Source organism: Mastigoproctus giganteus, chromosome 4 (genome assembly GCF_048544385.1).
Source record: "Mastigoproctus giganteus isolate SK-2022 chromosome 4, ASM4854438v1, whole genome shotgun sequence".
NCBI lineage: Eukaryota > Metazoa > Arthropoda > Arachnida > Uropygi > Thelyphonidae > Mastigoproctus > Mastigoproctus giganteus.
This window is the reverse complement of record NC_143578.1, coordinates 201,733,351-202,845,845: the sequence shown is the minus strand read 5'-3', so window position 1 is coordinate 202,845,845 and position 1,112,495 is coordinate 201,733,351. Positions and strand designations below refer to the sequence as shown.

Below are 1,112,495 nucleotides of genomic sequence, written 5' to 3'. Positions count from 1 at the left end.
ACAAAACTTTAAAACCGTTATAATGAGGTATAGCCTTTGATTGTATATATATACTCATATGTTTATGTATGATTAGCATAGAATATTTTCTTTAGTTAAAATGAGTTTTCATTGAAATATGCAATTATTCAGCATGAATAAAAATATTTCTATAAACTTTAAAACTCATTTAAATATGGAAAATTGTGTTTTCCCATATGTTTTTTTCAGAATGCGCTGCAGTATTTCCACTGAAGGCTCATTTTAGTTGGCCACAGTACTATATGCATACAAGTACATCCATTAAATAACTGAATTAAGCTATCACAAAGATACATTTCATAACCCTTCCTTTTGTGATTAGTGAAAAAAAATAATATTCACAATGCTTTTGCATAAGATTAATTTTCAGTCCAATTAATATTTAGATAAACTGTAAAATACCTTTAATATTAGATACTGTTGTATGTATTTGCTCATGCTTATTATGATTAATAGTTTGGTGGCAAATGTTTTAATTGGCCACCCTACTATATGTAGAAAGTATGTGCTTAATAAGCAAAGGTTTTTATTTTACATTCCAAGAAATATGCAGATGTTTCATCAGAGAGAAAGTCATTCGTAAGCCGAAAATACCAGCATAATAATATTTTTGAAAGATATGAATATCTTTAAATGTATTATTAAAATCCTAGTCAGTTCAGGTCATCAAACTACCCTATGTTCTGGAAATTGCTCTTATCTGGTGACTGTTGTGTTTTATGATGTGCACTTGTTATCAACCAGAAATTATTAATTACTTACATAATCAAAACTCTCAACATTCTCATGTTGAGAGTTTTGATTATGTAAGTAATTAAGTGGTGGAGTTGAAAAGACCAATTCTGACATTCAAAAAAGCTGTGAGCTAACTCTCACCCTGGATAAGCTTTCTCCAGACAAGCTAATAGTTTTGAAGTTTTTAAACATTATTTTTTTTTTTATTTTATTTTATGTTTTTTTAAGTTATATATATAGTGTGAGTGTGTGTGTGTGAGAGAGAGAGAGAGAGAGAGAGAGAGAGAGAGAGAGAGTATAATTTATTAGGAATATCATTTTGCCTCTCTCATGTGGAAATAAAATGTATTGCACATACAGGCTGACAAAAACTCCAACAGTCATTTATGATACTTTTTGTAATGAAAAATGATGTAATGTAACCAGTTTTGAACACAGAAGGCCAGCAGGGATCTGAAGGGTAAATGGCTGTGTCACTGCAAGAGTGGCCATAGTAGGATGTTCACAACAGCTGTATGGTGGATGTACCAAGAAAAAGGCAAAACAAGATGTGTAACAGCAAAAATGTTTATGTTTAAGTGTACTGACAGAAGCGCAGTACAGGCATAAAGCCATGCTAGCTCCATAGGCACACCCAAAACGTTTTTTATATATATATAAATATTATATAACTGTACTGTAAGTTGTACTGATGCCTGTAAAAGCTACCAACATAAAACGTATGTTGGTAGCTTTTACAGGCATCAGTACAGCTTCCCCCCTTCCAAAATCTGGATGTGCTACTGGCTTGCTCAGATAACATTTGAGTATAGTGGTGGACTACAATGTTGCCTATCCAGGATAAAATTCATTGTACAATGTTTGGCATCAGTATACATAAATTCTACTGTAGTAGTAGTAGTAGTGGTATGTGATGCAAGAAAGCAAGTGTATGAGCTTATGCAGCATCAGTCAAAAAAAAAAAATCACACCATTCCCTCCAAATGCCTGTCCAGTTCCTCCTTAAATTTATTTAACCTATCAACTTCCACGACAGATGGAAGTTTGTTCCAGCAATTAACCACCCGCTGGCTAAAGGCAAATTTCCGCACATCAATTCTACATCTGTCTTTTCTTAATTTGAATTTATGCCCCCTTAGATTCGTAATCTGAACAAGTGGAAGGATCCCAGAATTCAGCGTGCTCAACCCATTCAAGGCCTTATACACCTCAATCAGATCACCGTGCAGGTGCCTAGTCTCCAGCCACTGCAATTTGCAGAACTTAAGCCTCCCTTGGTAAGAGGATCCCTTCATTCCCCTCACCAATCTTGTTGCCCTTCTCTGTACACGCTGAAGCAAATCTACATCCTTCCTAAAATGAGGCCTCCAGACCTGTATGCAATACTCAAGGCATGGCCTGACCATTGCCTTATATAGAGGGACGATCACCTCCTTTTCCCTGCTAGCAAAATTCCTATATATCATTGACAAAACCCCATGACCTGCCCTGGCAGCCTGTCTGCATTGCTCAGAAAACTTCATATGTGACTGCACAATTACTCCCAGGTCTTTTTCATTTTCTACCACCTTAAGTGTAGTACCACACAGTTGGTATGTTTCTCTGGGGTTACTTCTACCCATATGCAGTACTTTGCATTTGTCAAGGTTAAACTTCAGTTGCCACTTCTTAGCTCATCTGCCCAAATTACCTAGATCCTGTTGCAGTAGCACACTGCCATTACTGTCATTAACAACCCTGCCAACCTTTGTATCATCTGCAAACTTCAACACTAAGCCTGATATACCTTCATCAATATCATTGATAAATATACAAAAGAACAGTGGACCCAATACCGAACCCTGTGGGGCTCCACTAATAACATTAGTCCATGAAGAGCAGCACCCATTAATTACCACCCTCTGTCTTCTCCCACCCAAACATCCTTTTATCCATTGTAGCAACTTACCCTTAATACCATTCTGCTCCAATTTGTACAATAGTCTTCCATGTGCAGCAGTGTCAAAAGCTTTCCTGAAATCCAAATATATGATATCAAAATTATTTTTTGCATCCAGTTCCTTTGTAACCACATCATAATATCCTATCAAATTTGTCAGACAAGACTTTCCCTTAACAAACCCATGCTGTGTCCGAATTATCGCTTCAGTCTTGTCTAGATGGTCCTGCAATGCATCTTTAACCAGTGACTCCATTATTTTACCCGGAACAGAAGTTAAACTAACAGGTCTGTAATTACTCGTGTCACCCTTCGATCCCCCCTTTGTGAATTGGGGTCACATTTGCACAACTCCAGTCCATAGGTACCTCCTCTGAGTCCAAAGAAGCTCTCATAATTTTTTTTTTTTTTTTTTTTTATGAAAACCCCAAACACGAAAGGTATCAAAACCTATAGTACTTAGTAAAGTGCATAGGTTGAAGGAGAAGTATGGGGGGAGGGGGATGCCAGAAACTTTGCTAGTGGTTCCTTTATCTGCAAATTCTTAATACACGAATGGTCACTGCTGATAACCAGATCAAGAGTATTACCCTCTCTGGTTGCATCTCGAATGTGCTGCTGCAGAAAACAATCATCCAATAAATCCACAAAAGTCTTACTAGTGTGTGAGTGACCAACCCACAAGTTCCAGTCAATATCTGGGAAGTTAAAATTCTCCATTATAAGATATTCTGATTTACTAGCCCACTCTATTTCTCTGTACAATTGTTCATTGTACTCATTCGAGTCATTAGGCCTATAACACACTCCTACTCTTATTTTTGCTTTTGCAGTGCTTATACTACATCTAACTGAAATAAATTCTTGCAACTGGAAAAGGATTACTGGAACTGGAAAATAATGAAAAAGAGTTGTCTAGCTGAGAAAATCCGTGTTTTAGATGGCAAGACCATAGTTCCATCATTGTCAAACATAATGTTGCAGTTCAGTGTGTACATTTTTGCAGTAGGAACTGCTAGTACCTCCTGAGACCTGTGGACTAGCACCACTATCGAGACACTGAACTTGGATGAAGGGGTTTGTTTAAATGCCATTATGTACCAAGAGTTCCATCATGGTGACTCTCTTTCCCATCCCTCCTGGTAATGGTTACTCCCTGCAGAATATTGTGTTGTGCCATTGAAGTTATATTATAACAGCAATGGTTTCAGGACCATAACAGTGCTCTCTCTTTGTTACTCTGACATGCATAATTGCTGGTTCAGCCCAGTAGAGCGTTTGGACCTACTTCCGTCCATTATTCAGAAACTGAGTGGTGGAATTTTGCCAGAAGAATGTTATTATCGTGTAACTGTAAACAATCACTCCTCTGAGTTCTTTATCATGAGAAGTATTTACTTATAGAAATTTGGATAAAAATAAATTAAGCAAGTAATGCATTCTGAGCTTTACTTCAAGTTCTTCCTCATTGGCACTGAAAAACCTCATTCTTCCTCATTGGCATTGGCAAAATAAACATGTAAAAACTTACATGGTACAGGTACTTGCTACTGCTGTAGATTCCTATCTGGAAACATGCTAACAAAGAAAGTAGATTTCCAGGTAGAACATAATGCAGCATTAGCAAGTATTCGATATTTAGCATCTACACCTTTCTATATCTATTTTTTAAATTGAAAAAGCTCTTGAAGTAAAGTCCACAATGTATGATTTAGTTTAATTTATTTTAATTCAAAATTCTATGTAAAGTATCTAGATTGTATAATACATCCAAATAACTTAGAGAAATATCATCCTTACAGTTAATTATTACCTGTGTTAAAACATAATGATCATATCTCAATTGCTTTTGATGACCATATTGGTTGCGGCGCCTCCGTAGCCAGGTGGGTAGGAGTGGCAGTGTGTAGCACACGCTTCTTGATTAGATCGGGGTTCAAGCCCGTGACCACCAAATATGGAGGATGCAGAAAGGTCAGGGAATGACCACCGCATATCCCCGGAGCAATATGGCCTTAGTTGCTAATGCTCCTAAAAACCAAATATGAAGGCTATGCTGAGGCAAATTACTGGTGTTCTGGAGGTAAATGGAGGTCCTGTGCTGCAATACTAGATGATGTTTCTAATGAATTGTTGACCGAGTGTAATTCAGAATATCATGTGTAAAATTATCATTATCAGTATCTTTCAAAAAGAATGTAAATGTTTTAAGCAGTTAAAATTCTATTAGAGTATTAAGACCTTAAAATAAAGGAGCATTTCCACACTTACAAAGTTTTTTTAGATGGTTTCTGATTAGAGACATCAAGAGTTCATTGCAGGATTAATTTCATGTTTTAGAATACAGTGTCCTGTCAAAATAAAATGAGAACCACTGAAAATATACCCAAGTTCTTGTAATCACACTTGGTATTTTCAACACAGTCATTACTAAATGGGAAATATCCACTATAAGCAACAAGAATAGTGTTTCCTTTTTGAAAAACACTAATTATAAGCATACTCACCATGTATTGCAGGAGTAAGCACAAAGCAACGTGTTTTTCTTTGTGTATAAATTACAATGTTCAGTTAATACACATGATATGTTTCCATTTATTAAGGTTGGTTAATCAGAAGCTTCTTGGTGCACTGACTATAATGTTTGCAGTGTGCCAGTTCTTATGGCTGTTAGATGAGTTATGTGTGTTTTGTCTTATAGTGTCTTTGTGCATTTGCAGGCTAATTTGCATTTTGTGTTTTGAAGGCTGAAAAACTCAGAATAACTCATGAGGGAATCCTATTCTCTCTCTGCCTAAGGTTGGCTAACTACAATCATCATTGAAGAGACCTTTAAGAATTCCTCCAATCTCCAGCAGGCTTTGCACCTAAACTTTTCCAAACAACTTAACGGCAGCAAATCCATTATACTATCATAGAGGCACCACTTACTAATGGAGGAATGCTGCAAATTGTAAGCATGATTGCACAATATATTGATTTATCAAGCAGTTGATTTTATAACATCACTACATATAGCCACCACACATTCTCATAGATGCCTATTAACTGTTTGACAGTTAATAGGCATCTAATGTGTGGAGAAAGATCAGTTGTACTGGATATTCTTTGAAACCCTAAAGACACAATAGAAACACTAAGCAGTAGCCAAAACATGGCTTGTCAGGTCCCACATAAGCCATACCACTATGGTCCTGTAACCAAGAGAGACACTTTGTTCAGAGGCCATAGTAAATCCCATGAAATGATTCAGCAGTCTCTGAAATTCCCAAAGATGTGTTCTCGGATAAATCCCATTTCTAACAGACAATTATGTAGCCAGTGTGTTAAACATAGTATTTGCAATATTATGAGATGAGTTGCAGTTTGATGCAATGGAAAACTGAACTTGGTTTCATTTGTAACTATTAAAAAACTTATAATTTTATTACTCTTCTGCAGAACTGTTTGGAAAACTGCAATACAATGCTGTTCTGCAGAACAGTATTGTATTGCAGTTTTACCCAATATTATTTCAGATGGGACAATCTACAGCAGCAGTACAAAATTACAAAGAGGCAAAAACAACATCTATCTGTACCTGTTCCAAATTACATGAAATGGTTAAACAGATGTCAGTAATATACATTTGTGTATATTTCCTAACATCTGAAGATAACATAGTCACTTCCTCTAATATTTTTATGAAATTTAAGGAAACCTGCAAGGCTTGGACCAACACCCCATTCAAAAATCATTGACATTGTTCTAAATATTCATCTATTCTCCATGGTTATGTGCATTCATGTAAACAGATATTACACTAAAACAAACATTTCATATGTATATCACATCATTTTGATATCATTTCCAGAATAACAGAATTTTCAAATCAAGGTAATAAAACATAATTTTCACATGGTACTCCTTTTATTGTGACAGGAAATTAAATTTTATCTAAACTTTTATTCCCACTTTTTTTAATATTTAGAATGCATAATATCACTATGCATTTTCAAAAAAACTATGAAAAAAATGAACTGTTCTTTGTATTCAATAAAGTAAATCCTCCTCAGAACTTATTTCAGTTGTAAATAAAGTTAAGTTTAACATGAAGTTTAGTGTTTTTTATCTGTCATACTTATAAATGCAAAAATAGTAGTTTAATTTGCACAACACTGCTGAGACTAGTTCTTGACCTTGAATTCCATTTGGTTATCTGATTGCTTCTTTTCAATAAAAATTTGTTTAGATAATGACTAAATAGTTAGTAACCATAAGGTTCAAATAAAATGTGATTTAGTATAATTATTTCATCTTCATTTTTTGCACAGATTGTATTTTATTGCTGCTATACATATAATTTGAGTTGAATCTCTGCTGCTTTCATTCTGAAGTCTAATGACAAATACAGTTAATGACTGGACTCTTCCACTTTGAGATAAATTGCTAATGTAACATTGTGTTCCCTTCAACATATTTGTCCTGCTAAAAGTATCTAGGCAACCCTATATCTTCATTAGGTACAAATAGAAATTTTTAGTTTTACACTATTACGTATATGCTATTTGATATGTTAATGAAAGCAGAGGAATTAATCTATGTATTTCTGCATTGTACACCATAAAAATTGCACGGAAAAAAAATTGTACATACAGTATAAAACATGCCTTCAACCTAGTGTGTCAATTTTTTTAACTGCATTTCTAGAACCTATGAGTCTCATCTGTGTACCAGCACCAGGATCATAAACAAAATGCAATAATCCTTACCTCAAAATAGTACAGTTAGCAAAGGCAAGAAAAAGTACATTTATCAGGTCACTTACTGCCAAGCATTGTTAAGAAGTGATGAAGGCTGGTTTTTATTTAAAGCTGTAGTGGTGCCTATAATACCACTGCAACGATCAATGCATTTTGTACAGTACATCCTAGTTTCCTTTGTGGAATGCTTAACTTCTGTTGTTTATGATCATACGATAAGCAAATAAATACAGCATATTCAAGGACAATAACAGTTTTTTGAGAATGAATATGAAATTATATTTCAGCAGAACAGAATTTCTTCATATCTAAGGAAGATGTTTCAAAATACAAAAGAAAATTCAAATCCAAACTTGAACCAAATTTGAGAATCTTCAGAATGAATTAGAGAGGGCCATTCAACAACCAGTACCTCAAAGGTCTAATAGTAATGTATTATTAAATCAATTAAAACATTATGGAAACTAGCAAAATTCTATGGCAACAGTTCAAACACTGTTGATTCTGATTCATCTAGATATTTAAGTTAAAAATATCCTTCTGTTTGTGCAAGCTGTCTTTGAAGATTATGGCTTCCAGATTATTAAAAATAAAAAATTATCCAGGTATTCTTAGCAAATTTAGTGTGCAACTTAAAGGCATATAGAAAAAGTTCTGGGGCCATTTACATAACCTTTTTTGCTATTTCTAAAATAATTGCTTATTAGATTTAACAGCAAAGCAATGACAGTACAAATCAGTACTCGTGCACTGCACTTTTCTGGGAATTGACAGAAATGATAATACACTAATACCTTCCCCATGCATTGACATGGGAAAGGTATTAATGTAACAAAATATAAAGGAAGGCATTCACTGCATAGGTCTAAGTGGCATTTTACATATCCTATTTTTGTAATTTGTTATATTTTGCAATATTTGCAAATATAGTATTCATACAGAAAGGAAGAATAATCAAACTAATACATAAGCAAGTTATCATTAATAGGAAAACTAACACTTCATAAACTCATTATTCATACAAAACATATCTAAAAATATGAACAAATTTGATCATGATTGAGTGGAGATAATAGTATTGGTAGTAATTCTGTAGAAATTATGCAAGGAAGAAAAGTTTATAAAATCATTTGGTGGAACTCTGCAACAGCACCAGTGTAACTTGGTTAACCAAGTTGACTTGGTGTTAAGGAGTTGTTTATCTATGAACAAAGGATGATAACACCCCTAGGAGATTAGCTGTTGGTTAGCTGGATCTACAAAATGCTAAAAAACATTTTAGCATTTTGTAGATCCAGGAAGTATTTCTCTCTCTCTCTGAATTTTTGACAGAGTCTGAAAATTGAAAATATCTGAGTTTAGTGCCTTGTTCCTCATCTCTTGGTTCATACTTTGTGGATTGCTTGAAGTACAAGTGGCTACACTTGTTTTATTTTGCTTATGTTGGCCTCTCCTCTTCACTGTGTATACATTGGGAAGGAAAGCCTTATAATTGCTTTAGCAGCCTGGTGTAGCATGCTTGATGTTGAGGAATTGGACTCCTGGCCATAGCCTAATTCTAGGAATATAAGACATTACAATATTTTGAGGCTTGTTCTTTGGATTTGAAGATGCAATGATATGCCTGAAAAATTTGTTGGCTTTCTTTATGATTTTATATATAAAATTCTTTGAATATCTATTCTCAAGGACGATGCTTCTGATTTTCTCTGAGTTTCTCAGGTTTGTAAATGTTAGGACTGAGTTTAGAACTTTTGATAGTGCTGGCCTTGGTGCCACATATGGTGATTTGATGTAAGTCAGTGGGTTTTATATTCTGCTGTTCTGTGTTGAATCTGTGGTCCTGTGTATTTTAATTGGTTATCTTATAGTTTAATATTTAACCTTGTGGTGAGTCTGTACATCCAAAAAGTGCTAGGGCAGCTGTTAAATGTAAATAAAAATCTATCTACTATTTTAATATTCCTCAATTATTGTTTGCTTTCACTCTGCATCATTAACTGTTTTGTTAATGACTGGCCATAAAAATAATACATTTTCATTAAACCTAATTTATGCAATTATTAAATAGATGAATTTAAAATTAGCAGATGAATTTAAAATTAGAATTTTGGCACTGCTATAAAATTCTCCAATTTTGGCAGTGCCATTCATCACATGCTTTAGGAGCAGCAAGAATTGTTGATGGTGCTGGCATATGTAAACAATTCAAGTGCAAATATGAAAGAGTGCAGAAGTTTTGTCTTCACAAGCGAAAATGAAAAGTGTTGTCATAAACAGCTTGAGCTCCAACAACAAAGAATGCATTAATTTTGTTTTCGCAAATGACACCCTCCATTATTCTTAGCAGTCAGTGTGTGTGTGTGTGTGTTCTTATTCCCATAGCAACAAAATTGCACCACACCCAAATAGATGAGTTTGAACAAAAACAACAAACATGCATGCCCAAGGGTTTTATTTTTTAAAATAAAACCCTTGGTCAGTATAAAAAAAAATGGATTATCAAAGTTGTGTTTGTAATAGATTGAAAATGTAGGATGGCAAGTGAATAATTTTGAATTATTTCTTGGCAATAAAAGTTTTTCTTAAGTGTAATGGTGACTGTGCACCCACCACTGGGTTAATATTATGGTTTAGTATTAACTTTAAAAAAAAAAACAGAACTAATGTTCAGGTTAGAGTTGTTTGCTATAATTTGGTTTTCTTTACTCTTGTTACTGACTTAACAAAGGTAGTTGCCATATTCTGAAATATTTTTGGTGGTAATCAAAAAATGTGCAATGTGATGTTAGTGTATTGTTTTGTATGCAGAAATTTATATGTTCTGCGCCATTGAGAAATACTTTTATCACAAATGGCTATATAGCATAGCATTGCTGAAATGGCTTTTACAAAGGTTATTGCTTCATTTATCACAAGCTTATCAGATCATATAAATTTTAAATTAACTTTAAAGAATGCTAATAGCTTCCTTGTAAGTACGAACATAAAAATGTTAATAAATTTTCAATAAGAAATTCCATCTGAATTTTTTTTCATTATCTTCCCCACTCTTCTTATCCTATAGTGATTCAAATAAATAAATATTTTCAACAAGCAGTAACAATGTCTCACTTTATTAATATGTCAGTCACCATGAAATATGACATTTATATCTCAGCCTTTTCAGTTTCACAAGCCTTCAGACCCACTGGTTGTTTATTTGTTTGGGCTCTGTGAGACAAATGCTTTTTTGCTGTGCATTGTGTTATATGGACATTTGAAATATATGGCCTGTGAAACCCGAATGTGATTTTATTCTGCAGTCACTATACAACAGATAATTAGATTGCTTTATTGAATACCTCTTTTTGTTTCTTTTATATTCTAGAGAGAGAACTATATGACAGTTTTGAAAAATACAGTAATGCAAATGTAATAAAGCACAATATTTCAAATTGATATAAAAATACTCATAATAAAGATAAATTTTTGAAATTCATAAAAATATTTATATGCTCAACTATATACTCAAATGATGGTTGTATTCATGTAAACTTTTACATTAAAAATGTTTAAAATAATAATGATGTCACTCTAATCAAAATACTTATAAAGTATTTTGATTGGAGCTTATGGCTCTCCCTGCCCATCGTACATATTAACATTTTAAGTAGGCATCCTGGGGCATTCCAATATTATCTCACACTGCAGTTATGATGTTACTTTTTTTCATAAGTAAAAATAATAAATAGTGGATAGTTTGAATAAATTCGAGGAAGAACTAGACAAACTATTGGAGGGGACAGATAGGTGAAAGGGAATTTTTTTTGGCTGATGCTGTATATAAATTTGCTTTCTTGCATCATTTGCCACTACTAATACTAATATGCTGGCAGGTGAGTTGATAAAAGAAGAAGCACTTTCAAGAGTGAGAGTGCAGAATAATTAGCAACAGAACAGTTCCTTTATTCCACTTTTACAGCTGCCACCTTTTGACTTTGAAAAAAGCTGGAGATCAAGCATTTGTCAGCAGGAGGAAAAATGATAGGTTTTTTGCAAAAAGCAGAGGCTTTTCCCCAAAAAACAAAGGAAAACTGATTTTTTGGAAAATGCAGATTTTTTTTTTTTTTTATAAGGAGGTTTTTTTCATGTTTTCTAAAATCCAGTTTCTGTGTTTTAGGGGAATTTATAACTGAATTTTTTAAAATCCTAATAACTAAATCCAAAGGGTTTTCTGTCACATTTATATTTGTGGTTATTTATTTTATAGCTCCAGTAGTTTAGCAGAGATTGGACAGGTTTGTTCTCTCACATACATTACAGTTTACAAGTCTAACAGCTCCCTATATGTAAGGGACATGTCAGACTTTAACCTAAATTTTATGGTTAAAGATGAGTTAGCAGTGTTACATATAGGGTGGTAGATATTCTATCCTTCCTTTTGCATATCTTATTGGCTATTTAGATAGGAATTTTTTCAAATGGACAATATTACAGACATTCATTGTTTCTTATTTTACAGATCATCAGGTTTCTTCTTTGGCACTACTAATTGTCAGACCACTTTTCCATTGTTTTTAATTTTGTTATGCTTATTTTATATGTGAGTTTCTTATCACTTTATAGTACCATTTTTCCAGTGAAGTATATCACCTGCAGATGGTTTTATATTCACCTTCTTTGTATTCATGTGGCCAGAATGAGGGTAGTGCAGATGAGGCACTTGCCACAGGCACAACAAAGTCAGTCCTTGGTTGTGCCTGTAGCAAAGTCAGTCCTTTCTATTCCAGTCCACACAAAAATACTGTACAGCTAGAGGTATTTGGCTAATTTGGCTTGGGTGCAGAAAATATTTAGTTATAGTCAGTGTCATAACTAGAAAATTTGAGCCCCAATGCAAAGTTTAGTGTGGGCCCCCTGAAAATGTTTGTTTCAGTAAAAATAAAAAATCCTTAAAAATTTCTCTGGAAGCAGGAGCTATGCTAATACCATTTCACCTCTGTTCACTGCAGTTTTGCTTGTGCTGTGCAGCTAGCTAACAATAAACATACTTCATGTGAAAAAAAATTATTGTTATAGACATAGTACATTTTATTGTAAACATAACTAAAAAACTTACATTTTTACTCAATTAAATTTTTTTCTGTTTCGGGCAGGAGGGCAGTGGGCCTAATGCACTGCATTGGCATAGTTACACCACTGGTTATGGTGCTATTTCCATGGTATGTTTTGCTTTCCTTACCTATTGACCACATCCTTTACCAACTTACTATGTGGCTCTAATTCCTAGCCTCTAACTCTATGGTTATTTTATACAATCTTGAAACACACAAAAGCATGGTGAAATTATTCAATGCCCTTTTTTTTTTCCTTTTTTGCAACTTAAATAGTTTTAAAAACTTTTTTAAAAAATTACTCTCTGCTATTCTTTATCAAGTTTTTGCTGACACTAGGAAACAATCTGTATTAGTAAACAACAAAAAAAAAATAAATAAAATAAAAAAGATGCCATCACAGAATATGTGATGTGATATGTGATAACCAACAAGAACAAAAAAGAAGGGGGGGGGGAAGAATTTTTAACTTTTTTTTTAATCTTCTTAAAAAAAGTAAAATTCTGTTTATACTCAGGTACAATCATATGGGATCACAGGAGTATACAAATAGGGGAGTTATGAGAAATACTACCATGTTTTGTGGTATTGTTTGTGTTTAATAAAAATAAAAATGTTTAAACAAGCCAAATCTATGAACAATTTTAAAAAAACACATTCTACTTCTGCTTGAGTCATAAGCAGTTTTTTTTTCTTTTTTTTTTGTCCCTAGACATTGAGATTCTTGTAGATCAGCCTAATCTGGTATAAAGTTGCAAACAACTTCTGTTGTACTGCACTGTACTGCAGAATTACTTCAGAATTCCACTGTACTGCAGAATTACTTCTGAATCATGTCTCAGTTTTTGTGAATTTTTATCATGTATAGTATATGTTACTTGAGAGAAGGAATATTGCCTTCATGTTGTCTTTTTTTTTGGATCTGTTGTTTATAGACATAGTAATGGGCTGCTGTGATTTTTAACTGAATCAACTTTTTATTCAGTTGAAATTTATGATTAATATATAATTGGCAGTGTTATTTTTATTTATGTTTTTTGAAATCACTACTTTCAAGCGAGGTTTTATTATTTTTCAAAAAGTCTCAATTTTTTTAAGTTTCTGTTGTCATCCCTCAAGGTCACTGTCAGAAATATTGTTTTTTAATTTCTATTTTCCTTTGTTCATAACATGCTGCTCTCAATTTCCATTTTCACTACATCTGCTTGTGATGTAGCTCATTCTTTTATTTAGAAATTTTTACAAGGTTTTTGTAATTATGCTAGTTTTTTTAGCTGAAATTGAATGTTAATAAAACTAAGTACGTGGTTTTTGCAATGGCAAATTTAATCTTTTCATTACGTTTGGTTATAATGATCAGCAGGTGAAAATTTCTCAAGAGGTTAAGTTTATGGGAATAATTTTGAATAATAAATTACATTTTCATGTTTATATATTTGTTAATTAGCTCTATAGCACAGGTGAAATGTTTTTAAAAAGGGCCATTTATTTATCGTTTCATTTATCACAAACTTATTAATCTGACAACCCAGATTTAAATTTAATTCTGTGTTCTTGGGTCGAAATTAATTAGAGTCACCTGATTTTTAACAACTGATTTAGATATAATGTATGATTCAAAAATTATTAGAAATCATTATCAGCAGTTCATTATGTCATCCATAAGATATTGTGTATTATTATAGCCTTTTTATGGTTTCAGCACCTTATCTCCATCCAATCATACAAATTCTAGATTGCCAAAAGGGTGCTCTTTTAAAGCCTGTTTTTCATACATTTCTTCTTCAAGAACTCAACTTTTTCTTAATCCCCAATTCCTTCAGTTTATTGTCTTTGGAACTGGAAAGCAGTAGTCATCATTCATCTCTTAACTGCATAAGATTTCTTTGTGAATATTTTAAAAAATGACTGGGTGACACATTCCTAGTGCTCCTTCGAAACACTTCCATAGCTATCATTTAAATAAAGTTGTTATTAAACTTACTCTGGACACAACATTTTTAACTTTGATGCTGTTCTATGTGCTGAAAAACATGTATATCTCTGTATGATTAAGAATGCAGTTCTGAGATGCTCATGTAAGGCATTGTGCTGTATGTGTCACATGTAAAACTTGATTCAAAAATTCTGTCTTTCGGGAGATTTTTTTCCTTTTTGTTATTTTTACTGCAATCGATAAACTCGCAATATTTTCTGTTTTTAGGTATTCCATTTATTATGTAACCTTTAAATTTATTTATTTTTTTTGGAAAATAAAGGATTTTACCTTGCAGTACATGGGCTGCTGTGGTTTTGCTTTGGCAGTTTTTACTTCTTTTCCTTTAAAAACTTCATTTAATATTAATTTATGTGAAGTTTATGTATATCAGGTTTATATATATGATACTCTCTCTTTACTTAGAATTTGTTTATTATCTAAGAAAGTATTTGATTTTATATAAAAAAAAAAAACCTCACTTTCTACTCAGGAAGTCTGTATCTCATTATTTTAGCTGTTAGAAATTTTCTTTTTTAATCTTTTCCCAACTGAATGGTTCCACTCCAGTTTCAGAATATAGTTGGGATACCTATTAATTTTCTAGTTATTCATTTTTAAATTTCAGCTTGAAAAAAAAAAATATATATATATATATATATATTTATTTTATTATAAGAATTAAGGAACATTTTTGTTCTTTATGATGTAGAATACCGCAATTCTTCATAATGTTCATAGACAAAAGGCCTTTAATGTATTTTAATTCTGTCATAGGAGAAATTGTTGAAGTTAAACATAAGAAAGGCACTTGGTGTGCACGGGATCTATCCAGTTATATAGGGTGTTTCAAAAATGACGGTCAATAATTTAAAGGTGAAAAGTATAAACTAAACTAAGCAAAAAAGTCCCAGTGAACATTGGGCCGCAAATGAACCGTTTTCGAGATAATGCATATTATCCGTTAAGATCTACCACTGACTATGGGAGCACTAGTTTAGTAAAAAGCTGTGAATCCTTTGCTAAGGGTAGTTTTATTAAACATAAGATAATACATTTTTGGTTTCAACACCACATGATTTTACAGATGTTACATGTTGCAGGAGGCTGCAAAAGGTGTTCAAAATGCTATCTGTATGCAGCTTTGTAGTCTTCTCTGCATTTAGTTTCAAATCCTCTCAGGCATTCCTGGGTTATTTCTGATTTGCTGAAAGACTTCTTCAACCCGACGCTGCAATTTCTCAACTGTGTTAATGTCAGAAGTGTACACCAAGCTTTTAACGTGACCCTAGATACAAAAATCAATAGGATATAAGTCTGATGATCTGGGAGGCCACATTACAGCACTACCTCTATCTATCCACCATTGATCATACCTTATGGTTAGATACTGAGTCACAACTTGAGCAAAATATGCCGGTGCACCATCATGCATAAACCACATGATCTGGCATTGCTCAAGTGGAATATTATCATTATCAAGGAGGTCTGGAAGAACATTCTGTAGGAACTGACAGTACAACCTGCCTGTTTGGCAGAAAGTGTGGTCCAATTTGATGAATTTGAGGTATTGCTCAAAACATCAAAGGCAGATATTGTTGGGATATCAGAGACATGGTGTCACACAGATATAAGAAATGCAGAACTGGAATTTGGGGAGTACAATGAGTACAGGAAGGGAGGAGGGGCTTTTGCTATTAGTTAAGAAACACATAAAATCCTGAAGCCAGTCGACATCGTTGGACAGTGCAGTGTCGAGTCAGTTTGGTGTGACATAAGCATTGGGAGATCAAAATTGAGAATAGGAGTGTGTTATAGGCCTAATGACTCTGATGAGTATAATAAGCAACTGTACAGGAAAATAGAGTGGGCCAGTAAATCAGAGAGTCTTATAATGGGGGATTTTAATTTCGAGATATTGACTGGAATTTGTGGATTGGTCACTTATACATTAGCAAGGCTTTTGTGGATTTATTGGATGACTGTTTTCTACAACAGCATGTTTGGGAGGCAAATAGAGGGAGTACTACTCTTGATCTGATTATCAGTAGTGATTCTTCATGCATTAAGAATCTGAAGATAAAGGAAACACTAGGTGGCAGTGATCACAGTGTGCTGAAGTGGGATTTACTCAAAGAGGTAGCTACCATCAGGGGTAAAGGTAAGGGTTTTTGCTTTCGTAAAGGTGACTATGGTAGACTGAGACAGTATTTAAATTCTATACAGTGGGACCAGCTGATGATGTTACCAACAGCAAATTCAAAATGGAAAGCATTCAAAGAATTAATCTTGGAAGCTACTAGGCTTTACATACCAACTAAGAAATATTGTTCAAGGTTTAGGCCTAAATGGATGTCAGATGAACTAATGAGACATATGGCAGAAAATAAAAATGCATGGGATACATATAAATTAATGGGTGACATGGAAGTCTATGTCTATATAAGTTGATATAAGCTGGTCTGTAACCAAGTCACAGGAGATTAGGCAGGCAAAGGCAGATTATGAGAAATCTTTGGCAAAGGATGCAAAGAAAAACAGCAAAGAGTTCTTTACCTATGTAAACTCCAGAAGGAAAGGGAGGAATCTGATTGGTCCACTGGATATTGATGGTTCAACTGTTGATGATCCTGCTTAGGTGGCTAACAAACTAAATGAGTATTTTGCATCTACATTCACACATGAGGAGTTATTCAGGGAGGGGACTGCCAGAGGTGAATTAAACTCTGGCAGTGAACTAGATTTTGTAATAACTGAGAGGAAAGTGAAGGAGAAACTGTTAAAGATAAACATATCTATCCAGTTATATTAAAGCAGGCAGCAAAGGAAGTAAGCAAACCCTTAGCCATAATTATGAGAGCTTCTTTGGACTCAGGGGAGGTACCTATGGACTGGAATTGTGCAAATGTGACCCCAATTCACAAAGGGGGATCAAAGGCTGACACAAGTAATTATAGACCTGTTAGTTTAACTTCTGTTCCAGGAAAATTAATGGAGATACTGGTTAAACAAGCACTGCAGGATCATCTAGACAAGACTTCAGTTATAGCTCGGACACAGCATGGTTTTGTTAAGGGAAAGTCTTGCCTGACCAATTTGACTGGATACTATGATGTGGTCACAGAGGAACTGGATGCAGGGAATAACTTTGATATCATAAATTTGGATCTTGAGAAAGGCTTTTGCTACTGTTGCACATGGAAGACTGATGAACAAATCGGAGCAATGTGGCATTGGAGGCAAATTGCTGCTATGGATAAAGGGATGGTTGAGTGGGAGAAGATAGAGTCAGTGTCAATGGACACTGCTCATTATGGACTAATGTTATTAGTGGAGTCCCTCAGGGTTCAGTGTTGGGTCCATTGTTGTTTTCTGTATTTAAATGATATTGATGATGGTATATCAAGCTTAATGTCCAAGTTTGCAGATGATACGAAGGTTGGCAGGGTTGTTAAGGACACTAATGACAGTGCACTGCTGTAACAGGATCTAGAAAAGTTGAGCAGATGGGCTGAGAGGTGGCAAATGAAGTTTAACATTGACAAATGTAGTAGTACAAAGGGTACTAGGAAAGTTTTGCAATATGACACAACAATGAATCACAGGAAGTTGCTTGTTGCTGCATGTTGAGACATCTTCATACGTGCATAGTAGCCGCCGCGCCAAGTCAATGGGCTCAGTTATTCATTAGTAGTGAGAGTGTAAAGTGCTTGCGATGGCATCGTGGTCACGAAATGAGATAAGGACAGTTTTGCAGTATAATTTCGTGCGTGGTTTAACCATAGACCAGTGCTTAGAAGAAATGACTCTTGCACGAGATGATGATTGTCCACATCGTACAACGATATTCAGGTGGTATAGAGAATTCCAAAGGGGAAATTTCACTCTGGAGGATTCTGAGAGGCCGGGAAGGCCACGAATGTCAGTTACGGAGGAAAACGTTACTGCTGTGAGGAAAATGCTTGACAAAAACAGGCGAGTGACCTACCAACAGATAGAGGATACTTTGGGCCTAAATGCACCAGCAATTCGTTTGATTCTGCAAGATCATTTGCACGTGAAGAAACTTTGTTCTCTCTGGGTGCCGCATCAACTGACTGAAGAGCAGATGACACGACGTGTGACTTGGTGTCGGGAGATGTTAAAAAAGTTTGATAAGGGACAATCGCGGTATGTGAACAACATCGTGACAGGTGACGAGACTTGGCTGTACTATTACGATCTGCCGACCAAGGCTCAAAACAAAGTTTGGGTCTTTGATGATGACGAGACGACACACCCGTAATTGTCAGAAAATCCCGATCTGTAAAGAAGAAAATGATAGCTGTATTTTTCAAATCGAGTGGAATTGTGGAACGTGTCATTTTGGACACGCAGAAGACAGTCACAGCTAAGTGGTATACTGAACAATGCCTGCCTAAAGTCATTGGATCTATGAAGAACCTGCGGCCAAAGTCAAGAATGGACACCTGGTACCTCCATCACGATAATGCTGCAGCTCACCGCGCCAAAGCCTGCACCGAATATTTGACCACGACAGGACTGAAACTTCTCGAGCACCCTCCCTACAGCCCAGACCTTGCTCCCTGCGACTTTGCACTGTTCCCGCATGTGAAAATGAAGCTAAAAGGGAAGCGATTTTCCAGTGATGAGGACCTTCTACGGGCTTGGGACAACGAGTGTGCTTTACTCCCTAGTGAAACTTGGCAGAACTGGTTTAAAGATTGGTTTCGGAGGATGGAGAAGTGTATTGAATGTAGAGGAAATTACTTTGAAAAAATTAAATAAACAAAGCTGTATTGCAAAACTTTCCTAGTACCCTTTGTAGTAGTAGCAGTGGCATTTGATGCAAAGAAGCAAGTGTATGAGCTTATGCAGCATCAGCCAAAAAAAATCACACCATTCCCTCCAAATGCCTGTCCAGTTCCTCCTTAAATTTATTCAACCTATCAACTTCCACAACGACAGATGGAAGTTTGTTCCATCTGTCGTTGTGGAAGTTAACCACCCGCTTTTAACCACCCGCTGGCTAAAGGCAAATTTCCGCACATCTAATCTACATCTGTCCTTTCTTAATTTGAATTTATGCCCCCTTAGGTTCGTAATCTGAACAAGTGGAAGGATCTCATCAGAATTCAGCGTGCTCAACCCATTCAAGGCCTACATATGTAAAGTACTACATATGGGAAGCAGTAACTTGAGAGTAACGTATCAACTCTGTGGTACTACACTGACAGTGGTAGAGAATGAAAAGAATCTGGGGGTAATTGTTCAGGCAGATAAGAAGTTCTCTGAGAAGTGCAGATGGTCTGCAAGAGTAGCTCATGGTGTCTTGTCAATGATATACAGGAATTTTTCTAGTAGGGATAAGGAAGTGATTATCCCTTTGTATAAGGCAATGGTCAGGCCACACCTTGAGTACTGTATACAGCTCAGGAGGCCTCATTTTAAGAATGATGTAGAGCTGTCGGAAAGAGTACAGAGATGGGCAACAAAATTAATGAATGGAACAAAGGGTTGCTTAACTTTTGCAAATTACAGTGTCTGGAGACTAGGCACCTGCGAGGTGATCTGAGGTGTTTAAAGCCTTGAATGGTTTGAGCATGCTCAGTGCTGATGGGATTCTTCCTCTTGCTCAGAATAATCACCTGAGAGGGCATAAATTCAAATTGAGGAAAGACATATGTAGGATAGATGTGCGGAAGTTTGCCTTTAGCCACGGGTAGTTGGTTGGTGGAAATGACTTCCATCCCTTGTTGTGGAAGTTGATAGCCTAAATAAATTTAAGGCTGAGCTGGACAAGTATTTGGAACAAATGGAGGGATAAAATGGGAGCGGGTTTTTTTTGGCTGATGCTGCACAAGCTTGCTTTCTTGCATCATATGCCTCTACTAATGCTAATGCTAATTATACGGTCTCCTAGTAGTCCTGCCCAGACATCCAACGAGAAATGTTGTGGATGTCTTGACTCATGAATTGCACTTGGATTTTCGTCGGACCAAACATGACAGTTATGAAAATTAAAAATACCATCACAAGTAAACCCAGCTTCGTCAATAAACAAAATGTTTAAAAATTGGGGGTTTGGGACACACTGTTGTTGCACATACTGGCAGAAGTTCATTGGGAGGGTATTGCTGAGACCTTGTACACTCTGGATATGGTAGGGGTACAGTAACTGGTGATGTAAAATTCGCTACACACTCTGTGACTCAGTACATGCTCTTGCAAAGCAACCCTCTTTGTAAAAATTCCTGGATTTTGTTCTGTTCTTTCTAACACCCTTTCCTCAACATCAGGTGTTATGCTTGTGGGTCTACCTGCTCGTACTCCATGTGCAAAGCACCCATGTTCTCTAAGGTGTTGTGTACCCTAATGAATGTGTGCCTGTTGGGCTGCCGTTGGCTTTACCATGCATGAAGTGCATGTCTGCATACACTTCATTGCTGTAACCTCTTTCATGTTGACTATCCTTTGACAAGTACTAGTATCCCTGCTATGTCTCAGAGCATTGAGAGAGGGGGAAAGGGAGAGAATGAGCGTAACCTAACCTAAACAAACAAGTCAGTGGTGGATCCCAACTAGAAATATGCAATATCTCGAAAACGATTCACTTAAGGACCCATGTTTACTAGGCTTGTTTTGGATATTGTAGTCTGTACAGTTCACCTTTATATTATTAACCATCACTTTTTGAAACACCCTGTATTAAAGGAGAGAGCAAAGGAAGTAAGCAAACCCTTAGTCATAATTATGGGAGCAACCTTTGATTCAGGGGAGGTCCCCATAGACTGGAGATATACAAATGTATCCCAAATTCACAAAGGGGGATCAAAGGGTGACACAAGTAATTACAGACCTTTTAGTTTAACTTATGTTATGGGAAAAATAATGAAGTCTGTGTTTAAAGAAGCATTGCAGGATCATCTAGACAAAACTGCAGTAATAATTCACATACAGTATGGGTTTGTTAAGAGGAAGTCTTGTCTCATTAATTTGCTTGGATACTATGATGTCACAAAGGAACTGAAAGCAAAAAATAATTCTGATATCATATACTTGGATTTCAGGAAAGCTTCTTATAACTGTTACACATGGAAGACTACTGTACAAATTGGAGCAGTATGGCATTAAGGGAAAGTTGCTACAACTGATAAAAGGATGGTTGAGTGAGAGAATACAGAGAGTGATAATCAGTAGACTAATGTTATTAGTGGAGTTCCCTAGGGGTCTGTGTTAGGCCCATGGTTGTTTTCTGTATTTATCAATGGGCCTAACACAGAAAACAACAAAAAAATGGGCCTAACACAGACCATTGTTGTTTTCTGTATTTATCAATGGTTTTTTTCAATGAAGGTATATCAGGCTTAATGTCCAAGTTTGCTGATAATACAAAGGTTGGCAGGGTTGTTAATGACAGTAATGATAGTATACTACTGCAACAGGATCTAGAATAGTTGAGCAGATGGGCTGAGAAGTGGCAACTGAAGTTTAACATTGACAAATGCAAAGTACTGCATATGGGTAGCAGTAACATACCAACTGTGCGGTACTACACTCAGGGTAGTGGAGAATGAAAAAGACCGGGGGGTAATTTTGCAGTAGGATATGACATTTTCTGAGCAGCGCAGACAGGCTGCCAGAGCAGGTCATGAAATCTTGTCAGTGATATACAGGAATTTTGTTAGTAGGGATAAGGAGGTGATTATACCTTTGTATAAGGTAATGGTCAGGACAACCTTAAGTTTTGTGTACAGGTCTGGTGGCCTCATTTTAGGAAGGATGTAGAGTTGCTAGAACGAGTACAGAGAATGGCAACGAGATTGGTGAGGGGAACGAAGGAGTTCTCTTACCAAGAAAGGCTTAAGTTCTGCAAAGTATTGCGTCTGGAGCCTAGGCACCTGCGAAGTGATCTGATTGAGGCGTGTAAGGTCTTGAATGGTTTGAGCAGGCTCAGTGTTGATGGGATTCTTCCTCTTGCTTAGATTCCGCACCTGAGAGGGCATAAATTCAAATTTAGGAAAGCCAGTTGTAGAACAGATGTGTGGAAATTTGTCTGGAACAAACTTCCATCTGTCATTGTGGAAGTTGATTGCTTAAATAAATTCAAGGAAGAACTGAACAAACTTTAAAAGGAATGAATGGGTGAAAGGGAAAGTGTTTCCTTTTTTTTTTTTTTTTTTTTTTAGCTGATGCTGTATAAGCTTGCTTTCTTGCATCATATACGTCTACTAATGCTAATAAGTAGACATCTTCTAATTACACTGGTAAAAAAGATGTTTTACCTAAATTAAGAATTTATGTGAAACAGAAGGGATAAATTGTAATTATGAGTTATCTGTTATGAGAACTTACTATAATGGGTTTGTGCATGTTAGTCATAAAAAAATGCCATCTTTGCAAATTTGAGGCCAGCTGTGAGTTTTATTACCTTTGTTTTGCTTTGTGAAACGAGTTTCTGACAGTGAAATGGAGAAACAGCAGTGTGAATTCACCAGAAAATTTTGTTATATGTAAAGACAGTTGCTGTTTAAGTCCTAATATTAGTCTGTAACAAAAACAGTTAAACATGCTCATTATCTTTACTTTGTCTGACCCCCTTGGGAAATAAATAAACAAGTTAGGCACCATAGGAATGCTGCATATTATGCTCTGTAAACCATACTGAATGGATGAAGGGAAAGAATAACATATGATTTGTTATACTAATGATATGACATGAACCAACCAGCCATAACAAATACTGTTTCTTTCAGGATTTTAGGGAGTAGCAAAATATATGTTATATACAAGTAAATATGTATGTGTGTGTGTATTTATATATTATGTATAATTTTATATATAATATTGATTTTTATTTTCAATCTATTATGAACACAACAAAAATGAATTTAATGAAAAATCCATTTTTTACATTAAAAACATTTTTTTACATTATTTTTTTTTAAATAAAACACCCTCCACAGTGCTTGGCCACTTTCGTCACCTCTCTTATTTGGGAGTTTTGAATATTATCTACTTTATTATCTTGACTGGCAATGAGCAAAATGTCAATTGAAAAATCTGCAAGCTTCAGCAATTGGATGCCAGCCACTCTTCTATGATGTAGATCCCGAAAGTGCAATGACTGGAAGTGCTGCCATAAAACATAAATAATGGGTATTTCAATAATTCTACAAGAGAGATGCTTTCTAATTTTAAATTCTTGTTTTCCAGCATGTTCAAATAATTAACTGAGAATAGGCTTAACTCGATCCTGTATTACCTGTTTGCATGATAACTTTTTTTTTTTTTTTTTTTATGAAGACCCCAAGCATGAGAGGTATTAGAACACCTACAGTACTTAGTACTGTGCATGGGTTGAAAGTTGAGAGGATGAAATAAGATATTTATTGATGTTAGACTTGTAAGAGACTTACTAACAGATATTTCTGGAATTTTCAATTGTAAAATCAGAGAAAGCGGTACTGTTGAAAGATATTGGAAGTTTCAGCTGTGTAGACCAAGTAGATGAAAAAGCACAACATTGCTGAAATTGTATGGGGTCTCGAAGGTCTTTTTATGTGCCTCCAGATTAAACATAATTGTACTAAAATATATATTGTAATCAAAAACTAAATGCAGCTAGGCATAATATCATAAGAGCTTGAAATTATCTATATATTTTGTTCATTTCAAAGTTATTTTAGTTTGAGATAATACTGCTACTCTGGAGCATTATTATCTCAAATAATGCTCCAAATTACATTATTATCTCAAATAATGCTATACAGAGACCAACACATAGCACATATGCTATGTGATGGCCTCTGGTGTATTTACACTGATATTAAATACATAAAAATTTATACACACATGTAACAAAAGTGATAACGAAATGCACAAAGTGAAACATTCATCTCTTGAAATAGGAAAATATGCATAAAAAATATATAGATATGTGCATAAATTAAGAAAATAAATGTTTTATTTAACGAAACTAATCTAAGTAAATTTGTATTTTGTATTATATATTAAAGATGAGAATTTTCCTTTTTTCTCCTAGCCTGTAATGCAGAATAACATTATCAAATTATTTCAATACCTGTATTAAAATAGTGCTATCAAATTATTGCAATGCTGTATTCAAATAGTGTCCTGCTTTCCTGCTTGCTTATTAAATTGCTTCATTGAGCCATTACAACTCAGTAATAGGGGTTATATTATACATGTAAAGAAAGTTATGTATGGTTTGTGATTTAAATCAGAAGTTTTTCTTCCACATGCTGCAAGGCTGTTCATTTATATTTGATATATTTATTCATCATTCAACACAAAGTTGTTAACTGTAGCTACCTCTGGCCTGATGGTGAAAATGTACAGCTCCAAAATATGGTGGCTCCCAGTTTTTAATGAATAACAGGTGTGCCTTCTTGCTGATATTATTTGATTAAAAACAATATTAGTAACTTCAGATCCACCCACAGATAAATTTAGACATTTCATGAGTATTTAGACATTTCTTGAGCTCTGTTCACTGGAACACCAGTGCCCCGCCCACAAACAGTAAAGACAATACAGAGTAGCATTATTATCTCAAACTAAAATAACTTTGAAATGAACAAAATTTCCATCAAATTTTTGTTGCTCACAAAATGCACATTTAAAATATTAAGTAAAAGGTATTACATAAAAGATTGCAAATTACAATAGTTACATAAAACATTAAATTAATATTAAGTGTTCTTAATTTTATACTATACAGTGTTTCTTATCAATGTGGCAAAATATAATAGGCCAAAACAAATTAAGGTCATGCTATGATCCAGGCAGGGATATATCTTCCCATTTTGGAGAATTAAGTAGCTTAGCTTTTTTTTTATGAAACTCAAAGTTATGCTATGTGATAGCCTCATAATCTGACAAACATAATCTAACTTTAATACAGTATAGCTTTCAACTGGAAAACTCCTCTTTAATGAAAAATTTTCCTCTAACATAAACAGAGCTCCAAATTTTTAGTCATTATTTAATGTTTTTGTATTTTTAAGTTTCTTGCATAACTTTGTGAAGTATTTTTAATTTCTGTTTCTTTAATCTTACAAAGATGATGTCAACAAAAATGAATCTGTACCAAGTTGACAACTTGATGCCATAATATTTCTTGTGCAAACTTCTACTTCAGTTGCTAACCCACCACTAAAATTTTCATAACTTAAAAATATGCTATCCTCCAATATATATTGGGAGACACCAAATGTCTGGTTAGAAAAAAGAAATCTCTAATGAGATCTAGGCAGAAAACAGACAGGTTTGCCATATTATTCTTCTTAAGCCAGTGCTGTACTGACTGTGCTTTGTAACGTGGAGTGTTGTCATACTGTTACAAATACAGACTCTCTGCTGGTGCAGTACAATCTGGGTGAACCCATTCTTTGGACATATACCACACCCAAGTATATTCATCTGATGACTGGATAGTAGGTGAAATTCATATTCCACATTACCTTCTGCCACCACCGTAATGTCCATGCTATCATTCTCTAGGATAGGCAGTGATATGCACTGCTGGCAAACAGCTTGGCTTACAAACAACTGTGCAACTATGGTAACCCATTCATTAAGTGTTTTTTCTGAGAGTTGTGGGCCCTGCACCTGTCCCTTGAATCAGCTCATTAAAGATCCCGTTGTGATTGATTTCCTTTCACTACCTGTTTCAAGAGGAAGTCATTAATGTTAGTCCACCTGGCTTGGGATGAATGGCTGTGTTATGTTCTGTCTTCCATTGGCACATGTTGTTTCTGGGTGTTCCACTCTTTCTAATATCTGGAGAATAAACATGCCCACTATTAGACAACTTGCTATCACAAATCTGGTATAGGTATCTAGGTTCTTTTCTTATCCAATTCTGTTTCTTCTGCCTGTCATGTGACCTGGAATTAACCATTATTTCTCAATGATGAAAAATTCTTCAAACACATACACACAAACAAAGCATATCAAGCAGCTATGACAATTTTTTTTTTTTTTTAAATAAAAATTGCAGAAATACAACAATTTTAATAAAAATGATTGGCATCCATAAAGTTTGGACATAATTCTTACCAGTTTAGTAACAGTTAATTTCTGGAACACATTTGCAAGATACTGAGACTGCATGTATTGAAGCTTGGGTATTCCAGAAGACAAGAGCCCTATAAGAGTTAAAAGAAGTTTCATAAGAAAGAACAAAGCTTCAGGCTAGAGATGTAATATTTAGAAAATAAACTTTGGTAGACAATAGCCTGTGCACTTCACAAAGAGCACTTCAACTGAAAATGAAGAGACGAGCATGAATCAGAAAGTTAAAAAGAAAAGAAATTACAGAAAGAGCCTTCAGAGAAGTGAAACATATGATGCTTTAAACATTAAGAGATTTTTTTTCTTACCCTTCGGTGTATCTCAAGGTGAATGTCTGAGGTTGTCTAGAGAACTATTCATAATACAAAATGAAAAAAGATTTTTCTGAAGTATTTCAGAAGCGTCTAAGGACAGTATCAAAGACTGTTATTTTGGCTACACTGTTTAAATCGAACAATCCTGATACTGTAAATTGGCTTCATTTAATTAATAAATTATAATACAAGATCGTTTTCTTCACAGATACAGAATGCTAATATGCACATATATTTTTATAAATTCACAATGGAGCTGGTTCTCATTTCCTATTCACAATTATATACTTACATTAAAAAAAATGTTAATATACACTGAATTATTGGCATATGGGCCGACCGGGCTAGCCGAGTGGGTAAAGTACCTGCCCGGCAACCCAAAGGTCGCGGGTTCGATTCCCGCTTCGGGCTTGGATCAAAGTACTGCAAAAACCTTGGGAGGTGCAATATGGCCACAGAAGCTGATGCGCCAACAACTACCAAAACAAAAAAAAAAAAATTGGCATATGAAAGGAATCTCAAAACATACATGTTTTTGTTCCATAAAAACTCTATACATATATTTAAATATGAATTCTATCTTTAATTTATTAAAGATAGAAAGAAATCTGTCTATCTATCTTTAATTAATCTTTATATATGTACATAGAACCAACATTTCATTAAGTGAAATATACACTGAGTGATCACTGAATTATGATTACCCCTATGAAAACTGAATGCGACCTGTTGACCCCGTGAGTTACGAGAGTTCAGAGTTAGTCGAATCATACGTAGCATAGATAAGGTGTCAATGGTTCAGTAGCTAGTAAAATTCTGAGCATAATGGGTAAAAGGAAGGAATTATCGGACTTTGATAAAGGACAGATTGTGGGTGCTCGACGAGCTGGTGCCTCGATTTCCCAAATGGCTGAACTGGTGGGGTGTTCGAGAGCCACCGTAGTTAAAGTGTACCAGGACTTGCGTCAAAATGGTCAAACAACAACCCGACAGCAAAACTGCAAAGGTCAGCGAAAGGTTGATGTTAGAGGTGAGACTCGAACAGGCGCAGCACTGTTCAAGAGTTGACTACCCAATACAACATGGGCGAACCCGGAACAATATCTGGCATGACCATGTGTTGCACATATGGGCTATACCAGCAGACGACCTCTATGGCATCCTCTCCTAACCAAGGTTCATCAGTGTAAAGGACTCGCATGGTGCAAAGAGCATGCAAGTTGGACATTAGAAGACTGGAAGGTGCTGGTCAGATGAGTCACATTATTTACTCCACACCATGGATGGTCGTGTATGGATTTGGCTTCAACAACATGAGGCTCTTGATCCATCATGCATGGTATCAACAGTGCAGGCCAGTGGAGGTGGTTGTATGGTGTGGGCATGTTTCACTGGTAGGAACTTGGACCCCTGGTGCATGTGGACAATGTATCACTGATCTCCGCTATCGTCATCTGCTTGCTGTCTGTGTACACCTTGCTATGTTACACTTTTTCCCGTATGGCGATGGTGTTTTCCAAGATGACAGTGCACCGAGCCATTGGGCACTTATTGTGCAGGAATGGTTTAAGGAACACAGTTCTGACTTCCAGTATATCGATTGGCCTCCAAACTTCTCCAATATCCATCCCATAGAACATTTGTGGGACACTATGGAAAGGCATATCAGGCATTTGGATACACCAATCACCTCCATACCTGCATTGTTGACCGCATTACACACAGCTTGGTTGGCCATACCTCCCGAGCGCTTCCGACACCTTGTTGAATCAATGCCACGTCTGATAGCTGCTGTACTGAGGACAAAAGGAGGACCTACAAAGTATTAGGTAGGTGGTCATAATTTAGTGATCACTCAGTGTATATATATTTAATATGTTTTTTAGAACAACTTTGCAAAGAACACCCAAATAATGAGGTTTAAAAAAATTAGTTTCTGTAATGTTACTGTTAATCAGCCTATTACAAGTAAATAGACTGTAAATTGTAAATAAATTAATTAATAAAATATCTGTGTTGTTCAATTAAAAAATTGTAGCAATATGTTTTAAATTTAGTATAGTACAATCAAAATTGTTTTTAATGTGATATTTGTTTTACTAGTTATTTGTTTTGATTCATATATAAAATTCAGTCTAATGGTGAGAATTGCAATTCACTAAATAAATATAATACATTATAAAATAAAATATATTATCATAAAATATTAATGGTATTTGTTGCAATCGACTATTATCAGTGTTTTGCTAAACTTCATTTCAGATTATAATTGTTCATTTATAGTACTGCCAAATAAACAGTACTTTCTCTGTATGCCTGCCAAGGTTGAAAATCCTTTATGCAGAATGTGATTTGTAAAATATTTGCAAAGTTTAATTAAATTAAATTTTAACTTGTACATTTACTTGGCAATCTAGAAATTATATATAAAAATTTTGTATACCATGTGAACTAACTCTGTGGCACAATTTCAAGGTTTTCACATACTTGATTTCTTGTGCATTGTTTTCAAAATGAGTGTTTTCAGATGTAACACAGTCTGGAGTGCACATTCCTGTTAAAAATATATTATGGGTATTTCTTGTTTAAAAACATATGAATGTATGTTATATACATTATTTACAAATGAAATAGTGGGGAAAAAAATGCAAATGTGTCAGGGAAGTTGATGAGATTTTTTGATGAACTGTTATTCTATAGAACTTAATGCATTATTTTATATATTTTATAAATAAAAACAAAAGAAGGAAATATTTATATTCCTTTTAATACTTTTTTGATATATTTTTGTAGTGAGCTCTGTTCATTCCTCAACTGAAAATTTTTATTGTATAAGTTCCAACACAAAATATCTTGACATTGTTCCTATTAAGTTAGTACTGAAATTAAATATTTTTAAACTAAAAACTATTCTCACTGAATAATAATATCTTACTATTGCATTCAATACAATGAAGCAATTAAAAGTATATCTAGAAGTTAAAAGGCATTAACTGTATTTTTATTTAACCTTCTCTCACTCATGCCCTCAATTTAACATAGATACTCACGTGGCATTGTGAAAATAAAAAATTTATTTTTAGCTTTTTTTATTAAATTAAAATGGCAAATGATTAATTGTGATCTACTAAACTTAATTAAACAATAGCAAACTTGAATAAATGAGAGAAACCAATAATAATAAAAGTTTTTATCATATTTTTGAGCATTTGTGTTTCATCCCCTGGATTGAAATGCAAATGCTCATGTGGTGTCTGGCAGATGCAATGTAAAAATCTGTATTTTTGTCAGCTGTTCATGTTTAATTTGTGAAACCAAAGCCTCTATGGCAAGATAAGATACCTATTGCTGGCATCTCACAGATGCCACATGGGAATGGCAGTTGCCTAGAAGAAATATAGACAACACTTTTGCTCACCTGGCATCTGTTAAATGCCAAATAAAAATTTAATGTCTCATAATTCATAGTATATCAAAATGAAAGCAGAAAAATACTGTATAAACAGAGAATAATGGTAAGCTTTCATTTACAAATTTTAAAAAATAACATAAACATTTAAAAAGTGGCACTTGTCAGACACCATACTAGTAGTGGAAGGTTAAAGAAATGATTGTTTCAGTAGTTGAATTAAAAAACAGGAATTAATATTCTGTCCTATATAAAATTACATATTTTCATGCAGTACATATGTGTTTTTAGTGTCTACCTCTATTTTACGTATGTTCTTTAAAAAAATTCATCTTAAAAATATATGGAATTGTGTGTAATGAAAACTATGAATCCGTTTGCAAAATGTTTAGTTCAAATACTGTATTACCGACATGCTCTGCTATATGATGAATGCAACAATATTACAATTGTACATTAAAAAAAGTTATGTTTTAGGAGCAAATTTAAAGAACAGAAAATTACTTTTGTATCTAATACAGATTATCTGTAAACTGAAGATTATCTTAAGCATTAAATTATTGCAGGATTTCATGCCTTGTAACAGGAGTGATCACAGAAGGAAAACATAGCTGTCTTTTTTAATTCATTATTTTTATATACTTTTTAAGCTTTCATAAACATTTTATATGAAATAATGCTAAGCAGACATAATAACACATTAAATATGATAAGAATTATCTAGTATATATCATAAATATGCATATGAAAACTTAAGTAGTCAGAAGAAATCATTTTGTGCATTGTACCCATTCTGAGAATATAATGAATTATGTTTTAGACATTAATTTCTATGTGTAATAATTGCAACACTGCAATTTGTGTATTGACTGGCAGAGTTTAACTTGTAAGAACTTGTTTACATAGACCTCAAGGCTTTGGTGTGTTTCATTTTTTAAAGTGGACATTTTGATGGAAGAATAATCTAGTGATTATATGCTGTTTTTTTGTGAAGAGAAGACAATATCACTAGCATATTTCAGGTTTTATTTTTTTGGGGTGAGGGGTTATTAAAAACATTTGGCTGTGTAGTATCAAAGATGACAGTATAAGAACCTCTGGTAGGATGATTTCTAGGATAATTCAATAGTGGCTTTCACTAGCGTGCCTAATATCAAATGGTAACTCCAAAATCTACTGCTTTTTTGAATATTCTTTGTACAGGGTAACTATTTTAAATAAAAACCCTATTTTAAATGAAAAAGAAAAATAATTTAGAGTAAAATAATACTAAAAACATGAAATTAACATGTAGCAACCTGTGCAGTGTAGCCATTTTCAGCAACCTATAAAATTACAAATGTGCATGCACAGTGTGAGCAGTAAATGAATGTGGCAATCGGCATAGAAGAGTAAGAGTTCATGGAGGAACATCACTTCAAAACAGAGTCGTTTAAAACTATTTAACATAATTTTTTTTGGCAATTCCAAAGTCATAAGGCATCATCAAAATCTGCAATATGGAAAATGTTCAGAGAAACTGGGAATGAGAATGTTGTGTTGTGTTGCATTTTCACATCAACTATTGTGACTAATGGGAATGTGAATGTTGTGAGTTTCATTTTCACATCAACTATTGTGACTAAGTAATGTTTATTACAGGTTAGGGATGATCTAGCAGCAAGTCACTATGGAGACATGCACAACAAAAGGGAAAGTCATACAGTGGTGAGGATAGAACTGTTTCTGTAAAAAGTACACATCATGCAGCAACTTTTTTCCACAAGACTTCTGCAGAAAATGAATCCATTATTCTTAAATGTTAAACTGGACCTTCTTCTCCAATGAGGTCTGGTTTCACTTGATTGTGAACTCTCAGAATACTCATCTACGGTGAAGGAAAATCCCCATGCAACACAAAAATCATTGCAGATTTTATTATGCTTTCAAGCTATAACCAGATGGAGAATGACCTCTGTCAGCAGAATAAAATTCAGAAACAAAAAATATGAAATCAAGAAAGGAAAGCAGCATGTGACAAACATTGACCAACAATCTAAGACTGTTGATCAATGTTTGGCACATGCTTTGGCATTACCTTGCACTTAGAAACAAAAGTGTAATTAACGTGTTCATTGTTATGTACAAGAGAGAGAGCTCTTGGGCTGGTAATTATGCAGAATGCCAGACTGGAGCTCACTGCATGAAAAAATGCCATAATACATACAGAAGAGAAGAATGAGCTCAAAAAGGCATACAGAAGTACATGCCAGCCAGATTACATGAAAAAATAGTTGGTCAGAAGGCTATGATGGTCAGGTTGATGCAACAAAAGTGGCTATCTCCAATAAGCACATAGAGGAAAATGAAATTGCTAAAGCATGTTGTGGCATCACATTTTCTAAATTTTACCATTAAATCTATGTAGGTCTTTGTGTACATTCGTAATGGGGTACACTTAAATGGAAAGGGTGCAAGAATATTTGCTGATGCTATTGAGGCAGTGTTAGGTGGGTCAGAAAACTGCTAGCTTGGAGGAATACACAGACTAAAAAGTTAAAATAGGCAGCAGGCATAGCCAAAAGTGATTATTGCACTGCTTCTATTAGAATGAGCAGCAGTCTGGAAGGCAAAGCAATGGAGATTTCCATGTACACCAATGCTAGGAGTATAGTTAATAAATTTGATGAGCTTGAAGTGCTAGTGAAGAACTCAAAGGCAGATATTGTTGGTATAGTAGTAGTAGTAGTGGTGGCATGTGATGCAAGAAAGCAAGTGTATGAAAGCTCATACACTTGCTTTGGCTCATACATCAGCCAAAAAAAAAATCACACTATTCCCTCCAAATGCCTGTCCAGTTCCTCCTTAAATTTATTTAACCTATCAAATTCCACGACAGATGGAAGTTTGTTCCAGCAATTAACCACCCGCTGGCTAAAGGCAAATTTCCACACACCGATTCTACATCTATCTTTTCTTAATTTGAATTTATGACCCCTTAGGATCGTAATCTGAACAAGTGGAAGGATCCCGTCAGAATTCAGCGTGCTCAACCCATTCAAGGCCTTATACACCTCAATCAGATCACAGCACAGGTGCCTAGTCTCCAGCCACTGCAATTTGCAGTACTTAAGCCTCTCTCTTGGTAAGAGGATCAATTCATTTCCCTCACCAATCTTGTTGCCCTTCTCTGCATGCTCAAGCAAATCTACATCCTTCCTAAAATGAGGTCTCCAGACCTGTATGCAGTACTCAAGGCGTGGCCTGACTATTGCCTTATACAGAGGGACAATCACCTCCTTTTCCCTGCTAGCAAAATTCCTATATATCATTGAAAAAAACCCATGACCTGTCCTGGCAGCCTGTCTGCATTGCTCAGAAAACTTCATATCTGACTGCACAATTATTCCCAGGTCTTTTTCATTTTCTACAACTTTAAGTGTAGTACCACACAGTTGGTACGTTTCTCTGGGGTTACTTCTACCCATATGCAGTACTTTGCATTTGTCAAGGTTAAACTTCAGTTGCCACTAAATATACAAAACAACAGAGGACCCAACCCCGAACCCTGTGGGATTCCACTAACAACATTAGTCCATGAAGAGCAGCACCCATTAATTACCACCCCCTCTGTCTTCTCCCACTCAACCATCCTTTTATCAATTTTAGCAACTTACCCTTAATACCATTCTGCTCCAATTTGTACAATAGTCTTCCATGTGCAACAGTGTCAAAAGCTTTCCTGAAATCCAAATATATGATATCAAAATTATTTTTTGCATCCAGTTCCTTTGTAACCACATCATAATATCCTATCAAATTTATCAGACAAGACTTTCCCTTAACAAACCCATGCTGTGTCTGAATTATTGCTGCAGTCTTGTCTAGATGATCCTGCAATGCATCTTTAATCAGTGACTCCATTATTTTACCCGGAATAGAAGTTAAACTAACTGGTCTGTAATTACTCGTGTCACCCTTCGATCCCCCTTTGTGAATTGGGGATACATTTGCACATCTCCAGTCTGTAGGGACCTCCCCTGAGTCCAAGGATGCTCTCATAATTATGGCTAAGGGTTTGCTTAGTTGCTTTGCCGCCTCCTTTAATATAACTGGATAGATCCCATCCACCCTGGGTGCCTTTCTCATGTTTAACTTCAACAATTTCTCCTCAACTTTTAGTTATTACAAAATCATTAAGCACACTGCTACAATTTGATAACCTTCTGCCATTTTCAAACCTTAACTCCTCATGTGTGAATGTAGATGCAAAATCATTCAGTTTGTTTGCTATCTGAGCAGGATCATCAATAGTCGAACCATCGATATCAAGTGGACCAATCAGATTCAACCCCTTCCTTTTAGAGTTTATATAAGTAAAGAAATTCTTGCTGTTTTTCTTAGCATCTTTTTCCAAAGATTTCTCGTAATCTGCCTTCGCCTGCCTAAACTCCTTTGCGACCTGATTACAGACTAGCTTATATCTGCCATAGGCTTCTGAGTCACTTGATAATTTATATGCATCCCATGCATTTTCCTTCTCTGTCATGTGTCTCATTAGTTCATTTGATAACCATTTAAGCATAAACCTTGAACAATATTTCTTAATAGGTATGAAACTTTTAGTAGCATTCACGATTAATTCCTTGAATACTTCCCACTTAGAATTTACTGTTGGTAACATCGTCAATTGATCCCACTGTACAGAATTTAAAAACTGTCTGAGACCACTGTACCAACCTTTACGAAGCAAAAACCCTTTCCTTTACCCCTGATGGTAATTATATCTTTAAGTAAATCGCACATCAGTGCACTGTGATCACTGCCACCTAGTGGTTCCTTTATCTGCAAATTCTTAATACACGAATGATCACTGCTGATAACCAGATCAAGAGTATTACCCTCTCTGGTTGCCTCTCGAACATGCTGCTGCAGAAAACAATCATCCAATAAATTAACAAAAGTCTTACTAGTGTGTGTGTGAGTGACCAACCCACAAGTTCCAGTCAATATCGAGGAAGTTAAAATCCCCCATTATAAGACATTCTGATTTCCTAGCCCACTCTATTTTTCTGTACAATTGTTCATTGTACTCATTTGAGTCATTATGCTTATAACACACTCCTATTCTTATTTTTGCTTTCACAGTGCTTATGTCACACCAAACTGACTCAACAGTGCACTGTTCATCTATATCAACTGGATGCCTTCTTTTGATTTTATGTTTTTCTTAATTAACAGCATAACACCTCCTCCCTTCCTATCCTGTCTATCCTTTCTGTACACATTGTACTCCCCAAATTCCAATTCTTCATTCCTTATATCTGTGTGACACCACATCTCTGCTATCCCAACAATATCCGCCTTTGATTTCTTGACCAACACTTCAAATTCATCAAATTTATTTTCTATACTTCTAGCATTGGTATACTTGCTTTACTATACTTCTAGCATTGGTATACTTGCTTTACTATACTTCTAGCATTGGTATACTATAAGTATACCAATGCTAACAACTAGGTCCCAAAGGAACTAGTTGTTGTCGGTGACTTTATTGTCAGGGAAACGGAAAACATATTGTGCAAAAAGGATAGGTGGAACAGGACCAGGGCATGTCTACCAGGGGCAAAGGTTGATGAAGTAGAGTAGATATCATCTTTTAAGGGCACAGAAGGTGATATTGTTGTACATGTTGGCACTATGATATTAAGAGTAGGAGACCGGCGGAATTACTTAACAAGTACAAGTCAATGTTGAAAAAAAGCTGTGAGTTAGTGTTGACTTTCAAGGTGTCTGCAATTCTGTCCAGACACAATAGGAGGGAGTATATGATGAGAGCCTTGTCAATCAATTCGGCCCTAGAGAGATTGTGCAAGGCTTACAGGGTAGAATTTTTTTCAGTGTGGTCTGTGCTTGCTAACAGGAGATACTGCTTCTACAGGGATGGGATACACTTAAATAGAAAGGTGCAAGAATATTTGCTGATGCTATTGAGGCAGGTTAGGTGGGTCAGAAAACTGCTAGTTTTGGGGCAGAGGTGAAAGTGATTCTTGTATTGCTTCTATTGGAATGTACAGCAGCCTGGTAAATAAGGTGCAGGGGATTCCAGAGACTGCTGGAAGTTATTGTGGAACAAATAAATACATGGGCTGTGTTAGGTAGCTAAGAATAGGAACAGGTGCATGTATACTTGCATGTACCCCAATGCTAGGAGTTTAGTAAACAAATTTAATGAATTTGAGGTGTTGGTCAAAACCACAAAGGTAGATATTGCTGGGATATCAGAGACGTGGTGTCACACAGATATAAAGAATGCAGAACTGGAATTTGGGGAGTACAATGTGTACAGAAAGAATAGATAGGGAGGAGGGGTTATGCTATAAGTTAAGAAAAACATGAAATACAAGGAAGTACAGCCAGTCGACATGGCTGGACAGTGCAGTGTCGAGTCAGTTTGGTGGGACATAAGCACTGGGAAAGCAAAATTGAGAGTAGGAGGGTGTTATCGGCCTAATGACTCTGATGAGTATAATAAACAACTGTACAAAGAAATAGAGTGGGCCGGTAAGTCAGAATATCTTATAATGGAGAATTTTAATTTCCCAGATATTGACTGGAATTTGTGGGTTGGTCACTCACACACTAGCAAGGCTTTTATGGATTTATTGGATGATTGTTTTCTACAACAGCATGTTCAGGAGGCAAATAGAGGCAGTAATACTCTTGATCTGATTATCAGTAGTGATTCTTCGTGCATTAAGAATCTGCATATAAAGAAACCACTAGGTGGCAGTGATCACTGTGTGCTGAAGTGGGATTTACTCAAAGAGGTAACTACCATCAGGGGTAAAGGGAAGAGTTTTTGCTTTTATAAAGGTGACTACAGTGGACTGAGACAGTATTTAAATTCTATACAGTGGGACTACCTGATGATGTTACCAACAGAAAATTCAAAATGGAAAGCATTCAAAGAATTAATCTTGGAAGCTACTAGGCTTTACATACCAACTAAGAAATATTGTTCAAGGTTTAGGCCTAAATGGATGTCAGATGAACTAATGAGACATGTTGCAGAGAAGAAAAAAGGAATGGGATACATATAAATTAACAGGTAACATGGAAGCCTATGATAGATATAAGCAGGTCTGTAACCAAGTCAGAAAGGAAGTTAGGAAAGCAAAGGCAGATTACGAGATATCTTTGGTAAAGGATGCAAAGAAAAACAGCAAAGAGTTCTTTACTTATGTAAACTCTAGAAGGAAGGGGATGAATCAGAGTGGTGCACTTGATATCGTTGGTTTAACTATTGATGATCCTGCTCAGGAACTAACAAACTAAATGAGTATTTTGCATCTACATTCACACATGAGTTATTCATGGAGGGGAATACCAGAGGTGAATTGAACTCTGGCAGTGAGCTAGATGATTTTTTAATCATCTGTGGAGAAGAAATTGTTGAAGATAAACATAACAAAGACACCTGGGGTGGATGGGATCTATTCAGTTATATTGAAGGAGGCAGCAAAGGATGTTAGCAAACCCTTAGCCATAATTATGAGAGCTTCCTTGGACTCAAGGGAGGTACCCATGGACTGGAGAGTTGCAAATGTGACCTGAATTCACAAAGGAGGATCAAAGGGCAACACAAATAATTACAGACCTGTTAGTTTAAGTACTAATCTAGGGAAATTAATGGAGGCACTGGTTTAAGAAGTACTGCAGGATCATCTAGACAAGAATTCAGTTCTGGCTCAGACACAGCATGAATTTGTTAAGGGGAAATCTAGTCTGACCAATTTGATTGGATACTATGATGTGGTCACAAAGGAAATGGCTACAAAGAATAATTTTGATACCATATATTTGGATCTTAGGAAGGCTTTTGATACTGTTGCACATGGAAGGCTGCTGCACAAATTGGAGCAGGATGGCATTGGATTCAAATTACTGCTTTGGATAAAGGAATGGTTGATTGGGAGAAGATGGAGAGTGGTAATCAGTGGACACTGCTCTTCATGGACTAATATTATTATTATTATTATTATTATTATTAGCCATAGGGTGCAAGGAAGCCTGAGGCTTATGCTGCACTAACCAAAAAAATTCCTGAGTTACCCTGAGAGTGAGAGAGAGAGAGAGAGAGAGAGAGAGAAAGAGAGTCAGAAGTAGAAAGGACTCATCAAGAAAGAGAAGAATGATGATATCCAGCTCAGGACCCTGGGTGTGCCAAACCCATACTCACCAGATGTGAGCCCCTGGGGATGTTTTATTAGTGGATTCCCTCAGGATTCCGTGTTGGGTCCATTGTTGTTTTCTGTATTTATTAATGAGGTTGATGATGGTATATCAGGCTTAATCTCTAAGTTTGCAGATGATACGAAGGTCGGCAGGGTTGATAATGAGACTAATGACAGTACGCTGCTGCAACAGGATTTAGAAAAGTTGAGCAGATGGGCTGAGAGGTAGCAAATGAAGTATAACATTGACAAATGTAAAGAGTACTCCATATGGGAAGCAGTAATCCAAAAATAATGTATCTACTGGGCAGTACCACACTCAGCGTAGTGGTGAATGAATAGGACTCGGGGGGGGGGGGGGGTAATTCTGCAAGCAGATATGAAGTTTTATGAGCAGTGCAGACGGTCTGCAAAAGTAGCTCATGGTGTCTTGACAATGAAATACAAGACTTTTTCTAGAAGGTATAAGGAGGTGATTATCCCCTTGTTAAAGGCAATGGTCAGGCTACACCTTGAATACTGGCGCCTCCGTAGCCAGGTGGGAAGGAGCAGCAGTGCATAGCACACGCTTCTTGATTAGACCGGGGTTCGAGCCCGTCACCACCAAATACGGGGAATGCGGAAAGGTCAGGGAATGACCACCGCATATCCCGGAGCAATATGGCCTTAGTTGCTAATGCTCCTAAAAACCAAATAACAAACCTTGAATACTGTATACAGGTCTGGATGCCTCATTTTAAGAAGGATGTTTTTTTTTTTCTTTTTAGTTGTTGGCGCATCGGCTTCTGTGGCCATAATGCATCCCCCCCACACTTTTACCCAACTGGCTAACCCTGTCGGCAAGAAGGATGTAGAGTTGCTGGAACGAGTGCAGAGAAGGGCAACATGATTAGTGAATGGAACAAAGGCTTAAATTTTGCAAATTAGAGTGTATGGAGACTAAGCACCTGTGAGGTGATCTGATTGAGGTGTATAAAGCCTTGAATGGTTTTAGCATGCGCAGTGCTGATGGGATTCTTCCTCGTGCTCAAAATAATCGCCTGAGAGGGTATAAATTCAAATTGAGGAAAGACTGTTGTGGGATAGATGTGCGGATGTTTGCCTTTAATCAGCATGTGGTTGATTGCTGGGACAAACTTCCATATGTCGTAGAAGTTTATAGCCTAAATATATTCAAAGCAGAACTGGACAAACATTTGGAGAAAGTGCATGGGTGAAATGAGAAGGGTTTTCTTTTTTTTTTTTTTTTCGGCTGACCCTATATAAGCTTGCTTTCTTGCTTCATGTGCCTTTGCTAATGCTAATGTTAATTTGACTAGTGATAATTACCGACCTTCTTTTGTAGGATGTTGAAACCTTGCCATGAGTCCAATCATGCTCACAAGGCAAAATTTAAGCATCTTTGTCGTAAAATACTCCGAGAAACACACATACAATCATTTTTAATTTTTTTCTCTTTTTGCATTTCAGTTTCTTTCAGATAAGAAACTGAATTCTGCCCGCCTTCCCGCCATCTCAATATTTCTCCCCACGATCTTTAATAATCATATTGAACCAGACCTTCCTCAGATATCTTTATTCATCACCCCATAACCTCTCAGTGACAGTATGATAGTTTGCCACTGGTTATTCATAATTAAATTTGTGTAATACAATAGACTGTCGGAATAACAGCATCCCAAATAATGGAACATTCAAGCTAACAGCACATTTAGATCAGTGTTTACATACAGCACAGATGTCTTGCAGTACCAAGAAAAGAAACAGCAAGTCTTGTGATTACTGTTTTTCTTTATGTTTGCTAATTTTAAAATTGAATTCTGTTCTGATATTATTATTATTACTAGCAATATAGTGCAAGGAAGCCTGAGGCTTATGCTGCACCAGCCAAAAAAATCTGAGTTACTCAGAGAGAAAGAGAGAGCAAGAGTCAGAAGTAGAAGGGAATTACCAAGAAAGAGAAGAATGATGATATCCAGCTCAGGACTGTGAGTGTGCCAAGCCCATACTCACCAGATGTGAGCCCCTGGGGTTACTGTTGTTTTACACTTATTTTAAATTAAAAAACCCCTCACAATGACTCCTAAAGTTAATAAACCTCATACAGAGAAGCACAAGATTAAAGCTTAGTGACAAGCTTGATATAATCCAAACTATTACATTAGGGTCACCCGGGTCGTTAATTCATATACCCATGTAGTAGTAGTAATAGTAAGAGAGGCATGTGATGCAAGAAAACCTGGAAGACAACAACTGAAATGGACAGATGAAATTCATGAGTTTTTGGGTAGTAAATGGATGGCCATTGCACAAAAGAGAAGGAACTGAAAGTTGCTGGAGAGGCCTTCATCCTGCATTGGATTGAAAATGGCTGATGATGATGTGATGCAAGAAAGCAAGTGTATGAATTTATGTTATCAGCCAAAAAAAAAAAAAAAAAAAAGAAAACCAATTTCACACAAACACTCTCTCTAAAAGTTTGTCCAGTTCTTCCTTGAATTTATTTAAGCTACCAATTTCCACAACAGTTGGAAGTTTGTTCCAGCAATTAACTACCTGCTGGCTAAAGTTAAATTTCTGCAGATCTATTCTACAACTGTCTTTCTTCAATTTGAATGTATGCCTCCTCAGGTTTGTAATCTGAGCAACCAGAAGAATCCCATCAGAATTCAGTGTGCTCAACCATTCAAGGCTTTATACACCTCAATCAGATCACCTCGCAGTTGCCTAGTCTCCAGCCACTGCAATTTGCAGACTTAAGCCTCTCTTGGTAAGAGGATCCCTTCATTCCCCTCACCAATCTTGTTGCCCTTCTCTGTACACGCTCAAGCAAATCTACATCCTTCCTAAAATGAGGCCTCCAGACCTGTACGCAGTACTGAAGGCATGCCCTGACCATTGCCTTATACAAAGGGATAATCATCTCCTTATCCCTGCTAGCAAAATTCCTGCGTATCATTGACGAGACCCCATGATCTGCTCTGGCAACCTGTCTGCATTGCTCAGAAAACTTTATATCTGACTGCACAATCTTTTCCAGGGCTTTTTGATTTTTTACCAACCAAAGTATAGTTTCAAACAGTTGGTACGCTCCACTGGGGTTACTTCTACCCATATGCAGTACTTTGCAATTGTGAATGTTAAACTTCAGTTGCCACATCTCAGCCCATCTGCCCAAATTTTCTAGATCCTGTTGCAGAAGCACACTGCCATTAACAGCACTGCTAATCTTTGTATCATCTGCAAACTTCGACACTGAGCCTGATATGCCTTCATAAATATCACTTATAAAATATACAAAACAGTGGGCCCAACACCGAACCCTGTGGGACTCCACTAATAACATTAGATCATGAAGAGGAACATCCATTGATTACCACTCTCTGTCTTCACCCACTCAACCACCTTTTTATCCATTGCAGCAACTTACCCTTAATACCATACAGTTCAAATTTGTACAGTAATCTTCCATGCCCAACAGTGTCAAAAGCTTTCCAGAAATCCAAGTACAGTATATGATAACAAAATTATTTTTTTCATCTAGTTCCTTTGTAACCTCATCATAGTGTTCAATCAAATTTGTCAGACAAGACTTTTCCTTAACAACCCCATACTGTGTCTGAATTATTGCTGCAATCTTGTCTAGATGATCGTGAAATGCATCATTAACCAGTGACTCAGTTATTTTACCTGGAACAGAAAAACTAACTGGTCTGTAATTAGTCGTGTCACCGTTAGATCCCTCTCCTTTGTGAATTGGGGATACTTTTGCACATCTCCAGTCCGTTAGGACTTCCCCTGAATCCAAGGATGCTCTCATAATTATGACTAAGGTTTTGCTTAGTTTCTTTGCTGCCTCCTTTAATGTAACTGGATAGATCCCAGATGCCCTTCTTATGTTTAATTTCAACAAGTTCTCCTCTACTTTACCAGTTATTATAAAATCATTAAGCACCCTGTAATTCTTGCACTCCTTCTATTAGAATGAGCAACAGCCTGGAAAGCAAGGCGATGGAATTTCCAGGACTGTTGGGAGTCATAGTGGAACAAGTAAATACATGGGCTGTGTTAGGGTAAGTAAGAATAGAAACAGGTGCATGTATACTTGAATGTACACCAATGCTGGGAGTATAGTTAATAAATTTTATGAGCTTAAAGTGCTAGTCAAGACATCAAAGGCAGATATTATTGGGATATCAGATATGTGTTGTCACACAGACATAAGCAGTGGAGAATTCGAATTTGGGGAATACAATGTGTATAGAAAGGAAAGACAGGACAGGAAGGAAGGAGGGGTTATGCTGTTAGTTAAGAAACATAAAATCTAAGGAAGTGCTTCCAATTGATGTTGGTGTACAATGTAGTGTTGAGTCTGTTTGGTCTGACATAAGCACTGGGAAAGGAAAAATGAGAGTAGGTGTGTGTGTTATAGGCCTAATGAATCTGATAAGTTTAATGAGTAATTGTTCAGAGAAATAGATTGGGCCAGTAAATCAGAATGTCTTATAATGGGGGATTTTAACTTCCTAGATATTGACTCACTCACACACAAGCAAGACTTTTGTGAATTTATTGCATGACTGTTTTCTACAGCAGCATGTTAGAGAAGCAACAAGAGGGAGTACCACTCTTGATCTGATTATCAGCAATGATTATTCATGAATTAAGAATTTGCAGATAAAGGAACCATTGGGTGACAGTGATCACAATGTACTGATGTGGGAATTACTTCTTAAGGATGTACCGTATTTCCCCATGTATAAGATGCACCTTAATTTTGGGGCCCAAAATTTGAAAAATAATGTATTACATAAAGTTATTGAACTCAAGTTTTATTCATCATAAAATTCATACAATTCATACTGTCAAAACTCCCATCCATTAGCTTGCCCTCATCTGTGTCTGATAACGAATCACTGTCTTCGTATATTGCCTCGTCTTCAGTTCCATCTATGGCATTTTAAATGCCACACTTCGTAAATGACGACAACGATCTCAATCTTGATATTATCCCAGGATCTTTTCACCCAGGTACAAACTTCTCCTATAGTTGGTTTCTTCACTCTTCCTGTTGGTGTCAAATTGTCCCCAGAAGACTTGATCCATTGGTTCCATTTGTCTCTCATGTCAGCTTTGAAGGGTTTGTTAATGCTGACATCAAGTGGTTGGAGCTGGGATGTCAAGCCTCCAGGTATGACGGCAAGTTTTGTTTTTTGCTCTGCAGCAATCTTCTTTGTATTTTTTTTTATGTGTGCCCTGAACTGATCAAGCACTAATAGGGCAGGTTTGCATAAGAGCACACCTGGTCTCCTGCTCCAAACTTGCTCAAACCAGATCTTCATCCCATCCTGATCCATTCAACCCTTATCATGAACATGGACAATCACTCCTCGAGGAATGTCTTCTTTTGGCATTGTTTTGCGTTTGACAATCAGCATAGGAGGCAGCTTGGTTCCGTCGGCACAACAAGCTAGAACAACTGTATAATGGCTCTTTTCATGTCCACTTGTCTTCACAGTTACAGTTTTCACCCCTTTCTTATCAACAGTTCTGTTACTTGGGGCATCAAATTGAAGGGGGATTTTGTCCATATTTGCAATCTGTCCCAAATCAAACTGATGTGTCTTCCAACATTGAATGACAAAACAATGAAATTCAAGGATCTTCTGCTCATAGCTTTCAGGCATCTTTTGGGCAAGTCTGGTGCATGTACACATGCTTAGTCCATTCCGTTTCATGAACCTGAAGCACCAATTGTGTCCTCCTTTGAAATCAGTAACTTCTTTTTCATCAGCAATTCTTGCCTCATGCTGAATCATCTTTGTGGACACAGGAATTCCAATTGCCCTTTGCTCCTCCATCCATATCTTCAATTCCCTCTCTAAATCAGGCCATTTTGCTGACTTGCCTCTAATGGCCTTCTTCTGCCGTGGCATTTTCAGTATTGTTTCTTCTTCTCGTAGCGTCTCGGATTGTTTTCTTAGTTGGATGAGGATCAAACTTACGTTCAGCAGCACGATTTCCATTCACTTATCAAAACTGGATCCTTTTAACTTGAATTCAGCACAGCACGAAAATCTTTTCTGAGCCATTTCTGGGCAGAACGTGGCAAAACGTAACCTAATATACCGGTAACAAGTGCGAAACAATGAGCGCAAAGAAAACAAGCGCGAAAAAGCAGGAAATGCAAGTAAAAAAATGTACAACCACTGTATAAGACGCACCCAGTTTTTAGACCCCAAATTTTTCGAAAAAAGGTGCATCTTATACATGGGGAAATACGGTAACTACCATCAAGGCTAAAGGGAAGGGCTTTTGCTTTCGTAAATGTAACTACAGGGGTCTCAGACAGTTTTTAAATTCTGTACAGTGGGATCAACTGATGATGTTTCCAATGTTGAATTCTGAGTGGGAAGCCTTCAGGGACTTAATTTTGGAGGCTACTAGGCTTTTCATTCCAACTAAGAAATACTGTTCAAAGTTTAGGCCTGAATGTATGACAGATAAATTAATGAGGCTCGTGGCAGAGAAGAAAAATGTATGGAATGCATATAAAGTATCAGGTGACACAGAAGCCTATGGCAGATATAAGCTAGTCTGTAATCAAGTCACAAAGGAGGTTAGGCAGATTATGAGAAATCTTTGGCAAAGGATGCAAAGAAAAACAGCAAAGAGTTTTTTACTTATGTAAACTCTAGAAGGAAAGAGATGAATCAGATTGGACTACTTAACATTGATGGGCTGACTATTGATGATCATGTTCAGGTAGCTGATAAACTGAATGAGTATTTTGCATCTACATTCACCCATGGGGAGTTATTCAATGAGGGGAGTGCCAGAGGTTTATCAAATTCTAACAGGGAACTAAGTGATTTTGTAATAACTGAGAGCAAAGTGGAGAAGAATTTGTTGAAGTTAAACATAAAAAAGGCACCTGGGGTGGGCAGGATCTATCCAGTTATATTAAGGGAGGCAACAAAGGAAGTAAGCAAACCCTTAGCCATAATTATGAGAGCTTCCTTGGATTCAGGGGAAGTCCCCATGGACTGGAGGCGTGCAAATGTATCACCAATTCACAAAGGGGGTTCAAAAGGTGACACAGGTAACTATAGACCTGTTAGTTTAACTTGTGTTCCTGAAAAAATAATGGAATCACTGGTTAAAGAAGCATTGTAGGATCATCTAGACAAGACTGCAGTAATAGTTAAGCCACAGCATGGGTTTGTTAAAGGGAGGTCTTGTCTGACCAATTTGATTGGATACATGATGCTGTCACGAAGGAACTGAATGCCAAAAATAATTTTGATATCATATACTTGGATTTCAGGAAAGCTTTTGATACTGTTGCACAAGGAAGACTGTTGTACAAATTGGAGAGCTATGGCATTAAGGGTAAGTTGCTACAATGGATAAAGGAATGATTGATTGGGATACAACAGAGAGTGGTAATCAATGGACTGCTCTTTGTGATGAAATGTTATTAGTGGAGTTCCCCAGTGTTCAGTGTGCCCATTGTTATTTTACATATTTGTCAATGATACTGATGAATGTATATCAGGTTTAATGTGCAAGTTTGCAGATGATACAAAGGTTGGCATGGTTGTTAAAGACAGTAAGGACAGTATGCTACTCCAACTGGATCTAGATAAGTTGGGCAGATGGGCGGAGAAGTGGCAACTGAAATTTAACATTGTCAAATGCAAAGTACTGCATATGGGTAGCAATAACCCAAGAGAAACGTACAAACTGTTTGGTACTACACTTAGGGAAGTGGAAAGTGAAAAAGACCTGGGGGTAATTGTGCAGTGAAATATGAAGTTCGCTGAACAGTGCAGACGGACTGCCAGGGCAGGTCATGGAGTCTTGTCAATGATGTATAGGAATTTTGCTAGCAGGGACAGGGAGGTGATTATCCCGTTATATAAGTCATTGGTCAGGTCACACCTAGAGTACTGTGCACAGGTCTGGAGGCCTCATTTTAGGAAAGATGTAGAGTTGCTAGAACAAGTACAAAGAAGGGCAACAAGTTTGGTGAGGGGGAACAAAGGGGTGCTCTTACCAAGAAAGGCTTAAGTTCTGCAAACTGCAGCACATGGAGAGTAGGCGTCTGCAAGGTGATCTGATTGAGGTGTATAAGGCCTTAAATGAGATTATTATTATTATTAATGGCCATATGGTTCAAGGAAGCCTGAGGCTTATGCTGCACCAGCCAAAAAAAAAAAAAAAAAAAAAAAAAAATTCCCAAGTTACCCCCTGAGAGAGAGAGAGAGAGAGAGGAATCACCAAGAAAGAGAAGAATGATGATATCCAGCTCAGGACCCTGGGTTTGCCAAGCCCATACTCACTAGATGTGAGCCCCCGGGGTTTATGAGCAAGCTGAATGCTGATGGGGTTCTTCCTCTTGCTCAGATTAAGAACTCGAGGGGGCATAGATTCAAATTGAGGAAAGACAGTTGTAGAATAGATGTGCGGAAATTTGCCTTTAGCCAGCGGGTAGTTGATTGGTAAAACAGTTCCACCTTTGTTGGGGAAGTTGATAGCCTATATAAATTTATGGCTGAGCTTTACAGTCATTTGGAATGAATGGGAGGGTTTTTTTTTTCTCTTGGCTGATGCTGCACAAGCTTGCTTTCTTGCATCGTATGCCTCTACTAATGCACTTTGATAAACTTTTGGTATTTTCCTCACTTAATAACTCCTCATGTGTGAATGTAGATGCAAAATACTACATTAAAATAAAATGTAGATGCGAGTTCTGTGGTCGATTTGCCTGTTTTGCTGGAAGAAAAATCCCAGTTTCTGTGTGGGGAAAACCTTGCTTTTTACGCGTGAGACCGAGTGATTCAGCCACGGAGTGAAAAAATTCCCATAAAAATTCTTCGCGCCACCGACGGGATTCACACCTGGATCTTTTCCACTCAAATGTGGGGAGGACGGTGGTGACGAGACCACTGTGTTACCAGAGCAAACTAAACTTGATATAATACAGAAAATAGAAAGGGCGTAAGTAGGAGTGTATTAATGGTAGAATTAGCTCGTCAACATGTTTATTCTATGCAGTTAATAAAATTGCATTCTTAATCTACTATTTCTTATTAGGCTCATTATTTCTTCATTAAATACATTAAAAATAAAACTTTCTGGATACCAGGAAAATCGAAATAAAGACACCTTACATACCGGAAGGTGCCGTTATTCTGAAAGTCTATTGGAAATGTATATTATACGTGGTGTCTTTTCCAACAGTGTCGTGATTTTCACAAGTGGTAGCCACACAACTTGTAAATTTTGATCGAAAAAATTATCAGGTATTTCGAATAATGTAAAATACAGACATTCAATACGGTAAAATAAAATTAAACGAAAATAAAAATCTCGCAATCGCCGCTGAGAGTCTACTTTAATCCCCTCCCCCAACGAACTTAGTACCGCCTTCAATTGTAAGTTCACCTCCACAACGGAACTTAATTGGTGATTTAATTCTTAGAGATTATTGTGCTGTTGTTCTCTACCACAGAGAAGTAAGATATGTTTTGTTACTACTCTGTTTTCTCTGCTATGCTTGTTTTACAAACTTGGGTGATACAGTATCTGTTTGTGTGTGAAGCGGAACTCTGAACTAAAACTGCAAGTTTTCACGGTTCTTATGCAAGGAATAAGTTATTTAGCGTTTTCAATATAACTCAGGTATGTATGAAAACAAAATTCTAAATACTATAACATAGTATGTTTTAACGAAATTAAAACCAAACTAATTCAGTTTGGCTTTACTACTTTATTGACAAGTTGCTGTTGAGCCTATAGAGTATAAAGCAAATGTAATGTCCGAACCAAAGGGAGGAAAAATTATAACTTTTAATACGCATAAAGAATGTGTAACAAAAATTTCTAGTTTCTAATAATTTAGAAGCTTCGGTTCGTCATTACTGTATGTGGCGTCATAGTGTATGTCTAGGCAGGCACGACGATATGGGAAGAGGAAAACATCGGCTTTTCCCTTATGGGGAAAGGGTGGACTGGACTGGACTGGTAGGGCCGTTGCTTATTTCCAGTACCCTGAGTACTATAACATAGTATGTTTTAACTAAATTAAAACCAAACTAATTCAGTTTGGCTTTACTACTTTATTGACAAGTTGCTAAAAAAAAAATCGCAAAAAAAAATTACAAGGTGTTTAAAAAAAGATGCCACCCACCATTACTACAGTGCTTCCCACTATTATAATGGCGCCTCCGTAGCCAGGTGGGAAGGAGCAGCAGTGCGTATCACACGCTTCTTGATTATACCGGGGTTCGAGCCCGTCACCACCAAATATGGAAAGGTCAGGGAATGACCACCGCATATTCCGGAGCAATATGGCCTTAGTTGCTAATGCTCCTAAAAACCAAACAACAACAACATCCCACTATTACTACAGTGATTGTGCCACTGAAAATAAAAAAAAAACATACGTACACACTAAAAATACAAATAAAAAAATTAAAACAATTTCCTCACTTTGCCTGAATAAGTTATGAAAGACAGCTTACCTGTAAATAAAGTACAAGATATTTTATTACAAAAATTACCCAAAAAATCACAAAATACATTTTAAAAATAACCAATTACAAGAATCTAAAACAATTCCATTGTAAAAATTATAATTTAAACCGAATTTCTACCTGTTTGTCTATGCCTTGCACCTTCATCTATTGTGGTTTGGGTCAAATGAACAATGCCTTTATAAGCTCGCCATTCATCAGATGCAATTTTTATAAAACCCTCTCTAAGATGTGCCGAGTGGGTAAAGTACCTGCCCGGCAACCCAAAGGTCGCGGGTTCGATTCCCACCTCGGGCTTGGATCAAAGTACTGCAAAAACCTTGGGAGGTGCAATATGGCCACAGAAGCCGATGCGCCAACAACTACCAAATCAAAAAAATCTCTAAGATGTTGGTGGAAAGCAAGGTCTCCCCTTTTTTCAATGAAGCAAGCATTGCCCATTTTTTATCTAATGTTGTTGGCCCCAAACAATCACTTCTTGGGATAACAATTGTCCTCAATTATATTTTCTCTTCATGAGTACTGTTTTTTTTTTTTGATTTCCACAGTGTGGATGTGCCCTACCAATACAATGTTTCCAAGAGAGCAAATGTGAAAAAATAGTCTGTGTGATGCTACATCTAAATATTTCTGTGTCATTGACAGTGGGATTTTGCCTGCCCACTAAGAACAAATAGTTTACCTTTGAACCAGTCTTACCAGTAGTAGATTTGAACATCTTCATTCTGAAGGTACTTCTGAATATGTGGATGCTCTCATTGTGATGACTAAAGTTTAACTACCTCTTCTGCAGCTTCTTTTAATATAATTGGATAGATTCCATCAGTTTCAGATAACTTTTATTCACTTTTAGCTGCAGCAATTTCTCTTCTGCCTTACTTTTTCCTATTATAAAATCTTTTAGCCACCAGTTAGTATTAGTTAGGCTTCTGCTAACCTCATCTCTAAAAACTTCATGTGTCAACAGATGTAAAATATGTAGCCCCAGGGGCTCACATCTGGTGAGTATGGGCATGGCACACCCAGGGTTCTGAGCTGGATATCATCATTCTTTTCTTGGTGATTACTTTCTACTTCTCTCTCTCTCTCAGAGTAACTTGGAAATTTTTTTTTCCTGGTGCAGCATAAGCCTTAGGCTTCCTTGCACCATATCGCTAATAATAATAATAATAATAATATCCTTGCTGCTTTCGTTTGTATTCTTAGTGAAAAATCTCAATCTGTTTGTGTGTAATCAAGTTACTCCTCCCAGAGTAACCTGATTACATACTACTTTATACTTATATGACTGTGTATTCCCTAACAATTTATAATCATCTAATGCATTTTTCTTCTCTGCCACTAAGCTCATCAGTTCATCTGGCATCCATTTTGGTCTAAATCTTGAACAATATCTCTTAGTTGATATAAAATGCTTAGTAGCCTTTACGATTACTTTTCTGAATTCTTTCCATTTGGCATTTACATTTTTTGAAATGTTGGTTTTATTAAAATAAGTTTAAAAACATTCGGGTTCATTATAATCATCTTTACAAAAACAAACACCTTTCCTTTTATCCTTAACAGTAGTTATTTCTTTAGTAAATCCCACATCGATAAGCTATGATTACTTCAACGTAAATGTTCTATTCCTTGAAGATTTTTAACATATGATGAATCTGATGATAACCAGGTCAAGAATATTGTTTTCTCTTGTTGCTGCTCTAAAATGTTGGTGTAGAAAGTAGTCATCCAACAAATCAAGAAATTAATCAGCAAATCATGTTTTGTTACTTGGTGAGCTGCCAAAATGTCACAAGTTGCAGTCAACATCTTGAAAGTTAAAATCCCCCATTATAAGACATTCTGATTTACCATCCCCTTCTGTTTGTCTATATATTTGTTTGTTATACTTATCAGTCATTAGGTTTATAACAAACTCTTCATTTTTGCTTTCCCAGTGCTTATGTCACACCAAACTGACTCAGCGTTGTACTGGCCACCTCTGTCAACTGGGTGCACTGCTTTAGATTTTGTTTCTTAAATAAGATCATAATTCCTACAAATTCTGCATCATTTAGTCTGAGTGACACCATATCTCTGATGGCCCTGCAATGCCCACATTTGATGACTTAACCAGTACTTCAAATTCATCAGATTTATTTACTATATGCTCCTAGCATTAGTATATATGTAATTATTATATATACATTACATCATAATAATTACATCAACAAATTGTGTTATTTGTATACAGTGCTTATTGTACACAATATCTATTGAAAATTAACCACTGCTGGGGTCCATGTCAGTTTGTTGCAAGACAATTCATTGTACCACAGTTCAGTGTGTGACAATTCCTTGCATGACAGTTCAGTATATGAGGTAATTTGGTGAATGACTTTTTGCTGTATGTGACATTTGGTGAAAGACAGTTGTTGACTGTGACAATTTGATGGACCACACAGAGATCATAAATTAACAAAATCAAAATAAAAGGTTTAAGAAAGAAGAACATAATATATTTTTTATCCATTTATTTTGTATAAAAGGATTCACACTGCTCCTTCTCATAGGCAGGTTGGAAAGTGAATGTGCCTATTTCAACATGTCTCCATCATATTGTGAAATCTTTAATGCTAACGTGTTTTGGCTTGCCATCTCTTAGTTAGGTGGGTCAAGAACAACCATGTACCCTGTTGAAAATACCTCACTGGGCCAGAGCACTTTTCCATGCAGGGACTCTGATTTTAATTCCAAACTCTACACAATCTCCAGGGAAGCTTATCTGCCTACTCTTAAACTTCTTTCAATAAAAACTATTGCAAAACAAACATCGGATGTGTGGCTGGTATTGATCTCTACTTTTGGTGGTCTGGGACAACTCCTCCCCCCATGTATATTTCCAAAAAAATACACACAAACAAGATTCTTTTGCATCTTAATATTTATCCTGTCCATGGCACTTTTTTTAATAGAATCTCCTAAAAAAAAGTAGAATGTGCATTAAAAAACAAAGGTGAATAATATACTCCATCAAAAATATAAAATATCAAGAATGGTATCCTCCCAAAGAATTCACTAAATTTCTTATACACGAATTGTCGCATACAGCAAATTGTCATGTTGCACTACACCAAAGAGCCGCCTCTGTAGCCAGGTGGGAAGGAGCAGCAGTGCGTAGCACACGCTTCTTGATTAGACCGGGGTTCGAGCCCGTCACCACCAAATACGAAGGATGCAGAAAGGTCACGAAATGACCACCGCATATCCCGGAGCAATATGGCCTTAGTTGCTAATGCTCCTAAAAATCAAATAACAAAACAAAACAAACTACACCAAACTGTAGTACAAAAAACTGACATGATCCCCCACTGCTGGCATGTTGGTTGGTTAAAGATCTTGACCATGCCAGATTTTGATTCTGTATGACAAACTGTAAAATAAAGTTAATGATAAAAAGCAATAATTGAATATAATGGTACAGTTTTTTTATATGCTTTGTATTTATCTGAAGTGGGGAAGATTATAAGTTTAGTGATCTTTTATTGTACAGTTTCTGTATAATGGAGCTGTTATTCCTGGACCTCCTGTAATATTAAATAATGCATAATGAACATATGCATAATTTAATATTACACCATAATTTAATATTTACAAGAGGTTTGCATATTGTTCACTTTTTTAACAATATTAGCAGGACCTTCCACTTATTTTTATTTATTATTATTATTTTTTTTGCATAACAAACAGTACAAAAGATATTTTCACAAGAGCAGTGATCTCTTATTTTGTGAGCCTGTTAAGCAAATTGTCTTGAATTACACGGCAAATAAATATTATTTCTTATAAAAAGAAGTATAATGCTACATAATTCATGGAATAATGCGTACACACACACACACACGTATATATACATATGTATGTACATGCAGGGTGTTAATTTTAAAAATAAACCACATTATTTGTATTAAGCACAATCATTGGTGTAATTGTGTTAAAGCAGAAACTTATGACAGCAATCTATGAAGCATTCAGCAACTCAAAATTGAAAATATAGTCAAGGGTATATCAACACAAACTCTGTTACATTGCTTGTCACATGATCAAGAGTGAAATTAAGTTTTGCAAATACTGTTTAATTATTTAATTACAATACTCTAGCAGTGTAATTAAATGATTAAATATTGTTTGTGTTTATAAACTATTATTTGTTAATTATTTTGATAATAAATTGTATTTGACTTTGATTGTTTGGGTTTACTTTTAAAATTAACACCCTGTGTATGTATATACATATCTAATAAATATCTCCATTAACTTCCATTTAATGATTTATGTGGTTTCTTTTTATAGTAAATTCATGGATATTGGATGTGAAATTGAATTGTATGCAACTGGTGAGGAGAAAGAACTGGGCCCAGAACCTGTATATGATTTGAAAGAATGTGTTGTTCTATCTGATCAAGATGAAACAGACTTTGTCCCTTGTGTTGAAGAAACATCTCAAGATAGCTCTTCAGACTTGCCCATTGCTATGACAGATTTAGATGAAGAAAATTCTGAATCAAGTAATACACTTATAAATATTGATGAAGAATTTTTCTTTGAATCTGATCATGTGGCTCTAAAAGGAAATAGAGATTATCATCTCTGTTTAAAAGTAAGCATCATGAAACATAGTTATTATGATAGTTTTTTTTATGCAGTATTTGCTGGAAATGATATAATTTTCGTTCTTTTCTAAAATTGTAATGTTAATTTCATTACAGTACTCTAGCAGCGTAATTAAGCAATGTTTAAATATTGTCTGTGTTTATAAACTATTATTTGTTAATTATTTTGAAAATAAATTGTATTTGCATTTGTGAACTACAGATAGTAGTAATTTTGAATGGTTAACGAAGGAGAAATAACAGTTATTTCTCCTTAAGGTTTAGAGACTAATAGAATGAAACCTATCATGTTGGCCACATGTGATTCCTTTCATATGTGGCTGACTCACAGAAACTAAATGTATTTCCTGTTTGTGTGTCTGTAGTAACTATATACTTAACTGTTGTATTGTGTTACTTTTTGTCATTATGTTAAGTTTATTGAAGCACTGTTTTGTTTTTGCTCCTGTGACTACTGGGTGAATTACATGTGTAACATCTTTGCTTCCACTTATATTTGAGAGAATGCATTCAATGTGCTGTAATTTTCAGAACATTGTTGTTTCACAGCATTCTGAAAATTCCTAAATAATAGTTGAAAAGTAAGTCTCTGAAATTTGTAGCTAAAAGCAAACACTTACTTTTGAGGCGAACTGTAAATCAGAACAATCTTCAAAAGTTTTCCCATAAACTAATCTCAAAACAAGCAAAAAACAAATAAAAATATGTACCAAGCATTGCTGCTAACAGTCCAGAGTTCAGTCAGTTGAACTCTGAGCAGTTCAACTGATTGAACTGCTCAGATTATATGGGAAAGGAGGGGATGGAACAGGTTCCAAAAAACTTAACAGAATGTACATTCAGTGTTTTATTTGTAGTTATATATTTATCATAAAATCAAACTGTCATTCATCTAATATAAATATTTTGTATGTTTATTTGCACTAATGCAGATCAATAATTCAGCTTTATTGAACTTAATTATATTGTAATAAGTAAAAAAATGAAGAAAAATAAATTTAAGTTTTACAAAAATAAATTTTGCAGTAAACTTATATAAAAAATGTGTTGGTTTTTGTCCATAAGCAGAACCTTCTTTGCTAGTTAATAAAGAATTCTCCTCCTCATTTTTCTTCTCTCATTAAGAATGGACTTGGTTTCACTAGTCAATGTATTCTGTGATGATAAGATAGTATAATTACTCAAAACATGCTTCAGGTGAGATAGCTTTCCAACAGGCATTTCAGGTTGCTTTTATTTCACAAACTACCAGTCTAGTTACTTAGTGTAAGATTGTGAAGAGCTGGCAGTTAAAAAAAAAAAAAAAAAAGTATTAAGATAAAAACATCTTTTTTTTTCTCTCTACCCACTGCAGAGGAAGCAATGTCTATGATATGCTTATGCAAAGTAAGGTTTATTAGTCAGGGTTATCACCTGTTAAAGATATGTGATATCTAGAAATTGAGCGTTGTTGGAGAAATGGCATCAAGATTTTTCCATATTCTTTTAACCCTGTATTGGTTGAAAATGCAGAATTCCTCTGTGCATGTGAAATTGGAAAAATCAGCAAAAAATAATTCAAAGTTGTTAATTTTTTGGATGCCACCTATAATTTCAAACTTTTTTCAATGCAGCTGTGAAAAATCCATGTTCTATTTTAAATTAATATTTCAAAATTGGAACTCACTTCAGACTTCGTTAGAGAGAGAGAGAGAGAGAGAGAGAGAGAGAGATTGCAAATTTGAAAACTGCACCCCTTCAACTTATGCTTTGGCTTGAGAAGTGCATGTCACTAACAGCAATGTTCGCTATATGAAATGCTAAATGTGAATTCGCTATATGAAATCAAACATAAACAGTTTGATTCCAGATAATGCATCAGTGCCACAAATCGAGGGAGCATTACTGATTAGAGCAAAGCACGGGATAGTAAAGTGCAATTACTATCAATATCTTTTTATGACATGTCACTCAAATTATGTATATAATTAGGTTTAATGTAATTGTGAATTTTTACTAACTGTTTGATAATTAACAGAATTTTCTGTGACCAATTCAAAGAAGTTATTTTCAACAACAGGTATTATAAGTTTCAGCTGTGTGGATGGAGTAGGCAAAGCACAAATCACTTAGTCGCATAGGGTCAGTTCAATCCTACATAACAAATACAGATTTAATATCTTTCTGTTAGAAGACCATTGGACTTGGCTCATCATGGCCTTAGTTGCTTTGCACCATAAAAACCAAAATCAAATGAAATTAGAAGACCACTGGAGCCGTTGAATGGATCAGGAGTTATGTGGACATAGTGACAGCATTCCTGTCAGCTTTTAATTTGGGGAATAGGGTTGGAGTGCTTTTAGCAGATATCTGACTGTAGCCAAAGCTGCATTCTGGCATTACTTGAATGGGGCTTCCAGACTTTTCTTAATTGTAACTAATTAATGCATGCCATATACTACAGTTATGTTGTGTGCATGATGCACAGGTGGGGAGATAAGAAATTTATGAAGTATTTTAAGGTGAGCATAAGAATAAGATATAAAAGTTTGGAAACTTCTGAACTATTTTAAAATCTTTGTGTTTATGATCTTGCTGAAGTTTACTATAGTGCACTGTGCCAACTTAAGAAGTTAATTGGCTACCACAGCATAACATCATTCAACAAATTCAAAGTAACCTAATCTGAATTACATATTTAAACTAACCTAATCTTCTTTTAACAACAAACAACTAAAATATTCAACACGCAGTGAACTGCACAATAACCAGTAACAATAGTAGTGTACTAAACTCGACCTGAATTGATGATGATATTTGCAAAAAAATCAAATTACTGAAATTACAGAATTTTTATTATAAATCTTAATTATAAAAATCAGATATGTAAAAAAAATATGAGCTGGTGATAATCAGTGTGGTGTAAGTTATTAATTAAAAAAAATGAATTACATCCAAATACATGTTCTCTAACCTTGCTTCTTTTCATTTTGCAAGCAAATTCAATCATAATTTACCCAAGTGACCACAGGGAGCAACACTGCATTATCATAGCGAATGAAAATTAGAAACTATTCAGAAAAAGTGGTGTAAAGTTGTCTTTACATTATGAAAACAAGAGTTCTTATTGTTTGAGGAAATTATGTTTACACATCACTATAGTATTTTCCAGAGACATTTTTAAAGCTGAAGAAGCAGAAAGTGGAGGAGCCTTTAGACTTACATGAAGAACAGGTTTAAAAGTCATTAGGCAGAATTTAGTTATGTTGGGTTTTTCCCATTCTATCTTATTCAGAAATATTTTTCAATATTACAGTTTTGTATTTTCATAGCTGAGTGGTCAGGAGCAGGAGTGCTGTAGCACACTACTCTAAGTAGACCAGGGTTCAAGCCCCTGACTGCTAAATACAGTCAATCTGCATTGGACCAGCATGGCAGATTATGGTCCATTACCCTCAACATGAATCGTTGAGGAGGCGTCCTCTTTCCCTCTTGCAGTGGATTGATAATGGCTGCAGTTTACCTTTTCTTTTTTTTTTCTTTTTTTTATATTTTATAATTTATTTGTTTATCTTCTTATATCATGTGAAAATTAAGATAGTGTTATATTTTCTTCATTCATTTTTTATTAAACTTAAATGTTAGTGGTACAAGCTGTTTTTATCATTTAGAAAACAATTTTTTTTTTTTCCAGTGTTTTAATTTTAGTGATCTTTTATGATATTTAAGCCCTTATACTGTAACAATGATAGTTACTAAGTGATTTTATAATTTCTTAATTTTTCTGTGATGAGGTAATAAAAATATTAAAAATATAAACTTGACTTGCATCACTCTAATTCTCTTCAGCTCATATACAGGGTGTTTCAGTTAAACGTTTCAGAACTTCTAAGAGGGGTAGGGTACATCCTGACAACTTGAAATCATATAGCAATGTGGGGTCGGAAATGCTTTCCTGAAGCGGTGTTGTACACAGAAGCACCATAAAGAAAAGAGACCGTAAGTGAGAAATCGTTTTAATAATACATGAAAAGAAGCAAAAGGTACATGGATTAAAGTAAGTGTTCGAAGTTTCTTCCACGGGCTACAATGCACGCCTCACATCTCCGACGCATGGACATCCGAACATTCTGGAATACTCCAGGCGAATTTCGAATTTCTTCGGCAGCTACTGCGATTCTTGCAACCAGCTCCTCAGCATTGTCAACAGGGGTGTCATAAACTAGCGATTTCATATGACCCCAAAAATAAAAATCAAGACATGATAGGTCTGGTGACCGAGCAGGCCAACGCACGGGACCACCACGTCCGATCCACTGTTGACCAAATGTGACATCCAGATAGTTACGAACATCTCCGCTATAATGGGCAGGGGCTCCATCGTGTTGGAACCACATTGTCTGTTGCGTCGATGCAGAAATCTGTTCATCTCTCAAAAGTTGTGGCAATACTTGCTGCAGAAAGATCAAGTAGATAGGTCCGGTTAGACGACACGGTAACAGGTAAGGTCCGATGAGGTGATCTCCCATAATACCAGCCCATACATTGACCGAAAATCGAATCTGTGCTGCACGACGTCGTATTGCATGCGGGTTCTCGACCGCCCAGATATGGTCGTTATGCGTGTTGAAAATTCCTTCCCTTGTGAAGGATGCCTCATCGGAAAACAGCACTTCAGCAGGAAAAAGGGGATTTGTAGCACATTTTCCAAGGTACCACTGTGCGAAAGAATACGAGGTGCATAATCCTCCGGTTGCTGTGTCTGGACACGCTGCACGTGAAACGGATGCATGTCTTGTTCTCGGAGAATCCTCCAGACGCTGCAATGGGAAACCCCGACTGCGTTTGCTAGACTTCGTGTAACTCGTTCTTGGATTCCCCTGTACATGCTGCAGCACATTCTGTTCGACGGCTGGAGTCCGTGCTGTTCTTACCCTGTCCCTGTCAGCTCTTTCAAATGAACCTCTCTCAGCTAACCTCTGGTGCAGTCTTGCAAAGAAATTATGACTGGGAATACGCCTCGTCGGATATCGTTCCGCGTACAAACGCTGTGCGGCTGGCCCACTACAATTTGCAGCCCTGTACGCCAAATGCATATCGGCTAACTCTGCGTTCGTGTAATCATCCATCCTACTAACTTGGCGTTCTTGTGCGAAATTAAGACTCCCTGCACTAAAGCTCGGAATTTTCGATTCTGCCCATTGGTATATGATTTCGAGTTGTCAGGATGTACCCTACCCCTCTTAGAAGTTCTGAAACGTTTAACTGAAACACCCTGTATAGCCACATATGGCATTTTTTTTTTTTTTTTTTTTTCACATAGTATAAACATTTTACAATGTAGACCTCTTGGTAGGGATGCAGAAAAGAGATGAGTGATAAGATTATGGAGGGAAACAAAAGAGTGCTCTTACCAGGAAAGGTTTCAGTTCTCCAAATTGCAGCATCTGGAAACTAGACCCCCCGTGAGTTATGATTTCGGTGTATAAAGCTTTGATTGGATAGAATAAGCTAAATGATAATGGCATCCTTCCCCGTGCTCATTCATTTTTTTTTTTTTTTTTTTTTTTCATTTTTATTAGCAAGTGGCCCCTAGCCAGAAACTGGCAACTCTGCTATATACTCAGACAACACACACACACACATGAAGAAGCATAAATTTAAATTGAAGGGCAGTTGCAGGATAGATGTGTGGAAATTTGCCTTTAGCCAGTGGATATTTTATTGTTGGAACAAACTTTCATCATCTCTTGTTGTGTGAATGGACAGTTTTTGTATAAACTCAAGGTCGAATTAGACAAATCATTACAGGGAATAGACAGGAGAATGTGAGGAGTTGGGGTTTTTTTTTTGCTGCAAATGCAAGCTTGCTTTCTTGTGTCATTTGATAATACCAAGATATCCTTATGGGAAGAACCAACCAACATTTAGTTTTAAGGATGTAAAATTAACTTCAATAGGTCTGTAGATTAAAAAAAAAAATAAAAAAAAAAAAAAAATGGTATTTGAAAAGATCACAACCTTGACTGAAAATCAGAAAACTAAACTTATTGGAAAACTGGAAGATCGATTATTGGAAAACTTCTGACTAAATCAGAAGAGTTGATAGGGATGCAACAATTAGTTGCAAAACTAATTGGTGCATACTGCAATAATTGGTAAATAAATTACCAATATGGCAATTTATTTAGTCAGAAGTTTTCCTATAATTTTGATCTTCCAGTTTTCCGATAAGTTTAGTTTCTAATTTTCACATCTATCACGCAACTGCCCTTCTTCAATTTAAATTTATGCTGGGGTGTGTGTGTGTGTGTGGTCTGAGCAAGGTGAAGGATGCCATTAGCATTTAGCTTATTCTATCCAATCAAAGTCTTATACACCTAAATCATATCTCACAGGGTGCCTAGTTTCCAGATGCTGCAATTTGGAGAACTGAAGCCTTTCCTGGTAAGAGCACTCTTTTGTTTCCTGCTATTATCTCGTCACTCTTCTTCGCATCCCTACCAAGAGGTCTACATAGTAAAATGTTTATACTGTGTGAAAAAAAAAAAAAAAAAAAATTCCACGTGTGGCTATATATGAGCTGAAGAGAATTAGTGGTCGAAGGGGAGTGATTGGCTAGTTTGTTATGTTAAACAGCAAAGGATGGTCTTAAGTGAATTTGGGGGGGGGGATTTTAGCTTTCTCTAGCAATAGGGGGGGCAAGAATTTTTAGCTTTCTCTAGCAATAGTGATACTTAAACATATTCTGCTGCTATAAATTCTACTGCATGAACCTTGCATAGTCTCTCCAGAAACTAATATATTGATAAGGCTCTCATAGTGTACTCAAATTTATTTATAATTTATAGTTTTGCTATGGCACATATTATTAGTCAAATTATTTCAACGACATAATAGTTTTAATTCTATCAGTAAATATGCAATGATCACGTAATGTTCAATTATTTAATAATATTAGTGATCATCAGTCTTCCTTTCCCTTAACATAAGTAATCATATGTGTGTGTGTGTGTGTATATATAATGTTTTAAATTTATGATACTTGTACTTCTTTTCTATTCTTTTTTTTTCCCTCTTCTCCCTTGATTTTACTTCTTTGTTTAATTCCTTGATTCTTTGCTTTTCCATTTTGCCTACCTCCTATTTTATGTACATACATTATAATCCAGGCTATATGTTGTTGGTTATGCTTGCACAGCCTCTTATGTTTTCTTTATGCCTTTATTACTCCACCTCTTTTGTTCTTCTTCAAAGTCTACTAATTTTAATGTTTTTATTTATGTATATATACACATGTGCACACACACAACAAATTAAAATTTTTTTTTTTTTAATCTTTTGTAGACATTAGCTGTCTTATTTGCACAGAGAACCCAAGCTATCAAAAACTTAGAGAAGTTATTAGAAATTGAGAGAAAGTCTCTTGCCGATCCTATATCATTTGTAGAGAAACTCCAAAGAAATGAAGACTTAGGACTTCCAAAATCTCAGCATATTGCTGTTATTCCTGATATTGACTGGAATAATTATTCTATTAATGAAAGTGATTTGCAATTTGAGAAGCGACAGAACACCAGGCAAGCAACTAAAGGAAATACAGAAAGTGCTCTAAGGAAAGGTAATGTGTATTTCATTTGCTGCAAAGACATTTTAAATACATTCTTTTGCTAGAAAAATAAAACAATTTGTGTAATTGATCTGATATTTTTGTTACTGTATAAATAGTAGAACTAGTCTCTTTCTTATTGCTTTTTGAACTTCATTAGAAATTATAAAAGTTTCGAGTATAGGCACTCCTCGACTTACATACTTAATTGTTTTTTTTTTTCTTTTTTTCGTGTACGTAAGTCCAACTTTGGTCTTATAGATACTAAATACCTGTACAGTACAGTACCGTACAACTTACTGAGATTATAACCTCCAACAAACTTCACCAGGCTCTATGTGCAGTATTGTTTACAGCATTTTACAATTTGTAACCAAATTAAATGAGGCTGAAAAAACACAACGAATAATAATGTGGAGTACAGTATTTATTCAAAAGTAATTTAATCTAATACCTGTAAACAGTACTCTATATTGTATAAACAAGATAAAATAAACAAGAATTTTTTTTTTTTTTTTTTGGTTGTAAAATTTAAAACAGTGAAAAAGATAAACAATCAGTTACACGCACAAATTGCAACTACCATGATATGCGCAAGTGAGATATAGAGTAACAAGTTTATGAAGCTTAAAAAATAGGATTGAAAAGAAGATTCTGAAAATTTATTTGTTTTTCATATGATTGAAGATTTCAGTGAAGAGGAAACACATTTCACCAGAATAATGTAAAAACCACAGAATTCCAGCCATTGGTATTATTGCAAATGCAATAAGATCGAGTTTACTACCTGTTTATAATAGACTGCTCTAACAGAAAAGCTCAATAAACAGGAAACTGCAAATTGTTTTTGTTTTATGGTAGTGACCTCCAGAAATGTTCCTTAGAAATATATCAGGAAGGCACTCAAAATTGATTCTTATAAACCAAGCATAGCAATAAGCGTTGTTGGAGTAGGGTTTTTAGGAGCATCAGCGACTAAGGCTTTTATCTGTCTGTAAATTGTGTGTGTTCTGTGATTATTTTTCGGTTTGCTGGATGAAAAACTCTAGTTTCCAGAACAATAAATGGTGAAGGTGTAGTACATTTTAATGGTTGGATTGGTTTTTTGAAATTTTATTCTGTAAAGTGGCAGCTTCTAGTGATCATGTTAACTGGCACTTACTTATTTCAGGGCTTATGATTGTCTCCGACCAGACCATATAAGTCCTTCCTCTCAGCCAGTAGCAGAGTTTGTAAACAAGTTAGCTGTGTGTTTTGTTTTGCATTCTTTAGTTAAGTGATTTTTGTGTTATGGTTATTTGACATAAATTTATATGAGACTAATACAATTTCCATTATAAAAATTACCTTTTAGAGAGATAAATTGCTTAGTTATAAAGTGAAAATTTCAACTTCTGAGGTCTTCAAACAAATTACAAAAAAACAATGTGTTTTTGGGTTCGCATATTACTATATTTTCTCAATACGATGGTGTCTCTGAAACAGATTAATATCATAAAGTGGGGTCCACTGTACAAAGCAGCAGATTTTGGCACTTCACACATGTGGTTCAAAACTGTCGGTATATTTTCAATATACAGTATTTTTATTATTGAGAAGCTTTGTGCTTTATTCATATCTATGAGTTGTACATAAGTAGAGGAGTGCCTGTATATAAAAGAGGTGGCCAATGTGCAAAAAGAAGTAGGATTTCTCTGCAATTTTTCATCCATCACACTGTAGAATATGTTTGTGGGGGGGGGCAGGAGGGGTTTAACTTGTTTTTTTTCTTTAAATAATACAGTTTATTAAGCACAATAACAGTGGTTTCAAATGTAATGTTGCTATAATTACATGGCAGTAATAAATGGTGCCACTCTGTTACTAAAAATAAATTTAATGTGAAATTGGAATAATTACAATTTTAGTAATATTAACTTTATTTTTATAAAACATATTAAGAAACACTGATTAACTGGAAATGTCTGAGTGGCATTGCACTCCAAAGGCCTATGCTTGAATTTTGAGGAAATTCCTCTACAGATCTGATTAAATAATAAGGAATCTCTCTCTCTCTGTTAAACTGTTTTTTACTTCTAGGTAAATTTGAGTCTCAGGTGGATGGCATATGGATTATACACAGCAACTAAACAGACAAGAAAGGCAAAGAAAAAGCATTTACTGACATCGAAAAGTAAAAATTGTCAGGGGATTTCACTTTCTGGGTGGCTATGAAACACCTCTTGTTATAAGAAAAAAAAATATATACATTAAATATATGCTATGAAACTGACCCGACTCCATGTACCACAGATGGAAACCAGAGATCAGCTTTCTCCTCTGGGCTAAGAGGCCAGTCATAACAACACAAGTAAATCACAACATTATTTTTGCTACAATGCACAAACACCATTATACTGATTGGCCTTTACTACAAATGGTATCTTCACCTTTACACAGCAGGTTTTTAATGTATATCACACGTGGTAATGTATATCACCACATGGAGCAACAAGAAACTTGTTCTTCGTGTTGCACCCAGAATTTTGAACTACACTGTGGTGTTCTAATGCAACAATATTTATAATGCTGTGTCATGAGAGATTTGTATTTAAACATTTCCAGAGTTGATCGTGAGAACATGGTCTCCAGACTAGTTTATTTTTTAAGTATTTCTGTATTCAGGTATTCTAATCTTTCTTAGATTTCACACTTAGCATGACCATGAAATAGTAGTAGTAGTAGTAGTAGTAGCATGTCATGCAAGAAAGCAAGTGTATGAGCTTATGCAGCATCAGCCAAAAAAAAAAAAAAAAAAATCACAACATTCCCTCCAAATGCCTGTCCAGTTCCTCCTTAAATTTATTTAACCTATCAACTTCTACAATGACATATGGAAGTTTGTTCCAGCAATTAACCACCCGCTGGCTAAAGGCAATTTTCCGCATATCTATTCTACATCTGTCTTTTCTTAATTTGAATTTATGCCCCCTTAGGTTCGTAATCTGAGCAAGTGGAAGAATCCCATCAGAATTCAGCGTGCTCAACCCATTCAAGGCCTTATACACCTCAATCAGATCACCATGCAGGTGCCTAGTCTCCAGCCACTGCAATTTGCAGAACTTAAGCCTCTCTTGATAAGAGGATCCCTTCATTCCCCTCGCCAATCTTGTTGCCCTTCTCTGTACACGCTCAAGTAAATCTACATCCTTCCTAAAATGAGGCAACCAGACCTGTATGCAGTACTCAAGGCATGGCCTGACCATTGCCTTATACAGAGGGACAATCACCTCCTTCTCCTTGCTAGCAAAATTCCTATATATCATTGACAAAACCCCATGACCTCCCCTGGCAGCCTGTCTGCATTGCTCAGAAAACTTCATATGTGACTGCACAATTACTCCCAGGTCTTTTTCATTTTCTAACACCTTAAGTGTAGTACCACACAGTTGGTACGTTTCTCTGGGGTTACTTCTACCCATATACAGTACTTTGCATTTGTCAAGGTTAAACTTCAGTCGCCACTTCTTAGCCCATCTGCCCAAATTATCTAGATCCTGTTGCAGTATCACACTGTCATTACTGTCATTAACAATCCTGCCAACCTTTGTATCATCTGCAAACTTCGACATTAAGCCTGATATACCTTCATCAATATCATTGATAAATATACAAAACAACAGTGGACCCAACACCGAACCCTGTGGGACTCCACTAATAACATTAGTCCACGAAGAGCAGCACCCATTGATTACCACCCTCTGTCTTCTCACACTTAACCATCCTTTTATCCATTGCAGCAGCTTACCCTTAATACCATTATACTCCAATTTGTACAATAGTCTTCCATGCACAACAATGTCAAAAGCTTTCCTGAAATCCAAATATATGATATCAAAATTATTTTTTGGATCAAGTTCCTTTGTGACCACATCATAATATCCTATCAAATTTGTCAGACAAGACTTTCCCTTAACAAACCCATGCTGTGTCTGAATTATTGCTGCAGTCTTGTCTAGATGATCCTGCAATGCATCTTTAACCAGTGACTCCATTATTTTACCCAGAACAGAAGTCAAACTAACTGGTCTATAATTACTTGTGTCAGCCTTTGATCCTCCTTTGTGAATTGGGGTCGCATTTGCACATCTCCAGTCTATGGGTACCTCCCCTGAGTCCAAGGAAGCTCTCATAATTATGGCTAAGGGTTTGCTTAGTTGCTTTGCCGTCTCCTTTAATATAACTGGATAGATCCCATCCACCTCACGTGCTTTTCTTATGTTTAACTTCAACAATTTCTCCTCCACTTTGCTCTCAGTTATTACAAAATCATTAAGTATCCTGCTACAGTTTGATAACCTTCTGCCATTTTCAAACTTTAATAATTCCTCATGTGTGAATGTAGATGCAAAATACTCATTTAGTTTGTTTGCTATACGAGCAGGATCATTAACAGTCGAACCATCGATGTCAAGTGGACCAATCAGATTCATCCCCTTCCTTTTAGAGTTTATATAAGTAAAGAAATCCTTGCTGTTTTTCTTAGCATCTTTTGCCAAGGATTTCTCGTAATCTGCCTTCACCTGCCTAACCTCCTTTGTGACCTGATTACAGACTAGCTTATATCTGCCATAGACTTCTGAGTCACTGAATAATTTATATGCATCCCATGCATTTTTCTTCTCTGTTAAGAGTCTCATTAGTTCATTAGATAACCATTTAGGCCTAAACCTTGAACAATATTTCTTAATAGGTATGAAACTTTTAGTAGCTTCCACGATTAATTCCTTGAATGCTTCCCACTTTGAATTTACTGTTGGTAAATTCTAAGCATGTTAAATGAAAAGCATATGTTAAGTATGAGTTAAGTTTATATATGTTTATATATAAGTTTATATATGTTAAGTATGAGTACCTATCATTGCTGTTTTTTTTTTTTTTTTTTTATTAGTTGTTGGTGCATCGGCTTTTGTCGCCATAATGCACCTCCCAAGGTTTTTGCACTAATCTGATCCAAGCCTGAGACTGGATTCGAACCCATGACCTTTGGGTTGCCAGGCAGGCACTTTACCCACCTGGCTAGCCCGGTCGGCGCCTATCATTGCTTGGGGGTAATTGTGCAGTCAAATATAAAGTTCTCTGAGCAGCACAGACAGGCTGCCAGGATAGTTCATGTGGGTTTTGTCAGTGATATACAGGAATTTTGCCAGCAGAGATATGGAGGTCATAATCCTTTTGCATAAGGCAATGGTTAGGCGATACTTTGAATACTTGTGTACAGGTCTGGAAGCCTCCATTTTAGGAAGGAATGGAATGAGTACAGAAAAGGACAGCAGGTGGTGAGGGGAGCAAAAGTGTGCTCTTACCAGCAAAGGCTTTAGTTTTACAAATTGCATAGTCTGGAGACTAGGTACCTGCAAGGAGATCAGATTGAGGTGTTTGAGCCCTCGAATAGATTTGATAAGCCCACTGCTGATGGAATCCTTCTTCTTGCTCAGACTACACACATGATGGGGCATATATTCGAATTGAAAGAGGATGGTTGCAGATTGGGTGTGTGGAAATTTGCCTTGAGCTGGAGGGTAGTTGATTGTTGTAACAAACTCCCATCTGGTATTCTGGAGGTGGGTAGTTTGAATAAATTCAAGGAAGAACTAGATAAACTGTTAGAAAGGATGGACGGATGAAATGGAAAGTTTTGGCTTTTTTCTTTTTTTTGCTGATGCCATTTAAGCTTGCTTTCTTGCATTATTTGCCACTAATACTAATAATACTATTTTGAATAAGAATGGTAAGATAACAGACTTGGTACATAAGAGAATACAAGTTAATAGATCTTACTAGAAACTACTGATGTAAGGAGAACTGGAGACAAGCAATATACTTTTGACATACATGCTGCCTATCCAATCCCACAAAAGTAAGCAGTGCATATGTCTTGTGGGATTGGGTAGGGCATGTAACACTGAGTGGCCACTTTTTATTAAGTACATCTATCCTTTTTATGAAATGCAGCACTCCTTCAGTAACAGCATTGTGTTCATACCAAGAAATGCAAGGCAGTATTACGTAGGAACATTCCATGATATTCAGTGTTTGAATATGCAAGATTTAAGTGAAATATGAAAGATTTAAGTGACTTTGAAAATCAGTTAATTGATAGAACTTCTTAATGTACTGTTATTTTGAAATTAAACTTGATAAAATTAATAGCAAAGCTTAAACTGACAGTACTCACCTCAAATAACTGCTTAGTTGTATGGTGTTTTAGAAGAACATTATGGAAACTTAATTAAGTTGCATAAAAATAAAATTGTTATTTTTATGCAACTATTAAAATGTTTGCCCAAAGGAGGAAGATGTGCAATGCTCCATTCCCTGGTTGTCCTATATAAAATTTGTTAAAACTGAAAAAATTAATAAAGAAAGACAATAGTCATAATGGAAGACTTTTGTTGGCAATAATGAAATAAAAAGAGGTTGTGTACTTAAAGAGATCCTAAGTTCCCATGATGCATTTTAGGACATGTGGGAACTTGACATGTGCAAGGTTCCAAATGGGGGAAAGGTTTGTTGGAAATTGTGTTTAAAACATTAATGTGGTGTTACGATGACACCATTTTATAACAAGTGCTTCCTGTTGGAAAAGTTTATAACTTGATTTTAATTTTACAACTGTAATGGCTAAATCGATTAGAGGGTTGTGATTATGGGAATGTACATGCTGCATGAGTTCCGTGCTAGCTTGATTAGTTTTAAAGCTATTGTGGTGATAATATGCACGTGTGTTAGAAGTTCTAGTTGTGCCGTATTTAGTGGCGGTACTCCCAATATAGCATGCATTACAATCAGATTGGCATTTAATCAAACAGACGATATTGTTTATGTTACATGTCGAATATTTGTGTTTCTTTGTATGTGTTAAATATAGTCCCTAGTTTGTTATATGATGAAAATGTTAATGTTATGTCTGTGTTGGCAAACACTTGACGAAGCTGTCTAGAGAGTTAACTGTGATAGGGGAGGACGATCCTTGTGTTTTGTTTGTTGTTCTGGTTGGTATTGTGATTGCGTCGGTTATTGATCCTATTTCCTACAATGGAGATTGTATGTCTGATCAATTGTAAAGGAAGGGTATTTCCTAGCTATGAATGTTTTTGTGAGATATTGTAATTCTGTAGCTAAATCATCTTGTAAAGAGGTGTATTTAATAGCGTTATAAATCTGGTTGTAAAGAACGGACTTTTTTTGTGCTAAGTGGATAATGTGGTTGAAAGTGTAAATACTTCCCTGTGTGTGTAATTTTTCCTATAAATTTTAGTTCCTAATTTAGCACCTGTCTTGTATATTGTAAGGTTCGGCAAATTAATCTTATTATCAGATTCTACTTCAAGAGTGTATTTAAGTCATGAAAGTATTGCAGTAAATTTAATAAAAAGGCTATCAATAGTGGACTTGTCTCCTGTTAATAACACATTGTCAGCCTAATGCATATAAAGCTTGATACGAAGGAAATGGTTGGAGTACTTGGTGTTCAATAGTAGTTAGGTACATTTCTGATGGGGGGGGTGAGATACCTAATCCCACAGGGAGTCCGAATGTTTGTTCATATATATATGGTCTTGAAACCGAAAGTGTCTGGCTTCAAGTAAAACCAAAATGAGCTCTAGAATACTGTTAATGTTAAGAGAAGTGTGCTTGACTAAGGTGTTATTCATCGTTAAAAGTTCTCGTAAGGCTTGTGGTGTAAAATCCAGTTGTACATTAGTATATAAAGAAATGATATCAAAAGAGGCTAAAATGTCATTTTTGGAAATTGTAGTGGTATTTATGTATTCAAAAACTTGGCCAGTGTTATAAACTCTAAATTTTTAAAATTTCATAAGGGGCCATATAATTTTAACTAAGAAGGTTGATAGATTAGCAAAGACAGATTTACAAAAAGAAATGATTGGCCGTAAGGGGTGGCCTGGTTTGTAAAGTTTGGCGATGCCAAACATTTTGAAGAAGGTTGCTCCTTATGTCGATTTGCTGTAACGTGTGTTTCCTTATTGGCTCTTAGCCTCCTTAAGATAACATCAAGTTTATTCTTTAGTCTGGGGGTATTGTATGTGTTATCGACTTTATAAGTATTTTTGTCAGAGAGAATATGTTGCATTTTGCCTATGTACATGTTTTTATCTAAGATTGTAATAGTGTCTCCATTATCAACTTTTTGTACAATAACATTCCGGTTTTCCCTTAGTTTACATATGTTGGATAGTTGTTGTTTACTCAGGTTTGGTTGAAATACTAACCATGAATTAATAATAGCGTTTGTCTCATGATTAATTCGGTATTTATCCGGATGAGTCTTTAATTCGGTCTGTAACTCGATGATGCAATCCTTAATACGGTAATGATTATCATTTATTGCAAAATTAAACTCATATTCTAGACCAGATAATTGAGCCAAGGAGAACGATTGTAATGAAATGTTAACAATAGAAGATTTTTGATGGGTCTGAGTTTTCCAGGCGCCTCCATAGCCAGGTGGGAAGGAGCAGCAGTGCATAGCACATGCTTCTTGATTAGACCGGGGTTCGAGCCCGTCACCACCAAATACGGAGAATGCGGAAAGGTCAGGGAATGACCACCGCACCGGAGCAATATGGCCTTAGTTGCTAATGCTCCTAAAAACCAAATAACAACAACAATAACAACAACTGAGTTTTCCATGTAAGCAGGGCGCCTCCGTAGCCAGGTGGGAAGGAGCAACAGTGCGTAGCACACGCTTCTTGATTAGACCAGGGTTCGAGCCCGTCACCACCAAATACAGAGGATGCGGGAATGACCACCGCATATTCCCCAAGCAATATGGCCTTAGTTGCTAATGCTCCTAAAACCAAACAACAAACAAACAATCCGTGTAAGCATGGTCCATTTTTTTAAATATCTTGGTGTCACATTATTAAGCATTAAGCACTGCTTTAATGCGTGTATTTTTGAAATTAACAAAATCTGACCAGGTTTTTGGTGTCGTATCTCTTTTTAATCTGAATCTGAGATAGGTATTTGGTGTAGAGATTGGTATTTGTCTCGGAACCTTTTGTGTAATTCCTCCCAAATAATTGCAATGGACGTTTGAAGTATAATATGCAGATACTACTTGCATGTATTCCTAGTATAAACTTGAACGAATTTCGGAATAATGTTGTGTGCAAGGCATTTTTATAAAAATGAAATGAGTTTTACTTGTAAAGTATTTAATGAGTATTCTAGAATAGTGGGATTTCCTAATAACCGTGTCTGTATCCATCAGGGAACTGGATAGAAGTGATAGACTGTATGGATGAGATGTTATGATAAGCGTTAAAAATATCTTGTAATGTGACACTTAGTTAATCGATAGAACTTCATATATAACATGTAAGAAGGATCCACATATTATACATCAAACATCCATTGCAATTATTCGGGAGGAATTACACAAAAGGTTCCAGGATAAATACCAATCTCTACACCAAATACACCACTTCAGATTTGGATTAAAAAGAGGTATGACACCAAAAACATGGTCAGATTTTGTTAATTTCAATAATACACACATTAGAGCAGTGCTTAATAATGTGACACCAAGACATTTAAAAAAAATGGACCTTGCTTACACAGAAAACCCAGCCCTCTCAAAAATCTTTTATCGTTAACATTTCATCACAATCGTTCTCTTCGGCTCAATTATCTTTTCTAGAATATGGGTTTAATTTCGTGATAAACGATAATCATTACCCTATTAAGGATTGCATCATCGAGTTACAGGCCAAATTAGAGAATCATCCGGATAAATACCGAATTATGCATGAGACAAACGCTATTATTAATTCATGGTTAGTATCTCAACCAAACATGAGTAAACAACTATCCAACATACGTAAACTAAGGGAAAAACATGTACATAGACAGAATGCAACATGTCCTTTCCGACACAAATACCTGTAAGGGCGATAACACGTACAATACCCCCAGATTAAAGAATAAACTTGACATTATCTTAAGGAGGCTAAGAGCTAATAAGGAAATTAGCCTACTCACACCAGAGAAAATTGGCATATGGAGCAGCATTCTTCCATACGTTTGACATATGGAGAGGGCGCTGACTCTATTTAAAAGTTACAGCTGTCAGTTACAAGCTCCGCAAAAACGATAAGTGTTTGCCTTTTATTTACATGATTGTTGTTTTATATTGTACTTAATACGTAGTCATATAGTTATAGTTACGCTGGTTATTTTTTATTTTAATTTAGATAAAGAGTTTTTGTGGATTTTACTTACGATAGGTAAAACCGTTATTTTTGTTCGATTTTTGTAGCCATTGTTTTTGTATATAGGGAATTCAAAGTTTTTGTAGGGAATTCAAATTTTTTAATTGAGGTAGCTAGGTAGCTGTAACGCATAATTATGTAGTAATACGCTTCACTGTTTCTATTTCATAGTTTCTATTCAAATACTACTGACATTTAATTTATTGATTTTATTAATTTAAACTACCATGCCCCGAACTAGAGCAGCAAAGCAACGGGCACAAAGTGGCAGGAGTGTTGTGACTCGGGGGAGAACTGAGGGGGCCGATTCTCCAACGCGTCACAGCCTAAAAAAATGTGCAACTTGTGAGATGTTTGCCGAACTCTCTGGAACGGAACATGATATTACCATGGGGGATGTCTTTGTGTGTGCGCGATGTAAGGAGTGTAAGGAAATCAGGCGACAACTCAGCGTTGTTATGGGCCTATATGAGAGTTTGAAGGACAGGGTGGATGCCCTCGAAGGAAATAAATTGAGGGGCCCATCAAGCTCTCAGCTGCCCACATCAACGCCAGAGCTTGCACTTGGTCATCGCGCAACACAGCGGCAAACCCCAAGGCAGAATGCGCTGGTCCCACAGGAACTATTAGTTGTTGGTGACTCTATTGTCAGGGAAACGGGGAACATGCTATGTAAAAAGGATAGGTGGAACAGGACCAGGGTATGTCTGCCAGGGGCAAAGGTTGATGACGTTGTAGAGCGGATATCATCTTTCAAGGGCACAAAAGGTGATATAGTTGTACACGTTGGCACTAATGATATTAAGAGTAGGAGACCGGCAGAATTACTCAACAAGTACAGGTCACTGTTGAAAAAAAGCCGAGAATTAGGGTTGAATTTGAAAGTGTCTGCAATTCTGCCCAGACACGATAGGAGGGAGTATATGATGAGAGCCTTGTCGATCAATTCAGCCCTGGAAAGATTGTGCAAGGCTCAAGGAGTAGAATTTTTTTCAGCCTGGACTGTACTTGTTAACAGGAGAGATTGCTTCTACAGGGATGGGATACACTTAAATAGAAAGGGTGCAAGAATATTTGCTGATGCTATCGAGGCAGTGTTAGGTGGGTCGGAAAACTGCTAGCTTGGGGGGATACAAAGACTAATAGTTTAACAGTAACCACAGGCAGAGGTGAAGGTGATTCTTGCACAACTTCTATTAGAATAAGAAGCGACCTGGAGTGAGGGGTGTTGGGGGTTTCAGGGACGGATGGCAGTCATCCTGGAATAGTTGGGTATATGGGATGTGTTAGGGTAACAAGGAATAGGCATAGGAGCATGTATGCTTGCATGTATACCAATGCTAGAAGTATAGTAAATAAATTTGATGAATTTGAAGTGTTGGTCAAGACATCAAAGGCGGATATTGTTGGGATAGCAGAGACGTGGTGTCACAAAGATATAAGGAATGCCGAACTGGAATTTGGGGAGTACAATGTGTACAGAAAGGATAGACAGGACAGAAAGGGAGGAGGTGTTATGCTGTTAATTAAGAAAAACATAAAATCAAAAGAAGTGCATCCAGTTGATATAGATGGACAGTGCACTGTTGAGTCAGTTTGGTGTGACATAAGCACTGCGAAAGCAAAAATAAGAGTAGGAGTGTGTTATAGGCCTAATGACTCGAATGAGTACAATGAACAATTGTACAGAGAAATAGAGTGGGCCAGTAAATCAGAATGTCTTATAATGGGGGATTTTAACTTCCCAGATATTGACTGGAACTTGTGGGTTGGTCACTCACACACTAGTCAGACTTTTGTGGATTTATTGGATGATTGTTTTCTGCAGCAGCATGTTCGAGAAGCAACCAGAGAAAGTAATACTCTTGATCTGGTTATCAGCAGTGATCATTCGTGTATTAAGAATTTGCAGATAAAGGAACCACTAGGTGGCAGTGATCACAGTGTGCTGAAGTGGGATTTACTCAAAGAGGTAACTACCGTCAGGGGTAAAGGAAAGGATTTTTGCTTCCGTAAAGGGGAGTACAGTGGTCTCAGACAGTTTTTAAATTCTGTACAGTGGGATCAACTGACGATGTTACAAACAGTAAATTCTAAGTGGGAAGCATTCAAGGAATTAATCGTGGAAGCTACTAGACTTTTCATACCGATTAAGAAATATTGTTCAAGGTTTAGGCCTAAATGGTTATCAAATGAACTAATGAGACTCGTGACAGAGAAGAAAAATGCATGGGATGCATATAAATTATCAGGCAACGCAGAAGCCTGTGGCAGATATAAGCTAGTCTGTAATCAGGTCACAAAGGAGGTTCGGCAGGCAAAGGCGGTTTACGAGAAATCTTTGGCAAAAGATGCTAAGAAAAACAGCAAGGATTTCTTTACTTATATAAACTCTAAAAGGAAGGGGATGAATATGATTGGTCCACTTGACATCGATGGTTCGACTGTTGATGATCCTGCTCAGATAGCAAACAAACTGAATGAGTATTTTGCATCTACATTCACACGTTAGGAATTATTACAGTTTGAAAATGGAAGAAGGTTATCAAATTGTAGCAGTGTGCTTAATGATTTTGTAATAACTGAGAGCAAAGTGGAGGAGAAATTGTTGAAGTTAAACATAAGAAAGGCACCTGGGGTGGATGGGATCTATCCAGTTATATTAAAGGAGGCGGCAAAGCAACTAAGCAAACCCTTAGCCATAATTATGAGAGCATCCTTGGATTCAGGGGAGGTTCCCACGGACTGGAGATGTGCAAATGTATCCCCAATTCACAAAGGAGGTTCGAAGGGTGACACGAGTAATTACAGCCCAGTTAGTTTAACTTCTGTTCCGGGTAAAATAATGGAGTCACTGGTTAAAGATGCATTGCAGGATCATCTAGACAAGACTGCAGCAATAATTCAGACACAGCATGGGTTTGTTAAGGGAAAGTCTTGTCTGACAAATTTGATTGGTTATTATGATGTGGTCACAAAGGAACTGGATGCAAAAAATAATTTTGATATCATATACTTGGATTTCAGGAAAGCTTTTGACACTGTTGCGCATGGAAGACTACTGTACAAATTGGAGCAGAATGGTATTAAGGGTAAGTTGCTACAATGGATAAAAGGATGGTTAAGTGGGAGAAGACAGAGGGTGGTAATCAATGGGTGCTGCTCTTCGTGGACTAATGTTATTAGTGGAGTCCCACAGGGTTCGGTGTTGGGTCCACTGTTGTTTTGTATATTTATCAATGATATTGATGAAGGTATATCAGGCTTAATGTCGAAGTTTGCAGATGACACGAAGGTTGGCAGGGTTGTTAATGACAGTAATGGCAGTGTGCTACTGCAACAGGATCTAGATAATTTGGGCAGATGGGCTAAGAAGTGGCAACTGAAGTTTAACCTTGACAAATGCAAAGTACTGCATATGAGTAGAAGTAACCCCAGAGAAACGTACCAACTGTGTGGTACTACACTTAAGGTGGTAGAAAATAAAAAAGACCTGGGAGTAATTGTGCAGTCAGATATGAAGTTTTCTGAGCAATGTAGACAGGCTGCTAGGACAGGTCATGGGGTTTTGTCAATGATATATAGGAATTTTGCTAGCAGGGAAAAGGAGGTGATTGTCCCTCTGTATAAGGCAATGGTCAGGCCACGCCTTGAGTACTGCCTACAGGTCTGGAGGCCTCATTTTAGGAAGGATGTAGATTTGCTTGAGCGTGTACAGAGAAGAGCAACATGATTGGTGAGGGGAATGAAGAGATCCTCTTATCAAGAGAGGCTTAAGTTCTGCAAATTGCAGTGGCTGGAGACTAGGCACCTGCGCGGTGATCTGATTGAGGTCTATAAGGCCTTGAATGGGTTGAGCACGCTGAATTCTGATGGATCCTCCCACTTGTTCAGAATACGAACCTACGGGGACATAAGTTCAAATTAAGAAAGGACAGATGTAGAATAGATGTGCGGAAATTTGCCTTTAGCCAGCGGGTGGTTAATTGCTGGAACAAACTTTCACCTGTCATTGTGGAAGTTGATAGGTTAAATAAATTTAAGGAGGAACTGGACAGGCATTTGGAGGGTATGGTGTGATTTTTTTTTTTTTTTTTTTTTTGGCTGATGCTGCATAAGCTCCTACACTTGCTTTCTTGCATCAAGTGCCACTACTACTACTACATCGCCAAACTTCACAAACCAGGTCACCCCTTATGGCCAATTGTTTCTTTTTGTAAATCTGTCTTTGCTAATCTATCAGCCTTCTTAGTTAAAATTGTATCACCCCTTATGAAATTTTTAAAATTTAGAGTTTATAACACTGGCCAAGTTTTTGAATACATAAATACCACTACAATTTCCGAAAATTACATCTTAGCCTCTTTTGATATCATTTCTTTATATACTAATGTACAGCTGGATTTCACGCTACAAGCCTTATGAGAACTTTTTTAACGATGGATTATCAAATGCACTTCTCTTAACATTAACAGTATTCTATAGCTCATTTCGGTTTTACTTGATGCTGTATGGGATTAGGTATCTCCCCCCCCCATCAGAAATTTACCTAGCTACTATTGAACACCAAGTACTCCAACCTTTTCCTTCGGGTATCAAGCTTTATATGCATTAGACTGACGATGTGTTATTAACAGGAGACAAGTCTACTATTGATAGCCTTTTTATTAAATTTAATGCAATACATGAAAGACTTAAATACACCTTTGAAGTAGAATCTGATAACAAGATTAATTTCCTCAACCTTACAATATACAAGACAGGCACTAAATTAGGAACTAAACTTTATAGGAAAAATATACACACACAGGGAAGTATTTACACTTTCAATCACATCACCCACTTAGCACAAAAAAAGTCCGTTCTTTACAACCAGATTTATAACGCTATTAAATACACCTCTTTACAAGATGATTTAGCTACAGAATTACATTATCTCACAAAAACATTCACAGCTAGGAAATACCCTTCCTTTACAATTGATCAGACATACAATCTCCATTGTAGGAAATAGGATCAATAACTGACGCAATCACAATACCAACCAGAACAACAAACAAAACAAGGATCGTCCTCCCCTAACACAGTTAACTCTCTAGACAGCTTCGTCAAGTGTTTACCAACACAGACAGACATAACATTAACATTTTCATCATATAACAAACTAGGGACTATATTTAATACATAGAAAGAAACACATAAATATTCAACATGTAACATAAACAATATCGTCTGCTTGATTAAATGCCAATCTGATTGTAATGCATGCTATATTAGGAGTACCACCACTAAATACGGCACAACTAGAACTTCTAACACATGTACATATTATCACCACAGTAGCTTCAAAACTAATCAAGTTAGCACGAAACTCACATAGCATTTACATCCCATAATCACAACCCTCTAATCGATTTAGCCATTACAGTTGTAAAATTAAAATCAAGTTATAAACTTTTCCAACAGGAAGCACTTGTTATAAAATGGTGTCATCGTAACACCACATTAATGTTTTAAACACAATTTCCAACAAACCTTTCCCCCATTTGGAACCTTGCACATGTCAAGTTCCCACATGTCCTAAAATGCATCATGGAACTTAGGATCTCTTTAAGTACACAACCTCTCTTTTTCTTTCATTATTGCCAACCAAAGATATCATGAAAGTCATCCATTATGATTATTGGCTTTATTTATTAATTTTTTCACAGTTTTAACAAATTTTATATAGGACAACCAGGGGATGGAACAGTGCACATCTTCCTCCTTTGGGCAAAAATTTTAATAGTCTCTATTCTATTTATATTTTAACAATTCTATTTTTATGTAACACTTAATTAAGTTTCCACAACTTTCGCCTAACCATACAACTAAGCAGTTATTTGAGGTGATTACCGTCAGTTTAAGCTTTGCTATTAATTTTATCAAGGTGATTTTGAATGTAGTTTGGTAGTTTGCACTAGAAGCACTGCTATAAGTATATCAGAAACTGCAATCCTGCAAGAGTTTTTATGTATGATTGTGTGTCTTTGGTCTAATAAAGGTAATCCTCTGTTGGAAAGAATATATTGCTGCAAGTGGCAGCAGAGGTTGACAAGGCTTGTGCGGGGTGAAATAAGGGCTACAGTTAAGTCAAATAACAACCACCTTTTTGCTTACCAAGTATAACAGTGGTAGGTAGTTGTGCATTTCAGAATAAACAACTTGTTACACCATGTCATGGATTTGTTATCATAGGTGATAGCCAAATTGTGTTCCACTCCTGTCAGAAAAAAAAAAAAATGTTTTTCCAACATTCCACTTTCCAGTGGAATGTTGGAAAAACATTGTATGATTTGACAAATCCTGCTGTTTCATACTGATGGAGGGAACAAGAATATGATGACTAAATGGGTCCATGAGTCCAATCACCACTACTATCAACAGTGTGTAGGCTGGTGGTTGCAGTGTTAATAGTGTAGTGAGTGTTTTCATGATACACATTTGAGCTTTTTGATACCATCAAAGTAAACATTTCTTGGTAACTAGTGTAGCTATCTGCACAGTGAAGAGTAAAATCAGTTGGCCTTGGTTGTTTGAAGGGCACATAGATTTTTTTTTTTTTTTTTTTTCTTTTCTTTTCTTTTTGATATGGTGCATCCCTTTACAGCTATCATGTATCCATTTGCAAATGTGTTCTTCCAACAGTATGATGCACTATGTTACCATGCCACAATTGTACAGAACTGGTTCCAGGAACATGAAATGAAAGTAAATTGGCTTAGTGTGGTGGCTTTCTCCAGTCATTAGATTGTAATCCAGTTGAGCTTCTGTGGGATGAAGTTGAACAAGCTCTTCAGAGTAGAGATCCATAACCATCCAGTTGCAAAAGCTGTAAGAAGAATTGAATCAGCACAGACCAGTATCCCTGTGATATGCTATTGACTCCTGATTGAGTCCATGATACAATGAATTCAGACTGAAAAGAGAGCTGAGGGCTTGCTTGTTATTGGGTATGTGTACCCAGTAAACTGGTCACTCAGTGTATTAGATTATTTCCTAAGGGGCACTTGATTTTTCTGAATGTATAGAAATTAGAGTAAAAATTCAATTGTAAATAAATTTAGGATCTGGTAAGGTAAACTGTTGTTTTATTTATTGCTTTAAAAAAAAAAAAGGAAAATTTTTTTTTTTTTTTTTTTTTTGTACTGTGCAGAAATAGATTTACAGTTAGAAGGTGGAAGCCAGATCATGGTACGTGGGCGTGTGTATGAAGACTCAAAACCTACTACATTTAATCAACTGTGGACAGCTGAAGAACAGAAAAAATTGGAACATCTACTAATAAAGCATCCTCCAGAAGAGATACGTGTAAGACGTTGGGAGAAAGTATCGGCAGAACTTGGAAACCGAACTCCAACTCAGGTTTAATGGAATTTTTTTTCCCATTATTATTTATTTTCAGTATAAAACAGGTATAAAGTTTTCAAAATGAGCATAACAAAATTTTGTTTGTTTGAAGCTATCACATTCACACACATACAAATATGATTATTGGGATGCAACTGCCAAAACTTAAAATCACAAAAAAATCAAAATTCTGACAAAATCAAAGCGACAGTAGATCAGAATGCTCATGGCTTTCAGATTATAACAAATCAGTATGCAAAAAAAGTTTGAAATGCTGAAAGATCAACATGGCAACAGATTCATATGCTATTCAAAACGTTGAATAGTCTGTAGTAAAATGCCAACCTATTGCATTTTGTAAAATATGCTGTCAGTATAACGTGTTCCAGATTACTGACTAAAAGTTATTTTTTCCATCTTCTGAACAAACACATTATCTGGAAATCATGATGACAACTTGGATGCATAAACAACTGATTATTATTATCACAATCATTATTACTATTAAATCCTTTATTAAGCATTTGAGTTACAGAAGTGCCATATAGCAGGAGAATGAGTTGTTTGTATTTGAATGTTTCTGCCAGAAGCGTGTGGTGTAGATTTCTTCTGAGCATGAAAATTGTATTTCATTTTCAAGACATAATTTTCTGTCCCTTTTACTTAAGGATGAAGGAGTAGGGATGCAAAATAAGTGGCTGATTGCACAGTGATCGGAATTAAGCCAAGTGAAGAGTAAAGTTAGTTCTCCTTTGCTTAAGGGTACAAGATTTTTTTTTTTACTCCAAAAAAACTAAGTTTTTTTCATCTATAGATGAAATTTCCTATTGTTATAACAATAGGAAACAGATTATGAATACATGCAATTTACAGGTGCGATATGTCCTTTGTGTCTCAATTAAAATTAAAAAACATGAACCAACATGATACACCACACAGCATTACTAGTTACCATGAAACCTTAGGGATGTTGTGGTGGGGGATAGAAAATTAATTAGTATTAATAGTGGCAAATGATGAAAGGAAGCGAGCTTATACAGCACTCCCCCCCCCCAAAAACTGCCCATATCATCTATCTGTCTATAACTTTGTCTAATCATTCCTTAAAATTATTTAGACCCACCTTCACAACACCAGGTGGAAGTTTGTTCCAGCAGTGGGTTCCATCTTTCTGAAGCAAATTTTCTCACATCTCACCTGCAGCCGGCCGACCGGGCTAGCCGGGTGGGTAAAGTACCTACCTAGCAACCCAAAGGTCGTGGGTTCGAACCCCGCCTCGGGCTTGGATCAGAGTACTGCAAAAACCTTGGGAGGTGCATTATGGCCACAGAAGCCGATGCGCCAACAACTACCAAAAAAAAAAAAAAAAAAAAACCTGCAGCCATTGTTTTTCAATTTGAAAATTTATATCTCTTATGTGTGTGTTGTCCAAGAAAAAGTGAAAGTGCTTTCAGAATTTAGTTCACATGTACTAAATCCATTTAATGCCTTAAGCACTTCAATCAGGTCTCTTCACAGGCGCCTTTCTCCAGACACTGCAGTTTGCACAACTGAAGTTTTTTTTTTTTCCATAAGTTTTCTTTGTAGTAGTAGTAGTAGTGGCATGTTATGCAAGAATGCAAGTGTATCAGCTTATGCAGCATCAGCCAAAAAAAAAAAAAAAAAATCACACCATTCCCTCCAAATGCCTGTCCAGTTCCTCCTTAAATTTATTCAACCTATCGACTTCTAAACAACAGATGGAAGTTTGTTCCAGCAATTAACCACCCGCTGGCTAAAGGCAAATTTCCGCACATCTATTCTACATCTGTCTTTTCTTAATTTGAATTTATGCCCCCTTAGGTTCGTAATCTGAGCAAGTGGAAGGATCCCATCAAAATTCAGCATGCTCAACCCATTCAAGGCCTTATATACCTCAATCAGATCACTGTGCAGGTGCCTAGTCTCCAGCCACTGCAATTTCCAGAACTTTAGCCTCTCTTGGTAAGAGGATCCCTTCATTCCCCTCACCAATCTTGTTGCCCTTCTCTGTACACGCTCAAGCAAATCAACATCCTTCCTAAAATGAGGCCTCCAGACCTTTTATGCAGTACTCAAGGCATGGCCTGACCATTGCCTTTATACAGAGGGATAATCACCTCCTTTTCCCTGCTAGCAAAATTCCTATATATCATTGACAAAACCCCATGACCTGCTCTAGCAGCCTGTCTGCATTGCTCAGAAAACTTAATATCTGACTGTACAATTACTCCCAGGTCGTTTTCATTTTCTACCACCTTAAGTGTAGTACCACACAGTTTGGTACTTTTCTCTCGGGTTACTTCTACCCATATGCAGTACTTTGCATTTGTCAAGATTAAACTTCAGTTGCTACTTCTCAGCCCATCTGCCCAACTTTTCTAGATCTTGTTGCAGTAGCACACTGCCATTACTGTCATTAACAACCCTGCCAACCTTTGTATCATCTGCAAACTTCAACACTAAGTCTGATATACCTTCATCAACATCATTGATAAATATACAAAACAACAGTGGACCCAATACCAAACCCTGTGGAACTCCACTAATAACATTAGCCCACGAAGAGAAGCATCCATTGATTACCACCCTCTGTCTTTTCTCTCACTTAACCATCCTTTTATCCATTGTAGCAACTTACCCTTAATACCATTCTGCTCCATTTTGTACAATAGTCTTCCATGCACAACAGTGTCAAAAGCTTTCCTGAAATCCAAATATGATATCAAAATTATTTTTTGCATCCAGTTCCTTTGTAACCACATCATAATAACCAATCAAATTTGTAGACAAGACTTTTCCTTAACAAACCCATGCTGTGTCTGAATTATTGCTGTGGTCTTGTCGAGATGATCCTGCAATGCATTTTTAACCAGTGACTCCATTATTTTTCCTGGAACAGAAGTTAAACTAACTGATCTGTAATTACTTGTGTCACCCTTTGATCCCACTTTGTGAATTGGGGTCACATTTGCACATCTCCAGTCCGTGGGAACCTCCCCTGAGTTCAAGGAAGCTCTCATAATTATGGCTAAGGGTTTGCTTACTTCCTTTGCTGTCTCCTTTAATATAACTGGATAGATCCCCAGGTGCCTTTCTTGTGTTTATCTTCAATTTCTCCTCCACTTTACTCTCAGTTATTACAAGATTCTTTAGCTTACTGCCAGAGTTGAATACACATCTGGCATTCCCCTCACTGAATAACTCCTCATGTGTGAATGTCGATGCAAAATATTCATTTAGTTTGTTAGCTACCTGAGCAGGATCATCAACAGTTGACCCATCGATATCAAGTGGACCAATCTGATTCATCCCCTTCCTTCTAGAGTTTACATAAGTAAAGAACTCTTTGCATCCCTTGCCAAAGATTTCTCATAATCTGCCTTTGCCTGCCTAACCTCCTTTGTAACTTGGTTACCGATCAACTTGTATCTATCATAGGCTTCTGTGTCACATGTTAATTTATATGTATCCCATGCATTTTTCTTCTGTCATATGTCTCATTAGTTCACCTGACATCCATTTAGGCCTAAACCTTGAACAATATTTCTTAGTTGGTATGTAAAGCCTAGTAGCTTTCAAGATAAGTTCCAGGATAAATACTGTCTCAGACCATCATAGTCGCCTTTACGAAAGCAATAACCCTTCCCTTTACCCCTGATGGTAGTTACCTCTTTGAGTAAATCCCACTTCAGCACATTATGATCACTGCCACCTAATGGTTCCTTTATCTGCAGATTCTTAATGCATGAAGAATCACTACTGATTATCAAATCAAGAGTATTACTCCCGAACATGCTGATGTAGAAAAAATCATCCAATAAATCCACAAAAGCCTTGCTAGTGTGTGAGTGACCAACCCACAAATTCCAGTCAATATCTGGGAAATTAAAATCCCCCATTATAAAACTCTCTGATTTACTGGCCCACTCTATTTCCCTGTACAGTTTCTTATTATACTCATCAGAGTCATTAGGCCTATAGCACACTCCTACTCTCAATTTTGATCTCCCAATGCTTATGTCACACCAAACTGACTCGACACTGCACTGTCCAGCGATGTCAACTGGCTTCACTTCCTTGGATTTTATGTGTTTCTTAACTAATAGCATAACCCCTCCTCCCTTCCTATCTATCCTTTCTGTAGACGTTGTACTCCCCAAATTCCAGTTCTGCATTCCTTATATCTGTGTGACACCACATCTCTGATATCCCAACAATATCCGCCTTTGATGCTTTCATCAATACCTCAAATTCATCAAATTTATTTACCAAACTCCTAGCATTGGTGTACACGTAAGTATACATGCACCTGTTTCTATTCTTAGCTACCCTAACACAACTCATGTGTTTACTTGTACTGCAATGACTCCCAGCAATCTCTGAAATATCCTGTATCTTGTTTTCCAGGCTTCTGCTCATTCCAATAGAAGCAGTTCAAGAATCACTTTCACCTCTGCCAGTGGCTACTGTTAATCTTTTAGTCCTTGTATCCCCCCCAAGCTAGCAGTTTTCTGACTCACCTAACACTGCCTCGATAGCATCAGCAAATATTCTTGCACCCTTTCTATTTAAGTGTATCCCATCCCTGTAGAAGCAGTCTCTCCTGTTAACAAGCACAGTCCAGGCTGTAAAAAAATTCTCCCCCTTGAGCCTTGCACAATCTTTCCAGGGCTGAATTGATTGACAAGGCTCTCATCATATACTCCCTCCTATCGTGTCTGTGCAGAAGTGCAGACACTTTCAAATTCAACCCTAATTCATGGCTTTTTTTCAACAGTGACCTGTACTTGTTAAGTAATTCTGCCGGTCTCCTACTCTTGATATCATTAGTGCCAACGTGTACAACTATATCACCTTTTGTGCCCATAGATATAAAAAACAACATTTTGGAATTCAAAAGTACATCACCAAGGGTGTCAAGACTACTACTCAGGATTTCTAACAAGTACAAGCTAAAGGTTATAATGATTTATGCACCAACATCAAGCCATGAAAATGTGCACTGAAATTGAGAGTCTTCTAGATGAGAAGAAAACACACTACGCTATCATTATAGGGGACTTCAATGCTAAGGTTGGAAAGAGACAAAACAGTGCAGAAAGGGGAACTATAGGAAATTTTAAAATTGGTGAAAGACTTGTGGAATTTGCAGAATTGCAAGGGTTGAACACTTTTTTTTTTCAAGTAAAGGGTGAACAGAAAGTCGACATGAAAGAGCCCAAATGGATTAACAACTAATGAAATCGACTTCATCCTCACTAACAGAAGATATATTGTGAATGATGTTTCCATCCTGAACAAGGTAAATGTTGGAAGTGTTCACAGAATGGTAAGATGCACACTTGATATATAGATGTCAAGAAAAGAAAGGAAAAAAACTGACACGAGTAAATAATACAAAGGGCTTTGAGATAACAGAAGAGGAGAAAAAGCAGTATGTACTGGAACTTAAGAACAAGTTTGAGCTTCTGCAGACTGCTCAGGACCACGATATCGACGAGGAATATTACAACTTTCTGAAAGTGATAAAGCTCAAGAAACCTATAGGAAAAAAGAAATCCAAATAAGAAAAAATTAATCAAGAAACACTTGTCATGATGAACCAAAGATGACAAATGAAGAGCAAGATAAACACTGACAAGGAGAAAATTGAGTACACTGAGTTATGCAAAGCCATTAGAAAGAGACTCAGAGAGGACATAAGAAGATTTAACACAAGAAAAGTTGAAAAAGCATTAAGGGAAAACAAAGGACTTAAATCAGCAGCCATGAGCAGTAACACAGAAAGACAAATGATACTGAAACTGAAGAATAGCGATGGTGTACTTGTAAATAGCAGAGAAGGCATAATTCAATTAGCAGAAGATTACTATAGAGAAGTGTACAAGGAGCGAGGGGATGATGCCAGCAGTGGGGAAGGTGGATCACAAATAGTAACACATAGGACCTAACCGATATCTTTCCTGATGAGGTAGCATGTGCATTGAAGAAAATGAAAAATCAGAAAGCCCCAGGGGGAAGATGAAGTTACCGTAGAGTTGTTAAAATTGGGAGGAAGAGCCATGACACAAAAACTGGCAAGACTTGTCACAAAATGCATTAGAAAAGGTGGATCACCTTCACATAATATCACAGCTAACGGAGAAAGAAAATGAATATAAAATACCATTATGCCTGGCATTTGGTTTATGAAAAGGCATTTGATTCCATACAGCATAAGGCAATGTTTCGGGCACTGGAAAGACAAAGCATAGATACCCCATATATTATGATTTTGAAGAAAATATATGAGAATGCTATCTCCTTTATTAGACTAGACAAAGACAGTAGTAAATTTAAAATTGAGAAAGGAGTTCGACAAGGAGACACAATATCTCCGAAGTTGTTTACTGCTGCCCTTGAAGAAACTTTCAGAAGATTAGACTGACTCCTTTCTGCGACCAGTGTGAATGGAGATTACCCAAATCATTTATGATTTGCAGATGACATTGTGGTCATAAGCCACGATCCCAAAGATTTAGAGGAAAATCTTAATCAGTTATGCAGAGTTAGTAAGGATTTTGGACTAACGATTAATATGGCTAAAACAAAAGTAATGATGAACAAGTATGCCACAAAAAGGGATATAACGATTGAAGGAGCAGTAATTTAAAAGGTGGACTCATATGCTTATCTGGGACAAGTCATTAGCTCTGTAATTATGATAAATGGCTGGAAGTCAAGAGAAGAATAAATTTTGGCTGGATAGCATTCAGTCACATATAGTCACATACTGAAGAGCAATATCCCAATTTGTCTGAAATGTAAAAAAATGAACCAACGTATACTCCCCACCATGACTGGAAGTGAAACTTGGGCACTCACCAAAAGAATGGAAGAGAAGCTGAGAACTACACAACGAAGAAAGGAACGAATTATATAGGGAATAAGACTGTTATAGATAAGAAGAGAAACACATGGATTAGGCAGCAAACTCAAAAAACTGAAGAACTAAAATGGTCTTGGGCAGGACACATAGCTCGAAGACAAGGTGACAGATGGACTAAGAAAATAACTGAATGATACCCAAGAGGAGCTAGAAGAAAACCTGGAAGACAATGACGGAGATGGACAGATGAAATTCATGAGTTTGTGGGTAGCAAATGGATGGCCATTGCACAAAACAGAAGGAACTGGAAAGTTGCTGGAGAGACCTTCATCCTGCAGTGGATTGAAAATGGCTGATGATGATAATGACATTCAAATTGTCTATATCTGGGCCTTTTCAGTTTTCTAATTTTGTAATATTAATTGAAGTTCTTCTGTTGTTATATTTTCTTCATCTTCAGTTACCACAGATTCATCTTCCAATTCCCTAGTGCCAAGGTTATACCATAGTTTGGAATAGTGTTGCTTCCATTCTGCTTGAGTGATGGAGTTGGTTTTTATTTGATCATTTGTGTCTAGTTGAAATTTCTTAAAAATTTTCAAACCTCTTCTCTCTCTAGGCCCTTGATATCACGTTCTAAGGATTTAACAAATTTATCCCAGTCATCTCGTCGCATTCTTCTGGTTAGTTTTCTGACTTCTGCTGTAAGCTTTTTATATTTTATGTGTAGATGTAGGTCTTTAGTTTGTAGGAACAGTTTATAGGCTTTTTTTTCCCTCACTGATTGTTTGTTTCAATTCTTCATTACAAGTTCTTAGCCAGTTTTTATTTTTTATAGGTTTTTATCCAAGACTTTCTTCAGTGGTTCCCAGAATTGATTTTTTCATGTTTGACCAGATTTCCTCAACATTATCACTCTCATCTGATTTGAGTTTATCTTTCAATCGACTTTCATTTTTTTATGTAGACTCCAAACACGAGTGGTATTAGAACCTATAGTACTTAGTACCGTGCTTGGGTTGGAGGTTGGGAAGACGAAAGATATTTGTTGACATTGGACTTGAACTTCTGTAGACTGTAATTATCAGGAAATACTTATGAAGAAAGGTTGTTCCAGAAAATGGCAGTTGAATGAATAAACGAGGAAGATGAAAAGTTGGTTCTGTGAGTTTGAAGGTGGACAGTAAATGGATTTTGGCTGGTGGTAGCATGTGTTCGGACTGTTTTGAAAGAGAAAGCTGGAATTATAGAAGCCAATTCAGAAGAACAGTGCCCATGGAAATATCTGTAGAAGAGGCATGCAGCAGAAATAGTACGTCTATGAGACAGTGAGTGGAGAGACTCTGTTAGAGATGAATCATTAATTAACCTAACTGCCCTCTTCTGAATGGAATCAAGAAGCCTGAGAGAGATTTTGGGGGCACCACCCCAGATGTGGGAACAATATTCCATGGTAGGGCAGATTTGCGATTTGTACAGAGTGAGCAGCTGTTTGGAAGAAAAGTAACGCCAAGAGCGAAAGAGAAAACCAAGTTTTTTAGATGCAGAGGAAGCAATATTTGTAATTTTCTTGGCCAAGAGAGATTAGAAGTCAGGGTAATCCCCAAAAGAGATATCATTTTGCCTAGAAATCGGAGTGTCACCAAAGATAAGCATAGGAGCAGAAGAATCCTTTTTGCGAAATATAAGACAAGGCTGAGTTTTAGAAGGATTGAAATCAACTAAGTTGTCTGTGCCCCACTGGAGAATTACCTGAAGATCACCATTTAAGGAATTGTTAACAGATTTTTGAGAAGTTGAAGCTGATTGAGCAGGGCAAGGTTTCTCAAAATGGAATGCAATGTGCTATCATTGGCAAAACTATGGATAGGATTTCCAGTCAATGGAAGAAGGTCATTAATATACAAGAGGAAAAGAGTGGGGGAAAGAACTGAGCCTTGGGGGACACCGGCATTAGTGGAGAAGTTAGAAGACAGAGAGCCATCTACCATCACCCTCAGTGAGCAATCAGAGAGAAAACTGGATAACCAATTACAAAAAACAGTTGGCAAACCATAAGACGGAATCTTTGTTAGAAGACCTTTATGCCAAACACGATTGAAAGCCTTTGAGATGTCTAGAGGAACTACTCATGTTTCACCGAACTTTTTCATTGAATTAGTCCATAAATGGGTAACATAAGCCAGAATATCACCAGTGGATCGACACTGACGGAATCCATACTGGCAATTGTTGATCAGACGGAAGGTTTCTAGGTAGTTTAAGAGTTGGCGGTTAATTGATTTCTCCATTACTTTAGAAAGAGTAGAAATAATTGCAATGGGACGATAATTGGATGGGAGGGATTTGTCACCCTTTTTAGGAACTGGTTGGATATGAGCAAATTTCTAAGCAAGAAGGAAAAACACCTTTTGAATAAGAAAGTGAAAAAAGGTGGCAAAGAACAGGAGTAAGTTCAGAAGCACAGGTTTTGAGAACAAATGGAGAAATACCACTTGTTCTCAAAACAGGAATTTCAGGAATTTGGTGCTTTCGTCTTCTAACAAATGTATTTTTAATTTCTTAGTAATTTTTGTTGGTATTTTTTTCTTTTTTTAAGATAATTTGTTTTTATTTTGAAGGTGCTTTCTAGTAGGTAGTGAACACTGTCAATTTCACTACCTCTGAATACTCTAGTGTCTCTAATTTTGTTATTTAAATTTTCATTAATGATAATATATTCTGTTATAGACTGTTTCTTGCTTCCCATGTGAATTTATGGATATTCTTGGGTCTGAAAAAAGTATTCGTAATTTTAAGTTTATTAAAAATGCAGAAGTTTATCAAGCATCTTCCATTATTGTTGACCACGGGTTCACCTTCTATCAATGAATATCAAACTTATATCAATATAAGTTTGATATTGATTGATATGATTTTTTTTTTTTATTGAGCACCAACTGTTGCATTAAAATCTCTTGCTAGTATGAGGCATTCATTTTTGTTAGTTTGGTCTATGATCTCTTGTAATTCGTCATAAAATTCTATGGTTTCATCAGTGTTGCCTTCTACTGGTGTGTAGATGCCAATGATTGTTATTGGCATCTATTCTATCATATAGAATATGATAGAATTTTTAGTCTTAATTACAGTATTCTGGTTGATATCCAAGAGTAGTGTAATATATTGTTTTTCCATTCTTTCTTTATAATAACAGCAACTCCTGATGATGCCCACAGAGTATATCATTATGATGTTACCCTTTGGATCCTTTGTTCTTTTTTGTTTTGGTAATTGACTGCTATGCCAATATTCTATTTTCTAATTCCATGGTCAATTCATCCAATTTATGATTTATTCCTCTAACATTCCAAATTGCTACTTTAATGTCCTTAATCGTAGTCCTGTATCCATTGCCCAGGTTGCTATCCTTGATCTGTCCAGTTTTTTTTCTTTTTTAAGCTTATTTCAAGTATTTGGAATATCCTCTGGATAGGTTACCAGCTTTTTGCGAGGTAAGTCTAGTGGTGGGACTGCCACCTTATAGCCTCTAGACAAGCTTCAGGTACAGCATTTCCTCCGTATGTGATGGGACAGTTATACCACTGTGACTCGGTTGCCGCGAGAAGGTGAGGTTGACATTTGGGTAGGAGAGGTTACAGAATGCACGTCACCACCCCTTGAATACCTTGCTTTTATTTATATCAGTTTTATATCAAATTTAACTTATATCTTATGTATTTTTAATTTATTTTAATAAATTTATTATTTTAAATCAGTCTGTCAGTCATTATTAGAGAAAAATACATAGTGATAGGCAACCTGAAGATCACAGCCTGTTTGCTAATGCTAACTAGGTTATATATGAACATATAGTATGCACCAAATTATAGAGTTACCCTTACATTTCTCAGTTTTCTTCCAGATTTCGGCACTTGAGAGTTGTACATATTTCTGCCACCAAAGGAGCCACCCCAATTTTCATCATGTTGACACAACAGGAGAAAGAATTTTGTGTGTTTGAGTTAGCTAAACTTGGTTCCACGACTCCAGTGCAAAGCTCATTCTGTGTACGATACACCAAACCTCCACCAGGTCATAACATTTACTTCTGGGGTAAAACTCCACATCTTGAGTACTAGTCCATATTTCAACAAATGGACAGGAACAAAGCAGTGATTGGCAGGTACCACTCACTGTTTTTCCACCCACTTTCCTTCTAGGTTGATATGCCTTGGGTGTTTTTCATCCCACTTGCTGCTGTTTTAAAATCGTAAAATGAGTTCCCGATTTTAAAACAGCAGGATGGAGGGGATAAACACCCTACCTAAGCTAAGCACTTCCTCATCAACGACATAAAACAATCAGAAAGAAAACACCTTCTTACACAGTGCTGGATTGGGTATTCTGTTCAAAAAATTGCCTGCCTCTGGAACAGTAGCCACCCAGATCCCCAGATATCACACCAGCTTTTTCTTGTGTGGATACGTCAAGAACCTTGTCTTTATGCCACCTCTTCCTCACAGCCTTAAGGGAAATGAAGGAATGCATTGTAGCTGCTGTTTCAACCATTGATGGTAATATGCTACAAAGAGTCTGAGACGAATTAGACTACTGGATTGATATGTGCTGTGTGATGAGAGGCACGTGGTGAGCATTTGTAAGATTATAGAAATAACTGTGATAGTTCCTTTACAAATTGGTTTTGACTAAATGTTCATATATATCCTAGTTACTGAGTAATAAATTTTTAAAAGTGTTAAATTCTTTTTGAATCACCCTGTATGTTGAGTATCAGTTCAAACTTTCAAACACCAGTTCTAAATATAGTTAGCCATAGTGGCAGTTACACTCTGGAAACGTTTAAACTGCTGTTACTTAAATTAGTATGTATCTGCTGTATATTTACCAGTTCTTAGAACAAAAATATGCAAACAGCATAGCTGATAATTTTCTCTAAAAGAAATTGGTAGATTATACCTATTTATTTTACCTAAATACTTTATATTACCATTTAATTAATTTTACAAAATATGTAAGAGAAGCACAATTCAGAACCTGACAATGACAAAGCACCCTCTCTTTATAATACAAACATGCCAGGCTAATTTTATAATAACAAACATTGAAGCTACAAAGAAGCTAAATAGATGATACAGCTACCACCCTTAAGTAATCTGATCTATGGCAGATTACTTAATCCATACTTACACCACCTGAACCATGACAACAAGGCCAAATAGTAAAAATGACGATCACAATATCATGAATCAAACATCAGTCCCACAAAGTCTCATTGTACTGATTTTGAGTGAACATTGGCATTGGTCCCAGAAACTGACCCTACTGAACAAATGGATATAGGGAAATCAGCAGCATCAGATTATTTAGTTCCATATACTTTCCCAACAATGAAATGACAGCCTTGAAGGCCCAAATGAATAAAAATAATGGACAAAGTTCTGTAATGAAACTGCATAGGATTTTGAGAAAATTATAATGATGATGTCCACTACCATTTGGCTATCATCCGTGCACTGATCTGTTTCTGCCTCCAAAACTATTTCCAACAATGTGTATTTGGGAAAGGAGGGGTATTTTTGTTCAAAATAAAATTTCTGCCTACCAGATTACCTTCACCCTGACCTTGAAGTCATCATTTTGTATTATAGGTATCACAACTCCTTATGGAAAACACAAACTGATGTACACAAGTAAGGAAAACCTACTGAACAAATTTTAGAACACCATACCCTCCTTTTACTAAAAATGGCACATGTTTCACTTTCCAGTCTGCATGACAACAATAGTCATTATCTTTACACTCTCATTCCCCAATCTTGTCTGAATTTGACTTACTAAATCTTGTCTGTACAATGGTAATCAATTCTCATTAATAGTCATGCTGACAGAAAAGCTGACTAGTGAAACTCCACAGGAAAACATAAAGTGTAAAGAAATAAAAAAAAAAAAGGGAAAATTTCTTCATGTTAATCAGTCTTTTAATTCACAATATATAAAGCAGTTGTTGGTAACAATCAAAATTCCTCTGAAGTAATAACTCAGTAGTTGAACAGACAATCCCTCATCTTGGCTCCTCTGCCTCTTCATCAAAAAAAAAAAAAAAAAACTCCAAATTTTAGTTTGGTGTTTTTGTGTCACTATACATTCTTCTGTCCACCCAATTTTGTAGACAGTCAGTGAATGACAACTTTAAGTTTAAAAGAGACTCAAACAAGCAATGAAACTCTTCTAGATTGAGTTTACTTTTTTCATCAATAAAAAAACCAGTTATCAAACAATATAGATTAAAATTCATAAAATGAACAGCTGATATTGAAGCAGTTCACTTTGTAACCATGGAACTGATCACAAATCTAGACAAGTATGCTTTCTGGAAGAGAATCCTTTGCCAAAATGTGATTACGTTCTTCCTAATTCTGAAGCATGCATTTGAGCTGAAGTGGACATTTATTTAAAAAAAAAAAAAACTACCTAATAAATAAATGTATTTAAACAAATTAAAGAGTGTTTGTTTGACTTAATCAAGGAGACATTTTTCTTTTCTTTTTTTTTTTTTTTAATTTGAACATTAGCAATTTCTGTCATATGCTGTATGCCTCCAAGAAGTAATGACATAAGATTTTATTTTTAGAATTTCATGCATTATAATAATATTCAAATAGTGTATAGCAAACTAAATTGCAAAGCTGAAAAAGATTGTTAGTTATATTAACTTTTTATTGCTATTATTCTTTGGCTTAAAACTTGCAAATTTTGAATTTTATTACATGCTTTAAATTAAAATAAAAAATTTATTTTAATAACAATGCCTAGAGAGAGAGAGTCATGCATTTTAATATATTTAAATTTAGGTTGCAAGCCGTGTGCAGAAGTATTTTGCAAAGCTTTATAAAGCTGGACTTCCTGTTCCTGGTAAACCACCAAATTTAAATAGTGCCAGAAAGGTATGTAAGCTTTATTTTTTATCCTTTCTGTAGTCTTATTTTAATTCTATAAATTAATAATAGACTTACACTGGTGTGCAAAACTTAAGGACCAACACTATTTCTAAAGGTTACAACCATAAAATCTTTACTTAAGCTAAATCTACTCTCATCATTCTTTACTGATGAGAGTAGATTTAGTCTCAGCAGCAATTCTGGATGTCAGCTAATCTGGCGAGAGGTTGGCACATGGTATCACCCTGCAAACATCACTGAAAGGGATCGATATGGTGGTTGAGGTGTTCTCGTCTGGGGAGGCATTATCTTGGATGGACATACACAACTCATAGGCTCTACTGTAACCGGTGCACTCTACTGTACTAAGGTAATCCTTCCCCATGTGCATCTGTTCCGAGGTGCCATTGGCCCAGAGTTCATGTTTATGGATGATAACGCCACACCCCATTGCACTGCACCTTTGATATGCTTTTGGAAAGCGAGGACATTGTTCATATGGATTGGCCTGCCCGTTCCGCTGATCTAAATCCTATCGAACACTTATGGGATGCTCTGGGGAGACACCTAGTGGCACGTCTGCACCCACCAGAAAATCTTCACCAGCTGAAGATGGCGCTGACAGAGGAATGGACGATGTTACTGCAAGAACTTATCAACAACGTTGACCTAAATATGGAAAGGCAGTGCAAAGCCTGCATCGACATTAGGGGTGGGGTGGCCATATCTCCTACTGAGGACCACCTCTTCCCTTTGTTCCATCTTTGGCAGTGATGCATCTGTATCATGGCAGCCAATGCTATGTTGCCATTTTTGAATAAAGTCCCTCTGTACCGTTTTGTTTCCATTGTTGTGTCGGTGTTGTTTCCTTCATCAATTCTGTACCTCACGAGGTTCTTTTGGTATGCTTTTCCCATATCCAGGCCACTCCTATGAGAAGCTACAGGTGAAAACCTGACTGGCCCTTAAATTTTGCACACCAGTGTAGAAATATATTGGGCATTTGCTTTGAAATAGTTTTTTTTCCATTTTCATAAATAAAAAATTCAGAAGCAGTTGACAGCTTATCTAATTAATTATATTTCAGCCATTATCACAATGCACTAGAAGATATTATTGATACAAAGTGAGGTTAGCTGGTGATCAGGAGTAGATGGAATTTTGAAATTTGATGGATCATCTCAGATAAACTTTTGACCCAGATGATCTGCAAATTGCAGCATCTGGAGACTAGGCACCTGTGAGGCTTTGAATAGATTGAGCAAGCCCAATGCTGATGGGATTGTTCCTCTTGCTCAGACCACACACACTCGTGTGTGTGTGTGTGTGTGTGTGTGTGTGTGTGTGTGTGTGTGTGTGTGTGTGTGTGTGTGTGTGTGTGTGTGTGGTCTGAGCAAGGATCACAAATTCAAACTGAGGAAGGACAGTTGCAGAATATGTCACGGAATTTTGCCGTTAGCCAGCGGGTGGTTGATTGCTGGGACAAACTTCGTGCTGTTGTTGTTGTTGTGGAAGTTGATAGTTTAAATAAATTCAAGAAAGATCTGGACAAACTGTTGGAAGGAATGAATAGTTGAAATGGGAGTTGTTTTTTTTTTTTGCTGATGCTGTATAAGCTTGCTTTCTTCCAACATTTGCCACTACTAATGCTAAATCTGCTGACTACATTGGAAGAGTTGGTGGGTATAGACACCCTGTTGATGGATATGCTTAGCAAGCTGTGGAAGGTTATGAATGTTCTGAGTTGTGCTAATCATGGAGGTGCATTGTTTGGATGTACATATTGATAGTGAACAAGAAAAACAGGTTAAAACAACAAATGTGGATTATTCTTCCCCTCCCTCCTATTTTGTGTTCCCTTTATGTACATATTATACTTTCCATATTCAAATTCTTCATCCACCAGGGTCGCACTGATTGTCAGCATTGAAGGCTGATATATGAGGTACAACATAAGGCATCTTCTTCCGAACAGCCGGATAACATTTGGGATTCCCTGTTCGTTGATACATCAACAAGTTCATACTTGTTGATATCATAAATAAATGTATTGTTATACCTTCTTGTTTTTTTTTGTTGTTTAAACCTTAACTTTTGTTCACTAGTATATTAATGACCAGGGTAACAAAATGAATGAGAAGTATTCATAAATTATAGCACTATAATAATTTAAATGATACGGAATAAATATTTTCCACCTAAAGAACTTGTTTGCATCATTCTGCCAATGGGTTAAATTTTATTTTTCAGTGAGCTGTGAATAAAACATTAAAAATGAATATTTATATTTAAAGAATGTGACATTGCACTATGTTGTAACTGACTAGGAAAGATTATATTAAATCATAGAACTGTTCCTATCTACTTTTTTACCATCCAGCCTCGTCGACATGTAAATCGCCATCCTCTTCAGCAGTCCAGCACATTTTTGGTATCTCACGTGCCTCCAGTATTTATGTCAGAAACAGATGATGTGGAAAGTCCATACTATGGTTCTAGAACTAGTAGCATAGATGAAGATGAGTCATTGAGTGATAGAATAGATTCAGTATCTGTAAGTATATTAACCTTGTTAATTGAAATTTTATAGTGATGGTGTTTTGTTTTTTTCGTTGGTCATATGCTTAGCTTTTAGCATTAGCATTAGCATTAGTAGAGGCATTTGATGCAAGAAAGCAAGCTTATGCAGCATCAGCCAAAAAAAAAAAAAAAAAAAAAAAAAAAGTAACATAAATAAATAAAAATAACCACTTCCACTTCACCCCTCTGTTCGTTCGAAATACCTGTCCAGCTGAGCCTTAAACTTATTTAGGCTATCAACTTCCACGACAAGGGTTGGAAGTCTGTTCCACCCACCAACCACCCGCTGGCTAAAGGCAAATTTCCGCACATCTATCCTACATCTGTCTTTCCTCAATTTGAATTTATGCCCTCTCAGGTGATTTTTCTCAGCTAGAGGAAGAATCCCATCAGCATTGAGCATGCTCAAACCATTCAAGGCTTTGTACACCTCTATCAGATCACCCCGCTGGTGCCTAGTTTCCAGACACTGTAATTTGCAAAACTTAAGCCTTTCTTCGTAAGAGAACCCCTTTGTCCCATTCACCAATCTAGTTGCCCTTCTCTGTACTCGTTCCAGCAGCTCTACATCCTTCCTGAAATGAGGCCTCCAGGCCTGTATACAGTACTCTAGGTGTGGCCTGACCATTGCCTTATACAAGGGAATAATCACCTCCTTATCCCTGCTAGAAAAATTCCTATATATCATTGACAATACACCATGAGCTACTCTTGCAGCTCGTCTGCACTGCTCAGAGAACTTCATATCTGCCTGCACCACCACCCCCAGGTCCCTTTCATTCTCTACCACTGTCAGTGTAGTACCACAGAGTTGATACGTTGCTCTGGGGTTGCTGTTTCCCATATGTAGTACTTTACATTTGTCAATGTTAAACTTCATTTGCCACCTCGAAGCCCATCTGCTCAACCTTTCCAAATCCTGTTGCAGCAGCATAGTGTCAGTAGTGTCCTTGACAACCCTGCCAACCTTCGTATCGTCTGCAAACTTGGACATTAAGCCTGATATACCATCATCAATATCATTTATAAATACAGAAAACAATAAAGGCCCCAATACTGAACCCTGAGGGACTCCACTAATAACATTAGTCCACGATGAGCAGTGTCCATTGATTACCACTCTCTGTCTTCTCCCCCTCAACCACCCCTTTATCCATAGCAGCAACTTGCCTCCAATGCCACACTGCTCCAATTTGTGCAGCAGTCTTCCATGTGCAACAGTATCAAAAGCCTTTCTAAGATCCAAGTATATAATATCAAAGTTATTCCCTGCATCCAGTTCTTTTGTGACTGCATCATAGTATCCAATCAAATTGGTCAGGCAAGACTTCCCCTTAACAAAACCATGCTGTGTCCTAGCTATAACTGAAGTCTTGTCTAGATGATCCTGCAGTGCTTCTTTCACCAGTGCCTCCATTAATTTTCCGGGAACAGAAGTTAAACTCACAGGTCTATAATTACTTGTGTCAGCCTTTGATCCCCCTTTGTGAATTGGGGTCACATTTGCACATCTCCAGTCAATGGGTACCTCCCCTGAGTCCAAGGAAGCTCTCATAATTATGGCTAAGGGTTTGCTTACCTCCTTTGCTGCCTCCTTTAATATAACTGGATAGATCCCATCCACCCCAGGTGCCTTTCTTGTGTTTATCTTCAACAATTTCTCCTCCACTTTGCTCTCAGTTATTACAAGATTCTCTAGCTTACTGCTAGAGTTGAATACACCTCTGGCATTCCCCTCGCTGAATAACTCCTCATGTGTGAATGTCGATGCAAAATATTCATTTAGTTTGTTATCTACCCGAGCAGGGTCATCAACAGTTGACCCATCGATCTCAAGTGGACCAATCTGATTCATCCCCTTCCTTCTAGAGTTTACATAAGTAAAGAACTCTTTGCTGTTTTTCTTCGCATCCCTTGCCAAGGATCTCTCGTAATCTGCCTTCGCCTGCCTAACCTCCTTTGTAACTTGGTTACAGATCAACTTGTATCTATCATAGGCGTCCGTGTCACGTGTTAATTTGTATGTATCCCATGCATTTTTCTTCTCTGCCATATGCCTCATTAGTTCATCTGACAACCATTTAGGCCTAAACCTTGAACAATATTTCTTAGTTGGTATGTAAAGCCTAGTAGCTTCCACGATAAGTTCTTTGAATGCTTCCCATTTTGAATTTGCTGTTGGCAATATCATCAGTTGATCCCACTGTATAGAATTTAAATACTGTCTCAGTCCATTGTAGTCGCCTTTACGAAAGCAATACCCCTTCCCTTTACCCCTAATGGTAGTTACCTCTTTGAGTAACTCCCACTTCAGCACACTGTGATCACTGCCACCAAGTGGTTCATTTATCTGCAGATTCTTAATGCATGAAGAATCACTACTGATAATCAACTCAAGAGTATTACTCCCTCTAGTTGCCTCCCGAACATGCTGATGTAGAAAACAATCATCCAATAAATCCACAAAAGCCTTGCTACTTTAAAAAATATGAAAAAAAATTTAATGCCTAAATTTCCATTCTGTATATGATTTTAACATCTTCAGATCACTGAACTTCTTTAAGAAAAAAAAAAAGGTTTTCCTTGAAATATCTTTATTTCCTTTAAAAATGGGGCATATAAAAGCTTATTTTATATAAGTTTATTGCTTCAGTAGGAATGGAGATTTATAATTATGCACTTGTCTTCAAAGTAAATGAAGAAGTTTCATGGAATGCTTTTTTAAAAGTTTTACTGAATTTTTAATGGAAAAGACCCTTAGAAAATTAAAGTTTTGCTACAAGGAATATAATCTTTTCTCTGTTGGCATTGATCTTTTAATTTATTGCAGTGAGCTGTTTGAGAATTGAACTACAGTAAACAGTGCAACTTCTCACAATAGAAAGAAATATACTATTAGTTTGTAATAGTGCCTTCCACGACAGCCATTTTTGCATTTGCTACCATCCCATCATTTTGAGGCCAGGCAATATGTTGTCACAGTGACAACCCAACATTTAAAATGCTTTGGACAGGGCTGTCTGGTTGATGGGTTATTCCTGTGTGAAGCCTTCTTCATCCTTCCATGACATTTGATGAAGTCTTTAGTTTTTTTTTTTTTATGTGTGACTACAGAAAAACCGAGGACTTTGTATTTTCTTCCTAAGTGCTGGACTTATTTTCTGATAGAACTCTGCTATCATGAAATATTGTATCATTCACTTTTAAGCTTTATAAGTTTATGTTTATAATTTTGTAACTGAATGTATTAAATGCTGCTGTGTTTTGCACATTAACTGGGCACATGTTTGAAATGTAGGTTGGATTTAATGATAAAAAGATAAGAGATAACAAGTGATATTTAGAATCATATTTATTGATAGAGCTTAATAAAAGCTTAATGCTTATTGAAGATAATTTACACGATGATCTACTAGGATAAAGATAAAAATAAAGCATTTTGAAAACAAAACAGTTGGTACCCCACACTTATTGTTGTGGGTCCATGAAACTTGGAGTTGTGCAATACTCATTGTATCTGCATAGCTTGTAATTCATGAGAAACCAAAAATGGTAGTGAATGTGTGTGTGTGTCTTGCAGTTTGTGAAATTGAGAGTGGCATTGAGGTTTGCCGTCAGTGATGTCAAAACATCATCTTGGATGAAATAGATAGACATAATTATGATTCTAGTAAAGTGGTATCATATATTTAAAGAAACAAGCTACATCACTAAACCACATGCCAATTAATATTTGTCTGTGACAGAAGTTGCTGTTCATGACCTAAATGTTGAAATCATGAAAAACTTTAGTTGATTGTCTCTGGAGATTATTTTGCCATAGATGGTGCCAAAACATCATTTGGTAGTACTTCCAAATGACTTGAGAATGTTCAAGCCTTATGTGAATCCCATTCATGTAACATTCTCAGCATTCTCAAATCGTTTGAAACAATTCTTGAACATGAATTTTTGAACAGCTAGCTGTTTGCATATAAGGCAACACTTCATATCAGTGAAAAGTCTCACATCATTACAAATTTGAAAGAACAAGTCCAGAAATTTGCTTGATGTGAAGTGATTCTGTAAGAAGTGTGTATATATATATTATATTCACTTATTTAAAAAACCGATAAAAATACTAGTCAGGTCAGATTAATGCCATCAGAGATGATTAGGTGCCTCCGTAGCCAGGTGGGAAGGAGCAGCAGTGCGTAGCACACGCTTCTTGATTAAACCGGGGTTTGAGCCCGTCACCACCAAATACGGAGGATGCGGAAAGGTCAGGGAATGACTACCGCATATCCCCGGAGCAATATGGCCTTAGTTTCTAATGCTCCTAAAAACCAAATAACAAACAAATAACAAAATCAGAGATGATTAAACATTACATGTACCTGAGAAAAAAAAAAATATTTAATTGTTAGATATAGCTTAAAATGGAGGTGAATAACTGTAACCAACAAAAGGACCCTATTAGTCTCTATATATAACAAAGTCAAACAAAATCCAAATCATAATAATTCCATATATACAAAATCTAAAATACCAAAATACAGAAAAATACCAAATTTTAACAGTTATTATTGAATTAGGCTTACATCAAAAGGCATGCCATCATGGGGCTAGCACCTCTCAATATATGCCATCAATAACAACATAAGCTATCTGTTTCTGCTAGTTATATGCCAGTCTAACCATATTATGATATCTAAATATAGTATATATAATAATATTAAGTATATATAATAGCTTTGCTTCAATTAGATTAAGCAAAGTAGCATTATTTGAGTTGATATAAGGTCATGTTATTATAAGTTATCTGAAATTACATTATATGAAAAATAACTGCAAACTGGTAAAAATAGCTGCTAGCCTTACAGATAGCCAAAAACTTACATTTTTAACACTGGTCAATTTAATCTATTTTCTGGTATTTATTTATTAATGTTGTTTATTTATTTATAGGTATTTAAGTGTTTATGGAACAGGTTAACAAGTTAGCATTTGTGGGCTAACTTTAGCCTGGGGCCCTGTAAATGTAATAGTAATAATAAATGAAGTTAAAATATATATACTTATGGTATTAAGTAATGCAAATTTCAATAAAATTTTTCAAGTAAAACATTAAATAACATTCTTTCACCTGGTCATCTATCCGCTACTTCATGGGGGGCTTTGAGCGGATCGATAGCCAGACTAAAGGAATGTCTCATACCTACCCGTTTCTGTTATCCCTTTATCAGTTTTGCCAATTATTGATTTTGCAGTGATATTTTTGCACTTAATTTAGTTTAATTTTATTTTTTATTTATATTTTTATTTTCAATTTAATTTTTAAAATTAAAAATTTTCAATCATAGTGTCAGAAGCAGCAAACTGGTATAGGTGATACAAAGCCCAACGGGTAAGTATCTGAATAAACAGGAAAGGTTTTTACTTACTGTTACTTGTCCTGTGGTGGTCAGTCAGAAAGGGGGTTATTCCTGCTTTCTGTTTGTTTTATTGGTGATCGGTTTTTACTGCGCAGTCGCGCCTATTGTGTGTTATGGTGTGAAGTCAATATTGCTGTAGGGCAATATATTTTGCAAGTCATGAGAGGGTTTATTTTTAAGTTTGTCTGGGGGGATTGAGGTTGGGGGGAAAAACCTTCCGAGTTGAAATGATGCATTTTATATATACAAGTATTGGAAAATACGTGGTCATTATTGATAAAGATGATGTTTTGATGCAAAGGATGATGTTCATATACGTTATTTTCATGAAATTAGCTTTTCTAAGGCATAACGACCCGTATTGTCCAAGGAGATAGCTATTTACATAATTACAGCCTCCTTCTAAGTGAATTTTTACCGTGTGTCTCTTTGTGTTATTTTGCATAAGGGTGTTTGTTTATAATGCTACTGGTGGTGTATTTCCGTTATTTGTGCTGCCAGTCTTGGTTTTCCTAAGTTTTATAATTTTTAGAGGGGTGGGTTAGTTTAGAATGTTGGATTGTAGTGCAGTCAGAAGACGAGCCTCTTCTGAGCGCAATAAATCTGGGTATCAAATTGGGGAATATATATCTTGCATTGTAATTTAGACAACTTAGTTGCGGTAAGTTCCTGATGGTTTAACAATGTTTTAAGGTGTTTTCAATAATTTTATATGGGCTGACATTCGGTTGGTGTATTTTGATGTTCATATGTATGGCCGCTTTAATATGATGTCTGCTGTAGTTGGTGGGTATATTGTTTTTGGTGAGGGTTTTTAAGAGTGTTTTAATTCCATCCGTTGCATTATCTGTATTATTGCATATGTTTAGTAATCTGGTTGTTTCTAATGTTGGTTTCCTTGGATGTGTTTAGCAATGTTGCTATCCCAGTGGATGAGTTTTATTGCTGGGAAGCTGAAGTAGTCTCTTTTGTTGTAGTGTTTAGTGTCGATATTGTCTTTGGTGATAGTGATTTGGCTGTCGAGGTAATATGCTTGTAGGTTGCTACATTCAATGGTTAGGTCTGTGGGGTAGATTTCTGGGCTAATGTTTCTAAGTTATCGTAGTTGATGACTAGGACGTCATCGATATATCTATAGAAGTTGATTTCTTCTTGGATGTTGCTTTCGAAGTGGTGTAGGTATAGGTTGGCTATTGCGTAAGAGCAGCAAGATCTCATGGCTATCCCTCTAGTCTGTACATAAATGTTTTTTCCCATTAGTACGCAGTTGTTTTTGACGTTGAGATTGATGATGTCGTGCCAGTATTGTTTATTGCATTTCAAATTTTTTTTATGTTTTTGGTAGTAGTATAAGAGGACTTTAATTAGATTGTCGTGTGAAATCAGACATTCTAACCCACCCCTCTAAAAATTAGAAAACTTAGGAAAACCAAGACTGGCAGCACAAATAACGGAAATACACCACCAGTAGCATTATAAACAAACACCCTTATGCAAAATAACACAAAGAGACACACGGTAAAAATTCACTTAGAAGGAGGCTGTAATTATGTAAATAGCTATCCCCTTGGACAGTAGAGTCATTATGCCTTAGAAAAGCTATACCGGCCCAGTCCAGGGGATAGCAAAACAATTTCATTTAAATAACGTATATGAACATCATCCTTTGCATCAAAACATCATCTTTATCAATCACCACATATTTTCCAATACTTGTATATATAAAAACGCATCATTTCAACTCGGAAGGTCTCCCCCCCCCCGACCTCAACCCCCAGACAAACGTAAAAATAAGCCCTCTCGTGGCTTGCAAAATATATTGCCCTACAGCAATATCGACTTCACACCATAACACACAATAGGCACGATTGCACAGTAAAAACCGATCAGCCAATAAAACAAACAGAAAGTGGAAATAACCCCCTTTCTGACTGACCACCACAGGACAAGTAACAGTAAGTAAAAACCTTTCCCATTTATTCAGATACTTACCCGTTGGGCTTTGTATCACCTATACCAGTTTGCTGCTTCTGACACTGATTGAAAAATTTTAATTTTAAAAATTAAATTGAAAATAAAAATTTAAATTTAAAATTAAAAATAACATAAAAATAAATCAAAATTAAATTAAATTAAGTGCAAAAATATCACTGCAAAATCAATAATTGGCAAAACTGATAAAGGGATAAGAGAAACGGGTAGGTATTGAGTCATTCCTTTAGTCTGGCTATCGATCCGCTCAAAGCCCTCGATGAAGTAGCGGATAGATGACCAGGTGAAAGAATGTTATTTAATGTTTTACTTGAAAAATTTAATTTAAATTTTAATTACTTAATACCATAAGTATATATATTTTAACTTCATTTATTATTACCATTACATTTACAGGCCCCCAGGCTAAAGTTAGCCCACAAATGCTAACTTGTTAATCTGTTCCATATACACTTAAATACCTATAAATAAATAAACAACATTAATAAATAAATACCAGAAAATAGATTAAATCGACCAATATTGAAGCATTAAATCAATTGACCAGTATTATTTCATGCACATATAATGTCAAATTGCCACATGACAATAGCATTAACGTAGCACGTGATAAAGAAATAATCATATACACTTTACTAGAAATTAAATCTTAAACTTTAATAAGAACACTATATATACAGTACTACCATTGATGATATAGCAATTAAATAAACATACGTTTATTAAATTGTCCCAGTAATACTTATCACAAGATATAACCCTATTATATGTATTATAATGTTCACTGAATACCATCATGTGATATACTAATGAAAAGATTTTTAAAGTCATGCGTACCGATATGTCTAATATCTGTTGAATTTGTATTCAGGTAATCCAATACCATACTATTATTTAAAATAATCTTAGAATCGCCCACATTTTCCAATGCAATTTTTAACAAAGATTCTAGCTTTTTATGTGGTATTTTTACATAACTACCTCTGCAAGAAGTTATAAACCTAAACGCGACAGGGAATTATGAAATTTTGGGATCCAATGCACGTATGGAAATTTAGTGTTAGAGTAATTAAGTTTTAACCTTTTACTCATAGCAACCAGTCTCTTGCTGATAATATTACTGTTTGTTTCCTCATTCCTGTATGTTGCACTGTTGTTAAGCTCCTTAGCTAAAGTAGCAGCATAAAACTTTTTTTTTTACAAATAATACCATAGTTGTTGGCTGCCTTATCAATGGTAGTGATAATAAATCTAGATTGTATATCTAATAACTGCTGTTTAATTAGCTTTAAATCAAAAATCATAGCCTTGTCACACCATTTGAACTTGCAATAAATCTGCTTAGCCAATGCCTCGTATACAAGGCAAATCCACATGTGGAAAAACTCAACAGGTATACTATATTTATATACCAATTTTGGACCGAATTGTATCAGATTAATACGAATTTGCTTACAAATTTGTTTAACACTAGTCCTAAAACATGGCCTTAATTTTAAACCATAAGATAACAATTTCCTTAGCTCTGCATGTTGAACAATTTTCAGGTCTCCCGTAATGATATGCTTATGGTGTATATCAACATAAGATTGATATTCTGGTAAATGGCAGAAGCAAAGGGCATCATTCTCTGCACCAGTGTTTCCCAACTTTTTTGACCCGCGGATCCCTTTTTATAATCAATTTCTATGGAGAAGCCCCGTATTATTCATTATAGAAGACAATTCCTATTTGCAACAGAATGTACAGTTCCAAGAAATCACAAACTAATGGCAGCAAAATGACTGAATGTCATCTGCTAGAGAATGCACAAAATTCAACTTGGCAAATTTTTATTCAGAATGTGATTTCTAGTTTTCTAATTTATGTTTCTAATTCTTTAATTTCAATCAATTTTTAGCTATTTTATTTTCCTTGAGTGGAGGGCTCTGTGGAGCACAGGTTGGGAACCACTGCTCTACACTTTTAAGCTTTATAGCTTCCTGTTTATAATTACAGACTGTTAGACCAATAGGCTTAACAAAGCTGAATCTGGATCTAATTCTTGAACTAGTTAATGGTAATGCATAGTTAAAGTGGTGTAGAATCTTCTCTAATTTAATGTTGTGTAAAACACTATTCAAAAATTTAAAACTTATGAATTCCTTTGTAACTATTTTGATATTTCCCAGTTTAAACTTAAATATATCAAACAATAAATGTTGCAGGTGTGAATTGATAAAGTTGTAATCTCTGCATAATTTCAGCAAGGCCTTCAACCTAGTAACTTTCATGCCAAAAACCATGTCATGAATAATCTTGATATTGATGATAGATTAATTCCATGACTTTAACAAATCCAAAAAGTTACCTGCTTTATCAACCCTACTTAATTCCTTATTTGTATCACCATGTAATCTCTTTTTCCTGTAATGTCTAATAACAGTAGTTTTTACCAATTGGAACATACCGTATTTCCCGATGTATAAGACGCACCTTAATTTTGTGGCCGAAATTTGAAAAAAAATGTATTACATAAAGTTATTGAACTCAAGTTTTATTCATCATAAAATTCATAAAACTCATCACTGTCAAAACTCCCATCCATTAGCTTTTCTTCATCTGTGTCTGATGACGAATCACTGTCTTCGTATATTGGCTCGTCCTCAGGTCCATCTATGGCATTTGAAATGCCACACTTCTTAAATGATTTGACAACGATCTCAATCTGGATATTATCTGAGGATCTTTTCACCCAGGTACAAACTTCTCCTATAGTTGGTTTCTTCACTCTTCCTGCTGGTGTCAAATTGTCCCCAGAAGACTTCATCCATTGGTTCCATTCGTCTCTCATGGCAGCTTTGAAGGGTTTGTTAATGCTGACATCAAGTGGTTGGAGCTGGGATGTCAAGCCTCCAGGTATGACGGCAAGTTTTGTTTTTTGCTCTGCAGCAATCTTCTTTGTATTTTTTGTTATGTGTGCCCTGAACTGATCAAGCACCAATAGGGCAGGTTTGCATAAGAGCCCACCTGGTCTCCTGCTCCAAACTTTCTCAAACCAGATCTTCATCCCATCCTGATCTATCCAACCCTTGTCATGAACGTGGACAATCACTCCTCGAGGAATGTCTTCTTTTGGCATTGTTTTGCGTTTGAAAATCAGCATAGGAGGCAGCTTGGTTCCGTCGGCACAACAAGCTAGAACAACTGTATAATGGCTCTTTTCATGTCCACTTGTCTTCACAGTTACAGTTTTCACCCCCTTCTTATCAACAGTTCTGTTACTTGGGACATCAAATTGAAGGGGGACTTCGTCCATATTTGCAATCTGTCCCAACTCAAATTGTGTCTTCCGACATTGAATGACAAAACGATGAAATTAAAGGACCTTCTGCTCATAGCTTTCAGGCATCTTTTGGGCAAGTCTGGTGCGTGTACGCATGCTTAGTCCATTCCGTTTCATGAACCTGAAGCAACAATTGTGTCCGCCTTTGAAATCAGTAACTTCTTTTTCATCAGCAATTCTTCTTCCCTCATGCTGAACCATCTTTGTGGACACAGGAATTCCAATTGCCCTTTTCTCCTCAATCCATATCTTCAATTCCCTCTCTAAATCAGGCCATTTTGCTGACTTGCCTCTCATGGCCTTCTTCTGCATGGCGTTTTCAGTAGGGTTTCTTCTTCCCTTAGCCAGTCTCGGATTGTTTTCTCAGTTGGAGGAGGAGGACCAAACTTACGTTCAGCAGCACGATTTCCATTCACTTTTGCAAACTGGGTCACTTTTAACTTGAATTCAGCACTGTACAAAAATCTTTTCTGAGCTATTTCTGGGCAGAACGTGGCAAAACAATGAGCGCAAAGACAACAAGTGCGAAAAAGCAGAAAATGCAAGTAAAAAAAAAATCTACAGCCACTGTATAAGACGCACCCAGTTTTTAGACCCCAAATTTTTCAAAAAAAGGTGCGTCTTATACATGGGGAAATACGGTATTATATATACATTGGTCCTGTTTAATGCTGGCAAAGCATTGTCCATTAAACTTGCTGTTCAGTCCATATGGATAAAGTGATTTTTGCTTTAGAATGTGTAGGTTTTCTAAACCCAACCTATTATTATAATTACCTTCTATGGCTAGGATAGAGATAGAAATATTCTTAAAACTATGAACTTGAAAGTGCTGTAATTCAGTATCTTTTTTGTTTTTGAAAGACCTGATATTTATAACAACAACCAACTTGTTTGCTTTAAGCCTATTTTTTGTTATATTTTTTCCTTCGATCTTCACATGTTCATGCAGTGATATTTATATTCTAACTATAAATGGACATTGCTGCTTTGTGCATCTTTATGGCAGTTATATATTCAGGGTGCCTGTGTGCACACACTGAAACTTTATGGTTAACTTTCTCTCTCTTGTGATTTTACAGGAAGTTTCCTTTTTAATGAATTTTTGTTTACTTTCTGCTGCTTTTTTTAAATACACATTTCTTTTAAAATTTTCCAGTACCGACACCAACTGAATAGAGTAATTTTGATTGATATAATTATTTATAAATAATGCTCACAGAAAAAATAAATCCATAGGCACACATTGGTATTTTTCGTACATGTTGAGCACACATCACTCTCTGTCCAGTTGGGTTTGGCTTGCTTTTCTGCTCTTTGAATAATTATAATTCCTCCATTTTGTATGCAGAAAAGTTCAGAAGCAATTCACAACTCTTCTGATGGATGGTGTTTCTGTCATTATGAAAATTGAAGATAAAAAAATGGGCTAGGTAGTCAGTGTTCATGGAACCTTGTCTTACCATCATTATAGGATAATGTGGATATATGTCTATCCTTATTTCTTGTAGTAATGCACAATGTGAATACATTTTCAAACAGAAAAAAATTCAGATCATCCATGTCAAATAAAACATGAGTTCATTTCAGTTTAAAAGTTCATCTGTTTTATATTTTAAAAGTTAATCTGTTTAATTATAAATATATTAACAGCCAAGTCCTTTTGAGCTTGGTTATAAACAGATGTTACTGTTACAACGTTTTTTTTTTCTAATTAAAAAGTCCCCAAAGCCAATGCTGTGGAATTGAATAACACACACACACACACACACACAACATAGTTTTAAAATTTAATTTATTGCATTTTGTAATGATGCAATTTTCCCATTGAACTGACATTATTAATCAACATATGTCAGAGCACCAGTAGAAAAGTAGGTCTGTATTAAAAATTTTATGAATCTGATTTCTGAAATTTGTCAGGTATGTATTTATACATATAAAATCAAATAAATGTTAATACTTCCCTTTAGGATGAAGAAGACATTCCTGATGATCTTAAGGATACAGAAGAATATACAGAACTAATGTTTTTCAAACGGTTGCAAAAAGAAAAATTGAGGGAACTGAGCTTGGCTCAACATTTTGGTTTCCGGGTAAGAAGCAAGTTCTTTAGCATGTCATTAAAGTCCTGGTATTATTTTATAAAAGTAAGCTATACATTAAAATGAAGATCTTATCCTTACATAAAGTTGAAAATTTCATTGTGCACATATTGAATACCTATCAGTTTCTTTACATATTGTCCTTATGTCTCTTGTAATGTTTGATGCACTTATCTGATGGAAATTCATAATTATCTGTGTACAAGGTACCTTCCAAGAACTTCAGAAGAAATGGGAGTAGCATGCAAGTTCTTTTATGTTTAGCATTTGATAGGTGGCCACAGTAACATTCTGCATTAAGTATATATTGTGACATATTACATTGTTACAGGAAGTTTATGATGAGGATTCAATGAAATGCAGCCAAGTTTATGATTAATTCTGAATGGAGGGAAGTGAAGGCAGTTATCTTAAGAAGGTTCCACTTTGAACTGTGCACTCACTCACCCACGTACCTGAAAGATGCAAAGCACTGAAGAAATGAGTCCAGAAGAATTAGATTTTGCTGCATGACGATGTATCACAAGAATACATTTTCTTGAATGCTTTCTTAAAAAAAAAAAAAAAAAGTAAGGAAAGCCACCTTTCTTATTGTATATAGAAGCAACTTTCATAACACACCAATCACTAACTTCTTATTGCTTGGTCACTGCTCTTGCCTCCACATGATGGAGCCAGTAAGTTGGGAGGGAGATACCCTACACCTGGTCTTACTGTGATCTAAATGAAACAGACCATGACCATCTCAATCCAAGAGACTGAAAAAATTAACATCAACAGAAATATCCAGCATTATTTATTTTACACCCTCTTTCATCTAAATCTATCAGTATCTTTCACCATTTCAGATCTGGAGATTTACTCATTGAAACAGCAAGCCACCAGCTTGTTGTTTCAATTTAAGATTTCAACTTTTGGTGGAATAGTATAATACTGGTTACCTCTTGTGCCTGAAATAGTTTCACAGAGTAATTGCAGAGTGGAACCTGATGACGAGCTAATTTGGGAATTAAAAGATGAAAAAGTCATTCAAGGGAAATGAATAATGATCAAAAAAGATGGTGAAATTGTTCCCACTAGAAACATTATTCTTATAATTGGCACGCTAACCTTACCATCATGTGCCAGAGCCAGATATCTTGATTGCTGCATATGATTCTATGTACTCAATCCAATCAGATGATATAAGTGTCAAAAATTTGGACACTCTCAAATATGCTGAAGGGACATATTCTGCTCAAACTGCAACTCCAAAGTGCATACACAAACAGACTGGACTGCAGAAATGTCACACTGCCTAAATTGTAAAGGCTACTCAAAACCTTGCAAACTCTGGAAGGTAGGTAAAAACGATTTCAAAAGTACAAGGTTGAACAAAAGGTGACCTATCAGGAAGCTAGGAAACAAGTTGTTCTCGACATGTCATAACTCACTTATGCTGCATAACCCAAAAATACTATTTGATAGTCGTACAAATAGCTGTTGCTGTCAGTCCACATCAGCTGCTGATTAGGCTCAATCTGTGCTCACAACAGATACCTACAGAGCAATGTACAATGAATGCTAGCAACACTGCTTACTGTAAAATTGAAAGCATCAACCCCAAATAAGAATGACCAACTGTACTTCTCAAATATGGATAATGATGACAGTACCCTTCAGGATGAGTCAATCTTAGATCTTCATGCCATAAATTTACATATGGACACTGGATACCTTTCCAAAAAAAAAAAAAAGATGAAACTGGATCATCACAAACAAACTGGACACAAAAAACTGGCAGAACCACACACACAATCTCTAAAAAATAATGCAGAACATTATACAGTGGAACTGTAGAGGCCTGCAAAGCAAATTTATGATCTAATCAAAGTACAGTAAGCATCTATCTGCAAGAAACCAACTTAAGCCCACAAGTGACCCTAGTTTCTGTCTTGCTGATGGCAAGACAGAGCTGGGGTCATCAGCAAGACAGAAACAATTCTAACTCAACAAGACCAAGTGGAGCCATTCTTGTGGATTCCAAAGTTCCTACCAAACACAACCCACTGCAGACTACATTAGAGGCTGTAGCAATATATATTGCTTCAAGTTTTGTATTAACAATAGTCTCCATTTATCTTTAACCAAACAAAGAATATACTTTGCAAGAGCTGAGGATCTTATTACGCAGCTTCCTCTCTTTTTTGCATACTGGCGATTTCAAAGAGCACTATCCTATGTGCACAAGGAAAACTCGTTGAATCAATCCTTGACAAGCAGAATCCAAAATTAAACACTGCTGCGGATGTTTATATCCACTTTCCATGGGCACATCTACTGCTATAGGTCTTTTCTATTTGTTCATCAAAACTGTTCCCAACAATTCATTTTAAATCATTCATTCTAAATTCAGTCATTTTAGTTAACCCACTCACAGTGACTATTAGCTGATTATTTTTAAATTGCAAATAAATGGAACCTTACACTTAGTCACATAAAATGGAAATTTACCAAGGCATTTTGGAACATATTCACCTCTACTATTTCCTTTGAAACGAAGTCATCAAACATTGGCCTATTGATGATCACATTATAATACAGATAATAACAGTTGCAACCTGTGCTATACTCCAAACCTCAGCTATTCCTTACAGACATGCAAATGTTTGGGTGGAATGATGCATGCCATCATGTAAAAAAAAAAAAAAAAAAAAAAAGCAGACAACCTTATTAATTTCAAGAAACTTAAAACTAAGGCATGCTATGTATGAAAAAAAAAAGTGGAAAAAGACACATGGATCTGATTTGTTTCCACTATTACAAAGAATACAGACAGTAGAAAAATCTGGAACAAAATCAGAAACTGAATGGTAAATCCCTCCTATTATTAGTGCTTATTCTAAGTTGGAATGGCAAAGACTTTTCCTCTCCAGTGGTAATTGCAAATACACTGGCAGAATCCTTTGCTCGAGTCTCAGCCATATCAATAAATGAGACAGCCTTTAAACAAGCCAATGCAGAATTGGTATAAGCTAAACTTCAATATAACTGTGCCACTTCCTTATAACTGGCTTTTACAATTTTTCAGATAGAGAGTTCCCTAAAGAGATCAACAAACACTGCACCTTGACAAGAAAGCTCTGAATTCATTACTGGTATATTTTAACTGAATGTTCTCAAAAGGCTGATATCTTTGTTCTTGGTGCTACTCAGTATTCTTGGCATTTTCTGAATCTGGAAAGGATCAATCAGATTGATCTCTTAGCAGTTGTCTTGGTAAGATATTAGAAACAATGATTTACAATCAATTAGTAGGGTATCTAAAATCTGTCAGTGTTGGCCAGTGCAGCTTTGGGCTTCTGAAAAAATTGGTCAATTCTAGACCTTATGATCAAGGTAGAATCCAACATATGGAATGCTTTTATCCAAAACTAATATCTTGTCATGGTCTGCCTGGACATTGAAAAAGCCTTTGATAACATCTGGCACTATGGAATTCTTCAAAATCTGCCACAGGACTTTGTAGTCAGATGCCATTAATCATAGAGCTTTCTTCAAAACAGAACTGTTTTGGAAAAGCTCTATGATTAGTGAACAGAACTTTTCAAGTATGCTACTGCAATGGTCTATCACAAATGGATGTTCAAGAATAAGAGATCCCACAACAATCAGTTCTTAGTGCTATGCTCTTTGGGAAACCCACAGTTTCCCAACTAATTGACACCTATCTATTTGCAGATAACCTATACAATATCTTGCCACTCATAAAATATGCACGCCATTGAATAACTTCAGCTCTCAATAAACAAGATAGCCATAGGCATCCCACAATAGCTGCTGCCTCTCTGCATCAAAAACCATTGCCATACACTTTTTTAAAAAGAATCAGATCCTTAGCTAATGCTGGGAACCCAACCAATACCACTTAGCATCAATATCCAGTTCTCGTGGTATCCGTAATACGTGGTACTAAAATTACCTTCCAGAAACATGTAATGTAAACATGAATTCTGTATATGAAGAAGATGAATATACTTATAAAGTTCTCTCTTCTATGACAAGGGGAGTGGATTGCTTTACCTATATGAACCCTTAATGAGATTCCATTTGGACTACAGAGCCCCAGTTTATGACTCTGCATCTAAGACCTAGGAATCTTCAGGACATCCCCAATGCATGCAAAATTTATGCATAGATGCCAATGAATCTATATTAAATCTTAGGAGGAGGGTATTACTTAACTGTGCAGCTAAATTATGTCCTGAGTCTCCCTTCCCTTCCCTTCCCTTCCCTTCTCATCCCATCTGGACAGCTCTTTGATTCTCAGTGGATAAACGTATATATAGACACAATCTCAATGAAAATAAACCTGCAGGAATCTGGTTACAAGAACTAACACAGCAGTGCAATGTCCATCATGCAAAGGCGCCTCCGTAGCCAGGTGGGAAGGAGCAGCAGTGCGCAGCACACGCTTCTTGATTAGACCGGGGTTCGAGCCCGTCACCACCAAATAGGGGGGATGCGGGAAGGTCAGGGAATGACCACCGCATATCCCGGAGCAATATGGCCTTAGTTGCTAATGCTCCTAAAATCCAAATAACAACAACAACAACAACCATCATGCAAATATCCCCCAAGCTTCAGACACTATAACTACAAAGGATAACGTATATACCTCCTTTCAATAATTATTTTTGTCAGTGAGGAAATGTTTCCTCACTGACAAAAATAATTATTGAAAGCCAAAATTTTAGTTACATGTAGCTCATGGCTTGGCCATTGCACACATTCTTCAGATATATATAGATGGCTCAAAAACTTGCACATCTGCAAGAGCAGCAGGAATCCTTCCTACATTAATCTTTGCCCTATTACCACTTGAATGCAGCATGTTTACAGATGAACTCTGTGTAATCAGGATGGGATTGACCTTTCTTGATAATCTTTTAAATTCACAGATAAGTGCAGTGATGGCCATACAAAAAAAATCAGACTTTTCAGACACAAATCAGATCTTGGTTACTTCATCTCAATGAGAATAAACTGACTGTCAGGCTTTGCTGGATACCTGAGCACATTGGAATACCAGGAAATGAACATGCAGATGAAGCAACAAAGCATTCTGCTGGCTTCGATTCCATCGCAGTTCCTTGCACTGTTTACAAGCCAGTCATACGATAGATATGTATACTGATCTGTGGTCTCAAATATGGCATACAGAGACATATAACAAGCTTCCTGAAAAACAGAATCTGCAGCTATGGAGATCCAGTTTACAATTAAACAGGTTTGAAGAAGTGTTTGCCAGGCGTGACTTGGCCAAATGCATTTAATGCACCTCTTTTTATTGCTAAAGGAGGATCTCCCTTGCATATGCAGCAGTTTCCTGTTTACTATTAAGTATATTCTCACAATGCATTCAGCCAGAATTGCAGCATTTGGGTCACTGTTTAACTTACGCAAACCATTACAACTAACTCACATTATTAGAGATGAAGCCAGTTTACTTCAATAAAAATGATCAATTTATATACTTGCTTCTTATTTCACATGTTGATAATCACTCATAAGTAATAGGCTCAATTTGGCCATAAGTAGCCTATGCACCATTAAACCCCATTCCAACAACAGCTTACACCAGGTGGTTTTTCCCTTTTCCCCAAAGGATAAAACCATTGAAGGTAGTTGTTTCAAAGATGCTGACAAAGTTAAAGTTGCAGTAATGAAAGTGCTACAGATGGTGGTGACCAGGAAGCCATTTTGTGTGTAACTTTACAATTTCAAAATGCATTCCTGCTCAAGGATAACTACTTATAAAGAAATGTTTGATAGACGCTTATTGTTACAAAAGTCATTCTACAAACTTACTGAATGTAGTGTGTGAAAATGAAGTACACAGTAGAATAAAACCTTGATTTTAAATTTTCTGCATTTGTTCATTTCTTGTAAACCTAGCTAAAGCTTCATATAAGTAATGTACACTGAAAGGACAGAATTCATAGGATACCTGGTTCCTGGGAAATGTGAAGCAGTCATCCCTCTCGCTAGTGGACGAACCCACCACTTGGCAGGTATATAGGTACACTGCATTCATGTAGATGGTAATTCAATATCAGTATAGATAAACATCATGAGTTAACCGACTTTGAAAGAGGGATGACAGTGGGTGCCCAGCGCATGGGTCACTCTATCGTGAGGTGGTACAGAAATTGCACTATCCCTGTTTGACAGTATTGAGAGTGTATCGGGAATATGCCATTTCTGGAATAACATCTCATCGTGGACACTGCTATGGGCGGAGAAAGGTGTTGGGTGAATATGGCTGTCGATGTCTGTCTCGCATCGTTTTGGCCAACCAGATAGCAACTGTGGCACAAATCACTGGCAACTTTAATGAGGGAGGTGTCAGAAATGTCTCTACCAAGACCATCAAGTGATTGTTAGCCGCAGTAGGTTATGGGAGCTGCCGACCCACCAGTCCCATTGCTAACACTGCGACACAAGACTCCACACCTTAACTGGGTGAAAGAACATTGTAACTAGACCATGGATGATCGAAGATGGATCTCCTGATCCGACGAGTCCCGTTTCCAGTTATTTCAAGCGGACGGGAGGGTGCATATCTGGTGGAAACCGCACAAAACTATGCACCCATCATTTCAACAAGGAACTGTTCAGGTAGGTGGATGGTCGGTAATTGTGTGGGGTGTGTTCAACTGGCACCTGTTGGGGCCTCTGGTACGTCTAGACGTATCTCTGAACAGTCCAGGTTACGTGTCCATCCTTGCAGACCATCTGCATCCCTTCATGAACCCACAGGGCAATGGACTCTTCTAGCAGGACAATGCACCTCCCCACAGAGCCATCGTGACTAGAACATGGTTTAAAGAGCATCCTGCAAATGTTACCACCATGGAAAGGCTTCCCTGTTCACCAGACATGAACCCTGTGGTGCATCTTTGGGAAGCTGTGGAAAGGCCCATTCAAGCTTTGGATCTTCCACTTAGGAATGCAATAGAATTATGGACAGCAGTGCAGCAAGCATGGATGGATGGAAATACCTGTGGAATGCTTTCATGAACTAGTGAACTCAATGCTTCACTGTGTGACTGCCCTTATCTGGGCGAAAGGTGTGTGCCTGCCTGTTGCTAGGTAGGTAGGTTATCCCATGATTTCTGTCCACTCAGTGCATTTTTTCTCCACAAATTAGAATTTTTTGGGTTAAAGTTTTCCAAATTTTTACATACAAATTCTCTGCTTAGATTTGGTGGCTATAGAAATTTTTCCTTTCTGTTGTATATGTAGTCTTTAAATTGGTTAAATCATTGCAGCTTCTTTCTTTTATAGTGTTGTGGTACCATGTTTTAACTTAATGTTGGGGTTTGAAGAACAATTCAAACTCCCAGCAGACAAATAAGTACACTGGTGTGCAAAATTTAAGGACCAGTCAAGTTTTCACCTGTAGCTTCTCATAGAAAAGCATACCAAAGGAACCTTGTGAGGTACAGAAATGATGAAGGAAACAACACCAACACAATGGAAACAAAACAGTATAGAGGGACTTTATTCAAAAATGGCAACATATCACTGGCTGCCATGATATAGATGCATCACTACCAAAGATGGAACAAAGGGTGGTCCTCAGTAGGAGATATGGCTACCCCTAATGTCACTCTATCGGTGCAGGCTTTGCACCACCTGTCCACCACCCCTAATGTCGATGCAGGCTTTGCATCACCTGTCCATACTTAGAACAATCTTGTTGATAAATTCTTGCGGTAACATTGTCCATTCCTCTGTCAGTGCCATCTTCAGCTGGTGAACATTTTCTGGTGGGTGTGGACATGCCGCTAGCCGTCTCCCCAGAGAGTCCCATATGTGTTCGATGGGATTTAGATCGGTGGAACGGGCAAACCAATCCATATGAATAATGTCCTCACTTTCCAAAAGCATATCACAGCTGCAGTGCAATGGGCTGTGGCGTTATCATCCATAAACACGAACTTGGGGCCAATGGCACTTGGAATAGATGCACATGGGGAAGGATTAACACAGTACAGTAGCGTGCACCAGTTATAGTACTGCCTTCCGGTGTCTGGAGTTGTGTATGTCCATCCCTTTCAGTGATGTTTGTGGGATGATACTGTATAACAACCTCTTGCCAGACTAGCTGATGTCCAGAATCGCTGCTGAATCTACTCTCATCAGTAAAGAGTACTTTAAGTAAAGATTTTATGGTTGTAACCTTTAGAAATAGTGTTGGTCCTTTAGTCTTGAACACCAGTGTATTAATATACTGGTCTGTTTATGTAAAAGTTTAATAGAACACATATGCAGATAATAGGAAGTTTAAAAACACATTTTTGTTTATATAAAATGTTTTTAGACATTTAAAGAAGCACATAGATATAAGCAATTGCATAGAATTCTACTGCTAAAGCATTTTGGTTTACAGAGGTAGTCATCATAGAATATAGTTTTTTTTTTTGTTTTTTTTAAAATCTCTCTCATAGAATATCAACTCTTTACTAGTTTCATGAATATAAATTCTGCCAAATAAGGCTAGATCTTGTTATTATCAGAAAAATTTAACTTAAGAATCTTTGCATACTGTGTAGTTCACAACATAAATCAGTTCAAGCAACTCTCAACCACATAACTGCTCTTTTCAGTGTGATCGCTGTGAATGTGAGCCAATTGTTGGCACCAGGTGGCATTGCTCAGATTGTCCCCCAAATGCATCAATAGATTATTGCAACAACTGTATTGATTGGTAAGTAATGAGTTGAGTTCTTTTTTTTATACTCATGACTGAAATAGTTAAGTAATAGTATAAATAGCAGCAATGTCTCCTTTAAATGTTTTTTAACTATTTATATTTTATAATATGTTTTGCCTACTGCTACAATTAATACCTTTTGGGAGGTGCAAGTAATACTGATTTGTATATTGTATGCAAGATGGTAATGAGACATTGCTATTTTAATGATGCTGTCAAGTACTTTTGGTAAGTAATGTGTTGCTTGCACTGCTTTGTCAATGATGTTGAACCACCAAGGAGGAATTTATATATTTAGCTGAAATAGTGCATTGGAACAAGTAAGGAAGAAATTATTATATCTACAAGTCAGTGAACATGTTTATTTTCTGAATATAAAAAACATTAGTATTTTATACACTGTCCAATCAAAATATTATGATCACATGTATAAGGCTTTTGAATGTTTCGGGAAGTATGTCGTACCAGGTCACCACAATTGCATCTCATAGATCTGCCCGTGACAGAGGATCCAAATACTGGATTTTGCAATCCATGTAATCTCAGATGTTTTGTGGTTTTCATATCTGGTGAATTTGGCAGCTAATGTAGTGCCTGGAAGTCACTTTCGTTACCAGCAAACCACTCGCAAACAATACTGGCAGGGTGTGTTATCCTACTGGAACACACCTGTGCCATTGGGAAAGACAGTAACTATGAAGGGATGAACCTGATCAGCTGGTGCACTATGGTCATAGTTGCCGATGCACCTAACAAATCCCCAAACAAAAAAACAAACCTGCTTAGCCAGAACAGATGGGTAAATTTTAGCATTCAGTGTGGTCTAGAGATATGAGGGTTCCAAGAAATTCCCAGGAAAACATCTCCTGGGAATTTCTTGTTTCATGAATATAAATTCATGAAATTGCAACCACTTGCCAGTTTCTGTGGGACATCAGACTGGGACATCAGAGCAATTCCTCTCTGCAGTTGGTCACCATACCCTCTATCCGTTGTCTGCATGGCATAGTAGGAAACTTGATTCATTGAAAAAGGAAACTATTTTCCAGTCATCAGTGGTCCAATAATGCTGTACAGATGCAAACTTTAGGTGTCATTGGCGATGAGTGGCCACAAGCAATTAGTACCTTGACTGGGCACCATAAGCCCATTCAGAGGAAAGTTTGTTGGATCGTGGTCATCTCCTGGTTAAAGTCCATACCACCATTTTCCATGTATCAGCTTGCATAAAGCGGTACACCCCTGATCATTATAATCACTGATGACACCTGTCATTGGCCCAGCAACTGTGTTGATCAAGTACTTTGTATGGACCTGCAGTATCACATTTACTAGTTCTAACTTGCAACACCTTTGGGGAGGAATGGCTGATTGTTAAAAACCTAAGAGTGGTCATAATGTTTTTACTGGACAGTATACGACAGGGCAGTAATGTAGGCACTATCTCATAGCAAGACAGAAATGTGGCAGTGTCATCCTATGAGTTATTTCAACATGTTTATACTATTGCTATAAGCTGGCTGAGGCACAGAGGTAAGTGTATGGTTTTACTGTCTGGGACAGTATATGAATAGCAAAAGCACAAAACTCATGTTAAGGAGCCACTATTGACAACAGGCAATTTGATATCATTATTTTCTACTATTTTTTTTTTTACACTGATGAATAAAATAGTTAAAGTCCATACCACCATTTTCCATATATCAGCTCGCATAAAGTGGTAAACTGTGAATAGCAGCAGCATCCAAATTAAATCTTTTAACTGTTTCTATTTTATAACATGTTGTCTCTCTTGTTGTTGACACAATGTAGAGCCTCCCTAACATAGGGTGCCTCCGTAGCCAGGTGGGAAGGAGCAGCAGTGCGTAGCACACGCTTCTTGATTAGACTGGGGTTCGAGCCCGTCGCCACCAAATACGGAGGATGTGGAAAGGTCAGGGAATGACCACCACATATCCCGGAGCAATATGGCCTTAGTTACTAATGCTCCTAAAAAAAAAAATAATAAAATAACAACCCTCACATAGGATTAGTGCTTCTGGATATGCACGGGGGATTCCTATCCCCAGTGCATATCCAGAAGCAAATGTGCCTTTTGCCAACACCCAAACAAGATCATCATAAAATACAACAGAAGACCATTCATCACACCAGTTGACTCTTTTCTGACACAATGTAAATATTTATCTCACTGGTATGATTTGAAAATGCTGGCTGATATGTCTTTTAGTGCTGTTAATTGATAGATTATGATGGGTGTGGTATCTTTGATCCCCTACATTTCTGAGAGCATGGCCCACATGAGCAGAAACTTGTGTTATCCAGTAATTCTTTCTGGATCCAATTCACTTAAGCTTGCATAGCATTTCTAAACATGTACCAAGACACAAATACCTGTTTTTTCCCCCCCATACATCATTGCTTTAGCATCTGTGTTGAAGCAGTATTTATTGTAGCTACACATGCACTGTCTTGGAGGTGCCAAAACTACCTTATAACCAAATGTTTGTACAGATTTTCTAACAAATCTGTCTGCCCTTAGGCAAGTTAATTTCAATGAAAAACACCAATACCCGTTACCTATGTGTTTTATTTACCTACGTGTTTTTATTTATTTATTATAACTGCAAGCATGGTGGATTTTATGAAGCATAAAACTTTTGAAAAAATAGTCATAGTGACAGAACAAAAAGATAGTTATTATCTTTATCACGTGATCTTAAACTCAGTTTACTTTTCAGAGCTAATATACGCTCTCTGACATTGAAGTTGGGAGTACCCGACTGTTCACAAGTACATGCAAATCAGCAGGCAGATGAGTTGTGCCAAGATATAAAAAATGATTAAAATACAGGACCAATCGGGCAGCATCTATGGCTGATATAAAAACAAATGTAGAGATCGTGGGGTTCAAAGTAATGTGTGCGATGCAGTTAACAGACTTCTGTCTCACAGGAACAGACTTCAGAGTGGAAGAATATTGGAGAGAATGCTAAGACATCACATGCAACACCATGTCAGCAACTTCAACAGAGGGTGGATGGTCTTGTTGTGTAGTGGAACATGTGGGCTGTGACAATACCACAGTGTAAAGATGTTGGCAACAGTGGCTACAGCAAGGCACAACAGAAGACTGAAGTACAGAGCATCAAGCCATTGTCAACAGCACCTGGGATACAGAATGGTGTTAAGAGGTCTTTAGCGATTAATCCTGCTTCTGCTTGGGGCCTGATGATTGCCACATACACGTGTGGCGATGAACGCAGTGATCCTCGAGCCATTGTTGAGTGCGATACTGCAACACCCTACTAGTGTTGTGGTGCAGGAAGCAATCAGTTTTGCTAGTTGGTTGTCATTGGTGTTTGTCAGTAGCAATCTGACTGCCTGCCAGTGTTGTCAAGATTCTGGAATCTGTCTCTTTCTCTTTTCTTACTGGGGTGCCTGACACAATTTTTCAGCAGGATGACCCAACACATATGACAGGGATTTCCTCCTCTGAATGTCTTTATGCTGTGCATGTAGCCTTAACCAGCTAAGTGATTGGATGCCATCTACAGAGCCAACTGTAGCCAGCACAGACCACGAATGTTCTGCAGGCCCAGGTGTAAAGACTTGGTGGGAAATACTGCAGGAGGCTATTTGACACCTGGATGAGTCAGTGCTGAGATGTTTAGCTCAGTATAACTGCAAGCATGATGGATTTAGATCATATCGATCTGTTGTAGACATAATTTTGTGTCATACATTAGTATCTGCAACTTATTTCATGGTACTTCTTGGCTTTTGTTACTATAACTACCCTCTCTGTATTCCTGTTGGGTGCTGCAATTTCAATATCACAGTGTCACTATTTAAACATGATATTGCTAATTGATTTCTTAAATGTTGTGTAACTCAAGTAATGATATTTTTTAATTCATATATTCAGCATGAGTAAATTTCTATCCTTTATTAATCAAAATTGAGTTGTGTTATTCCAGTGGGTACAATATATGTCACTAGAACATAAACATAATTACATAGGATTATGTAATTATGTTTTATTAGCTCAGAACCTTAAGACCAGATCAAACCTATGTTATGTTGTTTTGGCAAACTGGATGAGGACTATGCACAGTAGGGTTCAGGAACCTTTTTCCTTATGAGTGTGCCATTTTTGCTCATTACAACTATAAAAATCTTCACTCACACATTCCACTTAAACCAGTCTAATCTAAATGTGATATGTAGAAAACTGAGAAAATATCATACTATCTTCGAGCAACGGAAAATCTTGCATGCCAGCAAATGGTATGCACATATAGGGCTGCTAATGCCTGGCACACAGCTTTTGCAACTGAACACAGTATAGTATTTTATTTAAACCTTTTTTATATATACTAAAGCCATAATTACAATCAGTATTCAATAAATTATCTACCTAAGGTCCCATAGTTATATTTCAGTGATTCACGATTTATCATACATATCTCAATTTTGATCTCACTATGTTTTTAAGTTGTGCTGCTGTAACAGAAAGAAGGAACACATCTGTATCAAATTATGGATTTGCGAATTTTGAGCATCATTCAGTCATCAAAGAAGGAAATGGACCAACCAAAGGCCATTCATGAAAGGATGATGGCTGTGTATGGCAAGAGTGCACCTTCAAAGTACTAGGTGAAATTCTGGTCAAAACAATTCAAGTGGGGGTAGAGTCCATTGAAGATAATCCATGTTCAGGAAGGCCTATGACAGCGACCACTCCAGAAATGTTCTATGCTATGGAAATCCTTGTGCTGAATGACAGATGTTTAAAGGTGTGACTTATCTGAGGGAACAGTTATAACCATCCTCTGTGAACATTTGGGATTGAGTAAGGTCAGTGCAAGGTGGATCCCCAGATTTCTGACCCCTATGCAGCAGCAGTTCAGAGTATGGTGTTGAGGAGAATGTAGAGCTTTATGGAAGGGATCCTGTAACTTTCATCTCTAGAATTGTTATGGGTGATGAAATGGGTTCATCACTGGGATTCTGAGACCAAGTAACAAGTGTTCTCGCTCACCCAAAAAAATTTCAGACACAATCTTCAGCTGGCAAGATTATAGCCTCATTTTTTGGAATGCTGAGGGAATTTTGTACATTCACTACTTGGAACACAAGCAGACAGTCACCAGGGAGTTATATTCATCCCTACTCTACAACCTAAGGAAAAATGCCACGGAAACTTTCTAAAGGTGTGCTGATTCTTCACAAAACATCAGTGCACTTGTCACATGCTGCTGCTGCTGCTTTGAGAGACTGACTTTACAGAACTTACCTGTCCATCTTAGTCCAGATCTGGTTCCCAATGACTATTTCCTCTTTTGACACCACTTTTCTGATGAAAATGAACTGAAGTCTGCTGTTTCTGCATCCTTTGATGGACAGGACAAAGAATTTTATTCTTCTGGTATTTCTTCATTGCCAACAAAATGGAACAAGTGTACTGAAGAAGCTCAGGGGAGTTGCATTGAAAAATAAAAACAGATTTTTGCCTCTATCTCAATTTCTTCGTAGGTAGGTAGATAATTTATTGAATGCTTCTTGTACTAGCTACTGAAGTAAATAAATGTATACTTTCACTTCAGATATTATATGTTGTTTTCTGTTATAAAGTGATTTAAAATATCTTATGCAGAAAAGTAACTGTATTCATTTTTGTCCAAACAGCATGAATGAAAGTGGCTGTCACACCTTAAATCATCACATGGAACCTATCCATCAAGCTCGAACTTCTACAGGGTTAGACAGAGATTATATGCACTTCACAAGTGGAGCACGATACAACTATCTTGATCCAAATTACATGCCAGCATCTTGATTCTTGCATTTCCTCTTGCTGCATAGCTGTTTCAGAGTACCCCCCCCCCCCCGTTTTTTTAAATTAAAGTGATTTTCTAGTAGATGGCATTTTATAATTATCATTTCACCCGACATTTTCTACGAGGTGGATACTGTGTTCCATTCTTCTTTGTGACAGTGCATTGTTATGAAAATACTTCAACTTCTTATGTTAAAAGATATGGTAAGTATGGATGCATTTTCAAAATTGTTTTTTTAGGGAGCATGCTTTGATCAGAATGCTAATCATCCATCATCCTGTAGCAATAACAAAATTATAACCACACTTGCTTGTAGTAACATTTTGCTCCTTCTGTCTATCAGTATACCCATTTGTCTTTAATTATTTCACTCTCAGTAAAATCTTACCTGTTTTCCTCCCTCATGAATGGCATGCTGATAAAAACATTTCCTGCTCTTAACTGCTGGGATTGGTACCAGCAGATGAGAACAGGAAATAAATTTATGTTGCAAATTTTTCATATCTTGTTTCTATATTCACACAAGAAACTTTTCAAGGTAAAAAAAAGATTTAGCTCAGACAAATTATTCAGCAATAAATTAATTTGTGTTTAGTCAAAAGTCCTCAAAGAGAAGTTTAAAAGTGAAGAAAGCACAAAAAGCTGATGGAATCAGCCCAGTTACTGAAATAAGCAGCTAAGTTGGTCACAAAACCCTTATAATAATGAAGGCATCCTTTGACCCTTGTGAAATTCTAGAAGACCTCAAAATGATCAAATTTCTTTCCCCTCCTCACATATAAATGGATTTCCACAAATGGCTTGGATAACTAGAGACCAGTAAGTCTGATTTCTGTGTTAAGGATCTTGTGCAGGATCATCTTGATAATAATGCTATTATAGTCATAACATAGTCTTACTGAAGAGGATGCTATCTGCCTAGCCTAGTAAATTTTTATGAGATAGTTGCAAATAATAATAAAAAATAAAAACTATCAAAGTGTAGTTTACTAAATTTTAGAAAGGCTTTCTTTTGACACAGTCCTACATGCATAAGTCAAAAAAGTGTTATATTGGGAGATGGAGGTTTTTAAGAACACAGGGATTTTATTGCAACAAGACTTAGGCAAATAATACTAGTCTGAAAAATGGCAACTATGTTTAATACTAGTAAATGCAAGGTTCTATACCCAAGTCACAGTAATCCCCAGTTAAGGAATATCATATTCAAACTGTTGAAGATGACAAGTATCTGGGCCCCCTCACCACCAAATACAGAGGATGCGGAAAGGTCGGGGAATGACCACCGCATATTCCCGGAGCAATATGGCCTTAGTTGCTAATGCTCCTAAAAACCAAACAACAATAACAAAGATCTGGGGGGTGAGCAGTGTAGCAAGATTGCTAGGACAATGCATCATAGGCTACAAGATCAATTGTGGATGCAAACAAGATATTGAGGAGTTTGGGCCTTGAAAAGATTGAGCAAGCTTAATGATCGGGGAATACTTTCTCTTTCTGCAGTTGTGCAGAATCAAATTAAGAAAATTGTAGACAGGATGTAAGAAAATTTGACTTTAGTTAAAGGGTAATCAACTACTGGAATAAGTATTGTTGAACCTTATAGAGTTAAGAGAACTTAAATATTTGTAAGAAGCAGTAAATGTATTATGGATACATTTTATTTGTTAACAGCAGGTGCTACATTAACGATGTTCCCTTGGTTGACAGTGAGGATCATCTTCGAAGAACAAATGGCACTCAAAGCTCTCCTTAACATTTCGTGTGTTTCTGTTGAAAATTTTGAAAAAAAAAAAAAAAAAATTGATTCTCTGCTCAATAAAATCACTCATTTTAAAATGTGATGTGATACAAGTCTGTTTAATATGCACTAATTCAGACTGACTGGGTAATTCACAGAAATGGGTAATTCATGCATTACTATATCTAGGCAAGTTGCTGAACACGTTTTGATCACACGTCATACATGTGGTTTTGGCATCTTAAAGAAAGTTTTTGCAACTAATAGCATGAGTCATTCTAATATTTGTTTTTGCTTACTCTGTATAGTCTGATCCTTTTCATAATTCATGATGTGCTGATATGCAAATTTTTAGCCTTTAGCTCTTCATTTAGCTCTGAGAGTAGAACAATTTTTTGATATACTATTTTACACTATTTTATTTGAAAATAAAAAGGAAACTTCAGATTTGCTGTTTAGGTATGTTTATATCATAAAATAATGATATAGAGTTTATATCATATGATAATGATATGCTGGAAAACCACTAAATACGAGTTCCATTATCTCCTGTTCCATTTTTGACATTTTATGGACTTTAATGGGCAGAAGTAACTTGCTTATATAAATTTTTTTTAAAAAAATAACATCATAGACATAATTCTTTTCAGTTTTACTTTAGGAATAATATGACTCCTAGACACTGAGTGGCCACTCTATTAGGTACATTCAGATCTATCTAATAGCAGGTAAACCCACCACTCAAAACAGCCTAGGTTCATTATGGCATGGATTCAGTGAGGTGTCAAAAGCATGACATAATGATGCAGATCTACTCTGAAAAGCTCCTACACAGATGTTTAATTGGATTGTTATCTGGTGATAAGAGGCCACTGCTCAATTCACCCTCATGTTCCTGGAACCATCTGAGTTACATCTGGTCAGAAAATTTCCAGATAACCTGTGTCATCAAATTTTGCTCTACTGGTTTTTAGTGGGCCACTGTGCCCTGTAAAAGCATCCGCACACTATTAGCCGTGGGAGGGGGTTCATGGACTCATGCTGTTTTTGCCATATTCCAGTCTTCCCATCAGCTTGGAACAGTGGAAACTGAAATTACATACCAGGCAATGTTTTTAAAATCCTCCAGTGTTGGTGTTTCTAGAAGGGGAACCCAGTTCAGTCATCTGCTGCAATATCTCAGCTGTGACAAGGTATATGTTTTAAAGTGCCTCTTCAATTACCACTGTTGTACCAGGTTGTTATTTGACTGACTGTAGCTTTTCTGTTACCCTGCACAAGTCTTGTCATCTTGCACGAACAAGCTGTTGGCTGGATGTTAGTTTATTGTACCAATCCCGATACACCTGAGACATTCATACCTGAAAGCCCCAGCATCATTGTAGCATGAGATACTCAAGTAGCATATCTGGCTCCAACAACCAATAACCATGCCATGTTCTTGTCCATATACAGCATCCCTGTGGCTTCCCACCTGCTTTATATTACATGGGACAAACAAGAACTCCATTTCTTGAAAAGGGTAAGTGTACCTAAGTATCCATTCAGTGTATAGTGCTTTGAGTATGCTGCAAACAAGTATACTTCTTTGCAGTTTGTGACACTAATTGTGGCATAAATGTCAAATTTTTTATACATCTCAATTACTCATGTATACAGATCTCTGTTTCAATGTATAACACTTTTCACCTCAGTAATGTTCAGAATGGGACAAAAGAAACTAGTCCTCTGGTTATTCCTAAAAATCAGGCCAAGTAAAATAAAGGTGGTCATTTTGAAATTGTGGCATTACCAAGACTGCTCACAGTGCACTTGTGTTCATGTTTCTTTTTCAGTAATCAAGAGTATTACACACTGTTTCACAGCAGGTCCACTTCCCTGTGCTGGAAAGTGGTCAATGGATTTGATTAAATTAGAAATGTCAAGTACCTTCAGCCACTTCATGATGATATCACTGCGGATGTAATACTATGTCTATGCTATTATTTCTTTTTTCTTTTTTTTTTTTTTTAATCTGTATTATGCAATCCTGTGAAAGTGACTTGATCCATTTATAAACATGTTAGCATACTTGTAAAGTGCCTGTTGGCTTCATCGTGGATTTGGCTCTTAGAAAGATTTGAGGCATCCCATTCCCAAATTTCGCTAAAATTGGTTGAATAAAAATCTGTCAATTATTTCTTTTTTCATACAGCATTAAGTTGTAACAGAAGCACTGGATATGTTTTCTGCCATGATTAGAGGAATGAATGGACAGTAAAACAGATGCGCAGAAATGAAATGATCTCAGTTGAGCATAAAAATTGTTGCTTTTTTTGTTATAAATCATGAATTATTACTAATTTTGCAAATGTGATGCTGCATACATTAGCTTGTTACCAGAGCTTACTATTAAGTTTTTCCTTGCATTTACACAATAAGACCAGGAATGTAGGGAGTATTCCATTTTATTTGAAAATGTGTAAAAAAAGGAAGCATAACCACATAAGTAGTTTTCCAAGTTTAGAACATCTCATCTTCACTGCAGATAGCCACTGTAAGAGAAAAAAAATTATATATATATACATACACACACATGATTACAAAATTTGCAATGCAAAATTCATCTGCATGGGAAAAAAAACAAAATCAGTATTCTTGAATATAGAATATTTTATGGCTAACTGGCTGCATGTCTCTTTATTTTCTTAAATAATGTTATCCCATACAACCTGGAAATTCATATGAATCAAAATTAAGAATGGCAGTGATGTAATAATTTATGTATGCTTGAAGATCCATTGTAACGAGTAATTACAGACCAGTTAGTTTAACTGATGTTCTGGGTAAAATAATGGAGTCATTGGATAAAGATGCATTGCAGGATCATCTAGACAAGACTGCAGCAATAATTCAGACACAGCATGGGTTTGTTAAGGGAAAGTCTTGTCTGACAAATTTGATTAGTTATTATGATGTGGTTACAAAGGAACTGGATGCAAAAAATAATTTTGATATCATATATTTGGATTTCAGGAAAGCTTTTGACACTGTTGCGCATGGAAGACTATTGTACAAATTGGAGCAGAATGGTATTAAGGGTAAGTTGCTACAATGGATAAAAGGATGGTTGAGTGGGAGAAGACAGTGCTAATCAATGGCTGCTGCTCTTCATGGACTAATGTTATTAGTGGAGTCCCACAGGGTTCGGTATTGTTTTGTATATTTATCAATGATATTGATGAAGGTATATCAGTCTTAGTGTCGAAGTTTGCAGATGATACAAAGGTTGGCAGGGTTGTTAATGACAATAATGGCAGTGTGCTACTGCAACAGGATCTAGATAATTTGGGCAGATGGGCTAAGAAGTGGCAACTGAAGTTTAACCTTGACAAATGCAAAGTACTGCATATAGGTAGAAGTAACCCGAGAGAAAAGTACCAACTGTGTGTACTACACTTAAGGTGGTAGAAAATGAAAAAGACCTGGGAGTAATTGTACAGTCAGATATGAAGTTTTCTGAGCAATGCTGCCAGGGCAGGTCATGGGGTTTTGTCAATGATATATAGGAATTTTGCTAGTAGGGAAAAGGAGGTGATTGTCCCTCTGTATAAGGCAATGGTCAGGCCATGCCTTGAGTACTGCGTACAGGATGTCAATTTGCTTGAGCGTGTACAGAGAAGGGCAACAAGATTGGTGAGGGGAATGAAGGGATCCTCTAAGAGAGGCTTAAGTTCTGCAAATTGCAGTGGCTGGAGACTAGGCACGCTGAATTCTGATGGGATCCTTCCACTTTTTCAAATTAAGAAAAGACAGATGTAGAATAGATGTGCGGAAATTTGCCTTTAGCCAGCGGGTGGTTAATTTCTGGAACAAACTTCTATCTGTCGTGGAAGTTGATAGGTTAAATAAATTTAAGGAGGAACTGGACAGGCATTTGGAGGGAATGGTGTGATTGTTTTTTAGCTGATGCTGCATAAGCTCATACACTTGCTTTCTTGCATCACATGTTACTACTATCCCACTATGGGTGATACAAAAATAAAATATAGTAGGGTCAATCCATATCATCTATACGTAGAAGTTTGCTGATTACAGTAAAATCTCGTTAATACAAACTCGGTTTATATAAAGTACTCGTTTATATGAAGCATATACCATTCCCCTGTGAAAGGATAGGCTTTTCTATGTAAATATATTCATTTATTACAAAATTTGCTTAATATGTATTACAGAGTTCTTTTTCAGCCCATAAGAAATAAATATCATTTTGTATATTTAATACAAATTTTGGCAGAGCGTTCCAATTATTGCCCCCGGCTCCCTGCTTCCCAAAGGATGCACTGACTTGTTAGAAATTAATTTTGTGTAAACAAAAGTACACCTAATTCTGTTTTTACACGATAGATACGTTCCTGAGAAATACGTGCAAAAAAAATTCGTGTAAAAAAAGACATTGTATTTATGGAAGAAAAGAAGATTGGTTCCGGATCTAAAAAATCAGTAAAAATAATTTTAAAAAAACACATAAAAATATTCGTTTTAAGCTTATTTTATTTCAACAAAATACACATGTAATAATATGTAATGAAAATGTATTAAAGTAAATTTGTATGCATATGAAATGAAAAAAATTCTTCATGAACAAAAAAAATCTGTTGTACACATAACAAGATTTTATTCATTTTCACTTTCTGATAATAAACGGCGCATACGTTTGCGTATGACTGGAATATCACTGCCATCACTAGAAATGTTGTGGACATCGTCTTCTTCCTTTATTAATGAAATTCTTTCTGTGATCTCTTCAGCAAAATCAGCACGAGTCTCCTCTGGTGCTGATGTTTCACCGGTTTTTACGAACGAATTCAGTTATTAATCGTTGTGTTCGTGTTTTGGTTATGCCGTTATATAATTCTCTGTAAGAGGCTGTCAACAACTTCAGTTCACGTTGAAACTTCCCAGCGCGTTCCTCATTAGGGTCATGTTTGACAAAATGATTACCTAATTTTCTGGCCAGTTCCAGACCTTTTATTAAATCTGCATTTAGAACAGGATCATTTTCTTCATTATCACTACGTTCTGTGGGATAAGGAGTACCAAGGACAACCTCTAATATTTCATCTTTGCTTAGGGCTTTGTCGGTTAACAATTCATCAATATCTTCAAACGACAGATCATCGAATCCTTCTCCACCAATTTTGTGTGCCATTGTAATGATGTTGGGAAATTCGGTCGTATTAGGGATGATGGGATCTTTGCTTTTTACACATTGTGGCCAAACCGCTTTCCAACACGCATTTAAAGTTGCTGGTTTTAATTCAGTTAACGCTAATCCAACTTGATTGATACAATCCATAATTGAGAATTTCTTCCATACATCAATGACTGTTAGTGTTTCATCATTCAGTTTGTCCAAAATGTGTTGGAATGTTCGTTTTACGTAGTATGTTTTAATTATCGCAATTATACCTTGGTCTAGCGGTTGTATCAAAGATGTAGTATTAGGTGGCAGAAATAAAATTTGTACGTTTGGGTGTTCCAAGACAGGATGGCCGGGTGCATTGTCAAGAATCAGAAGAACTTTAAATTCGAGACCTTTCAAATTTATATAACGTCTGACTTCTGGGACGAAACATTTGTTGAACCATTCTGTAAAGATAGCAGTGGTCACCCAGGCCTTCTTGTGTGCCATCCAGTGAACAGGCAATTTATTGATATCTATACCTTTTATTGAACGTGGGTTTAGGGCTCTATTTACCATCAGTGGTTTCAACATACGATCTCCTGAAGCGTTGGAGGAAAATAACAAGGTCACACGATCCTTAGCTACCTTAAAACCACCAGCAGTTTTCTGCGATGTGGCTACATACGTTCTGTTCGGCATTTGTTTCCAGGAGAAACCAGTTTCATCTGCATTCCACACTTGATCAGGAGTGTATCCTCCATCTTCCTGTGGGAATACTTTAGCAGCCGATTCATCTGCAGATGCAGTTTCACCTTTAATTTTTATATTATGAAGAGCATTCCTTTTAAGAAACCCTGTCATCCAACCTGTACTCGCAGAAAATTCATACTTTCTCTTTAACTGAGATGAAGTGCTTGGCTCCTTTTCTTTAATCTGTCTGTAAATTCTTAGTGCTGTTTGCTTGATGGCATTTCCATCTACTGGTACTCTTTTTTGTGACTGATCGTCTATCCATATTACCAGAGCCTTTTTCCTTGACAATATCTCTTGTATATGATGATGAATTAACACTTACTTTTGTTCCAGAACACACCGACTTCCTAATTGCAGCTTCATGTACACCAAAATGCTTTCCTACAGACGTAACCCCTTGTCCAGTTGCAAGACGATCTAAAATTTGAATTTTAAGTTCCAAAGAAATCGCTTTCCTTTTCATTTTGGTAATAGGCGAATCACTGGACATTATATAAGGGCTACCGAAAAATATCTCAGGTATAATTAATAAAAAAAGGTATGAAAAATTTGTAAACTTACAATTTATTGACTATCGGCAAAATTAATAAATTTATATGTGCACAACTTTCACTACAGATTCTTTCACTTTGAAATAGAGCTTACTACTAAATGTCTTCCGAAGATACAATGCACCAAATTCAATAAAAACGATGATTCATAGATACCTAGACGTACACCAATGTGTTTCAAAACGCACATACTAGCTAATCTATCACACTAATAAGTAGCTAATAATCACACTAATCTATTGGTGCGTGTAATATAGAAATGATACTAATATGCCACAAATAAAAAAAAAATTTCTTTGAATTTAGGCAAAAAAAAATTCATAGAAATCGTGTTAAATCAAATTCGTGTAAAAAAAGTTCGTGCAAAAACAGAATTAGGTGTAGTTTATGGTAGCTAGAACATCAAGTACACTCTGAAAAGCATCTTTCTGAAGGATGAGTTGTTAAATTAACAAAAGAATAAAAGGTTTTTCTAAGTTGTTTACATGCACTTCCCCCGCTATCCATGGGAATGTGCGTTTTCTTGCAAAACGGACATTGCAAAGGAATACATCTCTTTAAAAACGAATTCGTGGTGCAAAATACAAGGAACCTGAAACAAAATTTTTTAGAGTGGTACCAACGAATGCGTGCATCTAATTTGCCAATATCAGGTCCAATTTTGCAAGAAAACGCAAATTATCTAGCTCAGCAACATGAGATTAGTGACTTCAAATGCAGCAGTGGCTGGCTCCAAAGATTTAAAAACAGGAATAACTTGGTTTCACGAAATGTTTCCGGTGAGTCTGGATTAGTCAACAAAGAAAAGGCTAGACTGGTTGTGTTCTGTACATCCTTGAAAAATGAGGCAAAGGATATTTTTAATCTTACGAGACAGGTTTATTTTATAATTTGCTGCCAAACAAAACATTTGCTATTTGAAGAGAGTCGTCATGGTGGAAAATTAAGTAAACAAAGACTCACTGTTCTGTTATGCTGCAATTCAAATGGCAGTACAAAACTATGCCCACTTGTGATTGGCAAGTTTTCCAAGCCAAGATGTTTTAAAGCAGTTAACCAACTTCCCTGTGATTATGAGGACAACAGAAGTGCTTGGCTTGTGGTCAAAAGGAACATTTTGATGATTCTAGACTGCTGTATAGCACATCCTGCCGAGACACTTAAGTTGACAAATATATGGCTGTTGTTTTTACCCCCCAATACCACCAGTTTAATGTAACCACTGTATCAAGGGAGCATATAGAGCTCGCCTGATAAGGTACTTGATCCGCGATGTAGGAGGGAACAATTTCCAGCCAAATTGGAATGTCTTGGATGCTATCTGTAATCTTGTTATTGCTTGGGAAAGTATTACATCAAGTGTAATAATCAATTGCTTCAGAAAGAGTGGCATTGGAGAGAATATCATCGAAAAACATGGTCCAGCAGATGAATATGATAGTAACAGCGAGGAATGGAAGAATTTGAAGGAGCATATGGATTTTGTTGGTGGATGATGAAGTTGCTACTACTGCAACACCAGAAGAGCTGCTGGGTACCAAACAAAACGATGATGTTTTTGTTACCAGCGAAAGTTAAGAAGCGTGCACACTGCCATCTAAAAAGATGCCCAAAATGCATTGAACATAATAAAGAATATGTTGGCCTGCAGTAATGTTGATAAAGAAACAACTACTGCATTTGATAACATCTGTGCTGTAGTTAAAAATGCATATAGGACAAAAACTGTGCAAACAACATTGGATTCTTTCTTTAAATTAGATTAATTTATTAAAAAGGTAATGGTTTGTATGTCTCCTTTTATATTAAGATTGTAATTCTTTTTACTGTGATACTAAAATATTGTATATATCAAAATATGTACTGTAGAATATTTTCATTTCCTTTAATATTGCTTTTTTCTTAGTTTATCTTAAAAATAAAATCTTTAAAAAATGTGTTCTTCCTATTACTGTATTGTTGCACAAGGCTTTTGTTTTTATTTTATTTTTGATATTATTATTCTTAGATATACAGTATGTACCAAAAAAAAAAGGTAAAATTTTAACTTTTGGGGGACCTCGTTATTACAAAATGTGAAAATTTAGGTCCCTTGAACTTTATATTAAAGAGATTCCACTGTATTTAGTATATTTTTATTATTAAGTAGTAGGAATAGCAAATGATGCAAGGAAGCAAGCTTTTATGGCATCAGCAAAAAAAAACCTCATCTGTTCATATCTTAAATTTATTCAAACTATTATTTACTCCCTGGCTGAAAGCAAATGTGCAGCCATCCTTTTATTTCATTATATATCTTGTCAAGAGAGTAAGAATGCCTAGTAAACAACTTTGAAGTACTGGTTTGGTTACTGAATGTGGACACGTGGCATCATTCAGACAATAAGGGGTGCAGAATGTGAATATGGGAACTACACTGTGTACAGGAAGGATGCTCCTAGTTAAGAAGCATATAAAATTTAAGACATTGCATGCAGTTAATGTAGGTGGGCAGTTTAGTGTGACAAGTCCAGTGAGAACAAAAATAAGAGCTTGTTTTGATTCTTAATGATTCAAATGAGTGTGACAAATAACTATGTAGAAAAATAGTGGTCCAGTAAATCAATGTGTTATAATTGGGAATTTCAGCTTTCCAGATATTCACTGGAGATTGTGGCTGGTCAACTCCCACATTACCAGGGGTTTTCTACAGCAGCAAATCCTGGTTGCAGAAAGAATCAGCAAATAAAACATACCACTAGGTGACAGTGATCAGTGTACTGATGTGCAATTTACTTAAAGATGCAACTACCATGAAGGGTGAAAGGAAGGACTTTTGCTTTTATAAAGATGATTACAGTAGTCTTTCATAGTTTTTAAATTCTGTACAGTAGGATCAATTCAGGATGATACCAACAGCAAAACATTGAGCAAAGTAATTGTAGAAGCTACTATGCTTTTCATATCAGCCGACTGGGCTAGCCAGGTGGGTAAAGTGCCTGCCTGGCAACCCAAAGGTCGTGGGTTCGAATCCTGCCTTGGGCTTGGATTACAGTACTGCAAAAACCTTGGGAGGTGCATTATGGCCACAGAAGCCGATGCCCCAACAACTTACTAAAACAAACAAACAAGCTTTTCATATCAACTAAGAAATACCATTTAAGACTTCAATAAATGTCAAATGAACTAATGAGACTGGTGGCAGAGAAAAAAAAATGCATATAAACTAGTCTGCAATTATGTCATAAACCACAGGCAATCAAAGGCAGATTATGAGAAGTCTTTAACAAAGGATACAAAGAAATATAACAAAGACTTCTTTAGTTATGTAAAAACCAAAAGGATGGAAATGGATCACACTGGTCCCACTTGATTGTCAATGGTTTAACTGTTGATGATCCTATTCAAGTAGCTGACAAACTGAATAGTTATTTTGTATTCACACATGAGGAATTCTTTAAGAAGGGGGGGGGGGGGATGCCAGAAGTTTATCAAGCTCTTAACAAGGAGCTAAATGATTTTGTGATAATGGAGAAATTGTTGAAGCTAATATAAAAAAGGTACCCAAGGGTGGATGAGATCTATCCAATTATATTAAGCAAAGGAGGTAAGAAAGCCCTAATTATTAAGCATAATTATGAGAGCATCATTGGATTCAGGACAGTTGCTGTGGAGTAAATGTCTCTCCAATTCACAAAAGAGGATCGAAAGGTGACATAAATAATTACAGACCTGTAAACTATTATTTTCCAGGGAAAATAGTCTAGTTAAAAAAAGTAATGCAGAACCTTCTAGATAGGCATATAATTATACTGGTTATAACATGGATTTTAAGGAGCAATCTTGTCTGACCAATTAGATTGGATACTATGACACAGTCGCAAAGAAACTGGTGCAAAAAAAAATAATAATAATAAATAAATAAATAATTTTGATAGGTAGCAGTAATCCCATATTACCTAACCATATAACATAATACCTATCCATATCAACTATGTGGTACTACACTCAGGGTAGTGGAAAATGAAAAAGATGGGGGGGGGGGGAGTGATTGTGCAGTCTGGCTGCCAGGACAGCTCATGGAGTTTTTGTCATTGATATTCTGGAATTTGCTAACAGGGATGAGGAATTGATCATTCCATTTTATAAGGCAATGGTTACGCTGCACCTTGAGTACTGCATACAGGGCTGGGGCCTCATTTTAGGAAGGATATGGATCTGCTGAATGGGTACAAAGAAGAGCAATGAGATTGGCAACAGGAATAAAAGGGTGCTCTTACCAAGAAGGATATTAGTTCTGCAGACTGTAGCATCTGAAGACTAGGCACTAGTGATGTGATTGATCTGGTCAAGGTGTTTAAGGCTTTGAATGGATCAAGTAAGCTCGGTGCTGATGGCATCTTTCCTTGTGTTCAGACTATGCACGAGGGGTCGTAAATTCTTGAAGAAGTAAAACTAAGTTTAAGTAAAAAAGAAGTGATGTGGGAAGGTGGCGGCGGTTTTTTTCTGCTGCTGATGATAAGCTTGCATCATTTGCAACTACTAATACCATAATCACAATTTGCAGAACCAAATTATTTTGTGTAAAAAAAAAAAAAAAAGCACCCCTTGCTGTTCTTGACAAAGCAGCTTTCTCTTTGTCATCCCTGCTGGCAAAGTTCCTATATATCATTGACAACAGGAATGAACAACGATTTACCCCAGGTCTCTTTTATTCTTCATGACCTTGTGTGTGATTCTGGGTCAAATGCTGTCCATATGCAGTATGTTGAATTTATCAAGGTTAAACTTCAATTGCCACTTCTCAGCCTAGCTACTTAATTTATCTAAGTCTTGCTGAAATAGTATGCCTTAATTCCTGTTATTAACCACCCTGCAACTTAGACAATAAAGCTTGATATGCCTTCATCAGTATTGTGATAAATATTCATTTACATATTTAAGTGGCACAGCACTGAACTCTGAAGGACAACACTAATAACATTAGTGTAGTCCTTCAGAGTTCAAGTTAGTCTAAGAAGAGCAGTGCCCATTCATAACCACCTCTGTTCTTCTACCAATCAACCATCTCTTTATCCATAGCAATAATTTGCCCCTAATGCCACACTACCTTCAATTTGCAGTAATCTTATGTGTGGAACAGTGTCAAAGCAATAGTGAAATAACACATCAAGTTTCAGTAAGATTCTGTCCCATGGCACCATATTTCAACAGCATTGTAGACTCAAAGAGGGAAGCAGATAATGACTGCTGAAAGACCTTAATTGTACTCATGAAAACAATAAACAGAAAGACAACTTGTGCAATGGAACTGCTGTCTGACTGTTGATAAACATGCAGAAGCTTTAAACATTTCACAGGGAAACTGTCGTGGAATCCTATGTGATGATTTGAACATGTCTGGTTGCTCAGCATTAAGTGCCTTTTATGTTTACCTGTGATCAATGCAGGATGAAAATTTGCAGCAACCTGATTATAATCAGCTCTAGGAACAACTGATGCTTATGTAGACTAATTGTGCACTATAAATTAATTTCTCAAGGTGCTGCTGTGAGAAGCAATTCAGCAAAAGACTGGAACATGTTGCTGACAACACACCATGCACCTTTCTTATGCAACACGAACTCACTAAACAATGCTGTTTTACTGCTGCCAAGAAATTAACTAATTTTTAAACATTACTTAATTTGCATTATCACAGAATTTTTTTACAAATAAAAGAAATATGAACATATCAGATTCTTCAAATATGGAGTCTAGGAGCAGATTTGAGATCCAACAAAAATTCGTGCTGTTTTTCCCCAAATGATGAATTGGGTGTAACCATACTTGAAACAATTTCCTTCTTTATTCAGGGCTTGGAAAAACCATTTAAACCTAGCTTTATATGCAAAGTAAGTAACAGGAGAGTACCTTGTATTGATCTGCTAGTGACTTGTCTTTAATGTTCTTTGAACCTGGTGTCAGATATTGTCTGGAGGCAACACTTTCCTTTCCCAATATTCATCTCTTGCTTGACTGTCCCACTTGTCTAGAAAGCAAGGCATTGTTGTGTAATCAGGCATTGTTGTTGGCCAAGTAGCAGACGAATTTTTTTCAAAATGAAGGTTAATATTGTTGTAGTTTTCTTTTAAGTGTGCAAAATGGAAAACAGGAATGGATTCATACTTTCCCATTATGAAGAACTCATTTAAAGCTCTGCTTCCATGAGTCAATAAATAGCCTCCATTTTGTTGATTGGTAGAAAATTCCAAACCAGTTTGTAACTGCAGGAATGTTGATACAAGATATCATTGAACCCTTTCCCCATTTTTCTGATTATTTGGAAAAATGAGAACCAGTTTTTACCCTTAGTGTCTAGTCCATGAAAAGATTATTCCGGGGGCCAGCAGATTCTTGTATTTCAGTTTTACCATAGCCCCTTCAGATAAATTTAAACAGCTGCAGTCCAGAGCTATAAATTTCTTTGTTACAACAGTTTGTCAGATTTGGGACATGTTCAAGAACAACCGGTGGAGATGGTACAGATAGTTCAGGTCCATGTGGTACAAAATGCTCTGCTTGTTCTTTGCATCGTAACCTGTTATATTTACAGAAAAAAGCAGCAATCATTAATATGATCTGGAGGGTTCTCATTTTGTTTTGTGCACAAAACCATGGATTGCCAAAGACAGAATATGAAAATCACATGAGAAGCAAATACTAGTTAGCATTACTGCACCTGAAAATAGCAGACATTGTGGAAAAATATTTTGTGGCATTATATAACTGACTTGCATGTCTCAACATCTTTAAACGTGTCTATCACAAAATAAGTAGTATAGATGGTGTACCTAAGAAAACAATTCTGTTTGTAAAAAAAAAAAAAAAACTACAGTGGCAGAAAAAAAAACTGCATCACCTTAAAAAAAAAGTAACATTTGTAGTGAAACGTATAAGATATTGTTTAATTACAGTCATTTTGTTTGTCACAAAGCAAAGGTATTGCATCAGCCATTTCTATAAATACAGCATTGGAAGGGTATACACACTCATTAGTATCCTGTTTTGCAGAGGTGTAAGCATGGCTCCATATGTTCAGTTGACACCAAGAAAAAAAAGTGTAGCTGTTGCTCTGACCCAAGAAGGGCTTTCTACATGCGCTATCGCTGATAAAATAGGTTGCTATCCAGGGTACTGAAATTAAGCGTGAAACCTTTTGGATAGTTTGTGCACTTGAAACAAGTGCACAAACTATCTAAAGACTGCTTTTAGAATGTCAGTGCATGCCTATTGGCCCAAGAAGCTTTTGTTGACCCAACAAACGAGGAAGAAGTGACTTGCTTTGGCTAAAACGCATGTTTCATGGACAAAAGAGCAATGGAACATAGTCATCTTTTCTGAAGAATCAAAATTTAACCTGGATGGGAAGCAATATGTCAGAAGACGAAAATCGGAGGCACACCATCCTGACTTAACACACAGCAAAATTAGTAAGTTTTATGCTATTTAAATTTAATGATGAATTTGTCTTCTTGTCTCATAAGGCTTAAAACATACACCAATGTTTTCCCTGATTTTTCTCCCTTAAGGTGTAGTCATACCTCAGAAATGCTGGCATTAGTGTTGGACTGGCCCAGCAACAGTCAGATTTGAACCCTATTGAAAATTGCTGGTACATAATGTCATCTAAAATTGCTCAAAGACAACAAATTCAGCTGCAAGAGAGCATTGTAAGGGTGTGGTACCATGAAATTGGGCAATGGTATATCCAAAAGTTGATTAACTATGCCAGGTCATTGCAAGGCTGTAATTGCAGCTTGAGGAAGAACTACAAAATATTGAGGACTTATTTTGCTGATTTATAGTATTATTACATTAACTTGTCATTTCAGTTTGCAGAGGTAAATGCAATAAAATGTTTGGTTGTCGTGATTGCCATTTGCACGATTTCTCATATTTCCATTAATTATGCATTTTACCCTTTGGAAGATATTTATAGCAATTAGGTATATCAGGTGGAGTCTTTTTATTGGATTTCATTCAAAGAGATATATATCCCATCTAACAAATGCATTTTGAACATTTCTGCAACCCACAATACAATGCAAAAAACATTATTTGCAAAATTCACAAGTGACGCAGTTTTTTTTTGCCTGCCACTGTATATGTAAGAAGTGAAAACAGTTTGGAGTTTTAGAATTATCAATAAAGATATACCCAGAAATATTAAAATCCAATATTTTTTCCCTCAATATCATGTTCAGAACTGTTACCAACAGTAGCAGAAATGCATTACTGCTGAAGGAGAATACTTTGGGAGTGGTTGTGTTAAGATTTATTTTATGTTTAATATGACCTTCTAACTGTTCTGCATACATTTGTAATCTGCTTGGTTTGTTTAGAACAATTTTAAAAATTTGGGAACTGGCAAATTGCCTTTAACTTCAACATACACTGAGTGGACAGAAATCATGGGATACCTACCCAGTAGGCTCACTTTTCGCCCGGATAAGGGCAGTCACACGGTGAGGCATTGAGTTCACTAGTTCACGAAAGCATTCCACAGGCACCTCCGTCCATATCATGGTCTCAGAAATCTTCAGCTTGTTTGAGCAATCAGAAATTTGACAACCATATCAGAAAGGTAGTTCATCAAGCCAGAAAAAAGATTGGGTTTATTAAAAGACAAACATACCTGTTCTGGAATCTGTTTCCCCTCAAATTTCTGGTACTACATATCATTAAATTTCTTTCTCTCTGTAGGATCTTCTACAACAGTTAAGCAAGCGTTTCATTTTGGAGTTGCTGTAAACTTGTAAAACTGTATCACCATATTCCAGGGGCTGACACAAGACAACAGCTTCCTTGTCCAAGCATCAAAAGGTGAATTCAACTGCAAACTTCAAAGATTTCTCACAAACTACTTTTGTATTTAAATGTAAATAACATACAGTATTTTCATGTAAATACTTTCCTGGAGAAGCTTTTTCTGTAATTTTTCCTCTTTGGCATTATCTCCTATGGATCTTAACTTCATGACTGAATAATAAAAATATATATACACCGATGAGCCAAAACATTGACTAGTGAATCATTATTCAAATCGAAGCAATCGCAGGTGAACTACGGTGCGTGCGCAGGTCGAGACACAGTAGAAAATACACCTGATACCGAGCTCCTTGGATCAGCGTTACTCTTATTCTTCAGATGGGAAAGTTAAGTAAGTTTGACAAAGGCCAAATTGTTATGGCCAGACGACTGGGTCAGAGCATATCCAAAATGGCACGGCTGGTGGGATGCTCATGGTCAGCCATGGTTAGTACCTACCAAAAGTGGTGCAGGGAGGGGAAACCCATGAACTGCTGGCAAGTTGTTGGACAACCACAGCTCATCGATGCTCGAGGTGAGCGAAGGCGCTCCTGGATGGTACGTGGCAACAGAAAGGCAACTGTGGCACAACTCGCCGGTAATTGGAATGCTGGTGACGGAAGTAATGTGTCGAACCCTGCTGATAATGGGGCTGCAGGCTGCTCCGCCCATGCAGTTCACCAGCAACAGTGCCTACAATGGGCATGTGGATGACCAGGTACACGTGTCGCTTACCTGGGGAAGTAATGGTGCCTGAATGCATCGTGGGACGAAAACAAGCCGGTGATGGCGGTGTCATGCTTTGGACGATGTTCTGCTGGGATACCCTGGGTCCAGTCTTCCGCATGCTGGGCACTCTGACATCTACCATCATTGCTGACCAGGTACACCCTTTTGTGGCAACGGTCTTTCCCCTCTGGCAGTGCTGTCTTTTAGCAGGATAATGTGCCATGACACACCGCCCGGATTGATCGAGACTGGTTCGCAGAACATGAGGAAGACTTCCAGGTTCTCCCTGGCCTCCAAATTCCCCAGACATCAAAACCCAACGAGCATCTATGGTTTGTGTTGGAACAGCAACTCCGATCTGTGGCGTCTCAACCACGGACCTATGGAAACTTATCTTCATATGTCAACTCATCTTCTTATGTTCACCACAAGGAAGTGGTGAACATATGAAGATGAGTTTCATAATCCTGCTCAAAAATAAAATGTTAAAATCTAGCATACCTGAAATAATTTACAATTAACAGGAGTTAAAGGATCTGCTGGTTATGTGTTGGTACCAAATACCACAAGACACATTTCGACATCTTGTAGCATCCATGCCTCGCTGGGTACGAGCTGTTTTGGCTGCACGTGGAGGAACAACATCACATTAATGTTTTTGGTGGTCATAATGTTTTGCCTCATTGGTGCATATATTTATTATTATTTTCTTTTTTATTCCTTTATTATTCCAAATTTGCACTGTAAATTTGGTCGACCATTGCGTATTTTCAAGTTGTTTACATACTATGCCTACTTTTTTTTTTTTTTTTTTTCAGTTTGAAAACTACACACATCACCCCACTTCCTTATTCCCTGTCACAAGGAATGAAACGTGTGGTCTGTGCCAAATATGCCACATGTAGAGTGAAAATTCTGAGGAAACAATTTAATTATACAACATTATTACCATGGTAGAAGACAGTCTAATTTTTCTTCTGGCACAGAAAATGAGTAGTAGCCTATCACTCATTTTCTGTAAGATAAATTTTTACCTCACATTGGTCATTCAATACTGAAAGATTTCCTCCTTTCCCGTAGAAGACAGTATATGTACCATATACAGTATTTTCCATCTACTGTATTGTACATTAAAGGTACACAAGGGTAACAAATTTTAAAAGAAAATTAACTAAAAACTTGCAATACAGTAAACCTTTAACATGTGCACCATTGATTATTCACAAAATGACTTTGTACAATGTATATTTAACATTCATGGCTTCCAATATTTGCGAGTAGTTTCTCTGCAAACTTTTTTCACATTTCTAGCACAAGTACATACACATACCGCAGTGTTGTATATGACATCTTATCCAACCAACTGATCAGGGTCTCATCACAATATTTACGTCTTATTATAACAACTCTATGTTAGCAATCTTGGCCGGATGGAAGGAGATTCCTCTATCGGTAAGCGATCGTTGGAACAACATTCCTAACTACAAACATAAATAATCACTACATGAAATGAAACCATTGACTTAGAATGGTTTCATTTCATGGCTGGAAGACCTGAAAGGCATCTCATTGGTAGAATTTGTATTTTGCACAAGGAAGTGAACATATGAAGATGAGTTTCATAATCTTGCTCCAAAATAAAATGTTAAAATCTAGCATACCTGAAATAATTTACAATCACTTTACTACACCTTGTGTGGATGTACAGCAGCCAGTGGAATGCCAGAAATTGGAAGGTTACACAAATGTGCTTGTTCCAACAAAGTTATTAGTACCATTTCCATGTTGTCGTCGTGAAAATTTTGTACTTTTTCTTTTTTGATGAGCAATCTGCTGCCCTAGGATTACTTTCTTCTGATAAAAGTGTGATATACAAAGTTGTCTTAGGGAAGCTTTGTATTATAGCAAAAGAGGCATTTAGATAAACCTGAATGCTTGTGACTGAACAACTGTAACATACAGCAGTGAATCTCACATTGTGAATCATACTACATTGTAAAACGTGATTTTAAAAAAAAGTGATGAATTAAATGGAGTATAAATTTATATAAAAGAGAAAGGTGATCAAGACTCAAATAAAATTATGAATTATCAAGATTATACTGTATATCATGGTTGTCAACCCTTCTCAAAGTAAAACCTTATCAAGTTTTTAAATTGAGTAATATCTTTAAAATTCAGTCTTTTCCTCCTTCCTCAACAAACTATCCATATTTTAAGTTTTATTGCTGAAGTATATGGTTTACAAACACTGTATAGCTACTGACAATGTTGAATAAAAAATTTAACTTACGGTAATTTCATTCTCATGAAGACCCAGCAGGTAAAAAAAGATACCAAGATACAGATGAAACCAACACAAATCAGCAGAATACGGTTCAGCTTTGGAGTATTTGGAGAATGTGTGTGATCCAGAACAACAAAACCTAAACCACCCAATGTAAAAAGGAAACTGGAGGCTAAGCCTTCCATTATATATTGGCCATTCACCCTATAAGGCATAAAGGCTACCTATTTGATAAAAAAAAAAAAAAAAAAAAATTAGTTGTTTATTAAATATATGAATATAAAAAAATTCAGTTCCCTAATTATGAAGATATTTTGGGAATATAATACACCGATGATCCAAAACATTTACCAGCAAATCATTATGCAAATCGAAGCAACTATGGTGCTGGTCGAGACACGGTATAAAAAACTCTGAGCTCCGTTAATCAGTGTTACTCTTGTTCTTCAGATCGGGAAAGCAGCAGACTAAAGCAAATTTCAGAAAGGCCAAAGGCCAGACAACTGGGTCAGAGCATATCCGAAATGGCACAGCTGGTAGTCGTAGTCAGTACCTACCAAAAGTGGTCCGAGAAGGGGAAACCCACGAACCGCCAGAGGTGTTGGACGACCAGGGCTCATTGATGCTAGAGGTGAGCAAAAGCTCTCCCGGATGGTACGTGGCAACTGTGGCGCAACTCGCTGGTAATTGGAATGCTAGTGAGTGATGGGAGTAATGTGTCACAACACACAGTACATCGAACACTGCTGAAAATGGGGGCTGTGTGGCTGTAGGCTGCTCAGAGTGCCCATACTAACCATGGTTCACCAGTGACAGCACCTACAATGGGCATGCAAGCATCGAAACAGGACCTTGAGTGATTGGAAGAAGGTCATCTGGTAATCCGATGAATCATGTTTCCTGTTGCACCATTGGACAGCCAGGTATGTGTGCATCGTTTACCTGGAGAAGTGATGGTACCTGGATGCACTGTGGGACAAAAACAAGCCAGTGGGTGCGGTGTCATGCTTTGGGTGATGTTCTGCTAGAATACCCTGAGTTCAGTCATTCATGTGCCGGGCACTACCTACCTAAACATCATTGCTGACCAGGTACACCCTTTCATGGCAACGGTCTTCCCCCTCTGGCAGTGCCGTCTTTCAGAAGGATAATGTGCCATGCCACACCAGCCGGATTGTTCAAGACTGGTTCATGGGGAAGACTTCCAGACCCTGGCCTCCAAATTCCCCAGACATCAATCCCATCTGTGGTTTGTGTCCGATCTGCAGAGTCTCAATCACGGACCTTACAGGAGTTAAAGGATCTGCTGGTTACGTGTTGGTACCAGATATCCCAAGACACGTTTAGAAATCTTGTAGCGTCCATGCCTCACTGGGTACGAGCTGTTTTGGTTGCATGGAGGACCAACACATCATATTAGGTGGTCATAACGTTTTGGCTCATCGGTGTAATAATAGTAGTATATCATGTAATCCGTCATTTTCTGAAATTAAAAAAAAAAAAAAAACATAAAATTCTCAATTCTTTACTAATTTATTTATCCTTTAATGACTATAAATAAATAAATACATAAAATAAACTGATGTTCAAAAGTTAAGATGCAAAAAGATTTATCAATATGATAAAAATAATGACAAAATGTTAGTGAGCCTTTTTTTTTTTTTTTTTTTGTGTGTGTCTTAATTATACACACAGACGGCAAATTCAATCTAAAACTGGAGCAAACAAGTTTGGGATGACCAAAAATAGTGCCTTGATTTTCCATGGAAACATCCTAATAGGACAACCTCTATGGGTTGTTCTTAATTTAATATGTATGATGACTAATTTCAATTGCTTTGCAAGTGAGTCAATGAAATGAATATGGAACCCTTCTAGCCTGGGCTGCCTTGAGAATAACAGAAATTTATTTATTATAAAACTATTTGGAAACTTAGATGGCAGTGGTACTAGCCCACATTAAACTACACCTCTTCCAAACATCTTTTCTCCAGATGTTAGTGAGTTGATAGTCTTATCATAATATCCAGTTGAAGAATATCTCAACTCACCAATTAAGAGAACCATGGCCCACTACTCCCAGGTCCACTCAACATGCTATTGGCACCAATTCAAAAAGTCTCTTCTGTGAATAGAGAAGGGAATACAAAGAGCTGGTTGCCATGCATGACGTCTTCTATAGATGGTATATCTCATAGGTACAGCTTTAGCAAATTCTGATGCAAGTTACCTGCTCTGAAGTCTGACATCACACAGTTGGGCCACCTAAGTCATCTTGCATGGCAGTGATAAGGACAGTCTCAGCTACAGATAGATAAATTTCTATATTCTGAAACTGATTCCATACCTTCTCACAAAGCTTTGAGTCACATTCAGCCACCTGATCACTTTAGTTTGAATTTGTCTTGCCTCCATTCCCCCAGTTACTCTTCAATGATGACTAACTTCAGTTGCTTCACAAATGAGTCTATAAGCACTGTGATGTCCCTGAGGGAGTTTTTCAAATTTTATAAAAATGAAATGAAAAATATATTATTTTTTTTAAAATTCTGTCTTATCCAATATTTGAGTGAAATTATTTTAAAAATCAAATAAATTTTTAAAAAATGCAAAATAACCTTTAAAAATGTAAAACTGTCTTCTGCACCTGTATATCTATAACCATTAAAATTCAACTTCTGATCTAAATTCCAGAGAATTTTGACTTTTATAGGTAAAAATTTGATAGCAATAGCTGATAGGCGTGATTTTCTACAGTTTTAAAATCTATTTTCATGCTGTGATCCAATATAAGCTGCACCTACAATTACTTGGAAACAGAAGAGAACACTTACTAGAAGATTGTAAACCACACAAGGAAAACATATATATACATACATACTTACAAAAAGGATATAAACTGATAGTGCAAGCAAAACAATTTTTTTTTTTTTTTTTTTAACCTGGTCACCAATTTTCATATTTTAACAAGTTTGTGAATGACTGTTTAAAGGTCAGAAGACCTATGTTTCATAAATTAAATACAAAGTATTGATTAAATGTATTTTAATTCAATTTTTCCTTAGCTTTTGGGCACTACTGTATTTAAAAGCAGTTTCATTTGTGCAAACTGAACTGTACTGAAAATTGTCAGGGATGAAGGTGGCACTTTTATGCCCAAGCTTTCAATACATATTAGCAAAGACTACTTGAGAAACAGAATACTAAAGGTGGTGGTTCTCAAACTGAGTTATGACCCCTGGGAAAAGTCTCGATTTTTTTTAAAAGTTTTTCTTCCAGTTTTAAAATTGATGGGAATTTTTTTTTTGTTTATTTTCAATGAAAATGTTTTCTTTTATAAAGTTGTGATGTACTATTGTTATTTTATTAGATACTTTTAATAATGAAATTTTAATATAAGTGGTACATTTATTTCTAACCCACCTGTAACCCAAATGAAAGTCAATAGTTTTATTCATGGTTGAGTCATATTACAAAGTTTGAGAATCGCTGCTTAAGGTGTCACATCTTTTAAGAACTTACTTGCTTTACAATATTAAAGTATCCTGATGCATAACAACAACAATATAATACTTAAATGAGTTGAAAAAATAATTTATTGATTCAAAAATAACTCAATGTTACAGTATCCCTCCCTCATCTCTCTCTCTTTCTCTGGGTGTCTTCCTCAACAGTAATATAGACAAAGAAGTTAGATAACATATACATAGAAATACTGATATAAATACACAGTAAACTGCTTGGTCCACAATTAGCATTGACAGTTGATAACTAAGTTTATAACTGAAGTGTGACATAACTGAATTATAGCTGTTTGTCAGTCTAGCAGAAACATGAGCCTCTTATCAGATACTTGAGTCTGATGAAGTAACATACCAGGAAATGCACTCCTGATTCATCCCCCTCCACATGAATCGCCATGAAGACTGGATGTGTTCAGTGGAAGACAGCCTTATTTGGGGATTCAATTACAAATACATTTGGCAATAGGTAGAACAGAATGAGAACGTTTGTCTGGTGCAGTAATCTATAACACAACTACAGTAGGACCTCAAGGCATGTAACATTTTGAATATTTCTAAAATGATAGTTGACCATAAAAGGGTAGAGAAAAAAATAGCTTAGCCGGGCCAGAGCTTATCTTACCCCTAGGCTAGAGCCTAGAGCCTGTAAAATCATGGGCCCAGCCCCCTCAAACATAAAATAAATTTTTTTATTTACAATTCAAAAAACACAAAATTCTACCATAGTGCCCTCTGCAAGAACCTTAAAACTACAGATAAGGAAACACCAACTGTTCTTCCTCAGTAATTATGGCCACACAAAATGCCTTCTTCCAGAAACTTGCAGAGTTACCTTCGTATTCATTCCACACAATTTTGCTTTAGCCATTAGTGAGTCCGCTGGAGTCTAGAGTGCATAAACAAGTTATTGCTACTTATGTCTGAATGCTTGTATACACCAGTGATGCTATCGGACTTTAGCCCAGGGGTCCCAACTTTTTCCAACCCGCAACCCCATACAACCCCATATATTTGCCTTTGAATGCACCATTGGCGCATCCAAAGTTGCATTCATTGGTACATTTATTAATGGAACTTCTGTTCCATTAATAACTTCCAAACAATTTCTTTCTGTTTTATGTATTTCCTAGACTTTATGACATTGTTACCATGCTTTTGCAATGTATAAAATCATTAATTTTGTGTCTGTACTAGTGATCACAGTATTAGTACAGTAGTAATATAAATTTACTTTGTTGAGGCCATTCATCTGCTGAAACCATATCATGCTATTTATGTCACATATTAAGAATTATTGGACAATATTCCAAGACCGATACCAGAGGAAGCATTCAAATTCGTGACTATTATTTCTTAGGCAAGTATGTAGTATGTTACCCACTGCACCACAAATTGCAACTTAGGATTATTGCAGAGGTAAAGTGTCTGCAATTCTACCCATATATGATGCAAACCTTGTCAATCAACTCAGCTCTGAAAAGAGAGTGAAAGCTCATGGATAGAATTTTTCTCACTATGGTCTGTGCTTGTTAACAAGGGAGAGAATGTTTTTACAGGAATGGGATACACCTAAACACAAGGGGTGCAAGAATATTTGCTGATGCTATTGGGGCAGTGTTGGCGATAAAAAAAAACTGGTAATTTGGGGGTGGAGAATGGACAAATAGCAGCTACAGGGAGAGGTGTAAGAGATCAATGAGCACTACCCTCCTTCGACCAATGTTATTACTGGAATTCCCCAGGGTTCTGCACTACACCCATTGTTATTTCAACATTTATTAATGATATCGAAAAAGTTTATTGTATAAGTTTGCAGATGATACTACAAAGGTTGGCAGAGTGGTTAATTGCAGTAATTACAGTATGCTACTGCCTCCATAGCCGAGTGGTCAGGAGCGGGAGTGCAAGGCACACGCTCTTTGAGCAGACTGGGGTTCAAACCCCTGACTGCTGAATACGGTCGATATGCCAACCTGCACTGGACCAGCATGGCAGATTATAGTCCATTTCCTTCAGCATGAATTGATGAGAAGGCTTCCATCCTGCAGCAGGTTGATAATGGCTGCACTTTACCTTTTTACTGCAAAAAGATCTAGATAAATTACGGAGATGGACTGGGAAGTTGCAACTGAAGTTTAACATTGACAAATGTGCGGTACTTCACATGGGGAGCAGTAATTCTAGATTAACATACCAGCCGTGTAATACCACATTGATGATTAGTGGAGAATGAAAAGGACCTGGGGGATAATTGTGCAATCAGATATGGAATTCTGAGCAGCACAGGCAGGCTGCCAGGACAGTTCATGGGGTTTTGCCAAATAACATACAAGAATTTGGCCAGCAGGGATAAGGAGGAGATTATCCTGTTACATAAGACAGTGGTTAGGAACATCTTGAGTACTGCGTGCAGGTCTGGAGGCCTAATTTTAGAACTTCATCTGTTATAACAGGTGCAGAAAAGGGCAATAAGATTACTCAGGGGAACAAAAGGATACTCTTAACAAAAAGTGCTTCAGTTCTCCAAATTGCAGTATCTGAGTAATTTAATGCTGATGGTATCCTTCCTCCTGCTCGGATTACACCACAGGGGCCATAAATTTAAATCGAGGACGGATGGATGGTTGCAAAATGCATGTGAAGAAATTTGCTTTCTGGAAGTGAAGTGGATATTTTTAATAGATTTAAGGAGCTAGGCAAATTGTTAGAGGGGTCAGATAGCTAATGTGGGAAATGTTTTTATTATTATTATTTTTTTTTTTTGTATAAGCTTGCCTTCTAGCATCATTCACTGCTACTAATATAAATACACGACCGATAAAATTAAGGCAGATGGGTGAGAAGTGGCAATTTTACTAATACCTAAAATAACATACCATTTGGGTGATACCACACTTAAGATGGTGAAGGACAAAAAGATCTAGAGGTAACAGTACAGTCTGACATGAAGTTCTATGAGCAATACTGCTAGGATCCTTCATGTGGTTTGTCAATAACGTACAGTAATTTTGCAAAAAGGGAAGGAGGCAATTATCCTGTTGTACAAGGTAACGACAGTAATTAGGGTATGCTACAGCAACAAAATCTGGAACAATTAGACAGATGGATGGAGAAGTATCAACTGGAGTTTTACATTGACAAATGCAAGGTACTGCATATGGGTGGCAGTAATCCCAGATTAGTGTGTCAATTGTGTTGTACTACACTGAAGGTGATGGAGAACAAACAAAACCTAAGGGTAATTGTGCAGTCAGACATGAAGTTCTCTTAGCAGTGCAGATGGGCTGCTAGGCCAGCCCATGGGGTTTGTCAATACAAGAATACCACCAGCAAGATAAGGAGGTAATTATTCTAATGTATAAGACAATGGTTAGGCCAAATCTGGAATACTACATAAAGATGTGAAAGCCTCATTTTAGGAAGGATGTGGATCTGTTGGAATGGGTACAGAGAAGAGCAAAAAGATTAGTCAGGGACACAAAGGGACCCTTACCACGAAGGACTTTAGTTCTGTGAACTGTGGCAGCTGCAAGGAGACCTGACAAAGTGTTTAAGGATTTTTTTAAATGGACTGAGTAAAGGAAATACTGATGCACAAATTTAAATTGAAAAAAGTTGGTCATGGGATGGATGAAAATTTGCTTTCAGATTTTTTTTTTTTTTTTTTTTTTGCCAATGATGGATAAGGTTGCCTTCTTGCTTCACCTGCCATTACTAATTCTAATAACCTGAATACTATAGCTATATGCATAAACTTTAATAAACTTGGATTTAAAAAAAATCAGAATGTGTTATATCCCCAACTAATGGAATGGCTACCATTTAATCAATTATTCCCTCGGGCAGCTTTACATGAAGCCATTCTCTTCTGCCACAAATGGGAGCATTTCTTGTTTACTGATACTGATTTTAGCATCCCTTGATATATTGGGCTTCCTTCAAAAACCCAAAATGTACCTATTTCAGTGAAGCTTTGTTATTTACAAATTGATGATTGTAAGGAACAAAATCAGGGAATAAAGGAAGATGTTCTACATGAAGGATCTGTTTTTCACATCAGAAACTGCCTCATGATAATGCAGAGCTTGCACACTGCAGGCAAGATAACCTCTGAAAGAAAAACATACTTCCAGTGGGCCATCCTACTCCCAGATTTGGTTCTAAGTTTCTATTTACAAATAAAATGTTATATCACAAAAAAGTATCAAGCACTTACAACTAGTTATTTGACAAGAATATTACCACTAACCACATTTAGCAGTCGTGTGGAATTTAACCACAGTCAACTCAAGCACATGTACTACTGCACCCCCCCCCACACACACACACACATTTTGACCACTCCGCTACATTTTGGGTCTTTAAAGGAAGCCCAGACTGTACTTTGAGGAGCACTAAAATCAATGTCAATAAGCAGATATCATAAATGTTTCTAATTATGGCAGAAGAGAATGGCTCCAGTCCAAAAGTCATTCCTGGAAGATAAAAAAGTTAGTTTAATTTTGTCATCACTCAGTGATGACAAAATTAACATTTAAATTGGAATCATTTCTTCTAATTTAAAAATAAAAATAATAAAAAATAAAAGATCATGTTTAGACCTTTATTACAATGAAATTAATTTTCTCATGAAATCAAAACCAAGAGAACACTTACAGGTTTGGAATGTCCATGTTCATCAACTGTAGAACCAATACTTGGTGGCTCTACGATTACATCATAGATGATTCCTATTGAATGGTTTAAAAAAAAATATATATATAATAATGGCATAGCTAATAAAGTTTGTTTCCTTAATGTACAAATTTTACAATAAGTTCCATGAATGACTCACATTAAAAATCAAAAGATGTTACAACAAAATTAAGTTTTTTTTTAAAGTAATTACTTTGAGCAGCTACACTTATGAAATCACTCATAGAGCTGTTAGAAACATTTTTATAATTCATTTGAACTGACTGCCATCAATTAGTTACTATGACACAGTAACTAAGGAACTAGATGCAAAAAAGCTAAGATAAAGAAAGCCAACATGACAACCACAGCAAACTACGGGAAACCTACCAGATAAACTGGTTTGCCACTACTGCAGTTTCTCTCTGCATTCTTGGTAAACAGATGTTGCGTGTTATCAGCAGAAGTTGAGAATGCTATATTGAGTGACACGTAGGCATGACAGACAATGTAATGATTCGTTTTTTTCTCATTATTAAAAGCAGATTATTGGAGTTCATTTTCACTATTAAAAAACCATATTACTGATTTCTTTGTACAATTTTAAGGTTAGGTTTCCTAACCTAACCTTTAAGGTTAGGTTAGGAAATAAAAGGAAAGGAAAAGAAAGAAAGATTCTTTAAATATATACGTATGGTAACATCACTTAACACTGTGATGTTATCATCTGTTGTGTTCACGCACCAATCAGTACATCGTCTGTCAAGCCTATGCCTACGTGTCAATCAGTACATCACTCTTGACTTCTACTGCTGCTAACATGCACTGCCTGTTTACCAAGAATGCAAGGAGAAACTGCAGTAGTGACAAACCAGTTTGTATGTACCAGCATGTTTCCCACGATGGCTTTCTTTACCTTCACCACAAAAAATACGTTTTACATCATGTACTTAAAGAGTTCAGTAAAGCTTTTGATGCTATTCCATACAAAATACTAGAAATTGGGCCGAGTGACATTAGGGACAAGTTACTATTATTATTATTGAAGCAAATAATTATCTTGTTATCAATTAACTGCTAGCAACTAATAATATAAAAAGCAATTGATTTCATTTCACTAAACATACATCAGAACGTAATATTTACAACTTACTTTCTTGGATTTTTAATTTAAAAAAAAAAAAAAAATGATATGCAATGCAACGCAACACATTTCAGAGATCTGGAATTTAATAATATAAACAAACAGCAATACGTACCTAAAACTGTACTACGCACTCAACATAAGTTACTTTACTTATTTCTTCCTGAATTTTAATGACAATTGAAATTTTACTCGTTTCTGCTATGATTAATAGAATAAACAGATACAGACATCCCCTGCTTAGTACTTAATTGGTGCCATAAAAACAGAGGCTAAGTGAAACTGTGTTAAGTGGGGTAGATTTATCCATAGAATATAATATAAATAATTTTAACTGGTTGGCACAAGCAGTGTTTCTGGCTGATTTTAAGATGCTGTTTCTCTATATAAAGATATTAAATAGAATAAATAAAACAGAGCTATAATGCTCAATCAATGAGTCTTACATTTATATTAACATACAGAAATAAAGAGGAATTTATCTCAATGCTTTTTTGTAGAATGCTTCACTATAATACTCTCCCAAATTCAATCAGTCATAAAATTATCACTCAATGGCTTCCTTCCCTCACGGCACCTCCGTAGCCAGGTGGGAAGGAGTAGCAGTGCGTAGCACATGCTTCTTGATTAGACCGGGGTTTGAGCCCGTCACCACCAAATACAGAGGATGCGGAAAGGTCAGGGAATGACCACCGCATATCCGGGAGCAATATGGCCTTAGTTGCTAATGCTCCAAAAAACCAAATAAATAAACAAACAAACAAACCTTCCCTCACAGACATATGAATGATCCGACATATTCGCGATCGTTAGTCAAGATCTCCCAACCCAACTACCACCACATAACCCTGAGTGTCAGAAGACATCTTGTCTAATATTAAAATCAATGAAATGATCGCGGCATATAAAAGTTAAAATTAGCTAAAATAATTTAACCCAATTTTGAATAACTTCTCTTCCTAAAGCAGACATAGTATACATTTCATGCAAGGAATGTAATTCATCGTATCAAGGGTCCACTAGATATTAGATAAATACGAGAACTAGACAACATTTAGATTAGGTGCATGTGGCTAGAGCAGGTGCATCAGAATTAGCATTCCATGCCGTCAACGAGAATCACACCTTTTTATTTGACGAATGAAAAATACTTTGTATACAGAGGAATTACCAAAATAATTAATCGTGGAAATTCTGGAAATCAAATTACATAGGCCATTTCTCATATCAGATTTGTGGTCGTTTGCGTGAATGTGCCACGACATTAAATAATCTCAAAGGGTTTAAGAACTTCCTATTATGTTACTTCTATCCCGTGACCAAAACAGACCGTCGAAAAGCCCCACTACTTTAGGAAGAGAAGTTATTCAAAATTAGGTTAAATGATTTTAGCTAATTTTAACTTTTATACGCCACGATCATTTCATTGATTTCAATATTAGACACGATGTCTTCTGACTCTCAGGGTTATTATTATTGTTATTTGGTTTTTTTTTTTTAGGAGCATTAGCAACTAAGGCCATATTGCTCCGGGATGTGCGGTGGTCATTCCCTGACCTTTCCACATCCTCTGTATTTGGTGGTGATGGGCTCAAACCCCGGTCTAATCAAGAAGCGTGTGCTATGCACTGCTGCTCCTTCCCACCTGGCTACAGAGGTGCCTCTCAGGGTTATTTGGTGGTGGTTTGATGTGTTGGTGGTCGGGTTGGGAGATCGTGACTAAGATTTCCCAACTTCCCTCCTATCTGTGAGGGAAGGAAGTCATTGAGTGATAATTTTACTACTAATTGAATTTGGGAGAGTATTGTAGTGAAGCACTCTACAAAAAAAAGCATTGATGTAAATTCCTCTTTATTTCTGTATAACGACATTAAATACAGCAAAAACATTTTAAATACATGATTTAAATACATAAATTATGTGATAAAACATAAATACAGTATATGATCAATAAAATGCAAAAAAGCAAAACTTTACACACACATACATATATATAAATAAATTTACAAAAACAGCTCACGATACTGCTGATTTTCAGATTGCTCAAATCTGTCCTTTCAGTGTACTTGCTCAAATCTGAACTTGTCTTTATAGAATATTCAATTTAGTATCCAACAAAAAAGGTTTCCTGATAGTTTTCACCTTTGTGTTATTAGCATGAAGGTGAAAACTATCAGAAAAACTTTTTGAAATGCACTTTACCTCCTTGAAGCCATTTAAAAAAAAAAGTTGAACCTTTTAAACACTGTAAACAAAGATCAATTGTTCATCATCATCATCAGCCATTTTCAATCCACTGCAGGATGAAGGCCTCTCCAGCAACTTTCCAGTTCCTTCTGTTTTGAGCACTGGCCATCCATTTACTACTCAAAAACTCATGAATTTCATCTATCCATCTCCACCTTTGTCTTCCAGGTTTTCTTCTAGCTCCTCTTGGCTACCATTCTGTTATTTTCTTAGTCCATCTGTCATCATGTCTTCGAGCTATGTGTCCTGCCCAAGACCATTTTAGTTCTTTAGTTTTGATAAGAATATCCTTTACTTGAGTTTGCTGCCTAATCCATGTATTTCTCTTCTTATCTAACAGTCTGATTCCCAATATAATTCGTTCCATTCTTTGCTGTGTAGTTCTTAGCTTCTCTTCCATTCTTTTGGTGAGTGCTCACGTTTCACTTCCATAAGTCATGGCGGGGAGTATACATTGATTCATTATTTTACGTTTCAGACAAACTGGGATATTGCTCTTCAGTATGTGACTATATTTCCTGAATGCTATCCATCCAAAATTTATTCTTCTCTCGACTTCCAGCCATTTATCATTATTACAGCTAATAACTTGTCCCAGATAAGTATATAACTCCACCTTTTCAATTACTGCTCCTTCAATCATTATTTCCCTTTCCATGGCATACTTGTTCATCATTACTTTTGTTTTAGCCATATTCATCTTTAGTCCAAAATCCTTACTAACTGTGCATAACTGATTAAGATTTTCCTCTAATTCTTTGGGATCGTGGCTTATGACCACAATGTCATCTGCAAATCGTAAATGGTTTAGGGTACTCTCCGTTCACATTGACTCCTTTCTGCGACCAGTCTAATATTCTGTAAGCTTCCTCAAAGGCAGCAGTAAACAGCTTCGGAGATATTGTCTCCTTGTCAAACTCCTTTCTCGAATTTAAATTTGCTACTGTCTTTGTCTAGTCTAATAAAGGATGTAGCACTCTCATATATTTTCTTCAAAATCATAATATATGGAGTATCTATGCCTTGTCTTTCCAGTGCCCGAAACATTGCCTTATGCTGTATGGAGTCAAATGCCTTTTCATAATCCACAAATGCCAGGCATAATGGTGTTTTATATTCATTTGCTTTCTCCATTAGCTGTGATATTATGTGAAGGTGATCCATAGTTGGCAATTCTGTCCTAAAGCCAGTTTTGCTCTTTCGGTTGATTCTCATCAAGTATTCTTTCTAATCTGTTAGTAATGATCCTTGTGAACAACTTGTAGATGTGGGATAACAAGCTAATTGGTCTATAATTTCCAATTTCTGATTTATCTCCTTTCTTATGCAGCAAAACTATGATTGCATTATTCCACTGCTTAGGCATCACACCTTTTCTAATGCACTTTGTGAAGAGCCTTGCCAGTTTTTGTGTTATGTCTCTTCCTCCCAATTTTAACAACTCTACAGTAACTTCATCTTCCCCCAGGGCTTTCCGATTCTTCATTTCCTTCAATGCATGTTCTATCTCATCAGGAAGAATATCGGGTATGTCGTATGTGTTGCTACTTTGCAATCCATCTTCCCCACTGCTGGTATCATTCCCTCGTTCCTTGTATAATTCTCTATAGTAGTCTTCTGCTATTTGAATTATGTCTTCTCTGCTGTTTATAAGTACACCATCGCTATTCTTCAGTTTCAGTATCATTTGTCTTTCTGTATTACTGCTCATGGCTGCTGATTTAAATCCTTTGTTTTCCCTTAATGCTTGTTCTACTTTTCTTGTGTTAAATCTTCTTATGTCCTCTCTGAGTCTCTTTCTAATGGCTTTGCATAACTCAGTATACTCAATTTTCTCCCTGTCAGTGTTTTTCTTGCTCTTCATTTGTCGTCTTTGGTTCATCATGACAAGTGTTTCTTGACTAATTTTTTCTTCTTTGGATTTCTGTTTCCCTATAGGTTTCTTGGGCTTTATCACTTTCAGAAAGTTGTAATATTCCTCGTCGATATCTTGGTCCTGAGCAGTCTGCAGAAGCTCAAACTTGTTCTTAAGTTCCAGTACATACTGCTTTTTCTCCTTCTCTGTTATTTCAAAGACCTTTGTATTATTTACTCGAGTCAGTTTTTTCCTTTCCTTTCCTACATCTATATCAAGTGTACATCTTACCATTCTGTGATCACTTCCAACATTTACCTTATTCAGGACGGTAACATCATTCACAATATATCTTCTGTTAGTGAGGATGAAGTCGATTTCATTAGTTGTTAATCCATTTGGACTCTTCCATGTCCACTTTCTGTTCACCCTTTTCTTGAAAAAAGTGTTCATTACTGACATTCCTTGAGATTCTGCAAATTCCACAAGTCTTTCACCTCTTTTATTTCTTTCACCAATTCCAAAATTTCCTATAGTTCCTCTTTCTGCGCTGTTTTGCCTTTTTCCAACCTTAGCATTGAAGTCCCCCATAATAATAGTGTAGTGGGTTTTCTGCTCATCTAGAAGACTCTCAATTTCAGTGTACATTTCTTCAACCTCTTCATCATCATGGCTCGATGTTGGTGCATAAATCATTATAATCTTTAGCTTGTACCTCTTAGAAATCTTGAGTATTAGTCTTGACACCCTTGGTGATGTACTTTTGAATTCCAAAATGTTGTTTTTAAAATCTTTATGGACCAGAAACCCAACTCCACCTTCACTCCTTTCACTGTTTCCATTGGTGTACAGCAGATTTCCACTTGATAAACTTATAAGTGATTCATTTCTTCTTCTTCTTGTTTCAGCCAAACCGATGATATTCCAATTCACATTTTCTAATTCCTTTTCCAGCTCTAATATCCTGTCTTCACCGATGAGTGATCATACGTTATAACAGGCCAAGTTCAATTTCCGTGCATGGCAGCCTGGTCGTACCCAGAGATTCTTAGCACCCTCTGCTTCCACTCTGATCCTCTCGCTGCCGTAAGAGGGAGAGTGAAAGCTGCTGGGGACTGAGGGCCATTTGTATTGTTGTGCTCTCATTGCTGGAGGGTTTGGTCTTTTCCTCTTCACGCTGACCAGGCGTCTTGAAGAGAACCACTCTACACGTTCGTTGCCACCTAAGTAACGTAACAGGGCTTACCATCGAGGTGTGCATGAGGGAGGATTTTAGGGAGGCAGGCCAACCGGACTTCTCCTAAATCTTCTGTAATAGAGAGATATTGGATCCATCAGTGTTTTAGGCTGAGTGTCTGATAACACACAGGATACCTGTTCCCCTCTAAGCCCCATTTGTTCAATTGTTCAGATCCAACCAAAATGCACATAAACCATATGTGCATTTTGTGTCAGCATTCCTTCTCTTTACACTCTGCTACTGAGCAGAGTGTAAAGAAAAAACATTCAGCTAATTATAAGTCCCCCCCAGTAGGCACTCTCCCTTTTGAATGATACCACCAGGCAAGATAATGTATAAAGTGCATATTTTCCATCTATATCACTGAATGAGCACAGTATATTAACAGCTGTGGATATAGGAAACTCGTGGCAGTACAAACAGCTAATCAAAATTAGCACTGAGATGTAAATTACTCGTGGACATAAAAACTAATAACTTTAGGTATATTTTTCATCTATATCACTGAATGAGCACAGTATATTAACAGCTTGGATATAGGAAACTCGTGGCAGTACAAACAGCTAATCAAAATTAGCACTGAGATGTAAATTACTCGTGGACATAACTAATAACTTTAGGCAATAAACATATAGCTTTCAAAAATTTCTCTGACTGGAAATGCTTTACTGAATTTCCAGATTGTGCATCAATGCAGACACTTTCTTGTTAATTATATTATCAGTTAAAAGGTGTTTTAAATCAAATTACAACACTTATTCAAAGTACTGTGAATTACCATTAGCAGAGGCACATGATGCAAGAAAGCAACCTTATACCGCATCGGACAAACAAACAAAAAAAAAAAAAAAAACCCTTCCCATTTCACTGATCCATTCATTCCAAATGTTTGTCTAGTTCTGTCTTGAATTTATTTAAGCTATCAACTTCCACAACAACAGATGGAAGTTTGTTCCAGCAGTCAACTATCCGCTGGCTAAAGGCAAACTTCCGCACATCTATTCTAGAACTGACTTTCCTCAGTTTGAATCTATGCCCCTTTAGGTTTATAATCTGCGCAACAGGAAGAATCCCATCAGCATTGAGCTTGCTCAATCCATTCAAGGCCTTACGCACCTCAATCAGATCGCCTCGCAGGTGCCTAGTCTCCAGAAGCGGCAATTTGCAGAAATTAAGCCTTTCTTCACAAGAGCACCCCTTTATTCCCTTCACCAGTCTTGTTGCCCTTCTCTGTACTTGTTCTAACTCTACATCCTTCCTAAAATGAGACTTCCAGACCTGTACTTAAACAAGGGGATAATCACCTTATTCCTGCTCGCAAAATTCCTGTATATCATTGACAAGACCCCCATGACCTACACTGGCAGCCTCTCTGCACTGCTTAGAAAACTTCATACCTGACTGCACAATTACATCCAGGTCTCTTTCATTCTCCACTACCTTGAGTGTAACACCATGTAGTTGGTACATTTCTGCTACCCATATTCAGTACTTTGCATTTGTCAATGTTAAACTTCAGTTGCCCCTTCTTAGCCAATCTACCCAACTTTTCCAGATCCTGTTGCAGCAACATACTGTCATTACTTTTAATAACAACCCAGCCAACCTTTGTATCATCTGAAAACTTTTCATATTAAGAAAACTTTTGACATTTTGACTTTTGAAATCAATATCATTGACAAATATACAAAACAATGGGCCCAACGCCGAACCCTGAGGGGCAGTACTACTAATAACGTTAGTCCATGTAGAGCAGTACCCATTGATCACCACTCTGTCTTCTCCCACTCAACCATCCTTTTATCCATTGTAGCAACTTGGCCTTAATGCCATACTGCTCCAATCTGTACAGTAGTCTATGTGCAACAGTATTAAAAGCTTTCCTGAAATCCAAGTATATGATATCAAAATTATTTTTTGCATCCAGTTCCTTTGTGACCACATAATAGTATACAATTCAAATTGTGTCAGACAAGACTTCCCCTTGACAAACCCATGCCATTTCTGAATTATTACTGCTGTCTTGTCTAAATGATCCTGCAATGCTTCTTTAACCAGCGACTCCATTATTTTCCCTGGAACTGAAGTCAAACTCACAGGACTATAATTGCCCATCACCCTTTGATCCCCCCCCTTATGAATTGGAGATACATTTGCACATCTCCAGTCTGTGGGGACCTCCCCTAAGTCCAATGATGCTCTCATAATTATGGCTAAGGGTTCGCTTACTTCCTTTACTGTCTCCTTTAATATAACTGGATAGATTCCATCCACCCCAGTGCCTTTCTTATGTTTAACTTCAACAATCTCTTCTCCACTTTGCTCCCAGTTATTACAAAATCATTAACTCCCTGTTACAGTTTGATAAACATCTGGCCCTCTCCTCCTTGAACTTCTCATGTGTGAATATGGATGCAAAATACTCATTCAGTTCGGCATCTATCTGAGAATAGTCATCTACAGTCAAACCACTGATATCAAGTGAACCAATCTGATTCATCCCCTTATTTTTAGTTTATATAAGTAAAGAAGTCTTTGCCATTTTTCTTTGCATCCTTTGCCAAAGATTTTTCATAATCTGCCTTTGCTTGCCTAACCTCCTTTGTGACCTGATTACAGACTAGTTTGAACCTACCACAGGCTTCTGTGTCACCTGACAATTTATGTGCATCCGATGCGTTTTGCTTCTCTGCCACAAGTCTCATTAGTTCATCTTACATCCATTTGGGCCTGAACCTAGAGCAGTATTTCTTAGTTGGAACAAAAAGCCCAATAGCTTTCAAAATTACTTTCTTGAATGCTTCCCATTTAGAATTTGCTGTTCGTAACATCATCAGTTTGTCCCACTGTATGGAACCTAAAAAATCTGAGACCACTATAGTTGCCTTTACGAAAGCAAAAACCCTTCCCTTTACTACTGATGGTAGTTACATCTTTAAGTAAATCCCACATCAGTATAGTGTGATCACTGCTACCTAATGGTTCCTTTATCTGTAAATTCTTAATGCATGAATAATCACTGCTGCTATTCAGATCAAGAGTGTTACTCCCTCTTTTTGCCTCTTGAACATGCTGCTATAGAAAAAAATCATCCAATAAATCCACAAAAGCCTTGCTAATGTGCGAGTGACCAAGCCACAGGTTCCAGTCTATATCTGGGAAGTTAAAATCCCCCATTATAAGACACTCTTATTTACTGGTCTACTCTATTTCTCTGTATAATTTGTTCATTGTACTCATCAGAGTCAATTAGGCCTATAACAAACTCCTACCCTCATTTTTGCTTTCCCAGTGCTTATGTCACACCAAACTGACTCAATATTGCACTGTCCATCTATATCAACTGGATGCACTTTCTTAGATTTTATGTGACTTAACTAACAGCATAACCCCTCCTCCCTTCCTATCCTGTCTATCCTTTCTGTGCACATTTTACTTCCTTAAATTCCAATTCTGCATCACTTATATCTGAGTGGCACCACATCTCTGATAACCCAACAATGTACACCTTGGATATCTTAACCAGCACTTCAAATTCATCAAATTTGTTTACTATACTCCTAGCATTGATGTACATGGAAGTATACATGCACCTGTTCTTATTCTTAGTTTCTCTAACACAGCCCATGTATTTACTTGTTTCATGACCCCTAGCAGTCCCTGGAATCCCCAGCAACTGGCTTTCCATGTTGCTGCTCATTCCAATAGAAGCAGTGCAATAATCATTTCCACCTCTGTCTTCGGCAACTGTTAACCTATTAGTCTGTAAATCCCCCCCCAAAGCTAGAAGTTTTCCGACCCACCTAACATTGCCTCGATAGCATCAGAAAATATTCTTGCACTCTTTCTATTTAAGTGAATCCCATCCCTGTAGAAGAAATCTCTCCTGATAACAAGCACAGACCATGCTGAGAAAAATTTGACACCATGAGCCCTGCACAATCTCTCCAGGACCAAACTGATTAACAAGACTCTCATAGTACACTCTCTCCTATCGTGTCTGGGCAGGATTGCAGACACTCAAATTTAACCCTAACTCAGAACTTTTTTTTCAGCATTAATCTGTACTTGCTTAGTAAATCTGTAGATATCCTACATTTAATGTCATTAGTGCCAACGTGTACAACGATATCAGCTTTTGTGCCCTTAAAAGATGATATCTGCTCAATGTCATCAACTTTTGCCTCTGGCAGACATACCCTGGCCCTATTCTACCTATCCTTTTTGCACAATATATTTCCCATTTCCCTGACAATTGAGTCACCAACAATAACTAGCTCCTGTGGGACCAGCGCATTCTGCCCTGAAGGGTGCCGCTGTGTTGCCTGGTGCATAAGTATGGTCTGGCGTTCAGTTGGGCAGCTGAGAACTTGATGGGCCCCCCATTTTAATTCCTTCAAGGGCATCCACCCAATTCTTCAAGCTCTCATAGATGGCCATCAGAACACTGAGTTGGTGCTTAATTTCTTCACATTCTCTGCACCTAGCACACACACAAAGACATCCTCCATGGCTAGATCGTGTCCTGTTCGAGAGAGAGAGAGAGATCCATAAAAATGTCTCATTTTGCACATATTTTTAGACTTTGATGTTTTGGAGAATTTGTTCCCTACGGTTCTTCCATGAAGCACAGCATTTTTGCTACTTCGCACAAGTTGCTTTGCTGCTCTTGTCTGGGACATGATTTTCGTTTAAATACAATTTAGTTAAAATAAAAATTAAAAGGATTTATAAATTTAATTGATTAATTGCCAATACAATATTAAACTAACAGATTCCTACTACAGCGCTACGTATTACGTTATCTAGTTTTACTTTGTGCCTTACGCTATCAAGTTTGATATATACATAATGCTATTCCGTATCGATACTACACAACGGCAGCAAGTTTCGAACGGCACAAGTTTTACCAATACTAAGTAATAACCCACAAAATCTCTAAGTTCAAAATAAACTAAGTATTGTAACTAGAATATAAAGCTACTTCTAGAAAATAAATTAATAGGCCAATTAGTCAATAAAATGGTAAAAATTTAAGAAAAACTTCTCTATTTGCTGGAGCTGTAAAAACTTTGCCTGCACCGAGCTAATCTCATTCTCGTTCCTCAATTGCACAGTGCTTGCCTTAAGCATTGTAATTTGATTGTTAAACTGAGTAAAAATGCACCTTTTTTTATGGGCCTCTCAGGCACCCAAACATTTTCTAATGGGTAACTCCACCCAAGGTTTTTTTTGAGTTAAAAGCACTATACCAGGGGAACAGAGTGCAACTCTGGGGAAGAGTATCAAGAGATACAGAGTGCTATAGCACGGGGAAGCAACTACAGTAATTATTCAGGATTTATATATTTAGTAAACAGACAACAGAAAAATTAGCTCCTCAAAAAGAAATGGCTTTTAAGCATTAATCAAGACATTTCTCTTCTGTGCATTCACCACATTGCTCATTCATTCCTGAATCTGCACAGTAACAAACATAATATACAGTACTGCCGCTACAACAGAACCAGGGTATGCCTACCAAGGGCAAATGTTAATTACGTTATAAAACAGTTATCACCTTTTATGTCAGGTACAAATGTGATTTGTTGAACATATTGGTACTAATGGATACAAAAAAATAGGCAATCAGAGGATATGCCTCACAGGTATAGAGTAATATCAAGAAAAGGCCATGACTTAGGAAGGTGTCGGAAATTTTGCCCAGACATGATGAGAGCTTTGTCAATCAAATCAGGAGAAACTGTGCAAGGCCCATGGGGTAGAATTTTTTTCAGAATGATATGTACTTGTTAACAGGAGAAACTGATAATTTGGGGGATACAGACTAATAGTTTAACAGCAGCTGCAAGGAGAAGTTAAATTAATCCTTGCAGCTTCTATTGGGTCATGCAGCAGCCTGAAAGCAAAAGCATGAGAAATTAAAAAGTTTGTAAGGGTCCAAATGTGACAAGCAAATATATGGGTTACGTTGGCAATACTAAGAGTAAAAATGGGCAAACGTATATTTGCTTGCACATTAATGCTAGGAGAGTAAAAAATAAATTTGAAATATTGGTTAAACCATGAAATGTGGATATTTATAGGGGCATCAGAAACATGATGCCACTCGTAGTGGATGAAGAATTTGAATATGGTGAATACGCTGCACTGAAGGAAACACAGAATCTAGGACAGTTGACATTGGTGAACTGCCAGCAGATGACATAAGCATTGGGAAAACAAAAACAAGAGTAGGGGTATATTTTAGCAGAGCTGGAACTAGGCAATATACACCTGGGACAAAAGTTTTATAAGTATGCAGGTAGTCAATCTTTCAGTAGCTAGGGTCGCCGTCGACGCCAACACATCTTCCCGGCGCCCCTGATTGTGATAGATAATTCCTTCAGTTTGCACCACTGAAGCTCGACATCCGGTAGGAAATTCCCTCCTCTGCACCCCCTTGTTAGGTCGCTACAATCTTTATGAATTTATAAAAAGATACTGTGCAAGAATTTTCCAGATTTACTGGGTGACACATTTCTATACCAGCATGTTAGAGAAGCAACTAGAAAAAGTAATACCCTCCTTGATCTGATTATCAGCAGCAACTCTTCATACATGAATCTGCAGATAAAAGAACCACTACAGTGGCAGCAATCACAGTATATTGATGCAGGATTTAAACTACTATCAGGCGTAAAGGAGGGGTTTTGCTTTCTAAAGGGTAATTGTGATAGTCTTAGGCAACTTTTAACTGTCTGCCCCTGGTTACTGGCATCTGACAGATGCCACTTAAGTTTTTGTCTAAATTCTCCCAAGTACTTTTCACCCCAGTATTCTCTAACTAGTTATACTGCAATTTCTGTTTTCATTTCAATGTACTATTAATTATGAGACATTCATTTTTTGCAGTAATAGTAGTAGTAGTAATAATGGAGGCATGTGATGTAAGAAAGCAAGCATATGTAACAATTTCACACATCCATTCCCTCTAAAAGTTTGTCCAGTTCCTCCTTGAATTTATTTAAGCTATCAACTTCCACAACAGATGGAAGTTTGTTCCAGGAATTAACCACCTGCTGGATAAAGGCAAATTTCTTTACATCTATTCTACAAATGTCTTTCCCCAATTTGAATTTATGCCCCCTCAGGTTCGTAATCTGAGGGAGCAGAAGAATCCCATCAGAATTCAGCATGCTCAACCCATTCAAGGCTTTATACACTACAATCAGATTACCTCGCAGGTGCCTAGTTTCCAGCTGCTGCAATTTGCAGAACTTAAGCCTTTCTTGGTAAGAGGACTCCTTTGTTCCCCTCACCAATCTTGTTGCCCTTCTCTGTACATGCTCAAGCAACTTTACATCTTGTTTTGGCATTTAACAGGTGAAAGGCAAACAAAAGAGTATTTAGGCAAGTCTCATTCCTATATAGCACCTGTGAGATACCAACAACAGGTGTCTAATCTTATAGTAGGGCTTTGGTTTTACCAACTAAATGCAAACATCTAACAAACAATACAAATGTTCACATCTGCCAGATACCGAACAAGGATTCTTTGCTTACATTAACACTAGAAGGAAAGGTTTGAACCACAATGGTCCACTAGATATGAATGGCATAACTAATGATGATTCTGTTTGAATTGCTGACAAACTGAATAAATATTTTGCACCTACATTCACAGGTTAAGAAATTCTTAGGGATGATGGGACAACCAGAATATACCTAATTCCAATAGGGAGAAAAATTATTTTGTGATAACTCAGAATAAAGCAGAAGAGAAAGATAAGGCACCTGGAGCTGAATTAATCTGTCCAATTACATTGAATGAACCAGAAGAGGTCAGAAAACCTTTGGCTATAATTATGACAGCATCCTAGGTTCCAGTGGAGTTCCCCATGGGCTGAAATGTACAAATGTGTCTCCTATTCACAGAGATGGAGGATCAAAGGGAGAAGTAATTACAGAACAACTGTAAGGCTGACTTCTGTTCCAGGGAAAATCATGGAGTCAATGGCTAAGGAAGTAAAGATCATCTTGACAGGAATGTGAAATATTGCAATCACAGAATGGATCCGTTAAAGGGAGATCTTTGACCACTCTGACTGGCTACTATGTCATGGTAACAAAGGAAATGGATGCCAAAAATAATTTTGAGATAAGATACTTTAATTTCGTTACATCTTTTCATGTTGTTCCACATGAAAGACTGCTTTAAAATTTGGAGCAGGGTGGCATCCGTTGCAAGTTACTGTTGTGGATAAAGAAATACTGAATGGCAAGAGATAGTAGTTAATGGAGTCCCTCAGGGTACAGCACTAGACCTCTTGCTTTCTCAGTATTTATTAATGACATTGATAAAGCCACATGAAGTTTAATGTCTAAGTTTGCTGATTATACAAAGGCTAGCAAAGAGTTAATAATGGGAATGAGTATATGATAATGCAACAGTAACTAGAGGAATTATAGGCAAATGGGCTGAGAAATGGCAACTGAGGTTTAACATGGATAAATGCAATACAGGCACTCCCTGATCGTGGAAACATATTTTGAAAATATTGTAATGTGAACCCAATAACACAATTTTTTTTTTTTTTTTTTTTTTGTAATTTGTTCCAAGACCTCGGAAGTTCAAATTTTCGATATATAACTAAGCTATTTATCTCTCTTGGAAACTGCATTACACCTTCAGCGTTATCATATGTTCCGATATAAGAATCAATTTTGAACACCTTTGTGATAATTTTCTAAAACATTTCCGGAGGTCACAACCATAAAACAATAAAAACAATTTGCACTTTCCAGTTTATTGGGCTTTTCTGTTAGTGCAATCTATTATAAACGGGTAGTAAACTAGATCTTATTGCATTTGCAATAATACTGATAACTGGAATTGTGTGTTCACTGAAATCTTCAATCATATAAAAAAAATAAATTTTCAGAATCTTCTCTTCATCCCTGTTTACTTATTAAAATGGTGAAGGGAAAGCGACCAATGGAAAGTGTAAGTGGTGGCAGGGCTAGGAAATGAAACAAAATTGATTTAGAAATGAAGATGATTAAGAAGTACGCAGCAGGACAAAGTTTGTCATCAATTCCACAGGAATTAGGTCTTGCTGCTTCAACAGAGAATACTATTGACATTAAAGACGTTTTTACTGCCGTTATTCCAAAAATTTTGTAACGAAAAACCATCATGTGAAACGCATTACAGAAGTGATGTCATCTTCAGCTTCGGCCAGAAGAGAATTATTGTAACTTGTATTGTTGGAATCATACTTGTATGGTGGCAACAATAATTTATCTTTTACTGGGCCAAATTTAATGAAATTTTGCACAGAGCTTCACCTAGTTCCATACTAGAGGAAAAACTTTCAAACCTCTGAAAATTGCCGAAGTACAGTGGGTTTTCCAGGATAGTGGAAAATATGAACATGTGATAAAGGAAATTTTCTCAAGTAATAAATGGGATAATGTGGATATATAGCATATCATTAGAAAGCTAAGGAATTTAGAAACAGAAATATTAAAGTTTTAAGATACAAAAAAAAACCTTCAGAAACACATTAATTCGAAAACGCATCTGGTTTCAAGCCACCTGGTGTTTTCAGATTGAATGTAATTTTTTCTTTACAATTAAACTCTGAGGCTGCAAAAGAGTTTTAAAGGACAGTGCACATATAAAAGAATATGTTAAAGGATCAACGCATTTAAGATTTAACAGTGATCACAAAACAGCTTTATTATTATTTTTAGCCATATGGTGAAAGGAAGCCTGAGGCTTTTTTTTTTTTTGTTTTGGCTGGTAAGCCTGAGGCTTACCAGCCAAAAAAAAAAAAAAAAAATCTTCCAGAGTTACCCTGAGAGAGAGAGAGAGAGAGTGGGGGGGGGGAGTCAGAAGTAGAAACGAATCACCAAGAAAGAGAAGAATGATGATATCCAGTTTGGGACCCTAGGTGTGCCAAGCCCATACTCACCAGATGTGAGTCCCTGGGCTTTCAGCTGCTATATCAAAGATGGAAAAGCTATTAATAATATGGATAGAAAATCATATTCAGAAGCAAGTGCACAGAGTCTAATGGCCATTCAAGTAAAAGCAAGAAGTATTTATGAAGATATTAAGGATAAGTACAGCAATACCCCGCATAGCACTGATAATTGGTACCGAAACTGTTCCCTGTTATATGAAACTGTACTTGATTGAGACATAATTATAATGGGTTTTAATTGAATGCATACCAGAAAAACAGTCTATAAACAAATTATAATAAATCTATAAACAATTTGCAGTTGAGAGCCAATTAAAAGGATTTTAAATTAAAAATATTGCAAAAATTTTATCAATGAAAGGTAACATCATTAGAGATGAGAAAAAACCTTTATTGTTTATTTAGGTAAATAAATAAATCTTTATTGTGAAGTAGAGTTACAGCACAATATCCCATCATGGCGACAAGCGCCAGGGGTTCACATATAAATAAGATATGTACGGCGTACAAATACAAATGGCTACGAAATACAGCGAACACATACAAAAAGGCTACAAAATACCGATCACAAATGCAAAAGAAATACAAATACAGCATAAAAACACAGAGCTAGACAAAAATACAGAAGTAAATACAACTTTACAATACATCAGGGTTCAAGGGCTTTGATAAAGTTGTGTCTGTCCTTCTTCTTACTTATTATGCTGTCGATGTCGGCGTCCACACGATTGAGGGCGGGGAGCATCTGCTTAGGGAGAAATCTCTCAGTGAGTGCAAGCCTGTTGTGGTGAGCCACGAGTGCTGGTACCGACCTCAGGCTTGGCTGTGGAATCCTCCAGGAGCAAGCGTTCCAAATATTTGGAGATGATATCTGGCTTGTGATGAGTTTGGCTGTGAAGACCAGCCTCTTTTCTACGATCAGGAACTTCAACCTCGGGATGTCGAGTGCTTGTGCCATCATGGTGGTTGTGGTAGTGGGAGGTAGACGAAGCTTGTTATTGGCCCATTTCAGTAACCAGTATTCAGCGGTGTACACCCGCTTGAGGTTTGTATGTGCAGCGGAGGCCCATATTTCTGCACCATAGAGAATGGCGGGGTAGACGGTGGAGGTGATGAACCTTTTAACAGTGACAGGATGTCGGACGTGTAGCAGCTGCTGCTTTGAGATCCACCATAGACGAGAGAATTTGGTACTGATTTTGTTGATCTGGTTGAGAAAGGACAACTTTTGGTCAAACAAAATGCCAAGGTCTGTGTGCGAGGGTACATTTGGTATTCGTACTCCTGCGAATGAAACGTTGAGTACTGTCGGCATGGATTTAAGGGAGAATATAACCTGGGCAAACTTCACTGGGTTGATTTTTAGATTGAAGTTTGCCAGGTACAATTCTAGATCCTTAAGTTGGGAATTGATCTTGTTGCTGAGCTGAACGGGATTGTCGCCAGGGTTAATTTGAGTCAGCAGTTTAAGGTCATCGGCATAGCATAGGAGACCATTCGTTGAGGCAATAATGGGCACGATGATAGCTGTGAACAGGACACCGGATAGGACACCCCCCCCTGCGGTACTCCAGCAGTAATGTCGCAGGATAGGGTGTGTTGTTGCCGATGGAGAATAAGTACCCTGTGACAGAGAAGAGATTCCAAAAAGCACAGCATATCACCTCGAATGTGAAATTTCTCCTTAAGTAGGAGGAGCAAAGGCGGGATCGACACGGCATCAAAGGCTGCGCTTATGTCTAGATACGTGGTTGCTAGCTCAGCTCTTTGTTCGAATGCTGAGAGAATGCGTTCAGTGGTGGCTGCCAAGTTAGTGATTGATGATTTTCCTGCTGTTGTTGTTATTTGGTTTTTAGGAGCATTAGCAACTAAGGCCATATTGCTCCGGGATATGCGGTGGTCATTCCCTGAATGACCTTTCCGCATCCTCCGTATTTGGTGGTGACGGGCTCGAACCCCGGTCTAATCAAGAAGCGTGTGCTATGCACTGCTGCTCCTTCCCACCTGGCTACAGAGGCGCCTGATTTTCCTGCAATGGCATAGTGGATTTCAGGTGGTTTCATCTGGAGGATTTGTTGAGTGATTGTGGGTAGCAAAGCCTTTTCAAGAGTTTTTAACAGACAAGAGGCAACTGATATGGGTCTGAACTGGCTGACGTTTGTGGCAAATTGGTTTTTAGGGATGGGGTACACTCTGTACTTATTCCACTGGGGTGGGAAATAATGCTCCGCGAGGCATCTGTTGTAGATCGAGAGAAGAGGGTCTATGATGAATGTGCTTAAGCATTTGATCATAAATTGCAGAATTCCATCCTCCCCAACAGTGGCTGTTGTGGGAAGGGAACTGATGGCACGTATGAGCTCCTGTTTCGTGATCTGGATAGTCCCTAGGACATCTGAAGGATTTTCATAGTTGGGCTGGACAACTGTAGATGGGACTGTGATTATATTTGAAAACCTGGCGATGTATTTGAGCCATTCTTGAGGATCAAGCATGTGATTGAATCCACCACGTGGGGCAGCATAGAATGGCTTTCCTTTCCTCAGAGTGCGGTTAAGATTTACTTGGATTGCAGCAGCTTTCTTTCAATTAAAGTGGGCCCTGGCGCGGGAAAAGGCGATTCTGTCTTGACTGCCATTCGTTTGCTTCCATTTCTTATGTAGGACTTGTTTCATTTTGAAGCTGTTGTTGAGGTCAGCGGTCCACCACGATCTGGAATGGAAAGTTACTGTTACTCGTTTGGTGGCAGCATAGTCGGTGACGGATTTAATCCAGTTAGACAAGAGTGTCACTGCGAGGCTGAGGTCACAGTCAATGAGGACATCCCAAGGAACGCAGGATGCTGCTTCTACACAGAGTTGGGGATTAAGGTATTTAGGTGCTGAAACGTATTTGACTATTTTGTTGTCAGGGATGTTGAAGTTTGGCACCTGCAATGACCATGTCAAAACTATGGGCTGGGGATCGGACAGGAAGAATGCGATGGGATCATCCTCAGCTGTGCATGGTGTTTGAAGCAAAAGCGAGATCCAGTAGGTTCAATCCCCTGGTGGGGTTCTCATTGACCCGTGTCATGTTGATAGATTTGAAGAACTCGCAGAGCCTGATAAAGAGGTAATGTCGGTTTGGAGGCAGGTTAAAATCACCACAAACAAGGCGTTGTGCAGACGGACGAAGATGGTTTAAGAGCCAGTTCCCTAGATCTTCAATAATTTCAATTGTAGGCCCTGGGGAATATACACAGATGCGATATCAATGTGGCTGGAGTGGAAGCGTAGCGAGACTATAATCGCTTCGAAAGCTTGAGTTGTAGTTGAGGTCGAATTCTCATATGAGAATAGGGAGGTGTTGTACAGTATGGCTACTCCACCGCCTCTAGATTGCTCCCTGGAGGCAGACAGCATGTGGTAATCAGCAATAGCTGAGCAGAAGAGTGTGTCTTGATTAGGTTGAAGCCACGTTTCTGCCAATAGCTCCCCTCAGGCACATTTATTTGCACATGTGCATATGAGACAATGAGTTGGCACTGCAGCATATATGTAGAGTACATGACCAGGCTGTTGAATGACTTAATATGTACAGTAAATTTTTGACTTAAACTTAATTGAAAACCGTGTTATAGTGAAACCTGTGCTGTTTGAGGCCGTGCTAAGCGAGGTATTGCTGTACAGCTGTTGTTATATAGGAACATTAGCAACTAAGGCCATATTGCTCTGGGGATATGCAGTGGTCATTCCCTGACCTTTCCACATCCTTCGTATTTGGTGGCTCACAGGCTCGAACCCCCGGTCTAATCAAGAAGCACGTGCTATGCACTGCTGCACCAGCCCACCTGGCTACAGAGGCGCCTTGCTGTACAGCAAAACCTAAACAAAGTTCGTGGCAAGCAACAGGTGGTTTAATAGGTTCAAGCATTGCGCTGGTTTCCAAAACATTAAAGTATACGGCGAAGTTTCCAGTGCTGATTCTGCAGTTACAGAGAAATTTTGTGATGTGTGGAGAAAACCTATTCTAAATCTCCACGGCCCTCGGCTACCGCAGCAGTGTACTTATCAGCTGGAGAGTTAATTCTGGCAATGATGCTTGAAAGGTAAAACTTGCTGACGTTATGCCTGTCTACTCTCTCTTTCTGTAATTTCATAATTTTGTCCACTTTTGTAATTTTTCCTGCGCATAAGATAAAAAATTCTATTTACATGTTCATCGAACGTTTCTTTTTTTGCTTCAATCTAATTCAGCGCACATAGTTGCGAGTGCTGCATAAGCATTTAGGGAAATTCTGACTTACGTAAAATTCAACTTATGTAGAGTTCCACGAAATGCAAACCTTATGTAAGTTGGGGAGCTTACATAAGGCAAATTTTACTTAAGCTGTACTGCACATGGGCAGCACTAATCCCAAAAGAACATACCAACTCGGTAGCACCACACTCAAGGTGATGGAAAATGAAAAAATCCAACATAAAGGTCTCTGAGCAGTGCAGATAAGATGCTTAGGGCTTGCCAATTGGAGTCTAAAATGCTGATGGAAATGATATTCAGGTCCCACTTGTGAGTCAAGCGAAACAAATTTTAGTGAAGTCCAGTCATTCTGCAGCAACCAGATCCTCTGCTGATACTTCCACAATTAGTAACCTTGGGTTTTCTCAATATACAAAGCCAAAAACACTTCACGTAATCTACTAGAGTTGACCACCCAAGTGTGAACCAATGTAAGGAGGGGCACGTTGTGACATCCATATTAACAAAAAAATGCCACCCAGTGTTGCCAGGCAATAATAGTTGGCAGATGATGCTCATCTGGTGCAATACTGCCACTTTGCTTACTGGAGGCTTGAATTGGAGAAACTCATATTTAGCCTTCAGATCAAAGCTCCAACAACCCCCACTTCTCTTTCACATGCAGCATGAGTTAAATATTTTGAAGTTATGATAGGCATGATGAAATCCAATATTCTTGATATTTCAAGGATATAGCACTAAATCAGTATTTGTAAGCAGACCACTAGATAATCAACTAGACCGAAATTATTGGTAACTCCTTACGCAATATCCAGATAATATTTGTATCTCTCTAAGCAACATCCAGATAATATATGTATTCGTTACTCTTTAAGCAACAGCGTATAATTTTGTTGCCTCTACTCTGCTAGCTAATGACTAGAGGGAGTCCAAATAGTGTGTATGCATGGGGCCACATTATGTCAAAGAGCTGGGTATATTCTTGCTGTGTGTACACCATATCCAAAAAATCTACTGAATGCATCATGAATACTCAAACTAAAAGAACAATTTATCTGAATTAAAAAAAAAAAACACTGCCAAAAACTTCTTCATTCAGTTCACAAATATAAAACAGTCTCAGTTCCAATCTGAGTGATGTCCATTTTCACAAACTGCCAAACCCCAGTTTTCTAACAAAATCTCAATTGTAAATCCCAGTGCCCATCTCAGTTGTCCTAACTATTCACTAAGTGGTTCCTTTTGTCACACAGGTGGATACTTTTGGATATATTCTTCTCTGATATTTCTTGTCAGAAACTTTCTAATTTGGAATCCCATTTTTTTTTTTTTTTGATTGCCTCTGGCTTAAAATCTAAGTACCCCATTATGTCAAATTTGTGCAGATGGTCTACTAGAGCAACTCATGGAGGCTTGTCGATGACATACAGGAATACAGGAATCAGGATGCAATTATTCCGCTGCATGCAGTAATGGTTAAGCCATACTTTGAATACTGCATACAGGTGTCTAAAAGTCTCATTTTAGGAAGGATGTGGATCTGTTCGATCAGGTGCAGTGAAAAGCAATGATTAGTGAGGAGGAACAAAAGGCAGCTTCTGGAAAGGAGGCACCTGCAAGGAGATCTTATTGAGGTGTTTAAGGCTTTGAATGGATTAAGTAAGCTAAATGTTGATGACATTCTTACCCTTGATTAGACAACACATAATTAAAACCAAGGAAGGGTGGCTGCAGAATAGATATGCGGAAATTTTCTTTCAGCCAGAGAGTAGTTTACTGTTCCAACAAACCTCTATCTGGTGTTGTGGAAGTGAATAGTTTGATATATATTTAACCCTTTGTGGTCCAATGTTGCATCCAGCAACATCATAAAATTTCACTTCCAGTCAAATGTTGCTTTCAGCATTTCCAATTATGAAATTTCTTTTCCAGCTGTACTGACACAATTATTGTACTACCATCTATATGCATTGAGTGATCACTGAATTATGACCACCCCTATGAAAACTGAATGCGACCCGTTGACCACGTGAGGTACGAGAGTGCAGAGTTAGTCAACCTATGTAGCATAAATAAGGTGCCAGTGGTTCAGTAGGTAGTAAATTTCCGAGCATGATGGGTAAAAGGAAGGATTTATCAGACTTTGATAAAGGATAGATTGTGGGTGATTAACGAGCTGGTACCTCAATTTCCCGAACGGTTGAACTGGTGGGATGTTCGAGAACCGCCATAGTTAAACTGTGTACCATGACTGGCATGCAAATGATCAAACAACGGCCCGATGGCAAAACTGCAAAGGTCGGCGAAAGGCTGATGTTAGAGGTGAGCACCGGGTCTGACAACTCGTACAGGTGAACAGGTGTAGCACTGTCGAAGAGTTGACTTTCCATAGGCCAACCTGGAACAATATCTGGCATGACCATGTGTCGCACGTTGCACATATGGGCTATATCAGCAGACGACTCCTATATCATCCTCTCCTAACCAAGATTCATCAGTGTAAAAGACTCGCCTGGTGCAAAGAGCATGCAAGTTGGAAGTTAGAAGAAACTGTGCTGGTCAGATAAGTCATGTTATTTACTCCACACCATGGATGGTTGTGTACGGATTTGGCATCAACAACATGAGGCTCTTGATCCATCATGCATGGTATCAAAAGTTCAGGCCTGTGGAGGCAGTTGTATGGTGTTGGGGCATGTTTCACTGGAAAGAACTTGGACCCCTGGTGCATGTGGAACAACGTATCAGTGGGCTCCGCTATTGTCATTGTTGTTGCTTGAGAGTTATTGGCGCAAGAGCAGCTTAGACTATAATACGCCTAGTCTAGGTTAGAGAGTTTCATATTTTGGTATTTTTCATTTTTCTTGATGTTGTTCAGAAGGAAGCCAAGATTTTATTTTGTAATTCTGTAGCTTTTTCATAAATGTTATACAGGTAACCCCCGCTTAACGCTCATAATTCGTTCCAGAAAAACAGAGGGCTAAGTGAATCCGTGCTAAGCGAGCGCCGTATTCCCATAAGGTAACATATGTATTTGTAAGTTGCAGTCGGTGCCATAGGATATTTTCTAATCAATAATAAACAGTAGTGAAAAGATGCACAAATGTCGGTCAAAATATTTAATATTCAAATATTTGTACATATAAAATTTTCTGCATTACATACGTATATAATTATGTGGTAACTATTTACGTATCAAAATTAAACTTAAAATTACAATTAAAATCATGAATTTAATTGATCTAAATTGATTTAATGTAATTGATGAATTTAATCATGAAAAATGTGTCAATTTTGGGTTGAACTTTAGCCCTCTAAAAGGGGTGTTAATTTTAAATTCCCTGCAGCGTTACCACCCAATAATAAAGTCAACCGATCCTTCCCTGCTTTGAAACCGGGCATGTTTTTTTTTTCTTTCAATATGAAACTTCTTTTACACATTTATTTCCACAAAAGTCCTGCTTCATCTATGTTAAAAACTTGTTGAGAAGTATAACACATAATATCTCTCTTCAATAATTTTAACAAGTTCTTTTTTGAAAGTTTCAGCTCCTTCATCTGCACTTGCGGCTTCTCCCTGGATTTTAAATCTATTCAACCAGCCCTTACCAGTTTTAAATGGTTTCACATTTTTTTTTTTTTTTAGGTGGGTTTTCTTCAGATCATCATCTTGGCTAATCTCTTTCTCTTTTATAATATTTAACTTAACTGAATTCTGCATTGGATATTATCTTCAATAAAATTAGTTAAAGTCTTTCCATTTCAATCCTAATAGTCGGCCTAGCCCTAGTTGCTTGCAGTGGAACGGCTATCTTTCCCACTGCTAAAATTAATTCTTTATTTTTTTTATAATTGTTCTTATAGTTAAACTTGCAAGTCCTAAATTATGGCACACATCCGCTTGTCTTTGACCAGAATCGATTCACTTCAAAACATCTAATTTAATTTTCAAATTGTCTTTTTCTTATATATATAGTCTTCGTACTGCGCCCAGACATTGTTGCTTTTTCATTCTTATCGGCCATTATTAACTCTTTGAAAATGTAACTGCATTGGTTGCATTAATACGATACAATGTTCAAGTAAACTGTCCGTTATGCACAATGTCTAATACTGTACTGAGTGATGACTAGACTTTGGATAAATGCATATAACGCAAATATTACAAGCAATATACTTGATAATTTTTTAAAATGTTGATCTCGGAACTACATAGTAGTAGTAGTGGCATGTGATGCAAGAAAGCAAGTGTATGAGCTTATGCGGCATCGGCCAAAAAAAAAAAAAAAAAAAAAATCACACCATTCCCTCCAAATGCCTGTCCAGTTCCTCCTTAAATTTATTTAACCTATCAACTTCCACAATGACAGATGGAAGTTTGTGCCAGCGATTAACCACCCGCTGGCTAAAGGCAAATTTCCGTACATCTATTCTACATCTGTCTTTTCTTAATTTGAATTTATGCCCTCTTAGGTTCGTAATCTGAACAAGTGGAAGGATCCCATCAGAATTCAGCGTGCTCAACCCATTCAAGGCCTTGTACACCTCAATCAGATCACCTCGCAGGTGCCTAGTCTCCAGATGCTGCAATTTCCAGAACTTAAGCCTCTCTTGGTAAGAGGATCCATTCATTCCCCTCACCAATCTTGTTGCCCTTCTCTGTACACGCTCAAGCAAATCTACATCCTTCCTAAAATGGGGCCTCCAGACCTGTATGCAGTACCCAAGGCATGGCCTGACCATTGCCTTATACAGAGGGACAATCACCTCCTTTTCCCTGCTAGCAAAATTCCTATAAATCATTGACAAAACCCCCATGACCTGCCTGGCAGCCTGTCTACATTTCTCAGAAAAATTCATATCTGACTGCACAATTACTCCCAGGTCTTTTTCATTTTCTACCACCTTAAGTGTAGTACCACACAGTTGGTATGTTTCTCTGGGGTTACTTCTACCCATATGCAGTACTTTGCATTTGTCAAGGCCATTACTGTCATTAACAACCCTGCCAACCTTGTATCATCTACAAACTTCGACACTAAGCCTGATATACCATCATCAATATCATTGATAAATATACAAAACAACAGTGGACCCAACACCAAACCCTGTGGGACTCCACTAATAACATTAGTCCACAAAGAGCAGCACCCATTGATTACCACCCTCTGTCTTCTCCCACTCAATCATCCTTTTATCCATTGTAGAAACTTACCCTTAATACCATTCTGCTCCAATTTATACAATAGTCTTCCATGCGCAACAGTGTCAAAAGCTTTCCTGAAATCCAAATATATGATATCAAAATTACTTTTTGCCTCCAGTTCCTTTGTAACCACATCACAATATCCTATCAAATTTGTCAGACAAGACTTTCCCTTAACAAACCCATGCTGTGTCTGAATTATTGCTGCAGTCTTGTCTAGATGATCTGCAATGCATCTTTAACCAGTGACTCCATTATTTTACCCGTAACAGAAGTTAAACTAACTGGTCTGTAATTACTCGTGTCACCCTTTGATGTCTTTCCTTTCTTAGGACCTTTTGTGCTAATACTTTTTAAGCACCTATATATATTTATATACAGAGAGAATCCGCTTTAGACTCTGAAAATCACTTGTAATCACAGAAAAATCGCCTGATTACTAGAACTGCTTGGCATTCGGGACACCCGCTATCGTCAACTGCTTTGCTGACTATGTACACCCTGCTATGTTACACTTTTTCCCAAATGGCAATGGTGTCTTCCAAGATGACAATGCGCTGAGCCATCGGGCACTTGTTGTGCAGGAATGGTTTGAGGAACACAGTTCTGACTTCCAGCATATCGATTGGCCTCCAAACTCCCCCTGATATCAGTCCCATAGAGCACTTGTGAGACACTTTGGAGGCATATCAGGCATCTGGATACACCAATCACCTCCATACCTGACCACATTACACACAGCTTGGTTGGCTATACCTCCTGAATGCTTCCAACATCTTATTGAATCAATGCCACGTCGAATAGCTGCTGTACTGAGGCCAAAAGTATTAGCCTACAAAGTATTAAGTAGGTGGTCATAATTCAGTGATCACTTAGTGTATATGTCACATAAACAATCTGAAAAGCTAAATACATGTTTATTGATGTTTATATTCAATCATTAGGCACATTTAGCTTTTTTTTTTTTCCCCTTAAAGTCTAAATGTCTCCACCAGTGCAACCACTGGTGTTTCTAATTATGCCATTTGTTTTCTGTGTACTGTCATTTATTTATACTTCATATAAACAATCTGAAAATCTAAATTGATATTTATATTCAATAGTTAACAGCAGGTTAACTATAAACACGTCCCCGATCATTTCATATATATACGTGGTCTCGGTTCTAATCTCAATAATGTCTATTTTTATTTATATTCTTTTTCTGTCAGAAAAAGTACTTGTATATACTTTTTCTTACAGAATCTCAGTTCTTAAGCCAATGATATAAAATTGTCTGTTTGTCCATGCCTGTTTTGCAAACAGTAATGAACAGGCAAATTCATATGTTCACTCCAGCTTGCTTTAATTTTACCCACTGCCAGTCTGAATCAATGTCCATCTGATACCTTGATGCTTTTTTGTTTTGTTTTTTGCTGAACTTACAAACCAATCTCTTTTCTATCATTCATATTATTATTATCATGTCTAGTATAACACTGTTTCATTATTTTATACTGTAGATCTGCTCATTTCAATTTTATCAAAATTAAAAAACAAATAACATTTAATATTTTTTTTAACTTGATAGAAACTGTGTTGGAATCCTTTATAAAAGCAACAGCAGCTAAAACATTACCACGTAAGTCACTGGTTCCTAAATTCAGGCCCGCTGCCTAACAGTTGCAGGGCCTGGGGAGGGGAGTAATAATACAAATGGAGGCCCACATACCATATATCTAAAAGTTATAAATCAAGTTAACAAACTGTTAAATAAAATATATTCTATCCTCCTACCTTCACAAATATATCTTCATAATGACAAAATCAAAAAATATGTGTAAAGCTATAGTTTTCATATGACTGAAAGTCAGCAAAATATCAAGGATGACTGAATTTAATTATTATTGCGAAAGTCTGGGTGCTCTGTTGATGGGCTGGTAATGTTTGGATCAGTAATAAAATAATATATAATAATTTATGAATTATGTTTTTAATTCCATGAAATTTATTTTTCTTGCCTTCATTTCAGCAAAATCACTAATTATGTTGTTATGATCAAGATTTTCACATAATTTGTGTTCTATCAACTGTAATACCAAATTAGACAACCTCTCTTGAGTCATTGTAGTTTTTAGATAGTTTTTTTATTGATTTCAATTTGAAGAAACTTTGCTCTGATGAGGCAATTGTAATTGTTAATAAAATTTTTAAAGCAATACTTAGATTTGGAAAGGAACCATGAATTTTACATATCATATTCAAACATTGTAATGGGGTTACACATGATAAATTATTGTATATAAATTATTACAAAATATTTTAACTTCATCATATCATTTGCTATCACCTGTTTTCATATTATAAACAACTGCAGAAACTGTGGTTGTTTAGAGTACGAAACCACTACATTTATTTTTACTAAACGACTGAAGTTTATTTCAAACAAGCTGGGACAGTTAGTGTAGTAGCAATTACTTGGTCGAACTGTTTAAATTTGGGCCAAGTTAATAAAGGACATAGTAATAGTAAAAGTAATTGTGGCATGTGATGCAAAAAAGCAAGCATATCAGCTTATGTAGCATCAGCCAAAAAAAAAAAAAAAAATTCACACAACCATTCCCTCTAAACGTTTGTCCAATTCCTCCTCATATTTATTTAACCTATCAACTTCCAAAACGACAGGTGGAAATTTGTTCCGGCAATTAACCACCCACTGGCAAATTTCCGCACACCTATTCTACATCTGTCTTTCCTCAATTTGAATTTATGCCCCCTTAGGTTTGTAATATGAGCAAGTGGAACAATCCATCAGAATTCAGCGTGCTCAACTCACTCAAGGCCTTATATACCTCAATCAGATCACCTCGCAGGTGCCTAGTCTCTAGCCACTGCAATTTGCAGAACTTAAGCCTCTCTCTCTCTCTCTCTTGGTAAGAGGATCCCTTCATTCCCCTCACCAATCCTGTTGCCCTTCTCTGTACACACTCAAGCAAATCTACATCCTTTCTAAAATGAGACCTCCAGACCTGTATGCAGTACTCAGGGCACGGCCTGACCATTGCCTTATACAGAGTGACAATTACCTCCTTTTCCCTGCTAGCAAAATTCCTATATATCATTGAAAAAACCCCATGACCTGGCAGCCTGTCTACAGTGCTCAGAAAACTTCATGTCTGACTGCACAATTACTCCCAGGTCTTTTTCATTTTCTACCACCTTGAGTGTAGTACCACACAGTTGGTACATTTCTCTGGGGTTACTTCTACCCATATGCAGTACTTTGCATTTGTCAATGTTAAACTTCAGTTGCCACTTCTCAGCCCATCTGCCCAAATTTTCTAGTTCCTGTTGCAGTAGCACATTGCCATTACTGTCATTAACAACCTTGGTATCATCTGCAAACTTCGACACTAAGCCTAATATACTTCATCAATATCATTGACAAATATATCTATTGACATGAGTTTCTTAAAGCAATATCTAGATCTATACAGTATTTCTTAAGTTCTTTCAAATTTTTAAATGCTGAGATATTATAAATAAAATCGAAAATAGCAACATGTTGCTCAAATCTCTCTTCAATTGAGACTATACCTTGATCTATAATGACCAGAAAATAAGTCTCTATAGAAATCAATTTCAGTGTTATTTATACGTGAATTTCTTCATAGTCATGAAATGTTTTCGTTTCCTTGTTCTAATTTCCTTATAGTTGATTGGAATGTCACTTTTGTTTCATATTTCACATGCAGTTTCTTTCGATTCTTGGTTAGCAGAATTAAGTGCATTCAGATGTTCTAATTTTCATTCCTGTATTCCCTACAAGGTGTATTTTCTTGGTTGTGTATGTATTTCTTAACAATTATTTTATGTGATATGAATGTGAACATTTAATTTTTTTTGTATTATTTAATAAATTTATTTTATTTACTTTTTATTTTGTGTGTGTGTGTGTGAGAGAGAGAGATATGGGGGACCCCCTCTTTCCCTGGTATATGGGCGGTATTCCCTAAAATTTTATCTCATTGCACACTAAGAACGTTGCAATGTTTTACCCTGAATTCTAACACTTTGAAAAGTCTCTATTCTCGAATACTCATTCCTAAACACAAAGGAATCAGTTTAGGGTAAAACTAATTTTTTATTATTGGCTATACACCATTTTATGAGTACATCTTGTCACAGCATCGCGTTCGTGGCCGAAGAACGGCCACGTTTTTCCTATTCAAGTAGTCATATTTGTTTAGTGAAAAAGATTGTTTTTACGCAAATACGGGAAGGAAAAAACCGGTCGTTGGCCACGGCCAGGACTGCCTTCTTCCTCTTTTGATCGCCGAAGTACAGAGGTGTACCCATAATCTGATATTTAGCCTAATTATTGATATTGCACTGCTCAAAGTACAAGGTTAATTCTTCTGATACATAATTAGACGTAGAACAGCAAGAAACTTACCCCCACATACTAAAAAATATGACCCCAAGACTAGAGAATACATAACCATAGCAGAAGGTTGATGAAGCCATGTCGGCCTTTTAAGTTTTATATGTGGAACTTCCAGAATATAAAACGGAATACTGTATAACAACTCCATAATCACACAGGTTGCAGTATAGCAGCTTTTGGCCGGAAGTTGTCAACACACGGTGCGACCAAGAACTTCCGCAATGAACTTCGGCGAAGTTTCTTAATAATAATAATAAAAAACAATATAATATTTAATCTATTACAATAAAGTTTTTTTTTATGAACTTTTCAACCTCTCTCCTAAAATATCGCGATTTTTAAAGTAATTTAAATATATAAAAAAAAAATTTAAGTAACTTAAAAAATTCTGCATAAAGAAAAAATTGAGAACTGAATCACTTTCTCCCTACACAGCATTTCCAGTGCAGGAGAAAATTTTAGGCATGGCCAAATGTACAAATTTATGAATGACACAAGGGGCTGCTTGGGTCATTCGTAGATATCTTTTAAGAATAAGTTCCAAGGAAGCTAAGGAGTCAGTATATTTAATAGAAAACAATCATCTGATTTATGAGAGAACTGGGTGTTCCCCCGTCCTAGACCGCTGACTCACCATGGTGTGAAAAAATCCATAAAAACTTTCTCCTAGAAGAAATTCGAACCTAGATCTTTTCGGAGCAATTTCCGGGAGGAAGGAACTTGCTATCCACACCTAAAATCGACTAATTCAGGCACAAATTGAAAAAAAAGTCAATAAAGTTATTCGTGTCATTAACGGGACTCGACCATTTTCCACCCGGCGTAGGAAAGACAGTGATAATAACACCACTGTGCTACCCGCGCAGACTTACAGCCACTTAAGAGCGTATGCTAAGAGTAATCTCAAAACACCACCTTCGACTTCAATGCATATCGCCGCTCATGTTTGAATCGCGCGCGATACTCGCCTATGCTTATCATTGCTGTTATTTATGCAGGCTGAACTATTCAAAATGCAATTAAGTAATGCTTCTCGTGTTTGTACTTTTTGGTTTTTTCGTATACAAGAACTTTCATCAGTTGCCACAGTCAGAAATATGAAGTGTTTATGTGCGGCGACCTACATCGGACACAAACCGTTAATAGCCAAATTCCTGGACCAGAGGGACTAATCCATTACCGGGGAAGCCGGGTACAGAGGTGAGTAACCATTCCACGTCGTATAGTCAAAGGTATATTTTCTAACAGTTAATTTTCTGGCAATCATTTGATAGAAACTTTAGATAAACCTATCTACGAAGGCGACCGTCAAAAGAAAATGGATCAATCAAATGATCACAAAGGATTCCATATCACATAACAGTGAATCGGTGTGGAAAATTAATCTCCAGTGATATGAGGATCCATTTCCGAACAGAGAGGAGAATTGTTTGCGTTATTCACACAGTATCCGTACATTCAGAGCAAAGTGGAGGAGAAATTGTTGAAGATACACATAAGAAAAGCACCTGGATGGGATTTTTCCAGTTATATTAAAGAACGCAGCAAAGGAAGAAAGCAAACTCTTACACATCACATAATCATGAGAGCATTTTTGGACTCGGGGGAAGTACCCATGGACTGGAGATGTGCAAATATACCCCAATTCGAAAGAAGAATCAAAGGGCAACAAAAGTAATTACAGACCTGTTAGTTTAACTTCTGTGCCAGGAAAATTAATCGAAGCACTGCAGGATCAACTAGATGAGACTTCGGTTATCGCTCGGACACAGCAGAAGTTTATTAAAGGGAAGTCTTGTCTGACCCATTTGATTGGATACTATGATGTGGTCACAAAGGAACTCGTTGCAAAGAACATTCTGAAGTCATTTATTTGGAAATTAGAAAGGCTTTTGATACTGTTGCACATGGAAGACTGCTGCACAAATTGGATCAGCGTGGCACTGGAGGCAAATTGCTGCTAGGGATAAAAGGATGGTAGAGTGAGAGAAGACAGAGAGTGGTAATCAATGGACACTGCCCTTCGTGGACTAATGTTACTAGTGGAGTTCCCCAGGGTCCAGTATTCGGTCCATTGTTGTTTTCTGTATTTATTAATGATATTGATGATGATAAATCAGACTTAATGTCCAAGTTTCAGAAAATACGAAGTTCGGCAGGGTTGCTAATGACATTAAGGACAGTACGCAGCTGCAACAGGATTTAGAAAAGTCGAGCAGATGGGCTGAGAAATGGCAAATGAAGTTTAACACTGACAAATGTAAAGTACTACATATGGGAAGCAGTAATCCCAGAATAACGTATCAAATCTGTAGTACCACACTGACATGGTAGAGAATGAAAAGGACCTGGGGTAATTGTGCAGGCATATATGAAGTTTTCTGAGCAGTGCAGACGGTCTGCAAGAGTAGCTCATGGTGTTTTGTGAATGATATATACAGGAATTTTTCTAGCAGGGATAAGGAGGTGATTATCCCCTTGTATACAGTACTCAAGTACTTGTATACAGTACCTTGTATACAGTACTATATACAGTACTCAAGGTGTGGCCTGACCATTGGGAATGGTCAGGCCACACCTTGAGTACTGTATATAGGTCTGGAGGCCTCATTTTAAGAAGGATGAGAGTTGTTGGAACGAGTACAAAGAAGGGTAACAAGGTTAGTGAACAGAACATAGGGTTGCTTTTACGAAGAAAGGTTTATGTTTAGCAAATTACAGTGTCTGGAGACTAGACAATGGTTGGAGAATGCTCGGTGCTGATGGGATTCTTCCTCTTGTTCAGAATAATTGCCTGAGAGGGCATAAATTCAAATTAAGAAAGACGGTTGTAGGATAGATGGCGAAAGTTTGCCTTTAGCCAGCGGGTGGTTGATTGCTGGAACAAACTTCCATCTGTCGTTGTACAAGTTGATAGCTTAAATAGATTCAAGGCAAAACTAGATAAACATGTGGATGGGTGAAATGAGAAGGATTTTTTTTTTTTTGTTTTTTTTTACTAATGCTATATACGCTTGCTTTCTTGCATCATGTGCCTTTACTAATGCTAATTGAGCTTCATCACTGAATAGAATGCAATGATGCAAATGGCGATTGTCATTTCAGAAATTACAAGATTCCAGTCATAGGTTAAGATCTACAGTTTCGAGGAGCTGAATATTCCATACACGGTATGGATATGTGCTTCTTTTATGCAACGTTCTCCAATCTCTAGATTGGGAAACACTGAGTCGTGAATATACTTTGCGTACTACCCTGAGGGCTACATTCTACAGCCACCACAGTGTTCTCTTCCTTAACCACATCTGGTCCAACAGCACTCTCATATGGGAAGTGAACACTGGAGAGTGTGCCCGGATCTCACAATGTTTCGAAATCTCAGCTAATAACTTGTCGATTCGGGACTCTGCAGTTAGCAAAACGTCTCTAGTATTCAGAGACAGCAATTCTATCGTAAAAGCCATAAGCGTACCAGCACCTCCAATTTTATATTCTTGAATGAACATTGGAAAGACACAGTGCACCTGTTTCCTTCAGGCTACGTTCGATCAAGGTCGGTTGAAACAATGAATGAAAATCTTTGCGTGATTAGGATGCTAAGAAAAAACAGAAAGGATTTCGTTTCTTATATAAACTCTAAAAGGAAAGGGATGAATCAGATTGGTTCACTTGATATCGATGGTTCGACTATCAATGATCCTACTCAGATAGCAAACAAACGGAATGAGCATTTTGCCTATACATTTACACATTAGGAGTTATTAAGGAAGGAAAATGCCAAAAGGTTATCAAATTGTAGCAGGGTGCTTTAAGATTTTGTAATAACTAAGAGCAAAGTGGAGGGGAAATCGTTGAAGTTAAACATAAGAAAGGCACCTGGGGTGGATGGGATCTATCCAGTTCTAAAGGAGGCGGCAAAGGAACTAAGCAAACCCTTAGCTATAATTATGAGAGCATCCATGGACTCAAGGGAGGGACTGGAGATGTACAAATTTATCCCCAATTCACAAAGGAGGAATCAAAGGAGGAATCGAAGGGTGACACGAGTAATTACAGACCAGTTAGTTTAACTTCTGTGCCAGGTAAATTAATGGAGTCACTGGTTAAAGATGCATTGCAGGATCATCTAGAAGAGACTATAGCAATAATTCAGACACAGCAGGGAAAGTCTTGTCTAATAAATTTGATTGGATACTATGACGTGGTTACAAAGGAACTGAATGAAAAAAATTATTTTGATATCATATACTTGGATTTCAGGAAAGCTTTTGACACTGTTGCGCATGGAGGACTACTGTACAAATTGGAGCAGAATGGTATTAAAGGTAAGTTGCTACAATGGATAAAAAGGGTGGTTCAGTGGGAGAAGACAGCGGGTGGTAATCAATGGACGCTACTCTTAATGAACTAATGTTATTGGTGGAGTCCCTCAGATTTCGGTTTTGTGCCCACTGTTGTTTTGTAGATTTAGCAATGATATTGATGAAGGTATATTAGGCTTAGTGTCGAAATTTTCAGATGATACAAAGGTTGGCAGGGTTGTTAACGACAGTAATGGCAGTGTGCTACTGCAACAGGATCTAGAAAATTTGGGCAGATGGGCTGAGAGGTGGCAAATGAAGTTTAACACTGACAAATGCAAAATACTGCATATGGGTAGAAGTAACCCCAGAGAAATGTACCAACTGTGTGGTACTACACTTAAAGTGCTAGAAAATGAAAAAGACATGGGGATAATTGTGCAGTCAGATGTGAAGTTTTCGGAGCAATGTAGACAGGCTGCAGGAGCAGGTCATGGGGTTTTTTCAAAGATATACAGGAATTTTGCTAGCAGGGAAATGGTGGCAATTATCCCTTTGTATAAAGCAATGCTCAGCTCACGCCTTGCGTACTGCATACAGGTCTGGAGGCCTCATTTTAGGAAGGATGTATATTTGCTTGAGCGTGTGTTCAGAGAATGGCAAGAAGATTGGTGAGGGGAATGAAGAAATCCTCTTACCAAGAGAGGCTTAAGTTTTGAAAATTGCAGCGGCTGAAGACTAGGCACCAGCCAGGTGATCTGGTTGAGGTTTATAAGGCCTTGAACGGGTTGAGAACGCTGAAATCTGATGGGATTGTTCCACTTGCTCATATTATGAATCTAAGTGGGCATAAATTCAAATTGAGGAAAGACAGTTGTAGAATAGGTGTGCGGAAATTTACCTTTAGCCAGTGCGTGGTTAATTGCTAGAAAAACTTTCCATCTGTCGTTCTGGAAGTTGATAAGTTAAATAAATTCATGGAGGGGCTGGATAAGCATTTAGAGGGAATGGTTGTGTGAATTTTTTTTTTTTTTGCTGATGCTACATAAGCTCATACATTTGCTTTCTTACATCACATGCCACTATTTCTATATTATTCAGAAGCGGATCCACGTCTATATGAACGTTTTTACTAAAAATTGCCTCAGAAATTAGTAACTTAAGTTATGGCTTATCTTTATTAATCACCCAGTATATAGTCAATGTCAGACTATAAGCTTTAGTGAAGAGTAGCGAATAACTGATAGACATACTACGAATCACACTATGGTTCTTAATCGATCATGTTATAAACACACGAGCCTAAACATTATAACTACCTATCTAATAGTGTTATGCAGCTTTTTGCCCTGATAATCGCTTACATTCGGTGAAGCATCGACTTCATAAGACCGCGGAAGTATTCTTAGGAATCTTTTAACTAGTTGAGGCCGAAAGACGTCTTGGAGTTCGTTATTGGAGCTAGGACCTGGTGTGGGGTAGCGAATATTTTTCTCCACTTCATCCCCCAAATATTCCATGGGATTGATGTCGGAAGACTTTTTGGGATCAAAGGGTGCACGAAATACTTAAATATGATCTTCGAACCATTCCTGCACAACGTGAGCCTTATCACACGGAACGGTGTCTTCTTGAATGAGTCCAGTGCCTGTCGAAACTCAGCCATGAAGCAGAGCAAAACTTTAGCGACGTTCCCTTGATATCAAATCAAAATTTCATACGAACCTGGGCAATATCGATTATGGCATTTTCATAATCTATTATCAGTCGAGAGATAGTTCCATTCTAATTATAACTGTACTGTTTCTTCGTTGTCATTCTTGTGTGTGTGTTTTTTTCCCTTTCCGTTTATAATGATATCTCACACAATTTGGACTTAGTGCCATGAAGTGGGTGCCACTAAACTTCAATTTCATATAAATAAAAAATAATTATATATACAGGGTATCTCAAAAATATTGGTACAAACGTTTAGGGGAGGTAGGTAACATCTATAGGAATGTGAATCGCATAGGAACCCATAACCGGAAACGTCACGGGAAAGTAGTAGCAGAGGCACAAGAAGCAGAAATGACACAAGACAGTAATTAGTGGCAAACATTTATTTGACATTATATTAACAATGGAGTACGAGATGGATGCATTTCATGATGTTACAACAGATGCTCGAAGGTTCCACCATGAGACGCGATGCATGCGTGACACCGACGCAGCGTGGAATGGCGGACACGAACACTCCTGGAGTTTCTTTGACAGTAGCAGCAGGGCAGACGAGTCTCGCCACGAGATCCATTTCCATCTCCACAGGCTATTCATACACGATAATTTGAGTGCCCCCCCCTCCACAGAAAGAAATCAAGGCTCGATAAATCAGGTGATCATGGGAGCCAGGCAACGGGTCCACCGCGGCAAATCCATCGACGCCTGTTCAAATGGTTACGAACACACCTTCCATAATGGGCAGGCACCCCGTCATGTTGAAACCAAATGTTGCGTTTCACATTTGCTGGAACATCGTCAAGTAACCCTGGTTGAACTTGTTCAAGAAAGATTCGATATTTAGCGGAGTTCATGCGGGATGGTAACAGGTATGGGCCGACTAAGAAGTCACCGACCATACCTGCCCACATATTTATTGTGCAGCATGGGGGCGCACACCGTGTGGGTTGTCATGAGCCAACACATGAGCATTGTTCTGATTGAATAAGCCTTCCCGAGTGAAATAAGCCTCATCCATGAACAAAACATTGAAACTTTCCCTCTCGCGAACTGATGAACAGCGCCATCTACCGACTTACGGTGACGTTTCCGGTTATGGGCTCCTAAGCGATTCACATTCCTTTAGATGTTACCTATCTCCGTTAAACCTTCGTACCAATATTTTTGAGACACCCTGTATATACACACATATATATAGACCAATGTTTATTTTCAGTGTATTGGGTAGGAATGCTGACTTGTGAAGTGTAATTACCATGAAAAAAATTGAGAATGTCTGAAAAGTAAAATCAGATAACCTGAAATTTAAATAGACAAACATAAAAATAATAATGATAATAATGATGGTACCTAAAGCAGTGGGTCCTAGGGCTTTAACTACTGTTCACTTTGACAATTTCACACCTTCTTCCTCCTTCTCACTTGGCAGTACTTCGACTGATATATATATATATATATATATACACACACACACACACACACACACACACACAGAATTATCGGCTTCCATCCTTGGGTCTCCAATGTAATAGTAATTCAGGCATGTGATGCAAGAAAGAAAGCGTATGAGCTTATGTAGCATCAGCCAAAAAATAAAACATAAAATAATAACAATAATATTCACACAACCATTCCCTCTAAAATTTTGTCCAGTTGCTCCTTGGACAAATTTGTTCCAGCAATTAACTACCAGCTGGCTAAATGCAAATTTCTGAACATCTATTCCACAATTGTCTTTCTTCAAATTGAATTTATGGCCCCTTAGGTTCGTAATCTGAGCAAGTGGAAGAATCCCATCAGAATTCAGCATGCTCACCCAATCAAGACCTTATACACCTCAATCAGATCACCTCGCAGGTAACTAGTTTCCAGCAATTTTGCAGAACTTAAGACTCTCTTGGTAGGAGGATCTCTTCATTGCCCTCACCAATCGTGTTGCCCTTCTCTGTATAAGCTCGGGCAAATCTACATCCTTCCTAAAATGAGGCCTCCAGACCGGTATGCAGTCAAAGTGTGGCCTGATTATTTAACCCCAGGGGGCTCTCATCTGATGAGTATGGGTTTGTTCACACCAAGGGTCCTAAGCTGGATGTCATTATTCTTCTCTTCCTTGGTGATTCCCTTCAACCTTTGACTCCGGAATTTTTTTTTTTTTTTTTTTTTTTTGGCTGGTGCAACATAAGCCTCAGGCTGTCTTACACCACACAGCTAATAATAATTGCCTTATACAAAGGGAAAATCACCTCCTATTCCCTGCTAGCTTTGCTAAGGAAACTATTATTCTGATTTAACAATTACTCCCAGATCTATTTCGTTTTCTACCACCTGAAGTGTAGAAGGATAAGGTTGGTACGTTACTCTGGGGTTTCTTCTACCCATATGCAGTACTTTGCATTTGTCAATGAGGCTCTATAATCACACGTAGCTAACTTCACTGATTCTGGTCTAAGCACTGAGTAATTTGGCATTAAACTGCCTTTATTCCGTTTTCTAAAGTTACTATGTTTAAATTTCATACTGTATTTTCCCTTTTTTTTAAATTCAAACTTTCATTAATTTTTCTTTTAGATAGATTTATTTGGGATTATTTTAGCTTTTGAACTCTATTTTATACTTATATATGAGTTTTATTCCTTTTTGTCTCTGTCGGGTCGTCTATGTTATATATGTTTCAACATGTATACATCATAACAGAAACAGATCCTCTGCTTATTGCGGTGGGTCCTACTGTTTTGGCTGCCGACCCTGTGAAGATGTAGTTAAAGCTTTAGGACCCACTGCTTCAGGTACCATTGTTATAATTATTTTTATGTTAATCTATTTTTTTAACTTCAGGTTATCTGCTTTTACCTTGCTGGCATTCCCAATTTTTCCCATGGTAATTACACTTAACAAGCCAGCACCCCTACCCAATACACTGAAAATAAACATTGGTCTATATTTCACTTTATTTCTCCTGGTATTTCTACTATAACTAGTAATGCCCCGGTTCCATAACCCAGCTTAACAATTTAATACTTTTTCTTGCTTGCTCAGTCGTTCAGTAATGTGATTATATCTGATTATTTTTATATATATTATTTACATACACATAATTTTTTTTTATTTATACAGGGTGTTTCAGTTAAACGTTTCAGAACTTCTAAGAGGGGTAGGGTACATCCTGACAACTCGAAATCATATAGCAATGTGGGGTCGGAAATGCTTTCCTGAAGCGGTGTTGTACACAGAAGCACCATAAAGAAAAGAGACCGTAAGTGAGAAATCGTTTTAATAATACATGAAAAGAAGCAAAAGGTACATGGATTAAAGTAAGTGTTCGAAGTTTCTTCCACGGGCTACAATGCACGCCTCACATCTCCGACGCATGGACATCCGAACATTTTGGAACACTCCAGGCGAATTTCGAATTTCTTCGGCAGCTACTGCGATTCTTGCAACCAGCTCCTCAGCATTGTCAACAGGGGTGTCATAAACTAGCGATTTCATATGACCCCGGAAATAAAAATCAAGACATGATAGGTCGGGTGACCGAGCAGGCCAACGCACGGGACCACCACGTCCGATCCACTGTTGACCAAATGTGACATCCAGGTAGTTACGAACATCTCCGCTATAATGGGCAGGGGCTCCATCGTGTTGGAACCACATTGTCTGTTGCGTCGATGCAGAAATCTGTTCATCTCTCAAAAGTTGTGCCAATACTTGCTGCAGAAAGATGAAGTAGATAGGTCCGGTTAGACCTATCTACTTGATAATCCATGTACCTACGGTAATCCATGTACCTTTTGCTTCTTTTCATGTATTATATTAAAACGATTTCTCACTTACGGTCTCTTTTCTTTATGGTGCTTCTGTGTACAACACCATTTCGGGAAAGCATTTCCGACCCCACATTGCTATATGATTTCGAGTTGTCAGGATGTACCCTACCTCTCTTAGAAGTTCTGAAACGTTTAACTGAAACACCCTGTATGTAATTCCAAATTACCACAATCTTATATCAGCCGTTTTCGACTTTGAGCTTACACAGACGAGTACATTTCTACATAAACTGTGTTGCTAATGCAAAGCTAACTCAGCGTGTGTTTATACATATTTTTTTAATACAGTGGAAGCGAACCAGTTGCTCACTCAGAAATTGAATGTATAGAAGAATTTCATTCTAGAATTTGTAACTTTTAGTGGAATTATGCACTCGTAGCTTTTAGAAGCTTCCTACACACGACTGTACATCTAGATAATACAAATATATATATATATATATATTACTGGGACAATTATCTCTTTCCCTATGTGGGTGAGGTAAGAAGCGACTGCATTTGGTAGTCAACTTTCAGGGAAAAAAAATAATTTAACAACATGAATGGACCTTCATAAAAGGTGGAGAGAGAAAGCTATTTCTGGTCTTCCAGCACTTTAGCCTTGCATCCAATTTTCACTAGTTCAAAAAAAAAAAAAAAAAAAAAAAATGTTAACGTGGAATGTGTGCTATAGTTTTTTTTTTTTTCATTTTAACTATTTAATTGCAAAAATTCATTAAGGGAAACTCTTGCTGTAACCGCATCCATTCATTTTATTTACAATACAGTATATCAGAATTTATTCTAACGTGTAGCTGAACACAAATGTCCTGTGGTAATTTAAAAAGTTGTGCAGTTAAAAGTTATGCAGAATAGAAAAATATTTAATTCAACTTTAAATTATACAAAAAGTATACAAGTAAATAATTTGTAAAATAAGAGAAGTTTACCTCACCGATATGTGGACACTTCCATGTGATACTCCAGAAATTAAAACGAATGAAACATTAACGCAAATTTTAAAAAACGACTTTCCTTCCTGAAGCTGAAAACGCTTTTCGATCGTATGTCGTGATCACAGGTATGAAAATTCCATTACAAAAATAAATCTTCTTCTTCTTTAATGCTGCCGAATGGCGTTTGCGACTTCGTTTTGATATTGTTCTCTGTCTAGCGCTACGTGTAGAATTTGTGCTGTTGTCATGTGAAGCCAGGTGTTGATGTTATCTAGCCATGCCATTTTCGGTCTGCCTGGGCGTTTCTTGCCTTCGATCTTTCCCTCCAGGATGAGTGGTAGTAGGTGATATTTTTGTTGGTTCCTAGCGATGTGACCTAGGTATTTGCATTTCCTGCTGATGATGGTTTTGAGCAGGTCCCGTTCCGTGTGCATGTCCTGCAGGACCTGTGCGTTGGTTATCTTGGCTGTCCACGGAATTTTCAGCATTCTTCGGTAGAGCCACATTTCGAAGGCCTGGAGCTTTTTTGTAGTGGCTGATGTTAGAGTCCAGGTTTCTACACCGTAGAGCAGTATTGGCCAGATGTAGCATTTCAATGTGCGTAATTTGAGCACGATGTTCAAGCTTCTGTCGGTGAGGAGGGTTCTCCATTTGGTGAATGCCTGCCTGGCTTGTTCAATTCTGCTTTTGATTTCGGCCTCATGGTTCAGCTGGTCATCAATGAGCACTCCGATATACTTGAAGCGGTGTATTTGCTCTAATTTTTCGTTGTTTAGTTTGATCGTGATTTTGCTTGCAGTCCTGCTGACCTTCATCACCTTTGTTTTCTTTTTGTTGATTCGTAGCCCCCATGCTTGGCTTTCTATGTCCACTTCGTTCAAGATGGTCTGTAAATCTTGTTCTGAATCCGCTATTAGTGCTGTGTCATCGGCATATCTTAAGTTATTGATGTAGTGTCCATTAACTTTTATGCCGATGTTCTTGTCAGCCAGTGTTTGGTCGAAGATCATTTCCGAATAGATGTTAAAAAGAATGGGAGATAATGGACAGCCTTGCCGGACGCCTTTTTTTATTGGAATTGGGTCTGTCAGATCGTTGTCATAGCGAAGCCGGGCTGTTTGATTCCAGTAGAGAGTTGTAATAAAGTTGATATCATTGTTTTCAAGCCCAAGTTTTCTCAGTCGGTCAATTAGGCGGTCGTGGTCTACTGAATCGAAGGCTTTCTCGTAGTCAATAAAACATATATACACGTCTTTTTGATGTTCATAGCACCTTTGTAGCAATATTTGTAAACAGAAAATTGCTTCTCTGGTGCCTAGTCCCCTGCAGAATCCGAACTGTGTGTTTCCTAGTGCACTTTCGCACTTACATCTTATCCTTTGCTGAATCACCTTGAGGAAGACTTTTAGCACCTGGCTCATTAGACTGATCAGCCTGAAGTCTTCGCATTTCCGGCTGGTAGCCTTTTTTGGTAGGGCCACAAAGATGGATTGGAGCCATTCGGATGGAATGTCGTTGTTGTTGTAGATTTGATTGAACCATTTCGTTAGTTGTTGGATGTTGCTGTAGTCTAGTTGTTTCAGCAGTTCCACATGAATCTGATCAGGTCCACAGGCCTTGCCTGGCTTTGTTATTCGGATGGCATGTTCCACTTCAGATGTTAATATGTGGAGATTGTCTTCCTGTGTTTGTTGTTGCGTTTCTGCCGGTTTTCTGTTGGTGCCGAACAGATTGTATATATAGCTCTTCCAGGTGTCGAGTTTGGCTTGTTTGCTTAGTATAGGTTGATTGTTGTCCGTATATAAACTTGGGATAGGAGCCGGTTTGTAGATGTTTCCAGCTTCTTTAAGCTTCTTGTGCAGGTTATAGTTGTCATTTTTCTTGATTAGGTCTTCGATTTCTGCACACTGATCTTCCATCCATTTTTCCTTCGCCTTCCGGATTTCCTGTTTGATCTTTTGTTGTATTTCTTTGTATTTTTCCCGGTTGTTGTTGTTTTTGAATATTCTCCGTTCATCCATTAGGTCTAGTATGTGCTGGGTCATCCACCGTTGTTTCTTTTTCGACGCCTGATGTCCTAGCAGGGTTTCTGCTGTTTCATTGATGCACTGTTTGAGTGAACGCCCGAATGCTTGCACGTCTGTTGTTACTGCTTCGATCGATCGGATTGTAGTGTTGAGATGAAGCTGTACTTGTCGTCTGTTGGCGGTGTTCTTCAGTTTCTCCAGGTCGATTCTTTTTGTTGTGCTTGTGCGTTTGACTGCTCGTAATTTGAGACGTAGTGTTGCTGTTACTGGGTTATGGTCTGATGATATGTCAGCTCCGGGGTAAGTTTTTGCATTGAGGACACTTGACTTATATCTGATGTTGATTAAGATGTAGTCAATTTGATTCCTGACGATATTGTTGTCAGAGTCTTGTGGTGAGGTCCAGGTGTATAGTCGTCGAGGTGGTAGTTTGAACCAAGTGTTGGCAATGCTAAATTTTTCTTCTTGGCAGAACTGGACGAGTCTGTCGCCTCGTTCATTCCGTGTCCCCAAGCCATGTTCTCCGACTATGTTTTGTAGCTTTCCTTGACCGATTTTGGCATTAAAGTCACCGAGGATGACCGTCATGTCGTGCTTCTTCAGCGACTTTAAAGTGTTGCTTAGCTTGTCGTAGAACAATTCAATTTCTTGATCGTCTTTGTCCGCTGTTGGTGCGTAGACCTGGAGCACATTCAGGTTGATCTTGTTGCCTGCTAGCTGTAGTAGTGCGATTCGTTCCGATATTGGGGTGAAACTGGTGACTTTGTTGGCCAGTTGTTTGTGGACAACGAAAGCGACGCCGTACGTCTGCTTGGTGTTCTCTTCTCCTCCGGAACAGAAGACGTGGTGGTCGTTTGATATAAACTTCTTTGTTCCAGGCCATTTGGTTTCACTTAACCCAAGTATGTTGATGTTAATGCGTTCCATTTCTTGTAAAGCATTGGCTAGTTTTCCTGGTTGTAGTAGGCTTCTAACGTTCCATGTAGCTAGTTTCAGAAAATTCTTCGACGCAAGCTCGGAGATTCTTAGCACCCCTGCCCCATTCAAGGGACGCCGAGACTCGGGGCCGTGGTTTATTTTGCTTGCTATCATTGAAGTTTTCAAGGGAAGGATAATCCAAGTAGTTTCCCGTTGCTTTCTTGGATCACAATTTAGTTGAAAAGGTCGTGTGTGGACCTTTTGAAACGGGTTTCGTCTGACGTCTCCACTGAAACCTTTCCGCCATGGAAGGCCCTTCTGGGAGCATATATCTTTCTGTGCTTTAGTAGTTTAACAAATTAACAAATTAAACTACTAAACCTGCCGCAGCCATATAAATGGAGTAGCTCTTATTCAGTGATGAAGCTGCCTCGTGATGTCATAATTTTACGCAATTTATGCCGAATTTCTATATATATTTTTATATATATATTTTTTTTATATAAAAAATATATATATATATATATATATATATATATTTTTTTTTTTTTTGGCATTGTAGTATTCATATTCCATTGGTAAATCAACAGTTTCCCAATACAGTATATATTATGAATACCCTCAATGTTAGCTAAAGGATTGCAAAGTTTGTACAGTAGCACAGTAGTATTGTCACTATCCTCCCCACACCCGGTGGAAAATGCACAGGTTCGAATTCCATCAATGACGGGAGGAACTTTTATGGGTTTTTTTTCACTCTGTGGCTGAGTTAGTCAGTCTCAGGCATAGACAGCAAGGTTCCCCCCCCCCCCCAGCAAAGCAGGCAAATCGACCAGAGACCATGCACACAATACAAATGGGTAGATGAAGTAACTCTTAGGGTGATCTTAATAGTTTTTTTTAAGGATCTTTAAAGGTTCCAAATCAACATCAAATTTGTTGAAATTCCACAAATTGAATTCCATCAGTTTTGTACATACTGCCAAAATTGATCACTTTTGAGAGATATATTTGTGATGCACTTGAAGTCGTTAGGGTGTTTTAAACAGCTCAATATCTTTCAAAATATATTTTTCCTCTGACTTCTCAAATTATTTGTTAAGGGCTCTAACCATCCTCGCAACAAAGGTTGCTCATAAAATGTTTACAGAAGTCTCTTTCTCCATGTCTAAAATAGTGACTGTCGGATTGCAGCTTCTGATATCAGCTGAATACAGTTAGGACGTTACACAAAAATAAAAGAAGATTGTCCAGACTAAAGAGAAATATGGTAAAACCACAAGCCCCTCAATCAGAACAATTTTGCATATAAAGCACCAGAGCAATGCCAACCAGAAAGTACAGCATTTACAAGGTCAAAGAATTCCATCCATTTCACTCAATCATCCAAATAATTGTGAAGGTTGGAACAATTTTCTTTCATGAAATTTCTGAGTTCTCTAGTTCACAACCCTGAAGAATGAAAACAACTGCTTAATCCTGAGTCTTTGAAATACTGTATGTCCTTAAAGTCAACAATGGACTTACTTGCAGATTCCCATGCCAGATTAGACCTATGCACAAAACATAAGATTTTTTAAAAGTGAAGGATGTGTTAGTGCTACTGTCCCTAAATTTTGATTGAAAAATCCCACAATCTTGCTTTTGCACCAGTTTACTGGAGCTTTGTGACAAACTAGCAATTTTAAAATGTGGTGAGCAGCATCTTCACTTACTGTTTGGTTGCTACAAACTTCAGTTAAAGTTTAGAATATGAAGCACAATCCAATGAATATTTGCAACTATAAGTGATAGTCAAGTATAGCTCTGCCCACCGGTTGCTTATGTAGACTGTTAATTACCACAATTTTGCATTACGGAAAATGTCTCTCAAACAACTACAGCCGGCAGGAGTACCACGTACAGGCCGGTAAAGTGGACTTATGTTTTTAGTAAACTAAAAATTGCCACTTTTCCCTCTCTTATTCAGTTAGTCAAAAGAGGTTAGGTTTATTTATGCCACTAATTCTGGACAGATTCAAGAAAATAATGGTGTCGGTAATTTGTTAATTGTGTACAGTATTGTCTACAAATAAAGTTTTTTGCTTGTATCTGTCCCAAATTACATAACCTAAGTTTTTTTGACTAAATAAAAATGAGTCTTATTTAAAATATTTCTGTAACCTTCCAGGCATTCAATGAAAAAAGTGGAAAATTACTCACAGGATCAGATCTTCTAATCACAGCAAATTGTTGGGGAGAGCTAGACCTGATAAGGAAATAAAACATTTGTAATTGCAAAGATCCATGGGATTGCACCTTATACTGGGTTAACTGTTGATGATTCTGCTCAGGTTGGCTGTTGACAAATTGAATGGATATTTTTTGCGTCTACATTCACACAAGGAATTCTTTACAGGAGGGGATGTCCGAAATTTATCAAACTGAAACGGGGAACTAAATGACTTTGTGATAACTGAAAGAAAATTGGAAAAGAAATAGTTGAAGCTGAACATAAAAAAAAAAGGCACCTGGGGGTGGATGGAATATATGCAATCATATTAATGGAGGCAATAAAAGGAGGTGAGCAAACCTTTAGATATAATTATGAGCATCCTTGGATTTGAGGAGGTCTCTATGGACTGGAGATGTGCAAGTTGTATCCCAAATTCATAAAGGGGGATCAAAAGGTGACGAGTAATTACAAACAAACCTGTCAGCTTAACACTGTTCCAGGGAAAATAGTGGAGTCACTGGTTAAAGAAGTAATGCCGGACCATCTGGACAGGAATGCAATTACACTGCATCAATCTGTTAAGGGGAAAGTCTTGTCTAACCAATCTGATAGGTTATTATGATGCAGTGACCAAGGAACTGGATGCAAAAAATAATTTTGATATCATATATTTAGATTTAAGGAAGGCTGTGATACCATTGTGCATAAATGACTGCTGTATAAACTGGAACGATGTGGCATTAAGGGCAATTTACTGCTATGGATAAAAGGATGGTTAAGAAGAAGACAAAGTGGTTATCAATGGGCACTGCTCTTCCTGGACTAATGTTATCAGTGGAGTTCCCCAGGGTTCAGTGCAGGACACATTGTTGTTTTCAATATTTATTAATGATATTGATGAAGGTAAATCAGACTTCAAATTTGAAGATGCTACAAAGGTTGGCAGGGTGGTTAATTAGAGTAATGACAGTGTTCCACTGTAACAAGATTTAGAACAATTAGGTTGATGGGCTGAGTAATGAAGTTTAACACTGACATATGCAAGGTACTGCATATGGGTAGCAGTAATCTTATAGTAACTTATAAATGTGTGGAACTGCACTTAGGGTAATAGAAAACGAAATAGACCTGGGGATAATTTTGAAGTCAGATATTAAATTCTCTGAGCAGTGCAGACATGCTGCCAGGACATCTCGTGGGGTTTTGTCAATGATATACAGAAAATTTTCTGGCATGGATAAGGTGGTGATTATCCCTTTTCTCAAATGGTAAGGCTGCACCTAAAGTATTGTATACAGGTCTGGAGGTATCACTTTAGCAACGATGTAGATCTGCTGGAATAGAAGAAAGGCAACCAAATTGGCAAAGGGAACAAAAGGGTGCCCTTACATAGAAGGCTTCAGTTCTGCAAATTGTAGCATCTGTGGGGTGATTGATTGAGGTGCTTAAGGCCTTGAATGGATTGAGTAAGTTGAATGTGAATGGCATTCTTCCTCTTGCTGAGAATACACACACGTGAGTGAGCATAAATTAAGTTGAGGAAGGATGGTTGCAGGATAGATATACAGAAGTTTGCCGTCAGCCAGTGAGTGGTTGATTGTTGGAATAGGCTTTCATCTGTTGTTGTGGAAGTGGAGGTTTGAGTAAATTCAAGAACTAGATAACTTCTTGGAGGGTAAGGATGGGAGGTGTGTAGTTTTTTTTTTTTTTTTTAGCTAATGCGATATAAGCTTGCTTTCTTGCATTATTTGCCACTACTACTATTAAATAGGTTTGTTTATGCCACTAATTCTGGACAGATTGAAGAAAAGAATGGTGTCGGTAATTTGTTAATTTTTAGTGTACAGTATTGTCTACAGATAAAGTTTTTTGCTTGTGTCCGTCCCAAATTACATAGCCTAAGTTTTTTTTGACTAAACAAAAATGGGTCCTATTTAAAATATTTCTGTAACCTTCATTCCGCAACCTTTTAGGCATTCAACGAAAAAAGTGGAAAATTACTCACAGGATCTTCCATTCACAGCAAATCGTTGGGGAGAGCTAGACCTGATAAGGAAATAAAACATAAGAAAAAAAAACAGAAATAAGGGGAGGAAAAAGATATTGAGAAAAAGAATAATGTGGAAAGAATATGTAACTAAAAATTTTGAATATTTTAAATAAAAGACAAATGTAGCATAAATTTAAATGCCAATAAAGAATAAATTTAGACTGTCACCCTCATGATAATGCAGAGACGAAATAATGTGGAATATCATGACAATGATACTGTAAACTATCTGTAGCAAAACAAATAAATAAAACACCAACATTGACAACAGATGGCCATTGACTCCCATACTGTTATATGGCCATACGATAATGATTGTGGAAATTACTTCATTTTTCATATTCTCTTCTTTATTTCTTTTGCCCTTTTTTCATTGTATTTCTTACTTATTAACATGGTTGTCACAGGCTGTTTATTTATATTTTATTTATTTCTAGTTTCTTCTTTAGACTTCACTCTCTTTTTGGTGGTTTGAGTTGGAGTTATATAAGTGCGTAAATGTTGGAAGTGATCACAGAATGGTAAGATGTACACTTGATATAGATGTAGGAAAGGAAAAAACTGACTCGAGTATATAATACAAAGGTCTTTGAGATAACAGAGGAGGAGAAAAAGCAGTATGTACTGGAACTTATAAACAAGTTTGAGCTTCTGCAGACTGCTCAGGACCAAGATATCGACGAGAAATATTACAACTTTCTGAAAGTGATAAAGCCCAAGAAACCTATAGGGAAACAGAAATCCAAAGAAGAAAAAATTAGTCAAAAAACACTTGTCATGATGAACCGAAGACGACAAATGAAGAGCAAGAAAAACACTGACAGGGAGAAAATTGAGTATACTGAGTTATGCAAAGCCATTAGAAAGAGACTCAGACAGGACATAAGATTTAACACAAGAAAAGTAGAACAAGCATTAAGGGAAAACAAAGGATTTAAATCAGCAGCCATGAGCAGTAATACAGAAAGACAAATGATACTGAAACTGAAGAATAGCGATGGTGTACTTATAAACTGCAGAGAAGGCATAATTCAAATAGCAGAAGACTACTATAGAGAATTATACAAGGAGCGAGGGAATGATACCAGCAGTGGGGAAGATGAATTGCAAAGTAGCAACACATACGACATAACCTGATATTCTTCCTGATGAGGTAGAACATGCATTGAAGAAAATGAAGAATCGGAAAGCCCCAGGGGAAGATAAAGTTACTGTAGAGTTATTAAAATTGGGAGGAAGAGACATAACACAAAACATGGCAAGGCTTTTCACAAAGTGCATTAGAAAAGGTGTGATGCCTAAGCAGTGGAATAATGCAATCATAGTTTTGCTGCATAAGAAAGGAGATAAATCAGAAATTGGAAATTATAGACCAATTATCTTGTTATCCCACATCTACAAGTTGTTCACAAGGGTCATTACTAACTGATTAGAAAGAATACTTGATAAGAATCAACCGAAAGAGCAAGCAGGCTTTAGAACAGGATTCTCAACTATGGATCACCTTCACGTAATATCACAGCTAATGGAGAAAGCAAATGAATATAAAACACCATTATGCCTGGCATTTGTGCATTATGAAAAGGCATTTGACTCCATACAGCATAAGGCAATGTTTCGGGCACTGGAAAGACAAGGCATAGATACCCCATATATTATGATCTTGAAGAAAATATATGAGAGTGCTACCTCCTTTATTAGACTAGACAAAGACAGTAGCAAATTTAAAATCGAGAAAGGAATTCGACAAGGAGACACAATATCTCCGAAGCTGTTTACTGCTGCCCTTGAAGAAGCTTTCAGAAGATTAGACTGGTCGCAGAAAGGAGTCAATGTGAACGGAGAGTACCTAAACCATTTACAATTTGCAGATGACATTGTGGTTATAAGCCACGATCCCAAAGAATTAGAGGAAAATCTTAATCAGTTATGCACAGTTAGTAAGGATTTTGGACTAAAGATGAATATGGCTAAAACAAAAGTAATGATGAACAAGTATGCCACAGAAAGGGAAATAATGATTGAAGGAGCAGTAATTGAAAAGGTGGAGTTATATACTTATCTGGGACAAGTTATTAGCTGTAATAATGATAAATGGCTGGAAGTCAAGAGAAGAATAAATTTTGGATGGATAGCATTCAGGAAATAGTCACATACTGAAGAGCAATATCCCAGTTTGTCTGAAACGTAAAATAATGAATCAATGTATACTCCCACCATGACTTATGGAAGTGAAACTTGGGCACTCACCAAAAGAATGGAAGAGAAGCTGAGAACTACACAGCAAAGAATGGAACGAATTATATTGGGAATCAGACTGTTAGATAAGAAGAGAAACACATGGATTAGGCAGCAAACTCAAGTAAAGGACATTCTTATCAAAACTAAAGAACTAAAATGGTCTTGGGCAGGACACATAGCTCGAAGACATGATGACAGATGGACTAAGAAAATAACAGAATGGTACCCAAGAGGAGTTAGAAGAAAACCTGGAAGACAAAGGCGGAGATGGATAGATGAAATTCATGAGTTTTTGGGTAGTAAGTGGATGGCCAGTGCTCAAAACAGAAGGAACTGGAAAGTTGCTGGAGAGGCCTTCATCCTGCAGTGGATTAAAAATGGCTGATGATGATGAAGTGCTTAAGCTTTCTTGTTTTTATTGCATTATGACCATCATTCTGCAGGTCTATTGTATCAACAGGCTGGCATTAGCTGTTCTTTGAATAGACTTGTATAATGTTCGTAATGCAGTAATTTCCATGACCATTGTTGTCTTGTGGCCTTCTGATGAAATGGGACACAATGGTTGTCTGTTCTCTATTTTTGGTTTTACTGTACAGTTATTTGATTTTCTGTGGACAGTTTACAGTGTCATTATCGTGATAATGACATTATTTGGCCTCTGCATTATCACGAGGGCCCTATAAATTTGTTCTTTATTGGCATTTAAATTTATGGTACATTTGCCTTTTATTTAAAACATTCAAAAGGTTCAGGCATGTATTCTTTCTAGATTATTCTTTTTCTTATTTTTGTTTCTTCCCTTCACTTATTTTTTCTCGAATGTGTTTTAGTTTTATTTGCTTTTTACGGTGCTTATCCTTCTTACTGTCCTACTTTAATTTACCTCATGTTCCTGGCAACATGTCAATGGATATGCTAATGCTGCCTCTTATGTTTTCCTTTCTTTCTTTCTTTATTTACTTTAATTTATATATATATATATATATATATATATATATATATATTTTTTTTTTTTAAATTCTGGAATTTGAAGAAAGCAGCACATCACCATCAGAAAATAAATCAATTCCCACACATGCTGTATACTCCAAATATTTTTTAGGAACAAATAATTAGAATTAACCTAAAGCATTTTAGAAAAAAATGGCAAGTACACAAGGCAAAGCAAATCAGAAATAACAGGGAAACATTGTTGCTAATTTGTGACTGACTAAACGAAACCAGAATCACAACATATACTGAGCATGTAACCTATTAAGATCATACATCAGGTATCTTGTCCTCCTCTCTAAATTAAAAGAATATCAGATTGTTCGGCTATTTTTTCTAGGGTAGCTATGTCTAGAAATAATATTCAAGCATATATTGGATATAGCATAATTAAAAACAGAACGGCCATATTATGGTTCAAAAATAAATATTTTGTGGCTGTGGTTTGCAGCATTCTCATTATTTTAATAATTTATCACATTTACAATATGTATGGTAAATTCTCATTTTAATGTAGTTTATGTACAGTAAACTCTTGCTTTAAATGTAACTCAATTCAACAGTTTTCCGAAATAATGAACAGCATCCACTGAACCAGAGGCTTTTCCTCTATAGGGTACCTGCTGACATATCTGGCTTAGTTTGATTGTATTTAAGATCAGTTAAAACAATAGGGAGTCAGGATTTTCCTCACCAACAACACCATCCACCAGCCTGCTGAGCAGGTCAGACATCAGCAGAGTCATTTGAACCTGCAGCCAAGGTATCTGAAAGCTCTTCAGACTATGATAAGCTTTAGTCAAAGTTTTTACTGCCACTACATGATATGTGAATTCGCTCCACACATCTGGTAAGTAAAATACAGTATTACAACATTTAAAAATTTTTATTTCATAGTACAGCACTTTCTTGTTAATAACATTCAGTAATCTTCAACAACTATATTTTCCTTTGAGTTTAATGTATGGGCCTTACCTCCCTCGGTAGTCTGTCAAAGTAAGGTTTTACTGTACTTGTATACCTGAAAACTAACTCAAATTTAGCCACTTTTTAAAAATATGAATAGAATTAATATGTTAAATACCAAGATCATTAAGTGATGTTTCCACATTAAGCATATCTGCAGCTCTAAGTAACTTATCCCAACAAGAAATAAGTTTATGTACATTTGTTAAGCATATATTTCCTGCATTACATTTATTATTTCATCAAACACCACACGTTATATGTTGAATTCTTAAAACATAATATTCTTACACAAAAACTCCATTCCTTTACCTGCTTACTTGGTCCTGGCACCATTTATTACATGAGAGATGAGATAATTTGTCCATTGGATGAACAGGAAATATTAGTCAACCTCATACAGAGAACCAAGATAAATATATACATTTCTGAATATGATATAATACAAAATTTATACAAATGGGTATATTGCTATATATGTAATAATGTAAATAAAAATTGTACATCTTTTTTTAACATGCATATGAATTGATATTAGTAAACAAGAGTTGATAGATAATCAACTTTTTTTTTTTAAATAAAAATATAACTGGTATGAGCTCAAGGTAAAATGCAAATTTTTTTTTTTTTTTTTTTTTAAATATATGATGATACTATGATGAATATGGAAGTGAATTTTATTTCTATTTCATTGATCCTAACTTGGGTAATTTTATTATGTACAGGGCGCAAAGGATTTCCACCTACAGTCCTTTATGCTTAAGTTATATATTCACTTGCATGGTAAACATGGGCCAAAAAATTGTCAACTTTTGAATTCCTCAATTTTGCCACTTATTTTTAAAAACGGAACTGAGCAAAGTTAGGAAAATATATGAAACTAAAAGCTGTAAAACAGAAAACTATAAGCAACTTTCCCCACTAAACTCACTGATCTGACATTCTGTTAATCAAATCAGTTTAATGTGACTTTAGAGTTTGTTACATCTGTCAATCAATGAGTTGGACATAACTTTACCAACTCTAGATGGTAACAGCTACAGAGGCCATCTTTACCAAGATGGCCTCTGTAGCCGAGTGGTCATGACATGAGTGGGAGTGCAGTAGCACACGCTCTTTGAGTAGACTGGGGTTCAAGCCCCTGACTGCTAAATACGGTCGATCTGCCAATCCGCACTGGACCAGCGTGGCAGATTATGGTTCATTTCCCTCAGCATGAATTGTTGAGGAGGCTTCCATCCTGCAGTGGGTTGATAATGGCTGCAGTTTACCTTTTTATTTTTTTATTTTTTTGACCAACTCTTTACATATGACAGTAGCTTTTATCCTACAGATCTGAATATGTTATTATACCAATAAACAAATCACTGCCAATGAATGTGAAAATTACTGGAAACAAACAAACAAATTAATAAAAAACTTTTTTTTTTCTTTTTTCTTTGAACTTTTAAATACCTGTATGAATGATACTTGCTCAGCAGCTTAGCCATACTGACCACCATCAACCATTTTAAGAATCATACACATTGCCCCTATCAGCAGCGGGAAATTGGAACACTGTTTGCTTTGTGATATAAAATTCAGAAATTTAATTCATTCTGTCAGCAAGTTCCAAAGTAGCCATCTTTATGGTTATTCCACTGCTGAATTTTTATTTTGACAGTGGAAAAGAGGGATACCAGTGTTATTCTCAATTTGACAGTAGTCGGGAGCTACCCCACATTTGGAAATGAATACAGAATTGTTTTCATTATACTACTAGATGTAGGATATCTCCCTGGGCTACCATCAAAAATCTGTGCCAGAATGAGACAGAAATGATATAGAGCAAATAATTTTGGTATAAATTTAGAGCACAACAGAGGTCATAGTCTTTATTTTCCAAAGTGACATATTTGCAGACAGCCACATGATGCAATGTATGTTTCTCACTGGCAATTAAATTTTATGTCATACCTAGCTGTTTTGAGAAATATTTTATCACCATAAAATTTTTAGAAGCATTTAGAATGCAACGGAGTGCTCTCAAATGAGAACACTAAATTTTCTGTTGCTGACAGAATCCCAATACACAGAACACCAATCCTCCAAAATTTTTTGATTAGATCTAGGGCATACCCCACATACAGCAGTCTAGCAAGCATAGGGTGCTTGACGTTGACCTGACACAGCTGCAAAATTTTTTTACATAAGCAAGAAGATACCCTACATCAAGCACAATACAAATATTTTTGCATTAATTTATATATGAATGGTATTCCACTGTCTGTTGGCTGCCAGATGCTCATCGGCATATTTTGATTTGTAAATTGTGATTAGGAGCATCCAATAAGGAAACATACATCATGGAGTTTGACTGATACTGACAAACCGATTGCTTTGGGAAGGAAAAAAAAAACATGCTGATTTGATTATCAGTAGTGATTCTTCATGCATTAAGAATCTGCAGATAAAGGAACCACTAGGTGGCAGTGATCACAGTGTGCTGAAGTGGGATTTACTCAGAGAGGTAACTACCATCAGGGGTAAAGGGAAGGGTTATTGCTTTCGTAAAGGGGATTATGATGGTCTGAGACAATATTTAAATTCTATACAGTGAGACCAACTGATGATGCTACCAACAGCAAATTCAACTTGATATCGATGGTTCAACTGTTGATGATCCTGCTCAGGTAGTTAACAAACTAAATGAATATTTTGCATCGACATTCACACATAAGGAGTTATTCAGCGAGGGGAATGACAGAGGTGTATTCAACTCTGGCAGTAAGCTAGATAATCTTGTAATAACTGAGAGTAAAGTGGAGGAGAAATTGTTGAAGATAAACACAAGAAAGGCACCTGGGGTGGATGGGAACTATCCAGTTATATTAAAGGAGGAAGTAAACAAACCCATAGCCATAATTATGAGAGCTTCCTTGAACTCAGGGGAGGTACCCATAGACTGGAGAAGTGCAAATGTGACCCCAATTCACAAAGGAGGATCAAAGGCTGACACAAGTAATTATAGTTCCAGGAAAATTAATGGAGGCACTGGTTAAAGAAGCACTGCAGGATCATCTAGACAAGACTTCAGTTACATCTCGGACACAGCATGGTTTTGTTAAGGGGAAGTCTTGCCTGACCAATTTGATTGGATACTATGATGCAGTCACTAAAGAGCTGGATGCAGGGAATAACTTTGATATTATATACTTGGATCTTAGAAAGGCTTTTGATACTGTTGCACATGGAAGACTGCTACACAAATTGGAGCAGTGTGCCATTGGAGGCAAATTGCTGCTATGGATAAAGGGGTGGTTAAGGGGGAGAAGACAGAGAGTGGTAATCAATGGACACTGCTCATCGTGGACAAATATTATTAGTGGAGTCTCTCAGGGTTCAGTGTTGGGTCTATTGTTGTTTTCTGTATTTATAAATAATATTGATGATGGTATATTAGCATTAGCATTAGTAGAGGCATACGATGCAAGAAAGCAAGCTTATTCAGCATCAGCCCAAAAAAAAAAAAAAAAAAAAAAAAACCTCTCCCATTTCACCCCTCCGTTCGTTCGAAATACCTGTCCAGTTGAGCTTTAAATTTGTTTAGGCTATCAACTTCAACAACAAGTGATGGAAGTCGGTTCCACCAACCAACCACCCGCTGGCCAAAGGCAAATTTCCGCACATCTATCCGACATCCGTCCTTCCTCAATTTGAATTTATGCCCTCTGAGGTGATTATTCTGAGAAAGATGAAGAATCCCATTGGCATTGAGCATGCTCAAACCATTCAAGGCCTTATACACCTCTATCAGATCACCTCGCCGGTGCCTAGTCTCCAGACTCTGTAATTTGCAAAACTTAAGCCTTTCTTCGTAAGAGCAACCCTTTGTTCCATTTACTAATCTTGTTGCCCTTCTCTGTACCCGTTCCAGCAGCTCTACATCCTTCTTGAAATGAGGCCTCCAGACCTGTATACAGTACTCAAGATGTGGCCTAACCATTGCCTTATACAAGGGAATAATCACCTCCTTATCCCTGCTAGAAAAATTCCTGTATATCAAGCTTAATGTCCAAGTTTGCAGACCGTACCAAAGGTTGGCAGGGTTGTTAAGGAGACTACTGACGCTATGCTGCTGCTGCAACAGGATCTGGAAAGGTTGAACAGATGGGCTGAGAGGTGGCAAATGAAGTTTAACATTGACAAATGTAAAGGACTACATATGGGAAACAGCAACCCCACAGCAACGTATCAACTCTGTGGTACTATACTGACAGTGGTAGAGAATGAAAAGGACCTGGGGGTAATTGTGCAGGCAGATATGAAGTTCTCTGAGCAGTGCAGACGGGCTGCAAGAGTAGCTCATGGTGTCTTGTCAATGATATACAGGAATGTTTCTAGCAGGGATAAGGAGATGATTATTCCCTTGTATAAGGCAATGGTTAGGCCACACATTGAGTACTGTATACAGGTCTGGAGGCCTTATTTCAAGAAGGATGTAGAGCTGCTGGAACGAGTACAGAGAAGGGCAAGATTAGTGAATGGAACAAAGGGTTGTTCTTAGGAAGAAAGGCTTAAGTTTTGCAAATTACAATGTCTGGAGACTAGGCACCGGCGAGGTGATCTCATAGAGGTGTATAAAGTCTTGAATGGTTTGAGCATGCTCAATGCTGATGGGATTCTTCCTCTTGCTCAGAATAATCACCTGAGAGGGCATAAATTCAAATTGAGGAAAGACAGATGTAGGATAGATGTGTGGAAATTTGCCTTTAGCCAGCCAGCAGGTAGTTGGTTGGTGGAACAGACTTCCATCCCTTGTTGTGGAAGTTGATAGCCTAAATAAATTTAAGGCTCAGCTGGACAGGTATTTCGAACGAACGGAGGGGTGAAGTGGAAGGTTTTTTTTTTTTTTTTTTTTGACTGATGCTGCATAAGCTTGCTTTCTTGTATCATATGCCTCTACTAGTGCTTGCCTGGTTTAGCATTTTATAGTTAAATTTTTTCATGGAACTTAAAAATGGTGCTGAGTGAGCAGTGTCTTCCTTTGACTTAAAAAAAAAAAAACCCTCTACCTGCATGTAAATATTTTAGTCAATTTTTTAACCTAACCAGATGTATTATGTTAAGCTTGAGATTTTACAAAAACAATTAGTATTAAAAAACTTGGAAACAAGAACTAAGTTTGCAATGGAGAAATGCATGCACAGTGAATTTGCCAATGCTGTCAACTGTCCAATAGAACATGCTGTGGATGCTTCTATTGAGTTGTCCTTTTACCTCTGCTTGGATTTTTCCAAAGTGAATATTAAAGTAGTTGCCAGTATCACTACTGAAATCGCTGAATCCTCTGAGATACTGGTTTACAGGGCAATTTAGGCCAATAAACATATAGCGGGAAAGTAGGTTGCTGAGTTTCACATACTAACTCTTACCAAGACAAAATCATTACATCAATTCTTTGGTTTTCAAACATCCAATTATTTCACTTTATTCAGAAAAGAAAATTTTTTGGTGAAAAATAAACCTATAAATTTGGAATGTTGTGAAAATCTATTTGGAATGTTCATGGACATTTTTATTTGGAATGTTCAACATGGAACGTTCTAACTTAGGTTTATTTATTTTTTCAAAACCATTAAGTATGCTCAATTCCTGCACCATACACTTCTAAAAGTGGTTATCCCAAGATACATTTGCATTATAAAATGAAATATATCCATGGCTAGGCTGATACCATTTACTTAAAACTAAGACACCGTTTTGCCCCCAGTTTTTGCTTTACGGTTGTCATAAATTTACACAGGAGGAAAATACTCTACACATGATGTTTAAAGAAGTGGCAACAACACCAGTCCTGCTAACATAAGTTCTGAGAGCAGTATGTTTAAATAAATAAAAAGATACCAGTGATATTGTTTTGACATGCCTTTCAAATCAATTCAGTGGGAAAGAGCTCTCAAATCATATTCAATGTGCCGAATATATATATATATCTCTAAATGGCTGGTACCAAAAGTGATTTATTGTTGGAAGATGAAGTGAAAGTATGACAATGAAGTTTTGTAACAATGAAAAGTAGTATCTAATATGGTCATTGAATTATTTCTAATGTGGTCATAAAAATAATCATAATTTGAAATAGTATAAAACAGACAACTGAAAATACTTGTTATTTTTAGATGTTCATTAGCAGCTCCTAATCTACCCCATCCAAAGATGGATTAATCGGATAACTACTAATTCAGAAGTTTAATGCTTAAATGCCATCTTAAACTGGAAATACTGTGGAATTAAAAAAGTTCAATTGCCTGCATGATACACTAGCATTTGCATAGCTTGATTAACGGTTAAATTCATACCTCACCAAGTTTGCTAGCATTAAGATTTGTATTCTTATCTAGCATTCTCATTTACACATGAAATCTTCATGTAAAAAAACAAGCAATGAACACAATGTAACCCAATTTTAATTCCTTTTGTTCATTGGTTAATTTTAAAAATTAACATTTATATTATAGATTTATGGCAATATTACATTAGGCCAATTTTTTTTTTTTTTAAGTATCTTCCAAAAGTGAACACAAATAGTTACATGGTTGCCTTAGTTTCAGGTAAATATGGCACATTAAAAAAAAAAAAAAAAAAAAAAAAATCCAATAAAGGGAATTTTTATTTACAGATATCCAAGTGAGTAAAAAATAATATTAGAAAGATGATTTAAATGTCACAACAAATTAGATGATATATGGTGTAAATAGCAATTTTTCTAAGTCTCAAAAATAATTTAAAGATATAGAAATTAGTTTCTTTGTCACAGTTCACTGACCAAGCACTATGCATAAGTAGTGTTATCAAAATAAGGAGAGAAAAGAGGGGGGGGGAAACATTTTTTATATAAAAATCACAGAAATGGTGTAACAATTCTTTCTGCTGCCATTTTTACTTAAAGGATATCTTGCCATGTCTATTTTATACAAAATATACAATGCGTTAGCTAACAATTACAAATTAATATTAACAGGATTCTTAGACATCAGCTTATAAACAACTAAATAGTAGGTCCATTTACTAAAATTTCTCCTTGATTTAATTTCTTCCAAAGTATGCTGCTATATAGCTTAACAGTTTATTTACTATCAATACTAAGTACTATATAACCATTAAAAATGGCAAGTAATGATTTCATATCAAAATCATTATGTCACAGCCACATATGTACAAACAAGTACTTTATGACTAGAGCACTATGTATAATGAGTAAACGTTATGTGCTTTCCAGTCATTTAAAAGAAATCTTTAGTACATCTACAAAATAAACTATATCACTGTGAAATAAGCCCTTATCATAGTCTTATTACCCCCTCAGAGATTTGGTTATATATATTTTGGTCAAGGCGGACATAGCCTTCTTTACTATTCAGGTAGTATAAAGGATCTTTAACTTTGCTTGGATTAAATCCTTCTTTTTGTAAATCTACTTTCTTTAATTTGAATGTACCTGTGGGGAGAAAAAAAAAAATGGTTACATTTGTTGCAGTCTATATCTTTGCATATTTAAGATGCAATATTAAAAAATTAAAGTTGAGAGGGCTTTCTTTGCCATTCATGTTTTTTTGCAACCAGCAGATTTTAGCTGTATAGTTAATGATTCCTATTACAACAGAATAAACTTTGCCCATGAGTTACCCTGTTATTGTGCTACTTCCACACAAATGGCATGGCTGAAATGATAATCCCGCATTTATTCAAATGATGAGAAAATGCTATAGCAATTGGTTTCAGAACCCTAGTGCTCTTGGTCCCTCATCAGAAAGATGGGGAACCAGTAATTTTTTTTTATGCTCAGTGGCAATACACATACAAAACAGTTGATAAAAAGTAATTTGACACATAATTTCACTAAAGCCTAATGCTATTTGGCTTTACTGAAATGATATAAAGTTAGGAAGATTTTGTTTTTTCATGAAAGGATCAGATAGGTGAGAGGAACTGTTTGGAAAGGAACTGCTGCTGCTGCTGCTGCTGTAGTTGTTTTTTAGAGGCCTTAAAGTACAAGGACAACTAAAGGCCATATTCTGTCAATCAAGTGTAGAAATAATATTTCTAATTATGATGAATGGATTTTGGAGGATTTAGTTTCAGATATTTTATAGCACTTTTTTTTTTTTTTTTTAAGGAAAGTGAGCACTGTCTCTACCTATCACCCAAGAGAAAATTTAGGATAAAAGTAGAGTCAGCTGTTTTCTTTAATGTGGCTTAACAAGCTCTGCTGAATATAAAGCAATCTACAATAACATGCCAAACTGTGAACTGAGGATTGGCAGAGAGAGAGTAGAAAAGTGGATTTGAAGCAGTAAGGAGGTAAACTGAGTAAGGCAGTGGTTTCAACCAGGGTGCCGCAACAACAATCCTGGGGTGTCATGTAATTTGGGGTTAAGTTAGATCTATAATTGATGTTTTCTTAGCACCTCTATATAAAGAAAAATTATTATATACATATATATATATATATATATATTTAATTCATAATGCAAATTATATAAATATAATTTGTATTATTATTTATAGTTATATTATTGTAATAGCTATCATATAACATATTTTTTTAATCACACACACACACACACCCCTGACAGGCAGAAAATTGAGTAAGGGTGCCACAAAATAAAATAAATTACTTACTGGTGCCGTTATTAAAAAAAGTTTGAAAACAACTGGAATAAGGTATATACTGGTTGCCTACAACTATCCTATTAAGAGGCTTAGAAGCATGACCCTCTTCATTTGATTTGCATAAAAATTGAATGGTGAAGATAGGAGATTAGGTTTAATCTGAAGGAGTTTGTTGCTTATTAGATTTCAACAGATGTTCTATCAATGTTTCATATTGTGAGTCATAAGGATTTTGTAGTAAGTAGAAAGAACTTACAAAATTGGGCAATTTTCTCAGTTAGATGAGTCAACATAGTCTGAACGTGATTGAGTAGGTGGTGGTGTTTTTTGGGTTGTTGAAAGGTTAGAATGGCACTGAGAGAGAGAGAGAGAGAGACTGAAAAGTGATACACAAAAACAAATAGTATAAACCAAAGCTATGATGCTCAGTATGCTCTATGTTGATGTCAATATTTGAAGAGAAATTTACCTCAATATGATTATTATGTTTGTTTGTTTGTTATTTAGTTTTTAGGAGCATTAGCAACTAAGACCATATTGCTCCAGGATATGCAGTGGTCATTCCATGACCTTTCCGCATCCTCCGTATTTGGTGGTGACGGGCTCGAACCCCGGTCTAATCAAGAAGCGTGTGCTACGCACTGCTGCTCCTTCCCACCTGGCTACGGAGGCGCCATGATTATTATGATATGTAGAACACTTCCATATGCTACTTTCCAGAAATTAAAATGAATATAACAATAACGCACAACAATTACAGTAAAAAATAAAGTAAAAGAAGTTTAACGCAAATTTTTAAAAATGTTTTACCTTCCTGAAGATGACAGGGCTTTTCAACCATATGTCATGATCACAGGAATGGAAATTACTGACTATGTGTGAGTATGAACTGGAGATTAGATATGGATGACGAACATTAATAGAATTCTCATGTAATTTAACTGACGGTTTCTGCAATTAATAGTCTTGTATAATTACATTGGACACTAAGTATTTTGGCCTTGTTAAATAAAAATGTATGTTTTTCATTAACAGCATGCAAGGCTAATTCTGAAGCTGCTGAACAAGAAGCATGAACTGAGGACGCGTGCTGTTTAACTCTAAAAGTCGGTGGAAATCGCATAGATCCTTGATAAGACAAGTCGCAATCACTGCAAAAAATGACCAGGTCATTTATTTGTGTTGCAAAAGAGGAAAGGCCTGAGCAATTGTTCAGTATAGAGTTTAATATCTGTATTGGTCTGGCCATAATCTTAAATTTGGTATCTTTAAAGAATATGTTAAATGTTTGTGCAACTGCTGAACACTTGGGACAGAAATGAAGTAGTTTTTTGTATCTTATCCTTAGCTTGCACCCTAATTCAATTTATTGTAGCAAGGGGGCAATCCCTGTTTAAGAATCTGCTGGTTAATATCTGTATTTCTAAGTCTAAGGCATAATCCGTCATTGAATATTTATAGGCATTCAGAAATTGATTAAAGATAGACCTTTTGTAGGTAAACAGGTGGGTGATAGCTGTTATAAAGCAGAAGCATACTGGTGTTTGTTGATTTATGATAGATAGTAAATCGGATTTTACTCGAGTCCCAAGTAAGTGTGAAATTTAGAAAATTTCATGACTTAGTATCTGTATTTTCCCTTTCAAGCATAAAATTGAGTCTAGGATGAATATTATTAAACGAATATAAAACGTCTTGAATAGTGCTACCATAAGTAATAACAAGAACATCGTCTAAATAGCTCCCATAGTATGAGATACAGGGTAAAAAAAGGCATCAAATGTTACGCTCAATTGTTGAGAGATAGACCTCCTTTATTCAACATTGAATACACAGATATTCTTTGGGATATGTTAAATAATAACTATACCAATTAATCACATAATGCTTCCTATAAAGAAATTTTTCATTTAATTAACCTCTTAGTTGAAGCCAACTATATCACCTTTCGAGTCAAAGTACACAAACAAATTTTTGGTTTGCCAATGGAATTGAGTCTAAGTGGCTTAATATCAGAGGTCTATCTCTCAACAATTGAGCGTATACATATGATGCCTTTTTTCCCTGTATCTCATACTATGGGAGCTGTTTAGACGATGTTCTTGTTATTACTGATGGTAGCACTATTCAAGACATTTTACATTCGTTTAATAATGTCATCCTAGAAAATTTTATGCTTGAAAGGGAAAATACGGATATTAAGTCATTAAATTTTCTAAATTTCACACTTTCGGGATGTGAATAAAATCCAATTTAACATCTATCATAAACCAACAAACACCGGTATGCTTCTGTGTTATAACAGTAATCACCTGTTCACCTACAAAAGGTCTATTATCTTTAATCAATTTCTGAATGCCTATAAATATTGAATGACAGATTATGCTTTAGACTCAGAAATACAGATATTAACCAGCAGATTCTTAAACACTGGTCTTAAACAGAAGTTTAAAGTTGAAAGAACATTTATTTGTTGATTGGCAGACCCCAGGTTTCTCCCATTAGCCAAAAGAACAGTAACGGCACTGTCATAGTCAGATCTGGAGCCATTTATGATTTATATGATCCTGTGATTTATACCTGTTTATCTACAGGTATAAATCACAGGAATCAGTTAATGACCCCCAGGGGATCACAATCTGGTGAGCATGGGCTTGGCACACCCAGGGTCCTGAGCTGGATATCATCTTTCTTAGTGATTTCCTTCTACTTATGACTGTCTCTCTCTCTCTCTCAGGGTAACTCATGATTTTTTTTTGGCTTCCTTGCACCATATAGCTAATAATAATTATGATTTATGAAGCTGCTGAATGGTTTGTTAAGAATCAGTAGTTTATCCCCATTCTTGATAACAAAACTCAGAGAAGAATGGTAGAAGTGGCATCAGTAACTATTTAGGAAGATCAAGCTATCAATTGTTTAGCATGGAGGAAAGGCATATATATACATATTTTTTTTAATGAAAACCCAAAACATGAGAGGCATTAGAACCTATAGTACTTAGTACCGTGCTTGGGTTGGAGGTTGAAAAGATGAAAGAAGATATTTGTTGACATTAGACTTGAACTTCTGTATGTTATTTGTTGTTATTTGGTTTTAGGAGCATTAGCAACTAAGGCCACATTGCTCTGGGAATATGCGGTGGTCATTCCCTGACCTTTCCGCATCCTCCGTATTTGGTGGTCACGGGCTCGAACCCCGGTCTAATCAAGAAGCTTGGGCTATGCACTGCTGCTCCTTCACACCTGGCTCCAGAGGCGCCCTTGAACTTCTGTAGACTGTAATTTTCAGGAAATACGTACAAAGGAAAGTTGCTCCCGAAAACAGCAGCTGAATGTATAAAAAAGGAAGATAAAAAGTTGTTTCTGTGAGTTTGAAGTTGGACAGTAAATGGATGTTGGCTGGTGGCGGCACGTGTTCGGACTGTTTTGAAAGAGAGAGCGGGAATAGCTTCATTTGCCACCTCTCAGATGGGCCGAGAGGTGGCAAATGAAGTTTAACATTGACAAATGTAAAGTACTACATATGGGAAACAGTAACCCCAGAGCAACGTATCAACTCTGTGGTAGTACACTGACAGTGGTGGAGAATGAAAAGGACCTGGGGGTAATTGTGCAGGCAGATATGAAGTTCTCTGAGCAGTGCAGACGAGCTGCAAGAGTAGCTCATGGTGTCTTGTCAATGATATACAGGAATTTTTCTAGCAGGGATAAGGAGGTGATTATTCCCTTGTATAAGGCAATGGTTAGGCCACATCTTGAGTACTGTATACAGGTCTGGAGGCCTCATTTCAGAGCTGCTGGAACGGGTACAGAGAAGGGCAACAAGATTAGTGAATGGCAAAGGGTTGCTCTTATGAAGAAAGGCTTAAGTTTTGCAAATTACAGAGTCTGGAGACTAGGCACCAGCGAGGTGATCTGATAGAGGTGTATAAGGCTTTGAATGGTTTGAGCATGCTCAATGCCAATGGGATTCTTCATCTTGCTCAGAATAATCAGCTCAGAGGGCATAAATTCAAATTGAGGAAGGACGGATGTCGGATAGATGTGCGGAAATTTGCCTTTGGCCAGCGGGTGGTTGGTTGGTGGAACTGACTTCCATCACTTGTTGTTGAAGTTGATAGCCTAAACAAATTTAAGGCTCAACTGGACAGGTATTTCGAGCGAACGGAGGGGTGAAATGGGAGTGGTGTGTTTTTTTTGGCTGATGCTGAATAAGCTTGCTTTCTTGCATCATATGCCTCTACTAATACTAATGCTAATGCTAATAGAAGCTAATTCAGAAGAACAGTGCTCATGGAAGTATCTGTAGAAAAGGCATGCAGCAGAAACAGTATGTCTATGAGACAGCGAGTGGAGAGACTGTTAGAGATGAATCATTAATTAACCTAACTGCCCTCTTCTGAATGGAATCTAGAAGCCTGAGAGAGGTTTTAGTGGACACCGCCCCAGATGTGGGAGCAATATTCAATGGTAGGGCAGATCTGCGATTTGTACAGAGTGAACAGCTGTTTGGAAGAAAAGTAACACTGAGAATGAAAGAGAGAACCAAGTTTTTTAGATACAGAGGAAGCAATATCTGTAATGTGCTTGTGCCAAGAGAGATTAGAAGTCAGGGTAATCCCAAAAGAGATATATCAGTTTTGCCTAGAAATCGGAGTGTCACCAAAGATAAGATTAGGAGCAGAAGAATCCTTTTTGCGAGATATAAGACAAGACTGAGTTTTAGAAGGATTGAAATCAACTAAGTTGTCTTTGCCCCACTGGAGAATTACTTGGAGAGCGGCATTTAAGGAATTGGTAGCGGATATTCAAGAAGTTGAAGCTGATTGAGCAGGGCAAGGTTTCTCAAAATGGAAAGTGGAATGCAATGTGCTATCATCGGCAAAACTATGGATAGGATTTTCAGTCGATGGAAGAAGATCATTAATATACAAGAGGAAAAGAGTGGGAGAAAGAACTGAACCTTGGGGGACAACAGCATCAGTGGAGAAGTTAGAAGACAGAGAGCCATCTACCATCACCCTCAGTGAGCGATCAGAGAGAAAGCTGGATAACCAATTACAAAAAACAGTTGGAAAATCATAAGATAAAAGCTTGTTTAGAAGATCTTTATGCTAAAGACGATCGAAAGCCTTTGAGATGTCAAGAGCAACTGCTTGTGTTTCACCGAAATTTTCCATTGAATTTGTCCATAAATGAGTAACATAAGACAGAATACCACCAGTGGATTGAACTGATGGAATCCATACTGGAGATCTAGGTACTTTAAGAGTCGGCGGTTAATTGATTTCTCCATTGCTTTAGAAAGAGTAGAAGTAACTGCAATGGGACGATTGTTGGATGGGAGGGATTTGTCACCCTTTTTAGAAACTGGCTGTATATGAGCAAATTTCCAAGCAGAAGGAAACACACCTTTGGAATAAGAAAGTGAAAAAAGGTGGCAAAGAACAGGAGTAAGTTCAGGAGCACAGGTTTTGAGAACAAATGGAGAAATACCATAAGGACCTGGAGCTTTCTTTGCATCAAGATTCATCAAAATCCTTCTGCTGTCCTTTTGACGGAAGACCAGAGGCACTGAATGGAGTGTGTTGGGAATGGTGGGAGGTGTTTTACCAAGATCTTTAATACATGAATTGGAAGAAAAACGGTATGCTAGCAGGTCAGCTTTATCCTTGGCTGAAGTGACAACAGAACCATCTAGTTTTGATAGAGGTGGGAGATGGGCAAAAGTTGCAGCCAATAGCTTTGGCAAGAGACCAGAATGCTCGGCTACCATTAGAGCAAGAAGCAAGTTTTCTACTCTTGGCCTGTTCAAAATCTAGTTTGGACTGATTAATAACTGCTTTACAATTGTTGCGAGCTCTGGTGTAAGCAGAAAATGAAACTGAAGAATTGGAAAGCCTTGGCACATTTATTGCAAAATCAAGATTTAGATAAAGGACGAGATTTTAAGGTGGAGTTTGGAATAAAGGATTCCATTCTTGTAAGAATAATTTTACTTACACAATCTGAGCAAATGTTGACATCAGGAGTTTTGAAACAGTAATCTGTACCAAGGAAAAGAAGAAAAAAAAATCTTGCAGGTCATCCCATTCTGCATCCTTGTAATGCTAAAGAACACTAGGTTGCGAACAGCCATGAGATAAAGGCTCTATTGGAAAAGAGACAATCATCAAGTTGTGATGTGAGGTGCCTAACGGACCACTCACTTCGACTGTGTACTTAGGATTGTTTGTGAGAAAAAGATCAAGCGTGTTGGCTGTATGGTTAGGATTGTCTGGTAGGTAAATGAACAATCTGTGCCAGGTCATTACTAATTGCAAAAGCCTCATCTCGACCAGCTGGGGTTGTGCGACTAGAAAATGGAAGACAGCTGTAGTTGTGAAGATTAAAATTGCAAAGGAAAATTACCTCACTGCTACGAAAGTAGGACTGGAGAAAGTCAAGTTGCAAAGAGAGGATGTCAAAGAGCTCCAAGTGATTAGTGGAGTTGGGAGAATGGTAGAGACAACAGATGAATTTGACAGAATGAGGCAGAGAGAGATTTTAAGCCAAAGAAGATCGAAAAGAGGAGATTCCAAATTACTAAGTCTCTGACAGGGAATATCAGAACAGACATAAGCACAAGTACCACCTTTGAGGTGAAAGGAATCATACAACGAATAATTTGGGCAACTGAGATGAGCAGTGGTTGCCCAAATTATTCGTTGTATTCGGCAGACTGTAAGTGGAAATAATTGAGATTAGAACTGAGACCATATATATTTGTGAAATGAACTAGGAAGTGTTTAGGAGGTTTAGATCTTTTCACAGATAATTTTGCTCTACTAGTTTGACAATTCATGTGTATTTCGTAGTAAGAAAAAGTGTGTGGGGGTTGACATGTTGTATGAAGTAATGAAATTTTATGGCGAACACATGGTAAGAATATACCCAGATCCTTAACATAACATGGCCTCAACAATGCCCCCAGCATACACACTACTCGGACTCCCTCCAGTCACTATCTGGCAGAGTAGAGGTAGCAAGATTATACATTAGCTGATCTGGAAGCCTCCTAGAGGTTTGGTCCAGTGTACTACCTAGCGGTCGGCCTGCAAACACTGTTTTAGAGCTGTACCCTCGAAATGTAAGGAAGTTTGGATCTCGCCATGGTGTCCATCATAACCTCAAAGGCCATTAATCATACTGCATGATAGAAGAAATGGGGATGGGTTGCCGAGAACCCTGCTCCGGAGACTAAACATGGGTTCCACCACTTCGAACCTCCAATATGCAAAGTGGTGGTATTGCACTGGTTGATTAGAGTCATCTACTACCTAGTAACACAGAGAGGTGGCATTCCTCCATGTGGTGTGGAAGCCACACCTCAATCCCTGCTTACGTTGGTTCACAACTGTGTGGTTACCCACAGTATGCTTGCGCATGGGGCTTATACCTAGGATTACTAACAGTCCCACCATCGTGAAGGTGCAAGCGGAGGATTTGGCTGTCACAGACTGTCCAGACATTGCCAAAATAGAGTCCACTTGATTTGAGTGTCAAAATCAATATCAGTTCCATCAGTGTTTTAGACTCCCATGTAGCAAGCACAGCTTGTTTAGCATATCTGAGAGAATGTCTGCGATAGCCTCAAGGCCAAGCTATTTAAGCTATCAACTTCCACAACAACACCAGATGGAAGTCTGCTCCAGCAACCATCTAACTGCTAGCTAAAGGCAAACTTCTGCACATCTATCTTTCCGCAATCGAATCTATGCCCCCTCAGGTTCGTAATCTGAGTAAGCGAAAGAATCCCATCATCGAGTCTGCTCAAGCCATTCAAGACCTTATACACCTCAATCAGATCACCTCGCAGGTGCCTAAGTCTCCAGATGCAGAAACTTGTAGAACTTAAACCTTCCTTCAAGAACAAAGGGGTGCTTTTGGTAAGAGAACCCATGTCTTCCTCTCACCAACCTTGCTGCCCTTCTTTGTACTCATTCTAGTAACTTTACATCCTTCCTAAAATGAGGCCTCCAGATCTGTATGCAGTACTTGACCATTGCCTTATAGAAAGGGATAATCACGACCTGCTCTGGCACCTATCTGCACTGCTCAGACAACTTGATATCTGACTGCACAGTTACCCCCAGGTCTTTTTCATTCCCGACTTCCCTGAGTGCAGTACCACAGAGTTGATATGTTTCTCTCGGGTTACTGCTACTCATATGCAGTACTTTTCATTTGTCAATGTTGAACGTCGGTTGCCACTTCCCAGCCCATCTACCTAACTTTTCTAGATCCTTTTGCAGTAGCATACTGTCTTTACTGTCATCAACAACCCTACCAACCTTCGTATCATTGGCAAACTTGGACATTAAACCAGATATACTTTCATCAGTATCATTGGTAAATACAAAAAACAACAATGGGTCCAGCACCAAACCCTGGGGAACTCCACTAATAACATTAGTCCACGAAGAGCAGTGTCCATTGATTACTACTCTCTGTTGTCTCCCATTCAACCATTCCTTTATTCATTGTAGCAACTTTCCCTTAATGCCATACCACTCCAATTTGTACAGCAGACTTCCATGTGCAACAGTATGAAAAGCTTTAATGAAATCCAGGTATATGATATCAAAATTATTTTTTGCATCCAGTTCTTTTGTGACCACAACACAGTATGCAATCAAGTTGGTCAGACAAGACTTCCCCTTAACAAACCCATGTTGGGTCTGAACTCTTACTGCAGTCTTGTCTAGATGATTCTGCAATGCTCCTTTAACCAGTGATTCCCTTATTTTCAGCAGAACAGAAGTTAAACTAATATGTCTATATTTATTTGTGTCACCCTTTGAACCCCCTTTGTGAATTGGGGATACTTTTGCAAATCTCCAGTCCATGGGAAATTCCCCTGAATCAAAGGATGCTTTCATAATTATGGCTAAGGGTTTGCTTACTTCCTTTGCTGCCTCCTTTAATATAACTGGATAGATCCCATCCACCCCCAGGTGCCTTTCTTGTGTTTATATTCAACAATTTCTCCTCCACTTTACTCTCAGTTAATCAGGGAGATCCTTTGTTCCCTATATTTTTTAATCTTGTTATAGACATGTTGATAAGGGATTTCCCTCCTTACATTGGTTTTGATGTTGGCAATTATAAAATAAATACCATGGCATTTGCTAATGACCTCACCCTGGTGGCATCAATGTTTTCTGGCTTCAAAATTTATTGGATAGGGCTTATAAGTTTTTAGAAAAGAGTGGTCTGCAAATAAATATTGCTAAGTGTTGGGCTTTATCTATGGTCCCTTCTGGGAAGGAGAAGCTGAAGATTGATGATAGGAGTGTCTTTGCTGGAGACAGTTGCCTTCCAGCAGGCACATAACTTCCATGTGGTGGTACCTTGGGGTAGAGTTTACTCCCTCAGGGAGAGCATTGGCTGGAGCCTCTGGTTGAAATGTTGGAGTGATTGAGGAAAGCCCCACTTAAACTGCAACAAAGGTTGGTTATCCTCAGTGCCTATGTCATTCCTAGACTGTTTCACGGTCTGGTCCTGGGAAGAGTAACAGCAGGCAGACTTAATAGCTTGGATTCCCAAGTGAGGTCCGCAGTTAAACAATGGCTCCATCTGCCACACTACACTGTCACGGCTTACATTCAAGCCAGCATTCCAGAGGGAGGTTTGGGGATCCCATCTTATTGGTGGACTATCCTTTGGTTGAAGAAGGATAGGCTGGAAAAACTCCATTACTTGTCTTCAGCTTTAACTCATCATAGTGCTAACTATGTCAAGTCAGAGATGGGAAAAATACGGAAGCTACAGTTAGATGGATCTGTATGCTTGGACTCAAAGGCATCTGTGAAGGGGCGGTGGATCCGCCTCTTGTACGAGTCCTTCAGTGGTCGGGGCTTAAAGGAATCAGCAAAGGTACACTCCCACCACCAGTGGGTGGGTGGGTAATGGAACCAAATTGTTGTCCGGCCATGCATATATAGATCTCATAAGAACGAGGATAAACACTCTCCCTATCCTCTCAGGGACATTTAGAGGACGTGTATGGAGAGGATATGTAGAGCTGGATGCAATGTGGTCAAGCCGCGAGCAGCTCGGCCACATTGCATCCAGCTTGAGAGTGCGAAGTCATGATGCTGTTGTAGATATTGTGATGAACAGGCTCTGACAGAAGCACTGGCAGATTTGTAAAGAACGACGTTTTAATACTATGGAAGGGGTACATAAGACAGACCTTTCTGTGTGCAAGAGGTGGGTCCCTGTTCCTTCTTGACACACAAATTGTAGGTACAGGTGATGGATGATATGGAGGTATTGCCTAGACAAAAGAAAAATTACTATAATGATAATATTAGTTTGAAAAATGCAATAGCCTTGGAATATAACAATATTCAACCTGTAGTGTCATCTATTCCTATCTCATATAGGAGGATCCCATCTTATTGATGGACTATCCCTCTGTTGAAGAAGGATAGGCTGGAGAAGCTCCAGTACTCGTCTTCAGCTTTAACTCGTCATATTGCTAACTTACCTTATGTCAAGTCAGAGATGGGAAAAATACAGAAGCTACAGTTAAATAGATCTCAAAGGCGTCTTGTGAAGGGGCGGTGGACCTGCCTCTTGCACAAGTCCTTTGATGGTCAGGGCTTAAAGGAATCAGAAAATGGTCCACACTCAGCACCGGTTGGTGCTGCACTTCTGCGGACCAACTGTCTTATGGGAATCACCACGGTACTTAAAAATCCTAGCAATTCGAGTCTTGCAGGGGACACTGAGCTGCTGGGGCTCATCAGCGAATGACTACAAGGTGGCATAGAAATATGTAAAGACTTGTTGGATGTACCCAACATACGGTATGGAATGTGAGCATTATGTTAGCTTAACCTTTACCTAAACAAATAAAGGGAAATGTGTAAATGAAAAATCATTAGTGCCAACATGTATAACAATATCACCTTTTGTGTCATTAATAGCACATATTGTGAAAATTCCAGCTGAATCACCAGTGCTGGACATCATTTCAAAATAGGAGTTCCAGAGATGCTTCAAACAGGGAACAAATGCTGCAATTGATATACAAACCCTGAAGGGAACAGCACCAATATGTAACTACGTGAGTCTAAATTAATTTTATTGCCCCAGTCTGGAAACTTTTGACTTACATCTTGTATGTGTTAGGAAACGAAATCAAGTGTTACCTGTTGCTTCTAGAGAGTTAGCAATTCGCAGAAACTGTGGAATAGCATAAGGTGGAAGAACCTTGCGGGAAGCAACAAGAAGCTGCTTCAAATCAAGTGTATGTTCTGGATCTTGAAGGGCTGCCATACCAGCTTTTCCTTCTATGCCTAAAATAACAGAAAGAACAATTTATGAAAACTCTTTTACCATATTACATTTTATTGCATTCAATAGTTTACTTGATAATAAAATAACAACTACAATGTGCAGTTCAAGCTACAAAGGAAAACATTAGAAATATCTAATGAAGTTCCATATATTTATTTCTGGTTAGCCAGCAAACATATTTGTCATCGGAAGCTAATATAGACTCATAATGCCCTCTTTCTCTATTTTTTTTGTCAGTTCTAAAGAGCTAAAATAGTTAAACAAGCTCCTAGAATGGCAAGAGCCACAAGATATAAATGTAAATAAGTATCTATAATGGTGAGAAATATAGAAAACTACAATGTGGAATATCCAAAAATCAATCATGCAATTGGATTACATTCTATATATATATAGAATAAGATAAGTTTTTTTATTAGCATTAGTAGAGGCATATGATGCAAGAAAGTAAGCTTATATAGCATGAGCCAAAAGGGGGAAAAAAAAAAAAACCTTCCCATTTCACCCATACATTTACTCCAAAAGTTTGTCCAGTTCTTCCATACAAATATTTATTTAAGCCATCAACTTCTACAACAACAACAACAGATAGAAGTTTGTTTCAGCAATCAACTACCCATTGGCTAATGGCAAATTTACACACATCTATTCAACACACTCTTTCCTCAATCTGAATTTATGCCCCCTCAAGTGCATAATCTGAGCAAGAGGAAGGATCCCATCGGCATTCATTTAGTTTGCTCAAACCATTTAAGACCTCATACACCTCAATCATATCACCTCACAGGTGCCTAGTCTCCAGATGCTGTAATTTGCAGAACTTAAACCTTTCTTGGTAAGAACAACCCTTAGTTCCCCTCACCAATCTCATTGCCCTTCTCTGTATTTGTTCCAGCAGCTCCACATCCTTCCTAAAATGAGGCTGTCAGACCTGTATGCAGTATTCAAGGTGTGACCTGACTTAATTTCTTACGTATACTCTCACTGTAGGAATTGACTGCCCTCTCAAATAGTGTTGTTACATGCCATTACCAGGATATATGAAGCAGGCAGTGAGATACTGATGGACAGAATATGTGTCTACAATTCAGCAAGAGAATGGGCCAATAGCAGAACGTAAGCAACTTTAGGAACAATCTGATGGCATCAGATATACCAGTGCAAGTGGCATAGTGTCTTCGGTAGGGTGCCACAGGTAGTTTCCCACATCTGCACCATAAGTACTCTTTTGAAGAAATACAGTGCTTTGTAAAAGCCCGAATTGAGTGTAGTGTGTGGTTTATGTTTTATGTTAGAGTTGTGTGTCTGGATACTTTGCTGCAGAGACCCTAGTGGAGTCTATGTTGCTCGCCGCCACCACCACTGGGAGGTGAGCTAGGCAGTCTATTTTCTCTGGCTAGTCTCTGCAAGAGTCGCCTGAGCTTCCTGGACAAAGGCCAAGTAAACAAAAAAAAAAAGTGTGAGTGAGGATTATAATAAAGGAGTGGGAGTTAAAGTGGGTAAGAAGTAGGAAGATGATTAGAGAAGGCATCCTCCGGCAGAGAGTGGTAGGGAGAAATTGAAGAGTTGGATCACCCTGGGCTGGGAAGCCCACTCAGATACAGGGAAAGCAGAAAGATTGCAGGGCTAGATTGGCACTCTGCAAAGTAGAGTGCCAATTTGACCTCCAACATCTGAAGCAGTACCAGACCCACTTTACAGTATACAGGTGAAAAGGTCAAGGATCCCATGTCCAGTAACCAGGGCACCAGCAATGTCTTCATGTGGTGTTAAGTCAGTAGAATGACTTGTCTTTCCACTCATAGATTTGTATGGTTAAGAGAATTAGATTCTTTAGAGGTTTGTTCTTCTGTATGAAAATGCAGCCTGGGCAAATGCAGAAAGTTCCTTGTAGTGATCTTAGTTTGTGGTGAAAAACAATTCTTCACTGTGAGGAAGAGAATCTAGTGCTTGAAGCATCTTGCACCTAAAAGGATGATAGTGATGACAAATGTAAAGGACATGTTCCCAGTCCTCAGGCATACCGCAATTGCAGAGTGGATTTTCTGTGAGCCTAATTACCGAAAGTTTGGAGTTGAGTGATCCATGGCCAGTAATTATATACGTGGCATAGATCCCCGGGAAAAACCATGTGGAGCTTTGGGATAGGTGAGTGTTACATTTGGAATAAAGAGTTTTGTTACACTGCCCTTAGTTGATTGGTTCCATTCGTTTTGCCAGTATTGGATAAGATGTGCTGAAATATTCTTTTTCTCCTATTTGAGAGGGTTACTGAGGCCCAGGTTATAATTGAGAATTGTAGCAAGGATTGATTTCCAATGACAGTAGCTATGCCCTTGAGCAATAACTTCCAGATGTAGTGGCAAAACTCCAGCAAGGACCTGGAAGGCCAGCGTATTAACAGTGCAGCAGGCACATGTGGTTGCGAGGAGGATATATCTCTGGGTAGATTGTGTTGGTTCCTCTGAATGACAGCTTATGCCTACACTGTAACACACAGCTGGAAAGAAGTTAGCTTTTTACAGAGTAGTAAGAGTATGATGTCTGAGTTCCCAGTCACACCTTGAGATTCTGGCAATCATTGATGCATATTTGCTAATTTTTGTGGCAAGGTGAATCAAGTGGGGGTAAAATGAAAGCTTGGTGCAAGTATCACAGACACTGCTACCTGGCCATTCAAGCACAACATCTAGGGAGTATCAAGAATTGTCCAGAAATCAGAAAACATCCAGCCAGTGCAGATGCCTGGCCAGAGACAGCTTGTTGATGATGTGAAAAGCTAATGGAGAGTGTATAGGACTTGCAGTTTAACTGACAGGTCACTGTCAGTCAAATGACAATGCAGTGCAATAGTGGTGTGCAAAGGGAGCATATTAGAATATACAATGCACTGGACCTTGTTATAGATGAGTATAGCAGCAGACGGTCTCACCACATTCCACTCATCAGCTAAAAGCAAGAAGCTATGGATACAGTGGGCATAGGAACATTTGACATGCACATTTCGAGAATAGATAAAGGCCACTGGTCAGTGAATCCTGATTTCAGTTTTTCCAAGTTGACAGCAGGATCAGAGCATGGTGACAGCAGAATGAATATCAATGTGCCAATATTGCAGGCTGTTGGTGGATGTATGATGGTGTGGTTCTATAGCACACATTAGGTCTTCTGATATGGGCAGATCAATGTCTGAACATCACAGCCTACTTGATCATCGATGCTAACCAGACGCATCCATTCATGCTCACAGTAATGGTTACTCCCAGCAGTATAATGCACTGTCACAAGGCACAGACTGGTATAGAGAAGTTTTAGGACTAAGGGTGACCTGGCCATATTTAATTGGCCTGATCAGTCACTGGACCTCAAGCTCATTGAACATCTCTGTGGAATGAACTATCATGGCAGTAACTCACTAATATTCAATCTGTGCAACTGCAGGATGTGATCAAGTCTGCACGGGTCAGCATAGCATATAATGCTTTTGGCAACTAGTGAAAACCATGCCCTTAAAATTTCAGTCTGGTTACCAACTTATAAAAATACCATCTAAAAGTTGGTATATTTCTAAGCTTGTATATTTATATATATAACAGCTTATGAGACTGGTATACCTACTAAGCTGGCCATTCAGTATATAAGTTATATGAATTGTTACCCTATATGCTTATGTATACATTAGTTTAATTTGCATAAGGTAACATCCAGCCAGTTCACCCCACTGGCTGAAGGCAAGTTTAATTTATATTTGGTGTTGCGTTTGTTTTAGCAACATCAAGGTAAAACGCAAATGTTAAACAGAGTAGAAAATAACAATAGAGTAAAAATATAAAAATAACGAATCTGGTCATTTGATCAAATTAAAAAAATAAATAAAATAAAAAATTAAGTTAAAACAGTTAACAAATATTTGGCAACAAAAACAAGATCAAATTTATTGCTTGTCAAAAATTTATCCATAACATACAAATATTAACAACAATTCCTGTTGGTTCTAGCATTTAGATGCTATGAATAATTACTGATATTAGTAGTGGAAAATGATGCAAGAAGGCAAGCATATACACCTTCAGCAAAAAAAAAAAAAAAAAAAACAGCATTTCCTATATCACCTGTTCAAACCCTTAATAGTTTGTAAGTTTATATAGCTCTTCCTTGAATTTATTCAAACTACCAAACTCTATAGCATTCTTGTAGATTGTTGGAACAAACTTCCAGCTAGAACATGGGTGGGCAACCTTCAGCCCATGAACGTGCATAATTCGGCCTGCAGTTGTTTTCAACATATATATATAATAAACGGCAGGCTGTTTATTACATATATTCTTGAATTAATGGAATTTCTGACATAAATTTAGAAAATACTTTGCACATTGCTACATCAAATATCAACCCAGATATCAATTCACTGATAAAAATAAACAGTATCAAATCTCTCATAAATATTATAAAAATAAAGAAAGTATTGCAATTTTTGTTACTGGAACTGTACTTGTATTTTGTTACTATAATTGTATTTTTGTAATTTTATGCTAAAAAAAAAAAAAAAAAATGGCTTGCATGTACCTCACAGATATTTTATTTGGCCCTCCATTTATAAAGGTTGCCCATCCCTGAGCTAAAAGTTTGTTCCAACAATAACTACCCCACTGGCTGAAGGCATTTTTTCACAGTCTATCCTTCAACCATCCTTCCTCAACTTGAATTCGTGCCTCATGTGTGTAGTCCCAGCAAGCATGCATTCAGCACTGAGCTTACTCAATCCTTCAAAGCTTTAAACTCTTTAATCATATCTCTTCCCAGGTTCTCAGCAAGGCATGCATTCAGCACTGAGCTTACTCAATCCATTCAAAGCCTTAAACTCTTCAATCAGATCTCTTCCCAGGTTCTGCAATTTGCAGAACTGAATTCTTTCTTCACAAGGGTACCCTTTTGTTCACCTCTAATTCTGCTAGTCTTCTCTCCACCAGTTCCAAAAGCTCCACATCCTCCTTTCTCAAACAAGGCTTCCAGAAGATGTGGCCTAATCACTGAATTATACAATGGGATAATAACCTCTTTATCCCTGCTGACAAAATTTCTTTCTATCATTGACAAAAACCTCACAAGTTGTCCAAGCAGTCTAGTGAACTGCTCAGAGAACTTCATATCTGACTGCCCAATTACCCCTAGGTGTTTTTTATCATTCACTACTTTGACTATAGTACCATACACTTGGTACATTAATCTAGAATTAATGCTACCCATATTCAATACCTTGCATTTGTCAACCTTCAAATTCCACTTGTCAGCCTACCTGCCTAATTTTTCTAGATCTTGTTGCAATAATATACCCCGATTACTATCATTAACATCCTGCCAACCTTTGTATCATCCGTAAACTTAGATGTTAAGCCTGATATGCCTTCATCAATAAATATAGAAAACAACATGCCCAACAGAGAACCCTGGGGAAATTGCATTTATAACATTAGTCCAAGAAGAGCAGAGCCCATTGATAATCACTGTCTTCTCCCATTCAATCGCCCTTTTATCAATAGCAGTAACATGCCCTTAAATGCCACACTGCTCCAATTTGTACAGCAGTCCTTTATATGGATCAGTATCAAAAGCTTTTCTGAAATCAAAGTATATGATGTCAAAATTATTTTTTTTTCATCTAGTTCCTTTGTTACTGCATAATCTGTTAAAAAGTTATTTTTATCAACGATCTCTAGTTGTTAAATAATAGTAGTAGTAGTAGTAGTAGTGGCATGTGATGCAAGAAAGCAAGTGTATGAGCTTATGCAGCATCAGCCAAAAAAAAAAAAAAAAAATTTTACAAAACAATTCTCTCTACATGTTTGTCCAGTTCCTCCTTAAATTCATTTAACCTATCAATTTCCACAACAGATGGAAGTCTGTTCCAGCAATTAACCACCCGCTGGCTAAAGGCAAATTTCCACACATCTATTCTACATCTGTCCTTCCTTAATTTGGATTTATGGCCCCTTAGGTTCATAATCTGAACAAGTGGAAGAATCCCATCAGAATTCAGCGTGCTCAACCCATTCAAGGCCTTATATACCTCAATCAGATCACCTCGCAGGTGCCTAGTCTCCAGATGCTGCAATTTCCAGAACTTAAGCCTCTCTTGGTAAGAGAATCCCTTCATTCCCCTCACCAATCTTGTTGCCCTTCTCTGTACACATTCAAGAAAATCTACATCCTTCCTAAAATGAGGCCTCCAGACCTGTATGCAGTACTCAAGGCAAGGCCTTACCATTGCCTTATACAGAGGGACAATTACCTCCTTTTCCCTGCTAGCAAAATTCCTATATATCATTGACAAAACCCCATGACCTGCCCTGGCAGCCTGTCTGCATTGCTCAGAAAACTTCATATCTGACTGCACAATTACTCCCAGGTCTTTTTCATTTTCTACCACCTTAAGTGTAGTACCACACAGTTGGTACGTTTCTCTGGGGTTACTTCTACCCATATGCAGTACTTTGCATTTGTCAAGGTTAAACTTCAGTTGCCACTTCTCAGCCCATCTGCCCAAATTTTCTAGATCCTGTTGCAGTAGCACACTGCCATTACTGTCATTAACAACCCTGCCAACCTTTGTATCATCTTCAAACTTCGACACTAAGCCTGATATACCTTCATCAATATTATTGATAAATATACAAAACAACAGTGGACCCAACACCGAACCCTGTGGGACTCCACTAATAACATTAGTCTACGAAGAGCAAGACCCATTGATTACCACCCTCTGTATTCTCCCACTCAACCATCCTTTTATCCATTGTAGCAACTTACCCTTAATACCATTCTGCTTCAATTTGTACAGTAGTCTTCCATGTGAAACAGTGTCAAAAGCTTTCCTGAAATCCAAGTATATGATATCAAAATTATTTTTTGCATCCAGTTCCTTTGTAACCACATCATAATATCCTATCAAATTTGTCAGACAAGACTTTCCCTTAACAAATCCATGCTGTGTCTGAATTATTGCTGCAGTCTTGTATAGATGATCCTGCAATGCATCTTTAACCAGTGACTCCATCATTTTACATGGAAAAGAAGTTAAACTAACTGGTCTGTAATTACTCGTGTCACTCTTCGATCCCCCCTTTGTGAATTGGGGATACATTTGCACATCTCCAGTACATGGAGACCTCCCATGAGTCCAAGGATGCTCTCATAATTATGGCTAAGGGTTTGCTTACTTCCTCTGCCGCCTCCTTTAATATAACTGGATAGCTCCCATCCACCCCAGGTGCCTTTCTTATGTTTAACTTCAACAATTTCTACTCCACTTTGCTCTCAGTTATTACAAAATCATTAAGCACCCTGCTACTATTTGATAACCTTCTGCCATTTTCAAACCTTAATAACTCCTCATGTGTGAATGTAGATGCAAAATACTCATTCAGTTTGTTTGCTATCTGAGCAGGATCATCACCAGTCGAGCCATCGATATCAGGTGGACCAATCAGATTCATCCCCTTCCTTTTAGAGTTTATATAAGTAAAGAAATCCTTGCTGTTTTTCTTAGCATTCTTTGCCAAAGATTTCTCGTAATCTGCCTTTGCCTGCCTAACCTCCTTTGTGACTTGATTACTGACTAACTTATATCTGCCAATGGCTTCTGTGTCACCTGATAATTTATATGCATCCCATTCAATTTTCAAGTGTTCTATGAAATGTGGAACCCTTCAAGTTGTCAGGAATGTTACTAGAGGCTGTCCACAGGGGTCCATCTTGGGGTCCTTGTGCTGGAACTTAGTGTTCGATTCATGGCTGTCTAAAAGGTTTGATGCTACTTCCATGATAGCTTATGCAGATGACCTCACAATCCTGATCAATGGTAATTCTAGGAAGTCACTAGAAGACACTGCCAATCATGTCCTCAAAGAACTTTCAGACTGGTCAGATATTCATATGTTACAGGTGTCTACTTGCGAAAACTCACAGATGTTGCTCAAAGGCAGACTGGATAAAGGGTGCCCTCCTGTGATCAGATATAATGGACAACCAATTAAATATACTTCTATTACCAAATATCTAGGAATTATGCTAGATGACAACCTGAGCTTCATCTCATATGCAAAATTTATCAAAGAAAAATGCAAGTATTCCTATCCAAACTACGGCAAGTTACCAGAAAAGAGTGAGGCTTGAAGGGCCACACGATATGTTTATATTACAATTGCATCTTCCTCTGCATCCTTGGTTATGGTGCTGGTGCTTGGGGATACAGAACCACGAAAACAGTTATCATCAAGCAATACTTCTCATATGACCAGGACATGCAGGACTACCTCAACTATGGCACTTCAAGTGTTAACAGGAAGGTTGCCTATTCATTATGAAGTACAATACAGGTACTTGAAATATAACTTAAAAAAGGGATATTCTACTTTCAATAATATACAACTTGATTTAAATACTTCAATTTCTACAGAGCTGAAATGTCTTCGATCCATTTTTGTTAACAAATGACAGGATGACTGGAACACTTCTGTACTTGGTAAGATAACAATAGAATTCATTCCTACTCATGAAATTCAAGAAAGAGGATTTCCTTTAGTTTTCCCCTGGTCTGTATGCATCTTATTTACTGACTGGACATGGGAATTTGATAGTAAACTCTATAAAGTAGGATTGTCTCCCACTTCCTTATGTATTTGTGGCTTGAGGAAGATGTTGATTACATTCTTGTAGATTGCCACCTATATAGCGATTTTAGAATGAACTGCAGTTAACCACAGGCGACTCTTCTAGTGATTAGAAGGCACTGTTAATTCAAACCTTAGATGCTTTTAAGGCACTCAACTTATTTGCTATGCGTACTTTCCAGAGAAGAATGGAACTTAGATCATCTCTTACGACTGACAGACATGTTGGATCCTGTCACGTAAAAATGATTGATGGCTAGATGGAAATTTATTTGATTGTTATGCCTTAGATCTCTGTTATGTTATACCGTCAGGTAAACTTATTTCTTGATGTTTTAAAATTTCACCTACACTAAAAACTTGTTTGTATAAACTGTGTTGATTGACTTGTATATAAGGTATTCATTTCTTGGGATGTGAAGTTCCTAACTGTTCTCCTGGGATCTCATTGGTGGAGTAGCTCACTGGATTAATTTAATTAACTGAATAACAAGTTTAATCTTGATATTTGGGCGACACATCTTAAACCCAGTGCTGTGTCAGTGTTGGACCTGTGACTGATGGACTCAGAACTAAACTTTACTGTGTATCATTGCTGGTTTTTTTTTTTTTTTATGTAAACCCCAAACATGAGAGGTATTAGAACCTATAGTACTTAGTACCGTGCTTAGGTTGGAGGTTGAGAAGACGAAAGAAGATATTTGTTGACATTGGACTTGAACTTCTGTAGACTGTAATTTTCAGGAAATATGTATGAAGGAAGGTTGTTCCAGAAAATGGCAGTTGAATGAATAAACGAGGAAGATGAAAAGTTGGTTCTGTGAGTTTGAAGGTGGACAGTAAATGGATGTTGGCTGGTGGCGGCACGTGTTCGGACTGTTTTGAAAGAGAGAGCGGGAATTATAGAAGCCAATTCAGAAGAACAGTGCCCATGGAAGTATCTGTAGAAGAGGCAAGCAGCAGAAACAGTACGTCTATGAGACAGCGAGTGGAGAGACTGTTAGAGATGAATCATTAATTAACTTAACTGCCCTCTTCTGAATGGAATCAAGAAGCCTGAGAGAGGTTTTGGGGGCACCACCCCAGATGTGGGAACAAAATTCCATGGCAGGGTGTATTTGCGATTTATACAGAGTGAGCAGCTGTTTGAAAGAAAAGTAAAGCGAAGAGCAAAAGAGAAAACCAAGTTTTTTAGATGCAGAGGAAGCAATATTTTTAATGTGCTTGTGCCAAGAGAGATTAGAAGTCAGGGTAATCCCCAAAAGAGATATATCATTTTGCCTAAAAATTGGAGTGTCACTAAAGTTAAGCATAGGAGCAGAAGAATCCTTTTTGCGAGATATAAGACAAGACTGAGTTTTAGAAGGGTTGAAATCAACTAAGTTGTCTTTGCTCCACTGGAGAATTACCTGAAGATTGGCATTTAAGGAATTGGTGGCAGATTTTCGAGAAATTGAAGCTGATTGAGTAGGACAAGGTTTCTCAAAATGGAAAGTGGAATGCAATGTTGTTGTTGCTGTTTTTTGGTTTTTAGGAGCATTAGCAACTAAGGCCATATTGCTCCGGGGATATGCGGTGATCATTCCCTGACCTTTCCACATCCTCTGTATTTGGTGGTCACTGGCTCGAACCCTGGTCTACTCAAGGCATGTTCTAACTGCTGCTCCTGCCCACCTGGCTACGGAGGCGCTGAATGCAATGTGCGATCGTCGGCAAAACTATGGATAGGATTTCCAGTCAATGGAAGAAGGTCATTAATATACAAGAGGAAAAGAGTGGGGAAAGAACTGAACCTTGGGGGACACCGGCATTAGTGGAGAAATTAGAAGACAGAGAGCCATCTACCATCACCCTCAGTGAGCGATTGGAAAGAAAACTGGATAACCAATTACTAAAAACAGTTGGCAAACCATAAGATGGAAACTTGTTTAGAAGACCTTTATGCCAAACACGATCGAAAGCCTTTGAGATGTCAAGAGCAACTACTTGTGTTTCCCAGAACCTTTCCATTGAATTAATCCATTTTATTTTTTTATTTTTTTGGTAGTTGTTGGTGCATCGGCTTCTGTGGCCATAGTGCACCTCCCAAGGTTTTTCCAGTACTTTGATCCAAGCCCGAGGTGGGATTCGAACCCGCGACCTTTGGGTTGCCAGGCAGGCACTTTACTCACTGGCTAGCCCGGTCGGCAATTAGTCCATAAATGGGTAACATAAGCCAGAATATCACTAGTGGATTGACACTGACGGAATCCACACTGGCGATCGTTGATCAGACGGAAGGTTTCTAGGTAGTTTAAGAGTTGGCAGTTAATTGATTTCTCCATTACTTTAGAAAGAGTAGAAGTAATTGCAATGGAACGATAATTGGATGGGAGGGAATTGTCACCCTTTTTAGGAACTGGCTAAATATGAGCAAATTTCCAAGAAGAAGGAAAAACACCTTTGGAATAAGAAAGTAAAAAAAGGTGGCAAAGAATAGGAGTAAGTGCAGGAGCACAGGTTTTGAGAACAAGTGGAGAAATACCACCGGGACCTGGAGCTTTCTTAGCATCAAGATTCGTCAAAATCCTTCTGACATCCTTTTGACGGAAGACCACAGGAGGCATTGAATGAAGCGTGTTGGGAATGGCGGGAGGTGTTTTACCAAGATCATTAATACATGAGTTGGAAGAAAAATGGGATGCTAGCAGGTCAGCTTTATCCTTGGCTGAAGTGACAACAGAACCATCTGGATTGGACAGAGGTGGGAGCAGAGATGGGCAAAAGTTGCGGCCAATAGCTTTGGCAAGAGACCAGAATGCTCGGCTATCATTGGTGCAAGAATCAAGTTTTCTACTCTTAGCCTGTTCAAACTCTAGTTTGGACTGATTAATAACTGCTTTACAATTGTTGCGAGCTTTGGTGTAGGCAGAAAATGAAACTGGAGAATTAGAAACATGCCAATTACGATATGCAACATTCTTCTCTTGAACAGCCTTAGCACATTTATTGGAAAACCAAGGTTTAGATAAAGGACGAGATTTTAAAGTGGAGTGTGGGATAAAGGATTCCATTCCTGCAAGAATAATTTCACTGACACGATCTGAACAAACGTTGACTTCAGAAGTTTTGAAACAGTAATCCGACCAAAGAAAAGAAGAAAAGAAGTCTTGCAGGTCATCCCATTTTGCATTCTTGTAATGCCAAACAACACGAGGTTGGGAATAGCCATGAGATAAAGGTTCCATTGGAGAAGAGACAATCACCAAGTTGTGAATTGAAGTGCCTAAAGGACCTCTCACTTTGACCGTGTACTTAGAGGGGGTTGTTTGTGAGAAAAAGATCAAGCGTATTGGCTGTATGATTAGGATTGTCCGGTATTCTTGTAGGTAAATGAACAATCTGTGCAAGGTCATTAGTAATTGCAAATGCCTCAGCATCTCGACCAGCTGGGTCGGTGTGACTAGAAAACGGAAGCCAGATGGAGTTGTGAACATTAAACTCACCAAGGAAAATTACCTCACTCTTAGGAAAGTTGGACTGGAGAAAGTCAAGTTGCAAAGAGAGGAAGTCAAAGAGCTCCAAGTGATTAGTGGAATTGGGAGAACTGTAGAGTCAACAAATGAATTTGACACGATGAGGTAGAGAGATTTTAAGCCAGAGAAGATCAAAGAGAGGAGATTCCAAATTGCCAAGTCTCTGACAGGGAATATCAGAACGGACATAAGCACAAGTACTACCTTTGAGGCGAAAGGAATCATAGAGCAAATAATTTGGGCATCTGAGATGAGCAGTAGTTGAATCAACCGATAACTGAGATTCTGTCAGAAAAAGTATGTGGGGTTTGGCAGACTGCAAGTGGAAATGTACATCATTGAGATTAGAATTGAGACCACATATATTTGTGAAATGAATTAGGAAGTGCTTGGGTGGTTTAGATCTTTTCGCAGATAAGCTTGCTCTATTAGTTTGACAATTCATGGTGTATTCAATAGTAAGAAAAAGTGAGTGGGCCATGCTGTATGAAGTAATAAAATTTTTGGATATGGCGTACATATGGTAAGAATATACCCAGATCCTTGACATAACGTGGCTCGACAATGCTCCCCGCATACACATTACTTGGACTCCCTCCAGTTACTATCTGGGAGAGTAGAGGTAGCAAGATTATACACTAGCTGATCTGGAAGCCTCCTAGAGAGTTACCAATAGGTTCGGTCCGGTGTACTAACTAGCGGCCGGCCTGGGAACACCGTTTTAGAGCTGTACCCTCGAAATGTAAGGAATATTGGATCTCGCCACGATGTTCATCATAACCTCAAAAGTCATCAATCATACTGCATGATGGAAGAGGTAGGGAAGGGTTCACCGGAACTTAGCTCTAAAGACTAAACATGGATTACACCACTTCAAGCCTCCAATAAGCAAAGTGGTGGTATTGCACCGGTTGATGAGAGTCATCTACCACCTAGAAAGGTTTGTTGAAGACCATCAACTTCCTTCTGTATTTATTCAAAAGGATGGACCAGTAAGAGGAAATTGCCTTGCTAATTTTAGTCTGATGTGGTACATCAACCTTCTTTTTCATTCCCTCAAGAGGATAGGACCGTGGAGATAACTTTAACTCTTGCTGATTCTGGCTGGAAGTGGTTGTAGAATGATTTTTCCCATGATTGTGGCTTGCTGAAGATCTTTGAATGCTGCTGTTTCTATGGTGGGATTGGATTTCTGAAGGAAATTTTCTCCTGAAAGATGTGTAATTTTCCACTCCCTCCTGTCTTTAATCTATGTTCTTCTATAACTTCCATTTCGTTGGTGGATCATCTGTTTGATCCTCTGCTTTTCTATACTTTCCTTCCCCTTTCATCCCACACTATTCCCACTGTATCCAATTTTTCTTTCATTCACTATATTTGATCTATGCTAGGGTTTTGCTCTGGTTTGGATCAGCAAGATGATAGTAGATCCTGGCAGCCTCCACATGGTGGGACGTGGTGACCAGGTGTTGCCAGGTCCCACCTGCTAAGAGCCAGGTACCGGCCGAAAACATAACAACAGAACACATCATAACATTTACACTCCCACCACACTACATACAGATGGCCAGTTTTAGTGTAAGCTTCAACACAGGAAGTACAATAGCAGCTAATGGGGGAAACCCTGGCAGTGGCTACTGTTAATAGATTAACAGTAGCCACTGGCAGAGGTGGAAGTGATTCTTGCACTGCTTCTATTGAAATGAGCAGAAGCCTGAAAATCAAGATGCAGGATATTTCAGAGACTGCTGGGAGTCATTGCGGCACAAGTAAACACATGGGTTGTGTTAGGGTAGCTAAGAATAGAAACAGGTGCATGTATACCTGCGTGTACACCAATGCTAGGAGTTTGGTAAATATTTTGATGAATTTGAGGTATTGCTCAAAACATCAAAGTCAGATATTGTTGGGATATCAGAGACGTGGTGTCACACAGATATAAGTAATGCGGAACTGGAATTTGGGGAATACAATGTGTATAGAAAGGATAGACAGGACAGGAGGGGAGGAGGGGTTATGCTATTAATTAAGAAACACATAAAGTCCAAGGAAGTGAAGCCAGTCGACATCGATGGACAGGGCAGTGTCGAGTCAGTTTGGTGTGACATAAGCATAGGGAAATCAAAATTGAGAGTAGGAGTGTGCTATAGTCCTAATAACTCTGATGAGTATAATAAGATATTGTACAGGGAAATAGAGTGGGCCAGTAAATCAGAGTCTTATAATGGGGGATTTTAATTTCCCAGATATTGACTGGAATTTGTGGGTTGGTCACTGGCACACTAGCAAGGCTTTTGTGGATTTATTGGATGATTGTTTTCTACATCAGCATGTTCGTGAGGCAACAAGAGGGAGCAATACTCTTGATCTGATTATCAGTAGTGATTCTTCATGCATTAAGAATCTGCAGATAAATGAACCACTAGGTGGCAGTGATCACAGTGTGTTGAAGTGGGATTTACTCAAGGAGGTAACTACCATCAGAGGTAAAGGGAAGGGTTTTTGTTTTCGTAAAGGCGACTATGATGGTCTGAGACAGTATTTAAATTCTATACAGTGGGACCAACTGATGATGCTACCAACAGCAAATTCAAAATGGGAAGCATTCAAGGAACTAATCTTGGAGGCTACCAGGCTTTACATACCAACTAAGAAATATTTTTCAAGGTTTAGGCCTAAATGGTTGTCAGATGAACTAATGAGACATGTGGCAGAGAAGAAAAATGCATGAGATACATACAAATTAATAGGTGACATGGAAGCCGATGATAGATATAAGTTGGTCTGTAACCAAGTCACAAAGGAGATTAGGCAGGCAAAGGCAGACTACGAAAAATCCTTGGCAAAGGATGCAAAGAAAAACAGAAAAGAGTTCTTTACATATTTAAACTCAAGAAGGAAAGGGATGAATCAGATTGGTCCACTGGATATTGATGGTTCAACAGTTGAGGATCCTGCTCAGGTGGCTAACAGTCTAAACGAGTATTTTGCATCTACATTCACGCATGAGGAGTTATTCAGGAAGGAGAATGATGTAGGTAAAGTAAACATTGGCAGTGAGCTGGATGATTCTGTAATAACTGAGAGGAAAATGGAGGAGAGATTGTTGAGGATAAACATAAAAAAGGCACCTGGGGTGGATGGGATCTATCCAGTTATATTAAAGGAGGCAGCAAAGGAAGTAAGCAAACCCCTAGCGATAATTATGAGAGCTTCTTTGGACTCAGGGGAGGTACCCATAGACTGGAGATGTGCAAATGTAACCCCAATTCACAAAGGAGGATCAAAGGCTGACACAAGTAATTATAGACCTGTTAGTTTAACTTCTGTTCCAGGTAAATTAATGGAGGCACTGGTTAAAGAAGCACTGCAGGATCATCTAGACAAGAATTCAGTTATAGCTCAGACGCAGCATGGTTTTGTTAAGGGCAGGTCTTGCCTGACCAATTTGATTGGATACTATGATGTAGTCACAAAAGAACTGGATGCAGGGAATAACTTTGATATTATATATTTGGATCTTAGAAAGGCTTTTGATACTGTTGCACATGGAAGACTGCTGCACAAATTGGAGCAGTGTGGCATTGGAGGCAAATTGCTGCTATGGATAAGGGGATGGTTGTGTGGCAGAAGACAGAGAGTGGTAATCAATGGACACTGCTCAACGTGGACTAATGTTATTAATGGAGTTTCTCAGGGTTCAGTGTTGGGTCCGTTGTTGTTTTCGGTGTTTATGAATGATATTGATGATGGGATATCAAGTTTAATGTCCAAGTTTGCAGATGATACAAAGGTTGGCAGGGTTGTTAAGGACACTACTGACGCTATGCTGCTGCAACAGGATCTGGAAAGGTTGAACAGATGGGCTGAGAGGTAGCAAATGAAGTTTAACATTGACAAATGTAAAGTACTACATATGGGAAACAGTAACCCCAGAGCAACGTATCAACTCTGCGGTACTACACTGACAGTGGTGGAGAATGAAAAGGACCTGGGGGTAATTGTGCAGGCAGATATGAAGTTCTCTGAGCAGTGCAGACAAGCTGCAAGAGTAGCTCATGGTTTATTGTCAATGATATACAGGAATTTTTCTAGCAGGGATAAGGAGGTGATTATTCCCTTGTATAAGGCAATGGTTAGGCCACATCTTGAGTACTGTATACAGGTCTGGAGGCCTCATTTCAAGAAGGATGTAGAGCTGCTGGAACGGGTACAGCGAAGGGCATCAAGATTAGTGAATGGAACAAAGGGTTGCTCTTACAAAGAAAGGCTTAAGTTTTGCAAATTACAGAGTCTGGAGACTAGGCACCGGCGAGGTGATCTGATAGAGGTGTATAAGGCTTTGAATGGTTTGAGCATGCTCAATGCCAATGGGATTCTTCATCTTGCTCAGAATAATCACCTCAGAGGGCATAAATTCAAATTGAGGAAGGACGGATGTCGGATAGATGTGCGGAAATTTGCCTTTGGCCAGCGGGTGGTTGGTTGGTGGAACCGACTTCCATCACTTGTTGTTGAAGTTGATAGCCTAAACAAATTTAAAGCTCAACTGGACAGGTATTTCGAACGAACGGAGGGGTGAAATGGGAGTGGTGTGTGTTTTTTTTTTTTTTTTTTTTGGCTGATGCTGAATAAGCTTGCTTTCTTGCATCATATGCCTCTACTAATGCTAATGCTAACAACACATGAATATCCCTGAATAGCCTCGTTACTGCATAATTCCTGAATAACCCCATTACTGCATTGTCTAACCAATCCAATTAGATTGGTCGGACAAGACTGTACCTTAACAAATCCCTGCTGTGACTGCAGTATAACTGCGTTCCTGTCTAGATGGTTTTGCATTACTTCCTTAACCAGCAACCCTGTTATTTTCTCCTAGAAAACAAGTCAAGGTAACATGTTCTGTAATTACTGTAGTCACCCTTTGATACTGCTTTGTGAAAAGGAGACACACTTGCACATCTCCAGTCCTTAAGGGCCATCCCCTCAATCCAAGGAATCTCTCATAATTAAGTCCAGAGGTTTTCTTACATTTTTTGCATGGTTCTTTTTAGACAAATTCCTTCCACTCCTGGTGCCTTTTTTACATCTAGCTTCGACAATTTCTCTTACACTTTCTTCTTGCTTATTACATAATCATTTAGTTCTTCCCTACTATAATTTGATATACTTCTGGCACCCCCATTCCTAAAACTTCATGTGTGAACGCAGATTAAAAAAAAAACCTATCCAGTGTGTCAGCAACCTGAGCAAGATCATCAACTACTATATCAATAGTGTATCAATGGCAGAAGACTTGAATGAATGTTTTTATGTTGAAACAACACAATACTGGCAGAAGTAGACTTTGGTTTTTTTTAAGCAATTCTAAAGGCCAAGCAAAGGAAAAATTCACAAACTTAGATAAACACCAACCATAACGACACCACTGCACTACAAATTTAAAACAAATTATAAAATACAATAATTTTTAAGAAGAAATTTCCACTTAACAGCTCCCAAAAAAGAGATCCAATCCAAAAAGCAATTATGCTATAACTCTTAGTAGACAACGACCATCTCAATGTTTTCAGAAGAAATTTTGGGATGTATAATGCTTTGTTCTTTAATTAAAAATAAATAAATAAATAAAACCAATTGAGTAACTTATTATAAATGGATATCAACCTACATGCTTAAAACAAAGAATAAAATTACAAATTTATTAAATTAGCCTATACTAAACACGAGGTGTTTCAATTAAAATGCACAGGGGGTCTTATCTTGCTTAAAGTTTGGGCTGTTTGTCATCTAGACATTTGTCATATTTGAGCTGAAACTTTTGAAATCTTGTTAAAACTGGACTACATATAGCTTTAGATTTTATAATTTCCAAATCAAAGTTCTGCTTAATCAACTTTTTTTTTTTTTTCAATGGAAAGTTGTTCCCTGCCTTTATCTAAAAAGATCATCTCTGTATTTCTGAAACAAACAAACTTATTTTATTTGAAGAAAAAAAAAAAAAAAAAACACTAATTATGTGATGTTTGTTTTTCAGTACACGTTTAGCTGTGAACAGCTGGCTAAGAGCACAGCTGAGTGCTATCTCCTCATCTGCAACTGTTGTATTTGTTTTTATTTTTGTTTAAAATAAAACAAGTTTGTTTCTGACGTAGCAATGAAATTATTTTACACTAAACTGAAGATGAGGAATAATCGACTTTGAGAGAGAGAGAGAGAGAGAGAGAGAGAGAGAGAGAGAGAGAGAGAGAGAGAGATAATTATATAAATTTTAATACTTCATTCAATTTTTCAGGCATGGTCACACATATATGTAATTAAATATTGTTTTAAAGCAGTTTTTTTACACAGTCTGCACATGCTTTTTATGTATTGTTATGTCAGACTCATGAATGTGGTGTCATTTTTGAAGATAGCTCTCTTCACAAATATAACTTACCTAGTTATATTACCTAACTTTTTTAACACATTCCATTTTAATATAATTCAAAAATTTTAGTCTAACAACAAACAAAAAAGATCCATATGACAAATCTGCCTAAATTGAAATAAAAACTAATACCCTAATAAATACCTTAATAAATTTTTTGTTTTTTTATTAAGGTATTACTCTCTCCTTCCTTCTCTGAAAAGAAGGAGAAAGTTTGAATGTATGCACTTCTAATTCCTGTGGTGCAATTTGAGTATGTGCGTAGGAAATTGTTATTCAGATTCCATTTAATGATAGTTGCAGGAAGTTTTATGTTAAGAACTGAAATTGTATTTTGTTTAAATCATTTTATTGCTAGTGCTTTGAAGTGGTTAATCTGTAACTAGAGGATAATTTGACTAGTGCTATTGCCAAATTGCTTCTTGGTTGGTAAGAGGTGGACTGGACATGTTGGCTGAGTTCTGATGTATGATTTTGTATATGTAAGCTGGCTCGGTGATAATAGGCTCTGCTGTTAGATATGATTGAGGCACCATGTTTTACTGTAGTGCTGCCAATATAATGTGCATTGCATTCTTGCTGGCAATGAATTAAATATACTATGTTGTTGATGTCTTTATTTCAAACAACAACATCTTCAATTGTTATTAAAGTATGTGTTGATTTTATTATATGATGAAAAGACTAAAGTGAGGTCATGTTAGAAAACATGTTTTTAAGTTGCCTAGCTAATTAGCTGTGATATGGAAGAACTATTTTTATATTTGCAAGTGACTCTTTTTTTTTATTACTGGAGGGTTTTTAATCTATTTCTTGCTCCATATATAGTTTCTTGAATTAGGCTATGTGAATGTTTTCTATTTTAAAAGGCAATATACTCTTGAACTTCAGCAAAACAATTACAATAGTGTAAATTTTTTGGACTTAAAAGAATTTTTAAAGATAATGATCAATTAAACACTCTTATTTACAGAAAATACACATATATAGGGAAATTTTTGCATCATCCATACAGTGTTTAAAAAATCAATTTTATACATAAAAAATTTACAATGCAATAAAATAGTGTCATAATGAAAATGATTTACAAACAGAATTACAATACTTAACTAATGCCTTTTCAAAAAAGAAATACCCACATAGCCTAATCCAAGACACTATATATGAAGCAAGAAATAGATTAAAAACCCTCCAGTAATAAAATAGTCATTTACAAATATAACAGTTTTTCCATATACTGACTTTACTCTTGTCGTTTCATCATATAATAAAATCGATACATACTTTAATAACTATAAAAATACTTTCAAATACAATATTTCAGACAGCAACACATAATATATTTAGTTCACTGCCAGCAAGAATGCAATGAGTGTTATATCAGCAGCACTACAGTAAACCTTGGTGCCTTGACCATATCTAATACTAGAGCCTATTATCACCAAGCCAGCTTATATACACAATATCATACAATAGAACTCAGCACCAACATGTCCGGTCTACCTCTCACCAACTGAGAATCAATTCAGCAATAATACTACTCAGGTTACCCTCTAGGTACAAATTAACCACTTTCAAAGAATTAGCAATAGAACGGTTTAAACAAAATACAGTTTTTTATTTTATTCTTAATGCAAAACTCCCCACAGCTTTATCATTAATATGGAATCTGAATAACCTAAAGTTTCCTATGTACATACTCAAATTACAACACAGAAATTAGAAGTGCAAATTATTTTAACTCTCTCCTTCTCTGCCATTATGAACCAACTAAAGATGACTCAAGTTTCCATTGAAACTCTTGGTTCAATAGTGATTTTACCCAGTGAAATCACTTATAACTAGCGTTAGAGTAAAGTGCACTTTCCTCTAAGCAACGATTTTAATAAGTTTTTAATGTAACCATAACCTTTTAATATTAATTTCATTCTTATCGACATAAAGACAATGGCAGGTAAGTTCTGGAAATAAGGGTTTCCATTCCTTTTATTAATCTCATTTCAAACTCAGAAGTTAAGATTATCAGTAATTTTAATAGAAGACTTAATTATTAAAATAATTAACTACCCATGCTTCAACTACCCATGGAGGTAATTGAAGCTGATATCATGTGGAAAATGTCAATTGGAGCAGTACCCATGTGAAGAAGAAAACACGGAGGGTTTTCTTTCATTTTATTTAAATAATTTTTAGTTTGCACAGAAAAAAGGGCTTCCTTACACCATACAGCTAACTAAGACACAAGTGGCACAAGATCATTATTATATTACCTGGACTCTAACATGGCATTCAAAATTCTGTGCTTACACACTGATCATGGTTGTGCTAAGTTTGTTTATAACAATGGCTCTGCTGTCTAGATTTAACAGTTAAAAGGAATGGTGTAAGAAAGACATGGAGTGCACAAATATTACTGTATTTTGTAGGCTCTAACATGTGGTATGCATAACTCAGTTCTGTACTTACACAACAATTTTACTGTGGTAACTGGATTTATTTCTGTGTAAAGTTTCAATATATTTGTTTTAAATTTATGGTAAAGCCAATGCTTGTATTGTTCTAATTACACTGTTTTGATTTTTTTCCAGTTGTACTTTATGAAGTACAGCTGGAAATTTAGACCTTTCCAAATAGGTAATTTATTTTATTCAAATAGTCTTCACAGATAGACTAATTAGTAAACAAAGGTGCAGACTAATATATGTGGTGGTTCGCCATCTATGTGTGAGCTCTTCTGCCATCAGTATTTCATTATATTAATCCCCTAGCCATTAGTTGTAGAGGATTTATTCTGTCATGAATATAGCATCTTGATATACAATCATATAATAAATATTAATACTTTCAAAAAAACTAAAAACCTGTATAACAATAATGTAATTCTAACTCCACATACCTGGTACCTCCACACCATAAACAACACAATCATTTAGTTGTACAACATTGCTGATAATCGCTTCTACTTCAGTAGTAGAAACATTTTCACCTTTCCATCGGAAAGTATCACCAGTGCGATCCACAAAAAACAAATAGCCATATTCATCCATGACAAGCATATCACCTATTTGAAAAGAAAAATAACATAAGTAATGATTAGTGGTGTTTGGATCTCTCTCTCTCTCTCTCTCTCTCTCTCTCTCTAAAAAGCTGACAGTTATTAAGCAGGGTGTTTCTTCTTTGGGAAAAACAAGATTTTTTTTAAAATCCAGACATTTGATCTAAAATTAAATTTCATTGGAAACATTCAATTTTATATTAAAGTATAACCATGGAACTCTTTATCAGTACAGTATGCTTTTAAACTGTAGTTTATCTAGGATTTTTCTTCTATGGATTTCTGTCTTGACTGTCTGCCAGGCATCAACTTATTATGACTGCTTCAAAGCATTGTTGCAGACTTTTGCCTCTTCAAAAATGCCGAGTCAAAGTTTTGTTTATAACAATGGCTCTGCTCTACACTTGACTGTCAAGAGCATAATATAAAAGCTTCATCAGAAAGAAAAGATCTGAACTTTTTATTAATTTTTCCCTCCCTACCTAGCTGAATGTTCTCACACGCACTCAGGAATCGTTAAAATTCCAATCCTTTTGAGTTTTAGGTACAGCCATTTAGACCACGCTGTGCAATTGTATTGTGTCTATAGGCAGATTTCTATGTTTTGTGGGCTGAAAAACTCGGAGTAACTAAAGGGGTAAAAAGCTGCTCTCTCTGCCTAAGGTCAGCTAACTACAACATTGATTGAAGAGCACTTTAGAAATTTCTGCAGTACAATAGTTGATAGGAATCAAACCCATATCTCTCCAAACAAGCAACGAAACTACTATACTGTCATGAGGATAAAATGCCAAGCATGACTCGGGATAAACTGTTAATTTTAAGCATCCTTAAACACTTATTGGTTCCCCAACAAGACTCTCACATTGAAATTGATAAAACTGATAATATATTATATATACATACATATTTTTCCCCCGAAGAATCGATTTATTTCAATTTGATTAAAAAAAAAAACTCATTCACCGAATAGTACTATCAGATGACAAACTGATTCTCCAAATATAATTACATTTAAGTTAAATAATACTTAACTTAATGCTTCAAAACTCAATTGGCAACTCGCAATCTATGAATTCTGTTTGGAGCCCACACATTTTTGAATACTGTAGGAAAAACGCTTTAATCTTAGGAATTCACACCGAAGTCACTGGCTGCCAAACTGTCCATAATTTATCAAATTTGTTCCTAAAGTTATAGAGCTTTTGCTGTGAGTGTATTAAATATTTGAAGTTGCAACAAAACTGGACTGTATCAGCACAAGTCACCTCAACAGAATAACATTGGTAGAATTGCACTAATGCTTTTTTTTTTTTAATGTATGTACTCAAAGTAAAGTTTTACACAAATGCTGTGGCACATTATTAATGATTCATCATCCATCAACCTGTTTTGACATTCACAATGTATTGTCTCTGCACACATTTCTCACTGGTCTTTTTATAATTGTAGTTGACAAAGGCAGGTAGCCTTTCCTGATTTACTGGCAAGGAAGAGCAGTGTTTTCTAGCCTATTGGCAATGCAAGTTAGAGGAGTCATCCCATGCATTTACTTTCTTTGAAAATAAATATTTAATTAATATTTATTTATTTTAATACACCAAGTTCTCTTATTGCTTTCTAAATTGAGAGAGGGTATTATATTCAGTACCATATGCATTGCATTGGAAATGAAAAAACTGCAGAAAGTTTGCTTTTGATATTAAGAGAGAAGAATAACACACTACTTTTTATTGTATGTATACATTTACAGTAAATGTTTGCCATGAATGTTGTGGCATATTGCCAATCAGTTCATCCCTCAACCAAAAGTCGTTTTTTTTTTGGCTAACTGAACAATTATAGCAAACTATTCTCATGTGTTTATGAAGGTCATATTTATTAACAAAAATAAGAAATTCACAGAATAAAAAAATTCAAACTTGAATGCAGTTCTACTATTTTTTTGCAAAAAAAAAAAAAAAAAAAAGGAGAAAAACAAAGTTATTGCAAAAGGACAGATATATTATGATGGCAAGATGGGGAAGAAGCCAAACTAATTCAAAGAGATGGATTCTCTGTCATAAACTTGAGAGTTAGCAGCTATGTGGTATTGAGAAGTACTGGAAGCTTGTCCACAAATATTAATTTGAAATTGATGCACTGCAAAGTGACGAAATTTGTGTTTCCTTAGCATTTATAAGAAAATCATTTTTCAGTGGAGACTTGTGCACCATGTGGTTACATTGTAGCAATAAAGTACTCCCTCACTGAACAAAAGAACAGAGCCTTCTGTTTAGACTCTCCATGACCTGGCAGTAGAACTGTCTATGACAAAGCCTAAATAATCTTTTGGTTCAGTCTAGTTTCATAATCTAATTCCAAAATGCAAGTGGTATAAAAATTTTAAACATCACATATCATCAATGTATCTAGGAGTAATGACCTAATGATTCCTCTAGCTAATGACCTAATGAAAAATGATGTGAGGTACTTTAGATGGAAGAGCTACGTTCTTTCACTAAGTTCTTTCGTAATTTCTTTCACTAGAAGTTGACAATTCAGAAGTTATTGGCCCCGGGTGCCAAGCGATTGTGACTGAGCGATTTCTCTGTGCTATTACTGCGATTTCTCAAAAGTGATTTATAGTTATTTTGAGTTCTTCACGTTAATAAATCTATTCATTTAAAAACAGCTCTTGTTACAAAAACACTTGTACAGAGCAAGAAAGGAAAGGCACCTTTCTTTATTTCTTCTAGTTTACTACTAACCACTTACTACTTTTCGCTTGGTCACACCAGGCACTGCTCCTGCCTCCCCGTGGCGGGGCCGGTAACCTTGGCAGAAAAGTTCATCTGCCAGGGGCTAAGAGGAGCCAACATGGAACAAAGCATGTTTCCAACTCTAGAGCCGTCGAGCTGTCGGCCAAACACAGAAAATGACCATGATTCGTCGCAAGCAAAGAGGTTGAAAACCAATCCCTCGGCGACAGACTTACCTGCATTCTTAATCATGCACTCGCTATCTGACCAGCCTCTCAGTAAGCTATCCCCTTTTTTAATCCAAAAACACCTGGAAAGTATTGCAGGGTCTCCCAAGATGGTTAAGAGACTGCAATCAGGGGACTTACTTATTGAAACTATAAATGGCAAACACTCTGAAAAATTACTTAAAAAGACAACTTTCGCTGGTATTCCAGTGAAAGTAACTCCACATGCAACCCTAAATACACCAAAGGGTGTAATATCTAGTTGGGACCTGATGAATGTGACGGAGGAAGAAATTAAAGAAGAGCTTCAGGAGCAAAATGTAATAGCTGTAAAAAGAATTATGATAAAAAAAGACAATATTCTCACACCTACCAGAAATATCATTCTTACATTCAACAGTCCAAGCCTACCCACATCAATAAAAGCTGGATATCTACTTTGCCGCACTCGTCCTTTCATACCCAATCCGTTGAGATGTTATAAATGCCAGAAGTATGGCCACTCTCAAACAACGTGCAGAAGCAACCCAGTTTGTCCCAACTGTGGATCCTCCGATCACATTCAAAGTGATTGTTCGGTGGTGTAGCAATTTTAATTAGTACAAGGATTCCAGCTAAACAAATTACTCTCCAAACCCAAATCGAAGCTGTCGCTGTGCGTCTGATTACTCAAACTGCATTAACTCTAGTCTCACTTTATCTCCCACCAAACCATGCTTACACTTATAATGATCTTAAAGAACTTTTACTGCAGCTACCCTCCCCTATCTGCCTGCTAGGGGACTTCAACGGCCACCACCCTTTATGGGGTTCATCTAAATTAGACAGACGCGGCCGACTGATTGAAACTTTACTGGAAAAAGAAAACCTCACTCTTCTTAACAGTGGCTCGCACACCCATATACAGTTACCCAATGGACAGACTTCTGCCATTGACCTATCGATTTGCTCCCCAATACTGTTTTCAGCTATGCAATGGTCCACCCTGGATGATCCCATGGGTAGTGATCACTTTCCAATTGTTTGTAATCTGTTGACTACCCAACCACAATTACAACATCCCTGCAGGAAATGGAAATTCTCTAAAGCCAATTGGGCAAAATTTCAATCAGCAATCACTCTTGACAAAAAAACTATTCAACTACAGCCCATTGATGAAGTTACTGATTATATTACATCCCGCCTTTTAGTTGCAACTAAGTACTCAACTCCGTTATCAAATCCCCCATCCCGACGGCATTTCAACTACTGGTGGAACGAAGAGTGCACAAAAGCAAAGAAGGAAAAAAATAAAGCATTTAATTTATTCCGTCAATCTCCAACCACAGCTAATCTAATTAGCTACAAGAAACTAAGGGCAAAAGCGCGTTACATTCAAAAGCAGGCCAAGAAAGATTCTTGGACTAGGTTCGCATCAACTATCAATAGGAACACTGACTCCAGACTAATATGGAAAAAAATTAGGCAGCTTTCTGGGAAGTTTCCAACTGTTCCTTCCCCAATTCTCTCCTGCAATGGGCAAGAACTCTCTGCTCCTATAGATATAGCCAATGCCTTGGGCAAAACTTTTGCTGAAATATCGGCTGCATCAAACTACACTCCAAAATTCCAGAAAATTAAGACTGCCAAAGAACAGAGACCTATCAACTTTCGAACCTCACTGTCACTTCCATATAATCAGCCTCTGCAATATTGTGAACTTTTACAGGCCATCAGAACAACGCGAAACAGTGCCTCTGGGCCAGATGGCATATATTATGTCATGCTGCAGCATCTCGATGAGAAAAGCTTACAAATGATTCTAATCTTTTTTAACCGGATCTTCCTGGAAAATATTTATCCAACCTCTTGGCACCACGCTACAGTTTTGGCGTTTTTGAAACCTGGAAAAGATCCCTCCAGTTCTAATAGTTACAGACCAATATCTCTGTCAAGTTGCCTTGGTAAAATTCTTGAAAAAATGATCCATAGTCGACTCACTTGGATCATTGAAACTCAACATCTACTGAGTAATTGTCAACATGGCTTTCGTAAAAACAGGTCATCCCTAGATCTGATGATCAAGGCGGAATCTGAAATTCGCAATGCCTTTGTGAAAAATGAACACCTTGTCATGGTCTCCATTGATATAGAGAAGGCATTTGATACTACCTGGCGGTATGGCATTCTCAGTGACCTATATGATCTTGGTCTACGAGGCAACCTACCCATATTTATTAGGAACTTCCTCAAGAGCCGATCTTTCCAGGTGAGATATCAAAATTCCCTTTCTGCTACATTCTCGCAGGAAGAAGGAGTACCACAAGGATCAGTTTTGAGTGCAACCTTGTTTGCCCTTAAAATTGATTCCATTACAAAAGTACTTCCAAATACTGTAGAGGCTTACCTTTACGCTGACGATCTCGCTATTTCTTGCCATTCTCAGAACATGAGATCTGTCGAAAGGCAATTGCAGATGTCCCTCAATAAAGTTCAAAAGTGGGCTGAGCTCAATGGATATCGTCTTTCCCCAGAGAAAACAGTTGCGATCCACTTTTGCTGTCAACGCAAATTGCATGCAGATCCTGAACTTCGGATTTCAAATTCCACCATTCCGATTGCCAGCAATATGAAATTCTTGGGACTAATCCTGGACAGTAAGCTCAACTTCTTAGATCATGTTAAATTAATACGTACTGCCTGTCTCAAAAAGATCAACATGCTAAGAGCTTTATCTGCCCTCTCTTGGGGAGCAGATCGTACAACTTTGCTGCTCTTATATAGAGCACTGATTAGATCCCGTTTAGACTATGGTGCTCCAGTTTATGATTCTGCCCGAAGGAGTGTGCTACGCTGGCTGGATCCTATTCAACATAATGCATTGCGGATTGCAATTGGTGCATACAGGACATCTCCAACTCAGAGTCTATACATTGAAGCTAATGAGCCCCCTTTGCATCTTCGTAGAAAAATGTTACTACTTAAATATGCAGCCAAAATACAGACTTGCCCTTTGCATCCTATTCAGCCATACCTTTTTAATCAACCACTAGTAATCTCTATAGAAATAAACCAAGTAAAATCCAACCGGCTGGCCTACGGCTCCTTGAAATATCGCAGAACTGGAATGTTCCTCTCTACAATATGCAACAGATAAAGAATTACTCTCATCCACCATGGACCACCTTTCCTCAACTGACCTCTGATACCTATTTTCTTCAATGGGGAAAGAATTGCCTGCCGGCAGTGACTGTGCAACAACTCCATGCTAGCCATATTCAAACTTATGCCGACTTCTTACCGATATATACGGATGGTTCCAAATCTCTGTCAACTGTTGGAGCAGCAGCAGTGTTTCCCTCTGCTATCATATCAGCTTCTCTTCCACCTGAGTATAGCAACTTTTCAGCAGAACTGTATGCAATACAGTTAGCTCTAGAAAATTTGAATTTACATCCATCTGCAAAATATATAGTTTATACTGACTCTCTCAGCTCAATCAAAGCAATGCAGAATACATCTCAAAAGAATCACCATATTGTAATGAAAATCAGGAGTTTGCTATTGCAGATTTATGATCGTCAACAACTAGTGAAGTTTTGCTGGATTCCAGCACATTCAGGCATAAAAGGGAATGAAGTGGCTGATACATCTGCCAAAAGTCCAAGTTCAGACCTAACTTCTATCCCTATTCCAGCGCCCGATTATAATATCTTAATTCAAGCAGCATGCCATGCACAGTGGACAGAATTATGGCATAACCAAACGAATAACAAACTTTTCCAGCTGAAACAAAACCCAAAGTTCTGGCATTCCAGCAATCAGACAGTGCGGCGGGAAGAAGTGGTACTCACACGAATGAGAATAGGACACACCCATCTGACTCACCTCCATCTACTAATGGGCGATGATCCTCCTCAGTGTCCATACTGCTTAGAACATCTAACAGTCAAACACATTCTGATTGACTGTCCGCAGTATCAACAACATCGAGCTGCAATACTTCAAAATCTGGCTAATCGTTCAGAAACATTGACATTACATCATATCATTGGAGAGGACGCAAATGTTAACAAACTTTTCTGCTTTTTAAAACAAATCGGAGTGTATCATCTTTTATAAATAGGCTACAGAACTGAAACTAATTTAAACTGGATTATTTTTTAATATTCCTACGAATAGGCGCACTATAGCCATAGCAGCTAATGCGCCAATAAACACCCATACCACACACACACAGAAGTTATTTTTCTTGATGATTTTATTAAATTATCTTCTTTCAAAACTTCTCGATCATAAACTGGATTTGGACATGAGTCATTAATGCTCAATAATGATTGCTTGTACTTTTTGGTTTGGTAATTAAAAAGTACTCATATAGCTTTTTGCACAACTTCTAATCTGTTTTTTAAATAGACTTGGAGGTTGCCACTACCAGTCTAGTCAAATTTACACAAGACTGCCAAAGTGTATACATATGCTTCAAAATTTTTACTACAGCAGCAGGCATGCATTAATTAAAAGGTATAAATATAGCTTTCCTTTTAGCACTTTTTTCTAGATAACAGAAAATGCCTATTCTCTTTTAACAAAATATTTGTCTACTTTCACAGGAAGGCATTGATAACGTTGTAGGGCAGATATCATCCTTTAAGGGCACAAAGGGTGATACTGTTGTACACATTGGCACTAATGATATTAAGAGTAGGAGACCAGCAGAATTACTTAATATGTACAAGACAATGCTGAAAAAAAAGCATTGAGTTAGGGATGAATTTGAAAGTGTCTGCAATTCTGCCCAGACATGATAGGAGGCAGTATATGATGAGAACCATGTCAATCAATTCAGCCCTGGAGAGATTGTGCAAGGCTCAAGGGGTAGAATTTTTCTCAGCCTATTCTGTGCTTGTTAACAAGAGAGACTGCTTCTATAGGGATGGGATACACTTAAATAGAAAGGGTGCAAGAATATCGAGGCAGAGTAAGATGGGTTGGGAAAACTGCTACCTTGGGGGAATACATGGACTAATAGATTAACAGTAGTTAATCTATTAGTCCATGCTGGCAGAGGTAAAAGTGATTCTTGCACTACTTCTATTGAAATGCAATTGAGCAGTAGCCTGGAAAGCAAGGCAATGGGAATTTCCAGGACTGCTGGGAGTCATAGTGGAACAAGTAAATACATGGGCTGTGTTAGAGTAAATAAGAGTACAAACAGGTGCAGGTATACTTGCATGTACACCAATGCTAGGAGTATAGTTAATAAATTCAATGAGCTTGAAATGCAAGTCAAGACATCAAATGCAGATATTGTTGAGATATCAGAGACATGGTGTCACACAGACATGAGCAGTGCAGAACTGGAATTTGGGGAGTACAATATGTACAGAAAGGATAGATAGGAAGGGAGGAGGGATTATGCTGTTAGTTAAGAAACACATAAAATCTAAGGAAGTGCATCCAATTCATGTGGGTGAACAATGCAATGTTGAGTCTGTTTGTTGTGACATAAGCACTGGGAAAGGAAAAATGAGAGTAGGTGTGTGTTATAGGCCTAATGAATTTGATGAGTATAATGAGCAATTGTGAAGAGAAATAGTGGGCCAGTAAATTAGAGTGTCTTATAATGGGGGATTTTAATTTCCCGGATATTGACTGGAATCTGTGGGTTGGTCACTCACACGCTAGCAAGGCTTTTGTGGATTTATTGGATGATTGTTTTCTACAGCAGCATGTTCGGAAGTCAACTAGATGGAGTAATACTCTTGATCTGATTATCAGTAGTGATTCTTCATGCATTAAGTATCTGCAGATAAAGGAACCACTAGGTGGCAGTGATAACAGTGTGCCGAAGTGGGATTTACTCAAAGAGATAACTACCATCAGGGGTAAAGGGAAGGGTTTTTGCTTTCGTAAAGGTGACTAGGGTGTTCTGAGACAGTATTTAAATTCTATACGGTGGGACCAACTGATGATGTTATCAACAGCAAATTCAAAATGGGAAGCATTCAAAGAATTAATCTTGGAAGTTACTAGGCTTTTCATACCAACAAAGAAATATTGTTCAAGATTTTGGCCTAAATGGATGTCAGATGAACTAATTAGACATGTGACAGAGAAGAAAAATGCATGGGATACATATAAATTAACATGTGACACAGAAGCCTATGATAGATATAAGCTGGTCTGTAACCAAATTACAAAGGAAGTTAGGCAGGCCAATGCAGATTACGAGAAATCTTTGGCAAAGGATGCAAAGAAAAACAGCAAAGAGTTCTTTACTTATGTAAACTCTAGAAGGAAGGGGATGAATCAGATTGGTCCACTTGATATCGATGATTCAACAGTTGACAATCCTGCTCAGGTAGCTAACAAAATAAATGAATATTTTGCATCAACATTCACACATGAGGAGTTATTCAGGGAGGAGAATGCCACAGGTGTATTCAACTGTGGCAGTAAGCTAGATAATCTTGTAATAACTGAGAGTAAAGTGGAGGAGAAATTGTTGAAGATAAACACAAGAAATGCACCTGGGGTGGATGGAATCTATCCAGTTATATTAAAGGAGGCAGCAAAGGAAGTAAGCAAACCCTTAGCCATAATTATGAGAGCTTCCCTGGACTCGGGGAGGTACCCATGGACTGGAGATGTGCAAATGTGACCCCAATCCACAAAGTAGGATCAAAGGGAGACACAGGTAATTACAGACCTGTTAGTTTAACTTCTGTTCCAGGGAAATTAATGGAGGCACTGGTTAAAGAAGCATTGCAGGATCATCTAGACAAGACTTCAGTTATAGCTCGTACACAGCATGGATTTTTTAAGGGGAAGTCTTGTCTGACTAATTTGATTGGATACTATGATGTAGTCACAAAGGAACTGGATGCAAAGAATAATTTTGATATCATATATTTGGACCTTAGAAAAGCCTTTGATACTGCTGCACAAATTGGAGCAGTGTGCATTGGAGGCAAATTGCTGCTATGGATAAAGGGATGGCTGAGTGGGAGAAAACAGAGTGGTAATCAATGGACACTGCTCTTTGTGGACTAATGTCATTAGTGGAGTCCCTCAAGGTTCAGTGTTTGGTCTATTGTTGTTTTCTGTATTTATAAATGATATTGATGATGGTATATCAGGCTTAATATCCAAGTTTGCAGATGATACGAAGGTTGGCAGGGTTTTTAATGACACTAGTGACAGTACACTGCTGCAACAGGATCTAGAAAAGTTGAGCAGATGGGCTGAGAGGTGGCAAATGAAGTTTAACACTGACAAATGTAAAGTACTACATATGGGAAGCAGTAATCCCAGAGTAACGTATCAACTCTGTGGTACCACACTGACAGTGGTAGAGAATGAAAAGGACCTGGGGGTATTTGTGCAGGCAGATATGAAGTTCTCTGAGCAGTGCAGATGGGCTGCAAGAGTAGCTCATGGTTTATTGTCAATGATATATAGGAATTTTTCTAGCAGGGATAAGGAGGTGATTATCCCCTTGTATAAGGCAATGGTCGGGCCACACCTTGAGTACTGTATATAGGTCTGGAGGCCTCATTTTAAGAAGTATGTAGAGTTGTTGGAACGAGTAAAAAGAAGGGCAACAAGATTAGTAAACAGAACAAAGGGTTGCTCTTATGAGGAAAGGTTTAAGTTTTGCAAATTATAGTGTCTGGAGACTAGGCAATGGTTTGACCATGCTCAGTGCTGATGGGATTCTTCCTCTTGTTCAGAATAATTGCCTGAGAGGGCATAAATTCAAATTGAGGAAAGACGGTTGTAGGACAGATGTGCGGAAGTTTGCCTTTAGCCAGCGGGTGGTTGATTGCTGGAACAAACTTCCATCTGCTGTTGTAGAAGTGGATAGCTTAATTAGATTCATGGCAGAACTTGACAAACATTTGATTTATTTCAAGAGAGGATGACACATCAGCTTCTGACCTTGAAGTGGTTGTGAGATAGTGCGGCCTGAAAGTAGGTTTCAAAATTAAAGGAAAAAAACATTGAGGACTATTTCAAGTAAACTTCTCAAAAATAGTTATTTGTTTTGTGTTGCAATATTTTTCATTTAATTTTGTGTAATATAATGTTCTACATTAAAACTATGCTTTGTACAGTATTTTGTTAACTTACTTTTACTTTTTATAATTTTTAGTTTAAAATATTGTTTTTATTAATTTAATATGAAAACCAATTTAGTTAAAATTTTGTTATTTAGTAACTTTAAATAAAAACGTACATGAAAAGATAGCTTCTGGTTAATCTGGAACAAGTGTGGTCTCATCAAGTCCGGATTAACAGGGTTCTACTGTAATCATATTTGGAAAACCAATTCAACATCTAAATATGCTGTTCATTAAAAAGTTCCTATTCCCCACCAAAAAACTGAAATGATTTCAGTTTCATAAGATTGAGGGGGAGAGTCTAGTTTTTGGACAATTCAGTTTTCAGACAGCCAGATTCAGGACTTGTAACACCTATTTCACATCTTAAACTGATCTGTTGTTACAATTTTCTGGGATTTAAATCAAACCCAGAAAATTGTAACAACATTATGGTAAATAATGTTTTACAATATTCAAAACTGGTATATGTTATTCCTTCTGAGAATAATTAGTATCTATTCATTAAAACACTACAATAATAAATAAAAAAAAAAGAACTCTTCTAAAAACATTTTTAAATTGATACTCTATATGTGATAACCCATAGCCGAGTGATCAGGAGCAGGAGTGCTGTAGCACACACTCTTTGAGTAGACCTGAGTTCAAACACCTGACTGCTATATATGGTCGATCTGACAAACCACACACTGGATCAGCATGGCAGATTATGGTCCATTTCTCTCAACATGAATCATCGAGGAAGCTTCCATCCTGCAGTGGATTGATAATGGCTGCAGTTTATGTGATAACCTGGCTTAATTTTATTCTCATTTCTTTCATTTCATTTGAAAAAAACCTGAATGGGAAAAATTTCCTTTGAACATTTTTTCATATTATTCTATAACCTTTTTATAGCACATTTTGCAATATTTTCTTGCCTTTAACTTGATTTTTGTTAAATTTCTTTTTTTTTTAAGAACTCTAACCTTATCTTAGTAATATATTAAATGTTAGAAGATATTAAAAATTAATTAAAACATGTGTAAGGAAATTTAAAGTTTTCCATTAAAAAAAAAAAAAGAAATGCCATATCACCTGAAAGAAATGCCATGTCACCCTTTCGAAAAACATCTCTGGCAATTTTTTTCCCAGTTGCTGTTCGATTTATATAACCATCAAAAGAACGAATGGGGTCATCATGAATAATCTTTCCCACAAATTCTCCAGGTTCACCTTAAATATGAAAACATGAGAAAGAAATGGCTCACAGAAGTTAGACTGAATTTAAAAACAAAGAACTTTGTATTAACACCACCATCAAACTATATTATGCTAAGCTATATAAACAAAACTTACAGGCATGCATGGGGGGGGGAATAGAGAGAGAATACATGTACTGTAGTTTATTATTATTAGCCATATGGTGCAAGGAAGCCTGTGGCTTATGCTGCACCAGTCAAAAAAATTTCTAAATTACCGAGAGAGGGTGGGGGGGTTGGAGAATCACTAAGAAAGAGAAGAATGATATCCAGCTCAGGACCCTGGGTGTGCCAAGCCCATACTCACCAGATGTGAGCCACTGGGGTTAAATTTGTACTTTACTTTCTCTTATGGTAATGGTATGCACACTTGTGCAAGAAAATGGTGCTGAAGTTATATGCACCAAAGAGTAAAGCAATGAAAATTAATTTGCTAGTAGCTTACAAATGTTTTCAGAAATAAGTCAGCCTAAAGCAGCCAGCTTCATCCACATGCTTCAATATTGGAAAAAGGTCAGTCTTGGTATGAAGCATGTGCTGAAGGTGATACTAAATCAGAGTTCATGATCAGTTTATGAAATAAGTGGATTTTGGTGACATCTGTTAGAGTAGTTAGTGCAATTAAGCAGGCTGAAAATGTATGAGAAGAAGATGGAAGGTGTCCATTAATATGCATGTCTTGAAGTTAGACCAGAATAAAAGTGGAATAATCAGCTATTGTCTTAGAAGTATTACAATGTTAGCTGCCAATCAAAAATGAAGTGTAGACTACAGTGTCACTGCCATCATATATAGCATCTCAGCTGACGTTGGGCGGTGAATACTGGAAGGATAGCTTGAGCCTGTAATGCATGTTGGTATACCTAATTCATATTAGCATTCTTAGAGTGCAGTACTGAACCACAAGCATAGCTGCACAGATAGGAACGCAAAAAAGGATGGTGTAAAGCAAATGATAGTAAATCCTTTAAATGGTATCTACCCAAATTTAAATTAACTTTTCTACGGTGATTAAATTAAGCTCAGTTATAAGATGGATCTGCTGTGGATTGCTATTTCAGCTATGAACAGCAATCCAATGAGTGGCCACTTTATTAGGTACACCTAGCAAGTAGGACCCCTCCCCATTCAGAACAGCTTGGATTTGTCATGGCATGGACTCAAGGTTGAAAGTGTAATGGAGATGTTGGTCTATGTTGACTCAACTGCTTTCATAGTTGTTGGAAATTTGATAGTTGCAGACTTCTACTATGTCATTCCACATTATCCTATAGGTGCTAAATTGAACTGAGATCTAGAGACTGGGAAAGGCCACTGTATTAAGCTGAATTCACTCTCACATTCCTGGAACAATTCTGTACATTCTGGCTTTGTGACATGATGCTTTATCCTGTTGGAAGAACCCATTTGCAGATGAATATGCTACGTCCATGATATTTCAGATAATTTATATCACCTAAATGTTGCTCCACTGGTATCAAAAGGCTCAAATGTGTACCATTAAAATATTCCCTAATATCATTTACACTGTCACCACCAGCCTGCACTGTTACTTGGCAGGCTGGTGGTTGGTATCGGATCCATGGATTTTTTTTTTTTTTTTGGCATATTCTGGTCCTCCCATAGCACAAAAACAGCAGGAATCAGGATTCATTAGTACAGGAAACATTTTTTCAGTCTTCTACTATCCAGTGTTGATATTCCTGAGCCCACTGTAACTGTACCTTCTTATTTTTTGGGAAGCCAGTTTGGTCATTGGCTGTAATACCCCATCCAACAAGGTACACAGAGTGATCACTGAATTATAACCACCTACCTAATACTTCGTAGGTCCTCCTTTTGCCCTCAGTACAGTAGCTATCCAATGTGGCATTGATTCAACAAGATGTTGGAAACGTTTGGGAGGTAGGGCCAACCAAGCTGTGTGTAATGTGGTCAGCAATGCAGGTATGGAGGTGATCCAGACGTCTGATATGCCTTTCCATAGTGTCCCACAAGTGCTCTATGGGATTGATATCGGGAGTTCGGAGGCCAATCTATATGCTGGAAGTCAGATCTGTGTTCCTCAAACCATTCCTGCACAAGTGCCTGATGGCTCGGTGCATTGTCATCTTGGAAGACATCACCATTCAGGAAAAAGTGTAACGTAGCGAGGTGTACCCAGACAGCAAGCAGTTGACGATAGCAGAGACCAGTGATACGTTGTTCCACATGCACAAGGGGTCCAAGTTCCTACCAGTGAAACATGCCCCACACCATACAACCACCTCCACCGGCCTGCACTTTTGATACCATGCATGATGGATCAAGAGTTTCATGCTGTTGACACCAAATCCGTACACGACCATCCATGGTGTGGAGTAAATAACATGACTCATCCAACCAGCACACCTTCCAGTCTTCTAACGTCTAACTTGCATGCTCTTTGCACCAGATGAGTCTTTTACACTGATGAACCTTGGTTAGGAGAGAATGCCATAGGGATCATCTGCTGGTATAGCCCATACGTGAGATACATGATCATGCCAGATATTGTTCTGGGTTGGCTCATATTGTATTGGGTGGTCAACTCTTGAACAGTGCTGTGCCTGTTCGCCTGTATGAGTCGTTGGACACAGTGCTCGCCTCTAACTTCAACCTTTCGCTGACCTTTGCAGTTTTGCCGTCGGGTCGTTATTTGACCATTTTGATGCCAGTCCTGGTACACTTTAACTACAATGGCTCTCAAACACCCCACCAGTTTCAGCTGTTTGGGAAATCGAGGCACCAGCTCGTCGAGCTCCCACAATCACAGACCTTTATCAAAGTCCAATAAATCCTTCCTTTTACCCATCACGCTCGGAATTTTACTACCTACTGAACCATTGACACCTTATTTATGCTAAGTAGGTTGACTAACTGTGCACTCTCGTACTTCACATAGTCAGCGGGTCACATTCACTTTTCATAAGGGTGATCATAATTCAGTGATCACTCAGTGTATAAGTTGTGCAATCCAGGATGCCTTCTTTGGTTACTGATGTTATTTTAGTTGTTATTTGACTTTTTTTTTTTTTTTTTTTCCTTATTATTAAATATATTTTTTTTTATTATTATTCTTATCTATTTCTCTCTTGAGGAGACACCCACGGGAGAGCCATTGGCTTGAAGAGTGAGAGTTACGTGTAATGTGTTAGAGATGTTATTATAATCTTTATTATTTTTATTTTATGTTTTTCTTTTGACCCATAATTCATGATCAATGTTCAAGAGCGATTTTTGTTGTAGCTTGCTGCATTAAAGGAATAAAGTTTTTTATAATTAGGGAAAGATTTTCAAGATTTCATAGCTCCAGTCCAACAGACAATGCGATTCGTGCACTGGTGAATAAGTTTAAAAGAACTGGGCCTGTGTGTGACGAGGAGAGATGTGGATGCCCAAGGACAGCATGTGAAAGCATTGAATCAGTTTGAGAAATGTTCAAAGAGGATCCAAAATTATCAGTTAGGGAGGGATATCAAAGACTGAACATGCCCAAGACATCAGTTCACAGAATTTTACATTTGACACTGATGAAAAAACCCTACCACATCCAACTGTTGTGTGACCTGCATGAAGAAGATCTTTAACATCGAGCAGCAATGTGTGCAGAACTTGTCAATAAATTCCAAAATAACAGCTTAATGGACCACATCTTGTCAGTACTAGTATAAGTTAATTAGGGGTATGCCTTCCAGTGGCCACTGCAGTTTGTCAAAGTGTAAAGGTAGAGATTATCCATGCAAAATTTAAATACTCTAAATGCGAATGTAAATAGTTACGTTCATTAAATAGGGAAACAGATTTCTTATGTGAAACATGGTGTTTCACACCAGTGTAAACACAGGGGAACCTACAGCCCAACATTTTGGACAATTTGAGAGAGATTTTTAGTAATTTAGAAAAAGCTTGTTTCTATTTTATATTGTTATTTCAGGTGCAGTGAACTTGTTTTAGATATGAGCTTTGAAAAAACAAACCATCTGGCACAATCATGTCCTTTTGTCTTTTATGCTATAAGTAATTATTTTCTTTACTGGATGATTTGATCATGAATATGATTTGGAATAAACTGTGGATGGTTGAATAAAGAATCCCTCCCTCAACAAAATTTTATAACTATTATAGAAAGAAATGTGTTCTGAGAATACTCAAGGGTTAAGAAGAGAGTATAACAAAGTTTTTACTATCTACAATTTTAACATATTAAGAAGAATTTATTATAAGAATAAAAAATACCTGGCTCACAACGAATGCAGAGGCCATTTTTGTTTCTGCATGGTTCTCCAGTAATTGGATCTATTTTAATAAGAGTAACAGGATAAACAGCTGGGATAATGCGAGATACAAATCCCACAGCACCAACTTTGTTATCCAAATTAACTGAAAAAAAAAAAAGACATGCTATTCATTATATAGTTCTAACCACAATTTTTTTAAAAAATTAATGTTCATATACATAATATATGCCGACCGGGCTAGCCGAGTGGGTAAAGTACCTGCCCGGCAACCCAAAGGTCGCGGGTTCGATTCCCGCCTCGGGCTTGGATCAAAGTACTGCAAAAACCTTAGGAGGTGCAATATGGCCACAGAAGCCGATGCGCCAACAACTATCAAAAAAAAAAAAAAAAAACATAATATATGTTATACTTTATAATGAGGAAAATTTTTCAACACAGGCAAAATAGTAATTCAAATGCCATTTACTACTACATATGAATGGTTAAATTAGGCTACTATAGTTAGGAGAACACCAATAGGCAAATACAATATAATACGATATTTTAAATATTGCATTATATTTCAAAACCTGAAATATGTACAGGGCAAGTCCTCAACTTTGGGACATTACACGGGACATGCCACAGCCTACCCACCAACAGTTTTAGCAGCACTACTATTTGGTCTGTACAGCATTATTGTTTGTGAAATTATTTAACAATTTTAATGAATTTTGCCCATATTATTTTATAAATAATGAGTACAAAAAGGAAAAATGAAAGTGCCAATAATAGTGATAAGAAGCATATGTCTCGAATTCAACACAACCGAGACAAACCTTCAATTAATTAGGTGTGCCAAATACAGTAAATCTTTAGCCTCAACTGGACATTCAATACACTTAAGCCAGTCAACCACATATTCAAATGGGAAGAAAAAGACGAAAAAAAAAAAAAAATAAATAAATAAATAAAGCCCATGTACAAAGAAAGTGCTAGAAATATGTAGTCAACAATCATGTCAAAAAAGTGATGTGAAGTGACTGAGAAAATGGAAAGATCTTTAAAATTATGGATTGACAACTAATATCAAAAAAAAAAAAAAACATTTTAGTTAGTCTTCAACCAGTAAAAGCAAGGCTGTGTGTGTGTGTGTGTGTGTGTGTGTGTGTGTGTGTGTGTGTGTGTGTGTGTGTGTGTGTGTGTGTGTGTGTGTGTGTGTGTGTGTGTGTGTGGAGTGGAAGAAAAGTTTAGGCAAAACTGCTGTTGACTCCAGAATTTCATGCTAGCAAAGGATGGTTCAACAGGTTAAGTTGCATAATATCGGATTGAATGGGGAATTATTTTCCAGTGCCAATAAAATGCACTAGAATTTGTGAAAAAGTCTGTTAAAATTTCTGGGGGGGGGAGTTATCCTGTATGTCAGATTTTTAACATTAACAAGACCAGATTAATTTGGGAAAAAAAAGAGATGTCTGCATGAAACAATTTGGTAAATGAGGAAAAAGTTGCACCTCTGCACAAGACAGCTAAGGACAAGCTCCAGGCTCACAAAACTGCTATATGGTGGGAATGCAGCAAATAACTTTACATTCAAACTCATGCTAGTCTACTATTCAGAAAATTCTCAGAATAATGAAGGTGAGGGCCAAAGGAAATTTATTAAAATGACAGAGTTACTGGAAAGTTTGCTAAGATTGATTTAGTTTTCATTTTGTTCCAGAGACAATAAGACAATATTGCAGCAGGAATGATGTAGCAATCAAGGCACTGTTGAGTTTAGACAATCCTCCTGGTCATTCATATTCATCAGAGGATCTTTATCCAAAAAATTAAAGTTGTATCATCCAAGTTTCTTGCAACGACCAATTAACTGGTTGAAATAAATTTATTAACATAAAAATGATATATACATGGGGGATGTCTTTGTGTGTGCACGATGTAAGGAGTGTAAGGAAATCAGGCGACAACTCAGCGTTGTTATGGGCCTATATGAGAGTTTGAAGGGCAGGGTGGATGCCCTCGAAAGATCTAAATTGAGGGGCCCATCAGGCTCTCAGCTGCCCACATCAATGCCAGAGTTTGCACTTGGTCATCACGCGACACAGCGGCAACCCCCAAGGCAGATTGCGCTGGTCCCAAAGGAACTAGTAGTTGTTGGTGACTCTATTGTCAGGGAAATGGGAAACATCCTTTGTAGAAAGGATAGATAGAACAGGACCAGGGTATGTCTGCCAGGGGCAAAGGTTGATGACGTTTTAGAACAGATATAATCTTTTAAGGGCACAAAAGGTGATATAGTTGTACACGTTGGCACTAATGATATTAAGAGTAGGAGACCGGCAGAATTACTTAACAAGTACAGGTCACTGATGAAAAAAAGCCGTGAAATAGGGTTGAATTTGAAAGTGTCTGCAATTCTGCCCAGACACGATAGGAGGTAGTATATGATGAGAGCCTTGTCGATCAATTCGGCCCTGGAAAGATTGTGCAAGGCTCAAGGGGTAGAATTTATTTTTAGCCTGGACTGTACTTGTTAACAGGAGAGATTGCTTCTACAGGGATGGGATACACTTAAATAGAAAGGGTGCAAGAATATTTGCTGATGCTATCGAGGCAGTGTTAGGTGGGTCGGAAAACTGATAGCTTGGGGGGGATACAAGGACTAATAGTTTAACAGTAGCCATAGGCAGAGGTGAAGGTGATTCTTGCACAACTTCTATTAGAATAAGTAGCAACCTGGAGCGAGGGGTGTTGGGGGTTTCAGGGACGGATGTCAGTCATCGTGAAACAGGTAGGTATATGGGATGTGTTAGAGTGGCAAATGCAAAGTACTGCATATGGGTAGAAGTAACCCCAGAGAAACGTACCAACTGTGTGGTACTACACTTAAGGTGGTAGAAAATGAAAAAGACCTGGGAGTAATTGTGCAGTCAGATATGAAGTTCTCTGAGCAATGTAGACAGGCTGCCAGGGCAGGTCATGGGGTTTTGTCAATGATATATAGGAATTTTGCTAGCAGGGAAAAGGAGGTGCTTATCCCTCTGTATAAGGCAATGGTCAGGCCACGGCTTGAGTACTGCGTACAGGTTTGGAGGCCTCATTTTAGGAAGGATGTAGGTTTACTTGAGCTTGTACAGAGACGGGCAACAAGATTGGTGTGGGGAATGAAGGGATCCTCTTACGAAGAGAGGCTTAAGTTCTGCAAATTGCAGTGGCTGGAGACTAGGCACCTGCGCGGTGATCTGATTGAGGTATATAAGGCCTTGAATGGGTTGAGCACGCTGAATTCTGATGGGATCCTTCCACTTGTTCAGATTACGAACCTAAGGGGGCATAAATTCAAATTAAGAAAAGACAGATGTAGAATAGATGTGCGGAAATTTGCCTTTAGCCAGCGGGTGGTTAATTGCTGGAACAAACTTCCATCTGTCGTTGTGGAAGTTGATAGGATGAATAAATTTAAGGAGGAACTGGACAGGCATTTGGAGGGAATGGTGTGATTTTTTTTTTTTTTTGGCTTTCTTGCATCACATGCCACTACTACTACTACAAAACAGAAATAAAATAAGATAAAAGCATTAAAATACAATAAGATAAGTGTTAAAATACAATAAGATAAAAGTGTTAAAATATAATATAATAAAATCATTAAAATACATAGTAGCTTTCGAAGCAAAGTGCCTCTTCATCAGCTAGTCTGTGAATGGTGTACTTCAGTATATATTGATGGTTACAATAGCACAAGTCAGCTGAGCATGATCATGTATCACGAGTTCTAAACACTTTTATCTTATTTTATTTCTGTTTTTTATCTTATGTATATTGTATATATCATTTTTATGTTAATAAATTTATTTCAACCAGTTAGTCGGTCGTTGCAAGAAACTTAGATGATATAATGCAACCTGATGCACGAGGCCTGTTTTCTAATTAAAGTTGTGTGTCTCCAAAGATCCCCTGCAATATTCAGCCTATATAAAAGACAGTCACAGATATCCTCAAGCAGTACCCTGAGTTATCTGGGTACTGCTTACAAACCATCACCCAAGTTATCTGGGCAACCAACAAAGAAGGTGGAACTACCTTATAGGAATTCTGAAAAAGTTAATATCTGGAATGCAATCAATAGCAGTGGAGACTCTTGGGTTAAGATAAGAGAATTAAGGATCATCTTTCTCTTAGATGTTGGAGGCTCTTCTGAGCTTTCAGCATATAATTTTCCATCACAGCCCCCTGCTCATCATCCTAGTTTTGGATATTGAGGAGGAGGAGCCTGTAATGAAACTCTCAATACAATGCAAAATCACCAGCAATCCCTTCATCCAACCATTAAAATGGTTTTCACCTGTCTAGCACTGCCACCAATAAGCTTAGATAAGCTGATTTTAAGCTAAGAAGTATTATTTAATATATATTTTACTGAACTGACTTCAAATTTAACTTTGGCTGATTAAACTGATTAAAACTCAGGGGTTAAAAAGCACAAAATTTATATCATAATTAGAGATTTTATAATATATTTTAGCTCTCTATGAATGGGACTCCCATTATAAGATGCAAGGTCTATTGACTTTTTGGAAATTTTTCAGGAACACGTTATTAGTATTAGTAGTGGCAAGTGATGCAAGAAAATGAGCTTACAACATCAGCAAAAAAGAAAAGAAAAACCCTTACTACACCATTATCTGTCCATTCTCTCCAACAGTTTGTCTAGTTCTTCCTTAAATTTATTCAAACCATCCACTTTCATAACAAAAAATGGAAGTTCATTCCAACAATCAACTACTTGCTGGCTGGGCTGAATGTAAACTTCTGTACATCTATGCTCAATTTGAATTCATGTCCCCCTTTTGTGTAGTCAGAGCAAGAGGAAGAATGCCATCAGCATTGAGCTTTCTCAATCCATTAAAAGCCTAAAACACTTCAATCAGATCGCTTGCAGGTGATTAGCCTCCAGTTGCTGCAATTCACAGAAATGAAGCTTTTCTTGGTAAGGGCACCCTTTGTTCTGATCACCAATCTCGTTGCCCTTCTCCGTATCCATTCAGGCAGATCCACATATTTCCTAAAATGAGGCGTCCAGACCTGTATGGTACTCAAAATGCAGCCTAACCACTGCTTTGTATGATGGGATAATCATCTCCTTACCACTGCTAGCAACCCTGGAAGCCTGTCTTCACTGTTCAGAGAACTTGTATATCTGGCTGCGCAATTACACCTCCCCCAGATACTTTTCATTTTCCACTATCCTGAGCATAGTACCACACAGTTGGTACTCTTAATCTGGGATTACTGCCACCAATATGCAGTAACTTGCATTTGTCAATGTTAAACATCAACTGCCATTTCTCAGCCCATCTGCCTAATTTTTCTAGATCTTGTTGCAATAGCTTACATTGAATACTCTCATTCATACCACCAATCTTCGTATCATCTGCAAAGTTAGACATTAAGCCTGATATACCTTCATCAACGTAATTAATAAATACAGTCGATTCTGGTTATTTGGGACACACATCGGGACTAGTGCATTTTGGCCCGATTAAGTGGCTGCCCCAATTATTCAAAGTTTCATGTAAAAGAAGTTAAAAATACAATGGACCCCCGCTTTACAATTGGTTCACTGTACAATCAAATCATGTTACAATGGAGTCACCATAGTAGAGTACCATTCACTATACGGTGTGTAGTAAGCACCGGCCACTGTGATCACATTTGTGAATTGAATTTTAATTCTATTAAACAGCGATTCTAATTAGCAAAAATAGGAGGAATATTATCCAGAGGCTATAAAAGTAAAGATATATTAAGCACAAATTTATCCTTTATTACCGTACCAATTAAAAAATTAAATGATACATGAAAATCTGAAGAATATACGTAATAATTTGAATAATTAATACATACTGTAATATGTACATACTAACTAGTTGACATTTCTGTTCACTGAGGCACCTCCGTAGCCAGGTGGGCAGGAGCAGCAGTGCATAGCACACGCTTCTTGATTAGACCGGGGTTCGAGCCCGTGACCACCAAATACGGAGGAGGCGGAAAGGTCAGAGAATGACCACCACAAATCCCCCGAGCAACATGGCCTTAGTTGCTAATGCTCCTAAAAACCAAATAACAAACAAACAACAACAAACTGTTCACTGACATTTGTGGGTGGGGTTAAAATTTAAAACAGTAAAAAGATAAGCAATCAATAATAAAGAACACGGCACACACGAATTGCAAGTAACACGATACGTGCAAGTGAGAACGGAGTAACAAGTTATGAAGCTTTAAAAATAGGAATGAAGTGAAGATTCTGAAAATTAATTTTTTTTATATGATTGAAGATTCCATGGAATTGTAAACACATTTCACCATAATAACCTACAGAATTCCAGCTGTCGGTATTATCGCAAATTCAATAAGATTGAGTTTACTATCCGTTTATGATAAATTGCACTAACAGAAAAGCCCAATAAACAGGTGACTGCTAATTGTTTTTATTGTTTTATGGTTGTGATCTCCAGAAATCTGACCGAACCACGTGGTATGGTCGGAGACAATCGTAGGGTAATCTCCAGTGCTGTGATCTCCTGCCCTGATTAAATGACATGTTTTCCCAATGAAGCGAAGTAAACCCTGGCTATTTTCTTGATTAGGTTCTGTTTTTTAAGATTTGCCCCAAATAAACGGTTGCCCCGATTTACCGGTGGCTCAAATAACCAGAGTCCAGTGAACTAGTATTTATTAGTGTTGTAAATAATTATATATTACAGCTAGGCCTCGCATAACGCGAGTTTGATTTACACGACATTCAATTAACGCTATTTGAAAAATGATACCACTTTTCACTTTACACGATGCAAATTTCCAGTTAACGCGATCTTTTTTTCTTTATGTGATAGTTGAAAAAGATTTGAATGGCATGTGAAGCTTACCGCGAGTTGTACGGTCAATAAACAAACGTTTGCCTGCTACCCGCCTCGGTGTGTTCCCTCAACCATCGGAAGAAGACGTGTTTGTCTCCTGCTAATAAAGTCAATGCAGACTTTCATTTAAAAATTTCAATTTTTAAATGAGCCAGATGAAAATGTTACCGCGAAGGAGATAACGGTAAAAGAATTAGATGAAATTTTTCGTATCGCATAGAACCTGAAACAAAAGCTTTGATGTTCTCTGTGATATTTATTTCGCCAGGGCCCAGAGAACTTTGTTGTCAGCTATCGGAAATTGATTGATGAAAAGAGAAAGTCAACACTGTTCAAATCTTTCCGCAACAGTAATTTCTTCATTGTGTATTTTATGTCAGAGGATCCCAAACTTTCTCGGTTCAAGGCGTTCTTAGTGTCTCAGTAATTTTTTCAAGGCGCACTCAGACCAAAAGAAATACCTAACATTCCGCTTAGTAGTTAGGTCCAAACAACTTAATAAGAAATGTTGAAACTGTGAACTACCTCGAGCTAGTAGTTCGCGCGGTGCGACAGATGTCGAGTATCGCTGTATTTCCGTCTAAATTTTAAAATATTCCGCGGCGTGCAGTTTGGGAACCGCTGTTTTATGCAATAAACATTTAATTCCATAATTATTTATGATTTTATTTTTTTTTTAGAAGCATTAGCAACTAAGGCCATATTGCTCCGGGGATATGTGGTGGTCATTTCCTGATCTTTCCGCATCCTCTGTATTTGGTGGTAACGGGCTCGAACCCCGGTCTGATCAAGAACCGTGTGCTATGCACTGCTGCTCCTGCCCACCTGGCTACGGAGGAGGCGGCCAGGGTGCATCATTAATTAAGTAAATTCAACATCAATATAATGTGATCACTGTCATTTAGTGGTTCTTTTATTTTTGGTTTCTTAATGCATGAGGAGTTGCTGCTGTAGAAAACAGTTATCCAATAAATCCACCGATGTCTTGTTAGTGTGTGTGATCAACCACAAGTTTCTAGTCAATATCTGTGGGAAGTTAAAATCCCCCATTATAAGACAATCTGATTTACTGGCCCACTATTTCTCTGTACAGTTAGTTCATTATACTTATCAAAGTCATCAGGTCTATAACACACCCCTACTCTCAATTTCGCTTTCCCAGTGCTTACGACACACCAAACTGACTTAACATTGTACTGTCCACCCACGTCAACTGAATGCACTTCGTTAGATTTTATGTTTCTTATCTAACAGCATGACCCTTCCTCCCTTTCTGAATACACATTGTTTGTTTGTTATTTGGTTTTTAGGAGCATTAGCAACTAAGGATATATTGCTCCGGGATATGTGGTGGTCATTCTCTCACCTTTCCGCATCCTCCATATTTGCCGGTGACGGGCTTGAACCCCGGTCTAATCAAGAAGCGTGTGCTACGCACTGCTTCTCCTTCCCACCTGGCTACGGAGGCGCCCAAATACACATTGTACTCCCTAAATTCCAATTCTGCATTCCTTATGTCTGTGTGACACCAGCACCTCAAATTCATCAAATTTATTTACTATACTCCTATCTCTTAGTTATTTATCCTAACACAGCCCACGTACAGCAGACTTTTGAAATAACGGCACCTTCGGGGATTCAAGGTGCTGTTATTTTGATTTTTTCGTTATCTAGATAGTTTTATTTTTAATGTATTTAATGCAGAAATAATGAGGCCAAATACGAAACAGAGAGATTAAGAATGCAATTTTATTAACTGCACATAAAAAAACAAACATGTTGACGATCCAAAGTTATATTCTGCCATTAATACACTTCTGCTTACCCCCCATTCTATTTTCTTTATTATATCAAGTTTAGTCTGCAGGGGTAGCACAGTGGTTTCGTCACTGTCCTCCCCACGCTGGGTGGAAAAGGCCCGGGTTCGAATCCCGTCAATAGCGTCAGGAAATTTTATAGGCTTTTTTTCACTCCATAGCTGAGTTAGTGGGTCTCAGGTGTAGGTTGCTGGGGGGTTTTCGTCCAGCAAAACAGGCAAATCAATCAGAGAACACACAATTTACAGACAATACACATGGGTATATGAATTAACTTTCTGGGTGACTCTAACGTAACAGTTTGGTTAAATGGTTAAAATAAACGTAAAATAACGGTATAATCTGTGATATCATTACAGAATTCACTTTTAAAATTGCGAACATAAACAAATACAGTAATCACATAACTTGCCATTTTCTTTTTTCAGCACTGCAACACATCTGCGCTATATGTTATATCTGATCTCAATGTGCCGTTATTTTGACAGTCTACTGTATTTACTTGTTCCATGATAACTCCCAGCAGTCCAGAAAATCCCGAGCACCTTGCTTTCCAGGCTGCTGCTCATTCCAATAGAAGCAGGGCAAGAATCACTTTCAACTCTGCCTGTGGCTACTGTTAACCTATTAGTCTGTGAATCCCCCCACCAAGCTAGCAGTTTTCTGACCCAACTAACACTGCCTCGATAGCATCAGCAAATATTCTTGCATCCTTTCTATTTAAGTGTATCCCATCCTTGTAGAAACGATCTTTCAGAGTGGGCTGAGAAAAATTCTACCCCACAAGCCTTGCACAATCTCTCCAGGGCCAAACTGATTGACAAGGCTCTCATTATACACTCCCTCCTATCATGTCTGGGCAGAATTGCAGACACTTTAAAATTTAATCCTAACTCGTAACTTTTTTTTCAACGTTGACCTGTACTTGGTAAGTAAGTCTTCAGATCTCCTACTCTTAATATCAACATGCATAACAATATCACCCTTTTTGCCTTTAAAAGATGATATCTTCTCTAAGTCATCTACTTTTGCCCCTGGCAGACATACCCCGGTCTTGTTTCACCTCTCCTTTTTGTGCAATATATTTCCCGTCTCCCTGACAATAGAGTCACCAACAATAACTAGCTTCTGTGGGACCAGCACATTCTGCCCTGAAGATTGCCACTGTGTTGCCTGATGCACAAGAGTGAGCTCTGACGTTGAGTTGGACAGCTGCGAGCTTGGGTCTGCAGTTTTAATTCCTTTGGGGGAATCTACCCTACTCTTCAAACTCTCATAGATGCCCATCAGAATGTTGAGTTGGTACTTAATTTCTTGACACTCTCTGCACCTAGCACACACAAAGACATCCTCCTTGGCTAATCATGTCCAGTTCCAGAAAGTTTTGGAACTGGAAAATTGTTTAGAACAAATATTCGGGTATGTTCGTGTCAGACGGCACCTGGGATTTCTTCCACCTTCATTCATTTTACTAATCCCTCTCAGAGTCTGATAAACCTCAATCAGATCACCTCTGAAGGTGCCTGGTAGGCAAGCTCTGTGGCCTGCATAATCTGAATCTTTATGGAGTCTCTGCCAATCTTTGCATCACGCCTTCTATCTCTTCGTTGATATCATTTATGAAAATGAAAAGCAACAGTGGTCCAAGAACTGATCCTTGAGGGACCCCACTCTTGACATTCCAATCTGAAGAATATCTATTAATCACAACCCTCTCCCTTCTGCCATGCAGTCACCCAGCAATCCATCTCAGAATCTTACCAGTAATCCCAACGTGTTCAAGCTTATATAGTAACCTCTCATGAGAGACCAAGTCAAATGCTTTGCTAAAATCTAAATTAAAGTTATGTCGAAAATTTTCCCCAAATCCAGCTCATGAGTTACCGTATCAAAATAGCCAACTAAGTTAGTTAAGCATGATTTACCCTTAACAAAGCCATGTTGTGTGTCCTTCAGAATGCCATGTCTATCTAAATGTCCCTTGATTGCACTCTTAATCACTGCCTCTAAGATTTTTTCTACCACTGAAGTCAGACTACCAGTCTGGTCAACTTCACTCTTACTGAAGAACTGCTTTTACATATTGGCAATACACTGGCACTTATTCAATCCAAAGGAATCTCCCCTGAGTCCAAAGATGCTCTCATAATTAACTTCAATGGTTCAATAAACTTCTTTGTGCTCTCCCTCAAAACAACAGGGTTAAAAAAAAAAAAAAAAAAAAAGGTAAACTGCGGCCATTATCAACCCACTGCAGGATCGAAGCCTTCTCAACAATTCATGCTGAGGGAAATGGACCATAATCTGCCTCGCTGGTCTAGTGCGGATTGACCGTATTTAGCAGTCAGGGACTTGAACCCCAGTCTACTCAAACAGCGTGTGCTACTGCACTCCTGCTTCTGACCACTTGGCTATGGCGACAGGGTATATGCCATCAACTCCAGGAGCCTTACTTGCCTTTATGCTCAAACGGTCTTTCTTCAGTAAAGGCAGATGTAAAGTAACTGTTCAATTCATCCACATCGTCAGTTGAGTTGTCTAACACTCTCTCACACACCCAATGCACAAGGGTCCAAACTGATTTGCTTTTTTCTTCCTTTTATTCACATACATAAATTCCTTGTCCCCATTCTTTGCTCTCTTAGCCAATGCTTTCTCATATCCAGCCTTGGTCTCCCTGACCTTTTTTGTGGCACTAATACAGATCAACTTGTAGGCTTCAATACTTTTCAGTGCTTTGTAACTGTCCCATGCTATCTTTTTCTGCTCTATTTGACCAGCCAGCTCCACAGTCATCCATTTTGGCATCCTCCTCCTATAATATTTTCTTAAAGGTATGTGTGTGTTCATGTGATTTTTGCTTCAAAAGTGTTCCATAATTCAAACCACCCTTGGCAATCCGCCCAATTCACAGATGAACTGTGAACTGGGTGGATGCCTTAAACTGTCAAAGTCTCCTCTTCTGAAGTTAAAACCCATGCCTTTACCTTTAAATACTGCAACATCTCTCTTCATCTTCCAGCTGAAAATTTTATGATCACTTCCTAACAATGATTCCTGTACTTTAAGCTATGTGATGTCATCTGAATCATGAGATCAGGAATATTCTCACCCCTAGTACTTTCTCTGACATGCTGGTACAAATAATAATCTAGTTATTTAGAAAAATTCTTCCCCGAGGCGACTTTCCCTTGCACTTATTCCAATCAACCTGGGACAGATTAAAGTCACCCATAATAAGACATTCACACTTGCTTACCCATTCCATTTACAAGTAAAGACTCTCGTCATATTCTAAAACTCCCACTCTCATTGTTTCTTTGCTTCTGACTAACTCACACCACACAGATATAACTTCAGGCACAACAAAAGCTCTTTTTGTGCTTAGGCTGCTTTTGATAAGAAGCATGACCCCTCCATCCCTTCTATCTTCGAGTTCAAGTTGTTTGGTTTTTTAGGAGCATTAGCAACTAAGGCCATATTGCTCCGGGGATATGCGGTGGTCATTCCCTGACCTTTCTGCATCCTCCGTATTTGGTAGTCACGGGCTCGAACCCCAGTCTAATCAAGAAGCATGTGCTACACACTGCTGCTCCTGCCCACCTGGCCACGGAGGCACCTCCCTCCATCCCTTCTATCTTCCCCATCTTTCCTAAATACCATAGTGGAACTCTTCATTACCAATTTCCGGGTGGCACCATGTTTCTGTTAGCCCTATTATATCAGCATTAGTTGTCCCAAGAGGGAGTACAAATTCGGCCATTTTATTGACAACACTCCTGACATTACTGTAGAAACAGTTTAGATTAAGTAATCTTCTATAGTTTACTACCCTGACACCCCCCCCTCCCGAAGTGATTTAGGCTTGTTTCCCTTTCTCATCCCGCTCGCTTGAAACATTTCCACTCTCAAAACATCTTGCCAACACTGACTGTTGTGGCAATGAAAGATTTTTGGTGAGTGCAAGCATTACTTTGAACCATATCATCAAATAAATGCAGATCTAAATCACCCTCCCCGCCCAACTAGCAGTTTCCTCTGAACCCTTAGAGTAACCTCAATGATACTAACAAAAATCTTTGCACTACCTCTGTTCAAATGTGTACCATGTCTACAAAATAGATTCCTACTACCTACAAATGTGGGCCAAACTGATAAAAATTTCGCCTCTAGAGCCTCGCAGATTCCCAAAAGTCTTGAGTTAATCCACAAGGCTTTCTGCATATAGTCCCTCCTATTGTGTCTGGGCATATTGGATGGGTTTGGAAATTATGTAAGAACAGATGAATTGGTCAACTGCAATACATGCAGATACATACACATTGTGACCTAACTTGCAGAATAGATGTGTGGAAGTTTACTTTTTAGCCAGCAGTGGTTTGATTGCTGGAACAAATTTCCATCTGTTGCTATAGAGATTGATACTTTAAATAAATTCAAGGAAGAACTAGAGAGAATGGACAGGTGAAATGGAAAGTTTTTTTTTTTTTTTTTTTTTGGCTGATGCTGTATAAGCTTGTCTTCTTGCATCATTTGCCACTACTAATACTAACTTTGGATCTGCATCATTTAGGAAGTTATAATTTGGCATATGCATATAAATATTAATGATTAATAATCTTACCAAGATCGATAAAAATTGACTGGGATAATTTCATGCTTTGTTGAACTGATATGGACTTATTCTATTTAAAAATTGATTTTTTATGAAACAGTTGCACAACATAGATAATTATAATAATACTTACTGACATTAGCATTTCCTTCAGTAGAACCATACAATTCTCCTATCTGTTTAATATTAAATCGATTTGTAAATTCTTTCCAGATCTGTGGTCGTAGTCCATTACCAAACATAAGTCGGATTTTATGTTGCTTGTCCGTTGGCAATTTAGGCTGTGCTAGTAGATACCTGCAAATTTCTCCTATATACTGAGTTACCTGAAAAAATTACTTAACATAAAAAAAATGTTTTCTACTGTTGTTAAAAAAAGTAAAATTTTATTCATTGAAGTACTTTGCTTGCATATATTTTTTTGAATCCTTGCAAATTTTTCTAGTTCCTGAAACTAACTTCTAGGTACATATTTGGAACTTATGTTGGTAATACCTTGGGAACTGAGCCATGTAACCCAAAACATCATGGCAGCCTACACTATATGGAGCAGAAAATTTTCAAAGTGAAAAAATAGTACTATGAAAAGAATATTCTGTGGTTAATGTACAGAAAAAAATTCTGCAGAATTTAGTTTGTCCAATAACCAACAAAAAAAAAAATATATATATAAATAAATAAAATAATAATAAAAAAAATAAATACACAGGTTTTTGTGCGTCAACAATATGGAGAGGAACAGTTAAGGATACTGGATACTCAGGTGACTTTATTTATAGTCCAGAACAGTTAGATTTTATTTTATAAAGAGCTTTTAAATACTTTGTATAGCATAATTCCTGGCTACATATAGTGCTTGTGCCAACACAGAGCTAGTGATCCAGCATCCCGATGAAAGGAACGGACAGCAATAATAACACAAATTGTAATTTGGAGCCACATATACATAACTAGATCTAATTGCTTCTAGACTGACTGGGAATGTCCAAAATTGCAATTTTACAATTTGTACAGACCGACACAATGCTCATTGATAATAGCAATTCTGAACAATAAGAAAATGCCATATTGAAAGTCAGCAACAAGGCGATCGCTCTCTTAGGTTAAAATTAGTAGAACTTGGAATAATATTGGGAGTAAAAGTGCAAAAATGTCAAACAAAAATAATGTGATACTCCAGTACAAATTATATCAACATGCAGCATATTTCCTAAAGGATTTGTTTTAGAATAAGGCTAGTAGCCGAGTGGGCAGGAACAGAAGTGCAGTAGCACACGCTCTTTAAGTAGACCAGGGTTCAAGCCCCTGACTGCTGAATACGGTCGATCTGCCAACCCGCACTGGACCAGACCAGCGTGGCAGATTATGGTCCATTTCCTCAGCATGAGTTGTTGAGGAGGCTTCCATCCTGCAGTGGGTTGATAATGGCTGCACTTTACTTTTTTCTTTTTTTTTTAGTCAAAAAAACTTCTAATAACATAAAACCAACAACTCAAAGTTTTTACGTGAAACAATCACAAAACCTATAGGGCAATGCTATTATGAGTGATCCAAGAATGACTTGACAAAGTGCGAAAATCAAAAACGTTTTTGTGTTAAGTTGTTAATGTTATTTGTGATTGTGGGAGACTTCTTCCTTTTAAACGAATAATTTAGTTGTTTGTCAACGGTCATTGCTTCTTACCTGGCAGGAACAAACCCTTTCGTCCCAAACAACAACTAACTATGTGACTGTAAAGGGGAACGGCCATTGGTCAACAACTTCTGCCCTGTTGAAGATGCTATTCACACTCTGGAAATTGGTATTGCCTACTATAATGTTGATTATTTTTATTGATTGTGGGCATATTCTGATTAATTAATATGCAAATTAATTAGCGACTCCTCATTTGAGTATATAATTAGCGTAGGCAATTACCAAATTACCCTTATCTTACCTTACAATTATCAATTACCCCTATCAAAAACTGACCACGGGTGATTTGCAGCTCTCTTCCTATCATGATGTACAGCGCCCCTCAAAACCCCGGGGGAAATTAGCCCCATTGTTCTAGGTAGAAAGAAGAAAAAGAATTTTTTTCCTTTTTTTTTTACACTTGGGCCTTCCTTCCCCCCATGTGACCAGTGGGGAACATCCCTAAAGTTATCTGACGAACTGTTCAGCCCCAAATTTATTCACAGACTTGTGGCTAGTGTAGAACTACTGCATTTGGAGACCTCTCTGCAGCTGCTACTCTTTTATCTCATTAATCCGAAAATCTACCATTTTCCCGGAAAATGGAAAATACAGAAATCAAGGTCCAGGAAACCTGTGTACAAGAACCCGCTATACAGAACACTGACGCAATACCTGACAATATAGACGATGCCAGAACAGGTCCAGTGAGCAAAAAAACAATACAAGAAGACTGTCCCCAAGAGTGATTGGGGAGACACAAAGTACAAGTGAGGCCAGACAAGACAAACCCCTCCCACTGGATCCAACACTCCCAGATGGAACAACCCTGGAGAAAATGCACTTCCTGTGAACACAACTGGAACAGCTGATGGCCAAATCCAGTAGCAGGATTACAACCGGACTACGTGGAGAAATAATCACCATATGGAATAAGATGAAATCGATTTTGGTCAGTGAACATCTCTTGCAGGAAAAGGTACAAACAAAACTGGAGGCCTATCTTGACGAGCAGGGAAAACAAATGTAACAGCACACTCCCTCATATGCAGAAGCACTGAGGAGCTCCAAAACACCCAACAATGTGACAATACCTAGCATTCTACCACCCAGAAAAAAGATGCTCCTACCACAACCAAACCTTGTCATCTTTAAGCCAGCAACAGAAGATGCCCCTAAATCAAGCAAAGAAATCAAAACTTCAGTTATTGCAAACTTAAATGGCGACCTGAAAACAATAAAAATCAAGTCAATTCGAAAGACAAGAAATGTAGGGATAATTATTGAAACGGAGACAAAAAAGGATGCAGAGACCCTAATGACCAATCAAAAAATACCAAGACTGGGAATTGTAGCAGAGGCCCCAAAAAGGAAAGGCCTCTCAATTATAATCTATGACACAGATAAAAACCTGGCCTGGGAGACTCTAAGGGAGGAAATATACCACAGGAACCTACAAGAACAGCTCAGACATGCTTATCTTCCCCAAATATCAAACCAAGTCCAGGGATGGTAGCAAATTTAACTGGGTCATTGAGTTGGCCCCAAAGGTGTGGCAAACCTTGAGTACACAAAGCAGGATATTCATTTGTTGGGGAAGCCAAGATTCAAGGAGCATGTGTCTGTCCCCCAAGTGTTGCCGTTTCGGCCACACTACTCACACATATGCTCAGACTGAGTCGACATGTGGCCACTGTGGGGAGAAAGGACATGAATTTGCCAAATGTCCTAACAAAATAGCTCAGCCGGTCTGTGCAAACTGCAAGACACAAAAAATAGACTACAGCCACTCCATAAGGGCCAGCAAATGCCCAATTTACCGAAAGGCAAAGAGTGCATACCAAACCCGCATAGATTACTGCCTAATAGATGCAGCACAAAAGAGCTTAAAATCCTACAAATCAATGCACAGCAGGCCCGAGCTGTAGTTGAGCACATTAAGCTAAAGGCAGATGAAGAGAACTTGGATGTGCTGCTCCTTCATGAGCCATACACCAACAACAAAAAAGTCAGGGGCTACCCTTGGCATACACAGTGATTCAAACAAACGAAGATACACCCTGGGTGGCCATTTCAGTCAGGAACCAGGATATTACCTATACCAGAATTTCCCACCTCTGCTCCTTTGGAATCACAGATTGGGACAACACTGGGCTGGAGGAGATTACGAGATTGACCAGGATGATGACCAAGAGCTGCCAACACCACCAGAAGGTTGACATCGAGAGCCTGACCATAGACCAGAAAGAAGAGGGAAAGGAAGCCAATTTACCAAGCCGTAAGAAAGATAGACAAATTGTACACAGACAGAAAAAAAACAAAAAAAGAAAGATGAGTGAAGAAGGCACTCCTTGGCAGACACTACAATGACCTTCATCAAAACTACATAGATAAGATGGCTTCCAATGCATGGCTCACAAGCGGGAGGCTCTCCTGAGACCAAAGGACTCATGTTCATCATCCATGACTAGGTAATCAACACCAGGAACTACAGGAAATATATTGACAAGGACCCTGGAGTGACAGATGACATGGCCACCTGGTCCCAGAAATAATCCATCACATCACTGCAGGATACACACTGATCACCCAGATGGAGTACACTCATAGGCAAGACCAAGTTGCCAGGATAATATATCAGAAGGTAGTGCAAAACCATAGAGTTGATCAAAGAAAGTGTACCATATTACAAGTACGGTAGACTTGATTTTCCGGGATAGATGGTAAAAATAAAATCCTGGATAATCGATTTCTCAGTTGATCCAAAAATATTGAAAAATGTTCAGCAATGTACCTAATAAATATGGTGATAGATAAAAGACGAAAAAACTTACCATGCACCACTCACGTGTCCAATACAATGCATGCATAGGCATAAAAACATACCTATAGGTAACAATGTATGCTTCCGTTGGCCGCCAAAGCTGCCGATGGGGGTGCACAATAATCTTCACAAGTTTTATTGTTTTAACTTAAAAAGTCTATTGATTTCTTTAAAACATGTTTTATTTTTAACACAATATTTTATATTTTAATTTTACGAAAAATAGGACAGATAAGCGAAAATCAATTCACACTTAGAAAAATATGAAAGTATAGAAGATTGTTTTTTGTCTTTTGCAACTTTTGGACGATTGGCGCTGTGAATATTTCTTAAAACCATTTTTTCCACCAGAACACTATCATTTTGCTGCTCCACATAGTCAAGAAGTGCTTCTGCGTGGTTTTAAGCAACACTGTGGCTAAATTTTTGTGACAATATCAACTCTTCTTCCTCTTCTTCAGGGTTACCATCATTATTTAGTGGTGGTGTAGTATGTGTGGTGTAGTTATATGATAAAAAATTTTTTTTCATCATTTATTACTTCATGGCCAGCTAAACCTTTGTCAGAATCATGAACTGCCAACCATGAATTCATTGTTGCTCATCGACATTCCCATTTCCCAATTTGTTGCAAATTTCGTAACATTTCTGGTACCAGATCGTCACAGTTTTCTTCAAATCCTAGGAATCCTTCATCGTTTCCTGGTAAAATTTTATGCCAAGATCTCTTTAAGGTTATGCTTTTTATTGATTTCCATGCTGCTGAAACTTCGTAAATTGCATCCAATACAGTCAGGTTTTTTTCAAAATGTCAATAGTTGGACATTTCCGATACAATCCTGTTTCATTGGCATTGTAAATTTGCTCCAGCACAAGTTCATTGGTTTTAATAAATTTTTGAAACTCACTGGTGAATTTTTTGGCAGCTGGTGCATCAATACTTAGTTTTTCACCTTGAATGGAAATCAGACAAATGATGTGCCTCTCTGTTTAAACCGCGTCAACCACCCAGAAGATGTGGCAAAATCATCCTGCAATTTTAATTTGTCAACAAAATATTTTGCCTTGGCTCTTCTGCAGTTTGTTAACTAAACCACAACACCATTGCCTTGTTGAGGTCCTCGTAAGTAGACTGTTTCGTCATTTTTCTGATAGTCACGGCTTTAATGCTATCAGATGTGCCTGCAAAATCTAATAGCTTCCCTTTATTTTTTATGATGTTGCATATGGTTTGGTCACCAACATTATAATGGTTCATTAAAGATCAACCAGAAATCATAAAAATTCAAGTAATAAATAGAATAGGAAATAAACAGATGTTTTGCAAGTTGTAAATAAGTGACTAGAAGCAGCGTTATAAGTTGTGATTGGGAGATGAATGTACTTATTTCTGCAACCCCTGCTGTCTTCACACCCACCACTCAAATGGTTCATTCAAGATTTAATGGATGCCCTGTTTTCAAAATTTTGAATAATTTCAAGTTTTAGTTCAATTGAAAGCACAACTCTTTTGTGTTTACCCATCATTTTTGCGATTTCTAAATAAAAAAAATATATATTATAAAAAAAAATTGACATCCCTGACATAAATAATGAAACAAAAATTGTCTTTTTGCAGTGCGACGGAACACAATAATCCACGCGATGCACTAAAACAAACTAAACATTTGTTCCTTTCTACTGTTTTTTTGAGTGGTGGGTGTGAAGACAGCAGGGGCTGCAGAAATAAGTACATTCATCTCCCAATCACAACTTATAACGCTGTTTCTAGTCACTTCTTTACAACTTGCAAAACATCTGTTTATTTCCTATTCTATTTATTACTTGAATTTTATGATTTCTGGTTGATTTTTTAAAATTTGGAGCCTTGAAGTGGCCCAGTTAATCTGATCCCAGTAAATGGAGAGTCTGCTGTATATGTAATATACTTGTAAGTGTACGTATTACAAGTATAAAAAGGGGTCTTTATTAATAGACCTCAACATTCATGGTTTTTGTCCAAATCAACCAATGGTCATGGGCCAAACTATGAAAAACAGTTGCAGACAATCACATTGCCTCTACCACACTCAGGCACAACCATCACACTGGCAAGCTCCAAAGCATATCTTTCCAGTGGTCTTCAGTCCAAGAATGGTGGTTCTTACACCAAGCAAGGTGGCATTTGGCATTAGTAGAGGTGATCAGCGGTTTGTAGATGGCTGCACTACCATGGTAACCCATATCATGCAGTGTCCTGTGCAAACTGATTCATCCAAATTGTCTCACTGAGGGCCTGTGTGTGTGCTGCAACAACATCAACCTGTTCTGAGCAGATGGTTTTTTGCAGAGCTTTCCTGTCATGTTCTACCAGCTTCAGAGGTTCCAGATAGTTTTGTGATGGTTTCAGCACCAGTCTGCTTTCAGTTGCAGATTACATCACCAATTGTTGACCTAAGAATCTCAATTAGGAAGATCCTTAGGTCTGTACGTGACATTTCCTAAGAAAATTTCACGTACAGACTGATTGCTTGTGTTGTATCCTATTATTATTCCCTGTTGGAAGTTCTAATTCTGTAGATCACTTCATCTTGCTGTTGTTGTTTTGGTTTTTAGGAACATTAGCAACTAAGGCCATATTGCTCCGGGATATGCGGTGGTCATTCCCTGACCTTTCCGCATCCTCCGTATTTGGTGGTGACGGGCTCGAACCCCGGTCTAATCAAGAAGCATGTGCTACGTACTGCTGCTCCTTCCCACCTGGCTACGGAGGCACCTACTTCATCTTGCATCCACTGTCATACTACTGTCTCAAAGGTCTAAGAGAATATTTATAGTTGTGTGACAAAAGGTTCTTGGATAGGACATGATCAACGGAGGAGTGTTCAGATATTACTGGTAGACAGTGTATATGCATATGGTTCATATGCACATACACTGTAACTCTGGAACAATATGTAATTTTTTTTTAAATAATACTTGTAAACACAATGGCACAGATTAAATAAAATATTTGTACACTACAAAAATTATATAAGGAGTGTTTTACATTTAAAAAACTGGTTAGTTACTGGTTATAATCTAAGTATCCTGTAGACTATTACATACTTTGTGAATAAGCTTTTCCATGCATTTGAGAATATGCAACTGTTTGTAAGCTAAATTGGGACTCAGAGAACAGAACTGTACCCCATTTATCAGAGCTATGAGTCACATGTTCGTGGCACTAATTTTGACAAGCTCTGCAGTGGTTTGGGGTTAATGGGATAAAAACCACTGGCTTCCTTGCATAGAGTCCTATTGAATTGAGCCTTCTTAACACAGTCCAGTTGGAAATGTGCTCACTGATGGCCACAGCAACCTCAAGAAACAGTTGGTGACAGGACATCGAAGGGTTCAGTCTTGCTGTTAGAGCCAAATAGTGGTCTGTTCTGGTTGACATAGCCCTAGGGAAACCTTGACCAGCTCTTGTTGTATTGGTTCCTGTCTCCAGAAACTGCTTCCATAGTGCCAAAACAACACTGTGACATATTAAGCCAACGGTGCCACCTCTGCCTGACAGGCTTCAAAACATCAAGCAGCCTACCACCTCAAAGGAATAATCTAAATGACAATGAAGTGATGTGGTCGCACCCATGTTTTTATAGGTATGAATAATTTGAATAACATGTGGCTCTGTAAGCTGATATATAAATTTCTATTGGATACTCAGAATTTGCATTCCAGGATGCCTATTATATCAAATATTTGCTTTTGGTGACACTGTTCACAATAAAATATTCATGAAAAACATTATGTTCTGATCGAGCAGTGTAGTATTTTACAGGTCAGTTTGGTGGCTGTTAGGTTGAAGTGCAAATCCTTACAATATGAAGTACAGTTATTTTATGATAACTATGGTCCATATCTTGGAAGGAAGGGCATAACTCTCAACAAAGGTACAATATGATGGACATTGAGCATATGGACACTAAACCATTGACAGCATTATTTAATAAAATAAATCTTATTAGGTGAAAAAACACGATGAAAAATAGCCCAATCAATCATATCTAGCTTTTGTTAGGATAGTGTGAAAAATCACCTGGTAATTTTGTAATGTTCAGTACAGTAAACCCTCGCTATTCGCGGTCGCTGATTTAATATAAAATGAAACCTAAAAAAATGTGAATTTTAACGCGCCGTGAGCATTTTCCGCCATAAAAAAACATGGGCGTGGCTAAAATTATCTTCACTGGTCAAAACAGCGCTGGGGGGGTGTCACAAAATCGCAAGCGTGGATGTTTCTCGCTAATCCTTGTTCAATATGTGTTATGCTCTTGTCATGGAAGGTTTCATCGTTTGCTTTTAATTTATATGCTTATAAATTGAATAAATTTATCAATTTATATGCTACAAAAGTGATAAATCTAACGTTTTGCGGTGTAAAACAGACTTTTTTTTTTCGAGCGTGTTAATGGAAGAAAGTGACTTTATTGTGGACAAGTTCTTTCTAACCTGTACAAAAATATGGCTACGAATAACAAGGGAAATGTGAAAAGATCAAAGAAGGTGATGACATTAGCAAATAAAATTGAGTTATTAGATAAAATTTCTAATGGTGAAAGTGTCTCCTCAGTGGCAAAACATTATAAAATCAATGAGTCAACGATACGATCAATCAAGAAATCGGAAGAAAAAATCTGACGTAGTGTGTGTGAAAATGCGCTAATTGCTTCAAAAATTTGCTCTTTAACTCGTGATGTTAAATTAGAAAAAATGGAAAAGGCTTTAAATCTGTGGATAGAAGACCGAACTCAAAATAAAATTCCGTCAAGTTCAATTATTATTCGTGAAAAGGCAAAACTCCTTTATCAACACTTTAGGGAAACTGGTGATAGCACTGGCAGGATAAGTTTTTTAGCTAGCAAAGGCGCTGATTTGAAAGATTTGTTTGAAATTTCTAATAAATATTACATTTAATATTAAATTGTTTCTTATTTTTGTTTCGATACCATATGCTTGCATTTCTCTATGTACTGTCTATGTACATAGTCATATTATGAAGATACATATAATACATACATAGACAAAATTTTAGACTACTTTTTCTTATATACTGTGTTTTATACATTGGAACGGAACCCTCCTTTATTACTATGGGAGCCATAACTCAGTATTCGCGTTTTCGGTATTCGCGATATTTCTCGGGAACGTAACCCCCGCGAATAGCGGGGGTTTACTGTACTTCATTTGGTGAAATGATGAGACATCAGCATTCTTTATGTGAGAAAAGCTGACTGCATACAACTGACGGGTTAGGATAATATGCAGCAGCCAATTACAGATAGGAATGGGAATGTCATTGCAGCAGATGTCAGTGAGGGAGTGGGAGTGTCAGTGAGGCAGATATTGATGATAGCATGTTCAAAATGGCTGGAATATGATACATATAGTTCCCACTATCATTGGTATATATGGGAAATCATTCACAAGCAAGAGAATCAAGAGGTGAAATGGTGGACAGTGCTCTCCGACAGTTTTTAAATTCTGTACAGTGGGATCAACTGACGATGTTACCAACAGTAAATTCTAAGTGGGAAGCGTTCAAGGAATTAATCGTGGAAGCTACTAAAAGTTTCATACCTATTAAGAAATATTGTTCAAGGTTTAGGCCTAAATGGTTATCTAATGAACTAATGAGACTCGTAATAGAGAAGAAAAATGCATGGGATGCATATAAATTAGCAAGCGACTCAGAAGCCTATTGCAGATATAAGCTAGTCTGTAATCAGGTGACAAAGGAGGTTAGGCAGGCGAAGGCAGATTACGAGAAATCCTTGGCAAAAAATGCTAAGAAAAACAGCAAGGATTTCTTTACTTATATAAACTCTTAAAGGAAGGGGATGAATCTGATTGGTCCACTTGACATCGATGGTTCGTCTGTTGATGATCCTGCTCAGATAGCAAACAAACTGAATGAGTATTTTGCATCTACATTCACATATGAGGAATTATTAAGGTTTGAAAATGGCAAAAGGTTATCAAATTGTAGCAGGATACTTAATGATTTTCGAATAACTGAAAGCAAAGTGGAGGAGAAATTGTTGAAGTTAAACATAAGAAATGCACCTGGGATGGATGGGATCTATCCAGTTATATTAAAGGAGGCGGCAAAGCAACTAAGCAAACCCTTAGCCATAATTATGAGAGCTTCCTGGACTCAGGGGAGGTTCCCACGGACTGGAGATGTGCAAATGTATCCCCAATTCACAAAGGGGGATCGAAGGGTGACACGAGTAATTACAGACCAGTTAGTTTAACTTCTGTTCCGGGTAAAATAATGGAGTCACTGGTTAAAGATGCATTGCAGGATCATCTAGACAAGACTCCAGCAATAATTCAGACACAGCATGGGTTTGTTAAGGGAAAGTCTTGTCTGACAAATTTGATAGGATATTATGATGTGGTTACAAAGGAACTGGATGCAAAAAATAATTTTGATATCATATTTGGATTTCAGGAAAGCTTTTGACACTGTTGCGCATGAAAGACTATTGTACAAATTGGAGCAAAATGGTATTAAGGGTAAGTTGCTACAATGGATAAAAGGATGGTTAAGTGGGAGAAGACAGAGGGTGGTAATCAATGGGTGCTGCTCTTCGTGGACTAATGTTATTAGTGGAGTCCCACAGGGTTCGGTGTTAGGTCTACTGTTGTTTTGTATATTTATCAATGATATTGATGAAGGTATATCAGGCTTAATGTCGAAGTTTGCAGATGATACAAAGTTGGCAGGGTTGTTAATGACAGTAATGGCAGTGTGCTACTGCAACAGGATCTAGATAATTTGGGCAGATGGGCTAAGAAGTGGCAACTGAAGTTTAACCTTGACAAATGCAAAGTACTGCATATGGGTAGAAGTAATCCCAGAGAAACGTACCAACTGTGTGGTACTACACTTAAGGTGGTAGAAAATGAAAAAGACCTGGGAGTAATTGTGCAGTCAGATATGAAGTTTTCTGAGCAATGCAGACAGGCTGCCAAGGCAGGTCATGGGGTTTTGTCAATGATATATAGGAATTTTGCTAGCAGGGAAAAGGAGGTGATTATCCCTCTGTATAAGGCAATGGTCAGGCCACGCCTTGAGTACTGCGTACAGGTCTGGAGGCCTCATTTTAGGAAGGATGTAGATTTACTTGAGCATGTACAGAGAAGGGCAACAAGATTGGTGAGGGGAATGAAGGGATCCTCTTACCAAGAGAGGCTTAAGTTCTGCAAATCGCAGTGGCTGGAGACTAGGCACCTGCACGGTGATCTGATTGAGGTATATAAGGCCTTGAAAGGGTTGAGCACGCTGAATTCTGATGGGATCCTTCCACTTGTTCAGATTACGAACCTAAGGGGGCATAAATTCAAATTAAGAAAAGACAGATATAGTATAGATGTGCGGAAATTTGCCTTTAGCCAGCGGGTGGTTAATTGCTGGAACAAACTTCCATCTGTCGTAGAAGTTGATAGGTTGAATAAATTTAAGGAGGAACTGGACAGGCATTTGGAGGCAATGGTGTGATTTTTTTTTTTTTTTGGCTGATGCTGCATAAGCTCATACACTTGCTTTCTTGCATCACATGCCACTACTACTACTACTAATGTAAGGTTTACAGACTTCCATAAACAGCCAAGATAAATGACACTTCTGTCAATGGGTTGGCACATAACTGCATGAACAGAAATAATGGCATATACGAGGTGTGGCAATGAAGTTCCTGGACTGGTGTTGTTGCAGTCATATTTGACAAGTTTGAATGGTAAAAGTGGTTAAAGGATGGACATGAGGATGTCCGCTATGAACCAAGAAATGGGCATCTGTCAAGAAGCTCTCAAAATGAACATAGTTACAAAAGTTTGGGAAATTGCAGCAAGAGAATGTCGTTGGCCCTCAGAATGATGGCTGATGAGTTGGATACGAATAAGGAGACAATTTGTCAAATTTTCATGAAGGTTTAGGGAAAAGGAAGGTCGTTGCAAAATTAGTGCTGCACAGCCTCATAAATATGCAGAAGTAATGAATCATGCTTGGTTGGTTTGGATTTTATTGACACATTAGCAATAAAATCCAAACATTTTTGGATTTTATTGACACATTTTATTGACACTAAAGCTATAATGCTGCAAAATCAGGTCATATAAAAAATTTAAACTTTCAGTGACCTAATATATTAGGTCACCACGTTATATGATAACGATATATAATAACATAGGTATAAAAAGTATAAAAGATACATCAATAAAGAAATAATAATAAAAGGTAAATTTTAAATGAGAGTAAAATGTTTTCTGGACAAATCATGTGAAAACATCATCCAGTATTGCGACAATACTAATTTCCTTGACTGTATTATATTGTCAGCCGACAGGCTAGCCAGGTGGGTAAAGTGCCTGCCTAGCAACCCAAAGGTCGTGGGTTTGAATCCCGCCTCGGGCTTGGATCAAAGTACTGCAAAAAAACCTTGGGAGGTGCATTATGGCCACAGAAGCCCATGTGCCAACAACTACAAAAAAAAAAAAAAAAATTATATTGTCAACAGAGATGAGTGTTGGGTGTTTTGTGCATGATCCATAGACAAGGAGTTAGATCATGCAGTGGACTTAAATCATCACCAAGGCCCAAAAAGTTTACAGAAGTCCACAATCAAGACTATACTATTCATGTTTTTTGACAAACAGGGTGTGATTCATAAGGACCTGAAGGGGTAAGAGCCAATGCTGCATTCTATGTACGTGACACTATACTGATCATCTATCCACCCTACTATCCTGATTTAGCACAATTTAGCACCAGTGGACTTGTTTTTAGTAGTCTTAGGACATTTTCAAGGTGAGGCCATAATTTCAAGAGGAAGGCAGCTGAATCTTATTGCATAACAATGCCCCACTCATCCTGAACATGTTGTGAAGACATTTCTGATGAAGCATGGAACTGTACTGATCAATTCCACCCTACTTTCCTGATTTAGGGCCAGAGGACTTCTTTTCCAAGATGAAAACTGCCCTCAAAGGAAAGAGATTTCTGGATGTTGAGGACATACAGAAAAATGTAACCACTGAATTGAACATCATCTCTTTGGATGCTTTCACTGACTCTTCAGAAACGTTTAAAGCAGAATAATATGTGCATTCAATCAGGTGGTGATTACATTGAATAAAAATAAAACTATTTTTGAGCTTCTTCACACTGTGTGTTCTTTTTATTGCACCAGTCCAGGAACTATATTGGCATACCTCATATGTCACTTGCTAAATCAAGATACTTCAACAGAAAATAAATTTAAATTACTTATTTCAGTAATGTATATAGACTCCAGCCCACAGCTATTAAAAGGTTAAACTATTTTAAACATTTTAGCTGATTTGTTTATTGCTGATTTAAGTCTCAATTAATCAAACAGAAAGCAGAACTTTTTATGACAACTAATCAATAGCATAACTTTAACAGATACTATTACATGTCACATACATTTAATCTTTTGCAAATGATACTGTGGGTGGGATTAGCTACTATGAATCTCAAACAGTCATATTTCGGTCATAGCTTGTCTTTAGAAAGCAGAATAATCATGGATAACTATGCAACTGAAAAACACTGTTAAATTAAAAACATGTGCCACTGCTACTGTATTTGTGCATGGTGTTTGTTTTATTCTAGCTGCAGTTGTACCACCCCTTGCAGGGTTCTATGCTTTGTTTTTCCCAAAGGTGAGCAGCTCTTGCTAGTTAATTTAATTTAATATTGTTTAGTTTGTTCATTATAGCTTGGTTATCCTTGGAAGGGCCCCAGTAGTGACTAATTTTTAGCAGAGGTGATTAGACCTTGAACAAATTTATTGAGATCTGGAGTAACATTAGTCTTCTTCACCAGTGGAGAAGACTAATGTTACTTATTCTTGGTGGATACCACCACCTGGTAGTGAAGGTATTCACAATATGAGATATAATTAAACAATGCATTCATACTACCTGGGTAGTAGAAATTATGTATGTGCAGTACCCATGCATAAATCAACTTCTTCATACTCTTAGCATTTAGCCAAGAAATATTTTTAGATTAAACCACAATATCTCATATTGTGGAGTTATACTTCATAACTGGGTTGTCACTACTGCAACAACAGGGTACCTGCCCACCCACCAATGAGAAGCCAACAAGCTTTGAAACAGTGCAGTCTGGGTGGTGGTATCCACCGAGAATAAGTAACATTAGCCTTCTCCACTGGTGAAGTGTTACTTATTCAAAGCAGTGCAATACCTCAGCCACTTGTTGTGAAGGTATTCACAATATGAGATATAATTAAACAATGCATTCATACTATCTGGGTAGTATAAATGATGTACGTGCAGTACTCATGCATAAACCAACTTCTTTATACTCCCAACAAAATCTGAATCACTGTGTTATCCACTTCACCAAAAACCATGTGCATGCTTATTGCAACTTTTTTTTACACTTAATTCCAGATTAAGTAATCTCTTACAAGTGCAAAAATCAACATTTAAGGAATATAATTTTCAGGGAAAAGAAAATATGCTGCAAATAAAAAAGAATTAACTTACAGTACAATCATATTTTATACAATCCTGCCAAAAATTGGATGCAGAAAACTTCTGCCTAATGGCTAAGGTATTTCCAAATAACAATGTTTGAGAAACACCAATCATTCCTCCAGCTGTATGGTATAAAGGAAGGGCAGTATACACAACATCATTCTCATTCATCAGCATCATATACCACATGGCTGTTCCTACCCATACAAACCTAAATAACGAGAATAAAGTCACAAAAATACTAGATTAATGTTGCTATATGTATATGCATGAGCACACATGCACTCAAAATCAAAAAATAAAGAAATTAACAATGATGGTAAAATACTGTAATATGAGATGTGGCAATAAAGTTTCCAGACTGGTTTTGTTGCAGTCATGTTTGACAAGCTTGAAAATAAATGTAAGTGATATGTTGGGGTTCAAACTTCCTTCAACAGACAGAAAAGACTGTGCAGCAGGCTGACAGGTAGCAAGTAATAACCAGTTTTGTTAGTAGCATTAATGTTCCATGTCACAGTTTTGCTTGGAGCAACAAATGAATAACAAATTTTGCTTTAGACTGGGAAAATCTGCAATAGAAATGTATGAAATATTAAAAACTGTTTATGGTGATGAAACATTAAGTGTGTCTGAATGGTATAAGCAGTTCAAAGATGGACATAAGGATGTTCACGATGACCCAAGAAGTTAGGCATGCATCAACCTCTCAAAATGAGGACAGTGTTGCAAAAGTTCAGGAAATTGTGGCAAGAGATAGTTATTTAACTATCAAAATGATGGCTGATTAGCTGGATATGAATAAGGAGACAATCCATCAAATTCTGCAAGATTTAAGGAAAAGGAAGGTCTGTGCAAAATTTGTGTGCAGAACAGAGAGAAATCTTTACTACAACACAGAGATGATGATTATATAATAGTGTAGTTGCAACTACCTGTCACAGCACAGTAATATAAAGGCAAGGCTGCCTGAATAAACCAAAGGGATAAAAGAATAAAATAATAAGGAATAAGCTAATAAAGTATTAGAAAAAAAAAATAAAGAGATAATTAAGTATACTAGACATTAAGTGAGTATACACACCCTTAGTTACAAAATACATGTCATAAGAATACACACTGGATTGCATAATTATATACAGGCACTCCCCAGTTTACGTAATACTCAACTTATGGAAATTCGACTTTACTTAAGATTTCGCCAGCTGGCGCAAACTTAAAAAAATTGTGGAAACGTATTTTGCATCCTGTAGAAATAAAGAAATGGTGGTATAGTGAAAATATCGTAATATGAACCCAATAACACATTGTTGGTTTTTTTTTTTTTTTTTTGATAATTCATTCCAAGACCTTGGAAGTTGAAATTTTCGCTATATAACTAAGCTATTTATCTCTCTAAAAGGTCATTTTTATAATGGAAATTGCACTACACTTTCACCATTATCATGTGTTCCGTTATAAGAATCAATTTTGAATGCCTTTTTGATATTTTTCTAAAACACATTTCTGGAGGTCACTACCATAAAAAAATAAAAACAATTTGCACTTTCCGGTTTGTTGGGCTTTGATGTTAGCGCAATCTATTATAAACAGTTGGTAAACTCGATATTATTGCATTTGCGATAATGCCGATAACTGGAATTGTGATTCCCAAAAAACCAAAAAAAAAAACCAAAAAATCTTAACACGTACTACTCTTGTGTCCAATACGATGCTTCCCTTTATTTTTTACAATATCGCATATGGTTTGGTCACCAACGTTATAATGGTTCTTTAAAGATTTAACGGTTTTTAAAGATTTTCAAATTAAACAAGTTTTTGTTTAATTTGAAAGCACAACTCGTGTTTGCCCATCATTTCTGCGATTTCTAAACAAAAAAAAAAAGTTACTATAAAAAAAAAAAAAAAAAAGTTCTGACATCCCTGAAATAAATGATGAAAAAAATTTGTTCTTTTGCGGTACGACGGAACACAACAATCGATGCGACACACTAAATCAAACTAAACATTTGGTCTCTTTTTTTTTTTTTTTTTTTTCGTTTTGAGCATTAGGTGTGAAGATAGCGGGGTTTGCAAGATAATAGGTACACTAACCTCCCAATGAAGACTTATAATGCTGGTTCTTGTCACTTATTTACGACTTGCAAAATATCAAAATATCTGTTTATACCTATTCTAGTTAGTACTTGAATTTTATGATTTCTGGTTGATTTTTTTTTTTTTAATTTGGAGTCTTGAAGTGTCCCAGTTAATCCAATCATGGTAAATCAAGAGTCTGCTGTACTTCATTATTACTGTATTTAATGTTGGTAATGTCTTACTGTGTTTTTAATTTATCAATTAAACTTTATTATATGTACAAGAAAATCATGTTACATATGGGGGTCAGCAGATGTTTGCTTATATCCACAGTAGGTCTTGGAATGTATCCCTCGTGGATACGGGAGGTCTTACTGTATTTTCATTGGGCCTCAAATGAAGAAGCTCCTCAAAGATAATGTATTTAAATTGAAGATACAAAATACTGAACTAGCAGCTTAGTGATTATTTAAAGCAGCTGTGCATGGATTTCTTAGGAGAGAAGATAATTATGAATCTCTGGTGTTAACTTTACTTTTACAATGTTATAAAGATATGTTGAATGTCTTTGAAAATTCGTTTTTTTTTTTTTTTTTCATTCCATCTCAGTTTTTTCCTCAAAATTTGAGAGATGTAAGTGATAAGCAAAGGGGAGTGCTGTCATCAGGTCATATCCAAGATTGAAATGCATTGCCAATGCCATTGGGAGATTGCTACTGTTTTCTTAAGAGAAAAAGAATGGACTACAAGAAAAACTGAGTGGCAAACATTTCTGAGGAAATAGAATATATATATATGTTTAAATTGTTTTAAAATAAATAAAAAGACTAATTTTTAAGATAGCATATGATATTTGAAATTGGTTGTTCATTAAAGTTAATAAAATTTCAATATATCTTTTAATGGAGATGTTATAAAGCCATAATTTTGGTATTTTTGGAATCAGCAGATCAATTTCCATTAGAATCTGCAACTTTTACTCGAGAGGTACAAAAAAAAAAAAAAATTTTTTATTGGCCAGTATTATTTGATGCCACATACGGCTGCTTCCTTGAATCATTGCCACTACTAATACTATTACTAAATGGTGATGCCTATTTAATTGAATTTCTCCTGAATTATGATTTTTAATTGTAACATTATTAAGTTTTTAATTTATAAAACTGTAACAACTAAGAGTAAATGCCATTTGTTGTTAAATAGTTTTCCTGCAGAGATAATAAATCAAGAAAATATATGTCAAATGATTTTTCAAGGAAACTTTAAAAGTTTTAACCTTAATCTATTCATAAAAAATATATATATTGATTCAGTCAGCTTTGTGTTTTTAATACTTCTGAAATTAGAAAAATATTTTACAAACTAATAGAAATTTTTGTTTCAAGGAGAACTCAGTTGAAGATCGATTTCTTCAGAAATACTGTCTCACTAGATCCTTGCATGTAATAATTTTTGCTTTGTTAATGGGAATGAATAAAATAATTTTTTTTTGCATAGTCTGTCACACTTAAATTAGTCTGGTTTATTCTGATAAAGCCATTAATAAGTGGGATTTTAGGTTTATAGTTTTGGTACTGGCAAAATGAAGGCAAAGTAGCAAACAAGCTATTGCGTAACTGGCTAGGAATGCCAGAGTTGTCTCTATGAGATGAGAACTGCCTTAGCTGTGGACTGTAGATTAAACAACTCATTACTCTATTTAAATACTTTAAAGCTATGGTTCATAACTTTTTTTGGTTCACAGATGCCCTTTTAGAATCTGATAAAAGGTATAAGGAATGGTCTATGAACATTTATAGAATTAAAATTTAACTTCATTTCAAGTGTTTCAGCTATTAAGAGTTTTATATATTCATTTTGTATATTAATATTACCTTTCAAAGCAAATACAACAGCACCAGGCATCAGTGAGGGCAAAAAGGACAGGTGCTTCTGAACTTTCCTTTCATGCCAGCCATGAGAACCATGTTTTTATTTTTAACAAAGCTAAAGTTATTAATATACAAAATGAATATATAAAACTTTTAATAGCTGAAACACTTGAAATGAATTTAAATTTTAATTCTATAATGTTCGTAGACAATACATCATTTTGGATTCATGGACCTTTACACGCATGTGTGAATATTGGTACTCACATTGGTTAACAAAAATAATCTTGACGTGGTGTAGTATTAAATTTGGTTTATAAGAGAGTGGATAATGTTAAGTTTATCATTTTACTTCTTGTGAGCACAGATTTCAACCGAAATAACTAACTTAGTCACTTATAAAGAAGTTTTAACTGAAAATAATGAGGAAAATTTGACAATTGTCTTTGATTCCCGGCCTGTGATTGCGAGTTGGTTTAGTCTTGGGTGGTTCAGTATGCATCGACTACGCTTCGCTTTTCATTTCTCAGCAGTTGATAGATAATGGGAATTGAACACAAGAATAGTTTTTTTTTTAATAAAACCGTATGTATTGATAATAAATTTTATGGATAATATCACATAATAACCTTTTTTCCATAATGGATTAACTAGATAAGTTGGGGGTGAGTGTTGGTTGAAGAGCATTCCTATAGTAGGGTATGAGAATTTCTCTTATATTTAACAATATTACTGAATGTATTTTAGTGCAATTGCATCATTTATACACAGCTAAATATAGATTAGCAATTTTGCAATAGCAGCATCGTTTAAGTTACATCTCATATTGTGAATACCTTCACGACGAGTTGCCATGACATTGCACTACTTCGAATAATTAACGCTTCACTCGTAGGAGAAGACTGTTGTTACTTATTCTCAGCGGATACCACCATTTCAGGGCTATTTTGTATATGTGTAGGATAATAACTCGACTATCCACTTGTCCCCATTAGGCTCAGAAATGCAAAAAAGTAGAGGGAAAGTAATAGTAGGAGTGGAAGAGGAAAAGAAACGGCGTAGAAGAATGAAAGGGACAGTAACTCCAACTCACACCACTCAAAAACTCACACTCCTCGAATAGGCAATGCTTCCTCAGTGAAGAAGGCTGTTACCTATTCTTGGTAACTCCGGACATCATCAGGCTCCCCCTGGTGCCATTTCAGGGCTATTTGGCCCTTCTTCGGTGGGTGAGTAGGTACCCAAGTGATGTAATGATGGCAAAACAGTTTGAAGTATATCTTCACAATATGAGAGATGCCTGATGGTGTACGATATTTTCACAGCTTGAGGCTTTAAGCCCTAATGCATTAGAGTCAATATTACTGAAGTAAGAAAGATTGAACTTTATTTTTCTTGTCTTTATCATTTATTTTATTGAACTGGAAATTAATTTCCTTCACAGAGACAAAATATAAAAACAATCTTTACAAAGATCTCTCTCATTTTTTCAAGTAAAAATTAATGGCCACTTCCTGGCAAATAAATAAAAAATCCACCAAATTCTACAAATAAAAACAAAAGTTCTTTTTTCAATATTTCTTTAATTTTGTAAACAAATAAACATATGCACTATAACTTTGTGGTGGCGGCAGTAGTAGGGCTCATGTGGGAGTCCTCTTGAAAATAAAGAGCCCACATTAACTGATGATGAGGAATAAAATCTGAAGTTTTGTGTCTTTCTAATTATAGAAAAATTTTTATTTGGTGTAGTTTCTGAAATTATTTTTATGTTTTTCCTAGAGTCATTGTGAATGAAGACGTATCTCAGCCAGTGTCACTATCTTTCTGTGTGTGTTGTTTTCTACTCTAATATGTGTTATATTATTTGAAATTAGTGCAATAGCTTTGCAACTCATTTTGAAGGCAAAGTTTTGTCTTCACAATGAAACTTGTCTTTGGGATAGATTCCTTTAGCCTTTCTGTATAACACAGGCCACACCATTATGACAACCTCTTGAAGGGCTGAGGGGCTCTTCCCATAGCAAAGGTAGGTTCCCCTTGTTTAATTAATTTGATTGGTTGATTAAATAAATTTTTCTTTTTGTTATTACAACAGAAAATGAAATGAATGTAACAGCAGCAATAGTTATCTTGATATGTAATGTGCTAGAGTTTCAGCACTGCTACTTTCACATGGTTTAAGAGTGACTATTTCAATTAAGCTCAGTGTTCTTCCCAGGATCTATTGAATGGGCACACCACCTGGTGAATTTAACTGACTGTCCAGCTAAAATTTGTGCGATTCTTGTGGTACCGTATGGTACTGCTCGTTGATCTCAATCCACGTGACAGGAGCACATAATGTTAAATTATGCAATTAAATTTTGCTCTGGATCGCTTAAGTTACATTTATAAATAACAGAAAATTTTATAATACAGGTAGTTCCCAACTTTACAAGCTAATTCGCTCGTAGCGCATGGTCGTAAAGCAGGAATTTATTTTCCATAGATATAATGTTAAAAATAGGGGTTACGTTATCAACAATGAAATTAGTTTATGTTTAAGCAATGATTGATTTATCCAAAGAAATGAAAATGTAGCCTGTAAAATCAAGCAAATTATAATAATAGAGAAATTATTTATGACTTACAAATGTTAAAGAATGTTTATTCTTCACCATCATCATCATCGACTAAATGCATACTCATTGATTATTGGCTCGGCACTTGTTGGTTTGTTGTACAAGGAGTCGTCTTCTTCAGAAATGCTTCAAGAGGCATTTACAGTATTTCAAAGATAATCTTTTCTTTTTAAATTTCAATAGCATGCATAAGCATTTTTTTAACGGATGTTGTTTGTTTGTTTGGTTTTTAGGAGCATTAGCAACTAAGGCCATATTGCTCCGGGGATATGCGGTGGTCATTCCCTGACCTTTCTGCATCCTCCATATTTGGTGGGCACGGGTGGAACCCCGAGCTAATCAAGAAGCATGTGCTACGCACTGCTGCTCCTGCCCAACTGGCTACGGAGGTGCTTTTTTTTTTTTTTTTTTACGGAATAAACAAATTGCAATTAGCATGAGTTGCGCAGAGTAACAAATTTACGAAGCTTAAAAAAAAAAAAAAAAGGAATGAAGAGAAGATTCTGAAAATTTATTTGTTTTTTATACGATTGAAGGTTTCACCATAATAACGTAAAAAACCACACAATTCCAGCTATCGGTATTTTCGCAAATGCAATAACATCGAGTTTACTACCTGTTTATAACTGATTGCACTATCAGAAAAGCCCAATAACCTTCAGAAATGTGCTTTAGAAAAATATCACAAAAATATTACATTCTGTTCTGTTATAAGAAATGTTCAAAATTGGTTCTTATAACAGAACATATGATAATGATGAAAGTGTAGTGCATTTTAATGATTTGAATTGGTAACTAATACAATTTACACTACAAAAATTACCTTTTAGACAGTTATATAGTGAAAATTTCAACCTCCGAGGTTGTGGAATGAATTACCAAAATGCAGTGTGTTAATGGGTTTAGATTACGATATTTTCACAATATGATGGTGTCTCTGGAACAGATTAATATTGTACATCAGGATACACTGTACTGTATAGCTACGTGCATGGTTTGAAATGCAATATTTATGAATGTTTAACGTTCATTTTTTGCAATTAATGTTCATATTTTTGATTTTGTTGATGCTTGAAAAAAAAAAAAAAAAACCTCATAAACCTGAGAACTCGTAAACTGGGAACTACCTATATTGCGAAGTATTACACTTCCCCAACTGGCTACTTCATAATGCCACCCAGCTGGCAAAATTTTCTGGGGAGAACACTGAAGCTGTTTGTTTATTTGGGTAAATACAGTAATACCCCGACTTACGCGAACTCGGAGTTACGTGGTTCTTGATTTTTTCGTTTGGCAACACTGCCGCCCACTATCCTCAAGGTCGTTTTTCATATGTTATCGATATACGGTGCGGAGAGTGAGAGCGAAAGATGAACAAAATTCAACTTTACTGCGCATGAGCTGCACACATATACAAGAATTTGTATTCCAACTGTCATATTTATATGTGTGCATTCGAATTCGTGCTCAACGTTTGTCGGAAATTACATCGTTTTCACGAGAGAAATGGATCGCGTTGGTCGAGCCGTATACAGTCAGTCCTCGTATAACACGTGTTTACACTACACGAATTCGATCATACACTATTTATAAATATGGTAAAGTATCTTATAATATAACACGAACCGAATTGGCTTATGCACGATTCGCCTTTGTGTTTACAAGAAATGGCAGTCAAACGCAGAATCACCCCAACCAAATGCAACACGATAGGAATGAAGAGAAGATTCTGAAAATGTATTTGTTTTAGGGGAAACACATTTCACCATAATAACGTAAAAACCAACACAATTCCAGCTATCGGTATGCAATTAGATCGAGTTTACTACCAGTTTATAACAGATTCCACTAGCAGAAATGCAAATGGATTTTTATTGTTTTATGATAGTAACCCCTAGAAATGTGAAGTGTTAATAGTGTATCTCTGCCTTTATGGTGTTGTTTATTCAGTTGCTACATGCGCGCAGCTTTGTTTATGCGTATCAAGCATGCCTCCTCGTTTTGTAATTGTGCTTTATTCCCTAAAAATGAGTAGAATACTTAAAAGGTGTGAAAAGGAAGCGTACTGGTGAAGACACTGCAGATTCAGAGAAAAAACGAAAAGCAATTATCGATAAACAGAGGCGGACTGGGTCAAAAATTCTTACCCGTGAAAATTTATAGTGGCCTCATACTATGGTTTATGGCCAAAATCACACAGGCCCACCGGGGTTTCGCCGGTAAGGCTTATGGCCAGTCCGCCTCTGTCGATAGAGAAAAAATATGAAATTATGAAACGCTTTGAGCGAAATGAAAGACCATGTGATACTGCACATGCTACAGGCCTAAATGAAGCAATGGCAAAAAACACATGACAATTGCAAACTTGACAGAAGGTCTCAGCTCAATTGAAAAGGGCTTAAAAATTTTAGAAAACAGACTACAACGAAGAACGCGTTATAGCTACAAAGCAAGGAATAAAAAAATTATTAGCTTGCTACGAAGAAATTCTGCGTTAAAAAAAGAAGTCTCTGTGTTGTCAGACCAATTTGTTAGATTTTATGAAGCCATTGACATTGAAATAACTTTTTTACGTAAGTCATTTATTTTTTTAATACATATTTTGTATTAATATGTATAAAGAACTCCAATTTTATTAATATTTTTCTTCTAAACTAGTGTTTTTGTTAGTCCTTGGTCCCAATTAAACAAAATTTATATGCAAAGTTGTACCCCGACTTACGCGAATTCGACTTAAGCGATTTTCGTCGGACCCACCTATCGCGTAACTTCGGGGTATTACTGTATACCATGTAAGCTTCTTTTTTTTTTTTTTTTTAATCTAAAGATATTAGTTAACTTCAATCCTTTTAAAACTAAGTGTTCTGTTTTATTTTTTCAAAGAGGAGTCTATTGCTTCCATGCTCATTTTTGATGACACAGATAACTTGACAAGATCATTTATCTCTAGTAAAGATTATCCAGACTTCTAATCCCTCTTGGCACAAGCACATTACAAATAATTCTAGCTCTGCATCAAAAGATTTTTTGCTCTCAGCATTGGTTTTCAAAACATTGTTAACAAATCTCAAATCTGCCCTACCACTAAATATTCTTCTCACATCTAAGTAGTATCCCCCAAAACTCTCTCAAGCTTCTAGACTATTCAAAGGAGGGCGATAGCTTAATTAAAAATCTCTCTCTCTTACAAAGCCTGTCCACTCTGTCTCACTGACATTCATTCCCTGCTGCATGCTTTCTCCATAGATACTTCTTGTCACTTTTTTGAATTGGCATCAACAATTCCACTGTTCTCTTCTAAACTGCTTTGAACACATGCTGCAACCAGTCAACATCCATTTACTATCCAGCTCCAAACTCAAATTAACTTCTCTTCCTCATTTATTCCTTCTACTGCAATGCTTTAGAATAACCTTCTGTCAAATGTATTTTTTGAAAATTATAATCTACAGAAATTCAAGTCAAAAGTCAACAAGATTCTTCTGTCTCCTCAACCTTCAACCATGCACAATAGTAAATATTAAAGTTTCTAATACCTTTCATGTTTTCATCAAAGAAAGTAAACTATATATATTATTGGCTTTATGGCTATATATTATTGGCTTTATTTATTGGTTAAATGTCATAATACAAATGAAAGTACATTCTGATTAATCAAGATATTAAACAGAACTTACTTGATGAAACACATGCATTTAATCAGATAAGCCATCTTATTGTTTCAATGGCTCATTCATATTACTGTAGTATTTAGTATTGAGACAATTGTATATTATGAAAAGTAGTGTTGTCTCTAGTATGCTCCTAAATGCAGTTATGATTTATCGAGTCAATTCCATTCAATAACTTAATTAATCAGAATGTATTGTCATCTGTATAAAGCATTCAACCTGTATATAGTTTAACAATGTATAGTAACAAGTATGTATTTTCTTAATTTTAGCTCTCTCATTTGGCTGGAAGAAGGATTCTATAAAAGACCCAAATCATAGCCTATAAAATTTTAGCAAAATTGAGAGTCCTGGATTAAGGGACTTGTACTTTCTAGTATATTTCAATAAAACTAAAATATTGATACCAGCACCTGGGTTTAGTGTTCCTTCATTTAAAATAACTTAATTACTGCAAAACTGCATCATTTAAGCAGTTTAATATGTTATGATAAATATAAAAGTTATCTGGAGATTCACCTTTCTTTGTTCTAACCGTGAACAAGACTGGGATCCTTACTCCTATACAATGCCCTTACAGCACTATATAGGTAAGGATCCCAATGCCCCATGTTCCTGTCATTAGAGCCATGAATACATGCTTCTATTAATCTAATATTCATTATGTCCATCAAAAAAATATCTCACCTGCTATGCCTGATAATAGCAGCTTTAGGTAAGCCAGTGGTACCTGATGTGTAGACATAAAACAGCCGATCTGTTTAACAAAAAAAAGAAAAGCACAGTTAGTATTCATAATTCTGATTAAGACAATTCTAACTAAGAATAATTATGACCTAAAATGATTATTTAATTCTAATTGTCAAACTGGAAACAAATATTTTTTTCTTCTTTTCTTGAAAAACCACTAATTACATAACTAATTAACTATTTCCAACTTAACAAAAAAAAAGCTACATTTATTTCACTGTTGATAAAATTTCACACAAAATAATTGTGGAGGTATAATGCCAAATGGCTCAAGTAAAAAAGTTTTTTTTAAATTAATCAAGTGGAAAACAAAAAGGCTGAGAATAAAGAACCTTTGACTTTATAAGACAAATGAAAAAATTTTTGGAAATAAGAGAAAAAAAAGAAGAAAACTAAGAACGAATGGCTTCCACAACCCTGAAATAAAAAGTAGTTAATAAATATGCAGGCTTAGATAGCCAAGTGATCAGGAGCAGGAGTGCAGTAGTACACACTCTTTGAGTAGACCAGAGTTCAAGCCCCTGACTGCTAAATACGGTCGATCTGCCAACCCACACTGGACCAGCGTGGCAGATTATGGTCCTTTTCTCTCAACATGAATTTTTCAGGAGGCTTCCATCCTGCAGTGGATTGATAATGGCTGCAGTTTACCTTTACCATATAAATATATTAATAATATAAAGAAATTTAATAAAAATTCTCCAATTCCTATTAAAAATTATTAAATTTTTGTGCTCCCAGGAAAATCACTTCTTTCTTGTTAGCTGACTAAACTTCAGAAGTTTAAAAATCTGTTACAGTTACTATTCATCAGTAATATCAAGTAGTAGCATTAGTTCTTCCCTCAAATAGAAATGAGTGGAAATTTCTATGATAAATTAATAATTAGAATGATTATATTTGTAAAATCTTTTTATTAATTAACATTGCACTCGCCTTTTAAATTTGAGAGTCTCTTTAGTTACATCAGACGCAATGTTGAAACAACACAATTTCTGATGTAACTAAAGAGACTTTATTTATCAAAGCTGGTCCCAGAACTAGTTAGCATTAGCATTAGTAGAGGCATTTGATGCAAGAAAGCAAACTTATGCAGCATCAGCCAAAAAAAAAAAAAAAAAAAAAAAAAAACCACTTCCACTTCACCCCCTCCGTTCATTCGAAATACCTGTCCAGCTGAGCCTTAAATTTATTTAGGCTATCAACTTCCACAACAAGGGATGGAAGTCCGTTCCACCAACCAACCACCCGCTGGCTAAAGGCAAATATCTGCACATCTATACTACATCTGTCTTTCCTCAATTTGAATTTATGCCCTCTCAGGTGATTATTCTGAGCAAGAGGAAGAATCCCATCGGCATTGAGAATGCTAAAACCATTCAAGGCTTTATAAACCTCTATCAGATCACCTCGCCGGTGCCTAGTCTCCAGACACTGTAATTTGCAAAACTTAAGCCTTTCTTCATAAGAGCAACCCTTTGTTCCATTCACTAATCTTGTTGCCCTTCTCTGTACTCGTTCCAGCAGCTCTACATCCTTCTTGAAATGAGGCCTCTAGACCTGTATACAGTGCTCAAGGTGTGGCCTGACCATTGCCTTATACAAGGGAATAATCACCTTCTTATCCCTGCTAGAAAAATTCCTGTATATCATTGGCAAGACAGCATGAGCTACTCTTGCAGCCCATCTGCACTGCTCAGAGAACTTCATATCTGCCTGCACAACCACCCCAGGTCCTTTTCATTCTCTACCACTGTCAGTGTGATACCACAGAGTTGATACATTACTCTGAGATTACTGCTTCCCATATGTAGTACTTTACATTTGTCAAGGTTAAACTTCATTCGCCACCTCTCAGCCAATCTGCTCAACTTTTCCAGATCCTGTTGCAGCAGCATAGCGTCAGTAATGTCCTTAACAACCCTGCCAATCTTTGTATCATCTGCAAACTTGGACATTAAGCTTGATGTACCATCATCAATATTATTTATAAATACAGAAAACAATAATGCACCCAACACTGAACCCTGAGGGACTCCACAATGAGCAGTGTCCATTGATTACCACTCTCTGTCTTCTCCCCCCTCAACTACCCCTTTATCCATAGCAGCTATTAGCCTCCAATGCCACACTGCTCCAATTTGTGCAGCAGTGTTCCATGTGCAACAGTATCAAAAGCCTTTCTAAGATCCAAGTATATAATATCAAAGTTATTTCCTGCATCCAGTTCTTTTGTGACAGCATCATAGTATCCAATCAAACTGGTCAGGCAAGACTTCCCCTTAACAAAACCATGCTGTGTCCGAGCTATAACTGAAGTCTTGTCTAGATGAGACCATCTGCCAGGGGCAAAATTTATTTGATGATGTTGTAGAGCAGATATCATCTTTTAAGGGCACAAAAGGTGATATGGTTGTACATATTGTTGGCCTTAGTTGCTAATGCTCCTAAAAACCAAATAGCAAACAATTGAAAAGGTGGAGTCATATACTTATCTGGGACAAGTCATTAGCTGTAATAATGATAAATGGATGGAAATCAAGAGAAAAATAAATTTTGGATGGATAGCATTCAGGAAATATAGTCATACTGAGGAGCAATATCTGAATTTGTCTGAAACATAAAATAATGAACCAATGTATACTCCCCACCATGACTTATGGAAGTGAAACTTGGGCACTCACCAAAAGAATGGAAGAGAAGCTGAGAACTACACAACAAAGAATGGAATGAATTATATTGGAAATCAGACTGTTAGATAAGAAGAGAAACACATGGATTAGGCAGCAAACTCAAAAAACTGAAGAACTAAAATGCTCCTGGGCAGGACACATAGCTCGAAGACAAGGTGACAGATGGACTAGGAAAATAACTGAATGATACCCAAGAGGAGCTAGAAGAAAACCTGGAAGGCAACGACGGAGATGGACAGATGAAATTCATGAGTTTGTGGGTAGCAAATGGATGGCCATTGCACAAAACAGAAGGAACTGGAAAGTTCCTGGAGAGGCCTTCATCCTATAGTGGATTGAAAATGGCTGATGCTGATATATAAGAGCTTGCTTGAATTGCTGCTTGGATATATCTAGTAAATTTATTGCCTACAATTCTGCAGTGTAGATACTGCATTCTGTAGGAAGAGGCATAGCTATTGAGAAGGTAGAGCAAATTGCTGCAGCACCTACAGCTTCATCTGTTTTTGAGCCATCAGTATAAACAAGTAGTTTCTCTGAGTTTTCTGAAGTGTGGGCTTCATGTAGTTAATATTGTAAGTTGTTGTTTGGCAGGGAGCCTTTTCCCCATCTCAGAAAGAAATTATCACAAGGAGGGTGTGGATTGAAACCAGGAGTATCATCTTCAAGGATATGCTAAAAGTTAATATTCTAACTAGGCATCAGCTCTTGCAATCTAAGACCTTGTGGGCAGTTTTCATTAGGTTTATTATAGTATAGCATTATATACTGAGGGTCAAACAGGTATTCCCAGCTGGGATGAGATGGAATACTTTTAATTTTTGCAGCATAGTTACATAGTAAGGATTTTTGTCTGAGGTGCAGTGGGGGTTCATTTGCCTCCATATATACAGGCTGTGGACTGGAGATGTTTTGAAGGCTCCCGTGGCTATCCTTAGGGCACTAGGTTAAATGGTATTCAGATGTAACAAGGAACTGTTTCTTGCAGAGTCGTAAACAGGTGATCCGTAATCTAAGAAGAACTGAATTAAAGTTTTACAAAGACGTAAGAGAGAGTGTCTATCAGCACACCAGGAGTTAGCAGAGACAGCTCTTAAGATGTTTAGTTTCTTTAGACAGGCCGTTCTAAGGTAGGCTACATGATTGGAAAAATTAAGTTTGTCTAGATATAAACCCAATAAACGAAAATTGTTGGTAAGAGGAATCGGGTTGTTTTTTAAATATATTTCAGGATCCGGATGTAATTTGCGTATTTTACAGAAGTGAATTGCAGTCGATTTATTTCATGCTAAGGAATATCCATTTCGTTGTAACCATGATTCTATTCTGACTATGGATAGTTGAAATTGCCTTTCAATGGTATTTATAGTTTGTGACTGACAAGAGATAATGAGGTCATCAGCAAACATGTATGATTCAACTGTTTTTGGTATGACTTGTGTCATATTTGTAATTCTTATTGTAAATAATGTTGTGCTTAGGATGGATCCTTGCAGTACACCCTCCTCTTTTCAAATTATTTAGATAAGCTGTTCATATATCTGAATTGAAACGTTCTGTGGTGCAAGAAGTTTTGTATAAATTGTAGTAACTGTCCCCTTGAACCAAAAGAATGAAGGCCCTGGAGGACACCAAAACCTCACATGGTATCAAAGGCTTTCTCAATGTCAAGATTAACCATAACCAGATGTTGTCTCCTTACAAAAGCATTGCAGATGTTAGCTTCTACTTTGATCATCACATCTAAGGTTGAGTGATTTTTCCGAAACCCATACTGGTTTCGGTTCAGCAGATTGTTAGCTTCCAGAAACCAGGTTAGCTGCCTGTGAACCATTTTTTCTAGGACTTTGCCTAAAGAGCTAGTCAGTTAAATTGGCCTGTAATTATGTGGGATGGTATGATCCTTCCCTGGCTTTGGAAATACTAGTACAGTTGAGTGACGCTAGTACAATTGAGTGATGCCAGGAGTGTGGAAAAGCATCTTCTAAAAATATTCGGTTGAGGAAATTCAACAGGGAGTTTATTGCTTTGTTATTTAGCTTTTTTAACATTATATAGCAGACTCCATCCAGACTAGCAGCAGTACTGGATGTTTTATTGAAAGACTGTAAAAGTTCTGTTAATGTGAATGGCTGATTATACAGGTGTGATACTATGGTAGGGAATTCCTCAAACAGGCCTCTGGGGTTGGGTAAATTCATATTGTGATTTTTAAATGTTTCTCACCAACCACGTATTAAAATAATTGAGCATATATCTAGGGTACTAAGAAATTATCAGACGCATTGTGTGCAGATTCCAGGCTGGAAGCTGCACACAATCGTGTCACAAGTAAAAGACCCCATTAAAAAAGAGAATGCTAGTGGGGTCGTTTACAGTATTAAATGCCCGGATTGTGGGGAATGTTATGTAGGGGAAACAAAGCGTCATCTCAAAGAACATCTGGGGGAGCACACTAAGGCAATAAGGAATGCAGACTACGGTAAGTCTGCCGTGGCCGAGCATTTTTGGGAGAAGCAACACCAGATATCCCAGGACAAAGCTATCATCACTGATCGGGCGCATAGGTTCTGGGACTGCAAGTGGCTCGAGAGTTTGCGGATTAATTCGACAGAAAACATTAATAGAGACAAAGGTTTGCGGATTAATTTGACAGAAAACATTAATAGAGACAAAGGTTTGCGGATTCATCCCCTCTTTGAGGCTATGATCCTCAGAATGGATGAACGATTTCATATGACGCACTCCCAAGCCGCTTCTGGTCCCAGTACACAGGAGAATAGAACATGTGGTGATGAAACATGTGATTTAGACCGTGAACCTGCTGGTACTTAGGATTTACCGCAGTACACGGAAGCTACCGCTGAAGAAGAAGGCAGCAGCCTTCGAAAGCTACGGTCGGTTTTATCGCTCTTAACCCAGTATTTTATTTGATGTATATATATATTTTTATATTTTTAGTTGTAAAGTTACTTTAATTGTAAATATATAGTAGTAAATATATAGTTTTTAAAATTTCAGTTTCCGTGTCCTATTTTAATACGTGGTTGGTGAGAAACATTTAAAAATCACACTATGGTAGAGAAGTTTATTTTATGTTTTTCTACAGATGACTTAATTTTTTTAAAAGTTTAGCTGTATGTGGACACTGCTCATACACTGGCAAAAGATTTGGCTAATGCATTTGCTGTTTCTGTTGGTGTAGACAACTCTTGTCCTTTCCATTCTCGGATTGAGGCTGGGGACTGCATGTATTTACCATTAAGTGCTTGGATTTTCTTCCAGACGAGGATGATCACTGTTTAGTGGGTTATCAAGGACTGACCACTCCGTATTGGCATATATGGAGGGAGAACAGATTGAGAGATCTATAGCAGTCATGGATCCTGTAGACAAATGGATATAGGTAGGCTCACCAGTGTTTAACAGCGTTGTTGTTGTTGTTGTTTGATTGTTATTTGGTTTTTAGGAGTATTAGCAACTAAGGCCATATTGCTCCGGGATATGCGGTGGTCATTCCCTGACCTTTCCGCATCCTTCGTATTTGGTGGTGACGGGCTCGAACCCCGGTCTAATCAAGAAGCGTGTGCTACACACTGCTGCTGCTGCTCCTTCCCACCTGGCTACGGAGGCGCCGTTTAACAGCGTAAGATGATGAGTACCAAGAAGGGATTCTATTAGTTTGCCCCTTTTATCTATTGCTGGAGATCCCCATAGCAGATGATGAGCATTGAAGTCCCTGAATAAGCAGAAGGGAGATGGTAACTGATCTATTAGGCTCTCTAAGTCATCTGAGGGGAAAGAGAAATATGGAGGGAGGTATATAGAAGCTATTGAGAGAGTGATACCAATTACAATGTGCACTGCCAATACTTCAAAAGAAGTCTGAAGGGAAACATGTTTGGATAGAATATTGTTTCTGACAATAATTTTCACCCCTCCATGAGCTGGCATATCAATATTCCTATCTTGTCTATAGATAGCATAGTTTTTGATGGTAGGACACACTCGAGAATTTAAAGGAGTTTCCTGTAAAGCTGGTGCATACCGACCGATGAGATCCTGCAAATCATCTTTTGTATTCAGAAAGCCTCTACAATTCCATTGAAGGATTCTTTCCATTATGTGGTTTTATGGGTTGTTTTTGGTTATGACTGCTTTTTAGTTGTACTTTGCTTGTATTGATCTATTTTTGTTTTCTCTTTCTTAGCAAAGAAGGGGACGGGTCACATCCATCTCATCGGTTGCATGTAATTCTAGGATACCATCATCTGAATTATGATGTTCATCAATGTCCATTCTAGTGGAGAATGATGCTTGCGGTATGCTTTCTGTTATTTTTGGTTTTATTATTGATGGAACATTGGTTGGTATAGTAATTGGAGTATTACTGACTTGTTCACTAGTTTGTTGTCTAGGACACTGTTTTGAAATAGAGAGCAACGAACGTGCCCAATTCGCAATAGATATATTTGGAGAAACTGATACACTCAGTCTGGATCCAAACAGACTTGAAATGTTGAGCATAAGTGTGACATAAGTGTGCTTTGTCTCTGTTTTGTTTATCTGTCTTCCTGCCTCTGAGTATGTCACTTTGTTTTCTATTTTATATTTCTGGATTTTTTTTCCTAGCTTAAATAATTCACATGTTTTTGAGAAAGCCGGATGGTTACCCTTACAGTTTGGGCAATGCAGAGTGGTAATGGTGCAGTCAGATTGGTTATGTTCCTATTAGCATTAGCATTAGTAGAGGCATACGATGCAAGAAAGCAAGCTTATGCAGCATCAGCCAAAAATATAATAAATAAAACCTCTCATTTTACCCCTCCATTTGTTCCAAATGCCTGTCCAGCTCAGCCTTAATTTATTTAGGCTATCAACTTCCACAACAAAAGATGGAAGTGTGTTCCACCAATCAACTACCCGCAAATTTCCGCACATATATTCTACAACTGTCTTTCCTCAATTTGAATCTGTGCCCCATCACATTCTTAATCTGAGCAAGAGGAAGAATCCCATCAGCATTCAGCTTGCTCAACCCATTCAAGACCTTATACACCTCAATCAGATCACCTCGCAGGTGCCTACTCTCCAGGCACTGCAATTTTAGAATTTCAGCCTTTCTAGTAAGCGCACCCCCTTTCTTCCCCTCACCAATCTTGTTGCCCTTCTTTGTACTCATTCTAGCAACTCTACATCCTTCCTAAAATGAGGCCTCCTGACCTGTATACAGTACTCTAGGTGTGGCCTGACCATTGCCTTGTATAACAGAATAATCAGCTCCCTGTCCCTGCTAACAAAATTTTATATATCATTAACAAGACTCCATGAATTGCCCTGGCAGCCCATCTGCACTGCTCAGCAAATTTCATATTTGACTGCACAATTACCCCCAGGTCTTTTTCACTTTCCACTTCCCTGAGTGTAGTACCACACAGTTGGTACGTTTCTCTTCAGTTATTGCTATCCATATGCAGTACTTTGCATTTATTAATGTTAAACTTCAGTTGCCACTTCTCAGCCCATTTTCCCAATTTATCTAGATCCAGTTGGAGTTGTATACTGTCTTTAACAACCCTGCCAAACTTTGTATCATTTGCAAACTTCGACATTAAACCCAATATACCTTCATCAATATCATTGGTAAATATACAAAACAACAATGGGCCCAACACCGAACCCTGAGGAACTCCACTAATAACATTTGTCCACGAAGAGCAGTGCCCATTGATTAACATTCTCTGTCGTCTCCCACTCAACCATCCCTTTATCCATTGTAGCAACTTATCCTTAATGCCATACCTCTCCCGTTTCTACAGCAGTCCTCCATGTGCAACAGTACCAAAAGCTTTCCTGAAATCCAAGTATATGATATCAAAATTATTTTTGGCATTCAATTCCTTTGTGACCACATCATCGTATCCAATCAAATTGGTCAGACAAGACCTCTCCTTAACAAACCCATGTTGTGTCTTAACTATTACTGCAGTCTTGTCTAGATGATCCTGCAATGCTTCTTTAACCAGTGATTCCATTATTTTCCCCGGAACACAAGTTAAACTAAAAGGTTATAGTTACTCGTGTAAACCTTTTGAATCCGCCTTTGTGAACCTCTCTTTTTTTTTTTTTTTTTTTCTGCTAGTTGGTGCATCGGCTTCTGTGGTCATATTACACCTCCCAAGGTTTTTGCATTTTCTAATGTGATCCAAGCCCAAGGCGGGATTCGAACTCGCAACCTTTGGATTGCCAGGCAGGCACTTTATCCATCCAGCTAGCCCGGTCGGCTATGGGAACCTCCCCTTAGTCCAAGCAAGCTCTCATAATTATGGCTAAGGGTTTGCTTACTTCCTTTGCTGCCTCCTTTAATATAACTGGATAGATCCCATCCACCCCAGGTACCTTCCTTATGTTTAACTTCAACAATTTCTACTCCACTTTGCTCTCAGTTATTACAAAATCACTTAGCTCCCTGTTAGCGTCTGATAAACTTCCTACACTCCCCTCATTGAATAACTCTTCATGTGTGAATGTAGATGCAAAATACTCATTCAGTTTATCAGCTACCTGAGCATGATCATCAATAGTTAACCCATCTATGTTGAGTGGTCCAATCTAATTCACTCCTTTCCTTCTAGAGTTTACATAAGTAAAGAACTCTTTGCTGTTTTTCTTTGCATCCTTTGCCAAAGATTTCTCATAATTTGTGTTAGCCTGCCTAACCTCCTTTGTCTGAGACCTCTGTAGTCACCTTTACAAAAGCAAAAGCCCTTCCCTTTAGTCTTGATGGTAGTTATATCTTTAAGTAATTCCCACATCAGTACATTATGATCACTGTCAACCCAGTGGTTCTTTTATCTGCAAATTCTTAATGCATGAATAATCACTGCTAATAATCAGCTCAAGAGTATTACTCCCTCCGATTGCCTCTCGAACATGTTGCTGTAGAAATCATGTCATCCAATAAATCCACAAAAGTCTTGCTAGTGTGCGAGTGACCAACCCACAAGTTCCAGTCAATATCTGGAAAGTTAAAATTCCCCATTATAAGACATTGATTTACTGGCCTACTCTATTTCTCTGCACAATTGCTCATTATACTCATTAGATTCATTAGGCCTATAACACACACCTACTCTCATTTTTCTTTTCCCAGTCCTTATTTCACACACCAAACAGACTCGACACCGCATTGTCCACCATCATCAATTGGATGCACTTCCTTAGATTTTATGTGTTTCTTAACTAACAGCATAACCCCTCCTCCCGTCCTGTCCTGTCTATCCTTCCTGTACACATTTTACACCCCAAATTACAATTCCGCAATGCTTATTGAACCACATTGCCTCACCTCAACATTTAGTTTGGGAGTGTCCGTATTTTTGGAATTTGTAGCACCTGATGGGATTCTGAATATACGGTCGGATACAGCAATGCAGGTAGCCTGCTTTTACAGTTAGAAATGCTAAAGGTAAGAATTATACTCCTTGTTGGAACCAGAGTACCATCTTTTCTGGTCTTGATTCTCCTTGCTTGCATGACCTTTTGATCGTGTAATTCTTGGACAATTTCCTTTTCTGATGCAAGTAATAAGTCCCATTCTGTTATTACTCCCTTAGAGGAGTAACTTTTATTGGGTATCCTCCAAAGGTTGTGTGCTTTAATAGCTTCACAGAATGTTGAGGTTGAGTAGTCGCTATCAGAAGATCGCCCAACTGGAGTCGCCTTACAGATTTAGGTGAACCAGCAGAAAACTCAATGCAATTCTGTACTAGAAAGGGTGATAATTTGCTCAGAGGCTGATCTGATAGCGAATGTAAGATAAGGAAAGTGGTATCTCCTCTTGACGGTTTGTTTTCAACCGCTTTGCTTGAGAACAGTCATCGTTGATGTCATTTGCTCAATGGCTCTAAAGGTGGATACATTTTGTTATCCATCATTGCTCCTTTCAGCCATGGGAGAGTGGATTTCTTCCCCCAGGTTACCGGCCCCACCACAGGGAAGCAGAGCGGCTAGAGTGACCAAGCTGTATAGGTTAGTGTTAGTCTAGAGGAAAAAGAAAGAAAGGTGGCTTTCCTTTCTTAAACTTGCTTACAATTCTTAAGACTAAGTCTGTTATTGATTAACAAGGATGTAAAAAAAACTAAAGAAGAACTGTGGCTTTGAGTAAACGCTCTATGAATCACTCTGAAATCGCTTGATCACTATAATGCTTGGCACCCAGGGCCTTTAGAGTGTAGTATTAGAATATACAAGCAAATGTTATAAGGTAAGGGAATAAAGCGAGGAAAGCAAGAACATTCCTTTACAACTCGCTATCTTTGCCTAATTTTATAAACACACTTTCATTCCCTCCCTTGCCTCGCTTTATTCCCTTACCTTATACCATTTGCTTGTATATTCTTCTAATCATCATCATCATCAGCCATTTTCAATCCACTGCAGAATGAAGGCCTCTCCAGCAACTTTCCAGTTCCTTCTGTTTTGAGCACTGGCCATCCATTTACTACCCACAAACTCATGAATTTCATCTATCCATCTCCGCCTTTGTCTTCCAGGTTTTCTTCTAGCTCCTCTTGGGTTCCATTCTGTTATTTTTTTAGTTCATCTGTCATCATGTCTTCGAACTATGTGTCCTGCCCAAGACCATTTTAGTTCTTTAGTTTTGATAAGAATGTCCTTTACTCGAGTTTGCTGCCTAATCCATGTGTTTCTCTTCTTATCTAACAGTCTGATTCCCAATATAATTCATTCCATTCTTCGCTGTATAGTTCTCAGCTTCTCTTCCATTCTTTTGGTGAGTGCCCAAGTTTCACTTCCATAAGTCATGGTGGGGAGTATACATTGGTTCATTATTTTATGTTTCAGACAAACTGGGATATTGCTCTTCAGTACATGACTATATTTCCTGAATGCTATCCATCCAAAATTTATTCTTCTCTTGACTTCCACCCATTTATCATTATTACAGCTAATAACTTGTCCCAGATAAGTACATGACTCCACCTTTTCAATTACTGCTCCTTCAATCATTATTTCCCTTTCTGTGGCATACTTGTTCATCATTACTTTTGTTTTAGCCATATTCATCTTTAGTCCAAAATCCTTACTAACTGTGAATAACTGATTAAGATTTTCCTCTAATTCTTTGGGATCGTGGCTTATGACCACAATGTCATCTGCAAATCGTAAATGGTTTAGGTACTCTCCGTTCACATTGACTCCTTTCTGCGACCAGTCTAATCTTCTGAAAGCTACCTCAAGGGCAGCAGTAAACAGCTTCGGAGATATTGTGTCTCCTTGTTAAACTCCTTTCTCGATTTTAAATTTCCTACTGTCTTTGTCTAGTCTAATAAAGGAGGTAGCACTCTCATATATTTTCTTCAAGATCATAATATATGGGATATCTGTGCCTTGTCTTTCCAGTGCCCAAAACATTGCCTTATGCTGTATGGAGTCAAATGCCTTTTCATAATCCACAAATGCCAGGCATAATGGTGTTTTATATTCATTTGCTTTCTCCATTAGCTGTGATATTATGTAAAGGTGATCCATAGTTGAGAATTCTGTCCTAAAGCCAGCTTGCTCTTTCGGTTGATTCTCATCAAGTATTCTTTCTAATCTGTTAGTAATGATCCTTGTGAACAACTTGTAGATGTGGGATAACAAGCTAATTGGTCTATAATTTCCAATTTCTGATTTATCTCCTTTCTTATGCAGCAAAACTATGATTGCATTATTCCACTGCTTAGGCGTCACACCTTTTCTAATGCACTTTGTGAAGAGCCTTGCCAGATTTTGTGTTATGTCTCTTCCTCCCAATTTTAACAACTCTATACTAACTTCATCTTCCCCCGAGGCTTTCTGATTCTTCATTTTCTTCAATGCATGTTCTACCTCATCAGGAAGAATATCGGGTATGTCGCATGTGTTGCTACTTTAGCTTTAGCATTAGTAGAGGCATTTGATGCAAGAAAGCAAGCTTATGCAGCATCAGCCAAAAAAAAAAAAAAAAAAACCCACTTCCACTTCACCCCTCTGTTCGTTCCAAATACCTGTCCAGCTGAGCCTTAAATTTATTTAGGCTATCAACCTCCACCACAAGGGATGGAAGTCTGTTCCACCAACCAACCTCCCGCTGGCTAAAGGCAAATTTCCTCACGTCTATCCTACATCTGTCTTTCCTCAATTTGAATTTATGCCCTCTCAGGTGATTTTTCTGAGCTAGAGGAAGAATCCCATCAGCATTGAGCATGCTTAAACCATTCAAGGCTTTATACACCTCTATCAGATCACCTCGCTGGTGCCTAGTCTCCAGACACTGTAATTTGCAAAACTTAAGCCTTTCTTCGTAAGAGCACCCCTTTGTTCCATTCACTAATCTTGTTGCCCTTCTCTGTACTCGTTCCAGCAGCTCTACATCCTTCTTGAAATGAGGCCTCCAGACCTGTATACAGTACTCTAGGTGTGGCCTGACCATTGCCTTATACAATGGAATAATCACCTCCTTATCCCTGCTGGAAAAATTCCTGTATATCATTGACAATACTCCATGAGCTACTCTTGTAGCCCGTCTGCACTGCTCAGAGAACTTCATATCTGCCTGCACAACCACCCCCAAGTCCCTTTCATTCTCTACCACTGTCAGTGTAGTACCACAGAGTTGATACGTTGCTCTGGGGTTGCTGTTTCCCATGTGTAGTACTTTACATTTGTCAATGTTAAACTTCATTTGCCACCTCTCAGCCCATCTGCTCAACCTTTCCAGATCCTGTTGCAGCAGCATAGTGTCAGTAGTGTCCTTGACAATCCTGCCAACCTTTGTATCATCTGCAAACTTGGACATTATGCTTGATATACCATCATCAATATCATTTATAAATACAGAAAACAATAATGGACCCAACACTGAGCCCTGAGGGACTCCACTAATAACATTAGTCCACGATGAGCAGTGTCCATTGATTACCACTCTCTGTCTTCTCCCCCTCAACCACCCCTTTATCCATAGCAGCAATTTGCCTCCAATGTCACACTGCTCCAATTTGTGTAGCAGTCTTCCATGTGCAACAGTATCAAAAGCCTTTCTAAGATTTAAGTATATAATATCAAAGTTATTCCCTGCATCCAGTTCTTTTGTGACTGCATCATAATATCCAATCAAGTTGGTCAGGCAAGACTTCCCCTTAACAAAACCATGCTGTGTCTGAGCTATAACTGAAGTCTTGTCTAAATGATCCTGCAGTGCTTCTTTAACCAGTGCCTCCATTAATTTTCCTGGAACAGAAGTTAAGCTCACAGGTCTATAATTACTTGTGTCAGCCTTTGATCCTCCTTTGTGAATTGGGGTCACATTTGCACATTTCCAGTCCATGGGTACCTCCCCTGAGTCCAAGGAAGCTCTCATAATTATGGCTAAGGGTTTGCTTACTTCCTTTGCTGCCTCCTTTAATATAACTGGATAGATCCCATCCACCCCGGGTGCCTTTCTTGTGTTTATCTTCAACAGTTTCTCCTCCACTTTACTCCCAGTTATTTCAAGATTCTGTAGCTTACTGCTAGAGTTGAATACACCTCTGGCATTCCCCTTGCTGAATAACTCCTCATGTGTGAATGTCGATGCAAAATATTCATTTAGTTTGTTAGCTACCTGAGCAGGATCATCAACAGTTGACCCATCAATATCAAGTGGACCAATCTGATTCATCCCCTTCCTTCTAGAGTTAACATAAGTAAAGAACTCTTTGCTGTTTTTCTTTGCATCCCTTGCCAAGGATTTCACGTAATCTGCCTTTGCCTGCCTAACCTCCTTTGTAACTTGGTTGCATATCAACTTCTATCTATCATAGACTTCTGTGTCATGTGTTAATTTGTAAGTATCCCATGCATTTTTCTTTTCTGCCATATGCCTCATTAGTTCATCTGACATCCATTTAGGCCTAAACCTTGAACAATATTTCTTAGTTGGTATGTAAAGCCTAGTAGCTTCCAAGATAAGTTCTTTGAATGCTTCCCATTTTGAATTTGCTGTTGGTAACATCATCAGTTGGTCCCACTGTATAGAATTTAAATACTGTCTCAGTCCATCGTAGTCGCCTTTACGGAAGCAATAACCCTTCCCTTTACCCCTAATGGTAGTTACCTCTTTGAGTAAATCCCACTTCAGCACACTGTGATCACTGCCACCTAGTGGTTCGTTTATCTGCAGATTCTTAATGCATGAAGAATCACTGCTGATAATCAAATCAGGAGTATTACTCCCTCTAGTTGCCTCCCGAACATGCTGATGTAGAAAACACTCATCCAATAAATCCACAAAAGCCCTGGTAGTGTGTGAGTAACCAGCCCCCAAATTCCAGTCAATATCTGGGAAATTAAAATCTCCCATTATAAGACTCTCTGATTTACTGGCCCACTCTATTTCCCTGTACAGTTCCTTATTATACTCATCAGAGTCATTAGGCCTATAGCACACTCCTACTCTCAATTTTGATCTCCCAATGCTTATGTCACACCAAACTGACTCAACACTGCACTGTCCGGCGATGTCGACTGGCTTCACTTCCTTGGTTTTTATGTGTTTCTTAACTAATAGCATAACCCCTCCCCCCTTCCTATCCTGTCTATCCTTTCTGTAGACGTTGTACTCCCCAAATTGCAGTTCTGCATCCCTTATATCTGTGTGACACCACGTCTCTGATATCCCAACAATATCTGCCTTTGATGTTTTGAGCAATACCTCAAATTCATCAAATTTATTTACTAAACTCCTAGCATTGGTGTACACGCAAGTATACCTGCACCTGTTTCTATTCTTAGCTACCCTAACACAACCCATGTGTTTACTTGTACCGCAATGGCTCCCAGCAGTCTCTGAAATACCATGCATCTTATTTTCCAGGCTTCTGCTCATTCTAATAGAAGCAGTGCAAGAATCTCTTTCACCTCTGCCAGTGGCTACTGTCAATCTATTGGTCTTTGTCTCCCCCAAGCTAGCAGTTTTCCGACCCACCTAACACTGCCTCGATAGCATCAGCAAATATTCTTGCACCCTTTCTATTTAAGTGTATCCCATCCCTGTAGAAGCAATCTCTCCTGTTAACAAGTACAGTCCAGGCTGAAAAAAATTCTACCCCTTGAGCCTTGCATAATCTTTCCAGGGCCGAATTGATCGACAAGGCTCTCATCATATACTCCCTCCTATTGTGTCTGGGCAGAATTGCAGACACTTTCAAATTCAAAAACTTTGCAATCCATCTTCCCCACTGCTGGTATCATTCCCTCGTTCCTTGTATAATTCTCTATAGTAGTCTTCTGCTATTTGAATTATGTCTTCTCTGCTGTTTATAAGTACACCATCGCTATTCTTCAGTTTCAGTATCATTTGTCTTTCTGTATTACTGCTCATGGCTGCTGATTTAAATCCTTTGTTTTCCCTTAATGCTTGTTCTTATTTTCTTGTGTTAAATCTTCTTATGTCCTCTCTGAGTCTCTTTCTAATGGCTTTGCATAACTCAGTATACTCAATTTTCTCCCTGTCAGTGTTTTTCTTGCTCTTCATTTGTCGTCTTCGGTTCATCATGACAAGTGTTTCTTGACTAATTTTTTCTTCTTTGGATTTATTTTTCCCCATAGGTTTCTTGGGCTTTATCACTTTCAGAAAGTTGTAATATTACTCATCGATATCTTGGTCCTGAGCAGTCTGCAGAAGCTCAAACTTGTTCTTAAGTTCCAGTACATACTGCTTTTTCTCCTCTGTTATCTCAAAGACCTTTGTATTATTTACTTGAGTCAGTTTTTTCCTTTCCTACATCTATATCGTGTACATCTTACCATTCTGTGATCACTTCCAACATTTACCTTATTCAGGACGGTAACATCATTTACAATATATCTTCTGTTAGTGAGGATGAAGTTGATTTCGTTAGTTGTTAATCCATTTGGACTCTTCCATGTCCACTTTCTGTTCACCCTTTTCTTGAAAAAAGTGTTCATTACTGACAGCCCTTGAGATTCTGAAAATTCCACAAGTCTTTCACCTCTCTTATTTCTTTCACCAATTCCAAAATTTCCTATAGTTCCTCTTTCTGCGCTGTTTTGCCTTTTTCCAGCCTTAGCATTGAAGTCCCCCATAATAATAGTGTAGTGGGTTTTCTGCTCATCTAGAAGACTCTCAATTTCGGTGTACATTTCTTCAACCTCTTCATCATCATTGCTCGATGTTGGCGCATAAATCATTATAATCTTTAGCTTGTACCTCTTAGAAATCTTGAGTATTAGTCTTGACACCCTTGGTGATGTACTTTTGAATTCCAAAATGTTGTTTTTAAAATCTTTATGGACCAGAAACCCAACTCCACCTTCACTCCTTTCACTGTTTCCATTGGTGTACAGCAGATTTCCACTTGATGAACTTTGATTCATTTCTTCTTCTTGTTTCAGCCAAACCGATGATATTCCAATTCACATTTTCTAATTCCTTTTCCCGCTGTAATATCCTGTCTTCACCGATGAGTGATCGTACGTTATAACAGGCCAAGTTCAGTTTCCGTGCATGGCAGCCTGGTCGTACCCAGAGATTCTTAGCACCATCTGCTTCCACTCTGATCCTCTCGCTGCCGTAAGAGGGAGAGTGAAAGCTGCTGGGGACTGAGGGCCATTTGTATTGTCGTGCTGTCATATGCTGGAGGGTTTGGTCTTTTCCTCTTCACGCTGACCAGGCGTCTTGAAGAGAACCACTCTACACGTTCGTTGCCACCTAAGTGACGTAACAGGGCTTATCATCGAGAAGGTGTGCATGAGTGGATTTTAGGGAGGCAGGCCAATCGGACTTCTCCTAAATCTTCTGTAATAGAGAGATATTGGATCCATCAGTGTTTTAGGCTGAGTGTCTGATAACACACAGGATACCTGTTCCCCTCTAAGCCTCATATTCTTCTAATACTACACTCTAAATTTTTCTTCTTATATTACACTCAAAATTGTGACCTTTTCTACATCACCTTAACCTCTGGGGCTCACATCTGGTAAGTATGGGCTTGGCACACCCGGGGTCCTGAGCTGGATATCATCATTTTTTTCTTTCTTAGTGATTCCCTTCTATTTCTGACACACACACTTTTTTTTTTTTTTTTGGCTGGTGCAGCAAAAGCCTTAGCCTTCCTTGAACCATATGGCTAATTATAATAATAACAATAATAAAATAACATCATTATCTTTCGCATGCAAGTAGCTACCTACTTTTGTTCCTATTATCGCATCTAGTTTATACTATAAACACTTATTTTAACTTTATTACTTATTTTGCTTTAAGTGAACACTGCATTGGGACTACCTTACCTATCTTTGTGGAAGGTCTGGTTTCCCCCCCCCCACTCATTTTTAAATTCCCCTTTCTTCCACAAATACAGGTAAGCATAGAAACACAGGCATTGATCCATAATCGTGTGTAGTCCCCTGATGAGATGAAATACCTGTATTACGTATCAATATTTATGTTTAGCTTGCATCAGATTTCTCTCCCCCCCATTTAGACTACTTTACTAAATTTTTCCACCTTTATCTGATGCTTGCTATTCCTTTATATATTTTACTTATTACTTTTGTTTTACAGTTCACTCCTTTTTTAATTGGCTTACCAATTCAGCCTATAATTTGATTTCATTCATTATATCATTTAGGATATTTTCATTCTTTCTATCTACCTTCCACCTTAAATACTTCCTTTTTCTTCTATCCTTCTCCTTTTAGTTTTGGCATTTTGTGTAATTTACACATCCATCTACCTGCTTTTCAACAGTTTTATAACTTCTACCACTTTTGTATCCTTTGCTGCTGCTTTGCACACAGGTACAACTGTTATATTACTTTTAATACACAATTAACTTTTTTGCCTCATTTATCATTTTATCCATACTTTATATATATATACGCACGCACGCACGCGCACGCACGCACGCACACACACACACACACACACAGACACACTGCTGCCACTTTATTAGGTACACCTACCTAGTAGCGTGTTGAGCCTCCTTTAGCCTTCAAAACAGCCTGAATTCGCCTAGGCATGGATTGAACAAGATGTTGAAAATTTTTGCAGGTATGGAGTACCATGCAGGCATGAGTGTGTCACGCAGTTCCTTGAGATTCAATGGAAGTGTGGGCCTGCAGCAAACAGTCCTTTCCAGCTCATCCCAAAGGTGTTCAATAGGATTAGGATCCTGGGACAGAGTGGGCCACTGCAGCAAAGAAAAGTCATTGTCATGTTCCTGGAACCATTCCATAGTGATTCGGGCTTTGTGCACCAGCACATTATCCTGCTGGAAGTAACCATCTGACTGAGGATAAACTTTCAACATGAACGGATGCACTTAGTCAGCAACGATGTTTAGGTATGATGTGGCATTCAGAGGTGAATCTATGGGTATCAATGGACCCAACGTGTGCCAAGAAAACATTCCCCACCACCCTAAAGGTCCCCCCTTTGTTCTTTTCTTTACGTATTATTTAATGTTTAATAATTATTTCGCTCCACTGGTTTGCCATACTATTGGCATACATTTTACTTTAGTTTTATATTACGCAACATTTGGTGGATTGTGCATATTTGCTGCCACTGATATTTGCTTTAGAATTTTCATAGTTGTTCTTATTATTATTTAATATTTTATGCAACATTTAGTGGAATGTGCATATTTGCTGCCATTGAGGTTTGCACTATGAATTTTATATTTATTTTTTAATTTTTATTTGGATTGATTAATCTGTTATTATATTTGCATGACGAAATGCTAATCTGAGTCCATAGTGCCCTCTACATCCCAATTAAGTCCTATATATATATATATATATATATATATATATATGGGTTTAATAGTTAGTTTGTCAATGGTGTTGTTTCGGCATCTTGGCTGTCTCTCTTATTATTTTTCGCTGCATAAGGACCACCGTTGGGTAAATCTACTGCATTGGTTGTTCGATCTTAGTATTGTCCCATCACAGCATGGATTTGTCTGATGTTCGAAATGCAGTGGCCTTCGCATATTGCTTAGTAATTGATTTCCAAATTCTAAATTATACTAGGAGCATACCTCCCTCAATACCCTCTTATTATATTATTTAATGTTTAGTAATTATTTTGCTCAACTGGTTTGCGATACTACTGGCATACATTTTACTTTAGTTAGGCACTTATATAAATAAGTGCCTATGTCTTCACCATGTCCATTCATCTGTATGCATGTAACGACTCTACTCCCAGTGGACAGATTTTCATGAAATTTTATATTTAGTTTTTTTAGATAGATTTCTTAGGCTATCCTAAATTTCATTAAATCTGACAAAGAGAAATCTGGAAATAATTATTTCCCCCTCATCACCATACAAACTATATAGAAAAAATTAATTCATACATTATATTTACTTTTCACTTCTATTAATCACAGAAAAAAAAACATATTAATTTAAGAAAAAATCAAATGTGCCTGAAATGTAACACACTATGCACATTACCTAAAGAATTTTAAAATAAAATTATAAAACAATCACCATTGTAATCTCCTTTATTAGCAGTGACAGGTGGCTGAGAAGAGCTCTCTTGAAGAAGTGAATCTAGAGATTTTACTGGAAAGTTTGCTGGAGTGAAATCACCATAACAAAAATACTGTATATTTCCTTGGGCCTCCAGAAGTGCAGACACATCCTGGATCGCTACAAATATAAATGACAGATGTTAAAAAATTCAACTTTAGTTCTTTAATCCATATATTTCCCATTGGAAATAATATTATTATTTTATTATTATTTTTTTTCGTTTCTAAAACAAATTAAGAGATATTAACTATTCTTTACATAGGCTACAAGGGTTATACAGGGTGTCTCAAAAATACACGGCATAATTTCAGGAATGAGTTTCTCATATGTATACAATAAAAATATTTTATATCAACACAGTTCCGGAAATGTCTGGTTATTAACTAGAATGTCTTATCTCCCGCAGGTGATTTCCTTCATCACAAGGTACTGACAGCATCTAGTGGTTTTCCATTCCAACCATGTACTCAAATCAGGAGCAAGCGGATATGCACTTTACGTATGGTTTGGCAGATGACAATGCTCTGGAGGCTCATCATTTGTACCGCAAAAGGTTCCCAGAACGAAGACGTCCAGACAGGAAAACATCTGAAGGTATCCATTGCCGCTTTTGTGAACGTGGGACCTTTACACCTCGTGCTGCCGACAGAGGACGACCAAGACCTACGACTCCTGAAGTAGAGGAGGAGATTTTGGATGTTGTGCGTGCCACTCCTGGAATCAGCACACACAGAATAGCAATGCAACTGGCTGTTCAACACGCGACTATTTGGAGAGTGCTGCGAGAACACCAATTGAATCCTTACCATCTGCAATGGGTACAGGCCTTGTCACCAGCAGATTACCCTGCGCAAGTAATGTTCTGCCAGTGGTTCTTGCAGCAGTGTGGTACAACTCCTCACTTTCCTGCCTTAGTGATATTCACAGATGAAGCACAGTTCACACAAGATGGAATACAAAACTTTCACAATCAGCATGTATGGGCCGAGGAAAACCCATATGCAATTCTTCCATCACATCACCAACAGCGATTCAGCCTCAACATCTAGGCAGGTGTTTTTGGTGATAAGTTATTTGGGCCCCATGTAATTCCAAACTCACAGAGCAGGCGTACAGAAACTTTCTGGAAAACAACATGTCTGAAATCTTGGACGACACACCACTGATCATTCGTCAACAAGCACACTTCATGCACGATGGCACTCCCGCACATTTCAGTCACGTAGCTTGCAATTACCTGAATCGAAGATTTCCTGTTTGGTGGATAGGTAGAGATGGACCAAGTGCCTGGCCTCCACGCTCACCTGATTTAAACCCACTAGATTTCTTCTTGTGGAGCCATTTAAAGTCATTGGTGTATTCAACTTCGGTAGCTGATGTGGAAACTCTCCGCAATCGAATTGTGGCAGGTTGTGAGACAATACAAAACATGCCAGGAATTTGGCATCATCTTCACAAGTCCATGAGACATCGATGTGAGGCCTGTATTCAGGCAGAAGGTGGACATTTTGAACAATTACTATAAGGTGATGTGAACAGTTAGGTGTCATACCTTCAAAACTCGGAAACCAAGCATTTCCGGAACTATGTTGATATAAAATATTTTTATTGTCTACATATGAGGAACTCATTCCTGAAGTTATGCCATGTATTTTTGAGACACCCTGTATATTCTTTACACAACTGCAAAATTGGAGCAACATTAATATCAAGTCCAAGCTCAAGTTATATTATACTAATATACCAAAAATATGCATCTCACAAACTTTATCCTCATCTCTTGATTAGTTATACAGTAATAACTAATTGATATGGTCTTATTTTAACCTGTCCCCTCTTTAACATACAGTTCACAATGAGTGTAGTTAGGTTTTACACTTTTGGTCTAGATGGTGAAAATTTAATGATTCCTTATGATTCTCTAAATAAACAAACAAACAATAGAAATACCCTGGTATAAATTATAAATTTGTAAAATCAACTGTAGCAATGTATATCATCATGAAATCCATGAGGATATACATTGATACCCATGTTGTAATGCATAGTTATGATAGTAAAAAAAAAAGTATTTAGTTCCATCTTTAAGGACTGGAAAACAGTTTGCATATTTCAGATATTTTATACTCACGGTAAAGTGACAGCATTACTTTTTTTTTTTTTTTTATTATTATTGTTAATTTCATAAGTGTTATCTATTCATATGAAGAAACTAGATTATCTTATATGACACAGCTTACCCCCTTACTGCTTTCATATGGTTAAGGTGAATTAAGAGAAATACAAGCATTAAAAACTTTTTGAAAGTCCCATTGAGGAAAGTGCACTTTTCTGTAATTTTCGTTATGGAGAATTGCTCCATCCTTAAAATCATACTGCAGAACCAAGAGTTCAAACAGTGAATTTTTAAAAAATATATCATTGAAAGTTTGCCACTCAAACTCTTGGTTCTACAGTATGATTTTAAACATGGGGCAATTCTTCATAACAAACATTAGAGAAAAGTGCACTTTTCTCTATGGGATTTCATTTAAAGATTTTAATGCTTATATTCTTTCAATTCATCTTAACCATATAAAAGCATTAAGGAGGCAAATTCTGTTATATAAGGTAATCCAATTTCAGGTCAATTTACTTCGGAACTTAAGGTTACTCAAAAAATATTTATAAGTGTTATCTATTCATAAAAAAAATGACCATCTTTGGTATCAACTCACTGAAACATAAAAGTATTTTTATGCAGAGGAAAGAAAGGAAGATTCATACCACTAAAGAATTCACTTCCAAATATAATAGCTTTGCAGTTTACTACAGATATAGAATGTGCTAAAGACTGCATCCTCAAATTGGTGTTAATGAGACCTGGAACTACGCCTATTTTGGACAGACCAAGCCAAATCATCACATATTCAGGACGATTTGTCATAAATAAGGCAACATCATCTCCACGTCTGAAGCCCAACTCTGCAAAACAATTGGCTATCTTGTTACTGTAGTCTTCAACCTATTTAAAAATAAAGATTTTTGTGACAGAATGAACTTTTATCATAACAATAATAAATACAAATAAAACTATTAATTAGAGGTAAGAGCATGCTTATTTAGAATACTACCTAAGAACACAACAAAAGATGTTTCTGAAGGCACCTAAATCAGACCATAAAGTTACTTCAAAGAAAAATTTGCTGAACTTTACTTTAAGGAAACTGAATTAACTACTCTATACTACGAATAAGATACTGTACAGGGAAATAGAGTGGGCCAGTAAATTAGAGAGTCTCATAATGGGAGATTTTAATATCCCAGATACTGACTGGAATTTGGGGGCTGGTCACTCACACACTAGCAAGGCTTTTGTGGATTTATCGGATGATTGTTTTCTACATCAGCATGTTCGAGAGGCAACTAGAGGGAGTAATACTCTTGATTTGATTATCAGTAGTGATTCTTCATGCATTAAGAATCTGCAGATAAATGAACCACTAGGTGGCAGTGATCACAGTGTGCTGAAGTGGGATTTACTCAAAGAGGTAACTACCGTTAGGGGTAAAGGGAAGGGTTATTGCTTTCGTAAAGGCGACTACGATGGACTGAGACAGTATTTAAATTCTATACAGTGGGACCAACTGATGATGTTACCAACAGCAAATTCAAGATGGGAAGCATTCAAAGAACTTATCTTGGAAGCTACTAGGCTTTACATACCAACTAAGAAATATTGTTCAAGGTTTAGGCCTAAATGGATGTCAGATGAACTAATGAGACATATGGCAGAGAAGAAAAATGCATGGGATACATATAAATTAACACGTGACACAGAAGCCATTGATAGATACAAGTTGATCTGTAACCAAGTCACAAAGGAGGTTAAGCAGGCAAAGGCAGATTACGAGAAACCTTTGGCAAAGGATGCAAAGAAAAACAGCAAAGAGTTCTTTACTTATGTAAACTCTAGAAGGAAGGGGATGAATCAGATTGGTCCACTTGATATCGATGGGTCAATTATTGATGATCCTGATCAGGTAGCTAACAAACTAAATGAATATTTTGCATCAAAATTCACACATGAGGAGTTATTCAGCGAGGGGAATGCCAGAGGTGTATTCAACTCTGGCAGTAAGCTAGAGAATCTTGTAATAACTGAGAGTAAAGTGGAGGAGAAATTGTTGAAGATAAACACAAGAAAGGCACATGGGGTGGATGGGATCTATCCAGTTATATTAAAGGAGGCAGCAAAGGAAGTAAGCAAACCCTTAGCCATAATTATGAGAGCTTCCTTGGACTCAGGGGAGGTACCCATGGACTGGAGATGTGCAAATGTGACCCCAATTCACAAAGGAGGATCAATGGCTGACACAAGTAATTATAGACCTGTGAGTTTAACTTCTGTTCCCGGAAAATTAATGAAGGCACTGGTTAAAGAAGCACTGCAGGATCATCTAGAAAAGACTTCAGTTATAGCTCGGACACAGCATGGTTTTGTTAAGGGGAAGTCTTGCCTGACCAATTTGATTGGATACTATGATGCAGTCACAAAATAACTGGATAATATAACTTTGATATTATATACTTGGATCTTAGAAAGGCTTTTGATACTGTTGCACATGGAAGACTGCTGCACAAATTGGAGCAGTGTGGCATTGGAGGCAAATTGCTGCTATGGATAAAGGGGTGATTGAGGAGAAGAAGACAGAGAGTGGTAATCAATGGACACTGCTCATGGTGGACTAATGTTATTAGTGGAGTCCCTCAGGGTTCAGTATTGGGTCCTTTGTTTTCTGTATTTATAAATGATATTGATGATGGTATATCAAGCTTAATGTCCAAGTTTGCAGACGATACAAAGGTTGGCAGGGTTGTCAAGGACACTACTGACACTATGCTGCTGCAACAGGATCTGGAAAGGTTGAGCAGATTGGCTGAGAGGTGGCAAATGAAGTTTAACACTGACAAATGTAAAGTACTACATATGGGAAACAGCAACCCCAGAGCAGCGTATCAACTCTGTGGTACTACATTGACAGTGGTAGAGAATGAAAGGGACCTGGGGGTGGTTGTGCAGGCAGATATGAAGTTCTCTGAGAAGTGCAGATGGGCTGCAAGAGTAGCTCATGGTTTATTGTCAATGATATATAGGAATTTTTCTAGCAGGGATAAGGAGGTGATTATTCCCCTGTATAAGGCAATGGTCAGGCCACACCTAGAGTACTGTATATAGGCCTGGAGGCCTCATTTCAAGAAGGATGTAGAGCTGCTGGAACGAGTACAGAGAAGGGCAACAAGATTAGTGAATGGAACAAAGGAGTGCTCTTACGAAGAAAGGCTTAAGTTTTGCGAAGTACAGTGTCTGGAGACTAGGCACCAGCGAGGTGATCTGATAGAGGTGTATAAAGCCTTGAATGGTTTGAGCATGCTCAATGCTGATGGGATTCCTCCTCTTGCTCAGAATAATCACCTGAGAGGGCATAAATTCAAATTGAGGAAAGACAGATGTAGGATATATATGTGCGGAAATTTGCCTTTGCCCAGCGGGTGGTTGGTAGGTGGAATAGACTTCCATCTCTTGTCGTGGAAGTTGATAGCCTAAATAAGTTTAAAGCTCAGCTGGACAGGTATTTCGATCGAACAGAGGGGTGAAGTGGAAGTGGTTATTTTTTATTTATTTATTTTACTTTATTTTTTATTGGCTGATGCTGCATAAGTTTGCTTTCTTGCATCAAATGCCTCTACTAATGCTAATGCCAAAAAAGGAATTTAAAAGTTCACTGCATTTTTTTATATTTGGGTACTTTTCTCGGCAAACATTTTTTCCAAAACTCTTTTTCTGATGATCTGGCTTTTAAGAAGATATTGTTTTGAAATGTAATAATTTCATTTTCAAGTAATATTTTCTCCGTGTGAAAAAATCGCATTTAATGTTGACTTAGATATGTTTCATATCTAAGTCAACATTAAATGTATAAGAATTATATTGAACAATGTCTGCAATTGTTTTAAAATTACTGAATCTAGTTTCAAAATCGTCCACAATATTCTCAATTTCAGAAACATATTTTTCTGAAATTCAAAAACAGGATATTTTTGCAAATGATCTTCCATATTTGCAAAATGGGCGAATTGTTTTTCTTTGAGATCCTTAGCCATTGACATTTATATGCAGAAATACTACTAATCATGTCACCCACATTTTTATTTTTTTCTTGTAATTCCCAATTCAGATCACTTAATTTACTGGTAAAATCTGCCAAAAAAGCCAGATCACACAACCACTCCGTATCTTGTAGCTGCTGATAATCATCTCCCCTTTGATCAACCAATTTTTATAATTTCATTCAGCAAATTTCGAAATCTCTGTAGAAATTTACTCCGACTCAGCCACCTCACATCTGTGTGTAATATCAGATCTGGTTCTTTTTTCATCGAGTTGCATTTTAAAGTCTACTTTCAAAATCATGAATTCCATCAGAGGACAATCTCTTCAAAGGAATGTAACACTTTTAGTATTTAATCTTTTGCTGGCTAACACTTGTTGGTGGATGATACAATGGCAACTCAAAAAATCTGGGAATTCATCATCCTTTTGGCACAATGAAATGAATCTGTTAAGATGCCCCGTCATTGCTTTAGCCCCATCTGTTGTTACTGATACGAGCTTAAATAGTGGTAATTTAATTTTTCAATAAAATGTTTGAATGAGTTAAAGATATCAAGACCTCTAGTTCTTTCTTTTAACAAAACCATACCCAGCAATTCTTCTCTAGTGGCAGAATCATCGAAAGCCATACGAATAAAAATGAGCAACTGAGCTGTATCACTGACATCTGTAGATTCATCTAGTTGTAAAGAAAAGGCCACACAATTAGCAATATCAGCATGCAATTGTTCGCTCACATTTTTACTCATTTTTTTCGATGCGTCGCATCACAGTATTTCGAGATAATTGCAAATCTTGAAGGGCACTTTTAATTTCATTTTTGTTCTTAAAATTTTCCAAAAGAGAATCTGTTATTTCTAAAAATGTGTCTTTGATGAATTGACCATCAGAAAATGATTTGCATTTTTTTGCAAGAAATTACTCACTTTAAATGATGCTACAGTTACTGCTTTAGATTGTAAATTAGGTGTCATGAAGAAATTTTGTTGCGTGAATAATCTGGATTTAAGTTCTTCTAATTTATTTTTTCTAAGGTCACTATTCGGCGGAAAATCCGATTGGTATTTACCATGGAGTGCATTCAAGTGCCTTTCTAAATTTCCTTTTTTGGGTATAGCCACAGAAGCATTGCAAATCAAACAGCAACATTTTTCTTTCACCATTACAAAAAAAGTATTCTAGTTCCCACTCTTGATGAAAATGATACGTTTACTGTTTTTCCTAGTATTCATTTTAAATCAAAAGGTGTTAAATCAACATATAAGTATTGTCCAGTTATTAAATCAGCAAAAGCAATGCTTACCAATTAAAACACTAAGTTGCGTGAACCATAAAAATATTCTGTCCTAACAGCTAACATAGGATAATTGATGAAGAGGATTCCCGAATGAGGAAGTTGTTTCCAAAATAATGGGAACAAACACACCACCATTTATTGCTCTGTTTGGTTATATCGTTATAAGAATCATCTTTGTGATATTTCTCTAAAGCTATTTCTGGAGGTCACGACCATAAAACAATAAAAACAATTTGCACTTTTCAGTTTATTGGGTTTTTCTGTTAGTGCAATCTAATTATAAACGGGTAGCAAACTCAATCTTATTGCATTTGCAATATACAGCTGGAATTTTATGTTATTATGTGAAATGTGTTTCTCCTTCAATGAAATCTTCAATCATGCAAAAAAAAAAAAAAAAAAAAAAAATCTGCTCATTCCTATTTTTGAAGCTTCGTAAAAAAAAATAAAATAAATAACACGCAGGTAGCAAAACAAACTGCACCATAAAAATTTTGGTAGTATACCAGACAGTGCAAATCGAGGGATGACTGTATACAGTAATACCCCGAAGTTACGTGATAGGTGGGTCCGACGAAAATCGCTTAAGTCGAATTCGCTTAAGTCGGGGTACAACTTTGCATATAAATACATATAAATTTTGTTTAATTGGGACCAAGGACTAACAAACACTAGTTTAGAAGAAAAATATTTAATAAAATTGCAGTTCGTTATACATATTAATACAAAATATGCATTAAAAAATAAATGAGTTACGTAAAAAGTTATTTCGATGTCGATGGCTTCATAAAATCTAACAAATTCGTATGACGACACAGCGCCTTTTTTTTCACGCAGAATTTCTTCGTAGCAAGCTAATAATTTTTTTATTCCTTGCTTTGTAGCTATAACGCGTTCTTCGTTGGAGTCTATGTTTTCTAAAATTTTTAAGCCCTTTTCAATTGAGCTAAGACCTTCTGTCAAGCTTGCAATTGTCATGTGCTTTTCTGGTGGAACTGGGTCTGAGTGTCGGATACTTCAGGGACGTTTTGGTCACGCATCTCTATGAGCTCATTCATTGTCAGCTCCTGACTATGTGAATCCAACAGCTCATTGACATCATCACCATTGACTTCCAAATCTAATTGCCTGGCAAGATTAACAACTTCTTCTATCACATGAGCGACATGATCAGTTTCTGGTGTTGTTCTCATCTCGTTTTTGAAAAAAAATCGACAAAGTTTCTTCCAGACACCATTCAATGTTTTTTTGTGAATTTCATCCCAAGATTCTTCAATGATTCTTACAGCATCTAAAACATTGAATTGTTTCCAAAAAGTCTTTAACAGATATCTCAGTATTTTGCCTCATAGCTTCATTCAGGCGTACAAATGAATGCCTCGTGTAGTAGGCCTTGAATGTTTTGATGACTTCCTGGTCCATCGGTTGAAGCAAGCTGGTTGTGTTTGGAGGCAAAAAACACAACTTTCACACGTGGGCCAAAATTAATTAGGGTGGCAGGAGGGTGACCGGGTGCATTGTCAATAAGAAGCATCACTTTAAATGGAATCTGTTTAGACTTGCAATAACGTTCGACTTCGGGTATGAAGTGGTGACCAAACCAGTTCTCAAAAATGGAAGCTGTCACCCAAGCTTTATGATTTGACTTCCAAATCATTGGTAAGCTAATTTTAGATATATTTTTTAAAACTCTTGGGTTTTCGGAGCGTTAGATTAAGAGAGGCTTTAACTGCAGTCACCAGCTGCATTCCCGCCAACCAACACTATCAATCGGTCTTTGGAACCTTAAAGCCTGGAAAGTTTTTTTCTTCGTGAAATGATGTAATTTCCGACAAAAGTTGAGCAAGAATTCGAACGTACACATATAAATATGACAGTTGGAATGCAAATTCTTGTGTGCAGCTCATGCGGCAGCAAAGTTGAATTTTGTTCATCTTTCGCTCTCACTCTCCACCGTTGCACCATATAGCGATAGCATATGAAAAACAACCTTGAAGATAGTGGGCGGCAGTGTTGCCAAACGAAAAAAAAATCAAGAACCGCGTAACTCCGAGTTCGTGTAAGTCGGGGTATTACTGTATTTAAAATTAGTCCTGATCGACTGAAATTAAAGCCGTGATCTACTCGTTGGCCACCCCTGGCCTATGTGATATGTATGGGGAGGGCAAGAAAAAAGAATAATCCCAGATTTCTATTGATCCGATTTTATTAAATTGGAAAGGCTCAGCAAGTTGTTCTAAGAGAGCCAAATACAAAAATTTTATGAAAATCCATCCCCAGGTCGACAGAATGGCCAAGTACATATTTTTTTCTGATTTAGAAGGACTTAGTTTTATTGGAGGGAAGGACTGTAATTATCACAGTAATATGCAAATTTTTGTATTTAAGGATAAGTGGACTAGAACCACAGTATATCTGCTGGGAGCTAAAAGTGATGAAGCTACTAATAGGTTGTCAGTTTAAGGGGGATAAAGAGATAATTATCCATGTGGGAGCTAAAGATATTAAGTGCACACATATTGACATCCTGCTAGGTAAGTGTAGAGGCATGCTGAAAAACTGAACAGGTTTATTAGCTTTGAAGTAGTTGGTCTCCAATTCTGCCCAGGTATGATGGAATGATTGTAGGCTGAAAAATTCATGGATTAATGAACACTTCAGAGGTTCTTCAAGACTTTGGGAGGGGAGATTTTTATTGCACCCTGCTCTAGTAGGTAGAGGAATCTATTCTGTAAAGATGGAATAAATTTTAACAAAGATGGTGTAAGGGCATTTGCTGATGCCATTGAGCAGGACCTAAGGATTCAGACAAACTGCCATTCAGGAAGAATAAGGATAAAGAGAAATACACATTTTTGTAATGACAGAGATCAAATTAACACTTATGCACATGAAGTGTTGTTATTTTAGCCACAAAAAGCTAAAAAGTGTCTTATGATATTGGTAAGATGTGGAAATGTTTTTAATGAATGAGAAGCTACAGACAGAACAACAAGCTTAAATAACTATGGGATATGTCTTTGTATTACACAACAGAATGCTTAATACACAAAGTGCAAACCGCATCTACACATAGCAGACATGGTCCAACTGTAGCTTGCAAGCTAGATGCAGCTCTTTGACACATGAAAAAACACAGACAGAAAAAAACTTATACGTTACTGGCAAACTTATAGGAGCATCTGCAAAAATAAATAAAAGAAAATAAGATAATAAAAAAACTTCCAACATCAGCTGTCCATCCCTTGTAATAATTTGTCTAATCTTCCTTAAAGTTATTCAAACTACCCACTTCCACAACACTAGATGGAAGTTTGTTCCAATGATCAACTACCCCTCTGGCTGAGAGCAAATGTGTTCACATCTATTCTGCAACCACCCTCCCTCAATTTACATTTAAGCCCCTTACGTGTGGTGTCTGAACAAGAGTAAAAGGTGCCGGCAACATGTAGCTTACTTAATCTATTCAAAGCATTCGACACCAACACTTCAAATAGATCCCCGTGCAGGTGGCTCATTTCCAGAAACTGAAGTCTTTCTTAGTAAGGTACCCCTTTGCTTGCCACACTAATCTCGCTGCTCCTCTCTGCACCTGTTCTAAGAGATTCACATCCTTCCTGAAATGAGGCTTCCAGAATTGTATGATGTTCTCAAGATGTGACCTAACCATTGCAATACACAGTAGAATAATTACTTCCTTATCATGCTTGCAAAGTTCCTGTATATCACTAACAAAACCCCCTGAGCTGTCCTAGCAGCAGATCTGTGTCGTTCAGAGAACGTCATGTCTAACTGCACAATTACCACTAGGTCTTTTTTTTGTTTGTTCTCTAGCACCTTCAGTGTGGTGGAGAACGAAATCTGGGATTACTGCTATTCATATGCAATACCTTGCATTTGCTAATGTTAAGTTGCAATTGCCACTTCTTGGACTACCTACCTAATTTTTCTAGGTCATGCTGCTGTATCACATCCTAATTACTGTCGTTACTTTAACAGGCAATGAAAAAATTTTTAGAAACTCATGAGTAGCTACCAAATATCTAATGATTTTATTATTAGTATTATTAACAGTGGCAAATGAAACAAGAAAGCTTAAACATCATCAGCCAAAGGGGGGGGGAATATACATATCACACAGAATTTTTCATGTTATCTCTCCTCTTAACAATTTGTTTGGTTCTTCCTTGAATTTATTCATACTACCCATTTGCACAACACTGTGTGGAAGTTTGCTCCAATAATCAATAAATCTATCCTGCAACAACCACCCTTCCTCAATTTGAATTTAAGCCCCCCTCACGTGTCATTGTGTATTCTGAGCAAGAGGAAGGATGCCATCATATCTCCTTGCAGATGCCTAGTCTCCAAATGAAGTCTTTCTTGGCAAGACCACTAATCTTGTTGCTCTTCTCTGAACCCAAGCCAACAGATATACATTATTCCTAAAATGAGGCCTCCAGACCTGTGTGCAGTATTAAGGTGTGGCCTAACCATTAAATTATACAATAGAATAATCATCTCCTTATCCTGCTGGCAAAATTTCTGTATATCATTTACAAAACCCCATGAGCTGTTCTAGCAGCCCATCTGCACTGCTAAGAGAACTTCATGTCTGACTGCACAATTATCCCAATTCTCCACTACCCTGATTTTAATACTAGTTAGCATTTTGAATTAAATTTGTGCACTGCTTAAATTTTATAGAAAAAAGAAATATACAGACAGTGATGTCTTGCCTCAGGATATGGCCAAAAATTCACAGCTAGGAAAGGTTTCTTTACTAAAATTTGTTACCATATATTTTAAACACCACTCAGTTTAAAAAGCTGTCAATGAAGTACATGAAATAAACATTCATGTACAAAAATGGGCAAACTATTTATTTATAATTTTTTTTTCTTTCATTTCATGATGGATTATATGAAAATTTTTCATATGAATATGCAAATATAATAAAAATAAAACTCTAAATTGTGACTTTGAAATGACTATCTAAAAAAGGAAATTCACTTTAAAAGGTATATCTCTCAAATCTTGAAAGATTATTTTGTGCAGCTTTAGGATTTACTAAGCTTGGCTATTCCTGATCAACAGCAATGTCATAAGAGCTGTGAACAAAATTATTCAGTTTAAACTCCTGGATGGGACAAATAAAAGTAACAAAATTAGAATAAGGGAAACTTGGTGTCATTCAGAAATAGGATGAGTTTTGCCATGACATGTACAATGCCTTCAGAAAGAGTAGAAAAAAGGCCTTGAACATTAGGAATCATAAAAAATGTTCTTGCATCCACTAATTAAACATAAATTTCAAAATAAAATAAATATTTAATAAAGTATACAAACCAAGGATATAATGATCAGAACACAATGATAAAGAATATAATGATAAAACAATTAAGAACTGATAAAAAATGACTAAAAGTGGAAAAATACACAAAATAAAGGATTAAAAAAAAAAAAAAAAAAAAAAAACACACACAAAGGGGAGTGCCTCTTAATCAACTCTAAAATGTATGACATGATACCAAATTGTGTAATGAATAACAAATATCATCACATGGACTGAAATATCATAACATGACCTGCAGAATGAAGGCGGGACAGAAAAAATGGGAAAAATATGAAACGGCAGTGGGAAGGAAAGAAAAATAACATACAATTAAATCGGAATCTGGTGACAAGACAAATGTATATCAATAGAATTATACAAAACATGCCAAAATTTATCACACTGCAAAATAGCATATTTCACGGTACTGTGGTTAATAATTCTCTCACAATGTTTTCTCAGAAACTGGCTGATGAAGTCCTTGACTAACTGTTTACAAAGTTCTCTTGTTTAAATCGTTTTTCATTTACCAGATGTCATATGCATTACTGATCACAATTCTGATGCTGATTTCTGGTTGAACCAACTTGCACCATTCCTTAAACTTTATTACCGTTCTTTCTGAAACATCGCAAATTCAACTACTTCTTTAACAGGATGTCCTTAAGGACTGCCAAAGCTATCACCCTTTTTTTTGTCACTCACCGACATCTATCCCGTGCCCAACTGTTTGTGGAAATCCTTGCTTCTTCAGTCACAGATGGTATACCTGTAAACAGAGAAGGCAAGTTAAAATTATACTCTAACTGCAGTGTTGTAAGCAAACAAGAGTACAGGATACACATGTTTAATTTGTTATATGTCATAAATAATGGAGTCACTGGTTAAAGAAGTAATGCAGGACCATCTAGATAGGAGTACAGTTATACTTTAAATCAGAGCATGGGTTCGTTAATGAGAGATCTTGACTGACTAATTTGACTGGATACTATAATGCAGTGACAAAGGAAATTGATGGCATGTACACTTGGATTTCAGGAAAGCTTTTGATACTGTCACAGATAAAAGGCTGCTGTACAAATTGGAAGGGCAAGTTACTACTATGGACAGAAGGATGGTTAAGTGGGAGAGGACAGTGGTTATCAATGGACACTGCTCATAGTGGAGTTCCACAGTGTTCAAGTGCTGGGCCCATTATTGTTTTCTGTATTTATTAATGACAAGGATGAAGGTTTATCAGGTGTAATTCAAGGTTTGCTGCTGCTACAACAAGATCTAGAAAAATTAGGCAGATGGGCTAAGAAATAGCAACTGAAGTTTAACATTGAAAAATGCAAGATACAGCATTTGTCAATATCAAATTTGGGTAGCAGTAATCCCAGAGTAACATACCAACTGTGTGGTGGTACTACACTCAAGGTAGTGGAGAACGAAAAGCACCTGGGGTAATTGTGCAGTCAGATATGAAGTTTTCTGAGCAGTGCAGACAGGCTGCCAGGACAGCTCACAGTTTTGTCGATGAAATACGGCAATTTTACTAGGCAATGTTCAGGCCACATTTTGAGTGCTGCATACAGGTCTGGAGGCCTCACTTCGGGAAGGCTGTAGAGCTACTGAAACGAGTTCAAAAAAGGGAAATGAGATTGGTGAAGGGAATAAAAGGGTGCGCTTACCAAGAAAGGTTTCAGTTCTCCAAATTGCAGCATCTGGAGACTAGGTGCCTGCAAGGTAATCTGATTGGGCTGTTTAAGGCATTGAGCAAACTCAATGCTGATGAGATTCTTCCTCCTGCTCAGACTATGCACATGAGGAGCATAAATTTAAACTGAGAAAGGATGGTTGCAGAACAGATTGTGTAGAAGTTCACCTTTAGCCAGCAGGCAGTTTATTGCTGGAAGAAGCTTCCATTTGTTGTAGTGGAAGTGGACAGTTTGAATAAATTCAAGGAAGAACTATACAAACTAGCTATGGAAGGGATGGACAGGTGAAACAGGAATTTTTTTTTTTTTTTTTTTGACTGATGCTGTATAAGCTTCTTTCTTGGATCATTTGACACTACTAATGCTAAGTACGATGTGATAAATTTTTGTTTGGTGTCCTCTTATACATATTCAATTTATTCATTTCCTAATACACAAGAAACCATTAAAACCTTGTATGTTGGTAACTGACTTGGCAAAATTAAAATCAATCAGTAAATATAGTTTGTAAACAGTGTGAATATTTACCTCCTTAAATGTCCATTTCTTGTCTTCAAACAGGAAGCAATTTTTATCTGGATGCTTTAACACTAGTTCTTGAAATAATTTCCCTACTGTAGCATTTTTTGAATAACACCTTCTCATAAAAATCCTAGATTTTATAAACCTGCACAATCCCCTAGAGAGAGAAAAATATATATATTACTTACAGATTTATTTATTTGAGGGCAGTAATTCTACATAAAATGCTTATTGTCATCCCTCCCAAAAAAAAAATAAATAAAATAAAAATATTTAAATTAATCAAAAAATAAGTAAAATCTAAAATTTATGGCTAATTTTTGGGATGATCACTACTTGAGACCAGCTGCAGTCTGGTTCTTCTGATAACATCAACATGACACCCGAAATATAAAATTATGCTATCTGGTCTATGACTTGCCCAGGAAACCCACCCCCCCCCATTTTTTCCCATTTTTTAAATTAACAGGTTAATTATTAAGCAAAAGCCTGTTTGAAACAAACAAAATTGGGGAGGGGGGAACACTTCCAGTATTTATAACAAATATCCATGCAGTGATTGCCATATAACTTTATTCCTGTCTAGACTATTCTGCATTAATTCTTTAACTACTGACTACAATATTTTCCCTGGAGCCTAAGTCAAGTCTACTGGTCCATAATTACTCAATTCACCCTTTGTGAATAGAAGAGATATCTGTACACCTCAAATCTATAAGGACCTCCCCCGAATCCATATATGCTCTCATAATAATCTCTAAAGAACTGTACCTCTTTTGATTTTTCTTTTAAGATACTTGATTATATCCCATTAGTCACAGGTGAATTATTTATTTTTAGATTCAACAATTTCTCTTCCACCTTCTCAGATGTCACAAAATCATTTGGCTACTAGCCCCCTAAAAGCTTCACTCATGAATGTAGATTCATGAGTGAAGGTTTTATTCAGATTATCAGCAATAGTTATGCCATTCATATCTAGGGCCAACCTTAGGCTAAATGGACCTAACTGGGCCTGCATGCCTGTTTTTTTTTTTTTTTTTTTTTATTAAAAAGACTTATTTAGCTTTAATTTCTGGACCATTATTTAGTTTGAATAAATTCAAGATTCAAGGAAGAACTAAAACTATTGGAGGAGACAGACAAATGATGTGAGGTTTTTTTTTTTTTTTTTTGTTGATGCTTTATAAGCTTTCTTTCTTGCATCATTTTTCACAACTAATACTAACTTTGGGCACCAAATTCTTCTACATGTTCTACACATATCATTGAATGCGGTGTAGCAAAGATCTTAGAATTTGACAAAATAAAGTAATGTGCACAGAAAAGCAAGTAAGATCAAGCTTTAAGTATAAATTCTACAGTTATAAGCTAAATGCTCATTTGTACAAGGAGTTAAGAGCCATGACTATGTACAGACCTATGTGTGTTTAACAGTAACAGTCTATTGCAAAATAGTTCGTTGTCGTGCACATTTTATGAAAAATGTAATGTGAAACTATACATTTTCAATAACAATAAAGTAAAATATGTCCACACTTCATCTATATCCTTCTAGTGTTAACATAAGCAAAGATGGCTTTGCTTTTTTTTTTTTTTTTTTTTTGCATTCTTAGCCAGAGAATTCTCACAATCTTTCTTAGCATGCCTAACCTCCATAGTGACTTGATTGTGAACTATTTATACTTGCTGTAGATTTCTATATCCGTTGATAACTTATATTCACCCCATGCATTGCTCTTCTCTGATGCTAGCCTTAGTTCATCTGATACCTATTTAGGTATAAGCCTTGAACAGCATGCGCCTCTCTTAGTTGGTATAAAAAGCCCAGTAGCTTGTCACCTTTATGAAAGAAAAATCCCTTCCCTTTAGCTTTCACTGTACTTATATCTTTAAGTAGATCTCACATCAATATACAATGACCACTGCAACCCAGTAGTTTCTTTATCTGGAGACTTCTAATGCACAAAGAATCACTGCTTATAACGAGATGATGAGTATTACTTTCTCTTCTCTAACGTTCTGATGTAGAATACAATCATCCAATAAATCTCAGTCTTGCTACTGTGTGAGTGACCAATGCACAAGTTCCAAGCCAATATCTGGAAAAATAAAAATCCCCACTTATAAAAATTCTTATTATTCATTAAATACAAGGAATCTGCAAGATATTTTTCATTTGATTAGATGCAAGTTATTTCATGCTAGATAGCAATTCAAATAAAGGAACCTTTCTAGAGATCTGCAATAAAAATGCATAAAACCTTTGAGTATGCAACAGCAATTATTTTTTTTCATGGCATTCAATTTCTTCATAGACACTATATATTCACTACACATTTGTCATGAATTTAAGCTGGCAATATTAATTCATTAATTTCTGTTTTCTGACCTATTTCAAAATACTATTGTGCTTAAAATGAAGCAATTCTCAATATGTTCCATGAAACCTTTATGGTTCAGCAAAGGAGTGTGAATAATTTCAAATATCCCACAACTTTAATTTTTATTTCTTTATTTTAATTTGCACACATACAGAAGGTATTTGAAAGATTTCTAGCCTATCATATATTTTATTATTTAAGACTGAAATAAAAACCAGTTAGTTAATGTATGCAGTGAGTTACATTCAGGTGCACTAGATATTTTTCATAAATTAATTGAATTGGTTTTTTTTTTCTGTGATTAACAGAAGTGAAAAGTAAAACAGTTCTCTCCTTATCAATTAATTACTAAGATTATAACTTTATAGAATACAATAAAATTGTACAGTTTTACATTCTCTAAGAGCCATGACTCTGTTACATTAGCTATTCAGTTAAATTGCAAATGTATAATACTGTATATTATTCTTCTCCAATATACTTTTTTTAAGTCTCTTTTCTCTTCATATATTTATCTCTTTACAAGCAACACTACATTCACGAGTCTTACGTTACAAATACATGTGAAGCATGCATGGACAGTCTAATACTAACAATACCACATCAAAACTACATTTAATCTATGAATTTATTTTATTCATACAAACTGCAATAATAATTGCTAGATTTCTATTTGTTTGATTTTAATGAAATCTAGAATGGAAAAAACATTTTTAAAAGGCTCAAATATAAAATTTCATTGAAATTCATTCACTGGGAGTTGAGTAGTTTGTTACATGCATCAATATTTTGAAATACTATTATTAAAATAAATGACCATGGATTTGTTGTTGAAAAAAGAACTTTAAAACAAGAAGCAAGTACTGCAACTGTGGTCAATGAAAAGGAACACAATACTGTCACACTTCGAAGTGAGGATGAACAACCGCAGCCTTTTGTTTCCCAAAAATCCGAAGTGAAAAAAACAGAAACCAACTAATAAAAGACTAAAACAAAAGTATGATGCTAGTTATTTGAATTTCGGCTTTACATTTGTTGGAAATAAAGATGCTCCTGATGCACAGTGCGTTGTATGTAATAAAATACTACAAACAGTTCTTTGGCTCCCGCTAAACTTGTGTTTCGTAAGTGTTCTGTAAATATATAAGTGTTCCATCAATATATTGTGAGATAAAAAGTGTTCCACAACTAAAAATGTTTGGGAAACACTGATTTAGACAATCATGACTGTGTCATGGTAGGCCAGAACATGGATCCTGTTCATGACTTGATTATTAAAGTTTGTTGGACTGTATTATAATACAATGAAGACATATGAATTGCACATTCATCATACTGTCTATAAAGAATTTTGGTACACAAAAATCAGTACCAAAATATTTGAACAAAATCAAGAAGATGAAGAGGATGAACTGTGCAAATCCAGTTCCTTCTCTATTTTTCTGAAATTTACCCATTCTAACAAATAAGTTTGTTAGAAAACTGGTGTTCATGGATGAAATTTGAATTCATTACTATGATCTTGTGATCAAACAATATACAGAGTGGTATCAGTTTTCTAGGACAAAAAAGGGCAACATTCATTACCTCCAGAAGGGCAAATCCATTGCAAATGAATATTATTCTTCTACTGAAGCAATTAAAAAGGCAAACCATCATGGGGAAACTCCTGAAGGATTTAATATATAACATTCTGTCACAAGACTTTTGTATAACCATAGAAACAATTAATGATTTACACTCACTCCAGTTCTCCGAATATGACCTTCCAGGTTCTTGCAATAAAAAAAAAAAAAAAAAAAAAAAATTGAAAGGGCAGGTGACAATTTGGAAAAATAACTTGCTCCTTCAGTCAATTCTAGACTGGACATTATTCATGTGGTCTAGGAGTGGTAGGCCCACTGCCTTGGTAAAGACGAAAGACAGTGAATTTCTTACATCAAGGGTGTAGCCCACAGCGGTAAATGTTGAATTAAAATTTATTCATTTCCTGATTGCTTCATTTCTTCTATGGTAGGCTGTTAAATTCTTGAATACCAATTGTATACTACTGTTTATTTACTACTTTTTTATTTTCCTGATTTCGACTTTCTACTTAGAATTCAAGTAAGCAGAATTAAAAGATGAGTTATCTTTATAAAGAAGTTTTTCATTGGTGACTTTACTACTGTTTTTAAAGCTATTGTATTCTGTAGAAAAGTTGTTTGCAAAAGGTTTCCCCAATAAAAAAGTAATAATAATAATCAATAAAATTCTGTTTATACTCTGGGATGACCACATAAGGTCATAGGAGTTCATAAGAGAGAGAGAATATAAGATCGTTACTATATTTAGTAGTCATGCAGGCTTCAACCACTCAAAGCCTAAAATAAATAAAAACTGAGTTCATGCATTAATGTCACCGTTACTAGTTTCATCTTCCCGGGCGCCTCCGTAGCCAGGTGGGAAGGAGCAGCAGTGCGTAGCACACGCTTCTTGATTAGACCGGGGTTCGAGCCCGTCACCACCAAATACGGAGGATGCGGAAAGGTTAAGGAATGACCACCGCATATCCTGGAGCAATATGGCCTTAGTTGCTAATGCTCCTAAAAACCAAAACAACAACAACAACAACATCATCTTCCCAATTAGTACTACTTCAATAGCTGTGCAAATAGATAGAAAAGAACAAAAAAAGTTCCGATTGCTAACTGGGAAATGCTATAAGTGTTTCTATACTAAACTTCAGCTTACCAATGCCATCTTATCTTTCATCTTTATCTACTTTTCCACAAAAAGGAAATTTGCTTAGAAAGTTATCCTCTTCTCAAACAAATCAAAGATCATCATAATCTCTCTTGTCAAGGTAGAACTAACCTTTAGTGTAAGGAAATGGGGGGGGGGGATTAAGCAGCATGTGTTCAAGACATGACACACTTAATTCATTAAGTACACATATGTGGAAGGCATAGAGACTGGAGTTTTGGAAAAGGGGCAAAGCAACTTTGTAAAGTACTGTTTGTTTGTTATTTGGTTTTTAGGAGCATTAGCAACTAAGGCCATATTGCTCTGGGAATATGCAGTGGTCATTCCCTGACCTTTCCGCATCCTTTGTATTTGGTGGTGACAGGCTCGAACCCCGTCTAATCAAGAAGCGTGTGCTACGCACTGCTGCTCCTTCCCACCTGGCTACGGAGGTGCCTTGTAAAGTACTGGATTCTAGACTGATTTGCATACATGTGAAGGGGAGAAGAGAAAAAAAAAAGGAAAAATGGCCCTGATCAAAAAAGACCTTTGCAAAAAATCTAATCACTTTTTGCAAAATACTAAAAAGGTGGGGTGACACCTTTATGCATTTAATTTTTGACCTATAATGATTAGCACCCCCTCCCTCATTTCTTACACACAGAAGAGTAGGTTTAATTATATCAAGAAAGAGAGGGAAAAAGCCTACCAATAGCATCCAAGAGAAAGCAGAATGGAAAGAATTGCAGTTATGATTCACCGAAACAGGTTACAATAACCATAAAATGGCTATAAATGTTCTGGCTCATTTCCAAAAATGTCCATCAGCACAGTAAAAGGACTTAGGATTCATGGAACTTTTTACACTATTTGAATTCTGTTCAAAAATCACTTTATCTAAGAAGAAAATGACACTTTATCTAAGTGTGGATAAAACTATCACTCAAGTATATACTACTGGGTTGTTTTTTCCCTTTGTTCCTCTCCTTTTCTTTTTCACTGAATTATTTTTTTAATTGTGCATATTTTCCTAATTCTTCAAATCTCAGAAACTGAAGTCTTTCGGTTATTTCAAATATCCAAAAGACTTCAAGGTACATATTTAGAATTTGTTGCCAATTTTGGATCTGCACTATTTTATCTGCAAGCACGAAGGAAGCCTCAATGTTGAGGCTTCCTTCGTTTTTGTTGTTAAAAAGTACTTTCACAACAAAAACCTCGTTTTTGTTGTGAAAGTACTTATAAAAATGTAAATTCTGTAGTTAAGTACAAATACAAGTCTATACACATTTTTGTTTACTTAATGCACCAACAAAAAAATACAGCCTGGCATTTAGTTGGGCAGTTTGATGAAATGGGCTGGCTCCTTGATCAGCAAAAAGGATGTTATGTGCCTATCCATACATAATTGATAGCAAATGAAGCTAAGCAAATCTCTCAAACAAGAATATGCACAAAAGCAGTGTAAGAAAAACGTAAAGATATGCTAGTAAATCAAAGATGTGCAAATTACAAAGCTTAACATGGAAGTACAGAGATTAGGAGTTTTACAAAGAAATTTCCAACATTCTTGAGAAAACCACACACATTAAGCAGTGTGGTTTTCCTGAAGCTTATTTTCCCTTAGATGGCTATATGAAAAAACAAAATGCTTGTTAGAAGATTTTAAAAATTCCCCATATCACTATTGGCAATACCTTACATTCTAAGGATTTGAAATGTAGTGTGCCCTTTTGGGCACATTAAAACTAGTGTTCACTAAAGTTTACCTCTGTTTTGCAAAACGACTATTCATATTCTTGTGGGTTACTGAATTAAAATCATCGAGATTGGGTTTTGCCTACTTACTGGCATCAGTAATTGGAGGGGAAAGAAGTCATACAGGGGATACTGCATTAAATATTTGAATGAAATAGCAGTTTAACAACTTCATGATGTCTACATAGTGGAGCTTTAAGCTGGCCACATCTGTTGCCAGATTAAAACCATCACCCCAGGGGCTCACATCTGGTGAGTATGGTTTTTGGGTGGTGCAGAGTAATTAATAATAATAACAATAAAACTGGACTATATTATATATATATTGATCAAATACAAAGTATTTAGAACTGGCCTGCACAAAATCCAATAAAGCAGAACCTACATATTTTAAAATCTCCACAAACTTTGCAAACTGTACTTAAGGAAATTTATTATTCAATTTCAGCCCATTATTTGAGAACGACAATTTCATGTATATTATGTTTGAACACTGAGTTTAAAGGGCAGATCTGCATACTGGTTGCAGATGAACAGTCCTACTCTCACCATCTGAGATTGGCTGGCTACAGCTCCAACTGAAGAAACCTTAGGGATTCTTCCCTGTTTTTGAAATGCTTGATTATTGATTCAAGCATTTAAAACATCAAAAAATCAATTATACACAAATTAGTCAGTTATGAAATGCATAATAATCCAAGTAAAGGACTCTATGCAAATTAGTTCATTTCAAAATCGACAGCTGAAAACTGAAGATGGGTGGGGAAAACAACAACATTGGACTCCATCGACGTTAGCAAAAACTACTAAAGATAAGGTGCTGTTCCCACTCTCTCTCAATGCAGAGTAATTAATTGCATTTCATACTGTAAGCTAAAACTTGATTAAAAAATCAAAAAGAAAAGAAGGATATAATGTGTAAATAAACTGATTTATTATATAGTGACAAAAAGTGTTTGTTCAACAAATTGCAACTTTCCCATAACGCATAAAAGATTTAAACCAGCGGTTCCATTCTCTCTCTCTCTCTCTCTCTCTCTCTCTCTCTTTTTTTTTTTTTTTTTTACGAACCTTGACTGGAAATTCAGCTGTTTTGCTTTCAAACCTAATACCGAATGACAGAATGTTTTAATTCATTTCTGTGGTGCTGTTATATTAGTTTCCGTGAAATAACAGAAACAGTCAAAACTCAGTTGTGATTTAGCATTGACCAACAAATGTAAAAAGCTCTTACAAAGTGAACTTGATAACTGCACCAATACAATGAAATCAAAAAAATTAGTTGTGTAAAAATTACTTTAATTTGGACAGTTTTTTTTAACTTGAATTTATTTTGGTTTAATTTCGCTGTTTATTCTGGGCACTTCGATTAAATTAATGGCTTACCATGCTCATGAATAAAACAGTCAAAAAGAATGGTTACAATAGCAACAGTAAAAAACAAACAGCAGAAAGGAAAAAAACAGTGGGAGGAAGATATGATACAGAAGCTGATAGAGCTTAGTATTTACGAAAGCAAATGGAAAAGTGAGGCCCTCGTAGCTAACACATTTGGTAGAATTGCCATTCTCCCCACACAGGGTGGAAAATACTGGAGTCCAAGTCCTGTCAATAATGTGAGGAATTTTTATGGGCCTTTTTCACAACGTGGCTGAGTTAGCAGGTCTCAGGCAAGGGTGGCATTTATTTACACGAGCAATATGGCCCTAGTTGCTGATGCTCCTAAAACCCTATAACAATAACAGCGAAAAGTGAAGGGTGCCCTATATTGTGATTTAAAAATGTGGTATAAAAATTCTATGTAATTTTTGGGATTTATAATATCAGACTTGTTTTCTTCACATGTTGGAAATGCCAATCACATAAACATGTAAGTAAGAGAAGTGCGAGGGGCCATCCATTACTTATGGGTTAAAGGCATGAAACCAATAGAAATCCACAGTGAAATTATGACTGTGAATGGTGAAACAGTAATGTCTGCAAAAATAATCGTAAGTGGTGCCTTTATTTAATGAAGAAACAACTTTATGAAGGACTACTAATTCACTAATTCACAACCTGCGATAAACCTCATTTAGCATGTTCAGATTTCTATCCATTTCCTCACCTTAAGCAACAAATTGCAGATAAGTTGCATTGTTATTTGGTTTTTAGGAGCATTAGCAACTAAGGCCATATTGCTCCGAGGATATGCAGTGGTCATTTCCTGACCTTTCTGCATCCTCCATATTTGGTGGTCATGGGCTTGAACCCTAGTCTAATCAAGAAGCGTATGCTGCTCCTGCCCGCCTGGCTACAGAGGCGCCATACGTTGCATTAACAACTGTGTTAGCAGCCTCATGACTATTCCTATTACAGAAATCCGAATATCTGAAACGTTGGGATGATCGAATGTTTGCGCAGTGTGATTTCTGAACAATATGCATAATTTCTTTTCTGTATTTATTTTATTAACTTTTGAAAACAAAATACTGGAAGCTTGCTTATCAATTTGCCCTCTTATTAACCAATCAGCATTATTTTTAGTTGAAAAGTTATTTGTTGCATTTTTCATGTTTCATAAGCACTACTTAGCAGCCCTATGTAATTTGATCAGGTTTGGGCTCAGCGGTTATTTATTTATTTACAGAATTAATTTGCAATATGGAAAACATACACGCCAGTAAGACAATCAGGTCCGAGAAAATGGATGACAAGTAAAGCAAACGCCTTATGGTTAAAATAATCAGACGTGGTGGATTAGATAGGACAGTCCCAGATTTCAGGTGTTTGCCCCACACTGCAAACTGTCCCAGATTGGATATGTAGCCTCCATACTTAATGGCAAGCATAATGCAAATCATTTGCATTATGTTTGCCATTAAGTGCAGTTTTGCTAATTCTTGTGAAGAATTTTACGAAGATACAGAAAATGATGAAGAATTATTAAAAAAAATTCACTCAGCAGAAAAATATTTAATTTCTCTCATTTTTAGTGTTAAAAGATGTATGTATTTTTATTATTATTTCACAGAAAAAAAACCTAACTTTTTTTCAACAAACAAAAATCGATTAAAAACATGACCCCTCTAATAAGTGGTTTGTTTTTCTCTTCTAATTACAATTATTTTTCTCACTTTACACCCTTCATAGAACCTTCTGTAACACGAAGGGTACCGTATACTGAATTTCAGGCTTTCTGTGAAAAATAATTAAATAAATAAAATAAAATAAATAAAAAAAAAAAATATATATATATATATATATATTCCGTGTGGTTATAAAATGAATTTCCCTATTCAGGAGACCCTAGTGTCAAAACAGTTAGAGTTAAACATTGTGAAAATTAGTGGGCATGTCATTTAGGGTATGGAGAAACAATTTGTAGAAGAAAAAAAAATTAGTTCCAATTTCCACCACCATGGGAAAAACAGCACTGCTTATGCAAATAACATCCTGTTAGATAAAAGCAGAGAGGCAAACGCCACCACAATAACCATTATGGCTCTTACAAAAAAGGAATGTGCTCTTTTTGTAAAATCGCTCTACCAAAATAATAGTAACACTAATGCAGCACTACATGAATATAGGAAACTTAAAGGTTTGTGTAAAGGATCTTTGACATCAGTGGGGCTTCGAAAACTAATAAAGAAATTTAAAGCGACTAGGGGAGTTAGGTGTAATTTCAGGCAGGGGACAACCACGTATCAGAACGTAGGTAGTGGATGAAGTGGAGGTTGCAATGGCCAGAATGTGAAACACTACCAGTCAACAGTGCCAGAGGTGTGTCAAGAGACTTGAACCTTCCTTGGTCTACTGTACATAAAGTGCTTTGAATAATTTTACACTGGTTCCCACACAAGATTCAAGTAGTGCAAGAACTAAAGTCAGTTTCTGGCTTGTATGGAACTTGATGATACATGGGCTTGAATGATCTTGTGGTCTGATGAGGCACATTTCCCTCATCATGGGCTGTAAATGCAAAATACTGCCAAATAAGGGGAAGTTCTTGTCCATCTAATGTGAAAGACACTACAAAGTCCATATGTTACAGTATGGACTTTGCAGTGTCACAAAGTCCATACTGTAACATATGGACAATTCACAGCAGAGTTTATAATCGGACCATTTTGATTGAACACCTCATAGCCTTGTAAGATGTACGATAACTAGTGCACAGTACTGCACTCTTCTAAGAGATCACATTATTCTCGCTCTGCAACAAAGGCAATGCTTGGAGACAGTAGTGTTCGTACAAGATGGTGCCCCTTCCCACGTTTTTCGACAAGTGAAGGAACTGCTCTGGTCAACATTCAGAAATCATTTCTACAGACTTTCCACAGTTCTGGCCAGCCCGATCAGCAGATCTCAATCCCTGTGATTTCTGGCTATGGGGACAGAGCTTACGGTGGCAGTATACAGATGCTTGTCGAGGTGAGAGCAAGCATTAAACAGCATGTAGTCAACATCCCCAATGAGATGTTACGCGAAACTGCCGCACGCAGTCCCCAGAATGTCATCTCAAGTGAAGGAAAGAACACAGAACAATATTTGCAGATTTCTAAGTTGTGAAATTAAAATTTAATCCTAAGTGTTCCATCGCATTCCATCCACCCCAGGTGCATAATAAAGGCACCTGGGGTGGATGGGATCTATCCAGTTATATTAAAGGAGGCAGCAAAGAAAGAAAGCAAAATCTTAGCCATAATTATGAGAGCTTCCATGGACTGGATGTGTGCAAATATATCACTGATTCACAAAGGGGGGGGGGTCAAAAGGTGACACAATTAACTATAGACCTGTTAGTTTAACTTATGTTCTGGAGAAAATAATGGAATCACTGGTTAAAGAAGCATTGCAGGACCATCTAGACAAGACTGTAGTAACAGTTAAGACACAGCATGGGTTTGTTAAGGGGAAGTCTTGTCTGACCAATCTGATTGGATACTATGATGTGGTCACAAAGGAACTGGATGCAAAGAATAATTTTGATATCATATACTTGGATCTTAGGAAGGCTTTTGATACTGTTGCACATGGCTGCTGTACAAATTGGAGCAGTGCAGCATTGGGGACAAATTGCTGCTATACATAAAGTGATGGTTGAGTGGGAGAAGACAGAGTGGTAATCAATGGACACTGCTCTTCGTGGACTAATGTTATTAGTGGAGTCCCCAGGGTTCGGTGTTGGGCCCATTGTTGTTTTGTATATTTATCAATAATACTGATGAAGGTATATCAGGTTTAATGTCCAAGTTTGCAGATGATACAAAGGTTGGCAGGGTTGTTAACGACAGTAAAGACAGTATGCTACTCCAACTGGATCTAGATAAGTTGAACAAATGGGCTGACAAGCGGCAACTGAAGTTTAACATTGACAAATGCAAAGTACTGCATATGGGTAACAATAACCGAAGAGAAATGTACCAACTGTGTGGTACTACACTCGGGGGAAGTGGAAAGTGAAAAAGACTTGGAGGTCATTGTGCAGTCGAATATGAAGTTTGCTGAGCAGTGCAGACAGACTGCCAGGGCAGGTCATGGAGTCTTGTCAATGATATACAGAAATTTTGCTAGCAGGGACAGGGAGGTGATTATTCTGTTACACAAGGCAATGGTCAGGCTACACTTACAGTACTGTGTACAGGTCTGGAGGCCTCATTTTAGAAAGGATGTAGAGTTGCTAGAAAGAGTACAAAGGACAAGAAGATTGGTGAGGGGAATCAAGAAATGTTTATGTTCTGCAAACTGCAGCACCTAGAGAGTACACACATGCGAGGTGATCTGATTGAGGTGTACAAGGCCATCAATGGCTTGAGCAAGATGGGATTCTTCCTCTTGCTCAGATTAAGAACCTGAGGGGGCACAGATTCAAATTGAGGAACGACAGTTTTAGAATAGATGTGTGGAAATTTGCCTTTAGCCAGCGGGGTAGTTGATTGGTGGAACAGACTTCCGTCTGTTATTGTGGAAGTTGATAGCGTAAATAAATTTAAGGCTGAGCTGAACAGGCATTTGGAACAAATGGAGGGGTGAAATGGGAGGGTTTTTTTTTTTTTTTTTTGGCTGATGCTTCATAAGCTTGCTTTCTTGCATCGTATGCCTCTTATACTAATGCTAATATTTACAGTGCCAATTTCTCCCCTGGTGGCAGAAATTAACTTTTTTTTTTCTACAAATCGCTTCCCCATACCCTAAATGACATGCCCACCAATTTCCCAAATAGTGAAACATATTTTATAACCACCCAGTATATAAGCTATATACACTGAGTGATCACTGAATTATGACCACCCCTACGAAACTGAATGTGACCCACTGACCACGTGAGGTACAAGAGTGTGGAGTTAGTCGACCAACGGAGCATAGATAAGGTGTCAGTGGTGCAGTAGGTATTAAAATTCCGAGCGTGATGGGTAAAAGGAAGGATTTATCGGACTTTGATAAAGGACAGACTGTGGGTGCTTGACAAGTTGGTGCCTCAATTTCCCAAACAGCTGAACTGGTGGGATGTTCGGGAGCCACTGTAGTTAAAGTGTACCAGGACTCGTCAAAATAGTCAAACAACGACCCGACAGCAACACTGAAAAGGTCAGTGAAAGGTTGATGTTAGAGGTGAAGTCTGACTACTCGTACAGGCGCAGCACTGTTGAAGTGTTGACTACCCAATACAACATGAGCCAACCCGGAACAATATCTGGCATGACAATGCTTCGCATGCATGGGCTATACCAGCAGACGACACCTACGGCATCCTCTCCTAACCAAGGTTCAGCGGTATAAAAGACTCGCCTGGTGCAAAGAACATGCAAGTTGGACGTTAGAAGACTGGAAGGTGTTCTTGGTTGGATGAGTCACGTTAGTTACTCCACACCGTTGTTGGTTATGTACGGATTTGGGTGTCAACATGAGGCTCTTCATTCATCATGCATGGTATCAAAAATGCAGGCCGGTGGAGGTGGTTGTATGGTGTGGGGCATGTTTCACTGGCAAGGAATTTGGACACCTGGTGCATGTGGAACAAAGTATCGGTGGTTTCCGCTATCGTCAATTGCTTGCTGACTGTGTACACCCCACTAAGTTACACTATTTCCCAAATGGCGATGGTGTCTTTCAAGATGACAATGCACCGAGCCATCGGGCTCTTGTGCAGGATTGGTTTGGGAAACACAGTTCTGACTTCCAGCCTATCAATTGGCCTCCAAACTCCCCCAGAGAAATTGTGGGACACTATGGAAGGTATATCAGGCATCTGGATACACCAATCACCTCCATACCTGCATTGCTGGCCACATTACACACAGCTTGGTTGGCCATACATCCCCGAACGCTTCCGATATCTTGTTGAATCAGTGCCACGTCAGATAGCTGCTGTACTGAGGGCAAAAGAAGGACCTACGAAGTATTAGGTAGGTTGTCATAATTTAGTGATTACTCAGTGTGTGTGTGTGTGTGTGTGTGTGTGTTTTGAAGTTTGATATTTTATTTTATAAGTTTAGTTCAAAGAAGTCAATGTATTTAATTTGTATGTGAATATTTTTTATATATAAAAAAAATTTTAAAAATGTGTATACAGTTTCTAGGTGGGGTTAAAAATCCTCCCCCCCCCAGAAATGGTACAGGAGCAATGTTTTGGGCCAAATGCCGTCTAACATGGCAATCAGCCCATAGTCCTAATAAAGTGGCTAGGCAGTAAACTTTGGAATAGATTAGCACAGCGACTTTAAAAGTTTTGGAACCTTATGATAAATCAGTTTCAATTTTCACAAATAACTTTTCGTAATCATCGGAAATATCAAAATTAGTAAATGCAAAAACTAGGTAGTAGTAGTAGTAGTAGGTGTTAATAGGTAATTAAGAGTAACAGCCCAAGGTGGTTTTGGAGGACAACCTGAATTAAAAGTTAAAAAAGACATAAAAAGCAACACACACCAGCAACAAAACTGAAGCAGATTGTGAAAAATTAAACATTAGTATAGCCGAGAAAATACCGTTTTCCTTCAACTTAATAGTTTAAACTTAGGTTGTTAATAGTTTTCTAATTTAGATCAAATATATATTAGGAATGTGAGTGAAATAATAGTGGCAGAAAGTTTAGAATAAAATTGAATTGGAAGTCCTCTGGTAAAGATCAGTTCATTAGCAAACAGTTTAAAAGTTTACACAACTGTTATGAGCAATACTGGGAGATAATTTTACGAGTTTTTCTACATGCCTCTTCTGAGGAAGATATGAGCACATCAAATTCAGAAGATAAGTTGTTAAAAATTTAATTAAAAGATGCACCAAAGAACTTAAAAAATAAATAAACTTTTTCTTAAAGGATGGCAAAATGCTGGTCAGGACCAGATTTTGATTATTGTTATTATTACTGAGAACGTTTCACAATCAGAGATCGGTAATTGTTAGAGAGGATACTAGGCAAGAGAAAAAGCTTTGTAGTGAAAGCTTAGCCGTGTCTGAAAAACGTTTGGTTAATTCCGTAAACGACAAGAGTAATGGAACTTTCGAAATAAAATAAATAATAATAAATAAAATAACAACCGAATTCAAAAGACTGATGATATTTCGTGCTGCTAGAAAAATTAATTTTCCGATAGTTATAAAAAAAATAATAAAAAATGGTATTTTTGTTAGCTTTTGGAATGTAACCCCCCCTTTTTGTACTGGTTCTTAGTTCCATATAACACGGTTTCGTATTACACGGAATTTTGTAGGAGCCAACCTACTGTGTTATACGAGGGTTACCTGTACTATCATACTAACAGGTGGATTGATAATATATTCCCTGGTATCCAGCACCATACTACAAGCTAACTTGTGATATGATAACTGCCCCACCTCCAAAAGTAACCTTTCCTACCCTACTCTTTGGATTGCGTTGTTCCCTTGGTAGTAACATATGTTTCATGACATTAATATTCCATCATACTCTGTGTTATGTTACTTAAACTGATATCTTTAGGTTGCTGTAACTGAGTGGTCGAGCATGAAAGTACAGAAATACTTGCACTTTGAGTGACTGTGGTTCAGGTTTGCAAACTCTGTCTAACCATACATGGCTATCCTACAGTACAAACAGAAAATTTATTTCATTTCACATCAGTGTTTAGTTGATAAAGACAACATATATATATATATATATATATATATATATATATATATATATATACACACCACCCAAAGTTACTCTATGTTTTTTGTTTTTAAGTTTTTTATTTCATATATGTTCTAATTTAACCTGACAGGTCACTTTACAGGGGTCAAATTTCCTCTAATTTATTGAAAATATTTTGGGGTTTTTGAATTCTGTTTAATCGGTGCCAATATTTCATATTTTCTTAATGGACTGTAGTATGTATTTTTTAAGTTTTAATAAAAAATTATGTAAAATATATGGCATATGTATTTTACACTTATATAATATATAAACATCAGTCTCTTCCAGTTTAAAAAGCCATAAGTGCATGAAATTTTAAACATGCACATAGATTTTTTATTTAACAACTCCAGGGGCTCACATATGGTAAGTATGGGCTTGGCACACCCAGGGTGCCGAGCTGGATACCATCATTCTTCTCTTTCTTGGTGATTCCCTTCTACTTCTGACTCTTGTTCTCTCTCTCTCTCTCTCAGGGTAATTCAGAATTTTTTTTTTTTTTTTTTGCTGGTGCAGCATAAGCCTCAGGCTTCATTGCACCATACAGCTAATAATAATAACTTTCTGTTTAATATCAGAATACTGAGAAGTCAATCATGCGCCGGTTTTTAAGCCTAAGAGGGGGAAAAATTAGAGACACTACAGCGGTAATAACCTTTTTCGGCAACGACACCTTTTGGCAAACTCAAATTCGTTGAGAAATCAAAATATCTTTCTTTAAGAACTGTAATTTACACAGTACATGTAAAACGATATCTTTATAAACTACATACGTAGTTCAAATTTATTGGTAAACTATGGTGTATCTACACCGATATTATAGAGTTAATTACCTAAACCTATAAGAAATTATGCCTTGTGCATTTCGTCTTCTAATGTATAAATTAAGTAAAACTTAAATAATTAAAAAAAAAAAAAAATCATAGACCAGGAGTTAAACTAATGATCTTGCCAAAGCCATCTCAGATTTTTGTGGTGGTCAAAATCAGTAAATAGTCATAAACCTTAATTACACCTCAACATGTTGCGTTGCAAAACATCCATGCAGTGCTTTATTTAGAATAACAAAATGTTCGAAAACGGTAGTTTTAGTTATTGAAGATATGGGCGAAAATGATTTCATTAAAAAAAAAAAAAAAAAAAAAAACAAACCCGACGTGAGTCAGCTATTCACAAACGGAATAAATTGAGCAACGAAAAACGAAAATTCTAAGCAAATCATTGCGGTGATTACTTGTCACAGTAATGTTAATGTGTCTGAAATCCTGTCGCAAGGCTCAAAAAACTGAGTTCGAGAGCATACAGAATTAGGGTCATTCAAGAGCTCTGGCCACTTGATCATGTAGCCTGAATGAATTTAGCACATACATCGTTGGGCCGATCACTCGACCCGGAACGTTCTTTTGTAATGGAACGTTGTTTCGTCTAACAGTGGCATGCTTGGAAAATTCCAATGAGTGTGAGGAGAGGAGAGATAAATAACACAATATATTGTGAGTAAATAATGTATAGTTAATGAGGTACTGTATGTTAGTTTGTCGGCTAGGAGGTAATTTCCCACTTGAATCGAAAACAACCATATAAGTAGCCTATCAGATTAGTCGTACAAGATTCCGACTAATCTTGTATAATTTCATAACTTTCCTTTCCACAAAAGTTAAAACTACGAGTCGTCATATTCATATTTTGTCTGTAGCCCATCTCATCTACTTTCTCATAATTTATATCACACAAGACTGAATCAGTAATATCTTGACAGCTGCCATCTATGTTATATGATTTTCTTCGTGTAACCATGTTAACTCATGTATTGTCAAGTAACGGTGTGGTCCTCTAGCTGCATACCTGTAAAGGGACATTCCTTTGGAAATAAAATGATAATAATATGCTGCTTCGCAATTAAAAAAAAAAAAATGCCTGTATTTCCTGCACATCTTGTCCAGACCGCATTCAAATTCTGCATCTAATGAAGAAATAAATATTAGTTTTTTTCCAATTCCTAATACACAGTGTGCCAATTAAATAACGAGACTGACGCTACTACGGGAAAAAAAAAGAATAACACTAATGGCAAAGTAAGGTTATATATTTTCGAAGTAATTACCTCCGATGTGCACACACTGTTTACATCTTTTATACAAGTTTTGAAAACACTTCTGGAACTTCTCTTCTGGTACCGCTTTCGGCTGGTCAGTCACTGCAGCCTGGATGTCCTCTATCGTCCCGATCGCGTTCCTCACTCGATGCAACACAACTCTCGTTTTTCGAAACTCAACGAATGCGGTACAAAACGGGAATAAATTTTTCTCTTACCCAGATCTTATTTTAGAATTTCTCGTACAGATTGCTTATTGCTACCAATCATCTCAGCAACCAACCTCGTTGAAATTGATCCGTCTTCAGTCACAATTTTTCTAACCTTTGTGACAATCTCCAGTGTTCGAACAGAGATCGGTCAACCAGATCAGGGATCATCCTCTAACGACTCGTGTCCTTCACGAAAACGAGAAAAACATTCAAACACTCTTGGTCGAGACAAACATTCATCATCATAAACTTTTTTTTAAATCGTCAAAAGTTTCCGTAGCACTTTTTACCAATTTACAATAATATTTGACAACTGCTCTTTGCACCATTTTCAATTTTCTAATGACATACACAAAACTACTATTACTCTTTCCGGCAATGTGAGGTCTCGCATTTTCGTGATGCACCAACCCACCAGAGTGTAGTTGTGGTCGTTTGCCAAGAATGTGATCCCGCAAAGTGTGCAGTACAGTTCTGTAGTAACGTCCCGTGAAAGTCGTACGAAGTGGCACAACATGCTAGTAAACCATTACTTGAATTTAAAAAAAAAAAAATTATTAAATTAAATTTTCTGTTTATACTCCGGCACGACAACCAAGTCAATAGAGTTCACAATAAATTGTCAATACAAATATTTATCGTATTTAGTAGTCACGGGCTTGAACCACGGTCCACTTAAGGAACGCATGCTATGCACTCTCGATCCTGACCACTGGGCTACGTCAGGCTATATTAGGGTCTCCCGTAAATGATTACATATACTCGTTTATGTGTTATGTCTGTAAATTGTGTGTGTTCTCCGGTCGATTTGCTTGTTTTGCTGGACGAAAAACTACAGTTTCTGGTGGGAAAATCTTGCTATCTATGCCTGAGACCGACTAACTCAGCCACGGAGTGAAAAAAGCCCATTAAAGTTTCTCGCGTCATCGGCGGGATTCGAACACGGGCATTTTCCACCCGGTGTGGGGAGGACGGTGACGATACCACTGTGCTACCGCACAGATACCATTCCTTGAATGTCAAAAACAAATGACCTTAACTTTCCTGCAGAAAAGAGCTTTGTTGCTTACTCTCTGGGTCGAAACGAAGCCATGTTTCACCCACCGTTATCACCTTGTACAGAACCTCACAGTCTTCAGTAACTCTCTGTTGCAGCTCCTGACAAACTCCACGCGAACTTGGTTGTTCAGGTGTGAGTAGTCTTGGAATCCAGCGTGCATGCTTCCTACTGGTATTCTCAACATTTCTGCCAGCTGCCCTACTATTATACGACGATCTTTACCCACGATTTATAAGCAGTGTTTTCGGTTTCTGTGGTAGCAGAGCTCCAGGACCACCGATTGTTGTGACTGAATCATATCAAATTGAAACAATCTAAACCACCTGTGAGCTGTGCTATATGGAAGCGTAGATTCACCATTAGCCTCTAAAACATTTCGTACACTTCGGCTGATGTTTTCTTAAGATGTAAAACAAAACTTGAGAGCAGCATACTGTTCCTGGCGTATCACTCCATTATTACGCAGGCAAAACTGAAGAGGCATAATTGTGATAGATCAACAAGGTCACCGAACGCACGAGTCAACAACGCAGTTACTATGTGGATGCAGCTTGGTTCAGTCTTAGAATTTCGCAGTCAGATAGAAATAGCAAGCGGTACAGTACCTCAATAATTCTTTATTGAACAGCCCTCGTATTATGTGGAGGAAAAATGGGCAATGAGGCGCATATTGTAGTGTATATCGTATAAAATAAATGTTTTTAATTGTAAATAGAAAGTTAAATGTATATAGAGTGAGATATTGGAAAATATAAAATTTGAAAAATAATTATAGGTAACAGAGAGTGGAGTTTGCGACCTAATCAAGCAGGAGTCGCGGCGCACTCCTATTATTCGGCAATTTGGATGCCACTGATAAAAGTGTAAATCACTTTTATCAATGAATAAAATCAATAAATCGATGACAGACGTTAGATAGTAGAGACCAGCCTCCCCGATGACAAGGGCAGTAACTCTGCCCTAATGTCTAACAGATTTAGGCAATTGCCAAGTGGTCGTTAAATAAGATAAGTAATGTTGAATTTTAAATTATGTGTTTTTAAGAGTCCCTAAGGTGGATGAATCAATAGTTCAGGTGGCATTTTTATCGGGGGAAGATTAAAATAAAAATCTCACAACCAATCCTTGAGGTAAATTCAAGGAACGAAATCATACATCAAAGCGATTAACTCTAACTTGAGAATCACGGCGAGTGAGTCGCCATCGGAAAAGTAGTTTGCCAATACAGCCGAGAAACAATTACGTCGCAAATTGGGTGCGTAGCAGGTTAGGGTGTCTAGTAATTTCAAGAATTCGCAACCGACTGGTAGGTTTTTATATTAGAGGATATGAAACCCACTAACAGATAGGCTTTTATATCCTCCCCATCAGCAATTTCATTTTATTTTATACAATTTAATATATCATTTCATTGAAGATAGATGAGCTCAGAAAACTTTACATCGAAATGCTGACAGACATGTCTCTTCAATGAAATGCTTCGTGAAAATTCTTTTTAATGCAATTTACTGTATATTGTAATGATGTTAATTCTGTAGGAAAATATCTTCAAAAACCAACAACGAAACTTGTTGCTTAAAGTACTGTATTAAGAAATTAGCAGTGCATTAATCACTAGCACGAGGCTTTCGTTAGCCGTAATTATAGTGGACAATTTTCAAATTTTTCTTTACAATGACTTGTGTTTCAGAGAAATTTCCTTCTTTTAAGAAGGAAACCTGTTGTTTCCTTCTTTTAAGAAGGAAACAACAGATACAACAAAAACGAAGTTAAAATATCGTTCAAAATACATTCTACTTTGCGTAAATTGCTGTTAACTGTATTATCCTTATCTCGTATGCCTCTGATGTTTCGACATATAATTTTAATGTTTCGACACATTATAATTTTTTCCTCATCTGTAACTCGTACAGCTTGCGGTGAAACAGGACAAAATTTGGTATGGTGGTGTACCAAAGAATAACTATGAAATGAGGAGCAGAGAGTAACTTTAGGCAGGTATAAGAGAGACATTTATAGGGGCTGTATAAGAATTACCAAAAAAGGTCAGATTACAGAAGCCGATGCAAGATGATCGAAAATGTAAATAAATTTTCTGTTTATACTGCGGCACGACAACCAAGTCAGTAGAGTTCACAATAAATCGTCAATACAAATATTTATCGTATTTAGTAGTCACGGGCTAGAACCCCGGTCCACTCAAGGAAGCGTGCTATGCACTCTCACTCCTGACCACTGGGCTACATCAGGCCTAAATAGTCATAACATCAGTACGGCGTCTGATCACCCTCCAACGGCTAAACAGGCTTGACATCGGTGAATTACGCTCGATATAAAGGTGTCTAAGATTCTGTGGCAACAAATCCTATTCTTCTACCAACACAGACCTTACCTTACCTCACCAAGTGACCCAGCAGTTGGCTGTCGGGCGTGAAATGCGACGCCCAAGGGGGTCCAACACATGTTCGATCGGATTTCAGTCTACTGATTGTGCTGGCCACGGCAGTCGTTGGATATCTTCAGTTTCAAGATATTCCTCCACAGTTGAGCTCTGCGGTCAGTGGCGTTGTCGTGCATGAAAAGAAAATCTTGGCCAACTGCACCCCTAAAAAGTCGCACATAGGGTTCGAGGTTCTGTTCTGGGTACCGCTGCACAATTGCGGTACTCCTATCCAAAACATGAAGACGGGTGTGGCGTTGATCATTATTCCGCCCAACAGGAGAACGCCGCATTCCCCTGGGTCTCCAGATGAGACAACGTCTGGAATCTGTTTGCAGGCTAAACGGGACTCAGAGAACAGAACTGTACCTCATTTGTCACGTGTTCATGGCACCAGTTTCGACGAGCTCTGCGGTGGTTTGGAGTTAATGGGATACAAACCGCTGGCTTCCTTGTGTACAGTCCTTGCTACAGTATAGATACGCGTTTATCTGATAATATTGGTCAAAGTAACAATTGCACATACCTCAAGGGTTCTTGTTTCTTACTGCAACAGAACATAATAGCAAGATGCTCTGAGGGCAGAAACGCTTCAAATGAGCGGGCAGCTAATGCCAGGGAAGCGAGCTTAAATAACTTAAAGGGGTGTGTCAGGATCGTTGACTATACAATAACACTTCTTAATTGTTTATACAGTAATGTCAGAAGTGTCGTCAATAATATGAGTGAATTCGAACTGCTGGTTAAGACAAGTAAAGCTGACATAATAGGGCTTACAGAAATGTGGTGCCACCCGTAGAGAGGGGGATGGTGATTTTCAGTATTTAGGAAGGATAGGGAAGATAGAAAGGGTGATGGCGTCATAAGCGCGACGAAAAGCTTTTCCGGATTCAGACGTTTCACGTGCTACTATGGCATCTGTATTGTGTGAGATAGTGGAAACAAAAAGGTATAATGAGAGTGGGAGTAATCTACAGGCCATGTGATTGTGAACATTATGACGAGAGCCTCTACATGCAAATGGAATAGGCAAGTAAGCGTGAATATCTTATTATGGGTGATTTTAATTTGCCTCTAACTGATTGGAGCAAATGGGAAGATAACTCCACATGGGGACAAAATTTTTAAATCAACTAGATTATTGCTATTTGTATCAACATGTCAGGGAAAGTACCAGGAAATTGTCTGAATCGACAATGAGGCTATTTGGTATTATGCCGTTGATTGATATGGTGATCGGGATGGTCAAGTAATGTCCATCCGATCAAAATATTCAAATACTGTATGAGCAAAATGTACACAGACTGACTAATTCACAAGCAGCCTTACCAGTATTACCAGATATTTACCGCTTGATGAGATACTAAATAAAATTTTTTAAAAAATGTCATTAATAATTTACGGTACTAAGGCTAAAATTGATCATCTGTCTCCTGCTAGACAACTGCTTTCCAAAATTCCAACCACTCCACTAAACTGCCTTATTTAAGCTGAAAGTTAATAGCAACGTCTCAGACAGAGTGATTCCTCGTTGTAAGTAAGACAGAAGCAAAGGTGACATTATCCTCTTGGATTCGCTGATGAAAGAGCGTACCAATGTCTCCGAGATCCAAGCCTAGAAAAGAGAAACTAACATTGTTCTTGTTCTAAAACTGCAAACCAGACATTCCTTGTCAGAATAAGGGACAATGTTATACCCCATTCACATAACTGAATCACCGGTGTGCAAATGGAAAAATACAGGAAGGCCACACAATATGAAAACAAGAACCCATTTAACAGCCAGAAATAATAGACACTACTACAAGTCACGCAAACGCATTAAGCAGAGTTAACTTCCAAGAAAGGAAACATCGTACCACCGAAAATAGCTACTGGACACACATTCCCAACGAATGAAGGCCTCATGCATCAATTGTTCTGAAGACTGAGAATAGATTTAAAAAAGCTATATGCTGTAACATTCTCCAAAATAAGGCCAATGGTGCAACCACATACCACTGAGAAGCAAGTATGGCTATTCGTTGAATCCACAGACTACATCTCACCAAATAATCACTGCATAATGCAAGACTTACATGTTCAATTAATGTTAAATAGCTTATCATCAGCAGGTCTAGGCATCATTCCAAATTGTCTGAGAACCAGCAGCCTATCTTTAATAAACAAATACTCCTTCTGGCCATAGGGTAATAATCAATCCACAAAATGAGAACGAAGTCATACTCGTACCTACCGAACAGTTACTTGCCAACGACCATGCCATGTTAGCTCCATCTGAATCAATAGTGCCCTACAGCCAGAATTGACCGCTGCACTGCATTCCAACCGGCTCCCATATACAGCTAGCATGTTCGATAGAATGGGCCGCTTAAGTGGACGACTGACAGATACGGTGGATCTCCCAGAGCAACCATCCAAAGTGGCTTAGACAACCCCCAAACTAACCTGCAACTCTTCCCCATTCTTCAAAACAGGCACAGAATGAACAAGTTAAACCAGGTGTTCCAGTCTTATCAATGTTCCATGATCCACCACATTAACATTTCACTGCACACACCTCAAATTTGTAATAATTCATAATCACAGAGCGAGAAAGCAGTACGAACCTCAGTTCAGTTCATAGTATGCTATCAACACTTTACTATTATATTATACTCTACTTGTCTCTTCCTGGATTGTAATAAAAGTTGTTTATAAAAAGTCACCCCATTTTTGTTCTGGGTGTAGAAAGTAATTATTATTGAAATTATCGAAGATGACATTCATTTATTAACAAATTAAGAATAACACATATCAGTGTATTTCAACATACAATATTGATTTTTTTATAATAAATTTCCATGCAAACAGGAGTGCAAAACAATACCCTGTTTTTAATGGCATTAATATTTATTTAATTAAAAAAGCTACCAGGACAACTTACGATAAAAATAAAATGGAATAATCTAATAAGCTTAAAAATAAATTTTATTAAGCATATTTTTGAAGAAATACTACTTTTTCTTAATTCAGCAGCGTTCTTTTGCAAGCATCACATTTCCTAATCCCTGTTCATAGGATTTATTTAAACATTGTTAATCGGGGCTTATGTTCTCCATGATGACGTTCTGAACACTGTTTTAAAATTACACACTCTAACAGAAATAAACTACAAGATATGCAAGGAGTTATTAATCAGTCCAAAATAGATTTCGAACAGGCTAAGAGTAGAAAACTTGCTTCTTATTCAAATGGTAGTTGAGCATTCTGGTCTCCTGCCAAAGCTACTGATGGCAACTTTTGCCCATCTCCATTCCCACCTCTGCCAAAACCAGATGGTTCTTTCGCTACTTCAGTCAAAGATAAAGCTGATCTGCTAGCATCTTACTTTTCTTCCAAATCACGTATTGTAACCACCTCCAAACATTCCAAGTACACCCCATTCAATGCCTCCTGTGGTTTTTCCATCAAAAGGATGTCAGAAGGAATTTGAACAATCTTGATACTAAGTAAGCCCCAGGTTTTGGTGGTATTTCTCCATTTGTTTTTAAAACCTCCTTAGTCCTGTTCTGTGTCGCCTTTTTTCACTTTCTTGTTCCAAAGGTGTTTTCCCTTCTGCTTGGAAATTTCCTCATATTCAGCCAGTTCCTAAAAAGGATGACAAATCCCTCATTCCCATTGCACTTCTACTCTTTCTAAAGTGATTCAATGGAAAAGCTTGGTGAAACTAAAGCAGTTGCTCTTGACATTTCCAAGGCTTTTGATCGTGTTTGGCATAGTTATTCTAAATAAGCTTCCATTTGGTTTACCAACTGCTTTTTTTTTTTTTTTGTAATTGGGTATCCAGTTTTCTCTCTGACCGCTCACTGCAGGTCTCTTTTTTTTTTTTAACTTCTCCGTTAATGTTGGTGTTCCCCAATGTTCAGTTCTTTTTCCCACTCTTTTTCTCTTGTACATTAATCACCGGGATCAGAAACCTTGTCCAGCTTCAACTTCTTGAATATTCACACACTTGAATATCCAATTCCTTAAAGGATGATCTCCAGTGGGAGAAAGATAACTTAGTTGATTTCAATCCTTCTAAAACTCAGTCCTGCCTTATATCTCGCAAAAAGGATTTTCTGCTCCTCTACTTATCTCTGATGGCACTGATTTCTAGTCAAGGTCCTATACCTCTATTGGGGATTACCCTGATTTCTAATCTCTCTCTTGGCATAAGCACATTACAAATATTGCTTCCTCTGCGTCTAAAAAACTGGGTTTTCTCTTTCGCTCTCGGCATTACTTTTCTTCCAAACAACTCTTCAACTATGCACAAATCGCAAATACTCCCTACCATATTCTATGACTCATCTTTAACAGAGTCTTTCTCAACACTCTCTCATAGACATGTTTCTGCTGCATGCCTTTTCTATGGATACTTCCATGGGGCTGTTTTGAATTGCATCGCAATTTTGAATTGAGTGGATATTGAGTTGAAAAGTGGGGAGGACTTACTTCATAATGTCGACGTAGATTGCTTACTTTGTAGTTTGCAATTGTAACTTTACAAATAAGACAACGACTTTCCATTATTGTCAATAAAAGCAAAATTTTCTACCCATTCTTCTTAAAAGATTCTATTTTCTTGTTCGTATTTTCGTTTTTTGATATTTTCTGAGGTCATGTTATCAAAAATTTTAAATAAATTTAATTCCAAAGTCTGAAATTGAAACAAAATAATTAAATTAATTTACAGCTCGGAAAAATTACACTCGTAATTTTTACGCCCAAGTCCGCTGATGGCGCCAGCAGTGTAAATGCCGGCGGATTCATTTATAATCAAAATAAAAATAGCAAAATATCTAGACATAAAAAATAAATAAATAAACACAACATAAAATCCGTATAACAAAATATTAGTTACTTAGTTAATTTAACAAGATTCAGTGAAAAAAAGTTCTGAAATAATAAAAAAAAAAAAAACGGATTTAAATTTTCAACGGGAGCCGCACTTAACTCAACGAAGAGCCACATGCGGCTCTGATAGCCGCATTTGCCCACCGTTGATATATACTAAATACGCAGGATGCCGAAAGGTCAGGGAATGACCACCGCACATCCCTGGAGCAATATGGCCTTAGTTGCTAATGCTCCTAAAAACCAAATAACAACAACCTACATATATATTTCCTGAAAATCATAATCTACAGAAAAAGAAATTCAAGTCTAATGTCAACAAGTATCTTCTTTCATCTTTTCAACCTTCAACACATGCACGATACTAAGTACTGTTCTATAGGTACTAATACCTCTCATCTTTGGGATTTTCATAAAAGTAAAAAACAAAATCGACTTACCGGTTTATTTTGTTTATTATCCAAATCATAATTTGGATAATCAACTTCATAACACATGTGTTATTATCCAAAGAGATAAACCAACTAGTTAGTTCGTCGAAAACCTTGAATACAGATCTGTGAAAGTGACAAATGAACTATAAAAATAATTTTAAGGAAAAAAAAGGCGTTTGAAACTTTTTTTTTCCATAAATTTGTAATATTCTGGACATATTTTACAAGTGGGGTCAGATCTCATCCCAGCCTCAATTTTATTTTATAATCGATACAATAAATCTGTTTTTATAATAAAAATTATGGGTATTAAAGCTGAAACACAGCACAACAGGAAAAATTTAAACCTACTTGTGACACTCCTTACTACATTGAGGGCTAAAATTATCTGTGAAGCAACAAGCACGAGGAAAACAATACGGCTTTGTTCTGTGGGAAATCTTAAGGGGTAGCGACGTCTTCCTCGTAGACAACATAAATTTTCTGTTTATTGTTCTGGGAGAGCTATATAGCAACACAAGAGTTTATACGATAGAGAATACAAGAATATTATTTAGAGTTCGACGGATCGAACCAAGGTCAGCTCAAACACTATTTTACTCCTGCGTTGGACACTCGGCAATGTCACTCCTCATACGTGAAAGTACACAGTATAAAATAAAACGCTTCATAAAAGAGCAGGAACAGACAAGTGAGATTGAGTATTGGAGAAATACACAACGGCTGCTTCTCAAACTATCTGGTGAAAGACCAGTTCCTTTTATTTCCAATCCGTCGGGGGACCGGTACTTTTGTAAAATACAAAAGTGGACCAGTAACGGAAGAATCGTCGTGGACCAGTAATGTTCACGACGAATTTCCATTTCGTCGCGGACCGGCACCGGTCCGCGGACCACACTTTGAGTAGCACTGCAATTACGCAACATGGAAATTATAACATAAAGGTGAGGACGTACAGGTATACATATAGCATACGTATGGTGCAAGCTGAGATTTAATGCAAATGATTTAAATTACGCATCAGAGGTTAACGGAAAATAGGAGCGAGTCAGTCTCTCTCTCTCTCTCTCTCTCTCTCTCTCTCTCTCTCTCTCTCTCTCTCGTTATGGAGGAAATAAATGCGAAGACCTTTCCTGCTTTCAGTATATAAGCGAAAACGCTTATATACTGAAAACAGGAAACCCTAGAGAGAGAGAGAGAGAGAGAGAGAGAAGAGAGAGAGAGAGAGAGAGAGAGAGAGAGAGAGCGGCATGCCATTTTCGCCTCAGACAGTTTTGTCTTTTCTTGTCCTCTAACATTAACATTTATGAGAGAATGTGTAAGGGTGGCAATAGTAGCCTCAGACAGTTTTTAAATTCTATGAAGTGGGACTAACTGATGATTAATTAAACTTCTTTATTGCTGCTAAGTACGGTACATGTACTAGTGACAACTGTCATCACGGCGACATGGCCAGGAGTTTTACATTATATATGTGATTAAATTGGCAAAAATTACAGTTACATGGGAAATTATGAGTTACACAAAATTAAACATGTAAAAATGAAATTATAATAATAGGAAAATATAAAGAGAAATGAACGTCGTAACCCAGTTTGGAGGAATTTATCCCAGTTTCACAGATGTAATCCACTCGAGGAGCATGTGACGGTATTTGTAGTCGGTAGCCAATTTCTGTAGGTTGACTCCAAGATGGAGCAGTGCCTGAATTTTGGGGAGTGCCTGGGCAGGTAGGAACCGACTACACAGTTTCAACCGGTTCTATTTGAGGATTAATGTGGCGTCTGACCTCAAGGATGGCAGAGAATTGTGCCACTGACAGAAATCGCTCCGGGGATATGTGGTGGTCATTCCCTGTCCTTTCGACATTCTCCGTATTTGGTGGTCACGGGCTCGAACCCCGGTCTAATCAAGAAGCGTGTGCTACGCACTGCTGCTCCTGCCCACCTGGCTAGGGAGGCACCGTATTCACACGAGAACACCTGTTTTTGAAGTGAGGTCAACGCAGATGCCCAAATTTCAGCAGTGTATAAAATAACAGGATAAACAGTGGTTTGAAGATATCTGGTAGGTTGCGGCATTGTTGGAATGAAGTAGGTGTTGCTTCGCTCTCCAGCGTAGGGTGTTAAATCGCTTCCGGAAGTATTTTGTGTGAACATTAAATTTCAGCTTCGGATCAAAATAGACACTGAGGTCCTTATGGCAGGTAACAACTGGGACAAGAGTACCCAAAACTGATGGTTGAATTACTGTTGGTTGCTGTTTCAATGAGTAAATCATTATTGTAGATTACGATGGGTTAAGGTTTAACCCAAACATCTTCAAGTAAGTTGAAAGAGCGGTCAAGTTCTCTGTGATTGAAGACGTAATTGCCATTGGGTTTGCAGACGGTGGGATTAAGGTAAGAAACTTTATATCGTCGGCATATATTAGAGCATCATCACGGGAACTCATGAAAGGAATTAGGATGGTTGAGAAGAGAAGGTCAGACAGGACGCTAACTTGTGGGGCTCCTGCATTAATTTTTCTTGTAAAGTGGGTCTTCTTCATTGTGAGGTGGACACTTCTATTCCTAAATAAGGCGGTGAACAAGCTAGTAGGTCTCCATTAATCCTGAAGAATTGCAGAAGACCGAGAAGGGCTGTGATGTCTAGGCTGTCAAAAGCAGCTTCAATATCGGCGTACACAATAGCTAATTCGGATTTAGTTTCGAAGGCTTGAAGAATTGATGTCTGTGCGGCCATGAAGTTTATTATGGTAGATCTATTTGCTACTGCGAAATGGAACTGTTTTGGCTTCTGTGGCATCAGCTGTTTGTTTAATGCTGGAAGGAGTACCTTTTCAAGAAGTTTGAGGAGGGTGGAAGAAGTTGAAATTGGTCTGAAATCTTTTAGGCTTGTTGTCGCTTTAACCTTAGGCAGTGGCCTCACAGACTATTCATTCCATGGAGCAGGGAATACTCGTGTGGAAAGAACAGAGTTGTAGATTGAGAGCAATGCATCTAGGATATAGGGGCTTAGGCACTTAATTATGAAATGAGGTATCTTATCTCGGCCTGCGGTACTAGATGGACGCAGGGAGTTAACAGCATATATCAGTTGCTGTCTTGTGATGGAAATTATGGAAAAGTCATCGGTAGGAGCAAATTGGGAGTTTTGGAGAGGAAGTTCAGCAGAAGTGGAATTGGCTTCGAATCTTGAAATGTAGTCCATCCAGTTATCTAGATCAAGATTCGAATTAATGAGACTGTGTCTGGATGAGTATGACGCTTTTCTTATAGACAAGGTAGCATCGGTGTATCTCTTTATTGCTGATGCCTTGAGTCTGTTGAAAATAGCTCTGGCTCTGGAGTATAGGATTCGATCTTGGGTTATGTCAGAGATTTTCCACTGCCTGTGAAAGTACTGCTTGTTGTGGAAACTGCACGCTAGATCTTTGGTCCACCAAGCTCTAGTTCTTGAAGAAATGTGTACGGTTTTGGCCGATGCATATAGGGGTAACTGGTATTTATCCATCTTGTAATTAGATCAACTGCGAGGATTGGGTCACATTCATCAAGCACATGTCATGGAACAGACTGCGCTGCCTCGAGGCACTTTTTGGGATCCAGAAAAGTCGGAGAAAATATGATTTTCTTTTCAACAGTATTATGGCAATTGAAGCTGAGCAGTAGCCGAGTGGTCAGGAGCGGGAGTGCAGCAGCACACGCTCTTTCAGTAGACCGGGATTCAAGCCCCTGACTGCTAAATACGGTCGATCTGCCAACCCGCACTGGACCAGCGTGGCAGATTATGGTCCATTTCCCTCAGCATGAATTGTTGAGGAGGCTTCCATCCTGCAGTGGGTTGATAATGGCTGCAATTTACTTTTTTTTTTATAGGCAGAACAAGAAGTAATGCAATTGGGTCATGATCTGATTTGAAGGACGTTTCTGGTGAAACGTCGACTCTGCAAATTTCAGAACATAGAATCAAATCGAGGTGATTTGTGCCCCTCGTTGGCTCCTCACTGATAATCGTAATCTTTGATGGACAGAGATCGTTCATTAGTCGCTGAAGGAGAGGGCTGAGATGGGGTGGAAGGTTAAAATCGCCGCAGAGAATGTGAGTAGCAGAAGGGTGTAACTTATTCATTATCCAGCCGGTAGCATCGTCAATTGTTGCAATATCTGGAGCTGGGGATAAGTATGTTGTCGCAAAATCGATTAAACAGGCATTAAACTTCACAGTCACGAGTACTGCTTCATAAAATAAGGAGTTGCTAGATGTGACATGCACAAATTTCAGGTTGGAATTTTTGACGAAGATGGCAACACCGCCGCCTCTAGATTGAGATCTTGATGTGAAGAACGATGAAAATCCAGCGGCCGGAGCACAGGCTATTGACTCCTGGTCAGGTTCAAGCCATGTTTCTGATAGACAAATTATATCCATGCTGTTGGACAACAAGAGTTGTTCGAGAGTTTCAAACGTATTTCGGAGTCTCCGGACATTTTGGTAAAAAAACTCTAAAGGTGAATTGAAATGGAATTTTTATAAGTGCTGATCTATTTGTTGATGCTTTTGAACACTCAACAGATTAGGCCTAGTGGAAATTATACTGTTAATTGAAAGTGATTGAAAAGCAGCAAGGTCATGTGGTGTCACATCAGTATGTTTATAAGCAGTAGCTGGGGCAAGAAAGTGATTTTAGAGCTGGACATGTGGTGCGGTGGTTTTCGACAGTCGAGAGACACTAGTGCAGTTTCACAGTTAGTTAGTCATGCAGGGGGAGCCGTGTCATCCTTCGGTTTTGCTCACAAGATGAAGTTGATGGTTTTGGGTCTTTCGATTCATAAAAAGGACTGATTTTTTTTTTTTATGAAAGCCCCAAACACGAAAGGTATCAAAACCTATAGTACTTAGTACCGAGCATGTGTTGAAGGAGAAGTATGGGGGAGGGGGATGCCTGAAACTTTGCTCTAGAGACTAAACATGGGTTTCACCACTTCAAGCCTCCAATAAGCAAAGTGGTGGTATTTCACCGGTTGATGAAAGTCATCTACCACCTTAAAAATTTAGAGTGCCAACTGGCTACACAGATGTGGATGCCACAGATCTGAATGCCTGACTTTCGCAAACTACTCTAAAGGACGAGTAATTTGGTGTTTTCTTGAGTAAATTTGCGGATACTTTGGTATGCAGTTCTTTACTCATTGTCGCCTCAATATCCTCAGCAGTTGTCAGTGGCCTCAGTCGGGAAATAAAAAGGCTTCTGTGCTGGGAGGCTTGCTCATTGATCTCAGAATAGAGGACATGGAAGTACCAATCCTAATCTCACACTTTTCCTTAATATTGGCAGGGAGACTCTTAATTTGAAAGGGTGACCTGGAGAAATGAGGGTTCTGATTAGCTGTCAATTGAGGAGATGAAACAGAACGGGTAGCAGCGATTTTAGCCCAAGATTGTTTGTTCATGACAGGTGAGCAATGGCTGCCTGGATTTTTGTCCGTGAAGGTAGAGGTATTGCTGCTTTCAGACAACAGCACAGATGGTTAAACTGAGGTCAATTTTGTTTTGAAGGTGGGATGCTAATTTGGTGGGCCGCCAGCAAATTCGAAATGGGGAGCATTCAGGAAAGTAAACACAGAAGCACCTAAGCTGAAAACCAACGAAAAAATACTGATCAAAGCTTAGACCTAAATGGATGTCAGATGAACTACTGAGACCGTAGCAGAAAAGAAAAGTGCAAGGGATGCACTTTTCAAGGGATGCTTCTGTATCATATAAATTATATGATACAGAAGCGCCTATGGTAGATACAAATCGATCTGTAATAAAGTCACAAAGGAGGCAAGCTTAGGCAGATTATGAGAGGTGTCTGGCAAAGAAAAGCAGCAAAGACTATACTACGCTTATATTAAGGAAGGGATTTAATTAAATTGGACCACATGATGTCTATGAGTTTAATCTGTTGATGACCCTACTCAGGTTACTGAAAAATCGAATAGGTACTTTGCATCTACATTCACATATGAGAAATTCTCTAGAGAAGGGGAGGCCAGAAGTTTATCAAACTCTAACGAGAAGCTAAATAACTGTGATAACTGAAAGGAAAAGGAAGAGAACTTGTTGAAGCTAAACATAAAAAAGGCACCTGGTGTGGATGGAATCTATCCAAAAGAGGTAAGCAAACCCTTTGCCATAATTATGAGAGCATCCTTGAATTCGGGAAAGGTCCCTATAGACTGGAGATGTGCCAATATATCCCAAATTCATAGAGGATCAAAATGTCACATGAGTAATTACAGACCTGTTAGCGTAACGTTTGTTCCAGGAAAAATAATGGAGTCGCGGGTTAAAGTAATGCAAAACCATCTGGACAGGAATGCAATTATACTACAGACACGGCATAAATTTGTTAAGAGGTGGTTTTGTCTAACAAATCTGATTGAATACTAGGATGCACCAAGGGACTAGAGCAAAAAATAATTTAGATATGCTTGTACGTACTTTAATTTCAGGAAGGCTCTTGATAACAAAACAAAATAAATGAGTGCTGTCCAAACTGGAGCAATGTAGCATTAAGTCCAATTTACTGCCATAGATAAAGGGATAGTTAAGCAGAAGACCGAGAGTGGTTATCAATGGGTACTGCTCTTCGTGCACTAATGTTATTAGTAGAGTTCCCCAGAGTTCAGTGCTGGACCCATTATTGTTTTCACTATTTATTAATGATACAAGCTTAATGTCTAAGTTTGCAGATGATACAAAAGTTGGCAAGATGGTTAATGGCAGCGATTAGGCTGAACTACTGCAACAAGATCTAAGAAAATTAGGTAGATGGCTGAGGAATGGCAGTTGAAGTTTAACATTGACATGGGCAAAGCACTGCATGTGGATAGCAGTAATCCCAGAGTAACTTGCCAACTGTGTGGAACTACACTCAGGTGTAAATGTGCATCAGACATGAAATTCTCTTAGCAGTGCAGATGTTCTGCTAGGACAGGTCATGGGGTTTTATCAATAATATATTCAGAAAATTTGCTGGCAAAGATAAGGTGATTTTCCCTTTTTACAAGGCCATGGTTAGGTTGCATCTTGAGTAGTGTATACATGTCTGGAGGCCTCACTTTATGAAGGATGTAGATCTGCTAGAACGGGTGCTGAGAAGCTCAACCAGATTGACGAAGAAGAACAAAAGGATGCTCTTACCTAGAAAGGATTCAGTTCTGAAAATTACAGTTTCTAGAGACCAGGCCTGCGGGAAGATTTGATTGATGTGTTTAACGCCTCTGAATTCAGAGGCGTTAGAGGAAGAATGCCAAATGTTAATGGCATTCTTCCTCTTGTTGAGACTACACACATGAGAGGGGCATAAATTCAAGTTGGGGAAGGATGGTTGCGGGATAGGTGTTTGTATGTTTACCTTCAGCCAGCAGGTGGTTAATTGTTAGGACAGACTTCCATCTCTTGTTGTGGAAGTGGATGGCTGATAAATTCAAGGAAGAACTAAATTTCTTGGAGAGTATGGATAGGTGAAGTGTGTAATTTTTTTTTTTTTTTTTTTTTGACTAATGCCAATCAAGCTTGCTTTCCTGCATAATTCGCCGCCACTACTACTACTACTACTACTATTTGAAGAAAAAGTGTGTGCAATTTCGCGCGGTTTCCAGTTTTAGTTGGTAATGTTGCGGCCCATCCACTAAGCTAGGAAGCGATGCTCCACAATGTGGCCTGCTAACTGTTGTTTTATTTGGCAACGTAGTGGGAGAGGGCACCTGGAGTTCAAGTTTGCTGATCTTGAGCAAAGCCAGCAAGATTTTTTTCTAGAGACTCCCGTTTTTTCTGCACCTTGAGAAAAAAAAAAAAAAAAAAAACCAATCCATATTTTTCTCAGTAAGAAAACCAATCTTTCTGTTGACCTTTTCCTGCGGATGGAATGGATGCATAGCACTCCGGACTGCGGATCCGGGTGCTACTAGGACTGGCATTGGTGTAACTAATAAAATTATTAGTTACACCTGTATTGCCACACTAGGTGAGCATACTTAATAACGTCTCATATTGCGTACAATTAATTTGAAACTGTTATCGCTAGTTTCTCATGGTATTCCTCAAACGCGCCCGAAATATTGTGGCAATTTCCACTCCCTTACCATTTTTGCAATCTCCTTGTGGCAATTGTAATGGGGATTTAAAAGTGCGGTAACACTGCATTCAATTAAGATTTATGGTTGTATAAAAACAGGGAGAGCACAGTTCACAATGAAACTTGATTAGGGGTCATCCCAAACTTAAAAGTAACAATGGAGCTAATAACCCTTAATCCATCCAGCAATGGACTCAAAGTAGCCAAATGAAAGCCTTTCTAGCCAGACAGATAACACAAAGCGATTACATTCAAACTAAATGCTGCAAATGAAGAGTTCAATTGCAGCTTGACATTTTAAGCATCAAGAGAAAAAAAAAAAAAAAAAAACAGAACTTAAAAGGAGTCGTCTCCCGCAATGGATCTTCACACCTAGGGCTCTGCACGACCGCCACTGATGATATGCCGAGCTCACCTAACCCGAAATGGAAGGCAGCACGTGAAATTTCTGACCTGATGCGCATCATGATTATACAATACGGTGGTAAAGCCTGTACGTAATATATCAGATTGTCAATTAAAATCGATAGAAATACATATAGTCGCCGATGTTCGCAGAATATTATTTTTAAAAAAATCTCTATTATGAAATAAAAAAAAAAAAAACTTGAAATTTTGCTGTCGCGTAATGACTGGAAACTAACTAGTTCAGTTTCCAGGGCTGCTATACGACACAGAAAAAAATTCAGAATCTGATAAGCTCTCGATTAGTCTCAGGAGATTCAGACTCCAGTGGATGCTGTTTGTTATTTCCGAAGTTAAACCAAGGATTTACTGTATTTGTAATGCTTTGGAATTTCAGGAATTTTCAAATTTTGCAATATCTCCAGTATTCAGAAGGAAAATCAAGTCGAACTCTGAAGGAAAACCAATTCGCCAATTTCCATCCAAAGCAGGTTTTTCCATTCTTATCTCGACTTTGTAATCAGCTATAAGCAAAACAACATTAAGACTCCCAACAAAGTAAACAAGAACCTGTCATGTAGTTATAAACATCCGATGAATTTTAAATATCGGCGTTTAATACGAAAAGGATAAACCGGTTTTCATATTTGGCCTTCGTTTTCCCCCCCAATTCCTTCTCTATTTGTAACTTCGAAAGACAATTGAATATTAATGATAATCACATTAAACATGATCACGCCACACTGAACAAACCAATACTTATCGTACTCGTGACAACTTCTAGATAGCGAAACACAGCTTGCAAAACTCAATCCTTATCTTCGACTGCAATATAATCAAGATGACCATCGGAGGTTAAGGTGAATAACACTAATTGTAAATACAGAAATCACCATTTATTCTTAGAGTATTTCGAAAAATCTGATGTTAAGTTGCCTGAGTTCCCCTCCCCCTAAATCTTTCCTTCCCATAAGTCTCTCAGCTGAAAGCGAAAATCACATCTGTTACATAACTAATTTTAACGTGGCTCAGAAACTTGACTGTCTGGGGTCTAGTTCACACTTAAATACTATCGTCATTTTTACCGATAAGAAAATTAAGATGATAGGAAATCTAACTAAAACAATCGCTCAGCGATAAGAGAAGACCAAGTCATATGTATCGATGTAAATATTATATGGCTAGAACAGTTATTACAACTCAATTCACCGATCCATACAATTCAATTCTTTACGTGCCCACTGAACTGCATAACAAAAATTAAGATGAATTTATTAGTATAAATTCTCTCTCTCTCTCTCTCTCTCACACACAATTTGGAAGCACCTACTATCATCGATCCAACTGAAATTTGATGTTTAAGTTAAATATTGGAGTATCACTTTGCTGTATAAGTTCTTAATCATAACAAACGATAGGCAATGGTGTTTTTCACTCTGGAAAGAATATATATTTTTTTAATTTATTATTATCATTATTTTTTTTTCACAAGAACCCCAAGCACGAGAAATATTAGAACCTATAATACTTAGTACCGTACATGGGTTGAAGGTTTAGAAGTGGAAAGAAGATACTTGTTGACATTAGACTTGAATTTCTGTCGATTGTAATTTTCAGGAAATTCGTATGAAGGAAGGTTGTTCCAGAAAATGGAAGTTGAAAGAATAAGGAAGAGGAAAAGTTGGTTCTGTGTGTAAGTTGGACGGTAAAAGGATGTTGACTGTCTGAGGCACGTGTTCGGACTGCTTTGAAAGAAAGAGAGCGGGAATTATAGAAGACAATTCAAAAGAACAGTGTCCATGGAAGTATCTATGAAAAGAGGCTTGCAGCAGACATCTGTGAGATAAAGTGCAGAGATTCTGTTAGAGATGAGTCACTGATTAAGCTAACTGCCCTCTTTTTGAATAGAATCTAGAAGACAGGTTTGTACAGAGCGAACAGCTGTTTGAAAGAAAAGTAACGCCGAGAGCGAAAAAGAAAACCCAGTTTTTTAGATGCAGAGGAAGCAATATTTGTAATGTGCTTATGCCAAGAGAGATTAGAAGTCAGGGTAAGCCCCAATAGAGATATATCATCTTGCCCAGACATAAGAGTTTCATCACAGATAAGCAGAAGAATTCTTTTTGGGAGATATAAGACAGGACTGAAATCAACTAAGTTATCTTTCTCCCACTGGAAAATTACCTGGTGGTCACCATTTAAGGAATTGGTAGTGGATATTCAAGAAGGTATATTCTCTTTGTACAGGGCATGTTTTCTCAAACTGGAAGGTGGAATGCAATGTGGCGTCATCAGCAAAACTATGGATAGGAATTATCTTGGGCTGAAGATGCAATAAATGGTGGGAAAAGAGATGAACAAAAGTTGTGGCCAATAGCTTTGGCAAGAGACTAGAAAGCTCGATTATCACTTCGACAAAACGCAAGTTTTCTACTCTTAGCCTGTTCAAAATCCAGTTTGGATTGATTAATAACCATTTTACAATTGTTGCGAGCTTTGGTATAGCCAGAAAATGAGGCTAGAGTTGGATATAAGCCAATTGTGTTATGCAACACTCATCCTGAACAGACTTAGCATATTTATTGGAAAACCAGATTTAGATTAAGGAATAGATTTTAGGGAATAAAGGATTTCATCCCTACAAGAATTATTTCACTGACACGATCTGAGCAAACGTTGGCATCAGAAGATTTAAAACAGTAATCCGACCAAAGAAAAGAAATCTCGCAGATCATTCCATTTTACATTTTTGTAATGCCAAACAACATTTTTGTAATGCCCAAAAATGGCCATGAGAAGGGAGGTTTGTGAGAAAAAGATCAAGCGTGTGGGCTGCGTGGTTAGGATTGTCCGAGTATTCCGGTAGGTAAATGAACAATCTGTGTGAGATCATTAGTAATAGCAAAAGCTTCCGTTTTCTAGTCAAACGGACCCAGCTGGTCGAAATGCTGCCAACTTTCCTAACAGCGAGGCAATTTTCCTTGGTGATTTTAATGTTCACAGCTGCAGCTGGACTGGAGGCAATCAAGTTTCAAAGAGAGGAAATCAAATTGTTCCAAATGATTAGTGGAGTTAGGAGAACGATAGAAGCAACGGGTAAACCTGACAGAATGTTTAGAGATTTTAAGCCAAAGATCGAAAAGAGGAGATTCCAAATTACTGTCTCTGACAGGGAACAGCAGAGCGGAGGAAATATGCATAAGTACCACCTTTTAAGCGAAAGGAATTATACAGCGTATAACTTGGACAACAGTGGCTGAATCAACTGATAATAGACATTGTCAGAAAGACCAGATGGGGTTTGGCAGACTGTAAATGGAAACGGACATTATGATTGGAACTGAGACCATATATATATTTGTGAAATGAGCGAGGAAGTGTTTGGGAGGTTTAGATCTTTTCGCAGATAAATTTGTTCTATTACTCTGACAATTCGTGATGTATTCAGTAGTAAAAAAAGATAGGGGCCATGCTGTGCGAAGTAATGAAATTCTTGGATATTGCGTACACATGGCAAGAATGTATCCCGCTCCTTGACATAAATGGCCTCGATAACGTCGCCTCCCCCGCATACACCTACTCGGACTCTCTCCATTCACTATCTGGCAGAGTAGATGCAGCAAGATTATACATTGGCTGATCTAGAGAGTTATCAGTTACCAATAGGTTCGTTCCTGTAGACTATCTAGCGGCTGGCCTGAAAACACCGTTTTAGAGTTGTACCCTCGAAATGTAAGGAAGATTGGATCTTGCCAGTATGTCCATGATAATCTCAAAAGACATCAATCACACTGCATGATGGAAGAGATGGCGGGGGTTTCTAGAGAATTTCTCTGCAGACTAAATATGGGCTCCATCACTTCAATCCTCCAATAAGCAAAGTGGTGGTATTGCACCGGTTGAGAACCCCCCCCTACTAACTAATATTGTCTGATAATGCAGAGGGACGGCATTCCTTCGTGTGGTGTAGGCGCCACATCTCGACCCCTGCATATGATGGTTCACCTGGGACCTGGGTGGTAACCTACAGTATACTAGGTGCCATATTTCAGGACTTGCACTTGGGGGTTATACCCAGGATTACTAACAGTTCTACCATCGTGAAGGTGCACGCCGAAGATTTGGCTGTCACAGATCGACCGGCCTTTGCCGAAATTAGGTCCACTTGACTTGTGTCACCCGAATATTAGTTCTATCAGCGTTTTAGACTCCCAGGTAGCAATCCCAGCTTTGGCATAACTAAGAGAATGTCTGTGATAGCCCCGTTTTTTACAAATTTGGCAAGCGAACTACATTATGGTAGCCAAGAAGCAGAGAGCTGTGTAATTTATTTCAAAAATTATTTGTGAAATGAAGATACGTTTTGAGTATCATGTCCTAGCTGCCATGGACGACATCTACAGTGCACGCCTTAATCTTAAAACCAATACATCTCCTGGTCTACATGACATTACATCCAATGTACTTTCAAAGATGAAAGATTGTTTGGGGATTTATTACATGCATCGGCAACTATGGCCATAGTGCGCCAAAAGCTGAAAGAAGAGATTACTGAGTCGCTACATTATGCCTTAATGATTGGCAAAATTACCCCAGTATATGAGGGAAGTGACAAAATCGACATCTAATTACAGACCAATTAGTATCTTAACTGCCCCATCTAAGTTGTTCTGAAAAAGTGGTCTACTCTAATCTTGTCCACTTCACACCTCTCTTGGCTAAGGGAACAAGATTCCAAAGCACAGCAACAATTTTTTCTGTGCTTTTGAATGATATCAAATTTTTTTTTGCGACAACCGACTTCGCAAGTCGGTCGTCGCAAGAAACTTTGATGATATAATGCAACTCGACGCACAAGACCTGTTTTCTAATTTTTGAATGATGTTACAATGGCACTGAAGAGATTCGCGTTTGTGGATGCTATCTACACAGAACTGTCAAAGGCGTTTGACTGTCATCCACAGCCTACACTTAGCTAAAGTGTCGGCTATGCCTTTAGACATCCCCCCCCCACATACAAACTGTATTTTGCCTTCCACCGAGAGTTACCTTGTTGTACCCAAAACACAGCTGTGGTGAAAAATCCCGCCTCTAGGTCATACATCATGGTTACAAGTTACAACCCAAGGATAATAAGAATCCCTTCCTGTTCAGCACTTACATGACCGTCGTAGTGAAAAATCTCTGCCACCCTCAAGTTTCGTTGTTTAATCTATGCAGATGATTTTAAGATGTATGTTACCATAATGATGGCGTCAGAATATTGCGACATATGTAAACTACAACTAAATTTAGAAAAATGTCCTCTCCTTCAGAGACAAACACAAAATTGCTCATTCTCTCCAGATGTGCAGAATTTCTCCCCGTTCTTTTACATATCACATCCTCAACACAATCTCGAGCAGCATGCTCCGTCTAAAGGCATACCAGCATCTTCAAAAGTGATTTCTCTATCATCACCAGTACAAAGCTTTTGTTCTGTCAGTCTTCGACTGCGCATCTAATACTGTATATGGAATCCACATCATTACCGCCGATCGAAGAAACAGAAAAGCCTCAGAAAGCAAATGTGAAATATCTATGCTACAGAAAGAATTTTTCCATGACACCATCTACCCAAAGTTCTGCAAGCTCTTCAATCTCCCTTTCTGCACGGAGAAAATATTTGCGTTCTCGTTTTCCTGCATAAAATACTCACTTAAGAAGTTAACTAAACGGATTTCCTAAATCTCAGATCTTCGTCTGAAAGGATCCTTCAGCCCAACAGCCTTCAGGAATTATAATAGCAGATATGCAACAACAATAAGAGGATTATCCAGTATGTAAACCTGTTGGACCTGGATTCCTTCTCTTATCTCCCCTTGTTTCAAGCCAGCCTCAATGCCATCAAAGATTCCTAGCTGCACTTCTGATGCTTAACATACATTTATTGGCGAGTTCTGTACATGGGTACCACGTTTTCGAACAACATACTCTATCGAGGTGCCAAATAGGTTAAGCATTGAGGGGGCAGAATACATTGTATTCTGCCTCCTCAATTGTATTGTGCAAAACTTAAAGACCAACACTATTTCTAAAGGTAACAATCACAAAATCAAACGAAACAGCTTATGGCGATTTGTATAAAAACTGCTATGGCCGTTCAATAGAAAGCTAGTGCACAAGCAAAAATTTGCATCGAGAAAAGAGGGCTTACATAAACAGAAAAAAAGCAGCAGTTCAGCAGCTATGTGAAAATTACCGAATGGTAAGCACAATTGTTACAGACGTTCGATTGTTTACATACAGTGCTACAGACAACGAAATGGCCAGTAGACAACGTCTGGATGACTTTACCCGGGGTCGAATAATTCGGAAGCTAGAAGTGCGAGGAGTGTGGCTGCAGAGTTCGGTATTGCCCACCCCGTCGGCCTTCAGAACGACAGGTACAGCTGTTCAAAGGACCAGTGGTGGTCGTCCACGAAAAACAACGCCCAATGATGACCGCTATATATATATATATATATATATATATATATATATCTTTATTGCAGGCAGTGATTGGTTACATGATTGCCTGATGCAATAATACCCACAACAGCGACAATGCTAGGGGTTTAACATTAAATAACTTATACAGGAAAGATTACTTAAAACATATATTAGGACATAAAACGTATAATTACATATTTTACATATAAAATTAATATTAACATGTGAAATGAAGAAACATGAGAAGCGATGAAAAGAGGATGGCAGTCACTCGGTTGAAGACGAAAGCTGGTCCTTGATGATGCGTCTTCTGTAGGGTTTGTCCTCTATGAACTTTTTGTAGTCCACATCCATCTCCTGGACATTGTGGAGCATCTCCATGGGCAAGAATCTATCCCCTATTCTGAGCCTATTTTAGAAGTTGGGTGATATCTGAAGTATGTATGAGTGGTGGCAGTTTATGCTTGAAGAGGACCCACCGAATAAGCCAGTACTCATCAGATGCGATGGTTTTTAGCGTGGTTTTCGTTGCCGACGCCCAGATTTCTGACCCGTAGGTGACGACTGGCTGCAGAAACCGGTATATGTATTGGAGCGTGTACTCAGGCTCTGTGACATGAAGGAGGTGTTGTTTGGCAAGCCATCTTGCTCTGCAGACCTTGTTGTGAATGTCTGCAACATGGTGTTTGAAACTGAGTTTAGGGTCGAATATAACGCCGAGATCTTTGTGCTTGATGACTGGGGTGATGGGGGTTCCGTGGATTTCCAGGTTTAGTTGCGATGGGTTTGATTTGAGGGAAAATACCATTTGTGCAGATTTTTTTGGATTTACTTTGGATATACTCCTACAGGCCAAGAGGTACCGAAACCAGACAGCGGAATCCATTGCAAACCAGCTGCACAGGACGCAGGACATCGCGGTTTACTGTGGCCAGGCGACTTCACAAAAGGTGGACTGTTTGCCCGACGGCCAGTACGCTGTGTCCCTTTAACACTTGCCCATCGGAGACACCGTTTACAGCGGTGCATCGAACACAACGACTGGACAGCAGCTCAATGGGGTAAGGTACTCTTTACTGATGAGGGTAGATTCAGTCTCAGAAGCGATTCTGGACGTCAGCTAATTTGGCGAGAGGTTGACATACAATATCGCCCCGCAAACATCACTGAAAGGGATCGATATGGCAGTCGAGGTGTTCGTCTGGGAAGGTGTTATCTTGGATGGACGTACACAACTCCAGATACTGGAAAGCGGTACTGTGACCGGTGCACGCTACTATACTGAGGTAATCCTTTTCCTGTGCGTCTGTTCGAGGTGCCATTGGCCCCGAGTTAGTGTTTATGGATGACAACGCCACATCCCACCGCACTGCACCTTTCATATGCTTTTGGAAAGCGAGAACATTGTTCGTATGGATTGGCCTGCTCGTTCTACCGATCTAAATCCCGTCGAACACATTCGGGACGCTCTGGGGAGACGCCTAGCAGCACGTCCACAACCACCACAAAATGTTCACCAGCTGAAGATTGCGCTGACAGAAGAATGGACGATGTTACCGCAATAACTTATCAACAACATTGTTATAAGTTTGGACAGGCGGTGCAAAGCCTGCATCGACATTAGGGGTGGCCATATCTCCTACTGAGGACCCACCTCTTCCCTTTGTTCCATCTTTGGCAGTGATGCATCTGTATCATGGCAGCCAATGCTATGTTGTCATTTTTGAATAAAATCCCTCTGTACCGTTTTGTTTCCGTTGTTGTGTTCTTCATCATTTCTGTATCTCACGAGGTTCCTTTGGTATGCTTTTCCCCATATCCAGGCCACTCCTATGAGAAGCTACAGGTGAAAACTTGACTGGTCCTTAAGTTTTGCACACCACTGTAGTAACTTACAGTGATGTTTGAAATTGAATAATTTGCATTTCAAGCTCAGATTAATTTACAGGAGTTAGGAGTGTCTTAAACGCCAAAGCAACTGAGCTGTGAGGCGTACTACATTGTGTCTGTAATTTCGTATATCTTTCAGTCGGTTTTCTAGATGAAAAACCGGAGTTTCCGTGAGGAAAAATCATGGAACCCTCACTTGAAACCAACCCAGCCAAGCTATGAAATTTTCTATGCGCCACTGAAGGGATTCGAACTCAGCCCTTTTCCACCCAGTGTGGAATAACAATGATTATAACCACTATGCTACTTTCAAAGGCCTAAATTTAAAGGAGTAAATCTCTTTTCGGATTTCTTAATAGGTACTAGCACAGACCTGTTCCAACGACATGGGTTTGAACTAGTAAGAGGTTTACAAGTATTGGATATCTTTTGTCAGCAATCATTATAACAACAAGATTTGGTAATGTAAGCATCACGTTACGTTTCAGGGAGCAAAGTTGTGTCAAGAGAATCGGGAATATCATCTTTCTGCACGTTGACATTTCTAAAGTACCAATTTTACAGCAACTCGAGTAACTCTTCAGTTACTCAGTTATTTCCCGAAAGCGGCTCATAGAATAAGAGAATGCGCAAAGCAAGTAGTATGGCATTTAGTTAAACTTAATGGCATGCACACATGGCATTCAGTTTAACTAAATTCTGCAGGAAGAAAACTGAATTAGAGGAATATCTGAAAGTTAACTCGCAACCAGCCAAAATCATTAATGCGACAAGGAGTTAGTAATGAATGGGACACAACAGTTACAAATCTAAATGAAACGTCTTTACAAAGTTATCAATACTGTGTTAAAGAGTAGTAAAGAACATTTTTCATCCATGACAAACGATTCTTGAAATATGAACAGACGAATAACAACTCATCACCTTTAATCCTTTTAGATGCAAAATCTAGTTGTGGTTCTGGAACAGCGGATACGTGGTTAAAGGTATTCAACTTGTGCACTGGTATCCGTACACACACAAAGAACTCCCTCCCCCCTTTTAACTTTGAAATACGAATAAAAAGAAAATAAAGCAGACAGACTGTCAGGAGAGATAACGTGACAAAATTTAAGAGGAAAGCTTACAGGAAGTGTAAATCATGAAACCAGTAGAAATTAACAATGACCTTAAAACACTTTTTTTTTCCCCCTAATAAAAACAAACTGAAACTGCAAACATCTGCTTAGGAATACTGAAATCACAATGCATTTACCATAATCTTATGAACAGACATAAAAGAAGGGTTGATCAGAAGTTTCGGCAAGGTGGATCAAGAGTCAAGCAAATAATACAGCTTTTTGCAAAAATTACCATAGCACACAGGAATGTAGTTGTCTTAGTCAATCGATTAGTAATCGATATTTTTCCTGGCTATCTTACTAGCAATAGTAATTGACGGTGTAATACTTTTTGTGCACCTTAGCTAAAATAACACAATGTTAAATTATTAAAAAAATTCAAATAAACAGTAGTGATGACTGGTAATTATTAAAAAATGCCATTCGCTTGTTTTATACTGGCTTGTTCCGTGCATTTCCGTTAACATTAGTTTGCTAATTTTTGAAATTTTCCGTGGGCGTAGCAAAACGATTAAATGCGCATCTCACAAAGGATTTGAAATATTAATTTATGAATTTTGCTATAAAAATCAATCATCAGAGTTCATATTTCAATAATAAAATTTACATTCTTGGTTTTTTCCTATTAATAAAGATTGTTTGATTTATCTTTTTAATTTAGCATTAAAAATGATTATTCCTAGTTTTAGTTATACAGGATGTCTAACAATCATTCGCTTGATTATGATACTAGATTAAAATTTTATTGTATCAGGTAGCTTAAAATGGTGTGCTGCAGTTATTAAAACAACTCAATGCAATTATTTTATCTCATGCGGTTGGCAGCCTTGATCTCAGCAAGCAGTGCGACAATAACATTAAAATGGCGACAGTGCAAAGGTTGCAGAGTGCGCGTTGTAGCTGGGATACCAAATCTCCAGTGACCGAAGAAACGTTTTCAACGGGAATTTCAGAAACTCCACCTAAGAATCAGTGATACGACGGTTGAAACTGTTCCAAGAAACCTTGGTGTGCTGCACCAGAAAAGGGCAGGTAGGCCTAGTGTATCGCAGATAAAGTTTCGGAAATTCAGGTGTTCACCCAAAAGCCTACAAAATCTACACGACCGGGCAAGCCTTCAGCTGCAAATAGCGCGAGCAACATTGGTTCACAAGAGATTGAAACTTTATGCTTACAAAGTCGAAAATCGTCAAGGGGAAATTAAGCCTCACGACAAACCACAACGAGAGGAATTCGCTGTTTGTATGCGGGTCCCATGATTTCATTTAATGATCGAACTCGCCAGAACCATATGGAGCGTTTCCAACCAGGAGCAAAGATGAGATTCATGTACGCAGTCCAAAATGTCAACATTGGAATGTGGGTTACAATTAACGTGCTGCTTACACCAATAATGGCCCGGGCATGTGATCCGATAAACGGAATCTGCACGTTTCAGCAAGGGAATGACAGATTTAATTCTGGAATCCACTGATTGCAGTTGTCAGCCAGGGAGCTGCACACAATCAATATGGTAACGGTACCATACTGTGTGACAAGGTTTTTTCATCAACAGTCGAGTACAACATGCACTGTGGTCTCTTATCAACCAATCCTGTAGGCAACTGAAATCTGGGCATCAGCTTCTACCATAACGATAATTGTAACAGAATTCTGTCTCCTGAAATGGAGCAGCTATAAGCTCCCACGTCAATTAAGGATATCGCTATGGCTCACAACGTCCATACAAAGACTACCTGAACTTACTCAGGTAAGGAGGCTTACCATCACAGTCAAAATTTCAAACATCTCACCGGCCTTCGATTTGCAATCTTATTCTGGGAGACTCCTGCAGCTGGCAGATTTCATTAGCTGCTTTCAGAGTCGCTCCTAAGCTCTATTCCTCTCATAACCTTATTCATTTTGCTTTGGAGCATTTTGTGCTGACCCCATGAAAAAATTCAGTGACCAGGTCTACAACAACAGTATTTTGTGCCACTTTTGCTGACCTCGGACCTCCCTGTACTTACACTAACTCCCCCAGGTGTTTGCATTCTGTTCCATCAGTGCCGATAATTGGACTGAACTTACCAAGTATCTGTTCAGTGATACCTGGCGAGCTCACTCCAAGGCTTACCATTCCAACTACTAGATGCCACAACAAGAATGACAAACTACCTCAAATCATGTGACCGGAATCAGCATTAGTTCACCAGTTTTACCAATTATTTGGTTATGATATATCATTACCCTGTACTGTACATACGCACTCCCCCTAAAAATTTGGAATCATGTTTCATTATTCTTAATTTAAGTTTTCAGTAAACTTGGACCAACTTTCATTAAAATATTTTATATTATGTATAAAAACCAAAAAACTGAAATAATATTTAAGAAATTTCTAGAATTCTCCAGAAAGGTGAAGAAGATTTCTGACTGTGATAGAACAGTGTAGAAATTTCCTATATGCGGTAGAACGCTGAAGAAGAATCTAGAAAGTGGGAGTATTGTTTCAATATTATAGAATATTGTAGATGACTCCGCTGTTTTGCAATATAAATTGAGGAGCAAGAGCTGTAACTTATAAAATCAAACACCAGTCATTCAGAAAGAGTGTTTGGTGTTGAGTTCTGTTTTGTGATAAACATGGCAAGAAATAAGGAATTGAGCACAAGAGAAGTGCTAGTATATATCTGTATAAATAAAGTTAATCCTCGAGAAGTACTCGAAAAAAAAATGTGTTTGATTTAAAGGAGTACAAACCACCATTCGACAATTCAAGAAGACTGTCAAGTTTAAAGGGCAAACCACGATCGCGATGAACGCCCGCAACGAATAAGCACAAAACATTGATTTGACATTGACCATAACATTGATTTCTAAATGCAATCGAAAACTTACTGCACCAGAAATCCGAACTCAATTCAATAGGAATAGAAATTCCTGTGTCTACATCAATTGTAAAACTTCGTCTTAAACTAGGACTTCATAATCAGGTAACAGTCCGAAATCCCTTATTAAAACCGGAAAATCGAAAGGAACGGTTGGCTTGGGCGAAGAGCCATCAACATTGAATAACTGAAGAGTGAAAAAACGTACTGTGGAAAAATGAATCCACATTTTAAATTTTTAGGTCCAAGCGTATATATATATATATATATATATATATATCTCTCTCTCTCTCTCTCTCTCTCTCTCTCTCTCTCTCTCTCTCTCTCTCTGTGTGTGTGTGTGTGTGTGTGTGTGTGTGTGTGTGTGTGTGTGTGTGTGTGTGTGTAATGCAGGATTTTTTTTTTTTTTTTTGGCTGGTTCAGCATAAGTCTTAGGCTTCCTTGTACCATATGGCTAATAATAAATACCCCTCGTAAAGTGATCAAAGATTTGCTGATAGTCTTATGACCACATGGAGTTATATGATTCTAAGATAATTACTGTCGTATAATGCTCACAGCTGCTTGAAATTTCCTCTTCTCGTCAACAGCGTTCTGGGCGAATAAACTCACTGTTTCCCTTTGGATTAAAGGACTTTATAACGGGCCTGCTCAAGCGAAACACCGTTGATGAGAAGAGGAAATTATGGTGTAAATAGTGAAGCAGACTATAGCAGTCACCAACTTTCTTGATACAGATCTGTGCAAAGAACACAGATGACTGTTTGTTCCTATTGTTACTTTTCGTTTCCAGTGATATAGAGAACTGTTCTACAGAAGGCCAGAGCTCCGGGCATAAATTCAAATTACAGGGAAAGAGGTTTACACTAGATCGTAGGAAGTCCTTTTAGCCAACAAGTCGCATTCACAAATGCAACAAAGAGAAACCACCAGAGCCAGCATCCCCCACTTAAGATGAAGCTATCTAATCTGGACTCAAAAGGAATGTTCCCATGTAACACCATCGAACACTTCAACGCTAAGTTAGCAATAATTATGAGAGCGTCCTTGGACTCAGGGGAGGTTCCCACGGACTGGAGATGTGCAAATGTATCCCCAATTCACAAAGGGGGATCAAAGGGTGACACGAGTAATTACAGACCAGCTCAGTTTAACTTCTGTTCCGGGTAAAATAATGGAGTCACTGGTTAAAGATGCATTGCAGGATCATCTAGACAAGACTGCAGCAATAATTCAGACACAGCATGGGTTTGTTAAGGGAAAGTCTTGTCTGACAAATTTGATAGGATATTATGATGTGGTTACAAAGGAACTGGATGCAAAAAATAATTTTGATATCATATATTTGGATTTCAGGAAAGCTTTTGACACTGTTGCGCATGGAAGACTATTGTACAAATTGGAGCAGAATGGTATTAAGGGTAAGTTGCTACAATGGATAAAAGGATGGTTAAGTGTGAGAAGACAGAGGGTGGTAATCAATGGGTGCTGCTCTTCTTGGACTAATGTTATTAGTGGAGTCCCACAGGGTTCGGTGTTAGGTCCACTGTTGTTTTGTATATTTATCAATGATATTGATGAAGGTATATCAGGCTTAATGTCGAAGTTTGCAGATGATACAAAGATTGGCAGGGTTGTTAATGACAGTAATGGCAGTGTGCTACTGCAACAGGATCTGGATAATTTGGGCAGATGGGCTAAGAAGTGGCAACTGAAGTTTAACCTTGACAAATGCAAAGTACTGCATATGGGTAGAAGTAACCCCAGAGAAACGTACCAACTGTGTAGTACTACACTTAAGGTGGTAGAAAATGAAAAAGACCTGGGAGTAATTGTGCAGGCAGATATGAAGTTTTCTGAGCAATGCAGACAGGCTGCCAGGGCAGGTCATGGGGTTTTGTCAATGATATATAGGAATTTTGCTAGCAGGGAAAAGGAGGTGATTATCCCTCTGTATAAGGCAATGGTCAGGCCACGCCTTGAGTACTGCGTACAGGTCTGGAGGCCTCATTTTAGGAAGGATGTAGATTTACTTGAGCGTGTACAGAGAAGGGCAACAAGACTGGTCAGGGTAATGAAGGGATCCTCTTATCAAGAGAGGCTTAAGTTCTGCAAATTGCAGTGGCTGGAGACTAGGCACCTGCGCGGTGATCTGATTGAGGTGTATAAGGCCTTGAATGGGTTCAGCACGCTGAATTCTGATGGGATCCTTCCACTTGTTCAGATTACGAACCTAAGGGGGCATAAATTCAAATTAAGAAAGGACAGATGTAGAATAAATGTGCGGAAATTTGCCTTTAGCCAGCGGGTGGTTAATTGGTGGAACAAACTTCTATCTGTCGTTGTGGAAGTTGATAGGTTGAATAAATTTAAGGAGGAACTGGACAGGCATTTGGAGGGAATGGTGTGATTTTTTTTTTTTTTTTTTGGCTGATGCTGCATAAGCTCATACACTTGCTTTTTTGCATCACATGCCACTACTACTACTACATCATCTCCATTGATCCAATAAAGTTCGAAGAAAATAAAACATACAGAAGTCAAATTATGGACTAAATCACCAGAACTACCGTGAAAAATTGAGCTGATTTTTTTTATCAGAAATTTATATGATGTAAATAATTAAATGCAATAATACAGTATAATGAAAAATTAGTAAATTTGTTATGACAGTTACTGAAGAAAAGGAATAAGTCAACCTGTATATTTATCTCTTTAATTATTAAGATCAATTTTATTTTAAAGAGAATTAAAAAAATTAAGTTAAATTTTTTGTTTATACTCAGAGGCGACCAAACGGTCAGAGGAGTTCACAGGATAGACAGAATACAAGAAACAGCACCGTATTCAGCCCGTGACTGCTGAATACGGTGCTGAATACAGCACCGTACTCAGCAGTCACGGGCTTGAATCCCGGTCACTCAAAGCACGTGTACTTATGCACCCGCGCTCTAACCACTCAGCTAAGGGGGCAGAATTATAAATTTTGTTAAGTAAATATGATTATCTATTTTACACTATTATTTTTTGTATGACGTATATTTCAAAATATCTGTACACTCCTACCCTAGCCGTACAGGGGGGTGAACCTTTGGCAAATAATTAACTGATAATAATGTCGTTAATTGCTGGAACAGGCTGCCTTCGATGCTGACAGTTTATATGAATAAATAAATTCAAAAGGTCAACTGAACAGTTACCTATTCAGCAAATAAATTTGTATTTTCTCATCTTATCTTAGTCGGGTTTTTTTTTTTTTTTTTGGTTTTTTTTCGGCCAGTGCAGCAAAAGCCTGTAGCTTCCTTGCACTACATGGCTACCTATTACCTTCCAAAGAAGAGTCATCAGAATTCGATGACGAAACTGGCGAACAGGATAATTAGGATTACACTTCAAAAATCCTGTTAAAGTACAGCGCCATGTTTCTCTAATTAGCAAGAATTGTATGACTTTGAAGGACTGGGGGAGGTTTTCCATTGCCACTAACCAAATAAGCCACTAACACTAATACTTCACAAAACACACACCCTGGCCTTATGCAGAGTAAAAACGCAGAGTTGGGGGAGACCCTGGTGCCGCCAGACAAAACAAACACTATGTCACTGTGATCGACATCTAATCAGGAAATGACTTATGTAATTATTTCCTGCGTTTACATAGGTCACTTAGTAAAAGGCCTTTTGCTTCGGGTTCCATAATGCATGAGGAATATTGTTGCATCCGAAAGAGCAGGACTAAATATTTCACTGAAATATTTACAAAGTGTACAAATATTTAAAATATTTACAAAAAAAAATAAACAGTTATACAGTACTGTATACAATGTTAATTAATATACAAAAAACGTAACAATGGAACATCAAATGTTAGACAGGGAAGCATGCATGTGCACGAGGTGGTGAACGTTATGGAGGCAGTTATCAATAATTAATTGCATTTATAGTGACGTAATTGCCTTGCCCTCTTCTCCTATTGGTTCGAATAAATATCACTAGGAGGAAAACCTTTTTAATGTATAGAGAGAATGCCTAAAATAATAAAATTTAAAAAAAAAAAATGAAACATTCATAATATAATTAATTTCATAAATTTTTAATAAGTTGCTGTGCAAAAACACATCGATACTTTCCAGCTTCGGCTATATTTTTTTTCCTTAGATTAGAAATTCAGAAAACTCTTTTGTCTGCTGCTCTAGTACAGTCAGTAGAAATGGCGAGAATTAAATCCCTCCAGTTGGAGAACGGGAGGGAGGATGTACCTGACAAAACTGTATACCTTAAAGTTACCTGCCATATCCACCCAGTTGATCCTGCATAATTTATGCAAATTGTGTAATCGACCAAAACAACAATCGCCATCCACACGTACGTCCCCCCCCCCAAAAATTTCCAGCTCCAACTTCAAACTCTTAAGTACTCATTAAGTCCTCTGTTTTTTTCTATAATTGTATACTCAATTTTATATCTTCATATACTTCACAACTTTATATTCTTGGACTTGGCACATCATGGCCTAAGTAAAATCCAATTCAATACACTTTGTAAACAGTAAAAAAATGAAAATGCAGACAATACTTTATGTATTACGATACGCTACTTAAATTATACAGTACTTTTGAATTTACAGCGATTAATACACTCCCAAGTTAATTATTCTTTTTGTCTGTTCCCCTCTGAAAATTTAGTAAATACTGTTACTTATGAAAAAAAAAAAAAAAAAAACCCTAACAAGAGCAGTTACTTTACAAAACTGAGTTAATAGATTAAATTTTTGGTATTATTGTATTAAATTATTTATTAAATCGCAATTTTAAAAAGGTTTATTTATTTATATATACACACGTTTCTCACACAGAGACCAAAATACAAAACAATAATAATCAATACAAAACTAGAATTAAAATATATACAAAATTTACATTAAGAAAACAGAGTAAGGTGCAAATTCTTATAGACAGATGGATTAACAGTAAAATCAATATTGTAGTTATTCATTACCTGAAGGAAACGAAACAGAGGACTACCGAGTAAGTGATGAGTACGAGGAACAGGCAGTAAGAAATTAATTTTATAACGAGAATACAAACGGGGTATAGTGAAATATATTTGTTCAAGAGATGGAGAATCGATAGAGTTTATGATATTGTAGACAAAAAAAAAAAAAACCATGGAGTTGTCATCTAGAGTGAAGGAACCGTTGCAGGACAAGTTGAAGGAAACTAAGGCAAGACTGAATGACAAAAGACCATGTGCAGTATTATACAATCAAACTGCACATCTATTTTCCATGTGCAAATGTTCAAGTCAAGCAGTATATGCTTTAGGCAATAAATATACGAAGAAGGTACAGTATGTCCACTAAAGTTGATTTGTTCCAGAATTTTTGTTTCATGTACAAGCCCCGTCACCTTCTTCAAAGTAAACAGAACTTACTGATTAAAAAATAATAATAAAGTACTGTATGTTAAGAAGGTGATGCTGAAGTCATATGAAATCCATAAATAATGAATTAATTAAGCAAGTGTTTTGGTGGAGAATTTAAGTAGTCATTAAAAGTTGGAGTACGATTTTGTTGAAACCACACGTTTCGTCATCGTTTAAAAGCTCATATCTAGAGGAAGTTATTATCGTGTGCATGGGAGGATGGGGAAATCATTATGGTTTCACAATCCTCCCACAGTTCACCGGGTGAATGCGAATGCTCCCATTCGCAACTAATTATAGTTGTTAATCAAAAGGTATTATCTTAATTCTTCTCACAATTGTCTTTTTCCGGCTCTTTTATATAAAAGCATAACTTGTTTTATTACGTTCTTCAATCTCCCAATAAAGTTGTTTTGTGATTTAATGAGGGAAAAAACGGAATACCGAGTTTCTTACACAAATATTCTAACTGTTATGTAATTATTCAACAAACCCATTTTAATAAAATGAAAATTAAAGTTTGTAATGAATAATTTAGCGAAAAATGAATAAAGGAACCGTTAATTAACAACGAAATCTATGCGACATTAGTTTTATCTTTTTCATAGCTCCATTCGTAAGAATGAAATAGGGGAAATTAATACTGAAATATTTGGTCACGTGAAGTGTTGTGTAATAAAGATATAAAACTTCGCAGTAAAAAAAATTGCCTTGAAAAATAATAAAAACTGTTCTATAATTTCATGAATTACAAATCAAATACTAAGGGGCTAAGTATTTGATTGTGGTAGGATATCAGTCCTAACGCCATCATTCTGAACTAGAGCTTAAGCTTTCCAAGTATGCAGTGGAAGCATCCTCAGTCCCTAAGGGCGAAAAAACATTTCTGACCTAGTTCAGGCATGCTTCGGAAGATATGCCTCCTTGAGCCAGGGCCTAACACTCCACATTTCTCATTGTGGCTTTCATGTTTCTAATCCGTTAAAAAATGGTTTAAAAGGAAATCGTTTCACTCGGATGATTATTACAGTTGTTTGTCAAAATAAACTAAAATGTTGACAGCGTACTGTAATCGGGGAAGTTATTGCATTTCAATTTTCATTATAAATTAGAGGAAGAATTTTAATAATATTACAAAACGTTGAACGAATATCACGTTGTGAGGAATGTGCAGCGAAGTAAAAACAATTGTAATAATAAATGTTGTAAATATCCATCTTTTCATCATATTCGATGATTGAAACATTTGTTTTACAAATGTTTGAATCAAGAATAAACTAAACTAGTTAAACATTTTCCGGAGGGATTTTTTGAACCTTGGGATTTTTAATACTCTAAAATGGGGCATTGAAATTTCAAAAAAAGTGAAGTGTAGTTGTCTCTAACCTTGTGTGTGTTCTATGGTTGATTTTAGGTCTGTGAGGGATAACCGGAGTACCCGGGGAAAATCTCACTCCACGGCCTGATATTGACTAACTTAGTACTGAGTGGAATTTATATGGCGTAAATAGTTTAATCTAGATCCTTCAGTCTTCACCATTCTTGTTTAGAGGTGATATAATTCTGCAGCAGTCACCTGTCGGATATATGCATATGTCTCTATTTGCAGGTGGTTTCCCAGTCTTCTCCAACAAATATTGCAGCAACCTCCGTTGTGGATGGAGGTGTATTATATCGTCTCTTATCTAAGTCCGGGTCTTCTATAAATGCCATGCGCACATTGATTGTTGGATTAGCCTGGGTGATTTGATGCATTTGTTTATATGACTCAGCAAATGGGTTAACTTGTCGCAGCATCTCGTCCAATTGTTGCATTACTTGGGCCACACACCCTTGGTTTGATTGTTTTTAACCCGTTTTGTTGTTGCTTCAGCAGAATCGAAAATATAAAGTTGTCCATATCCTTGCTTATTTGCCTTGTTTGGTAGCGGTGAGACCAAATGGTAAATCTGGCCGTGTATTCTAAAGCAGTATGGACCATATCCAGGCGGAGATTTAATCTCTGCGCCCATTGACGAGTTGTACTCTCGTATATGGACACTGCTCATCGTGGACTGATGTTATTAGTGGAGTCCCTCAGGGCTCAGTGTTGGGTCCATTATTGTTTTCTGTATTTATAAATGATATTGATGATGGTATATCGGGCTTAATGTCCAAGTTTGCAGACGATACAAAGGTTGGCAGGGTTGTCAAGGACACTACTGACACTATGCTGCTGCAACAGGATCTGGAAAGGTTGAGCAGATGGGCTGAGAGGTGGCAAATGAAGTTTAACATTGACAAATGTAAAGTACTACACATGGGAAACAGCAACCCCAGAGCAATGTATCAACTCTGTGGTACTACACTGACAGTGGTAGAGAATGAAAGGGACTTGGGGGTGGTTGTGCAGGCAGATATGAAGTTCTCTGAGCAGTGCAGACGGGCTGCAAGGGTAGCTCATGGAGTATTGTCAATGATATACAGGAATTTTTCCAGCAGGGATAAGGAGGTGATTATTCCATTGTATAAGACGATGGTCAGGCCACACCTAGAGTACTGTATACAGGTCTGGAGGCCTCATTTCAAGAAGGATGTAGAGCTGCTGGAACGAGTACAGAGAAGGGCAACAAGATTAGTGAATGGAACAAAGGGGTGCTCTTACAAAGAAAGGCTTAAGTTTTGCAAATTACAGTGTCTGGAGACTAGGCACCAGCGAGGTGATCTGATAGAGGTGTATAAAGCCTTGAATGGTTTAAGCATGCTCAATGCTGATGGGATTCTTCCTCTAGCTCAGAAAAATCACCTGAGAGGGCATAAATTCAAATTGAGGAAAGACAGATGTAGGATAGACGTGTGGAAATTTGCCTTTAGCCAGCGGGTGGTTGGTTGGTAGAACAGACTTCCATCCCTTGTGGTGGAGGTTGATAGCCTAAATAAGTTTAAGGCTCAGCTGGGCAGGTATTTTGAACGAACAGAGGGGTGAAGTGGAAGTGGGTTTTTTTTTTTTTTTTTTTGGCTGATGCTGCATAAGCTTGCTTTCTTGCATCAAATGCCTCTACTAATGCTAATATGTTCTCTGTAGTTATTTGCTTCATGCGTATTCCCTGTAAGCAGCTCTCGTAACAGAGTAGGTGTCTCGGACAGTGGGTCAAGTGAAACCTTTCCATTATGACAGCATTTAGCGTATTTATTCAATGTGTTTAACTCATGTCCCCAATTGTGAGTACTGTATTGCAATGTGTTCCAATTGTGAGTATTGCAATGCAATATCTTGCATTGCAATACTCACAATTGGAATACATATTTCCTATGTCATGCTCTTCCACATTAATTACAACTTGTTGATTATTCGCATCCGGTACTTCTATTTGATTAGTCCTACGGAGTCCTCATTTCCAATTTTGCTTCTCTTTCTTAAATGTTTTCTCTCGGTCTTCGTAGTCGTAGAGTGTCGTTTCGGTCTCTTAGAGCTCTCCTCTAATGGTTCATTAGCATTTCTTCGACATTTTCTCAAATTTCTTACACACTGTTCAGCCATTTTTACACTTCTTAAATATTCAGTTAAAATAAACATACATCGATAGCTTTCAGGCATAGGTTGCCTTTCTTCAGTCAAAAAACCTTAGTACAAAAATTAACAAAGAATGCCCGGTATTGTGGTCATGTGAGGTGAACCGCGTGAACGGGGGCTGGCAACAATTAGCAGTTGGAAAATTTGGGCAGCATACCTACGCGTTTTATCTAGGATAGTATAGGACTATAGGCTATTAAGAAGTATTTTTTGGAATTTTAAATTTCAGAAATATTTTTAAGGCAGAAATTCTCTTACCTGAGAATTTTTCTTCAGGAATGGCTGCATCCGGATGAGATGTAATTAGAATAGTATTGAAATGAAATAAACTTAGTAAGAGGACGAAGGAATAAAAGCAAGCTCTGATCCTAAATCCATGCATTGGAGAAATAATAGAAGTATAAAGGGAGATGATTTCCTGAACAAAAGCTTCAGTGATGTCGAGGAAAGCATCCCACAAGCCATGATACCATCGCCGCCGGCCAACTGTGCAGTCTGGTTGCACAACTGGATAATATTCAAGTATTATTATTAAACAAAGCTATTGACTACATTTCAGAACAGCCTAGCAAGATAACATTCCTGTATGAAAATTAACAGTGAAAAACCCTGAAAACTTAAAACAGTGAAAGATATAAATAATATTAAATGAAATATTTATAATTCCAAGAAAAATCTTCAGTAAGTTTGACCAGTTTTCCAGCAAGGAACAGTTGATGTTTCATCATCAACTTCGAGAACTACATAGAAATTTATTAAATATATATATATATATATATATATATATATATGCAGCGACTAATATAAAACAACACTAACAATACAATACAATACTATAATATAATATAATATTTACTAGTATTAATACTAGGTGGCAGATGGCTCTCATCAACTGGTGCAATACCACCACTTTGCTTATTAGTGGTGAAATTAGTGGTGTTTAGTCTAGAACAAAGTTTCCAGCACCCCCTCCCTCCCATCTCCTTCAACCCCTGCACGGTACTAAGTACTACAGGTTTTGATACCTTTCGTGTTTGGATTTTCCATTAAAATATATATATATATATAATCTTATAAATTATATATATATATATATATATATATATATATATATATATATATATATACACAGGGTATCTCAAAAATATTGGTACAAACGTTTAGGAGAGGTAAGTAACATCTAAAGGAATGTGAATCGCATAGGAACCCATAACAGGAAACGTCACGGGAAAGTAGTAACAGAGGCACAAGAAGCAGAAATGACACAAGACAGTAATTAGTGGAAGACATTTATTTGACAAAATATTAACAATGGAGTACGAGATGGATGCATTTCATGATGTTACAACAGATGCTCGAAGGTTCCACCATGAGACGCGATACGTGCGTGACACCGACGCAGCATGGATATTGGCGGACACGGTCGAACACACCTGGTGTTTCTTTGACAGTAGCGGCAGCACAGACGAGTCTCGCCACGAGATCCATTTCCGTCTCCACAGGCGATTCATACACGATAGATTTGAGGCCCCCCCCCACAGAAAGAAATCAAGGCTCGATACACAGGTGAGCGTGGAGGCCAGGCAACGGGTCCACCACGGCCAATCCATCGACGCCCAAAACGCCTGTTCAAATGGTCACGAACACACCTTCCATAACGGGCAGGCGCCCCATCATGTTGAATCCAAATGTTGCATCTCACATTTGCTGGAACATCGTCAAGTAACCCTGGTAGAACTTGTTCAAAAAAGATCCGATATTTAGCAGAGTTCACGCGGGATGGTAACACGTATAGGCCGACTAAGCAGTCACCGACCATACCTGCCCACACATTTATTGCGAAGCGATGTCGTACCGCATGGGCCCTCTGCTAATCCATACACCACGTGTATGTCTGCCAGCTCACAGTTCGTATACTGATGCATGCTCTTCGTGCGGCGACTACTGCTTGAATGAGTAAACCAGAAATTTTTCCTCTCGCGAACTGATGAACAGCGACGTGTACCGACTTACGGTGACGTTTCGGTTATGGGTTCCTATGCGATTCACATTCCTTTAGATGTTACCTACTTCCCCTAAACGTTTGTACCAATATTTTTGAGACACCCTACATTATATATATATATATATATATAATGATAGCTTTATATTTATTTATTTTTATTACTCTTGTTTAACTTTTATATTACATCATATATATATATATATATATATATATATATATTAGAATAATGATTAAAAAAATAAAAATAATGCCAGCAGCATAGGACAGAAGAGCGAAAATAGTCAATAAACATAACGATTAAACCAACAGGGAGGGAAGAGAAGGGTAACAAGAGTAAAAATATTGCAGCCGAAACTGTCCAAGATAATTTAGAAAATCTAAATACAAAGATAATAAAATAATAATCAATTAAATTTTGAATTGCCAATTAAATAAAAATTTAACAGCCCCCCCGATGGGCACCAAGTCCAAATTTATTTGAAATATCACCAGCATAGATTTAAACCAACTACTGGTACAATAAAATAATACAAAAATAAACCAAAAATAGACTGACCATACCCCCCCCATCTCGACAGAGGACCACAAGGCCAATGGTCAGGGAACCGCTGCATTTCGATCGCTAGACCGAATCGCCGCAAAGGAGAGTCGATCGAAAGATCAGTCCGCTACCCGATCCCCAGATTGAACCGCCAATGCAGACTTGAATAGCGGTGGTCCTGATGCAGCGAAAATTATATAGAAAATAAAATTAATAGGGGAAAAAAAAAAAAATAAAAAAAAAATATATATATCCAGTTTATTCTATCTTCCCACTATTTCTACAGTTTTAAGACACACACATTTATTAGTAATAATTAATTGGCAAAAATTAATTTACTTTTCACTTCTATTAATGATGCAGTTTATTAAAAAATAAATTAACCAATAAAATAATAAAAATTATTGCTTTTATCTGCTGAAATAATATATTTTTACAAATTCTATTCTTTACATATCCTATTACAATGATCAAAAGTAGAAAACATTCGTCATTAATTTTATAACTGTGGACGAAATAAATATATCTTATTAATTACATTCAGAATTATTTTCTTCTCATATTTCAACTTTTGTTCAAATATATTTTGAATATACTGTACTTCAATCCCGCAAATTTACAGTTCTGCCTATGTATTTTGACATTGTTGCATTGCATTGCATTAAAAGATCCACAATTTATATCCGTCCCTCCACAACTTAAAATGCTTCTTAAAACATCCAAAATTTCTCCAGAACTACTCATCCATTAACAGATTTTGTAATGAAAAAATAAATAATAAAAAATAATAACTCGGAAAAACCCAAGTAGGCTCGCTATACTGTAGAGGTGACAGGACTCCTCTGTCGAAAACAGTTTAAGATAGCTTATTTTTCCCTATACAAAAATAATTTCGATTTTATCTAGATTCATTTCGTAAACAACAGAGGAAAAAAAAAAAAAAACTTGAAGGCCAAATTCCCCCACATCAAACAAATTAACAGTCATTACACGTAAAAACTCGTTTCGTAAACTGGCTGGAAGTTCTGGCCCATCTTTCATGGAACAGCATCCCCTCTATGGAAAACACAAAAGTGAAAGTGCTGACATCTATACTGTCCTAGATAGTAAGAACTGGTTAACAGTGGAATGCAATATTTACTTGGTAATTTTCAGGAAAATACTACGAAGGGAAGGTTATTCAAAAGAATGGCGAATATAAAATAAAGTATAAGTTTTGGTCAGTGAAGTATTCCAAGATTTCACTACCGCGCCCTGACTTAAATTATTTTCTCTCTTATACAAAGTAAGGAACTTAATTTAAACAAATAAAAATTTAATTTAAGCATTTTATTCTCACTAATTTTACAGGAAATCTAAATGAATAACAAACAAACACACAGCGTTTAAGCCTCCCGAAGAAAAGGAGTAAAAGGGAAAAAAATATATAAATAAAAATAAAGTTGTTGCAAAAAGTATGATTCGAATACATCAATGAACTACTGAAAAATGAAAATTATGGAAATCGGACAGTAAATAAAGTTCAATAAGAAGGATAGACTTGTTTACTGAAAAAACGGTAGTTGCATTTCCCAAATGGTCCATGGCAGGAAGAGCTAGAAAACCAGAATGGCATAACTAAGTTACTGCTAAAGACATCAACACTCAATGCTTTCTCAATTAAAGAAGAGTCCTGTCGTATATTGAACCAGAAGTCAGAGGCTGTTAAAGCTGATCTTTAAGTGACATTGAGAAGATACTGAATTCTTCATTACAAAGCGGAGAAGTAAATGTTCTTCTTGAACGGAAAGGTTTACGGGTTCATCAAAAAAAAACTTGGACCTATGGTTAGGAGGGCTGACTAACAACGAAATCAGTGTTTCGAAACAGTAAAGGTCTCTTTTTTTGAAATCCTATATATTTTTTTATAAATATTTTTGTGAAATTTTAGAAACTGTTTTAATTGTAAAGCCGATTTATTCAAATATGAGATTAAGAGAAAAACTGGTCGACCTTTCCATCGATTCTTGAAGGAAGCAAACCCAATAAGGAAATCAACACAAGTCTACATAGTAATAGAAGTCTATAAAATAAATACGAGGGGCGTTTGAAAAGTTTGTGGTCTAAGTGTAAAAGGATACGGTGGCAAAAATGTCTGTACTTGTTTAACACTTCAAATAACCCAGAAAATTACATGCAGTTTCAATAACATCTTTATTTAATTACAAATCTTGAAGTCAAGGTTGTGTGAATGAGGAAAGATGGACAAAGTCAGTCACTGTGCAGTCATCCAATACTCGGAGGAAAAGAGACTAACGCCAAACACAATTCATTAGGATATGATTACAACATGGAACATTCATGTTCCGTGGTTAAGAAATGGGCAACAGAATTCAAGAGAGAGAGAGAGAGAGCCCTGAAGATGACACATGCTGTGGAAAACCTGCAACGTCCATCGCTCCAGAAGTTGCTGACAGTGTGCATGATCTGATGATCGATGAGTGACAGTTCGGCACATTACCAGCATTTTGGGCATCTCATCTGAACGAGTGTACCACATAATAACAGAGGTTATCGCTATGAAAAAGGTGTCAGCAGATCAAAAACGCAGAAGTGTCGTCAAGTCAAGAGAACATTTGCATTGTTTTCAAGCAGATCTGGCGTCTCCGTAGCCAGGTGCAGCAGTGCGTAGAACATGCTTCTTGATTAGACCGGGGTTCGAACCCGTCACCACCAAATACGGAGGATGCGGAAAGGTCAGGGAATGACCACCGTATATCCCGGAGCAATATGGCCTTAGTTGCTAATGCTCCTAAAAACCAAATAACATAACAAAATAACAAGCAGATCTAGCAATTTCCTTGCAAGATATGTGACCATGGATGAGACATAAGTCCATCCATTCAGCTAGAGACTAAGGAATAGTCGAAACAGTGGAAGCACAGCTCTTCTCCACCTCCAAAGAAAGTCGGTCGATTCCTTCTGCTGGAAAGGTGATGCATCGGTTTTTTTTTTTTTTGGGGGGGGGAGGTTACTGATGGATTGTTAGCAGATTACCTTCACAATGGTAACACAGTCACAGGGGCATAATTACGCAGACCTCGTTAGAGGTTTGCGTAAAAACAAAGACAAACGCCTAAGAAAACTCAGCAAAGGAGTCTTGTTCCATCAGGGCAACGACCGGCTCATGGACTTGCTATTTTGAGAACTTTTTAAAGTTCACAAAATAGCAAGTTTTCATACAACTTGTTGATATCAGCGAAATGCATATACGAGAGGGTATCAAAAGGTTTTTACCCCTAACCTACTTTTGTGTATTCTATGAACGTTATGTTTTATTGACTGTATTTGCTTGTTTATCTAGGAATATATGCCAGAACTTTCATTGCTCTAACTCTTATGTTTCTTCTGTTACAGAGCTGAATGTATGAGAGTCATCATGGATAAAACTGAATATCGATCCATTATCAAATTCCTGTCTTGGCAAAGCAAACGGCCAAGGACTATCCATGAAGATATGGCTAGGGTGTAGGGGATATCTGTCCATCATATGGCGTTTTTGGTGGAAAAAGTCCAAGTGTGGCCAGGAAAGCATCCATGATGAGGAAAGAAGTGGGTGGCCATCCACATCTCACACTGCTGAATTTGTGGAGAAAATCAAATAGATGATGTGGTCAGTACAGTCGCCAAAACTGCTGTCGCAACCAGTGATCTTGCAGCTAAAGATAGATAACAATTAAACGCTTGTTCACATGTCTTCAGAAAGAAAACACAGACCTGCTCTGCTGAACACGGATGGCTCAACAAAAACGTGCTTTTTCTTCACGACAACACGCCAGACCATACTGCTGTCGCAACCAGTTATCCTGCCAGGAAGTTAGGACTTCATATCTTTCCCCACCAATCTTATTTCACTGACTTCACACCTTCTGAATACTTTCTCTTTTAGCAGTTGAAATCATTTTTACATTAAAGAATATTTTATATTTTTTGACAACGCTGATGTAGGCCTGACGTAGACCAGTTCAAGCCCGTGACTACTAAATACGATAAATATTTCTATTGACGATTTATTGTAAACTCTACTGACTTGGTTGTCGTGCCAGAGTATAAACAGAAAAATTTAATTTCTGCAAAGAAGCATGGTTTCAAGAGCAAAATGAGACCTCCTAAGAAAATGGCATAAGGAAGTGCAGCAAATGATGGAAGAAATGTGTTGCTTTAGCTGATGACTACATAGAGTAGGAGTATTATACGTTCCAAATTAACCTCCTGGGCCCAGTAAAACATGGTCAGGGGGAAAAACGTTTTGATACCATCTCGCATGTTATTAAATGTGAACCAACATGTCAGTGGCTTTCTCAACTTGAAGGACAAAAACTATTTTAAACTCTTCCAATAAGCTGCTCTTTAAGATCCTTTAGGAATATCCTATCATTTGAAAGTGGGATATTTTTGAGTTGTTACGCACCAGTTCATCGACTGTGAAATCAAGTACACAACTATCAATTGCTACAAAAAGTATGAATTATCTAATTTTTTTTTTTTTTTTTTTTTTTTTTTTTTTACACTTCAAGCAAATCTATAAGAAAGTTGAATATGTATATGCGAGTGGAGCATTAGATGGTTTGCTGGTTATTTAGAATTAGCGCTGAGGCAATGAAGGCCACAAGACGTTAGCACACGACATCTGCAAGTTGCGTGTACCTTCGGTTTGCCCATTTTGTTGGATGAAAAACGCGACTTTAAAACCGGGCAATTAACTTAATTTATTTTCTAAATATTGATTGTGCATATGACTCAACAGAAGACGACATTTTACATAATCTTTTGCTATTTGATATTCAGAGATTAAGAGACTTATGGTGCAAGGAAGTCAAAGGCTTTTGCTGCACCAGTCAAAAATAATAATTAAAAATAATAAATGTGATGTCAATAATAAAATACTTCATTTCCTCCTCACGTAAGTACCGAACCAGATGACCTTTGAATTTCCACAAGCTGTCAGCTTCCACCACCTGTGGAGGTAACTTATTCCAATAATTAATAACTCACTAGTAAAAACTTCCTGCAATTCAGTGTAAAAACGTTTCCCCCGTAATTTTAAGTTATGGGCTCTACTTAATTTATAACAGTGGAAACTGTCATCCTCGTTCATTTTACTTTCACCTCTCAGAACTTTATGCACCCCAATCAAGTTTTATAAGGTGTCAAGTTTCCAAGCTCGACCAAAAGGGTGTCCATATTATGTATGTGGTACACTAAATTATGACAACCCCTATGAAAACTGAATGCGACCCATTGACCACGTGAGGTACGAGAGTGCAAAGTTAGTCAACCTACGTAGCATAGATAAGGTGTCAGTGGTTCAGTAGGTAATAAAATTCCGAGCGTGATGGGTAAAAGGAAGGATTTATCGAAATTTGATAAAGGACAGATTGTGGTAGCTCGACGACCTGTTGCCTCGATTTCCCAAACGGCTGAACTGGTGGGGTGTTCGAGAGCCGCCGTTGTTAAAGTGTACCAGGACTGGCGTCAAAATAGTCAAGCAACGACCCGACGGCAAAACTGCAATGGTCAGCGAAAGGTTGATGTTAGAAGTGAGCGCCGGGTTCGACGACTCATTCAGACGAACAGGCGCAGCACTGTTGAAGAGTTGACTACCCAATACAACATGGGCCAATCCGGAACAATATCTAGTGTGACCATGCGTCGCACGTATGGGCTATACCAGCAGATGACCCCTACGGCATCCTCTCCTAACCAAGGTTCATCGGCATAAAAGACTCGCCTGGTGCAAAGAGCATGCAAGTTGAACGTTAGAAGACTGGAAGAAGGAGAGCTGGTCGGATGAGTCATGTTATTTTTCTCCACACCTTCGATGGTCGTGTACGGATTTGGCGTGAACAACATGAGGCTCTTGATCCATCATGCATGGTATCAAAAGTGCAGGCCGGTGGAGGTGGTTGTATGGTGTGGGGCATGTTTCACTGGCATGAACTTGAACCCCTAGAGCATGTGGAACAACGTATCAGTCTCCACAATTGTCAATTGCTTGCTGACTGTGCACACACCTCGCTATGTTACACTTTTTCCCTGAATGGCGATGGTGTCCTCCAAGATGACAATGCGCCGAGCCATCGGGCACTTGATATGCAGGAATAGTTTGAGGAACACAGTTCTGACTTCCAGCAAATCGATTGGCCTCCGACACATTCCAGGGAACACCAGAAGAAAGGTTGAGTTATGAGGGAGTCTAGTTGGTTGTTTGTCCAGAAGGAGGTTGCAGCTGTACCACAGCTTTTGCGGCACTGTATTCAGAAAATTTTCCTCTTCTGCAGGTAAATACTGCTTGAGAAATTTCGTTAAGGCCTTGTAGGATTCTTCGTTCTGGAGAAGTAAGGCCTCTTGATTGCAGGGCTTGCATTGTGCCTCCGTAAATAGTTTAAGTGTGTGGTTATCATAGGCAGGACGCTGTTAACTAGATGACACCAGGACTCCTCTTGTCCACAGAGGCAAAGCGGGTTTATTTCCACTTCTACAGCAGTCAGTTTTTGCTTGAAAGATCCATGGCCCGTGATGATAAAGGTAATATGAAGGCCTGGTGAGAACTATGGCGGGGCTTACGGAAAGGTAGTCAACATGTGAAATGAAATGTTTGGCGATTTCATCTTTTGGTGTAGTTGCCCAGGAGTGCTGCCATAGGTCCAGGCCCAAGCAGCTGTAGTTAATTTGTTTTCTGGCTGCACGTGTTATTTCTTCTGTCTTTCTCCCCCAAGTCTTCAGTCTCCTCTCCCTCTCTACCTGCTCGCCAGCGTATATCCCACAGGTCAAAATTTAATAGCTCCAAATTAAGTTCGCTCACATTTCGGTCTTTCAATCTAGCGATCAACCCACGCAAACGGTTTTTTTTTTTTTTTTTTTTTTTTAAGGTCCTTGCCACTGAAATCTCAGGAAACTAGGTGGCAGGGCCTGCCAGAGTAAATAACTGTAATACTAGTGTACCTGGTCTGCCTCCACGGGGCGAAGTGTGGGCAACGTCAGGCCTCAGCTGGGGTCCGGCGGCTAAATGGCTAGAAGAACAACGGTACACAACATCACACACCTCAAGATCCATATACTTTTAAATCTCTGGCCTTTACAGTGAACTGTATCACACCACAATGTAAACTACGCGGAGATGGGGGAAACCCCTGATGCCGTTTGACCCTAAATACACTTTACGTGTTATGGCCATGATAGATATTTATTTCCTCTGCCCTGAAGGAGAAATTATCACTTCTCAACATGTCTTCTAGTCTCCACCAAAACGACCTTGTGTCAGCTGCAGTGTACCCCACTGTGGATACTTCCAAAAATTACAGAAATCAAAGAAAACTAAAGTGAGAGGCCGAAGAACAGGAGGAAAAAGACCAACAGAATGCAATTACTGAAGGCGAGAAAAGACCCAAAAAAGGCAAAAGTGAAAGCAGCAGCGAAATGATATAACAACCTCAAATCTGGACAACCATGTGGAAGAGCAGCGAAAAGCTTCTACTTCAAGCCCAAATTTTCTCCGAATTTGACATCTCAAAACCAGACATGAGGGATATAGGGAAGTTTCGCTACCCAGGTATAAATGGTTTCTCCCTTTTGGAAATAGAAAATAAAAATGACTTTAATAAACCGGAACCTACATCGAGTATTGAGCTAACAAAGCTCACAACTGACGGAGAAATTACTTGTTTAATTCCACTGGTTCGAGATATATTCAAGTAGATGCTCACAGCTCTTTTACAGACTTACCCACGCAGGACGCGGTCATCCTTCTTCGAAAAGAATTGGAAGGATACATTTTCAAAGAAGATAATATTACCAAGTCAGCTACAGAAATGATTCTGAGATCATGGTGCGGATTAGATAAATTGGTAAATGCTCTACAGATAGAAAATGAAAGGCTTAAGGTTAAAGTGGATTTTCAACAAGCCCGTATTGAAGAAATAATTATAGTCAGAGCTTCTGATGCCATATAAAGCTCAACTAACAGGGAAGTAAAAGACAAAAGTTATTAGTACACTGAAAAAGGACCTAAAGGAGGTAAAAGTAAAAGCACTTCGTATGATTAAAAAACAATGAAGTTATCATTGAAACAAGCTCAAAAGATGATTTAAATTCCATTGCTTCCTTAAAATGCTTCCTCTGAGGCTGGGCTACCAAAAGAACTAAATTCTACAATCCTAATTTTGATATAGAGAACGATTTAAGACAACGTTTTAAGACAAAAGCTAGATCAAAAAATTCATCAAACTGGGTGCTGGAAGTATCTCTTCGGATTCATTCCATTGTTACCTCACTAGATCGAATCTACATCAGATGGTCAGCCCATAATGTTAAAAATTTCACTATCGTGACAGTGTTTTTGCTGTCTGATGTTCGGTCATACATCAAACACATATACAAACAGAATGTACCTATGTGCAGGCACTGTGCTCGTCAAGGACATATATTTAATGAATATCCTCACAAGGAAGAACCACCCGTCTGCTCAAATTACAAACGAAAAAATAAGGATCACAAGCATTCCATTCGCGATACTCCTTGCCCAGAATACTTACGAGCTTTAAAAACTGTACGCACACGAACCATTCACTCGGAATGTAAGGAATCAAAGTGATACGTTACAAGCACCACTTCTTTTGGTATCTAAAGTACGTATACTACAGTTAAATGTTTATCGTACAAGATCGGTTGCCGATGAGATTCGCCGTTTAGTAGATGAATCGCCTTTGATCTGATTTGCCTACAGGAGCCATTTCATTCCCGTGGTAAAGTTATGGGGTACCCCATGACCTCAAGAATAATTCAACCCAATCATGAAGAACCGAAGTCTGCAATAATTATCTTCAATAAACCTTGATATAGTCAGTTTCCAGTCTTCGTACACAATTTGCAACATGCATTAATGTTACTATAGCAACACTTTCATTATATATTATTTCCCTGTATTGCCCGCCATCTACAGATATTGCTCCTCATCTTCATTACTTAGACTCAGCGCTTCACGCTATTAACCCAGAGCTTCTGCTAGTTTTAATGGATGCAAATTCTAAATCTTCTCTGTGGCACAGCAAATTCACACATACAAGAAAACCTCATTTTATCTCATCAACGACATTTAACGACATTTAACTGAATGTCGTTAACCTTCCAGGCCAGCCTTATACCTTTTCTAACTCCTTAGGACAATCGAATATAGACATTACATTGGTAACTAACCTACTCTCACTTGTTCATAACTGGGCGGTAAACACTGGTCTGACTACATCTGATCATCTCTTTCCTATTAGAAAAAAACAGCTAAAGTTTCGAGGCAACCTCCAAGGGCCCTAGTGAGACATTCGCTTCGTAATATTCATTGGAGCAACTTTGAAAAAAAATCAATAACCCCAAGATTTTCCATCAGATGATATTAAAGCTATTTCTGACTATAATCCTGAAGAATTAGCACTTCTCATTCAAAAGACAGTTCTGAAAGGCACTTCCAGATCAACAAGGAAAATAATTCTTGACCACCAAAACCACTCCTTGGTGGTCGCAGGAACTCACAATACTAAGACGCAAAGTTCATTGAGCTAGAAAAATCTTTCAAAAAGCCCGAAGGAACAACATCTTACCATCAGAACTCTCAAGACTACACCAATTTTAAAATACTAAGAAACCATGTGTTAAAACCATAAAATAAGTTGGAATCCTGGCAAAATTTGGTAAAAACTGCTGGTAACGAAGATCCATGGGGTTTGATTTACAAAATCTGCAGAAACAAAATAAATCCGGGAGATATCCTTAATACAGTTATAACAAATACTGAAGACTCTTTAAACTGGATCAATACAGTCAATAAAATACTAGACAGGCTCTTCCTGCAGGACGATCCTATCCTTTACTCCCCTGTGCAGGCTGAAATCAGAAATTTCAATGAATCTTATTTCACTTCCACTTCAACGTTGCCTTTCTCATTGGAAGAATTAAAATCTGCAATTAATTCGATGAAAAAGACAAATGTCCTGGACTAGATCTACTGGAATGTATTTTTCTTAAAGGCTTTTTACAACCAAATCACATGCTTTTCCTCTTTAACAAATGCTTAGAATTTAGTACCTTTCCTGTTATCTGGAAGTCAGCTTTATTGAAAATTTAACCGAAACCAGGAAAACCTCAGCATGACCCAAAATCTTACAGGCTAATTGCCTTTGCCTTGCTTTCCCACTTAAGAAAACTACTTCAATGTTTAATCAGTCTTAGAATTATTTCACTGCTTGCGGAGGCCAACTTAAATTCATCCCTTCAATATGGCTTTACACCAGGCCGGGACTGTGAAGATGCATTGTTTCAAATGAAAACGCTCATAGATGAATGGACTTTTAAATATACAGTACTCTAATTTTAATTGTAGACTTCGAAGGTGCTTTCGATACACTATGGTGGAAGAGTGTCCTTCGTTGTCTGAGAGTTGCAAATTGCCCTCAGTTATTATACCTTTGCATAAAAGACTATTTTAGTAATCGTTCTGTCTTGATACAAACTAAACACTAGTCTATGTTGGACCCCTAGTGTGGAACTTAGTCCTAAATGATTGGCTTCTCTTCAATGATGACCTGACTAATATAAATACAATAGCTTACGCCGATGACTTATCCATTCTTGTCCACGGATATTTCAGAAGGGATCTAGAAACTTATGCAAATAATTTTCTCTCCGACTATCCGACCGGGCCACTCAAAAGAAGTTCACCGTTTCAGTGACAAAAACAAAAATGATCTTTAAGGGAAGACTAAATTATGGTAGGCCTCCAGTAATAAAATATCAAGGAAATTCACTTCCTCTAGTGTCCACACACACACAAACACCTTGGTTCTCCTAGATGACCATCTAGCCTTCTAATCACACTTACTTACAGCATCTCCCTAAAAAGATTAAAAACTTTACATTAGTGCTCTTCAGAATTTCTAGGAAAGAATGCGGACTAAAAAACAATACTCTCCGTATCTTGTATCGTACCGTCTTTATTCCAATTTTATTATATGCCTCCTGTATTTGGTTTCAAAGGCTCAGCCTTCTTACCGTACAATCTCCACTGGATACTATACAAAGGTCTTTTCTCTTGGCGCTGCTTCGAACATGCCGTACAGTGTCAACACCGGTGCTACAAGCTATTGCACCGGTGTTTTCTTTCAAGTGGATGATGTGAGGGGTGAAAGATAAATTACTGTCGATTGTAATTCCTAAGTATCGTATTTGTTTTGCAAGTTTGATGGTTGCTCCTGCTATCTTTATTTGTGGTGGTCTGTGGATGTCGAGTACCCCTTTCAGTAGAACTGAGTTCGTCTTAGTGGGTGAGATCTTCAACATACGTAGCTTTGCCCAATCCTGTAACACTGCATTGCCTGGTTTGCATGAGTCTCCAGGCCCGATATGGAGTCCGCGTCCACCATCAGGACCAAATCGTCAGCAAAGGCCTGGCAGTTCACTTCGCCCAAGTCCTGAGTCAGGAAGACAGTGTTCCACAGGAGCGGCCCCAGAACCGAGCCCTGGGGGCAGCCCATGTGGACCCATCGAGACACTTTTCGAAAAGGTGTTACCACTTCAATTCTTCGGTCAGTTGGGTAATCACACTTGTAAAGTGTTTGTTGGGAGCGCTGCCTCCCGAGGACGCTTGGCCACCACAGGGTGTCGAACGCCCCGGCAAAGTCCACTGCGATGACTAGGAAGTACTTCCTGTCGCATTGGGTTGCTTTGAATATAAGGTTTTGGACTGTTTCTATGGTTGGTAATCCCGGTTTGAATCCATATTGTTTTGATGATTCTAAGTTTGCGGCTTTGTAGTGGATCATAATTCTTTTATGCAACAACCTTTCGTTTCGTATAGTTTACTCAGGGTGGTCGGTAAAGCTATCGGTCGGTAGGAATCCGGTTGTTCTGCTTGCTTGTTAGGGGTCTTCAGGATGAGTTTCAGATTTGCAGTTTTCCAGGAGGTCGGAAATTTCCAGGTTTGCAGGCGGCAGTTTAATAGTTTGAGCAGGAGGCCAGGTATGTGTTCCACAGCCTTTTTGATCAGCTCCGGCTCCAGGAGATCAGGTCCCGGGCATTTCCTATTTCCCATCTGTGCTGCAGCATTTTGTAGCTCCTCCATAGTGAAGGGCGGCTCCATTTGTTGCGATGTGTATGCCTCGTTCGCTTGGGAGATTTCTTCTTGCTTGTCACTGAGGTTGTCTGGGGATTCTAGAATGATTGCATTGAGAATATTAACTGAATCATCCCATGTTGTAGTGAGGGATCCTTGAGGCGTTTTTGTTGCCGTCGTTACTTATCCCCCCGGGGTGCTTATTTGTGGTTATTTTGTATACCCCAGGGGTCCTCATTTCCGGTCGCAGAAACTAGTCGTTCCCAGGAGGCTTTCTTATTTTTCTTTATTTTTTCAGTGTAGGCATTGCGTAGTTGTTGGTATTGACACAGCAAATGAACCTTCCCCTCCCCCTCGTGAATTATTCCGTGTTTTTCAGCCCGCACTTTTACAAATAAAAACAAAAAGAAAACACCGCACCGACCGGGCTAGCCAGGTGGGTAAAGTGCCTGCCTGGCAACCCAAAGGTCGCGGGTTCGAATCCCGCCTCGGGCTTGGATCAAAGTACTGCAAAAACCTTGGGAGGTGCATTATGGCCACAGAAGCCGATGCGCCAACAACTACCCAAAAAAAAAAAAAAAAAAACCACCTCACATAATAATCCTTGAATAGACTATAATCCAAAAAACGATTCCTACATGAAGGCTTTAATGGTTGGGGCTAATATTGCGTAACAACATTAATTAGCGGAGAGCAGTTATCAAAAGGTTGCGTTATACGTGTTGATCAGAGTTAGCGGCTCTCATTTCCTGCCTATTAAACACAGAAGCTGCTATGAACCACAGACGATTGAACTTCAGCTACAGAGGAAACAGAGGTCGCTTTAGGGAAAAGTGACCTTTAAAATGAGAGCCACCTTGGATCGACATTAGTTCGATGCATGCGACAATCCGGTAAATTCTATACTACTACAATTCCGTGTATGGCAACAAAAAAAAAAAAACAACAGAAAATGCAAACATAAATGGTTAAATTTGGTAATCACTGTATGAAGGTTCTTGATAGTTCTAGTTAAAGCGCACTATACGGCTTCGTTTTTATTATTATTATTTTTTAAAGAGCATTACTTTTTTTTTATGGTAATCATAAAATCACCATAAAAAAGGAGAAACTTTCTCACACTTTACTTTCACTTCTTTAAGTTATATTTTAGGTAAAAATAATAATAAATTTACTTATATGCTGGGACGGCCACAGAGGATAAGGGAAGTTTACAAGAACAACAACCATATTCAGCAATCAAATAGACTAGAATCACGGTCAAATCAAACGAGTGTACTACTCTACCATCTCGTCTGGTGGGAATTGTTCCAGAGACCAAAAGTAGAGTTCATTAATGGTTACTGGCTGGTTAATGAGTGTCTTCTGACGTTCATTTTGCAACTCAGCTAGTAGTAATGGATGAATTGGTGAATTAAGCACAAGAGCGTCGCGAAGGAAAGATGGGTCTTCTTTCCAGCGCACTGTGGAAAGGACGGAATTAGAGTAGAGGCTCCCTACAGAGAAAGGCTATCTGACCCAGTGATTAAAGCCTGGTAAGCCAGAAGATACTTGGTAAGCATGGGAGGATATTTAAAGGGGAGGGAAGTTTATTTTATTTTGTTTAGGCCACCAGGCGTCAGTATATAATTGGCTGTGTGTATATAATTTAATTAATAATTAAATTTATTAATTTTATTTTTTTTGAAGGCTGTTGATGCCTACGCTATTTTAGTTGCATGGATAGGTCGGAAAGCTGACGTTTTGGGACACTTTTTCTGGCATCCCAATCAAATCAAGCTCTGCTAAAACAGCATAGGCTTAAACTGCATTAGAGGGAGGGGAAGGGAAGAGGAGGAAAAAAAAAAGAAAAAAAAGAAAACCGTTTAAGAATTAATCGAGACATGCAACTACGATTAAAAAAAAAACGTTCACAGTTATATGGAAAGTCAATCAAAGTTAGGCGCATACGTAGTTGCCAGCCTACCTTAAGAATTACAATCTTTTTTATTATTATTATTTTTTAAATCTAGTAGCTCTCTCGACAATTTTTTTCTAATCTTACCTTCGTCAACCAACCCAAGTTGCTGGAGTGGTATAGGCGTGAATACTTTTGTGCAAAATTAATAGATTAAAAAAATAAATAATAATCTCTCAATTACTTTCTGCATTTCAGATAAGTTTCCCAAACCTTTTTACTTCACGCGTTTCCTTGATTTCTGTTGACTATGTGATACGCCAAATTGTCACGCAACAAACTATTGCACAAGGAAATGTCTTACACCCAAAAATGATATAAATCTCATCCATTAATTCCCTATCAAGCCGGGATATCAAATTCAAAAAATAATAATGGACTCCACTAACGTCCACATAGCACGCCTGTCACATTTATTATAAGAAACACGCACAATATTTTAGCTGATCGACCTTTTCACGCAAGAATACATAAAAATAAAAAAAAATACTTCAATCACAAGACTTATGGAAGTTTATAAAACTTGTGAATTTTGTTTAAATTCCTATAATTCAATATATCGCTTTTAAAATATAGTCACCATTTTCGTATTACTGGAAAACTAGGAACTGATTGGAGAAATCAAATCAGTTCTTAGTTTTTGTAAAACACATTTTTAAAATGTGTTTTAACTATTTTTTTGAAGCGCATTTACGTTCTGTTAAAGAAAAAAAAAAAAAAACCTCGTGTATCCAAAAATTTCTTTTAAAGAGTCCTCTCAGGAAGTTGCCCTAATAATCAGAACGATTATGTCATGCAAGCAGTGCTTCAAATTTCAGGCGCGTTCCATTTCTTAAATTAATCGATTTTATTTAATCAATTAATCCAGTGGTTTTCAACCGGGGGTGCCGCAACAACATTCCAGGGTTGCCACGTAATTTGGGTTTAAGTTACTTAAACTTATCATTTTTTAAAATTTATATTTATTTCATTATAAAAAGACATCCTTATCTTACGAGTTGTGATTTTCTGTGCTTACCATTATCAAGGTTATCACAACTAACGAGAGGAAAAGACTACAAACGATTGAGGATGAAATGAGAGTATGTCTCTCCAATATTCCACCTAATATCAAAAAGATCTGCGAATCACACCAGGCACAAATATCTCATTGAAAAATTATGTAAACCAAGTATTTAAACACCTTCCATTTGTGCGGCACCTTTTTAATTTTGTGATCTATAACTGATGTTTATTTGGTATCTCTATATAAAGGATAAAATTATTATATAACTATATATTTGTATTATGAATTGTAATTTTGTTTATAATTATATTATTTATAATAACTATCATATAACATTTTTTTTAATATTAGATACATATATGCAGAGAATCGGATCTAACAGGCAGAAAATTGAGTGGGGGAGCACAAAATAAAATGAATTACTTAAGAGTGCCATTATTAAAAAAACGTCCAAAACCACTGATTAATCAATTGATTTAATCAGTTAAATCAATTAATCATAAATTGATTTTTTTCTGTTATTAAATTAACAATTATCTTGTAACTAATTAGTAATATATGAAAGTAATATCACAACCTAATATTCCCTCAATATGGGGTTCGAACCCAATATTGAGGGGGGGGGGGCATTTACAGGATTTTTCACAACGTGGCCAGGTTAACGTGTTTCGATCGAGGGCTTTTCGTATAGTAAAACAAGTTGTTGTTGTTGTTATTTGGTTTTTAGGAGCATTAGCAACTAAGGCCATATTGCTCCGGGATATGCGGTGGTCATTCCCTGAATGACCTTTCCGCATCCTCCGTATTTGGTGGTGACGGGCTCGAACCCCGGTCTAATCAAGAAGCGTGTGCTACGCACTGCTGCTCCTTCCCACCTGGCTACGGAGGCGCCAGTAAAACAAGTAAATCGATCAAAATATACTGATACTTCATAGCCTTTGTTGCTTTACATACGCGTAAATTAATCTACTCTTAGAAATGCAAGTACGGATTTATATGCAAACCCAGAGGAAAACTTGTTTCATCAACACTTTAAGCTTGTAATATCTGATAGCCTTGATAAACTTTTAGTGTCTACACAGAGCTGACTGTTACTGCCCTGTGCAGTTAGAACACGCTGAGGCATTCAATGCTATCAACCTTTGCTCGCGGTTAAGTCCTCTGCACACTCAGACTTCTTGCTTCGTTCATTGTGTAATCACTTCTTCCTTTGATGCCTTCCTTTTCTCTCATTACTTTGTAGAGAAAATAGGCTGCATCAAGCATTACTGCAGATTTTATAATTACGAACTCTGTAATCTTAGAGTTGTTGCATAGAGCAATGAACTTTATGAACCGCAGTAATGAGCACTTTCATTTGTTTCGCATAATCTGAAGAACCCTTCTGTCATCAGTTAAGTGCAGTTTATATTTAGCAGGGTAATATTTTATTCCCTTAAGATTCGTTACTCGTAAAAGCAATTTGTCTAACTCATACGTATGTGTATGGACACATGGTTGAAAAACAAACTAAAACTAACGTTAATAAATACTCCATTCTTTAGCTACTGGATCCGTTGATTGAGCTGTAATCGTAAACGTGGAAACAGCAACTGGAAAAATGGAGAATTAAAAAAAAAAAAAAAAAAAAAAAAATGCCCATGGAGAATTTGTTATTCTTGAGTACACAGCTATAGGGATTTTGAATGCTTAACTGCTGCTTCCATAGGTAGTTCTGCTTTCGAGCAGTGATGTGTTAGACAAAGGTAGCATCGAAAAAAGAAATGCATTCTTCAGTACATTATCGTTTAATAAATTGGAAAAACTTTCATTATTCCTGTCTTTTATGGAAGGAAATATGCCACACTGTTGAAGGATTAGTCCAACTTACTACATTCGTCATATTTTTAACGAATTGCTCACAAAATACTAGGTACAGTATATGATTTTATGCTTTTTCTTAGTATAGGAAAAAATTAAGTTTTTTTAAAATTTTATGCTTTTTCTTAGGCCTAAAGAATCCCGTTCGTTTAGAGGCAATAGAAACAATGGTGGTCCTTATAGAAAACGAAGCTTAAAGATAAAAAAAAAAATAGTTTGCAACCACTAATGAAACGTTCGTTTTTCGTACCGATAAAAGAAGTGAATAAAACTGTTTATTCTTAGAGAATTTGTTATAAGATTTAACTTTAGTTATTAGCAGTGGCTACCATTACAGACAAATCAGATTAAATTATAGTTAGATGATAAATTTTTTCGTTTCGTATGAATCCTTATCAGATCATCCACTAAACATATATTTAAAGGGAACAAGATGTTTAGTGTCAATCCCAGAAACTGAACTTTAGAACTAAAGGGAATCCCCTACAGGGGTCATGAGAACAGTAAAGTTAACGTTTTCATCTTAAGATAATAATGAGAGCGCCTTCACTAAGAACCGGAATTTGTTACTCTATGCATGTTAACTGTTTGTTTCAGAGAATAACATGAGTGCCTTGTGTTACAACCGGGTGTACGTTAAATGGTGATTTTGTGACATATTTAAAACACACACTCCTCCAACCCAAATGTTCAACAATAAACATAGCTTACACCAGAAATGAAATACCTGAGCATACACGAAACAGGTTTTGTTTTGAGCAATAGCATAGATGCCAACAACGTGTTGTTGGCATTATGCTATTGCGCAGGTTATTTGAAAAATACCGTTACTCCCCACAAAAATTAATCTGAGGTAAAATCCTTAACAAGCTAGCTCGAGTGACAGAGAAAACACATAAATCACACAACTTTGTTGTTTACGAATTTTATCCAAAAGGTATTACACATTGCAATCACATGAAGGCAATAGCCGACTATTCCACTTACACACTGGAGGAATGGATAATGACGAGTACATGGCTCAAGAATACTCCCATATCATATGGATAAACACACACACACAAAAGCTCCAAATGATTCAATCAACAGGAATTTAAAAAAAAAAAATACGGTGGGAAAAGATGCTGGTTCCATTAAGACATACCACGATCAGAAAGGACATTACCAAGAAGAGAATGTGCGAGCATGAGTGAACCTGTGAAAAAAAAGGTAAGCTGCAGCCATTATCAACCCACTGCAGGATGGAAGCATCCTCAATGATTCATGTCGAGGGGAAAGGAACATAATATGCCACGCTGGTCCAGTGTGAGAGGGAAGATCGACCGTATTTAGTAGTCAGGGGCTTGAACGCCGGTCTACTGCACTCCCGCTCCTAACCACTCGGCTACGGAGGCCTTCACCTGTGAATCATTCACCAAATAAAATCACTTTGGAAACGGTCGCAGGAACATGAATCTCCACGTCCACAATGAGAATATTACATATGAATCTTGGCATAAATATCACTCTTCATTTGTTATTAAGTGATGCAGGCAAAACAAGCGATATGAATTATGTGCAAGTTTCCTGAAACTGAAGGCAACTCATAACACTATGAGTACAGAGTGTATATTAAGTGCCGAAGCAACTCAGGCTACGAGGTGTCAGTATATTGTATAGTCTTTAGTCGGTTTGACTATTTGCAGAGAGAAAACTCATGATACCCTCACTTGAGACAGCTAAATCAGCCAAAATGTGAAAAAAAAAAAAGCAGATGAAAGTTTCTGTTGTCGAGACGGGATTTGAACGCAAGTCTTTTATACACGCTATAAAATAACGACGATGACAATCGCAGTATTAACAGCGAGTGCATATCGGCTGAAACACGTATTTGTTCAGTACTTCGAGAGTTCCCCAAGCCAAGCAACCTACCTCAACAAACGCGGGAATATGTTTGTCGCAGGCGGAAAGTTTAGGACTACTCGATCAGGTACGGTTTTGATAAGTTCGGGGGCCCAGCTCATTTCGCCAGTGTGCGGAATTCAACGAAGTGTTCCGACATAAGGCAGAACGTATTATTTCGGTTCGTCAAACAGAATGGGATGTAGGTGCAGAAACGAAGGACTGAAACAAGCTAGCCTTAGAGACATTTGGTTCCATCATTCCAGTAGTGCTCTGTTCATTCTCATACGTCACATGGAATCCAGGATGTGTAACTGTTAGTAATGTTTTCCTTCATTTGCACTTACTGCATTTTAAATTTTATGGAAGGGTAACGGCCTCTCCACACCACCCTGTACGTGTTGCTTGACATAGTCTTTTATCGCTTCCTCATTTGATCTTATAATCCGTACAATTCACTCACTGATGCCATAAACATGCCCGGTCAACTCTTTCAACCCACTTCGTTATCTCGAGTTCACTCCATAAGTTAACTATTGTTGGACGCTTTTATATTACACAACTGTATTTGCTCGCTACATATGTGTTATATAAGTGCTCTGAAATTTAACAAAGCTATCAAAATACTAAAGCATTTCACTACAAACTTTGATTTTATTTTACGGAACATTATACTTCCTTCAGGGGATTACAGCAAATTGATCAATTACTGATGGCATTTCCATTATAATGTTTATTTCTTATAAATTATTATTACTTGCCACGTAAAATTAAAACCTTTGTGGTTTATCCACATAAAGGTTTTAATTTTAAATCAAAATTTTTATTAATTTTGCTCGTCTGTCACTTGTTTTGTATTTCGACCTGTGATTGAATTTCTCCCCACCTCCTCCGTCTGGTAAATACATAAACATACAATTTTCTTCATTACTTATTTTCAAAATGGATTAAACATTAGAATTTTAAGAGATAATGATATACTTTTTTTTTCTGTATACATTACATTGCAAAAAATGTAACCAGTGACTTGCAGGTTTGAAAGAACGACTTATTGATACAATATTTAATATGTCGGCTCAACTTTGACTTTAATTACACAGATCACTCCGGATCACTTTTTGATAACAGGAAGACAATACTTTAGTCCATTTCTCCTTCAACACAGAAGCTAATACAGCAAATATTGAAGGCGTGTCAGCTTTGCTCAAAGCTGACGTTCCAATTCATCAAAAGGTATTCGATAACTGGATTAAGGTTGTGGTTCTGAGCAAGACCAATGAAGCCTCTGTACAATCCCATGTCTTCAAATCAATTCACTACAGGCTATGCAGTACGACATGTTGCACTATAAAATGAAACAGGTAACGGATCCCCCTCCACACTGTTGTTTGTTCCACAGACAAACATCAGAACGTCACATTCTGGAATGTGACGTTCTGATGTTTTTCGTGTGGACGATTGACTTACGCTTAAACTATCATGTAACCTTCTCCGAGAATCCATCAAACCCAAATACAGCCATCAATTCGCAAAATTATGTACCGTAATTTATTACTACACAGCATAGCTTCCAGAAACGAATAATGATTGGTTGTGCACAGATCAAGGCAAGTGAATACTCCGCATTACCTGCTGAGATATTTGGTTCGTGTGCCGCAGCTCTTCCGTAAATTTCAATGCTGTGTATTTTCTACGTATTGTTCTTGAACTAACGATAGTTGCTGTAATCTTCCTGAACTCCTGACTAACAGCATTCGATGAGAACTGAGAGGATCAACGTACCACTCTACTGAGCATCCTGAGATTTCTTTCTGGACACTTCCGCCAACTGTAGTAGCACCAAAACGTTTCCATTTGGTGATTACGCTCGCCACCGTTGCCCTAAGGTGTTGCAGTTAATATGACCTCCTCTGACAAGAATAATCGACCCACAGTTTCGTTAATCTGCTTATTTCTAGCGTCACTGCAGTTGCTTTTATACTCCGTTCCTGACACGTGGATGATGGGCATAGTTAGTTTCCCGAAATCTCAGTGAGTGTCATACACTGGAAATATAGTGTGAATGTGCATATTCGTGTTATAAATAATAGATTAGAGGGAAGATGCTTTCTTGTATGTTTTTATGCGTTAGTCTCTGATCTTAAATTTTTGGACTTTGTGCTTTCGTTACGAAGGCAGAGTAGACAAAGTGCCTGCTGTGCACCAACGTAGAGCTGCCTTTTGTGAATTACTTCAAAGATTACATATATTCATGGTTCATGCTGCAATAAAATCTTTAGCATGACCTTGTTTAAAGCACAATAACAGTTGAAGGTAAGCTTACTTTGTTTATTGTTAGCAGTACATGTGATTTTATAGCTCCAGGAAACCCATTTTTAAACTATTAGCATTAGTATGATTTTATAGCTCCAGGGGGGAAAAAATTCTTTTTTAAGTCCTTTCCGCAAGCAATTCTCAGTAACATATGTTAGCACATGAGAAAAACAATTGACTTACGCTTAAACTATCCATAAATGTTAATTGCAGACAAATAATTTTGGCCACACTTGATTATGGGTAAAAAAAAAAAAGAATTTTCTGAAACAAAAAAAAAAAAAAAAAACGCAAAAAGAAAAGCAAAACAATATACACGCCCGTTTTAATTTAAAAAAAAAAATAAATTTTATGTATGGAATTTGTTGAATATTGATATCGCTAATACCTGCAATTTTATTTAACATAAAATCAAATGAAAAGATTATTTATTACGAAAAGTGTCCAAAGAAATCAGGGGCCGAGGAAATTTTCTAGTTCCATTTATTTAACCGAATGTTTAACAGATAAAATAAACTACTGAAAGAGATTGGTATAGGCAAAGAACTGCCAATTAAGTTAGACGATAGGTTTTTTTTTTTTTTTTTTTTTGTATATTATGGCGGCAGATTTAAACGCAACTAAAGCTTTTAAATCTGCAACTGATCTCAAACATTTAGTGTATCAATGGAATTAAAAACACCAAACAAATAAACAATTTGACCAGAAATTATAGTTAAGTCTCGTAGGTGTTTGAAGGATACAGAACGCAGCCCACCAACAGATATATTCCACTTTATCCCAGTTTTGAATTATTCGAGGGGATGGGGAACATGCTCAAATTTCTGGAATACAGTAATAGCACACTAATATAAATCAGCACTACCAATAACAGTTCACGTTACAATCATAATTAACACCCGCACACTTTGAAGAATGACAGCTGTCCACATGCCAGAAATAGCGGTGCTAATTTCTCAGCCATTTATGCAGATATCAGATTCCTTTTGAAACATCTCATCTTACGTTCTTAGAATGTACTTCCTGAGAACTCTACTATACGAATCTTAAAATTTGATTCATGAGCCGTAGGTGGTTGGGCAATATACGATACAAAAGTTCAGCTGATGACCTACTTCACATACAGTAGCTTTTGGTACTGTAAGAAGATCGAAAATATACAAACAGGTATGGTGTTTGAGGAAGTCTAAAAATTCAGATTTTTTTTTAAATGTTCCGCATCTAAGGTTATTTTCTTAAGGCATTTTCATTCGCCTGGGCGGAAAAAAAAGTCTCATTTTCATGAACGACATATAAATTATTATTTTTTTTTATTACTATAAATATCTCACTCTTTTAGGATAAAATCATTTCGATTTTTGGTTTCTTCAAAAAATGTCCAGAAGTTATTCTGGCCATTTTTTGACTTAGTCTTTATTTTAAGGTGAGTTTTAATCTGGATATCCAGAAGTACACCACGAACATATGCATGACGTACCGAAGTGGTTCGTCGTTCAAGCCCACATGACTGCTAAATACGATTAACGAGCGTATTTATTATTTATTGTTAACCAGTCTGGTCGTATCGGAGTATAAACAAAAACATTAAGATTATTTCACTTTTTTATAAATATTAGAAATTATTCCAACCTATAAAATGGTCTTTTGCTATACATTATCAAATTACATAATATGTACTTCGAATTTTTCACACAGCTGTGATGCGTCATACTCTGTCTAATGAAATGCACACGGTAACAAGAACGATTTACTTACATAATAAAATCCAAGTTCACATGAATCACTTAGCAACCCCTTATTTTCTATTACATTTTCAAATTTTAGTTTTTCATTGAATCAAATATCCCATCGCCGACTTCTTCCTCAGTGTCCCAAACATCTACAAACGGAAAAAAATTTCCCGCATAACTCAACAAGTGCTATTGGTTTTACAACTGTACCACGCGTGAAACACCAAATAATAGCAGAGTTTCCAAAAGAGTGCGATCTTCTAGAACAAACTTTTTATGGAAAGAATTTTCACAAATCCCTATCCATGCACGAGCCTTTCTGGTTACAATAATACATAAGATGATTTGGCTCCAGTGCCTTTTAATGATCTTAGCTCATTTTCTGTATTAAAAGTTCCATGTTATAGTTCCCGGATGAATTCCAACAATGCCTCTCAGACGACTAATTTCTTTATTCATCTTTTAATTTTGTGAAGGTGTTTTTGTAGGCAAGCCTTTCTAATAATAATATATATATTTATTATTATTTTTTCGGTTTATGCTCCGGGACAACCAAAGGGTCAGGAGTTCACAAGATAGACAGAATACAAGAAACAGCGCCGTATTTAGCAGTCACGGGCTTGAACCACGGTCACTCAATGCACGTGTACTTATGCACCCGCGCTCTTGACCACTCGGCTATGGCGGCCGTTATAAGACTATTTCATCCTCATTACTGTATATAGATTTCATTATACCGTAGTTCTCATTATGCAGAGAACTCTCCTAATCCCAATGCTTCACGAAATAACTTTACTTAATTTGTACACATTGAACAAGCGGCCAGTACTGTATTTCTCTTGCTCGTTTTTGGCTGAATCACTGAGAGTTGAATCCAAGTCTTCATAAGACGACTTTTTTTTTTTTTTTTTTTGGTCTGACTTACTCTTTCGTTCTGAAAGAACAGCATTGCTTTCAGTCCTTTGAAAGTTTACCAGACTTATTTTTATTTATGTCGCTAACAGTTTCAACCCTGGTGCAATCTTTTTTGAATTTTGATGCCGATTGATTCGTCATTTCGAATATTTCAAATAACTCGAACTTTTATTTAGAAGTGATCGCAACTGCTTCCATTTTTAAGACATTTTTCCTCGGTTCATCCTTTTTTAATTTGTAAACAACTTGTATTCATATAGACTGATATCCTTACTGAATGCTGGCTGAGAAACACAAATAATATTGATACCGAAACCAGACGAGTGAAGAAGATCCTCCCTCTCCCACACATTTCCAGGTACGAATAACCCGCACTTGTGAAATCTAGGGTGCACTTATACAGGTGTTAGCTAATTAATTTTCTTTGCGGTCCAAGGGCCCTTTTTGGCATAAAATTAATGAAACATCAAATCAATATTATAACATTTTTATTTCTTTTTATTACAGTACATATTGCTATAAAATAAATTACAGTACTGTATATGGTATCAGAGAAGAGTTTACTACAAGAGCTATTGATGTTAAATTTCGGAGGGCAAGGCTCCAGGGAACGATGGTATATATTCAGTTATAATTTTAAAACGTTGCATATGAGCGTTAAAACTATTGGAAATGTTAATGAGAGAGAGAGAGAGAGAGAGAGAGAGAGAGAGAGAGAGAGAGAGTCATTACACTGAGGAAAGATCACTCGCTGGAGAAGTTGTACTGAGGTTTTAGGAGCTTCACCGAATAAGGCCATATTGCACCGCGTATACTACTGTAAATTGCGTGTGTTCGGTGGTCGATTTTGTGTTTTCTGGGCGAAAAACCCAAGTTTCCAGGAGGAAAAACCATGCTACCTTCGCCCGAGGCCGACTAACTCAGCCAAGTTGTGAAAAAGGCCCATTAAAATTGCTCATGCCATCGACGGGGCTCGAACTGTGATCTTTTCCACCAGGTGTAGGGAAGACGGCGATTCTACCAATTGTGCTACCCACGAGGACACTGGAGAAGTGCTATAAATGTCTCCAGTCCAAGGGGAATTTGACTTCTGTGGCAGGGTACGTCATGGGATCTGTGGTTAAGGATGCCATTGCCCATCTTGATAAAGGTTCATAAGGATAAAGTTACGCTGGGGAATCGTTAGCATAATAATTATTTATTGTGTATTTGCCGAGGACCACTTTACATCAATTTCTTCATAATAACGAAAGAAATGGCAGAAATAGAGAAAATATCTATTTCTTTATCTTCAAGGAGACTGGGAATTCCTTTTAAATTGTATTTTTTACTTATTAATTTAATTTTATTTAAATATTTGCAAAATCGATTCATTTCAATTTGGTTCAAAAAATTAGTTCACCATATAGCGCTACAGGATGATGAATTGGTTCTCCAAACATAATACAGTTAGTTCTCGACTTTACGAGTTAATTCGTTCCTAGCGCGCGCTCGTAATGCAAAAACTCGTAAAGCGGGAATTTATTTCCCATAGACATAAGGTTAAAAATAGGAGTTACGTTCTCAACAATGAAATTAGTTAGCTAATTAGTTTATGTTTAAACAATGAAAACGTAGCCTGTAAAATGAAGCGAATTATAATAATATAGAAATTATTTACGACTTACAAATGTTCAAGAATGGTTATTCTTCATTATCATCGACCAAATGCACACTCATTGATCACTCATTATTAGCTCGGCACTCGTTGGTTTGTTGCACAAGGAGTTGTCTTCTTCAGAAATGTTTCAAGATGCGTTTGTTTCCATGATAATATTCTCTTTTAATTATAAATTTCACGATTGCATGCATAAGCATTTTTTAACGGCACACACAAATTGCAACTAACACGATTCGCGTGGAGTTACAAGTTTACGAAGCTTAAAAAAAAAAAAAAAAAAAAAAAAGGAATGAAGAGAAGATTCTGAAAATATATATTTGTTTTTTATACGATTGAAGATTTTAGTAAAGGGGAAAACACATTTCACCATAATATGTAAAAAAAAAAAAAAAAAATACACACCACACAATTCCAGCTATCAGTATTTTCGCAAATGCAAGATTGAGTTTACTACCCGGTTGCAGTAACAGAAAAGCTCAATAAACCGGAAAGTGCAAATTGTTTTATGGTGACTTCCAGAAATGTGCTTTAGAAAAATATCACAAAGGCGTTTAAAATTGATTCTTATAACGGAACATATGATAACGATGAAAGTGTAGTGCATTTTAATGATTTAAATTGGTAACTAATACAATTTACAAACCACGCTCACGACCTTTTATATGGCCTTAAAAATGAAATTTTAGAGAGAGAAATAGCTTAGTTATACAGCGAAAATTTCAACTTCCGAGATCTTGAAACGAATTACCAAAAAACAATGTGTTATTGGGTTCAAATTACGATATTTTAATGATACGACTGTGTCTCTGGAACTGATGAATATCCTAAAGCGGGGTACACTGTATTGTATAGCTTCGCACACGGGTATGGAATGCGGTATTTATGAATGTTTAACATCCATTTTTTTTTTTTGCAATTAATGTTGATATTTTTGATACTTCAGGAAAAAAATCTTGTAAAGCCGGAAACTCGTAAAGCGAGAACTGCCTGTACATTTAAAGTTAAATAACATTTAACTTGGCGCTTCACAACACTTGTCAACTTACTATCTATGAATTCTGTTTGGAGTCAGCAGACTTTCGAATTCCGTAAGGAAACACGCTTTGGTCTTGAATTCATGAAAGTCGGCTGGCCGCGAATCAAGTCCACAGCTTACCAAATTTATTCATAAAATTACACAGCTTCTGCTACGAGTCTGGAGTTGTAACGTCATTGCCTTTAATGGTTTACACTTCAACGTACTCGCCTCTTGATTTGGACTGCATAAAACAGTAAGTTACAAGTCGAAAAAACATTTCACCCATACTACTGGTGTAAAAGAAAACGTGCCATCTGAACAAAACATCTGTTGCATATTTCTATATTTTATGACTATAATTCTCATAATTTATTCACGGATAAATGTAAGTATATTTCGAGTAGGACAAACGTTTTCGCCAATGCTGGTAACAAACTGATTTTGAGTAATACAATTTAGTTAGAGCATCGTTCAAATTTTTTGGAACAGCACGCCTCCCCCAACCTAATATTACTTTTCTTAGGAGATAAACTTCAGAATGAACAGAATCAGAGAGGTATTGTTTTTCAGTTTCTCTCCTAATCGATTTGCTTGGCCTCTGAGGCAGACTTAATCGAAAAAACAGCCTCTGAGGCTGTTTTTTCGATTAAGAACCGAACAGATTTTTTTTTTTTTTTTTTTACGTTTCATTAAATTTTTGTTAAGATGACGGTTGTATTCATAAAGTTATTTGCCCTATCAACAGTAACATGACATTTACACTTCATGTTCATGTAATGAAAAATCAAAACTTCTTATGTAGCTTCACTAAGTATATAATTTTCTTTGAGAATGCAACATTTATCTCTTTCCGTTCAAAGATCTCAGTTAACTTCCATATCAGCACAACGCACTAAATACTTGTAAGACTAACGTCGACAACTGACAAACATATAAACTGGAAACAAGGAAAGAATACTGTACACTGATTCAACACCTCCCACTCGAACAAACTGGAAACACTGATCGTGTTGATCTAATCCAGGGCGCAGAGTCCAATCGTGTTATCACTTAACAGGTAGGGAAAAAAAAAAGGTTTATTGCCCAATCGTATTACTGATATATATGTACGTAGGGAACTAATGTTGCTCGGAATCCGATATGGGGGCTACATCGGTGAAGCAAAATGACGTCTTAGGGATCGGTTGGGAAACTACTATCGGCTGACGAGACAGAAGATTTCATTTCGGTAAAAGAGGCACCATATAACCCCCCGCTCATCAGATATGATAATAGCCAACGATGCAGAAGCCTGCTAGAGGCTATGCATGTACAATACCAATAACACTGATAAACAGAAACAGAGGTACTCGTACCTACCTTTGAGTCTACTATTTGCATTGTGATAGTAACCCATAGATAGCAAGTTTTGGTCAATAGATAAAAGACAAGAATATTATAATTAAGACAATATTTAAAATAAAATCTAAACACCGATATTATATAATTAAGACAATGTAACGACGGAAGCACGGTAAGTCTCATCACGTGTCATGCAGGTTATTCAAGCGGAATACTGGACAAGTTATTATAATAACTTGTCTATTTTAACTGTATAGTTTTATTTACGCAACTTATTTAAAAACATATTCTCATTTGAATTACAACTAAGAAAATTACTTCCGCAACCAGCTGAGCTATCTCTGCATATAGTAAATCCAACAAATAAAGGTACTGAATAGAAAAGAAAATTACTATTGCCACCAAAGGAACAGCTACAAATTGTTCCGGTTGCAGCAGACACATTCATCAATAATTCCTGGACAATAATTCGCTGTGAGGAAAGACAGCAAAACAAGGAAGACATTTTAAACACAACAGACCAAAGCTTATTTATCGCAACGGGAAACAAGCAAGGTTCGTAATCACTTATAGGAAAAACTTGTGCACAAAATCATGCTTTGTACTTTCACAGGCTTCAGCTGGAAAAGTAGTTCAAGAGGTTGGTGAACCAAGAAGTTAAAAAGTACCGGGGTAGAATAAAACAAAAAACTACCACGGAAGAAGTACTAGCCACTATGCAACTGATTCAAATCGCAAATGAAGTTTCTTCCTGAAAAATGTTTATCCGACACTTTCAAAGTTTTGGTTAATAATGGGGCTTGGATGAGTTGTTTTGAATATAAGTGCCAAAGCAACTTTGGAAAGATCTGGTTTTCGAGACCTTTTCAAACGGGAAGGTAAATGATATAGTCTCTACATTTTATAATTACTACTAAATAACTAGAAAAGAACTGAACCGTTGCTATGAACTTTTTAAATTTGTCAACAGCAACTTTTAAAGTACTTGAAGATAGAGAGATGCAAACTTCGTCAGCCATTACGGAATTAAATATCTTATGTGCATTATCATTTTATTAAATATCTTATTTGCATCTTAGCTTATGCAAAGCAAGATGAAGTACTTAAGCCGGCCCTAGACGTACAAACTAAGTTCATGCCTCGTATTATAATTCTCATTGGTGTAGGCTGTAGGAAAGGCAAAAACACATTAGCAGACGCTGCTTAAAGAGATATCTGAATACTTCACATATAGAGTTTACACATTGCCTTGCTGTCAGATCTTATTACTACTTCTCGAACAATTAATAAAATCTAAGGAGGAAACAATGGCCTCCGTAGCCGAGTGGTCAGGAGCGGGAGTGCAGTAGCACACGCTTTGAGTAGACCGGGATTCAAGCCTTTGACTACTGAATACGGTCGATCTGCCAACCCGCACTGGACCAGCGTGGTAGATTATAGTCCATTTCCCTCAGCATGAATTGTTGAGGAGGCTTCCATCCTGCAGTGGGTTGATAATGGCTGCACTTTTACCTTTTTTTTTTTTTTTTTTTTTTTAAGGGGGAAATGGGGTCCGTTTGACATTTGTGTGTAGGACACAAATGTCCTTGGTAATACACACAAATGGTAATACTCAGTCTGGGTGATCACCTTGCATCCTCCTGTGATATGTTGGATCGTTTCTGAGGCCAGGTGGCATCGTCGACATGTCATCTGACATTCCGGGCTCCTTTGCGATGTATTTTCTATAGTTTCTGGTATTGATTACCTGATCTTGGATGGCCAGCATGAATCCTTCAGTCTCAGAGAAGAGCGTCCCGCTTGTGAGCCGTGCATTGGAAGAAATCTTATCGATGTGATCTTGGAGGTCATTGTAGTGTCTGCCCTGAAGTGTCTTTGCCCATCTTTCTAGCTTCGTTTCTTGTACCGTCTGGGCGGGAGGGGACTCCTCGCTTAGAAGAGGTTGAGTGGGGTATACCATTTAGCTATCTTCCTTATGACCTGATGGAGTGGTGCTTTGTTGTTCTCTAAGTACTCCTTCAGATTAACTATCGCTGTTTTTATCAGGTCCCTTCCTCCCTCTTTCCGAGCTATTGTTAGTCTCTCCGCTGCTGACTTCGGGTAGTGTTGGCGGCTCTTGGTCATCGTTGTCCTTGTCTTTCGCATGATATTCTCTAGCTCAGTGTTAGTCCAATCTATGACCCCAAAGGAGTATATTAGTACTGGAGCTGCATAGGTGTTTATGGCTTTAACTGTGTTCCCTCTGTTCAATTTTGCTTTCAGCAGGCTTCCAAGTCTCTGATGATATTTTTCGGTCAGGCACTTCTTGATTTCCTTGTGCTCTAACTGCTGAGCCTACATCATCCCTAGGTATTTGTAGGTCTCTCTTTCTGTCATAGCTTCGATCTCTTTATCAATCAGCAGCTGGTAGTTTCGGCCGATGAATTTTTCCTGGTGCAGTGTGTGGGTCTTGCGTTTGTCTAGACCAAATTCCATCCTGATGTCCTTGCTGAATTCTTCGGTGAACCGGAGTAGTTGCTTCTCGGTTGCCACGTAGAGCTTCATACCATCCATGTACATCATGTGTTCAGATTCTTTCTTCCTTCTTTGAGGTTATATCCATACTTGCTGCCGTTAAGCATGGTGGACAGCAGGTTGAGTGCTAGACAGAACCAGTGGGCTCAGAGCATCTCAATCAAAGATTCCTCTTCTGATTGGGATTGGTGTGGTTGTGATGTTCTCGACCTTAATGGTGGTACTCCATTTCGCCATTGTTGCTCCTAGGAAGTTTGTCACTATCGGATTGACCTTGTAGCTCTTCAGGGTCTATTAGCCAGCTATGAGGTACGGAGTCGAAGGCCTTGCGGTAATCGATTTAGGCCGTGTATAGGTTGCGGTGCTTCTTGTAGGCTTGCTCCAAACTGCAGCATCTATGGTTAATTGCTCCTTGCATCCTTTCTGCTGTTCGGCCATTATGTTTTGACTCTCTAAGTGGTCTGATATCTTCTTGGTTATGCAGCTGGTCAGGATCTTGTACATCGTTGGGAGGCAGGTGATTGGCCTGTATTTCCCGGGTTTCTTGTTTCTTCGTCTTTAGGTTTCAGATTATTATTAGCAGTTATATGATGCAAGGAACCCTGAGGCTTATGCTACACCACTCAAAAAAAAAAAATAATAATAAATAAAAAATTGAATTATCCTGAGAGAGAGGGGGGGGGGAATCACCAAGAAAGAAAAATGATGATATCCAGCTCAGGACCCTGGGTGTGCCAAGCCCATACTCACCAGATATGAGCCACTGGGATTATGATACTTAATACAGATATACACTAAATTATTAGTTTGTTATCCTGTTTGTGAATTGTACGAAGTAAACAATTAAATTCAGTACAACAACCTCGTCCCTAATAAGATTACTTCCCACTAAACAAGTCCGAAATGTGTCTGTGCTTGACTAATGTTCCATAACTTCATACTACTTTTCACCCGTTTGGCGCTGTCACCGTAAATATCGAAATAAGCATCTTGCAAAAGTCCGTTTTGATAATTTTGCCATCATATCGTTACTGGCACTGGCGTAAAGGGAAGGGGAAAAGAAGGAGGGAAAAAAAAAAAAACGGTAATGTATAAGCGGAAAATCGCTGCAATTACGAAGCACTGTATCAAGGAATTGGCATGAGAAAGCATTTGCCAATAGCGGTATCAATTTTACTGCTGCGTGTTTTTTTGTTTTTGAAATCAGCAGCATCGCCAAATGAAGGTCTCAAGTTTCTTTATCAGTTTGGGTGGAATGGAACCACAATGGGATGTATTGAGCGAAATGTCGAAATGCCTGAGGAGATATCACTGCCGGTCTTCGCACCTTCTGTCTGGAACTAAGTATCTCAATGTTGAAGTTTTTATTTATTCAGTTGATTGAAAGTTACAATCGCCCCTTGCACGGATTGCAAGCCAGAGGACAATGCAGAGAATAAATTTACAAAAATATTTAGTTTAGAAATAAAGGAAATAGATATATTAATATCAAAATTTGTTCTTCATTCAAGTTAAATGTTTGTGAAGCAAAATGATCTTTCTCATTACCGTGTATCTTTTTTTTTTTTTATTATTATTAATGGAAATACACTACAATAATAACTATATAGTATATATATAATAAACAATAATAACTATTTTCATCCATATGCATGAAGTTGCAGCAATCTGTTGGTTCACTTAATTCGCGCAACATCTTACGTGGTATAACCGAACCCTTTTACTAACCAATGCTTGCTCCATTTTGATTTTTTTAAAGTTTTAAATAAAGCAGAAGATCCAAATCTCACTTGCACAGACATTTTATAAACAAAAACATAATATCTGCTACTGATGTGGACACATATGTCCTGAAGCGTTCGAAGGAATGTGTTAGCGTTTCGTTCGTCGGATGGGAGCGTTCTTAAACGACAGCAAAAGTCCCTTAACTGCTTTAGCGGTAGGAAGGCGTTAACAACGAGCATGAACTCTTAAAAGTTTGTACCGTGTAGGGCAGGCTTCAGTTTTCAAAAATCAAGAAACCGTACCTTCAAATATCAACTCCGCGTAGTATTCCAGCAATCATTAGTATTAAATGACTCTGATCACGCACTGGCAGTTTTGTTGATATTTTATCTCAAGTGGCGTTTCAGTAAGAGTGGCCTAGCGAATTTTTTGCCACTGCCTTGGAACCCTTGTCTGTGAATCTGATTACACATGCAGATGATTTGAAGTAATTTCTTATATCAGAAACAATCTTGAAAGATGAAAATCGCACAACTTTAAGGCTACCTCCGTTCCATCCGAATGGAAATAAACGACTGAGAATAAGTTCATAAAAGTTACATTCACATAGAGGAAAATGAGGAATGACATCTTGGTTGTTGTTAATGGTTGTTTTACAAATTAATAAAGTGATAAACATAAAGTGAAGAACGTCGGGCTGACGGCATAATAATCTAACCGTTGCTCCATACTTCAGGGAAACGAGAACCAAATATTTCGCTGTAATGTGGGCAATCAAGTAGGTTATTACAGTACTGAGTTTCGTACCTACCCCAAGCGGATCACTAAATAAGCTCAATGTTTCGTCCTAGCTGTAATGCACGCCTCACTGATATGGTCTTAACTCTGTCCACCCACTAAAAGCACCACTTAGTGGAAGGAAATACTGGTTCCTGCAGTGGCTAAATCGCTCTGCATGGAATCCTTTCAAAATATTGAGAGCGGAACTATAGTCGGATCTCGACATCACGCCATGGAAACAATTCATTTTAACGCGGAATAAGCTGACTCAATCCTGAGTCAGCTCATGACGTATCAACCCCGGATGTCAACAGCATCACCGGCTCTAGGTAAAGATGGACCAAAATGCTGTACCGACTAAACTAACACTGCAAAATCTTGCTAGCATTTCACGCGTATTCCCCTCCTATGTTAGTACTGTATATGTAACTCTCTTCACACTGATTTCCATAAGCTACAGAATGGAAGTCTGCTTTGGTGCCGTTCTAACACCATTTCAAGACGAACGCCAAAGCGACTGACACTACTTGTCATCTCCTGATAGTCCGGCCTCAGGGACAAACAATGTACCTGACCAGCTGAGATGATTACTGTTATTCTGATCATATCGACCAATACATTGCAGTTTATTTTGTGAATTAAATCTCATATTGTTTGTGACTAACTCAAATGTATATGAATTCTGTCGACTAAGGTGCTATGGCGGGACTAACATTTGTATTTACTGCATGCAACATCTCGACTATCTTTTAATATAAATGTAGCAGCTTTTTGGTAAGAAGACTGAAAACTAACTTCAAAGTTCACGAGCATGGACAGAAACAGTATAATTACTGTATCTAACTGCTATGTAACTTTAAGTGCGAAAAAAAATTACGCCGCCTTGGATAAGAGTCTGAGACTACGTTTAAACCTAGACAAAATGAATTTTCTTCATCCCTTGTTTTAAAACATCCCTTCCTAACCTTTATATATATAAAAAAAGGTCAGATTTCAGCCCCGATAGTCAGTCACCCTAGACAATCGTCAGGTCACACCATATTTACGAAAAGTTGTATTTGGAGTATAATATGGTTGTACCTATAAGCGCGTTGTAATATTTTCAGGCCATAGCTTAAAATACTACAGCGCGCATTAAAAATCAATTTACTATCTGGTGGTGTTTATATGCCTATTTTTTTTTTTTTTTTTTTTTTAGTTTTATTTCTATATAAATAGGCAGCGTCATTTCCTTTTATGAAGGCTAATTACTTCCACTGCGTGAGAACAGGTCAAATAAAAGGAAATGTGAAGTCTAAGCGGCTATCGTGCTTTTGAAACTGTTGTCCCCTCCGTGCGCCATACAGATACTTTCAGACATTTTTGGTAAAAAAAAGAAAAACTGTTACACAGGACGAGTTAAGACGTCAAGATAGCATTATTGGAAATAAGGTGTATGTATTTTATTACCGAGTCTGAGACTACGTTAAACAAGCCTACCCCATAATTTTTGCAACATTAATTATTTACAGATTTACAATTAATAATACAGTATTAAGAAATCGGGAGAATCTGTAAGTTCGAAAACCCTTCACAATTTCCAGAGCGAAACTATATTCAAGCCTTGACATCAAAGCCATGGAAACACTTCATTTTCATCACCGTTTTGGATCACACTACATCCCTTTGTAGAAAAGAGGCCAGATTAAATACAGTATACTTGTTGCATGAGAAATGGACGTATTAGGACCTTGTGGTGTAAGGAAGGGCGGGTGGAAGGAAGTCTTGACACTGTCTTTATCAGAACATTTCATTCCACTCAGTAAGGCACATTTAACGAAAACGATTTTTTAAAAATAATATGATGGATATTAATATGTGAGCTATTAATACCACCTGCTTAAAGCTTCAGAGAAAACTAGCATTTCCACGTTGAGACCATGTCATGGCTTATTGAGAAGATGCAGGAATTTCGACAATTGATTTCATTTTATTATTTTGCGTTTGGTTTAGTTGTAATGTTTAATATCGTCTGGTATTCCGGAACTCCTTGTCATCCGGAAAGCTGGTATACAAGTTTATCTTAGTGGCCTTTTGCAGATTTTGCTTCTTTAAAAATTTTTTTTATTAATTTACAGAAATCTTCCATATCACTTTTTACCTTAAATTTCACGTTTTCCATTGTTCGAGGCAAAATGTGTAAAACTGCAGAAAAATACGTGTATATAAACTTCCACTTGCCTCTTTAAGGCTCACAACACGCAAGTTTCAAACTATAAGCTTAAATAGCATCCCCCCACTTGTATTCCTGCTATACGAAAGACCGTATATCTGGTAGTTTCTGTTACAAACTGTAAAACAAGTCAACGAGATCCATCTGAACAATCTGTCAGTGATCGAGACTGATCACCATACGCGGAGATCGGCAGGTTCTTTAGTATCATCTCGAGGCTATTGGAAATAATTTCAGGAGACAGGAACGTGTAACCACAGGAAAAATAAAGGCAATCCATAGGCAACAAAGTCGAAATATATCGTTAACTGTCCTTGACAGCCGAACGCAACAGAAAGTTCTGTATCAACTTCCAACAGAGCTCTCATTGGCCGAAGTTCGTACTGCATCAAGTTTGATGTATTGCTGGTAAACCTACGATTTTCGTTCCTCCATCCAGTCCCACAAAAGATACCCGAAAAGTGAAGGTAACCAGAACATAGCGTGGCTTGATAGATCCTCAGATCGAAATCTCCCGAAACAAAACAATTCCTTTGATTTTAAGTTTCTTTTAAATTTAACTGCTTATTTTCTTTTATTGATCATTAAAAATTAACTTTGGTAATAAAATATTTCCTGAATTTGCAGCTGCACTATATTTTATTCACCAACTGCTACCTTCTTCCTCTTCTCTCCAACAATGCTACGAAAAATGAGATATTGATTAAATTCTTAAGGACAGTGAAAAATGGATGGAGATAATCCACTCCCTACGAATTTTACGTCTACTATTGGCAAAAGCAAAATTCCACTTTTCCAAGTGTACTATAAAATAAACACATCCACAATTACTACTAATTTTTCCATTTTCATTACACTCTTGAAGGCCTCTAGAGACCAACATCTAGTGGAAACAAAGGCAAATTAAACAAGAATTAGTATTACTTTTGTTTTCTTATGCTCGAATCACTAACTTGTTTTCATAACCTTGAAGGAGAAATATATGACAGCACAAATGCAAGTATGCATCACTACATTCAAACAATCATTTTTAGAAACGTTACGAGAAAATTTCCGCACTTAAAAGCACTCGCCATAGCGAGTGCTTTTAAGTGCGGAAATTTTCTCGTCAGAACAATGAAAAACTCATGTCATCAAAAATAAATAAAAACTAAACCCAAAATTAACCAGCTATTCAGGTAATCGGCTAAGATTATATTCAAACCTGTCCTGGATGCAACTCCAACGAATAAAATTCGCGCATCGAAGTGATTAATTAACTGACTGGCGAATCATATTAGTCGATTGTAAAAGAGCCGCCGCCATCGGGAGAGCATTTTTCGGACAGAGCAGGTGAACAAGTTACATATAAAGCAAACTGCCTACTATATATTGATTCGAAATTCGCGAAACTCAAAATTAAAGAACTGATTTCTCACTTCAGTAACAACTATACACAGTTCTCAAACTACATCGGTGGAAACACTATACTTCCGCACGCAGAACACGAATGACTGTTGGGTTACACTCGTACATACACCGGTATATTCTTGATGAAGCCATTCCCTGTCTGAATATACTTACAACCGACCAATACATGAAAATCATGTGAACATTAAGGTCTAATTTCGAGTACTAAATCAACACGTGCAGTAGTTATTGTAATTACTTGATTGCATAATCTGATAGAAGAAATTAATTGCTATTATTTGAATTGCGTGAAATTTTAATCACCGTGTATTAATAATAATATCTGTTTCCACTAACATGAATTGTGAATGAATTCGGAAAATTTCATTTGCTTTACAAGATAAAATAAAAACTAAAAAGATAAAATAAAAATGAACTGCTTATTTCACCAAGGAATAAAATATATTGAAACCATGTCCTAGTTTTCCATCTTGTGCTTAGCGCAGACTGTCCAACGTTTGTGTTGCATTTCAGGCGCGGTTTATTATCAACCTCATACGAAGTTGATAAAAACTAAAAGTGTTTACCTAACCTTTGCACGTGCTGTGCAGTGAAGTATATATTATCTGAGGGGCACGGATGCATAGGGGATATGGGTTAACCTTTTGACATGATATTTCATTCAAGAAAGATCAGAACTGCCATAGCAGATTTATAGCAATGTTTCTGTGTTGGTGTGGGGTGGAGAGCTATGAAATCAGAACTTGGTCCTAAAACCTCCACAGGCACCAACAAAACGTGATGAAAATTCAGCGCCTACCCGACTTTTCCTTCGCGAAAAATGCCGAAACACACTTTTATTTATATAGTGTTTCCTGTGGTGGGGACTGTCGAATCGGAATTGATTGTAAAACCCTCCCAAGGACTAACAAAACATCCTGAAAATTTGGTCTCAAATCTGATATTTCCTTGTAGAGTAAGGGTTAACCATCCGAAAGATGAGGCACATATGAAGTCCTTACGGATTTCATATGTGCCTCATCTTTCGGATGAAGGTTGTTCCTATGGAGGCTTTAACTTCCACAGGAACAACCTTTAACTCCCCTAAAGAAACATTACGATAAATCTGGAACAGCAGCTCTGATCATTTTGAAATTTCAGCATCTATTTAGAGTACCAAAGATCAATATGTTTACCTGCTCATCCTCACCCCTTTAAAGAAAATACTCTTACACTAATTTCACTTCACACGTACTTATCACGTGAACATCACATGATGCCATTTCGATAAACTTCCTGAGTACAATACAAAAGTCCTTAATCCCTGAGGCACGTTATTTAATAACAGTACGTGTCTGTAATATAAAGCAATTCGTACATTACTCAACTTTTCTTTTCTTTCGTTCACATATGCGTAAAGCGTCTATTGTCTTCACCATGTTTGCCCACATGTAGTAACTTGGCTCTCTGTAAATAGACGGATTTTTTTATTTGGTTCTTTTAAAGGTTTGCCTTGTTATCCCAAGTTTCATTAAAATTGGAGTATGGGAAATTTTAGTACTGTTTTAGACGTTCGCACACTACAAGCAAAAGTAAGACTGACACCAAATTTTTCAGAATATGTTCAGGTGATGTTGTGACATGTGCTTGAGTACAAACAATAAGTTTTTAGCATATTGTGACATTCAAATACAATGCAATGCACACTTGACCAAAAGGTGTTTTATGCTAATTCAAATCCAGTTTTTTTTATGCTAATTCAAATTAGAGAGAAACTTTTCGACACCCGCAGTTCTTATGAAATAGTTAGCTTTGATTTTCATAAAAATACAGAATTATAAAATTAAATATTACTCTTAAAAAATTAAATGCTTGGAATGTAATACATTTCTACCTTTATTTATAATTGGAATGCATTTAGAAGGAAATAAAAATGTTGCTGGAACAGAGTTAATTTTTGTACATATTTTTATTCTCTATACAAAGTTCACGGCAGTATTAATTATCAATTTTTTTTTATGTACCATTAATTTTATTTACCTATGACTTTTTTGATCCTCTTCAAAAGAATTTTTTAAACTTTTTTTTTTTTTTTTTTTTTTGCTAAACTAAACGAGCGAATTTTCTATCATTCGAATGAACTTGATTTTTAACGAATAAATATCTCGATTATTGAAATCGGTATTATAAATCATTGGAAGATACTCATCGTTAGTCAAATCTTTTTCGCCTTATTTTATTTTATTTGACCGACCCCTACCGAATACAAATATTGCAGCAAGTCATTCATCAAGATTCAAAATACATTCATTATGTTTACTGTTTTGCGGATAGAGGGAGGTGGCGAACAAAGTGTGATGGATAGAGCCTCCTATAAGTCAGAGGTAACCAGTATTATGCCATACTAATTATGAAATACACCCCACGTTCGCAAAATATCTTTGAACATTGATCTGAAATTTATCTGGAACGAAAATCTTTAAAAAAGATATCAATTATCAAATCAACTATCCATCAATTACTTAGAACAGTTTCTGACATGTGACTCTTTCAAGTACTTTTATAAAAATCCATTACTGAACGACATTATCATTACTCCAATTCTCTACCAGTCTTCAACAGATTACCACAGCACTAAAATGTCCCTTCCCTTAACACATGTTGTTGCACACTGCTTAATAAACCGCTCTGAATTCGATCTCCTGGTGATTTGCGGTATTATGAGCAATTCACCTTATGAGCATCCTATAAGCGCCGAAACTATTTGGCGTTGAAATGACAACTCTGAATGATAAATAAAATTTCTGTTCATGCTCCTGGTTAGTCCCAAAGGGTGAGGAGTCTATAACTTAGACTTACAATAATATTACCGTATTTTGTGGCATTCGAAGCTGTGTTCTTTAACCGTGAACAATTTGGTACAATCGTTTCTAATGAAAATAACAGTACATATTAAAAAACAAGAATTTTTCTGCTTGTCTTTTGATTAGTTGGGATATACAGTACTTCTTAAATAGGTATTTTTCTAGTGATTCTATCCAATGAGGGTGGTTTTTTTTTTTTTTTTTTGATTTGGTAGTTGTTGGCGCATCGGCTTCTGTGGCCATATTGCACCTCCCAAGGTTTTTGCAGTACTTTGATCCAAGCCCGAGGCGGGAATCGAACCCGCGACCTTTGGGTTGCCAGGCAGGTACTTTACCCACTCGGCTAGCCCGGTCGGCAATGAGGGTGGACAGCCCTCGAGTATAGTAACCGTAATAAAGTATACTAAATAAGAGTATTTTGATAAAATACTGTTTGTTTCATCGCAATTCAAATCAATCCAAATTCATTACTAGAAAGTAATGAATTTGGCAAGATAAATCCATTACAGTAAAGCGTGCACTAACAATACTACATTAAAACCACATTTAATCTATGAATCTTTTGTTCAATACAAAAACTGCTACGGAAAAATAACTGAGAGATTTGTCCGATTTTAATGAAATTCGGGATGGCTCCACATATCTAAAAAAAAAAAAAAAAAAAAGTCCAGTAGGAGTAGCGCTATTACATGCGGACGGGCATTAAGACAAGAGGCGCATAAACACTGAGCGATCACTGAATTATGATCACCCACCTAATACCGTGCTGAGGCCACCGTTCACAAGGATAATAGCCACATTGATTCCACTTGATATCTGGAGGCGTCCGCAGGGATCTGCAGCCATGTTCCCTGCAGGGCTTTCCAGTGTCGGAATAGATGACGGTTACACTTCCCGTTTCGCAGGCGAATTTGGAGGCCTGTCAAGATGTGTGATATCTTTATTGTGTTTCTCGAACCACTCGCGCACAGTGCGAGCCCGATGACACGGCTCATTATCGTTCTGGAAGATCCCCTTTCTGGCCGGGGAAAAGAAAAAAAAATTGCATGCTGCACACTGACCATGGGGTTGTAGTTCCTTAGCGTCTTTCAGACTTACTGGAATATCATTGACTACATTACCTACTGAACTGAACTAGGTGGACCTATGTAGTAAATATACCGTACGTATCCATGTATTGTATAAGTGGATTATGTATCCATGTCTTGGAGTATGGTATTGTATAATACAGCGGGGATGTTAGTTTTTGGTAGGGAACGCCTAGTAATATAATAATAACCCTCACCAGTGATATGGTGATCCACATGCACCAGGTTTCCGAGTTCTTGCCAGCAAAACATGTTCCAGATTAAGCAAACCACCGCCACATGCCTAGATGGTAAGCCGCCAAGCACGATGGGTACATGGACTCGTGTTGCTTGCGCAACACACGAAAACGTCCGTCGGCGTGTTGCAATCCCTTCATCGAATTAATCTTTCGCCTTTACATTAGGTATTTGGACTCATTCGAGCAGCACACAAACATTCATTGTTGATAATCAGCAGCGAGGAGAGGGCGTATCTTGGGTTGCCTGCTGTAGAACCCCGTACGTCGGAGTGTGAGGGGCATCGTCATTTGGGATATTGTGCATAGTATCATGGAACAAGAGTTATTACACAATGCCTTTTATTCATGCAATGTCAACTGTCGCACAGTGATCTGCCATTGAGCCCGTACAACGCGCTGAATCCTTTGCTTACCACGAACGTCCACCTTGCGTAATTCTTTAGAGTTACGTCGGCGGGAGGTGATTTTACCCATTCGACACCATTCTTTATACACCTTAACCACAGTGGACCTAAGCAACCGACAAGACATGCCGATATGGAAGCACCCGACGCACAAGCTCCCGCCCGCAATCATGCCCCTTTGAAACTCCGCGATATCTTCACTAAGTCCTATAACTGCAACTTTTATAACTTTGACTTGCTCGAGCGTAGAGAGCTGTTTGGCTTTTTATACTGCGGGCTATGCGGCACAATCCATTATGGATGGGATGGTGGTCATAATTTCTGGCCAGAAAGATTGACATAATAGATGGCTTGGAAAATGACTTCGAAATATCCAGTACCCGACTACTACGGAGCGCGTTAGCATAGATTTAGTTTTGAAAATTTAAATAATATATCCTCTAACATACCCTTAACAGGAATGCTATTTTAATAGAATTTGCAAGTTTTCAGGGATCATTTAGTTACAATATTTAGAATTTGAATGAAGTCGTAAAGCTGGCTCTATAATATCATCTGTGATTGAACTAGGTTTCAACGCAGAATTTTTAAATCCACTGTCAGATCTGCTCCCTGCTAGTTGTTTCCACTGCCCCCCCCCCCCCACAAAAAAACTTGGAACAGATGAAAGTGTCAGAAGAGTGCACGTACAAGACTGTATGGTAGACGGGGGAAACACCTCTCATCCATAATGCTAACCACTATTGTATGTGTGAATGAACTGACTGGATCGATAACAACACATTTCTTGGACATGTTCTGCATTATACACAACCCGCAGTTGCGTATTAATTTCTGTGAGCTTTAGTCCCTTTGGCATTGGTAACTTAGAGCCTGTAATTTTTACAGGTTTTAAGCATGGCAGCCATTTTGGTTTAGTCATCTAATGTCAGTGTCGTGGAACAAGAATTGTTACACGATGACTTTTATTCATGCGACCGTTCCCTACTAATGAAAGCACAACTTCTCTCTCTCAAAACATCTGTAATGTTACTTTTTTAAACACCCTCATACAAAGTTTACAGCGTATTTAAAAATACAATAATAAAATTTAGAGCCTATTATACGGTCGGAGTGTAGCTCAGAAATAAGTCATATGCAATGAATAAAAAATTTTCGGTCTTGTTTCATAAACAAGAATGGTAATACATTTATATTAGAACAGGATATACATATAAGGGGAAAACTTGTAAGAGAAAGTTTGTTGAATGTGTCAAGAGATAATTAAGATAATCAAACTAAAGTTTTCTGATAATAATTTTATTGACTGCCACATCATATCTTTACATCCGTTTAATAAGAAAGTTGCCCCCCCCCCTTCTTTTAGGGCTATTCTGCACATTTGTGTAGTTCCGAAATGCTTAAAATTCTTTTACTACAGAAGCAAGGTAGTATTGCAACGCAGCTGTTGAAATAGTTTGAGACACAAACTGACAACCGTCTGCGTACTGTTTTTCTCTTTACTGTCTGGGGGAACTCCTCCAAGTACTTTCCTCCCTCCAAGTACTTTCGACTTACGCTCACAATGAGGGTAAAATAACTTAAAACTGTAACAATACTTTCAAGTTCCGATGAATTACAGATCCGATTACATCCCATCTTGTTATTAGATTTAAAACAAATTACAAAATCTTTTTTCGATTCTTGCTTGGATAACGTCGTCGTTTCTGAAGCGAGCGTAAGCTCAACTCTGACACTGAAGGGACACGAGTGCCCCTGACAGAAAAAACAAAACGCAGAGTCACCTTATTTTCTCAAATAATGTTATTATCAAGAAAGAACCGGTTTTCTAGAACTAATTTTAAACCTGTTGAATTTACGTCGTGTGGTTTTGCGCATACCCATCAGCGATTGTCGTTAAAGTAACGGAAAGCCAGTGCGTTCCAGCGGAAATCGTATTCGCAGGACTGTCGCTTTTCGAGGATGCAATACTTCTCTATCCGAAGGTCAAATCTTTATTCGCACAAGCTTTGCCGAGGCAACTTCTGCGAATCATATTCAGTAACATTGACCTATATTTCTACTGCAGTATTAGAAAAAGCTCCTGTTCTAACCGAAAAAATGCCTTGTTTATGGAAAATAAGTATGAGCGGCAAGAGATTTTTGCATATCAAAAACAGTATAATTCAGGTGAAAGACAGCAGTCGGATAAGGATGAAATACGCCCGCGGCCACATTGAAATTTGAGGCCCCTTTAAATACACTGTGCTGCCATTTGATTAGGTACACCCCTGCTGTGCACACAAATGGTTTGTCCCACAACTTTGCAAGTCACATGACCACAGTTGTGGATATAAATGCAGCAGAACAACTTTTCTAGTATCATTTAAGCTTATAAATCGTAGCAAGAATGGAGAAAAAGAGTAATTTAACGGACTTTGAACGTGGCATGGTAGTAGGTGCAAGACATGCTGGACAAAGCATCTCTGAAACGGCAGTTCTCCTGAACTTTTCACACCACAGTTTCAAGGATATATCGAGAATGGTGCAACGAACAGAAAACATCCTCTCAACGGCACTCCTGTGGAAGAAAATCGCTTGTTGATTAGAGAAGTCAGAGGAGGATGGCTAGAATTGTGCAAGCAAACAGACGGGCCACAATGTCGTATAATCACGTCAAAATACAACCCTGGCGCGCAGAACAAAATATCGAACGGACCATTAGTCGCACTTTGTCGCGAATGGGCTACAACAGCAGAGGCTCACGTCTTGTTTTTTTTTTTGGTAGTTGTTGGCGCATCGGCTTCTGTGGCCATAATGCACCTCCCAAGGTTTTTGCAGTACTTTGATCCAAGCCCGAGGCGGGATTCGAACCCGCGACCTTTGGGTTGCCGGGCAGTCACTTTACCCGCCCGGCTAGCCCGGTCGGCTCTCACGTCTTGTAAGTATGGGCTTGGCACACCCAGGGTCCTGAACTGGATATCATCATTTTTCTTTTTCTTGGTGATTCCCTTCTACTCTCTCTCTCTCTCTCTCTCTCTCTCTCTCTCTCTCTCTCTCTCTCTCTCTCTCTCTCTCTCTCTCTCTCTCTCTCTCTCTCTCAGGGTAATTCAGAAAATTTTTTTTTTTGGCTGGTGCAGCATGTCTCAGACTTTCTTGCACCATACGGCTAATAATAATAACAGCTGACGGCCACATCGCGTACCTTTGTTATCAATGAAGAACAAGGGAATACAAATCATGTGGGCACAGGATGTGTGTTCCCTTGTTCTTCACACACACACACACACACACATCCTGTGGGCACAACAACACCAGCACTAGACTATCGAGGGTTGGAAAACAGTTGCTTGGTCTGACGAGTCGAACTTCCTGGTGCATCATGTTCATGGAAGGCTCAGAATTTGGCGAAAACATGGATTCATGTTTTCGGAACATGACAATGACTTTTCTTTGCTGCAGTGGCCCACTCAGTCGCTTGACCTCAATCGTATTGAATATCTTTGGGATGAGATGGAAAGGGCTGTTCGCTGCAGGCGAACAGCCCTTTCCAGTTCATCCCAAAGATGTTCAATAGGAACTGAGTGACACACTCATGTCTGCATGGTACTCCATTCCTGCAAAACATTTTCAGCATCTTGTTCGATCCATGCCTAGACGAATTCAGGCTATTTTGAAGGCTAAAGGAGGCTCAACATGCTAGTAGGTAGGTATACCTAATAAAGTGGCAGCACAGTGTATGTTACACACATACATACAAATACTACATCATTTTTTTTTTTTTTAAATGTTAAGAGTTTTATTCATCCAGACATTGACAGATTTTCCATTATCCGTAAAAAGGTACTATTATTATGAGAAATTTATATCACTACTTTAGAACGTATTTACACTGAAAATAAGAACCATCTTCGAGTGAGACCCCGGATCGTGGCCGGTTTGGCCGTAGCGTTAACGGGGCCTTGCCCACCTTGGTTTTCCTTCTAATACAATTGAAAAGCACGAGATTCAATCTTTAAGGAGGAAGGGCCAGAGTATGAAATTGTTCTTTCTGTTCACGGATTATTTCAAAAGCATATTATGCCTCTGGAATAATATGCACGATGCCAGAAGCAGCAAATTAGACGAGTCAACCAGTCAATAAGTGTAGCAACTGGCTATGGAAAACTCTCTGCATTTACTTTTTATATATCGTTGAGACCAACTATTCAAATATGGTGCACTCAATAACTTTTCTCCAGAGCCGGCTTGATAAACCATTTAAATTTAGCAAGAAGTTCTAGGAAGCCCTTCACTGGATTTAAAAATCAATTAAAGCTAAAAGTTGGGGTTAATTTGAACTTTCTCTTCATTTTAAGGCGCGTTTTTTTTTTTTAGCACACGTACGCAGTGCCGGACCAAGGTATTTCCGCGCCCCGAGCAGAATGATTTTTCGGCGCTATTTACTAAGGATATATATACACCTGATTGTTCTGTATTTGGTTCCCCTTAAAGAATGGCGGCAACGGCCCTGCTAGCCCGTACCTCAATCCGGCACTGCACGTTACGTAAAATGGTGCATCGAACAACAATGGTGGAAAACTACGTAAAGCGCCTACTATCTTCACCATGCGTGTCCGTCCGTCCGTCCGCCAGTAATAACTCTACTTCCAGTGAATGGATTTTAATGAAATTTTATTTTCTGCTCTTTTAGAAAGATTTGTCAAGCTCTCCCCAGTTTCATTAATATCGGACCAAAAAATGTTATAAATTTGGCAATTATTATTATTCATACAAATCCATATACTGTAGCTGAAGCACTGATATATTTGTTGCTATGCACTCATTGGAGAAATAAATGAGCAATAGAAACGTGAAATACAAGTTATCTTTCAACTGTTTCAAGAGGAAACAAGTATCATTTGTTGCTATTACAGAAGATACGTGAAATAGCATTGCATTTCGTTTTTTTTTTTTTTTTTTTTTTTAATTAAAACTCCAGGAGGAGAAAGTGTTACGTCGTGAGGTATCTACAGAGAAGTGAACAATTACCTCTACATAATCAGTAATTGACCAAGAAACTGAATTACGATTACAGATCTGTAATTAAAAAAAAAAAAAAAAATATATATATATATATATATATATATCAATCTGTCTCTCTCGTTACTTTGGTGGGCTGAAATAGCAGTTGAACCGCACAAGAAAATCTCTTGCGGATCGATCATTATTTCCGTCTTCCTGGTACTTCTTAATCTCTATACCAAGACAAAGATGAAAGTAAAATAAAAAAAAAAGATGATACTTGGATAAGCCACTGCATGCATACATATATATATTCTTCAACTATCATCTTACAGAATATTGATGAACACAGAGGATTAATGACGATTACTAGGGATTGACATGACAAAGCGACATTTTGTACATTCCGTCATGAATAGCATCTTTCGTGGAAGATCTTGGAGATGAGTGATTGGAACGTGGCTAGTTAATTTCGCACCTTCTACTAAAATCGAATATTTTTCCCCATACCTTTTTAGATGAGAGGCGTCACCCAACTGCTTCTATAGTCGCTTCCGTTGCTCAGAGGGACATACTAGCAAGTCAAGGAAGGAAAAAAAAAAAAAAAAACCTGTTGAAGATATGTATCAAGGAAAGTGACAATATTGAAAAGTCACTTTGAATAAGTAACTGAAAGATAGCATAACGTTGAACAGTTTCCTTCAGTGAATAAAATGACTATCAGCGGGATCTTTCAGAATATATATAGGAATAATTTTAAAATAATGACGGAAAGCACGAATAGTGTATAACTGGAAAGTTCCTTTGAATGACAAACTGAAATAGATCTTATTGGAGGAATTCACTGCGGCTGGCCATATTCTATCATTTTAAAATTCAATTTGCGTACACCTAAATGCACGCGCATGCATTTACATACATAATGCATGTAAATACATATGCGTAGATTTAAGTTTGCGTGAGCAAACTTAAATGCACATACCCAAATTTTGCTCGTGCGCATACGTAAATGCACATGTGCATTTACGTATGCGCGTGTGCATATGCCCGTTCGCACAAATTCCATACATCAATAAAAACATGCAATAGAATGTTCATAGACCCACGAAACTAAGAGTCCTCGCTGCTTATGGACAAAACCATTGCATTACATTGGTTCTTGCATTGACTAATAAAGATTTATACACGTGTATTTCGTCAATGCAATTTGTCCTTGTATTGGCAAGACGAGTTGCATGATATGAAGGCAGATATGAAGTTCTCTGAGCAGTGCAGACGGACTGCAAGAGTAGCTCATGGTGTATTGTCAATGATATATAGGAATTTTTCTAGCAGGGATAAGGAGGTGATTATTCCCTTGTATAAGGCAATGGTCAGGCCACACCTAGAGTACTGTATACAGGCCTGGAAACCTCATTTCAAGAAGGATGTAGAGCTGCTGGAACGGGTACAGAGAAGGGCAACAAGATTAGTGAATGGAACAAAAGGGTGCTCTTACGAAGAAAGGCTTAAGTTTTGCAAATTACAGTGTCTGGAGACTAGGCACCAGCGAGGTGATCTGATAGAGGTGTATAAAGCCTTGAATGGTTTGAGCATGCTCAATGCTGATGGGATTCTTCCTCTCGCTCAGAATAATCACCTGAGAGGGCATAAATTCAAATTGAGGAAAGACAGATGTAGGATGGACGTGCGGAAATTTGCCTTTAGCCAGCGGGTGGTTGGTTGGTGGAACAGACTTCCATCCCTTGTCGTGGAAGTTGATAGCCTAAATAAGTTTAAGGCTCAGCTGGACAGGTATTTCGAACGAACAGAGGGGTGAAGTGGAAGTGGTTATTTTTTATTTATTTATTTATTTTTTTTTTTTTTTGGCTGATGCTGCATAAGCTTGCTTTCTTGCATCAAATGCCTCCACTAATGCTAATGACTAATTGCAGGCGGCATTGAATGACGAATTGGCATATAAAGATCGCTGAATCATGTGTCTCAAGTTCCGAACCGTACGGGGTGGGATAGTCCTCAGAGTAGCTGAATAATAGAATGTTCAGAATGTGTATATGAAATAGAATGTTCATTCATATACACGTCTCAATGAACATTTTAACTCAACCGGGTGCGGGATTGATGGCTTGGCAAGGGGTATTTAGCTGCTCAGCCACAATGGGATATTGCTGGCTCTCTTGGACCCCTCCTTGGAGAGCGGGATTTGGTGCTAGGATATTGGGGGATAGAGAGATTTAGGCCAGATGGCGATCATACAGAACCTTCTGGCAGGGTTATTTCCTGTCCGTTCAACAGTAGGATTTGGGAGGAGGTTGATGGAAATAGTTTACTAAGCTGTCTTCAAATTTATTCCGGTATCCATCTCTTTGGTAATGGAGGGTGCATAATGAATACACGTCTTTTTTTGGCTTTCCATCTGATGAAATGTTCATGTGCCTTCAGTTTCTTACAATTTATGGGATTAGCAGTGGTTGTTGTTGTTGTTGTTGTTATTTGGTTTTTAGGAGCATTAGCAACTAAGGCCATATTGCTCCGGGATATGCGGTGGTCATTCCCTGAATGACCTTTCCGCATCCTCCGTATTTGGTGGTGACGGGCTCGAACCCCGGTCTAATCAAGAAGCGTGTGCTACGCACTGCTGCTCCTTCCCACCTGGCTACGGAGGCGCCAGATTAGCAGTGGTGGAGTATTACCTAAACTGATGAAGTTTGTGGCATATGTTTTTTTTTTTTTTTTGGCTGATGCTGTACATGTATAAGCGTGTTTCCTTGCATGATATGCCACTACTAATGCTAATATCGTAATTTGAAATGTTTTTGGTGGTATTATCTATAGTTTGATGCTGAATAATGTAATCATCAGTTACAACATTGAAGCTAAATTTCATCCGGTATGCTTTAGAGAATTTCCATTTAGTTTGGTTCCTTACTGACAAGGATTTCATGGTAGAAAGTTTACAAATTATAGGATAATGGTCACTGTTTAGCGGATTACCGAAAACTCTCCAACGTCTGGAAACAAAATGAGGGAACGTATTCACAGATCAATGGCCGAGATGGATGTCATTGTAGTAGCCCACGTATAGCAGCGTGAAGTTACGTTTGTCAAGAAATGACTTTATCACGTGGTCACGGGCATCTGTCCGGTTAAACCTCAATAATAAATATTGTCCGTTAAACTCACCTGGCAGACAGAAAGGAGATGGAAGTTGTGAATGAGATTATCTAGTTCAGCCAGTCTCCACGGCTGACGGGCTGACTTCATGTGATATATAGAGGGTGATTCAGGAGGAATAGTAAATATTTTGGGAGATTCTAGTTCTAGTATAAAAGTTCATATAAACATGAATCCAATTCTCAATGGATGGGATTTTGGAGTTTAAAGAAACAATGGATACGGAAATACAGCTGTTTGAAACTGGCGCGCACAAAGCCATTATGAGAGGTATTAAAGAACGATAAATGACTTGTTTGCATTTATTGACTTTTTGAATGATACAAAACAAATAATGGGCAAATTTTTTTATAGTTCACAATAAATGTTCGAAAATCCCACCGCCAACCTCAATGCACTTTACATTTCTTGTGGTAACATGACATTTGTTCTTCTGGGATGTTCTTGGCATTACTTTATGAGGGCAGCAGTATCCAAAATGTGAGCGAGCAATTCGTCTCTTGTATTCACCTTTTCTTTGTGTATACTGCGCTTTTCATCCAACCCTACCAACAAAAATCTAACGGAGTGAGGTCTGGAGACCTTGATGGCCAATGAACTCCCGTTCATTGGCCATTGCGGCCAATCCATCGTTCAGGAAAAGTTCGATTTAGATACTGTATTACCAGATAGGTAATACAGTATCTAAATACAGTATCTGGGTATAATATGCAGGAGCTCCGTCATGCTGAAAGTACATACCAATCCTTGTAGCCAAGAGAACATCCTCCAATAGTAGTGGAAGTTCGTTTTGGAGAAATTTTAGGTAAATGAGCCCTGTAAGACGATTTTGTAACACAACAGGCCCAATCAACTGATTGTTGATGATAACGCACCACACATTTACAGAGAAGCGACGTTGAAAATTTGTTTCTACAATGGCATGTGGATTTTCGTCTGACCACTTGTGAGAGTTAAGGGTGTTGTTGATACCGTCACGGGTGAAAGTAGCTTCATCGCTGAACAGTATTAATGGAATTAATAGATTGGAATTTTGTCGGTGGATAAATGCTAATCGATGGGCGTCGTCTCCTGGTTGAAGGTGTTGCACCTGCTGTATATGAAATGGATACAAGCCGTGCTCACGTAATGTTCGCCATACTCTTGTCTGGGGAACACCGATACGTGTAGAAATCCTTCGTGTGCTAATAGTAGGACTAGGTTCCACCGACTGAAGAATGTTCTATTTCATCTGCATTTTGTTAATTTGCAGGTTCAGAAGAAACGTAAGCGCTGGGAACTGTACCAGTCTCACGCAGTTTGGTGTAAACACTAGTAAACGCTCTTGAATCCGGTATTCTGCAGTTAGGAAACAGTCGACGATATTCTCTACAAGCAGCAGTAGCACTTCCACCACAAAAACCGTAGACAAACACCATATAGACAACAACACTTCTAACATCAAACAGCGTCAAGTTATAACTGTTTCTTGATCACATCTGATTCAGAGAGCTGTGTGCGCCAGTTTCAAACAGCTGTATCTCCGTATCCATTGAGAATTGGACACCTGTTTTTATGAACTTTTTTTACTCAGAATAATCAATACTATAACCTTTCAAAACATTTACTATTCCTCCTGAATCACACTGGAGTGAGGGTTATTTCAATGGCAAACCACACTGCAACTGCTTCTAAGGTAGTTTGTAGTAGTATGTCTGGATGGGATTTTGGAGTTTAAAGAAACATTTCAAACTTTATTTTCTATTAACATCAGAAAAAAACTGAACCACTTTATCAAATATCCATACTACAATGAGGTACACCTAAAAATTGTCTTGGATAAACCAAATTACATTTTTATTATACATAATTGCCACAGAATTCTGGCTCCTAAAGTGGGCCAACAGGAAGCACAACCTTCCAGCTCTGATTCGTACCACACAGCTTGCCAACTCTCTCGGAATTCCACGGCTTCCCACCTTATTCGATGACCAACGCCTCCTAGCAACAGTCAAGATGATAACAGGCATAATGGCAACACCTTCATTCTGGGATACCTGTGGCTGGAGGATCCCCCCTGCTGCCCTTAGGGCCAATCCCGAGCTCTACTCGCATTCAGCACGACTCCATCTCTCGGACAGGTTCCTTCCTCAGCAGATGCTCAAGCAAACCCAGGCACTGGACGCCGACCTGAACAAATTCGCTGCTGACAGGACTTACCGGAAAAAAATTATGACGAGTAGGCCTAATCAGCAATGACTGATGTATACCTTGCACCTGTTCCTGTCTGATTGAGCTGGTGCTCTTATCTCGATGTTAAGCCAGCTCAAGCAGATTTAACTCTCGTAAGGAGTTCTCTCCTTTGTATTATAATATGTTTTTTCTTTGTAAAATTACCTTTTTGTAAATAATTGTTCAATTTTCCCAAGTTTGGGAAACTGTAAGCCCCTGGCTTTATGGCCGTGAAGGGTAATAAAAGATTATCTCTCTCTCTCTCTCTCTCTCTCTCTCTCTCATTATTAAGCAGTATGAATCAGAGCTGTAATACTCAATATGTTCTACGTTGATAATAATAACTCCTCTTATTAATTTACTAATAATTATTAAGCTTAATTTTCCATCTTCATTTCTTAAGAAATACTGAATTAATGTACAAAAAAAAATTTTTTTTTTTTTTTTGAAAAATTCAGCACATTTCTAAAACAACCCCCACCCAATTGGTTAATGTTAAAATAGCTTTAATTTTAACTAACTACTCTAATTATTTTAGTTAAAAATGGAAGAAAAATGACCGCAGTAATGCGGTCAGCTTTATGCCTTTCCATAGTGTCCGACAAGTGCTCTATGGGATTGATATCGGTGGAATTCGGAGGCCAATCGATATGATGGAAGTTAACTATTCCTGCACAACAAGTGCCTGACGCATCTTGGAAGACGCCATTCGGAAAAAAGTGTAACATAGCGGAATGTACACAGTCAGCAAGCAATTGACGATTGTGGAGACTGATACGTTGTTCCACATGCACTAGGGATTCAAGTTCCTGCCAGTGAAACATGCCCCACACCATACAACCGCCTCCACTTTTGATACCACGCATGATGGTTCAAGAGCCTCATGTTGTTGATGCCAAATCCGTACACGACCATCGAAGGTGTGGAGAAAAATAACATGACTCATCCGACCAGCTCTCCTTCTTCCAGTCTTCTAACGTCCGACTTGCATGCTCTTTGCACCAGGCGAGTCTTTTACGCCGATGAACCTTGGTTAGGAGAGGATGCCGTAGGGCTCGTCTGCTGGTATAGCCCATACGTGCGACGCATGGTCATGCCAGATATTGTTCCGGATTGGCCCATGTTGTATTGGGTAGTCAACTCTTCAACAGTGCTGCGCCTGTTCGTCTGAACAAGTCGTCGGACCCGACGCTCACTTCTAACATCAACCTTTCGCTGAACTTTGCAGTTTTGCCGTCGGGTCGTTGTTTGACAATTTTTACGCCAGCCCTGGTACACTTTAACTACGGCGGGTCTTGAACACCTCACCAGTTCAGCCGTTTGGAAATCGAGGCACTAGCTCGTCGAGTTACCACAATCTGTCCTTTATCAAAGTCCGATAAATCCTTCCTTTTACCCATCACGCTCGGAATTTTACTACCTGCTGAACCACTGACACCTTATCTATGCTACGTAGTCGACTAATTCCGCACTCCGGTACCTCACGTGGTCAACGGGTCGCATTCAGTTTTCATAGGGGGTGGTCATAATTCGGTGATCACACAGTGTATATATCACTATATTGCTATGCAGACCTCAGCAATTACATTTGAAGATTTTATCCATTGCTTGTTGGTTTTAGAATTAGTTTGATTTTGACTGTTTTTTTTTTTAGAGGCATTCTGTTTATGTTGATCCGATCCAACATAAACAGAATGGCTCCCTTCTACATACTATTTGAGCATGGCCATATTTTTGGCACTTGAAGCATCTGATAAGATTTGGAATGTATGGTTGTATATGGAAGTTGAGGTAGCCAGCTTTAACTATTGTAGGTAAGATTGGAATAGAAAATGTAAGAATTACATCAAATGTAGGTAAAAGTTCACTATTTTTTCTGATTTTAATTATTTTTGCCTGTATATGTTTTTGTTCCTGAACTAGTTCTTTGGACACATTTAGCAAGTCCCATTCAGGGAGGATTCTTTTTGATGCGTTTAGGGTAGCATGAGGTGTAACTTTTACAGGAATACCTGCAAAGTTTGTAAGATTCATTGTCTATAAATTTTGGTTTAAATAAGTTCTTTGGAATAGAGTCTTTTCACCATTTTAGGTGAACCTGCAATATTTTCAAGACATTTCTGTATAAGAAATGGAGAGAGATTCAATATTTTCATCATCAAAAGAGTCTATCCAATTCTTATTTAAATGTTGGGTTAGTTGCCTTTGTGGTTGCTTTCCTTGTCAACAAAATTTCTGCTCTCCATGCCGTAATTTTGATGACAACAACCAACACAAGTGAAGGCCAGAGTAGGCTCTAGCCTTCACTTGTGTTGGCTGTTGTCACTGATTCAGGTTCTGCTTTTAACAGAGGATGGTGCTTGTAACTGTGGATGTGACTGGGCTGGCAGTAGGGGTGATGAACTGTGTATTAACTCTTTCCAAATTGAATCTTGCCTGAATGGGCAGTCATGTGTTTGGTAACTTTGGATTGTAGCTGACATATTTGTTTAACCGAAATTTGTGTGGCAGAATGTGGCAGTTGGTTTACGTTAAAATATTGTGAACTTCCTGATTTATTTTACCGTTATCAAATTAATTCCAATAGGATCTCAGATGTACTTGGCAATTATGTTTCCACCCGAGGGGGTGTGTCCAGTTATCAGCTGATGCACACACAATTATTGTATGATAGTTGATACCTTCCGTAGCTTTTTACCTCTGAAATTATACTGATCTGCGCGTAATTTGTACTTAAATTCGTAAAACGTAAATCTGAATTATACTTACTATTACATTACAATTCACAATTAAATAAAAATCCTCGTTTAAACGTAAAAACTGTTTTATTTCACCTACATTAACTTTCAAGGTTTTATTAAAAATATTTGTGCAAAGTTGAATTGTGTTCTTAGTAAAAATGTTTTCAATTGCTATGGGCCTCTGTGAATGGTAGGCTAATATACATGGTTGAATGGGAATTAATAAAACATGCAAACGCATTGAACATGGTTATAATTATGAAGAATTTATTCGTATGTGGGCCCCGTCAATGACATTGTTAACGCTAATGAAAGCCATAGAATTTCTGTTTGCTTTTTCTCTCAGTTTTCCTCTTTGTACTTTGCTTTCCAACTGCCGGGAATTTTATGGCTAATCACTAAAGACTTCTTAATAACCCGAACGTAACTTGCGTCACGCTTTTGAATTGTAAACAATACAGAAGAGTTTTAAGTGTAAATAATGGCCGAGAAGCTATGCTTGCTAACTGCCAGGGATAGTTGCGCAAGCAAGCGATTAGGTTGATGGAACACGTCCCTAAGTAAGTTGGCATTGGCTTAGTTGCTACTGATTTACACCTACTGCTATTTCTCCTCCAAATTTATATTGGGAAGTTGTCTAGTGTAGTGGTTCCCAATATATATATTTTTTTCACAGAATTCGGTGAAAAAAATTAATTGAAGGCACTGAATTCGCGGCCTACCTAACGATTGCATTGAATCCATATAGAGATTTTCCCAATCGCGTCGCACATCAAACTGTCAGGGAACACAGTTGTTATTTGGTTTTCAGGAGCATTAGCAACTAAGGCCATATTGCTCCGGGGATATGCGGTAGTCATTCCCTGACCTTTCCGCATCCTCCGTATTTGGTGGTCACGGGCTCGAACCCCGGTCTAATCAAGAAGCGTGTGCTACGCACTGCTGCTCCTGCCCACCTGGCTACGGAGGCGCCAGGGAACACAGATGTAGTATGATTGAATAATAGTATAAGTTGTGGTCCGATGGAAACTGAAAATATCAAGGAATCTATATTAAGAATATAAAATAACAAAGGCGATTGAATAAATAATGCACACTCAAACATGCGTGTGCATAAGGAAAAGGGAAGGGGGGGTGGATTATGATGTACACTTGTATTACCCATTAACACATTTAATAAAAATTTTCTGTTAGATCTGAATGGACAAAGTGACAGCCATTCCCACCATGGTGTGTGATGAAGTTCCTGTTCAAATCGGGCGATCAGATTATCAATTGCCAAATCTATCCATCGAAAACTCCTGACAGTCTATTAGGCGAAATAATGTCCAGAGTAGGCTCCAATGGTTTATGGAACCGTTGAGAAAAATTAAAACAAAAAACCGTTGACAAACCCCGAATTAATTGACCAGCTGATTCGAAATGACATGTGCATAACCAGGAAACAAGTGATGGCCGCTGCGATGTCTGACCTTCATCACAGTGGGGTACAGAAAAAAAAAAATGTTGTGCCTAAACTGCTCACACAAGAGATGATGGCTACGAGGAAAGATCTGTGAAGATCTGGAGATGTTTTTTGCTGGCGTCCTGAGTGCTTTCAATGGGGGGGGGGGGGAATCGTCATATGTGATGAAGCAGGGCTCTTCCATTATGGCAATTCATGAAGTTGGCACACCCGACATCACTGGTAACAAAAAATCAAAACTTCCCAAATAATCAACAAACTTATATCTACCTTCTTCTATGATCAAAATGGAATAATTTTTATCGATTTCTTGGAAGGTGGAACAAACAACCATCAAAGATACTGCTTATCCCTGGAAAAGTTTAACCAAGCTCTGAAAACCAAAAGAGCTGAACTGAATCGGCAAGACAAAGTTTCATCAGGATAAAGCAAGCAGCACACAGCACAGATGACACTGTAAAAGGTTGCCCAGGGGTGAAACAATGCCTCGTCCCACAATATATATACATATATTTTTTTTTTTTGTTGTTGTTTGGTAATCTCAAGACATAATCCACATGGTACGGTATTTGCGTGATATGGAACTCATTTCCGATATTAAACATTGGTGTAAACGTTAACCTCCTGAGTTTTACCAAAGTGCATTCACTGCCTGGAAAGAACGATGGAGAATGCAGCGAGTGTGGTGGTTCTAACACTGAGTAATACTTTCACGAAGTTGAAAGATTGTATTTTATGTATGTGAAGTATATTTACAAAGGGTACTAGGAAAGTTTTGCAATATGACGCAACAATGAATCACAGGAAGCTGCTTGTTGCTGCATGTTGAGACATGTTCATACGTGCATAGTAGCCGCCGCGCCAAGTCGATGGGCTCAGTTATTCATTAGTAGTGAGAGTGTAAAGTGCTTGCGATGGCATCGTGGTCACGAAATGAGATAAGGACAGTTTTGCGGTATAATTTCGTGCGTGGTTTAACCATAGACCAGTGCTTAGAAGAAATGACTCTTGCACTAGATGATGATTGTCCACATCGTACAACGATATTCAGGTGGTATAGAGAATTCCAAAGGGGAAATTTCACTCTGGAGGATTCTGAGATGCCGGGAAGGCCACGAACGTCAGTTACGGAGGAAAACGTTACTGCTGTGAGGAAAATGCTTGACGAAAACAGGCGAGTGACCTACCAACAGATAGAGGATACTTTGGGCCTAAATGCACCAGCAATTCGTTCGATTCTGCAAGATCATTTGCACGTGAAGAAACTTTGTTCTCTCTGGGTGCCGCATCAACTGACTGAAGAGCAGATGACACAACGTGTGACTTGGTGCCGGGAGATGTTAAAAAAGTTTGATAAGGGACAATCTCGGTATGTGAACAACATCGTGACAGGTGACGAGACTTGGCTGTACTATTACGATCTGCCGACCAAGGCTCAAAACAAAGCTTGGGTCTTTGATGATGACGACACACCCGTAATTGTCAGAAAATCCCGATCTGTAAAGAAGAAAATGATAGCTGTATTTTTCAAATCGAGTGGAATTGTGGAACGTGTCGTTTTGGACACGCAGAAGACAGTCACAGCTAAGTGGTATACTGAACAATGCCTGCCTAAAGTCATTGGATCTATGAAGAACCTGCGGCCAAAGTCAAGAATGGGCACCTGGTACCTCCATCACGATAATGCTCCAGCTCACCGCGCCAAAGCCTGCACCGAATATTTGACCACGACAGGACTGAAACTTCTCGAGCACCCTCCCTACAGTTCAGACCTTGCTCCCTGCGACTTTGCACTGTTCCCGCATGTGAAAATGAAGCTAAAAGGGAGGCGGTTTTCCAGTGATGAGGACCTTCTACGGGCTTGGGACAACGAGTGTGCTTTACACCCTAGTGAAACTTGGCAGAACTGGTTTAAAGATTGGTTTCGGAGGATGGAGAGGTGTATTGAATGTAGAGGAAATTACTTTGAAAAAATTAAATAAACAAAGCTGTATTGCAAAACTTTCCTAGTACCGTTTGTACAATATCACAGATAAAGATGTTACAGCTTACAGTGCGATACTTATTGACCCGCCCTTATATTTTGTAGACAGGACTGGCACTACGGAATAATGAACGGGGTCTCGAGTGATAACATTTTGGAGCGATTTTCAATTTCTGAACAAATATTATTATTATTAATATTAGTAAATAATATTATTATAATAAAAGGAATACCTAATATTAGAAAAAGGAAAATCTTATTTAATGAAGGGAGGGAGGGACGGCTAGGACTGACGACAGTTATGTTGAAAAAAAAAAAGTTGGGGAGGAATATTTTATTAAAATAACATTTTGCTCTTACACTGGCTTGCGAAAACTTAACTGGAGGCACACATTTAAGAACTCAACTAGAACGTCGATCCTGTTTAAATAGCACCAAAATGAAATGTTGCTATAGTTTTAAAGTATAAGCGTAGCATGCATATAAGATTATGTGTATGTATATAAGTTTAAGCCGTATGCTCATATAAATATGAAAGATAAAGCATGAAGTGATTGAAAGTATGAAGTGGTTTCTTCTTATGATGCATGGGCGACTGAGGCCACGATCAAAAGTAAAAGGCGTGTAGCAAAAAGTAGGCACAAATAAATTTTGTACCATTATTGAGCAATACTTTGCATATCGTACAGATCAGAAACAGCTGTGTGAATAAAGCACATTTAAGCATTAAGCACAACACTTTCCTAATTTTTATTCAGGCCCGTTCAAATCCTGGTAAAGTACAGTAAGGTCACAGAACCAGCGATTCATGATTGGGTACCAATTTTGAATAACTAAAGCGCATTACAACAAAATATTATATATATACAGGGTTGTTAAATTAAAGTATCGCTACGTAGAGGGCTCTGGAGCGAGTTCTATGGTTCGTACTTAAGAGAAATTACCTGTAGTCCTCGTACTGAAGAGGACAACAGATACAATAAAGAATGCGCTCGCCATTTATTGGAAAAAAAATTAGTTACAAAATTTGTCACTACAGTATATGGTGCTGTGGCAACACAAATAACTTGAACAGCGCTACAATTGTTCAATGTGTCCTCCATTTTGGTCAACAACAGTTTCCATTCGAAGAACAGCATTTTCTTCAGCAGAACGTAACATGTCAACTGGAATAGCCAGCACATGACGTCTAATGCTGTCCTTCAGATCTGCCACAAAGTTTGACATCCTTCCCGATACACCTGGTTCTTAAAAACACCCCACAGCCAGAAGTGGCATGGGGTGAGGTCCAGTGATCGGGGTGGTCAAGATGTCTGGAAACAACGGCTGATGACCCATTCGTCTGTAAAGTGTTGCTAAGGCAACACTTTACAGACGAACGCATGAAGAACGTAGATGTGGGGATGGAGCACCATCTTGCATACCTTATATACATGCTATGGTATCCTGAAGGCACCCACGTTGTTGCAGCTCTGGTATTGCGAAATTTGCCAACATTTCATAATATCGCTGTGCAGTCAGTGTTACCTGTAAAAAAAAATATAGCCCAATCACTAATGTGGCCGTAAACCACACTACACTGTCACTTTTGGAGAATGCAACGAGACCTCTTGGATAACTCGAGGGTTTACTGTTGCCCAAATGCAACAGTTGTGCGTATTCACTTGTCCATTTAAGCAGAAGTGGGCTTCAGCACCCCAAAGGATGTTCCATGGCCAAGTGATATCCACTGTCATTCGCGCCAGAAACTGAAGTGCGTATGTGAAACGAATATCTGCATCACCATGCTTTAGCTGCTGTAACATGTGTAACTTTAAGGATAGTACCGCAACACCTGACGCATTACTAGCCTTACAGTGGAATACAGCATGTCCACTTCACAAGAAACAGCTGGCACACTTGCGCTACCACATGGAGATTGAATTGATAAATCCACGACAGCCATAGCCACATCTTCAACACGAGAGGAGCCACTCGTTTTCGACTTCTACCTGGTTGAATACCAAGATGTCCTGTCGCTTCAAATTTCGCAATCATTTTGCGGACAGCACAAACAGCCTTAGCGCTTCTGACGCCGGAATTCACTGATAACCGCAGTTGCATTGTTGCTGTTCTGATAGTACAGCTTCACTAATAGCGCCTTTTCCTGCAACGTAGTTGGCTTTGCTGCTGTAGTGCAATGTGCAGGCAAACATGTACTGTATGATTTTGAAGAGACTGCTTTGCTTTTATACAGTACAGTAGAGATGAGCAGTGGCAATAACTTACGATTATGCAAATAACTTACGTTATTTGCATAATCGTAACTATGATAGTTACGCGCCATACAGTGACAAATTTTGTAACTTTATACAGTGAAACTTCCCTTTAACGGACAGCCATGGGGAACGAAAATGTGTCCGTTAGAGAGAAGTGTCCGCTAACACGAAGTCTGAGGGAGAAAAAAAAAAAAGAAAGAAAAATCGTTAAACGTTTAATGTAAAATTAAATTATATACAGATTTTGCACAATATTTTTGTAAATAATATACATACAATTGTGCTATGCATATTATGACTTTATCTTAAGAAAAATGCATACAGTAATCACTTATTTTCTTCTGCACCTTCTTCTGGCTGATAGTTTTGTTTTCAACATTTGTTTGGAAAGTCCTTCAGTAGCTTCTTCAGCGGCGAAAAACATTTTTAAACGATTGATTTGTATGAGCGCTTCTTCTATTTTCATCGGTGGTTCGTCGTTAATATGTTCTTCGACAGAATGACCTCCTTCCATTTCTTCATCCTCATGAGGAACTTCTTGAAAAATATCGATGATAATGTCGTTGATATCTAGAACACCATCTTCTGTAGTGAGGTTCGAGTCTATATCTTTGTAGCCAGGGTCACTTGTAGCGGAAGTATCGTACATTATCAATAGATGTTGAAGTTCTTGTTCTTCTTGGTGCTCCACATTGCTGTTCACAACTTCAATTTTTGCGTTTGAGAAGCCAGACTTTACAAAACAGTTCACGACAGTTTGTTTTCTAATTGCGTTTACTGAAGAGGAAATCCATTGAATCGCATCTAGGATGCTGATTTTCTTTGCAAGGTCACTCCCACATGTTACATCGTTCATGTTTGCAATGAGATGTCTTAAAACACGTTTTCTGTAGTGAAGTTTAAAATTTTTTATTATCCCTTGATCCAAGGGCTGACACTCTGCAGATGTGCTTTGTGGCAGAAAAACGATTTGAATGTTGGACAATTCAATGTGCGGGTGGGATGCAGCATTATCCATGAAAAGAATAATTTTTCTGTTTTGACGAATCATGTTTTGGTTAAAGTGACTTATCCATTCGCTCATGATATCTCGTGTTATCCCCGCTTTTTTATTAGACTTCCAGTCAACATCCAAAAGATTCAACTTTATGCCCTTGAAACAACGAGGATTTTGTGGATTTCCTATAACAAGAGGTTGTTCAAAGTCTCCCAGCATATTTGTACACAATATGCTGGGCGACATTATACAGTCAAGCGTTCCTTAGAAATTTTTCCGCCCTGGCACTTTTCGTTTTTTAGACTCATTGTTTTTTCAGGAAGAGCTTTAAAAAAACAACCCTGTTTCGTCACAGTTGTAAATATCCTTAGCTTCAAAATCACGACATAAATCTTCCAATTTTACGGTCCACTCTGTTACAACCCCAGTATCAACAGATCCACCTTCACCACTTACGGTTTTCCAAGAATTTTATGCCGAGTTTTGAACTTGTCTAGCCATCCCACAGAAGCTTTGAACTCATTTACTCCCATAGATTTCGCAACCTCCAAAGCTTTTTCCCTAATAATAGGCCCATTAATGGGAATTTTTTTAACACGTGCGCGACAAATTTGAAGTCCAACAGTTTTCGGAAATGATTTTGGAACCTGATCATTTCCGTGTTGCCAAAATTGTTTGAGCAGTTCATTTTTTTTTTCTTTAGGATGTCGCTTACCTGCGTCTTCCCGATTTTGAATTTTGCAGCGAGATTGCGAACACTATTTTTTTGCCGATCATACACATTAATGAGTTCGACTTTATCTTTTAAAGTTAAATGTTTACGAGAAGACATTGTGCACTTCACACGACACTGAACAAAACTGAAAACTGAAACTGAAAAGACGAAAGGCCGACCATATCCCCCCCCCCCCTGCACACACCGAATTCATCAGAAGTTTTACACGTGCCTTAAAATTCTTGAAAAAGGGTTTAGAACCGCGACGTAAACCTTGATAAAATGCAGAGAATCGGAAATAGAAAATAAACACACGATTGAGGCAATACGTGGAAGAAACGTTCCTAGAAAAAGAGCCGTGAGCTCGCCCGCTGTCCGTAATGGGGAGATCAAATTAAGTGCTAATCTAAACGAAACAGTGCAGATTGCCTGTCCGCGTCCGTTACAGAGAATGTCCGCTAGACAGAAGCTGCAAACACGTTAAAACCAATGGAGGTGAGTTGGGGAATTTGAAAATGTCCGTTAACGAGAGGTGTCCGTTAGGAGAAGTTTCACTGTATATATTTTTTATCAATAAATGGCGAGCGCTTTTTTTTCTTGTACCTGTTGTTCAAATTTCTCTTCATTATAAGCCTTAAAACTCGCTCCAGAGCCCTCTACATAGGGTTACTTTAAATTTTAACAACCTTGTATATATATATATATATATATATATATATATATACACAGGATGATTCACTACCAGTGCGACAAACTTTCAGGAGGAACAAAGACGAATCGGAATCACATAGCATTGCAGGGTCCGAAATGCCTTCGTCATGCGGTAGAGGACGTTGAACGGGAGGTCGCGTGAACAGCGATCCCGCTGGAAGTCAGCATTTGCGAACAGTTTCTGTTGAAGAAACCAAGCAGCAAAAGTCCTCCGGAGTGGATAATCCGCAGGCTCCAATGATTGGACGCGTTGCAGATGGTATGAACTCATTTGGTTTGTTGACAGTATCCTCCATACAGTGGATTGGGAAATACCCAATCGTTGGCCTATCGGTCGAGTACTCGTACTCGGATTGCCTTCTGCAAGACGTAGGCCATTCTCCTCATTGTCTGGCGTCCTCGTCGTTCGCTCTCGATTCATGGTACATCTCGTGAAACAACCAGTCTCACGTAACCTTCTGTTCACACGTGCGAAAATCGTATGATAAGGAGCACGCCTATGCGGGAAACGTTCCTGGTACAAGCGCAGAGCGGCGCGCCCGTTACAGTCCGCGGCTCCATACGCGAGGTGTATGTTGGCCAATTCAACATTTGAATACTAGTCCATCCTACTGCCTCGGGAACCGGTTCGCAAATGCTGACTTCCAGCGGGATTGCTGTTCACGCGACCTCCCGTTCAACGTCCTCTACCGCATGACGAAGGCATTTCGGACCCTGCAATGCTATATGATTCCGATTCGTCTTTGTGCCCCCCTACAAGTTTGTCGCACTGGTAGTGAATCACCCTGTGTATATATATATATATATATATATATATATATATATTCAGAAATACAAACGTTTGTTACTTCTATGAGCACTTATTTCTGAATTTAAAAACGTATAAATATTAAAATTAGTCATTAAAAACGTATGAAAACCATACGAATTCAAATATTACATGAAAGGATGTACAGTATACACAAAAAGTTTATCATGTTATTGTTGTGTGTATATACAGTACTTAGTTATTTTCTTATGCAGTACTTTACTCCATGGACGAACCAAGGTATTCCGGGGAGGAAAGATTTCGGAGCCATTTGCATATCCCAGAAATCTTCGTAAGATTTTGTAAACAAAATCCCTCCCTTGCTATTCGCCTTCTGGCGTCCCGGGCGACGGGGCCCAGTTAGCTCGTGCCTTAATCCGGCACTGCTTTATTTGCCTGGAAAGGGGATTTTCGTAGAAGATGCACAGAAGAGTACTTAATAGATGTCAGAGCTCTAAGGCTCAATAAGTTCTACGTTATATATCAATTTACAATGAATAAGAAGAATTACCTCGACAATGGCTTGCAGAAAGCTTCGCTTGCTAACTCTCTCAGTTTTTTTCAAATAAAGCCTTGTCATCAAAATGAGTATAACAATAATATAATTGAATTCTTCACACTCGAAGCAAAAATCGATGATACAATGCACCCGGAATCTCTTTTAAATTCCGTCATATACTTCGCGTTTTACCGGGTCATATCTATGATCAAGACGCATGATGTCGAAAAGCCTCAAGAGTGTAACAATATTATTTTAGCATTCGTTTTTTTTAATTACGGACCTAATGTCTTCTTTCGTTCGTAGATATTAGTTGGTGGTTTGATGTGTTTTGGTCTTAGCAGAGGTTTGTGATTATTCTTTGTGATTATTATTATGCTATTATTACTTATATTATACATATATTATATTCAAATTTTATTGGAAATAAAACATTAATAGTACATAATATTTTTTATTTATTTAATAAAAAAATGGTTAACATGTATTTTTATTTACCCTGTCTCTCTCTTTTTTTTTTAAGGGGCCCAATATTTTCTTCTGCGACGGGGTCTCAACCGACCTTAAACCGCTCCTGGCTCTTAGACCTTTGATTCCGGATGCATTAGATCATCGATTTTCGCTTCGAGTGTGAAGATTTCATTTATATTATTTTTACACTTATTTTGATGAAAAAGCTTCATTTGAAAAAAAACAGAGAGAGAGTTAGCAACGAAGTGTTCTACAAGCCATTATCGAGGTAATTCCTCTTATTCATTATATATAGAAGAGCACTGAAATTAGTGAGAGGAACAAAGAGAGCTCTTACCTCTTTGTTCTTGGCTTTTTCGGAGACCAAAATAAAGCTTTCCCCACAGCTGGGTATTACCTGTTTGCCTTCAAAATGGATTACACGTATTGAGGAGAAGGGGGATATTTGAGGGGAAAAAACTATAATAATAATGATTTCTTTTTGAGTAACCTTTCAGATTACAAATTTGAACTCCTTTTCTTTGCCAAACAAGTGAACTGCTTATGGAATATTCAAACTATTTTGTCCAAATGAGATTTCCTAAGCACTGAATACTAAGATGTCACCAGGGACCTGAAAATATTTCTGTTAAAGACAGTATTTCCTCATTACAGACTTTTATTATATGTACCGAGGAAGATACTCAAGACTTTCGTGCCCATCTTACCAATATTTCAGTCCACCCCTCTACACGAACACTAAGTAAAATCACCTATAGATTAATAGTCACAGAATCAGTACCAATGATAATTAAGAATAAAATTTCATGGGAGTTTAAGAGTTATGCTCACAAATTTGGTAGAAAAAGTTAAACTGAGATAAATATAATAAACTGGATTGAAAAATAATGAATATGCAATTGCCAACTGCCTGGGTTTAAAAGGAAAATTGTTGTTTTGACTAATCCCTCCTCATGATCATAACAGTTCTTCTCAGTCATTTTCTTTTCAAAAAAAAAAAAGTACATTAAAAACAGAGCAAAAGCAAACATTATCTCTAAGTTTTTCATTTCCGATGCAAATGATATGACCCAGGAATTACACCCACTCTCAATTAAGAAACCTATAAAGATTAATAAAAGAACTTAGTTTATTAAAAATTATCATTAGGCATTTATTTTCAAGGGAAAAAAAAAAATGTACTGGAATAACAATTCCTAACTCATTTTTCCAAATAGTACCAAAATTCTACCCCTCCCCATGCTATTAAATTAGTAAATATCACTTTCCTTGTCAACTGCAATTATAAAAGACCAATGAGACCAGTACAGACAATACACTGAATATCAAAAGAGGTTGTTGGACTAGTGATCAGTAGTGTGACATAAGTCACAGCAAAACAGTTAAAAAAAAAAAAAAAAAAAGTATTGGTGTGCCATTGAGGTGAATTCTGTGTTGATATGATCCAGTCATATGATCAAGTCATACAACATCAAATATTTAATACACTGATATTAGGGAGAAGTTAATTTTATGAATAATTTTGGTAAGTTACAGGTCTTAGTTTGGCAGCCAACTTCCTAAAACCAAAGTGTTTATATTTGTGGCAGTCCATCTGCTGGTTTCAAACAGAATTCATTGATAGCAAGTTACCAGAGTTTTTGGAAGGGTTAACTTAAATATCATTTAACTTACATATTATTGCATTTGGAGAAACATCCAATAGCGTTATTTGGAAAAAAAGTTTTTTTTTTTTAAACAAATTGAGATGCATCAATTTTACAAAACATAAATAACATTGCAGATAAAGCAATAGAGATTGTGTAACATCAGTTCTATCAATTTCAATGTGAGAATTTACCAGACACTTATTATGAAAGAAGAAAGAGCTGATTTACTTGGTTGGGGAACTGACACATGCACAGGGAAGCATGATATATAATAAATTATCCCATGCTCTGTTTTGCATTTTACCAATTCCTCATAGCAGTTGAGTGCAAGAGAATATTCATCCAGGCAAAAGGGGAAAGAAAACTTCAGACAATCCAAACCAAAAAAAGAAAACTGTACTATAAATAATCCTATGGCTGTATTTTAAGCTTGCAGAGGTGGCGGGTTATCGGAAAGGTGCCCATTTTCATTTAGAAAATGTTCTAGGTTTTTTTTAATTCTGCTTGAATAATATTCTGTTTTTTCTTAATGGATTGCACTTTAACTTTTAAAAATATTAATTTTAATTAAATATAAATTATAATTTTAAGCTTTAAAAAATTAAAGTGTTTTACCCCTTTTATTTTAAAAAAATGAAAAAAATTAATTTTTCTAAAAAAAATTATCCATAAAATAGAAACAATTCCATAATTTTTTCCAATTTAAAAGACCGTTAAATAAATGAATTTTTAAAAGTATGCACATGCACAGTTTGGAATTTAAAAACTGCACATATATTTCTGCTTTATATTTATATGTAAAATTAAAAATTTAGTTACCTCCATTTCAGCCTTATTGCAAATTTGCACCCTTCATCACCCACAAAATTTGAAACATTGCTTCCCTCAGAGTAGTGGCCGTTTGTGTTTTCTTTATGCTGTGAAAAAGATTGCCTTTCAAAAATGATTAAGGTAAGACTGCAGATGTTTATTGACCTACTGGGGGAAGAAAGACAAGTAACTTGAAACTTCACACAAACACAACATCACTGCTCCACACACTTGGTAGGCCTCTCTAAAATTCCTAAAGGCACTGGATTTTATACTTTACTTTATATCAGATGTAAGTTTATGTTTCAGGTAAAATGCCAGTAGCATAGCCTTGTACATATGTTTATGTATGTGTACACTCCTTAACTAAATAAGGAAAAGAAAAACAGAGAAATGAAGAAAGAAAAGTCAGTATAAGCAAACATCATGGCTGCAAATAGTTATCTATCACATCTTGCAAAAACATAATTTGAATAAAAATGAAAAATATGCTAGTGTGGGGCAAGCCAAGTAAGTTACAAATAGAAATTAAACCAGTATCAACTACCACAACCGACAAATAAAGGTGGAGAAAATAAATCAAGATAAAAAGTATTACAGAAGGAATGTGCTCCTAAAACAGTTTATAAAAAATGACAATTAATTCAAAATTATTCAAATTTTGCACCACATCCAAATTATGTGAAATACCACTGTAAGTGGAGATGAAAACCAACCATAACAATGTGGTCAACAGGATTAAACAAAATAAAACAGACCAACCATTGTACCCCAACTCATCACAAGGCCAACAATGGCTAGGAAATCACTGCATTCCAAACAATAAATAAATCCCTTATCAACCTACCAATGCAAAGATTTGAATAATGGTGGTCCTTATGCAGTGCAAAAAAAATTATACTAGAACAGCTCAGAGCATTCACAAGACAACACCAAACCAATGACAGAATGAAGATAAATAAGAGTACATCCAAAAGAATCTGAAATCTAGATGGCAATATGAGTGGCACATTAGCATCTCAGTTCACAACTAAACATGTAAAATAAAAATGAACTTTTAACTAAATAGTTAATGAAGAAAATAAATAAAAAAATTATTTAAATTTATTTTATTTTATTTTTTATTTAAAGTTAATAAATAAATTTTGAATTAACATTTCTGTTATTCACATTATTTCGTTTTTTTTTTTTATTAATTGGCATTTTTAAAATTTATTTTAGGAATTCATTCATTCTGCAACACTTTCTCTCAATTTATCTCCCCCTCATTTGTTGGTGTAGTTACATACTAGTTTACTTTCTATTTGCCACTTACTTGGCTTGCCACACATTCGCATATTCTTCATTTATATTCATGTTTCTGCAACATGTGGTAGGTAAGCTGTGAAGCCACCAACATTTGCTATACTGATATTTTTTTCTGTTTTTCTTTTCTTTATTGCCTATTTAGTTAAAAGTTAATTTTTTAAAAATAATTTATAAAATTTAATGAAAATCCATACAGTGAGAGCCATTATACACAGACAGTTGGAAAAACAATTGCTGGATTTCTGTTGGTCTAATTTTAATGAAGTGTTAGTGTAATTTGTAATGTGGCTCTGGGGGGTTGCCCCCAACTCTGCATCAAGCAATGTAGTGAATACAAACTGTAAAGGCCAGATTTATGTAGGTTAGTTAGTGTTCGTGTTGGTTATGTTGTTTATCCAGCCTCAGTCTAGGAACCTGTGTTTTCACACAAAAACCTCTAGTTTACCATCCAGCACCACGAGGAGGTGGGCCAGGCAGTAGGGAGTATAAAGCACTGGTGGGGCAAACCCTGAGATAGCCAAGGCTGCAGGCAGGGAGAGCCCAGTAAAAAAAAATTGAAATTGGGAAGAGATAGTGGGTATAGAAAGTAGGGGAACAAACAGGTAGGACAGAAGTAGAGGTAACCACCTGAGTGAAGGGGGACCCCAATTCAGGTCACCCATCTTGTCCTAGTGGGGTGACCCACTAGGGTGCCTCCATAGTCAGGTGGGCAGGAGCAGCGTGCATAGCACATGCTTCTTGATTAGACCGGAGTTCGAGCCAGTGCCCACCAAATACAGAGGATGCAGAAAGGTCAGGGAATGACCATCGCATATCCCCAGAGCAATATGGCCTTAGTTGCTAATGCTCCTAAAAACCAAATAACATAATATAACATGACCCACTAGGACAAAGGGTGTGCCACACAGGGTGGGGGACAATGAGAGAATAACCCACCCCAGGTGGTAAGAATAAAGGATCATGGGGAAAGGGTCAATGATGGAGCTCATTTTTGGTGCTCAGTCCCACACTGGTCAGGGATAAAGCACTACTGACCAGTGTCTGCATCCCACGCCATGCCGGCTAAGTAGCCACAGCATGATATCTGCTTGGGTGGAATGGAGCCATAAATGGTCCATTTGTCCACCAGTCAATCTGGGGGGGGGGAGAATTTGTTAGACTCTTACTCTCTTTCACATTGCATTCATTCTGTTTTTATACTTTTTTTCTTACACTTTATAGTTATAAGGGTTAGTATCTATAAACAAAATAAGAATTAAAATTTGTGTTCTTTCTTGCTCACACCCATGCTTTCAAGCATTCATTTCTCTTATTCAATTCCATTCTCTCTGCACTACATCCCCAGGCCCTGGCTGCAAGCCCTGTATGCCAAGGAGGTATGCAGTGGGTATGTTGATGGTGTTAGTAACTAAGTTCATTTGTGTTAGTATGCATTCACTAAAACTATATATATAACAGGTGTTTTTCATACTCTCATTTACATTCACACCTTCATTCTTTCCTATTTACCAAAACTCTCCTTCACTCTCTCTTGCTTCCATGCTGGGTCATTCTCTTACACCATAACTTCACATTCTTTACCTTTCATCACAATTTCTATTTCACCCTATCACATTCATTCAGCACCCAGCATACTCTCACAATTCTTTCACATTCATTCATCCTACATTGCATCCCCTTACAACAAGCTTTCTAATGTCATTTGGCTGAGTTGTTTCCCTGGATGCCTATTTATCTCCACCCCCCCTTTATATTTACTTAGAGAGTGTAGGATCCCTACTCATGGCAAGATAATCCTGTGGAGGTGAGGCCCAGTAATCAATCTGGTTTTGTTTTGTCAGGTATCGTTCAGGGTGCTGGTTACAGCTACCCTGTCAGATTATAATGTCATCATCTGGGAGTGGTGAGAGACATGAGCACTTTGGCTATTGATTGTTGCTTGACTGAGGGAGGCTGTAGGGCCTGTCTCTGCATGCTTTGTCTAATTTCAAATACTTGTTGGGTAAAGGTTTGTGAGTGCTTTATATATACTGTATATATATATTCTCATTTATAATAAATTGGTGTTCCTTCCTGTCAATTTAGAAGGGGCCCAATATCAACTATTAACTGTGTTCTTTGGATTTCATAGCTTGTATATTAATAAAGAATGTGTGCCCAGTCAATATGTTCCCTAAGGAAGTTAGTTTTGCCTTTAGGGAGCTAAAGGCAAAACTAAACTGTCAATATGAAGGTGGTAAAAAGTCCAGGGGCATACCACTTTGGTGGCTTTGGACCAACCATTGCAACCTGTGGTAGAAACCTTTTATTTTGGTAACAGCACCTCTGGTTTCCTGCTCCCAATTTGATTGCCATTGCCATGGAGCTATTTTCTTTCTTTCAGCCTTGATGCTATTGGCTGTGTGAAGAACTATCCCCAGAAATTCTGTGGGTATGCCCTTCCTGAATCTGTAATATAAGCCTCTTTTGGCTACTTCCAGGTAAAGTGGGAGCAGCCAGCACCTGCAGTGCTGGTATATTCACAGTGCAGCGTGCCCTGGTGATAGCGAGAAGTATTGTTTTCTGAATTGTCTCTAATTTGTTTCTGACTATGGCCATGCAGGTAAACCATGCATACCAGCTCCACAGGTGATGACAGACAAGAATACTGCTCGGTATATGATTGCCAGGGTCCTTCTTTTGAGCCCCCAAGTCAGCCCAACTGATCCTGGTGATTATGCAGCATAGTTTCTCACTTTTTTTGCCAAGTATGCCAAATGGGTTTTAATGAAGTTTGAGATGGCTGGAAAAAAAATCAAAAGAGCCAAATATGATAATATTTTATGAAAATCCATCTACTAGGAGTTGAGTTATTACATGCAGACAACAACTGCTTTATACATATATGATAATGCATTTAATAAGAATAACATATTAAGGTGTTTGGTATTATAGGAACAGATTTCTCAATGTTATCAATACAAGAATTAAAGTATGATGCTAGTATTCAGTTTTATCTTTTAATGAACAATCAGGATGCTAAAAGGGTGAAATAAAAATAGAACAAAGTTGCTGTTCCCAGCACTGGTAAGAGCATGACTGATATTTGAATGAAATGCAAAATTTGCATCTCATTCAAAACAGTTTTAATGTGCATATTGGCCATACGGTGCAAGGAAGACAAAGGCTTTTTCTGTGCCAGAAAAAAAAAAATCATTCTGAAAGTTTTTTTACCTTTGGTACTTTTTGTCAACATCAGTGTCCAAGTTAGGCATTAGTTTTGAGTTCAAACCCTAGTTTTATATATCATTTAGTTAATAAATAGTATATTTAGGTTGAAAACTGACACTTAAATGCTCTATAACACCTTTCTACTTTATTTATCAATGTATATACATTTCACATGTTAAATTATTTTCAATTAAATAAATTGTGTTAATAGTGGTAGGAGCAACCAAGTTAGAGAAAAAGAAAAAAATACAATAAAAACTTCATTAAAACTATGCTTCCTTCCTTTGAAGGAAGAAGCACTTGAGAAAATCCCATTATATTTGAATTTCCTCAGAGAAACTACAAAGGGTTCATGAATTATATATATAAACTAGTAGGTGGTAGCAGTCTTATCCGCATAACAATAAACACACAGGTATAGATGCATACTGAAATAATACACATTATAAAGTTTTTTGCATGAAACTTTTCTTCTACCCATTTAATTTAACAGACAACAGAATGGGTTATATTCTGCAACATCTTTCCTTTGTGTTATTTAAAATTTCCTCCATGTTATCTCTGTATCTCAACGTTACATCACATCTTGATGATAATAAAGAGTTATGTTACATACCAAGAAACCAATAAAAAACCATTTTTTATGAAACCTGGCATACAAAAATGAGCACACGTATGTATATTAATAAAAAATTATGGGTCAGAAAATTCCATAATTATTTCTTAGCGCCGATTCTGAGCACTATTGGATAATCCAGTGATTTTTCGACCTTTTTTTAATAACGGCACCCCTACTCAATTTTCTGCCGGTTAGATCCGATTGTCTTTGTATGTATATAAAATATTAAAAAATATATGACAGTTATTACAATAATATAACTATAAACAAAATTACAATTCATAATACAAATTATATATATATATATATATAAAATCCTATTCTTTATATAGAGGTACTAAGTAAACATCAATTACTGTATAGATCACCACAAAATTAAAAAAGGTACCGTACATCTTTTTATAATGAAATACATATAGATTTATTAAAAGCATATAAATTTTTAAAAAAAATAAATAAGTTTAAGTAATTTAAACCCAAATTACGTGGTACCCCTGGAATGTTGATGCGACGATTTAAGGTGCCGCGGCACCCCGGTTGAAACCCACTGGGATAATCTATAGCAATAAAATAAAATATTTCGTATGCAATATATTCATTTAGATATCATATTTATTTTCCGGACATGCAAATTAAATTATTTTTACGAACAAAATAAAATAATTTTAGTATTTATTTTTTTTTTAAGTCAATGTTCACTAATTGGTATAACATTTCAAGTGTTGAAGACGTAAATGAGCGGAGCAAGAATAGCTAGCATTCGCCGAAAAACGGCATACATGTATAACGAGTTATGTTTCTCTAATATAAATTGGGTAAATTAAAAACAGAAATAAAAAAAAAAAAACTTATCACGATCAACTAGAATTTCATTTGCTTAACAAAAAAAAAAAAAAAAAAAAAAGGTCTAGTTTGTAATTAATAATAAAACAGGCTTTTTTATTATTATTATTATTATTATTACAATTAGCCATATGGTGCAAGGAAGCCCGAGGCTTTTTGCTGCACCAGGCAAAAAAAAAAAAAAAAAAAAAATTCTGAGTTACCCTGAGAGAGAGAGAGAGAGAGAAGAATGATGATATCCAGCTCAGGACGCTGGGTGTACCAAGCCCATACTCACCAGATGTGAGCCCCTGGGGACCTTTTACATCTCTTAAAAAATTTCTATACATCTGACTGCACAGAAAAACATTTATTAGTAGGTTTTTACTGATCCCCACACGAACCAAGCTGCAACTCTTAATTCCAAAACAATTTTAAATCTACAGAAATTCAGTTTTCCCCATTTGTTTACATTATGCCAAAGCAAAAATTAAATACCGTCTTACTTTAAAGACTTAATCACATTCCACAAACCAACCCATAAAAATATTATATCTATTCAATTGACATCAACAGAAAACTGTAAACAGAGAGTGAAACCACCAAGGATTCAAGTCAACTAAACGATTATTAGTTGTCACATTCTCAATGTTGAAAGTGGCAGAATGTGAATATAAAAAATAAATTAAAAATCAAAATCGCACACATAATGAACCAAAGAAATAAGTCTACTAGGAAATAATATTGCAGCAACTAATTTTAATCTCTTACCTGAAATCTCTTGGAAAAGTAACCACAACAACTTTCAGAAATTTCCAACCTCCAGCTAAAAGAAATATGGAATATGCGGTAATAAATGAAGTTATGATTGAACACAGTGACCCAAGCCATAAAAAGGCAAACAAGGACCAAAAAAAAATTGCTCTGATAGCAACTGCGTTTTCTTCTATCGCAACGATCATGTTTTGAGCTAAACTGTTACTCGAAAACAAAGTTACCTTCCTCTGACTACTCATGTGGATGGCAATAACTAAGGACCACGCACTCGCATAACAAATAGAAACTTTAAATTAAGACACGTGCAATAAACTAACCACACATCCACACACCTGTTGGCATAACGTATGAATGAGGAGATAACAGCATAGGCCGAGAAATAAATGTCACAGCTACCGTTACCAGCGCCATCTGGTGAACTAAATATGTAACTTGTTAAAGATAACTGCCGAAAAAACATTGTAAATTAGAATTATTTATTATTTATATATATTATTATTATTATTACCCATATGGTACAAGGAAGCCTGAGGCTTATGCTGCACCAGCCAAAAAAAATAAAAAATTCCCGAGTTATCGGGAATTTTTCCGATAAATTCCCTGAGAAAGAAAGAAGAGGAGAGAGAGGGAGAGAGAGAAAAGTACAAAGGAATCACCAAGAAAGAGAAGAATGATGATATCCAGCTCAGAACCCTGGTTAAATAGAATAATTATTCGTCGAAGCACAGCTAAATACATATTTTGGAATGTGGGGTGCAAAACCATCACAAAAAATTAGATTTGTGTACTAGGACAATATGGAATGCATTCTACAGCAGTCTCAAAAATATTGGGTACAAACGTTTAGGGGAGGTAGGAAACATCTAAAGGAATGTGAATCGCATAGGAACCCATAACCGGAAATGTCACTGTAAGTCGGTAGACGGCGCTGTTCATCAGTTCGGGAGAGGGAAAATTTCTGGTTTACTCATTCAAATAGTAGTCGCCGCACGAAGAGCATGCATCGATATACGAACTGTGAGCTGGCAGACTTGCACCTAGTGTATGGATTAGCAGAGAGCAATGGACGAGCCGCTCAACGAATTTCTGGAGAACGCTTCCCACACAGACATGTACCGGACCACCGTTTGCTTGCGCGTGTGCATCAAAATTTGTGCGATTATGGCTCATTTAAAGGTAACTGGAGTAGTGCAGGCAGACCACGTTCGACGCGAACTGCCGCCATGGAAGAAAGTGTGTTGAATGCCGTCCAGAATAATCCTACTACCAGCACACGTGCCGTTGCCTCTGCCTTAGGAGTGTCTCGTTGCAGTGTACAGCGTGTCTGGCACGATGATTCCTTACACACTTTTCGTCGCCGACCGGGCTAGCCGAGTGGGTAAAGTACCTGCCCGGAAACCCAAAGGTCGCGGGTTCGATTCCCGCCTCGGGCTTGGATCAAAGTACTGCAAAAACCTTGGGAGGTGCAATATGGCCACAGAAGCTGATGCGCCAACAACTACCAAATCAAAAAAAAACTCTTTTCGTCTTCAAAGGGTTCAGTTACTGCTCCCCCAAGATCATCCTGCCCGTGTGGCTTTTGTGCAGTGGTTTCTCCAAGAAAGTGTTCAAGACTTGAATTTTCCAGCTTATGTTTTGGTCATGTATGAGGCTTATTTCACTCGGCACAACGCTCATGTGTGGGCTCAGGACAACCCACATGGTGTGCGTCCCCATGCAGCACAACATCGCTTCGCAATAAACGTGTGAGCAGGTATGGTTGGTGACTGCTTAGTCGGCCCATACCTGTTACCATCCCGCATGAACTCCACTAAATATCGGATCTTTCTTGAACAAGTTCTACCAGGGTTACTTGACAATGTTCCAGCAAATCTGAGATGCAACATTTGGTTTGAATGTGACCTTATGGAAAGTGTGTTCGTGACCATTTGAACAGGCGTTTTGGGGGCGTCGATGGATCGGCTGTGGTGGACCCGTTGCCTGGCCCCCACGCTTACCTGATTTATCGAGCCTTGATTTCTTTCTGTGGGGGGCCCTCTGGTGTATGAATCGCCTATGGAGACGGAAATGGATCTCGTGGACAGACTCGTCTGCGCTGCTGCTACTGTTAAAGAAACTCCCGGTGTGTTCGACCGTGTCCGCAAGGTGGAACCTTCGAGCATCTGTTGTAACATCATGAAATGCATCCATCTCGTACTCCATTGTTAATATTATGTCAAATAAATGTTTGCCACTAATTACTGTGTTGTGTCATTTCTGCTTCTTGTGCCTCTGCTACTACTTTCCCGTGACGTTTCCGGTTATGGGTTCCTATGCGATTAACATTCATTTAGATGTTACCTACCTCCCCTAAACGTTTGTACCAATATTTTTGAGACACCCTGTATAACCAGTGGCCTCTCGTGGACAGGTTGCAAAACCACACATTTTTCTTTTAATCAAATTTATTTAGCACGTGTTTTTTTTTTAGGATGTGTGAGTGTGTTTTATATACGGTATCTCCTGAACTCCGCCCTGATTCACTGCGATAATACTGTACACGATATATAGTTTCTTATGTACTTCGTTCCCTTAGTGTAAATCTTTAATTATGTCAACTAACCACACACACTTTAACCAGACTGAGTTGCCCCAATATCACCAGAACTTTTCATCTGCTTTGCCAAGGAATTCAAATAATAGTGAACTTTGCAGTCATTTCTAAGTAACGATTGTGTGAATAACTATGTTAATTTTTTTAGAGAAAAGAAATAAGGGTTCCCGTTTTAAAAAATAAACTGAAGAAATATACTTTATAAAACTCATTTCCAATATAATTTGAACCTACTGGCTCTCAATAACTTCCATACTGACTATATTATCTCTCTTTCATGCTCAACTTATTTATAAAACTTTACTTCTGCCCAAACAAGCTTTGGAATGGGCATAATTAAACTAAGAAGACTTTCATACGTGATGCCAACAGGTGTGTGGATGTGTGGTTAGTTTATTGCACGTGTCTTAATTTAAAGTTTCTATTTGTTATGCGAGTGCGTGGTCCCTAGTTATTGCCATCCACATGAGTAGTCAGAGGAAGGTAACTTTGTTTTCGAGTAACAGTTTAGCTCAAAACATGATCGTTGCGATAGAAGAAAACGCAGTTGCTATCAGAGCAATTTTTTTTTGGTCCTTGTTTGCCTTTTTATGGCTTGGGTCACTGTGTTCAATCATAACTTCATTTATTACCGCATATTCCATATTTCTTTTAGCTGGAGGTTGGAAATTTCTGAAAGTCGTTGTGGTTACTTTTCCGAGAGATTTCAGGTAAGAGATTAAAATTAGTTGCTGCAATATTATTTCCTAGTAGACTTATTTCTTTGGTTCATTATGTGTGCAATTTTGATTTTTAATTTATTTTTTATATTCACATTCTGCCACTTTCAACATTGAGAATGTGACAACTAATAATCGTTTAGTTGATTTAAATCAGTGGTGGTTTAACCTTCTGTTTACAGTTTTCTGTTGATGTCAATTGAATAGATATATTATTTTTTATGGATTGGTTTGTGGAATGTGATTAAGTCTTTAAAGTAAGACGGTATTTAATTCTTGCTTTGGCATAATGTAAACAAACGGGGAAAACTGAATTTCTGTAGATTTAAAATTGTTTTGGAATTAAGAGTTGCAGCTTGGTTCGTGTGGGGATCAGTAAAAACCTACTAATAAATGTTTTTCTGTGCAGTCAAATGTCCCCAGGGGCTCACATCTGGTGAGTATGGGCTTGGTACACCCAGGGTCCTGAGCTGGATATCGTCATTCTTCTCTTTCTTGATGACTCTCTCTCTCTCAGGGTAACTCTGGATTTTTTTTTTTTTTTTTTTTTTTTTTTTGCCTAGTGCAGCAAAAGCCTCGGGCTTCCTTGCACCATATGGCTAATTGTAACAATAATAATCCTTTGATTTGAAAGTACAGTACTGCTGATGTTTATATCTTTTAATCAGTTTGGCATCTGTTTTCATATAACTGTCTGTTAATTTTTTTGTTTTCATAACTTTTATTGTCTAATTTTTTAATATTATTTTTAGCAATAGCTTTGATTTTTCTGTCAACGTTTCTGCCTTAACCCTTCTTATTTTAGCATATTTTAAAAAAATAATAAAATTTATAGCTTAATATAACTGTTCTTGCTATACAAAATCTCAGTTTACACATTACGATTTAAACATTATGCCACATTATGACTCAAACCATCTTACACAAAATAAGTTATAAAAGCCTCTTTTTTTTTTTTTTTAATCAGTCCTTATCCACGCACTCGTGGTGATCCTACAAATGATGGGCTACACTTTATTGTTATTATTATTAGCGCTCATACTCAGCAGATGTGAGCCCACGCTTGTGAAACCAAAACTCATTAATTAGAGTCTTTATAAGGTAAGCCATGTTCTTCACGTAACAATGCAAAACTTTATAGCGATGAATTAAAGATACAATTCAGTTAAATTTTCCATAACATGTAACAGAAGTTTCTTCACACATTGTTGTTGGTTGCATTTTAGGAACATCAGTGACTTAGGCCATATCGCATTATATATATATTACTTGTTAATTGAGTATTTTGTGGTCGATTTGCCTGTTTCTTAATAAAAAAAAAAAAAAAAAACAGTTTTCGGAGAAAAATCATGTTACCCTCGCATGCGACCAACTAACGGAAGGCAGCAATTATACCAACTGTGCTACACGCGAGGGAATTTCTTAACATATAATAATAAAGCAATCAATACATTTAACAAACTGACATCAATACAATTTTTATTTTATTTCTGGCCATTTTTCCACCAGGAAGCAGCGATTACCATAAAGACTGCTTCCTAGCATCTGCTTAACAATAAAAGTCCCATAACGGAATATTCGAAGAATCCTGCGCCAGAAAAACCTGACACTGATACAACACATTCACAGATCCTTCCAGGTGTTTCCACGTAAAACGCAGGCAGCTGCTTACCGGAAACCAGCAGCGACATAAAGCAGAAGATTCTCACTGGCTATGAACACTTAGAAAGCAATTGACCAGTGCAACTTCTCGGTATGAGATGGAGTAAAGTTTTGCACGGGTCAACTGCTTTCTGTTGTGTTCATAGCCATCTTACACAAAATTTCTCACCAGCGACATGCAGGTGAAAAGCTTCAGCTGCATGTCGCTGCTGGTTCCACGTAAGCGGTTACCTGCATTCGACGTGTAACATCCTAAGCAGGGCCGGCTTAACGCACGATCGAGCGGTTCTCCCGAACAGGGCGCCAAAATTTATGGGGCGCAAAATCCCCCGAAAATTCACTAATTTGCTGTAAATTTCAACTCGAAGAAGGTGCACCAAAAATTCTCGCACAGGGCGCTGATAGACCTTCTGACCCTAAGGGTGCTTACACGTACAAGTTGCACACTGACAATTGCTTTCTATGTGTTCATACCGAGAAGTTGTACTGGTCAACTGCTTTCTTTCTTACTTACCGGAAATCATTGGCTGGTTTCCGGTATGCGGCTACCTACGTTCTACGTGTAAGCACCATAATACACTGCGCTACCTAATATACCGGACATCCGCTCTGTTCAAGGTCACCTGCTACCCAAGCACCACGTGTTAGACACAACTATATGTTGATAAGCTGTGGCGGTGACAGTAACAATAATAATATCCATTATTAGTGCAAGGAGGCTGCAGGCATTTGCTGCACTGCCAAAAACAAAAAATGACAATAATAATAATTTAAAAAAAAAACACAAGTAGATAAGAAAATACAACTATGCTTCCTTTCTCACACAGGTAACTATCCAGTTGACCTTTTAATTTATTCAAGCTGTCAGCCTCATTTACCTGCGAGGGCAACTGGTTCCAGCAAATCAACAACTCGCCGAAGTACTATTTTGAATACGACATGCTGCGATGGAAGAGTTAATAGGTTTCCAGCGAGGAATGATAATAGGGCGCCACATAAACAACCGGTTTGCATGGGACATTTCAACGGCACTGAAGATCGACGATTGGTGATGTGATCTGCATATCGAAGCAGACTGGTGTTAAACCATCATAAAATGACCCGGAAACACCAAAGCTGACAGGAGAGTCCTGGAGAGAAACAATGTAAGCACCTGGTAGTGCTCTGGATACTGCGTGATATCAGTTACCACGATCATGCAGCCGTCCACAAGTCAAACGCCATCTAGCAGTGTGTAATGACAGCCGTTCTTGGACCATATACAAATTGAAAACTGTACTTTGGATTGACGAGTCACGGTATATGGTCTGCCAGTCTGACGGCCTTGACTGGGTGAGACCCATGCCCGGAAAAATCTACCTGCTGGACTATATCGTTCCGACAATGAAGTTTGGCAGAAGCAACATAATTGGCCTAGGACCATTGGTTGTGTTGGACAAATCCATACATGCTGAGTTTTATCTAGATGTCTTGAACAATAATGCTTTACCTATATTGTGACTGCACATGGAAAAAGGCCAATATCTGTATCAAGACAACACGCCATATCATGTTTGCGTGTGACGAACTAGTTTGAAGACACAGGGGTAGAAAAAATTGGATTGGTCAGCCCTGAGCCCCGACCTCAATTCTACAGTAAAACTTTTGGATGGATTGGATCGTCGGGTGCCTGCGAGGAGAGCCTGCTCAAAAAGACAGACCTGAATTGCCTTACACTTAAGGCCGAATGGTGGAAAATATCGGAGGACCTTTAATGTTTGAAATAATTTGATCAAAAAAATGTTTTTATCCTTCAATACATTCGACAACCATCAAATTAAAAAAAAAAAAAAAAGGGTATTTTTCTTAATGATGTCAATATGTTCTCTGCATTAGAGCACTTTCTCCCAGCTAGTAAAGGGTGAAACAGCTCATAATTTAAAGCTTCATAGAATGTTTGTCGGATCTTTCTTTAAATAGGCATCTAATTTTGAAATTATTTTCTCAGCAGTTATGCTATGTACATATATACAAAGGGTACTAGGAAAGTTTTGCAATACAGCTTTGTTTATTTAATTTTTTCAAAGTAATTTCCTCTACATTCAATACACCTCTCCATCCTCCGAAACCAATCTTTAAACCAGTTCTGCCGAGTTTCACTAGGGAGTAAAGCACACTCGTTGTCCCAAGCCCGTAGAAGGTCCTCATCACTGGAAAACCACCTCCCTTTTAGCTTCATTTTCACATGCGGGAACAGTGCAAAGTCGCAGGGAGCAAGGTCTGGCCTGTAGGGAGGGTGGTCGAGAAGTTTCAGTCCTGTCGTGGTCAAATATTCGGTGCAGGCTTTGGCGCGGTGAGCTGGAGCATTTTCGTGATGGAGGTACCAGGTGTCCATTCTTGACTTTGGCCGCAGGTTCTTCATAGATCCAATGACTTTAGGCAGGCATTGTTCAGTATACCACTTAGCTGTGACTGTCTTCTGCGTGTCCAAAACGACACGTTCCACAATTCCACTCGATTTGAAAAATACAGCTATCATTTTCTTCTTTACAGATCGGGATTTTCTGACAATTACGGGTGTGTTGTCATCATCAAAGACCCAAACTTTGTTTTGAGCCTTGGTCGGCAGATCGTAATAGTACAGCCAAGTCTCGTCACCTGTCACAATGTTGTTCACATACCGAGATTGTCCCTTATCAAACTTTTTTAACATCTCCCGGCACCAAGTCACACGTCGTGTCATCTGCTCTTCAGTCAGTTGATGCGGCACCCAGAGAGAACAAAGTTTCTTCACGTGAAAATGATCTTGCAGAATCGAACGAATCGCTGGTGCATTTAGGCCCAAAGTATCCTCTATCTGTTGGTAGGTCACTCGCCTGTTTTCGTCAAGCATTTTCCTCACAGCAGTAACGTTTTCCTCCGTAACTGACGTTCGTGGCCTTCCCGGCCTCTCAGAATCCTCCAGAGTGAAATTTCCCCTTTGGAATTCTCTATACCACCTGAATATCGTTGTACGATGTGGACAATTTCTTGCAAGCACTGGTCTATGGTTAAACCACGCACGAAATTATACCGCAAAACTGTCCTTATCTCATTTCGTGACCACGATGCCATCGCAAGCACTTTACACTCTCACTACTAATGAATAACTGAGCCCATCGACATGGCGCGGCGGCTACTATGCACGTATGAACATGTCTCAACGTGCAGCAACAAGCAGCTTCCTGTGATTCATTGTTGCGTCATATTGCAAAACTTTCCTAGTACCCTTTGTATATACCCTGTGCTGCAACTTTATTACGTACACCTACCTAGTAGCGTGTTGAGCCTCCTTTAGCCTTCAAAACAGCCTGAATTCGTCTAGTCATGGATTGAACAAGATGCTGCAAATGTTGTGCAGGAATGGAGTACCATGCAAACATGAGTGTGTTACACAGTTCCTTGAGATTCGACGGAGGTGTAAGTCTGTAGCGAACAGCCCTTTCCAGCTCATCCCAAAGATTTTCAATAGGATTGAGATCCAGGGAACTGAGCAGGCCACTGTAGCAAAGAAAAGTAATTGTCACGTTCCTAGAACCATTCCATAGTGATTCGGGCTTTGTGCACCAGCGCATTATCCTGATGGAAGTAACCATCTGACTCATGGTTACTTCCAACTGTCCAACTGATGATAAACTGTCAACATGAACGAATCACTTGGTCAACAACGATGTAGCATTCAGGCGTGAATCTATGGGTATAAATGGATCCAACGTGTGCCAAGAAAACATTCCCCACACCATAACACTGCCCCCACCACCTTGCACAATAGTCGTCAGACATGACGGGTCCATGGATTCATGTTGTTTTCGCCAAATTCTGAGCCTTCCATGAACATGATGAACCAGGAACTTCGACTCGTCAGACCAAGCAACTGTTTTCCAATCATCGATAATCAACTGGTACTGCTGTGTCCACAGGAGGCGTGCTCACTTGTTCTTCATTGATAACAATGGTATGCAATGCGGCTGTCGGCTATTGTAGCCCATTCACGACAAAGTGCGACTAGTGGTCCATTGCGATATTTTGTTCTGCGCATCAAGATTGTCTTCTGACGTGATGTGCGACATTGTGGCCCATCTGTTTGCTTGCACAATTCTAGCCTTCTTCCACTGACCTCTCTCATCAACAAGCGATTTTCTTCCACAGGGTGCCGTTGAGAGGATGTTTTCGGTTTGTGTGCACCACTCTCGATACACCCTTGAAATTGTGATACGTGAAAAGTTTCAGAGATGCTTTGTCCACCATGGTAGTAGTTGCTGAGATAAAACTCAGCAACTACTACCATGTCGCGTTCGAAGTCCGTTAGATAACTTCTTTTACACATTCTTGTTACAGTTGAACGCTTAACTGATGCTGGAAAGGTTGTTCTGCTGTATTTATATCCACAACTGTGGTCATGTGATTTGCAATGTTGTGGGACAAACCATTTGTGTGCACAGCAGGGGTGTACCTAATAAAGTGGCAGTACAGTGTATATACACTGCTGTTCAAAGGAAGTGCATTAAAATTGTAATTTTCATCCGAATAACCTAAGTATACGGCAGTATTTCTTACAGATTACATTGGATAAGATTGACACTCTTAGTAATGACGTAATATTGTATCAGCTGTTACTTTCAGCTATATAAGCACGCACTGCAAGAGTTGCAGTCATTCCTTGCTTGTGTCAGGATGGCGAGTTACATGCAGTTGACGCCACGAAGAAAGAGTGCTTGTTGCTTTACGTGAAGGATGTTCTTCCCCTTCACATTGCTTATAGAATGTCTTGTAGTAGATTTCTTTCCAAACTCAAGAATACTGGTTCTGCTGATAGGAAAGAAGGAACTGGTCGCAAACGAGCATCTACGCCAAAAGATGCTCGTTTGCGACTGCGTTTTAAAGCGCTTATGCCATAAAAACCGTAAAGCTTGTTTGTCTGAGCTGAAAAGAGAATGGGAAGAACATACAGGAGTGGTAGTAAGTGCAGTAACAATCAGAAGATGCCTCTTCAAAAATGGACTTGTAGCCCGTCGTCCTAAGATGGCCCACCTCACAAAAAATGAAAAAGGCCCAATTAATTTGATGTAAGGTGCATGTCAAATGTGGACATATGTCCACATTTGACATGCACCTTACATCAAAGAACGTCAGTTCATCTCCGCCTCGTATCTCTGTGAAGAACAGTACCACTGTAGAAGGGACAGAAATAAGTAGTGTATATTTGTGTGTATTATGTGTGTGTGTTCTGTTGTTGTGTCTGACCGCTTAGCTACCCAGAATCATCAGTCACCTGGACAGATGATTCTGGGTACTCGTGCACACCACAGGAAGGTGGGCCAGTCTCAATGGAGCTCGCACTGTCTCAGTTTGAGACTCTGACACACCTGATGTAGGCAAAAGATGGGCCAGATTCCTCTGGGGGCCCACTCCAGAGGAGAAAAAAAAATAAATAATAAAAAATAAATAAATAAAATAAAATAATAATAAAAAAATAAAAATAAAATAAATAAATAATAATAAATAACATAAAATAATATAAAAAAAATTTAGGAAATGTTGCTCCCTATTGAGTAGCTCCACCAAAGGAGTAGAATTATTCGTAGTCGTATAACTAATTCTTGTGAAAACATCAGATGTAAACTGCTGAAGAGCAACATAAGAATTCTTGTCTCCCACCAACAAAGTTTCATGCCCATGAGAGAGAGTGTAGAAACTGATGAATGAAGAACATCTCTAAAGTCGTTATACAGCGGACATTCAAATAAAATGTGGCTCCAATTTTCATTTTCCCCGCATTGACAAGCTTCAGTTCTAGAAAGACCAAAACGACATAGTTTTTTGTTAAGAGATCCATGTCCCATTAAGAGAAAGGATGTATATAAGTCTAAAGAGAACCAAACAGGTTTCTGCTTTACACAAAAGGTCACCTCAGGGAAAAAAGTCCTAGTAACAGATTCGACAGACGACGTATCCCAGCGTGTCTGCCATAGATTTATCACTTCATTCCACAATCGATTATGTTCTTGCTTAATATCTGAATGAATATTCAGAACCAAACCCATAAATTCAGTTGATAGTTGGGTTTTTAACCTATAACAAAGACCTCTGTAAGCTACGTGAAGGTCCAATGGCAATACAACTGCAAGAACCTGTAATGCAGAAGTTGAAACGGTACGACAAGCTCTTAACATACATAATATGTTAAGAGCATGTCAAATGGACCCCCGAGCAGTGGAAGTGTTATTTTCTAGGATGAGAAGAAATTCAACCTGAATGGCTCTGATCGGAGACAAAAGATTCGCCATAGATGTGGTGAAGAATACCATCCAGGCTGTGTGGTGTCTACAGTGAAATTCCCTACCAGCCAACTGATATGGGGGTGCATTTCGTATCGCGGAGTAGGTCACCTGCAGTTTGTAAAAGGTTCCGTAAATGCCAATGAATACTTGGCTATATTGGAAGGCAAATTGCTGCCCACCATTAGAGACCATTTCAACGTGCCAAGCAACTGCACCTTTCAGGATGACTCTGCTCCTTGTCATCTGGTGAAAAGCATAAATAGGCATTCTGTAGTTACTTGAGCTTCATTTCTGTAATTGAGGTTCCACAGTAATGTGTTTACATTTGTTTCAGGTGAAAAAATGGTTGGAAGAATGGTCTATTACAACTCTTAGCTGGCCAGGAAACAGCCCGAATTTGAATACTATAGAGAACTGTTGGCATCGTCTGGAATCTGCAGTTGCCAGAAAGAAACCAAAGACCCTTCGTGAAGCCATAATTCGTGTTTGGATCCACAAACTATCAGTTGATTATCTTCAGAAATTGATCTTGTCAGTGCCTGGACGGTGTGCTGCTGTCATCAGGGATAGAGGCAGTTCAACTAAATTAGTTTGCACCTGGTGAAATTTTCATTTTGTTTTCTATTTAAAATGATAAACTCAAGCAAATTAGGGTTTCTGATAACATTTCAGCCATAAATGTGGTATAAAGGTTGCAAATGCTCATTTTGGAACATTTTGAGAGTACCTGTCAAATATTACTTAGCTTTGCCTTGACTATTAATAAATATCTTTTGTTTATATTTCTGTGTATGATGCTAGTCATCAATGTAACATACCATTGCAAAAAAGGGTTAGAAATGTGAAATTCTCAGGTGATGCACTTTCTTTGAACAGAAGTGTTTATATATATATATATTTTTTTTTTTTTTTCTTGCACATTATTTAGTAATTCTGAAGTTTCTGCTGGGAAAACATCATCTACATTATTTTGTAGGCCATTTTTAGTACACTTGATTTCTTCCCAAAATAAGTGAGCATATGGATAATTAGATCTTTCTAATGAATCCAATAAAGAAATGAATTTATCAAAATTTTCAGTTACATGTTTACATTCAATCCTACTTAATGAATCCATCTCGTATGCTATCAGAATTTTTTAAGAAATCAAATAATAGATTGAAATATTTATCTAAATATTTCACCAAACAAAACCATGATTTCCAGCGTGGCTTGGAAATAATTTTTCAGAAAGATGTGATGTGGATAAGATGTTTCCAAAAATTTTGTATACTTGGACTTCATTTTTTCTTGAATTCAAAAATATCATTTTCATTTTAATTACTTCATTGAGAGATTTTAATTTCTTCATAAAAATATTTCCTAACACATTTATATAAGAAATACATGCATCATACTCTTTTAAAGTGTCGAAAAAGCTTGAAAGCATGTGGTGGCATTCGCAATCTCCAAATATACTTTGTGTTCACGGGGACCCTTTTTAATTGACGTTTCATCTACTATCATTATAGTTTTATCCTTGTCATTTTGTTTGATTTCTGCTTTAATGAGTGCTCCAAAAATTGGCAAATAGGAGGGGGAGTTCAAAAAAAGATCTGTATTCACCCAGAAGTGGTTGTGATAGAAAGATGGGTTTTTTTTTTTTTTTTTTTTTTTAATACCTTGAAAGCTCTATAGCAACCACACACATTTTGGTTTCGATCTGACAATTGCTTTTTATTTTTTTTCTTCTTCTTCTTTGCAGCACTAAACGAAGTGAAGTATCACAATGGATAAAGTAAAATACATATTAGTGATTTGGTTCCTCTTTCTGCAAGGGGAAACACTCAAAGCAATCCATAAAGAAATGATCGCTGTTTATAGAGAAAGAAGACTGTCCAGTTTACAGAGTTGTTGCATACTGGTATTAATTCAAATGTGGAAGAACTGGAGTGTGCACAATGAAGAAATACCAAAACTCCCAGCAACTGTTGTAATAGAAGAGTGTATTACGAAATTTGAGGTATTACTCCTGAAAGATCGCCGTATTAGTGTCAAAGAACTAGCTGCACGACTCCAAATTAGTGTAGGCCCTATAGAGAACAATACCCATCAACAACTACATATGAGTGAAGTGTCTGCTGGATGGGTTCTAAGACTCCTTACTATTTTCAGACCCCTTACTATAAGAAGGAATGGGAACAATGCGCAGAGAAAATGTTGTCCATGTGCCAGGAAAAGCAATTTTTTTTTCACAGCTATCACTCTGGATGAAATGATGGATTGAAAGTCACTTGGATCGATCACTATGGTCCCGAAACTAAAGAAATATATAAAAAAAAAAAAAAAAAATTGGAAGCATGCAGAATCACTCCCTCCCCCAAACAGGCATTGGTGCAACCAAGCGCTGTCAGTTTTTTGGATCAGCATGGTGTAATACTAACAGATTACCATCTAAATTGCTGTACTGTAAATGTGAAGTATTATTTCAAGTATTATTATTTTTCCTCATAAATCCATGTAGTAGTAGTGGCATATGATGCAAGAAAGCAAGTGAATGAGCTTATGCATCAAAAAAAAAAAAAAAAAAAATCACACCATTCCCTCCAGATGCCCGTCCAGTTCCTCCTTAAATTTATTTAACCCATCAAGTTCCACAACAACAGATGGAAGTTTGTTCCTGCAATTAACCACTCGCTGGCTAAGAGCAAATTTCCCCACATCTATTCTACATCTGTCTTTTCTTAATTTAAATTTATGCCCCCTTAGGTTCGTAATCTGAAAAAGTGGAAGGACCCCATCAGAATTCAGCATGCTCAACCAATTTAAGGCCTTATACACCTCATGTGCTGCTATAAAAGGAAAAAGACCAGGAAAGCTGTCAAAAGATGTGCATCTGCTCCATGGTAATGCCACTGCACATTCCTCACATGCTGCGGTGAGGTACCTGCGAATGTGAGTTTGAAAGATTGCCGCATTCTGCTTATTCTCCCAGATCTTGCACCCTCCACATGCATAAGAATGGGAGCATTCAATGTATCCTTCACTTATATAACAAACAGATATTTACTGCAGGCTTCTGTATCTCCTGATAATTTATAAGCAGTCTATGCAGTTTTCTTCTCTGCGACCAAATCATTTGATATCCATTGAAGTCTAGACCTTGAACAATACCCCTTATATAATGAGCTTAGTACAATTACTTAATGACTTCCCTTGAATACTTCCGATTTAGCATTTTGATTTGTTAATATTAGCTTTTTTTTTTTTTTTTTGAAAGAATTTAAAAACCAAGAGCACTATAATCACCTTTGCAATAAACAAAACTTCTATCCTTATAAAACTGATTCAATAACACATTCAGATATTCTCAACCCCTCCACAGTGGTTTGCTAATGTTTTCTGTATTTTGATTGCATGAAAAATGACAAACATATACAATATAGTTTTCAAGGGAAAGAAAAAAAAAATTACTAAGAGCATTTCAGAAAGCAGGAAGAAGCATATTAGCTTCACACATATGACCATGTTTAGTAATTTAAATAATTCTGATTACTGTACAATGATTATTTATTTTTTTTCGTATAAGAAACCTTGGGTGTGATCAAGTGCCTATCTTATGTAATATTAACTGAACAATAATCAGCTCCTAATTAAAATAAGTATTAAATTTTAATAATTTTTAAATAACAGTTAATCTCTATAATATACAATGTACTTCATATTTACTAGTCCTTTATTTACTCTGTCCTTTCTGGGTGGAAAGAAGTTAAAAAAAAAAATCATATTCACAAATTTTATGGTATATTGCAATGAATGCCTTCATTACAGAGTAAAGGCTTAGCAAAGTTAGCAGCTGTATTATAATTTACACTTTCTCGTCAGTTAAACGACATCTAGCTGCCACACAAGGTACACATGTAATGTACAATTAACATTACTTTCTTAGATTTTTATTAAATAACATACAGTCAACCCTTTTATAAAATAAATCAGAAAAATAATGGAAAGTTCACATTTTTTCATTCTTGCTAAACTTATTTTTACACAATATGAAATATTACTTCTTGAAGATAAAGAAATTAATTCAGCCAGTCATCTTCATCTTCATCATCATCATCAAATAATGGTGGGGGAGGTGGCTGAGGTTTCCATGACTGTAAAGAATATAAAGGAATTATGAATTACATAACACTGTAATTAGTCTTTGCTACTGTTAATTTGTATGAAATTCTTCCTAAACATTAAGTAACCAAGGAAAAGAACATCAATTCACAAACCTACAAATATTTCTTGAAACCATACTAGTTTAATTAAAATATTTTAATACATTATCTTTCCATTACAAATGTAATTGAAAGATAATGTAATGGTATCCATGACAAATAGAAATAGGCATCCAGAACACAACCAAAACTATTATATGTGTATATTAATAATCATCATAGTATCCAATATTTTTATGTGTTTCATATACGAAGAGGGATTTCAAAAGTTTTTGGACTGAGTATGAAAGGGTGGTACATTGTTAAAAAATTCTGTACTTAATGTATAGCACTTTAAATAGTAAGGCACCACATTTAATGCAGTTTCTACGATGTCTTTTTTAATTACAGGTCCTGAAGTCAACAAAGTTGTGTGAATGAGGAAAGATGGATGAAACCAGTTACTGTGCAGTCATCTAATAGTTGGGAAAAAAAGGGACTAAAGACAAAGGCTATTCATGATGATATGGTTGGGGGAGGATGCCCCTTTCTATAGGCGCCTCCGTAGCCAGGTGGGAAGGAGCAGCAGTGCATAGCACACGCTTCTTGATTAGACCGGGGTTCGAGCCCGTCACCACCAAATATGGAGGATGCGGAAAGGTCAGGGAATGACCACCGCATATCCCGGAGCAATATGGCCTTAGTTGCTAATGCTCCTAAAAACCAAACAACAAACAAACAACAACAACAGCCCCTTTCTATTCCATGGTTATGATGTAATGGGTAGCAGAATTTAAACAAGGGAGGGAGAGCCTGGAAGACAGGCTTCCAGGCTTCAACTTCACCCCAAAAGTTGAGTGTGCATAATCTGATAATGAGTGTTCAACAAGTGACAGTTTGGTAAATTACCTACACCTTAGGCATCTCATCTGAATGTGTGTGTGTACCATATAACAGAGGTGATATTACGAAAAAGTTGTCAGTACAATGGACCCAAAGTTGCTGAAAGCAGATCAAACACACACAAGAGTTGTCAGTCAGGCATACATTTGCATTGTTTTCAAAAAGATTTAGCAAATTTCCTTGCAAGGTTTGTGACAATGGATGAGATGTGGATCCATCATTTTCAGCCACAGACGAAGAGAGCAGCCCAAATAGTGGAAACACTTCTTATCCACTTCAAAGAAAGCAAAGTCAATTCCTTCTGCTGAAAGGAGGTGGCATCAGTGTTTTTGGGATGCTGATAGAGCATTTCTAATAATTACCTTCAATCATAGAGGCATATTACACAGAGCTCGAGGCATTTGCACAAAAATATCAAAGACAAATGCCGAAGAAAACTCAGCAAAGGGGTCTTATTCCACCAGGTTAACACACCTGCTCACAAATCTATCTTTGCCATGTCTGCACTGCATGAGTGTGGCTTTGAAATCTTGGACCATTCCCCATATTCTCTAGATCTAGCACTATCAGACCTTCATCTATTTTCTTTGAAAAAATACCTGACTGGCATCCATTTTTTCATCAACAGTGATGTCATTGCTGCAGTGGATGCATTCCTCGACACACAAAAGAAAACTTTCTTCTCAGCTGGAATCAATGTATTGCAGTTTCGGTGGTGTAATGACTCCAAAGAGGACTATGTTGAAAAGTAACATGCTCTGGACTCCTCTTCATACTCTGGCCATGAGCTTTTCAAATGCCCCTCATAATATAAAACACAAATCTTTGAAGTGTATATTTCGAAAAAGAATTAAACTCAATTTTTGAATCCCATAAGTGAAGTATAAATTTTTTACTTTGTACAAATTGGAAGCAGCTATTAATTTCATGGTAAGCCTACTTAATTAAAAAAGATATGTAAGCATCACAAGATTAAAATTATTTCATAAAACATTACCTTCAATATTTGTAAACAGAATATTTATGAATTTAGAAATCTTACATTCCTTCACTACTCCTTAAAGTGTCAATTACTCAAAATCAAAGAAATTATATAACATACCAATCCAATGGCATAAATGAAGAAAATAAAAATATTGCAACTTTTCTACAGTCATCTTCTATGTTAATGATGCAACTGATGAAAGCAACACTCTTTTACATTTCTTTAATCCACTAAATGTCATATTAAGATTTGGTCTATTATGTTCATAAAAAAAAACAACTGTGCATGTAACAGCCTCCAAGATATGAGTTACACAAATTAGCACAATCATTCAGTAACTTAATAACACAATATTGCCTCCCCTCCTTCTAAAGCCTTTTAGTAACTTAATTTTTAGTAAATTTGTGAAATGATGAAGGGCGTCCAGATAAGAAAAGTACTTTTGAAGATATCAGCCAAACTTGTAAAAGACACACAAAAGAATTAGGAGCAAATTTATTTGAACTTAAAGTCAAAGATTCTTAATCACTGATAAAGGAATGAAGAAAGACAACCCTAACTGAAGAAGCCCTTTAGAAATTTTTCCAGTCTACAGTGGGCCTTGAACACAAACACTTAAAGATGAGCAATATCTCACAGTACTTATCTGAAGCAACACTTGCTTACTAATTATTGAAAAAATATTGTCACTAGTTTACTCATGAGCATTTGTATGCTATGCTAAGCATTTCATCTTCCAGGTAGAAAGCAGAGGTCCACAAACTAGAAGTACCCAACCTCCAAACTTCCATTAGGCTGATTTTAAAATATACCATGTTACATATCTACCGACATACTCAAGTTATCAGTAAATATACAAAATGGAAGGATGACGAAAAACTTAAGTAACACAATAAGCTGAATGATTTCAAATTAAAACAATAATAATGTTTGGGAAATTCACACTTATGCAGTGATGAGATGCCAAAATCTTAACAACCGGTTCCATATAAAAAATTCTGATTTAGGTTATATAACACAATATGTATTTCTTGTACCTTTCACCATAAAAAGTGGCAATGCACAGAGCCATTCAGAATCATACTTAACAATAATAATTTTATTGAGCTGAGCATCAACAGCTCTGTTTATTAATCATATTACAATAGAAAAAAAGTGTTGCTTAATTAAAAAAAATTTAAAATATGTACTTTTAAAATGAAGAAGATACAAAGAAGAGATGCAGAAGTAAGCAAACCATAATAATGTTTAAGAAAGAAATGTCTATCATTTTTGTATTATGAAATATCACATGAGCTATTTAGGTTATTAAAAATGAAAAGCTTAACATAATTATGTTGAGGTTTACAATGCAATAAACATTGTTTTAAAGAATATTGGCAACTCCTGTTATTAAAATAATAAATTTGTCTAGCATCAGGGCGAACTTGAATGCATATCATATCCTGCGACAAATACGAAGTGTATGCACATAGTAACATAACTCTTAACCTATCTCTTATAGGAATAGCCCTTAACTACTAGAAATTTGCATTCCTTTGAAGTGCATTTTGTACACTGTATTATTTTCTACACCATTTTAAGGGTTGTTTTTTTTTTTTTTTTTTTGGCTGATGCTATATAAGCTTGCTTTCTTGCATCATGTGCCTTTGCTAATGCTAATTTTAAAAGATTAAGATTATTCAGTTTTGAGATCATTTTATAACATTTGTTTTGCATAAAATTTTTAACAACCGGTTCACAAGAACCGGTTCTGCTTGTCATTGCACTTATGACATTTTTTCAGGTATTAATGTGTGAAAAAAAAAAAAAAAAAAAGCTCAAAATTTTGGTTTTTCCAGCATGGCTTGTATGTTTTTAACAGAAGGGTGCAAGAATATCTGCTCATGTTCTCAACACAAAGTTAGTGGGTTTAGAAACTCCTAGTGTGCGGGGATACATAGACTATAGTTTAATGACAGCCATAAGCAGAAGTGGAATTGAAGCTTTCATTGCTTCTATTGGAACATACAGTAGACCAGGAAGCAGGTAGGGTATTACACAGCCTGCTGTGATCCACATGGGACTAGCAATTATGTGGGCAAAGTCGGAGATGCTAAAAACACAAACAGCCACATATTTACTTGCTTATACACTAAAGCTAGAAACACAGTAAATAAATTTTATGAATTCAAAGTATTGGTTAAGTCATCAAATGCTGTCATTATAGAAATATCAGAAAAACAATGCTCTTTGAAACTGGGGATGCAGTTGAATGCACTGAGTACAATGTGCACATAAAGGGCTAAAAAGATAAGGTTTATATTTTTGATTAAGAAGCACATAGATTTAAAAGATATTTTCAACTGGTAATCCAGTAAACATGGGTTACTAGTTAATACCAAGTCAGTCCGGAGGCATTGTGAAAACAAAAATAATGTTTGTTATTTGGTTTTTAGGAGAATTAGCAACTAAGGCCATATTGCTCCTGGGATATGCGGTGGTTATTCCCTGACCTTTCCGCTCCGTATTGGTGGGCATGGGCTCGAACCCCAGTCTAATCAAGAAGAGTGTGCTATGCACTGCTGCTCCTGCCCACCTGGCTACGGAGGCGCTGAAAACAAAAATGAGAGCAGGAGTAAGTTTTAAGGCCAAATTATTCTAATGAGTATAATCAACAACCAAAGAGGTCCAGAAACCATAATATTTCACCATGTGGGATTTTAACTTTCCAGATATTTATTGATTGCAACTCATGGTTTGGCAGCTCACTCAATAACAACACATTAGCATTATAAGTGGTAAATGATGCAAGAAAGCAAGCTTATAGTAATAATAACAGAATTTGCCATATAGTGCAAGGAAGCCACAGGTTTTTGCTACACTGGCAAAAAAAAAAAAAAAAAAAAAAAACACACATAAGAGAATACCAATTATATGCTTCCCTCCTCATATAGGTAACTATTCAGTTGACCTTTGAATTTATTCAGACTGTCAGCCTCAACTACCTTCAAGGGCAACTTGTTCCTGCAAACTGCAAACAACAACTCACTGGCTAAAAGAAAAACCTTCCTACAAGCTAATCTAAACATATACAGCTTATATAGCATAAGCCCAAAAAAAAAAAACCACTTCCCATATCACCCATCCAATTTCTCCAACAGTTTGTCTAGTTCTTCCCTGAATTTATTTAAATTTCCATAACAACAGATGGAAGTTTGTTTCAGCAATCGACCTAATTGCCTGCTTTCTAAAGACAAACCTCCACATATTTATTTTGCAACCATACCTCCTCAATCTGAATTTATGCCCCTCATGTATGTACTCTGAGGAAGAATCCCTTCAGCATTGAGCTTGCTCAATCCATTCAAAGCCTTAAACATCTCAATCAAATCACCTCGTCGGTGCCAAGTCTTCAGATTCTGTGATTTTCAGAACTGAAGCCATTTTTGGTAGGAGCACCCCTTTCTTCACTTCACCAATCTCATTGCCCTTCTCTGTACCCATTTCTGCAGCTCTGCATCCTTCCTAAAATTAGGTCTCCAGCCCTGTATGCAGTACTCAAGATGTGGCCTGACCATTCCCTTATACAATGGATTAATCACCTCCTTATCCCTGATAACAAAATTCCTGTATATCATTCACAAAACACCATGAGAACTTCATATCTGAATGCCCAATTATCCCCCACCCTGAGTGGAGTACCACACAATTGGTGCATTACTCTGGGATTACTGCAGCCCATATGCAGTACTTTGCATTTGTCAATATTAAATTCAACTGCCATTTCTCAGCCCATCTGCCTAACATTTCTAGTTCTGGCATACTGTTATTACTGTCATTAGCCTCCCTGCCAACCTTTGCATCATCTTCAAACTTAGATATTAAGCCTGATATACCTTCCTCAATGTCATTAATAAAAACAGAAAACAACAATGAGCCCAGTGAGTGCTGAACCCTGGGGGACTCCACTAATAATAGTTCATGATGAGCAGTATTCTTTGATAATATCATCATTCTTCTCTCTCTCTCTCTCTCTCTCTCTCTCTCTCTCTCTCTCAAGGTAACTTGGGAATTTTTTTTTTTTTTGGCTGGTGCAGCATAAGCCTCAGGCTTCCTTGCACCATATGGCTAATAATAATAACCACTCTCTGCCTTCTTCCACTTGGCCATCCCTTTATCGATAGCAGTAACTTGCCCTTAATGCCATACTGCTCCAATTTGTATAGTGCGCTTTTATGTGCAACAGTATCAAAAGCTTTCCTGAAAATCCAAGTATATGATATCAAAATTATTTTTTTGAATTCAGTTCCTTTGTGACTACATCATAGTATCCAATAAAACTGGTCACACAAGATTTCCTATTAATAAACCAATTTTGTGACTGAAGTATATTAATATTCCTGTCTGAATGGCCCTATATTACTTCTTTAACCAGCTACTCCATTATTTTCACTGGAACAGAAGTTAAGCTATCAGGTCTGTATTTACTTGTCACTGAGGATAGATTTGCACATCTCCAGTCCATGGGGACTTCCCATGAATCCATGGATGCTCTCATAATTATGGCTATGCCTCCTTTTTTTGCCTCACTTAATATAATTGGATAGACTCTATCCACCACAGGTGCTTTTTTTTAAACTTCAGCAATCTCTCTTCCAGTTACCATTCATCAAGTGTGTTACATTAATTACAAAGTAAATTTTTGTAAAAAACAGCACATGACATCCTTCCTTCAACTAGAAGTTGCACTTAGGATAGCAAAAACTGCTAAGGGTTAGAAAAAAATATACATGAACTAACAAGTGGTTTACAGAGAAATCACGTAACATCACTTCAGCACTATGATAGGCCGGACAGTTTGGTTTTGATTTAGTTTTCTCAAAACATGGTAAATTCTAGGGCATCAGAAAAAATTACATGCAGCAAAAAAAAAAAAAAAAAAATATAGAGTTGAAAAAAAGTTAGATTATTGAAAGAGCTAAGAGTGGCAAAACAAAATGAAGTTTATTCCATGAGTATGGAATTCCAGAAGGAACAATCTGTGGTTGGAGGAAAGAGAAAGAAAAAAAAAAAACAAGACTGTGAAAACAGTGACATGGACCGATGCTTATACAAGTGGTTTCTTAAGAAGCATAGCGAAGGAGTACTGATAAATGGGGTAATTTTGAAAGCACAGGCACTTAAATTTGATAAGCTACTTAAAGGAGGTGATGACATATTTAAATCTTCTGAAGGGTGACTTTGGAGATGGAAGCCTCATCGTGGAATATCTCAGGTTAGTCTTGTAGGTGAAACTGCATTTTGTAACATTACAGCAGCAGAGCATTTATTGAATTTCTGCATAATGTGATTCAAGATGGTGAATTCATAGATGAATAGTTGTACAACTATTCATCTATGATAAAACAGCACTGTACTACAAACTTCTTTCCAACAAGTCACTGGATATTAACAAGGTACCCAACAAAGCAGACATGAAACTAACAAAGAGAGAATTACTGTGTTACTGTGCACAAACAAGACTGGAAATTGCAAGCTAAAGCCACTGTACATCAGTAAAAGTCGAAGTCCCTGGTGTTTTAAGCATGTCAACATAATCTCTACCCATGATTTATGAAACTAACTCCCAGCACTTGGTTGATGAGTGACAGTTCTGCTTCATGGTTTGAAAGTAAGTTTGTATCATTGGTGAAATGCCACTTGCTTTACAAAAAACTTGAAAAGTCTCTGTTACTGTTGGATCACTCCCCAGCTTATCCTTTGGCTAGTGTCCTCAAATCGAAAGATGGCAGGATTAGTTACATGTCTACTAAGAAAGACAACTGCACAAATTCAGCCCACGGATCAGGACATTATTCAAGCCTTCAAAGCCTACTATTGTGTCGAGTTACCTGCTGGTGTTGTGTACTCCAAAATTCATGTTCTACAATTTCTGAAAACATTAACACTGAAAGATGCTGCATACAATACTGGATTACTATGAGAGAAAGTAAGCTCAACAGCAACTGAAAACTGCTAGAAAAAATGTATTGGAAAAGATCAGATCACTAATAATAACTTTGATTTAGCAGAATTTTCAAAACAAGAAGCAAAGGCTGTTTGTAACATACTTGGGGACAGTCTTGGAGGAAACTGACCTGGAAGATGATTGACAAACAGAAGGCCAATGACGTAGGGAGTGACTCAGATGGTAATGTTGATGACTCATGTAAGGGAAAAAAAAAGCACTAGAAATTAAGAAAGTATTTGAAAACATTAATGAGGCGATGGCATGGTTAGAACATCAGAGTGATAGTGACGGGCCGGCTGTCTCGAGGGTGAAAGGGGTGCACTGCTGTTGTTATTTGTTTTTTAGGAGCATTAGCAATTAAGGCCATATTGCTCCGGGAATATGCGGTGGTCATTCCCTGACCTTTCCGCATACTCCGTATTTGGTGGTGACAGGTTCGAACCCCGGTCTAATCAAGAAGTGTGTGCTACGCACTGCTGCTCCTTCCCACCTGGCTACGGAGGCGCAAGGGGGTACGCCTGAAAACCTGAAACTTACATACACATATAAAGAAAATTTTAAAGGGGGCACCAAATTTCATTTGACACCTGGGCACCAAATTGCGATTGGCACCTGGACGCCACATATTCTAGAAACGCCCCTGGATAGTGAGCATCTCATTTATTGCATCTCACCAATATTAAGAATTATGTACGGAGGCGCAAGGGGGTACGCCTGAAAACCTGAAACTTACATACACATATAAAGAAAATTTTAAAGGGGGCACCAAATTTCATTTGACACCTGGGCACCAAATTGCGATTGGCACCTGGACGCCACATATTCTAGAAACGCCCCTGGATAGTGAGCATCTCATTTATTGCATCTCACCAATATTAAGAATTATGTACTGAAAAAAAAAAAAAAAAAAAACCCGCTGTCATCAGTTCCGGCAAATTAAATTACATGACTATTTCAAAATGGATGTATAAAATGCAAGTCTTTAACATTATGTATTAGTAGAATGTAAAGGGAATAATATTATTTTTAATACTTTTATGTTTTTCAGTCTGTATATGCATAAAACATTAGTAAATAATGTATTTATTTATGTTAAAAACTACTGGGGCAAAAATGGTAAATTTTTTTTGGCTACAGCTATTAAAGTTGTTGCCTGACACCTACATTATATCAATGTTTCACTGTATTTCATTACTTACATAAAAAAAAAACTGGAGCTTTTCTCTTTTTTTGGAAATACCTTGTAAATGTTATCATAATGTTATTTGGTTTTTAGGAGCATTAGCAACTAAGGCCATATTGCTCCGGGATATGCGGTGGTCATTCCTTGACCTTTCCGCATACTCCGTATTTGGTGGTGACGGGCTCGAACCCCGGTCTAATCAAGAAGCATGTGCTACGCACTGCTGCTCCTTCCCACCTGGCTAATATTATCATAATGTAGATGGTATATAATATATGCCTAAAGGCTATACATGGATTAAAAAAAAACTATCAAAATGCTCATTGTAAATACAGCAAACTCTTTAAAATTTGGCACCTTTGGGGATTCAGAGGTGCTTGATTTCACAGAAGTGTACTTAGTCACTGAGCAGAAAATTTTAATGAATAAGCAGTAAAAACTGAACTTATTTAGTGTGTCAGTGTTTAGCATTATCAAATGATGCAAGAAAGCAAGTTTATACAGTATCAACAAAAAAAAAAAACACTTCCCATTTCACCCCAAAAGCTTGTCTAGTTCAGCCTTGAATTTATTTAACTTCCATTTAGCTGTCAACTTCCATGACAGATGGAAGTTTGTTCCAGCATTCAACCACCCACTGGCTAAAGGAATTTCCACATGTCTATTCTACAACTGTCTTTCCTCAATTTGAATTTATGCTCCCTCAGGTGCAGAATCTGAGCAAGAGGTTTGGTTTTTTTTTTAGGAGCATTAGCAACTAAGGCCATATTGCGCTGGGAATATGCAGTTGTCATTTCCTGACCTTTCCGCATCCTCCGTATTTGTTGGTGATGGGCTCGAACTCTGGTCTAATCAAGAAAGCGTGTGCTATGCACTGCTGCTCCTTCCCACCTGGCTACGGAGGTGCCTGCGAGCAAGAGGAAGAATCCCATCAGCATTGAGCTTGCTCAAACCATTCAAGGCCTTATACACCTCAATCAGATCACCTCGAAAGTGCCTAGTTTCTAGACATTGCAATTTTCAGAACTTAAGTCTTTCTTTATAAGAGCAACCGTTGTTCCGTTTACAAATCTCATTGCCCTTCTCTGTACTCGTTCCAGCACCTCTACATCTTTCCTAAAATGAGGCCTCCAAACCTCTATGCAGTACTCATGGTGTGGCCTGACCATTGCCTTATACAAGGGGATAATCACTTCCTTATCTCTTTTATAAAAATTCCTGTATATCATTGACAAGACACCATGAGCTACTCTTGCGACCATCTGCACTGCTCAGAAAACTTCATATCTGCCTGCACAATTACCCCCATTTCCTTTTCATTCTCTACCACCTTGAGTGTAGTACCACACAGCTGGTACATTACTCTGGAGTTACTACTACTCATATGCAGTACTTTGCATTTATCAAAGTTAAACTTCATTTGCTGTTTCTCAGCCGATCTGTCTAACTTTTGTTGATCCTGTTGCAGTAGCATACTGTCATTAATCACCCTGCCAACCTTTGTATCATCTGCATTCCTGGACATTAAGCCTGATATGTCTTCATCTATGCTTTCATCATTATCACTGATAAATTTAAAAAAGAACATAGTGTATAGTGTTATTTGTAATGTGGCTCCCCCAGTGCCACATCAGGCAATGTGATGAATACAAAACTCTGTAAAGGCCAGATTTATGAAGGTTATTGAGTGTTTGTGTTGGTTCATCTGGCCTCAGCCTAGGTTTTCAAACAAAAATGTTTAGTTTACCATCCAACATCACGAGGATGCAGGCTGTGCAGTAGGGAGTATGAAGCACTGGCAGGGCAAACCCTGTGGTAGCCAAGGCTACAGACAGAGCCCAGTAAAAAAAAAAAAAAAAAAATGTGAAAGTAGAAGGTAGTGGGGGTTGAAGTGGTAGAGTGAAAGGGGGTAGTAGTGAAGGCACCCACCTGGTGCAGAGAGGGGGACAGAAGAGGACCCCAGGACTGGGTGAAGGGGAGAGCCACCAAGTTTGGGGGGATGGGGGAGTGAGTGGACAACCAACACGTGGTAGGGATGAAGGATCATGGGGGGGGGAAGGGATCCCTATGTTGGTACTCTATCCACACTGGCCAGGGGGCAAGCCAAGCCAGCCATTGTCAGTATCCCAAACCATGCTGGCTAAGTAGCAATGGCATGGTGTCTGCTAGGTTGGGCAAGGAGCCATAATGGGCCATTTACCATCATCCTATCCAGTTGGAGGGGGAGACAATTTAATTCATTCAACTCTTCATTCACACTTAGTTTACATTCTATATTATGCTTCTATATTATGCTTTTTTCTTACAATTTCTGTTAAATTATAATATATATATATTTTCTATATATCCATTCTCTTTCTCACACCAGGGAGGGAGAATGCAACGGTGTGTAGTGTAAATTAGTATACTAATATCTAATAACTAGGATTATGGCAGAGTTATCTATAAGAGTAGTTGGTTAGTAATTACTTATATCTAATAGTGTGTTTTGTTCTTTCACATACACACTCTCATTCAATCTTTGGCATTCAGCTCATTTATTTAGTTCTTTTTTTCTTTCTGCTCTGCACTCTGCCCTCCAACTTACTAATATTTTTCAGTTACAGTGCAGCCCCAGCTGCATTACTGCAGACCTGGGAGGAGAAGAGTGTGCACGTTGGTGTTGTTAGTATATAGATCAGATTGTGTTAGTATCTTAAGCTAAATAAATTATTTTTAACTGTCTATTCATGCAGCCTATCACATTCATTCCTTCATTCGCTCCCATTTACTACAACACTCATTCACTCTCTCTTGCTACCTTACCGTGTCTCTCCCTTTCACCATAACTAACATTGATTCCCTTTCACTCTATGAGTCAGTACAATATAGAAAAGAACAATGGGCTTAACACTGAACTCTGGGTAGTCCACTAATAAAATTAGTCCATGAAAAGCCATGTCCATTGATTACCACTCTGTCTTCTCCCTCTCAACCATCCCTTTATCCATAGCAGCAACTTGCCCTTAATGCCACACTGCTCCAATTTGTACAGCAGTCTTTTATGTGCAACTAATTCTGAAGGATTAGTTATTATAATGAGGCAACCTTTAACAATTTACAGGAAATTTTTCTTTTAATAACATACAGTGGAGAAATTCAATTTTTTACAAGTAATGACAAAAATTAAGCTGTTTTTGCTGCCATTATAACTAGAGTGGAGGGAAAAACAAGAGATGATTAAGATCAGTCACTAAGCCTTCTCTTGTATGGAATTAGTATGGAGTGAGAAGCCAAATGAGTGACCTTGAGCTACCTATCGTTTCTCTGCATACTTTGGGCATGCATCTGGCAAGTTGTATGAGCAGTTATAATGGTGTAAAAAACTGTTTTTGCATCTAAGTTGCTGTTTATAGACGAGATTAACCACAGATTTAATGAAGCATACATTTTTCTAGTTGTACTGGGCATTTTCAATCGCTCTTTTCTCTTAGCTTTCCTAAAATGACTTCAAACTAGCACTGGCTCATGCAAGCACCATGACCAGACAGATAGCTGTGATTTGCAAGTGCAGTTCACACTAAATGACGAAGTTAGAGAGTGATAGCACTAAAAGAGAGAAATTCAAAGTTATAATATATAGCTAGAGTTATCTGACTTGAGGGAATTTATAAGATGTTTGTGACTACCTTGTCCTTTCATGTTTCTGTGGCCAGGAAGATTTAAACTGTATTAATAATTCACTGGTCTAATTCTTACCAGCAGAACAATCTTACCTTTGTAGTGACTTGTTTGGCATTGCACTACTTTGAAACAAATGGCTGCTAATACAAAGTTAACCTTTTGTTGAGGCCATCTCATCAAAATTAATGCAATACCAGGATAATGCATTGAAAGGGCAAGTTTGTTCTATTGTGAGAATTAAGAACATTACATTTTCTATGCAGGTTAAATCTTGCTGACCACAAAACCAGATATCCTGCAAATATCTCATAATGACAGAAATGTCACTTTTTTGTGAGAATTCTTAAAGACAAATGCGATCATTGACATGAGTGACTGACTGCTTCCTTAATATATTTTTTTCTGGAATTTGATTATTTTAAATGAAATGTGTGGATTTTGCAATTTACTCTAAATAGCTACTGATATATCTTGATAAAAGTAAGTGTGTGTTTTAAAATTAAACTAGCAAAATGCATAAATCATGATTAAAGAATTACTGGAATGTTGTTCTGATACAATCAAAATACTGCTTATAGGTTCTATACAACCTATGTTATGTAATAGTCCAAAAGTTTCAACAGAAACCTCATTTGTAATAAAGGTTTATTAGCCAATAGTAATGATTTTTATGCAGATTTTATAAATCTCGAAAAAACTGTGAAGAATAAAAAAAAAAAAAAAAAAAAAATATATATATATATATATAATACTGATACTTGGAAGACAATTTATTGCCTAACACCATTACATAAGAGAAATACGGGCCAAACCATGCAAGAAACTGTTATTACTACCAAACAGTATCTGCATTTTGAACATTCAAAAATGAAAAAAATTTCAGACTTGAATTTTGAATCTCTCTCTCTCTTTCTAAGTTTCTGTAGTTCACATAAAAAGTCTGAACTCCATAATAAGCCCACTACTACTATAGTGAAAAAAAAAAAAGAAAAAAAAAAAAAAAAAAGGCTGAAAATTTTAATCTCTGAACACATTTTTCTGAATTATCTATATTAATATAGCATTTCTAAAAATATCTACATGCATAAACTAACCATAACACAATACCCATTAGAACCACACCAGAAAGGCAAGCACAAACAGGCAACACGCCATGGTAATTAGTCCCCATATGGGATCAGGGATTAGGAGAGCAGGACCAATCAGAAAGGAGTGCTAAACACAGAAAGATTTTACCTTAGCTTTTTTTTTTCTGCATGCAGTTAAATAAATAGGAGGATGCTTTGAAGAGAATATTTAAGAATGCTGATTTAATTTGTTAAATTAACAATTAAAAATAACTATACATTCATTCAGCTAAACAGATAAATTCTAATCTGATTTTAGGATAAAAATCAAAGGCACATTTAAAAGGAACTTGTAATCCTTCTGTTAATATCTTTTAACCTGAATTAAAATAAGCATGCTTAATTATATTTGTACTTTGGACTCTAAAATTATCCCAAAGGTATACTGCAATACAGTTTGCAATACTCACAGAGTTTAACTCTGTGAGCATTGCAAACATAGTTCAAATATACAAATTTAAATAATTAGCTGATTGAGAAATAAGAAATCCAAGATACACTTATGTAGTTAATAGCATTAATTTTCTAAACTGTTATCATGAATAATGACAATAAAAACAACAAACTTAAAGAAAAAAAAATATGCCCATAGTATGTAAATGATGACATTCAGCATGACATATTAAAATGGTAATAAAGATCTAAAAAGATTTTTTTTTTCTTTCACATTTTCAATGAGATTTTATATTTTAAGTGCAGATTAAGCTGTAATGGGAAACTTTAATGGTATTAAATCACAACACCCTGAGTGTAATAGCTAAATAGACTAAATTAAAAGCAAAAACAAAGCCAATGTATGATGTAATGATCTCAGTTTTTTTTCAATGTAATCTAAAAAATCATGAAATTTTATAACAGAAACCGCAAGCTATGGAAAATAGATACAACTAATGTCCTGGTAGTGCTTTAATATCATTTAAATCTAGCTGTATAATAAAAACAAAGTTTGCATAAAAGATATCATTATATAACACCTTACATTGTAAATTCCTTCACAAGAGTTGCCCTATACATGCACTTCAAGTAAGTGGCAGTTCCCCGAAAGGGGAAATGTACTGCTGTTTATTCTCAGTTGAGTGCCACCAATAAGCACCGTTTTGGAAAATGTTATGTTGTATCACATTAATGGGTGGGTAAGTACCCTGAATGTAACAGCTAACAACTGTATTTTGATTTGATTTAACAATGAGATACCAAAAGTAAAAAGTTAGAATTCCATACAGTTTTAAAGCATAAAAGGCATCATTATATTAGCATCTTATATCGAAAATTCTCCCCCCCCCACTTCACAGTATGAGATATTATACAGTATAATGTAAACTTCATTTGGTTTATTATACAGCAATTAAAAAATGATGTAACATGAAAAGAGTACTGCACAAACTGAAGCAGTGTGGAAATTATGGGCAGGTTACTGCTATGGATAAAGGGATGGTTGAGTGGCAGAAGGCATACAGTGGCTATTAACCGGCCCTGCTCTTTTTTGGATTAATGTTAATAGTAGAGTACCTCAGGATATAGTGCTGGGTTCCTGATGAATTTCATTATTTTTCAACAATATTGATGAAGGCATATCAAACTTATTGTCCAAGTTTGATACAGATGATATACAAAGTTTGGCAGGTAGTTAATGATAGGCATCAGGGCACACTACTGCAATGAAAATACCCAATCTTGACTAATTTTATGTTGCTGAACACAAAAATCACATTAAAATTTGTCGATTGGCTCTTGTTTTCGAATTAAAGTTTGGGTCTTATAGCGAGTTATTCTAAATCAGGGGTCGTCAACCTTTTAATTCCTACCGCCCACTTTTGTATCTTTGTTGATGGTAAAATTTCCTTACTGCCCACCGGTGCCGCAGTAACTCAATTTAGCCCCTTGTACACGAGTATACTTTGAGAAGTATCCGGAATTATTATCTATATTCAAAGTTTAAAGATGGAATTCAAAAATAAATTGCAAAAGTATATTTTAAAAAGTCAAACTTGCGAAGTTGTTAGCAATGTATTCGATATATAGAGGAAGAACAAAATTTGTAACAACGGACAAAAACTCCCACTGCCCACCATGAAAGCTTGAATTGTTTACTAGTGGGTGGTAGGGACCAGGTTGACGACCACTGCTTTACATTATCAATTACGTCTTGGCAAAATGCATGGCAACACCAGTTTTGGTAACACCATGCTCTTATCACATGATCGGCAAGTGTCGCCTAACTCTGCATCACGTGATAAGTTGTTTTTCCTCAAATGCAGGCTTGGCACACCCAGGGTCCTGAGCTGGCTATCATCATTTTTCTCTTTCTTGGTGATTCCTTTTTACTCTCTCTCTCTCTCTCTCTCTCTCTCTCTCTCTCTCTCTCTCTCTCTCAGGGTAACTCGGGAATTTTTTTTTGGCTGGTGCAGCATAAGCCTCAGGCTTTCTTGCATCATATAGCTAATAATAACTCTGTTGCAGTAATCCTCAAATACGGTTAGTTACTGGGGGATTTTTTCTCTGTGAGATTTCTACTTTTTTTGAGCAGTATTTGTGTCATGTAAAATTAATATGCCCCGTAACTGTGTGAATAGTCTGGATGACTTTTGTTACGTATGGAGAAGTCATGTTAGCTTCAAGGAAGTGTCTCTTAACTTGAGCCATAAAAAAAGGGCATACTTCTTGTACTTTGGGTGTAAAGCAGGCAACCAGGACAAGAACTGGGCTCCACACATATGCTGCACTACCTGTTTATCAAAATTCAATGTGTGGGTGAATTGAAAGGGAGTTTTATGCCTTTTGTAGTGCCCATGATATGGAGGGAGCCAACAAATCATGTTACAGACTGTTACTTCTATATGGTGCCTATTAGAAAAGGGATGACAATGAAGAAAAAGTGGACAGTAATGTACCCAAATATACCATCTGCAATTCGTCCCATGCCTCACGGTGAAGTACTACGTATTCTTGAACCACCCAACTGTTTTTCTGTGCATTCTGATGAAGATAAAGACACTGATGAACTCTGATGAAGATAAAGACACTGATGAACATCAGCTTGATATACAAGGAGAAGTACAGCAGCTCTCTACATCAAGGGATCCACCATTTTGTTCAAACCTGTATCTTTCTGAATCACATAAGATCACAGAAAGTGAACTTCGAGGCTATAACAGTGGAATCTTCTAGATCATTCTGTGAAAGTGACAACATTTTGTACTCAAAATAAAGACTATGATAAATTCTATCAAATAGAAGGTGAACTCTTTGTAAGGGTGCTAATGGTAGAAATGAACACGAGGCACATTCCTGAAGAATGGTGACTATTTATAGACGCTTCTAAGGTTAGCCTTAAGGCTGTGTTATATGCACAATGGAAATATGCAAAAAAAGAAACAAACAAACATGGAGAACATCCTCTTAGGTGTACATTATCAGAAGTATGAGGGGCAGATATGTGGTGATTTAAAGATAATTGCCATTTTATGAGGACTACAAAGGGGTTACACTAAGAATTGTTGCTTTCTCTGTGAGTGGGAGAGTCGTGCCAAGGATATGCACTATGAGAAGAGGAGTTGGCCTCAACGAAAATCATTAACACCTGGAATGAAGCACGTAGCATTTGAACCTCTGGTAGATTCAAATGAAGTTTTGCTTCCACCACTCAATATCAAACTGGGGCACCTGAAAAATTTAGTGAGGGCTCACTAAATTTTGGAACAAAGATACAAAAGCAAATGGAGTGCTGCCATGTTAGCTGATTACTGTTGGGGATGAAAAGGTCCTGTGTTTGATACAGGTATGTTCATAGCTACATCTTACTGCCATATAAATAAAAAATACCTTGTATAAATATAAAAAAAAACTACTTTTTTTCGAAAACAAGAGCCAATCTGACATTTTAAGCACTATTTCTGTGGTAGCACTCCAAAATCCATAAAGTAAACTTATTTTCATGCCCATAACAAGATATGACCAAAAATAATTGCTAACTTCTGTGGCACTAGCACTGCCTTAAGGGTTGTGTAAGCTCTGGTGGTGAGTTGGGCTGTTGAGAATTTGAGTGTTAAATAAATCCTCAGATCTCTTAATAATAATTAGTTAGTACCAAAATTTACAACAATATAACCTTTACTGCCCTTTACATATGATAGCTACTTTGCAACTTGAACATTAGCATTAGTATATGATGCAAGAAAGAAAGCTTATCCAGCATTAGCCAAAAAAAAGAAAAGAAAAAACACCACACTTCCCAATTTCACCAATCCATTCTCTCCAAAAGTTTGAATAGTTCTTTGTTGATTTTATTTAAGCTTTTAACTTCCACAATGACAGATGGAAGTTTGTCCTGACAATCAACCACTCATTGGCTAAATGCAAATTTCCACACATCTATTTTTCAACCTTCATTACTCAGTTTGAATTTATGTCCCCCTCAAGTGTGTAATCAGAGCAAGAATCCCATCAGCATTAAGCCTGCTCAAACCATTCAAAGCCTCAATCAGATCAACTTGCAGTGACTAGTCTCCTAACACTGCAATATGCAGAACTCAAGCCTTCCTTGTTAAGAGCACCAAGTGGTTCCTTTATCAAACTGGTCAGAGAAGAATTTCCCTTAACAAACCCATGCTGTGTCTGAACTATAACGGCAGTCTTGCCTAGATGATCTTGCATTACTCCTTTAACCAGTGACACCATTATTTTCTCCGCAATAGAAGTTATTCTCTTCCAAAATTTTTCTCTTTCAGTTATTAGAAAATCATTTAGCTCCCTGTTGGAGTTTGATAAACTTCTGGCCTCCACTTTCCTACAGAATTCCTTATGTGTGAATGTAGATGCAAAATACTCATTCAGTTTGTCAGCTACCTGAGCAGGATCATCAACAGTCGAACCATTGATATCAAGTGGACTAATCTGATTCATCTCTTTTTTTCTAGAGTTTACATAAGTAAAGAAGGCTTTTCTATTTTTCTTTACATCCTTTGCCAAAGATTTCTCCCAATCTGCCTTCGCCTGTTTAACCTCTTTTGTGACTTGATTACAGACTAGCTTTTATCTACCATAGGCTTCTATGTAGCCTGATAATTTGTATGCAACCCATGCATATTTCTTCATTGCCAGGAGTCTCATTGGTCATTTGACATCTACTTAAGCCTAAACCTTGAACAGTATTTCTTAGTTGGTATGAAAAGTCTAGTAGCTTCCATGATTAATTCCTTGAATGTTTCCCATTTAGAATTTGCTGTTGGTAACATCATAAATTGGTTCCATTGTATAGAATTTAAAACTGTCTTTGACCACTGTATTCACCTTTATGAAAGCAAAAACCCTTCCCTTTACCTGATAGTAGTTACATCTTTAAGTAAATCCCACATGAATACACTGCAATCCCTGTCACCTAGTGGTTCCTTTATCTGCAGATTCTTAATGCACGAATAATCATTGCTGATAATCAGATCAAGAGTATTACTCGCTCTGCTTGCCTCTTGAACACGCTGCTGTAGAAAACCGTAATCCAATAAATCCACAAGTCTTGCTAGGGTGCAAGTGACCAATCCATAAGTTCCAGAAAATAACTGGAAAGTTAAAATCTCCCTTTATAAGACATTCTGATTTACTGGGCGACTATTTCTTTGAACAGTTCTTAATTGTATTCATCAGAGTCATTAGGTCTATAATATGCTCCTACGCTCATTTTTCTTTCTCAATGCTTATGTCACACCAAACTGACTCATCATTGCACTGTCTACCAATGTCAACTGGATGCACTGTCTTAGATTTTATGTGCTTCTTAGCTAACAGCATAACCCATTCTACCTTCCTATCCTGTCTGTCCTTTCTGTACGCCCCATATTCAAATTCTGCATTACTTATATCTGTGTGACACCATGTCTCTGATATCCCAACAATGTCCTCATTTGATATCTTGATGAGCACTTTAAATTCATTAAGTTTATTTACTATGCTCTTAGAACTGGTGTTTATGTACCTGTTTTTACCCTAACCCCCCAAGCTAGTAGTTTTCTCACCCACCTAACACTCACGAAGTTTTGTCTCTGATAGTAAAATGAAATCTAATTCTACCTATGTTTTCAAAAAATATATTTCCTGTTTCTCTGACAACAGAGTCAAAGAAAAGGGAAATATATTTCTAAATTATTTTCTTAATTTTAAAAATTTTAAATTCTATGCAGTAGGCCTAACTGATGATGATGTTACCGATAGTAAATTCTAAATGGAAAGCAATCATAGAAACTAAAACATACTGTTCAAGATTTAAACTTAAATAGATGTAAGATGAACTGATAAAATGACTTGAGACAGAGAAAAAAATGCATGGGATGTACATATATTATCAGGTGATACAGAGGCCTATGGTAGATACAAACTAGTCTATAATCAAGTCAAAGTCTCTGGCTACGAATGCAAAGAAAATCAGCAATGACTTCTTTACTTATATTAATAGTAAAAGGAAGGGACTGAAGTACACTGGTCCACTTGTTGTCAATGGTTTAACTGTTGATAATCATGCTTAGGTTTCTGGCAAACTGAAGAGGTATGTTGCTTCTTTCACACATGAGGAATTCTTCAGGAGAGCAGAACAGAAGTTTTTCAAACTCTAATCTCTTCAACCACCCATGTGTTGAAGAGATTGATGAAGATATTACAGGCTTATTGAATGGTGGGATCTATCCAATTATATTAAGGGAGTCAGCAAGGAGGTAAGCAAACCTGAAGTCATAATTATGAGAACATTTTTGGATTTATGGGAGGCCCTGTGGACTGGATATGTGCTGTTGTTGTTGTTGTTTAAGGGTTTTAAGACACAAGGGCATCAATGGCCAAGATGTACTGGATATGTGCAAAAGGATATGAGCAGGTCATGGAGTTTTTTATCAATGATATATAGGAATTTTGATAGTAGAGACAAGGAGGTGATTATCCCTTTGTATAAGGCAATGGTCAGGCCACACCTTGAGTACTATATACAGGTCTGGAGGCTCATTTTAGGAAGGATGTAGAGTTGCTAGAACGAGTACAGAGAAGGGCAACAAGACTGGTGAGAGGAACAAAGGGGTGTGCTTAAGAAGAAAGGCATAAGTTCTGAAAGTTACAGCATCTGGAGACTAGGCACCTGCGAGGTGATCTGATTGAGGTGTATAAGGCCTTGAATGGTTTATTATTATTAGCCATATGGTGCAAGGAAACCAGAGCTTTTGCTGCACCAGCTAAAAAAAAAATATTTTCTGAATTACCCCTAGAGAGAGAGGGTGGAGAATCACCAAGAAACATAAGAATGATGATATCCAGCTCAGGATCCTGGGTGTGCCAAGCCCATACTCACCAGATGTGAGCCCCTGGGGTTTGAGCAGGTTCAATGCTGATGGGATACTTCCGCTTGCTCAGATTAAGAACCTGAGGGGGCATAGATTCAAATTGAGGAAAGACAGTTGTAGAATAGATGTGAGGAAGTTTGCCTTTGGCCAGCAGGTATTAATAAATTTAAGGCTGAATTAGACAAACATTTGGAGTGACCAGATGGGTGAAATGGGAAGTGGTTTTTTTTTTTGGGCTGATTCTGTATAAAATTGCTTTCTTGCATCATATGCCTCAACTAATGCTAATGTATACGTGCAAATCAAAAGGTGATATAAATAATTATAGACCTGTTACGTTGACTTCTGTTCCAGAGAAAATAATGGAGTCACTGGTTAGTATCAGTATTAGTCATGGAAACTGATGTAAGAATGGAAGCTTATACATCAGCCAAAGGAGAAAAAAATCATCCCCATTTCACCTATCAATACCCTCCAATAGTTTGTCTAGTTCTTTCTTGAATTTAATAAAACTCACCACTTCCACAAAAAATGGATTGAAGCTTGTTTCAGCAATCAACCACCCATTGAAGCCAAACTTCACAACTTCTGTCTTCAAACTATTGTAAGATCCCAATCTTACAACTCCAGAAAGAAATAATAAAATTTGGGAAACTTTTGAAATTTAATATATATATTAAACAGACAGGGTTAAGCAAATTGCTGATGTGTTTCCACAGCTGTTTGTTTGAGGTAGAGCGCAGATTATCGTTGTCAATGGGGGACAGATCGGTCTACGAACAGGACAATTGTAGTGTCAGTCGGAGGCCATTTTATTTACGGTAAATAGAGTGGGAGCTGCACTTGAAGAATCCAAAGGTGCTCTCATAATTATGGCTAAGGGTTTGCTTACGTCCTTTGCAGCCTCCCTTAATATAACTGGATAGATACTATTCACTCCAGGTTCCTTTTTATGTTTAACTTTGACAATTTCTCTTCCACTTTCCTCTCAGTTATTACAAAATCATTTAGCTCTCTTTTAGACTTTGATAAACATTTTATACCCACTTCCCTAAAGCATTCCTTACGTGCGAATGTAGATGCAAAATATGCATTCAGCTGTCAGCAACCTGAGTAGGATCATCAATAGTTAAGCCATCAATATCAAATGGAGCAATGTGTTATTGTTGTTATTATTTTAGTTTTTAGGAGCATTAGCAACTAAGGCCATATTGCTCCGAGATATATGGTGGTCATTCCCTGACCTTTCCGCATCCTCCGTATTTGGTGGTGACGGGCTCGAACCCCGGTCTAATCAAGAAGCGTGTGCTACGCACTGCTGCTCCTTCCCACCTGGCTACGGAGGCGCCTATGAAGCAATGTGATTTATCCCCTTCCTTCTAGGCATTTACATAAGTAAAGAAGTCTTTGCATCCTTTACTAAAGATTTCTCATAATAAGTCATGGCTTATCAAATCTCCTTTCTGTCTTGATTGCAGACTAGTTTGTATCTAGCATAGACTTCTGAATCATCTTATAATTTATATGCATCCCTTGAAGTTCTCTTCCACTTGTGTCATTAGATCACTTGATATCCATTTAAGTCTAAACCTTGAACAGTATTTATTAGTTGGTATGAAGAGCCTAGTAGATTCTATGACTACTTTCTTGAATGCTACTCACTTAAAATTTGTTGTTGGTAACATCTTTAGTTGGTTCACTGTGTAGAATTTAAAAACTGTTTGAGATCACTGTAGTCTCTTTTATGAAAGCAAAAACCCTTCCCTTTATTCTTGATGGTAATTACATCTTTAACCCTTAAGTACTGACATATCGTCTGACAGACTACTGTTATTTTTAAAACTGTGATATATCTTTTAATTGATAAAACTCTTAGTGTACTCTTGAAAGCGAGCACAATACAGCATCCGAAGATAATGAGAGTGACAGCGAAAATCCTGATCCAGATAATCAAGAAAACGAAAATGAAATGTCAAATAAAAATTATGTAGGCAAAAACCGTTTCAAATGGTCAGCAAAAAAAGTTACACCTACATGTGGTAGAACACTAAAACATAACATAGTTTTATAACTTCCTGGTCTGAAAGGACAAGCTTGTGCACTTCGTAATCAAGCAAACCCTTTAGCAGTATGGAATTTACTATTTAGTAAGGACATGCTTGAACAAGTTGTTCATTGGACAAATGTGAAAATTCTTTTGGCATGCCTTCGTTTTGATAATCCTGAGGACTGACAAGAACATCAAAAAATTGATCCAATAGCTTCAATATCAACTTTTTGAGAAATTTATTACAAACTGCCAAAGTGTGAACACAATTGGAAGTTCTGCATGTATTGACAAAATGTTGGTTGGTTTTTGGAGAAGGTGTAAATTTCAAATGTTTATGCTAAACAAACCCAAATAAATATGACATCAAATTGATGTGTCTCACAGATGCCAGAAATGGTTATTTGTACATTAGCTACAAAAATAGTGGCAAAAACTCTGATGGGAAAGGGCTAACAGAAGAGGAAAGAAAGCTGCCAAAACCAACTCAATCTGTTACAAGACTTTCTCTTCCACTGTTCAAAATAAACCAAAATGTTACTGCAGACAGTTGGTTTTCTTTAGTTGAATTAGTGCAACTTCTAAAGAGCAATGGTTTGACTTTAGCATTAGCATTTTAGCATTAGTAGAGGCATTTGATGCAAGAAAGCAAGCTTATGTGGGAACTATGAAAAAAAAAAATATAAAGGGAACCACACTTTATGATTTTACAGAAGATATTACTTATCATATGTTGGTAAAAAACAGGAAAGGAGGCCACTATTCTCATCTCATTAATGCACAGTAGGGAGACTGATCTAGCTAAGAATAAACCAGAAATTATATCTTTTTACAATCAAACAAAAGATGGTGTAGATCAGTGGTGTGCAAACTTATTTCGCTCACGACCCCCTTTATTAAATATAAAATTGGCGCAACCCCTCAATGTAAACCCCGAGGGAGGATGGCTAGATTTTTAGAGAAGAAAAATTGCATTTTATAAATTATGTAGTAGAAAATTTTATTTGAGTACTGAGAAAGGAATAAAAAATTGTTTCCTTTTTAATTTACACATTAAAATAATTGTTTAATATTTTAATTGAATACAGCAAAAACAACAAATCAAATTCTTATTCTTCAATTAAGATTACAAAACAATAAAAAATGAACAATTAAAACAAAACAATTAATGAGAAGGATGAGCCTGGATAACTGATAATATTTGGTTCATATTTGAAATTGATAATACTATATCATCTTCTAGATCAAGTCTGGAATGCTGTTTTGTTTGTTTTTATAGTTATTAATTTTGAGAAATAAACCTTATATAAATATGCAGACCTGAAAGGTAGTAATGCTTGTATCACCATTTTCGATAATTGTGGATGCTCGTCTCGAAGAGAAAACCAAACTTTTTCAAAAGTAGTCTTGAAATGAGCACGTAAAGCTTTGTCAGATGACTGGGCAATAAGATCTTCCTTTTGCTCAATGGTAATTTTGGGACATGAAGAAATTTCAAAAGCAAAGGGATCATGAATCCAATACAACTTTTTTTTATGGAGAGATACATTAAATCTTTTGTAAAAATTCCAAATTACAATTTGGAAAAATTGTAAAATGTCAATATTATTGCTATTAACAAAAACAAAATCAGAAAAACACGGGAACATTTCATTATTATTACACTCAAATTCAGTTTTCCAAAGATTAAATTTATTTTTGAAAGCTTCTATTTTATCACTGAGTATTAATATATTTGTTCCCTGTCCTTGAATGCTCAAGCCATTTTTGATTTGTAAACAATTCAGCAAGGTTCTGATCTGTATCTGATAAAAACAATAAAACTTCATGTTTGAGGTCAAAAAGACATCGCAACACTTTACCACTGGACAACCACCTCACTTTCGTATATAAAAGAAGCGTTTCATAAGCAGATCCCATTTCATTAAAAAGTATAGTGAAAAGTCTGCTATTTAAGCTTCTACTTTCAATAAAGTTGATCACATTTACTGCATCTTTCAAAACTTCTTGCAAATCAGTTTGCATTTCCTTCACTACTAATGTTTCCCTATGTATAATGCAATGATGAAAAACTATATTTGGAGCAATTTCCTTTACTTTGCCTTTTAAACATTTATTTTCTCCTGTTAATGCAGCCATCAGTACAAATCGCAACACAGTTGTTCCATGTTAGATTATTTGTTTGAAAGAAAATATTTATAACACATAAATCTTCTCTCCCGTCTTTCTACTTTTAATAAAGCTTTGCAAAATAGAAAATACTCCAAAATATCCACTCGTAGCAGTGTCTGACATAGAATAAGTTGAGCAAGGTTTGATATATACATGTGGATTCATCTACCTGTACTGCAAAAATTGGACTTTCAACTGATTTTAATAAATTGACTTTTATGTTGTCCGCAATAACTGTAATATGCCATGAGACTGTCTCTGGATAGAAAAATGGTATTTAAATCGTTGCTGTACTTTTCTCCATGCATAATTGAAATAATTTTTATTGCAGCAGGGAGAATGCACCGAATTACAAAGCAGAATAAAGTTTGGTTGCAACACTTGCTATATATATTTATTGCTACCGCACGTTTGCACCTCTGGCCTTTAGGCAATACAGTACAGGCAAATTTAAGAATTTGTGTTGCTGTAGGAAGCACGAATGTAAGAAGTATGAATAGTACTTTTCAGTACTACTCAGCATTTGAGTAATACTGAGAAGTCACACTAGCCAGCTGTTTTCTTTGTGTCCATAGCCATTGAGCAAATTAAGGCATATCCCCGATGCAGTAGGCAGTAAGGTTCATTCGTATCTTAGACTTAGTTCGAGTAGCACAGGCTCTACACCTACAGTATTGAAAAAGTAATTTCAATAACGGATTTTTAGCTTTTATGTACACAAAAAATAAATTTATTTAAAAATTTCCACAACCCCTTTATTTTTCCCTGCGACCCAACTGTGGGTCACACCTCACACAGTTTGCCTAGCACTGGTGTAGACTCACTAGATGAAAAATGTTCTAAAAGCACTACAAGACGTCACACAGAAAGATGGCTGATGTCAATATTTTTCAGAATTTTAGATGTTGCTTGCACTAATGCATACATGGTCCACCAATCTTATAGGGACAATCCCCGATTACCCGAAAAATCTAATTTTTTGAAACAACTTGCAAGGTAAATGGTTGAACCACATATGAGAAGACAGGAAGCAAATCCACATGTGCCTAGAGAAATAAATTTTGCATACGCTGCATTCTGGGTATTGAAGATATAGCTGTTTTAGATCCACTTGATGAAGACATTCTGGAAAAATGCAAAATCTGTTCAATTTGTCCAAGTAAAAAAAAGAATTACAAAATACCTCTGTAATTCATGTAAGAAGCCAGCCTGTGTGTCTTCAATGTGCAAAAAGACTGTGCCTCCAATGTATAGAAAATATGTCTAAGAAAGTGGAGTTATTCACGCATGAGGAGTTATTCAGGAAGGAGAATGATGTAAGCAAAGTAAACATTGGCAGTGAGCTGGATGATTTTGTAATAACTGAGAGGAAAGTGGAGGAGAGATTGTTGAGGAAAAACATAAAAAAGGCACCTGGGGTGGATGGGATCTATCCAGTTATATTAAAGGAGGCAGCAAAGGAAGTAAGCAAACCCCTAGCCATAATTATGAGAGCTTCTTTGGACTCAGGGGAGGTACCCATAGACTGGAGATGTGCAAATGTAACCCCAATTCACAAAGGAGGATCAAAGGCTGACACAAGTAATTATAGACCTGTTAGTTTAACTTCTGTTCCAGGTAAATTAATGGAGGGACTGGTTAAAGAAGCACTGCAGGATCATCTAGACAAGAATTCAGTTATAGCTCAGACGCAGCATGGTTTTGTTAAGGGCAGGTCTTGCCTGACCAATTTGATTGGATACTATGATGTAGTCACAAAAGAACTAGATGCAGGGAGTAACTTTGATATTATATATTTGGATCTTAGAAAGACTTTTGATACTGTTGCACATGGAAGACTGCTGCACAAATTGGAGCAGTGTGGCATTGGAGGCAAATTGCTGCTATGGATAAGGGGATGGTTGAGTGGCAGAAGACAGAGAGTGGTAATCAATGGACACTGCTCAACGTGGACTAATGTTATTAGTGGAGTTCCTCAGGGTTCAGTGTTGGGTCCGTTGTTGTTTTCGGTGTTTATGAATGATATTGATGATGGGATATCAAGTTTAATGTCCAAGTTTGCAGATGATACAAAGGTTGGCAGAGTTGTTAAGGACACCACTGACGCTATGCTGCTGCAACAGGATCTGGAAAGGTTGAACAGATGGGCTGAGAGGTGGCAAATGAAGTTTAACATTGACAAATGTAAAGTACTACATATGAGAAACAGTAACCCCAGAGCAACGTATCAACTCTGCGGTACTACACTGACAGTGGTGGAGAATGAAAAGGACCTGGGGGTAATTGTGCAGGCAGATATGAAGTTCTCTGAGCAGTGCAGACGAGCTGCAAGAGTAGCTCATGGTGTCTTGTCAATGATATACAGGAATTTTTCTAGCAGGGATAAGGGGGTGATTATTCCCTTGTATAAGGCAATGGTTAGGCCACATCTTGAGTACTGTATACAGGTCTGGAGGCCTCATTTCAAGAAGGATGTAGAGCTGCTGGAATGGGTACAGAGAAGGGCAACAAGATTAGTGAATGGAACAAAGGGTTGCTCTTATGAAGAAAGGCTTAAGGTTTGCAAATTACAGAGTCTGTAGACTAGGCACCGGCGAGGTGATCTGATAGAGGTGTATAAGGCTTTGAATGGTTTGAGCATGCTCAATGCCAATGGGATTCTTCATCTTGCTCAGAATAATCAGCTCAGAGAGCATAAATTCAAATTGAGGAAGGACGGATGTCGGATAGATGTGTGGAAATTTGCCTTTGGCCAGCGGGTGGTTGGTTGGTGGAACCGACTTCCATCACTTGTTGTTGAAGTTGATAGCCTAAACAAATTTAAGGCTCAACTGGACAGGTATTTCGAGTGAACGGAGGGGTGAAATGGGAGTGGTGTGTTTTTTTTTGGCTGATGCTGAATAAGCTTGCTTTCTTGCATCATATGCCTCTACTAATGCTAATGCTAAAGTGCATATTTAGCATTTCATGCATATAATGCTTACTTAGCCTTTTTTCAACATATTAAAAAAAACTTAATCCTTATATTTGTTTTAGTTTTTGTACACAAAAAATAAATTCTGCAAAATATGGTAGACATGCATTTCTTTGGTATTTTTGTATCTCCAAGTAATATTTTTTCTTCAAAAATAGTGTATTATTTTTATACTTTTTGTGGATTTATATTATCATAAGTATATTATAAGTGTCCAAAATATAACTGAATTTCAAATAAAAACAAGTATGAAAAAATAATTTTGGTTCAAGGTAGTCTCACAGACGACATGTCAGTACCTATGTCCCAATAATTGTATATTAGTACTTAAGGGTTAAGTAAATTCCACATCAATACTTGTGATCACTACCATCTAGTGGTTCTTTTATCTGCAGATTCTTAATGCAGGCATGTATAACTACTGCTGCTGATAATCAGATCAAGAACATTGCTCTCGCTTGTTGCATCTCTAACGTACTGCTGAAAAAAATAGTCATTCAATAAATCTGGAAAAGCCACTTGCTAACGTCTGGGTGACCAGATCCACAAGTTCCATTGAATATCTGGAAAGTTAAAATCTCCCACTGTAAGGCATTCTGATTTACTGACCTAATCTATTTCTCTGTATCAGTATTATACTGATCACAGTCATTAGACCATAACACACACCTACTCTTAATTTTTGTTTTCATAGTGGTTATGTCATACCAAGCTGACTCACTATTGCAATAGTCACCCATGCCAACTAAATGCAGCCTTAGATTTGATGTGCTTCTTAACTAAGATCATAGTTCCTCTCCCCTCCTATCTGTTCTTTCTGTATACACTTACGCCCCATACTCAAATTCTGCTTTCCTTACATTTTAGTGGCACCACATCTCTGATATATGCAGAATATCTGCATTTGATGTCTTGACCAGCACTTCAAATATACTTACTATGCACTAGGATTAATGTACGTACAAGCAAATCTATATGCATTGTTCTTAGTCTTAATTACTGTAACACTGCTCATGTATTTCCTTGTTGCATGGTGATTCCCAGCAGTCCTTTAAATCCCGAGCACATTGCTGGCGATTTCAAGAACTGCTGGGATCTGTATAATGCCATGCTTAATTCATCAGAAATGTCTTCACAACAAGTGCAGAATAGGTGGGGACATTGTCATGCAAAAAAAAGAACCAGATGCCTTTCTCAAAATTATGGCCTCACCTTAAAAATGCACTTCAACAGTGCATTTCCCAGCTGAGGCATTGTACAGATCAACCATTCACCCTACTCTCCCTACTTAGATACAGCAGACTTCTTCCTCTTTCTCAAGATGAAAATTCCCCACAAAAGAGAGATTTCACTATGTTGAGACATAAAGAACAACATAATTGCTGAACTGAACATCATCTCTTTGGACTCCACTGACTTTTTTCAATAGCCTTTGAAGCAATATGTAGAACGCAGCATTGACTTTCTTCCCTTAAGATGCAATTTCTGGTGTAAAAAATAAACAGTTTCTTTAAAAAAAACTGTTTGTTAAGAAGTAATGCAATTACACTGCAGTTCCAGCATGGATTTGTTAAGGGGCCATCTTGCTTGACCAATATGATTGTAAACTATTTTGCAGTAATAAGGGAACTGGATGCAAAAAATAATTTTTACATCATATGCTTAGATTTTAGAAAAGCTTTTTATATTCTTGAACATAAAAGACTGCTATACAAATATGAGCAGTGTGGCCATTTAGAGCAAGTTACAGCTATGGATATAGGAATGAGTTGATATAATACACATAATACGTTGGTATTCGAGGTGAGCGGACGCGCTTAGACAGGGCTCCTCAGTTAAATGGTTTACTTTTGGATAGTGCTTTTAAATATTTGATTTATTTAGATATTGTTGGATTATTTTGTTATAGGTTTTCCTGTAACTATTTGATTTTAATAATATTATAGATATAATTTTTTAAAGTTACTTTCATTGATATTTATTTAATTTTATAATGGTAGTTACAAGATCTGCCTTAAACACGTCACAGGGTATTGTGACTCACACGGAAATAGCAGATGGCGATTTATGGGTGAGTCATGATTTAATTGGTTGTGGAACCTGTGGTATGTTTTCCAAGATCGACCTGGTGACTAATCCTACCTCACCTGGGGATTCTTTTCTTTGTGATCGATGTAAGGAGTGCACCGATCTTAAATTACAATTTGGTGCACTGATGGAACAATTTGAGTCCCTGAAAAAACGAGTGCTTGCCCTCGAAAATAATGCATCTGGGAGCTTGTCAGGGACTCAAAACTCCAGCAATCTACCAAGTGATGCACACCCGATTCGAGCCTCAAAACAGAAAAACCAAGTGCAAACTACTCTGGTTAAAAAGGACAATTTTATTAGGAGACTCCATTGTCAGGGAAATGGGGAATATTTTTTGTAATAAAGATAGGTGGAGCAGAACCAGGGTATGTCTGCCGGGAGCAACTATTGATGATGTCACCAACAGATTGTCAGATTTTAAAGGGGGTAAAGAAAATATTATTATTCATGTGGGGACAAATGATATTAAACGTACACGATCTGACGATTTGTTGGAAAATACAGGACCATGCTGAGGAAATGTCGCGAGCTAGGCCATAATGTCTGTGTCTGCAATTCTGCCCAGACACGATAGGAGGGATTATATGTTAAGAGCCTTGTGGATTAACTCAAGACTTGAAGGAATCTGCAAGGCTTTAGGGGGTAAATTTCTATCAGCATGGCCCACACTTGTAGGTAGAAGGAATTTGTTTTGTAGAGACGGGATACACTTAAACAAAGGTGGTGCAAAAGTTTTTGCCAGTATTATTGAGGATACCTTAAAGGTTCAGGGAAACTGCTAGTTAGGGGGGGGGATGTGGGTAATACTGACACGCGTTTATCTGATAATATTGGTCAATGTAACTCTTGCACATACCTTAAGAGTTCTTATCTGTTACCCCAACTGGACGTATTATCTAGATGTTCTGGGAGTAAAAGACGTTTCACATGAGCGGGTAGCTAATATCAGGGAAGAGAGCCTAAAAAACTTCAAGGGTTGTGTTAGGGTTGTTAAATATACAAGAACAGTAAATCTTAATTGTTTATACAGTAACGTTAGAAGTGTCATCAATAAAATGAGCGAATTCGAACTGCTGGTTAAAACAAGTAACGCGGACATAATAGGGCTTACAGAGACGTGGTGCCACCCGGAAATTGGGGATGATGAGTTTCAGTACAGCTTGTATAATGTATTTAGGAAGGATAGGTTAGATAGAAGGGGTGGTGGCGTAATGCTTCTTATCAGAAGCAGCCTCAGTGCGATGATAGCTTTCCCGGATTCAGACATTTCGCATGCTAGTATAGAGTCTGTATGGTGTGAGATAGTTGGAAACAAAGGTATAATGCGAGTAGGAGTAATCTACAGACCAGGTGATTGTGAAGATTATGACAAAAGCCTCTACATGCAAATGGAATGGGCAAGTAAGCGCCAATACCTTATTATGGGTGATTTCAATTTGCCTCTAATTGATTGGAGTAAATGGGAAGGAAACTCGACATGGGGAACAAAATTTTTAAATCAACTAGATGACTGTTATTTGTATCAACATGTCAGGGAAAGTACTAGAGAAAAGAATATCCTAGACCTCATCATCACACATGAATCAGATGACATAACAGGGCTGACAGTAGAGGAACCAGCAGCAGGAAGTGATCACGGAGTTCTACGGTGGATGATGACGACAGAGGTAGCAGAAGTAAAAGGCAAAGGAATGGGTTTTAATTTCAGAAAAGGAAATTACGATGCCTTAAGGTACTATATGGCCTCTATTAACTGGGCAGATATTGCGCAGAGAATGAACACAATTGAACTGTGGTACGCTTTTAAAACATTAATCACAGATGCCTTGAATGCGTATATACCATTAAAAAAATACTCCACGAGAAGGGTTCCAAGTTGGATGAATAGTGAAGTTGCCGCATTACTTGAGCAGAAAAAGGTGGCATGGAAAGGTTACAGAGCAATAAAAAGTACTGAAGCCTATAACAGCTACAAGGTGATGTGTAATTGAGCCACAGAAAAGGTTCGACAGGCAAAGGCAGTTTATGAGAATCACTAGCAAACAGAGCAAAGAGGGGGGATAAAGAATTCTTCACATATATAAATGCCAAGAAGAGCAGGATAAACCAGATCGGACCTTTACGTAAGGGAAAGGGGATAGTAATAAATACACCAGCTGCCGTTGCAGATGAACTCAACAGTTATTTTGCATCGATATTTACAAATGAAAAACGTTTTGTGGCAATGGAAAATTGTAGGAGCGAAGTTAAAAAATATGTAATTAATGATATTGAAATTTTGCAAGATTATTTAATGAAAAAACTTTCGAGCCTACAGACCAGTAAGGCTCCTGGAGTTGATGGAATATACCCTATAATCTTAAGAGAGGTGGCAAGCAAGTGCATTGAACCATTGAGGCTAATTATGCGAGCATCACTAGACTCTGGGGAGATTCCCTTAGATTGGAAAAGTGCAAATGTATCTCCCATACATAAGGGTGGCTCTAAAAGTGAAGTTGGAAATTATCGACCTGTCAGTCTGAACTTCAGTAGTAGGGAAAATCATGGAGGCAATGATCAAGGGTGGAATTCAGGATCATTTGGATCGAATTGAAATTCTCAAGGATACTCAGTATGGTTTTGTAAAGGGAAAATCATGTTTAACAAATCTGGTTCGCTATTTCGAAAGGGTCACTCACGAGCTGGATTTAGGGAATAATTTCGACATTGTTTATTTAGATTTCAGCAAAGCTTTTGACTCAGTCCCACATGAGCGGTTGCTTTATAAGCTGGAACAGGTTGGAATCACTGGGAAAATCCTTAGATGGATAGAAGGATGGCTTCAGGGCAGGTGGCAGAGGGTTGTGATAAATGGCTATTCCTCAGATTGAGTTGATGTAAGAAGTGGGGTTCCCCAAGGATCAGTATTAGGACCACTGTTGTTTTTAATTTTCATAAACGACATTGATGAAGGGATAGAGGGCATGATGTCTAAATTTGCAGATGATGTTAAAATTGGTAGAGTAGTTAATGATCACTGTCAAGCTGAGCTTCTTCAGAGAGACCTAGATAGACTTCAAGAATGATCAGAAAAATGGAAGCTGTGCTTTAATCCAACAAAGTGTAAGGTATTACACCTGGGAAACAGTAATCCCAAAAAAACTTATTCACTTGGAGTTCAACTAAACCCAATACTGGAGGAAAGGGACTTGGGTGTTACGATACGGTCAGACATGAAATTCTCTGAGCATTGTAAACAGGTTGCAAGGAAGGCCCATGGTGTCCTATCGATGATCTATCGAACTTTTGCAAGTAGAGATAGGGACGTGATAATCCCATTATATAAGGCTTATGTTAGACCACACTTGGAATACTGTGTTCAAGTATGGAGACCGCACCTAAAAGAAAGACATCGAGCTTCTTGAAAGGGTGCAAAGAAGAGTAACTCGCCTGGTGAGATGGGCAAAAGGGCGTCCTTATGAAGAAAGATTTTAAATATGTGGGTTGCAGAGTTTGGAAACTAGACACCTTAGAGGAGATTTGGTTGAGGTGTTTAAGGCTCTGAGAGGCATCAGTAAAATGAATGAGGACAAAATTTTCAAGATTATAAATGATGCTAGAACTAGGGGACATAAATTCAAGTTACGGGGGGGAAATGTTTAGATTGGACTGCAGGAAGTTTTATTTTAGCCAGCGAGTTATAAATTACTGGAATAAGTTGCCTTCATGGGTGGTAGAGGCCGACAGTTTGGGGAAATTCAAAGGTCATCTGGATAGTACTTTCGGGTAAGGGAAGCGCATAGGATGATAGGTTTAATTTCCTTTTTATTTATTTTTTATTTATTAATTATTATTATTTAGTTATTTATTTCATTTATTTATTTATTTTTTGTTTTTATCATTGTTTTGTTCGGATTTTTTTTTTTTTTTTTTTTGGCTGGTGCAGCATAAGCCATAGGCTTTCTTGCACCATGCGGCCGTTACTAATACTAATCAATAAACACTGCTCTTCTTGGACTAATGTTATTAGTTAGGTCCCCCAGAGTTCAGTGTTGGGTTCCCATTGCAGTTTTCTATATTTATTAATGATATGCATGAAGTCATATTTGGCTTAATATTGAAGTTTTGTAAGGTGGTTAATGACAGTAATCATGGTAAGTTAACTGCAAAAAGATCTGGAAAAGTTATACAGACGAGCTGAGAAATGGCAGCTAAAGTTTATCATCGACAAATGAATACTTATAGGGGTAGCAGTAATCACATCTTAATGTACCAACTGTGTGGTACTACATTCAGGGTAATTGTGCAGTCAGATATGAAGTTCTCTGAGCCCTGCAAACAGGCTGTTAGAAAAGCTCATGGGGTTTCTATATGAGTTCTTGTATATCACTGGTAGCCCATCAATAATATAGAAGAACTTTGCTAGAAGGGATAAGGAGATTTGGTTTGGATTTTATTGGCGCATTAGCAACTAAGGCTATAATGCACCAAGACCAGGGATAAGGAGGTGATTATCCCATTGTGTAAGGCAATGGTTAGGCCACTCCTTAAGTACGGCATACAACTCTGGAGGCCTCATTTTAGGAAGGATGTAGAACTGCTGGAATGGGTGTAGAGAAGGTCAACAAGATTGGTGAGGAGAACAAAAGATTAGTCTCACCAAGAAAAGCTTCAGTTCTGCAAATTGAAACATCTGGACTATAAGCATCTGCATGAAGCATTAAAGACTTTGAAAGGATGAGCAAGTTCAATTCTGATGGCATTCTTTGTCCTGCTCAGACTACACACGAGGGGGCATAAAGGATAGTTTTCTGTATTTATCAATGGTATTGATGAATGCATATGTCTTAATGTCTAAGCTTGCTGATGATACAAAGGTTGGCAGGGCGGTTAATGATAGTAATGACAGTATGCTACTGCAATAGGATCTAGAAAAGTTAGGCAAATGGGCTGAGAAATGGCAATTGAAGTTTAACATTGATAAATGCAAGCTAATGCATATGGCTAGCAGTAATTCCAGATTAACATACCAGCTTCATGGTACTACTCTCAGGGTATTGAAAAATGAAAAAGACCTGGGGGTAATTGTGCAGTCAGATATGAATTCTCTGAGCAATACAGACAGGCTGTCAGAATAGCCCATGGGGTTTTGTCAATGATATACAAGAACTTTGCTATTAGGGATAAGAAAGTTATTATCCTATTGTACAAGGGAATGGGTTAGGCCACATCTTGAGTGTTGCATACAAGCCTGCAGGCCTAATTATAGGAAGGATACAGATCTGCTAGAATGGGGGTCCAGAGGTCAATGAGACTGGTGAGGGGAACAGAAGGCTGGTCTTACCAAGAAAGGTCTTCAGTTTTGCAAATGGCAGCATCTGGAAACTAGGCACCTGCAAGGGGATCTTATTGAGGTGTTTAAAGCTTTGAATGGATTGAGAAAGCTCAATATTGATGGTTCAATATTGAGCTCAATAATCATTCTTCCTCTTGCTGACAGTACACACGGTGGCATAAATTCAAATTGAGGATGAATGGTTGCAGGGTAGATGTGTGGAGGTTTGTCTTCAGCCATTGGGTGGTTGATTGTTGGAATAAACTTTCATCTGTTGCTGTGGAAGTGAGTAGTTTGAATAAATTCAAGGAAGAACTAGACAAATTATTGGAGAGGATAGACAGATGATGTGGGAATTTTCTTTTTTTTTGCTGATGGAATGCTTTATAAGCATTCCTTTTTGCATCATATGCTGCTATTACTATTATTAATAATAATATTACATTAGAAATATTACTATGCCTATGGAGAAACATTATTAACAAACACTACTGCATTATAAATATCACAATGCCTAAGGAGAAACATTATTACTCCAGAAATATTACTAACGCAATGGACAAACAGCTTTCCAACAAAAGAAAATATTAGAACTGCATATAAGACTCCGCAAGACTAACTGAGACCAGATTTACTGTTAAGAAGAAACCTATACCTGCTTAATTACTTTTGTGATCAATTACTATCCATTTGAAACAACAAACCAATTCCACTTTTTCTCTCATTTCTCAACTATGTATGTTAGTTTCTGCAATGCCCTTCAGTGGAACCATTGAAATTTTTACTGTCGCCCTTCTTTCCTGCACAGAGCCTTTATTTATGCTAGGGAAAGCAAAAATCAAAGTACAAGTCAAGTATGTTGTAGAGAGAGATCGAGGTAGGATAGAAGTGTCATGTTCTTTATAAAAAAGTATTAAAACCATGTATAATATGAATCTGACATTGCTGAGATACAAAATCCATGTGTTCCAAAATGCATCTTATGAATGTGTTTCTAGACCTTTTTCAGAAGTTCTATAGTACAAAACAGCATCATAGTTCCATATAGCTATGCACGTTGGTAAGGTTTGTTTGTTATTTGGTTTTTAGGAGCATTAGCAACTAAGGCCATATTCCTCTGGGAATGACCTGACCGTTCAAGAAGTGTGTGTGCTATGCACTGCTGCTCCTGCCCACCTGGCTCGGAGGTGCCATGTTGGTAAGGAATTCCTTTTGTGTTAAAGCAAGTAATAAGCAGAACTTTTCCAGAAGAGGTTTAATTAGTTTAGCTTCTGGGTGGCAAATTGCTGTTTTCAGTTCAGTATAAACATCAAAATATTTTTATTTATTGTAGCATTTTTTTAAATTCAACCAGGAACTAAATTAATTTAGGTTACCCCAGATTTAAATTTTCAGTGTATAGTATAGTTTAATTCTCACAAACGCCCTTTTTTATCATCTTAATTTAATCAGTGATGTTAATTACAGTAATAGCTGAAAATTTAATTACAATAATAGCCCATACAGCACTATTCCTTTTGGCTAGCATGAATTAAATTAAATATCTAATTCCACCCTCAACCACACCGATATTTGCAGTGAAGAGAATGCTCAATGCTGTGTTATAGTTTTCAAGATCATAAATACCAAATGCACAGTCAGAGCCAAGGCAGGGGCAAAAGGGCATTCGTCCTCATGTGAATTTCTGATAGGGGTGTATAAAAAAGGAAATAAATTTTAAGTTGTAAGTAAGCAGTATGAATCTGCTCTGGGTGCTAAATTAACTAGCCATGCCCCTGATGGAAGTATTATTTCAAATATCATACTCTGCCTTTATGACAAGTAAAAAAAAAAATTCTCAGAAGAGAAAACTCAATTTTCTTCCCTGTATACATTGTTCCAGCCTTCATTTTTTCTTGAATGGGCCTGATGACAGAATCCAACACGGAATCTGGAAATGTCACTAATTGTTAAGTTGTTGTATTGTTTGGGAATTTTAGCAACAGTAAATTAACTCTTTTTTTTTTTTTACAAAAGTGATTTTTTTATCATTCTTACTCCACATTAATTTTTTATTAACCACAAGGTCTTTTCTCAACATGCTTGACTTGATTAAATTAAAACTGTTTATAAATTACTAATCTTATGATTTGTAATATTACTGAATATTTTTCCATTGTAAATGCAATTAATTACAGTAACCAAAATCTGTAATGAACACTGTAATAAAGAATGTAGGCTTCCCAGATGAAAATGAATAACAAAGTTTTATATCTTTATAATGATGATTTTAAAGCTTAATTTAAAATCTTTCTTTGGAAATACTTTCTTTTAAATAGTTGAATTTATAAAAGAAATATCAAAATGACAAGGTTTCATAAAACTGGCCATTTAGATGACACATTTTTACTCTACCTTGGACTTGGTATCAAAGAAGAGGTAGCGCTTGGAGCTGTCCTCCCCATTGTCCATGGATTCAGGGGAGGATGCAGAAGGAGGAACTTTTCTTGTCTAGTTAGTTGTGCAGAAAGAGAGAATTAGTGAAAAAGGCCCTTGTCCCCCAAAAACAAATAAAACACACCACATTTAAGGAAAGCAATGTTGAAAGAATTACAGGAAGTGTTTTGGGGGGGGGGGGAGGAGAGTAGGAAATAGAATAACATCAGAACAGTGGCGAAACTACCATACTGCCAGGTCTGCCACCATTGGGGGACTCGGGAGGCCCTAGTGGTAGGTTTGGTATGGTTGCTATGGATTGTATGGAGCCGATTGGCAATCTGGTGGAGGGGAATGAGCAGAATCTATAGTTTCACCTCTGCATCAGAAGTCAGAAACAATGTATATGAAGAAAGCAAAATTCAGAAGCATAATATTTAATATTTTTTATAAAATTAAATATTTTAAGTACATTAATCTTTTAGATAAAATTAACCATTTCTGAAAGGGCAAAGCTTCTGAAATTGAATTATATAGATTATTCATATTAATAATGAGAATATTAATTTAATGTCACCATTTTGCTCTACAGCAGCATTATAAAATATCTATAACTAATTTAGTATTTTTCATTCATTAATAATGATATATCGCTGGATCAAATTCAGCACTTGCAAAACTGTTCAGAAGCTAAACTTTCAATAATTGGTTTTTATTTAACTGATAGGTCCAGATGCAACACTTGAGTAGAAAAAAGTATACAATCATTAAAGAAAACCAAATCACAGGATAAATTAAAATAGAACAAAGAAAATTAGAGGCGAAGAGAATTAAGCAATCCCCAGTGTTTTCAAAACTTTTGCTTACAAAGAAGGATCAGTCTTAACCTGAAGAAACTCTGTCTACCCTTACGTAAAATTGAGATGTCTTTATCTAATATTCTCACTATGCAGAAAAACAGTCAAATTTAATAGGTACACTGTTAGTGGTTTGTCATAGTAATTTTGAAAATTCTATTACTCCTGCAATTATTCATAAGCTAATCATGCAATAAGTTATAAAAAGCTATTGTAAAAAGCAATGAAATTACTTGCATTATGCCAATTCACCAGAGGCAGTTTTATGCTTGTTTACATTATTATGCAATAATGACTGATCAATATTTACAGAACTTTGAATCTTCTACATTCACATTCCAATGGAAAGTGGATGGTACTTTTTAAACAAACTAGAGCAGATGTTTTAGTTATTAATATGACGGTAATAACTACTCATTGCTTACTCATTGAAAGTAAGCAAAATTTATTTTAATAAAGAATAAAAAAGATACTCTATAAAAAGAAAAGATTCGTAAAAAATAACTATTGCAGCTATGAACTTCAAAGTTTATATTCAATGGTTGACACTGGCTGACAAAATGAATGAAAATCTTCATATAATGCCACATTATAAATGTTCTGGAAGTTGTAGTTTTAAAATTTCATAAAAAATAACTACTGGATCTAAGAATATAATATTATATAATTTCAAAGACTATACTATTCTTTACCAACAGGAAAAGGTTCAAAGAGATACATACAGGGTATTTCAAAAGTATGTACAAAAATTATAGGACATATTTTAGGGTACAAAATAAGACAAAAAGTCACATAATATGTGACAAATTCTGAATAGCTGTGGAGTTTTGAATGGTAAAGAAAAATTATAAAAATAATAAAATTAAAAAAAAAAAAAAAAAAAAACAGATGCTGTTATTTGGTTTTTAGGAGCATTAGCAACTAAGGCCATATTGCTCCGGGATATGCGATGGTCATTCCCTGACCTTTCCGCATCCTCCATATTTGGTGGTGACGGGCTCGAACCCCGGTCTAATCAAGAAGCGTGTGCTACACACTGCTGCTCCTTCCCACCTGGCTACAGAGGTGCCACACACAAAAAAAAAAAAAAAAAAACCAGAAGAATGTAATAGTATTATATAACTAAACACCGCACTGGTAAAATATGAAAATGAAATATAATCAAATGAGTATGTGAAAGGACATCAAAAAACAAAGGAAAGGGAAAAAAACATACAGGGTGTCACAAACATACACGGCATAACTTCAGGAATGAGTTTTTTATATGTAGACAATAAAAATATTTTATATCAACATAGTTCCGGAAATGCTTGGTTCCCGAGTTATTAACTGGAATGTCTTATCTCCCGCAGGCGATTTCCTTCATCACAAGGTATTGACAGAATCTGGTGGTTTTCCATTCTGACCAGAGGACAACATCCAAAATCTCCACCTCTACTTGAGTCGTAGATCTTGGTCATCCTCTGTCAGCAGCACGAGGTGTAAAGGTCCCATATTCATAAAGGCGGCGATGGATACCTTCAAACGTTTTCCTGTCTGGACATCTTTGTTCTGGGAACCTTTCGTGGTACAAACAACAAGCCTCCAGAGCATTGTCATCTGCCAAACTGTACATAAAATGCATATCCGCTTGCTCCTGATTTGAGTACATGGTCAGAATGGAAAACCACCAGATTCTGTCAGTACCTTGTGATGAAGGAAATCACCTGTGGGAGATAAGAGATTCTGGTTAATAACTTGGGAACCAAGCATTTCTGGGTTGATATAAAATATTTTTATTGTCTACTTATGAGGAATGAATTCCTGAAGTTATGCCGTGTATTTTTGAGACACCCTGTATATTTATATTTTTTTATATAGATTTATATATAAATCCATTATTAGCAAACAAATATAAAAATAAATAATACTCAACTCAAACAAAACAATACAAGGCAAAGCCCCTTTACAAAACTAGTGGGTTACAAGATATCTAGGTATTATTCCTCTACATCAGCAATGGTGTGATACTATATCAATATTCAGGTCCCATAAGTCAGAATCAATTGCTAAAGCGTTAATTAAATACAATGAAAGACAACGTAATAAATGCAGGAATGTCTAATTTGATAAATAAATGCAATACGCTGCATTATGGGATCATAATTTAGATCCCATAATACACATGGCAATTTAATAATTAAATTGATAACTAATCACATTGCATGCCCACTTGCAAGTTAAAATGGAGTGTGGGTGACATAAAATAGAGTAGCTATCATACCTCACACACAGAAAGCCTGTTTTCAGCCAGCAATTTTTAACTGTCCCACCAGCCATTAGGAATTAGCAGGCAATTGGTGACACCCAAAGAATATATAGCATCCTTTTGATCTAATCATTCACATAGAGCAGAACTCTAGAGGAATAGGCTGTTGGCAACTGAATTCATCAAAATCGTTTTTATAAGCAAAAAGCAATAGCCACCAAAATAAGAAATGACAATCAAGTAATTCCCATCTCTGTTAGCAGTGCTGAATATGGATGACTAGGAAGACAATGTAACCTATTCTGCTATCTGGTTAAGATGTATTGGCTAAAGGCTTATTGTTCCATTCAGGTCATCACACTATTATTTCTTACTCAGCCTTGGAAGTCTGGTGAGATGCCTGACTACTGGGTTCAGTACTGCTTTCCTGCGATCTTGTGAAGTGGCTGGGTATATGGAAATTAACTTAATTAACCTTGCACCTGGAATGATGCATGAATGCATACTTTCCATAAGAAGAAAAGGAAGATGATCTGGTGTGCATTTTTGCCTATCACTGTAATAGTTTTAATCACAACCTTCTGACTTCCTGCTCTGAAGGAAATCAGAAGGTTATGATTAAAACTTTCACAGTGATAGGCAAAACCAATATCAAATAATACTTTTCATAGAGGAGAAAACCATTACCGAAGAAAAATTTAATTTTAAAAATGATAAAGTTCGTATCTGCAGCTCTAGGAAGGCTGTGGAATAATGCACAGATTCTTATCCTGCATCAGCAGTGGTGTAGGATAATTTGGAGCTGTGAAAGTGGCAAACACCTGCAACTTCTGCAAAAAAAATTTTGTATGCAGCTATTTCAGCTGAAAAGCCTCTCAAATCAAGCCTTATTCCACGAAGGCTACTGAATCTTTCAGCAGAATTTAAATTCCACTCATAATGTTAATAAATCACAAGTATAATTTTTAAAAAATTTCATCATATATTCAGAACAGCCTTCTAGAGCTCCTCCCATGCACCACTTAACCCTTTGGTACAAAGATTACGGTCTGAGTTGGAGCTCTTGGTATGATGTAAAAAACATTTTAATAGGGAGAGTGAAATAATCAACAGTCATAGCAAAAACTAATATTTCAATGGACATTGTGTACTGTAATAAATAAGAGGTATGATAAATTAAAGGACTGAGCAAAGGCTAGAGGTGGCTATTTTGAATAACAGAATAAACATTTTAATAAATATCAGTTTACATGTCAAGAATTAGTATTAGCAAATGATGCAATCCAATGGTTTGTACAGCTCGTCTTTGAATTTGTTCAAACTACTACAACTCAAAACAACAAATGGAAGTTTGTTCCAATAATCAACTACTTGCTGGTTGAAAGGAAACTTATGCACATATATTCTGCAACCATACTTCCTCAAATTGAATTTATGCTCCTTCATGTGTGTAGGCTGAGCAAGGGAAAGAAATGGCTGCTCAAGCCATTCAAAGCCTCAAATACCTTATTCAGATCACCTTGCAGGTGCCTAGTCCCAAGATGCTAAAATTTGCAGAACCAAAGCCTTTTTTGGTAAGAGCACCCTGTTGTTCCCCTCACCAATCTCCTTACTTATCTCTGCACTTGTTCCAATAGATCCATATCCTTCCTAAAATGAGGACTCCAGACCTGTATGCAGTACTCAAGATGTGTCTTAATGACTGCCTCACACAATACAATACAATATTCACCTTCTTATTCCTAGCAAAATTCCTGTATATCATTGACAAAACCTGATGAACTGTCCTGGCAGTCACTCTGTACTGCTCAGAGACCCTCATATCTGACTCCACAACTACCACCAGATCTTTTCTTCATTTTCAATCCCCTGAGTGTAGTACCACACAGTTGGTACATTAATCTGGATTCCTACTACTACTACCCATATGCAGTAACTTGCATTTGATAAATGGTAAACTTCAATTCCTGTTTCTAATCCCATCTACCTAATTTTTTAAAATCTTGTTGCAATAGCATAACTTGATCAAGTCATTACCAACCCTGCCAACCTTTGTATCATCTGCAAACTAGGATATTATGTATGAATGTGCAGATGATACACAGGTATATTGATTAACGATTGCAATACCACAGCAAAATGAAAAAAAAAAAAAAAAAAACAACTGGTATTTCAGTATTTTTTTTCACATAAAACTGATATAATGGTATTAATACTGTATTTTACATAACATAAGTAGAATTGAAAATAGAAAAATATGTGAAACGAAATATTTACTTGGGTAGAAAAATATATAAACATGTAAAGTTATATAACATTATAATATAAAAAAATATTAGTAAATTAATAAGAGGAGTATACCTCAATATAGTACGTGGAACACTTCCGTATGATACCCTCCAGAAATTAAAACGGAAAAAACGATTAGCCTGATTCGGTAATTTTCATTCCTGTGATCACAACAGTCGGTCGAAAAGCATTGTCAGCTTCAGGAAGGAAAATCGTTTTGAATATTTTCGTTAGATTCTTTTAATTGCGTTAATTTGAATTTTAATTGTTTTGAATTGATTTTGAATTGTGTTAAATTGATTATTTAATTATTTATATTTTACTTTAATGTACCGGTAAGTTGTCGATTTCTCGTTTTTTCCGTTTTAATTTCTGGAGGGTATCATACGGAAGTGTTCCACGTACTATATTGAGGTATACTCCTCTTATTAATTTACTAATATTATTATCAACGTAGAACATATTGAGTATTACAGCTTGATTCATACTATCTAATATAAAAAAATGTAAATTTACATTCTGATAGAAATTAACATGTTTACTGATATAGTTATATATAATTATGAAAAAATAATTATTTTAAAAACCAAAAAGTGGGAAAAAATACAAAAATTATTTTATTTGTGCATCAATATTCTCATTGCTGAACCAAGAGCGAATTTTTGGGAAAATATTTCAAGCGGCACAGAAAGCTCGTTCCGAATTGACACTTGTTGGAGGAATGGTGAGTAGGTACTGATATGCCAATTCCAAATATTTCCCTCTAATTTCTTCCTCTTCAACTAATCTCATCTCTTGTTTGATAATTTTGAGATCTTTTTGAAGTACTGTTTTTTTTTGTAGGGACTGCATTCTTTTTATCGATGGCAAACTAGTTTTTGTTTCATCAAAAGCATTACTGGTTCATCTTCACCTTCTTTAGCTTGAATTATGCATACACAGAGATGTGGAGGTGGAATTAGTAATTTACACTTTCAACACTGTCTTCTTAAAATTCCACTGTTTCAGAAGGTCTTTGAACTAGATTATAAATAATTGTTGCAATAGAAGCTTTGCTGATTCTGATTTTCTTTGTCCTCTCGAGGATTATGGCGGTATAGAAGAACACTTTCTAAAACGGTGATATTTGTTCTATGTGAAATTTTAATGCAGCATGGAACTCTTTCGACAGAGAGGTGTTTTGTTCAGCATGTGATTTCATCATAATCTATATAGTCGTGCTTGCAGTTAGCAAATTGGTGTCTTGGTGACAACGCTTTGATGGTGAGTTCACTGGAAGCAGAGCTGAAATTGCTAGTGATATAGTATTGAATTCATTCTCAGTGAAATTAATTTCAGGATTAAAATCAATCAATGCTTTTTGAACACAATTTCTCAATTTATAAAACTACTCCATCACGCTGAGCAAATCATTCAAATTAGCTTTTTAAACTAATATTAGTGTGAGATATTTTTGTAAGATTGCATTTTTAGCGGGCGAATGTTGAAATATCTTAATGATTTTTTGAAATTTTTGTTATTACTGTACAGAGTCCCATATGAGTTAGATTATTAGGATGGCCACAGTCATGCTCAAAATTTACCATGACATCTCACAGACAACTTTCGAACTCCAGATTTGGGCAGATGTTCATTAATTGGCTGTGAGGTGTCACTGGCCCGGATTTTTGGAAATCCCATTGCTCGGGACAGTCACATGGACATAGACACATTGTTGCCTTGTGTTCTGCAGAAACAGTTTGAATTTATGTGTATCTAAATTGAACAATTGACTTTTAGTTCTAGAATCTAAGGCTAGAAAGCCAAAATACTGACATATTGATATTTTGCTAACAAAAATAGTGGTATTTTGACACTGAAAAATAGCAAGAAATACCAGTATACCATCCCTAATACTGATATGCCTTCATCAATGTCATTAATAAATATAGAATAGAACAATGGGCCCAGCAATTAAATTAACCATGGTGGGGTCTCCACTAATAACATTAGTCCATGAAACTACTCTCTGTTCTACTCAACTGTCCACATATCCATAGCAGTAATCTGCCCTTAATGCCACACTAAATTCGTACAGCAGTCTTTTATATGCAACAGTATCAAAAGCTTTCCTGAAATACAAGCATATGATATCAAAATTCTTTTTTGCATCCAGTTCCATTGATACTGCATCATAGTATCCAATCAGATTGGTCAGACAAGATCACCATCTAATAAATCTATGCTGTGACCAGTACAACTGCATTCCTGTCTAGATGGCCATGCAATACTTTTCAAACCAGTAACTCCATTATGTTCCCTGGAACAGAAGCTAAGCTAACAGATTTGTAATTACTTATGTCATTCTTGGATCCTTGTTTGTGAACTGGTGATACATTCACACATCTCCAGTCCACAGGAACCTTCCCTGAATCCAAAGATGCTCTAATAATTATGGCTAAAGGTTTACTTAGCTTCTTTGCTCCTTTCCTATGATGTGGTCACAAAGGAACTGGATGCATAAAATAATTTTGATATCATATACTTGGCAGGAAAGCTTTTAATACTGTTGCACATGGAAGACTGCCTTACAAATTGGAGCAGTATGGCATTAAAGGCAAGTTGCTGCAATGGATAAAGGGATGGTTGAGTGGGAGATAGCAGAGAGTGGTAACAAATGGACCTGCTCTACATGGACTAATGTTATTAGTGGATTCTCCCAAGGTTTGGTGCTGGGCCCATTGTTGTTTTCTGTATTTATTAATGATATTGATGAGGGTATATCAGGCTTAATGTCCAAGTTTGCAGATGATACGAAGGTTGGCAGGGTTGTTAATGACACTAATGATAGTACGCTACTGCAACAGAATCTAGAAAAGTTGAGCAGATGGGCCAAGAAGTGGCAATTGAAATTTAACATTGACAAATGTAAAGTACTGAATATGGGTAGCAGTAACCCCAGAGTAATGTATCAACTGTGTGGTATTACACTCAAGGAGGTGGAGAATGAAAAAGACCTGGGAGTAATTGTGCAGTCAGATATGAAGTTCTCTGAGCAGTGCAGATGAGCTGCCAGAGCAGGTCATGGAGTTTTGCCAATGATATATAGGAATTTTGCTAGCAGAGACAAGGAAGTGATTATCCCCTTGTATAAGGCAATGGTCAGGCCATACCTTGAGTACTGCATACAGGTCTGGAGGCCTCATTTTTAAAATTTTTATTAGAACAAGTACAGAGAAGAGCAACAAGATTGGTGAGAGGAACAAAGGGGTGCTCTTACAAAGAGATGCTTAAGTTCTGCAAGTTACAGCATCTGTAGACTAGGCACCTGCGAGGTGATGTGATTGAAGTGTATAAGACCTTGAATGGTTTCAGCAGGCTCAATGCAGATGGGATACTTCCTCTTGCTCAGATTAAGAACCTGAGGGGGCATAGATTCAATTTGAGGAAAGAAAGTTGTAAAATAGATGTGCAGAAGTTTGCCTTTAGCCAGCGGATAGTTGATCGCTGGAACAGATTTCCATCTGTTGTTGTGGAAGTTGATAGCTTATATAAATTTAAGGCTGAACTAGACAAGCATTTGGAGTGACTGGATGGGTGAAATGGGAATGTTTTTAAAATTTTTATTTATTTTTATTTTATTTATTTATTTATTTTTTTGGCTGATGCTATATAAGCTTGCTTTCTTGCATCATATGCCTCAGCTAATGCTAATGCTAACTGGATAGATCCTATCCACCCCAAGTACCATTTTCATGTTTATCTTCAACAATTTCTCTTCCATTTTTCTCTCAGTTATCACAAAACCATTTAGGCAAACGTTTGGCATTCCCTTCCCTAAACAATTCCTCATGTGTGAATGCAACTGCAAAAGACTTATTCAGTTTGTAAGCAACCTGAGTAGTATCATTATCATTTAAAGCATGGATATCAAGAGGGCAAATGTGATTCATCCCCTTCCTTCAGTGTTTACTTAAGAAAAGTCTTGGCTATTTTTCTTTACATCATTTGCCAAAGATTTCTCATAATCTGCCTTAGCTTGGCCAACTTCCTTTGTGACTTGATAGCAGAATAGTTTATATCTACTGTAGGAATCTGTATTACCTGATAATTTATATGCATCCTATGTACTCTTCTTCTCTGCCACAAGTCTCATTGATATATCCGACATCCATTTAGGTCTAAGTCTGGAACAATATTTCTTAGTTGGTACAAAAAAGCCTAGTAACTTCTACAATTACTTCCCTGAATGCTTCTTCTTTAGAATTTGGTGTTGGTAATGTCATCAGAATGTCCCACTGTAGATACTTTTATGTAAGCAAAAGCCCTTCCCTTTTACCTTCATGGTAGTTACTCTTTGGGTAAATCACACATTAATAAGCTGTGATCACTGCCATCTAGTGTGTTTTTTATATGCAGATTCTTAATGCATGAAGAGTCATTGCTGATAATTAGATTGAGAGTATTCTTGTCCCTTGTTGCCTCTTTAACATGATAATGTAGGAAACAGTCATCCAATAAATTCGCAAACTTCTTGCTGTGAACCCACAAATGCCACTGAATATGTGGAAAGTTAAAATTCCTTATTAGAAAACATACTGATTTGCTGCCCACTCTATCTGTCTATATAATTGTTTGCTGTACTCATCACAATCATTAGGCCTCTAATACATTCCTACGCTCATTTTTATTTTCCCAGTGCTTATGTCACACCAAACTGACTCCACATTGTTGTTTAACATAATATAAACTTCATGCACATTCTTAGATTTTATGATTCTTAATTAGTAAATAACACCACCCTAGAGAATAATACAAATTCCAGTAATACATAAACTGCACAAAAAAAAAAAATAAAGAAATAATGAATACATAAAACTAAAAAAAAAAAAAAGATAGTCAATACATATAACAAATACATTACTAACCATATTATTTAATGTAAATATACATACAAGATGTAGCTATTAATAAAGAGACTGCATGCATAGACACTACACACCAAGTGCTACCTGTGAAACAAAGTCATAGTGGTGACTTTGAGCTTTTCCTAGTTGTCTGCCAAGTTACATTCCAACACGCTCATTCACTTTGCAGTGAGACAAGTTTTCGTTACCTTGTGTTTCTGCAGTTTGTCGAAAAATGACAGACAAAATAATTGAACAACGAATCAACCTCAAATTTTTAACAAAACAAAAGAAAACACCTACTGAAAGTTATGAGTTTTTACATCAAGTTTATTGGGAAGATACTATGTCAAGATCTTGCATATTACCATTTGCATTATTAGAGGCATATGATGCAAGAAAGCAAGCTTATGCAGCATCAGCCAAAAGAGAGAGAGAGAGAGAGAGAGAGAGAGAGAGAGAGAGAGAGAGAGAGAGAGAGAGAGAGGAAAAAAAAAAAAAAAAACCAACACGTTCCCACTTCACCCCTCTGTTCGTACCAAATACCTGTCCAGCTCAGCCTTAAATTTATTTAGGCTATCAACTTCCACAACAAAAGATAGAAGTCTGTTCCACCAATCAACTACCTGCTGGCTAAATGCAAACTTCCACACATCTATCCAATAACTGTCTTTCCTCAATTTGAATTTATGCCCTCTCAGGTGATTATTCTGAGCAACAGGAAGAATCCCATCAGCATTGAGCATGCTCAAACCATTCAAGGCTTTATACACCTCAATCAGATCACCTCACAGGTGCCTAGTCTCCAGACATGGTAATCTGCAAAACTTTAAGCCTTTCTTCGTAAGAGCAACCCTTCGTTCCATTTGCTAATCTTGTTGTCCTTCTCTGTACTCGTTCCAACAGCTCTACATCCTTCTTAAAATGAGGCCTCCAGACCTGTATACAGTACACAAGGTGTAGCCTGACCATTGCCTTATACAAGGGGATAATCACTTCCTTATCCCTGCTAGAAATATTCCTGTATATCATTGACAAGACACTATGAGCTACTCTTGCCGACCGTCTGCATTGCTCAGAAAACTTTATATCTGCCTGCACAATTACCCCCCAGGTCCTTTTCATTCTCTACCACTGTCAGTGTAGTACCACAGAGTTGATATGTTACTCTGGGGGGGTTACTGCTTCCCATATGGGAAGTACTTTACATGTGTCAATGTTAAACTTCATTTTCCACCTCTCAGCCCATCTGCTCAACTTTTCTAGATCCTCTTGCAGCAGCATACTGTCATTAGTAACTCTGCCAACCTTTGTATCATCTGCAAACTTGGATATTAAGTCTGATATACCATCATCAATATCAATTATAAATACAGAAAACTGGCCCACTCTATTTCCCTATACAGTTGTTTATTATACTCATCAGAGACATTAGGCCTATATAACACACTCCTACTCTTAATTTTCATCTCCCAGTGCTTATGTCACACCAAACTGAGTTGACACTGCACTGTCCAGCGATGTCGACTGGCTTCACTTCCTTGGATTTTATGTGTTTCTTAACTAATAGCATAACCCCTCCTCCCTTCCTATCCTGTCTATCCTTCCTGTACTCATTGTACTCCCCAAATTCCAGTTCTGCATTCCTTATATCTGTGTGACACCACGTCTCTGATATTTTTATTTATTTATTTTTTGTTAGTTGTTGGCGCATCGGCTTCTGTGACCATAATGCACCTCCCAAAGTTTTTGCATTTCACTCTGATCCAAGCCCGAGGCAGGATTTGAGCCCGCGACCTCTGGGTTGCCAGGCAGGCACTTTACCCACCTGGCTAGCATGGTCGGCAACGTTTCTGATATCCCAACAATATCTGACTTTGATGTTTTGACCAACACCTTAAATTCATCAAATTTATTTACCAAGCTCCTAGGTGTATATGCAAGTATACATGCACCTGTTCCTATTCTTAGCTACCCTAACATAACCCATGTGTTTACTTGTACCGCAATGACTCCCAGCTGTCGCTGAAATACATGGCTAAATACAATACCAGACTTTTGCACATTTTAATAGAAGCAGTGCAAGAATCACTTTCACCTTTGCCAGCAGTTACTGTATAAGTCCATGTATCCCCCAAGCTAGCAGTTTTCTGACCCACCTAACACTGCCTCAATAGCATCAGCAAATATTCTTGCACCCTTTGTATTTAAGTGTATCCCATCCCTGTAGAAGCAGTCTCTCCTGTTAACAAGCACAGACCAGACTTAAAAAAAAATGTTTGAACAGCATAAAAGAATTTTACAAGGAAGAGAGAATATAGAAGATGATGGCACAAAGACCATCCAGCATCCACGACAAAAAAAAAAACCCATACAAATTTTAACTGAAAATTTAAGGATGAAAAAAGTGTGCGCTAAGATGGTGACAAAAATTTTAAACGAAGATGTTTTGAAAAAAAAAAAAAAAAAAAACCGGAGGAGATCCAGACTTTCTGAGTACCATAATTATTTGTGATGAAAGTTGGCCGTTCCAATACAGCCCAGAAACTAAAAGAAAGTCAATGCAATAGAAACAAAATAATCTCCCACACCAAAAAGAGCAAAAATGTCAAATCAAAAATGTAAACCATGCTTCTTGTTTTCTTCAATATTAAAGGAATTATTGTGGCCGAATATGGCCGAAGAGCAACCCTTTGTTCCATTTACTAATCTTGTTGCCCTTCTCTGCATTCGCTCCTGTATACAGTACTCAAGGTGTGGCCTGACCACTGCCTTATACAAGGGGATAATCACCTCCTTATCCCTGTTAGAAAAATTCCTGTATATCATTGACAAGACACCATGAGCTACTCTTGCAGACAGTCTGTACTGCTCAGAAAACTTCATATCTGCCTGCACAATTACCCCTAGGTCCTTTTCATTCTCTACCACTGTCAGTGTGGTACTACAGAGTTGATACATCACTCTGGGATTACTGCTTCCCATATGTAGTACTTTACATTTGTCAATGTTAAACTTCATTTGCCAGCTCTCAGCCCATCTGCTCAACTTTTCTAGATCCTGTTGCAACAGTGTACTGTCATTAGTGTCATTAACAACCTTGTCAACCTTTGTATCATCTGCAAACGTGGACATTAAGCCTGATATACCATCATCAATATCATCGGTGAATACAGAAAACAACAATGGACCCAACACTGAACCCTGGGGGACTCCACTAATAACATTAGTCCAGAAAGACAGTGTCCATCGATTACCACTCTCTGTCTTCTCCCACTCAACCATCCCTTTATCCATAGCAGCAATTTTCCTCCAATGCTATACTGCTCCAATGTGTGCAGCAGTCTTCTGTGTGCAACAGTATCAAAAGCCTTTCTAAGATCCAAGTTTATGATATCAAAGTTAGTTCCTTTGTGACCACATCATTGTATGCAATCAAATTGATCAGACAAGACTTCCTCTTAACAAAACCATGCTGTGTCTGAGCTATAACTGAAGTCTTGTCTAGATGATCCTGCATTGCTTCTTTAACCAGTGTCTCCATTAATTTCCCTGGAACAGAAGTTAAACTAACAGGTCTGTAAATTACTTGTGTCACCCTTTGATCCTCCTTTGTGAATTGAGGTCACATTTGCACATCTCCAGTCCATGGGTACTTCCCCTGAATCCAAGCAAGATCTCATAATTATGACTAAGGGTTTTGCTTACTTCCTTTGCTGCCTCCTTCAATATAACTGGATAGATCCCATCCACCCCAAGTCCCAAGTGCCTATCTTATGTTTATCTCCAACAATTTCTCCTCCACTTTGTTCTTAGTTATTACAAAATCATCTAACTCACTGCCAGAGTTTAATCCACCTCTAGCATTCCACTCCCTTAAATGCCAATCTTCAGTGGGGCAAAGACAATTTAGTTGATTTCAATCCTTCTAAAACTCAGTCTTGTCTTATATCTCGCAAAAAGGATTCTTCTGCTTCTATGCTTATCTTTGGTGCCACTCTGATTTCTAGGCAAATTGATATATCTCTTTTGGTGATTACCCTGACTTCTAATCTCTCCTGGCACAAGAAAATTACAAATATTGCTTCCTCTGCAACTAAAAAAATTGGTTTTCTCTTTAGCTCTCGGCATTACTTTTCTTCCAAACAGTTGTTCACTCTGTACAAATCGCAAATTCGCCATACCATGGAATATTGTTCCCACATCTGGGGGTGGTGCCCCCAAAACCTCTCTCAGGCTTCTAGATTCTATTCAGAAGAGGGCAGTTAGGTTAATTAATGACTCCTCTCTGACAGAGTATCTCCACTCTCTGTCTCATAGACGTACTGTTTCTGCTGCATGCCTTTTCTATATACTTCCATGGGCACCATTCTGAATTGGTTTCTATAATTCCCTCTCTCTCTCTCTCTCTCTCTCTCTCTCTCTCTCTCTCTCTCTTTTATTCTCGTTTATTCATTCAACTGCCATTTTCTGGAACAGCCTTCCTTCATACGTATTTCCTGAAAATTACAGTGTACAGAAGTTCAAGTCTAATGTCAACAAATATCTTCTTTCGTCTTCTCAACCTCTAATCCAAGCACGGTACTAAGTACTATAGGTTCTAATACCTCTAGTGTTTCGGGTTTTCATAAAAAAAACAAACTAAGACCACGAGTACATGTATACTTGCATGTACACTAATGCTAGGAGCATTGTAAATAAACTTGATGAATTTGAAGTACTGATTAGGTCACTGAATTCGGACATTGTAGGAATAGCGGAGATGTGGTGTCAGGAATAAGTGATGCTGAATTTGAATATGGAGTACAATGTATACAGGAAGGAAAGACAGAACAGGAGAGGTGGAGGAGTTATGCTCTTAGTTAAGAAGAATATTAAATCTAAGGGCAATGCATCCAGTTGACTTGGGTGAAGAGTGCAATATTGAGTTAGCTTGGTGTGATATAAGCACTGGGAAAACAGAATTGAGAGTAAGAGTGTGTTATAGGACAAATGACTATTGGTGAGTATACCAAAAAGCTATACAGGGAAATAGAGTGGACTAGCAAATCAGAATGTCTCACTGTTTTCTACAGCAGCATGTTAGAGAGGCAACAAGAGAAAGCAATACTCTTGATCTTGTTATCAGCAGTGATTCTTAATGCATTAAGAATTTGCAGGCAAAACACCCACTGAGTGGCACGATCACAGTGTACTAATTCGGAATTTAATTAAAGGCATAACAACTGTCAAGGGTAAAGGGAAAGGCTTTTGCTTTTGTAAGGGTGACTAAAGTGGTCTCAGATAGTTTTTAAACTGTGTGCTGTGGGACCAACAGATGACATTACCAACAGAAAATTTCAATTTGGAAGTATTCAGAGAAGTAATCAAAGAAGCTACTATGCTTTTCATACCAACAAAGAAATATTCTTCAAGACTTAGACCTAAATGGATGTCAGATCAACTGTTGAGACAGAGAAGAAGAAGAGTGCATAGGATGCATATAAATTATCAGGTGATACAGAAGCCTATGGGTAGATATAAATAAATATGTAATCAACTCACAAAGGAGGTCAGGTATAGATATTTTGCATCTACTTTCTCACATGAGAAATTCTTTAGGAAAGGGTATGTCAGAAGTTTATCAAACTCCAGTCAGGAGCTAAATTCTTTATTATAAATGAGAGGAAAGTGGCGGAGAAAATGTTGAGGATGGACATAAAAAAGGTACCAGGGGCAGATGGAATCTATCCAATTATATTAAGGGAGGCAGCAAAGGAGGTAAGTAAACTCTTTGCCATAATTATGAGAGCATCCTTGGATTCAGGTATGGTCTCTATGGACTGGAGAAGTGAGAATATATCTCCTGAGAATATAAAGGGGATCAAAAAGGCGACATGAGTAATTACAGACCTGCTATCTTAGCATCTGTTACAAGGAAAATAATGGAATTACTGGTTAAAGTAATGCAGGATCATTTGGACAAACATGCAATTATACTGCAATCACAGCATGGATGTTTCAAGGGGAAGTCTTGTCTATCCAATTTGATAGGTTACTATAATGCAAAGACAGAGGAACAGCATAATTTTGACATCATATACTTGAATTTCCGGAAGGCTTTTGGTACTGTTGCACATGAAAGGCTGCTATACAAACTGGAACAATGTTGCATTAAGGGCAAGCTACTGCTATGGATATAGGGATGGTTAAGTGGAAGAAGACAGAGAGTGGCTATCAATGGGCACTGCTCTTTGTGGACTAATGTTATTAGTGGAGTTCCCCAGGGTTCACTATTGGACCAATTAGTGTTTTCAATATTTATCAATGATATTGATGAAGGTATATCAGGCTTAATGTCTAAGTCTGCGGATGACATAAAGGTTGGCAGGGTGTTTAACGACAGTCATCAGGGTGAGCTACTGCAACAAGATCTAGGAAAATTGGGTCGATGGGCTGAAAAATGGCAGTTGAAGTTTAATATTGACAAATGCAATGTACTGCACATGGGTAGCACTAATCCCAGAGTAATTTATCAACTGTGTGGTACTATATTCAGGGTAGTCGAGAATAAAAAAGACCTTGGGGATAATTATGCAGTCAGAGATGAAATAATCTAAGCAGTGCAGATTTGCTGGCAGGACAGATGGGTAAATTGTTTTTTTTTTTTTTTTTTTGCTATATATGCTTTTGTTCTCGCATCATTTGTCATTACAATTGCTACTTTACACCAAATTTTTATTATCAAAACTGTTAACATAACCTATTAATTTCCTTATTGTTAATCTCTTATTGTATGTTGATGCATTCAACTTGTCAAAACTTTAGCCTTGTAGGCTGTGATGGGTATTTATTGCCCAGTGTGCAATATAACAGATTATTTATTTATTAGTATTAGCCATATGGTGGAAGGAAGCCTGAGGCACCAGTCAAAAAAATTAAATTAAATTAAAAAATAAATAAATAAAACAAAACAAAGCACCTATTTGACTCCCTCCTTGTTAGGTACCCATTCAAATGACCTCTGAATCACTCCAAGCTGTCAGCCTCAACCACTGATGAAGGCAACTTATTCCAGCAATCATCAACTTGCTGGCTAAAATAAAACTTACTGCTGTCCAGTCTAAACCTTTACCTTTTAATTTGAATTTATGGCCCCTAGTTCTGGAATCATTTATAACTGAAAAGTTTCATCCTCATTCATTTTAATTTACTTCTCAAAACTTTATACACTTCATTCAAGTCCCCTATAATTGTCTAGTTTCCAAGCTCTAGCCAACATTTTCAGTCTTTTCTTATATGGATGCCCTTTTGATCTCGCCATGTGCATTGCCCATCTTTGGACCCTTTCAAGAGCTGTCTTCGTTTTAAAGGGATTACTCTGCTCAGAATAATCCCTTTCTTCCTCTTTTCAATCCCAGAAAATTTTAAGGCTCAGCTGGACAGGTATTTCGAACGAACGGAGGGGTGAAGTGGAAGGGGTTTTTTTTTCTTCTTCTTCTTTTTTTTTTTTTTTTTTTTTTTTGGCTGATGCTGCATAAGCTTGCTTTCTTGCATCATATGCCTCTACTAATGCTAATGCTAAAAATGTATAACTAATTTTGGGGTTACTATTCCCCAAGTGCAGCACCTTGCATTTTTCTGCACTCAAACTTATCTTCCATTTTTCTCAACTCATTGAAGTCTAAGTTGTCCGAAAACACAGCTTGGCACTGATTATTAACTACTCTATCTATCTTAACATTAGGAAATTTTGACATCAGGCTCTGTACTTGACAAATCAAAAAAAAAAAAAAATAATAATAAAATAAATAATGGTCCCAAATACAGATCCTTGGGAGAACTCCACTTCTTACATTAGCCCAATCTGAAAAGTAACCAATAATCACAACCCTCTATCTACTTACACTGTGATTTGCCTGGTATTTTTCCTGTGGTTACAAAAAAGTTCCAGCTTACAGAGTACTCTTGTATGGTACTGGTTCATATGCTTTTCTAAAATACATGTAAACAATGTTGAAAGTATTTCCTTCACCTAGATTATGACTATCAAAATGGGTTACCAGATTAGTTAAACAGGATTTTCCCTGAACAAAAATCATGCTGTTTCCTTCAGAATTCTTTTCTATCTAAATGAATGACCTTTGATCTGCACTTTTGATCATTGATTCCATGATTTTACCTACTTGAAGTGAGTAATTACTGACTGGTCAGTCAGCAATCAGACTCATCAGTCATTAGTTACCCACCTTACTCTTAGAACCACCTTTATCCAATACAAGGAAATTTTTTCTGACCTCAAAATTACCTTTAATGGTTCGATGCACTCTCTTACTGCCTCCCTGAACACAACTGGGTATCTGTCATCAGCCTTACTGGCTTTTATGCTAGAAAATTTTTTTAATCAATAATCTGAAATTTCAATAATATTGATTTCCCATTTCATGGTTCATGTTGAGGGGGAACTGTGCAAATGAAGCTATTTGTGAGATGAATAGTTTCCCCTCACTGTGAAGGGCCTTTCTTCTGTAAATATCAATGCAAAGTACCCATTCAATTTGTCCACAATATCAGTTGTGTTAGTTCAAGGCTTTTCTGTGTCCATCACATAAGGGTTCCATCTGATTTGTTGCTTGTCCTCTTGGTATCCACATACATGAAAAACTCCTTGTCCCCTATTCTTTGCTCTCTTATAATTATGACCATAGTCTTTTAATGTTCACAACTTTAGATCCACTTTTCCCATTGTGATTCTAGTCTTTATTTTTAAATAATAAATACCCCACTTCTGGGCTATTTTAATACCATTACTACAAGTGTTACTGTCAATCTATAATTTTGCTTTTAATTACTGTTATTTGAATCTTATTTTAACTTTTAGTGTATTTTTATTTGCTTTTTTTTTCTTTTTTTCGTACACGTTACTATAATATGATTAGATCTTTTGTTTTTTTAAATTTTTCCTCTTTTTCGTACTTTCCTTTATTACTTCCTCAAGGCCTGGTATTCCATACATTGCACACCCACCTACCATCTGCTCTTTTTACCTTAAATTACATTATTCTACAGCTGTCTTGTACTTGAAGTCATTAAAATTAGAATTATAATTACATACCCTGTTTCTTTATTTCGATCCTTGCAGTTAAATATACTTGTCATAATATGTCATTTCCTCATATTAGTGCACATGTGTGCACACGCCATAAAACTGGATTATATTTTTTATTATTCTTGTGTTGCCTTGTTAAGGAATCCAAGCCCATGAATAGATAGAATTAAACAGGGATTTTTTTTTTTTTTTTTTTTTGTTACAGGAATACCATACTGGTGATCGAATTGGTTTAGATTAAAGTGTGCAATACTGTTTAGGACTTGAGTGATTCTACGGCTACTCATATGATGTGGTACAAACTGAAGTGGTGTACACGATTCAGTGTTATGTAGTACACTCTAACAGTTGTTGTTTTGAAAGTGCATAGCTACTGCTAACCTTGTAGTTTGTTTTAGAACCACAGTATAAATTTTAGAAAACATGCTGCATGGAATATATAAAAAAAATCCTCTTCGTATACCGTGTTTTCACAAACAATGTCTACAGACAAAAAAAATTTATATATCAAACTTAATTTACCTCTGGACTTTTTCGATCTTTAATTTTTTGTTCTGCTTCTGGTTTAAAGTTTTCCTCTTCTGTGGAATGTTCTCGAGAGTCTAAATTATCTGAAATGATAATAATTAAATTTTATTTATTTATATATATGCTTGTGAACACACGCGTAGAAGGGTGTTCACAATCCAATTTGCATATTGTATGGTCTGAAAAAAGTGAAGTAACTCATGGAGAGAAAAACTCTTCTCCCTCTGCCTGAGATCAACTAACTGACATCTCAATTGAAAAAGACTAGAAATTCCTCCATTCTTTGACGGGAATCAAACCCAGACCTCTCCAAAACAGCGGCAGATGGTGATGTATAGTGATGACTTACATAGCACAGTTCTAGGGGTTAAAGGTACACCCTATACAATTTGAAAAAATATTAATGCAGAACCATGGGTGTTTGTCTCTAAGCAGAACCCAAACCCAAGTCTTAATGCAGATTATATGGCCTCAGTCTTCAGTGGGACCAGAGTAATTCCCATGATCGAAACAATGTATTAAATTTTTTAAAAAATTTTATTTGGTTCCAGTTTATCCAATAAATCTTTGCAAGGGACCAAATAAAATGCTTTGCTGAAGTCTAGGTACATAATGTTAAAGCAATTTTTTTCCTTGAACTGTTTTATAACATCCTTATAGTAATTAACCAGATTGATACTAGTACCATACTGCATCCTTAACCGGAGGCTGGCAATCTTGCTGTTCAAGGAAATCAAACTCACCAGTATAATTTTCCATCACTTTGTTAGGTTCTCCTTTATAGTATGGAGAAAAATTCACTCTTTCCCAGTTCAAGGGGATCATCTCAAAGACTAATAATGATCTCATCATTACTAACAGCTTACATTTTCACATCTCAAATGCTGCCTTCGAAGTCATAGTGAATGTTTTGTCTGAATAATCTGTGCTTTCCCCCCTGAAATTGATACTTTTAAAATCATATTTGAAATTGATACTTTTAAAATCAGGGTGCAGCTTAGAGATTCATAAGCTGCACCTTGATTTATTTTTTTCTTAAAGAAAATTTTTTGACATTATTAGACCCTTTCATTGATCCAAAAATTTAAATTAACATCCCTCTTGCTGTCTCAGTAGTTTTTCTGATGGAGATTTCTCTGAGATTATTTTTTCCCTTATTTCATGCAGTAAGCGAAAGAGTTTCCCATAGTTGGTTATTCCGTTTCCACACAGCAAAAATTTGTGAAATTAATTATATTATGAATGTTTCATTTTTTAAATTATGAATGTTTCATTTTTTAAATTATTTTTTATTCTTATGTATTAAATACAATAAAATATTAATATTATTGATTGATTTTTTTAAATTTAAATCTAACTATTGCATTTTTATTGACATCTAGGAAATTTAATATAAATTTTCTTTTGGGTTGCAGGTGCAAACAATGCATGTTGGGGTCCAGATCACATTCCAGTTACTGCAAGTGTGGGTCTAATACAGTGGACCCATGCAGGACTTTATACTTGGAGCTCTCTTTTTTCTTATCTTTCTAAACAATATTGGTGCTTCCGTAGCCAGGTGGGAAGGAGCTGCAGTGCGTAGCACACGCTTCTTGATTAGACTGTCGTTCGAGCCCGCCACCACCAAATACGGAGGATGTGGAAAGGTCAGGGAATGACCACCACATATCCCGGAGCAATATGGCCTTAGTTGCTAATGCTCCTAAAAACCAAATAATAACAACAACAACAACTAATAGTGACAAATATCTGTTAAACAACAACTAAACGATATTGATGAGGGATACCAGAGAAGTCATCAAAGTTTGTGGATGATTTAAAAGGTTGGGAGGGTGGCTAACAAACAGAATCAGGCTATGTAGCTTCGAAAGGATTTGTACCTGCAAGTATAGGCTGAAAAATGGTAGTTAAAGAGTAATGCTACCAAATGTGAAGTACTGTACTTGAGTGAGGAACAGAAACCCAGTACTTTATTGATTAAGAGAAGAGGAATTAAAGGATGTTCAGGATTAGAACAATTTAGGAGATTTTAATACAGGAAGACAAAGTGCAACATGCAGTGTAAGCAGGCACAAAGGACACATGGTGTTATATCTATGATATTCTGGAATTTTGCAAGTAGAAAGAAGGAAGTCATTATTTCTCTATGGGCCACTCTACTTGCAAAACATGGAGATTTAGAGTTGCAGTTAACAATTTTCCGCCACTAAAGCAATTAAGTAACCTTGGCTGTTGGTCAAGAAAGTTTTCTCCACTGGAGGAAAGCTAACATATCCTATTGTACACTTCAATGCACACATCAGTAGCAGGTATTCTATTATGTTCATAAAATATCTGGAAATGAGAGATTTGGATCTTCTGTATGTTGTATTATACTAGAAAAAGGAAGCTTTCAAAAATAAAAAGTCAAGATAGAGAAAGATAGAGAAAGAAACTCTAGCTTGACTTTTTAGTCAAGGTAGAGCAAGTCCTCTTGCTCAAGATGGAATTGCTCTATCTTGAGCAAGAGGACTTCTACCTTACCATCCCCCCTCCCAAACAGGCACTGGTAATGATATGCAGGAAAAATGTCAGTTTGTAATGATCAAAATGGACTTTTTTTGCAAGATGCTAATTTTGATCTTTACGGTAACAATTTAAAATAGTAAAAAGTGCTTTAAAGTTATGAAATATCAGTCAACTATAGATACACTTCAGAGTTCTTCGGCGGGAAATCATCTTATTTAGGACAAGATTGTTGTTGTACTGTATTTAATTGTTCACTTGGTACACTTTACAACAGGACCACAAATTAATGTTTTAGTATATCAATATATTCTGCATTAAATATCATTATGTCAGCAATACACATCATTAAAATTGATGTATGAGTTTGGATACATAACATGAATGAAATTCTTATATTGTACTTTTTATCATCACCCACTAATGTACAACTAGAACTAGTACAACTTTTGGCAGCATAATAAATAAATTTTCAATACATTGATATACTGGTGTGATATATCACTAATATTGATTATCTATTAACATATGATCACTATATCACTGTATTATTGTTACTTTTTTTTGGCATCCCTACTTTCCAGCCACTTGGAATTCAGTGCTAGTTGACTTTGTTATTCAGCATTTAACCCCCACAGTTCAATTAGGTGGTGTGGACTGCAAAAGTGACTACCAAGGTAGGGAAGACATCACTGGCCACACTTTCCATCAGATTTTATTACTTATTCATTAAGAACTAGTAATAAAATCTGATTGCAGTGTAGACCCTATATGTGAAGAATTCAGATGTTTTGATATTTCTTTCACGCTACTCATTCTATGAAAACTTCAGTGAAAGTGCCCAGACACTTGTTTTTGAGCAGCTGCTGCTAATATGTTTCTGCCTGTACTAATGAGTTAATTATGAAACAAGGGATGAGTATCAGTTTGACATGTGGGGCAGCCTTGTAAGACAACAGTGTGACCACACTACAAATATTTTATCAGATCTAAGGCTGCATCTAAAAAAAGATACAGAACTTCTAGAGGTGCATAGAAGAGCAAACAGATTGGTGAAGAGCATAACTAGACATGCTCATATCATACACATTAATCAAATGAGACATTTCATTTGATTAAAGTGTATAAGGTCCTGGGGAGGAGGAATTAGTAAAATGAATGATTTAGAAATATTTTCACTGGTGAGTGAAATATGAACCAAAGTGCACAACTAGAAAATTTTAGGGAACTACAGTAGATTAAACATTATAATGTTTACTTTTGGGCAGGGTACTGTGGGATACGAACAATTTGCCTAAAAGGGTGGCCAAGGCAGAGAGAGAACTTCAAGGATGATTTGGTTAGGTACTTTTTGAGAATTGGAATATGAGAGATTTTTTTTTTTTTTTTTTTCAGATGCCGAATAAGTTTCTTCCTTGCATTCATTTAAATGTCATTTAAATACTAATAATTCAATTAGTATTATTTCCATAACCAATGCCAATACCATAAAACGGAAACTTCATAGACAGATAGTAAAGGAAGTAGAGGAAATGTATCTGGTGCTCTTTTGTGAAAAGTTAGCAATCAAAGATTATACGCTCAACACTGATTGGTTAATAACATTTGATACACTGTGGTGGAGATCTCCCACTCTAAGCCCATGGGTGTTTCCAATCTGGAAGGATTGGAAATTAGACAGACAGTTCAATTTATGCTGCAAGTGAAGATCTTGCTTAATCTGGAATAGTTTGGTGCAGATTTAACTTTGCCAGATGTGCTGCTATTGCCCTTTGAAGTTGATCTGGCAACGTATCCATAATCAGAGTACAGAGCATCTAAAGAAGGATAGGGGACTATGAATTGAATTGGAATAATCTGCCATTTCCTTTGCAGTGTAATCAGCATGTTTAAAGTTTCTTGAACACTTGACTTATTTGAATAGAAATAAATAACACAAATTAATTATACTTTCTAGAATTTTTTCTGTCTTATAATGTTCTTTTTATTTTTTATAATGTTAAAAACTACAGCTGAAACCTGTTAAAATACAATTCGTTAGAATGCGATTCCGCTTATAACGGAAATGCATAGCTCTCATTTTTCATCAGTCAGAACGTGTTTTTAGTCACTGAAGATCACCATTTTGGATTCCTTATGAACAAGTGCCGAAATTTTCAGTTTAACACAAATCTGTAATATGCATTATCTTTTGATTTCTGTAAGGACAATAATAAACGACTTGTAACTTTACTTGTTGACTTTTATTGAGGAGGCACTTGTTGGTTTGCAAACTGGACATAAATTTCTTGAAACAGAAAAGGTAGATTCCCTTTAAATTTTACACTTAAAATGCCTTATTGAAATTGTTAAAAAGAAACAGAGAGATGCAATGAAACATCAATCCTTGATACAGTATTTTTAAAATATGAAACACTTAAAAGTAATGACTAAAATGTGCAAAAGTTTGTTTGCTAATGTCTACTTAGTAGTTGAAAGCAGAGTGTTTATGTTTTCCCTTTTCTTCCGAATTTCAACCATTTGTTAATTTTAAAACACAAACGTAGCAGTCAATACAACCACATAGAAAAGCAGTTTTTGTGACAAAAGGTGTGTATTTATTTTTTATGTACATCATATTTATTATGTGGAAGCCTTATTGAAGATGATATTTTAGGATATATGATGCTATGCTTGTTTGCTTTTTCTGGACATCCCTGATATTTTTGTCATGCAGAAACAGCAATCATCAATGTGGTTGCACAGTTCTCACCACCATAGGAACAGCAAAAGGCATAGTTTTAATTTTATAGTTAGCCACATCCTCATATTTGTGATGCAGGTAATACACCACATATGTGGAACTAAGTTTTGTCCTGATTGCCCCACTTGCAACCAAAGTATAAAGAATACACATCTTTAGTAATACTATAGATTTTCTTCCTCTGAATTTTTATTATGAACTATCCACACATGTAGCAGAAATTGCCAGTGTGATTCAGACATTTCCTTTGTGCTTCTGCTTAAAAATTTTAATATATAGCTGCACAAAACACAGAAGAAATAAAGAATGTTATAGATATGCTAATCAATCACTCTCAAGCTGAAAGCAAATTTCTGCATATCTATCCTACAATCATTCTATTTAAATTTATATCCCTTATGTGCATTGTCCGAGCAAGAGTTAGATGCCATCCACATTTAATTTATCCATTCCATTTAAAGATAAACACTTCAGCCAGGTCTTCTCACAGGAGCCTAATTTCCAGATGCTGCAATTTGAAGAACTGAAGTCTTATGGTAAAAGTAGTCTTTTGTGTCCTTGACTAATTTTTGCTCTTCTCTATGCCTGCTTCCAACAGTTTCACATCCTTCCTGAAATAAGGCTTCCAGATCTGTATACAGTACTCAAGATATGGCCCAACTATTGTCTTGCACAATGAAACAATCATCTCCTTATCCCTGCTAGCAAAATTTCTGTATGTCAATGACAGAGCACCACAAGCTATCAGAAAACTTCATGTCACACTGTACAATTACCCTGTCTTTTTCTTTCTCCAGTACCTCGGGTGCAGTACCATCCAAATGGTATATTCTTCTGGGATTACTGCTAGTTAGTTAGTTAGTTATTTGGTTTTTAGGAGCATTAGTAACTAAGACCATATTGCTCCGGGATATGCGGTGGTCATTCCCTGACCTTTCCGCATCCTCCGTATTTGGTGGTGATGGGCTCGAACCCAGGTCTAATCAAGAAGCGTGTGCTATGCACTGCTGCTCCTTCCCACCTGGCTACGGAGGCGCCGGGATTACTGCTTTCTATGTAGTAACTTCCATATGGTATCTTGCATTTTTCAATGTTAAACATCAATTGCCATTTCTTAGCCCACTGCCTAATTTTCTAGGCTTTGTTGTAGCATCATATACCCTGATTTCTGTCATTACCCACCTTGCCAAAGTTTGACTATAAACTCGATATATCTTCATCGATATTGTTAATAAATATTGAAAAAATAAAAGTTCAATGCTTTCAATAAATATTAATTGACATATTTTCAATAATTTTTTGTTAAGTGATATGTATATGTTAATGAACCAGTTTATAATATACTTTAATTTTAATACTAAAAATAAAGCTTAATACTTGATAATCAAATTCTATGCAATATTATTTTATTTCGTTACTTACCCTTTGTTGCATTTTCACTATTGTTTGTTTCTAGATCATTTATAGTTGTTTTGGTATCTGTTATATCAGTATGTTCTGCTGTTTCTGCAGGCAACTTTGTTTCAGTCTGCATCTTCTCCTCTGTATGTTCTACTACCATTTCCTCCTCCCTTTCCTTTTCTTCCTTCAACACAGGAATAGTTTCTGAAAGGCTAGATAATTTCTCTTCTGCATGACTAGTTGTACTTTGTTCTGCAAATGTTGAAACATTATATGCATTTCCTGTTTATGTTACAAATATTTATTAACACATGGATATTTATAAGCAAACTTTTGTTTTATTGTATAACAGCTATTAGAGACCAAAATAAATGAGGATAACAAATAAAGACAGACTAAAGTAAATGGAGATAGTCCCATTATCACAGCATAGTCCAAATAAATATATATCACAACATCAGAAACCACTGTAAAGCATGCACTGTGATTGCATGGCAAACAGCAGCAATGGATGATCTCACAATGTGTGGCTACATCCAAGACAATCCTTTATTAAAAAAAAAAAAAAAAAAGGGAGACCAATGGAATGCATGCAGCTTCAAAATGTGAAGGAAGAAACTTATAAAAGTTTTCCATATACAAATGCACAAATAGTTTTAGCTAACTATTTGTGCATGGCCATTTGGTGCAATCATTTCACAGATCATGATAAATCTGTACACCTTTAAAAACAGTCCAGATAGGACTGTTTTTAAAGGTGTACATTTACTGGAAAACCCAAACACTATATACATACAGAAGGTGACACTTATAGACCTCAACTGCTTCAAATTACAGATTGAAACTTTCTGGCTATAATTTGGATTTTTATTTCTATAGAAAAATATTATAAATATTTATTCAACTTTCAGTGCCTTAAAATATGATACCTCATAAAATAAATCACCTAACGTAAAATATGTGAGAAAACATTATTTCTTAAATAATCTCCACACAGGCAAAAAAGATGAACTGCAATTGAGGAAACCAATAAATAAGATTCTGTATGGAAAAGTAAGTCAGGCTTAGCAGATTATAGATGAAAATGAACATCACCGAAATTAACAGTATTAACCATCTGTATATATTTTTGAAATCTGCACACTCAATGTAATACACTTCCTTTTTTTTGGCACCTTTGACCTTTTCATTTTGCTTAATGAGAATGAAAATTTTATTAAATTAAACTAAACATATCTTGAGTATTATTATATAAACATGATTAATGTAGTATTAATATAATAATAATAATAAATTCATTAATGAAATTTATTGATGTCATGTCAAGTACATGCAAAAGGCAGTGATGAGGAATATCTAGACTGAGTCGTAGAGTGGTCCATCTGCTTTCAAAGGTTCAAGTTAAATATGAGATAAATATCACCTGCACTGGGAATGAATCCTATGAAGTAAACAAACTACATCATAAATGATTCCTAGAATTTCTCTATCATCCCTTTTCTAAAATCAAATATGAAGACAAAGAAGGCTTTTATCTGGATTTATTCTTTCTTAGAACCTTAAAAAAAGTGATATAAGCAGGAAAGCATTTTAAATGATATTGCTATATACTGTACATAAAAAAAAAAAAATGCATGGCACTTAAGAGGATTCATCATGAGGAACCGAAGAAGAGAGCTCTAAAAGCAGGATAGTGCTAAAAGTGCAATGCTATAACAGGAGTTTACTAAATATAGATATTAGACCACATATATTTGTGAAATACAGTAGATCGTCAGTTATCTGGAATAAATAATGTCAGGTCTCTTCCAGATAGCAAAATTTTCCGGATAAGTGAATGTAAGGTAAAATTAAATCAATTCTGTTATAATGCACTAAGGTAATAGAAAAAGATTTTAAACAGCATGAAAAAAAAAAAAAAAAACAATTTATTTAATTAAAAAAAAAAAATAATAATAACTTATACATAAAAATTTACACATTTACATATGTATTGTATAGTTGAATAGGTATTTTACAGCAAATTTTATGTGGAAAAAATTAAAAAAAATTTTTTTAAATAACATTTGATCATGTTTTGTTTCATTTGTAGTTGTGACCTATTTTTTTGGTGCTAAATCTCTCAAGTTTCTTAATAATTTCAATTTGATTATATCGCATTCTTTCTGGTTTTCTGCCCATTTCAGTGCTGTTTCTTTTCGTTGACATTTTATCATAAAAAACTGAGAAAAATAATAAATTTCACAGTTTTGGGGAGATATTATTCTTACTGAACCTGGATCTAAACTAAACATAATATGAAATGATGAGAACAAAATATGTCATGGAAAATTGGGTTCATGGAAACGAATGACTAAACTATCACTGAGAAAACCCATCAGTCCTAATCCACATTTCACCAGATATATGACGTAAAAAAACAGATAGAAATACTCTCGTAGCATGATAAACATTTGTCCCAAATACTACCATTAATAAAAAAAAAAAGAAAAGAAAAATCAGATTTTCAAATTATTCCGGATACTGATGTTCCAGATAACTGACTTCTGAATAAATAACGTTCTATTGTATATAAATTTGTAGACTATTTTCACAAATATATCTATAACTGGAAATGTATATTTCTAGATGCATTTGTGAAATGAATCAGGAATTTTTGGAGGTTTAGTTCTTTTTGTAGATGTGTTTAGATATGTTTTGACTATGTTAATTCCAAAGAGACAGAGTATTGTAAGGGAGCATAAGTTATAAGCTGGTTAGCTGACAAAATCTTGTATGCAGTGGACTTCTGAAGAGTCGGGGGGGGGGGGAGGGAAAGAGGACACTTATTCCACAGCTATGTGACTATTATGCTGAAGTTGGTGCTTCTAATTAACTCTACTAGCAATTTTGCAAGGGTTAGGGTGTTTCTTGCCATAATGGTATGCCTCCAGGAGGATGTAATTCTAAATGCTCTGAAAAGGATGCCTTCAAAATGAAAGATTTCTTGGGCAGATTTATTTATTTATTTCCTTTTTAATTTGAGTTTGTTTAATCTGCATATTAATTTTGTCTTATTGTTGTTTTATATATGAGGTGTGGCTATTAAATAATGAGAGTGTGTCAATAAAATACATATAACAAAATATTTCATACTTTACAAGTTAACGCCTTCTAAATAATTGCCTTGCGCGTGTACGCACACGCGAGTTTAAATTTTCAGTTAAAATTAGTTTAACTGTTTCTTTGTCCATGTCAAGTTCTGATGCAACCATTATAATGCTTAAATGACAATCACTTCTAATCAGAAAGCCCTACCTGGTCCACATTTTCATAAGTTTTCTGGATACTGGATGGCCTGGGGTTGTTCACTGTCTTCCACATTCTATTTTCCTTGTAAATTTTTTTTATGCCGTTCAAACATACAAGTTCTTGACATAGTATCTTCTAAATAAACTTGATATAACAACTCATAACATCACCAAGGGTGTCAAGACTACTACTCAGGATTACTAAGAGGTTATAATGATTTATGTACCAACATCGAGCCATGATGATGAAGAAGTTGAAGAAATGTTCACCGAAATTGAGTCTTCTAGATGAACAGAAAACTCACTACACTATCATTATGGGGGACTTCAATTCTAAGGTTGGAAAGAGACAAAACAACACTGAAAGGGAAACTATAGTAAATTTTGGAATTGGTGAAAGAAATGAAAGAGGTGAAAGACTTGTGGAATTTGCAGAATCTCGAGGAATGTCAGTTTCTATTCATCCTTTTTTTCAAGAAAAGGATGAATGGAAAATGGACATGGAAGAGCCCAAATGGATTAACAACTAATGAAATCGACTTCACCCTCACCAACAGAAGATGTATTGTGAATGATGTTACTGTCCTGAACAAGGTAAATGTTGGAAGTGATCACAGAATGGTAAGATGCACACTTGATACAGATGTAAGAAAAGGAAAAAGCGGACTAGAGTAAACAATACAAAGGTCTTTGAGATAACAGAAGAGGAGAAAAAGCAGTATGTACTGGAACTTAAGAACAAGTTTGAGCTTCTGCAGACTGCTCAGGACCAAGGTATCAACGAGAAATATTACAACTTTCTGAAAGTGATAAAGCCCAAGAAACCTATAGGTAAAAAGAAATCCAAAGAAGAAGAAATTAGTCAAGAAACACTTGTTATGATGAACCGAAGGTGAAAAATTAAGAGCAAGAAAAACACTGACAAGGAGAAAACTGAGTATACTGAGTTATGCAAAGCTATTAGAAAGAGACTCAGAGAGGACATAAGAAAATTTAACATAAGAAAAGTAGAACAAGCATTAAGGGAAAACAAAGGATTTAAATCAGCAGCCATGAGCTGTAATACAGAAAGACAAATGATACTGAAATTGAAGAATAGCAATAGTGTACTTATAAATAACAGAGAAGGCACAAGTTAAATAGTAGAAGACTACTACAGAGAATTATACAAAGAGTGAGGGGATGATGCCAGCAGTGGGGAAGGTGGATCGCAAATTAGTAACACATACAACATACCTGATATCCTTCCTGATGAGGTAGAACATGTGTTGAAGAAAATGAAGAATCAGAAAGCCCCATGGGAAGATGAAGTTAGTGTTGAGTTATTAAAATTGGGAAGAAGAGACATGTCACAAAAACTGGCAAGACTCTTAACAAAATGCATTAGAAAAGGTGTGATGCCTAAGGAGTGGAGTAATACAATCATAGTTTTGCTGCATAAGAAAGAAGATAAATCAGAAATTGGAAATTATAGACCAATTAGCTTGTTATCCCAAATCTACAAGTTGTTCACAAGGGTCATTACTAACAGATTAGAAAGAATACTTGATGAGAATCAACCGAAAGAGCAAGCTGGCTTTAGGACAGGATTCTCAACTATGGATCACCTTCACGTAATATCACAGCTAATGAAGAAAGCAAATGAACATAAAACACCATTATGCCTGGCATTTGTGGATTATGAAAAAGCATTTGACTCTATACAGCATAAGGCAATGTTTCGGGCACTGGAAAGACAAGGCATAGATACTCCATATATTATGATTTTGAAGAAAATATATGAGAATGCTAACTCCTTTATCAGACTAGACAAAGACAGTAGTAAATTTTAAATTAAGAAAGGAGTTCGACAAGGAGTCACAATATCTCCGAAGTAGTTAACTGCTGCCCTTGAGGAAGCTTTCAGAAGATTAGACTGGTTGCAGAAAGGTATCAATGTGAATGGAGAGCACCTAAACCATTTACGATTTGCAGATGACATTGTGGTCATAAGCCACGATCCCAAAGAATTAGAGGAAAATTTTAATCAGTTATGCAGAGTTAGTAAGGATTTTGGACTAAAGATGAATATGGCTAAAGCAAAAGTACTGATGAACAAGTATGCCACAGAAAGGGATATAATGATTGAAGGAGCAGTAATTGAAAAGGTGGAGTTATATAATTATCTGGGACAAGTCATTAGTTGTAATAATGATAAATGGGTGGAAGTCAAGAGAAGAATAAATTTTGGATGGATAGCATTCAGGAAACATTGTCACATACTGAAGAGCAATATCCCAGTTTGTCTGAAACGTAAAATAATGAACCAATGTATACTCCCCACCATGACTTATGGAAGTGAAACTTGGGCACTCACCAAAAGAATGGAAGAGAAGCTGAGAGCTACACAGCAAAGAATGGAACGAATTATATTGGGAATCAGACAGTTAGATAAGAAGAGAAACACATGGATTAGGCAGCAAACTCAAGTAGGACATTCTTATCAAAACTAAAGAACTAAAATGGTTATGGGCAGGACATGTAGCTCGAAGACATGATGACAGATGGACTAAGAAAATAATAGAATGGTACACAAGAGGAGCTAGAAGAAAACCTGGAAGAAACAATGGAGATGGACAGATGAAAATAATGAGTTTGTGGGCAGTAAATGGATGGCCACTGCACAAAACAGAAGGAATTGGAAAGTTGCTGGAGAGGCCTTCATCCTGCAGTGGATTGAAAAATTAGTCCACATCATCATCACTGATGATGATGTGGAGTAATTTAGATTACGGTATAGTTTAGGGCTAAAGCCTCAGGTTATATAAATAGTTTAACTAATGTACAAGTTAGTGCAATTACATCATTTCAGTATACAGTCAACTACTTAAGTAGTTATAAATTGGCATCATTAAGTATATCTCGTATTGTGAATACCTTCACAATGAGTTTCCATGGTATTGCACTACCTCGAATAAGTAACGCTTCACCATAGGAGAAGACTATTGTTACTTATTCTCAGCAGATACCATCAACCATATGGCACTGTTTCGGAGTTTATTGGCTCTTTGTCAGTGGGTGGGTATCATCATTGCAACACCAGGGTACCTACCCACCCACTGATGAGGAGCCAATAAGCTCCAAAATGGTGCTGCATGGGTGATGGTATCCGCTGAGAATAAGTAACAATAGTCTTCTCCTATGGTGAAGCGTTACTTATTCGAGGTAGTGCAATATCATGGCAACTCATTGTGAAGGTATTCACAATATGAGATATACTTAATGATGCCAATTTATAACTACTTAAGTAGTTGGCTATGTACTGAAATGATGCATTTGCATTAACTTGTACATTAGTTAAACTCTTTACAGAACCTGAGGCTTTAACCCTAAACTATACCATAATTTAGATATGTATCTTTAAAATGTAAATGTATTTTTTATTTTTCAAGATATGTATGCTCGTTTTGTTTTTTTTTTTTTTGTAAAATGAGCGCCAGATTTTACAGGATTCCAGATTGTAAAGTGCTGGATTTTACAGAGTTTACTGTATAAATAACATGATAAAATTATAATAATATATATTTAAAGAAGATAAAAGAAAATATGAATGTTTTCCATTTTACTGATATAAAACCATTGAAATAATGCAATCACTTTCAAGAAGTACTTAACTTACTTGGCCCACCCCCCATCACAGATTTACCTTTCTCAGTCTCATGCATTGTGAGTTGAAATGAATTGTCAATTTTGTTTGTGACATAGTCGTTATTTTAGTCTACACATCAGAGGCACAGAAGTGTATCCTACCTAGACAAGAGTACCATGGGGGGAAGGCTGTTGACTATATCACTATATGTATCATGGCTTGAAATGAGATTCATTTTGTGAGAGATCCTTTTAAATTTATAAGGCCCCTACTTCAAATAAACAAACCAATGTTTGTACAGTACCACAAAAAAAAAAAAAAAAAAAACAACTGAAAGTTCTTTCCTGTAATGGAAAAGAGCTGTTCATTTTTTCTGAATAGGTGTATACATGACACTGTATACACCAATTCAAATTATTCTGAAACTTCTGGAAGCATTCCTGATAGGCTTATTTTACAGTTGCAATAGTTTTGCATTACATTCTGAATAACTTCCTTCATAAATGCAAATCTGTGACCTTTCAAGGAGTTTTAATCTTTTGCTGCACCACAGAGAACTAAATCCAGCAAGCATGGAAGATGTGGAAACGAAGTGACGACGTGCAAAACAAATTCTTAAATGTATATCATCGAGCATTCGGGAGCACTCTCATGATGCAAATATCAATTCCCCAAAACCTTTTGGGGAATTGATATTTGCATCATGAGAGTGCTCAAAACAATACTGCACAGTCACTTTAAAACTGTTTTTGTCCTGACTCACTTGACCATGGAGGAAAAATTCATGATGAACAATGTCATGTTAGTCAAAAATATATTATGCATGATGTTCACATTTGGTCAAGACTGTCTTTATTTTTTGGGCCCTGGAGAAGATGAGAGTCTTCCAATGACAGGACTGAGACTTTGTTTTTGGACCAAAGCCAAATATCCATGATTCATCACCACGAGTGGCACACCAGTGAAAATCCTGATGTGTAAGAACTCATCAGTGAGTTCTTGCACATCATAACTGCACTGTGCTCATTAGTGAGGATGCATGGCACAAAATTAGCTGACATTCCCACATCTTGTGTTAAAATTTATTCACATGTCCGATAAGAAATAGTTTCACTAAAAGCCTATCACCCTCAGATCACAAATAGAGACAACTGAATCATTGGCATTTGAAGATGAAGTGAGGATCACCTTTGATGGACAAGAAGCAGTCTTTAAACTTCGAAAGCCACTGAAAAGTCTTCAAACATCATTTAGTATCTTCTCTGAAATTTGTTTTTAATATCTTGTGGTTGCACTTTTAATTAATTTGAAACAAAGTTTGATGCAAATTTGCTGCTAAGTAAAATCACTCATTTTGGGATGAAATGCATAAAATACCTATTCAATGCTTGTTAATTTGGGATAACTGCAGATGAACAAGTTATTCATGTGTTAGATGTATTTCATTCATGTATGTCACGTTTAGACGAGTCACTGAATATGTAACAAATCACAACTTAATATGATGTCACAATTTCAAATTACAAAGTCAGTCCCTACACCACTTGATCATACTTTTTATGTTGACAAATATGCAATGTGTATTTAATACCAGCTAAAAAATTCAGTTTTTTCCCAGTAATTTATGGACAAGTGATAGGCAAAAAAACAAAACAAAACCCATCCATCTGTTTCCACATTCATAAGTTAGTTTCCTCAGTAATGCACCACTATTTCCCTTCATTTCACAACTATTTATATAATGTGATTTAACCTGAAGCATTTTCAGCATCATTCATAAATCATGTAATGCATGGAGAGGAGAGTTATATGAGTATTCAATAACAGGTTTATAAAATATAATGTGACTTGAGTAAGCCATTTCATTATGTACTGATGGGAGGAGATACCAATGCTGGTACAGCATTTTTTTTTTTTTTTTTTTGTGTGTGTGTTGGGGGGGGGGGGTAGAATACACAGCAATCAAAGGTCAAATTGGCTGTTACTAAGCATTACAGAGGTTAGCTCCTTTAGTATTAGTAACAAGCCGACCGGGCTAGCCAGGTGGGTAAAGTGCCTGCCTGGCAACCCAAAGGTCGCGGGTTCGAATCCCGCCTTGGGCTTGGATCAAAGTACTGCAAAAATCTTGGGAGGTGCATTATGGCCACAGAAGCCGATGCGCCAACAACTACAAAAAAAAAAAAAAAAAATTAGTAACAAAGTGCAAGAAAGCCAAAGGTTTCTGTTGATATACTAAAAAAAAAAAAGGAAGTAAATAATTGAACAACTAAATAAAAAAGAATAACAAAATTAAGAATAGAAATCAAAAATAAATTTGTCTGCCTCATGTAAGTAACTATCAAAGATGCCCAAAAATTGACTTATGTTGTCAGCCTCAACTACCAACAGAGACAACTTATTTCAGTAATTAATTCACTACCTACAATCCACTCTAAATCTCTTTTCCTATTATTTGAATTTAACATTAACAGTGGTAAATGATGCAAGGAAGCAATCTTATATAGGAGCAGCCAAAAAAAAACCAAAAAAAAAAAAAAAAAAAAACCTACACCTCCGATTTCACCTATTCAATTCCCTCCAATAGTTTTTCCCTTTCTTCCTTGAATTTATTTATCTATCAACTTGTACAACAATACATAGAAGTTTGTTCTAGCAATCAACCACCTGCTGGCTAAAGGCAAACATCCACATCTGTTCTGCAAGTCCTTCCTTAATTTGAATTTGTCCCCTCGTGTGTGGTCTGAGCAAGAGAAAGAATCCCATCAGCACTGCGCTTGCTTGATTCATTCAAAGCCTTAAACACCTCAACCAGATCACTTGCAGGTACCTAGTTTCCACATGCTGTAATTTGCAGAAGTCTTTCTTGGTAAGGGCACTCCTTTGTTCCCCCCACCAATCTCATTGCCCTTCTCTGTACTCATTCTGGTAGCTCCACATCCTTCCTAAAATGAGGCCTACAGACCTGTATGCAGTACTCAAGATGTGACCTGACCATTGCTTTATTAAATGGAATAATCACCTTCTTATCCTTGCTAACAAAATTCCTGTATATCATCGACAAAAACCCAGAGCGGTCCTGACAGCCTGTCTCCAGCAAGAGAAGTTCATATCTGACTACACAATTACTCTCCAGGTCTTTTTCATTTTCCATAACTCCCAGTGTGGTACTCTGAGGTTACTGCTACCCACATGCAGTACTTTGCACTTATCAATGTTAAACTTCAATTTCCATTTCTCAGCCGATCTGTCTAACTTTTCTAGATCCTGTTGAAGTATCAGTATCATACTATCACTAACTACCTGAAAACCTTTGTATCATCTGCAAACTTAGACATTAAGGCTGATACGCCTTCATCAACATCATTGATAAATATAGAAAACAACAATGGGCCCAACACCGAACTCTGTGGGACTCCACTAATAACATTAGTCCACGAAGAGCAATGTCCATTTATTACCACTCTATGTCTTCTTCCACTCAACCATTCCTTTATCCACAGGCAGCAACTTGCACTTAATGCCACACTACTCCAATTTGTACAGCAGTCTTTTCTGTGCAACAGTATCAAAAGCTTACCTGAAATCCAAGTATATGACATCAAAATTATTTTTTGCAACTAGTTCCTTTGTGACCACATCATAGTATCCAATTAAATTGGTCAAACAAGCCTTTAACAAACCCATGCTGTGTTTGAAGTATAATTGCAGTCTTGTCTAGATGATCCTGCAATACTTCATTTACCAGTGACTATTATTTTTCACTGAAACAGAAGTTAAACTAACAGGTCTGTGATTACTTGTGTCATACCCTTTGATCTCCGTTTGGAAATTGGGAATACATTCGTATGTCTCCAGTCTATGGATGCTCTCATACTTATGGCCCTTACTTCAGGAATCGTTTATAGCAGTGAAAATTTTAGTTTCATTCATTTTACTGCCCCTTGTCAGTGCCTTATACAAATATCTTACACACCTCAGTCAGTTCCCCTCTAAGGTGCCTTGTTGCCAAACTCTGTAGCCAGCATATTCAAAATCTTTCCTAATATGAATGCCCCTTTGCAGATCTTACTAAACAAGCTGTCCATGTTTGAACACTCTTAAGAAGCTCTGTGTTTTTTTTTTTGGTGTGGTCTTCATACTGGAACAGTGTTCAGAGTTCAGTCTTACAACTGCCTTATACAGTGGGATTACGATCTCCTTATTTCTCAACGTAAATGTTTAATAATGGGCATTCCTTACCACCTGTTTATACTGCTCAGAGAACTTCATATAAAACCATATCATAATTCCCTTTCTTGCTCTACTGTTTTAAATTCAATCTCAAAATAACTTACACCAAGCGTAAGTTATTTTGGTGTTGCTATTCCTCAAAATCTTCAATTTTTATGCATTAAAACATAGTTGTCACTTCTGACCATTCTTGAAACCTATCCCAGTCATTATAAAGAAACACTACTTGGTGCTGATCCTTAACAACTCTTTAAATCTTGACATCACCTAAAAATTTTGATATCCCACCTCTATCCCTTGATTAATATTATTTATGAAAATAAGAAACAACAGTCCCAGAATTAATCCCTGGGGACCCCATTTATAACTTTAGACCAATCTGAAGAGTAATCTTCAGATTGGTCTGAAGTTAGTCACAGCTCTCTGTCTCCTGTCCTGTGATCCATCTTAGAATTTTACTCATGATACCAAGTGTTCCAGCTTATACAGGTCACATTTGACTCAGTTCCACATGAGGGCTTATATAAGCCCTCATGTGGAACTGAGTCAAAATGCTTTGCTAAAATCCAAACATACAATGTTGAAATTATTTCCAACATTCAGCTCAAGAGGGCGCCTCTGTAGCCAGGTGGGAAGGAGCAGCAATGCGTAGCACACACTTCTTGATTAGACTGGGGTTCGAGCCCGTCACCACCAAATACGGAGGATGCGGAAAGGTCAGGGAATGGCCACAGCATGTCCCGGAGCAATATGGCCTTAGTTGCTAATGCTCCTAAAAACCAAATAACAACAACAACAGCTCAAGAGTAACTGTGTCAAAATAGTTAACCACATTAGTGTTTTCCTTAACATAGCTGTGTTGTATATACCTTCAGAATTACATTTCTATCTAAATTTCCCTGTATTGCATATTGCTCTCTTTATTCTATGTAGGTGAAATCACTGCCTCTATGGTTTTACCTATCACTGAAGTCAGACTGACTGGTTGGTAGTTACCCACTTTACTCTTAGAACATAATGTACTGATGATACATTTTCACTCTTCTTATCCAGAGGAATCTTGAGCATAATGATACCCTCATAATTAATTTTAATGGTTCAATGCACTCGCTCATCACCTCTAAAATGTTGTGATCTGTAAATGTTCTGAATAGTTCTGAATTGTTCTAACCTTGACTTTTGTGACATTTTGATGTGGTTACCATTTTAAGCCAAATTTGTTATTCTCAGATAAGTCCTTAATGATGATTTCTGGATCTACAGAGTCATCAAGAAAAGGTGCAACAGTTTTGAATGCCTATTATTTGATGAACTGCACTGGCATTGGAGAGTTTTTGGTATCATTAAACATGTAACACATAGTAGTGCACTACTCAAGTAATAACTGTTTCCTAATCATTTATGAAATGAATTATAAAATCAACTTTCTCTGTCAGCAATTGTTGATCATGGATTATTGTTTCTGCATTTTGTGAGTAAACATTTTTAAACCTTCTTGAACAATGCTTACAGTAGATGTTTGTTTTTTTTAAACCTAGTTATTGCAACAATCGTTTCACAGATTTCCTAATGCTATTTTCAGAAGTCCTCATGCACTTCTTATTGTGTATCACAGAACCAGACTGTTCAAATGACTTCATTATCTTTGAAAGTGCTGATCTTACTAGACCTTTTCTGCTACCAAATCTCACTATATACTAATGCTTCACTGTAACAAAACAGCATTTCACAAAATCTCTTCACAAAAAAACATGCAGTTAAGCAGAGTATTCCACCTTACAGAATTTTTCTGCTATAGTGAATCACTAACAAAAAAAAGAAAAAAAAGAAAAAAAAGAAACCCATGTCGTACATATGTTTAACGACATCAATGCCATCCAATATCAAAAAATTGTAGGAATTAAATAAATAAATAAAGTAAATTTTAAAAAAAAAATTAAATTTCATATTTAAATTTTATAGCTAGCACATAAATATGGTAACAAAGTGATATACATAATGCAATAAAATTGTAGCACATTTATTTCACAGAACCTGCAGGTATTCCAAGTAATATATTGGATTCAACTATTGTCATTCATGGCAGGAAGACAAATCTTGGTGGTGCTCTTCATAGTGATTACAGAGAATTAGAGATTTCAAGGGATTAGTGGAGCAGAGTAGGATTACAGAGGTTTGAATTATGCCTTTAAATAATTTATTTAGTATATTGTAAAGTTTATTTTGAATAATTTTTTTTTTCCTGTTTGATTTTTATAATATTATAAATATAATTTTTTGAAAGTTACTTTCATCGATATTTAGTTATAAAATAATAAGAGAAGTTTATCTCAATATAGTACATAGAACACTTCCATATGATACACTCCAGAAATTAAAATGAAAAACTTACATTAGAGCAAAAGGCTCAAGCTAATGGGAGTGCTGTGGCTCAGGGGAGAACTGGGGGGGTCGTCAGTTGCTCTCTGAATCACATCCTTTTAAAATGCACTATGTGCTTGATGTTTGTGGAGCAGTCAGGTACGGGACATGATACTGCCATGGGGGATGCCTTTGTATGTGCGCGATGCAAGGAGTGTAAGGAAATCAGGCGACAACTCAGCGTTGTTATGGGCCTATATGAGAGCTTGAAGAACAGGATGGATGCCCTCGAAGGATTAAAAGTGAGGGCCCATCAAGCTCTCAGCTGCCCACACCAATGCCAGAGCTTGCACTTGGGCATCACGCAACATAGCGGCAGCTCCCAAGGCAGAATGCGCTGGTCCCAAAGGAACTAGTAGTTGTTGGTGACTCTATTGTCAGGGAAACGAGGAACATGCTTTGTAAAAAGGATAGGTGGAACAGGAGACCAGGGTATGTCTGCCAGGGGCAAAGGTTGATGAGGTTGTAGAGCGGATATCATCTTTTAAGGGCACAAAAGGTGATAATAGTTGTACACGTTGGCACTAATCATATTAAGAGTAGGAGACCAATGGAATTACTTAACAAGTACAGGTCACTGATGAAAAAAAGCCGTGAATTAGGGTTGAATTTGAAAGTGTCTTCAATTCTGCCCAGACACGATAGGGGGGAGTATATGATGAGAGCCCTGTCAATCAATTCGGCCCTGGAAAGATTGTGCAAGGCTCAAGTGGTAGAATTTTTTTCAGCCTGGTCTGTTAACAGGAGAGACTGCTTCTACAGGGATGGGATACACTTAAATAGAAAGGGTGCAAGAAATGTTTGCTGATGCTATCGAGGCAGTGTTAGGTGGGTCGGAAAACTGCTAGATTGGGGGATACAAGGACTAATTTTTTTTTTTTTTTTTTTTTTTTGATTTGGTAGTTGTTGGCGCATCGGCTTCTGTGGCCATATTGCACCTCCCAAGGTTTTTTGCAGTACTTTGATCCAAGCCCGAGGCGGGAATCGAACCCGCGACCTTTGGGTTGCCGGGCAGGTACTTTACCCACTCAGCTAGCCCGGTCGGCTTACAAGGACTAATAGATTACCAGTAGCCACTGGCAGAGGTGAAAGTGATTCTTGCACTGCTTCTATTGGAATAAGCAGCAGCTTGGAAAATAAGATGCAGGATATTTCAGAGTCTGCTGGGAGTCATTGGGGTACAAGTAAACACATGGGTTGTGTTAGAGTAGCTAAGAAAAAGAACAGGAGCATGTATACTTGCGTGTACACCAATGCTAAGACTGGTAAATAATTTTGATAAATTTGAGGTATTGCTCAAAGCATCAAAGGCAGATATTTTTGGGATATCAGAGACATGGTGTCACACAGATATAAGTAATGCAGAACTGGAATTTGGGGAGTACAACGTCTACAGAAAGGATAGACAGGATAAGAAAGGAGGAGGGGTTATGCTATTAGTTAAGAAACACATAAAATTCAAGGAAGCGAAGCTGGTCGACAGTGCAGTGTTGAGTCAGTTTGGTGTGACATAAGCATTGGGAGATCGAAATCGAGAGTAGGAGTGTGCTATAGGCCTAATGACTGATGAGTATAATAAGAAACTGTACAGGGAAATAGAGTGGACCAGTAAATCAAAGTGTCTTATAATGGGGGATTTCAATTTCCCAGATATTGACTGGAATTTGTGGGTTGGTCACTCACACACTAGCAAGGCTTTTGTGGATTTATTGGATGATTGTTTTCTAAATCAGCATGTTCGGGAGGCAACTAGAGGAAGCAATACTCTTGATTTGATTATCAGTAGTGATTCTTCATGCATTAAGAATCTGCAGATACAGGAACCACTAGGTGGCAGTGATCACAGTGTGCTGAAGTGGCATTTACTCAAGGAGGTAACTACTATCAGGGGTAAAGGGAAGGGTTATTGCTTTCGTAAAGGCGACTAAGATGGTCTGAGACAGTATTTAAATTCTATACAGTGGAACCAACTGATGTTACCAACAGCAAACTCAAAATGGGTAGCATTCAAAGAACTTATCTTGGAAGCTACTAGGCTTTATATACCAACCAAGAAATATTGTTCAAGGTTTAGGCCTAAATGGATGTCAGATGAACTAATGAGACATATGGCAGAGAAGAAAAATGCATGGGATACATATAAATTAACATGTGACACAGAAGCCTATGATAGATATAAGTTTATCTGTAACCAAGTTACAAAGGAGGTTAGGCAGGCGAAGGAAGATTACGAGAAATCTTTGGCAAGGGATGCAAAGAAAAACAGCAAGGAGTTCTTTACTTGTGTAAACTCTAGAAGTAAGGGGATGAATCAGATTTGTCCACTTGATATCAATGGTTCAACTGTTCATGATTCTGCTCAGGTAGCTAACAAACTAAATCAATATTTTGCATCTACATTCACACATGAGGAGTTATTCAGGAAGGGGAATGCCAAAGATGAAGTAAACACTGGCAGTAAACTAGATGATATTGTAATAATTGAGAGTAAAGTGGAGGAGAAATTGTTGAAGATAAATACAAGAAAGGCACCTGGGGTGGATGGGATCTATCCAGTTATATTAAAGGAGGCAGCAAAGGAAGTAAGCAATCTGTTAGCCATAATTATGAGAGCTTACTTGGACTCAGGGGAGGTACCCGCAGACTGGAGATGTGCAAATGTGACCCCAATTCACAAAGGAGGATCAAAGGCTGACACAAGTAATTATAGGCCTGTGAGTTGAACTTCTGTTCCAGGAAAATTAATGGAACAGAAGTTAAACTCACAGGCCTATATCATTTCAAGAAGGATGTACAGCTGCTGGAACGAGTACAGAGAAGGGCAACAAGGTTAGTGAACGGAACGAAGGGTTGCTCTTACGAAGAAAAGCTTAAGTTTTGCAAATTACAGTGTCTGGAGACTAGGCACCGGCGAGGTGATCTGTTAGAGGTGTACAAAGCCTTGAATGGGTTGAGCATGCTCAATGCTGATGGGATTCTTCCTCTTGCTCAGAATAATCACCTGAGAGGGCATAAATTTAAATTGAGGAAAGACAGATGTAGGGTAGAAGTGCGGAAATTTGCCTTCAGCCAGCGGGTAGTTGGTTGGTGGAACAGACTTCCATCCCTTGTTGTGGAAGTTGATAGCCTAAATAAATTTAAGGCTCAGCTGGACAGGTATTTCAAACGAACGGAGGGGTGAAGTGGAAGGGCTTTTTTTTTTTTTTTTTTTTCTTTTGGCTGATGCTGCATAAGCTTGCTTTCTTGCACCATATGCCTCTACTAATGCTAATGCAACTGATAAATTAAAAAATAATTAAAAATCAATTTAATACAATAAAACTCAATTTAACACAATAAAAAATATGCATTAAATTGAGTTTTATTGTGTTAAATTGATTTTTAATTATTTTTAAATTTATTTGTTACTTTAATGTAAGTTTTTCGATTTTTTCGTTTTAATTTCTGGAGAGTATCATATGAAAGTGTTCTACGTACTATACTGTGGTAAACTTCTCTTATTATTTTACAAACATTGATATCAATGTAGAACATATCGAGCATTACAGCTCTGGTTCATACTATCTAATTGATATTTAGTAAATTTTACAATGGTTGTGAAATTTGTTCCAAGTGAATTGTTGTGAAATTTGTTCTGCCCTGAAGACTTCATCAGAAAGTATCATGACTCATACAGAAATAGTCAATGGTGATTTCCGGGTGAGTCATGATTTTATTCTTTGCAGAACCTGTGGCATGTATTCCAAAGTTGACTTAGTGGATAATCATAGCTCACCTGGGAATTATTTTCTTTGTCACCATTGTATGGGTTGTTCTGATCTTAAATTAAAATTTAGTGCATTGGCTAGAACAATTTGAGTCACTGAAAAAAACGGATTCTTCTCCTTGAGAATAATGTATTGGGAGTCTGTCAGGGACTTACTGGGAGGCACGATCACCAGGAAGGAGCCTCCTAGCATCCATCCACTGGCACGAGGAGCCGGACCAGGGAGTAAAAGACACCTGGCGGGTTGTCCACACTCCTGCAGGAGCGAGAGTGGGGAGGGCCAAGGAAAGAGCAGAGAAGAGACAAGAAAATGGAAGACAGGCAAGATAGCAGGGGATGACAGAGCATAGGCATCCCCCCCAGGTGAAAAGGAGCAGGAAGAGTGCTAGGTGCAGTTGTGGAAGTCCTGGAGGACTGTGGGTAGGAAGAAGAGAACAGGTAAAGTTCAAATTAAAGAGTCCAGGATTGTCACAATGGAGAATCATGGAGCGGCGGCAGGGCTGGCCTCAATTTTCAATTTCATGGCTGGAAGTTTCCGGTGCTGGGTATCAGTTGCTGTGTGGAGGAGTTTATCCAGGAGTAGTGTTCAGGAGTTGCAGGTGATGCCAGCGACAACGAAAGACCTCGTTGGCATAAGTGGTTAGTGCACGGAAAGCATTGTTAGATTCCAGTAACTTGGTTTCTGGCTGAAGTGATGTAGTGTGGAGGTCTAGGAGTAGTTGGATTCTTAGGTCTAAGTATACGTTGCATGAGTGCATCATGTGATCCCAGTCTTCAGGTTCTCCACAGGTACAGAGGGCATCCTCGACCAGGCCGAACTCTAGAAGGTGTCTCTTCCTATTAACTGACCCGTGGCCAGTTAATAGGAAGGAAGCATAGAGGTTTGGGAAGAACCAAGTGGAATGTTGTTTGTTGATGTAGGTTACCTCGGGGAGGAAAAGTTTAGTAGTTATTCCAGCAGGTTTGCCATAGGTTTATCAATTCTAGCCACACATGTTTATGTTCCTGTTTGATGTCAGTATCAGTACGGGTTTGAATAGTGAGGAATTCAGCTTCCTTAATCTTCGTGATGGCATGTGAGAGTCCGATAAAAGCAACGTGGAGGTCCAAGGGGAGGCAGCCTGTTAGTAGCTGTAGGGCAGCAGTTGATGTCGTTCTACATGCACAGGTCATTTGTAGTAGCATAAGTTGTTGAATTTGCTGAATTTTACATTGAGCATGCACTAAAGTCATTCAGTGGTACCATACTGCAGCCCCATATGTGACAATTGGTATAAATACTGCTGAGTATAGAAGGCGTTGAGTTGGTCCTTTAAGATCCCAGTCCTTGTGGGTAAAGTGTGCTAACATAGTGATGTAATTTTTTATCTTTTCTTTGATAGCTTGGATATGGGGGATGAAAGTTCTCCTGTCGTCCAAAATTACTCCTAAGTACTTCACTGATCAGTAGTTTTTCAGTGGGCGGCTATTAAAACATATGGTAGGAGGTCTGGAGAAGTCCAGTTTGCCTTTTAATAGGAGGGTTTGCTCTTCTCAGTGGAGACTGAGAGTTTATTTTCCGTGGCCCATATGGACAGAGGCAGATTATGAGAAATCGCTAGCAAAGAGAGCAATGAGTGAGAATAAGGAATTCTTCACATATATAAATGCAAAACTAGATCGAACCCTTATGTAATGGACATTGGATAGTATTAGATACCCTAGCTGATGCAGATGAACTCAACAGTTCATCTGCAATATTTACAGAAGAAAACCTCTTTATGTCAATGAGAAATTATGGGAGTGAAGTTGAAAAAACTGTAATTAATGATGTTGAAATTTCACGATTATTTAATGAAAAAACTTTTGAGTGTACAGGCAAGTAAGGCTCTTGGGGTTGATGGCATATACCCTATAATTTTAAGAGAAGTGGCAATTGAGTGCATTGAATAATTGAGGCTAATTATGAGAGCATCACTGTACTCAGGAGAGATTCCGTTGGATTGGATAAGTGCCAATGAATCTCCAATATATAAAGTTAGTTCTAAGAGTGAAGTGGAAAATTACCGACCGGTCAATCTAACTTCAGTAGTAGGGAAAAAATCACGTTTAACAAATCTGGTTAGCTATTTTGAAAGGGTCACTCATGAGCTGGATTTAGGGAATAATTTTGACATTGTTCATTTGGATTTCAGCAAAGCATTTGACTCAGTCCCACATGAACAGTTACTTTATAAGCTGGAACAGGTTGGAATCATAGGGAAATTTCTTAGATAAATAGCAGGATGGCTTCAGGGCAGGAGGCAGAGGGTTGTGATAAATAGTTATTCCTCAGATTGGGTTGATGTAAGAAGTTGAGTTCCCCAAGAATCAGTATTAGGACCACTGTTCTTTTTGATTTTCAGAAATGACATCGATGAAGGGATAGAGGGAGTGATGTCCAAATTTGCAGACGATTTAAAGATTGGTAGAGTAGTTAATGATTACCGCCAAGCAGAGCTTCTCCAGAGTGACCTGGACAGACTTCAGAGATGGTAAGAAAAATGGCAGCTATGCTATAATCCAGCAAAGTGTAAGGTGGTAGTAACCTGGGGAACAGTAACCCCAAAATAACATACACTTGGTGAAGTTGAACTAAAGCCAGTAGTGGAGGAAAGGGACTTGGGTGCTATGATATGGTCAGACATGAAGTTCTCCAAGCATTGTAGACAGGTTACAAGGAAGGCCCATGGTGTCCTATTGATGATTTATCGAACATTTGCTAGTAGAGATAAGGAAGTCATAATTCCATTATATAAGGCCACACCTGGAATACTGTGTTCAAGTATGGAGACTGCACCTAAAGAAAGACGCTGAGCTTTTTGAAAGGGTCCAAAGACGGGTAACATGCCTGGTGAGTTTGGCAAAAGGGCATCCATATGAGGAAAGACTTCGAATATGTGGGATGCAGAGCTTGGAAACTAGGCACCTTACAAATTTGATTGAGGTGTTTAAGGCTCAGAGGCATGAGTAAAATGAGTGAAGACAAAATTTTCACAGTTATAAATGCATTCAAGGTATGGGGGGAGATGTTTAGACTGAATTTCAGGAAGCTTTATTTTAGCCAGCAAGTTATAAATTACTGGAATAAGTTACTACCTACAATGGTGGTAGAGGCTGACAGTTTGGGGAAATTTAAAGGTTAACTGGATAATTATCTATGGGAGGAGGGAAATGCATAGGTTGTCTATTTCCTTTTCTTTACGGAGTAGCAAGTTTACAAAGCTTAAAAAATAGGAATGAAGAGAAGATTCTGAAAAATTTTTTTTATGTGATTGGGAGATTTCATGGAAAGGGAAACATTTCACCATAATAAGAACATAAAAACCGACAGAATTCCAGCTTTCGATATCATCACAAATGCAATCAGATTGAGTTTACTACCCATTTATAATAGATTGCACTAACAGAAAAGTCCAATAAACCAGGAACTGCAAAATGTTTTATGGTAGTTTGGTGCTGGGTTTTGTGTTCACCTAGTGTTATTCACAGATGAAATCGTGCATGATCCAACACAAAAATTGCATTATACTTGCACTGCTCCCTAATATAATAATCACATTGGAGTAAATTCACATTGCAAAAATGCACGTTATAGCAGAACTGACTGTGCTGGTTGAGAATTTCAACCTTTGGGAGAAATAAATGATAAAAAATTAGTCGTTTCCACCTAATTTCAGAATTTTAGTTCTTTTTTAATTTCTTGTTTTTTTTTTTTTTTTTTGAGCTCCACCTTTGAAAGTTTTACTGTATAAAAATTATGAATCCCAAACATTAAAAAAAAAATAAATAAAATAAAAGAAAATATAAAAAAAATCATACTTTTGTCTGTTTCATCAGCTACTGATGATGATAATGACATCTGTTGTCTGCCTTCTAACAGCTGGAGGGTAACTGCCTGAAAAAAAATTAGATATACATTTCAAATGTAACACAATTTTAACTTTAGCGTAAATGCCAGTGGAGCAAACTAATTTTAAAAATAGTGTTTAAGTCACTTTTTAAAATAGTGATATTACTGACATCTTATATCTCTTATTACTTATTTTTGCCCTAATTTATGGATTTCTTATACTGTTACTATCATTATACATAGTACAGTCAATCAAGGTATTCTCAGACTGGATGCATCACTGCAGTATATAAAATGTGGTTATTTACTACCTGTCAAACTGCAAGTTCCAATGTACATTTACATACACATAGAAGTTGGTTCATTAATTGGCACATGTTTTGTTGTCATGTGCATTTGGAGTGTATTTTATCATATTTTTGAGTATGAAAAATGCCAAATTTGGAATACTGTGCAAACATCAAATTTTGTTGATGCTTAAGGAAATCTGTTTCTGATGTACTGAAAATTGCATCAAGTAATGAAACAATATACAGGGAAGATCCTCCATCTTGTCTGAATAGCATCATCAGTTCAAAGAGCAAAGAAAAAGTTTAGCAGATGCTGACTGTGCTGGAAGACCTTTAGCATCTCATATGTCTGAAAAAAATTGAAATCGAAAAATAAAAAATAAAAAATAATGGGAAATTAACTTCTCAGATATAGACTGGGACTTGTGGGTTGGTCACAAACACACTAGCAAGGCTTTTGTGGATTTATTGGATGACTGTTTTTGACAGCAGCATGTTCGAGAGGCATCCAGAGAGAAAGAGAGTAATATTCTTGATGTGATTACAAGTAATCAGTGTGCTGATGTGGGATTTACTCAAAGATGTATCTGCCATCAGGGGTAAAGGGAAGGGTTTTTGCTTTTGTAAAGATGACTATGGTAGTCTGAGACAGTTTTTAAATTCTATACAGTGGGACAAACTGATGATGTTACAAACAGCAAATTAAAAATGGGAAGCATTCAAAGAATTAATCTTGGAAGCTATTAGGTTTTTCATAACAACTAAGAAATACTGTTCAACATTTAGGCCTATATGGATGTCAGATGAACTAATGAGACTCGTGGGACAGAAGAAAAATGTATGGGATGTATATAGATTATCAGATGACACAGACGCCTATGGTAGAAATAAGCTGGTCTGTAATCAAGTCATTAAGGAGTTTATGCAGTGAAGGCAGATTACAAGAAATCTTTGGCATAAGATGCAAAGAAAAACAGCAGAGGGTTCTTTACTTGTGTAAACTCTAGAAGGAAGGAAGAGATGAATCAGATTGGTCCATTTGATATTGATGGTTCAACTGTTGATGATCCTACTCAGGTAGCTGATAAACAATGAGTATTTTGCATCTACATTCACACATGAGGAATTCTGTAAGGAAGGGTAGGAGACCGGCAGAATTACTTAACAAGTACAGGTCACTGTTGAAAAAAAGTCGTGAATTAGGGTTGAATTTGAAAGTGTCTGCAATTCTGCCCAGACACGATAGGAGGGAGTATATGATGAGAGCCATGTCGATCAATTCGGCGATGGAAAGATTGTGCAAGGCTCAAGGAGTAGAATTTTTTTCAGCCTGGACTGTACTTGTTAACAGGAGAGACTGCTTCTACAGGGATGGGATACACTTATTATGCAAGAATATTTGCTGATACTATCGAGGCAGTGTTAGGTGGGTCGAAAAACTGCTAGCTTGGGGGGGGGCCAAAGACTAATAGATTAACAGTAGCCACTGGTAGAGGTGAAAGAGATTCTTGCATTGCTTCTATTGGAATGAACAGAAGCCTGAAAAACAAGATGCAGGATATTTCAGAGACTGCTGGGAGTCATTGCAGTACAAGTAAACACATGGGTTGTGTTAGGGTAGCTAAGAATAGAAACAGGTGCATGTATACTTGCGTGTACACCAATGCTAGGAGTTTAGTAAATAAATTTGATGAATTTGAGGTATTGTTCAAAACATCAAAGGCAGATATTGTTGAGATATTAGAGACGTGGTGTCACACAGATATAAGGAATGCAGAACTGGAATTTGGGGAGTACGTCTACAGAAAGGATAGACAGGGAGGAGGGGTTATGCTATTAGTTAAGAAACACATAAACACAGAAACACAACCTTTTTCTTGTAAAAATTTTGGTTATTAGGAAATTAAAAAGTGCACCTTATTCTTTCTGTTGTAATTACCTGGACAACTAGAAACACTTTCTAACCATTATTAACAAAAAAACACTTAAACCTATATGAACCTAAAAATCTGTGCTTGTACAATCAGTACACAAAGGTCACTAAAGGAAGACAATGATTGTCTCTTTGTGATCATGTCAGCAACAAAGCCAAATCCAGTTGTTAGGCTTTATTATTCAAAGGGTGCTGCTTTAACCAGGTTACTCATTTTTTCTCATGGATATGGATTTTCTCAATGAGGGCTTTCTACGAGGTTGATATGCTTTCAGGTCACTCATCACAAATCTTCATTGGACAGTTTCATCACTTGTATTTACCCCAGTATGCTTCTTTCACATGGATTTCCAGGTCTGTGGAAACCAGACATAAAATCTATGCATCTGAAGCATCTATTCCTCTGTGATTGTTTTGCATTACAATCAGAGAGGCACAGACACTTCAGAACTGTCCTATGGTGCAGTACTTTTCCGTTTCATTCTGGCTCCAGTCTCATGTTTCTTTTAAGTAACTTTGACACAGGGGACTGGTTATAGCCAACTTTTGTAGATATATGTCAACTAAAAAAATTCTTTCCATCAAGAGCAATAATTACACCTTTCTTCCTTGAAGTTAACTAAGTATACATCAAACCACTGAAGAGAGAGAGAGAGAGAGCAGCAATGGATGCTTTTATAAACAAGATGATGCAATATCATCTTTAAATGACATAACTTTACCCACAGGGTGAGTAATTAAGGAAATAATAAACTTTAAGAGGTTGATGCAATTTATATGGCTGCCACTGTATGGGTATGTACAAATATTATGTTCATCAAAGTGTGTTAAATTAACATACTTTGATGAATATAGTGTGTTAAATGAACTGGTCATTACACCACAAATTTATTCATTCTCCATTAAAACAAAATTTTTTGATATGCCATTCATGCTCCTGCTATAGATCAATATTATTATAGAAGTGTATAAAAATAATTAAGCATAAAATGTTTAAATCTCAAACAAAAACAGAAATATTATGAAGTATATTTTAATCATATTCATTTCAGTGTTTGACCAAAAAATTGTAAATTTTTCAGGCAAAAATAAAATGTTTCATTGTATAGTACTAAATAAAATTTAGTACTATACAATGAAACATCTGATCCATACTTATGCTATCAAAATAAGGAAATCAATAACCCCAAGTAAATTCAGAGTAACAGTCTCAATTACATGAGATAAAATGCTAATGTCCATGAGTTGTCGAACACCCTATTCTGTACATAGAAACAAACTAAGCCTGCTACAAAGGAAAATAAGTAAATTATTAACCGTAAATATAGCTGGTGGTACACTTTGAAATAGGATTTATTGAGTAAAAAAAAAAAAAAAAATTTAATTACTTAAATACATTTCTCATTGAAAATTAATGAAAACAAATTAGGAAAACAGACTTACTCTTATTGTATCCAATATAATCTGCAAAATATCAGTACCTAAGTAATATTCTTCTTTTCCAAATTCCATTTGAAAAGATCTGTATAGGCCATTCATAACCTTTTTAATCTAGTAAAATGATAATTAAGCATAAAATGTTTAAATCTCAAACAAAAATATTATCATTTTAGAATTAGAAAATTTCTTAGAACTTAAAATTGTGGAAAAATACCAGATTCAGAGTGTTAAGGAGACATTTGTCTTTTTCCAAGGTTCCAACATTATTATTATTATTATTATAAGCTATATGGTGCAAGGAAGCCTGAAGCTTATGCTGCACCAGCCAAAAAAAAAAATTCCCCAGTTACCCTGATTGAGAGAGAGAGAGAGAGAGAGAGAGAGAGAGAGAGAGAGAGAGAGAGAGAGAGAGAAGAATGATGATATCCAGCTCAGGATCCTGAGTGTGCCAAGTCCATACTACCAGATGTGGGCCTCTGGAGTAAAATTTTTGCATTGCTTCAATCATGAAGTATGAGCACATAATAGATATTTGATGTTTAAAACAGTGTTTGCAAGCTAGCACCAGATAGTCCACCGGACCAGCATATCCAAACTGGGGGTCCGCAGACCCACGGGGATCCCTCGACCAGTTCCAGTGGGTCCGAAAAATGTTGGTCGACCATACATATATATATATACAGTCAATCTTCGTATAGCACGATAGCTGTGTTCCTAGAAACCCTCGTGCAATATAAACAACAGGCCCTATGAGAAAAATAGGGTTAGGTGCCGACCACCCAAGATTGAACACACATTCGTAACCAAAACATTACCAAACACAATAAATAATTGTAATAAAATACGTAAGTATTTTATTACATAATAAAATATTGCTAATGCTTTTGCTTCTATCGTAGGCAAACTTGTTTTTTGTTTGATTTTCTATCCGAGTGGGCAGGAGCGGGAGTGCAGTAGCACACGCTCTTTGAGTAGACCGGGGTTCAAGCCCCTGACTGCTGAATACGGTCGATCTGCCAACCCACACTGGACCAGCGTGGCAGATTATGGTCCATTTCCCTCAGCATGAATTGTTGAGGAGGCTTCCACCCTGCAGTGGGTTGATAATGGCTGCACTTTACTTTTTTCTATCCAAACAGATGATAGCCGTTCCATCTCTTCCAATTCTTTGTGTCTTAATCTAATGGATTTTAATTACACTTTGAGTTGTTCCTGCTATGAAAGTTGTTTTTATTTTCTCTGCATTCTTTGTAATTCTCAGCGAGGCGCCTCCATAGCCAGGTGAGAAGGAGCAGCAGTGCGTAGCACACACTTCTTGATTAGACCGGGGTTCGAGCCCGTCAATTACAAATACGGAGGATGTCCTGGAGCAATATGGCCTTTGTTGCTAATGCTCCTAAAAACCAAATAACAAACAATTCTCAGCATTGCCTCATTTAAGTCTGTAGCACATGCAATATCACATGATCTTTCATTTTGCTCAAAGCGTTTCACAATTTCATATTTTTTCTCTATCAACAGAGGTGAACTGGCCATAAGCCTTACTGGGGAAACCCAGGTAGGCCAGAGGCCGGTGTGATTTTGACCATAAACCATAGTATGAGACCACTATAAATTTTCCCGAGTAAGAATTTTTGACCCAGTCTGCCTCTGTTTATCGATATTGCTTTTCTTTTTCTCTCCGAATCTGCAGTGTCTTCACCAGGACGCTTCCTTTTCACACCTTTTAAGTATTTTACTCATTTTTAGGGAATAAAGCACAATTACAAAACGAGGAGGCATGCTTGATACACATAAACAAAGCTGTGCACGTGTAGCAACTGAATAAACAACACCGTAAAGGCAGAGATACACTATTAACACCTCGCATTTTACTAAAGCACATTTATAGGGGTTACTACCATAAAACAAAAACAATTTCCAGTTGCGTTTCTGTTAGTGGAATCTGTTATAAACTGGTAGTAAACTCGATCCAATTGCATTTGCGTTTATATCGATAGCTGGAATTGTGTTGGTTTTTACGTTATTATGGTGAAACGTGTTTCTCCTTCACTGATATAAAAAACAAATACATTTTCAGAATCTTCTCTTCATTCCTATCGTGTTGCGTTCGCTTCGGGTGATTCTGTGTTCAACTGCCATTTCTTGTAAATACAAAGGTGAATCGTGCATAAGCGAATTCGGTTCATGTTATATAAGATATCATTCCCCTATTTATAAATCATGTATGATCAAATTAGTGTTGTGTAAACACGTGTTATACGAGGACTGACTGTATATATACACAGAGTGTCTCAAAAATATTGGTATAAACGTTTAGGGGAGGTAGGTAACATCCAATGGAATGTGAATTGCATAGGAACCCATAACCGAAAACGTCACCGTAAGTCGGTACACAGCACTGTTCATCAGTTCGCAAGATGGAAAATTTCTGGTTTACTCATTCAAGCAGTAGTCGCCGCATGAAGAGCTTGCATCGATATACAAACTGTGAGCCGGCAGACATGCACCTAGTGTATGGATTAGCAGAGAGCAATGGACGAGCTGCTCAATGAATTTATGGAGAACACTTCCCAGACAGACATATACTGGACCACCGTTTGTTTGCGTGTGTGCATCAAAATTTGTGCAATTATGGGTCATTTAGAGGTAACAGGAGTAGTGCGGGCAGACCACATTCGACGCAAACTCCAGCCATGGAAGAAAGTGTGTTGAATGCTGTCCAGAATAATCCTACTACCAGCACACGTGCCGTTGCCTATGCCTTAGGAGTGTCTCGTTGCAGTGTACAGAGTGTCTGGCACGACGATTCCTTACACCCCTTTCATTTCCAAAGGGTTCAGTTACTGCTCCCCCAAGATCATCCTGCACGTGTGGCTTTTGCGCAGTGGTTTCTCCAAGAAAGTGTTCAAGACTTGAATTTTCCAGCCTATGTTTTGTTCACGGATGAGGCTTATTTCACTCGGGAAGGCTTATTCAATCAGATGCTCATGTGTGGGCTCACGACAACCCACACGGTGTGCGCCCCCATGCGGCACAACATCACTTCACAATAAATGTGTGGGCAGGTATGGTCAGTGACTGCTTAGTCGGCCCATACCTGTTACCATCCCGCATGAACTCCCTAAATATTGGATCTTTCTTTAACAAGTTCTACCAGGGTTACTTGATGATGTTTCAGCAAATGTGAGATGCAACATTTGGTTTCAACATGACGGGGTGCTGCCCATTATGGAAGGTGTGTTCGTGACCATTTGAACAGGCGTTTTGGGCGTCGATGGATTGGCCGTGGTCAACCCATTGCCTGGTCTCCATGCTCACCTGATTTATCGAGCCTTGATTTCTTTCTGTGGGGGACCCTCAAATCTATCGTGTATGAATCGTCTATGGAGACGGAAATGGATCTCGTGGCAAGACTCGTCTGTGCTGCTGCTACTGTCAAAGAAACTCCAGGTGTGTTCGACTGTGTCCGCCAATCCATGCTGCGTCGGTGTAACACATGCATTGTGTCTCACGGTGGAACCTTCGAGCATCTGTTGTAACATCATGAAATGCATCCATTTCATACTCCATTGTTAATATTACGTCAAGTAAATGTTTGCCACTAATTACTACCTTGCATAATTTCTGCTTCTTGTGCCTCTGCTACTACTTTCCCGTGACGTTTCCGGTTATGGGTTCCTCACATTCTTTTAGATTTTACCTACCTCCCCTAAACGTTTGTATCAATATTTTTGAGACACCCTGTATATATATATATATAGAAAGTGTGGTTTGTAGAATAAATAAAGTTTCTGTGAAAATGGAAATGAAAAGTCCAGAAAGTGCCAGAACTAAGAGACGTTTAAGGGACAGTAGAAAGTGGAAGTGAAGTAGTGGTTAAACAGGTTAAAGAATTTGAAAAACCTAGTGCAAAAATGAATTAGGACTGAGGGGAAAAAAAAAAAAAGGAATAAGTAAATAAATAAATAACACTATATTCAGATATGGGAGGGAAATTTTAGCAAGAGGTTGAATCAGGAGATGGCAAATATGCATAATCTGAATATAGTAGATGAAAATATGATACATAGCCAGGAAATTCATTAGGGGATTACTCCTGACTACTCCTGATCAGGCACTGCGTTTCCAAACTTGTCTGTAGTATTAGAAAAAGGGGGACAAAAATGGAGCCCTTTATCATAATATTTGTAGACAAGGTAGTCTCTATGCAGTGTAAAACATGTAAATTAAAATAAATCATATTTTCATCTACTATATTCAGATTATGCATATTTGCCATCCCCTGATTCGACCTCTTGCTAAAATTGCCCTCCCATATCTGAATACAGTGTTATTTATTTATTTACTTATATATTACTTTTTTTCCCCCCCTCAGTCCCAGTTCATTTTTGCACTAGGTTTTTCAAATTCTTTCACTTGTTTAACCACTACTTCATTTCCACTTTCTACTATCCCTTAAACTTCTCTTAGTTCTGGCACCTTGTGGACTTTTCAAAGTGGAGAATGAAATATCTGGGGATAATTGTACAATCAGATATGAATTTCTCTCAGCAACACAGACACACTACCAGGACAGCTCATGGTGTTTTTTCAACAGTATATAGGAATTTTGCTAGCAGGGATAAAGAGGTGATTATACCATTGTATAAGGCAATGGTCAGGCCATGCCTCGGATACTGCGTACAGAGTAGGGCAAAGATTGGTGAAGGGAACAAAGGGGCACTCTTACCAAGAAAGGCTTCAGTTCTGCCTAGGCACTTGTGAGGTGATCTCATGCTGAGAAAGTTGACAGTCTGATTAAATTCAAGGAAGAACTAGACAAACTATTGGAGGAATGAATAGGTAAAATGGGAGGTGTTTTTTTTTTTTTTTTTTTTGGCTGATGCTGTATAAAGCTGGCATCATTTTCCACTGCTAATGCTAATACTAATAAGTCAAGTCAATTCAAGTGATATCCTCTGAAATATAATTTTATTAGAACTTACACTTACTTGGTACTATACCAAATTATCCAGTCTCAGCATATGAAAGCATTAGCCTAGAAACTTTAAATAAAAAAAAAATATATATGGTTCCTTCCACAGAAAAGACTATTAACTAGTTTAAGACACTTGAATAATGGGCTAGACTTTTGTTCAAATTCTTAAAACTAATTTCATTGAACTTTAATATATTGTCAAATTGCTTTTAACTTGGTCTGATAATGCATATATTGAAAGCAGCTTCTCCATAAATAAACAGATTGTGTTAAAAAAACCTAATGATGCTGTTACAGTTTGAAAGGGTTATCATTCTGTTTTGTGGAACAATCTTCCTTTACATGTATTTCCTAAAAATTAGTCTACAGCAATTCAACTCTATAACAAGTATCTTCTGTCTTCCAACCTAAAACCTGTACACGGTAATAATAAGCACAGTACTAGAGATTCTAATATCTTTCATGTTTGCGGTTTTTATTTAAAAAAAAAAAAAAAAAAATTAAACTTTGAATGAAAATAAAAGACAGTCCAGAGTAGCAAAAAGCCAGTATGAAAAAAGTTTGGAAAAGAAGAGAAACCAAGTTATTGATAAGAATGCTGAAGAAAAAGTAGAAAATAAATCAATGCTAATGAAATTTGATTTTTGCAAGCACAGAGAAAAGAAAAGATGGAATAAAAAAAAAAAAAGGAGGTGCCAAGTGTCTAATTTTTCGAAATTTTGAAAGACCAAAGTGTTTTTTTCGAATATTTGATAGAACTGAATTCTGTCATTTTAAGTAAATTTAGAGGAAAATATGCCATTCTCTAAAGACATATGCGCTGCTATCCTCCACCCAATATTAATAACATTTTTGTGGAGCAGGTCTATTTGTTTTATACTTAATAATACAGTAACATGGAATACATGCCTCAGAAGTACTATCAGAACTGATATGCCTTAATACTACATTTATATTTTTATTATGTTGTACATGTCAAATGACTTGGGATGCTGCCATCTGAAAACTGTCTAGACTTGCCATCCAGCATACTGTTATGAAAAGAATAAAAAAAAAAAAATAAAAAAAGATGAAGAGCCTCAATAATGAGTGTCAGGCTATGTTAGGTAATTTTTCACAGGAAACTTGATTTTTCCACTCAGAAATATGAACTGCATGCCATCATAAATGTTCAAGGTCATGTACATTTTTACAACTAACCATGGAGAACAAGATCACAATATGTCATAACATACATTAATATAACATAACAATATGCTATGAATAAAGTTTATGGGAGCAAAGCCTAGAGAGAACAGCTGCACAAAATTAGCCTGAGAAGTTCAGAATCAGATGTTCAGTGACCACAAGCTGTCAAATGTTCCACTTGATATCAGAAGAATGATGAATGTTTTTAAACCATACTGTTTAAAAATGTTGACTCTGGGAGATGACTATGGTACCATCATTATATTACCGAAACCAAGTAAATGAGCATGGAATGGAAAGATACCTCTTTCCCACCACCAAGTCAGTAATGGTCAATATGAATCACAGGCAAAGTGATGCTTACATTTTATTTTGATCATCACAGACCACTGTTGATAGAGTTTCTCCATTCAAAGAGATTGAAACATTCTTGTACGTTCAGTGGACGACAACAACATCCAGGTCCTTCTAACAGCAAGCATTTCAATTGTGCATGATAATTCTATTCTACCATTGTCATTTCATGAGAAACTTTAAAACAATTTCAAATGGGAGGTCCCGAATCCCCCCCTTCACACCTTTAATATTTTTTGAAGGTAATAAAGGGACAATTCCAATCAGTTGATGTTGTAAAGCAGACAGCCTGTCAATCAATTCTTTTGACCTCAGCTTTAATCATTCTGTACTCAGGATAACAATTTCTCAGTGAAATGTTGGAAGAAACATGCATCTCAAAGGACATGAAGGTTTCACTTAGGCAATTTTTTTTTACAGTTTCTTCACTTTTCATTTCACCAACAATTATGTTACTAACAAGATAGAAATTTAAAACAGTATGTGTATTTACAAAAATAAAAATCTATATTTCATTTTAAAACTGCAGAAAAAAAAAATTGGAGATGTGTTTTCCTCCTATTCAGGATATAAATATAAGACATGAGCATTAAACATTAACAGAATATAAAGAAAACCATGTATATGGAATCAATTTAACAATTAATATAATAACAATTATTAAATTTATTAATATTACAAGTATTTGATAAATAATGTACTTGTGCTTCAAAGTCTTGATATGCTATCCTGTGAGCATCAGTGTTATCCGATTTGGCATTTTTCAACAGATTAATTTCTGATGTCAGCTGTGCTACTTGCAACTCATATTTCTCCTTCATGCATTCAGCTTGCTGATATAAGGAATCATGCTGGAAATTGAAGAATTTTTAATTACTTATAATGTTACAATAAGAGAGAAACATATACATGAGAGAGAGAGAGAGAGAGAGAGAGAGAGAGAGAGAGAGAGAGAGAGAGAGAGAGAGAGAGAACGGTATAATATATTTTTTTATGGCATTCTTTGTCAAACTGCAATTATTTTAATAATCACACCTTGAAGGTGTGTTATTATTATATAATTTTCTGCATGATCTGATTAATTTGTACTTTTGACTATTAAAAAATCTTAAATTTACCTACACAAAACTAATTCACTTAGCAAAAGCAAAACGTGTTAAATTAAAAGGGATAAAGCACTTCAAACACATATGAAATGAATATCTGTTTATTTACAATCAGAAATTGTATACAGATCAATCACATGCAGATGATTTGTGATATATTTAAACTACCAATTCTTCGGGATTGATATTGCTGCTATTTCAGAAGTACTTTACTCCTTTAAATTTATTTACATTAAATACAACAATGATACTCTAGTAAATTCTAAACCAAGGGGTTTCAAGTTAATCTTCATCAAAAACTTCAACATCCTTTTAAAACAAAATACCTGGGTTGTCTTCTGGTAGTTATAGCATCAACTGCAGATTAAAAAATAATTAAAAAACCATTGGCTATCTGCATGGCACAACAGAATAGTCTCAAACATGGTCAGCCCAAAAAATATTCCTTTTTGCTGCCCTAATATGTTCAAGTATAAATATGCAAATTTTTGATTCATCATATCTGAATATCATGCCTATTAATCTTTCAGAAAAACAGATCAAATTAATAATGTTGCATTTAATTATCCACTGTAATGTGCTGCAACAGCTGTAAGGATGATGGGCTTAGTTGAAGGGGCAGCTGCTTGGAAGAACATTTTGTGGTAACGATTTCTAAAATTAAATACTGTTATACCACGTTGAAGGGATAGTTGCAACCAATAAAGTTGAAAAGGTGCCAGCTGCATATGAGTAAAAATTAAAATAAAATTAAGATTGAGAAAATTCTAGAAATAATAAACAGAAGCCTGCATTCCACCTGGGAAGAACAGTACATGGTTTCCTGCTTAAAGTATGGTACAACTGCTACTGGAAACTAGCTAGGAAACTTCACTCCACTAAACCCAATAAATAAATATGCTTCTACTTATTTTATTTATTTCTGACATTTTATAATTCTTATTTTTATTTGGTAGTTTTATTTTTAATTTTCACTCATATGTAGGTGGCAGTTGGTACTTCTTCAGCATAATTTGTTGCAGTTTGCAATTATCCCTTCAATGTGATATAATAGTGTTTAATTTTTAGAAATCATTATTTGATCACACCATGTTTGATTATCATCTTTTAGGAAACACTTCATATTCCCCCTCATTTTACACAAAACTTATTGTTCAGTGAGAATTTTTTTTAGGAAATATGAAAAAGATCCACCAAGTGAGCACACCATTTGTGCATGGCACCAACCATTAACTGACAGAACTTTGAAGAGTGTGTTCAATAGCACCCCCCACCACACACACATGATAGAAAGCAGTTGAACTTTAATGATTTAAAAAACCATTTCGGACATTAGATTTATGTTTAATGAACTTTCTGTTTAGCATATGCTATTAAGTCAATATACACACAATAAATTTTTGAAATGGAAAAATCATTTTGAATTACTCAGAGAAAGTTTAAAAAAATAAACTAAAAGCAGGAAGAAATGAAATATATATGAATTTATAAGAAATATAATATTTGTAGAAGAATGAGAAATTTACTTCAATATGATATGTAGAACACTTCCTAATGACACTCTTCAGCAAATAAATGAAAATAAAATTAACAAAAATTAATATGGTAATAAAATTAATTAAAAAACAATCGACAAATTAAAACAAGTTCAACGCAATTTGCATTTGAATCAATTTGCATTGAACTTGTTTTAATTTATTAATTGTTTTTTAATTTTATTACTGGATTAATTTTATTTTCGTTTATTCGCTGGAGAATGTCATTATTATTATTATTATTATTATTAGCTACACGGCACAAGGAAGCCTAAGGCTTATGCTGCATCAGCCGGAAAAAAAAAAAAAAAAATCGTGAGTTACTCTGAGAGAGAGAGAGAAATAGAAGGGAATCACCAAGAAAGAGAAGAATGATAATATACAGCTCAGGACCCTGGGTGTGCCAAGCCCATACTCACCAGATGTGAGAACCTGGGGTAAATTAGGAAGTGTTCTACGTATCATATTGAGGTAAATTTCTCTTATTCTTCTATCTTCTACAAATATTGAAAATATTTAAAATAATTAAATGCACATGGCATAATACTTTAAGAGTTTAGTATCTATATAATATCGGTGTTTAGATACACCATAGACACTCTTAAAAAAACTACAAAGTAGTTGTTGTGGGCATCATTTGCTCTTTCTCATATTGTGCTCTGCCTTCACGACGAGTTGCCATGATACTGCACTACCTCAAATAAGTAACGCTTCACTAATAGAGAAGACTATTGTTACTTATTCTTAGTGAGTACCACCACCCAGACATGTTTCAAGGCTATTGGCCTATCATCAGTGGGTGGGCAGGTACCCTAGTATTGCAGACATGACGACCCAGTTGTGAAGTTAATCGCACAATATGAGAGATGCCAAAAGGTGTATAAGATAATATTTAAAATAATTAAATGCACATGGCATAATACTTTAAGAGTTTAGTATCTATATAATATCGGTGTTTAGATATACCATAGTCGTGAACAAGTCGTACAACATCGTTATGAAGGCAGAGCACAATATGAGAAAGAGCAAATGATGCCCACAACAACTACTTCGTAGTTTCTTTAAGAGTGTCTATGGTGTATTTAAACACCGATATTATACAAATATTGAAATACAACATAGAATGTATTGAGCATCATAGCTCTGTCTTATATTAATAAGAAATATAAATGAAGTTAGACTATCAAAAACCAGTAAAACAACAAACCTTCATTTTCCATATCTTTAAATTATCCAGTTCTTCTTGGTGATTTGAATTTGGCTCATTTTTTTTTTGAGACTCTTCAATCTAAAAATAAAGAAGTATTATTCAATTTTCAAGAAATAATATGCAAAGGAATCATTTGTTGCACCATGAGAGAAAGCCTGAAATTTTCATGAACACAATGATCAGAATTGACATGAGATTTTTATTAATAAATTATTCTATATAATTGGTTTCATCAGTATGTAGTGCTGCTGTTTATTTTTATGTGAATTTGAAAATGTGAAAAGTACCACGTCCATCTTCACCATGTGTGTCTGTCCATCCATCCACCTGCATATAACTTGACTTCAAGTTGATGAATATTCATGAAATTTTATATTTGGATCTTTTAGAAATAGTTGTTCAGCCACTTCAAATTTAATTAAAATTGGAGAAATATAAATCAGGCAATTTTTTTAACCCCCCCCATATATATCTTGAGTTATTTATATCTCAATGTATGCTTCAAACATTACTCAATAAGAAAAGTCAGAGTGAAGCGAATTTGCACAGCTAGTCCCTGAAAAGGTTTTATGCCCAGTTGCGATTTCATATTCTTTCCAGTTTCCTCCACTGCAGAAATTTATACATAAAGAGTATGTTTCAGAGGTTTAGCGCCATTACTGAAGAAGGAAAAGCCAAATCAAAACAAAATTTCGGCATGTTTGTTCAAGAAGATTTAAGGCTCAATACTGACTGCATAACCCTATTCTCCCCCTAACATACCCAATGGATATAAATGAGAATATGTTTCTGATGTTGAAAGTACATCAGTACCAAATTTTCAATGTATGTTTTGTTGGTCTCTGGAAAAGTTTTGGGCCAAATTCAAATTTAAAGCCTTTTGTCTGGCAAAATATCTGGCCATTCTTAAGCAGCCTCTTTCTGCTGCTTCAGAAGAGTCTGCAAAATTTTAGAGATTCCAAAATTTGTCTAGTGTGGTATTAACTAAAAAAGATTCAGATTCAGATGAAAAATGGGAATAGACAGATAGAACGTAAAAGTTATGACCCACAGAGAACAACTAAATGATCGAGTATAAAAAGAGGAAAAGTATATGGACAGCAGCATAAGAAGAAGGAAATTAGTGAGAACAAATTTTCCACTGATTTCCAACAAAAAATGAAACTATATATATATATATATATATTTTTTTTTTTTTATTGGAATACTTATACTCGTAATGCATATTATGCATATTAGTAATTCAATTGTAATGCATATTATGTAGATAACATTTCAGATTAAAAGAAAACTGTCATAATAAATATTGTTTACTGTTTCAACATCTGTTCCCAACAGATACAAGTTTGCAACACAAAAGAACAATGTAAGTCAAAGCATAGTCATCTGTGACAGACACTGTACATTACAAAAATAACTTACGTGGTAGCCAAGAGTTTGTATTTTCATGTGACTATGAAATGTTGGCCAGACAACTGTGTAGCCGAGACCCGCTAATATTCATAAAATTGGACAAATGCTAACTTATCGTGATTTTCTCTTGTAGAGGATCTGTGTCCTCATTTTGAATTTAAAATCAATGGTGTGAATTTAAACCAAGTAAAAACAGAGTAATAAATAGAAATATTATAGGAATATTAAATTTAGAAATATTATATTTTAAGTCAGAAATTCTCTTACCTGAGATTTTTTCAGGAATAACTGCATCCAGGTAAGATGTAATTAGAATAGTATTTAAAGAAGTGCCTAGAGATAATTAAACCTTGCAAGAGGACAAAGGAATAAAAACAAGCTTTGACCCTAAATTGACGCACAGCAAATAATTGGAAGTATAAAGGGAGATGAATTCCAAAAGCTTGATGGGACTTTTCATTTATACCATCTTCATCAAAGGGGAAGCGAACACGTGTCAAAGGATGTATTTATAGCCGAATTTCAAAAAAGGCAAAAGGCTTTTGGAATACAGCATCAAGCTTCGGGAATTCATCAAGCTTATACTTCAGCCTTGAATGATAGTTCTAAAAATACTAAGCTAACAGAGTCTAAAATAGGATGACCAGAATTTAAGAAAATAAAAAAACAGGGCATACCTGCTGAACCAACAGTGCTACTTAATATCAGACTTCATAGTCACTTTGACATAGTGTAAAAAATCATTATCTTGAATTGTCCTTCAAGGCTGAAGGTTAGTTCTAAAGTTATATATATATCAGCCTTCAGAAAACACATAACAGCAGGGAAGTTGTGCCTTTGTTAAACTGTTTATTTCAGTGTGGTTAAACTCAGCATATTTTTAATGCAGAATTTGAGTAATGTGACATATTTGAGAATATTTAAGCTTTTTCAATGACGGCATATATGCAATCTGTGAAGGGTTAAGAGATATCCTTTAGGAAACTATGTGACTAAGGAACACATACAAAGGTATCATCAGTGGTAAGCCTGAAATCCATTTCAAATTTGTATGCCAAATGATGACCATATGGAAATAGCTAATAGAATTTGTTCAGAAGGAAATAATTGAATGTCATGTGGGAAAATCTCTGTGCATGCTTTTGCTCAGGAACTAAATGTTCCAAGTTGACAAATGATATTTGAAGAAATGGAAATCCAAAAGTGACACTGAGCACAAGAAATAAGCATAAAATACTGACTGACAGGAGCTAATCAAACACAAACAGCTGTATGCCATGAATTTTCAAAGAAGAGCTGCAGCCCATAAGTCAAAAAATGTAAGATATACTGAATCTGGAGTGTGGATTAAAGGAAATTGGTCCTATGGAGTGATAAGTCCTGGTGTAGTTCCAACTGGAGTTGTAGATATCATAGTTTTCTTGTAGCATAGAAAGGGTCCACTGGTTGCAGTGCATGGAATTATGAATGCTATGTTAAAGAACATCCTGCAGTTCCTGATGTTCTGGGCAATTCTCTGTGCCCTACACTGTGGAAATTTCATGGAAGTAGCACTTACACCTTCCAATATGGTCATAGCTCAATGTCACAAAACAAGTGTCTGTGAATACATGGTTTGAATTGAATATCATTGTAACATTGCAGTGGCTGGTATTGAGATCTAACTCTAACCCAATCACTGAGGTAAATTGGAATGTAAAATTAGGGCAAGGCCAAGGCCCTCTTAATGGAGCACAATACCACCAGTTATTCACCAAAAGTTATTATAAAGTCTTCCAATACACACAAGAAGTCATAATGGCCCAACATGGGCCAACACATCAATTTATTTCAATAAACATACACCGATGAGCCAAAACATTATGACCACCTACCTAATATAATGTTGATCCTCCACATGCAGCCAAAACAGCTTGTACCCGGCGAGGCATGGATGCTACAAGATTTCTAAATGTGTCTTGTGGTATCTTGTACCAACACGTAACCAACAGATCCTTTAACTCCTGTAAGGTCCGTGGTTGAGATGCCACAGATCGCAGTTGCTGTTCCAACATATACCACAGATGCTCAATAGGATCGATGTCTGGGGAATTTGGAGGCCAGGGCAATACCCGGAAGTCTTCTTCATGTTCTGCGAACCAGTCTCAAACAATCCGGGCAGTTTGGCATGGTTTGGCATTATCCTACTGAAAGATGGCATCACCAGAGGGGAAGACTGTTGCCATGAAAGGGTGTACCTGGTCAGCAATGATGTTTAGTAAGCGGCAGATGTCAGAGTGCCCGACACATGGATGACTGGATCCAGGGCATCCCAGCATAACATTGCCCAAAGCATGATACCACCACCACCACCGGCTTGTTTTCATTCCACGGTTCATCCAGGCAGCATCACTTCCCCAGGTAAATGATGCACACATACCCAGCTGTCCACATGGTGCAACAGGAAATGTAATTCATTGGACCAGACAACCTTCTTCCAATCACTCAAGGTCCAGTTCCAGTTTCAAAAAAAAGATTCCTTTTTTTTGTTTTTATGATGCGCATTTATTACTGCCAGCACAGACAAATTCAATTAATTAAATATGGTTGGATAGTTATAGGTTTACCTGAAATATTCTTTTCATTTCAGAATACAAACTGTATGTTTATTCACTGTTCACAGAAAAATGTCAAAGAAGAGCCAGGCCAAGACAATGAGGTAGCCTATCAAGAAATTCTAGAAAGATAGGTTAACCAACTGCTTCAAATATGCTAGATTTGTCTTGAACAATGCAAAGAATGATGCTCTGCATGGTTCTTGCAAAGAAAAGTCCAATAATAGTGAAGAAATTTGTGGATCTGTATTACTGCTTAAACTTAGAGGGAAACACATTTTGAATACACTAAAGCAGATGAGTGTTTTAGGATATCACAAATGAAGAGGAACTCATTGCAGATGCAACTAAACAAGAAATTATTAGGGATGAATAAGAGGAACCTACTGTGGTTGAAAAAAAGAGTTTCACTGAAGGATGCTCATCAAGGATTAGAACCTATGTTTCCTTCCCTCTTTCTTTCAAATGCAGCCTAACTGAAAAAGTGAATTAACCACTATCATGCATCTTCCTAATTCTCTTTTAAAACGTACTCTGCCATTGAAATAGCATATTTTTACAGATTATTTTAAAGTCTGAACCAATTTTCCATAGGGGAATCTGGAGCACAAAGTATTTTTCCTTAGGAAGAGCGCTGTTTATTTATAGGAAAATGTAGTTTGCTTTCTGACTACATAGAGAAATGAGGCATTTGCCACATCATGTACTTTAATATTTTATAATTCTCATGCCTGAAGTTTTAAACACTAAAATATATTGTTTTATTAATATTATATTTTATTATAATTATTATTTTTCCAGTATTCTAAATTTATTCAAATGTAAAGCACACTGATGTGGTTTTATATACCTTTTCTTGCAATTCTAGTAGCTTTTTTCCTAGTTTATCCTTTTCTTCTTTCATGGCTACCAGTTCAGTTTGCAGTTTATTAGTTGCATCAGTAATCATGTTTTCACCCTTGATCTGCCACTGTTTCTCAAGTTCATTTTCTATTTCTGTTACCTGAAAGGTAACAGTTACGTTATATAATTAAAACTTAACAGAAATGACAGTCTTTATATGAATAATTAATACAAAATATCTCTAATTTTTTTTTTTCACCTTGTAGCAAAAATAATTTACATATAAACAGAAATGCAAACAACCAGAGAATTCTTCAAAAATACCAGAATGTTCTTTAAATGAATTAGAGTTAAGAGTTATAGAAAGTTAAAATGCATTAGATTAAGAGTGAGAGGAGTTTAAGAGTATTTAAGTCCAAAAAAAAAAAAAAAAAAATAGTCATGATCCAACATGCTAGCATGCAAGTAGAGAAATTTATAAATCACATATTTCAATCACAGCATGATAAATATATGGTCTGTGAACATGTAGTCTGTTCCTTTATAAAATTCTTGTATTAACTTCCTATGACCATGGCTATCCTCAATTATAAAATTAAATTAAATTTCTTCAGTGTTTCATTGGATAATTTTAAGCATTGCATGCCCAAATAACTGCAAAGTACAGGAAGTATTATACTATTTACTATTTGTCTTTAACAGTCAAAACATTAAATGCTTTATGCTAGTTATATGTGTTTGTTCTATCACATTTATTGGTTTAATTATTGCTGGCATGCAATGATATGATATACATGAAGAATGCAGAGAATATAATATCAACTAAACAGTAAATGATGAAATACAATATGTTGTTTACATAGTCACTTAGAGAAGGCAATTTAAGTTAAATTAAAGGAGTTATAAGAAAACATGATAAAAAAAATATTCCTTTTTTGTTTTTATAGTGTGCATTTATTATTGCCAACACAGACAAATTCAATTAATTAAAAATGGTTGGATAGTTACAGGTTTACCTGAAATATTCTTTTCATTTCACAATACAAACTATATGTTTACTGTATGTACAGTGTTCACAGAAAAATGTCCAAGCAGAGCCAGGCCAAGACAATGAGGTGGCCTGTCAAGAAATTCTAGAAAGATAGATTATCAGAAATTTAGAATAAAATAGAGAGGAGAATCATCTGTTTGCAGCACTCATTAATGGATATCTATTTTTCCCCCTTACAGAATACATTTAAACAATCAAAGAGGTACTTATTTCAATTTAGGGAAATTAATGAAGAATGTTCTCACTGTAATGTACTTAATTTTAAAAGTATTGATGGAGTATTTTAAAATGTATTGATAGCAAATATAATACCTGTTGACATTATTCATTAGTGTGATTGTCAGAAGCTAGACAAAATGCTGATTTAAAAGAAATTATGCTCAATGATGGGCAATATTTACATTTTTACAATAGTGTTATAACATTTCTGTCTATGTCAAATATCATTTGAATGCAGCATTCATTGCAATACACTATCAGCAAAAATTGATTTATGTTCATTTTACAAGTAGAGTGATAATGTTTATAGACTCAACCAGTGTTTCTCAAACTGTGTTCTGCGGAACACTAGTGTTCCTTGAGATGTGAACAAGTGTTCCGCAAAAAAACATAATTAGTAATTAAAAAAAATAATAATAAATAAATTTTGCATATTTGTAGCTAACACCACTTTTGTATCACTATAATATTTAATATAATTTTTTTTGGGTATTAATATAACCGAATGAATTAATTAATATATATACTGGCATAGACTAATAATCAAATAGACCGCAGAACAATTTATTTTGGCAGGCTTTGCATAGAGAAGTATGAGTAGAGGTAATGACCCCTACAAAAAAAAGTAGCAATGTGGTGATCTAGTATGCTATTCGTATGTGATTTAGCCTGGAGTACACGGGTTGAAGGAGAGGAGGAAGCAAACTGATATCATAACTAAACTCACTTCCTTGTATAATTTTTTTTTTTTGATAATTATTACTGTTTCAAAATATTATTAAAATATGTGACCATGGATATGTGGTTGAAAACAGGAACTTTAAAATGGGAAGCAAAGTACTTCTAGTAGTGCAACTGTGGTCCATGAAAACGAACACAATATTGTCACACTTCAAAGTAAGGATGAACAATTGCAGCCTTTTACTCCCCAAAAATTTGAAGTGAAAAAACAGGAACCAAATAATAAAAGACCAAAACAAAAGTATGATGATAGTTATTTGAATTTCTCCTTTACACATGTTGGAAATAAAGATGATCCCGATGCACAGTGCATCATATGTAATAAAATATTAGCAAACAGTTCTTTGGCTCCCGCTAAACTTGTGTTTCCTAAGTGTCCCATGAATATGTTGTGAGATGAAAAATCTTCCATGAATATGTTGTGAGATGAAGTGTTCCATGAATAAAAAAGTTTGGGAAATGCTGGACTAAACTATGGAGTAATTTTTTGACTGGAAAAATAAAAGCAACCAATTAAGCAAAATTTAATTTACAGATCATGAAATCAAAATTGGAAAAACTAAGCCCAAATTTAACATTAAATTCAAAAATTTCAATGCAAATATGAAAGGAAAAAAAAAAAAAAAAAAGGAGAGGCTTAGATGACAAACCTCGTAAACCTAAATATAAGCAGGCATGTTTGTGTACATACAATACGTTTAAGTAATAAATAACAAATAATGTAATACATAACATAATTGACTAAACAGCAATTTCCTGAATTCATTACACACACACACACACACACACACACACACACACACACACACACACACACACACACACACACACACACATTTAACGTACTTTAAATACATCTGACTGAAATATATATATTTTTACATTTAGTGTAAATGCAAACTTACTGTGGTTTCATACCTGTTCGTTTGAAGGAAGAAATCTTTGTTTTAATATCTTTGATTGAAGGACTTCAATCTCTTTCTACAAAGAGAGAAGATAAAATTTATGGTGTAATAACAAACAAATACTGTTTGAACACAAAATGGTTATTTTTACTTAATTTCCTCAATAATTAAAAAAAATTATATGATTAATATTAACACCTGTCAGTTTTAAATTTTTCACTTTACTCTTTAGAACATCCATGCTGCCAGGAAAGTTCATATTTATGAACTGCCAAGTAAGTGATTATAGTATATATATCAGTGGTTCTCAAACTTTGCAAATGATAAATGAATCTGTGTGACATGACCTTCTAAAATGAGAAAATGAATGCAATACCCAGAAAACAATAGAACTTCACAAGTTCATGAAATAAAACCATTTCATTTTTAATAAAAAACTGATTACCTGAGGCAAAACTATAAAAAAAAAAAAAAAAAGGTGACCACCATAAGTTGCTTGTATCCCCTTGAGTGAAGGAGGTTGACAAATTATATGGTGGTTACAATCCACCCTATAATTTGCTGTCAAGCTGTGGGTTTAATTTTTTTTTAAAGGTAATTTCTTTATTGCTTAAAAAGTTATTGCTATTTTCTAACTTTGATTTAAAATTAGTAGTGTAGTTATTATTTGCGATTCTCTGATTAAGTTGGTCAATTAGTTTGTTACTTGGCCTTTGCAACTGCATAATAAATCACAGTCGACTTCTGACATCATTATGTTTTATCAAAAAGAATGTTCAAATTCAGCTGGTTTTGTAGCAGTAGGGCTTAAAGAATATTAGCATTAGCATTAGTTGAGGCATACGATGAAAGAAAACAAGATTATGCAGCATCAGTCAAAAAAAAACCCCTCTCATTTCACCCATCCATTCACTCCAAATGCCTGTCCAGTCAGCCTTAAATTTATTTAAGCTATCACCTTCCACAACAAGAGATGAAAGTCTGTTTCATCAATCAACTATCTGCTGGCTAGAGGCAAATTTCTGCAAATCTATTTTACAAATGTCTTTCCTCAATTTGAATCTATGTTCTCTCAGGTTCTTAAAATTAGCAGGAGGAGGAATCCCATCAGCATTGATCTTGCTTAACCCATTCAAGGCCTTATACTCCTCAATCAGATCACCTTGTATGTGCCTAGTCTCCAGGAGCTGGAATTTGCAGAACTTAAGGTAGGAGCACCCATTTGTTCTCCTCACCAATCTTGTTGCCCTTTGTTGTACTCATTCTAGCAACTGTACACCCTTCCTAAAATGAGGCCTCCAGACCTGTACACAGTACTCAAGGTGTGGCCTGACCATTGCTGTGTACAACAGGATAATCATCTCCTTGTCCCTGCTAGCAAAATTCCTATATATCACTGGCAAAACTCCAGGACCTGCCAGAGCAGGTCATCGAGTTTTGCCAGTGATAATCAGAGAACTTCATATCTGACAGCACAATTACCCCAGATCTTTTTCTTTGTCCACCTCCCTGAGTGTAGTACCACACAATTGGTTCATTTCTCTTGGGTTACTGCTACCCATATGCAGTACTTTGCATTTGTCGATGTTAAACTTCAGTTGCCACTTTCCCATTTGTCCAACTTGCAGCTAGATCCAGTTGCAGTAGCATACTGTCTTTACTGTTGTTAATAATCCTGCCCACCTTTGTATCATCTGCAAACTTGGACATTAAGCCTGATATACCTTCATGAATATCATTGATGAATACACAAAACAACAATGGGTTCAGCACCGAACCCTGGAGGACTCCACCTTTTCAACCCTCTTTGGGAATTGGGGATACATTTTCACAACTCCAGTCCATGGGGACCTCCCAAGTCCAATAAAGCTCTCATAATAATAGCTAAGTGTTTGCTTATTTCTTTGCTACCTCCTTTAATAAAACTAGATAGATCCCATCCACCCCAGGTGTCTTCCTTATGTTTAACTTCAACAATTTCGCCTCCACTTTTTTCTCAGTTATTATAAAATCACTTAGCTCTCTGTTAGAGTTTGATAAACTTCTGGCATTCCCCAGAATGATACAATTCATACTCCAGAAAGATTAAAAGAGCACCCCATCAAGCACCACATGCTCCAGCATCAGACAACCTATACAGCAGAGATCCTTCGTCCCACCGGAAGTAGCTATACAGTTGGTGACTTGATTGTCAGGGAAGTGAGAAATATATTGTGCAAGAAGTGCAGACGGAATAAGACCAGGGTATGTCTATCAGGGGTTAAAGTAGATGATGTATAGAGCAGCTATCATACTTTAAGGGAACAAACATGACCCTTTGTTCCCTTAAAGTGGATGATGTATAGAGCAGCTATCATACTTTAAGGGAACAAAAGGTCATGTTGCGCACTTTGGCACAAATGATATTAAGAGTAACAGATCTGAGAATTTAATTAACAAGTACAGAGCAACAGTGAGAAAAAGTCGTAGGTTAGGGTTAAAATTAAAAGTGTTTGCAATCCTCCCCAGACACAGTAGGAGGCAGTACATGATGAGAACTTTGTAAATCAATTTGACCTGAGAGAGAGAGAGAGAGAGAGAGAGAGAGAGAGAGAGAGAGAGAGAGAGAGAGAGAGAGAGAGAGAGAGAGATTGTGCAGGGCTCATGGGATGGAATTTTTTTCAGCATGGTTTGCACTTGTTAACAGTAGAGACTGTTTCTATGGGGGATGGGATACACTTAACATGCTCCCTACCCGAATGAAAACCTGCATCAAAATGAACTACAATTCTTGTGCCTCAATGCTAACATGTATCCATTCAATTGCTGTCAATAAATGAATACTTGAATGTTTTGGAACACTGACTGAACCAGGGAATATTGCACTAGAGCTGGGATTTTGCTTAGCATCAGTCACACTGTCTAGAGACAGTGTGACTGATGCTAAGTTAATTATGTATACAGCTATAAAAGCTGTATACATACTTGGTTCACAAGTGAAGAAAAATAGCAAAGAATTCTTTTTTTTATGTAAACACTAGAAGGAAGGAGATGAACCATATTGGTCCACTTGATATTGATGGTTCATCTGTTGATGATCCTGCTCAGGTTGTTGACAAGCTGAATAAGTATATTGCATTGAGGTATTTAAGGCTTTGAATGGATTGAGCAAGCCCAATGCTGATGGGATTCTTCCTCTTGTTCAGACAATGCACATGAGAGGATAAATTCAAACTGAGGAAGGATGATTGCAGAATAGATCTGAAGAAGTTTTCCTTTAGCGAACGGGTAATTGATTGCTGGATCAAACCTCTGTGTGATATGAGATGTTGTGGAAGTGGATAGTTTGAATAAATTCAAGGAAGAACTAAATCTGTTGGATGGGATAGATAGTTGAAATGGGAAGTGTTCCCTCCCCCTGGCTGATGCTGTATACACTAGGGTTCTTGAATCATCTGCCCATACTAATACTGGTACTAATTATTTTGTACCATTCATATTTTCCATTTATTGTTTTCTTGCATGTGTCATATGATATAAGATGTCAACAGTATTTAGTCTATTTAAGCCTCTTGGAAACATGTTTTTTTGGAAAATTTTGCTTCCCTTTTTCTTTTTTTTAAATTTAATTAACATGTTAAATTTTGTTCAATAAATAGTTTAATGGTCCTAGTCACATATTGACTTAGCTTATTTTTAAATTTTGTGTCAGATTTTGTAAGTAATAACTTAATATTTGTAGAACTTTTGTATTGGTGATTTGTATCACTCGAAGGGGGTGGTTCTCACAGCTTTATGAAATGTGCTACTTGTACAATTTTTGTGGACCACTGGAACAGCCTAAAAAGAAGGCAGTAAATAAACTGCTGTAGTATAAGGTTTTGGAAATAGTAAGTATTAAAATTCAAAATTAATAAACCTAGTCAGAAGCCTTTAACTCAAAGCTGTGTTTTCATCCCAGTCAACACACAGTCGATTTTGAAGAACTAGAAATTTTTCCAGAAAATAACCAAAATCAGGATATAATTAATTAATTATTGGATTATACAGAACCAATATAAAGAATTAGGTTTGTATATTTCATTTTATAATTATTGCACATTATTGATTTAATAAATGGGCTCACCTCATGAATTTCTCTCATTTCATCCATTTCTTTTTCTGTTCTGTTCTTCTCATCTTGAAATTTCTGCTTCCAACCTTTTAAATTCTATAAATAATAGATCCCCAATTAACAAAGTTCAAATATAATGCAATTAACTAAGTTAATATATATATATTATATCTTATATATAATTAAAAAAATAAAACTACACTCGGAATTTATTTATATGTAACAAAACAAGCCAAAAATTTAAATTACTTATGTAAATTTAGTTAATTTTAAAATTAAATCTTTTAATTTTAAATTTAATTTTAAAACAATTTGGAGTATGCAATGTGATGATCATTATTATTACTTTTATTCCATTTATTGATTGTGTATAAAAGGCAGAATTAAAATATATACAAGACAAAATAAAAATATGCAAAGAAATACAACAAACAGAATTAAGAGGAAAATGAAATGCAATGCCATACAATGCTATATACAAAATTGTTTATTTCATCACCACGATTGTTCTTGTCAACAAGCATGACATAAAAAAAAAATTAAGTGAGAGGATTATCTTATTGAATCACTGCTTCCTCACCCAAAAAATAATATAACCTTTACTGATTAATTTTAGAATGTAACAACTAAAAACATAAAACTTTTTTTAAAACTGATCAAATTCCCAAGAACAACACTGAATGGGAGACTGCTGACAAGGCTAATTGGACATGCAGCTTAACTTTCAATTAAAATTTAGTAGCATAGTTATTATTTGTGATTCCTTGATTCAATTGATTTTCTTTGTGCTTAAGACACCACAGTCAACTTCTGCTGCCATTGTGTTGCAGCAATAAGAATGTTTGAATTTTTCCATGGTGTTGTTTAGATAAGAACATTAAAATTAACCCAAGTAATGATATAGGTGATACTTCCAAAAGGCAGTTCTCCTATGAATCAGGATTATGTTATGTGTGTTCTTGTGCTCTTTTGCAAAGCTACCTCTAGCAGGACATGATATAGCTATGGGGATGCCTGGGTGTGTGTGTTCATTAAAGGGTTAAGCACAAGTTGGACATTGTGATGGGATAATATGAGAGCTTGAAGAAGAGGGCTGATGTCCTTGAAAGATTAAAAGAGAGGGACCTATCAAGCACTTAGCCGCCGCCCACCCCAATGCTTGAGCCCAAGCTCCAGAATCAGATAACACAAAAACATCCTACATGGCAGAGATTCTTGGCCCAACAGAAAGCGTCTATAGTTAGTGACTCAATTGTCAGAGAAGTGGGAAATATATTGTGCAAAAAGGGCAGGTGGAATAGGTATAGAATATATCTGCCAGGAGCCAAAGTAGACATTGTAGAGCAGCGGTCATCTTTTAAGGGAACAAAAGTTAATACTGTTGTACATGTTGACACTAATGATATTAAGAATAGGAGATCTGAGGATTTAATTAAGTACAGACCAACATTCAGAAAAAGTTGTGAGTCAGGTATGAAACTGAAAGTGTCTACAATCCGTCCCAGATACAACAGAAGGGAGTTCACGACAGATAGTTTTGTCAATCAATCTGGCTTGGAGGGACTGTGCAATGCTAATAGGGTAGAATTTTTCTCACTGTGGTCTGTGTTTGTTAACAGGATAGACTGCTTCTACAGGGATGACATATTCTTAAAAATAAGGTGTACAAGAATATTTGCATATGCTATCATGGCAGTGTTAGGTCGGTAGAAAAACTGCTAACCTGTGGAGATACATAAATAAATAGATTAACAGTAGCTGCAGCCTGGAAAGTAAGGTGTTGGGGATTTCAAGACCTGCTGGGGGTTACTAGTGTTATTAAGAGTAAAAACAGTTGCAGGGCAGTACGTATCCTAACAAAAGTACATCACCTAGGGTATCAAGACTAATACTCAATATTTCTAAGATGTACAAGCTAAAGGTTATAATGATTTATACACCAAAATCGAGCCATGATGATGAAGAGGTTAAAGAAATGTACACCGAAATTGAGTCTTCCCGATGAGCCGAAAACCCACTACACTATTATTATGGGAGACTTCAATACTAAGCTTGGAAAAAGACAAAACAGCACAGAAAGGAGAACTATAGGAAATTTTGGAATTGGTGAAAGAAATGAAAGAGGCAAAAGACTTGTAGAATTTGCAGAATCTCAAGGATTGTCAGAAATGAACACTTTTTTCAAAAAAAGGGTGAACAGAAAGTGGACATGGAAGAGTCCAAATGGATTAACAACTAATGAAATCGACTTCATCCTCACTAAAAGAAGATATATTGTGAATGATGTTACCATCCTGAATAAGGTAAATGTTGGAAGTGATCACAGAATGGTAAGATGTACACCTGATATAGATGTAGGAAAGGAAAGGAAAAAACTGACTTGAGTAAATAATACAAAGGTCTTTGAGAAAACAGAAGAGGAGAAAAAGCAGTATGTACTGGAACTTAAGAACAAGTTTGAACTTCTGCAGACTGCTCAGGACCAAGATATCAACGAGGAATATTACAACTTTCTGAAAGTGATAAAGCCCAAGAACCCTAAAGGGAAAAAGAAATCCAAAGAAGAAGAAATTAGTCAAGAAACACTTGTTATGATGAACCGAAGGCGAAAAATAAAGAGCAAGATAAACACTAAAAAGGAGAAAATTGAGTATACTGAGTTATGCAAAGCCGTTAGAAAGAGACTCAGAGAGGACATAAGAAGATTTATCAAAAGAAAAGTAGAACAAGCATTAAGGGAAAACAAAGGATTAAAATCAGCAGCCATGAGCAGTAATACAGAAAGACAAATGATACTGAAACTGAAGAATAGCGATGGTGTACTTATAAACAGCAGAGAAGGCATAATTCAAATAGCAGAAGACTACTATAGAGAATTATACAAGGAGCAAGGGAATGATGGATTGCAGTGGGGAAGATGGATTGCAAATTAGCAACACATATGACATACCCAATATCCTTCCTGATGAGGTAGAATATGCATTGAAGAATCAGAAAGCCCCATGGGAAGATGAAGTTAGTGTTGAGTTGTTGAAATTGGGAGGAAGAGACATAACACAAAAAACTGGCAAGGCTCTTCACAAAGTGCATTAGAAAAGGTTTGACGCCTAAGCAGTGGAATAATGCAATCATAGTTTTGCTGCATAAGAAAGGAGATAAATCAGAAATTGGAAATTATAGACCAATTAGCTTGTTATCCCAAATCTACAAGTTGTTCACAAGGGTCATTACTAACAGATTAGAAAGAATACTTGATGAGAATCAACCGAAAGAGCAAGCTGGCTTTAGGACAGGATTCTCAACTATGGATCACCTTCACGTAATATCACAGCTAATGAAGAAAGCAAATGAACATAAAACACCATTATGCCTGGCATTTGTGGATTATGAAAAGGCATTTGACTCTATACAGCATAAGGCAATGTTTCGGGCACTGGAAAGACAAGGCATAGATATGCCACATATTATGATTTTGAAGAAAATATATGAGAATGCTACCTCGTTTATTATACTACACAAAGATAGTAGGAAATTTAAAATCGAGAAAGGAGATTGACAAGGAGACACAATATCTCCGAAGCTGTTTACTGCTGCCCTTGAGGAAGCTTTCAGAAGATTAGACTGGTTGCAGAAAGGTATCAATGTGAATGGAGAGCACCTAAACCATTTACGATTTGCAGATGACATTGTGGTCATAAGCCACGATCCCAAAGAATTAGAGGAAAATTTTAATCAGTTATGCAGAGTTAGTAAGGATTTTGGACTAAAGATGAATATGGCTAAAGCAAAAGTACTGATGAACAAGTATGCCACAGAAAGGGATATAATGATTGAAGGAGCAGTAATTGAAAAGGTGGAGTTATATACTTATCTGGGACAAGTTATTAGCTGTAATAATAATAAATGGCTAGAAATCAAGAGAAGAATAAATTTTGGATGGATAGCATTAAGGAAACATTGTCACATACTGAAGAGCAATATCCCAGTTTGTCTGAAACAAAATAATGAACCAATGTGTACTCCTCACCATGACTTATGGAAGTGAAACTTGGGCACTCACCAAAAGAATGGAAGAGAAGCTGAGATCTACACAGCGAAGAATGGAACGAATTATATTGGGAATCAGAATGTTAGGTAAGAAGAGAAACACATGGATTAGGCAGCAAACTCAAGTAAAGGACATTCTTATTAAAACTAAAGAACTAAAATGGTCTTGGGCAGGACACTTAGCTCAAAGTTGTTGTCGTTGTTGTTTGGTTTTTAGGAGCATTAGCAACTAAGGCCATATTGCTCAGGGGATGTGCAGTGGTCATTCTCTAATCTTTCCGCATCCTCCGTATTTGGTGGTCACGGGCTTGAACCCCGGTCTAATCAAGAAGCGTGTGCTACGCACTGCTGCTCCTGCCCACCTGCCTATGGAGGTGCCTTATAGCTCGAAGACATGATGACAGATGGACTAAGAAAATAACAGAATGGTACCCAAGAGGAGCTAGAAGAAAACCTGGAAGACAAAGGTGGAGATGGATAGATGAAATTCATGAGTTTGTGGATAGTAAATGGATGGCCAGTGCTCAAAACAGAAGGAACAGGAAAGTTGCTGGAGAGGCCTTCATCCTGCAGTGGATTGAAAATGGCTGATGATGATGACGTACCCTAATGTTAAGGGCATAGTAAATTAATTTTATGAACTGGAATTATTGATCAAATAATCAAACACATGTGAATATGATATAAATGGTGTCACTCACTCAGATATAAGAATTCAAAATTTAAATATGGTGAGTACACCGTGTACAGAAAAGGCAAACACAATGGGAGGTGGGGTAAGGCTCTTATTTAAGAAGCATGTAAAATCTAAGGCAGTGCATACAGAAGAAGTGGGTGGGCAGCACAATTTTGAGTCAGCTTGGTGAGACAAAAGCACTGGGAAAACAAAATTGAGGAGCTGAGTGTATTATAGGCTTAATGACTCTGATGAGTATAACAAAATACCGCACTGACATACAGAATGGGCCAGTCACTCAGAATATCTAATAATGGGGAGTTTAAACTTCTAGATTGACTTGACGGCTGGTCACACACACACACACACACACACACACACACACACACACACACACACACACACACACACACACACACACACACACACACACACACACACACACACAGCACTTTTGTGGATTTATTGCATGATTCTTTCCCACACCACTATGTTGGAAAAGCTATGAGAGAAAACAATAATACTTGTGATCTCATCAGCAGTGACTTTTCATACATTAAGAATCTTCCAATAAAAGGCCCAGTAGGTGGCAGCAATCACAATGTAATGATGTGGAATTTACTTCAAGGAATTTATTTTCAAGGAAATAATTATCCTGCTTCACAAGTCACAGTAAGGCAGCAAATTTATATACAGGTATGAAGAGTCATTTTAGGAAGAATGTGGATCTGTTGGAACAGGTTCAAACAGTTCTGCAAATTGCAGTGCCTGGAAATTAGTCACCTGCAAGAAGACCTGACTGAAGTATTTAAGGCTTTATATGTGTTGAGCAAACAATGCTCCTGGCATCCCCTTATTTTTTCTAAGACAACACACAATAAAGGGATATAAATGTAAATAGAAAAAGTTTGGTAGTAGCATATATGCAAAAATTTGCATTTAGCCAGAGTAAGTGATTGTCAGAACAACTTTCATGTGGTGTTGTGGAAGTGGACAATTTGAATAAATTTGAGGAAGGATTAAACAAATCGTTAGAGGGGATGTACAGATGAGAGGACGGGTTGTTTTTTTTTTTTTTTTTGGCTTGTTGTATAAGCTTGCTTTGCTGCATCTTTGCTATACTAGTAATACTAAAATGACAAAAGATGAAAGAATACAATTAAAATATATTAAGATATTAAAATGTGATGGAAAAAATATCTGTAAGGTCCCAATTCATTGGGAATCAAAATACACTGGCATCTGAAACAACCAAAAACATAGCATAAGTTGAGATGCTGAGAACTAGTACTTTTCAGATTCAGTCCTTTTGTAGTTTAGAAGTTTTTTCTGAGGTGATTGAGCTCTGGGACTTGAAATTCTTTTTTCATCATATTTGAATTTTATCCAATCATTTATCTTTAAGCTTTTTATTTAACAAATCTGAAAACTCAAAAGTACATGGTCAGCAATCCACATGTACTTTTGTCCAAAAATCATTTATTTATATTCAAAACCAACATACTGTTATGTATGTTATAAAAAAAAAAAAAAAAAAAATGGCTGATTCTTGTCAGCATCATCTTTTGAAAGGTATTGAATATTGTGAACACACACGACATTTAACCACTGAAAGACCCTATATTGAAAACTAAAAATGCAGTCCTGTCATACTGTTACAGATAACCCGAAAACAACAGCACATGCAGAAATAGAAAGGTCAGAATGCATATTTGATAAAATATAAATCAGATCTCATTTCAACATCCAAAAAGGAATTTACGAGTTTGGAGTGTAATTAGAATGTGATTCAAGTTAGATTTCTTGCGTGACAGAAAAAAAAAAAAACATTAGATTAGTTAAAGTCTGAAAAACCAAGTTTTGATTTAGATGACTTCCTAGATATCAACTTTTGTGTTTCAACAAGATGGTGATTAGGCAGCTTAAGCTGGATGAAAAAAAACCCAGGAGGAAAACAGGAGATTTGGGAAAAGCACGTTTTTTAAAGCCCGCATTGCATTATAAATTTAATTTCACCACCAACAACACATTTTATTTTAAATATACACAAAGGATTGTTTAAAAGTTTACAAGTATAATACAATATGCTTTCAAACAATAACTTAACAAGGATTTTTCTGTTTGTGGATTTCTGTTTGGATTTTCTATTATAATTCAACTGATTTTGATTGCTAGATGCATCTGCAGACTTTGTCCTCTTCAAAATTGTTGGGTAGTAGTTTGAAGCTTCACCAGAAAGAGATATATAATAATATTCTCTCATACTCAACATTGTGAGTATGAGAGAATATTATTCAGCCAGGTTTATATTATAATTCAAGTTTGCTTGTCCAGGTATTATATTCAACTACCAGCAATGGTTAAAAAGGGGGGGGGGGGCTTTTGCTTTCATAAAGGTGACAACAGTGGTCTCAGTTTTTAAATTATATTTAGTGAGATCAAGTAATGATGTTACCAACAGCAAATTCTAAATGGCAAACATTCAGGAATTTTATCATAGAAATTACTAGGCTTTTCATACCAACTAAGAAATACTGTTCAAGACTTAGACCTAAATGGATATCAGATGAACTAACGTGATGTGGCAGAGAAGAAAAATGCATGGGATGCACATATATTATCAGGTGATACAGAATGCAAGCAAGTCACAAAAGAGGGAATGCAAACTAAGGCAAACATTTCTTTACTACAAGGAAGGGGATGACTCACATTGGTTCACTTAGTATTGATGGCTTAACTGTTGATGATCCTGCTCAGTTGCTGAAAACTGAATAGGCATTTAGCATCTACATTCACACAGGAATTCTTTAGGAAAGGAGATTCCAGATGTTTATCAAACTTTAACTGGGAGCTAAATCATGTTATGATAACTAAGAGGAATGTGGAAGGGAAATTCTTAAAGCTAAACATAAAAAAAGGCTCGTCAAGTGGATGGGATCTATCCAATTATATTAACAGAGGCTGGATTGTTTGTTTGTTTATGGGCTTTACGGCACAAGGGCAACAATGCCATAAGGCACTAACTATGATAATACTGGTCAACATGTAAAATGTTATGAAAATGAAAATACCCAACCTTGACTAATTTTATGTTGCTGAACATGAAAATCGCAATAAAATTTGTTGATTAGATCTTGTTTTCAAATTACAGTTGGGGTCTCACATTATCAACTACGGCTCTCGGCAAAACTCATGCCAATACTGCAGTTTCAATACCACCATGCTCTTATCAAGTGATTTGCAACTGTCTCCTCGCTCTGCATCATATGATAAGTTGTCACCTCAAAAGTGTTTTCAACTCTGTTGCGGTAATCCTCAAATATGGCTAGGTACTCTGTGATTAGTTCTCAGTTGTTCGCTGTGAGATTCCTACTTTTTGTGCAGTATTTGTGTCGTGTAAGATTAATATGCCCCATAATTGTGTGAATAGTTTGGATGACACCACCCCCCCCAAGGTATCTCCACTTTGTCATAGTGGTGGGGCTTGTGTGGCCAAATGATCCTGTGAGTTAAAACGGCAGTAGTCTTACTACCAGCAGGGCTTCCCATGCCAGACAAGTTACAGGTGATGACTAAGAGAGATACCCTGGTCCTCCGGGTTGGGGGGTTGGGCATTTTCTGGAATAACCCCATTCCAGAAAACAAACATAACGTTACAAAACTTCATGTAACATTATAACAAATAGCCGGACTGTCTCAAATGGAATTCGACTCAAGCATGCCAAAAGGATTAAAGAGATTTTTGCAGCTATGTGGAATGTCCAAAGTTTGTACCAACCAGGAACAAGCAAGAAATTGGAGAAAGAATTGAAGAGATATAACATAAGCATTACAAGAGATAAGATGCGGAAACTTAGAAAGTATAGACCTCCAAGACTACACCCTAATAAATAGTGGAAGCAGAGACAATATTCTGGGGAGAGGCTTTATGATTAAGGACGCTAAAGCATGAATGATGAGTTACAGTGTAATCAATGAAAGAATATGTACACTAAGACTTAGAGGGGTCTTTTTTAACACATTCATGATCAATGTACATGCTCCGACAGAAGATGCAGAGGATGAAGCAAAGGAAGCCTTTTACGAAGCACTGTTCGGAGAGAACATTAGATGAGGCTCCAAGACACAATATTAAACTCATCCTTGGAGATTTCAGTGCCAAAGTAGGGATAGAGGAAGTGCACATACCAATTATAGGAAGAAACAGCTTACATGAAACAAGTAATGAAAATGGGGAAAAGCTAATAGACTTTGAAAGGGGGAAAGGCTTGAGTATTAGTAGCACAAATTTTCCACGTAAGAATATCCACAAAGAAACTTGGATATCACCTGATGGTGTCACACGTAATCAAATAGATCACATCCTCATTAATACCCATCATGCTATAGATGTAATGGACATGAGGAGTTACAGGGGGGCAGATTGCAATTCGGACCATTTTATGGTATGGTGCCATCTGCAAAATAGGCTCTCAAAGCTATATAGAGAGAAAGGGGAGACAACAAAGAAAAGATATCAACAAGATAAGCTTAAAGAAGATGGCGATACTAGAGAAAGATTTTGAAAGAAAGTCGAGGAACAACTGGAGAAACACTAACAACAGGATGGTGAGCCCATCAATAAAAAATGGGAAGATATTAAGGAAGCCCTTAGTGTAGCAGCAGAAGAGACACTTGGAGTGGAACAAAAAAGAGTGAGAAATGACTGGTTCGATCAAGACTGTGAGAAGATTCTGGAAGAACAAAACCAAGCCAGGCAGAAAATGTTACAGAGAGGAACTAGAAAGAATACTGAGGATTACAGGATCAAAAGAGTCGAAGCAAAGTCAGGATGTAGACAAAAGAAAAGAAAATAGAGGCATACCTCGAATAACGAATAGGATGCGTTCCACGAAATTACTTCGTTAAGCAAAACTTCGTTTTCAGAGGTAAAAATACTATGGCCAAAATAGGGATACGTTCCTACGTAAAGAAAATGAAAAGCTTTTTTTTTCGAACAAAGAAAAGTTTTATTAAATAAACAGTCAACTTACATACAAAGTGAAATTACATTTTAAAATATGAGTCTAAAGTTGACTGTTTATGCTCTTTTTCTCTTTCATTTAACAATTGCCTATACGGAGTTATTGCATTTAACACTGATCGCTTAACAATAAAACTTCTTCCTAAATCAGGATCATTTTCACTAAAAAAATTTAAAACATTTTCAATGTCATTTAAGCACCTTTTTAAATCTTTGGTTGTTAACACTTTTTCGGCAGGAACTTCTTTACTTCGTCTTCATTATCTTTGTCTTCATTGCTAACAAGGTTTTCTAAATCTTCCACTGAAAAACCATCATCTTCTGCATTCAATAAATTTCTAACATCCTCTTCATCGACATTTTCGAAACCTATTGATTGAGCCATCTGGATAACTTCATTTCTAATTTCTTGGATGTTATTTTCTTCTTCTAGTACAACTTCTGGCCATATTTTGCACCAAACTCCAAAAAGTTTTAACTGTCATTTCCTCTTTATCCTCTAGTTCAGTTAAATTGCTTAATGTTTGACGCAGATAATAAGCTTTAAATGATGCTATTATTCCCTGATCCAATGGTTGAATCAGGGAAGTTGTGTTTGCTGGAAGAAACACAACTTTGACAGGAATGCATGTGTCCAACGTGTTAAGATCAGTAGGATGTCCCGGAGCATTGTCTAACAACAAAAGAGCTTTTTCTTCAAAGTTGTTTTTTTGACAATACCGTTTTACTTCAGGACAAAAGTGGTTAACAAACCAATCAGTAAATAACTCTTTGGTAACCCACACTTTTCTATTTGCTTTCCATATTACAGGTAAATTCATTTTTATGTTACCTTTTAATGCCCTCGGATTTTCTGAATGGTAAACCAAAAACAATTTTAATTTATAATCGCCAGAGGCATTTGATCCAAAGAGTTATGTTAAATGGTCTTTGGCTGCTTTGAACCCAGCAGCTGATTTTTCTTCAATAGAAATGAAGCTTTTTGTTGGTAGCCGTTTCCAGAACAAACCACTTTCGTCAACATCGAACACCAAATTTGGAAAATTTTCACGTTCAATTATTTCCTTTAGTTTTTCTGGAAACTTATTTGCAGCTTCTGTTAATTTTACACTATGAATCCTGGCCCGTTTTTTAAATTTCTCAAACCAACCACGAGAAGCCCCAAAGGTTTCCGTAATTTCTTCAGTTTGTTTAGATTTTAGGTGATTAAACTGGAATATTTTTTTAATGTTAAATGGGGCTTGAAATTGCCGACTTCGTTATCAGAGGTAACGTTAACCGAGGTAATACCTGTAATAGAAAAAATGCAAGAAGAATATGATGGAGGGCAGATCAGGAAATTCTATAAAAAAGTAGGAAACGTAAAAAAAGGTTTCCAGCCCCGCCTTATCCTGTATAAGAATAAGAAAGGAGAAATAGTGGGGGTGGGGTAGGGTAGCTAAGAATAGGAACAGGTGCATGTATACTTGCGAGAAAACCAATGCTAGGAGTTTGGTAAATAAATTTGATGAATTTGAGGTATTGCTCAAAACATCAAAGGCAGATATTGTTGGGATATCAGAGATGTGGTGTCACACAGATATAAGGAATGCAGAACTGGAATTTGGGGAGTACAATGTGTACAGAAAGGATAGACAGGATAGGAAGGACCGCAATACGGTCGAAGCTGCCTTCTATTGTAGCCCCCCCCGATAGGTGGGGGGTGCAGAGTGATTCTATCTCTGTTACTACTAGGTCTGGATTGCTAGCAGCAAGGCACAATTGGTTTGTCGTCTGGATTTTCCTGAAAGCCAGGGAGTAACCAGAGACCCTTCCACAGACACAGTATGGTTCCTGAAGGAGAAGAATATCTAGATTCAACTCGATATTACCCCTTTGTCGCAAATTTTGCGAATGCTTTTGATTTGGAGATTGTCTAATTTTGGTTTTATCTTCTTTAGGACGGTGTCCGTCCTTCACTCCATCGCTATCTGGGATGTCGTACCCTTCTCTAGCTTTTATAATCAGCATATGCTTGTTCTGTGTGGTGGGGATCTGAGGTAGTTTGAGCATGGCAGCATAAGACAACTGGTGCTGAGTATCTTCATCAGACGCTTGGCTGGAGAGTAGCCCGGTATTCAGAGCTGCTATAGTTGGATTTTTGGTTACTTTAGATAGGGTTTTATTAGTTTGTTGGAGTTGGGCCTACTGGTGGCCTTCAACTGTTCATTTTCTGTAATGACCTCATATAACTTCTTCTCTAAAGAGCCCCAGCATCATGAAATTTGTAATGATACGGCCCTGGTGACGTTGCTGTTTTTGCTATGGAGGCAGTATTCCATTTTGCACCTCAGTTTGCGCATAATTTTAAAGTTGGGAAAATCTTTGCTGAATAAATTCGGCATTTCATCCCATTCCTCTTCATCCTCCCATTGTTTAGGGGGGAGCAAACCAAATGCTTCGGGTCATTTGAGGGGAGGAAGTCTCTTTGTGGATGCTGCGGGAGCACAATCGCCATTCCCCCCATTACAATCGGCATCGTCGTCACCGGGAGAGTTGTCCGTGACAGGTATGCCGTGTTCATTTGCCGCAGAAGCCTGTGTTTCGTGGTCCGAACTTTGTTTCTAGTCATCGCGATCGAGGAGGGAACCCCCTCCGAGGACTGGTGCAGTTGCCTGCAGGAGCGCAGTGCTAATAAGTAAGATTCAGCTGCAGGAGAGCATTGTAAGGGAGTGGTACCATGAAATTGGGCAACCGTATATCCAGAAGTTGATTAACTCTATGCCAGATATTTGCAAGGCTGTAACTGCAGCTCAAGGAGGAACAACAAAATACTGAGGACTTATTTTGCTGATTTACAGTACAGGCATACCTCAGTTAACGTTACCTCTGATAACGAAGCTTCGATATAACGAAGCCTGCAATTTCAAGCCCCATTTAACATAAAAAAAATATTCCAGTTTAATCACCTGAAATCTAAACAAACTGACGAAATTACGGAAACCTTTTGGGCTTCTCGTGGTTGGATTGAGAAATTTAAAAAAACGGGCCAGGATTCATAGTGTAAAATTAACAGGAGAAGCTGCAATAAGTTTCCAGAAAACTAAAGGAAATAACTGAACGTGAAAATTTTCCACCAAATTTGGTGTTCAGTGTTGACGAAAGCAGTTTGTTCTGGAAACGGCTACCAACAAAAAGCTTCATTTCTATTGAAGAAAAATCAGCTGCTGGGTTCAAAGCAGCCAAAGACCGTTTAACGTTACTCTTTGGATCAAATGCCTCTGGCGATTATAAATTAAAATTGTTATTAATTTACCATTCAGAAAATCCGAGGGCGTTAAAAGGTAACATAAAAATGAATTTACCTGTAATATGGAAAGCAAATAGAAAAGTGTGGGTTACCAAAGAGTTATTTACTGATTGGTTTGTTAACCACTTTTGTCCTGAAGTAAAACGGTATGGTCAAAAAAACAACTTTGAAGAAAAAGCTCTTTTGTTGTTAGACAATGCTCTGGGACATCCTACTGATCTTAACACGTTGGACACATGCATTCCTGTCAAAGTTATGTTTCTTCCAGCAAACACAACTTCCCTGATTCAACCATTGGATCAGGGAGTAATAGCATCATTTAAAGCTTATTATCTGCGTCGAACATTAAGCAATTGAACTGAACTAGAGGATAAAGAGGAAATGACAGTTAAAACTTTTTGGAAAAACTACAACATTAAAAATGCAATTGAAAACATTGATAGTTCTTGGAAAGAAGTCACTAAGAAATGCTTAAATGGAGTTTGGTGCAAAATATGGCCAGAAGTCGTACTAGAAGAAGAAAATAACATCCAAGAAATTAGAAATGAAGTTATGCAGATGGCTCAATCAATAGGTTTCGAAAACGTCGTGAAGAGGACGTTAGAAATTTATTGAATGCAGAAGATGATGATTTTTCAGTGGAAGATTTAGAAAACCTTGTTAGCAATGAAGACAAAGATAATAAAGACGAAGTTAAAGAAGTTCCTGCCAAAAAAGTGTTAACAACCAAAGATTTAAAAAGGTGCTTAAATGACATTGAAAACGTTTTAAATTTTTTTTAGTGAAAATGATCCTGATTTAGGAAGAAGTTTTATTGTTAAGCGATCAGTGTTAAATGCAATAACTCCGTATAGGCAATTGTTAAATGAAAGAGAAAAAAAGCATAAGCAATCAACTTTAGACTCATATTTTAAAATGTGATTTCACTTTGTACGTAAGTTGACTGTTTATTTAATAAAACTTTTCTTTGTTCGAAAAAAAAAGCTTTTCATTTTCTTTACGTAGGAACGTATCCCTATTCTGGCCATAGTATTTTTACCTCTGAAAACGAAGTTTCGCTTAATGAAGTAATTTTGTGGAACGCATCCTATTCGTTATTCGAGGTATGCCTGTACATAATACTATTACATTAACTTGTCATTTTGGTTTGTACACGTAAATGCAATAAAATGTATGTTTGGTTGTCATGATTGCCATTTGCATGGTCTCATATTTCCATTAATTACACATTTTACCCTTTGGAAAGATATTTATGGGAATTAGATATATCAGATGGTGTCTTTTTATTAGATTTCATTCAAGAGATATATATCCCATCTAAAAAATGCATTTCGAACATTTCTGCAACTCACAATGCAGCGCAAAACACATTATTTGCAACATTCAGAAGTGATGCAGTTTTTTTTTTATCTGCCACTGTGTGTATATATATAATGGGTGAAAAAAAAAGAAGGGTGAATTTTCTTTCTGGGTTCTTGAAAACTGCAGAACCCAGAAAGGAAATTCTGGGTTCTGCATAAAAATGCAGAGAAAATTTGAAATGTACTAAGGATAGAATGGCACTAGAAATGAAGGAGAATCAATCAGTTGTGAAGAGCACTATAAATTGCAGAGAAAGCTGCTAGGACACTTGCTTGGCGCTCGGAGCTAAGATCATTGTAGTCACTCTGCAAAAACAAAATCCCTTCACTTCTTTATAGAAAACCGGGTAGGTAAAAAAGTGTTATGTGAAATGTATATTGAGGTTCTGCTCAATGGAGTTTTGCCAAACCTTGTATGAAATTTCTGCCCAACTTGCATCATAGACATTTCTTCCATCCAAAAGAACATGCACTGTGTTCTTTCTACACTAGACATTTTTCACATTTCCTGAAAAAATGACAATTAAACTTATCATAATGGAATTTTAAAAACCAATACAACAGAACTTTTTGCTTTTCTCTCTCTCTCTCTTTTTTTTTTTTTTTCCTTCAATAAATTACCTTTTCTAGGGCATCCTTTGTACTTTGCAAGTCAGAGTGTTGCTCTTCTAAGTTTTCCACTCGACTCTGAAGTTCTTTCTTCTGCTGCTTGATTTCTTTTAGTGCACACTGCAGATCAATTTCAGCACTTTCTTGGTCTGAAAATAGAGGTGATAGCCTTTTTATAAGTTATAAAATATTACTGAAGAATCAGTGTAATTCTGTGTTTAAATATTTTGATTTGTTAATAAGTGAAATTTGTTAATTTCTCCGCCACTCTCGGTTATCACAATATCATTCAGGTCCAACCAGAAATTGACATACCAACTAAGAAATACCATTCAAGGTTTAAACCTAAATGGAAGTCAGGCGAACTAATGACACTTGTGGCAGACAAGAAAAATGCAAGGGATGCATATAAATTGTCAGGCAACATAGAAGCTTATGGTAGATATAAGCTAGTCTGTAATCAAGTCACAAAGTAGTTTAGACAAGCAAAGGCAGATTAGAAGAAATCTTTGGCAAAGGATACAAAGAAAAACAGCAAATACTTTACTTATGTAAACTCCAGAAGGAAGGAGATGAATCAGTTTGGCATTAGTTTAGCATTAGTAGAGACATATGATGCAAGAAAGCAAGCAAAAACCTTCCCGTTTAACCCATCCATCCACTCCAAAAGTTTGTCTAGTTTGGCCTTGAATTTATTTAAGCTGTAAACTTCCACAACAGATTGAATTTTGTTCAAGAATTCAATGGTTTGACTGTTGCTGATCCTGCTCAGTTAGCTGACAAACTGAATGAGTATTTTGCATCTACATTCACATGTGAAGAATTCTCTAGGAAAGTGGAGGACAGAAGTTTATCAAATTCTAACAGAGAGCTAAATGATTTTGTAATAATTGAGAGAAAAGTGGAAGAGATTGTTGAACATAAGAAGGGTAACATGGGATGGATGGGATCTATCCAATTATATTAAGGGAGGTAGTGAAGGAAGTAAGCAAGCAAACCTTCCGCAATAAGCTGTTTTGAAATTATGAGAGCACCCTTGGACTCAGGTCCCCACGAACTGGAGATGTGCAAATGCATCCCTAATTCACAAATGAGGATCAAAGAGTGACATGGGTAATTATAGCCCTGTTATTAAAGCTTTTGATTCTGTTGCACATAAAAGAGTGCTATACAAATTGGAGCAGTGGGCATTACTGGCAAACTGATGCCATGGATAAAGGGATGGTTGTGTGGGAGAAGACAAAGTGGTAATCAATGGACACTGCTCTTCATAGACTAATTTTATTAGTGGAGTCTCTCGGGGTTTGGTGTTGGCCCCATTGTTGTTTTCTCTATTTATCAATGATATTGATGAAGGAATATCAAGTTTAATATCCAAGTTTGATGCAAAGATTGGCAGGGTTGTAACAGTAATGATAGTATGCTACTGCAACAGGATCGAGGAAAGTTAGGCAGATGAGCTGAGAAATGGCAACTGAAGTTTAACATTGACAAATGTTAAAAAGTACTGCATATGGGTAGAAGTAACCCCATAGTAATGTACCAACTCTGTGGTATTACACTCAGGGTAGTGTAAAAATGAAAATGATCTGGGGGGAATTGTGCAGTCAGATATGAAATTCTCTGAGCAATGCAGACAGGGGCCAGGACAGCTCATGGGATTTTGTCAATGATATACAGAAATTTTGCTAGTAGAGATAAGGAGGTGATTATGCCTTTGTATAAGGCAATGGTCAGGTCACATCTTGAGTACAGTATACAGGTCTTGAGGTCTCCTTTTAGGAAGGATGTGGAGCTGCTGGAATGAGTACAGAGAAGGGCAATGCGATTGGTGTGGGGAACAAAGGGGTAGCCTTACCAAGAAAGGCTTCAGTTTTGAAAACTGCAGCATCTGGAGACTAGGCACCTGCAAGGTGATCTGATTGAGGTGTTTAAGGCTTTGAATGGATTCCATCAGCAAGCTCTGTGCTGATGGAATTCTTCCTCTTGCTCAGACTATTCACATGAGGGGGCATAAATTCAAATTGAGGAAGATGGTTGCAGAATAGATGTGCAGAAGTTTGCCTGAACAAACTGTTGCATCTGTTGCTGTGGAAGTTGATGGCTTAAATATAATCATGGAAGAACTAGACAAATGTTTGGAGGGAATGGATAGGTGAAATGGGGAATGTGTGTGTTTTATGCAGTGTTATTCAAAGCAAAGTTTGCATAATACTGCATCACCTCCACCTGGTTCCGATCCCTAAAAATTTTCTCCTTTGTGAATTTAGATGCAAAATATGTAGATGTAGATCCTTAAAAATTCTCCTTTGTGATGTAGATGCAAAATACTCATTCAATTTGTCTGTGATCCCAGCAGGATCATTGGCAGTTAATCCATCATATGTAGTGAAGCAATGTGATTGAAACCCTTTCTTCTACTGTTTACATAAATAAAGTATTTGCATTCTTTGACATAGACTTCTTATAATCTGGAGGTGACCACACCGGTGCGAATCAATGTAAGCAGGAGTCGAGGTGTGCCGTCCACACCACTCAGAGAAATGCAGCACATCTGTGTTACCAGTCAATACTAGGTGGTAGATTGCTATCATCAACCAGTACAATACCACCACTTTGCTTACCGGATGTTTGAAGTGGTGAAAACCATGTTTAGTCTCCAACCATCACTTTCATCATGCAGTATGATTGATGTTTTTTGAGGTTATGATGGACGTCACAGTGAGATCCAATCTTTCTTACATTTCTAGGGTACAGCTCTAAAATGGTGTTCACAGGGCAGAGTCCAGAGGACTGAACCTGTCGGTAATTGTTTTGGAGGTTTTTGGATCAGCTATTGTATAATCTCGCTGCATCTATTCTGCCAGACTGGAGAAAGTCTGAGTAGTGGGTATGTGGTGGGCATGGTCAAAGGTCACATTATGTCAAGGAGCTGAGTATATATTCTTGCCGTGTGTATGCCCTATCCAAATATTTCATTACTTCATACATGTTCTCCCTACCTTCTACCTGGATTATATATCAAGATTACATATCTACTGAATACATCATGAATTGTCAAGCTAATAGAACAACCTTACCTGTCAAATGATCTAAACCTCTCAAACACTTCCTCATTCATTTCACAAATACACTTGGTTTTGGTTCCAATCTCAATGATTTCCATTTAGTCTGCCAAACCTTATGTACTTTTTCTGACAGAGTCTCAATTATTGGTTAATTCAACCACTGCTCATATGAATTGTCCTAATTATTTGCTGTATGATTCTTTTCACTTAAAAGGTGGCACTTGTGCATATGTCTGCTCTGATATTCCCTGTCAGAGACTTTTGCCTCTTTTCCATCTTCTCTAGATTAAAATATCTCTACCACCTTCTGTCAAATTCATCTGTTACCTCTATCATTCTCCCAACTCCACCATCACCTAGAACTCTGACTTCCTCTCTTTGAAATTTGACTTTCTCCAGTCCAACTTTCCTAACAGTGAGATAATTTTCCTTGGTGATTTTAATGTTCACAACTATAGCTGGCTTCCGTTTTCTAGTCACATGGACCCAGCTGTTTGAGATGGTGAGGCTTTTGCATTTACTAATGAGCTTGCACAGACTGTTCATTTACTTACCAAAATACCAGACAATTCTAACCACACAGCCAACATGCTTGATCTTTTTCTCACAAATAATCCTTCTAAGTATACAGTTGAGGTGAGTCTCTCTCTCTCTCTAGGCAACTCAGATCACAACTTGGTGATGGTCTCCTTTGCAATGGTGCCTTTCTCTCAGGGTCATTCTTAACCTCGTGTTATTTGGCATTACAAGATTACAAATTGGATGATCTGCAAGATTTCTTTTCTTCTTTTCCTTAGTTTAAAAGGATTACTGTTTAAAATCTTCTGATGTTAACGTTTGCTCAGATCGTGTCAGTGAAATTATTCTTGTAGCAAATGGAATCTTTTATTTCCCACTCCACCATAAAATCTTGTCCTTTATCTAAACCTTGGTTTTCCAATGAATGAGCTAAGGCTGTTCAAGATAAGGATATTGTATATCACAATTAGCTTGTATCCGAATCTACAGCTTCATTTTTTGCCTATACCAAAGCTTGCAACAATTCTGAAGCAGTTATTAATCAGTCCAAACTAGATTTCGAACAGGCTAAGAGTAGAAAACTTGCTTCTTGTTCAAATCGTAGTCAAGCATTCTAGTCTCTTGCCAAAGCTATTTGCTGCAACTTTTGCCCATCTCTATCAACAACTAATGGTTCTATTGCTTCTTCAGTCAAAGATAAAGCTGACCTGCTAGCATCCTATCTTTCTTCTAACTCATGTATTGATTATCTTATATTGATCATCTCCTACCATTCCCAGTAAACCCCATTCAGTGTCTCCTGCGGACTTCTGTCAAAAGGATGTCAGAAGAACTTTGAACAGTCTTGATGTCAAGAAAGTGCCAGGTCCTCATGGTATTTCTCCACTTCTTCTCAAAATCTGTGTTCCTAAGTTTGCTCCTGTTCTGTGTCACCTTTTTTCACTTTCTTATTCCACAGGTGTTTTTCCTTCTGCTTGGAAGTTTGCTCATGTCGAGCCAGTTCCTAAAAAGGGTGACATCACTCCCATCCAATTATTGTCTCATTGCACTTACTTGTACTCTTTCTAAAGTAACGGAGAGATCTATTAACTGCCAACTGTTAAAGTATCTAGAAACCTTCCATCTCTGATCAATGAGCCCCAGTATGGATTCCATCATTACAATCCACTGGTGATATATTGGCTTAAGCTACTCATCTGTGGACAAATTCAATGGAAAAGTTTGGTGAAACTGAAGAAGTTGCTCTTAACACTTCAAAGGCTTTTGATCGTGTTTGGAATAAAGGTCTTCTAAATAAGCTTCCATTCTATGGTTAGCTAACTGCTTTTTGTAATTGGGTATCCAGTTTTCTCTCTGACCACTCGCTGTGGGGTGATGGTAGATGGCTCTCTGTCTTCTAACTTCTCCACTAATGCAGGTTGTTCTCTAAGGTTGAGTTTTCCCCCTTGTATATTAATGACCTGCTTCCATTGACCAGGAATCCTATCTATAGTTTTGCTGATGATAGCTCATTGCATTCCACCCTGCTGTTTGAGAAACCTTGCCCTGCACAAACAGCTTCAACTTCTCAAATATCCACTACTAATTCCTTGAATGCTAATCTTCAATTAATTCTCCAGTGGGGCAAAGATTACTTTGTTGATTTCAATCCTCTACACTCAGTCCTGTCTTAGGTCTTATATAAAAGGGTAGCAGTTTTCTGTCCTACCTAATACTGCCTCGATAGCATCAGCAATTATTCTTGCATCCCTTCTACTTAAGTGTATCCCACCCATGTAAAAACAGTCTCTCCTATTAAGCACTGACAGTGCTGGGAAAAATTCTACTTCATCTCTCCAAGGCTGAATTGATTGTCAAGCCTCTTATCATGTACTCCGGCCTATCACATCTGGGCAGGATTGTGACACTTTCAATTTCAATTCAGACTTTTTCTCAACATTGCTCTGTATACTTGTTAATTGAATCCTCAGATTTCTTACTCTTAACGGCATTAGCAAACTTGCTTTTTTGCATCATTTACTAATACTAATACTCAAATTGTTAACAGTTTCTGAGTATCCTATGAGAGTTATATTGGAATTAGAAGGAAAAATAATAGAACAGGAATTAAATTTAAATATTTGGGCAGAGAAATTAACACCAGCAATAGCTAGTGAGCAAATTCAAAAACCAGGAGAACAATGCTATCAAAATAACTGGATGCTTAAATAATATTATTTGGAACAAAAAGTACTATTTAAGAAAATTATTTAATAAGAAATTGTTGAATAAGAATCTAAGTAAGGAAATAAAAACAAGAACATGGTGGTTCACACAGATATGGCATGACTTCAGGAGCTAATTTCTGAGGAAACCGAGTAAAAAATTCATATGAACATGGGTCTGATTCTGCATAATTACAGAGTTATGTAATGTTCAGACTTTTAGTACAGCACCACTCTGAATTGTGTTTATAATTTGGGTGCTTGTGTGACCTTGATTAAACATAGCATGATGATAATTTTCAACATCAGTTCAGTGTTAATGTGTGGCTTAGAATCCTCTATTATTAGTTGATTGTTCCATTTATTTTTGAGGGTTATCTTAGTACTGGACATGTCTATCTGCATTTTCTGAAAAATGAATTTGCCACAACTGTTAGAAGATTTATCATTGGTGATACGTCAAATGCATCTCCAACATGGAGTCCTCACCATCATTTTTTTTTGTTGTTGTTGTTGTTTGTTTGTTTGGTTTTTTTTTAGGAGCATTAGCAACTAAGGCCGTATTGCTCCGGGATATGCGGTGGTCATTCCCTGACCTTTCTGCATCCTCCGTATTTGGATTTGGTGGTGACGGGCTCGAACCCTGGTCTAATCAAGAAGCGTGTGCTACGCACTGCTGCTCCTTCCCACCTGGCTACGGAGGTGCCTTCACCATAATTTGCATGCAATGGTTACTCACCTCAATGACCAGTCACAATGGTGCATAATTTGCCATCTGAGTCACCAGACCTAAACCCTTTAGACTTTTTGCCTGTGGGGGTGGTTGAAAGATCTTGAAATTAGAAGTAAAAACACAAGATGCATTATTTGATCACATATTGAATGCTCTGGCCCACATAAATGACAGTCATGATGAGCTTAGGCAAGCAGCATGGCAATTCACACGAATGCCAAAATGCACTGAAGTCAAAGGTAATGTTTTTGAGAATCTGCTCTAACCACACACGTGTCCATATCAGTAAACACAGACTGTAGATTTCCTAAATTAAAATAAAAAACAAATCAGAACTTTATCAATTATGTTTATGTGTCTATTGTGGTTATTTTTATTTTATATCAATCACAATGCTTTGTTTTTTTCTAAGATTCAAACAGCCACAGCTCTGCAATTGTTTGGAATCAGACCCAAGTTCACTAGCTAAAAGTTTTAGTTAAAAATTTTAACTCGATGACTCAGAAATTAGCTGCTGAAATTATGCAATATCTTTGTGAATCACCCTCTATATAAAAGAAGTTGTAAGGCCTATTTTGACATATTGGTCATATATGAAAGCAGAGCCAAAACAGAAAAAAAACCAATCAAATAAACAAAACCAACGAAATGAATGTACTACATAAGATTACACAAAAATCACTGAGAGAGAGAGTTAAGCACTCTGCAATAAAAGATGAATGCAAATTGAATCCACAAACAATTGGATAAAAAATAGAGGACTAAAATGGCACGAACATATCAAACAAATAAAAAATATAAGAGTAGTGAAAAAAATAAAATAAAATAAGTGTCTGGAACAAAAAAGAGCCTAGGAAGACCAAAAGTATGGTGAAAGATGCAATCAGGCTGGAAAACTGAATGGTTTAGTTCTTTTCACATGTCTGTGAAAAGAACCTAGGGCTTCTTTAGCAACTAAACCTCCTAATCAGACACTCTCCAATTCCAGCTCTTGCAGAACAGATGCAGCAAGATTATTCACTAACTGATCTAGATGTTACCAAGTGCACACTAATATATCTGGTGGACTATCTAGTGGCTGGTATGCAAAAACTCTAAAAAGTCAGTACCAACAGAATATTAAGAATGCTGGCTCTCAACATGATGCCCAATCATAATCTCACTGGCCACTCCACTTTAAGCCTTCATTAAACAATGTTGTGGTGGTATAACAAGTGATTATTATTATTATTAGTCATATGGTGCAAGGAAGCCTGAGGCTTATGCTGCACTAGCCAAAAAAATTCAAGTTACCCTGAGAGAGAGAGAGAGAGAGAGAGAGAGAGAGAAAAATCACCAAGCAAGAGTTTGAAAAGAGATTCTAACAGTTCACAACCATTCAGCCAATGGCAGCTTTCTTGTAAAACCTTTTACTTGCCAAAGTGAGGTTATAGAAACTGATGCATCTATTGGAAGACTCGTTCCATTTTAAGGGGGCAGATGGCTCTCATCAACCAGTGCAATATCACCACTTTGCTTATTGGAGACTTGAAGTGGTGAAACCCATGTTTAATCTCTAGGGCAAAGTTTCCAGCATCCACCCCCCCCCTTTCTCCGTGAACCCATGCACGGTACTACTAGTAGTAATACTAACTAGTACCACTACTAAGACTAACACTAGGTGGTAGAATAGAAGACCGGCAGAATTACTTAACAAGTACAGGTCACTGTTGAAAAAAAGCTGTGAATTAGGGTTGAATTTGAAAGTGTCTGCAATTCTACCCAGACAAGATAGGGGGGAGTATATGATGAGAACCTTGTCGATCAAGGTCGAGCATAGCATCAGCAAATGTTCTTGCACCCTTTCTATTTAAGTGTGCAAGAACATTTGCTGATGCTATCGAGGCAGTGTTAGGTGGGTTGGAAAACTGCTAGCTTGGGGGAATACAAGGACTAATAGATTAACAGTAGCCACTGGCAGAGGTGAAAGTGATTCTTGCACTACTTCTACTGGAATGAGCAGTAGCCTGGAAAACAAGATGCAGGGTATTTCAAAGACTGCTGGGAGTCATTACAGTACAAGTAAACACATGGGTTGTGTTAGGGTAGCTAAGAATAGGAACAGGTGCATGTATACTTGCATGTACACCAATGCTAGGAGTTTTGTAAATACATTTGATGAATTTGAGATATTGCTCAGAACATCAAAGGCAGATATTGTTGGGATATCAGAGACGTGGTGTCACACAGAGATATAAGGAATGCAAAACTGGAATTTGGGGAGTACAATTTGTACAGGAAGGATAGACAGGATAGGAAGGGAGGAGGGGTTATATTATTAGTTAAGAAACACAAAATCCAAGGAAGTGAAGCCAGTCAACATCATTGGAAAGTGCAGTGTAGAGTCAGTTTGGTGTGACATAAGCACTGGGAGATCAAAATTGAGAGTAGGAGTGTGTTATAGACCTAATGACTCTGATGAGTATAATAAGGAACTGTGCAGGGAAATAGAGTGGGCCAGTAAATCAGAGAGTCTAATAATGGGGGATTTTCATTTCCCAGATATTGACAGGAATTTGTGGGTTGGTCACTCACACGCCAGCAAGGCTTTTGTGGATTTATTGGATAATTGTTTTCTTCATCAGCATGTTCGGGAGGCAACTAGAGGCAGTAATACTCTTGATTTGATTATCAGTAGTGATTCTTCATGCATTAAGAATCTGCAGATAAAGGAACAACTAGGTGGCAGTGATCACAGTATACTGAAGTGGGATTTACTCAAAGAGGTAACTACCATTAGGGGTAAAGGGAAGGGTTATTGCTTTCGTAAAGGTGAGTACGATGGTCTGAGACAATATTTAAATTCTATAAAGTGGGACGAACTGATGATGTTACCAACAGCAAATTAAAAATGGGAAGCATTCAAAGAATTTATCTTAGAAGCTGCTAGCCTTTACATACCAACTAAGAAATATTGTTCAAGGTTTAGGCCTAAGCAGATGTCAGATGAACTAATGAGACATGTGGCAGAGAAGAAAAATGCATGGGATACATATAAATTAATGGGTTACATGGAAGCCTATGATAGATATAAGCTGGTCTGTAACCAAGTCACAAAGGATTTTAGGCAGGCAAAGGCAGATTATGAGAAATCCTTGGCAAAGGATGCAAAGAAACACAACAAAGAGTTCTTTACCTATGTAAACTCTAGAAGGAAAGGGATGAATCAGATTTGTCCACTGTTCAACTGTTGATGATCCTGCTCAGGTGGCTAACAAACTAAATGAATATTTTGCATCTACATTCACCCATGAGGAGTTATTCAGGGAGGGGAATGCCAGAAGTGAGTTCAACTCTGGCAGTGAGCTGGATGATTTTGTAATAACTGAGAGGAAAGTGGAGGAGAAATTTTTGAAGATAAACATAAAAAAGGCACCCAGGGTAGACGGGATCTATCCAGTTATATTAAAGGAGGCAGCAAAGGAAGTAAGCAAACCCTTAGCCACAATTATGAGAGCTTCTTTGCACTAAGTAGAGGTACCCATGGACTGGAGATGTGCAAATGTGACCCCAATTCAAAGAGGAGGATCAAAGGGCAACACAAGTAATTATAGATCTGTTAGTTTAACTGCTGTTCCAGGAAAATTAATGGAGGCACTGGTTAAAGAAGCACTGCAGGATCATCTAGACAAGACTTCAGTTATAGCTTGGACACAGCATGGTTTTGTTAAGGGAAAGTCTTGCCTGACCAATTTGATTGGATACTATGATGTAGTCACAAAGGAACTGGATGCAGGGAATAACTTTGATATCATATATTTGGATCTTAGAAAGGCTTTTGATACTGTTGCACATGGAAGGCTGCTGCACAAATTGGAGCAGTGTGGCATTGGAGGCAAATTACTGCTATGGATAAAGGGATGGTTGAGTGAGAGATGACAGAGAGTGGTAATCAATGGACACTGCTCATCGTGGACTAATGTTATTAGTGGAGTCCCTCAGGGTTCAGTGTTGGGTCCAGTATTGTTTTCTGTATATATAAATGATATTGATGATGGTATATCAAGCTTAATGTCCAAGTTTGCAGACGATACGAAGGTTGGCAGGGTTGTTAAGGACACTAATAACAGTACGCTGCTGCAACAGGATCTAGAAAAGTTGAGTAGATGGGCTGAGAGGTGGCAAATGAAGTTTAACACTGACAAATGTAATATGGGAAGCAGCAACCCTAGAGTCACGTATCAATTCTGTGTTACTACGCTGACAGTGGTAGAGAATGAAAAGGACCTGGGGGGTAATTGTGCAGGCAGATATGAAGTTTTCTGAGCAGTGCAGACGGATTGCAAGAGTAGCTCATAGTGTCTTGTCAATAATATACAGGAATTTTTCTAGCAGGGATAAGGAGGTGATTATCCCCTTATATAAGGCAATGGTCAGGCCACACCTTGAGTACTGTATACAGGTCTGGAGGCCTCATTTTAAGAAGGATGTAGAGGATGTAGATGTTGGAACGAGTACAGAGAAGGGCAACAAGATTAGTGAATGGAACAAAGGGTTGCTCTTACGAAGAATGGCTTAAATTTTGCAATTACTGTGTGTGGAGACTAGGCACCTGCGAGGTTTTTTTTTTTTTTTTTTGATTTGGTAGTTGTTGGCGCATCGGCTTCTGTGGCCATATTGCACCTCCCAAGGTTTTTGCAGTACTTTGATCCAAGCCCGAGGCGGGAATCGAACCCGCGACCTTTGGGTTGCCGGGCAGGTACTATACCCACTCGGCTAGCCCGGTCGGCACCTGCGAGGTGATCTTATTGAGGTGTATAAAGCCTTGAATGGTTTGAGCATGCTCAATGCCGATGGGATTCTTCCTCATGCTCAGAATAATAACCTGAGTGGGCATAAATTCAGATTGAGGAAAGACAGATATAGGATAGATGTGTGGAAATTTGCCTTTAGCCAGCTGGTAGTTGGTTGGTGGAACAGACTTCCATCCCTTGTTGCGGAAGTTGATAGCCTAAATAAATTTAAGGCTGAGCTGGACAGGTACTTGGAACAAATGGAGGGGTGAAATGGGAGAAGGTTTTTTTTTTTTTTTTTTTTTGGCTGATGCTGCATAAGTTTGCTTTCTTGCATCATATGCGATAAGAATCATCTACCAATTAGAACTTACCCTTATAGAGTAAATGTATGTGTTCCCCGGTAACATTTAACAAAAATGTTTAATAATCTGATTATACAAGGTTCTGGTAACATTTAAAAATATGTTTAATAATCTGATTATACAAGGTTCTGAGGCTGCAAGACTTTCACACATGAGAAACAATGCAGGAAATACAGCTGCATAGCTCATGTACTAATTTTATCTATATTTGTGGATACTGAACTTACAATTTTCAGTGCTTTCATCTCTTTGTCAATAAATATCACATGAAACATGCCTTCAAACTACTCAGGTGGTCTGCTTTCTAAATTTTTTTAAACATTATCATTAGAAAGAATGGTCAGATTCCTTTAATATAATGTCTCACTGTACCATAAGAATTTGTAATGGAAACTAACCACAGTGAGAAATTCTCACTATGGTACTGCAGGTTTTTTTTTTTGAAATACACTACAATGCTTTACTGCATTTGATTTTTAATCAAGGGGATCACGCTCCAAGATCAAGACTGAGTACTCAATGCTTAAGGCTTGGGCTAATGTTCAACTTAAATACAAATACCATTATTCACAGTTCTGCCTAAGTTGCTAATTTCTTTCAAAATTGTATAGCATCATGTGAACAGGCAAATCCACTACATATTTAAAAACCTGAGACCCTGCCAGGACAGCTGTTTCAAAACTACTGGCTTCTCATCAGCTAGCATATGACCCTCATTAACAAATATATTTCATATTAATTTTATTTGATTTAAATACTGAGTTGAAATAAATATATAAAACAAATAACCTATAGAAATATATAACACACATGTTGAGGAATTAAAAACACACCTAAAAATTGTGCGTTTAAATGCAGTTTTATACTAATTTTAATAAGTAGCTTTAATGTATCACTTTGTGTTAATCTACATAAAATACATTATCTAGATATACACACTATTATACAAAATAAACAATTCCACACAACTGTGTTTGTCTACCATTTCCTGCTCACAAATATAAATTACGTCCAACACCCTGCCAAATTAATAACTGTCTGTAGATAAGGTGTGGATGTCCTAAAAAAATAGCTCTGGAAATTACTCAAAACACAGGTTCTGCACCCCATACATATATATATATATATATATATATATGATAAGATCCAATTACAATGAACTCCTGAGGGGGGGGGGGGGTATGCAAATCATTTTGTCATATTGAAATTTCATTTTAATGCATGGTGCAAAATTATTTCAAAAGAACCATTATTTGTCAAAATAAGTTCTGCTGCACTTTTGTACTATATATAAGCAGTAACTTTATTTTTGATATTAAATTTAAAATCAATAATAAATAAATAATGCAAGTATTGTTAAAGTAAAAATACTTTGTTCAAAGAGTATCAAGTCTGAAAGCATAATATGGCAGAGTTGATATAACTTGTTACTTTTTATATATCAATTTTGTTTTTAATACTCACTCCCTCACCCAAAATTAATGAAAATTCAAATTTAATGCAATGGAAAATGTGGGTATTACTGGGTGGAACGGGGGAAAAAAAAAAAAAAAAACTATTCTTTTGACACATCTTTTAAAAATAACCCCCAACCTACTAAATGAATGCTTCCATAGCTGTATTTGGAAAAATTTGGGCTACAGTGCCATTCATAATTTTCCAATAAAGTTATTTTATTGTAAATCAATACATTTTAGGCAAAGATGGATTTCGAAATTCACCATACTGAATTTTTATTTAATTTGAATGAGAATCAGAGAGCACTAATAATAGTTGAAGAGGAAAATATTTAGGTTAAAAGGGTATTTGTTGTAATGAGATTTTACTATATATAAAAAAATAATCCTTTTACAATAATAGTATGGTTTTTACAAAGGAAGAACCAATTTCTCGGGGATTAATGACACTATATATAGAAATAATTGTACCTTTTGACTGATTTCTCAAGGTATCAAGTTCTTGTTTCTGTTTATTAACTTCCACAGCTGTGAGCTGCATTTTTTGTTTCAAATCATTTTCTTCCTGTTGGTGATTACTAAGTTCTACTTGCAAAGAACTGATTTTGGATATTGCTTCAGCTAACTCATTTGCAAGCTTAGCCTTAAACAAAAAACATTTCAATCAATATATTATAAATAAAATTGCTAATCAAAACCAAAAAATTGAAAGAAAGAAAAAAAAAAAAAAGAATTATATTAGTACATTTTCTCACTTAATGAGAATAATATGGTATATTATTATTATTTATTTATAATCAAAATTATTATTTTTGTAAAATTCAGTTAAATATAGCTATTAATATTTAAATCTACAGTGAAACAAAATGAAGAAACTTCAAGCTTTGTGAATTTGAGAATAGAAATAACTACATAGCAATTATATAGGCATGTAAATTGAAATTTGTAGAATGGGGCTTCTATTCTAATATTAACTTTCTTAAAGTTTGAAATGCTGATTACAAAACTGACATCCATTTTCTTATATCATGCATTTTTCCATAAACTGAGAAAAATTTACAAAATAAGGAGTTCCTTATTTTGTGAATTTTATTTAACTTATTCAAATAATCTGTATATGTTTTATAATAAATGGATAAAACTCAAATAAAACTAAATAAAATTACAAATAAAGTGAAGAAAATAATAGAAGAATGTTAATAAAAATATAAAAATTTAAGCTGGTTCATCAGATTTCATGAAATAAAAGCTAGTACAAAAGCATAATCACTTTGAGATTATGCTTTTGTACTAGGCACCACCACATGGCTAGATCTTAAATGTGTAAGATCTACACATTTAAGATCTAGCCATGTGGTTTTTCACCCTCTCTCCCTCCAGAACCTTGTCCATCTATGAGATCATCCCCCTTATCCATCACTTTTTTAAATCAAATTGTTGTTAATACTGCATTGTGCATTGTGTGTTCTTACTTATGTTTTCTTTTTGATGTGAATTTCTTGTTTGATCAAGAGTAAAATAATAAATTTGTTAAATATAAGCATTAAATAAGATTAGAGAAGTGATTTAAAATCGTTGTCTTAATTCATTTCAGTGTAAAAATGCTAGTTTGCTATCACTATAATCTAATCACAATACTTAAAAAAACACATTTTTACCATCATAATGAAAACTAGTAAATTTACTATTTTGAATTTTCACCACTACCATTATTAACAATGCTATAAATAGAGAGCAAGTTTGGATAGCAACAATATGAGAGTTACAGAAGAAATGGAGAAGTAGATTTCATGGACTAAGTAACATATAATAGTTCATGAAAAGTATTTTAAGTGCTGTGTTAATACATTTAATTCAGAAACACAGAGGCTTACCTTCTGATTTCTGTTTTTGTTGCTTGTTTACCATTAAAGTAAAATACTTTTTTGTGCTTGCAAAGCTTATTAAATTTACACTGGCCCATTTTACAGGCTTCACAAGTATTAAAAAAAATGTTTTTTTGCTGGTAATGAATAATGCATGAAACTTTCATAAGCAAGAAAGAGAACATTAAAGAAATAATAACTAATAATAAATAATTAAGTTCACAGTATTTCCAATTTTTTTTAATACCAAAGGAAGGAACTTAATTTTGCATTTAGAACTTCATATTGATAAAAAAAAAGAAAAAAAGAAAAAGTTTTTGGACATGAAAATAACCTTTTCTTTTATATTAATGTTTTAATATTAACATTAACAATGGTAAGAAGAGGACTAATTTTTTTTTGTAAGAACATATTGTTAATTGCCATATTCTGTAAATAACGGATGGAATGAAAGGTTTTAAATATTAGGAAGAATTCTGGTGGATGAATAGTTCATTTTTTAATTGGTCAATACATAACTTAATTTTTTTGAGGTATCAGATAAACTGGCCTTACCATTAGAAAAATCAGCTGGGGGTCTGGCACTTAGTGTGCAAATATTATATTTTATACTTCATTAAGGTGAAAGCATGAAGTTTATACTCCTTATTTAGTTTGATTATAATTTTGGCATTATCTATTGTGGTTTATGTTTATTATTATGTGCTTGTGTTGTAAGTTCTATAACCCCATTTCCATTACATATGCTACATTCATGAAGCATATGTAATGGAAATGAAAGTAAGCACATGTGTTCAATATATTGGAGCATCCATAGCTAGTAGGAGTTATGGATGCATTTCATTAATAATAAACATAAACCAAAACAATGAAATATAAAGGCATTAGAAATCCTGGTGTCAACAGACAAGGGGGTGGAGTCCAGTTGCTGATCACTGCCAGCAAATGGGGGTCATAATGAGCTAGCCAGAAATCTTCGAAACCCTCTGCAATGAAAAATAAAACACCCTGACCACATGCCCTGTGCCTCAAATTGCAAACGTGGCAATTTAGAAGCCTCATTCTAGACCTTCCAACTGTCATCAGTGACTATTTCAATATGCCCATTCCAAAGCATGCAACTTCTCTGAATGATCTAACATCAATTCTGATTCAACTGGCCTTACCAAACAAGAAATTCCATCAACAAGACAAATCACTGTACTTAATATACCACAACCTGCAGAATAAATAAATGAATATCACAAACTTGATTAAAATGTGGACAAGAAGAAAACCTGTTGGAAAACTTAATACTGGAAAACTTCTGGCAAGCAAACCTAGAAAAGTTGACAGGCTATAAGGAGCTGTTACGCTACTTTCAGTTGATATGCATTCCGTTATGTCAATTCTACCTGACAGTTTCTTTTTTAACTCTGATCGTTAGCCACCCCAATAGGCATTTTCACAAATTTGTTGTAGAACAAACCTGTTCCTATAATCCACCTCCCCATGGCAAAATCAACTTACCTTCTACACAAAATTCATCAGATCAGAGATTGTCATACAACAGTTGACTAATTATGACTGGGAAAGCCTTCTTGATATGACCATTGAAAATGCAACCCACAATTTATCAGAGCAGATGCAGATTATTGTTTTCTGTATTTATAAATGATGTTGATGATGGTATATCAAGCTTAATGTCCAAGTTTGCAGACGATACAAAGGTTGGCAGGGTTGTTAAGGAAACTACTGATGCTATGCTGCTGCAACAGGATCTGGAAAGGTTGAGCAGATGGGCTGAGAGGTGGCAAATGAAGTTTAACATTCACAAATGTAAAGTACTACATATGGGAAACAGCAACCCCAGAGCAACGTATCAACTCTGTGGTGCTACACTGACAGTGGTAGAGAATGAAAAGGACCTGGGGGTAATTGTGCAGGCAGATATGAAGTTCTCTGAGCAGTGAAGACGGGCTACAAGAGTATCTCATGGTGTATTGTCAATGATATACATGAATTTTTCTAGTGGGGATAAGGAGGTGATTATTCCCTTGTATAAGGCAATGGTCAGGCCACACCTAGAGTACTGTATACAGGTCTGGAGGCCTCATTTCAAGAAGGATGTAGAGCTGCTGGAACAAGTACAGAGAAGGGCAACAAGATTAGTGAATGGAACAAAGGGTTGCTCTTATGAAGTAAGGCTTAAGTTTTGCAAATTACAGTGTCTGGAGACTAGGCACTGGCGAGGTGATCTGATAGAGGTGTATAAAGCCTTGAATGGTTTGAGCATGCTCAATGCCGATGGGATTCTTCCTCTTGCTCAGAATAATCACCTGAGAGGGCATAAATTCAGATTGAGGAAAGACAGATGTAGGATAGATGTGTGGAAATTTGCCTTTAGCGAGCGGGTAGTTGGTTGGTGGAACAGACTTCCATCCCTTGTTGTGGAAGTTGATAGCCTAAATAAATTTAAGGCTCAGCTGGACAGGTATTTTGAACGAATGGAGGGGTGAAATGGAAGTGTTTTTTTTTTGTTTTTTTTTTTTTTTGGCTGATGCTGCATAAGCTTGCTTTCTTGCATCATATGCCTCTACTAATGCTAATGCGGTGGGGACTGGGTCAAAATTCTTACGGGAAAAACAAATAGAATGTATCGGAGGTCAGGGTGTGATATTGAAAATCACACTGGCCTCCAGCCTCTGGCCCACTGGGATTTCCTTGGTAAGTCTTATGGCCAGTCTGCGTCTGATCATGGGAGCTTCCAAAGGGGTCAGTATATCAGATAAAACCAAGAAATGATTCAATGAATTCACCAAAATGGTGTTTATTCAAAAGCAAATGTCCCATGAGAAATTTTGCTGAAGTCCAAATCTCTCACTGCCCATGAGATATATAAAAGAGATAGAGCAAAATTTCTCAAATCCAAAAAGGCAGGACACTACTGCTATAATTTACTTAAAACTCCATTTGGTCCTCCCACCACAATGAATAACACTGTGATCTCAAAGCACCAGCTAACAAATGTGATAAAAGGTATCCAACAAGCAACAGCAGGATCAGAAGGGCTACCTATGTTTCATGATCAAAATGTGTTTTGAGTATGTCACAGATATCTTACTAACATATCTATCAAAAAATTCTCAGAACTGGATCTGTTCCCATCGATTTGGAAAACTTATAAAGTAAAACTAAATTCAAAATCTAAGCATCCAAAATCAGCCAAAGGTTTGCACTCAATCTCTATAGGATACAACTTGCTACAGGTCTTTGAAAAACTCATCCATCTTGCAATAGTCAATCTTCTCTAGTTGGTCTCCCATCTACATTTATACAACTTCCAATCTCTTGGTACACTCTTCAGAACAGAGCAAACCATAAGCAAAAAATCATAGACTGATATAATTTTTTACTACTAACAATTACTGTTATATATTATATATAAATATAAATATTATATTTTATATAATATTTTAATATAATTATTAATTAGTAATTATGGGAAACAAGGTTATTTGCTTTTCACTTTTATTAATAACAGAAAAAATAAACAGTTCAATTAATTTAGGAAATGTAATGCACTGCATACATCACCTAACTTGTTTAACTGTAAATTCGTACCACTTTTGCTAACTATTAATGTTCCACTCAGAAAATTGTTTACTTTTTGTGTTTTGGCTCTGCTTTCACATCTATATATCAAAATAGGCCTTACAACTTTGTTTTTGTTTGTTTTCTTAGGGTCTTATTGTTCTCAATAGTATTGTTGAAGAATCAAGCTATTTTAGCATTGTTTTCCTGATTTATGGTTTTGTCCCCTATTCCATTATATATTTATATATAATAGAATAGAATAATAGAATACAAATATTTATATTTCATTACTGTTATATTATTTTTCCTTCTACTTCAACTCTTACAGGTTCCTTAGAAACTGTTAACAATTTTGTTTTATTTACTGATACAGGTAATTTTTTATTATATTTTGCTACAATTTGTTTAAATCTGTGCAGAAATATTTGTAAATCATCTTCTGTGCTTAAGTTATAATTTTTAATTCTTTATTTCCTATTTTAACACCTTTATTAACTTCTAAGTTCATCTAATAATTCTGCACATAATAACAGTGAAGTGGGTACCCAATGAATCACGCTGTCGTATACCTTTTCTAATTGGTACTTCTTTATGTTTTCAGTGTGTTTTCAGTTTTAATTAGTGTTTGATTTTCTGTATAAATTTCTTCTTTCTAATAACATTCAATGCATCTTCCAGTCTTACTCTATCAGATGCTTTTTCCAGGTCAACAAAGCATAGGAATACTGAATTCAATTGCCTTTTCTACAATTTGATATAGAAAATTTTCAATATAATTACTGCACTGGTATATAATTTCATTTTCTAAACCCATGTTGTTCATCTTGAAATTCCAATGATTCGTAAGATATTGTGACACTACTTTTGTGTATAATTTCAATGTGGTACATAATAAATTTATTCCTCTATAATTTTCTGGCTTATTTTTATTCTCTTTTATTCAGGATTGGTATTGTGATACTCTTTTTCTATTCAGCGGCTAATTTTTCTGCATTAGATATAAAAGAGTTTGATTATTTCTTCTAATAATTTAGAGCATTCTATATTTAAGAAGTTCTTTATTAATTTTTTTAAAGTTTTCCAATATTTTAGATTTCCAATTTGTTTTTGTATATCTTTAATTCTGTATGCCTGCCAATAATTAAATATCCAATTTATAAAAAATATACATATGAAAAATATTATTTTAAACTTTCCGATGAAGCTTTTGTCTAAGTGGAAAATAGACAAGATTGAATGTAGAGGCTATTTTTCCTTACATACACTTCTTGCAAAAAGAGTTCTGTAGGAGTTATTAACAAATGTTTCCAATATATAACTGGTAGCACTAGTCAAATGCTGAAAGTCAAAAAAGAAAAATGGACCTACTCTTTCTTGTTCTACAGCAAACAACCTGGCTTGAGATTGAGCTGCAGTAATATGGAGAGAATCACTTCGCTCTTCCAACATGGTATTGCTCGTTTCAATAAACCTAAAAAAGCAAAAAAATATATAAACTTTAGAGAAAATTTCAGTTTCATAATTTTAAGATTATTGATTTGTTGTAAATTTAAGATATTAACTTTGGTTTGTTAGGTGAATGAAGGAGTGGGGGGTAATTTAACTTCTACACAATTTTTGCTCATCTGGAATAATTTAAAGTGCTTTTAAAAATAAAAAGCTTGTATTAGTACTGGCATATAATGCAAGGAAGCCACAAGATTTTTTGGCATAAGAAGAAAAAAAGAAACGTAGATAATAAAAATTATGCACTTCCCTCCTCATGTAGGTAACTATTCAGTTGATCTCTGAATTTCTTCAAACTGTCAGCCTCAACTACCTGCAAAGGCAACTTGTTCCAGCAGTCAACTACCTGCTGGCTAAAAGTAAACTTCCTATGTAATCTAAACCTCTTCTAGTCCAAACTTACTATCTAGTCTAAACCTTTTCCCTGTAATTTGAATTTATGGCCCCTTGTTCTGGAATTCGTTGTAACTGTGAAAATTCCACCTTCATTCATTTTACTAACCCTCTAAGATCCTTTAAAAACTTCAATCAGGTTCCCTTTAAGGTGTCTGGTTGCCAAGTTCTATAGCCTGCATTATCAAAGTCTTTCCTCATATAGTTGTCCATTTGCTGATCCTATGCAAGATTCCTGTCTATGGACCCTTTCAAGAAACTCAATGTCTTTTTTTTAGATGAGGTCTCCATACCTGGACACAGTATTCCAAATGCAGTCTTACAATTGCCTTATACAGTGGGATTATGACCTCCCTATCTCTACAGGATAATGTTTGATAAATCATTGATAGGACACCATGGGCTAGATAGGCTGCTTGTTTACACTACTCAGAAAACTTCACATCTGCTTGAATCATAACTCTCAGATCCCTCTCTTCCTCGACAGAGAGTAATTCAACCCAACCAAGTGTATAATTTATTTTGGGATGCTATTCCCCAAATGTAAGACTGTGCATTTTTCTGCATGCATTAAAACATAGCTGCCACTTTTCTGACCATTCCTGAAGCCTATCCAAGTCATCCTGAAGGAGTGCTGCTTGGCACTGGTTATTAATGACACTTCCAATCTTTATGTCATCTGCAAATTTTGACATTACACCCATTTTTTCCCTTCGTCAATGTCATTTACAAAAAATCAGAAACCACAGTGGTCCAAGACTTGTTCCTTGGAGACTACTTCTGATGTTACACCAATCTGAAGAATATCCACTGATTATAACCCTTTGCCTTCTACCCTGCAGCCACCCTGCAATCCATCTTAGAATCTTTCCAGTAATCCCAACAGCTGTGTCAAAATAGTCAATTAGTTAAACACGATTTTCCTTTAACAAAACCATGTTGTGTGTTCAGAATGCCATTCTTTCTAAATGTCCCTGAATTGCACTCGCAATAATTGCTGACTTTCCCTGCCACTGAAGTCAGACTAACCGGTCCGTAGTTACCAACTTCACTCTTAACACCACCTTTATGTATTGGTGATATGTTGGCCATTCTCCAATCCAAAGGAATCTTTCTCAAGTTGAATGATGCCCACATAATTAACCTCACTGGTTCTATACACTCTCTGGCATTCTCCCTCAAAATTACTGGTTATGCACCATCAACTCAAGAGCCTTACTTGCCCTTATGCTTGTAAGTTTCACTAATAAACAGTTATCCGTAATTTCAAAATCCCTAATTTTATATGGCTCAGACTCACTTGCACAGCCTCTCTTTAGCATGAAGGGTCTTTCTTCAGTAAAGACTGATGCAATGTACTTATTCAATTCATCAGCAACATCAACTGAGTAATCTAAGACTTTCCTATACCCAGTACACAAGGATCCTCTCTAATTCTTTTTTTATTCTTTGTAGAGTAAAATCTCATTAATACAAACTGGGTTTATACTAAGTACTCGTTTATATGAAGCACATCCCATTCCCCTGCCAAAGGATAGGTTTTTCTATGTAAATATATTCGTTTAGTACAAAATCCAGTTAATATGTATTACAAAGTTCTGTTTCACCCTGTGAGAAATATTGTTATTTTGTACATTAAATACAAATCTTGGCACAGCTGTCTGATTATTGTCCCTATTATTGCTTCTGGCTGCTGGGTACCCTGCTTCTCAAAGGAGCAATGACTTGTTAGAATTTACTTTTATTTAAACAAAACCAGTTTAATGTAGCTACAACTGAGTGTGCACTCTGAAAAATATCATTATGAAAGATGAGATGTTAAATTAACAAAAGAATAAAAATGGTTTTTCTGAGTTGTTTACATACACTCCTTCACTCTCCACAAGAAAAGGTCAGTTGCAACTGTTATGCTGCTTCAAAGAGTCTTTTACTACAGTATAATCTATTTTTTGTGCCATTTTATCTGATATAATGTTTTTTTTGGGGCTTGCATTTTTAAATTAATTTCAAGTTTGTTTATATCAAATCTCATCTAGTAGTGTTATAGTGATAAAATGTAAACTGATGGAATGAAGCCTAGAAATTAAACTGAAAATTATACAAGAGGCTGATAGAATGGAACAAAGCAAAATGGACATTGCAAAGGAATGCCACAGCCCTTTATCCACAATACCGAAAAACTGAAAAAAAACCTGAAGTGTGCGATACTAGAGCAGCAATAAAAAAAAAAACAGGAAATGAATTCCTGGTTCAAAACATGAGAAGCTTGAAACAAAACTTTTCGAGTGGTACCAACATATGTATGCATGCAATTTGCTAATATCAGGTCCAATTTTGAAAGAAAAGGCATTATCTAGTTCAGCAACACGGAGTTAGCAACTTCAATGCAACAGTGGATGGTTGGCTCCAAAGATTTAAGGACAGGAATAACTTGGTTTCACAAAATGTTTGCTGGAAGTCTGTATTAGTCGACAAGTAAAAGGCTACAGACTGGTTGCATTCTGTATGGTCCATTCTTGAAAAATATGAGGCAAAGGTTATTTTTTACCTTGACGAGACAGGTTTATTTTATAATTTGTTGCCAATGTATTTGCTGTTTGAGGAGAGCCTTGTCATGGTGGAACATTAAGTAAACAAAGACTCACTGTTCTGTTATGCTGTATTTCAGATGGCAATACAAAACTAAGCTCACTTGTGATTGGTAAATTTTCCAAACCAAGATGTTTTAAGAGGTTAACAATATTTGCTGATGCTATCGAGGCAGTGTTAAGTGGGTCAGAAAACTGCTAGCTTGGGGGAATTCACAGACTAAAAGATTAATAGTAGCCGCAGCAGAGGTGAAAGTGATTCTTGCACTGCTTCTATTGTAATGAGCAGCAGCAGCCTAGACAGCAAGTTGCTGGAGATTTCAAGAGCTGCTGGGAGTCATCATGGAACAAGTAAATACATGGGCTGTGTTAGGGTAACTAAGAAAAAGAACAGGTGCATGTATACATGCATGTACACCAATGCTAGAAGTATAGTAAATAAATTTGATGAATCTGAAGTGCTGATCAAGGCATCAAAGGCAGATATTGTTGGGATGTCAGACACACAGTGTCACACAGAAATAAGCAGCGCAGAATTGGAATTTGTGGATTACAATGTGTACAGAAAGGAAAGACAGGGTAGGAAGGGAGGAGGGGGCTATGCTGTTAGTTAAGAAACACAAAATCTAAAGAAGTGTATCCAGTTGACATGGGTGGACAGTGCAATGTTGAGTCAGTTTGGTGTGACATAAACACTAGGAAAGGAAAAATGAGAGTAGGACTGTGTTATAAGCCTAATCACACTCTGAGGAGTACAAGGAACAACTGTGCAGAGAAATAGGGTGGGCCATAAATCAGAATGTCTTGTAATGGTGGATTTTAATTTTCCAGATATTAACTGGAACTTGTGGATTGGTCACTCACACACTAGCAAGACAATTCTTTACTGGATTTATTGGAGGATTGTTTTCTACAGCAAAATGTTCGAGGGGCAACCAGAGGGAGTAATACTCTTGATCTGATTATCAGCAGTGATTATTCATGCATTAAGAATCTGCAGATAAAGGAACCAGAAGGTGGCAGTGATCAGTGTACCAAAGTGAGATTTACTCAAAGATGTAACTACCATCAGGGGTAAAGGGAAGGGTTTTTGCTTTCGTAAAGGTAACTACAGTGGTCTCAGACAATTTTTAAATTCTATACAGTGGGATCAACTGATGTTAAAAACAGCAAATTCTAAATGGGAAGCCTTCAAGGAATTAATCTTGGAAGCTACTACTAGGCTTTTCAAGCCAACTAAGAAATACTGTTCAAGATTTAGACCTAAATGGATGTCAGATGAACTAATGAGGCTCATGGCAGAGAGGAAAAATCTGTGGGATGCATATAAATTATCAGGTGACACAGAAGCCTATGGCGGATATAAGCTAGTCTGTAATCAAGTCACAGAAGAGGTTATGCAAGTGAAGGATGATTACGAGAAATACTTGAAAAAGGATGCAAAGAAAACAATAAAGACTTCTTTACTTATGTAAACTCTAGAAGAAGGGGATAAATCAGATTGGTCCATTTGATGTTGGTGGTTTGGCTATTGGTGATCCTGCTCAAGTATCTGATAAATCGAATGATTAATATGCATCTACATTAGCATTTAGCATTAGTAGAGGCATATGATGCAAGAAAGCAAGCTTATGCAGCATCAGCTAAAAAAAAAAAAAAAAACACACCTCCACTTCACTCCTCTGTTCTTTCGAAATACCTGTCCAGCTGAGCCTTAAATTTATTTAGGCTATCAACTTCCACGACAAGGGATGGAAGTCTGTTCCACCAACCAACAACCTGCTGGCTAAAGGCAAATTTCCATACGTCTATCCTACATCTGTCTTTCCTCAATCTGAATTTATGCCCTCTCAGGTGATTATTCTGAGCAAGAGGAAGAATCCCATCAGCATTGAGCATGCTCAAACCATTCAAGGCTTTATACACCTCTATCAGATCACCTCGCCAGTGCCTAGTGTCCAGACACTGTAATTTGCAAAACTTAAGCCTTATTTCATAAGAGCAACCCTTTGTTCCATTCACTAATCTTGTTGCCCTTCTCTGTACTTGTTCCAGCAGCTCTACATCCTTCTTGAAATGAGGCCTCCAGACCTGTATACAGTACTCTAGGTGTGGCCTGACCATTGCCGTATACAAGGGAATAATCACCTCCTTATCCCTGCTAGAAAAATTCCTGTATATCATTGACAATACACAATGAGATAGATACTCTTGTAGCCCGTCTGCACTGCTCAGAGAACTTCATATCTGCCTGCACAATTACCCCCAGGTCCTTTTCATTCTCTACCACTGTCAGTGTAGCACCACAGAGTTGATACGTTGCTCTGGGGTTGCTGTTTCCCCATATGTAGTACTTTACATTTGTCAATGTTAAACTTCATTTGCCACCTCTCAGCCCATCTGCTCAACCTTTCCAGATCCTGTTGCAGCAACACAGTGTCAGTAGTGTCCTTGAAAACCCTGCCAAACTTTGTATCGTCTGCAAACTTGGACATTAAGCTTGATATACCATCATCAATATCATTTATATATACAGAAAACAATACTGGACCCAACACTGAACCCTGAGGGACTCCACTAATAACATTAGTCCACGATGAGCAGTGTCCATTGATTACCATTCTGTCTTCTCAACCTCAACCACCCTTTTATCCATAGCAGCAATTTGCCTCCAATGCCACACTGCTCCAATTTGTGCAGCAGTCTTTCATGTGCAACAGTATCGAAAGCCTTTCTAAGATCCAAGTATATAATATCAAAGTTATTCCCTGCATCCAGTTCTTTTGTGACTGCATCATAGTATCCAATCAAATTGGTCAGGCAAGACTTCCCCTTAACAAAACCATGCTGTGTCTGAGCTATAACTGAACTCTTCTCTAGATGATACTGCAGTGCTTCTTTAAGCAGTGCCTCCATTAATTTTCCTGGAACAGAAGTTAAACTCACAGGTCTATAATTACTTGTGTCAGCCTTTGATCCTCCTTTGAGAATTGGGGTCACATTTGCACATCTCCAGTCTGTGGGTACCTCCCCTGAGTCCATGTAAGCTCTGATAATTATGGCTAAGGGTTTGCTTACTTCCTTTGCTGCCTCCTTTAACATAACTGAATAGATCCCATCCACCCCAGGTGCCTTTCTTGTTTATCTTCAACAATTTCTCCTCCACTTTACTCTTTGTTATTACAAGATTCTCTAGCTTACTGCCAGAGTTGAATACACCTCTGGCATTCTCCTCACTGAATAACTCCTCGTGATGTAGATGCAAAATATTCATTTAGTTCATTAGCTACCTGAGCAGGAACATCAACAGTTGATCCATCGATATCAAGTAGACCAATCTGATTCATTCCCTTCCTTCTAGAGTTTACATAAGTAAAGAATTCTTTGCTGTTTTTCTTTGCATCCCTTGCCAAAGATTTCTCATAATCTGCCTTCATCTGCCTTACCTCCTTTGTAACTTGGTTACAGATCAACTTGTATCTATCATAGGCTTCTGTGTCACGTGTTAATTTGTATGTATCCCATGCATTTTTCTTCTCTGCCATATGTCTCATTAGGGGGCGCCTCCATAGCCAGGTGGGAAGGAGCAGCAGTGCGTAGTACACGCTTCTTGATTAGACCGGGGTTTGAGCCCGTCACCACCAAATACGGAGGATGCGGAAAGGTCAGGGAATGACCACCGCAAATCCCCGGAGCAATATGGCTTTAGTTGCTAATGCTCCTAAAAACCAAATAACAACAACAACATGTCTCATTAGTTCATCTGACATCCATTTAGGCCTAAATCCTGAACAATATTTCTTAGTTGGTATGTAAAGCCTAGTAGCTTCCAAGATAAGTTCTTTGAATGCTTCCCATTTTGAAGTTGCTGTTGGTAACATCATCAGTTGATCCCACTTTATAGAATTTAAATACTGTCTCAGACCATCTTAGTCACCTTTTCGAAAGCAATAACCCTTCCCTTTACCCCTAATGGTAATTACCTCTTTGAGTAAATCCCACTTCGGTATACTGTGATCACTGCCACATAGTGGTTCCTTTATCTGCAGATTCTTGATGCATGAAGAATCACTACTGATAATCAAATCAAGAGTATTACTCCCTCTAGTTGCCTCCTGAACATGCTGATGTAGAAAACAATCATCCAATAAATCCATAAAAGCCTTGCTAGTGTGTGAGTGACCAGCCCACAAAGTGACCAGCCCACAAATTCCAGTCAGTATCTGGGAAATTAAAATTCCCCATTATAAGACTCTCTGATTTACTGGCCCACTCTATTTCCTTGTACAGTTTCTTATTATACTCATCAGAGTCATTAGGCATACAACACACTCATACTCCCAGTTTTGATCTCCCAATGCTTATGTCACACCAAACTGACTCGACACTGCACTGTCCAGCAATGTCGACTGGCTTCACTTCCTTGGATTTTACGTGTTTCTTAACTAATAGCATAACCCCTCCTCCCTTCCTACCTTGTCTATCCTTTCTGTAGACATTTTCCCCAAATTCCAGTTCTGCATTCCTTATATCTGTGTGACACCATGTCTCTGATATCCCAACAATATCTGCCATTGATGCTTTGAGCAATACCTCAAAATTCATCATTCAACACATGAGGAGTTATTCAAGGAGTTGAATGCCAGATGTTTATCAAACTCTAGTAAGGAGCTAAGTGATTTTGTAATAACTGAGAGCAAAGTGGAGGAGAAATTGTTGAAGTTAAACATAAAAAAGGCACCTGGCTTATGGAATCTATCCAGTTATATTGAAGGAGGCAGCAAGTGAAGTAAGCAAACACTTAGCCTTAATTATGGGAGCATCCTTAGAGTGAGGGGGAGGTCCCCATGGACTGGAGATGTGCAAATGTATCCCCAATTCACAAAGAGAGTTCAAAGGGTGACAAAAATAATTATAGACCATGTTGGTTTAACTTCTGTTCCAGGGAAAATAATGGAGTCACTAGTTAAAGAGATGATACAGGATCGCCTAGACAAGACTACAGTAATAGTTCAGACAGTGTGGGTTTGTTAAGGGGAAGTCTTGTCTGACCAATTTGATTGGATACTATGATGTGGTCACAAAGGAACTGGATGCAAAAAATAATTTTGATATCAGATACTTGGATTTCAGGAAAGCTTTTGATACTGTTGCACATGGAAGACTGTTGTGCAAATTGGAGCTGTATGGCATTAAGTGCAAGTTGCTGCAATGGATAAAGGGATAGTTGAGTGGGAGATGGCAGAGGATGGTAATAAATGGACACTGCTCTATGTGGACTAATGTTATTAGTGGAGTCCCCTAGGGTTCGGTTCTGGGCCCATTGTTGTTTTGTGTATTTATCAATGATATCGATGAAGGTATATCAGGCTTAATTTCAAGTTTGGAGAAGACACAAAGGTTGGCAGGGTTGTTAATGACAGTATGCTACTGCAACTGGGTCTAGAAATGTTGAGCAGCTGGGCCAAGAGGTGGCAACTGAACTTCATCATTGACAAATGTTATTTGGTTATTTATTTGTAGCTGTTATTTGTATTTTTTTTTAGGAGCATTGGCAACTAAGGCCATATTGCTCCAGGATATGCGGTGGTCATTCCCTAACCTTTCCACATCCTCCGTATTTGGTGGATGGGCTCGAACCCTGGTCTAATCAAGAACTTGACAAATGTAAAGTACTGCATATGGGTAAGAATAACCCACGAGAAATGTACCAACTGTGTGGTACTACACTCAGGAAGGTGGAGAATGAAAAAGCCCAAGGAATAATTGTGCAGTGCATAGAGTCTTGTCAGTGATATATAAGAATTTTGCTAGCAGAGACAAGGAGGTGATTATCTCCTTGTATAAGAAAATGGTCAGGCTACAACTTGAGTGCTGCAGACAGGTATGGAGATCTCAATTTAGAAAGTATGTAGAGTTGATAGAATGAGTCCAAAGAAGGGCAACATGGTTGGTGAGAGGAACAAAGTGGTGCTCTTACCAAGAAAGGCTTAAGTTCTGTAAGTTTCAGCATCTGGAGCCTAGTCACCCGCAAGGTGATCTGATTGAGGTGTATAAGGTCTTGAATGGTTTGAGCATGCTCAATGCTGATGGGATTTTTCCACTTGCTCAGATTGCGAACCTGAAGTGGCATAGATTCAAATTGAGGAAAGACAGTTGCAGAATAGATGTGCGGAAGTTTGCCTTTAGCCAGTGGGTAGTTGATTGCTGGAACAGACTTCCATCTGTTGTTGTAGAAGTTGATAGCTGAAATAAATTTAAGGCTGAACTAGAGACATTTGGAGTGACCAGATGGGTGAAATGGGAAGGGTGTTTTTTTTTTTTTTTTTGGCTGATGCTGTATAAGCTTGCTTTCTTGCATCACATGCGTCGACTAATGCTAACTTCCATGTGATTATGTGGCCAAAGAAGTGCTTGGCTTACGGTCAAAAGTTTTCAGTCTTGGTTATCAAAAGTGGACAGAAGAATGGCTTCTGAAAAAAAAACGAACATTTTGATGATTCTAGATTGTACAGCACATTCTGCCAAGACATTTAAGTTGACAAATATACTGCTGTTGTTTTTACCTCCCATTACCACCAGTTTTATGCAGCCACTGAATCAAGGCATTATTTAAAACAGCAAGAGAGCATATAGAGCCTGCCTGATAAAGTACTTGATCTTCAACATAGAAAGAGGGAGGGAACAATTTGCATCCAAATCGGAATGTCTTGGATGCTATCTACAATCTTGTTATTGCTTGGGACAGTACTGCATCAAGTGTCATAATCAACTGCTTCAGAAAGAGTGGTTTTGGAGTGAATATCATCAAAAAACATGGTTCAGCAGACAAATGCGATAGCAATATTGAGGAAAGGAGGAATATAGGAAGGGGCATATGGATTTTGTTGGCAAATGTGAAGAGCTTTTGAAGGTGTATGATGTAATTTTTATCACAGCAATGCAATACCAGAAGAGCTGCTGAGCACCAAGCAGCACAAGGATGTTTTTGTTACCAGTGACAGCAAAAGTGAAGAAGCACACACTGCTATCTAAAAAAAAAAAAAAAAAATGCCCAAAAATGCATTGAGCATAACAGAGAATGTGTTGGCTTGCAGTAACATTGATAAAGAAACAACTATTGCATTTTATGTCTGTGCTGTAGTTAAAAATGCACATAGGACAAAGTTGTGCAAAGAACCTTGGATTCTTTCTTTAATAAAATTAGATTAATTTATCAAAAAGTTAATGGTTTGTATGCCTCCTTTTATATTAAAATTAATTCTTTTTACTCTGATACTAAAATATTGTATGTATCAAAATATATACTGTAGAATATTTTCATTTATTTTAATTGCTTTTCTCGTAGTTTATCTTACAAATAAAATAAAATCTTTAACAGGTGTTTTATTCCTATTACTGTATTGTTTGACAAGGCTTTTGTTTTTATCATTTTTTATTTTTATTATTTTATTAATTTATTTTTTTATTTATTTTTTGATATAAGTATTATTTATTATTATTCTTACATAGATATATAGTATGTGCAAAAGAAAAAAAAAACAACGGTAAAATGTTGACACTTTTGGGGGACCTTGTTACTACAAACCTCGTTATTACAAAATATGAAAATTTAAGTCCCTTGAACTTTGTATTAATGAGATTCGACTGTATTCACACAAGTGAAAAATTCCTTGTCCCCATTCTTTGCTCTCTTAGCCAGTGCTTTCTCATACTCAGCCTTCACCTTATTTGTGGTACAGATAAACCAGTAGCTGTTGTAGGTTGCATGAAATGGGTCTGCCTATATATGAAAGTGCAGAAGAATGACTAGAAGAAATTTCAGAATTACAAAAAAAAAATGCTGATGGAAGTTGTGGCCATATAAAAAAGAAAATGGAAATACCCAAAAAGAAATAAATGGAAATTCAACTGCTAATGTTCTAATCTCTTTAGGAAAAGCTAAACAGATGGAAAAAAAAAAAAAAAAAAAAAAAAAGAAAAAAGTGGTTTGTTAACTTCTGAACCCATCAAAAAAGGCTTAATTGAGTAGCTGTAGTCTGTTACGCCAAGACAACAAGCAAAAAAATATGTTCCTGATCAGTGGAGACCTTGTAACCATGAAAAATGAGTGAAGAAATGCATGGGCACAAACATAAATATCCTCTAATATTAAGAGTGGCATTGACGAGGATAAAGCATATAGCAATTTCACTTCAAATTTCTTTTAGTAAAAGGTACCATATAATTACAAAAACAAAGAAGCATTCGAAAGGGTAATGGTATAGCGCTAAAATTTTCTGCTTAATGTACAACACTTCAAATAGTAACCCAAGTTTTACAGTTTTAATAAGTTTTTTTTTTTTTCCCCATTAGAGATCCTGAACTCAACAAAGTTGTGTAAATGAGGAAAGATTGAAAAAAATCAGTCACTGTGAAGTCATCCAATATTTGGTAAAAAAGGGACTAAAAAAAAGACAATTCATGCAGATATGGTTACAAAATGGGGGACGATGCCCCTTCCTATTCCATGGTTAGGAAGTGGGACACAGAATTTAAATGAGGGAGGGAAGGAGAGCCTGGAAGATGATCCAAAACATCTCTCTCACACTGTAGAAGTTGTTGATAGTATGCATGATATGTGATGAACAACTGATGAGTGGATTGCTGGACTGAGGGGTTAAACAGCACCACATCATTCCTTCACCTGTTGTTTTGACTCATTTGTATTGAATTTTCCACTTTATTTTATCCCAGTTATTTCTATTTTCTTTTATATGAAGTGTGATCAAAAAGTTTGAGAACTTTTTCTTAAACTAATATTTGGGAAATGACAAAGCTCATCGGCTATTCAGATGGATCTCCTTCGAAGTAGTTTCCTTGACACTGCAAACCCTATTTCAACACTTTGGCAACTTTGGATTGGTATTGGAACCACAGCTGTACTCTCAAATGATACCAACAAAGAAATACAGAATGTGATGTAAAAATTTAGAGATGATGACAAATTCAGTAGAGTAGCTAATGATCAGTGCCAAGCACAGCTTCTTCACGATAACTCACATAGATTTCAAGAGTCAGAAAAGTGGCAGTTATGTTTTAATGCAGCAAAATGTATGTCTTACATTTTGGGAATAGCAACCCCAAAATAACTTATACGTTTGCATTTTGTGGGGTTGAACTGAATAGAGTATAAGAAGGTTTTGGGAGTTATGATATGGTTGTAGATGAAGTTATCCAAGCATTGTAGCCATACAGCAAGGAAAGCCTATGGTGTTCTACTAATGATTTATCAAACATTTGCTTGTACAGCTAGAAAAGTCATAATCCCACTGTATAAATGTATAAAGTAATTGTAAGATACCAGTTGGAATACTGTGGTCAAGTATGGAGACCACACCTAAAAAAGGGCATCAAGGTTTCTTGAAAGGTCCAAAGACAGGCAATTTGCTTAGTGAAATCAGCAGAAGGGTGTCCATATAAGGAAAGACTTAGAATAAGGGAAATTAGATTGCAGAAGTTTTCTTTTAGTCAGTGAGTTATTAATTATTAGAATAAGTAATATCCATGGGTGATTGAGATTGACAGCTTCGCTCAATTCACTCAAAGGTCAGCGGGATAGACAACTATATGACAAGGGGGTCAAATAAGTAGTTTATTTTATTATTTATTTATTATTTTAAATATATTTAACACAGAAAAAGCATAGGCTTCCTTGTGCCGTATGGCTAATACTTATACTAAAACACAACACTCAATGAGACTAAATGAGATACAAAACTAAAGTGAGATCCAAAGCTAGTTTCTGGTGTGGTAGTCAGTCCCATTCAGCAATGTTTGACTTATTTCACTACTTCCTTACTCATATATGTGGCATTGGATTTTGAATAAACTTCAAGGAAAACCACCCTACTTTTAGAACTTTTTCATCCAATTTGACAAAAGAAAAACTGGGCATTTTTGTCAAGCAACCTTCACCAGAAGCTGATCAATTCAGTAATAGTGAGAAGAAAGGCCAAAAATGTCTCACCTTTTCCAATCCAGATTAACTCAATTCCATGGTGTTTTCAATCCTGGATCAAAAAGTCAGAAGCAAAGTGTTTAGCTACTAAAGCTTTTCCAACCAGCACAGAAGACCAGCTACCATGAGCAATAACCACCCTCTGGAGATGCCATGAACCAGATGGAATGCTCTTCAACTAGAAGGACCCTCCTTCCAGAATAGCAATAGCAACTCCAATCTATTTGAATGAAGCATCATGCAGCAGAGGGGCCCTCCTATCCAACAGGTACCCACATGGTCTTCACTAACTTAGAAGGTACACCAGGATGGCAACCCAAAACCACTATGAAGAAACTAAAGACATCCACAGCCAATGTCAAGTTTCACCCCCCCACTAGATGCCATCAATATCGTCAAGACCAAAAATTAGTCGTTTGTTTGTTATTTGGTTTTTAGGAGCATTGGCAACTAAGGCCATATTGCTCCGGGATATGTGGTGGTCATTCCCTGAGCTTTCCACATCCTCCATATTTGGTGGTCACGGGCTCGAACCCCACTGCTGCTCCTGCCCACCCGGCTACAAAGGGGCCCAAAAATTGGTCCCGCCCACACCAATGCCTTAGTACTGATTCATGTGACTACTTCCACCAAATGCAGGTCTATCATGATATGGAGCCTACAACTGATCAAATAAGGATAAACAGACATTGTGCTGAGGACTACACATTTCAATTCTGTTTTGTATGTAGGTTGGTTGGCCAGGTATTATGTTTTGCAAGCCTGCTCCCAGTGACTCCAAGTAAGCATTTTTTAATGTATATTTAATAGCAAGGCTCACTTATCTGGCTTTTCCATTCAGCACTTAGTTGTAAAGTTATTCTTTTTTTTGGATACCATTAGAATTCTCTATTTTGGATACCATTAGAATTAACATTATTATTGTAGTTTTTATGTTTTTCTTTCTTTCTTCTTTAATTTTATTTTTTTTTAGCCAAAAGGAAAAAGACCAAGAGGCTTTTGAAACATTGGATTTACCTTTTAACTTATCCGATTTACACTATTTTATTTTACCTTATTTTAACTTTAATTTAAACTTGTACTAAATTTGAGATAATAAACATATGATATCATACGCAGTGTTGTACATGCTCACTTAAAGTTTTTATTTTATAAATAAGGAAAGTTTTATTGTGTAAATATAATCCAAATTGTATTTCAAAACAGACACTTTCTTACTTAGTTTCTACCTTCTGTATTAAATTACTTTTTTTTCCACGGAAAAGTCTTCAATTCATCACTCTTAAATTTTTTGCAATTCAGTAAAAATAATGACACAAATATAACATTTCTCCGGCGAAGGTAAAGAAAGCCAACATGAGAACCACGGGAAATGTCAGATCAATTACGTGAAAAATTAGTTTTCTGATACCACATTCTAGTGCAGCTCGCTCGGTTAAGAGACGTTAGGTGTTATCGGTGTGGAGCAGAAGTCGAGAACGATATATTGATTGACAGCTAGGCATGGAAAACAAGTGATGATTGGTGTGTGAACACAACAGACGATAACATCGGTTTACTATCACTTGCCTCAATGGTAACTTGCCCCAATTGCACATGCTCTAATGAACGCTTACCATAATGGTCATGTTACCTCCACTTAAATTCCATGCGAGCTTGAACTGCGCCCGAAGTGGAGGGGTTAACCTGATCTTTTTTCTTTAGAATCATGAGTGGACTAGCGCATAAACTGTTTATTAACAAAATATTAATTTTTTATTATTGTATTTTTAAAGACACTCGCGTGGATACACCTATCATAACGTCAATCAACACCTCGACAGCTATTCACAATATATATATATATATATATATATATATATATATATATATATATATAACCATACAAATAAATAAGAATGAGAGTTAAAATAAAAAATAAAATAATGCCAGCAGTATGGCAAGACAAGAGCGAAACTAGTCTAAATTAAACCTAAATTAAATGAAACCAAACAGGGAGGGAAGAGAGTGGTAACAAGAGTAAAAATATTGCAGCAGAAACTCTAAAATAATTTAGAAAATCTAAATGTAAGAATAATAATTCACTGAATTTTGAAAGCCAATTAAATAGAAATTTAACGGCGCCTCCTCTGACGGGCACCAAGTCCAAATTTATGCGAAATATCACCGGCACAGATGTAAACCACTACAATAAAACAAAACAAAAAAAACCAAAAATAGACTGACAATTACGCTTCATCTTGACAGAGGACCACAAGGCCAATAATGGTCAGGGAATCGCTGCATTTCGATCGCTAGACAAATCGCCTCAAAGGAGAATCGATCAAAAGATCAGTCTGCCACCCGATCCCCAGACTGAACCGGCATTATTTTATTTTTTAATTTAACTATCATTCTAATTTATTTGTATGGTTATATTTAAAGCATCATGTAAAGGAAAATGCTTTCTGCTGCCTCTGATGTATGCTGTTCCTTTATTTTATTTTTATTATGAAAGATTCCGTTTCCAACTATTTTAAATTTATTCAAATATATATATATATATATATATAAAGAATCTTTCTTTCTTTATTTCCTAACCTACCATTTAAGGTCAGGTTATGAAATAAAATGAAAAATAATGAAACCCTTTCCTTTTTTTTCATAATCAAATCTACAGGGCCATGCCAAGGGTGAAGCGAACGAGGCTCCTGCTTCAGATTAAAAGCTGAAAGTGGGGTGCCAAAAGAAAGATTAAATAATTGCCAATGTTACCATGATTAACAGTAGGGTGCATTTTAGTACCTTGCCTCAGGTACTAAAATAGCTCAGCATGGCCCGCAAACCTAAATCAATAATATAGTAAAAACACTCATGAACTCCAAATATCTGCTTTTAATAATGAGAAAAAAACATAATGAAGAACATAAACATGAATGGAACTTTCTCAGAAAAAAAAAAAAAAAATCCATGAATACAAATCATATAGTGGACCTCAACAGCTATTTGCAATTTGAGTAATAATATTCTGAAAAGTATCCTTATGATTTTTCCCATAAATTTGATGCCACATATATTCATTCATGTGACCCGTCAACATATCTTTACAGCTGCCATTTAGTCTTTTAGTCACACTTTTTAGTTTCTTCCACTGAGCTTCGATGTTATTCGTATGTGTTCCTGTATGTGGATCTATAAAATGTTCCTTGTGTTTCACTGTGAAATGTTTGTAATTCTTTTTTTTTCTAAGGCTGTAATAAATCTATATCCACGCCATTCATCTGTTATGATGATAGTATTTTTCTTCACTAGTTTTCTAATAATGCGTAAAAGAGTTTTTGCTTTCTGATTTTTTATGATTTCATGAAGACAAATTTTGATTCTCTTTCAAATACTCTAAACACCCATTTCTTCTTAGCAGTTAAATTTCATCCTCTGTGATGTTTTGGTTTTACCAATACAGTTTCATCTGCTTCTACTGTTTTCCCTGATCCACCTAACTTAATGGGTTTTTTTAACAACTGCAATTTGCAAATATCTCTTAGTTTCTTATAAAACTTAATTGCTGTTACTTTTGAAATCTCCAGATGGAATGCTGTCATAGTTACTGGCATGAGTATATAATATACATTATCTTTTTTAATGGAAGTTTTGTATTTTCCATAAAACTGTGTTTTAATAAAGAAAATCGTGCAGAACATTTTTTTTACAATACCAGAACTTTCCACATGACTCTGTTTGTGATTCAATTAATTTAAAATAATAATTACACTTAAAACAGTACAATTTCGGTCTTATTAATTTAGTTTTCATCAAAAGATCAAGCAATGTTTTATTTTCCTTACAAATTTCTTCCATCTTTAAAAGATTCATTGCTACTATTACCTCTTTACTGTTCATTACAAAACTAATTATGCACTGTTCTTCACTCATAAATACACATCACAATGCCAACCAATGACTACACAGTAGCTTGTTGTCTGTCACATCCACCACCAATCATTTCATCGTTTGCCACACCTATCTGTCAATCAATATATCGTTCTCGACTTCTGCTCCACACCGATAACACCTACCATCTGTTTACTGAGCGAGCAGTGCTAGAGTGCCGTATCAGGAAACTAATTTTCCGGGTAAGCTAGCCGTTTCCAGTGGTTCTCATTGTTGGCTTTCTTTACCTTAGCTCATATCACCTTTTGAAAATTGAATTAAAAATTATTCTGTACAAATAACATATTAAGTGGAATGGTACAATTAACCTTTGGTTTCGCTGCAGGAGATCACATATCTTTTCATTCAGATTCTGAATTTTAGCATTCTTATCTTCTATTTCCAGCTTAAGACGAGAATTTTCCTGCAAAAACAATTTCATACATAATTTCTCCAACTAATTTTTCATAATATAATTCTTGAATAATGTGTTGTTTCTAATACAGATTAATACTAATTGAAAATCTACTTAGGGCAGTCCACGGTTATTTTAGACAGCTCTTAGAGATTAATTTGTTTCTCTGTGAAAGCAAGACATTTACTGAGAAAATATTGCTTTTATTTTCATGTAAAACTAAAGGTCTTTTGGACCTTGGTCCAAAAGACCTTCAAATTTATATTTAAACATCTTTAATCCTTACAGCCTGGAACTGTTGCACTCAATTCTCCAAACAGGAAATTTATAACTTTCAAATCAGTATTAAAATGTACATATTTTGCACTTAGTAAGTAACTGCTAATTATTATTACCTAATTTCTATCACTCTTTTCCAAAGCTGAAGGGCACTGCTGATGAAGACGTTTGGCACCATGCTCTAAAACACAGTTCTTTTCCAGGTTTGCTCCACTACTTTTACATGACTAATCATTTAATTGTGATTATTTTAAAATTAGATTCGCCAGTCACTTTATGTACCTTGCAGAAACTGCTATTAATAGATGGTCACTAGTGATAGCACAAAAGAGGTGATCGTCTGTCTCTCTCTCTCTAATAAGTGATAAAATATGTTGGGGTAGTAGGAAAACCAAAGTGAATGAGAGCTTTTCTCTTTAGGCTAGTGAGTAATCTAATCATTCAATATCTGAAATTTAACACAACATGCTATATAATGGTGTATTAAGCCTGATGGTGTATCAGGCTTAATGTCCAAGTTTGCAGACGATACAAAGATTGGCAGGGTTGTTAAGGACACTACTGATACTATGCTGCTGCAACAGGATCTGGAAAGGTTGAGCAGATGGGCTGAGAGGTGGCAAATGAAGTTTAACATTGACAAATGTAAAGTACTACATATGGGAAACAGTAACCCCAGATCAACGTATCAACTCTGTGGTACTACGCTGACGGTGGTAGAGAATGAAAAGGACCTGGGGGTAATTGTGTAGGCAGATATGAAGTTCTCTGAGCAGTGCAGACGAGCTGCAAGAGTAGCTCATGGTGTCTTGTCAATGATATACAGGAATTTTTCTAGCAGGGACAGGGATGTGATTATTCCCTTGTATAAGGCATTGGTCAGGCCACACCTTGAATACTGTATACAGGTCTGGAGGCCTCATTTCAAGAAGGATGTAGAGCTGCTGGAACGAGTACAGAGAAGGGCAACAAGATTAGTGAATGGAACAAAGGGTTGCTCTTACGAAGAAAGGCTTAAGTTTTGCAAATTACAGAGCCTGGAGACTAGGCATCGGCGAGGTGATCTGATAGAGGTGTATAAGGCTTTGAATGGCTTGAGCATGCTCAATGCCGATGGGATTCTTCCTCTTGCTCAGAATAATCACCTGAGAGGGCATAAATTCAAATTGAGGAAGGACGGATGTCGGATAGATGTGCGGAAATTTGCCTTTAGCCAGCGGGCAGTTGGTTTGTGGAATAGACTTCCATCGCTTGTTGTTGAAGTTGATAAGCGAATATGGATAAGTGAGAAGAACATGCTGACAGTCTTCTAGGCTGCCACAGCTACAGAGGGAAGAATCTGTCAGATTAAACTTAGCAAGTTTATCAGGAAGGGAACAATGGCCAGTTAGAACAAAAAGGATATGGAAACTTCAGAGTGGTATGAATTGTCCAGAATCATTTTAGAATAGATTTTGTAAAGCAGAAGACAAAGATAGAATAAAATTTCTTGTGACCATACCTTTTGAAGAAGATCACCAATCTTGCCAGAATTGGATTAGGTGGTTCCGACAATGAGTCTTTTCAGTTTTACAATCACAGTGAATATTATGAGTTATGTCTAAAAATTCAACAGAAATGGCAGGTCTAAGATAATAGCAAAAACCTTGATAAGCAATTTGGAGGTCCAAAGGCAGGCAACATTTAAAACCTGTAACACAACTGTTGAGACAGTGTGACAGGAATGACTCATCATTAAGGGCATACTATCCAAAATTCTCTTGCTACCCAAAGAAACTCTCTTACATCTTTGGATGTAAGAGAGTTTCTCTTGGATAGCAAGCTTCTTAGTATACCAAAACCACACACCAGTGCCTTAGGAATAAATTGAAACAAACACCATTTTGTACAACAGATGAAGGGTATGGTGGTTAATACTCCAAGACTGAGGGGCAACAGATAGACAAGCATAAAAGTATATGTTACTATTTTATCATAAAGGTGTAAAGCACATTTCTGAAAGCTTAATTTATGATCTAGAATACTACCCAAAAATTTATGTGAGCCAACCATGGTTGGGGGGGGGGGAGAGATGCCCAAAAAGATTAACAGTTGGAAGCTTGGAAATGTTAAGGTTGCCATTAAGATGGAAAAGTTCAGTCATGTCAGAAGTAGTTTATTAATAACCGAACAAGAGTATAGTTCATTCATGATGTTACTGGCAGTACTACCCAAAAAAGAATGAGAATTTTGAAAGATAAGAATCTAAACATAAAAAAGGCATCTTGGATTGATGGAGGCTATCCAATTATACAGCGAATGCCAGTAACTAGCGATAACATTAACTGGCATACAGCGAATGCCAGTTAATGTTATCGCTAGTTACTGTTATGAGCCGCTTATTATAATCAAAAATGAAAATCCAAAACCATTTATGTAATGTATGTAAATTCTGTCGCTTTATATGATCATACTGCTATTTATTATTATTGTTTTTCATTTCCATTAAGAGAAATGTCTTCCAGAACACCTAAAACTGTGCATAAGTTAGAAAATTTGTTGATAATTTACTACCTTGACCATGCCAAATAATAGTGTACAACCTCATCCCTTGTCATGCAAAAGTGATACCTTTTAATTTCTAATCAGTGCCACACGCAGTCTTCAGGAAAACCAAGAGTGCTTGTAAACAAAAGCGATAAAAGGATGCTTTTGCTATTGGGCTATACATTTGGGGAAAGAAGCAATGTAATCCCACACTATTATAAAGTTTTAAAACTACTGTACATACACCGACGAGCCAAAACATTATGACCAGCGAGTCATCATGCAAATCGAAGCAACTGCAGGTGAACTATGGCGCGTGCGCGGGTCGGAACATGGAATACTGAGCTCCATTAATCAGTATTACTCTTGTTCTTCAGATGGGAAAGGCAGAGGACTTAAGCGAGTTTGACAAATGCTAAATTGTAATGGGCAGACGACTGGGTCAGAGCATATCCGAAACGGCAGCTGGTGAGGTGCTCACAGTCAGCCGTTGTTAGTACTTACCGAAAGTGGTCCGAGGAGGGAAACCACATGAACCGCTGGTGAGGGGCTGAATGACCACGGCCCATCAATGCTCGAGGTGAGCGAAGGTTCTCCCGGATGGTACGTGGCAACAAGTATTCAAGTATTTGTGTTTGTTAGGCGGGATCCAGGGTTTCCCCTATACACCGCAGTGTACTCTAAAAGCATATCGCTGAGCCGGCAGGAAAAAAAAAAAAAAAAAAAAACTTTTCAAGGAAAGAACAACTAATAAAATGTTTGAACCCGTTACTGTGTGTAAGTGTGTGTTCTGTTGTATGTTGTGTGCCGGCTCCTGGCATTTCGCAGTCTGGGGGCAGAAGCAATTTCCTTCTACCCCCAGACTCCCGTCCCTAGCCACGTGGAGGCAGCCAGGAACTACTATACTTCATACTGATGCAAAACATCAAGAATAAATGGGAAGGACTTAGTAGGAAAATAGTTAGAAGAAAGAAACGGAAGAAATAGGTTAGAAAAGGAAACAGAAGAGGAAAAAAGAATTTCCTCAACACTAGTGGCAACTAATTAAAAACATTTCAACAAATATTGCTTTAAAACTCTTACTATTACAAAATATTATTTATATTTTGTTATATAAAATCTTCCAATTGAAAGCAAAAATAAGTAAGTATATTCAACTACAGTTAAGTTAAATTTGATTCAATAACACCAATTAACTTATTACGACAAAATTCAGCAACTATTGTAACAACACTTAAGTAAATAATTACATTTACCATTAACTTAATGAATCAGCCACCAGCCCGAATGGGGCTGAAATTTACAAAATCTCAATTTCTGAGAAGAGATATACATATATACAAAACTAGAAAACAAACACAGAACAGACTCAGAAGCCCAAAAACAAAACCAGGTAATAACTGTAAGTTACAATATAATACAAAAGTTCTAGAAGAGTTAAAACTTGGTTACATATTTACATTTAACTACGAGCTAAGACATCTCATTTACAACAGAAGTACAAGAAGAAAGACTCCACCCCAACCAGGGCAAAACAAAAACTGTGCATTATTATACCTAAAACACAAGAGTTAGATTCCTAATGGTGTCGATGTTAGCTAAGAACTATCTGACATTAAGATTTTCCGACGTTTGAAAACCTTATCCGCAAAAGTTGAAAAAGCCCCAAACAATTCCAAAGAGGAAACTCAGAAACATCAAACACGTTTGTTATTAATTGAAAAGGAAGCCGTAAATCAACATATAAAGGACAGTCTAATATTATGTGTGGAATTGTTTCCAATTCACCACACAAACAGTTTGGAGAGTTAGCAAGACCGAAATGAAAAAGCTTAAAATTAATGCTACCGTGCCCAGAAAGAAGAAAGGTGAGATATAGACCTGGCGTAAACCAGGGAAAGTTATCCCTAGTAAAAATTTCTACTGTAGGTTTAAAGCTATAAGTTACTCTTCCTTTTGTATTAAGATTCCAATCCTGTTGCCAGGAATCTTTAAAGAGTGCTGTCAACCTTTTACATTCCTCCTTAAAGGTAAGATCCAAATTGTTAGAATACTGGTTCAATTGGACAAGAATACCTCGACTTTTATGGAACATAAGAAAATTTTGAATAACCTCATATTGAATTGGTAATTTCCCAGTTAAAACTAACAGGGCTGGGGTTGAAATGGTTCTGCAAGCACGTGATGTTGCTAAAAGGAAAAAACGTTGCGCTTGTATAAGATACTTTGCAACCATAGTTGTAGTACATTTACGGCCCCAAGCACCAGCAGCATAGACAATAATCGGGATAAAGATGCATCTGTAATATGTTCGAAGCACACTGGATTTTAAACCAGAAGTACATCTTGCTATATGAAGTATTTTGCCAGTGAGGATTTTAATTTTCTTTAGCAAGTATTTCGCATGCTGGACGAAATTGAGCTTATTATCCAGCATGACTCCTAAATATTTGAAAGAAGTTACAAGGCCAATAGAATTATCATTAAGTTTTACGGTTGGTGGTCTGTTAACAGCTAGCCGCCCCTTCAACAGCATCTGCTTTGTCTTTGAGACAGACCTTGAGCTTATGCAGTTGGCACCAGCAATCAAGATCAAGGAGTGCCTCATTGGCACGTTCCTCCAATTCCAACCTGGAATTACCAAGGATGAGAACGACCAAATCATCGGCGTAAGCAACTTTATGTGTATATGGTAGATTTTGAGTGAGCCACCCATCCAGAACAACAGACCAACAAATTGGTCCCAGAACAGAGCCCTGGGGGCAGCCACGAGTAACCTGTCTCTTTACAACTTCAAAGCCAGAGGAGACAACAATGTTACGGTTTGAGAAATAACTTGATATTAACCTGTATAAAGGAATGGAAACCTCGGCCTCCCGAAACCTCGCGAGGACACTTTGCCACCATAAGGTGTCAAAGGCCCCCTTGAAGTCTACAAAGAGACCAAGGACATATTTGCTATTAGAGGCAGCTGTCAAATCAAGGGTGGCATTAATGGCATCCACCGTTGAGTACCCTTTCCGAAAGCCAAATTGATTACGTGCCGAAAGAGAATGATTGTTATAATAAATCTGAAAACGAAGTGAGATTAATTTTTCTTGTACTTTGCTTAAAGCAGGAAGTAAAGCAATAGGCCTATATGAAGTAACCAAATTTGCCGGTTTGTCTTGATGTTTTAATAATATTTTCAAATTTGCTACCTTCCAAGAATCAGGAAAACAACCACCAGCCAAACAAGAATTCAATAAGTCACTAATGCAAGTCGGGCAAAGCTTCTAGATTCGCTTCAGTATGGACACCTCCATCAAGTCCAGACCGGGACATTTGCCCGAATTAAGTGAACTGATGGAGTTGTCGATTTCAAAAATGGAAAAAGGTTCCTCAACACTTGAAGCAGAGTAACAAAGATGATTCAGTCTTAAGGAAGTCTGCAAAGGACTCTCAGGAACGGTGATATCATCCTTTATTATTTCTTGTAAAATGAGAGTGATGGATTCCTTCCAAGAAAGAGTTTCTGTGAGATCTGGTTTTAGGATTGAAGAATGGATCAGACCAGGGTGAATCTTCTCAGTAACCAGTTTGAACACAAAACCTCAAGGGTCAGAATTTAAGTTTTTTGAAATTAGATCATCCCAAGCTTTTCTCTTACATTTATATATAGTATTGAAATAAGTTCTCCTTGATGTTTTATACTGTTCGTAAAAAGTCTGTATTTCCGCCTGGGGTCTGTGTGAACGCTTAGCCCTTTGAAATTTTCGCCTTGCAGAGCTAAAAGCTTTTCTCAGGTTCGAGAGCTCAGACGTCCACCAAGGGACGGAAGAAGGCAACAGAAGGAAGACTGTGGTGCAACTCGCCGGTAATTGGAATGCTAGTGATGGGAGTAATGTGTCACAACATACAGTACATTGTACCCTGCTGAAATGGGGCTGTGTAGTCGCAGGCCACTCCGAGTGCCCATGTTAACCATGTTCACCAGTGACAGCACCTACAATGGGCATGCGAGCATCGAATGTGCATCGATAAACCAAATGTGATCACAATAAGCAGTACCAACTATATTCAGGAAAAAATAAAAAAGGTCATAAAACTTTTAGTTGTAACTATAACAGCATCCTCATATTCAGGGGAGGTCCCTATGGATTGGAGATTTACAAAAGTATGTCTTATTCACAAAGGGGATCAAAGGGTGACATGAGTAATTATAGACCTGTTAGCTTGACTTCTGTTCCAGAGAAAATAATGGAGTCATTAGCATTAGTAAAGGCATATGATGCAAGAAAGCAAGCTTATGCAGCATTAGCCAAAAAAAAAAAAAAAAAACTGCTCCCATTTCACCCATCCGTTCGCTCCAAATACCTGTCCAGCTCAGGCTTAAATTTATTTAGGCTATCAACTTCCACAACAAAAGATGGAAGTGTGTTCCACCAATCAACTACCTGCTGGTTAAAGGCAAACTTCCGCACATCTTTCCTCAATTTGAATTTATGCCATGTCAGGTGATTATTCTGAGTCACTGATTAAAGAAGTAATACAGGAACATCTACATAGGAATGCAACTATATTTCAGTAAACGAATGGATTTGTGAAAGGGGTTCACTTGTCTAACAAATCTGATTGGATACTATGAAGCAGTAACAAAGGAAATGGATGCCAAATATAATTTTGTTATCATATACTTGGATTTCAGGAAAACTTTTATATTGTTGCACATAAAAGACTGCTGTACAAATTAGAGTAGTGGCATTAAGGGCAAGTTACTGCTCTGGATAAAAGGATGGTTGAGTGGGTAAAGACAGAGTTGCCATTAATGGACACTGCTCTTCATGAAATAATGTTATTGGCGGAGTTCCCCAGGGTTCAGTGCTGGGATCATTGTTATTTTCTGTATTTATTAATGATATTGAAGAAGATATATCAAGATTAATGTCTAAGTTTTCTGGGGTGGTTTAGTGAAAGTAATCAGTGATTTACTGCCATTAACTCTTCAAATGCAATTTCTCAGCCAGATGGGCTGAGAAATGGCAGTTGAAGTTTAATATTGAAGAATTCAAAGTAATGAATATGGGTAACAGTAATTCCAAATTAATGTACCAACTGTGCAGTACTATACTCAGAAAACTGGAAAAGGCATGGGGGCAGTTGTGCAGTCAGATAATGAGCTCTCTGAGCAGTGCACACAAGTAGCGAGGACAGCTAATGGGGTTTTGTCAATGATGTACAGGAATTTTTCTAGTAGGAATAAGGAAGTGATTATCCCACTGTATAAGGCAATGGTTAGGCCACATCTTGATTACTAATAAAATTTAACTATTGAGCATATTAAAAATAATTGGCACCCAAACTAAGAAGCATAAAAAAATAAATTTTTAAATGAAGAAAAATGAAAATATTTTTGTTTTTTTCCAATTTAATGATCTGCCAACAATATAAAAATACTCTTTTCAAAAGTTAAATAGCATTCCTCATGCTGACAAAATTTTAGGTGAAGAATAAAATAAAAAATTTAAAAGGACTTTATGGAAGTTGGAAAAAAAAGAGGTATGTGGGGAGACGATTTGCAAAGAGGGAAAATTCTGAATAAACATGTGAAATGTTTATTCAGAATGGTGAACAAAAAAATAAAATAAAATAAAATAAATTAAGAAATCCTGGTTGTTGTCTTATAACAGAGGGAAAAACCGTAACTAAAGTAAGAAAACATAATAAAGAGCAAAAAGGGGAAATTTTGAAGTATGAAGTAAATACGAGTTTCCTAAATGAAAGAGCCGAAAACATAAATGAAAAAAAAAAAAAAAAAAAAAAAGGTTGAAATGCACAGTACTAAGTACTATAGGTTCTAAAACCTCTTGTGTTTGGGGTTCTCATAAAAAAATAATAATAAAAATAAAAGAGTGGAAGGCATTAGGAGTAGATGAAATCAGACACGAAATGCTGAAAGTTGGAGGGAAGACAAGTGTCATCACAGGGTGTAGTTTTATCACATTATCCAAACTTCATTATCCAAAGGACATGTTTCATTTTTAATGATGAGTCCTGAATATTGATGAGTCCTTCCCCAATATTCTGGGGAAGAACAGACAGGTTTTAGGCCAAATGATGGATACCAAGATCAGAGATACACACTATGACAAATTAGAGAAAAGTCATGGGAGCATAACAAGAACCTGTATTTAGGATTTACTGATCTTGAAGAAGAATATGACAAGGTACTTAGAAACCTGTGCTTTCAAATTTTAGAAAAATATAACATGAAGGATAAACTTACGGGATAAAGTTTGAAAGAAAACAGCAAATCTGTAGTGAGGATTGCAGGAAGCAATGGAAAAGTGGTTAATGTTAAACATGTAGTTAGACACTTTATCACCACTCCTTTTTATAATTTTCATGGACTGTTTAAATTTTAAATACTGCAAAGTAAATTACACTCTCCAAAAAAACAAAAAAAATTCATTACCTACAGAGAAAAGTGCAGATTCTAAAAAAAATTAACAACCTTAATGCAAAAATACAGCCGAAACTCGTTAAAAAGTGATTCATAAGCAGTAATTGACAGGATTTTAACCCGGGCCTTTTCCACCCAGTGTGGGGAGGACGGTGACAATACTACTATGTTACTCATGCAGACTCCCACTTTTCCGTTAGCTGAAACATGTTTTTAGTCACCGAAGGTCAACATTTTGGATTCCCTGTGAACACATGGCAATATTTTTAGTTTAATGTGAATCCTCAATACACATTATCCTTTGATTTCTGTAATAACAATAATAAATGACTTGTAACTGTACTGCAAAATGTTTGAACATTATTTTTTTTTAAGTTTACTGAATGCATGTAAAATCACAGAAGTCATTTGCATACAAGGCACAATCCTTTTGTTGCTTCATGTTTTTTGAAAAATTGACCAAATGTTAATTTTTCTTGTTTCTCAAATTGTAAGTTGTTATTTTTAAAATATAAATTTAAAGAAATTTCTGAAACTTCAAAAAAATGGGAGTTTACTACAGAAGCAAAAACTGAATCAAGTCTGGAGTCTAGCAAACTCAAGTGGCTAGACACCTTGCAGTGAATGAATCTACAGTGCAGTTTGCAAACTGAACTTAAATTTCCTGAACCAGAAAAGGTAAATTTTCTTTCAATTTTACAGTTAAAATGCCTTAATTAAATTGTTAAAAAGAAACAAAGAGATGCAATGAAACAGTCAACCCTTGATAGTTTTTTTTTTTTTTTTTTAATGAAAGACTTGAAAGTAAAAACTAAAATCTGCAAAGGTTTGTTTGCTAATGTCTACTTAGTAGTCGAAAGAACACGGAATGCATTATGTTTTCGTTTTTCGCCAAATTTTTCGACCGTTTGTTAATTTCAAAACACAAACTTAAGTGTCAATACAACCATGTGGAAAAGCAGTTTCTGCAAGTATTGATTTTTGTGACAAAAGGTGTCTGTTTATTGTTTATTTATTTAACAACATGAATATTGAAACAATGCAATTGCATATTATTTCCATTATTATTCTTTGCATGATTTTTATTAGACATAGTATTGTAATTACTGCACAAAAAACAAGGAGCAAAATTGATAAAATAAATTTTCTGTTTATACTCTGGCATGACAACCAAGTCAGTAGAGTTTACAATAAATCGTCAATACAAATATTTATTGTATTTAGTAGTCACGGGCTTGAACCCTGGTCCACTCAAGGAACGCATGCTATGCACTCGCGCTACTGACCACTGGGCTACGTCAGGCCTTTATCAAAAAAACTTCTGTTTATACTCCGGGCACGACAACCAAGTCAGTAGAGTTTACAATTAATTGTCAATACAAATATTTATTGTATTTAGTAGTCACAGGTTTGAACCCAGTCCACTCAAGGAACGCATACTATGCACTCTCGCTCCTGACCACTGGGCTATGTCAGGCCTTTTCCAAGTCAGTAGAGTTATACTTCATACATACATAGTATGTATGAAGTTTGAATGTTGAAAAAAATGATTAAAATTTTCTAACACAATCCCGCTTATATCACAATGTGATTCTTTGGACTCTGAGCATTGCGTCATAACAGGTCTCAGCTGTACCAAAATTATGTCTCCATTACATCTACAATGAAAGATAATGAAATTTTAATAACCTAAAAAACGAATAATTTCAAATATCATACAATAATACATAACTATCTTAAAAATGAGTCTTTTAAAACACTTTAATCAAATATATAATGCACTCCATACATTCTACATTCTATTTCCTTAGGAATATTTTCCACTCAGTTTTTTTTATAGTTCATTTTGCTTTCCTTCTTAAGAAACCAGCAGTAATCTATGATGAACAGCGGTAATATATTTCCATCTAAATATGAATAAATTAAATGCAAACAACTCCAATTTAACTAATGACAAAAAACAACTTCCTACATCAAGCCAATGGCCAACGTTTCCAAATGGCAAATTGAGGCAAAATACTGAACAGTTTCTTTACTTTACAGGAAATCAGCAAATATGTGAACATATTCAACAACATGTTCATTAACAAGTACAGGTCACTGTTGAAAAAAAGCCGTGAATTAGGGTTGAATTTGAAAGTGTCTGCAATTCTGCCCAGACATGATAGGAGGGAGTATATGATGAGAGCCCTGTCGATCAATCAAGGGATGGGATACACTTAAATAGAAAGGGTGCAAGAATGTTTGCTGATGCTATCGAGGCAGTGTTAGGTGGGTCGGAAAACTGCTAGATTGGGGGGATACAAGGACTAATAGATTAACAGTAGCCACTGGCAGAGATGAAAGTGATTCTTGCAATGCTTCTATTGGATAGGCGCATTATGGCCTTTGCTGTCCTTGCGCCGTAAAGCCCCCAAACAACAACAACAGCTTCTATTGGAATGAGACGTAGCCTGGAAAATAAGATGCAGGATATTTCAGAGACTGCTGGGAATCATTGGGGGACAAGTAAACACATGGGTTGTGTTAGGGTAGCTAAGAAAAAGAACAGGTGCATGTATACTTGCGTGTACACCAATGCTAGGAGTTTAGTAAATAAATTTGATGAATTTGTGGTATTGCTCAAAACATCAAAGGCAGATATTGTGGTGATTTCATAGATGTGGTGTCACACAAATAAGAGGAATGCAGAACTGGAATTTGGGGAGTACAGTGTCTACAGAAAGGATAGATAGGAAAGGAAGGGAGGAGAGGTTATGCTATTAGTTAAGAAATACAAAAAACCCAGGGAAGTAAAGCCAGTCAACATTGCTGGACAGTGCAGTGTCGAGTCAGTTTGGTGTGACATAAGCATTGGGAGATCAAAATTGAGAGTAGGAGTGTGCTATAGGCCTAATGACTCTGATGAGTATAATAAAAAACTGTACAGGGAAATAGAGTGGGCCAGTAAATCAGAGAGTCTTATAATGGGGGATTTTAATTTCCCAGATATTGACTGGAATTTGTGGGTTGGTCACTCACACACTAGCAAGGCTTTTGTGGATTTATTGGATGATTGTTTTCTACATCAGCATGTTCGGGAGACAACTAGAGGGAGTAATACTCTTGACTTGATTATCAGTAGTGATTCTTCTTGCATTAAGAATCTGCAGGTAAATGAAACACTAGGTGGCAGTGATCACAATGTGCTGAAGTGGGATTTACTCAAAGAGGTAACTACCATTAGGGGTAAAGGGAAGGGTTATTGCTTTCGTAAAGGCGACTACGATGGACTGAGACAGTATTTAAATTCTATACAGTGGGACCAACTGATGATGTTACCAACAGCAAATTCAAAATGGGAAGCATTCAAAGAACTTATCTTGGAAGCTACTAGGCTTTACATACCAACTAAGAAATATTGTTCAAGGTTTAGGCCTAAGTGGATGTCAGATGAACTAATGAGACATATGGCAGAGAAGAAAAATGCATGGGATACATACAAATTAACACAACACAGAAGCCTATGATAGATAAAAGTTGATCTGTAACCAAGTTACAAAGGAGGTTAGGCAGGCAAAGGCAGATTACGAGAAATCTTTGGCAAAGGATGCAAAGAAAAACAGCAAAGAGTTCTTAACTTATGTAAACTCTAAATGGAAGTGGATGAATCAGATTGGTCCACTTGATATCGATCGGTCAATTGTTGATGATCCTGCTCAGGTAGCTAACAAACTAAATGAATATTTTGCATCGACATTCACACGAGGAGTTATTCAGCGGGTGGAATGCCAGAGGTGCATTCAAAACTGGCAGTAAGCTAGATAATCTTGTAATAACTGAGATAAAGTGGAGGAGAAATTGTTGAAGATAAATACAAGACAGGCACCTGGAGTGGATGGGATCTATCCAGTTATATTAAAGGAGGCAGCAAAGGAAGTAAGCAAACCCTTAGCCATAATTATGAGAGCTTCCTTGGACTCAGGGGAAGTACCCATGGACTGGAGATGTGCAAATGTGACCCCAATTCACAAAGGAGGATCAAAGGGCGACACAACTAATTATAGACCTGTTAGTTTAACTTCTGTTCCCGGAAAATTAATGGAGGCACTGGTTAAAGAAGCACTGCAGGATCATCTAGACGAGATTTCAGTTATATCTCAGACACAGCATGGTTTTGTTAAGGGGAAGTCTTGCCTGACCAATTTGATTGGATACTATGATGCAGTCACAAAAGAACTGGATGCAGGGAATAACTTTGATATTATATACTTGGATCTTAGAAAGGCTTTTGATACTGTTGCACATGGAAGACTGCTGCACAAATTGGAGAGTGTGACATTGGAGGCAAATTGCTGCTATGGATAAAGGGGTGGTTGAGGGGGAGAAGACAGAGTGGTAATCAATGGACACTGCTCATTGTGGACTAATGTTATTAGTGGAGTCCCTCAGGGTTCAGTATTGGGTCCTTTATTGTTCTCTGTATTTATAAATGATATTGATGATGGTATATCAAGCTTAATGTCCAAGTTTGCAGACGATACGAAGGTTGGCAGGGTTGTCAAGGACACTACTGACACTATGCTACTGCAACAGGATCTGGAAAGGTTGAGCAGATGGGCTGAGAGGTGGCAAATGAAGTTTAACATTGACAAATGTAAAGTACTACATATGGGAAACAGCAACCCCAGAGCAACGTATCAACTGTGGTACTATACTGACAGTGGTAGAGAATGAAAGGGACCTGGGAGTGGTTGTGCAGGCAGATATGAAGTTTTCTGAGCAGTGCAGATGGGCTGCATGACTAGCTCATGGTGTATTGTCGATGATATATAGGAATTTTTCTAGCAGGGATAAGGAGGTGATTATTCCCTTATATAAGGCAATGGTCAGGCCACACCTGGAGTACTGTATACAGGTCTAGAGGCCTCATTTCAAGAAGGATGTAGAGATGCTGGAATGAGTACAGAGAAGGGCAACAAGATAAGTGAATGGAACAAAGGGTTGCTCTTATGAAGTAAGGCTTAAGTTTTGCAAATTACAGTGTCTGGAGACTAGGCACTGGCGAGGTGATCTGATAGAGGTGTATAAAGCCTTGAATGGTTTGAGCATGCTCAATGCCGATGGGATTCTTCCTCTTGCTCAGAATAATCACCTGAGAGGGCATAAATTCAAATTGAGGAAAAACAGATGTAGGATAGATGTGAGGAAATTTGCCTTTAGCCAGCGGGTGGTTGGTTGGTGGCACAGACTTCCATCCCTTGTCGTGGAAGTTGATGGCCTGAATAAGCTTAAGGCTCAGTTGGACAGGTATTTCGAATGAACAGAGGGGTGAAGGGGAAGTGGTTATTTATTTATTTATTTTTTTTTTTTGGCTGATGCTGCATAAGCTTGCTTTCTTGCATCAAATGCCTCTACTAATCCTAATGCTAATATTTTATTTTAAAATTAAACCGCAATATTTCACTTTCTTACACACAATATAACTTTTATGGGTAGTTTATATTTTCCCCACCATAAGATATGTCTTTGTATCTGTAATTTTTACTTAAATTTTAAAAAAAATGTAGATTGTTCTTCTTTCCTCATGTTTTCTTTATATAAAAAGTCAACTTTGGAAATACACAAAAAAGCCTTTAAATTACATATTCTGAATTTCTTCTTTAACAAAGCTGTTTCTAAGATACATAAAGATACATAAACAACACAGGTGTATATATCATGTATGCACTGGGGCCATTGCAGATTGCTTTCAGCCAGAGTAGCAAAGAACAACAACAATATTTTATAAGCTGGAATTTTTTTATGAAAACCCCAAACACGAGAGGTATTAGAACCAATAGTACTTAGTACCTTGCTTGGGTTGGAGTTTGAGAAAACGAAAGAAGATATTTACTGACATTAGACTTGAACTCTGTAGACTGTAAATTTCAGGAAATACGTATGAAGGAAGGTTGTTCCAGAAAACAAAAGTTGAATAAATAAACTAGGAAGATGAAAAGTTGGTTCTATGAGTTTGAAGTTGGACAGTAAATGGATGTTGGCTGGTGGCAGCACGTGTTCGGACTGTTTTGAAAGAGAGAGCGGGAATTATAGAAGCCAATTCAGAAGAACAGTGCCCATGAAAGTATCTGTAGAAAAGGCATGCAGCAGAAACATAGGTCTATGAGACAGCGAGTGGAGAGACTCTGTTAGAGAGGAATCATTAATTAACCTAACTGCCCTCTTCTGAATGGAATCTAGAAGCCTGAGAGAGGTTTTGGGGGCACTGCCCCAGATGTGGGAACAACATTGCATGGTAGAGCGGATTTGCGATTTGTACAGAGTGAACAGCTGTTTGAAAGAAAAGTAATGCCAAGAGTGAAAAAGAAAACCAAGTTTTTTAGATGCAGAGGAAGCAATATTTGTAATGTACTTGTGCCAAGAGAGATTAGAACTCAGGGTAATCCCCAAAACAAAGCATAGGATCAGAAGAATCCTTTACGCGAGATATAAGATAAGACTGAGTTTTAATCAACTAAGTTGTCTTTGCCCCACTGGAGAATTACCTGGAGATTGGCATTTAAGGAATTGGTAGTGGATATTCGAGAAGTTGAAGCTGATTGAGCAGGGCAAGGTTCTCAAAACAAAAACTGAAATGCAATGTGCTATCATCAGCAAAACTACAGATAGGATTTCCAGTCAATGGAAGAAGGTCATTAATATATAAGAGGAAAAGAGTGGGGGAAACCAGCATTAGTGGAAAAGTTAGAAGACAGAGAGCCATCTACCACCACCCTCAGTGAGCGATCAGAGAGAAAACTGGATAACCAATTACAAATAACAGTTGGCAAACCATAAGATGGAAGCTTGTTTAGACCTTTATGCCAAACACGATCAAAAGCCTTTGAGATGTCAAGAGCAACTGCTTGTTTCCCCGAACTCTTTTCCATAAATGGAAAACATAAGCCAGAATATCACCAGTGGATTGCCACTGATGGAATCCATACTGGCAATCACTGATCAAACGGAAGGTTTCTAGGTAGTTTAAGAGTTGGTGGTTAATTGATTTCTCCATTACTTGAGAAAGAGTAGAAGAAATTGCAATGGGACAATAATTGGATGGGAGGGATTTGTTATCCTTTTTAGGAACTGGCTGGATATGAGCAAATTTCCAAGCAGAAGAAAAAACACCTTTGGAATAAGAAAGTAAAAAAAGGCAGCAAAGAACAGGAGTAAGTTCAGGAGCACAGGTTTTGAGAACAAGTGGAGAAATACCATCAGGACCTGGAGCTTTCTTAGCATCAAGATTTGTCAAAATCCTTCTGACATCCTTTTGATGGAAGACCACAGGAGGCATTGAATGGAGCATGTTGGGAACGGTGGGAGGTTCTACCAAGATCATTAATATAGGAGTTGGAAGAAAAATGGGATACTAGCAGGTCAGCTTTATCCTTGGCTGAAGTGACAACAGAACCAACTGGTTTTGAGAGAGGTGGGAGCAGAGATGGGCAAAAGGTATGGCCAAAAGCTTTGGCAAACACCTCAGCATTTTGACCAGCTGGGGTGACTAGAAAACGGAAGCCAGCCTGGAGTTGTGAACATTAAAATCACCAAGGAAAATTACCTCACTGTTAGGAAAGTTGGACTGGAGAAAGTCAAGCTGCAAAGAGAGGAAGTCAAAGAGCTCCAAGTGATTAGTGGAATTGGGAGAACGGTAGAGACAACAGATGAATTTGACGCAATGAGATAGAGAGATTTTAAGCCAGAGAAGATCGAAAAGAGGAGATTCCAAATTACCAAGTCTCTGACAGGGAATATCGGAACAGACATATGTACAAGTACTACCTTTGAGGCAAAAGGAATCATACAGCAAATAATTTGGGCAACTGTGATGAGTGGTTGAATCAACCGATAACTGATATTCAGTCAGAAAAAGTACATGGGGTTTGGCAGACTGCAAGTGGAAACAGACATTGTTGAGATTAGAATTGAGACCACGTACATTTGTGAAATGAACTAGGAAGTGTTTGAGAAGTTTAGATATTTTCACAGATAAGCTTACTCTATTAGTTTGACAATTCATGGTGTATTCAATAGTAAGAAAAAGCGGGGAGGAGACATGCTATACGAAGTAATGAAATTTTTGGATAAGGCGTACACATGGTAAAAATATACCCAGATCCTTGACATAACGTGGCCTCGACAACGTCCCCCATATACACACTACTCAGACTCCCTGCAGTCACTATTTGGCAAAGTAGAGGTAGCAAGATTATACACTAGCTTATCCAGAAGCCTCCTAGAGAGTTACGAATAGGTTCGGTCCAGTGTATTAACTAGCAACCGGCCTGCGAATACCGTTTTAGAGCTTACCCTTCGAAATGTAAGGAAGATTGGATTTCACCAATGTTCATCATAACTTCAAAAGTCATCAGTCATACTGCATGATGGAAGAGATGGGGAAGGGTTGACCGGAACTTAGCTCAGGAGACTAAACATGGGTTCCACCACTTCAAGCCTCCAATAAGCAGAGTGGTGGTATTGCACTGGATGATGAGAGTCATCTACCACCTATTATTGCCTGGTAACACAGAGGGGTGGCATTCTTCCATGTGGTGTGGGCGCCACACCTCTACCCCTGCATACATTGGTTCACACCTGGGTGGTCACCCACAATGTGCACGTGCATGGAGGTTATACCCAAACAGTCCCACCATTGTGAAGGTGCAAGCAGAGGATTTGGCTGTCACAGGCCGTACAGACTTTGCCGAAATTGGGTCCACTTGACTGTAATATCAGTTCCATCAGCATTCCCGGGTAGCAATTACCGCTTGTCTGGCATATCTGAGAGAATGTCTGTGACAACCTCAAGGATCATCAAGGACCTCAAGGACAAAATACTGATAAATACTTATAACAGAGGATTTTCTTGTATATGAATTACTTTCAATTTATGAAGTAGGTAGATTTTGCAAGTTTTTTTAAACAGTTTTCAATAAGTTTAGGGTATTTATAGCATGCTCCTATAGCATGCTTTATCATTACCATTAACTGCATTTAATATTATTAGATGCATTAGCAATATGCATAATGCACCTATTTTCTTCACCGCATCCATCTGTCTGTTGGCATACATGTAACAACCCAAACTCAGTGGACAGATTTTCACGAAATTATATATTTGAGCCTTTTAGTCCATAGAAATCTTCAATTAGTACTTCTTTGTCCACCCAGCTGCAAGTAATAACTCAACTCTCAGTAAATGGATTTTCATCAAATTTCATGTTGTTCTTGAAAGTGATTTATTGAGCTTTGTCAAGAGGCTATCCAGAAACCATATATTGTAGCTGAAGTACTGGATATTATGTTTGCAGCCATGTGTCAATTGGGGGGAAACGAATGGGCGATAGGTAGCTGCACAGAAACAAAATTTTATCAGTTTGCATATAACAGTTATTCTGCACAGAAACAAAATTTTATCAGTTTGCATATAACAGTTATTGCCTTTTTTGCTCTTTTTGTTGTTATAAATCATGAATTATTTTAACATAACTGAATTTTCATAACTTATGACTTATTGTTTGATTATGAGTTCAGGCAGATACAGTGGAACCTCCAATAACAGGCATTCTACATAAGCAGACACTCCTCACAATGGCTAATTATCATTATCCCCAGACTGTTAAGTGTTTAACAAAACCAATTGTTTTTCATACTACCTCCAGACAAAAAACTCCAGATTCTAAAGGAAACTGAACTGTTGATTCCAAAAATACAAAAATTAAGTCTCTATCATATCTTTATTGAAAAATATAATGATATTTTAGTAAATTAAATGATTTGAAATATATGATATGATATGAAATGTAATATATTTCAGTTTTTTGGAACATATTTTATTACTTTTTCCTGGTAAAAATTCCTCTTTTCCTACTGCTGCACAATATGTTTTCCTGTTGCACAAATGTCCAAAAAACATAGAAAACAACAGTATTTTGTGAAACTTACCTGTAGAACTGTGAGTAATCCAATTACCTGAAGATCACCACAGACATGCCAAGCTCATACTTTATGAGCTGGATAATGAACATTTACAAAATGAGAACATATGTAAGTAAATCGCACAATAGTATTTACTTTTGTGTAAACAAAACCAGTTTATGGTAGCTACAATGTAAGTGCAGGATGAGCTGTCATTGTGAAGGATGAGTTGTTAAATTAACAAAAAAATTAAAATAGTTATTCTAAGTTGTTTACGCACACTCCCTCACTCTCCACGGGAAAAGGTCAGTTGCAATTTTTACACCGCTTCAAAGAGTCTTTTACAGTATAATAAATTTTTTGTGCCATCTTATCTGAGCTGATATCTTTTTTGGAACTTGTGTCTTTAAATTAATTTAAAGTTTGTTTATAATAAATCTCATCTAGTAGTGTTATGGTGACAAAACGTAAACTGATCGAATGAAGCCTGGAAATTAAACTGAAAATTATACAAGAGGCTGATAGGATGGAACAAAGCAAAATGGACATTGCAAAGGAATACAACAGCCCTTGACCTACTTTATCCACAATACTGAAAAACTGAAAAAAAAAACTTGAAACATGCGATACTGGAGCAGTGATAAAAAAAAACAATAGGAAACAAATTCCTGGTTCAAAACATGAGAAGCTTGAAACAAAACTTTTCAAGTGGTACCAACAAATGTGTGCATGTAATTTGCTAATGTGAGGTCCGATTTTGCAAGAAAAGGCAAATTATCTAGTTAAGCAACATGGAATTAGTGGCTTCAATGCAGCAGTGGCTGGTTCCAAAGATTTAAAGACATGAATAACTTGGTTTCGTGAAATGTTTGCAGTAAGTCTGGATAAGTCGACAAGGAAAAGGCTACAGACAGGTTGCATTCTGTATGGTGCATTCTTGAAAAATATGAGGCAAAGGTTATTTTTAACCTTGATGAGACAGGTTTATTTTATACCCTGCTGCCAAACAAAACATTTGCTGTTTGAGGAAATTACTTGTCATGGTGGAAAATTAAGTAAACAAAGACTCACTGTTCTGTTAATATGCTCACTTGTGTGTGATTGGTAAGTTTTCCAAGCCAAAATGTTTTAAAATAGTTAACCAACTTCCCCATGATTATGAGGCCAATAGAAGTGCTTGGTTTACAGTAAAAATTTTTCAGTCTTGGTTATCAAAAGTGGAAAGAATGGCTTCAGAAAAAAGGAACATTTTGTTGATTCTAGATCGTTGTACAGCACATTCTGCCGAGACACTTAAGTTGACAAATATATGGCTGTTGTTTTTACCTCCCAATACTACCAGTTTTATGCAGCCACTGGAATAAGGAATTATAACATCAAGAGAGCACATACAGCCTGCCTGATAAGGTACTCGATCCACAACATAGAAGGAGAGAACAATTTAAAGCCAAATTGGAATACCTTGGATGCTATCCATAAGCTATTTATTGCTTGGGACAGTATTGCATCAAGTGTAATAATCAACTGCTTCAGAAAGGGTGGAGAGAATATCATCAAAAAACATGGCCCAGAAGACGAATGTGATAGCAACATTGAGGAATGGAGATTTGAAGGAGCATATGGGTTTGGTTGGTGAATTTGAAGTTTGTGAAGGTGAATGATGAAGTTGCTACCAGATCAATGCCAGCACCAGAAGAAAAGCTGAGTAACAAGCAAAACAATGATGGTTTTGTTACCAGCGACAGTGAAAGTGACAGAAGCACACACACCTGGAAAAGATGCCCCAAATGCATTGAGCATAATAGAGAATGTGTTGCCGTGCAGTAACGTTGATAAAGAATCAACTGTTACATTTGATAATGTCTGTGCTGTACTAAAAATGCATATAGGATAAAAACTGTGCAAACAACATTGGATTCTTTCTTTAAATTAGATTAATTAAAAAGTTACCTTTTGTATGTCTTAGCATTAATTGAGACATATGATGCAAGAAAGGAAGCTTATACAGCATCAGCCAAAAAAAAAAAAAAAAAAAAACACCCTTCCCATTTCACCCATCTGGTCACTCCAAATGTGTCTAGTTTAGCCTTAAATTTATTTAAGCTATCAACTTCCACAACAACAGATGAAAGTCTGTTCCAGCAATCAACTACCCACTGGCTAAAGGCAAACTTCCACACATCTATTCTGCAACTGTCTTTCCTCAATTTGAATCTATGCCCTTCAAGGTTCGCAATCTGAGCAAGTGGAAAAATCCCATCAGCATTGAGCATGTTCAAACCATTCAAGGCCTTATACACCTCAATCAGATCACCTTGTGGGTGCCTAGGCTCCAGATGCTGCAACTTGCAGAACTTAAGCCTTTCTTGGTAAGAGCACCACTTTGTTCCTCTCACCAACCTTGTTCCCATTCTTTGGACTCATTCTAGCAACTCTACATACTTTCAAAAATGAGATCTCCATACCTGTATGCAGTACTCAAGTTGTGGCCTGACCATTTCCTTATACAAGGGGATAATCACCTCCCTGTCTCTGCTAGCAAAATTCTTATATATCATTGACAAGTCTCCATGACCTGCTCTGGAAGCCTGTCTGCACTGCTCAGAGAACTTCATATCTGACTGCACAATTATCCCCCGGTCTTTTTCATTCTCCACCTCCCTGAGTGTAGTACCACACAGTTGGTACATTTCTCTTGAGTTACTGCTACCCATATACTTTGCATTTGTTAATATTAAACTTCAGTTGCCACTTCTCAGACCATCTGCCTAACCTTTCTAGATCCTGTTGCAATAGCATACTGTTTTACTGTAATTAACAACTCTGTCACAGCATTGAACACTCGGGGCCTCCACTATTAACACTAGTCCACAAAGAGCAGTGTCCATTTATTACCACTCTCTCTGTGATCTCCCACTAAACCATCCCTTTATCCACTACAGCAACTTGCTTTTAATGCCCTGCTCCAATTTGTACAGCAGTCTTCCATGTGCAACAGTATCAAAACTTTCCTGAAATCCAAGTATCTGATATCAAAACTATTTTTTGCATCCAGTTCCTTTGTGACCAATATTCAGTCAAATTGGTCAGACAAGATCCCCCTTAACAAACCCATACTGTCTCTGAACTATTACTTCAGTCTTCTCTTGATGATCCTGCAATGCTTCTTTAACGAGAGATTCTTTATTTTCCTCGGAAGAAAAGTTAAACTAACAGGTCTATAATTATTTGTGTAATCTTTTGAACCCCCCTTCGTGATTTGGGTATACATTTGCATACATCTCCAGTCCATGGGGATCTCCCCTGAATCTAAGGATGCTTCCATAATTATGGCTAATGGCTTGCTTACTTCCTTCGCTGCCTCCTTCAATATAACCAGATAGATTCCATCCACCACAGGTGCCTTTTTTATGTTCAACTTCAATAATTTCTCCTCCACTTTGCTCTCCATTATTACAAAATCATTTAGCTGCCTGTTAGAGTTTAGTAAACTTCTGACCTCCAATCCTTACAGAATTCATCATATGTGAATGTATATTCAAAATACTCATTGTTTGTCAGCTATCTCAGCAGGATCATCAACAGTCAAACTAACAATATCAAGTGGACCAATCTGATTCATCCCCTTCTTCTAGAGTTTACATAAGTAAAGAAGTCTTTCTTGTTTTTCTTTGCATCCTTTGCCAAGGATTTCTTGTAATCAGCCTTTGCTTGCCTAACCTCCTTTGTGACTTGATTACAGACTAGCTTATATCTACCATAGGCATCTGTCGCCTGATAATTTATATGCATCCCATGAACTGTTCTTCTTTGTCACGAGTTTCATTAGTCCATCTGACATCCACTTCGGCCTAAACCTAAAACAGTATTTCTTAGTTTAAACAAAAAGCCTAGTATCTTTCAAGTTTTACTTCCTTGAATGCTTCCCATTTAAAGTTGTAACTACCATCAGGGGATGGTAGTTACATCTTTAAGTAAATCCCACATCAGTACACTGTGACCACTGTCATCAAATAGTTTCTTTATCTGCAAATTCTTAATGCATGAATAATCAAATAATCAGATCAAGAGTATTACTCCCTCTGGTTGCCACCCAAACATGTTGTGGTAGAAAATAATCCTCCAATAAATCCACAAAAGTCTTGCTAGTGTGCAAGTGAACAACTCAGAACTCCAGTCAATATTAGGAAAGTTAAAATCCCCTACTCAAGATATTCTGATTTACTGGCCCACTATTTCTCTACACAACTGTTTGATGTACTCATCAGTCATTAGGCCTCCTAATCTCATTTTCCCTTTCCCAGTGACATAATCACTGGGAAAGGGAAACTGGCTCAACATTGCACTGTCCACCAACGTCAACTTTCTTTTTTTTTTTTTTATGAAAATTCCAAACATGAGAGGTATTATAACCTATAGTACTTAGTACCATGCTTGGCTTGGAGGTTGAGAAGACGAAAGAAGATATTTGTTGACATTAGACTTGAACTTCTGTAGACTGTAATTTTCAGGAAATACGTATGAAGGAAGGTTGTTCCAGAAAACGGCAGTTGAATGAATAAATGAGGAAGATGAAAAGTTGGTTCTGTGAGTTTGAAGTTGGACAGTAAATGGATGTTGGCTGGCGGTGGCACGTGTTTGGACTGTTTTGAAAGAGAGAGCGGAAATTATAGAAGCCAATTCAGAAGAACAGTGCCCACGGAAGTATCTGTAGAAAAGGCATGCAGCAGAAACAGTACGTCTATGAGACAGTGAGTGAAGAGACTCCGTTAGGGTGGATTTGCAATTTGTACAGAGTGAACAGCTGTTTGGAAGAAAAGTAACACTGAGAGCAAAAGAGAAACCAAGTTTTTTAGATGCAGAGGAAGCAGTATTTGTAATGCGCTTGTGCCAAGAGAGATTAGAAGTCAGGGTAATCCCCAAAAGAGATATCATTTTACCTAGAAATCGGAGTGTCACCAAAGATAAGCATAGGAGCAGAAGAATCTTTTTTGCAAGATATATGACAAGACTGAGTTTCAGATGGATTGAAATCAACTAAGTTGTCTTTGCCCCACTGGAGAATTACCTGGAGATTGGCATTTAAGGAACTGGTAGTGGATATTTGAGAAGTTGAAGCTGATTGAGCAGGGCAAGGTTTCTCAAAATGGAAAGTGGAATGCAATGTGGATGCACTTTCTTTGATATTAAGTGTTTGTTAACTAACAGCATAATCCACAAAAGCCTTGCTAGTGCGTGAGTGACCAATCCACCAATTCCAGTTAATATCTGGGAAATTAAAATCCTCCATTATAAGACTCTGTAATGTACTGACCCACTTTATTTCCCTATACAGTTCCTTATTATACTCATTAGAGTCATTAGGCCTATAACACACTCTTACTCTCAATTTTGATCTCCCAATGCTTATGTCACACCAAACTAATCACAACACTGCACTGTCCAGTGATGTCGACTGGCTTCACTTTCTTGGATTTTGTGTTTCTTAACTAATAGCATAACCCCTCCTCCCTTCCTACCCTGTCTATCCTTTTTGTACACATTGTACTCCCCAAATTCCAATTCTGCACTGCTTATATCTGTGTGACACCATGTTTCTGATTTCCCAACAATATCTGCCTTTGATGTCTTGACAAGCAGCACTTCAAATTCGTCAGTCTTCTTTTATATTAAATTTGTAATTCTTTTTACTGTGATACTAAAATATTGTATATATTAAAATACATGTTGTACAATATTTTCATTTCTGTTAATTGCTTTTTCTCTTAGTTTATCTTGAATAAAATAAAATCTTTAAAAAACTGTGTTATTTTTATTACTATAATGTTAGACAAGGCTTTTGTTGTTTTTTTATTATTTTATTAATTTAAATTTATTTTTTCATTTATTTTTGATATTATTATTTATTATTATTGTTTAGTATGTACCAAAAAAAAAAAAAAAACCTAGTAAAATTTTGACATTTTGAAATTTTGACTGTATTAATGAGCTTCGACTATAATAATTTCATTAACTCTGATTACAAGCAAATATTGCATTTTTTTCATAAATGTTTCTAAATTTAAAAGTTTTGTTTTTAGTTATGCTAGCCTTGCTTATTTCCATATCATATCAGTCAGCTTTTACTGCCCTGAACTGTTCCAAATGAGCCCATGAGTAACATATCCCATTGAAAATAATTACAGAAAATTAATTATAGAAAATAATTTAGAAAAAAAATGATTTTATTGATATACAGAATATTACAGAAAGAACAATTTATTAATTATTGATTAATAATAAACTGTAGTACGCAATTCATTATTGTATATAATTTAGTATGCAAAGCACTAAAACAAAAGATAATATTACAAATAATAGGAATACTTACTTGAACAATTCTTTGAATGTTGTTCATTAATATTGATGACTCCATATAGGGAACCTGGGTTTGGAGTAATGAGCCATGCTGCTGATGAGTTTTTACTTCCTCCAACTATATATATATATATTTATATATATATATATATATATATATATATATATGTATATATTAGTAATAAAAAAAGTTAATAATTATAATGACTGTAACTAATATTTATGGGTCAATGCAGTTGAAGAGCAATCGTGCATTACAACCATAATGTGTATAAAATATTGAGGATAATAATAGAAAATAATAGAAAAGGTAAATCAATCAAATAATACCATTCAGGGGTTTAGGAAAACACTAAGGATTAAAAAAAAAAAAAAAAAAAAAAATTATTATCGCTTTTTACCCACAATCGAGATGACTTCAACTGGGGCCAACCACCCAGACTGAAGGCAAAAAACAAAAAGTTCTCTGTTTCTGTAATGATCAATATATGCTAAGTAATTTAAATATAAACCAAATATAGTGATTAAAAATGGTTAGGAAATTTTAGAATCAAAAGTAAGAAATATAAGTAAATTATAAATAAATTATAAATGTAAGCATATATTAATCATCGTTGACCCGACAGAGAACGTAATTTAATGATTACAATAAGATTAAATATATAATACATACTACATATCTACTGTATCCAGGACATAATATAGTAACGATAATAGTCGTCAAGATAATGTGGTGCCCCCTATGTGATGGATACGGTAAAAATAAATAAAAATAAATAATTAATTAATTAATTAATTAACCAATCAAATTTAAGTTAACACAAAGATAAACATGCAGATAGTAAGAAGAAAAACTAGATGAGTAGGAATAATAGAACCTGAACTCCATAAAGGCGAAAAATAGTGGTATAGATAAGAAATAGTTTCTCCTACGTCCTAGGATTGCCCTAATAATTTCGGAGAAATAAAAATAAAAAGTGTAGGACAGCTTAAAGACAATACAAGAAGCTGTGGCTCGGGTATGCCCGGGATCGCAAACCCGTTCCTATAGTAGGACCCTGAGCTGAATTTGCATGTTACCTCAGCATGAACTTAAGTAAACTTAAATGAATTTAATTATATATATATAAAAAAAAAAATGATACACTGTAATTTGCAAGCTGGTGGGTACAAGTTTTCTACGCCGTAAGACACCAAGAAAGCAAAGTGTATCCTATGTACATATATACATGGCACTAAATATGACAATTATATTGAACCAACGGGGCTCAGAAAACAAATTTTTGAAATTAATTATGCTTATCGCTTTCCTGAAGTGGTATTTCAGGTAAGCGATGGGGAAATTATTATTAATTAGTTTAATTTTCGTAAAATTAATTTTTTTTAATTAAAATTAAAATTTTACGAAAATTAAACTAAACATTATCCATTCTCATTGAATTTCTATTAATTTTAAGTTTAATACTATCAGGGGACAACAGAAACGGGTAGGTATGAGACATTCCTTTAGTCTAGCTATCGTTCTGCTCAAAGCCCCCATTGAAGTAGCAGACAGATGGCCAAGTGAGGGAATGTTATTTGCAATTTACATTATTTATTATCATTTTTATTGTTATTTTCATTATTTAGCATCATATTATTTTTAATACCATTTCATTAATATAATGTTTATAGGCCTCCCAGGCTAAAGCTAGTTTACATTTGCTAACTTGGTAGCCTGGTCCATATACACCTAATTCCCTACAGATAAATACCATTTAATTAAATAAAATCAACCAATATAATTTCATGCATGTATAATGTCTAATTGCCCTATGTACAATAGCATTAATGTTGCACAACTGACAAATACCTAATACTGTAAACTTGACCAGATATCATAATCTTCAATAAGAACATATATTTTTATATTTTATATTACTTATATATATATATTTATTTATATATATGTATATAAGGAAAAGAAGTTTTCAGTAACTTTTGCTGCTGGAGAATAATAACTGAGGATTAAATATCTAGTAGAATGATTTTTTACCTCCTTAAATAAGATAAAAAAATGCAAGAGAAATCTGCTACCATATTTCTATTTTTTTAAACAAATGGCACACTTTATTATAAACTACTTGAGAGACCATACATTTTGGCCTGGTGCCAGAATGTATGGTCAGAATGTATACTCAGCAAATGTCCCCCTGACTAATGGATTAGCTAAAGTATGGTACAAATTTTGACACTGTTGCACATGGAAGATTACTGCACAAATTAGGTACCATATCATTTTAGGAAGGATGCAGAGTTGCTTGAGCATGTACAGAGAAGGGCAACAAGATTGGTGAGGGGAACAAAAGGGTCCTCTTACCAAGAAAGGCTTAAGTTCTGCAAAGTACAGTGTCTGGAGACTAGGCACCTGTGAGGTGATCTGAGTGAGGTGTATAAGGCTTTGAATGGGTTGAGCATGCTGAATTCTGATGGGATTCTTCTGCTTGCTCAGATTACAAACCTGAGGGAGCATAAATTCAAATTGAGGAAAGACATTTGTAGAATAGATGTGCGGAAATACACCTTTAGCCAGCAGATGGTTGATAGTTAGAACAAATTTCCATCTATTGTAGTGGAGGTCAGCAACTTAAATAAATTCAAGGCAGAACTAGACAAACTTTTAGAGGGAATGGTTGTGTAAAATTGCTTTTTTTTTTTTTTTTTTTTTTTTTTTGCTGATGCTATGTAAGGTCATGTGTTTGCTTTCTTGCATCACATGCCTCTATTATTACTACTACTCTCTAAAATGCATTTTCACCTCAAGCATTAACAGACTGCCACTGAAAACCTTGGGAAAAATACTTCTCCCATACATAGCTATACCAGTTACTGAAGCTAATTTCAATGCAACCCCATTCCACGTAACCACTTCAAACTTACTTGATCTTCAAACATCCATTCTCTATACTTTCAAGCCAATGCCAAACTTGCAACAATATATGTCGACAAAAACACTGCATTTAACATCCTGAGGATCCCTGTTCATCTCAAATTACTTCTTCAAAATTGATGGCAGTCTTTTCCGGTTTTGCCTAAACCCTTCTACACAACAGAAGTATTCATCCACTGTATGTACAAAAGTTCCTGGTATTTTGTGCCAAATCTATGATGGCATCCCCAAGAACAGGAAGTGAGTCCCGTCAGATCTCTTATTTATAATCATTCTCATGTCATTTATCCTTCAAATGAAATGGCATCATAGTGTATGCAGATGACAGAAAGTTGCTAACCTTCAACCCATCAAATATTACCTTAGATGCCACCTTAACTACTACTGTATAAGTACCCTGGCAGAGTACTTTAGTTCTTCAATCGAAACCTGAGCCCAGCCAGACCCATGATCTTCTTCCTCAGACAATCTGATGGAGAAGACCTCTTAAGAAATACGACACATTGAATCACTAGGGAAACAGGTGCTTGCTCTAGAGAATAATAAAACTGATATTATCTATTAAACTGCCAGATGATACACCCTCTGATTCAGACTCTACAATGAACAGTTAAGTGCATTCTGGTTTAAGAGAATTTAGTTTTATCAGGTAAATAGATAAAATTATTTGTAATAAGGATAGGTGGACTAGAACCAAAGTGTGTCTGCTGGGAATAAATGACATCACTAACAGATGTCAGATTTTGGGGGATAAAGAGAGCATTATTATTCAAATAGGGGAGAACTACTGATATTAGTCCTCCCCACCTCATAAACTTATGTTCTGTTGGATAAATAGGACCATGATGAAAAAACTGATGTCAGTTAGGTTAAAATAGGTGGGTCTGCAATTTTACCCAGGCATGATAGGAGGAACTCCATGTTGAAAAAGGATTGCTGATTAATACAAAACATGAGGGACGCCGGGAGAGTTTCTGGGGAAGATTTTTATTATTTTTTAAAAATTATTATGGTCTACAGTGCAGATAAAAGGAATCTATTTTGTAAAGATGGGTTACATTTGAACAAAGTTGGAACAAGGATTTTTGCAAATATCATTAAAGATACCTTAAGGGATCAGCAAAACTGCTAGTTTTGGGGGAAGGGGGACAGGAGTAATACAGATTTGCAATTATCCGATAATACAGTTCAAAGTAACAATTATATTTAAGTGTTAAATTCAATAATATTGTAAACTGACATTTCTGATACCAACTGGGCAAACTGATATCTATGAATTCTATTTGGAGCAAGACTGCTATAAGAAAACATGCTTTGGTCTTAGGAATTAATGATGGAAAGTCAGTTGGCTACCAAACTTAAGTCTGCAGTTTAACAAATTTATTCATGAAGTCATAAAGCTCCTGCTATGAGTATATTAAATACACTGCTCCCCGGTTATACCGTGGGATTTCGGGGAGGGTTGTGACCCTCGTTATAAGACAACAGCAGCATAACCGACGCCTACAAATTTTCTCCAATTCATTGATTCTCGCCTTGAACGGACTTTGAATATATAAATGTGTGAAATCCAACCATATTTGCAATATTTACCATGCTCTATTCTGTGATTCCGTGCATTAATTTTTTTTAAATCCCACCTGCAGACCAAAAAAATCCACTTGGGAAGGGTTAATACTAATGTGTGAACAAATGAACATTGTTGAAAGCATCATCAATCACAAATAATTTTTCAAAAATTATTTATTTTCACAAAAAACATGTAGCAATAGATACATAATTATAAAAAATTCAAGGAATTTACTTAATCACTTTAAAAAGTCTAATTTTTTGTTGCTTTTTACAGGAGAATCGTTTTTGCAAGATCATATTTTTTAAAGACACTAATTGCAAAATCTTTACTTGCTCAACCTCCTGCTGTGCCTCTAACCACCCAATCAAAGTCTCTAAGCCTTGTACTGCGTCCTGATCTGTGGGAACTTCAGCAGGCTGCTCCTCTAGTTCTTCCATTTCCCAATCACTTCCATCCGTCCTTTTCTTATTGGTGATGCTTTCAACAATGTTTTCATCAGTTAATAAGTGACACACTAATTCTTCTTTGTCAATATCAACCCACTGATCGATCATATTCTCTGTGAGTTCCTGTTCCTCGAGGGTATCTTTAACTGCCTGTATATCACAATGTATAGCAATTTGTCCACTGTTTTTCTCGTTATTGGTTACAGTTTGATTCTCTCGATCAGCTGTTATAAGAAAACCACATTTTCTCCAACAATTCTGAATTGTACCTTCTGAAATACTGTCCTAAGCAAGACCAATTTTGTATGCTACTTCCTTTAGATTTAACACCTTTAGAAATTCAGGAACATCATGATTGGAGGACAGCAAAAATAAATGTAGCTTATGTCTGTAATTTACTTTAAAATTATAAAATGATTCCTTGATCAAGGGGCGGGACTGATGAGAGAGAGAAATGTCATTGCAACATTCCCTTCAGGGCCAAAAGGCCAAGGGTTTACAAATAAGAGGTGTTAAAAAAACATTAAATACTATAAGACATTAAAGAAACAAAAACAAGATGAGATTAAATTATATAGGGATAAAACAAAATGAACAATACATATACAATTTACAGTAGTGACTATTATCCTCACAGTTCATGGGAGAGAGCAGCAAGATTGCTGTCAGGCTCATTTCCTGTTATGCTCACTAATCAATTCACAGGGGTCTCAAACCGGGGCAGTTTCACTTCCATTGATGAGTTGCAATGTTTTGTCAAGAGATGGTGGTGCTATGTCCCCTGTGGTTGCCATTCCCTGTATTAGTTAAGGGGATTGACACAGATGCAGCTGACAGATCGTAGTCTATGGAGTGTGTTGGGCCGAGCATCCCACGTCTATATCATTGGTTGACGGCAAATTTCTTAAGGTCGGTGTCAGTGTCCTGGATTTGTCCAAGCATCTGGTATGGTAGGAAACGAATCTGATAGGTGGAGGTGTGCATGAAGAGTGCAAATAGTTGGGGTGGCTCTGAGCAGGGCAGGTGGAATCCTCCAGCCACAGAGATCCCAGAATGAAGAAGATGTGATCAGACCAGTCAACATCAATCTTATCAATGTGATCATCAATCTTTTTTCGTCAATGAGAGAGGGCAGCCTGGGGATTCCCAGGGCCTGGGCCATTTCAGTTGTATGAACATGGGGTGGTAACCTGTGCTTGTAGGTCACCATCTGAGCAGCCAATATTCTGCTGCCCAGATAGGTTTTCTGATTGTGGGTGCTGCTGATGTCCAGATTTCAGTTGCATAAAATAGTGGGGAGTATTTAACAGTCCTGACATATTTTGTTGCCGTAACCCTGTCTGAGACGTAATGCTGTGGTATTTTTTGGTAAATACATGGCCAGAATCTTTCCATCTTTGGATATGAGACTGTCTCAGAAGGTGGGTGTGCTGGACAGTTATCTAAAAACAGTAATGCGTTTTGTCTGCATATTTTTCTCAAATGCGTTGCACTGATGGTACAAATGTTTTGTGGAACCAGATCAAAAACAGATTTGCAGTCATCCATGCTTTTGAGCTACTCACATATTCTACAGGGAGATGTTTTCAGTTGATGGATTTAAAACATCGCGGATTCTTATTTTTCCCGATTAGCACGGGAAGAAGCTGATGCTTTGGAGAGGGCGCTGACTCTCTTTAAAAATTACAGCTGTGAGTTACAGGCTCCGAAAAAGCGATGTGTTTGCCTTTTTATTTACATAATTGTTATTTTATATTGTACTTAACACTTAGTCTTATAGTTACGCTGGTTATTTTTATTTTAATTTAAATAAAGAGTTTTTGTGGATTACTACTTAATTTACATAAAACAGTTATTTCGTTCGAATCTTGCAGCCATTGTTTTTGTATATAGTGGTAGAGATTTCAAATTTTTTCATTGAGATAGCTAGATAGTTCTAACGCATAATTATATAGAGTAATACGCTTCACTGTTTCTATTAGATAGCGTAGTATTGACATTTAATTAATTTAATTTATTGATCTTATTAATTTAAAATAGCATGCCCCAAACTAGAGCAGCAAAGCAACGGGCACGAAGTGGCAGGAGTGCTGTAACTCGGGGGAGAACTGAGGGGGGGGCGATTCTCCAACGCATCAGAGCATAAAAAAATGTGCAACCTGTGAAATGTTTGCCGAACTAACTGGAACAGAACATGATATTGCCACGGGGGATGTCTTTGTGTGTGCGCGATGCAAGAAGTGTAAGGAAATCAGGCGACAACTCAGCGTTGTTATGGGCCTATATGAGAGTTTGAAGGACAGGGTGGATGCCCTCGAAAGATCTAAATTGAGGGGCCCATCAAGCTCTCAGCTGCCCACATCAATGCCAGAGCTTGCACTTGGGCATCACGCAATACAGTGGCAGCTCCCAAGGCAGAATGCGCTGGTCCCAAAGGAATTAGTAGTTGTTGGTGACTCTATTGTCAGGGAAACGGGAAACATGCTTTGTAAAAAGGATAGGTGGAACAGGACCAGGATATGTCTGCCAGGGGCAAAGGTTGATGACATAGAGTGGATATCATCTTTTAAGGGCACAAAGGGTGATATAGTTGTACACATTGGCACTAATGATATTAAGAGTAGGAGACTGACAGAATTACTTAACAAGTACAGGTCACTGTTGAACAAAAGCTGAGAATTAGGGCTGAATTTGAAAGTGTCTGCAATTCTGCCCAGACACGATAGGAGGGAGTATATGATGAGAGCCTTGTCGATCAATTCGGCCCTGGAAAGATTGTGCAAGGCTCAAGGGATAGAATTTTTTTCAGCCTGGTCTGTACTTGTCAACAGGAGAGACTGCTTCTACAGGGATGGGATACACTTAAACAGAAAGGGTGCAAGAATATTTGCTGATGCTATCGAGGCAGTGTTAGGTGGGTCGGAAAACTGATAGCTTGGGGGATATAAGGACTAATAGTTTAACAATAGCCGTAGGCAGAGGTGAAGGTGATTCTTGCACAACTTCTATTAGAATAAGTAGCAACCTGGAGCGAGGGGTGTTGGGGGTTTCAGGGACGAATGGCAGTCATCCTGAAATAGGTGGGTATATGGGATGTGTTAGGGTAACTAGGAATAGGAGCATGTATGCTTGCATGTATTCCAATGCAAGAAGTATAGTAAATAAATTTGATGAATTTGAAGTGTTGGTCAAGACATCAAAGGTGGATATTGTTGGGATAGCAGAAACGTGGTGTCACACAGATATAAGGAATGCAGAACTGGAATTTGGGGAGTACAATGTGTACAGAAAGGATAGAAAGGGAGGAGGTGTTATGCTGTTAATTAAGAAAAATATAAAAACAAAATAAGTGCACCCAGTTGATATAGATGAACAGTGCACTGTTGAGTCAGTTTGGTGTGACATAAGCACTGCGAAAGCAAAAATAAGAGTAGGAGTGTGTTATAGGCCTAATGGCTCGAATGAGTACAATGAACAATTATACAGAGAAATAGAGTGGGCCAGTAAATCAGAATGTCTTATAATGGGGGATTTTAACTTCCCAGATATTGACTGGAACTTGTGGGTTGGTCACTCACACACTAGTCAGACTTTTGTGGATTTATTGGATGATTGTTTTCTGCAGCAGAATGTTCGAGAGGCAACCAGAGAGAGTAATACTCTTGAGCTGGTTATCAGCAGTGATCATTCGTGTATTAAGAATTTGCAGATAAAGGACCCACTAGGTGGCAGTGATCACAGTGTACTGATGTGGGATTTACTTAAAGATATAATTACCATCAGGGGTAAAGGAAAGGGTTTTTGCTTCTGTAAAGGTGAGTACAGTGGTCTTAGAAAGTTTTTAAATTCTGTACAGTGGGATAAACTGATGATGTTACCAACAGTAAATTCTAATTGGGAAGCATTCAAGGAATTAATCGTGGATGCTACTAAAAGTTTCATACCTATTAAGAAATATTGTTCAAGGTTTAGGCCTAAATGGTTATCAAATGAACTAATGAGACTCGTAACAGAGAAGAAAAATGCATGGGATGCATATAAATTATCAAGCGACTCAGAAGCCTATGACAGATATAAGCTAGTCTGTAATCAGGTCACAAAGGATTTTCTATCCAAACAGATGACAGCCGTTCCATCTCTTCCAATTCTTTGTGTCTTAATCTAATGGATTTTAATTACACTTTGAGTTTTTCCTGCTATGAAAGTTTTTTATTTTCTCTGCATTCTTTGTAATTCTCGGCGTTGCCTCATTTAGGCCTGTAGCACGTGCAATATCACATGGTCTTTCATTTCGCTCAAAGCGTTTCACAATTTCATATTTTTTCTCTATCGACAGAGGCGAACTGGCCATAAGCCTTACTGGGGAAACCCCGGTGGGCCAGAGGCCAGTGTGATTTTGGCCATAAACCATAGTATGAGGCCACTATAAATTTTCCCAGGTAAGAATTTTTGACCCAGTCCGCCTCTGTTTATCGATATTGCTTTTGTTTTTCTCTGTGAATCTGCAGTATCTTCACCAGGACGCTTCCTTTTCACACCTTTTAAGTATTTTACTCATTTTTGGGGAATAAAGCACAATTACAAAAGGAGGAGGCACGCTTGATACACAAAGCTGCGCGCTTGTAGCAACTGAATAAACAACACCGTAAAGGCAGAGATTCACAATTAACACCTCGCATTTTACTAAAGCACATTTCTGGGGGTTACTATCATAAAACAATAAAAACAATTTCCAGTTGCGTTTCTGCTAGTGGAATCTGTTATAAACTGGTAGTGAACTCGATCTAATTGCATTTGCGATAATACCGATAGCTGGAATTCTGTTGGTTTTTACGTTGTTATGGTGAAATGTGTTTCCCCTTCACTGATATAAAAAACATAAATACATTTTCAGAATCTTCTCTTCATTCCTATCGTGTTACGTTCGGTTGGGGTGATTCTGTGTTCGACTGCCATTTCTTGTAAACACAAAGGCGAATCGTGCATAAGCGAATTCGGTTCGTGTTATATAAGATATTGTTCCCCTATTTATAAATTGTGTATGATTGAATTCGTGTAGGGTAAACACGTGTTATACGAGGACTGACTGTATAAAACAAATGTCTTTGAATACAAAGAAGAAAATCAGATCAGACTCTTGTGTAATGGGTGCAGCAAAGTCTTGAATAACACAACTCATGTTGCAGATAAATTCATCAGGTACTTGGCATCAATATTTACAGAGTAATGGGTGCAGCAAAGTTGCAGATGAATTAATCAGGTACTTGGCATCAATATTTAGAGATGAAAGACTTTTCAATGTGCAGAGAAACCAAATGCATATACTCAGCAATTCTGAGGAAGGCACAAGAGAGTGAATTGAACCATTAAAGTTAATTATGGGAACATCAATGGACTCAGGAGAGATTCCCTTGGAGAAATGCCAATGTATTGCCAGTACATAAAGGTTGTTCTAAGAGTAAGAGGGTAACCATCAATATGGTCAGTCTGACTACAGTGGTAGGGAAAATCATGCAAGAAGTGATTGAGTGCAGTACAGGATTACTTAGACATAAATGGAATTCTGAAGGAAAAACACAGCATGGTTTTGTAAAGGGAAAATATTTAATCAAACTGATTAGATATTCCAACAGAATCACTCACGAGCTGTATGTAGGAAATAATCTCTATATTGTTTACTTGGATACCAGCATGACTTGGTCTTGGTACATAGCTTACTGTATAAGATGGAATCAGAGGAAAAGACTAGAAAATTAGCAGGGAGGCTGCAGGGGAAGAGTTCTGCTCTTCTTCAGGGTATTACGATTAATGGGCATTCTGCAGATTGAGTAAATGCTAGAAGTGGGATCCTCAAGGATCAGTTCGGGGACCACTATTATTTCTTATTTTCATAAATGACCTCAAAAAAAGGATAAAGGGCATTATGCCAAAATTGGAGATGATGTCATCAAAATCATTAGAGTAGTTTATAATGTTAAAACTGGACTAAGTATTACTCTTAAGATTTTACAATTTCTACATTTAAATTTTGCTCAATCAGCTGATTTTTGTTTTTAATGGGAATATTGTTCCCCATCATCAGTTTAATCTTAACCATCATCAGTGTACTACTTCTGAAACAAATGTAAACCACTTTTATTTGAAGAAAAAAATAAACACATACAACAGTTGTATGTGATGGCTGCTTTTCAATAGGTACCTTTATTGCTATGTAAACAAACAGCCAGCTGTACAACTGTAGTTATTTATTGCATCTCCTCTTGCAAATAATGACAAAAGAATTATTTTTAAAAAAATTGTGGAGTGGAAAGCAGCAATTTCATGAAACAGAAGTAAAAAACAAATGCATTCATTACCAGGAAATAAAAAAAAGTGATAACTGAAATGGAATGTATAATTCAGATGCAGTATCGCATTTTGTTATCAAAGATCAGTTAGGTAATATAACATACAACAACACTCTATGGCTGCTGATTTTATTTTCACAAATGAAAAGTAACAATATAGCTAATAAAAACAGTAGATTCAAATAATTTCAATCTTATACGAAAACAGCATATACATATCACCCAAATAATTTACAACATTCTACATTATTTATAGGAGAGAATGACATATTAAGTAATAATTTATATGATACAGGAACTATGATACGAGTGACCAACTTGTGACCACAAAAGTCTTGCTAGTTTGTGAGTGACCAACCAACCCATCCTATGGATTGGTAACTCACACCGTAGCAAAACATCTGTGAATTTGTTGGATGACTGTTTCCTACACTAGCACATTAGAGAGGCAATGAGAGAAAGCAATACTCTGGATCTGATTATTAGCAGTGAGCCTTCATGCATTAAGAGTCTGCAGATAAAAGACTCACTACATGGAAGTGATTGTAGTGTATTGAGGTGGGATTTACTGAAAAATGTAACTACTGTCAAGGGGCAAAGGGAAGGGCTTTTGCTTTTGTAAAGGTGACTACAGTGGACTCAGAGTTTTTAAATTCTGTGCAGTGAAACCAACTGATGAAGCTATCAACAAAAAATTTTATATGGTAAGCATTTCAGGATGCAATTGTAGAAGTTACTAAGCTTTTTATACCAATTAAGAGATACTTTTACAGACTTAGACCTCAATGGATGTCAGATGTGATAATGAGCCTTTAGAAGAATGTGTGAGATGTATATAAATTATCAGGTGATACAGAAGCATAAAATACATATGAACTAATTTGCAATCAAGTCATAAAGGAGGTTAGGCAAGCTAAGGTAGATTATGAGAGGTCTGGTAAATAATGCAAAGATACACAGCAAAGGCACTAGAAAATGGGATGAATCATAGTGGTCCACTACATATGAATAGTTTCACTGTTGAACATACTTCAGGTTGCTTACAAACTGAATAGGTACTTTGCATCTACATTCACGGAGAGGAATTAATTTTTAGGGATGGAGATGCCAGAAATTTATCAAATTCTAACAGGGAGCTGAATGATTTTATGGTAAGTGAGAGGAACGTGGAAGATAAATTGTTGAAGCTGAATGTAAAAAAGACATAAGGTTTGATGTAATCTATCCAATTATATTAAGGGAGGCAGCAAAGAAGGTAAGAAAATCCTTAGCCATAATTATGAGAGCATATTTGGATTCAGGGGAAGTCTGGAGAGGTACAAATGTATCCCCAATTCACAAAGGGAGAGAGCAAAGGGCAACATGAATAATTACAGACTTGTTAGCTTGATCTCTGTTCCAAGGAAAATAATGGAGTTACTGGTTAAAGAAGTAATGCAAAGCCATCTAACTTGGAATGTATTTATATTGCAGTCACAGGATGGATTTGTTAAGGGGCAGTCTTGTTTTAACATTCTGACTGGATAGTATGACACAGTGACAGAAGAACTGGATGCAAACAATAATACATCAGATAGCTGGATTCCAGAAAAGTTTTTTTGATATTGTTACACATAAAAAGAATGCTATATAAAGTTGAGCAGTGTGGTGGTAAGGCAAAGTTGCTGCTCTGGATAAATGGATGGTTGAGTTGAAAAATATCAATAGTAGTTATCAATGAGTTCTGCTCTTCTTGGAAAAATTTTTTATTAGTCTCCCCTAGGTTCAATTTTGGGGCACTTTTTTTTTTTTTTTTTTTTTTTTTCAGTAATGATATTAATGAAGGCACACAGGACTTAATGCCCAAATTTTCAGATGATACAAAGATTGGGAGAGTGATTAATGACAGTAATCAGGTATGATACTGGAATGAGATCTAGTAAAACTAGGAAGATAGGTTGAGAAGTGGCAAAATGAAGTTTAGCATTGACAAATTTAAAGATTGGTGCCTCCGTAGCCAGGCAGGAGCAGCAGTGCATAGCACACACTTCTTGATTAGACCGGGGTTCGAGCCCTTGACCACCAAATACGGAGGATGCAGAAAGGTCAGGAAATGACCACCGCATATTCCCGGAGCAATATGGCTTTAGCTGCTAATGCTCCAAAAAACCAAATAATAACAACAAATTTAAGGTATACAGTAATCCTAGATTAATGTACTAACTGCATAGTACCACACTCACTTACGGTAGTGATGAATGAAAAATATGGGAAGGCAGTATTTTTGAAAGAGTACATCAGGGGTGTCAAACTCATTTGGGCCATGGGTCATTTCCCATATTAGTGTACCTCATGCTGGCCACACACAACCTACAAACCTTGCCATTGCTAAGCCTAAAGACATTTTTTAATTGCTCAGTTGTTGCTTGTTGCTGATTATACTCACAGCTGAGAATGCACTAATAACTAATTGAAAGGAAATAAAAGTCTAAATAAACAACAGACCAAACAATGAAAAGGTTGAAGGTGATAGTGGGAAGACAAGAAGTGTCAGGTTGTTAAAGTGGTAGAGTGAAAGAGGAAGGCAGTAGGGCGCCTCCGTAGCCAGGTGGGAAGGAGCAGCAGTGCATAACGCACGCTTCTTGATTAGACCGGGGTTCGAGCCCGTCACCACCAAATACGGAGGATGCGGAAAGGTCAGGGAATGACCACCGCATATCCCGGAGCAATATGGCCTTAGTTGCTAATGCTCCTAAAAACCATATAACAGCTAACAACAGCTACAGAAGGCAGTAGTAAAGGTGCCGCCTAGTTGAAAGGGGGACAGAAGGTCCCCTGGGGTAGAATGCCCATCCTGCCCCAGGAGTGGAATTACCCACCAGGTTGTTGAGGGGGAAGGGAATGGAGGAGCGAGAGAACACCCAACCCACATGGTAGGAGTAAAAGTAGGGATAGGGATGCCTATGTTGGAGTGCCTTTTTGCTGCTCATTCCTACACTGGTCAGAGATAAGTCTTGCCGACCAGTGTCTGCATCCCACGCCATGCCAGCTAAATAGCTATGGCATGATGTCTGCTTGGATAGGCAAGGGGGCCTACATGGTCATCCACCCATCATCCTATCATGTGGGGAGAGAATTTAATTCACTTAATCCTAATTCACACTGCTTGCATTTTGTTTTGTACTTTTTTCCTTATATTTTATTACTTTTTTTTTCCCCCTTACATTTTCTATTAAGTTATAAATTTTTTTTTAACGGGTATTCATCTTCTTTCTCAAGGGGGAGAGTGCAATGGTGTATAGTGTTATTATAAATATGTTAATTTACAAAGAACAACAAAGTCATTTACAGCAATAATAGGAATTAACTTTGTTCTTTCTCACTTACATCCATGCTTCCATTCATTCTTACAAGTATACAGCTCACTTATTCATATCCATTCTCTCTTCGCTGCCATCCCAGGTCCCTCAGCTTACTATTACTATTCAGTTGGGGAGCAGTCCTGGCTGCAAGTTTGCATTTCAGGAAGGTAGCAGCGGGTATGTTGGTGTTGTTAGTAGCAAGGACCAATGTGTTAGTTTATACAGGCAAACCAGAGAAAATCGAAAAGAGCAGATTTCAAATTATAGAGTCTCTGACAGGGAATATCAGAATGGACATATGCACAAGCACCACCTTTGAGGCAAAAGGAATCATACAGCAAATAATTTGGGCAACTGAGATGAGCAGTGGTCAACGGATAACTGGGATTCTGTAAGAAAAAGTACATGGGGTTTGGCAGACTGTAAATGGAAATGGACATCATTGAGATTAGATCATGTATATTTGTGAAATGAACTAGGAAGTGTTTGAGAGGTTTAGATCATTTTGCAGATAACTTTGCTCTATTAGTTTGACAGTTCATGGTGTATTGAATAGTAAGAAAAAGTGGGGGCGAGGAAGGGACATTCTGTATGAAGTAAGGAAATTTTTGGATATGGTGTACACATGGTTAGAATAAACCCAGGCCTCAACAATGTTTCTCCACAAACACACTACTCAGACTCCCTCAGTAACTATCTGGCAGAGTAGAGGTAGCAAGATTATACACTAGCTGATACGGAAGTCTCCTAGAGAGTTACTAATAGGTTCGGTCCAGTGTACTAACTAGCAGCTGGCCTGCAAACACCGTTTTAGAGCTATACTCTCGAAATGTAAGGAAGGTTGAATCTCACCACGGTGTTCATCACAACCTCAAAAGACAATCATACTGCATGATGGAAGAGATGGGAAAGGGTTGACCAGAACTTAGCTCTGGAGACTAAACATGGGTTCCACCACTTCAAGCCCCCAATAAGCAAAGAGGTAGTATTGCACCAGTTGATGAGAGTCATCTACCATCTAGTATTGCCTTGTAGCACAGAGGGGAGTGGCATTCCTCCGTGTGGTGTGGGCACCACACTTTGACTCCTGCTTACGTTGGTTCACACCTGGGTGGTCACCCACAGTGTGCTTGCGAATGAGGGTTATAACCAGGATTAATAACATTCCCATCGTGAATGTGCAAGTAGAGGATTTGCTGTCACAGACCATCCGGACTTTGCCGAAATTGAGTCCACTTGATTTGAGCATCGCACAAATATCAGTTCAATCAGTGTTTTAGATTCCCAGGTAGCGCAGCTTGTCTAGCATATCTGAGAGAATGTCTGCGACCTCAAGGACCAATGACACTCAAATGATGCTCTCCAGAAATTAAAACGAATATAGCATTACAGTAAAAAATAAATTGAGCACAATTAAAAGTTGATTGAACGCAATTAAAAATTAAGTAAAAAATAAATTAAAAGAATTTAACGAAAATATTGAAAAACGATTTTACTTCCTTTAAGGAAGAAAAATCGTTTTGCAATATTTTCGTTAAATTATTTTAATTAATTTTTTACTTCATTTTTAATTGCATTCAGTTGATTTTTAATTGTGCTCAATTGTTTTTTTTAATTGTTTTACAATTTAATTTTTACTGTAATGTAATATTTTCGATTTTTTAATTTAATTTTTACTGTAATGTTATATTCGTTTTAATTTCTGGAGAGTATCATATGGAAGTGTTCTATGTATCAAACTCAGGTGAATTTCTCTTATTCTTTTACAAATATTGAAATCAACATAGAATGTATTGAGTATCACAGCTCTGGTTTATACAGCAGACGCTCGATTTACCGGGATCGGTTTAACCGGGACACTTCAAGACTCCAAATAAAAAAAATAAAACAACCAGAATAGGTATAAACAGATGTTTTGCAAGTCGTAAATAAGCGACAAGCAGGGCATTATAAAGTCGTCATTGGGATATTATTATCTTGCAACCTCCATGCTCAAAAAAAAAAAAATTTTTAGTTTGTTTTAGTGCATCGCTTCGATTGTTCTGTTTCATCATACCCCTAAGAGAAAAATTGTTTCGTTATTTATGTCAGGGATAACGAAAATTTTTTTTGTTTAGAAATCGCGAAAATGATGGGTAAATACCAACGAGTTGCACTTTCAATTAAACAAAAACTTGAAATTATTCAAAAGCTTGAAAATGGTGCATCTGTTCTATCACCATATTTTTTATGTAGGTTGCTGAACATTTTTGGATATACTGTACTATAGCAAATCCCTGAATTACGTAACTTCGAACTTACGTTAATTTTTTTTTTCCTTTTTTAAGATTGTAAAATTTAAAACAGAATAATAAGCAATCAATAAAGGCAATCACGGCACATGGGATTTGGAGTCACAAGCTTAAAAATAGGAATGAAGAAAAGATTTTTTTAAAGTTATTTAGGTTTTTTTTTTATATGGCTGAAGATTTCAGTGAAGGGGGCACAATTCCACCATAATAATGTAAAATCCCACAGAATTCCAGCCATCGGTATTATCGCAAATGCAATACGATCAAGTTTACGATCGAGTTTACTACCCTTTTATAATGAATTGCAGTAACAGAAAAGCCCAATAACCCGGAATGTGCAAATTGTTTTATGGTATTTTAGCATTAAATCAGCTCACACACCAACCATAAGAATAAGTATTTACTGTAACTAAAATATTTACATATTAAAATAAAATAAAATAACTATTTACAAAAACTGCTATTATATTAAATTAAATTATATACATGTAAAAACATTAAAACTGTGATAAAATCCTTAAGATAAAATGCACTAAAATAAACCGGATTAAAAGCGATAAAAACAGTAAAAGTCTCTGGAGCTTTCGGAAGCATCGGCTTCCTTCCTCAGCAGTAACAAAACTTCCTGCAGCACGTCCATATATAACAGGCTCACGGTACCTATACACGTGGTGCAGTCGGCGCATGGTCTGAACTGGAAGCGGAAATAGCTCGGGAACGTGTTAAGCAGAACCGTTCATCCGTACTTAGGATGATAGTTTCAAACAGAGGATGCATACGCATACCTCTGTCCCTATTCATAATATTGTGGTCGGATGAACAGATTCGTAGGCTCTCGAGCCATTTACGGTTCCAGAACCCATGCGCTCGATTCACGATAACCGCATCCTCTGGGGAAATTTGATGCTGCTTCTCCCAAAAATATTCGGCCACAGCAGACTTATTGAGTGGGACTTCTGTCTTATGAGTTTTTGGAAGTCCATAAAACCTCGGGAGTTGACATCCAGTAGCATGTAAGAACCAAAAGGTCTCCCTGGAAATCTTCTCTGCCTTTAACCAATCCTGTACCAGTTTATTAACGCGCCGTTCTAGGCCAACCAACGGGTTTCTCTGAGTAACTTTATACGTATTATTGTTCTGTAAAAGGTTCATTGTCAGACCTATTGTATCATTTATAGGAAGCCCCACATATGCTTTGTCAGGGTATTTGGCTAAATTGATTCCGCCTATAGTGGGCCAGTCCAACTATGTCATAAAAGACAGTAAAGAATTTGTGAATTTTGTGAAAGATTTGATTATAAATGAAAACGAGAGCATGATTTCTTTTGATGTGGTGTCACTATTCACATGCATTCCAATTAAACATGGAATATATTGTGTTAGAAAATCTTTGAGTAATGATGTCTCTTTGAGTAATAGATCGCTTTTAAATGTAGAGGATATTTGTTCGGGTGTGGAACTTTGTCTGGCCAGCACCACTATGGTGTAGCAAGGTGTTATGTACAAACAGGTTCACGGTACAGCCATGGGATCTCCTATTAGCGCCATCGTGGCCAATCTGGCCATGGAGGAGTTAGAGGACAGGGTTTTTAGTGGATGTCAGTTTCCCATAAAGAAATGGAAAAGGTATGTTGATGATACCTTTACCGTGGTCCAGAAGGGGAGAGAGGATGATGCACTTCATTGGCTTAATAGCTTCTCCCAATTTATACAATTTACCTCAGAGGTGGAAACAGGAGGTACCCTTCCTTTCTTGGATGTACTGGTCTCTAGGGTAGGCCCTAGGCTCAAAACTTCTGTGTTTAAAAAACCTATGTGCAGAGGCCAGTACACCCATTATAGTTCAGCACAAGCTGGGCAACATAAGAATAGTGTAGTGAAAGCTCTACTAGATAGAGCAGGATCACACTGCACCACCTCTGAGGACAAAGAATGTGAAATTAGACGAGTCACAGCAGACCTTAGAAAATGCGGATACCCCCAGAGGATCATAGACAGATTTAGTAAAGGAATAGAGTCTAACCGCCAGGAACCATTTGTTCCTGTGGCTACCGCATACATTCCTTACTATCCGGGCGTTACTGAGCATCTCGCTAGAGTTTTGCGGGGTTATAAAACACACTGTGTGCAGCTTCCCGGGCGGAGGTTGCACACAGTGTTGTCTCAGGTAAAAGACCCAATAGCAAAGGACCTGAGTAGTGGAGTAGTATACAGGATAAAATGCCCGGATTATGGGGAATGTTTATGTGGGCGAGACAAAACGACAGCTCAAGGATCGTCTGGGGGAGCATGCAAATGCTATAAAAACTGCTGATTACAATAAGTCTGCTGTGGCCGAACATTTTTGGGAGAAGCAGCATCAAATTTCCCCAGAGGATGCGGTTATCGTGGATCGAGCGCATGGGTTCTGGAACCGTAAATGGCTCGAGAGCCTACGAATCTGTTCATCCGACCACAATATTATGAATAGGGACAGAGGTATGCGTATGCATCCTCTGTTTGAAACTATCATCCTAAGTACGGATGAACGGTTCTGCTTAACACGTTCCCGAGCTATTTCCGCTTCCAGTTCAGACCATGCGCCGACTGCACCACGTGTATAGGTACCGTGAGCCTGTTATATATGGACGTGCTGCAGGAAGTTTTGTTACTGCTGAGGAAGGAAGCCGATGCTTCCGAAAGCTCCAGAGACTTTTACTGTTTTTATCGCTTTTAATCCGGTTTATTTTAGTGCATTTTATCTTAAGGATTTTATCACAGTTTTAATGTTTTTACATGTATATAATTTAATTTAATATAATAGCAGTTTTTGTAAATAGTTATTTTATTTTATTTTAATATGTAAATATTTTAGTTACAGTAAATACTTATTCTTATGGTTGGTGTGTGAGCTGATTTAATGCTAAAATATGAATTTTCCCAACCTCAGAGGCCTTTTTCAGGATGTTTTATGGTAGTGACCTCCAGAAAGGTGTTTTAGTAAAATGTGAGCTCACGTGGGGTGATAATAGTGAGATAATAGTGAGTCTTAACCCTGTGAAATTCTTTACATAAAATTTCATTTTGACTGTTATCATGGTGCCAACTAAGAGAATAAGCGACAGCGGTACTAGTAAATCTATCAAAAAAAAAAAAAAAAAAAAGGAAAGCAATCGATTTGGATCAGAAAATTAAAATAAGGATGTTTGAAAATGGTCAACATAAACAAGTATCGGGCGGAATTTAGATTTGTCAGTGTCAACAGTGAACACAATAATATAGGAAAAAGACAGAATACAAGAAGCGGTGAAGGGATTGGCACCAATGAAGTTAACTATGATAACCAAGGCTACGAAATACATATCAGTTTTTACTGTACAATTTCTTCCTTTAATGTTTTCTTTTCTTATGTGCCACTCCAGCAACTTCACTGCTGTCCCCAAGATTTTTCAAGTTTTAATTGAACTAATTAAAAATACATAACTATTTTTCTTCATTCTTCTGAGGATATTATGTGGTTTTTGTAATTTTGGCATATCACGGATATAGGAGCAATATTTTATTAGTCATTCCCTAGTTACGTAAAACTCGACTTAAATAAGAAGTCCTGGAACGGGACTTCTTATTAATCCAAAAATACTTACAGTATTTTTGGATTAACTGGGAAATCGATTATCCGGGATTTTTTTTTTACCATCTATCCCGGAAAATCGAGAGTCTATTGTACTATCAAATTCCCTCTTACCACAACTGCTATTTCACTTTATCATTCAGTGCCCAGTGCATTCACTCAGTCTCTCACACTCCTTCAATTATTCATTTCATTCATCCTTCTTTCATTTTGCATTGCATCCCTTGCAGAGAAGGGCAATCAGATTATTTGGAGGTGGGGGGGGGGGGGGAAGGCATTCTTACTAAGAAAGTCATCGATTCTGCAAATTGCAGCAAGAAGATCTGACTGAGGTGTTTAAGGCTTTGAATGAATTGAATAAGCCAAATATAATGGCATTCTTCCTTATGCTCAGACAATACACATGAGAAGGCAAAACTTAAATTGAGGAAGGATTTTTGCAAGGTAGATGTGCAGAAATTTGTCTTCAGCTAGTGGGTAGTTAATTATGATAGTAAAATATCATCTCATATTGTGGAAGGATTTTATTTTATGATTTTTTCTTTCTTTCTTTCTTTTTTTTTTGGCACCATTTGTCACTTTGAATAATACCTCAACAAGAATCCAAGATGCAAACAACTGGAGAATATCACATCAGGTAACAGAAATACCTGGTGCATGCAAAGTTTTAATTTTTATTATATACACATTATACTCTCAGATATTTGGGTACTAATATTTTTCAAGATAATGAACGTTTGTTAATAAAATTATTAATGTGTATGTTTTCCACCTGTTTTTCATCTACCTATGACCTTGGCCATGATTTTTCTGGAATAACTTTAACTTACAGTAACATATAGCTTTTTGCAAAGATGCATACTGACTAAGCTCTAATTTAATGGACAGTCTATCCATTCTTAAGACGTTCTGTGGGGTTCAATTAAGAACTTTATGCTAGCCAAGCCAAATCTGAAGTTATTCTCCACAATCACAGTGTCTACATTATTGGTTGTTTTTATGAATTGTAGCAAAAGAGACTCAATTTCTATCAAATTATCAATAATATGGGTAGCTTGGAATTGTTCATTGCCATGGTTGGCACAGTTGGTAAAGTTTTACATTATGACCAATAATCTCAATTCAAACTATGAGAAGCAGATCTCCAATATGATGCTTCCAGCACATATTTCTCCTTCCAAACCTTGTTGTTGTTGTTGTGATTGAAAATAGCATTCTCTGAAATTGAAAGTAGCATTCCCTCCAAATTCCAACTCTACCTCTCCACAACATGAATAATTATTTAATCATAAATTTAATATGAATATATTTTTTAAATATATTCATATTAAATTTAAGTAAATATATTAAATGATTTAATAAAATAGCTGTAATCTAGCAAGCTGAAGTTCTTAAAGACATAACATAAGCACTAGTGACTTCAGTAAAAAAAGCTGACATTCATCACTACATTGTAAATAACTGATCTAATAAGTTTGTTCACAATTCTGTGACAAAAGTTAATTCTTTTCAATATTAGCTATAGCCAATAGTGATGAAAAAAAAACTTAATTTATCTACTCACCTTATGAATAACCATGTCAACTTTGTCTGCTAGTTTTCCTAGTGTTAAGCGTACTTCTGTGTTTTGATTACGAGTTTCTGATAGTAAAAGTGGAAGGTGGCTGTCAGGAACACTTGTAACAACAGCTGGTGGAACTGCATGACTGGGAAATGATGACTGTGGATGAACAGGAAAGGGTGTGGTTTGAGTTGCATATGGAATGTATGGACCACCTGGCTTAAATTGAAAAACACTTCTATAAATGGAAAGGTAAAGATTCATTTAAAATCATATTTAACTTGCAGAGATAACATGCAGATTGAGTACACACACACACACACACACACACACACCCCCCCCTTGACTGTATAAACATAAATTAACAATGAAATTAAACAACTTCATTAACTGTATATTATATTAGATACACTGATTGTATACTATTATATTACAATGGACTTTCTCAAATCTCACTTTGTAAATATGTAAAAAAAAAAATCTGTTTTCCATCGAGTGACAGAAAATGATATATATTGAAACCGGGGTCTGACCCAAAATCCCAATGTCCTGAATCCCAACAGCCGAAAATCCAGACAGTAATTACTATATTGTAAAAATATATGATTATAATTCTATATATTTAGAATTTTAGTAAGTAAAAATTTACCTTATTAGATTAATTTTGTAGAATAAAAATTTTAATAACAAATGCCTATCTCAATTTGAGGATCATGTTTTCTGTTACAGAAACAAACAGTTTTAAAATACAATCAGCAAATAAAAACAACTTAATTAATTTTACTTTATTATACTGCATTTAATTGGTAATTTTTCAAGTTGAATGTTGGTATTTGTATAGGGCATTTGAGCAATAATTATAGGTATAGCACTGAAATGTTAAAAATAAAAAAACTTGAACTAAGAATACTTTCAGAATATGAAAATTTAGAGTAATGTATTTTGGCAGCTGCATAATACTTGTCATAAATATCATTAATATAACTAAAACTGTAACTATAACAGGTATTTGTTATTAGCTGCATTTTCATGGATTTCTTTGACAAGTACATTAGGCATGACCATGGGTGCCGGCAGGATATTTTGAAAGGGGTAACAGGAAAAAATATCCAATTTTCTTCTTATTATTATAATAAGAAGAAAAAGGAAAATAAGAAAATGGGATTTCTTGTTAAAGATTCTGCAGTGGGAGAGGAAAGAATTCTTCTATTTACAACAAAAGTAAAAATTCAATGCCTATTATGTGCTGAATATTGGATTATGGATGGTACATTTAAAACCATGCCCACAATTTTTTATCAATTATATACAATACACGAACCCATCGGTAATGAAAACTATCGAATTCTACCCTTAGTTTTTGTGTTGATGACAAATAACAGTGAAGAAAATTATAAATGTTTGTTTCAAGATATGATTGACTTTGCCGAGAAAATGAAATTGAATTGAGACCACAGGCCATTTACACTTCAACTACCAATTTGGACAACTGCGACTTCAAATGAGCTGAAATTGCTGGACGGCAAAACAGTACCTTTAGTTTTTTTTTGGTAGTTGTTGGTGCATAGGCTTCTGTGGCCATAATGCACCTCCCAAGGTTTTTGTAGTACTTTAATCCAAGCCCGAGGCAGGAATCGAACCCGCGACCTTTGGGTTGCCAGGCAGGCACTTTACCCACCCAGCTAGCCCAGTCGGCTGCACCTTTAGTACGTCAAAAACGCAGGCACTAACAAGAGGCACATACAAACTGTCATCTTCCAACGCATCCTCTACGGAGCAAAAATCTGGGATTCTGCGACCAAAACTACGCTAAACCCACTATATGCAGCCAAGTTTTGATTACTTAAATGGGCCATGGCTCTCAGTCTGGAATGATTGCCAATGAAGATGGAACAGAGACACCTAACCTTCACTGTGAAAATGCTCACGGGAAAGATCTCCACTCACAACATGTGGGATGTGATCTGCTGGAGTTCCTCCTCTTGCACTGAGAGCAAAGCCACAGTTGTTTGTTATTTGGTTTTTAGGAGCATTAGCAACTAAAGCCATATTGCTCCGGGGATATGTGGTGGTCATTCCCTGACCTTTCCGCATCCTCCGTATTTGGTGGTCATGGACTCGAACCACCGGGCCACAGTTATGTTCAACCCATGTGAGACTACACATGACTGAAAGATTTCTCCCACAAAAATGTTGACGATTATACAATCACTAGATGTTGATCTGAACCAGTTTGCCCGTGACAAGCAGTACAGGAGAAGGATATTAATAAATGCATGTGATCTGCTCCCCACCATAGGGGGATGAATTTTAACTGTAAAATTTATCTCTGAACTGTGAAAAAACTCAATCTGTGTCACTCTATTCTGTGAACCACGAAAATCTCTAATGTAGATGTACAGAGAAGTGGTTCACGTATCTGTTCCTGGATTGGACTTTATTGATTCAATTTCGATATTTTGTTATAATCATTGTTATTATTAATTATCAGTGTTATTATTTTCTTACTATATCTTATTATATTTATCCATGTGAAACGCCTGGCACTATACCATGATGGATACACTGTATTGTACCTTTATGTACAATAAAGATTAATTTAAACGAGTTGTGAACAATCGTGTGAAAATAGATCTGCGATGAATTACCTTCAACGGTATTATTGCATACAATGTATCTTTATAAATATTTTATATTATTTTATGCGCAAGCACACGCACACACACACACATTTTAATGTTTGAAATAGTTGGAAACTGAATATTTCATAATAAAAAATAAAAATGTAAAGCAAATGTCAGAGGCAGCAAAAAGCATATTCCTCTACATGATGCTTGAAATATAAAAAAATAAATTAGAATGATGATTAAAAAAATAAAAATAATGCCAGCAGCATGGCAAGACAGAAGAGCAAAAATAGTCAAAATTAAACATCAAACCAACAGGGAGAGAAGAGAAGGGTAACAAGAATAAAAATATTGCAGCAGAAACTCTCCAAAATAATTTAGAAAATCTAAATACAAAGATAATAAAATAATAATCAATTAAATTTTGAATTGCCAATTAAATAAAAATTTAACAGCCCCCCTCTGATGGGAACCAAGTCCAAATTTATTTGAAATATCACCAGCAGAGATGTAAACAAACTACAATAAAATAAAAAAAAAAAAAAAAACTCAAAAACAGACTAACCATTATGCCCCATCTCAACAGAGGATGCCGTTAAATTTCTATTTAACTGATTATTATTTTATTATCTTTGTATTTAGATTTTCTAAATTATTTTGGAAAGTTTCTGCAATATTTTAGGCCTGGCAGGACAAATGGACGACATCCACTAAGGGGGCAATTGCAAAGAATGATTCATCTGTAATGCTACTAAAACACTGACTCAAATCAATAAAATACCTTTATTAAATAAACTAACTGTATAAACTGTATATAAATAAAATAAGATGATATTATAACAAGAATGAAAAATATGAAAGTGCTAAAAAGATGTTTAAAATTACTAAAAACCACTAAAACTGTAGCTTTTGGCAGCAGCAGCTGCCTTCATCAGCAATAATGGTACAGGTTATCCAACAATCTATATATGTACACCTATATGTCATCCCAGCAGGTACACAACAAGAGCTATGGCACTTGCGTTTGGTCCACTTCCCGTCTGTTGGAACCTGAAACAGCACTGGAACGAACCATTCCAAAACATTCGTCTCTTCCTAAGATAAGGGCTTCAAAGAGTGGATGATTACGACAGCCCTTATCCCTTTTAAGACTATAATGTCCAGACAAACATATCCTTAGATTCTCTAACAATTTCCAGTTCCAAAAACCATGCGCTTTATCTACAATCACGGCTTATTTAGTCATAATACCGTGCTCAGTTTCCCAGCTAATTATGTAGGTTCAGCCATAGCATGTTCAGCTATGGCTGAACCTACATAATTAGCCATCTTGAGGGCCCTATCATGCTCCCTCAGGCGATCACGCAGCCTATGTTTCGTCTCCCCCACAATCCGGACACTCAATTTTGTATACAACCCCACTAGTATCATTAGTCGCAATAGGATCTTCAATTGCAGATATTACCGTGAGCAGTCTCCAACTCGGAAGCTGCTCACAGTGTATCTGACACCAGCGCAATATACGAGCGATGGGTTCCGAGATACCCGGATAGTAGGGGATGGAATGGTTCGTTCCAGTGCCATTTCCAGTTCCAACACACCGGAAGTGGACTGAACGCAAGTGCCATAGCTTGTGTTGCGTACCTGCTGGTGATATATAGGTGTACATATATAGATTGTTGGATAACCTGTAACCATTATTGCTGATGAAGGCAGCCACTGCTACTGAAAGCTATGGTTTTAGTGGTTTTTAGTAATTTTAAACATCTTTTTAGCGCTTTTATATTTTTTTATTCTTGTTAATAAGAATATCATCTTATTTTATTTTATTTTAATATACAGTTTATATAGTCAGTATATTTAATAAAGGTATTTTATTGATTTGAATCATAGATGAATCACATTGTTCCTGACTCCAGAGGCCTCTTCAATGAAATACAAAGAAATTCATCAATGAAGTAATGTTTGCATTCCCAAAAGCCCCAAGCTGGATTCCCCCTGGCCTGTACATAATGTACCTCCTTACAAGCCATGGATTGATACAAGAAAAATTAACGTCTCTGGGCATTACAGATGATCTGCACTGCCACTGTGGCACTGACGAATCTTGGCACCATATAATGTATGATTGTCCTGACTATGAAGACTTGAGATCTCTTCTGATCACAAAGACTACTAATTTGCCAAAGGACCAAGTACATGTACTAATTCATACCCATGGCAATTATAAATACTTCACCACTTTCACACAGGATGTCTTCAACAGACAAAGAACATTAAGGAGCCTATTAAACCACCAAGACCAATAACTTGAGACAGATTCTGGGCACCTCTCTCCAGTAGCATCAACTGCCAGCCTCATCGAAGCTCAATTGAACTGAATTTCACTTCCTTCATCCAAGTTCCATTGGGGTGACATCTGCAACTGTATCTGCAGACAAGATCAACCAGGGACCTGACTCCAAACCCAGACATTGGAGATATCAGCAGCTTCTCTGCCACAAGCCACACTGGCAATCAAGCCAAGCATTCTAGCCTGGTTTTATTTTACTCTCCTCCCCAGTCAGTGGGAGAGAAGATGGGTCCCTGTCTCCTCCCCACTGCCACCCCCTTCTTTTGCCTGGTGAGACATGGGTCTGCCTCACTGACTTTCTGGGGATCACCTTCTCTATCATCCCCATACCTCTGTCTTTCCTCCCCAGCCTTCAGTCTCCCCCCACTCTAACTCGCAGTGTACACCCCACACAATTTACCAATTAATAACATCCACATTTAAACCGCTCTTACAAAAACCTCTCTTGGCCTTTTATATTCTAGCATACCCCCCCCCCCACCTTTTTTTTTTCACATAGGTCCTTGCCACTGAAACCTTCAGAAACTAGATGACAGGGCTTGCCAGAATACAAAATAAAATCTAGTGGATACCTGACCTGCCTCCCTGGGGCCAAGTGCGGTAACGGTGGGTCCCAACAGGAGCCCAACGGATAAATGGTCAGAAGAACAATGGTACACAACACTACACATCCTTCCACTCCACACACTTTTTAAATCTCTGGCCTTCACAGAGTTCTGTGTTGCACAAACAGAGTATACAATGCGGAGACAGGGGAACCCCTGGTGCCGTCAGACAACTAACACACTTTGCCTCTATGTGCTGCTTATGCAGCAAACTAAAAATCAAGGTGTGTGGCCTCACAAGGTAGGCCCTGCTCAGGAACCTCATGAGACAAGCAAATATTTTTTTTGTTTGTTTGTTGTCTGTTATTCGGTTTTTAGGAGCATTAGCAACTAAGGCCATATTGCTCCAGAATATGCGGTGGTCATTCCCTGACCTTTCCGCATCCTCCGTATTTGGTGGTGATGGGCTTGAACCCCAGTCTAATCAAGAAGCACGTGCTACACACTGCTGCTCTTTCCCACCTGCCTACGGAGGCGCCGATTTTTTTTTTTTTTTTTTTTTTGTAAAAGCTTCTTTGACTATATTGCACTTCTTACATTTGCACTATTACTTGTTCAGTTTTAAACTTCAAATGTATCAAAGTGCTATCATGAGCAATAATTTGTGCTTGTTAGAAAATACTTTTTGAAAAATTAAAAACTATTTTTAAAATCAGAGAATGTTAAAGAAAAATTTCATTAAAATTTTAAGATAAATATCAACAGAGCTATGATGCTCAATGAACTCTACAATTGTGTGCTTACATAATTATTTGAATAATCTCTGTATTAAAAGTCTCACTCATTTAACTAACGTTATGACATACTGTTGAAAAGCCCCAGTCCGCTTCAGGAAGGAAGTTATTCAAATTTGTTCTAAATTATTTTAACTAATTTATTTTTTTAACTATTACTTTCTGCAACCTTTTATTGATTTTATTAGACATAATGCCTTCTGTCATCCAGGTTTATGTGGTGGTGGTTTTATATGTTGGCGGTCAGGTTGGGGGCCCTTAGCTATTGATCACGGATGTATTGAGCCATTCATGTGTGTTTGGGGGAGAGAAGTCATTAAATAATTTAATGTTTGATTAAATTCAGGAGTTCAGCGTGCTGAAGCATTCTACAAATGAGCACTGAAGTCTATTTTTTATATATATTGAAATTTTAAAGAAAAATTAATAAATCTAAGAAAAAGTTAAAATGAAACAAGCTCCAATGGTTAATTTTTTTAGCCAAATATTTCATTCAAAAATAGATAATTTTATAATCAATAAAATATTTACTTACTAAATAAGATGGCTGCAGACCAGCAGGCTGAAAAACTGACATCTGTTGGCCAGGTGCAAATGTACTAACAGGCTGCGTGTGTTGTACTCCTAAAAAATGCACCTTTGTAACTATGCACAGAAGATACATCAAAGCTTTTGAAATTATACGGTACTGCAAACATATTGTATTCAGAATTCTGGAATTACAAAAGGAAGTTTTGAATTACCTTGGATTGATGGATGAGGTGTCACTCCAAGTCCTGATGAAGTTCTTTGTCTAGGGATGGGTTTGGGAGATGATTCCCTAGATCTACTTCCAATAATAGAAGCCGGGGACCCTTGACTTTTGCTCTGAAGCTCCTCCTAAGGTAGACAAAAAAAAGTAATTTCCTTACTTAAGACTACACTGTGTAACAAAAATTGTTTATATTTAACAGTTTCTTATATGTATTTAGCGTGCTGGATCCACAGGAATCATTAGTTTTTCTCTAGTGTCAATATTCTGGCAGTAATTTAAGGGAATTATGTTTTCTGCAAATTTATATGTATTACATAAGTGTATAACAACACTGTGATATATAAGATATTGTAGAACGTTTTTTTTTCTAGTTTGCTATTGCTACCAAACAAAAGTTTAACTTATCTCCTCCAGATTCTTTCTACTATGTTTGCTGATATTATATAGGTGCAAAGCCAATGAAGCATAACATCGTCGGCAGCACCAAGTTTTTCAAGACAACTTATGGATGCCTCATTCTGCTGTGGTAGTAGGAAATAACAATTATAGTTAGCAGAATGTAGCTGCTTTACTGATTTCAGAAAGCCTGCCAAGCCTTCTAAACCCATTTTGTATAAAGAAGGGTGACATCTTTGGTATGGGCTTTTAACTACTTGGGTAGTTAAAAGCCCATAGCAAAATCACCTGCCACCTCCTCTGTTCTGGGTCTTTTTGCAGCTGTGGTAGCATTATCAAGTGCATCCGGATTTTCTGGTAGGGACTGTGTTGGGGTTCCAGAAGAAAAATTTACATTATCAGGATTTACAAGTGTTTTTGTATTAGTTCAGTGTCTGGGCTCCCCACCCACCATGGTGGCCCAAATGGGAAGCAATAAATGCACCCAGGAATGGGATGCCAGGGCTACCCAGACACCATATCCACACCATCACCAGCCTGAATCATGTTTCTTGGACCATGAGGGTAGGGGCATAACATTGACACAGTTGATCCTTGCAGGTGAACCACTAGCCAATTGATCCTGGATGAGCCATCCAGGACCACCTGTTTTGTCGAAGCAGGGGCCAAAGTGGTGTGTTGAAGTTGGACCCCCCCCTCAACCACCAGGATCCCGCTTTCTGAATTTTCACAGATTGCAACATACAGCAAACACACTGATTCCTGTGATCATAGCCTGGAACCTAGGCCGTAGGCACTGGACCCCATGGATGCTAATCTGGAGGACCAGCAGTATAACTGGGAGATCCCCTCACCACATACAGGTGCCCGCATTAAGGGGACTGTATTGCAGTATGTACATACTGCCTGCATTACCATGTACAGCATTCATTTCATAAATTAACTGCATTTTTTCCTTTTTCTGTGATTGATAGAAGGCAAAATTAAATAACCAATTAATTAAGTATTGATATATATATAATTGTTTTTCTATGCATCCAATGTTTTGGTATTAGTAGTAGTAACATGTGACAATTAGTGTTAAGGATGCTGCAAGCTTATGTAGCCTACCTCCCCCAAAAATAGAACTACCCATGTCATCTTTCCATCCCCTCCAATAATAATCTAATTCTTCTTTAAATTTATTTAAACTACCCACTTCCACAACACCAGATGAAAGTTTGTTCAAACAATCTATCACTCTCTGGCTGAAAGCAAATTTTACTTACATCCTTACTCTTTCTTGAATGTCACATATGTCGAAAGAGTAAGGATGTCATAAGAATTTAGTTTACTCAATCCATTTTAAAGTATTAAACATTTCAACCAGGTCCCTTGTGGGCTCCTAGTTGCCAAGCACTGAATTTGCAGAGTAGAAGTCTTTCATGGCAAGGGTATTCTTTTGTGCCCTTGATTAATTTTGTTGCTCTTCACTGCACCCATTCCAATAGATCCACGTCCTTCCTAAAATGAGGCTTCCAGACCTGTATGCAGTACTTAAGATGTGGCCTAACCAATGAAACCTTATACAACAAGATAATCACTTCCTTGTCCTTGCTGGCAAAATTTCTGTAGATCACTGACAAAACCCACGAGTTGTCCTAGTATTCTATCTGTTCTGCTCAGAGAACATGTATTACTGCACAGTTTCCCCCCCAAGCCTTTCTTGCTCTTCACTACCTTTATGTGGTACCACAAAGTTTTTGTATTATTCTGGGATTACTGCTGCCCATATTAATCAATACTAAACCTCAATTGATATTTCTCAGCCCATCTGTCCAGTTTTTCTAGGTCTTATTGTAGTATGCTTTGAGTCAAGTCATTAACCAACCTGCCAATCTTTGTATCATCTGCAAACTTAGATAATAAGTGCTGTTATCAAAATTGTTTATAAATATTAAAAACAGTAAGGGCCCAGCACTGAACCCTGAGGCACCAACCAATAACATTACTATAAGAAAAGCAGTGCCCATTAATAACACTGTCTCCTGCCACTCAACCATTCCTTTATCTATAGCAGTAACTTTGCTCTAAACTATATTCTGTACAAACTGAAGCTACATGAATTCAATTTATAAGCACTCATTAAAAAGTGTCAAAGCCTTCTTGAAATGTAAGGATATGATGTCAAAATTATTTTCTGCCCTACTTCCTTGCTACTGCATCATAGTAGGTAATAAGATTGGCCAGAGAAGATGTGACCTTGGGAAAGTGCAGTTATGTGGGAATTCACATAACTGCACTTTTTTACCCAGGATCATCTTGGCAAATATTCATCTTTTGTCAAGATTATCCTGCATTATTTCTTTAACCATCGACTCCATTATTTTCCCTGGAACAGGGGTCAAGTTTACAAGTCCGTAGTTACTTTGCCCCTGAATCCCCTTTATGAATAGGAGACATCTCCCATCCATAGGGACCACCGTGAATCCAAGGATGCTCTCACAATTATAGCCAAATTATGCTAACCTCTCTTGTCTGCTTCTTTTAATATAACTAGACAGATTTCATGAGCCCCAAGTGTCTTATTTACTTTTAGCTTCAACAAATTCTCTTCCACTTTCTTCTCAGCTATCAAAAAATCAATTGTGGTTATAACTTGGTGTACTTCTAGTATTTCCATCCCTAAATACTTCAAAAATGAATGTAGACACAAAATATTTTATTTCTTCAGTAGTTTAGCAACCTGAACATGATCTTCAATAGTTGTCATTAATATCTATGGACAAATGTATTTAATTTCTTCCTTTTAGTGCTAATAATAAGCAAAGAATTCTTTGACATGGACTTTAGCTTGCCTAGCTCCCCCCCCCCCCCACCAAGTTTCAAAGGGTTGATGAAGAGGTGCCATTGAGATACAATGTGTACTTGTGACAATTCCTTAAAAACTCCACTAATATCATGGCTGACAACTGACTGTAAAGAATATTGCCAAAACTTGGTTTCTTTTTTGAGTGAGAAATACTGATGTTTCTTTTTAACCAAATGTTTCTGCTGTAGTCGTGAGGTAAGAAGTTCAGATTTATCTTTAGAGAGAGAACCAGATCTCTAATGAGGTCAGACAACTCATCTTGAGCAAACAGCTCTGGCTCCAATGTCTCTTTGCTAGGTGTGTACCCAGGATTGGCTGAAGTTCTCAGGTCTCTGTGAATCACACCATCACATTCCATTTTGTTTTCTAAAAAATCTAGTCTATATGCTGTGGAGGTACTGAAATTGGCATACTGTCATCATCAGGGATTGATCTCATCACTGAATCCAGGTTCGGATAAACAATCTTGTGTTTATTTTTCACTGAGAATCCAGTTACATTCATATTACAAAGGTAACGATCACCATTGTGGTGACTATTACTTTATTTTAACATTGGGGACAAACGTTCAATCACACTGATCTTTGCACAGATCAGAAAAAACCAATCACTGGGGAAATTAAGCTATATGCAGCTCTGTCTTGATCTAAATTAAAATGCCAAAGATCTCAACAAAGACCAATAAAATTTGGCATTTTATGTAGAAAGAAGTTTTCAGCAATGTATCTACTGGGTAAGAAATAGTTTAATATACTTCTTTTTGTGTTGCCTGTTTTTATTTCTTTTAACTGTTATTTGACTGACCCCCTACCAAATATAAAATCTGCTGAAAAGATTCAAAAAACATTCACTGCATTGGCTGTTTTTCAGAGCTAAAGGTATGATGAACAAAGCAAGCAAGCAAACTGTTATTTCACTCTAATCTTTTTCCTACATTCCAACACATTAATATTGCATTAACTAAGGTTTTCATACACTTACTAGTTAACAAATTTACTGTTTAACATCTTTGAAGAAATCAAAAGAGAGAGTGAGAAAACATTAACAAAAAAAAATTTAAGGTTTTGATTTTTAATCTGTCAATGACAAAAAGATGATTGGATTTCTTGATTCCTGCATGTAACCCATGATAATAAAATTTTTGCCCAGTGTAACTGAAACACCTTAATCTTCCTGTGTCTTGATTTCAATTCCTAAAAAGATTGCTAAATTCCTGAGGAGTAAGAACTGCTAAAAGTAAAATCCAAAGAACTAAGCAGCTAATAGTTTCCATTGCATTCAGTAATGGAAACTGAATGTAACAGAAATTGTGTAATATTTTTGCATCCTCTCTTTGTCTTTCAAAGATCCAAAACCTCCAACCCCCCTCTTGAGATTTTCCATTAACCTACTACAACAGAAAATCTCAAGTATACCACCAATTTCTTTCTCAACCCACCCTCATATTTCCTACTGTCACAGGACAAAAGTATTAGTAATGCAAAGGACACCAACTACATTGCAGTAGATGACATCATCACCCAGGGCTGGGGAGTAGGAGTAAAGGGGTAAGAGGTTTTTACAGGAGTAGGAGTAAGGAGTAACAAAATATTTGTTACTCCTTATTCCTGTTATTATATTGTACATGCAAACACCAAAAAAACAATTTTATTATATTGCACTGTCTAATTTAAATTTTAAATTTTTATCTTTTGTTTTAGGTAATATGAATTTGTAAGCCTGTTAAAGTTAATTTTGAGATAAACTACTTAATTTAATTAGTCTAAAATGGAACAAAAGAGAGCTAGAGTATTTGAATATTTTGAATTATCTCAAGAAAAAAATGTCTTCATATGTCAATTGATGAATGGAGATAAGCCATGCAATTCAGATATCAGCGCAGGGAAAGGAAAAGGAGGCTATGCACCCAGCAGGTCATCCAATTTAAAACGCCAATTAGAGCGTTTGCATCCAAAACAATTCAAGCTTATGGAGGAAAAGGAAAGCAACAAAAAGGCATCAAGTTCTAGCACAGGTTGTAAAGTAGAAGGAAAAAATATTCTAACAAAGTACTTTGAGACCCAAAAAATTACTATAGAAATGACAGCTGCTAAATTCAAAGGGTGTATTATTGAACTTGTTGTAAAGAATGCACTACCACTTAGTGTATTCTCTTCTCCAGGTTTTACTGGATTGAGTGGTGAAATGGCAGCTAAACTGAGAGTATCTTTGGAATGACATAATATCAGGAAAATAATATTAGAGGAAGCTTAAAATCAAAAAAATTTGTTGAAGGAGATGCTAAAGGGAAAATATATTCATCTGAAGATGGATGCATGCACCCGTCAACAGGTAAATTATTTTGGAATAAATGTCCAGTTTGTGAATGAAAATAAAGAAACGATAATACATACTTTAGCACTTAAAGATACCAAAGTGCAACATACAAGCGAACAGGTTTGCAAATTGATTGAAAATGTGCTCAAAGATTTTGGAATTAAGAAGGACAATATCTTGACAATAGTTACAGACAATGCATCGAACATGATAAAAACTGTTTAGAAGCTTAATGGGGAAAAGACAGATTTTGAATCATGAGAAAGCTGTGTGTACAGTGATTTAGATGAAGATGAGTACTTAGACAAGACCTTGGATGCTATTGCAAACAATTTCATTGGTTTCACTTTCCCCAACGTTAACATACAACATATGAGGTGTGGTGTGCATACTTTACAGCTCGCAATCCTTGATGGTCTGAAAGGAGCTCATGCAGCTAATCTCATAAGTAAGTTGCGCCAGGCTGCTGTAGCTGCTTGATCCCCCAAGACTGATGCTATTCTGAAGAGGTGCTGTGGAAAAGGAGCTCTAATTGATCAAGCTACTAGATGGGGCTGTTTGTTTGTTATTTGGTTTTTAGGAGCATTAGCAACTAAGGCCATATTGCTCCAGGATATGCGGTGGTCATTCCCTGACCTTTCCGCATCCTCCGTATTTGGTGGTGACAGGCTCGAACCTCGGTCTAATCAAGAAGAGTGTGCTACGCACTGCTGCTCCTTCCCACCTGGCTACGGAGGCGCCTACTAGATGGGGCAGTGTTTATTTAATGATCAAACGTCTTTTGGAATTAAAGCCTCTATTTATTGATATGGCAAATCCTGAAATAATTTTATCTGATCATGAATGGGAAGAAGTTGAGCAGCTTGATAGATTACTTCGCCACCCATATAATGCGACTTTAAAGTTCCAAGAGTCTGACTTAACACCTGGATCATTCTACAAAGAATGGAAAAGTCTAATCTTCAAGTTTTCCCAAATTGGTGGTCTCGTTGCTGATGGAATCAAACTGTCTATGGAGTGCTGAGAAACTAATTTAATAGAAAATGATATCTTATTAACAGCAATTTATGTTGATCCAAATTACAGAATTTTGCTATCAGAGGATCAGGTAGCCAGAGAAAAAGCTGCACTCCTTGATTTAAGTGAAAAAATAACAGGATTAAAGCAAGAAGATTATGTGGCCTCCCCTGAGCTTGACACATCACCTTCTTTTTCTAGTTTGATGAATGTGATTTTGAAAAACAGCTTGATCACCAAGAAAAAATAAAAAAGAGATCTTTTTTTTAGTGGAGAAAATAGGTCTTACATCAAAGTTACAGGTGATAGATGCAATAAAAACATATCCACTAATAGTTCAAGATGCAGCCTTTTGCGTTACTGCTCTACCACCTACCCAAGTCAATGTTGAAAGGCTGTTTTCAGCACTCAAAATAATAAAATCTGATTTACGTGCTTTGATGACAGAAAATTTTATTGAGTCCATACTGTTTTTGAGAAATAACTCAATCTAAAAGACAATATATGGTTTAGTTTAGTTTTTACTAGTTTTTTGCTCTTTTTGTATTAAATAAAATTAAAAATTAGCGTATTAGTGCATTGTATTGAATAAATAATGTTTGTATCAAATATATATTGTGTAATTTCAAATTTGCATTAAATAAAAAATATATAACTACAGCCATTTGAATTCTGAATAGTGATTACCATATAATCATAATGTAATCAGAATTCCAAAAAGTAGCCTAATGAGTCAATCGGCAATGACGAAATATTTTTTATTGAGGAGTATAATAGGAGTAACATTAAGAAAAAATATCTTACTCCAGAGTAGGACAAGAAGTAACTCCAAAATCACCACTACTCCCCAGCCCTGTCATCACCGCACTAATTTTAACTGATAACAATACTGTGGATATTGTTAGGTCCAGGTAAAGGAGAAAGTAATAGTGTCCATAGCAATAATGATAATAATGTCATCCATACTAAGGCACTTTGGATGTTCTTGGAATGTGAAAGAGTGTGCACTGTTTCTGTATGTCACTAAGGCAGAGAAAATATGCATGAAATAGTGGATAATTTGGAACAGATTGTGCAAGGAAAACTGTTGATAATGCCACTGAGAAAAAAAATTAAGGATTTTCTTACTAAAATGTAGCATTTATGTCACTGGTATAGAAAGAAAATGTCTTTCCAATTACTGTACTTACAGTACCATTACATTGAACTTATGGTACCATTTGTATACAAGCAGTGTGCAAAAAAATTTTTTTTGTTCATTTAATTGATGCAATCATTTATTTTGTAAATTATATCATTTTATTTATTTGATAGTATCGTGAATTTCGCTATGATATGAAAAATCCCAAGTTTCCACGATGTGAAATATGTTAACAAATTCAGATAACAGAAAAAATTGTTACAATCCTCAGCATATCATGTTAATTGGGTTTCACTGTATATAAATACTACTCCATAAAGGAGTAAAAAAAAAAAAAAAAAAAAAAAAATTACCTCTGTTTCTGATTCACTGCTCGGCTGAGCAGGAACAGCTCCCTGCATGGGTAACATTGGCATTCCCATCTTTGCCATTCGAGATATAATCCGAGCTTTTTCAGTTTTAGGACTCTAACATAAAAATTTATTTTTTTTTACTAGAATATTATAACACATCCTTCAGCCAAATTAAGTACATCAATTCAATTTTGAGCCATAATCATATACAATTATATGTTTTATGTACAGCAGAACCTCATAAACCTGGCATGCTAAGGACTCAGAACGAGCCAGATTTTTGAAATTTATAGTGTTTTGAAGGTTATGCAAACAGATTAAGTATTCAGGGGTAATTCATTATATTTATCAGATAATACAGTACCTCTGGTCCTTATAACCTACACAGAATGACAGTTGCTAGCATTAAGCCAAAATGTTAAATCAATACTGCCGGATCAGTCTGGAATGTAACATACTTGCCTAAGAAATAAAGGTCATCTGTTCAAATGGTGTCTTTAATATGGGTGCTGTGACTGTCTAACAATAACATAAAGTATAAATAGTGTGATACAATTTCAGCAATTGAACTGCCTTAAACACTAAATACAGACTACTATACTATTAAAAACTATACTGTGAACTTATATTGTGTATCTTGCAAAATGAATGATTTATACATTGCAAATACATAATAACAGTGACATATAGTCTAAGATAGTGGTTCCCAAAGTGGGATTACCTAGGGGCACTAAGAGGCAAGGGGCAGCAGGGGTGCACTGGAGACAGTGGGCCTCCGAGTGCATTGATAGCTTATTTATGATTGACCAGGCTAGAACCTAGGGAAAAACACCTTCCTCACTTCATATTAATAATTTTACTGCTCATATTGCTTTCAAAGCCATTTACCTTGGTCACATTGTTTGTATTTCCAATTCAGAATTGTCACAAGATCACCAACTATCAGCATTGATTTTCTTATAAATTAGTTACAATTAGTTATAGTAAGTCACATATAAATATGTTATGCCGATTTTAGTGTAGTCATCAGAATTCTCTCCAAGCAAAAAAATTGACTACAGATTACTAAACGTGGTGATTTAAAACTCCTGCTAAGTGACTTTAAACCAGATATACATTGGGAAAATGGTATCACTTCATCAAGCCCATCCCTCATATTGTTGTTGTTATTCGGTTTAACGACACAAGGGCTACTAAGGCCAAATTGTGTCTCTTCATCGTTAATTGACAAAAAGCGTATTGTTAGAGAGATTAAATTATATGCTTCTATACAAACCAATATGTTTTAGATATAATAAAAGTTCTTCAATATTTGCTTCATTTTCTAAGATGCGAGATAAATCAGGTGATATATTCAATTTAGAGAGTGACTGAAAAGTGTTTGACCGGATGGTTGAATGTAAGGGACATTCAACCAGGAAATGACGGACTGTAAGTTGCCTGGCAGGATGAGCACTGTGGTGGGCTTTCACCCAATAATAGAAAGAGATCAGTATGGTGAGTGTGTCCAATTCTGAGTCTTGCCAGTACCACTTCCTCTCGTCTGTTTCTTCGGAAGCCAGACAGCCACAGCTTTGGATCTTCTTTTATCTGGTAAAGTTTATTGTTAGTGTCACTTTTCCAGCTCTGACCATTTATCGTAGCAGGCTTTGCGTATGACAGACTTAAAATCAGAGAAAGGAACCTGAAGATGCTGTGAGAGAGCGGGTTGAGAATGTTAGCGGCAAAGTCAGCACTTTCATTTCCGGGAATGCCTGAATGGCCAGGGATCCAGCAAAAACTGATGGACTGTTTGGACACACTGCAAGCGAATAACTGGGAATGAATCTGTTTCAATGTAGGGTGAGAAATGGAGGAATTCTTCCTTATGGAAGAGACAGCACCTAAGAGAATCTGTGTAAATTATGGCAGATGAGATGGAAAGCTCAATTATCTTACTAAGCGCTAACTTAATGGCATATAATTTAGCTGTGAAGACGCTGCAAACAAGCGGTAGTGTGGCTGAACTTGTACATAAAGGAAAAACTGCCACAGCACCTACCATACTCTCAGTTTTTGAACCATCCGTATAAATTTTACAGGCATGGTTGTTCATAGCATGAGCTGAATGTAACTGTCTGATATTGCAGGAAGGTATATTTTTCCGCCACTGGAGAAGTATGTATCTTGAGAGACAGACACATATGTCCAAGGAGCAACAGGTGTAGTTGTGTCTTTGAAAATTTCATTTAAATTGACATTCCAAGTCTGAACAAGCTCTTTGATCCTGAGAGAGGCAGGTCTATTTTCATTTGGCTTGCTCTCATAGAAGGCATCCCAACGAGTATTATAGAGATACTCCCAACTTGGGTGCGATAGTAGACTCTGGATCTTAGCAGCATAGTGAAGCAGTAGTGTTTTTCTATGCAGGTGTAATGGGGGATCATGCGCTTCAATATATAGACAGATATATTGGCAGAGTCATACACTGGACAACCATAATCTAGTCGCGAAGTATTAAACTTCTATAAAGATGCAGCAAAGTACACCGATCAGCTCCCCGTGACATAGATGAGACCGAACAAAGTATATTCAAATGCTTTAAACAAGAAGTTCTCAAATAAGTGATGTGAACTTGGAAATTTAGTTTGCAGTCTAATAGTAATCCAAGAAATTTAACGGTATTAACAAGCGGGATTGGAGTATTGTTTATTTGTAGTTCAGGTTCGGGATGGAGAGCTCGCTTCTTGCAAATGTGAGTGACAGTGCATTTCTTTTCTGACAGTCTGTAACCATTCCGTGAAGTCCAGGATTCTATTTTGGTTATGGCAAGTTGTAGCTGCCGTTCAATGGTATTCATACTTTGAGATTGACAGGAAATGGTAAGATCATCTACATACATGTAAGTTTTAACAGTTTTTGGGATATCTCGTGTCATGCTGCTAACTCGGATTGAAAACAGTGTTGGACTGAGTATTGATTCCTGCGGGACTCCCTCTTCCTGAATGTGAGATGTAGAGAGGACGTTTTTGTATCGGACTTGAAAAGAGCGCAATTGCAGGAAATTTTGAATTATTTCTGGCAAATGACCCCTATGGTAAAGGTCCATAATAATACCATGCCAACATGTAGTATCAAATGCCTTTTCAAGATCTAAATTGACCATGACTAGATGTTGTTTCATTGACAAAGGCATTTTAGATGTGAGACTCGGCTTTAATGAGCACATCTAGGGTTGATCTATTTTTTCGAAAACCATACTGGTGATCTGGAAGGAGATTCTCTGACTCCAGGATGTAAGTGAGCCTAGTATGAACCATTCTTTCGAAAATTTTTTCCATGCAGCTCATAAGAGATATTGGCCTGTAGTTTTCAACACAGGAAGGGTTTTTTCCTGGTTCTGGTAAGGTGATAATGAACGAATGGCACCATGAAGATGGATAGGCATTTTCAGAGAAGATCTGATTGAAAAATTAATAGGGTTCTCAAGTCTTCTCCAAGTAAATGCTTTAACATAATGTAATGAACTGCAGCACTATTGGAAGATCTGTTTAATGATTCTTGAAGTTCTTGTACGGGAATGAGCGGCGCATGGAGAAGTTAATTTTATACCGCTCTGCACCACCTGCTTTGATGTTCTGGAAGGTGGAGGCATAAGTGGCAGAAGCTGAGATTTTGCAAATAATTCAGCTAATGCATTTGCAACTTCTTCGGGAGTAGAAATGTCTTTCCCTTTCCAATGAAGTATCGAAGAGGGCAGCCGAGCAAATTTGCCATTTAGTGCCTGTATTCTTTTCCAGATGACCTGTGTATCCATGTCTTTGGTAATGGTGGAGGCAAAAGCAATCCACGAATCCCGTTTCACTTTCCGCCTAACCTGTCTAGCTTTTGCTTTTAGTCTTTTAAAAGCAATTAGGTTACTAGTGGTGGGATACTTGCGGAAATTATTCCAAGTGCAGTTTTTTCCCTGTTTGGCAATTAAACAATCTGTATTCCACCAGTGATTTCTGTGTTTTCGATATGGTGTGGATTTTGGAATGGAGGCCTGAGCTGCAGTCAGAATCTGATTGGTTATGTAAGTGTTTACATCATCAATATGTTGTCTTTGAACATAAAATCTGTCTAAGCGTATCTGGGCAGAATAGCCACCCCAGTTTGCCATTTAAACTGTCAAGTGGATCGTTGATCGGGATTTGAAGTTACTCCTGTTTGTAGCGAGCAAATAATTGGAAAGTGATCACTGTTAAAGGGATCGGTTAATACTGACCATGTCATGATTGGAAATATGGATGGTAAACAAATTGACAAGTCTATTGCAGAAGCAGATCCGGTTGCTAAGTGGATGCAGGTAGGAGATCCAGAATTTAATAAATTAAGATCATTATTATGCATGAATTCCTCCATCAATTTGTCTGTTCTATCCATTGTGGCTTATCCCCACAATGGATGGTGTCCATTAAAGTCTCCAAAAAGACAAATTGGAGTTGTGAGTTGTGCAACGAGGTTGTCAAGTTCTGAAAGCAGAAGTGGTGCAGATGGCGGAATATAAATGGAAACAATGGTAAATGATGTACCAACTGCAACGTGAGCTGCCACAGCTTCTAGGGTAGTTCTCAATCGGACCGGCCTGGATGGTATGTTAGCGTTAACAAGAATAGCAACTCCTCCACACATGGTGCCTCCGTAGCCAGGTGGGAAGGAGCAGCAGTACGTAGCACACGTCTCTTGATTAGACAGGGGTTCGAGCCCATCAACACCAAATACGGAGGATACGGAAAGGTCAGGGAATGACCACCGCATATCCCGGAGCAATATGGCCTTAGTTTCTAATGCTCCTAAAAACCAAATAACAACAACAACTCCTCCACGTGCAGGTGATTCTGAGTTCCTATCTCGTCTGTAAATGGTATAAACTTGAAAATTTTGGCAAAATTTGGGGTGACAAGAATGTTTCCTGTAAGCATACACCTATGGGATTAAATTGAGCTATTAAATCCCTTAAGTCATCAGAATGATTGCTTAGTCCTCTGCAATTCCATTGTATGATCTTATGCATTATTTAGGTTTATCTGAGGGTGATTCATCTGACTGTTTTCTGTACGTGGGACATTTTTTCCGGTCCTTTTTTGAGAATGTGGGGCGTCCAGTATCCATGGTGTCATCTGCATGGAGTTCTAGAGTGGGTTCCTCATTGTCTAGCAGCTCATCTACATCCATGCTTTTGGAGGGAGATTCCGTTTTTTTTTAGAGATGGATTCAGATTTTAATTGTTCTTTTCCAACTGGAACTGATGGGGTATGAGTAGGAATGCTGATTGGAGTATTTGTGGCTTCACTAGTTCTTTTTGGAGGATTATCTTTCTTTGAGGTTGAAAGCATGGATTTGAGCCAGTTCACTAGAGAGAGAGAGAGGTGTTAGGTGGAACTGATACATCTGTTTGAGCTGCAGTAGAAACGAAGTTCCGAAGCACGTAGACAACGTAACTTGTCTACGTGCCTCAGGAAAGGTGAATTTTATTTTCTATTTTGTATTTTTTGAATTTTCTTTCCTATAATCCATAGCTCACATATTTTTGAAAAAGCTGGGTGGCTTCCTTTGCAGTGTGGACAAACAGGGGTTTTGACAGAGCAATCCGCTTGAGTGTGATCTTTAGAGCCGCAGATGGGACATATGGCCTCACCTCTACATGCCTGCTGTGAATGCAGTATTTCTGGCATCTGAAGCAGCGAACGGGATTCGGAATATATGGTCTAATACAACAATTCAAATAGCCAGCTTTAATTGAGAATGGTAAGTCTGGCGTACTAAATGTTAAAATGATGGATCTCGTTGGAGTGAGATTTCCATCTTTTTTAGTCATAATTCGTTTCACATTTGTAACTTTTTGACTACTTAGTTCTTGAAGTACCTCTTCTTTGGAGACTGTAATTAGGTCCCACTCACTGAATTTAAGGCTCTGTGTGGAGTAATTGATACTGTGAGCCCACAAAATGATGTGTTTTCTTTTGTTTTCTCCCTTGCTTGTTTCAATGAGGAGATCTCCAGATTGTAGTCTTTTCACCATTTTTGGTGATCAGTAATTGATTCCAAATATTTTTGAATCAAGAATGGTGATAATTTACCCACAGGTTGGGAGGATAAAGAATGAATCACCAAGAAATTTGGTAATTCATCATGGCATTGAGCTTTCCTTCTAAGCCTTTTGGGCTGGTTAGTGTCACGGTCGTTGTCAGGAATTTCTGACCTTGAGATTGATGGCTCTAAAGGTGGATAACTGCTCGTATCCATGTTAGCTCCTTTTGGCCCTGGGGGTTTATTTTTACCGCCCAGATTACTGGCCCCGCCACGGGGAGGCAGGAGCAGTGCCGCTTGTGGCCAAGCGTATAGGTTAGTACAGTTAGTAAGACTAATTAAATTAAAGAAAAAGGTTCTTTCCTTCTTCTGGGCTCTTTACTTAGTGCTTTTAAGAAAGTAGGGCAAGGGAGAAAACAAAAGAGAACCTAGTCGCTTCGAGAAAAAAATGCTCTTCAATTGCACGAGAATCGCTTGGCCACGGAAATGCTTGGCACCCGGGGCCATCCCTCATATTAAGAATTTATTGAACAGTGAAGTAGTTACTAAGTGTAGTATCTAAGACTCTTGATAAATGACTATCAGACTTTGAAAAATTGGTATCACTGGATCAAGTTAATCAATTTTGTTGAATTAATTAAACTAAAAAGTTTTAATTGGATTTTGAATAAATGTGCAGATAATTGTTACTGTTTTTTATAATTTTATTATGTTATTATCTTCTTTAGTGGGCTGTGCAAACCGCTAGTCTGAATAATGCTTTTTATAAGGTAAGATGGGGATAGTGGCTGAAAACGTTTGTGAACCACTGGCTTAGGAAATATGTAAAGCAGAAAGAAACTGGTATTTGGAAATTATTATTGGAACATGGGATGCACATATCCAGCACTTGCAGCAGTGGTGGTTTTTTTTTTTTTTTAATCACACCAACCTATTTCCCCCTCTGCCCTTTTATGGTTGGCCAACTACTTTGGAGAAATATTCAAAAAAGTGACAGATTTTTTTTTTTTAATGCTGGGTTTTTGAAGTTCTACTGTATATGTCTTATACAATTATATAAAAATGTAAATATAAATACATACCATATAAGTCCCACACATGAAAAATGCAAATATATATTATCCCTCCCCCCCCAAGCAAAGAGGTAAAACATTTTTTATTAACTTTTACTTTCACAATTCCGTTTAAAGTACATTTCATTGAATATGCTATTCACTTCTTTAACAGCCTAAAGAGATCGTGGATTGTGGATTCAGCATATTACATGATTTAGTATTCCTTAGGTACCCAAAAAATAGTTACTCTTAGAAACAAACTGACAACTGATACTCAGTCACTGCAACATTTTAAAAATATCTAAAAATATCATGCTGATATCTAGTAAGCATGTCAAAATAATACACAAGCAGGCATGTGATGAATGTTTTAGTCATTCTGGGGAAAAAAAGACAATAGTTGAAAATGGCACAGTTTATAATTTTATAAACATATTCAAAAATATTCAAGTCCTTGGTCAATTTTCGCAAGGGCTTCCTTTAATTCTTTAATTTTCAAATCTTTATCCTTTGGTGATTCCATCACTTCAACATTTTAAGCTTCCTTTTTTTCTGTGGGTAGTTGGTCTAATTAAGTGGTTTTGCAATTGTGCAATATCCCCATCATAAACTTTGTGGAATCCTGCTTCTTATGAAAGAAAGTTTCATTTTATAATCCAGACACATTGCATTCTTCATATTCATGAACAGCAGCATGAGGGTATAACATTTTCCATGAGCTATTCATTGATCTACACTGCCACTGATTTGGAGAGGTCTGGGTTTAATTCCCATTAATGATTGGAGGAATTTCTAAAAACCTCTTCATTCAAGTGTATAGTTAGTTGAGCTCAGGTGGAAAGTTTTTATTTTGCCTGTGAGTTATTCTGGGTTTTTCATCCTGCACAACATTCAAATCAGCCTGTACATCCACTGCAATAGACATAATATACAACATATTGTTATGACTGCATGCTTGGGGACATTAATACCAATATTTATTCATTTTTTTATTTATAAAATGTGATATTTTGGTAGTATTTATCTAAAAAATAACTTATGTTCACAATCATAACCATTTAAACAAAATCAGAAATATATATATTTTTTTTATGAAAACCCCAAACACAAGAGGTATTAGAACCTATAGCACTTAATACCATGCATGGTTAGAGGTTGAGAAGACAAAAGAAGATATTTGTTGACATTAGACTTTAACTTCTGTAGACTGTAATTTTCAGGAAATACATATGAAGGAAGGTTGTTCCAGAAAACGGCAGTTGAATGAATAAACGAGGAAGATGAAAAGTTCGTTCTGCGAGTTTGAAGTTGGACAGTAAATGGATGTTGGCTGGTGGCGGCATGTGTTTGGACTGTTTTGAAAGAGAGAGTGGGAATTATAGAAGCCAATTCAGAAGAACAGTGCCCATGAAAGTATCTGTAGAAAAGGCATGCAGCAGAAACAGTAGGTCTATGAGACAGCGAGTGGAGAGACTCTGTTAGAGAGGAATCATTAATTAACCTAACTGCCCTCTCCTGAATGGAATCTAGAAGCCTGAGAGAGAGGTTTTGGGGGCACCACCCCAGATGTGGGAACAATATTGCATGGTAGGGCGGATTTCCGATTTGTACAGAGTGAACAGCTGTTTGGAAGAAAATTAACGCCGAGAGCGAAAGAGAAAACCAAGTTTTTTAGATGCAGAGGAAGCAATATTTGTAATGTGCTTGTGCCAAGAGAGATTAGGTCAGGGTAATCCCCAAAAGAGATATATCATTTTGCCTAGAAATCGGAGTGTCACCAAAGATAAGCAGAGAAGCAGAAGAATCCTTTTTTTTGCGAGATATAAGACAAGACTGAGTTTTAGAAGGATTGAAATCAACTAAGTTGTCTTTGCTCCACTGGAGAATTACCTGGAGATCGGTAGCGGATATTCGAGAAGTTGAAGCTGATTGAGCAGGGCAAGGTTTTTCAAAATGAGAAGTGGAATGCAATGTGCTATCATTGGCAAAATTATGGATAGGATTTCCAGTCAATGGAAGAAGGCCATTAATAAACAAGAGGAAAAGAGTGGGGAAAAGAACTGAACTTTGGGGGACTCCAGCATTAGTGGAGAAATTAGAAGACAGAGAGCCATCTACCATCACCCTTAGCGAGCGATCAGAGAGAAAACCGGATAACCAATTACAAAAAACAGTTGGCAAACCATAAGATGGAAGCTTGTTTAGAGGACCTTTATGCCAAACATGATCGAAAGCTTTTGAGATGTCAAGAGCAACTGCTTATGTTTCACCAAACTTTTCCATTGAATTAGTCCATAAATGGGTAACATAAGCCAGAATATCACCAGTGGATCGACAATGACGGAATCCATACTGGCAATCGTTAATCGGACGGAAGGTTTCTAGGTAGTTTAAGAGTTGGCGGTTAATTGATTTCTCCATTACTTTAGAAAGAGTAGAAGTAATTGCAATGGAATGATAATTGGATGGGAGAGATTTGTCACTCTTTTTAGGAACTGGCTGGATATGAGCAAATTTAAAAGCAGAAGGAAAAACACCTTTGGAATAAGAAAGTGCAAAAAGGCGGTAAAGAACAGAAGTTCAGGAGTACAGGTTTTGAGAACAAGTGAAGAAAAAAAGTTTGGTTCTTGAGGTTGTCACAGACATTCTCCCAGATATGCCAGACAAGCTGTTCTTGCTACCTGGGAGTCTAAAACGCTGATGGAACTGATATTCGGGTGACACTTAAGTCAAGTGGACCCAATTTCGGCAAAGTCCGGACGGTCTATGACAGCCAAATCCTCTGCTTGCACCTTCACGATGGTGGGACTGTTAGTAATCCTGGGTATAACCTCCATGCACAAGTACATGGTGGGTGACCACCCAGGTGTGAACCGACGTAAGCAGAGGTCGAGGTGGGTGCCCACACCACATGGAGGAACGCCGCCCCTCTATGTTACCAGGCAGTACTAGGTGGTAGATGACTCTCATCAACCGGTGAAATACCACCACTTTGCTTATTGGAGGCTTGAAGTGGTGGAACCCATGTTTAGTCTCTAGAGCTAAGTTCCGGCCAACCCTTCCCTATCTCTTCCATCATGCAGTATGATTGATGATTTTTGAGGTTATGATGAATGTCGTGGCGAGATCCAATATTCCTTACATTTCGAGGGTACAGCTCTAAAACGGTGTTCGCAGGCCGGCCGCTAGTTGGCCGGCCTGCGAACACCGTTGGAGGAACACACCACATGGAGGAACGCCGCCCCTCTATGTTACCAGGCAGTACTAGGTGGTAGATGACTCTCATCAACCGGTGAAATACCACCACTTTGCTTATTGGAGGCTTGAAGTGGTGGAACCCATGTTTAGTCTCTAGAGCTAAGTTCCGGCCAACCCTTCCCTATCTCTTCCATCATGCAGTATGATTGATGATTTTTGAGGTTATGATGAATGTCGTGGCGAGATCCAATATTCCTTACATTTCGAGGGTACAGCTCTAAAACGGTGTTCGCAGGCCGGCCGCTAGTTAGTACACCAGACTGAACCTATTGGTAACTCTCTAGGAGGCTTCCGGATCAGCTAGTGTATAATCTTGCTACCTCTACTCTGCCAGATGGTGACTGGAGGGAGTCCGAGTAGTGTGTATGCGGGGAGCATTGTCGAGGCCACGTTATGTCAAGAATCTGGGTATATTCTTACCACATGTAAGCCATATCCAAAAATTTCATTACTTCAAACAGCATGTCCCACCCACTTTTTCTTACTATTGAATACACCACGAATTGTCAAAATAATAGAGCAAGCTTATCTGCGAAAAGACCTAAACCTCCCAAGGACTTCCTAATTCATTTCACAAATATACGTGGTCTCAATTCCAATCTCAACGATGTCCATTTCCACTTGCAGTCTTCCAAACCCCATGTACTTTTTCTGACTGAATCTCAGTTATCAGTTAATTCAACTACTGCTCATCTCAGATGTCCAAATTATTTGCTGTATGATTCCTTTCGCCTCAAAGGTGGTACTTGTGCATATGTCCGTTCTGATATTCCCTGTCAGAGACTTGGCAATTTGGAATCTCCTCTCTTTGATCTTCTCTGGCTTAAAATCTCTCTACCTCATTGTGTCAAATTCATCTGTTGTCTCTACCGTTCTCCCAACTCCACTAATCACTTGGAGCTCTTTAACTTCCTCTCTTTGCAACTTGACTTTCTCCAGTCCAACTTTCCTAACAGTGAGGTAATTTTCCTTGGTGATTTAACGTTCACAACTCCAGCTGGCTTCCGTTTTCTAGTTACACCGACCCAGCAGGTCGAGATGCTGAGGCTTTTGCAATTACTAACGACCTAGCACAGATTGTTCATTTACCTACAAGAATACCGGACAATCCTAATCATACAGCCAATACGCTTGATCTTTTTCTCACAAACAACCCTTCTAAGTACAAGGTCGAAGTGAGAGGTCCTTTAGGCACTGCAGATCACAACTTGGTGATTGTCTCTTCTCCAATGGAACCTTTATCTCATGGCTATTCCCAACCTCATATTGTTTGGCATTACAAGAATGCAAAATGGGATGACCTGCGAGACTTCTCTTCTTCTTTTCCTTGGTCTGATTACTGTTTCAAAACTTCTGATGTCAACGTTTGCTCAGATCGTGTCAGTGAAATTATTCTTGCAGGAATGGAATCCTTTATCAAACACTCCACTTTAAAATCTCGTCCTTTATCTAAACCTTGGTTCTCCAACAAATGTGCTAAGGCTGTCCAAGAGAAGAATGTTGCATATCGTAATTGGCTTGTTTCTAATTCTTCAGTTTCATTTTCTGCCTACACCAAAGCTCGCAACAATTGTAAAGCAGTTATTAACCAATCCAAACTAGAGTTTGAACAGGCTACGAGTAGAAAACTTGCTTCTTGCCCTAATGGTAGCCGAGCATTCTGGTCTCTTGCCAAAGCTATTGGCCGCAACTTTTGTCCATCTCTGCTCCCACCTCTGTCCAAACCTGATGGTTCTGTTGTCGCTTCAGCCAAGGATAAAGCTGACCTGCTAGCATCCCATTTTTCTTCCAGCTCATGTATTAATGATCTTGGTAAAACACCTTCCACCATTCCTAACACACTCCACTCAATGCCTTCTGTGGTCTTCCGTCAAAAGGATATCAGAAGGATTTTGATGAATCTTGATGCTAACAAAGCTCCAGGTCCTGATGGTATTTCTCCACTTGTTCTCAAAACCTGTGCTCCTGAACTTACTCCTATTCTTTTCCGCCTTTTTTCACTTTCTTATTCCAAAGGTGTTTTTCCTTCTGCTTGGAAATGTGCTCATATCCAGCCAGTTCCTAAAAAGGGTGACAAATCCCTCCCATCCAATTATCGTCCCATCGCAATTACTTCTACTCTTTCTAAAGTAATGGAGAAATCAATTAACCGGCAACTCTTAAACTACCTAGAAACCTTCCGTCTGATCAACGATCGCCAATATGGATTCCGTCAGTGTCGATCCACTGGTGATATTCTGGCTTATGTTACCCATTTATGGACTAAATCAATGGAAAGGTTCGGTGAAACATAAGTAGTTGCTCTTGACATCTCAAAGGCTTTTGATCGTGTTTGGCATAAAGGTCTTCTAAACAAGCTTCCATCTTATGGTTTGCCAACTGTTTTTAGTATTTGGTTATCCAGTTTTCTCTCTGATCGCTCACTGAGGGTGATGGTAGATGGCTCTCTGTCTTCTAAATTCTCCACTAATGCTGGTGTCCCCCAAGGTTCAGTTCTTTCCCCCACTCTTTTCCTCTTGTATGTCAATGACCTTCTTCCATTGACTGGAAATCCTATCCATAGTTTTGCCGATGATAGCACATTGCATTCAACTTTCCATTTTGAGAAACCTTGTCCTGCTCAATCAGCTTCAAGTTTTCGAAAATCTGCTGCCGATTCCTTAAATGCCGATCTTCAGGTAATTCTCCAGTGGGGCAAGGACAACTTAGTTGACTTCAACCCTTCTAAAACTCAGTCTTGTCTTATATCTCGCAAAAAGGATTCTTCTGCTCCTGTTGTTGTTGTTGTTGTTATTTGGTTTTTAGGAGCATTAGCAACTAAGGCCATATTGCTCCGGGATATGCGGTGGTCATTCCCTGAATGACCTTTCCGCATCCTCCGTATTTGGTGGTGACGGGCTCGAACCCCGGTCTAATCAAGAAGCGTGTGCTATGCACTGCTGCTCCTTCCCACCTGGCTACGGAGGCGCCTTCTGCTCCTATGCTTATCTTTAGTGACACTCCGATTTCTAGGCAAAATGATATCTCTTTTGGGGATTACCCTGACTTCTAATCTCTCTTGGCACAAGCACATTACAAATATTGTTTCCTCTGCATCTAAAAAACTTGGTTTTCTCTTTCGCTCTCGGCGTTACTTTTCTTCCAAACAGCTGCTCACTCTGTATAAATCACAAATCCGCCCTGCCATGGAATATTGTTCCCACATCTGGGGTGGTGCCCCCAAAACCTCTCTCAGGCTTCTTGATTCCATTCAGAAGAGGGCAGTTAGGTTAATTAATGATTCATCTCTAACAGAGTCTCTCCACTCGCTTTCTCATAGACGTACTGTTTCTGCTGCATGCCTCTTCTACAGATTCTTTCATGGGCACTGTTCTTCTGAATTGGCTTCTATAATTCCCACTCTCTCTTTCAAAACAGTCCGAACACGTGCCGCCACCTGTCAACATCCATATACTGTCCAGCTTCAAACCCACAGAACCAACTTTTCATCTTCCTCATTTATTCATGCAACTGCCGTTTTCTGGAACAACCTTCCTTCAATCGTATTTCCTGAAAATTACAATCTACAGAAGTTCAAGTCTAGTGTCAACAAATATCTTCTTTCGTCTTTTCAACCTCCAACCCAAGCACGGTACTAAGTACTATAGGTTCTAATACCTCTCGTGTTTGGGGTCCTCATAAAAAAAAAAAAAAAATACCATCAGGACCTGGAGCTTTCTTAGCATCAAATTCGTCAAAATCCTTCTGACAGAAGACCACAGGAGGCATTGAATGGAGAGTGTTGGGAATGGTGGGAGGTGTTTTACAAGATCATTAATACACGAGTTGGAAGAGAAATGGGATGCTAGCAGGTCAGCTTTATCCTTGGCTGAAGTGATAACAGAACCATCTGGTTTTGACAGAGGTGAGAGCAGAGATGGGCAATATAGTAGACATTAAAAGAAAAATGCAAACTATTGAAACTATTGAACTATTGAAAGAAAAATGCAAACTATTGAAACTATTGAACTATTGAAAGAAAAATGCAAATGGATGTTAGCTGCATGAGCCAAGTTTTATTTAAACGTGATATCAAAGTAATCAGCAGAAGGGGTGTTTTCATCTTGGACAGTTTATTACTGATATTTCTGATGTTCTGTCTATAGAAATTAATTCTGAAAAAGCTATTAAACTAAATACAGTCAGTCCTCATATAACACATTTTTGTGTTATATGATGGGATTTGTGTATTATACAAATTCGATCATACACGATTTATAAATAGGGAAACGATACCGTATATAACATGAACCGAATTCACTTATGCACGATTCGCCTTTATTTTTACAAAAAATGGCAGTCGAACGCAGAATCACCCCAACTGAACGCAATACAATAGCAAGAGAAGATTCTGAAAATGTATTTATGTTTTTTATATCAGTGAAGGGGAAACACATTTCACCATAATAACATGTGCTTTAGTAAAATGTGAGCTAGTGAGGTGTTAATAGTGTGTCTCTGCCTTTAGTGTTGTTTATTCAGTTGCTACACGCACGCAGCTTTGTTTATATATATCAAGCGGGCCTCCTCATTTTGTAATTGTGCTTTATTCCCTAAAAATGAATAAAATACTTAAAAGGTTTGAAAAGGAAACGTCCTAGTGAAGAGACTGCAGATTCAGAGAGAAAAAAGAAAACAATATCAATATACAGAGGTGGCTTGGGTCAAAAATTCTTATCCGGAAAATTTGTATTGCCCTCATACTAGCCAAAATCACACAGACCTCTATCATCTCCAGGCTTCCAGCCCACCGAGGTTCCCCGGCAAGGCTTATAGCCAGTCCGCCTCTGTCGATAGAGAAAAAATATGATATTGTGAAACACTTTAAGTGAAATGAAAGACCATGTGATATTGCACGTGCTACAGGCCTAAATGAGGCAAAGCCGAGAATTAAAAATAATGCAGAGATAATAAAATCAACTTTCATAGCAGGAACAACTCAAAGTGTAACAAAATCCATTAGATCAAGATACAAAGAATTGGAAGAGATGGAACAGCTGTCATCTGTTTGGATAGAAGATCAAGCGAAGAACAAGTTTGCTTACGACAGAAGCAAAAGCATCAGAAATATTTTATTACATAATAGTCGTAATAAAATACATAAGTATTTTATTACGATTATTTATTGTGTTTGGTAATGTTTTGGTTACAAATGTGTGTTCAATCTTGGATGGTCAGCACCTAACCCTATTTTTACCATAGGGCCTGTTATTTATATTGCACGATTTTGCATTGCACAAGGATTTCTAGGAACACAACTATCATGCTATATGAGGACTGACTGTACTGCACTTATCATTGCAGTTATTTTTTTTAAAAGAAATAGTTTTCAGAGTGTTTGGCATTGGTGAATATTTTCCATTATTTCTATTCTGAGAAGTGATAACAGAAAATTAATTACTTGATATGGTTTATTGTTATAAGTACAGATAAAAGAACAAAACAAACATTTTCACATTAGGGATTCTCCAAGCCAGAGACTAATGCTCCACAGTATGTTTTTCTGTAATAACATGTGTTCTTTAGACAGGTTTTCTGTTTTTCTGGATGTAAAAAAAAAAAAACATTTTTTTTTTTTTTTTTTTTTGGAGAGAGGGTACCAGTTTCAGGACATTTTTCTTCCTCTTCCTCCTTTGTCAAGGCCCATTACAGCAACATACAATGGCAACCAATGTGGGGCACCATTTGTTATGCAGCTGAAGGGCAAGTAGTGGTTCTTCTGATAGTGTTAAAATCATGATCAATTACAGGCTATGGCAAAACCTATCTGGATGAATAGGCATTAAAAGATTCCAGTGTGTATGTTATATGAAGAAAGGTATAAAGCATAATTCAAAAACAGAGCTACATTCACTAGACTGTTAAACAAACACAAAAGCACCACAAAGCCAAATCACTCTAAACCAGTGGTTCCAAATCTTTTGTCACTCAAGTCACACTTTAAGTTAAAAGACGAATATTAATGGTACACTGAAATAGTGACTGCCATTGAACTCAATGGAATTTTTCCTAATCTCGTGGCACACTCTTGAAAATGGTCGCAGAACATCGGTTGGGAACCATTGCTCTAAACACTTGTCTTTTATCTATACCAGCGTTTCTAAAACTGTGTTCCATGAGATGTGAACAAGTGTTCGACGAAAAATCGTAATTAATAATTAAAAAAATTAAATAAATAAATTTTTCATATTTGTAGTGTACACCACTTTTGTATCACTATAATAATTAACATCATTTTTTTTTCGGTTATTAATATACTGGCAGAGACTCGCAATTAAATAGACCGCAGAACACTTTATTTTGGCAGGCTTTGCATAGAGATGTATGCGTAGAGGTAATGACACCTACTAAAAAGTAGCAATGTGGTGATCTAGTATGTCATTTGTATATGATTTAGCCTGGAGTACAAGTGTTGAAGGAGAGGATGAAGTGAACCGATATCATAACTAAACTGACTTCCTTGTATAAATTTTTTTTGATAATTATTATTTCGAAAGATTATTATTAAAATATGTGACCATAGATTTGTGGTTGAAAAAAAGAACTTTAAAATGAGAAGTAAAATACTTCTAGTAGTGCAACTGTGGTCTTTGAAAATGATTGTCACACTTCAAAGTGAGGATGAACAATCACAGCCTTTTATTCCCCAAAAAATCCAAAGTGAAAAAACAGGAACCAACTAATAAAAGACCAAAACGAAAATATAATGACAGTTATTTTAATTTCAGCTTTACGTGTGCTGGAAGTAAAGATGCCCCTAATGCGCAGTGCATCATATGTAATAAAATATTGGCAACAGTTCACTGGCTCCAGCTAAACTTGTGTTTCGTAAGTGTCCGTGAATATGTTGCTAGATGAAAAGTTGTTGTTATTTGGTTTTTAGGAGCATTAGCAACTAAGGCCATATTGATCCGCGGATATGTGGTGGTCATTCCCTGATATTTCCACATCCTCCGTATTTGGTGGGCACGGGCTTGAACCCCGGTCTAATCAAGAAGCGTGTGCTATGCTCTGCTGCTCCTGCCCACCTGGCTACGGAGGCATCTGAGATGAAAAGTGTTCCATGACTAAAAAAGTTTGGGAAATGCTGATCTAAACCATGGTTTTCTAGCTATTTGAGGTATTTTACAGAACTGGTGAACATCAAAATTTCCAGATTCATTATCTGGCTACTCTAAAATTTGCAATAGTTGTACACAAGTTATTAAAAAAAAAAAATCCACACATTCAGTCTGCCTACTAATTTTTGTGATTGGGTAGCCAGTTTTTCCCTCTTTTGACTGCTTAGTAAGTGTAATGGTAGACGGCTGTCTTCTAATTTCTCAACTAAAGCTAGATGTCCGGTATGGTTTTGTGACTTTTGTCCATTCCACCTTTTTTAGATCTTGATAGTTCTACTGTATTTTCATCTAAAGATAATGTCAGTATTAAATCTTACTCCTCTAACTCTTGTTGATCTTAATAAATCTCCCAAAACCATACCGGACACATCCCACTGAATACCTACCTTGGTTTTCAACAGAAAGACATCAGAAAAATCCTCAACAATTTTGATGCCAAGAAGTATTCAGAAACTAATATTTCTCCACTTGCTGATAAAACCAGTGCTCAAGAGTTAATGTCTATTATATGTCGTGCTGGGTCTAAACCCAGATTTATATTCAGTCAATTTCTAAGGATGAGAAATCCATGCCTTTTGTTTGTTTGTTTGTTGTTTGGTTTTTAGGAGCATTAGCAACTGAGGCCATATTGCTCCGGGATATGTGGTGGTCATTCCCTGACCTTTCCGCATCCTCCGTATTTGGTGGTGACAGGCTCGAACCTCGGTCTAATCAAGAAGCGTGTGCTACGCACTGTTGCTCCTTCCCACCTGGCTACGGAGGCACCCATGCCTTTTAATTATTATCCTATTATGCTTACTTCAAACCTTTTCCAAAGTTTTTGTTCTTGGGATATATTTTTATTCACTGGCTTCTCAAATAATAATGCATAGTATTCAAGGTCATGTTTTTTTTTTAAGTATGCATATTCAAAGGTTGATTTTCACATTTCGGGTGCTGAAAAACCTAGAAGAGCTCACCCTACTCCCTTTTCTAAAGTAATGGACAAATCCATCTACTAACTCTTTCACTAGCTTGAACCTTTCATCTAACTAAAAATTATCTAAAAATGACTAAAAAAGGTTTCATCTTGAAACCTTTCATCCTGGCTTATATTTATTAACTTGAAAGCAAATTTCATGGTTTTTGGAGAAAATTAAGTTGTTCTGGACATTTCTTAGGCTTTTGATTTGGTTTGACATAAAGTCTTATGTAAATTTCTATCTCACAGTCTGCTTACTAATTTTTGTGATTGGGTAGCCAGTTTTTCCCTCTTTTGACTGCTTAGTAAGTGTAATGGTAGACGGCTGTCTTCTAATTTCTCAACTAAAGCTAGAGTTCCTTAAAATTCTGTTCATTCATATGCACTTTTCCATCTCTATATTGCTGACCTTTTCCATTGACTGAAAATTCTGTCCACTGTTGTGAGAAAATATTGTGGTAGCACATTACACCCCACCTTCCAGTTCAACAAGCCCTGCAGGAACAGCTATAACTTTAAAATTTCTACCATCACTTCCTTAAGTGAAAATTCCTGTCTTATTTCTTTCAAAAAAAAGTTCCCATGCTATTTACTTGTGATAACCCTGATTTTGAACTTTTCTTGGTATAGACACATCACAAATATTACTGCTGATGCATTTAAAGAAACTAAGCTTGCTTTCTTCTCAACAGAAGTCACTAGCTATCCCAGTGTGGAACATTTCCCACATCTGAGTTGGTTCTCCCATAACTTCTCTAAAACTCCTTATTTTATATCCAAAAAAAAAGTGTGTAGTCAGGCTAATTACTGATAACTATCTTACAAACTTACTCCACTATATCATACACACGTTCAGTTTCTTGCAGTCCTTTTTTACAGATATTTCTATTTCTTCTAAATTAATATCTGTAATTCCATCTCTTTCTTCCAAACCAAACATGGGTTCAACTAGGGAACATCCGTCCTTAGCTCAACTCCAGACTCACTAAATTAACTTTTCTTATTCAAACAAACTTTCTTATAATATATTTTCTGAAAATTATAATATATAATTATAATAGCCCCAGTTACAACCTTCTATAACTGGGGTTATTACTATTAAAAAAAAAATTATTACTTGTGTATCAGATATTCCATTAATATATACCACATATACAAAAATACTTGCTAAATGTTTTAACACTATAATAAAAACTTTAATTTTACTTGTGCTAGCTGTTCAGATATAGATGCTCCTCTTGCTCTGATTGTGTCTTCATTTGTTATACTGTTGAAAAAAAAAAAATTGGATGTTAATCATGCCTAATTATAGAATTATTCTTCTTATTATTATTTTATTTATTTTTATATTTTTTGGTTGGTGCAGCATAAGCCATAGGCTTCCTTGCACCATTTGGTCATTGCTAATATTGATAATAGCATTAATTCTTTACCTATTTCTCTACTGAATAATGAAGGAAAGCAAGAAAAGATTTTTAAAGCAATCAAGAGTAAAAATTTTCACAATTTCAAATTTCTATATTAAATAATTTATTTTTGAGACTGCCAAGGCCAGAGGAGTTAAACATATTCATTATAACTGTATTAAGAATTAAGAGCAGCCAGTTTTTTTTTTTTTTTGTGCCACAGTTCACAAAGAGTCATGCAGTTTTTGTGGCAGCATATAGTCAAGAATCAGCAATCTCTTTACCTGTCCACACATACTAATCACCAGACAGGGAGGGCAACTTTTTTGCATAATTCTTGATCAAAATAACTGTTTGTTGTTTGTTATTTGGTTTTTAGGAGCATTAGCAACTAAGGCCATATTGCTCCGGGATATGCGGTGGTCATTCCCTGACCTTTCCGCATCCTCCGTATTTGGTGGTGACGAGCTCGAACCCCGGTCTAATCAAGAAGCGTGTGCTACGCACTGCTGCTCCTTCCCACCTGGCTACGGAGGTGCCTTCAAAATAACTGAATTAAGTTATGGCACCATAATTTACTAGAAAGTAACTATCAGTATTCAGTACAAAGTACAAGATTCACTTTTATTTAACTTTGTAAAATAAACACACAACAGAGTTAATAAATATTATTTATACTTTCATTATATCACACACACACACACACACACACACACACACACACACACACACACACACACACACACACACACACACACACACACTTATTGGCTTTTGTACTGACATTCTGGGTTCACTGCTGAGATCTCCATCAGAGCTTCTGGGAATAGAAAATGAGGAAAATGAGGAAAGACTTCAAACATATGGGTTACACAGTTTGGAAACTAGATATCTTAGAGGAGACTTGATTGAGGTGTTTAAGGCTCTGAGAGGAAAAAGTAAAATGCATGAGGACGAAATTTTCACAGTTATAAATGATTCTAAAACTAGGGGCCATAAATTCAAGTTGGAGGGGGTGAGACCTTTAGACTAGATTGCAGAAAGTTTTATTTTAGCCAGTGAGTTATAAATTAATGGAAAAAGTTACCTAGATGGATGGTTGGGGATGACAGTTTAGGGAAATTCAAAGTTCAGCTGGATAGTTACTTACATGAGGAAGGAAATGCATGGGTTGTGTATTTCCTTTTCTTTTATTGTTTATTTATTTTATTTTATCATTTTACTCTCTTTTTTTTTTTTTTTCCGCTGGTGCAGCATAAACCTGAGGCTTCCTTGCACCATACGGCCATTACTAATACTAACTCAAAATGGTTTCAAAATGTGGTCTACTAATGAGAACTGTGAATTCAGCCTCATGAAGAAAAGATATAAGAACAGAGACACTGCGACATCAGTATGCAGGAAGTTTTTTGTTGGTTATCACTGCTAGAAAGACTAAATGCCCTCTATTAGCCTGGCACCTATTATTCTTGTCAAGTTTCATGTATAGAGCCACTGTGGGTTGGAATGGTATTAGGTTGCAGTGCATTGCTTTCAGAATAAATTTACCCATATGGAAATTAATTTTTACCCATTAATTATATACAAAAAATAGACATGCTTTCTGTGATTTCTTTAATAGTTTTTCCATGTTTTATTTCCAAAATTTTTGTTTCTTGTAAATCATTTGTGGATATACAGCAATACCATGTTATTTCTTTTTTAAACTTTTCCAATCTTGCTGTTTCACCTGCTCTTCTGATCTATTAAAAACCAGTTTCCTTGAACACCGGCAGCTCAGCCAGTAGAATATTCTCGTTTTTTTTAAGGAGTCGAAATCTTGGTTGAATATGATTTGTCAGGAATTCTGCTTTCATGTTTTTTTACTTGGTGTGTTAATTTGAACCAATCTTCAGTGTCAATATCAAATCAGAGAAGTGTTATGACCAATAACTTTAGAAATGTATCAGAATTTGGAATGTCATTTGGAACAAAAAAAAATCTTCTACTTATAATTTAAAAAAAAAAAGAGTCAGGATTTGTTGTTTGTCTGCAACCATTGTTATTTCAGTTAGGCAGAGGAAGCTGCCTAACTGAATTACATTAATATATCTATCAGAAAACAAAGGTTAGATAATATGCAAGAATGCATTTTGTTTGGAATAGTTTCAATGATGCAATCAGAGTAAATGCTAGGGATTAAAATGGAGTTGGATCCATGAAAACAAGATCAGAAACATGCAGATTACCTAATTGGCATTTGTGTAATGGCAGGTACAAGAACAGCTTTGAGAAAGGGATTCTACAGGGGGAAAGAGTTACACTAATTTGCAATCTAGGTACTTAGAAGACAGCTAACATTTAATGTATACTTTGATGGCCCTTTTTGGTGAAAAAAGATCAACTAGTATTTTAATAGGTAGATAAGCAATGGGTATTAGATCATAGTAAAGATAGCAAACATTTGCTATCTCTACCAGTTGGATCAATACAATTGTAAAAAAGGAGCACTTTGGGTGAACATTAAGAACATTATGAACATTAAGGTTGTTAAGGAATAAGACTACTAGTTTAAGTCAGAATGAGAAAGTTAAATCAGGAAAAGAAAACCAAAAGTGATTTGTAGAACTAGGTGAACATTTAAAGACAGTAAATAATCTTACAGAATAAAATAAAAAAAAATTGAGATAGAGAATAACAGTGATATGCTCAAAATAACGAGATTTTGAAATAGCAAGTCTCTGGAAAGGATTAAAATAGACATTTGAATTATTATCACCTATAGAACAGAAGAAATCACAGGGTTTAACAGAAGAAAATACAGACATCCCTCAAGTTACACAATTAAGACAAATGCAAAACTTTATTAAAACTTAAACTTCATTAAATTTTTTTAAATTTAAAAACAATTACAAATAAAATATATAAGCTACAATCTCTTCTATGAGACTGTTGACTGTGGTAACAAAAAACAAAGATCGTAAAACTGTTAAGCTGTTAACTTACATGCACTGTCCTTTCATTTCAACTTCACCAGCAAGTCCTGTTAGTTTAACAGGAAACCAGTAATTTCCCTGGAACAGAAGTTCCAGGGAAATCACTGCAGGATCATCTAGACAAGACTTCAGTTATAGCTCGAACACAGCATGGTTCTGTTAAGGGGAAGTCTTGTCTGACCAATTTGACTGGATACTATGATGTGGTCACAAAGGAACTGGATGCAGAGAATAACTTTGATATTATATATTTGGATCTTAGAAAGGCTTTTGATACTGTTGCACATGGAAGACTGCTTTCTAGAATTGCACATGGAAGACTGCTTTCAAAAATTTAATCAATGGACACTGCTCTTCATGGACTAATGATATTAGTGAAGTCCCTCAGAGTTCAGTGTTGGGTCCATTGTTTTCTGTATTTATAAATGATATTGATGATGGTATATCAGGCTTAATGTCCACGTTTACAGATGATATGGAGATTGGCAGGGTTGTTAATAACACTAATGACAGTATGCTGCTGCAACAGGATCTAGAAAAGTTGAGCAGATGGGCTGAGAAGTGGCAACTGAAGTTTAACATTGACAAATGTAAAGTACTGCATATGGGAAGCAGTAACCCCAGAGTAACGTATCAACTCTGTGGTACTACATTGACAGTGGTAGAGAATAAAAAGGACCTGGGGGTAATTGTGCAGGCAGATATGAAGTTTTCTGAACAGTGCAGACGGGCTGCAAGAGTGGTGTCTTGTCAATGATATACAGGAATTTTTCTAGCCGGGATAAGGAGGTGATTATCTCCTTGTATAAGGCAATGGTCAGGCCACACCTTGAGTACTGTATACAGGTCTGGAGACCTCATTTTAAGAAATGCAGAGAAGGGCAACAAGACTAGTGAATGGAACAAAGGGTTGCTCTTATGAAGAAAGGCTTAAGTTTTGCAAATTACAGTGTCTGGAGACTAGGCGCCTGCGAGATGATCTGATTGAGGTGTATAAAGCCTTAAATGGTTTGAGCACACTCAATGCCGATGAGATTCTTCCTCTTGCTCAGAATAATCGCCTGAGAGGGCATAAATTCAAATTGAAGAAAGACAGTTGTAGGATAGATGTGTGGAAGTTAGCCTTTAGCCAGCGTGTGGTTGATTGCTGGAACAAACTTCCATCTGTCGTTGTAGAAGTTGATAGCTTAAACAGATTCAAGGCAGAACTAGACAAACATTTGGAGCTAGTGGATGGGTGAAATTAGAAGTTTTTTTTGGCTGATGCTATATAAACATGCTTCTTGCATCATGTGCCTTTACTAATGCTAAGTCCTATAAATGCTTTTGCACTATACAAAGTGCAAAAGCATTTATAGGACTTATAAATATACAAAGTATATTTATACAAAGTAAATATAACTATACAAAGTAAAGTGCAAAAGCATTATTGATGCTTTTGCACTATAATTATACATAGCATTAGACTAAGTCCTTGACACCAGATAGCCAGATATTATCCTTTGTTTGGATTAGAACATCCAACCCAAATAAAGGATAATATGAAGCATACAGTGTCAAGGCAATGCTGGTGAAGTCAAAACAAAAGGACAACAAACATGTAAGTTAGCAGCATAACTTTTTTGGTCTTCATTTTTTACTTACCACAATCAAAGGTCTACCAGAAGAAATTATTACATGGTTATGTATAAAGTCTATTTGTTACTGTTTAGTTTTCAAAAATTTAATAAATTTAAGTTAATTAAATGCAGTCAACTTTTTTCCTATTATATATGACTTAGACTTCCAGTTGGTACTTTTTCATGCTGAACATTCTTGTGAAATATTGAACCTCCATTTCTTAATCAACTTGAATACAAATATGTGCATCTCAGACTTGTGTAATTCAAAGGATTTTTGCAATATTACTAAGGTTGAGGAAGCAATAGCTGAAATTCAGCTATTGCTTTTCAAAAATTCATTCAAAAATTCATTCAGCTATTCAAAAATTTAAGCAAAGTTTACAAAATGTAATGAAAATGGGTTTCAGTAAAATTAAAATTACTATATCTTTGTGAAGTGAATTAGATGTTTTGGGGCAGCGGGGATTCAGTATTTTTAAGATAAACTTGTACCAATGGTTTAATGATTCACTGAGATAAAAGAGGCATGCAAAATCTGATGTGATGTGATGAAATTTTTAGATATGCTGGTAGATAGATATGGCATTCTGAAGGACACACAACATGGCTTTAAGGGAAAATCATGTTTATCTAACTTAGTAGGCTATTTTGACACATTTACTCATGAGCTAGATGTAGGGAACAATTGACATAATTTATTATGATTTTGGCAAAGCATTTGACATGATCCCTCATGAGGTTACTGCTTAAGGTTTAACAGGTTGGGATTACTGGTAAGATTCCAAGATGGATTGCTAGGTGGCTGCAGGGTAGAAGGCAGAGGGATGTGATTAATGGATATTCTTCAGGTTGGTGTAAGGTCAGGAGTGGGGTCCATCAAGGATTGATTCTAGGAACCACTGTTGTTTCTCGTTTTCATAAATGACACCGATGAAGGGATAGAAAGCGTAATGTCAAAATTTATAGATGATATAAAGATGCTGCTAAATGCACTTGGAGAATAGTAATCCTCAAATAAATTATACACTTGGTGGGGTTGAATTAAAAAAAATTGGAGGAAGAAAGGGATCTAGGAGCTACAATATAGGTTGATATGATGTTTCCTGAACAGCGTAAACAGGCAGCCAGGAAAGTCCATGGCTTCCTATTGATGATTTATCAAATGTTATCCTGTAGAGATAGGAAGGTCATAATAATCCCACTGTATAAGGCAATTGTAAGACCACATTTGGAATACTACGTTCAAGTATGGGGACCTTATCTGAAAAAAAATATGCTATTTGGTCTTTTATTTGGCATTAATAATGATACTCTCAGCATTCATCATAGTGCAGTATAACATAATTATTCCATAACAGCGATTGTAAGAGATAAAGATATCTGCTATTCACAAATATCCAACATCTGATGTTGACAGACACATAATACAATATCTTCTTTTCCTAAATCTTATCACACTTACCCGGGTTCAGCTTTTCTAGTACTATCTCTCCACTCATTCCATTATGGGCCAAATTTTTATCCATTCTGCTTTCTTTCATCCTTCCTCATTGTTTTCCATTGTATTCTTGGTTTTCCTCTTCCTCATACTCCCTATGTTGGCATCACTATGGTCTTATTCACTGGGGCTATATGTGAACAAACATTCTCAGTCTACTTTCCTACATTTTTCCTTCAATTGATTTCACACCTAGACCCTCTTCTGATGTACTCATCCTCACTGTTCCCTTCCTAGTAACACCAAACATTTCCCTCAGAATTCTCATCTCTGCAACATGTAACCTCTGATATTTAGAGGGGAGTGTTAACACTCCACTCTATACATCAGTGATGCTCTCACCAGCTGTCCTATAAAATTTGCCTGCCTCCAATACATCAACTCTGCACCTATTCTAGTTGTTATGTGCTCATCAGTCTCGCCACTCTTCTGTAACAACAACCCTAGATACTGAAGTATATTCTTCTGTGTTGCAGGCTGATCTTCGATTCTCACCATCCCCACAGACTGAAGATGTATGAATGTATCACGAATTCACAAAGGGGGTCAAAGTGTGACAAGTAATTGCAGACCTGTTAGTTTAACTTCTGTTCCAGGGAAAATAATGAAATCACTTGTTAAAGAAATAAAGCAACATCTAGACAAGGCTACTTTTATACTTCATACTCAGCATGGGTTTGTTAATGGGAAATCTTGTCTGAACATTTTGATTGGATACTACGATGTGGTCACAAAGGAACTGTATGCAAAGATTACTTTTGATGTCACATACTCAGATTTCAGGAAACCTTTTGATACTGTTACACATAAAACACTGCTGTACAAATTGGAGCAGCATGGCATTAAGAGCAAGTTACTGCTATGGATAAAAGGATTGTTGAGTGGGACAGGACACAGAGTGGTTATCAATGGAGACTGCTCTTCGTGGACTAATGTTACACTGGTGTGCAAAACTTAAGGGACCAACACTATTTCTAAAGGTTACAACCACAAAATCTTTACTTAAGGTACTCTTTACTGATGAGAGTAGATTCAGTCTCAGCAACGATTCTGGATGTCAGCTAATCTGGCAAGAGGTTGGCACATGGTATCACCCAGCAAACATCACTGAAAGGGATCGATACGGCAGCCCAGGTGTTCTCGTCTGGAGAAGAGTTATCTTCGATGGACGTACACAACTCCAGATACTGGAAGGCAGTACCATAACCAGTGCATGCTACTGTACTGACGTAATCCTTTCCCATGTGCATCTGTTCTGAGGTGCCATTGGCCCCGAGTTCATGTTTATGGATGATAATGGCACACCCCATCACACTGTAGCTGCGATATGCTTTTGGAGAGCGAGGACATTGTTCATATGCATTGGCCTGTCCGTTCCGCCGATCTAAATCCCATCGAACACATATGGGACGCTCTGGGGAGACACCTAGCGACACATCCACACCCACCAGAAAATGTTCACCAGCTGAAGATGGCACTGACGGAGGAATGGACGATAATACTGCAAGAACTTATCAACAACATTGTTCTAAGTATGGACAGGCTGTGCAAAGCCTTTATCGACATTAGGGGTGGCAGCCAGTGCTATGTTGCCATTTTTGAATAAAGTCCCTCTGTACTGTTTTGTTTCTGTTGTTATGTCGGTGTTATTTCCTTCATCATTTCTGTGCCTCACGAGGTTCCTTTGGTATGCTTTTCCCACATCCAGGCCACTCCTATGAGAAGCTACAGGTGAAAACCTGACTGGTCCTTAAATTTTGCACACCAGTGTATTAATGGAGAAAATTTGCCTGCCTCCAATACATCAACTCTGCACCTATTCTAGTTATGTTCTCATCACATAAAATATTCTCATCAGTCTCAACTCTCTTCTGTAACAACAATGCTAGATACTGAAGTAATAGCTAGATACCTCTCTTCTGTAACAACAACAACGCTAGATACTGAAGTATATTCTTCTGTGTTACAGGCTGATCTTTGATTCTCATCATCCCCACAGACTGGAGATGTATGAATATATCACCAATTCACAAAAGAGAGGGGGAGGGTAAAAGTGTGACACAAGTAATTGCAGACCTGTTAGTTTAACTTCTGTTCCAGGGAAAATAATGGAATCACTGGTTAAAGAAGTAAAGCATCATCGAGACACGGCTGCTTTTATACTCAGCATGGGTTTGTTAAGGGGAAATCTTGTCTGAACGATCTGATTGGATACTACGATGTGGTCACAAAGGAATTGTATGCAAAGATTATTTTTGATGTCACATACTTAGATTTCAGGAAACCTTTTGATACTGTTATACATAAAACCACATTCCATTTATTGATTTTTGCCAGACTTCCTGTCAGGTACTAACAATATTTTTAATATTGACATGTTTAATATTGTATGCTTTCCAAAATTCTTTAAGGTTTGGTGCATTCTCCACCTTATTCACAGCCTTAACTGCCTGAGAGAAAGTCCTCATGATCTCCTGATCTTGAAAGCTGCTATTACATCCTGGTCCATTGGTTAGATGAAAGAGAGGTATTATGGGTGGGAGGGTATAAAAATGACTTTTGCATTGGCACTAAACTCATCAAGAGACATGGAGTGTTCTGATGCATTATCCAATATCAAAAGATCTCTATTGGAAATGTTAATGACTGAACAATATTGTTTAAGTGCTGTGCAAAATAATCCATAAACCTGGTTGGAAAAGACTTCTAGTGACTCAAGCTTTCTTATTAGATTTCTATATCGCTTGGCAACCTTAATTTATAAATCCTTTAAGAGTCCTGGGGTTTTCTGACTGGTTGACTAACAATGGCTTCAACTTGAAGTTGCCAGCAGCATTCCCATTAATCTGTCTTTTGACACTTTAACTGTAAGCATGGATTTTTCTTTGGCATTCTCTTCAAATATACACCACATTCATGAATGTGAAACACTTGTTGAAGGATATAGCCTCCTATATAATGTCCAAAAGTGCCTTCTGAACTTTTTTTGGCCCCTCTGCATCAGCACTGGCCAATACTCACTGGGCAGCAACATTATGCAGTTAACAAAACTTAAGGAACCTATCAAACCAGGCTTTACAGGCAATACAAGGTTCGGCATTGTTTTTCTTCAAATCTTCATAGAAATTAATTGCTTTCTCTTGAATTACTGCAAATTTAGGGGAATTCAATGCTGCACAACATCATCTATAAAGAAATTTAATAATCATTCCATCTCAATCATGACTGTGGGTCTAGATCAATTTAATTTCATTATACTTAAGGGAGTTGTTACCCTGCAACATTCCAAGATTTCTTCCTTATTTTTTATTATGGTTCTGTGGTTTTTTTTTTTTTTTTTTTTTTTGATTTGGTAGTTGTTGGCGCATCGGCTTCTGTGGCCATATTGCACCTCCCAAGGTTTTTGCAGTACTTTGATCCAAGCCCGAGGCGGGAATCGAACCCGCGACCTTTGGGTTGCCGGGCAGGTACTTTACCCACTCGGCTAGCCCGGTCGGCGGTTCTGTGGTAGACCCTGCTAACTCAAATGTTTTGCATAGGTGAGTCTGGTGCTTCCTCAAATCCAATCTTTTTAGAACGTTCAATTTAGTTTCTAATGACAAACTTTCCTGATGGTTATCATCATCTTTGCATTAATAGCACTTGCTGACTCACTTGATCACTCTGATCCATTTTAAAAAAGGAGAAGTTGAAATGGTCTACATGGTAAACTAAAATCAAATGTGTACACACAAAAGGCCCATACATAATATGTAAATCAGCTAGAAAACAAAAATAAACTGCAAATAACATTGCTGAGTGGTGATACTGCACAGTGTGTATCTAACACCAACTGTCTGTCAAGCATATTATATTTCCTAAAGAGGAGTTTAATATACAATACTTTGATAAAGTTCAGTTAATGAGAACCTTCCTAGGTGGATGCTACTTTCTCATAACAGCAATGGATGGTAGGATGTATAAAGTGTATGCATGAAATAGTACATTGTGACAGGAAACTTGTGCCAATACAAACAGGTACAGAAAATTAACACAGATGTATATTACTCGTGGGGATGAAAAACAACTTTGGATAATAAACAGACACATTTAAAGGCCTCCGTAGCCAAGTGGTCAGGAGCGGGAGTGCAGTAGCACGTGCTCTTTGAGTAGATCGGGGTTCAAGCCCCTGACTGCTGAATACGGTCGACCTGCCAACCCGCACTGGACCAGCGTGGCATATTATAGCCCATTTCCCTCAGCATGAATTGTTGAGGAGGCTTCCATCCTGCAATGGGTTGATAATGGCTGCACTTTACCTTTTTTTACCTTAAAAGTTTCTCCTTGTCATAAATTGGAAATGCATTGCAGCACTTCCAATTTGGCCAGCAATTCAGCCATTTTCTTATTAATTACAATATTTGTTAAAAGTCAATTTTCAATAGCACTTATTCTATCCTTAAATAAATATATTTCAAATCGCAAATAAAAAAAAACACACCTTTGAAGGCATGTACTGTGAAATTAAAGTTGACCAGAAAATCAATTGAAGAGCATTAAAGTATTTTTTTTACATGACCTCTCATGCATCCAAACCCCTGCACTAATGGGTTACTCCTCCCAAGGCATTTGGAGTGAACAGCACTATTCCAGGGGATCAAAAATAGAGATCTAAGTTGTTGCTGCTGTTTATCGCTATTGTAAAAAGTGCTGAGTGAACTACATTATATTTGGTATGTTGAGAGTCTAGCGGCTCCTGGGATTTCTCCCATCTCTGCGGTGTTCTCTGTATCAAGTGACAGTACCCTGTCAAGCCAGAGATTTAAAGTGTGTGGATCGTGTATAGTGTAGTCTGTTGTGCCCATTGTTCATCTGGCTTATTGGCCATCAGGCCCCTGATGGGACCCGACGCTGCCCATACCGCACCACATGGTGGCTAGCCAGGTGTTACCAGTAAGGAATCAGTACTGTGGCAGGTCCTTCCACCTACTTTCCTCAGTTTCAGTGGCCAGGACCTATGAACAAAAATAAAAAAAAAAAGACATTGCTTTAATCACTGTTTAAGCTTTTGTTTGGTCATAGAGATTTGCTTTAAGAGCGAGAAGGGATTGTACGGTGGATGAGTTTTATTTTTGCCCAAAAAGGGTCGGGAAAGCAATTTTGGTGTAGTTACAATTTTGACATGTGGGGGCTGTGCACCGTGAAGGTAGACAGATTTGGGTGGGGAGAAGGAAGGCTGGAGGGTAGAAAAAGAAGAAAGGGACCGATAGAGAAGGTGGCCCCCAAATGTTCAAATTGATTTGCACAAAAAATTGTGCAAATTGATAAGTGACAAAAATTAATTGCATAATATTTCAAATTATAAAAAAAAAAAAAAAAAAAGTGTAAAATAAACCTTTCGCTATGTGGTTTGGCAGGAATATCAGGCTTCTTGATATCAGGAATGTCACCTGCTCCTTCTTGAATAACTGGGGTCGATGAACGAGAAAGTTCTTTTGCCAGTTTTACCTATCCACAAAAAAAAAAAAAAACAGCACATTACTGATGCATATATTAATCCCACCAAAAATATTACATGAATAACAACAGTTTGCATTTTAAGAAGAGTTCTCTGATGTTTTATTGCTGATAAGAAATCTGAACTAGATTTTTAATGGAAATTTCAAAAGTTACTTGAAATTTTTTTTGTTTTAGCTAATAAACGTGTTACTTTGAATTTGTTTGTTACTTATCATTTATAATTGTCTAAGAAACAATAGTCAACCTTTGCGGACAATGTTTTGTATCAATAAGAACATTCAAATTTTGCCACCATTGTTATAGTATCGAGTGCGCAGTAGGAGAATTCTAGTGTTCAAATTGTAGCAAATAGGTAGCTTGAAGTTTGAACACATAGGTTGCGATAGATACATTTATCTATTAAAATTACTTAGAACTTAAAAACATAATGGTATAGCATAATACTTATAATGTAAACTTGACAGGAGATATGAAACACATATACTGCAAGCCCGATAACATAATACAATGCAAGTTTGATATTGCAATATATACCAGGTGGTTATAAAATACATTTCCCTATTCAGGAGACTCTAGTGTCAAAACGGTTAGAGATAGTGCAGTAAAAATCGGTGGGTATGTCATTTAGGGTATGAGGAAGTGATTTGTAGAAGAAAAAAAATTACTTCAAATTTCCGCCAGTGGAGAGAAATTGGCACTGTAAACATGAGATGAAAAACTTAGGATCAGATTTTAATATCAGAACTTAGAAATCTACAGATACTGTTCTATGTGCTTTCCTTCACTTCAGATGATATTCTGAAAACTGAGGACTGCGTGTGACACAAGTTTCACGTAGAATCTCATTGGGGATGTTGGCTACATGCTGTTTAATGCTTGCTTTCAAATTGACAAGTGTCTGTATGCTGTAACGGTAAACTCCGTCTTTCAGGTGTCCCCCATAGCCAGAAATCACAGGGATTGAGATTGATGATTGGGCTGGCCAGAACTGCGGAAAGTCTCTAGAAATGATGCGATCACTTCCGAATACTGAACGAAGCAGTCCCTTCACTTGTCAACCAACGTGGGGGGAGGCACCATCTTGCACAAACACTATGGTCTCCAAGCATTGCCTTTCTTGCAGAGCAGGAATAATGTGATCTCTTAGAAGAGCACAGTACTGTGCACTAGTTACCATGCACCTTTCAGGTCCACGAGGTATAGACTCTTCAAAGAAAAGTGGTCCGATTATAAACTCTTCTGTGAATCCACGCCATACTGTAACGTATGGACTTTGTAGTGGTCTTTCATGCAAAGCAGATGGATGAGAAAATTCCCATATTCGGCAGTTTTGTGCATTTACAGCCCCATGAAGAGTGAAATGTGCCTTATCAGACCACAAGATCATTCGCACCCATGTATCTTCAAGTTCCATACACGCCATCGTAGAGCAAGTCTATTCATTGTTGCTGATCACAAGACTTTAGTTCTTACACTACGTGAATCTTCAGAAGTATGGGCTTGGCACACCTTGTACGGGAACCAGCATAAAATTATTCGAAGAACTTTACATACAGTAGATCCAGGAAGGTTCAAGTCTCTTGACACACCTCTGGCATTACTGACTGGTAGTTTTTCGCATTCTGACCTGAAGGCCATTGCAACTGCCACTTCATCCACTACCTCTGTTCCAATACATGTTTGCCCCCTGCTTGGAATTACACCTAACTCCCCAGTCACTTCAAATTTCTTTATTAGTTTTCGAAGCCCCACTGACATCAAAGGTCCTTTACACAAACCTTTAAGTTTCCGATATTCATGTAGTGCTGCATTAGCGTTACTATTATTCTGGTAGAACAATTTTACAAAAAGAGCACGTTCCTTTTTTGTAAGAGTCATAATGGTTATTGACGGTGATGTTGGCCTTTCTGCTTTTATCTAACAGGATGTCATTTGCGTAAGCAGCGTGTCTTGAAGTAAACGACAACTTTTACATATGTGCAGCGCTGTTTTCCCCTGGTGGCAGAAATTTGAGCTAATTTTTTTTTCTTCTACAAATCACTTCCCCATACCCTAAATAACGTACCCACTGATTTTCAAATTAACTCTAACCATTTTGACAGTAGGGTCTCCTGAATGGGGAAACTTATTTTATAGAAAGAAAAAAAAGGAAAATGAGTGAAGAAACAAATAAATAAACAATGAAGACAGAAGTAAAAATTTTTTACTTCTGTCTTCATCATTTATTTATTTGTTTCTTCACTCATTTTCTGTTTTTTTTTTTTTTTTTATATTGCTTCTATATATTATGTGATGTGTTGCTAAATATTGCTTATGCAGCCACTTACATTTGTGATCATCTCTTTCTTTCTTTATTTATTTTTATTACTAAACATGTCATTTTTACACTTTTATATATTTATATAATTTCCAAAAGCTGGAATAAATGGTATCTAAATCATTTTTCTAATATGGTAAGAAATTTAAAGGAATTGCATATTTTTAAAAAGATTACTATCCAAAAATTACTTACCTTATTAATAAGAACTTCAAATATCAATACAGAATTAGGTGGTATTTTGCTTCCAACAACTTGTGTTCCATAACCTTGTGAAGGTGGAATAACTAATAACCTTTTCCCATTTTTCTTTGCTCCTAAAAGTCCTTCTTCCCAGCCCTAGATGCAGACACAAATAAATACATACCTTTTTAAATACATTATATATAATGTTACTTTTACTGCACAGTGACTTCTTGAAACGTTGCCAAACCATTTAAGTGTTTTTACTAAGGTGTATTCGAATAAACTGCAACATTTTCAACATTTCCACTAAACAGCTTAATCTTTACACATGGCAGATTAGTTACAGTTCAATCCCATGAATAATCACAATGCTCCTATTCTGACATTATTTTTATTTCAATTTTATGTACAAAATCCTCTAAAATGATGGATGACATTTAAACTTTTGCAATGTGAAGTACAACAAGAGTTCAGTAGAATTATTGCACTCAGTGTGAAATTCAAGTTTAATCGATTGTTGTCAAAAATGTGCAACTCTTCCATGAGGTTTAATAACAGTTTTCATACTCAAAAATCCACTGCAATACCTTCTGGTGGGTATGCTAAAAATATTAAAATATATATTAAAATCACAATGCTCCTATTCTGACATAAAATCCATGGAAGTGAAGCCAGTGGACATCCCTTGGAGAGTCCAGTGTCGAGTCAGTTTGGTGTGACATAAGCATTGGGAGATCAAAATTGAGAGTAGGAGTGTGCTATAGGCCTAATGACTCTGATGAGTATAATAAGAAACTGTACAGGGAAATAGAGTAGGCCAGTAAATCAGAGAGTCTTATAATGGGAGATTTTAATTTCCCAGATATTGACTGGAGTTTGGGGGCTGGTCACTTTGTGGATTTATTGGATGATTGTTTTCTAAATCAGCATGTTCGGGAGGCAACTAGAGGGAGGAATACTCTTGATTTGATTATCAGTAGTGATTCTTCATGCATTAAGAATCTGCAGATAAATGAACCACTAGGTGGCAGTGATCACAGTGTGCTGAAGTGGGATTTACTCAAAGAGGTAACTACCATTAGGGGTAAAGGGAAGGGTTATTGCTTTCGTAAAGGCGACTACGATGGACTGAGACAGTATTTAAATTCTATACAGTGGGATCAACTGATGATGTTACCAACAGCAAATTCAAAATCGGAAGCATTCAAAGAATTTATCTTGGAAGCTACTAGGCTTTACACACCAACTAAGAAATATTGTTCAAGGTTTAGGCCTAAATGGATGTCAGATGAACTGATGAGGCATATGGCAGAGAAGAAACATGCATGGGATACATACAAATTAACACATGACACAGAAGCCTATGATAGATACAAGTTGATCTGTAACCAAGTTACAAAGGAGGTTAGGCAGGCGAAGGCAGAGTACGAGAAATCTTTGGCATGGGATGCAAAGAAAAACAGCAAAGAGTTCTTTACTTATGTAAACTCTAGAAGGAAGGGGATGAATCAGATTGGTCCACTTGATATCGATGGGTCAACTGTTGATGATCCTGCTCAGGTAGCTAACAAACTCAATGAATATTTTGCATCGACATTCACACATGAGGAGTTATTTAGCGAGGGGAAAGCCAGAGGTGTATGCAACTCTAGCAGTAAGCTAGAGAATCTTGTAATAATTGAGAGTAGAGTGGAGGAGAAACTGTTGAAGATAAACACAAGAAAGGCACCCGGGGTGGATGGGATCTATCCAGTTATATTAAAGGAGGCAGCAGAGGAAGTAAGCAAACCCTTAGCCATAATTATGAGAGCTTACTTGGACTCAGGGGAGGTACCCGCAGACTGGAGATGTGCAAATGTGACCCCAATTCACAAAGGAGGATCAAAGGCTGACACAAGCAATTATAGACCTGTGAGTTTAACTTCTGTTCCAGGAAAATTAATGGAGGCACTAGTTAAAGAAGCACTGCAGGTTCATTTAGACAAGACTTCAGTTATAGCTCGGTCACAGCATGGTTTTGTTAAGGGGAAGTCTTGCCTGACCAATTTGATTGGATACTATGATGCAGTCACAAAAGAACTGGATGCAGGGAATAACTTTGATATCACATATACTGTACTTGGATCTTAGAAAGGCTTTTGATACTGTTGCACATGGAAGACTGCTGCACAAACTGGAGCAGTGTGACATTGGAGCAAATTGCTGCTGTGGATAAAGGGGTGGCTGAGGGGGAGAAGACAGAGAGTGGTAATCAATGGACACTGCTCATCGTGGACTAATGTTATTAGTGGAGTCCCTCAGGGCTCAGTGTTGGGTCCATTATTGTTTTCTGTATTCATAAATGATATTGATGATGGTACATCAAGCTTAATGTCGAAGTTTGCAGACGATACAAAGGTAGGCAGGGTTGTCAAGGACACTACGCTGCTGCAACAGGATCTGGAAAGGTTGAGCAGATGGGCTGAGAGGTGGCAAATGAAGTTTAACATTGACAAATGTAAAGTACTACACATGGGAAACAGCAACCCCAGAGCAACGTATCAACTCTGTGGTTCTACACTGACAGTGGTAGAGTGGGGGTGGTTGTGCAGGCAGATATGAAGTTCTCTGAGCAGTGCAGACGGGCTGCAAGAGTAGCTCATGGTGTATTATCAATGATATATAGGAATTTTTCTAGCAGGGATAAGGAGGTGATTATTCCCTTGTATAAGGCAATGATCAGGCCACACCTAGAGTACTGTATACAGGTTTGGAGGCCTCATTTCAAGAAGGATGTAGAGCTGCTGGAACGAGTACAGAGAAGGGCAACAAGATTAGTGAATGGAACAAAGGGGTGCTCTTACGAAGAAAGGCTTAAGTTTTGCAAATTACAGTGTCTGGAGACTAGGCACCAGCGAGGTGATCTGATAGAGGTGTATAAAGCATTGAATGGTTTGAGCATGCTCAATGCTGATGGGATTCTTCCTCTCGCTCAGAATAATCACCTGAGAGGGCATAAATTCAAATTGAGGAAAGACAGATGTAGGATAGACGTGCGGAAATTTGCCTTTAGCCAGCGAGTGGTTGGTTGGTGGAACAGACTTCCATCCCTTGTCGTGGAAATTGATAGCCTAAATAAGTTTAAGGCTCAGCTGGACAGGTATTTTGAACGAACAGAGGGGTGAAGTGGAATTGGTTTTTTTGGCTGATGCTGCATAAGCTTGCTTTCTTGCATCAAATGCCTCTACTAATGCTAATCTATTTTAATGAATACACTAAGTTTTCATACGGCATCGCATTATGTTGCCCTGTGTTCTGTATCACTGACTGTTTTAGAACTGGAGATGAACAAACAGATGCTAACTTTGAAATCGTCAATTGCCTTCATATTTCCCAAACCTGGCTCCTAGTAACATTTTCCTCTTTATGAAATTTAAGGAACACCTCTGTGGATAAAAATTTTACTCAGATGATGAGGCAATACATGCTGTGGAGAGACTGGATTGCAATTAATTATTTTGTGCAGAATAAAAGGACTTCAGCTCCACTGCAAAAAGTGCATCACACTTTGGGTAGACTATACTGAAAACTGAAGTAAAAACCTTTCTACAAAACCTGTATTTTTTCACAGTCATTCTATATACCATCATTGTATAGGCACAGAACAATTAGATAGATATGTGCATATTCTAATTTCTGCACACATATTTGTTTTAAAAAAAATGTTTCGTGTATCAACTCAAATTTAGAAGATATATTAATGAACTACAGGCACCAGCATACACAGTTCACATGCTTTTATTTTCATCGAAAGATTAATTTTTTGGACAGCAAATACAGGGTTTAACAAAACTTTGATGTTATACCTGGAAATCACAAAATGATATTTTACTTTACACATTAATATTTTAATAATACTGTTGTTATTTTAATAAGTGAAATAAAAGCAGAAAACAAGATCAAAACTGAAATTTCGTTTCAGGTAGAAAAGTAAAATCCTTTTGGAAAAGAAATGAATAGCAAAAGGGTCCTTTGTAGTTCAAGCCAAATTCCTATATAAGTAATGTATTATTTCCTTTTGATGTGATACACCTTGATCTAAAGTTTCATTTACATTTTAGGTAGACTATTTTGGAACCAAAACAATAAATAATGCAAAGATTTAACTAACATATTAGGTAAACTATTTCAGTTCAGAAATATATCTAAAGAGCAGTTCTGAAGTTTCTTTTTTGATCAAAAACATATTGAAGAATGATTATGTATCAATATTGTTTCAACTGTCTAAATAAAAATACAATATACCTGTATTTTTATTTAAATGTTTTGGTAACTGTAAATATAATTCCAGTATAATTAACATTAATTACAGTTATAAATGATGAAGAAACAGCTAAAATTTACAAATTACATATACAGAACAGGAAATTACTTCATAAGCAATAACAACACGAAAGAAATAGTCTAAACAGGCTGTGTGTCAAAATTTTTAAATTCCCCAAAACTAAGTGCGGACTAGACGAAAATAAGAGAAATAATATTAATCCTTTGCAGTCCAGTATTAGTTTTGCTGTCTTTCCTATGCAGCGAAGCTCTAAAATCCAAAAAATTGACTATCTGAATTGTGATATTCAAAACTTATTTATTTTTGGGTCTGCATAAAGAGATATATACAACTGCATTGTAAAATATTTTAAAAACTCTTTAGACATTTTAAATGTTAATTGTTAATTATTTGTATGATTTTAGTGTGTGATGTTTCTTTAAACTTTCAAAATCTTGCAGCCCTGGTTTTATGCAGTGTACTTCACAACATCATAGTTTCTTTTCTCCAATTCAAATATTTCTACTAATACATACTACAGTCTTTCTTCTTATTTAGATTCTTATCTTTCAAAATAAGGTAAAACATTCAATCTGTCTCCTGCATCTGAACTCAATAGCCCTTTTCTAGAAAGAATGTGCTTATTTCGAACCTCTCCTACTAGCTAAACAAACAACTTATTTTGAAAGTGCTTGCAAAGAAGATTGTTTGGAGATGAATCTATCGCTTTCATCAAAATGAAACAGATCACAATTAAAACTTTTAAAAGCCAGAAAAACTTCTTCCACCATTTCATTGATTTTCAACTGAATGAATAACTAGCACAGTAATGGTCAGTTCTATCTACAGCACCCATATTTCTTGTGTATATTCACAAAAACAGCAACTGTCTTTTCTTCCTCTTTACTTCTCCTGTTGTTACTCCAGTTTTGATATTACAGAAATAAGTATGATTCTTTTATCTTTCCATGCTTTATTCTCTTTTCAAAAACTAAATACTGTGCTTTTCAATTTTATTTGTGGTTGTTATCTCAGATAGTAATTCCTTCACTTATTCCATAACACTGCCTCTTACGTGTATATTTAGTTCATGAAGTACTTCTGCTAGTTGGATACTACTATAAAATTGGTCAGTAAATAAATAAATCCACTCTTAATACTTTGAAGCCATTTTTGGATAAAATGAAGGATGATCCTTGAGGTGACAGCCAAACTTGGTTTTATCAAGCCATCAGTAGTAAGCTTTCTAAAATATGGCATAATAGTTCACACGTAACCTCTTTATAGTCAGCTAAAAAAAAAAAAAAGGCCCACTTTGTTGGCATTTGAGACTAATGTTTGAATTAAATTCTATCCTTGAAACAAACAGTAGTTTTCTGTAATGCAATATTCTTCCCTAGAACAAAATATTCACAAGGTTTTCAATCAGATGATGATATTAGTCTCTAAATACAACATTAACCCAAGCCTTAGCAACAAATATTCAGTCTTGGTTTTCAGTGGGAGCATAATGATCCTCATGATCTGAAAATTTTAATGCAGTAAAGCAATAAATTTATCTGATTTCAACTTCTACATTTAAACTTCCTCCCCCCCCCCGCCACACACTCAAAATACTATAGAATTATTTCTTTTCTTTAAGCACAAACTAAATAACATGCACTTAAATTAAGGAAGAATAGTTGTGGACTGAATATAAGAAAATGATCTTTTAGCAAAAAATAAGTTACCACCTAATCTTGTAGATGTTAAGAGCCCGTGTAAATTTAAGGAAGGGTTGGATACATACATCAAAAAAATTTGGTAACTTTTTAATTTTTCTTTTTTTTTTTTAAAGGCTGATTCTCAATAAGCCTGGCTTCAATGCACCAATTTGCTTTTTTAATACTAATACTCAGAACTCTGTTATGAAGTCCTCTTAACAGTGTGCTAAGGGGCAATGTATAGGATACTGTCAATAATATACAAGAATTTTAGCAGTAAGATAATGTAATAATTGTTCTACATACAAATATTGGTCAGACTTCACCTTGAATACTATATACAAGTGCAAGGTTGGAGTCTTAATTTCAATAAAGATATTAGTCTCTCAATAATGAAATTACTCAATAATGAAAAAACTTCTTTCATTATTGAGTAAGCATAACATTTCACAGCTTCTACCAGTTGCTTGATCACATTCTTGTGACACAGTGCTTGTCTAAGCTAAACATGGCTGCCTTTTATGTGGGCTACATTCAGCATTCAATATACAACCAAGGAGTGATTCATAAAGATATGACATAACTTTAGCTCCTGAAGTTCTGCACGTGGTATAGTTCATAGTTCAAGATTGTCTGAGGCAATTTTGAGTTAAGAAGTATGTATAAACATGAGTCCAATTCTAAATGATTACAGAGCTATGGCTGCTTGAAACTTGAAAAGAAACAAAGCAATTATGAGCAATAAAAAATAAAATTAACAAAAATAGACAATTACACAACTGATAAAGTGTTTATATATTTTTATTTTTATTTATGAACATTACAGTCTGTGTTTAAAGAAACATACACACATATGGTAAGAGTAGATTCACAAAAACACAACCATTAACTTCAATGCATTTCGTCACTCATGTGTGAATCACACATAGTGCTTGTCTAAGCTAAACATGGCTGCCTTTTATGTGGGCTACATACAGCATTCAATATACAACCAAGTAATGCATCTCATGTTTGCACTTTTGTGTGGTATACAAGATCTTTCATCCACTTCCACAGATGAAAGATCTTGAAAAAAAAAAAAATCTAAAGGATTTAGATCTGGTGGCCAATTTTGTGGACCACTGCAACCAATCATCCATCACCCAGGGAAAAATGGTCATGAAGTGAGTAACCACTACACAGGAACAATGAGGAGTAGGAGGAGCTCTGTTGTGTTGGAAGTACATTCAATGTCATGTAGCCAAAGGTACATCTTCCAATAGTTGTGGCAATTCGTTGGGCAGAAATTATAGATTCATAAATGGACCAATCACCTGATCACAGAGGATTCACACCACATTGAATCAGAGTTAAAAATTACTTTCCATGGGGCATGACGATTCATTTTCAACCAAATATGGGAATTGTGTGCGTTACTGACACAGTCTCAGGTGAACTGAGCTTCATCACTGAATACGACATAATAATGGAAATGGTGATTTTCATTCAGCCAATTACCAAATTCCAGCCATCAGGCAGCATCCCAAGATTTGAGAATCTGAATACACTGCATGTGGTATAGATACATGCCTGCTTATGAAATGTTCTCCATACTCTTGATTAGGAAACACTGAGAGACATAGATATCCTTCATGTACTAGTATGAGGACTACACTGTACTGCCTCTCTGATGTCCTCTTGCTCAGCCACATCTTGACAAACTGCATGCTCATATGGGGGTGTGAAAGCTGGGAAGTTGAGCCAGTATCTCACAATATTTGGAAAACTTAGCTAACACTTGTTGATTTGGAAAATGTTACTGGTATTCAGCAACAGTATTTCATCAAAAAATCCACATACATACATACACCATATTGGCACTTTTGATACTTGTAAATGTAAAAGGCATCCCAAAAGTAACAATGGAACACAAAGATATAACAATGCCCTGCACACTGCATGTTTCATCAGACTACTTTTGATCAAGGTCACATGGGGATTTGCAATGGTGCACTAGTGCAACAGAGACTGATGCCATACTAATATTCAAAGAATATTACATAACTTTGTAATTATTTAGAATTGGACCCATGTTCACATGAACTTTTTTACTCAAAGGTGTCTTAGAAATCAGCTCCTGAGGTTATGCCATATGTTTGGGTAATCACCCTGTACACAATTACATGGAATCCTCATAAGGAATTTTTTTTTTTTTTAAATACTATTCTTTGCAATGATTTCATTAGAAAGCCTCAAAGCTATAAGTATTTCCTGAAGATTACAGCTGACAGAAAAATTAAAGATCAACATCAATAAATTTTTTTAGTTCAACTCCATCCCCAGGAATAAAGTACTAAAAGCTTGACAACTTTTGTCAAGCCTATGGTATATGGATAATCTTTTATATAGTTCACAGTTAATTTCTTAAAGCATATTTTTTTTTACTTTACCTTTATAACTTTTCCCTTTCCAAGTTTTAACCTAAAGAGCTTCTCGGCATCAGAGTTACTATCAAAAACCTAAAATTAAAATATCATGATTTAAGAATACTGACATTTTAAGACACAGCAATCAAATATAAAATTTTCAAACACAAGTTTTACAGTAGTGTCCACTTTTCATGACATAAATCCTGCAAAATGTAAATTTTTAAATACATATGATTTTTACTTTTAGAAACATTCAAAAACTGATGACTTAAATATCAAATATTTTCTTAAATGCCATTAAAAGCAGGCACCTTCAAGCAAGTTAGCAATCACAGTCACTATTTACATTTATGCTAATTATTTATCAACTGTACAGCCAGGGCCAAGCCTCATTCTGTACATAGCATTGAGCAAACTAATTTTGCTACTTAGCATTCAACTCATATTGCAGTGCCCTTTATCTCAGTACTATGCACTTGAAATAAAAAGCACTGCTCCATTGGTAAAATACATTTCTATTTTGCTATTGTATATTTAAATAATGTATACTAGGGGGCTTTGCCCCCTGCTCACTGTGCTTGCTTCTTTTGAAAAAATGAAATAAAATACTTAAAGAAGCTATCAACACTATGTGTGTGTCTCTTCCTCAGCTATGAATACATAAATATGTTACTATATCATTGCTATATCTATATAATATCGGTGTAAATACACCATAGACAACTCTTAAAGAAAAACTATGATCGTAGTGTGAAAGGCATCATTTCATCTGTTCACATATTGTGCTCGTCCTTCACAATGAGTTACCATGTATTACACTACCTCGAATAAGTAACGCTTCGCTAATAGAGAAGACTATTGTCACTTATTCTCGCTGGATGGCACCATTTCAAAGCTAGTTAGCTTTTCTTCAGTGGGCTTTTACACAACGATCGTAGTACTTCTTTAAGAATTATCTATGGTTTATCTACACAGATAATATATAGATATAGAATTTTAAACTCTTAAAATATTATGCCTTGTTTCATTTAGTTTATTTAAATAAATACGTAACACATAGAAATCAAGACTGATACCGCATGGTCATGTTAGATAAACATAGCGCATGACCATGCTTAAACAGAAGCTTGTTTTACCATAGTAAAACAAGCTTCTGTTATGTATTTTTGTATTTGTTATGTGTTATCACATAACTGGCATCTCTCTTCTCCCATTGGCTGAATAAATATCACTAGGAGGAAAATTATTTTAATGTATAGAAAGATTTGTATATTTAAAATGTATGCCATTTCCCATACCCAAGTTTCCACCATTTTTGGGGCATATTGGTTGGGGGGGGGGGGGATTTTGAGGATTATTCACAATATGTGATGTTTGATGGTATAGAAAGTTTAAGAAACTTAAATTTAGAGACCCTCATGCTACATGATGGGCCTCCAAAACATGACATTGATGTACTCAACCAACTAGTGTTTGCAAAATGCTACATATATAGACTGAGGTAGAGGTCTGCATAGGCCAGGGCCTGGCCCTAGGGCTTCGGCCCGACCCGGCCCAAGGGCTGGGTAACAAGGAGGATGTTCAGGCTCAGTTCAGGTACAAATAATTGTAACGAATTGTTATTTACAAACATTTCGAACTACAAATATATATATATGTAGGACTATTTCCTACATATATATATTTTTTAAATATTTTGTTATGCATTTAAATTCGAAAAGGTTTTTTTAGAAAAAAAAATGTGCATTAGTTGTTTGACACTTTTAATTGACCAATAAGGTGCACTTTGTCAACGTCTCCAAAATTCACTGAAATTTGTACTCTTTCGTGGAAATGACCCAGTCTGTATTTTTGCTCAGTAAAGCAGCCTTTACCTTTAAGCGAGCATTAAGTTACAATTTACGTTACATCAAGAGTATGATATGAGTCGTTATGGCCCCCGGCAATGGGTTCCTTTTTAGTTGTATGTGTACGGTATACAGTATTTATTAAAAGTGTATTACTTTTAATAAATTGGTAAGGGTATCAAATCCACGTGTTACAAGTTGTAGCTCCGTTGAACGAGAGGTTTTTTTTTTTTATTAACCATATTTAGCCAATTTATTAACCAATTGTTATATCAAATTATTTTCTGTAAGTAGCTAGTCAGGATCCTTAGTTTATTCTCAATTGAGACCGCGAGATCTGGAAGTTAATCGATACTTAAGTGTCCATAGATTTACCGTTCGCAAATTGCCGCCATTGTTAAGTGATACAAAATATCTCGAACTAGACAGCATAAGATTAGCATAGTTTGGTTTGGATTTTATTGGCGCATTAGCAACTAAGGCTATAACTTAGCACAGTATAATACATAATATAATATTGTCAATTAATCAGTAAATCTATTAATCTTGTTGAACTTCATTGTCAATTAAATTGTAGTTTTAACTATATACATATAACGACTTAGATTACGTAACATAAATAATTAGCAAAAATAAATAATTAATACTTAACTTGATACGGAAGTTATATAAAGGGATTTCGTAGATAACACTCGATACTGAAACATAAATATAGCGTTATAATTGTGTTGGGATACAAGTTTAGGGTTTTAATTTTGTACTGAAATTGAAATTTTATAGAAATTAAATCGAAATCATGACTCTGACCAGAGCAGCAAGGCAAAAGGCTCAAGCTAATGGGAGTTCTGTGGCTCAGGGGAGAACTGAGGGGGGCAGTTTCCCTCTGCATCACAGCCTTTTAAAATGCACTATTTGCTTGATGTTTGTGGAGCAGTCAGGTACAGGACATGATACTGCCATGGGGGATGTCTTTGTATGTGCGCGATGCAAGGAGTGTAAGGAAATCAGGTGACAACTCGGTGTTGTTATGGGGCCTATATGAGAGCTTGAAGGACAGAGTGGATGCCCTCGAAGGATTAAAAGTGAGGGGCCCATCAAGCTCTCAGCTGCCCACACCAACGGCAGAGCTTGCACTTGGGCATCACATAACACAGCGGCAACCCCCAAGGCAGAATGCGCTGGTCCCAAAGGAACTAGTAGTTGTTGGTGACTCTATTGTCAGGGAAACAGGAAACATACTTTGTAAAAAGGATAGGTGGAACAGGACTAAAGTATGTCTGCCAGGGGCAAAGGTTGATGACGTAGAGCAGATATCATCTTTTAAGGGCACAAAAGGTGATATAGTTGGACACGTTGGCACTAATGATATTAAGAGTAGGAGACCGGCGGAATTACTTAACAGGTGACTGTTGAAAAAAGGTACAGGTCACTGTTGAAAAAAAGCCGTGAATTAGGGTTCAATTTGAAAGTGTCTGCAATTCTGCCCAGACACAATAGAAGGGAGTATATGATGAGAACCCTGTCGATCAATTCGGCCCTGGAAAGATTGTGCAAGGCTCAAGACGTAGAATTTCTTTCAGCCTGGTCTGTATTTGTTAACAGGAGAGACTGCTTCTACAGGGATGGGATACACTTAAATAGAAAGGGTGCAAGAATGTTTGCTGATGCTATCGAGGCAGTGTTAGGTGGGTCGGAAAACTGCTAGATTGGGGGGATACAAGGACTAATAGATTAATAGTAGCCACTGGCAGAGGTGAAAGTGATTCTTGCACTGCTTCTATTGGAATGAGCAGCAGCTTGCAAAATAAGATGCAGGATATTTCAGAGACTGCTGGGAGTCATTGGGGTACAAGTAAACACATGGGTTGTGTTAGGGTAGCTAAGAAAAAGAACAGGTGCATGTATACTTGCGTGTACACCAATGCTAGGAGTTTGGTAAATAAATTTGATGAATTTGAGTTATTGTTCACAGCATCAAAGGCGGATATTGTTGGGATATCAGAGACAGTGTCACACAGATATAAGTAATGCAGAACTGGAATTTGGGGAGTACAACGTCTACAGAAAGGATAGACAGGACAAGAAGGGAGGAAGGGTTATGCTATTAGTTAAGAAACACAAAATCCAAGGAAGTGAAGCCAGTCGACATCGCTGGACAGTGCAGTGTCGAGTCAGTTTGGTGTGACATAAGCATTGGGAGATCAAAATTGAGAGTAGGAGTGTGCTATAGGCCTAATGACTCTGATGAGTATAATAAGAAACTGTACAGGGAAATAGAGTGGGGCCAGTAAATCAGAGAATCTTATAATGGGGGATTTTAATTTCCCAGATACTGACTGGAATTTGTGGGTTGGTCACACACACTAGCAAGGCTTTTGTGGATTTATTGGATGATTGTTTTCTAAATCAGCATATTTGGGAGGCAACTAGAAGGAGCAATACTCTTGATTTTTTTATCAGTAGTGATTCTTCATGAATTAAGAATCTGCAGATACAGGAACCACTAGGTGGCAGTGATCACAGTGGGCTAAAGTGGGATTTACTCAAGGAGGTAACTACCATCAGGGGTAAAGGGAAGGGTTATTGCTTTCGTAAAGGTGACTACGATGGTCTGAGACGGTATTTAAATTCTATACAGTGGGAACAACTGATGATGTTACCAACAGCAAACTCAAAATGGGAAACATTCAAAGAACTTAACTTGGAAGCTACTAGGCTTTACATACCAACTAAGAAACATTGTTCAAGGTTCAGGCCTAAATGGATGTCAGATGAACTAATGAGACATATGGCAGAGAATAAAAATGCATGGGATACATATAAATTAACATGTGACACAGAAGCCTATGATAGATATAAGTTGATCTGTAACCAAGTTACAAAGGACGTTAGGCAGGCGAAGGCAGATTACGAGAAATCTTTGGCAAGGGATGCAAAGAAAAACAGCAAGGAGTTCTTGACTTATGTAAACTCCAGAAGGAAGGGGATGAATCAGATTGGTCCACTTGATATCGATGGTTCAATTGTTGATGATCCTGCTCAGGTAGCTAACAAACTAAATCAATATTTTGCATCTACATTCACACACGAGGAGTTATTCAGGAAGGGGAATGCCATAGATGAAGTAAACACTGGCAGTGAGCTAGATGATCTTGTAATAATTGAGAGTAAAGTGGAGCAGAAATTGTTGAAGATAAATACAAGAAAGGCACCTGGGGTGGATGGGATCTAACCAGTTATATTAAAGGAGGCAGAAAAGGAAGTAAGCAATCCATTAGCCATAATTATGAGAGCTTCCTTGGACTCAGGGGAGGTACTCACAGACTGGAGATGTGCAAATGTAACCCCAATTCACAAAGGAGGATCAAAGGCTGACACAAGTAATTATAGACCTGTGAGTTTAACTTCTGTTCCAGGAAAATTAATGGAAGCATTGGTTAAAGAAGCACTGCAGGATCATCTTGACAAGAATTCAGTTATAGCTCAGACACAGCATGGTTTTGTTAAGGGAAGGTCTTGCCTGACCAATTTGATTGGATACTATGATGTAGTCACAAAAGAATTGGATGCAGGAATAACTTTGATATTATATATTTGGATCTTAGAAAGGCTTTTGATACTGTTGCACATAGTAGACTGCTGCACAAATTGGAGCAGTTTGGCATTGGTGGCAAATTGTTGCTAGGGATAAAGGGATGGTTGAGTGGCAGAAGACAGAGAGTGGTATTTAATGGACACTGCTCATCGTGGACTAATGTTATTAGTGGAGTCGCTCAGGGTTCAGTGTTGTTGGGTCCATTGTTGTTTTCTGTATTTATAAATAATATTGACGATGGTATATCAAGCTTAATGTCCAAGTTTGCAGACGATACAAAGGTTGGGGTTGGCAGGGTTGTTAAAGACGCTACTGATGCTATGCTGCTGCAACAGGATCTGGAAAGGTTGAGCAGATGGGCTGAGAGGTGGCAACTGAAGTTTAACATTGACAAATGTAAACTACTACATATGGGAAACAGCAACCCCAGAGCAACGTATCAACTCTGTGGTATTACACTGACAGTGGTAGAGAATGAAAAGGACCTGGGGGTAATTATGCAGGCAGATATGAAGTTCTCTGAGCAGTGCAGACTGGCTGCAAGAGTAGCTCATAGTGTCTTGTCAATGATATACAGGAATTTTTCTAGCAGGGATAAGGAAGTGATTATTCCCTTGTATAAGGCAATGGTCAGGCCACACCTTGAGTACTGTATACAGGTCTGGAGGCCTCATTTCAAGAAGGATGGAGAGCTGCTGGAACGAGTACAGAGAAGGGCAGGTTACTGAACGGAATGAAGGGTTGCTCTTACGAAGAAAGGCTTAAGTTTTGCAAATTACAGTGTCTGGAGACTAGGCACTGGCGAGGTGATCTGATAGAGGTGTATAAAGCCTTGAATGGTTTGAGCATGCTCAATGCTGATGAGATTCTTCCTCTTGCTCAGAATAATCACCTGAGAGGGCATAAATTCAAATTGAGGAAAGACAGATGTAGGATAGATGTGCGGAAATTTGCCTTTAGCCAGCAGGTAGTTGGTTGGTGGAACAGACTTCCATCCCTTGTTGTGGAAGTTGATAGCCTTAATAAATTTAAGGCTCAGCTGGACAGGTATTTCGAACGAACAAGAGGGGTGTGAAGTGGAAGGGTTTTTTTTGGCTGATGCTGCATAAGCTTGCTTTCTTGCATCATATGCCTCTACTAATGCTAATGCTAAGTGTGATACAGTTAATCCCTAGTTCTACTACATCCAAGATTTTGGGTTCACCTACTTTCAATTGTAAGAACATTCATTTTATAACACTTTCTAACCGCTTCTTTGCTATATCCAATACTAACCAATAATTTAAAAATACAGGTAAGAGGAATGCTTCCACATCATTCATACATTGAGAATTTTCAGTGAGAGAAGTGACAGTCAGCTCTAATTTTAATTTAAGTAGAGGTGGATATTGATATTTGTTTTGGAATTATATTAAATATGGTACATTGAAAATTTATTACATTTTCTTTTTTATATAATTAATAATTATTTTGGATAATTATTATTGTTATATAATTATTAATACTGAATTTTGAATCTGAAAGTTGATTTTTTTTTATTATTATGAAACTTCAAAGTAATGTTAGCAATTTTTATATAAAAAGTTTCAATCGGGGTGGGATAAAAATCGGTTCTTTGAAAAAAAAAAAAAAAAAATTTGAGCTCGGGTTGGGCCAGGTAAAAATAAAAAATATAGGCCCATGCAGCCCTCTAGACTGAGGCTATGCACTACCTTCTGAAATTGCTTTAAAACTGTTGTAGCATGCGACAACTTCTCCACACAAAGGGATCAAAACTAAAGCCTGGAAAGTGGATATATTTTAAATAAATAGCAAGTATATTTAAAATTTTTAAAATATTTTAAATAAATATACTTCTCTATTGGGGCAGAGCTCTTTATTTAAAGTGCACAGTGCAATGACAAAGGGCCTCCACAATATGAGATCAATGCATGACATAGCAAACTTAGTTTGCTTAATGCTAATACAAATTGGGGCTATTACAATACTTTTATAGGTCTCTTAGCATGAGGTCTTTGCCTTAAATTTTTTTGGTATTTATTTGTTTAATTAAAGCAATTTTAAACAAATTTTCTGAGTAGAATATGCAAGAAGATGATAACATAAAAACATCAGTGCTTGAAAAATTACCAAGAGACATCTAAATTTTTAAAAATTTGTACTTGTAGTAATTGGTATAATCATAATTAGATTATGATTATACTTATAATATTCATAATTATCACACTTTGTGCTACCACAGAAGGAAAATTATTAGTACCATAATGTTCAGAAAATAAGTCAATCATGCATATAGATCAATACTTAGTTTTTTTGAATTAATACAAGATATTCAATATAAAATGTAATGCTACCTTGGAAACAAAATTCACGGGACATGGGGTTCTGTGCATGTCAGTATATACCACCTGCTTTACAAATACAGCATTGTCATTTCCTGGGCAGAGCAGTACTACCTCTCAAACAAAGGAACCAATCGTTTAATAAAATTGCATTGTGAAGTGTGTGTGCGCATGCTTGTGTGAGTGATCTTGCAGGGCAGTAGCAATTCTGATGTGATGCGAATTCAAGAAATTCACAATCACTGTACATTTCAAGTGACACTAAACCAACTGGTGTTTGGAAAGTATCTGCACTGTCTTACCTTCCAAAAATCCATGAAACAGTTCAAGAAGCATTTTACTTACAGTCTCAAGAACTTTTCATTGTACAAACTGAATATGGAAGATTCTAAGGTCCAACGTTAACAATTTTCTTGGTAGCAGTGTTCATTTTTATTTGTTTGTTGAACTTTATCTGATTTATTGAACTAATTCACAGGATTTCATGGTATTTATAAACAAACTTGTCTAGTTATAAGAACTACACTTTTATTCTAATAAATTATCACATGCATATGATGAATATGTAAATCTCTGTTGGAACAAAGCTACACAATGAAATCTGTATGAGGTCACTAGAGGTGAGATTATGGTTCTAAAAGAGAGAAAAAAAAAAAAAAAAAACTTAAAAAGAACTTTGTTTAAGCTGATCATGAAGTAAAAATTTTAGTATAAACAAAACAGCTTTTTGGCATAAAAACTGTAAAACACTTGAGCATGATAGACAGCATATTTAATGTATTTGATTTTGTTCCCGATACGTTTACATGTACTTAATTTAGAAAATTTTGTAAATATTTAATTATCTGATACTTACAAAGAATTTTTTTTTTAATCAGTGTCTGATTTATCAAAAACAAGCATTCCACATTAAATAAAATTAGGCCATCAATGGCTCAGTTTTCGCCCAATTAAATTAGTGTTTTATTAATTCGAGCATAAGATGGCAATGTTTGGGAACTCCAAGGAATTCTCATGCACCTGATAGTATAAAGGTGGGGTGGAGGGAGCTCTGTTAGGTATAATAGCAAATAGGTCCCCTTTTAGCACACTCAGAACAGCCTGGATTTGTCAAGGCAATCACTCAGAGGCATTGAAAGCACATCACAAGGATGCTGGTCAATGTTGACTCAATTGCTCCTCACAACTGCTGCAAATTTGATAGTTGCAAATCTATATTCTGAAGGGCACATTCCACCTCATCCTACAGGTGATCAATTGGATTGAGATCTGGTGACTAGAGTTCCTGGAAGCAGTTTTGTATACTTCTCACAACGTGACACGCCACATTATCGTGTGACATCCAAATTTTGCATCACTGGTATCAAAGGTGCCCAATATGCACTGCAAAAACACTTCTCATACCACTACACTGCCATTACCAACCTGAAATGCTGATATCTAGTAGGATGAACCCATGGCCTCATGCTATTTTTCCACATTCCAATCCTTTTATCAGCATAAAACATCAGGTATCAGAATTCATCTGACCATGCAACATTTTCCTAATCCTCCAGTGTAGGTCCTGAGGTCACTGTAACTGTACCTTCTTGTTTTTTTTGCAGTTAGGAATGGAACCCAGTTCAGTCATCATTTGCAAAACCCCATCCATGACGAGCTACATGTTCTAAAATGCCTCTTTGCTTACCACTGTTGTACTTAGTTGTTATTTGACTAACTGTAGATTACAAGAATGTAGCCTTACAAGAAAAGCTACATTCTTGTAATCCTCTGCTGACCTCTCACATCAAAGTTCTTTATGACCAGAAGGTCACAAGCGGCTGGACGTTATATGGCTAATGGACCATTATGGATAAATCCAAGACACAGTCATATGTCCTTGTCTTTGGTCCTTGACAATGTCACAGACATTCTCTTGATATGCCAAAGATGTACTGGCTACATGGGAGTCTAAAACACTGATGAAACTGATATTCAGGTGACATTCAAGTCAAGTAGACCCAATTTCGGCAAAGTCCAGACAGTCTGTGACAGCCAAATCCTCTGCTTGCACCTTTACGATGGTGTGACTGTTAGTAATCCTGGATATAATCTCCATGCATAAGCACACTGTAGGTGGCTACCCAGGTATGAACCAACGTATGCAGGGTCCGAACTGTGGCACCCACACTACATGGAGGAATGCCACCCCTCTCTGTTACCAGGCAATACTAGGTGGTAGATGACTCTCATCAACCAGTGTAATACCACCACTTTGCTTATTGGAGGGTTCAAGTGATGGACCCCATGTTTAGTCTCCAGAGCTAAGTTCTGGTCAACTGTTCCCCATCTCTTCCATCATGCAGTATGACATGACTTTCTTTTGAGGATATGATGAACATCATGGCAAGATCCAATCTTCCTTACATTACGAGGGTACAGCTCTAAAACGGTGTTCGCAGGCTGGCCACTAGTTAGTACACCTGACCAAACCTACTGGTAACTCTTTAGGAGGCTTCTAGATCAGCTAGCTGCCAGATAGTGACTGGAGAGAGTCCGAGTAGTGTGTATGCGGGGGGCATTGTCAAGGATCTGGATATATTCTTACCATGTGTACGCCATATACAAAAATTTCATTACTTCATAAAGCATGTCCCCCTCCACTTTTTCTTACTATTGAATACACCATGAATTGTCAAACTAATAGAGTAAGCTAATCTGCAAAAAGATCTAAACCTCCCAAACACTTCCTAGTTCATTTCACAAATATACATGGTCTCAATTCTAATCTCAATGATGTCCATTTCCACTTGCAGTCTGCCAAACCCCACGTAATTTTTCTGACAGAATCTCAGTTAATTCAAATACTGCTCATTTCAGATGCTCAAATTATTTGTTGTACGATTCCTTTCGACTCAAAGGTAGTACTTGTGCATATGTCCATTCCGATATTCCCTGTCAGAGAATTGGTAATTTGGAATCTCCTCTTTTCGATCTTCTCCGGCTTAAAATCTCTCTGCCTCATTGTGTCAAATTCATCTGCTGTCTCTACCATTCTCCCAACTCCACTAATCACTTGGAGCTCTTTCACTTCCTCTCTTTGAAACTTGACTTTCTCCAGTCTCACTTTCCTAACAGTGAGGCGATTTTAACGTTCACAACTCCAGCTGGCTTCCGTCTTCTAGTCACACCGATCCAGCTGGTCGTGATACTGAGGCTGTTGCAATTTCTAATGACCTTGCACAGATTGTACATTTACCTACAAGAATACTGGACAAGCATAACCATACAGCCAACACGCTTGATCTTTTTCTCACAAACAACCCTTCTAAGTACACTGTCAAAGTGAGTGGTCCTTTAGGTACCTCAGATCACAACTTGGTGATTGTCTCTTCTCCAATGGAGCCTTTATCTCATGGCTATTCCCAACCTCATTGTTTGGCATTACAAGAATGCAAAATGGTATGACCTGCGAGATTTCTTTTCTTCTTTTCCTTGGTCGGCCTACTGTTTCAAAACTTCTGATGTCAACGTTAGCTAGGATCGTGTCAGTGAAATTATTCTTGTAGGAATAGAATCCTTTATTCCACACTCCACTTTAAAATTTCGTCCTTTATCTAAACCTTGATTTTCCAATAAATGTGCTACGGCTGTTCAAGAGAAGAATGTTGCATATCGTAATTGGCTTGTTTCCAACTCTTCAGTTTCATTTTTTGCCTACACCAAAGCTCACAACAATTGTAAAACAGTTATTAATCAGTTCAAACTAGATTTTGAACAGTCTAAGAATAGAAAACTTTCTTCTTGCCCTAATGGTAGCCAAGCATTCTGGTCTCTTGTCAAAGCTTTTGGCGGCAACTTTTGCCCATCTCTGCTCCCACCTCTGTCAAAACCAGATGGATCTGTTGTCACTTCAGCCAAGGATAAAGCTGACCTGCTAGCATCCAATTTTTCTTCCAACTCATGTATTAATAATCTTGGTAAAACATCTCCCAACACGTTCAATTCGATGCCTCCTGTGGTCTTCCGTCAAAAGGATGTCAGAAGGATTTTGACGAATCTTGATGCTAAGAAAGCTCCAGGTCCTGATGGTATTTCTCTACTTGTTCTCAAAACTTGTACTCCTGAACTTACTTCTGTTCTTTGCCACCTTTTTTCACCTTCTTATTCCAAAGGTGTTTTTCCTTCTGCTTGGAAATTTGCTCATATCCAGACAGTTCCTAAAAAGGGTTACAAATCCCTCTCATCCAATTATCGTCCCATTGCAATTATTTCTACTCTTTCTAAAGTAATGGAGAAATCAATTAACCACCAACTCTTAAACTACCTAGAAACCTTCCATCTGATCAACGATCGCCAGTATGGATTCCATCAGTGTCGATGCACTGGTGATATTCTGGCTTATGTTACTCATTAATGGAGAAATTCAATGGAAACGTTTGGTGAAACATAAGCAGTTGCTCATGACATTTCAAAGGCTTTCGATCGTGTTTGGCATAAGGATCTTATAGTTTGCAAACTTTTTTTTTTTTTTTTTTTATAATTGGTTATCCAGTTTTCTCTCTGATCGCTCACTGAGGGTGATGGTAGATGGTTCTCTGTCTTCTAACTTCTCCACTAATGCTGGTGTCCCCCAAGGTTTAGTTCTTCCCTCTACTCTTTTTCTCTTGTATATTAATGACTTTCTTCCATTGACTGGAAATCCTATCCATAGTTTTGCCAATGATAGCACATTGCATTCCACTTTCCATTTTGAAAAACCTTGCCCTGCTCAATCAGCCTCAACTTCTTGAATATCTGCTGCCAGTTCCTTAATTGTCTTATATCTCGCAAAAAAGGATTCTTCTGTTACTATGCTTATCTTTGGTGACACTCCGATTTCTAGGCAAAATGATATATCTCTTTTGGGGAATACCCTGACTTCTAAACTCTCTTGGCACAAGTACATTACAAATATTGCTTCCTCTGCATCTAAAAAAACTTGGTTTTCTCTTTTGCTCTCGGCATTACTTTTCTTCCAAATAGCTGTTCACTCTGTACAAATCGCAAATCCATCCTATCATGGAATATTGTTCCCACATCTGGGGCAGTGCCCCCAAAACCTCTCTCAGGCTTCTAGATTCCATTCAGAAGAGGGCAGTTAGGTTAATTAATGACTCCTCTCTAACAGAGTCTCTGCACTCCCTGTCTCATAGATGTACTGTTTCTGCTGCATGGCTTTTCTACAGATATTTCCATGAGCACTGTTCTTCTGAATTGGTTTCTATAATTCCCGCTCTCTCTCTCAAAACGGTCCGAACACGTGCTGCCACCAGCCAACGTCCATTTACTGTCCAACTTCAAACTCACAGAACCAACTTTCCATGTTCCTCGTTTATTCATTTAACTGCCATTTTCTGGAACAACCTTCCTTCATATGTATTTCCTGAAAATTATTGTTCCCACATCTGGGGCAGTGCCCCCAAAACCTCTCTCAGGCTTCTAGATTCCATTCAGAAGAGGGCAGTTAGGTTAATCACTTCAGCCAAGGATAAAGCTGACCTGCTAGCATCCAATTTTTCTTCCAACTCATGTATTAATAATCTTGGTAAAACATCTCCCAACATTCCCAACACCTCTGCAGAAGTTCAAGAAACGTCTGCAGAAGTTCAAGAAACGTCTGCAGAAGTTCAAGTCTAATGTCAACAAATATCTTCTTTTGTCTTCTCAACCTCCAACCCAAGCATGGTACTAAGTACTATAGGTTCTAATACCTCTCGTGTTTAGGGTTTTCATAAAAAAAAAAAAAAAAAAAAAAGTGAAAACCCCTGGAAAGGTTATTATTATTTGGTTTTCAGGAGCATTAGCAACTAAGTCCATATTGCTCCGGGGATATGCAGTGGTCATTTCTTGACCTTTCCGCATCCTCCGTATTTGGTGGGCACAGGCTCGAACCCTGGTCTAATCAAGAAGCGTGCGCTACGCACTGCTCTCCTGCCCATCTGGCTACGGAGGTGCCCCCCCGGAAAGGTTGCAGTCTTCGAGGCACTCATACTGATGTGTCTGGTAATAACTATTATGCAATGTTATATACTGACACCTGAAATGTCATATGTTTGTGTGCAATTCAGCACCCATTCTTGCACTGAATTGCATCTATACAACATCCCTACATATCTGCCCACCTGCTTTATATTACATAGTATGAACACAAGATGCTGTTACTGAAGGAGTATTCCAATTTGTGACAATGTACCTTAGTATGTTTCTCCATAATATAGTAGCTACTCAGTGTGGAAAATAATGTGTAACATATGCATTAAATTGATAATGCATCAACCATACTGTAAAAAAAAAAAAATGTAAAAAAAAAAAATTTTGATAAGCATTCCCCCATTATATTATTAAATATAAGGGAAAATCGCTCCTGATTTATTGAACTAATTCACAGGATTTCATGGTATTTATAAACCAGGATATTATGGTACTCTAGTGCTTTTCCATTTTTAGGTATATTTGCAAATATATAAAGCACCTATTAGTCTCAGCACATCCATCTCTTCACTGGTAACACCTACTTTCCAATTATCTTCTTTTCCGACACATACTTAATTTACTTAGCGACCTACTTTACTCAATTATTTCATTCTGTAACTTACTTCTTATTTCATATTTTGTGTGTGTGTGTGAATTATTATGAATAATTATTGCTTTATCTATTCCAATAATCACAAAAGATATGAATTAAATGGTACTTTTATTTCTGTTAAAATTCAAGAGAAAATAAAGCACATAAAAAAAAGTTGAGCAAATATTATGAGCCATGTGCATGATATGATGTTTATATATTGTTAATCAATTAATTTTTATTAATAAATAATCAGCTTATAATTAATTTTTAATAGGATATATACAGAAGTCACACAAAATTAATAATTTACAAAATTTATCAAGCTGTAAATAATTATAATATCCAGATTCCAAGATCCACAGAACTCATTACTCATTTTTTTAACCCATTCAGGAGATCAATACACTGATCTATATTTTTCATATGGGTCTTTGGAAAGTATCTATGTAGATCCAGGATTTTAATCATTTCAAATAATATGTTCATTTACCCATGAACTGCCTCAAAAATTTTCCAGTACGTGCTACAATCTCTTACCCACATTTCCAACTTAGTATATATGGTTTTAATACATGGCAACATGATATTAGCTACTGAAATTGGAGGAGGACACTGTACACCTTCAGCCATTCTGGCATAAAAAAAAAGTTTCAAATTCTCTGCAATTCAGATACACAATTGTGAAATCAAATTAAGTGTAGTAATATCCTCTACATAAATAAATGTAGAAGATATTACTGCTTCAAAAAAAAAAAAAAAAGTAATGAGTTCTTTTACAATTCCTTTATCAATTTTTTTTCTTTCGAAAAGCATTTATTTACAAAGATTTCATTTTAACAAAACTTCAAAATTTGATAAACTCATTCCACAGACCCCATGCCTATTGAAAACTCACCACAGGGAGTCCACACACATTCAGGAAACACATTTGTGAAACATTCTCAAGTTACAGCCAATGGTTATATTCAATTCATCTATTTAGAACACTATCTAAAAATTATTTAAATTAATTACAAAGGTGTGTGCATAGCTCAACTTGTTATTTATGGTTTTAAATATAGTGGATTCCATTTATTTGGGCCACTGGTTAATCGGGGCAGCTGTTTATTTGGGGCAAATCTTAAAAAACAGAAACCAATCGAGAAAATAGCCAGTTTACTTCGCTTAATTGGGACAGCATGCCATTTAATTGGGGCAGGAGACCGCAGCACTGGAGATTACCCTACGATTGTCTCCGACAGTACTATGTGGTTTGGTTGAAATTCTGGAGGTCACAACCATAAAACTATAAAAACAATTAACAGTCACCTGTTTATTGGGCTTTTATGTTAGTGAAATTATCATAAATGGACAGTAAACTCGATCTTACTGAATTTGCAATAATACTGACAACTGGAATTCTGTGGGTTATTCTGGTGAAATGTGTTTACACTTTCATGAAATCTTCAATCATATAAAAAAATTAATTTTCAGGTCTTCTCTTCATTCCTATTTTAAAGCTTTGTAACTCGTTACGCCGTTCTCACTTGCACGTATCGTGTTACTTGCAATTTGTGTGTGCCGTGTTCTTTGTTGTTAATTTCTTATCTTTTTACTGTTTTAAATTTTAACCACCACCCACAAATGTCAGTAAACAGAAATGTCAACTAGTTCGTATGTACATATTACAGTACATATTAATTATTCCAATTATCACGTATATTCTTCCAATTTTCACATATCATTTAATTTTTTAATTGGTAAGGTAATAAAGGGTAAATTTGTGCTTAATATATATTTTTGCTTTTATAGCCTGTGGATAATATTCCTCCTATTTTCGCTAATTAGAATCGCTGTTTAATAGAATTAAAATTCAATTCACAGACCACAATGACCACAATGACCGGCGCTTACTGCACATCGTATAGTGAACGGTACTTTACTATGTTGAGTTCGCTGTAACATGATTTGATTGTACAGTAAACCGATTGTAAAGGGGGGGGGGGATACATTGTATTTTTAACTATTTACGTGAAACTTCAGATAATTGGGGCAGCCACTTAATCGGGCCAAAATGCACTAGTCCCGATATGTCCCAAATAAACGGAATGGACTGTACTTACATATGTTAAAAAAAAAGAGAGAGACCTGGTTGCTGAGATAAAACAATTTATGTTACTGTAACATCATTTTTTTTTTTTCACCCAAATTCAAAATCAACTAATGTAAACTAATAAATTACACCACTGGAAAAATTAATATACTCAGAGATAATAATGAAGGAATTAAATATGGTGTGCACAATACATTAGAGGATGTAAAAGTGAATTACCTGTCCAAATGTGTGATTAGTCAGAAGCCAACCAGTATATTTAATTTCTGCTGAATCTCCATTTTCTAATCCTGCTCCTTCACCTAATTTTAAGTCTTGAATCACAACACTTGACAAATTCTCCCCTGAACTGTTAGCTTTCGTAATGGCTATCTAACAGAAGCATATAAAAGTACATTATTTATGGAAAAATAAAATAGAATACTTTCATGAGCTAAAGAAATTCATTTTCAGTTTTAATGCATTTAAAACTCTACTCTAATTTTGTAGCCCTAAGGGGGTTCCCTTTAAATCTCCTTGTGTCCTCTCTCTTTCTCCAAAAAAGAAAAGCACATACAGACTATGGATCCATCACTGTGGTGAACTGCACCACAATGCACTTTCACAATTCACTACTCTAGAGATCTACGAAGACTGAAACCTAAAATCTACAGGGATTGATTCTCAGGTACATCTCTTCTAGCAATACAGGCCCCACACAGTTAGAAGTATCTTCCCCTGATCATCTGAAGTCAATTTCAGCACACCGATGGATTGCAGCCATGTGAGCAGAGATCCTTCAGACTTTACCCTCTCTTTTGTGATGTCACATGACTTTTCCTAGGGCATGGATCATGTACAACCAGCCTTTTCCCCTGAAAACAGGAAACTGTTTTTGAAACCTTTGAGATCTGCATCCCAAGGAATAAAATGTCTTGTTTATTCCACATGTAAATGTAGAGTAATTTCCTTTGCTCATATCTGTAATAAGTTAAGTGATGTTTTTCAAACTGCATACGTTTATTTGTAATTACCCAATTTCCTGAAATGTACAAATTAGTATACGAGCCAACAGAACAAGTGGGGAGGTGAAGCATATATACTTACACAAAAATTAAAAGACAGTGGAATCTCTGATTAGTGTTAAGGAATGTCTGATATAGATAGGGAACGGTTAATGGAAGAACTGTTGAAAATAAAGAAGTTTTTTACTCATACTGCTTTATAATTAATACTATTACATACAACACCATATATATATATATATATATATATATCAAAAATATTTTCATCATTTATGATAATTGTAAAATTTTAAACCATTTCATGTGCATTAGTTTTTATTACTTTTTTTTTAATTCATTTTTAGTTCTCTGAATAGTTTAAGTTCAGCATTTTCTTTCTTTACTACAGACTTTTCTAAACCATTAATAAAACTCAAACTGTCAAAATAATTTTTTGTAATTTTGTCTTCCTCAAATGACTTCAGTGACATAATGCTAATATCTTTAAGAGTCCTTTTGGGATGATATTACTATTAGTAGTGGTAAATGATGCAAGAAAACAAGCTTCTAAAACAGCAGCAAAAAAAAAAAAAAAAAAAACACATTCCCACATCACCCATCCTTCCCTTCTGATTATTGTTAGCCATTTTCATTTTTCCACCTAAATTCAAAACTTTTTGATAAATCCACTAAATATAATGAAGCATTAGTCACAGATTATTACCATTTGTATTGTCATTATGCATAGGTTTTAAATCTTTAGTCATTTATCTTCCCACGACTATTATCTAGTGTCCATTAGTTGGATTTTGTACCATTACCCTGTCCCATATTACATTTATATGTAGATTTTGAAAAGAATTCTTGAAATTTCTCATCACAATTTTTATATGCACAGGTTTCTACGTTTAACCATAATATGTATATCTTACATATTTAGGGAAGTGGATGTAACACTGATTGCTGTTATTATCTGCAAATAATGTTTGCACATGATATATACATAAATAACCTTTACTGGCTATGCATGTGCAATTTATTTGCATATCTAATGCATTTTAACAATAGCATTTTTGGCATTCTATTGTTAAATGTTTATGCAAGAAGCAAAGAAAGTGTCTGAACTGTCTTGACAATTTCTGGTACAAATGTGGATGGTTTATAACAAAAACTCATAGGAAGAAAATCTACAATATTACTAAACTGTGTATATTCTTTGTACTTTGATTGCAATATTGGTGAGCACAACAATATTTTGACTCCTATATGTTGTATGCCTTTTGTTATTCCTATGGTGTTGCAACTGCACTGACGATTGCTTTTTATGCATGACAAAAATATCAGGGATATTGAGAAAAAGCAAGCTCAGCATCAAATATTGTAACATATCAGCTGCAATAAGATCTGTTCCAAATAATGGTTGGTTGTTTTGTTGATTATCTGGTGTTTAATGGAACATTAGCAGCTAAGGCTATAATGTACCAAATCAATTCCACATAATGAAGACCTACTGATAGCAGAGCCCCAAAATCATGGGATAAAGAAGGAAGTGATGAATATAGTGAGAATTATTCTGTTGCAAACTTTCTGGACCATTCACTTTATCAGATATGAACTGCCACCCAAAAGTATAACGTTCTATACTTAATTAAGCAAGAAGAGTTAAATATGTTAGTTTGTGATTCAAACTTCTCTAAAGACCTAGCAGGAATACTTAGTTCTAGGTTCCACTGTTGTAACAGTGGAAGCTACATGAAGCAAATCTAAAATTACAGTACATTAAAAATGTTACAAGTGCTTTCAAAATATTTTGTTATGGAAGATAGTATGTGTTTCTGTACAGCTATTAGTGGTCTTTCTTCTGAAATCACAATCTTAATGAATGGCACATATTTACTGATGCTTCGAAATTAAGTTCGAAAGCAGTTTGGCTGCACAGAGGAAAGCATTCCTATTAGTTCCCCTACATATGTTCATAATTCATAGGTACACAGTTGCATAAGTATTTAGTTTATAAAGTACTATGTTGTTAGTCTGAAGGAAACATATGTCCAAGATCCTGAGTGCAATAAAATACCATGACTCTGCTTGGAATATATGTGGTAATCTTAACCCTTTGCAGTCCTAAGTCATGTCTCATATGACATTGTAAAATTTGACTTCCAGTTTGATGTCACATCAGATGCACCTTTATGTTTTGCAATTATGCAGTTTATTTTCCTGCTCTTCTGGCATAATTATTAGTATTAGTAAGCAAGCTTAGGCAGTATCACCCCAAAAAAAAAAAACCTTCCCATTCCCTCCAATAGATTATCTAGCAGTACTTCCCGATATTACTTTTGGAGCTATCCACTTCACAACAACAGACAGAAGTTTGTTCCAGCAATCAACCACCCGCTGGCTAAGGGTAAACTTCTGTAGATCTATTCTGCAACCATCTTTTTTCTCAATTTGAATTTATGCCACCTCATGAGTGTAGTCTGAGCAAGAGGAAGAATCCCATCATTGAGCTTAGTATTCAGTTCTGCAAATTGTAGAATTTGCAGAACTGAAGCCATTTGTTCCCCTCACAAATCTCATTGCCCCTCTCTGTATCCATTCCAGCAACTGTACATCCTTCCTAAAATGAAGCCTCCAGACCTGTATGCAATACTCAAGACTTGGCCTAACCATAGCCTTAAACAATGAAAGAAACCACCTTCTTATCCCTGCTAGCAAAATTCCTATTTATCATTGACAAAGCCCCATTTGTCATTAATCATAAATTACTCATTAATAAATAGATACAGAAAAAACAACTGGCCCAGCACCAAACCCTGAGGGACTTCACTAATAACATTAGTCCACGAAGAGCAGTTGTCCATTGGGAACCAATCTGTTTTCTCTCACTCAACCATCCTTTTATCGATAGCATTAACTTGCCCTTAATGCCACACTGCTCCAATATGTATAACAATCTTTTATGTGCAATAGTATCAAAAGCTTTCCTGAAATCCATGTATATGATATCAAAATTATATTTTGCAACCAGTTCCTTTGTGACTGCATCATAGTATTCAATCAAATTGGTCAAACAAGATTTCACCTTAACAAACCTATGCTGTGTCTTGAACCAGTGACTCATTATTTTCCCTGGAACAGAAGTTAAACTCTCTAATTACTCGTGGTCTTTGACCCTCTCTTTGTGAATGGGAATACATTCACACATCTCCAGTCTGTGGGGGACTTCCTCTGAATCCAAAGATGCTCTCATTATTATGGCTAAGGATTTGCTTACCTCCCTTAATATAATTGAATAGATACACCCACTTCAGGTGCCTTTCTTATGTTTGACTTCAACAATTTCTCTTCCACTTTCCTCTCAGTTATTACAAAATCACTTAGCTCCTTGTTAGAGTTTGATAAACTTCTAGCATCCAACTTCCCTAAAGAATTCCTCATGTGAATGTAGATGAAAAATACTTATTCAGTTGGTCAGCAACCTGAGCAGGATCATCAATAGTTAAACTATCAATATCAAGGAGACCAATGTGATCCATCTCCTTCCTTCTGGTGTTTACATAAGTAAAGAAGTTTTTGCTGTTTTTCTTTATGTTCTTTGCCAAAGATTTCTCGTAATCTGCCTTGGCTTGCCTGACCACCTTCATGAGTAGATTGCAGACTAGTTTATATCTACCACAGGCTTCTGTATGAGCTCTTTTCCCAATCATATCTATCTTTCCTGTATACACCCATAATAGAATGGCACTATTATTCCAATAACATTATTACAATGGCATACTTAGTATAAAACAGTAGCTAATGCCAATTTTAATAGAATTCTATTATGAATTTATGATTACTATAATGCATTCTAGTGTAATTTCATAATCTCTCTCTCTCTCTCTCTCTCTCTCTCTCTCTCTCTCTCTCTCTCTCTCTCTCTCTCTCTCTCTCACACCTTTATACTCTGATATATACTAAAGTCTCATTTTTTGTTATAGTATATCAGCTAAATATCTATATATATATACTTGCATCTACATAAACTAACCTCCCCACCAGAACTACAGTATTCCTAATACAACCAATATAGTTGCTTATATGAGTACCTCCCGTAGGAATTTTCTAAATGGATATTTGGTGAGTTCTATCACTTTCTGAACAACATTTTAGTAATTTCCCTTTATTTTTCCATGGTCCCATAGTGTCATACTCAATTCCAGATTTTACTGTATTAATATTATAAGAATCCCCTGTACTACCAACAGTAATCAAGTACTCTCCAAGTATCCAAAAATCTTACATTTCTTCAAATCTTGGTCCATGCCCCTAACCTGCATCTTTTCAATGACTCCCAATAATAGATCCCTATTCCACAATTAGCTCTTTCTCCAAGAGAATTTCTTGTGTATGTTGTTGTTATTTGGTTTTTAGAAGCATTAGCAACTAAGGCCATATTGCTCCGAGGATATGCGGTGGTCATTCCCTAACCTTTCTGCAACCTCCGTATTTGGTGGGCATGGGCTCGAACCCCAGTCTAATCAAGAAGCATGTGCAACGCACTGCTGCTCCTGCCCACCTGGCTACAGAAGCACCAATTTCTTGTGTAGAGCTTTAATCACTAAAAAAAACATAATTACCTCAGATGAACATCTCTGTTCATCTGAGGTAATTATATATTAGAAGGTATGAGACTACTTCTGAATAAAAGTGATCCTTGAGATCTATCAAAATATATCAGTGTAGAAAAGAAAACATTTCAAAAGACTTAAGATAAACCACAAAAAAAGAAGTAATGCTCATTTAGGTGACTTAAAAAATATCTGTTAAGGAAATATTTAAAAGATGGATTAAAAAGGGAAAAGTTAAATATAAACCAATAAAGATAACTAATATAAGGTGGAGATATGGTGTCTGATATATGAGTGATCGATGAGTGGAGAGCACTTTTGTCAGTATTAGCTGACAACAAGGTATCGCGTATGGCCAAATACTTTTCTAACATGTTAAAATGTGAAATATGACTTTCAAATAAATTAGTTTCAGGAACAAAACAGTATAAAAAGATACCAAATGGTTTACCTGTTTTGCAAACTCCATTTCACTTTTCTCTGAATCAAACATGACTGACCAACTATCTCTTTTATCATCATAAAATGTCGCATAGTTGTTTGGTTGGACCTACAGCAAATCATATTATATTCAGACATTCAATTTAATTATACAGCATGTAAAATGTTTAAAATGCAACAAATACACACACATGCATACACCGATGAGTCAAAACATTATGACCACCTACCTAATATGACGTTGGTCCTCCAAGTGCAGCCAAAACAGCTTGTACCCAGCAAGCCATGATGCTACAAGATTTCTAAATGTGCCTTGTGGCATCTGGTACCAACATGTAACCAGTGGATCCTTTAACTCCTGTAAGGTACAGGGTTGAGATGTCACAGATCAGAGTTGCTGTTCCAACACAAACCACAGATGCTCGATGGGATTGATGTTTGGGGAATTTGGAGGCCAGGGCAATACCTGAAGTCTTCCTCATGTTCCGCGAACCAGTCTCGAACAATCCAGGTGGTGTGGCATGGTGCATTATCCTGCTGAAAGATGGCACTGCCAGAGGGGAAGACCGTTGCCATGAAAGGGTGTACCTAGTCAGCAATGATGTTTAGGTGTAAGGTATATTGATGTCATGCGGCACCAGGGGTTTCCCCCATCTTTGCATTGCTTTCATTGTGAATGTACCAGTTTGCTGGGAATGCCAGAGGTTTAAAAGTGTGTGGGTATTGTACATGTGTAATGTTGTGTACCATTGTTCATCTGGTCATTTAGCCGCTGGACCCCAATGCTGCCCACCTTCACCCCATGGAGGCAGACCAGGAACCCAGTAGACTTAGTTATTCTGGCAGGTCCTGCCGCTTAGTTTCCTGAGATTTCAGCAGCTAGGACCTAAAAAAAAAAAAAAATTCATAATATGTATGTGTATATACATATGTATATACTCATTTCGCTTGTATGCCCATACACACCACTGGATTTGATATTACGTAGATGGATAGGCTGAGAGTGGGCAGCGATTATTTTGAGTGTTGTTAAATTTAGTGGGTGGTGCATTTGGGTTGTATATAGATAGAGTAGGAGGGGAGATATATAGATAGAGTTGGTCAGTGAGGCATGCCCATGCCTCACCAGAGAGAAAAAGGGGGGGTTCGGTGGTGGGGAAGACAAGGTGTCTCCTCCCTGCCGTGGTAGGGTTGAAAAGGAATCAAGTCAGGTGCTCAATTCTGATCGCCAATGAGGCTTAATGGCAGCAAAGCGGCATGGTTCAGGTCCGTTTGTGCCTTTTGCAGGTTCAGGGTTGAAGTCATTCACAGAGTTGTAGACCATGTCCTTTTATTCTCATTGGAGGTGTGGAATTTATTGTGGGAATAGTAGCTTGTCCCATTTTATATTGTCGTTATGTTGCTTATTCCATTCTTAGTTGCCTTTTATTACTTGTTCCTCTACCGTTTTGGTCAGCGAATCTTTCTGCATTTGTCACTCCATTTAGTTTCCAGTTGTGTTATTATTCGCTTGTTGGGCCAGTGTGGCTCGGCGTCTGTCAAACAGTTTCTGTGCAAATTCAGTGAATGCTATATGTGGTTCTTCATCATCCAGGATGAATTGCTCTGGTCCTTCAGTGAATGTTGTAGTCTTGTCACCAGCTGGCAGCAAATGTCGTCATATTGGTGACAGTCAAACATGAACATTAGGTGTGACCACGTTTCTGGATCACCACCAGTACAATTTGGATTTCCAATTATTCCCAGAGTTGTTAGTTTGGCATTTACGGTACCATGTCCTGTGAGTAGGTATGTCACAAACAGACCAGGTGCATACCAGGTTGGTAATTTACATTTAGGTAGGTGGTAGACGTCAGTCAGAATGTCCAGCACATGGATGGCTGGATCCAGGGTATTCCAATAGAACATCACCCAAAGCATGATACCGCCGCCACCGGCTTGTTTTCATCCCATAGTGCATCCAGGCACCATCACTTCCCCAGGCAAATGATGCACACGTACCCAGCCATCCACATGGTGCAACAGGAAATGTGATTTGTCAGACCAGACGATTTTCTTTCAATCACTCAAGATCCAGTTTCGATGTTTGTGTGCCCATTGTAGGCACTATTGCCTGTGAACTGTGGTTAGCATGGGCACTTGGAGCGGCCTGTGGCTACGTGGCCCCATTTTCAGCAGGGTTCAATGTACTGTGTGTTGTGACACATTACTCCCATCACCATCATTCCAATTACCGGCGAGCTGCGCCACAGTCGCCCTTCTGTTGCCACGTACCATCCAGGAGAGCCCTGCTCACCTCAAGCATCGATGAGCCGTGGTCATCCAACACCTCGCCGGCGGTTTGTGGGTTTCGCCTCCTTGGACCACTTTCAGTAGGTACTAACCACGAGCATTCCACCAGACATGCCGTTTCGGATATGCCCTGACCCAGTCGTCTGGATTCTGACCTTCCTATTAAGCATGTTATCCTTATAAGGCCTGAACAGAGTTGTCCTCTGAATTCCAGTGAGGAAATTAAAACAACAATTGAAAAGGATCTTAGTTCTAACTTAAAGTACTTACGTGTTAAGTCTATAAAAGCTACTAGAGATAAATGTGTGGCAATTGAAACGGCTTCTGCGCAGGACCTTAATAAAATCAAAGACTGTGGAAAACTTGCTGAGTTACATCTTAGGGCAGACTTGCCTAAGAAACTAAATCCAACTGTAATTTTATATGACGTTCCTCGTGATACTACAGATAAAGACCTAAGAAACTAAATCCAACTGTAATTTTATATGACGTTCCTCGTGATACTACAGATAAAGACCTATTGGACAATCTTTACTTAACAAACTTTAAGGATTCTGATCTCTCTTTGGAGGTCTTCTTAGACAGTATTAAGACAAGATTTAAAATTGGTGCAAAGAACAAGGGTAATCTTCACTGGGTGTTTGAAATAACTCCTCAACTAAGATTGCGTTTTCTTAAAATGAATAATCGTGTCTATTTTAACTGGACTGTTCATGTAATAAAGGACTTTTATATAACTTCAAGATGCATTAATTGTCTTCAATATGGGCATTCTTCTCGTTTCTGTAGGCAGACTACACAAACTTGTGGTCACTGTGGACTGACAGGTCATAGTGCATCATCTTGTCCTACGCCAAATGCTCCGGTCTCGTGCCCAAATTGCAGGGTCAGGAAGAAGGACTCTAAACATTCTTTTAGAGATCATAATTGTCCTGTCTACTTGGCTGCATTGAATGCAGTCAAATTACGGACAATTTTTAAGCTTTAATTATTATTTCATATTTATTTAATGTATAGTGTATATAGTGATGAACTCATAGTATAGTCCTGTAAATATAGGTTTAGTTGTAAATAGTTTTAATTTTAATTGTAAATAGTTTATTGGGATTTGTGGGTGATACTGATCAGTTACTTCATGGTTTCCAGATGTAAATAGTTGTTGACTATTAGCTGGTGCATAGGATTTGGGCAACACTGAGTAACTTGATTCGGATTTTATATTTAATTCTGGGGTTGGTACTATGATTCTCTAAATGGTGATAGTTAATTATTGTAATATACTAGGTGATTAGATTATGATGGGTTATATTTAGAATGAGTCGGAATCATTAATAGTGATGTTCTTGATTAGTCTTGTAAACTGAACATAGTTTTAATTAATTGTAAATAATTTAATTGTAATTGTGTTTCTGGGAGTTGCTGTGGAAAGGAGTGGTATAATTCACTGTACGGTGTAAATTGTTTTTAATTGTAAATAGTTTTTCAAATTTGTTTGTTGTTTGGATGAAATTAGTTTAGTAATTGGTTAATAGTTTATTTTGGGGTTGTATCGGATATGGTTATTGTACAGCTGGCCTTGCATAAGGGTGATTAGAGTTAGCTTATAAAGTGATATTGCCTTGATTTGGTAATATGTTATGGGGTTGATTCTGGGTTTGGGAAATGATATTGGGTGGTGTGTAATATTCCTGTGGATCTTGCAGTTGTGCCGACATTGAGTATAATTTTGGGGCTAAATAACATGTCGTGATATCAATTATTAGGAATTAGATTATTACTCTTGACTGGGCGGGCTTGGCTTCCAAATCGGACACTTCTTTTTGGAATCTAATATACTAATTGATGTCTTCTAAACTACGGTTAAATAGGGCTACTTACGTTTGTATTTAACTAATTATAGTATTCATTTTCTAATGTCGTATTTCCTATTGCGATTTGCTACTTTGGGGTATACCCAAATAATAATAACTTGTTTTGTCTCTGGTTTGGGAGTTTTGGCTGCCCATCACATTAACTTATAATTTTTTTTTTTTTTTTTATTGGGTTATTAACTCAATTCTCCCCTTACTTTTGCTAGAGTAGTTCCTGGCTGCCTCCTCGTGGCTAGGGATGGGAGCGGGGGATCGGGACGTTCTCTTTGCCCTCGGCCCCCTGCTGCTAAAGCCAGGTGCCGGCATTACATACAACATTAACAACACATTACTCAACACTAGTTAACCTATTGCTATCTTCTGTCCCCCCTTATAAATTTTCTCTCTTTTCTTTTTTTCATGCCGGCTTTTGGCAGTTTGCCTTATAAATACTGCGGATATAGGGGAAACCCTGGCGGCCACAATTAACTCAACATGAATACTTTGAATACTTTGACCCAGTCGTCTGCCCATTACAATTTGGCCTTTGTCAAACTTGCTTAAGTCCGTTGACTTTCCCATCTGAAGAACAAGAGTAACACTGATTAACGGAGCTAAGTATCAAGTGTTTTTTTATACTGTGTCCCGACCCACGCACATGCCGTAGTTCACCTGCAGTTGCTTCGATTTGCATAATGACTCGCTGGTCATAATGTTTTGGCTCATCGGCGTATATATGTAGGGGATTTGAAAAATTCATGGCCTGCATAAGATCTTTTTTTAATTACAGTCAACAAAGTTGTGTGGATGAGGAAAAATGGATAAAAGCAGTCACACCGTGCAATAACCCAATATTTCAGAAAAAAAGGGACTAATGCCAAAGGCAATTCATGAGTATGCCCCTTTCCTATTCCATGGTTAAGAAGAAGGCAACAGGCCAGAAACTTTTCAAATTCCCTTCATATGTCACAAATTTATATGTGCAAACAAAAAAAAAAAAAAAAAAATCTTGAAATCTTGGACCATCCCCCCATAGTCATCAGATCAGATCTAGGTACCATCTGACTTTCACCTATTTCCTAATTTGAAATAAATACCTGACTGGCATCCATTTATCCACCAACAGTAATATCATTGCTGCAGTGAATGTATCCCTGAAGGTTCAAGAGAAAATGTTTTGAATAACTGAAATCGATGCATTGCTGCAATGGTGGCAAAAGTGTATTGACTTCAATGGGAACCATGTTGAAAAGTAACATGTTACCAGACTCCTGACATAAACCTTTCATACTCAGGCCATGAAGTTTTCAAACAAGCCAACACCCTTCAAATGTCAAAAAATTATATATTTACCAAGTATATACCTAATAATCTATCATATTCACCTAAATACCATGTGCCTCCAAATAAGATTCATGTCCACTTTTTGAAATACAAATATTGCACAAAATGATGTGCAATAGCAATTTTCTATCATCACCTGGGATACATGTTTGTTTGTTTGTTATTTGGTTTTTAGGAGCATTAGCAACTAAGGTCATATTGCTCCGGGATATACGGTGGTCATTCCCTGACCTTTCCGCATCCTCTGTATTTGGTGGTGACGGGCTCAAACCCTGGTCTAATCAAGAAGCGTGTGCTACGCATTGCTGCTCCTTCCCACTTGGCTATGGAGGCGGGGCCTGGGATACATAACATTATCCTTATTTACCATGAGTTCTGATCATATCTTTTTCACTTTTTTGTTTTATTTTTTCCATGATTCTACAAATTAATGATTTCTTTAAATAAGACTTCTCTTCACAGGCTATTCTGAAAACCACCACTTTGTAACATTAACCCCTTGCCTTTTGGAAAGAAGATTTTGTAATTTTTATCAGGATAGACAAAAAAAATTTTGTAAATTCAACTTCACTAATAACATTATTTTCATGAAAGGGCCTTGTGTAATGGGGCCCATAGTTAAGAGAAAAATACAGTATAACCCAGTGAATGTATTTAATAACACAAACATACAGTAGAAGCTTTTGAGGCTGATGAGTCTCTTTATCAACTAATAGATACTATTAATTGATAGAGACTCGTCAGCCTCGAAAGCTTCTACTGTATGTTTGTGTTATTAAATACATTCACTGGGTTATACTGTATTTTTCTCTTAAAAACATGATCATTTTTTGATCATGCTGTCAGTGAACATTTTTGATATTATGATACAGCCATAGAATTGTTTACCAGTACATTATTGTTCACCTCACCAGTACCTTCAAATAACAAGTTTTCTGTCTTAGACTGTCTGTCAGACACTCTACCATCTGATTATTCTTACTTCAAGGAAGATACTGTTCATCTAAACAAAGAATAATTAACTTGTTGTCTCATATATTTCATCCGACAAAGGTATTTCAGCTATAGCTTCATGTAAATACAACACTTACTGGACATTAACAAAATATTATGAATTAAATCTCAAAGCACACACCACATTATTTATCCTAAATAACATACCTTATGAAATCCAACCTGAATTAAAAAAGCATATAACACCAACTTAAATACCACCAAATAAACAGATAAAAAGGCAAAATGATCGCCATAAATAAACTTAAAAGACTAACCCACACATAATAAATGAAATAATCCTTCCTCTAAACACTACTAAATCACAAATAAAAGAAAGGAAATAAAAAAAATAAATAAAACATATGCTAACTGAAAGAAAAAGGTTGAACTACCCTACAAAAAAGACATTACCAATGAGAAAAGGAACTCTTTCAAGTTAAAACTCATGCAGGGCCAGCTTTAAAGTTAAATATTGAACTTTCCAAGTACCTTCCTCAGAGAGTAAAAATTAAGACTGAATCAGTAGTTATATAGGAAATCATTGAACCCACTGAACTATTCCAGATGGAGGGGGAGGGGTTGGATGGGTCTGAAGTCAAAGAAGAAAAGAAAACAGAAACAGCATCCCAGTTTCCCTTCAGTTACTTTAATGGATTCCAGGAAAGAAAATATGAGAAGTTTTTATTAGTAAAAAGAAATCATACCAACCTTTGCAAAAATAAAGTTATCACAGTCTAGAAATATCTAGATGTGAATATAAGAGAATAGCAATAAAAATAGTTAAAAGGACTGTAAAACATTGATTGCATGCAAAGCAAAGCCCCCTATAGTATATCCATAAGGCCTTTTAAGATATTTTTTAAACACGTGACTATGATTAGCTTTCGGTTGGCATCAGAAAAATAAAATAACCTCATAAAACCAATGCAGAAAAGACATCAAAAGAAACAGCAGGATTTGTACAATTTCCAACACCTGAACTTATACTGTTGCTTGTTATTTCTCACAAAGTGATACAATTATAGACTGGAACTTGTGGGTTGGTCACTCACACACTAGCAAGACTTTTGTGGATTTATTGGACGACTGTTTTCTACAGCAGCATGTTTGAGAGGCAACCAGAGGGAGTAATACTCTTGATCTGATTATCAGCAGTGATTCTGCATGCATTAAGAATCTGCACATAAAGGAACCACTAGGTGGCAGTGGTCACAGTGTACTGATATGGGATTTACTTAAAGATGTAACTACCATCAGGGATAAAGGGAAGGATTTTTGCTTTTGTAAAGGTGACTACAGTGGTTCCAGACAGTTTTAAATTCTATATGGTGGGACCAACTGATGATGCTACCAACAGCAAATTCGAAATGAGAAGAATTCAAAGAATTAATCTTGGAAGCTACTAGGCTTTTCACACCAACTAAGAATACTGTTCAAGATTTAGACCTAAATGGATGTGAGATAAACTAATGAGACTTGTGGCAGAGAAGAAAAATGCATGGGATGGATATAAATTATCAGGAGACACAGATGCCTATGGTAGATATAAGGTAGTCTTGTAATCAAGTCACAAAGGATGTTAGGCAAGCAAAGGCGATTACGAGAAATCTTTGGCAAAGAAAAACAGCAAAGACGTCTTTACTTAGGTAAATTCTAAAAGGAAGGGGATGAATCAGATTGGTCCACTTCAACTTATCGATTGTTGATGAACCTGGTGAGGTTGCTGACAAATTGAATGAGTATTTTGCATCTACATGCACACACAGGAGGAAGTCTTAGGCCTTAATAGATGTGAGATGAACTATAGAGACAAGTGGCAGAGAAGAAAAGTGCATGAGATGCATATAAATTATCAGGAGACACAGTAGCCTACAGCAGATATAAGTTAGTCTGTAATGAAGCTACAATGGAGGTCAGGCAAGCAAAGGCAAATTATGAGAGATCTTTGGCAAAGGATGCAAAGAGGAACAGCAAAAACTTCTTTACTTATGTAAACTCTAGAAAAATAGGGATGAATCAGATTGGTCTATTTGATATAGATGGTTCAACTGTTGATGATCCTGCTCAGGTTGTCGACAAACTGAATGAGTATTCTGCATCTATATTCACAAATGAGGAGTCATTAAGGGAAGAAAATGCCAGAAGTTTATCAAACTATAACAGGGAGCTAAACGATTTTGTAATAACTGAGAGAAAAGTGGAGGAGAAATTGTTGAAGTTAAATATAAGAAAGCCACCTGCGGTGGATGGAATCTTTCCAGTTATATTTAAGGAGACAGCAAAGGAAGTAAGCAAACTTAGCCATGATTATGAGAGCATCCTTGGACTTAGGGAAGGAGTTGTGCTAATGTATCCCCAGTTCACAAAGGGAGATCAAAGGGTGACAAGAGTAATTAAATACCTGTTAGTTTAACTTCTGTTCTGGAAAAAATAATGGAGTTCCTGGTTAAAGAAGCACTGTAGGATCATCTAGACAAGACTGCAGTTATAGTTCTGACACAGGGTTTAGGCAAGCAAAGGCAGATTACATGAAATATTTGGCAAAGAATGCAAAGAAAAACAGCAACAACTTTTTTAGTTATGTAAACAATAGAAGGAAGGGAATGAATCAGATTGGTCCACTTGACATTGACGGATCAACTGTTGATGAACTTGCTGAGATTGGGTTTCAAACTGAATGAGTATTTTGCATCAACATTCACTCATGAGGAAGTCTGTAGGGAAGTGGAGGCCAGAAGCTTATCGACCTCTGGCAGGGACCTAATTAATTTTGTAATAACTGAGAGCAAAGTGGAGGAGAAATTGTTGAAATTGAACATAAGAAAGGCACCTGGGGTGGATGAGATCTGTCCAGTTATATTAAAGGAAGCAGCAAAGGAAGTAAGCAAACCCTTAGCCATAATGATGAAAGCTTTCTTGGACTCAGGGAGGTCCCCATGGACTGAAGGTGTGAAATGTGTCCCCAATTCACAAAGAAGGATCAAAGGGTAATATGAGTAACTACAGACCTGTTAGTTTAACTTTCATTCCAGGGAAAATAATGGAGTCACTAGTTAAAGAAGCAATGCAGGATCATCTAGACAAGACTGCAGTTATTGTTCAGACACAATGGGTTCGTTAAGGGAAAGTCCTGTCTGAAAAATTTGATTGGATACTATGATGTGGTCACAAAGAAATTGGGTGTAAAAAATAATTTTGATATCATACACTTGGATTTTAGTAAAGCTTTTGATACTGTTGCAAATGAAAGACTGCTGTACAAATTGGAGTGGAATGGCATTGAGGGCAAGTTGCTACAATGGTTAAAAGGATGGTTGAGTGGGAGAAGACAGAGTGGTATTTGATGGACACTGCTCTTCATTATTATTGGTTATTAATATTATTAGTGGAGTCCTCCAGGGTTTGATGTTGGGCCCATTGTTGTTTTCTGTATTTATCAATGATATTGATGAAGGTATATCAGGGTTAATGTCTAAGTTTGCAAATGATAAATTTGCAAAAGTTGGCAGGGTTGTTAATGACAGTAATGAAAGCACATTACTGCAACAGGATCTGGAAAAGTTGAGCAGATGGGTTGAGAGGTGGCAACTGAAGTTTAATATTTTCAAATGTAAAGTACTGTATACAGGCAGCAGTAACCCCAGAGTAATGTACCAACGAGTGGTACTACATTCAGAGTAGTGGGAAATGAAAAGAACCTGTGGGTAGTTGTGCAGTTAGATATGAAGTTTTCTGAGCAGTGCAGATAGGCTGCAAGAGTAGCTCATGATGCCAAGGCTTAAGTTCTGCAAATTGCAGAACTCAAGTCTTGATTCTAGGCATCTGCGATGTAATCTTAATGAGGTATATAAGGCCTTGAATGGTTTGAGTAAACTCAATGCTGATGGGATTCTTCCTCTTGCTCAGATTACTCATCTGAGGGGACATAAATTCAAATTGAGGAATGACAATTGTAGAATAGATGTGCAGAAATTTACCTTTTCTCTTTAAATGTAGACAATCTGCCAACTTTCTTGTCATCCATTTTGGTATTCTGATTTTGCACAACTTTACCAAAATTTGTTCTTGGTTTCTGAATGATAACTTTCAGGATAACATTCAGACCTGAATGATAATATTCTGATTTTGCAATACTTTACCAAAATTTGTTCTTGGTTCCTGAATGATAACATTCAGGACACAAGATCAAGTCACAGGATCATAAATAATAACACTGTAAGCACTCACTATACCTAAAGTGCAAATGGGTAGCAGAGCAAACAGTATCAGCCTTCTCAACACAATCTAACCCCTGGCATGGTGCCGTGAAGGGTATTGTATGGTCGTGGTACCTGCGTGTACTGGTGAACTGTACAATAAAGATCTTATTTATGTTCACTGAAATTTTTTTTTTTTTTTTTTTTTTAATTCCTATGATGCAAATTTGTTTTACCTTAAAGGCTGAGTAAAAGAGAAGAATTTTAATTTAGTCTCAATGTTAATTTATGAGTAATAAAGAAGAGAGAATAGACTGAGTACCTTCAGACCATTCTTAACTTTTAGGATATTAAAAATCTATTAAGAGGTACTATATAACTACCAGCCACAAATATTGATCGATCAATCCAATTTGACCTTATTGGTTATTAACTATATATCATAATTTAGAAAACAAAATTATTTACTATTATAAGCAAAATACTTTTGAGATATTTTAAAATATGATATGATGTACGATTTGAACAAGTAGCATATATTAGATGTGTACGTTACTTATTTTAACTATAGATCATAATTTATAAAATAAAATTTTTTACTATTATAAGTAAAATTTTGAGGTATTTTAAATTATGATTTAATGTACGATTTGAACAAGTAGCATATATTAGATGTGTATGTTACTTATTTCTTATTTTACAATATACCCACCAGCATTCAAAATGTACATTACATGTTAATTAGAAGTTAATTTTATTTCTTATTTTACAATATACCTACCAGCATTCGAAATGTACATTACATGTTAATTAGAAGTTAATTTGGACTTGTTCAGTCTATTTTAATTTACTCAGTTTTTTTTGATCTGGGTGGTAATAACATTGTATGTATGTTGTGGTGTGTCGGTCATTGTAGTCATTGCTGAGAAAAGAAGGATTTCAACAGGAGTGAATGTGAATGGTACAACTTTTGATTCAATTAAACAAAATATATTCTACCAAATCAGATTATTCAGATATGACATGGATGAAACACATGCAGGAAACGTTTGAATGAGGTACTCAGAAGTCAACATATTATGCCTGTGTGGAACTTCTGGTTCACAAAAAAACTCTGGTAGATACTGTGAAATTGTCTCCCACAAAAACCTTAATTTAATCATTTTAAATTCCAAACCAAGTGTAATCAAGAAATTTGGAGAGTTTAGAAGAGAAGTAATCCTATGGATAAAGATAGAGGCAACTCTTATGAAATTTTAAATATTCTGTGGTTATATTTTTCCTATTTTGAGAGATGAAAAACATGCTTTTTCTGTAAGAAAAATACAATACAGCCTTGCTCAAGACAAATTAATCCAAAAATGGTGTGGAAAACAGTACAAAAATTCCTCATGCCTTAACATGATTCAAACAACATAGGCCTTTCCCATATAGTGTGGAAGAACAGCAATCAAAATCACTATACTAGACACGGGACTTGCTCCAGGCACTAACTAATGATGTTACAAAAAGGGTGAAAATGATTTTCTCAAAAGATTGCTATTCAGTGGCAAAATGAAGACGGCCTTCATTTAAGTGCAGTTCTGTAAGGTACAAAAGTATCTTACAGAACTGCACTGCTGCTGGCATTTGTTTTATGGCATGCCAACACCTTGGGACATATCGTAGACGTAACAGACCAGCATAATACTGTATGTGGGTCTATTATGTCTGTACAAGTGTGTTCACGAGCCAAATTGTATGTTGTACAGGCTGAAAAATCCCAAAAAACCCAAAATAACATGGGGAAATCCTATTCCTTTCATTTTGGATTCATTAACTACAGCCTCCACAGAAAAAATCATATCTGATGCTTCAGTAGCAAATTATGTGCAATGTGCTATACCAGAGTAAGCACAGAAAGTTATACAGCAGAGTGTCAGTTATCCAGAATAATTAATGTCAGACCATTTCCAGATAATCAAACATAAGGTAAAATTAAATAAATTCTGTTACAATGTGTTAAGGTAAGATAAAAATACTTTAAAAAAGCATGAAAAAATAAATTTATTTAATTAAAAAAACAATAACTTATACATAAAAATTCACACATTTATATATATATGTATATTTGGATAGGTATTTTACTGCAAATTTTATGTGGAAAAATTTTAAAGTAATTTTCGAAAATCATGTTCGATCATTTTTTGTTTCATTTGTTGTGCTGCTAAATCTCTCAAGCTCCTTAATAATATCAATTTGATTATATCGCATTCTTCCTGGTTTTCTGCCCATTTCAGTGTTGTTTCTTTTCATTGACATTTTACTGTAAAAAACTGAGAAAAATAATAAATCGCACAGTTTCAGGCCGATATTATTCTTACCGAATCTGGAGCTAAACTAAACATAATATGAAATGAAGAGAACAAAATATGTCATGGAAAATTGGGTTCATGGGAGTGAATGACTAAACTCTACCATTCATGATTTCCGAGAAAACTCAATCAATCCTAATCCAACATTTCAACAGATATATGAAGTAAAAAAAAAAAAAAAAAAAAAAAGTCAGAAATACTCTTGTAGCATAATAAACATTTTTCTCAAATACTACCATTAATAAAAAAAAGAAGAAAAATCAGCTTTTCAAATTATTCTGGATAACTGACTTCCGGACAACTGACATTCTATTGTATATATCTGCATAAGTGGGATGTATGTCAGTTCAGTGAGGGAGGCAACATGGAACACCTGAGATCATCCAACACTTGCAATAAAAAACTTCATGTATATTAATGTTATTTGTTCTTATTTCACAGATGTACATATCACAAATTCAAAAAATACAGTATGAGGAAATTGAAATTTAACTTACACAGTATAAAGAATACTTTTAAAAGTATAGTTACTAAAACAAAAAAAGTTTACTTTAACAAATAAATATGATAATGACATACGGTGAAGGAAAACGATGCAGTAATGGAAGCCAATGCAACCTGCTGTTCTTTGTCTTTATATAACAGAAGTTTGTACTGGAAAATAAAACAAATATATATATATATACCTATTCAATATGTGTAAAAATATGGGAAAGAAAGAAAAAATTGAAAAATTATTAACTATAATAAGGTGGAACAGATTAGTAAGATATAAAAAAAAATATATATATATATATATATATACGAAATATATCATACTAATGAGAAATCACATTAAGTACCAACTTATCATGACATGACTCCTGTAAACTGCTAAAAGAATTTAAAAGTTCACCTTAAAAAATTGAGTATATAAAGTAATTATGCATAAATCACCTTCAAATTCTTAAAATATTCAAGGGAATTAAACATAACATTGGATAAACAATATCATCCTAGCGTAGATGAATTATAAATTAAAGGACAAAACACCTGCATTCATTATGAAATGTATTTTGCCTGTACGTACTTTCTTTTCTCAATAATAACACATGTCAACAAGATTGTTGGCCTGTGTCATCTTTTGTACTAGTATTAGCATTAGTAATGGCCATATGGTGCAAGGAAGCCTAAGGCTTATGTTGCACCAGCCAAATAAAAAAAAAAAGTAAAATAATAATAAAATTAAATAAAAGAAATACTTAATAAATAATAAAAGAAAAGGAAATAAACAACCTACGCATTTCTCTCCTCCTGTAGGTAACTAGTGTAGATAATCCAGTAATCCTCTCATAGGTAATCAAGCTGACCTTTGAATATTTCCATACTATCTGCCGCAATCACCTGTGTAGGTAACCTATTCCAGTAATTTATAACTCACAGGCTAAAATAAAACTTCTCGGAATCCAGTCTAAACATCTCTCCCATAACTTGAATTTATGGCTCCTAGTTCTAGAATCATTTATAACCATGAAAATTTCACCCTCATTTATTTTACTTTTGCCTCTTAGAACCTTAAACACCTCAATCAAGCCTCCTCTAATGTGCCTAGTTTCCAAGCTGCAACCGACATATTCAAAGTCTTTCCTCATATGGAGGCCATTTTGCTGAACTCACCAAGCAAATTACCTACCTTTGGACCCTTTCAAGAAGCTCAATGTCTTCTTTTAGGTGAGGGCTCCATACTGAACACTTATTCCAAGTGTGGTCTAATAATAGCCTTATATAATGGGATTATGACGTCCTTATCTCTACTAGCAAATGTTCGATAGATCATTGATAGCACACCATGGGCTTTCCTTGCAATCTGTCTACAATGCTCAGAGAACTTCACGTCTAACCTTACTGTAACTCCCAAGTCCCTTTCTTCCACTACTGACTTTAGTTCAACTCCACCAAGTGCATAAGTTATTTTGGGGTTACTGTTCCCCACACATAAGACTTTGTACTTTGCTGGATTAAAGCACAGCCGCCACTTTTCTGGTCATCTCTGAAGTCTATCTAAGTCACTCTGAAGAAGATCTGCTTGGAGTGATCATTAATTACTCTACCAATCTTTACATCATCTGCAAATTTAGACATCACGTCCTTTATCCCTTCATCAATGTCATTTAAGAAAATTAAAAACAACAGTGGTCCCAGTACTGATCCTTGGGAAACTACACTTCTTACATTAACCCAATCTGAGGAATAACCATTTATCACAACCCTCTGCCTCTTGCCTTGACGCCATACTGCTATCCATTTAAGGATTTACAGCTTATAAAGGTGGTAGATGATTCTCATCTCATCTAATGCTAATACCACCACTTTGCTTATTGGAGGCTTGAAGTGGTAGAACCCATGTTTAGTCTCCAGAGCCAAGTTCCGGTCAACCCTTTCCCATCTCTTCCATCATGCAGTATGACTGATGACTTTTGATGTTATGATGAACATTGTGGCGAGATCCAATCTTCCTTATATTTAGAGGGTACAGCTCTAAAATGGTGTTTGCAGGCCGGCCACTAATTAGTACACTGGACCGAACCTATTGGTAACTCTCTAGGCAGCTTCGCGATCAGCTAGTGTATAATCTTGCCACCTCTACTCTACTCTGCCAGATAGTGACTGGAGGGAGTCCAAGTAGTGTATGCGGGTGGAATTGTCTAGGCCACATTATGTTAAGGAGTTGGGTATATTCTTACCATGTGTATGCCATATCCAAAAATTTCATTACTTCATACAGCATGTTCCCCCCCCCCCCACTTTCTTACTACAGGTCGACCATCACTAATCCGGCAGTGTTGGGGTGCCGGAGTAGTGATGGTGGGACCTGTGGGGGCACCGGATTAGTGAGTTTACCAGATCACCAGTGGTTATTTTAGCACATACATTTTACCCAACAACTAACCACCTCCTTCTACATTTAACACTTTGACTGCCAAGCTAGTTTAAGAAAAAAATTCCCCAGAGGCCAGAAAATATTTAGGAAATAATTTGATTAGTAATTCTAAAATAAACATTGTAATGTCAGTGTTGTCGTTTTTTCGCTTAAAATATATAAAAAAAAAAAAAAAAACGTTTTTTTTATGTTACATATATGTGATGCTATTATGGCATACATATGAAGGTCGTTTGTGATTAGTTTATTGCGAGCACTGCAATAAAACTAATTACGATAAAATAAACTCAAACATCGCAATAAATTTGTCAGTATTGTTGGAGATTTTGTGAAAACCAGTTCGTTAGCACGCTGTATTATCCATTACATCGTGTTGTGTTTTTCCACAAGTTTGTATAAGTGTGTTGTAAAAAAAAAAAAAAAAAAAAAAAAAAAAAAATCTAAAAAGGAATGGCTAAAAGAAAATTATTAAGATAAGAGGAACTGAGAGAAATTTCTGGAATTTACAATTCAGCAAAGTTAAACTTCTCACAGACACATCGCTGTCTAGTTTTTTCAGAAGTTCAACTTTATCTGTTATGGACAATGTACAGTGTTTGTGCTTTACACCACAAGAGGCACTTCCTTTATGCATTGGAACCATGGCTGGGCTAAATGTGAGCAGGTTATAATAATAAATGCAGAAAAACAAGTGGGAGCGGCTTGCCAGTGTTTACGAGTTTGTGCCAACAGCTGATGCTGCAATCAATGCCACCAAAGCAGTAGCGGCAGGTCGGTGCGTAGATCTGGGAAATTTGAAATTACGTTCGCGGAATTTATGTCCGAATTAGCAGTGGAACTGGATTACCGGTGGCTGAATTAGTGATGGTCGACCTGTATTGAATACACCATCAAACTAATAGCGTACGCTTATCTGCGAAAAGACCTAAACCTCCCAAATACTTCCTAGTTCATATCACAAATATATGTGGTCTCAATTCTCATCTCAACAATGTCCATTTCCACTTGCAGTCTGCTAAACCCCATGTACTTTTTCTGACAGAATCTCAGTTGGCAGTTGATTCAACTGCTCATCTCAGTTGCCCAAACTATTTGCGGTATAATTTCTTTCGCCTCAAAGGTGGTATTTGTGCATACGTCCGTACCAATATTCCCTGTCAGAGACTTGGTAATTTGGAATCTCCTCGTTTCGATCTTCTCTGGCTGAAAATCTCTCTACCTCATTGTGTCAAATTCATCTGTTGCCTTTACCATTCTCCCAACTCCACTAATCACTTGGAGCCCTTTGACTTCCTCTCTTTGCAACTTGACTTTCTCCAGTCCAACTTTCCTAACAGTGAGGTAATTTTCCTTGGTGATTTTAATGTTCAGAATTCAGGCTGGCTTCCGTTTTCTAGTCACACCAACCCAACTGGTTGAGATGCTGAGGCTTTTGCAATTCCTAATGACCTTGCACAGATTGTTCATTTACCTACAAGAATACAGACAACATGCTTGATCTTTTTCTCACAAACAACCCTGTTAAGAACACCATCAAAGTGAGCAGTCCTTTAGGCACCTCAGATCACAACTTGGTGATTGTCTCTTCTCCAATGGAGCCTTTATCTCATTGCTATTCCTAACCTCGTATTGTTTGGCATCACAAGAATGCAAAATGGGGTGACCTGCGAGATTTCTTTTCCTCAGTCAGATTACTGTTTCAAAACTTCTGATCTCAACGTTTGCTCAGATTGCGTCATTGAAATTATTCTTGTAGGAATAGAATCCTTCATCCCACACTCCACTTTAAAATTTCATCCTTTAAACCTTGGTTTTCCAATAAATGTGCTAAGGCTGTTCAAGAGAAGAATGCTGTATATCGTAATTAGCTTATTTCCAATTCTTCAGTTTCATTTTCTGCTTACACTAAAGTTCGCAACAATTGTAAAGCAGTTATTAATCAGTCCAAACTAGATTTTGAAAAAGCTAACAGTAGAAAACTTGCTTCTTGCACTAATGGTAGTCGAGCATTCTGGTCTCTTGCCACAACTTTTGCCCATCTCTGCTCCCACCTCTGTCAAAATCAGATGGTTCTGTTGTCACTTCAGCCAAGGATAAAGCTGACCTGCTAGCATCCAATTTTTCTTCCCACTCATATATTAATGATCTTGGTAAAACACCTCCCAACATTACCAACATGCTCCATTCAATGCCTCCTGTGGTCTTCCACCAGAAGGATTTTGACGAATCTTGATGCTAAGAAAGCTCCAGGTCCTGATGGTATTTCTCCACTTGTTCTCAAAAAACCTGTGCTCCTGAACTTACTTCTGTTCTTTACCACCTTTTTTCACTTTCTTATTTCAAAGGTGTTTTTCCTTCTTCTTGGAAATTTGCTCATATCCAGCCAGTTCCTAAAAAGGGTAACAAATCCCTCCCATACAATTATCGTCCCATTGCAATTACTTCTACTCTTTCTAAAGTAAAGGAGAAATCAATTAATCACCAACTCAAACTACCTAGAAACCTTCCGTATGATCAACAATCGCCAGTATGGATTCCGTCAGTGTCGATCCACTGGTGATATTGTGGCTTATGTTACCAATTTATCGACAAATTCATTGGAAAAGTTCGGTGAAACACAAGCAGTTGTTCTTGACATCTCAAAGGCTTTCTATCGTGTTTGGCATAAAGGTCTTCTAAACAAGCTTCCATCTTGTGGTTTCTTTTTTCTTTTTTTTTTTTGTAATTGGTTATCCAGTTTTTTCTCGGATCACTCACTGAGGGTGATGGTAGATGGCTCTGTCTTCTAACTTCTTCACTAATGCTGGTGTCCCCCAAGGTTCAGTTCTTTCCCTCTTGTATAATAATGACCTTCTTCCATTGACTGGAAATGCTATCCATAGTTTTGCCAATGATAGCACATTGTATTCAACTTTCTGGTTTGAGAAACCTTGCTTTAATGCTCAATCAACTTAAACTTCTTGAATATCTGCTACCAATTTCTTAAATGCCAATCTCCAGGTAATTCTCCAGTGGGGCAAAGACAACTTAGTTGATTTCAGTTCTTCTAAAACTAAGTCTTGTCTTATATCTCGCAAAAAGGATTCTTCTGCTCCTATGCTTATCTTTGGTGACACTCCGATTTCTAGATAAAATGATATCTCTTTTGGGGATTACCCTGACTTCTAATCTCTCTTGGCAAAACCCATTACAAATATTGCTTCCTCTGAATCTAAAAAACATGGTTTCTCTTTCGCTCTCAGCGTTACTTTTCTTCCAAACAGCTGTTCACTCTGTGCAAACAAATCGCAAATCCACCCTATCATGGAATATTGTTCCCACATCTGGGGCACTGCCCCCAAAACCTCTCTCAGGCATCTCGATACCATTCAGAAGAGGGCAGTTAGGTTGATTAATGACTCCTCGCTAACGGAGTCTCTCCACTCACTGTCTCATAGACATACTGTTTCTGCTGCATGCCTTTTCTACAGATACTTCCATGGGCACTGTTCTTCTGAATTCTCACTCTCTCTTTCAAAACAGTCCGAACACATGACGCCACCAGCCAACATCCATTTACTGTCCAACTTCAAACTCACAGAACCAACTTTTCATGTTCCTTGTTTATTCATTCAACTGCCATTTTCTAGAACAAACTTCCTTCGTACATATTTCCTGAAAATTACAGTCTTCAGAAGTTCAAGTATCTTCTTTCATCTTCTCAACCTCCAATCCAAGAACAGTACTAAGTACTATAGGTTCTAATACCTCTTGTGTTTTGGATTTTCATAAAAAAAAAAAAAAAACCATCCATATGGGACTAAGCCAAATGCTTTGCTGAAATCTAAATAAACAATGTCGAAATTATTCCATAAATTCAGCTCAAAATAGCTAACCAGATTTGTTAAACATGATTTCTCTTTACAAAACCATGCTGCATGTCCTTCAGAATTCCATTTCTATCTAAATGATCCTGAATTCCCTCTTAAGATAATGTGTGGGCAATAAGATTGGTAACATAAAAGGAAATTAACTTTTTGAATTGATTCTGTTAATTAGTTTAAATTTGTTCTGTTATTTCCAAACACACAAATTTTACAGCATGTCATAATAAGTGATTTTTATAATAATGTTAGAAAACAAATATGCTTTACTGGGTGTAGGAGAATTAGAGGAGTCGACGGATTATAGAAGAAGACTTACAATTATGAGTCATCAGTTATGAGAACTCATCATAACAGGTTTGTGCATGTCAGTCAATATTAGTTATCAATCTGCATTTAAGGTTTTGTGTGTGTCTGTGTCATTAACTTTATTTTTATTTGTATAAAATAATTTTCTGACAATCAATATACAGAAACAACACTACTATGGCTATGCAAAATTCACTAGACCATTTCTGTTATACATATGTACAGCTTACATCAGAATAACAATGTTGGTCTTTAATAAAAATGGTTAAACAGGCTTATTATCTCTACTTTGAATGCCACTTGGGAGATTAGTACAGAAGTTGGGCATCATAGTTATGTTGCATACCGGGCAAAAATAAAAATTAAGACTATACAAAAATTTCAGGATTTTCAAGGAGGAGCAGCAAAAATAAATATCCCAGCAGTGCTTCTGCAATGATACCAGGAGATCTTCTTACTCCTGTACCTCCAAATAACCAGAAAGTACTTCCCATTCCTGATGAAAATAAGAACCCAATGGAAGATCCAAGTTACATGTTATACAGAGTAACATGTAACTTGGATCTTCCATTGGGTTCACAGAGAACTAGACAAAATTGAACAAAGTGAGTTCAATTTAAATCTCTCAGTAATTTAAATCAATCACAATCAAAGCACAAGATTCAACAACAAAACCTTTATGTGTCAAAATTATCTAAACCCAAAGCCGAAGGATGGTGACTACGGCTGTTTATTGATTTGTCTAAAATAAGAGTTTTATTACACACAAAGGAAATACACTCTTCGGTACCTTCATGATCCCATTCTGTTGAACTGAAAGACTTTAATGAGATTATGTTCCAAATACTGAATGCAATCAGACATAAAGAACATCACTTGCAGTTATGTGGTGACTTTTAAGGTCATCATGCTTTTACTTGGGATCTGCTGAATTATAAATTTATTTACTGTATGAGATTTACTGTATAAATTTACTGCATGAGAGCCATATTGGTGGAAGAAAACTGCAGCAGCCTCCAAGCTTACAGCTTGTTGTAACCCTGGCATCTTCCAGTGCTCTATTGATATCACTACTACACCGGTACCAGGCCCTACCCATTCAAGTATGCACCATTCTATTCTCATGTGTTGGTGCATGAGAGGAAGCATAATTCATGAACACCTTTCCTGTATACTCTTGTAACTAAATGTGCATCATCCCCATAAACCAATACAAGAAAACAAGGTATGGTCGCAGTCACATTCCATTTCCACAGTGAACTTAACAAGGGTGACAGTTCATTCAGATAATTCAGAAAAAAAATATACATGTTCCAGAGTGATAATGAAAGATATTGTCTGAGAATTATCTCCAGACACTAATACAGTATAGTTGGTTCTCCATAATTCTTCTTCTAAATCTTCCATAACTAGGTCAGCCAAATTGAAACTTATGGGGAATTCAATGGCTTAAGCACAAATCAGATACACTTATGATCAAAACATTATAACCAACTCTGTCTAGCATGCCACAACACCTAGGAGTAACGTCACCAACCTGTGCAGCATATACAAGTCATCCCTCGATTTGCGCGTTTTTTTTTTTTTTTTTTTTATTGCGTGGTCAGGTATTTACTACCAAAATTTTAGATTGCGTGCCGAGTTTTGCTACCTGCGCAATTTTTGTTTAAGGAGCTTAAAAAATAGGAATGAAGAGCAGATTTAGAAAATTTATTTATGTTTTTTACATGATTGAAGATTTCACCATAATAACGTAAAATCCCACAGAATTGCAGCTATTGGTATTATCGCAAATGCAATAAGATCGAGTTTACTACTCGTTTATAATAGATTGCACTAACAGAAAAGCCCAATAAACCGGAAAGTGCAAATTGTTTTATGGTAGTGACCCTCCAGAAAGGTGCTTTAGAAAAATATCACAAAGGCATTCAAAACTGATTCTTATAACTAAACATAGCAATAAACAGTAGTGTGTTTGTCTGGTTATATTTCAAACAACTTCCTCATTCAGGAACCCCCTTCATCAGTTATCCTTACGTTAGCTGTTCAGATTCAACCAGAATCTTTTTCTGGTTCACGCAAAGTAAAGTGTTTTAATCGGTAAGCATTGTTTTTGCTGATTTAATATTTCTTGGGTATATAAAGCGTGTGTGCATTTAGTGCCTAAAATGAAGAAAGCTATAAAAAAAAATTTTAAATTTAGAAGAAAAATTAAAAATCATTAAGGAGTTAGAAAATGGTGAAAAGGTTGTGACATTGCCCAAGAAATACAGCATAACTGAATCTAGCATTTGACGAATTAGGGAAAATGCTGAGAAAATTAAAAGTTCAGTTTTTTTTTTTTTTATTTTATCTGTTCCACATCATTGGTTGCTAAAAGCACTAAAACAGTGAGAAATCCTATAATAGAGAAAACTAAAAAATTACTTTCTTTCTGGATAGATCTTAATCAAAAGAGAATGCCTCTTAGTTCAGATATTATTTGTGCCAAAGCTCTGCAAATTTTTAACTGCTTACAAGAAGAATTGGTCCATTAAATGCATGTCTTTCAGGCCAGTAAGGGTTAGTTTGAAAATTTTTAAAAATGTCAGTCTTCACAATCAAAAATTAATAGGCAAAGCAGCCAGTGCAGATACGGAAGCTGCTTCTTTGTATCCGAAAACTTTAAAGGATGTTATTGTGACTGAAGGCTATCTAGCAAGTCAAGTGTTTAATGCTGATGAGACAAGCTTATTTTGGAAGTGTATGCCAAGCCGAACATTAATTTCAAAAGAAGAGAAAACTGCCTCAGGTTTCAAAGCTGCAAAAGATAGGTTAACACTTTTGTTATGTGGCAATGCAGAGGGTGACTTTAAGTGTAAACCACTTCTAATTTTTATGTCAGAAAACCCTCGTGCTTTTAAAGGGAATATCAAAAAGCTCCTTACCAGTTCATTGGAAATCGAGCAAAAAAACCTGGATTACAGGTAAAATCTTCAAGGACTGGTTTTTAAATTGCATCGAAATAAAAGGATATTATCTGAAGAAGAACACAGCATTCAAAACCTTGCTCATTCTTGATAATGTGCCCAGTCATCCTGCGCATTTTTCTAATCTGCACCCAAATTTGAAAGTTATTTCTTCCAGCGAATACAAGTTTGTTAATTCAGCTGATGGACCAAGGTGTTATAGCTTCCTTTAAATTTTATTATATAAGATCTTTTTTACAATTGGTAGAAACTACTGATGGAATAGGCTGTCTTTCAATTCAAGAATATTGGCAGAATTATAACATTCTTGATGTGTAAAAAATATTGAGTTTGCATGGGGTGAAGTTAAGAACTCAACAATAAATGCACTGTGGGAAAAAGCTGTGGCCACAAAGCTGCACTAAAGAAGCCACGGCCGAAATACAGGAGGTAGTTGAGATTGTGAGAATTGGCAAAGTAGTTAGCAGAGAGGGATTTAAAGAACTGGAACCAGCAGATATCACAGAAGTCCTTGAATCTCATCGAGAACAATTATCAGTGGACGATATTTTTTTGCAATGTGAAGAAGATGACAAAAATGATAAAAACGGAGATGCACACAAAAATTTGAGCATGAAGAGACTACCTGAGATTTTAAGACTTGCAAATCAGCTTAGCCAAGATGCTCTGGATATGGATCCAAATTTGGAGAGGAGTTTAAATTTTTGCAGAACTTTATCATTAGCTTTAGTTCCTTATGAAGAAATTTATAGAGAAAAACAGCGTGCTCCAAGCAAATAATTTTAACTAAACTAATTTTTTTCAAAAAGTGCCAGATACTGTTACAAGTTTATCACAGGAAAACAGCGACGAAGAAGCAATGAATTTAGATTAAAAATCTATTAGCAAGATTAATTTTATGGACGTGTTTTAATTTTTTTTCTTTTTTTATTACCAAATGAAGACAATTTTTTTCAGTTTAATTTTTTTTTTGCACTTTTTTTTTTATATGACATAAGCCTCATTATGTCATATAAGCATTGCATGGATTTGAATTGTGCGGTGTTTTCCCGGAACGTAACCCCCATGCAAATCGAGGGACGACTGTATATATATTTAATATATATATATATACTTTTCTATAATAAGTAATAATAAAAGGTAAACGGGAAAATGTTTAAATGGAATTATTGCAGAAAAGTAGGGAAGGAGTCCCAAATCAAATTAATGCCATCAAATTATTGATTAAATATTACATCAGTCTGTAAAATAATTACAACAGTATGTAAGATACAGATTTAAGATAAAAAAAATTTGAACAATGTTTAAAGTACAATAATGTACAATAAAAGCTATCCCATAGAGCCCTAAGGCCAAACGAACAGAATAAGAGCATATTAAGCATAATAAAAGCATTCAAAGATAGCCTTTAGGCCAATGTGTTATATACCCTATAAATAAACAAATAATTAATGATGATGACGAGGCAAATTATTGATATTAGGAGACGTTGAATGGTATGTTTACGTGGACCATTCAACATATCCAATCAATAACTGGCAATGGCTATCTGTTTCAGTTTGCTATCTGTTAGTTTAGCTAATTCCTAATGATCTAAAATTATCCAAATTTTAGAAATTACATTAAAATTTTACAATTATATTAAAACTGAGCAGCAAACTGGCGAAATAACAGCTAGCCCAGCTAAGTAGAGGAAGGAATGGAAGGTTCCTTGCTTTACCATCATTTTAGGAAAGCAGTGAATATCATTAAATATAAAAAGCTTTGACAAACATATTGATATTAACAACATAATTGCTGGTTGATATCTTTTTTATATTCAGGCATGTACCTATTGTAATAGTCAAATATCCCCTAGCCTTTTGGGATCTATAGCATTAAGTACTATTTGTATATTTTCATTTATTTTATTTTATTTAATCAACTTTTATTTTTCAGGCACTTTTTAATAATTTTTTCCATTTTAGCTACATCTGACAGGTCAGCACCCATACTCATACACTTATCTAATATATAATATATTAGATAAGTGTATATTTTTTTCTTATTTATTTTTAATATATTTTTTTGCAATTTTTATCTCTCTATTTAATTTCTGGATTAATCGGATTATATATATATATATTATAAATATATAGTAATCATTACAGAAACAGAGAACTTCTTGTCGTTTTTTGCCTTCAGTCTGGGTGGTTGGCCCCAATTGAAGTCATCTGGATTGTGGGTAAAAAGCGATATTTTTTTTTTTTTTTTAAATCCTTAGCGTTTTCCTAAATCCCTGAATGGTATTATTTGATTGATTTACCCTTTCTATTATTTTCCTCAATATTTTATACACATTATGGTTGTAATGCATGATTGCTCTTGAACTGCATTGACCCATAAATATTAGTTACAGTCATTATAATTATTAACTTTCTTTTTTATTACTGATATATATATATATATATATATATATACAGTAAACCCCCGCTATTCGCGGGGGTTACGTTCCTGAGAAATGTCGCGAATACCAAAAACGCGAATACTGAATTATGGCTCCCATAGTAATAAAGGGGTTCCGTTCCAAAGTATGAAATATATAAGAAAAACTAGTCTAAAATTTTGTCTATGTATGTATTATATGTACTTTCATAATATGACTATGTACATAGACAGTACATTTCACTATGTACTGTCTATGTACATACAGGCATACCTCGGTTAACGTTACCTCTGATAACGAAGCTTCGATATAACGAAGTCTGCAATTTCAAGCCCCATTTAACAAAAAAAAATATTCCAGTTTAATCACCTGAAATCTAAACAAACTGAAGAAATTACGGAAACCTTTGAGGCTTCTCGTGGTTGGTTCGAGAAATTTAAAAAACGGGCCAGGTTTCATAGTGTAAAATTAACAGGAGAAGCTGCAAATAAGTTTCCAGAAAACTAAAGGAAATAATTGAACGTGAAAATTTTCACCAAATTTGGTGTTCAGTGTTAACGAAAGCGGTTTGTTCTGGAAACGGCTACCAACAAAAAGCTTCATTTCTATTGAAGAAAAATCAGCTGCTGGGTTCAAAGCAGCCAAAGACCGTTTAACGTTACTCTTTGGATCAAATGCCTCTGGCGATTATAAATTAAAATTGTTATTAGTTTACCATTCAGAAAATCCGAGGGCGTTAAAAGGTAACATAAAAATGAATTTACTTGTAATATGGAAAGCAAATAGAAAAGCGTGGGTTACCAAGGAGTTATTTACTGATTGGTTTGTTAACCACTTTTGTCCTGAAGTAAAACGGTATTGTCAAAAAAACAACTTTGAAGAAAAAGCTCTTTTGTTGTTAGACAATGCTCCGGGACATCCTACTGATCTTAACACATTGGACAAATGCATTCCTGTCAAAGTTGTGTTTCTTCCAGCAAACACAACTTCCCTGATTCAACCATTGGATCAGGGAATAATAGCATCATTTAAAGCTTATTATCTGCGTCGAACATTAAGCAATTTAACTGAACTAGAGGATAAAGAGGAAATGACAGTTAAAACTTTTTGGAGTTTGGTGCAAAATATGGCCAGAAGTTGTACTAGAAGAAGAAAATAACATCCAAGAAATTAGAAATGAAGTTATCCAGATGGCTCAATCAATAGGTTTCGAAAATGTCAATGAAGAGGATATTAGAAATTTATTGAATGCAGAAGATGATGGTTTTCAGTGGAAGATTTAGAAAACCTTGTTAGCAACGAAGACAAAGATAATGAAGACGAAGTTAAAGAAGTTCCTGCCGAAAAAGTGTTAACAACCAAAGATTTAAAAAGGTGCTTAAATGACATTGAAAATGTTTTAAATTTTTTTAGTGAAAATGATCCTGATTTAGGAAGAAGTTTTATTGTTAAGCGATCAGTGTTAAATGCAATAACTCCGTATAGGCAATTGTTAAATGAAAGAGAAAAAAAGCATAAGCAATCAACTTTAGACTCATATTTTAAAATGTGATTTCACTTTGTATGTAAGTTGACTGTTTATTTAATAAAACTTTTCTTTGTTCGAAAAAAAAGCTTTTCATTTTCTTTACGTAGGAACGTATCCCTATTCTGGCCATAGTATTTTTACCTCAGAAAATGAAGTTTCGCTTAACGAAGTAATTTCGTGGAATGCATCCTATTCGTTATTCGAGGTATGCCTGTAGTCATATTATATATACACTTATATTTTATATATACAATTTTACATATGACATCAAAATGAAAATAAAAACAATTTAATATTAAATGTAATATTTATTAGAAATTTCAAACAAATCTTTCAAACCAGCGCCTTTGCTAGCAAAAAAACTTATCCCGCCAGTGCTATCACCAGTTTCGCTAAAGTGTTGATAAAGGAGTTTTGCTTTTTCACGAATGATGAGTGAACTTAACGGAATTTTATTTTGAGTTCGGTCTTCTATCCACAGATTTAAAGCTTTTTCCATTTTTCCTAATTTAACATCACGAGTTACAGAGCAAATTTTTTAAGCAATTAGCACGTTTTCACGGACACCATGGCGGATTTTTTCTTCCGATTTTTTGATCGATCGTACCATTGACTCATTGATTTTATAATGGTTTTGCCACTGAGGAGACACTTTCACCATTAGAAATTTTGTCTAATAACTCAATTTTATTCGCTAATGTCATCACCTTCTTTGATATTTTCACATTTCCCTTGTTATTCGTAGCCATATTTTTGTACGGGTTAGAAAGAACTTGTCCACAATAAAGTCACTTTCTTCCATTAACACACTCGAAAAAGTCTGTTTTAAACTGCAAAACGCTAGATTTGTCACTTTTGTAAGCATATCAATTTATAAATTGATAAATTTATTCAATTTATAAGCGTATAAATTAAAAGCAAATGACGAAACATTCTATGACAAGCACATTACACATACTGAACAAGGATTAGAGAGAAACATCCATGCTTGCGATTTTGTCATCCCTCTCCCCCCACCCACTGAGCGCTGTTTTGACAGGGAAAGATAATTTTAGCCATGTCCATGTTTTTTTATGGCGGAAAATATTCACGGCCTTTTAAAATTCACATTTATTAAGGTTCCATTTTATATTAAATTAGCGATTGTGAATATGCGAAACCGCGAATAGCGGGGGTTTACAGTATATATAAAAAGCGGTTTTTTTGTAAAAAACAGGTGCCGGTACTCATTCTTTGGTATCAGGAAAAATTGAAAATTAAAAGAATATGAATAGTACTCTAAAATTTTTTTTTCCTGATATTGTTACTTTAGTAGTAATGTTTTTAGAATAAAAACAACAAATTAAGTATATTAACACAGTTTATTAAGCATAAATTTATTATTCAAATATATAAAAAAATAAGTAAAATGTCAGTAAAATAAGTAAAAAATAATAACATAAGTAAAAATATGATTAAAGAGGCCTGTGCACTCTGGATTCATTATGAAACTAAAATTACTGTAACACAGAGCGAAAACGTATGTATGTATCTAATCTAATATATGTATATTTCCCATTATTAAACTTGTCAAAATCTATTTTTGTATCTGTTTTCGCTCTGTTACAGTAATTTTAGTTCCACAAGTAAAAATAATTCATAATAAAACTTTTGTAGAATATCCCAAATTTTTATTAAGTTCTCAAGTGACACCCTATGCTGACTTCTTTTCTTTCTCTTTGTGTGTCAGTTGCTAAATGACGTTTCCGAAGCAGCCATGAATCGACATATTTTGCTGGATCGAAGAGGGTCAGCGGTGGGTCCACAGAGAAGTAAGGTATGTTACTACTCTGTGGGTGGGCCTACAGTTTTAAGAAACAGTAGTGAAGAAACTGCTTTTGTCATCAATGAAGCGTTAGTTGGGCTGACGATCAAATTGTGAAAATCCTTGTTCTCATTCACTCAATGGAATTGATATCGTACTCAGAGAGTTCATCAAATACTTCAATTCTTCTGAAACCTTCTTATCAATTAGGTATCCACAAATTTCATCTCTTTCATTTAACTGTAACCTAATCGACAATTTTCTAACTTCATTTTCACCAAATGCCAACAATTCATTTTCTAACTTCATTTTTACCAAATGCCAACAATTCATTTTCTAACTTCATTTTCACCAAATGCCAACAATTCATTTTCTAACTTCATTTTCACATGCCAACAATTCATTTTCTAACTTAATTTTCACCAAATGCCAACAATTCATTTTCTAACTTCATTTTCACCAAATGCCAACAATTCATTTTCTAACTTCATTTTCACCAGATGCCAACAATTCATGTTTAGAAGGATTAATACCTTCATTGTCCTAGTTTTCCTTCTCTCGTCATCAGTATTGTCACTAGTTCGAAAGTGAATTTTTTTTTTTTCTTTTCCTTTTTTTTTGAAGCTATCCAAAATGTCAGTGTGTCATTCGGATGTTCAGGTACCATGACCATGTAAACAGAGAGAGGGAAAATTTACAGAAAATGTGGATAACGCACTTCCGCAAAACAACAGATGATTATTTCTTGGGGTAAAAGAAAATCACTTTTCTAATTCTCGAACGGGGCGCTTACAGTTGATTCACAGTGGTGTTCAACCTATGGCCCACAAGGAAAGTGAACTAAAACAGCATTTTAAAATTTGTTAATTAACAAAAAAAATTTCTAATTAAATGTTTTGTTCAGTAAACGTAATTGTGTATTGTACTTAATAAAATTTTTGAATATTTTCAATTTTACTTTTACATGCAATAAGAAATGGAAAATGTAACACACTAAAGAAATCTAACTTTGAATTTTTTTTAATATGGCCTCCTGTACGGGAAAAGGTTGGACACCACTGCAGTAGAAGGTGGGCCAGAGCCCATTGGGAATACAACTTTATCTGCTCACTCTTGACTAGCACAACTTCTCTGCATGTGGGATAGGTGGTTGGATAGGTTTTACCAGGTACCACTAAGTTGCAAAATGGTAATCCCTTTCGCTCTCTTAATTCGTGCAGCAGCACTATTCGCCTAAATTGCCTGAAGGCAAGAAATGCGAACAGTGCATACCGAGTTAATTCTCTCCTAATCCGTTCGCTATATGAAAATTTTCCTCACTCAACGGAAACTATTTTAAATGTAACTTCCAATGGGAATTCAAAATAATTCACTATAAAAGGACTTTGTTAAACAGAGGTCTGACTGAGTAATTTAGAATTATGAAAATGGTTATACAGTTTTATATAGAAAATATCTTAACAATAGACAGTAAAATTGCAAATTTAATTAAATAATTTTAAGCTTATTTGAATAGTTGGTAAATGTGAAAAAAATTTACGGAATATTACAAATTTCAAAGTGCACTGCATCCAATTGTCACATGTCACTGTTAATAAATGTGCCGGTACGCTGTACCGTTGCTTACCGTCCCAAAAAAAGCACTGTATATAAGTATGTGTTTGTTATTTGTTTTTTTTAGGAGCATTAGCAACTAAGGCCATATTTCTTCGGGGGGGGGGGGAGGATATGCAGTGGTCATTCCCTGACCTTTCCGCATCTTCCGTGTTTAGTGGGCATGGGCTCGAACCCCGGCCTTATCAAGCGTGTGCTACGCAGTGCTACTCCTGTCCTGGCTACGGAGGCGCCTATAAGTATATGTATGTTTGTAAGTATGTGTGTGTGTGTGTGTGTGTGTGTGTGTGTGTGTGTGTGTGTGTGTGTGTGTGTGTATATATGTATGTAGGTGTATATATAATAAAGTTAGTATTTTGCATATCCCACCGAATGTTGCATAAAATAAACTAAATTAAAATGCATGCCAGTAGAGCAGAAAAATAAACTAAACTAATGAAGCAATACAAAAGGGGGGGCAAAGAAGAAAAGGGTATTATAGAAAGAATGCTCCTAATATAATTTACAAAAGCCTAAATATACAAAATAACCAAATATAATTTTGAAAGCCAGTTAATTAAAATTAACGGCGTGCCCTTGCTGGCACCAGGTGCAAATTCGGTGCTGCCAAAAGTCACGACAGACAGATTCCCGGCATCCAAAATCCTGACATACTGATTGTATTTAAAAAAAAAACAAAGTTAGAGTCCATATCTCAGAAACTGTTTGCAATAAAAAATTGTTTTCATGTAATCAAAAAGGTCACTAAAAACATTAAAATTATTTTTGAACACATTGAACATGTACATTGCAGTTATGCAAACAGTATACGATAATGTGTTTTATGTTATATTAATGAATAACAACACACTTTTTTTTTTTTATATAAAGTGTGTTGTTCATTCATATATATATATAGTAGAAATAAATTGCAATACCTGAATTATATGTAAAAACTACTGAAAAGAAAAAATGACTGAAAGTAAAAAAGAAAAAATGACAAAGTAAAAAAAGAAAAAATGACTGAAAGTAAAAAAGTAAAAATGTACAAATTAATGCCATCAAGTTAGATTAAACATTACATATGCCTGTGAATATAAGTTTCTTTTAGATTAAGTATGACTTTGCTAGTTATGGTGGCTATTTGGTTCCCTTTTTAGGCAATGGTTGCGCACTAATATTAGGCTATATAGTTAAAAATAAAAATATAGAAACATGGTACTTATATATATAATAAAATAATATTTATAAAGATACATTGTGCGCAATATCCCGAAGGTAATCCATCACAGATCTATTTTCATGATCATTCACAACTGTCATTAATTATTCTCATTTCACTCTCAACTGACGCCTTTTTACATTTTGGACAGGATTTACCACAAAGTGCATTCAGCCTGGTTAACGACCTGTTGCTGTTCTTTCTGAAATTCCTCGATGATTCTATATATGCCAATATGTGCTCATCAGTAATACGTGCTCATCCAACCATACACTCTCATCTTCTATGCCAAGCCTCAACACTGTTTTGGGTGCGTGGAATTCCCAGTTGAATGGAATCATATACGAACCATAATGTAGATGGAAATAGGGGTGGAGCGCTAATTACCATACCATTACACATATACTGTCTAATTCTTCCATATATATAATTGTCTTCAAACCACTCTATCATATCACTAGCTTCCCTAGGTAAATGTGGTTTCACAATGTTAAATGCTTGTGGTATCTCACCAGAAGGAATAAATGCCAAGGCACACAAACTTCGAAGCAGCAAACTAAATTCTTCATCAACGCTGTACTGAGATACCAGTCCACTTGCTTGAATTTTTCTCCAAACACATTGTCTCGGGTGTAAAAAATAGACCATATTAGATATGTTATGGAATTCACCTTTGGAGGCATTTATTTCAGCTAATCCCAGGTCAGTTAATATGGCCTGTGGTCTCAATTCAATTTCATTTTCTTTGGCAAAGTCAATCATACCTTGAAACAAACATTTATAATTTTCTTCACTCTTATTCGTCATCAAAACATAAACTAAGGGAAGAATTTGATAGCTTTCATTACCGATGGGTGTATGTATTGTATATAATTGATAAAAAATTGTGGGAACAGTTTGAAATGTACCATCCATAATCCAATATTGAGTGCATGATACATGTTGAATATTTACTTTTGTTGTAAATTGAAGAATTCTTTCCTCTCTCACTGCAGAATCTTTAACAAGAAATCCCATTTTCTTCTTCTTATTATAATAATAAGAAGAAAATGGGATATTTTTTTCAGGGTATATTTTTTCCTGTTACCCCTTTCAAAATATCCTGCCAGCACCCATGGTCATGCCAAATGTACTCGTGAAAGAAATTCATGAAAGTACAGCTAATAACAAATACCTGTATAATTAGTTTTATTTATGCTAATACTATTCACGGCAAATGTTACACAGCTGCCAAAATACATTACTCTAAATTTTTATATTCTGAAAGTATTCTTATTTCAAGTTTTTTCTTTAGCATTTCAATGCTATACCTATAATTATTGCTCAAATGCCCTATACAAATACCAAAATTCGACTAGAAAAATTAACAATTAAATGCAATATCAAAAAGTAAAATTAACTAAGTCATTTTTATTTGCTGATCATATTTTAAAACTGTTTATTTCTGTAACCGAAAACATGATCTTCAAATTAAGAGAGATATTGTCGTTAAAATTTTGTTATTTTATATACTCTTTCTACAAAAGTAATCTTATAAGGCAAATTTTTACTTACTAAAAAACTAATAAATATATAGAATTATATTCATATATTTTTACAATATAGTACATATTGTTGGGATTTTCGGTTGTCAGGATTCTGGACTGTAAGAATTTTTGGCCAGACCCATCCAAATTATATGAAATATCATGAAGGATGAAGACACAAACTACCTACAATACTGGACCAAATGAACTAAAAATAAAAAGACTGACCATTATGTCCCATCTTGACAGAGGACCACAAGGCCAATAATAGTCAGGGAATCACTGCATTTTGAACATTAGACAAATCCACAGAGACACAGTTCCACAAATCCACAGTTTATGTATATAGGCGAATTTGTGAATTATTTTCCTGTTATGAATTAGCACACAAGAAAAGAATAGAACAATGTATATTTTAATGGATAGGGCTTGATCCTGCTGGAGCAATGATAATGCTACAGCATGAGACGCCCACAGGATGAGCAGTTTAAAGACTCTCAGTTTCCTGAACTGGGTTCTTAGAAATACAAGACTGTACACAAGTTAGTAGTAGTAGGAAAAAATGATGCAAGAAAGCAAGCTTATATAGCATCATCCAAAAAAAAAAAAAAAAAGCCTATATACTTCTGCCATTTATACAATCCAAGAATTTGTACATTTCTTCTCTGAATTTATTCAAACCATCCACTTCCACAACAACAAACAGAAGCCTTTTCTGACAATCAACCACCTACTGGCTGAATGCAAACATCCACACATCTGTCCTACAACCATCCTTCAACTTAAATTTATGCCCTGTCATATGTAGGCTCAGCAAAAAGAATGCCATTCACATTCAGTTTACTCAATCCATTCAAGACCTTAAATACCTCGTTCAGATCACTCCCATAGGTGCCTAAACTCGAGAAACTGCAATTTTCAGAACTGAAGCCTTTCTAGGTAAGAGCACCCTTTTGTTCCTTTCACCAATCTCGATGCCCTTCTCTGCACCTGTTCTAGCAGATCTACATCCCTCCTAAAGTGAGGCCTCCAGAACTGCATACAATACTGAAGATGGGGCCTAACCAAGGCCTTGTACAAAAGGATAATCACATCCATATTCCTGCTAGCAAAGTTTCTGTATATCATTGACAAAACCCCACAAGCTATTCCAGCAGCATGTCTGCACTCCTCAGAGAATTTCGTGTGTGTTCACAATTATCCCCAGGTCTTTTTCATTTTCCACTACCCTGATTAGTACCACAAAGTTGATAAGTTACTCAGGGATTACTACTACCCAAATGCAGTACCTTGCATTTCTCAATGTTAAACTTCAACTGTCATTTCTCGGCCCACTGACTCAATTTTATTAGATCTTGTTGAAGCAGCTCACCCTGATTACTGTGTTTTCTGGTGAAAGGACACTTCAGGAATGTAGTCTTCTTGCATCAATGTGGCTTTCATATCTTTTGATCTAGGCTTCATTGGAGTACACTACTTTAGAACTCTAAATACTGACAATTCGCTATTTCTTTTAAATTTATTTATATTTCATAATTTTTCAATTCCAAATAATTTAACACCTGAGTAATAATAATTTAAATGTTAAGACTACTAGTTCCCACAGGAACTAGTAGTTGTTGGCGACTCCATTGTCAGGGAAACGGGGAACATGCTATGTAAAAAGGATAGGTGGAACAGAACCAGGGTATGTCTGACAGGGGCAAAGGTTGATGACGTTGTGCGGATATAAAAAAAAAAAAAAAAAAAAAAACCACTTCCACCCCCCCCCCCCCCCCATTTGTTCAAAATACCTGTCCAGCTGAGCCTTAAATTTATTTAGGCTATCAACCTCCCCAACAAGGGATGGAAGTCTGTTCCACCGACCAACTGCCCGCTGGCTAAAGGCAAATTTCCGCACATCTATCCTACATCTATCTTTCCTCAATTTGAATTTATGCCCTCTCAGGTGATTATTCTGAGAAGAGGAAGAATTCCATCAGCACTGAGCATGCTCAAACCATTCAAGGCTTTATACACCTCTATCAGATCACCTCGCCAGTGCCCAGTCTCCAGACACTGTAATTTGCAAAACTTAAGCCTTTCTTCATAAGAGCAACTTACAAAGTTCCATTCACTAATCTTGTTGCCCTTCTCTGTACTCGTTTCAGTAGCTCTACATCCTTCTTGAAATAAGGCCTCCAGACCTGTATACATTACTCAAGGTGTGGCCTGACCATTGCCTTATACAAGGGAATAATCACCTCCTTATCCCTGCTAGAAAAATTCCTGTATATCACTGACAAGACACTATGAGCTACTCTTACAGCCCGTCTGCACTGCTCAGAGAACTTCATATCTACCTGCACAATTACCCCCAGATCCTTTTAATTCTCTACTACTGTCAGTGTAGTACCACAGAGTTGATACGTTGTTCTGGGGTTGCTGTTTCCCATATGTAGTACTTTACATTTGTCAATGTTAAATTTCATTTGCCACCTCTCAGCCCATCTGCTCAACCTTTCCAGATCCTGCTGCAGAAGCATAGCATCAGTATTGTCCTTAACAACCCTGCCAACCTTTGTATCATCTGCAAACTTGGACATTAAGCTTGATATACCATCATCAATATTATTTATAAATACAGAAAACAATAATGGACCCAACACTGAACCCTGAGGGACTTCACTAATAACATTAGTCCACAATGAGCAGTGTCCATTGATTACCACTCTGTCTTCTCCCCCTCAATCACCCCTTTATCCATAGCAGCAATTTGCCTCCAATGTCACACTGCTCCAATTTGTGTAGCAGTCTTCCATGTGCAACAGTATCAAAAGCCTTTCTAAGATCCAAGTATATGATATCAAAGTTATTCCCTGCATCCAGTTCTTTTGTGACTGCATCATAGTATCCAATCAAATTGGTCAGGCAAGACTTCCCCTTAACAAAACCATGCTGTGTCCGAGCTATAACTGAAGTCTTGTCTAAATGATCCTGCAGTGCTTCTTTAACTAGTGCCTCCATTAATTTTTCTGGAACAGAAATTAAACTCACAGGTCTATAATTGCTTGTGTCAGCCTTTGATCCTCCTTTGTGAATTGGGGTCACATTTGCACATCTCCAGTCTACGGGTACCTCCCCGGAGTCCAAGGAAGCTCTCATAATTATGGCTAAGGGTTTGCTTACTTCCTCTGCTGCCTCCTTTAATATAACTGGATAGATCCCATCCACCCCTTTCTTGTGTTTATCTTCAACAATTTCTCCTCCACTTTACTCTCAGTTATTACAAGATTATCTAGCTTACTGCCAGAGTTGAATACACTTCTGGAATTCCCCTCGCCGAATAACTCCTCATGTGTGAATGTCGATGCAAAATATTCATTTAGTTTGTTAGCTACCTGAGCAGGATCATCAATAGTTGAACCATCGATATCAAGTGAACCAATCTGATTCATCCCCTTCCTTATAGAGTTTACATAAGTAAAGAACTCATTGCTGTTTTCCTTTGCATCCTTTGCCAAAGATTTCTCGTAATCTGCCTTTGCCTGCCTAACCTCCTTTTTAACTTGGTTACAGATCAACTTATATCTATCATAGCCTTCTGTGTCACATGTTAATTTATATGTATCCCATGCATTTTTCTTCTCTACCATATGCCTCATTAGTTCATCTGACATCCATTTAGGTCTAAACCTCGAAAAATATATCTTAGTTGGTATGTAAAGCCTAGTAGCTTCGAAGATAAGTTCTTTGAATGCTTCCGATTTTGAATTTGCTGTTGGTAACATCATCAGTTGGTCCCACTGTATAGAATTTAAATACTGTCTCAGACCATTGTAGTCGCCTTTACAAAAGCAAAAACCCTTCCCTTTACCCCTGATGGTCGTTACCTCTGTATAAATCCCACTTCAGCACACTGTGATCACTGCCACCTAGTGGTTCCTTTATCTGCAGATTCTTAATGCATGAAGAATCTCTACTGATAATCAAATCAAGAGTATTACTCCCTCTAGTTACCTCCCGAACATGCTGATGTAGAAAACAATCATCCAATAAATCCACAAAAGCCTTGCTGGTGTGTGAGTGACCAACCCACAAATTCCAGTCAATATTTGGGAAATTAAAATCCCCCATTATAAGATGCTCTGATTTACTGGCCCACTATTTCCCTGTATAGTTTCTTATTATACTCATCAGAGTCATTAGGCCTATAGCACACTCCTACTCTCAATTTTGATCTCCCAATGCTTATGTCACACCAAACTGACTCGACACTGCATTGTCCAGCGATGTCGACTGGCTTCACTTCCTTGGATTTTATATGTTTCTTAACTAACAGCATAACCCCCCCCTTCCTATCTTGTTTATTCTTTCTGTACATATTGTACTCCCCAAATTCCAGTTCTGCATTCCTTATATCTGTGTGACACCATATCTCTGATATCCACAATATCGCCTTTGATGTTTTGAGCAATACCTCAAATTCATCAAATTTATTTACCAAACTCCTAGCATTGATGTACACGCAAGTATACATGCACCTGTTCCTATTCTTAGCTACCCTAACACAACCCATGTGTTTACTTGTACTGCAATGACTCCCAGCAGTCTCTGAAATATCCTGCATCTTGTTTTTCTGGCTTCTGCTCATTCCAATAGAAGCAGTGCAAGAATCACTTTCACCTCTGCAGTGGCTACTGTTAATCTTTTAGTCCTTGTATTCCCACCAAGCTAGCAGTTTTCCGACCCATTATCCAAGCTAGCTACTTACATACTACCCCAAGTATGTAATAATAGTAATAGAGGCATGTGATTCAAGAAAGCAAGCATATGAGCTTATGTAGCATCAGCCAAAAAAAAAAAATTTCACACAACCATTCCCCTAAAAGTTTGTCCACTTCCTACTTGAATTTATTTAAGCTGTCAACTTCCACAATGATGGATGGAAGGTTGTTCCAGCAATTAACCACCCGCTGGCTAAAGATAAATTTCTGCAGATCTATTCTGCGTCTTTCCTCAATTTGAATTTATAGTTAGGTTCATAATCTGTAATTATGTAAGTAAACATAATCAAGTTAGTTAATTTATGTAATGTATTACATTTCAAGTACATTAGAAATCAATTTATGATTTACATAAAAAAAAAAAAAAAAAAAAAAAACGCGCACACACACGAGAAAAAAATGCCATGTTTTATGAGGGGAACTAAGACTTTCTGTGCATCCACCACATTGCTCATTTAGTCCTCCAACCAGCACATGGCAACAAACATAATACCCAATGCCTCAGTTACAATACAGTATATGAATAACCTATGCATCGTATATGAAAAAAATACAATGATTTCAGAAAAAAACACATAATAAATGTCAAGCCTACCCAAATTAATGAAATTTGAAAAGGCTTGATAAAATCTTTCTAAAAGGCTAAAATATAAAATTTCATGAAAATCCATTCACTGGAAGTCGAGTTATTATATGCAGGCAGATGGGCAAAGAAATAATAATTGTCAGATTTCTATCGGTCCAATTTGAATGAAATTTCGGATGGCTCAGCATCTCTCTCTCTCTCTCTCTCTCTGAGCTTCAAATATAAAATTTCATGAAAATCCTTCCACAGAGAGTTGAGTTATTACATGTTGAAGGTAAAAAAAAAAAAAAAAAAAAAAAAAAAAAATAATAATAATAATAAATTAAATAAGACGATAAATGCCAGATTCTATTGGTTCAATTTTAATGAAAAATGGGGTGGTTTGGCAAATCTTACATGTGGATGGACAGACAGATGAATGAACAGGCAGGTGGACATGGTGAGACAATAGGGGCATCATGCATATTAGCAAACACACCTAAAAAAAATACAAAAAGAAAAATCTTTTCTTTTGATTTCAAAAGGCAATATACTATACACTGAAAGGACAGAATTCATGGGATATCTGGTTCCTAGAAAATGATGCTGTCACCCCTCTTGCTAATGGACGAACCCATCGCTCAGCAGGTATATAGGTACACTGCATTTATGTAGATGGTAATTCGATATCAGTATGGATAAACGTTGTTGGTCAACCAACTTTGAAAGAGAAATGATAATGGGTGTCCGACACATGGGTCACTATCACGGAGGTGGTACAGAAATTGTACTATTTCCCGTTCAACAGTATCAAGAGTGTATTGGGAATATGCCATTTCCAGAATAACATCTCTTTGTGGACACGCTGTGAGCGGAGAAAGGTGGTGGATGAACATGGCTGTCGACATCTGTCTCACATTTCTTCAGCCAACCGGAGAGCAACATTGGCACAAATCACTGCAGACTTCAACGAGGGAGGTGCAAGAAATGTCTCCACCAAGCCCATCAGGCGATCGTTAGCTGCAATAAGTGATGGGAGCTGCCGACACACCACAGTCCCATTGCTAACACCACAACACGGAGTTCTATGCCTCAACTGGGCGAAAGAACATCAGCACTGGACCTTGGATGATTGAGGACGGGGCTCCTGATCTGGAGTCCTGTTTCCAGTTATTTCGAGCAGATGGGAGGGTGTGTATCTGGTGGAAACAGCACGAAGCTATGCACCCATCATGTCAACAAGGAACTGTTTAGGCAGGTGGACGGCTGGTAATGGTCTGGGTTTGTTCAACTGGTGCACGTTGGAAACTCTGGTATGTCTAGACTCATCTCTGAATGGCCTAGGTTACATGTCCATCCTTGCAGACCATCTGCATCTCTTTGCGGTCATGTACCCAGAGGATAATGGACTCTTCCAGCAGGACAATGCGCCTACCCACAGAGCTGTGGTGATTAGAAGAACATGGTTTGAAAAGCATTCTGCAGATTTTATCACCATGGAATGGTCTCCCCATTCATCAATCCTATGGAGCATCTTTGGGATGCTGTGGAAAGGTCCATTCGAGCTTTGGATTTTCCACCCAGGAATTCGAAGGAATTATGGACAGCAGTGTAGCAAGCATGGACAGAAATACCTGTGGAACGCTTTCATGAACTAGTGAATTAAATGCCTCACTGTATGACTACCCTTATTCGGGCAAAAGGTGGGCCTACCCATTACTAGGTAGGTATTCCCATGATTTCTGTCCACTCAGTGTATATAGATATCACTTTTGGAATTATTAGCCACTGAAAGAGAGAAATAGTCAAATAAATCTGAAAAGTATGGCCAGTAAAATAAGTTTAGTGAAGTAACTACAATTTAATGTGAACTTCCAATGCAGTGTAGCATAACACTACTGATTTATCATTTCTGAGTACGTAATTATGATCTTTATCTTCTACATACTGAATTTAGCGTAGTTTCTTTAGTCCAAAATTAACAAGCTTTTATTTAAAATTTGGACCTCTATCCAGAAATTCTGCATATGTGTAGATTTTTTGAACAGAAAGAGTAAAGAACACATATTTAGTCTGAATAATTTTAAGAAATGATATGGCAATTTCTCATATGCAATCAAAATTTTATTTTTAGTTCAACTCATTTTCATTTAATTACCAATTAATTTATACATATATAAATGATATTATATAATACAAATCCCAGAGCTAGTAAAGTTAATAAATATAAAAATCAACTTACTGAAGAAGAATCATGGTCACCAATAATGGCAGAACCCAACCTTCCCTGACTAGTATATTTACCATTTTCACTAGAATTAAGAATAAAATAAAATCACAATAAATCGCATAATTAATCTTCCATAAACTTAACCATTAGTAAATTTTTTTATTATCCAACTAGTGCTTTATTCACATGAATGTGCTGGAATAAATCAGCAGTGTATAATATGCTACTGCAATACCACTTTTTGTGTGTGTGTGTGTGTCATTCATGTCAGTCAAGCAATGTTGATATTTCTGATAAGCCCTGCATTAAGCATAGGTAGTGACAACTGGAAGTAACAATTGCAAGGTCAACTTCGAGTGAAAAAGTTACCATGTTATCTTTCATGATGTCCTTGGATTATTTTTTCGATTAATTTATACAGTATTTGTATTAAGTAGGTAAAAAAAGTAAAATACTCCTTCTAAACTAAAAAAACATGCCACAGAGATCAAAATTTTAAAATCAACTGGAAGATTGCTATTTATATCAGTATGTTATGGAAATACAAGGGGCAAGAATATGCTGCACCTGATCATTAATCATAATCCTGATAGTATATATAGGATTGACAAGCATAGCAATTACTTGCTATGCTTGTCAGAATGTAACTGTGGAGTAAATTAAGTCTCAGCTACTAAAACTAAGTGTAGAGGTTTCAATCTCAGAAAAGGAAACATTGAGAGTCAAAGATGCTGCATGGAAAGATAACTTGGACAGGGAAAATACAAGTGAGTTAACGAATAATTTTAAAATCATCACAGAAGCGGCCACAAATGCATAAATATCATTAAAAAAATAAAGCACAAGGCCAATATTTATTTATTATTTTAGCATTAGTAGAGGCATTTGATGCAAGAAAGCAAGCTTATGCAGCATCAGCCAAAAAAAAAAAAAACCCACTTCCACTTCACCCCTCTGTTCGTTCAAAATACCTGTCCAGCTGAGCCTTAAACTTATTTAGGCTATCAACCTCCACCACAAGGGATGGAAGTCTGTTTCACCAACCAACCACCCGCTGGCTAAAGGCAAATTTCCGCACGTCTATCCTACATCTGTCTTTCCTCAATTTGAATTTATGCCCTCTCAGGTGATTTTTCTGAGCTAGAGGAAGAATCCCATCAGCATTGAGCATGCTTAAACCATTCAAGGCTTTATACACCTCTATCAGATCACCTCGCTGGTGCCTAGTCTCCAGACACTGTAATTTGCAAAACTTAAGCCTTTTTTTGTAAGAGCACCCCTTTGTTCCATTCACTAATCTTGTTGCCCTTCTCTGTACTCGTTCCAGCAGCTCTACATCCTTCTTGAAATGAGGCCTCCAGACCTGTATACAGTACTCTAGGTGTGGCCTGACCATCGCCTTATACAATGGAATAATCACCTCCTTATCCCTGCTGGAAAAATTCCTGTATATCATTGACAATACTCCATGAGCTACTCTTGCAGCCCGTCTGCACTGCTCAGAGAACTTCATATCTGCCTGCACAACCACCCCCAAGTCCCTTTCATTCTCTACCACTGTCAGTGTAGTACCACAGAGTTGATACGTTGCTCTGGGGTTGCTGTTTCCCATGTGTAGTACTTTACATTTGTCAATGTTAAACTTCATTTGCCACCTCTCAGCCCATCTGCTCAACCTTTCCAGATCCTGTTGCAGCAGCATAGTGTCAGTAGTGTCCTTGACAACCCTGCCAACCTTTGTATCGTCTGCAAACTTGGACATTAAGCCCGATATGCCATCATCAATATCATTTATAAATACAGAAAACAATAATGGACCCAACACTGAGCCCTGAGGGACTCCACTAATAACATCAGTCCACGATGAGCAGTGTCCATTGATTACCACTCTCTGTCTTCTCCCCCTCAACCACCCCTTTATCCATAGCAGCAATTTGCCTCCAATGTCACACTGCTCCAATTTGTGTAGCAGTCTTCCATGTGCAACAGTATCAAAAGCCTTTCTAAGATTCAAGTATATAATATCAAAGTTATTCCCTGCATCCAGTTCTTTTGTGACTGCATCATAGTATCCGATCAAGTTGGTCAGGCAAGACTTCCCCTTAACAAAACCATGCTGTGTCTGAGCTATAACTGAAGTCTTGTCTAAATGATCCTGCAGTGCTTCTTTAACCAGTGCCTCCATTAATTTTCCTGGAACAGAAGTTAAGCTCACAGGTCTATAATTACTTGTGTCAGCCTTTGATCCTCCTTTGTGAATTGGGGTCACATTTGCACATTTCCAGTCTATGGGTACCTCCCCTGAGTCCAAGGAAGCTCTCATAATTATGGCTAAGGGTTTGCTTACTTCCTTTGCTGCATCCTTTAATATAACTGGATAGATCCCATCCACCCCGGGTGCCTTTCTTGTGTTTATCTTCAACAGTTTCTCCTCCACTTTACTCCCAGTTATTTCAAGATTCTGTAGCTTACTGCTAGAGTTGAATACACCTCTGGCATTCCCCTCGCTGAATATTGAGGTGGATGAATAAGAATAAGGAAACAGTTTAAACAGAGCAAAAAACAATGGCATGGTGCAGTTAGACTGATGAAAAGCATTCAGATATATATTATTTACAAGCTGTAATATTACTGCAGAACTGTTTAGGCTGACAATAGATGAGTATGAGAAATTACTTGCTAAGAGCTAAGAAGAAAAAAAGGAGTTTTACATTTATGTAAATACTCTCTCCAGTCAAAACATTATGACCACCAACCTAATTAAAGCACATGTCCTCCTCTTGCTGCCAGAACCACTGCATACAGCAAGGCATGGACTCTATAATGCCTCAATGTTACAGGAGTTATATTGTACTGTATTCCATAGATCTGCTAGAGTGTGGTGGAGGATCTAAAAGCCAAATCTGTCAATACATAATCCAGGAGTATTCTATGGGATTTATCTGGCAAATTTGGCGGCTAATGTAGTGCCACCTGGAAGTCACTTTTTGTTCAACGAACCACTCTTAAAAAAATACCAGAAACATGGCAGGGCACAAAATTATCCTGCTGGAATGTACCTATCCCATTCCAGGAAACAAGTCACCATGAAGGGGTGTACCTGATTGGCTACAATGGATAGGTAGCTTTTACCATTTGGAACATGGTCTAAAGGTATGAGTGGCGGAGAGAATAAATTCCTGGGAAAACATCACCCATGCCAAAACATTGCTGCCACCTGCTTGTTTTTGTTGGACCAGGACAGTGGAGTGATTCTACTCATTAGTTTTTCACTACATCCTCCATCTACTATCCACACAGCATAGTTTGTTAGTTTGTTTGTTATTTGGTTTTTAGGAGCATTGGCAACTAAGGCCATATTGCTCCGGGGATATGCGGTGGTCGTTCCCTGACCTCTCCGAATCCCCTATATTTGGTGGTCACAGGCTCGAACCCCAGTCTAATCAAGAAGCATGTGCTACGCACTGCTGCTCCTGCCCACCTGGCTACGGAGGTGCCACACAGCATAGTAGGAAATAATTTATTGGAAAGGCAACTGTTTTTCCAGTCATCAATAGTCTAATGACGTTATTTGTAAGCAAATTTTAGGTGTAATTGGTGATGAGGTGGCTATAAGCATGTGTACCTTGACTGGGCACTTACTTAAGATGGCCATACAGAGGACGGTTCATTGGATCATGATCTTGGAAACACCACTGGTCGTTCTCCTGGTTAAAGCCGCAGCCACTGAATTGTATTGTAATATGTGTCAAGTGTTCCCATAAAACTGAATGAAACTTGAAAGCAATGCTGCCTAGCCAGATAAGTGTCTGAATTATGTTGTCCATGAATAGTGTGCTGTGGCTGTTCACCCGGCCACTTAATTACTGGGAGGTTGATCACAGGAAGGGGTCTCCTAGCATCTGCCCAGCAGCATGGGGAGTTGGGCCAGGACAGTAGAGGGATAAGTTCTGACCTGAACAGGAGTCACAGCCATCCAAAGAAAAGAGCAGAATAGACGAACAGTAGAGAAAGTGAAGAAGGAAAGTAGAAAGGGAAAATATCCTCCAGGCAAATGAGAAGCAGGAACCAATACTAAGTGAAGGGACCCTAAAGGAGGTAGGGGATGGAATGGCTCATAGCAGGCCTTTCCGACCCCAATCTAAGGAGATAATGATAAGTAGTGAAGACCGCCTGCTGGAGCAGCAGGGCAACAGTGTCCATGTCAGGACAAAGTCCAGACATCAGCAATGCACTACGCAGAGAGCAGAAAATCATGGAACAGGAAAGTACTCCACTCCATCAGCAAGGAGCAGTCCACCAGACAGAAGGACTAACAGAATCCAAGCAAGAAAATCCAAACTAGACTCCCAGAAGACCAGAATCCTGGAATGAGAAAGCTGATGAAAACAAATCCAACTAGGTCAGCAAGGTAGAGAGGGCAGCAGTCATGCCCTTTCACGGGAATTCCATGGCAACATAAGCTGCCATCTGCAGTTCCCACCCAGAAACAGAGTCAGCAGATGGTGCAGAGAGTCAAAGTCACGGTAGCTGGCACATGGCACCACAGGAGAATTCCACCTAAGAAGAATTCCCAGGTCAGCAAAGAATGTTCTAAGGAGCACAGCATAAGGCATGAAGCATCTAGTTCTCAAGAAGCAACCTAGTGCTACAGTCAACAGTGTTGTTCTCACTGGATGAAGAACAGGACAGATCTGCAAAAAACTATTGGCATGTGTTATGAAGGCATTTGGAGCATCTGTAAATGAAATGAGGTCAGTCATGGTCCTGGAGATACCAAAAGGTAGCAATATCATAATTCAGAAATCAAGTCCAGTGACTTGATTTCTGTAAGCTTGAAGTAGAAATCATAGCCAGAAAGTGAAATCCTTAACTGGTGAGCAAAGGGACTTACAGCTAGAGGTGTGGAGTTTTAAATAGCTGCTTAACAAATACATTAGGGTCTCGATTTTCCGGGATAGATGGTAAAAAACAAATCCCGGATAATCGATTTCCCGGTTAATCCAAAAATACAAAGTCCCCGACATACATAAGAGATACATTCCAGGACTTCTTACTTCATTGATTTTTATGTAACTCAGGAATGAATAGTTATATGTTGCTTCTACTGTATATTATTATTGATACATTTGAATTCGGCGCGATACTTGTTAATGTTTGACCATTTTCATACATTCTTATTAGTTTAATTTTCTCATCCAAATCGATCACTTTCCTTTTGTTGGTAGATTTAGTAGTACCGCTGTCGCTTATTCTCTTAGTTGGCACCATGATAACAGTCAAAATGAAATTTTCTATAAAGAGCTTCACAGGGTTAAGGTGAAAACTCACTATTATCACTCCGCACAAGCTCAAATTTTACTAAAGCACATTTCTGGAGATCAACAAAAAACAATAAAAAAATTTGCACTTTCCGTTTTATTGGGCGTTTCTATTAGCGCAATCTATTATAAATGGGTACTAAACTCGATCTTATTGCATTAGCGATAAAACCAATAGCTGGAATTCTGTGGGTTTTTACATTATTATGGTGAAGTGTGTGTCCCCTTCACTGAAATCTTCAGTCATATAAAAAAAAAAACCTATAAATAATTGTAAGAATCTTCTCTTTTTTTCCTATTTTTTTTGCTTGTTACTCCGATCTCACTTGTGCAATTTATGTGTACCGTGATTGTTGTTATTGATTGCTTTTTTTTTTTTTTTTTGTTGTTTTAAATTTTACAATCCTAAAAATTAAAAATAAAAAAATTGAGTGAAAACAAATACATGTAATTCCGTAGTTGCGTAAGTCAGGGACTTACTGTATCGAAAAATGTTCAGCAATCTACGTAAAAAATATGGTGACAGATAAAAAAACTTACCACGCATTACTCGTTGTGTCCAATACGATGCTTCTCTTTATTTTTTGCAATGTCAATTTTAAATCTAATAGCTTCCCTTTATTTTTTAAAATGTCGCGTAAGGTTTGGTCACCAACATTATAATGACTCATTAGAGATTTAACGAATGAACCGTTTTCAAACTTTTGAATAATTTCAAGTCTGTTTAGCTAAAACCACAACTCTTTTGCATTTACCCATCATTTTTGCAATTTATAAACATATATAAATATATATATTTACTATAAAAAAAAGTTCGATATCCCTGACATAAATAACGAAAAAAAATTTGTCTTTTTGTGGTGCGCCGGAACACAACAATCGACGCAACGCACTAAAACTAAACATTTGGTCTCTCTCTTTTTTTTTTTTTTTGAGCGGTGGATGTGAAGACAGCGGAGGTTGCAAAATACTAGGCACATTAATCTCCCAATGACGACTTATAACTCCACTCCTTATCGCTTATTTACGACTTGCAAAATATCTGTTTATACCAATTCTAGTTATTACTTGAATTTTATGATTTCTGGTTGATTTTTTTTTTTTTTTTCCAAATTTGGAGTCTTGAAGGAGTTAATCCGCTTCCCGGTTAAACCGATCATGGTAAATCGAGAGTCTGCTGTAGTAATAATTAATGATAGTAATAATTCTGAAAAAAAAAAACATTCAGCTTCTTGAAAGGATCCAAAAATGGGCAACTTGAATGGAGAGATCAGCAAAAATGCAACTGCACAAGGAAAGATTCAATTATATAGGGTACAAAGCTTGGCAACTAGGCACCTTAGAGGAGACATGATTTAGGTTTGTAAGGCTCTCAGAAGGGTTAGTAAAATGAATGGTATTTTTTTTTCACTGTTATAAAGAATTCCAGAACTAGGTAAAGTTATTTATGTGAAGAGAGAAGAGCATAATTTGTATTTTATTATTTACTTTTTTTTTAGTCAGTGCAGCAAAAGCCTGCAGTTTCCTTGCACCATAATACAGGGTGTTTCAAAAATGATGGTCAATAATTTAAAGGTGAAAAGTACAAACTAAAATAAGCAAAAAAGTCCCAGTGAACATTGGACCGCAAATTTTTTTTTTTTTTTTTTTTTTATGTGAACCCCAAACACGAGAGGTATTAGAACCTATAGTACTTAGTACCGTGCTTGGGTTTGAGGTTAAGAAGACGAAAGAAGATATTTGTTGACATTGGACTTGAACTTCTGTAGATTGTAATTTTCAGGAAATACGTATGAAGGAAGTTTGTTCCAGAAAACGGCAGTTGAATGAATAAATGAGGAAGATGAAAAGTTGGTTCTGTGGGTTTGAAGTTAGACAGTAAATGGATGTTGGCTGGTGGTGGCACGTGTTCGGACTGTTTTGAAAGAGAGAGCAGGAATTATAGAAGCCAATTCAGAAGAACAGTGCCCATGGAAGTATCTGTAGAAGAGGCATGCAGCAGAAACAGTGCGTCTATGAGAAAGCGAGTGGAGAGACTCTGTTAGAGATGAATCATTAATTAACCTAACTGCCCTCTTCTGAATGGAATCAAGAAGCCGGAGAGAGGTTTTGGGGGCACCACCCCAGATATGGGAACAATATTCCATGGCAGGGCGAATTTGCGATTTATACAGAGTGAGCAGCTGTTTGGAAGAAAAGTAACGCCGAGAGCAAAAGAGAAAACCAAGTTTTTTAGATGCAGAGGAAGCAATATTTGTAATGTGCTTGTGCCAAGAGAGATTAGAAGTCAGGGAAATCCCCAAAAGAGATATATCATTTTGCCTAGAAATCGGAGTGTCACTAAAGATAAGCATAGGAGTAGAAGAATCCTTTTTGTGAGATATAAGACAAGACTGAGTTTTAGAAGGGTTGAAATCAACTAAGTTGTCTTTGCCCCACTGGAGAATTACCTGAAGATCGGCATTTAAGGAATTGGTAGCAGATTTTCGAGAAGTTGAAGCTGATTGAGCAGGACAAGGTTTCTCAAAATGGAAAGTTGAATGCAAATGTGCTATCATCGGCAAAACTATGGATAGGATTTCCAGTCAATGGAAGAAGGTCATTGATATACAAGAGGAAAAGAGTGGGGGAAAGAACTGAACCTTGGGGGACACCGGCATTAGTGGAGAAGTTAGAAGACAAAGAGCCATCTACCATCACCCTCAGTGAGCGATCAGAGAGAAAACTGGATAACCAATTACTAAAAACAGTTGGCAAACCATAAGATGGAAGTTTGTTTAGAAGACCTTTATGCCAAACACGATCAAAAGCCTTTGAGATGTCAAGCGCAACTACTTGTGTTTCACCAAACCTTTCCATTGAATTAGTCCATAAATGGGTAACATAAGCCAGAATATCTCCAGTGGATCGACACTGACGGAATCCATCGTTGATCAGACGGAAGGTTTCTAGGTAGTTTAAGAGTTGGCGGTTAATTGATTTCTCCATTACTTTAGAAAGAGTAGAAGTAATTGCAATGGGACGATAATTGGATGGGAGGGATTTGTCACCCTTTTTAGGAACTGGCTGGATATGAGCAAATTTCCAAGCAGAAGGAAAAACACCTTTGGAATAAGAAAGTGTAAAAAGGTGGCAAAGAATTGGAGTAAGTTCAGGAGCACAGGTTTTGAGAACAAGTGGAGAAATACCATCAGGACCTGGAGCTTTCTTAGCATCAAGATTCATCAAAATCCTTCTGATATCCTTTTGACGGAAGACCACAGGAGGCATTGAATGGAGCGTGTTGGGAAGGTGTTTTACCAAGATCATTAATACATGAGCTGGAAGAAAAATGGGATGCTAGCAGGTCAGCTTTATCCTTGGCTGAAGTGGCAACATAACCATCTGGTTTGGACTGAGGTGGGAGCAAAGATGGGCAAAAGTTGCGGCCAATAGCTTTGGCAAGAGACCAGAATGCTCGGCTACCATTAGGGCAAGAAGCAAGTTTTCTACTCTTAGCCTGTTCAAACTCTAGTTTGGACTGGTTAATAACTGCTTTACAACTGTTGCGAGCTTTGGTGTAGGCAGAAAATGAAACTGAAGAATTAGAAACAAGCCAATTACGATATGCAACATTCTTCTCTTGGACAGCCTTAGCACATTTATTGGAAAACCAAGGTTTAGATAAAGGACGAGATTTTAAAGTGGAGTGTGGGATAAAGGATTCCATTCCTGCAAGAATAATTTCACTGACACGATCTGAGCAAATGTTGACATCAGAAGTTTTGAAACAGTAATCCGACCAAGGAAAAGAAGAAAAGAAGTCTCGCAGGTCATCCCATTTTGCATTCTTGTAATGCCAAACAACACGAGGTTGGGAATAGCCATGAGATAAAGGTTCCATTGGAGAAGAGACAATCACCAAGTTGTGATCTGAAGTGCCAAAGGAACTCTCACTTCGACCGTGCACTTAGAAGGGTTGTTTGTGAGAAAAAGATCTAGCGTATTGGCTTTATGATTAGGATTGTCCGGTATTCTTGTAGGTAAATGAACAATCTGTGCTAGGTCATTAGTAATTGCAAAAGCCTCAGCATCTCGACCTGCTGGGTCGGTGTAACTAGAAAACGGAAGCCAGCTGGAGTTGTGAACGTTAAAATCACCAAGGAAAATTACTTCACTGTTAGGAAAGTTGGACTGGAGAAAGTCAAGTTGCAAAGAGAGGAAGTCAAAGAGCTCCAAGTGATTAGTGGAGTTGGGAGAACGGTAGAGACAACAGATGAATTTGACACAATGAGGTAGAGAGATTTTAAGCCAGAGAAGATCAAAGAGAGGAGATTCCAAATTGCCAAGTCTCTGACAGGGAATATCAGAATGGACATATGCACAAGTACCACCTTTGAGGTGAAAGGAATCATACAGCGAATAATTTGGGCATCTGAGATGAGCAGTAGATGAATCAACCGATAACTGAGATTCTGTCAGAAAAAGTACATGGGGTTTGGCAGTCTGCAAGTGGAAATGGACATCGTTGAGATTAGAATTGAGACCACGTATATTTGTGAAATGAATTAGGAAGTCCTTGGGAGGTTTAGATCTTTTCGCAGATAAGCTTGCTCTATTAGTTTAACAATTCATGGTGTATTCAATAGTAAGAAAAAGTAGGTGGGACATGCTGTATGAAGTAATGAAATTTTTGGATATGTCGTACATGTGGTAAGAATATACCCAGATCCTTGACATAACGTGGCCTCGACAATGCTCCCCGCATACACACTACTCGGACTCCCTCCAGTCACTATCTGGCAGAGTAGAGGCAGCAAGATTATACACTAGCTGATCCGGAAGCTTCCTAGAGAGTTACCAATAGGTTCAGTCCGGTGTACTAACTAGCAGCCGGCCTGCGAACACCGTTTTAGAGCTGTACCCTCGAAATGTAAGGAATATTGGATCTTGCCACGACGTTCATCATAACCTCAAAAGTCATCAATCATACTGCATGATGGAAGAGATAGGAAAAGGTTGACCGGAACTTAGCTCTAGAGACTAAACATGGGTTCCACCATTTCAAGCCTCCAATAAGCAAAGTGGTGGTATTTCACCGGTTGATGAGAGTCATCTACCACCTAGTACTGCCTGGTAACATAGAGGGGCGGCGTTCCTCCATGTGGTGTGGGCGCCATACCTCGACCCCTGCTTATGCTGGTTCACACCTGGGTGGTCACCCACCATATACTTGTGCATGGAGGTTATACCCAGGATTACTAACCGTCCCACCATCATGAAGGTGCAAGCAGAGGATTTGGCTGTCACAGACCGTCTGGACTTCGCCGAAATTGGGTCCACTTGACTTGAGTGTCACCGGAATATCAGTTCCATCAGCGTTTTAGACTCCCAGATAGCAAGTACAGCTTGTCTGGCATATCTGAGAGAATGTCTGTGACAACCTCAAATGAACCGTTTTCGAGATAATGCACATTTCCTGTTAAGATACGCCACTCACTATGGGGGCACTAGTTTAGCGAAAAGCTGTGAATCCTTTGCTAAGGGTGATTTTATTAAACATAAGATAATACATTTTTAATTTTTGGTTTCGACACCACAGGATTTTACAGATATTACACGTTACAGGATGTTCTTTCTAACACTCTTTCCTCAACATCAGGTGTTATGCTTCTGGGCCGAACTACTCGTACTCCATGTGCGAAGAGCCCATATTCTCTAAAGCATTGATGTACCCTGATGAATGTGCGCCTGCTGGGCTGCCTTCGGCGGGGAAATGCTTCTTGGTACAAACGTGCAGTCTCGAGTGCACTGCTGTTGGCTTTACCACACATGAAGTGCATGTCTGCATACTCTTCATTGCTGTAACCTCTTTCCATGTTGACTATCCTTTGATAAGTACTAGTATGCCTGCTACATCTCAGTGCAATGAGAGAGGGGAAATGGAGAGAATGAGCATAACCTAACCTAAACAAACAAGTCAGTGGTGGATTCCAACTCTGTACAGTTCGCCTTGTCAGCGGTGGATCCCAACTATAAATGTGCAATACCTCGAAAATTATTAACTTAAGGACCCATGTTTACTAGGCTTTTTTTTGCATATTGTAGTCTGTACAGTTCACTTTTAAATTGACCATCACTTTTGAAACACCCTGTGTGTGTGTGTGTGTGTGTGTGTGTGTGTGTGTGTGTGTGTGTGTGTGTGTGTGTGTGTGTGTGTGTGTGTGTGTACTCATTCTTTGCTATTAGGAAAAACTGAAAATTAAGAGGATATGAAAAGTATTCTAAATTTTTTTTTTCCTATGAATTATTATTTTTATCATTACTACTAAAAAAATAAGTAAAATGTGAGTAAAATAAGTAAAAAATAATTTCATAATAAAGTTTTTATAGAATATTCCAAATGTTTAAGTTCCAGAGGTCGGCAACCTTTTTTGAGTGAAGAGCCATTTTTGATCTAATTGTACTGCATCCAAATGTCACACGTCACTGGAAAGATTCCGGTACGCCGTACCGTTGCGTACCATTCCAAAAAAAGCACTGTATATATATATATATAAAAAATAATAAAAGTAATGACTTATGTATGAACTTTTTGTTTATGTGCATCCACTACATTTCCATTCATTCTTCCAATCACAGCACAGCAAAAACCATAATATCCAATGCTTCAGTATACATATATGTGTAGATGACTATTGTATATGACATGTATGGAAAATAAATAATAATTTCCAGATTTCTATTGGTATGATTTTAATGAAATTTAAAATTACTCTATACATTTCCCTCTAACAGAGCTAAGTATAAAATTCATGAAAATCCACTGAGAATCAAGTTATTACGTATGGATAAAGTAATAATTTCCAGATTTCTATTCATCTAATTTAAATGAAATTTGGGGTTCTTAACAAATTTTTCTAAAAGGGCCAAATATAAAATTTTATGAAAATCCATCCTTTAGGAGTCAACTTATTACATGCAGGCAGCTGGACAGACAGACATGAAGACAAAAGGTGCATTATGCATATATGCTAACATGCCTAAAACGGATGAACAATTATGAGTATGGCATTACAATGGATAAGTATGAGTATGGCTCACTCATCTTATTGCCTCACTTCATATGAATGGCACAAATACCAATGATCATGTATTGGTTGACGATAAAAATAAATATTTTTAGATGAAAAATATAGAGGTTAAAGAGGATATTAGAAGTCTCTATCTAATACTAAATGGGAAGTAAATGATTTTATGATCACTGAAAAGAAAATGGAGAGAAATTGTTGCAGTTAAAAATAAACAAAGCTTCTAGTGCCAATAAAACCCTATCCAATATTTAAAAAAATAGCAAAAGAAGTAATTGAACTTTTAGTTATAGTAACAAGAGCATCACTGGAATGGAGATGACACCCTAATTCACAAAAGTGGTTTAATGGGTGAAGTGAGTAATTACAGAATTGTAGGTCTAACTTATGTGCCAGGGAAAATTATGAAGTCCATAGTTAGAGAAGCAACAGATGATCATCTGGATAAAAATGAGTTAAGAAAATCACAATATGGATTTGTTAAGGTGAGCGCAATCTGATCAGCTAATATGAGGATATCAAAAAAGAACTGGATGCAAAAAATAATTTTGACATAATTCACTTAGATTTTAGCAAAGCTTCTGATACTGTTGTGCATGACAACAGCATATCACTTTTACAAAAATTGAGACAATGCAGGATTGGAAGAGATACTACAATGAATAAAGGAGTTATGGTTAAGTGGTGTGTGTGTGTGTGTGTGTGTGTGTGTGTGTGTGTGTGTGTGTGTGTGTGTGTGTATCAACATTAAGAAGAGAATATTAATAATACTGTATTTTCTTAAGTGCCCTTATTCAAGGGTGTGGTGTGTTTGAACAATATTCAGCATTATATTGTATTTTATTTACATTTTCTGTGCTTTGGTAGAAGAAACAAGTTTATTTAAACATCTGTGCGGGAGGTTTTGTTCCATGTCTATAGTTTACACCCAGAGTTTGCTCACTTCACAATCATTATAAACTGACTCACATCTTAGTGACCTTGGATGCGTGCCTTAACCTTATCTAGTTTTTTTAGGTTACTTCTTTAGAGAAAAGATATTTTATTATTTTTAACCTTAGTTAAATCTTTTTGAGGTTTACTGTCAATTGTTTTTTTCTTTTCTCAAAGTACCCCCCTCCCACATTCAAGTTTACTGTAAAAATGTATCTTCCCATCATAAAAACATAGAAGGAAACCTTACTTCTTATATTAGCCCAATTTCAAGAATCATTAATCAGAAGATGCTGCCTCCTATTGTGCAAAGAGGGTTGTAATTAAAGGTTAATAACAGATGGCCCTGCTCTACAGCCCTCCTAGAATACATTTAAGGATTTTCCCTGAAATTCCAATATTTTCCAGCTTATATACTAAACTATAGTATAGTAATATGCATTATTAATTCAATGCATATTATTTTACTCTGTATTTTATGCATACTTACTCCACTTAATTCTGTTTAATAAAAGATTTTTAAAATTATTTTGCACAAAGTATTTTTTATTACAATTATCATAAGTTTGGTTTGGTTTTTTTTTTTTTTTTTTAGGAGCATTAGCAACTAAGGCCATATTGCTCCGGGATATGCGGTGGTCATTCCCTGACCTTTCCGCATCCTTCATATTTGGTGGCGACGGGCTCGAACCCCGGTCTAATCAAGAAGCGTGTGCTATGCACTGCTGCTCCTTCCCACCTGGCTACGGAGGCGCCTCAATTATCATAAGTAATAAGTGCTGTACAGAAAGAGCTGTATTAACACAGAAACCTGGAAACTATTTGCTTCCAGAGGCACCAAAATAGTAGTATTATTATGGTACCTTTCATAGTAGTGAAGGCAATATTTTCCTCTCTTTGTATCTAGGTGCTTAGAAGGCTTGACACACCCCTGTGTAGAAGGAAAATGAATCCTAAACCTTTATAAGAAAAGTTGAAAAAAATTAGAACAATTGAAATCTCAGAAAACATTACCCAGGATTTCCATTATCTCAGGCAGTAATAGTCCCATTCATCCCAGAAAATCACTGTATTTATTAAGATTTTAACTGTTTTGAATGATCAATAAATTGGTGCAAAATATTTTTCAGTTTCTTATTATTATTATTATTATTATTATTATTATTATCCATATGATGCAAGGAAGCCTGAGGCTTATGCTGCACCAGGAAAAAAAAAAAAAAAAAAGTTCCCGAGTAACCCTGAGACAGAGCGAGAGAGAGAGCGAGAGAGAGAGAGCGAGAGCGAGAGCGAGAGCGAGAGCGAGAGAGAGTCAAAAGTAGAAGGGAATCACCAAGAAAGAGAAGAATGATGATATCCAGCTCAGGACCCTGGGTGTGCCAAGCCCATACTCACCAGATGTGAGCCCCCGGGGTTAAGTTCTAGAAGAAACAAATAGAAAATCGTTGATTTCAAGTGTTTGTTTATATAACAATGAGACGATTTAAGGTAAACATTTGGGGATTGAACTAATATTTGGGAATATGACACACACTGGTTATTAGGATGAATCATCTTTGAAATAGTCTCTGTGACACTGTATATAGCAATTCCAAAGCTTCTGCACTTCGGGAAACATTCCTGTCAGGCTTCTTTTGGAATTGCTAATGGCTTGTGTCGTGATCTGAATAATTTACTCAAATCAGTGACCTTTATTTTGTGTGTGTGGGGGGGGGGTTGCCATGATACAAGTGCCGATTCCATTTTCTCCAAACAGCATAACCCAATTGCTGTAGAACTGGTTTGTAGTTTACTAATAACCATGCAGGAAAATTCATAATGAACAATGCCCTGAAAGGCAAGAAATAAAATAACCATGATCTTCACATTTGATTGAGATTGTCTTGCTTTTTTTTTTTTGGGGCCTTGGAAAAGACAGAGCCTTCCAGTGAAAGGATTGGGTCTTTGTTCCTGAGTCGTGGCCATGTGCCTATGATTTTTCAGGGAAAATGATACAAGAAACAAAGTGTGAGTCAGCAGCAGCCTGTTGATGAAGGTCCTGATATTAGCATTAGTAGGGTGATGCAAGAAAGCAATTTTATATGGCATCAGTCAAAAAAAAAAAAAAAATCCTTCCCATTTCACCCATCCATTTGCTCCAAATGTTTGTCTAGTTCTGCACTGAATTTATTTAAGCTGTCAACTTCTACAATGACATGACAAATGGAAGTTTATTCCAGCAATCAACTACCTGCTGGCTAAAGGCAAATTTCTGCACATCTATTCTACAACTATCTTTCCTCAATTTGAATTTGTCCCCCCCTCTGGTGATTAATCTGGGCAAGAGGAAGAATCCCATCACCATTGCGCTTGCTCAAAATCTCCACTCTCTGTGATCGTCTGTGAGGATGAAGTCAAAAACTTTGCCAAAATACATTGAATTCCCAAACCTTATGTTAAAATCAATTGCATGGCACAGAAAAAATACCAATTTCACTAGCAACTTAGCAGATAGTTAAATGTCAACCATTCCTGATCAGATCATGAAAACAAATGACTGAATCACTAGTGTTTGAAATTGAAGGGTAGCAGAGTGAGGATAATTTACAACAGACAAGCAGTCCTCTTTAAACTTTGATAACCAGTGAAAAGTTTGCAAATGACACATAGCATCTTCACTGAAAGCTGCTTTAAATATTTTGTCAGTTTGTTGAATTTTTCCTAATTCAAAACAAAATTCAATACAAATTTGTTGCTCAGTAAATCACTTATTTTAACACAAGCATGGATGCAGTTATTCCCTTCCTTTGTTCAGGCATGGCTTACATCAAAATTGCTCTGCTGTTCCATATTTAAAATTGGCCAAATAATTCAAACAGTTTAGTTGTTGATGTCACCTGTATTTTCAATCTATTATGAACAATCCATTGTTTGCTTCTAAATTGGAAACATTTTTAAATAATTTTTTTAAAACAAAGTATCTACTGGACCACTTTACAGACCATTTGCTTACATAAGTCTAACTAGAAAAATAAAAATAAGATCACACTTTGTGCCCCTCTCAAAGGGCACAAAGATTGTGATCTATGAACATTTTTAGCATCATGCCAATAAGCATAATATTGTTAATATTCATTAAAAAATACTATACTCACCGTGGGACACCAGAATAAATTTAGAAAAGTGCAGCATTGCAGGATGTGAGCTACAGGCAGGACAATGACCATTTTATATTTTTATGACAATACTGCTGAATTTCTAACACAATCTATGATGCATATCTAAAACAAAAATATTGATTGAGAAATAGAATATTTCTCAATCAATGTATAAATAAACTAAAACAGATTTTTGTCACTCTGGTATATAATTTTTCAACTTAATGACTTCTGTAGCACTTTTTGGAAGAGAATGCTTGTGCTTGAGTTAAAATTCAAAGATGCATGTCAATGGTTCTTTACACAAAACATCTTCTATTCAACAGGCACTAATTCAGACTGGCAGCAGATAAATGGATGATTTATGTATTACTATATCTAGATGAATCACTAAACATGTTGTGACAAGTCATAACTAGTAAAGTTGAACAATTTTAAGATACATAAACTGAACTTTTAAATCATGTCTCATATTTACCCCTCCCCATTTTACTGAGTATTAGCTAGTGCACGTCATTTCCATTATTTCAGGATCCCATTACAGACTCCCTAATAAGGTTATTTAATTCATCATCATAAAACAATAAGACAAACTTACTACTTATATGCATGAACAGCTACTGCATGGATGACTTCCTGAGAACTTCCTTTATTTCCTGTCTGTTCTGTAAACAAAGTAAATTTTGACCATTTAAAATTAAATTGTCTTGGGTATGATATATGTATGATAAATTCAATTTTCATAATAAATTTCTTCTCTGAAGTTTGTGTAAGTACAATACTATGCACTACAGTAATGGATCTAACAATCACAGCACATAACACAACTATAAAAGCAACTAAAAAAGCAATTAGTTCTATTACAATATCTGGATATAAAAACAATAATACTTTACAATACATTTGAAAAGTACATTTACACTGGTATATGTAAATTTTAAATTTTTTTTGCTTTTTTAATGCAGTTTGTGAACCTGTACAATCCTTAGGTGCTGACTCCATACCTGTAACTGATTTTGCTCCATCATGTCAACATTTTTGCACAAAATAAAAAAAATGTACATATATATGTATTCAGAATATTCAACAGACAGTTTCCAGTATTAAGAACAAAATGATAACATACTCAGTCAAATCAATATATACCAAAGCTAAGGTTTGTTTGGTTTTTTTCGGGATTTATTAGGTGCAGCGGCAACTATGGCCATAGTGAGCCACCAAAGCTAAGGATTTAGTGGTTAAACTCAATTTTCTTGAATATGGATGTATTTGTGCTCATCACATGAGTCGCTTTTCAAATACCAAGAGTTATCTGCTATCACTGCCTCACTTTCTATTTACTCTAGTATCTTTTTCCCATAGTCTTGAATCTTGGAAAGATCTTTCATCCTACTCTTCACTCACTCCATCAAGATTCTGTGGAAAATACTCAAGAAAATACTTACAGAAAATGAACCTTCACATTCATACTGCAAGCTACTTTTTTGAACCTAGTAAGCATATTGTTGTTGATAACCTTCTTGTAGTCTTTTGACTTAGCATTAGCATTAGTAGAGGCATATGATGCAAGAAAGCAAGCTTATTCAGCATCAGCCAAAAAAAAAAAAAAAAAAAAAAACACACACACCACTCCCATTTCACCCCTCCGTTCGTTCGAAATACCTGTCCAGTTGAGCTTTAAATTTGTTTAGGCTATCAACTTCAACAACAAGTGATGGAAGTCGGTTCCACCAACCAACCACCCGCTGGCCAAAGGCAAATTTCCGCACATCTATCCGACATCCGTCCTTCCTCAATACTTAGAAATGCTTAAACAGATTTTGCACAAGTTTTGAATGTTAGCAAAGCCTCCACTTCTTTCTGAAACACAGAAGTTGTGAAATTATCATCTTGCAGCAATTCTCTGATTTGTGATCTACCAAACACAGCACCATGGAACTTAAATCAGTTATCTCGGGAAATTTTGAAACTATGTATCAAAAAAGGAACCTGCCTATTTATCTATGATCTTAAATTATTTCATTAGTCTCAGTTTTATATGGAACAATGGCAGAAGCACTTTAACTGGAAGGGGGAGAGAGAGACTCATTTGAGACATTTTTGCTTTCAGAAGTGAGTTAATCCATTTTGCCATATCTAATTTGATGAGCAGCTTCAGTTTTGCTCTCCCATTCAAAAAACGAACCGAGGATATTTTGAGTGAATGACTGTTGTCAAAAAAGTATGGTTAGCATCTTCCAATTATCACAAATTATCCATTCATATCTTAGTATTTAAACTTTTATAATAAGATTTCAGAAATATTCTGTACATTTAAAAGTTTCTCTTAAATGTACAAAATAGGCAAAGAGAATTGAGGATAATATGTTCCAACTGTATAGCAGAACTTTTACAATGGTAATCAGGCCGTAAATGAAGATCTCCATTCCGAAATCACCATAAACCACCTCAATGTTTTGATCAAATAAATTTTCAGCACGGAACACAAGAGATAACTCCTCAGAGTAGAAAGGAATGAATTCATTTTCGTGCTTTATATTTATACCAAGCAAATGAAGTGTCAGGTGCCAACAGATTCTTTTCACTCAATCTCAACCAAGAGATATGCTGTGTTTTTCAGTAGACTGAAGTCCTGTACCAGTTATTCAGTTCAACTTGTGTAAACTGCTGTATCTTCCTTGGCATGGCTTTGACTTCAACAGTGACCTCAAATTCACTTAGCTCAGTAAAGGATATATCAGAGAGTATGTGCTGGAAGTATTAAAGTTCTGGAATTTGTACAGCTGCACTATGGGAGAAAGGATAAATAGCTGATAACAAATTTGAACTGTATTGCAGCTTTATTCTTGGTGCTGTATCCTGTAATACTGCACATGCAAAGAACAAAAAAAAAACAATCCAATGTGTGACCTTAGGGTTTGCACCCCACGATAGGTATACCAAATCCAAAGGATTTTCACCTTCCAATAATCAACCCAGTCTAACATTTTAAACATATGGATGGCAAACATAATGCACAGTCCATGATTCATCTCATTCACCAATTCAATCACCAAAATAAGCACGATATTCATATTCTTCCTTATAAAAATCAGTGATTCACTGTCTGATTTTATGGTGAATATTTCCACAAGTGAAGCAAAAGAGATTATGATTACTGACACACAATGTTAGCTAAAAAAAAATAATTTTCACATCAATACAGACATTCGACAAGTGTCAAAACTTACTATAGATGATTTCAATTTACCCCTAATTGATAAGAGCAAGTGGGAGGGGAAACACCATGGTGAACAAAATTTTTAAAGCAACTAGATGAATGTTATTTGTGTCAGTATGTTAGGGAAAGTACTAGAGGCAAGAATATTCTAGACGTGATCACCCATAAAACAGATGACATCAGTGTGACAGTATGGGAATCATTAGCAAAGATTGATCAAGGCATTCTCATTTGGATGATAAATGGGCATTAAATTCAGGAAAGGAGATTATGACAGCTTAAGGTGCTACATAGCCTCTATGAACTGGAGACCATACACAGGGCATGGATACATTAGAATTATGGTATACCTTTAAAGCTATAGTCACCGAAGTCTTGACTGCATATATACCATTAACAAAATACGCCAAGGAGGATGATGAGATGGATGAATAATGAAGCTAGCCAGTTAAAACCAGAAAAAGATGGCATAGAAAAGCTACAGAGTGATAAAAAGTACTGAAGCCTATAATAGTTACAAGTTGATCTGTAATAGTATGACAGAAAAAGTTAAGCTGGCAAATGCAGATAAGAAATCACTTGCTGAGATGGCAAAGAAATGCAAGAAGTATTTCATGTATGTGAATATGCAAAAGAAAAGCACAAATCAGATCCGAACTTCGTATAATAGGTGCAGAAAAGTCTAAAATAACCTAGCAACAGAAATTGAACAAACACTTTGTATTGATCCTTTGTGATGAGAAAAAACAGTGAATGAAGCTGAGAAGCATTAAATTAACAATATTGAAATTTCAGAAGATTATTGGAAAATACATTCAAGCCTAAAGGTAATTAAGGCTCTTGGAGTTAGTGGCATATACCCAGTAATTTTGAGGAATGTACTGAGCCATTAAGGTTAATTATGAGGACATCAATGGATTCGGGAGAGATTCCCTTGGAGAAGCGTCAATGTATCACCAATACATAAAGATGGTTCTCAGATTGAAGCGAGTAACTACTAACCAGTCAGTCTGACTCCAGTGGAAGGGAAAATCATGGAAGCAATGATCAAGAATGCAATATGGGATCATGGAATTCTGAATGAAGCATGGCATGGTTTTGTAAAGTAAAAATCATGTTTAACCAAGTTTGGTTAACTATTTTGATTGAGTCACTCATGAGCTGGATGTAGGAAATAATTTTGACAATGTTTACTTGGATTTCAGCAAAGAAATTGACTCAGTACCACATAAGGGTTACTCTAAAAGCTCGACATGCTGGAATCATAGGGAAGAAAAAAAAAAAAAAAAAAAAATATCCGTAGGCTAGATAATAACGCAGCTGCAAGGTAAGAAGCAGAGGGCTGTGATTAATGGTTACTCTTCAGACTGGGCCAATGAAAGATCACCTAGGATCAGTACTACATTGACAAAGAGATATATAGGTACAAAATTTTTAGACTATGTCAAGATGATCAGAAGAGTAGGAAACAATCATTTCCAAGCAGCAGTTCTTCCGGATGGCTTAGACTTCAGGAAAAAGTGGCAGGCAATTTTAATGCAACAAGATGCAAAGTCTTACACTTGAAGAATAACAACCCAAAAACAACTTATAGAATTGGTAGGGTTGAATTAAAAACAGTAAAGGAAGAAAAGGATTTAGAAGTTATGATGCAGTTGGATGTGGCGTTCTCCGATCAGTACAGACCAGCAAGGGAAGCAATGGTGTCCTATCGATGATTGATAGTATGTTTACTTGTAGAGATAGAGATGTCATAATCCCACTGTACAAGGCAACTGCAAGACTGCATTTGGCATACTGTGTTAAAGTATGGATACTGCTCCTAAAGAAAGACAGGGCTTCTTGAAAGAGTCCAAGGCCAGGCAATGCATCTGGTGAGAGTGGCAAAAGGACATCCACATGAGGAAAGATTTTAAACATGTGGGCTGCACAATTTAGTAATTAGACACCATAAAGGAAACCTGATTGGAGTACAAGGCTCTAAGGGGAAAGTAAAATGAATGAGGATGAACATTTCACTATTATAAATGATAGGGCCATAAATTCAAATTACTGGGGGGGGGGGGGTTGGATCACACAGCAGGAATTTTTCTTTTAGCTAGTGACTTGTAATCACTTGAAATACATTGTCTAAGGCTAATTTAGTAATTAGACACCATAAATTGGTGTCAATTTCAAAGGTCAGCTATGTGACTTTTCATTTTAGAAAGTGAAGGAGTCAAATAGGTGGTTCATTTTATTTTATTATTTTTTAGTTAGTTAATTTTTTTTTTGTGCCGGTGCAGCAAAAGCCTTAGGCTTCCTTGCACTGCATACTGTGTTAAAGTATGGATACTGCTCCTAAAGAAAGACTGGGCTTCTTGAAAGAGTCCAAGGCCAGGCAATGCATCTGGTGAGAGTGGCAAAAGGACATCCACATAATACAGCAACAACAATGCAAATTAATGCTAAATTAATAATTAAAACACCTATAATGCTTCTTTCTACAAAATACTGTCATTTTGCATTACATTTATTGTAATGCAAAATGACAGTTTGTATTGCAAATGTTGTAATGAAAAATGGCAGTGACTTTTTGGTAATCTGGACATGAAATAAAATTGCCTATAATTTTCACTCAACAAAAACATGTATACAAGTGTTACTACATATACATATTTCTACTGGTACCTCTTGTTTTGAGAACCAAGGGGTTCTTAAACTTTGTGATACTGTGATTACCTAAAATGTTAAAAGAATTTGTGCAACTCCCACTCCTTTCTCTATGAGTAAAACTAATGATTACAGAGGTTAAAATTGGGAAATAAATAAATATCCCAATAACTTTGATAGCTAATATTTTATTGGATATACACAAAAAATATCAAATATGGAATCCTGTAGTAAGAAATATAAATACCGTTAACTATTTGAACAGACATGAAATAAAACTCCATTAACTTTAGATTTTTTTACCACAACTGCACCTACCAACACTATGATAAAAATAGAAACAGAATATAACAGCATAAATAGCACGTGAAGAGTAAAGGGCCTTTTGTCTTGTGATTTAGTTAATGAAGCAAGTGTTAATAACATATCTGAAATTTAATCCTTATGTTAATTATGAACAAAGATGATTTTTTTATACATTACACATCCAGCCATGCCCCACCTCTAAGATGCATGTGACCCCCTCAGGGGGGGGGGATCACATACCCCATAGTTTGAGAAACAGTTTTAACCTAAGCTCAATTTACTGAGTGTATAATCTTTATCTGAGTTCATAGAAAAAATTAACACGTACTATAAAAAGTGGATAAAAAAAAATTGTTTTTACATTCAAAAAAATTTTTGTTGAATGTTAAAACACAAATAATTTTACTACAAGGGCAAACATGGTTATGTCTCCAAGACTATTCTAGAAAAAAGAATACTAATTATAATGGTAAACTAATGCAACAATTAGGATTACAGTTATAGGGTGATTCCAGGGGCAGCCTGGCCTGGGCAGCAAAACATTTACATTTAAGTGAGCCAGATACAACTATCTGACCTCTGTGCTTCTGCACATATGCAAAATAGGTCTCATCTGTTCATAGTGTCCCAAACAAATGTTCTCACTGTGTTATTATAACTATAAACAGACACCCCCCCCAAACTCTGCATCAACTTAAATGCAAAATAAATCAAAAGGGATTTAATCAGAAAAAGAGTGACCTTTGGCCTCATGATGACAGGGGCATCACTTCTCACACCACGAGTTACTATTCCCACCATGAGGAGGTAGGTCATTACTATATTGCTCTCAATAAGATAATTTTAGTCGACCCAATGAGCTATCAACAGTGGACTAATATAATCTACAGTCCTATCATATCACAAAGGACTGCAATCAACGTTGACGGTCAATCAACTCAGGTATATCAATTTCTAAAGTCTTATCAAGTTATGATAGGCTGCAACACAAGGCTGGGAACCTCCAAGCCCAAAATCGCATAACCGTGCTTAGATTTTAAACATGAAAACAAATGCCTTTCCAGTAATATGGCAGTCTCAATCCTTGTTAGTCGCATCATTTAAACTCACTGGTGAACCACTGGGGTGAGGTGAACCCCTACAAGAACTACTCATATGCTATTGTTCTTTGAAATATATCTAAGGCTTGATGAAACTCTTCTTTTAGAATGAGAAGCAACCTGGAAAGCAAGGCAATGGAGATTTCCACTATGACTGCTGAGAGTCATAGTGGAAAAAATAAATACATGGACTGTGTTAGGGTAACTAAGAACAGAAACAGGTGCATGTATACTTGCATGTACACAAATGCTAGGAATATAGTTAATAAATTTGATGAGCTTGAAGTGCTAGTCAAGATATAAAAGGCAGATACTGTTGGGATATCAGAGACGTGGTGTCACACAGACATAAGCGGTGCACAATTGGAATTTGGGGAGTACAATGTGTACATAAAGAATAGACAGGATAGGAAGGGAGGAGGGGTAATGCTGTTAGTTAAGAAACACAAAATCTAAGGAAGTGCATCCATCGTGGACAATGCAATGTTGAGTCTCTTTGGTGTAACATAAGCACTGGGAAATGAAAAACGAGAGTAGGTGTGTGTGTTATAGGCCTAATGAATCTGATGAGTATAATGAGCAATTGTGCAGAGAAATAGAGTGGGCCAGTAAATCAGAATGTCTTATAATTGGGGATTTTAACTTTCCAGATATTGACTGGAACTTGTGGATTGGTCACCCGCACACTAGCAAGAATTTTGCGAATTTATTGGATGACTGTTTTCTACAGCAACCAGAGGCAACCAGAGGGAGTAATACTCTTGATCTCATTATTATCAGCAGTGATTATTCGTGCATTAAGAATTTGCAGAAAAAGGAATCACTGGGTGACAGTGATCACAATGTACTGATGTGGAAATTACTTAAGGATGTAACTACCATCAAGGCTAAAGGGAAGGGCTTTTGCTTTTGTAAAGGTGACTACAGGGGTCTCAGACAGTTTTTAAATTCTGTACTGATGATGATACCAACGTTGAATTCTACATGGGAAAGCTTTCTGGGACTTAATTTTGGAGGCTACTAGGCTTTTCATTCCATCTAAGAAATACTGTTCAAAGTTTATACCTAAATGGATGTCAGATGAACTAATGAGGCTTGTGGCAGAGAAGAAAAATGTATGGGATGCATATAAAGTATCAGGTGACACAGAAGCCTATGGCAGACATAAACTAGTCTGTAATCAAGTCACAAAGAAGGTTAGGCAGGCGAAGGCAGATTATGAGAAATCCTCGGCAAAGGATGCAAAGAAAAACAGCCAAGAGTTCTTTACTTATGTAAACTCTAGAAGGAAAGGGATGAATCAGATTGGACCACTTAACATAGATGGGCTGACTATTCATGATCATGCTCAGGCAGCTGATAAACTGAATGAGTATTTTGCATCTACATTCACACATGAGAAGCTATTCAATGAGGGGAGTGCCAGAAGTTTACCAAACTCTAACATGGAGCTAAGTGATTTTGTAATAACTGAGAGCAAAGTGGAGGAGAAATTGTTGAGGTTAAACATAAAAAAGACACCTGGGGTGGCGGGATCTATCCAGTTATATTAAAGGAGGCAGCAAAGGAAGTAAGCAAACCCTTAGCCATAATTATGGGAGCTTCCTTGGTCTCAGGGGGAGGTCCCCATGGACTGGAGGTGTGCAAATGTATCGCCAATTCGCAAAGGGAGTTCGAAAGGTGACACAGGTAACTATAGACCTATTAGTTTAACTTGTGTTCCAGGGAAAATAATGGAATCACTGGTAAAGAAGCATTGCAGAATCATCTAGACAAGACTGCAGTAATAGTTAAGACAGCATGGGTTTGTTAAAGGGAGGTCTTGTCTGACCAATTTGATTGGATACTATGATGTGGTCACAAAGAAACTGAATGCCAAAAATAATTTTGATATCATATACTTGGATTTCAGGAAAGCTTTTGATACAGTTGCACATGGAAAACTGCTGTACAAACTGGAGAGGTATGGCATTGAGGGTAAGTTTCTACAATGGATAAAGGGATGATTGAATGGGAGACAACAGAGAGTGGTAATCAATGGACACTGCTCTTTGTGGACAAATGTTTTTATTATTATTATTATTAGCTATATGGTGCAAGGAAGCCTGAGGCTTATGCTGCACCAGGCAAAAAAAAAAAAAAAATTCCCAAGTTACCGAGAGAGAGAGAGAGAGAGAGAGAGAGAGAGAGAGAGAGAGAGAGAGAGAGAGAGAGAGAGAGAGAGAGAGAGAGAGAGAGAGAGAGAGAGAGATCACCAAGGAAGAGAAGAATGATGATATCCGGCTCAGGACCCTGGGTGTGCCAAGCCCATACTCACCAGATGTGAGCCCCCGATGTTATTAGTGATGTTCCCAGGGGTCAGTATTGAGCCCATTGTTGTTTTGTATATTTATCAATGATATTGATGAAGGTATATCAGGTTTAATGTCCAAGTTTGCAAATGATACAAAGGTTGGCAGGGTTGTTAACAACAGTAAAGACAGTATGCTACTCCAACTGGATCTAGATAAGTTGGGCAAATGGGCTGAAAAGTGGTAACTGAAGTTTAACATTGACAATTCAAAGTACTGCATATGGGTAGCAATAACTGAAGAGAAACGAACCAACTGTGTGAACCAACTTTTCACTCAGGGAAGTGGAAAGTGAAAAAGACCTGGGGGTAATTGTGCAGTCAAATATGAAGTTCGTTGATCAGTGCAGACGAGCTGCCAGGGTTGGTCATGGAGTCTTGTCAATGATATATAGGAATTTTGCTAGCAGAGACAGGGAGGTGATTATCCCATTATACGAGGCGATGGTTAGGCCACACCTAGAGTACTGTGTAGAGGTCTGAAGGCCTCATTTTAGGAAGGATGTAGAGTTACTAGAACAAAGAAGGGCAACAAGATTGGTGAGGGGGAACAAAGGGGTGCTCTTACCAAGAAAGGTTTAAGTTCTGCAAATTGCAGTGCCTGGAAAGTAGGCACCTGCGAGGTGAGCTGATTGAGGTGCATAAGGCCTTGAATGGGTTGAGCAAGCTGAATGCTGATGGGATTCTTCCTCTTATTCAGATTAATAACCTGAAGGGGCACAGATTCAAATTGAGGAAAGATAGTTGTAGAATAGATGTGCGAAAACTTGCCTTTAGCCAGCGGGTAGTTGATTGGTGGTGTTGACTTCCATCTTTTGTTGTGTAAGTTGATAGCTTAAATAAATTTAAGGTTGAGCTGGACAGGCATTTGGAACGAATGGAAGGGTGAAATGGGAGATTTTTTTAAGCTTGCTTTCTTGCATTGTATGCCTCTACTAATGCTAATGCTAAACTTGGGACAGGATATGTCAATGAAGGAGTGCACTAAGGATAGCTTCCTTCTCCAGTTCCCAGAGCAAGTAGGATCAGCAGTTTTTGAACATTCCTTCCAGGAATGATCTCGACCTCTACAATGCCTTAGAGTACTTCTCCACACGGCCAAAGACCATGCAGATATAAAATTTTTTCATCAGAAGAAACTTATTCCTGGGAAACAAATTTCAAAAAAAAGTTTGTTTATCTTCACTTTTGCTGTTCTTGTATGAGTCTGGATATGCTGATTATGAATATGATATTAGTTTTTCCATTACATCCAAAGTTTTTTTCTACTCATCAGAAGCTCTAAATTTTCTGCAACCAATGGGTGTACATGTCATTGTGACAGTACAATTCAGTCCTGAAGTGTCAGTCCTCCATGCCAACCTACTTCACATTAGATATGTAGCCATAGTTATAGTAAGCCTTCTTTCTTTCTTCTAATTCCTACTTTACACATATCATCAATCCACTTTCCTCCTATCTGCCTCTGGGTCTATTAACATTCATTTTTGCTTCAAATACCTGTTTAAATAATTTCCCTACCTTGCTCATACCATCCTGTTTGTTTCACTTTAACACTGATTAGATATTTGTTACCCCAAGATTTTTTCTTATATCCTCAGTTGTAATATAGTTTTACTTGCATACAACAGTTACTTCCACTTATATTTTTCATCAACAGCTCTCATTTCTGAGGATTCTAGTTTTTCATCAAATTCTTTATTTTTAACTCATTAAAATAGGCTAAAATATTCATAAACAGTTAGTTTTGGCTCTTAGCTAATTTCTCTTCTGTTTCAAATGAATTTGTTTAACTGGCTTCCAACACTTCCTGTTTGTTATTTTTTATTGTATTGTTTATTTGCATGTTTTTATCTAATCTTCTGTTCCCAGATATGCAAAATAATTAACTTGTACCAATTTTGGGGTTATTCAGTCTACACTCTAAACTTTCCTTGTCTTTCCTGACTTTCAAAAGTTTTGTTTAATTAATTTTCATAAAAAATTCATTATGACATTTATCAACTTCATTGATAAGTTCTTGAAGATACTATTTAAGAAAACTACTATTTAACAGACAGCACAATATTATTTGCAGGTAATAATGATCCAATTTTCATATCTTATTTATTATGCTATTATTAATAGCATAATAAACAATGTAACTCATATGATCTAAATCTTATTCTATGAAATAAAAAAATATAAGTGAAAGTAAATTACTTCTAAGGAAAGTAATGGTATTATATGCAATAATTCCAAATTAAAATTAAGCATTGTTTTACTACATGTACATATTGTTGTAACTACAGCTAGTGTTCTACAGGGTGCCTAAAAATTATTCACTGGATTATGATGCTCAATTAAAATTTTATTGTAATGAATATCTTAAAATGGTTTGCTGCAGTTATCAAAGCAACTCAATGAAGTTTTCTTGTGTGATTGGCAGCCTTGATCCCAAGCATTACAACAATACAGCATTAAAATGGAGACAGTACAATAGAAAGCAATGTGCATGTTGTAGTTGTGGGATACCAAGTCTACAGGACTGTAAAGTGATGTTTTCGATGGGAAGTCCAGACAGATTCACCTAAAGAACAATCAATGAGGTTAAAACAGTTTCAAGAAACCAGCAATGTGCTGTACCAGAAAGGTGCAGGTAGGCCTAGTATACCAACAGAAAAAGTTTCAGAAATTCAGTTAACTAGAAAGTGTTTACCAGAAGTCCTACAAAATCTAGTCCCCGGGCAAGCCTGCAACTACAAATACCATGAGCAACACTGCACAGGGTGGTTCACAAGAGATTGACACTTGATGCTTACAAAGTACAAATTGTCCAGGAAATTAAGCCACAGAATAATCTGCATCAAGAGAAATCTGCTGTTCACATTCTCAACTGTATAGACAAAGATGAGCACTCTCTGTAAAATGTTGTTTTCAGTGATAAAGAAATATTCCAGCTGTCTGGTAAAATTAGCAGATAATTGTCACACATGGGGGACCTGAAAATTCCAACTCAGTTCACGAACATATGCATGATAGTCCCAAGGTAAATGTGTGGTGCACATCCTTCAGCCAAATTGAGCCATTTATTTTCCACAAAAACACTGAACTGAGTAACCCAGATATGCTTGAATTGTACAAAGGGGACTAGGAAAGTTTTGCAATATGACGCAACAATGAATCACAGGAAGCTGCTTGTTGCTGCATGTTGTGACATGTTCATACATGCATAGTAGCCGCCGCGCCAAGTCGATGGGCTCAGTTATTCATTAGTAGTGAGAGTGTAAAGTGCTTGCGATGGCATCGTGGTCGCGAAATGAGATAAGGACAGTTTTGCGGTATAATTTCGTGCGTGGTTTAACCATAGACCAGTGCTTAGAAGAAATGACTCTTGCACTAGATGATGATTGTCCACATCGTACAACGATATTCAGGTGGTATAGAGAATTCCAAAGGGGAAATTTCACTCTGGAGGATTCTGAGAGGCCAGGAAGGCCACGAACGTCAGTTACGGAGGAAAACATTACTGCTGTGAGGAAAATGCTTGACGAAAACAGGCTAGTGACCTACCAACAGATAGAGGATACTTTGGGCCTAAATGCACCAGCAATTCGTTCTATTCTGCAAGATCATTTGCACGTGAAGAAACTTTGTTCTCTCTGGGTGCTGCATCAACTGACTGAAGAGCAGATGACACGGCGTGTGACTTGGTGCCGGGAGATGTTAAAAAAGTTTGATAAGGGACAATCTCGGTATGTGAACAACATCGTGACAGGTGACGAGACTTGGTTGTACTATTACGATCTGACGACCAAGGCTCAAAACAAAGTTTGGGTCTTTGATGATGACGACACACCCGTAATTGTCAGAAAATCCCGATCTGTAAAGAAGAAAATGATAGCTGTATTTTTCAAATCGAGTGGAATTGTGGAACGTGTCGTTTTGGACACGCTGAAGACAATCATAGCTAAGTGGTATACTGAACAATGCCTGCCTAAAGTCATTGGATCTATGAAGAACCTGCGGCCAAAGTCAAGAATGGATACCTGGTACCTCCATCACGATAATGCTGCAGCTCACCGCACCAAAGCCTGCACCGAATATTTGACCACGACAGGACTGAAACTTCCTGAGCACCCTCCCTACAGTCCAGACCTTGCTCCCTGCGACTTTGCACTGTTCCTGCATGTGAAAATGAAGCTAAAAGGGAGGCGGTTTTCCAGTGATGAGGGCCTTCTGCGGGTTTGGGACAACGAGTGTGCTTTACTCCCTAGTGAAACTTGGCAAAACTGGTTTAAAGATTGGTTTCAGAGGATGGAGAGGTGTATTGAATGTAGAGGAAATTACTTTGAAAAAATTAAATAAACAAAGCTGTATTGCAAAACTTTCCTAGTACCCTTTGTATGCTGCATCTCAGCCGGAAGATATGCAGCCACATGTTCTATCAGCAAGAGGGGCACCACCACACTTCAGCTTGCGTGTATGCAATTTCCAATATAAAAAATTTTCTAACTGATGGATCAGCCAGGATGGTTCCATTCCATTCCTCATTCTCCTAATATCATACCTATGGATTTCTTTGCATGGAGCTACATATAGAATAAGGTGTAAGAAAAAAAATTAACATTGTGATAGAGTTAAAATACTAGATGAACAGGCAGCAACTTCTATTTCTCAAGCGATGCTTCAAAACACTTGGAATGAAATCAGCTACCATCTTGACATTCTATGTGGTACAAAATGTGCCCATGTGGAGGTTTACTGAAGTGTAATTGTGTGATAAGAAATTCTTTGAGTTTCTTTATTAAGTGCATGAAACTGTTTTACAATACTTATAACAACAAAATTTTAATTGGGTTTCTTAATCAGGTATATAATTTACAGACACCTTCTATTTGACATGAACTACTGCTACCTGTATGTAACCAAAAATAAAACAAAGCTCTTAATTAATTTTAATAGAAAGGAATACAGCAAATTAAAAGAAAATTAGAAAGCCCACCCTCACAACATGAAACACTACATAGCATCTTGTTAAAAAGATGATACTGAAATCTGTATTCAAATAAAAGACAATTTAAAGAAGCCAAATAGGTGAATGCAGACATCTCATAAAAGTAATGAACTGAAAGAAAATAAGCTAACTGTTCACTGGAGCCCCCGTGTGACCTACGATAAAGTGAACAAAGGAAAGCAGGAACTTAAATATACAATGTAACATAAGAAACCAAAGCAAAAAAATATAAGTTCATGCCTTTCCTGAGCTCACTCTCTCACAGGCAACACTTAGCTGCTTCTTAGCAGTGCGCTATGGAATATGACCTTTTGGATTATACAGATATGAGTACTTCCCTGATGAAATCACACCTATGGTCCCCTTAGGAATGGACAGACCAGACACACAGAACTCCTGACTAGCTGGGGGGGGGGGGAGGCAGACTGAGATTAACAGGCTAGTTTGGGAGAATCCTCTAAAATCAGCCTGTTGTCTCAATCCGCTATTTCAGGTTTGGAAAGGAGTAATAATGTACAGGTAGTTCTTGCTTTACGAGTTCCGGTGTTTATGAGTTTTTTTTCCCAAGTATCAAGTATCAACAAAATTGAAAATATGAACATTAATTGCAAAAAATGAATGCTAAATGTTCATAAATACTGCATTCCAAACCACATACATAGCTGTACAATACAGTGCACCCTACTTTACGATCGACATTAATCAGTTCCAGAGACACCATCGTATCATTAAAATATCGTAATGTGAACCCAATAACACACTGTTTTTTGGTAATTCATTTCAAGATCTCAGAAGTTGAAATTTTTTTCATTTTTAAGGTCACGAGCGTAACCTTAAGGCCATATAAAAGGTCGTGAGCGTGGTTTGTAAATTGTATCAGTTACCAACTCAAATCATTAAAATGCACTACACTTTCATCGTTATCATATGTTCCGTTATAAGAATCAATTTTAAACGTCTTTGTGATATTTTTCTAAAGCACATTTCTGGAGGTCATGACCATAAAACAATAAAAGCAATTTGCACTTTCCAGTTTATTGGGCTTTTCTGTTACTGCAAGCAATTATAAACTGGTAGTAAACTCGATCTTCTTGCATTTGCAAAAATACCGATAGCTAGAATTGTGTAGTTTTTTACGTTATATGGTGAAATGTGTTTCCCCCCTTTACTTCAATCAATCTTCAATCGTATAAAAAAAAAATAAATTTTCAGAATCTTCTCTTCATTCCTTTTTTTTTTAAGCTTTGTAAACTTGTTACTCCACGCGAATCGTGTTAGTTGCAATTTGTGTGTGCCATTAAAAAATGCTTATGCATGCAATCGTGAAATTTATAATTAAAAGAGAAGATTATCCTGGAAACAAATGCCTCCATCTTGAAACATTTCTGAAGACAACGACTCCTTGTGCAGCAAACCAACGAGTGCCGAGCTAATAATGAGTGATCAACGAGTGTGCATTTAGTCGATGATGAAGAAGAATAAACATTCTTTAACATTTGTAAGTCGTAAATAATTTCTCTGTTATTATAATTTGCTTCATTTTACAGGCTATGTTTTCATTTCTTTCGATAAATCAATCGTTATTTAAACATGAACTAATTTCATTGTTGAGAACATAACCTCTATTTTTAACCTTATGTCTATGAGAAATAAATTCCCGCTTTACAAGTTTTTGCTTTACGAGCACGTGCTAGGAACGAATTAACTCGTAAAGTCGAGAACTACCTGTATTGAAAGCAATGGGCTACGTTTAGGTATACTGGTCTTTAGAAATTTTGAGATTTATTCTCTCAGTAATTTCATTAAGGGGTGTCTTAAACTGTGAATCTTTGAAGATGTTAGTTAGTTAGTTATTTTGGTTTTTTTAGGAGCATTAGCAACTAAGGCCATATTGCTCCGAGATATGCGGTGGTCATTTCCTGACCTTTCCACATCCTCCGTATTTGGTGGTGACGGGCTCGAACCCCGGTCTAATCAAGAAGCGTGTGCTACGCACTGCTGCTCCTTCCCACCTGGCTATGGAGGCGCCCTTTGGAGATGTCTGAAGAATTAAGATCACTCTAACAATGCCTTATTCAAATAAGAAAGAAAGAAAGAAAGATGAACAAATGTTCTCCACAACTCAGAACAAGATTCCTATTTTTTAAAATTGGCCCATTTAATTCCAATAACAATTTTCTTGCTGTTGAAACTAGGCCTGTGAATTGAATGATTTCGACTTCTTTTCATTCCTTCTATGAATTTCCTTTTATTAAATTTGACTCTGATGTACAGTATTTTTTTCATGCTTTGAAAGTTAGTAAAAAATTTAGACACAATGGCACAGAAAGGTTGTTGAGTGTGCCCTTAAAAAAAAAACAGGTAATGGTTCCCACTGGTCAACCAAGCTTGACACATTTCTCTCAAGTAAATGCAATCTTATGATATGCTTTGATATTTTCTTGGCCTTTTTGTTGTTGTGAAGATTTTGAACTCTATAGCCTTTCTTTTATTTTAGCACTTTCTCCAAGGAATAATATAATATGACTGCAAGTTTCCTGCAGCAAATATCATCCAATCTGACTGAAAAATATGCAGCCACCTTTTCTGCAACTACAAGAATTAAATAAAAAAGCCAGCCTATAAAATGAGCACCTTTTTCTTTCTTTTTTTAGTACTGCAGCAATGCCATCCTTGTGGACACAACAATAGCAGCAGCATTATTTGCACCCAATGCTATATCAGAATCCTATAATGTTCAAATTCTGAAAGCTCCAAATCTACATTTCTTCCACTAGAATTGATATCACCTTTCAAGACGGGTATGGAAAGAAGAATACTCATGATTTTCTGCAATTTGGTACCAAAACTTTTATGGCAATGGGATTTTTTTTCAACTGAATACAATATGCCATCAGCTGAAAAGGAAATAAGCCATTCTTAAACACTACACAACTCCAGCAGTTACATCAGATGCCATTTTATTCAAAACAACTATTGTTTTTGTCCTATCATTAATCAAATATATAGCATTTATGTCACTGCTCATTTGAGAAAGAAAGACAACCTTTGATCTGAAAGACAAAGAAATAATTAAAATAATTTAGTAACAAAGAAAGGAATGCAAAAAAGAGATGCAAAGAGGTAAAAATGATGATTGAAACATTTTCCTTTAAATGTTTGAAACAGTGCAAATTCAAAAATGAATGTTTAATAATAAATTTTGTAATAATAATAAAAAAAAATCACGAAATTTATATATCCAAAATTTCATTCTTAGTACAATATTATCTGTTCCCCTCCCTAATGTTTTTGAATTAAATATGCATAATCTTACCTGCTTTCTTTGGTTGTTTAGGAGCTGTATACCGAAGACTGGAACTATCGTTATTCTCAATGTTTTGAGGAAAATTAAAAAGACTGGCTAGGTTTGATCTAGAAAAAAAGTTTTAAGCATCAAATTTAAATGATTTCATACAGTACTTTGGAAAACAGACTTCTATAAATGAATTTAAATTTCATAAGATTACTATATGAGGTGAGGGAAATCATGCCTGGAAAAAGAAACTTAAAACTGAACATCAAAACAGAAACCTTCCAACAACATAGGAGGGCGACTCTCTAATCATGAATGACAATGGGAAAGGCCAATACCTTTTGGGTGAAAGTGATATATGCATATACATACAATATGTGTTAATATTAAATAAGTTAAACTAAGTAAGGTACATTAACCAAAGGTAATAGTAATTTGCCCTAATATGAACATGTACTACAGCAACCAAATAAGCGGACGTAATATAACAATAGTTAATGTAGCATATTCATGACATTAAGTCTGGAGATAAAAAAATAATAATAAAGCCTCATTACAATAAAACAATAAATGTATTAATTCTATAGGTATACAAATATAGAAAACTATCTATATCTGTATACCTATACAAATACAGAAGCAAGATTTCTTTTCTATAAAGTTTTATATAAAACAATGTAGATTTAAGAAGTGAATCTTCAACTCTATATTGCAACCCTGGGCTGTAGGGGAGGGTATATGCCATATACCCACTGGATTTTTTTGAGGTGAATAGCATATACTTTCTGGTTTTTGAAAAACTTAAAAAAAAATATATATCATTAAAATATTTAACATTATAACATTTATAATATTCATTAATAACATTCATAGAGTGCACCTTTGCTAATTTTACGACAACAGCACTGTTACAATCCAACTTTTGAAATTTATTCAGCATGTTTTCAACAACCATTCTGAAGCCAATCAATGTTTCACTTTCAACTTGTTTTGTTGTTTCTTTTAAAACTGCTCATCCAATATTAATTATCTTGTAGGCAAGGGCTAAGAATTTCCCACAAATGTACTCAAAGTAGTCAACATTCTTATTCAGTGCCGTTACTTACTGATTTATCAAGTTCCGTCGTATATTAATTACAGATAACAGCACTTTAGATGAATCAAACAACTTTTGTAAAAAATTTTTCTGAAAAGGTATCAGATCGCAATTGGTAACAGAACTTTCAGATCTACAAATACAATCCACTCATGCTAACACACTGAACCTTTTCGAAAAGTTAAAAAAAAATAGACAAATGAAATAAATATTACCATTATTATTATTAATTAATTGATTAAAATGATGAAAGAAAGCCACACTTATTTAGCATCAGCCATAAAAAAAAAAAAATTAAAATGTATTCTAACCCTATTACAGCAAGACAAATAAAAATGCTCACTCAATGCATTACCCACCACAACTGTTACAGAACTTTTCTAAAATTTCAAAAACAACTGTCCATCATACATGGTGTTTCAACTAAAAGATACTGAGCTCTGTCTCACTTATTTTTAGGTTTAGGCAAAATTCTAATATTCCATAAGGATCTGGGATACTAGGATTTTGCCAACTATTTCTCTAGTTCTGCATGAATAATACACTTCTTTATTCTAATAACTAACCTTGTTGCTCTTCATTAAACCCTTTCCAGAAGATCCATATCCTTCAAGAAATGGTATCTCCAAATCTGTAAACAATACTCAAGGTAAAGCCTGAGGCTTATGCTGCACCAGGAAAAAAAAATCCTGACAATCGTGTTTTTTATAATGGAAAAATTACTTCTTTATGCCTAGTATCAAAATTCCAGTACATTACCAATCTTCACACTTCAATCTTTTAACAGAGTAAATAGGATAGCATATAAAATATTAAGTGCTAGCCTGGCAGCCTGTTTATGCTGTTGAGAGAACTTCATGTTGGATTTTATAACTACTCTAAGTCTTTTTCATTATTATAATCTTTATAATCATTGTCATTTATCATTGGAATCTAGTACTGCATTATTCAAATTTAGAATCTGAAATTTACATGTATTAAATAAAAATAAATTTTCTATTTATACCCAAGGAATTTGTAATAATTTTGTCACACAAGTGTCAGAGAAGTTCACAAGATAGAGAAAATATAAGAACATTATACCATATTTAGTAGTCAAGTGGGCTTTAACCACATTTATTCAAAGCATAACTTTCATACCTCACACCTGACTAGCTATGGAGGCATATTATACTTAACTACTATTCTTCACTAAACAATTTATCTATGCCATACTGAAACAGTATACCCATGATACTGTTATTTACTACCCTCTAAACTTTTGTATCAAAATAAAGTTTTTAAAATCAGACTTTTTACTGTTGTCAATGTCATTAACAAATATCAAACACAATAATGATTCTAGTACTGAATATTACAAAACCCAATTCATAATTCTGATTTGCAAAGAACAATAACCATTTACAACCATCCCTTATCGTTTCCTGTTTAAAGAACCTTTAATTCAATATAGCACATTCCTATCAATGGTCCACTCTTCCAGTTTACAAGATGTTCATGTTGGACTGAATTAAAAGCCATAATAAAGCCTAATTTCCTTAATAAATAAACATCAAAAGTACTCTTTGCATCCAGTTATTTTGTGGTAACCTCATCCAATTAGTTAGACAAGATTTCCTTTAACAAACCCTGCTATGTTATGTTTTTATCATTCCATTCCTATCCAGATGCTCCTATATTCAGTTGGCTATTCCAGTGTTGTACTGGAACAGCCAACTTTCATTCTTAAATAAAAACAGTACTCAAAGTCTAGATCTTCAATTTTTTTTCAAAACATCTTCAAACTTGGAGTCTTGTCATTCTTTGATCTTAAACCAAAATTTTTGATGCCATCTTGGCACATACTTTCCTTGTGCCTAAATTTTCAGTTAAAATTTGTCTGTTTCTTTGTCCATACTGAGTTTTGATGTGACCAATCGAATGCTTAAATGACAATCACATCTAATCAATGTCCTTTATTATTATTAGCCATAAGGTGCAAGAAAACCTGAGGCTTATGCTGCACCAGGCAAAAAAAATCCTGTGTTACCTGAGAGTGAGAGAGAGAGAGTCAGAAGTAGAAGGGAATCACCAAGAAAAAGAAGAATGATGATATCCAGCTCAGGATCCTGGGTTTGCCAAGCCCATACTCACCAGATGTGAGTCCTTGGGGTACTCGGTCCACGTTTTCATCAGTTTTCAAGGATACAGATGGTGTGGTCATTCGGCATCTTCCACATTCTCCCTCCTCTTCTAAAAATCTTTTATGCCATTCAAGCACATGAGCTCTTGACATAGTATCTTCTCCACAAACTTCATGTAACAACTCATAACTTTCAGCTGATGTTTTCTTTAGTTTTGTAAAAAATCTGAGGTTGATTTGTTGTTCAATTGTCTGTAATTTTTCCATAAAACTGCAAAAACACAAGGTAATGAAAACTTGTCTCACTGCAAAGCAAATGAGCATGTTGGAACATGACTTGGCAGACAACCAGGGAAACTTTCAAGGTGAACTGCTGTGCCTTTGTTTCACAGGTGAAGCATGTAGTGGCTGTGCACAATGTCTTGTTATTTAGTAGCCACACCTCATTTTTTCCCTTTGGAACCATCTTCATAAACTGCAAAGATGTTTAAACAGCTACAATCTGTTTAGCCTCACCTGAGCACAGGAATACTCCCATTATAATAGGATTGCTTATTTTAATATTACTGGATAACTCTTATCAGCTTCTGCCATTTTCACATTCAAGCATGATAATTTTGCTTGAATTCTAATTTAATGATCATGCAATTACCAAGTTTCCAATATTAAGATCTTTACTGTTTGAAAGGATTACAACTCAAATAATACTTTCCATCATGAGCAATGTGCCAAGGATTAAAAAAAGCTATGGAAAGATGAAAAAAAGTTAAATGTCTATATTAAGACAATAAAAGCACAAAAAAAATTAATTTCATTTTATTTTTTAAAAAATTAATTCAAATTTTAAAATTAAACTGAACTGAATTAAAATAAATTAATCATACCTTCAAAGGAATAGTTTTCATCATGGGATTATCCATCTGGAAATGTAACTTACAAACTATCACACCACAATAAATACATTTATTTTACAGAATAACATTATGCCTTTCTTAGTGCCTCAGTCACATACAAATTGGCATAGTTAACATGTATTTATTGTTTATAAAGAAAGTATTTATCACTTATAATAAGAAGAATAAACACATAAAAAAAAAGAAAATGAACTACTATAGCAAGGATTATGATACATGCATTTTTTCAAGCAAAAAAAAAAAAAAAAATTATACAGAAAAATTAATAATAGTCAGGGACATGCTAACAACAAAGCAAATGCCTAGGATGCTAACATCTGGGGATGCCAAATGCTGAAAAAAAAAAACAGGCATAATTACTTAACCTAAGTAAAAAATATGGTTATACTCCAGATTATGGGTATACTTATGGAGAAAGTCGCTTTTGGTTGAATATGTCCCGAATTACCAGCGTAAACTAACCTAAACATTTTTCACTAACCAAAAATGGGTCTATTAACCCACACTTCTTTTGCTTGAATCCGTCCCGGGCTGATCTTTAGAATAGGGTACCCCCTCCAGACTGCCTCAGTCTTAGGGTGTTATCCCTTCCCACTGTCTTAAAATAGGAAAACGTGTTACCGATTTTAAAACAGCGGCAAAGGGTGGATAAACACCCTAACTAACACTAACCATAGCGTGTTAGGCATGTCAATCACTGCCTTCCTCTTCTTCTTGAGCTATTTTGGAAGGGGGAGACCCTGTTCTATATTTTACCCCATCCCGAATTTGGCCACGGTATACCCATAATCTGGATTCAGCCAAAAATACGAAAACTTAAGGAGGATGGGAAGGATGTTTTATTAAAACAAGAACATTTCACTCCTACGTGAGTTAATCAAAGATCCTGCCAATAGTACTGTCAAGTTTTAAAAGAAGGCTCATATATTGACGCAAAAAATTAATTTACTTCATTGGCTATCTGTTCAGATAGCAATGACGTTACCAAAGTAGTAGTTCAGTTCGTTACATCTAGTACACATATGCAAAAACTTACTATTGCCCTTGACAACTACACACCTTTTCATAAAAACAGAAGAAAAACTCTTCTATAATGTACCGTGCCCAGCCCTGAGATTGGCTTTGCGGTCAAGCAATATCAAAAATGAACTATGTACGTATTTCTTAAATTATTGGGTAAAAAAAAAAAAAAAAAAGAAACAAAAGTTATGTTCGGAATGAAATGCACTTCCAAATATACTAACAGATAACATTCAATAAACATTTAATCGCTTCTCACCTGCTTCCTGGTCCTAAACTGAAATCGGTATCATCATCATCATTACCAAAAAACATGATTTATATATCGGTTTCTGAGGTTCAGGACTGGGTAAGTACAGAACGTCGAGAATGAACAGCTACCAGAACAAAAAGACAAGTAAAAATATTACTCTTTGGTATTGAAATATTTTAACCAAGATATAAAGTACAAAGAAAATGAGACCACGAAGAACTTCAACCTTCAAAATAAAAAAAGTCACTTAATAATTTGTTTTGTTTTGTTCTTTTTTCCAATTTTGAAAAATGAATATATGATCGTATTATAACAAAAAGAAACACACTGATAAGTATAAGCCACAAAATACTTCATTACAGCTGTTATCTGAAGAACATAATCGGAAAGTTATTTGTTGGATGTGAAATCAAATTTCACTAATAACGAAAAATATCACATAACGAACAAACACACCTCCTAACAGCAGGAAGGAACAGTCAGGTGGTTAACACCAAAAACAGGAAGTACAATTATAACAATCAGTAATTTCGTATCACATTTCTCATTTAAAATGATGCTTTCCTTATATATACATAAATATACAGGTAAAAACAGATAATGTTGAATACATAATAGTCTGTGTTTTTTAATTTCTTTGGTAAAAAAATAAATATACAAAATAATAATAATGTAAGGTATTGACAGAGCGTATCAACCAGCGAAATGATGCACAGCTAAGATGAATCAGTCAATTGACATTCGCTTATTAGCATTAGCATTAGCATTAGTAGAGGCATTTGATGCAAGAAAGCAAGTTTATGCAGCATCAGCCAAAAAAAAAAAAAAAAAAAACCCACTTCCACTTCACCCCTCTGTTCGTTCAAAATACCTGTCCAGCTGAGCCTTAAACTTATTTAGGCTATCAACCTCCACCACAAGGGATGGGAGTCTGTTCCACCAACCAACCACCCGCTGGCTAAAGGCAAATTTCCGCACGTCTATCCTACATCTGTCTTTCCTCAATTTGAATTTATGCCCTTTCAGGTGATTTTTCTGAGCTAGAGGAAGAATCCCATCAGCATTGAGCATGCTTAAACCATTCAAGGCTTTATACACCTCTATCAGATCACCTCGCTGGTGCCTAGTCTCCAGACACTGTAATTTGCAAAACTTAAGCCTTTCTTCGTAAGAGCACCCCAAAATTATTGCATTCGTAAGAGCACCCCAAATTATTGCATCAAGTCAATATAGAATGCTTAATAACTGAATTGAGTACAGCAAATTAACTGAAACACAAGTTTGGCAGGAGAAATCTTGCCAAAAGCCAAAAAGAAGTTGCAACAATAGTACAAAAGCTACAAGAACTCAAACACCGTGCTTAGCCATGCAATAGCCATAAGCAATGGCAACAGGGGCAAACAAACAAACAAACAAAAAAGCATAACACAAAAATTTGCGAACAAAATAACGAATATATGCTGAAGTTAACAGGAAGTTATAACATAATCTAGTTATATATTGACAGAATAGATGAAGGTTTTGCTAGTTAATTTGACAGCTGTTTAGAGCTTCGTAAAAAAATATAAAAAATCCCAGCAAATTTAGCCAGGATTTTATTACATTGACAGTGGCGAAACTACCATACTCCACAACGGGGGGGGGGGGGTGTCGACGATTGCTTTGCTTTGGTACACAGAGTATCACGTGGGACAGCAGTCGGAAATCTGGCATGGGAGCCCAAAATTTCTAGTTTTAGACTGATGTTAAGACTATACAGGGTGTTTCAGTTAAACGTTTCAGAACTTCTAAGAGGGGTAGGGTACATCCTGATAACTCGAAATCATATAGCAATGTGGGGTCGGAAATGCTTTCCTGAAGCGGTATTGTACACAGAAGTCGTCGTGCGACGTCGTGCAGCACAGATTCGATTTTCGGTCAATGTATGGGCCGGTATTATGGGAGATCACCTCATCGGACCTTACCTGTTACCGTGTCGTCTAACCGGACCTATCTACTTGATCTTTCTGCAGCAAGTATTGCCACAACCTTTGAGAGATGAACAGATTTCTGCATCGACGCAACAGACAATGTGGTTCCAACACGATGGAGCCCCTGCCCATTATAGCGGAGATGTTCGTAACTACCTGGATGTCACATTTGGTCAACAGTGGATTGGACATGGTGGGCCCGTGCGTTGGCCTGCTCGGTCACCCGACCTATCATGTCTTGATTTTTATTTCTGGGGTCATATGAAATCGCTAGTTTATGACACCCCTGTTGACAATGCTGAGGAGCTGGTTGCAAGAATCGCAGTAGCTGCCGAAGAAATTCGAAATTCGCCTGGAGTATTCCAGAATGTTCGGATGTCCATGCGTCGGAGATGTGAGGCGTGCATTGTAGCCCGTGGAAGAAACTTCGAACACTTACTTTAATCCATGTACCTTTTGCTTCTTTTCATGTATTATTAAAACGATTTCTCACTTACGGTCTCTTTTCTTTTCATGGTGCTTCTGTGTACAACACCGCTTCAGGAAAGCATTTCCGACCCCACATTGCTACATGATTTCGAGTTGTCAGGATGTACCCTACCCCTCTTAGAAGTTCTGAAACGTTTAACTGAAACACCCTGTATACATTCTTAATAATTTTGAAAGGAAAGTAATATGCGGCTGTAAAATTCTTCCCATTTCACCAACTAATTCACTCCAAAAGTTTGTCTGGTTTTGCCTTGACTTTATTTCAGGTGTGAACTTCCACAACGACATGTGGAAGCTTGATCCAGCAATCACCCACCCGCTGGCTAAAGGCAAATTTCCTTACATCAATTCTACAACAGCCTTTCCTCAATTTGAATTCATGCCACCTCAGGTGCGTAATCTGAGCAAGAGGAAAAATCCCATAAGCATTCAGCTTCCTCAAACCATTCAAGGCCTTCCACACCTCAATCAGATCACTTTACAGTTGCCTGTCTCTAGACACTGCAGTTTGCAGAATTTAAGCCTTTCTACGTAAGAGAAAGCTTTTTTTCCACTCACCAATCTCGTTGCCTTCCTCTGTGCTCGTTCCAGCAGCTCTGCATCCTTCCTACAATGAGGTCTCCATACCTGTATGCAATACTCAAGGTGTGGCCTGACAAATGCCTTATAAAGAGGATAATCATCTCCTTGTCCCTGCTAGCAAAACTTCTGTATATCATTGACAACAATTCCTCCTCCACTTTTTTCTCACTTATTACAAAATCGTTTAGCTCCCTGTTATAGTTTAACAAACTACTGGCATTTTCTTCCCTTAATGACTCCTCTTTTGTGAATGTAGCTGCAAAATACTCATTCAGTTTGTCGACAATCTGAGCAGGATCATCAACAGTTGAACCATCGATATCAAATAGACCAATCTGATTCATCCCAATCCTTATAGAGTTTACATAAGTAAAGAAGTTTTTGCTATTCCTCTTTGCATTCTTTGCCAAAGATTTCTCATAATTTGCCTTCGCTTCCCCGATCTCCATTGTAGCTTCATTACAGACTAGCTTATATCTACCGGAGGCTACTGTGCCTCCTGATACTTTATATGCATCTCGTGCAGTTTTCTTCTCTGCCACTTGTCTCTATAGTTCATCTCACATCTATTAAGGCCTAAGACTTCCTCCTGTGTGTGCATGTAGATGCAAAATACTTATTCAATTTGTCAGCAACCTCACCAGGTTTATCAACAATCGATAAGTCGATGTCAAGTGGAACAATCTGATTCATTCCCTTCCTTATAGAGTTTACATAAGTAAAGAAGTCTTTGCTGTTTTTCTTTATATTATTTGCCAAAGACTTCTTGTAATCTGCCTTTGCTTGCCTAACGTCCTTCGTGACTTGATTTACAGAATATCTTATATCTACCATAGGCATCTGTGTCTCCTGATAATTTATATGTGTCTCAAGCATGTTTATTCTCTGCCACAAGTCTCATTAGTTCTTCTCAAATCAATTTAAGTCTAAATCTTGAACAGTAAAGCCTAGTAGTTTCCATGATTAATTCTTTAAATTCTTCCCATTTAGAATTTGCTGTTGGTAACATCATCAGTTAGTCCCACTGTATACAACTTAAAAACTATCTGAGACCACTGTAGTCACTTTTACGAAAGCAAAAACTCTTCCCTTTACCCTTGATGCTAGTTACATCTTTAAGTAAACATCAGTACACTGTGATCGCTACCACCTAGTGGTTCCTTTATTTGTAGATTCTTAATGCATGAATAATCACTGCTGATAATCAGATCAAGAGTATTACTCCTCCTGGTTGTCTCTAGAATATGTTGCTGTAGAAAAAATCATACATAAATCCACAAAAGTCTTGCTAGTGTACAAGTGACCAACCACAAGTTCCAGTCTATATCTGGGAAGTTAAAATTTTTTTTTTTTTTTTTTTTTATGAAAACCCCAAGCACGAAAGGCATCGAAGCCTATAGCACTTAGTACCGTGCATGGGTTGAAGGAGAAGTATGGGGGAGAGGAATGCCGGAGACTTTGCTGTAGAGACTAAACATGGGTTTCACCACTTCAATCCTCCAATAAGCAAAGTGGTGGTATTTCACCGGTTGATGAAAGTCATCTACCACCTACTCCCCCATTATAAGGAAATATAATTTACTGGTGCATTCTATCGATCTGCACAATTGTTCGTTGTACTCATCACAGTCATTAGGCCTAAAACACACTTCTACTCTCAATTTTACTTTCCCAGGGCTTGTCACACCAAACTGGCTCAACACTGCACTGTCCACTCATGTCAACTGGATGCGCTTCCTTAGATTTTATGTGTTTCTTAACTAACGGCATGACCTCTCCTCCCCATTCTATCCTGCATATCCTTTCTGTACACATTGTACTCCCCAAATTCCAATTCTGCAATGATTATATCTGTGTGATACCACGTCTCTGATATCCCAACAATATCTGCCTTTGATGAATTGACCAGTATTTCAAATTCATCAAATGTATTTACTATATTCCTAGCATTGGTGTACATGCAAGCATACACGCACCTAATTTTACTCTTAGTTACTCTAACATAGCCCATGTATTTATTTATTCCATGATGACCCCCAACAATAATTAAAATCCCCAGCACCTTGCTTTCCAGGCTGCTGCTCATTCAAATAGAAGCAGTGCAGGAATAATTTTAATCTCTACCTGCGGCTGATATTAATCTGTTAGTCTGTGAATCCCCCCTTCCAGCAGTTTTCCGACCCACCTAACACTAACGACGCATCTTGCACCCCTTCAATTTAAGTTTATCTCATCCCTGTAAAAATGGTCTCTCCTGTTAACAAGCACTGACCAAATCGAAAGGGGAAAAAATTCTAACACAAATTCTAGCCTTGTACAGTCTCTCCAAATTGATTGTCACGGTCTCATCATCTACTCCATCGATCGTGTATGGGCAGAATTACAGACACTCTAACTCTTGACTTTTTATTAAATCCTTAGTATAAGCCTGAAGAAAACGTTGCAGTAAGGCTGATGAAAAGTGATAATGTGACACTTTGCGGAATGCTAACTGATATAATTAAGAAGCCGTATATATATATATATATATATATGGCTAATAACATTATTTATAATTATTTTATTTTAAAATTTCATTAATGTTCCAATTAAATATATTAATTGAAAATACAGTATAACTATAATTTCATTTATTTATCTATTATTATTTAATCATGTGTTTCTATCCCCGAATAAATACAAACATATATTAGTATTAGTATTAGTAATGGCCGCATGGTGCAAGAAAGCCTATGGCTTATGCTGCACCAGCCAAAAAAAAAAAAAAAACCCGAATAAAACAATGATAAAAAAAATAATAATAATAATTAATAAAAGAAAAGGAAATTAAACCTATCATCCTATGCGTTTCCCTCACCCGAAGGTACTATCCAGATGACCTTTGAATTTTCCCAAACTGTCAGTTTTTCCACCCCTGTAGGCAACTTATTTCAGTAATTTATAACTCGCTGGCTAAAATAAAACTTCCTGCAGTCCAATCTAAACATTTCCCCCCCGTATCTTGAATTTATGTCCCCTAGTTCTGGCATCATTTATAACCTTGAAAATTTCGTCCTCATTCATTTTACTAATGCCGCTCAGAGCCTTAAACACCTCAATCAAATCTCCATTTAAGGTGTTTAGTTTCCAAACTCTGCAACCCACATATTCGAAGTCTTTCTTCATAAGGACGCCCTTTTGCCGATCTCACCAGGCGAGTTACCCGTCTTTGCATCCTTTCAATAAGCTCGATGTCTTTCTTTAGGTGTGGTCTCCATACTTGAACACAATGTTCCAAGTGTGGTCTAACAAAAGCCTTATATAATGGGATTATCACGTCCCTATCTCTACTTGCAAAAGTTCGATAGATTATCGATAGGACACCATGGGCCTTCCTTGCAACCTGTTTACAACAATGCTCAGAGAATTTCATGTCTGACCGCATCGTAACACCCAAGTCCCTTTCCTCCAGTACTGGGTTTAGTTGAACTCCACCAAGCGAATAAGTTATTTTGGGATTACTCTTTCCCAGGTGTAATACCTTACACTTTGTTGGATTAAAGCATAGCTGCCATTTTTCTGACCATTCCTGAAGTCTATCTAGGTCTCTCTGAAGAAGCTCAGCTTGACAGTGATCATTAACTACTCTACCAATTTTAACATCATCTGCAAATTTAGACATCACGCCGTCTATCCCTTCATCGATGTCGTTTATGAAAATTAAAAACAACAGTGGTCCTAATATTGATCCTTGGGGAACTCCACTTCTTACTTCAACCCAATCTGAGGAACAGCCATTTATCACAACCCTCTGCCTCCTATCCTAAAGCCATCCTGCTATCCATCTAAGGATTTTCCCAGTGATCCCAACCTGTTCCAGCTTATATTTCACCCCAGGGGCTCAAATCTGGTGAGTATGGACATGGCACATCCAGGGTCCTGAGCTGGATATCATCATTCTTCTCTTTCTTGGTGATTCCCTTTTCTCTCTCTCTCTCTCTCTCTCTCTCTCTCTCTCTCTCTCTCTCTCTCTCTCTCTCTCTCTCTCTCTCTCAGGGTGGCTGAGGAATTTTTTTTTTTTTTTTTTTGCTGTTGCAGCATAAGCCTCAGGCTTCCTCACACCATAAAGCTAATAATAATAATAATAATAATAATAATAATAATAATAATAATAAAGCAACCGCTCATGTGGGACTCAGTCAAACGCTTTGCTGAAATCTAAATAAACAATGTCGAAATTATTCCCTAAATCCAGCTCGTGAGTGACCCTTTCGAAATAGCGAACAGGATTTGTTAAAATTGATTTTCCCTTTACAAAACCATGCTGAGTATCCTTGAGAATTTCGATTCTATCCAAATATCCCACATTCCGCCCTTAATCATTGCCTCCATGATTTTCCCTACCACTGAAGTCAGACTGACAGGTCGATAATTTCCCACTTCACTCTTAGAGCCACCCTTATGTATGGGAGATACATTGGCACTTTTCAATCCAACGGAATCTCCCCAGAGTCTAGTGATGCTCGCATTAGCCGCAATGGTTCAATACACTTACTTGCCGCCTCCCTTAAGATTATAGGGTATATTCCCTCAACTCCAGGAGCTTTACTGGCCTGTAAGCTCGAAAGTTTTTTCCTTAAATACCTTGCGAAATTTCAGTATCATTAATTACATATTTTTCAACTTCGCTCCCAAAATTTCCCATTGCCACAAAAGGTTTTTCATTTGTAAATATCGATGCAAAATAACTGTTGAGTTCATCTGCAACGGCAGCTGGTGTATTTAATACTATCCCCTTTCCCTTACGTAAAGGTCCGATCTGGTTTGTCCTGCTCTTCTTGGCATTTATATATGTGAAGAATTCTTTATCCCCCTCTCTTTGCTCTGTTTGCTAGTGATTTCTCCTAAACTGCCTTTGCCTGTCGAACCTTTTCTGTGGCTCTATTACAGATCATCTTGTAGCTGTTATAGGCTTCAGTACTTTTAATTGCTCTGTAACCTTTCCATGCCACCTTTTTCTGCTCAAGTAATGTGGCAACTTCACTATTCATCCAACTTGGAACCCTCCTCCTGGAGTATTTTTTTAATGGCAAATACGCATTCAAGGCATTTGTGATTAATGTTTTAAAAGCATACCACAGTTCAAATGTATTCATTCTCTGTGTGATATCTACCCAGTTAATAGAGGCCATGTAGTATCTTAAGGCATCGTAATTTCCTTTTCTGAAATTAGAACCCATTCCTTTGCCCTTTACTACTGCTACCTCTCATCATCATCCACCGTAGAACTCCGTGATCACTTCCTGCTACTGGTTCCTCTACTGTCAGCCCTGTTATGTCATCTGATTCATGGGTGATGATGAGGTCTAGGATATTCTCTAGTACCTTCCCTGACATGTTGATACAAATAACAGTCATCTAATTGATTTAAAAATTTTGTTCCCCATGTTGAGTTTCCTTCCCATTTTCTCCAATCAGTTAAAGGCAAATTGAAATCACCCATAATAAGATATTTACGCTTACTTGCCCATTCCATTTGCATGTGGAGGCTTTCGTCATAATCTTCACAATCACTTGGTCTGTAGATTACTCCTACTCGCAGTATACCTTTCTTTCCAACTAAGTCACACCATACAGATTCTATACTAGCATGTGAAACGTCTGAATCCGGGAAAGCTATCGTCGCACTCAGGCTGCTTCTGATAAGAAGCATTACCCCATGACCCCTTCTATCTACCCTATCCTTCCAAAATACATTATACGAGCCGTACTGAAACTCATCATATCTTCATATCTTTATACAGTAATCTCGATGGAGGTAATTGCGGTGTCAGCCCTGGAGTGTCTTTTTTACCAATCTTTCTAGCTTCGTTTGTGCCGCCTGGGCGGGAGGGGACACGTTTAGGTTGTGTGGAGTATCTGGTAGTATTTTTCGGTCAGCAGGCCTTGATTTCCTTGTGCTGTAACTGTTGAGCCTGCCTAATTCCCAGGTATTTATAGGTCTCTCCCTCTCATGGCTTCGATCTCTTTACCAGTCTGCAGTAGGTAGTTTCGGCAGACTAATTTCCCCTTATGCAATCCGTGAATTTTGCTTTTGTCTAGACTAAATTCCATTCTGATATCATTGCTGAATTCTTCGGTGATCCGTAGTAATTCAAAGCTCAAAGGGTGACAGAAATAATTATAGATCTGTTTGTCTAACTTCTTTTCCGGGGAAAATAATTTAGTCACTGGTTAAAGAAGCATTGCAAGATCATTTAGACAAGATTGCAGTAATGATTTGATGCTACACTGTGGTAAAAAAGGAACTGAATGCCAAAAATAATTTTGATATCATATACTTAGATTTTAGGAAAGCTTTTGATACTGTTGCACGTGGAAGACTGCTGTACAAATTGGAGTGGTATGGCATTGCGGGAAATTTGTTACAACGGATAAAAGAAAAGTTGATTAGGAGACGACAGAGAGTGGCAATAAATGGACTAATTTGTGAGCACCTCTTCGTGGACTAATATTATTAGTAGGGTTCGTTGCTGGGGCCATTGTTGTTTTGTGTATTTATCCATGATATCGATTAAGGTATATCAGGCTTAATGTCCAAGTTTGCAGATGATACAAAGGTTGGTAGGGTCTTTAATGACAGTAAAGACAGTATGCTACCGCAACAGGATCTATAAAAGTTAGCCAGATGCGCTGAGAAGTGGCAACTAAAGTTTAACATTGACAAATGCAAATTACTGTTACGTTGGGTTACTGCAAATTACAAATTGCAGTAACCCAACAGAAACGTACCAACTGTGTGGCACTATACTCTGGGAGATGGAGAATGAAAAAGACCTGGGGGTTATTGTGCAGTCAGATATACAGATTTGTAAAGTTCTCTGCGCAGTGCAGACGGGCAGCCAGAGCAGGTCATAGAGTCTTATCAATGATATATAGGAATTTTGTTAGCAGAGACAAGGCGATTATCCCTTTGTATAAGGCAATGGTCAGACCACATCTTGAGTACTGCGTACAGGTCTCGAGGCCTCATTTTAGGGAGGATATAGAGTGTTCCAAGAACGAGTACAAAAAAAGGGCAACAAGATCGGTGAGAAGAACAAACGGTTGCTCTTACGAAGAAAGGCTTAATTTCTGCAAATTGCAGCATCTGTAGACTAGGCACCAGCAAGGTGATCTAATTGAGGCGTATAAGGCCTTGAATGGTTTGAGCAGGCTCAATGCTGATGGGATTCTTCCGCTTGCTCAGATTACGAATCTGAGGGTGCATGAATTCAAATTGAGGAAAGACAGTTGTAGAATAGTCGTATGGAAGTTTGCCTTTAGCCAGTTGATTGCTGAAACAGACTTCCATCTATTGTTGTGGAAGTTGATAGTGTAAGTAAATTTAAGCCTGAACTAGACAAATATTTGGAGTGACTGGGTGGGTGAAATCGGAAGGTTTATTATTATTTTTTTTTTCTGGCTAATGCTGTATAAACTTTCTTTCTTGCGTCATATGCCTCAACTAATGCTAATGCTAATTGCTCTGGAGTTGCTGCGTGGAGTTTGATGTCATCCAAAAAAAATCAGGTTTGTGAGGGTGGTGGTTGACTGCTAGACAGAACCACAGTGGGCTCAGGGTATTTGCTTGAAAGATTCCTCTCCTGATGGGGGGGTCGGTCTGGTTGTTACGTTCTTGACCTTAAAAATGGCACTCCGTTTCGTCATCGTTGCTTCTTGGAAGTTGGTCACTGTAGAATTGACTCTGTCGATCTTCAGCATCTCAATTAGCCAGCTAGGAGGCACTGAGTTGAAGACATTGTGGTAATCGATGTAGGCCGTGTACAGGTTGTGGCGCTTCTTGTAGGCTTGCTCTATAACTGCGGCATCTATGGTTAATTGCTCCTTGTACCCTTTGCACATCTGCTTGCAGAGAATGCAAGCGGATGAGCAAAGGATACAAGGAGCAATTAACCATAAATGCTGAAGTTTGGCCATTATGTTCTGGCTGTCCAAGTGGTCTGATATCTTCATGATTATGCAGCTAGTTAGATCTTGTACATTGTCAGGAGACAGGTGATTGGCTTGTATTTCGTCGGGTTTCTTGTACCTTGGTCTTTCTTCTTCAGATATGGGATTAAATGAGTGCGAAACTTCGGGACTGTCTTTCGGTGCCTTATCATTTTGGTGAACTGCTCTGCTAGGTGTTTGTGTGTGCAGGTGAGCTTCTTGTACCAGTAGTTGTGGTACAAGAAGCTATCTTATTGTGGCACAAGAAGTACAGTGTTATCTATTCCTATGGTTCGCTAGTTGTGGGAGTTCCTGATCGTCTGTTTTTATTCTTCTTTCCGAATATCACACTTTCTCATCTCATCTCATGTAGGTCCTTGGTTTTCTTCCGTTCTAGTTCTATCCAGGAGCTTATCTGTTATTTCTTATTTTACTGCTCCATATGTTTCCCCAGAGCTTTTCGATCGTCTTCTGCTCGGGTGGTCCGTTTCTGTCTTTCCCGTCTTCTCCGAGACTCGTGTAGAGGGCTCTTTGGTCCTCATCGAAGATTCAGTTGTGAATTTTCCTCTGGCAGTTCTCTTTGTATCAGCGTGTCTTGCTGAGTGCGAGACGGGTTCTGCTTCAGAGTGTCAAAGTATTCTCCTATTCTCTAATTTTTTCTCGTGTTTTCTGTGGACATTGTCTCTCTTGAGGATGCTCTTCAATTTTCCAATAAATTTCTTACTCCTATTGCCCGGTTGGTACTGGGTAAATTGCCTATCTTAATTTGTCTATCTTCTACTAAAGCCTTCTTTCCATGTTGTGGCGGTTCCTTATTTTTTCGGTTCTGCTGCTGTTGGTCTCTCGTTTCTCTTCCATTAATCCTAGTTGCTGCTATGGCTGCATGGATGGCCTCCAGTGTTGCACCATTGTTGTCGAGGTATTGTGGTATTATTTGCCGATTGAGATTGTCTCTTGCTCTCCACAGGATTCTTTTGGATCTCTACTTCGATATCACATGGGTGTTTGTGGGGGTCAGTTCCTTCGAATCCTGTTAGGACCTTGTTTAACTCGGCTTCTATTCCGGATATCATGATCTCGCCTCTTTTCACTTCAACTGCTCTCAGTTGTATATCTTCTTGCTCTTCCTCCTCTGATTCCATGTTGTCCATATTCGTTGTTCTTCGTAGCTGATCGCTCACATGCTGCTTGATTTTTTCCAAGATTGCAGGAGCTACAAGATTTTTCGTGAAGATGGTCCTTCTCTGGTCGGCTATTCGTTGTTCAGTGACTTGAATATGCGGGAATCGTTCCAACCACTTGCTATATACTCTCGACCTGTACATTGTCATATCGGTCTCTAGATTGGTTATTTCTTAGTATGCTCGCATGATGTACGTATTCATTTCGATGATCCATTTCATGCGTTGGCGTTTTCTTCCTTCCTGGGTGGTCACTAGCGCAGTTGCGCAGGAAGCACTTCCAGTTGTGGGGGTGGATGGTCTTGCTCTTCTCTTGTGGTAGTCATAAGGGTGACAGTGGACTTGCTCTATTGTCTTCCTTGGTAAGCACTTCTCCGTATTTTTTATCCTGCACTCTGTTTAAAGCCTGAACGCTTGCAACTTTATCGTGCAAGTTCTTGGGAATGACAACAGATGGCGCCATTCCGACTTATCCGTCACTCCTACCTTGAGGAAGGTAGGTCTGCTGGTGCAACTTTCGCGATGTTTTATTTTATTTTATTATTTTAATTTATTACTAGTATTATTATACTGGTCTCCCAGCGTCATGGACATGAGTTCGCTTCCGCCAAAGCAGGACTCGATCCTGCTTTGGTTGATACCATCAGACTTAGTGTCGTAACCACTGAGCCATCAACCCCCTTTTATTATTATTCGTATTAGTAGTAGTAGTGAGAACAGTTTGTACAAGAAAGCAAGCATATTAAACAACAGCAGCCTATTAAAAAAAAAAAAAAAAAACACATCACCTGCCCATCCCCTCCAATAATCTGACTAGTTTTTTTAATTTATTCAAACAATCCGCTTCCACAACAGATGGACGTTCGTTCCAAAAATCCAAGTTTGGATTTTTGGAACGAACAATGAAAACATTCAATGGCTGAATGCAAAGTTTCACTCATTTGTCCTGCAATCATCCTTCCACAGTTTGAATTTATGCTCCCTCATGTGTGTAGTCAGTGCAGGAGGAAGAATGCCATCAGCAGTGAACATGGTCAATACATTCAAACCCCTAAATACATCAATCAGATCACCTCGCAGGTGCCTAGTCTCCAGACGCTGAAATTTGCAGAATTTAAATCTTTCTTGGTGAACCATACTCTTATTCCCTTGACCAATCTGGTTACCCTTCTATGCACAAGTTCCAGCAGATTTAAATCCTTAAGCGAGGCTTCCAGACTTAGACTTTTCAAGATGCGACCTAACCATGGCCTTGTTCAAAGGGATAATCAACTCCTTGTCCCTGCTAGCAAAGTTTCTCTATATCATTGATAACACATCATGAGCTGTCCTGACAGCATGTCTGCATTGCTCAGAGAACCTGTTATCTGAGCAATTTTTCATTTTACATCACCCTGAGTAGTACCACACCCTGTCAGTTAATTTGGGATTACTGCCATATGCAGTACCTAGAATTTATCAAAGTTAAATTTCAAGTGCCATTTATCAGTCCATCTGCTAATTTATTTAGAGCTTATTGCAGTAGCTTATCCGATTACTGACATTGTCCACCTTTCAACCTTTGTATCATCTGCAAACTTGGACATTAAACCTGCTATACCTTCATCAATATCATTACCAAATATAGGAAGCAACAATGGACCAAGAACTGAACCGGAAGGGTACTATGTTGTTGGTGTAGTAAGGTTTTAGGAGTAGCAGCAACTTAGGCCACATAGCTCAGTAAATACTCTCTATAAATTGCATGTATTCTGTGGTCAATTTTCTTCCTGAATTTCTGAGAGAAAAAAACATGGTATCCTTGGCTGAGACCGACTAATAATTCAACCAAGGTGTGAAAAAGGCCCATAAAAATTCTTCGTGTCATTGACGGGATTCGAACTCAAGTCTTTTCCAACAGATGTGGGAGGACAGTGATTATTCTAACTGCGGTACCCACAAGAGAAGCACTATGTTTGAGTTAAAAAAAATATGTCGGGCTCGGTAAGTAGTGTAAATGAAGCCAAAGTTTAAACTTGGTATCGAAATGACATCTTTAAAGGTTCATAGTATTATGCTTTAAGTATTATTTTTTTAAATTTCTTATTATTATTTTATTTATTTATTTTTTTTATATATATACAGATCAGTACAGTGGTGCTGCTCATGGGTACTTCTGAGTTTTGATAACCATAAAGATTATACGGACTGCGATGTGTCTCTAAATTTATATTACTCTAATTTCGCCATAAAAAGTGAGCTTTTATCACATCAACTGCCCAGATAGATATTAGTATTGCTTCAGATATATATATATATAGAGAGAGCATTGAACACGTGATGCAGCCTACACAATGACTATGCACACGTTTCATTAGTTTTATCTTTTGTTTTTTTTATCACATCCAGAGTGATTTCATCAGAGTGACATTTACTTATGTATAGTCGGCCTCTGTAATTTAGATACATTCTCCTAAAGCAGAGATGTAAAACCTTTTCCTGGACGTCTTATATATTATGATGGGAATGCGTCGCGTGCCAACCACTGGCAGATCCAGAAGCTACCCAAGGCAAATCAAATTTTAAAAAAATAAAAAAAAAAAAAACTGGGAACCATGTTTCCATTCAAAAAGCTAAAAAAATCCCACAGAAAAACTAAGGTCGGACTCTTACAGGGAATCGATAACTCCTGCCCCACCTTTATTGATCTGCAACTGGAACCCCCTCATGCTTTTGCTGAATACGTAAAGGAATTTTTGTTAGGCGCGTAATAAAAAAAATTAAAACACTTTTAACATTTAAAAAATAAATTTAATATAGGTCAAAGAATAAACAACCACCTGTACAGAATCGATGTCATGAGGTGAGCTCACTAATTCCTTTACTTACCATCTCTAAAAGGCAGCTTGACTTGGCGCATTATAGCCTTAGATGCTAATGCCATAAAACTTAAAACAAACAAACAAAAGGCAGTAAATATAAACAGCAGTTTCCGTCATGTTTAAATCCGGGTCGTAATTCCTGGCAATGAGTAATGTAAATTGTACGCCAGAGAGGACTCAAAGGATTGTTGCACACTGAGCTAACTTTGCTTTGGCGAAGCTCCCCTCCCCCCGTTTCATTCATATAAACTGAAAACAGGTTTTTAAATTCAAAAATAATATATAAATTTTTTGATATATTTTATATCTTATTTCATTCAGTTCACTTTATTAAAATCCGGCCAACAAGCTTCGAGACGGTGCCGTCTGGATGATGGAATCCGCCGAGAATAAGTAACACTACTGGCGAAGTCGAGAAGACTATTGCTTATTCGAGGTAGTGCAATATCAGGGCAACTCGCTGTGAAGACGTCCACAATTCGAGATGTAACAAAAACGATGATATTTTACCTTTTTCGGTGATTTACTACGGACTAAAATGATGTTTAGTACTAACTTGTTCGTCTAGTAGATTTTCTGCAGTCTGAGGCTTTCGATCCTAAACCCCCTTTTTTTTGTCTTTATTAAAATCTTAAAATAAAAAAATATAATTTATTAATTTACACTTAATAAATCAGTAGCATGAATTAGTAAACATTCATTAACATTTCAACTTCAAAGAGTAGCTTTTCTCGATATTAACAGCTGTGAATCCATGGATCGTTTCAACCGGGTCTAAATCCATGGCCTTGGTATGTTTATTGATAGGGATGCCAACCCATCAAACTGATCTAGTATTATCGTGGAAAGGAGAAAAGTTTTGATCAACTTCGACTTTGAAAAGCTCTGTTTTGTGATGGCCACTAATACTGGCAATGCTAATTTTCAGCACCAAGAAAAGATTTGCCAATAGTACCGTCTGTTTGAGCACATCAGTTGTGAGATTTCAGGTGGAAAAATAACTGTCTTGAAAATGGTTTGGCAAACATTTTAATTATAAAGCGATGCCAGAGATAGCTTTTGACCACCATCTATAAGCAGATTTCTAAATCCACACAAATGTTATGTAGTTCTTCATCAAGGTTTTCTCTAACTTAATTCAAATTGTACAGAAATTGGAATTAATCATTATGTTTACGATCAATTCAGCCCTGTCTTGCGGTGACTAAATTGCCTTGTCTAAAATGTTGAAAAAGTACACCCTAAATTTTTCCTTCTCTATCATTCCTATATGTCGTCGTGTTCATTATCAAACATTCTTTCGTTATGAATTCTTGTTTCGTTCAAATTCAGGTTCAATTTACAAATCAACTGCCAACTTTATTTACATCGACTAGAAGTCTTTAAATTGATCATCTGATTTGCAATTTTTAAGATATTCGACTGATTTTGAAAGCAGGGATACAGTTTGTGATATTTATTTGGCTCCAAATGTCGCGCAGAACAATCAGGCTCTGAAAATTTTCTTTAATAATATATATATATTTTTTTTGAGTGGTATATAATTAATTTTTTGAACTACTCACTTGTTCTTGAATGACAGTTATATATATATACACTGAGTGATCACTGAATTATGACCACCCCTATGAAAACTGAATGCGACCCGTTGATCACGTGAGGTACGAGAGTGCGCAGTTAGTAGACCTACGTAGCATAGATAAGGTGTCAGTGGTTCAGTAGGTAGCAAAATTCCGAGCGTGATGGGTAAAAGGAAGGATTCATCGGACTTTGATAAATGGCAGATTGTGGGTGCTCGACTAGCTGGTGCCTCGATTTCCCAAACGGCTGAATGGTGGGGTATTCGAAAGCCGCCGTAGTTAAAGTGCACCAGAACTGGCGTCAAAATGGTCAAACAACGACCCGACGACAAAACTGCAAAGGTCAGCGAAAGGCTGATGTTAGAGGTGAGCGTCGGGTCCGACGACTCGTACAGATGAACAAGCGCAGCACTGTTCAAGAGTTGACTACCCAATACAACATGGGCCAACCCAGAACAATATCTGGCATGACCATGCGTCGCACGTATGGGCCATACCAGCAGACAACCCCTACAGCATTCTCTCCTAACCAAGGTTCATCGGCGTAAACGACTCGCCTGGTGCAAAGAGCATGTAAGTTGGACGTTAGAAGACTGGAAGAAGGTGTGCTGGTCGGATGAGTAACGTTATTTACTCCACACCATGGATGGTCGTGTACGGATTTGGCATCAACAACATGAGGCTCTTGATCCATCATGCGTGGTATCAAAAGTGCAGACCGGTAGAGGCGGTTGTATGGTGTGGGGCATGTTTCACTGGCAGGAACTTGGACCCCTGGTGCATGTGGAACAACGTATCAGTGGTCTCTGCTATCCTCAACTGCTTGCTGACTGAGTACACCCCGCTATGTTACACTTTTTCCAGAATGGCGATGGTGTCTTCCAAGATGACAATGCGCCGAGCCATCGGGCACTTGTTGTGCAAGAATGGTTCGAGGAACACAGTTCTGACTTCCAGCATATTGTTTGGCCTCCGAACTCCCTTCAATATCAATCCCATAGAGCACTTGTGAAACACTATGGAAAGGCATATCAGGCATCTGGATATGTACACCAATCACCTCCATACCTGTATTGCTGACCGCATTACACACAGCTTGGTTGGTCATATCTCCTAACCCTTCCGACATCTTGTTGAATCAATACCACGTCGGATAGCTGCTGTACTGAGGGCAAAAGGAGGACTTACGAAGTATTAGGTAGGTGGTCATAATTCAGTGATCACTCAGTGTACATACTATATATATATATATATATATATGCATTCAGTGATCGCTGAATTATGACTAGCGTGTTGGGCCATTGTTCCCAAGGATAACAGCCGCTATTCGCCTAGGCACTCACTCCACTAGATGTCTGAAGACGTCTGTGGGAATCTGTTGCCATGATGCTGTCTGCAAGACTTTCCACAGTGTCGGAATAGATGACGGTTGCGTGTCCATACGCCTCACTGCCCCTTCCAAAACATTCCACAGGTGTTCAATTGGATTGAGATCAAGGGAATTTGGAGGACACTGAAGATGGGTAATATCTTCACTGTGTCCCTCAAACAAATGCAACTTGGCACATGGTGTCCTAAGAGATACCGGTGACTTCACCAGTGTCTGCACAGTGGTAACTGGTAACTTTTATGGGCTTTATTCACACCGACTGAGTTAGTCGGTGTTAGGCGTAGATACAAGATTTTTCGTCCAGCAAACAGGCAAATAGACCAGAGAACACACAGTTTACATACACATGGGTAGTCGAAAGTAACTTTCCAGGTGACCGTAATGCAATAGTTTAGTTTAGACCTCATTACTGAAACAATGGTCCATACGCACCAGAGGTCCTAGTTCTTGACGACAAAACATGCTGTCATGCACACTATGCATAACAAGAGCTGCACGTGCCACAAATTTTATACGTGCAGCAGATTGGTCGCCTCTAAAGTAACTGTGCCAGCCTAGAAAAAAATATATGTAAAGGACCCCTCTCTACATAAGACAGTTGGCAAGGTATGGTTGTTTTCCCACAGTGGAGCCCACTTTCGAAAATCTTGTGCAGGAGAAGCTTAAGCCAAAATCAAGCTTAGGAGCTTGATTTTTGGTTCATATATCACTGACTGCGAATGGTTAAATTCTGTAGTTTTTCTTGTAGTTAAAAGTACTCCTGATATAAACTTCCCAAAAAAAGAAAGTTCGTGCACATTCCTGATAAACTCATATTACAACTGCGGAACTAAATTACAGTGGTGAAACTACAACTTGTGTCTACCCACAAGATTTCCGAACCACTTCCCCGCCACTTTTTAACAAATAATTATACAGAATCAACGCCTCTGCTAGAGGTAGCATATTAACTGCAGTTTCTGAAGTTAAACCCAAAGTCTCTTAAGCATCTGCTGACTGGTAGCTGGAACGTTGAATCCACGACGAGGTCTTTTTTGGATTAGTGACGAGTCAACCATACCGCCATGTGCACCACTGCAGATGGAGAAGCCAAAGTGTGTTAGTTGTCTGACTGCACCAGGGGTTCCCCCCATCTCCGCGTAATGTACTCTGTTTGTGTGACAGAACTCTGTGGAGGCCAGAGATTTAAAAAAATGTGTGGGGCGTGGTTTGTTGTGTACAGTTGTTTCAGTTGTTATGTTCAGTTGTTTCTCTGACCATTTAGCCGTTGGGCCCTATTGGGATTTAAGTACTCTGACAGGCCCAGCCACCTAATTTCCAAGGATTTCAGTGACAAGGCCTATATATATATATAAAAAAAAGAGGGTGAACACTAGAATTTGGATAGGCCGAAAGAGGTTTACGAGAAAACGGTCGAATTTAGATGTTGGTTAGAATTTGGCGGCATTGTTAGGGGGCATACTCGGTAGGTTTGGTTAGAGTGGGGGGGAGAACAGGTAGAAGGATGGGGGACAATTGAATAGGCATCCCCAAAGAGGTCAGTGGGGACGAGCCCCATCAGACGAAGTATGGGAGAGGCAGGGAGGGAAGGAGACAGAGACCCGTCTCCTCCCCCTGCCTGGGGATGGGGTTTTAAAGAGAACCGGGTTTGAGAACTCGGTTCAGATCGCCAAATGGCGTGTCGGCAGCGGAGTCTCCGTGTCCGTCGGTGATCATTGTCAGGTCCATGTAAGTGTCGAATCCGGTAGGAAGGTCAAACTGTCCATCCAGCTCCGGGGGTGAGATATGTTACTGGCAGTGGGGAACCCACCAGGCGAGGAGACGATTATCCCCTCTTCGCCTGGTGGGGGGGGGAAGAGAGAGAGAGAGACACACACACACACATTTACATCATTCATAAACTGCATGGGCTTGCACTCTACTTGCATTCTATTTTTATACAATTGCAAGTACTGATACGTGTAAGGTGTCCTTTTTCGATGTAACCTTCATCCCTCTTCACGTTGATCACGTAATATCTCACATTTCTAAACTTCTTGGATTAATCAAGCGTTCTTCCTCTGTTTTCAAGAGTTGTTTGTTGTTGTTTATTTGGTTTTTAGGAGCATTAGCAACTAAGGCCATATTGCTCCTGGAATATGCGGTGGTCATTCCCTGACCTTTCCACATCCTCCGTATTTGGTGGTGACGAGCTCGAACCCCGGTCTAATCAAGAAGCGTGTGCTACGCACTGCTGCTCCTTCCCACCTGTGTTTTCAAGAGTGACAAAGTTATAATTCTTATCTACAAGCAGCTTATATTTCCCATTTTTGATTATTGTGATATTATTTGGTCCCCACAACAAGAAAATCTTTCTCACAGACTTGAGAGAATTCAAATTAAATTCATTAAATTCTTATGCTATCGAAATCACATTGTCTTTCACCGTCGAAATTATGGAGCTCTTTGTGGTCGCTTCAGAATCATTCCTCTTCACTCTAGACGACAACTCCATGGGTCTCTTTTTGTCTACAATATCATAAACTCTGTTATCGATTCTCCATCTCTTCTTGAACAAATACCTTTCGGTATACCGTACCCCGTTTGAATTCTCGTTATAAAATTAATTTCTGACTCGTGCTCATCACTTACTTGGCAGTCCTCTGTTTCCTTTCCTTCAGGTAATGAATAACAACAATATTGATTTTACTCTTAATCCATCTATCTATAAGAATTTGCTCCTTACTCTGTTTGCTTAATGTAAATTTTGTTTATATTTTAATTCTAGTTTTGTATTGATTGTTACTCTTTTGTATTTTCTGCAATTCCTAGCGTTCTCACCTTTATTTAGGGTCTGTGTGCTCTGTGTGTGAGAAACGTGTATATATAAATAAATAAATGCTTTTTTCTTATATTTTGATATATAAAAAAAAATATTTTTTTTGTTAGGTTATATATATATATTTTTTTTTTCACTCATTCATCTTTTTTCTCACACACCAGGGGGGGGGATGCAGTGTAATGTAAATTTAAATCTAATGCATACTAAAGATGGAGAGGTCAGTGAGAGCTCGACAGTTGGCATGGTATGGTTGTTAAAAAGCATAGTGGAGCCCACTTTCGAAAATCTTATGCAGGAGAAAGTGACGTATCATCGACAGTTCGGGCTCTGGTTCAGGGAATTTTTTATGCAATGTTCTCATTTCTCTCTTTTCCTTTTAGGTCCCACCGAGTTCAGGGCCCTAGTGTAGCTGCACCACGAATGATACGCTATTGGCGGGGAAGCTCAGAATTTGTGCAGGCAATTGTATGGCAGGAGAATGAACTGGTTACCAATGAATTCTATTTTAGAAGGCAAGGGGTGATAGGATGGTTAGGGCACTTCAGTTCTGAGTTCAGTTTAGACATTCGGATGCAGTAATTAATTACGAATACTCTTGAACTTGTAATCGATAATGACTATTCTAACACTTTTTTTTTTTTTTTTTTTCTGAAAGTTTAACAACCGGAGTGCTTTGAACTTAATTTAAAAAAAAAAATAAACACACAATTATCAGCCCAACACCGTTTCGGTACCTTCTGACCCAAGTCAAGCACTATGCAAAACCAACGGCGACCGCGGGACATTAGTACACCTTATCTTTAAACTTTTACACGTATTCTTGGCCAGTCCAGGGTTGGATCATCCAGATCGTTTTTTTCTAAGGCGGGTGATATTTACTCAGGTTCTGGGTTTGGGGTGATCACCTACTCCTGGATGCAGATTAGGCCGGTCATCATGAATGCGAAAGCAAAAACCCGAGTTTCCAAGAAAAACAAAAATAAAAAAAACTCCTACACCTCCGCATGAGACGTTAATAGCGTTCCTAGTGAAAATGGAGTCGAACATTAGACCTTTGCTAAAATAGCGACAGGGAAAGCAGTGACCTCTGACAAGAGTTATCGCTGTTGTCAAGTGTATAAATAAATATATACTAGTTGGGCTTTGGGTGTTTTCTGTAATACACCGAGGGAGAAATGAGCACAGTTAGAAAAGTATGACTCGCACTTCTTAAGCACAGTATTAACCTCTGCACTTTGGCTTGACTGTAAATCTTAAGAGTTAAAGAGGAGACATTCAACTCTCTGTTTAAAATGACGTCATGGTTATTTTATCGCTAATGGCCAAAGGTTTCGTGTATTTCGCTTTGTACAAATTTTCCAAAGTGTAAAACAGAATACAACACACACGCTAAAGAGGTTATTTAATCTATCAGTTCGTCTCTTCTCTATCACGTGATGGGATATCAGATAACCTGTAATCTGACGGAACCCAGCCAAATCTGTTTAAATAGTTTTGCACATGACTTTGCTGTATTGCTTTCGAACGCTTAGAGCATTACAAAAAGGTGAGAGTACAATATTTGTTATTATAGATTATTAAAATTTTCTGTGTACATAGAAGGAATAGCATAATATTTTTCATTCCAAAAAAAAAAGAGTGATCGGGCGCGAGGGCGCATAAGTACATGAGCTTTGAGTGACCATGGTTCAAATTCGTATGACCATTAAATACGGTGCTGTTTCTTCTACTCTTTCTATATCTTGTTTCTGACGTTGTGATCGTCCTGGAGTAGATAAATAAACAGAAAATTTATTTTTATTTGATATACGAGTTGCCGAATTGTTAGGGCCAGAGCATCCATCGTCAACAATATGATTAACGTAAAGGTTTCAAACTGTTTTTTTTTTAAGGTTCAGTGAAGTTTACAAATTGCAGAGGTATTATAAAATAAAAGAAAATCTAGGGCTAATTTTACCTTATCAAGTGTTTGGCAATATCTTTCCTTATTTATAGTTTGACCTTTTTTTAAAAAAATGAACAAAATTGGACCTTACCTGTCCCAATTTATTGTGGTCAAATTTTTTTTGTGATGATCTGAAGATAACGGATGTGTCCATTCCATAGACCGGCATATAGAATGAAGATGATAATGGAAGAACTAGGTCTCATCACCTGTAAAAAAATTCCGTTGAAAGTACTGCAGGAATACAATAAGTCTTGACAGATCTGCATGGATAATTTCATTTCTCTTGTGAAGTACACAAGAGAATTGAAATTGTTTACTTTCATTTCTTAGGTAGTTTAGGTACCTATCTGCAACATCATTTCGTACAATCTGGTGTCTGAAATGGTCAGTGCTTTCTCTTTTAGCACCCCCACTGCTTGAATCATTGCATATGTGGTTATTATCCTGTCTTTTTTATTCATTTTGACCAAATTCTTAATGTTTTCTTCAATGCACACAGATTTTGCTCATCTTTTCTTTGGCTGGTGGCAAATGTCAGTGATTCCTCCTTTAAAACGTGCTTATATCAACAGTGTCTTGTTGGCATATTTTCCTCGATTTTTCATGAATCCAGACAACTGAGTTTTCTTATGACTTGAAGAGGAACGCCATCACCGACCGCTGTTGGAAACGATATTTGTTTCCAACAGCGGTCGGTGATGTTTATGTCTTAATATTTATACTAGAAATATATAAAACTTCATGATGCTAACTCAATTTAAAAAAAAAATATGTGTGCTATATGCTGTAAAAGCCAGAAATCCAATAAGTTTCAGGATTTACCAGTTTACGTTAGTAAAAGTTACAAAGATAAACAATTTTTTTCACTTTATTTCCAACTCTTACTGCTCTGATATGTAAAGCATAGTATTTGCTGGTTCGTTTTGGTAAAAGGATAATAAAAGTGATTTTTAAAAACCAACAATTCGAAATAGTTATTTATTTATTTTATTTTATTATCATTATTATTTTTTTTTTTAGGAAAGTTTTCTTCGGAACATCCATCCATTTCAGGTTAGTTTTACTTGTGCAGTTTTATTAAAAGTAAATTTAGTGTATTATATAGAAACATCAATCATAAATAGATATGATTAATACCTTATTTGTTATTACATGATAAGTTTCCGCGGTACTTTGAATTACATATCACGTTGAATGATCTTTACAAACATTCCTTGCTGAAACATTTTCGTGCGCAATTGCATCTTTGCAATCCTTGTCCTCCAGACAGTTACATGTGTCTCACAGCTCCTCTTAAGCTGACTTCTTAGATACCCATCCTCAGAAGATTGTTGGCAACAGTGCGAAAAGGGAATAAATTGTGCAATGGTAATTTCTTGGTTCATTCCCTTTTCCGATTTTTAAACAACAGCATGGGAGAATATATCTGGCATCCTCGCAAAGGTTGTCTGTGTTACAAATTCAGTATGATCAGAAAACAGTGAATATGTTACCCAGTCACCCTTGCAGGGATGGAATATATATCCTCCCTATGCCCATGTTTAAAAATCGAAAAAGTGAATGAACCAAGACATTATCATTGCATCCGCATAGTCTATTTTCCGATTTTTAAACAAGGGCATAGGGGAGATATTCACTATATTCGGAATATGGTGAATATATGCTACCAGAAAACCTTGCAGGGATAGCAGTTATATCACTGCGTGAAGGGAAGCGATAATAATTTTCTGCTTCGTTCGCTTTTTTTAGGTTTTTAAACAAGAGCATGAGGGATATATCTCCTATCCCCGCAGAGTTGCCTGGATAACATATTCATCGTATGCGGAGTGCCTAATATATACTGAGTGATCGCTGAATTATGACCACCTACCTAATACTTTTTTCCCTCAGTATAGCAGATATCCGCCGTGGCATTGATTCAACAAGATGTCGGAAACGTTCGGGAGTTATGGCCAACCAAGCTGTGTGTAATGCGGTCAGCAATGCAGGTAGAAGTGATTGGTGTACATATCCAGATGCCTGATATGCCTTTCCATAGTGTCCCAAAAGCGCTCTATGGGATTGATATTGAAGGGAGTTCGGAGGCCAATCGATATGCTGGAAGTCAGAACTGTGTTCCTCGAACCATTCCTGCACAGCAAATGTCCGATGGTTCGGCGCATTGTCATCTTGGATGACACCATCACCATTCAGGAAAAAGTGTAACATAGAGGAGTGTACACAGTCAGCAAGCAGTTGACGATAGCAGAGACCAGTGATACGTTATTCCACATGCACCAGGGGTCCAAGTTCCTGCCAGTGAAACATTCCCATACCATATAACCGCCTCCACCGGTCTGCACTTTTACAATGCATGATGGAGTAAATATCAAGAGCTTCATGTTGTTGACGCCAAATCCATACACAACCATCCACAGCGTGGAGTAAATAACGTGACTCATCCGACCAGCACACCTTCTTCCAGTCTTCTAACGTCCAACTTGCATGCTCGTCTTGCTGGTATAGTCCATACGTGTGAGCGTGCGACGCATGGTCATGGCAGATATTGTTCCAGGTTGGCACATATTGTTTTGGGTAGTCAACTCTTCAACCAATTCGCCTGTACGAGTCGTCCGACCCGGCGCTCACCTCTAACAGCAACCTTTCGCCGACCGCGCTAGCCGGGTGGGTAAAGTGCCTGCCTGGCAACCCAAAGGTCGCCGGTTCGAATCCCGCCTCGGGCTTGGATCAGAGTAGAAAATGCAGAAAACCTTGGGAGGTGCAATATGGCCACAGAAGCCGATGCGCCAACAACTAACAAAAAAAACAAAAAAAACCTACCTTTCGCTGACCTTTGCAGTTTTGTCGTCGGGTCGTTGTTTGACCATTTTGACGCCAGTCCTGGTACACTGTAATTACGGCGGCTCTCGAACACCCGACCAGATCAGCCGTTTGGGAAATCGAGGCACCAGCTCGTCGAGCTCCCACAATCTGTCCTTTATCAAAGTCCAAAAAATCCTTCCTTTTACCCATCACGCTCGGAATTTTACTACCTACTGAACCACTGACACCTTGTCTATACTACGTATGCCGACTAACTCCGCACTCTCATACTTCACGTGGTCAACGGGTCGCATTCAGTTTTCATAGGGGTGGTCATAATTCAGTGATCATTCAGTGTATAGTACTTCAGCCGTATTGGGGGAAAAAAAAAAAAAAAATATATATATATATATATATATATTTCAATGAGATTACCAAAAGGGCAAAAATTGCTTTTACCAACGCGAACTTTTATATACTGTACAGTACTTGGACTTTGGGTATCAGAGCAGTAATAGCAAGATATACAAGATATAAAGTGAAATGTGATACTGTATTTCTAGCTTTTACCTATGCAAATTGGTAAATCCTATTTCTGACTTTTACAATAATATTTATATAATGTAATGCAGCTCCTAAAAACGTTTAAACGTATAATGGCAATGTTCTTGCTATCTTTAGCATTAGCATTAGCATTAGTAGAGGCATTTGATGCAAGAAAGCAAGCTTATGCAGCATCAGCCAAAAAAAAAAAAAAAAAAACCACTTCCACTTCACCCCTCTGTTCGTTCAAAATACCTGTCCAGCTGAGCCTTAAACTTATTTAGGCTATCAACCTCCACCACAAGGGATGGCAGTCTGTTCCACCAACCAACCACCCGCTGGCTAAGGCAAATTTCCGCACGTCTATCCTACATCTGTCTTTCCTCAATTTGAATTTATGCCTTCTCAGGTGATTTTTCTGAGCTAGAGGAAGAATCCCATCAGCATTGAGCATGCTTAAACCATTCAAGGCTTTATACACCTCTATCAGATCACCTCGCTGGTGCCTAGTCTCCAGACACTGTAATTTGCAAAACTTAAGCCTTTCTTCGTAAGAGCACCCCTTTGTTCCATTCACTAATCTTGTTGCCCTTCTCTGTACTCGTTCCAGCAGCTCTACATCCTTCTTGAAATGAGGCCTCCAGACCTGTATACAGTACTCTAGGTGTGGCCTGACCATTGCCTTATACAATGGGATAATCACCTCCTTATCCCTGCTGGAAAAATTCCTATATATCATTGACAATACTCCATGAGCTACTCTACTCTTGCAGCCCGTCTGCACTGCTCAGAGAACTTCATATCTGCCTGCACAACCACCCCCAAGTCCCTTTCATTCTCTACCACTGTCAGTGTAGTACCACAGAGTTGATACGTTGCTCTGGGGTTGCTGTTTCCCATGTGTAGTACTTTACATTTGTCAATGTTAAACTTCATTTGCCACCTGTCAGCCCATCTGCTCAACCTTTCCAGATCCTGTTGCAGCAGCATAGTGTCAGTAGTGTCCTTGACAACCCTGCCAACCTTTGTATCATCTGCAAACTTGGACATTAAGCTTGATATACCATCATCAATATCATTTATGAATACAGAAAACAATAATGGACCCAACATTGAGCCCTGAGGGACTCCACTAATAACATTAGTCCACGATGAGCAGTGTCCTTTGTTAAGGGGAAGTCTTGCCTGACTAACTCAGGCAAGACTTCCTTACTAACTTCAGGCAATCTTAAACTCATTTTGGTAACATACCCCGTCTCCCATCAGAAAGTCATAAAATATAGTTATATTAATGAAGCTGATATTTCATATTCACCATTAGAAAGACACAATATGGCCCTGACAGCCTGTGTCGTTAAATCCGACAACAACCATGAGAAAACACAAACCCCTTCCCCCTTGACTTGAAGTCTTTTTTGCCCTACAAATATTCCCGTTAAGTGTAAAAATTAATCTAATTCAGCTTGTGAAACAAATACATATATCTAACAAATACAAATAACTTGAACCCCATTTTCGATTGCACTACAGTTCAATTTTTGTGTTTTTACAAGAAAAAAATCATAATAAGTATTAAAAAAAATAACGTACTAATATGTAAATAATAAACAATAAGTTTATCTGCTGTACATATGTGTATATATATATATATAGTATTTATCATAAATAAAATATGATTTCAAACGGAACAAAAATAAAATCCGAGTTGAACAATCTTTTTTGTTCAACTCGGAAAAAATTATTTTCATTCTTATAGTATTCAATATATCATTTTATTCATTTATTACTGATTTCAAAGTTGATATTTAAGTAAAATAAACTTTAATTACTACCATAAATTACAATAGTGGAGTATAATTTGAACAAATAATGATTCTTTTGAAATGTCGTGCACAGCCGTGAAGTTCGTTGTACAGTGAACTTTACTGTATAATCAAACAACCATTCCCCCCCCTTCCCACAACTTTTTTTTTTTTTTCTTATTATATACACTCAGTGATTACTGAATTATGACCACCTGCCTAATATCGTGTTGGGCTATCGTCCTCACGGATAACAGCAGCTATTCGCCTAAGCATTGACTCCACTAGATGTTTGAAGACGTCTGTAGGGATCTACAGACTTCTGTAGGGATCTACAGACTACGGTTTCCAGAGTGTCGGAATAGATGATGGTTGCATGTCCATACCCCTCACTTTCCGTTCAATACCTTTCATAACGTTCAATTGGACTGAGGTCAGATGAATTTGAAGGCCAATCAAAATGGTGATCACTGAGTGCATTCGTCTATTTCAAATAATTAACACCATCCCAATATCTGAAAATCAATTAGACCAGTTACTCCTAACCCCTGAACGTTTATCTGTTCTTCACAACTTTGCTACGGAAGTCTTTGCTCGAAGGAGATCATATAGAGTGGTCAACACCCCTGGCCTGAAATAGATTAGATTAAGAGTTTTTTTTTTTTTTTCCTCTCTCTTCTTCTTCTTCTTCTTCCTCTGTTTTATCCTTTTCCCCCCTCAAGTGTAGTTATGTATTTTATTTATTTTTTCTTTTTATTTATTTATTTCATTTTATTTTTTAGTTTCTCTCTCGTATATTTTTTTTTCCCCTCGCGTTCCGTTTGGAGTCAGCCACTCCAGTGGCTGGTTCCTCTTACATATTACAGGGTTTCTTTTAAATAAATAGCAGAAACCCTTTGTCGATGCCATTTCTTTAAGAGTGGTGTAATATCAGGGCAGCTCGTCATGAAGGCAAAGTGTTCTGCTGTGAGAAAGTATTAAGAAACACATGAAAGGAAAACAAAAATTTTTCACACCTTTCTTCTGAAATTTAAAAACAAATACTCACTCAACAGTTTCCATGGTTATTGTTATTACATACACTTAATTTCTACAATAGGAGTGCAATTCATATCAACATGGCAGTAAAAGAAATAAATTCACCCACTTCAGGGCTCAAAATACTCATTCAACGGTTTTCATAGTTACTACTATTACGTCTATTTTTACAAATAGGGGCGCAAATCAATAGCAGCCTCTCATGCTATTATAGAATTTGTAAAAATATAACGAATTCTTCACTTTTGTAAGTTGAACGTTGGTTGTCTACAATTAAAATTATTACACGTGCGTCTATAAGGTAAGATTAGTTTTCTAGATTTAAAACTCACAACCTTTTCATCTTTCTTACTCTGCTGCTACTTAATTGAGATTAAAAGAAAAAACTTCTTTGTAAAAATCAAAACTATTACACATTAGTAGTATCCGGAGAGTATATGAACGAAATGCTTCTCAGTACACGCGTTTGACTTGACCATTGCCTGAGGGGATGGAAAAAGTTGGTTTATATTTCTGGCATTGCTTCGTTTTTCTCTCAATAGATGACGTTAGCTGTAATTTCATAATTTATTTTTAAATTTTGGGTCAGGGGCACGAACTGGGGTTGTTAAGCTTGGTGAGCGGTGATCTTACCTCGTGATTGTGCAGGTTTCCCCGTTAGATGTCTTTGAATGTATCGATTGTGACGTCATAGTGAATTTTTGTGGATAATTTTAGCTTTAATTATGTGGCAATGCATTTTGCGTCTTAATTGGAAGGGTTTATTTTGGAATGTTTATGTTGTGTGGGGAGGGCCGCCCGCCGCCCTGCATATATCGATTGTGAGGTCATAGTGAATTTTTGTGAATATTTTTAGCGTTGATTATGTAGCAATGCATTGTGGGTGTTAATTGGGAAGGTGTATTTTGGGGATGGTTATTTTGTGGAGCAGGGCTTATCTAATTATATTAAAAGAGGCAGCAAAGTAAGCAAACCCTTAGCCATAATTTTGAGAGCATCCTTGAATTCAAGGGAGGTTCCTGTGGGTTGGAGATGTGCGACCATATCCCCAATTTACAAAGATGGGTATCAAAGTGTAACAGGAGAAATTACAGTCTTTAGTTTAACTTCTGTTGCAGGGGAAAATAATAGTCACTGGTTAATGAAGTAAAGCATCATCTAGATAAGGCTGCAGTTATACTTCAGACACAGCATGGGTTTGTTAATGGGAAATCTTGTCTGACCAATTTAATTCGATACTACAATGTGGTCTGAAATTAACTGGATGAAAAAAATAATTTTGTTACCATACACTTGGATTTCAGGAAAGCTTTTGATATTGCTGCACATAAAGGACTGCTGTACAAATTGGAGCAGTGTGGCATTAAGAGCAAGTTGGTGCTATGGTTAAGTGATGCTTGAGTGGGAGAAAACAGAGAATGGTAATCAATGGAACAGACACTGCTGTTTGTGGACTAATATTATTAGTGGAGTTCCCTAGGGTTCGGTGTTGAGCCATTATTGTATTCTATATTTATCAATGATATTGATGAAGGCACATCAGGCTTAATGTCCAAATTTGAAGATGATACAAAGATTGGCAGGATGAATAATTACAGTGACAGTTTGCAACTGCAACAGGATCTAGAAAAGTTAGACAGCTGGACTGAGAAATGGCAACTGAAGTTTACCATTGACAAATGTAAAGTACTGCATATGGGTAACAGTAACCCCAGAGTAACGTACCAACCATATACTATATTCTGAGTAGTGGAAAATGAAAAAAAAAAAAAAAAAATGGGGTAATTGTACAGTCAGATATGAAGTTCTCCGAGCAGTGGAAATAGGGTGCCAGGACAGCTCACGGGGTTTGTCAATGGTATAGAGGAATCTTGCTAGCAGGGATAAGGAGGTGATTATGCCATTGTATAAGGCAATGGTCAGGCCCATTTTGAGTACAGCATACAGGTCTGGAGGCCACATGTTAGGAAGGTATAGAACTGCTGGAACAAATACAGAGAAGGGCAACGAGATTGGTGATGGGAACATGGGGCGCTCTTACCAAGAAAGACTTCAATTCTAAAATTTGTAGCCTCTAGAGATTAGGCACCTGTGAGTTCATCTGATTGAGGTGTTTAAGGCTTTGAATGGTTTGGGTAATCTAAATGCTAATTATTATTTTTTTTTTTTTTTTTCGCTGAGATTAGGCATATGAGGGAGTATAAATTCAAGTTGAGGAAGGACCGTTGCAGTATAGATGTGCAGACGTTTGCCTTTAGACAAAATTAGACAAATTATTGGAGGGAATGCATAGGTGAAATGGGAAGTGCTATTTTTATTTTTGTTATTTTTGCTGATGCTGTATAAGCTTGCTTTCTTGCATCATATGCCACTACTAATGCTAATGCTAATATCCTCTCATACTAGTTCTGAACTAGCAGATATCTTAAGATACAAGACTCCCAACTGCGAGTAGACCTTGGGATACAAACTGTTTTTAGATTGTGGACCGTTCACACTTCGTCAAACGTCTTGAGAATTTTGGTCTTTATGATCTTTATTATCCGTAATTAACGTCGAAGAAACTTCTTGAACTGGCATGCAATTTCTGCAGTATTTTTATATTTTCCATGCCACTTTACGATTTAATTCCGATCCTTCATTATAAGATTCATGGTAGTTTTCATGTGTTCAAAATATTCTGAAACAATTAAAAAAAAATTATAAAATTTTTTTTTCAAATAACTGCTACATATTTACTTATTCAAAACAGTTCTTCACTTGTGGACCACCCTATGCATTTGTTTCTTATAAATAAATAAGTATATTCTTATAGTGTTCAAGTTACTTTTCTAAAACGAATATTTATTAAGTACAGTATTTCATATATCTCAATTCCCCTTCGTTATTTTCTGATTTTATCTTTCTTCTAAAGTAATAGATATATAGTACTCCGTTTTGTTTGGTAAACGATTGTTGACACTTTAAGGATTAAAAATTTTTCTGAAAAGAATTTTTTCTAGTACGCCTTGGATTAAAAATATCACCCTCATTCTTCTTCTTTGTTACTTTTTTTATGATTTTTACTATGAAATTATTTGGTAGTTTTGCAGGATGAAAAACCTGAGTTACCTACGGTGTAAAATACAGACACATATATGCGGAGCAATATGGCTTTAGTTGCTAATGCTCCTAAAAACCAAACAACAACAACAACAGACACATACAAAAGTTCCTCTCATTTTAACGAAGGCAACAGTTACAAGTTGCGCTCGTGGGAAGCACACTTGGAAGGATCGCTGTCCTCCCTACACCGGATGGAAAAGATCTGAGTTCGAATCCCATCGATGACGGGGAGTATTTTGATGGGTTTTTTCACAGCGTTGCTGAGTTAGTTGGTCTCAGGAGAGATAAAGTGGTTTTTTATCCCGGAAGTTTGGGTTTTTCGTCCAAAAAAACAGAAAATCGACCTGAGAACACACGCAATTTATAGGCAATATATACGGAACAACATGGCCTTAGCTGCCGATGCTCCTAAACATATTGCCTTCTATACTCTGCATATTTATCATCGTTGGCACGTGTATTGATGATCATGTAGCAGTATACCAATCATTGTAACCTTCATTCGGGAATACGTAGCTGCATAATGTAAAAATGCAAAAAGTATATATTTAACCAAACGTAGCGAAGGTAATTTGAATATTTTTCAGTGCACATGCTACGGATCTTTGCTTGGTTATTGACAGGTAACAATTTGTTTCAATCTTATTGCAACTTTTAACAACAGTTAAAAGTTTTTCGAAATTTATAACCCAGAAATCACCAGCGCTCGTCAAGCAGAAAGGCCATTCAAATTTTCAAATTTCAGCAAACAGTATTTAGAGATATGGCGCCTGGAAGAAATTCTAGGCTATAATAATAAAAAAAACAAACACAAAACAATGAACTGTATTTATTTATTTTGTTTCAATTAGTTGATACCTGAAAAAAAAAATAACAATTTAAAAATGTGCTTTCTATTGGTCTTTTATAAAAATAGGTTAGTCAATTTTCTCATTGAATTCATTTCAGAAGAGTTTCCTGTTATTGAAACGTCTTGGCTATTTTAGTTATCTTTTTCCCGTATGGGTGAAAGAGGTCAAAGACATATCGAGACACTGTACACAGCGGAAGTGATCAAATATAGCAGATATGTCCTATGGTGTTAACTCCAAGCTAGTTATTGCCTTCTATACTCTGCATATTTATCATCGTTGGCACGTGTATTGATGATCATGTAGCAGTATACCAATCATTGTAACCTTCGTTCGGGAATTCGTAGCTGCGTAATGTAAAAATGCAAAAAGTATATATTTAACCAAATGGAGCGAAGGTAATTTGAATATCTTTCAGTGCACATGCTACGGATCTTTGCTTGGTTATTGAGAGGTAACAATTTGTTTCAATCTTATTGCTCTATTTATGTTCAGTTTTGTGTATAATAATATACTTTATTATACTAAATATACTAAAGTATAATAATATACTTTATTAATATCTGGCAGTTTATGAATATATAAGAAAGAGGAGAGAGAAATAAATCGAGAAAAACTGTTGCAGAAGGAATACGCTCCCAAAATAATTTAGAAAAAAATGCCAAATAATATATATTGTATTTACAAAAATGACAATTAATTCAAAGTTAGTGGCGCCCTTATGATGGGACTAGTTTCAAATAGCGTGAAATTCAACAACGCGACCAACATTGTAACATAGTGTTTTCTGTCTGGCCGCACCGGGGTTTCTCCCTAACTGCGTTTTTACTCTGTTTAGCATATCGTACCGTGTATAAGGCCAGGGTGTGTTTTGTGATTTATTTGTGTGGGGGTTGTGTTGCTCTTCTGGCCACTTAGTCAGGTGGCCTTTTGAGAGCTAACAACACCCTCAGTTTCTGTCACTGCCCCGGGGAGGCGGGCCGTGACATATTAGGCGAGAGAAGCTCTGGTGGGATTGAACCCTGGATTACCCTAAGCCCAGAAAAAAAAATATAATAAAATAAATATTTATTGGAAAGGAAATAAGGGGGAGACAGTAAGAGAACCCCTGGTACAGGATGCCCATCCTGACCCAGAGGGTAGGAGTCGAAAGTGGGTGGTGGGCTGAACCACCAGGCGAAGGGGGGGGACTCAGACTGGGGGAAGGAGTTTCAACCACCCCAGGTGGTAGGAATAAAAGAACATAGAGATCCCTATGATTCATCATACCTTTTTTGCAGCTCTGTCCCACACTGTACTGGGATTACCCTAATGGCTATTGTCAGCATCCCACACCATGCCAGCTAGGAAAAGCTGCAGCATGGTGTCGGCTTGGATAACCATGAGGGCCTGCATGGCTATCAGTCTGTCTGGTGAAGAGGCTAAGATAGAACATGCAATTAATAATAACTTTCATTCACTAAACATTTGCACAATTTTACTTTTATAATTTTTTTTCTTACATTTTATATTTTTTTTCTTACATGTTTGGTTTTGTAATTTTTTTCTTACATTTTATAGACAATTTATATTTTTATCCTTTTACAATTTTTTTTTTTTGTTTTTTTTTTGTTTGTTCATTCATCCATCATCTCTTTTGCACTGGGACTTATGCAGTCAATATGGTAAATTTAATATATCAGTAACTAAAGACATTTAATTTAGCCTATATGAGAGAATAACTAATTAAAGTAATTGGTAAAAATTATAGACATTCACACATTTATGTGACCTTAACATATGAAGTAAAAAAAAATTCATTTTATGCCATATATTATTACTTGTTCTTTCATCCAATTCATTTGATTAGTGTCAGTCAGTCATTCTCTCTTACACTTATTATCACTCATGCACTTCAACATTCATCTGATAATGTACACAGTCATTTATTCATTCACACATTCATGTTGGGTTCCAGTGATGTTGGGACCTATTAGTGGCCCAGCAGCTAAATGGCCAGAACAACTGTACATAACAAAACACATATACTTTTAAATCTCTGGCCTTTACAGTGAACTGTTACACCCACAATGAAAGCAACACAGAGATGGAGGAAACCACTGGTGCCGACACGAATATACTATGTCCTTCGCTGTACTCATTCCAGCAGCTCTACATCCTTCCTAAAATTAGGCCTCCAGACCTGTATGCAGTACTCAAGGTGTAGTCTGATCATTGCCTTATATAAAGAAATAATCATCTCCTTATCCCTGGTAGCAAAATTCCTGTATATCATTAACAAGACCCCCCACAAGCTGCTCTTGCAGCCTGTCTGCACTGCTCAGAGAACTTCATATCTGATTGTATAATTATCCCCAGGTCTTTTCATTTTCCACTACCCAGAATATAGTACCACATGGTTGGTACGTTACTCTGGGGTTACTGCTACCCATATACAGTACACAGTACTTTACATTGGTCAAAGTTAAAAAACTTCAGTTGCCACTTCTCAGCCCATCTGCCCAACTTTTCTAGATTCTGTTATAGTAGTAAACTTTGATTACTGTCATTAACAACTCTGCCAACCTTTGTATTGTCCGCAAACTTGGACATTAAGCCTGATATACCTTCATCTATATCAGGGGTCAGCAACCTGTGGCTCTTTGAACATGTAATTGCGGCTCTTTAACTTTGTCTACATGTCCTTGGCTCAAGGGGTAGAATTTTTTTCAGCCTGGACTGTACTTGTTAACAGGAGAGATTGCTTCTACAGGGATAAGATACACTTAAATAGAAAGGGTGCAAGATTATTTGCTGATGCTATCGAGGCAGTGTTAGGTGGGTCGGGAAACTGCTAGCTTGGGGGGAGACAAAGACCAATAGATTGACAGTAGCCACTGGCAGAGGTGAAAGAGATTCTTGCACTGCTTCTATTAGAATGAGCAGAAGCCTGAAAAACAAGATGCATGGTATTTCAGAGACTGCTGGGAGCCATTGTGGTACAAGTAAACACATGGGTTGTGTTAGGGTAGCTAAGAATAGAAACAGGTGCAGGTATACTTGTGTGTACACCAATGCTAGGAGTTTAGTAAATAATTTTGATGAATTTGAGGTATTGCTCAAAACATCAAAGGCAGATATTGTTGGGATATCAGAGACGTGGTGTCACACAGATATAAGGGATGCAGAACTGCAATTTGGGGAGTACAACGTCTACAGAAAGGATAGACAGGATAGGAAGGGGGGGAGGGGTTAGGCTATTAGTTAAGAAACACATAAAAACCAAGGAAGTAAAGCCAGTCGACATCGCTGGACAGTGCAGTGTTGAGTCAGTTTGGTGTGACATTAAGCATTGGGAGATCAAAATTGAGAGTAGGAGTGTGCTATAGGCCTAATGACTCTGATGAGTATAATAAGGAACTGTACAGGGAAATAGAGTGGGCCAGTAAATCAGAGAGTCTTATAATGGGAGATTTTAATTTCCCAGATATTGACTGGAATTTGGGGGCTGGTTACTCACGCACTAGCAGGGCTTTTGTGGATTTATTGGATGATTGTTTTCTACATCAGCATGTTCGGGAGGCAACTAGAGGGAGTAATACTCTTGATTTGATTATCAGCAGTGATTCTTCATGCATTAAGAATCTGCAGATAAATGAACCACTAGGTGGCAGTGATCACAGTGTGCTGAAGTGGGATTTACTCAAAGAGGTAACTACCATTAGGGGTAAAGGGAAGGGTTATTGCTTCCGTAAAGGCTACTACGATGGACTGAGACTGTATTTAAATTCTATACAGTGGGACCAACTGATGATGTTACCAACAGCAAATTCAAAATGGGAAGCATTCAAAGAACTTATCTTGGAAGCTACTAGGCTTTACATACCAACTAAGAAATATTGTTCAAGGTTTAGGCCAAAATGGATGTCAGATGAACTAATGAGGCATATGGCAGAGAAGAAAAATCCATGGGATACTTACAAATTAACACATGACACAGAAGCCTATGATAGATACAAGTTGATATGCAACCAAGTTACAAAGGAGGTTAGGCAGGCGAAGGCAGATTACGAGAAATCCTTGGCAAGGGATGCAAAGAAAAACAGCAAAGAGTTCTTTACTTATGTAAACTCTAGAAGGAAGGGGATGAATCAGATTGGTCCACTTGATATTGATGGGTCAACTGTTGATGATCCTGCTCAGGTAGCTAACAAACTAAATGAATATTTTGCATCGACATTCACACATGAGGAGTTACTATTTACATTTACTATTCAACTCTAGCAGTGAGCTACAGAATCTTGAAATAACTGGGAGTAAAGTGGAGGAGAAACTGTTGAAGATAAACACAAGAAAGGCACCCAGGGTGGATGGGATCTATCCAGTTATATTAAAGGAGGCAGCAAAGGAAGTAAGCAAACCCTTAGCCATAATTATGAGAGCTTCCTTGGACTCAGGGGAGGTACCCATAGACTGGAAATGTGCAAATGTGACCCCAATTCACAAAGGAGGATCAAAGGCTGACACAAGTAATTATAGACCTGTGAGCTTAACTTCTGTTCCAGGAAAATTAATGGAGGCACTGGTTAAAGAAGCACTGCAGGATCATTTAGACAAGACTTCAGTTATAGCTCAGACAGCATGGTTTTGTTAAGGGGAAGTCTTGCCTGACCAACTTGATTGGATACTATGATGCAGTCACAAAAGAACTGGATGCAGGGAATAACTTTGATATTATATACTTGGATCTTAGGAAGGCTTTTGATACTGTTGCACATGGAAGACTGCTACACAAATTGGAGCAGTGTGACATTGGAGGCAAATTGCTGCTATGGATAAAGGGGTGGTTGTGTGGCAGAAGACAGAGAGTGGTAATCAATGGACACTGCTCATCGTGGACTAATGTTATTAGTGGAGTCCCTCAGGGCTCAGTATTGGGTCCATTATTGTTTTCTGTATTTATAAATGATATTGATGATGGTATATCAGGCTTAATGTCCAAGTTTGCAGACGATACAAAGGTTGGCAGGGTTGTCAAGGACACTACTGACACTATGCTGCTGCAACAGGATCTGGAAAGGTTGAGCAGATGGGCTGAGAGGTGGCAAATGAAGTTTAACATTGACAAATGTAAAGTACTACACATGGGAAACAGCAACCCCAGAGCAACGTATCAACTCTGTGGTACTACACTGACAGTGGTAGAGAATGAAAGGGACTTGGGGGTGGTTGTGCAGGCAGATATGAAGTTCTCTGAGCAGTGCAGACGGGCTGCAAGAGTGGCTCATGGAGTATTGTCAATGATATACAGGAATTTTTCCAGCAGGGATAAGGAGGTGATTATTCCATTGTATAAGGCAATGGTCAGGCCACACCTAGAGTACTGTATACAGGTCTGGAGGCCTCATTTCAAGAAGGATGTAGAGCTGCTGGAACGAGTACAGAGAAGGGCAACAAGATTAGTGAATGGAACAAAGGGGTGCTCTTACGAAGAAAGGCTTAAGTTTTGCAAATTACAGTGTCTGGAGACTAGGCACCAGCGAGGTGATCTGATAGAGGTGTATAAAGCCTTGAATGGTTTAAGCATGCTCAATGCTGATGGGATTCTTCCTCTAGCTCAGAAAAATCACCTGAGAGGGCATAAATTCAAATTGAGGAAAGACAGATGTAGGATAGACGTGCGGAAATTTGCCTTTAGCCAGCGGGTGGTTGGTTGGTGGAACATACTTCCATCCCTTGTGGTGGAGGTTGACAGCCTAAATAAGTTTAAGGCTCAGCTGGACAGGTATTTTGAACGAACAGAGGGGTGAAGTGGAAGTGGTTTTTTTTTTTTTTTTTTTCCTGGCTGATGCTGCATAAGATTGCTTTCTTGCATCAAATGCCTCTACTAATGCTAATGTACGACAAGCGATGTATTTCTGTGAGCAAATGTTTTCGCACATGAACTATATTAAAAATAAATCAAGAAACCGACTGAACGATGTGAGTCTTTCAGCATGTTTAATGATGAAAATTACAGTATACTTGCCTGGTGTTGAGAGACTCGCTCAAGAAATTCAGCAGCAAAAGTCCCATTAATTCGTACCTAATTGGATGTTTGTTACATTTTCTTCAGTATTGATCAATAATATTTCAAAAAAATATTTTTTTAATAAAACACCTTCCTGCTCTATTCCATTTCTTAAAAAACTTCCTCCAACCCCTCATCCCAGCTTTAGCTGAGGTGCGGCTCTTGTAATTCTTTTTTTTTTTTTTTTTTTTGAATTAGATCAAAAATGGCTCTTCACTCAAAAAAGGTTGCCAATCCCTGATTGGGTCCTTAATAAAGCATGTGTATACAGGGTGATTCACTACCAGTGTGAAAAACTTGCAGGAGGTGTAGGGAGCACAAAGACAATCACTGATAAAAATAGAAAACAATAATGGGCCGAACACTAGGAAACTCCACTAATAATATTAGTCCAATAAGAGCAGTGTCTGTTCATTGCCACTCTCTCTTCTCCCAGTCAAACATCCCTTTATCCATAGCAGCAACTTGTCCTTAATGCCACACTGCTCCAATTTGTAAAGCAAATTGGAGTAGTGTGGTTCCTCCAGCCACTTGGCCTTGTAGCTGAGTAGCCAGAGGAACACTACACTACACTACACTATGCACAATAAACTTGCATTCTCTGGCCTTTACAGAATTTTGCAAACGTTTTTATCCTTTTGGAGTTGGGGAGACCCTTGGTGCCACGTAACACTATAAACTATTTTGAAAACGAAATGCACAAGGCATAATTCTTATGGGTTTTGGTAATTAACTATATAGTATCAGTGTAAATACACCATAGTTAACCCATCTGGGTGGTGGTATCCTCTGAAAATAAATAACAGTAGTCTTCTCTACTAGAGAAGCGTTATTTATTTGAAGTAGTGCAATACCACTATCTCATTGTGAAGGCAACCACAATATGAGATGCAATTAAAATGATGCTTTCTACCTAACTTACGTAGTTCAAATTTATGGGTTAACTATAGTGTATTTACAGCGATACTATAAACTATGTACACATTGTGCTCCCCATATTCAAATTCTGCATCACCTATGTCTGAGTGACACCACTTTTCTGATATTCCTACAATGTCTGCATTTGATGACTTCAACATCATAGAATGCTTCAGTACTTCAGATTCATCTAATTTATTTACTATGCTTCTAGCATTCGCTTACATGCAAGTACCCATGTACCTGTTTTTACTCTGAATTGCCCTAATGTACGTGCCCATGTATTTACTTGTTCCACGAGAAGCCCTGCCTTTACAGAGATTTGTACTGCGACAGCAGGGCTTAAAATCTCCAACATCATTCTGCTTTCCGGGCTGCTGCATGTTCCAACAGCCAATAATCCAGAACTGGTTAATAATTTGCTGTGCAATTTTTTTTTTCCCCAGCATACACTCTATTTTGTAATGTGCATAGATTGTATATGTCATCCCAAGAGTTACCATGTGTTATAGTTTGTTGTCATCTCATTTGGAGGTATGCTGTGCCAAAGGCAAGAAGTCTGGCACTAAAATTAATAGTATATGAACTATAACCCTGAGGTAGGGGTGGGATGAATGTGAAAAGTAGTATAATAAAAAATTAGATTGTCAGTCATCATTCATACCTAGCTGTGTTGAAGGATTAGTTTGTTCCAGAACTCCAAAGGCTAACTGTACACGTATTGCTAGTTACAAAAGAATGAAACCCAGATCCTTGTGTCATCTGTGTCAAGAATTCTTACATGACATGTTTGGGGATAAGTGAATAGAATCAGCATGTCTTGTAAGCAAAAGCACCAAATTACTGGCATCCAAAAAATACATATATCTCCTGTGATAACATGTTGTGGGATATTATTAAATATTAATCATTGCATATTAATTTATTAATCAAATATTAACTTCTTGTCTGGTATTCAGTAAAGATACCAAACAATAGAACAGTTGAAGAGGCTGCTGTGTTGACAAGTCACAAAGTTTGGATCCTTAATAAAGCATGTGTATACAGGGTGATTCACTACCAGTGCGACAAACTTGCAGGAGGTGTAGGGGGCACAAAGACAAATCGGAATCACATAGCATTGCAGGGTCCGAAATGCCTTCGTCATGCGGTAGAGGACATTGAACGGGAGGTTGCACGAACAGTGATCCCGCTGGAAGTCAGCATTTGCAAACTGGTTCCCGAGGCGGTAGGATGGATGAGTATTCAAACGTTGAACTGGCCGACATGCACCTTGCGTATGGAGCTGTGGACTGTAACGGGCGCGCCGCTCTGCACTTGTACTAGGAACGTTTCCCACACAGGCGTGCTCCTCATCATACGATTTTTGCACATGTGCACAGAAGGTTACGTGAGACTGGTTGTTTTACGAGAATTACCATGAACCGAGAGCAAACGACGAGGACGCACAACGAGAATGTCCTACGTCTTGCAGAAGACAATCCGAGTACGAGTACTCGAGCGATAGGTCAACGATTGGGTATTTCCCAATCCACTGTATGGAGGATACTGTCAACAAACCAAATGAGTCATACCATCTGCAACGCTTCCAATCATTGGAGCCTGTGGATTATCCACTCCGGAGGACTTTTGCTACTTGGTTTCTTTAACAGAGTGTGGCAGACAGCGCATTTGCTGCATCCGTATTGTTCACGGATGAGGCAAGTTTCACAAGGTAGGGAACCTTCAATCAACATAATGCCCATTTGTGGGCTTTGGAGAACTGCCATGGTACGCGAACACGAGCAACTCAACGTCGTTTCTCTGTCAGTGTTTGGGTCGGCATTGTTGGAGACCACCTCATTGGACCGTACCTTCTGCCCCCTCGTCTGGACGGTAGGGCATACTTGATCTTTCTACAGGAAGTCCTGCCTGAACTTATTGAAGAAGCACATGTTCCTCGGTCGTTGCACCACTCAATGTGGTTCCAGCATGATGGGGCTCCCCCACATTACACCAATGACGTCTGCCAACACCTAAACGTTACATTTGGACAGCATTGGATAGGTCGTGGTGGTCCGGTTCATTGGCTTGCTAGATCGCCGGACTTTTCATGCCTGGACTTCTTTTTTTTTTTTTTTTTTTTTTTCTTGTCCTCGCCTTTTCCCATTATATATATATGGGGTCAGCGTTTTTTATTGTTTTAGCATGAAGTTTTTGCGGCCGGATGCCCTTTCCTGACGCCAACCCTCACCCTTTATCCGGGCTGGGGATATGCAGTGGTCATTCCCTGACCTTCCGTATTTGGTGGTTATGGGCTCGAACCCCGGTCTAATCAAGAAGCGTGTGCTACGCACTAGTGCTCCTGCCCACCTGGCTACGGAGGCTCTGTTGTTGTTATTGTTGTTGTTATTTGGTTTTTTAGGAGCATTAGCAACTAAGGCCATATTGCTCCGGGAATATGCGGTGGTCATTCCTTGACCTTTTCGCATCCTCCGTATTTGGTGGTAAAGGGCTCGAACCCCGGTCTAATCAAGAAGCATGTGCTACGCACTACTGCTCCTTCCCACCTGGCTATGGAGGCGCCGTACGGAGGCGCCTTGCCTGGACTTCTTCTGCTGGGGTCAAACAAAGACATTGGTGTACAAGACCCCCGTTGATTCAGTTGAAGACCTCGTCGCTTGCATCTCTGTAGCTGCCGGGGAGATTCGAGACACGCCAGGAATCTTCCAGAACGTTAGGGATTCCATGCGGTGGCACTGTGAAGCCTGTGTGACTGCTTCTGGTCGAACTTTCGAACACCTTCCGTAGCATGGATTTTTGCCAATGTAAAGCTTGTCATTAAAATGATTGCTGTTACACTAACTAGTTGCTGTTTCTGTTTTTTTTTTTTTTTTTTTTTTTGCTCACGCGACTTCCCGCATGACAAAGGCATTTCGGACCCTGCAATGCTATGTGATTCCGATTTGTCTTTGTGCCCCCTACACCTCCTGCAAGTTTGTCGCACTGGTAGTGAATCACCCTGTGTGTGTGTGTGTATAAATAATGTGCCTTTGTATATGATGCATTACAACTTGTATTAACCTATATCCATGGTCACAGTCCTTTTTATGGGGCAAACCTTTTGGAAAATCCTATGTGTATGCACACATACACACAATATAAGGAGGTAATTATTCCATTGTACAAGGCAATGGTTAGGCTACATCTTAAGTACCGCATAGAGCCCCGGAAGCCTCATTTTAGGAAGGATGTAGCTCTGCTGGAATCGAGATTGGTGGGGGAAGCGAGGGAAGGGTGATCTTACCAAGAAAGGCTTTGTTTCTGCAAATGGCAGCATTTGGGGACTAGGCACCTGGAAAGTGATCATTGAGCTGTATAAGAAGGCTGAAATGAGGGGGATGGTACAAATTCAAATTGAGCAAGGATAGTTTCAGGATAGATGTGCAGAAGTTTTCCTTCAGCCAGCAGGTGGTGATTGCTGGAACAAACTTCCATCTGCTGCTGTTGTGGAAGTGGGAAGTTTGAATAAATTCAAGAAAAATTACAAATTATTGGAGGTGATGTGGGAATGGTTCTTTTTAATTTTTTTGGCTGATGCTTTATAATCTTGCTTTCTTGCATCATTTGCCATTATTAATAGTAATATTTAAAGCTGTTTTAAATATAATTATAAAAAATTCTATTAGCAATCCCTAATGCCAGTGTTAAAATTAAATATTACAAGACCGATATACATATTTGAATGCAAATACAAAAAATTGTTTTGATCCTAAATTTAATATCTAGAATATTACCAGTTAATAATAAAGTAAAAATGTGATTGTAATACTGCAATATGTAAGAATGAGAATCTATATATACTAAATGAATTAGGGTTGAATTTGAAAGTGTTTGCAATTCTGCCCAAACACGATAGGAGGAAGTATATGATGAGAGTCTTGTCGGTCAATTCGGCCCTGGAGAGATTGTGCAAGGCTCAAGGGGTAGAATTTTTCCCAGCCTGGTCTGCGCTTGTTAACAGGAGAGACTGTTTTTACAGGGATGAGATACATTTAAATAGAAAGGGTGCAAGGATATTTGCTAATGCTATCGAGGCAGTGTTAGGAGGGTCAGAAAAATGCTAGCTTGGAGGGATACACGGATTAATAGATTAATAGTAGTCACTGCCAAAGGTGAAAGTGATTCTTGCACTGCTTCTATTGGAATGAGCAGCAGTGTGGAAAACAAGATGCAGGATATTTCAGAGACTGCTGGGAGTCATTGCAGTACAAGTAAACACATGGGTTGTGTTAAGGTAGCTAAGAATAGGAACAGGTGCATGTATACTTGCATGTGCACCAATTCTAGGAGTTTGGTAAATAAATTTGATGAATTTGAGGTGTTGATCAAAACATCAAAGCCAGATGTTTTGTTTTCTTATATCTATGTGACACCACATCTGTAATATTCCAACAATATTAGTGACGTGGTGTCACATAGATATAAGAAATGTAAAACTGGAATTTGGGGAGTACAATGTGTACAGGAAGGACAGACAGGATAGGAAGGGAGGAGAGGTTATGCTATTAGTTAAGAAACACATAAAATTCAAGGAAGTGCAGCCAGTCGACATCCCTGGACAGTGCAGTGTGGAGTCAGTTTGGTGGGACGTAAGCACTGGGAGATCAAAATTGAGAGTAGGAGTGTGTTATAGGCCTAATGACTCTGATGAGTATAATAAAAAAAAACTGTACAGAGAAATAAAGAGTGGGCCAGTAAATCAGTCTTTTAATGGGGGATTTTAATTTCACAGATACTGACTGGAATTTGTGGGTTGGTCACACACACACACCAGCAAGACTTTTGTGGATTTATTGCACGATTGTTTTCTACATCAGCATGTAAGGGAGGCAACTAGAGGGAGTAATGCTCTTGATCTCATTATCAGTAGTGATTCTTCATGCATTAAGAATCTGCAGATAAAGGAACCACTAGGTGGCAGTGATCACAGTGTGCTGAAGTGGGATTTACTCAGAGGTAACTACCACCAGGGATAAAGGGAAGGGTTTTTGCTTTCATAAAGGTGACTATGGAGGTCTGAGACAGTATTTAAATTCTATACGGTGGGACCAACTGATGATGTTTCCAAGAGCAAATTTAAAATCGGAAGCATACAAAGAATTAATCTTGGAATCTACTAGGCTTTACATACCAACTAAGAAATATTGTTCAAAGTTTAGGCCTCAATGAATGTCAGATGAACTAATGAGACATGTGGCAGAGAAGAAAAATGCATAGGATACATATAAATTAATGGGTGACATGGAAGCCTCTGATAGATATAAACTGGTCTGTAACCAAGCAACAAAGGAGATTAGGCAGGCAAAGGCAAATTATGAGAAATCTATGGCAAAGGATGCAAAGAATTCTTTACCTATGTAACCTATAGAAGGAAAGGGATGAATTAGAATGATCCACTGGATATTGGTGGTTCAACTGTTGATGATCCTGTTCAGTTGACTAATAAACTAAATGAGTATTTTTCATCTACATTCACACATGAGAAGTTATTCAGGGAGGGGAATGGCAGAGGTGAATTAAACTCTGGCAGTGAGCTAGATGATTTTGTAATAATTGAGAGGAAAGGGGAGGAGAAATTGTTGAAGATAAACATAAAAAAGGCACCCTCGGTGGATGGGATCTACCTGGATAGATAACTGGATAGATCCCATCGGTGGATGGGATCTATCCAGTTATATTAAAGGAGGCAGCAAAGGAAGTATGCAAACCCTTAGCCATAATTACGAGTTTCCTTGGACTCAGGGGAGGTACCCATGGACTGGAGATGTACAAATGTGATCCCAATTCACGGAGGATCAAAGGTCGACACAAGTAATTATAGACCTGTTAGTTTAACTTCTGTTCCAGGGAAATTAATAGAGGCACTGGTTAAAGAAGCACTGCGGGATCATCTGGACAAGATTTCAGTTATAGCTTGGACACAGCATGGTTTCGTTAAGGGGAAGTCTTGTCTGACCAATTTAATTAGATACTATGATATGGTCACAAAGGAACTTAATGCAGGGAATAACTTTGATATCATATATTTGGATCTTAGAAAGGCTTTTGATACTGTTGCACATGCAAGACTGCTGCACAAATTGGAGTAGTGTGGCATTGCAGGCAAATTGCTGCTGTGGATAAAGGGATGGTTGAGTGGGAGAGGACAGAGTGGTAATCAATGGACACTGCTCTTCGTGGACTAATGTTATTAGTGGAGTCCCTCAGGGTTCAGTCCATTGTTGTTTTCTGTATTTATAAATGAAATTGATAATGGTATATCAGGCTTAAAGTCCAAGTTTGCAGATGATACGAAGGTTAGTAGGGTTGTTAAAGACACTAGTGACAGTATGCTGCTGCAACAGGATCTAGAAAAGTTGAGCAGATGATCTGAGAGGTGGCAAATGAAGTTTAACATTGACAAATGTAAAGTACTACACATGGGGAAACAGCAACCCCACAGCAACGTATCAACTCTGTGGTACTACACTGACAGTGGTAGAGAATGAAAAGGACCTGGGGTAATTGTGCAGGCAGATATGAAGTTTTCTGAGCAGTGCAGACTGTCTGCAAGAGTAGCTCATAGTGTCTTCTCAATGATATACAGTAATGTTTTTAGCAGGGATAAGGAGGTAATTATCCCCTTGTATAAGGCAATGGTCAAGCCATTGACTCATACAAGGGGATAATACAGTACTTTGAGTACTGTATACAGGTCTGGAGGCCTCATTGTAAGAAGGATGTAGAGCTGTTGGAATGAGTACAGAGAAGGGCAACAAAATTAGTAAATGGAATGAAGGGCAACCCTTACAAAGAAAGGCTTAAGTTTTTGCAGATTAGTGTTTGAAGACTAGGCACCTGCTAGGTGATCTGATTAAAGTGTGTAAAGGTTTGAATGGTTTGAGCATGCTCAATGCTGATGAGATTCCTCCTCTTGCTCAGAATCATCACCTGAGAGGGCATAAATTCAAATTGTGGAAAGACAGTTGTAGGATAGATGTGTGGAACTTTGCCTTTAGCTAGCAGGTAGTTGATTGGTGGAACAGACTTCCATCTTTTGTGGAAGTTGATAGCCTAAATAAATTGAAGACTGAGCTGGACAGGTATTTGGAACGAAGGGAGGGGTGAAATGGGAGCAGTTTTTTTTTCTTTTTTTTGGCTGATGCTGCATAAGCTTGCTTTCTTGCGTCGTATGCCTCTACTAATACTTAATGCTAATACCAATTAAGTGAAAAAAAAAAAAAAAAAAAAATGGAATAATCATGAAACTAAAATTTATAAAACTAATTACTGTCTGTATACACCAATGAGCCAAAACATTATGACAACCTACCTAATATGATGTTGATCCTCCACGTGCAGCCGAAACAACTGGTACCCAGCAAGGCATGGGTGCTGGAATATTTCTAAATGTCTTGTGGTATCTGGTACCAACACGTAACCAGCAGATCCTTTAACTTCTGTAAGGTCCATGGTTGAGATGCCGCAGAATGCAGTTGCTGTTCCAACACAAACCACAGATGTTCGATGGAATTGATATCTGAGGAATTTGGAGGCCACGGCAATACCTGGAAGTCTTCCTTATGTTCCACGAACCAGTCTCGAACAATCCAGGTGGTGTGGCATGGCGCATTATCCTGCTGAAAGACGGCACCACCAGAGGGGATGACTGTTGCCATTAAACGGTGTACCTGGTCAGCAATGATGTTTAGGTAGGTGGTGACATCAGAGTGCCTAGCACATGAATGATTGGACCCAGGGTAGCCCAGCAGAACATTGCCCAAAGCATAATATTGCTGCCACGGCTTGTTTTCATCCCATGTTGCATCCAAGTGCCATCACTTTCCCAGGTAAATGACGAACACGTACCCGGCCATCCACATGGTGCAACAGGAAACGTGATTTATCAGACAAGACAACCTTCTTCCAATCGTACAAGGTCCAGTTTCGATGCTTGCCTGCCCATTCTCTTTCATTATTTGAATACTATACATAGAGTTAACACTGGAATATATACCGTTCTGAAATTTCCCATAGACTTAGCATTAGCCCATAGACTTTTCATGGGAGAAAATGGCTACCTGAGAAATTTTGTTTAAAAATATCCATGGAGATGGAAAACAATAACTAGTGCCATCTCAGTAAATACATAGTACTGAATAATATTAAATATAATATAATTCAAAATTTACATATTTTGAAGTTGTGTGATTATTTTCGGGATATTTTGAAGAAGAGAAATCTATCCAACTATAAGATTTTTTATTTATGGCTTTTGTTTCTTCACTGAAACATACACTCTTAAACATGGATACGGATTTAGAAAAAACTTTAACTAGACATTCTGAAGCAGAGAATTCGTCTTCTGGATCGGAGTTAGTGGATTCGGGGAGGAGAAAGAAATCTTCAGACAATGTAAAAATGTCTAGAGATAAAAAAACACCTAAAACGCCCAGAGTGCTTGCTCCTCGGTTGGACAAAGTTAAAGACAAGGATAAGGATAAAAATCCTCAGGTGTGGGTGGAAGAGTCTACCCCATCAATAGAAACAGATGTTAATCTAATTACTACTACGATTAATACGGATAATCAAAATAGTTCTAGTGAAAATGATGTGGTTCGGGATTCGTCATTTACCGAGGGTTTGGACCTTGGTGGGTCCATTTGGTTTTGGTTTTGGTTTTTTTTTTTAGGAGCATTAGCAACTAAGGCCATATTGCTCCGGGATATGCGGTGGTCATTCCTTGACCTTTCCGCATCCTCCGTATTTGGTGGTGACGGGCTCAAACCCCGGTCTAATCAAGAAGCGTGCGCTACGCACTGCTGCTCCTTCCCACCTGGCTACGGAGGCGCCTCCTTGGTGGGTCCATAGAGGCTTCTGCGGTGTATTCAGCGGTAGCCAAAATCCGAAAGGCTTTGGGTGAGGTAATGTCAGCTGATTCAAGCAAAGTAACAAAGTTGGCCTCAAATCGCATCCATAGTTTGTGGGCAGATTTGAAGGCAATCACAACAGCTTTATTGATTGACAATGAGCGATTAAAAGCTAAATCAGTTGAACTAGAAATTCGAGCAAATCATTTTAATCAGCTAATGGAGAAACGGGCAGCTCCTCATAGATTTTTTGCTGATGCTGTTAGGCAGAATTTGGTTTGTGAGAATTTAAATGGTGATACTATTGTTAGAGAGGCTACTGAGAGGCGCGCAATGGGTGTTGCTGCTGCAGATAAGGTTGTGCATGTGTCCTCGGTTAGTCCTCGTGGTATTTCGGACCCTAAGAATATTGTTATACTTAGACCAACAGAGAATTCTGCTTTGGCTTCAAGCCAAGACGTCAGGAATGCGGTGGCAGACGCAATTAAGAAGGATTATAAGAATATGAAAATTAAAAATATTCGTCTCCTGAGGAATAAAGGGGTTTTATTAGAAACCACAAACTCAGAAGATGCAACTAGGATAGGGAACGTTTCAGCTTTAAAGGAGGTTGGTATATCGATCGAGAGGCCTAAAATGTCAGATCCAACAGTGCTTGTATACGGGGTTCCCAAGGAGTTTACAAAGGATGAAATCCTGGAGGATTTATATTATAAAAATTTTAAAGATTATGAATTTACTCAGGATGAGGTAAAAGATGAAGTAACATTCAGATTTAATTCTGGATCTGGAACTAATGCAACTAATTGGGTCATTGGTTTCAGCCCTCGATTATATAAATGCTTGTTTCATAATGAAAGAATTTTCCTTGGATTCGGTTCACATAGGTTTCGGAAATTCACGGTGGTGAACAAGTGTTTTAGATGTCTGGGTTTTGGACATGGTGCACAGTCATGTTCACACAAGACTGTTTCTTGTGGTCACTGTGCTAATGGGGGTCATGTTTTCGCTGAGTGCCCTCACAAGGAGGATCCTCCACAATGTATTAATTGTAAGCATCAATCATGGATAATGCGCATCAATCATGGATAATAACTCCTCTGATTTTACCTCTGGAGCTTTGCAAGGACATAGAGATTTAAAAATTTTGCAAATAAATGGTCAGCGCTGTCGGGCAGTTGCTGATGAAATAAGGGTGATTGCCTTGGAGCATTGTATAGATATTGTTTGTATACAGGAGCCATTTTATTCCTCACAAGTGGGAGGGGCAGCTCATAAGATTATGGGTTTTCCTTCTTCTACTAGAATAGTAGCAGCTGTGGATGTTCCTCCAAAATCCGCTATTGTAATTTTTAATCAAGACCTTGTTGTAACGTCAATCATGGGTTTGTGCTCAGCGTGTATGACAAGCATTATTGTGTCTTCACAAGTTTCTTCTTTCTGCCTAGTGTCACTGTATTGTCCTCCATCGGAAAATATTCAGATAGCGCTTCATAATTTGGAAAATATTTGTTTAAGATATGCATCCCATAATCTCATTGTGACTGCTGATTTTAATGCAAAATCACATTTTTGGCACAGTGGATATACTGATGTGAGAGGGAACCAATTTGAAGACCTCTTATTATCTCATAATCTTGTTGTTCAAAACCTTCCAAATAAGCCGTTCACCTTTTCAACTGTAAATGGAGAGTCTAATATTGACGTAACTGTGACATCTCTTCGTATGTGCGATTCTATTTTGAATTGGGAAGTCAATTCTGGTTTAGTAAATAGTGATCACCGTGCAATTTCATTTGATCTCTGTTTCGAAGTAAGGGAAAAGAGCTTCGCTACGAGTGATCTGTCTAGATTTTCTATGGACCGTGTTAACTGGAACAATTTTAAAAATTATTTGACTACAGTTTTCGATAGTGATAATTGTGCGATACCTGGAGAGAGTTTAAATGGTATGACAGCTTATGAATATGTAAACTATGTACAGTATCATATTTTCCAGGCTTGTGTGCACTCTACGAGGAGAAAAAGGACTAAAAAGTTGTCTGTGCCGTGGTGGACTCCTGCTTTGTCTTCTCTGAGGTCTCAGGTATGCCAGGCTAGGAAAGTATACCAAAGAAATAGACATCTCTCTAGTGTTGATGTGGAATCATTTAAAAATGCCTATAAAGAGAGAAGAAAGGCCTTTCATAAGGCTATTGCTGAGAGCAAGAGAACTTGTTGGCAAAATTTGGTTAATGAAGTTGGTAACAGAGATCCCTGGGGTCTCGTGTATAAAATCTCTCGTAATACGTTGCTTTGTGGAGAAATATACAACACTGTATTGAACAATAATGATGAGACATTGGATTGGTTTTCTACTGTGGAAACGATTGTTAGAAGACTATTTCCTCAGGATCTTCCTCAAGATGATTCACCTGAACAAACGGAGATACGCCGGATGAACTCTGAGTTTACAGGAGCAGGTGACGCTGAAGCTGAACTCTTCAGTTTGGTGGAGTTGGGTGCAGCAGTAGCTAAATTGAACGTTAAGAAATGTCCAGGTTTAGACTTAATTGAAAATCAAGTAATCATTAAGTTTTATGATTACTTTCCTCAAATTATGTTAAATTTGTTTAATAAATGTTTCACTGAAGGTACTTTTCCAAGACCGTGGAAGATGGCACTGCTAAAGATATTGCATAAGCCTGGTAAGCCCAGGACTGATCCGAGAGCATACAGACCAATTTCTCTCTTGGTGAACATGGGTAAGGTTTATGAAAGGTTACTTGCTCCCAGAATTTCTGCGATGTTAGAGGATAAGCATCTGTGTTCTGCTGATCAGCATGGATTTAAGAAGGGGCACTCTACAGAGGACGCCATAACATCTCTTTTAAAGTACATTAAGGATTCTTCTGAGAAATATGTTCTTATGGTCTTTATAGACTTCGAAGGAGCATTTGATTCGGTATGGTGGGAAAGTGCCCTTCGATCTCTAGTGCTTGCAGAGTGTAATAGTTACATATTTAACACTATAAGGTCATACTTTCAGGACAGATTTATTACTGTGCGTGCACGTCATCTGTCATATAGTGCCAGTGTCTCGAGAGGCTGTCCTCAAGGTTCGGTTTTGGGACCTCTCTTTTGGAATGCAGTTTTAGATCAGTGGCTTGTTAAGGAGAGTACAGAGGTTGCTAAGATAGCTTATGCTGATGACCTTGTGATTGGAGTTTCTGGGCGCTCCAGACTTATATTGGAAAGAAAAATACAGTCAGTTTTAGATGATTTAATGGAGTGGGCCAATTTGAACAAATTGAAGATCTCTGCAAGTAAGACCTGTTTTATGGTTTTTAAGAAACAATTTGATTACGGCAGGCCTCCAAGAGTTCTTTTAGGTGGTGTTCAAATTCCTTATGTTGCTAAAACTAAGTATTTGGGATTAATCATAGATGACAAACTTTCCTTTTTCCCACATGTTTCACACCTAAATGTAAAAGTAAGACACTTTACAGGCTCCATTGCTAGGATTTCTCGTAAGGAGTGGGGATTGAATAAGAGAGTGTTGTCATTGTATTATAAGACTATTTTTCTCCAGATAGTGGCATATGCGGCTGTTGTTTGGTTTTCTGTGGTAACTAAAACTAGGATTCGATCGAAACTTTTATCGCTTCAGCGCTCTATGTTATTAACTTTATTGAAAGTACCTAGAACAGCGTCTACAAACGCCCTACAGGTAATTGCTGGTACCATGCCATTGGATTTATTTATTGTCTACAGAGGGTTTTTGTACAAATTGAAAAAGGGTACATCAGTAACGTTTTTGGATATTACAATTGATTTGGAGAATAATATTAAAGAAGAAAAACAACGAATATGGAACAAATTAATGGATTTATGGCAGACCAGATGGGAAAGTGGTGATGTTGGAGCTGTGACGAGGAAATATATTCCCCAGGTGAACTATGCATTGGCAAAAACCGTGGCATCTTGGTTTACGCCTTCTATGTACACTTCTTATTTGTTAACAGGACACGGCTCACTTAGGGCCAAATTATATGAGAGAGGGTTGGAGACAGATCCTTTCTGTACATGTGGCGAGCAGGAGACTTGGATGCATGTAATTTTTTTATGTCGGGAGTATAAAGACCAAAGGCGGATTTTGATGGCGCATATTCCTGACTTATCATTTGATACAGTGCATTTGCTTATTGCAAATCGTGACTGTTTTAATTTATTTCAGGAGTTTTCAGCTGCTATTTTTGCAAGAAGAACTGTTCTCAGAGCCTTTCTTCAGAGGCAAACCTAGTGTCTTAATTGTCTTCATGGAGTTTCACTATTGGTTTCTGCATCTGGCTGGCGGCTGGGGTGCTGGACCTGATTCATGGTGTTGGGTCTGGTGCTCTGGTTGGTTGTCTTTTGTGCTGCAATCATGAATACTCCATTCTGGATTCTGCCGTGCTGGATCAGATTCATTGCGTCGGGTCTGGTGGTCTAAAGCGTCTATTATCCATGGCGTACAGTTGGAGATTGCTGGATAGTACCGTTATTGGTTTTGGAGGTTCCAGTGCATGTGAAACAGCAGCTGAGGAAATATTCAATTGAACTGTGATTTTTGAAGTTTATAGTTGTGCCATCCAGACTATTGAATATTATTGTTGTTTTATTATATATATATATATATATATTTTTTTTTATTATTATTTTTTTTTTTCCCTGCTGGCTCCCTGGTATGGCCAACCCGGGGCGCGGGATTGCTGGCACTCACTGGTATTGCACTACCTCCAGTGGGTGCGGGATTTCAAGTGCGAATAGCGCTACAGTAAAATCAGACTCAAGTAATTTAACATACTTTTTAAGGACTGCTTTGTAAAGACTATATATTCCCAAGTTCTCAAGGTAGATTTGGGCTTATGCCTGGGAGCTACCCTGAATAAGAACACACTTGCACACACACATGAGAGTTTAATGTTTGTCAGAGCATATAATTATATGTAAATATATCTTGTATATAAATCATGTATATACTTTTATGTACATAATGTTGAGACTATATTGTGTGTAATTAATAAATGAATGAATGAAATGAATGCCCATTGTAAGCGCTGTCTCCAGTGAACAATGGTTAGCATGGGCACTCGGAGCAGCCTGCGGCTACGCAGCTACATTTTCAGCAGTGTTTGATGTACTGTGTGTTGTGACACATTACTCCCGTCACCAGCATTCCCATTACCGGCGAGTTGCACCACAGTTGCTGTTCTTTTGCCACGTACCATCCAGGAGAGCCTTTGCTCATCTCGAGCATCGACGAGCTGTGGTCGTCCAACACCTTGCTGGCAGTGCGTGGGTTTTCCCCCTCCTCAAACCACTTTCAGTAGGTACTAAACACGGCTGACTGTGAGCACCTCATCAGCAGTGCCATTTCAGATATGCTCTGATCCGATCTTCTGGCCATTACAGTTTGGCCTTTGTCAAACTCGTTCAAGTCCGCTGCCTTTCCCATCTGAGGAACAAGGGTAACACTGATTAACAGAGCTCCGTATCAGGTGTTTTTTATACTGTGTCCTGACTCGTGCATGTGCTGCATTCACCTGCAGTGCTGTTCACCTGCATTTGCTTCAATTTGCATAACAACTCGCTGGTCATAATGTTTTGGCTCATTGGTGTATATTGATAAGGACTTTGACAAGAAACAACACATCTCAGTGCATAAATAATAAGTAATTAACAAATAGTGGTTCTGCTAATTTTATAATTTTTGGTGATTATTTCATTTTTTGGCTAATGTAGTATGCATATATAACTGTTTTTGAATATTGCAGTATTACTATCATCTTTTCATTTTACTGTTAACTGTGGTGATATTCCGTATGTTAAATTTAAGATGAAAGTGTAATTTTTCAGGTGTGGCTATTAAATAATAAGACTGCATGTGCGGCCACTACACACCAAGTGCCACATGTGAAACAAAGGCATAGCAGTTGACCTTGAACTTTTCCTTGTCTGCCATGCCACATTTCAACACGCTCAGTCACTTTGCAGTGAGACAGGTTTAATTACCTTGTATTTTTGCAGTCAAACAACAAATCAACCTCAAATTTTAACAAAATTAAAGAAAATACCAATTGAGTATTTTCTTTAATTTTGATATAACTCAATTTCTGAAAATTGAGTTATATCTTGCTTATGGGGAAGGTACTACATCGAGAGCTTGCATGTCTAAATGGCATAAAAGATTTTTAGAAAGGAGAGAGAAGGTGGAAGACGTTGAACAACCAGGCCACCTAGTATCCATGAAAACTGATGAAAATGGATCAGATAAGAACATTAATTAGAAGTGATCGTCATTTAAGCATTAGAATTATTACATCAGAAGCCAATATGGATTAAGAAATAATTTGACAAATTTTAAATGAAAATTTAGGCTTGATCATGGTTGGATGTTCCATCAAGATACTGCTCCAGCACATAACACACTCTCTGTTCACTAGTTTCTGGTGAAAAATCAAATCACTGTGTGTGATCATGCACTCTACTTGCCAGCTCTAGGCCCCCTCCCCCCTGTGACTTTTTCTCTTCCCTAAACTGAAAAAAGTATGCTAAAAGGGAACCCATTTTTCGGTCCATTGAAGACATTCAGAAAAAAAAGACCGAATGTTAAAAGGACTTACAGAAGATGACTTCAAATAATGTTTCTGTGCTTGAAAGAAACATGTGAAACATGCAAACCCAAGGCAATTATATTGAAGGGGATAACTTGTAAGGTACAAAATAATTTAATTATATTTATTTAATAGCCACATCTTGTATGTATCTTTATAAATTAAAGTATGTTTTGAATGTTTGGGCATCACTCAAGAAGAGCAAGTCAGAGGAGACAAAAAGTTTGAACACGTATTCTATTTGTTCCTGGAAAGGTTTTAGATCCAGTTCAGATCCCTTAGTAAATATCCCCTCCCCACCTCAGAAACAGTGCTATAAATTTGCAGCTGCATCTCTGATACTTCTCAAAATTGCAGGGCTTGTTTAGAATACTCTTGGGGAACTTTGCTACCAAATTTCATGTTGATAGGTTAACACAGTGGTGTCAAACCTTTTCCTGTACTGGGCCCGTATTCAAAGTTAGATTTATTTTCCATGCTGCACAGAGTGATTTGAGAAAAAATTGTCACATTTTCTATATCTTGTTACTCGTAAAAGGGAAGTTTCTATTTTCATGTTTTTCTTTTCAAGCTATATATAAAAAATGCAAATTCACAGCACTTATGTGCAACAAATCTATGTCAGTGTTTTATTTTTTTAGATTTTATTAAAATTATAAAATTATGACCTTTTTTTTTTTTTTAAATACTTTACTTTTGTTTCTGTTTGAAATACTTCACTTTTGTTTTAAAAAAAAAAACTTTACTTTTGCTTTTAAATGCTCATTTTAGAAAATTTACAACCTGAAAAGGATCACTGCTTTTCAATATTAAGGTGAAAAAATAAATATAATGATAACCTAAAATGGAAATAATCGAAAATTTTATTAAGTACAATGCAAAATAACATTTACTAGACAAAACTTAACATTTAATCAGATGATAGAGGCTGGATATTTTTAAATAATTGTTCAAAATTTGGTTGCAAATTTGTGATGCCAATCTCAATACAAAATTATGATTATGTCCTGATGGTATTTCTCGATGGAGCTCCAGGTGGTATTTCACCACTTGTCCTCAAAACCTGTGCTTCTGAACTTACTCCTGTTCTATGCCACCTTTATTCACTTTCTTATTCCAAAGGTGTTTTTCCTTCTGCTTGGAAATTTGTTCATATCCAACCAGTTCCTAAAAATGGTGACAAGTCCCTCCCATCCAATTACTTCTACTCTCTCTAAAGTAATGGAGAAATCACTTAACCATCAACTCTTAAACTATCTAGAAACCTTCCGTCTGATCAACGATCGTCAGTATGGATTCCATCAGTGTCATTCCACAGGTGATATTCTGGCCTGTGTTACCAATTTATGGACAAATTCAATGGAAAAGTTCGGTGAAACACAAGCAGTTGTTTTTGACATCTCAAAGGCTTTTGATAGTGTTTGAGATGTCAAAAGCAACTGCTTGTGTGACCTGCTCACTGAGAGTGATGGTAGATGGCTCTCTTCTGTAGAGAAGCATTAGTGGAGAAGTCTTCTAACTTCACTACTAATGCTGGTGTCCCCCAAGGTTCAATTGTTTCCCTCCATTCTTCTCCTCTTGTATATTAATGACCTTCTTTCATTGACCAGAAATCCTATCCATTGTTTTGCCAATGATCATGAGTGGATTAAGGTCAGTTGAGGCCCCGGGCGCAGAAGAAAATATTGGGGCCCCTTAAAAAAAGAGAGAGACAGGGAAAATAAAAATAAATGTTAACCATTTTTTAAATAAATAAAAAATATTATGTACTATTAATGTTTTATTTCCAATAAAATTTGAATATAATATATGTATAATATAATTAATAATAGCATAATAATAATCACAAAGTTTTGAACTAATATGTTCAACTAATTTGTTGGGGTTTTGCATGGGCCCTTCAGAAGTCGGGGCCCAGGGCGCGCGCCCGGTGCGCCCGCCATTAAATCCGCCTCTGCCAATGATAGCACATTGTATTCCTCTTTCCAGTTTGAGAAACCTTGCCCTGCTCAATCAGCTTCAACTTCTCGAATATGCACTATCAATTCTTTAAATGCTGATCTCCAGTGCGGCAAAGACGACTTAGTTGATTTCAATCCTTCTAAAACTCAGTCTTGTCTTATATCTCGCTAAAAGGATTCTTCTGCTCCTATGCTTATCTTTGTAATACTCTGATTTCTGGGCAAGATATATCTCTTTTGGGGATTATAATCTCTCTTGGCATGAGCACATTACAAATATTGCTTCCTCTGCATCTAAAAAACTTGGTTTTCTCTTTCGCTCTCAGCATTACTTTTCTTCCAAACAGCTGTTCACTCTGTACAAATCGCAAATCTGCCCTACCATGGAATATTATTTCCACATCTGGGGCCGTGCCCCCAAAATTTCCCTAAGGCTTCTAGATTCCATTCAGAAGATGGCAGTTAGGTTAATTAATAGTTAATAGTTAGGTTAAAAAGGCACCAGGGGTGGATGGGATCTATCCAGTTATATTAAAGGAGGCAGCAAAGGAAGTAAGCAAACCCTTAGCCATAATTATGAGAGCTTCCTTGGACTCAGGGGAGGTACCCACAGACTGGAGATGTGCAAATGTGACCCCAATTCACAAAGGAGGATCAAAGGCTGACACAAGTAATTATAGACCTGTGAGTTTAACTTCTGTTCCAGGAAAATTAATGGAGGCACTAGTTAAAGAAGCACTGCAGGATCATTTAGACAAGACTTCAGTTATAGCTCGGACACAGCATGGTTTTGTTAAGGGGAAGTCTTGCCTGACCAATTTGATTGGATACTATGATGCAGTCACAAAGGAACTGGATGCAGGGAATAACTTTGATATTATATACTTGGATCTTAGAAAGGCTTTTGATACTATTGCACATGGAAGACTGCTGCACAAATTGGAGCAGTGTGACATTGGAGGCAAATTGCTGCTGTGGATAAAGGGAGTGGCTGAGGGGGAGAAGACAGAGAGTGGTAATCAATGGACACTGCTCGTCGTGGACTAATGTTATTACTGGAGTCCCTCGGGGCTCAGTGTTGGGTCCATTATTGTTTTCTGTATTCATAAATGATAAACGGCCGCCGTAGCCTAGTGGTCAGGCGCGCGGGTGCATAAGTACACGTGCCTTGAGTGACCGGGGTTCAAGCCCGTGACTACTGAATACGGTGCTGTTTCTTGTATTCTGTCTATCTTGTGAACTCCTCTGACCGTTTGGTTGTACCAGAGTATAAACAGAAAAATTTATTTATTTATTTATATTGATGACGGTATATCAAGCTTAATGTCGAAGTTTGCAGACGATACAAAGGTAGGCAGGGTTGTCAAGGACACTACTGACACTATGCTGCTGCAACAGGATCTGGAAAGGTTGAGCAGATGGGCTGAGAGGTGGCAAATGAAGTTTAACATTGACAAATGTAAAGTACTACACATGGGAAACAGCAACCCCAGAGCAATGTATCAACTCTGTGGTACTACACTGACAGTGGTAGAGAATGAAAGGGACCTGGGGGTAATTGTGCAGGCAGATATGAAGTTCTCTGAGCAGTGCAGACTGGTTGCAAGAGTAGCTCATGGTGGATTGTCAATGATATATAGGAATTTTTCTAGCAGGGATAAGGAGGTGATTATTCCCTTGTATAAGGCAATGGTCAGGCCACACCTAGAGTACTGTATATAGGTCTGGAGGCCTCATTTCAAGAAGGATGTAGAGCTGCTGGAACAAGTTCAGAGAAGGGCAACAAGATTAGTGAATGGAACAAAGGGGTGCTCTTAAGAAGAAAGGCTTAAGTTTTGCAAATTACAGTGTCTGGAGACTAGGCACCAGCGAGGTGATCTGATAGAGGTGTATAAAGCCTTGAATGGTTTGAGCATGCTCAATGCTGATGGGATTCTTCCTCTCACTCAGAATAATCACCCGAGAGGGCATAAATTCAAATTGAGGAAAGACAGATGTAGGATAGATGTGCGGAAATTTGCCTTTAGCCAGCGGGTGGTTGGTTGGTGGAACAGACTTCCATCCTTTGTCGTGGAAGTTGATAGCCTAAATAAGTTTAAGGCTCAGCTGGACAGGTATTTTGAACGAACAAAGGGGTGAAGTAGAAATGTTTTTTTTTTTTTTTTTTTTTTTTGGCTGATTTTTTTTGCTTTCTTGCATCAAATGTCTCTACTAATGCTAATGACCCATCTCTAACAGAGTCTCTCCACTTGCACTCTCATATAGGTACTGTTTCTGCCGCACACCTTTTCTTTTTTGACATTCAAAGTTGTCTGACAAGTTTGAAATGTCTTTTTTGACCTTTCAAACTTGTCAAAAAAGTAATTGTAATAATGAAAGGCAATGATTCTTTGGAAATGTGTTTCTTCTTTAGCTCAGTACAACATTCAAATTGAACTAAGTTGTCTTGCTCAACTGGAATTTAAATAATAACTTATTCTGAAATGATTTGATGTCACCAAACAAATCAGACCAATTTTCCTTTCCCTTGTATTTTTAAATTAAGAGAATTTAAATGACTAGAAATCTATGTATGAATTGCAAGATCAAACAGCTGCTCCATATTTGATAGTTGTTTTATTGGTTTCCCTTTTCGTGTTGAAACATTCAGGGATATTTCAACAGCCACATTAAGGGGCCATATGATATTGTAAAATTTACAGTTGAAATAACCACATTCATAACGTGTTGGAGATCCAATACCTTCCCATAAAGAGCTTCTTGATGCACAATGCAGTGAATTCCAATCGGAGTTTGAGCTCCAATATCTACCATTTTCTTGGTTATTCTACCCATAAGCCCAATGTTTTTACCAATCATATTTTTTGCACCTCCAGTTGTGACTCCTCCCAGGTTTTTAATATTTAATCCTAACTTTTCGATAGATTGGTAAAGATTTTCACCTGTAGTTGTTCCTCGCATACTCTGTAGATCAGCTAAATCTTCAATTGGTACAAAATTATCATTAATTCCACGAATGAAGATAAGGAGTTGGGCTGTGTCCTTTACATCAGTATTGCCATCCAGTACCACACTAAAATATTTAATTTGTTTTATGTTTTCCAAACGTTGTTCGAACAAATTATTTCCAGTATCTTCTACTCTTTGCATAATTGTTTGTCGAAACAAACTAACGTCTTGTTTCATTGTTCGTTTCTCCGGAAAAATTTCTTTCACAACTTTTAACAAACAACACTTAACAAATTCACCATCATTAAACGGTTTACTTTCAAAAGTGATGAAATGTGCAACTTGATAACTGGCACGTACAGCAGATAAATTTCTTGGCTGATAGGTTTTCAGTATGTTTTGTTGCTTTCTTAATTTGTTTTGTAACTTTGAACACTTCTTTTAGCAGCACTCCTTTATGTTGATCATAAGATTTATGATTGGAATCAGTGTCGTTTTAAATTATATTCTTTAAAAACTCACACAGTCTTCTGACACACCAAACACACTGCTCTTTTGTGGTAATCAATGAAGAAATAGTCTTCAGTCCACCTTGGATCAAAAACACGACACTCCAAATCGATTTTCCCCTTTTGGAACATTTTTAAAAATAATTCTTTTTTTTTTTTTATTCAATACAGATTAATAAATAATTCAATGCAATGAACAAGCTATATCAAAATACATAACTGTATTTAGCATACATATGACTGCCCTGAACCACATGTACCTGTTTGACAAGTCAAGCTGGACACTTGCATGCCTGTACACACAGTGGCGATTGATGCTGTTTTAGTTCACTTTCTGCACGGGCCTTATAAAAATTAATCGTGGGCCTGTTGGGCCATAGGTTGGACACCACTGGGTTAACCCATTCCCATTTTTAATAAGTATCAAGTATACAATAAGTATTGCTCCAAAATTTCACCTGATGTTATTGATCATGTAGTGACATTTTGGTAAACACGTCTCTTCCTGACTACAGTATAGAAGTACTGTATTACCACACATTCTCTAAATATTTACATCTACATAATAGTTTTCTATTAATTATTTAAATTATATTTATTTATTTTTGGTAATGCCTATGAGGAAAGTTTCACACTTATTTTAATAGGCTACATATTACCGAATAGCTGTTAAATCAAAAATAATCTCTCCCTCTCCTTTTTTTTGCTACAACCTAACTTTTTTTTTTTTGATTAGTAGTGCCAGGTAATTATGCTAATATAATTTTCAATTATTTCTGTAAATTAAAAAATTAAGGTATGATTTCTCTCATTAATGTACCAGTTTTCTGTGCTATTAGTTTCATATACAAAATTATAATTCTTAATTTTTATATCATTATTATTGTTTTTTTGTAGGTTTTCTAGTACAGTTTAAACCAAAAAAAAAAACATTAGCTGCTATGAATATTGCTGTCTTTAGCACGTTATTTGCTATTATAGTGCCTGCAAGCTGTATGGATATGATGGATCACATGGATAATAAGACTAGTGATGGTACAATGGTAGGCTTTTTTATGCTATGTATATGCACACTTTATCAGATATCTAATACTTGTTTGCATCATGCCAATGTTTACTGTTCTTGTTTATACTGCGGCATGACCACCAGGTCAGTGTAGTTTACAATATATCATCAATACAAATGTTAATCTTATTTAGCAGTCACAAGCTTGAACCCAGGTCCACTTAAAGAGTGCATGCTACTGCACTCACGTTCATGGCCACTCAGCTACATCAGGCCTGTATGGTGCGACCCTGCCCTACAAATATAGGAATTCAGGCCCTGAAATTTGAGATTTGCTATATGACATTAAAGAAAATATTGTATAAAATAAGACAGGAAATTCAGACTGTAAAATAGCAAAAAATTATAATTTAAACCCATGGGAAATGGGCTTAAATTATAATTAAAAGGGATAAAGTGGTAGAGGAATTGTTTTATGTTATACAAAATCGAAAGAGTCTGAAGGAAGATCTGCTGCTAGAAAGAAGGGGAAAAGAGTTTACTTATTGCCCATAAGACAATTGGTACAAACTCTTTTCCCTAATACATGAAAGACTGACTAACATTAGCCTTTCATGTGTTTTGATCAACACCGCAAATCTACATAATTTTGTAATTGTAAAAATCGTATAATAAACAATAATTAGCAGTTACTCGCTTATTTTTTCTCATAGTGGCATGAAAATTGCATCAGATGTATCACAGGGGACTGCTTTTCAAAAATAATGTAAATTCCCATCAATCATCAGCGCTATACACCTGATGCAACTCCGACTGAAACAGAGGGTGTCAACTATATATATATCCGGTGCGGTGCCTAAAAAACCTAATGGTGTCAGACATATATGGCTGATGTGGCAGTCAACATGTTGAGCTTGGAAAACTGATAGAAACCATGGACTTTATCTGACTAATAAAAGCATTAATTACATTAGTGATGGTTTACAAGTTGTTTCAGGAATCTTTGGCACATGACTATTTTGGTCTCAGAGCACCATTTTGCATAGTATGGTTTATTGCACATGTGTAAAACTGCAGATCATCTACAGCCCATTTCTTCATATTGTATGAACTGAGCCACATGCTGTGCATCACCTTCTCCCCAAGTTTAAGACTACCATATCACAAAATATAGCTTACCATGGACTTTTGAAAATATCCATTTTTAGTGATATTCCATTTTTCTGTGTGCTATTTTATGAACCTCATGTCTTGTATACCTTCCTCGGTATTTAATAATTTATTAATATTAATAAATATTTAATAATTTATGCCCCCACGTGTGTAGTCTCAGCAAGACAATGAATTCAATATTTATTAATTCACATTCAGCTTACTCAATCCATTCAATGCCTTAAACACATATGTATAAGTATAGATCGAAAGCATCAATAATACATATCCAAATCTGAATGAACAGAATATTAGCAAAGCGGCATCGTTTTAAGTTATATCTCATATTGTGAATATCTTCACAACGAGTTGCCATGATATTGCACTACTTCGAATAAGTAACACTTCACCTGAGGAGAAGACTAATGTTACTTATTCTCAGATGGATACCGCCACCCAGACGGCACAGTCTCAGGGCTATTTTGTATATGTGTGGGATAATAACTCGACTATCCACTTTTCCCTATTAGACTTAGAAAAGCAAAAAGGTAGAGGGAAAGTAATAGTAGGAGTGGAAGAGGAAAAGAAACGGTGTAGAAGAATGAAAGGGACAGTAACTCTTTCAACTCACACCACTCAAAAACTCATAAACTCCTCGAATAGGCAACGCTTCCCCAGTGGAGAAGGCTGTTGTTACCTATTCTTGGAAACTCCGTCATCATCAGGCTCCCCCTGGTGCCATTTCAGGGCTATTTGACCCTTCTTTGGTGGGTGGGTAGGTACCCAAGGGTTATTTGGCCCTTCTTCGGTCGGTGGGAGGGTAGGTACCCGAGTGATGCAATGATGGCAAAACAGTTATGAAGTATAACTCCGCAATATGAGAGATGCCTGATGTATTTAGACCATAAAGCATTTAGGGCGTACACTTCAAGCTATGGAAAAGTCTAGACTATGTATAAGTATAGTGCGAAAGCATCAATAATACATAGCCAAATCTGAATGAACAGAATATTAGCAACGCAGCATCGTTTTAAGTTATATCGCATATTGTGAATACCTTCACAACGAGTTGCCATGATATTAGTAGTAGTGGCATGTGATGCAAGAAAGCAAGTGTATGAGCTTATGCAGCATCAGCCAAAAAAAAAAAAAAAAAAAAAAACACACCATTCCCTCCAAATGTCTGTCCAGTTCCTCCTTAAATTTATTTAACCTATCAACTTCCACAACGACAGATGGAAGTTTGTTCCAGCAATTAACCACCCGCTGGCTAAAGGCAAATTTCGCACATCTATTCTACATCTGTCTTTTCTTAATTTGAATTTATGTCCCCCTTAGGTTCATAATCTGAACAAGTGGAAGGATCCCATCAGAATCCAGTGTGCTCAACCCATTCAAGGCCTTATACATATCAATCAGATCACCGTGCAGGTGCCTAGTCTCCAGCCACTGCAATTTGCAGAACTTAAGCCTCTCTTGGTAAGAGGATCCCTTCATTCCCCTCACCAATCTTGTTGCCCTTATCTGTACACGCTCAAGCAAATCTACATCCTTCCTAAAATGAGGCCTCCAGACCTGTATGCAGTACTCAAGGCGTGGTCTGACCATTGCCTTATACAGAGGGACAATCACCTCCTTTTCCCTGCTAGCAAAATTCCTATATATCATTGACAAAACCCCATGACCCACCCTGGCAGCCTGTCTGCATTGCTCATAAAACTTCATATCTGACTGCACAATTACTCCCAGGTCTTTTTCATTTTCTACCACCTTAAGTGTAGTACCACACAGTTGGTACGTTGATCTGGGGTTACTTCTACCCATATGCAGTACTTTGCATTTGTCAAGGTTAAACTTCAGTTGCCACTTCTTAGCCCATCTGCCCAAATTATCTGGATCCTGCAACAGGCAGGATCCTGTAATGGCAGTGTGTTCCTTCATTCCCCTCGCCAATTTTGTTGCCTTGATGCTTTCACAGTATACTTATACATAGTCAAGACTTTTCCATAGCTTTAGGCTTATGTCCTAAACACTTTATAGTCTAAATACATCATACACCATCAGGCATCTCTCATATTGTGGAGTTATACTTCATAACTGTTTTGCCATCATTGCATCACTTGGGTACCTATCCACCCACCAAAGAAGGACCAAATAGGTTGGCAGTGTGTTACTGTTGCAGTAACACAGTGCCATTACTGTCATTAACAAACCTGCCAACCTTTGTATCATCTGCAAACTTCGACACTAAGCCTGATATACCTTCATCAATATCATTGATGAATATACAAAACAACAGAGGACCCAACACCGAACCCTGTGGGACTCCACTAATAACATTAGTCCACAAAGAGCAGCACCCATTAATTACCACCCTCTGTCTTCTCCCACTCAATATCCTTCCTGAGGTGAGGCTTCCAAACCGCTATACAATATTCTAGATGCAACTTAACCATGGCCTTGTACAAAGGGATAATCACCTCCTTATCCTAGGCGCCTTCGTAGCCAGGTGGGAAGGAGCAGCAGTGCATAGCACACGCTTCTTGATTAGACCGGGGTTCGAGCCTGTCACCACCAAATATGGAGGATGTGGAAAGGTCAGGGAATGACCGCCGCATATTCCTGGAGCAATATGGCCTTAGTTGCTAATGCTCCTAAAAACCAAATAACAACAACAACCTCCTTATCCCTATTAGCATAGTTTCTGTATATCATTGCCAAAACCCCTTGAGCTGTCCTGGCAGAATGTCTGCACTGCTCACAAAAGTTCATATATACGACTGTGCAATTACACGGAGGTCTTTTTTCCTTTTCCATTGCCTTGAGTGTAGTACCATGCTGCTGTAGTAAACAGTCATCAATGTTAAACTTCAACTGCCATTTCTCAGCCCATTGACCTAATTTTTCTATATCTTGTTGTAATAGCATAGCATTATTACTGTCATTAACTACCTTGCCAACCTTTGTATCATCTGCAAACTCTGACATTCAGCCTACTTCATCAATATCATTAATAAATATTGAAAACAACAATTGGCTCGGCAACTGAACCCTGGGCAACTTCACTGATAACATTAATCCATGAAGAACAGTGCCCATTGATAACCATTCTCTGTCTTCCACTTAACTATCTCTTTATCCATAGCAGTAACTTGCCCTTAATGCCACATTGCTCCAGTTTATGTAGCAGTCCTTTATGTACAACAGTGTCAAAAGCATTCCTGAAATTCCAGTATATGATATCAAAATTATTTTCTGCATTCAGTTCCTTAGTCACTGCATCATAGTAACCTATCAGATTGGTTAGACAAGACTGGCCCATAACAAATCCATGCTGTGACTATAATATAACTGTATTCCTGTCCAAATGGTCTTTCATTATTTCTTTAACCAGTGACTCCATTATTTTCTCTGGAACAGATGTTAATCAGACAGGTCTGTAATTACTCATCACCTTTTGATCCCCTTTTTCAATTGGAAATACATTCGCACATCTCCAATCCAGAGAGACCTCTCCTGAAATCAAGGATGCTTTCATAATTATGTAAGGGTTTGCTCACTTCCTTTGCTGCCTCTCTTAATGTGATTGGATAGATCCCATCTACCTCAGGTGCTTTTTTTATGTTCCGCTTCAACAATTTCTCTTCCACTTTTCTTTCAATTATTACAAAGTCGTTTAGCTCCCATTGGAGTTTGATAAACTTCTGACATACCTTCCCATAAAGAATTCCTCAAATGTGAATGTAGATGCAGAATATCTATTCAATTTGTAAGCAACATAAGCAGGGTCATCAACAGTTAACCAGTTGACATGAAGTGGCCCAATGTGATTCAACCCTTCCTTCTACTGTTTATATAAACATAGAAGTCTTTCCTGCTTTTCTTGGCATTGTTTGCCAAAGCCTTCTCATCATTTGCCATAGCTTGCCTAACCTCCTTTGTGACTTGATTACAGACTGATTTATATCTATCATAGGCTTCTGTGTGACCTGATAATTTATAGGTATCCCATTCACTTTTCTTTTCTGCCACATGTCTCAACAGTTCATCTGACATCCATTTAAGTCTAAGCTTTGAACAGTATTTTCTCATTGTTATGAAAAGCTTAGTAGCTTCTTTGACTACTTCTTTGAATGCTTCCCATTTAGAATTTGCTGTTGGTAACATCAGTTGGTCCCACTGCATAGAATTTAAAAACTGTCTGAGATCACTATAGTCATCCTTACGAAAACAAAAGCCTTTTCCTTTACCCTTAACAGTAGCTATGTCTTTTATTAAATTCCACATTAGTACACTGTGATTGCTGCCACCTAGTGGGTCTTCTACCTTCAGATTCTTAATGCATGTAGGATTACTGCTGCTGTCATCCAAGAAATCTACAAATCTATAAAAGTCTTGCTAGTGTGTGAGTGACCAATCCACAAATTCCGTTTAATGTCTGGAAAGTTAAAATCCCTCATTATAAGACATTCTGATTTACTGGCCCATTCTATTTCTCTGTATAGCTGTTAGCATTATTTAAGCAGCATTAGTTGAGGCATATGATGCAAGAGAGCAAGCTTATACAGCATCAGCCAAAAAAAAATAATAATAATAATTAATAAATAAATAAAAAAAAAAATACCTTTCCATTTCATCCGTTTTTCCCAGTGCTTTATATCACACCAGACTGACCAGACAATGCAATGGTCACCCAGGTTAACTGGATGCATTGCCTTAGATTTAATATGCTGTTTAACTAAGAGTATAACCCCTCCTGTCTTTCCTCTATACATTGTACTCCCCATATTCAAATTCAGCATCACATGTCTGAGTGACACCGTGTTTCTGCTATCCCTACAATGCCTGCATTTAATGACTTAATCAGTACTTCAAATACATTAAATTTATTTACAATGCCCCTAGAATTAGTGTATGTGCACATGTTCTTACTCTTATTTACCTTTACACGGCCCATATATTCACTGGTTCCATGATGACCCAGCTGGGCCTGAAATTCTTGACACCTTGCTTTCCAGTCTGCTGAATTTTCCAAGAGAAGCTGTGCAATAATTACCTAAAACTCTGCCTGCAGCTCTAGTCCTCAAATGGATCACATGGACTCTAATAGTCCATGTACAAACTAGCACTTTTTCAACCCACCTATCAAGAAATATTCTTGCTCCCCTTCTATTTAAGTGTACCCCCATCCCTGTAAAAACAGTCTTCCATGTTAACAAGCACAGACCACACAAAGAAAAATCCTTCCCCATGAGCCTTGCACATTCTCTCCAGGGCTGAATTGATTGACAAGACTCTCAACGTGTACTCCCCCTATCGTGTCTGGCAGAATTGCAAATACTTTCAAATTCAATCGTAACTCTCAACTTTTTCCCAACATTGCTCTGTACTTATTAAGTAAGTCCTCAGATCTACTCTTAATATCATTAGTGCCAGTGTCTAAACAATATCACCTTTTTTGTCCTTAAAAGATGATATCTGCTCTACATTGTCATCTACTTTTGTCTCTTGCAGACATACCCTGGTCCCAACGTTGAATCCAGGGGGGGGGGTGACCAGGGGTGAAATTCACCCCAGGCAAAAAATAGTAATTTTTATTTTAATATTCGTTCAAAGGCCTCGGACGTTGAAATTTTCACCACATTTTTTGTTTAATTTACATGAAATTTTCTTCTTACTGCACTCTTTAACAGCCATATTATCAGTTTACACATTATTGTATTTATAATACACAAATTCAATAATTTTGTCAAATAAACACAACACACAGCAATAAGTGTCAGCATTTTACTTTATGGTTCCCTTTATTTTCACACAAACTATCTCTTGATAGTGTTTCACACAAACAGTCTACTTGCGACTAATTCTTTGTTTGTACAAATTTTGTATATTGCACACAAGACTGAGTGGATTGCAGGCCACGAATAGGTTCACCTGAATTGGTTCCTCAGTAACAGATGCTGTTGTAATTATAAAGTGTCTCACGGTTTTCAGGGGAAGGATTAAACAATGTCTTGTCAGAGAGAGGAGCATACTGCAGCCACTACTTCAATCATTGGCACTTTCTGGTTTTCAAATTCCCTTTATTTGTTTTTTTCACAGCAAGAGTCTATTTGTGGCTAATTCTTCCTTTGTATACTGCAAACAAGCTGGTTTGGTCGCAGCCTATAAACAATACATTTTATAATCTTTTTATTATATATGTATCTGTACCGTAATATTGTAAGATTGCACAAAGATATGCTTAGAAGGCCCAAATGAGTTATCGGAAAAATTAATAAACAAAGTGATTGATACGTATGCAAAGAAGAATAAGATTATTATAATACTTGCATGTTTGATTATAATTTATGATTTTTTTTTTTTTGCAAATTTTAATCAGTGATTTTTGTTATAGTTAGGGAAGGTTGCTACGTGGTTCTTTTCCATTCAGGTTATTATTATATTAAAACCACTCTTGCACCACATGAAAATTAATATTTTATTAATTTGATAGTACCAGCAGATCCATCAGAGTTGGTGTGCAGAACAGGCTTGCACACCAACTCTGATGTCAAGAGTATGGGAGCAAAGTTTGCCCCAGGCTTCTAAGAATCCGGGATCCAGGATAAAAACTTGGCACTATCCTATTGGAGGTAATCCCTCTCTTATAAGTTAACTGCTAGCAGTTCCTCTTGCCTGTATGCACATCTGGTTTCTGGGAGCATCAACAAGAGGAGTCTGTCAGCAGGTAAGAATTTAATCTCTTTGTAATTATCTTAGATTTCCTGTTTTCTATTTTAACGACAATTCAGTACTTCAAATTTAATACTTTAAAACCATAAATTGTAATTGTAATAGTAATATTGTAATATTCTAAAATATTCAGATTTGTAGCTCTTTCTATTTTTCTGTTCCCCCAACAGCTTGTTCTGATGACGGTATCAGTAAGATACCCGAAACGCTACCTTAATGTATAATAATATAGGCGAACAGCTTAATAAACTATATTATTAATTTTCACGTGGTATAAGAGTGGTTTTAATATAATAATAACCTTAGTGATTTTCATATTATTAAACTATTAATTATTGTCAGTAATGTGGTTTTTGTGAACTGACATTAGTATTTAGATGTCAAATAATAAATATTTCCTTTTGTTTTCTCATATTCTCTTATTATAACATTCATAAATATACAGATTTGTTTGCAACATATACATGTGTTGTAAATATTAAATAATATCAAAAATATACACATACTATATGTATCCCTGAAGTTTACATTCTCTTCCCTGGTGTAAACAATCTGGATTCAACACCTCCTGGTCCTATTCCACTTATCCTTATTGCACAACATATTTCCTGTTTCTCTGACAATATTCACCAACAATAATCATCTCCTTTGCGACCAGTGTATTCTGCTTTGCAGATTGTCACTGTGTTGCCTGATGCTCACGTGAGCTCTAGTGTTGAGTTGGGCAGCTGAGAGCTTGATGTCCTCCCCCATTTTAATTTCCTTGAGGGTATATACCCTACTCTTCAAACTCTCATAAATGCCCATCAGAACACTGAGCTGACAGCTAATTTCTTCATACTCTCTGCACCGAACACACGCAAAGACATCCTCCCCCAGCTGTATCATATCCTGTTCCACAAAATCAGCAAACATTGCACAAGTTGCACATTTTGTTAGGCCTGTGATTTGTAGGAGAATTGCCCCTTTGGTTCTCCCCTGAGCCACAGCATTTCTGCTACTTTGTTCACATTGCTTTGCTGGTCTGATCTAGAGCATGATGTTTTAAATACAATTCAAGTGATCGACAGTGAAAATGAATCAATTAATTGACAGTATTACGCCAAGCTAATATATTCCTAAATCCAGTGATGTGTATTATGCAATCTTGTTTTGTTATACCTTGCACTATCAAGTTCAAGATACCAGGGGCTCACATCTGGTGAGTATGGGCTTGGCACACCCAGGGTCCTGAGCTGGATATCATCATTCTTCTCTTTCTTAGTGATTCCCTTCTATTTCTCTCTCTCTCTGAGTAATTGAGATTTTTTTTTTTCCCTTTTTTTGGCTAATAATAATATGTTATGCTGTTCCGTTACAATTGCAGTTTTAAATTAGCTATATCCTTACTAAAAAGTAAAATTTGCTTTATTTGCTAAAGACAAAAAAAAAAAAAAAAAATGCCTAACAAGTGATTAGAACCTTTGAACTACTTATTTATCATATTCTACAAACTACTGGTTACATGTTTTGGTATTTGTGCCAAAACAGCAATACAATAGCGGTACGAATAATAAGTCGTAATTTACAAAATCATTAGCTAAATTTAAATTAACATACCTAAGACTATTAAACTATTTGTCAAACACAATTTAATATGTTAATTAATCAAAAATACAGTAAACATTTCCAAATAACTTATCCGTTCCAACAATCTCAAAATTCTTTGACCTCATGCCCTCTCAGTACTCTTGTAGCCAAAATTGGTCAAAAAAAAAAAAAAATCCTATTTTAAAAAATGCATAATTAGTTGTAAGGAATTGTTCTTATCCAATGTAGCCAAAAAAAAAAAAAAAAAAAAATAGCATCCTTAAAAACTATAGCTCTGATTGAAGAGGGCTTTAAGAGTGCTATCAGTCTCTAACAGAGATTCAAACCGGACCTCTTTAATTTAGTATAAATCAGTGATCCTAATATACTGTTAAGGAAAATAGAACCTGTTTATCTAGTTCTTTTCACTTGCTTAATGTGGAATGATTCATTTACCGAAGCCAATGTAATCCCTAACTTGGGGATACACTTAATGGCACTTAATCAAAAATTAGACATCCAAAGACCGTGTGCTATTTAGGGTATGCTGCTGTAATGAGAGGGGCACGAAGTGGGGATTAGGATAAAATAAATAATATATCAGAATGAAAAGAAATTAAACTAGAAGAAAGAGACTGATTTAAATCTTGGTTTAAATTCTTGTGTTTTACTATATTATATTTTAAGTTTCTTGTCTTATTTTATATGTAGCAGTCTAGGTTCCAGCCCTTAGTTTATTATAATCTCGTAGTCTTGAGATAGTAAACTATACCACAGTGCAGAGAGAAGTGTAAGGTATTTGAAAGTTAAATTACCTACATTTCTTATGACATTTTATAATAATAATGAGGTGTTATAGCAATTCTTTGCTCAGTATATAAACAGGTAATAACTTTATATATATAAATTAATAAATATAAATTAGGAATATATTTCAATTGCCAGTTGGTTAAGTAAATATTGGAATATATACTATTGTTTTAAATATTGAACGATATATATATTTGAATAATAGCATACTATTTTTAAATCATACTCACACTTTAGGCTAAAATTTAGTATTGTTCTTACTATTACATTGCACAAGTTGAATAAACAGCATATTAAATAAAACTATGAATTATATAATTTATGCATAAAAACAAATGATAGCTGCCAACTCTCTGAGTTTACAACAAAGAATCTGTCTTTTTGACTCAACATGACCCCTCCTTTGTCTACCATCATAATGTAGCTTCATAACATAGTTTATTGCCATCCTTTTCTTTTTTTGCAAAAAAATTAAAATTAAATTAAAATATATTTAAAAATTGTGAATTTCTGCTTATGGCTTCTTATTCTGTTAATTAATCGGCTGCTAGATGCAAAATAGGAACACCAGGTAAGCACTGTTCTGTGTAGTGTGCAGTTGTTTCATCATACTTGTATAGTGCAAAGCTAGTTAACAATGTCTTTCAGTAAGATGTCAAAGAAATATTATGTAAAATTTCAGACTTATATGCAAAATTTTCAGTGTATTGAAAATTATAGAAAAGTTAATATATTTATATTAACTTCCGGTAAATAGATATGATTTTTCAATTTAACATGCCTGGAAATACAATGTTATCAGACATTTGCAAACAAATACACATAAGGAAAACAGTCAGTGCTTAGTAAGATGAAGAATTTCATAGTGACAATGATGTTGTCATATGTGCTGAATGTTTTGCATCATTTATCATAGAAAATAATCTGCCTCTAAGTTGTGTAATCACACAGGCATGCTCTTTGAAAATATTTTCCAATAGTTAAATTACCAAAAAAAATAATTGTGGAAGAACAAAAACAGTGGGCAATTGTTAATAAAATTGCACAGATAAGAGAAAAAAGATATGGTGATGGCTCTGACAAATGTTCTGTTTTTTGATTTCTACAGATATCCGTAATCAAAGTGATTCCAAGCTATATCCTAGTGTGGTAACTTTTCATAATAAAGAAAATCATCAAATTGAAGGTAGTTTTCTCTCAGTTCCAGAACTGGAACATGATGACCCTACAGCAGGGGTCACCAAACTTTTAGAGAAGCAGGCCACATGAATTTTTAGAATATTTGGCGAGCTGGAGAAAATTCCTAATTACTGAAAACTACATTCTCTGCATAACTTTAAACTTTAAAGTTATGCAGAGAAACAAAATTTATACCTACCTATATCTACAGATTAAAAAATAAATTGGTGGATATGTAATATAAAATATACCGGTTTGTTTATATCAAATTTTAATTATTACTTATTTCTTGTACTAATCACAAAAATACAGTTAGTAGTACAACAAAATTAATTGTTACTTATTTATTGTGCTAATCACAAAAGTATAGTTAGTAATACAACAAAATTATAATTAATGCGATGAGTGTGGTTTTAGAGTGTGACTAAGTTTCATAATATCGGGTTTTAAAGTACTAGTTCCAGTTATTAAAAAGTTACGTAAATGCGGTTAGATGGTGTCGTATTTTTAATTTTACATCTTTCATTTTTGAAAATATCTGCTCACATATATGTGTACTTCTGAAAATTGATGGAACCTTTCTAGCAAAATTTTTAATTTTTGGATAATCTGACTCAGATAATGTCGAATAAAATTGAATCAGATTTTTCATTTTTAGATATTGTCTTCAGTGCATCATTAGATTGAAGATCTACCAACTCTAATTATAAGTTCTCATCAACATCTTGTAACAAATACTAAAATATGCAACAGAATCTTGTTTACTGTGGTAAAACAAGCTTCTGTTTAAGTGTGGTCATGCGCTATGTTTATCTAATATAACCATGCGGTACCATGCTTGACTTCCACATGTAATGTATTTATGTATTCATAGCAGAGGAAGAGATACATAGTGTCAAAAGCTTCTCTAAGTATTTTATTTTTCTTTATCAAAAGAAGTGAGAGTAGGAGGCAAAGCCCCCTAGTTTCATATTAAGAAAATTCAGATGTTCACATATATCTGTTAAAAAGGCAAGGTTCTACAGCCATTTGAGATCTGACGGTTCTGGAACTGGTTTCAATTTTTTGTTTATAAACAGATCTATTTTGATCCTAAGTTCAAAAAATCGCTTCAACAGTTACCACGACTCAACCATTGTACTTCAGTGTGGTACAACAAATCACCGTATTCGGCCTCAATAGTGTCAAAAAAATTTTTGAATTGCTGATGATTCAGACCAGTCTTGTGAATAAAATTGACTGTTGATATTACGGTTGACATGACTGAATCTATGCCCAAAAATTTTCCGCACAAAGACTGCTGGTAAATTATACGATGAAATTGCAATGGTTTTTTAATATTTTTACTCTCGATATTTATGAAGCTGACTCATGAACCCAATTTTAGTACCAACCATATTTTTAGCGCCATCCATTGTAACCGCTGATAGCAAATCCCAATTCAATTTGAGGCCGTCAGTTGCTTCTGACACTCAAAAATATATTTTCGCCTGTTGTATCTTTCAAGCTTTTTAATGCAACTAGCTCTTCAGTTACTGTAAAATTTTGATTTACACCTCGGATATAAATTATTAATTGAACTGTATTGATGATGGTATATCAAGCTTAATGTCCAAGTTTGCATCTGAAAACTTGGACATTAAGATGGGCTGAGAGATGGCAACTGAAGTTTAACATTGACAAATGTAAAGTACTGTGTATGGGTAGCAGTAACCCCAGAGTAATGTACCAACTGGGTAGTAGTACTACACAGTATAGTGGAGAATGAAAAGGACCTGGGAGTAATTGTACAGTTAGATATGAAGTTTTCTGAGCAGTTCAGACAGGCTGCAAGAGTAGCTAATAGGGTCTTGTCAATGATATTTGGAATTTTCCTAGCAGGGATAAGGAGGTGATTATCCCCTTGGCAATGGTCAGGCCACACCTTGAGTACTGCATATAAGTCTATAAGTCTGGAGGCCTCATTTTAGGAAATATGTTGAGCTACTAGAATGAGTCAGGGAAGGGCAATGAGATTGGTGAGTGAAACAAAGGGTTGCTGTTACCAAAAAAAAGTTCTGAAAATTGCAGCTTCCAGAGACTAGGCATATGTGAAGTGATCTAATTGAAATGTATAAGGCCTTGAATGGTTTGAGCAAACTCATTGCCAATGGGATTCTTCCTCAGATTACTCACCTGATGGGGTATAAATTCAAATCGAGGAAAGACAATTGAAGAATCGATGTGCAGAAATTTGCCTTTAGCCAGCAGGCAGTTGATAGTTGAAACAAATTTCGCCTGTTGTAGTGGAGGTCAACAACTTAAATAAGTTCAAGGCAAAACTAGACAAACATTTGGTGTGAATGGATGAATGAAATGGGAATGTTTTTTTTTTTTTTTTGGCTGATGCTATATAAGCTTGCTTTCTTGCATCATATGCCTCTACTATTGCTAACTCATGAACAATGAATACATACGTGTTTGTGTGTGTGCACATGCTTAGGAATTGAAGAAATCCCTAAGTAAAAGGATTGTACAGTAGACTACCAGTGGAGATTTAGGGTTTGTGGGGCGTTAAGTGGTATTTTTTTTTTTTTTAATTTAAATTTAAAAATAAATTATTGTAAGTAGGTATTTTAATTGAATTTTTAAAGATATTTAAATCAGTTTTTTTTTGACCCTGATTAATATGCTCTGAAATAATTGGAAGTCTGCTGTAGCAGCATCTTAATTACAATTCAAGGTGTTCAAAAGAAAGAGACAAACTCCACTGTCTAATTTCTATAAATGGGAGGAGCATAAAAACCATACCCAAAAAAATTGACATGCAGAAGAAAAATCACAGTTGCAAGGGGCACAACAACAACACAGGGGCAAGCAACAATAAAGCAGAGTTCTTAATATTGTGCATATTCTGATAAAATACAAAACAATAAAATTTGTTGATAGAATGCATAACTGCCAACCTTTGGCACTTCTGTGGGTTTTTTTTTTTTTAAATACAAAAAGCAGAACTTTTTGTATTAAAAAAAAAAAAAAAAATAGCAAGAGTGCTTCCCAAAAACAGACTTTTAACAGATTTTTAAATCCACACTGCAAAAAAAAAACTTAATTTCACTGGAAAAAATGCACATTTTATATTAAAATACAGCCATATGATTCTTTGCCATTATAGTATGCTTTTAAACAATTGCTTACCTTCTCTCTCTCTCTCTCTCTCTCTCTCTCTCTCTCTCTCTCTCTCTCTCTTTCTGTGTGTGTGTGTGTGTGTGTGTGTGTGTGTGTGTGTGTGTGTGTGTGTGTGTGTGTGTGTGTGTGTGTGTGTGTCTGAATATTTCTATTGGATATCAACTAATTTTGATTGCTTTAAGAAAGATGCTGTTGCAGATTTTGTCATCTGCAACAGAAACGTTATGAGAAATATTAGGTTAGTGTTTAATTCTTAACATTGGCTCTATTGTCTAGGCTTGGCTGTCAGAAGCATTTCCAAGACTTCAGCAGAAAGAGACGATCTGAACTCAATTTTTATTTTTCTAACCTAGCTGAATATTCTCTCAAGCTCAGTACTGCTGTGAGGAATTATTAAAATGCCAAACCTAATTTGGAATAATTTGTTATATTTCAAGCTTCCTTGTGTACCTGTCAGGTCGCCAATCAAAAACTGCTCTACATCATTTCTTTATTCTTTCATAATAGCATCTGGTAGGTTCTGACACTAAACTGACAGATGTGATGCTGCAAAACATCTAATGCTTCATCTGTTTCTTTATTTTTTATAGCACCAAGAAGCATCAGTACTTATCCACAAAGAATTTCATATTTGAAAATGATATGCTGCCAATTTATGAAATTTGTGCTACTTCACCATTATAAGAACATTTTTCATTGGGAACTTGTGCAGTCATAAAGCACTTCCTACTAAGCAAAAGAACAGAATCTTCTCCTCTTGTTTTAGACTCTCCACAACTTTAGCAGTAAAAATGCATATGACCAAATCAGTCATCCTTCCAGTTTAGTCAGCTATATTAATAAATTTCACATAACATTCTTCTGCATGTTTAGGAGTAATGACTTTAGTACATACAAATGTTGGCATAATATTTAAAAGAAACAGCAAACTGCTTTATTCAAGCCAGAAGAGAGAACTGAACAGACTCTATGAATGATGATAACATACCTGGAATAATCAGCTTGCTTGATCTGTTTAGGATTACTTTTACCAGAACTTTGCAATTCAGAAGTTTTCTCTTGAGCTCCTTAATTTGATTTCTTTCAAAACTTTTGGATCATGAACTGAATTTGAACATCAGTCAGTTCCACTCACTAGTGATAGTTTGTTGTATTTTTCAATTTACTAACTCAGAGAATTTATGGGGAGTACAAATTCTCTCAAATTCATTGCACAAAACAGAAGGAACTGGAAAGTTGCTGGAGAGGCCTTCATCCTGCAGTGGATTGAAAATGGCTGATGATGAGCTCAGAAAAGTGCTATTTGGCTTTTCCCACCTCTTCTTTAAACAACATTAGCATTAGAAGAGGCATATGATGCAAGAAAGCAGGATTATACAGCATCAGCCATAAAAAAAAAAAAAAAAAAAAAATATATATATATATATATATATATTTCACCCATCCACTTCTTTTTTGGATTTATTTAAACTATCAACTTCCATAATGACAGATGGAAGTTTGTTCTAGTAATCAATTACCCACTTACTAAAGGCAAATTTCTGCACATCTATTCAATTACTGTCTTTCCTCAATTTTTGTTTATGCTCCTTCAGGTTTGTAACCGGAGGAAGAATCCCATCAGCATTGAGCCTGCATCAACCCATTCAAGGTCTTATACACCTCAATAAGATCACCTCACAGGTGCTTAGTCTCCAGATGCTGCAATTTGCAGAACTTAAGGCCTTTGTTCCTGCCCCCCCTATGTTCCCTTCACCAGTCTTGTTGCCCTTCTCTGTACTCGTTCTAGCAACTCTACATCCTTCCAAAAATGAGGCTTCCAGACCTGTATGCAGTACTCAAGGTGTGGCCTGACCATTACCTTGTACAAGGGGATAATCACCTCCTTATCCCTGCTAACAAAATTCTTGTTTATCATTGACAAGATCCCATGACCTGCTCTGGCAGCCTTTCTGCACTGCTCAGAAAACTTCATAATTACCCTTAGGTCTCTTTCATTCTCCACAACCCACAGTGTAACACCACACAGTTGGTACATTGCTCTGGGGTTAGTCGTACCCATATGCAGTACTTTGCATTTGTTAATGTTAAACTTCAGTTGCCACTTCTCAGCCCATCTTCCCAACTTTTCTAGATCCTGTTGCAGTAGCATACTATCATTAACAACCATGCCAACCTTTTTATCATCTGGAAGCTTTGACATACCTTCATCAGTATCATTAATAAATATACAAAACAACAGTGGGCCTAACACTGAAACCTAGGGGACACGTCTAATAACATTAATCTATGAAGAGCCGTGTCCATTGGTTACCGCTCTGTCTTCTCTCACTTAACCATCCTTTTATCCACTGTAGCAACTTTCCTTTAATGCCATACTGCTCCAGTTGTACAGTAGTCTTCCATGTGCTGCAGTATCAAAAGCTTTCCTGAAATCCAAGTATATATCAAAATTATTTTTTGCATCCAGTTCCTTTGCAACCACGTCACAATATCCAATCAAATTGGTCAGACAAGACTTCTCCTTAACAAACCAATACCATGTCTGAATTATTACTGCAGTCTTGTCTAGGTGATCCTGCAATGCGTCTTTACCCAGTGACTCCATTATTTTTCCCGAAACAGAAGTTAAACTTACAGATCTGTAATTACTCATGTAATCCTTTGTGAATTGGAACTACATTTGCACATCTCCAGTCCGTGGGGGCTTCCCCTGAGTCCAGTGATGCTCTCATAATTATGGCTAAGGGTTTGCTTACTTCCTTTGCCTCCTTTAATATAACTCGATAGATCCCCATCCACACCAGGTGCCTTTCTTCTTATGTTTAAATTCAACAATTTCTCATCCAATTTCTCTCTGTTATAACAAAATCGTATAACACCCTGTTAGCATTTGATAAGCTGCTTCCCTTTCCCTCCCTCCCTGAATAACTACTCATGTGTGAATGTAGAAGCAAAATACTCATTCAGTTTGGCAACTATCTGAGCAGGATCATCTACAGTCAAACCATTGATATCTCATGGACCAATCTGATTCATCATCTTCCCTTTAGAATTTATATAAGTAATAGTAGTAATGGAAGCATGTGATGCAAGAAAGCAAGCTTATGAGCTTATGTAGCATCAGGCAAAAAAAAAAAAAAAAAACAACAGAAAAAACCCCAGTTTTACACATCCAGTTCTTTCCTAATTTATTTAAGCTATACTTCCACAATGACAGATGGAAGTTTGTTCCAGCAATTAACAACCCGCTGGCTAAAAGTAAATTTCTGCACATCTATTCTGCAACTGTCTTTCCTCAATTTCAGTCTGTGCCCCCAGGTTTGCAATCTGAGCAAGTGGAAGAATCCCATCAGAATTCAGCGTACTCAACCCATTCAAGGCCTTATACACCTCAATCAGATCAGCTCACATGTGTCTAGTCTCCAGTCACTGCAATTTGCAGAACTTAACCTTTCTTGGTAAGAGGACCCCTTTGTTCCGCTCACCAATCTTGTTGCCCTTCTCTGTACACGCTCAAGCAATTCAACATCCATCCTAAAATTAGGCCTCCAGACCTGTATGCAGTACTTAAGGCATGGCCTGGCCATTACCTTATACGAAGGGACAATCACCTTTTCCCTACTAGCAAAATTCCTGTATATCATTGACAATATCCCATGACCTTCTCTGGCAGCTTGTCTGCATTGCTCAGAAAACTTCATATCTGACTGCACAATCACTCCCAGATCTTTTTCATTTTCTACCACCCTAAGCGTAGAACCACACAGTTGGTATGTTTCTCTAGGATTACATCTACCAATATGCAGTATTTTGTATTTGTCAATGTTAAACTTCAGTTAACACTTCTTAGCCCATGTGCCCAAATTTTCTAGATCCTTTGTAGTATCACACTACCTTTACAGTAAAGAAGTCTTTTTTTTTTTTGTGTGTGTGTGTTTTTGTATGGGCGGCTCCTAGAACAGAAGTTCATCTCCGCCTCATTGCTCTGTTCAGTTTTTACAGACTCTGTCAAGGTAAGGCCAGTGTGTATCGTGTAAAAAAATAATAATAAATAAAAAAAATAAAAAAAATTTTTTTTTTTTTTTTTTTTTTTTTCCTTTTCCCAATCCACATAGGAATATTCAATGATGAACGAAGACAGATGAAAAGGAAGGCGAGAAAGAGAGGGGAAAAAAAAAAAAGTTTTTCATCCTGCACAGGAGAAAGTGATAGGAAAGAAAAACTGTGTTTATGAGCTTATGTGTGTGTTCTGTAGCGTGATGTTGTGTTTTGGCCTTTTGGCTACCTGGAAGCAGTGATCACCTGGGCGACTTATTCCAGGTACTCGTCCTTAGCAGAAGGAGGGCAAGGCTTCCCCTATTATCTGCATGCCCTCCTCCCTGGAGAACGAGTTTCCCAGGGAGGAAAGAAAAACTTGTATAAGATGAAGAGAGGGAAGGAGTAAGGAGGAGGATTATCCTGGCCCAGGGAAGTCCCAATCCAGGATGGATTGCTAGAACAACAACGCAAACATACAAAAAAAAAAAAATAAAAATAATAATAATAAATAAAATAAACATATAGTGTGAGAGAGGAGCTTTCCTGGTCTGGGGAGCCCCAGCCTAGATCAAAACGCAAAAAAAAAAAAAAAAGTTTAAATCCCACAACCTGGTCAAGGAAGGAATAGAGCATCAGCCAGGATGTTGGCAAGCAGAATGATGGGAAGAGAGGAAAAGAAAGAAAGAAAGAGGGATTTTTTTTTTTTTATTATTATTAATTATCCCACATGGGATGGATAGGAAAAGGCTAGAGGAGAGCGCTAGGTATACTAGTGCTAGCAGATCAGGAGAAGATGAAAGAGAGAGAGAGAGAGAGGAAAAAAAAAAAAAAAAAAAGAACTAATTTCTTCCCATGCAAGACGAAAGAAGTGGTGAGTTGCATTAAGCCAAGCGGCCATTAGTTATTGATTTGCAGAAGCTGCTGGGATGATCCTCCTTCTACGCTTGAATACCTCTGCCGCAAAGTGCTGTAGTGCACCTAAGTTCCTTTGGGATTGTACCAGGAGTTCTACTTGGTCAGGAGAAAATCCCAAAATTGCTGCCTGGAGTTGTTGTCTATGGTCCTCGTAGATAGTACATTCAAAGAGTAGATATGCCCAACTTGTGACAGACCCACAGAAACAGAGATCGGTATTTAGTAGACCTAGTTGGTGGAGATTCTGGTTGAGGGATCCATGTCCAGTAATCAGAAAGGAGGTTTCCCTGCTGATTGAGAACCACTTGTTGACTGCTTTGCTGGTTGCGAATTTGACATCCGGTATAAATGTTCTCATAACAACGCCTTTTGTGGTTGTGTCCCATCTTGTCTGCCATAAATTGATTAGCTTGTTATAGCAACGAGCTCTTTCCTGTTTGGCATCACTGTCCAGGTTGAGTTCAATATCCACTATTTCAGTTGGGGTTCTTTTCTTCAGGTGGTAGGCAAGTCCTCTATAGATGAGGAATAGATCCAGGGGGATGTTTCCAGATATTACTTGCAATGCTGCAGTTGACACAGTTCTACAAGTGCAATGGGTAGCAAGAATAATGCTTCTCTGGATGGAGTTAAGCTTCTGTTTGATTTTTCAATTGGTCGCTCAGTGAAACCACGCTCCTGCAGCATAGGTGGTGATAGGTAAGAAAACAGCTTTATAGTATAACTGTAAGGTACACTTAAAGAGACCCCAGTCGCTTCTGGAGATTCTGATAATTGAGGCAGAGAATTTTCTGATTTGGCATATAAATGTGGTAAGAAGGATAGCCCCCAAGGACACTGGTCTGTGTCACCATGGGGAGCCATATTCAGTCTATCTTGACCTGAGGGGGGCCGCCGAAGATCCAGTTTAGTTTTAAAAATCATCATATTTGTCTTGTGAGGATTGATGTGCAGTCTGTTAGTCTTAGCCCAGTTAGTAAGGCAGTTAGTACTAGGTTAGCAGTATCTTCCAGAGCAAGTCTTGAGTGTCTGGAGGCAACAATGGTAAGGTCATCAGCAAATGCAATGACTTTGGTGCGTTCAAACGATCTGCTCAACCAATCTTGTAAAACTACATTCCAGATCAGGGGTCCTAGGACAGATCCTTGGGGGTAGCCCCAAAAGACTGGTCTGGTGACGTGTCGATGCTTTGTTTTCACCATAACTGACCTTTCAGAAAAGTAGTTTCTGGTCAGCCAGTAGAGTTGTGAGGAGCAGTTGGCTGATCGGAGATGCTCCAGTGCACTCTCCCACCAAACTTTGTCAAATGCCCCCTCAAAGTCAACACAAACAGCAAGCTCATACTTCGACTTAGATGTTTCTAGATGAAGAACCAGGTCGAAGAGGGCATCTTCGCAGGAGCGGCCAGGCGTGAAACCATATTGTGCTGGGGAAATAAGATCCTGTGATTGGAATAAATTGACAATCCTCAGGGCCATGAGGCATTCCAGGATTTTTCCTATGTTGGCTAAAAGTGCAATTGGCCTAAGGGATCTTGGCTCCATTGGTGGCTTGTTTGGTTTAGGTATAAGGCAGAGGAGCGCTTCCTTCCAGTACTTCGGAAATTTTGACTCCAGGAGGCATTTGTTAAACAGGAGTAGCAGTAAGTTGGGTTTTAATTTATAAAATCTTTCTATAAACATATACTCAATCAAGTCGGGGCCTGGACATTTTTCTTGGATTAATTTTCATCATAGCTGTGTCAATTTCTTGTGGGGTAAAAGGGTTAGTACTGTTCGATGCTATATAGTTAGCATTGTTTCTTCTGATTGTTGTGTGTTCTGGCATGTCTGCTGATACGTCATCTGGGGGAAAAAGTTTATCTAGTATCTCGTTGACTGACTCGGTCAACTCTCTTCAAGACTCTTCCCAGTTGGTGGTTTCCCTCATAGCAGTGGTAACTGATCCATAGATTTCTGGGACAAAGGTTTTGTCCCTCGTGATTTTGTACAGGAGGCCCCACGGGTTAGTATTACCTGAGTCTCTGACAAATCCAGTCCAGGTTTGTCTTTTGCGAGCAGCAGTAGCCTTGGTGTATTCATTCTTCTTTGTCAGGTAGGCAGTGTGAAGACGTTCGACATCAGGGGGAGGCCAGTCTCGATGGCATTGGTATTCCCTAAAGAAGTCTTTGCTGTTTTTCTTTGCATCCTTTGCAAAGATTTCTCATAATCTGTATTTGCTTGTCTAACCTCCTTTGTGACTTGATTACAGACTAGCTTATATCTACCATAGGCTTCTGTGACGCTTGATAATTTATATGCATCCCATGCAGTTTTCTTCTCTGCCCCGAGTCTCATTAATTCATCTGACATCCATGTAGGCCTAAATGTAGAATAGTATTTCTTAGTTGGCATGAAAAGCCTAGTAGCTTCCAAGATTAATTCCTTGAATTCTTCCCATTTAGAATTTGCTGTTGGTAACATCATCATTTGGTCCCACTGTATAGAATTTAGAAAATCTCTGAGACCACTCGTCACCTTTGCAAAACAAAAACCCTACCCTTTACCCCTGATGGTAGTTAAATCTTTAAGTAAATCCCAAATCAGTACACTGTGATCACTGCCACCTAGTGGTTCCTTTATCTGTAAATTCTTAATGCATGAATAATCAGATCAAGAGTATTACTCCCTCTGGTTGCCTCTGAAATATGCTGTAAAAAACAATCATCCAATATATCCAGAAAAGTCTTGCTAGTGTGCTAGTGACCAAACCACAAGTTCCTGTCAATATCTGAGAAGTTAAAATCCCCCATTATAAGACATTCTGATTTACTGGTCCATTCTATATCTCTTTATAATTATTTGTTGTACTCACCAGAGTCATTAGGCCTAATTCTTACCCTCATTTTTGCTTTCCCAGTGTTTGTCACACCAAACTGACTCAATATTGCACTGTCCACTCATGTCAACTGGATGCACATTTTTAGATTTTGTGTTCCTTAACTAACAGTATAACTCCTCCTCCCTTTCTATCCTTTCTGTACACATTTTACTCCCCAAATTCGAATTCTTCATTCTTTATATCTGTGTGACACCACTTCTCTGATATCCCAACCATATCCTTTGACTTGTTAAAGGTTGCCACTGTTCTACAAGTCTATTTAGCATTTAACCAGAGATAGCTAATGTGTGCACACATGCCTCAAAATCTTTTTTACTTCAGTGGAATATATCAGTTGAATTGTTTAAATCTACCTTTCCATTTAGCACTTCTTTGTAGGGAGTAGTAAATTTCCATCAAATATTCGTCCACATTCACAGGAGGATGTGCAGATCCCTTAGAAAACAAATTAATAAGTTGACAAGAACAAAGTATTACCACTTTAGCACTGATGGTAATGGTCTGTTCTTGTCATCTCATTAATTTGTTTGCTGAATTTTGTCTTTTAATACTCATGCTACTCCAGTTTTTAAGCCTACATCTCAGGTGCATTATCAATACTAAGTTCCAAATACTAAAGGAAACCCATATGCTTTCCGTTTGTTCAGAAGATATCCAATGTTATACCCTGTAGAGTTGGTTACCTTCAGTGCTGTCACTGAGAATTCCATTTGATGATTTTTTTTTTTTTTTTTTTTATTACAAAAGGTTATCACAGTGGGATGTAGTTGGAAAACACTGATTACTGCAATCTATATCCATCAAAAATGGTCCATTTTTTACAGCTGTCACTACCTCTTCTTTCCCCATCTGAAATTTAACAATGCCTGTTGTTTTTGTTCTTCCACAACCACATTTTTTTTCTATTTTTCTATTGGGAAACATTTCTGAACAACATGACTAAATGATCAGCACAACTAAGAGAAAGATTATGTTCTGTGACAGAAGATGCAAATAAACATTCAGCTTATATAATGTCATCATCACCACAAAATGCAGCATCTATTTTTGCATTTGTTTCTATGCATTGCACTCTGTCGTTATATTTATTTGTTTGGAAATATATAGCTGTATTGCATTTCCTATCGCTTGAAATTGAAAATTGCATCTACATACAGTATACCAGGAAAACTTACCCTTTTCAGATTTTACAATACATGGTAAATCTTGTGTATATATCTTCCAAAATTTTCCATTGCATTTATTTGGCATATTACTGAAAGATGTTGTTAATTAGTTTCCCTATGTAAGTTCTACGAAATGACTGCATGTAACACAGTACAAACTTATCCCATGTTTCTCTTTTTCAACACAGACAACTACAGCACACAATGGTCAATTAAGTAGAAATTTGCAAATTTAAAAATAATTTCCAATTTTAATGTAATGCTTCTTTTCACAGAAAATACTTTAGAAAAACTGAGCTTTTGCAAAAAGACAGTGAATCTCTTTGTCACCAATTATTATGATGGGGACAGAGAGAAAGACAAATCATGTAAAAAAAAAAAAATTCCAATTGTAAATCCAGAGAGTTGGTAGCTATGAGAATGGAATGAGACAAACAACCTTCCTACCTCTGCAAAAAAACTGATCTCTCATACTCTCACCAGATTCCCTATTTCTCCTACACTTCCACAAAACACAATACATCGTTTTAGATTAGAAATAATGCAGGATCTAAGAGGCTTGATAATTGAAATCCAGACATCAAAGCACGCTTAGAGTAAACCAACATTCCAATACTGTAACAGATAGCAACACAAGGAATATACAATGGAACTGTCTTCTAACTTTGCCCATCAGTCAGTTCTCCTGTCCAATGATTTAAAAGTATTTTGTTATCTTTCATCATCAGGGATGGGGTACACTTAAATAGAAAGGGTGCAAGAATATTTGCTGATGCTATCGAGGAAGTGTCAGATGGAGAACTACTAGCTTGGGGAGGGGATACACAGACTAAAAGGTTAACAGTGGCTGCAGGCAAAGGCAAAAGTGATTCTTGCACTGCTTCTATTAGAATGAGCAGCAGCCTGGAAAGCAAGGCAATGGAGATTTCCAGGACTGCTGGGAGTCATAGTGGAACAAGTAAATACATGGGCTGTGATAGGGTAATTAAGAGTAGAAACAGGTGCATGTACACCAATGCTAGGAGTATAATTAATAAATTTGATGAGCTTGAAGTGCTAGTCAAGACATTAAAGGCAGATACCATTGGGATATCAGAGTCGTGGTGTCACACAGATAAAAGCAGTGCATAATTGGAATTTGGGGAGTAGAATGTGTACAGAAAGGATAGACAGGACAGGAAGGGAAGAGGAGTTATGCTGTTAGTTAAGTAACACATAAATCTAAGGAAGTGCATCCAACTGATGTTGGTGGACAATGCAATGTTGAATCTGTTTGGTGTGACATAAGCACTGGGAAAGGAAAAACGAGAGCAGATGTGTGTTATAGGCCTAATGAATTTGATGAGTACAATCAGCACTTGTGCAGAGAAATAAGAGTGGGCCAGTAAATCAGAATGTCTTGTAATGGGGGATTTTAACTTTCCAGATATCGACTAGAACTTGTGGGTTGGTCACTCATACACTAGCAAGAATTTTGTGAATTTATTGGATGACTGTTTTCTACAGCAACATGTTCGAGAGGCAACCAGAGAGAGAACAATACTCTTGATATGGTTATCAGCAGTGATTATTCATGCATTAAGAATTTGCAGATGAAGGAACAACTGGGTGTCAGTGATCATAATGTACTGATGTGGGATTTACTTAAAGATGTAAGTACCATCAAGGCTAAAGGGAAGAGCTTTTGCTTTCATAAAGGTGACTACAGGGGTCACAGACAGTTTTTAAAGCTAGATCTATACAGTGGGATCAACTGATGATGTTGCCAACGTTAAATTCTAAATGGGAAGCCTTCAGAGACTTAATTTTGAAGGCTACTAGGCTTTTCATTCCAACTAAGAAATACTGTTCAAGGTTTAGGCCTAAGTGGATGTCAGATGAATTAATGAGACTCGTGGCAGGGAAGAAAAATGTATGGGATGATATAAAGTATCAGATGACACAGAAGCCTATAAGCTAATCTGTAATCAAGTCACAAAGGAGGCTAGGCAGACAAAGGCAGATTACGAGAAATCTTTGGCAAAGGATGCAAAGAAAAACAGCAAAGAGTTCTTTACTTATGTAAACTCTAGAAGGAAAGGGATGAATCAGATTGGACCAGATATAAGCTAGTCTGTAATCAAGTCACAAAGGAGGCTAGGCAGACAAAGGCAGATTACGAGAAATCTTTGGCAAAGGATGCAGAGAAAAACAGCATAGAGTTCTTTACTTATGTAAACTCTAGAAGGAAAGGGATGAATCAGATTGGACCACTTAACAGATGGGTTAACTATGGATGATCATGCTCATGTAGCTGATAAACTGAATGAATATTTTGCATCTACATTCACACATGAGGAGTTATTCAATGAGAGGAGTGCCAGAAGTTTATCAAACTCTAACAGGGAGCTAAGTGATTTTGTAATAACTGAGAGCAAAGTGGAGGGAAAATTGTTGAAGTTAAACAAAAAAAACACACCTGGGATGGACGGGATCTATTCGGTTATATTAAAGGAGGAAGCAAAGGAAGTAAGCAAACCCTTAGCCATAATTATGAGAACTTCCTTGGACTCAGGGGAGGTCCCCATTGAAAGGAGGTGTGCAAATGTATCACCAATTCACAGAGGAGGTTCAAAAGGTTTACACAAGTAACTATAGACCTGTCAGTTTAACTTGTGTTCTGGGAAAAATAATGGAATCACTGGTTAAAGACAAGACTGCAGTCATAGTTAAGACACAACATTGGTTTGTTAAAGGGAGATCTAGTCTAACCAATTTGATTGGATACTATGATGTGGTCACAAAGGAACTGAATGCCAAAAATAATTTTGACATCATATACTTGGATTTCAGGAAAGCTTTTGATACATAGAAACCCGCTGTACAAATTGGAGAAGTATGCATTAAGGGTAAGTTGCTACAATGGATAAAGGGATGGTTGAGTGGGAGATGACAGAGAGTGGTAATCAATGGACACCGCTCTTCGTGAACAAATGTTATTAGTGGAGTTTCTCAGGTTTCGGTGTTGGGCCCATTTGTTATTTTGTATATTTATCAATGATATTGATGAAGGTATATCAGGCTTAAATGTCCAAGTTTGCAGATGATACAAAGCTTGGCGGGGTTGCTAACAACAGTAAAGACAGTATGCTACTCCAACTGGATCTAGATAAGTTGGGCAAATGGGCTGAGAAGTGGCAACTGAAGTTTAACATTGACAAATGCAAAGTGCTGCATATGGGTAGCAATAACCCATGAGAAACATACCAACTGTGTGGTTCTACACTCAGGGAAGTGGAAAGTGAAAAAGACCTGGGGGGTAATTGTGCAGTTAAATATGAAGTTCGCTGAGCAGTGCAGGTCATGGAGTCCTGTCAATGATATATAGGAATTTTGCTAGCACGGACAGGGAGGTGATTATCCCATTACACAAGGCAGTGGTGGGGCCACACTTAGAGTACTGTGTACAGGTTTGGAGGCCTCATTTTAGAAAGGATGTAGAGTTGCTAGAACAAGTACAAAGAAGGGCAATAAGTTTTGTGAGTGAAACAAAGGCGTGCTCTTACCACGAAATGCTTACGTTATGGAGAGTAGTCACGTGAGAGGTGATCTAATTGAAGTGTATAAAGCCTTAAATGAGCAAGCTGAATGCTGATGGGATTCTTCCTCCTTTTCAGATTAAGAACCTGAGGGAGCATAGATTCAAATTGAGGAAAGACAGTTGTAGAATAGATGTGCGGAAATTGACTTTGATCCAGCAGGTAGTTGATTGGTGGAACAGACTTGTTGTGGAAGTTGATAGCCTAAATAATTTTAAGGCTAAACTGGACAGGCATTTGGAATGAATGGAGGGGTGAAATGGGAGGTTTTTATTTATTTATTTTTTTTTTGGCTGATGCTGTATAAGCTTGCTTTCTTGCATTGAATGCTAATGAGTAATAAATTCAAAGTTTGTAATACCAAAAATTTTGTTTATTGAATATTTGCATATTAAAGCATTCCTATATTTATATTACAGTTTGTTGCCAATACTGTAATAATCAAAATTTCCTATAGAAATGAAGTTATTTAGAATACAGATTTAAGCTTTAGTGAAATATCATAGCTGAATGCTGATGGGATTCTTCCTCCTTTTCAGATTAAGAACCTGAGGGAGCATAGATTCAAATTGAGGAAAGACAGTTGTAGAATAGATGTGCGGAAATTGACTTTGATCCAGCAGGTAGTTGATTGGTGGAACAGACTTGTTGTGGAAGTTGATAGCCTAAATAATTTTAAGGCTAAACTGGACAGGCATTTGGAATGAATGGAGGGGTGAAATGGGAGGTTTTTTTTTTGGCTGATGCTGTATAAGCTTGCTTTCTTGCATTGAATGCTAATGAGTAATAAATTCAAAGTTTGTAATACCAAAAATTTTGTTTATTGAATATTTGCATATTAAAGCATTCCTATATTTATATTACAGTTTGTTGCCAATACTGTAATAATCAAAATTTCCTATAGAAATGAAGTTATTTAGAATACAGATTTAAGCTTTAGTGAAATATCATATATAACTTTTATCTACATGATAAAACCTGTGCACTACCACACCCACTTTCTCTTCTCAAGGAGGAGAAACATTAACTGATACAGAGTTTAACATCCCATTATATACTAATATCACAAAAAGCTTTTTCTTTTTCTAGCCCATGTATTTTCGTGCTGATGTAAAGGTCACAATTCTCTTTAAGCAATGGGAAGTTACAACAGTAGGAGGTTAGTGACTTTTAATACTTTATAAGTAGTATTTAATGATGCTCATATAATGAATATTTAAATTATGTTTTATATTTTGATGCTTGTTTATCAAACTCAATTTCATATATGATAATGATATTCCTGTAGAATTTCAAAGTCGCTGTGGCAGATGCATAGCCATGCTTCTATGTTCCCTAATTCCCCTCCCCTACTATAGGAATATTCCTGTACGAGGTGAAGTAGCAAGCCTGCATATGAAAGAAAACCTCACAGCAACAATCAATTATCAGACGAGTTGCATTTTAACTATTATTTTCTGTCTTCTAACTTCTCCACTAATGCTAAATGGAAATTGTATCTGTAGTTTTGCTGATGTGTTCATCATAGCACTCTTCATTTCTAGTAGAGTTCTATGAACCATGTCCAGTACAAACAGCTTCAACTTCTTTAAATCCTCCACTGTTTCCTTAAATTCCAATCTCGAGGTAATTCTCCAGTGGGACAAAGAAAACTTATTCAACTTCAATCCCTGAAACTCAGTTCTGTCATATTTCTCACAAAAAAAAAAAAAAGTCTACAGCTCCTATGCTCATTTTCAGTGACACTCAGATTTCTAGACAAGATCGTAATACATCTACAGTGGCAGACAAAAAACTGCATCACTTGTGAATTTTGCAAATAATGTGTTTTGCACTGAATTGTGGATTGCAGAAATGTTCGAAATGCATTTGTTAGATGGGATATATATATCTGTGAATGAAATCCAATAAAAAGACTCCACCTGATATACCTAATTGCCATAAATATCTTCCAAAAGGATAAAATGTGTAATTAATGGAAAATCATGCAAATGGCAATCATGACAACCAAACATTTTATTGCATTTACGTGTACAAACTAAAATGACAAGTTAACATAATAATATTATATACTGTAAATCAGCAAAATAAGTCCTCAGTATTTTGTTGTTCCTCCTCGAGCTGCAATTACAACCTTGCAATGATCTGGCATAGAGTTAATCAACCACACCCTTACAATGCTCTCCTGCAGCTGAATCTTACTTATTGGCTTCTGAGCAATTTTAGACGACATTATGTACCAGTAACTTTCAAATCTGGACTGTTGCCGGGCCAGTCCAACACTGTAATGCCAGTATTTCTGAGGTATGCCTGCATCTCAGTATGCATACTGCACCTCAGTGAAAACAGTATGCCTATGAGACAGTGAGTGGAGAGACTCTGTTAGATAGGAGTCATTAATTAACCTAACTGCCATCTTCTGAATGGAATCTAGAAGCCTGAGAGAGGTTTTGGGGGCACTGCCCCAGATGTGGGAACAATATTCCATGGTAGGGCATTTGCGATTTGTACACAGTCAACAGCTGTTTGGAAGAAAGGTAACATTGAGAACGAAAGAGAAAACCAAGTTTTTTTTTTTAGATGCAGAGGAAGCAATATTTGTACTGTGCTTGTGGCAAGAGAGATTAGAAGTCAGGGTAATGCCCAAAAGAGATATCATTTTGCCTAGAAATCAGTGTCATCAAAGATAAGCATAGGAGCAGAAGAATCCTTTTTTGCAAGATATAAGACAAGACTGAGTTTTAGAAGGATTGAAATCAACTAAGTTGTCTTTGCCCCACTGGAGAATTACCTGGAGATCGGCAATTTAAGGAATTGGTAGTGGATATTCCAGAAGTTGAAACTGATTGAGCAGGGCAAGGTTTCTCAAAGTGAAAAGTGGAATGTAATGTGGCAAAACAATGGATAGGATTTCCAGTCGATGGAAGGTCATTAATATACAAGAGGAAAAGAGTGGGGGAAAGAACTGAATCTTGGGGGATACCAGCATTAGTGGAGAAGTTAGAAAACAGAAAGCCATCTACCATCACCCTCAGTGAGTGATCAGAGAGAAAACTGGATAACCAATTACAAAAAACAGTTGGAAAAACATAAGATTGGAAGCTTGTTTAGAAGACCTTTATGCCAAACATGATTGAAACCCTTTGAGATGTCAAGAGCAACTGCTTGTGTTTCACCAAACATTTCCATTGAATTTGTCCGTAAATGAGTAACATAAGCCAGAATGTCACCAGTGGATCGACGGAATTGATGACGTAATCGATACTGGCGATCGTTGATCAGACAGAAGGTTTCTAGGTAGTTTAAGAGTTGGCGGTTAATTGATTTTTCCATTACTTTAGAAAGAGTAGAAGTAATTGCAATTGGATGGCGCGGATTTGTCAGCTTTTTTAGGAAATGGCTGAATATTAGCAAATTTCCAAGCAGAAGGAAAACACCTTTTGGTTTCAATCAATTTTGGAGTAATGGAGAAATCAATTTTTAATTGATTTCTCCATTACTTTAGAAAGAGAAGAAGTAATTGCAATTGGATGATAATTGGATGGGGGGGGGGTTGTCTGCTTTTTTAGGAACTGGTTGAATATGAGAATTTCCAATCAGAAGGAAAAACGCCTTTGGATTAAGAAAGCGAAAAGAAAGGCAGAAAACAGCAGAAGCAAGTTCAGGAGCGCAGATTTTGAGAACAAGTGGAGAAATACCATCAGGACCTGGAGCTTTCTTTGCATCAAGATTCGTCAAAAATCCTTCTGACATCCTTTTGATGGAAGACCACACAAGGCATTGAATGGAGCATGTTGGGAATGCTCTTAGGTGTTTTACCTAGATCATTAATACATGAGTTGGAAGAAAAATGGGATGCTAGCAGGTCAGCTTTATCCTTGGCTGAAGTGACAACAGAACCATCTGGTTTTCACAGAGGTGGGAGCAGAAATGGGCAAAAGTTGCAGCCAATAGCTTTGGCAAGAGACCAGAATGTCTCTTGCCAAAGCTATTGGCAAGAGACATACTACTCTTGCCTACCATTAGGGCAAGAAGCAAGTTTTCTACTTTTGGTCTGTTCAAAATCTAGTTTGGACTGATTAATAACTGTTTTGCAGTTGTTGCGAGCTTTGGTGTAGGCAGAAAATGAAACTGAAAAATTGGAAACGAGCCAATTACGATATGCAACATTCTTCTCTTGAAACAGCCTTAGCACATTTATTGAAAACCTAGGTTTAGATACAGGACGACATTTTAAAGTGGAGTGTGGAATAAAGGATTCCCTTCCTATAAGAATAATTTCACTGACATGATCTGAGCAAACGTTGACACCAGAGGTTTTTGAAACAGTAATCCGACAAAGGAAAAGAAGAAAATAAATCTCTGCAGGTCATCCCATTTTGCATTCTTGTAATGCCAAACAATATGAGGTTGGGAATAGCCATGAGATAATGGCTCCATTGGAGAAGAGACAATCACCAAGTTGTAGTAGTAGTAGTAGTGGCATGTGATGCAAGAAAGCAAGTATATGAGCTTATACAGCATCAGCCAAAAAAAAAATCACACCATTCCCTCCAAATACCTGTCCAGTTCCTCCTTAAATTTATTTAACCTATCAACTTCCCCAACGGCAGATGGAAGTTTGTTCCAGCAATTAACCACCCACTGGCTAAAGGCAAATTTCCGCACATCTATTCTACATCTGTCTTTTCTTAATTTGAATTTATGCTCCCTTAGGTTCATAATCTGAACGAGTGGAAGGATCCCATCAGAATTCAGCATGCTCAACCCATTCAAGGCCTTATACACCTCAATCAGATCACCGTGCAGGTGCCTAGTCTCCAGCCACTACAATTTGCAGAACTTAAGCCTCTCTTGGTAAGAGGATTCCTTCATTCCCATTACCAATCTTGTTGCCCTTCTCTGTACATGCTCAGGCAAATCTACATCCTTCCTAAAATGAGGCCTCCAGACCGGTACGCAGTACTCAAGGCGTGGCTTGACCATTGCCTTATACAGAGGGATAATCACCTCCTTCTCCCTGCTAGCAAAATTCTTATATATCATTGACAAAACCCCATGACCTGCCCTGGCAGCCTGACTGCATTGCTCAGAAAACTTCATATCTGACTGCACAATTACTCACAGGTCTTTTTCATTTTCTACCACCTTAAGTGTAGTACCACACAGTTGGTACGGGTTTTCTCTGGGGTTACTTCTACCCATATGCAGTACTTTGCATTTGTCAAGGTTAAACTTCAGTTGCCACTTCTTAGCCCATCTAGATCCTGTTGCAGTAGCACACTGCCATTACTGTCATTAACAACCCTGCCAACCTTTGTTGGCAGGGTTGTTAATCTGCAAACAGGGTTGTTAATCTTCATCTGCAAACTTCGACACCAAGCCTGATGAAGTTGTGATCTGAGGTGCCTAAAGGACCACTCACTTCAACCGTGTAATTCTAATCATACAGTCAAGCTTGTTGGCTGTATGATTAGGATTGTCCGGTATCCTTATAGGCAAATGAACAATCTGTGCAAAGGTCATTAGTAATTGCAAAACCCTCAGCATCACGACCAGCTGAGTCGGTGTGACTAGAAAATGGAACCCAGCTGGAGTTGTGAACATTAAAATCAGCAAGGTAATTATTATATATGTATATATTACAGTGCTATATTTACTGTAATATTTATTTATTTATTAGAAAGTTCATATGATTAAACCTGTTTTATCAATTTTATTGGGTTTCTAACTTTTTTAGTGTTTTACTCATCATACTGAAAATTTTTTTTTTTTTTTTTTTTTTTTTTGAGTTCTTTACCCCATCCCCATTTTTCCCATAAGCCCTGTTGTTTTTAATGCGTGAAATGCCATAACGCAGAGATTTTTAGAACACATGTACTGTGTTATAGCAGAACTGACTGTACTTACTCTGTACAAATCTTAAATCTGTCCTACAGTGGAATACTGCTCCCACATCTGGAGTGGTGCCCAGAATCTTTCTCTAGCTTCTGGATTCCATTCAAAAGAGAGCAGTCAGGTTAATTAATGAATCATCTCTTACAGAGTCTCACCACTCTTGTCTCAAAAACGTTTGTTGCTGCTGCATGGTTTTTTCAATAAATACTTTCATGGGCACTGTTCTTCTGAACTGGCATCTGATAACCCTCCACCACAGTCTGAACACATGTTGCCACTGATCAGCATCCATTCACTGTCCAATTCCAAACTCACAGAATCAACTTTTTCTCTCCTTAAACCCCTTCTTGTTCTCTGGAACAACCATTCTTCACATATTCCTGAATAATTACAATCTACAAAAATTGTGGTGGCTCATTATTACTATTATAACCTCTAATGAGAAGTCTACTAAAATGAAAACCATTAATATATAAATTTATGATCTGAAAAAAAAAGTTCAGACTATTTTTCTAAAAAAAAATAGGATACAAATGTTTTTATAAGCAGTTCCCTTCAAAGTAGGTATTCTTTTATAATGATGAAATACTTCACTGCATAGAGTTAAAACAATTGGTTTGTTGCATATTTTTCAATCTGCACAAACAGATTGAAAAATATATAACCTATACACATCCTAGGCAGATATTGTTGGGATATCAGAGACATGGTGTCACACAGACATAAGCAGTGCGGAACTGGAATTTGTGGAATACAATGTGTACGGAAAGGATAGACAGGACAGGAAGGGAGGAGGGGTTATGCTGTTAGTTAAGAAACACATAAAATCTAAGGAAGTGCATCCAATTGATGCTGGTGGACAATGCAATGTTGAGTTTGTTTGGTGTGACATAAGCACTGGGAAAGGAAAAATGAGAGTAGGTGTGTGTTATAGGCCTAATGAATCTGATGAGTATAATGAGCAATTGTGCAGAGAAATAGTGGGCCAGTAAATTAGACTGTCTTATAATGGGGGATTTTAATTTCCCTGATATTGACTGGAAGTTGAGGGTTGGTCACTCACTAGCAAGGCTTTTGTGGATTTATTGGATGATGGTTTTCTACAGCATCATATTCAGGAGGCAACTAGAGGGAGTAATACTCTTGATTTGATTATCAGTAACGATTCTTCATGCATCAAGAATCTGCAGGTAAAGGAACCACTAGGTGGCAGTGATCACAGTGTGCTGAAGTGGGATTTACTCAAAGAGGTAACTACCATCAAGGGTAGAGGAAAGGGTTTTTGCTTTCGTAAAGGTGACTACAGTGGTCTGAGACAGTATTTAAATTCTATATGGTGGAACCAACTGATGATGTTACCAACAGTAAATTCAAAATGGGAAGCATTCAAAGAATTAATCTTGGAAGCTACTAGGCTTTTCATACCAACAAAGAAATATTGTCCAAGATTTAGGCCTAAATGGATGTCAGATGAACTAATCAGACATGTGACAGAGAAGAAAAATGCATGGGATACATACCAATTAACATGTGACACAGAAGCCTATGATAGATATAAGCTGGTCTGTAATCAAGTTACAAAGGAGGTTAGGCAGGCAAAGGCAGATTACGAGAAATCTTTGGCAAAGGAGGCAAAGAAAAACAGCAAAGAGTTCTTTACTTATGTAAACTCTAGAAGGAACGGGATGAATCAGATTGGTCCACTTGATATCGATAGTTCAAGTGTTGATGATCCTGCTCAGGTAGCTAACAAACTAAATGAATATTTTGCATCGACATTCACACGAGGAGTTATTCGGGGAGGGGAATGCCAGAGGTGTATTCAACTCTGGCAGTACGATAGATAATCTTGTAATAACTGAGAGTAAAGTGGAGGAGAAATTGTTGAAGATAAACACAAGAAAGACACCTGGGGTGGATGGAATTTATCCAGTTATATTAAACAAAGGAAGTAAGCAAACCCTTAGCCATAATTATGAGAGCTTCCCTGGACTCAGGGGAGGTACCCATGGACTGGAGATGTGCAAATGTGACCCCCAAATCCACAAAGGAGGATCAAAGGAAAACACAGGTAATTACAGACCTGTTAGTTTAACTTCTCTTCCAGGGAAATTAATGGAGGTACTGGTTAAAGCTGCACTGCAGGATCATCTAGACAAGACGTCAGTTATAGCTCGGACACAGCATGGTTTTGTTAAGGCAAAGTCTTGTCTGACTAATTTGATTGGATACTGTGATGTAGTCACAAAGGAACTGGATGCAAGGAATAACTTTGATATTATATATTTGGATCTTATAAAAGCCTTTGATACTGTTGCACATACTGGTGTTTAGAAGGGATAGCATCATCATATACATCTTTCATGCATTCACAAATAACATTTTGTCAAAAATTTGATGATGGTCTAATGTTTTGTGACATCCATGTTTCATTAGGCTACTTTTCATCTCTTCTGTACTTCAATATATATCGAGCTGGACCTGCAAAAATAAAATATAGACATTTATGAAAGTATGACAAAACTACAGTTTTTATATATATCAGGCATATTAGTTGAGGCAGATAACTTGAATGCCCCCTTGTATAATATATATTTTTCAACATGCAGGAAGCCATTAATTAAATATTTTGCCTCTGTGCAGCAGAATGTTTCATTCTGATTGTCTGTGTATAACCAAACCCTTCACTGAACACAGTAGTAGATTCCTCCTGATGATATCCAAGTATCCCAATGTTTTTTTCTACTTCTGGAAGCCTTCAACTCTGAGCCAGTTAAGTTCTACTGCCACATTCCATTGAATGATTGGAATATAATCAAATCTTTGTCCTTTCAACTTCCTTTTTCAGTTTGGATCAGAGGGAAAAAATCACAAGGAGCAAGGTCAGATGAATGTGTACTGTGAGAGAGAGAATTAATAGAAATGTCTTTTGTCTACACACAGCTCTCTCCATTCAAAAATTCTTGAATGGAGAGTGCTATGTATGTAGAAGCATTACCATAATGGAGAAACTGTTCACACTTTTCAAAAAGTTGTTGGTGGGTCTTTTTTTCTCTCACTTGAGTCAGGACCTACACTGATAATTCTGAACAATACCCCAAATGTCAGAAAAAAAAATGAGCAACATTGTTTTTACATTTGACTGAAATTGCACTTCTTTTTGGTTGGGGCAAGATTGGCAACTAGGACAAATGGAATTTAAATTTAAAAGTTCAAAATTTGCTTTACTGTTTAACTTTTTTAGCTGATGGTAAATATCATTATACCGAAATATTCACATCACAAGATCTCATTTGGATGAAAAGTCTGGTTCAGTGGAAGCTGTCATTGTTTCTGAAATCCGTTAAAATGAAGTTACTGTATGTTGATATTGCATTACTGAAATAATGGTGTTGGTGCAGAAATTAAGAATTGATATTAAAACAGAAACCTGCTTTTGTCTATAAAAAACTTCATAAGTAATATATACAGGCAGTTCTCGCTTTACGAGTATTTTTTCCCCAAGTATCAACAAAATCGAAAATATGAACATTATTTGCAAAAATGAATGTTAAACATTCATAAATATCGCATTCCAAACCACCTGCATATCTATACAATACAGAGTACCCCGCTTTACGATATTAATCAGTTCCATTATCTTCCTTCATATCGTTAAAATATTGTAATGTGAACCCAATAACACATTGTTTTTTGGTAATTCGTTTCAAGATCTCGGAAGTTGAAATTTTCGCTGTATAACTAAGCTATTTACCTCTTTAAAATGTCATTTTTAAGGTCACGAACGTGACCTTAAGCCCATAAAAAAGACTGTGAGCATGGTTTGTAAATTGTATTAGTTACCAATTCAAATCATTAAAATGCACTACACTTTCATCATATGTTCTGTTATAAGAATCAATTTTAAATGCCTTTGTGATATTTTTCTAAAGCACATTTCTGGAGGTCACGACCATAAAACAATAAAAACAATTTGCACTTTCTGGTTTATTGGGCTTTTCTGTTACTGCAAGCAATTATAAACGGGTAGTAAACTTGATTTTCTTGCATTTGCAAAAATACCAATAGCTGGAATTGTGTGGCTCTTTACGTTATTATGGTAAAATGTGTTTCCTCTTTACTTCAATGATATAAAAAAACAAATTTTCGAATCTTCTTTTCATTCCTTTTTTTTAAGCTTCGTAAACTTGTTACTCCACACCAATTGTGTTAGTTGTGTGTGCCGTAAAAAAAAAAAAAATGCTTATGCATGCAATCATGAAATTTATAATTAAAAGAGAAGATTATCTTGGAAATAAACCTCTTGAAGCATTTCTGAAGAAGACGACTCCTTGTGCAACAAACCGAGTGCTGAGCCAATAATGGGTGATCAACGAGTGTGCATTTAGTCAATGATGATGGAAGAATAAACAGTTGTAAGTCGTAAATAATTTCTCTATTATTATAATTTAATTTGCTTGATTTTACAGGCTGTGTTTTCATTTCTTTTGATAAATTAATCATTGTTTAAACATAAACCAATTAGCTAACTAATTTCATTGTTGAGAACGTAACTCCTATTTTTAGCCTTATGTCTCGTAAAGCAGAAATAAATTCCTGCTTTACGAGCGCACGCTAGGAACGAATTAACTCAAAGTCGAGAACTACCTGTGTATATATATATATATATATATAATGTGAGCCAATGTCTCAAGACATAATTTATGCTTCCCAAGGGAATGCCAAATAATTATCTAGACTTTTAAAAGATGACTATTAACCAAATTTATGAAAATATTTTTATCAAAACTTTAAGGAAGTTTGGGCAACTTTTTGATGGCCATTTGGTGATAATTTGTATATCATCAGTGGTAAGCCAGACATTCAAATAAAGGATCCCTAATAAAAAAATTGTAAGTTTTGCTCAGCACAGTATAACAAGAGTGCTTGAAGTTTTTATTTTATTTAGAATCCTTTATTCAAATTCTTGTATCTAACTATCGTTTTAAGTGAGGATCCAATTATCATCAATGTCCATTTGGAAAGTGGTGAAAATTTCTTAATTTAGTATTCATATCAACTGTCAGGTTCTTCCCTGCCTCTGTGAGAAGTGGTTTAAGATTATAAAATCTGGCCTTAATTAATTTATATATTTTTGTTAAAGAGAATTTTTGATACAAACATATTTTATAATATAAATTGTTTTTATACTTTAGGAATGGTTGGATCAGTAATTGGCATTTTCTTGTTTGCCATGCTATATGAGGGCCTAAAGTACTTTAGAGAATATCTTTTCAAGAAATATTTAACATCACTACAGTTTAGTACGGTAGCTCATACAGATAATGATGGAAAACAGTACAGAGAAGTTCACAGAGTTGAACGGTTAGTATTACAATAGAATTGTATTATTTCAAAAATTAAGCTGATGCCTAATATTTCATATAACTGGATCATTTTAACCCCTTCATGGATTATCTGTTATTTGGAACTACACAAAATATCTCGGGGTACGATACCCGAACCAAACAATAATACCTCCAAATTTAGGATTGAAACATTTTCTCGAGCATTTATTTGGCTAATTTTGCATTAGCCAGATAAATGCCATCTGGCATTGCTTTCATTTTACTTATATTTACTTATTGTACAGCAATGTCAGAACAGTAGCATGCATTCCTATGTGTTGCTAGTAAGCAAAATAAAATTTGCCATCCTAAATGCTGAATACCGATAAGCATTAACCAATTAGAAAACTATGTCGAAAAATATTTCGGCGCCCTCTTGAACTGCTGCCTGTAAGCGACATTTACCTTGCCTATCCCCTTGTGGTGGCTGTGTGTCAGAATGTAATTAGTTCATGATTATTGCTTGTGTTATTTCTTGTGCATTCTACTTGATTTTTTAAATTTATTTATATAATGCATAGTGAAGAGTTTTTTTTTCTGTTCCTTTCTTTTACCTCAATCACTAATTTATTTAAAAAAATCTGTATAATTTGCAAAATTTTTGGCATCAACGAGATAACTTGCGATAACCCAAATTGGTTAATTACTCCAATTTTCTACTAAAAAATTTACAAAAAACAAAGTATACGAAGAGTATTCGCACGATGCATAAAAAGTCGATCTGTTATGGCACATTTTCAGGAAAAAAATTTCCCAGAAGGGGTTAAATCACTATCATTTTAAGTGAATTTTTATTTTTTAACAATATAGCTAGTTATAAGAATAGTGTGTGGCGCCTCTGTAGCCAGGTGAGAAAGAGCAGCAGTGCGTAGCACACGCTTCTTGATTAGACCGGGGTTCAAACCAGTCACCACCAAATAAGGAGGATGCGGAAAGGTCAAGGAATGACCACCGCATATTCCCGAAGTTGGTAATGCTCCTAAAAAAAAAAAAAAAAAAAAAACAAGAATAGTGTGCTAAGGTTCCTATTTAGGAAAAGGCTGCCCATTGTAAACACAATGGATGATGACCTCCTCCCCCCAACCTAATCAAGAACAAGACAAGATATCATCTGTTGAGTTCCCTGTCTGCCTTATCTCAGCAGACTCTAGCATGTTGCAATCTTTGGTAGCTTACTGTTCTTAATTTAATTTATACCTATTTGTTTGTATTTATAATTGTATTCCCCTGGAATTACCTTTGCTGTGGCAGGAACATTTGTATATATTTTTATACAATAAAGATTTATTTTATTTTTTTAATTTCTATCAGAATTGTATTCTAACTACAGGACATCATGGATTACTTGTTTGCTTTAAAATCCGAATCATTAAAGAGTAATTTTAATCATATTAGATTAATATGACTAGTTTGCTGTTGAAAAGTATACATAAACTAGAAGGATCTAGTTTTTGTAGGCTTTTTTTCCCTCCTTTCTATCACAGATTTTTTGGTGCACTTCTGACAGTATGGAAAAAATATGGTTTATTAACCTGGCAGTGCTGGTGTCTCCATTTCTAGCAAAAATGGTGGTGGGACACCTGACAGGCGTCCATTTTCTTTTTAATTTTTAGAAAACATTTCAGATCACCGGACCGAACCTATTGGTAACTCTCTAGGAGGCTTCCGGATCAGATAGTGTATAATCTTGTTACCTGTACTCTGCCAGATAGTGACTGGAGGGAGTCAGAGTAGTGTGTATGCGAGGAGCATTTTCGAGGCCACGTTATGTCAAGGATCTGGGTCTATTCTTACCCTGTGTACGGCATATCCAAAAATTTCATTACTTCATACAGCATGTCCCAGCCACTTTTTCTTACTATTGAATACACCATGAATTAGTAGTAGTAGTGGCATGTGATGCAAGAAAGCAAGTTATGCAGCATCAGCCAAAAAAAAAAAAAAAAAAAATCACACCATTCCCTCCAAGTGCCTGTCCAGTTCCTCCTTAAATTTATTCATCCTATCAACTTCCACAACAACAGATGGAAGTTTGTTCCAGCAATTAACCACCCGCTGGCTAAAGGCAAATTTCCGCACATCTATTCTACATCTGTCTTTTCTTAATTTGAATTTATGCCCCCTTAGGTTCATAGTCTGAAAAAGTGGAAGGATCCCATCAGAATTCAGCATGCTCAACCCATTCAAGGCCTTATACACCTCAATCAGATCACTGTGCAGATGCCTAGTCTCCAGCCACTGCAATTTGCAGAACTTAAGCCTCTCTTGGTAAGAGGATCCCTTCATTCCCCTCACCAATCTTGTTGCCCTTCTCTGTACACGCTCAAGTAAAAATACATCCTTCCTAAAATGAGGCCTCCAGACCTGTACACAGTACTCAAGGCATGGCCTGACCATTGCCTTATACAGAGGGACAATCGCCTCCTTCTCCCTGCTAGCAAAATTCCTATATATCATTGACAAAATCCCATGACCTGCCCTGGCAGCCTGTCTGCATTGCTCATAAAACTTCATATCTGATGCAAAATTACTCCCAGATCTTTTTCATTTTCTACCACCTTAAGTGTAGTACCACACAGTTGGTACGTTTCTCTGGGGTTACTTCTACCCATATGCAATACTTTGCATTTGTCAAGGTTAAACTTCAGTTGCCACTTCTTAGCCCATCTGCCCAAATTACTTAGATCCTGTTGTAGTAGCACACTGCCATTACTGTCATTAACAACCCTGCCAACCTTTGTATCATCTGCAAACTTCGACATTAAGCCTGATAACCTTCATCAATATCATTGATAAATATACAAAACAACAGTGGAGCTAACACCAAACCTTGTGGGACTCCACTAATAACGTTAGTCCACGAAGAGCAGCACCCATTGATTACCACCCTCTGTCTTCTCCCACTCAACCATCCTTTTAACCATTGTAGCAACTTACCCTTAATACCATTCTGCTCCAATTTGTACAATAGTCTTCCATGCGCAACAGTGTCAAAAGCTTTCCTGAAATCCAAATATATGATATCAAAATTATTTTTTGCATCCAGTTCCTTTGTAACCACATCATAATATCCTATCAAATTTGTCAGACAAGACTTTCCCTTAACAAACCCATGCTGTGTCTGAATTATTGCTGCAGTCTTGTCTAGATGATCCTGCAATGCATCTTTAACCAGTGACTCCATTATTTTACCCGGAACAGAAGTTAAACTAACCGTTCTGTAATTACTCATGTCACTCTTCGATCCCCTTTGTGAATTGGGGATACATTTGCACATCTCCAGTCCGTGGGAACCACCTCCCCTGAGTCAAAGGATGCTCTCATAATTATGGCTAAGGGTTTGCTTAGTTGCTTTGCCGCCTCCTTTAATATAACTGGATAGATCCTATCCACCCCAGGTGCTTTTCTTATGTTTAACTTCAACAATTTCTCCTCCACTTTGCTTTCAGTTATTAGTATTAGTAACGGCCGCATGGTGCAAGAAAGCCTATGGCTTATGCTGCACCAGCCAAAAAAAAAAAAATCATTACAAAATCATTAAGTATTCTGCTACAATTTGATAACCTTCTGCCATTTTGAAACCTTAATAATTCCTCATGTGTGAAGGTAGATAATTCAGTTTGTTTCCTATCTGAGCAGGATCATCAACAGTCGAACCATCGATGTCAAGTGGACCAATCAGATTCATCCCCTTCCTTTTAAAATTTATATAAGTAAAGAAATCCTTGCTGTTTTTCTTAGCATCTTTTGCAAGCTTATCTGCAAAAAGATCTAAACCTCCCAAGCACTTCCTAATTCATTTCACAAATATACGTGGTCTCAATTCTAATCTCAATGATGTACATTTCCACTTGCAGTCTGCCAAACCCCACATACTTTTTCTGACAGAATCTCAGTTATTGGTTGATTCAACTACTGCTCATCTCAGATGTTCGCTGTATGATTCCTTTCGCCTCAAAGGTGGTACTTCTGCATATGTCCGTTCTGATATTCCCTGTCAGAGACTTGGCAATTTGGAATCTCCTCTCTTTGATCTTCTCTGGCTTCAAATCTCTCTACCTCATTGCGTCAAATTCATCTTTTGTCTCTACTGTTCTCCCAATTCCACTAATCACTTGGAGCTCTTTGACTTCCTCTCTTTGCAACTTGACTTTCTCCAGTCCAACTTTCCTAACAGTGAGGTAATTTTCCTTGGTGATCTTAATGTTCACAACTCCAGCTGGCTTCCGTTTTCTAGTCACACCGACCCAGCTGGTCGAGATGCTGAGGCTTTTGTAATTACTAATGACCTTGCACAGATTATTCATTTACCTACAAGAATACCGGATAATCCTAATCATACAGCCAAGGCACCCCCCTCCCCCCCATACTTCTCCTTCAACCTATGCATGGTACTAAGTACTATAGGTTTTGATACCTTTTCGTGTTTGGGGTTTTCATAAAAAAATGCTTGATCTTTTTCTCACAAACAACCCTTCTAAGTACACGGTGAGATGTCCTTTAGGCACTTCAGATCACAATTTGGTGATTGTCTCTTCTCCAATGGAACTTTTATCTCATAGCTATTCCCAACCTCCTGTTGTTTGGCATTACAAGAATGCAAAATGGAATGACTTGCGAGACTTATTTTCTTCTTTTCCTTGGTCAGATTACAAGTTTCAAACCTTCTGATGTCAACGTTTGCTCAGATCGTGTCAGTGAAATTATTCTTGCAGGAATGGAATCCTTTATCCCACACTCCACTTTAAAATCTCGTCCTTTAATTAAACCTTGGTTTTCCAATAAATATGCTAAGGCTGTTCAAGAGAAGAATGTTGCATATCGTAATTGGCTTGTTTCTAATTCTCCAGTTTCATTTTCTGCCTACACCAAAGCTCGCAACAATTGTAAAGCAGTTATTAATCAGTCCAAAATAGAGTTTGAACAGGCTAAGAGTAGAAAACTTGCTTCTTGCCCTAATGGTAGCCGAGCATTCTGGTCTCTTGCCAGAGCTTTTGGCCACAACTTTTGCCCATCTCTACTCCCACCTCTGTCAAAACCAGATGGATCTGTTGTCACTTCAGCCAAGGATAAAGCTGATCTGCTAGCATCCAATTTTTCTTCCAACTCATGTATTAATAATCTTGGTAAAACATCTCCCATCATTCCCAACACGTTCCATTCGATGTCCCCTGTGGTCTTCCGTCAAAAGGATGTCAGAAGGATTTTGACGAATCTCGATGCTAAGAAAGCTCCAGGTCCTGATGCTATTTCTCCACTTGTTCTCAAAACCTGTGCTCCTGAATTTACTCCTATTCTTTGCCGCCTTTTTTCACTTTCTTATTCCAAAGGTGTTTTTCCTTCTACTTGGAAATTTGCTCATATTCAGCCAGTTCCTAAAAAGGGTGACAAATCCCTCCCATCCAGTTATCGTCCCATTGCAATTACTTCTACTCTTTCTAAAGTAATGGAGAAATCAATTAACCGCCAACTCTTAAACTACCTAGAAACCTTCCATCTGATCAACGATCGCCAGTATGGATTCCGTCATTGTCGATCCACTGGTGATATTCTGGCTTGTGTTACCCATTTATGGACTAATTCGATGGAAAGGTTCGGTGAAACACAAGAAGTTGCTCTTGACATCTCAAAGGCTTTTGATCGTGTTTGGCATAAAGGTCTTCTAAACAAGCTTCCATCTTATGGTTTGCCAACTCTTTAGTAATTGGTTATCCAGTTTTCTCTCTGATCGCTCACTGAGGGTGATGGTAGATGGCTCTCTGTCTTCTAACTTCTCCACTAATGCCGGTGTCCCCCAAGGTTCAGTTCTTTCCCCTACTCTTTTCCTCTTGTATATTAATGACCTTCTTCCATTGACTGGAAATCTTATCCATAGTTTTGCCAATGATAGCACATTGCATTCCACTTTCCATTTTGAGAAACCTTGCCCTGCTCAATCAGCTTCAACTTCTCGAAAATCTGCTACCAATTCCTTAAATGCAGATCTTCAGGTAATTCTCCAGTGGGGCAAAGACAACTTAGTTGATTTCAATCCTTCTAAAACTCAGTCTGGTCTTATATCTCGCAAAAAGGATTCTTCTGCTCCTGTGCTTATCTTTAGTGATACTCCGATTTCTAGGAAAAATGATATATCTCTTTTGGGGATTACCCTGACTTCTAATCTCTCTCTCTTGGCACAAGCACATTACAAATATTGCTTCCTCTGCATCTAAAAAACTTGGTTTTCTCTTTCGCTCTTGGCGGTACTTTTCTTCCAAACAGCTGCTCACTCTGTATAAATCACAAATCTGCCCTGCCGTGGAATATTGTTCCCACATGCGGGGTGGTGCCCCCAAAACCTCTCTCAGGCTTCTTGATTCCATTCAGAAGAGGGCAGTTAGGTTAATCAATGATTCATCTCTAATAGAGTCTCTCCACTCGCTCTCTCATAGACGTACTGTTTCTGCTGCATGCCTCTTCTACAGATACCTCCATGGGCACTGTTCTTCTGAATTGGCTTCTATAATTCCCGCTCTCTCTTTCAAAATGGTCCAAACACGTGCCGCCACCAACCATCATCCATTTACTGTCCAACTTCAAACTCACTGAACCAACTTTTCATCTTCCTCGTTTATTCATTCAACTGTCATTTTCTGGAACAACCTTCCTTCATACATATTTCCTGAAAATTAGAGTCTACAGAAGTTCAAGTCCAGTGTCAACAAATATCTTCTTTCGTCTTCTCAACCTCCAACCCAAGCGCGGTACTAAGTACTATCGGTTCTAATACCTCTCGTGTTTGGGGTTTACATAAAAAAAAAAAAAAAAAAAAAATTTGAATTCTATTTGAACAATGCCAATATTTCATATTTTCTTAATGATGACGTTAAGAAAATCTTAATTTTTAAAATATGCTCTGTGTTTTATGTCATTTATTTTCAAAAAATATATTCTGCTGAAAATTAGAAAAATGTTTTATACATGAAATAGAAGCATCAGTCTTCCATTTTTCAATTTAAATGACTTCAGAATGCAAAAATTCACATATGCATATATTCCTGCTTATTATATATAAATATTATTAAAGAACTAAAAAAACATATTATATATATTTTTTGGTACTATTAGTTACTTCCTTTTTCAGGTTTATTTCAAATTTGGCTCCCTTCACAGTTGGTAAAATTTGAAACTGTTGCTTCTTGGGGGGGGGGGGAGAGACCATTTTGAAAGAATATTGGGTTTCTTGTTATTATCATCTTTACTCTGTGAAAACAGTAATAAATCTTTCAAAAACAACTAGGATAAGATGGTAAATGTTAATTGAACTAATGGGAGAGTGAAAACAAGTAACCTGAATTTTTAAACACAGTGTCACCACTTGTCCAGTACCATGCCACTCTTCAAGCAAAAATCCAAACAGTGGTAGGATACGTGACAGGTTCTCATATGCAATTTCTATATAAAAAACCATAAGAAAATCACTTCAGAAACTATGACAGTAAAATTGATTACATTTAGGAAAGTATAAAATATTTTACATTTTTAATCATTGATTAACAGTTAATGTGAGAACATTACATTTGAAAGACACCTGTAAGGTACCCTGCCACCACCGTCAGGTTAAAAAAGCACTGGAGTAATTTTTTCCTCTCACTCCTGCAAGACAGTTAAAGGTGAAATAGCCAGATAGGAATGCATTTCTGGAATTCATTACAACTAAGCATTAGGAATTGTAGTACTTATATTATTGTCAGCTGATCAATATCTTTTAGATTTTTCATTATATGAACTCTGAGTGGTTTACAAACAGCTTTGTGGTTTGGTCATTCGACTGTTTTTCATCATTTTTGATTCCTTTCAAGCTGACAAATCAGCCTTAGAAAACAATTACACAATTCATTGAAAATATGCTGATGCCTCATGACACCATCATTATTGTTAGTTAGTGTTGCTTTGGTGATGATTTAAATGGGCAAACTCAATTCATAAGCTAGAGCGATTAATAGATTTGAAGTTGTAACATTCATTAGATTGTACAGCACACAAATCACCTTGACAGCACAATGTTAGTAGAATACTAATGCTTTTCTACCCTATGTATAAAAACATTTAAGTCTGCTGCAAATGTTGTGTATAATACTGACCAGTTTATCATCCATCAACCTGTTAACTTTTAAGTTCTTTTATTAATCTTTGTTGCTTTTTAACATGAAGGAGGACACATTCCTGGGCAAGTATGGTCACATTACACTAGAAATGAAAACCTGCAGAATAAAAGGTTTTTTTTTTTTTTTTTTTTTATGGCTAATTGAACAATTATGGAAAACTATTCTCAGATGTTTATTGTGGCTGTATTCATTAATCAAAATCAGAAGAAATTCACAGGACATTTAAAAAATTACAATTTTAATATTTTATTAGTTTTTGACAAAAATAAAAAGATGGAATAAAGCTATGTTATTGCAAAAAAATGGGTAAACTATGTTATAATGGAGAAAGGGCCAAATCATGTCAAAAATACAGATTTTTCTATTATAAACCTGAAGAGTTGGCAGTTATGCTTATGGACAATAAAAAACCATCTAGGTCACATTATTTATCAGATTTCCTTTCACAGCTCTCTGTCAGCTATTTTGTTAAGAGATAAAATTTTACTTTACTGTAAATAACTTTGAGATATCCTTTATGTTTCACTCAGTTTGACTTTAGACTAAAACACAGTGAGGATTATTAATTCTTTCTATACAGGATGACCAATTCCTCATTGTTTTCCCATTTTTGCAGTTTTTTTTTGGTGAATAGAGTTTTCAGTGGACCACAAGAGATAGCACCATTCTGAAAGCAGTCATTGACTATACTCTAGTACAGCAACGTTTAAGAGTGTTAACAGCTTCACTGTTGCAGTTGCCATGTGGTACTCAATCGGTCAATATTCATTTATTGAGCAGCATTCCACAAAGTGTCAGCCACAGTCAAGTTGTATAAGAAAATCAGATACATAGATCTGGTAAGGAAGCTTACCAAGTGTCTGTAGGTGGTTGCACAGTTAGAAGATGTGTGAACAAGTAGGCCTTGGGCATGAGAGAGAGAGATAAATGGAGATAACATGAGTGACAAAGTATTATGCAACAGAGGCAGATTATGCTGCCATCTACTGTAGCATGCACATTTTCCTGTTGGTGAATAAAAACTTGAAGATATCCTCTGATGCCTGGAAATTGTTTCATATAATCTGTTCACAGAATAAAATTATTTTTGTAAAGGTGACTTGTGAATACCCAGTATAATAGGCTCTCCAAAATATTGTAGTTTTAAATGTTTTTTTTTTTCACCGATCGGGCGAATAAGTTCTGGGACCGGAAGTGGCTTGAGAGTTTGCGGATCTGTTCCACAGTGAACATTAATAGAGATAGAGGAATGCGGATCCATCCCCTCTTTGAGGCTACTATCCTCAGAAGGGATGAACGGTTCCACATGACCCACTCTCGAGCCACTTCCGATTCCGTAACACAAGAGAACGGAACACGTGGGAATGAAACACGTGATGAGTACCGTGAACCTGCTGGTATTTAAAGACGCACTGCAGAACAAAGAAAATACCGCTGAAGAAGAAGGCAGGAGCCTTCGAAAGCTTTGGTTTGATCGATTTTAATTTAGTATATTTTAATGTATTTTATTGTTCTTAACCCAGTATATTTTAATGTATATTTTATATGTATATTTCATATATTTTAGTTGTAAAGTTAAATATAATTTATTGTAAATACAGACAAATATAACTTATTATAAATACATAGTTATCAAGATTCCAGTTTTCGTTTTCTTTGTGTTTTATTTCTACATAAGGTTGGTGAAAAACATTTAAAACTACAATATGAACATACCCAACCTCAGAGGCCTGTTTGAAGAAGGCTCTCCAAAATGCAAATTCATTATTCACAACCCTGTATTTTCATGTATTGTGACCTTTAGATTAGAATCATTAAGGATATATGTTTCTAACTGACTTTTATATTTCATATGATTGTTTAAGCTTTATCCATCCTAACAGGTATTTAACAATATGAAAATTTAATTTTTTTTTATTTTTTTTATTTCAGCCACAAGATGCTAAGCTGGCCTCATGCTATTCAAACAGGACTTCATATCATTCAGATGATAATTAGTTATTTCTTAATGTTGATTTTTATGACATATAATGTATGGCTGTGCATTGCTGTTGTGTTAGGATCCGGTACTGGATATTTCTTATTTGGCTGGAAGAAGGCATCAGTAGTGGATGTAACAGAACATTGTCACTAACCTAACTGTTGTATAGTAAAATATCGGGAGTGGGGACCAACATGTGTGTGCAATAAGTTCGTAATCCTTTGAAGCGTTTAAAAAACAGTTCATCATAACTTGAAGAGGGTCAAGCAGTTTTAATTAGATTAACTGAACAATAGACAAGTTTCAAAAGTTGATCTACCTATTAGAATAAAAATGCTTGTTGATATCATGGATTATAATATATCCTGGATTTACGGCCATCACATTATAAAAGCTAGTACATGTAATTTATGTTCTGGCCAGCACTCAGTTTGTTATTTATCAAAAAGGGGGGTATCAAAAAGTTCGTACCCTTACCTAGAAATAATAGCCCTAGAAAGGTGAAACTTCACGGGAACTTTAATCCTTTTCCATGTACTCTCCATGTATAGTAACACATTTCTCCCATCTATAGATCAGTTGTTTAATGCCATGATCATAGAAGCCAGCACTTTTTGCCTGAAACCATGATTATTTCACTTCATTGATGACTTCCTGAGATGAATCAAAGCGGCATCCATGCAATGGTTTCTTCATTTCTCAAAACAAGAAGTCTGACGGTACTAGGTCAGGAGAATAGGGCGGGTGCTGCAGTAGTTCGAAGCCACACTGAGCAACAAAGTTGGTGGTGGCAACAGCCGTATGAGCTGGTGCATTGTCTGACAGAAGACTGACGCTTTTGGTTAGCATTCCACACCTTTTTACCTTAAAAGCATAGAGTAACTTTTTCAAAAGATTTCTGTAATATTCTCCAGTAAGTGTGGAACCACGAGGTAGGTAATCTGTCAGGATAACCCCTTTTCTGTCCCAAAACACAGCAGACAACATCACCTTCTTCACAGATGGGGTGGTCTTTGCCTTTTTGGGAGGTGGAGAGGAGTCACATGTCTGTCACTCAGCACCAGCTGCTCAACCTTTGCAACTAACTCACTGTGGATGTTGATGGCCTTCCTTCTCTTGACTTGTAAAATACACGTAAAACACACTGGAACTCCCATTTCCACTTTTTTTACAGTGTCATAGGATGGACAATTCTGCCTATACACAGCTTTTATTTCTTCATCAATTTCCTGAGCTTTCTTGCCCTGAAAATGCATGAACTTGATCACTGCTTTATACTCCACATTGTCAACCATAGTGTCCTTCCTCAAGATTGCGAGCTCCACCTCTGGTGTATGATCACCTACGGGAATGAAATTTCACATGTTAATTATTGAATATGTAGACAACTTATATTAAAAACTGCATCTTCCTGCTGATGTTTTATCTAGGTCAGGGTATGAACTTTTTGATACCCCCCTGGTATAGTTAATTTTTAAAAAAATTATTAATTTTAATATTAATGGAATGTTTCATATTCCAAAAACCTGCTGAGATTGTTGAAATAGTAATTAATATAGTATACCTTTTTTATATATATATATATACCTGATAATTGATTAAACCAATTAATTGAATTAAAAACTCCTTCAGACTCTTAAAATTCTGTTAATTTTATTAGTGACTGGATTAGGAATTTTCTTCAACCATTATGTGTAAAGTTCTGCTATGTTTTCTTTTATCAGGGTGTGGCCCACTTAGTTTTGTTATTTGTTTAATCATGCCAATTCAGTAAAAAGTTAATAGAACTTTAAGAGAAATATCTGTAGAACAAATATATTTGTTCAGTGTTTATTATTACACATTAATTACTATTTCGACATCATGTATGACTAATGTATGACCCCAGTCTGTACAGTCAGTGCTACTGTAACATTTTCTGTATTCTGACCTGCATCATACCATTCTCAGAGTATATCAGATTTCATTTCAGTATTTTTTCATATTAAAATCAACTATATGAATTTAAAGTACAATTAATTTAAATATAAAATTTAAAAATTTCTGTTATGCTATAATTTTGTTATAGGATTTAAAAAGAATTACTAGGTATAATTAAACATTGCACTTTAACTATCTGTGCCATAGAGCTAAATAAAAGTTGATTCAGCCAACACACAGTAAACTAGTCGTACATTTTTCAGAACAAGCGAGGGTATGCAGTGATTGTTCAAAAACAAAACTTCTGTTATGCAGTTCTTTATCTGAATATTCATTTATCTTGACAATTAAAAAAATCTACTTTAGAAGGACAGAAAAAAAAGAATCAGTGGACTGAACTTCTGGGAAAGTGAAAACAACACTAATTTATGACATGCCTGGAATGAAATTGAAGATGATGCTTAACTTAATGTTAATATAGTATATATCATACCATTGTATTTTTCACATAAATGAATGAAAGAAAAAGGGATGTTATTCTAATTTAATGTGAACTCAAATAGGAAACACTGTATTCCTACTGTTGTTATTTACTATTTATAAGGTTTAATAAATGGAAATTAATTCCCTACTTTTTTTTTTGTTTCAATAAGAGAAAGAAATGCTTTCAGTAGTTGTTAGTAGTTAATTGATTATTCATATTTCAAAAACAACCTGTAAATATGCTGAATAAGCTTTGTAAATTAATAATTTTAATTTTTTTTTCAAAACATATGTTAATATTTTAATTTTGTAAATATAATAAGTAACTGTATCTTGTTTTTGAAGAATCAGGATTTACTGAATGTAAATGTCTCAAGACTTTTCTTGATAATTATTGTAAATACACTCAAATTTTTTTAAGGATATAAAGTCTTGTAAATATGCAGTTATACAGCTGTTGGTCAGAGAAATTATTCCAGCATGTTACTTTGAAACCATTTCATAAAAAAAAAAAAAAAAACAGCATTTTTATTTTATAGTAATATATTAAAATTAATATCCTGTACAGTTTTTAGCTAGTTGTAACTTAGAATAACAGGCCTTTTAACCTTACAATAGCAAAGATAATGAAAAAAAAAAATTATGAACATTTTAATAGCCTCTGATATATTTAAAAATAGTGTTATGTAATGAAGATACACTAAACTTTTTTTTTAACAAACTTTTGAGTAACTTGTGTTTATTTTATTTGTTTTGCAAATATAAATTTTCAGAATTCACTACTTAAAATATACTGTAGTAAGTAAAGCTGTCCAAGCACAACTTTCAAAATTTCTGAAGGTTTACAGATGGAATTATTACAATAATAGTATAAGTAGAATAGCCGACCGGGCTAGCCGAGTGGGTAAAGTACCTGCCCGGCAACCCAAAGGTCGCGGGTTCGATTCCCGCCTCGGGCTTGGATCAAAGTACTGCAAAAACCTTGGGAGGTGCAATATGGCCACAGAAGCCGATGCGCCAACAACTACCAAATCAAAAAAAAAAAAAAAAAAAAAAAAAAAATAAGTAGAATAAAATATTCTGAGATAATCTGAATAGACAGACGGACCTCTCTCTCTCTCTCTCTCTCTCTCTCTCTCTCTCTCTCTGTGTGTGTGTGTGTGTGTGTGTGCACACGCACATGCACAAAGTCTGACCTAAAAGAAGAGTGACTCAGCACCTTATGCATCATTTTCTTAAGCTGCTGAGTTGAATTTACACAACCAAAATAGTGAAAATATGTTATACACTACAATAACTGAAACACAGGATGGGCTTATAAGGCTGTGATGTTTTATTTCTTGTCAGTTTATTCTTACAGATACTTATTTATTATTATTATTTTTTAATGCTTTTGGATACTAAATTTTTACAGGAATAATGGAAAAGAGATCAAAAATAATGGGGAAGTGTGGCAAACTTCCTAGATTTGATAGACCAAGAGTGATTATAAATGAAGGTAATACTGCTAATCTATGGGAAGACATTCTAAGAAATCCATAAAAGGCAACTCAGGCTTTCCACTTAACTGAAGATATCAGGAACTTTTATTATGTAGATCTTAGTGTGAACTCTATTCAAATTCTGTACAAATGGATGGAATTGACAGAAAATTTTTAATCACTATATGACAACAGAAATTTTTAAAAAATTGTTTGATTTAAGTAGTTAGTTTTAAAATTAAAGGACATGTTAATCTCGATAATTCTGAATATTGGGCAGCTGAAAATTCTCATGTTAAAAAAAAAATCTCGTTTGTAGGGGGGAATAACATATCATGGTGTGCTTCAATGTGCAATTACTACTGACTTGTGTACAGGCACATTAATATTATTTTTATTTATCTTTGACTTCAAGAGAAGCTGCTTACTACATGCAGGAAGATGACTCCCTTGTTATTCTTTTATGACAACACCTCGATCAAAAATTTCCTGAAAAGGAAATGACTATTGCAGATCTACTGAATGGCTGTTGAAGTCATCAAATTTATAAAAAACACACTACAAAGTATTTTAAGATTTTTTGTTAAGCAATGAAAAATTAACAGCAAAAAATATTGAAATGATTAATATTAACAACTATACTGTTTGATCAAAATATTCCTCTACAAGAGTTTACACTTCCTTGCACACACACACACACTGCATTCTGTCGATTAATTTTACAATAGTCTTGACTATGTGTCTCAGTGTCCTGACTTAACATTATTCCAAACAATCTGTAAGGTTATCCATAAATTTCATAAAGATGGGCAGACTTCACAGACTTGATGATCTAGATGATTCCATAAAAGCTCTATTGGGTATAAGTTGGGTGGAGTTTCCATACCATAATTTGCAATATCCCCTCCTCTTGTTTAAGTTGCTGTGAAGTCCCTGCACAGTTTAGAGCTGTGCTTTGGGTCATTATCTTGTAATATAAAATTTCTTCCACAAAGTCAAAGTCCAGAGGATATTGCATTATGTTCAAGAATGTTTTTATAGCCTTTTTTTTTCTTAAGATTCCTTCAGTTCTATAATGTCACCCAATCCAGAAAAATAGAAGCAAACCCAGTTCATGATGGAACCCACCATCATGCTTGAATGTAGGAACTAAACAATGTGGCACCATTTTTCCTTCAGTTGATCATCTTACATAAATTCTACACTTGGATCCAAAAATTTCGAATTTGGATCCGTCTGTCCACAGTGTTTTTCCATTCTTCAATTGTCTTGTCCAATGTTGATGGCTCTTAACCCAAGCCAACTGTTTCTTTTGATTTTCCCATTTTAAGAAGGCTTTTTGGATAACTGCACAACTATGAAGTACTGCTTGTTTAAGACAAAGTTTTACAGTGGATGGGAGTTTCTGTTCCTATTGAATTAATCTCAGGTTTCAGGTGCAGTAAGTTTATGATTGTGTTTAGAAATCTGTGTTATGGTCTTATCTTGTGCTTCTGTTATTATGCATGGTCATCCTGATTGTGGTTTGTCTTTTACAGTGCCAGTAGTCTCCTTGAATCTTTGAATGGTAGTTTGTACACTCCTTTAAATGAAACACCTATTTTTTTTTTTTTTTTTTGCCAATACTTTTCATGGAACAATTTTCTTTATACAGAGGTATAATAGTACTTCTTTTTTCAACACTCTTATTGCTTGCCACGTTTATCACGAAATACATAAAACTTACACCAAACACTGAATCACAGGTTCGATTTTGTAAGTTACTCTTACTCAATTTATATATATTGCAAAACACTAGGATCACCTACAATTTCTATAATATTCAAACAATATCCCAATTTCTAGAATGATCTACAATGTTGTACCATGTTCAGGAATCTTTTGCAATGTTCTACCACATTCATCTTGCCAGATTATTTTAGAATTTTCTAAATATTATTTAAGTTTTTTTTTTTTTTTTTTTATACATAATAGAAAACATTTTAACAAAAATTGGTAATCAAGTTGGTCCTATTTTAATAAAAACTTGAAAAATTAAGAAAAATGAAATGTGATCCCAAACTTTTAGGTGGGAATGTATATGCATCCTATGCATTTTTTCTTCTCTGCCATGAGTCTCATCAGTTCATTTGACATCCATTTAGGTCTATAATTATATCCATAGTGCACTAGTTTATATGGAATGCTGGGGCCTATGGGCTGTTTTTTTCCAGTGCCAATAGAGAAAGCTTCACCAAGCTGGTCTGCCTTTTCCCATAGGAATCCCAAACTCCAGTTTTGGATTCAGGGAGGTTGACCTTCTTCACACTTTTGATTATGTCTATACAAAGGCAGTCAAATAAGTACTTACCCTCACCTAGAAATATTTCAGTTAGGGACTTAATATCATATGTATATATAAAAATAAGTCTCATAATTTAATGAATATATTTATTTGTTTAACTAGATTCACTGGTTACTGACCCAGAGCCATGAATACAGTGAGAGATTATATGATGGAGAAGGTTGAGGTCTGATCCATTAGAAAATTTCTTCATTTGCAAGGCAAAGAAACAAAAGAAATCCACAAGAAGATGAAAGCTGTAAATAGGGAGGGTTGCCTATCATATGAGACTGAAAAATTGGAAAAAACAGTTCAAGTGTGGCCAAAGTGTGCACACTGTGACCCAAGAGAAGGAAGACTCATTTTAGCCATTGGAGCTGAAGAGGAACAGCTAGTCCTTGAATTGTGGCTAAATTTTATAGCAAATGAAGTGAACATTATCCACTGGTCTCTTTGTACCACAACGCACAAGTTCCTGCATGTCTAAGGTGGCAGCCTGATCAGTTCCAAGCTTGTTGACACCTCCACAAAAAAGACTTCTTCCACACAACCGTTGGAGCTTTGTAAAGAGAATGTTGGATTATTATTTTTTTTATCTGAATTGTGATAATAAATGCTGGGTATATCACTATGACCCAGAAACAAAGCAGATGAGCACAAAATGGAAATATTAGTCTTCACTAACCCCCAAAAAAAGCTAAAGTTTCTGCAGCTTACCATAAGTTGTGTACGTACAGGTAGTTTCCAGTTTTATCCGCGTTATGTTCCTATGAAATAATTTTCTACCAACAAGGTGATATTGTCAGTCTTCTTAGCTATAGACAGATAATAATGAAGTGGAAACTGAGCTTATTCTTATAAATTACCTTCCAAAAGGCAATGGCATCACTAGGGGGACACTATACAAATCTGGGAAAGTTATCAAGTTAAAGAGACATGGGAGGCTATCCAAAGGTGTCCGCCTTCTAGCTGATAATGCTTCTGCTCACAAGGCTGTTTTCACAATGGACTGTGTGATCAGTTGTGGCTTTGAGAATCTGTAGCATCCACCATTATCTTCTCTGATGTTTAGACTTGCTCAAGAAGTTCAGCAGCAAAAAAGTCACATTAATTAGAAATATTATTAATAAATAATATTTCAAAATACTGTATATATTTTTATTTTTTTTGATAAAACACCTCACTCTTTTCCATTTCTTAAAAAACTCCCCCCATCTTGAGCTGAAGTGTGGCACTTCAGATTCCCTTTTTTTTTTTTTTTTTTTTTTTTTAATAAAATCAAAGATTGCTCTTCACTCAAAAAGGTTGCTGACCCCTGCCATATAGTCTAAAAATGCAGGATAACTCGAGGAAAAATCTGCTCCCTTGGCCTGAGATCTGAAAGGATTCCAGATGCGGTAGTCCGGGGCACTTGCACAAAAATACAATAGGAAAAATATATTTTAAAAGATGATGGCATAATTGTTAGAGAGGGAAAAGGATGAAGCAGTATTCTTGATCTGATTATCAGCACCAATTCTTCCTGCGTTTAGAATCTGCAGGTAAAAGACTCATTGGGCGGCAGTAATCAAAGTGTGCTGAAGTGGGGATTCACTTAAAGAAAACTACTGTCAAGGGTAAAGGGAAGAGCTTTGCTTTCATAAGGGTGACTACAGTGGTCCATAAAGTTTTTAAATTCTATGCAATGGGACCAGCTGATGATGCTACCAACAGCAGAAAATTCTAAATGGGAAACATTCAGGGAAGTAATCATAGAAGCTACTAGGCTTTTCATACCAATTCTTAGTTCTTAGTTTTCTTAGTTCTTAGCTCTTAGCTTAGTTCTTAGCTTATTCTTAGTTTAAGAAATACTGTTCAACTCTTAGGCCTAGATGGATGTCTCATGAAGTGATGAGACTTGTGGCAGAGAAGAAAAATGCATGGTATATGTATGAATTATCAGGTGATACCAAAGCCTATGGTAGATATAAACTAGTCTGTAATCAAGTCACAAAGGAGGTTAGGCAGATTACAAGAAGCTAAGACAAGTTAAAAGAAGTCTGGCAAAGAAAAGCAGCAAAAACCTCTTATGTTAACAGTAGAAGAAGGGTTGAATCACAGGGCCACAATGTCAATGGTTTACCTGTTGATGAGCTTGCTCAAGTTGCTGACAAATTGTATGAATTCCTTATGTATGAATGTTTTCTGCATATACATTCATACATAAGGAATTCTTTACCACAGAAAATGCCAGAAATTTATCAAACTCGGAGCTAAATGATTTTAATGACTGAAAGGAAAGTCGAAGAGAAATTGTTGAAGCTAAACATGAAAACTGCAGCTGGGGTGGTTGGAATCCATCCAATTATACGCTGGTGTGCAAAACTTAAGGATCAACACTATTTCTAAAGGTTACAACTGCAAAATCTTTACTTAAGGTACTCTTTACTGATGAGAGTAGATTCAGTCTCAGCAGCATTTCTGGACATCAGCTAATCTGATGAGAGGTTGGCACACGGTATCACCCCACAAAGATCCCTTTCAGTGATGATGGCAGTCGAGATGTTCTTGTCTGGGGAGGTGTTATCTTGGATGGATGTACACAACTCCAGATACTGGAAGGCGTGTAACCGATGCACCCTACTGTACTGAGGTAATCCTTTCCCATGTGCATCTGTTCCGAGGTGCCATTGGCCCCAAGCTCGTGTTTGTGGATGATAACGCCACATCGCATTGCAGCTGTTGATATGTTTTTGGAAAGTGAGGACATTGTTCGTATGGATTGGGCTGCTCATTCCGCTGATCTAAATCCCATCGAACACATATGGGACGCTCTGGGGAGATGCCTAGTGGCATGTCCACACCCACCAGAAAATGTTCACCAGCTGAAGATGGCACTGACAGAGAATGGATGATGTTACCGCAAGAACTTATCAACATCATTGTTCTAAGTATGGACAGGCAGTGCAAAGCCTGCATCGATATTAGGGGTGGCCATATCTCCTACTGAGAACTACTCTTCCCTTTGTTCCATCTTTGGCAGTGATGCATCTGTATCATGGCAGCCAGTGCTATGTTGCCATTTTTAAATAAAGTCCCTCTGTACCATTTTGTTTCCGTTGTTTCCTTCATCATTTGTGTACCTCACGAGGTTCCTTTGGTATGCTTTTCCCATATCGAGGCCACTCCTATGAGAAGTTACAGGTGAAAACCTGACTGGTCCTTAAGTTTTGCACACCAGTATATTAAGGGTGGCAACAAAGGAGGTAAGCAAACCCTTAGCCATAATTATGAGAGCATCATTGGATGCAGGAGAGGTCGCTATAGATTGGAGATGTGCAAATGTATCCACAATTCACAAAGCTTAACCAAAGGGTAATATGAATAATTACAGACTTGTTAGTTTAAGTTCTGTTCTAGGAAAAATAATGGAGTCACTGGTTAAGGAAGTAGTGCAGATCATCTAGACAGGAATGCAATTATACTGCGTCACAGCATGGATTTGTTAATAAAAATACTGCAGAAAAACTTGTGTGAAACAAGAATTTAAACCATTAACTTTATGCGCACTGCAATATACATTTATTCCACCAATCGGTGCATGGCAGCAAACTAGTGCTTCATCCATTGACAACCAACAAACTTAAACTAAAATTTATTTTGGTAAACTGGTAGATTAAGACAATGAACACTGGCTACAGTAATTTAAGCTGTGTATAGGTGCTGTTTCCTGGAAAGCATGAAACATGGCTTCCGCATGTTCATACTCCAAGAAAGGACAGGAGTGGATTCAGAGGAGAGGGGGGCATATGTCCCCCTAAAATTTGCAAGGCCAAATTTTCCAGAGCTTGATAGCACAGCTTCTCCAGGGTCCCCAGAGTTGAATGGGGCAATGCAGTTGCTGTAAGGAGTAAAGTTCTTTTAGCTTTTAATTGCATTCCATTTTTTATTATTATTATTATCCATATGATGCAAGGAAGCCTGAGGCTTATGCTGCACCAGGAAAAAAAAAAAAGTTCCCGAGTAACCCTGAGAGAGAGGGGGGGGGGGGAGAGAGAGAGAGAGTCAAAAGTAGAAGGGAATCACCAAGAAAGAGAAGAATGATGATATCCAGCTCAGGACCCTGGGTGTGCCAAGCCCATACTCACCAGATGTGAGCCCCCCGGGGTTAATTTACTCTAAGTATTATTCTTTTCATTTATTGTGTAATTATGATCGATTTGTAAATATATCACAGTACTTTGTTGTGCCATGACAAGTACCCACTCTTAATTATTAGTATTTATAATGGCAAATGATGCAAGAAAGCAAGTGTACAAAGCATCAGTCAAAAAAACAAAACTTCCAACATCACCCGCTTCCAATAATTTGTCCAGTTCTTGAATTTATTCAAACTATCCACTACAACAGATGGACGTTTGCTCCAACAATCAGTCAACTGCTAGCTGAAGACAAACTTCCATACACCTATCCTACAATTATCCTTTAATTTGAATTTATGCTCCTTTGTAAGAGTATTCTTCTTTTTGCTCATGTAGTCTGAGCAAGAGGAAGAATGCCATCAGCATTGAGCTTGCTCAATCCATTCACAGCATTAAACACCTCAATCAGATCACCTCGCAGGTGCCTACTCTCTGTATACTGCAATTTGCAGAACTGAAGCCTTCCTTGATAAGACCACCACTTTGTTCCCCACACCAATCTCATTGTACCTCTCTGTACTCGTTCCAGCAGCTCTACATACATCCTAAAATGAGGCCTCCAGACCTGTATGCAGTATCCTGTATACAGATGTGGCTTGACCATGCCTTACACAATGGTATAATCACCTCCTTATCCCTGCTAGCAAAATTTCTGTATACCTGACAGAATATAGTACCATATAGTATGTTACTCTGGAGTTACTGCTACCCATAAGCAATACTTTGCATTTGTCAATGTTAAAGTTGCCATTTTCTCAGTCCATCTGCCTAATTTTTCTAGATTTTGTTTCAGTAGTATATCTTGGCTACAGTCATTAACCACCCTGCCAGCCTTTGTATCATCTGCAAATTCTAACATTAAGCCACTATACCTTCATCAATATAAAAAACAATAATGGGGCCGAACGCTGGGCTCCACTAATAATATTATTCCACAAGAGCAGTGTCCATTAATTACCACTCTCCCTCTTCTCCCAATCAACAATCCTTTTATTCATAGCAGCAGCTTGCTTTTAACAGTACACTACACCAATATATACAGTAGTCTTTTATGTGTAACAGTATCAAAAGCTTTCCTGAAATCCAAATATATGATATCAAAATTATTTTTTGCATACAGTTCTATTTTAGCTGCATTATAGTATTCAATCAAATTGGTCAGACAAAAATCACCCCTTAATGTCTCCCTTTTTTTTTTTTTTTGTTGATCAGTCTTTTTTTAGAATATTAAAAAGTTCTTGATTTTCATTATACACTATAGAAAAAAATCGCCCTTCATACCATTTTAATTCATCAAATAAATGATGATATTCACCGAAATTTTGTCTACTTGATTAACAGGGAGGATATAAAGTTCTTTTACCATTCATCATAAATAAATAATTTCCATGAGGATTAATTCTCATCTAAAGAAAAAATGGTTAAATGTACATTTCTCTCAATTCGTACATACAGACTGGCTTATTTTCTGGCTTTTTAAGTATAACTACCAGCGGCGTGTTCCAAGTAACGACAATATCGCGCTAGAGAAACTGTGTCCACATGTAATGTAGTCAGTATTGCTGACTAGACGTGGACACAGAAATTGATGCCTGCGATTTCCCGACGCGGATAATAGACGCTTTATGACATAAAGAAACTGTCTTTAAAAAATAAAATTTAAAATTCTTTTCTTTTTGAATAAATATGGCACTAACGGTGCTATCCATAAAAAGAAGAACGATTGGATTGTAAAATTCCTAAGAAAGGGTACTTACACCAAGAGAAAAGTATGGTAATATCTGGTGTACGGTTGGTAGATAAAAGTAGCTGACATTCGTGGGTAACTAACCAATCATTAGATGGAAAACTTGACCGTGTGGGCAGCTGCCAACACACATCAATTCAGTTGCGTTTGCTCAGTATTACAGATTGGGGAATTTTCATTTCCAAAAGGCATCCTGATTCAGTTCCATGATAAAAATAAATAAATAAAAATAATTCAAGTCGTATGGCAAAAATAAATAAATAACCACGGGTAAAAATTCAGGTCTTGGATATATCTCCATACTTCGACTAAAAGTCAAGAAGAAGGCAGCACGATTGGTATGTTTTAAAACAGCGGCCCAGTTGCCGCTGTTTTAAAATCGGGAACTCGTTTTCCGGTTTTAAAACAGCGGGATGGAAGGATAAACACCTACCTAAGCTAAGCATCCCCTCTCCTCGAGGACACAAAACAATCAGAAACAAAACGCATTAACTCCTCTGACTGTTTGGTCGTCCCGGAGTATAAACAGAAAATTTATTTATTTATTTATTTACAATAATCACCTAATCACAGAACTCGACCACTTCGTTCCGTACAATCACTCCGTTCTACGCCCACGGCCACTGCGCAGACAAGTGATACCCAAATAATAGATTTTAGTCTAACCATGTATTTAAAATAATGCCGCTGTATTAACATTTCGACATACCCTATTTCGGGAGAGAGGTGATGTCATTTGTTTTGTTGATTCTTTATGCAAAAGTCAAGGCGGTTTGCTTGTGCGCACTTCACTTGTGCGAGCTGGCGTTGGTAGTGGTTTTACTACCTTTGAGCTATTAATAAAATTCCAAAAATTTCAAGCTGAGGGCAGTTATGGATAATTAAATTTACCATGACCTATAAATTTTAACCTGTGAACATCAGGAATTTTTCTTTTTATTGTTAAAAATAAAACAGGAAAGATAATCGGAAAAACAAGGTATCTAGTGTTGTCATAAAAAAAAAAAAAAAAAAAAAAAGTCGTACAGAAATATTAAACTCAGTAACTCAGAACGCTGTGTAACAAATTAGATGAAAGTGACTGACTTCCTTTCAGACAAAGCTGCAGCAAAGGTCGATGTGAAGAATTTTTACAAACCAGAACGCTCCTTAATATAATACACATATTTGATGATTAAAAAGAAGCTATTTTATAAACAAGTTTCCAAATTACGTAAACGTCAGCAGAGTGGTTAATGATAACAATTAAGGCAACCTATTGCAACAAAACCTAAAAAAAAAAAAAAAAAGGGCTGAGAAGTGGCATCATCATCAGCCATTTTCAATCCACTGCAGGATGAAGGCCTCTCCAGCAACTTTCCAGTTCCTTCTGTTTTGTGCAGTGGCCATCCATTTACTACCCAAGAACTCGTGTTCATCTGTATTATCTTCCAGTTGTCATTCGTTGTTATCTTCCAGGTTTTCTTTTAGCTCCTCTTGGGTCCATTCTGTTATTTTCTTAGTCCGTCTGTCATCACGTCTTCCAGCTATGTGTCCTGCCCAAGTCCATTTCAGTTCTTTAGTTTTGATAAGAATGTCCTTTATTTGTGTTTCCTGCCTAATTCATGTGTTTCTCTTCTTATCTGATTCCTAATATAATTCGTTCCATTCTTTGCTGTGTAGGTTTCAGCTTCTCTTCCATTCTTTTGGTGAGTGCCCAGGTTCCAATTCCATAAGTTATGGTGGGAAGCATACATTGCATCATTATTTAACGTTTCAGACAAATTGGGATATTGCTCCTCAGTATGTGACTATATTTCTTGAATGCTATCCATCCGAAATTTATTCTTCTCTTGACTTCCAGCCATTGATGATTATTACAGCTAATGACTTGTCCCAGATAAGTACATGAATTCATCTTTTCAATACTGCTCACATCTGGTGAGTATGGGCTTGGCACACCCAGGGTCCTGAGCTGGATATCATCATTCTTCTCTTTCTTGGTAAACCCCTTCTCTCTCTCTCTCTCTCTCTCTCTCTCTCTCTCTCTCTCTCTCTCTCTCTCTCTCTCAGCCTGGTGTAGCAAAAGCCTCAGGCTTCCTTGCACCATATGGCTAATAATGATAATAATAACCCTTTCTGTGGCATACTTGTTCATCATTACTTTTATTTTAGCCATATTCATCTTTAGTTCGAAATACTTATTAACTCTGCATAACTGATTATTTTCCTCTAATTCTTTGGGATCATGGCTGATGATCACAATGTCATCTGCAAATCGTAAATGGTTTAGGTACTCTCCATTCACATTGCTTACTTTCTGCGACCAGTCCAATCTTTTAAAAGCTTCTTCGAGGGCAGCAATGAACAATTTCGGAGATTTTGTCGAAGCTCCTTTCTCAATTTTAAATTTGCTACTGTCTTTGTCTAGTCTAATAAAGGCGGTAGCGTCCGCATATATTTTTTTCAAAATCATAATGTATGGGGTGTCTATATCGGGTATGTCGTATGTGTTGCTATTTTGTGATCCATCTTTCCCAGTGCTTGCATCATTTTCTTGCTCCTTATATAATTCTTTATAGTAGTCTTCTGCTATTTGAATTGTCTGCATTGTCTTTCCAGTGCCGGGAATATTGCCTTAAGCTGTATGGAGTCGAATGTCTTTTCATCCAAAAATGTCAGGCATAATGGTGTTTTATGTTCATTTGCTTTCTCCATTAGCTGCGATATCATATGAAGGTGATCCACAGTTGAGAATCCTGTCCTGAAGCCAGCTTGCTCTTTCGGTTGATTATCGTAAAGTATTCTTTCCATCTGTTATTAATGACCATTGTGAACAACTTGTAGATGTGGGACAACAAGCTAATTGGTCTATAATTTCTGATTTATTTCCTTTCTTATGCAGCAAAATTATGACTGCATTATTTCATTCCTTAGGTGTCACGCATGTATTTTGTGAAGAGTCTTGCCAGTTTCTGTGTCATGTCGCTTCCTTCCAATTTTAACAACTCTACAGTAACTTCATCTCATCCTCACTTGGGGCTTTCTTTCTGATACTTCATTTTTTTCAACACATATTTTTCCTCATCAGGAAGGATATCGGGTATGTCGTATGTGTTGCTACTTTGTGATCCATTTTTCCAAGTGCTTGCATCATTTTCTTGCTCCTTATATAATTCTTTATAGTAGTCTTATGCAATTTGAATTTTGCCTTCTCTGCTATTTATAAGTACACCATTACTATTCTTCAGTTTCAGTATCATTTATCTTTCTGTATTACTGCTCGTGACTGCTGATTTAAGTCCTTTGTTTTCCCTTAATACTTATTCTACTCTCTTGTGTTAAATCGTCTTATGTCCTCTCTGAGTCTCTTTCTAATGGTTTTGCATAATTAAGTATACTCAATTTTGTCCTTGTCAGTGTTTATCTTTTTTTTTTTTCCTTCAGCTTTTTCCCCCTTTCTTTTCTTACATCTATATCAAGTGTGCATCTTACCATTCTGTGATCACTTCCAACATTTACCTTGTTCGGGACGGTAATATTGTTTACAATATATCTTCTGTTAGTGAGGATGAAGTCGATCTCATTAGTTGTTAATCTATTTGGGCTCTTCCATGTCCACTTTCTGTTCACCCTTTTCTTGAAAAAAGTGTTCATTACTGACATTCCTCGAGATTCTGCAAATTCCACAAGTCTTTCACCTCTTTTATTTATTTTCGCCAATTCCAAAATTTCCTTTCTGCGGTGTTCTGTCTCTTTCCAACCTTAGCATTTAAGTTCCCCACAGTAACGGTGTAGTGAGTTTTCTGTTCATCTAAAAGCTTCTCAATTCAACCTCTTAATCATCATGGCTCAATATTGGTGCATATATCATTATAACCTTTAGTTTGTACCTCTTTAAAAACCTTAGTAACAATCTTGATACCCTTGGTGATGTACTTTTGAATTCCAAAACGTTGATTTTAATATCTTTATGGACCAGAAAGCCAACTCCACCTTCGCTCTTTTCACCGTTTCCATTGGTATATAGCAGATTTCCACTTGATAAACTTATAAGTGATTCATTTCTTCTTCTTGTTTCAGCTAAGCCGATAATATTCCAATTCACATTTTCTAATATCCCATCTTCACCGATGAGCGATCTTACGTTGTAACAGACGAAGTTCAGTTTCCTTGCATGGAAGTCTGGTCGTACCCAGAGATTCTTAGCACCCTCTGCTTCCACTCTGATCCTCTCGCTGCCGTAAGAGGGGATAGTGAAAGCCGCTGGGGACTGCGGGCTATTTGTTTCATCGTGTAGTCATGTGCTGGAGAGTTTGGTCTTTTCCTCTTCACGCTGACCAGGCTTCTTGAGGAGAACCACTCTACACGTTCGTTGTTACCAAAGTGACGTAACAGGGCTTATCATCGAGAAGGTGTGCATGAGTGGATTTTAGGGAGGCAGGCCAACCGGACTTCTCCTAAATCTTTTAAAATAGAAAGATATTAAATCCATCAGTGTTTTAGACTGAGTGAAGTGACAAATGAGTTTTAACTTTGATAAATGCAAAATACTGCATATGGGCAAAAATAATCCCAGAATAATATACCAGTTGGGTGGTGTCGTCAAGGTGGTGGAGTAATTGTACAGTCTGTCATAAAGTTCTGTGAACAGTGCAGGCAGGCTGCTAGGAGAGCTTATTTGAGCTGTCCAAGCAGCCTGTCTGCGCCTAGCAGCTGCATTTTGAGTACTGCATACAGGTCTGAAAGACTCATTTTAGGAAGGATACGATCTCTTGGAACGAATGCAGAAAAGAACAAGATAAGTGAAGGATACAAAAGGGAAGGGTACTCTTACCGAGAAAGACTTAAGTTCTGAAATCTGCACCGCTTGGGAAGTGGGCACCTGCCAGAACACCTGATTGAAGTATTTAAGGCTTTATATGAATAGCCTTAAATACTAAATACTAGTGGCATCCTCACTCTTTCTCCCAACACATATAAGAAGATAGAATTGCGAAAATCTGGCGGAGAGTGAGTGATTTTTGGAACAAACTTCCATCTGGTGTTGGGAAAGTGGGTAGTTTTAAAACTAGCAACTGTGTTAAATGATTATGTAATGTTGTACTGACCTCATGTGCAGTAGCAAAATATAGTCATGTTAGAAAGCAAAATTTTCTGTTCTTTGAAAGAGGTCTCTGATGGCCAGCAGAAGCGTCTCGTTTAAAATTTTTGTGTAGTAAAGTAAAGTGCAGCCATTATCAACCCACTGCAGGATGGAAGCCTCCTCAACAATTCATGCTGAGGGAAATGGGCCATAATCTGCCACGCTGGTCCAGTGCGGGTTGGCAGATCGACCGTATTCAGCAGTCAGGGGCTTGAACCCCGGTCTACTCAAAGAGCGTGTGCTACTGCACTCCCGCTCCTGCCCACTCGGCTACGGTCAAGTTTGTGTAGTAGTCACCATTAACAGTGCTATTTACAAAATGTATTTTGTCCAGTGTATGCCACCGGCTGCTGAAGAGGAAGTGAAGACAGATAGCAGATGGATGCCTTTATAAAAAAAAAAAAAAAAAAAAAAATCATGTAATACCACTATAATATAACAGAATCATGATGCAGTACTGGTTTTACAGGATGTGCAAGCGTTTTGAGTTGATATAGTTTATCGGATTTTTTTCTGCCGAAACGGCGTTCCAGAAGTTAAAAAGAAATTAAAAAAAAATATATATGTATACACATATATATTTAAAACAATGTTATTTTCATTTTTTTTTTTTTTTTTCAAAATAAAAATTATCATTACTGATGCCGTTGACGAGTCATGCGCCGGCGCAGAGTTAGATGCACAACTGGATTTTGTGACTCATTTAGTCAAGCGTTCGCTGATCACTACGCTTAATAAAACTATGGCTTATCAGGACCATGGAGCCATAGGCAAAAAGAAAAAGAAAAAAAAAAAAAAATCGCAATAAGAAATGCGATAACGTGCTTTCACTGAGGAAATCTTTATAGCTCTTAGGACACCATTATTAAAAAGCATCAATGGGGAACGAAAACGCTGTGTTTATTGAGTAAGTGCGATAATACTGAAGTATCAAATAAAGGAAAAAAGGTTTATCAAACACATTGCAACAAAGAAGCAAGCGTGCAGGGCAAACGGCTAAAATGACAAAAGATTTTTTTTCTTGAGATCTCAGAAAATAAATAAATAAATAAATAAATAAAAACTAACTCTTTAAAGCTTTTTAAAAATCCCCCAAATTCGAAAATTTGGCATTATAATTTTCTGAAAATTTACCGGGAGAGAGAATACCAGACCTCCCTCCTCCCTAGGTAGTGGCGGCCACATAGACGGCAGTTTATGTGGCCGCCACTGTATATGCACAAATATGAAACCTTTACATTCTGGCTAATAGTGCTGAGCCAAGCAGCAGACATTATTCGCATTCTTTCACAGAAATTATGGATTAATTTCTCCGACTCTTTCCTGCTTTTTAGAAAAATGGACAAAATGAAGTCGACAGTGAAATCGCGCCGAACTGACACTGGTGAGTGGACAGGCACCTCCAGAACATTATATGGATTTTCCTTCGTCAATATGTGTGCTATTCATTGAAGACGCACTTTATCTGATCATCATGTTCCATGATCGAGCACGGTACCGTTCAGTTTGGCAATGGATTAATCATATCATGTGTTAAGCATAAGTTAGACATATAGTGTAATACGAGTTGTGTATTCTATGCAGCTTGTATGAATAATGTCTAAGGGCGATTGCAGTACACGGTAGTGTTAAACAAGAATAACTGTTGGGAAATAGTCCAAACCTCCGCCAACAGATAAAGAACCTGTTTCAATTATTTTCAACCTGTTTTTTAACGCCGTAGCAGTTACATTAATAGTTCTGTCCTTATAAAGATTTGAATCGCTGCTAGTTCCGTAACGAGGCTTACGTACTGTGCTTAATCTTGTAAAAGAGTTTAAGCTGTAAGTATTCTAGTCTTACAAGTATTATTATTATTTTTTTTTTTTTTTAGGTAGGAGAGAAAAGAAAATATATATTATCTTCATTATTAGACGTACATATACCTGTATATCGAATTATATAGGAAGGACTTAGATTAAGTAAAAGTAAACAGCCAAACAAAGAATGGAAGCGGCAAGTTTAAATGCTGAAATGAGAACATAGAGGAGTAAGCAGAGAACAAAACAGACTTTCTAGAAGTACCTTAAATAGTAATAACCCCAGGGGCTCACATCTGGTGAGTATGGGCTTGGCACACCCAGGGTCCTGAGCTGGATACCATCATTCTTCTCTTCTTGGTGATTCCCTTCTTCTCTCTCTCTCTCTCTCTCTGGGTAACTTGGAAATTTTTTTTTTTTAGCTGGTGCAGCATAAGCCTCGGCTTCCTTGCACTATATGGCTAGTAATAATAATAATAATAATAATAATAATTAGCACAAAAAGAGATGTTTCTTATACCGAGAATACATAATAGGAAAAATTAATACGGAGCAGTCAGCGTGGGAGCTGAGGGTTAAAACAAAGTAAATACAGTAGAAGGAAAGACGTTCGTTTGAAAATGTGCAGTATTTAAATAAATTTGAATGCTTATAAAATTGAAAGTTTGGACGAATAGGAAAAGACAGCCACTCAAAAAGCAGCATTTTCATTGGACGAGTTTTCATGGATAAGAGGGAATTATAGTATTTGAAAGAGAAATATATGTTTGTCCTATGAAAATCGGTGTCAAACAGAGTTTCTGAAGCGTAAAGATGTAGTTCAAAATTTCATAACGTACCCACGGCAGGCCGCTCGGGGCGCCTCCGTAACCAGGAGCAGCAGCACATGCTTCTTGATTAGACCGGGGTTCGAGCCCGTGAGTCACCAAATACGGATGATGCGGAAAGGTCAAGGAATGACCACCACATATTCCCGGAGCAATATGGCCTTAGTTGCTATTGCTCCTAAAAACCAAATAACAACAACAGCAGGCCGATCACGCTTGCCTCAAGTAAAGGAAGAAAAAATGGAAAGTAGTTTAGGAAGAAAAGGCAGGTTTTAATAGTGAATAGAAACTTGATGCGATGTGATAAATTGAGATTGCAATATATATACAGGGTGTCTCAAAAATACACGGCATAACTTCAGGAATGCGTTCGTCATATGTAGACAATAAAAATATTTTATATCAACATAGTTCCGGAAATGCTTGGTTTCCGAGTTTTGAAGTATTGTCCGAGCATTGTCTATCTATGACACTTAACTGTTCACATCACCTTATAGTAATTATCCAAAATGTCCACCTTCTGCCTGAATACAGGCCTCACATCGACGTCTCATGGACTCGCGAAGACGATGCCAAATTCCTGGCATGTTTCGTATTGTCTCACAACCTGCCACAATTCGATTGCGGAGAGTTTCCACATCAGCTACAGGAATCGAATACACCAATGACTCTAAATGGCCCCACAAGATGAAAATTAATTTAAACCCATTAGATTGTAAATAAGAACTTATTTACAATCTAGTGGGTTTAAATCAGTGAGCGTGGAGGCCAGGCAGTTGTTCTACCCCTCACTTCAGGAGCCGTAGATCTTGGTCGTCAGCACGAGGTGTAAAGGTTCCATGTTCACAAAGGCGGCGATGGATAACTTCAAACGTTTTCCTATCTGGACATCTTCGTTCTGGGAACCTTTCGTTGTGCAAACGACGAGCCTCCAGAGCATTGCCGTCCGCCAAACCGTACATAAAGTGCATATCCGCTTGCTCCTAATTTGAGTACATGGTCGGAATGGAAAACCACCAGATTCTATCAGTACCTTGTGATGAAGGAAATCACCTGCGGGGATAAGACATTCCGGTTAATAACTCGGGAATCAAGCATTTCCGAAACTATGTTTGAGACACCCTGTATACTGCAATAGGCGTTCAACGGCCCGAATCGAGATGTAACATTCCATTTGTGACTTCGACTTGTTGCGAGCCAGCGTATAAGGGTATCCAGGTCTATTAACCAGAAGAACTGGGGGACGTGAAGACGGAAAATATAATGGTCTGCGGAGCGATTTATTAAGTCAGAAAGATGGTCCGGACGATGCAAGGTAGAGGCATCGCGTCGTGAAAACAATTACAGTACACCAGAACTGCCAAAAAACATGAACAGTTGCGTAAGAAGTGGCTTAATTAAGTGAAAGTAAAATAAATGTTGAAAATGTATATCAAAATAAGATAAGCTGAAGATAAATGTAGTAGTTAAGGATAATTAGAAAGTAAATTTAATTTTTAAGACTGAATAAAGGAATGTTATTAAAGTAGATATTGACTGAATAACAGATTCGTTCTTATGAATTATAGGTATTGTGAATTGCACGTTTATATATACACGTTTATATAATAAGCGTGGTGTTATATAATGTAATAAGAACTTAAAATAATTGTGTAAATTTAATATGAATTGATTCACATTTATTTAGAAGCATTCCATTGGTTGAAGAATATTGGATACATTGGGCTAGCTTTCAAGGTGATCGCCTTCCTGGTGACAAAGTGGCCAGACACATATAACACACACTGCACAAATATAACATTACATACATTTCTGGCCTTTTACACAGATCTGTATTGATCACAGTGTACCAATGAGGAGATGAACTTAGTTTAGGTGATGTCGCCCTACATGAGATACTATACACGTCTACATGGTTGAAGAGTTACACCGGCATGATCTGTCAGCACGACATGTTCACATTCACGACGTCTGTCAACAGACATGTTCACAGTTAGAGCTTGGATTTTGAATTAGAAATTGACTGGTTGTAATGATAATTGTGTTCATTAAGAATACAGGTATTGTGAAATGGCAGTTCATGTGAGCTAAAACGATAAGTATTAAATAAATAAATACATTTTCTGTTTATACTCCTGGACGACCACACGGTCAGAGGAGTTTAATGTTATAGGTTTGGTTGAATTCAGCATTATTCATTAAGAGGCAAAAATTGAGAATACTAATTGTAGTTACATGTGATTAACTGAAATTGCATTGTAAGTATTGATTAGGAGAATTTTAAATGGAAGAAAGGAAGGGAATATATAACAGAATGGAAATTTAATGAAGAAAGAAACTGGCATAATATATATATATATGTTATAGGTAAAGGGTATATAGAGAAATACTAATACAAAGGTAAAGGGATATAAAATAAAATAAAGGTGAAAATAGGAAATAATAATAGAGATATATAACAAAAGGTTCTATAAATTATAACACCCCCCCCCCACAAAGCGAATGAATATATTGATCCGATGATGTCTGAAATAGCTATAGAAGAAAGTGACCGATACGATGGAAATTCTCTCAGACTCCGACGTAAAGAGCTATTCAAGTTTTAATTGTCTGAGGTTTCTGAAAGTCGAAAGTCTTTTAACCAACTTAACTCTGATCAAAAAACAGACACACACTGTTAAATATATAACATAAAAACTTGAGACGCATGACAACCAATGCCTACAATTATTAGAAGAAAATCTTTATTGTACAGTAAAGATACAGATACAATAATGTGCCCGCCACAGCCAGGAGGCCAGGCAAGAAACAAACGGTTTGCCAATTAGCTTTCCCTGCGGTTAAAGCAGTAATTATAATCACCGTTCTCTCTACATCGAGTGTAAAAGACTTGAATTTTAATCGCATCAATGATGCGAGGAATTTTTATGGGCCTCTTTCACAACGTGATTGAGTTGGTTGGTCTTAGGCTCTAATGGTTTCCATAAAGGATCTAATGGTTTCCTCTCCCGGAAACTGGAGTTTTTTGTCCGGCAAAGAGGCAAATCGATCACAGAACAGACATTTTACAGTCACATAATATATACGGCGCAATATGGTCTAAGTCGCCGATGCGTCTAAAATCCTATAATAAAAAAAAAAAAAAAAAAAAAACCGTTATAATAGCCTTTCAAATGTTATACTCCAAGGTAACCTATTCTGTATACCTTACTCGGAGTCCCCAAATCTGGCACAACCCAAAAAAAAGGACGGCATTCGAAGATGCCTGGGCAGCAATTTGAAACTGGCGTACTGAGTTCGGTACCCCTCTTACTAACATCCTGTAACTGATTGTAAATCATGTTTGTATGATTTTATATTTCAAAATGCTTGCATCAGCTCTTGTTCACGTGCGGATACAGACTGTTTTTTAAGGGAAGGGGTAGCAGTATAATGACGAGGATAACGATGAACGTGATTGAAAGTAATTGAAAATTAAACTTCAATTTTTCCTTAATTTTTAACGAGCTTTTATATAATATACATACCATCATGAATAGTCACCACACAACTTAATATCATAATATACGGTATTTGTTTCAATGTACTCAGGCTTTGGGAGGGGAGAGGGGGGTAATCTCTCCGATTACTCTCCTCCTGGATCCGCCAATATTTCTACTTATAATTTATTTATGGAGGTAAAGCGTTTGTTAAAGATTAAGAATTCTGTTTTCATCAGATTACTGCAAATGAAATGTGTGTTTCAGTGGCTTAGCCATGCATTAATTTACATGGTGATCAAGTATAGTTACACTTCTGCCTAAAAGTTTGGAATCACAGCCTATGGCAACAGTTTTCGTCAATCTCTTTGAAATTAACTATGACAATGTAAGATTTAATATAAAAAAACAACGCACTACGTAGTATTTTAAGTTTTTTTTTTATTAAGAATTGAAAAATTTACAGCAAAAAATATTGAAATGATTAATATTAGCAACTATATTAATTTTTTGTCAAAATATTCTCCATGAGATTTTATCACTGCCCTACACAGACTTGGCATTCTGGCGATTAATTTTACAGTAGTGTCTTGACTAAAATTATTCCGAGCGATCGGCAAAGTTTCCCATAAATTTTGTGATGATGGGCAAACTTCACGGCCTTGACAGTCCAGATTAGCGTTTCCCAAACTGGGGCCCGCGTATATATATGCATATGTTATATATAGGGGTCCGCAAACCTTTTTTGATTTTTGAAAGGGTCCGTAGATCTCAGTAGTTTGGGACCCACTGGTCTGGATGATCCCATTAAAGGTGTATTGGGTTTAAGTCAGACGATTGAGGTGGCTACATCATAATTTAATATCACATAATATAAAATCTCTTCCACAAAGTCGGAATACAGAGGATAGTGCATTATGTTCAAAATATTTTTACAGCCTTCTTTTCTTAAAATTGCCTCAATTCTGACAATGTCACCCACTCCAGAAAAACAGAAGCAAACCCTAGATCATGATGGAATCATCATCGTGCTTAACTGTAGGCACTAAATAATGTGGCACCATTTTTTCTTCAGTTGATAGTCTCAAACAGCTTGGATCCAAAAATTTTAAATTTGGATTCATTCGTCCACAATGTTTTTCCACTCTTCAATTGTTCAACGTTGATCAGTGGTGAATTCGGCCCAGAACGCACCAGAATGACGTTCCGGTACTTTTCTAAATGTCATAATAAAAAATCATTAAATTTATACACATATTATGAAATAACGGCATAATCAAAGGGGAGGGAGAAATATCTATTTTACCCATTGCTACTAAATATATTAATAGTAATCTTTAAAATTAATAGATTTCTTTAAAAACAAAAATATAAATTTCGCAATGAAACTTAACGTTTCTTACTAAAGTACAATGTGTTAGACAAAGAGATCCAACAAATGAGATATACTGTGATGCGTGCGAACCTTGCGTTTTGATTCGCCATGAGCTGAACGCTAGAACTGATTGTTCTATGAACCGTGAGTCTGATTCGGTTACTGTACAGTCATTGTGGTGTTATCATATACAACAGTCTTTTGGAGAACGTGCGTTCCGGTACTATTTTTTTTTTACGACGAGCGTTCCGGTACTATTTTTTTTACGACGAGCGTTCCAGTACTATTTTTTTAGCAATACATCTCTGAAGTTGATGGCGCTTAGCCCAAGCCCACTGTGTCTTTCGATTTTCCGGTTTTAGAAAAAATGGTTTTCAGACCACTACAGGAGAATGAAGTCCTAATTGTTTAAGACAAAGTTTTACAGTGGATGTAGACACGGGAGTTTCTCTGTTCCTATTGAATTCATCTCGGATTTCAGGAGCAATAAGTCGTTGATTACATTTCGAAATCACCTTGAATCTTCGAATGGTAGTTTGCACTCCTTTAAATAAACCTAGTTTTTTTTTGCCAATACTTCTCATAGAGCAACTTTCTTTATATAGTGTTATAATAGAACTTATTTTTTCAACCCTCAGTTTCTTATTTCTTGCCATGTTCATCACGAAACGCAAAACTTACACCAAACACTCTTTCTAAAAGACGGTTGTTCGATTTTATAAGTTACGGCTCTTACTCCTCATTTATATTATTGCAAAACTCTCTGGAATCATCTACAGTCTTCTATAATAGTGAAACAATACTCTCACTTTCTAGAATCATCTACAACAGGGGTGGGCAACTTTTTTCGTCAGCGGGCCGAATGAAATTTTCGTATCATGATGCGGGCCGGAATAGATTGAACGATTTAATAAAAAAAATCAGAACCTAAAAAATGTTATATTACTTGAATTACCAAATTATTAATGTATTTTAAAAAAAATATCTGAATGTCCAATTATCAATTTTTCTTTTTTTTTAAATTGGCTCATTTTATGGGCTATAAATTATATTAAATTAAAAATTGTAATAATTAGAAAAGGCATAAAACAAAATATCTCGCACCAATATTATTTTTTTTCAATAAGAAGTCAAACCCAAAGGAACTTCGTTCGATCGATGCTACAATAATAATTAGGAAATAACTCTTTGACGCTGCGTAGAATCACTTGGTTACTGTTGTACTGGCCGCGATTCCCGATTGAACCGAATTAACCCAACGTTTACGGCGAGGTAGTCAGGTATGGATTTTCTATATTTATGCATTTACCGAGGGGGCCGGATTCAACATCGTCGCGGGCCGGCTGTTGCCCACCCCTGATCTACAACGTTCCACATTCAGGAATCTTCTACAATATTCTACCACATACAAGCGTCTTCTGCACCTTTCTGGAATATTCTATAAATTTCTTAAATATTATTTAAGTTTTCTTTTGATTTTTATAAATAAAAGAAAACATTTTAATAAAAATTGGTAAACAGGTTAGTCCTATTTTAATAAAAACTTTGAAAATTAAGAAAAATTAAACGCGATTCCAAACTTTTAGGCGGGAGTGTATACAGTATATTATGAATGTCAATGGACACCATGTAAACGAATGTCAGTGACACAATATTGATGAAAAATGATCGATGTACTGTAGATATAAAATAATTAATCGACATATCCTTACCCTCCGTTTTTAAAGTCTAAAAGACTTGGAAGAAATAAAAGACTTGGAAGAAATAAGAATATTGTGTCGGTATATCTCGAATTGTTCTTTCGTCATACTGTGTATAGAACTTTCATTGCTACTATAAAACAGATGAGAAAGGAGTGGAAATGACTCAATGGAGGGAAATACGACACCCTATCCTGATAGTGTAAATGAGGTAAAGAAAAACCAGATAAGTAGAATGTTTATTAGTTCACATTTCAGCGCTTTTTGAAATGCACAAATAATTAAAACTATGATATCCATATGTGCACTTTTTCTTCTTATTATTTCAATCGGGTACAATGATTTCTCAGAATCAGTGCTGGAAATTTTGCGATTTAGACGCTACTCTCGAAGGAAATGGGTTTTCAGAAATCTGCAAAAAAGATGCGGTTGGAATCACTCGGCTGGTGGAATGCCTATGAGGAATTCGGCCGATTGTTCAGGATACGGAAGAGTTGAAAGGTTGAATCTGGTGAGTGAAGTAATCGTCCAGCAAATATGTGCCCAGTTTTTTCCATGAGCGGCGCATGATCGTTGCCCGCAGTAAAGTGCTGCGTTCGAATCCCTCAAAACAGGAGGATTTTTTTATGGACTTTCCACGCTGCAGCTGAGTAAGTCGATTTCGGGTAATGGTTGCACCTCCCCTGAAAAAAAAAATTTGTTTTCCGGCAAAACAGACAAACTACAATGAAAAAAAAAAAAAAAAAACGAAATACCCGCAATTTACACACATAATATACTGATAACTCCAGCCTTAATTGCTTTGGCGAGAAAACAAACTGTAAACAAAAAAGTGCTCGAGTAGGTAAAAATAATAATAAAATAACTTTTATTGTTCTCAGGTATATGAAATATAATAAGCGACACTAAGCCACCATGTATAAAGAATATCAAACTGTTTACTGAAAATGTTACACACAATTTCAACAGTTTTCATTCCTCATCAATGCAAGAGCCAGTCTAACAGGCCTGATCGCGGAAAACAGTGATTGCTCGAAACGTCACCAAGCTGTTTAAGTGCTTCTATATGTGTGTTCAAGTCATCTGAGTAACAGTTTCAATAAAACAGTTTAAGCTATACAAGTGGTAGATTGGTGTCACTCAGGGGAGGGCATAGGGGGCATATGCCCCTTAACCAAAAATTCGAAATTAAAGAAAAAGAACGCAGGTGTTCTAAAAAAAAAAAAACCGAAAAACCTGGTCGACTTGCCCCCCCCCCCCCAATTACGTTGATACCTGGATACGCCACTGGTGTCACTGTGTTTCAATCCATAAGATGAATAACCACGTAACACTGCTCTTTCCGCTAATTATTTTTTTTTGTTCTTTTTTAACCGTTCTGAGATGATTCTCAGACGACAATGAACGGTTCTCGAAGTAATATACCTAATTAAAAAACACCATGTATAATATTAACAACATTAAAGTAGAAAAGTCAATGAAATAATGATTGCCAACAATACTTTAAAAAAAATCAATAGATTAATACGATGCATCGACTTCCGATAATGTTTCAACGCATCTATTCAGTTGGGGGCAACTGAACGAAAAGTTATGTAAAAATGGAGAGGAAGGATCAAAGCTGTTGTTGTTATGGGGGGGGGGGGGCGATGTACAAAAGTTACAAAATTGTGTTAATGGCCCTTATTTTCAACAGAACTGTATTCACAGATTTGTACTAATTTTCGTACAATAGTTCAGCATTAATAATAACATTAATGTTTAATTTAAAAATAATCGGGATATCACTGCATATATATTTGTCACAGACTGACATGCATCGCTAATTTTTCTGATTGTCCAACAATTAATCGAAACAGAGATTCAGAGAGATATTGTTCACTTCCATTCACTGATTAATTTCAGGTGGTTCCGTTGCAGATGGTAACGTGACGTACTCGAGAGAGAAGACTCAGCGACCGTATTAGTTTAGATTTATTTCTATTGGCTTCTTTGTATTATATAAATGCACATACTATGTCTGTAAACCGCATGACTGCCGGTTCTGAGAGATCAAAGTTCGGTTGTCCAGGGGAGGAGGAGGAACTGCCTCCACTTGAGCCGCCAGACTAACATCATCAATGTTTGAAGAGGCCTAATAAAAAAAGAGGCTTTCCTCTGTCAGAGACGGCATTTGAACTGCGACCATTTTTGAATAGCATATGCGTGGCACACCGACTATACTGAGGAGCCAACCACACAACAAAAAACAAAATATATAGTTTTAGATGTAATAATTACACTACGGTTGACCTTTGACAATGCGTTAGAAGAATTAGTAGCAGTATCTACATTCACAACAAAGCCCAATTACATCTTATTTTTTAGTTATGATGCTTAGACCTGAGGGTCTTGTTGACCTTCGCGTGCGAAAATTTCCCCCTAAAGTCTTAGTCATGCACGTATAGAATAAGCGATGCCAACAAAGTATGCCAAAAGGGAGACTAGCACATCAGCGCCGCCTTTCCTTAGGCTCGGAGCCAAACAATTTCGAGGAATCAGGACAAAATAATCCATGGCTATCTGCCTACAGGCCACCTATTGACCCTAAACGACAACTTCACTGTAAACAAACGAAAACCGTTAACTTGTCGAACGACAACAGCTCTCCATTTGCTGGTCATCTTCTTTACTCTCATCCTTGTTAGATTCCCACCCCTTCTTAACTAGGTCTTTACAGGTGTTAGCCTAACCTGTTTAAGGCCTTGCTGTAATTGCACTTTGACCTTTGTGCATCATCTGTTGTCTACGCAATGATAAACCGGTCCTCCTCGCTAAGCTTCGTTTTTGGTGTGTCTTCGCTACTCATGCCAGACTGTTTCTTAATTTCGGGAATATCAACGAAGCATTATTCATCATGATGCATCTTGTCTCAGTTCTGTTTGCGTTTCCAGCTCTTCTAAGCATGGGTGAGTCGGAAGAAATAACTTTGTCATTCAAAACGATCTCTAAAATTATATTTTATAAAATACTTATTAGTTAATTGATAGTCGTAACACAATATAGTACTAACTTGATAAAAAAAATAAAATAAATATATATCTTTTAACTTATTATTTCTTTGTACAGGTTTACACCTGCTCAAAAATGCACGTTTGACACTCCTGAATATGGCTAAATTTCATGCTATAAATTTATCACAAAGAATTAGCAGCGACAATACTAGAATATTTGGTATATTTGCACTACAAAAGTTATGTTAGTTATATTTTGTACAACTATAAAAAAACATATGCCTAATTTACAGCTCTATTTATTATTTTATCAGGAAACGAGCAGGACGATCACCCAATTTCTAAAACTTATATTCCGGGACCACATAAGGTGAGAAGAGTTGAAGATGATAAAGCGAATATACAAGAACATCATACCGTATTCAGTAGTCACGGGACTTTAACCACGGTCATTTAAAGGGCGCATACTTTTGTACCCTCGGGCTTGACCATTCGGCTGCGGAAGCCCTTTTTAATAAAAACTCGGCGTTTTTATTTGCTCATTTGGCCATAAGCTTAAGAAAAATCTCACGAAATCATTTTCCGATTGAATTTGGAAATAAGCCACGGGGCAATTTTTTAGTTAAATTCAAAATAAAAGAAAAGAAAAAAAAAAAAAACAGTCTGCAGGGGATCTCAGAAAATACTGCAATTATACGATCACTTAATGTAGTTGTACAATTATTTAATTGTTCAAGCCCTTAAAATAATATTTGGTGCAACAATTTTCCGAAAAAAAATCTAACTTTTTGAAAATCAGAGTAGATTTTCCAAATAGTTATTTTCTTACGTTTTTCTTGCTGTAATCAGTACAGATTACAGTTACCATTAGTTACCACCACAATACAATGGAATGATGTAGCCATTAATGAAGTACAGCTTATTATATACTCATTACAGTGCTCAAATTGAGCCTTTCTCTTTAATAATGAATTTCTGCGCTGATACGAGGATGAATTTCTGCGCTGATACGAGGATAAATTATGTCTCAATGACAAAAATATTTAAGAGCAAACTAGTACACGGAGTAGTTCAATAAATATGAAATATTACTACGAGTAAACAGGAAAACAAAGATATACATATGAATACTTTTTTTCCCTAACAGAGCCATCCATTTAAAATATTCATCAGATGCCAATTAACAATAAGTTTTTATAAGCTTCTCAATTTTGAATGGTAAGATCCTCAAACAATTACCGCTGTATGCATTAAAAATATGGGAAATTTTTCTACTGTAACTAGATCTCTTTCTGCTTTATGAAGTTAGTGTCAGCCGATTAATTAAGCTTAGCCGTCATAAATATTCGATTCGGAAAGATAGAGTTTTCTCTCTGACTGCTCACTGCGGATGATAGTAGATGGCTCGCTGTTTTCTGACTTCTCAACTAATTCTCCAAATTCCCCAAAATTATGTTCTTTTACCCAAACCATAAAAAAAAAAAAAAAAACGAAGAGAGCGTTAACGACAAGTGAGTTCCTTTACCAAGTGTATTAATAACACTAAACTCAAAACGCAAATCCATAAGAAATGAAAAGTTCTTCTTTATACTCCAGCACACAACCACCAGGTCAGTGGAGTTTACAATAAATCAATCAATACAAATGTTAATCGTATTTAGCAATCACGGACTTGAACTTCGGTCCACTCAAAGAGCAAGTGCTACTGCACTCTCTCTCTCTACTGACCACTTGGCTAAGTACAGTGTTTGAAGAGACAGGTAATGAAAAGATCAGCAAATTCGAAAGTGACCATATTAGAATTATGTTTTTTAAAGAAAAAATTTAAACACCTGTACATAATATAAGAATCTGGAACATTTGACAGAGTTGCAAAAAGGTGAAGTCAGCAGGTAAACTTGAAATATGACAAGGATTTTATTATTACTTGCAGAAAGCTGGAAGATAATGAGGGATAAAATAACTCTCCATTTGAGAAAAGAAAATGGTTAGTGCTTTTTGTGTTTCTGAAAAAAGTACTGGCCTGTTTGGATCGGGTTCATTCAGCGATATGGTATAAATAAATAAATTTTCGGTTTATACTCGAGGACTACTACATAACGTCAGGGGAGTTCACAGAGAGAGAGAGAATGCAATAACTTCAACATACTTAGTAGTTACGCCGGCTTTAACCACAGTCACTCAAGCACTCGTCTGTACCTTGCTTTGACCACTCGGCTAAAGCCTTCGCCAAACATATCTGTATATAAAAATTAATTATAAACGCTTCTATTAATTAATCAGTTAAAGACAAAATATAAAAATAATGTTCTTTTAAACGTAATAACACAAATTCCTACTTGAAATTTGCTGGCCAGATAGTCCAAGTATGATGACAAAATGCAGCTAAGTTTCGAAACATGAAAATAAGATAGGTTATCAAAGTGCGCACTAAAACAGCACCACCACTGGTTTCTAATCTAACCCAATACAGAACTCATCTGATTAGGTTTTCATTTTCTATAGAATTCAACAGTCAACAGTTTGGAAAAATTAGAGCAGCGGATGGTTATTGGCAGAATGATGTTGAGGCAACGGCAAATAAACATGTCAAAAAATGATAATTTTAAGGTTACCACAACAACAATAGGAGATAGTGTCCTCACTACCACACTATACCACGTTCAAAGTCACTAAGATCTATCGTCTTCCCTATTCTCGCATTGAATCGCACATGCACAGTATCCCCAAAATATCTGTCCACCTGTTTATATCTCATGGTACGAACGGGTGATGTACCATGAGAACCTGTGTACCATGATAACCATGTACCATGGTTACCATGATAACCTGTGTGTACTGAAATCCCTCTTGTTGCTAAGGCAGTGTATAATTCATAAGCTTTATCATCAGTACGGTGATTTATTTAAGCAGTACTGAAACGCCTTCTACGACTATCCTCCAGTTCGATGTATTATTTATTCTGATAACAAGATTCCTTGCCGCCAGCGCTCTGTCCTTCTATTTTCAGCTCAAGTCCTTATTTCTGGCGTTTAATCATCTGTTAAGTGCTTGCGAATTTCATTCTCAGCGTGTAATCATTTTGATCTTCTTTAACAGACCGGTTCAACAATTAGGACGACAAAGTTGTTTGAAAGAACATCTGCGCTTTTTGTGAAGCAACATAATAAATTATTCCTTTTCTTGTAGACGCCCTTGATAATGACCGATTAAATTAAAACGTTACATGAAATGGTATGTACATAAGCATTGCAACAGCGTACAAAAACGTATAAAAGTCTACTAATGAGACGTCTTTTCTTAGGTAATGTGTGATGTGATGTCGGGTTGGCAATATCGAAAACCAAGGGCGAAACTAGCGGAAACTATGCAGAGGAAGTGGGATCACATCTAGGCCCAGTTCCAATAAGGGTGGCCAATCCCAGCAGTTCTCATCAGAAGCACATTCCTGGTGTTCGCTGCTGACGACAACCTCGTGAAGATGCTCATCTTCAGGAAGTTTTAGTAAATCCAGGGTGAGACTGGATAACGCCAATTCTTTGTAAAAGTTAACCAAAAAAAGTTGGCAGATAAAAAGTTCGCTTTTATTTATGTGCTATTTCGAATCGATAAATTCCAAAGAAAAGTATAAAGGAATAAATAATTAATCAAATTATACCACGTGCAGGAATTTCTCTAATTGCAACAAGTTAAGCCTGTGAGGAACTACTACTGTAACCTGTGTCTAAGCAATTAACAAAGTAATTGGGAAATGAAATAAAATTACCTAAAAAGGAAGAAATTAACAAGCAAGAGCCAATACTCACTCTGGGAAACAACAGCACAGAATTTGTGAATTCCCAAGGATCGCATTTCTGTCTTGGTCTGCTTATTGGAAGCAAACTGACCGCAGGTGCTCTTATGCGATCGCGAATTACAATAAAAAATTAAAGACACGTGCTTAAATGTGGTCTGCACCTCTGAAACAAGCGGTAATTAAAGAAAGCTAAAAGACAAAACGAAAAATTCACTGTGGACTGGAACCAAACGACAAGCCTAAAAAATAGACAAATTATCTATTAAACTTTTTAGTTTTTCAGTTTAGTTTTTAAAATCTCCACCTACCAAAAACTTGTAGAAGGTGTCATTAAAACACATGCTCGATATTGCACATTTCGTTTTTCTAACCAAATGCTTTTTCATTTAGTGTCCCAATGCATGTTAAAGAGCAATGACGGTAAGGACGAAGAATGAACAAAAATAAAACTAATTAAATGGATTCTCTTCTCGACTAATCTGAGCTTTTGTTTCAATATCTTGATTTGACAAATATAAGCAGTTTTCAACTATTGTAGATGAGTGCATAGCACGACACTGGCAACTGTCTACAGTCATATGAGCGAATTTTTCTTATGCCGAATATGTTTCCCTCTTTTATGAATACAACAATGTCTGGATAATTCTGTTTATCCAGACTATTATACTCATTATTTTATTTTATTAATTTTATTTACTATGTACATCCTTAAAATATCCGTGCAAGAAAAACTAGGCGCCTCCGTAGCCAGGAGCGTCAGTGCGTAGCACACGCTTCTTGATCAGACCGGGGTTCGAACCCATGAGCCACCAAATACAGAGGATGCGGAAAGGTCAGGGAATGACCACCGCATATCCCCGGAGCAATATGGCCTTAGTTGCTAATGCTCCTAAAAACCAAATAACAGCAAGAAAAACCCTCAAACCGATTTTTACCTCCAAACTGTAATTACAAGGTAAGCGGAATCTAATACAGTATTCTTTAGTAGCCTTAAAATGAATTACTAGTAAACTAATACATATTATACGTGTATTAAGCTAAAAGAATTAAAGGGCATTATTATGCATATGCCCATCCCCCTCTTAACTAAAAAATTGAAATTAAAGAAACAGAACGCAGGAGGCATTCTAAAAAAAAATCAAAAGCCTGGTTGCCATGCCCCCCCCCCCCTTACGTCGATACCTGGATACGCCACTGATAACCTAGATATACATAACACAGAACATATCGATAGGCTGGGAGAAAGAATCTGACTAAACTCTACAGCGGTTCATGGGTTATAAAGTAATTACTCATAGCATTTGCTATCATATGCTATTACCGAGAACCGAGTTCCCATTAATAATTCTCTAATTACAACCCATTTTGGACAAACAGTTAATTCTTAATGCCCATAATTAAAAACAAGTTCTGGTTTGTACTCCTGCACGACCACAGATCAGAGGAGTTTACAATAAATCATGAATACAATCGTATTCAGTACTCACGGGTTAAAACCACGATTCACTCCTGGAGGGTATGTCACTGTACTCTCGCCCCTGACCACTCGGCTAAGTGTTCAACCATCCATAGCAGTTTATCCCTTAGGAAAACAGTAATTGTCTCCAGCCGTTTATAATAAACGAAAAATAAACATCAAATTACATTTCGTCCCTTTCAAATTTTTTCTCTACCCCTTCGCTGTTCTTCGTGCTATTCTTTATCAGTTTATTACATCACAGCCAAATACAAGTATGTGGTGAATTGCTAGTTATTATTCTTCTTCCATCCCGTCCACCACCACATCGTTTCTGCAATCTAGATATTCCTGTTGGACTGCACTAAAACCTGAATCACTTAAATTCCTATCCCGGTGAGTTTTGATGCGGGAAAAGTATTTTCGAAACGCAAACTTTCCTGTATGTATTATATTTATGCTTACGTGTGCTTTAAATACGTGAAAAGACTGTAAGAGATACAGTTTGTTCAAAGTTAACTAAGTACTGAGCAGTGCGATAAAATGAAATGGAATGTAACAGACTAGCTCATAATCACTGCTATTACTATTAAAATCACTATAATTACTATCTCTCTGCAAAGTTTTCGCTAACTTGGATCGCCCTATTCATCGAAAGTGAAATTAATGATAGATTATCACAAATAAATGGCAATAATACTTAGAAAGAGAAGTACTGTTTATTTATATAGCATCACTCTAGAAAACAACTTCGTGATGAAATTACTGGGTAAGAAAGATTAAGGTTTATTTTGAAGAGGAAAGTTTATCGTGTACACAGGCCTAGTATAGCAAGGCAGAGTAATAAAGGAACAATAATACAGATAATCCGTTGCCAATGTAAAATGAAGGATAGAACATCAAAGAAAACATTACGAATATATGCACGGGCTTTCTTTTATTACAGAAAAAGGCGACTCCAAAGTTAATGAAGACATCATCTACTTAAGAGATAATTAGGGAGCAAATAAGATATGTAATCGACTGCTGGTTTTGAATGTAAAATAAAAGTAAATCTAGTTAAAAATATAAATGATTTCACTGCTTAGTGCACAAGTCTGACCTCGTAATTTAACTACCTTTCCATGATGAGATTAAATTTCCAGAAGGGAGAGAGAGAGAATTCATATCCACATTTCTGTTATAGGTAGATCTTTTAAACCGCTCTCATAGAAATAAAGCTCAAGGAGCGAATATTCAGGACATCAGAAGACAGTAATCCCAGGAGGAGTTCCACTTCATGGTTTCAGGGATAAGCAACATAAAGAACCGGTTTTGGGGTTCTGAAAACAGCAAGCAATCCAAGAACTATCAGCAGAAGGAACTACTATTTAGCCTCAGAAGACTGCAGCACAAGGAGCTGCTTTACCATAGCACAAGGAATCGCTTAGAGCCAAGAACACAATGAGCTGCTCTATAGGCTGTCATCAATGCACCAGGAGAAGCTCTAGTATGTAGCTTTCTGCCTGCAAACAGAAGGAAAGATTGACTCTGCATTGTTTTTTATTCACTTAAACACATAATATGCATTTGCAAGGCATTTCTTGTAATTATAATGGTGCGAATAAGTGCACCATGGTCAATTTGCATGGATAGTAAAGAAAGGCAAGAAGTGTTTTTCTAACTAACATGATACCGACTATTCAAATTACTTTATACCTGCTGAACAGACAACGTTATAACGAGGCAGAGAGAGACGTCTGCTTCTTGTTCAACCTGGCACATTCTTTGAATGCAGGGACTGTCTAGAAAAATAAGTCTACTTCGGCATTGACAAAATGCAAAATTATTCTGAAAATACGGTTTTTAGTTTCACCTTTTTTCCTGCGGACGCATCCTGGGGAAGTTTCAGTAGGTACTAACGAGCTGTTTATGAACAAACCAGATTCAGTTCTTGCAGTACAAAATTTCGTGGAGCTCATTAGGCAAGCCAAAATTTGTACTGTATTTGAAAGATCCCCTGTAAGCGAACGTACAAAATCTTTATGCTTAAAGGGTTTGTGAGCTATGAGTTCAGATATCGCTTCAGACTTTATAACTAACCTGAATTAGTCGGCCTCGACGATCGCATGGCGTTTTTCTACCGGAAACTCGGGTTTTTCGCCCAGTACACAGCAAACAGACTGAAGAATAATGCACGCAGTCACACAGACTGTCACAATATACTAACTATTCATGGCCTTAACTACTTTAGACCGGAGTTCGAGTAGATGACCTTCATCAACCGGTGAAATACCACCACTTTGCTTATTGGAGGCTTGAAGTGGTGAAACCCATGTTTAGTCTCTAGAGCAAAGTTTTCCGGCATCCCCCTCCCCCCATACTTCTCCTTCAACCCATGCACGGTACTAAGTACTATAGGTTTTGATACCTTTCGTGTTTGGGGTTTTCATAAAAAAAAAAAAAAAAAATACGGAGGATGCGGAAAGGTCAGGGAATGACCAACGCATATTCCCGGAGCAATATGGCCTTAGTTGCTAATTCTCCTAAAAACAAAATAACAAACAAACAAACTAGCCTTAACTACTCAGGCGCTCAGAACTCACCTAACACCTAAGCGTTCCATATAATTGTTAAGTAAAATATGAAGCTCGTTTGTTTTTTTTTCCCCCTAATTTACGCATATTCTTCCTCCTGAAGTCTACTGAATGTTGTACTTACAAATTATAGCTTTGATTGATCATATGTCTGGCCATGATGTGGCGTGCTTTTCTCATTTTTTTTCATAGGATCAAATTCAAACACCCCCTTTTTCTTTTACATCTGATGTACTTATTAGTAAAATCTGACTGTGGGAATAAAGCCAGTAAAGAACACCACGCCCTTGCGTCCTGAGAAAAACCATCAAACGTTGGCGTCATTTGGGCGGATGGTCGCAGACGCCCCTTCCACAATGTGAATCACTGTTTATCATTTATAAACGAAAGGACGCGAGAACGTTACTTTTTAACAGTTGAATTGCTTTTTCTTTCTGTCTATAACATATTGGAGGAAATTTTTAGGCGCGTTCACATATATATACAGGGTGTCTCAAAAATACACGGCATAACTTCAGGAATGAGTTCCTCATATGTAGAAAATAAAAATATTTTATATCAACATAGTTCCGGAAATGCTTGGTTTCCGAGTTTTGAAGGTCTGTCTATGACACTTAGCTGTTCACATCACCTTATAGAAATTGTTCAAAATGTCCACCTTCTGAATACAGGCCTCACATCGACGTCTCATGGACTCGCGAAGACGATGCCAAATTCCTGGCATGTTTCGTATTGTCTCACAACCTGCCACAATTCGATTGCGGAGAGTTTCCACATCAGCTACCGGAGTCGAATACACCAGTGACTTTAAATGGCCCCACAAGATGAAATCTAGTGGGTTTAAATCAGTGAGCGTGGAGGCCAGGCAGTTGGTCCACCTCTACCTATCCGCCGACCAGGAAACCTTCGATTCTGGTAATTGCGGGCTAGGTGGCTGAAATGTGCGAGAGCGCCATGGTGCATAAAGTGTGCTTGTCGACGAATGATCAGCGGCGTGTCGTCCAAGAAATCAGGCGTATTGTTTTCCAGAAAGTTTCTGTACGCCTGCCCTGTGAGTTTGTTTGGAAGTACATGGGGCCCAAATAACTTATCACCAAAATCATTCGCCCAGATGTTTTGAGGCTGAACCGCTGTTGGTGATGTAATGGAACAATTGCATGTGAGTTTTCCTCAGCCCATACATGCTGATTGTGAAAGTTTTGGATTCCGTCTCGTGTGAACTGTGCTTCATCTGTGAATATCACTAAGGCAGGAAAGTGAGGAGTTGTACCACACTGCTTCAAGAACCACTGGCAGAACATTATTCGCTCAGGGTAATCTGCTGGTGACAAGGCCTGTACCCGTTGCAGATGGTAAGGATACAGTTGGTGTTCTCGCAACACTTTCCAAATAGTCGAACGTTGAACAGCCAGTTGCATTGCTATTCTGCGTGTGCTGATTCCAGGAGTGGCATGCACAACATCCAAAATCTCCTCTACTTCAGGAGTCGTAGATCTTGGTGGTCCTCTGTGGGCAGCGCGAGGTGTAAAGGTCCCATGTTCACAAAGGCGGCGATGGACACCTTCAAACGTTTTCCTGTCTGGACATCTTCGTTCTGGGAACCTTTCGTGGTACAAACGACGAGCCTCCAGAGCATTGCCGTCCGCCAAACCGTACATAAAGTGCTCCTGATTTGAGTACATGGTCGGAATGGAAAACCACCAGATTCTGTCAGTACCTTGTGATGAAGGCAATCACCTGCGGGAGATAAGACATTCCGGTTAATAACTCGGGAACCAAGCATTTCCGGAACTATGTTGATATAAAATATTTTTATTGTCTACATATGACGAACTCATTCCTGAAGTTATGCCGTGTATTTTTGAGACACCCTGTATATATATATATATATATATGCTAAGTGCCTATTGAGGAATTTATTATAGTTACACACAGAGCGTACAAATAAAGAAGAAATATATGAGCTTTCGGCTATATGGTAGCCTTCATCAGAATCAAAAATACATGAATGGCAGTTGGAATGAAGATGTGCACTGCCAGGTGCGTGAGACGCGAGGTTTAATTGTTTGTTGACGTCTGTGGCTGTGACGCATGATGACGTGGCCAGCGTTTGTCCAATGATAGAACTACTGACTCTGTGATCGGGTTGACTTGGCAACCGCTGTTCCTGTTCAAGGATTTATCCGAAGATTTTATATTTAACGATTCCAACCAGGTACGCTTTAGGTAATGGTGGGATCTGTCTACCACCACGACATCGCGGTGTGGGTCGATGTCGTGGTGGGTTGTCCAGACATGTTCGGCGATAGCTGAGTGTTCTATATCCGCTAAACGGATCGCTCTTTTGTGCTCCGAGAGACGTTTCTCGAGTCGACGTCCAGTCTCTCCAAAGTAGCAGCTAGTGCAGTCACGGCAAGAGATGCGGTAGACCAAACCGCTCTGCAGAAGGGCGGGGACAGGTGTTTTCACGTTGGAAATGAAAGAACGCAGTTTCTTGCCTGGGAGTTGGATGCACTTTATTCCGTGCGTTCTCAGGATTCTACCGATCTGTTGTGACAGGTTGGGGGTAGTATGGGATGAATGCCCTCGTGGATGGCTCGTCACTGTTGGTGTTGTAGCTGGTCGTCACGATGTCACGTGTCTGTAGATCACACCTGTCGAGGACGTCAATGGGGTAGCCACACCTCGTAAGGTCTACTTTGACCCTAGTGACCTCTTTGCGTCTTTCATCAGCGGAGCTGGAGTGTGTCCAGGCGCGAGTAAGCAAGGTTCGGGCAGTGGAGAGGAGGTGGCCTCGCGCGTGTGCTGACCGGAAGTTGGTAAACTGGCCAGCACACATGGGCTTACGATAAACTGTAGTCCTCAGGTATGTGCCTTCACGTCGGACAAGTGTATCTAGGTATGGTAAAGAGTTGTTCGACTCCAGCTCAATCGTGAATTTTATGAAGGGCGATAGTGAGTTGAGGTATGATAGAAGTCGCTGACCTGAGTCTCTAGGGATGACCACGAACACATCGTCAACATAGCGACACCAAAAGGCGATGTGATCTGGTGCGTGTGCAAACGCACGTCCCTCTAACTCCTCCATCACGATGTTTGCTGTGACTGAGCTGACAGGGGAACCCATGGCCGTGCCATGTATCTGCTGGTAGACTGTCATTAAATATGATCGCACCCCCTGTTAAGCACAGTCTGAGGGCGGCGGAAATGTCATCGGGTGTGAGACCAGTTCTTTCGTTGAGGGTTCTATCATTGTCCAAGAGTTGTTTTGCACAAGAAATGGCAAGTTCCACAGGGATGGAAGTAAAGAGCGATATGACGTCGAACGATGCCATAACTTGATCCTGCGAGATGGATACAGTGCGAATCCTCTTTATGAATTCAACACTGTTGGAGACGGTGTGGGTGGTCTTGCCAACTAGAGGAGAACAACTCTTTACCATACCTAGATACACTTGTCCGACGTGAAGGCACATACCTGAGGACTACAGTTTATCGTAAGCCCATGTGTGCTGGCCAGTTTACCAACTTCCGGTCAGCACACGCGCGAGGCCACCTCCTCTCCACTGCCCGAACCTTGCTTACTCGCGCCTGGACACACTCCAGCTCCGCTGATGAAAGACGCAAAGAGGTCACTAGGGTCAAAGTAGACCTTACGAGGTGTGGCTACCCCATTGACGTCCTCGACAGGTGTGATCTACAGACACGTGACATCGTGACGACCAGCTACAACACCAACAGTGACGAGCCATCCACGAGGGCATTCATCCCATACTACCCCAACCTGTCACAACAGATCGGTAGAATCCTGAGAACGCACGGAATAAAGTGCATCCAACTCCCAGGCAAGAAACTGCGTTCTTTCATTTCCAACGTGAAAACACCTGTCCCCACCCTTCTGCAGAGCGGTTTGGTCTACCGCATCTCTTGCCGTGACTGCACTAGCTGCTACTTTGGAGAGACTGGACGTCGACTCGAGAAACGTCTCTCGGAGCACAAAAGAGCGATCCGTTTAGCGGATATAGAACACTCAGCTATCGCCGAACATGTCTGGACAACCCACCACGACATCGACCCACACCGCGATGTCGTGGTGGTAGACAGATCCCACCATTACCTAAAGCGTACCTGGTTGGAATCGTTAAATATAAAATCTTCGGATAAATCCTTGAACAGGAACAGCGGTTGCCAAGTCAACCCGATCACAGAGTCAGTAGTTCTATCATTGGACAAACGCTGGCCACGTCATCATGCGTCACAGCCACAGACGTCAACAAACAATTAAACCTCGCGTCTCACGCACCTGGCAGTGCACATCTTCATTCCAACTGCCATTCATGTATTTTTGATTCTGATGAAGGCTACCATATAGCCGAAAGCTCATATATTTCTTCTTTATTTGTACGCTCTGTGTGTAACTATAATAAATTCCTCAATGAATCCAGAGCGCGTAGGCCTGTTTCGTTAAGTGCCTATTGTCTTCACCATGTCCGGTCGCATGTAACGGAGGCATTCCCACTGGACGGATTTTTATAAAATTTTGTCTTTGGTCTTGTTAAAAATAATTCTCGGGGTATACCAAATTTCATTAAAATCGGACAAATAAATATCCAGAAATTACTTATTTTTTTCCATACAATTTAGAAAAAAGAAATTCATACATTAAAAGTAGTTTCAATGTTATTATTGAATAACATTGAAACTACAGTATTGTGAAATTTAGACAGTCCGTGCACGCTTTGCGTGTATTGTTATGTAAGACTCGTGAAAAGAGCCAAAAAAGAGTAACGGGAGGACAGTAATAAATATCAGGCAGTCATAATTAAACTAAATAGCTAAGTTAGTATTAGCATTAGTAAAGGCACATGATACAAGAAAGCATCAGCCAAAAAAAAAAAAAAAAACCTTCCCGTTTCACCATCCACTCGCTCCAAATGTTTATCAGAATCTCCAAATAGATTCTGCTTTGAATCAATTTAAGCTATCAACTTCTACAACCACAGATGGAAGTTTGTTCCGCTGGCTAAAGGCAAAGCTCCGCACATCTATCTTACAACTGTCTTTCCTCAATTTGAATCTGTGCCTTCTCAAGCGATTATTCTGAGCAAGAGGAAGAATCCCATCAGCATTCAGCATACTCAAACCATTCAAGGCCTTATACACCTCAATCAGATCACCTCGCATGTGCCTAGTCTCCAGATGTTGCAACTTGCAGAACTTAAGCCTCTCCTCGTAAGAGAACCCCTGGTGCCCCTGAAACTCTGCCCCCTGTTGGAGCAGAGTTTTAGGGGCACCAGCGACTAAGGCTATATATTGGTCGGTGGTTGATTTTCAGTTTTCTGGGCAAAAAACGCGAGATTCCGGGAGAAAAAACCAGGCTACACTTTCCTGAGACCGACTAACTCAGCCACATTGTGAAAACAGGCCCATAAAAATTCCTCACGCCATAGACAGAACTCGAACTCAGGTCTTTTCCGCCCGGTGTGAGGAGGGCGCCGATTCTACCAATTGTGCTACAGCGAGGGGCCTCAGGATGGAGGAGGGCGGTGCTTATACGCACTGTGCTACCAGCGAGGGCCACCGCTAGTAGAAACAATCAAATGAACACAACCAAAAGTATATATACAATACTTAGAACACTGACCACACCCATTAAGTAAAGATGGAAATGGGGAAAAAATTAGAATTAGTGACCCTGGTCCAGTGTGTGGGGGGGGGAGGAACACAAGCCAACTACTCGAATGTGGCAAGAGCCCAATGGTGCAAATGACCTTAATCCCGGCGTTCCTGAGGACACACTCTACACTTGCACTCAGTGCTAATACACTGAGTATATGATGGAGGGAGTATATGATGAGAGCTTTGACGATCAATTCGGCCCTGGAAAGATTGTGCAAGGCTCAAGGGGTAGAATTTTTTTCTGCCTGGTCTGTACTTGTTGACAGGAGAGACTGCTTCTACACAGATGGGATACACTTAAATAGAAAGGATGCAAGAATATTTGCTAATGCTATCAGGCAGTGTTAGGTGGGTCGGAAAACTGCTAGCTTGCGGGGATCAAGGACTAATAGTAGCCACTGGCAGAGGTGAAAGAGATTCTTGCACTGCTTCTATTGAAATGAGCAGCAGCCTGGAAAACAAGATGCAGGGTATTTCAGAGCCTGCTGCAAGTTATTGCGGTACAAGTAAACACATGGGTTGTGTTTGGGTAGCTAAGAATAGGAATAGGAATAGGTGCATGCATACTTGCGTGTACACCACTGCTAGGAGTTTGGTAAATAAATTTGATGACTTTGAGGTATTGCCAAAGAATCAAAGGCGTATATTGTTGGGATATCAGAGACGTGGTGTCACACAGATATAAGGAATGCAGAACTGGAATTTGGAGAGTACAATGTGTACAGGAAGGATAGACAAGATAGGAAGGGAGGAGGGGTTATGCTATTAGTTAAGAAACACATAAAAACCGAGGTAGTGAAACCAGTCGACATCGCTGGACAGTGCAGTGTCCAGTCAGTTTGGTGTGACATAACCATTGGAAGATCAAAATTGAGAGTAGGAGTGTGTTATAGGCCTAATGACTCTGATTAGTATAATAAGGAACTGTACAGGGAAATAGAGTTGGCCAGGAAATCAGAGAGTCTTATAATGGGGGATTTTAATTTCCCAAATATTGACTGGAATTTGGGGGCTTCTGTGGATTTATTGGATGATTGTTTTCTACATCAGCATGTTCGGGAGGCAAATAGAGGGAGTAATACTCTTGATCTGATTATCAGTAGTGATTCTTCATGCATTAAGAATCTGCAGATAAAGGAACCACTAGGTAGCAGTGATCACAGTGTGCTGAAGTGGAATTTACTCAAAGAGGTAACTACCATCAGGGGTAAAGGGAAGGGTTTTTGCTTTCGTAAAGGTGACTACGGTGGTCTGAAACAGTATTTAAATTCTATACGGTGGGACCAACTGATGATGTTACCAACAGCAAATGCAAAATGGGAAGCATTCAAAGAACTTATCTTGGAAGCTACTAGGCTTTACATACCAACTAAGAAATATTGTTCAAAGTTTAGGCCTAAATGGATGTCAGATGAACTAATGAGACATATGGCAAAGAATAAAAATGCATGGAATACATATAAATTAATGGGTAACATGGAAGCCTATGATAGATATAAGCTTGTCTCTAACCAAGTCACAAAGGAGATTAGGCAGGCAAAGGAAGATTATGAGAAATCCTTGGAAAAAGATGCAAAGAAAAACAATAAAGAGTTCTTTATCTATGTAAACTCTAGAAGGAAAAGGATGAATCAGATTGGTAAACTGGATATTGATGGTTCAACTGTTGATGATCCCGATCAGGTGGCTAACAAACTAAATGAGTATTTTGCATCTACATTCACCCATAAGGAGTTATTAAGGGAGGGGAATGCCAGAGGTGAGTTAAACTTTGGGAGTGAGCTGGATGATTTCGTAATAACCGAGAAGAAAGTGGAGGAGAAATTGTTGAAGATAAACATAAAAAAGGCACCCGGGGTAGACAGGATCTATCCAGTTTTGTATTAAAAGAGGCAGCAAAGGAAGTAAGGAAACCTTAGCCATAATTATGAGAGCTTCTTTGGACTCAGGGGAGGTACCCATCGACTGGAGATATGCAAATGTGACCCCAATTCACAAAGGAGGATCAAAGGGAGACACAAGTAATTATAGACCTGTTAGTTTTACTTCTGTTTCTATGAATGGAGGCACTGGTTAAAGAAGCACTGCAAGCTCATCTAGACGAGACTTCAGTTATAGCTCGGACACAGCATGGTTTTGTTAAGGGAAAGTCTTGCCTGACCAATTTGATTTAATACTATAATGTGGTCACAAAGGAATTAGAAGCAGGGAATAACTTTGATATTATATACTTGGATCTTAGAAAGGCTTTTGATACTGTTGCACATGGAAGACTGCTGCACAAATTGGAGCAGTGTGGCATTAGAGGCAAATTGCTGCTATGGATAAAGGAATGGTTGAGTGGGAGAAGACAGAAAGTGGTAATCAATGGACACTGCTCATCGTGGACTAATGTTATTAGTGGAGTCCCTCAGGTTTCAGTATTGGGTCCATTGTTGTTTTCTGTATTTATAAATGATACTGATGATGGTATATCAAGCTTAATGTCCAAGTTTGCAGACGATACGAAGGTTCGCAGGATTGTTAAGGACACTAATGACAGTACGCTGCTGCAACAGGATCTAGAAAAGTTGAGTAGATGGGGTGAGAGGTGGCAAATGAAGTTTAACATTGACAAATGTAAAGTACCACATATGGGAAGCAGCAACCCCAGAGTGACGCATCAACTCTGTAGTACTACACTGACAGTGTTAGAGAACGAAAAGGACCTGGGGGTAATTGTGCAGGCAGATATGAAATTTTCTGAGCAGTGCAGACGGTCTGCAAGAGTAGCTCAGTGTCTTGTCAATGATATACAGGAATTCTTCTAGCAGGGATAAGGAGGTGATTATCCCCTTATATAAGGCAATGGTCAGGCCACACCTTGAGTACTGTATACAGGTCTGGAGGCCTCATTTTAAGAAGGATGTAGAGCTGTTGAACGAGTACAGAGAAGGCACCGGCGAGGTGATCTGATAGAGGTGTATAAAGCCTTGAATAGTTTAAGTATGCTCAATGCTGATGGAATTCTTCCTCTTGCTCAGAATAATCATTTGAGAGGGCATAAATTCAAATTGAGAAAAGTCAGATGTAGGATAGATGTGCGGAAGTTTGCCTTTAGCCAGCGAGTGGTTGGTTGGTGGAACAGACTTACATTTTTTGTTGTGGAAGTTGATAGCCTAAACAAATTTAAGGCTGAGCTGGACAGGTATTTGGAACGAACGGAGGGGAGAAATGGGAGCGTGTTTTTTTTTTTTTTTTTTTTTGGCTGATGCTGATTAAGCTTGCTTTGTTGCATCATTTGCCTCTACTAATGCTAATGCTAATGCTAATACCAGCCAGCAGTGCCTCCTATACCACATACCGAGTGAAAAACTGGTGTCAAAGTGCAGCATGCAATACTCTAGCGTAAAGATTCTTCATCCCTTCGTTTGTCCTAATTACATTTTGCTTTGTCCAAATCCTGCCTCCCCACCCAGGGAGTTGCCTTCTCAGTCTCAATCCCTAATCTAACCCATAATTCCCTACCAACCCAATTTCCTTTTTTTTTTTTTTTTTTTTTTAAGAGCTTGCCTTCTGGAGCCCAAAGTCCTGGAAGGCAGCGTAGTACAGAGTTTCAACGAATAGAGTAGTCGGCGTACGTTCACGTGGCATGGAACGAGAGCCAGCAAGCGAATTTCGAGGTGAATTTCTGCTGGCCGGCTTCTAAGGGGCCAGTTATACAATACAAAACAAACAACACAACGCTAAACACACAAACTCATACAACACATAAAAAACAAAACAAAAACACTACCCAGCTCATCTGTTCCATCCCCTCTAATAATCTGTCTAATTCCTCCATAAATAAATTTATTCACACTACTCACTTCCACAACACCAGATAGAAATTTGTTCCAACGATCAAGCCGTAGTCGAGTGGTCAAGCGCGCGGGTGCATAACTACGCGTGCTTTGATTGACCGGGGTTCAAGCCGTGATTGCTAAATACGGTGCTGTTTCTTGTATTCTGTCTATCTTGTGAACTCCTCTGACTGTTTGGTCGTCCCGGAGTATAAACTACCCGCTGAAAGCAAATTTCCCCTGCAGTATAGAAGTATTGTGGAAGTATACCGGGTGGAAAAGGCCAGATTTCGAATGCCGTCGATGACGCGAGAAATTTTTGTTTCTTTTTTTTTTTTTTTTTTTTTTTTTTTGATGTGAATAACTTCTATGCTGGGGCTACCGTACGGCGCTCAGGCTGTCACGAAAAGTGAAACGTCTAACCGCTGTCATATCTCTGAAATTAATAGACAATAGTATAAATAATTTATACTTATTTTGTCGGGTATATAATGCCGTCAACGAATATGCAAGAAAAAATTAGAAATTTTGATATCATTTTTTTTCGAAAAAACTAAAAAGTTCACATTTTGGTCATTTGCCGTTGCGCCTTGGTTACTTTCACCCCCAATAACTTATAAAATATGATAGATAGACATAAACAGTAAGCAACAAAATTGTTCAGCAGGAAACGTAGTTTATAAATCTATAAATAGTTTTGATGTAGCTCTTGTGATTCCCGAGTAATAGCGATGCAAAGTTGAGAGAGTTGAAAAATTCGAGCATTTTCAAGTTTGTTTTCGCAATATCTTGAAAACTATAAATGTTAGACAAAAACAGCAAGCAACAAATTTGTTGCCCTTTGAGAGCTCTACAAGGATATATAACTAGATTTCAAATCGGGTTTTTAGTTTTCGAGAGTTGAACAACTCGTTAAAGTAACTACTTCGTTCAGTTACTTGGCATTTATCGAGCAGTGCGGTTGTAGTAGTACTACTACTACAACCGCAGTAGTAGTAGTACTACTACTACTAATTACTGTATTTCATTTCGTTAAGTTGTGACGATGCCGAAAGTTACATAAACTAAACGTGTTCAAAGATTTCGACAAAATCACAAATCTAACGTTGAAAAGCAAGCACCAAAGTCGTTGACAGAACGCAAAAGAGAGAGTCATCTAGATTCACGTTTCTGTCCACTTTCCCTTTCTTTCTTTCACAATATAACTTCGAACGCTGGGCTGTAGATTTTGGCATGCGTTGTACTTGTTGCGTGCAGTGACGCAACAAGTACAACGCATGCGCCCAAGAAAACTCAATTTTACGCAACAAGTGCAGTGACACAACAAGTTGCGTACAATTGAGCAACAAAATTGTTGCCCTTTGAGAGCTCTACAAGGATATATAACTAGATTTCAAATCGGGTTTTTAGTTTTCGAGAGTTGAACAACTCGTTAAAGGTGATTTCAACATTGACATTAAAAAACCTGATAAATGCTCCATTCCTCGACATCAGGGAATCAACATTCGATCTTAAACTCGCATCAGATCCTAAAAAATCTGACTACGCATGGTCAATCATGTATCGACTTGGTTTTCAATCGCAATGTTAATAGTTTGAATTGTTTCAACTATGTATCCTACTTTAGTTACCACAAACTTTTATTGTTGATTGTAAATGAAAATACCGAATAAAATAAAACTGATTTTATTAAGCTTAAATTGTATTATTATTGTGGATATTATTATACAGAGCGAAACGGAAGCCAGAATAAGTAATGACAAGTTTAATACTAATTGTAAAACACACATATATTAAATACATACAAAAGTTTTCGGTTATTATGGTAACTTTTATCAGTCAAACTGACAGTTAAGAGTGTGGAACATGAGGGCGTGTACTGCCAGTCATGTATATTAAACTGCGTGATGGAATAGTTAATTGTTTGATGTTGAAGCCTGTGGCTGTGACATATGTCATTCATCAAAATGGTTGCTTCAATAATAGGGTATACACGACATCCACTGGTTCTGTTGACTGAGGTATTAGAGCATGTGATGCTCAACGACTCCAACCAGGCGCGTCACCGATAGTGGCAGGACCTATGTACAATCACAACATCGCGGTGCGGGTTAATGCCGTGGCGGGTTGACCAAAAGTGTTCGGCAATGGCCTAGTGTTTTATGTCCGCTAAACGGATGGCTCTTTCGTGTTCCGAAAGACGTTTTCTGAGCCGTCTCCCAGTTTCCCCGATGATGCGGTGGACTAGAGTCACTAGACCACTTTGTAGTAAGGTGGGAACCGGTGTTTTCGCTCTAGAGATGAGGCATCGCAACTTTCTGCCTGGGAGCTGTCGCACTTTATCCCATGTGATTTTAGGACCCTTGAAACCTCTTGTGATAGGTTTGGGTAGTATGGGATAAAGGCGCTCGCGGTTGAGTCATTACCATGGATGTTCCTGTTTGTCGCTATGTGGTCATGTGTCTGTAAGTCACACCTGTCAATGGTACTGGTGGGATAGCCAAACCTCGCAAGATCCGCCTTGACTTTAGCAATCTCAGTGCGCCTCTCATCTACAGAACTAGAGTGGGTATAGGCACGGGTTAACAAGGTCCGTGCAGTGCCAAGAAGATGACTGCGCGCCATCTGCATTTCATTTTTTCATTTCACATTACGTTATTCACGGATCAACCTTCGGCTCCATGGAGCCAACGTCGATTTTTTTTTCCACAATGTGCTGAGTTAGTTGGTCACAGGAGAGGGTTACACGGTTCCCCTCGCTGGAAATTCGAATTTTTCGTCCAGCAGTAAACCGATCGAAGAATACAATTACAGAGCAATATACTGAATATTGCTCTGTAATTCCAGTTCCTCCTTGAATAAATTTAAGGAGGAACTGGACAGGCATTTGGAGGGAATGGTGTGATTTTTTGGCTGATGCTGCATAAGCTCATACATTTGCTTTCTTGCATCACATGCCACTACTACTACTACTAACGCCTCATAGCCTTATTTGCGTTGTACTTAACACACACACCTAAAGCTCTGTATATAATGTCTAAAATATGTAATGTCAAAAAGGTTTTCTCGCATTTAACTCCAATGTAATCCTTTACAAAGCCGTGTTGTGATTCAGTTCGGATATTATACTTCTCAAGATGGACTTGTAATGAACTTTTGACCGTAGACTTTTGACCTTCCCCGCCATCGAGGTTTAATTTAAAGTCTACAGTTACTCATTAGATCCACAGCCCTCTCCCCCCTTTGTGTATTGGCCGGACGTTAGCACTTCTCCAATCCAAGGGAACACTCATGAGTCTAACAATGACCTGACCATTAACCTAAAGGTTTGGTGCATTTCTTCGCAGTCTCTTTCAGTATGACCAGGTAAATACCATGTGTACATGGGACCTTACTTATTTTCAAACACAGTAGTTTATTTTTCATTACACACTCTCATCTGTAACGTTAACATCACAAATCCTACAGTGCTCAGCGATATTAGCAGATATCCCCTACCCAGAGAGGTACTTTTGACTGTGAGGGTCGATGCAAAGTAATAATTCAGCTGATCAACAACATCTGCTGGATTATCTACGATTGTGCCCGTTCCATTGGGAAAAGGTCATACTCTCATATTTACGTATGAAATGAAAATCGTCCCCATTCGTGAATCCCATGGCTAATGATCTCCAATACTTATCTCAGACTTAGCCTGCCTGATATCCTGCTCGGTCTTGTTACAAATCAACTTATAATTTTGGAATGAAATCATTACGAGGTTTGGGATACAATCATTATGAGAGGGATGTAGTCATTATGAGAAGGAACCCTCTCATAATGACTATATCCCAAATGAAGGAAGCCCGTGAATATTGCAAATTACAAAAGGTCAAGACGAAATTTTCACAGCGTCACAAGCGGGGTTAGATTAGGAGCACCACTTATAATTGACCTTTGCATTAATTGCTTTATCAAACAGAAAAGAGGTCTCTAAAAATTACCATTATGGAGACCTTCCTCTCCATTATTACCATAATGAATGTGTTGAAAATTAAGTGGCCAATTCGAGCTGTTATAAAAGCAATTTGAAATAATTTCAACCATGCGGGGGAAATGGCAATTACCATCCAATCAGTTTTTTTTTTTTTTCGAATTTTTTAATCTTTAGGATGGGGAAAATGGTGTTATGATTAAGGTGTACCTTAATCATAACATTTCACTGAAACACCTGTTAGAATAATCTCATTAGAGGTACCAAAATATACACACTGACAAATAAAAAAAAAATGTTTAATTCTATACCTGTGCCTGGCGATTAGAATGCGAGAGAGAGAGAGAGAGAGAGAGGATTAGGAAGAAATTGCAGAAAATTTTGAAATAGAGAACAAGTTACTACAATAGGAAGTTTTAGACTCTAGGAATTTTGATATTTACTCTTTGAACAAAATGCATCCGAACTGATATTACCTCCTAGGGGCCAATGCGCCATTAAAAACCAAATCATCATCATCATCATCACCTCCTAGGAGGTAGTAGTGATTGTAATCGCTCTGCAGCACACACACACCATATCAAAAAGTCCTAGATTGGAATCCCGTTAAAACGGAAGGAATTCTTATGGGCCTTTTTTAGGCGCGTGAGGATACATGCGTAATGTGCCTATTGTCTTTACCATGTCCGTCCGTCCGCATGACAACTCGACTCGTAACGGATGGATTTTCATAAAATTTTATATTTGACTCATTTAAAAAAAATTTATCGCGCAATCACAAATTTAATTGAAATCTGACCAATAGAAATAGGATCAGGCAATTATTGTTTCTTTGTCCGTCCATCCACATGTAATAATTATAGTACCAGTAGGTGTATTTTCACAAATTTTATATTTCGCTCTTTTATAGCAATTTGTCCGGCGTTCTCAATTCTTATTAAAGCCAATAGAAATTCGGCAAATTTTTATTTATTTTATCTTGTAGGCTATCCTATCCATGTACCACATATAGTAGCCAAAGCACTTAAATATTATATCTGTTAGCAGGAGCTGTTTGGAAGAATGAATGGGCAATGTGAGAGATGCGTCGTAATGAAAGGTTTTCAGTTGGCACATAAAAGTTGTTGCTTTTTGGTAATTTTTTTAATAAATCATGAATTATTACTATTTGCCAATGCAACGAGCTGCCTTACATTATCTAACTTGTTTACCATGCTCTGGCCGAGTAAGTCGATCTTGGCGATGTTGAATGTTTTTTTTTTTTTTTTTTTCAGTAGGTCCAGTTTTTCATCAAAAAAAGTGACCATGGCTGCTGAATAAAAGCAGTCGCAGACAGACGCAATTTTACTGACACCTTGTAGTCTTAGTTGCCTTGGAGAAATGTAAAAAAAAAACAAACAAACACATAACTTGCACTATCGTACAAGACACATCACACCATAATTCAGATATATCAAGAAATGAAATAGCGATGCTTTCGTCGTATTACAAGGCGTAAATGCTACTCCAAGAACGCGTATTAGAACTCTGCATTTACAGTGTTCGTTTCTGAAACAGCATGGTACAATATTTCATTTCACATTTCCTCGTTCTTGTTTGAATTCTTTTCTATGAAAAGAACTGCAGTGGCGCCATTCACTGGATTAGTTTTTCAGTTCTGGTTCGTAAGATCGAGATTAAGGTTTCATACAGGGCGATTTTACATTTAATATCATTCCTGCTCGAGAGTGCACATAAACTACCGTGTATACGAATGTACTAATAACATTTTATTATCGATTATTCTAATGATTTATTTATTTATTCATATGGCCAATTAATCGGTGGCGAGCCAGGACTGCACGGTTTTTACATCCAGGAAAAACAATAATCCCACCGAACACAGAATATAAGCAGTTTACTGAAAATACATCACGCTGAGCATAGCTGTAGTCGATTTTTTCGCAAAACGAACAGAATCATAACAGATGCGAAAGGTTTCAAATGGAATAGTTTAGCGCTTCGTTAACTACAAGGATAAATGGTGAGGATCATAAATTGCTTCCGTGTTCTGAACTATGGGAAAGAAAATTGGGACAACCAACATTCTTCGCTGTACTTCCAACTGTGTCCATCTTCTTTTCAACGCAGAGAAGTGTGGAACACCGATGCTCTCACATCTTCAGGCTATCAATTACTATTGTCGTTAGCTGCACTTCTAAATCAGAAATGTTTATTTCCTTCATCGTTTCTTTTACTTCCTGGTATCTCCAACGGAAACATTAAAGACGAGAATCAGGAGACGAAATGTAAACGAGCGAGCGTGCACGCGTGGGTAAGTGACCTTATAAGTCGGAGCGCATCCTGTTTCTGTGAAACGCTACTTGCACTAGTTGAGTTCAATATTTATATCCTGACAGCAAAAGTGTTTCAGAGAACTAAAACCAAAGTAGAAATGTATACTTTTAAAAGTCTCCGTAAACTGATAGGAAAAGACTTTTCTAAAGGAAATGCAGTATAGAAGAATAGCAAGATTACCAGTAGAAAAAGATACAAGGAAATCGTATAGCAAATGTAAAATCAAAGGCACACATATTTGGGAATACTCTTGTGCCAGAGACAGGAGGATTCCTAATTTAAGAATCTAAATAACACCTATGGAATAACCTATATTATGTAAATTGCGTGTATACCGTGGTCAGTTTGCCGATTTAACAGAATGAAAATCCCGAGTTTCGAGGCAGAAAACCCACACAACCGTCACCCGAGACTAACTCGGTCCCGATTTAAGAAAGCCTGAAGCACTTCAATTCCAATCTGGGAATCAACGGTTCAATTTCAAATTGAGAATTTGGGAATCAATGTGATAGGGTTTTCCACACGATGTGGAAAACCCTATCACAGACACCAGTCACCAGAACCATCAGAAAGCTGGGCAAAGCAAAAAACAAAACACAAAAAAACCCATAAACATATTTAATGATATAGGTCTTATTTTCCTCAAATGTCGAGAATTCGTTTTACGAAACCAACTGATTACGTCAGTCTTGTTCTAGTGATTTAAAGTGCAGAATGACATAAGCCGCAGTTACCGGGCCTAATAAACATCGTCACATACATCGTGCAAATTCCTACAACAGATCTTACTGAAAGCTGCTTCATAATTTTTGGGTCAAGGACTTGGGACTAATTGTTATTCTGTAGGTTCCACACACTTTTTCCCACACCGAGTTTTCTGACGAGTGTCAGAAGGCCATAAACCGCAACAATACTTTTACTACAGTCTACGTGTTCGGAATCTAGGTCGACACCTGGTTGACATATGCGTATTTGCAAACGTGAGGTGCGTTTATAATGATGGAGTTAAAGTTAAATTTTATTATCAGGTATTGAAATCAGTGATTGGAAGGTGAGCCCCCACACTATCTTCTAGTTAATAGTCGGCTAATTAAACACGTCAACGCTATTATTCATGCCCTCGTGGGCAGCACAGTTGGTACAATCGCCGTTCTCCACACACCGGGCGGAAAATACCTGAGTTCGAGTCTCATCAATGACGTGAGGAATTTTTATGGACTTTTTCACAACGTGGCTGAGACGGTCTCAGGCGAGGATAGCATGGTTTTTCCTCCCGGAAACTTGGGTTTTTCGTCCAGCAAAAGAAAATTGACCACGACACACGCAATTTACAGAGAGTATACAAGGAGCAATATGGCTTTAGTCGCTGATACGCCTTAAACCTTACAATAACAACTATTATTCATGGCTGCCTATCAGCCTCGCGTGTAGCATAGTGGTTATAACACCGTCCTCTCCACACCGGGTGGAAAAGACCAGGGTTCGACTCTCCTCAGTAACAACGCGAGAAACTTTTATGGGAATTTGTCACTCCGTGGCCGAGTTAGTCGGTCTCAAGCAAGGCTATCAAGGTTTTTTTCTAAGGAAACTTGAGTTTTTTATCCAACAAAAGGCAACCCGCCAGAGAATACAGGCAATTGGTGGATATTATACACATCCTTAGATGAGGTTGTTCTCGAGTAACCCTAATATAACAATTTCCTGTTCCCTTTTAGCAGCTGTAACCAAATTAATATGTTTTTATTGAGCAAATGAATGTAGCACATTAGATCGGTGTTTCTTAAAGTGGGGTGTGTGAAATATTAGAAATTTCACAGACAGTACATTTTATAATGCGTAGAAACGCTTTACTAAATAACGTGCAAGTGATTAAAAGGTTATATATATATATAATGTCATCATCATTGTATAAGAGAAATTTGCTATTATTATAATTATTATCATTAGCCATATGGTGCAAGGAAGCCTGAGGCTTTTGTTGCAGCAACAAAAAAAAAAAAAAAAAAAAATTCTGAGTTACCCTGAGAGAGAAAGAGAGATTTGGCTCTCGCAGCTACTATGGTGGTTACGATCGCTGTCTTTCCATACGGGATGGAAAAGACCTTCACTCCGCTGAAAAGTTTGGAATCACAGCGTATGACAATAGTGTTCGTTAATTTTTTTTTTTTAAATTAGCTATGAAAACTAAAGATTTAGTATAAAAAAACAACAGATTACAAAGTATTTTAAGGTTTTTTTTTTATTAAGCATTGAAAAATTTACTGCAAAAAATATTGAAATTATTAATATTAACAACTACTGTATATTGATTTTTCATCAAAATATCCTCCACAAGATTTTATCACTGTCTTACACAGGCGTGGCATTGTGCCGCTTAATTTTATAATAGTGTATGGACTAACATTATTCCAAGCGATCTGCAAGGTTTTCCATAAATTTTGTGAAGTTAGGCAGACTTCGAGGTGCATTCAGGCGATTGGGGTAGCCACACCATAATTAGTAATATCCCCATCCTGTTGTTTAGTTACTATAAAATCCCTGCACAGCTGTGCTTCGGGTCATTATCCTATTGTAATATAAAAGTTACTTCCACAAAGTCGATGTCCAGAGGATATTGTATTATGTTTAAGAATGTTTTATATCCTTCCTTTCTTAAAATGCCTTCAATTCTGACGATGCCACCCTTCCACCCCTATAAAAACAGAAGCAATCCCAGATCATGACGGAACCACCACCGTGCTTGACTGTGGGCATTAACCAATATAGCACCATTTTTGCTTCAGTTGATCGTCTCACATAAACTCTATGCTTGCATTAAAAAATTTCAAATTTGGATTCATCCGTCCGCAGTACGTTTTTCGATTCTTCAATTGTTGATGGCTCTTAGCCTAAGCCAACCGTTTATTTCGAATTTACGGTTTTAATACGGGTTTTCGGACCATGAAGTCCTGTTTGCTCAAGGCGAAGTTTTATAGTGGATGTAGACACGGGAGTTTCTCTCTCCCTCTCTTCCTATTGAATTAAGCTCGAATTTCAGGTAGAAAAAAAAATGTTCGTGTTTATACTCCGGCACGATCAGTGGAGTTAACAATAAATCAATCAATACAAATATTAATCGTATTTAGGTTGAAGACACGGGCTTCAACCCAGACCCACTCAAACAGCGTGTGCTACCGCACCGCGCTCTTGACCACTCGGCTGCGTCAAGGTTTTTAATCTACCACTAAATGCAGTCTACTACAGTAAGTCGTAGACTGCATTTAGAAATCTGTGTTATGGTCTACCTTGTGTTTACGTTGTTAAGCGCGATCGTCCTGATCCTCTAATTTGCACTCCTTTAAATGAAACACCTACTTTTTCTTTTCAATGCTCAGTTACTTATTTCTTGCCATGTTTATCACGAAAAACACAAAACTTACATTACTCTTTCTGAATGATGGGTGTTCGATTTTATAAGTTATAAACTCTTACTCCTCAATTTATATTACTGCAGATCATCATCTACAATCTTCTTTAATATTGAAACAAAATACTCCCACTTTATTCTAGAATCATTCAGGAATTTTTCACAATGCTCTACCTCAGGAATGTTTTACAGTTTTCTCGAATATTCTAGAAATTTCTTAAATATTATTTGGGGGTTGTTTTTTTTTTTTTTTTTTTTCGATTAGTATAGAAAATAGAAAATATTTTAATAAAAATTGGTAGACAAGTTTGTACAATTTTAATAAAAAAAAAAAACATTGAAAATTAAGAAAAATGAAACATAATTCCAAACTTTTAGTTGGGATGTAGGTCAGACCGTACAGACGAGTGGAACTTTTGTGGACTTCTTTGGTACCTGGCCGAGTTAGTCGGTCTCATGCAAAGCGTTTCATAGATTTTTATCCAGCGAAACATACAAACTGAACATGGAATACCCAAAGTAGACATACCGACGCTTCATATTAAATACCACTTGTGCAAAAACAAAACAGATAAATGTGAATATTCTGGCGTAGCTATATCGAAAGGATCAGTAAGACTTAGTACTCGTCACACTGTCGTATATAAGTCACCCACCAGGTCAGGTGGACAGTTGAGTTTACAAGATGTACTCCAAATAAAAATTTTAAAAAAAGCCAATCGGTTAAGCACAAAAATTGATTGTCCCGAACATTCAAACAAAGAACCAAAAAGATTTTAATGCCGTTTCCTACAAATTATACGAAAAAGCCTTCTCAACACTTCTATATTTAAATATACGAATCGGATAAACGTAAAATCATTAAACAGGCTTTGGGCGTCGGGCTGCATATCACTATAATTTATTGTAACGACCGACAAACGTAAAATCAGTTGTGAGGATTCAACTTTCTAGCATCGAACAAAACCTTCGTAAACTAGTGTCAGCCACACGATACCAGTCTCCACATTAATACTGTTTTTTTATATTTTAAAATCAAACGATTAAAGCTTTATTCATAAAAAGACCGCTAAAAGTATTGCATTTAACTCCAGCCTAAAGTTTGCAATCACGTTTCATTTTTCTTAATTTTCAAAGTTTTTATTAAAAAAGGACCAACTTGTTTACCAATTTTTATTAAAATGTTTTCTACTATGTATAAAAATCGGGGGGAAAAAAAAACTCAAATAATATTTAAGATTTTTCTAGAATATTCGAGAATATTCCAGAAAGGTGTAGATGACTCTTGAATGTGGTAGAATATTGTAAAAGATTCCTGAACGTTTTAGAGGATTCTAAAATATTCTAGAAAGTGGGAGTATTGTTTCAATATTATAGAAGATTGTAGATGATTCCAGAGTGTTTTGCAATAATATAAATTGAGAAGTACGAGCTGTGACTTATAAAATCGAACACCAGACATTCAGAAAGAGTGTTTGGTTAATTTTTCTGATAAACATGGCAAGAAATAAGAAACTAAGTGGTGAAAAAAAGAAGTGCTATTACAACTCTGTGTAAAGATAGTTATTCCATGAGAAGTATTGACAAAATACTGTTTCATTTAAAGGAGCACAAAAAATCTCGTGGAGGATATTTTAATGACATATATAGGCGTTAATATTAATTATTTCAAAATTTTTGCTGTAAATTTTTCAATGCATAATAAGAAATCTTAAAATACTTTGTAGTGTATTCTTTTTTATATTAAACTTTACATTCTCACAGCTAATTTAAAAATAATAATAATAACAAAAACCGTTTCATACGCTATGATTCCAAATTTTTAGGCAGATGTGTATAGGCTGAAATTTATTATATGACGCAGTATTGCACAAGTGTAGTTTGTCGTCAAGAGAACAAAAAAGGTACCGTATAGTACATGGAAGAGTTCAGCGAATATTGATACACAACAGCGAAAATAATATTATTCTCTCTTCCAAAAAATTGTGTATCACAATGTGTTAGGGGGACAAAACAATTCACACAATCCCTTCAACGACGTTGCAATGTTGAGCCACTTGAGCTTCTTCAACAATGCAACAATAAAGACCAGTTATACGTTTTTCCAAAATAAGACCTGTTATGCATTTAAAAGGCGAAATCCGCTGGTGTGCTTAATTCATAACTACTTCTAAAACATTCACTCAACGAATGCTCTAGTTTATACCCCAGCAAGAACACCAGGTGAGAGGAATTTACAATAAATCATGAATATAATCGTATTCAGCACTTACGCGAGCGTAAACCACCGTCCACTAAAAGAGCGAAGCTATTGTACTCTCGCTCCTGACTACTAGTCTACGTCAGGTCTGATGCTTTATATACAAATCCTGACCCATCGCTTACTATCAAGATCGGTCCAAGTGTTCAGGAGGCCGGATTGTGTGGTGAGAATTAATGTTAGGAAATTGCATTCACTGCATCCCTATAAGGATCGACCCAACTTTACTACAATAAGTCTCTAATTTTGTTCATGTGTAGCAATTAGAAATTCCAAGAATTTACGAATTTCTCCATATACTTGGAGAGAAATAAAAACTTATGGCCATCAGGTGAAGTCTTGAGCCTGCAGTATCATCTCTAACACGCTACTGTGGAAAGTGGCTAATCTGAGTACTAAATTTTTTGATTCTTCGATGGTTTGCCGGATTCGTGCAGTTCCTAAGCAACTAAACAGCCAGTTTGTCGAATTTGAAAGGCTGAACTGTACAAATTTTGAAACTACAATAACGGAGATGAATAGCAAAGAAAAACTGTCGTTAAGCACCATGTTCAATCACCTCCCGTCATCAGGGTAAGCTACTGCAACAAGATCTAGGAAAATTGGGTCGATGGGCTGGGAAATGGCAGTTGAAATTTAGCATTGACAAATGCAAGGTACTGCATATGGGTAGCAGTAATCTCTGAGTAACTTATCAGCTGTGTGGTACTGTAATCAGGATAGTGGAAAATGTGAAAGAGATCTGGGAGTAATTGTGAGCAGATATGAAATTCTCTGGGGAGTGCAGACATTCTGCAGAAACAGCTCGTGGGGTTTTGTCGATGATATACAGAAACTTTGCTAGCAGCGATAAGGAGGTGATTATACCATTGCATAAAGCCATGTATTATCCTTTTTTATAAAGCCATGGTTAGAGGCCGCATCTTGAGTACTGTATACAGGTCTGGACTGTATACAGGAAGGATGTAGATCTGCTGGAATGGATGCAGAGAAGGTCAATCAGACGAGTGAAGAAAAACTTCAGTTCTGTAAATTGCAGCGCCTCGAGAACAAGCACTTGTAGGGAGATCTGACTGAGGTGTTTACGACCTTGACTGGATTGAGTAAGCTGAATATTAATAATATTCTTCCACTTGCTGAAACTACACATATGAGGGGACACAAATTCAAATTGAGGAATAGATGTGGAACTTGATTGCTGGAACAGGTTTGCATCTATTGATGTGAAAGTGGATGGTTTGAATAAATTCAAGGGAGAACTAGCCAAATTCTTGGAGGGTACGGATAGGGTGAACCGTTTTTCTTTTCTTTCTTTTTTTTTTTTTTTGGCTGATGCTATATAAGCTTGCTTTCGTGCATCATTTGCCATTACTACTACTTTATTACTAAAAGAAAATATTAAGCCTTGCGTTACAGAGTTTTATGGACATTATTTTCAGCAACAAAGGAATATCGTTTTTTTAAGGATTTTGTTGATTTGCAGGTCATTCCCAATGTACTGAAGGTTACTATCCCCACGAAAAAAACTGCGATATGTTTTATGTGTGCCAAAATGGAACTCGCAGCGAAGGCATTTGCCCAGATGGACTAGTATTTGATGACAGAGGCCCAATTCGTTATCCTCGATGTGATCTACCGTTCGACATTGACTGCAGCTACAGACCACAGCTTCGTAAGTGCTTTTCAGAAATAATTTTCCATTAAAGACATTAATCATATTTAATGTAATTAATCATATTCAGTAGTTGCAGAAAATGTACAGTTAATAATTTTTGTCAATTATAATTAGTCTGCAGTTCAGATTTTAATTTATTTAATTCAGCTTATTAAACTAGTAAAATTAAAGCTTAGCAATACTTTTATTTAAAGAAATGTTTCATTTTTGCTACGCTTTAATTTTACTCGTTTAATTTATTTTCTTTTAAATTCTCATAAGCTGTAAAGAGTCCTTCATAGCAGCCTTACTGGCAGATACACTGCCCGTCTCCCACTTGTTTGGAGAAGGCAGGGTTCGAATCGCATCGACGACTGTAAGAATTAATTTCTAGTCTTTTTCATTTGAGGCTGTAGAAAATAGATCTCAGACGGGGTGTTTCCCCGTGAATTTGTATGTTTTGCGGGGGTTTTTTTAGCGCGCACAACATGAAAATCGGCTCGTGAACATACATTTCTACAGGCATAATACAGTTATGAGCGCACACTTTAGGCCATTAATATTTATTTTACAACCAACGAAGAGAAATATTTTTAAATGGTTCACAGCCCTCTGCTTATCACTATACCAAACTTGTGTACTTTTGTCACACATACGAAAAACTCACCTTCATACATTTTGTTTGCTATATGACACATTTTTTTTTTACTTATAGGATAAGCACATATTACGCAATTTGTTCGATATGCCCTGCCCTGCAGAGCCGTCCTCAACATTATTTGCGAATAATGTTGGGGGAACTCTGTAGCACAGGGCATATGACACGCAGCTGAGAAATCTTGTTGAGTAGCTTAGAAATTCACCATACATTCCACGAGTGCTTTGTGTAAGATAAATTTAGAAGCTTCTCAACATTCCGAGGAACCCTGTTTGCAGAATCTTATACAAGTGGAGAGAGCAGATGGATAAAATGAACATCAATTAGGTAGATAGCGCTCGTATTTAAAAACAAGCGCTCTCTAAACGGGTAGACGCTCTGTGCGAAAAAAAAAAAAAAAACTGCGCCCAAGCTGCGTTGCCATAGAATCGCCCAAAAGGTCCAGACATAGAAGCAGTTATCAGTGCCCATACTTTATGCAGTACAGAAGTTCACGAAAGTTAATACACAACGACATGGATGACGGTGTCATGCTCGAAGGAATGAAGAAGGATTATCTGTAGCGATGAATCGCAATATATATTCGAGATGCGAGCGATTCAGAAGAAAAGCTAAAAATTGACGATACAGGTAATAAAAAGAGGGTAACGCATGAATTGCTCCCGAAGGTAATTCGAGTCACGTATAATCGGAAATTTCTGATTATCTATCTCTCTTTGCATAAAGGATACGTACAACCAGGATCAGTCACTGAAAAATGGGAACAATTATTCACTTAAAACAATCAGGTAACCACTTAAAGAATGGAAGCAACCTAATTTTCTAAATTAAAAAAAAAAACAAAAAAAAAAAAACCAATGAATCATGATAATTCACCAAAGCATTTTTATTCTGATTTTATCCACAGATTCTTAATACACATCTGCGAAGCCTCGCGCTTGAAATCTGTCTTAAACTTTTAAGGGATGTGAAATATATTGGCCTGTGTCCGTACAATTCAAGGAATGTTATAAGTATTTCATCACTGAAAATGTGTCAGGATTACAAAAAACACAGATTGAAGTACATTTAGGATCATAATTCCCGATTCAGATCGGAAAGTTGAACTTCTCAATAAATGAATTGCTGTCTACAGCTCAGTGTGTGTGCGTGACCGAGAGAGAGAGAGAGAGAGAGAGAGAGAGAGAGAGAATAAAAATCTCAACAAAACATCATATAAATCTCTTTTTTTCTCGTTTACAGAGCGACCTCAATCAACGGAACACTGCCCTCGACAGTGGGGAATATATGCCCATGAGTCAGACTGTAACAAATTCTGGAAATGTGCAGAAGGACGAGCATATGCTTTCGCATGTCCAGAAGGTCTTGCATATAACGAATACCGCGCTCACTGTGACTGGCCAGACCAAGTGGAGAAGTGCAATGGAGAAGGTAAGATCAACCTTTATCAACCTTAACAATATTTGCTGTTAGAGTCAACGTTTTCCAGATGCTATATAGTTCACGCACAAAATTTTTTGAAAATATGGAAAATAAAAAAACTTTGCTTGTTTGTTTGTTTGTTTTAGGGTTTTATGGCGCGTTAGCATCTAAGGCTATAATGCGCCAAGTCAATAAAAAAAACTTTGCGAAAAGGAACTGTGGCGTAAAGGAAAATCGATTTCTTTCTCACATAAAATTCACAAGGGAGACTCAAAAAAAAAAAAAAAAAAATATATATATATATATATATATATTCTTACCTCTAAGCAGAACTTACTATATTTTATATTTCAGCGAATTTAAATGACAGTTTTGAAAGTTTTTTTTGTTTTTTATTTTATATGATATTTATAAAGCTTTTTGGAGCGCCTCTCCTCGAGTTGCAGATTCCATCGTGAAAGTGTCCTGATGAAAGCGTTCCCCTTGATCATCACTAACATCTCCCAAATGTTGAGCGAAAAAAAAAAACTGAGATAGGAAAGAAGAAAATGAATTTTCAAAGACAGTCCATATCTTTATAACATTGCGGTAAACTTGACACCAGAGATTCATAATTATCTTCTTTCCTTCTTCCAAAAAACACATGGATAACTGAGTTAAATCATCGTCAAGCTGTTAGTTCAGTATTCTGTAGCTTTCTTTCAAATACATCATCTGAGCGAAGTTTCTTTATACGAAAATTCCTTCTTCCAGTTTTGCATCTTTTAAATTGGGAAACACTTCTCTTAGGTAGCAGAATCCATTTCCTTCTTTATCCAGAGCCATAACAAAATTCTTCATTAATCCCGCTTTATATGCAAAGGTGAAAGAACCTTTTTTTTAGTTCAACCAATTGAACATATTTCATATTATTTCTCCCTGGTAAAAATTCCTCTCTCTTTTCTCACTACTGCACAATATGTGTTTCTGTTGCACGTATTTTGGGGAACCTCCCAGTAGGCCAGTGAGTAATCCAATTACCTTAAGCTCGCCACAAACATTCCAAGGCAAGTCATGGTACTTCATTGAGGTGTATAAGGCCTTGAATGGGTTGAGCACGCTGAATTCTGATGGGATCCTTCCACTTGTTCAGATTACGAACCTAAGGAGGCATAAATTCAAATTAAGAAAAGACAGATGTAGATAAATGTGCGGAAATTTTCCTTTAGCCAGCGGGTGGTTAATTGCTGGAACAAACTTCCATCTGTCGTTGGGGAAGTTGATAGGGTAAATAAATTTAAGGAGGAACTGGACAGGCATTTGGAGGGAATGGTGTGATTGATTTTTTTTTTTTTTTTTTGGCTGATGCTGCATTAGCTCATACACTTGCTTTCTTGCATCACATGCCACTACTATTACTACTCCTACTACTACTACTACTACTACTACTATTGCACTCAGAATCGTGCAAATACTCTCATATATTTTCTTTCAAACAACTGAAATGGGAATGCATTTCTATTGTGCAGTTGCTTTTAACTTTAATTTTGAAACATCAATAAATATGTGCCGCATTAGCAGTGAGGTCAATGCCCAATTCGTCCAGAAGCTCACTGATATCTTTACAGAAACGCATTCAGTCTTCCATAATGAAATATTTTGAAAACGCTTTGTGATGTTTTCATTATACTGTAATTTTCGTTCCTGATTCAAGTAACTGAAACTGTTGCAGGGCCGACCCCAAAATTTGAGGAACCCTGTTCAATAATTACTTGCGGGCCCTGGGATCCTGTGCAAAACTTATACGTGGTGTTTTTGTAATAGTGATTTTTTTAATTTTTTCAAATTATACTGAACGAAAATTTTAAATACGAGTAATATTTAATATACAATCAACAATATTCTTTAACAATTGCGGTCATTACACATTTTTTCTTTACCTCCAGAAGTTAAAACAAATACAGATATTACTGACAAAAAAAAACGAAAAAAAAAAAACTTTACATATGAGGGTCATCAGGTCAATTTTTACTATACCCATATTTGTGACTGTAAATTGCGTGTTCGCTGGATGATTTGTACATTTTGCTGGAAGAGAAAAAAACCCACAGTTTCTGGTGGAAAACCTTGCTAATCTACGCCTGAGACCGACTAACGTAGCCACGGAGTGAAGAAAAGCCCATTAAAGCATCTCGCGTCATCGATGGGAGTCGAACCCAGGCTTTTTCCACGGGGAGGACGGTGACGGCACCACTGTGCTACCCGTGTAGACAAATCTTATTGTCAGTGAGCATAACGTAAAAATTACATTTTTAAATGACGTCCTATGTTCAATATCAAACAAAACATGAACATTGGGAATGAAGTATACACTCTACTTTTAGCACTTTTCAAGTCGAGTCGCTTGCCCGAGTCGACTTGAAACGGATAACGTGGAGTGACGATAATATTAAAACGGCGGTAGGATCGTTAATAGAAATGAGGTAAAGACATCGATGATATTATTATTTGGACCATTTGAGCACGGGGTCCTATTCAACAGAATCGGTTGAATATGCATGCGGCCGGCCCTGAGTCTGTTGTAAATTAGAACAAAGATCTAATACCAAAGATCGTAATATTTACATCACAAAATCGTAATATTTATCACTAAAAGTAAACTGCAACCATTATCAACCCACTGCAGGATGGAAGCCTCCTCAACAATTCATGTTGAGGGAAATGGACCATAATCTGCCACGCTGGTCCAGTGCGAGTTGGCAAATCGACCGTATTTAGCAGTCAGGGGCTTGAACCCCAGTCTACTCAAAGAGCATGTGCTACTGCACTCCCGCTCCTAGAACATTCGGCTACGGAGGCCTTTATCACTACTTCCTTTATTCTTGATTTTACTGGGTATCCATTATGTTGAAATGGCCTTACTGTAATCCTGTTTTTTCTGGACATCCTGATATTTCTGGCAAGCAGAAATAAAAATTGTCAATGTCGTTGAGCGGTTCTTGCCACATCGTAGGACCAGCAAAGGGTATACTTTTAATTTTCCCAGTTAGTCACACCCTGATGACACAAGTTACCAGCATGTAAGAGGAGCTCAATTTTTGTACTGATCACCAATTTTTCAACCAACAAAAAACACTTTTTTTTTTTTTCCTTCATTTTTTTTAATGAAAACTCCAAACACGAGAGGTATTAGAACCTATAGTACTTAGTACGATGCATGGGTTGAAGGTTGAGAATTAAGATATTTGTTAACATTGGACATGAACATCTGTAGATTGCAATTATCAAGAAATACGTATGAAGGAAGGTTGTTCCAGAAAACGGCAATTAAATGAATAAATGAGGTAAAAGAAAAGTTGGTTTTTGTGACTTTTAAGTTGGACAATAAAAGGAGGTTGATTGGTTGCGGCACGTGTTCAGAACGGTTTGTTTGGACGAGAGAGTGGGAATTATAGAAGCCAATTCAGAAGAACAGTACCTATAGTATCTATAGAAAAGGCATGCAGCAGCACAAACAGAATGTCTATGAGACAAAGAGTGGAGAGATAAGTGGAGAGATCTGTTAAAGATAAGTCGTTAATTAAACTAACTACCCTCTTTTGAATGGAATCTAGAAGTCTCAGAGAGGTTTTAGGGACACCGCCCAGGATGTGGGAACAATATTCCATGGTAGAGCGGATTTGCGATTTGTACAGAGTGAACAGCTGTTTGGAAGAAAGGTAACGCTGAGAGCGAAAGAGAAAACCAAGTTTTTTAGATGCAGAGGAAGCAATATTTGCAATGTGCTTATGCCAAGAGAAATTAGAAGTCAAGGATCATATATCTCTGTTGGGGATTCCCATTAGAGATACATGATCTTGCCTAGAAATCGGAGTGTCATCAAAGATAAGCAAAGAAGCAGAAGAATCCTTTTTGTGAGATATAAGACAGGATTGAGTTTTAGAAGGATTGAAATCAACTAAGTTATTTTTGTCCTACTGGAGAATTGAGAATTAACTGTGGATTAGCATTTAAGGAACTGGCAGTGGACATTCGAAAAGTTTTCTCAAACTGGAAAGTGGAATGCAATGTGCTATCATCATCAAAACTATATTTCCAGTCAATGGAAGGAAGTTATTAATGTACAAGAAGAAAAGAATGGGAGAAAGAACCGAACCTTGGAGAACACCAGAATCAGTGGAAAAGTTAGAAGCCAGAGAGCCATCTACCATCACCCGCAGTGAGCGTTCAGAGAGAAAATTGGATACCAAATTACAAAAAACAATTGGCAAACCATAATACGGAAGCTTATTTAGACCTTTATGCCATGTACGATCAAAAGCCTTTGAAACGGCAAGAGAAACTATTTGAGTTTCGCCAAAATTTCCATTGAATTTGTCCATAGATGGGTAACCGAAATCAGAGTATCACCAGTATATCAACTCTGACGAAATCCATACCGACGATCATTGATCAGATGGAAGGTTTCTAGATAGTTTAAGAGTTAGCAGTTAATTGATTTCTCCATTTCTTTAGAAAGAGAGAAAGAGTAAAAGTAACTGCAATGGAACGATAACTGCATGGGAGGGATTTGTCACCCTTTTTAAGAACTGGCTTCACATGAGCAAATTTCCAAGCAGAAGGAAAAACACCTTTGGGAAAAAAAAAGCGAACCAGAACAGGAGTAAGTTCAGGAGCAGAGGTTTTGAGAACAAGTGAAGAAATACCATCAGCACCTGGAGTTTTCTTAGCAACAAGATCCGTCAAAATCCTGACATCCTTTTGACAGAATAACACAGAGACATTGAATGGGTGTACTATAAATGGTGGGAGATGGTTTACCAAGAGCGTCAATACACGATCTTGGTAAATCTATTTTTCTTCCAATACGAGTTGGAAGAAAAATAGGATGCTAACAGGTCAGCTTTATCCTTGGCTGAACTGGCAAACTGGCAATAGAACGATCTGGTTTTGACAGAGGCGGGAACAGAGAATGGACAAAAGTCTTCCAATAGCTTTGGCAAGAGACCAGAATGCTCTACTACCATTTGGATAAGAAGAAAATTTTCTACTCTTAGCCTGTTCGAAATCTAGTTTGGACTGATTAATGACTGCTTTACAATTGTTGCGAGCTTTGGTATAAGCAGAAAATGAAACTGAAGAATTGGAAACAAGCCAATTACGATATGCAACGTTCTTCTCTTGAATAGCCTTAGCACATTTATTGGAAAACCAAGGTTTAGATAAAGGATAAGATTTTAACGTGGAGTGTGGAATATAGGATTCCATTCCAAAAAGAATAATTTCATTAACACGATCTGAGCAAACGTTGACATCAGAAGTTTTGAAACAGTAATCCGACCAAGGAAAAGAAGAAAAGAAATCTCGCAGGTCATCCCATTTTGCATTCTTGTACTGCCAAACAACAGGAGGTTAGGAATGGCCACGAGAGAAAGGCTCCATTGGAGAAGAAACCATCACCAAGTTGTGACCTGAAGTGCCTGGAGGACCGCTCACCTCGATCGTGTACTTAGAAGGGTTGTTTGTGAGAAAACGATCAAGCATGTTGGCCTTGGTTAGGACTGTATGGTATTCTGGTAGGTAAATGAATAATTTGTGCGAGGTTATTAGTAATTTCAAAAGCCTCAGCATCTCGACCAGCTTGGTCCGTGTGACTAGAAAACAGAAGCCAGCTGGAGTTATGAACATTAAAATCACTAAGGAAAATTACCTCACTGTTAGGAAAGCTGGACTGGAGAAAGTCAAGTTGCAAAGAGAGGAAGTTAAAGAGTTCCAAGTGATTAGTGGAGTTGGGAGAACGGTACAGACAACAGATGAATTTGATAGAATGAGGTAGAGAGATTTTAAGCCAGAGAAGATTGAAAAGAAGAGATTCCAAATTACGAAGTCTCTGACGGGGAATATCAGAACGCATATATGCACAAGTACCACCTTCGAAGCGAAAGGAATCATGCAGCAAATAATTCGAACAACCGAGATGAGCAGTGGCTGAATCGACCGATAACTGGGATTCTTCAGAAAATAGTACATGGGTTTTGGCAGACTGTATGCGGAAATGGACATCATTAAAATTAGAACTGAGACCACGTATATTTGTGAAATGAACTAGGAAGTATTTCGAAGGTTTAGATCTTTTCGCAGATATGTTTGTTCTATTAGTTTGACAATTCATGGTATATTCAGTAGAAAGAAAAGGTGGGGGGGAGGGGGGGGAATCATTCTGTATGCAGTAATGAATTTTTTGGATATGGCGTACACGTGGTAAGAATATACCCAGATCCTTGATATAACGTGGCCTCGACAATGCCACCCGTATACACACTACTCGGACTCCCTCCAGTCACTATCTGGCAGAGTAGAGGCAGCGAGATTATAAACTAGCTGAACCGGAATCCTCCTAGGGAGTTACCAATAGGTGGACTATCTAGCGGCCGGCCTGCGGAACCGTTTCGTTCAGGTGCCGTCCTACATAAGATACTATACATAAGATACATACATAGCTGTACCTCGAAATGTAAGGAAGATTGAATCTTGCCATGATATCCATCATAACCCTAAAAGTTCAAAGATATGCACATTTATTAATAGTGTAGATTTTATTTCTCTGGGTTTTTGTTGTAAACCGTCTACACATATAGCAAAAAAAATAACCCAACAGGGTGATTTAGACACTTCCTTTGCTTATGCTTAAACATTTTAACGATGCTGTCGTAGTAGGGTTTTAGGAGCATCAGCGACTAAGGCTATTGCTCCGTGTAAAATCTCTGTAAATTGCGTGTGTTCTGAGAAAAACTATACTATCCCGAGACCGACCAACTCAGCCATGTTGTAAAAAGGCCCATAAAAATTCCTCTCGTCGTCGATAGTACTCGAAATCAGGTTTCTTCCACGCCGTGTGGGAACGAAGAAGACTCTACCAACTGTGCTTCCCTCGAGGGCATTTTAACAATACAGTGCTAAATAAAATACAGAAGAAACAAACACGATGCAATACATACGTAGGTAAATTGTACCTACATAAGTTTTGCATATTCACACTTTCATTATTCATTACTTTCAATGCCTTTCCGTTATTGAAAAAGAGAGGTGGGAGGCAGATAGACATGGTTGAACATGTTAACCTAATCCAACATTACTTTCGTCTTTGAACGTGTAAACATTATTATTTGCAGGTAATACAGCAAATCAGTGTTATATCTAAATTGTAGTAAGATATATGTATTATGAGTAATATAAAAATCTGTATATGTAGAAATTGTGACGTGATGTGAAATTTTAAGAACTATTTGCGAAATCTACGCAAAAAAAAAAAATTGACTACAAATAGCTGATATATTAGTTGAAGTAAAAATCATGTTGGCCAGCGTTATCAGATGAAATTTAAGGTTTGTATTATTCAATATTAGGTTAATTTTTTCTCTGTCAGAAATATAAATTAATAAAAATTAAATAATTTACAATAAAGGATGAAAATAAAACGGGCGGAGGGTGGTATAAATTAGATATAAGCAGCTGGTATTAATTCGTTTTTACTTTTACTTTAGAGCTGTTGGGATTCCGATGCCCGCAACCTACCCAGGAGGAAATCAACCAGTTTGGTGACCCTCGTTACCCACATTCGAGTGATTGTCGTAAGTTTTTTGTTTGCATCTTGGGCCCCGACGCTCAAAGGCAGCCGCGACTTTTAGCCTGTGATCCCGGTCTGGTCTTTAATGCTGAAACAGGAAACTGCGATGACCCAGAGAATGTTCGAGGATGGTAAGTAATAACTTGCGAAGTCTGAAATATTCGTGAGAGTGAGATACATTTTCTAATCCCAATTGTTGCTACTGTAGTACTAAGGACGATATAAACAAATTACCATGTTTGTATACTATACTAACCCCAGGGGCTCACATCTGGTGAGTATGGGCTTGTCACACCCAGGGTCCTGAGCTGGATATCATTCTTCTCTTTTAGTTCTTTTACTCCTTTACTTCTCTCTCTCTCTCTCTCTCTCTCTCTCTCTCTCTCTCTCTCTCTCTCTCTCTCTCTCTCTCAGAGTAACTCGGGAATTTGTTTTGGCTGGTGCAGCATAAGCCTCAGGCTTCCTTGCACCATATGGCTAATAATAATAATAATAATATAAAGTACTGTATAATGTAATGTAATGTATGTGCTTAATGTAAGGGCGGCTCTTAGAACAAAGTTCATCTTCGCCTCGTTCCACTGTTCATTTTTACAGAATCTGTTAAGGTTAGGCCAAATGTGTGTGTAGTGGAAAAAAAAAAGAAGGGGGGGGGGATTAAATAATTAAATAGAGGAGAAGAAAGGGAAAAAAAAGATTTTCATCCCGCGCAAGGAATTTTCATTCTCACTCGGGAGAAAGTGATAGGATAGGGGAAAAAAATGTTAGTGAGCTTATGTGTGTGTTCTGTAGTTTATGTTGTTTTGGCCTTTTGGGTACTTGGAAGTGCAATCACCAGGACAGCTGCTTCCAGGTACTCGTCCCTAGCCGCAGGAAGGCAAGGCCTCTTCTACAACTAGCACGCCCTCCCCCTGAGGGAAGAATTCCCCAGGGAGGAATTGCTTACTGGGTAAAATGGGAAATGGGGGTAGGATGAGAGAAAGGATGGGACCTCTCAGCCCAGAGGGGTCCCGTACCAGGATGTAGTGTGAGGAGGGAAAAAAAAAAGAGGAGAAAAAAAAAGAGAGAGAGAAAGAATGAGAATGTGGCTGTCCAGAACTGGGAAGTCCCAGTTCGTGGCAGAGCGCGAGAAAAAAAAAAATAAATAAATAAAAGTATTTAGTATGGCAAGAGAACCATAACAGTGATATAATCTGCTGCGACTACTTCTGCTTTAGTGATTGGTGTCTTCTTGGTTATTGCTATTCGCTGTGAAGTAGAGCGTTTTTATTTTCGCGAAGACATCTTTAGCAAAAGTCTGGAATGCTTCAAGGGTTTGTGGAGTTAGAAGTAGTTGTCCAAGTGTATCCGGGGTGAGATTGGGAAACTCTCTAAATAGCCGTTCTCTATGATCACAATATTCTGGACATGTGAAAATATGCTGCCAGTCCTCGCGACCCCCGCAGAAACATTGATCTGTGTTAAGTAAGCCAAGTTGATGAAGTTTTGCGTTTATTGATCCGTGTCCTGTCACTAAAAATAAGGCTTCAAGGCACAGTGATAACCAAGAGTTCACTGTTCTGGTTGTTGTGAATTTTACATCGGGGAGGAACCTTCGCGTCCCAACTCCTGTCGTTGACGCATCCCATCGCTCTTGCCACTTCTTGACTAGCTCTGTGTAGCATCGAGTGCTTTCTTTCTTGGTGTCAGCGTCCAGGTCGATACTTATTTCTAGCATTGTGGTAGAGATTCTCTTCTTAATTCGGTAGCAAAGTCCTCGAAAATGAGGTACAGGTCAAGGGGAAGTGCCCCCGCAATTACTTGTATGGCTGCAGTTGAAACAGTTCTGCAGATGCGGTGAGTGGATAACAGCATGGATCTCTGTATTGAATTAAGTTTCTCTCTGGTTTTCACATTGGTCGCCCTGTGGAATCAGGCTCTGGCTGCAAAGGTAACAATGGGGAGAAAAACTGCTTTATAATAGAAGAGTATTGTTCGTCTGGATAGTTCCCAGTCGTTCCGAGATATTCTGACGATGGAAGCCGAAAGGTTTTTGATTTTTGCAGACAGGTGTTGAAGATGTTGAAGGAATGAGAGCTTATGGTCGATAATGACTCTGGTTTGTGTTACCAAAGGCAGCCAGACCCCGGAAATTTTGATCTAGGGGGGGACCTTCTGAGGTCGAGGCTAGACTTAAAAATCATCATATTTGTTTTCAGGGGGATTGATCTGGAGTTTGTTCTTCTTTGTCCAATCTGTTAGATTATCAAGGATTCTCTGTGCATTTACCTCCAACTTGGTCCTGGATTGTCCAGCAACCACCAGTGTCAGATCGTCAGCAAAAGCTATGATTTTACAATTGTGGAATGATTTTTTCAACCAGTCCTGCAGTACAATATTCCATATTAGGGGTCCCAGTATAGATCCTTGAAGACATCCCCTAGTGACGTTTCTATTGATTGATTGATATTTAGATTTGACCGTGATATGACTGTCTGCGAAGTAGTCTCTGAGGAGCCAGTAGAGATTGACTCGGAGGCGCTCCAGGGCGCTCTCCCACCACACTCGATCAAAGGTCCCCCTCAAAGTCGATGTAAATTGCCAGTTCGTATTTAGAAGCGGATGATTTGATATGTAAGACCAGATCTGACAGGGCATTCTCGCAGGACCACCCCGGTGTAAATCCATACTGTGATGGAGAAAACATGTCCTGTGTCTGGAACAGGGCTGTAACTCTAAGGGTAATCAGCCTCTCAAATATTTTGCCCATGTTGGCTAGCAGGGCAATGGGTCTTACGGATTTAGGATCAGTTGGCAACTTATTTGATTTAGGTATCGAACGGATCATGGCAATTTTCCAAGCTTTGAGGAATGTGGAATGCCTTAAGCATTTGTTAGAGAGCGTCAGTAGAATTTTTGGTCTTAGTTTAAAAAAACCTAACGATAAAGGCACTTTCAACTAGATCCATTCCTGGACACTTCTTGATGTTGATTTTCTTCATCACGCCTTCGAGTTCCTGTAGTGTAAAAGATTCTGCCTGGTGCAGTGGGTTGTAGGTTGCATTTCTCTTCCTGATTATTCTGTGCTCCGGTTGGTCCTCGGTTGGATCATCTGGAAGGAAGAGCTTGTCCAGGATAGTGTTTATTGAGTCTTTCCAGCTTGTTGTCTCTCCTTGGTCTGATTGGATTGAGCTGTACCTCTGTGGAGTAGATCTTTCTTGCTATTTTGTAGAGTAGTCCCCACGGGCTGGCGTTGCCTGATTCCTGGACGAACTTCCTCCAAGTTTCTCTTTTCCTCCTGGTTATGGCATTGGTAAACTGATTTTTCTTGCCGATATAATCAGCGTGCAGCGCCTCAACATCTAGGGGCGGGCAGTCCCGATGGCTTTGGTATTGCTTTCTGGCTCTGAACCTTTCGAAGCAGGTTTTTGAGCTTATTGTTCCACAAAGCACATATTTGAATAATGTACGTTAAATAATATTTTATTTTCAAATAAAAGTCGTACTCTTTACTGAGTTCGATTTTCGATTATGGGACTCATTCTGTAGCAGTGAAGATCGAGGCCGAGCACTTGTCGCCAAGGCTCGGGTTCATGCTGAATTTAAAGACAAATACTGCTATCCACAGTTATTCTAAAGTTGCTGAAGTCTCGTTTAATATACCCTTGCGTTAAAATATTCCAAAGCAATCCTATAGCACTGTACTACATGAGGCAAAACGCAGCTCAGTTAAAGACACATATAACGGTGAGTTTAAATGGAAGTTAACTTCCAAACACTACTTGGCTATTCACTTCGACAAAATGCATTATTCACACGTCACATATAAGCTAATAAAGACCATCCGCTGCTAATGAGAGGCCAATAAGCTGAAACACGCTGCGGTGATCATCCTCGGCCAGGACTGTCTCCTCTTTCTTGTTTTTAAACTTTTTGCTTTCGTCTACCGTCAATCAGAGACTTTTTTTTTTTTTTTCATCCACAAATTAAAACAGCTATCTTGTAGGCGGCTCCAATTTTTAAATGTATAGCAAAATCGCCTGTTCAGGCGATGGTTGTACAGTTCAAAAAGATAATTAGCCAATTTCGAAAGACCGTGAATAATGGTATTTGTCTCTAAGCATAAGCCCGATCTCGGACTTCGGATGGACCAGAATGTTCCCTCTGATCGAAAATCGAATCCAGAAAAGTGCGAATTTTATATTATTTAAAAATGGGTTGAAATATACCCTCAACAATCCTATAGTATTGTATACAGTATTTTGTTTCTTTAACATTCTAATTCTATATGTTTTCCCTATTACAGCGAACGTTATTACAACAATTTGGATCCTAGTCGTCTCAGAGAACTCTTCGGACGCTAACGTATCTTCTAATCACAAGTGGAGGATAAGAAAGTCAACTTAAGATCACCATATGTATACAATATATAAAAACAGAAAAAAACCTAAATAATGTTACGATAAATTTCATTTAAATATCCAAGCTTCACATCACCTAAAGAAAACTTTTCTGTATGTTTTTCCTTGTTTTATACAGCATCGATCACTTTTTAACGGACACACACACACACACACACACACACACACACACACACACACGTGGTCGCTAGAGGGGAAGTTGCAGGTTTGTGCAACCACCAGATTTTGTTAATATAATTAAAATTAATTTAATTACTTTGTACTTTACTATAATCTGCTATATAGCAATATTATTTATTTCTGTACAGAAGTAAATATGTCGACCGCACGAATAATTTAATTTTGCGATCTCGCAAAAGCAAATTATTATGCGTGCCTTTAATAGCTTTACAGTCCGCCTGCAACCGAGTGCGAATATTTGCATTTATTGATATTTCCATGCGCGTGCAGAGGAATAGACCCAGGGCACGATAACAGCCAAACGGTTCGATTCGGCAGCAAGACAACGTTTGCGATTCTTCAGACATATCGCGAATCGTTATGCTTCCGCATGGGCGAGACACGTGCAGAATTATATGCGTGCGTACATCTGCTTTAAGGATACAGTTTAGTTTTAAATTTAAAAACATTACCTATCATAATTGCAGGTAATGATTACTGAAACTAAAACTAAAAAGTTTCAAAAATCAAAACACAAATCGCAAATCCACTTCCGTAAACCACGAGCAGCCATTCACACACACACACACACACGGTAAATCCGAAAAGTTACTTTTTTACTCCCATGCCATACATATTTTCAGATGTATTCTTATAGTCACAGACGTAAGAACATATTACTGTAGTATACATAAAGTCGGCACTTTTTTTAGCATTTAATTTTTTTGGCCTCATTTAGTTATTAACCAGAAATTATTAGATAGATAAATGATTAGTTACTTTACTTTAGAAAGTTAAATCATACTCATTTGAAGATTATTATTATCATTATTATTCAGTTTTTTTTATTTCAGGAATAAATGGCAAGATTGAAGTGTGATTAAAATGATGCCATTTTTAAATAAATTCACAGGTGGCCTTTATATTGCATGATTTTCACCTCTGTTTCGATGTAAATGTCATTACTTATTATAATCATGATATTTATATCCAAACATATGCAACCAAAATTTAGCAATAAAACAAAAACCTCCAAAAAAATACAGTAATCTTAAGAGAATCCAGCCACAACTGAAATCGATTAAGAATAAACAATCTGATGATGCTTTTCAACTGTAATTTTGAAAGGAATAGCGAAGACTGAGAAACCTTATAAAAAACCCTATACAGAATTACCGATGAAATATGAGCAATCCATTGTTGTCAATAAGAAACACAAAAGACGGATTGTGTAGGATTTCAATAGCGATGCAACTATTCAAATGTTATGACATCATGTATTTCGAATAATAAAGACTTGTTAATGTTGCACGTCTCTTTTTATATTGTCAAGAAGCTAAGTGTATTTTACATAATAATACAATAAAATCATCATTAGTTACAATATTAATAATGGCTCGCCGGTATTTTATTCAGCCAGCGTACAGATTAAAATAACAGTGTCAGTCTATGTATAGTATATCATGTAAGCTCAGAGTTAAATTTGGAAGGTTTTTATTACTATTATTAACTTCCTCTGTTTGGCTTAAAACAAAATAAAAATACACATATAGAAAGAAAATTCTTCTAATTTTCTTTCTATTTATATACCACTATATATTTACTACTACTTTCTTTCTTAAGAAAGAAAGTAGTGGTAAATAATGCAAGAAAGCATTATTATAAAGCAACACCTAAAAAAAAACAAAAAACTTCCCTTATCATCTGTCATTTCCAGTAATTTGTCTAGGTCTTCCTTGAATTTATTCAAACTACCCACCTCACAACAGATGAAGGTTCGTTCCAAAGGCAAACTTTCGCACATCTATCATGCAACCATCCTTCCTCAATTTGAATTTATACTAGCGAAGTTATATTATTTCCCAGTAGATGCTGAATGACAGAGGAATCACTCTCCATCTAGTCGAGATGGATAGCGAGTGTGGTTGCGATGATGACACTCTGATGCAGCAGTTATATCGGTTCCCTCACAAAAGCCCACACGAAAAAAGCTCACACGAAAATTCCGCACAGAAAAAACCCCACTGTCATAAATGCTCACAAGAAAAATACCCACACGGAAAAATGCTCACATTATTTTTAGTTTACAAAAAAAACAAATTATTTCATATTTCAAAACGCAACAAAATGTTGAATTTATATATTTTATTTCTACTTCTATACGATGTATTTTAATATAATTTTGATATAAAACTTTGATTTTAATATAAAATAGAATATTTGGATGTAAATGTTTTTAAGGGAAATTACAGGAAATAAAATGCTCTGGTTTTATTGCAATAAAGCCTTTCATTTTATTTATAAAAATAAATTATTTTTTTCTCTGTCTTACAAAGTAAACGGTCAACACTTTTTTGTTTTTTTATCAACAAACAACTAATTCAGTCATATTTCAGTGATTTATTTATTTGTCAAGGAATTGAATAGAATTTTCATTACTGTAAGTTAGCCAATCTCTCTGCGAGTATTTCAGTTTGTCTTCTATCTGCTCATATCCTGCACAAAAGGGGCAACCAAGTCATGCAGTGTATCATATCGTCTCTTTTTCACTTCTAGACGACCTGCCTGTGCATTACCAGTGTCAATCTGTGGCAAGCCAGGTCCTTCTTCAGTCCATCAAACAAAAACTACACGCTGGGATGACTGCAGTGGAATAGGGAATTAAGTGCATTGTGAAATCCCTCACAACAGTTTGTAGTTTTAGGCGACCGTTCAAGAGCTGCATCATGATGATTCCATATTCTTATTAGAAACTGGGGATCTCTACCTGCTGCGCCCTCAATTGTCATTCAGTTATGAAAACAAAAGATGGCAACGTAGTACAACAACAAACTGAACACTGTCATTATTCCTGTCCTCAAAAAAAGCAGAAGCCAACGTTGCCAGAAGCAAAATGAGGCAATACATGAGAGTAGTTAGTTCTACTCCGCATAATGTGATGGGGAATGTATTGTCAGAGTTGAGTAACAATGTACTGGCCCATATGCCTAAACAATCACCCCTTAAGAGAAATCTTCTCAATTACAGAAAAGACGGTCATTTGCCTAATCCAACAACAATAAATTTTGACATTTCTGAGAAGTACCGTCAACTGATAACTTCATGATTCATGTGTGGATGGTTCAGACAGAATTCTGGTTTTAAGTGATAAAGAACTCTTGGTTGAATTGAACAAAGATACAATTTATGGAGATGGCACCTTTGATAAAGTTCCAAACATGTTTTACCAACTGTATACGTGGCATGCCAAGGTGGGTAACTCATATCCGCCATGTATTTACATTTTGTTGCAGAAAAAGAACTTGGATACTTATAATAGAATGTTTGAAATCATGAAGCTGTTGGTTCCAATTCTGATGCCTCAAAAGGTTTTAGTGGATTTTGAGAAGGCTTGCATGAATGCAGTGAGGATTGCCTTTCCACATGCTGAGGTCAATGGGTGCCATTTCCATCTGTGTCAGTCTCATCAGGAAACTCAGCAATGCTGGCTTGAAGACTGAATTTGAAACTGATATAAATACAAAAACTCAAGCTGAAGTCTCTTGCTGCATTAACCTTTGTCCCAGTCCATGGTGTGACGAGTGTCTTTGATGAGCTTGCCGCCATATTTCTAGACGAAGATAGCTATAATGAGGTGCTCACGTACTTGTTTTCCACATACATTGAGGGTGCAGCAGGTAGAGATCTCCAGTTTTCAATAAGAATATGGAATAATCATGATGCAGCTCTTGAACGGTTGCCTAAAACTACAAACTATTGTGAGGGATTTCACAATGCATTTAATTCCCTATTCCACTGCAGTCATTCCAGCGTGTGGGTTTTGTTTGATGGACTGCAGAGGGACCTGGCTTGCCACAGACTGACACTGGCTAATGCACAGGCATGTCCGTCTAGAGATGAAAAAGAGAAGATATGATGCACTGCATGACTTGGTTGCCCCTTTTGTGCAGGAATATGAGCAGGTAGAAGACAAACTGAAATACTTGCAGAGATTTCTAACTTACAGTAATGAAAATTCCATTCAAATCCTTGACAAATAAATAAATCACTGATATGTGTCTGAATTAGTTGTTTGTTGATAAAAAACCAAAAAGCGTTGACTGTTCACTTTGTAAGACAAAGAAAAAATAATTTATTTTTAAAAATAAAATAAAAGGCTTTAGTTGCAATAAAACCAGAGCATTTTATTTCCTTTAATTTCCCTTACAAACATAAATGTTCTTGTTTATACTCCGGGACGACCACCAGGTCAGTGGCGTTTACAATAAATCAATCAATACAAATGTTAATCGTATTTAGCAGTCACAGCCTTGAATCGCAGTCCACTCAAAGAGAGCGTACGCTACTACACTTGCGCCAAATTAATCATGTACAAATTACTGCTTGCCAATAGTTTCGGCCTTTCAAATCCTAGCGCTCTTATCCTCCCACGCGAAAGATCAAAAAAAAAATTTTTTTTTTTTTTTAAGGTCCTAGCCACTGAAATCTCAGGAAATTAGGTGGCAGGACCTGCCAGAGTAAATAATTATAATGCTGGTATACCTGGCTTGCTGTTTGTTGTTTGTTTGTTTATTTGGTTTTTAGGAGCATTAGCAACTAAGGCCATATTGCTCCGGGATATGCGGTGGTCATTCCCTGACCTTTCCGCATCCTCCGAATTTGGTGGTGACGGGCTCGAACCCCGGTCTAATCAAGAAGCGTGTGCTACGCACTGCTGCTCCTTCCCACCTGGCCTGCCTCCACGGCGCTGAGTGTGGACAACTTGGGCCTCAGCAGGGGTCCAGCGGCTAAATGGCCAGAAGAACAACGGTACATAACACTATACGTATACAATATCCATACACTTTTAAATCTCTGGCCTTTCCAGTAAACTGGCAAACCTACAATGAAAGCAACGCGGAGATGGGGGAAACCGCTGGTGCCGCTTGACACTAAATACACTCTACTACACTTGCGCCCCCTGACCATTCGGCTACGTCAGGCCTATTCTATTTTATATCACATATCAAAGTTTTATATCAAAAGTTATATTAAAATACATCGTATAGAAGTTGAAATAAAACATATAAATTCAACATTTTTTTTGCATTTTGAAACAGAAATAATTTGTTTTTTGTAAACTAAAAATAAAGTGAGCATTCTTCCGTGTGAGCATTTATCCATCTGGGTATTTTTCATGTGAGCATTTATGACAGTGGGATTTTTTTCTTTGCAGAATTTTCGTGTAGGCTTTTTTAATGTGCGCATTTATCTGGTCACCGTTATATCAAAGTATCATTGCAACATAAATGATGCCACGAACCAAATATCCAGGTCACCTGAAATTTAACATATATACCAACCTATTTCTTATACAGCGATCGAACTTTTTCAGCCTATCTAACTTGAAAAATAAAATTAGCTTTACTCATTTGAATCCTATTATAAATTCTTCAACCTATGAACTTCCAAAATATTGCGATACTTACATGAATGTAAGTTCCTTCTGCGAGGAACTTACATTCATGTTTTTTTAGTCGAGGAGACCATATCTGAGAAGTGAAAGGACAATTTAAATTATTTAGATAGCAGGTTTGGAGATGGTATACTCATTCCCCAGTCTTAAATTAATGACCACTTCAAAATCTAATGCTGACAGTTCATGACCTTCTTGAAAGACGAAATTGGACATAACGCTCAAACAGGCGAGCACTAAAAAATAGTGGAAATACATATAAGTTATAATACTTTATTACAATAATCATCTTAATATGATGATTAACACCTTCTGGTTTTATTGTCATTGCATGAGACCCAAAGATCAGGTTGGAATCCAAAATTACCCTGACAATTTAATTTCAAAAATAAGCTTTAATATAATTCTCTCTTTATCCAGACACACTTAAATTAGATCTAAATAAATAAAAATTCAGTAATTTTGTTTTACTTAAATTTGTTTGTGCAGATAAGCAATTTATCTGCACAAGCCCCAGCTGAATTCGGAATTCTAGAAGAATGAACAATACCATCTGCATACGAAACAAAAGTGAGATTTAAAAAAAAAAAAAAAAGGGGGTGGACAAAACAGCCGAAAACAGAAGTGATGAAAAAGCCTCTCAGCTATTCAGTGAAAAAATCTTTACCATCAGAACAAAATTACTCGTAATTCCCTGAAACCAAGAAAATCAAAACATTATCACAGATACATAATTCTTTAAAGATGAATAAATCTGAATGCACTGCTTTCCCGGGAGTTAAAACCTAGAAACTAAAAGACTTATACAGATTACAGCGCAATGCCACCAAATACTTGGACTAGTCAGAAGGCTGCGTAGGAGCTTTATTTTTAGGAATCGGAATAAATGGGTACCTCCACCAAGACCTAGGGATATGATCCTCCTGAAAGGTTCTGTTTGACAAGAGGCTGCATTCTATGCTGATTATCAAAACGTGGGTTGTTGTTGTTTTTATAGTAAGGTTTTAGGAGCATCGGTGACTAAGGCAATATTACTCCGTATATACTGTCTGTGAATTGCTTGTGCTCGGTGGTCTATTTTCTTTGCTGGGCGAAAAACGAAAGTTTACGGGAGAAAAAACCATGCTACACTCGCCTGGGACAAAGCGTGGGACTGTAAAGCTAAACGACCCTTGTTTATATTGAAGAGGCCATATCTGAGAAGAGGAAGGGCGATTTAAATGACTTAAAATAGATTTAGAGTCTAGTTTGGACAGTACATAACCTTCTTTAAAGATGACATTGGACATGATGATCAAATAGGCGACCAATTGGAAAAAAATCTACTAACAATAAATATTAAGTTAAAAATAATTTATTATGAATAAATAACATTATTACTTTTTAAATAATAATAATAATAATTTATTTATCCCTATTTTATGTTACACTTTTTGGGAGATAACAGCGAAAGAGGAGGGAGAACACATAAGCCAATGGCTTTTTAGGGGTGTTCCCTTAGGAAACGATATGAATAACAATAAAAATATACAGTTCTGAAATTGTACAGGTACTGTTCAACAGATAAGACATAAATAAATTTGAAATTTTTGTACATTTCTTTACAGAAGACTTCATAAACCATCTCTATTTATAATTGCATTGTGAAAATTTTTATAATTTACTTTTAAATCCAAAAAGGATTTAAAGGTAAATTGTTTTATTAAAATATTATTGTAAATAATAATCTCTCTCTCTCTCTCTCTCTCTCTCTCTCTCTCACACACACACACACACACACACACACACACACACACACACACACACACACACACACACACACACACACGGGACTGATTTCTGTTCCCTAAAATTAAATCCACGCTGAAAGTACGATGATATGACAATGTAGAGGTCATTAAAAGAGATGTTACAAAGGAATTGATGACAGTCAATTGAAATGTGTTTAAAAATTATTCCAACAGTTCTACGAGAACTATCAAAAGTGTATGACTGCTCAAGGCAATTTTTAGAAAATATGAAAAGCTTTTCTTTCTTTCTTTTTTTTTTTTTTTTTTTCATATCTGATTTTTTTTTTAAATTTCGCAGAACTTAATTTCAAACTTTGAATTTTGAATGCAATTTTTAAATAACAAGTCCTTTTCTAACGCTTTTCTGTGCAACTGCACTAATAATTGAGGGAAATCTATTTGAAAATCTAAGAGATTCCTTTTGATCATAAGCTGGCCCAGGACAAATGGCCCTAGTGTTCCCTTCTCAACTGGCTTTGGTTGTATCTTAACTTCGGCAGATAAAAGGACCACCTCTAGCTAGTACGGCGGCCTTACCTCTACACAGCACATTTTCTGACACTTTACGCTAGGCATCGGCCATAATTCGGCTCCATTCCTCCTGCAGAACAGCTGGCAGACCTGGAAGAAAGCTGTTTTGGGTGCAGTCTAATATGGTATTCCAATTCGTAAATGAGGACTAACGTCTGAGCCTGCTAGTCCTGTATAGCCTTTGCCAATTTTGTAGCACTGACTACTACGTAGCGCATAACTGTCCAAAACATTCAAATATCTCACAGACCAGTCTGCCTACCAAACTTCAAGATCGAGATGAAAGGAAGCGCTCATTCCAGGCAATCTCCACACCTTCCGCGAGTTTTCAAAGTCGTACATACATATTATTTTTCATTGAAGTAACACCTGTGGTTTTCCATCATTGTCTGCGCGGTAGTATAGTAGCATCGTCGCCGTCCTTCCGAGACCGGGTGGAAAACGGCCGGATTCGATTTCCCCCAATGATTCCAGGAACTTTTATGGGATTTTTTCACCCAGTGGCTGAGTTAGTCAGTCTCAGAAAATCGGGTTTTTCGTTCAACAAACAGGCAAATCAACCAGATTGCGATTCACGAACATAATACACTTGGACAGATGAATGCATATTCCGGGTGGCCCTAGTGCGACATTTATATTATATCTTTCCATCTTTGAATAACATCCAGCACAAAAAAGGTTAAAGTGTGGCATTCAACCGTCATCCACGTTTAAAGTCTCTTAAGTCCAGCCCCTCATCCATAGTGGCTTCTAATACTACTGCTGCAGCACAGGCAGACCCACGAGACATATGCATGTCGTTTCCGACGTACATGATCTTCCCTTAATAAATCCATGCTATGACTTCCTTATGGCTCCATTCCTATCAAGATGATCTTTCACTACTTCCTTAATTATTGACTCAATTATTTTCTTTGGTGCAGAAGTCAAACCTGTAGGTCTGTAATTAGCCACTTCATACTTTGGACCAATTTTGGAGAACAGAGAACTCTGCGAATCTTCAATCTGTAGAGATCTACATTGGATTTAGCATGACAGTGCATATATATATTTATTTTATTTTATTATTGTTTTTTTTTCTGAAGCAGCAAAAGCTTGTGGCTTCAGTGCACTACATGGATAATACTATTAATAATAATAATAGCAATTTCTTCCTTTACTGAGGCAAAGCCTCAGATAGCTTATACTCAACATCGTTAGTACTAACATGTGGAACAATATCACTGTTCGTGCCCTTAAAAGATGATTGTTCGAGAACGTCAATAAATTTTACTCCGGCAGACAAACCACCTCTGCATAATATTTTGCTCGTTTTCTGGAGAACAGAATAATCAAAAATAACTACTTTCTGCGGAACCAGCGCCTTGGCGATGAATGAGGGTCAGCCCCAGAATTGAGTTCGGCAGCTGAGAGTACTTGATGAACCCCTGATTTAATTCCATTGAAGACAATAACTGTTATCTTCAAACACTCCAATTCTTACATCAAAATGATGAATTTACACTTATTTTCTCGTTCTGTTCGCATTTCACTTATTTCCTCGTTCTGAGCTAAGGTACCCTCATCTACTCAGTCTATATCTTTATACAGACAAAGAAGAGTGAAACAGATAGAACAGAGAGGTTTTTTATATAACAAATTAGTGCCATATGGTATAACATGATAATTCACAGTTAAACCAAAAACAACAATTAAAACGGCAAAAACAAAAAAGGCAAATAACAGACACAGGATCATAGCAGCTGGAACTGGAAACTCCAGATGAGATGCTACAGGATCGGAAATCTGAACGTAGTGTAAATTTGATCTGTAATTGGTTGAAAAAGCAAGTTCAAAATGGACAGTGCTTGTTCGGAAGTGGTGAATCAAAATAAAAAGCAACCGTCCCCTCCCCAGAATACTCTAGAGCTCAGCACTCACAGATAAGTAGGTTTATTTATGAACTATAAATACAACGGTTCTAAATGGGAGGAGAGGTTACAATTTGATTAGCCGCTGCCTTATTTTAAGATGACGAAATAAGTATTTCGTACATAATTTTTTATAACAACTTATTACATGAATAACTCTTGATTTCTCTGATCAGATTTCAGAATGTATTTATTCGTTATTAAAAATATACAATTAAAATCTAAATAACTTCGATTAAACATACAATAATATATTACTGTAATATTTTTAAAATACTGTGTTAAAGATTGTGTTTAATATACTGTGTTAAACAGGTTAAAATGAAGTAAAATCTAAAAACACAGTAGCTTTTAGTATCTGTACGTTACCTTTATCAACGTAATATTTGCATGGAAACAGTAGGTATAAATTCATGAAAAAAAATATATAAAAGTTTTTTCCATGTATTTATACATTAAAAAATATTTTTCGTGTAGACGAGAGGAAGGAAAGGAAAGGAAAGAAAATAGTCATTCTCAACTTCTTCCAAGGTTAACGTAACCTCAAGTCACCCGCGAATTACTCGAAATAGGGGAGGGGGGGGATGTGGCAGGGATCAATTAGGAGGAGAAGACCATCCAACTCACGTCAAAGATGGGATGTATTCACATGCTATTATTTCTGTTCAAAGTGTGTCTGGTGCTTGTGAACGGATCTCGAAATCTCTTGTACTATCAATAATTTGAACGTCATTTCGCCAGAGGTCGTCCCTTCTGCCAGCAGTGCACAGCTATCGCCGATTGGTAAATATCACTATTCTCAATGGGTATAACGCACTCATTCAAGGCTTCCTGCAAGACGATTGGTGGTTTCACCGATATACCTCGCATTGTAGTCTCTACATGGCATACTAAATCACATCACTTTTTTGCTAACTGGTATAGGGATTTTTAAAGGGGATACACAGTTTGTACTTTTCTACCAGGAAATTGCACAATGTTAATACTGTACCTATTTATATGCAAATCCTGGCAATACTCCGATAAAGTGGAAAGGAATGCGAGCTATACCAGAAGCTCTGTTCGAGTCCGACGTAGGGGTCTGTGATGGGGAAAAATCAACGTTCGCATGTTTCTAGGTTTTCTTCTAACTTAGGGCGTTCTGATTCTTTATTTAGCATTAGTAGAGGCATATGATGCAAGAAAGCAAGCTTATACGGTATCAGCCGGAAAAAAAAAATTCCCATTTCACTCATCCATTCGCTCCAAAAGTTTGTCCACTTCTTCCTTGAATTTATTTAAGCTGTCCACTTCTACAACAACGGATGGAAGTTTGTTCCAGCAATCAACTGCCCGCTGGCTAAACGCAAACTTCGGCACATCTATTCTACAACTGTCTTTCCTCAATTTGAATTTATGCCTCTTCAGATGCATAATTTGCGCAACATGCAGAATTCCATCAACATTGAGCATGCTCAAACCATTCACGATCTTATATACCTCAGTCAGATCACCTAGCAGGTGAATAATCTCCAGAACTTCAGCCTTTCTAGGTATTCCCCTGTGTTCCCCTTCTCTGTACACGTTCCAGTAGCTCTACATCCTTCCTTTTTCTGTTTCTCAATGTGAATATGGTCTGCTCATGACTTTGCAGATAGTACTGTTGTAGTATGAGGGAGTATGACATGACATGTAATTAGTGTATCAGTCCATGCACATCGGTTTAAGATATGTTGAAGTTTTTAAACGCGAGCCTACTTTTTATTTTACCATTTCGTCAGTGCAGGATTCTTAATCTCTGTTGTAAATTTCAGAAAACTGGAATATCCACTGAGATGTGTTAAAACGGTTTTGTCGCTCCCACGGGAGAAAATGGTCGATATATCATCAATATATCCCTTTAAACGTTTTTTTTTTTTTTTTTTTTTGGTAGTTGTTGGCGAATAGGCTTCTGTGGCCATAATGCACCTCCCAAGGTTTTTGCAGTACTTTGATCCAAGCCCGAGGCGGGAATCGAACCCGCGACCTTTGGGTTGCCAGGCAGGCACTTTACCCACCCGGCTAGCCCGGTCGGCGTTTTAAACGGTAATAGGATAAAAACAAACAATTACATTTAGGGTCACCCGGAAAGTTAATTCATATACCGATATATGTATTGTGTCTGTAAATTGCGTGTGTTCTCTAGTCAATATGCCTGTTTTGGTGGATGAAAAAACCCCGGTTTTTAGGGAAAAATCTTGCTATCTACGCCTGAGACCGACTAACTTAGAGGGTAATAGGGAAGGGGGAATTGGAGAGAGCTTCCACGTACAACGTTTCCATAACTAAATTGGTGATATTTGGACTAACTGGTGAACCTATAGCTAAGCCATAGGTGTGCTTATGAATGACATCAATCAAGAATTATTTAAACATAATTACTGATCATCACATACAGCATATCTATTATAGTAAGCTGTTTTATTAACTAAAGCAACTTCCCTTTCCGAGTGGTCAGGAGCGAGAGTGCATAGCACGCGTTCCTTGAGTGGACCGGGGTTCAAGCCCGTGACTACTAAATACGATAAATATTTGTACTGACGATTTATTGTAAACTCTACTGACTTGGTTGTCGTGCCGGAGTATAAACAGAAAAAATTAAATAAATAAAAAAATATATAAATGTTATTTTACACAGGTATTCCCATGGTTGATGGGAATACCAGTAGAAAATGAAACATCACATAATTATTTAAACGATTTCCTATTTATTTAACATTAATCCTTAACATCCTAAAAATTGACTCTACAAAAACACTGCAAAAGGTTCCATATTATGCTTAATATAAGCACTAGAATATCATATACGCCTAGACTTTTTATTCTTGGTGTGTTTAAGGATAAACAGGGCTGGCACTAGCGATTGTGGCGCCTGAGGCAAAACTTTAATGGCGTCTAATTCATATCGTATCTTAACACACATATGTATGCAGAAGCGCATCTAGCAGCGTCTATTTTAGGCGGGCCTGTGACAAATGCCTCACTGTGCACCCCAGTGCCGGCCCTGATGATAAACACAATATATTCATAGTAGAGTTCAAAAATAACAGGCGTTTCTGATAAAAGATAAAGTATATTGCTTATGTTACTTGGTGGAGCAATAATGTTCACTATATACTTGTTAGCTACTTGAATATCCTTATTCCTGTTTGGAACTGTATTTATCGAACAAGTTATATGTCTGAAGGAATGTTCTTCCTCTTGTTTGCCACATTGTTCATTGGCTTCCATTTATCCTATTGACCCATATCCCTATGAGTGAGTTTATTTTTATAATAGTTATTTAATTATCTTGTGTATTAACTTTATTTCAAAGTTAAAATTTGTATTTTCTGCTAGACAAAATTAACAGAACACATAGAAAACGTAGTGTAACTCTTGCAGATCAAGATGAAGCAGGAAAAAATTCGGTACAGTTCTGTTCTTTGATGAATCCTGTTTTAGCCTACAAACAGATTCTAAACGTCGTTTCAACTGGAGACAATAATGATCAACGGCCGCACCCCTCCATGATTTTGATAAGGGTACACTAACTGCACAGAGGTAACGAGAACAGATTCTCGAACTCATGTGTGACTTTTTAGGAGTGCGGTTTGTCCAAATTTTCTTTTCATGCACGCCAACAACCAACTGCTCGGTCACTTGATCCATTCGCTCCAAAAGTTTGTCCAGTTCTTCCTTGAATTTATTTAATCCACCACCTTCCGAAGTTTCTCGCTGTTTTCTCATTTCATCGTTATTCTATGGTACGCCACCATACTAAATTTTGTCCCTCTTCATCTCAAGCAGAACGAAATACACCACGGTTTCTACATGTTCTGTTAATTTTGTCGTGCAGTGTAGTTAATATGGTGACGTATTAGAGAGAAAGTTTTTATGTAACCAATACGATTGTTCTCTAATTTGGTTTAAGGTAATTAATTCATCAGTTATCAAAAGTATGTGTTTTCTTCTAACCTGATTTCTAAACTCTTAATATCAAAGTCTTTCATTACTGTATTTTAGTTAGCGAGTTATAAATTACTGGAATAAGTTACCTACATGGGTGATAGAGGCTGACAGTCTGGAGAAATTCAAAGGCCAGCTGGATAATTACCCAAGGGAGGAGGGAAATGCATAGGTTGTCGATTTCCTTTTCTCTTATTAATTATTATTATTATTTTTTAAAAATTTTCTTCTTATCATTATTAATTTGTTTTTATTCTTATTATTTTATTTATTTTTTTGTTGTTATATTTTATTATTATTTTATTATTATTATTATTATTATTATTGTTGCTCTTATATTATTTCTCCCTGATTGGGGGATTCCACTCCGTGATGGGTACTGCTACCAAATACACAGGGTGGTTGTAATGATTGGTGTTACTGTTGGTCGAGGAAATCTCTGACTGTCCTACAGATGTTCAGTTTTGCGACTTTCTGGAGTTCCTTGTAGGTTTTCCTGGGAGACCTATTGCTGCTAGGCTGTTATGTAGAGTCTTTGGGACCATACCGGTAGCTGACACGATAATCGGGATGATGGTTGCAACTTCTTGCATATGCCACATCTCCTCGACTTCACGTCTCAGGTTCGTGTACTTCCTAATTTTTTCCTCATCGGTTTTCTGGACATTGCTAGTGTTGGGCACCACTATGTCAATCAGGTAGGTAGCCTTTTCCATCTTGTCCACAAGGGTTATGTTCGGTATGTTGTGCGGGATGGTCTTATCCGTTATTATGGCGCGGTCCCAGTACAGCTTGTGGATTCGGGTCTCTAGTACTGCCTGGGGTTCGTACTTGTAGTATGGTACACTTTATTTGGTCAACTGGTATTTCCTCGATAGCTTCTGATGTATTATCCTGGCTACTTGGTCGTGTCTATGAGTGTACTCAGTCTGGGTGATCACCTTGCACCCCGCGGTGATGTGTTGGATCGTTTCTGAGGCCAGATGGCATCGTCGACATGTGTCATCGAACACTCCGGGCTCTTTTGCGATGTATTTTCTATAGTTCCTGGTGTTGATTACCTGGTCTTGAATGGCCAGCATGAATCCTTCAGTCTCGGGGAAGCCTTCAGTCACGTCCCGCTTATTATTATATTTATATCTTTTTTAATTAATTTTTTTTTTCACGCGCTCTGCCTTGAATTCCCACTCTAGTGCAGCCAATTTATTTAAATTGTTTTTTTTTTTCTTCTTCTTCTTCTTCTTCTTCCTTTATTATTTATTATTATTTTTTTATCATTATTATTTAATATATATATTTTTTATTAATTAATTTATTATTATTATTTTACTCTTTTTTTTTTCCCCTAACTGCACCACGGGTGGTTTTTTTTTTTTTTTTTTTTTTGGGCTCTTCTGTCTTTATCTCCTCCCTCTGGAATGGCCCCCAGAGGAATCTGTTCCACCTTCTGGCAACACTAGGTGGGTCAGAGTCTCTCTTGAGACGGTACGTGTTTTTCTGGGACTGGCCCACCTTCCCGTGGTGTGGACGAGTACCCAGAATCATCTGTCCAGGCGACTGATGCTTCTGGGTAGCCAAGTGGCCAGAACATAACAACAGAACACACACATAATACACACAAACGTACGTCACACACATATCTGGCCCATTTGTAGTGATACTGTTCTTCACAGAGATACGAGGCGAAGTTGAACAAACGTTCTAGGTGCCGCCCTTACATATACACATGTCCACGTCCCGCTTGTGAGCCATGCATTGGAAGCAATGTTATCGATATCTTGATGGAGGTCATTGTAGTGTCTGCCATGGAGTGTCTTCTTTGCTCATCTTTCTAACTTCGTTTCTTGTGCCGTCTGGGTGGGTGGGGGTTCCTCGCTTAGGTTGAGTGGGGGTATACCACTTACCTATCTTCCTTATGGCCTGGTGGAGTAGTGCTGTGTTGTTCTCGAAGTAATCCTTCAGGTTAACTATCGCTGTTTTCTGTTGTTCTATAAGGCTATCAGGCCCCTTCCTTCCTCCCTCTTTCCGAGCTATTGTTATTCTCTCCACTTCTGACTTCGGGTGGTGTTGGCGGCTCTTGGTCATCATTGTCCTTGTCTTTCGCATGATATCTTCTAGCTCGGTGATAGTCCAATTTATGACCCCGAAGGTGCATGTTAGTACTGGAGCTGCATAGGTATTTATGGCTTTAACTGTGTTCCCTCCGTTCAATTTTGATTTCAGCAGGCTTCTGAGTCTCTGATGATATTTTTCCGTCAAGCACTTCTTGATTTCCTTGTGCTGTAACTGCTGAGCCTGCATCATCCCTAGGTATTTGTAGGTCTCTCCTTCTGTCATAGCTTGATTTCCTTGTGCTCTAACTGCTGAGCCTGCATCATCTCTAGGTATTTGTAGGTCTCTCCTTCTGTCATAGCCTCGATCCCTTTTCCAGTCAGCAGCTGGTAGTTTCGGCCAACTAATTTTCCCTGGTGCAGTGTGTGTGGGTTTTGCATTTGTCTAGACCAAATTCCATCCTGATGTCCTTGCTGAATTCTTCGGTGATCCGGAGTAGTTGCGGGAGTTGCTTCTCGGTTGCCGCATAGAGCTTGATGTCACCCATCAAGTTTGATAGATGACATCAAGCTCTATGCGGAATCAAGCTCTATTGAAGAAAGAACCTGTACACCCTCACCCTCAGGTGGGTGAGGGTGTACAGGTTCTTTCTTCCTTCATGCATGGTGGATAGCGGGTTGAGTGCTAGACAGAACCACAGTGGGCTCAGAGCATCTGCCTGAAAGATTCCTCTTCTAATGGGGAGTGGCCTGGTTGTAACGTTCTCGACCTTAATGGTGGTACTCTATTTCGCCATTGTTGCTCCTAGGAAGTTTGCTACTATCTGATTGACTTCTGACTTCTGTAATAATAATAATAATATTATTATTATTATTATTTTTTTTTTTTATTTTATTTTTTTTTTTTTTGGCTGGTGAAGCATAAGCCATAGGCTTCCTTGCACCATGGGCCCATTACTAATACTAATACTAATAGTATCCCCGGGCAGGGGGGAACACGGGTATCTGTCTGCTCTCCTCCCTGCCTACCCCATACTTCGCCTGGTAGGGCTCGTCCCAGTTGACCTCTTTGGATTTGCCTACTCTATCGTCTCCATCCTTCTACCTCTTTCCCCCAGCCTTCAGTCTCCCCCGCCCCCAATTTAACTAAACCGACCGAGTACGCCCCTAACAATGCCGCCAAATTCTAATCAATGTCTAAATCCAACCATTTTCTCATAAACCTCTTTCGGCCTTTCTAAATTCTAGTGTTCATTCCCTTTTATATATACATATATATATATACAGGGTGTTTCAGTTAAACGTTTCAGAACTTCTAAGAGGGGTAGGGTACATCCTGACAACTCGAAATCATATAGCAATGTGGGGTCGGAAATGCTTTCCTGAAGCGGTGTTGTACACAGAAGCACCATAAAGAAAAGAGACCGTAAGTGAGAAATCGTTTTAATAATACATGAAAAGAAGCAAAAGGTACATGGATTAAAGTAAGTGTTCGAAGTTTCTTCCACGGGCTACAATGCACGCCTCACATCTCCGACGCATGGACATCCGAACATTCTGGAATACTCCAGGCGAATTTCGAATTTCTTCGGCAGCTACTGCGATTCTTGCAACCAGCTCCTCAGCATTGTCAACAGGGGTTCCAACTCATGGCTCACGAGTGAGCTCTAACCAGAGACCGAAGGGTTCGTATTCACTGTCCAAGACAAGGTACACCAAGAACTACAGGAAATGCTGCATGTCCACGATGCCACATACCCCCAAGAAACAATCCAGCACATCACCACGGGATGCACAGTGATCACCCAGAGGAAGTACGCTCATAGACAAGACCAGGTGGCCAGGAAAATTCATCATAAGCTAGCGCAAAACTACCAGTTGATCAAAGAAAGTGTGCCGTATTACAAGTACGAACCTTAGACTGTACTAGACACCCCCTACACACAGCCGTGTCGAGGGTGAGGCGAACGAGGCTCTTGCCTCAGTTTAAAAGCTGAAAGGGACGCCAAAAGAAAAATTAAATAACCCCCAACGTTGCATTGATTAACAGTTGGGCGCAATTTTTCATTCTTGTCTCAGGTACTAAAATGGCTTGGCAAGGCTCTTCCCCTACTCACAAATTATACTGGGACCGTACTATATTAACGGACAACACGATCCCGCACAACACACCAGACATAACCCTCATTGACAAGAACAAAACGGCTACCTACCTGATTGACATAGCAGTGCCCAACACCAGCAACCTCAAGAAAACCTACGAGGAAAAGATCAGGAAGTACACAAACCTAGGACAGAATGTAAATAAAAGTGACATACGGAACAAGTAATGACCATCCCGATGCCAATGTCAGCCGCTGGCACGGTGCCAAAGAGCCTTCACAAGAACCTAACATGGGACTACAGAAAGCCGCGGTCCTGAACACCTGTGGGAAGAGGCGAACTGGGTCAAAAATTCTTACCGGGGAAAACTTGTAGCAGCCTCATACTAGTATTTCCGGAAAAAAATCACATTAGTCTCCGACACCAAGCCCACCGGGGTTTCCCCGGTAAGTCTTATGGCCAGTCCGCCCCTGCCTGTAGGAGAGTCAGAGAGTTCCTCGACCAACAGTTAATAATAATAACCAGACACAACCATCCACCCCATGCACTTGGTACGGTGCCAGTCCCGTCACGGGATGAAAAAATACCATAAGCAGAAAAGTCATAATAATAATAACAAACGGCACACAACAATCAATCTCAAGCAGACCACACTCACACAGATAGAAGAAACAAAAACAGAAAGATGGACGAAGAAGACACTCCATGACAGACACTACAATGCCTTCCATCAAGACTACATACATAAGATGGCTTCCAACGCTTGGCTCAAGAAAGCAAAGCTCTTCCCCGAGACCGAAGGAGTCGTGCTCTCCATCCAAGATCAGGCAGTCGACACCAGGAACTAACAGGAAATACATCGCCAAGAACCCCGCGGTAAGAAATATTACATGTCGTACCCGTCACAGGGTCGAAAGAACCCCATAAAGGAGAAAAAGGTTTTAAAATAATAATAATAATAAATATAAAAATAAAAATAGTTAAAATCACTGTACTCCCATAGCTTGTTCTGAATTTTTGTAGGGAATTTGACTTGGGTACAAGTTATGAGTGAATCAATATATATATTGAGGCCCTAGCTACCTTTCGGTTTGCGCAGCACCCCACCCTCAACATCCAATTGCAATACCTACTTACCTAGCACGGGAGCAAGACCAAAACTGTGAATGAAAGGGTCAGTAAGATAGTTAAAGTTACATTGACTGGAACTTGTGGGTTGGTCACTCACACACTAGTAAGAATTTTGTGGATTTATTGGATGATTGTTTTCTGCAGCAGCATGTTCGAGAGGCAACCAGGGAAAGTAACACTCTTGATCTGATTATCAGCAGTGATCATTTGTGTATTAAGAATTTGCAGATAAAGGAACCACTAGGTGGCAGTGATCACAGTGTACTGATGTGGGATTTACTTAAAGATGTAACTACCATCAAGGGTAAAGGGAAGGGTTTTTGCTTCCGTAAAGGTGAGTACAGTGGTCTCAGATAGTTTTTAAATTCTGTACAGTGGGACCAACTGACGATGTTACCAACAACAAATTCTAAGTGGGAAGCATTCAAGGAATTAATCGTGGACGCTACTAAAAGTTTCCTACCTATTAAGAAATATTGTTCAAGGTTTAGGCCTAAATGGTTATCAAATGAACTAATGAGACTCGTGACAGGAATGCATATAAATTATCAAGCGACTCAGAAGCCTATGGCAGATATAAGATAGTCTGCTATCAGGTCAAAAAGGAGGTTAGGCAGGCGAAGGCAGATTACGAGAAATCTTTGGCAAAAGATGCTAAGGAAAACAGCAAGGATTTCTTTACTTATATAAACTCTAAAAGGAAGGGGATTAATCTGATTGGTCCACTTGACATCGATGGTTCGACTGTTGATGATCCTGCTCAGATAGCAAACAAACTGAATGAGTATTTTGCATCTACATTCACACATGAGGAGTTATTAAGGTTTGAAAATGGCAGACGGTTATCAAATTGTAGCAGGGTGCTTAATGATTTTGTAATAACTGAGAGCAACGGAGGAGAAATTGTTGAAGTTAAACATAAGAAAGGCACCTGGGGTGGATGGGATCTATCCAGTTATATTAAAAGAGGCAGCAAAGCAACTAAGCAACTAAGGGTTTGCCCTTAGCCATAATTATGAGAGCATCCTTGGACTCAGTGGAGGTCCCCGGACTGGAGATGTGCAAATGTATCCCCAATTCACAAAGGGGATTCGAAGGGTGACACGAGTAATTATAGACCAGTTAGTTTAACTTCTGTTCCGGGTAAAATAATGGAGCTGCTGGTTAAAGATGCATTGCAGGATCATCTAGACAAGACTGCAGCAATAATTCAGACACAGCATGGGTTTGTTAAGGGAAAGTCTTGTCTGACAAATTTGAGAGAATATTATGATGTGGTTACAAAGGAACTGGATGCAAAAAATAATTTTGATATCATATATTTGGATTTCAGGAAAGCTTTTGACACTGTTGCGCATGGAAGACTATTGTACAAATTGGAGCAGAATGGTATTAAGGGTAAGTTGCTACAATGGATAAAAGGATGGTTGAGTGGGAGAAGACAGAAGGTGGTAATCAATGGGTGCTGCTCTTCGTGGACTAATGTTATTAGTGGAGTCTCACAGGGTTTGGTGTTGGGTCCACTGTTGTTTTGTATATTTATCAATGATATTGATGAAGGTATATCAGGCTTAATGTCGAAGTTTGCAGATGATACAAAGGTTGGCAGGGTTGTTAATGACAGTAATGGCAGTGTGCTACTGCAACAGGATCTAGATAATTTGGGCAGATGGGTCAAGAAGTGGCAATTAAAGTTTAACCTTGACAAATGCAAAATACTGCATATCCAGTACGTTTCTCTGGTACCCCAGAGAAACGTACCAACTGTGTGGTACTACACTTAAGGTGGTAGAAAATGAAAAAGACCTGGGAGTAATTTTGCAGTCAGATATGAAGTTTTCTGACAATGCAGACAGGCTGCCAGGGCAGGTCATGGGGTTTTGTCAATGATATATAGGAATTTTGCTAGCAGGGAAAAGGAGGTGATTGTCCCTCTGTATAAGGCAATGGTCAGGCCACGTTTTGAGTACTGCGTACCGGTCTGGAGGCCTCATTTTAAGAAGGATGTAGATTTGCTTGAGCGTGTACAGAGAAGGGCAACCAGATTGGTGAGGGGAACGAAGGGATCCTCTTACCAAGAGAGGCTTAAGTTCTGCACATTGCAGTGGCTGGAGACTAGGCACCTGCGCGGTGATCTGATTGAGGTGTATAAGGCCTTGGATGGGTTGAGCACGCTGAATTCTGATGGGATCCTTCCACTTGTTCAGATTACGAACCTAAGGGGGCATAAATTCAAATTAAGAAAGGACAGATGTAGAATAGATGTGCGGAAATTTGCCTTTAGCCAGCGGGTGGTTAATTGTTGGAACAAACTTCCATCTGTCGTTGTGGAAGTTGATGGGTTGAATAAATTTAAGGAGGAACTGGACAGGCATTTGGAGGAAATGGTGTGATTTTGTTTTTTTTTTTTTTTTTTTGGCTGATGCTGCATAAGCTCATACACTTGCTTTCTTGCATCACATGCCACTACTACTACTACTACTACATAACGACAATAGATGGCAGCACCAACAAAATGATATCTGAAGGGTCAAATTCTACTTTGGCCTTCCAAGGCGATGAAGTCACAAGAGAGGAAAAGACAGTCTTCCTACCTATCATCAAAATGATACCTCCCCGCAACAAAAATAATAATCATTGATTATTTTAATTAAAAGTAAATTTATAGTTTGTATGATAGAGACACTGAATCAGAGAGAGACTGATAGAGATAGAGCGATAGAGGCACTGAATATTAGCCCAGTTCTATTTAATTTGAGAGAAACTCTACAACATATCAATCAGGAAAATTCTGTCAAAATGAAGGTTAATGCATTCATACGATTAAAAAGTGTAGAGTTGGCTAAGCTTCACCGGTGGTTGCTACAGAGTTTTAGATATCAACAACTTAAGCCATATTGCGCAGTATACATTATGTTTATAACCTTTGTGATTTTCTGTTTTCCGGACGAAAAACCACAGCTTCCGAGAGAAAAAAAATCATGTTACCCTCGTCTGAGACCATTACTCAGCCGCTGTGAAAAACAACCATAAAAATTGCTGGCATTATTCAGGCGATTCGAATATGTGGCGAAGTCTTTTTCACCACATATGGAGGGGATGGATTATGCCAACTTAGCTACCCACGAGGACAGCTTCACTGAAAGCAGTTGCACGATCAGCTTCGCGAAGGTCTCTATTTGTCTGAAAACTTCATGGCATTATTACGTTTTTGTACTCCAAGAGATGTGAGGCCAGGGTATGTGCAGCAATCACCGCAAAGCAGGGAAGCCTTAGAGGCAGACAGACGATTCCCCCAGCCTTTTATTATTCTTTCTACCCCGCTAGCCCATGCATAGCGTAATAATGAATACTGTGACTCTAATTAGATGTGGATGTCTAGGAAATGCGCCAGCAACGTATCGAAAAAGGAATATTAATGAAAATTACATTAAACGAGGACTACCTGTACATCCTTTGAACGTCTATTACAACGGCTATTATCTCGTATACAGTATATAATGATACATAAGAAAAAATAAACTGCAGATGTCAGGATATACGAACCACTTTTCCACATAATTGTCCTATTTATTTAGGCATTTTTCATAGCGTGAAATAAAATTTTCTAAAATTCATTTGCACACCGGTGCCTAAGTCATCTTTTAACTGTCTGTTTTACAAGTCCTCGCCCAACTCAAACTGCTAGTCTCGAAGAATTTTATTCAATATGCGGCAGCGATTAACGCGTTACAGTGAGTAAAGTCCACATGAATGACACCCCACGAGTCATAAAAGACAAGTCTCATTATCTTTCCAGCAGATGGACACTTTATGCTGCTTCGTTTGGGAATTACAAATCTGTGCTTTCACTAAATTACGTTTCTGATTCAGGCTCGTTGTGCCAGCATATTGTGCCAGGCGCATGAGCACAAAGACAGGAAAAAATTTCGGTTATTGCATACTATTCTAGACAGTAGCATAACTGCAGCTGAACTGTTTGAAGATAAAAAAGCATCAAAACCTGCATTGGTATAATTGTTTATTTCCCAGTTGGAAATATGTACATAATGGAGTCAAACAAGTGGGGCCAACTTCGCTCACAAGAACTTGTTCTTGTGACGGCGATGTTGCAAAAGACAACTGTCGCTGAAGAAGAGGTAAGAAGATGCCACGAAACGTTTGACTCCATTATGTACATATTTCCAATTCGGAAATAAACATCATTATACCAAGTATGTTTCAATGCTTTATTATCTTCGAACACAGTTTACGTGCGCAGAATGTATTTGAATATCTAAAACAGTTCAGCTGGTTAGAGCAGTGAATTGTTTTAGATATTCAAATAGCGGTTATTCGGACTACTGTGACAAATGTCAGCATCAAATAGCGGGATGAAATGTTGGACATGCAAGGAAAGCCATAATCCTTCTTCGCGAGCCAAATTTGTCTGCTCTGAGTGAAAGATTTGTCACTGCATCGTCATACGTCAGACTGACATCAATTCTCCTGTGCACAGACACAAAATCATAAAATTTTGTTAGGATTAACTAAGCCTTCAGGAGAGCGAGAAGATAAACAACTCCATTCACCTCTGCAAGGATAAGGAGACATCCAACTATGGATATAGCCAGGATAGGGTACGACAGGGTTATATAGCAACGAATGGAGTCTTTTCTGGAAAATGCATTCCCCAGAAAAGACTACAGAAAAAATCTCATCAATTCAATTTTGTTAGGCAGTAAATTCCCTGCCTAACAAATGTACGAATGACCCCGAGGAGTTCCTCATTTTTATTTTAAAGATATGCAGTTACATAAAGATATTTTACTTGTTACATAAATTCCAAAACATCCTGAGAGATGGGGGTCCTCCCGCAAAGATGAGATCATTACTTTTTTAAGTCTGTGCCTAAAAAGGAAAATCCTAAAGGATCCTCTGACTTCCAGCCCATAATTGACATCGTATTTCTCGATATAAAGGCAACTTTTAATGTTTCGATACTCGCTAATGAAAAACATTGAAAATGTGTTTCCGCATTACAGATTATCGAGCTATTTTGATGCCAAAGGCATTTAATAGCACAACATCAAGAACTTCAAGCAGAACACACCCACACTTGGGGCATACCACAAGGAGGTGTTTTATCAGCTATGCTGTTTGCAGCGGCCCAGAACTTTTTCTAGCGCAGCACCATAATATTATTTCTTATTACCGACGACAAAAAAAATATTTTGTTGTTTCTAATGAAAGAACTCTCGTGTCCGACGTCAATATACATGCTAACGCCCAACTTTCTGATCTACAGTCATACTTATCTGAAACAGGTTTACAGCTAAACTCTGACAAATTAGCACAGCTTGCCAAAACTAATAAGAAGAGAAAGAACCAAATAGATTTACTCATTAATGGATCACAGATTAAGAAAGTCAGCTCTTACACTGATCTGGGACGACGGCCTTGCCTCTCAACTGCACTTTCAAAACGTGAGAATAAAACCTAGTGACCATATAGACTGCACAAAACAGGAGAAAACAACATCTAGTAACAAGATTTCTGGAAACCCCTTTACAATATGAAAACCCATATTATATCCAACCCCTCGTGGGTAGCACAGTTGGTAGAAACGCCGTCTTCCCCACACCGGTGGAAAAGACCTCAGTTCGAGTCCCGTCGATGACGTAAGGAATTTTTATGGGCCTTATTCACAACGTGGCTGATTTAGTCGATCTCAGACGAGGGTAGCATGATTTTTTGTTTCTCCCAGAAACTCGGGTATTTCGTCCAACAAACAGAAAATCGACTTCAGAACAAACTCAATTTACAGACTATACACGATGCAATATGGTCTTAGTCGTTGATGCTTCTAAAACCTTACTACAACATCAACTACGCAAAGTTGAACGTATCCGTTGAATCTCAATGGATTCAACTGATACGTCGCTTTAATCTCTCTAAACTCCTACAACAACCAACCAACTGTTGCTGGTTGGCTGTCGTAGGATTTTAGAGAGATTAAGGCGACTACTCCCTGTTAACACCCTAGAACTTTTTAGAGATTTGAAATCTCATTGCGAAGGCAGTATTAAGACAGAAATCTAACTGCAGATTTAATGTATGTCAAACTCCAATTTAATGAAAAAAAACAAGGAAAATAACGAGAAGCACAACAAAAGAATAGTTCCAAAAGCTCTGTATAAAACACTGGTTAAGAAGCGTCCGAAAAGACAAGATTCGTGAAAGATTGAACAAAATTTTTAACTTTTAAGACTCAACTAATACTAATAGCGTATATATGTATGAAATTATGTGTGACTATTCGTGATGGACGTAAGTGTGCTTAATACCTGCCTAGCTAAATCTCCGTATAGGGGTGTTTGGTCAACAGACGAACAACAACAACAACAATAATAATAATAATAATAATAGGTGAGCGATAGCCCAGTGGTTACGACACTGGACTACCAGCCTGATGGACCCAGATTCGAGTACCGCCTTGGCGGAAGCGAACGCGGTTCCATCACACTGGAAGACCGGTGTAATAAATTAGAATAATAATAATAAATAAATTAATAAATAAATAAATAAACATTGTGAAAGCTGCTCCAAGGGACCTACCTACCCCAAGGTCGGTGTGGCAGCTAAGGTAGATTTTGGCGTCACTCCAAAGAACTACCACTGGACATAAGCCGAAGCTAAACAGGTCCACCTCCATAGGTGGATGTCGCAGAGGAATATTAATCATACTGCATCGAGTGTCTGCGCGGGTAGCACAGTGGTATCGTCACCGTCCTCCCCACACCGGGTGGAAAAGGCCTGGGTTCGAATCCCGTCGATGACGCGAGGAACTTTAATGGGCTTTTTTCACTCGGTGGCTGAGTTAGTTGGTCTCAGGCGTAGATGGCAAGGTTTTTCTCCGCAGTAACTGGGGTTTTTTCGTCCAGCAAAACAGGCAAATCAACCATAGAACATACGCAATTTACAGACACAAATACGGGTTAATGTATTTAATTACGGGTAACCCTAAAATAATAATACTGCATCGAGTGTGGTGCAGGATAAAGTCACTCGCGTTCAGGCCTTAGGCAGAGGGGTCAGTTCGAAAAATCAGAGACGGTCTCCCGAGGAAGACAGTGGAGCAAGTGGTGCTGTCCCTCGTATGGCTACCACAAGAAAAGGGCAAAACCACCCAGCAACATCAAATGGAAGTGCTTCCTGCGCAACTGCGCTAGTGACCACCCAGGAAGGGAGAAAACGCCAACGCATGAAGTGGAGCATCGAAATGAATACATACATCATGCAAGCATACTAGGAAATAACGAAGCTGGAGATCAATATAACAACTTATAGGGCGAGACTACATACCAAGTGGCTGGAACGATTCCCGGATATTTAGGTCAGCGAACAGCGGACCAGAGAAGGACCATCATCACGAAGAACCTGATAGCTCCTGCAATCTTGGAAAAAATCAAGCAGGACGTGAGCTATCAACTACAAAGGATAAAAAATGCGGAACAGAGGAGGAAGAGCTAGAAGAAATACAACCCACAGCAGCTGAAGTGGAAAGAGACGAAGTCATGATATCCAGAATAGAAAACGAGTGGAAGAAGGCCCTAACAAAATTCGAAGGAATGGATCCTACAAAGACTCACGTGACACCGAAGCAGAGGCCTAATAGAACCTTGTGGAGAGTCACAGACCACCTCAATCAGCACATAATACCGCATTACCTCGATAGCAATGGTGCAACACTGGAGGCCATCCATACAGCCGTGTATTGTGCGGCGGTAGCAGCCACGAGGATTAATGGGAGAGAAACGAGAGGCCAGCAGCAGAAGAACCGAAAACAGAAGGAACCGCCAGCTTGGGAAAGAAGACTTCAGCAGAAGATAGAAGAATTAAGAGTCAAGTTAGGCCAATTGACCCAGTACCAACAGGACAATAGGAGTAAGAAATTAATTGGAAAAGTGAAGAGCATTCTCAAGAAAAACAGCGTCCACAGCAAACATGAGACAAAAAATCATAGCACAGGAGAGTGCTTGGACACATTGAAGCAGAACCTCTTTGCACTCAACAAGAGACTACGTCGATACAAAGGGAGCTCCCAGAGGAAAATAAACAACCGAATCTTCGATGAGGACCAAAGAAGCTTCTACAGGAGTGTTGGAGAAGATGGGAAAGAAGGGAACGGATCGCCCGACAGAAGACGATTGAGGAGTTCTGGCCAAACATATGGAACAGGGAAGAAAGACATAACAGCCGGGCCCCCTGGATGGAATTAGAACGCAAGAAAACCAAAGATGTACAAGAAATAAGAGAGTGAGAGATTCCGGAAGAAGAAGTAAAACAGACGATCAAGAACTCTCACAACTGGCGAACTCCAGGAATACATAACGTCCACAACTACTGGTACAAGAAGTCACTTGCATACACACACACACACAAGCACCTGGCAGAGCAGTTCTCCCTAATTATAAGGCACCCAGAGACAATCCCGAAGTTTCTCATTCAAGGAATCACATATCTGAAGCCTAAAGATGAAGATACAAACAAACCCGGCGAAATATAGGCCAATCACCTGCCTCCAAACCATGTACAATGTCCTGACCAGCTGCATAACCAGGAAGATATTAGACCACTCGGAGAGCCAGAACATAATTGCCGAGATGCAAGCGGCTGAGCAAAGGATGCAAGGAGCAATTAACCATAGATGCCTCGGTTAGGGAGCAAGCCTACAAGAAGCGCCGCAACATGTACACAGCGTACATCGGTTACCGCAAGGCCTTCGACTCCGTGCCGCATAGCTGGCTAATAGAGGCGCTGAACATCTACAAAGTCAATCCGACAGTGACAAACTTCCTAGGAGAAACGATGGCGTAATGGAGTACCATCATTAAGGTCAAAAAAATCACAACCAGGCCAATCCCCATCAGGAGAGGAATCTTTTAAGGAGATTCCCTGAGCCCAGATTAATACACTCATTGGATTCTCCTCCTAGGGCAGCTATTGTTATCTTGAATAATGATTTAGTTGTAACTACGATTTCAGGAGATTGTTCTGACACTGTAATTTGTGTGATGATTTCTACAACATCAACTGCCTGTTCTATCTAGCATCGGTGTATTGCCCACCTTCTGAGGAATTCCAACTGTCGCTTCATCGCCTTGACAGTATATATTCAAAATTTTCGTCTAAAAACTTAATCATAGCGGCTGATATGAATGCAAAATCCAATTTTTGGCATAGCTGAATTATTGACCCTAGAGGCTAGGCCTTAGAGGACTTTATCCTATCTTTTAGCCTTTGTGTCCAAAACTTATCCGACAAACCTCCCACCTTCTCCACATCCAACGGAGAAACTAATATCGACGTAACCTTAACATCTGCTAAATGGATGGTTTGATTGTGGACTGGCATGTAATTCCAGGACTTATTAATAGTGACCACCAGGCTATTATTTTCGGGATCTCATCTAGACACACTTGCGTTGATGAACAACTTAAAGATCTTCGACGATTTTCTAGGAAGTCGACAAAATGGAACAAATTTAAGGAGTACCTAACGGCTATCCTGATACGGGATATTCAAAACGCCTTAAACTCAATGACAGCAGTCGAATATGTCAACTTTATTCAGACTCATCTTTTCCTTGCTATGCAATACGCTAGCAAAAGAAAACAGTCCAAGAAACCTTTTGTCCCGTGGTGGACGCCTGAACTGTCACACTTACGAACACAAGTCCTTCAAGCGCGGAGGAACCTTCAGAGAAACAGACATCTGTCATCTGTGGATGTGCAGACTTAACAGGAAATTTATGGCAGTCTCAGGAAAAGATACCATAGGGAGATTGCCAATTCCAAGAGCAGTTGTTGGCAAAACTTAGTTAAAGAAATAGAGAACACGGAACCGTGGGGTTTAATTTACCACATTACAAAAAATAAAATGATTCCAGGAGACGTGTATAATACTGTTATGGAGCAAGAACAGGAAACAAGTGACTGGATTTCCACAACAAGGTCTATTGTCTAAAACCTTTTCCCTTTGGACTCCCCTGAATTTGATACACCAGAGCAACAGGAGATAAGACACAGTAATGAAATGTATAGTGGCCCTACGGACATCGTCCTCTTTACCCTCTTGGATCTGGGTGCTGCTGTTAGTAAACTAAACAGTAAAAAATTTCCTGGGATTGACCTTATTGAGAATTGCGTTATTATTAAATTTTTTGACCTGTTTCCGCAAATTCTGTTAAATCTTATGAACAAATGTCTCCTTGAGGGGTTTTTTCCAAGGCAATGGAAAGTGGCTTTGCTGAAAATTCTTCGCAAGCCAGTGAAACCAACATCCGATCTTCGTGCTTACAGACTAATTTCATTGCTTGCGAATCTCGGAAAACTCTTTGAAAGGCTTTTAGCTCCGAGTCTCCATAAAATGTTAAGTGAGAAACAACTTTGTTCCAACCTACAATTTGGCTTCAAAAAAGGGAAATCTACGGAGGAGGCCATATCTGCTTTAACTACTTAAGCTCGGAATTCTACTTCAAAGTATGTTTTGGCTATGTTTGTGGACTTTGAGGGTGCTTTCGACTCCCTTTGGTCGGAGAGCGCCCTTGAGTCCTTAAGAGCTGCTAATTGTGATGATTATACCTACAAGGTCTTAAGATCTTATTTCAATGACCGTATGGTAAAGGTAACTGCAAAGCACCTGACATATAGTTCCCCTATATCCAGAAGATGCCCTCAAGGATGGGTGTTGGGCCTCTCCTCTGAAATGCAGTTCTGGACAAATGACTTTTGAGAGAACATCAAGGTGTGCTTAAAATTGGATATACCGATGACTTAGTGGTGTCCATATAGGGGAGATCCAGAAAGGTGCTTGAGGAGTGTATGCAACCGATTATTGACGATTTGGTAACATGGGCGAATACAAACAAATTAAAAATTTCACCAAGTAAGACGACTTTTGGCAATCACTTTAACTATAAAAGACCTCCTAGGATCCTACTTAATAACATACAGATACCATATGTCTCTGAGACTAAATATTTAGGAATTATATGAGATAATAGATTAAGTTTTCAGTCGTATGTTTCAAAATTGAAGAACAAAATTCGAAATTTTAATGCCTTAGTGGTTAGGATCTTTAGGAAAGAATGGGGTCTTACTAGGAAGATATTATCATTGTATTTTAAGACGATCTTTTTGCCTGTAGTTTCTTATGCCGCCAGCATTTGGCATCAAAATGTTACCAAAGTCAAGATAAAAACAAAGCAAATATACTTGCAAAAATCCGTCTTACTTACCATTCACCGCATTCCATGAACTACTTCTAACAATGCCTTGCAGGTTTTCGGAGGAGTAATGCCACTTGACCTCTATATCATTTATCAAGGAATGTTCTACAATCTCAAAAAGGGACTTTCGATCACAGCGTATTCCAGAGGAGAGGCCCAACACCAATCCTTGAGGGCATCCTCTGGATATAGGGGAACTATATGTCAGGTGCTTTGCAGTTACCTTTACCATACGGTCACTGAAATAAGATCTTAATACATTGTAGGTATAATCATCACAATTAGCAGCTCTTAAGGAATAACAACCGACCCCGCAAATAACATAAAGCAACAAACGGCTAGAGTTTGGAGTGAATTAACTGGAATTTGGCAACGCAGATGAAATGAAAGCCAATTTGGTCTCATCACTAGGAAATATATACAAAATGCTGACTACCTAACATCCCCAGCTATCAACTCATGGTTTACGCCAAATATGTACAATTCCTATATGCTCACAGGACACGGTTCCTTACGGGCTAAGCTCTTTGAACATGGACTCGAACCTGATCTATACTGTACATGTAATGACCTCGAAACTTGGATACATGTTCTCTTATTTTGCCCGGAACATGAACAATTTAGACAGACTTTAGCTGGTCTTGTTCCAGAGTTATCAAGAAGAAAACGTAAGTATTCTTGTTGAGTGTGCCAGTAACTTGAAAGCCCTTCAAGATTTTGCTACAAATGTTTTCAAGAAGCCTATTCAACTAAGATCCCTGGCTCTAAGAGGATGTAATTAAGTTATCTCCTCAACTTCTTTCTCTCTCTCTCTCTCTCTCTCTCTTTTTTTCCAGGAAGGATTTTACCATTATTTTTTTTTAAACTATTTTTATTTTATTTTATTTTATTTATTATTATTATTTATTTTATTTTTTTTGATTATTAATTTTTTTTCCTGGCTCCCAGGTGTGGGCTACCTGGGAGCGGGACTGCGAGCACCCACTGGTATTCCACTACCTTCAGTGGGTGCGGGATTTAGTGCTTTTCGCACATCACAGGTGATAATAGACCCAGGCCTGGATTCTACTGCCAGGGTTGGACACCAGGCAGCAGCAGCTGTCCAGCTGTTGGATATTCCTTGGTGGAAAAGTTGCCTGACACTAATCAGAACACACACACTAACATCTCACACCCAAACATTTACACTTTTCCAGGCCCGCTATACAGAGTTCCTGTACCAAAACAGAGGACAAGGTGGAGATGGGCTTTTAGCCAAGGAGCCACCCGGAAACGTAATTACACACACACACATACAGATGTTCCCACATGAGACTGTATATTTTAAATTGTATATAAATCTTGTTTATAAATTAATGTATAAATCTTGAAAATGTACATAATTCTGTGTGTAAATAAATGAAAAAAAAAAAAAAAGCCCATTGTGGTTCAGTCTAGCACTTAACTCGCTATCCACCATGCTCAACAGTAGCAAGTACGAATATAACCTCAAAGAAGGAAGAAAGAACCGAGAAGTACCTCCAGCAACCACCCCAGATCACCGAAGAATTCAGCAATGATATTAGGATGGAATTTGGTCTAGACAAATGCAAGACTCACGGATTGTACTAGGGAAAATTAGTCAACCGAAACTATCAGCTGCAGACTGGTAAAGAGATCGAAGCCATGGCAGAGGGAGAGACCTACAAATACTTGGGGATGATGCAGGCTCAGCAGTTACAGCACAAGGAAATTAAGGCCTGCCTGACAGAAAAATACCAACAGAGAATCAGAAGCTTGCTGAAAGCAAAGCTGAACGCAGGAAACACAGTTAAAGTCAAAAACACCTATGCAGTCCCAGTGCTAACATACTCCTTCGAAGTAATATATTGGACTAACACCGAGCTGGAGGATATCACGAGAAAGACAAGAACAATGATGACCAATAGCAGTCAAAACCACTCGAAATCTGCCTTGGAGAGACTGACAATTGCCCAGAAAGAAGGAGGAAAGGGCCTGATAGACCTCATTGAGCAACAGAAGACAGCGACAGTTAACCTGAAGGATTACTTCCAGAAACACACAGCAGCACTACAGCAGGCCATAACGAAGATAGACAAGCGGTATACCCCACTCAACCTAAGCGAGCAGTTCCCCCTCAACCAGAAGGTACAAACGAAGCTAGAAAGATGGACAGAAAAGACTCCATAGCAGACACTACAATGATCTCCATCAAGATCAAATAGATAAAATTGCGTCCAATGCATGGCTCACGAGCAGGACGCTCTTCCCCGAGACTGAAAGATTCACGCTCGCCATCCAACACCAGATAATCAACACCAGAATCTATAGAAAATACATCGCCAAAGAGCCCGGAGTGTTCGATGACACATATCAACGATGCCACATGGCCTCAGCAACGATCCAACACATCACCGCGGGATGCAAGGTGATCACTCAGACTGAGTACACTCACAGACACGACCAGGTAGCCAGGATAATACATCAGAAGCTAGTAAGGAAATACCAGTTGACCAAAGAAAGTATACAGTACTACAAGTACAACTTCTGGGCAGTACTAGAGACCCCAACCCACAAGTTGTACTGGGACCGTGCCATAATAACGGATAGGACAATCCCGCACAACAGACCGGACATAACCCTTGTGGACAAAAAGGAAAAGGCTACCTATCTGACTGACATAGCGGTACCCAACACTGGCAACATGCAGAAAACCCATGGGGAAAAATCAGGAAGTACAAGAATCTAAGACAGGAGATCAAAGAGATGTGGCATATGCAACAAGTAACGACCATCCCGGTCATCGTGTCAACCACAGGCAAAGACCTTACATAACAGCCTAGCAGCAATAGGTCTCCCAGCGAACACCTACAAGGAACTCTAGAAAGTTGCAATCCTGAACACCGGTAGGATAGTCAGAGAGTTCCTCGACCAACAGTAACACCAGACATAACAACAACCAGCCTGTGTACTTTGATAGCAATACCCGTCACAAGATGGAACCCCCGATCATGTAGAAATAATATAAGAACAACAATAATAATAAGAACTTTTGACCAACAGTCTTGATGCCCCCTCAGAGTGTGGTCTGACCTTGGTAATCAGATAGGTTAGAGTACCGTTAGACCACGTCCTGAAAGGAGGCATAGGTATTCCCATAGTTTATATACTGCTCTCCATCATAAAGAGGGATTAAGGTGGCTATTCCGTGCAAACACTCTGGAAAGTTCTAAGACTTAAAATCGACCAGAATAGTACTGTCATAAAATAAGTTTAATTAAAATGTTGAATAATTTTTAAATAACTTTAATTTAAAAATTTAATAATATTTAAATAAGATTAAGTAATAAGTTTAATAATTTTATAATAATAAAAAAATCGGAAAACCTAAAATTCCGGAACTTACCTCCCAATTACTTACGTATTAATAATATACGGGATTAATCAAAAAGTGTGTGTGTGTATACATATCAAAAATGGTTAAAATTAAATTGCATAGCGGAAAGCGCACGTTACTCAATGCTCGTCGTACAGGGTTTTTCGTATAGAATCACTGTTGAACCAACCAAGAGTCCCAACAGGAAACTTTCTAGTCATCGGTTGGCTCATATTGGTAAGGAAGGCGAGTTTTTATATATGCGTTTCTAGTTTCATTGGTGCAATTTGATCACCTTACCCTTTTTGACTTTCATCTGTTTGGGCCTTTGGAAAAAACATCTGGCCGGGAATATAGATTCCATGATAACGACGAAATGAAACCGTCCATTAACACTTAATAAAACGAAAATGCCTGATTTAGGAGATAAATCACGACTATATTAAGATGGAAATGTGGAAACGCCTAACGAATGCTCTCAAGGAAAAAAAAAAAGAATGGTATCATCTCCGGTACCTTTTCAAGTAGTAGAACGACGACGAAATGAATGCCATTTTACTGGAACCTCTTCGTGTTGGGAGGACGGCAGCATTGTCTTACGAGTACTCGTGTCTGCGCGGTAGCACAGTGGTATCGCCACTCTCTGTCCTCCCCACACCGGGTGGAAAGGCCTGGGTTCAAGTCCAGTTCAACGCCAGGGACTCTAACGGGCTTTTTTTCTCTCCGTGGCCGAGTTAATCGGTCTCAGGCGTAGATAGCAAAATTTTCCTCCTATGAAACTCGGGTTTTTCAACCAGCAAAGCACGCAAATTGACCAGAGAACACACCAATTTACAGACACAAAACACATGGGTAGATGAAATAACTTTCCGGATGACCCTAATTTATTTATTTATTTCGTATGATGTGATCAATACACGAAGGAACCAGTTTTTTCTTGCTTCCTTCGTGTATCGTGGCGGGGATATCCAACCAACCGGTTGGTTCGGCACCATCGTGATATCCAGCCCGAGGCGGGAATCGAACCCGCAACCTTTGGGTTGCCAGGCAGGCACTTTACGTACCCGGCTAGCCCGGTCGGCGATGACCATAATGTAATACTTTAAGAGTATTTGCATTTGTATTCGATGGCTTAAAAGGCATGAGAGCACTCTGGGTGCCCTCATGCACTCATGACAAAGCGAGAAAAGTACCTATAAGTAATAGGTGACTATGCCAATATGCTGTGCGTTGATGTATCATTGTACATTGTTCTGTAGTTAAATGGCTTTTCACAAAAACATCTTTTTATCTTAATTTTGAAAGAGTCAGTATACAGTGATACACTATGTAGGCTTAAAATTGAGTTTTTCATTTTTAATGCTACATATTCATAGATGTTTTTGATTTTTGGACTTCAGTAGCAATTTTCAAAGGAATTAAAATGTGAAGTGAAGGCATTGAAATCGTACAAACTTCCTGTAAAACATAGCGGCTCCTGGCCCTTAAAAGGGTGAGGGCTTTCCAGGCAGTGTACACTATTCAAGAAACTGCCTCTAATGAGATCGCCAAAAGTCGGAAGATGAAATGAAAATAAATGAGAGTAACGTTTTTCAGGTTATCAATTCTATCGGTTCCAGGGTTAACGACTCCTGCTTTTAACGTTTTTTTTTTTAATAGATTCTTTTTAATGTCTACTAGAGTGGAGGAAGTTTGAACACAGTGTTCAATCTCTTTCATATTCCGAAGGACTCAATAAATTAGGAAATCCTAATTTGCAGCTATTTAAATCACAAACATATTCATTAATTTCGGGAAAAATAAAAAAATAATGTACATTTTCTAGTTTGCCTTGTATTACTTAATTAATAAAACGAATTTGAACTGTCAAAGACTCCAGTTTAAAGCCGTCTGAAAAAATCTTCCCATAGTTAATCTATATAAGTAACCACACGCACAACTGGAAATTGTTAGTTACTTAAAAAAAAAAAAAAAAAACTTGCTGATATTTCGACTTTTGGGCAGATTGTCCAGAAACAGCAGACATAGTGTACAAATTTAGCAGAGGGAAGTATCATCCACCGTATCAGGCGTTAACCATGGCGGCCCGTTTGGCCTCTACGTTCCCAGGTACTACCAGGTGAACGTGGTGTGTCGGGCTCAACGACCACAAGGCCGACACTAACTCCAAAGAAGGCTAAGTACCACGTGATTACTCCAGTTTTCCTCGTGCCTTTGACAGGAGCGCAAGAACGTAGCACAGGAAGCAGCACACTCGTTAGAAGATGCAACAATTTCTGGGATTGGTACTTCTGCTGGCTTTGCAAGCGAACTGTAAGTAAGCAATACAATGTAACTCCCTAAGAGCTGTCGTGTGCATAAATATAAGCTGAGTTTATGCCTTCTTGAACTTTGCACGTTATTTGCAATTAAACTAAAACATATGTTAACGTCTTTCTTACAGCTTCTTGCATGCTCGCTATAGCTTTAACATCAGATTATTCAGTTTTGCTTTTCCTAGACTACACAGCGAACGAAATACGACCATGATTTCCTCTTAACGTTCACAGTCTGTAAACACGAAATTAACTATTCAAATTGGCACGTTATCGAACAATCAAGGAAAGTATTTCAATACCATATGGCGCCCTAAACGGCACGAAAAGTTTAAGAGTGGTCGCCGGTTTTATTACTTTCCATTAAAAAAACGCTTTCTTAGAGTCACCACAGAAAAAAAGGAAAAGAAAACACAGATGGGCCGGTTTATTACCACGATTCTTTATTCGTAATATTAAACTAGGAACACGCAACTCAGACACTTGCCTCAAGCTAATCGAAACTGTTTGGTGTCATTTCCTTAGTAATTAGCGCTGAATGAAAACAACCCTATTAGTAACGGAACTTTCTTCACTGATAATCGAAAATTATCTCAATTGCATTTGAATATGATTTATTAAAGACATAAATTTTCAAAGACTTATTCTTTTAAAAAAAATTAACATCGATATTACAAAACAAATGTATAAGGAACATTTTGAAAATTTGAATCCTGTGCCTTTTTTAAAAACTTGTCTTGTGATTTTTTCAATAATCAGAAATAGACACGTGACATTTTAGAATAGCAGTTCTGAACTGAGTGGTCGTGAAGAGGTGGACGATACGTCGCCGAAAAATTTTCATAAGTTCACAGATAACGTTGTACACTAAATATGTGGGATCACAGACGCTCATTTTGATACTTATTGGATGGGCTTTTTCACTGGTGAATCACCAATAAATAGCTAACTAAATAACAGAATATAAATAGTTTAGCAATGGGAAGTAATCGTAGAAGCGAAGCTTTTTATACCAACTAAGAGATATTCTTCGAAGCTTAGACCTAAATAGGTGTAAGACGAACTGGATGAGACTAGTGGCAGAGAAGAAAAATGCATGGGATGACGATAAAAAAATAAAAAAAAAACATGCGATGTTCAAACGGCTTCATTTGAGATGACCATTTACTTTTATAATACCGTATATCTCTAAATCGATAGTGGCGCCATCTTATGTAATATATTTAACTTAAATATCACCCAGGTGCGCAGTCTCCTAGCCCAATTCCCCTAGTATGCATTCAAAGCTTTGAGACCTCTTTCTCTCTCTCTCTCTCTCTCACACACACACACACACACACACACGCTCTCTGTACAATTCTAAATTAACACTTATTGAGAGTTTTCCGTGATTTTTGGGGAAAGTTTTTGTCGGATCACTAAATACTGTATACGATTTGTACTTAATTTCAAACGTGTTGAAACCTGGTTGATAATCATTGCTAAGCTATGTAAACTACTTCGTTATAATATTTGTTATGCTGTGTATAGCAACGAAAAAAAAAAAAAAAAAACACGCCAAGAACAGACGTTTTAAATTAGAATATGATTATAAACTTGCAGAGAGAGCGGATTTGCTGCACACACACATACGGTCCTGAGCTTGCGGTTAATTTATTTGTCAATACCAGATCTTAAAAACTGTTCAGTGCTGACTACCTGACATTAAGTGGCAAGTGCACAATAGGGGAAAAGTATATCTACTTAGTAGTCCTCACCCCAACACAATTATCGTGATCGAGGAGAGATAATTGTTAGCAAAAAAATTCCCCCCCCCCATCGTGACTTACAAAACAGATCAACCGTTTCTCTTTATAAGACAAGATGTGGAAGCGACTCGTCCATTCCTCTTTTATAAGTCACTAACATTAATTCAGACATGGTGAAACAGTGGCGCTTTAAATTGCAACTCTCAGAGAAATACAGACTGTAAAAATTCATGCCTCAGAATGATAATTTGATAACAGGAAATTTAAATGATAACAATAAAAAAACTCGCGAGTAATCGAGTAGTAACCAAATATCTATGATTTAACAATTGGCATTTTCGAAGAAATTCGCTGTATGAAATACGGTTAGGCATTCTGTTTCTAACTTTTATTCATACAGAAATATATGGACAGCTGTCTTGCCTTAGGAAAATACCAAAAATCCCCCTCCCAGAAATAATATTTTACCATTATTCATGAGACGTTTCACTTTTGGAGTTCCACCCTTAAAACATCTTTCATCCTACTTTTAAAGAGTCCTCGTAAGTTAAACAGCCCTAAGGACTGTATATGAAAATGAACACAAAAACAAAAGCTCAGCTCTAGTTTATTATTATCGCTCTTATATTATTTCTCCCTGATTGGGGGTTCCACCTCGTGACTGGTATTGCTAACAAGTACACCTGTTGGTTGTTAAATCTGGTGTTACTGTTGGTCGAGGAACTCTCTGGCTGTCCCACAGGTGTTCAGGATTGCGACTGAACACCTGTGGATATAACAGGGAGACCTATTGCTGCTAGGCAATAGGTCTCCCTGTTATATAGGGTCTTTGGCACCATACCTGCGGTTGACACGATGATCGCGATGGTCGTTACTTGTTGCATATGCCACATCTCTAGGTTCGTGTACTTCCTGATTTTTTCCCCATGGGTTTTCTGCAGGTTGCCAGTGTTGAGTACAGCTATGTCAATCAGATAGGTAGCCTTTTCCTTCTTGTCCACAACGGTTATGTCCGGTCTGTTGTGTGGGGTTCTCATATCCGTTATTATGGCACGGTCCCAGTACAGCTTGTGGGTTGGAGTTTCTAATACTGCCTGGGGTTTGTACTTGTAATACAGTTCACTTTCTTTGATCAACTGTATTTCCTTGCTGGCTTCTGATGTATTATCCTGACTATGCAGTCGTGTCTATGAGTGTACTCAGTCTGGGTGATCACCCTGCATCCCGCGGTGATGTCTTGGATCGTTTCTGACGCCAGGTGGCATCGTCGACATGTTTCATCTGACACTCCGAGCTCCGTGGCGATGTATTTTCTATAGTTCCTGGTGTTGATTACCTGGTCTTGGATGGCGAGCATGAATCCTTCCATCTCGGGGAAGAGCGTCCTGCTCATAAGGCATGCATTGGAAGTCATTTTATCTATGTGATCTTGATGGAGGTCATTGTAGTGTCTACCATCGAGTGTTTGCTTTGCCTATCTTTCTAGCTTCGTTTGTGCCGTCTGGGTGGGAGGGGACTCCTCGCTTAGTGGGGTATGTCACTTCCTTATGGCCTGGTAGAGTACTGCTATGTTTTTCTGGAAGTAATCCTTCAGGTTAGCAATCGCTGTCTTCTGTTGCTCGATGAGGTCTATCCCCCCCCCTTCCTCCCTGTTTTCGAGCTATTGTCAATCTCTCCACGGCTGACTTCGGGTGGTGTTGGCGGCTCTTGGTCATCATTGTCCTTGTCCTTCTCATGATATCCTCCAGCTCGGTGTTAGTCCAATCTATGATTCCGAAAGAGTATGTTAGCACTGGGAATGCATAGGTGTTTATGGCTTTAACTGTGTTCCCCTCGGTTCAGTTTTGCTTTGAACAGACTTCTGAGTCTCTGACGGCATTTTTCCTTCAGGCAGGCCTTGATTTCCTTGTGCTGTAACTGCTGAGCCTGCATCATCCCCCAGGTATTTGTAGCTTTCTCCCTCTGTCATGGCTTCGATCTCTTTACCAGTGTGCAGATGGTAGTTTCGGCCGACTAATTTTCCCTGAAGTAATCTATGGGTCTTGCATTTGTCTAGACCAAATTCCATCCTAATATCACTGCTGAATTCTTCCGTGATCCGGAATAGTTGCTTCTCAGTTGCCGCTTTGAGTTTGCCATTAATTACGTTATTATTATTATTATTATTATTATTATTTAATTTTAGGGTATTTTTCCTGTCATTTTCTTTGGTGATTATTAATTCGTCCCTAACAGGTTTACTCTATGATACATTATTTACACATAAAATGTAATTAATACGAAGCTGTTAATCGTGATTGTGAAATGACTATGTGAAAAGGAAATTTTTATTGTGAACGCGATTTTATTTAATAAAATCTGTAATTTTATTCAATAGGATTCACTCACGCAATAAAAGAGTTAAAAAAGAAGCAACAAATAAGAGATATCGAATAAGAACATCTTAGTACGTTTACATTTAGAATCAGTAATTTTGGGTCCTAAACGGCTGTGTTCCCTTCAATTCTGTGCAGTTGTAACTAATGCATTATGGTCTCGTACAAAAATACATACATGTCAGGGGCTACCGGCCGAATGTATTTTGCATATTTTACTTTTAAAGAATCATATACCATTGAAATGCAGTCTTGGATAAACTGTAAATAATCTGAAAAATCATTTTATCAAACAGCTGCACACTAACGATTAACCAGCCTTTGTAATCCAGTTATCTCCTGTCCTTCTCAATCTGCAAGTGCGTGCCTACAGTTCACAAACCCACTTTCATCAAGCTGCATCTCCAAAAAGCACTCTGAAAGATGCATACAAGTATAACATATTAGTCAGCATGTGTAATTAAATTCAGCAAAGTTCAAGGCAACTATAGACTTATTATCGGCTCCAGCTATTCTTAGTGATTCGGAGCAGCAGAACGAATAATTGGAGAGTACCCACTGAGTAGACAAAATCAAAGGTAAAGAAATGTTGAGAGATTTTAATGCAGAAGTAGAGAAAGAATTACAAAAAAATAAAAATCGGTGAAAGAGGAGGAGACACAGAGAGTGGGAAATAAATGATTAATGAGAACGTTTAATGGATTGTTTAAACTACTTTTTAATAAGAGGAGGAACATTAGTCCCATATAAACGATCTCAGAAGTCAGTTGAATGTCTTCAGAGAAAAACAGAATTTCAGACTGTATCAACTGCAATTGATATAGTCACTAACCATTAGCCAGGTTTACCTTTTGGATGAGGAAAGTGGTGTAGATTCAGAAACCAATCACCATCGTGGTGTGGTTCGGGGAATTTTGAAATAGCAACTTAATGGTAAGAGCGCAGCAAGGGAAAGAATAAATATAACCTTTAAAATTCAAAAGATAATAGAATGAGGAGTAAAACGCACTAGGACTGAAAAATCTATTTAATTAATAGGAGATAAAAAAATAAGACTGGAAATTCAGACGAAAAATGGAATATAATTTTAAAAAAAGTTAGTAAACCGCAGTATTAGATTACGTATAAAAACCTACGCTATTTGGTATTTAGCAAGAGAAGAGATGGGAGGCAAAAACTGAATTCATGTAGAAGTCAAGAAAAATTAGCGACAATATAAAAAAATAATTAAAAATGACAAATCGAAGTCAATAAGGCCATATAAAAATCATTAACCAATTGCCGGAGAACTTAATTAAGAAGCCAAAAATAAAAGACAATAAAAAACAATTAAAAAAAGAATGGGAATTTATCAGTAAACAAGAATGAAGTGATAAAAAGGTGCAGAAACCATTTTAGTGAGATAGTAAATAGGATAAGCTGAACGAAGTAAGATGGATGGGTGGGTAGAGGAAAAAAGGAAAGAAAATAAAATTCAAGAGAGAGAGAGAGAGAGAGAGAGATATTAATGTCTATAAAACCTTTTAAGAAACAGAAACCTTTTAAGGCATCAGTGTCTTGTGTCTGTAAATTACGTGTAACCTGCAGAATTCGAACCCAGATAGTACAGTGGGGCTATTGGTAATTGATTGCTGAGGGAACTATGTTCTTGATCCCTCCTGAGGAGAGGTTGGTGGTTGGTTTATCTGCGGTTTTTTAGTGCATCAATCAGAGAAGAGATCTATTCGCATTAAGTACAGTTAAGTGAAAACTGTGTACTGATTAAATACCAATGGTATTCATTAGATCTGTCCTCACTGATTTTTGTTTCCAAAATTGAAGGAACACCATAAACTTTCCATTTACATTAAGAAATGGAAATTTTATGATAATCAGGATGTGATTCTTTCTCTACATAATCAGTTGTGGGAAAAAGAAAAAAGAATTTTTCAAATTTCAATCTAGGCTTAAAAATACCGTCCATCACATCTTTGAAATAACAACTGCACTCCAGTTCTGCTGAGATGATGTCGAAAAAAGAAAAAAATAAATAATTTTAATACATATATACACGTTCACTCACATAAAAAGATGCTCCGATTTCAGTATTTGTTACTGTCTCGTCAAACAGAGCAATTTAATAAAAAGTGAAAACAAAGTTTTCACTTTTTATGTTTTCCAAGCCACCTGAAAAAACTTGTGATGTAGTCACAATAAAACAGAGAAGTTTCCTGAAGGAGGAACACCAGGAAGCAAGTATAATTTAACATCAGTGGAACGCTTAAATCGGACAAAATGCAAAAAAAAAAAAAGGTATCAAAAGCAGAAAATTCTCTAATTTTCTCTGGGTGGAGGCAATACTCATATATTAGGGGCATATTTGGAATTTGTGACTCCGTTGGTGTTCGGAACATTTTGATTTATTCATTCAGACTTAGTTTTGTTCCCATTCGTATGGAATCCGAACAATGTGGTGGGGGGACCGAATCGTATTTCGGGCAGTTTAAAGAAATGTAAATCTAGGATTGGGAATCAAAGTGGCTAACGATCCCTAATTATGCCCTTACTACTACTACTACTATTCAGATAATAACTAACGCGTGTTAAAAATCTATCTGTTGATGACAGCAGATAGTACGAATCATATGTGGACTGCTAACCCCTTTTATCTACTTCCTGTCTTCATGAATCTAAGGGCATGTTACTGAAATTTAATTTCAACATTTTCATTAAATTTTTGAGTTCAAACTTTACTATATTAATCTAAAACCATATTTAAATACACAGAATCAATCTCAAACCTTTAAAACACAAGAGTGCGCGTAAACTAAAAAAAAAAAAAAAAAGATATCACTAAAAATATGTACAGCACTTAAAAAAAAAACAGAGAAAATTGTTTTATGTTTTCTGGAAAAAATGAGGTTTCTTATATGAAAAGACATTTAGCCTAATTCTGTAAAAGCAATATTTAAATTCTAACAAAAATAATCCTCGAAGGGCATAACAATATTTTTGCGCAAGCAGCCAATCAAGGTACTGTTCAGGTCGAGAAATGAGGAATTCCAATAAAAATAAACATAAAATCAGCTGCGCGTGAGTTGCGGTGGTTTTTCGCAATGTATTTAACATTAAACCAAATATTATTTACAAAAGCTCAGTGATAAAAGCGTTCTAAGCTGGACAAATGTATGTTTGCCTTAGCTGGATTTTTTTTTTTTTATATGGCTTATTAACCCCACTAAGCAAAATAATAGTTTTGGCATTGAAACTACTTTAGAATTAAAAAAAAAAAAAAATGAATACAAATTTTTCAGTATACAGGAAAAGAACTATTTCGAAACTTTCTAACGCTTAGGAATATTCTACTTCAATTTAAATAATTCCTCATATCTATTAGTGTTCCCTCTTCAAATGGATTCATTAGGGTTGTTTAAAATAATCCACGAGGCAACTAAAACTACAAGAACATTTCTAAATCATTTTTATAAATTGGGCGTATCTTATGATCGGTTTTGTGTACGAAAAACTAAAGGTTCAATGGGGAAAAAACCACGCAACTCTTGCTCAACTAACTTAGCTACAGTGCGAAAGAAACGCCCACTTTGCTTTTTTGCTTTGCTTCTTTGCTTTTGGCTTTTTTGCTTTTTTTGGGGGTTGTGCAGGGGGCACTCAAGCCTCCATTCTCTTAATTACCATTGCCTGATATGAATCATGCATTGTTTGCTATTCATTTGTATGAATTATTGATAGATAATTGTCTATATGATTTATGAATTTCTTACCTAAAAGTAAGACATTCACCCCGGTATTGTTATTGCAATAGACATAAACGTCATTAATCCAGACAGGAAACTCATGCAACTCATGACTGGGCGTTGAACAGTACACGAACTGAACCGACGGACTCATTACAAACGCTTTTTGATCTAATGAGTCCACTAAAGGGCGAGCTACAATTTACGCATTGCACAATGAAAATCTACAGTAATCTTTAAAAGAATGAGTTAATGTTATTTTAGACAGAAACAAACCTAAGTTATTCAAGTAGCAAATTTATAACAAACGAGCAGATAAATTGAAAATAACGGAAACTGTTTCCTTGTGTGTAACTTTCGATGAAACATTTGACCAAGCCGGTTTCCTAAATAGCTCAGCGTAAGTACCCGAGTACATTTTTCTTATTTCCACAGCGTCTCGAATTCTCGTTTAATTCTGGTTTGCTTAGGGTGACCCACTTTTGACCTCGGTAAAACAAACCAGTCCTCCTTCAGGACGTTTTATCATGGGGGGGGGGGAGTAGAAAAAATACGACTTCCGTAAGTTAGTAGGTCTCTATTGTGTAACCTTGCAGTCACCTTGCAATCCCAGGGAACCAGTTTGTAATACAATAAACTAGTTCCACGTATAACACATTCATTTATTAAAACTTAAAACAACTCGAGTGATTGTTAAATTTAAAATCAACTTACATTTGCATATGTATCAACAGCCACCATATGTGCCTTGAATTGGGGCTGTTGTTTCGTACACGAAATCTAATTACGACGAGCAATGTTTGTTCCAGCGTCCTACTTGGACTTGGCATGGTCTCACACATTGGATTCCACTAGATTCGAAAAGCCATAAATATGTAGGAAAAATATTTCATTCCTTACTCATTTCTTTCAGGTAGCTTGACTTCAAGTAGCAGAATTATTCATAGCAGGGCCTTTTAATTAATGGATTTCTTTCGACCTTACTCTAAACCTATCGACCCAATTTTGGTGAAAACTTGTTCCATGAATCTTATTAATATTCCTGATAGAATCCGGTTAATGGCCTATCCTTCATGCAAAACTCTTCACGCTTAACACTAATACCGTTTGAAACAGTGTATTCTTTTATATTTTGTTATGTGGATGTGATATTACACTCACAATTTGCAGATTCACTTCTTCAATGTACAATATATGTTTAGTCTGACGAATCCCTCATTCAACAAACTTTACCCTGACGCAGCCTAATCTTTAGCTGACTGGACTCTATTGATTGGTTTCTGTGGTCACACTTTGTAGAATTATTATGATGTGTGCGCTATGCATATTATTATGCTGCGCACTGTATTATGCATAAGATAAATAATTATAAAAAAATTATAAATGGTTATAAAATTATCAAATACAGAAATCTTTAGCTGACTGAACTGTACTGATTTGTCTCTGTGGCACACTTTGTAGAATTATTCTGCTGTGTACAAATTATAAGATAAATAATTGTTTTAATTTTGCATTTTTTTATTTCACTAGCAATACTTTGCGAAAAAGTTATAATACAAGACTGTTTACAATACGATATAAAGCATTTTAATAATTTTTATCTTGATCGTTCCAAATTTCTTTCATTTGGTTAGAGCTAAGGTTGTTGTTATTTGGTTTTTAGGAGCATTAGCAACTAAGGCCATATTGCTCCGGGATATGCGGTGGTCATTCCCTGACCTTTCCGCATCCTCCGTATTTGGTGGTGACGGGCTCGAGCTCCGGTCTAAATCAAGAAGCTGTGCTACGCACTGCTGCTCTTTCCCACCTGGCTACGGAGGCGCCTAGAGTTAAGGAGAGGGTATGCAAGAGGATCTCCTGCAACTAGGCACCTTTAATTGGGCAGCTGTAGCCCTCGTAAATGCGTTTCGTTTCTGTAACTTAACAGACAATTCAGTCGAATGAATTCTCTATAAAAGCTTTCTCCTATAGTTATAGTTAGCCAGTCTCAGATAGAGGTGTGAGGATATTTCTTTCCACGCGTATGTAAACCGAACAAGAATACTATACAAGCAAGATTACTAATAATTCATGCCCTTATTTGCCTGGGTACTTATCTTAAACCCTCGTGTGTAGCGCACATGTTACAATCACGTCCTCTCCCATACCGAGTATAAAAGGATCGGGTCGAATCCCATCAATGACGTGAGGAAATTTGATGGGCTTTTTTTTCACAAAGTGATGAGTTAGTGGTCTGAGGAGAGGGTAGCATGGTTTTTCTTGCGGAAACTCGGCTTTTTCGTCTAGAAACGGCAAATCGACCTCAGAACGGGCGCAATTTACAGACGTATACAGTGCAATATGGTATGGGCGCCTCCAAAGCCAGGTGGGCAGGAGCAGCAGTGTGTAGCACACGCTTCTTGATTAGACCGGGTTCGAGCCCGTGACCACCAAATACGGAGGATGCGGAAAGGTCAGGGAATGACCACCGCATATCCCCCCCCCCCGGAGCAATATGGCCTTAGTTGCTAATGCTCCTAAAAACCAAACAAACAAACAACAACAGCAGCAATATGGCATCGGTCGCTGATGCGCCTAAAACTCTATATCTTAAAAATAACCTAATTTCTTAAGATATTATTCATTAAATAATTCAATAAAGAATTTACGAGAGCAAAGTATATTAGTATATTAGAATTTACGAGAGCAAAGTAAATGTTTAATCTATAACGATAATCATTATTATTAGCATATAAAAAGAGTATAAAAAATAAAAAGATAAATACTGTATTCGTAAACTGCAAGTGCCAATTTGCTAAAAACCATGAATATTGAATACCGCGTGCCCGCATCCAAATAATACTGAATACTCAAAACTTTAAATATTTAAATCACTATTTGGAAGTAAATGATTCATGCGTACATACGTCAATACTGGAAATAGATTAATGAGTAGGGAGGAATCCTCAACACAAATGTTGTTTTTATTTGCACAAATCAAATACATCAGCTAGCAATTTGTCATTTTTGGGAACCGCTATTTTAATGAACACTACATTAAGAATTAAAAAAAAAAAAAAAAACATAACTACAATTGTGGTATAACTGAGTTTTCGGTGGCGAAAAAGAAAAATTCACATTTCACTTTCATCTATCTGAATTATCCAATACTTCAGGGATAAAATGGTTCGTCTTCAAAATAAGAAATGATTTGAACACGAATCGATTTTGCAAACAAATGCAGAATTTAAAATAGAAAAAAAAGCAAACAATATTTTGCAATTAGAGAAAAATCCTTAACGTAAACTAAATCTTGCTTACATAGCCAAACGAATTTTAATGAATTTTGGCTATGTAAGCCAAAATTCATTAAAGATTTTATATACGCAATGCTTATTAATATTGAAACCTACGTATCTACAAGTAACCTTTATCTGCAGAAAAACTGAGAAAGTATGCTGAAACCTTTATTAGTCTTTATGACAGCCTCTAGTCTCCGTCTAACACTCTTCACCATTTTTTTTGTAAATGTCCTCCGATGTTTTCCTCGGTCTTCAAAGCGGCGGGCGACCAGTTCAGCTCTGTTTTTTAGGGTATTTCCTCACATGCACCCAAAGATGCAGTTCATTCCAGAGGTTCTCTATAAGAGAGAGGTCAGGGCCCTGACTGGCCAGTTCAACTTTTCGATGATCATGTTTCCCACTTAGTGTGGAGCCTTCATACAGATTTCGATCTTCCCCGGCATGCTGCCACGATGTCGTTAACGCATTATTGTCTACATAGATCCTCAGCATTCATAGTTTTGTCCAAAATAACCAGTGATCCTAGGCCAGACCATTAAAATCAGCTTGAGACCATCATGCCTTCCACCAAATTTTACTGTCGGGACGATACAGTCCGGCAGGTAACTTTTTCCGAGTACAACCGTCAGATTAGTAGACCATGTGCAGTGACTCATCGCGCCAGCGCAAAACTTTCCAATGGTTTACGGTCCAAGAACGGTGGGACTTACACCAAGTTAGACGGGAGTCTGACATTAGTTTGGAGTGATTAGTGGCTTGTGGACTGCCGCACGACCGTGGCTACCCATATTATGCAGCATCATGCACACTGTAGTGGTTCTGACACGTGTTTCAATCGTCTCACTGAGGGCCTATGTGTGTGCTGCGACAAAGTCGACGGGCTTTCCAGTGGATTGTTCTTTGCAGGGCTCTCCTGTCACGTTCTGTCAACTTCGGAGGTTTTCCAGGTCGTATCATGAAGGTTTCAGCATCAGTCCGCCTCGATATGAAGATCACATCAGCAATTGTCCACCTAGGAAACTTCAGTGCCATTGAAATGCCGCATAGAGGCCGTAATGCTTATGTGGCGCCCTATTATTATTCTGCGCTGGAAGCCTGTTAACTTCATCGATTGCGCCATCTTGCATTCACAATCGTACTACTGTCTCCTCGAAGACCTACGAGCATATTTATAATTGTGTCTGATGCATGGTTCTTGGGTAGGAACTATCAACGGGAAGAATGTCCGGATATTAATAGTAGAGTAGGTTCTGAATATCTTAAACCATAACTTTTAATATAAGTACAAAAACTAAAGTCTAATCATACACTGATTTGTAAATGGATTAATATTTATATCAATAAACTCAAGATTGCAAACAGAGAGGCCTACAGTCGTACTGGATAATATACTCATATGTTAATGGCCGAAAATTGCATAAACTTAAAACAACTGCCAGCAACTTGAAAGTAAAGTTGCCAAGGGTACAATAAGCGGGAAAAGGTATTCCACTATAAAGTGATAATATAATGATCTTTTCTTTCCCCACGTTCAGGTATCTAAGCTAATTCTTGATGATAAAATGACGTTTTTTCCCCCCATATATGGCATTTGGAAAAATAGTTAAAATTTTATATGCTAAAATGAGTCGGATAATCAGAAAGGATTGGGGGATAAAGGGAAAGGCCCTGTTGTACAAATGCATATTTACATCTGCTATGGCGTATGCATGTGAAATATTGGATTATAGGTTTAAGAAGGTTATCATAAGCGTTATCTCATTTCTGTTCAGAGGTTTCCTTAATTTGAAATTCTTAAAAATTAAGCCATCATGTCACAGTAGGGGACTTAAGTTGCAAGTGACGGTCCATCATTCTGCACATATGACACGGCTGAAATTGTTTTCAGATCATTTCTAGAAGCTTAAATAGTAAAGTTCCTTGTTTTGTCGATGCACATAATTAAATAAAAAATTTAAAAAAAATCTTATTAAGCTGTGCCAGCAACTCTTCAGGGGAATCCCAAATTAAAAGTCTCTTAGGCATGCTTAGTTTTCCCAGGTCTAAGATTTTTCTAGGCCTATTATTATACAAACCTGCTTGCCCATACTGTAGAGTTCTCTATATGATAACAAATATTTCCTTCATTCGTTCATCTCTAAATTATTTTTGTCTTTCCTTAGTCTCAAATTTTTGTTACATAGCGCGTATACCTGTATTCAGTTTGAGACGAAATCCTTGAATTTTTCAGGAACACTATTCCATCATTAAAAGTGTTTGGATTTTTCAAATTTTACGAATTTTCACTTGTATCAATTCTAACAATCGTTCAAGTATGCCTTTGCTTTCGTTAATTTAAAACAAAAAGACTGAAGCACAATCAATCAATGGTATTTGTCATCAAACAAGTGAAAGTATCCTTAGTGTATAACGAACAGCAGAGTGAGAAAAATTCTAGGAATATTTGGGCTGGTTTTTTTTTTTTTTAGGAGCATTAGCAACTAAGGCCATATTGCTCCGGGATATGCGGTGGTCATTCCTGACCTTTCCGCATCCTCCGTATTTGGTGGTGACGGGCTCGAACCCCGGTCTAATCAAGAAGCGTGTGCTACGCACTGCTGCTCCTTCCCACCTGGCTACGGAGGCGCCTCTAGGAATATTTTCAAACGACTGGAGCGCCATAAGTGACTGCTTCAACCAACTAATCTCCGTTCATTAGTTCAACAAAAGTGACTAAAAAGCTATGACCGAAACAAATAAGACAAATTATTTTTTAAAATTTAATTTCTTTACTTTTAAATAAATTTATAAATAAAAAAATAAGTGAGGATTTTTTATTCATTCCTGATTTTTATTTTGAGCACTTTCAAAGAAATAATGAGGTTATCAATATCAAGTGTAATTTGTAATCGAGAGAGTAGTACTTCATGTCGTATTTTTGCAGCTGAATAATCGCTAAATAAACTCACTCAACAGGTTTGGAAAGGCATAATAACCGAAAATATTATAGCTGTAATTCTCAGTAAATTGACTGGATAAACTGTTTTTCTTGTTATTTATATTGAACGAGATATTTAATCATTAAGAGAACAGAACAAAAATTACTTTGAGCTTGCTTGGGCTTAGGTTGTTTTGGATTAGCATCAAGGCAATTCAGGCAATTAAGCGTCGGCATATTGGAATTTTTTTATTTATTTATTTTATTTTATTATTTATATATATTTTTTTGGTAGACAGCACAGATCTATATGACTCGTAGGTCGCACAGCAAGGAAAATTATCTTTTAAGAGTTTAAAAGTTGTACTCCAGTTTTGGATCATGTACCCTGAGGATATGGCACTTTCTATTTTCATGTTTCAAATTATACTTTTTTTTTTTTGCTATTTTTTAAAATTATACAGTAAAATTTCGATTTCCCGGACTATATGGGAGTAAAACTTATGAGCTAAATCCGACTGTCCGATAAACCCGAACGAAATACATACATTCCCCGAAGAAATAAAAAAAAAGTGCTGTTCTATGAAATAAAAAAAATATTAAATATTACTATACTGTATCTGGCTGCACTTACCAGGTATATGGAGTAGAAGAACTTGAAATTTTGTCATCTTGTATAGCAGCAGTTGAAACCTCTGAAGTTTATTCAATCTGAAGAGCTCTCAAGATGTTTCCATAGCTCTTGAGACTCTCGAGGAGATTTTGACGACACTCTACTGATATCTGCCACTCTCAACAGACTGATGTGAGGTAATGATGAGGCAATTTATTCCCTTGCACTCTCTATGTGAACCTTTTAAAGGGCGCAGGACACATGAATTTGGTCTTGCGTGCAGTTGCTTCATCACAGCAGGAATTATAAACACAGCTTACGTACGGCATTTCAGCAACAAATTACCTATATAGTCATAAAAGAGAACAAAAATACTTCATATGGTACTTTAGTTTTTCCATCTGATTATCTTATACTGTACAGTAATGATACATAAAAGCAAGACTAGCCTCCTCATCAGTAGCAGTGAGTTAAAATTACTTTGTTGGTTAAAATGTTTTCAAATATTTAAAATGATGGTAAATGCCACCACACTCAAGTATTTACGTCACTGGGTTTAGTACGAACGAAAAGTCTGGCTCAGTGGTTGTCCGTTATTTCCTTAAATCGAGTTTACTGTACTGCACTGGCTATTTGTGGCAGTGGTAGTGGCGGGCAACGTACGGTTCCACTAGGGGCCTGCAGCCAAGAAGCCAGAGACACACAACAGAACAAAACACGATACTGCATACCCGTAGCCAAGTGGTCAGGCGCGCGGTTGCATAAGTACACGTGCCTTGAGTGACCGGCGTTCAAACCCGTGTATTCTGTCTATCTTGTGAACTCCTCTGACCGTTTAGTCGTCCAGGAGCATAAACAAAAAATTTATTTATTTATTCACTGATATTTGTTTCATTTAACAAATGCGCAATATATGCAATCTTATTTATCGGAAAACATCTCTGCATAGAAATAAAACTGTTTTCCAAAGCCCTAAAGGGCCTCACAAATTACGCCGGTCGCGGCTTGCTCATTTAAACTCTCTTTTACAGTTTTATTTTCCAAAAAAAAAAAAAAAAAAAAAACTGTTTCTTTAATGAAAGTTGTTTCATTGATTTTCAATTTTGTTCTAAGCATTATTTTTTGAATTTAATATTTTTAATTAGTCAGCTAATCATGGTAATCGCGATGATAATTAGTCAGGTAATCGCGGGCTGCAGACAACCGCGGATTCTTTAAGGCTGATTTTATTGTTTAAAAAAATAAAAAAATCCAGGAAAATCCAGAAGGACAGAAACCCCCCCCACCTCATTTCAAACTTGCCTCCACCAGGGGAATTGCCTTTTGTCTATAAAAAATACGATTTATAGTTTAAAAAATAATAAAGTGCAATGTTTTCACATGAGATCAATGCAACCATTAGCACTTCTATACGATACTCTGGTGGCGGCTCCTAATATAAGAAAGTGGCGGCAACTTGCGTGCTGATTTGTGAAACAGTGGCGAAACTACCATATCTTCACCGTGGGGCCTGTGAATGCTGGATCTCATTAGTCCTATTCGGTAGCCCAGCACGTGGTCGGCCTCCTCGTAGCGTGAAAAGGTACTGGGAAGCGGCCTTCCTGGTAGCAAAGAGCCAAGGAATTAACAACTAAATAACACACACTGCACAAACACACCACTACTCTAATTTCTGGCTATTTTACACAGTTCTGTATCATAACAGTGCACCACCGCGGAGTTGAACTAACGTTCAGGAGCATCCCCACACAAGAAATAGTACATTTCGACAGCTCGGGCCCGAAGGGTCGGGGGTTCTAAGGGTGGATATGGACCAGGTGTTAAAGAGCGAGCGGGTCCGTTTTGCATTTGGCAGAAGCCCAGAAATTGTAGTTTCGCTTCTGTTGTGAGACACTTTATAGTTTCAAAAATCATTACCTATTATTATTATGATAGGTACTATTTTTAAATTTAAAACTAAACTATACTCATGAAGCTGCTATAATCACTTAATTCTGCATTGGTCTCATACAGAAAGCACGACAAAACGTGACGTGTCTTAACAAAGCATTCACTGAGCTACTGAATTGCAGATCCTTGCAACTCAAAACAACGATATGGATCTCTGATGACACGCTATGTCTAAATTGCTGACAGCGCATGGAAGTACTGAACATTATGTTCTTGTTTATACTCTGGAACAATTACTAGGCCAGAAAAATTTACAATCATTAACCGTATTTACCAGTTATGCAGGTTTGAACCGTGGTTCACTCAAAGCGCCGAACCCTCCTGTCTGACTACTCGGCTACGTTCGTGCACCGTTTCGGAATATCTTTTGAAAAGAACTAGCGCTGCTGTCCTGAATTCATTTTGAGAAAAGTTTCTGAAGAAAAGAGGAATGTGAATTGGAAGGCTACAACCTTTCCAACATTTATCATTAGTCCGACTTTTTCTTCTCGAGTAGAGTGGCCACCTTTTCAGTATCTCATACTCGAAAGGTGATTTGGATAAGTTAAAGTGATCTTGGACTTTTTTTTTTTTTTACATAAAATAAACATTTTTTAGATTACTTTGTAAAAAAAAATTCGATAAACCTCAGTAGGTAAAAAGTTACTACTAGGAGTTTTTTTGTGATAAGTCTTTACTTATATTGATTTTTAATTTTCAGTTCAGAATCATAACAACGCTGCAGTTTAAAACATTATGGTATATGGTACAAGCATTAATAGTTTTGTAAGTTAGATTCTTTACAAAAAGGCAAATAAATATATAAAAAAAGCACATAATACAACAAAAATCATACGATAGGTAATTATTATATGCTTTTTATTGTATTATTTTCAACAAGGTACTTGTTAACATTAGGCTTAAAATATTGTTATTATTAATTTATTTATTAAATCTTACTGCTGCCCCAGGGGGCAAGAACCATCCCCTAGACAGCAGTAAGCTATTATTAGGCTATTATTATTGGCAGTAAGCTATTGATCATTTATTTAAAATATTGGTATCGATATTGATACTTGTTATTGAATCGAAATATCGAAAATATAGATACTTGTTAACGTTAATTATTCAATGTCTAACGAATTCCCGCAGGTGCTCCTCAAATAGGGCCAGTACCGCCTGTACTTCACGAGCCAGTCAATAACTGTCCAGAATGGGGAGTGTACGCATACCCGCATCCCAAAGCGTGTGATCAGTATTACAAGTGTGAAAACGGCACGTTCACCCACGAGAAATGTCCCAATGGCCTAGTGTTTGATGAACATAATCCCATCTTCGAATTCTGCAACTATTTCTGGCGAATCGACTGTGGAGACAGAACCGAGATAGGTAAGTAGAAGGAAACTGCCAACGACGACTTTAACTACCATCGAATCAGTTTTGTGTATTCTGTCGTTAAATTTATGGCGATATTCTTTAAGAATAAACAGGTTGTTTTATAATATTATAAAACTAATTTACGAATTCATAATTTTTTTTTTTTAAACAGGGAGATTTCCTATTTTATCCGAAAAAATCAGGCATCACTGTGACGAATTATCAAACTTCAACATAATTATTAGCAAAAATTTTTTTCTCTATTTTAGTGAAGAGGAGGTCAACATTTTTTTCAACACTTAAAATTTCTCGCCTGTTCCTGTAGTGGGTAAGAAGTGTCTGAGCAGTGCACCATCATGGCGTGCACTAGGGAATGGATGGATTTTGCTATCAGCTGCTAATTGGGTGTTGCTGCTGTTATATTTATTCCAAGAACAACAAAGTAAAATTTTTTCTTGGACTTTATTACTGTTGTGCCGAAAAATAAAGGTCTATTTCTGATCCGACGAAGGACCATACCAATAATCCCAACTATTCAGGTTCACAAGTATATAATAGCCTTTCATGGAGAACCATATCAAAATCTTTACACTGTCGAACTAGAGTCAATGTAAATAATGTCGAAATTGTTTCTTGCATCCAACTGTTTTACTGTTTCTTCATAATAAACCGGATTGGCTAGATAAGACTTCTCACTCACGAATTTATGCTGTGATCCATTAAGGATACCATTCCTATCGATATGGTCCTGTATCATATCCTTAACCTCAGAGTCGGTGATGTTACCCACCAGTGAAGTCAAACTCACTGGTCTAATGTTGCCCATCGCCCCTTTACAGCCCAAGTAGGTCGCCCTCTAGACTAAATGATGATCTCTTAACATTTTCAACAGGCCGATGCATTCAAATGCAGCTTTTTATATAACAAGATGTATACTGCCTAGCGCCTTACTTTCCCTCAGCTTCAGTAGCATTTCTGATATACTTTTCAAGGATCGTTATGTCATTCAACAGCAAAATGATTCCTCGTTACTGTTCCCCAGTGGTTTGAATGGTCTTTCAACTGAAAATACCATCGCAAAGTACCTACTGAACTCTAATACAACTTTTTCTCCGCCTTCTATGATTCTTCCACTTCGATTAAGAAAGGTGCCTCTTTAATACATCCTCTTATTTTCTGAACGAGTTGAAATCCTTGTCTCCATTCTTAGTTCTCTTTGCTAGTAATTTCTTGTACTCAGCTTTCGCCATCCTTACCCCATCAATGGTTTTGTTATATATATGCTGATAATTCTCTGATTATAAATAAGTGTCGCGATAGTCTGTAACTGTCTCAAGCCTTTTTTTTTTTTTTCTTTTGTTCAATTTAAACTGTTTAACCATTCACCTACCTTATAATCCATTTTGGCATTTTTACTTTGCATAAATTCTTTACTGAAAATAATAAAAGCACACTTCGCATTATTAAAAGCTTATATTATGTGCTTTTACTTAATCTTATTGCACGGTTTCTCTTCGAAAACATCTGTTACCTTACTTTTCAAATGATTCGTAGACGTAACTGTGAATAAATACAAGGGCATATGAATGCAGCATTTGGCCAAAGAACTCTGCTGGTGTCGTTGCTCAAGAGAGGTCAGGCTAGAAAATTCTTTCCGATAAGAAAAAAAAATAGCAGTCGTTAACGGTCTAGTTGGTACATTTGAATCTTTTTAAAAGAGCAGTTCCTTTCTTTCCTAGTCGTCTGTTTTGAGTATGAAGCTACAGATGTTGCAGAAACCCGTTCCTTGAATTTACTGTTGTTGTTTGTTTCAAGGCAACTAAGGTCATCTTCTGGGGAGGGCATCAACCTAATCCCCAGACGGAGTAACTGGGCTACATTTTTCTGGAAATTCAGCAGATTTACTATCGTCAGAGTACTTTCTAAACTTCCTATAATGTAGGGATATATAAAAAAATAATAAAATAAAAGCGGATATTTTCTGCTAGTACACGGCTCTTTCTCTCTTCTAAGGAATTTGTCACTGGTATCACTTGACCAGTAAGAAACAGCTACAATCTCGGAAACAGTTCGTTAACTCTCACTCACGATATTTTGTGCATGTAGGTACTAATATATTTTGTTTATTTTATATTAAAATATATACATAATAGGGCAACAACCTCATATTAAAAATATAAACTCGTTTAATAATATATACGAATTTGCAAGCACATAAAAAGAAAATCGAGAAGACACGAAGAAGGAAAAATAAAGAATAAATAAATATTAAAATTATTTATTACTATCAGAAGTGTGACATGAAAATAATATCTAGGCTGCAGTTTAATATAAGGCACAGAAAGTCTTATTTAACAATTATCCAGAAATTAGTTCTGGTAAAACTTATGAATATACAGTACTTAAACTTTATCATAATTTCCTATTATACTGTACGTTCAACTATTTTTAAGCACACCACAACAGTTATACATCATTTATTTCTGAGCTGTACCTACTTGTTCTTATAGAAATATTACAGCAGAGGCTCTGTAACGTTTTGAATATTTCTCCGAGGGTAGTTAATCATACAAAGGCAGAGGGGGAAAATCGGCTGGCCGACTTAAATCAGCATCGAAGGTGCCAAATTTATGCACTGTGTTCTATTAGTGCTGTATTTTCGTAACACCGATTTTTTTTCTGTTTTACGCATTTCCTAGACTGTGTGTATTCAAAACGTACAAAATTATTCATACTAGTTCATAATATAATACGAATAAATAATACAATGTATGCATTTAGTTTATAAGGCAATTCCATTGCTGAAATCATATCGCACTATTTATGAACAATTGCACGAACCATACCGGATCAATTTATTCAACATTTTGGCTTAATGCTAACGAGTACCGTTCTATGGAGATTATAATGATCACAGCTACTGTATTGCCTAATAAAAATAACGATTTACGCCTAAATAATTAGGCTATATACACAACCTTCAAAAATATGGAAAGTACCATGCTCCAGAGGATGCCAAATTTATGGGATTTTAGTAGTTATATCACATTAATAGATGATTTTAACTGTCCAGTCATGAAGTGTGGAGGAGGGCAGTTTTTCTTCTGCTTATTAGTATTTATTTTATTGGTTGATAAATCCAAACGTTGGAACAATCTTGGGCTTGCGTACGGAACTACGTGAGTAAGGTCACACTGAAGGCAGAAGATCCGATAAATGTTTCCGACTTATTTGTTACCAAAAGTCAATTTTATTTCTTATTCTCTAAACCTGTTTCACGACCATCAAGTTTATACCATTCTGGATCTAAAAATGGAACCGGCTTCTTTATTTCCTTGTTTATTCAATACAACCAACGAACAACAGCACCATAGATAACATCACATTTCTTCCTTTTCTGGAAAGGAAAAATAATGCTGTGATCCGATTCTGTTCAAATCTAGTTTAGGTGCGCAACAATAAACTCACAATGAAGTACAAATATAAGGCAATCAACTCATAAATTTTGAAAACTGCATTAACGCAGTAGAATAGGAAAGTATTCCTTCCTCTTTGATAGTACGAAGATCTTGCATTCATAAAGTTTAGATTTTTCAACAGTTTTCTCCCAAGGTATATTTCAAACCTTAAGTCCAGATTTAATACAAATATGAAAAGGAACAAAGGGAGAACAAAAGGAATGAAGGGCACAAAATTAATTTCTCATTCAAATAGCACCACCAGTCTCTCCAATTTCAAAGATTATTCCAAACATCGGAACAAACTTGTTTGTGCACGAACTACCTTTCAGAATCAAAACTGACTCACTCGCAATATAACTGCACTTGGACGTGACCATATTATCCTCCCATTAGGAAGCAACGGGGGTTTTCAGCGATAACTAGTCTACTTTTACATATATAAACTACAACTTGATTTAGAGTCTTCTGGTGGTCCATTCTATTAGACCTGCACCCGACCCACATTCACAGTAACACTGAACGGGACCTGCACTGTTTGTGTCCCACACTTAGAAATTTATGGTAACTGTAGGATACAAAAAAAAAAAAAAAAAAAAAAAACTGTATTAATTTTACAATTTTTTTAGTAAGTTTGTGTTCAGAAAAATCAACAGTTTCTGGGTTCAGCTGTATTCTTATTTCTTGGATGAGAAAAGCCTGGTGTAGAAAACTCTTTCGCTTGTTGAACCGTCATTATTTTTAATTATATAAATATACAGTTCTTAAAAACAATTTTTAATAAACACTAAAAAATGAAAACACATACGATTTTGTATAGCCGACGATAAGTTCAAATTATACAGTAATTTAAAATGTTAGAGTTTTCAGTTAAGCTGCAATTTTTAGGAAACTTTAAATGTTTTCTACTAAAAAGTATCATTTTTATGCTGATTAAATTTCTAATGCTGCAGGACTGTCATAATCGGAAGCACGAAATAGCCTTAAATCATTCTACTAATATGGTATATATTGCACATCAAGACAGATTCCTATTACGCGTAACGAATCTCTATGGATTTTAAGGACTAGTCGTAGATGTCATATTCTTTCATTTAAAGACACTTTGTGTGCTTAAAAACAGTATACTTCAGAAAATCACAGTCTCTGGGCTAAATATAATATATAAAAAGAAAAAGAAGAAGCAATAAAGTAGGCAAATGCTATCCAATATAGCAAACACTAAATCCAGTAATGCAAGGAAAATATAATAATAATAAAGAAATAATAAAAGGAGAGAAAATACAGAAAGGTAAAAAGAGTATAAATTACTAATAGATATAAAAGAGAAAGAGAAAAAGGTGGATTTAGTACTATACACAAATTTAATCAAGAAAGAAAGAAGGAATATAGCCGTAAAATACATTTAACCAAGAAGGGACAGTGGCGTATAAATCACAACCCCGGCATCGTCCTTAGGTGTCAACAGTCGGAATTGCAAGCAATAATGGCAATATCATGTCTCTATTTATGATACATGCCGATAAATAAATAAGTAGAAAAATAAATAAATTAGTAGAAAAATAAAGAAATAAACAAATAAGTAGAAAATAAAATTTAGTTAAAGATTTTGATTAATATTAATATAAACTAAAGTAAACAGAAGAAGAAGGGAGAGATGATTTATATGGATGGCAAGTATGTGAAATATCACATATTTCACATATTTTTAGGATACAATAAGCCAACCACACAAAAAATAATAATAAATAAATAAAATAATAATAACAAATCTGCTGTAGGTCAATATATTTTGGATTTTTTTTTAAATTAAGAATAAATGTATTACGGCTATATTCTTTTTTATTAAATTTATATATATTATACTAAATCCACTTTTTCCCCCTCTCTTCTATCTATTAACTATTTTTACTCTTTTTATCTTTCTTTTTTCTCTTTCTCCCTTTATTATCATTTCATATTATATATGCAGAAGCAACGCGAAAAAAGATGCACTTTTTTGTCGTATTGAACAGAAATCATAAAAAAAAAAAAAAAAAACACTTTAATCTTAAGGGATGCTCTATTTTCTAACATCCTGAGAAAATTTTATTCAATAAGCTTAAATTAATAATCCCATTAAGAAATTTAATTATCATTAATGAATTTAATACAATAATACGATATCAACGAACACTGGATCAGGCACTGGATATATCCCTCCCATTCTCCTACAGACGGGAGGAATGTATGGGGCATCGAGAGCAGATCCTGTCTTTTGTTTTCATGAGACAGGACTATTTTTTACTTTACACGCATCTACGCATCAGTTCTCATTTGCCATTTTAAACAGGGCTGAATTCATCAACACGTACTTGGCCTATTCAAATACTGTATAAAGAGATGCGGAATACTCCATAAAGAGGTGATGCTTGCGATGTGGAATATGTAATGGAATTTATAACCTTATTCCATAAAGATCCTTTGCATGCACCTCGTTATCTACTGATAACAAGGCAGTTTCATAAAGTATCACTTGACCTTGTGAAGGGGCGTTCTTGTTGTCCATGGACAGAAAATCTATTGATCACCGCTAGGAAATCCGAATCGGGTCACAGAGCATTTACTGAATTTTACTGTAATATATTTTCACAAAATCAGCTTAGCTGATCACTTTAAAAGTATGAATTGTTTTTCCAGCTCTCTTAAATACTTCTCGACTTTCTATTCATTTCATTAGAACCTCCCATCAGTTCGCCGAACTGTCCCTGGCAGTGGGGAATCTTCCCAACAGACAGCTGCACACACTACCACAAATGTGCATGGGGAGAATCGAATGTGACTGCTTGCGAAGAAGGATTGGCTTATCTTCACGACACACATTCCTGCACATGGCCAGATGAAGTTCCCGGATGTGACAGTGAAGGTAAGAGAAGTTACAGATTCTTCTAATATTCCTTGATGTAATAACGGTGATAACAAGTGGTTCTGACACGTTAAAATTATTTTAAGTGATCTTTCAGTGACAGCCAGGTTTTCCTATTAAAAACACTTAATGCAGTCTACCAATTTTTATCTCTAATTCGTGTACAACTTAGACCCAAGTCAAGAGTATGAACTACAACCGGATGTATGAATACAGTTATTAAAATATTTCAGATCTTTAGATCAATTTTCTCTCATCGTTCAGTATACGAGTTGATAGCTGCATATAGTTGATATAAATCTAATAGTTCACTAATTTGTTTTGCAGCTATTGTTGGGTTTAAATGTCCAGACAAGATCGCAGGTCCTGCTTCCAAATTCTATCCATTCCCTCGCTATCCCCATCCTGACTGTACCAAGTTATTTGTGTGCGTCAATCAGAAGCCTCGTCTGTTGAACTGTGGTTATGGATCAGCTTTCAATCTGTACAGTTACACTTGTGATTCTCTCAACAATGTCCCCGATTGGTAAGTTGAAAACGCTTTCTTATTTCATTTTTATATTATAAGAAACATTGAACTTCTCAGCAAGGCATTTTGTCTCAGCATTTTCTCAAGGCGTTTTGTCTCGGCAAGACGTTTTCTTAATATGGATACTAAGAAAAGATGTCCACACTAATAAAACGTCTGTGCTATAACACGACGTTATTATTCTGAGTCAGTAGTGTCCAAACTTTACAACACACAACCGTTTTCGCCCAATGTCCCCTTCACTGAGACAATATTTATCTTGCGAATTCATATAGCTCTCTTTATTATATGGGAGTAAACGGCATCGTACTGTAAAATATTTTAAAATAATTGTAAAATACTTGAAACAAATAGTAATAATGCGTTTTACGTATTTCAGATATTACAAATCAGAAACATTTTTTGTTATGAACATAAGAAATCCACAGGTATAGGTTTAATAATTATTTTAGGGTGCCAAGGTGCACATCAGACTCTGGAGTCTGAAACAACAGAAAACAGGATAGCGGGATCAAATTTCCACATAAATTGCTAACTGTGGGAGAGTTATATAAGATGATTTTTAAAAATACTAAAAGCAAACCTCCATTAATAAGGTGCATGAAATATTCTACCCGCAAGTTTTGATGTCATTCCACTAAGAAACAGAAAAGAGTTATCGCTCAGAAACCTAGCAACATCCACCTCTAAAGAAATATTCACTCCATATCTATGACAGGGGAATTTATACTTCACATTTTAAAGAATAAGATAAAAATAAATGCATAAAACGTGAATGTAAATTCAAATGCATAAAATGTAAAAATATATGTATTAAGTATATTTTATGCATTTAGAGGTCCCGAATTCGCTTGTGTTGATCCTTTTCAAAATTCAACATTACCTTCATCTCATTTCGAAACTCAGCAAGTAGTTCCCCGTTATACTTGGCGTCAGTCCTAACCATTCATTCTAAATGCTTTATTTTAATATTTTTAAATTTAATATACCTTTTATTTAGTTTAATATACTTTAGGTTAGGCAAGCAAAGGCAGATACCATAAATCTTTGGTGAAGGACAAAGAAAAGCAGCAAAGACTGCTTTACTTATGTAAACACTAGACGGGAGAGGATGAATAAAATTGGTCCACTTGATATCGATGGTTCCACTGCTGATAACATTGACAAACTGAATGTGTATTTTGCATCTACATTCACACATCAGGAATTCTTTAGGCACGGGGATGCTGGAATATTATCAAAAGACTGCTGTACAAATTGGAGCAGTATGGTATTAAGGGAAAGTTGCTGCTATGGATGAAGGGATGGTTGAGTGGGACGAGAAGAGAGGAGAGAAGAGAGTGGTAATCAATGGACATTGCTCTTCTTGGACTAATTTTAGTGGAATCCCTCAGGGTTCGGTGTTTTTTCTATATTTATCAATGATATTGATGAAGGCATATCAGGCTTAATGTCCAAGTTTACAGATGAAACCAGGTGTGGCAGGGTGGTTAATGACAATAATGACAGTATGCTACTGCAACAGGATCTAGAAAAGTTAGGCAGATAGGCTGAGAAATGGCAACTGAAGTTTAACATTGAAAAATGCAAAGTATTGCATGTGTGGGTAGCAGTAACCCTAGACTAACGTATCAACTGTGTGATACTACACTCAAGTTTGTGGAAAATGAAAAAGACCTGAGGGTAATTGTGCAGTCGGATATGAAGTTCTCTGAGAAATACATACAGGCTTCTAGGATAGCTCATCGGGTTTTGTCAATGATATACAAGAATTTCGCTAGTAGGGATAAGAAAGAGATTATCCCATAAGGCAATGATCAGGCCACATCTTGAATACTCCATACAAGTCTCGCGGCATCATTTTAGTAACGATGTAGAGCTGCTGGAATCAGTATAGAGAAAGGCAACGACATTACTGAGGAGAACAAATGGGTGCGCTTACCAAGAAAGCCTGAAGTTCTACAAATTGCAGCGTCTAGGCACCTGCGATGTGATGGCTTGAACAAACGCAATGATGATGGGATTCTTCTTTTTCTTCTTGCTCAGACTACGCACATGAGGGGAGATAAATTCAAATTGACGAAGGATGATTGCAGTAGTGTACGAAAGTTTGCCTTTATCTAGCGGGTGGTTGATTGCTGAAACAAACTTTCATCTGTTGTTGTGAAAATGGATAGCTTGATAAATTCAACGAAGAACTAGATAACAAATTGGAGTGGATGGATAGATGAAATGGGATTGTTTTTTTTTCTGGCGGATGCTGTATAAGCTTGCTTTAGTACATTATTTACTTCTACTATTACTAATAATATTTAAGTGATAATTTAAACTGAGTAATGTTTAAATACTTACCAATTAATTTTCTTAAATGACCATTTTGCGTTTTTCTCTTACAGCAAACCACATCTGAAGTAAATATTTAAGGAAGCCAGAATATCCTGATAAACGAAGAAATCAGACATCAAATTCGTCATCGAAAAATGAAGAGTCACAATAAAAATGTATATTTTTCTAGGACAAAAATAAAGAATTAATATCCTGAATTCTGGACACCAATAATAGTAATTTTCATAAAAGCCCAAAATTTTATATTTCGCGCTTCTGTGAAAAATTTATTAATCCTATGAAAAATTTATGTAATCTATGAAAAATTTGTGAAAAATGTATGAAAAATTATATGAACTTTTATGTTTTTGGAGGCTTAAATTTTCTGATATCGGGTGTTGCCTATAGTTTTTGATATTTATAAGGGAAGAGGAGGAATGAGAAAAGAAGGATGTGGATGGATCTTCAAAAGCACATCTGCACACAGTTTGGCAGCCAGCCACTTGTCCGAACGTTCCCGTTAATAAAAGTATTTTTTGAATATTTGAATTACACATACAACGCAGAGGCTTTCTATTCCAACTTCTCTGCATACAATTATTTGCATTATATTTAATAAAAACAAGTTAACTCCATACTTTTCGAAATTAATAAAAATGAAGTTATTGTATGTCCTACATTAAATTAAGCCTCGCGGTAGTACAACGGTTACGATCGTCATCTTCCAACACTGTGTAGAAAATTTTAGCCCATAAAAATCGGATTAGCACCAAAGCCTAACAATGCTTCTTCAAGTACCATAATCTTAAAATTTATTCAAGTTAGACAGCATCATGTTTATTTCAATAAACACAACACAATTCAAAAACAGAGCTGTGAATATTTTTCCGCTAGCAAGCATATTAAAATAGAGTAAACTGTTTAAAATCGGGCACTCTCGAAGATTAAGAGGTGCCGAATTTAAAGTTTCTAGATTTCAGAGAGGCATACTTTCTTGTCCTTTAATCTGTTCTGAGGAAAGCCAGCTTTAAACTGCATGGATCATGCAATGGTCTTGTCACAGCAGAAGAAACGTGCCTTGAACCTTATTGTACTGATTAGACTGTGCGTTGTGTAGATGCCACCTGCTATCTAATGAGGGACTAGTTAGTCCCAAAACAGGCTGTCATAGCAGTCTCATTTTAAATATATGACCAATTAACCTTTTGGAGAGATCTTCTGTTCGAAAGTAGTTCAGTACAAAATTCAAATTATTATATTAGGGCCACCCGTAAGTTCTTACACGCACCCGTATATACAGTATATTATGTCTGTAAATTGGGTATGTTCTCTGGTAGATTTGCCTGTTTTGCTGGACGAAAAAAACCCCAGTTTCTGTGGAAAAACCTTGCTATTTATGCCTGAGACCGACTAACTCAGCCACGAAGTGAAAAAAGCTCCTTAAAGTTCCTGGCGTCTTCAACGGGATTCGAACCCCGGCCTTTTCCAGCCCCGTGTAGGTTGGCGCCTCAGTAGCCAGGTGGGCAGGAGCAGCAGTGCGTAGCACACGCTTCTTGATCAGACCGGGGTTCGAGCCTGTCACCACCAAATACGGAGGATGCGGAAAGGTCAGGGAATGACCACCGCATATCCCCGGAGCAATATGGCCTTAGTTGCTAATGCTCCTAAAAACCAAATAACAAACAAACAACCCGGAGTAGAGAGGACAGTGACGATACCACTGTGCTGCCCGTACAGACAGTAGTGCAGTACAGAGGAACTTGTTGCAAAGTCACCTTCGTTCTGGTGTAAGAATTAATACCACTCCGTTATCCACTCCAGTTTAAATCTTGCTCGCCACAAAAACATTTGGAAGGACAATATAGCCATTACAAATGTTTACGGTTATAAATAAGTTCAAGCTGTTTGTTCTTAATATTAAAATGTGTTCAATACACTGACACCTAATATTAAAGAGGAATTCAAAACATTTTTGAATGATTGATAAACTTCATGAGAGATTGGTTTATTTCAGCGTTAACAAGAATCCCATCTCCAAAATACTCACAGAAATAACTCAGAGGGCGCATCCTAGAACAAGTTTTAGAGGCTAAGACCTTTTAAAAAAATTTTCCGCTGAATGTTGGATGTTGTACAGTATCATTTCATCATTCCCCTTATGTAAAAGTACATCAGAAATAAAGGAAGGGAGAAAGGTCAACAAGCTCAAATGGCAGCGGGAAAAAATAGAAATCTCATGTTTACAAGTCATCAGATAAGCACTTATGGTTTGTAAAATCAAATTTTCATACAAGTTTAATGCAATATTCAGATGTGCATCAGGTAAGAGCACTAGGAACTTACTAGGCACCGAAAGTCTTCCCCAATTCCGCGTAGTATCTCTGTGATGCATACAATTCGCCGTAAAGGCCAGATTGTGTATGTGTAAGTGTTGGGTGTGCAGTGTAGTGTTGGGTTGTGTCGTTATGTTCATCTGGCCTCTTAGCCGCCGGACACTTGGAAATCAATTCCCCCGTGCCCGTTGCTACCTCCGGGATTTTTGCAGGGCCAAGGTATTAAGTAAGTAGACGTATGAGTACTCTGAGCTTGCCAGGAAAGGCCTCGATAAATAAATAGACGAAACAGAAGGAAGGAAATGGATTTGTAAAAGTGTAGAAGAGAGGTGTGTGTGTGTGTGTGTGTGTGTGTGTGTGTGTGTGTGTGTGTGTGTGTGTGTGTGTGTGTGTGTGTGTGTGTGTGTGTGTGTGTGTGTGTGTGTGTGTGTGTGTGTGTGTTTAGCGTCAAAGCAACTAAAGCTATGAGACGACAGCATTATTGGTCTGATTTGCCTGTTTGCTCGGATAAAAACTCAAAAGAATGTTTTCCAGGAGTGAAAAAATCCACGTAACCCTCATTATCACGCCACCTTCGCGTAGAGATCGTAATCACTATGTGAAGAACTATGAGATTCAGTGCCTTTTACGCAAGAAGAACTTTTATAGCCTACGTGGGTAGCACAGTTGGTAGAATCGCCATCCTCCAAACACCGGATGGAAAAGATCTGAGTTCAAATCCCATCGATCATGTTAGGAATTTTTAAAGGGCCTTTTTCACAACGTGGCTGAGTCAGGCGTGGGTAGCATGGTTTTTTTTTTTCTTTCGGAAACTCGGGTATTTCGTCCAGGAAACAGAAAACCGACCACAGAACACACGCAATTTACAAACAGTATATAAGGAGCATATGGTCTTAGTCGCTGATGCTCCTAAAACTGATGCTCCTAAAACAACAATAACAGAACGTTTATGAGCTTTTTTCACACCATGACGGAATTATTTGGCCTCGGACGAGAGCTACATGATGTTGCAGGTAAAAAAAATCGGAGTTTCTGGGATTTTTTATCATCAATATTGAGTATCGGAAATTTGGTTCCATTCTGTTTGTGGGATGCAACCGGGTTTTCTTGAGGAAATGCCATGCAATCCTCTCTCGATTAATTGAGCGACAGTGTGTTAAAATTACCACAAAACTCCGAGCCGAGGCAGGAATCGATTTAAGACTGTCCACACGATGCCAAATAAAATTAGTGAAAAATTACACGGCTCAAAGACATTTTTCGATCACTGTTTTGCAAGGGCCTAGACTTCAGAGATATTCTAAGCAGAACAGCTTCGAAGTTAATATTAGTACGCAAATTAAGAATCAGCAAGCGTATCAGAGAAAATATCATAGTTTTTGAAGCATCCCCCAATTTGTGTTTTGATCGCTGCAACTTTCTAGTTTCAAAATCCAGTACGTATGGGTCCTCTTGGAAAGCACAGTTGATACAATTACCATCCTCCCAACATCGTGGAATAGACCTGAGTTCGAATCTCATCAATGACTCTAGGAATTTTTATGAGCTTTTTTCACAATGTGGCTGAGTTAGTCAGTCAGTCTCAGGCGAGGGTTGTATGGTTTTTTTTTCTCCTGGAAACTCGGGGTTTTCGTCCATCGAACAGGCAAATCGACCACAGAACTTACGCAATCTACAGGCATAATATACACGGCGCAGTATGGTCTAAATCGTTGATACGCCTAAACTCCACAACCAACTAACCAAAACGCATAGTTGCTATCGTATGGAATGTTTTTAAATTTAAAAACAAACAATATTCATAAAGCTGCTTCATTTCCATAATTCAGTACCCTTTTCGTCCATTCGAAGGTACAAGAAAACGTGAAATGCCTGCAAGACTGTTGTTAAAAAAAAAAGGAACACTGAATATACCACGAAACCTGGGTGTAGCCACCGCAAACCGCACTGCGGCAATGTCTGTAGCACGCCAGTGTGGCCGAAAGAACTCCTATAACAGCCTATTCACCTAGGTAACCGGTGGGGGTGCTGAGATCGTTTTTTACTACCATGGTCGCCGTCTATGGGAGTTGGCTATCTGTATTAATCTGTGACTAGCCAAGCTACATAACAACGAGAAATTATTGCGTGCTCCATGCCTTACTTACTTGCAGAAGTAAATAATATTCCTTTATAATAAATTATGAGTATTGCGTAATCAAAATAATTTATAATTATATTCCAACTTCATTTGGGAGGGAAAAAAAGAAAAGAAAACTGATGGTTGTGCAATCGCATCTTGACAACGAGCTACCATCACTAAAAGAAACACGTGTGTGAGCGTGGGCGTAATTTAAAAAGACGCTCCATTTAAATTTTGAAAAGTTGCGTCTAATAACCCCAATCCCACCTTCATTTAAAACTAACGGATATTTTATTCTTTAATATAGTAGTGAAGTCTCTCTTAGAATTTCCCCTGTTGAGACACTGAATGCAATGATTACATTCCTAAATTTAAATTTTCTATTAAGCTGATTTATCATTTCCAAACTAACATATCGCTTAGCGTTTTATTTATTTGAATAATATAGTTTCGTTAAGTATTTTTGAAGCACCAGCCCTATATTCACACAATATGAAGTAAACATTTTATAAAACTCGTGGTGACATCTATCGAAGAAACTGTGAAATTGTTGCGTGGAATTTACCCAGACAAGCGAAAAGTTATTAAAAGTTATCAGACAAAATCGGAGTAAATTCCTTTTCTGAATTTATTCTCTTCGAAAAATTATAGAGAAGGAATAAAAAACTTTCTTTTTATACTTTGATACAATCACTCAATGGAGTTTACAACTTCATTATTTTATGCATAATCAGCGGGCATTCCAGGTTCAAGTACAGTACTGTACTGTAACCTCCAGGATATTATTAACTTTGTGGCTAAATGCCGATATAACAACAATACTAATATCAAATATTATGCAGTAACATTCGATATTAGTATTGGTACATGTGTGAGCTTTGAACTTTAAGGTGTTTTCTATACGCTGCCAGTTATTGCATCTCGCTCTCCAAATACTACCTTAACTTTACTATCACTTAAGAATAACAAAGGTCTTGCATTATGATTTACACTGGTATACCACCGCATCTTTTAGGCAAAACTTGATTACACTAATATGAAATGCACGAATAGAAGTTCACACCAAAAAGAAAGTTTTTATAAATACTGATTCACACAAATTGAAAATAATAAGAAAAACTGTAATAATAAACATTCAAAAGATTTTTTGACGAAATCTATTAGTTTGTTCTTTCTCGCCAGATGTCGCCACCAAGTAATTTCATTCAAAAAGTGCTACTTAGTTTCATTTCTGCTTGGGGGTCAAATAATAATGAAAATAAAGTATCGATTTCTTTATTTTGCTCTATATTATTTATTTATTTTTTTTTTTTCCCGCAGAACAGACAAAATTCCAAGGACAAACTATACATAGATCAGCACCAAGATTAATTGAGTACAAATGGAGCATTTTTACAGATCCTGAAAATCTGCGATGCCTCGGTACCAGCAATCTATATACCCGAAGTGTTTATACTCCGTTGCATACTCCATTTATTTTTTAAAAAACGGAGTATGGGCTTCGCTTTTCTGCTCAGCTTCTTACTTCTGTTAATCATTGGTATAGGATCAGTTGGCCTATCTTCACTCTTATCTCTTCTGTCTTCTGCAGCTGTAGTCTTCTTTCTCAGGCTGGCGATTACTTGTCTTTGATTTCTGATTCCCTGTCTTTGCGTTTTGTGTTATGTTAGTCTCTGGTTTCCCTTCCGTTAATCCTGGTGGCTGCTACAGGATCACAGAAAATGGTTGTGGTGATGGTGTCTAGTATTACTTCGTTGTTGTTGAGTTAATCTGGTATTATTCACTTATTGAGGTGGTCCGTGACTTGCCACAGGATTCTGTTGGGTCTCTGCTTCGGTATGGTGTGGGTCTTTGTGGGGTGCGTTCCCTCGAGTTCTGTTTGGGCTTTCTTCCACTCTACTTCTATTCTGGATATTAGGATCTCCTCTGTTCCCACTTCAGCTGCTCCGAGTTGTAATTCTTGCACGTTGTCCCTCTTCCAGTTCTGGCTCGTTGTGTCCGTATTCTTTGTTGTTTGTAGTTAGTCGCTCACATCCTGCTTGATTTTTACCAAGGGTGCAGGAACTATCAGGTTCTTAACGGTGGTCCATCTCCGGTCTGCTATTCGCTGTTCGGTGACCTGAACAGTCGTGAGCCATTCCAAACACTTGGTGTGCAATTTCGTTCTGTCTGTCTCTAGCTTCGTTATTTCGTAGTGTGCTCATATGATGAACGTATTCATATCGATGTTCCACTTCATCCGTTGGCTTCGTCTTTCCTCCTGGGTGGAAAGAAGAAGCTTTTTGGGGCTGTGGTAGCCATACGGAGACAGCGCCACTCGCTCCACTGTCCTCCGCGGGAGACTCTCTCCGACTTTTCGAACTAACCTCTCTGAGTAAGGCCTGAGAACGCGAGTAACTTTATCCTGCGCCATACTTTATGCAGTATGTTCAATATTGTACAACTCATCTTCATCCAGTTATGGACCTGTTCAGTGTTGATTTCCAGTGGTGGATGGTAGTTATAGGAGCGACACCACAGGGTGCCACTCTCTGCCTCAGTCATCACTTCAACCTTGGGGTAGGTAGGCAGGTCCAGCGAAACGACTTGCGCGAATTTTTTTCCCGCGGTGGGATTC

At 37.2% G+C, this 1,112,495-nt stretch overlaps 7 protein-coding genes across 12 annotated transcripts; 4 read left to right on the top strand and 3 right to left on the bottom strand.

Moving 5' to 3' along the window:
- The first annotated feature begins 48,123 nt into the window (after positions 1 to 48,123).
- On the top strand, positions 48,124 to 140,097 carry Atac1 (Ada2a-containing complex component 1). Its single transcript, XM_090371139.1, has 10 exons — positions 48,124 to 48,233; positions 53,423 to 53,729; positions 61,069 to 61,342; positions 78,806 to 79,014; positions 92,743 to 92,835; positions 95,210 to 95,383; positions 108,114 to 108,236; positions 116,900 to 117,000; positions 122,698 to 123,052; positions 139,786 to 140,097. Exons 2-9 carry the CDS (start codon positions 53,430 to 53,432, stop codon positions 122,846 to 122,848), a joined length of 1,425 nt encoding a protein of 474 aa, XP_090227265.1. The 5' UTR covers positions 48,124 to 48,233; positions 53,423 to 53,429; the 3' UTR covers positions 122,849 to 123,052; positions 139,786 to 140,097.
- On the bottom strand, positions 127,020 to 181,628 carry LOC150087332 (oligosaccharyltransferase complex subunit ostc-B-like). Its single transcript, XM_090371140.1, has 4 exons — positions 181,445 to 181,628; positions 151,087 to 151,160; positions 142,913 to 143,130; positions 127,020 to 127,124 (listed from the first exon to the last, which is right to left on the bottom strand). Exons 1-4 carry the CDS (start codon positions 181,581 to 181,583, stop codon positions 127,109 to 127,111), a joined length of 447 nt encoding a protein of 148 aa, XP_090227266.1. The 5' UTR covers positions 181,584 to 181,628; the 3' UTR covers positions 127,020 to 127,108.
- A 28,758-nt stretch (positions 181,629 to 210,386) lies between these two features.
- On the bottom strand, positions 210,387 to 469,667 carry Fatp1 (Fatty acid transport protein 1). Its single transcript, XM_090371137.1, has 12 exons — positions 469,340 to 469,667; positions 336,569 to 336,719; positions 324,321 to 324,558; positions 321,510 to 321,671; positions 301,207 to 301,276; positions 290,284 to 290,485; positions 275,346 to 275,538; positions 261,874 to 262,017; positions 257,453 to 257,590; positions 245,144 to 245,308; positions 223,483 to 223,629; positions 210,387 to 211,104 (listed from the first exon to the last, which is right to left on the bottom strand). The coding sequence occupies exons 1-12, from the start codon at positions 469,582 to 469,584 to the stop codon at positions 210,950 to 210,952; spliced, it is 2,010 nt and encodes a 669-aa protein (XP_090227263.1). The 5' UTR covers positions 469,585 to 469,667; the 3' UTR covers positions 210,387 to 210,949.
- A 14,911-nt stretch (positions 469,668 to 484,578) lies between these two features.
- LOC150087330 (FK506-binding protein 15-like) lies at positions 484,579 to 857,693 on the bottom strand. 6 transcript variants are annotated; one of them, XM_090371133.1, is made up of 32 exons: positions 857,599 to 857,693; positions 857,245 to 857,362; positions 851,855 to 851,952; positions 834,513 to 834,579; positions 817,466 to 817,535; positions 790,313 to 790,387; positions 776,712 to 776,810; positions 770,884 to 771,036; positions 754,221 to 754,289; positions 745,795 to 745,938; positions 743,158 to 743,270; positions 731,489 to 731,549; positions 711,798 to 711,911; positions 703,713 to 703,848; positions 703,505 to 703,593; positions 696,654 to 696,869; positions 674,566 to 674,670; positions 648,921 to 649,015; positions 631,564 to 631,666; positions 625,226 to 625,397; positions 611,649 to 611,785; positions 596,644 to 596,727; positions 592,552 to 592,614; positions 589,630 to 589,782; positions 584,770 to 584,850; positions 581,623 to 581,772; positions 574,402 to 574,509; positions 570,705 to 570,780; positions 549,551 to 549,781; positions 542,875 to 542,963; positions 522,964 to 523,059; positions 484,579 to 484,754 (listed from the first exon to the last, which is right to left on the bottom strand). In XM_090371133.1, exons 2-32 carry the CDS (start codon positions 857,298 to 857,300, stop codon positions 484,680 to 484,682), a joined length of 3,378 nt encoding a protein of 1,125 aa, XP_090227259.1. In that variant the 5' UTR covers positions 857,301 to 857,362; positions 857,599 to 857,693; the 3' UTR covers positions 484,579 to 484,679. The 6 variants fall into 6 exon arrangements, with proteins under 6 accessions (XP_090227259.1, XP_090227257.1, XP_090227260.1 ...); XM_090371131.1 differs by having other exon boundaries at positions 857,567 to 857,653; XM_090371134.1 differs by having other exon boundaries at positions 696,654 to 696,809; positions 857,567 to 857,653.
- Positions 857,694 to 890,359: 32,666 nt separating this feature from the next.
- Positions 890,360 to 969,149, top strand: LOC150087329 (high affinity copper uptake protein 1-like). Its single transcript, XM_090371994.1, has 5 exons — positions 890,360 to 890,626; positions 918,982 to 919,127; positions 947,373 to 947,442; positions 957,377 to 957,545; positions 967,648 to 969,149. The coding sequence occupies exons 1-5, from the start codon at positions 890,596 to 890,598 to the stop codon at positions 967,847 to 967,849; spliced, it is 618 nt and encodes a 205-aa protein (XP_090228120.1). The 5' UTR covers positions 890,360 to 890,595; the 3' UTR covers positions 967,850 to 969,149.
- Positions 969,150 to 996,796: 27,647 nt separating this feature from the next.
- On the top strand, positions 996,797 to 1,043,640 carry LOC150087328 (protein obstructor-E-like). Its single transcript, XM_090371130.1, has 5 exons — positions 996,797 to 997,084; positions 1,027,917 to 1,028,105; positions 1,029,988 to 1,030,176; positions 1,037,691 to 1,037,904; positions 1,042,059 to 1,043,640. Exons 1-5 carry the CDS (start codon positions 997,033 to 997,035, stop codon positions 1,042,114 to 1,042,116), a joined length of 702 nt encoding a protein of 233 aa, XP_090227256.1. The 5' UTR covers positions 996,797 to 997,032; the 3' UTR covers positions 1,042,117 to 1,043,640.
- Positions 1,043,641 to 1,078,087: 34,447 nt separating this feature from the next.
- On the top strand, positions 1,078,088 to 1,105,641 carry LOC150087327 (protein obstructor-E-like). The gene is made up of 5 exons (XM_090371993.1): positions 1,078,088 to 1,078,230; positions 1,095,982 to 1,096,218; positions 1,102,384 to 1,102,569; positions 1,102,897 to 1,103,095; positions 1,105,495 to 1,105,641. Exons 1-5 carry the CDS (start codon positions 1,078,182 to 1,078,184, stop codon positions 1,105,511 to 1,105,513), a joined length of 690 nt encoding a protein of 229 aa, XP_090228119.1. The 5' UTR covers positions 1,078,088 to 1,078,181; the 3' UTR covers positions 1,105,514 to 1,105,641.
- The last annotated feature ends 6,854 nt before the right edge of the window (positions 1,105,642 to 1,112,495 follow it).

Excerpts from the sequence above, each read along its gene's own strand:
- LOC150087332 (XM_090371140.1), bottom strand. The coding sequence starts at position 181,583 with ATGGAGTTGTTATACAGTATTCCGTTTTATATTCTGGAAGTTCCACAT. Across the intron at positions 151,161-181,444 it reads ATATTTTTTAGTATGTGGGG|GAATCATCTATGATGTAATC; the intron begins GTAAGTTTCTTG and ends ACCATTCAATAG. Across the intron at positions 143,131-151,086 it reads AACATGGACATTCCAAACCT|GTAGCCTTTATGCCTTATAG; the intron begins GTAAGTGTTCTC and ends TTTATCAAATAG.
- Fatp1 (XM_090371137.1), bottom strand. The coding sequence starts at position 469,584 with ATGAGTAGTCAGAGGAAGGTAACTTTGTTTTCGAGTAACAGTTTAGCT. Across the intron at positions 301,277-321,509 it reads TAATAAAGGAGATTACAATG|ATCGGCTGTTTTATGTCTAC; the intron begins GTGATTGTTTTA and ends TTTGTTAAACAG. Across the intron at positions 223,630-245,143 it reads TTATGGTGTGGAGGTACCAG|GCATAGAAGGAAAAGCTGGT; the intron begins GTATGTGGAGTT and ends CTGTTATTTTAG.
- LOC150087328 (XM_090371130.1), top strand. The coding sequence starts at position 997,033 with ATGATGCATCTTGTCTCAGTTCTGTTTGCGTTTCCAGCTCTTCTAAGC. Across the intron at positions 1,028,106-1,029,987 it reads CAGCTACAGACCACAGCTTC|AGCGACCTCAATCAACGGAA; the intron begins GTAAGTGCTTTT and ends TCTCGTTTACAG. Across the intron at positions 1,030,177-1,037,690 it reads GGAGAAGTGCAATGGAGAAG|AGCTGTTGGGATTCCGATGC; the intron begins GTAAGATCAACC and ends CTTTTACTTTAG.
- LOC150087330 (XM_090371133.1), bottom strand. The coding sequence starts at position 857,300 with ATGTTTTTTGGTAATGATGATGATGATACCGATTTCAGTTTAGGACCA. Across the intron at positions 834,580-851,854 it reads TAAACAACCAAAGAAAGCAG|AACAGACAGGAAATAAAGGA; the intron begins GTAAGATTATGC and ends CTTTGTTTACAG. Across the intron at positions 596,728-611,648 it reads CAAAGGATGCCCTAGAAAAG|AATTTAAAAGGTTGGAAGCA; the intron begins GTAATTTATTGA and ends TATTATTTATAG.
- LOC150087327 (XM_090371993.1), top strand. The coding sequence starts at position 1,078,182 with ATGCAACAATTTCTGGGATTGGTACTTCTGCTGGCTTTGCAAGCGAAC. Across the intron at positions 1,078,231-1,095,981 it reads GCTGGCTTTGCAAGCGAACT|GTGCTCCTCAAATAGGGCCA; the intron begins GTAAGTAAGCAA and ends GAATTCCCGCAG. Across the intron at positions 1,096,219-1,102,383 it reads TGGAGACAGAACCGAGATAG|AACCTCCCATCAGTTCGCCG; the intron begins GTAAGTAGAAGG and ends TCATTTCATTAG.
- LOC150087329 (XM_090371994.1), top strand. The coding sequence starts at position 890,596 with ATGCTACGGATCTTTGCTTGGTTATTGAGAG. Across the intron at positions 919,128-947,372 it reads AGACTAGTGATGGTACAATG|CCCATGTATTTTCGTGCTGA; the intron begins GTAGGCTTTTTT and ends TTCTTTTTCTAG. Across the intron at positions 947,443-957,376 it reads GGAAGTTACAACAGTAGGAG|GAATGGTTGGATCAGTAATT; the intron begins GTTAGTGACTTT and ends TTTATACTTTAG.
- Atac1 (XM_090371139.1), top strand. The coding sequence starts at position 53,430 with ATGGATATTGGATGTGAAATTGAATTGTATGCAACTGGTGAGGAGAAA. Across the intron at positions 95,384-108,113 it reads ATAGAATAGATTCAGTATCT|GATGAAGAAGACATTCCTGA; the intron begins GTAAGTATATTA and ends ACTTCCCTTTAG. Across the intron at positions 108,237-116,899 it reads CTCAACATTTTGGTTTCCGG|TGTGATCGCTGTGAATGTGA; the intron begins GTAAGAAGCAAG and ends TGCTCTTTTCAG.